This window comes from Pholcus phalangioides, unplaced genomic scaffold, assembly GCF_987345545.1.
Source record: "Pholcus phalangioides strain wild (caught in Gottingen) unplaced genomic scaffold, Ppha-v1.0 ptg000003l_1, whole genome shotgun sequence".
Lineage (NCBI taxonomy): Eukaryota > Metazoa > Arthropoda > Arachnida > Araneae > Pholcidae > Pholcus > Pholcus phalangioides.
Genome location: NW_028301596.1, coordinates 31928855 through 33082287, shown reverse-complemented (window position 1 = coordinate 33082287; position 1153433 = coordinate 31928855). Strand labels below are relative to the sequence as shown.

The window sequence follows — 1153433 nt, the reverse complement described above, 5'->3', positions numbered from 1 at the left end:
GATATTACTTCCCTGGTAATATAGGTGGAGCTATAGGAATACGTTAGATACCGTTTATACGACCTTCTTGAATATCTCATTTACGGGATTTTCACATTTATGCGACACATAGTGGGGTATTTTACCCCAAAAAATTACTTAATCAGCGGGGTGACTTAATAACGAATAAAATTTTTTACAAATTGTGCTAACCGAACCAAAAAAAAAACTGACGCTATAGGTAGGATGACTTTAAACGTGGTCAACGTTATAGACCTACTGATGTCTCAGTATATAATTTTACTCTCAAAATGTCTCATATCACCCTAAAATACAACGGCTCCCTTTTTTTGAAAACCCTGTTCGTGTACTTATTATCAATTAGATGTTCACGTTTTCGTTTCGATGAACTAAATTAGTTCATACGATTTGAACAGTGCAATAAAATGTAAAAACGAGTGTTTAAATAAACTAAAACAAAAAGATTTTTTGCTTCTCCATCACATACTAAACTAAATGTTACATAATTTCTAGTAGATGAATTTGAGGAGATAAAATAGCAATCAGTTATAACGTCACGACACGAGGGATGGTCCCTTGTTGTGGAAGTGACAAAGCCGCTTGAAAGACTCTTAATGCAGCTTTGGGAAGTGAATAGAAAAGGATTTGGTCGCACAAAGCACGACGATATCTATCTTGGTAGCACAGAGCACTATTTTTCCTTGGTCGCACAGGGCTCGTAACCACTGTAAACGCCGAAAAAGGACAAAGTAGGTGATAATTCAGAAATGGGTAAAAGAGCAGGGCTATCATAACTGCAACAGCGGCACGCAGTGCAATGATTCAAGACCCCACAAAGGGTGACAAATTTAATATTAACTGCCATGCACCAGTCGTCATAAGGATCTGTGCTGCGTAATGTTAATTAAGTACAGGGTGTCACATAAATTCGTAAATAGTTTAAAAATTCATTAAAATTGAAGGAATCGCTTTACAGTGAAACCTTGTTATAACAATACACTGTGGACCAAGAAAAAATATCGTTGTAGAGTGATTATATATATTACATCGAGATTCAGCACTTTAACATTAGAGTACAGACATTTCTAAACAAGACAAGAAAATATCGTTGCAGAGGTATTTATCGGTATATCGAGTATCGTTGCAGCGAGGTTTCACTGTATTTGAATGCGGTCAGGCGAAAAAATTCTCACGAAGGGGAGTTTTTTTTTCAAGTACAGGAAATACAGGAAAAAAATTTAGTTCAAATTCTTTTGTCGATAGAGGGTGCTTCAAGAATGCAAATCACTGGAAATATACACATCGATGTCCAATAGAACGCAAGCGTAATTAATAGCTCATTTCTTAATTTTCCTGTAACTGGTGCTCACATAGTTTTAATTATGATGTCGGCATTAGTGAATCGACTATTTGTAGAGTTGTATAACCAATAGTTCTGGTGCTGAATTGAATAGTTTTCATTTCATTGGAATTGACTTCTCAAGTCAGCTTGCGGACCACAGGTTGAGAAACGACAGAAAAATATTTAGTTTATATTTTTAAAAAAATGTATCTGTGCTGCACTTCCGTACGCAAAATAAAAGGCCACAATGTTTTTGCAGTAAAAAACGTTTCCCTCCCCCCCCACAAAATTCTGTGTGTACGCTACCGGATTCCTGAATGCAGTCCCCGATTACTTCAGGCATGGGGGACCCTCCCCACAAAGCTCAGTTGAACCATGGACGTTTGGTAGCAATTATGTGCCGTTTTCATTTAGGGGTCCCCTAAAATATAGGAGCTCCCGAGAAAATGTCCAAATGACATGCGGAAATGAAACCTTGATTGAGTAATATATATATATATGCACGATATTTTTTTTTTTTTCTCCAACTCCAAAATCCGTATCATTGATGTTTTCGGAACTATGTCTCATGTGACAATTTACACCGCATTTTGCAACATGCTCAGTTCATTGTAAATTGAGTCAGATTCCGCATACCAAAACGGTCTCATCAACGAATTATCTGGAAAGACTTGATAATCTTCATAGCAATGTAAGGTAAACAACGGGAGATACTTGCTCTATATATATATTTTATTGCACAGATAATGCTATCTTACGACAAAACCGGATGTCGGTGAATTTTCCGTTTCGGCCTGGTGGAAATGATTCAAATTGAATCAGCCATAATCAGAATTATTCTGATTTTATGCTCGTTTCACTTTCGAAATTACAATAAATTTCAGCTACTTTAAAAAAAAGGGACGGCTGGTAACCCTATTATGACGTTTTAGACTATTCACCTATAAACATGTGGACAGTCATGAACCCTCGGGAAAACTCAATTTTTCTAGAAAATTTTAACCAGTTATTTTTGTGAGGCCCCTCTTCCCTTGAGGTGCACCCATGCCTTAAGACTGCACTGTATATACATGCATGCCCCCCCCCCCATTTTTTTCCCTTTTCAAGTTTGCGGCATGGCCCCCACAAGGGTGACCGACAGGGCTCCAGCCCTGTGACGATTGCCATCATTTTTGTTTTATCACACTATAAATTAACTTTAGAGAGGGGGCTCTTCACATCAGCCAGCTGTTAAAAACCTGATGTCTTTTTTGCGACCAGGACGTTTGCGACCGAAGAGAAAAACGTAGTGTTTACGACCGAAACCACAGGGGGCAGCTAAGGGACGATGATGGGGATCTAGGTCCCCTCATCTCTTTCCGTTCTCAGGCATTTTCGTGTTGACCTTTGACCATCTGCGAATTTCCCTTTTCAGCAAGAACAGGAAACGAAGATTGAATCACAGTACGTGCAACAGTGCCCAAGTTAAAAATTTTGCATTTCAAATCGGTTTAAAAATTTTCATTCATTCAAAAAAGTGCAAAAGGAAGTTTGCTTTTAAAGAAGGATGGGCTCGAGATAGACATACTAAAAATAAATGTAAAAAACCTATCTTGATTTTTTACTGCAGATTTTACACTTCTCGTGTAATCTATAGAGTTTTCTTCCCGATTTAATTGGATATTTCAAAGATTGACTTTTGATTTTAGTATGTCTATGGATAGCGGAGACATCCTCGAATTTGCTTTCGTGCAGCGCGCTCTATCGACAAATACAGTCGAATCTCGTTTTAACGAAAACTTTTCTACCCAAGTTTACATAGGAACAATGCATAAACCTGGATTTCCATTATAAACAAAATTTCGTTATAACGAAGTGATTTCTGTGGTCTTTTGAAGTTCGAATAGTCGAATCCCGTTATAACGAACTAAATATTTTTTTTGTACAAAAAAAATGAATCCCTCTTCACATGAAGATATTAACCGCATTTAAATATACCAATTCCATAATTCATAAAGATGAAGGGACGCCCTGTAAATTAATATTGAGCAAAAAAAAATCTATGCAAAAGGTGATTATCGTATATAAAGACATTTTATTACGAAAATCCGAGAAATAAAAATTTTACATTCATACAAACAAGTAAAATTTGAACAATTAGCCGAACAATAAACAATTAAAAATGAAAAATTAACACCAAAAACATTTAAAAACTTAAAATGAAGTTCAAGCGCTCAGCACCCGAGGTATTCGGTCGATGATAACAATCGACGCCTCCTTGTCCTCCTACAGATCAGTATTGGCCCGTGTATTGCTGCAGCGATTACTGCGAATATGAGACCGACCCAATTCGTCCAATACGCAAAATTATAGAACACAGGATGGCAGTATTGCCTGGAATTCGAATTATTCGAAGGATCTGTTTGCATGACCAGAGAAATTTCTAGAATAGAAGTCAAGAGCATATATTGTCATTAGTCAAAATTTTTCAATGCATAAATGACCAAATAGTGGTAAAAAACCAGTGTAAGTACAGACGACGACGCTTATTAGGATCTGATAGTGTTATCATTCGGGTATTATCACTTTCGCAAAGAACGGACCAGTATCATAACATTGGAAAAAAAATGCGTTTGTAGTTATAACGGGACTTCGGATAATTTTATCAATTTTATTTAGTTTTGTGCATTCTGAAGGTTTTAGCAAACTTTCCGCCTGTAAGTCATAGTTATCAGTCTGCAAGACTGTTGGAGGCTAGGTTGTTCTCCTTTCTCCCCCTTGTCGACAAGCATTTCCGTACTTAATGTCTTTTAATCCAGTGTTTCTCAAAAGGGCCAGTAAAATGCCTGGAAACAATTTGATGGATCACTTGTGTCCCGTACTACGGGACATTCCTGTAGTTTTTTTTAATACTTTTTATAAAAAACATTTGTCTCATTTTTTAACGATGCTTCATTGAATTTGCAATATTACTGAAGTCGTAATACGTTTTCATATAATTTTTTATAACATGTTAAATACGGTGAAATTATATTAATCTCTCATTTGTCAAGCTTAACGTTTCTTCGCAATTTTTCCAACAATTTTAATTACGATCGGCGATTGTGCCTACTTTTGGCAATGTTTTTGATAATTACGATGGCCAGAGTAATTTACAGATTTATTTTTTAAAATCCCAGTTTACCGTATTCCCCTCCCCCAAGGAGCCATTCAAGTATTGCGTCAGCAAATTTTTTGCCATTTCCGACTCCCTTCCCCGTCAGCAAAATTGTCATCTCTGCCTTCCACCTCTTACGGCTCTGATCCCACCGATATGCGTTAAGTGGGTTTCTGGGGCCCCCCACACATGATCAAAAATAATTTATGCAAAAAATTTTAAATAAAAATTCGAAAGAAAATAGCTTTGTATGTTATTATAATCAACATCCGTTAATTTCAAATGGTATTTGAAGGCTAAGAACTCAATTTCTTTACGAAATTCATTGCGACCTACCATCTAAGCCATTTATGGCAAGCCCTTGCCACGTGAAGCAAATGTGGCCCTGAGGGTTATCTGTCGTGGAATGCCCCCAAACCTAATTTTGTAAAAATGAACTAACCGGCGCATTCACAGATCGCTTAAGTGACCCGCGATAGTTCGAGAGCATTTAAGCGATCCGTGGCACATTTCCAGATCACTTGGATACGCGAAATATTTAGAGATCACTAAAGTGGCTCTGCAGGAGACTTAACAGGAATAATGTTAGTTCAGGTGCCTGCAGACTACGAAAGTTGTTTTTGGCAGACTGAGTAAGATGAAATTAATAGTTCATATTTGTTTTATAAAGGGTGGTCGATGACGTAAGCATGCGTCATACCCTTTCCCCCCACCACCCTTGTGATCAAAAGTCGCAAATCGGAAACCCCTTTTCCCCCATTGATGCTGACTTAATACTTGAATGCATTGGCGTACGCAAAGGGGGTCGGGGGTTCTAAACTTCCCCCCCCCCCCCCCCGAGCCAAGATTAGTGTTATTTTGCAGGAAAAAACGTATCAGTCCCAGAAGGAAAAAATCTGAAAATTCTGCGTACGCCTATGCTTGAATGACCCCTAATGAATTATGGTCATCAGATCATTCAAGTATTTTTGTGAAATACTGTTTATTTTTCTTAACTCCGATTTGTAGCAGCCTTTTATTTCCATACTTTTCAGAAAATTGCATTTAAAGCAACAAATTGTAATTTTCGGCAAAATTGTGCGATATTAAATACGGGATAATTAATTTCCGCATTCTCCCCGATGATGGTATGGTGAACTCAAGTATGAAAGTATTTCATTTGAACCAGTATGATATATTACTAATATCAATCGCAACGGGTGAATAATTTTATCAAATCAGTCTGGACCATCTATGCCATCGTCGTGGATCATAGGTTGAGAAACTGTTTCAGTCCATAGTATTCGCTGTGATTAATGAACGTGTGAAGCTGATTTTGCAATGGCCTTCCTATAGTGAAAGCAAACGTTTTATGACGAAAAAAGCACTTTATCAGTTTTGCGGTTAACTAAATCCAAATCCCCCCCCCCCCCCCCGAGAGACTTAAGAGAATGTATGAAACTTATCTCGGGATTGCCGCTGTGGGGGTTAAATGTACGATATCTCGGGCTCTTAAATCCTCGTCAAACTTCAATCCCGAAATACATCTTAAAACTGCATTGACGAGCCCAAATAGCGTTTTTTCCTAACATGGTCCCCCCCCCCTCCCCGTCAATCAACTGCCTGTAGGCGGAGTCTGCTGCTGTTCAATGTCTGATATCGGATAGTATGGTCACTATTTGCAAATGGCCTTTTTCGGTTGTGAATGATATGCATATTATTCGATCGTCAGAAATCCCTTCCTCCCAAGTCTTGTTGTGATCACTAAGTGGCATAAACTGTAGTTTGAATATGGCGAATTTAAATTTTTGCACGAACCTGTAAGGAGAATGACCACCACTATGAAGAATCCTACGAAACAAGTCACTTCATAGAAGACGTTATGACCTTCTGTTCTGGAATAGAGCCTCTCGTGCAGTAGATCAGTCGCCTTGAAAATTAGGCTTAATGTGCCCGCTACGCCCATCATGAAAATCATTAGCGGCAACTCTGGGGCTACGGGGCATCGTGTCGTAAATATACCACCTGTAACGAGACAATATCATTTGGCTGTGAACTAATTTAACTGTTATAATTAGAATTTATATTAGCCTATATTAGAGAATTTAAAAAAATACACCTTGCTTATAACGTCAGTTAAAACGACCTTTGATGTAACGACACATTTTGCAGTCATTCTTTACAATTAGGATAAAAATAGGACGAACTAATTAAACTGCATGGGACCTAAAAGTCATTTTACACAGTGAGTATTTGCGTTATTTCCTATTGAATGAAAATTCCACCAGGACCAAAGGAAATGCCGTTATAGCCACGTTTATCATTACAAACTGTATCGTTATACACAGGTTACTGTATTTCGTAATTTTGCCCTTGATTCTTATAAGCCTTTTCAAAAGACGCCATTTCAAACGATGCTTACTTTAATTCATAAATCGGGAATGAAGACAATTTGCATAATTTATAAATATGATAATGAGTAAATATGAATATTGTCATGTGCTATGTTAGATTTCTTGTGAAATACATTTTAAAAATCACTGCAGACTTTCTGGGTAGAACTTTGCGAGAAACGCAATGTTAAAATTTGCGAATTCTCCGACAATTGGCCGACAATTTTACAGCGAGAATTGTCGATGCTCCCATATTTATGATCTTTATTCTCTTTCCTGATCAAATATGGTCACCCTAATCATAAAACTGCAACTTCACGCATACCATTTTATTTTGGATCATGCCTTTTATTCTTAAAAGTCTGAAATCAACCTTTGTCGTTATAACCGAAGTGTTACAACGAAGTTCTGGAAATCATCGAATGCCGTTATAACAATTTATTCTTTTTCAACCGAAAAAACTGCCAGGAATTATTTTCTACCTCGAGTGCGAGATATTCCAAAGCCTCCTAAATACTACTACCACCTTTTAGATGCCTATAATATGTCTAGGAGGCTTTGGATATTCAGCTGAAAACATTCTACGTCAGCCAAATGGCTACTTCAGCGAAATTGTGGTCATACAGTGCATTCATTCTCAATCACCGGGTTTTAAGCGGAAACAATGTTTACTTCTGTACAATTAGTTTTTCAACCATTCGTATCAGAATAAGGGTAGATTCGCGTCTACGGACACGAACACAGTATCTGACACTGCAAATATTCTTTAACAGAAACGCCTGGCTTAAAACCCATGAACGTAATCATATCCAAGTCAAGAATGTTTGTTGTGTGACAAGACACTGGGAGTATCTGTAAATCAACCCTTAATCGTATATTTGGCACGAACTCTTACTTTAATGACGCAAGAATCTAGATAGAACCGCTCACAACCCCAGACCGCAAAGCAACTTACGATACCTCAAATGAGGCAGGGTTGCGACCGAAGAAGTTAAAGATTTATAGCAGTGGTTCCTTTGCCCCGCGCTCGCCAGTACCAAATAAAAATTTGACGCAAGGTCTAGTTCATATGCTAATTTATGCCACTACGGTAGTTTAACGCGCACTAGACCTGGAACCTATATAGAGTTGAAAAGAAATTTGAGTTGGAAACCCTGAATACTGGTGTAGGCCTGGGGCATGTGTGGGGCACAGTATTTTTTAAACTATTCTTGTAAGAAGCTTTCGCACCCCAGCTGATGCGAAGATAAATCTAGGAAAGAAAATTCAACTGTCCTTAAGGGGGGGAATCGAACCCACGTCCTCTCACTTGTCGAAAGAGTGCCCTAGGGATTGTTGAAAGGATTTTCGTCGATTTTGTATAGTCTAGGACATTCCATGTAAGAGGACGTGGGTTCGACTCCCAGCAAGGCCCGTTGAATTTTCGTAATATCCGTGTTGGTTATAAGCGAGCTCTCCATGAATTTTGATCAATTTCTTTTTATTAAATGCTTCATGAAAGTTTAGATTTCACTGGAAGAAACTGGTGTACTCTTTCTGCTCATGGGCCTCTGCATCCTGTAGCTGGGTCCCCCCACGTGGTATCTTTGACGAACTAGGCAACAAGAGCTACAGCCATGCCCCACCTGTGCGAATAAACACTGACTGCAAAAGTAAATTGCTAAGATTGGATAAATTTTATCTAGTACATACGCCATGGCCCTTCCTAGAGCAGGGTCCCTTGGCTTTGGGGGAAGGCCAAAAAGATCCCAGCCTCACTTTCACGGGCTGCAAATGTAAATTTATAGCATGGAAAAGCAATTATGGTAATTTTCCCGGACCCCGTCAGTCCCCACGCTTTTAGGGCCACGACATACGCATAATTTGATCACTTGTCGCACCATGGTCATTTTCTGCATACGAGGGCTAATTAGACCGGGACCTACACTATTACCTATTCCGAACGGCAGGCTTGTTTTTTATACTCATCGAAAGGTTGGTGTGCTAACCCCTCGATGGGGACTCTGCGGTAGCACAATTTTTTCTTTGGTCATGTCGCAGTTTCTGCTGCACCCGTGTCAGGAGTTTTCTGACAAGGACGAACCGGGTATGAAACTCGCACCTATAAATATCCTTTGGTATTTTAGGCGAGTACCTTATCGACCTGGGCTACCGCACCCCTACGCATAATTTAACCTTACTTTTGTTTGACCATTGCTCATGCTTTAACGTGTTCGCATCATTTTACAACCGCTTTTGGTCAGAATCATCTTTCACTTCGTGACATTTTATCTGACCATTGCGATGCATCTCGCATTTTTAAATTCTTCAAAGCCATTGGTTTATACGACAAATTAGTTTTTTTACAATTCATGTCATTGTTTTACGTTTGACATGACAAGGATATAGTTTATATATGGACATTTTTTTTGGCGCAGCTTAACTTAGATGGTCCTCTTGCACCAATGGAATGAAAACCTTTTGTTTTACCGTGTTAATTGAATAGCGAGCATTGGGTTTTTATAGATTCAAAGATATACAGACAAACAAAATATTTGGCGTCGAACTTACCCATCACGATCGCTGCGATCGACAACATCAAGGAAACGACATAGAAGAAATACACGGGCTCTAGAAAAATGTCAGAATTAAAAAATTCATTATCATTGTTATAAATTAGCAAAAAAGAATTCTCCCATAACTTTTAAACGGCGAGAAGTAGGCATGGATCTGGGGGTGACGCCCAGGGCTATATAAGTTTCGCACCGGAGTCTGTACAAGCAGACTTCATGCGTGAAGTCGCTGCTCAAACAGATCCGAGTACGTCCGCATTCCTGTTAGTTACGATAGTTTACAATTGCTGTACTACCCACTCCACTGAATTCTTTCCAAATTATCTTTTCCACTGTCGTCATCAGTATCTGTTTAATGATTTGTTTCGTTAAACCATTTACACAAATTTTGCATTCGCTTATGCGAGGCTAGCTGTTCCGACTCAGAGCCACCTCCCGTTGGCTGGCTCTTGGCCACCAGGCTTCGACCACGAGTTAGTGTTCAATACGTGTGATCAGCTAATTCCCTAAGTTGTCGTGGTCTCTAGCTTTAAATAAAATCTTCCACCGGAAGTAAAATTTGATTAACGAACATTTGTATAATTTTCGTAATCTGATCACAATGGTTCTTGGGTCAGCATTTTCTGACAAAAAAACCCTTAAGATTTGAGGGAATTTAAAGTACTCTTCAAAACTAATTTTCGGACTACACTATTCAATACGTCGCCCCCTAGATCCGCACCTGGTGAGAAGCAGTAATGAACTTTCAAATTTTAGAGCCCATTATGTATTTTAAGAATATTAATACGCAACTATTATCGGGTGATTGATAGCAACTTACTTGAATGAGTGATTTGATAGCCCCGTTCAGAAACGGCGAATGGGTCTTCGATATCTGCAGTCTCCATGTTTTCTCTGCTTTGTTGAGTATTCCTCCCAGAACTCGTGGTGTGTACACTGGCCGGTGGCGATGGTGGACACTGATCCTCGTCTCCATGTTGATCAGGTTTCTTTTCCATCGAGGCACTCTTCTCTGCAGTGTCTGTCGATCCTTCGCGCGAGTCGATTACAACTGTACATTCTTGACCGTTGCGAGAGTTGTCAGACATCTGATCAGATTCTGTACAATCTCCGTGGCTTGTTGACACACCAGCACCGGGTTCTATAGCTGACAAAAGTAAAAACGTCAGCTACCTTTATCCAGGGAAATCGCTTGATTTTCAGAAGGCGAGGAACAAGGGGTATAGGGGAAAAGTATGCAATGGAACCCCATGGGCAGAGACACGCATGTCGCCCTCACAGCGTCAATGGTAGAGCCGACTGATCTAATGTATATGCATATACGAGTTATCACCGGGACCCCCCTCCCCCAGACTTACAAGTCTACCTCCACCTACGATTGACAAAAATCAACATTACAAAATAGATAGGCTTGCCAATGCTAAAGAGGCAGGTTATCTCGTTAATGCGGCTTCAAGGGTTAAATAACTACCATAAAGTTAGCATTATTTTTCCACTCGACTGTTTCCAATGTTACCGGCAGTTTGAAAACTTAAAAATAATGGTATATATCTATACATAATTGCATTGCAGTTTAGTATGCGTTGCCTCTCAACGAAGATTCAGACACATCTTCAATTTAGAACTAAAATAAAGTGAAACGTCGCTGCAACGACCCTCGATACAAGGATAATCTCTACAACGCAGGGCCGTAGCGTACCTTCTCGGGGCCAAATTTTCTTGGGGAACACCCTTAAAAAAGGAAATATTATGCAATAATAAAGTTATATTTTTCTGTGAGGCCCCATTCGGATCGGGGCCCCGGTTGTCCCAGCCTAGTTACGGCCCTGCTACAACGATATTCATTAGAGATCCGTAGAGTAGAAATTTCATTGTACATCGTTTTAATCGTAAATATGTGTAGGTGTTTTCTGAATTTAGTAACAATTGCATAGGCCAACTCACCTGATATGAAAGCGGTATCATCCGAGTCTTCTCTGACACTAACGAAGGAGGGAATCGAAGACTGCAAGAGATTTAAAAAAATAATAATCAAGATTCAACATGCTATAATACCGTATTAGCTATCGAGAGCTCTAGAAAAGCTACTCACCGTCTTGACTATGGTCAAATGAAAGCTAGATTTAAAACATTCAAAAAAAAAAAAAAAAAATTATACAGAACTAGGACTTTGCCAGTGCTGTAAAAAGGGCACGAACATAGTGCACGCTGGTTTACGATTCTGCGAATCGGCGCCGTTACGGATTGGTTAAAAACTTGAAATTCGGGTGTTTAATCAATTCGTAACGGCACCAACTCTTGGAATCGGAAACCTGCGTGCACTTCCAAGAGTTGGTGCCGTTACGAATTGATTAAACACCCGAATTTCAAGTTTTTAACCAATCCGTAACGGCGCCGATTCGCAGAATCGTAAACCAGCGTGCACTATGTTCGTACCCTAATGCGGACCCACCCACGATTGGTCGAGGAGGGCCTTAGGATTACCATATCTGATCAACGACGAGCTCAAGTATTTTAGGTCCGGTGAAAAGAAAAACTTTACGACACTCTAAAACGAGTTTAGAGGCACTCTACGAGTTTCCCCAGTAGCCATGATCATCTTGGTGCACCCTAGATTTACATTGGCACCCGAAAATGATTATCAAGTCACTATTTCATGGTCATAATAAAAATAAACTCTCTCAACAATAAAATTTGGATGATAGTGCCTTGCCTGCTGCAAGTGTGACCCCCAGACACTAATGTAAAGGTTGGGGGCTGTCGGGATTAAAGACCAGATTATCTACAAAAGGGCCGTAACTAGATACTCTCAGCAAGGAAATATGCATTACGACTCGCCTTGTACAATTTTGAATGATTTTAAAAATAATTTAGCGCCCGCTCTGGTCCAGAGCAAGGGATACAAGATCCACCTGTATTAGTCTCTTGGCTGGGGCAGTTGCAGAAACGTAGGGGCAGAGGTACGAGCAACGGCACAAGCCAACCAAAAAGGTAGGAAAAATTAATATTTCTGAAAACTGAAATACCGATAGAAAATACTGTTATGCTATATTAACTCGGGAAGAAAATAGTGCAACTCGAAAAGATCGCCCCTGCTTAGAGTAGGGAGCCCTCTGATCATTCACCAGCCCCCCTTCCGGCTCTGGGCTTTGCAGTAGCATTTAAGCACGATTAGCCCACGATTTGACGAAGTAGATCGATCGTTCCAAACCTCCAAATACTATATCATTGAAAACCTAGAAATGCTGGTGCGCCGATATTGCTATCACACTACCAGTCAAGTCTTTAAAAAAGCCAACATAAATGTTAAATTGACTGATCGTGTCTATGCACTACCTCAAAGTCGATGTAAAAAAAAAAAAAAAATCAAGAAATAACTTGCCTTCCTCGGTGGTACCAGTAGGTTTTCGGAATCTGAATCCATCGTAAGGGCACTCTGCTCACTTTCCATGGATGCCATCCGCCGAGCCTGAAATCAGAAACGATCGATGGTTCTCTCTGAAGAACCGATCTTCTGAACGACGGTACATTTTTATAAGGTTTAGTCAGAAATCGATGGCATCGCAAATCCTCAATTTTGAAATATCGGAACGATCGATATTAATCACAATCGAAAATGAACATCTTAATCGGTTGTGAATCGAAGACTCAATTTTTTCGACGCATAATATATATATATATATATATATATATATATATATATATATATATATATATATATTTATTTATTTATTTATTTATTTATTTATTTATTTTATTATTATTTTTTTAATAAGAATTCTTTGAGTGATTTGTGAATCAAGCAAAAACTACAATTTATGCAAAGTTTGCATTTGAGAGCCGGGTGGCCTATTCTCCCGATGTGGTCTACTTTCTCGTATTACGAACTTCCTCATTCAGCGTACCTAACTGCATTTCGCGGCTGTACGGTCGTGTGGGCTTCGTGTTGGATTTTCATCCTGAGAATCCTAGTTCAAACCCCGTTGGCGGCACAGTGGTGGTCTTCTGAAGTTTCTTTGGTAATTGCTATTTTTCAGTGTCATTATCGTTTGTTGAATGTCCCTGTGTTTGGTTAAGTTCTTTGTTTCAAGCAAGTTGTTTTCTTTTGTATTGTTTCTTTTTACATTTGTTGTTTTTGTTAATTTTTATTTTAATTACTTGAAATATGGGTGTATTATGAATTTAGTACTTGTGGTTAATCATGAATATGGTATTATTGTAACTATGAATATTTGAATAAGTGTATTTTGATTGTTGAGTGTAATTAGTATGTGTTACTATGAATGACTCCAAGTAATTAGGTTGCTTTAGGTCATTGTTGCGAAGACCAAGTTATAATAATAGATTGAAACCTCGATACAACGGTACTCTGCGGGTGAAGGAAAAGTATCGTTGTAGAGGAATAATCGTTATACATCGTGAGGTAGTATTGTCATCAGGCGCTGCCAAACGCTGTTAGTACCATCATAAAATGCATTCTTAAGCATTTATTCAGCAGCAAAAAAATTGTAATTGGTAAGTTGATGAATAAAATTCAGTTGATTGTTTCACTCCCGTAAAATAGCTTCCCTCACAGCACTTTTCTGTAGTACACAGAAAGTAGCTTCACGCCAATTTCATTAACATTTTCGGAGGGTGGATAATGCAAAATACCCATATTATTAATCATCCTCGAAAGAACAAAAGCTTTTGAAGAATTTAAAAATATATTGAGGTGATTTCTAGTGAAGTACAAAAAAATTATTGTTGTCAGTTCACCAATCTCCTAAAAAAATATCGTTAAAGAGGTATTCATCGTAGTAAAGGATATCGTTGTAACGAGAAGAGTTGAGCATTTTCGACCATAGATATCAAAGCAATTCCAAACAAGATTCGAAAAAATATCGTCGTAGAGGGATTTTTCATTATATCGAGTATCCTTGTGGCGAGGTTTCACTGTATATTAGGAGAATCGTCTCTCAGGTGAAGTACATTTCTGTTGAAACTTCGTATTATTTTGTTTTTCAACTCGTGATCTTTCTCATTTGTTTCTGTTTCAATATTTTTATTTCTCGTGTGAGATACGGTATTATGATATCAATATTATTGATTCTAAGAGTCGGGAGGTGTGTCATATTGAGTACTTCTTGTAGAGGGTTATGCCACCCTTGTGGAGAAAAAAAGGCATAATATAAAAATTTATTTAATGTTTTCCTAAGTACAATTATGATCCGGTTCCCCTACAGCTCCTTGAAGTAGGCTACTAGGCGGGCTCATCTGCCATTTTTGAGCAAAAATGTAACGTCAGTATAGTCGCTGTTCCCTATCCTGCCATATTTCTTAACAATTAGACGTCACTTGGAGCGGTGATTCCGCTCCTCTTTATAGGCACCTTAAGCCCAGTTCACATGTGCAAATATTGCGGTAGCATTTGGAGTTCCAGCACCCGCTTGACGACTTTTTCCCTTCGTAACGAAAGAAATGTAGAGCAGTCATGGTGAAAATTCTCGAATTTTCTCGAAAATCCTCAATTTCCCATGTGAACGGGGCTTTAGTCTCCCATTTGAAGAACTCTCTTCCCAGAGTCAGTTAAAATCCAAGTAAGTCTCTTCATTAACTTGATTTTTTTTTGACAAAACTGATTATGTAAAACTCTTAAATTATGTTCCTATACAGTAAGTACTACAGTATAAAATTTTAGCCAAGTGACAACGTGTTTACATTACGGCACAAATTGCCTCTCGTTTCCATGTAAAAAACAGTTACATACTTCTTCTTTCAACCTCTGGGTGCACTACTATCCCCGGAATAATTTACTACCGAGTGAGTCAGGGGCGTGCGCAGGATCAATTTTTGAGGGTGGCACAAAAATTTTCTTTCGGAGAAATTTCAAGTAACCACTCTTCGAAAGCATTTAAAATTAACAGAAATTGGTTAATATAGCATATAAAGGGTGGTAAGGTGACGGTGGCTCATCTGCCTCCGTAATGAAGGAGCTTATTTCAAGAACATGATATTTAATTATGAAGTTATTAAAGATATGTACAGGTACATTTATATGAGATTAAAAGAGGGAAGGACGGCGTGGATGTATCTTGTGTGAGGGATGGGATGGAGCTGATCTGGTGTTCTCCCACAGATGGCCCTTCGGACCCTCCAAGGGGGCACCAAGTCACGTGATCATCTTATTATTGCTTCAATATAGAATGTACTGAGATTCTTTTACGTGACTAAAGCGTGCTTGGTAGGAGAGCCAATGTACGAAATATACAGACGAATCCCTCTATAACGAACTCCAAGAGACCGCAAAAATCACTTGGTTATAACGAAATTTCGTTATAAAGGGATTCCAGGTTTTTTTTTTTTTTTTTTTTTTTTTTTTTGCGTTGTTCCTATGTAACCTTATTTTTGGGATTAAAAATTTTTTTGTTAAAACGGGATTATTTTTCACTATAACAGTATTCGTTAAAACAGGATTCGACTGTAATAATAAGAAGAATATTGAGGCTCCATGAGGGTATTTTCTTTCAATATTTCAATTATATGAAACCGAAATAGTTTTTTTTCTAATTTTTGGTGGAGGAGGGGGGGCACTGGTCCCCCCCCCCCCCACCAAAAATTTGAAGAAAAAAAATAATATTTTGGTTTTATATTTCCCTGAGCACACCTCTTGAGTGAGTTGCGGCTCACGTGCACGTGTGTACCATGTCCGTATACAATGCTGTATGTGAGTTTTGGTGCACACTCGATATTTGAAATTCTGAGTGAAGCATAATCATTGATCATTTGTACAGTTGTGAGTATATTACTGTCTGTGGCGAGACATTTAACGGAGAGATCGGCTATTATCTACGCCTTGAAATTCGGAAATCAACTTTTGCTGACCACCGTTGTGCCCCCTGGAAGGGGGGGATCGAACCTGGATCCTCATGATGCTAGTGCGCAACGACCGCATAAAGGCTCATGTAGAGACACTTGCGCATAGATAGTAATCATCAATCATGATGAGTCGGTGACTAGGAGGGGGGGGGGTGATTTCTCATACGATGGCGTATTAACCCCATAACGATCAGGGACGTGATATTTCGGTTTACTTCGATCATTCAGTTTACCAGTTTTAAAATCATTTCAATTTATTTCCAATCTTTAATTTTGTCATTTCTCAAAAATTGATTTTTTTTGAAGCCTCAAGTTCGTGACAACCCTTGAAATTCATGCACAAAAAATGAGCGCTGCAATATTTTTATTCATTTTATTTTTGTTCATTTACAGGAATTGAAAAAAGTTTATATTTCATTTTTTTTTCTTTCTTCTTTCAAAATAACAAAAAATTGGCGTAAAATATAAACAACGAAACACAAATAATATCGATTTCTAACCAATAATCGGGGAAATCGGTCAAACGTGAATAAATAATACAATAAAGGACATCATGAACAATCACAAAAATTTTAAATAAAATTTAAAAACAACTGGTAATTTTTTTTTTTTGAAATTTAAATTAGGCAGGTTAAACATGAATAACAATTTCAATACGATCTTCCCTGTAAATTAGCCGCTTTTGCTGTGTTTTCAACAGACCTTGTATGTTGTATGTACCCATGTATGTCCATCTGTTGACAGCCGAAGCTGTTTCATGATCAGATCCTACTCAAAATACCACTTTAAGAATTCACTTGTACTTATCATATGGGCAAGATTTCCTTCCTCTGGATTCTAATTTCTCGTGGTATCAAAAATAATCGTCACTTCCATTGTTCACAAGACCTTCTACTAGAAACAGATTACTATGAAACACGCCATCACCAAAGACGCAGCGAAAAGTGTGCCGAAGAATATGAAAACGGCATTCAGCAGCCAGAACGTAAATGTGTAGAGGGTAGTCTCACAAATTTTATTATCATGTCTCGCTCCAGGTATACTGAAAACCCAGTAACAACCTGAAAATTTCAAAATAAAACTTTTTTAACATACCAATATTAAAAATTAGCAGGCTTAGGATGCATTAATTTCAAAAAATCTATCAGTATCAAAAACTGCTTTAAAATGATCGGGAAGTTTAAAAATAGTTCAAACACGTAGTCATAAAAAAATGCAATTCAGTCCTGACATGCACAATTATGCACATATCGAAGTTTTGAGCTTCATAAGTAAAGAAATAATTCATCTCATTCAAATTTTTTCGGCTAAGACGCGACGCAGAGTATATTTTTATTCACATGCAATTTTTTTCCAGAATTTAATTGCTAATTTTTATTTAATATGTCACACTCATCCCAGAAGCACCTTGGAAAAAAAATAGCAAGTTCAACTCGAACTGCTTTCCTTTGATGAAAGCCACCTAATTTCTTCAACATTGATCATGTTTCTGACTCAAAATGCCCCCAATCTTTTAAGTTAGGGCTCAACTGGCCGAGATTTAAAAAAGTACAGTCACAAAAAGGAATTCTTTCCTTCCCTCACCCGTTTGTGCGTACAGGGTCCGAAAGGATTAAAGGTACAGTATTACTAATAGAGGTGACTGTCCTGGTCAAGCCCACGTTACCCAAGTTTAAAAAAAGAAGTAATTTCTCAAACAATCCGGAAAGAATTAAAAATTTGTAAGAAAATTATGCAGCAATTCTCATGCAACTTTCAAACAACAATTCTTCTCACAATTCAACGCATACAGTTGATTGCACTGTTTTAGTAGAATTTAAATTAGTAGCATCGTTACGGAAATTATGTGAATAGTCCGAATTTATCATTTATTATGTCATTTTTCACCTGTATATAGTGTAAATAGTCATTAGAGCCCGGATTATATGCACTAAAAATGTAATATATATATATATATAAAATTTCAAATGTATGCTCTAAAAATAAAAATATGCAAATATGCACTTGAAAAAGCCAAAATATGCATTAAAAACCCAAAATATACATTTAAAAAATCCTAAAAAAGTTAATTATAAAAAAAATGAGAAAAGTATGCATTTAAAAAATCATCATGCAAAAAAAAGCAGATATGCTTTTAAAATGAATATTTTCTATTTCTTAGAGCATATTCATTTACCAAAAATATCCCCACATATGCATATACTGCATATGCAAAAAACTACATATTTTTTATTTAGGCATTTTTAATTTCTAGTTTGTTGTAGCTGCTCATTAACCAAATAACAGTAACAAAAGAATTTTAAATTATTACACTACTAACAATTAGACTATTTCTAAAAAAATTGAGAGCTCCTAAATCATAAATATGACATAGTGGCCTGTGGGTTCCGACTGAAATTGGCAAACAGTGCATACCCCTGAGTCAGTTCTTAGCCATCCTGGACTAATAGTGCGATTTTCGCCATGGTTGTATATGTTTTATTTTTAAACTACTTAGAGTTTAATATTACCCATATTGGGTTATTAATCTAGGGGGGAAAAGAAAGCTTAAGTAGGCTGGAGGGGAAATAGAAAGCAGAAAGTGTCACTCAACAGGGCAGTGACAGAATGTCACTTCATCAGCCTGTTAGGACGTCATTAAGTTATAATTAATGCTATTCTTTTTTAACAATCATTCATCATAATGTATATATTACCTACTCTCATTTTTATGTTTAGCGTCAACTATATATCATATTAATAAATGCGATTATATGTTATTAAATGCAGTTAATTATGATTATTTGATTATATATATATTATCTACAAAATTTGATATTTTGCAGTTGGTCTAATTATTTACACTATATATAGTTGCTTATATACATTTTTCACAATCCCGGTACCTCCGGTCTTTTCATAACCAGAAAGTTTTTGGGTCTGGAAAAAGCTGATATCTGATCTTTTGGATAAGTGGATATTTCCCTAAGATGTTGGTATTCTGACTCTTCAAGAGTTTGGAAGAGATTATTCGCCAGCTTTTGAGCAAAGGCGTGTATGGTGGGCATTCCTATATCGTTTCTTATACTTCTATTCCTGATTAAATTGAGAGCTTTTGACATATCTCTAGATTTATATTACCATTGCCTTAAAAATAAAACACCTGATGTTTGGAAAGTATGAACATTTCTATTAATTCACTAAATTCCACCTGCGACTGAAAAACCGATGCTATAAAAATACAGTAACCCCCCTAACGGACGCCAAAACGAGCTGAGTATTTGATAAAGACTCTCTTGTGTAAGTTAGTGAGAAGCCAACTTTCGGGTGCTCTCTGCTTGTGAATACGTGCACATAGCTGTTTTGTGCAATAAATCTGCTTTGTCCTATAAATTGCATCGTGCTTTGCCATCTTGAGTGCTAGTGAGATATACTATCCGAAGCAGTATCTCTTGACTATGTTACCGATGTTTACAGACGCTTTTCTGTGCGCTTTTTTTTAGAAAACTATTTTTAAATTGAATTAATAAAATCATTCCGATAAAGTAAATCTTAATTAAATTATTCAAATAAATAAATCTAAAAAAAACTCGATCGATACAGACCTGCTACAAACCATCCGATGAGAAATACGTTCAGAATAGTCGTTATCCAACCCACTGCGTTGACGGCAGGTGGCACTTCTCTCGATGGCCATCGCCTGAATCTAACGATCATGTTCAATGCATTGCTGATGGTCAGCACACTACCTCCAACAATGTTGAAGATGGGTATCATCTTAGAGCCATGGCAATCGTGTATGTATGTAGCTCCTGGAAAACACAAGTACAGTAAACAACGTTCAGAGTCCTTATGTGACCTCGAGTTACATTCTACAGTGTAGGTTGAAATTTAAGTTTGTTTTTTTTTTACACGTTCAAATCGAAAAAAAAAATTTACCCAAGATGATCATCACTATAGGTATTGTCAGAGAGATGACCAGAATCAACGTCCAAACCACTGAGAAGAGAAATAAAATTTCTTGCAATATTATATATTTAGTACTAATTTACTGATTTTAAAAATCATTTCTATGCAATAATAGCGCGCAGTATGTAGAAAACCCACAAATTCAGGCATCGTTCACATTCACCTTCAATATGGAAGACAGGTGGCAACGCTTTTCGAACACGGACCACGCATAACTATGGTGTCACAAATAATTTAAGTACACACACCAACAATTTCCAGCAGATACCGATTCCTTCAGAGGGATATTTACGAGGTACGTGTACGGTTGAGTAGCAGTAGTATTTAGGAAAAGAATAAAATATTATATGAATGTGAAGATGATATTAGTAATAGTGATAGAGAGAACTTACGCGATCCTAAGAGAAGTCCGATGAAAGTCCACAAGAACGCGCAACATCCTTGAGAATTTTCCTTGGCTTCTTTGGCCTGAGCGTACAACACTCTCAGAGAGTCGATTGAAGCGGCTGAAAGAAAATTAATTATTTTCAAGATATACAGAAGACTGGATGTTGTGAAGATATTTATTATTTGGGATGATAATTTTTTTTTTAAGGAAGGAAAAAACTCATCTCTGCCTCTACCGGGAGTCGAACCCGGGTCCCTCATAATTATTTTCACATTCTCAAATAAATTTATCAAGATTTTAAAACTCCTCAGCGAAAAGATGGAGATAATTATTTGCGATTTTCGTCTGTCTCACAGATTCTACATGAATATGTTGGGGGCCGTTCAAGTATTACGTCGGAAAATTTTTAGCCATTTTTGACCCGTCCCCTCCCTTGCCTTGTCAGCAAAACTCTGAGCCCCCCCCTTTTTCAGCAAAATTTCGTCAGCACTGCCCCCACCTCCTAACGCATACTGGTGGAATTGGAAACGTACGCGGGAGTGGGGCATAGGGGGCTCGTGTGCCTCCCTCCAGACATGAATCACGGAAAACGTCATTTATGACGGGTGCTACTGCTGTATTTTGATAGCCTTGGAGCCGAGAATTGAATTGTGGCCCGTAGAATGAATCTTATTATTTTGTTTGTAGTTGCCTTCCCCAGTACCCACACCAATATAGAACGACGTAGAGATTTCGATACCGTTCGATGTCGTTACCGATATCGTTCGACGTAGAAAGGGCTTACATTTGTCGGCATAGTTCGACATGGATAATCCGGAGAAATTTGGAGTATTTCATAAGAGACTAATTATTATAATATATTTAAAATAAATATCTTGATGTTTTAAAATAAATCGGAGAAACAAACATTGGGGAATCCTTTGATTCCTTCAATAAATCTCCGAAACGGAATGCTGTAAAAATAAGAGTAAAACTATTTTAGAGGAAAAAAAGATATTTTGGTGTTTATTGAGTGAATACATTTTTACTATATCGTTCGATATCGGACACGTAAAAATTCCCTATCTCTTTCTAACATCCGATATTCATTCGACGTTCCGACGTCGGACCGGTATCGGTTCGACATCCTGACGATATCGTTGTGCTATTGGGGAACGTACACAAGATACGTAACTTGTATCACATCTCAACTTTAAGATAATGGTAACAAATATATGCTTAAACTCACCGGTAGCACCAGGACTTGACGAATCATTTGTGTGGTGAATTGAACTCCCCTCTATGGCCTGATAACCGGCGCTCTTTCCCTGAAATTAAGATACAGGAAAAAATCTATAATAAAATAATTTATCAATATATTCGTAGTTGAATACTACGTAGATAAGTCTATATATATTGAAATATTTGAAATTACAAACTGCAGTTATGCGTGTTTCGTGATAATGTGTGTGCTTAACTTCCCGAACTGTGTCAGTGATAGTTATATCCTGTTTCTGAGGCATATTTCAAGGGCACATAAAGAATATTCTTAAATATAGTACAGTATATGAAAATATGCAACACACAATCTAGTGTTACAATAAGAGGCAGTTAATCTTTATAATGATGTTTCTCGATTAAGTTTCACGCATGCTCAGTTTTCGATTGGAAACCGAGCACATGAGTCTGATGCAAGAAAGTTTATCAGAGAAATGAATTCATCCTCTAATCTATGACGCTGAAGGTAAAAGTGAAATTCATCGCAATATAATTATCTTTCCCCGATCAACACAAAACATCCTTTATCTCCAAAACAAAAATTTACAAGATAAACTAGAGAAAATGGTAAATACATCATCGTTTTAAAATAAATCGGAGAAACAAACACATTGGTGTAATCCCTTTGATTCCTTCAAATTAATTGCTTGATTTTCAATTCTTGACAAATTCAAATGATATAGGATCCTTTGTGTATTCATAGTGTGTTTTTCTTTCTTTTGCTGCTCAAAAGTTTCCGATTTATATTCAGTCAATAACTCCTATCATGACGTCAACTAAAGATGGGCATCATGCGTATGAAGGGTGCCGAAATCATGACCTTTCATTCAAAATTTAAAAAGTTAAATTTATTTATAAAAGTTACCAAAAAAGGAAGTTTTGCTTCAGGTGACAGATACACTTTCATTTCTAGTTCTGAAACTGAATGAATGAATGAATGCCACAGAACTCTGCATCAGTGTTATCCCGTTGCCAAAATCTCTTCCAACCCAACTTCGTGGCTGAGTATGGAGCAAAGTGTGTGTACCTAACAGTCTGAGTGCGTATCTAGTGTTGTCTGATTTTTCAGTGCTGCATCTATATTTCAAATTGTGGGTGAAGTGTAATGATTGATTATATGTACCGTCGTGTGCCTGTTTCTCTCTATGACGAGACTTTTAACGGGGAGATCGGCCAGAACCTCCTAGAGATAGAAGGCCTCCACACGGGTTGCCAAGTTCATCTGTAACGTCATTAAGACTACCTTGCAAGTTCGCCACATTTTGAAACGCAGCATCCTATTTCGTTTCTTCTTATTTTGGCGTAGAATCTTCCTGGTTGGCTCACAAATTCCGCATGGTGATTGGATATGGGGCATAGAAATCACCAATTTTGAGCCCGTTCATTTCTTTCCACACAACGATGATACTGGCACGAGCAGGCAATTTTTTCCCTGAATATTCTGAGGGGAAATGCACTCTTTGCTAACGTTCACGAGCAGCGTGCGGAAGCCTTCTATCTCTAGGAGGTGCTGGATCGGCTCTCATTTTAGCCTCGAAGTTGGGAACCACAGAAAACTAATTTCAGCCGATCACCACTGTAGTGCTGGAGGGGGGGGGGGGTTCTAACACGCGTCTTCGCAATGAGAGTTCGTCACTATGACCACTCCACCACCACAGCAGCTGACTTGTGGCACTGAATTCAGTGGATAATAGTTTCAATCCCCGAAGGACCGTTAAATATAAGTTACTTTTGAATTCTCTTTCATGTGGTCGTGTTTAGTAATGTTCAACGTGTGCAAGTATGAAATTTCAAGAGGAAGCCATTTCTTTTACACTATTTTTGACGTTTACCTTGTAAAGAATTTGACTTGACTGCATTCTGCATGAGAGAGACTGCACATAAGAGACGTCCTATTCTTTCATATAAATTTGTACCTAGGAATCTAAATTTGTACCTGTACATAAAAGTTGGTTTTTTGTTGCCAAGATCGATCTTCAAGTAGATCGTACTTTCCCAAACCTTTTGTTCCATCGCCCCCTTTCTTCAGAAACATTTTCTATTCATCGCCCCCTTTCTTCAGAAAAATTTTCTATTCATAGCCCCCTCCCCACTCCAGCTCACCCATAGGATCCTCATCCTATGCTAAACCCAAAGTTTCTACCGATTCCCGGACTTTCCTACTTTGGGAAACACTGAAATAGGTTATGATTCAGTGCGTTCCTTGCAAATCGGTAAGAAATCAGAAAATTAAACAACTGTTCCTGAAGGAGTTTGTATCAGCAGATCCCCGGAGAGGTTTCATGGGGGTGAGTGGAGCTTGGATGAAGAAACATTCAACTTATTGTTTTACATTTGTATATGCTGAATCTATAAAAGAAAAAAAAAATGTCTGTGAAGAAATTGGTGGCCATCTTATTGGCGTAGGGTATCGAATGCCTCCGTCTTTTTAACAGAAAGGGTCCGTGGAACACACAAGGCTAAAAACTCACGACATAGTCGAAAACTGCCGTCTCAACGCATGGGGGCCCACCCATGCCTGGCACGGTAGCCTGTAGTGCAGAGGTGGGGGGGGGACTTATGATAATGACATCACGTTAAGATTTTTAAGATTAAGCATACGAATCGGTAAACAATCATTTCTGGTCAGATACGGGCAAAGCTGCATTAAGAGTCTTTCAAGCGGCTTTGGATACGGGGGGCCTCAACCAAATCCATTCACTCGGGGGGTCCCATGGTGCTCTTAAGACGGCATTGTAGTCTTAAGAAAGTACTTCTATGTGCGAGGATGATGTCATTCTCCGCTGTCCATGCAAAGATTTTCAAGAGCTGGCTGATGTGAAGATGAATTTTTTCTCTCTTCTAAATTCATTTTCGCTGCAGCCAGCTGTTGAAAACCTTTGTACCTCCTCTAAGATCGTAGTTGAATCCTATAATTTGTATTTGACGAGTATTTTTCCGATCGCTTTACTGCTCTTGTCATGGAAAATAGCAGTCGCCATGCATTTGGTCATTTCATAAATATAACAATGGGCCTAATTTTCTCATGAGCAAAAGGGAATTATCTTACTGCCCCCATAACTTGGTTGGCGCTAAAATTTAAATATTGACTAACCAAGCATGTTCGATGCTGGTCGTGACGCCTCATAATGTTTACTTATAATCGGCACCTCCCCTCAAGTCAAAGTCGGGTCCTTAATATAAAAAGAAAATTTTTTGCTCATGCAGAACAAAATTATGATGAACGAATATCAAAATGAAACATATTTATTTACCTGCTCGTTGTGAAGAAGTGGATCCGAACTGGGCTGCATCATTCCCAGATGCCTTGGGCCTTAATCTAATGTAATGGATACTTCTATCTTTTCAATGTCCGGAAATTCTTATTCTGAAAAGAAAATTACAATTTAAACACGTAACGCCCAAGGTTTTGTTTTTGAAATGATTAATTTATAAATACATATACAAAGTCAGAGGTCACAACAGGCAAATCACCCAACAAGGTGACAAAAAAAGAAAAGATATGAAAAATCAACGAAAACAATATTGGAAAAATCCATTAAAATGGTTGTCATAGCCTAAATCAATGGTTTTCAACCTTTTTTAGCCCGTGGCCCCTCCTTTGAACTATATTTTCTTCTCGTGGCCCCCTCGTCTCACCTAGGGCCCTCCTATGCCCCTACCTTCATGAAGGAAAGAGGCCCTTATCATTACTAAATTCAATTTAGTCAAAACTAAACTTATAATGAACAAAATTTTATAAATAAAATCGATCTCTGTTGTAATTATTTTTGGAAAAATTTAAATGAAAAGCATTTATTGCTCGTTGTTTTTTGCGAGGAGGATACCAAGGAGTTTGAGATTAATTAATTGAATTTAAATTAGTTAATTTAGACTAAGATTAATTTCCTAAAAAAATTAAGTCAAATTCCATAAAAATTTCTTAATTTTTTTCTTCTCTGTTATAAAATTATAAGTAAAACTTGGTGGAAAATTATAAATACCTTCATTGATCTTCACTTGATATACATCAATGACGTTGAAAAATATCGTAATGAAAAAACACTCAATTTTTTAGCTCGACTTTGCAATTGAAAACATTTCGATAATGGAAAAATGCCAAAATTAATTAATTAATTACACATGTCTACGAAAAAAAAATGTTTTTAAAAGTTTTTTCAGTTTTGATATAACTGATTTTTATATTATTTTCAGTGCTGATTCCAAAAATATAACCCATTTCTTTCCATCTTCACACACAAGGCTTTTTTACAAAACGATTTCCTATTTTAGGGGAAACAACTGAAATCCAAACACATTTAGAAGTTTTATTTTACCACAACCTCATAAATACATACATACATACATACTTCACATTTATATCCTAGCTCTGTCATTATAATATGATACACCATAAAATCAATGAAATATCTTTGGCAATGATTTACGGTATTTATTCATAACGAACACTCTTTGGAATGTGATTTGTATGCTTCTTATGCATTATCATTTCACTTTATCTCAAAAAATAGAGCCAATCTGGCAAAACTAATACGAGATTCGGAATCAGCTCCCCAAAATAACTGAAATATCTTTGGCAATGATTTACTATATTTATCTATAACCCACAATTTCAATGTGATTTGTACGCTGCCTATGCATTACTACTGAGAAATTTAATTTCATTTCATCTAAAAAAAACTATGTGATGGAATTTTTTAATTACTTTTCCACTAATTAGCATCCAAAACTATATAAAAAGCACTAATTATATTTTTAAGAAAGCTTTTCCATCGCATACCTGTGTTATCCTTGCCTTTTTTTATGACTTTGAAGCTACTCATAAAACGCAATAAACCACAGAAGTCCTCCTATGAGAAATAATAGACACTGCAACAAATGGCGAAGAGGAATCGGTGTCGTTTATATACAGGTGGCATGTTTTTTTTTTACACCACACATGACTCGGTGACGTCAAAATGTTTGCAAGCTGCATTAATAAATCGCATTTTTCTCCTAATAACAATTGCCAGTGCATAGAGTAATGACAGTCATCCTCATCCTTTACCTCGAAAGTGTTATCAGTAGGTTGTGAGGGTGACCAGTCAAAAATTTCAGTGTTTTTTTATAGTCATAATTCGAACGACGCGTATCCCGTGCTCTCTTTACTTATCGCACCCACATGATAAGCATCAAAATCTGGAATTGCAAGATCAAACTTGTTAAGTTATTTATTTATTTTTTCCGATATTGACATCATTTTTTTGTTTACAAACGAAAAACTTCTTAAACTTCAACTACGTTTATTTTATTTATTTATTTGATGAAGTTATGATATAGTTTCTCAAAACCTAAATATGTATATATGATTGATTTTCTGTCAAGTGTGCGCATTTTCTATACAAATCTACAATTTTAGATCGATCATCGCCAAATTTAGCATGTATACCAAACAGGGCCTGAATTGAAAGATAGGCTACTTTAAAAGTTTGTCAGGGCTGAGCAAATTTCCGAAATGGGTGAAAAACTGTCGGGTAACAATGGTTTCTGAGCCCAACAATCACTTTCGGAATATTTACTGTGGTTACCGATGGTCATCAATGAAAAATCTAAAATTTGCCAAACTGCTAGTTATATTTTTCCTCGTTATTGGCGTCGGAAAAGAAGTCGGATACAATTCACCTCGCTTAGAGAATCATAGCTGATTTACGGTAAGGCATCGCACTTGGTCGGGAGCAGGCATAGGATAGGATGGCCAGATCATGCGACGGTGAAACCGGGACAAATCCTGATGAAAACCGGGACATAACGCTTAATTCAGTGATAAAAAAAACCGGGACATCTTAAAAAAAATTTCAGAGGATATTGTAGTGTCGAATCAAAAACCAATGGATAAAAATTACCGTGCAAGGTCCCGGGCCTTGCACGGGTTAGTTCAGTGTTGTTTATGGTTACCAACCGTCCTCCTTTAAGAAGGCATATCCTCCTTTTTGACAAGCGTCCTCCTACATTTTGGAAAATTCACTATTTTGTCCTCCTTTTCAGGTTTCCGGAATTGTTTTTGTTTTTTTTCTTTTTCTCTAGAGAAATTTTTTTTCACCACTTTGAAACGTATATTTCTTCATTACTATGAGTGTTTTTGTGTTTTTTCCACCACACGCATTCACCAATTAACAGTCGAAATGCCCAGAATTTTTCTGTTTCTACTTTTTCCAGCAGTTCTGAAAAACTATTGTTGGGAAAAATTATTGTTGTGACCGGTTTCATACTGGTCGGAATTGTGGCTCCATCTATTCTGGAAACTCTAGTGTTGTTCAACCTTTTTCTTCTTGCAGATTGGTGAAATTGTGAGAAAGTTTTCGCGAACATAATGAAGGATTTGAACATTGAAACCATACGTGACTATCTAGTCAAACTATGTAAAGGATATTTTTCGATAGGGCTGAAACATCAGAATATCAGCACATGAGACATTTCACCTTATCTTGTGGGAGAGATGTTGAGGTTTCTTCGGCCTAAGAACATACTGGCCTGATATGGATCAGTGAATTGGTTTAGTTTTGTAAAAAATGTAGATAGTTTTAATTCTCTCTTCATTGATTGAAGGCATGGTGTTGTACTGAACGCTACTACCCATATTTATCGCATTTAATCTTGTATTCACATGTAATCACATATATTGTATTTAATCCCGCAATTCATTAGAATGAATATATATACATACTCTGTTGTGATCATTAGGTGGGGGATTGCACATTCATTTGTCAATTATTTGCTCAGATAATTGACGGTTAGATTCTGAATTGCATGTGAAATATGTTTTTGAAATTTGATACTTCACCTCCTTCGGACATAGCTTTACAAAGTCCAAATTTCTGTGATAAGTAAGCCACAACTTATCGAATTCATATTTTCTAAAATGATCTCAATTAATTTGACATATACAGTCGCCCCCCCCCCCCCCCCCTGTATTCACGGTTTCGGTATTCGTAGTTTCCATATTCGTGGGGGTTTTTTTCCTTTTATTGGGATTTTTTTTTTTTTTTGCAACACTCAAAAATCGTCATTCATGTGTTGTTTTGTTTACAAAATTTGAGTTGTGTATAATTAGGATGGCTTGCTAATGACATATTACTGTCAATGACATATGCTAATGAATTACTGCTAATGACATATTACTGACATATTATTTTCTTCCCAATCAGCAACAACGTTCCATTTTTAGTGCATAAAAATCCTAGCCCTAAGAGCTCTCGTCAGAGGCGGGAACCGCAAAAACCATTCTGAAGCGGGATTGGAATAGCGAGGAAAAAATTTACTTTTTATCGAAAATCATGAAATATGCAAAATATGCCCTAAGTTTTTGAAAATATGCTCTATCACCTAAAAAATATTTTAATATGCAAAAACAAAAAAAATATGCAAAGGCATAGAAATCCGATACTTAGTCATCACCAAGTTGAGCCTTCTTTTTTGAGTATATGATTTAATGTCGCAAAACCACATGCTGTTCAAAGAGGCAAAGTTAAGGCAATTACAACTTCCTATATTCTCGATACATAAAAGGCGTATTATCACCACCATCTCTGTACCCACTGATATATTTGCAAAATTCTATCATTTTTTCATTCCTTTATATAGTAATTCTTTCCTAAGTGGCACTTCTTTAGAAAGTATATTTTCCATCTCTATAAAGGCATTTCCTTTACAATAGAGACAAATTTAAACTGTCCATTTTTTTTCATCAGAACTTGGGTTGTAATTCGTTTTTGAACCGTTATACAGAGCATAATTTTTTTATCATTGGACTCGTAAAGTTCAACCAGATGGTCTAAAAACTGTTTTTTGCTTTCATGGACTTTGATCTAAATTGAACATTTTTAATTTTCGTTTGTCTGTAATACTCATTTCCTTTTCGAATTGTGAAGGTCTTTGAAACATATTCCAGGGTTGTTATGAAATTTTTCTATTCGGAATTTCGCTAATTTCAACCTTTCAATAATAGTTGAAAATCTAAGGTCGTATTGTTTGTCGACCAAGTCCAAACATTTTAAGGGACAAATGCTTGCAACAAAGTTGAACCAGATACTGCCTCTAAAAAAAGCTGGAGGATTTGGTGTTAGCCCCCCCCCCCCAACTCTTTAAAAATGAAGGTAGGTAACGAGAATTATACAGGGATCCGAGCTAAGTCACAAATTATTAGCCTGTATAATCAAGCTGGAGCTTCTACACGGCTAACCGCAGAACCTTTGGTATACTATTCACTTTATTTTCTTGTACATATATTTTCAAAAAAAAAAATTCAACCTAAATTTTTGATAGTATTTTTTTTCGGGTCCCCCCCCCCCCAAGAAAATTTCGAGGGGTGAAATGCGCATCTTAGATGCGTATTTGCGAACGCTGTGTCTACCACTTATCAGATAAAAACAAAACTGTTTCTTATAATTCTGAAAATAAATAGTGTCGGTTTCCAACTAGTTCAAGCAAAAAACCCTGTTATGTGTGTGCCCGGTTAAAAATGAACGATATGTGCAGGCTCGTGTTACCATTTATAGTGTTTTTTTAATGCTTCCCCCCTCCCCGGCATTAAAAAAAACTATAAATGATATATATATAGAAAGATGTACTTAGTGTGTGTGTGTGTGTGAGAGAGAGAGAGAGAGAGAGAGAATGAATTAAGCCATTATTAAGCTCATGTCAGGGTGCCTTCCTGATGAGAGTCCTAGACATTGGCTATGACTTTTTTCATTTTTGAATTCTTTTTTGACTTCTTCGATTCATTTCTTTTTGAAATTTTCATTGTTCATATTTTTTGCTTTCCAGTTCACATAATTAATTTGTTTTCTGTTTTCATAAAAATAACTTAAAATAACTTAAATTAATAAATATTTTAACAATAAATAAATATATATATATGCATATACTAAGTACATGTTCTTTACCTTCTCCCCCCCCCCCCCTCCCGGATAAAGTTGAAATGACGGCCCTGGGGATATGTGGTATTACAGCAGATTCCCAACGTGGGCGATGGAATGTTCCAGAGAGCGGTAAAAGCTACGTGTATAACAGGATTCTATGAGTTAGATTGCGTTGGGAGAAAAAAAATTTCTGTAGGGCCAATGGGACAAAAAAGGTTAGGAAACTATGTATTACAATATATCAACAAAAACTTCATGTGCCATAACACCAGTAAAGTTCACCAGAGAATTTAAACAATCATTTTCGGTGTGGAGAATATAAAAGTTAAAAAAAACCACAAGCAAATGGCTATTTTACGACAGATGCATACACAACCCACTGCTACACGTCATTTGTTTTCTATTTCTTAAATGGCAGCAGAGGTTTCAGTATGAAATCAATAATAAATTATTCCCATCATGTAGGCGAGATTTCGATCGGAACCCCTCCACTTCCAATTAATAATTTTGAATGATGAATCTGGATTCTCGTGGCGTCAGGGCTGGAATAATACTGTACTTCAGTGGAATTAACCACAACCTATATGCAATACCGACCAAATGCAACCAGCAAAATGGTTCCATCCGGCCCACGAAAGGCATTCCTAAACGAATTAACAGAAAGGATGCATCAATTTCTGGCCTGCGAGTGTTATCCACATTGAATAGCCCCAGACTGAAACCGTTGTGCAAAACTGTTGTATTTCTACTCCATTTCTCCTAACTTTTTTTAGTTTATCCATCCCAACCCTTAGAAGCTATGGGTGCAATATAAGATCCTATCATCATCCGCCCCCCCAAGAGGTTATATTGTCTTTACTTTAGGAAGCACCTCTCTACAAAATTGTACTCTGTGCATCCGTACTTGGTATCTTCGTTAACTGCTTGTGATAACCAGGTTGCCGGGCTCAGGCCCCCATGTTGCTGTTAAGGAGCTATGATGATATGTGAATATTTTGCAAGAAATAAATACAGCTGATGGCTTAGGATAAGAGCATAACAACATGGAAACAACTTTTGTACGAAAAGCTCGCTTTATAGCATGTATTTTTGCATAGTATAATAGGCCCATCACATCTTTAAACCACCCATGCTTACAGCAATGAATGTACATTTGATGCAATTGGTCATTGGTGTATATAAATAATATAAGAAAGTACATGCTATAATGCAGAGCCTTTCAAACTTACACCTCACCGCCCCCCCCCCCCCCTTCACATTTATATCTCTGGAACCTTTTTTCCGATGCTTAAAATTACATAAATTCCAGGTCACACTTTTACATAATAGCATAGCTAATCGTAGTAAAACTAAAATTGAAATAGGCCTATGAATCAAAATGGAAGTTTGAAACAAATTTATTATTTTAAAACTTGTATCACATATTTACACACACATACATATAATTAACAGCAGTCAGCATTTATCACATTCTTAACACCAAGGCAACAAAAATATGATGACTACTTCCAAAACTATATAATACAAAAATATTTCGATTGGAATTTATAGAGAGACTTTCTGAAAAATTAGCTCTATTGCTAAGCAGAATAAATATGTCTATCACAATGATTAGATGCTCAAACTACTTTGAAAGTGCCGAAGCATTATGCAGAAAAAATTCATACATAAGTAAGATCTTCATATATTATGTACACAAAAGTTCATTTCATGATGAAGTGTGAACTACGCAAGCTAAAAAATTGATTGTGTTTCAAGGTACTTATCACTGTTAAAAATAGCCTCATTATCAATAAGCTAAACAATTTTTTTTTTCACAGGCATGCACATATCATACATGTTGAAAATTTCACTTGTCATTTACATTCTTTTTTTACATTCTAAAATAATCGAAAATATTTTTTTCACTAGAAAGTGTAAATTATTGAAATAAAAAAGGTTAAAAATATGGAATGAAAGAAAACATTATTTTATACCTAATATAATACTTCATAGTTAGCTTTCCTAATAACAATGTAATAAAATCAAGTAAAATTCTGATAATAAGTGAATGGTAGTTATTGTGGATACAACAACGAAAAGATTATATTTTTGATAAAATTTCACTTCAAAGGTATATTTTATTGCAAGTGAAGAAAACAAGAACAAAAAATATTGTTTTAAACAATCGATGCAAGTCAAAAAAATATGTGTCCACATTTTTAAAACGAAGATGATTGATGAACGAATAATAATAGGCAAGTATTTAAAATCTGAAACATCAGACATGGAAAAGCCTACTTTGTAAATTTCTTTACAATTAGACGACAACACCTAGTAATAGATTGATCCCTGTAAATATGGTCTCCAAGTATAATATCGCAATCAGCAAGAGAAAAGAAACTTTTTAAAACTTGGGATTTTTTACACCGGGATTTTCAAAAAATTCGGTCAGCAACGCTTAATCGGGTAATGGATAAATGGATATCCCCACTTATGCCAATAAAATCCTCCAGAACCGAAATTTCTCCCATAGACAATGGTAGCTATCGAGAGGTATGGTAGCACGAGAAGCTATCCATTCTTAGAATAAGACAACCATAAGTATTCTTTATGGGCATTGTATAATATTTTATCATGTGTATATATTGTTTATAATTTGTGTTAATTGCATTTTTAATGGGGTTGCTGTATTTTTGAAACATATGACATCCATATTTTTATGGGCATCTTTTTATCAGCCACCTCGTTGGGCATTTTGCCTGTTGTGGCGTTGTATTTGTAAAGTTTCTCTTTAACTGATAATTTCAAAAACTTTTCCCCACTTAACGAATATTGTGATTCACAAGACAATTCTATTAATATTATCAACTATTATGTGCACAAGACATTTTTATTAAATAAAACATTTAAAAACTTGAAAATATTTTGCCAGTTAAGACACATAAGAAAACCTAGACTTTCAAAGTGGATACCGGCCTCTAATTATTCAAGCTGTATTCAGTATATTTAATTATTTCAAGTCCATTGAGGGCACTAACTTTCACAATAAAAGTAAAAATCTCAAGTATTGTGATAAATGAAATTTTAATAAAATTTTCACTCCATTTTGATGTCTGATTTATCCCAGAAGCTTTATTAATATTGATCCTTCATAAGTTTTCAATATACAGTGTTAAATGGCTATTGAACTGTTTTCCTGTATCACCGAACAGCCTGCTTAATTGATTATGTACTGAAAAACCGTTAATATTCATTAAAGCAAGGCCGACTGTACATCATATGTTACACTGGAACAGAAGCCTGGTAGTATCAATATGATTTGAAAGCAGAATAATAGTAACATTAAATTTGAGAAAAGACTTGGATACTTAAAAGAAATTCTTTTCTTTCATTTATTTTTTCCTCTCAAATAAAAATACTTAATAGATTGTGTTGATAAAGAAAAAGATTTTCGGAAGTTTTTTTTTCTATCAAGTACAGAACCTTACAAAAAAATAAAAATTTTCCTATAATTGATAATGCCCAAGCTTCTCTATCATATGAATATTTTTGTGTTTGATAAAAATGCTTCACTCTATTACAAACAATACATAAACTATACCAATTTTCAATAACATCCTCGTCAAAACAATTCATCATAACAGTAGAGTATTCATCAAAAGAAAATATTACACAATTGTGTCATACAATCTTGCTGACATGCATTGAAAAATACTATAACATCTACGTAATCTTCAGTTTTACATAACAACCAGTCATCTTGCTTCCATAATGACCAGCCCAGAACTGACTGTCGATTCCAGAATGTATAAAATCAATGTATCTCAGTCCTTCTGGGTAATCCCTAATGACATGGCTCACCTGCAATATAAATAGTATCTCATTATTTTCCATGAAATCATTAAATTTCAACATAAATTCACTGATATGAAACAATATACACTGAAGCCGTAAAAACAATAAATTTTTCCAGTTTAAAAATTGGGGAAACCATTACATTCCAAACTTTCAAACTTGTTTTCCTCAAAATCTAATTTTTGTTGTAAAGTCATTTTTCCCCTGGACCCTTCAATATTTTTAAAGGTAATGACGCAAGTTGGAGAAAAAAAAATGCCTGACCTCAGATCTATTTATGGCACTCACATAATAACAATCTTGATCTAGTTTGTTTTTTTTCATTAACATTGGTTCATGTGAATTGCCTGCTCACCTCCATGAATTTGATTTTTTGTCTTTGCCAAATTAATGATCTTTTCGATATTATATATATAACATAAATGTCAGGCATTAATCTCTGATGTTCTGTATTCATTTGTGTTGTTGTGCAAATAAATCTATCTATCTGTGACAGCAAACAAGGGAGCTTTTTTTTGAGTTTGATTCAGCTAGTAACAATGTAAATGCCTATGGTATTAAATTTGAAATTCTTTTTCACATTTAACACATCATGCACTACATCAAAACACAAACAAATACAATCTTGTTTATCTCTTTGAAGAAAAAGTTATGAAAAAATTTCAAAATGATTAAAAAAAGAGAAAAAAAAATCAAAATAATTGAAAAAAAAAATTATAAAATTTCGAAAAAAAGTCCTGCTCTGGAAGCTGTGTTAGCTGCAAAAGAAATTGTTGTCTTGCAACCAATAGTAATCAAGACGTAGCCAATACCCTCTCTGTCAATAGAAACAGCTCATGAAAATATCAATGACATCGAGAAGATGGTGGATGTGATCAACTGTATGGTTTCAGTGATTCACATTCAGACATGTTCTCAAACATTTAATTTAAAATTAAACTCTCATCCTTTTCTCTTTTTTTTTCCTGTTTAATTAATTAGAATAAACACAGTAGCTAAATTTTAACACTACAAGCTCAAATCTGAGCTATAATGGCAGAGAAGATTAGGGGAAACCCGGTACTCCATACAACTGACTATGGCAACAAATGAAAGCCCAGTGGCTATGTACAACAATTTGATGTCTGGTTTAAATAAATCCCTCTGAACCATTAGTAATTAAGTGAAAATCACTCGGTTTGAAAATTTTGTATTTTTCGAAGCTGTATTAAACAGGATGAAAGGGGGTAATGACTAAGTTTCAGATGATTTTTGTAACTGGTCCTACGGTGTCTCTTTTGAGCAGAGTTGGAAAGAGTGTCGAACCACCATTTGGATTTTAAATGATGTCAGTTGCATCATGTTAGTGAGTCAGCACAAATTTCATTGAAACCCCAAAAAATTCCACCAATAGCTCTGATTATTTTTAGGTGCTATCATTAGTTCAAAGATGTTCTATGAAAAGAAAAAAGTTAACAATACATTAGAACGTTTAGAATGAATAGAATAGCTCAAAAACATTAGAACAAATATGTTTGGCAGGAATTTTCATAAAGCATTGACATTATGAGAGTGACAGAAGGAAGTCATATAAAACATCTTAAAAATAAACTGAGATAATTTCTTCGTGGGTAGGGCCGTCTTAATGCATGGGCCCGGGAACCTCAAGAGTAAAGGGGGCCTCACAAAAATGAGATCTAGTTCAAATTTTCTAGAATTTATCTAGTAGGGCCTCAAAAAAACCTTTTGGCCCGGGGACCCATGATGCTGTTAAGACGGCCCTGTTTGTGGGTATCAGCTGGGTACCCACATTGGAGGAAATGTACAACATCATGCAAAATTAGCAGGATTCTGAATTATGTAGTCATTGTAAACTTTTGTTACCTGAGCAAGACTTAGAGTAGCAACGACAAAAGACCACAAGAGAAGGAAGCGCAAAAGGACCATGGTTGAAGTCAGCATTGCTAACATATGCAATAAAACATTACTTTTCTGCCACAACAGCCAAGTATTATTACTTTCTAAACAACTCTTGTTGAGCCAATATTTTAGCACTATGGGAAGTGTATCATGATAATAGAGCAATATCATCATGCAGGAAATTATAATTACAGAGTTGTTATATAAGAGTTTCTTACAACTTCAAACCATGAATGTGAGCCGGTTCCCCATGTGAAAAAAGTCTCTCTGCAGAGAGCAGGCAGACCTACAATATCATACTTACATAACATGGAAATTCAAACCATCTCCACCTCCACTTATCTCCAAAATATGAAAGACAGATGGCTACACCAGCAAGAACACGCAACACAGGTGACATAATATAAATACTTTAGGAGGGCCACACACAATTAGAACACATATTCTGACATGTAATGATTTGTTAGAAATTCTGCAGAGTAATGTGCATGTGCGGTTTAGTAGTACTGTAGTAGTATATATGAGTTTGTTTATTTTTGTACTGTTTATTTTTTTATTATTATGTTGTCTATCATTTTGCTCGTAACTAGTAGGACCGCAACTAAGGGAGGGCACTGGACCACAAAGGGGGGCATCAAGTTTAATCTTTATCTGTTCAATCATGAACTGGTGGCCCTGGCAAAATAGAGCCACCTTCAGGGGTGTGTAACAAATGCAGTCAAACTAGGTCCCGCACGTTGTCGGACCCCTCCCCCTGCAATCACTATAAACTATTGGAGACTGTCACCAATTCTTAAATTATTTTTTGAATTTTCATCAATTCTGGAATTATCACTTGCACTAATCTCAAATTTTCATCAATTCTGGCATTTTCCTCTTCCCTAAATTCTGAGTTTTCATCAATTCTAGAATTATTTCTTTCATTAATTCTGAATTTTCACCCGTTCCGGAATTATCACATGCACATTAATTTTGAATTTTCACCCATCTGAAGTTATTTCTTTCATTAATTCTGAATCTCCATCAATGCTGAAACTATTTATTTCGTCAATTCAGGAATTATTGCTTTCATCATCAAAGTCTGGAACTATTTCCTACACCAATCATAAAATTTCATCAGTTTCAGAAACTGTTTCTCTCATTAATTTAAAATTACCTTCAGTGCTGAATTTTCATTGATTTTTGTGTTAATTTACATTTAATAGTGTTTAAATTTTTTTGCATGGACAATTTTCAGCATTCCCAAATATTCTGAAATGATAGATGACGATTCCCCCCACCCTCACAAAACATAAAATCAGAGCGAAGAGGAAGTATTCATTTTTTTTTTTTTTTGCTCCAAAATTGTTGAAATGCATCTGGGCCTCGGGTTTCAGCTCTCTGCCAAAATAGTTACTTGGCTCCAGAGACAGAGTCAATCTTTCTTTCTAGTTGAAGCCTTGATATCCAGTATCTCATAGAAGTGACAATGAATAAATTATTTAACAAGTAATGAATAACACGAGAGAATTCATTAATGCATCAAATGAACATACCTTTGACCAAGCCTTGCCTATCCATTGTTCTTCTTTAAATGGCCCAAAGTTGAGCGTCCTCAATTCATTATGATCACGATCTTTGAGAACAATAATCAGTTCATATTTGGATCCACAGTCAAAACGAGCTGCATGCCTTAGAAGAAAAAAAAAGTAAAATTAAATTGGCGCAGAAGTTTGACATATAGCTGATGATTTTATGAAGTGGATTTAAATAAACTGATCAAATTCATTAAATGTGTGAGTACATTAACAATTACCAAATACTAAATTACTACCATGTGACCTGACTAGGGCCGCAACCATGGAAGGGGTCTGGAGGAGGGGGTCATAGAGAGGGAAGGGGGCATTGGACCAAGAAAGGCAGTGAGTTTACTCTTTTTCCGTTAAAAGAACTACGGGGAGGTGGCATCAAAATTAATACTGGTCCCCGCAACAGTGTATATGGCTAAGATTTTGTAAGCTGGGTCGAGCCAAATTTAATGATTTCCCCAGGAGTTTTTCCCCCTTGGTGGCCTAGAATTTTTTTGCTTACCTAACATCTTAAACATCGTGAAAATCAAGATGGTCGACAAAAAAGAAATCCTGCACTATTTTTTTTTTTTTTGGCAAGCTAGAGAGCATCATGAAGATAAATTTTAGAACCAACGAAGAAAATATTGGCCACAGGTTTTCACAACAACCCATCAGCTTTGAGTTATTCTGGCAAACCCAATACTAACCAAATTTTTTGGTGGGATTGCTGTTCGAAACCATGATAGCAGCACATTTTGGGGGAGGGAACTATAAATTCTTTTGCAAGTACCATGCCAAATTCTGTCAAAAACTGAAGTGTTTTTCATCTGACTGAAGAATGCTCATCCATAAAAAAAACGAAAAATTCATGAGCAAAGGATGCATAATAACAAATAGGGTTTCACCCTATATTGCTCAATAAATTTCAATGATGACGAACATAAGAATTAAACCTAAAATAACAATGATGTTGGTGACGACAATAAATAAAAAAGGGAGCTAAATTAGGTAAGGATAGAACATTAGCTTGAAAAACATTATCGGCAATGGAAAATTTTGGAAGAGCCAAAGTGTCAATTTGCAACAAAAAGTAATCCCCAAATTTGGCACAACCCTGCTTATGAAATCTTGGCCAAGTAAATTCTTGTTTTTAGTTGCGGCTATGGACTTGTCACTACAAATGATTAGCATTAACTCTACCAATAGATTTATGCATATTTTTCAAAATGGCATTTCAATCAAAAATTGCAAATGGAATCTGGATGAAAACAAACCATATCTCACCATTCACCAATCAAAATCTCAGGCCGTATTTCCTCGATGACTTCAGGCAAAATACCCTCGCTTACAAGGTCTATTGCTTGGAACTTTTCACACATGCCATATGACGTAGCAAAACATGATTTGCTACCTGCAAGATAAAACCATGAGAGTTTATGTTCTAATAAATTAAAACCAGTTGTGTGATGTCGAGATTAAATATTATCCTATACCCAGTGCCGTCTTAACGCATGGGCCCAAACGGGCACGCCCGGGGGTCTCACAAAAATGAGAATTAGTTCAAATTTTCAAGAATTTGCCGGGTAGGGCCTCAGAAAAATCACTTGGCCCAGGAGCCCATGATGCTCTTAAGACGGCCCTGTCTATACCAAAAAAAAAAAAAGAAAGAAGAGAAGTATCAAAGCTTTACTTACTTTTGCTGACAAAGGAAGGGAGATAAGGGTAAAAAATGTCTGAATTACTGGAATGACCCTCTTAAAAGTGCCGCTCTCTGACAGTTCACTCGAGACTGTGATCATTATTTTATTGGTTTCAATCCTGGAAGTTGTTCAGATATGCTGATAATTATTACAACTGTCATACTTTGGGTCTTTCCCACTTCTCCTGGGTGTATCTGCTAGTACTACTATCAACATGGGTGGAGATATGGGGGGGGGGGACATTGCCCCCTCAGCATCAGTGACAGAGCTGATTGATCTAATGTATATGCAGTAGAGCATAGATTATTCAAATACTGATCAACCGAATCATCTGTTAACCGAAAGCGTTCCATTCTGGAAATTCACTGCCTTGGGAGAGCAAAAACCGTGATATGTGATAAGAACTGTTTTGTTGTCAAGACGACGCACTCCTCCCTCTCATTAAGGCACACCCATAGGATGATGAATTTGTCAGACAGAAAAAAAAAATATGGCAGCTAACTCTGCTCCTGTTGAAGGTTTGTTTGTTTGTTAATCATTTATAACTACATAAACTGTACCCAGATCCAGGACCATAACAAGGATTTTTGCCTCCAGGGGCAAACATGATTTTGCTGCCCCACAACTTTAAAATCTGATGATTTTATCATGGTTTTCTTTGTTTCCACCTGAAATTGTTTTCCCCTAAATTTTGCTGCCTGAGGTAGTTGCCCCCCCCCCCCAATATGTACAATTTATAAAATATGTACAATTGTTTGAAAGTGGGATTATTGCACAACAGAATGAAATTATCGAGTTGGGAAATAAGAGGATTCAAGTTCCAAGAAAATCCCAACTGTTGAGCATTATTGACTATAGAAAACTGAAAATGAAAAGGTTGAAAAGGTGTTCAGTTGATCGAAAAATTGATATGTTTGGATAAACGAGGTTCTACTATGTATAAGGTATTAACTTCAGATATTTTAATATTTTTTTTGCATAAAAAAATAAATTTTTGATCCTCTGGGGGCATGGGGGGTTCTTGCCCCCCCCCCCATGTATGTCTCTGATCCCAGTGTGCATTGGGGGGGGGGCAAAGCTGACAAAATTTTGCTGCTGGAAAGGTCAAAAATGGCTAAAAATCTGAAGACGCAATACTTGACTTGATGAAACTGTGGCACAGAAATCTGCTCTTAAATTTTATTTAGAAGGCATTAAATCACAGTCAATACTATCTAAGATCGATGGTTCCAACAAACAACATACCAACTTCATCAGGAACAGGATCCGCACCATCAGGAGGGTTTTCAACTCTCCACCCATCGCCTCCATTTTGTGTGATGGTCCAGTGGTCAAAGGAATCTAAATGAACAAAATCCAATGAATGTCACAGCAAAATATGATGAGAGAGAAATGCAGTGAATACAGTGCAGAAACAAAAAATAATAGTTTATTACGGAGTATCTACAGTGGAAACTTGATTTAGCAGCAGGAATTCTTCGAGATCTAATCATTTCATGAATATGAGGGGAAGGCTCTCAAACGTAATTCTCAGAAACAGATGGCATTTAATCAGGATTCAACTCTATATTGCCAGTACCATACTAGATGGCCTAGGCCGATGTTGTATTTTATGCATAAAAACTTAAGTTTTTCTACTAAAAAAAAAAAATCGATGTATGTTGCCTCTCCATATAACAATAATCACTCTACAATGATATTTTTTTCTTGGTCCACAGAGTATCATCATAGGGAGGTTTCAATGTATTTCAAAAGAGTGTCTTTTATTGCTGCTAAATTAATGAAAACATTTCAATCGAAACACCAGATGGCAACTAATCCATCCAATAAGATCCAATGCATAATCATAGGGAAAATATTTAGCATTGTGATAATATATTATTCATATCACCAGGTCCGTCATTTCAACTTTTGCCGGGGGGGGGGGGGGGGGCAAAGAGCATGTACTAAAGGTACGCATATATGTATGTATATATATATACACTATTTGTAGTGCATTTTCAAAAGCCAGGGTACCCCCCCCCCCCCTAAATGACGGGCCTGTAACATGGATCAGGAAAATTTTAAAAACCGCTTAACCACTACCTGAACCATTAAAATTGGGAAGCCAAAATTACTGCTTGCTCCATGGGCGGAGATGCAGGGCCCCCTCCAGCATCAAAGGTGGAGAAGACTGATCTAATGTATATTCATATATATGAATTGCACCATCATAATTATGCTACCTCCCCTAGCAATCACCATCATGCCCCTCCCCCAGACTTTCAAGTCTATCTCCACCTATGGCTTGCCCTAGCTGACCAAGCAGCCAGTTGCGGCCCTGCAAATAATGTATGTGTTCAATGTGTTTTGCCATTAAATTTTTCTTCCTTCATTTCGATTGTCTTATCTTATGTTTTTGTGTGAGTGTTTAATATTAAAAAAAAATAACCTTATGGTAAAATTCCTGTAGTGCACGCATCACGTACGGAATAAGCTGCTAATAAAAGTGGTTAAATTAAAGTACACATATTTTGGTGCCCCTTGTAATGTTGAAGAGGTTAAAGGGTGAAATAATTTTTGCCACCTCTGGGCCAGTGCCCAGGGCACCAGATCTGCCTGCTCCTCTCCCCCCCCCCAAAATGTGGCCCTGCACCGGATTCCCATTTGTTGGCAGTAATGGTAAAATTGAATTTTATTATCCTGATGACATCCATTCACCACTGTAAATAAAGTGATTTTTTTCGTTTTTTAAGGACATAATACAGAGAAATTGAGAAATGAAAATCAAGAAGTGCATTCATCTATTCCATCGAACAGATATCATTCGACGTAGAAATGACATACATTTGTCAATGTAGTTCAACAGAGAATCTGGAGAAATTTGGTTTATTTCAAGTGAGACTACTTATTCGTACAAGATATTATCCTTTGAAATGCAAAATGCTATAAAATTATTTTAGAGAAAAAAAAGAAGGTATTTTGGCGTTAATCTGATAATAACGACATAATTACATCAGTACTACCATGCGACTGAAGCCACAAAAAAAAAATGTATTCACATCAAAATTTGCGGCTGTGTCTACGCCCAATTTTTTTGCTATTTCACTGTTCAATTTATTGTAATGTTTTGTGCGAGTGTTTAAACAAATGAGACATGAAATTTTAATAATTTTCATGTGGAATCATTAAAAATTCATTATTTACATTCATTTTTCAAATGGAATTAAGTTTTTTTAAAAATCAAATTACTGCTAAGTTACTAGGCGTGAAGTGAAAGTTTTTTTAAAATTGTACAAATCAATGTACAGTCAAACCTCGTTAGTGCGTCACCCGGTTAACACGTCACTCTGCTTAACAGGTCACGTTTTGGAAGCCCCAATTGTCCTCAGACAGGAATTGGCACAGCTATGGCTCACTCCTCCGGTCAAACCTCGTTAATCAGTCAGTCTTGGGAGAGCAAAAATGTGACTTAGTAAGCGGAGTGACTCGTTAAACGGAGTGAGCCATAGCTGTGCCAATTCCTGCCTGAGGACAATTGGGGCTTCCAAAACGTGACCCGTTAAGCGGAGTGACGTGTTAACCGGGTGACGCACTAACGAGGTTTGCCTGTATATTCCAAGGTTTATAGAATATATATCAGGTATATACTCAACCTTCTCCACATGGATTCTTCAATAGATTTCTTCCATAGGGGTTGCGCAAGTAAATATGTCTATAGTAATGGACGGGTATCACCTGGAATTTGTAAGGTGGTATGACTTTGCCATCCCTGAGGCATTTCCTCTTCCACACACTGTGTCCATGAATCAATTTGTGCCACTGCCGGCAAACCCGGCTGCAAGATGTCAACAAATCCCTGGCAGGGACCCGGGACAGGATCTCCACGAGTAGGTCCTCGTTGTCGAAATAGCCCCCTACGCCACTGTCGTCATTATCATCGTCGGAGGAAGACGAATCACTTCTTCGCTGGGACGAAGATCGCGAATAATTCGAGCTGCTGGCACCCATCACTGTTGAAACTCTGCTCTACGGATGTTTAGATGTGCCTTTCCCAGTGGATGGAGGCGGTGCCATGTTGTTGTTGCAGTTGGTTGCACGCATCAGTGAAATGAATCATCCCGATACAAGCATATGGGCGTACAGATGGCGCTGATGGAAGAAAAAAAAATAAATTCAAAGTGCTGAAGATTATTCAGCGTTTCAATTTCGCATCCGATTCAGTTTCATTTCAGGTTATTTGGATATGGAGTTAATAAGCGCTCATTTCTGTTGCGTTACAGTCGAATTCCGTTTTAACGAATAGCGTTATAGCGAAAATCTCGTTTTAACGAACACTTTTTCTAATCCCCTAGAGAAGTTTACGTAGGGACATTTTTAAATAACCAGGAATTTCTTTATAACGAAATCTCGTTGTAACGAAGTGATTTCTACAGTCTCCTGGAATTCGTTATAACGGGATTCGACTGTATATTACTTATGAATCTACGTTACGCTGTAGACACCAGCGCCCTCGTGGCCTAATGGATAAGGCATCGGTCTCCTAAACCGGGGATTGCGGGTTCGAGTCCCGCCGAGGGTACAACTTTTTTTTTTTTTCTTGTATAATCTGAATAGAATAAACAATTTCTTTTTCTCTTGAAAAACATAAAAAAAGTGTTTACCAATCATCAGCACTTAGCAAGTAATAAGTTCTAGAAAAGCTGATACGATATTTTTTTTCCAATTTCTCAAGGACTGACTCACTTAACTACTTTAGGCTAAAATAGATGGCAGCACCAACGCCAGAAGTAAAGCTGTTTTCTTAGCAGAGAGCTTCTTCTACGCGCGAGCACCCTTGATGACATCATTTTCCACAACAGATGGCGCTTCTTTTTTCTTCCCAAAAAAGAAACAGCACCACAATATCCTATAATTTTTCTCAACTGAAACGAATGTTTCCAGTGGTGTAGATGGTAGCATGCTTGCCCGGTATGCAGGAGGGCCTGGGTTCGAGTCCCGACAGAGATGTGATGACTTTTCTTTCCGCGTTCACCTAAGCATAATATCCGAAAAATAACTGTTTCCTTGATATCTCGGGCTGAGAAAAAAGCCATCTATAACAGTAGGTTGAACACAGTGCATAGGCGGAGATAGACTTGGAAGTCTTGGGGCGCACGATGATGATGATGTCAATTCATATATATGTTATCGGCAAAGTATGAAATCCAGGCATTCTATACAATGCCTGGTCGTTTCAGGCAAAGTATGAAATACCGGTTTTATTCTATAGAATGCCTGAACACAATCCAGGCAAAGTATGAAATATCTTCTTCCAACAAATCTCTTTAGGGGCGGTATAAAATATTACATAAAATTAAAATTTAACCCAATAATCTTGAAAGAATCTGTCAACAATCCTGCAGTGAAGAATGGGGGGTTGGAGGCTTCAGTGGCTTCTGCTTGAATTATTGGAAAGAGTGAACTGGTGAACTTGTTTTCTGATTTGAATGGTAATTTTCGAAAGAGTACTTTCGCAAAAATGACTCCTTAAGGGGAGTGGGTATTATCAGGAGTTTGATAACCTTAGAACCCTATAGAGGATGATCCAGAAAGTGACACAACGAGGTTTGACTGTATATGTGCTGGAAATTTGATAAATCCGATTATTAGGCATAATCACAGGCTTTTATGCATAGTTATGTAAGTTTAATGAATTTTGTTTTCCACATTTGCCAATGATTATGTGCAATCCACAGCTCGTATTGGTAAATTTGAGTATGTTATACATATTTAATCGTCGATAAATTATTTAAATTTACGGGAAATTTTGCTCAAATTTCAAACTAGGATGATGGATTCGATCAATGATGTTGCTTAATGTGATAAGCAACTAATGTGAAGAAAGCTAACATTATGCTGATAATAATTCATGTTTTTTATTCTCATAACACTTATTTACCATATTTTAACATGTATAAGGAACCCTTTTTAACAAAAATTGGGTTCCAAAAATACGAGAGGTTCCTTATACATGAATGTAATTAGAATGTAAGATCTAATTGCCCTGGACCATGCGTCAAGGTTAAGAGTAAAGGGGACGGGATAGCCCCCCCCCCGGCAGCAAAATCACTTGAGTGCTTAGGGCCTTCATATGGGTTAATCTGGCCCTGATTGGATCCTCTAGCTTCTATCATATAGACGTAAGATAAAGTGGGTGGTCATCCCATCCGACACTTGGACTGCGGAATAGCCAAATACGTTTTGACATACTCAAAAAACGAATAAGGCAAATACCAGGAAATACTAAAAAAAAATTCCTTATGCATTTTGACACGCTATGGGTGTCGTCTTCAGAGAATAAGAATATCACGCTGACCGAGTTTCCCACTTGGATTGAGTGCCAAATCTTTAATTTCTGTTGCTCAGCGGAACGAAGAAACAATACGTCTGTTCAAGTCAAACATCGTGGCAAGGGTACATCGGTTTGACGTACCAAAAAACGAAAGTGAGCTCTTTGAGTCATCCACTCTTATATACAGACGGTGATCTGCAATAAACGATCAGTCATCTCTGTAGTGACAACTGCAGCTGTCACTGCCATGCTTCTCACCGTGCCGTCACTGCATCCTTACGTATGATCACGTCCATACATAAGGATTTATAACTACTCAAGACCAGATGACGACAGTCGAACTAATATGTGGAAGTTGGACAATATAACAACATAGATGACTGATTAGCTGATTCACTGTGATTTGAAATTTTATATCCAATTATCGACAATCATTCGATTAATTGACAATTACTAGAGTCTTAAGGGATGGACGGCCATCGTTTTTTTTTGCCCGTTGGCGTTGATTATTTAGATTTTATTCGTTTGTTATAAACTGAAACTACTCCAACCAATGTAGCGCCCGTTGGGATGGACTATTTCATTGAAATTTGGTGTGTATGTTTTTTGAACTATGGGGAAAAGATAATTGCGGTAACAAGCGCCACTGTCCCATGCGGTGGTCGAAAATTGAACAATTTTTTTTTTGTTGAATCTTTCTTTTCTCCGTGTTCCATACATCCGATATACCACAAGTTTGATCAAAATACCTTCATCAGAATGAGCGCTACATAAGTCTGGGCAACGTCAGTTTTATGGGGTTATATAAAACCACCCTTTATGATTTCAGATTGGCGATAGTTTTTTTTTTCAACGTACCTAATTTATTTTTTATTGCCTTCGTCTGAGGAGACATGTTTCGTTGTATATAGGGTGATTCAGAAAATATGGGAAAAATTTTAAGAGGTGGTAGTACACACAAAAACAAACAATTTTCATCAAAGCATGCATCATCTAAAATGAAATGCAAACATGCTAGCATATTTCGAAATGGCTGCTCCACAAACTTTTTAAAATGGCATTCCTGTTGAAATTTATCAGGAGAAAAAAAGAACACCATGCATGCAAATGTAACCTGGGGAAGAAGAAACCGGGAATAAAAGGCGTTGACACCAGCCCTGTGAAGTTAGCCAGCCGTTTCGAACAGCTGCCGATGCAAGCGCGCAAATGTTTTCGGATTGGGAAACCACATGTGGGGAAAACGCTCACCGTATATTCGTGCTGCTTCTGTAGTACTTCCGTTACAGCTCCGTAAATGAAGTACGTCCGCTTTTTCAGTATTACTAAAGCGCGTCATTACACCGTACGTTACAGCTGTTACAACGGTTGCACGCTGGAATAACTTCACAGGGCTGGCATTCGCCACGCCTGTCATAAAGAGCCTAGACGCTCTAACGTCAGAGTTTCAGGCTCTGTCTTCTAGAGTCCCTCGACGTATTTTTCAGATGAAAGAGGAGTATCTGGCGGTCGCCCAAACAGAGATAGAAGGTACTATACATAATGTCTCGTTTTCAGACTTAAATTTTAACAACTGCGTTAGTTTTTATAGACACTCGTAATTTTAGAGAAATTTCTCCTGCAGTTCTGGTGTGGTGGCTCTACCGTCTGGCATAGGCGGAGATAGACTTGGAAATCTGGGGGGGGGCACGATGATGATGATGTCAATTCATATATACGTATATACATTAGATCAGTCGACTCCATCTTTGACGCTGGGGGGGGGGGGCAATATCTCCACCCATGCCGTCTGGTCGAAGAAGCCTTCCCGAATGTTCCAGACTAATTGCGTGATTTCTTCTATTTTCCTCATGGTTTTGTTAGCTTAAGGGGGTTTTCAACAAACTACGCTAAACATAATTTTTGTGACAGTATTCACTAAGAGGGATACAACCAAAGTTCACCAATATGCGAAAAAAAAAAAATATATATATATATATATATACAGATGTGTGATTCCGGGATCAAAATCTAATTTTACTCCTCCGAATTTCGTCAAGGAGTGAAAACACTTCTTCAAATTTCAGGTAATTTAATAGTTATTTCTCTGTATTTCATGAAAAAATGCTCCTCTTTTTGCAAAACTACCTCTCAAAATTTTGGAGAGGAGAAAGGTTACGCTTCAAAATTATTTTTTTTTCAGATAACGCTGGGTACAACTGCACATAGCGAGTAATCAACAAAAAATAAGTCTGCATTAAATACATTAACTTTTTTTTTCAACATTTTTTGAATGATAGATATCATCAATATCACTAGCTATCAAAAGAAATGATTCAAACCCATTTTGAGTCATCTAATTGTGTCAGATTTTCCTAAGTTTGAGTCATTTGTATGGCAACAAGAAGTTTCCAGAGGAAAAAATCATATCAAAATATAAAAGAAAATTAAGAAAATAGTAATTTAATCAAAATCCAAATTTAATATAAACAGGATATATACAAAAAAAAGAAGGAAGCTCTGCTTCGTGAGTCAAGCACGAAAATGAAATGTTATGATTTTTTCTTCTTTGGACTCTGAAATCCAACAACTTTACGAGACATAGTTTTGCCAACACCGGAGTACTTGTGACTGTCATTCCTGAAAAATTCAAAATCAAACAAGAAAACTGTATGGGGCTAATGTAATTAATCATAAAGAGTTCAATCTTCTACAGTTAATACTAATAGAAATTTCATTCAACTATTGTCCTCAGCTATTTAGGCCGAACTAAATTCTTAATAATAGAAGATTGTAAAAAAGGAATGTGATCATAGGCAGCAATAGACATGTGAAAGTCTGGAAGGAGGGGGCACAATGATGATGTCGATACATGTATATACATAAAAAGGGGTAGGCAAAAAGTTTTGGATGCATTTTAAACATTAATTTAAAAATCAAGCAATGGACCTAAAAAGGTGTGATTTGCACAAAAAATACTTATCGTGGCCTACGATAGGGATCTTCAAAATTTTATGCTAGAGGGTAACAAAAAATTTGTCATGTTCTGCAGACACAGATTTGTGGGGGAAGGTGGTGTACCCAGTATAGTGATACATTTATTTTTTTATGAATGTGCTAAAGGAGTTCATAAAAAAAACCACCCCACCTGGCTTCTGACCTTCCATCCTGCCTTACACACACATGGTAATGTATCGTAAATCACATTAGTGACAGATCAGGACGGTCTGCGGTTTATGCATAGATGTGAAAGAAAACCAATATTACATTACTTAATACTAGATTAACATTACTTCCAAGTATTTTCATTAGTAATAGAATTTTAACTGACAAAAACCTTGCTCTAATCATAGGCGGAGATAGACTTGGAAGTCTGGGGGGGGGACGATGTCATTATTGCTGGGGGGCATGATGATGATGATGTCGACTATATATATACATTAGATCAGTCGACTCCACCTTTGACTCTGGGGAGCAATGCCCGCCTCCCCCCTCCGTCCATGGCTCTAATTTTATCTGCTCAAATGCTTTTATTTCACATGGAATGGTCCTTTTCCTGATGTCATTAAGGCCGGCATCACACTCAGTGGGGTAACTGGGGGGGGGGGAGAGATAGCGGAGGAGCGATTGCTCCCTAATCAAAATTTTGCCCACACATTGGCACCTATTCTCTTAAAGGACTTTTGATCTTTAAAAACTTGATGAAAAAAATTCAATTTTCCATTTTCTACCTTCATTGAATGAATGAAATAAGTAGATGAGTAAGAAAAAAAAATCCCCATTTATATATAGGCCTCTTGCAGTTTCAGTGATTGGGTTTGCACTAGTCATTTAAGAGAAGAAAAAAAAAGAAAGAGGAGGTTTTTTTTCATTACCATTTTTGAAAGTTGCTCATAAGTTCTCCATCTGGAAGCATGTTCAGATCAGCCTCTGTTCCCACCTTTATTAAAGGACAGAATCTTGCCCCCGCTTTTTGCTGTAACTTCTCTCCTCTCTCTGCTATTGGTCGTTCTCGGTATAACTCCTAGAAATACCTTACATAGGTGCCTCAGTTCTGAGGATATGGTGCTCACAAAATGCTCATTCTGTTCTAAACAGCCACCAAGAGCTTTGATTAAGATGCCTTCTCAAGAAGTTAGGCACAGGGACCTACTGTGGACCTATGAAGTAATGGCTAGGATTCAAGATCCAAGAAGTATCACCTTTTCCTTGGGTGCCTTAGGTAGAGTTTGAGTGCCTAGAAATATACTACCTTATATATAGGAGACTTGGCTAGATTTAGAATGCCTAGAAATGCCACATTATCTGCAGGAGCCTTGACAAGAGCTACTAGCGTGTGTATAGGGCAGTATCAAGGACTAGGAAAAGGTGAAAAACTGCTCTGAGCTTCAGAGCCCTAAAAAACCCAAGGAGGGTTTTGGGGCCCAAAACCAAACAAAAGGGTTCTGGAAGAGTTTTTCCTAAAGGTGGGTGAAATAAAAAACCTATAATCTTGGGTGAATAATGCTCTGAAATGCAGAGAATGAGAGGAAATTAGTCATCATGTTTGTACGATATAATATATTGTACTATACGTTGATGATGAGAAATTTTGTGTTGAAATGTGACTCTCAGAATCATTGTCTTTTTCATGTTGTGATTTCTTTCTTCTTTAAATCGCTGTTTGTCCCATCATTATGCATATACAGTAATTTGCTGAATGGGAGAAATTACTCCATGGAAAAAGTTCTGACCGGTGTGCTTGTTATAACTCATGACATGTACAGTCAAACCTCGTTAATGAGTCACTCTTGGGAGCGCAAAAATATGACTTAGTAAGCGGAGTAAGCCATAGCTGTGCCAATTCCAATTGGGAGTTCCAAAAAGTGACCCGGTAAGCGGAGTGACGTGTTAACCGGGTGACACACTAACGAGGTTTGACTGTATATCCCCCTTCCAATTGATTCAGTGTTTCTTAAACTTCATTCTTCTCTGATTTTTTACAAAACACACCCCCATAAATTTATTTCACTAGAAATAAATATACATATAATGTGCACAATGCCTGTTTCAGTTTTTCAACTTCAAGCAGAACTCCCTTTCAAACAGTTTCTCCAAAGAAAGCTGGTAGATCATCAAACATAAAAATTGTTTCAATCGATTCATACACTTGCCCCTTTCACTTCGATTTGGAAGATGAGCAGTGGCATTTCAAACACACCTCAGACATACTTAAATTCATTATGGACATATACGAAAATTTCCGGCACACACCAATTTGTTTGAAGCAGTGGTTCCCAAGCTTTTTTGGATTCATGATATCCTCTGTTTGTGTATCTGCAGTATAGAAGTATGTGATAACCACTGTCGACTGTGTGGGCATCATAATGGACTAATATCACGATGATCCCAGTTTGAACCCTACTAGTGGCTGACTGGAGTTAGTTTTCTTTCCCCCAATTTCGAGGTACAAATGCTAACAATTTTTTTGTTTGAAAAGTTTTCCCACAAAGAGCAGGCAGGCTTTCACCGTGGTATTTGCATAACACAAAATTCAGGCATCTGCCAGTTTTACATCTAATGTGGAAAACACATAGCAAAACTTCTCAAAACCACGCATAACTATCACATCATATATACAGGGTGATTATAAAAAAACTATCCCGACATATGGGCCCCTAACTATCATACCATTCACAGAAACTGAATGAAATTTCGGCATAAGGTATTTTGATGTATGCGCTCAAGAATTATATGGAAAAACAACAGTGTCACTCTAACAGTTACGGTTACAGTGAGAAAATTCCGAAAATATCAAATGGCAACACCAAGTTTTTTGTATTGGAATGTGATCTCCATTGTGAAAAACCCTAAATAGCGTTCGAACTGCAACTGTAGCATGAAAATCACCGGCGGTAGATAGGCTAAAAGTGAGGACAACCAATAAGGACAGAGAAGCAGCATAAAATAAAGCATTTTATTGTGTTTCACAAATTTTCCACATGACCTTGTGGAGGACTCATCACGCTGGGATCTCAGCCGAAGAAACGGTGTGTGTGACGAATGAAACGAACATTAATGCTCTGGTGCACGGCAAAGTCCTTTTTACTTTTTCCTTGCCAAGCTCCGGGGATTTTCGTGCTACAGGTGCCATTCCAATGCTATTTAGTGTTTTTCAGTATGGAGATCGCATTCCAATATAAAAAACTTGGTGTTGCCATTTGATATTTTCGAAATTTTCTCACTGTAACCGTAACTGTTCGAGTGACACTGTTGTTTTCCATATCATTCTTGAGCGCATACCTCAAAATACCTTATGCCAAAATTTCATTCAGTTTCTGTGAATGGTATGACAGTTAGGGGCCCATATGTCGGGATAGTTTTTTTATAATCACCCCGTATGTTACAGTCACACATAACATAAGAAAGAACTTTCCGGCATGAAACAATTTTTTTAGAAATGCTATGTCTTGGAAGTACATGTACGATTCAGTAGTAGTAGTGTACATGTGATATGTGCTTACGATAAGAGTGCAACATGATGAAAGCGGTTAAATGGAAGCATGTCTTCTCTATACTTCATTCTTTGTATATTCTCTGTACTTTCATATCTTGGAATAATTTTAGAGAGATATAATATATATTTTTAATTTTATTTTCCTATATATATATATATAATGTGTGTGTGTATGTATATATGTATGTATGTATATGATTTCCCAGATGTTTTTGGTGTTTGCGTTTATAAAAGTACACGAAACACAAAATAGAATTTAAATTTTTTTTTTAATTAATTAAAAAATTAAAATAAGTTAATCAGTTGAAAAGTAATTATTTAATTTGAAAAATAACATCAACTGAAAACAAAATAAATTTAATTTTTTAAAATTCAATTCAAAAATTTCAAGTTCTTTCTACTAATGCATAATTTTAAGGTTGCACTTGAAGCAAGAACAAAACATGGCGCATTTCTGAATTTCTCTGCCCCATTGACCAAAACCTGGCCATGCAACTGATTGCACTACAAGTTTTATAAAAGTTCTTTTTATAAAACTTTAAAAATGCAAACCACACACAATAAGCATATAGGTTATTTTTCAAGTTTTGTAAAAGATATTTTATTGAACTTTTATAGTGCAATCCTGGCCTTAAAAAAAAATTTTTAACAGAGTGAATGATACCGCTGACACTTTTCAAGAAATAAACTATTCAAGATAAAACTTTCGTTACCTGCTCATTTTTATTCTGTCCCTGCAGCCCTTACCACCTTCCCAATGAGTACCAGATTTTTTTGTCATCATTGCTGCACATGAATCACAAGACTTTTCTTTCCCATATGGCTAGAAACAAAAAATTACATAAAATGTTTTCAAAAAATCAAACAAAGATTAAATAACAGCTATTACTATTTAGTTTCCACTATGAAACAATCGGTTCATTCTATATGCCTGATCAGACCAAAAAATACTTCTTCACTCTGGGTCGAAATTTCTCACTTGGTACGTCTACCAACTTTTCACTTGTGTTTTTTCCCCATTTGGATTTTACTATGACATATAAAATTAATAACATATTACAATTTCTGTAGGCTTTTTTCCCCTTTATTATGTCATGAATAAATATTTTACCTCATTTAAAAGACATTAAAAACCCATACAACAGAGGTTGCCAACTAAATTTAACCACTGAGTTACTTAATGACTTTTTTACTCACCGAACACCCCCACCATGCAGCAGGAGTGACTTTGCATTACAGAATTACCAAGAATGATTTTACATTTTTTTAGTCTTTTATGAGATTATAACTAATCTTTTACACCACACATATACAACCAATGAACTTATTGGTAGCATTTGCTTGAATGTTACCAGTAAACTCATTGGTTGCAAACAGAGCCAGAACTAGGGGGTGGGGGGCAGCTGCCCTGGGTGGCAATTTTAGGTGGGAACAAAGAACACGTTACAAAATGATTGAATTTTAAAGTTGTTGGGGTGGCCGAATCATGCTTTCCCCATGTGGCAAAAAATGTAGTTATGGCCCTGGTTGCATATGATTGAAATTGGAATGCTTTCGTGCTACTTGGTAGCATGCACATTCCAGGCCTATAGCTCATGATCGACTGGTTGCTGCCCTCCACTACTGCACAGGGTGCATAGATAATGGAACGCACAGCAAATTACTGGCAAACTAGAGCCATACTTCTAATCAGAAAAAGTGTCCAAATAACACATACGACTCAGATAAGCCATTCATATTGCAAAAAGTTATATAGGTATTGAAATAAAATAAAAAATTTATATGGACACCCTGTGCTCAGAACCCAATTGGAAAGTTGCTTCCGTTTCCTTCTTCTGAGGCTATAAAAACTCCCAGTTTTCTAAATGCAATATTCACTGAGATATTTGAATTTGAAAAATTTTGAAAAGTTGGGTTGGGGGAAAACTGCATAAATGAGGAGAAGGAAAACATTTTCCATAAGTTCTTGCCATTATTTCTCAACTTTTCTACATTTTTGAATTCCAATGTCTCAGCGAATATTGCACTTATAAACATTGATTTTCTGTAGCCTCAAAAGAGACAGGGCGACAACTTTTCCAATTGGTTTTTGAGAACAGAGTGTCTGTATGAAAAACTAATTTTTTTTTATTTAATATCTATAACCCTTTACAACATTAACATCATATATCTGAGGTCTACATACATTATTTGGATACTTTTCTTACTGGAAGTATGCCTCAACAGTTTGCCAGGAATTTGCTGTGTGTGCCTTTAGCTATGCAATACCATTAGTGTACAGGGTGTCCTGTAAGTGATGGAAAGCCCTCACCTTATCAACTGCTCGTCATACAGGTACGATTTGAATATCTCAGTGAATATTGCACTTAAAAATGGATTTTTTTATAGCCTCAGAAGAGACAGGGCAACAACTTTTTAATTGGGTTTTTGAGCACAGGATGTCCATATAAAAACTTTTTTTTATTTTAATAACTATACAACCTCTTACAACATGAATGACATATGAGAACTATGCATTGCCTGGATTGGACTTTCTAATTGGAAGTATGCCTCTATGATAAATGGTTTGCCAGTAATTTGTGGCATGAGGTGTTAGCTATGTACCCTGTATATTCGATATAAATTGATAATAGGTCTTTAAATGTATTCTTGTGGTAATCATTAAACCTCACTTTTCCCAGCATGCTGGGAATAAACCAGACCCAACATTCAAAAAGCTGACGTCTCCGAGTCATACGGCCATGGCCCCTACATCCCATCCGGCAGCCGGCTTTCTAGGCTGAGATCTTTGATAGGCCCATCTTTTGTGAATTTATAGTGAAAAAAAAAATGCTAAGAATCCCCCAGGCCCCAAAACTAGAGCCTTGATAGTCCCTTGCACAGGTTCATGTATGTGGTATGCCATATAATGCTGGAGAATACGGTAGTAGAGGCATGAGTGAAAGTGTTTATTTCAATAATACATTACTCCAAAAATATGTTTAATTTCTCTTATGAAAATAATCAAAAACTCAACTTCAAAATTAGTTGAAAGAAATTACAGTAAACTATTTAGTTAGATATTTTAAAAATTAGCCTTGAAATCAGGTATAAAAAATGATGAAATCTTAAGTAAAAACACAAGAAACACTGAACAGTGTGACTAGATACTTCCCCACAAATTACTTCTAACATTTTATGGGTTGATTACTTCCCTCTATGCCAGTTATGGATTTTGGATGCATAGCTTATGCAAATCATAGAAATTCACCGAGTTCTAAAAGAACCCTCTTTCAAATCCCAAGACAAATCTATATATATATATAAATAACGCTTGAAGTGAACAGACATACTTCTTCAGCTGAGCAACTGAGCGTTAAGATTTGGTATTCAACCCAATTGGGAAACTCGGTCAGCGAGACTAGTGGTTAAATTTGTCCTCTGAAGACAGCACCCATTGGTGTTGAAATGCATTAGGACTTTTATTATTTTTTTTTGTATTTGCCTTATTCGTTGGTGTCTTATCAATATTCTTGGGCAAAGTTGATCAACTCTTCTATGAATGTTCAGCTTTGCCATGGGGGAGGGGTACACCCCTAGGACAACATAATCATAGTAGAATAAAAATAATCACTCAAAAATTCTATTTATTTTTTGTTAATTTTAATTGAAAGTTCATTAAATACAGCACCTCATTGGCACTAGAACCTAGAAGGCTCAGGCCACATGAGCCCCCCCCCCCTCCCAAAGCAACTTTCCGAGGCCGCAGAGTCCCTTAATAATTCATGAATATTCAATGCAATTTCAACCTACATACTTCTTGTGGGCTGTATATATATATATATATACACGGATGTCTAGCAACCCTAGACCCCCATTTTCTCCATATCAGCGCTCCTATGGCACCTATGACAAAAAGCACTCTTTCCAACACAAGTTTTGAGAGATCGACCATGCACTATGCAAATGAAACTGGGTCCCGACCCCACCATGCTGAACCACTCAAAAACATGTTTTTAGCCCACAGTGTGGGGCAATTTTGATGGAAAACAGGGTGTTTGCACGTTTGGGTATTGAGTAGAATGGCGGGTTTAGACACTGCTTTATAGATTGCCTTCCGCGCACAGACAAAACAGATTGGCTCGAAGTTTGTCTTCTCTCTAACTCTTTCACATACGTATATGAATTCATCATTACAGTAAAGATTGATGCAATGAAAAACATCAAATAAAAATAAGTAAAACACACAAGAAACTCAAAGACCCGTTTTTTAAAAAACAGATTTCTGTAGTATTGAGAGTGTCTCCCGTAGCTCTGTAGTTTATTACAGCCGTCCGCAGCAGTTGGCAATTCTGAGTATGATATATGAAGAGTATGTATAGGTTTTAATAGAATGAAATGAAATATTTATTTCTTATACATGAGAAAAAAAAGTGAGCACAAGAAACAAGGTGTACCTGCTCTTTGCTACAGAAACCACAAATCATTCGAGTTGCAAATTTCATTTCATGCCCATCCTCATTCTCCTCATGACACAAATCACATGCATATGCTTTACCACAACATGGGAACCTGAAAATTTAATAAATTAGTACTGTCATGTCTCAAAATATATGAAAATTGAAGTTCCTGAATGAACAAGTGAAAAAAAACCTTCTTTGCTTATTTTATAATGCATCAAGAAAAGTATACACAGCTTGTAATGGTATCTATAATCTATATCTATTATAATCTATAATCTATTGATCTAGGATTGATTCTGTACTTCTAAAAACAAAATGCTTTTCAATTTGAACATGGTGGAGTTTCTATGAAACGAACTATGAAATAAATGGTTAATTAAAATTGCTGATTGCTAATGAAAACTACATTGGTTCAGTTGTACATGATGTGAATGTTAAATATTGTGACAGAGTACCATACCTCAACCACCTATGACTCTTTTTATAATGTTTGCAAGCTCCGTTGTTAGGTAGCGGTTTGCCCTCTTTGAAAGCAGGATCCCTGGATTTCTTTTTGCTGCTTTCATACGAGACTGCAAAACTTGAACCTTTGGCTGGAATCAAATGAGATCTGATGTTAGATTAGCTAATCACACATTAATATACACGTGATTAAGATAATATATTTTTGATGGAAAAAATTCACATTTTTGTTGTGACTTCATTAAAATTACATATTTTCTCTCCATTAAAAACCATATTTTAAAAACTCTGGTTATATAGATCCACCCTGTATAGCCAGAAGTCCTGTAACACATTTTAAAAATCAACCAATTGACATTAAAAAAGTGTGGTTTGCACAAAACCTTATCATGTCCTAGAAAGTTTTTTGTTATTTTAATAAATTAAAAAAAAGTTAAAATTTCAATCTCAGGTGGTGCTGTAAAACAGAAAACTCAACATAACACATAAAATGCAACACAAATAGTGCATAATTGATACTTATAACAATTTGTGTTGCATAAAACTATCATATTTAAACATGAACATCCCATTTACCTGTTTAGATGTAGCTCAAGCTAAAAAAGGCATTCATATCAAAATGAGACAGTTTTATGTAACAAAAATTGTCTTGAACATTAATAATACACTGTGTGTTGCATTTTATGTGTTTTTCGTATTACAGCACCACCTGTGAGTAAAATTTGAACTTATTCTAATTTATCAAAAAAAACTTGAACATGAGAAGTAATTTTTTTCATTTTATTTTCCTTATGTGTAATTGGGGTCTATATTAAGAATTCATGTTGATATTATTCATATGTAATTTTTATAGCACCTCCGCTGTTGCATGAGAATATCCTTTATTTATTTCCATTAATTTATTTAATATATTTTATTTATTTTCTATTAACTATACTATTTTTATTCGTAACTACTTTTTGTATTGTTTTTTTTTTCCATCATATATCTGAAATTAATTTCACTGAACTATATTTTATAAACCTATTCATTGTAACAACCAGAATGGGACATTTGTCTCCTTGATTGGCAATAATATCATATAACATGTATTCACACAAATTGTAAAATAAATTTGAAATTGAAAAAATTTAAATTTAGTGCAAACTGCACCTTTTTATGTCAATTGGGAATTGGAGGAAGGCTTGATTTGTTATTAAGTTTTTAAATGTGTTCTGGGATTTCTTCTGTTTGCCAATTTATGTATTGAAACCTTAAAAACAGTGGCAGTGATTTCCACTTTTTTCAGGAAGGGGGGGGGCGGTGGCAAAGAACGTGCACTCAATGTGTATATATATATTTGTGTGCATATATATATATATACCATTTCCAGTGTATTTTCTAAAGCCGATTCCCCCCCCCCCCCCAAATGACGGGCCTGCTTAAAAAAATTTTCAACTTTTGATGGAAAAAATCAATTTTTCAGCTTAAAAAGGAGTCAACATTAACTGGAGTGTTTCTGTTTCAATGAAAATGGTGTGTGAATGTGTCATGATTAACTCCATGGCTGTTATCAATAAGAAAAGGCGGTGGCAAAGAAGGAAAAAAACCTTAAACACTTGAAAAAAATTCTGCACTGAAATGGAAAGCTGAGATATGTATCTATCTTTCTGCACCAATTTTAGCCAATTATGTTGATAAATAAAGAAATATCATAAAAAACCCCAAAACATGACACAATCTTGCCCATTTTCACGGTATTTATCTGAAATTTTCATTCTCGAAATTTACTGTTTGTCTTATCCCCTTCATACCCGAGTCAAAACTGACTATTGATAAAACAAAATTTGATTGATTGGCATTTATTGTATGTCAAAACACCATTTAAAAAATTAATTGTAATTAGGGTTGATTTTTTTTTCACTAGGACCATTTGAGTTAGGTACACGTGAGTGCCTCAGGTCTTAACTTGAAAAAAAGAATCATTAAAAACCATTTAATACTGTTTAAAAATGACTTACACATATGTGTACCTAAGAAGCAGAGGCTATATAAGAGAGAAAAATGCTTATTATATTTGAAGAGGAAAGGTATCTTAAATTCAGGCAAATGGAATAATTGTGTCTCATACTTTTATATGTTAAAGTAAAACAGTATCATTTCAAACAATCACACATAAAATATTCATAAATAAAATCATTCTTACAATTAGTATCTACAGTTGTCGATTCCTGAAATTTCACAGCTTGAGCACTAATAGAAAACTTCTTATTGCAAAATAAGCACCATGTGATGTGTGGTTTGCCAAAATTAATACCCTATATCAGAGAAAAATATCAAATCAAGAAAGTTAATTCAATTGAAGAAATTTAAGGTTTCTTTTCCGTCATGGTTCAGTTTGTCAATAAATTATTCAACTCAGAGAGATGCAGTCTTAGTACAAGTTTATTCCATTCTACAAATATATATATATATACAGTCAAACCTTGTTAGTGCATTACCCAGGTAATGCATCACTCCATTTACAACAGGTGACTTTTTAGAGATCCCATTGTTTTCCCCCCCCCCCCTCTCTCTATGGAGATAGAATTCAAATTTTATTAAACTCCTGATAATGCATCATCTCACTCTGCTTAAGCTTAAGGAGTGAATTTATGAAAAAAACTCTTTTGAAAATTATATTTGAATCGGAAACTCTTCATCCATATACATGATAAGTTCAACATAAACTCTTACTACGTCAAAGATCTACCTAGCAATTCAAGCAAAAGCCACTGATTTCCTCTCCCCTTTTCACTGCAGGCTTTTTGACAGATTCTTTCAACATTGGGCTACTTCTAATTTTGGAATGGTTCAGCTGGAATTCTTTTTTCTTGGCGAGTTGCGGTTCTTGGTCGGCTTTTGCTGAAAAACTATGTTTTTGGTTTTTTTTAGAGAGAAACAAAAAAATTTAGTTTAAGCCACTCAATATTTTTGTCTGCTTTTTGATGTTTTAAACAAATCTCAGCTGGGTGATTGTCAAGCATTTGTAACCCTGTGTTCAACCTACTATCAGAATGTTCTCCAAATTTAAAAAAGTTTGTTCACCTTTAAAGACAAAGCAGCATTACAGTGGAGGAATATGAATAATTGGCCTATTAAGAAAATTAGTATCGAGACTAGAAAGCACAACAGACTGAGACTTCTAATTTCTATCTTTGGATAAAGGGATCAATTATTCAACTACCAATTACAAACACACAAAACTCACCTGCGTTGTTTTTTGTTTTTTTTCAGTGAAAAATAAATATATATATTTTTCAAACTCATAAAGAATATTTTATTTTTAGTTATGATGTTCTAAAAAGAATTGAACTGCTGCAGAAGATGGCAATACTTTGGTTTCTATGAACATGTGGAAAAATTTACATATTTTAAAAAATGAGCAAAAGTTAATATTTTTGTTGTTGAAATAAATAATTATGTACCAAGTAAATATTAATTGATTAAGGAAAACTCGAGAAATCAATTTTTATGACTGAACTCGTTTGAATAACTAAATTTTTTTTCCTGCATGAATGCATCAATAGGAAGACAGGAATCAGCACGGCTATCACTCTCACTCTGTTTAGTGAGTCATTGCTTATGAGGTCATATTTTTGGTCTCCCAAGAGTGACTCATTAACAAGGTTTGACTGTATATCTCTTCCCAGATACAAGATCTGGTGTGAAATAAAATTTATGTATTCATAAATTCCTTAAGGAGTGACGGGAACAAACACACTTACATCTATTGAACACTTTTTGTTACAATTCAAGCAACAGACTTGGAATTTGCACTGAACAAAAGCAAGATCTATTGCCTGGCATCCTGATGCATGAAGGTATCCTAAGATACAAGAATAGGAATGAAGAATTTCAGAGTAGAACATGGCAGTCAATTTCTGGTGGCACTTAGAGCAGGGTTTAGTCCAGTTGTGTCTAACTGGAGCGGATACTTCACATAATGTTTTGCATCTTTTGCATTGAACTGTAACAGCGATTCTCTGGCACTCCAGAGTTGCAACACTCTCTCGCAGTTCCAAATAAGACAGTTTTATTTCTGTTCCATTCTTCACCCAACTGGTTGATTGACTGGGTTTTTTAGGGTTTTCATTACTACAGTCCTCTGGATCACTATCATCATGGCTGAAGGATCCTTTACTTTCGAAGTGAGTTTCAGAATCTTGAATGGAATGTTCATTCTCCTGATTCCCTGAGCTTGCATCATCCCCAGCACGGTGTTCACTCATCACATCAATCTGAACAACTTCTTCCAACACTGATTTTTCAGAGGTTTCTCGTGTCTCTTGTTCATGATGAATCTGTGGAAATATTGAAATGATGGTAACTTATATATTTAGTACAACACTGATATAATAAGTATATAAACTAGATGACCATACTATATGGAACACACATACAGTATGGTGAAAAAACTATCCACGATTCAACGGTGGAACAGCAATTGCTTAAAATGAAAGAAATGGGATGAAAACAAAAGTAAATAATGCAGAATATTATCAACAGAGAGATAGATAGATTCATGGCATGCCATGGAAATGCTATTTGGAAATGCATGTGTAACTTTGTGTAGCTTAGTGTGGGCATCATTAAAGCACAAAATGTGTCAACAGTCGAGAGCCCCCTATATTAAATGAATGCAATTTAAAGTGCACATTCAGTATGTTAGGAACAGAAATAACCCCGAGCAAATGGTTACGACTTTATGAGTGATACTGTTGAAATTTGAAATTAAACTAAAAAATTTACTCAAATACAGAATTTCAGTAAATTTTATCCGAAGATAGAATACTTTTGGGTGCTCCTTAACCCTCCGCATGCTTCCATCATCCAGGAATGATGAGCATGCTCAATCATCCTGTGATGATCTTTTTTTTTTCAAGGAAGTTTTTCAAAATGACGTACAGATGGTGTACACATATATATATTCTAGTTTTTTATTTTATTATTATCTCGCTACTTTCTAACAGGTTTGCTTGTACTATATGGGATGATTGTACATTGTTGAGTAAGAGTACATTGTAGAGTGCCTGCCTGTCTCCAATCATTATTTTGTTGGTGATTGTGGGTTTGAAGTCAAATTCTTTGTTTGTATCACACTTTTTCTCCATTGTAGTATAGAATGAACCTGCGCGCGCACACACACACAAAAGCATTAATGAATGAAGGGACAAGGGATTGATTCCGTTGAAGGCAAGTTTCTGTCTCATACAGTGTCCATCTTAGATAGGTTTCACTGCACAGTGATACCTTGGCTAACAAAATTTTCAGCTAGCTAACATGATTCCGGAACGAATTATCTTCACTACCCATAGTATCACTGTATTTGCAATGCATATGTTTGAGTGTCATCGTCTTTCACAAAAGAGACAACTGAAAAAAAAAGGAAAATTTTTTTATGCAGCCATATTTAGAGCAGCTTTTCTCCAAATATTCCTGCAGCTTAAGGGTTAATGTAAAACTAGATTCAGCCTATGGATAGCATTTTGCTGAAGCATTTTGTTTTTCTTTGATCATTTCTGTGTCATGCATGAAATATGCCAGAGAGGCTTATCTTCTTAAATCTATTCATATTTTAAAATGTTTGTTTGAGTTAAATATAATTACATGTGTTTTGATGAATTTCATACAATACATACATAAGTATAGAAATATAAAAAACACATGTAAACATTTGCAGCTGGAGTCATTCCAACAACTTGATAGTTGTTTTCGGTTACTAAAGATAGTTGAATGATTGGTTACTTGTGGTTCGAAATCGAGCACAGAATTAGATATTCCATCTGTAGCTGCAACACACATATAAAGGGAATAATTATTATAAATATAAACAAGAATCATTCTTCCTTTTGAATAGAATGTCTATTTAAAATAAATACATCTATTTTTTCTCTTTTTGACCTTAGGCAACATGAGACGCTACGCTCTGTTCAGTCTGAGGCCGTCTTCTTTCTTGCCAATATTATTCAAAAGTTTAAAGATTTCCATAGCTTCATAGTTACAGCAAGTAAAGTAATAAACAAAGATTTTGAATATGATAATGTATGAAATTATACTTATGTAAAATATATCATATTTCCAGGGCCGTAGTTCTAGGGGGTCCCAAGACAGACTTTTCCTTGGAAGGTAAATATTATGCAAATATTATGCAAAATATATGTGTATATTCATGGCCCCCACAAGGTGGGGCTGGCAGAGCTCCAGCCCTGGGGCCCAGGATAATTTTTGTTTTTTTCATTATTAATTCACTATAGAAGGGCCTGTGAAAAGTTGGTTTGGGGGCTCACTAAACATTCCAGCCTATGCCCTTGCTCAAGGATGGGGGGGGGGGGGCTATGTTTATATTTTTTTGTGAGCCCCCCCCCCCCCCCCCATTCACCTTGACACCCAGTTGCCCCCAGTAATAGGCCTGCATATTTCTTATAACAAATCATCATACAAAAGTCTCAACAAATTACTGTAAAAATTTATTTACACTTTATTAAGATGTAGCTAAATAGGAAATCATGAAGAAAAATATTAAAGAAACTGATATTGAAGTTAGTTTTTATCAGCATCTTACTGATGTTAATTTTATTATAAGAAAACAATTATTATGCAAAAAATAAAACATGAAGCAGAATGGGAATCTCCCAATTATAGAGTAAAATACCTTTTGTAGCTCATCAATACAGATGTCCTTATAACTAATATCTAACCATTTCAAAAATGCACTTGCTACCAATTCTACTTTGCCATAGGAAAGATAAAACTTATGCCTTCCAGTCAGAAAACCTTGTATGCTCTGATTTAATGACCTAAAAAAAGACAAGAATTCATTACCACGAAAAGGGGATTAATGCCTATTCAGTTTAATATAATTTAATGTTATGATAACATTTCAAAAATAGAATTGAGAATATATTTGTCTATTTAAGAAGCTAAAGCTATCAGAAGAGAAAAGGCATACAAAATATTTTTCTATCATATAGCTTTTCGTAAATTTACATACAAATATTCATGACCTTCAGAACAAGAATTAACAATTAGGATGATATATAACCACATCAAAGTGGTTATATATCACTTGATGTGGTTATTATACATCACATCCTGTCTTAAAAAAAGAACACAGTATGATTGATCAATAGCTAAATTTCATTGTGAAGAACAATTATTCAATAATATTTCTGTGGAAGAATTATTAATGATCACAAATATGAAAAACCCATGAATATATCAGATAATCTTTCTAAAAACATATATATGCAGAACGCTATATAACAATACCTTCTTAACAATGTTACTCTTTGATCCTGGGATACTTTTCTTAGAATTAATGTACAGGGTTTTTGCACAAATGGATGACACAATTTTAAACATTTATATTGTCATAACTATTACACATAATATAATCTGTGATACATGAGAGTAAAGGAAAACATTCTTTTTTCAACACTGCTCAATAGATGGCAGCACTTCCATAGAACACAGTGACTGAAATTGACTGAACTAGAGTTACAAGACATCTTTCCTTTATGATGTCATTTCAAGCATCTTCTACGTTTTACAAAACTCACCCCTTTTGTCCTCCTTTTCAGGTTCCCAGAATTACTTTTCATTTTTTTCCTGAGGAATTTTTTTTCACTCTAAAACATACAGTATATCTTTTGTTTTTTTTCACCACTCATTTTTACACTTTGACCAACTGCTGCTAAAATTGCCAGAATACAAGAATCCAAGTTACCCCCAAGCAAGGCAGATGCTATTTCAACCATGGCTCAGCTTGCTCCCGGATAACATGAAAAAAGCAGTTTGAAAAACAGCTCTGGAAGAACAAAACAGAACATCTATTTTCACACTAGATGACCTGAAAGGGCCGATGGCAGTCATTTTGACTGCTGCTTCTTTTTAGTGCAATATATTTAATTACACAAAATTTTTACAATAAAAAACAACAAGCATTATCCCAGATGATTAATTTGTTAATTTTGAAGAAATTTACCTTCTCTTAAGCATACAGGGTGTCCATAAAATGACTTTCCAACTATAAATATGAAAATTCAGAGAGCAACTGTGGACAAGATTTACTATGAAAAAAATATAGATAAATATTGCATTTACATCATCGTACATTGCTCCATTTTGATGATGTACACCTTTTTATATGTATATCACGGTCTTTTTTTTATTCACTTTATTTAGTTGTTTGTGCAAGCTATGGATAACATATACTATTATGCCACTGTAAATTTGCACTATGAAAGAAAAACTAGGGCACTATCAAAATTTCATACTAAAAATGAACTTCTAAAGAATATACAATTAAAAAAAATACATCTGTCTTTCTTTTTCATCAGTATTATCTGATTCAGACCAGCCACTTCCGGAATGACAACTTTCTCTTTCAGGTAAATATAGCAGAAAATCATGATTTTCGTTGTCAGAGTTTGCATCGTAAGTTTGTTACTCAGCTTCAGATTTACTGTCAGAAATATCACTTAGCACTAATAAAATTAGACTATTTTGTTCCAATGCATCCTTTTTCTAAGAGCCATTTCTACACACTGTGAATGAACCCGTTTCCTAGGAAGCTTTCAAAGCAGATGGAGGCATTAAGAGTTATGAAATATCCAACTAAAACAAAAACTGAGCTTGTCAGGTAAAGGATCAGAAAAAAAAAAGATTCCTCAGCTTTGATAATAGAGGATATAGCTAACTAATACATAGTGTTTTGATTGTGGATACATACTGTCCCTGCCAATAGACATTTTAGATTTCCCAGTAACTCCATGCAAAAAAAATAGCATTATTTTATTTTTTTTCCTTATTGATATGTTACTCCTGAATATATGCTGTGTTGCGTGTGCCATCAGGGAAAGATATAGAATAAACCTAAAAGCAAAAGTTTATAACAATGCCCACCACAAGAAGAAACCATACAATTCACATATAGCAGTCAAAATGACTAGGCAGCATGAACATGAAACAAACGCAACCCAACAACATAAACACATTAGGGCCAAGCACACACTCTGAACACATACTCTGGCATATTCGTTTGAAATTCCATAGAGGAATATGCATGAGGTTGCGTGTTTGGTTAAGTAGTAGTAGTCAAAATGACTGCTCTTGGCCATTCTAGGTATAAGTGTCGATATCTCCCTGCTATCTATTTAGCAATGTTGAAAAAAACTTTAAATGTTTTTCTTTATTTTCATGTATCACAGGTTATATGCAAGGTTGTAAGAAACCCATGTCTTTTGGGTAGAATACCCGGGTTTTTTGGGCAAAATGGGGAAAATTGAATTTTCTTTTTCCACAACCACAAAATATCTAATTTAAACATGTGTACATCTTACACATTATGCCTAAATATATATTCTTAGTGCATGTTAAACTATGTATTTGATTAATAAAATTGGGAATAATAAAATAAGAGAATAATTGTTCAGGTACAGCCCAGGCGAGATTTTTGGGCAAAATGGAAGGAAAATTTAATTTTCTTTTTCCACAACTTCAAAATATGTAACTTAAACATGTATGTACAACAGGGTGGGTTGAAAAAAAATAAAGTTTCATTTTCAAATTGCTATAGTGCGGAAAAGTTGCCTCTTTTAATAAGAAGAAAAACAACAAAAAATTTTAAGATCAGTTGATATCTTCCGGTCGCGCATACTACTTAAAGATTATGAAAATTGACAAAATTGAACATTTTTCTTAATTTTTTAATATTACTTAAAATTTGACGATCGACATGCAAAAGTTTGTTATGTTTATTTTATGGTTCAATAAAGTAAAATAAATTAAAACATCATTGATATTTCAATGTTTATCGGTCACGCAATGTGTTCCAAAAACTGGAATTGACCAAATTTTTGCAAGTTTCATTGTGCAAAAGTTAGACTTTAAACATGAACACTTGGAAAAGAAACAATAGAAGAAACTGTAAACCAGTAAATCCTAGTCACACAATTTTGGTAACTATAATGTAAATTACATACACTCTCCTACTTTGGATGGTTGATTGGATAGAGTGTAGGTGGAACTCGATGTGCAGCCACCTCTTCATGGTAAATTCTGGGTCATTTTGTTCTGACAAAGCATGCGAAGAGCTGCACAATGAAATTTGCAAAAATTTGGTCAATTCCAGTTATGCGAACACATTGTGCGACCGATAAACATTGAAACATCAATAATGTTTTAATTTATTTTACTTTATTGAACCATAAAATAAGCATAAGAAACTTTTGCATATCGATCATCAAATTTTAAGTAATATTAAAAAAATGTTCAATTTTGTCAATTTTCACAAACTTTAAGTACGATGCATGACCGGAAAATGTCAATCGATTTTAAATTTTTTTACGTCATTTTTCTTTTTATTAAAAGAAGCTACTTTTCCGCACTATAGCGATTTGCAAATAAAATATTTTTTTTCGATCCACCCTAATGCTCATCCTTTATGTGTAAGCCTACATCTTATATTATGTCTAAATATACATTTTTGGTGAATGTTAAACTATGTATTTGATCAATAAAATTGACCATGATTATTAGTAAGGGAATAATTGTTCACACACAAACACACCCACTTCAGTGTAATTATATCTGAACCTTGAGTCGTATGCAGAACTGCAGCAAGAAAATTGTTTGTGGTAAAATAAATGAATTTGTAGATAATGAAAATTCTGAGAAATCAGAATGGTGCCTGAATTTTTTTTTTCTCCAAATTTTTCAGCAGAAAATGTAACCAAAAGTGTCCTGATAAGTCAAAAATAAAACCTTTCAGCTATGTAACTCGAACCACAGTTTTTTTTTATAATCAAACCCAAACTTTCAGGAGCTAAAAAATCTCATGGTTCTTTTTTTCTTAAATTCCTCACTGTTAAAGAATATCCCTACTTCATTAAATTAAATTCTGAAATATTTTTAAAGGAGCAGTGATAATTAAAAAATGATCTGGCTAAGAGGAGGAGATAAGTCATTGTGAGGATTCATTACTCTGGAGGTGTTTTCCACTTGTCCAACTTAACCATTTTTGGGAACTTAAAACTACAGAATAACTTAAATTATCATTAAACACATAAATGTCAATAACATTATTATATATTAATATCACTTTATACAAGAAACCTGTCATGTATAGCAACAGACCTACAGAATACCTTCATCTGGCTGATGATTTTAACAGGCAAATTTTCTGGGTCAGGTTTGTATTATCAGCATCTTGAAAATTCAAGCTAAGGCTTATTTTCTGCTTAGGTGTTATTTTCACATAAGAAAAACTATACTTTTTATTCTGTTTCAATTGAAGATGTTTGTTGCCAATGTTCAATTCAAGAATCCCATAGTTATTTTCTTTTCATTATGAGATAATGTTGTTTTTGTCTCTTGATATTTCAGTTATGAAAGTCTGACGTACCTGTATAAAACTTATATATATTAAAACTTAAGTATTGCAAAAACATGTAAATATTTTTTGAATGAAAATTCAGTTTACATACATTGGTTTACTTTTTCACAGATGCTTCAATTTATTTATACAAGGATTTGTGTGTGTGTGTGAAAAATTATTGTGTATTATAAATAAATTTCTGTAGGTATGCTTATCACATATATCAGGTATATTTTTTAAACTAAGGTCCATGGTTACAATTTTCTGTTTGCGATTTCTTGTAAAATATTTTAATAAGTGGATCTCATACCTAAATGCTTACATAAAAAGGTAGAAGAATTATAAAAAAGGGTGTTTGTGACTCCAAGAAATTATTTATTGTCACATTTTTGTTCCTAAAAAATCATTAAAAATTTTTCAAAATATACATATTCTAAACACCGCACTATGCAGCAATTTTTGGAATACATTAACTAAGCTCAAACTAAAATTTTAACCTGAAAGTAACACATTTTCTTCAAAAACAAACAATATTCCCTAAAAAAACCCATTTTCCCCAAAAAAAAACCAGCCCGGGGGGGGGGGGAATGGGTATCTACCCGGGGAGCAAATTTGACAACCCTGGTTATATGATGTGTTAATAGTTTTGAAAATATAAATTTTTTAAATCGTGCCATCCATTTGTGCAAACCCTGTATTTTGTCTATAATGATACATTCAATAAACCCTTGTATAACTTGGGAGTTTCAATGCATATATCACATATATTACTCATACAAATTTTGATAAATTGGATTGGAAGAATATTTACTTGGCAATAAAATCATATCCACCAGATCCACGTAGTTTTTTATAGATGAGCTCTAGGTGGCAAACCTGAAAATAATTAAAGTCCATATTTTAGGTACATGATATAAAGTGCATAACAATAAAACATTATTAGAGTATACCAAGCGTATGAAAAACATGGGGTGTATAAATTATCTTTACAGCAATTTTTAACTTATTAAAAACCTGGAAAAAAATAAGGTAAGGTTATATATATACACATAATATATATATATATATATCAACTGTCTAAAGACAGGAATCATAGTTGAATTGCAAAATTTTACAAATAAAAGTCATCAGAATATGGTATAGACCAGGCTTAACAAATTGAAAATAATATTTAGTGCCAGTCAAATTTTTTAGGAGCCAAGTATGGTTTTTTGGCTAAAAAAATTTTCCTATAATATTTTCAGACTTTTCTGACACTTGATAGCCTCTTCTTAAGTTAACAGATGCACTGTCATAAAATCAGAAAATCTGTGACATCCACAGACTTGAATTTAGTAATCTCTTATAAAAATTTTGATTTTCTAGTGATCATGGTGACCTGGCTGAAGTGAATTTGTCAATCCCTAGTATAGATTGTCTTTAATGCATCCCACAGAAAAAAAAGTTAAATGGCACAACATCTGGTGATTCAGCTGGTCATAAGGTATAAGACAACCATGATCAATCCATCAGTCCAAAAATTTCTAATTAAGTGAACCCTGGAATGCACGTGCACTACAACTAAATCTAAAAAAGCTGTAAAAAACATTTATGCACAAATAAATATGTGTCACTGTTATGTGTACAAGCATTATAGCCTTGTAATCTTATTTCTGTAAGTTATGTTGAGCCTCAAAGACCTTTGATATAATAGTGAGGATTACAAAGGTCCTCATCATCAGAATAAGCAGCAAGCATTTCTGTTGCATTGTGAGACTGCAAAAAAAGACAAGTAGCCTAAATACTAGATGCAACAAAATTAACAATGGCTTACCTCTTTAGGATAGGATTCTTCGAGGACCACCCTGAGAACATTTGGGCGAATTATATTCAGATCCTCATCGTAAAGCTAGAAAAAATAAATTTAAAAAAAAAATTTATGAATCAATTAAACTTTTCAACTGTAAATAAGTGTGGAAAATACACACTTAACATAATCTAATTAAGCATAAAAACATACTTTTAAAAAAACTATACAGATATATAAAATTCTCAGAAAAATCTCTGCCCAATAAAGCAAATACAAGGAAATTTACAAAACTCCTGATGCATTTCGACACGCTATGGGTTTTGCCTTCAGATCATAAAAAAGATCACAATGATCCCACTTTGATTTGACACACAAGTTTTTTCTTAAACTTACATTTTCAAACCCCCTAAACATGCTTTACCACAGAATAAACAATGGGACATTGATTACATTCCATGTGTTGATTGCCTTCTTAGTTACATAGAACAGACAGATACCCACAAAAACTAGATTAAATGAGCATGCTCGCTGTGTTAGAATTTAAGAATGCAAAAAATCTACAATTACCGCTCACTGCTGGCAAGAAGGCCATAGATTCAGATTTGAGAAAGCAAGAGTTTTTCACAACGTAAAAGCCCACAGCTGATTTAGACTACTACAAAGGTAGAGGGATTCAAAAATAAATTGGGAAGTGACAATAAATCAACAGAACTTTCAGTCCTGAGCTACAGCCTGCATAGCCCCATGTATTCCCCACACAGCTCTAATTTAGATATACAGTTGTACCCACTTATAACAAAAACAGAAAAAACAGTGAAAATTCATAATATCTATATTCATTATGAGTGAGCTTGACTGTATTTGTTTCAAGTAAGAGGATTTCCTGGAACTGTCCAAGAACATTGTCAACTGTTATGTCTTAACTATTCATCCAATTCAATTCCTCCAAATTAATTTCATAATTGAGAAGGAAAAAAAACTACCCTATACAAACCCAACATGGATCCTCATTATAGACAAATTCAGCTATATATTTCTCATCATCTTCAATAACTTCATACTTTGGGAACCGTTTCTGCAGATAACTGATTTCAGATGATCTATGAAAAAAAATACAATGATATGTATAAAAATACAGATACAAAAATATACAATGAAAAAAAAAGTCAAAATTTTGTCATGCAAAAAACTTAAAGCAATCACTTATTTGAATCACCACATCAATTAAAATACACTCCTTATAAGCTGCTAACCCAGTGTTTCTCAAAGGGGGCAGTTCAGGGAGGTAGTAGAAGCTATAGAAATAACACGGGATCCTATGGGTTGGCTTTAGTTGGGAGAAGATTGAGTTTTTATTGGAGGAAAATAAATTTCTGAAGAAGGAGGGGAGTGAAGGAACATGAAGTTTGGGAAACTCTGCTCTAACCAAATATAGAAGTCTATGACTAGTAGACTCATAACCAATAAGGACTTCTCAGTACAGTGGACTCTCGCTAATCCAGCAGCGCATATCAGACCAAGGTATGCTGGATTACCAAAATCACCTGATTACTGGAACTTAGCCTAAATTGAAAAAGCCAGTTTAAGCAATAGGCTATAAAATTCCGTGCACAGACATGCATTGTGACATGTTTTTCTCTTCTATGCTTGAAGAAAGCACATCTAAAAATGTGGATTACTAGACGGGCCAGACTAGTGCACGACTGGATTATAGAGTTCTCAATACAAGAGCTTAACAATCCTTAATCACCAGGTAGCAAAAGTGACTAGAAAACCGGTATTAGCACCTAAAATTTTCTGCATATGATTGCTAAATGGGAGTCTATAAATGGCACAAAATTTTCTCACACCTGCTACTATATAGCCCTGATTCCACATGTCTCTTGTGTAGAAAGTGCTGTTTTCTGTAGATGTGATAAAAAAGATATGTGGTATGCAAGTTATATGCTGCATAAGTTGCACACCATAGTCATCATTATTTAATCTGCAAATCTGTGAGTTATTGATGAAAAGAATAAGTCACATCTCCCAGTACTTTGAACGACTAATAGAAAAGCTTGGACTACCAAAACACTTATTATGGATTGTTAATGGAGAAGAATTCACTGATGTAGAGATGAAAGAAAATACAGAATTAATTAATAACAATTCAGAAATCAACAGAGGAAGGATTAATCGATTACTGACTGCTACTGAAACCGAAGGGATACTTTTATGAAGATGATCAAGATCAAGAAATAGCAGAAAAGTTCATAATGGGCAACATAGCAAAGGCTTCATAAGTTTAAATTGGCAATGGATTTTTTTCACATGAAGTAGATCATCTGTGGTACGTTTTCACATTAAAAAAAAATTGGTGAAGGAAGCCATGTATGTGTTTTTACTATACTCTATAATAAATTAACTGGAATTTAGAAGAAATGACTGACATTCTGTTCTTTTCAGAATACTGTAAAAATTAGACGCCTAAAAAACAAAATTGGGTTTAGCTGTACATAGCATGCAGACATTTTTTAAACCTTACCTCACTTGCTTTAAGTCTGTGTCACTTAATTTCGTCAAATCATACACTTTCCTGAATCTCAGTGCCTGGAAGGTAACTCTTGGCTCTTGAGTCTTTGTAATCCTCTCAGAACTTGTATCTTTGGGAACTTCTTTCTCTACACTTTTAACCTCGTCGTCTCGATAGGAAGCATTATCTTCACCATATAAAGCGATATTGTCGAGACTTGCACAAACCCCTTCTACATTAAATGCGTCATCTTCGTTGGGTTCTGCTGAACTTTGAGCTGGTTCGGTAACAAGTGACGATGACCTCAGCTTGGGAACTCCATCACTAGTGGCTTGACCTGATGAAGATGCTTGCGAATGCTCTTCACACTCGTCTCCAGAGCTTGGTTCATTGCGATCCGGTTGAAGTTGTTCCCTATGTCTATGAGGCCGATTCCCATAGTAATTTGAATTCACAAAGACAGTGTAGCTGCGATGTCTCGACGTCGCTGATCTAGGATGGTAATATTTACATTCTCTTCCATATCTACAATAACCACAATTAAGATAATAGAAGCATGGTTTCACTTTCCTGGGCCCACTATGGCGAGTTCTAGAGCCGCTGCTAGAGCTGGACATCTTGATGTAAGCGATAACAAAACCCTTCTAGCCAAAGCGGCTAGAGATTTTTAATACAGTTTTGCTTCTAGCACATTCACAGATTTCTCAATGTTTCACAAAACTGTTGCTTCAGTGGTCTTGAACATCAAGGGGATCACCATTGCGCGGCTTCATCAACTTTTAACTATAAAATACAATAAAACTACAACTTCAAAACATAATAAATATTCAAGCTGAGGAGCGAAAATGGTGTGAATTTTGTCTAAAAACATTTAAAAAAAACGAAATTACACGACAAAATCAAGTAACAATCTATCGAGATTACATAAATAGTTTGTAAGATTATGAGATAATTTTTTAATAAAACCCCGTATAACAACGAAGATAATCGTGAATGTTGATGATATTCTTTCAGCTTCACGATCATTTCGAGAGTACATACGATTTTTTTCGCAAGATCTCAAGATATTTTGCGTAACGTAGCATTGGCGGCACAAGCACGTGTTATTGTGTTTACTTTTATCTGATCGTTGTTGTTGACATTTTGATAACGTCTTTTTGATGATATGCATATTTTCTCAGTTCAAGAACTTGTATCACATGCATTTGTTCAAACATGAGGTAAAAATCGAAAACGAATTTTATTAATTGTTTTATATTTTTCCCATTTTGCATATTAAATATCTATCGAAGTTTGTTGAATATAATTCGTTTCTTTTTGTGTGTGAGTTACGTAAAATCAGTTTGAATTTATTTTTATGCCGAACCGGTCGACGGGGAGCCCCCCCCCCCCCCGACAAAAAATGATTTGGGGCGCGGCCCTTCGCTTTCGTGGGGAGGGGGGGGGGCTTATTTATGCTGGGGCTCTCCCGGGAAGTTCATAGCGGGCTTCATGATCATGAGATTTGGTGGATTTTCGATGAAATGGTGCTGACTTGGGACCGTGACATGGGCGGGGCTGGTAAGGCTCCAGCCTAAACCATAATTATTTGTTGTACTTGAGGATGTGGGTGCCATGGAGCCCACTGAATCTCAGTAGATCTCAAGGCTCATTAGCGGTGACTACCTTGAAGTGCTGCTCAAACTGGTTGAGAAGCATGTTCCTTTGCCGCTGTAGTGGTTGAGTGGTCATAGTGACGGACTCGCATCACAAGGACCTTGGTTCGAACCCCACTGTCACCACAGTGGTCAGCTGAAGTTGGTTTATTGTGGTTCTTGACTTCAAGACACGAATGCAAGCTGATCTCCCTGTTGAAAAGTCTCGCCACAGAGAGCAACGGGCTTACAACAATACAGTTATTCAGTCATTACACTTTACTTATAGGTAAGAAACTTGATGGCAGATGGCAGCACTACAAATAACAAGCATTACACAGGAATAAACTTCCTTGTTGGGTTCACTACATGTTGGAATGTGCTCCAACATGTACTAATTTGTTAGAGGTTCTGCAGCAGAATATGCATAAGTTGGTTCCTTGTCATGCCCCTTGACACATATATAAAATTCAGTTGGTCAATGATGCGAGAGAGATCCCTCAGCATGAGTGGCTAAAACTAAAAGATTAATTTATTTGAGCCACCGTCCACTATGTCGTAGTTATGCTACTCCTTACCTGAATTTTCCCAGAACCTCCTTTTTACCTATGAACCATATCCTGGTACCTAAAAGCAAAAGAATCAAAATCACTACAAAAGCAAAAATAGGCAGGGAGTGGTGCCATGGCTCACTAGCCAAAAGTATCACAATATCTGTTAAAAGTATTGAAAACAACTGATTATTTTAACCTGTGAAACAAAAGAGATGGTATTCTGTTCTTAAACAATATTAGAAAATGAGATCGGGTTTTCCAAAAAATATATAATTCATAGTAAATTCTACACAAAACTACAAATTTATATTTCAAATGGAATTTCACTATTGGTTTACCAGCAGCTGTATATAAGACCTCCAATACAATAATTAGGAAAATTTGCTGAGGACAATAAAACAAAATCATGTACAATCACAATATTAAATGTGGGAGAAACCATACACAATTATCATGTTTATGAGTATTAGGCAAAGCAAGTGCATTCATATACCAACTCAAATCTCTATACTCAACTTTCTTCAAATTTAAGCAGTAAAGTACACAGCTAAAACAGTGATATACACAATAATAATATTCACGAATGTATGCCAACATAACATGTTTTGTTTGGATTGTAAAATGTTCTCAGAAATAACAAAGCTCAATAATATCAAATAAAAACCCACTAACGAATCATATTGTACTGCCAAGAGAGTTATAATTGGGATTCTGATGTGTGTGTGTGTGTGTGTGTGCGCGCGCGCGCTACTTGTATACATACAGTGATCAACCCTTGCCTGAGGGGTAAAAAACACAAAAACAAAATATTATGCATATTTACATTGCAGCAATATTCTACCATTGAAGCTTATAGAGGAGTAGGCTATATGGGAAAGGGGATTAATGCCTATTCAGTTTAATATAATTTAATGTTATGATAACATTTCTAATTTAGAATTGAGAATATATTTGTCTATTTAAGAAGCTAACGCTATCAGAAGAGAAAAGGCATACAAAAGATTTTTCTATCATATAGCTTTCGTAAATTTACATGCAAATATTCATGACCTTCAGAACAAGAATTAACAATTAGGATGATATATAACCACATCAAAGTGGTTATATATCATTTGATGTGGTTATTATACATCACATCTTGTCTTAAAAAAAGAACACAGTATGATTGATCAATAGCTAAATTTTATTGTGAAGAACAATTATTCAATAATATTTCTGTGGAAGAATCATTAATGATCACAAATATGAAAAACCCATGAATATATCAGATAATCTTTCTAAAAACATATATATGCAGAACGCTATATAACAATACCTTCTTAACAATGTTACTCTTTGATCCTGGGATACTTTTCTTAGAATTAATGTACATTTTCCAAAATGGTCCGTGATACCCTGGGAAAGCTATATTATAATCCCATTTGGCATTTTCCCTGCACAGAAGGGGCCCCCCTTCCACTGACAGTATTCTAGTCATGGGGCTAGGATGAATCCATATTGAATTTTTTTATACTCCAAAATATATAGAGTTAACTAAATTGTAAGTTATCAAATACTTTAAAATTTACGCAGACTAGATTCTGTTTTTTTTTTTTTTTTGGTTAATTAAACCTATGTTCCAGTCATGGCCCCCACAAGGGGTGGGCTGGCAAGGCTCCAGTCCTGGGGCCCGGAACGATTTTCATTATTTTTTTGTTTTTTCATTCTATAAATCCATCATAAAGGGGCCCCGGAAAAGTCTGATCGGGGGGGGGGGCTGCAAAAGATTCCAGCCTAGGGGCCCTACTCCAGGATGTGGGGGTCATGGCGCCAGTGAGCTTCGTATAAAAATTATCGAATGAGCATTTGCACTAAAATGCGTGAGCACTTTTTGAAAATTTTCCAACTTAAATTTTAGTTAACTAAATCACTTAAGGTGTGTAAATGGACCTCAAGTCCAACCGGAGATCTCTGCCTACGGGCTCAGCTCCAGGATGTGGAGGCCATGCCTCTTTATGTGCTGTCAGTTTCATTTCCCCATAATATGTCAAACGGAATGTTTCAGTCTTTATGAATCCCTATTTCACTTTGAAACTGTAAAACAACAGCCCATCTTAGCACAAATAACTCTTAAAAACAATGTTCTCTTTTGTGACAAAGTCAGCCTGATATTTAAAAACTTAAATCAACAATTTCTTGATAACAAACCATGATAATTTTCAATGATGCTCAACTATAGCTGACAGCCTTAATGTTAAAAACATTACCAGTGTCCTCTGACTATATTTTGTGGAAGTGTAGTTCTATACATCATTAACAATAGGGTTAACAGATGTTCTTTTTGATGTCATTTCAAGCGGCCCCATACATTTGAGAGAATTCAGTGTTTTGTCCTCCTTTGCAGGTTTCCGAATTTTTTTCCTGGGAAATTTTTTTTTTTTCACTACAGCATATCACTTTTTCTTTTTTTTTTACGTTCTACACACTTTGGCCAATTGCCGTTAAAATACCCAGAATACAGGAACCCAATCTGCTCCAAGCAGGGCAGATGCTATTTTAACTATGCCTCACCCTGCTCCAGGACAATATGAATAAGACAGTCTGAAAAACCGCTCTGGAAGAACAAAACTGCAACATCCGTTTTAAGAATACCATTGTATGCTCACCAGCAGATAATGTCATAGTGAAGTAGGAAAGGAGGGGAAAGTGTTGCCTCTTCCATTCAGAAATGAGAAAAATTGGATGCAAATGACACATAGTGCTGATCCTTATGGGAAATCGTGTGTGGCAAAAAAGTATCACTCCTGAAGGAAGAAAAACTCTGAGGGTAAAGAAAGAAAACCTCTCGCTTTGCTATAGGCAAAGTTTTAAAACTGACCAGACTGTCTGAACACATTAAAAGCGAGGAAAGATGAATTTTTTTTTTTAATTTTTTTTCCGTTTTTTTTAAAAGAGGTCCTGTTTTAGTTGGGAAGTACTATTATTATGGCAGCTGGTTTTTTTGTTAGTATAGCGGCACTATCTGTTATGAAATTTGGGAAAAGTGACATCACGAAAGGTGCATGCACAAGCATCCTCCTTTTTCGGTTTTCGAATCTGGTGACCTTACTTAAAAAAGTACTACTAGAGCCTTATTGAGAATTATCACGATTTGTTGGCATGCCACACACACAGAGAGTGGTTGGTCTTTTGAAAATGCTGTGGAATGCTTCAGTTTGTTTTTCTTATGATTGAAATAATCAAAAATTGTCTTATACAACTAAAGAATCATGTGCCTCCCCCCACCCATAAGCTGGCTCTATAATAGGATTTTTAATATTGATTTTCCTTTAAATTTCAATGATGCCACTCTTATCAGGATCCTTAGAATTCTGACTGTTAAAAAACCTGGGTCCTTAAAAAGTATACTGTGGGATTCAAGAATAAAAGTTTTTGCATCCTTTTCAAAAATTTTGGGTATTTCACAAGCTATTTGATGACGTCACTGCCTTATAACCTTTTGATTATCCAGCCAACAACTTATTTTCCCTTCTGAAGTTGCGCTCATGACTAAAATGTGTGCTAACATTGAAATACGCCATGAAACAATATTTTGAACTCATTGGTTAAGATATGTGATGAATTGCACATTTATATGAAAAGTACTTGTTTCATTACTTAAAATAGGTCTTTGCATCTTTTTATTTATGAAATAATAGTAAATTGTAAAAAACTTTATTTATCTTGTCAAAGTTTGGTTCTAAGGTCGGGATTACACTATAAAAGTTATTTTATAAAACTTGAAAAATGCAGCTAATAAGCATATGGGTTGCAATTGAGTGAATGTAATAGGCTTATTGGTTGTTTTTCAAGTTTTCAAAAGATCTTTTATCAAACTTTTATAGTATAATCCCGGCCTAAAACATGTTTGTTGATTTGAAATGAATTTCATCTTTGTACAGACCAGATGCTGGCAAAGGATTGTGGTGCTGTTTTCTTTTGCCCTCTGCATTCATAGCTGCCTATCTCGGAGGTGATTTACCAGGTGAATGTTTAGATGTTTAAGCGTATGCACAAATTGCTGACTGTGATTTATTTGTTATAGAATTCAGTTAAATGAGGTTCTGTAGAAATGACACGTGGTACACAGACAGATTTGTGGTTTTGCCGCCTACGGGCTATACACGTTTTGGCCACCCTGTCTGTAGCCAGCAGTATATGCTGACCTATTGGGAAGAAGAAAAGTGGAGCAATATATATAGGCCTATATAATATACAGGATGCATAGCTAAAAGCATGTACTGCAAATTATTGGCAAACCATTGATCCTAGAGACATACTTCCAATTAGAAAAAGTATCCAAATAATGTGGGGACCTCAGACACATAATTCATATTGCAAGGGATTGTATAATTCTTAAAATAAAAGTTAACTTTTTATGTTGACACCCTGTGCTTAAAAAACTCAATTAGAAAGTTGTTACCCTGTCTCTCCTGATGCAAACAAAAAGGAATTCCAGGTTTCTGAGTGCAATATTCCCTGAGATATTTGAATTCAAAAAACCGTAAAAAGTCTGGGAGAAAACAGTAAATGAGGGTAAAAAGCATTTTCTGTTAGTTTTTGCTGTTTTTTTTTTTCCAAAATTTCCTCTACTTTTTGAATTCAAATTTTGCATTTCAATTAATTATACAATCCTTTGCAACATGAATGATGCATACACATCTGAGTTCTACGCATTATCTGATTACTTTTTTCTAATTGGAGATATGACTCTAGGATCAACGGCTAGCCAATAATTTGCGGTGCGTGTTGTTACCTATGCACCCTGTATATGCAAAACCACGAGTCAGTTAAGATGTTCCCTTCGTGAGATTATTTTTCAGCCGTAGTTGTAATAATAATACTTTGCTGACTGATTCATGTTTTCTTTTGTTGCCAGGCATTCATTCTCTGTCCATAACTTTGTGTTTGACTTCATCCATATATGTCCTGTGTAAAGAAAACTTTTGCGAAAATAGGTTGTGGAAACTGCTGGAGTCATATTCAACTATTCTGTTATTGGTTGCGTTTTTATACATTATCATTGGTAGATTGAGTTTCTGTGAGTATTTCATGTTCATAATAAATTATAATCAATGATATTTGTTGTTATGCACAGCTGATTTCTGAAAATTTGAACTCTCATAATTATAGTATGCATGTACAATAATTGTAATATTATTTCATATTTATGAAGTGGTATGTTTTTTAGACTTTTTGTCCAAAATTAATTTTAACAAAATTAACTTAATAATTAAGAAATTATAATTAATTTATAATTGTTATTTAATTAATTACAACTAGGTCTAATTATTAATCATGAGCTTATATTTCCCAAGAACCCAATAATTAAAATTTAATAATTAGTGCAGAATGGTTTTTTTTTATTTCTGGAAAAAAATCATTTCGCATGAAAGTGAAAACAAATTTCATGTGCAGTCAAACCTATATGGGACGCACACAAAGGATATTGATTGTCTGAAGCACTTTAATATAAAAAATGAAAAACAAGATATTGCGATAGATGAGATCAAGTGGAATACCCCTACCAACCCTGGCTGATCTCAAGCTGTTTTTGAGTTATGGTGGATATTCGATTATGGAAAAAAAATGAGTCAAGTCTGAAAAAATCCAAATTTATTAAGTTTCTGTAAGACTTACACACAAACTAAGCTCATATTTAGAAAGAGCAGAAAAGTTCTATACGTTGACACCATTTTCATTGGAATATCTGGATTTTATGGCAAGCTACAAGAGCTGAAAGATTGGCGAAGTTCAAAATTGTATTGTCACCAAAATATTTAACAGCAAATTCCGCAAATACCCTTCTAACTACAGTCGGTCAAATTTACCAAAAACTTGTCAATTGCACCAGCTTTCGAACACCAATATGGTTTATTGTAGGCTCTTTCGAAACCTAATGCAGTGGACATGTTTTTGATAAATTTGACTGGTTGTTTCTAGAAGGGTGTTTCCAAAATTGGTTATTAAAAGGTTTAGCGACAATTTGATTTTGAAGTTTACCAATCTTTCAATCTGATGGAATTTGTATCACTGTATAGTATTTTTTCTGTTCTTTCCAAATATGAGCTTAGTTTGCATGTAGGTCTTGCAGAAACCACAACTTTGACACATTTTTCTTCCATAATCGAATATCCCCAATAACTCGAAAATGATTTGAGATAGGACAGGGTTGGTAGAGTGCTTCATATGCCACTTAGGCTTGTCTATAAACCCCTTCTGTTTGGCAGAACAGGTCACATTCACCATATGGTTATAATTGCACTCTCATAGTAGACTCATGCAGTTGTGTTGTATATGGTCCATATAAAATTGTTTATTCTTTTTTTAAAAGAAAATTAAAATGGTATGTTTTCTTTTTTTTTCTGCTAAAGTTATTTGAAATTCACACATGCTGAAATCAAAAATTATTTCTCATTTTCAGATTGTTTGCTGTGCTTTACTTCATTGTGTATCTTCAGTAAAATATATAACATCTTGTTATCAAAATGTCCCGGGAGTTTCACGTGCGGGGAAGCAGCTGTGGTAACTCAATTAGTCATTGTGCTGTCTGCCCTATTTGTTTCTTCATTGTTACTGAATACTGTAAGTTAAAAATGTTGCTTCTTAACTTCATCGTTGTTCACTACAGATTAGGTGTGTCCAACTTTTTTGTGTTTTCTGGAAACACTAAATTAAAAAATGTGCTTTGGGCTGCATTGAAAAAAAAAAATTTACTGCACTCCAAAATACAAACGATAGCTGATAAAATACTCTGACGCCAAGTTCGCCAATCTAAGTGTCTGAGAAAAAAAGAGAAAGATCTTTCTGCCACCATTTGGTGAAAAACTTGGAACACAACAAACACCTTAAATCACCCAAAATGGTATTAGATGTTAGAAGGTATTTAATTATATCAGTAATTGTTGTTGAGTCTTATTAATCCATTTTGGGTCTTGGGTTAGACACCCCATGTATAAATGTTTAGATTTCTATCATTTTGTCTTCTTTAAATCATATTTAATCGAAAAATATTTAAAAAAATTACTCATATTGTAATAACATGTCATATCTACTAATGTTAGTCACAAATTTTGGAAAATGTAGTGCATGTGTAAAATAAGCAAATATACAGTCATCTCTCAGTATTCGCTGGGATTACATTCCAAAGGTGACCGCAAATACAAAAAAATCATGAATAACACAAACCAAAAACTTTGGTTTTTTAGGCATCTTGTTTATATCTGATTTATGCAGCAGACATAGAAGGGGGGGGGGTGGTATGCAGTGATTCTTGGCTGTGTTTTCTGAAAGAATGCTATTATGATGTGTGTTAGCCATTTTCTCTTCATTTCAGTTAATGTGTTAGAGTGTGGTATAACAAGGCTTCCTCAACCAATTTTTTTACATGTGAAAAACGTACTGTAGATGGGTCTATGTGTCATGGAAACAATCCATTGCTGATTTAAGCTTACAAACCCCTTTTGTTATATTGCACACAATGAACTTCTCTTCCACTTCTTAACCCTTCACGTATAAGCTTTTGATAACAAATTTGGATGATCTTGGACAAACTGGCGATCAATCTGGTATCTTTGTCCCAACCTACCTGCATGTTAGAAAAAGGAAGAAGAGAAACGACAAAAAGGAAGAAAAGGAGAAAACAGTATAATAAATAAGTAGATAAGAGAGTATAAGGTAGATTTCTTTTTTCACCCCTCACCCAATGGGTTCTTTTTCACTCATATATATGTAGTAGAAAGAAACATTATATGTAAGGGGGGGGGGTCACTGAGAGGAGTAAAAAAAAATGGATGTGAAAAAAAACAACTTCAGTTCATAGGGTAACAATGAAGCTTTGTGATGATGAGGAGAGAAGAAATAAAACACAGAACTGAATTGAATTTCTTCTACTGGTTATGGTAAAGAGCTTAAACAACCCTCCCTGAAGGTTTTTCTATCAATGCTGGAAGTGTTTCTAAAAGGCTGTTATTTAAATGTTCCTGAAAGTGAAAAACTTAAGAGAAAAATTCAGAAATTGACCGAAAATGGATAAATCAAACTAACTGCTTCTGATACCAGAGCAAATACCCCATATGAAGATTATACATTATATGGTTCATTTCACACGTAGGCCTGCAATTTATTATATTTTTTTCCGATACAAGAATTAGCACTGCAACTTTTTTTTCCAGAAAACTAGGAAAGAGACAGTAAATACAAACTCTGCGAATACAGAGGGCTGGCTGTATATCTTTTGAAGCTTTTTTATAGTTACATACTGTTTCATTATAAACTGTTACAGATGAATGAATCTTTGAGTCCAACAATGATAGAAGCTTTAAATTATTTCAAGTCTTTTCAAGTGAGTTTTTTTTCTTTTAAGTTTTCATTGGTTGATAAAAATGTCATGCATTTATGACACGTATTCAGAATTAGGGATAATGTATGCCAAAGTTTAAGGAGTTTTACCATACCTTGATGAAATCAAAAGAGTTCATTGGAAAAGTAGTCAGTATTTTCACTTGCTAAGGTATAGAACATTTTGTTATAACAACTTTTATACAATGGAAAGTTTAGAAATCTTACCAATAGTCAACATCTTTTCCTTTGACAAAAAACACTTTTTACCCATGTATTTTAACATAGCTGCAGTGAAACCTCTCTTTTATGGCCAAAAAATAATCACATTTTTTTAAAAACTCTTCAATAACAAGAACCTCAGACGTGGGCGCCCCTATTTTGCAAACAATTTTTTTTTTGTTCCCGTGGTGTCTGCAAAAGAGGGGTTTTTCCATTTCTGTGTAATAAGTAGCTCATGGTTAACTACTTTCAGATATAATTACAACTCTTCTATATGATATACATTTATCACTTTTTTTAATGGAAATAATTTTTTTTCTGTCTTGGCTATTATACCCATCACTTATGCAAATTAAATTAAGAGAAATTTTCAAGTTATCAGTAATTTAATGCATTTGATGACTTACAGATGATGATGTGTTTAGGAATAAATTTTGAGAATTAATGAACGGTTTTTACAGAAAAATAGTCACAAATAGCTCATTGATTTATGAAACCAATGTAAGAGATAGATATAAAAAAAACAAATTGACATCAATTGTTATTCTCTACATATTTATACGTATTAGCCTATATGGAATGTATGATTCTTCCCAAAATACCCCAAGTACTTCAGAATTATTGTTTGAATGATGGAGCATAATTGAACAAAGCAGGAAATAGAAGATGTAGGAAAATATGAAAGATAGATATAATTTACAGACATAATAATTATAGACAGATAATTTGCAACAGAGAAAAAAGGTTAAAAAAAGTGAAGCAAAAGGTGATTTTACAATACTGAAAAAACACCCAATTAGAATGTCTTTTGGGAAATAAAGGGGACATTATTAGTTGTACCTACACATTGTAAAAAGAAGATTTATATGAGATTACAAAGAAATTCGCGTTTGAAAAGCGGTCAAAATTTGTTATAGGCGTACATTGCTGAAATCAATGTTCGTTATAAGCAATCAAAACAGCATAAATAAGCAATACAACATTCACAGGACATGGGAAAACTTTTTTATACATGAAAATTCATAATATCTGTGTTTGTTATAAGCGAGCCTGACTGTAGAAAGTTTTTCCTTATTATATGCTAAGAACAAATGGTGTGGTTAAATGCTTAACCACATTATGTTTAAATTTAGTTTTTTTCATGTTTAGTTTTATTGAATCAAGAATTTTTTTCAGGTAATCATTCAGACTTGTTTATCTGCAGTGTTAGTTTTATACATGTTCCCAAAGCTCAGAACTACATATGCCTTCTATCCTACATGTATCGTGTTAGGATTAATATGGTTGGAGCTGTGGTCAAGATATCTTGGAGAAAATGCTTTTCAATGGATGTTTACGCGAGCATTTCAACATCAAAAAAGGGTTTGTGTGTTATCTTTCAGATTTATTGGTCTTATTTTTTCAGTTATCATTGTTATTTGAGTTTATCTTTTTTTTAATATTCTCATTTTTATTAATTTCTCACTTTAATATCAACTTCAAACAAAGCTAAAACAAAAGGCTAAATTTTAATTCACTTAGTTAAAGGTCAGTTGAGAAAAGCAAATATATTCTTAAATACATGCTATAAGAATAATTTCTTGATTTAATTCCAGGTCATCTTGCTATGGACATGGTGTGTGCTGACTTGTATATCTTTATTGATAGTTCTCTACCAGCAAAGTAAAAGTTCCACTTCCGTGTCAACTGTAACAAGAAAATGGTTTCATGTTCTAATAGCTGCCATCTACATACCTGGAATGATTTATGATATTGATTTCCTGTATATAGCCTCTGCTGTTGCAGTTTTTTTATTCATATTTTTGGAGGTAACATACGTTTTTCAATTTGTGATTGAAGTTTATTTGTCTTCTTTTAATAATGTTTTGGTTCCCACCACATACTTTTCATTTTATCGTGCTAAAATGTATATAAAAGTATATAATACAGTTTTTCGGCATAATTTGTGTCAGGAAGGGGGCAGTCTCTACAGCATTGTAAAGATTTATCTATCATAACTTTCAATCTGGAGAAGTGTAAACTACTGCACACCTTATTGCTTGGCTGTGCAGGGCCGTGAACAAGTTTGAAGGTCCAGACCTTGAACATATTTGAAGCCCTGTTAGCACAATTTATGTAATAAAATCTTCAATAATTTGGAGCTTGTTGGCCCTCCCATTGAGACACCACTGCCATGACAAAACTATAAATTTTTCCTTAATAAAATCAGAGATTATAAACTATGTCCGCTGCCCATATTAAATAAGGTTAATTTAAGGAGATGGTATGCATCATAGTATTGTATTTGTGTGCGTTATGTTTGTATATAATTTTGCCATACATAATAAAATTGCAGGATGTTCTCCAGTCTATAATAGGGAATCCACAATGAGTGGATATTGTCATATGGTGATGTGTCTCTTGTTTTAACAGCTGCACACTAGATTCAGTAGTAGTTCAGTAGTTTGCTGCAAGATATCTCACATGCAATAAACATTCAATAAATTCATTCGTTAAAATAGTTTATTTAATGAAATTCAGCTATTTTAAACTATTCTATAAAGCCAGGATTACACTATAAAAGTTCATTTATAAAACTCGATGAATGCAACCAATAAAGTCATTGGCTACGTTCGAGCAAATGCAACCAACAATATTATTGGTGTAATTTTTCACATTGAACTTTTATGAAAAGCCAAAATTACAAACTATAAAAGTTTTGTAAAAGATCTTTTATCAGACTTTAATAGTTTAATCCCGGCTTTATTCATAACATTTTAAACTATTCTTAGGCCGGCATTACACTAAAAAGTTTTAGAAAAGTTCTTTTATAAAACTTGAAAATGCACCCACTATCAGTTACATTCGAGCGAATGTAACCAATAGGCGTATTGTTTGTTTTTTTCAAGTTTTGTAAAAGATCTTTTATCAAACATTTATATAGTGTGACTGCAGCCTTATTCATAATATTTTAAACTATTCTTATTCATAATATTTTCACTGAATATTGTTATTATGATGGTATGATTGTTACATTGTGATGATGGTACATCGTTTAAAAGAAACTTTTTTCTCTCTTTAGACAGCTAGAGTTCTTAAAATATGGCCAATTGGAGATGCAATAGATGATGCTTTTCAGATATTTGTGGATGAGAAAGACTCTGGTTCTTTGATTCTCACCAACATATACCTTCTTGTGGGTTGCTCCTGTCCAATGTGGGTGTATCCTCCTATACTCAGAGGCAAGTTTTATATAAATTTGAAAATGTGGTAGTTTATATTACATTCTCTGTCAGACCAGACGCGACCCTGGCTCTGTCCCTCCCGGGATATAAGCCTTTTGCCCGTGTGGGTTGGGTCATACTATATTACATTCTGGCTCACTATATTGCGTGTACAATATATTCTGCTCACAAGGTTCCTGTTTAGAGTAATATTTTCCAGCTCAGTACTCCTTATTTTCATGTTCCAGACTTTTACTGATGCTCATCACACACACACACACAATATATATAGGCCTATATATTTTTCAGCATTTTCCCATAAGCTGGATGTATTACTTGTGGATGTGATGGCGCAGATACACTAACGCACCAATCTTGCAATGCGCGACCCCCTGCAGCGGTTCTAATCCACTCATGGGTACACAAACTTTCTTTGTGTTAGTTGAAAAAACAATTCTAGGTGGGTCCAGTGAAAACAGCTCAATAATCGTTCACAACACCGTACAAATTATTGAACAACCAATTGCAAATGCTTTCATTGCATGATCAACACGCCAGTGTATACACGCTTTTATGTGTCAGACTATTCATTTTCTTTGATAATTTGCTTTTAAACATTATTTTTATTAGCCTCAGTGATATCTACTTTGCCATCATGGCCTAGGACTTCTTCCACACCTGCTTATGTTCATTGAGACACTTTCAGACCATCCACCGCCCAGGCTGTATTGACAATGGTCGATTTTGGCCAGTGCCCAAACTGTTAAGAGGCTGGGCGGTGTCGGGTGCTTTATTCTGCGTACGCACAATACATATAGCACATACATAACAATAAAACACATATTTAAATAATGATAATTAAAAATTAAAGGAAAAATAATAATTAAAAATTGAAAAATAAATTCACATATACACTGAAAAGAATTGTGCACAATTTCAGGCATAATGAGAAATTGTGAGATTTGATTAGTCTGCTTTCAATCTTCTCTTTTCATATGAAGTCAGAGTCTCCCTCCTCAGGCTCTCTCCAGTCTTCTTCCTGTTCCTCTACCATTTGTTCTATCATTCTTTCTGTCTCGTCATTGTTGATGTCAGCAGTCTCTTTTGATCTTTGCCTAATTCTTTCACTCCTCCTTCACTGCTGTGAATGAAGGATTTTTGTTTTGTATGTAACTGTTCAATGTTTGTCCTCTAGGAATTTGACCAGGTCTTTTAGTTTTCGGAGCGAGGTTTCATCCCCTTACCATTTGCTGAAACCAGGCTTTTTCTAACTGTGGGGAGGCTTAACTAAGTGAAATTACAGTGTCCGTGCTCATTCTGTGGCATAGTGAAGTGGACTGCCCCTCCTTCTGGAAATGCACGTCATTATTTACAATAGTTAACTTTTCAAAATGGGTTGGGAATATAAACCCATACCCACAGAGGAAGATCGTTTTCTCTCAAAATACACCAACTAATGTATGCATATACATTGGTTCGTCGGTTCATTGTTCTAGGAGTTGGAGAGAGAGCACAATCATTTGCGCAAAATCGAGAAAAGGGATTCTTGAAAAAAAAAATGTGGAATTTTAAAGAGAGTTTGGTTATTTCCACTGTGCTAATTATAATGCGGATCAATGAAATTTACAAAACTGCAGAAAAAGTTCAAATTTGTTGGTGTTTTAGGCAAAGTACAATATTTTTCTTCACTTTTTCCTACCATTCTTTCCTATACGAACATTTTAGACAATTTTAAAAAAAATAAAAATTATCTGCAATTTTCATAATCGTGAACTTTGTAATTACTATTTCTCAGGGTAACTCAGTTAGGCAGCCACCACTGACTTCCTGGTCAAAATCAAAAGGGTAGCGTAAATTAGCCATTGCGATTTGCATACAAAAATTATTTTTTATAGTTAAACCATTCATTTAATTCATTCAATGGTAAGAAACTTTGAGTAAGTGGACTTTATTAATGTCACAAGATTTTGTTTCTGTTCACACTTTGACCAGATGTAATCTGATTCCCAAATGAATCTTCAGGAGTGTTCAAAAATTAAACAGGGGGAGTGTCTTTTTACACCTATTGAAAAAGCTCTAGATGAGTAGCAGCAAAGAGTACTCGGTCCCTAACTTTTGGACGTGTATATTGTGTGGTAATTATAAAAGACACATGAACACTTTTTGTAATGCAGAAATATTACCATTTTTTTAATTGTTATTACCACTTATTATTACCATTTTACAGTTGTATCTCATTTGCAGGCTTTCACATTTCCTATTTGAGCGGAATAATATCGGTAGCATTTGGTGATACTGTGGCATCTGCATATGGTTCAACGTACGGAAAACATCAGTGGAAAAGTGAGTTTTTATATTGCCTGAGATAATTTCTCTTGCTGAAGGTACTTGAAACATTAAATTTCAGAAACAGTTTTTTAAAAAACCATGGTTTTTCAAAATTGGTATTTTACATACGATACGTGGGCTTATTTTTTTCTTTCTGTGGTATTGATGAGATGCTTGCTATCATATACACCAATGTGATTTGAGAAAATTTGTGTTCACAGAAATGTTTTCATTGTGCACAAAGCTTAGAGCATATATGCTCAACCCATGACCTGCAACCTAAAACTTAGTTTTGTAAAAATTAACTAAGCAGCAAATTTACAGATTACTCAAGTGACCCATTGCACAGTTCCAGAGCTGTTGACTGGTCCATGGTACAGTTCCACATCACTCAAGTGACTAGTGACATGTCCAGATCACTCAAGTGGCCCACGGCACAATTCCTGATCATTCAAGTGGACATGGTGTATTTCCACATGACTTAAGCGGTCCACAGCACATTCCCAATCACTTCAGTGAACCATGGCACAGTTTCAGAGCACTTAAACGGCCCACAACAGGTTTTCAAATAAATGAAGTGGCCAGCACTCTCCTAAAGGTGGAGCACTCTTTGCCTAGAGCATGGTTTCTTAACAGTGAGGGACCCGGTAGCCCAGGTTGATAAGATACTCGCCCAAAGTACCAAAGGGTGTTTAATGGTGTTGTGAGTTCGATACCCGGTTCTTCCTTATCAGAAAATTTTCCTGACACAGGGGTACAACAGAAATGGCGACTTGACCGCAGCAAAAAATTTCTACTGCAGGGAGTCCTGCATCGAGGGGTTAGCGGGCCAACCTCTCAATAAGTATAAAAAACAAGCCTGCCATTCGGAGTAGACAATAAATTGTAGGTCCCGGTCTAATTAGCCTTCATGTGCAGAAAATGACTGCGGTACGACAAAAATGATCTTAACAGTGGGGTCCATGGACCCCTTGGGAGTCCATGAGAGCATTTCGGCGGGGGGTCCGTGAGCTTGATTGAGAGAAAATTCAACTTACATTCTTTCATATACTGAACGAAATTAAGTGTATTCATAATTTCATCGAAGAACTGGCAGCTTTGCTATTGTTCTTCAGTATGCAGTTGAATGAAGCTACAGACATCTCTCAATGTTGCTAGCTTCTTGTTTTTGCTCGCAATGCGCATGTTGGAGCCATCAAAGAAGAATTCTTATTTTGTAATCATCGTCTGGAAACTACAAAGGCTATCAATGTTTTCGAAATGCTAAAAACATTTTTTCATAGACAAAATTTTGATTGGAAAGAGAAACTTTATTCAATTTACATTGATGGAGCTCCTGCAATGCTTGGTAATAAATCTGGTTTTGCTACTTTGGTGAAAAAAGAAGCTCTACCCCCCCCCCCCCCCAACTGGGCCGTCATTTCAACTTTTTCCGGGTTGAGGGGGAAGCAAAGAACATGTGCTCAATGTATGGATATATATTTGTATATATACACACCATTTATAGTGTATTTTCTAAAGCTGGGGGGCCACGCCCCCCCCCCCAACTCCCCCAAATGACAGGTCTGCTCCTCAAGTCATTGTCTCTCACTGCTGTTTGTACAAACATGCATTGGCAACAAATACTCTTCCACCAACTCTGAAAGAAATTTTGTCAATAGCCATAAAAATTGTTAACTTTATCAGAAACAGATCTATGAGTCATTGAATTCGTAAAAGATTTTGTTTATGTAAAAAAAAAAACCAAAAAACGGTATATAGAAGAATGTGTTTAAAATACACATATAAAGGGGATTTAATTTTATTTATCGCTCGCGCACATATATTTTTGTTCTTCCGAAAACATTCTGATGTCTTCGCGAATTTTAATCCAAAAACTTTTACTGCTGATTTTCATTCATAAACAAATTTTGATAATGGGGAAACATATCCAACTTTGAAAACATACCCGGTCCCTTGCGATTCTGCTTTAGGTCAGCATCACGCTATATAAGTTTTGTAAAAGATCTTTTATCAAACTTTTATAATTTAATGTCATTCTCGAACGAGTTTTCTGTGTATTTCAAAGGTGGCAAAGACGAAACACATACTCGTTATATGATTGTTTCATAGTTATTATATTTTATGTATGTTTAAAAGTTCTTTACAGAGAGGGGGTCCATTGTCTTCGCTCTACTGACACAAGGGTCCAGGAACATTGCTTATTGTACGTTTTCTCTTCTATCTCCCCCCCCCCCCACTCATAAAAAAAATGTTCTTATAACCCCTCCCCCACCACTTTTAGTGATCCTATTGAATCCTATATTGTAGGTGTAGCTATTATTGTTCTTCCCCCTCCCCCAGTAAGGTCCATCGCTCACTTTGGAAAAAACTGTTCTAAATTAATATTGAAACTACACAAAATTCATATTCTAAATCAGCCTTATTTTACTTACACAAATATTTGTTCAAATTTTTGTACAAGTGTTTAGCATGAAACAATGCTTTTTTTTCAGGCAGTTCGTTAATACATTATGATTTTTTTTAATCTGAATTTTTTTTTACGCCTCTTCCATACAGATTCAAAGAAAACTGTAGAAGGCACAATAGCTGCAATAGTTGTCCAGCTGATAGTTATGATAATGGTCTTAGTGTACAGTAAGTAGAAAATCATATTTAAAACTATAATATATCCAAAAAAATATATCCAAATGAAAATTTCAATGATAAATCCATCAAATTTTTATTCTAAAAGTTTAAAATTCTTATCATATGAAGATTTTAATTAGAATGTGATGTTAAAACTTGGAATCTGAAACAATAAATGTTTCAAGATATTTTTTCATCATTGTAATTTACTACACTGATTTAGAGATTTTAATATCCTGTTATATGATTATAGCCTGCTGTAAGTCAGTATGTTTCTTTTGTTATTAAAATATTCAATAATACTTTTAAGTCAAACTGTCACTGAAATGTCTCCTAGTTGTAATTTATATTGAAATGAATTGAATGAATTTTTGAATATGAATTTTTCTATATATTTTAGGTGATTTGGTCTCTACCACAAATATTATTTTAGTAATCTTTTCTGCTATAACGACATCACTACTTGAAGCAAAAACTACACAAGTTGATAACCTTGTTCTGCCAATATTTATGTATGTTATATTGTCCTTTGTTGCTTGATTAAATTTTATAGTTCTGTATTAAACTGTTGAAGAAAATATTTTTTGATACCTTTATGAATAAAAAAAATTTATTTTTTAAAATATAATGTTTGTTTAAAAATCTTTTTATCACAGAACTTTTACATAAATTGGACAAAAAAATTATATACAGTAAAACTGCTCTCTTGCGAACAAAAAAATTTGTCTGTAAAAGAGGGGTGACCGTTAATAAGGGTTTTGAAATTCATGCTTTTATTATACAAGGGAAAATTGTTATTTGGCCATAAAAGAGGGTTGGTCGCATCTGAGAGGTGTCCGTTAAAAGGGGTTTTACTGCATATATATATGGAACGATTTTTACATGATAGGTATAACAAATTTTTAAGAAATTAAGTTCTCTTGTTCTCTGATTGGAGTTGATAGTTTCAATGTTGAAATAGGATGTTGACCTAGGTCTAAATCTTCTTGTAGCAACTGACGGCCAGTCTTTTGATTTTTCACTGTGATCTTGCCTTTAAGGTCACCCTAAAATTATATTTCAAAAAAATTGTCATATATTTTAGCATCCATGATTTTCTTAAGACATCACATATGTAATCTAGTGTTGTTATGAAAATTTATTACTTATTTAGGACACTGGATTTATTTTATCCAAATCTATATCTATACAATAACATGTCCTGACTGATTCACTGATTCATCATTGCCGAGCCAAAACTGCTGAAGCTATAAATATGGAATTTGGTTCTGTAGTTTTATTCCATAATGTAAAGACTGACTCACCAACAAGAGGGGTTTTCAAAATTTGACCCATAAGGGGGTTATATGAAGAACCGCTGAAGTTATAAATATGAAATTTGGTCAGTATTTTATAATATAGAAAGACATTAAAACAGGATTCCTGGAAAAAAAAAATTTCAAATCCCCAAGGTGGTCATGAGGGGTTCAAATGTTATATGGGGGAAATCGTCAATGAGTAATTTTAAGATTACCAAGTCCATGCGAGCAAAGCAGTGGGTAACAGCTAGTGCTATATAAATTTGATTATATTCATATTGCTCTTTTTAAAAAATTTAGACCTCCAGTTAGTGATCATACTTGTAAAATTTCAAATGGCAATACCAATTTTTTTGTTTCCTCTTGTGACTTGGCACTTGGGATATGTCAAACCTTGTACTACACAATTATGAAATGGAAGAAATTATGAATAAATCAGAGAAAAAAGTGCTGATTCAAAACTTACAACAAGCCTCTGAAGATTCTGTACTTCTACTGAACTGAGTATAGCTGTAATGTTTGGCTTGCATTCATAGTCAAACTTTCTCGTAATACACTCAAAATCACCCTAAAAAATGAAATTGTTTTCAATTTGTTGAATAAAAAAAATATTTATGTACTTCTGTGTTTTTGATGCGTAATGGTAATCATATTTTTGTTATAGTGAACCACCACGTTGTAGACGTGGAAAGATGTATTGGGGCACCATCTTGTTGAAACACCCATTTATTCCCTTCTAATCATTCCCAAAAGTATGAGCAGATTATGCTCACCAAGTTTCCTGAAAATTTTCAGACTCCTAGAAAATACAGGTCTTACCGCTGAAATAAAATGCTCTGTAAACCACTCCAGACTTTCATAATCATTTGTCCCTTATAGACTTATGAGCCAAGTATAATCTTTCGTTTTTAAAGATTGGCTTTTGGCAGGGTGGGCGAACCATTTCTTGGGTTTAAGGACAAATTTTTGTGATCAAGTCAATTTTTCATCTGATGCAGAGACATTTTCCGACCAAATGTCATTCTTACAATCCACTTCACTGTAGTCTTAGTCATTGTATGTGGCCTTTCACATCAAGATTTTGGTTTAGAATATATATTACTGGCTAGCACAAGGTAAATACTTCATTTGGACTATTATAAAGCATTCAGAATTTCGGTAACACCCTTACCTTTCATTTTCTGCTTCCACAATTTACAAACCTCTGTCTGAGTTTTTTGATGACTTTGGCATTTTGATTTAGAGATTAAATCATTAATTCTGCTTCTATATCACGTCTGGCACATAATCTTAGTCATACACTCATACACAGCCATTAATTTGCATAAAATAATGTTTGTGCCTTAACTTTTGAAACACTTGTTTTTCATTATATTAATTAACATTTCTGAAATTTCATACTGTGTATATGCAACCTTGTGTATGTGTGTGAATAAATCTTGAGAGGTTTTTTTTGCTGTCATATCTGGTTTTTCAGTTTTTTATGATTTACTTACTGTGACTAAACTTTTGAAACAAACTAATATCAAATGCAACTTACAAACTCAAGCTCGATATCCAACCGTCTCACTTCATTCAAATCAGCATCACCAGGGATATCAATAGAAACAACTACATCCATGCTGTTGCAAAATGTTTCTCGATGATGATAAAATTGCAGCATCACCACTGGGAGACTTGCAGATGACTCACAATCGCTCGAGAATTTAATTACAAATTCTATGTCTTCAAATACAGTTGCTGAAAATGAAGAAAATATATCTTTAGCTTTACAAATATAGTATAGTAACAATGATAGAAGTTAAATTAATGTATTTCTCACATTACGTAATTTAATTAAATATGATGAAAATATGGAATTTGGCTAATTTGTTTAAAACCTGTCTATTGCTATAACATAATTTCAGAAGATATAAAATGCATCCTTCCCATTTTCAGTAAAAGTCCATTATAACGAGTGCAGTTTATAATGAGAATCTTGCTATTACGAGTAATTCAAAAGTGATTGTCAAGAGCTTATGCTAAAGATGCAAAAAATATTCACTTATAGCGAATTATTTATGAATGTAAAGCAGAACACACATTTTCACTGTAACAACAGAATTTCCTGAAAAGTTTCTTTTTCCATTTCTTTAAGAATTATGGATAAAATGGACTGGAAAGATTGCCATTTTTCTTAATTTCTTCACCCTATTTATAGGTGTTTATAAATGGGGCATATCAGTACCATCCCATAGATAGGAAGGCTGCGCCTAAGTGGCATGGTGGTGAGATGCTTGTCTACCACAGTGGAGGTTGCTGTCAGATTTAAACCGAGGTATATATATATATATATATATAACAAGATATTTTCCCTAATGAGCTGGAGGCGACCACTGATAGATGGCACCTTCATTACCAACCCAACTCATTTATGGCAATAAATTGCAGTATAGCGATATGGCCAGAGTTGGTGTTTGGTGAAGTAGTAGGTAAGAAGGCCACATGCATCTTGTTATCTATAGAGGAGATGGAAAAACACATTTTATCTGTAGGTTTGTTTGCAGGGCAGCAACTAGAGAGAGCAGGAGGGTCTGGTGACCAGAGCGCTGGATCAAAAAGGGTGCTGATTTCACTGTTTTTCCCATTCAAAATCACACAGGATGCTAAAATGGACATCGGCCCAAGGCAACAGAGTAAATTTTTGTTTCTAGTTGCTGCCCTGTATGTTGGTTAGGCACTTGACTTCTGGTCTTGATATCATTGTTATTTCCTTTAAAATATCGTTCCCCCCCCCCCTCTTTTTTTGGAATCTTCCAAACCTGGACACAAGACAAACAGGTTTTAATCATTTTCTCTGTCTTAAATGTTATTGGAACACTTGTAGTGCAACGAATACTCCAGTTGCAGAAACTGTTGCATTCCACAAAGTGCAAATTGTTTGTAAAATTAATATTGTGTATACATATGAAGTTAACTTCAAATGCCAAAGTATTTCAAAATCAAAAGGAAAAAGAAAGGTAAATTTATCTGCAAGTCGATTCTGCTTATAACATTTTTCAAAAAACCGTCATAAAAAACGTAAGCAGGAAAACGGTTGAAATGAAAAATCTTGATCAGTATTAGAGTTGAGAGAAAGAGAGAACCACAAAAATGTCTTACTACACAGGAAAACGTTCTAAGTGGGATCCACTGTAGTTTGTTTTTCCCCTCCAATTCATGTTTCTACAGTATAAAAAACGAAAATTCGTTTATAACGAGAAGTTCATTGTAACGAAAATTTTCCCTCTAATTGTGAACTATCATATTATAACAGACTTTTACTGTATATGTATGCATAAAACATATATTTTTTCTTCCTGAGCTTCAGATAGTCTCATCCTATTCTTGTAGAGTCCAGTAAGGTGAGTGCAGTCCATGTATGTTGCATGTTGTCTAAGAAAATAATCTTTCTAAATGATCTACTTCTGTGATCAGTGCTTATTGTTGGGGTCTACTCAATATCTGATATAACTCAATAATGATATAACTCAATCTGATATAACGCAGATATGAGTCAAAATTATAACCTAAAACCATAGAAATGTTTATCATCTATCTGACTCAGGTGATTGAAAAATTACAAAAAGGTCCATTATAACAAGTGCTGCTTATAACGTTGAAAACAGGGACGGGGGACTAGCCTTGGAAAGAGTAAACACATAGGTTCAAAAGGTGGTCTTCAATACATTCCTAATAGAGAGCGATAATATTTATTTCATTCTATCTTTTATGAACAACTGACCTATCAAACTGAATTACAGGAACCTATCATAAAAGGCATGATACAAACAGAAATTCACCTTTGCAATCAGTCCATGCAAATTTTTTATTGAAAATGCTGTTGCCTTTCTCTATTACTCTGTCACCAAGTGTTCGAAATTCATTCAAGCTTGATTCTGTTGTTGGACACTGAGACTCGTGCACATTCTGATCGCACTTAAATTCTATAAAGATTAAGAAATTGAATTCTTTAAGTAATTTACAGATTAATTTCCTCTTCACAAGGATGTAAAAAATATATAAAAGTAATGTTCTTTAAAAAAAATAACATTTCTTACTATTTCAATAGAATATGGCAATGAAACAGTTGATATTTACATATAGTGAAACCTCGATAGAACAGGGCTGGACAAATCACATAAAAAATCTAGGTGCCAGAAGAAATCTTTAGGCACTAAAAATTTTTTTACCAGAAGGAAAAGGTCCAAAATAATTCTTCTTTTGACTTTTTTTCAGGGCATGGTGACTCTCTTCCATGTTGGCAGATATGTTGCTATAAATTCCAAACATATTGTGCTGCTCTCAGCCTGCAATTTATTAACTACACAAAGAAAATCTTAGGCGCCTACACCAATTTTTTCGTCGCCATGGCTACCTGCCACCTGAAATTTGTGCAGCCCTATGATGGAATGATGCTCTGTGGACCAAGAAAAAAAACTGTTGTAGAGGGATTATCAAAGGACAATGTTACTCTCTGCTACCTGTACGAAGGTTTATAACGGCTGGTTGATGCAAGGATGAATTCAAGAACGAAAGAAAATTCAACTGCCCGAGATAACTTTGCATTTCGGGACCATCCATGTATGGTTCCATTCAGTGCACACGAGCTCTAAGGAAAGATTGGAATTCGTTGCTTTGTAGTGGTTTAGGGTCTGTCTAGTGGCTCACCTGGCAAGTGAGATTACATGGTTTGATTCCCACAAAGACAATTGAATTTTCTGTTCTTCACTGAATTTATCTTCGCATCTCGGCCAGCTGTTAAAAACTAGGGACTTTACCATAAAAATTATATACAACAGAGGGCTCTGTGAGTCAAAAAACATTGAGAACCACTTTTATACTATAAAGAAAATAGCTTAACGACAACTTCATCAACACTTTAGGAGGGTAGAATAGTACAAAATATGGATGCTATTAAACACCCTCGAAAGAACAAACACAGGTGAGGAATTTAAAAACAAACTGATGGTGGAATATAAAAAATATTAGTTGTAGAACAGTTTGAAATATCCTCAAAATATGTTGTTATAGAGGGTTACCATAACAAAGGATATTATTGTATCGAGAGGACTGTAGGGCATTCCAAACCTAAATACTGTAACTACTGCTCATTTTAAAAAATATCATTGTTGAGGGATTTATCATTATATAGAGTATTGTTTTATCAAGAAGACATCAATGAATAAGGCAAATACATGAAAATACAAAAAACCCTAATGCATTTCAACACCAATGGGTGTCGTCTTCAGAGGGAAAATGTTTAACCACTGGTCACGCTGACCAAGTTTCCCACATTGGTGTTGAAATGCATTAGGATTTTTTTTTATTTTCGTGTATTTGCCTTATTCATTGGTGTCTTCTTAATATTCTTGGGCAAAGTTGATCAACTCTTCCATGGAGTATCGTTGTAGTGAAGTTTCCACAATGAAACTTTGCTACAACAATGTTGTTGTATATATATATATGTATGCATAATTTATGTATTGTGGGTGAAAAATTCACAGAAGAAAGCAGCATTTGTATGTGAATGAATGGCTGTGCATAAATCTCATGCCATCACTCTTGTCATCATTATATCTGCTTGTTAGTTTCAGTGCACTATTACTCAATTGTCACAGATTAAAATTAGATTTGTTACTTTTATTTTAGGAGTATTATTTGAAAAGTTATCAGAATAAAAGAGAGTATTTTAATTGAGAGTAACTGAGAGATTATCAGTAAAATAATTGAAGCACTTCATTTGCAGGTAAATTCTAGTCAGTATGATGACAACTTTACTCCATCAATATATGATACAGCTTCTATTGAAAAATGAATACATTGATGACTTTTCAGGATTGCAAATCATGACTTTTTTTTCCAAATATGAAAGATCAAGTTATAAACCAGGGGGTGCCAAACTTGTGGGCTGCATGCAGTCCCTGAAGGAACTATTGCCGGCCTGCAACATCCTAACAAGATCCAAAAAATAGTGTCCTTTCTTTAAATTAAAATAATTTCTTTTAATTTAAAAGTAATGAAGTATTTACGCCAGAAAATTATAAATCAAAATGAATCAGCAATGAGAGCCAATTTTTGAATTCAGCTGCATATTCACGAAAAATTCCAAGTGATGGTTCCTTGGTTAAGAAATGAATGCTACAGAAACCCCTAAAAATGAACCCCCTAATGAAAATTAAATTTTATCATGAAACCCCTAAAAATCTCGGAATTCTGAGAGCTTTTAAATAAATAATTTTCTCTTGCTAAAAAACATGTTTGTCTTAAATATGTGCAAGTGCTTCATGATTTATTATTTATTTATTTTTTTATTATGGTCAAAAGAGTAACAGCAATAGGTGATAATTTGCGTTACCTGTTGGAAGTAATATCCTCAAATGTACATTACTTTTCAATAGCACTCAATGAAATTTCAGGTGTTCAAAACATGGCTCAAATGACTGTTTCTTTGAGCTTGTGATGGCAATATGTAAGAAATACTGAAGAATTTTTAGAAATATTTTCTATTCTTGGAACCACAAAAGGGGGGGGGGGTGGATATATTTCCGACATCGTGGCAAAATGTATCATTAATTATGCTTGAGGAAAAATATCAATCTTCTATGAACAAACTCACAGCAGTGAGAAAGGGTGGTATGTCAGCAATGGTTGGCCGAAACAAAAATAAATTTTTGAGACAAAAAATGCATTCAGAAAATTCTTGAACTGCAATTTTTCCATTGCGTCAATTTATCAGGTCTCTTTGCAGGGTTCCTCTTGCTGCAAAGAGTTGGAATTATGCAAAGACAGTGATGAACACTTCGAACTGTATCTGATCTAGAGGCCTCAAGCAGTGCTTATTCTCGCGATTTCTTAAAGACTTGGAGAGGGAATTTGACTGGCTACCTCATTACAGAGAAATATATTAGTTTTCCTTCATGAAGTTCTAAAAAGACCATTTTGTTTTTTTCTCTCAAATGAGGTAAAGCTGTTCCTGAAAATGAAACATCAAGATGTTTTGTTTCATAATGATAGGATGAGTGCGATATCTAGTATTTTTTATTTATATTACAGGACATTTAAATGGCTTTAATATCCAATTTTAAGGGGAAGATCAGCTAACAATTTATAATCTTGCACTTCACATTGATTCCTATTGAAAATTTTTTTTGGATATTTTAATTAATTTTAATTACCAATTAACAAAATTCTAATTACTATTTAGTAAAATTCTAATTACTAATTAACAAATGTTTTGATTACTAATTTTTAATAATTGGTGCCCCACTTGAGTTGTAATTTTGAAGCAGATGGCCCAGGGCCTGATTGAGTTTGACACCCCTGTAAACTATGTTTCCTGAATACACATACCCACTTGTACGCCTTTCAGTATATCTTCAAGCTGTGCTCTTCTACTGCTATTTCTCATAACTTTTTGCAAATGTTTCATAAAATATCCGTTTGATTCTTTATCACTCTCATGCACTGCACAGAATGATGATCTGTACAAAAAGAAATCAACAAAAATATTTTTTGTTATAAATTGTTTCTTTTTTTCTTTTCTTTATACATTGATGCTTACAAATTTTTTGGCTATTTTTTTTCTACCACGGCTAATAAAAATTTTATTTGACATGGATGCATACATTCACGTTACACAGCCATGTTGCGAGCTGAATTTTTGCACAATCATAGTCAGAATTGGTATATTTTGAGCCAGATTGATTTATTTTCATCTGAGAATCACTTTCCAGATATGCACCTATATTTCTCTTCAGAATGATTCTGAGTCCTTTTATGTAAAATTAATGATCAAGCAAAGCGAAAAATACTTTTGAATAAAAGCCCATACTTAGATGTTTTCAGTGCAGATGTTCTCTCAGTGTGAGACACTCTTAACATTCTCAGCACATTCTAAGATATAATCTTTTACATCTGCACATGAGCATGTGTCAAACAAAATAGCTGACCAGATCATGATAGAAGACACCTACAAACCCAACTGAGTTGGGAAGAGTGTTTAAAATGGAATGATCTTCAGTTTCTTAAGTTCCTGTAAATTCTGCATCCAATTACAAAGTTGTCTAATTCAGCCCTCTGTCAGTTTGTCTTTTTTACAGTGTTTCTTAGCGTTTTATGAAAACTTATTTTCAAATTTTGAGCTGTACCTGGAACAAATTTAAAAAAAAATTCCATAGAAACCTATGGGAAATCATTTTTCTGCTAAGGAATGTGATTCCGGGATAAATTATCTTTGTTAGTGGAGGTGTGACTGTACATACATTTTCAGTTAGTGTTATTTGTTTTTCATTAATTTAATGACAAAAATTTGTTTATTGTTGGAATCACTTTTTTTTCGTTTTGAAATTAATCAGAGATTCAGGAATTGGAAATTAGAATAAGCCTATATACTTTTTTTTTGCTTTTTCTTTTAGTTTCTATTTAAAAAGGTCACTTACGTTGCATAACATCTGAAAGTATTCCCTTTTACTTCAGCTTGGCAACATTTTTCAGGAACTATTTTTTCAGCTCCTCTAAAAAAAAGCAAAGCTTATACATATAAAAAATTCTAGAACACTTTTTTACTTTGAATAACAGTGAATGAAAAAATTTCTTAAAACTCACTCTGGTGTATTTCTGCAAACATCAAACATCTGCACAATCAAATCAGGCTTTTTGTTTTGCATCTTACTAAGGATGCAATCAGTGCAAACTGTCATAGAGGATATCTGCTCTGAACTCAAACCTTTGAATACAGTGGCACAATCAGTAGGCATGAGGTACGTCTGTTTACATAGTTGTAGCCCATGACCAGCAACATATATAAAACCTGAAATATCGGAGCTCGTTAAATCTAATATAAAGAAATAATAAGCATTAAAGTCGGGCCAGATTAACCATCAAGCAAAATAAGCACATGCTTAAGGCATCAGGAAAAAAGGGGCACCACAAAAAGTTATCTTTTTTTTAAACTATGTAGATTACAAGAAGACTCGAACATGTATCAGAAAGAAAAAGCAGTCAAGAAGAACTATGGCTGGCCCCAATAAGCGTGGAAACTGACAGGGCTCTAGTCCGGGGGGGGGGGATCCCAAAATGATATTCTTATACTTTTTTTTTATTTCTCACGCTATAAATTCACTATTTAGGGAACTCGCCAAATACGCCAGCTTGGTGGGAGGGTCGGCTGCTGTAGGATGTAGATACCATGCCAACAACAGTAATTCATTAGAGATAAAGTTCCTGTGGGTAATATGGCTATGCTAAGATTCGATCATTTCTCCTAATGAGAATAAAAATATGGGAAATTCTAAAAAACAGTCAATATATAGTAGAAAATACCTTGAAATGCTGTCAAAAGCAAAAAAAAAGCATAATTAAGGTCAGCTCAAATAGAAAATATTTTTTAAAAAATCCAAAAAGTACATTTGGGCCAATTTAAAAACAGTGACGATAACATTGACATGTAGTTTTTAGATTACTTAATTACAACAAATAAACAAATAGTTTTCATTAGAATTTTTAATATTGAATCGCAAGAGCAAAATTTTGATGAAAAAAGTAGAAAAATGTAACTTTATAATGTATAGCTAGAATAAAAGCATCGTAACAAAAATGTAAAAGATATTTGATAAGCTGAGATGGAAAAATGGTGAAAAAAAACCCATTTTAATTATGACACAAATAGAAACAGAGAAAAAAATGTGAAATTCTCGTATTTAAAACCCAAATTTTCCATATTTTTCTCATCGAAATATGGTCAGCCTATGCTCACAAATATTTGCATCACATTCTGCATTAGATATTAGTTATTTCTGAAATTTTTAAAATTTTATTAAATGTTTTTTTCCAATATTGAATTAAAATATAGCATTTGAATGCCTTCAAAGGTCTTAATCTGGCCCTGATTAGAGTCAATTAAGATTGAATGATGTTCGTTTGAAATTTTCTTTAAAATCTTTTCCACACATATATATATATACCATATTTCTTCGATCCCAAAGTTTCACAATATCTGTCGATTGCATTCTTCATTTCCACACAATTTAGATTCTTCAGTGATATTGTCTTGAAGCCTAAGGTTGTTAATAGTTTTCTCATGGTCACCACATCATTTGATATAAGTGAAAATTTATCTTCTTTTAGTTTTGAAAGTGGTTCTGAACCTCCACAGTGTTCATTCGCTATTAGAAGAGCAACTTTTTCTTCAGCTGCAAAAAGAAACAAATATGTGAATATCAATACATATCAATAGTATCTCATATAAAAGTTATAACCTTACTACTCAATATCTTCACATACAATGCAAAACTCTTTCTGAAAGTAAATTCATATGAATGTGATGATCAAAGGATTACTATGTATCAGATTAACCCTTGGACAGGGCCATAACTAAGCAGGTGCACCCGCACAGGGCCCACTTGTAAGGGGGCCCGAATGGGCCTTAATTCAAATTCTTGCACAGGGCACAGAAACGGCTAGCTACAGCCCTGCCTTTAGGTGTGCCATTTAAGCATTATGTCTTGATTTCAGCTCTTCCTTTGTGAGATAAAAAGGATCACATTTTTTGACTGTGGGTCGTTTTTCATTGCGAATTGATGAGAAATGAAATTGGTATAAATAGCATTCATGTTTCCCATCCATTCTGTGCTTTGTCTCGTACATATTCAAATTTTAAAGCAAGTATTTGTGTGGTGATATGCAGATTTTCTTTTTCATAGATTTTACTACTGACAGCTAATGAAAGCAAATGCTGGTTTTTTTTGTTTTTTTTTTTGCTTCTCATATTAACAAAATTTAACTGTATACAAATATACTTCTATACTGTATACTTCCCACTGTATCACAAATCAATTATCGATTCAGTAGCTCGCTAAGCTCTTCATCTATTTACAAAACAAACAGTTAACTCCAAAATGTTCAGCAATGAGATCTACAAGGCGGACTCGTACAAATGTTGGCTACTTAAAAGCATGTAAAGTTATATGACTTGTTCCCCACCTCTGATGACAACTTTCATTTTCTTCCCTGCCTTTCACAAAAGCCTCCAAACACACCCATGTATCCTAACTTGTCCATCTTCTGTTGTCTTAGAAAGTATTTAGAGTTGTAGTTGAACCACAGTTTCTGAAGTTTGTAAAGTGAATAGTTATGAATCAAAGAATAGACTATTTGGATCTTATTGTTATAAATTTGACTAATTGTGTTATAAATTTTTACTAAATAATTCACTAACATACAAAAAATGTTTCTGTTAAATCATACTAAATGCATCAAACATATTCTGCAACCTGTAATTCCAAAAAAGGTATTGGCTCAAATATATCTTGAGAATATATATATATAACAATAATAATACTAACGTTCAAAACATGTGAGCTCATCAGAAGGGCGAAGCTCTACAGTTACAACATCAGTGAATCGATGGTGCTTTTGGTTTGCTACTTTGCAATAATACTTCCTTTTCATCTGTTTTTTGTGGGCATCCGTAAATAGATTTTCAAGTCTCAACTCAGCATTTTTTTCTCCTACGGGAGGAAAAAACAGAAGAAAAATACAATTCACTCTTCAAAATTGAATATTACTTTTATTTTAATCAAATTGTGATGAAATAATTTTATAACAATGTCATATTTTTCAATTTCAGTTTCCATTTTAGATTTTAGGAGGGGAAGAATTGGAACAATTCAAATAACTGAAATTAAGATATATTGTGTCTGAAAAATTATAATATCTGTACCTTTGATTGGACATCCATCACTGTCACAATACCATTGGTATTTCAGAGGATATTTACTACTTGCTTCACATTTCAGTATTATAATGCTGCCTTGCTTCACATTCTCATGACTGACAGGTTGTTTTAAAATCTCAATATCACCTGAAATAATGCATAACTCACAGAAGGCAAATTTGAAATTCAATACTTGTGCCAATTATGTCAAATTCAAAATAAGGAACTTATTTGCTGAAAATAAGTTGCTTACAATATTACTTGCAACATAATTTGGTGAAAATTACAATTACTTTCGCATAATTTTTTAAAAAATAACTTTTTATATTTATCATCATTTGTTTAAATTGCTCGTCTGAGAAACTTTTTTATATGGAGCATATGATTGTGAGTGAGGCATTGAGTTTTCGACATATTAAAAGAAATTATCAGAATCTGTTGGGAGTGGTCATAGGAGTATGCAAAGGGAGGCATACGGGGCTGGGGGACATGTGTTTTCCCGCAAAACCATCTGAAACTGAAAACATTTTTGAATTAAAAAATATGTATCAAAAGAAAACACCTATACACAATCATCTTAAAAAATTTTGTGAATTTGAAATTTTTTTAGAAGATTAGTAACTAAAAATTTCTTTAGAGGCGATTCTTGTGCTCCCCTTCCCAAATCTTGTGCCCCCTCTGAAAATTTGATCCTGCCTACCCCTGGAAATGTACAGTCCAGACTGTTGGTTTGTGCATTATGCTTGACTTTTGGATATTAAATGATAGCAACTTAATTTCTCATTCATGTAATTTCAAAAACATAAATAAAGGGTTATTCACGAATATTTCATTATTAATAGAAAAGTATCAAATATAGATTTTGTAAGCTATGATTATTCATCAATTGTGAACAGTTATACATTTATGCACTAGAATAACTGTTTTACTGTTTTTAATTTAAAATATATATATAAGAGTAAGAATTAATTTCTAGTATATGGTTTCACATACATTTCTCTGCGAGATTTGAATCCATCGAAGAGTCTGTAAGGCTCATACTATCAGATGACCACATTTCCTGGCACAAGAGAAATTTTTAATAATATTTTAGAAAAGTAAAAAAATACGAAATATATATATACCATTTACAAATAATAACCAAATACCTAAATAATATTTTTCCTCCTAAGTTTTAATTAAAGGAAATTTTCATTCTGAAATTCATTTATGCAAAATTTAGATAAAAGTATTTTGTTATGTCAAAATCATGACTAATATTACCCAAATCTTTAACACAATTAAATATTGTCATTCAATAATAAATGTAATACATACATGATGACAAATACCTTACCTTTGTTTGAGGGCTGTCTTCATTACTTTCAGGTATGCATTGAACGGGCACTTTCTCCTTCCTAGGAGTCGCTCTCACATTAGCTGTGCCACAAACTTGAAAAAAATCAAATCATCATCATATAAAATTATGGAATGACATTGATTGTACTGTTTTCAAATGCTTTTTATTTAAAGAAAAAGTTATTTAAAACTTCAGTTTTTACTATTTTCTCTTAATTTTTTTTATATGTGAAAAAACATCTATTTACAATATTATTTAATCATAACTTCCAAATATTCCAATTAAGCTCAGGTTTGATAAACTATACTTACAAGGTTTAACTACAGTAACTGAGCATAATCTAGTCTCGCATTCAGAAGGACTCGAAGAGTGAAATGCTCTTATACGACAGTAGTAAGACCCAGAATGTTCTTGTCTAAAATAAATGACATGACATAAGAAAATCAATTTTGATGATCAATGAAATAAAAAATAAATAATAAGTAAAAGCCTCTTAGTATTTTGAGCATCTGTTTCCATGGATGTAGAAACTATAGTTTCTGAAATTTAAATGGTATAGCCAATGGGTTCTTATCATTTTTCAACCACAACCCAAAATCAAAGCCTTGATCACCTTTGTGACCCATTAGTTTATTTGAAATTTAAAAACTATTTTCAAATATTTCTGATCAACAAAATGTTCAGTTTTCGAAATAAGTGAAACCAGTTCACGACATTTTAACAGGAGACCCATCTCTGGATTCATGACCCAAATCAAACAAAGGGGTCCCCAAAATTATCAAAAGCTCTCAAGAATTCTGAAATTTTTTCTCTCACAAATTTCCAATTCTTTTTCATTTATTTCAGAATTATTTTTTATTAGTTCAGGAATAATTTTTCATTAACGAGAGTTGTACGACCCATCTTAGGAGGCCCTGTGATCCAAGTTTGTGTCAAGACATATGTTAAGAATCCTTTGGATTATCCATTATGTTGCCATAATGTATGGCAATTTTTATTTTCATACATTAGAAAACATAAATGATAATAAATGTATATTAAAATAATTCATGTTCAACATTACAGTAGCATTAGAAATCTTTTTGTACTGATCAATAACACAGAATGGCACAGAGAATATACAGACAAAATTACATAAATGGTAACACTGCTTAGAAAAATTAATGTTCTTTAGGAAATTTTAATGGTTTTAGGGTACATTGGGGCTGCTGATTCTGAATCTGCCATTGGTTTTGTCAGATTGGCTGTAGTTTTTCAAATAAAGTGAAAATCAAATTTCGATGGTAATACATAACTAGCATACAAATCGCATTGAAACTGAGCATTATAAATAAATACAGTAAATCATTGCGAAGATATTTAAGTGGTTTTAGAATGATTTTAAGGTGCTGATTCTAAATTAGGCATTCTTTTTTTGTCAGATTGGCTCTAGTTTTTGACATATAGGAAAAATTAAATTGCAATGGTAATACATAAGCAGCATTCAAACCACATTGTTGAGAGTAGGCATTATCCCAAAAAAATTAGAACTAATTTGGCAAAATCAATGCTAGATTTGAAATCAACACCCCAAATTGACTCTAAAATCACTGAAATATCTTTGCCAATGATTTACTGTATTTATTTATAACACAGTTTCAATGTGATTTGCACGCAGCTTATGGTATTATCACTGAAATTCAATTTTCCCCTTATCCCAAAAACTTCAGCTAGTCTTACAAAACCAATGCCAGAATCAGAAGCCCTAATATACCCTAAAATCACTGAAATATCTTTGAGAACAAAATCAATGTTGGGCAATGTAGTTAATAGATTTTTAAGTTATAGGCAATACGATGCATACACAGAACAACGTGTTTGTGAGAAGATAAAGAAAATGAAAAGAAAAATGAACACCAAGAATTGAATTTTTCAAAAAAGAAGAGTAGTTATACTAAAATGTAATGTGAAGCATAGCTTTTTTTCCCTTTCCACACATCGCACACTTTTTAATTTTTCATTAATTTGTCCATCTGTACAGCTAGAGTGAAAAAATATACACTGTTTATAGTTTCATAAATATTAATAACCTTGCATTTTCTATGACCAGTTCTTTTTCTAGCTGCAAAAGGAGTTCTTCTTCATCTCTGAACCACTGATACTCTGGTGGAGGAAAGGAATGAGCTTGACAAGACAATATCAAAGGATAACCCTCATAGACACTTATGGATCTGGGAGGTTGTTGAATAATTTCTAATGGCTCTGAAAATCAAATTAAATTCCAAACTTCATAAATTACTCACAATATCTGAACTTTGCATCTGATCTTTCTCATTAGGTCACATAAATCTTGAACAGGTACTATAGGACTATATGTTGATACAGATATATTTGATATTTATAGCCTAACCTTATATTGATCAAGGTATAAAACATTATGGTGCACAAATTCAAACTTTATTTATAATGCATAAAATAATTATTGTAAGTAAATTATTAGCAAAGAATATATTTTTTAGGAAAGTAATTAAAGTTTCATCACTTATACAACTCTGCAGTGAGAAAAAAACATATCACAAGAGAAAAAAAAATTCAATCAAATGACATACCATCTGCTTTCAATAATAAGAGGGGCCTAAATAAATTAGCAGCTTCCAGCCATTCAACCAAGTTGCGAATAGGAACCATTCTTGCATCTAATCGTTGAAGAAGAATTTCAGCTTCTTTCTGACCATCTCTGCCTCCATAGGAATTTATTGCTCGTAGCAATTGCCTGGGGAAAAAAATTAAATACCTTAACACACCTCATAGCAATAATCTTACAAAAGAATGACAATAATCATCTCATAACCTCCTAAATACAACCCTGATAATTTAACATATGACTAACACATAATATATATTTAACCTCATAAAACTATCTCAAAACCTATAACCTCTATAGCAATAATCTTGTAAATTTCCCATTACTAAAAAACTATACATAAAATTAGATTCCCTCAATAATGATATTCCCTTAAAATTATCATTTTCTTCAGTCCCTTCAAAATTGTTTCATAGGGAGTTTCACTGTATTTCATTCCAGATTGGACATGATTTCAATGTCTGGGGTGACTCCAGTGTTTACCGATATGTATCTAGATGTGTGATTCACCCATCAAAATTCAATTTTAATCCTCCGAATTTCATTGAGGAGTGAAAATACTCCTTCAAATTTTGGGTAATTTTATTTTAATAAAGTTATTTTGCACTGATAAAGAAAAATACTCTTCATTTTACAAAAATACCCCTAAAAACTTTGGAGAGGAGTGAAATTGCTCTTCAAAATTGCATGTTCAGGTAACACTGGGTGTGCTCCAAACAAAATTCTCACCTGCACAAAAAAATATTTCTTTGCTCCTCTTGCACATAAGCTGCCGAAACTATAAAAAAAAAACTGAAAAGATTTGTATGTACCATGTGAAAAATTGTGAATGATAGCACTGGCAATTCAATCATTACAGTTCTCACCCTGGGCTTATAAATTAATCCCCCACTTCTTAATACCATGCTGGCACATATTTATGATAAGGGTATATCTGGTTATCTATCTCTGTTCCCAGCTATATGCAATGCATTAAAAATTAAATTTTTCTTTGCATATTATTTCATCTAACACATTCACGTTTTGAATTTTACATACAGAACATTTTTCTAATTTTTCTGTCAATTATTTATTTTCTTTGTACTAAATTTGGGTATATTTCTATCAGAGCCATCTCAAGAGAATCATGGGGATCCTGGGCAAAGTGATTTTTCTAAGGCCCCTACTTGGCTAGAAATGTCTGCCTACCATTTTACATGCTTATCTCTGTTGTTTCATGTTTCATTCTTCATGTTTTCTCTAATAGGGTTGTTAATAAATGGAATAGCTTACCCCCGGAGGTAGTAAATTGTAACACAATTGACACGTTTAAAAAGAAATACGATAAACATGTTGGGGTGAATCGAGAAACAATCCATACTTAGAATAAGACAACCATAAGTATTCTTTATGGGCATTGTATAATATTTTATCATGTGTATATATTGTTTACAATTTTTGTTAATTTCATTTTTAATTGGGTTGCTGTATTTTTTAAATATATGACATCCATATTTTTATGGGCATCTTTTTCTCAGCCACCTCGTTGGGCATTTTTCCTGTTGTGGCGTTGTATTTGTATTTGTATACTGTCTAGAGTTTTTAACCGGGGAAAATTTTCATGAAGCTCCTTCTGTACTTGAAGTGCCCGGGTGGGCCCATGCATTAAGACGGCACTGATTCCTATAGCAGCACCCTGTGCACCAGTATGAATCACAGAGTTCTAGAGCTGCCTCTGTTCAATGCAATACATAATTAACTGAACTCATGATTTAGGATGAGGATTCTCACAAATTATAAAGGCTATATCAATCAGTGAAGCATGAGCGTACTAATGAAATGTATGCTTCTTAAAATATTATTTAATTAAAGTATTAAGTTATATGACTTGCCTATCTTTTCCCTGATATTCATATTTCTTTTTGTGGCCAAATTCAGATAATATACCTACAATAAGGTCATGAAACTATTCCAATAAATTATCGAAACCCTATATAACTAATATTTACTTTTGGTCATCATACCACACAGCCATACAAACAATTTTTATTACATCAAATCCTATTACAAAAACAATTCATAACTAGGATGGATTTTGTCATTTTTAAAAAAAAATTTGCAAAAAAGTTAGCTATGATTCATTTAAAAAATTTACATATAAATGAATACATATATTTATATTTTTCGTATTTATGTTCATTAAATTAGATGCTTATTCAGAATAATTTTCTTCAAAATAATGTATATTTATATATATGTATAAATATACTATATAATATGTATAAATATGTATATACTTTTCAGGACCAATGTAAAAAAATTAATACTATAAGATTATCTACATAGTTCTCTCCATAGCAATCCCTACACATTATTATTATGTAATTCTTTATACCTTATGTAGTCAGGGGGTAATGTCATGTGTTCAATAAGTTTTCTCCAAGCGAAGTTTTCATCCAAACAATCAACAAGCTCCATATATACTGCAGGATCAAGATCATTCAAACACAAATCTCTACCTATACATCTCATTGTTGACTGGACTCAGTTACAAACAACCTGGGAAATATAAATTAACAGGTGTCAAAGCTTCAATAATAGGTAACAGAGCTTTGCTATGAAAACAAATTATAATATTTTAACTATGAACAGGGCATATTAAGTGATACCATAAGAACTTTTTCAGAGAACTGTAACAAGAAAACTGATCAATTAGAAGTATAAAACATTTTGTTGTGGATCCATTTGAAGTATTTGTTAAACCCTGCTGCCATCAAAAAATAAAAAAAAGCCTAGTAACTGCCACTGTCTCGTATTTTTTTCGACTTCATAAAATAAAATTTTGAGAAATTGAGACAAGACAGATATTAAGGTACTTATAAAAATTCTTCATTTTATATTCTTCTTTGAGAATACAGCCCAGTGCCAATTAATATCAATAACAACCTCAAAAATGGATATATTGCATATGCATTCAAAAACTAATTTTTTCTGTTTATATTTAAAAAAATTCAGTACATCCCTAGCATCAAAAATTTTCTTTGAAGAGTTGTGTTAGTATGATTTATTTTAATTATGTGCATGGTGGAAAATTCAAAGTTTTGTTCTTCTAGATTTTTTTACCAAACAAAGAATTGAATTTGACGAAGAAAATTTAAAATTTTGAATTCATGAAAGGGAGAGAAATAGAAGAAATTTCAATTTTGAACTTTTCACTAAAAGAAATTGCAGAAATATGAAATTATTTATCACAATCAAATCAAACTTTGAAATAAAAAAGAAAAATCAATAAAAAAAATTGCCAGTGATAATTTAATTGTATTTACCGGTATATTACAATCACAGAGCAATTTGCCAGGTATTAATATAGTTATATACTCATTTCATTGAAAATTTATAAGAAACTATTTACGAATATTAATAACACTTATTAATATTCTTATTATAATATTTTAGCTTTAATCTACAAAATTTAGGAAAATGTATTTCAAATGTATCACCATGAAATTCCTCTCTCTAATAGGACAATTAATAACTTGTTGCTCCGACACTTGAAAGATATTTGGGAAAAGTAGAGAAAGTAAAAATAGGAAAAAAACTCATGGGAAAGAAACCAGGAAGTATTGTTTAAGACATTCCTATTGGCTGATATGTAAAAAGAAGGAGGAGCTTAATATGACGTGACTTGACTCAATTGTTACAGCTGCTATGAATGATCGCATCATATGAGCTTAATATCGAAACTGACATATTTTAAGTACAACAATAAGAGTCATCTTAAACTATAAATGAATTTTTTATTAAATTACGGTAGAATTTACTATTTAAACATTTTAGTGTCTTTAAATAACTTAAAAAACAAATTAGTGTACAAGATTTGGCAACATAAATTTGCTGATTTGTTTACATTTTTTTTAATGATGACGGGCCGGGGATATGAAGATCATTCAATAAATTACAAAGATTATAATTGAAGCTTAAAGTTAATCAGTGGAAGAAAAGTAGTTTTGTGTTGAGATTGTATTATAATTTATTTAAATCATGTCCGAATATGAAGATGTTGACATAAGTGCTGTTAAAACTCTTGAAGATGCTAGATCTGCTCTCGAGAAACTTTGTGCCATTGAAGTATTTTTCACATTTAGAGCTATTTCAATAATATTGATATACTTATAGCATTTATACAGTAATTCAATAAATAAAGCATCAATTGAATTTAAATATTTCGTGCGATTTTCGAATTTCCATGTCCGTTAACCGAATAACTAAGCTGGCTAAAGTGAGCCAGCCACTAATCGGCCACTTCGAGAAGTTGCCAGTGTCAGATGTCTGGTCAATTACAGTGGAACCTCCCCTAACGGATACTCTCCGTTAGCGGGCACCTCCCGTTAACGGACACTTTTCTGATTCCTGGTCCCGTCGAATAGGGTTTCAATATATTTCGTTCCCCTGTTAGTGAACAGTAAAATCAGGAAAACTAGTTTTTTTTCCTAACTTTAATTTATTCATTTTTGTTCAAAAATCGGGAATTTATCATATATCGATGCATTTATCATATTATGTAATACGGTGATTACGTATACTCCCAAGCTCGTATTGGTAAATTTGATAATCCGTCAGTTAATTACTTGATTAACTGAACATAACTATTATCCAGGATGCTATTCTGAATGGTGATGTTGGTTTTGTTTGTACATATGTTGATACTTGTGAAGGAATCCAGCAATATAAGACTGATAATGGTTTTTATCTCTCTATATACACTTATTTTAATTTGATTCAATATTTATTGTAAAATATGTATAATGCACGTATCATGTATGGGTAAAAGTAATTAATTGGTTTAATGCAATTTAAAACAATGGTTATATATTTTTCCTGTATTTATCAGACTTTTCAACTTTATTTGGGAATTAGGTTTGCATAATCGCTGGTAAAAATGATAAATGTTGTAAAATTTAATCAAACTTTCTTTATCGAGATGATTTGTGATTATACATAACCACTGGTGTATCACTTTTACAGTAACATATACATTTTTAATATTAAAGTGCACAGGAACCAATTGCAACCAAAGTCAAACATTGTGTAAATGTGAAAATTGTAAAAACAATAGGTTTCGATGTATATCGTACCTCCCCAATAGTGGACACTCCTATAAGTGGACAAAAATTTCGATCCCATGGGTGTCCATTATCGAGAGGTTTTACAGTAGGGCCCACGGCTTCGTAAAGCCACCAGACTTCGGACTTAAGGCCCATTTACACGTGTTAAGTGATTTACTTGTTTACTAAATTTTAAGTTATGTGCTTTTAAAAAGTTAAAGTCCACATGTTTAAGTGATTTAGCTCATTGGATAATATGAAACCACACACACTAGCTCATGCGCATCATGCCTACATAATCAAAAAAAATGGATCAGACTCTATTCTACTTAATCACTTATTAACTAAACCCATGTAAACAGCCCTTATTGTCTGCATACATTTTAAAGTACTTGACAACTCAAAATTTGATTAACTACTTAATCATTTAATGCATGTAAACAGGCCTTCAAACTTTAAGCTGGTTTTCCTAGGAGTAGGTTTTTCATTGGTGCTTTAACCAAATAGGACCATTTCGCATATAGAAACATGTAACTTTACCATGCTACTACGCTTTTGTATTTTCAAACCTGGCTTAGCGCATCATCTTTTCTGTTATCTGCATATCCATGTATCTTTAAGATTTTGCACAATAAAAAAAAGGGAGACAGAATATAATTATTCATTCATTACACTTAAATTACTATGAGTTGAAAAAAAACAAATGAGTTGAGAAAAAACTCATAGTTAAAAAAAAAAATTGATTGCAGATGGCAGAAGTACACATAACTTGTACTGCTGCCATTTACGTGTACGCATAATGTAAAGATGAGGAGAGAATGGTATTTGTATAAAAAATGAGTGAAAAGAAAAGAATGTTTATGGGGTGTGATGAAAAAAAGCTTTAGTTTGAAACCACCATAATTTGTGACGGTGATTTCTCAATGTATGATTGTTGTCCTATCCTTCTTTCTGTGCACCTGATAAATATCAGCAAAACCATATTTCATAACTGATGTGACAAATTTTCCATTTCCCGTATAAAACTTTCATGCATAAACTATTTATTATAACTAATTTAATGAATGTATCACGTTATTGCAGTTTTTAGAGCCGTTTTTGAAGCATGTCATTTAAGATTTCTGTGACTGAGTATTTTAATTATTTATAAACAGGAAAAAATTGATGAAGATGTGTCCAAGCACTTATTGGATCATGGGAAGTTGGAAGAAGAAATTTGGGCTATGCAAAAATCTGTAGTGTAAGTATACTTTTATTGACATATTGAACCTTGTGTTGTTGTGCCATGATCATTTTCAGCAAATGTTTTATCAATCCCCCCTCCCCCTCACAAGGGTGGGGCTGACAGGGCTTCAGCCCTGGTGAGTGGGGCAATTACCTTTTTTTTCCATGCTATAAATTTACTATAGAAGGTCATGCCAAAGATCCTAGCCTAGGGGTCCTGCTCCAAGATGTGGGGGCCATGGTTTTATCCACTACGGCCTCAAATATAATTTTTGTAGTTTGACCGGGAATTACTACCAGTTCTTATTTTATGGACAACTGTATCGTATTTATGGGGGTTCTTTATGTTTAACACTTGTAGGTATCATTTAGAGAAACATAAATTATATGTAAAAGAAATTCAAAGTCTAGCTGCACTACATGCATTCCTTATTTACCTGTTAGGAACATTTGCAGATCATAACATGCTTGTTCCTTCTGTATCTCTTTTGGTTATAAGTCTTTTACTTTAAAATGCCTTCTTTGCTGGATAGGAAGACATATTTTTCTGTGGGATAATCAATGTCCATTCTTAGTAGTTGAAACATATAATTAAGTTTTCAATGTGAGGCATTTTTTTTTATAAAGTACACAAATGATATTTCCATACATCTGGAAGTTATTTGACAAGTATCGACCTCGCGAAAGTCAAAGTGTTGTTGAATTTATTTGAGGTAAAAGTCAAAGATATTCAAAAACTCATCAAATGTGCTGTTTTTCCCCTAACACTTCCAGATTTTTTTGTGAAAAATGTTAAGGCATATTGATGTCCGTTAATGAGAGGCTCCTGCTAACATAGAGTGTACATTATAGGAAGTTCCACCGCATCAGAGATAAAAATGTAGTGCATTTTGGTCCCCCCCCCCCAGTAATTTTTCCAGAGCTGTCAAATACAGGCAAAGGAAAAATTTGACTTCTCACTTGTCCAGTCTCCGGAGCACCAGAAATGCCTTTGAAATTTGTAAATTTTTTAATAAACTATAGGCCTACTTGCTCTTCACGGGATAAGTGTAAGTAACGGTGGTTCATCAATAAGAGGTCTAATGTGAATCAAGTTATCTGGTATAATTAAAAAAGATAAAATAATCCTGACCAATAGAGCAAGACGTGCATTTCAAAAGAAGGACATATAGTCATGCACATTTTTCTCATGTTCAGTGAACACTGGTGTGTGGCTTTGTACTAAAGAAAAATCAGGTTTATCCCAGGGTCACTTGGCTAAAGTCCTGTCAGCCTCCCACAAGAGTCATCGTTATGGGGCAATACATTAGGCTTTGCATCCTGGTGGCATGTAAGCTCGAGCCGCCGCAAAGATAATGCTACTACCTGAAATATTTTTTATTTGTGCGAAGCATAATAATAACCAAAAATGCATTTTGAGTAAAGTATAAAACTAAAAAGCTTATTATCATTTTTTTAAATTCTTTTTTTTCTCGCTTTAGTTATAATTAATTTTTTTTTATATCTAGGCCCAATCTACAACTCATTAATCATGATTCAAAACAACTGTCAGGAATGATATCTTTTACATCAAACTTGGCAGAAAATGTCAGCCATAAAGTCAAGCAGTTAGATCTTATGAAGGTAAATGTCATTCAGAACTGAGTTGCAAGCATTTTTTCTGGGCTATTAGGCCATGGTCTCACATGGCATTTTCTTCCTGACATTTTGCCACAGGCAGACATCTTTTAAGGTTACATAGATTTCAGCAACAAGCAAGAAAGATTTCGTACATCTATTGTCATCAAGTCATTTTTTATATGGACTTCTGAGGCTTGATTGGCCACAGAAGAGTGGCATTGGCTGGCTTGAGTGAATGTGCCGTGCTCTGATTGGCTGTGTGCGGGACCTAGTGGCAATTGGTTGTCAAGATCATTTCCTCTCTGGCTCTTGTTGGGGACACAACTCAGCTCTCTGCGCCGCTGAAGTAACGGGACCCAAGTGGGATGCACTCTGATCGTCTCCTCCTTTCAATTTATGTTGTTTTGCTTGAATATTTCAATAGCTTCTCTGTAAAGGCAAGCATAGTAGCACACCTCAGATGATATTACCTCAGTATTTTCAAATTCAATTTTGTGACCGGTTTCTTACATGGTTACATCTGCAAAGGCTGAACTTTCCCTTTTTCCCAGGCAACAGCTTCTTGGGTGTTCTTTTATTCTTGTAGCAGTACTTCTTTTTGTTGTTCCTATGTATACTTTTCCACACGAGCATGTGAAACCCGGTAAACCCCTGCCATGCAAAGTGGCAAAGAAGATGCCTTAGATCATGACCAAATAGCCCAGAAACCATGTGCAACACATCAAACGCTGGCCATGAAAGCCTCAGACAATACTTTATTCAGAATTGCTTTTTTTTTGCATTAATGCTGTAATGAAATTTTAGTTTTGATGGTTTATTTAATGTTCATAAAATTTACACAATGGTTATTTAATTGTAAATTTTTTTTTTCATAGTTTCTTTTTTACGATGTATATGTCATCTACACCCGTTTCGTAATAAATCGGATACAATTTATGATGTTTCTACAAAATAAAGTGTAATTCTCAAACCTCTGTTAAACTTGTATTTGAATAATGGGAAAAAAAATATTATACAAAGTTTGTGCAAGAATTAAGCTTTTGTGTACATAAGCTTGGATTCTTTCTCTCTGTGATTAACCACTTCTCAAATTCTTGTTAGCAAAATAAGTTTTTGCACAAAACTTATTTCATACAAAGTCCTATAGGACATAAGCAAGTCTATTGTGCAGGATCATGAAGCAGTGCTGCATTTGCATTCTCAAGTGTAGGCCTTTACTCATATTATAGACGTTACTGCCAATCTGTGAAGTGGCCTGTGACATTTAACATTGGCCCATGACATAGGCATATTATGTTCTAAGGGGAGAAAATGTAAGTGCTCTGTAGCTTAATAGTAAAGCACTTGCCCTAACTGTGAAAGGATGGAGGTTTAATTCCCTGCAGAGGCATGTGAAGTTTCTTTCTGAACTTTGGTATCCAGTCTTTCATATTGTGTTTGAACAGTGGAGAGTGGTATCGATTTTCTTCATAGGCATACTGTTTATTATTTGCTTTTTCGTGAGATTAATATGATTCCAATCAAATGAAGTAGTACCTAAATATGTTCTGATCATTGACAGGTTTTATACGGTTTTTAGTAATTGAAATTAAATTTTACAATTCAACTCATTCATGAAAATGAATTCTAATTTATTCCATTGTTTTGTTTTTTAAGAGCCGAGTCACAGAATGCATACAGCGAATAGAAGATATATTGGATTTAAAGTTCTGTACTGATGGTGTTCAAACAGCTCTGCAAAATGAGGACTATGAGCAAGTAAATTTTTTCTCATGAAAAATAATCTTCTCTCTTGTAATTTAATTAATTTCATGAAGTGAATTCTTTGAACTTTATGTATAGTATGAGCAGTGCATGAAAGTAAAGTGTACTTTTCTTTCCAGGCTGCTGCTCACATTCACCGCTTTCTAAGCTTAGACCAGTCTGTTTTGAAGAGATCTGCTGCTGACAGTAGAGAAGGTACTTCAATGAAATTATTGTCTTGATTCCATTAATTAAAAAAATTGATTATGTTTGCATTGAATTTTGAAAATTGTTTTTTTTTAGAGATGGGACAGGACAGATTCAGCTGCTATTGTCGAATATTTAGTTTGGGTGAATAATGCTTAGGTATTCGGCTGAATATCTGTGTAAATCTAAACACTACAAACTAATTAAAAAAAATTATATTTATTGGAATTTTTCCCGTAAATAAAAAATATACCTATTATATTTTATTGCGTGATGTGTGTATCCCTTTCTGTGCAAGAGGTTATGTCAGGGTGAATTTCTAGGATAAGGAAAACATGAAACTGAAAATAGAATCCTACTGCAATAAGGTGGAAGTGAGCATGAATTACACAAGTTCACTAACTGAAGGATATTCCTAGGCAAGAAATGTATTGAGAGCCACTGAAAGGGGCAAAGAACATCTTGAGCAGAAAAATAAGTCATGAATTTTATGATGCAGTAATACTTGAGAGTAAATAATGATTGGCATTTTCTTAATTCGATGTAAAATTACAACACATGTTAAAAAAAATTGATTCTCTAAGTAATATGAAAATATTTTCAGTTACCAGTTTTTTAATGTTTATTTGAGTAATAAATTGTATAATTAAAATTCAATATCATATGAAGTTACCAATAATTTTATTTTCAATTAAAAACACCAATGTTATTTATAATTGTGATGAATCTTTAAGAAAATTGATATTCAGCCAAATCACTATTTATCCCATCCCTAATGTTTTTAATGAACCTGATAATATAAAATATTAATAATTCATGAGTTAAGATGATTTTTAAATTAAAGCTTAATTACTTATTCAAGTTATTTGCTTGTTAGGTGCAAGTTTAAGAATAGTTACTCAACAAAAGGGCAAAGCAAACTAAAGAAAATCACATTCTTTGAAATTAAATGTGTTATTGAATTTAAAGTTTCTAAGTTGTTTTGAGAGATGGAAAAATTGCTTATGAATGATCTTTTTTTATCTGTATTTTTATAAGGGAGCAGTCTGGATGAAGCATTTTCTCGATTGCATGAAGCAGAGAATAAACTAAAAGCTATAGTGATGAGAAAATTTGACGAAGCTGTCCGTGATGAAGACATTGCATCAGTTGAGAGATTTTTCAAGATATTTCCTCTGCTAAATCAACATCAAGAGGGTCTTCGAAAGTTTTCCACATATCTTTGTTCTCAGGTGATGATATCAATGTCATTGAATATTTTACCGATTTTATTTCACGTTACTGATCACAATAATTCTTGCTTTTTTTCTCTCTCTAATATCTATTCGTTCTCGCAAGATTCTTATGCTTATTAATCTTTTCCAGCATTGTCTGTAGTGGACTACAAATGGAGGTCGGCCCAAGGTTGATGTTTGGTCCTTATCTGTCTATGCTTATTAATTGAGCAAAAAATCATTTCCTTCTTGATACAGTTTGCAATAAAACTCTCCAAGCTATTCTAATAACATTCCAGATATTGTGAACTGTAAATAAATCATCAGATTTAAGAAGGGAAATAAGTCCAAAAATCAAGTTTTTGGAAAATCGAAAAAAAAACTAAGTGGTAATATTTTCATTCAATAACCACCAATTTCAAGTTCTTATTTCTGTTTCTAGGGACTGGTTTTTGTTTTTTTTCTTATCACTCGCATGTAGAGTGAAGCTCAGAGATACTTTTTAGAGTACAAAAGAAAATTTTGACATTGCTTGGTCTTCATTCCCTTCTTAAACCTGATGATTCAAATATTATTGCACTCATTACTACGATCTTGGTATAATACAGTGTACAATATGTCATATCAAAACTTAGAAAGATTTTTGTTATATATTTCAGATAGCAGAAAAGTCACAAAATAATTTGAAGCAAGCTCAGTCCGCTGATTCAAAAGATAAAAGAGCAAATGTAAGATATGCTGACACCATTACTCTACTTTTTGAAGGGATTGCTCGGGTGATAGAGATCCATCAACCATTGGTTGAGACTTATTATGGTTAGTTCATGATAAGTATTTTTTGAAATAAAGTTTCATTATCATTTGAATTTGAAATGCTTTTAGTGAACATCTTAAATTGTTGAGCTATCATCATTATTAATAGAGAATTTTAAAAGTTATGAACTCTATATATTAATTTCCTCTATTCCTATATTAATTATTCCTATATTATCAATTTCCTCTTGACATTTGTCATTCATGACATATTGTAGAAACTTATCGTTCTTGCATATCTGAAATTTTACATAAATTATCAAATTATAATAACATGTGGGGCAGGGGGTGCACAACCTCTGGCTAGCGGGCCAAATACAGCCTGCCAAGGGTTTCATCCAGCCTGTGAAAGGTGTTTCATTATAAAAGTCTTGATACATGCTAATGTAATGCATACTATAATAAATACCCAGGCTGACCATATTTTCTTCATATAAATATGGGAAATCAGGATCCATACAATGCATCATTGATTCTCTCCAAAAACATTGTCAAAGGTTAGTGAAGTTGCCAATTTATAGCCAAAACACTGCTAAAGGTAAAAAAAATTCTTTAATTACAGCTAATATTCTCTTTAATACTGCCAAGCAAATTGCCAGAGAAGATGATTTTTACTTAGCCAAGATGCATGAAATCAATAGACTTTCTGAATATTATGCCTAGGTGAATTTAGAAAAAAGTGTCGTTCTAGTTGTCAGAAGTTTGTAAAGTTGCAGACTATCACTAAACTTGCTGAAAAATCACCAATAACAGGAAATAGAGGGTTATCATGCATGCACAAATCACAATGGATTAAAATGTAATTCACTCCAAGAAACATAACTTATGTGCGTGACAAATATGTGTGATGAATATATTTGTGTCTATTAATTAATTGTGATGATTAGTCTTAAGTACCACAATGAATGAATGAACGCCAGAACTTTGCCACTGGACTTATCCCGTTGCCGAGATCTCTTCCAGCCCAGCTTCGTGGCAGAGTCTGGAACATCTTAAGTACCACAATGTAATTTATAAGTAATTGAAATAATTGTAATTCTTGAGTTTAGTAAAGAATGACAATTCAAACAAGCCTCATTGAAAATACTGGAAAAAACAGGACATTTTATATAAAAAAAATTGGGATGGCCAAAGTTACTTGAGAATTGCCCGTACAGAATGGATCATATGGTCACTCCTATATTTGCTAGCTTCTAAACCTATTATTATGGTTTGATAGAATCTCTTTTTTAAGATGTGACTTTTTTTTAAGATTTTTTTTTACAAATGGAAGAGAAAGAAATTAAAACTTTTCAAAAATATCAAAAAAAGATTAGGTATAAATGCAATTATTTTACTTTATAACCCAGTACATCTGAGAAAATAATCTTTATTTTTACAGCACGGTGTAAGTACTATTCAAAAATGTTATATTCTTATTTGTTGAAGTAAAATAGATTTTGTGTGAATGAAAAACTGTGCATCCAACTAGAATGAAAGGCTTTGAACATGATATCTTTTGTTCTGTGCATAAAAATATGGAAATTGGAAAAAAAAATCATAATTTATGCCTAAATATAATGTCTTAAAATCAGTTTATGTCTGAAAGTATCTATATAATTTTAGACTTAGTTTTTTAAAAAATAATTTCCATATTAATAATAACACTAGTTTTTTAGAATTCAATGACACAATAACATAAACAAAATACAATAATTTTGAGTTTTATGAAGCATAGTGTAAAATATATGTGGTATTTTGTACACTTCAGGTCCTGGTCGGCTTTTCTCTGTTGTTGAAATACTGCAAAAAGAATGTGATCGACAAGTTAAGAAAATTTTGGATGATTTCAAGAAAAACAGAGAATTTCATCGAAAGGCAAGTTTACTTCACAACAGTGCTTTCATTCAATTTAATACTTTTTTGAAGCAACTGTAACTTCAGTAGCTACTCAAACAACAGTATTTTATATTGGAGAGAGTGAAGAAATTAATTTATGTATTTCATAATGAAATTTATCTTGGGTTTCAGGCTGCTATTGTTCACCAGTTATTGAAAAATCCATATCGAGCCACAGAAAAGTATGAAAATCTATTAACCGCATGCAACTTTTATTATATTTGATCATTTCTTACATTGATTTCCTAAACTAGTTAGGATCAAATTTGATTGATTTTAATAGTTCATTTAACTAAATACGTGTAAACATACTTACAAATTATAACTGCTTCAAATTGTACAGTTACTTATTAAATATCAATTCAAGTTTTATTGTTAAATTTTCAAATACAGCAAGTTTTTGATATATTTCAGCAACCATTCAGATAAACATATATCCGTGCCAGCTTATAGCTTGCTTGTTAAAAATAGAACTTAAAACTTTTTAAATAAAGATATACTTTTATTTCATGCATTGAACTGATACAATTAACTTCTTAATAACTTAACTATGTGCAGTATATTTAGTTGTAAAAGAATTGTTTAACTACTACTATATAATTTTGTTTCAATTTTATTGAAAGATTTATCATTTTATGAGGTTAAGTTTTAGTTATATGCATGTATTTATATAGTTTATTTTTTTTAAAGAATGGACCCTCGAGAACTTGACAGCCTTCTGGCAGAAATTACAATAATTAGCACCAGGACACAGCTTTACTTGAGATTTATCAAGAGAAGAGTTATGGTAAAGAAAGGACTTATACATTTTGCTTCTATTTTCTTTCATTATTTGTGTAATTTTTTCTAAAGGAAAACTAATTTAGCCAGTCAAGTGGTTACGACGACGTTTGCTGTCGCTGCCATACGTAATGTTGGTACCTACGACAGCATTTGCAGACGCGCAGATTTTTTTGGTCTTTTTCATCAGTCAAGTGGTTAAGACGGCATTTGCCGTCGCTGATGTACGTAATGGTGTTGCCTATGACAGCATTTGCAGACACAAAGACTTTTCGGTCTTTTTCACAGATATGACTAGATAATTTGTCATACATGTGCTGCCATCTCTGCACAGTCATCCTTCTACTTTATTATCTCATCACTAGACGGAGTTGACAATTATATTTCAAAGTCTGAGATTATTATTACTATTATCTTTGTTATGTTTTGCAAAGCTGCATCCCCATTGTTTTTTTTTCCGATTCCCTTACGAAGATGCATCTGTTTTATTACTCATATATCTTTTAGCAAAGGTTGAACTACTATGGTTCCACATAAATCAATCAACAGCATTTCTTTTAGTCACAGGACATTATGACTGCCCCTCCCCACTTTTGGGGTGTCATATTATGTCTCGGCACATTCGAGAGATAAAAAAACATGCTATAAAAAAATATTTTAATATTTCAAATTTCCAAGAAAGGAAAAAAAAAAGGGAAAAGGCGCGCGCATCTTCAAAAAAAAGTGGGCACTGCGGGTAACGCTTGGAGAAATTAATTGGACAGTTGGCTGGTTAACCAAATATTGTTGTATATTCTATAAGAAACAATTTTTTTAAACTAACTTTATTTATTTTTTATCATAATATGATTGAACTTTTCTTCCAGCTTCTTTTTTTTTTATTGATAAAAATTTCATATTGGCTGAACATTTTTGCACTTTCTGATTTTTGTAAATCTTGCCTCTTTTTCTGACAGTGGTCTGCTAGACCACTCATCCTTTGTGTAGTATTACATTCTTTGTTAAGTCAACTTGATTACATAAGTATCTCTTAGTTATTCCTCATATGAAATGGTAACTTATCAGCATGTTTTATATATATTTTCCTTTATGCTGTAGTATATTTTTGTAATCTTTCCATCAGTTATTATTATTGGTTTTTTTTCTACATAGACTAAAAATTTGTTTCTTGAACTCATTTATTAGGCAGATATTGAAGTATCAGCTCAAGTTCCAGAATCCAAAAAAGGTTTTTATTACCACTTATTATCATATAAAATCATCTGAACTACAAATTATCCACAGGTTCTGCTATTTTGAATTTTTTGTAATTATTTAAAACACAAAGATGGTTATAAAAATCATCGGAAAAAATCTTTTTTTCCTTATTTTTTGCTTTTACACAAAAGAGGATGTTTTTTTATACTGGGTTGCATAACATGATACTTTCACAGTTATTTTTTAGTCACAAAATATTTGAAAGTAAAATCAATTAGTTTTATCAATTTTTTTTCCAGTTACAAAAATCAATACCGATATCCTCATTGACTATCCTTTACATAGTCTATCTTTACGCCATTTCGGAAGGTTGATTTCAGAAATATCAACCACAAAATTTGGCCTGGAGTTTGATGTTAATTTTGAAAATGGGCTTGGAAATTTAAGATATGGCACACTTAAATTTTGAAAAGTGACAAAACTGACAGAATTTGATGGATTTTATAATTTAGATGAGAACAGTGCCATCTTAATGCATAGCCCAAGGGCCCTCAAGTGCAGTGGGGCCTCACAAAAATTCAATGTTTCTTCTTTTTTTCCATGATTAAAAATGTCTGCCTATCCATGCTTAATCAAGTAGGGGCCTCAAAAAATCACTTTTGCCGGGGAGGAGCGGTGCATAGTACTCCTGGACGAGACGGTCCTGGATGAGATGAATGTAGGACAAATGCTCAAATCCAATTCATCAGATCTCATTAATCAACATCTTTTGATAACATTGACAATGCTCAATGCTAAAAGAATTTTAACCAAAGGAAAAGATTCTAATGAAACTAGGTTTTTCGTATTTGTGACGGATATTTAGAATTCCTTAGCAATAAATCTTCTCTTGGTACTAAAATTTTCATGAAGAGCCAAAATTGCCAAGCTTGTTACTTGAATTTCAACTGTTTCATTAATAAGTTATCAGTTTATCATATACCAGTCTCTCTTCAGGAAAGAAAACATCCATGCTCACTAGAATCAATCAGAAGTACTGAATACAGAAGTAAAAAACATTAATTAAATCATCTAGCTTAAATTCACAAGATTTATTTAAGTTAAAATAACAAATTCATTCAAAAAAAAATTATATATATATATATATATATTACTTTGCTGCTGGAAGTTTGGTTTATTTCTATCTTATCCGTGTTAAATTCAACCCACTTTATGAACTTTCATCTTACATGATTTTTCGGAACTAATTAAATTGTGTAAAGCAAGGGATGCCTGAACAACCTGAATCTAGCAGAAATTGTGGAAAATAATTGTATTTTTCTCTCATGATTTAGAGCTGTTATTCGTTTCCTGATTTATTGTGATCATTACACAATAATTGTGAGATTACGTGCATCACCTACAGAGTTATTAGCAACTTCATCATGCTATGATATCACATGGGACATGTTTTTTATGAAAACATTTTTATGTTATTTTTTTTTCATTGAATTGATCAAAATTGATAGTAATGAAGAAAGTTTTTTTTTTGCAGAACAGGAGAAGCAGTTGAGTAATCTAATTAAAGATTGCGATCTAAGCAAAACCATGCATATGTTATTAGGAGCTTATGTGGAAATGGAAGAATACTTCATGAGGGAATCTGTCAACAAAGTATGCATTATTTTTGATTTTGGTAAATGAAGATTTGTTTTAGAAAGTTTTTATCCTTATGTTTTTTCCTTGTGGGTGCCTATCATTCAAATATGAGTATTAATTCAATTCTTTTTTGGTAATTGTTGTTTTGAATAAGGTAACATGAGAATTTGTTTTCGTATTTAATATGAAAATTCTTGCGTTTTGTTGTGCTTTGAAACAAATATAAGTAACCTTACTTAATTAATTAATCTTTAAGTAATCTGTGTATTGGCAGTGTTACTAACAGTTAGCATGGATAATCTGCTTGCACCATACTTACACACCTGTTACCTTGTTGTTGATGCATAGTGATATGGGGAAGGCAGGAATTCAAAGAGAGGATGCAGATGGGTTAAACTTAAGATTCTTTGTTATATGATCAAATTTTATTTATATTTATGTATAGATCTGCACTGCTTGACCGTGTTAAGATACTTTAATGTGTTGATAAAAATATTCTCCTCAGAGCTAATTTTTTTTAGCATTTTACATTTAAATTGTTTAGTTTTATGTGTTTTATCAATGCTATGAAGCATTATGCTGATATCAACATTTTTTTTGCTACCAAAATACAGTGATACCTTGGTTAATGCCTCATCTTACAAATTTTTTGGCTAACAAAGATTTTTTCTTGGTTTTTCTGTCTCAGCTAATGAATACAGATTTGGCTAACAAAGATTTTTGTGTATATGGATGCACACGCCAACATAAAATAGCTGTATCGTGAGCTGAATTTTCACATCATTCATCATCAGAGTTACTGTTACTCAAGCCCAATTGACTCATTCCCACCTTAAAATTTTTTTTTAGATGTACACCTCCACTTTTCTTTCTGAAAGTTTTTGAACCATTTCATATAAAATGAAAGATTCAGCTAATAGAAAATACATTGTAAAAAAGGGGGAATCTATGTTTTCCATAGACATAATATAACTATAAATAGACATAATATAGTCTCAAGCCTATGATCTGCATGTATCAGAGACAGACAATGAGCAGACCAAATCACAAATGGACGACTACATCTATGGGTTGCACTAGCTTTAGTACATTAAAGGTGGTGTTGGTTGTGTACATAGGAAAGCTATTTTCAGTATCTCATCTTCCTGTAAATTCTTCTTCATTCCAATTTTGAAATTCTTCATTTAGTTCTTTGGTCAGTTTTTGCCTTTTTTTAGAGTGCTCCTTGGAATTTTACAAAAACTTATCTTTACATTTTGGGTAGTATCTGGAATAAACTAAATGATTTTCGTTGAAATCTATGGGAAAATAATGTTTTGGCTGGTGAAAGATTTCAGCTAACGAACGTGATTCCAGAATTAATTATCTTTGCCAAGGCATCACTGTATTTCCCCCTCCTTGTAAAATCGGTGTTTTTGACTGAATTCCCTTGACTCTGAGATACAGAATGTATCTAAATCATTGTTTAAATTTTCTCTCAGAAATACAGAGTTAATGTTCATTTTGAGTTGAGAATGGGGGGGGGGGGGAAACCCCATTTAAGTAAAGTTAATTTATGATTTTTTTTTACTGTTACAGGCTGTAAGCATTGATACTGTTGAAGAAGATTCATCGACATCTAGCATGTTAGATGATGTATTTTTCATTATTAAAAAATGTTTAAAGTAAGCAAGATCATTGATAAGAAAATTTTTGTATAAAAATTTTATTTTCATAACTTGGAAACTCGTACTCTGAATCTATATTTTCTTGCTGATTGTTTTTCACCTCTATGTATCTCTTTTAAAATAAAATAAAAATTGCACGATAAATTAGTTTTATGCTTAAACAAAATTATTGTAATTAGTTTGCTTATAAATGTTATGAAGTGAAAATGTTTCATTCAGATAAAAATTTAACAAAATGTTATAAATTTTGTTGGTCATTAAAAGAAAAGTAAAACACATCAATACATATATGATAACCACAGCATATGGTGTTTATTACATTTTCCCCATTTTTTTTCCCCTTGTGTTTGTCATTCAGGCGTGCAGTTTCCAGCTCAAGTGCAGATATAGTTTGTGCTATGTTGAATCATGCAAACTCGTTCCTGCAAACTGAATTTTACTCAGTCTTGAGTGAAAAAATAAGGTTTGGGTTCCCGTCTGGTGTTGTCCTTGATTTCAGCCAAGCATATAATGTTCTGCAATCTAGTATACAGCAAGGAAGACTGCAACCTTCAGACACTGATAAAGCAAAAGCTGATTTCCTGGTGGGTTTTTTTTTCATATTTGAAGTTTTAAATTTTTGAATATTTAGTTTTTACTGATTGTAAATAAGTCATATGATATGTGAAGTTCTCAAAGGTATGTATATTGAATAGGATCAAATTCATTATAAAAAAAAATTCAGAGTAAGAAATTATAGCAAAAATATTTGATTTTTTGTTGATAGGGTTATTAGTAGGGCAAGGATTTTTATGACCTAAAAATTGACAGAATATGCTCCAATAGTGAAATATGTGGTCATAGAAATTGGAGCCCTAGTTATTCGATTTATTAGGCTATGCATATTTGTTTTGATTCCTATTGTTTAAGAATTTTTTGGGTATTATCTAGTATGTAAAATAACTAAATGTCTAAAATTTTATTTTCTATAACAAAAAATATTTAAATGAAAAATTTGGAACAAGATAATATATACTAGACATAAATACAACTTGCCCATGTCGCAAATATACAGTCATAGGCATTTATCACACTTGTGTATGTAATTATTTCAATCATGTATTTGCTCATTTTTCTGATGAAGGTGACCTTAAATAACTCTGAAGTGGCTTGTGAATTGGTGAGAACTCTGAGAGCTAATTTAGAGGTATTTTTTTATTAAACTTTTTTTCATAGTGTTTTGATATCATTTGAGTAGATGTACCAGTATATAGAGCTTTTCTTCTCAACTTTTATGTGCTGAATGAAAGAGCACGTTTTGAGACTGCAGTTTAATTTCAAGTTTGAATAGTACCGTAAAATGGGGTTAACAGAAACAAAACTTTTGCAAAAGCACAAACATATTCCCGTATTATATTCACAAAATAATTTCCATTCCCAATTTACTTTTCAGTTGGCTAACAATGATAATGGAAAATATTTTTGTGAATATAATACAGGAATATGGTTTATGCTTTTATGAAGTTTCGTTTCTATTCACCCTACTGTTTCTGTTCACCTCATTTTACGGTACTGAGAAGAATTCTTAGTGTTTCTCCAAATTCAGGAGATGTTCAGGTGGCATTGAAATTATGTGTGCAAAAAATGCTAATTTAAAAAAAAAATTGCATCATCTGTTAAAGTGAAAAACGAAAAAAACTCAAACTCACTTAAAAAATAATCTTATAAGTTAACTGCCCTGGAAACCTAAAGAATTAATTATGTTTATATTCAAAACATATACATATTTTAACATCTTATTAATAATTTTAATTCTTCATATTTTATTTTAATGATTAGGAAGAGATACAGAAAACTTTTCCAAATCCTACTGAGCAAGAAACTGCGAAATTAGAGGTGAAGCTATTTTTTAAAAATAATTTTATAAATAAATTACATATTGTATTTTTGGTTTGATTGTTAACATTTTTTTTTCTCATGAAGTTTGATACAAAATCGCATGTGGATAATGTAATATGGCTTTCCTTAGATTTTTTTGCATTGATTGATTAAATTATTTATATTGATCAATTAATCATATATTATTTTTTTTACCACATTACTTTCATTTGTTTTTTTTAATTTATTTTGTTGTATTTGTTTATTTCATGTGTTACTTTTATGTGATGTTCAGTCTGAATTGATATATTTCATTCTTGTTTCAAATCAGAGTTGCCTTTCCGAAGTTACAAGCGTCATCTCAAAGTTGCAGCAGTTGATAAATTCTGGAATGAATCACTTGAGTAGCAGTGTCATCAAACCTCGTATTAAACCATGGGCTGATGCTTTCCAGTCCACTAGTCACATCGTCACAGAAGTGCGTAGTAAAATTTTACTAAATATGTATTCTATTGCAGCAGTTTTTCTCTAATACCGGTAAAACACAGCATCTAGAGTATCATTCATGTTTAATAACCAACAAATTCAGGTTAAATAACTGTATTCGGATATTATTGAGTTCTTCTGATGTTATTTTTTAGATTTTTTATTTAAATTATAAATAGGTGTTAAACTTTTCAAACAGTTGTGTAAACTTTTATGCAGTGCTTTCTCTTGTGTACATTGTATTTAATTTTTACCATGTGAATGAATATGTTATCCAGTTTTGTTTTTTGTAGTTAGTTTCAAAAGATGTGAAGTTGAATTACCAATGAAATCATGTGTTACTTTATTTTAATAATTTCCCCACATATATTGAACAGGAAGAGTTTCTGCTGTATGAAGCAAACGACGGCATAAGACCTTTTGTACAAAGCTTTGTATCTTCCATTGACAGTTTCTTGAAATCCTTCAAGGTGAAAACAATTATGATGCTGTAACAAATGTGATTCCTATGACAGATTTTTTCTTTTTATTAATCATGTAGCCTTTCATTTGTGATTTATCACTTTTTTTTCAGGCCAGCCTGACGGCAAATAATTATGATAGGTTCATTAGCTTGCTGGCAGGTGATTTAACGAGTCAGCTAGAAAAGGCAGTCCTGTTGTGCAGCTTTAACAGAGTAAGTCTTTGCTCCCTTTTCAGTGTATTCAGGGGTGGAAAATGAAAATTTGATTTTTGTAGCAGGAAAAATTATTTTCGTAGCAGCATTTATCAGTTTTGTAGTGCTTTAAAATTTTGGCAGTAAATAAAATAGTTTTTATATACATATAAGCAGTAGCATACATAGGAAATACATTTCACTTCAAGAAATAGTGTTATTTCAGCTCAGAAGAAGTTGGTGTCCCCCTCCATCAAGGTACAAAATACATAGAGACTTCATCTAGAAGAAATAATTTTTTTTTTTTAATTTTTAAGTCATAAAAAAATTTTGAGAGACTTGATATATTTATATTTTTACATTCTCTACAATATCAATAAATGATATGCTTTTTACATACAGACATTTTAACACATAGTGTGCTTCAGATTTGAAAACTAATTTGAAAATGAGTGTTTTTAGATTTAGCTTGTAGACTTGTTATTCACAAATTTAAAAAAAAAACCATTAAAGGAGAGGCTTGAAACACATTAGAAAAGTAATTATTTTTCTTGTTTTTGCCACTGACAGTCTAAGTAGTGCTTTTGTTCTCTTCAGTTTCAAGCATTTTTTTAATGTTTGATCTTGCTGCTTTTACTAGAATTAATCCATTTCATATTTAAAATGTGTTTCTTTTTGAGTTTGCTCTTGATTATATTACCTCAATTTGATTCAACATACTTTGAGATAACTTATTTTGCTGGGTCATTCTTAGAATATTTATTAGTTCTCAGAAATTTAATAGTGATCAAAAACTAGACTTAAACTGTTTTTAACTTAAACTACAGAAATAAAAACTATAACATAATGATTAAACTATTAGAAATTTAATAGAATGATTATTTCCACAAAAAATTCAATCTGAGTACATTTGTTTTCACTCTTTATTTTTAACTGATTTGTGATTGCTCCGTGTATTTTATTTTCCAGCATCTCTGACAGATTTCCAGTCTCATTTTATTTCCAAGTTTTCGATTATTCATCTTCTACTCGTGATTATATACTATAATGAATACTATATTCATTCTCGTGATATGCCATTTCCTTTTACGCCATTCTCTGACTAACTGGAACATCATTCATGTAGTATACATTAAATATGTGTAAGTTTATGAAGTAAGTGAATATAAAGCCCAGGATAAGAACTTTAATGATCAAACTGCCTATGTTATCTCTCACAGGCGCAGACCTATGGGGTGGAAGGGGGGGTTAGTCACCCTGATCACCCCCTCCCCAAGCAAACTGTGAATATGATAATGTTGTATTCAATAAATCCATTGAAAATTACTTGTATCAATATTTTGATTAAGTAACAAATCCAAGAAAACTTGGACTAAAAAACGGAAAAAACTAGGGCATTTTTCTCAAAAAAAGTTAAAAGAGAAAGAAAACCATTATTCCCCCAAAAATACAGGACGTATGGTCACCCCATAGTCACAATAATGTCAGCGGGCATCCCCTTCAAAGCGATCTCTAGATCCGCCCCTGATCTCTCACCATATTACTCATGGCAGCTCCAAATCTGTGAGTTTCCTCCAGATAATTTTACTCATGCAGCTTATATGCCAGAGACACCAAAATGATGTCTTTTACAAGTGAGAATTTTGTCTCAAGCTTTCCCCTGCTCCTTCACATGATTGCACAGGGGCTATTATATATTTTTTTAATAAAGGGACTCGTGAAAAATTGTGACCTGGCTGTCCATAGAAATAACGACCTAGGCAAACCGCATTCCCAAATGAAATAACGACCTAGGCAAACTGCATTCCCAAATGAAATAACGACCTAGGCAAACCGCATTCCCAAATGTGGAAGCCCCTGGCTGTTGGTATAAGTGCTCTATCTAAGAGCACTGTAGCCTGCATGGGATGACTGTTAAAAAAAAGGATTGGTCCTGGGAATTTATTTCATAGGCTTGTTAGGTCATCTCATATATTATGATACAGACAAATGTTTCTCATAGTATTTAGATCTTGGAAGGGGCAATCACTGTCCTCTGGAACTGTGTCTGTTTTGGAATCGGCTATATACTGTAGATCCCAATACAATTATCCTTGGCATGCAGAATATGATAATGATGAGACAAAAATGGTCACTGTAGCTGCGAGGGATGCTAGCTTGTTACCGTATCATTTTCATTATCAGAGTGTCTACCACAAACCCAAAGAAAAGTTTTGTGAATTTTTGTTGACCTCTCTGCTTGTCTGCGTAAATAAGCTTTGCTGGAATCTTACATCAAACCAACCATGACCATAGTCTAGACAAAGTAATTTTAATTAATGTGCAGCTACAAACCATTTTCCATTGAACACTAAAGATACTGGTGAATGGTGTAAAAGGAAATGACATGAAAAAAAAAAAAATAGTAGAAAATATGAGTAATAGGAAACTTGGAAGCAAAACGAGAGACTGAAAATCTGTTAAAGATACTGGAAAATAAAATACATGGAACAATCACAAATCAGCTAAAAATAAGGAGTGAAAACAGATGTACTCAGATTGAATTTTTTTTGTGAAAATAAATCAAAAGAGTCGACTTTTTTGTTTTGAAGAAAGTAGCTGGAAACAGCATCTGAAGGATTTTTTGTTTTTTTGTTGTTGTTCCAGGGATAAGCGGTAATTCGTTTAGTTTGATTCCATTTTATGCGTTGTCGGAAGCTTAGGTGCCAAATCCTGGGGAGGGGCCCCAAGAAATAAAATTGTGAGAACAAATGCCGTCATCGAAAAGTCAGCTTCTATTGTGATGCAACTTTAAAGTTTCCTAAGGAAAAATTTTGTTTGTGGTGCAAGATGGCGCAGAATTGAAGAATTTCGGCGTTTTTGTAGCAGTATGTAGTAAATGAGAGGAAAATTGTCAAAATTGTAGCAAAATGTAGTAGACATCTCAAATTGTAACAATTGTAGCAGATTTTCCACTCCTGGTGTATCTATTAGATTTATTACAAATAATAATCATGGCTTCGTTTATTTATTTTATTGAAATATGGGGAACAAGTCAACTTACTTCTGGCAGTGTCACTATTTCATGCAAACTTTTTTTTTGTCAAAAAATAAACAAAAAATATGTATATACAATGAAACCTGTCTAAGACATACACTGTATGTGACAGAGACCTGTCTTGTATGGAATCAAAAAATAGTCCCATATATTGAGATAGGTGGCTTTTTTTTTTCTCAGTCCAAGATATCGAGGAAACAAATATTTTCTGAATGTTATGCCAAGATGAACTCGAAAAAAAAAGTCATTTGGGGCCTTTACCATTCCCCCCCCCCCCCTATAAAAGGAGAAACTGACACATAGCGCTCGCGATTGCTATAGGTTTCCATTCTGAGAGCGCATTAAAGACAAATAGATATTTGAGAATTGATATATTTAATTAGGAACGGCTAGCAGCAGTTGGTACAGTGGGACACAACTAAAGGCAGCCGAAAGGTTCATGGGTTTGAATCCAGCCCGTAATGCATCTTACCTTACATCTTCAATTTTTTGAATGATTATACTGATTTATTTTTTTATTTTTCACTTGCACTCAAATCCCACATAGATTATTAATGTTTTGAAGTGCATCTTTATAAAACAAAAATCTCTCTTTAGAATATTATTTCAGTCTTTTGATGTTCTGTTTCATACTTACATCACTGTTGATTGCCCAGAGAGACCATCTAGAGATGGTTTATGCTCTTCTAAGGGGTGGACTTTCTCTGAGAGCCTGATGGTGTCAGACTTGATAAATGGAACCAGAATTCTGTTGCCACATCCACCAAAACATAACAAAGCAGTACATAACCGCACACACCAACAACATACACTTGGTAAAAGATACAACACAAATAATGGGTACTTAATGTATGGATCATGTGACATTTGAATGCAAGAATTGGAGTTTTTTTCACTTCGAAGAGAAAAAAAATTGCTTAGAATTTAATCTCAGCCACAGTTGTAATGTTATGCTCAAAATAACTCATTCAATGTAAGTAAATATTCAATTGAAGCTCAGTATTTCCATGCTTAATTGCTCACTTACATGTTATAATTTTTTCAAGCTTGGAGGACTTCAATTTGACCGAGAGCTGAGAATGATCATCACATATCTCACTTCAGTTACGACCTGGACAATTCGGGATAAGTTTGCTCGACTAACACAGATCGCTTTGATTTTGAATTTAGAAACAGTAAGTAGTTTGATTGCTATTGATTTTGTTTTTAAACATTATTTATTAACCCTTAAACCGCTTCCATGGGGAATGATTGGTGAGATTAGTGGCCTGCTGAATCGCTTTTTGATGAATCGGAACACAGAGGAAAAAAAGAAATTTATGTATAACCCATCTCGAAAGACCCCGCAAATCAAATTGGGTTGTGATTCATAGCTCAATATAAGAACCAACTGGCTATAAATGGATTTGTAGGACCCATCTTGGAAGCTTTATCGACCCCTAAGATTGTTTTAAGACTGCCTTATTTAAAAGCTGCTGCTTTCAACATATATCCAATAATAGTCAGACTGCAGTACAATGTTATGTGCCAAAATAAAATTTGCGCAAAAAATGTCCTAATATTTATTTGATTTCTTTCAGGTTAATGAAATTTCAGACACATGGGGACCGAATTCTGGTTCATTTACTTGGCGTCTAACTCCAACTGAAGTTAGGCAGGTTCTAGCTTTAAGGTATAGCAGTATTATTAATACTCTTTCAAATTAAATGTGTGACTATTTATCTCCCACACAATCATTTTGAATACTCATCATCCCTAGCAAGGCAGTAGCCGTTGGGGGGGGGGGTCCTCTTGAGTTTGCATCTTCCTTGAAATATCAGTTGCTTCCTCTAAAAGAAATTTCTGGCTACTGATCCCTGGTCAAGTTGTCAAGAGGACCATGATAAAAATGCAGAAATATGTATATATAATTCAAGTCATAGTAGTGCAACTATTTGCGACCATACATGCACTTCACACACACATTTCTTTCGGTAATTGCTAACAAATCAGTATATACAGGAATGTATTCTGAGTGCATGTGTGACCCTAACCTGTGTTACCAGAATTATGCTTGTCTAGTGTTATGCTGGTACTGCCTTTGATAGTTCGAAGTGAAAATGACAAATACAACCTAGTTGCAATACACGCTGGGCTGGATTTTTCAGGTACTTGTCTAAATCTTCAGATGGTTCATTCGCCCAGCGTCCCCATAATATTTTACTCAGAATTCAGACAGATATTATGATATATTCACTAACTAGCCAAATATCTTTGACTCAGTTAGTGGAGGCCCCGAAATACCTGCTTTGCCAGGGCCTCAAGTCAAATGTCTTTGCTTCACAGACACTGTATTAGGACACGTGCAATAATTACTGACATTCATTATTTTTTGGGCTTTTTCTTCTTACTTCTCATTATTTTTGTTAATAAAGGCAAAGTTTGTCACACAAAAAGGTGAATAAGCATACACCTGAAAGTATTCATACCCTTTTGCTTAACTTTTATGTTTATCACTGCTCATTTCATGGTCCGCTCTCCTTAACCTATCAGCAGTTTTTTAAATTTTTATACCTCAGTTTGAAAAGTACTGTGTATATGTTTGCTTGCACCAGAATATTCAACACATCCAGTGTTTCAGAATTTCGCCGAGTGGTGCAGGAGAATAACGATTCAGAATTAGCTTCAAAACTATGAATCCATGTCTAACTAGCCTAAATCGTTATAAAAAGACGGCTGTGACAAAAATCATGAAATTGTCTGTTTTTTATGTGATCACGAGGGCTATTCTCAGATAGGTAGGAAGGACGCAGCTGTGCTGGATCATAATCAGGGTTCGTACGGTCCTTGAAAACCTTGAAAAGTCCTTGAAAAAAAAAAGTTCATTTTCAAGGCCTTGAAAAATATTTTTTTCTTTCCTTGAAAAAAAAAACCGTGCTTTCCGGAATAGTTTTCGCCACCTTGTTTTTTTTCTATCCCATAAGTGACGTGGTTAAAGAAAAGTGCAAAGTACAGGGAAAAAGCCTCAGCAGCCAATAACCCTGTATAATTGGATTTGAAGATAAAAAGCACGTTTTTTTTTCTATTGTTCTTCTACTAACGTGTTCGTATGTTGACGTATTTTTGGAGTCTGAAAGTCATTAAACCTTTGTTCTAGGTATTTTTTTTCTGGAGAACTTGAAAAATTAATTTCTTAAAAGAAAGTTTCACTTTTTTTTTTTTGCCGAAATAATTTAGCTTTTCGATCCGCAAGTGAACGGAGCTACTTTTGATCACTAACAAGATATTGGTTTTTGAAGAGCGATGTGAAGCGTGCATGGTTTTTGAAGTTGTTCCAAGGTAAAAAAATGAGTGGCAAGTGCATTTTCAACAGCTTTTGGCTTAGAAATCCATGCTATGAAGATTGGTTGGTGAGTGTACCTGAAAAAAATGTCGCCAAATGCAAGGTATGCTATAAAGTTATTAATATTGCTTCAATGGGAGAATCGGCATTGAAATCCCACATGAAAAGCAAAAAACATTGTGATTTAATGAAAATTAGACATTCATCTTCAAAATTATTGCTTAAGGAACTTCCTTGCATGAGTAATTCATCCATCAAGCGTGAAGGTGAAATTGTTGAAAACAAAATTAATGTTTCGAATGACAACGATATTGGAGGCCATTTACTGAAAAAAGAAGCTGTGAATGCGGAAATTGTATGGACTTTACACTGCATAAAAAATCATCATTCATATAAATCGAATGAAAATATCGGGGATATTTTCAAGACGATATTTGTGGATAGTCAGTTTGCAAAAATGTTTTCGTGTGGAGAAAAAAAATTGCATACTATTCCGTTTTTGGGATCGCCCCATATTTCAAAGATCTATTGTTGGAGGAACTTGTAAAGCAAGATTCACATGTATTGTTATTTGATGAAACTTTTGATCGGGCAGTGAAAAAAAAACAACTTGATTTGCATGTCAGGTTTTGGTGTAAGGATGAGGTGAGGACTATGTTCATGACATCTGTTTTTTTAGGTCCTTGTAGATCTGAGGATGTTTTGGAAGTTTTTGAAAATAGTATCTCACCACTCAGATTGTCAAAAGTTCAAGTTTCAATGGATGGTCCCAATGTCAACTTGAAGTTTTTCAAGCATCTCCAAGACAAGGTAATGAAAGATTTCAATAAGCAAATTTTAGACTTGGGCACATGTAGTCTACATACCATGCACAATGCCTTCAGAAGTGGCAGTTCTTCCAGTAATTGGGAAACTGATGATTTTTTATCATGTATATATCATCTCTTCAAAGACTCGCCGGCAAGACGAGAAGATTTCTTGCAGATATCAGAAAACTCTTAATTTTCCCAAAAAATTTGTTCTGCATCACTGGTTGGAGAATGTTCCTGTTGCCGAGTGTGCCCTCAGCTTACTTCCAGCCTTGGAAGAATATGCCTCTGCTGTTGAGAAAAAAAAAGTTCAGAGACCTCAATGCAGGTCATTTGAGGTGATGCGGAAACACCTGAAGGACAAAATGCTGCCTATTAAAATACAGACTTTTCTTTCCGTGGCGAAAATTCTTCAACCGTTTTTGCAGTTGTATCAGACAGATCAGCCAATGATTTTCTTTTTAGCAGAAGATTTTAAGAGAATTTTGTCATCAATTTTGCAGCGGTTCCTGCAGAAAGATGTACTGCAATCTGCAAACACGCTGGTCAAACTTTTAAAACTGGAAGTGACTGATCCAAAACTTCACTGCAATAATGAAAATGTTGATTCTGGCTTTCTAGCAAACAGCGTGTTAAAGAAGCTGCGCAGTAGTAAAACAGTAACTGATCGAGAGATAATTGATTTCCGTAAGGATTGTAAGGCATTTTACATTAGTGTAGTGCAGAAAATTATGGATAGAGCCCCTATTCAATACTCAATCGTAAGAAATCTGTCTTGTTTAGATCTGAGAAAAATGTATGACAAAAGTTTTTGTGTGCAAAAATTCAAACTTGTTCTTTTTTGGTGGTAGAAAATGGCCAAATTTCAGAAAATAATTGTGAAACAATTATTGAAGAGTACATAACGCATTTAGAAGAAGTTGTTGCAGAAAGTCATTCTCAGTACAAAGAGTTTGACATAAAAAAAAGCAGAGTTGATGAGCTGTATCTGGAAACGAATAAACCAAAGTTCTGTAATGTTTGGAGCATTGTGAAACGCTTGTTACTATTGAGCCATGGACAAGCTACTGTTGAGAGGGGTTTTAGTATTAATAAGAAAGTAGAAGTAGAAAATTTAGGTGAGAACTCGTACATTGCAAAAAGACTCATTTGTGATTTCATTCACACACATGCAGGTGGCAATGTTCTGAATGTACAAATCATGAAAAATATGAGGACGTTTGTTATGAATGCACGAAAAAGATGTATGGAACATCTTGAAAACCAAAAGAGCATCGAGAAAAGGAAAAGGAGCAACTCTCAGCAATGTGATGCAGATATGCTAGAAATGAAAAAGAAAAAATCTCGCCTTGAAAAGGACATAGAATCTTTGCTGAAATCTGCTGACAGTTTTGCAGAAAAGGCTGAGGAATTAGATGACATGACTTTCTTAGCAAAATCAAACAGCTTACGTAGGAGTGCAAAAGAAAAGCAGCAGTCTTTGATTGCAATAACTCACTGTATAGAAAAAAAATTAAATTTGTTCTGTCGAAAAGAGCTCTGAAGAACAGCTGTGGTATAATCCCTTATTTCTTGTGCCAACAGGTTAGGAAGGAACTCGCCAATGAAATAAGGTATTATACTATGGCTGTTCTCAGAGCTCTTTTGTATGTCATTTGTTCTCAGGATTATACATATGGATTCTCTCAGGTTGTGCACATTTCATATTTATACTTTAATACTAGCCTAGAGCTGTTTTAATTTTAATCTCACAGGCGTTTTTTTGTCCTGCCCTAACCATTGTATTACTTGAAAGAGCCCTGGTTTTTATTATTTTCAATACCATATCCTGTCTAGGACATTATGTTTAATCTCAATCCCTTATTTAGTCTAGGAACATTGTTTTCGTTCATGTTTTATTGCCAATTTTTAGTTTTCAACAGCAGTAGTGCTATCTGTTTTTGGCAATATATTGATGAAATATTTCATTGGCAAAAAAAGACAGAGAAAAGCATGACTCCTATTCCCTCTTGGTGACTTCTCGTCATGCTTTTGGGAATTTTTCTTGTCAAAGAAATTAAATTAAAATTAATTAAAAAGGGATTATACTATAGCTGTTCTGATTTAATACACTGACTAGAACTTCTCTTGATTGCCGTTCTTTAAACTGGTTGTAAAAGATCATGTTCCTTACTTGATAGTATATATGATCTTATGTTATGGAGTAATATGTATATAATATATGTTATTAGCTATAATACCCGACAATATACAAATCGGAGATGCATTGCTAGGAAACCACGGTAACCAAAGTAAACATTCCGAAAGTGATTGTTGAGGCCCAGAAACCATTGCTCGCCGGTTTTTTGCCCAGCTCTGATGAACTTTTAAAGTTGACTATCGTTCAAGGCAGGTCCTGTTTGGTTTATACTCAAAATATGGCGATGATACATCTGAAATTGTAGATTTGTATGGATAACACACACACACCAAAAATCAATTTTATATATGTTATTATACTGATGCTTGTGTGTATAGTATTCATCTATTTATGCAATATTATTAGCCCTGTAGGCCTATACCAGAGAATGTGGTTAAATGTGACATAGATATTGTTTGATGTTGTAAAAAAAAACTATTGATAGTAGGGGAGGTTGACAATAGAGTTGGGAAGTTTATTATATTCACCAATGATATAATAGTATGAGGAAAGAAGCTGTGTTTAAAGGTCAGTAGAAACAAAAATTTTTTTTATTTTAAGGGAATGGCAGAGTCTTCTGGAGGTTAGTTTAACGGAATATGAAAAGTATCAAAGTTGAGATGACTATGGAAAATCTTATAAAACAGGGTTAGTCGAAAAATAAGATGAATAGTTGGGGGGGGGGGATAGTTAAGTTTTTTTTATATTTTGGACACAGAAGCAAAAGGTGACCAGCAGTCATGGATGAAACTAGTGTATTTATTCGAGTTTGTCTATGTTACTGGAGGTAAAGGGGTCCCAGATTTAAGCAACGTAAGAAAGTATGGGAGAGATATAAGTTTGGTAGCAGTAGGTCAGGGTGTGCAGGTTGCTATATTTTTTCTATGAAACATCACTTATTTATTTGTCTTACTTTCAAATGCTGTTCATGTTATGTAAGATTGTGTGAATACTTTTACACTGATTTTTTTTCTATATTTCCTTAACTGAATTTTTTGTCTAAACTGGCTTGCACTTACTCCAGTTAGGCCAGACAAAACAGGTTCGACCATGCTCATATGACTTTGAAAGAAATATTGTTCCCATAATTTCATTATGAATATTCTATCTTTCCTCTAGTTATAATCGGTTATAACCATCTGTCCATAAATTCATTATTCCTATCTGATGTTTTGAATTAATTTTTTTCATCTTCAGATTATTTATGATTAGACCCTGTATGTTGAGATGTATATTATTTTGAATTGTAGATAGATAAATTTAATTTTGAATGAATGTGATGTAATAATACGAATGCTGATTTTTTTTTTTTTACCGCAATTATCTGTAAATTTTATGCACATTATGTCACATGGAGAGAAAAAGGTAGTAATCAGTGAGTGAAATATTACAATGTGAAAATGTTCCAGTTATATTTTATCAACTTATCAATGTTGAAAGTTAAAAACACCATTAGTCTCAACCTTTAATTGCAATGTATAAAAACTTCATTTGATCTTGGGGTTCATATAGAGGTTCTTAACGTGTGCATATTGCGACACTCAAAGACATTAGGAAAACGTTGAAAAGGTATCACACTAAGCTTATGAAGTTAATATGCACCTACATACTAGCTGTGACTATGACAAAAACATGTACCATAATTGTCTGAAATTATTTTTTATTTCAATATTAACATGAAAATTTGAAAATATATATAAGCATTTAATGAATTCACTGTATACAGATATACATTGCAGATAAATGTGAAATAAAATATGCAGAAATGTAATGAGTGTATGTAACACTGAAAGTTTCAATCAAAATTAAATATTTGCATATTATTCACATGAAAAATATGCGTTTGTAAAAAGAGTCCTTGAATTTCTTAATTTTGCCTGGAAACGTGCTTGAATAGTCCTTGAATTTTTTTTCTGTGGAAAAGTACGAACCATGATAATTTTCCAGGATGCTTTCAAACCTCACTAATGCAACAGGAAGCCTAAGAAAAGGTGTCTTTTTCTATGGGGGAACTGTCCTGGTGATCATCTTCCTCCCTTTCCTGTTATTAAAATTTTTAGTCCATGTGGTTCACAAATTCATTTTTCAATCTCTTGCAGGAAGGACTTCAAACCAGAAGACATCAAAAGATTGAAACTGTGAAAAAATTCATTCATCAAGTATATATTTTACTGTATATAATTGTTTGACATACTATAAATTTATATTTGAATTTCTGTTCTGCTTCAAAATTGAACTGTTGCTCAGTAATTTGAAATTGTCTATTTATTTGCACTTCATTATTATCTTGAACCAGAACAGTCTTGAAAGTGAGCCACCCGAGACAGTGATATTCTGGGATCCCAACATGGCTGGAATTACCAACTAATTTGCATGGTCTCTCTCAAAATCATTGTATAAAATCTCCCTATGCACTTAAAGACCCCTGGGCCTTGCATTAAAAAACACCATGTCTAGAATCATCCGATACATTTTTTTATTCCAAAAAGAATTAGTGAATCAATAATTCTATATAAGTTCTTTTCATAACTATTTGTGGCCTTTGGTTTGTCCAGAAGAGTGCCTAAAGTTTATTACAAAATATTTTTTAATGGATTGGAATTTACATTACTAAAATAGATACTTTGAAAAGAATCGCCACCTTACCAATGGTTTAAAAATGAAAAAATGCTGAATGATCTAGTGTTACTCGCAGATAAGCACAGGTGTCCAAAGCATTTTAGACCCAAGGATGCTCAGCTTAAGCTTTATAGCAAGGGTAACCTTTTGGAGTGTGCAGACCACTTAAGTGACCCACCATGTGTTTTTAAACCAATAGAATGATCTGGGAACGTACTGCAGACAACTTAATTGAAATGTGTCATGAACCACTTAAATAATGTGGAGTTGTGCCTCTTAGTTTATTTTTAGAAAATTAAGTTTGAAATCGCAGGCCACATCAGATTATTCCAAGGATCACATTTGGCACTCAAGGCCATGGGTTGAGCATGTATGCTTCATGAAGACTGTCCATAATGAGAAAACAGCTTTACAGGAAGAAAACTAAGCATTCATTTTGAGAATACCAGTACTGTACTGGTACAATGTTTACTGTACCATATACTTATCAGCAGTCGATTCTGTGCAGGTTTTTGCAACTACAGGTTTCACTATGTCTTCAACATGTGAAGGGGGTACTTATAAGTATGAATTCACAGTGTCCTACAAAATTGAGATTGTTCTCTAAGGAAATTAGCAAGAGGAATATTTCAAAGACCTTTGTAATTAGAACCATGATAGATATACCAAGAGAAAAGTATTTCAAAAAAATACAGCAACCCAATTAAAGAAAAAAAAACCTAGGATTAATATTCAAAAGAAATAATAAAGACCATTATTTTTAGGAGAGCTTTAATCCAGTGATTTTCAACCTGGAGCCATATGGCCCCCTTGTGGTCCTGGGACATTTTAAGAAGGCCACGTGTGAAAATCAGATGGAAAGGGGCCACAGAGCGCTGTGGAGATATAATGATCTCAAGTGAAATGTGTTAGGAAAAAATCTGACTACTTTCATAATCCAGCAGAGCTATCCATAGAACCATGGTCATACTTACCCATCGGCCAATGTGGGCATGACCCGGGGCCTTGTATCGTGGCCTACACAATGATTTTCATATGTAAGTTGTTACTTCCAGCTAAGCATTGGGGGCCTCCCCAGAGCATCTCTTTGTCCAGGTACCCATGATGTTGAGACGGCAAAATTCTGGTAAAAAAAAATTTCTTTAACTCCATTCATTCGAATCTAGTGCACTCTTTTATGTGGAAAATTCAATTCACTGCCACATAATTCATAGAAAGTCACCGAAATGTCACTTGTCACTCAAATTACATTCATTCAGATAGTTACTCAATTTCTCACTCATTTATATATTCTCTTAAGTCACTCACTCACTGTGATGAATGAATAGTTTGAGCCGATTTTGCAGTTGGTGAATTGTTTGTCTGAATTTTCCCAATGATAAACTTTTTTATTGGTAAATTACATGGTGATGTATGGAACAAGAGAATAAATAGTAAAATTTTAAAAAGTATCAAAAATCTCTTATTTAATTTGATTCATAACATACAGCAAACAAATTTCCTTTCACAAAATAATTTGATTTCAACACATGATTGATGTCGATACATTTGCACAATCCAGTTGTGTGTGTTCAAAATATCCTTAAAAAACAATCAAAAATAATACTTGGTACGAAATCATAAGTAAAAATCCATATATATTTTTCTTTTACAGAAAACTCATTTAACTTGTAGATATTCTCTGTTCAATCATATAACATGCGAAATTTGTAATTGCACACTCCGCTATTTTTGAATAAAATAAAACTGCCATTCCTAAATTATACGCCAATGGTATCAACGTTCAGAAAGAAATCGGAAATTTATATAATGCCACTTTGCTATCTTCTTTATAAGTAGTATTGAAATGTTTGTACTGGGTATGGAATGCATCAATATACAAATCTGACAGCTTATTAATTTGAATATTCTTATAGCTTAGCCTGAGGCTTGAATGCATCCAGTAGTTTTGTGATTGCAGAGCGATCACCGTCGATTTTCATCTTTCCAGATGACAAGACCTAAAAGAAAACAAAAAATAATCAATGGCTCAGCATTGAATTTCTTTATTTAATATTAAGATTTCTAACCAGCTTAAAAATACAGGGTGGTCTTACAACTGAACTGATAGCACATAGACACTCTTGTAGCATCTATCCGAATAGACTGGTTTGAATGCTTTGATACACAATCATGAGAAAAACCAGATTTCAGATTTATGATTACAAACAGGGGAAAATATGGTGTGATAGGATAGTTTCTTAACACTAGAAGGATTGATACTGGTCAAAATGACTCAAGGTTGATTTTCACTATAAAATCTCGATTTTTATAATTTTTTTCCCATGTTTAAATGTAGATATGAGTGTAGGTAAGAAATAGAATATATATATAAATACTCCGAAATTTTTTGAAGTACATTTTATAACTAAATTTCATTTTTAGCATCTTTGCTCCAGAGGTAGACATATGTATGCCTATTTTTTGAGTTTTAAATGGTTTCAATGATTTTTTCAATTTAAGCCTTGAAGTATGCATAAAGGTACCTAACTAATTACATAATTAAACAAATAAGTTCATTATGTACCATCTTTCACAAATAATAGTTATTACTTGCAGCATCCCATTTTCCCGTGTGGTACATGTAACTCTTGCATTTAAAAAATATCTTATTTCCTTATGATGAGTATAACAATTATCTTAGATCCCATTTGAATCAGTACATTATAAAAGGCACTGCAATTATCTACATATCACTTCAATTAAAACCACACTGCATAATTTAATGAAATTGCTACCACATTTTTATTCTGTGAAAAATCGCTTACATAGCCCAGAATGAAAAACTTTTACACATATTCAACGGATTATGAAATCGGAAAATTAAAGATATTTCACCTGTGATCCTGTCATTTTACCCAACACCCAGTCAGCAAACAAATCATCATCCACTTTCAAGGTACACGTAGGCTTATCACCACGAGCTGGACCTCGATATAACATACCCTTGTCTTTCTTGAGTTCCAATACTACGAGGAAAAACATGAAATGAAACTTTTGACATAGACAAGAAAGATAAAACTGCACATAACAATGTCAACATTGTTAATGAGAACAAATATTTTCATACTCCATTGTGTGCGATCTTGGCCATCTTTTGTAACATTCCATTCAAATATTGTGTGTATCTTGTTCACTAGTTCAGGCATCCTTGAAACCCTTTTACCAAGTTCCACGAAACAAGGTTCACTCCGCAGAGATGGATCAAATGGCTTTAGAGAGAGGGAAAAAAAAATCAAACATAAAAGATTCAAATTTTCATTCTGTAAATTCTGCTTTGGAACTGTTCAAGTATTACGTCAGCAGATTTTTAGTCTTTTTTGGCCCCAACTCCTGTCAGCAAAATTTTGTCAGCTCTGTCCCTACCTCATAACGCATATTGCAATCTGAGACGCACTCAGGGAAGGGAGGGGGCGCGAGCTCTCCTATGTGCCTTCCTCAGACATGCAAAAATATATTTAAAAAATACTGAAATAGAAGACAATACCTTTGCACGTTAATATAATCAATTTCTGTTAATTTCAATGCTGTTTGAAGGCTAAGAACTTAAAATGTCTCTTTACGAAATTCATTGCAACCCCCCCCCCCCCCCCAAGCCTTTTGTGCCCCCTCAATCCTGCATGTCTGATTGGAATTGCCCTGTGAGAATATACATACATATGGGCGGTGGCAGGGTGAAAGTAGACAATTCCCCACGATCACTCCACCCCCCATTCGAAGAGCATGAATCTCCTTATGTACAGGAATCCAGGAAATCACTCAAGGTGCGACACACAGAGTGGAGACAAAACCATTTAGCCAACCCACTTCCCCTTATAAGGGAGACAAGACATGGGCGGGTGGGGCATCTACTAGAGAAGGTTTTTCGCGAGTACTTATCAATAGGGGGAATGTTAGTTTAGATGATGCCCACAAACTAGAAAAAGGTTTTTTAAGGTTTTTGCATTTCCACTAAAGATGGCATTAAGAATATTTAATATTTTGAAAGATGGTTGATGACGTAAGCATCAGTTGAACACCCCCGCCCCCCTCATCAATAAAAGTCAGCAATTCCAAACCCATCTCAATGCTGACGTAATACTTGAATGACCCCTTTCTCTCTGAACCACAATATTAAGACAGGCATGCAACACAGAATAGGTATTAATGCAGGCCAATAATGAATTTGAAATAAAAATAAATACCTCGATATTCAGTGAATTTCAAACTAAAAAAAAAAGAAAAGAGTTCATCTGACTGTTCCTGGTTCCAACGGGCAAATTTTGCTTTAGTGATTTTTGCTTACTCTTTTTAGATACAATTTATATTTTGAGCTTGGCAGTGATGTCGGAGCAGAGGGAGCCTTGAGCACCCCAAGAATTCATTCAAAAATCAAAATTACCCATATAAAACTAAAAGCACCCACAGGTTTAAAACACTTCACTTCCTATGGAATTTGGCCCAAAATAATTTTTTTCTGATGTGGTTTAAAAACGTTTTTTCTTTCTTCTATATATAGTGGCAAAGAAAATACTGAAAGGGTTTATATATATACCCCTGATGACGATCCACTGTATAGGTTCTATTTCATTCTTGCACATAAATTCTATATATCTTGTGTTTTCTTGTTTTTCTCGAATAATTTTCTTTTGTGTATATGTTACTTTTCAAACAAAGCACAACTCAGGTCTATCGCCATGGGTAATTTACTACCTAGTGAGTTGTGCCGGAAGTGTAAGTGTGTACCTGACGGTCTGAGTGCATATCTAGTGTTGTGTTTGATTCTCAGTGCTGTCATCTATATTTCAGAAGTGAAGTGTAATGATTGAGTGTTTGTACCATTTGTAGGCCTGTTGCTTTCTGTGGCGAGACATTTTTTAATGCGGAGATTGACTCGCATTCATGCCTCAAAATTGGAAACCACAGAAAACCAACTTCAGCCGACCACCGTGGCGATTGAGGGGTTTGAACCCTTGTCCTTGCGAATCTGTCAGTATGACCACTCAACCACCACAGAGGCTGCATATGTTACTGTCAAAGCTAGAAGTGTGGCCAATTTGCAAACTGGCTGAGTTTCTACCAAAGTCTGAATTGCAGAAATGATTCGGGTGTGGGCCAGTCATTTCATGAAGGGGCCTAAGCTCAATGTGCTGACGTAAGAATGCCTGGTAGGAGTCATATATATATATATCTATTTCTTTTAATCTTCAACATGGAATACATGTCTACATATAGCAGCTGCATTGGATTAGCTTTATGTGACGAGGGGAAAAATGAAATTCAAGAGAAAAAAATTAAAAAAATATTTATATAAACATAGTTTTGCCAAATTTTAGAGAAAAAAAATGATTACTGCAGTTTGATGGATTGCCATAACTAATGTTGACAATTATTGCGAAAAAATATGCCAACTTGACGATAATCCTGAATCATGCCTTTTGTTATCAGACTTTAGCCAGGGATCGAAGTGGCCAACCCCAATCTCAAATTGATCAATTTCAAGCTTTGGCAGTAACACACACACACACACACATATATATATATATAAACACCTCTGCTCTAAACAAGTGTTTCCTTTTTAAATTAAGCTGCATCTTCTCTCCAAATTAAATAATAATTTTCACGATCCCAGTGAGTTTTGATTTAATTTCTTTCATCTTATTGGACAATCAGTTTAAGAGAAATCTGTAGCGCTGGCATTGTAGAATTTTTTCCAGCTTGCATCCAGCTAATTAAAAACTACTCTAAATTAAGAATCTTGGGGGAGGGGGACACTTACTTTATCAGCTAAAATTGCAGACAAAATAGGAAGTTCGACAGCCCTGCCAGATTTCAGTATTTCTTGCCATAATTGATTCAGCTTCTGCGTCATCATTATGTTTCCCTTGATTTTGAGGCGCCCAGTCATGAATGCCTAAAACATCATGTGGTAATGTGAAAGCTTGACAGAACAAAGCACAATAACTATTGAATTTATTCACAGAAATTTGCATTTTTGAAAACTTGTGCACATTTACAATTGAACTCCATACTGAGTTATCCGATAATGAAAATAGCCTCACCCTTTGAGGATTCAGTTTTCCCAGCATGAGTTGAATGACATCTTCATCGTCCATTGTCAATGTGACATCTGCTTTACCAGACTTTGGTGGACCTCTGTATATTGATCCTGCGCCCGTCTTCAAGTCCACAGCTTCACAAAAATGAGACTTAAATAAGTCATCAAAACAATAAACGGACCAAATAAGAAAAAACAAAAAGTAAAACATGCAATCAAAAGAGTAAACCTACAGGGAAAACATAGCATGTGTAGAAATGTCCGAACCCTATTTAGCAGCCTTCCTATTCTTTTGCGTTTTTTTTTTCAATGCAATTTGAAATCTACATAGCACTGCTATGTAGGGTGATTCCTATTGTTTGTCCATAGGACTATCTCTGCAACCATTGACTTTAAAAGTGTACTTTCAATTGCGAAAATTTTCAAATGACAAAAAATGTGGTTTCTTAAAACGTAAATTTTTTGAGGGGTCATATATATAAGAAAATAGAAAAATTAACTTTTATGCCGTCACCATGCACTAAACCTTTTAACTAGTGCAATGTAAAACTCTGAAAACTTCTTTTCAGAGCATTTCAGAGTTTCATTTGCAATAAGTCAAACTCTGATAACTTGAATAACTGTAAGCCGAAGTTTCCACTCATTCCCAGAACTTTTTTACATTTTAATGTTAACACCTTCCCTTAGCTCTAAATTTCAGGAATGGGAGAAATTTAAAAAATAGCATTTTGTAATAAAATTTAGCATTTAGCGATAGAACACTTAACAATAGAATTCACAGTAGAATCATTTGTCTGGTTGTAAAAAGTGAATGAATTTCTCAAGGAAAAAGAAATAAACAGTCAAAAATCAGTGGTTTTTTGAAAGAAATAATCTTGTGCATGCACTTTATTTATAATTTGTTTCACTTATACGAGTATCATGTTTGTGCCCGTTTCCATAATACAGTGTGAACGTCTAATTTATTTCTAAATATTCTCATTCAATAATTAAATGATTAAAGTAGAATATCTTATCTTTTTGAATTTCTTCATTTCCATTAGTTTGACATGTAGTTTTACTAATAATAAACTATTCATGAACAGCACTGTTATTTTAATAAATCTTTCTTTTCCCCACTCTGAAATCTGAATTTCTTATATGTCAAACTAATGGTAACTTGTATTCTTTTGTTGGCCATTGCACATTCGACTTATCAAGATTTGACTATTTTTAAATGCAATGTTTATTGAGATATTAAATATATGAAATCATTGTTTTGGCAACTTATCACTGTTTTGGCAACTTTTCATTGGCTGAAAAGTTGCATTTTTAGGGACTGTACACAAATAGCATGAATTCTTTTTGTGCTATTTTATTTTTTTAATCACAATAAACAACAATAGAATTTTTACATTTGTGAATTTAATTTACGTTTTGTAATTTGTGAGCTACACCGACCACTGGATGAAAACTTTCATGAAATGCTGAAAACTTCAAAGCCAAGTATTTCTTAATATTGCATTTATAAGTATGCAAAATGTTTTGTATAAATTTTTCAAGAGCCACTTCACATTTCACTAACTGCAAGTTTTATCACAAAGGATCTACATAATATTTTACAATTTTTTTCATGTATATGACGACTCTTTGAGAAATTTAAGGCATTTTGAGTAACCACACATCATTTGAAAACTTTTGTAATTGAAAAAGTATGTTTTTTCTGATGTTAACGGTTGCAGTGATATCCAGTGTGCAAACAATTTGGGACAGCCTGTATAGCATAGTTCTTATTTTTATGATACCATGTAGCAAAGAACTTTTCAATTATTATTAACTATAGTTCATATAATGAAATTGAATAATGATAAGCAAGACAAGTAGGAAATGATAACTCACTCCACTCAGATTCCTTTTTCCCACTTCTCATTATATTCCAGTTATAAACAACTTTCATTTTCTGTGCTAGTTCTGGTTCTTCATTGAGACGCTCAGCAAATATTTGGAAGACAAAGTCCGATTTCAAAGTAGCAGGAGCCTAATAATATATAATACAGAATATTCTATAAATATCCAATATTTGTGTTATTTTATTAATCATAGTTTTTACTTAGTTTTTCATAGTTTTTATCATAGCATCTCGATTAACCCCAATATGCTTTTTCATATTTCTTTTTAAACATGTCAATTGTATTAGAATTCACGACCCCAGAGGTAAGCTATTCCATTCATTCACAACCCTTTATTAGAAAAAAACTCCCAGCGATACCACAAACCTAGAGTTGTCCCTTGCCAGTGGGTACTGGTGTGCCCTTGTTGAAACAATTGATTGACGCGTATTAATAACTTGTGGTCTATTCTACCCATTTTGAAAATTTTAAACACTTCAAAGACTTTTCTTAAGTGATAAAAAAATTAGAAGGGAAGAAAAAAGGAATTTACATCAGCTAGAGTTGGTGCAGGTGGTGGCGATTGTTTCTGCATTTTTTGTGGTGGTTCTGGTTCATCTGAACGATCATCAGGGGGATTTTCCCACAAAGCATGCAGCTTCTGAGAAGCAAGAACATCGCCGGTTATCTTCAGTTTCCCTGACATGAATGCCTAAAATATGGAACAATGACACAGCCATTAAATCTAAAAAACTAATCAATCTCACAATTTATGAAATATAAAAGTATAAAGTTTATGGGGGAGGGAAGGAATGTTTTGAACGAAAATACTGTTTATTGAAATAAACTTTACAAACTAAATACCTTCTGGGGATCTGCACGACCTGACATCATGTCGACAAACAGCTGATCCTCCAAGATGAAGGTGCAGTCAGGTTTATCAGACTTAGGATTTCCTTTGTACACAGCGCCAGAGCCATTTTTCAAATCAAGAGCTAAAAAAAAATATGAATCGATAATATGAACGAACGGAAGAATCAACTAAACGCAAGATGCAATAGAAGAAAAAAATAATCTGCATATTAAATAAACTCCTCAATGTATCCCCTTATGCTCAACCCGTGGCCCTCGAATTCATCTGATATGGCCCGCGACCTCAAATATAATTTTGTAAAACTAAGCGTTTTGTAAATCAAGCGGTACATTTACAGATTACTTAAGTGGCCCGCAGCTCATCTCCAGATTACTTGAGACCAGCGACATATTCACAGTTCACTTGAGTTATACACGGCTTAATTCTAGAGCACTTAAGCAGCCCCGCGGCTCATTTACAGATCTCTACGGGGCAATTTCACATCACATCAAGCGACATATTCTCAGATCATTGAAGTGACCCTCGGCATATTTACTGAGCACTTAAGCGGCCCGTGGTGCAGTTGCCCATCACTCACGTTACCCGCGGCACAGTTCCAGATCACTTGACTCTTTCTGACGAGTTGTCCCCATAGTGAGACCACCTGTTTACATTGTTTGCTATGGGTTTTGGAAAATTTTTGCTCTTCAAATGGTTAAGTAACCCGAGGCACATTTACAGATCACATAAGTGATGTGCGGCACAGTTTAAAACAGGCATCCTTAGTGCTCTATGCCCGTGTCTGATTAAGTGCTCGCGAGCACGAAATTAAAGTCCCAATTAAACACCTTGTACAAATTGCATTCAAGGATTAAAATCATCCCGATTTCTCGAGCATTCGTATTTCAAACTTGCCGTAAGGGTGCTCTTCTTTTGATGATGGGTACAGGCAACACTCGCGACTAGAAAAAGCTTGATCTCTGGCTTATAGAATATTTGAACGGCTCTCAGTGAAGTTTCTACATCACTCAAGTTACCGCGGCACATTTACAGATCACTTAAGTGGCCCACGACACGTTTTTAAAATCAATTAAGTGGCTTGCGACATTTTTTTTTTTTTAAACCAATGAAGTGGCCCGCACTCTCCTAAAGGTTGAACACCCTTGTCTTATGAGCATAACAATCTAAGAATAAATTGGTGAATAAATTTTTAAAAGGAAACTTTTCATCAGAACTTTTTTCCCTTCCTGGAAATTAAAAAGAAATTCAGAAAATAATTTCCCAACAACAGAGTAAGGCCGGTTGTTTACTGGAAGCTACTACCAGCCAAAACAAGTCGCGTGTATGCGCAAGACCGCTATGGTAGTCTTGAGCATACGGGATTTGTTTTCGTTCGTAGTAGCTGCCAGTGAACGACCGCAATAGATAGTCAACTTCCTAGCAGAGAAAAAACTCGATATAAATCTTCGTAAGATGAAGCAAGAAGTACGGAAAATTCAAGGAACAATAACCACAGTTATGAAATTGCGGTTTCTCTATGTGGAAAGCGCGATGCGCATGTTTAATTGTAAGTTTTTCCCATTCAAGAAAAGGTCCGATAGAGACGATTCGAAATTTGATTAGTATAACCAATAGTTTATTACTTATTTGATTGAGTACAACTCACGGGTTGAAATGACAGACGCATCCCGTCAAAAATGCAATTGCGTACCGAGACATGATTTGAAAAAAAAAAAAAATTCAATGGCTTGACAACCCGGGTCGGGCCACGGCTGCCTTTCGAAGCAGCTTATTCCAGTCCGACCTACATTTCCACGTTTTCATATTCACATTCTTTTTTTTTTTAACGAGACAGTCCATCCATCTTTGTGCTGAAGTAAAACCTAATTTATAAACGCTGATAGTAAAATATTAATTATTTACGAGATCATACACATTGTCCACGGGAGGAAAGTGCTTATAATTTTTCAAGGGCAGAAGACTGTAAACGCGGTCTGGGGGATATGATCTACCTTGGCGTTATAACGTATTCGAAATACAATACGTACGGGTCCAGCTTAGGCCGGTATTACACTATAAAAGTTTAATAAAAATTCTTTTGTAAAATTTTAAAAATATAACCAATAAGCACATCTGTTGCATTCGAGCGAATTTAACTGATCCGCTTATTGGTGACATTTTTCAAGTTTTATAAATGGACTTTTATCAACATTTTATAATGTAGTCCCCGCCTAATTCATTTTGCAAAATGCCGTCAACGATCCATTAAAATACTCTCAACTTTTTTTCCCTTCAAAGATACTAAGCTAGAAAATTCGAGGCGTTAACAGTTTCAAGTTTCCAGAATAAAATATATCTGCTACGAAATGTGATAAACTGATGTTTATTTATAATTGCCGGTTATTATGCATAATCGTCCCAACTGGCTCGGAAATTTTGATAAATTTTCTTCTATTTACCACTTTCACCGGTGATTATACATAATTCCCGATTGAAGTTGGTAAGTATACATATGATAAATATGGGAAAAAAAACCATGCCATGCGGAAATATATCACTTCAATTCAGCCAATCGGTTTCTCCCGTAGTGATGAGTGCATACACATATTTTGCCATAAAAATTATACATAATCACTGGTAAATGTGATTAATTCGCAAAACTTACCAAAATTGATCGGCGATTATGCATGATCGCCGGATTCATCATATTTATTGTAACTCATCGACTTTCACAATTTACGCTCGAATCAATAACCTAAAAACTTCCCGTGATATCACATCGATACAACTAAACGTTTACTCAATCGAATAACCATCTAATACAAATATTACTGTGTGTGTGTGTGTCTTATGAAAAATCCTCAAACCCAGACTCCGCAAAAGCATCAACTCACGGTCAACATCGAAAAGTTCTGAAATCAGAGAACAATATCGATATGACAAAGTGCCAGTAAAGTTTAAGTTGAAGGTAATATATTAAAAAGAAGAAAAAAAAACTCACGCCTACATTTGATGCAGAGCTCACCCCATTTACCGAGTCGAACGCACATGGTGTGTCAATGAATCATCATTCGAGTCGATGTCTAATCATTTTACGCACGAGAAGTACACCGGAGTTTGTGAAAATCGGCTGGCAGTTTCATCCAATACCATTCTCTACTGCGAAAGTGAATTTTCTCACTCTCCCCACTATTTCTAACAAATAAACTGCCTAGGAAATATAAATGCCAGTTTCACACAACAATTCCAAGCGAACGAATCTGGGTCTCCTCATCTCTTTTTTCCTTCGAACCAGAACTTTTTTAGAATAAACGTATTAACTCTTTACCGTAAGAGGAAAAAAATAAAATCCGAGCAGGAAGCACATAGGAGAGATACAATGCCGAAGATGGAGGGAAAAAAATGGGGGTAAGTTATATTTATAATGTTATACAAACACTAGCCAGATAGTAAATAGATGAAAGTGAAACGCGAGGCTCTTCGAGGATGGTGCAGTGACACGAGTTCTTTCTCCTCTTTCTAGAGTAAGCAAGACACAGTGAAATAATTATTCCAACGAAATAACGCAATAATTGTGCCTAAACATATGATTACTGACATCTGCTTTGAACTTATTGATGATGACGAGTTAACTCTAGCGCGAAGTTAAGGGAAGAGAAATAAAAAATGCTTTTCATCAATGGCAATATATGCATCCCTATTTTATGGAAACTCGCTCTGATCTTGCTCAACTGACAATCACCAGAGAAGTACTTTGTTATACAAACATTATATTAAACCATAAATAACTCTAACTAGTTTTATAACACTTTAAGCACTTAATATATTATACATATATATATATATATATATTTAATATATGTTCCATCTTAACTTTTATAGACCGGAGTTTTTTTTTTAGATTGAAATTTGAAAAAAAAAAGATTTTCTTTCTCCACCTATTTTAAGGACCGCTCATAAGGTCATGACCCTTACTTAAAACCAAACTTGCGGTTTGACTATATACACACACACACAACCACAAAGGCGTTTTTTAAACATTTAAAATGAGTACTGTATTTACATTTCCAGATCTACTTTAAAAGCTAGTACGTACGTACTTTTTGTTTTCTTTTATAGCGATGTATAAATGGACTTGAAGATACGATCAGAAGATGCGTTAGAGCGAAAAAAAAAACCCTTTGGAGCTTCAAATACAAGGAAAATACAATATTGGATGTCCCACTTAAAATCTCGCATCTTTTTCTCAGCTAAAAATGATCGTCACTTTCTTCCTGGTCCGATCAACAATAGGAAATAGGAAGTGCAAAAACAAAATTTAGAGTTTTGTTTTTGCTTTACGTTCCCTTGTCTACCTGGTCAAACGAGAATACAAAAATGAGACGACATCTCTGGGGAGCGAACCTCATTATCTTTTATTGTTAAAGAAAATATTTAAAGATAATGAAAAAGTGGAGCTCGTTTTCTCGAAAGACTTGTGGGAAGGACATTTCACCAGAACGAATACAGTATATTTATACAAAATTGCCACGTTTTTAAGACAAATAAATTAATGAATTTATTTGTCTTAAAAACGTGGCAATTTTGTATAAATTAAAACCAGGCAAAGTTTCTCATTTCGTGAGAATACAGTATAGATACATCTAAATACTGGATAATTCCTCACGTATCTATCAATTTAGTTGAAACTTTTCCAATCTATTATGAGAATTTCAGTCTCCATCGTCATACCCTTAGAAAACGCTGTCAAGTCACAGCAAGGGCCCAGGCTCAAGGTAATTTAAGATGAATGATTTCCTACAAAGTGATGTTCTCAGCTATGTACCTGGCTGAAAGCGCCCACTTACCAATTGACATACAGTACTTGCAGGGCCGCAACTAGGGGGAAGCAGGAGGGTCTCGTGCACCGGGCGCTGGATCAGAGGGGGTGCAAATTTTATTCTCAAACCTCTTTTTCAACATTACAAGGGGGCGCCAAAATGCGCACTTGCCCCTGGTGACCAAGCATCTAGTTGTGACCCTGAGTACTTAGTCTCGAAAATTATTGTATCGGATGAAAGTTTTGAAGCGCGTGGGTAAAGACGGCCCTGCCTTTCTACCCATATCGTATTCCCGAACATTATCCGGCATGTCTGAAATAATCAAATTATACATATTTGTTCAAAACTCGGCTTTTATCAGGCCCGGGTAGTTCTCTCTTAATTTTTTTTTTAAATCTGGTTAATAACCACCCTTCTTTTTTATTGGTAATTCAGAACTTCAGTATATATAGCTAATCTTTAGATAAAACTTTACGTTGACGGGGATTTCCTTGAATAACATTCGCAAAAAGAGTGTAATAATATGGGCTCTCCCTTTTTCTTTCATTATTAGAATATCCATTGAAAAAACTCCAGCGATTTTGACACGTATTTTAAGGGCCCTTTCACACGGAGCGGATGCGGGTCCGGAAGAAGTTTTAACAATTGGAATATTCTGCGCCTTTCAGACGAGCCGAAAAATCTCCGCACCTAGGAAATGTTCATGCGGGTCCGGACGTCGTCTATATATTCTAGAAACCTTGGTCCGCATGTGTCAAAACCTAAGTGCGGGCTCCGCATCCGCACATAGAAGTTTTGACAATAGGTTTATTCGGCGCTATTCAGACGATGCGGATGCGGAGCGAATTCGTCCGCATCTTTGGCTACTTTTTGAAGGTGATTTTTAACGGAATTTTTTTAATTATTTGCCATAAATACCCTTAAAAACACCATATGATGGTCCCTGCTCATTAATATAATGTACCTACACACGTCTATCCCTCCGTTTCCTTCTGAGATGGAGATATAGCAACTTCAACTGCCTTTTGTCCATATTTCACAATTTTATACAATAAAACCTGCCAACAAGGGCCACTACGGGACCAAAATTATAAGCCGTTCTGTTCATTACGAATATTTAATTGACTAAATACTTTAATAACTTTTAAATTTAATTTAAAAATATTAATTTTTTTCTTTTTAAATTTTTAAAATTATTTAAAAAATTATAAATATTTGAAATATTATTTTAAATATTTTTTATTTTTTTAAATTTTTAATCTTTTAATTTTTTCAAACTTAAAAAAAAATTCTTTTATTAAACAGTGTTATCCACGTACGGTGTTCACTCAGGGCCGTTTGAAGACCCTAGCATTTGAATATTTTTGGTCGTTCCCCGATACCTACAAGTATATTTTACTCGATATTCAGTCTATAAACTTAAAAAATGAAATTTTATATTTCAGAAATGACTCATCTAAGGATGGGATTTCATTCTAAAAGGTTTATGAAAGTTATTTTATAAAACTTGAAAAAAGCAACTAATAAATTTATCGGTTGCATTAGAGCAAATGCAACCGATAAATTTATTAGTTGCTTTTTTTGAAATAATTGTTATAAAATTTTTATAGTGTAATCCGGCCGGGATTATACTATAAAGTTTTATAAAAGAACTTTTATGAAAGTTGAAAAATTCAACCAATAGGCGCATCGGTTGCATTCAAGAAAATGCAACCGGTGCACACACACACACACATTTTGTATTCAAAAAATTCAACCAATAAGATAATATTGGTTGAATTTTTCACGTTTTATCAAAGAGCTTTTACAAAACTTTTATAGTGTAATCCCGGCCTAAGGCTGGTATTACACTATAAAACTTGAAAAATGTAACCAATGAACACATCTGTTACATTCGAGAGAACTTAACTGATCGGCCTGTCGGTTGCATTTTTCAAATTTTATAAACTAACTTTTATAAAACTTTTATACTGTAATCCCGGCCTAAGACAGAATTGTGATGTGAATATTTCTAAGCACAGACATTTTGAACGTTCCCACCCCTCCCCTTTTTTTCTACTTGCAAATTCTTTGATATCTCCTGAATTTTTTGTTTTTTTTGGAACATCGAATGTTTTGAATGTTTTTGGATTTGATTTTTCGAACATTGGATGTTTTTGGAATTTTTCTTTCATATTTTTCCGGAAAGACGGATTTTTTTTTCAAAATGTTTTGAAAATATTTGAAGACATTTTCTCCCATCGACTACTTGTGAGGATCGGAATTAAGACATCTTTATTCCCATATTCTATGTGGCTCTAGACTAAACCACCAAAGAATACCTCTAGGCTGCATATGGGCACTGAATCAGGGGTGAAAGAGAAAAACAGTTACAAAAATTGCGAAAAAATAGTTTTTATGCACGAATTTCAACCTAAAGATGCGGGCGAAACACCCGCATCTTCAGTGCTCGTGTGAAAGGGTATGCGGACCCGCTTCCGCACCCGCATCCGCATCCGCTCCGTGTGAAAGGGGCCTAAGTGCGGGCTCCGCATCCGCACATAGAAGTTTTGACAATAGGTTTATTCGGAGCTATTCAGACGATGCGGATGCGGAGCGAATTTGTCCGCATCTTTGGCTACTTTTTGAAGGTGATTTTTCACGGAATTTTTTTAATTATTTGCCATAAATACTCTTAAAAACACCATATGATGGTCCCTGCTCATTAATATAATGTACCTACATACGTCTATCCCTCCCGTTTCCTTCTGAGATTGAGATATAGAAACTGCCTTTGTCCATATTTCACAATTTTATACAATAAAACCTGCCAACAACGGCCACTGACGGGACCAAAACTATAAGCCATTACGAATATTTAATTGACTACATACTTTAATAACTTTTAAACTTAATTTAAAAATTTTAATTTTTTTCTTTTTAAATTTTTAAAATTATTTAAAAAAATATAAATATCTGAAATATTATTTTAAATATTTATTATTATTTTTAATTTTTAATCTTTTAATTTTTTTAAACTTTAAAAAAAATACTTTTATTAAACAACGTTATCCACGTACGGTGTTCACTCAGGGCCGGATTAAGACGTTTGAAGACCCTAGCACTTGAATATTTTTGGTGGTTCCCCCCGAATACCTACAAGTATATTTTACTCGATATTCAGTCTATAAACTTAAAAAAATGAAATTTTATATTTCAGAAGTGACTAATCTAAGGATGGGATTTCACTCTAAAAGGTTTATGAAAGTTATTTTATAAAACTTGAAAAAAGCAACTAATAAATTGCAAGTGCAACCGATAAATTTATTAGTTGCTTTTTTAAAAGAATTATTATAAAATTTTTATAGTGTAATCCGTACTTGAGGCCGGGATTATACTATAAAGTTTTGTAAAAAATCTTTTATAAAAGTTAAAAAATTCAACCAATAGGCGCATCGGTTGCATTCAAGCAAATGCAACCGGTGATCTTAATGGTTGAATTTTTCACGTTTTATCAAAGAGCTTTTACAAAACTTTTATAGTGTAATCCCCGCCTAAGACAGAATTGTGATGTGAATATTTCTAAGCACAGACATTTTGAAAGTCCCAACCCCTCCCTTTTTTTATACTTGCAAATTCTTTGATATTTGCTGATTTTTTTTTTTTTTTGGAACATCGAATGTTTTGGATGTTTTTGGAATTTTCTTTCATATTTTTCCGAAAACACAATTTTTTTTCAAAATATTTTAAGATATTTTCTCCCATCGACTACTTGTGAGGATCGGAATGGAGGCATCTTTAGGCTCAATGATAAAAACCACCAAAGAATGCCTCTAGGCTGCCTATGGGCACTGAATCAGGGGTGAAGGAGAAAAATAATTACAAAAATTGCGAAAAAACAGTTTTTATGCACGAATTTCGAACTAAAGATGCGGGCGATTCGTCCGCATCTTCAGCGCTCGTTTGAAAGGGTATGCGGACCCGCGTCCGCATCCGCTCCGTGTGAAAGGGGCCTTAGGCGATCAAAAATAGCAGTCGATTTATGTAGTAGTCCGCAATGCAGGTAGTATGATGGCTGCACCTGCAAGAATACAAAACAAGCTCAACTTTCGCAACATAAATACGTTAGGAGCCACACATACTCAGAACGCACATTCCGACAGTTACCGATTCATTAGAAATTCCGCAGAGGAACGTGTACGAGGGGCCTGAACCCCCCCCCCCCCCAATAATTTCTGAAAAAATGCAATACACCCTCCCTCTTCTGCGTACGCGATTATAAGTCCCGTATATAAGGGACGACCAGCAACTTTCAGTCTCCCCAATGTTTTCTTCATGCCGGGGGCCCTGCGAGGTGCATGTATAGTTAAGTAGAAGTAAAAACGATTTGTGTATCTCACACGGATTAGCGTATGCAGGATGGGGGTGGCGTGAGCCGAGATTATGGCGTCTCTTTTTCTAGAAAAGACATACTCTCTTTTCACACAGAAACAAAAAAAAAAAAAAAAAACGAAATCTTCCCCCCGCCCCCGAGAAAATTCTGCGTGCACCTGCAACAGCTATCTCCAACGGAGTTCGTTATAACGGAATTCGACTGTATACGAATAGACATCATCACCCCCTTCAGACTTTCGCCTATGTTTCAGTTGCATGAACTTTCAGGTACTTGCATCGCTGAATATGAAAAAAAACTTCACAAATTTATTAAAGACTTGAGAATTAGTATCATCCGGATCATACGAATACAAAAGCTGATATTCACGATGAACAGTTTGGTTTTTTCCTACTCGTACACCTTTTAATTCATTGGATTCTATCAAGGGTATAGTTTGTGAACTATTTCCAACACCAGAAACACACCCGCAATCAATAGAAAAATAGAATAAATGAAAGGTAAATATGTGAGATCACATGAAAAATCTTTCAGAACGAAAGGGGAGAAAATATTTTCGTTAATTTCGGTCATTGCGGTCACACAGTGTCTTGTTCCGACCGTGATATGGCGTGTCATAACCTGTTCCTTAACACAATCACCATTGTTGTATAATTTGGTTGTCAATACAGAAAAGCAATCACGTTTTAATGCCTACTTTTATTATTTACCTAAAAGAAAGTCTTGAGTCGAAATATTTGAACAAAATCATAGTATAGACCAGGGGTTCTCAAACTGTGCACCGCCAACCTTCGTCGAGGCGCGGCGGAGAGGCTGCTACTTATAAACTCACACATGCACCTCGTCCATATTCCTCTGCGGAACTTGTAACGAATTACGAATTGGTACGTGTTGGAATATGCGTGTCTATGTTGTGAACCTAACGTAAAGTTTGTTTCTGTGTAATGCTTGTTATGTGTAGCGCCGCTATCAACTTTTCTACCCATTAGAGAAGTGTATTGATTGAGGATTTTATCGTTGCAGGCCAGTTGCTTACTCGCCAGTGCAGAGACTTTTTAAATGGGGGAGATTGGCTTGCATTCGCGCCTCGAAGTTGGGAACCACAGAAAACCCACTTCAGCCGACCACTGTACCGACGGTGTGGTTCGAAACCGGGTCCTCGTGATGCGAGTCCGTCACTACGACCACTAGTGAACCACACATGCACCTCGTCCCTATTCCTCTGTGAAACTTCTAATGAATTGGCACATATTGGAATGTGCGTGTACGTGTTATTATGGACCTAATATGAAGTTTGCTTCTGTGTAATGCTTGTTATAGTGCTGCCATCTACCATCCGAACTACGAGCGAATTGTAATGATTGAATAGTTGTAGCGTTGTAGATCTAGTGCTCTCTATGGCGAGACTTTTTAATTGGGAGATCGGTTCGCATTCGCGCCTCGAAGTTGGGAACCACAGAAAACCAACTTCAGTCGACCACCATTGTGGCGACGGTGGGGGGGGGGGGGGTACGAACCGCCACTACGGCCTTTGAAGACCGGACACACCCCGCTTCCCATCTCAGGGAGATATCAAAGCTTAACTGCAGTTGCGTTTCTGCTTGAAACTGCGGACTTGTACAAGAATGTGTCAAACTAAAGCTTAATTCGTCACTATGGCCACTAGACCACCACAGCGGCTGCCTTACAAAAGATTCTCGGAAATTGTTAAACTGCTCTGGGAAGCCGCGATAGGCGTTGATTAGGGTAAGAAGCGCCACGGGTGGAAAAAATTTCAGAATCTCTGGTATAGACCATGACCTTACGAAACACTATACATACGATTTTTCTTAAAAAATTATAACTAAAAACATTTTTGTGAATTTTTTCCCCAATTAGGAAAGTAATTTTTTAACGAAATGACCGATATATATCCGAGCCCATTTCAGTTAGTGCCGTGTTAACGCATGAGCCCAACCGGGCACATCAAGAGGGGGGGGGGGGGCTCACAAAAATTAGTTGAGTTTTTCAGAAACATTACTAGGCCCATGATGATCTTGAGATGGCTCTGATTTCAGCTCATATGGTACATATTACATAACAGAAGCATTATATACTCACTCCACGTGGATAAGTGCTGTCCATCCTTCAGTATATTCCATTGATATATGGTTTGTATGGTACTAGCTAGATCGGACTCTTTTTCGAGTCTTTTCGCCAACTTCGTGAAAAGCTTGTCACTCTTCAGCTCCATGGTACTTGCCTACAGAAAATATATGGCGCAAAAGGGCGGAGAAATTCGATTAGTACCGTGTAGCTGGGCCATGGAAGGCTGAAACAAGTAGTATTCAATCGTAAATAATCGCATAAATCAGCCGTTGTTTACTCGGATAAAATTTTTCCCCCTATGAAATGTATACGACACGATCATAATTTATTTTTTGCGTGCATTTAAAATCATGAAAGAATAGTTCCAATATTTGCATGGGTGAAGGTTACAAAAACAAATAATAATAAACGGTACGAGTAAAAGGTCGCCGATTATATTGCGACATCGTTAGACGATATTTTTTCGCAATAGCTTGTGATACGAGGTTGCCAATGACACTCTTAAAACGGTGTTTATGAAAGCCAATCAATTTCCATAATTTAAAAAAAAAACGCTAGATATTTGCTAAAATAATCGAGAAGTGTCACACTTGACAAGAACACGTCATTATTAACAGAGGAAATTTTCTAGAAATAGATTCAGGCATATAAATAGGCATATATTCCATAGGTACAATATCCAGTGAACGTATTGACTGGAAACAGCTTATGAATAATAATGATACACATTCTATCCAAACACCGAAATTCCGTGCTAAGATGGCAAACTGTTATAAGTAATTTTTTTTCAAAATTTCACGATGAAAATTTGTAACGAATATTTTGCCAAAATGCGGTACTGTGGCTTTTTGACTCATTACAATTTGCCTCCGTTGTTTCCTCATAAGCGGAAAAAGAAAGACGAAATTTTTCCATATTCCAAAATTTGGATGAACGAAACTCCAGAACGGGAACTCAATTTTTTAGGAAAAGTGACTCTAATGGCATTTCGCCATCCAAAATTGTTCGTCGATCAATAATGCAACTTTAAGATCAAAACCAAGTTTGAAGAATCCGATTTCTCGTTCAACAAATTTTTCTTTGCAATAACGTTTCTTGATTAGCACTTTTTTGGAAGATCTCTTCATCAAACAGGAAGAACCTAGGACTCCTTAGGACAGTGGCGTCGCGGCGAGCTGGAGATATTGATTTGTGTGCCTATTTATACTTTGAAGTGGTTTTTTAGTGGGGGGGGGGGGGGATATCTACCAAAATATCCTAGGGGTCGCAAATGAACCATGATTTGGGCAATTGAGGCACGAGGCCACCGTGCACCTACAGCAAAACCTGCCATCTCTTGCAGACACCCGGAGTCCACGAACCACTTTTTTGAAAATCCCGCCTTAAGGTTCTCAAATGAAATAATTTCAGAAAATTTCAATCTGCATTTATATTTCGAAGGGCTGGTATTTATTTTTAAACGATGCGTAGGATACACTCATATAGCTCTCAAACACTCACATTTGTCAGTGAAGAATTCTACAAATATTCAGTCCACGAAAAAAAAAAGAACCTACGATCGCAACGAAAACTTAAGTTTATAAACATTTACAACTTAAAATAAGAAGTAGCACAAACGTATATACTCACAGATGAAGTGGACGAGGCCGAAGCACCAGTCGGATTGCCGTTGTTCCGCATGGCAAGAAGAGGTTTGAGCCTCTGTGTCAGCATTATGTTGCCCTTGAGCTTCAGCTTACCTGTCATGAAGGCCTAAAAAAAACAAACGAGAAAACTGGTTCATTAGTTCATACACGTCGGTATAGCCGGCCGACAGCCTCGAGGCCCTACTTTCACAATAGGAGGGCTCTTGCCTATAACTTCCCCACCACCTAGCCTACACGAAAAGAAAAGCTTCCGTGAACCTTCTCACGTCAAGGCTATGAAATCTGCTGCTGAATGAAGGCAAAAGAAACGAAAAAAAGATGTTTATCTTTTTACATATCGTTAATTGCGACATTTTTGCGTATCACCGCGAAAAATCGCTACGAATTATTATTGAAAGGCTTATTGTCTTCGAAATTCAAGGTGCGGGTAGAAGACCGACTAGAATTGCTAAAGTGAGGCATCCACCCATTCCTTAGACAAGCGGTTCTCAACCGGTGCTCCGCGGAGCCCTTGGGGCTCCGCGGCCGCTCGAAGGAAATAAAATAAGAAACAGGAATTTGAAAAAATAATTATAATTAAAATAATAAATCAGTAATTTTTTTTGCTGAATAAGTAAAAAATAATTTCTATGGCGAAGCCCTGTAGACCTATGTGTCAAAAAGGGCTCCACGGGTCAAAAAAGGTTGAGAACCGCTGCCTTAGACGATTCCCATTATTAATTGACGATTGAAAAAATAAAAATTCAAGCAGGCCTGTATAATTTAAGATGGACTTGAAATCGCAGCTGATACGAGTTCTTAAAAATTAATCCACGAGAAGGGAGAAATCAACGTTAAATAACTTCGCAAAATTCGTGATTATGAAACAAATTTACGTGCTGAAACGAAACATTTTGCTTCAACGGATGCTCAAAATCTTCGATGAGAAACGTTTTTTCAAGAAATTTTTTCCTGCGTGAAAAACATGCAGATTTTCTGTAGATACCCATCAGGAATCGCGGGAGAATATTTTTGGTGCGATTGCAAACTAAAATGTCTATCGAGGAAAAATTTGAAAATGACATGATCTCATATCTATAAAAAATATGGAGGAAAAATGCCCAATCCCCCACCTCTAAAAAAACTACACATACAACCTTTCTGGCTATTAAACAATAGGAAAATATACTAAAGTGACAGATGGCAAGGTTTTCTATTTATTGCTGGTAGGCACACCATCAGTGACTAATAACCATCCATTCTCTGTGGCTAACACCAACTTGGAACAGCGTTTCATCCCAGTACATTAAAGAATGAGTATTTTTGGAAGAGTATAACAAGAGCTCTGTCACATTGACCTTACATTTTTTTTTGGGGGGGGACACTCTAGACCAGTGATTCCCGACGTGGGCGTTAACGACCCCTTGGGGGCGATAGAAAGTTCCAGGGGAGCGGTACAACACAGGATCTTATGGGTTAGATTGCGTTGTGGGGCGATGGGAGAAAACATTTTCTGAAGAAGGGGGCGATGGGACGAAAAAGGTTGGGAAACTATGCTCTAGACCAGCGGTTCTCAACCTTTTTTGACTCGCGGAGCCCTTTCAAGTAAAAAAATTCTATGGCGGAGCCCCGTAGGCCAAATTTTTAATTATTCATCAAAGTCTCTGATTTATTTTTACTATTTAAAAATATTTACAATCAATTTTTTCAATTTTAGTTTTTTTTTAAATTTTCTTCGAGCGGCAGCGGAGACCCTGGAGAGTGCACAAGGAGCCCCCAAGGGCTCCGCGGAGCACCGGTTGAGAACCGCTGCTCTAGACCATAGTTTCCAACCTTTTTTGTTCCAACGCCCCCTTCTTCAGAATTTTTTTTTCTCCCACCGCCCCCCAAAGCAATCTAACCCATAGAATCCTATGCTATACCCGTAGCTTCTACCGCCCCCATGGAACATTCCATCTCCCCCCAGGGGGCGTTAACGCCCACATTGGGAACCACTGCTCTAGACCAAGATTTTTGGTGAGCTGTTGTATTGATTTTTATGGAAAACCTAGATTGGAAGTAAACAATTTTTTGTTGATCTAGAGCAGGGATTCTTAACCTTTTGTATTCTCCAGACCCTCTTGTGCCCATAAGGTGAAGGACACAGACCCATGTGCCATTAAAATGAAAGCCACAGGGCCCCTTTATAGAATATTCTAATTGTTTTGCCATCTAAGCCAAGAGTCTTGAACCTTGCCAGCGTTGTGGACAAAAAATATTTCCATGAAGCCAGAAAAAGCCAACAAGTCATGCTGCTGTATCTAGATTCACGCAGTGGTATCTAAACAGGTGGCCCCAACAGGGCCGAGGACTCCAAGTGAAGCAGAAAGGGCCCTATATTATTTGACAATTTTAATGGAAAAATATTTCATATAAATTCCACTATATTTTCTTCACCACTATAAATTTCCTTCATTTTTCCAGAGGTGTTTTTTAGCATTTCTATAAATTCTGCAACTATATAACTACTTTTCATTGGTAAGCCACTGCAAAAAAGCTTTGAGGGCCACATTTAGCCCGTGGGTCATGCGTTGGACACCCCTGATCTAAGTTCACAGACAGCCCCCTCGAAACCTCTTCGAGAACCTCCGATCGAGAACCCCAAGCCCTGTCATCCTCTTTTGTGGGCAGGAGGCGGGCATGCTCTTTGAACTCACAAGAAAACGTCAAAGAACATCACATGCACGCAAATGTAACCAGGGGAAGAAGAAACCGTACGCAAATCCGCGTCACAGTGAATAAAAGGCGTGGACGCCAGCCCTGTGAAGTTATTCCAGCGTACAACCGTTCTAACAGTTTTAATGTACGGGATAATGATGCACTTCAGTAATACTGAAAAGAGCACAGACATGCATTTCATTTAGGCATTCATAACACTGACATGTATTTCATTCATGTTTGCTTTTTCAGTACTACTAAAGTGCGCCATTATCCCGTACGTTAAAACTGTTAGAACGGTTTTGCACGCTGCAATAACTTCACAGGGCTGACGTCCGCGCCTTTTATTCGCTGTGACGCGGATTTGCATATGGTTTCTTCTTTTTCCCCAGGTTGCATTTGCATGCACTGTGTTCTTTTTCTCCCGATAAATTTAAACAGGAATGCCGTTTTAACGTTTGCGGAGCGGCTGTTTCGAAACGCGTTAGCGTATTTGTGTTTCATGTTAGACCACGCATTCTTTGATGACAATTGTTTGTATTGGTGTGTACTATCACCTCTTAAAGTTTCCCCCATCTTTTCTGAATCACCCTGTATCTATACATTGCATTGTAGGTAAAAAAATATATCAAACAAGATTCTTCTTTTTCTTAATAAATCTGTTTTGCATTGATTATTATAACACCTGTTTCAATTTTTTTGTTCACAGGAAAGATTATTTATTTTCATCGCCATTACTGTTCACGGTAATTTCAATGTTCAAAATACATAGGTCTACTATTCCTACTACTAATTCAATATTTTAATTCACAAATATGTCATAGTTTTCAAATGAACAGATAAGTTATTCCAGAATGTAAAACGTATATTATTCCTTTCAGACCCTGGTGCCCCAAATGTGTGAGTTGCTCTCTTACTGTAGAATTTTTTCTTTTGACCAAGGAGTTAAGCCTTGACTTATAATATTGTGTAAGTTTAGAGTTATAAATATGGTGAATATGAACTTTGGGAGTTTTCATCAGAGAGCAGTGCTTATAGTTGAACAGTCAGGGTTTTCTAAGATGGCTTCCATGATAAAGTGACTAGGGAAAATGTGATTTATTCATAGGCATACACTGAATTTTTTCCAGGGGGGAGGGGTTTCAATTTTTTTTCCTTCTCAAGGGTGGGGTTTACGTTTTTTCCTGCAAAATAACACTATAATCTCGACTTGAGGAAGTTAGAACCCCCCGCATATGCCAATGGATTTATTGCATAAAATTTAGCAATAAAATTCAGTAAAAATTTATATGTGAAGATGAATATACCTTGCATAATCTTGGCTGAAAAAATTTGAACAAAGTGAATTATTTCTTCACAAAAAAAAGATTTCCAAAAAATAAAAATTTGATGGCATTTATGTTTTTAATGCATTTAAGTATTTAAAATGCTTAAACATTTTGAAAATTCCAAAAAAATTATATGGTTCTTACTGAAAAGTATAATTTCAGTAAACAGTCACACAACACATCTTAAGCCCCCATTGAATTAATAAAAACTATCAAATACAGGAATGGTACTCAAGGCCCCTGTATATAATTTTTGTTGAGTTTTGTTTCTCCAGTTAATGACATTTGAACAAGAAGCAAGATTGTAGAGCCATAATTGGTCTTGTTTCTGATTAAATGGAGTTTTATCCAGTCATTTAAAAATTCTATATATTTGTTAGTCAAAGCACACTTTTGACCATAGGACTATTTGGTGACACACATTGATTTAGAGGGAATAAAAATTTAAAGGGGACTTTCATCCAGCAGTTGATTGAAAATGGCTGATGATTATGTTTGATTGATAGCCAGCAAAAAAAAAAACCACTACCACCATCGATGAAAGAGTTTAGAAACTTAAATATATATGTATCTCACTTTTTTTTTACTTAAAAAATTGAATTTCCAGAAATTCATTATTGAAAATTGAAAAGGAAAAAGAATATTAAATCAATATTATTGAACATTCATACATTCCCCCCCCCACTTTAAAAGACACGACAAAGTGGAATCATTTGATTAAATGAGAATATTTTGATCACTAAGCGGAACGGAGACTTTTTCTCCTACAGCATATCAATATTATATTATGATGCATGCATATTTACATATTCTGAATACAAAAATGTGATGCACATCATCACATTCATTCATTCATTCATCCATATCACATTCATTTCATTTAATTCATCACAGAATTTATTCATAAACTGCTAAAATTTTCTAATGTGTAGAAATTGAAAGTTTTGAGGTACATAAATTTCCTCTTCATGAAAAATGACAAAAGTAATCATAGCCGTCCTTTTAATTTTACCTCCAATAAAATTTTTCACCGCACACATTTAACGAAAATTGCTCGTGATATGGAAATAGGATATCTATTTCAAGTAGAATTCAAAGAAGATAAAGTAAACCTCCCAAAGCAGAATGCTGTGCATTGTTCTGCAATGAGCCCTTGGCTGACAGGAAATGTTCTGTGGTAAAACTTCCCATAATAGTGTTTTCTACACTTTTCTTAAAATTCTTCCAGATTAATCTGCAATAGCACTGATTTAGGCATACTCTGCTTTGGGGACAAAACCTTGTCACTTGTACAGAAAATTGAAGAAATCTACAAAAAATTAGTCTCTGAGGTTTATACAATAAATCATTGACATGCAGTTTCTGAAAACGAAAAGCTTCATTGAACAATGTTTATATTAAGCAATGATTTTTCATTTTATAGCAATTAATTTATAACCATTTGGAAAATAGAATTTTTTTATTCATAAATACAGTCTAAAAAGATTCAGACAGTGTGAATCAAGTAAATTTACAAAACTTTTAGAAGCCACATAAAAGTGCATATCCATCCTTCAATTTCAGCTTGTCTAATAGTCTTGTCATCCATTCTCTTCAACACAGATAAGTAGATAAGAAAAAGGCACTTGAAGCTCTTAATGAATACTAAATTGTGGAATGCAAAAATTCCTTTGGGAATGTCTAATGAATTGGTACTGCTGGATGCAGGGCTCCCATTCAAAAAAATGGAAAAAGTAGGATGGGGAGGGTACCTTCCTTAAACATAACCATAGCATAATAAAAAAAATCCCTTGAAAAATAATTTTTTTTGAAAAATTATAAAATTAATTTTTTCCCATAGCACTATTTCATTACCCTGTAAGATTGACTCAAGCCAAAGCAAAATGACAGAAATGACCTGGTTACAAAAACAATTTTTGGCCAAAATAGGGTCTTAGCAACCCCACACGTAATTCTGTCGCCCTTCACGATATGTATCATATATATATATATATATTTTTTGGAGTCTTCCAGTCCAGTCTGGCACACACAACTCTCTTCCACAATGCACACAGCAAATTATGAAAACATTAAGTTTTTTAAGAATGACGCTCTTTCGAGACCACTTCCAAGAGCACGTGTGTAAATTACAAGGTCTGATGTAAATCAAGTCTAGGTAAATCAGATGATTTTACTGTATTGTGCATCCTTTTTTTAAAGGGATTTGTTTAAATTTTAGTGTTCAATGCGCCACAGTAATCGTTTTTACCAAATGAAGCACTTTCATTTCATTTGATGAGTGGGAGCCCTGTAGAGATGGTATCCTATAGATATGTTAAGGTCACACACATATATATGATAACTTAAATACATACACATCTACATACTTAGTAAATCTTTCATATTTGAATGCCACAATCTGTCTTGCACATTGAAAAATTGACAGATGCCTTGTGTTTTGTAAATATCATATCAAAGGGGTTGCTGGTTTCTTGTAGACTTTTTTTTTTTAATAGGAGACTGACTTCCATTCATGCCTCAAAGTTGAAAAACCACAGCAAGATAACTTCAGCTGACCACACACAACTGTGCTGCAGGCAAGGCTCAAACCCGATTCATAACAATGTGAGCAAGATGTTTGGATGACCCCACAATGACAAATAATGAGTAAATACTAAAATACATATGTATGTTTGAATTTGATTAACCCTTCCAAATAACCCCTACTCTTCTCTGATACCAAAAAACAATACTTCATGCCACCTATAAAAAATTACACATGATGTGATATATTTCAAACAGAAAAACTTACCTTCTGTGGATCTAATTTTCCTGTCACCATCGCTAGCATGTCAACATCATCTATGGTCATTGTAACACCTGGTTTCAAACCATCAATAGTGCCTTGTACAAGCCTTCCTGGCGCATTCTTCAGATCAACAGCTTTAAAAATAGTTTTTTTAATTTTCAAATTAGTCATCTGCATTCAGTATCTACTAAATAATATTGATTGGAAAAATTCTAGGGTAAGTCCTAAATTTAAAGCTATACCAACTCAGGCTTTTTCTCTTTCCTTTAAATCGAGCACAATGCCGGTCTATCGCCATGGATAATTTACTACCAAATGAGTTGTACTGGAGGTGTGTGCTTGTACACTTAATAGTTTGAGTGCATATCCAATGTGCATTTGGTTGGCTGAAGTTGGTGTTTTCTGTGGTCCCAACTCTGAGGCAACGAATGCGAGCCGATCTCACATTAAAAACTAGCAATGGGCTAAATATTCAATACAACTGTACAAATATTCAATCATTACATTTCACTCATAATCTGAAAGACAGATGACAACATTGAAAGTTCATGCATAACATTAGATACTCACTCGAAACTGTTAGGTACATATGCATACTTTTGGCACAACTCATTTGGTAGTAAATTGCTCCTGGCAAAAGAGTAGGGTTGCTAGATATCCTCTTTTTTATGTTATTTCAAGCGTCCTCCTTTACGTTTTAGAAAATTCACCCTTTTGTCCTTTTCAGGATTCTGGATTTTTTTTTTTTTCTGAGGAAAGTTTTTCTCAGAAAAAAAGAGTAAGTAGTAATTCCAAGACTATTGGAAAGTTATTTGAATGATATCACCCTGTGTCTATTTTCTCAACATGGTCTAAAATTTGTGGGACTTTTTTACACTGTAAAGAGGCACCATCTGTTGTAAAAATTTGGAAAAGTGACATTACCAAAGGTGCACATGCAATTGTCCTCCTTTCTATTTTCCAATCTAGTAACCCTATAATAGACCAGAGTTATGCTTAGTTTGAAAGTGTTGTGCATAAATTTTAATACTGCTATATCTATTTTTCCAAATATAAGTGAAGTGTAATATTTGCACCATTTTAGGTCTCTTGCTGTCCATAGCTAGACTTTTAACAGGGCATAGATTGAATTTATGCTCAAATATGAGAACCACAGAAACAAACTTTAGCTGACCAATAATATGCCATCAGTGAGGTCTGAACCTCGGGAGGGGGGTCTGTTACTATGACCAAACAACTGCACAGCGACATCAACTTGGGACAACAAATGTTCAACAGTACCGTTCCCCCTTTTTGGTAATGTTCCACTCATAAATAGCTTGGATTTTAGATGCAAGGTCAGGCATCGCTTTCAGTCTCTGAGCCATAATGCAAAATCTACATAATATTGATAGTCAAAATGTTCATCGTTACTTGAATTTAGTAGACTAGCAACATTATACTCTACTTTTGGCTCTAATTTTCTTTGATTTACACCTAGTTCTTGATCATTCCATCCAATAACTTTTGCAAAAAAAAAAAAAAAGAAAACAAATACTTTACCAAAAAAAAAAAAATTTTTCCCCAAGTTTAAATTTGCACATACCCAATGCCTCAGTTTTTGAATTGTACAAGCTATATTTTGTGCTACTTACAAATTGATTAGTTTATTGATGTTTTATCTCATTTACATAAACTTTATTCACGATAGACTTATTTTATTCAGTTGAATCAAATGTATGTATGAAAGAACATGTAGGCTACAACTGAGAAAATTTGATGTGGACCCTTACTATAAACAGCAGCAATGTTCCCCTTTTTGGTAATGTTCCACTCGTAAACAGCTTGGATTTTAGATGCAAGGTCCGGCATCTCTTTCAGTCTTTGAGCCATAACATCAAACACTGCTTTGCTCTGGATGTCAACTGCAGGCTAGAAATGATGCAAATGAGTAATTACTTACAAGCTGCTGGTTGCAAAGAAATGCAATACAGGGTTGTAAAAGAAATATATTACAGTGCATACTATTTGCATCTGAAAAACTGAAATGCAAGTAGAATGATCATATGCTAGGTTTGAGCTAGATAGTGACATTTATTTTTATTTTTTCTGGTCTAATAAATACAACACTTGTGCTTTTAGTACTAAAAGAACAAGTTTTGTATTGATTAAATCAGAATACTCAAAATATTATCCATGTTCCATATGGGGAAACCCTTACATTGCAAATGTTGCCTAGGTTAGTGATTCTCAACCTTTTTCAAGACCACTGCCAGGTAAAGTAAATTTCTTAAGATAAGAGCAAACACTCGTTAAAGTTTACTTGTTCATAAGACCAGGACCACAACTAGATGCCGCCTGGTCGGCTGAAACAAGCAGGCATTTTGGCATCCCCCTCTAATATGGTGCCCAGGGAAAAAGACCTGCCTGGCCTCCCAGTTGTAGCCCTGCATAAGACAATAGTTGATAAACAATTAATTTCTATATCAATTACATGCTATTTATATGACTATTAACTTAACATTAATAATTTGATAATTCAAAAGTATACTCACAGGAGCAGGAGGTGGTGCAACAGGAGCGGCAGTAGGATTTCCAGCATTTTTCATGGCAAGAAGAGGTTTCAATCTTTGTGTCAACATGATGTTGCCCTTGAGCTTCAGCTTTCCAGTCATAAATGCCTAAAATACATTCATTAAAATTTATCAGACTACAAAGCGGCCAGATTAAAATGAGAAAAAAAAACAAGCATCCACATTGTGTAAACATTACATGAGTTGAAGTTTTTGAAAAATCTTTATGATTTAATGTGCATAATTATACAATCGGCTCTCTATATTCACAGCGTACTTCTAATTTTCTGTGGAAACACTGTTGTAGTTCTCATATTCGTACAACATATGAATTGCACATTAAGCAAATGCTTTAGAGAAAAGAAACTGCTAACAGATGTTATAATGCCAAGAATCACTGCACGCCCCTTCTACTTCTGCTATACAAAGCAGATATAAACTGGATGTCTAAAAAACCAAAAGTTCATGGTGAATTCATGGATTTTTTGTATTCATGGTCACCCACGATAACCCCTGCAAATACCGGGGGACAATAGTATTTATTTCATTTTTTGTTAAATTAATTTCGAGACATGGAATCAAGGTTTTGTTCTATGCCTTGTATATTTGACCATTCAAAAATTCTGTATAATTCAAACTCAAGATATTGCTATTTTGTTCCAATTCAGTGAATATTCTTGCCATTATCAGTCTTAATGGCCTAATAAGCAATCTTAAACTAAAATAGTTCACTAATACTGGGTAATTTTGAATATTATTTGCTCCCAATAAAGGAAAGGGGTGTTAAGAGTTTGGCTCGTTTTGTTTGGCTTAGAACTTGTTTATCTTAGTTGTTTTCTCATCCGCTATTATTTTTTGGGAATTCTTTTAATAATATTTTTATCACATTTTAAACATGTCCCAAAAAAGTTTATTTTAAATGTGACTTAGGAAATAACAAAAGTTTAGATATCCTTACTTTGTCATGTTAAACCTGCAGTAATTATGAATTCAGACATATACCCTCATGAATTCAGATTTTGATGTTCACAATACACGTAGGTGCCAATTCAGACTTTTCAGGCTTGAAAAATCTGTAGTTTATCACGTGATGACACATTCAGCATCAAAGAAAACATGTCATACAAATAAAAGGGAAAACCTAGGGACTTTTTGTAAAATTGTAATGTGACCATATATAAATCCAGTTTCTCCGGAGTGCATTTTCAATTGTCTCGATTTTTTAAGCAATAACTGGCCCCTTTGCATGCTTTTGGCATCATATTTGGCAACAATTAGCTACCGATTTTTTGTACTTGAAATCCTGATTCCTCATATTTTTTCATGAGAAACCGGGGTCAGCCTGAAATTGAAAGGACTGGAAAAGTATTTTCTTTAGGGATTTTCCATTCAAACAAAGCACAATGAGGACTTTTAGGGATTTTTCCATGAAGATACAAAAAATCGGAAGAATCTGATTTAAAGCTGGAAGATTTTAATAAGGCTGAAAAATCGGAAGCATTGGCACATAGGAATATTTATTTTTTCGAAAAGTGTCTTATTGCTCATTTTTTCTCACACCCATCTATAAATATTATTCACATTGAATAAAAAGCAATAAATAATTCTCACTTTCTGAGGATCAAGTTTCCCTGTTACCATATCCATCATGTCATTATCATCTATGGTTAGAGTGACACCTGGTTTCAAACCATCAATGGTACCTTGCATGAGCTTCCCAGGATCATTTTTCAGATCCACAGCTTAAAAAACAAACATATATAATGAATTTCACCAAAAGTGTTAACGTATAAAATATATAGAAAAAAAACTTTCCAATGTTTCTACACTCACTGCAGTTTGAGTTCTATTGCAAATGCAAAAACACTCTACATTAACATTTCTTTTAATTATCTTTCACCTGCACAGACTTTTTTCTCTGCAGGGCAAGCATACATGTCAAGCTTGGAATCAAGCCTCTCCATAGTGACAATGCTCCTCACCGGGAGGGAGGAATAAAAAAAATTGTTTTCTTATGACTTTTTTTTATATTCAAATCCATTTTTTTTTTTAACTTTACAAAAAAAAAACAGAATCTGACATTCTTATATCAAACTAGCAGTAATACCTTTTTCATATACTGGGAGCATTAAAAAAGTGACAAACCATTGTTTGGGAATCAAGGTAATCAAAATACACATTCCAAAAGTTATTATTGCTGGACATTTTTTTGACACTATCAGGCATTTGCTGATGTGACAAACTTTTGAAATAGCCTAGCATTTAAGTTGGCGGGGGGGGGGTCTGTTTTGCACATTTGCACATACAGAATTTGTGAAAGATTGGTATGAAATTATAGATTTGTACAGAGAACATAACACAGACAGATGCACATAAAATGAATTTTATACGCATGTATATAGATGTCAAGTTTTTCGTTTTACAGTGTCACCTGTGAGTAAAATTTGAACTTTTTCATTCATCAAAAAAAACTCTAGGCCATGATAAGTTATCTTAATTCAAACTGCTCCTTTTTTTATGCCAATTTATTGATTTTGTTATTAATTTGATATTTGTTCTTTGGAGATGTTGTATTTGTGCGACATCATTTTTACTCGATAGGATAATAGAATTCAAAGAAATCTTTGTAAAAAACCCAGAATTCCGTAGTTTTCACGATTTGCCGTACTTTCGTATTTTATGGTAGAAATCCATAGAAACTATGGAAATTCTTAAGTAGTTGGCAAGTATGGGGGCAATACATTTTGTCATATACAACCATGGTGAATTCTGGATTCGGCATGCATGTCCAAGCAAGCTTGAAGGGGGATGTGAGGGAACATTACTTTTTACATGTAAATCTTATCAATTTCCAAGTGAAATAAAATTACAGAAAACTGACCTATGTTTAGTAAAATCGACAAATTTATAAAAAAAAAAAAAGGTGTGACAGCAGTCACATTTTCATGGCAAAACTTTAAAAAAAACGCACATTTGTTTTAAAACCAAAAATTTAACTATTTTAATCAAACAATCAAAGTATTTTTATATGAATTTTCATATTTAAAATATTAAAAATAAACTTGAAAGAGCACAACAAGCATAACTATGGTTGGAAATTTTATTTTCTCAACTATGCATAAAAAAATACTGTTTTAATTATTTACTCTCAACCTAAATTTCACGATGTCCATTATAATCTTATTCACAGATATATGCTTGAAACTGCTTAAATGGAATGTGTCTTATTAACAAAAAACACAATGGCTTTACAGGAATCCTAAAATTATTTTTCAAAAGTAGCAGCTTCTTTTCATATAGAGGTATTTATTCAATCACAAAAAACACAAGTAAAAAAAACAATTTTTCTTACTATAAACAGCGGCCACATTTCCATTTTTAGTGATATTCCACTCATAAACAGCTTGGATTTTTGAAGCAAGATCTGGCATCTCTTTCAGTCTTTGAGCCATCATATCAAATATGCCATGGCTTTTCAAATCACCACCAACCTAAGAGAAGATGCAAAATATTGTACATGGTTTTACGAACTCATTAAATCACATCAGTCTAAAATAACACACATTTTTTTTAAAAGCCTAATATTATTATTCAATATTAATCATTATTAACCATTTCCAATCCACTACCGGATGTAAATCACCTCTAGATTTTTACATTTTTCTCTGTCGAATGCTTTCACCATCCAGCTGACTTCTCTATCTTTCGAATCTCATCGCTCAATTTTGTTTAAGGGCACCTTCGTGGACCTGTAATGTTACAGAGGTGCCAATTCCAATTTAGAATATTTGTGATCCATCTGCTGTCCCGTCTTCTTGCAATATGTCCAGTTCATTTCCATTACAAACTTTTTCCATTTCATTTTTCCCATGATATATTTTACTTTTTGTCCAAATTTCCTTTTAATTTTTTTTCTTACTCTATACATAGCACATACAGACCACATTTATATAGTCAGAACTATGGAATTGCATTACCTTGTCAAATAAATCTTGATACTTGTTTTCAATGTTTTTAGAAGTGAAATTTCCTCAAGCATTTTTTGATCTAAAATTAAAATGAGTTTTTGACTTCCTGACACAGAAAATAGGTTAATCATGTTTCCTAAAACTTTCATTTCAAGAAACATGCCAAAATGATTTTAAAAGACCAAATCATGTCATTGAAAAAAGCTATTCAATGTGACAGTTGGGATTTCAGTCACGATAAGCTCCAAGTTTTTTTTTAAAATTAAACTTTTTTTATTATTTTTAACCTCAAACCACATACAAAAGAAAAAGTTCAACAGAAAATGTACACAAACCTGCTGAGGAGATCTCACAGGCTGACTCATTCCCGCAACTCCTGCCAAGTCAATGTATGCACTGGCTATTACAGGCTTGCCAGTTTCAACGCACTAAAAATCGATAGTAGAATAAAAGCCAACAATGTTTTTTGTTTTTGAGAATAAAAAAATTATAAGAAATAATGAATTCAAGGTAACATACACAAAACAAATATATTCATTAGCATAAAATTATGTGACACCATTCAAAATATTTAAAAAGGAAAGAAAATATGGGAAATTAATTTTAAAAAACTCTTTATTGGAGTTAATGGTGGAAAGAATTCAAATCAGAATGTATATGCATTGAATTATGTTAATTAAACACTCACAAGGCTCTGAAAATGAATTCTGTTTCCTTCTTTCCACATTTCAGTTCTTAAAGTATGTCCTGGAATAATAGGATTTGCAAACCTAGCCTGAAATAAAAATTTTAATAAATATGAATATATCCAAAGTTTTTTATGCAACATGAATACTAAAAGAAATGCCGCACAATTCAAAAATGTGATTCCATCATGAAACAAGTTTATGTGTAACATAGCTATCTTAAGACTATCATAGGCTCTCAGACAAAGTGATTTTTATGAGGCTCCCTACCTGGCTGGAAATACCTCAGGCTCCTTTGAGCAGGGTGGGGCCATGTGTTAAGATGGCACTGGTGCGACAGAAAAAGATCTTTGTGGACTAAATTTTATGACAACTACTACTAACTAACTCAGTTTCCCCAAACCTTTTGTTCCATCACCCCTTCTTCATACATTTTTTTCCCCTCATCGCCCCCAACTCAAGCAAACCCATAGGATCCTGTCATACTCGTAGCTTCTATTCCCCCTCCCCCCCACGGACCAGTCCATCGCCCACCAGGAGCGATATTACCTATTTTGGGAAACACTGATCTAACTACTAAAATGCAAGGTTCATGTTGTACATAGATTTAATCCCGACACAGATACACACATTTAAATACAAAAGTATTGTCCTTATGATAGAAGCATCAATGTGCAAATTTTCACTTTGAAATGTGAATGTGTATCTCTATTGAAACAGGTTACAAAACATTTTAGGAAAATAACCTCCATAGAATAACATGGGTAGAGTAAACATTTAAACATCATTTCCTACATTCTTTTTTTTTCTAAGGATATTGCAAATTCGTACTTCTAGCATGAAGAGGATGATATAGATATGAAGGACAATATAACACTATAACTTTTGTTTAAAAACAGCAAACTGAAACAAAAAGTAACACAAATACACACCATTATTGATTTGAACAATTTGACATCGTAATTAGCATATTGCTTCAAAACGTGGCGAGTAGCATAGCCAAACGAGCAGAGTCCATGTAAAATAGGTTCAGAAAAACCTATGATTACATGAGAAAAAGATATAAAGTCAGCTAATTTGACAGTAATAAAACTTATGTTCTAGTTTCCTTAAAAATCAAAACTCAGTGAATCCTCTGAATTTTTCACAGGAAGTTTTAATACATCTCAACTTCAACTTTATTAAATTACCAGTTAGAATATTTTTTCTAATATTACATTAAACAAGACCTTACCCCCAATTGCAGCAAAATTGGGATCAATATGCATTGGATTCTTATCTCCACACAATCTGTAAAGAGCAGCCTAGAAAACCAAAGTACTAAGACATTGAATAATTATCAATAAATTCCATCCACATATACAGATAAAAATGTTTATTATAAGACATCTGTCACTGCACATTAAGCATTCAAGTTAGCTTGAAGTGAAAATTCACTGTTATCATAACTAATGCTGTGCTCAGTTTTGACTTTCAATTCTTTCGAGAAAGAGAAAAGAATTCCAACCATTTACAAATTAATGCAACTACATTTTTTTTGTTTTTTATACATAAATAAAACTTACGTGAAAATGGCAGTAAAATTTAATATTCTTAAGAAATGAGAAATTATTGTAAAACAATGACTTATCAAATACCCCCCAAAAAGATCTGTTTATTCTGTTATTTTTCCTGGCAAATAAAAAGGTACTGTACATGAACAAGAAATCAGATGAAAATCTTTACCTGGTTGACAGAGACAGTTTCCTCCAAGAATGAATCTGGCTGTCGACTTGGAATTGGCACTACAGGTTTTGCTACAGTCGAACTCCTTTTCCCACCAAAATTACCAGATCCAACAAGGAAAACTGACCATTGGGAATACATAACCTTTTCCTTGGATTCATTGAATGTGTCAACTGCATAGAAAAAGAATACAATCTGAAATTCAACTTGAGAATAAAAAGGATCAACCAAAGAACAGTACTCAAAGATTTTGTATGAAAAATGTTAAAATAAAAAAAATTAAAGCTGAGAAAAAAAAATTTACTGCCAATTCATGAAAATAAAATGTTAATTCTTTTTTTTATACATCAATTCATTATAGTTTCATGCATAAACTTGTATGATAGTTATGACCTAAAATCAGATCAACCTAAATTACCTTCAACAATAACAACAGCTCCTGAACCTTTATCCAAGACATCTAGAACACGAGATTTTGACGACAGTGTAGAAGAAGGTGGTAAAGGTTTGTATAATTCAAGATATTGTTCTCCATGGAGTATCTGGAAAATAAAACCATTTCATTTCTGCATCCATCACATTAAAATAAATTAATTCAGACACTACTTAAACTTATACACAAATAGAAATTGTATACAAAGCAGTACAAATTGTTAACAAGAGTCTCAATCAGGTTTCATTCAATAATTTCGAGAAACATACTCGTGTCGGATCTCCTCCAAGTTTCTCAATTTCATTTCGCAATGCTGGAGAAGAGAAAACAGCTGGCATTCCTGGGATTGTTCCAAATGATGGTAGCACCATGAAGTTTTCACTGTTCTCATACAAGAAATCCAGATATCGAGGCTCATTCGTCGACATACCAACTAAAAATTTGAAGTTGAAAAAAAATTCTTTATTAATTACATTCATTACTAATACAGTCAAATTTGGTTAATTCGAAGCTCAAAAGGGCAGCAGAAAAGTTTGAATTATGCAATTCTTTAATATAGGCGAGATAACTATACTTTTACCAAAAATCAAAAACTCTCAATACTTATAAAAATGTATCAAATGTTATCATTTACTGTGCTTACACAAAACGTAAATGATCATAAAAACTGTTTAATTTGTAAATTTGTAATTTTAATTTTCTTTTTTTTTGGATGCTGTTAAATGTTGCACAAAACCTTCAAGTTGATTCAGACTCTTAATTTTAGATACTGGAAGATGTGATTTTCGAACTTCAACAGCTGTATTTTTTTTTCTAACGTGTCTGTAGCTTCTGCAGTGTTCGAATAGGGATCTCTGTTGTTTTTTTAGATTTGTTATCGCTCTCCTCATGGGAATATTCAACATGACTTTATTTTGTACTTCGCTAACGTCAACATCCACAGGTCTCCCACAGGATTTTTTTTCTAAAGTTAAACTAGATGTATTAACCTTGTTTGGACATGGTGGAAAATGCTGAGCTACACTGATATTCCAAAATCAACTAATAATAATCCTAGAGAGACATTAGTCTCCAACACATTTTATGACAACTAAGATTTTAGCACTCCAGCTTCCAAACATTTGGTTATGAGATTGCCACTCACACACATCCTTTCATATTTCCTGAGCAGTGGCTTTTACATCTGCTCTTGGCAGGTGCTAATCCAAGAACTGGAAAAACTTCAGCTGCCCATGGAAAGACAAAAGCTAGCGTGTGGAAAATGATAGTGAAAACATTGCTTATTGCTAAGAGCCGCAACTAGAAAAAGTTTAGATTTTGTGGATTGCAATTCTTTCAATGATGGCGACACATTTTATTCTGTAAAAGATCATTAATGTAAGGAATAAAGAAATGGTGACCAAAATTTAGCCAGAAATTATGAGAAAATAGACATTTTGCAAATGATGTATCTGAATCAGACCGAATTATTTATTCAAAACTGGACAAAAAAGATCAAATTAAACAGGTAATTTTAACATTAAATTGAATAGAAAACAAAGGGGAATTCCTAAAATTTGAATTAAGAAAGTTTGAATTAGCCGTCATAGCTACCAACTTTTGAAAATGAAAATTAGAGAGATTTTCACATGGACACCCATATTTTATGCTAAAACCACTCCCTAATAAATACAAAAGGGATTTTTCCAAATAAAATTGGGATTTCACACACATGGAAGTCAACCATTGGGAATAAAATCCCTATGCAAAAAACAAGTGAAATTGGAGGCCAAAACTTAAAATGGTGATCTAAAAAATAAATATTGTATTCAATTAGAAACTATGTGAACAAACATTCTGTGCGAATGACCCCAAAATCATCGAACGATGAAAGAAAAAAAAAGCGTCAATTTTTGAACACTGACTTTTTGTGATGCTTGCTTGATGTTTTTTTCAGTTCACATGAGTGATGTCGGTCTTTGTACCATGACCGATGTTTATGTCCGTGACACAACTTGTACAAAAAGGAAAAGTCTGCCCTTTTTTGGAATGTTTGATGAAAGGAAATTCATTGGGAATAAGTATTTTTAAAATCGATTAAATATGTTTTTGCTTATCAGTATTCATGTTTTGTTATATCACACTTACGTAACTTCAACAAAAGAAATTTTGACCCCATGCGTGTCACTATAATTTTCAATTATTATCCAGGACTATTGGATGCTAAGCTATTTCCCTGCACGATAAGACAAACAACCTTCTTGTTACCATCAGAGGGTTTCCTTAAAAAAGGAATTTCCCCATTTACGACATGTGACGTCATTTCAAAAGGGAAAAAAAACAGAGGCGAAAGACTTCATGCCCTACAAGAAATTCCTTAGGGATTGTTTTCATAAATGGGGATTTTTTTTAATGAAGTAGGGCATTTTTAGGGACAATTAGGGATTTTTTGTGATTTTTGTAAAATTTGGGAGATTTAATAACTTTTTGGGAGGTCGAAGGACGAAGCTAAAATTCGGGAGATTCCTGAAAAATTTGGGAGTCTTCGCAGCTATGCCAAGTTCACCTGTATTATAATACACTTAATAATTACCCAAAAAATTATTGCTGTCATTTGGAGAAGATAAAAAAGTTCAAAGGACGTGTTATTTAAATGAGAAAAACAATATGGGAATGAATTTCACCTGCAAGAGCATATAGTATAGCTGCATCATTTTCGTAATGGTAAACTCCAGGGTCCGATTCTATGGGCTGAACTTTCTGACGCTTAGTTGATGGAGAAACGTTTTCACCATTCAAGGCTTCAGACAAACTAACCATGGCCTCTGTAAAGTATATAAATAATATGTAAACAACAATAAAACAATAAACATTGTTAAACGAATATGTATACTCTTATTTAAAAATAGTGCGCAAAGATAATGCTTGACCTTTTATTACCCTAAAACACTGGTTCTCAAAGTTTTGTCCCCTGTGGCTCTCTTACTCAATTTATGATTCACCTGTGGCGCCCTAGAATAGTTTGGTAGATATTTTCTCATGTAAAAGAACAACTTCAAAGCATTTATAGGCACACTAATCAGTTCGCTGTGATGCCCCTGACAAAGGTTGGCCAACACCTCCAGGAGCCGTGATGCACACTTTGAGAAACACTTCTCTAAAAGACGTATAACTGCCAATAAATTAACGCTGCTATTCTAGTCCTGGCGGAGACCAGATGACTTTTCTTGCCAAGTTCACCTCTGCATAATATACAAAAAATATCTGTTTCCTTCACTGCCATTCAAGTTTATTCATACACAAACAATTCTGTTGAAATTTCATCGTATATGTATGAAATTTCATACCAATGATAGAGGATACTAGGAAGTCTGTAGTTCATTGAGTATCAATAGAAGTTATAGAATTAAGACTCGCAGATAACATGTTCTGTAGTTAAATATTATACTAGCCATTGTGTGCTCATGTGGGCATTGTGCTGGACTCTCATCGTAAGGATCCAAGTTCAAATCACATTGGAAGCATAGTGGTGGTCGGCTGAAGTTGGTTTTCGGTGGTTTTCCAAATTTGAATCACAAATATGAGCCGGTCTCCCAATTGAAGTCTCTTTGCAGAGAGCAGGCAGACCTTCAACATGATACTTACATGACATGAAAAATTAAAGCATTTACCACCATTACTTCAAAATATTGAAGACAGATGGCAACACCAGCAAGAACATGAAATCAAAAGTCAACAGATATACATTAGGGCCATGCATATAATACACACTCACACAACATGTTCTAACATGTACTGATTCGTTAGAAATTCTGCAGAGGAATGTGTACAAGGTACATATATGGTTAAGCAGTAGTAGTAAGTTAAATATCACAGATAAGAAAAGCATGTAATGACAACAAACCTGTGATATTAGTAGCTGGCAAGGCATTTGTCATATCAGTAGCAGTTTGCCAGTTGTCCCTAACTGAAGAAAAAAATGGTAAAAAAACTTATTGTTTAAATAAAAATACCTTTAAATTTATTAAAAAGATATTTTTTGGTTATAACCATGCTGTATAACTTTTCTGAGTTTATATCATATATGAAATACATACAAAAGTAAAAATTTGGAAACGAATCATCGCTATGATCTTACCTCCTTCAACAGTCATATCTGTCGGTGGAATGAAAACTTTTCCCAATGATCGCTGCCACTGATCTGAAAGTGAAAGACAGAAAAAAAACTCCATTCCGGATCACAAATTCCTTTGTTGATGTAAAATTATACATGTTACAGTAAATGTGATAGATTGGTGATTATTGCATAAGTACCGCTTTGATAAATTTCTCACTACATTTATCCCTTTTACCAGTAGGAAACATTACCAGTGATTATAAATAATTTCCAATGAGTGGCAAGTTTGATAAATATTGAAAAAAACCATATGCAAATATCACTTAAATTCAACCATTTATCAGTTTTTCTCATACATGATGGGTGCACTATACATAATTTACCATGAAAATTAAATTAAAATAAATGAAAACATTACAGAAAAATTGTTTTGTAATGGTGACTTTCTTTGCATGTATTAACATGTGCAAACAAATCTGACATTACCAATAACATTTATGGTAATGGACCAAAGCTTAGGCATAATGTTAAATAAATTTAAGTAATTCATCAACAATTTATCATACTTACCAATACAGAGCTGGGGCTTACACTACTGTGTTCAAAAATTTTTGAGACGTATTTTATTACAGAAGAATGAATACATATAAAACCTGTTTATTTGGTGTTTCCTTCGAAGTAACTACCCTGCATTTTTGCCATTGTTCATACAAAGATGTAAATGCAGATTGCTGGCTTTTTTTGTCACATCCCCAGTGCCTTTGTCACTGCTCACAACACTTCTTTGGAATCTGGGAATCTTTGCGCCTTAAGCAAATTCTTTATCCAAGGAAAAAGTCACATGGGGCACAAGCAGGGGAATCAGCAGGTGAGCGGTGACGAAGGCACTGGAGGGTGTGATAAAAAAAAAAGGATTGCAATTTGCACTTATATCTTTGCATGAACAATGGAGAAAATACATAATTGCACAGGGTAGTTACTTCAAAGGAAATGGCGAATAAACAGGTTCTATCTGTTTGTCTCATTCCTCATCCTCATTCTTCCATATAACAAAATAAATTGCAGAACTTTTTAAATGTATAGCCATACGTAATCACAGTAAATGCAATAAATTCGCAAAATCTATCCAACTTACCCAAATGGGAAGTGATTGTGCATAATCACCAGATTTATCACATTTACTGTAACACATTTATACTTATATACTTGTAATACAAAGAAATTTACATCAGCAAGTAATCATATTTTTGGTGGGTGTTGTTGAGTATTTTATCTAAACACATTTTTTCATCCTTTTGTTACAGCTGATCATCTCAACCTTGATTTAATGGGGGTTACGTTTGTTAAACTGAGAGTTTGACTACATTTACATACTGATTATATGTTTTCAAAATGAAACTGATATGTTGAAACAACTCAAAGCAACTTGATATAGATTTGTATATTATTTAATTTGATACTTCTCACACTTATATTTAACTTCCACTTTTTTTCAATTATTGTGCACATATGGAAAGAGAGAGCCGTTTTGGATTTATTTTACCAGATTGCTACAAGAACGGTTTCCAGTGGCAATTTCAAGTACAATGAAGTTAACTCTTGAAACTGAATTCCTATTTTTGACATACTAGATTAAAGAATATGCTCACATCTTCCAACCCATCCTCCAGCAGCTTCATATACGCCTCCATTGTCACCGCAATCTTCATGGCACAACCAGACAACAACAGGGCAAACAAAACTTGGTTTGAGTCTGTCAAAAAGTTCTGGAAAAAAAATTAGAGGAAAATTATGATTTTTTTTAATAATTGCATCACTTGATGCATTATTGAATGTTTATATACATATATAAAGAAAATAAAAAGACCCACAAAAAAAAGAAAAACTACCTTGTAAATAATTGTCTTAAATGAGAAAACATGTTAAGTGTGATACACTGTACATAATATTTTTCACACACATATATGCAAACAATTTTAAACATAAAAACTACTTGAAAGAAATACCCGAAGAAAAAAAAACTTGAATGCAGAAAAGTGAACAGAATCAGAAAAGTTTTGTTTGTAGAAAACAGATATTTGACAAAGAAATAAAATAGTTCATGCTGTTAATATAATAGCATCCCAGTGAGTGAAGAGTAAAAAGAGCTTCATTGAGGAGAAAGTATGTATCATCGATACTATGTAAAGAATATTTTTCACGTGTATATTATTGTACAGCACATTAATATAACTTGTTTACTTGGTGCATTTCACTCCCAAACTGAAATTGCGGGGAATGAAAAAAAATCTCGATACCAGAATCACCCAAAGCTTACCCACGGAGAAGACGGGTGCAAAATATTTTGAGTTTGTGTGGATATCTTTAGGATTAACTGAAGTTGGCTTTCCGTTAACACTATCTATAATTGTTCTGGCCTTAAACTCAGAGGCAGAGCCTGTAAAAAATATATCAAATGAATGTAGAACCAATCATGCAGATAATCATGCAGCATGCACCAATTAGTCTTTTATTAAGCGTTTTCATCTAGAATTTTAGACTTGTGATTGCAGCTCTGAAAAATTAAATTCAGTCACCTGAGAAAAATTCTAACTCACTGGTTTTATAAACCTTAGGATCTTATAAATGATAAATTATTCATTAATTTTTATTATAATTTACAATATGGTTTATTCAATTTGCAATTGTATCCACCAGATATCCGTAATATGAAACAATTCCTAACTGAACAACATATGCAAGACCTTAACTAAAAATCAATTAGACTACTGGACTCATTGGATACAAAAACAAACATCTGTTACAATATATGTACAGGGTGATCATAAAATAACTTTGTTTTATGCAGTCGCTAGAGGCTCGTACATCAATAAACATGTGGATGAAATACGAAATACTGGTGTTGCAGAGCATGTGCTTGAAAAGAAGAACAGAAACAAAACCCAGCTCTCACTGTAAGGTTACAGCAACAAAAAAATTCAGATAGCAACACTCACTTTTGTGCATTGCAAAAAAACTATAAATGACATTGGAATGGTACCTGTACCATGATTAATGCTGGCACTAGACACAAAGAAATATGTGGGAAAAAAACCAATGCAGATCAGATTAATGTTGTAAGAAGCCCGCCACAGAGAGGTTAGCTCACCAAATCCTTGGTGAAATCTTCTTTGTCAGCATCTTGTGCAGGCATTTAAGGTGCTACGCAGGGTTTAAGTTAGATAAAAAATTTGTTTAGCAAAAAAAAGCGAAATTGGAGGGTAAAAGCTTTTGCAAAATGCTACAATGCTAATGATGGATGGTTGGGTGTGTCTACTCATTTCGTACCTCCTGTACGCATTTTTGCGAAAGTAGCTGCTACTTCTTTCGCATTCTAAGATTTTCTTTTGCATTTTGCAAAAAATGTGACCGTAGCTTAAACCCTGTGCTACAGGTACCGTTCTAATGCCATTCATGGTTTTTCACTGTGCCCACCACTTATCAATGCATAAAAGTGAGAGCTGGCATTTGAATTCTTTGAAATTTTGTTGCTGTGGCCATGACTGCGAGAGCCAAAGTTTTGTCTATCTTCATTCTCACATAGTTTGAAATATTTACATCACAAATTTCATTTGCCTTCATTGATTTTTGCGATTGCTAGGGACACTTGTACATTGGCAAAGTTATTTTATGACCACCCTATAACTCTTCTGACATCAGGTCATTGTCAAAAGATTCCACAGAGAGCATATCGGAAGAAATATATTTTAATAATTTAAAATTTACACAAAAACTATTACATCAATTTTAAAATCTTTAGATTTAAATGATCAAAGTTTTCATTTCAATCTGAAGTTTTGATATTAGAAAAGAGGTTTGTCAACTAGTGAGATCAGGATGGAATGCAGAAAGAATAATGATCAATTATACATAATTATAACTCGCAAACATAAATTTAAAATTATGTTTGAATAAATATATAATGTACAGTCAGTCATTTATTTTATTGCAAAGAGAATTAGACTAACCAGGTGGAAGAATGTCCTCAGTAAGTCTTGAGGCAGCCACTGGTACAATAGTGTTACAATGGATATCATATTTTTCACCTTCGATTGCCAAAGTATTGCTCAGCCCCAGAAGACCAAGTTTAGCTGAATGAATAAGAAATGTTATTAATACACGTATATAAACAGAAATAAAAATTAGACTACAGCATCTACATATCTTGCACAAAAGTGACATATTATATGTACAGAACCCCCCCCCCCCCCCCAATACCTGTTATTTTTGAACAACGAAAACCTCTGAACAATGGCCTCATTTCCTTGAAATAGAAAGCATCTTATTGGATTAACATTAAGGTTAACCTCTGAACAACGATTGCCACATAACGGCTACTTTTGGAAATTAAAATGAAAGAAAAATAACCCTAAAGATTTTTTTTGGAGGAGTTTCTCATAACTTGAGTTCTTTTAACACAAAAATAACTATGGGTACTTTCCTATGTCAATGGCTTCCAAAATATGGTTCAAAGACCCCGGAGGGTCCTCAAGTAGATGCTAACGGGTGCACTAGACAAGTTCCAGAAAGAAAAAAGCAGAATTTAAGGTTAGAATTTGGCAAGTGGCTATGTCATGGACCAGACAGCTCTTATTTTCCCATGCTGTTTTGAACAAGGGTACCCGGGTAAGCACCAATTGAAAATACTGCCCTAGATAAAAAAACAAAAAATAGCTGATCACATTGAAGGATGAATCTGATCAGAAGAATGCATGTTCTAGGATACCAGAATACAAGCACAACTATACGCATTTTTCTTTCGTGAAATTTTAGAATGAAAATAACAATAGAAAATCACAAATAAATTTTTTCAGGAAAAACTTCACGTATGCAAAATAAGTGTCATGTGCTACAAAACTGCTTCTTCTAATTAATTATTGCATGAATTGTTATAATTCTACAAGCAATCAAAAAATTAATACATGTTCCAGAAATACTGAACCTCCTAACAATGGTAACCTCCCAATAATGGCCACACTTGCTCGGTCCCGTTAAAGGCAGTTGTTGAGAAATTTTTCACTATGTGTACAATGGCTTTTTATGAAATTAATTTCTAAGGATTGCTATTTTTATTTCTTATGCAAGTAATCTTATTTCTCAAGAACTAAACCTAGATTATAATTTTATAGAAAATTCTGAAGCCTTCGGGGCATAATGGGCAAGTTTGATAAAAATTTAGTTTCTATGTAATGTAACACAAAGGTCTCTACATATAAGCAACTTTCACTGTATTTAATGTAATATACACACAGTATAATTTCAAAAAATATACTTACGATACACACGGTGCATAGCTACCACAACACACCACATTTTACTGGCGAGCTGTTGATTCTAGAGGCATACTTCCCATTAGGAAAAGTATCCAAATAACTTATACGCAGTACACAGATATGTCATTCATGTTGCAAGAGGTTATATTGTTATTCAAATAAAAAATTAACTTTTTTATACCGACACCCGATGCTCAAAAATCCAATCAGAGGGAGTTGTTGTTTTGTATCTCCTGATGCCAACAAATAAAATGTCCACGTTTCTAAATGCATTATTCACAGAGATATTTGAATTCAAAAATCGGAGAAAAGTTCGAAAAGAACAGTACACACATAAACTAATAAACAATGCTTCTTTACTTCATTTATATGATTATTTATTTTGATTATAATTTATTATACTGAAATTATTTCTTGCATTAATTCGTAATTACATCAGAATTAATATATATATATAAGTATTTTTTATACTGTTAATTCTGTGTTTTCAACAACTGCAAAATTTATAAATTCTCAATTTTAAACAATTGCTGGAATATAAATTTTATTAATTCTTAAATTTCATCAATTCTGGAACTTTTTTATAATTTTGAATTTTGGGAAAGAAAGGCATAAAAGGTAAAGAAGCATTGTCTAAGTTTGTGTGATTCTTTCCCAAATTTCTGATTTTTGAGTTCAGTGAATATTGCCTTTAAGGCCTCAGGAGAGATGGGGAAACAACTTTCTAATTGGGTTTTTGAGATCATGGGTGTATGCATGGAAAATTAATTAATTTTTTAATAACCATACAAACTTGCAATATGAATGACAAATCTGAGGTCCACACGTTATCTGGATACTTTTCCATATTGAAAGTAGGCCTCTAGGATCAATGATCCCCCAGTAAAATGTACAAGCATATTTACATGATGAATTTATACCAAGTAAAAAATAAATTATTTTGAAGAAAAACTTATTCGATACGTGTAGCTAAAAATACTTTAAACCTGATACTAATCAAAAAATTTTTTATAAAAACAAAAGAACATTACATCAATATACATTACCTGATGAATAATTAGCTTGGCCAAAATTTCCATATATACCAGCCCCTGAAGCAGTCATAATTACTCTATAAAAAAATGAAGCCTATTAATTTTATTTTGACTGCATGACATGCAAAAAATTTCCATTTATTACAACTACTAGAAGTTAAAGTTGCTCTATATTTAGAAGTAACAATGAGAACAATGATTTAAGACAGTGGCTTCCTTCACTAGTGATCATATACCTATAATGCCTTCATAATGGTAACTGTATAAGTCAGGTAACTTCTAATCACAGTAAGCACAGCAATGTTCTTAGCTTGACAGGACCCCCCCCCCCCAAAAAACAGTATTGGGCAATGTTCTCTGGGAACCATGATGCACACTTTGGACATCACTGGTTTAGGGGAGTAAGATGGTGCAAAAACAGTAAACTGAAAAATTACCATACTTCAAAAACCTGTTGATGTTTTAGAAACATGAAAATTTTAGAGTGATAATTAAAAGGAGAACTAAACATTTTTCAGTGAAAAAAGTTTTATGAGTGCTACACAGTCTCAGAAAAAAATTGTTGAATTTATAGCAAAAGGTCAAAACCTGGAAAAAAGTATAAGGACACTGGAAAATCTTTTACGTACAAAATCATTTTAATAACCAAGAGAATCACCCTTTTTCTCTATAATCTTTATCATTCTGGATGCCATTGATCAAGATAAGTCATAAATAACTTGCTGTGGAATATTCTTCCAAGCCTGTTTGATTGCAGTCATGCTCCTCAAAATTATTTTCACTGGAAAATGTTAAGTTCCACTTGCAATTATCGCTTGCTCTGAAATTTTCATATATTTACATATACAAGTTTTTGAGATATGACAAATGTTTCAGTTTCTCTTAAACTTTTCCCACCACTTTAGCATTAATCATCAACACAATGCTACAAAAACTTGAAACCTTTAGTTGTGAATCAAACTAACATTAAAAACTATTTTTAACACAATCTTGTTTCCCCCCCCCCCCAAATGACCAATTATAAATTCATCATTGAAACTCACAGAAGAAACAGTAAAAGAAAATTTTTTATTTTTGCTCACTAAATGTGATTCTCTGCATTTTTTTTTCTGATAAAACATATGATATCATGAAGCATCATCATGTATGAAAACACATAATTAGACCATTACCTCCCATATTTTTGTTTCCTGAAATATGGCCATGCTGCTTTTGTGACCATAAAAGAGCCTCTGAGATGTATTCTGTGAACAATATCTGAAATTGAATACGTAGTATATTAATATAAAATATTTGAAATTAGATTCCCAGCTTTACAAAATTGATAATGGAATGGTGGTAAATAATGATTATAATAAGATGTACAATGCATAATAAAAAATAGGATTGAAATATGAAGAGCTTGGTTCTAAAGCAAATCAAGCCCCTGAGACAGAAATAGCTCTAGGGCTGTGAGACCTACGCGGCTGCATGAAGAACTGTTATGAGAGCAGTGCCGAAATCAAAGGTAAAGGGGGAAATGTTCTTTTCAAACAAAATTACTTGTTTGTAAAATTCAAACTAAGGATATATTAGATGAAATGCTTGGTACAAAACTTTTTTGATGAAGCTGTGAGTTGTCATAACCGTTTTACTGATACGTCAGAGGGACACCAAAATCACAGGTGGAAATTTTGTCTTGAGCTAACCTTGATATGAGAAATATTTTTTTAGATAATCTGCATTAAAGTTAATTTCCTTCCACACATACAGCTAGAAAATGAAAATAATGTCTGTAATTTGCAGACTAATAATAATTGAATTTAAGACACAATCAACTACATCTTGGAAAAGGTCTAATGTGAAGGAGTCACAAAATAAATGAAAACTATTTCACTGAACAATTGATATTTCAGAGATAATAATGAATATAACTAGTGAAACCATGATATGCCCAGACTCAATCACAAAGAATATAACTATAGTGATCTCTCACTTATATGTTTCTCTCAAAGAAGATAATTTTCTGCACTCCCAGTCAAAGATATAAAGATATAGGTAAATAATGTTATTCACTTAGATGCCTCTCTCCCTTATGAATTTTTTTCTTTGCTCTCTTTCATCGATGCATAACTGAGAGATCACTTTGTATGAATATAACTGCACAAATATAGCTACAATTTTTTTTTCATAATAAATGGCAAAAATTCTAATTTTAATGCAAAAAATATTGATATACCCCAATCAGCTTCAGTCATTTTCACAAATGACTTGTCTCTCAGAATACCAGCATTGTTGATCAGTATATCTGGAATTATAGACAAAAAAATTATTATTCCATAGCAATAATATGCCTACCATGCTTTAGAATAAATGAGAGCAATAAATTTCTTCTGACAATTCATGCAGGAAAAGCAAACTTTTTGACAATATTTCTAAGTATAAAGAAAATGAGTCAAACAATGCTATAGTTTTCGTTCACCAAGTGGCTCATTTGAAGAGTGATAAAATTGTCAGTCTTTAGAATTGTCACGAGTTCAATACTTAGTCCTTGGAAAAATTTTCTAGACACAAAGATGACCACAAAAGCAATTGCTATGTAAGAAGTCCTGCCCCTGGGTGGATAGCATACACCGGTCTCTCAATGAGAGATAATGAAAATAAAAAAGTGTAGAACACTACCATCTTCCGGCTATAAACTTTAGTTCCCGATCTAATTTTAACTAACCCTTGTTAACAGAGAATAACCATGGTGCAAGAAAAATTATAATGCATAAAGTTATTGAAGTTATTCAAACGTGCAATGGAAGGATTACACAAAAAACTCACCAATGCGACCGTAATTATCAATCGCTGTCTTCACTATTTTATGCCCTTCCTCAACAGAATCTAGAAAAATACATTAATAAAAGATGCTTTTATATAGCATTTTTGATTTGACACCACTGGATTATGCGAGTGGTAAAACTTGAAAATTTGATGCATTTGTCACACAAGATTTCAGAACTTAAATTTATCAAAGTTACAAAAATAAACTCATAAAAGGAAATGACAAATACATTAAACTACCATTCAATTAAACTATTAAAAAAAAGATGATTTTAAATGTTTCAAGTATGCATGGATATGTGTTTATTATGGAAACAAAAACTTAAATTGTAACTAATGTTCTAATTAAAAACATCGACTATATGAAGTATTTTCATCCAGTTTAATCGAAATTATATTATATACAGTAATCTCTAATGTGGTGCAAAATGTGGAACAAGAAAAATATGTATAAGTGAGAAATGCAAATAAGTGAAAATGAGGGGAAAAAAACGTACTTAAATATTTATAACATGAAAATAGATATATGCAAGTACTTAAGTAGAATGTATGCATTGGCCTTGTTCTTAAAATGTAGGAAAACAATGTTTATTCATAAAATTCAGATGAACACGCTACCCTGTGATTGCAATGCTATTACATCATTATATTTGTGACTTCTCAAAATATTTTTGAAGAAAGCTTTAGTTGCCTATCCATGAAAACAGCTTTTTAGCGCTTCTATAGCATTTGCAAATATCATGGGAATTTTTTTTTGACGTGAATATGTTTTTTGAATAATCTGACAATATTTGGAGCATTTGCAAAAAGTTGCATGACAAAATTCTTTAAACACTCATATCTCAGGAAGTACCTAACACTCAAAAGAACTGGTATCGTCAGATTCATATTGGAAAGGTGCATTCAATGATATCACTTCAGTTTCAATACCTCTTCCCACCTGGCACTAGCCCTGATTTGTAAAAAATTGTTTTAGCTATATCTCAAGCAGTTCACAATGAAAATAGATGACATTGGTATCATTTGTTAGCTATTCCAAAGACAAAGCCAATGATAGTCAGTATCTACCAATGATTCAAGGCACAAAATATTATATATATTCAAGTCAAAACTTGCGGTTGTGTCTATGACACAGCCTAACCCAATTTTTTAATTATCTTCAGCATCAACCTCTTCATAATTGTAGTTGTGCAACTGTGCATTACTATCACAATATTTTGTAGTTCTTGTAAACAAGTTATCATCAAACATTTTTTTGTTCATTTTCAATGAAACTGATAGTTGCTTTCATTTATTCATTTTGAAATATAGCAAAGATAATACAGGTTAGAATAACTAGATGAACTCAAAATGCAGTCTCAAGTGAAAACAAAATGCACCATCTTTCTAAATAACATGCCACTGGTTGAAACTTGTCCCTCATCAATGCCTGTCTCTCATCACCAGGATCGTCTTAAGAGAATCATGAGCCCACGGCCAAGTGATTTTTTTGAGACTGAGATCTTACCTGGGAAATTCTTGAAAATTTTAATCAGTTATCTTATCTTAATCTTATTTTTGTGAGGCCCCTCTTTTCTTGAGGAACCCAGTCCATGCCAGGGTCGGCCCCACACGTTAAGACGACACTGCTCATCACATCAATTCAACTTATCCCTTCAGTTGAAATTCCTAGCACCTATGGAGCAGTAGGCCTATGGTTTATCAATACTCAAAAGCCTCACTTGCACAATGATGATAGATACCAGAATCCCACATTGAGGTGTACGTAGTGCAAAAGATCTTACAACGGGAACCCCACTCAGATTGATATCCAGTCAGTCATAAGCAGCTATGTAATCTTACAAAAGAAGAGAATGTATATGTGCTTGAACACAAATATACTCACAACAAATGTAACTAGCCATAATAGTTTGTTAATTGAGAAGATATTTTTAGATTCTTTGAAGAAGCATCTCTGAAAAAAATCACTTTTTTTGTGACAGATAACTAAAAGGTATGCTGCAAAATGAGCCGCATAAATGAAAAGTCATTCGAATGAAAATGGTATTAATGAATTATAAATATCATTCTCCTGTATCTTTGGCTAGGAGTGCAGAAAGTAGTCTTATAAATGAGTGAGAGGATGCATAAGTGAGAGATTACTATATTTCTAAAATTAATTATATTATTCACAATGACAAAACTATTTATTAGAGTAAACAAAAAATAAAATAAAAAGGGGAACAAATGAAAAAAAAAAAAAACTCACTGTAATCAGGAACTGCTTTTCCACCTTTAGCTTTTATTTCTTCTACTACTGCATCTGCTGCTGAGGAATTTTTGCCTTCCCCAGATCGAGAGACACCCAAATCATTAACTAAAATTTAAGACAAGTTAAGATTTAAAAAAAGTTCAATCACTAACCTAAAATATCATTTAAAAAGTAACGAGGATGAAATATTTAAATAATCAAGAGAAAGCTTAAAGAATTCTATTTCATAATAATCATACCTAATAATATAAAGCAGATAAAAAAAACTCAGAGACCTGAATTAGATTTTATCAATGAAAAAAAAACCAGTTTACATAAGTTGCTTGCCTGTCTAAATCTACAGGCAAGCAACCTAAATTTTTATCCAAGCCTTGTATAATTAAAATGATATAAATGCTGCTTTGAAATGTAAGTTTACAAAAATATCCTATTTCTGCTGATACAAGCTCAATAAATCTTGAATAATTTCTTTGCTTCAGAATTTTGTGCTTGGATATTTTTTTTAATATGTATATATTTTTACTAGGACTGGTGCGATTTGATTAATTGGGGTGGTTAATCAATCATTAATTGTAATTAAAAAAATTTTAGTAGAATTAATTGACTCTATGAATCTGATAAAAATTCAATTTGAAATTTGCATTAAAAGTTTGTAATTTGACTTGATTTGTTGAACGAAATCGATTGGATGTCATAAATTATGTACCTATGTATAACATTTTTGATAAGTGACCATATTTAAAAATATTTGAATCAATATTTTGATCAAATTTTTTGGCAAGTTGATTAAACAAAAATTGATGATTTCAGTTTCAATTTGAGCTTGATGGGAGTTTTAGAAGACATGAAAAAATTTTATTGTCTCCACTATGAACAATAATTTCTTTCATATTCTTGGAAGCATCAGCTCCTCTCCTCACAATTATCATTTGGGAGGAGTTTCTAGAAAAACAAACAACATGATCGAAACCGTATGATCGAAAGACGTTTCAAAATCAGTAACTACCTAAACTGTTTAAAAAAAAAACAAGATTCAAGTGAAGAAATTCCATTTTTTGACAAATTACATTCAGCATAGTAAACTGCTTAGGGTAGGCAGCCTTAATTTTCTAATCTATTCCTATATTTGTTCACATCTGGCGAATAGGTGCATGAAGTGAAATAAATAAAAAATATTTTTATATCATCAATTAAGATTATAATGGTTGTAAAAAATATTTGATTAATCAACTAAAATTTTTAATTAACTCTTTTACAGCTGGTTTTTCCCCCCAAGTAGGCTCATCTAAGTTTTCAATACTATTTTCTATTTTTTACTCTTTTTCTCCTCACCCTTCCACGCACCTTAGAATTCATTTTCAGGTTTTCACCTCTGTGAAAAGATCTTTTTCTTCTAGCCATTTACATATCCAAAACATACCTATACTCCCTATCTGGGCCATTGTGGACTTTAAATAATTAACCAGTTGAAAATTTTAATCTATATGCCCCATCAATTATTTTTTACGTATGGGTGCGAACTAACCAATGGCTGATCACAGTCCTAGAGGATCATCAAGCGATGATCTACAGCCTGCTACTCTTTCAAAGGAACTTAGAAACTGGAAACCTCTTCTGGTACTTCAGCTTCCTTAAATAAATTTTGTGAGAGGTGAGCTAAGCTCTCCGATAATTTATGAATATACAAAAATGAATATACAAAATAACACACACACTTCTTCCTGTGTATCTTCAAGTCTAGTATAATACAGGACGAACAACAAGTTTAGCCCCAAATGTTTTTTTCATATTGGTGACGACTGATTTTACAAAGTACAGTCAGACTTTGGTATAATGTCACTCTGGGGATATTAAAAATCACTTCGTAAGCAGAATGACTTAACAAGTTAAATTTGCTAATTATGCTTGCAGGGACTCTTAAAAACTAACGTTGTGGGCGTGACAATGCCATACTAAGGAATTACAGCAGGACTTGACAAATAAAAAAAATATTAAAATATTTAGGTGCCAGACAATTTCTCAAGAGCCAAGTATAGTATTTTGCTTGGCTAAAAGTGAAATAAAAAAAGAAAGAACCCTTAAAAAACATGGTCCTTAAATAAGAAAACAAACAAGGATTTGTGTCCATCATGTAATGTAAAATTCATAGTTTTCGTGTTTTAAGCCGCCGACATGATAAAATGTTTTTAGCTACTGATGCTTCATTCACACAAGTGGCAAACATTTTCAAAACATTTTCCATAAAGGAGGGAAAAAGACTACTATTCACGTCTTCTCCCTGCTTGAGTCCCACTGCTTCAGGATTAGTCAGGTGAGCAGGATTTTCCACATTGGCTGAAGTTGTTTCCAAGGACTCTGGATAATGCGTGGGTGTCAATTTCATCATTTTTAAGATGGGAAACCAATCACTCTCTGTTGATCTTCATCTTCTTCCTATTGAAGTAGTTCTTGTGCTTTTGAATCTCTATTGATTCTTTAAAAATGCGTGGAAAATATATGTATCTGGATAACACTTGGGTGATCGCAAAGAGAATTTTGTGATCATTGGTTAAGCCATGCTCAGCTACAGCTGACTTGGCAACCTGGGCTTAATAATGTGTCTTCTTTTACTTTTGCCCATGTTAAAAGATGTAGTGTAATGAAATCAGAAAATTTTGTGTCACCTTTAGACTCTAATTTAGCAACCACATTTGTAAAATTTTAGGTGCCAATACTGATTTTCTAGTTGCCACCTGGCACCTGGGATTTGTCCAGCCCTGTATTACAGTATTATGTATAATTTTTGAAACAGGGTTCCCAGCAAAAAATTTACTCGATTATTTCTGTGACTTTCCCTAACCAAAACTTAAGAAAGAAATATGATTTGAAATCTGAATCTTTGAAATGGGTTTAGAGTTTGTTTTTCCCCTTGACTTATGTCAAATATGTGGCATTTTCCCTGACCTTCTAGGTTTCTGGGAACCCTTAGGGAAAAAATGTGAATATATCTAATTATATTATATTTTGTTTTGTATTATTCCTTATTCACAAAGTATTTTTTTTCTTTGAGAATAAATTTCCATTACGAGATGAAAAAAAAAACTAGCTCTCAAAATACAGTGTTAAAAAAAATTGTCAGATCCAGGGTCATCTGATGGCCTGGAATGCAAGTATCTTTTCAGCCAATGAAGCCCAAATTTCCATTTCATAACTGTTTAATATTGACTCTTATAAACCCAGAACAGACTGTTCATAAAATCTCATTATAGAAATCAAATTTATTCTATTGTCTCAACAATCATCAACATGAATACTCATAAATTATTAAAAAAAAAAAAAAAGATTAAGGAAATCAACTGCTGAGCTATGGAATGACGCGGCTCATTTTTTAGATTAAAAATAATCAGAGTTCAACGGTTCCTGCACTTATATGATGAATAACAGATAAATCAAATCATGATGGAGGTCAATTCCACTGACAAATAACTAATGTTAATTCATCCTGAGGAGTAGCAGTTATTTTATCAGCTAGTGCAATACGTTATCTCCAAAAGCTTTTTTACAGATAAGATTTAAAAAAAACAAAAAAAACAGCAATTTTCTTTTTTATTTTGGATTTTGACAGTTTCACATAAAAAAAATGAAACACATGGCTCTTTAGTCTGAATTTCTGGTTTTTAATATATCACTCATTTAAAAAATTACCTTATAATCTCTAAAAAAACTTCAAGATGTACATTGATTAACATTATACAATAATGTATAAATAATTGAAGAGAAATCTAAATAAATATGAATGTCATGCATACCAACGACAGAAGCTCCCCTTGCAGCAAGCATGAGAGCATATTCCCTGCCGAGACCTGTAAAAATTTAATTATCAGACTAACATAGAACTTTGAGGAGCAAAAAACATTGACTGAAAATAACCGTTACTCACAAGGGAAGGATACCAAGGTGTCATCCCCAAAAAAGTATGAAAAAAAAATTCAAGTGCATTCATGAGTGTTTACATGAGATTGGGATAACTTGCTGAATTGGATAAAATCGTGGTTGAGAGATAGGTCACAACGAGTTATAGTGAGCAAGGAATTCTCTGATTGCAAGAACCGCATGGAAAAATGTTGTAAGCGGGAAAATACTTTAAAAGGGAAAATATCAGTAAGAATTAGAATTGGAAAATAAGTCTTAATAAGCAGGATAACATTCCAAGTGGGAACATTATAAGCGGGATCGACTGTTGTTGAACCATTCCATTCCATCATTTATTAAATTAACAAAAAATAATATAATCTGCAATTTTCTATGTAAAGTTTCTTATCTTGAATGACATCTTAGGTTTCAGCCACTTTGCCAGCTCTTTTCAGTCACCTCGTTCGGCATTTTGCCTATTGTGGCCTTATATTTGTATTAGTTAGAAACCAAAATTTAAAAAAAATCCAATTCAAAAAACTCTCATGAGATACTTTCATGCCGTACTTCCATGACGAAGATGTTAAGAAAACTTCAGGGAACAAACTGGGCCTGGGACCGGTAATACCAGAAATAAGAATGCACTCTGTCACAATGCGGAAAGTATGCATTTTGGTTCCCCCACCCAGTAACTTTTCTGGAACGGTCAAATAAAGGCAAAGGAAAATTCTTACTTGTCTCTGGAGTACCAGAAATTAATTCAAAATAAATTTCTTAATAAGAGTCACCTCGTTATTGCCTACTTCCTCTTTACGGGATAAGCGTAAATAATGATCGATGTAAGTGGCTCTAGCCCAGGACAATTCTTGTCATTTCTTGTTTTTTCCCCCCGCTATAAATTCACTGTAATAAGGCCCACCAAAGGGGGCTCTGCTGCAGATTGTGGGGGGGGGGGCATGGTAATGATGACTCATCCGTATAAACTATAATGTGTATCAAGTTATCTGGTGCAATCAAGAACGTTAAAACGTTAAAATAATACTGAATGAAAATGTGGGAGTTTTTTTTTAAAGCAAGATGTATGGTCATGGATATTTTGTCCCGTTAACAATGATATGATGCTTTGTTTTTTAAGAAAAAATCAGATTTATCCCAGGGTCAGGTGGACCTAAAACCCTGTCAGTCATTCGTGAGGGTCGTCTTTATGGGTGGCACATGAGGTTTTGCACCCAGCGGCAGATAAGCTTGAGTTCTCACTGTTGCCTAGATAGTCCAGTTATCATCATGTCTAGTTATCGTGGCTCTACTGTATATGATTATTGAAAGTATGCAAATTGATAAGTTCAGTAAAGAGCAACACCCCCCCTCCCCCCAAAATATTACTTTGACTGAGTAGCCAAGGATTTTGCTGAGATGAAATTTGACCCTCCAGCAGGGCCTCTAGGTTGGAATTTTAGGCATCCCCACGACTGTTGCTGTGCGGTTGTGTGGGCAACATGCTGGACTCTCATCCTGAGGATCCAAGTTTGAACCCTGTTAACGGCACAGTGGTGGTCTGCTGAAGTAGGTTTTTGCAGTTTTCCAGCTTCAAGGTGCAAATGAAAGACAGTCTCCTATTCGAAAAAGCCTCTCTGCAGAGAGCTGACAGACCTAAAACACGATACTGACATGACATAAAAAAGGTGGGATGCAGTTTAGACCCCTTCAGAAAGTCGCCAACTGTGGCAACTCAGTAACATTTGTTTACCTTCTGCTTCAACTGGATTATACTGCCTTCCCGGTCTGCTAGGGTTTTCATCCTGCTTAGTGAAATAATATTGCCATGTTTCTGGTTGTGGTGAAAACAGAGTTGATAATTTCAGTCCAGAGACAGGGGCCCCCTTTAATGGCTGGAGGAGCAAAGCGATGTCCGAGCCCAAATGAAGTTCGCCTACAGGTGCAGCCACTGATTTGCATATTCGCATGCATCTATGTTAGCAATTGGACGAAACGTTTTCTGTGCTAATGCATTGTTGAACTACGTGTCATTTCCCTTCTGTCGCATATTGTTGCAGGATGTTCTGCTCACCATCGCATTTCAGAACCAATTTTTTTAATTCTTGACAGTGTTAAATAGCTTCTGTTGGGCCGAAGACTAGTAACTTCAAACTCTTCTGAATTTACTTTTCTTGTGATTTTAATTTCTTATTGTCGTGATTCTTTATAAAATTTGGTAGTATGAGTTTACCACCCATTCAAATTCCACGTGGATTATTTCAATTTCTTACGTGCATTTCGGATTATTTCATACGTGTGCCCCCTATGGATTATCTCACGTGTTTGTGCCTTAGGGATTATTCCAATTTCTATGGGATTATTGCTGTGTGGTGGAATATATAAAAAAACAGGTGAGCGGTGAAAAAAAGCTTCCTTATTTCCCTTTCGTGGGGTTACATTAGACTCAGCACTGCTTGGCGCCAAAGCAGTGCCAAGAAGGGTGCTTATACTGCGTTTTCACCTAGCTTGAAAAAACATTTTAAAAATATCTAGAATCGTTCTAGGAGCCCTGTCAGCCCTTCTTTTGTGTTTAGGAGGAGGGGGGGGGACCCAGAGCAGTGTTCGCCAATATATGCATCAAAATTCAATTTTACCCCTTCAAATTTTATGTACGTGTATTTCTTTCATATAGCACTACTAAGCTTTTCATAAAAAATACCCCTTGTTTTACAAAATTACCCCTTCAAATTTTGGAGAGGAGTGGAGACTGGCCATTGCGAAGATGAATTTTTGGAAAGACAGAAAAAATTCAACTGATTTTGCAGGGAATTAAACCCACTTCCTTTCACTTTCTGGGTGAACATACTAGACCACTGGACTACAAAGGCAACAAATCTCTCAATCTTTCCTTTGAACTCGTGTGCACTGAACGGGACCGTACATGGACCAAGCTCACAACTGCTGACACTGCCACCAGATGGCGACGTATTTATAACTCGACTCAGAGACAGGTCCAGCGGTCCCGTTCAGCGCACACGAGCTTCAATCCAAAGAAAGATTGAGAGATTTGTTTCATTTTTAGTCTAGGACGTTCACCACGATGTGGGTTCGATTCCCCGCAAAGGCAGTTGAATTCTCTTTCAAGGAATTCATCTTCGCAATAGCCAGTTGTTAAAAAACCTTTGTATGGTAGCGGAGAGTGGTGTCATCCTTGCAGGAGTGAAACTACCCTTCGGATAACACTGGCCCTGAGCACCACCCTCACTAAAAGATCATGCATTGAAGAGAAGAAAATTTTTCCCCGAAGGAAATCACATTTCTAGATAGCGATTAGATCACACCATCGTTAAAGATTACATCGTACTTTTCCTTGTAGCATCTACGCTCACATTATTCGTAGCCACAAATCACACTTATATATAAACATCATAGACATCGATTCATTTTCATTGAAAAACTACAAAAAATGATAAATGTTTTAATACAATTTCATAATCGCTGCATCAATGATTAATAATCTAATTGAGATACCGCCATCGCGGAAGTTTACACACTCGTCAGTTCGGAATAAAAACGTAATTCATTGTTGGAATTTATAAATTTTAATTAAATATATTTAAATTTACCTCCTCCGGCACCTGTTATTACAGCGACCCTTCCGCTAAATTTTAAAGGGCCCGAGACAGCCATGGCTTCAGGGTCCGTGTTGTGTTAAACGGCCGAAGCTGAAAAAAAAAACCTACTAGGAAGTTGGCACCGAGTTTCCTTATTGCCAAAGCTGGTTAAATAGTAACTCCTTAGCTTGGTGAGATTATTTACTATTTTTTTTCCGATAGCGGCCTCTAGCGGCTGAGCTCGTTATTACGCAAGATATGACGACCTCTCTCTTCTTCTTTCCGTGAGGACGAGATAAAAATCGCTTGAGGACTCGCTTTTTTCCTCCCTCTATATTTTCTCTCTTTTTATTTATTTTTTTTATTGTTTATTTTTTTTCCCCCTCTACCGGTTCTTCAATTATAATACAGTAGAACCTCGTTTATACGACGTTCAAAAGAGGCCGAGTCAAAACGTCGTACGTAAGTCGAATAACTGAGACTTATTAGGAAAAAAAATATATAAAGTTGGATTTATGTAAAGAGTTCAAGCGGCTTTGGAAAAAAAGGACCTACACCCATATCCGCAACGTGTTAAAGTTGGGTTTTCCTAAGAGTAGAATTTCTGCGCCGTATGCAGCGTGAAAATGTTGATTGGTTAAAAATTTGAAATTCAGGTTTTACGACCAATCAGCGTTTTCACGCTGCGCGCACTGTAGAAACCTGCTCCTAGTAAGACCCGGCTTTAATTCCGCGGTTCCCAACGTTGGACCCGACGCCCAATGGGGGGGGGAGGGGGGAGGAAGGGAGCAATATGATTTTTAGGGGGAGAGGAAGCAAGTGGATTTTTGATTAGGGAATTTAATTTTCAATAAGAGCAATTTAAGAATGGGTTATTGGCAGAGAATGTTTTACAATGGTTCTTTTCAATTAATCTTTTTTTTTATGCTTTACTAATTGCGGTGGCGTAAATGCAAGCCGATCTCCCCGTTAAAAAGTCTCGCCCAGTGATGGTAACCTCTTCCAGCGAAATTTCCCTCAAAAAATTCCCTTTTGACTAAAATTTTCCCACGCACTCAGAAAAATGTGCTGTCATCTAGCGGGGAAATACATAATCAAGTATTTTACAATAGTATTGCACTGCATTAATTTCTTATTTTTTGCAAAAATTCTTTTGTTTGATGAACTCTCAAAATTTCTCACAAATGCTAAGAAATTCTCACTTGGGCAAATTTTGGCCAATTTTTGAGTTACCAATGAGTTACCATCACTGGTCTCGCCTCAGAGAGCAGTAACAGGCCTACCACGATACAATTATTCAATGATTACGTTTCCCTTATAATTAGAAAAACTGATGGCAGATGGCAGCATCACACATAGCAGGCGTTACACAGAAACAAACTTCCCGTTAGATTTACAACACGTACACGCACATTCCGTGTTTGTTAGAAATTGCGTAGAGGAATGTGTACGAGGTACGTGTGCGGTTAAGTAGAAGTAGTAGTTTCTATTGTGTGGTTTGAAACTGTATTTGCTGTTTTTTTGTTATAAGTTTGATAATTAATAATTAATGTTTCGATGATTCGTTTCATCCTCACTTCAACTGTGTCCTTCAGTTCTTTTCTTTTTCATCGATATCATGTTCTTGGGAAGCTTTAGACCAGGGGGTCTTCAGCGTACGGAATGTGCCACATGTGGCCCTTAAAACTTTTGCAATACCCCGCCAACAAAAAGTCTTGGATAATTACAGAATTTATAGAAATGAGTGAGGGGAAAAAACCTCAATGGAGAAATAATTTTCTGAGTTTTTGAAAGAAACTATTTTAGATTTAATTACAGAAAGGATTTCATATCGATCTGCCCCTTTATAACACACATTCTGTGTTTTTAATTTTGAAAAATATTTATGAGTCACCTAAGTATATTAAGATTTCTGATATACTTAGATGATATCCTGATTTCTAAGTCACATGTAAGTACTAACTTGATATATTAATTACAAGTAGAATTTGATAAAATTACATTTTAGAGTTCGCTTTTGAAAGGGGTGATTTTACAAATCGTTTAAAAATAAGTCTCAGAATACTATGACCATGTGTCCCGCATTTTGCCTTGTGTTTACCATGACAATCCCGCTTTTTTTTCCTTTCTTCCGACTTTTTCGAAAAATGTCCCGGATTTGCCCGTTTTTTAGATTTTGAAGTGAAGAATCATTCTGAAATTAGATTGCTCTTTCTGAATCACACTGCATATCAAAATCAAGGAACATACACCTTCTTTATGTTCTATGTACATCGTCTAAGCTCTCCCTACACTGCCAATTTCATACATATATATTTAAAAAAAAAAGAAAACAGCACTGCCAACTAACTACTGAAAATAAGTTGATTTCATTCATCCCTAATTTTGCAAACTGGAACCAAGAGGAAAAAAGGCGTTCCAATAAATTCTTTCGAGACAACCCATTTACGAAGAAAAAAATTGGGAATGTTCCGATGAACGAGGACATTTGGTCACCTTATGCAGAGGGTCTCCGATACATTTCTTGTCAAAAGTGGGTCACTGTTCAAAAGGTTTGGGAACCACTGGCTTCATCATCATCGTCGTCGTCGTCATCATCAATCGTTGGCAAAGCTGAATTGAGTTACAGAAAGACCTTTCAAGCGGCTTTGATCGTTGGTTTTCCAAGAGGGAAGGGGTTAGGAAATTTTGCTCATTGCTCTGACACAAAGTAGTATAAGACGAATATTATGGGTCATGTAGATGTGAAGTATGCTTCTGTGGCGATTTCGCAGAAGTTGTCAACTGTTGCAAACAGTGTCATGGAACAAAAGGCATGGTAACTGTTACCATTCCGTTGAATACTAGAACGTGTCAGTGAGACATCGAGATACCTGCAAACGACGATATCGGCCATATATATATATATATATATATATATGTATGTAAATGAGGAGGCTGTTCCGATCTGCGATACCCTTTTAAGGAGGAAAAAGGAGCAGAAGGCATCTCCTGGGTATATGGCCTTAAACTCAACATGAAGTTATTGAAATATAGCACATGAGAGAGTTTGGATCGGAGCAGAGAATTGAATTTAGGTGTTTAGTGTAATTAAGAAAATTTTCCATATCGTAAATGCTGGCTGCATTCTCAATTAGAAAGTTATAGCATTGTCTCTTCTGATGCAAAAAAAACGGAGAAAAGTTGAAAAAAAACCAAAGCATTATAAATGCTGGTAAACCGTTTTACCCGCATCTGATGCTTTTTCTCAACTTTTCTGCGTTTTTCGAATTCGAATATCTCAGTGAATATTGCACTTAGAAACGCTGAATGTTTTTTTGCTGGCATCAGGAGAGACGGGGTATAATAACTTTTCCATTGGGTTCCGTTCTATTTTCACAGGGTGTCCGTATAAAAAGTTTATTTTTTTATTTCAATCATATACAACTCCTTGCAACATGAATTGCGTATCTGAGTGCTACATCTTATTTGGCTACTTTTTCTAATTGGAAGTATGCCTCTTGGATCAACGGTTCGTCAGTAAAATGCCGTGCGTTATGCCGTCTCTTATTGGCAGACCTATACCCTCTAAATGCTTGCAATGGACTTTCCCACCCTCTGGGGATAACGCTGAAAACATTGGAAGGAAAAACATCTTTCAAACATTTGAAACCCGTTTCTTTGGGGTGCTCGGCGCGTCTGTGCATTCTCAGAAGCAAGCAATGAACAGTTCAACCAAGTGTCCACTCTAAATGGTCATCAGCCAGCTCCATGGATGCTTTCATATATGTCACCAATTACCCTAAAATTTCTTTTGCGACGCAACATGTAAGAACTGTTTCATCAACGCGTTTTCACTGTCTACAAAAAAATTGCGCATTTGATGGATACAAATGACTTTAAAAAAAAAGATATGGAATTCGAGTCGAAGTGAACACGTCGAATAATTGAGATTCTACCTCGAACAAATAAATATTTAAACATTTAATGTCGTTGTCCAATTGCGACCGAAACCGAACGTCGTATAAATGTGAAAGTCGTATAACTGAGCGACGTATTAACGAGAGTTCCACTGTAATACGCGGTTGAATGTAATCGTCCTGAAATCTCTCTGCATGTGTAATATATTTCGTCTCTGCCTCTTATTCATCGAATCGAGTTCACCTTTTGTTTTCGAAAAAGAATTTCTCAATCGAGTCAAGGAAAACTTTTTCTACTCTCGATTGTTTGCTGTTGACTTTGAACAGACAAGGCTGTACTTATGAATATTGGTGATGTGAAGGAATGTGTTAAATTTTTTTTCTATAATCCAATCTTTTCCAATATTTACGTGATCAGAGGTGATTTATGGTTTTGTTACCCCCTTCTCCTCTTTTCCAGTCAAAGTTTTTGAACCACACATTCATTCCTCAAATTCGCCACCCTGATGATCTATAGCCCAACCCTGTCTTCAAATCACTCCAATGGTCACTCAAATGCTTGCACATTTTCTTGGTCACTCCAAGGGGATCTGTACCCAGGATCTGAACTCTGGGGGGGGGGGGAAGCAACTCACCGACACTATATTTATTCGTCTATGCTTTGTGTCAATTACTACACTTAATTTCTCTTCTAGGGGGCAGCTGCCCACCTCTGCCCCTCGCTGAGTACGCCCATGGGTCACTCACTGACCCGTGGTCCCTTGCTCTCTAGGTCGTTTTGACAATTCATATTCTTGCACACTTTTTGGCCATTCACATGCTTGTACACTGTTTTGGCCATTCACATATTTGCCCACTGTTTTGGCCATTCACATATTTGCACACTGTTTTGGTCATTCACATATTTGCACACTGTTTTGGTCACTCACGTGCTTACAAACTCTCTAGGTCACTCTTTTGGTCTTTTACTGACCTGGTTCCTTGCTATCTAGGTCACTCATGCGCGACCGCCGTCACTCAGGGCCGTCTTAAGAGCATTATGGGTCCCTGGAAAAAAATTCATTTTTCTGAGACCCTTTATAATACAAATACAACGCCACAACAGGCAAATTGCCCAACGAGGTGGCTGACTTAAGAACATCATGGATCCCCGAGCCATTTTTTGGAGGCCCTACTTATTACTACTACACCACACATGCACAAGCTTCGTGCGGAGGCTTTGTTCTATAAGTGGTGTTGGTCTGACGCACACCATGCTCCTACATGCATCACAACTCATTAGAAATTCCCACAGAGGAATGTTTACGAGTTGCATGTACGGTAAAGTAGTAGTATTAGTAGTATATATATGTCGGACTCGTCCGGCAAGCGAGAGACTGGGGTTCGAGTCCCGGTGGGGGCAGTGATGAATTTTCTTGTTTGTAATCTTCATCTCCACAAATAACCAGTCTTTCAATGAATCTTGTATTAGTAGTAGACTTCGAATGTAAAAAAGATGTCAATTGAAACTTTTCATGGAAGCTAAATTGAAAACATGCCATAACTAGAAAGAACTGTAATTATATACTTTAAAAAAAATTGTGTTGTCGTCAGATGATAAATACAAAATTTTTGATTTCAAGTATTTTTTTTTTTAAATTCCCGCGCGTATCTGTTTTAATTGATTGTTCACTAAATGAGACTTAATCGACCACGCCAATAGTGGTCACAATGATGAAGGAGATGTAGACCATTTGTTAAAAAATGGGTCTGGCGCTCTGTTTAACTGTTTCACGGTCACGGTCACTAAATGAGACAATGAACGAAGCTTTATTTTACATAGCTAATATTATTATACAATCAAAACACTAAAAACATTTTCAACGGGGAGGGGGGGGGGAAGAAACAATGTCTCTTGCGCCTTTCTGGAAAAAAAGCGAACAAAATTTTTCTTCTTGTGGAGTCCAACATATAATACAAATGTATCTTGTCGACATTGACTAGCAGTGATTAAAAAGAGGAAACTCTGTGTGTGTGTGTGTGGGGGGGGGGGGGAATCAGTAACAGTGATGTCCAGATATCCGTGATATTCGGCATTAAATGACCGACCAGCGGCTCGTTGGAATTACTGTCAGCATCTGTGTTTCTATTTCAGCACTTGAACATGTCACAGAGCAGCTTCTCCATGGAAGTATTGCCGATGGTTCTGCCGAAAAACATGTTTTCTACCCGCTCCGCTGGGACATACCTCAGTGACGGCAGAGTCAGCAAAAGACGACCGAACCTGCAGAAATAAATAAATGAAAATTCTAAATACAAATAAAAATTCTGGAAGCACAACGAGCAAAAAAGTGGCTGCCGAAAAAATGAAGAAATGAAAAAATAAGAAAGACAAACAAAAATAAAACCTACAGCAATAAAGAAATAATATTACATTATAAAAAGAGGGAAAGATTTTATTTTTTCTGTCCCCATATCACATCAGAAAAAGGCATTTTCTGGATGTTAATGCTGAGGCGAACTTTGGAAAGAAAAGTTTGTTGTCTATACCGGGAATCGGATGCTGATCTTGCAATCCGTGCTGAGCACTCTATAATATAGCATAGAAACGCAACTACTCCTTGCTCCTTTCCTTACTATAACAAGCATAGTAGCGTGATGCGCTGGGTGCGCATTGCTACTTGTGGGGTGCTATTGCTGAGTTAAGGGCGGCTAGGGCCGTAATTTGGATTTTCATGAGGAAGGCGGGGGAGGATTTTTCTGCCCCCCCACAACGAAATCCGATAGTTTTTTAATTATGTTTTTGTTCTTCCGTAAAGTTTGCTACCCCGAAAGTTTGCCTTCCGGGTACGTTGTCTCTCTCCCCCCCCCCACTTCCGGCCCCGAGATAGGCTAAAGCTAGATTTTCCTTCGAGCAGGTTTCTACAGCACGCGCAGCGTGACGCAAACACTGGTTGGCCAAAAGAACCTGAATTTCAGGTTTTTAACCAATCAGCGTTTTCACGCTGCACACGGCACAAACGTTCTACTCTTAGGAAAACCCGTCTTTAAGCCGGGTTTTCCTAGGAGTAGGTTTTCTGCGCCGTGCGCAACGTAAATCGCCCAGCCTGACACGCCGTTCAATCCTCGATAGGAAAAGTTGTACGACTGTTTTCCTACATAAGTGCAACACTCCTCCCGCAAGCGCTTTACGTCGGCCGTAATTGACGGACTGCTTCTGGAGGAGTCAAATCAGCACCTCCTAGAGATAGAAGGCCTCTGCACTGTTTGCCATAAACGTCATTCAGACTACCTAGCAAGTTTGTCACATTTTAAAACACAGCATCCTATTTCGTTTCTTCTTATTTTGGCGTAGAATCTTCCTGATTGGCTCACAAATACCTCATAGTGAGATGAGCATAGTGAGTGGATGTGGGGCATAGATATCGCCAATTTTGAGCTCGATCATTTCTTTTCTTCACAACGATGATACTGGCACGAGCAGGGAATTTTTTTCTCTGAATATTCTGAGGGAAAATGGACTACTTACTGACGTCACAAGAAGAGTGCGGAGGCCTTCTATCTCTAGGAGGTGCTGGTCAAATGCGCCGTGCGCCGCTCGTTTCACCGATCTTCTCTTCATTTTTGTTGTTTTTCCCCTTGCCTTCAAACCAGAACATGCAGACGACAGAATAGTTGACGCCAGGGCCATATAGCCGCCCTGAGCTGATGCGTCACGACAGGAAAAATATAAATGTGTAGCGTGATTATGTAACACGTTTCTGCCACCGCGGCATGGTTCAATTCAGTTCACGCGGCACAAAAAACCTAAAATTCTAGGAAAACCCAGCTTAAAGCAGGGTTTTCCAAAGAAGACAATTTCTGCGCCGTGTGCAGCGTGAAAATTCTGATTGGTTAAAAGCCTGAAATTCAGGTTTCTTGACCAATCAGCGTTTTCACGCTGCACGTGCTGTAGTAACCTGCTCCTAGGAAGACCTGGCTTCAGGAAAGAAATTGTCTCTGTGGTATATTGGTTAATGCGCTTTTCCGGTGGAGACAACAACAGTGCAAAGCGTCGGTGGTAGTGGAATGCGGGCTCCATCAAACTAATTTCTTTTGCTGAATAGTTTTTCAATGTTTTTTAGCCGTTTCCTAGTGAACCGCGACTTAAAGCTCCATATTCGGCCATAAAGGACCATATTCGGCCCCGCAGGCCATGTGTTGTAGACACTGCTTTATATGAATGCATTTGAAATTTATTCCGATTAAAAACTGACGACGGAGAAATTAATAGCAATAATAATAGAAAATATATATAGAAATTATTCGATTACGCTTTTTAGTTGCCATTGATTGTACCTGAAAGGATGAGTTGGATGTTGAGCTTTAACATGCTGTTGAAGCATAAGCTGTGCCTGATCTTGAAGTCCCTCTACTTGATGAGCATCTTTTAAGCCTCTTGCGTCTAAATATGAAAAGAAGAAAAAAAACGTGTGATAGCAACTCGAATTTCTATAGAATGTGTGTTATAGAGTGGGAAATATCAAACGAATTTATAATGTCAAGATAAAAGGAAATTCGGTATTATAAAGTGAGAAAGTGCGATAAATTCATACTGAGGGAGACAAAAGAAATTATCAATGATTTGCCGACACCGGGTCCTTCGTATACTGTTACTCGCGGTCAATAGTACGAGTTTATGGATGTCCCATAGATGTCCCATCTCATAAAAATTGAAGGAATTGACATATTTTAATGGTTTGCGAAAAAGTTGTTCTCACGAAAGGGACAAAAAATTAGTTCAAATTTTCATCGATAGAGGGGCCTAGGGGCGAAAACGGTTCGACAGGAGTAATTGTACTTGAATCTTTCTCCAATCCCTGCTGTGTCCGAAACGTTCACAAAGCTTCAGCTGACGATTTGTGGCTGAGATAAAACAACTTCACCAATAGTGCTTTATCCACCAACATCAACACTGCTGCCAAAAACCTTATGTAAGCTCCAGCAGTGCCGTCTTAACGGTGGTATTTTCCGGTGGCCTGAAGAGAATAGGGGGGGGGGGGGCCTCAGAAAAACGAGAAGTAGTTGAATTTTTCGAGAATTTTCTCGGTAGGGCCTCAAAAAAATCCCTTGGGGACCCATGATGCTCTTAAGACGACGTTGAGCGCCAGTAACAGGAAAATTTAGAAATATGCTGTTAATTTCCCACCTCGCATTTTATATGACTTTGATTTGCATATTTCCAGTGATTTGCTTTCTTGCAGTGACCTCTATCGACAAAAATTCGAAACATTTCCTTTTCATGTACCGAAAAATTCCCCCTTCGTGAGAATAACTTCTTTGCAAATCCATTCAAATAGACCAATTTCTCTTCAATTTTTATGAATTTTTAAACTATTTACGAATTTACGGGACACCCTGCATATACGTCTTTTTAAAAGTTAAATTGCCAATTGCATACCTGCTCGAAAGAGAACAATGGCTTTCAGGCAAGCGAATTCAGCCGGATCGACGGCCAGGGCCTTGAACCGGGCCAACGTCTCCTGCAGCGTTCTCACGTCGGCCAAGGTTAGAGCCGCGGAGGCTTTCCCTACTCCACTGCCATTACTGCCGTTGCTGTGAGCAGCCGCGTGAGGGATGTGGTTGCCGACTGCCGCTGTCAGATGTTCCGCTGGAGCGAATAGTGGACTCGACTCAAGTGGCATACACCACTGAACTGCGCACAACAAGAACAGTTCGGACCAAGCCTCTTCTAGCAAAATCACCTGAAACGAAAAAAAAAACATATTTAAACATTTGGGGGTATTTTCCACTTTTCTGCATTTTCTATGTTTCTATGCAAGTTTTTGAAACAATCTGCACGTACTGATGAGATTTATTATATTGATGTCTTTGTATATTAGATGTGTGACCAGGGCCGCAACTAGATGCTTCGTCACCCGGGGCAACTGCGCATTTTGGCGCTCCCTTGTAGTGTTGAAGGTGAGGTTTGAGAATAAAATTTGCTCCCCTTGTGGTCCAGCGCCCGGGGCACGAGATCCGCCGACACCCCCCTAGTTGCGGCCCTGTGTGTGACTATGGTAATATTTTGCAAGACTTTATGTGATGTGATCCATATCCATATTTTCTTAATGTTATAACGGATTTCCGAATGCAATGAATCAGAAGTTCGGCACTTTGAAGTTCGTAGTCGCGGGCTTTGACTATAATATACATGTTCGCTACACAAGGTTCCCCTAGAATCCTCCCCTAGAACGGAACCCCTAGAATCCTCCCTCCCAGGTCATGAAATCTTGACATAGACATACTGTAGTCAAACATCTATGAAGGGCCACCTCCGTAAACAAGATGTTAGAAACCGATACTATCATATGGCCTGAATCTTTTGGAAAGGAATTTTTTAAACATTGGCTACATATATTTTACTTTTCCCCTTTTCAAGGGATCATCTCTTTCAAAGGCCAGTTTTCTGAAGAACTGGCGTCACCTATTCTTAACCCTCGGCGTGCTTCCACTTCCATCATATAGATATGATGATTTGCGTAGCAGTGTGCTCCATCATTCTGAGGTGATCTGGATTTTTTTTTAAAGAAATTTTTTAACGTGAAAGTGACGTACAGATGGCGTACGCGTATATACATTCTAGTCTTTTTTTAAACGTTATTTCTCTATTTTCTTACAGGTTCCTTGCACTCTGCCGAATGATTATGCGATTGTTGAGTAATGGTGAAGCTTCCTTCAATTGAAATTTCGTTGGTAATTGTGGGTACAAACCCAGATTCTCTGTATCTCCGTCTTTTTTTTTTTTCGATTGTAATATACAATGAAACACCTGTACGAACGGTACGAACAAGGTAAGAACAACATTCATTAAGATATTCGAAAAACGGAGGAAATTGGGGGGAAAAACAGTGTTAAATGCGGGTGAAATGGTTTTTCCGCATTTAGACTTGTTTTTTCCTCAACTTTCCTTCGTTTTTCGAATTCGAATATCTCAGTGAATATTGCACACTTAGAAACATGAATTTTTTTTTGTTGGCATCAGGAGAGACGGGCAACAACTTTCCAACTGGGTTTTTTAGACAGGGTGTCCGTATGAAAAGTCAATGTTTTTAGTTTAATAACCTTACAACCCTTCGCAATATGAATGACATATCTCACGTCCACATGTTATTTGGAAACGTCTTCTAATTGAAAGTATACCTCTAAGATCAACGGTTCGCCAGTAAAATGCCATACATCCGTTTGCTATGCACCCCGTATATATATTTTCTATACGTTTCTTCTATTTCCACGCCAATTATTGTAATCCATCATTGAAACTGCAGATTCAGTCAGTACAGTCAGTTTTTAGCCCATTCTTAGACCATCAATATCGTAGCTTGAGTTACTTTTCCTTTTTTCCACTAATTATAAATGCCTGTTTTTAGGCATTTTTAGTTCCTTTTTGCGTGCTTTATAAACTAACCTTTTTTAGTGCCTAAACTTCCGGGCTCTAATGATGATGAAATGATTCACTTCTAATCACCATGAGGTCGTCAATTATTTCCTTGATCGTTTAGGATATTAGTATAATATCTTATCATGTGATATTTCAACGTCTTTCAAAGCCCTTCCCAACAACCCTTACAAGGAAAAGGGGTATTTTCTGATTGAATTAGAAAGTTTTCGATCGCCACCGTAATATTCAACTGAGTAAGAGTTTTGTAGATCGCTATATTTCAACTGGAATAAAATACATTCCAGAACAAGTGGAATCACTGACCTGGTCTCTGAAAGGAAGATTGGCGAACGACGGCAGATTCTTGGCCCACTTGACTGCCATGAAGAGTAGCCGAGCAGAAGTTTCGTAGAGGGTTTCGTGGCTCGGAGACAGAGGTGAACAGCTATAAAGTGGTCCGATATCTTGGGCAGCATACGGTGTACCACCCGTGGGGCCGAGGGGCCCGCCTCCGCCACCGCCTCCTCCACCACCACCTGCGTTTTGCCTGTGTTGTTCCAGTAATTCTTCCCTAGCGGCTTCAGTCATGGACTGCGGAATGGCTTCAATACCTTGAAATAACCATAAAATACTAAGCAACGTATTTCAATCAGAAACATTAAATTACACCGTGAATGATAACATTTTCTGAATATTAATTAGAATTTTACAAACGAAATAAAAAACTCTCATATATCTATGCTCATAACTTTTCATTCCTTTTCAAGTGCAATTTAAACATTCCAGTCATTTCTATCAGAAATAATCTCGTTCTAGGGCCAGCAGGGTTTCCACCCGCCCCAAGGATGATATAATAAGTTCTCAGGGGCGTACGGAAGCCGAATTTTTTTTATTCCTCTTTTTTCCTCAAATTTTGTGAAAAATTATCTTAATTAAAAATGAATTGAATTGACAATAACACAAAATGAGATGAAACATCACAGTAAGAACAAAAAAGTGACAAAAATTAAGAAAATGAAAAGTTGCAATGATTTGGGTTCTCATGTTCAACTTGGGGCACTGGGCCTGGACTCCGTGAGCTCATCAATTAAGACGCCACTGGTAATATCACCTTTCCTGAGGAAAATCGGAACGAGACCCAGGGTCAGCAGTAGTGGCGTACGAAGGGGGAAGGGAGGGTTTCGTCATTTTTTTTTTCTTCCGAAGGGGAGAGTTTTTCCTGCAAAATAATATTATACTCTCCGTACGGGGGACCCCCCCCCCCAAGCATATGCCAATGTTAGACGTACACACACACACACACACATACACGGCCGCTGTGCGGTCGTCTGCGTATCATGAAGATACAGGTTCGAACATCATTGACGGCGCAATGGTGGTTGGCTGAAGTTGGATTTTTGCGTTTTCCCAACTTCTAGGGACGAATGAGAGCCTATTTCCCAAATTTAAGTCTCTCCGTAGACAGAAAGCAGGCAAACCTTCAACATCGATATCTACATAACGTAAAAATTCAGACATTTTACGTTTTTTCACTTCAAAATATGGAAGACAGATGGCAGCACATCAGTATAACGTGAAACAAGCATAACTCTGATAACATATAAATATGTTAGAGCCAGGCATATACACACGTAATACGTTCCTGAATGTTACCAATGCATTAGAAATTCCCGGGAGGAATGCTTACGACGTGCATTATTTCCTTGATATCGTTTGATATTATTATAGCATCTTATCATGTGATATTTTAACGTCTGCCAAGACAAACAACCCTTACAAGGAAAAAGTGTATTTTCTGATTGAATCAGAAAGTTTTCGTTTACCAAGGTAGTATTCAACTGAGTAAGAATTTTATATATCGTTATATTTCAATTGGAAGAAAATACAGAGTTGAGTAGTAGTAGTAGATACCAGGGCTAGACAAATCTAGCGCCCGACATGTCCGAAGCTTGTAAAAATTTTGACCGGCCATGTATTTTTTCGACCACATGCCCGATGCAGGCATATACAGTGGACCCTACTCGTAACGTTTTTCCAAAAAACCGTCATAGAAAACACTGCGAGCAGGAAAACGCTTTAAACAGGAACATCTTAATGAGAATTAGAGTTGGAGTCACGGAAATTAGTCGTATTATGAGGGATCGACTGCGAAATACCGGTTAATACGTTTTTATATTTCCCGCTAAATTACTTTTTTTTTGTAAACATCAAAAAAACATATTAACCAGTGTTTTGGTGCATTAAATTTACACGGGTGTGAAAAAAACACAAAATAATTGTAGTTTCATACCACATTTTCATTCTGCACATTAAACAAACAATGGTTTAATTTTGAGAATTATAACAGATTCGGATTTTGTTCAATAGGTGACAGCAGATGTCCTAGCTTAAAGTGGTTTCACGTGTTTAATAATAGCAAAGTATAAAAATATGAAACATGATAAGTCAGAAGCTTGGGCAATTTTCTTCCAATTTTTTTTAACAAGTTCGAAAATTATTCAATTTATGCCGGTTTTTTAAAAGACTTCACTTAATTTCACCGGTCTACAATAAGAAAACAAACGGAAGAACACTGAACTAAACAACCCAGGCTATTAGTGCCAATAGGTAATTTTATCCATTGCTTACAATCCGACACCCCCCGTAATACCTTCTGAATTCTTTTTTTCCCCCCCAAGATGCCCTGGTTTCCTATTTGCATCCACCCTATACTAGGCCCATGCCTACTGTCCGGTCCCGTATCATGAATCTACACTATGATAGTGTAGGTGAGGTGAATTGTAACTTGGGGACTACTGCTACTACTCGAACATACATCTCGTACACATTCCCCTTAGGAATTTCTAACGAATCGGTACATGTTGGAACGTGTTGCGTGAGTGTATGCATGGCCCTAAGATGTTGTCCGACTTTTGCTTGTTTCGGATAATTGCTAGTGCTGCCATCTGTGTTCCATATTTTGAAGCAATAATGTTAAATGCTTGAATTTTCATGTTATGTCAGTATCGTGTTGTAGGACTGCCTGCTCTTTGCGGAGAGACTTTTTTAAATGGGAGGCCGGCCGCATTCGCTCCCCAAATTCGGAAAATCGCAGAAAACCAAATTCAGCTGGCCACCACTGTGCCACCCACGGGGTTCGAACTTGGATCCTCACAAAGCCCACACGACCAGACATCGGATAACTTGGGCACCGCTTCTCCGAAGTCAACATCGCGGAAAATTGTATTTAGCAGTTTGAGAAGTTTTAGATTTTTAATTGCTGTTCCATTCATTTTGAATTTTCGCATTTCTTTCAAAATGTCGATTAAAAAAAAATTATATCAAAATTTCGATATTTTTTATGAAAATAAATAAGTTTGTTTTAAAAACTTTTAAAAGTAAGTAAATCCAGAGCTAATATATTTCGGGCATGTAAAATATTAATTCCGGCATCTCTAATTATTTTAAAGTTACAAGCCCGACTGGACAATGTAAATTTTTGGAGATGTGCCTAGTTCTGAAAGACACAGGTGCAATATAAAAGCTACACGCGTTCACTATTTATTTATTTTTTTCTTTAAAATATATTCACTATCCCCAGAAACAATATACTTAACGAAAAAACGCACAAATAACCAGAGACGTTAAAATTATCATCCACTCAATAACAATGTTCATTTATTAAAATTGGATCACAATAAACAGCTAATCACACACACATTATTATTGGTTTAAAAAAAATGTTGCAATAGTATTTGTTCTGTATGTTTTTGTTTTTCAAGAAATTCACACAAATGAACAAAAAAAAAAGCATCTTTAGCCGATACCAGAGTGAATATTATCAAAAAAAAGGAACATTATACTTAGCGAGTAATTGACGTGAAAATATTAATAACAACAATTTCCCTTCTTTAATCTACTTAAGATTATTGGAACGAGATAAGATAAGAAAAAAAAATTATATACCCACAGAGATCAATGCCATAAAAATAACTCATTATAACAATAACAAAATAACAATAAAAAATAAATTATCACATCATTTAAAGTAATACGAAGAGTATCTTCATTAATACGAGAGAGAGAAAGAGAGAAAAAAAAACCAATCAATTAATTTGATCATCAATTTTTTTTGTATCCCCGTTATCTCCAGTCATTAATTAAAAATAAATAAAAATAAAAAATAGGTACCCAATTCTCTTTCAACGCTTGAGGGAAAAATTAAGAGGAGGGAAAAAATATAATTAAAAAAAATTCGATGGGAGTAAAAAAAAAAAAATATTCATTAAATTATACACAGAATAACAAAATTCTCCCTCTTTCGAGGAATTTTTTTTTCTTTAATGAAAAAAAATATCCTAACAAGAAATTCATAAGTGATAGAAATGATTAGAAAAGAGACAGAGGGAAAAAAATGGAGGGAGGGCTCATCAAATAAATCATTAATGAGCTTTAAAAACACGGGACCCATGAGTAATTTAGGGGTTAATAGAATTTTCACTTTCCCCGAAAGTTAATTGAGTGAGACGTTGAAGGAAATATATATATATATATATATATAAAATTGATGTTATATTACTCATGAGAAAGAAAAAAATGTATTCTTTATAAATAAAAATATTTGTGAAGAAACCAATGCAAGTGAAAAGTTTTTCCCCGATGAGTTTATTTATTGTAATTTTTTTAGCCCAATTTTTCTTGCATGTCCAAGTTTTTCTTAATTTGTAAAGTTTTTTTTCCCGTGGTATAGCAATGTTTAATTAGATAACCCCCCCCAGAAAAAGAAAGGTTTGTAAAAGACACGAAGTTTATATTTTTTGTTAATGAAAGATACAAAAAATACTTAAAAGTATTGCCTAATTATTAGACGCGATGAAATAATAATAATAATAATAATAGCTATTTTTTGTCAATTTTTTGGATTCTGTGAATGGAGTCCCAAAGCGGTTGATGAAGAAGAATGAAAAAAAAACTATTGTTTTTTTTTTTGTGATTAATTAGTATCGGTTGTGATGTTCATTTAGGATATTTTTTTAAGATTATTAAGTAGAAATTCGATGTATTTTTTTAGGGAAGGAAGTTGTCATTGGTCGATGAATATGATGCGTTTTTTTTCCCGGTAATTTAATGATTGTCTAGAAAAAGCTATAAAATGTTTTAATTTTTTCTGTGAGGAATAAACTTTTTTTTTTGGAAGGCTTGGTCCGTTACTATATTAAATGGAAGTTTCTTTGTTCCATTCCCCCCCCCCCTCCCTTTTGGAAGAGTGAATTAGTTTTTCTTTGTAAGTTTCGTCGTCATCGAAAATTTGTGAAACTCACGCATGACTATCTCAGTGCATCCACATTTTGGAGCTGGGCTATAAACAGCGAAAATATCTGTTTATCTCTTTCACACCAGAGCATTCATTTTTTTGGAATTTTCAAAATGTTTTTGCATTTTTTGATACTCAAAATTTTTTTCCTTCAAAATTTCAGTTTCTTCCGTATTGAAATTATTTCTAGCATCAATTCTGAATTACATTAGAATCAATGTAAATAAGCATTTTTCTTATACCGTTAATATTCTGAATTTTCATCACTTGAAAAATTATTAATTTTATTATTTCTCAATTTTAAACAATATTGCGGAAATATAAATTTCATTAATTCTGAATTTTCATCACTTGAAAAATTATTAATTTTATTATTTCTCAATTTTAAACAATATTGCGGAAATATAAATTTCATTAATTCTGAATTTTCATCAATTGCGGAATTATTAATTTAGTTAATTCTGGAATTATTTCTGTCATCACTTATGGAATTATTTCTTTCATTTGGTTCTGAAAATTTCAATTTTTTCTCGTTAATTCTGAACTTTCACCAGTTCTGGAATCATTTTTTTTGTTATTTTTAATTCATCAATTATAAAATGTTCTCCAGTTTCAGGAATTTTTTCTCTCATTGCTTTGAAATTACCTTCAGTGCTGAATTTTCACCAATTTCTTCATTAACTTACATTTAATTGTATGTTCACAAATTTTTCTATGAATATTTCTCAGATTCCTCTGAAATAGCGGATGCCCTGATTCCTCTCCCCCACAAAATGTGTAAAATCGGGGCAAAGGGAGTACTAAATCTTTATAATGCCTCGAAACTGTTGAGAAGCACCTGGCCCCGCATCTGATGAGGGCGGCTCTGTTTCATAAGTGGGCACAACTTATCAAAACAATCAATTATTCCGTAAATTATTGAAAAATTGATTTCTCGGGTAAAAGTGAAAAAAAATGTGACTAAATTTTATTATGGTATTGGAAAATATTATTTAAAGTTACAAGTAGATAACGTTAAAAAACGAACAAATTTAAAGTATTTTATCACACAAAATTACCGAAGCCAAAACTGTGGCGGAGTTTCGTCAACACGCTTGCCGTTAAGAACGGATACGATATTACCCGCCAAATGACACCTAGTGGCAAAGCTGTATTAAGCTCTTTCCAAAACCAGAATCAGAAGTTTAAAGCCCGTGACTGGCTCTATTTCGAGCCATAGTATTAAGCTCTTTAATACAGCTTTGCCTGGGGGTCTCGGGGACCGGAAGAGGGAAAACTGCATATGTTGTTGTTGCGAGTCATGTATACATGTTGATGTCGTTTATTGTGTTGTGAATTTTAAGGGATTTTCAAATATGATTACTGGTTACTTTAAGCCGGGTTTTTCTAGGAGTAGAAATTCTGCGCCGTGTGCAACGTGAAAATGGTGATTGGTTAATAACCTAAAATTCAGGTTTTTGACCAATCAGCGTTTTCACTCTGCACGCGCTGTAGAAACTTGCTCCTAGGAAAACCTGGCTTAATAACCATCTGCTTATATCTCTTCGTTGACACAGAGGGGTGGCCATGTTCTGGTGAGGAGGAAGAGGAGGTTACTTAAATATAGGGTGTATATAATAAATATACCCCTAAAGGCAGGGCCGGATTAACCCATATGAAGGCCCTAAGCACTCAAATGATTTTGGTGCCCCCGTCCCCTTTACTACATGGCCCCTGAGCTTCTGACAATTAGGTCTGCTTAAAATTTTGGAGAGAAGGTGATAAGCATAGGAATTTTTTAACGGGGGGTGGGGGGTGTTCAGAAAAATAATTTTTCCCGGGGTCTATGAAGCTACGAGTCATAGACCCCGTATGATTATTCTGACGGGGAGATAAGTGTCGTAGAAGCTGATACGCAGTAAGTGTCGTAGAAGCTGATACGCAGTAAGTGTCGTAGAAGCTTCATGACAATTTGATCTGATTAAAATTTTTTAGAGAGAGAGTAAAAATTAAGTATGCGTGATTTGTGGTATAAGCAGGTATTTATAGTCAGGTAGGGGGGTGGGGCCTCAGAAGAATTTGTTTTTCCCGGGGGCTTATAGTATTGCTGATACGGCTGTGGCTTAATTTATGGAAATTGAGCGAAATCTCAATCCAAAAACTGAGCATTGAAGTGAGTTCTTTTTCGCAATTAACTTGGTTTTTCTGCTTTTGTTTCGCCCACAGTGAGGCAACCAGAAACGAAAATTTTACCTAGTCGCTTGCGGGTGGTCTGTATCTATTTTAGCACTCCTTCCCTGTAAGTTAAATAGCGTAAACTCAGTGCCCTTCTGGTCCATTGCTCGGAGCACCACACCCCACCCTCTCTTGGTTGTGGCGCCTCGGTAACACCATCTATATAGAGCAGAGATCTGCTCTAGATGGTGATCTTCAACATTCAAGTGCTCTTAAAATTTTGGGTTCTTCTACCGGATGGTTGATGCTGGGAGGAAAAATGTGTATTAAAACAAATATACACTTTGGTCATTTTTCATGGTGCCCCTTTCCTCCTGATGCCCTAAGCACGTGCTTAATATGATTAATGGTTAATCCGGCCCTGTAATAGGGTTACCAGGTTCGCAAACTGAGAAAGGAGGACACCTGCGCAAGCACCTTTAGTGACACAACTCTGGGCCGCAACTAGAGGGGGAGCAGGTGGTTCTCGTGCCTCGGGCGCTGGACCCGAGGGGGCGCAAATTTCGTTCTGAAATCACTCTTTCAACATTATAAGGGGGCGTCAAAATGCGCGCTTGCCCCGGGTGAATAAGCATCTAGTTGCGGTCCTGACGTAACTTATTTTAATTTCACAATAGATGACATCCACAACAATAATTTCCCAAACTCTAAAACAGAACTGCTAAAAAAAAGCAGAAACAGAAAAAATTCTGGTAATTTCAACGGCTATTGGAGAATGCGTGTGGGGGAAAACCCCACAAAAACACACATATCAATGAAGAAATATGTTTCAAAGTAAGGGGAAAAATAATTCCGGGAACCTGAAAAGGACGGAAGGGACAAATTTTCCGAAACGTAGGAGTATGCTAGAAATGACATCAAAAAAGGAGGGCATGTCCTCCTTTAGGAAGACGGTTGGTAACCCTAACCATAACAAACGATGACAAAAATCAGATTGAGGCAATCGATCCGTTGCGGGACCATTGAAAATCCAAACCCTTCTAGGTTGTTGAGGGCAATATTTATTTTGAGGCTTATATTATTTTGTTCCTTACTTTGAGGGGAATCGACCAAGCCCCGTCGTGAGTGCCGAAAAAGTATTAAGGAAAATTTCTCTCTCTCCCCCTCGAAAATTTCCCTTTCGACTAAATTTTTTCCCATACATTCCGAAAATTGTGCTGTCATCTATCGGTGAAAATATGTAGTCAAGTACACTAGAAAAACATTGTTTTGCATTTATACTTTTTTTCATCAAAAATTATTTCGTCTGATTAACTCTCAAAATTTGATTTCCCGCAAACACCAAGAAATTTCCCATGTTGACCAATTTTGGCCAGTTTTTTCCACGAATATGGGAAATTTTCGACGAGTTACCATCACTGGCACAATCAAGTGTGAAATTAAACGCTAAAATGTTGTGCTGCCATCTATTAAAACTAAAATGAACAACCAAAAAAGATTTAAAAGGATAAAAAGACAAACAAGAGATTTTCACTTGCAAAACTTACGGAATTATAACATAGCGAGTGCTGTATTAAAAATTTCAACAAAGCCCACGGGCACTTAGCTTTTCTCGAAGCTATATTGATTGTATTTTAAGTCATAAAAAAAGATAAATTTTGAAATAAGCTTGCGGGCATTAACGCCTATTGTCTTAAGTAATTTTTGATCGCTCAAAAAGAAAATTGGAGATCACTTAATTTATGTCTTCACCATTCATTCATTGAGCCCTAAGCAATTTACAACCGATTGAGTTGTGCCGGAAATATGAGTGTCTTCCTCCCATAGGCGGCGATAGACTTGGAAGTCTGGGGGGCACGATGATGATGTCAATTCATGTATACATTAGATCAGCTGACTCCACCTTTGACGCTGAGGGGGCAATGCCCCCCACATCTGCGCCCATGCTTCCCCCCCCAAATCCTCTGGGTCCCCCAGGCCTCAAAAAACGATTATATACAAAGTAAAAAATAATAAGTAAAAGTTTTTATAAGTAAAAAATAAAAAAAACTCTTTTCGTGTACGTTGCTCTTGCAATCACTGTGATTGGCTTTGCCCAATTCATTTCAGAGAAGAGATACAAAAGCGCCTATACCGCCTTAACTATAGGCGCAGTGGCATGTGCTACGGCATGTTGCCTAAAGTTGTTATGATGTTTCACGACAAAAAATACGAAGCCCTCATACTGCTGCTTTAATGAAATTTTTTCCAATCAAAAACCTTACTCAATACAGCCTAGATTCCAGACTCCGCCACGAATATGGGCTGGAAGAGATCTCGGTAACGGGATTAGTCCGGCTACAAAGTTTTGGCGTTCATTCATTCACTGCGCCTAGATGCAGAGCCGTTAAAGCAGCAACATGGGCCAAATAATATTCGGGGGGGTGGGGGGAGTACCAGGCTAAAGTATCTATATGCTACGAATTTGTCTCACTCACTAAAATAATAGTGCCCACATCTCATTACCCTGAGACTGGACCCCTCCTTGCATTTGAGGCCTCGAGCCGTGCCCGAGTTATGGGCCTTTGGTACCCAGTTTAGGGACCGATGCACGGCACCGGTGTGTAGGCACCTATCTGTAGGACCGGTTGTTGAGCTCCATTATTAAATATAATAACAATCAGAAGGTTTTATATAATACATGTTTAATTTGGTACGGACACATAAAAATGAAAGACATCACATGACAATGGTTGCTTGCCGACTGCGAAGAAAAACATTCGATTTTTTATCGCAACTTGCGTTGCTAGGTAACAAAATATTCGCATCAGAAAATTGCGAAGTGCGACGTCATTATTTTTCCGCAATCGGTGAAAGTTCAAGTAGAGGTCGCTACACACTCCCCCCCTAGTGTCAACGAAATGTCGTGGTCGAGTATCTGTCGGGGAAGTGGACATGACGACCGGAACGAGTCACAGTTGCTGGTACTGTACTTGGATGGACGGGTGACGTCGAAGGCACTTGGGTATGCTGGTCACTTAAGAAAGCTGGGATCAACCGATCGATGGAGATTCTCCTGGATGTCCCGTTGAAGTCGATGTCGAAGAATTTATCTCGTCGATCTTTGACCAGAAATGGGCCTTGATACGTTGGTTGCAAGGCAGAGTGTGGTGCATCGTTACGCAGGAAGACATGAGATGCGGATTGTAGACATGTAGGAACATATGTTGGCGTAGATCCGTGAGTTGTTGTAGGTATGGGTTTCATTGAACGCATTAGTTTTTGAAGTTGATGGACGAAATCGGATTGTTTGACGTCTGGTATTGCGGAGAAGTACTCGCCAGGCAGTTGCAATGGTGATCCGTAGAGGATTTCGGCGGAGGAGCATCCTAAATCTTCTTTCACTGCGGATCTCAGGCCTAGTAGTGCTAATGGAAGAGCGTCAACCCAAGCTGCATGGGATTGGATTCGGCATCTTAGGGTAGCTTTCAGAGATCGGTGTTGTCTCTCGATGAGTCCATTCGCCTGAGGATGATATGCGTTCGTCTTGTGATGTTGGAATCCGAGGTATCTGCTTAAGGTTTGGAAAAGATGACTCTCAAACTGTCTTCCTTGGTCTGTGGTAATCTTCTGTGGTATGCCAAATCTGGCAAACCAGGTCGCAATTAGGGCTTTGGCGACTGTTTCGGCAGTTTGGTCTGGCATAGGTGCGGCTTCGATCCATCTGGAATATCTGTCTATTATCGTTAGGAGGTACCGTGAGCCTTGGCATAATGGCAATGGGCCAACTATGTCGAGATTGATGTGTTGAAATCTATTGTTTGGTACTTTGAATTCGGCCAGAGCGGAACGAGTGTGTCGGTGAACTTTAGAACGTTGGCATGCAATGCATGCTCTAGTCCACGCCTGACAATCTTTTTTGAGGTTGCGCCAGATGAAGCGTTGAGAAACCAACTTGGTAGTAGCTTTGATACCTGAATGAGAAAGCGTATGGAGTGATTCAAAAGCTTGTCTTCTGTGTGATTCTGGAATATAAGGACGGATGTGTCCCGTAGAAATGTCACAAAACAAGTGCTTCGTTATATTACTGTCCGGCAAACGCAGTTTGACGATTTTCAATGATGAGCTTTGTTGGAGTTCACGTAATTCATCGTCACCTTGAGAGTCGGCAATCGCATCGTAGTCGATTGGTGATGGAGAAGCAATAGTTGTGATGCGTGACAAAGTGTCAGCAACTACATTGTTTGGTCCGGGAATATACCTGATATCAGTAGTAAATTCTGCGATGTAATTTAATTGCCGTAGTTGTCGAGGCGAAGCTTTGTTCGGGTCTTGTTTGAAGGCATACATCAATGGACGATGGTCACTATAAATGGTAAAATGACGTCCTTCTAGCTGGCATTTGAAATGTTTAACTGCGCTATAAATAGCTAGAAGTTCTCTGTCATACGCACTGTATTTTACTTGAGACTGGGAGAGTGTGCGAGAGAAAAAACTGAGGGGTTGGATCACACCGTCATGCTCTTGCTGTAACACTGCACCGATGGCATTGTCCGATGCATCTGCTACGAGAGAAATGTGCGCGTTTGGCTTTGGATGAACGAGCAAGGTGGCGTTGCATAGCGCTTCCTTGACATCGGTGAAGGCTTGTGAAGCTTGTTGAGTCCAATTGAGTGGTTTCCGGCTGTTTTTCGCATGACCTGCTAACATAGCGGTGAGTGGTCGCTGCAGGTTCGCACACTTAGGTATGAACCGGTGGTAAAAATTCAACATGCCCAGAAATCGGCGCAAGGAAGTGGCGGAAGTGGGTTGCATAAAGTTCTTGATGACATCTACTTTGGCGGATAACGGTTTGAGTCCATTCTTGCTAATTTCATATCCCAAGAATTTGATGGTCTGGACGCCAAATATGCATTTTGGCACATTTATGCACAGTCCGTATTCGTCAAGTCGACTGAATACTTCACGTAAGTGTTGGAGATGAGTTTGCTCGTCTGGAGAAGCTACCAGGATATCGTCTAAATAACAGAATACGAATTCCAATCCTTGTAGGATCGTATTCATGAATCTCTGGAAGGTCTGCGCTGCATTGCGTAATCCAAAGGTCATATACGGAAATTCGAAGAGTCCAAACGGCGTAGTAATTGCTGTTTTTGGAATATCCGGCTCGTGCACTGGAATTTGTTGATACGCTCTAATCAGGTCGATTGAGGAATATATTGTCGTTCCGTGGAGAATGTGCGAGCAATCTGTGAGGAAAGGAATCGGGTAACGATCAGGAACTGTGATTTTGTTTAGCGCTCTATAGTCTCCACACGGTCTCCAGTCGCCAGATTTCTTTGGCACTAGATGGAGTGGACTAGACCAACTGCTCTTCGAAGGCTGACAAAGTCCTTGTTGCATCATGAACTCGAACTCTTTTCGCGCAACTTTCAACTTTTCCGTGGAAAGCCGTCGAGGTCGGGCAAAAACTGGTGGACCTGTAGTCTCAATGAAGTGCTTGATATTGTGCTCTTTAATTTTCTTATTTTGGATGTGTGGACGGAGAATATCAGGAAACTCTTTGACTATATCCCGATATGGCGATGATAATAGATCGATACCGTTCAAGCAAAAAGATGGAGCTGCGATATTTCTGGCAATGGAACAAGTGGTGGATAGCAAGGTCGTTCCATCGATGAGGCGATGATGTTTGCTATCGACTAACAGGTTAAAATGCGATAGAAAATCTACACCAATAATTGGTCGGGTTACGTCGGCTATGATGAATGGCCAAGCAAATGTCCTTCGGAGGTTCAAATTCAATGTTAGAAGTTTGGTACCGTAAGTTGAGATAGAGGAACCATTGGCGGCTGTAAGAATCAACTTCTCGGGTTTCTTGTGGGTATTGACGACAGTTCGCGGGACGACTGACACATCAGCGCCCGTGTCGATCAAAAAAGTCCAGTTGGTGGAAGGATCGGCCAGTATGACTCTGTCGACGAATTGGCAGCCGTGGCCTTGGCCGGTGGACGACTGCCTTATTAGTTTCCCGGTAAGGTTTTGAAGGAGCAGGGCTGTTGACATTTCTTAGCCTGAGCTCCGAAACTGGTGTGATAGAAGCAGAAGCCATTTTTAGCTTGTTTGTATTGGGCTCGGCTGTAGGATCGCGAGCGAGAATACCGTTCTCGATGACGGAATCGAGGTCTAGGCTGTCGCTGTGAAGTGTGAATAGCGGCCTTCAGCTCACTCAACTCTTTGGTCAGAGCTGCGACTTGTTGCTCCAGTGATTGGCTGATTGCGTTCTCAGGTCGACCGGATGCTGAACAGATATTTGGAATGGCCAACTCAGCGATTTTATCTGCTATCGAAGCGAGTTGTGGAAGCCCTTCGCTCGAAGCAGCTAGTATAGCTTGGACGTTAGCGGGGAGTCGCGCTAACCACAACGATTTCAGCAAGTCATCACTAAAGTTACGTCCGGCAAGCTCACGCATTCGGGCAAGCAGATGCGATGGTTTTTGATCTCCTAGTTCTAAACCTTGCAGTAGCGTACGGATTTTCGATGATTCGCTCTCCGCGTAAACCTGAATCAATCGTGTCTTCAGCGCGTCGTATTTATTCTGCTGGGGAGGTTCTAGAACTAAATCTTGGACTTTCGATAAAATATCGGCATCGATACCAGCGATAGTATGGTTGAACTTCGTAGCATCGGCAGTTATCGCTGCGATCCAGAATTGTGCTTCTAGTTGGATAAACCACAAGTTTGGATTGTTTCTCAAAATTGAAGACGGCTTTATAGCGACGCGATCGACATTCGGCGGATTGTCCATTTGGAACGGAGGAAACGATTACTCGCTTACCTTGAGAAGCTTGCTGTTCGAAATCATGGCGCTGTTCGAAATCACGTCCGGCGTCGCCAGTTTGGTACCCAGTTTAGGGACCGATGCACGGCACCGGTGTGTAGGCACCTATCTGTAGGACCGGTTGTTGAGCTCCATTATTAAATATAATAACAATCAGAAGGTTTTATATAATACATGTTTAATTTGGTACGGACACATAAAAATGAAAGACATCACATGACAATGGTTGCTTGCCGACTGCGAAGAAAAACATTCGATTTTTTATCGCAACTTGCGTTGCTAGGTAACAAAATATTCGCATCAGAAAATTGCGAAGTGCGACGTCATTATTTTTCCGCAATCGACAGTGAAAGTTCCGTGAAAGTTCAAGTAGAGGTCGCTACAGGCCTATACGTGAAGACGCCCTGCTCAGGCAAACAAACCTATGTGATGTGACTCAGTCTTCTTCCTTTTGAAAACGGGGTGCTTTCCAACGGAGAAAGAATTGTAATAAAACGTTCAAGAATGGTCATCCTACCACGTTGCGGCAGATTGCTATGACAGTCACAGTCATTTAATGTATAATTTGCTTACAATAGAAGTGTAACATTATGGAAGAAGAGCGTAACAATTAGATGGAAGTATAAAATTTTTGCTATACATTCACATCTTAGACTAATTATATATTTTTACTTTTTTTTAAATTTTGGACTTACTTCCTCCTCACACCAATACCTATAACTGTTCACTTTAAATTTTTCAACGGCATTGTTAGGCCTTGCACACTTCTGTGTGGCCCCTGGCACCTTCTGTATATATTTTATATATTGACTGCGACTTTGCTTTTTTTCAACTTGACAAAAAAAACTTCGTTTTGGCTATTTATTTTGATTTTTTGAATTCAATGGTACTACAACAGAACGTCGGGGGATAGAGCATCTATTTAGGCTTTGGGGGCCAAGAGATGCTCTCAGAAACGTTCTGTGTTAAGCCAATGTCAGGGTGTCTCCCCCACCTCCGATGAGACCCTTAGACATTGGCTACGACTTTGTTTCCTTTTTGAATTCTTCGATTTTTCTTCATTCTAAAGGTCTGAAATTTTCAATTTCCAATTCACGTAATTAATTTGTTTTCAGTTTAGCAATGTTTTTTTCACTACACTGAACATTGCAGCTGCCTATAGCGCTGTTATTGGTGAGTTTCGACAAAAATCAATTTTTCACAATATAGATTTTTCTATATACACTGCTCAAAACAAATAGGGGAGCAAGCAAAAAAGTGAAGAACACCGTGCGAGACAGTCACGTATTGGCATACAATGGATAGTACACGCGTATCAATGCGCAATACAGAAAAAAGACGTAAAAAAAAATTTGGAATTAAGCTTTAATTCTTTGAAAATATGGAAAAAACATGAAAAGATGATTTAGGGCAACAATTTGGTTACATGTAAACGATAAAAAAAAGTACTGTTTAGACATGATGCATGAGTTTTAATAGGGCGTGTGGTCTCCTCGAACAGCTAAGACTGCTGCACACCTGTTTGCCATGGATGCGATGAGGTTATCGATCAGACTTTGGGGAATAACTGTTCCATTCCTCAAGAAGTGCAATCTGCAAGTCTCGGACAGTAACAGGCGGCCTTGGTCGCGCAGCAATGCGTCGTCCCGATTCAGGTCAGGAGAGCACGCTGGCCATTCCATACTCTGTATTGTTTCAGCTTCAAGCATGTTCTCCACCAGACGAGCTCTATGCGGTCGGGCATTATCATCCTGGAAAACAAAGGAATCTCCAATGGCTCCAGCGTAAGGGATGACATGAGGTCGCAGTATCTCGTCTGCATACCTTCGGGCCGTCAAAGTGCCATTCTGAATGATATGAAGGTCCGTACGTCCGCCTATGCTGATTCCACCCCATACCATCCAACCAGTTCGTCTGTATTGTGACCTTTCATGAACGAATGCGGGGTTATTTCGAGTGCCCCTGTCTCTCCATACCAGAACACGTCGGGTGTCACACTCCAGACTGAATCGGGACTCGTCTGTAAAGAGCACTTGGCTGCGACACTACGTTGTGTTTGCCCGGATTCCAGTCTGCCTATAACACGCCATGCCATGGATTCCGGTAAATCACGTTGTTGAGACATCCTCAAGTCACCTTGTCTCAAAAAAAAAAAATACTGCGCAATCGAATTTCACAGTTACGGCAGTAAAACAGACGTTTCTGCAACATCCCGATTTCTGCCCTTATCTCCTTTTTCTGGTTTTTGACGTCATGAACTTTGATTTGCATATGAAGTTTTCTTCTTCCGTTTCCTGCTAGGCTTTAAATTATGGATGATTCATTTTATGTTACTCATCGGTATACATCTTTGCGTAATTTTGTTAAAACCATGTGCTCCCCTAATTTTTTTGAGCAGTGTATATAGAAAAATCAATACACACTACACACGCTTGCTGTTGGGTTTCGAAACCCAGGAGAGGGTTCCAAGTAAATAGCTATTTTGATGGCAATGGATTGGGCAAGACACAATAAAATAATAATAATAATAATAGATATATAGATAAATAAAAACCACTCTATATAAAATTGAGACCATGTAACTCCATATTTCAGATTGAATATTTTCTGAATTCATCAGTGATGATACCAGGATTCTCATTATCGCAACGGATGTTCAACAGTCCAGTCGGGAAACAATGTGAATTCCTATTCATACAAATCACCATACATCACCATACAAATAGAAGTACTACCATAGACCCTTTGTGGGTGAATGGCTTCGGCCGGTATTACCGACCGATTCCTGAAGCTTTAGCATTTCGTTTCTGAACTTTCTAGGGTCGATGAAGTCTGTGATTCGTACAGTGGTCTCGTTGAAAGACTGGGAACCCCCAGTCTTTTTCTTTCTTTCGGGATCACCGTCCGAGACCTCATGGAGGTTTATGAAGGGAATTTTACGAAATGCCACTGACCATAGTGAAAAAGTCTATGCAGGAGCTGAAGTTTTCCTTATACGTGTTGTGGCCGGAATCCTTTCTGGTCATGTTTGAGGAAGTGATATTGTCCCATACACTCATTCACGGGGGTACAGCCGGTGCCAAATCCCCCGAGCGAGAAATTATTTTCTGAGATAACTTTCATTCCAATCAAATAATTCTGCGCATAATACCGAATCGAATAACTACCGAGTACAAACGAATTTCCCAATGAATTTATAATTATTTTTGAAACTAATAATTGGATCTTTTGGGAAATTAGTAATGCGTGATTTCTCTTGCTCTTCTTAAAACATCCGTTTCCCGGCTTACCTATTTTCGGGCGTGATTGGAACACACGTTGCTGCCAGCCAGTCACCAGAATGAGATATTTAAGTCGAAGCCTGGCCTGGTAGATCCTGGCTGTCAGCTTACAAACTAACTCAAAGCTTACGAAGAAAAGCCTGTCTATAATCAGGGTCTTAAGAGCATCACGGGGATCCCCCGGCCAAGTGATTTTTCTGAGGCCCTACCAGGCCAATTCTCGAAAATTTCAACCAGATCTCATTTTTGTGAAGCCCCCCTAATGCATTCGCGTCAAAAACGTTCAAGGTTATTCACCCTTAAGCCCTCCCCCAAAAAAGGACTGATATACACAGTGTCGGCAGACGGTTTTCAAAATGGGGTTGCAAAAAAAAAGGGGCCGTTCAAGTATTACGTAATCAAATTTTTAGCCATTTTTGACCCCTTCCCCCGTCAGCAAAATTTAAGAGCCATCAGCTCTGCCCCTCTGAATCCTAACTTATATTTTCATAAAGGGTGGTTGATGACGTAAGCATTATCCGAACCCCCCCCCCCCTTATCATCAAAAGTCAGCAAATCGGAAACCCCCTCCTCCCCATCGATGATGACGTAATACTTGAACGGCCCCAAAGGTGACATATTAGCCATTCTTTCGGAATATAAATGTGCGAAGTCGAGAATTTCAGGTACGTACTTCATGTTGCAAGGGGGATGTATAAGGGGGATTAAAATAAAAAAATCAACTTTTATATGGAAATCCTGTCCTCAAACCCCAATTAAAAAGTTGTTGCCCTGTTTCTCCTGAGGCCAAAAAAAAAAAAAAAAAAAAAAAAATTCAAATTCCTCAGTGCAACGCTTGCAGAGATATCTGAATTCAAAAATCGGAGAATAGTCGGGAAAGAAGCGTTGTCCCGTTAGTTTTTTGCTGTTCTTTCCCAACTTTGCTCCGATTTTTTCAAATATCTCTGTGAATATTGCACTCAGAAACGGGAAGTTCCTATTTTTGTTGGCCTCAAGAGGAAACAGAGCGACAACTTTCTAATTGGGTTTTTGGGGACAGGGTGTCCGTATAAAAAGGCAATTTCTTTATTTTAATAACTATAAATCCCCTTGCAACCTGGTCAACGATGCCGCTGTGATGGTGGAGTGGTAACATTGACGGACTCGCATCGCGGGGACCCGGGTTCGAACCTCACCACAGTAGCGGTCAGCAGCTGAAGTTGGTTTCCATGGTTGCCTGTGTATATGTGTGTGCGCGCGCGCGTATCTGCTATATTCATAGATTGTTTCTTGCGTTTTGTTTGTTATTTTTCTAATTATGATTAGTTTATTATTATTATTTACTTTTCATGCTTGAAAATTAACCTAACAATGATTGTGTCCACCAGTATGGATCGACAACGATCCCTTGGATGGGTTTTCTTCGTTTTGCGCAATGTAAGCTTGTTGACGTGATGAATAGAATTGAATTGAATAGTGTGTATGTTCCCAACTTCGAGGCGCAAATGCGAGCCGATCTCCCAGTTAAAAGTAAAAGTTTCGCCACAGAGAGCAACAGGCCTACATAAAGTAAAAATATTCAGTCATTACACTTCAGGAATATAGATGGCAGCACTGAAAAACTCGATACGCGACACTAAATGCACACTCAGACTGTTAGGTACACACACTTACACTTCCGGCACAACTCACACGGTAGTAAATTGCCCACAGCGATACATCTCAGTTGTGCTCGGTTTAGGAGAAAAAAAAACCCTGAATGACGTGTGTCCGAAATTTCTGACTTCGCATATTTATATTCCGAAATTTAATACCTGACGAAATTTTCCGACTTTAATGCCTGTTGCCGTTTCCTTGCTGCCCCATTTTGAAAACCGTCAGTCGATTGTGGGACACTGAACGTTCAGACATGCCCACTATAAGGGCTATTGGCTCTGAGGCACGTGGACGCCATATACCAGGTGACTTCACCAAACACCAACTCTGGCCATATCGCTATATTACCATTTACTGCCATTAATGGGTTGGGTTGGAAACGCAGGTGCCATCTATTGGTGGTCGCCTCAAGCTCATATCAGAGGAAAATTTCTCATCGATATTCTTCTCTGGGTTTGAACCTGGGACAGTGATAGACAAGCATCTTACCACCACGCCACTCGGGCGTTCTGTACAGGTGACTGTACATATCTATTAACATATGTACGATAAAAACATTTCAAAATAGCCAGTTTTTTGAAATGCATTCAAGTCTAAATTTTGAAAGTGGTTGCGAACCACTACTCTCTAAAATATCTGTATGCTAGGAACCACAGTGGGGCTGCCAGTTTTCTGCCTGGAGATTCAGTCATCTACCCAGGGTCGTAACTAGGTACTCTTTCAGCCAGGACAATCATTTTGCCTATCTTTAACCTATCTATCCCTCTTTGACATTTTGCCGGATAATAATGAATTAGTAGTTAAAGGAAACATTTTAGCTCCTCCTCTGGTCCAATGCCCGGGACACCAGATCTACCTGCAACCCTAACTCGCTCCTTCTTGGCTGGGGAAAAGGGGGTGGTTGTCAAAATCCTAGGGCAGAGGGTTCAATGTCTGAATGTTCTCTGTCTTGGACAGAATTATATGCCGTTCAAGTCAAAATATAATCGAAGTATTTTTATTCCGTTTTGCGGCCCCTAAAATTTAGCGGTCCAGTGCGACTGCACCCTCCGCACCTGTTCAACTCCGTCCTTGGGTAACCGTGGTGTCTCAACCAGGCGCAGACCCAGGGTGATGTGTCAGGAAGGGCATTTAATTGTATAGGTTCAATGTGTTGCCCGTTTTTTTCGGGATAGACCAATTTTTTACCTATTAATAGGCATATATACAACCCCTATCTATTAATTACCTATCAATCATTCCCCCCCCCCCCATTGCCCACTTGCCCACTCTGGACCCGGTTTTAACAGATGAGCCAGTAGGACCCCCTCAAAACTGTTTACCGCAGTATGAGGCAGGTGAGGTAAAGTGTTGAGTAAAGTCAATCACTTACCTGTGACGTGACAGTGCTGCCATTTATGTATCAAGTTGTTAGTGATGTTTAGTCTAATGATTGGATATCTGTACAGTTGTTGGATCTGTCGTTCTCCGTGGTGAGACGTCGGCTTGCATTTGTATCTCGCAAAGTCGGAACTCTCAACTTCAGCCTGCCAACGACACTGTGGATGCCAGGGTCGAAATTAGGACACCGCGACGAATAGTCGGCACGATGCTCGGTCTCGGTACACTATGGTTAGGGGAGTCATTTAATCGTTATTCTCAATATAGTTTTATCCCCAAACCCCCCACCCGTGTCTCCACATCAGTCCCGTCTCAACCAGCGGCGGATTTATGATTTAGTTGCCGGTGGGCTACATAAATTTTGCCGCCCTTTTCTCATTCTAGTCTAATGACCACTGCTTCCTCTAATTCGCCACCCTGGGCAATGGTCCACTTGGTCCCCACTGCAGTGTAAATACGCCTGTATGGGTCTCCAAGTCCCTCTTTTGGTCACTCACAAACTTGCGTAGGCCTACTCTTTTGTTTACTCAGATTCTTGCACACTGTTTCGGTAATTCGAATGCTTGCACATGCTCTAGGTCGCTCTTTTGGTTGCTCACTGACCTTGTCTTTCACTTTCTAGGTTACTGTTTTGATCATTCACATGCTTGCACACACTCTCTAGGTCACGCTTTTTATCACTGACCTGGTTCCCCTCCCTCTCTAGGTCACTCTTTTGGACATTCACTTGCATACGCTCCAGATCATGCTTTTTATCGCTCACTGACCTTGCCCTCTCGCTCTCTAGGTCACTCTTTCGCTCAATGATCTGGCCTTCTCGCTCTCTAGGTCACTCTTTCGCTCACTAACGTGCTTACAGCCTTTCTAGGCCAAGAGTGCTCAACCTTTAGGAAAGCGCGGGCCACTTCATTGATTTGAAAATCTGCCGCGGGCCACTTAAGTTATCTGTAATTGTGCCGCGGGTCACTGAAATGATATGGGAATGTGCCGAGGGCCGCTTAAGTCATGCGGAAACATACTGTGGGTCACTTGAACGATGTGGAACTGCACCGCGGGCAGCTTAAGTACTCTGGAATTGTGCCGGGCATCACGAAAATGATCTGTGAATAAGTCGCGGGTCACTTGAGTGATGTGGGACTGTACTACGTGCCGCTTAAGTGCTCTGTAAATGAGCCACAGGGCATTCAAGTGCTCTGTAAATGAGCCACAGGGCATTCAAGTGCTCTGTAAATGAACCACAGGGCATTCAAGTGCTCTGTAAATGAACCACAGGGCATTCAAGTGCTCTGTAAATGAACCACAGGGCATTCAAGTGCTCTGTAAATGTGCCACTGGCAGTTTAAGGTTCTGGATATATCCGACGAATCGAGTGATCGGTAAATGTCCCACTTTCACAAAATTTGATTTGAGATCGTGGACAGTGGGTTGAGAATACTCATATATGGCATTATATTCGTGTGTGTGTGTATAAATATAAATATATATATTTTTCCCCTTTCATTGAAAGAGTAAATGCTTCCTCTGGGAATCTCCGTATAGCGAATCACATTTGCCGGGTCGGGGTCTCGTAAGTAACTCGTACTCGTATACGGCGTAGAGTAACTTCTGTACTCCCGGATCACGGTAATGGGAAAAAATATTGGTATTTTTGCTCTAATTTACGAAGATGCGTGAAAATTATAGGAAAACATTGTTTCAGTTAAAAGGAGCCCAAGTGATTATTTTCTCACCGGGGGGCCCTTGCCTGTATATGAATTTGTCTCACCTTCTTTAGGGTCGTGGTCTCCCCTCTCGATCTTTGTCCGTTGTCCATCGACGTGTATCCTCTGGTGGTGCTGAGTGGCAGCGGCAGCGGCAGCAGCGTGGTGCAACATCATCGGGTGATGGGCGTGATGTGGGTGGTGTCCACCACCGCCGGCGTGAGGCGAAGTGAAAACGCCCCCGACGGCTGCGACGGTGGCCGCGACGCCGTCCCTGATGAGCCGCTCGCTCTCCATCTCGGACAGGGCCTCCGGTCTAATGGTGGCCGTGTTTCGGGGCTGGCGCTCGTTTTGCACAGCTGCCGTCACGCCCGCAGGACCCAACACGAAGAAGGCACACGGGAAAGAAACAAAAAGAGAAGGAAAACTTTTCAACCACGAGAATTCTTTCAAGAACATTCATTTCTTTCTTATACAAAATAGAATAGAAAAAAACAAACTCCGTGACTACAAGTAAGAGACAGATGCCTTAATACTATTTTAAATTTTGCATCCATTCGAAAAAATATTTTTCAAATGAAAAATTTTGCATTCACCCACAAAAATAATTTTCAAATGAAAAATTTTGCATTCATTCGAAAAAATATTTTTCAAATGAAAAATCTGGCATTCATTCGCAAAAAATTATACATTTTTTCATTCCAAAAATATTTCTTTCATCCTTCAAGTCTAAAGTATACGAGTGCTGATCAGCGTGCAATGTTTGAAACAAATGCTTAAAAGATTTCACATCCAAAAGCACAAATTCCAGTCTTTTCTCATATGAATGGGCTAGCAACTGGCACATTTCGGGAATGAATGTCCTGAAAACCATGCATGGTTTCTGTATGCATATACTGTAAAGACAACTACACATCCATATCTAGAAAATTTGAGAGAAAATCCAGTCCTTTTTTTTCTTATATGATCCTATTACTGCTGTTTGAATTTGAAATTCCAGCCTGGTCCGATTTTTCAAAAATGTTGAAAGAGTAGAAGAAGATATGGCGTATTTTAATGCCACATTGTTCTTATTTACTCCAGCATCACCTTCAGAAATGTGATCTCGAGTTTTTTCTTTAATCGAAAACGTTTTCCTTTCGGGAGCACTCATTTTGAAACAGAAGAAATATGAAACATTCCTAAAAACGCGTAATCACTGGATTTTACCACAGATTTTCTTTTTCACGCACCGTATTGGTTAAAATTGCTTCCCCGCAACCATAGAAGAACAACCCTTCTTCCCCAACAGTTTAGTAAGTTATGTTAATATTCTCTGAAAAACCTCTTTAATTTTGTAATTCTTTCTCTCTCTTTTTGCGGTTTGCTAACTCATGAAGGAAGGCCTACACGTGCAAAGGGATTCCGTAAGATTTTTAAGATACGTACATTCACATACAATTTTAAGGTCGAATGAGGAGCTAATTTTCAAAAGGGAACATTTCCATTTTTTTTTTTTCGAAATTCATTTTCCAACGGTTTCTGAATCTCTGGGATGATCTCTATCCGATTATGCAACAGGGTTTATTCCAATGAAAATATTTTTGGTAAAGATTACTATGTAAAGTTAGTCGTTTCTACGTACGAAAAGGGAACATATCCCCCCCCCCTCTTTCATTCACTTCGGTATTTTTTTGTTTTTGTAGAACCTATCAATAACGCGGTCATCCATGGGACCTAAAATTTTGTCCGTTAATGAGAATTCTGTCCGTTAATAGATAGTAAAATACATTGAGTCCCATATATATCGAAGTAATTCAATAAAAGTGTCCGTTAGTGGAGGTGTCCACTAACGGGAATGTCCGTTATGGGAGATTCCACTGTAGAATGATAGTGTTTCTTATGTTAAAGACGAGAGGGCAGGAGACGCGGAGGGCTGTTGGAAGGGGCGATTTATTGTTTAAGCTGGGGTTCTTCTAGGAGCAGATGGTTTTTTTTTTTTGCGTCGCGTGAAGCCTTTCGTGTCGGCAGAAACGTGTAGCTTTGTCACGCTACGCGTTGGTGTTTTTCGAGCGTGGCGTATCGGCAGTTCTGTCGTCTGCATGCTCCGGTCTGAAGAAAAGGAGAAAAAAAACATAACCCACATAAAAAAATGAAGAGATCGACGAAACGCGCGCAGCACAACGCATTTGACTCCTCCAGAAGCAGTTGGCCGATAACGCTCGACGTAAAGCACTGGCGCGAGGCGTATTGCGCTCTGTAGAAAAATAGGCATATTGATTTTCCCATTGGTGAGTGGATGGCGTGTCGCACTGGGCGATTCACATTACACGCGATGCAAAATACCTACTCCCAGTGCCGTCTTAACGCATGGGCCCCACCCGGGCGCGGCCTGGGGGGGGGGTCTCAAGAGAAGAGGGTCTCGCAAAAACGAGAACCGGTTGAAATTTTCGACAATTAGCTAGATAGCTAGATAGGGCCTCAGAAAAATTACTTGGCCCGGGAGCCCCCATGATGCTCTAAAGATGGCCCTGCCTACTCCTAGGAAAACCTGGCTTTAGGTTCGTTGAATCGTCCCGTATTTTACGAGACATAAAATTTACCCTTATTTTTTAGCTTTTTAGCTGAAGGGAAAGCCCTTCCCCACCGGATCCACGCATACGCCGAGACAGACACCATAAAATGCAAATATAGAGCCGAGGTTATATATATCTCCAGTTACAAATGAAGTGGGGGCAGACATCTTAGCTGCAAATATAGCTGACGCAGACACCGTCATCTGCGAATACTGTCGAGGCAGATATCTTCAGTTGCGAAGGGAGAGTGAAGGATTTATTCGCATCTACAGCTGTGAATGAAGTGAAGGCAGACATCAACAGCTGCGAATAAAGCCGAGGCAGATTTATTCAGCTTCTGATGTAGCAGAGGCAGACTCATCAGCTGTGAATGAAGCCGTGGCAGATAAAGCCAGTTACGAATGGAAAGGAAGTAGACATTATCAGTTGCGATTAAAGCCACAACAGATATCTCCAGCTGCGAATGTAGCCGAGGCAGTACATATTCAACATCGAACGTAGCGAAGGCTGACATCTTCAGCTGCGAATGAAGCCAAAGAAGGGTAGTAATCCCCTCCCCCACTCCCTTGAGAAGAAAAAAAAATTGAACCCGCCCCTTGAGAAAATTCTGCGAACGCCTATGTTCTCCTACCATTCCTATATGCTACCTGTTAGGCCAGCATTTCTCAAACTTTCTGAACCCAAAAACCAGTAAAATATCCGAGATGTTTCGAAGGACCTCTTAACTTATATAACATGACTCGCGTGACCATGTGTCCCGTAACTGTCCGTTTCGACTTAATACAATTCTTCCCTTTTTTTTTTTCAACGAAGCTTATTCAAATTGTAATTTTTACTTATAAAATGGTGTGTGAAGATAGCTTTCATAACTTATAAATTATACTATGATAATTATGGCTATGTTTCAGAGATCACACAGTTTCGTGTACTTATCTCAATGGAAATGGTCCCCAGTAATGATGAATGCTTTTTCATGAAATATATTTCAGTTAACTGCGATTTGCTGCAGTCCTTTATTTCTCCACTCTTCAACAATTTTTGGCATTAATCAGCAAATTTGTCGTAAATTAAATTTTTTTTTTTTTGGCTACAATGTACTCCATATATTTAGTATTGCGATAAAAAGTATTTTCCTCTTAATTAGATATGGTTACCCTGAGTGTGGAAAGTCTAATTTATATCTGAATCGATAAAAATATTACTAAAATCAGTAAAATTTATTGCTAGAATATTTCTAAAATGAATAAGAAAATTTTTTTGTTTAGTTAGAATTAAAATTATCAAGTCTGCTTGTGAACAACGTCTGGTCTGCAGGTTATAGATTGTGGAATCACTGCGTTAGGCTATTTTCTACTTCTGTAAAGCAAATTAAAATTCCTCCAGGGAATACGTTTTGTTACTTCTACTGTGAATGTAGCAGAAGTGGAAATGTTTTCTATTGAAAATAAGCTCCTCAAATGAAGAAAAAATACCAATTTTAATTTTATGATTGAAAAAGAAAAATCTCAGATTTTTTTTCGTTAATCCAACAAAATAAATCTATTGATCTGATCATGATGTCTTACCATCTTTGTTCATGCCCATTTGCAGGCACTTCTTCAAACGGCAGGCTTGGCACTGATTGCGATGGGCTTTGTCCACCACGCAGTTGCCCGTTCCTGCTTGACACCTGGACAGGAGAGAACGACACATTCGAGCGTAAAAAAAATAATTCCTTACGAATTTACATGCAACACACTTTTCAGTATTTTAGGCAACTGTAAAATTTCTAATATCCATGTTTTCATTTTTAGAACTTCTTGTGCTGATTTAATGAGACATGGGGGGACGATATTCGATTTTTTCCGCATATTTCATTTATTATGATTGTGATCACTACTACTTGACCTCTTTACGATCACGAGCGTAATATTACATCCAAACACCAGCGCAATGATTTCAGAAAAGTTCTCTGTGTTCTCTTTCATCATCGCGAAGCTTTGTAATGGACCTTATCTACGGAAGTTGCTCTATCTTTCCTTCATTTCTTTCTACACTCCTGTAGATGATTTTTCCTCCCCACGCATATAATGTATCTTTCTACTACACATGTTAGAGCGAAAGAGAGTACGTAGGGTGAGGGTGAGAAGAGGACTCTAAAAGGACTAGAGGCAATCACAGTAGGCTATATCAGCTTTATGTAAATTTAGCGACGGGGGTTGGGAGAGAGAGGTCAAAACTGTGATCTGTGTATTCATGGATTCCCCCCGCCTCCATGGATGCCTCCTGCGACAGACTGAAAATCTCATGGGCGTAAGCTTGTATACGGCCCATGAATCCGAGCCCCCTCACCTTCCAAGTATTTGCCTACATAATAGGCTACCATATGTAAATACAGTGGATTCCGCTTCTAACGTTTTTTCAAAAAACCATCACGAAAAAACGATGTAAGCGGGAAAAAGCTTTAACGGGAAATCTTGATGAGAATTATAGTTAGACCACGAAAATAAGTCGTAGGCCTACTAAGCGGGAAAAGGTTCCAAGCGGAAACGTTATAAGAGGGATCGACTGTATCGGGGGATTGAGGCATCGTCCCCACCCGGATAACTTTAAATCTATGCTCCAGCCCTGTGGCCTACGGTGAATCTTGTTACGTTATGCTTCATTTTGCACCATAAATTCCCTTAGTGTGAGAACCCACAAAAATATCTTGACCTAGGGTCGCCCTCCCCCACACACACACAAACACACGCACACAAGGGTGGGGCTGACAGGGCTTCAGTCCGGGGGTCCCCGGGAGAATTTTTTTCCCACACTGTAAATACAGATGTCTGAAGAATATTGTCTGGAACCGACAAAGATCCCAGCCTACGGGCCCTGCTGCAAGATGTATGGGGGAGGGGGCATGCGTAGGGTATGCTAGCTACGGGATGTAAAGCCCTGCCTGTTTCTACATGTCAATCGTTCCTATAAAAAAAATCTCTTAATCAAGTAATTGGAAAAGCACATGTGACAACAGAATGTTTGACATGAAAACAAGAAGTGTATTTAATGAGAAGTTGAACGTGGTTGTGCATGAAATAAGGTACTAACAATACCATTTGTTTCCGGGGGGTGCGTGCCAAGGTCAACAAAGAGTATCGATAATATTGTTGGGGAAAAAAAAGAAGAAAAAACAATAAAAGCATTGTTTACCTGTAAATGAGTTTTCGCCGCACGCTGCGTTTGAAAAATCCGGAGCACCCGTTGCAAGCAAGAATGCCGTAATGCTTTCCCGAAGAGGTGTCACCGCACACCACGCAAGTCAATCCTGGGGAGGAGCGTTTCGAAGGGGGCGGGCCACCCACGTCCGCGCTCGTCGACGTCGCCGGGGACGAGGATACCTGAGGTGGAGGAGGAGGGGGAGGGTGATAGAAGCCGTGCACCGACACCGTCGGGAAGTGGCTCGACGGGGGAGGCGGAGGAGGAGGCAGCAGGAAGCGGTGATGCTGAGAGGCAGGTGACAAGCCCCCGTGAGCCATGGGGGGCAGCGGCCCTCCGGCTGATGGGGAATAAGCGGTGGGCGGGGCGTGTTGCGGGAGGACCTGTGAGGATCCGCCCATCTCCGGACTCAGGGCCGGGCTACAACTGCTTCGGGATGACTGAGGCGAAGATCTCGGGGAATCCTCAGCATCTTCATCTTCCGCATCATCTCCGGCCACTGGGATGTCTGGAAATTAAAGAAAAAATGTTTTACCACACAATACATTAGTGCAAAGGTGCATCTATATAGATTAGTGGTCCTTAACTAAGGGTTCTTTAAGAGGTTCCGGGGTCCGCGAGCATAGAGGAGAAAACAATTAACTTATTGTGTTTGCATTATTATTATATGCTGAATATTATTCTGTAAAGGTGCCTGTGACCTCCATCTTATCCTCTTCGCTCCAGAGATAGGACAAATATGTTTACCTGATTATAGGACTACTATATAAATGGTTTTTTTTATAATTCTATTTTTTTTCAAGTTAAGACCTAAGGTACACATATATAGGCCTATACCTAAGTTAAATGGTCCGACCCTAATTAATTAATTAATTTAAAATATATATATATTTTTTAACCCCTCCAATGTTTCTGACATAATATTACGTCGGAAGCTCTGTGTGGAAGAAACACAAAAGCCATTCATTAGCTTGTCTTTGCTTGAGGGGTCGTACATTATAGAATAATCCTGTAGAGAGGAGATTTAAAACTGATTAGTGCGTTATCAAATTCGAAATGATATCATGTAGGCCTACAATATGCAAAGGCGTGAAATAATTGATAGTGTTTGTAGGGGAGGGCTCAAAAATATATTGTGGGGTGAAAGGGGGGAATAAAACCAATATTTTTATAGGTATTATCTAGATCAGTTTTTTCCAAAGTGGGCAATATCGCTCCCTGGTGGGCGATGGAAAGGTCCAAGTTGGCGATATAAGTCACGGGTATAACATAGGATCCTATGGGGGCGATGAGAGAAAAATTTCTCTGAAAAAGGGGGCGATGGAACAAAAAGTTTGGGAAACTATGATCTAGATGGTGGCAAAAATTAAGTGGGCTTGGGTCCATGGACCGGATACAAGTTTACGCCTGATAATTCGGCGTTATATACTTCGCCAGCGGTATATTAGGCATTATACAGAGTACATACGTAACAGAACGCTTGACATTTTACTGACGAACCTTTCATCCTAGAGGCACACTTCCAATCATAAAAATTATCCAAATAACGTATAGTAGGCCTGCTCAGATATGTCGTTCATCTTGCAAGGGGTCGTGCAGTTATTAAAATAAAAGAAATATTTTTTATAAGGACACTTTATGCTCAAAAATTCAATTAGAAAAATGCTGCCCCGTCTCCCCTGATGCGAACAAAAAAAAACACGTTTCCAAGTGCAGTATTTGCTGAGATATTCGAATTCGGAAAATTGGGAAAAAACAGCGTTGAATGCGGGTAAAAAACGGTTTATCCGCATTTGATCGGGGTGGTGAAGCTCCACTGGAACCATTTGCTGCAGAAAAGATTTTTTGGTGGTCTTTGATTAAAGAACGAACTCAATGCAATTTTTGGAATCCCGCACGTTTCTGCAGTTTCTGTTCTTGTAAGAGTTCACTCATTCATTTTTTTTAAAAAAGATGATTATTTTTTCGCATCCATCTGTCAAGCACATTATTTCCCGTTTTGTTGACATTGCGAAGAGGAAAAATGGATGAACAGCCGCAGTTTGCCAATGAAGAGCTTGATCGACTCTCTACTCAGAGATTCATTCCCTCCCCCCTGACCTGCAGTGATTTCAGCAGCAATTAGCAAATTGCATTCGTGGCAATAAATTGCATTTTTTGAATAAATTTAGCGATACCCCATATTTATCGCAATTCTCGACATTTTACGCGATGCTGAACCCAAGTATGAAAGTATAATTTTTATTTGAACCCATATTGTGTGGAAAAAACTAACATCAATTACAAAGGTTCAATAATTTTTCATTCAGTTAGAATTAGGTTCCATTAGAATTAATTTTATTAAGTCTGCTTGCGGACCACCCATTTGATCATTTTTTGTCACACCACGGTCATTCTCTGCACACGAGGGCTAATTAGACCGGGACCTACAATTTATTGCTGATTCCTAACGGCATGCTTGTTTTTTATGCTCATCGAGAAGTTGGAGCGCTAATCCCTCGATGGGGTACTGCCTGCGGTATCAATGTTTTCTGCGGTTATATCACCGTTTCTATTGTACCCCTGCGTCAGGAAAGTTTTCTGACAAGGACGAAAATGGTATCGAACTCGCAACACCTCTAAACATCCTTTGATACTTCAAGCGAGTATCCTATCGACCTGGGCTACCGCTCCCACGGACCACCCGTATCATAGGTTGAGAAACACTGTCTCAGTGAATAGTGGGTCTGATTTTGTCACTGCAAAAAAAAAAGAGATTTCGGGACTTGCCTTTTAGGATCGCAGTACCCTCATGGTAACTATTTGGTTTGCAGTCTTATATATATATTTTTTTGGTAGGACATAAATCACCTCCGATATAGACCTCTCTCCGCGGACAGCTGGCAGACTTTCAACATTGTACTTACATAAAAGCAACTTACAAAGACTTAAAAAACATGTTCTTACAAACAACTTACATTCAACAACTTACAAAAGCCGAATAACTCACGAATATGCAGCAAATTATCGAGTAATGATCATGCCTGACTTTCGTACACTTTTTTACGTACAATTTTCGAAAAAAAATTTTAATGTGTTTTTCAATGTGTTTCTACACATTATTGAAATTAAGTGTGTTTGCCATTTACTAAATGCCTTCCTGCGACCTAAATGTTGGAATTTTGGTCTATCTTGCTTCGATTTCAAGATAGTACAAAAAGTTCCTAAATTTTCCATAATGGCGTTTCTAAGCTTCCTTACGATTTGGCGCATACTCGTATAGCGCTATACCTCTACGTTACTTTCATGATTCTATCGGCTATATCTCAGGAGCTATTCAAGATTACGTGAAATTACCAATGTTATATCAATATTTCTCTCAAATATTTAGACTTCTCGATCCCGGGCATCCCAAAAAGATTCTTATGGGTAGGAAATGATCGTAAGAAGCTGCACATCGTAAGTCGTTGGGTACGAGATCTTCAAGTGGTCATAACTTTTGAATGGATGAAGATAGAGAGATGGGAGAAAAGTATCTAGCTATACTGAATCGGGCATGCTCTACATCAGCGTTCCTCAACCTATGGTCCGCGGACCATCTCTGGTTCACGACGATGGAATGAATAGGTGGCCCACAGGCAGACTTGAAAATTCAATTCCATTGAATGAAAAATTACTAATTTGTTGCAATTGTGATACTATATTAATAATACCCATATGGGTTCAAATAAAAACTGCACCTTCATATTATTAGGTTGACCATACAGCACCAAGGAAAATGCGAAAAATTGCGATCCTAAATATGGGACATCACTAAATATAGTCAAAAGATGCAGTTTACCAGTTGGCTAATTACTGCATAAATGGATGAAGAGTACGGGAAATGAAGGGCTGCTACACAAATCATGGTGAAAAAAAATTTATTATTTATGGTCATTTATTGAAATGAATATATGATCATATTTCATAGAAAAAAATAAGGGGGAGGATCTTAAATATACCGTAAAATACGGGACGTTGCTATTAAGTTGACGGAATCACCTATTATAGTTGAAATCGCTGAAAAATTGAGGGAAAAACGTTATATATGTACCCCTGACAAATATGTAAGATGTGAATATTTGTATTTACAGCTATAATTTTCATAATAAATTGTGGAAACGCCGTTTGTTCACGATTTTAGGGGAAATTTCAAATTCAAGTAAGCATCGTTAAAAAACGGGGCAAATGTACAAAACAATTCGGATCAACTAAAAATACAGGAATGTTCTGTAATATGGTACACAAGCGGTCCGTCGAATTGTTTCAGACAATCTACTAGTCCTTGGTTTAAGAAAGGTCGAAAAACACTGCTCTACACGATAGTAACAACGCCACCTGGTAGGAACTGCTTGAACTTTTTTTTTTATCTTGTGATGAAAAATAAGCAGGCTTTGAACAAAATTGAGGCTTAAATTAGTAGAAGTCTATTTAATGAGATGAAAATATGTATATACAATGTTAACTCAGAATGTGTACACTGACTGCAAAAGTTTTCAACATTTCTAATACTACAATTAAATTATAAGTATAAACCATAATTCAATAAAGTTTTTATTATTTTTATGCAAATGAATAAGGACTTCTTTTTTCCATTTTGGATGTAAATAAATCGTGATAATATTTAGTAATATTTTTCGGATGGGCACATAGAATATCAATTCATGCATCCATTGTTTCAAGTTACATGCCAGACTGGGCATGTGAGTTTTTGGCGATTTGTCCAGTCCTGACGCATATTATTATCTTAAACATATATTTATCATATTAAATATTAGTACTTGTGTTCTGTTATCAAATTTGTCGACAGCTGAAAGCCAGTTGGTTTTTGAAGCTTGTCACGTGAAAATAGTAGTAGAAGAGGCGGATCTTGAAGATATTTTCCGAATCGGCCATTTATAGCACGGGAAAACCGGTAAAGCCAAGTAAATTCAATCATTGATCTCTCGGGAATTTGTTATCTAAATGATACGAGATTAATTTCTTCCGCTATAAAATAGAGAGTTGCAGATGTAACCAATTTCCACAGTTTTCGACTGTTCCCCGTATAAAACCTTATTAGCATCTTATAAACGCTATTGAAGGTTTTTCTTGGTGGGAGCGGGGGGGGGGAAAGAAATGAAAAACCTGCCCAAACCACCACTGATTCATCTCCAACTTATTCTGCCAAAAATATTGCTCTGTCACAGCGTAGTTCACACCATTAGACCTTACAGGGTGTCCCATAAATTCGTGAAGAGTTTGAAATTTCATAAATGTTGAAGGAATGGTATATCTGAATGCAGAGAAAGTTATTCTCACGTAAGGGAATGTTTTTTTTGATACAAAACCAAACTTTCGTCAATGGGGGGCGCTACGCGAAAGCAAGCAAAGCACAGATTTCTAGACCAGAGCCTTTTCTCAATCTCTTCTGTGTCCGAAACGCTCGTAAAGATTCAGCCGGCGATAAGCTGATGAAGGTAAAACAACTTTACCGATTGCGCTTTATCCACCAATGTCAGTCAGCATCACAATGAAAACCGTATGTGATCTCCAGTAACAGGTAAATTCAGAAATGAGCTGTCAGTCGTAAATCCTGCATTTTATAGGACTTCCTATTTTCATATTTCCAGTGATTTGCTTTGTGCAACTCCTTCTATTGACAAAAGTCTGAACTAATTGTTTTTCTGGTACCGAAAAAAAAACTCTTGGCGAGTATGACTTTTTTGCAAACCACATACAAATATACCAATTCGTTCAATTTTTATGAATATTCAAAATATATGCGAATTTATGGGACACCCTGTATTTAAGACCCATCGGATCAAACTTAAATTTCTTCTATCAGAGAAAATGTCATCATCCCGAAAGATAGACATAGGCCTATGCGATTCGAATTTAAGCTGTTTTGTGAGAGGAGGTTTGCATTTCATTTTTTCCATACTTACAGATTATGCCATTTGATTTCGGCATCTTCGCACTTTCAAAAAAAAAAAAATGGATTTCACAGTGCAAGACATCAACACAGTCGGTGCCATTACGGGACTTTTTTGGGGAGTACAAATTTTTGTTGACGTTGCACAAACGAAAATGACTGAGAACATGCAAATCAGAGTCTTATAAAATGCAGGGTGTACGATAAACAGCTCATTTCTGAATTTTCCTGTTACTGACGCTTACACAAAGTTTTAAATTCTGTGGTGTTTGATCAGAACATTGGTAACTCCAAAATCACAGTTTTGAGATATAAGCATTTTCATTGTCATTTAAAAATCGAAAACAAAGCAAACACACAAATACAAATGAAAATATAATTCATCAGCATGTTATTCAGCCGTACGCACGTATTTGTGCATTTATCTCACTTCGAATTAGTTATAATTAGCATGACTTACTTCTATACCAAAAAGCAATTTTTTGGACACACCATGTTCTGACCAAACACCACAGAATTGTGATGTTGATATTGGTTTGCGTGACCATACGTCCCGTATTTTCCGGGACAGTCCCGGTTTTTTCTGTTTTTCTGGCCGTTCCGACGTTTTTTGCAAATATGTCCCGGTTTTTCATGTATCTTCAACGAAACCAACTTGATTTTTATTCTTCAAATCAACGATTAAATTATCTCAACTCAGAAATTACTACCCAACTCAACATTACGATTATCACGACTAAAAATTAGAATATTCACCTCACGTATTTGTCATGGTTTTTTTTTTAATTCATTGAAACTAACAATAGCGCTTCATTTTCCGTGATTGTGCGACAATTCTGTGATTTCAGTATGAGTTGGAAACTTTGCTTACTTTCGGAATCATTTTTTTGTGATAATTTGCAATATCTCGTATTTTCCCCGTATTTCAAAGCCCAATATCCCGTATTTTCCTAGAGCAAATATGGCCAGCCTAATATTGGTAGATAAAGCAACATTGCTGAAATTTGTTACCTCGTCCACGAATCGCCGGCTGAAGCTTTATAAACGTTTCGGACGCACAAGAGACTGAAAAAAGGTACAATTCCGATCACTCGTGCTGCGCTATCTATCATCAAAAGTTCAAACTAAATTTTTTTCTTCACGGAAAAAAAATCTCCCTTCGTGAGAATAACTTTTTCGCAAATGGCATTCAATTCAACCATCGATTCCTTCAATTTTTTTTTTTTGAACTTTCAAACTATTTACGAATTTATGAAACACCCTGTTAATCAATTAACTTTATAAAAACTCTTAACTAAAAAATTAATAACGAAATTAGTTTAACAAATATAAGTGCTAACAAAGCAGAATTACTCGTCTATTTTATGGTAACTAATTTGCTCTTGATTTCTCATCTGATTCTTTTGCGAACGGCTACACAAATATCATGATATGCATTCAAGCGATTTTTCGCTTTTATTTTCACCAATAGAGCCCGGATAATATGCAAATACACAAGTGCATATGCAATTGAATATTTTAGTACTTTTTATAGTAAGTGCATATATAAAGTGCATATTTTTAGCATTTTTTCCATTGTTCTTTTTATTCTTCGGATTTAATCAAATTTTTTCAATTTCTTCAAGAAAATATTTCACCATTGAGTTTTGAGAATAGCTCAATAATAATTCATTTTAAAGCATGTTTTTAAATGTATTATGTTTTAACTTCTAAATAACGTGTTTATTTTTAAGCAAATTTTTTCAGTTTTACTGCATATATTTTTATTTTCCCGTTAGGGTACCAGTGGCTCCCAAACTTTTGTCATCCGCGGCTCCCTTCCTTACCCAATTCATGGTTCATATGCGGCTCCCCAGAATAATTTTATAGACGTGTATTTTCCGACTATCCAGCTCGCCGCGACGCCCCTAGGAGTCGCGACGCACACTTTTATTTGAGAAACACTGGGTTAGACCATTCTTCAGTGCTTTTAATATGCATATTTTTCCTTTTTTATGCATATTTTTTCATATTTTTCCTTTTTTATGCATATTTTTTCATATTTTTCCTTTTTTATGCATATTTTTTCATATTTTTCTTTTTTATGCATATTTTTTCATATTTTCACGTATGTTTTTCAATATACCTTTAATGTATATGTGTGCCCTTTAGGACATACTGAAGAATTTTTAAGGTACTTATTTTTTAATTTCATGCACGTTTCAGCATTTTTAAATACATATAATCCGGGTTCTATTCATCAATAAGAATGGTGGAAATCCCGTTTCGGAAAGGTAGGTAGCAGCGAATGGTAGGAGTGTTTGCAATGCTGTCTTCACTAGTTTCGGGGAAGACTGAAGACTTAAACTTGTCTTCATATAACGATGAGTTTACGTGAGCCGTATAACGAAAAATGTTTGAAAATTGGTTGCAAAATACTACGATGTGCTCTGCGAAAAAAACCTAATGAAAAGACTCGTAACTAAAACAAAATGAATCGTAATGATAATATACCTTTACGCCTGAAAATATGAAATTACTCCACTAAAAAACTTAGCAGACGCCAAATTCACATTACGCATTTATTTTCATGAGTATATTATATCCGACTTCATAGCTAAAAGCACGCTCTTCTCCAATTAAACCCGTAGATATTTTCCGATAAAAAACCGGCAATTAAGTTCAAAACTAGCTTATAACTGTCTCCGATGAATCAGCAATTAACTCGTAAATACACCTATAACTACATATTCAATATTTGATTCGCATTTCAAACTAATCGTAAAAGTTTCGCAAGTATATTAAGTGGTAATGACGGCCTAAAAGCGTCAAGGGATCATTCAAGAACGGTTTCGGGAGGAGAAAAAACAGAAACGAGTAAATCTATAAATGCCAGTAAATATCGATTCTTTCGCGTAAAAATCATCATCGAAAGAATAATATTAATTTCATAATCCCAATTTTTCAATTTTTCCTCAAGCTTAATTCGGGACTTTGAATAACCCGCTGCTCATTTAAATATTTTACACTCACACACACACATAACCACTAAGAAAATTTTCTTAATAACAGTTTATCGTCAAATCTTCTAAATAAAAGAGTTTTTTTTATATACAAGTTAATAGAATAACAACCATTATCCGCTTCGTTTATTAAAACCAAAATGTGCAAAAGAGATTTTGATAAGAAGATGTTAGGGAAAATTAAGAAAAAAGAAGAGGGGTTTTAATAAAAGAGGATTTTCAAGCAGGTTTTATGTTGGGAATAAAATTTTTAGCATCAACAGAAGCATTAACAATTAATTACAGTTCGGTTATTAGGGATAATAATTTGTCGGAGGAATAACCGTGGTGAAAGAAAGATAAGCGAAAAATATATAAGAGCTAATGGATTTAGGATTCTTTTCTATAGTTTTTTTCCCATCTCCCTTACCTTTTTCGTTTGTTGTTCAATAACATTTCTGGTATGCCCAGGGCAATCTTCTCCCCCAACCCTCCACCGTTTCTCGAGGAAGAAGAAGAGGAAGAGCAGAATATTCTGAAGTGTAGTCAAGTGAAAACAGTCATCTTCAGGAGCAAAATGAAAGACTTGGCAAGAAGGGAATAAAAAAAAAAAATTCTATATAGAAGAGGTCGAAGGCAAGGAGAATGAGGAAGCTTTAGCTTCTTTTGGAGAGGTCTTAGAGCAACGAATTTTCGAGAAAGATCCAAAGTCTATATTGAGCGAACCAAAAGAGCGAACAAGAAGAGGGAGAAGAGGGGCGAGGGGGGGTCTTGGAAAAGATTTTGCGTCGTCGTGGCCGGTGGTGGAAGTTGACGGCGAATGGATATACGTAGATAGGAGAAAAAGGAAAGCTAGAGAGAGAGAGCATTTACTGCAAAGCCAGCTTCCAGTATGGAAGACCTTCCTGGTAGAGGCCACAGGAGAGCGAGGAACGTCGGTCGGTGGAGGTAAACGGAGGCTCAACATTTGAAGAAGAAGAGACTGATCCTGGAATGGCAAAGAGGAGGTCGGATGGGATCAAGGTGGATTTTACGGGTGTCTAGAGCCAGGAGTGAACGGGGCTTAGGATGAGATGCGATACGGGGGCAATGTAGAAAGAGCTGAAAGTCGAATCGAAATCCGGACAGGATTCAAGAAAAGAGAGATAGAGAGAGAGATCGTTTTTTCGCTTGACGAACCTCGCTTTTATATATATATAGAATGCGGCAGTAACCGTTTCGTGTGCATTGACTGAGACATCATCTTTCGTCGACAGTTCCAGTCGTAGGCTATGTAAGATAACCAAGTGTTAAATTTTTAACATGATTCCAACATCTGAAACCACCCCCCCCCCTCCCTCTCTCACGTGTTTCACAACATCATATCGCCGGATACGGGGTTGCTGGACTTCACTCTGGATCGGCAACCTCGGGAAATCTCCCCCCCCCCCGATAATCGCCCTGCTTTCCCGAGGGTTAGTTCCTCCTGGCCCTAGAGTACGTCGTTCGGTTTTGGAGACCCTATCTTCAGCACTAGAGCGTTAGCGGGCATGCAAGGTTTGAGCTACGAAGAGAGACTTGATTCGTCGAATATGTTTTCTTTGGAATAACGCAGGCGTCTTGGAGATGTGATTGAAGTACAGTCGGCCCCGCTTAGTTGGATATCAACAATTCCAGCATACAATATTCGATTAAGCGGGAAACAATTCAACTTTCATCTTACAACGTTAGTATAGTTTGTATATTGAAAACTGATGAAGGAACAATATTAATAAGGCTTCTCGATTAAATGAGGCATCAAAATGAAATGGAAATTATATTTAATTACAATAATCTCAATACCTAGAACATTTACTTTTTATTAGGAAAGTTAGCCCCCTCTATTGAATCAACAGAGAATAAAAATAAAATAATTAAATATAAAGTATTTTGAAGATAACTTGAATACTTGGAAACCAGTGAGGGGGGAGACCGTTGCTTTTTGTCACACGCATTATTCCTGATAGATGGTGCCCACTATCCATAATGGTACAGTTTGTTAATCTAGTTAAGGAGATTCTTCTTCCTTGTACATATTCAACTGCTTCGAGATTTTTCTGGATTTTAACTGCATTAGTAATTTTTCATTGTCTCGGTTTCTATTCCATTGCAATAGTATGCCTTTATAAATCGATTTTATCGAGTATGTATATTATAAAGCAATGTACAAGCTATTATTTTGCATAGTTGCAATCTTCCTTGTTAACAAAAAAGTCGTTGTTGGATTTAGTTGGGAAAAAAATTTAATATAATGTCTTTTTCGCTTCCTGGAAGGACTTGCCCCTTGGGACCACATAGTGTATATTCGTTATATGTGTATGTCTTTTTCTTTTGTATTCCTTTTCGTGTGTCATTGTCCAGTATTTGTGTAATGTTGTATGTGCGTGTATTTGTTTACAAGAAAAAAAAGTTTCTTAGCATGTGAATCTGGGGCTAGTTGTCTCATACGAACGGGATTAGTTGCTTCATGTGACAACTTACCACCTACGGGAATTACAGTGTGTTAGTTAGCCTTCATTTGGTTGATTTCTTTAAATATGTAGGCCTACGCATAATGAAGGAATAGTATTATAGTGAATAAATCAATTTTATTTCAATGTAGCGTGAGAAATTACAATTTTAGAGAACACTTTGAAATATGCTCTCAACGTCGATTCCAGGAGTGAGTCTGGGAGCACGGGGCCCACAAGCTCTATATATTTTAAGAGCCCCTTGAATTTATTTATTGAAAATGTTGCATACGTGTGTATTAATTAAAAATTCTCAATAATTTGGAGGCTCTTATTTAATTCTATGCGGTACGAGATCCATTGTTTCCCCCCCCCCCCCTCCCCTCCTCAACTTTCTGTTAAGATGCCACTGCGCACAAGTGGCAACGCCTGTCACAATAGCCTAAACTACTGTTCAAAAGCAGCCAAAACTAAAATCCAAACAAATTGCAGTTTAATTAAGTTATGAACGTTCATAATTTTTGAGTGTAAAACGGAAGAGAAGTGGGATACATAAAAATAAAATCTATATACACACCTAAGTACATACTCAATTATTTTAACGTCTTTTTTCATTTTGAGAGATGGGCAGATTGATACTAAAATACAGTTGAACAAGAAAATTAATGACCAGTTTTATAAAGCTCATTTATTTCTACTATTTTCAATGTTTTATAATGAGTGAATACCTAATTAATATTGTGTAACAATGTACTCCATGCAGGGGCGTAGCCAGAAATTTCATTCGGGGGGGGGGGGACCAAAGTGACAGAACAATGGATTTGGCTATCTTTTTCCCTTTTTTCGGTCATTTTCTCACATTTCGGGGGGGGGGGCAGACCCCCAAGTCCCCCCCCCCTCGCTACGCCCTTGACTCCATGGTCTGTGACAACTTGTCCCGCATATGGGGTTGGTTGTCACACTCGACGAGAAATTTTTAAAAAATTATATTCCATAGAAAGAGCGATTTTTTGTATTCTCAAAAAGCTCCAGTATAAGCCAATTTGTTCAAACTTGATTTAGAAATATCAAACATTTGGATTGGTTGAATTACATACCCGAAATTAATTGACATCTGAAAAGTGTGACAACTCTCCCCGGTCTCCTCTACCTACTCTCAAATATATTTATCTTAATCTAGTAACATATTTTCCATTAATTCCAAATGGTTCGGTCAATAAAAACATTGTGAGTATAATTGTGTATTAGCAGTTGACGTGCGAAACGTAAAATTTGATTAAGCGGGGGAAAAGTAATTGAAATTATCATATTAAGCGGGGAACTTTAACATTGTCTCTGTGGAAGAAATTTCGGTGCCGGTGAATTTTATCCGTTTATCCGTTATCCGATGAAGCGGGACCAACTGTATTTAAGATTTTCAAAGGAATCGATACGATGGATCATGAAATAATGTTAGGCCGTCATTCAAACGCTTCTACTCGGGGGACACCAGTTTCAGTTGGTTAGGGAGATACTTCCAGTATGTGTCGCAGGGAGTTTGGAGTTTTTTTTCTCCCAACAGAGGTTGTAAATGCATGGAATAGCTTACCTTCTGATGTCGTGAATTCTCCCACGATAGACACCTTCAAAAAGGAAATATGATAAGCTAGGGGAGAGTTTCTTATTTAATTTAATGCTGAAATTACCTGTTTGATTCGATTCCCCTTAATGTTTTGGATAATTCGAAGTTTGATTAAGATATGTCATTTGCGAAATGTTTCGTTTCCCTGAATTCCAGGCCAACTTTGGCTCATCTTTTGTTTTTCATTCCGTGATTTACTGACCTATTCCAAAATATAGCGTTAAAACATTAAAAAAATTACAATAAAGAAAATATGAATTATTTTTTTGTTGTGGCTGTGTATAGCAATTGAAACGTGATTTTTCCCGCAGATGGTGTGTCGGGTAATATGGAATATTATAAGTATTATCTGAGTTGGGCCAGAATATCTATTCAAGACGGAAAGTTTAGGGAGATAGAAGAGTAAAGAGGTCTATGCATATATATATATAGGAATAATGTGTGTTCTGTTCTCTGTCTGCCTACCTTGATTGTTTTGGGGCAGATTAGGAAGATTGCATTTGTGACTCTTGTAAATAGACTATGACACCCACCGTATCATCAACTACAAATACAAACGATGAAATTATCATTTTTCATTGTCATAGACTCATCAAATCTTGTTTTTGGCCGATCCGAATCAGTTTTCTTCATTTTGAATCCCTTATTCTATAATTATCCCACGAAAATGATTTTTTAAATGCCTTTTTTATTAGGTATAACATTTATTTTTAAATACGATTCACTTGTCAATGCTAAATTTTATGGAAATACAGGTTTCCCGTTTCTACCATGCTTCAAATTGGAATAATCGAAAAAATAAAATTGATATTCCACGTCACCCGAGTTCATCAATATGAAATCATCAATACTGTATTGATGAATCGAATTATTTGTGTGTGAATTTCGGAAAATTCGAACTGTTTTGCAGTCCCCTTGAACATCGGATTAACGAAGTTCGACCGTAGAATGCATCAAGTAACAGTTTCGTGTACATCGACTGAGACATCGTCGACAGTTCCAATCGTATACAAGATAACCAAGTGTTAGATTTGTAACATGGCTCCACACAACATCCGGAAACCCCCGTGTCAGAACGTCACCATCATCGAATACGCGGTTGCTGGATTTAACTCCGGATCGCCAACCTCGGGTAATCCCTCGCCTTGATCCGATGCTTCAATCTCCTTATCCGTCGCACGTTTAGTTTCAATGATGGGTGGAAAAGGGGGGTGGAGGGAAAAGGCAATTCTCCCTGACGCAGGTCGAGAGATTGCTGTTCGAGAGCAAAGTCCCGGCAATGAAATGAATGCGAGGTTATCGGATTAATCGAAAGTTTCGAAGGAACGACTGACCGTAATAGCATAAACGTCGCCCCCGTTCCTTCTCTCTCCACCTTTTCTACCATTCTATCTCTCTCTCATGATCCTTCCACGCTAACTTTCATAGTGTGATGGCAAAATACTCCACCAACCCCCCTCCCGTCACGTATATACGAGGGCTTTCGAATTGGAGCCTCCTTCAGCAATCGGGAGGGATTCAGCCCGTGTTCGATAATGGGTTGCGGAGCTTTCAATTTTCGATAATAGAGCCCAGCGCCAAAGCAGGCTAGACGACTCTAGTGTTCTGATTAACGATCCTGAACGTCTTTTCGCCTGTTCTATCACACACACACACGCACTCTTCTCAACACCATCTCTCTCTCTCTCACTCTCTATTTTCTGTATGTTTCCATCACGTACAAGCGGTAACCGCCGAACAGATAGTTCCAATGGAAACATAGAATGCGTGTATACATCGGATGCTAGCACCCATTGTCCAGCTCCACACAATCGACTTCGAAATGGTCCCCATTGACCAAAATAATGGCCTGACACCAGTCTTTCTCGTCTCGGTAACAATAGCGAAAGAGAGAGATTGAAGACCGATAAATCTGAAAATAGTGAGGATTTCGGAAGTTGCTTTTTAAAACCCTATCATCGAATAAATTCCCGTTTTTTATATATATATTTTCAATCAAATGCTGCTGCTGCTGAGAATCCGGATAAGTCCTTTTTCTTCGTTGTTGTCGTTGACGGAATTTTTTTTTTTTGAAACGTATTATCACTAGAGAAATGTATAGAAATGCCGGTTTATTGTTATTTGAGGCATTTATTTTAATTCGTTTGAAAAAAAACGAAGAAATAACGTGTTGATATAGTGACGCTTGCAATTTTATTGATTAAATTTTGCATTTTTAGGCTTGCTTCGGACATCTGAAATCGTATAATATAAAGCCAAATTCAGATGTCACTGACGTTAGTATTCAGTAAATGGTACACTGTAATTTACTTCAATTCGTTTTCTGCTATAGCGCTCTCAGACCCAAGCACTCATTTTTTGGAATTTTCAATATTTTTTTTTTTGCATTTTTGATAGTCAAAAAATGCATTAAAAACATAAAAATGTCAGCAAATCTTTGTTTTTAATTTTTTTTCTTCAAATTTTCATTTTTTTTAAAGAAATAATTCACTTCGTTCAAATATTTTCAGCGAAGATGATGCAGGGAATATATTCATATTGACATACAATTTTTTTTTCTTCAGAATTTTGTTGCTAAATTTTATGTAATAAATCAATTTCCTTGGAGGAACTTTCTCCTGGAAGCCATCTTAAAAAACTCCGAAAGTTCAACTTTAAGTGCTGCCCACTGATGAAAGCTCTCAAAGTTCATACTAACCATACTTCTAACTCTAAACTTACACAATCCTTTACGTCAAGGCTCAACTCACTGAGGTTAAAAGAAAAAATAAATATACAGTGAGGGAAAGTAACACACACATTTGTGGCACCAGGGTCTGAAAGGGATAGGCTACTATTCTATATACATTTTATATTATGCTATTTTCTACTATATATACTACTCTACGCTATAATTTCGGAAATTTTATGATGAATAAAAGGATCGTAGTCACAGAACTCCAACCCGAATAGCAGTGAATCAAGTGGTGTCAAAAGAGAGCAAAATTTCGTATAGTATTATCTTGGTATAACGTCTCATTTTTTAAACGTCACCCCGCTTATAACGTCAGTTTTCAAAGTCTGCCAGCGTGATTAGTTAATAAACTAGTTAAATTACCCTTCTTATGAAGTCATTTTTATTCGTGTCTCTAGAGGTGTCTTTATGCTGAGATTTGACTAAGAGGTTCGGTCTTGTAAGGCTGGACAACTATATTGGCAGACCGAGGCATGTAAAAATTTCGACCGGGCATGCATTTTTTTCAACTACATCCTCGATGCGGGCGTATGAAAAAATCCAAAAAAGTTTAAACTAATTATTTTTCATATATTATTATTTTTCATACAAGCGTGAAATTCTACAGAAATGCTTCCTTTGGCAGCCATGATACACGTGTAGTCAACGTATTTTCTTCTGTTTTTATGGTTCTAATATTTAACAGCCCGATGTGGTCATGGACCTTCATATATTACAACAGGGCCCATAGGCTGGAATCTTTGGCTCTCGAGGCTTTGTTGATAACTGCAGAGCAGCGATGTGAGAATGAAAGCCGTTTATTAAAGATTAGGCCTGCTACTAAACATTTGTGTTTTGGAAGGATAAATTATATTGCTTTGACCATGGATGAGTTCGAATTTGCTATCGGCTTTCCCCTCACCGATAATTTTTGTAAAGAAGACAAATGCGCATAAATATTGCTTGCAATAGAAAGTTTTGCGTTAGGACATCTGCTGCCATCTATTAAATAAAAGCAAAACTATTTGTTATAACCCTTAAAATAAAATAGATGTTGATTATAAACCAATGCGGCAATTGATGAACAACATGCAATGCAATATGAAACTATAAATTTTTTATTTTCATGCTGTATTCTGATGTAAATTTTATGCACCAAAATATCGGTTAAAATGTTTTTATATTTGGAGCAAAATCTTTCTTTCTAAATAGCACCAAAAAACGTAGTAACTAATCTGTCGGTGCATGAAATTTACACCGGTATTCCGCATAAAAAAAAACTATAGTTTCATAGAAAATGTGTGGTATTTTTCTGCTGCACACCGGTTTGAAATTAACAATTTTATTTCGAAAATTATAACAGGTAGTTTTGTTTTTATTCAATTGGTAGCAGCAGAGGCCATAGATTTACGGTGTTGGTCGCATTTTTAATAACATGGTATGATATGAAATATTTATACTTTTTTTTATACTTTCTATTTATAAATATAAATATTTATACTGTTTTTGAATATGCGGGGTGATTATAAAAAAACTATCCCGACATATGGGCCCCTAACTATCATACCATTCACAGAAACTGAATGAAATTTTGGCATAAGGTATTTTGAGGTATGCGCTCAAGAATGATATGGAAAACAACAGTGTCACTCTAACAGTTACGGTTACAGTGAGAAAGTTTCGAAAATATCAAATGGCAACACCAAGTTTTTTGTATTGGAATGCGATCTCCATACTGAAAAACACTAAATAGCGTTGGAATGGCACCTGTAGCACGAAAATCCCCGGAGCTAGGCAAGGAAAAAGTAAAAAGGACTTTGCCGTGCACCAGAGCATTAATGTTCGTTTCATTCGTCACACCGTTTCTTCGGCTGAGATCCCAGCAGCCTGATTTGTCCTCCACAAGGTCATGTGGAAAATTTGTGAAACACAATAAAATGCTTTATTTTATGCTGCTTCTATCTCTGTCCTTATTGGTTGTCCTCACTTTTAGCCTATCTACCGCCGGTGATTTTCATGCTACAGTTGCCGTTCGAACGCTATTTAGGGTTTTTCCACAATGGAGATCACATTCCAATACAAAAAACTTGGTGTTGCCATTTGATATTTTCGAAATTTTCTCACTGTAACCGTAACTGTTAGAGTGACACTGTTGTTTTCCATATCATTCTTGAGCGCATACCTCAAAATACCTTATGCCAAAATTTCATTCAGTTTCTGTGAATGGTATGATGGTTAGGGGCCCATATGTCGGGATAGTTTTTTTATAACCACCCTGTATTATATGTGAAAATATATTTTTTTAATTTGAAATATGAAATATTTACACAAAAGGTTAGGGGGTTTCCCCCACATAAATATTTTTTTTTCGTCAGTTCGCAATTTTTTGCGAAAGTTTTTACTTAATTTCAGTGATCTGCAATGAGAAAAATGTTGAAGAAAACTGAACCAAAAACCGTACAAGGCACGGGCTTTAATGGCAATAAGTAATGTTATCCAATGTTTTACAATTCATCACACTATTTTGCTCTCAGAAAGATTTTTGTTCAAGATGTCCCGGTTTTTCAGCCGCCACGTTGGGAAATTTGCCTGTTGTGGAATTTGTATTCATATTACATTTTATTAAATTTCATTATATTGATGCTATATTTTATTAAAACTGAACCGTTTCGTTTGCCACATAATTATATTAATATTTAAAGCCAAACTTATTTATTAATTTGTATGTTTCTTTTCAAACATTGTCATCTTTATAAATTTAATGAATTATAACAGTATTAATGAAAACCGTTTCACTCATACAGGGTGATCAGCGAATAAGCCCTTATTTCAAAATTAAATATCTCTCCAACAAAGATCAATAGAATTATGCGGTAAACGGTACGTTTATTAGCAAAACTGTAAGAATGTTGTACAGAAATTTCGAAAATTTAGTTTTTTTTTAAATTTTTTAAAATTAAAAAAAAACAAAACTGGAGATTTTGGGGTTCCGAAAATCCTCATTTGTGTGAAGAGAAACCACTGCATTCGCCTAAAGTTACTGCATGGGCTGCGGTATGCGCCATGTGTGCTGACAAATTGTTCCAAAATTGTAACGTAACGTTCAGTAGTAATCGTTTCTCGCACGAAGAAGGGGCCGATAATGCCTCTGCTTCCTCGATCGCCAGTATGGATCGTATGATCTCTTGGTGATTTTATTTGTTCTCCTACATGTATCATATGATGTATGAATAAATGAACGAATGAATATTTATTCATATTTTATAAGGATACGTCCCTATTTTTCAGTCGCATGATCTGGCCACTCTGTCCTAGGCCCGAGCCGGTCCAATTACCGTAAATCGGCTATGATTCTATGAGCGAGGTGAATTATAACTTGGTAACTTTTACAACGCCAAGAGCACGAAAAATTAATTCACTAATTAAATTCACTAATTACATAATTAGTGGCTTCACTAATTTTAGAATTTGTTTCCACGTCCCTTTAGAATTTTCGTATTTCTTTCAGTTTTGATTATTTAAAAAAATTTATATCACTCTTTCGATATATTTTTCATGCGAACAAATCAATTTGTTTTCTAAATTTTTTAAGTAAGTCCAATGGTAATATTTTTCGGGCATCTATTATTTCAAGGTGCATAGAATTTTTTGGAGATTTTTTGTGACCTTGTTACGTTAATTTCCGATATCGCTTGCAGAAAATGTTCTATCACAGCAAGAATCAACTGAATTATCTGTATGAATGAGATGAGCGCAATATTCACGTATACCAGATCATCAGCCCAAGTATAAATGCTCATTTATAAATGGAATTTGCTTGAAAAGTACCGTTCCCGATCCACGTTATATAAAGTGCATATTATTTTCAAAAGGCAGCTACCATGGTTTTAGTTGTTATTGCCTTGAGATAAGCAGGAAAAGCAGCGGAATATTTACCGAACGTAATGAAACCTCGGTGGAAAGTTTGCAATTAAACTATAAAATCTTGGCTAATATATTCTATTTCACTGAATAGAAAACAGATTCGACAGGTTATACAGATCAAAGACAAATCTAAATCAATACAGCAATGCATAGCCACAAAAGTCTCCAGGTCCAAGTTGTTTCCGAAATGTACTGACTCCCCGTTTCCACTTCATAAAGCGTGTATTGCAGGTGATGATGGCGGCATCTTGAAGCATTCTCTATAACCTCAATATAATTTCAACAAATATCTCGTGTTTAATAGCAGCAATACATTCTTTTGAGGGTTGCGCTTTCATTTCTCGTTCCTTCTTGTGCAGCTACTGTAAATGGAGACAGTATTTGCGGGATTGCCATATGTCAGCGTTTCTTAACCTATGGGTCCATGGACCAGAAATGGTCCGCGACGATAGCATAGATAGTCCGCAGGCAGACTTCATAATTCGATTCTAACTAAATGAAAAATTGTTCAATTGTTGTAATTGGTATATTACTAATATCCATATATACGTGGATTCAAATAAAAATTGTATCTCCTTCATACTTAGGTCCACCATACCTCATCAAGGAAAATGCGATCCTAAATACGGGATATTACTGATTGTAACCAAAAGATGTAATTTATGACAAATTTATTAATCACTGCAAAAATTGGTGAAGGGTGGAAAAATAAAGGGTGCTACAAATTGCAGTAAGTAGAATTTTTTTTGACGAACATTCGAATGAATAGATGACCATATTTCATTGAGAAAAATTATTGCGGAACTGGGAACTTTTCAAAATACAGTAAAATACGGGAAGTCACCAATTGTCATGAAAAATGTTGTCAATCGCTAATTGCAGCTAAAACAGCTGAAAAATTGAGGAAAAGAAACGTTGAACCTGACAAATACGCAAAATGAATATTTGTAGCCCTAACTATCATAATAATTATGAAAACTCTGTTTGTTTCACTGTTTTAGAAAACATTATAAATTTGAAAAACTGTAAAAAAATGTAAAACGATTGGGAACAACTGAAAATACTGGGATGCCCCGTAATACGGGACACAAGTGGTCTGTCGAATTGTTTCAGGCATTTTAGTGGTAATTGGGTTTAGAAAGGTTGAGAAACGCTGCCATATATGATTCCGGTTTCTCTATTCGCACCAACTCCCTTTTAGAGCGTGTATTTCTGAAACATCCTGAAAAGATATCTCTAATGTCTTCCTCATTCCTCCAAAAGCATTGCTTCCGTACAATGTTGATTTTAGACAAACTAAATAAAAAACTGTTTACGTCACTAGCACTGACTAATGTGAACAAAAACATAATCTTGAAAAAATACGTAATAGTGTCTATATAGTCTTGAAAAGATAGGTACGTAGGCTTACATAGGCTGTCTGCTAGTGATAATGTCAGTGAATGTATAATATGGTGGATCCTGCTTTTAACGCTTTTCAAAAAGCCGTCATAAAAACATTGCAGGCATGAAAACGCTTTAAATGGGAAATCTCGATGAATATTAGTTAGAGTTAGGACCACATCTTACCAAGCGGGAAAAGGTGCTAAGCGCGAATGTTGCAAGCGGGATTCACTGTATATAAAAGACGTGTAATGACATGATCTTGAAACGATATAGTCTTTACAAATACGTCAAATGTTTGCAAAAGATGGCCTTAAAATGGTGTAATAAAGTAAAAAAAAAAAACATTTTCTGAAATGACGCGCAATAATGTGTCTAGAACCTTTCTTTAATGTTTCTAGAATGTCTAAAAAATTCCAAGACATTACTTATCCTTGCAAGACAAGTGCAGTAATAATGTTTAAAATTTTTTTAAAAAACCCCAGTTACCCCCATTATTAATAATAATGTCTTTCTTTATACAGACGCCATGCTTTAGACCGTGTAATATATATTCTCGACAACATTGTATCTCAGACAGAAAAAGGGTGAAGATTTTCCCTACTAATTTGCATTCAGAAAAATTTCATTTCTACAGGCAGAATCTTAAGCAACGAAGAAAATGTCATTTCATCATCCGGGAAATTCTTTTGTCATGAGCACACTCCTCTTGGACCAAACGCATTTTTACATTCGCACGACAAGATTAACATTTTACATATGAAGAGCTCTTGACAATAATAAATAATAATAATAATAAAAAAATATTTGCATGAAGTTACAGTAGTTGTAAAACTGTTTTCATGGCGGCTAAAAATAAACAGGGAAGCATCGGAATGGTTAAGTATTTACGATGTAGGCACTCTCTCATCGTCAGAAAGCGCTTGAATAGCTTGCTGCAGACTCAAGTGTAATGTGGAGTGTTGGTCTCAGGTGTGTCATACCACACACAGATGACCTTTCGTTCTCACTAAAAAAAATAGAGATATGTCTGTATAAAGTACGCATAAAAAAAGTCCTTCCACCCCCTCGGTACCGTAAAAATCCTCCAAGATCCAGGTGCAATGCCACCCTCTTTGGCAAATTAAAAGAGATATATGCAGAGTTAGTTGTGGTGGAGGGCGTTGCCTCCACCAGAAAGAAGCATAGTTTGCTGCTCTGGAGGCAATGGGAAGGATGGTAGATGGGTGGAGGAGGTTTAACTCGGCTCAAGAGGTCTTAAAGAATGGTGTCTCTGCGCGAATTTGTGAAATTTAATTCCAAACCTCTCCGGTATGCAAAGTAGAAGCTAAACTCTCTCTCCAGCTCTCCCTTTCCACTTATGCATCTCTCTCTCTTTCTCTCTAGCCTTAGAATATTCGTAAATACAGGACCAGGAGGAGGAGATCGGCGTTGATGTTGGTGGTAGCAGATGAGAAGAGTCCTCCCAGGAGTGTAAAATAAATGAGTTGCTGCTTTTACTTCTTATGCTTTCACAGAACCTTCACTCTTCCACCATAACTCTCTATCTCTCTCTCTCTCTTGCTGATGCTCCTTTTTAGAAAGAGATGAGTTCTCCTAGTGAAAAGAGTCTCCACTCTCTTTGCCTCTGTCTTTCTCGCTTTCTCCCAAGAGTAGAATCAAAGAACGAAATCTAATGAAAGCGCGACCCGCGATTGAATTAAGCCTTTCGTGTTTGTGCAGGATAGTCGCAAAAGGCGCTTCTTCATCATCAAGCCTTATGCAAATGAAGTTCTCTCTCTCTCTCTCCCTCTTTCCTTTGCTCCTTTTGGTGCTGAAGATCCCGGTCTATATAGTCACTACTTAACATCTCTCTCTCCTTCTCTCTTAAGTCCTCTATACTCCTCCGTCTCTTTCTCTCTCTCTTTTCTTCGAGACGTGGTTTTCAAATGAAAAGATTTTCGAGGTAAGCAATACGCAAGACGAAGAAAAGATCCTTCCGCTATTCGCACAAAAGTGAAAAGACGGTGGAATATAAGAAAATCCCCCCCGAGTAATTGGATTGACGCACGAAGAAGCAAAAACGAAAGACACCAGCGGCGGCGGCAAAAATAAAAATAAATAAAAAGAAAATCATAGTTACAGTGACAAAAAAGAAATATAAATATATATTTAAATACAAAAAGAAATCACAATCACCGTTGTTTCCATCAGAGACACTGGCAATCAATAGTTTTCTTTTACAAGATGATCGCAACTAAATAACAGGGCAGTAAAAATTCAAAATTCAATCACGATGACCAGATGTGCTCGGTGACAGAGTTGTAATCAACGGCATACTGAATTCGATTATTGGAATCTACTAATCAAAATATTACTTTATCATCTCTTAAGCCAAGGGTTATTAAAATTTTTTGCCGCGTCCCAAAATCAACAACAAGATCAGCTTCGTGACCAATGGGACTGTTTGTTTTTCGAAATTAGTATGGCGCTATAAGTACATTTATAATAGGACTGTAAATGGATTTGTACGAGTCATCTAAGAAGCTCCTTGCGAATTATGTTTGGGTTGTGACCAATAACTCTAGAATCCGTGGCTGTAAGTGCATTTGTACTACCAAACTCTACCTCTGCCAATCAAATTTCGATCGTGACCCATAGCTTAAAAACCCTTGGCTGTTAGTGACTTCATACGACTTATCTTGGAAGCCCCTACGGATCACGTTTAAGTTGTGACCCATAGCTCAAGAATCCCTGGGTTTTGTACAAGTGGATTTGCACAGCTCATCTCAGAAGGCTCCCTGCGAATCAAGTTGGGGTCGTGATCCTTGGCTCTAGAATCCCTGGATGTAAGGGGATTTGAACGACCCATTTTGGAAGCCTCCGTGACCCAAGTTTGGGTCGTGACATAGAAATTAAGATCTCCTGTCTTAAGCTTTGAATTTCGTGAATCTGAAATAATTATTTGTGCTCAGTTCAGTCCTTCAATCATATTTGTCCTGTCAGCCCTCTTCTCGTGAGAGGAAAAAATCTGAGCGCAACCTCCCTGCCCTTCTTAAATTGACCTCACATGTCTTTAATATATTGCTTCTGCAGCTTTTTACCACTCACTATCGGATTCCAGAGCTTTCCAAGGGGATGATATCGCCCACTTTTTGGGAAAGACTGTGGTGTAAAATACAGAGGTTTTTCAACGTTTTGGTTTGCGTTGAACTTTCGATAGTTACAAGACTGAACCGGAAAATAAAAATTAATGCATATTTCCAGGTTAATAGATATTTCTGTTGCAACACTATACTGCAGATCCTGAGCGTTTCGCGTAGCGCCATTTTGGAAAACTATGGTCTACTACTACTACTACTACTACTTCAGCCTTCTTACACCTGCGGACCGGTAAAAATAGTTGAACAATCTCGCGGACAGGCAGAAATGAAAGAAATACTTTACAGACCTGCATAAACTAAATAAATAGGAGGAATAGTTTGTGGACCGGAAAAATACAATAAATGGGAGCAATAATTTGCAGTCTGCCAAAAAAAATTTTAAAACAGGAAAAATAATTTGGGGTCCGGCAAAAAATAAACATGGAAAAAATTGATGAAACGGAAAAATAATTTGCGGAGCACCGGACAATGAAAATATTTTTTAAATATAAAATTATGTAGTGGCTATATATATTGGGCTAAATTTTAGCGGATCGACATCGGTCCACAGACCAGTTGTTGAAAATTACTGGTGTTGAACTACATTAAATTAAGAGGAACTGTGTTTTTTCCATAGTAAGTTAGGTAAAAATATTCCGTGTATCATATTAAAGAGAACCAATCTAAATGTATGGCGAAAAAGTCCTTTCCTTCAGTTCTTGATCAGTTTTTCCTTTTCAGTTGATCAGATTCAAATTTCCGAGAGGCTTTCCCAAGGATCTATGAAACGTGTTGAACATAAAAAAAAATACCATAATTTGTGCTATACATTCATTCTAACGCTTCACAATGGCTGAATAAAAAAAAAATTCAGGATTTTTGCTGAACAACTATGAAATATGTGAAGTCCGTCAGATACTTTCCGACAGAGAAATTTATACGTAAAATACTCACGCGAAAGGGAATTATTTTATTACTATTATAACCACTTTACGATCAAGGACGTAATATTGCGTCCAAACGCCAGTGGAATAAATTTAAAAAGTTCTCTCTGTTTTCTTTCTTCTCTCCTCATCACTGCGAAACTTTGTTGCGACCCCACGAGAAAAAAGTAGTTCTTTTTACCTCCGTGATGTATCCTTTTACTATATACACCTAAGAGCGAAAGAGAAGAGGTAGGTGAGGATGAAAAGAGAAAAATCTACTTCTACCTACTCTGTTATCTGTAACTATTACAGATAAGAGAGAGAGAGAGAAAAGTATCTCTCTCTGATAGTTATGTATTACGCTGTTTTCCTTTCATTTGCTTTTTTTTCTTACTTTTCTACTTTTTCCTTCTTTCCTTTTTTCTAACATGCGGTTGGGTTGGGACAAAGTTACCATATTTATCGCCGATTCGTCAAACAGAGATCATCCGAATTTCTTGCCAAGGGGCATTCAAGTATTACGTAAACAGATTTTTAGCCATTTTTGACCCCCCCCCCCCCCCGCCAGCAGCTTAGAATATTTCATATCTTGAAAAAGGGATGGTTGATGACGTAAGCAACCTTCAAACCCCCCCCCCTCCCCCCTTGTCATCAAAAGTCAGCAAATCCGGAAACCCCCCTCATCCCCCGATGCTCACGTAATACTTGAATGACCCCTAGTCGCTTGTAAGCGAAACGGTGAAATAATGAAAAGAATACGTATATCCACTTTAAAAATTCACACATAACACAGACCCGCGATGGAAAAGTTGTCTGAGAAGAAATTGCTGCATCTCATACATTTTTGTGTGGTGATTTCAAGAAAAGTCATAAAAAAATTCATCACATACCTGTGGCTTTATATATTTCTTAAGCAGGAGCTTATATACGAGCTCATATCAAAATTGCTGATCGAGATATGTTGAGTAGCTTATACCCATTGGTGTTTATTCTTATTCTCGGTTACTCATAGTTAATTAGTTGTATGAGAGAGTTATTGAAGATCATTATTATTGCAAATAATTAAAATCGATGAAACTTCACATTCTAAAGATTTTTCCTCAGCATAGCATAGGCCTGCTGCAACTGGACTCATAGGCTAGCGGGTACCAAGGCCAGGATTTTTTACGAGCTTTTCTCTAATGTCTCGGTTAATTTTACCTCTTTAGTAAATTCATCTCTTGCTGTAAAAATAATAATGGGATTCATCCTAGGCTGGGGTGGTCAGATATCTCGGTTTGCAGGGAGAGTCTTATTTTTTCGCCAATAAACGCACTATAATATCCCGAAAAATTCTTTTGGGACAGCTGTTTATGTCGGTTTCTTCTCCGCTAATCGAAGATTCAATCAAATAAAATTATTTTTAATGAAAAAATAGAAATGTGGGCGAACACTAGGGGCGGGTGGGGATGGTATGCTTTCTCGTAGGCCTACCAATAATTTTTGTACGGAAGAGAAATACCTACAAATACAGCATTGTTTGAACGCACAAAACACAGAAGAGAATGATAAGTAATATGTGAATATATGGGGGGGGGGAACGTTTCATGAACAATATTTTTTAATTTTCGATTTCAAATGTGGAATCATTTTGAAATCTAACGATTCTTAATCATCCTGTATACAAAACTACCATACACCTCGCTACACTTCCATCTTGCATAAGGGACACTAAGTACATCAGAAACCAAAGTAAATATTTATATATTAAAAAAAAGTGAATATCTTTGGTAGTCAATAACGTCTAATTAAAATCGAAATAAGCGTTCGAAAAAGTGCTTTCAGGACAGCACATTTACTAACAAAAAGGGGTCGCCAATAAATTTTTTGGTCAAAAGGGAATGGGATCGCACTTCAAAAAGTTTACGCACCACTTCAACAGATGACAGCAGAAGTCCTAACTTGACGCGGTTTCTCGTATTTACAATAGCAAAGTATGAATATGAAATATAATCAGTCAGAACAGCGGTTCTCAACCTTTTTTTGACTCGCGGAGCCCTCTCTGGAAAATAACGTCAATGGCGGAGCCCCGTAAGCATGTTTTTTATTTATTCATCAAAGTCGCTGATTTGCATTTATTATTCAGAAACATTTATAATTTTTTTTTCTTCAAATTTACAGTTTTTTCATATTTTCCTCGAGCGGCCACGGAGCACCGGTTGAGAACCGCTGAGTCAGAAGGTCGGGAAGATTTCTTCCTACTATATTTTTTCTCAGTGGTTCGCAAATTATTTTTGCCATTTATGCCGATTCACAAAAATGTTCACTTGATTTCAGAAAGTCTACAATGAGAAGAAGGTTGAAGAATACTGAACTGAACTGTGAAAGGCCCAGGCATTTTACGTAGCCAATATAGATAACTTCATCCATTGGTTCACAATTCGACACTATAATGCCTTCTGAAATTTTTTTTTCCAAGATGGCCCGATTTTTATCAGGATTTGTTCCAGAAAAAAATCACATGATCCAGCCACCCGTCCCTAAGCCTGAGCCTACTCAAGTCCGATCCCGTCCGTATATCGGCTATGACTCTACAAGAGCGAGTTGACTCTTGTAATTTGATAACTTCTTTTCCAATGCTAACAGCGCGGTAAATTGTAATTAGTGGGGTTAGACTAATTTTATATTTTAAATTGGTGACCACTTTTATTTTGAATTTTCGTGTTTCTTTCAAAATTTCGATTTCGGACAAAATTACATCACTTCCGATATTTTTCATGCAAATAAATCAATTTACTATTAACATTTTTTTAAGTAAATCCAGTGATATTATTTTTCGGGAATGTAAAATATCGCGTGATTCGGGCATCTATTATTTTATGTTACATGCCCGGTTCCAGATTTGCCAGCCCTGCAGCGGTGGTCGGCTGAATTTGTTTTTCATCTTTTCGAGGAACAAACGCGTGCCCGTCTTCTCTTTGAAGAAAATCTAACCACACGGAGTAACAACAGCTTTGCATGGCATGGAAAATGTAAGCAATACAAAGTAATGTAACTATCAGTGTGCAAGACATAGCACTTTTTAAATGCTTTGATTTAAATACTTTTTTTTTCGGTCCTTCCATTCAGTGCCGCTTTACGAAAACTATAGTAAAGCGTTAGCCTTACTTTTTTCCCTTTATATTTACCAACGGTTCGTTAATTGCTAGAGTTCTGATTATTCTCTCTCTCCAACGCTTACATCACTTGGATATGGCAGCTGTGTGTGTGTGTAGGCTTACCCGATGGAAATAAATTAGATAGCTAAAATGAAATTTTATGATTTTTGCAGGAAAACAGCAAGAAATGTAATCAGTTTTCCGTTTTTTTTTCATTGTGTTCATTTCATCTAGTAGCAAGGGAAAACCAACTTTCTAACGAGAGCTCAGAAACCAAGAATTATTCAGCTGAATATGAATTTTTAAATCTTCAAGTAGGCCTACAACTTCTATTACTTTTATATTATTGTATTTATTCTCGTCATTATTCCTCTTTTTTTAAACATAAAATTCACCCCTCAATTTTTTACTACTTTTTTTTTTAACTTTCTAAAATTTATTTTTCTTTTCCCGATACTAATTTTTTGATTAAAAATTCTTTGGGAAATTAATTAATGATTTAAAGAGAGAAGATGAAGCATTTTTAGGCTATTTTCCTATAATATTGAAATAAGTTCGTTCCGAAAGAACGTCGTAAGTGATAGGTAAATAATTTAAGATATATTTGAAATCAGTGGCCAAAAGTTCAACACCAACATAAAAATTCAACACAAGTTTCCATAACTTTTCAGGAATATGCGGGAATATTTAGTATTTTAATTTTCCGCACTTTTTCTCTAAATGCCGTTATTACCCCAAAAAAGTTTCTTCTTATAGAAGGATAACGCACTATATTTGAAAAATTTCACATTATATCATCGAAATATTCCCAATGTCATTTTGATCACCATCTTCTACTAAAAATTCACTATTTAATGCTATCTAAGGGATTAGGAATCTCTTCACCTAGCAAGTTTCACGTTCCCGAATATATCAATTGAAATTTTTGATAGGTGCACAAATATTGTGATAATAATAAATTAGCTCAACATTATATGTATCTTTATGCTTGTAATATGTCACACATATGTCACGCTACCCCATAAGGGTAGCTCTACTAACTAATTGCAATTGAGTCGCAATACAGGAATACTTAAAGAAGTATTCAATATAAAAGTATTCCTGCGTTCAGAGAGAGAGAGAGAGAGAGAGAATAGGCCTATTGTGTTTACAAAGCCAACTAGACCAATACCTCTGAATACGGTAGCCTAAAGCTGTCTAGCACTCAACCTGTTCAGACCGCGGCCCGGTAAATTAAAATTAAGACAATAAACAGTTATTTGTTTATTTATTAGAAACTGTTTACATGATTATTAACTAGCATCACATTAATTAAATTAAAAATGGTCAATAAATTATTGTAGACACCCGAGTTCGTCAGATTTGTTGTGGTATAACTAATGTTACGGCTCAGTAGTTGAGAAAACTGATAGGAGCTAAGACCCCTAGATCATCAGGCTATTGATGTAATGAAACCGAAGTACATTCAAACTATACGCCTTGTTTAACAAACTAACAGTATTAAGAATTTTTGAAGTGAATTTTCAGTAAAATTTCCAAAATTTCGACAGCGTACTTGAAGTTCTTCATACAAGGAGTAGCTATTTACTGAAGTAACCGAAAAGCTGCTGATTGATTGGGTACGTGAATTTCTTACAAATAAAAATTTCCTAAAAATCCTCAGACGCGTACTTAGAATGCATCTATTCAGGTACTTGGTTTTGAACCACAAAAATTTATAGATACCTCAAAATGAATGTTTTCGTCTATAATATCTACGGGAGGGGAAAAAAAACGTAGCCTATACTATGAGCCTACTTTGTAGATACCCTATTTCAGGTCTTGTGTGTGTGTGTGTGTGTCTCTTACGATGGATAATAAAAATAAACATCTTATAACAAACCCGCAACTTATGATTCGAAGCTCACACAAACATCCAGCTGAGACCAGAAACCAAAACCAATTATTCGAGGAGCTAATAAGCTAATTATTTGTTTATTAGACAACTAGATGTTCTAAATCAAGAGTGTTCAACGTTTTGATGACCACGGGCCACTATAAAAAAAGTTTTAACCGACCGTAGCCCATGCAAGTGATTTAATAGCTGTTTGAGCACCACAATGCGATTAATCAAGCTCCGAATTTCGAATACCATATAAGGAAAGTTTAAGTGTACTTTGCTGAAATCGGTGTTCGTTATAAGCGATTAAAATAACAGATATAAGCAATACGAAATTTACGGGACTCGGAAAAACTTCGTTACATGAAAAATTCGTAGTATCCGTGTTCGTTATAAGCGATTCCAACAATCTTCATATTTAGCTCCACGGGTGGCTGGTCGCTTTCGTATGGTTAAAACATTTACAAGAATTTATGTAAAACATGTTGAAAATTTAGTTTTGAAAAGAAAAGATTAAATTTATGTTCGTCTGTATATTTTCTATATGATTGAATTGTTTATTCTCACCTTCATCATCAGTGGACGATGAGGACCGTGGACTCTCTGGTTCCTGCGGTGCCGTCTTGGATCCGTTCTCTTCCGTGGACATCCAGCTGGGAAAGAAAAATTCTCCTCCCGAAGGTTGTTTGTTGTTAATGTGTTCGCTCACTTTTCGTTTGACGATGGAGGAGCAGACGTCAACAGGTTCCAGCTTTGGCTAGTCTCTCGGAAATGGAACGAGATCTCGCAAACGTTCCGCTTTTGCAAGGCAACATCAAAAGGGAGATGATAAGATAGGAGGGATGATGATGTGGAGGGCAAGAGGAAAAAAAAGTAAATTCGATGGAGAAGAGAAATCATGGTAAAACTCTGCGCGCCATACAAAGTCGAAAAGGGAGAGAGAGAGATGGCATGGCTTTTGAGAGACGCCATTCGCCGAAACAACGACTCGTAGGCGGGGAATGCGCCCCCTTCACGACGTTGCGGCTCCTGATCCCTGCTCCAGATACTCCCTTACACCACTTCCAGGGCCTCCTCATCCACCCCAGTTAGCATCCGCCCTACTTGGCCTCCAATGCTTTGGCATCTAGTCCCTGCCAAATACTTTTGTCACGTTGTACTCTCGCTTCCCCGCCGAAGCATCCAGAGGATTTCTCTCTCGCTGTTTGCAACTTCTCATTGGTCGGAAATACCGTTAAACTCCGCCTTCTGTCTTCGACGCCTCTTGGCGTCTCTTAAACACTTTTCCATGGAAGTCCCGATCTCTGGCAGTTCGTGCTCTTCCTCCTCCTCTTGTTTTTCAGAAGCGAAAATAAATGCGCTTTTGTACTTGACTTGAACTATAGATGTACTGTATGTCCATCGGTATTTTGTTTCGATTCTCCCGCATCATGTTAATTCCCAGAAAACAGATAATAATCGACATCGTTACTATAAGTAATTCACTAATTAGTTATAGTAATGATTTTTAATCACACAATTTCATAATGAATGATACCATTTCGTAATGAATGATACCATTTCATAATTATAATACTAATTCATGATGAATTAGCAAATTAATGTTGCAAAGCTTTCTTCGAAAATTACATTGTATTTTTTTTTTGTATAGATACCTCTCCAACTTAAGAACTAAATATGTCCACAATAATCCAGCCCCGATGTATGTATATTCTACCCGGAACGAGGAGATTCTTTTTTGCTATATCACCCATGCACTGGGCTGTATGAGATCTAATAATTTTTCCTTCGAGGGCCAGTATACATGAAAAATATTGATGAAATCGATTACTTATCACTCCGGAAAAAATTAGTCTAAAGTCCGGTGTTTGTGCACTCATACCAAAATAACGCGAACTAACTAAAAAATAACGCGAATAATTAAACAACAGCAACTTCACAAATTAGAGTCAAGCCTACATAGAGATGAAAACATTGAAAACCTAATTGATAACCAGGAACAACAGTCTCTGGAGGAACTTAAAAAAAGTAAAAACTTTTTTAAATATACTAACAAAACAAACAAGGAACTAACATTCCCGACATTCAGCAGACAAAGCCTGGGGACAAATTTCGGTAATTTTCTAGTGTTCTTGAGATCTTTAAATACAACTGTTGATGTTATATGTTTTTGCGAAATATGGATAGAATGGATAGAAAGTGATGAAGTCTATAATTATTATATGAAAGGCACTAGAAAATATTATTAATTACAATTACTTTAACTGTAGAACGTATAACAGATCAGGAGGGGTAGTTATATATATGCAAACAAAAACCATCAAAACAATACAGGAGAAACAGTTCGAATTTGAAACAGCAGAACATTTGTGTATAAGACTTCCGGATTATGACATCGAAATATCGCAGCTTTATCGCTCTCACTCATTCACAATTCCTCAATTCAATAAATAATTGGAAGCTTATATGTGAAATCAGCTAAAAGAAATAGTTTAATAGTTAGAGATATCAATGTATATTAACTTCTATAGTAAAGATAGAGAAACTTCACAATACCTGGACATAAATAGGAAATATAATATTTTTGGGAAGTGAAAATAAGGAAAAGAAATGAAACAAATCAGCAAATAACGATAATCAATTATGAAAAATTTGAAAATTTCATTTCTCACATAAACCTAAAAAGTATCTTGGTTGATGCATTCAAAATAAATACAAACGTCTCATGGATATTTTGGCATGGAATTCCAGTCAATGAGCCAAAAAGATTTTAAAAAATCCTAAAAAATGTGCAAAAAAACGGGTTAATAAATAAATAATAGAAAAAATAAACATCAAACAAAGATTATATAGAAAACAAGAAAACATAAGAAATACCCATACATTTTATCCTATGAGATTGAATATAAAGATTATGACAGAAAATTTACAAAAATAATGTTAAAAATATATATATATATTAAGTGTTTGATGCGTGCGAAAATAACAAAAGACCATAATGGTAGTGCATCAATGAACACGTATGGAATAAAAATAATACACAAAGCACCTTACCAGATTTTCAAAATCCTAGAGATATGGCTGAAATTTTCAATAATCACTTTATTAGAAAAAATCTAGACGACGCAGAAAAAATGACACTGCCCTTGTACAATAAAAGAAAATATTTTAAACAATTCCATTAGCTCTATGTTTTTACAGAGACTTCTAATGAAACATTAAAAGGAATAATAAAATAATTAAAAGTTAATGTGAGCATGATAAACTAACTCCAAAAATGATTACAATCACCGATATATATATATATATATATATCAATTATTCCAGTTTTTAAATAACAACAAAAAAACATTGCATCTAATCAATGTGGCTTTAAAAAAAACAAAAACACTAAAATGGCTATTTTTGAATTAAGTAATTATTTAAACAATGGATTTAATAACAATAAATATTCCATTACAGATTTCTTAGATTTAAAACGTGCATTCGATTATGTTGATTTGGAGATTCTTATAAAAAAAACTCTTTTCAGGAGGCATAAGAAGAGATGCACTGCACTGGTTCAAAACGTATTGCAACAGGCTGTTACAATAAATGGTGAAATCAGCATATTCCAAAACGGGATGAAAGGAGTCCCGCAAGGATCGGTCCTAGGCGTCATTAGATCAAAAAAGAAGGGAAAACAGGGAAATGATATGTAGTACCGATTACGCTAATAAGATAGGATGTAAATGTACACATAACTTGCAATTAACTAATTCATTGTGCTAATTTATGTCAAAATAAAAAAGGTAAGAGAGATTATTTTAATAATAATATAAATTACAAAAGATCCTTGAAAAGTGAGTGACGATTGCCATGTGCCAAAAGGCAATAGATTATTTTTTGTAGACCTGCTGGAAGGATACCCTAGTATCTTGGGGACACAGAGGGAATGTTCCTGATCTATGTGTTTACACATGTTTTTTGTTCCTGTTTTTGTATTTTTGCACCAGTTTTTCATTCCGTTATTGTTTTTGCATATTTTTGTACTTGTTGCGTTTTTGTCAAATAAAAAAAAATATGAACGAGTAAAAAATGGCCGCGTCAAACACGGTCACATTACTTAAATCGTACTAAAAATTAATACTCAAATTATCCTAAATCCGATATTAAATTAGGTATGCCCCCCCCCCTTTTGTACTACTCAAACTAATGATATTTACCGTGATCACGCTCTGTTGAAATCAGTTTTTCAAATTTTTTGAAGCGCAATCTCCTTTTGACCAAAAACAATTATCGTCAACCCCCTACATGATCTGGCCATATGTCATGGTTTTCCGGGACATCCTGATTATTTTTTTTCTCTGCCAGTAAATGTGTTGTCGCGTAAGCACTTTTCGGAATGTTTGTTTCGGTTTTAATTCGGCGATAATGAGTTTTAACGATATTCAATCTTTTTTAAATATTATATAAATATTTATGTGGTTTTTTTTAGCCTACTTAGTGTTTCTTATGCAAGATGGAAGTGTAGTGAGGTGTATGCACCTTGATTTGCGTATAAAGAGTAATTAAGAAAGAATCATCCGATTTCAAAATGATTCTACACACACTTGAAAAATTTACCATTAAATATTTTTTTCATTTCTATGAACACAGGAGCCACTAACCTCAAAGACGTCATGCAGGAAGCACCTCAGTAAATGGAAAAATATTTGCACAGAACTAATCTATCACAAATAATAGAAAACTTCTGCATCACAAATGATCGAAAACTGCAAACTCTCGATTACGGCGACAATCAGAGACCACATACCAATGTTTAAATTGGGACCAGCGGAGATCATGCGAACGGTACCTCAAGTAGAATAACTAAAATCTTCGAAGAATTTTCGTATAAAAAATATAGTAGCCTACATGATGAAAACCATCGTACCAGTTTTACTTTACCTTTGTGGGCACTTGAAGTAGCATCCCCCCCTATTCATAAGTTAATATAATATAATTAATATAAGTTAATATAATTAATATACACAGAGCCACTTTAGTGATCTCTAAATTTTTCGTGGATCCAAGTGATCTGGAAATGTGTCCGGGCCGCTTAAGTGCTCTGGAACTGTGCCACGCATCACTTAAATAATCTGATAATGTGCCACGGGTAATTTGAATGATGTAGAACCGCACTGGGGGGAGCCACGTAAGTGCTTTAAAACTACGTCACAAGGGATCTCTAAATGTGTCACGGATCGCTCAAGTGTTCTGGAACCGTGTCCCGTGTCATTTAAGTGATCTGAAAATGTGCCACGGGCCGCTTAAATGTTCTGAAATTGCACCACGGGACACAAGCGATCCGTAAATGTGCCGCTTAGTTCATTTTTATAAAATTAGGTTTGAAGAGGGCAGGGCGCATCAGATAACCCCCACGGCCATATTTGGTCCGCGGGCCAAGAACCTTTATGTGATTTATCATTATATGGCTTATATAGAGGGTGGGTCGCAATGAATTTATTAAAGATAAATTTTTTGAGTTCATTGCCTTCAAATAACATTGAAATTAACAAAAATTGATTATATATTGAAATAACATACAAAGATATTGTCTTCCAAAATTTCAATTTTAAAAAAGATTATTTTTTTTGCATTAAAAAAATAAATTTTTGATCGTGGGTAGGGGCACGAGTCCCCCTATGCCCCCCCCCCCGTGTACGTCTCTTATCAAACCAATATGCGTAAGGATTCAGAGGGGCAGTACTGATGACGAAATTTTGCTGACAAGGGGGGCAGGGGGTCAAAAATGGCTAAAAATTTGCTTACGTAATACTTGAACGGCCCCTAAGAGTAAATTTAGAAAATCCTTTGTTTTACCAAAATAAACTAGAGAACCATTCACTCCCTCAATTCGAAACGATCTGTCGCGGAACAGCTAGTGATGTCTCTATGAATCCCAGACTTCTACGGATCCCCGGTTGAGAAACCGTGCTGTTCATGAACCAACACGGACGTCGGAAAAAAAATATCGTTACACGGAACATCTGTTGTCAAAATAAAGAGCATATATGTATTATAAAAAGCCTTGATGTTTCAACGTGAGTGTTGGGACTCTTGCTCAATGAGGTATTCATCTTTAGCCCCGGACGCGAAACGAAATTATAATAAAAAGTAGTGACGATGGGGAGGAGGAGGGTAGGTGGTGAAGAGGTGTTCAACTGGAAGTGTTACACAAGAGGTCATGCGCTTTCTTCCAAAAGTAATCGAGTGACAATCCCACAATCCTCGTATACAGCAAATCCTGCCTGTTTCTGCTGCAGGCCCTCGTGTCAAAACGATGTTGAGAAGAGGCAAGTGATTTCGACACGAGCGGCCAAGGGGGGTACCCTTCATCAGGATCGCTTCGTTGAATCCCGATCAAATCAACGAGTCGGGCGCCATCTCTCGGCGGGGCGCCGTTGTATACCTCGCGAAAGGAGGCGGTGGTAGGACACAGAAAGTGGTGTTCACATTTCTAACAACGCAAGTTGTGTTGAAAAGGACACACACACATACAGTGCAATCTATGGAGTGCGAGTTGGGCACGTGGGGGTTAATTGGTTTAGGAGACAGAATGGTGAGAGAAGGTGGATGAAGGGGGGACTGCTGCGATTCTTCTGCACTCGCGATCTCGTATTATATCCTCAGAAAGTGAAAAATAAATATTACGAGAGAGAGATTCGACAATCTCTCGTGTGCGTACCACGATCAACGTAAGCTGTCATTTGTTGCTGGTGCCTTGCGTCGTCAAAAGGTTTCGACCTGCTGCGGGAGACACGTTCTCTGCGGGGAGTTCGCAGCTCCCCGCTTTTATCAATGTGATATGAGGCGGCTTTTATGGATTTCTGCTGCACATTTTACTCTTTTATAACAACTCTCCATCTTTTTCTTTCGGTTCCGCGATGAATAGGCGATGATCCGGATAACACGATGAATATGACATATGCAGGAGACTCGATGCAATCCAGATACCTCGCAATAACAACAATAATATGCAGCTATTGAAAACTATATCAACATTATTTCTTCTTTTGTCGTATCGTATTGCGTTATCCGTATTCTTTGGGAAATTGTTATGGCTATTTAAAAAAAGAAGAGAAACCTCTCTTTCTGGAAAGTTGAGGAACAAAGCGGAATAATCTAAATATTTACCCAGTTACGGTAAATCAACACAATCTCTGCAAAAAATCCTGGAAAACAATTTCAACAAAAAAAGTATTAGGAGCAATCTCCATAGAAAATTGCTAGAGAACATCTCCAAGAACAATCTGCAGAAAAGTTGCCTCATATCAATTGTTATTATATCAAATGCTACTGTTATGTGAACATGTATTTCAGTATAATTGTTACAAAAATTTATCCAAATTCATTTTATTGTTTAACTTTATTTTTTATTATAAGTTTTGTGTTATTTTTTGTTTCTTTCGTCTTTACCTTTAATTAGTTGCTCTGTACAGGCTCAGGCCTCTAGACGACAAACATTGAGATTTGACTGTTTCATGTATTATTTAACTTTGGAAACAAAATAAAATAAATTGAATTTGAAAATCTCCAAGAGAACAATCCCTACAAACATTGTAACTAATTATTAATTTCTGCAAAAAAAAATCTCTTCAGAAGAATCTATACTAAACCTTTTTATACAAAAATCTCCATATAAAAAATTTCTAGAATACAATTTCCAAATTCCGAAAGAAAAATCTCTAAATTTCCAAAGAACGATGTCTACTGAAAATTTTTGGAGAACAATCTGCGGAAAACCTCCATGGAAAAATCTCGGAGAGTCTCCACAGAACATTTGCAGAAAATATTCAGGAACAATCTCTACAAACATCGTAACTACTTACTAATTTCTGCAAAAAAACTCTTTTGAGAACAATCTCTACTAAAAATCTTTACGTAACAACCTCTATATATAAAAAATAAAAACAAAAATCTCTATAAAAAATTTCGAAAGCACAATCTCCAAATTTCCAAAAAACATCGTCTACAGAAAATTGCAAATGAAAATCACCACACAATAATCTTCATAGAAAACCGCTCAGTCCAGAAACATGCCTCAGATATCTACCAATCATCTGACTGAATGGCATGAAAAATTCCTACATTAAAGAACAATTAATACCTAAAACTAAACATTTCAACAGAAGAATTTCTACAGCACAATTCTTACTAAAAAAATTTCTATTCAACAAACTCCACAGAGAACCGCTGAAGAACAATCTCTGCGAAGAATTTCCACTGACCTATCTCCACAAAGAAAGCGCCATCTCTGCTACAATTTATACAATATAATTTACCATAGATGGCATTTTGAGGAGGAATAAATCGTTCAATAGTCTGGTTTTGTAACTACTGTGTTCCTGGTTCTTCATGTCCTAGACGGGCCCTACGTTAAGATTTTTCATCGCCGCCTTAACGCATAATTTCAATGAGAACATTCGTATAGGAACTATTTACGCAGTTTAATGTGCATGTGCTAGTTCAATTAATTAATTAATATCAAGATACTTACTAACGCAAGTGTAAATTCATCAATGTAGAATATGTAATATTTTTACTTCGTAGAACCCTTCGATAAAAAGGTATATTTTTAAAATTATAGTACATTATTTGATTCGGTTACAAAAATCAGCCGCTTAATAAAACCCAAATCATCAGGATGAAAGTGATTTTAATAAGCGGTGGTATCTACGATATATATATATACCATACATAACTTCGCAAATATAAAGAGCAGATCCAAGTAATACCACAATGAATCAATCTCGCTTGTATTTCCGATTAAAATAAGAACGATAAACCAACATCACATCTTAAGATATCTGGAATCATCCACTTCTTGTGTGTGTGTATGATTATTCATTAACGAGACAAGGTAATAATCCCAAATTCTGTCGGGTATATTCTTGTACACACATGATCGATAGCATCACGATGTTGAAATACGTCAGGATACGAACGAAAGCTGTATAATTTTAGACATTTCCCGCAGTTTTAAATAAATTGAACGGCTCTACATTTTCTACTGAATATATTCCTAGTATTAAAAAAAAGTACATAGTAGGGGAATCTCGTTCATACTGCTCTCAGGTATACGACGCTTGGCTTGGGTCGCAATGGGTTCCTATACATTTCAATACTAAAATATTTCATTTATTCGACGCAAATCTTCAATTATACGACGTTTCGAACTCGAAATCTTTCAAAAAAAAAAACATGTCATTTATATTCATTATATGCGCGTAATCTTTGTAGACAGTGAAACGAGTTGTGCTGTGAAACAGTTTTTCTTGGATATTGACACCGCAAAAGTCATAAATTCTAGAGTAATTGCTGACGTATACGAAAATAACTACATAGTTTGCTGGCTGATGGACATTTAGAAAGTAGAGTAATTTGTTTAGTGCTTATTTCTGAGAAAACACAAGCGCGGCAAGCCTCAGAGAAACGGGTTTTAGTTGTTGAAAGATGGAAATATGCCATTTCAGAATTTTTTTTCTCCCAATGTTTTCCGCGTTATCCTCAGAGCAATGATTGTAAAATAAGCATTCGAATGGTAAAGGTCGGTTGAAGAAAACCTTGCCCCTGACATTTAGCCTCTAGCATGTTTCATCCCCATTACATTTCACCCCCATTACATTTCACCCCCGGAAATTTCACCCCTGACATTTCACCTACCCTGACCATATGAGTGACCAAGTGAGCATGAAGTGAGTGACCACATAAGTGACCAAGTGAGTGACCACATAAGTGACCAAGTGAGTGACTATATGAGTGTCCAAGTGAATGACCATATGAATAATCAAGTTAGTAGATAAGTGGCTTTACAAGTGACTGTGTGAATGACGTATGAGTGAGCATGTGAATGGGTGAGTGACTGTGAATGACCGATTTAGTGAGTGACCATTTACGTGACAAAGTGAGTGGATGAGTGACAGTATAAATGATCAAGTGGGTGATCGTATGGATGACACAGCAAGTTGGACATTAACCCCCAGACATTTCACCCCGGACATTCCGCTCCTCTGACCGTTTGAGTGGCCAAATGCGCGACGTATGAGTGATCAACTGTGGGACGTATGAGTGACCAACTGTGAGATGTATGAGTGACCAAATGCATGATGTATGAGTGACCAAATGCATGATGTATGAGTGACCAAATGCATGATGTATGAGTAACCAAATGCATGATGTCACTAGGTCACTCACACAGTCAGTCACTCATACGGTCAGAGCAGGTGAAATGTCGAAGCGAAAGACGATAAGTCTGAATTTCCGGATCCCAGACAGTCTGCCGATGAAAATGATACAACAAATTTCAAAATTCGGAATTGGCTCATAGCAATAATAATATACAATGTCTGCTGCGGACCACAGGTTCAGAAACACTGGCTTATTGGGAATTTGCATTTAGGTATGAATTAAAGGGGGTTGGTGCGCGAAAATCGAATTTTTAAATTTTTAAATACCATAGAATTTTCTATATCTAACTGTGTTCGAGTTTTTGTTCTACCTGCACACATTAATAATGCTAATGTTTTCCATTAAAACGTCCTTTTCTCAAAACTGAGGGTTTTTGTCAGATAAGGAACATTTTTTGAAACACCAAATATCCAAATGTCTTGAAACTTTGTGTGCCTCTCAACACTAAGGTAGTACATACTTTAAAGAGAGGATTTCTCATTAAAATTATGTAAAGACCTTCTATGGCACAAAAAGTAGGAGTAAATTTCAATGACTTTTGAAAAGTTGCATGTTGTTAAAGTTAAAATTCGCGAAAAAATAACCTACAATTAAAATCCTAAATGATTTTGTCAAATTGTATAAAAATATTTATAGTATTTGAAGGAAAAGAAATTGAGTGTCTAAAGTTAATAGAAAATTTTCAAATGTTCCTTAAAGGAAGGAGATTTTTCCCATAAGAAAGCATGGGAAGAAAAGGCCATGCACCAACCCCATTGAAAAATCCCCAAAAAATCTGAGGTGTCGGTGGAATATTCTTATGAAAAACGCATTACAAAATTATATTGCTGATAAAATCAGGGATAATTTACAATTGTGTTACAAGTCTAATTTTTTGCTCTCTCTGTAATGCTTCTAATACTACATATTTCGTAAAAAAAATGTTTTACTCTAGGCATGTTCAAGAGATGGATGAATCAGAGAGAGAGACAGAGATGCGATATAAGATTTAAAGCCTTGCCTTTATAAGATAAAATGGCAGAAAATGAAGAAGAAAGTGTGAAACTGTTTTGGAAGACGTCTCAAGAGGTCGACGGAAAAGATCTAAGGCTGAAAAATGAAAGTTTTGTCACTGCCTTTTCTTATTCTTCTAGTGTATATGAGAAAACTATAAAAAAAGAAGGGGGAGGGTTCGAAAAGAATAAAAATAGTAAAAGCGAAGAAATTGAGGACGAAAGAGAGGAGAAGAGAAGAAGCCAAAAAAAAAGCATAGCATAGAAAGATCGAAAAAGATAGATGAAGAGGAAGAGGTACCTCCAGAGATAGCACCGAAGATCTTCCTTTCGACTTGTGGAAGGAATGAAAAAAGAGGCGGTGCCACCACCAAGATAGAGAGAGAGAGTGTGTGTGTGTGTCACGTCGCGGCAAGAGACGACGTCGTGTGCGTGTCGCACGCCTTCCACCTTCCCATATCCCGGAGGGACTTTGGGTCCCCCCCCCTTTCCAACGCTCTACTCCTGATTCACAACCCCGTCTTCCATCTTCGCAGATGCGACCCCGTGGATACGATCCCGAGATATTTGTCGCAGGTGGCTCGCGCTTTGCACGGGATTAACCGGGATCGCTCCGACAGACGTCGCTTCTGTCGCATTCGCTACTGCCACAACCTTCCGAAACGTCAACCTCCTCCTCCGTCCTCGTATGTCTAGTATGCAGAAGAACTTCATTATATGAGCCTTTGCCTCCTTTTCCAATCCTGACCTTTTTCTCCTCTAGGCATGATTTTTTTTGGTGGTCTCATCTTTTCTCTCTTCCATACAGACCCGGAGTTGCTCAACAATGCACTCTGCCCATGACAAAAAAAAGAAAAGAATTATGCTCCTACGTAAATTTTCGTACAATAACGTACATACGTAATCCACGTTTCACAAGTAAAATCCTTGGTCAAACATCGCGGGAACCAAGGACCCCAGAATGTACTATAGACCGGTAGTTTTCAACGTGGGATCATATTGGGCCCCATTGCGGTCCTGGGATATTCTAATGGGGAGGAGCTGCTGGTGAAAATCAGATGAAAGGGGGGGAACCAGGGCAAGTGGTGGAGGAGGCCAAAGAGAGCCGTGAAGAAATAAAGCTTTCCAATGAAATACGGTGGGAAAAAAGTATGACTACTTTCAGAATCCAGTAGGGCTATCCATAGAAGTAAAGTATCCAAAAAAGTTCAGATTTTAGTCAATAGAGGGTACTGCATGAAAGCAAATCACTGGAAATATGCAAATCAGAATCCTATAAAATGTAGGATGTATTATTAACAGCTCATTTCTGAATTTTCCTGTTACTGGGATTTACATAAGATTTTAATTGTAATGTTGACATATTGGTGGATGAAGCATTATTGGCGAAGTTGTTTTATTTCAGCCAGGAATTAATACAAATACAAATACAACGCCACAACAGGCAAATTGCCCAACGAGGTGGCTGACTTAAGAACATCATGGATCCCGAACCCTTTTTTTTTACCCTACCTACTACTGCTACACCACACATGCACCCCGCCCACGGAACCCCCAACGAATCGGTACATGCGGGAATGTGCGTGTACGTGTAGTGAAACCTGACGTGAAGTTTCTTTTTTTTTGTTTCTCTGTAATGCTTGTTATGTGTAGTGCTGCCATCTGCCACCAGTTTTTCAAACTATGAGTGAAGTGTTATGATTGAATGATTTTTCGTTGTAGGACTGTTGCTCTCTGTGGCGAGACTTTTTAACGGGGAGATCGGCTCGCATTTGCGCCTTGAAGTTGGGAACCACAGAAAACCAACTTCAGCCGACCACCACTGTGGGGTTCGAACCCGGATCCTCGCATCGCGAGTCCGTCACTATAACCACTCGACCACCACAGCGGCCGGTATGAGCTTTATATTTCTTTCGCTCGCGGGCCAGAAACTTTTATATATAGTGTGACGATATGACTTGTATTTTACGGGTCATTTCTCTCTCTCGCTCTCTCTCTCGGACATCCTAATTTTTTTATAAAATTTTCCTTTTACTTTCACTAATGCTTATTTGAACTTTTGGAATAAAGAATTAAGACTATTTTTTCATGACTTACTCATAATTACCATAACATAATTCATAACGTAAATGAATATTATATTCATATAAACATATTCATCTCACATATTTGCCAAGCATACACGTTTTGTTTGGTTAATTATAAGTTTCCACCCATTCAGTTTTGCGGAAGCTCTTTACTTCCCACCATTGGGGGTTTTTCAACATTTTTAGCGGTAGTTGCCACTTCACTTTCTTTGGCTATAATTGGAAAATTTACTTGCATTTGAAATTTTTTTTGGCTGTAATTAGCAATTTAACTTTCACGTTTGATAGTTTTTGGCGGTAATTTGTGATATCCCGTATCGATCTCGATTTTCTATTTCCCGTATTTTTATGAAAGAGGTATGTTGTACGCGCGTGCGCACGCGCGTGTGTTGGGACTTTTTAACCGTAAAACCTTTGGCAGGGCGGATAGAACACCTTGGCGGGCCGTAGTTTGCCCATCATTACTCTAAGAGAAAAAACATGTTTTCGAATGACATGCTGATTTTTAATGTGGTTAAAAATTCTGAGAAGTTAAAAAAAAAATTGAGTGTTTTTTTCGACAAGTTTAAACCCTCCGGAAAATGTCGTAAAAATTAGAGAACAGTTGCAGACCTTGTAGAAAACGTTAAATAACAGTACCAGATCTGTCTAGGCTTAAAATTTTCAAAAGGTGGTCCAAGGGTTACACAGGATGTGTTTCAGAACGTTGTAGAAATTAGAATGGGAGAAAATGTATCAGGTGGCTAACAACATAGCTTAGTGGGGTTTTTTTTAATTTTTCTTGTGACCGTGAACAAGTGATACAGAGTGCCAGATCAAATAATATTTAAATTTTAGATCTACATCTCCTTCATCATGGGTTTTCACTACTAACGTGAAAAAGTTTAATTAGATCTTGTGTTATATTCTTATTCAATTTTACCCATCCACCCCCCTTTCTTTTTTCTTTTTTTCTTTTCTTAGATAATTGCTGCCCTCAGATTTTCAAAATCTCCTTCCAGCGAGCCCTTCAGCCATTACGCAGGATCGGTCAATCATTATTGTAGCATCATTCCTAAACAATCGTGATTGTTTTTTTTTCCCTCCTCCTCCTCTAGACAATGTTTTCAATCGAAATCTGCCCTTATTTTCTTATTATCAAAATCTATGATAACTTATCAAATCAAAAAATACATACGTTTTCTATATGTGAAAATAAAATATACTTAGATAATATAGTAATTAACTTTCTTACCACTAAAGAAAAGAATATATGTTCTCTATATATGAAAAATAAAAGACAACATTCCATAGTAATTAATCTTATACTATTAAATAAAAATATTGTACACCAGTAATATGTACATTTCTTGTACTACCTAAAATCAATCTTCATCAATTGCAATAATTCAATTTTAATTACAAAACTTCTAACAAAATGAAAATTTTATATCAAATAAGAAATTCTACAGGCCAATTATAAGGTGGCTAATGTTTTAGGTACTATTTATTATATATACAAGAAATATTCTGAAATACTTACTTCCCTATTTTAGTGGATTTCAGAACTCCTTTCTATATTGAAATTTTTCTTGTATTTGACTGGAAGAGTAATCGGGTGAATGTCAGCTAACAAACATTGTGGTCTGAGCAATCCCGACAAAAATGTAGCGGAATAAGCCAAGACAAAAAAAATTCTGCAGCTGTGGGTCGAAGGGGAACTGGATCTTGCTTCTGAACCACGAAAGTACACCGACACACTGTTAACAAAACGCAGCAGTTTCTACGAAGGAACAATATCGCTGCTCTTCCCTGTCCTTGCTGTGATCAATCTCATCTCGCCATTTGTGACTTTTTTAACATTTACATGAAATTAAACGATAGTTCGAAAGGCGTAAATTTGGGATTTTGATATTCCGGGGAAACGGAAAAGATTGAAAGTAACACAGAAAAAGAAAGTAACATCAAAATTAGGGGAACATTTGATTGCGCTTTTTACCGGAATTTTCAGGAGTGGACATTTTATAGATTGCGTATATGCTACAGATGCACAGTAGAGAAGTGTTTCCTCTACTATAGTGGTGGTCGGCTGAAGTTGTTTTTCTGTAGTTCCCAACTTCTGTAGTTCGCTAATGCGAACTGATCTCCCCGTTAAAAAGTCTTGCCACAGACAGCAACAGGGCTACAACGATAAAATCTTCAATCTTTACGCTTCACTCATGGTTAGAAAAGTTGATGGCAGATGGCAGCACTACACATAACAAGCATTACGCAGAAACAAACTTTACGTTGGGTTCGCAACACTGACACGCACATTCCAACATGTACCAATTTGTTAGAAGTTACGCAGAGGAATATGGACGAGGTCTGGTTTAGTAGTATTAGTAGTGCTTCCACTACCTTTTTCAGCCCATGGCCTACTTCGGATCATATTTTCTTCTCGAGTCTCCCTTCTTCTCCAAGGCCTCCCCCCTCTCCCCCCCCCCCAACATCTATAATCGAGGTCCTTTCTACTTTTCGAATTGGATTTAATCAAACCTGAATTTAAACGAACAAGAATTTTGCAAAAATGATCGATCTCTGGGACCTTGGACCCAGTAACGGATCCAGAAGATGGGTGATCACCCCTTCCAAGAGCCGAAATTAAATAGCAAAAACAGGTCGGTGTAAAAGACGGGACAAATCACCAAGGGTCTGTCCTACACTGGGCTAGAGAAGCAGTGGGGGTCACATGCATGACTTTCTCAACACCATGGGTTATGAGCAAAGTGATGTTGTGGTTCCCATAAATAGTTTACATATTCATATACAACTCGAAAATCATAGTACCAATTCTTATCGCGCAAGCCCTCTATGAACATGACGCTTCGGGTCATGCCCACATGGTTCGATGAGTTAAGATGGCCCTGATTCTATGGACAGCTTTCTTGAATTCTGAATTCAAAGACTGAAAACTAGTCACGTCTTTTCCTCACCATATTTCACTGGAAAGTTTTATTTCTTTACAATTCTCAGTGGCCTTCTTCGCCACTTGTCATGGCTCTCTTTTCATCTGATTTTCTCCCGTGGCCCCTTAGAATATCCCGAACCGTGAGAGGGTCATATGGCCCTAGGTTGAGAACCACTGCAGGAGAGTATGTAGCGCTATTTTTCACTGTCCGTGATTGTAAGATGTTTAGATGTGTGTGTGTATATATATATATATATATATATATATAATCAAATATATCATATATGTATATATATATATATATATAATCAAATATATATATATAGAGTGCACTGAGAGAGAAAGAGAGGGCGTAGGGTATTTTACAGGAAAAACCGTTGATTCTAGGGGCATACTTCCAATTATAAAAAACATCAAAATAACGTGTAGTACTCAGGTATGTCATTCATGATGCAAGGGGTTTTATAGTTATTAAAAAAATAATTTTCTATACCGTCCCCGTGTTCCCAAACACCCAATTAGGAAGTTGTTACCCTGTCTCTCCTGAGGCCAAAAAAAAAAAAGTGGTCACTTTTCCAAGAGACCATTCACTGACATATTCGAATTCGAAAAACGAAGCAAAGCTAGAGAAAAACAGCATTAAAAAAGAATATTTTCTTGGAATTTTCCTTGTTGGCATCAGGACAATAGCTATCTGATTGTCGGATTGGGTTTTTGGGCACACGGGGACTGTGTATAAAAAGTTATATTTCTTTTCATTTTAATAACTATACAGCTCCTTGCAACATGAATGGCATCTCTATGTAGTACACGATATTTGGATATTTTTTCTAATAGGAAGTACGCCTCTAGGACCAACGGTTCACCATTGAAATGCCATACTGTTACCTATGCTCCCTGTATATTTTCGCAAATTAGAAAATGGCTTCTTGAACGATGTCAGCGGCCAGCGGCGCGGGGGTGGGGGGGGGGGGAGTCGCCCTCCAGAAAGGAGCGTCATCGGCCTAAAGCTTTTCAACGAACAACCAATTTATATTGTCCCATCGAGAGATCTTCGGGACTTTTGACAGGTTTTTCTACCCCAGTAATAAATTAGCCTTCGTTCGCGACATCATCCTGGAGAGACGAATGAACATCTCTCTATATATATATGAACCAACCAAACTTTCACCCTACCCTTCTTCGCTGTCTTCGGAAAACTAAAATCGCGTAAACCGCTACCACCATCAACCATTCCGGCTCACACCACCTCATTCCAAAACCAGCAACGCATTCCGGGGGAAAACTCTTGCCGGATAGATAGTATGCGTACGTACGTGCCCGACATATACATTTACTCGTACATATACACGCGAGCAGCACACTCACCTCCGAGGAGAAGAGAAAAATTAATTGTCCAAAGGAAGCGAATCGTGCTTCAAGAATGATGGATGAAGGCCCTTGAGAAGAGGAAGGATAAGTCTCCATCGATGGAGAGATGTTAAAGCAATATAAATACAAAAAAAAAAAACCCTCCAGAAGCCAAGCAAAAACTAAAATTTTCTTGTTCCAGAGATGGCGTCGACTCCAGAGAATTCAATAGACCTCAGGATCTAGGAAACGACTGAAATTAACCTCAGTTCTCGACACACGGAAAAACGTCTTATATAGTCTCTTGCTTTTAAAAAAGAATTCACATCTTTTTTTTTTTCAAAAATATGCGGTTTTATTTTGTTTCGCGAACCCTCCCATGACAGTGGCGTAAACGAATATTTTGCCGCATTTCGTTTCGGGAACGGATTCCGTGTACGTACATGCCCGTTGTTTTTCCCAAAAGACTTGGATATGCGAAAGGAGAGAAACGTTCTTGCCTTTGTGAAAAAAAAAGGGAGGGGGGTATAATGTGCAAGAAACATTCTCAACACAGCAGCTGTCTTCCCGTAGCTGCTAATGGAATTTTCTTATCGTCGTGAGGCTGGAGCAAAACAATCCTTCCACTTAACTCCACGGACAGCAACATGCGGACGACGCAAGAAGAAAATAGGTAAAAAGTATGTTGGAGGGGAAAGAGAGCCCCTTTCACAACTGATTGTACTTTCAAATGTGACAAAAACCCGCTGTCGGGATTTCAAACTTTATGGATAGCGTTTGAGAAATACATATAAAACCAGTGTAATATGTAGACAGAACATGTTTCTGAAGTTTCTAACGTTTTTGTTGTCTTCTTTTGAAACAAAATACGCTTATGTATAAAAAATCAACTTACAGATTTTCGTGGTGAATTCTAAGGAATTTTTTCTTATTCTGAACAAAACTCAAAAGGGTACCCTCTACGAGATAAATGGATTTTGAGGAAGATAAATCTCTCTCTGGCAAATCCATCGTTTTGTTTATTTTCCCTTCTGTGATTTAGTGCCATGCATTTACTGATATTATTTGTATTATATGATAAGGAAATAACCACACACCGTTTCCCGAAAAGAAACAGGTATGTTCCGAAATGATACTGCCTGTTATTGATTTTTATCATTTATATTATTCATGATTGCATATTCAAAGTGCGCCTACAAGTGTGCTTCTGTGCAGTAAATGTCATCATGCGGAAAAGCCATCCGATTCCTTGAATTCCCTAACACCAACAGTTGGAAGGTGATTAGCAAGGCATTTTTATGACCTACAAACCAAGAGAATATTCTCTATAAAAAAATGCATCTGTTATTTATTTAAAAAATCTGAAAATATGCCTTTTGTAAATAGGCTGACCATATTTCTTCGAGAAAAATACGGGAAATTAAGGAACATCACCAATCATTATCAAAAATATGCCAAAGGTACACAAATAAAATTTCCAGATGTTGCTTTTGTTGTCGAAAAACCGGCAATAATTGCCAAAAAATGGTGCCAAAATAAACTGAAATTGCCAACTATTGCTAATGTCACCGAGAAATCGCTAATTATGTGAAATGAACTAGGAAAAATAAAGAGCTTGTGTAAAAAAATCCCTCTTTGCGTTGCTGAAATATGCAAAATAATGCTATAAAAAATGAAAATATGTCTTAAATTCTGAAAATCATAAAAAAAAAACCTTAAAATTACTACTGAAAAGGATGAAAAAATGCTCTATTGCATAAAAATCGAAAATTTGCAAAATCATAAAAAAAATGTGCAAAGTTTTAGAATTCCTAGCCCTAGTGATTAGTGTCATAAAAAACACTTTTCAAGCATATGACAATGTAGGTTGTTCTCTTTCCTATTGCCCATATTCGAATTCACTCTAACAAATTCAACATCTATTTTAAAGAAATTTAATTCCTAACATTTGTGGACTTTTTCAAATAACTTTATAGCACGATTTTCATGCGTATGTTATAGTTCCCAAATGAGTTTTCATCCTCAAAACGTGAAACGAACTATCACTGTCCATTAAATACATATATGCTACGGAAAATGTGATAAATGCAGTTATATATATAAGTAACCGGCTATTATATATATGTGTACTTACCAAGCATTTTGGTAAATTTGATATATTTTCCTTAATTAATCACTTTTACCGCCGATTATTCATACTACCCAAGCGTGGCGTTGTTGGCAAACATGATTAATCGTACTATATGATATAGTATACATCAGGGCTGGCCGAATCACCAAAAAATCTAGGCGCAAGAAAAAAGTTTTAGGCGCTCTGAAGTGGCAAACGCAGCTAAAGAAGTGGCAAACGCAATAAGTAACACAGTAAAGGCATATGAACGTCGGAAACACATTGCTAGGGAACGGTAGCCAAAGTAAACATTTTAAAAGTGATTGTTGCCTGACGGTTTTTCGCTCATTTCGGGCATTTGTCCAGCTCTGACAAAATTTTATAGTAGCCTATCGTTCAAGTCAAGTCATGTTTGGCATATATGGAAAATTTGGTGGCGATAGAGATCACCAAAATCACCATAATTGTAGATTTGTATAGAGAACACACACACACACAAAAAATCAATTTTATAGAAGATAATAAACGCCTGCTTTTAATCCAAAACAAAAATATCCTGGTTTACAACAATGTAAAAAATGAGAATGGCTCATTTGAACATTTAACCAGTTATGTGTGAAAGAAAAACTGTTTCCCCTTTCATACGTTCCGTTCTATCAAATGCATGTATGATCATCGTATTCGCATTTGGATATCTTTCGGGTGTAGTTATCAATTGGGTATTGTTATCAAAAACCTAGAATTTTGATGAGATCACATTAAGTGCCGTGCACTCTATATCGAAATTTGTTTCATATAGATTCGGGTGTTTCTACCAGAAAAGTGTGATACACAGCACTCGAACTTATCATGAGATTAAATCAACGGAAAAGTCCGAGCGCCAGACAATAAAACGCCTATAAGAGATGCTCTTAAAAATTCCAAGATGAGTAAAAGGCGGGTTTTTGACGATCTTTTGTTATTGGCTTGATCCAGGAGAGAGCGTGAATGCGTAAATATATATCTATCCGACAGACAGCCGCAGCCAAATCAAACTAATGGAAAGATTATCGCTTTTTATTATCGCAGCATTTCCCAACACTGAAGGGTAAAGTGGGTGTTCATTTCCTCTTTCTTTTTTTTTCTACTTCGGAGAGGCTGCCATTGCTCGGTTGAAGGGGGAAAGTTGAGGGGATTTTTATGTTGATTCCTGGAAGCTGGAGCGCTCAGTCGCCTCACTGAATAATGCATGAAATAAGCTTTAAGTGAACTGAAATGCTCTCGAGACAACCAACCCCCTGACCTGATGCACTAACGCCTTTTGTAGCGTTTTGTCAGATCCCCTTGTGTGTGTGGCAAGAAAAAAATATAAAGATCTCCGTGTGGTCAGCGCTTCACATCCACGCAAATAAAACTCAAATCGTAACTTCAGACGTCGTATTTCAGATGAAACACAATTTTTTTTTCTGCTCCTGCCTCTCTCTTAAACACACACATATATACTATATATATATATATATATCCGAACATTTTTTTGCCTTAAATTTTTCACTTGAGTTTTCCAGTAAATATATTATTGTAATTCAATGAGACAGTGAATGTATTAGAACTGCACAAAATATCTAAATAGATACGTACTTCAAATACACAGTTTCATTTCGATAAATTGAATATTCCAAAAGGGAAAAAATCATGAAAACAAAAATTAGAATCTAATTCAATGTAGGGAGAGGTTCAGGTGTTTCAAGGCAACGTGAATAACGCAATTTGTAGCTTGTTGTGAAAATAGTCTTTCTGCCTTAAATATGGTACAGGGTGCCCCATAAATTCGTAAACAGTTTAAAAAAATCATAAAAATTGAAGAAACCGGTATATTTGAATACGGTTTTTGAGAAAAAGTTATTCTAACGAAAGGAATTTTTTTTTTCTTTGGTGCAGCGAACAAAAATTAATTCAAATTTAAGCGACGAAAGTAAATCACAAAATTCTGAACCTGAAATTTTCTTCAATCTCTTCTGTGTCCGAAACGTTCGTAAGACTTCATCTACTGGTTCATTTCTGAGGTAAAACAACTTCATCAATAGGGCTTCATCCATCAATATCAACATAACAATAAAAAACCAATATAAAGGTTTTCGGTTACTGGTTGGTGCCAGTAACAGGAAAATTCAGAAATGAGCTGTTGATCGTACACACTGCATTTTGAGGAATCCGATTTGCATATTTCCGGTGATTTGCTTTCGTGCAGTGCCTTCTATCGCTAAAATTTAACTTTTTTTTCTGTACCAAAAAAGTCCCTCTTCTTGAGAATAACGTTTCCGCAAACCGCATGCATTAATATTCCATTTCCTTCAATTTTTACGAATTTTTAAACTATTTATAATTTATGAGATACTCTGTATATAATAGCAGCAGGTGTGAGTGTATTTAATTATAAAACATGTGATAAGATTTGTTAATAATACGTATCTACAGAGCCGTATAATTTCAAGCCAGATATTTGTTAAGAAGTTGCGTCAAAATGTCAATATATTATAAAGGAGGTTAAAGTCAGAGTGGTGTAAGTCGATAAATTCTCATTGTGAGAATTAAAATTTTGTTTTACTAGAATTGTTGTCATAGGCTCCTTGTTAAAAATTTCGTGATTCGACAATCTTGTGACAAGCTATTGTGAAGCTGAGACAGTTCATTTACAGAACAGACACACATTTTACAGAAGAACGTGCCATCAGTCGGCGCTTCCCTAATCTATGGCCTCCCCGATCCTCGGACCTTCATCCATGCGATTTTTGGTTTGGGGGCATTTGAAACGTCTGGTAAGCCGCGACATTCCAAGAACTTTACCTGACCTTAAAGACAGCATTTCACGGCACGTGCTGAACATTTTCCCGCACACACTTCGGTCAGTTGTGGAACATGCCATCTTACGATTTCGCATGATATCTGAAAATGATGGCCATCATGTGGAACATGTTTTGTTGTAGTAACAATTGTAAAAGTGTTTAACGATTGTTAAAATTGTAAACGCTTGCCTTAATGCGTTATTTCTTAATAAAACACCCTCTGGTGGCACCATGTGCGACTAAGTTTTTTCACTCTCAAACGAATTCCCATCACTTCATGAAGTCCTCCACAAAATTCCACAATTTTCTGATGACTGGTCCCACCTGTAGGCTACTTTCAACTTGGGTCTTTTAGTTATGGACTCCCTGTACATTCATTTCATTTCAAATCATTATCACATAATTTTTTTTAATGTTTTAAACATCGCAGTGAAATACGGTTTCATAATTGACTCATTTTTATGAATGAATTTTTTTATTTGGTTAATTCTACGTACGATGAGAGCCGTCTAAAAGAGTTCGTTGGGCTCGAGAACGAAAAACTTTTAATTCAACGTCTATGAAAATCTTTTAGCATTAGATCAATAAATTGAAATGTCCAAATTAAATGAAATACGGAACTAAGAAACAGACAAAATTATAAACTCGTTCAAGTTATGGGTTGTGATTTGTACAGGGATTAAAAATGATTTGATTATCTGATGCAGGGCCGTAGCTAGAAATTGCGTTCGGAGGGGGTTTCGGAGAGAGGGCAGAACAAAGTGGTCGAACAATAGATTTGGCCATCTTTTCTCCTTTCTGCAGTCATTTTCTCACATTTCTGGGACCCCCCCGCTACTTGATCTGATGTACCGCAGACCGATTTTACTTACTACACAATCAATAATTCATTTGAACCAGAACAAAATATGTCGTTCGAAAAATTAGAGGGAAGGAAAACGAAGGCCGTTGTTAGAATTGGTATAATATCGTGTCCAAATTATCCCCATTTGTTTCAAGCATCGAAACTTTCTCTGTTTTCGAGAACAGCAATTTAAAGTTTGAAGTTTCAATCTTCTCGGAGAAACTTTTTTTTTTTGGGGAACGATTTTGCCTAAATAAAAATTTAATCGCGCCACGATGGCCATTCCATGAAGATCCGATGCCCGCGGAATTGTCGCAGAATCCGATACTCAAAAAGCCGGCAGAGGGACCAATTTAGATTCTCGACTACTTTTATACAGTAAAAATTCGAGTACTAGCGCTCAACTCTGACGCTTCGAACTCGAAATAAACTTTTATGTCGGGACGGAGGCTTTTAGAGGAGAACCAGCAAACGTGGAGGAGGCTTTTTAGATATTTTTTTGGCTTTGGCGAAGCGTCACACGGAGAAGGATCATGAACGAACGTAACGATTCCAAAACCGCTGTTTGGAGCCTAATCCAGGATTAAGTTTCGTCATCCAAACGATTCCATCCAATAAGAATTGCTCATCCTCGGTACTTCTTTTCTGCCGCGCGCGCGCGTGTATGTACGTACTGCACCCTCGCGTTCGTCGAATGTACAAGAGCGCGCGGGAACCTATCCCCGGTATATTTTGCTATTATAGCATCATGGATAAAGGGGGGAGAAGGGCAATGCTTAATCCCCGGTCTCTTAAAAACCCTAATCCTCCCGCCATCTAGCGTCAAATACCGTCTGGGGACCCATCCATCCTCTATTTGCATCGGCCTTTTACTGGTTTTGTTGCTGGCGAGGGCAAGAAGAGAATATCGTTCGGAGGTGGGGTTGTCTGGAGAGGACTTGCCTATCGACTAATTCGCCGTCGATGGCTTTTGTGGAAAAGGATAGGGAGGACACACACAAAACCCAAAAAGATGGCAGATGGGTGGCAAAGGGGAAATGGCGAAACGGGAAAAACGTTAATTGATTCCAAGTCTTACTCGTATTCTCTCCACCTCCTGGTTATCTCTGCTTCAGAAGTCCAGGATTTAGCCAGCTGATGTATCCATGAAATCCTTCGTCATGGAGCCCATATTCTACGTAGAAAAGCGAAAAGTTTATAGCCGTAATCGTAACTAAATGTAGTTCGTATCCTTTGCCAATAACCAGGCTGGAAGTTCTTTGAGTTAGGAAGCGTCTTTGCCATCCTATTAAAATTCCATTAAAATTCAATATAATGTGTGTGCACCTTTCTTATCTTAAATGTCACGAGATTTCTAGTTGACCCGCATTTCTTATTCAGGGAAATCGACGTAATTATTACCGCGTATTGATGATCAATCTAGTTTTAAGTCACAAAAAAAAGTCAATGAGTAATGTATTGCAAATACCTGGAACTCAATTAGGTCTCAATAGCGAAGAACTTGATTCTTTGATATTGAGACCTAATTGACAATCAAATTATTCGAATAAGGCAATGCAAAAGAAAGAATCTGATACATTATAGCTTTCAGTCGTGCGCTGAATAACCGTCTTTTTCAAGAACCAGGAGGGGGAATGTTGAAAAACCATTAGAAAATTTTTTCAGAAGATAACATGTGGGACCTTAAGAAATGTTATTTGATAGCACTCATGTGGAAAAATGCATGTTTAAGAATCTCAATGAGGTTAATATATCTATCATGGTACTATTATGTGCATTTGCGTTCATGGGCCGTTCAATTATTATGTAAGCAAATTTTTAGCCATTTTTGACCCCCCCCCCACTGTCAGCAAAAAAATCAACAAAACTCTAAACCCCCCTCGTCAGCAAAATTTCGTCATCACTGCCTCCTACCCCCTAACGCATTTTGGTGGGATCAGAAACGTACGCGGCAGGGGGGCATAGGGGGCTCGTGCGCCTAACCCATCCAAGACTTCATAGACTTGGCTGTGTTCTTCGAATCATTGTCTTGTTGAAAGATCCATCCTCGAAGTATTTGAGTTCTGTCGTAGGGTAACGTGTGGGAATTTAGAATGTCCAAATACTGTTTTTGGTCCATGATGTCTGTTATTCGCACCGAAGGACCAGCATCAGAGATCATCCAAAGAAGCCCCGCACCACCACTATGTTTAACTGGAGGAAACTGATATCTCCTGTTGAATCGCTGGTTTACTGGCTGCCTAATATATCGTTGTTCACTCGATTCAAACATTTGAAATTGGGACTCATCTTTCCAAACAACCTTTGCCCATCGTTTCGGAATTCAACTTTGGTGCTCAAGAGCAAAATCAAGTCGGGCCTTTCTATTCTTAACGGAAATCAAAGGATTCTTTGTGGATCTTCGACCAAAAAAGACGAACTTCATAAAGAGGCAACTTGATTGCAGAGACACTGAAAGAAACTCCATAAACTGACTTGAAATGCTTGGTTTATCTCGACTGCACTCTTAGTCGGATTCTTTACCAAACGTTGTTTTATCAAGCGATCGATTCTGGAACTCGTTTTTCTTGGGCAACCAGAACCAGACTTTCTGTTTGTCTCACCACACACTTGGAACCGCTTCCAAACATCACATATTGCCGATTATGGAACACATAGAGGTTTAGAAATAGGAAATGTAACTTTTTCCATCTTGGATAAGTTTCACGATCTGTTCTTTTGTTCCCAGAGAAATTTGTCTTTTACGAGGCGTTTCCCTCGCTTCCAAACTTACAAAAAAAAAACGATTTTAAATTTAAAAAAGTAAAAAACTGCTCCAGAATCAAAAGAAATTCACACTGTCCGACTTTTTTTGACCTTTGAATGGATTTCTTTCGGGGAGCAGCATATTATATACCCTTTCTTTTCCTATAAAATTAACTCAGTCGTAAGAGTTACGTAGATAGACGTCTTACAACGTAATTCCGATTTGCATAACATGATTTGCATTTCATTTCGAAGGGAAAAAAACAGATCGTCCGATTTTTTTTAAACGCAACTGTGTATTTATTAAGCGGTAACAGTCACTGGAATCAGAGACAGGCCTGGAAATTTCACCGCCAGTTGTGGAAATAATTTTATATACAACCTCTGACAATAAAGTTTGGTGAATAAAGACAGAACGGCCGATCTGGCAACACTGGCGAAGCAAAACGCTGCACATGCGTAGCGGCAGGTGTTGACCATCTGCCGGCCGCCACCGTTGTTCAGTTGAGCGTCGTTTGTGTTCCGTGAAAGACTTGTTTTACAAAGTGCCTGTTTAGTACATTAGTTCTTAACTGAGAACAGGAAAATGAACGAACAAAAGATCAATTTATAGTTTTGTTTTGTCTCAGGTACGACTCTGAAACGAAACGGCAAAGCATGGAATGGCGTTCTCCTGCATCACCTCGTCGGAAAAAGGTCAGAGCAGAAAAATCACGCATCAAAACGATGCTAATCACCTTTTTTTGATAGTCAAAGCATTATCCACAAGGAATTTCTACTTGAGGAAACGACGATGAATGCTGCAAGGTACATTGAAATTTTGACCCGTTTCATGAAACGTCTACGCAGGGTACGACCTCAGTACGCACAACAAGGTTCATGGTTTCTTGTTCACGACAATGCTCGCCCTCACACAGTCAATATCGTCAAACAGTTCCTGGCAAAAAAGGGGGTGGTGCAAATTGGACATCCACCATATTCGCCAGATCTCAATCCTCCAGACTTCTTCCTATTCCCACGACTCAAACTCGCTTTGAAAGGAAAGAGATTTGACGATATTCCTGACATTCAACGAAACGTGACGAGGCTTTTGAACTCCATCCCAAAAGAAGTCGTCTTGCAAAGTTTCCAGGACATGTATAGGAGATCTCAGCGGTGCATAGTAATGGGAGGTGACTATTTCGAAGGACAGTAAGGTAACTTTCATTAACATTTCATCTACGTTAATGTTACAGGACTATTCACCGAACTTTATTGTCAGAGGTTGTATATGCGACTCTCTACAATACAGTATTTGCATGCACAGTCACCTCAATGGGACGACTGATAAGGCTCTAGCCTAAAAGAACGGGGATCCGTAGCACATTTTTTTTATTTCTATTTCTATAAATTGATAGAATTTTAGCCATGGTTTCAATCAGCTCGAATCAGATCGGATATACGAAGTCAGATCTACATGCGAAGTTGATCCCACTTTACGGCCTCTAACATTTAATGGCCCGATGTGGCTACACATACATTTGAGATAGGTTGTCTGACTTTGACTGGACCGTGTGTTTGTAGTAAACTGTGAGAAACCATGTCTGAAACCTTTTTAACAGAACTTGAATAATGACTTCTAAGTTATGATGGGGAAGCAAATAGAGAACTTACATAATGGCGAGTTTGTATATCATGTGCCATGTCGGCAATATTTAGATTATGCTATTATTTGTATTGGGTGATAATAATAAACTCATTCTTACGGTTCGGCAATCTGGTCTGCTTCTTATCTCGAGAAATTTAATTCAATCTTTAACTCCTTTGCTAAAAGAATTTTTCATTTAGATAGAAAAACACCGGGACATATAGTCAGAGCGGAACGCGGACAGGGGAATGAGGGAGAAGAGCCAAATAGGGCCTCTTTTCATGGTTGATACTATTTTTTTTATGTCCTTCTCTTTTTTTCTTTTGTTTTTTCGGTGGAAAAGGCTTATAGAAACAACGCTATATTGGAAAATTGAATTGAGAACCTGCACACTCTGTTACGTTATACAGTAAATCTGTACGGCAATTCGGATGACCTTGCAATTCTCGCTGTTTTATAGCCTGGATGTGATGTCATAGAATTGAAATGTCTGTCCACATTTCGGAACTCGGAGCCACATATTTTAGCACTTTTCACAAAATTTCTATTGCGTTACTGGCTCAGGATTGAAAAAATTCGAAACAGTTGGGCTACCAAAACAATGATTTTTAAAACTCCGCGATAGATACGAAGCGAGCCGAAACTGAAAATACAATTGACTTGCAAATTTGTGGAAACCATGCCTGAACGATCTAGAATTTTAAAAAGAAATCAGACTCAACAAAATTACTTCATACTTTCAAATTATTAAGATTTCGCGTGGAAAAGTTGTAAAAATCAAATTTTCGCAATTATTTCATCCAGAATTTAAGAATTTCGCATTTATCACATCTATTTCGTAAATACGAAAAATTACGTACCCCCCCAGTAATGTTAAAAGCAGAAGAAGAGGAGGGGGGGGGGGAGAATGATCTCTTGAAAATTAGAATCTCTAGAAAAAAGTCTCAAGAAAAGCTACCAGAAGAGGAGATTTCTTTCCCATTCTCTACTCTTCTCTCTCTATTGCCGATGTTCTTTTTTTTTTCTTTTACCCTCTTACCCGGAGTCTTGAAGACGCTGTTATTTAAGTTTAATGTGTGCGTTTCGGAAGTTACATGTAATCCCGAACTCTCCATCTTGTGTATATGTGGGGTCGTTTTTATTTTTTACTTTACCAGTCAGTTGATCGTATAAAGATCTTTTCTTTTTTTGTTTTGCTTCTTGTTCTGCGGTCTTTTTTTCTCTTATTATTATTTTCTAATGTTATTGTGTATGGCTTTGATCCTCCCGCTTGTTCACGCCACCTATACCGTCTCCATCATATACAATGACTCTGGAGGGTTCGGCACAAAATCGAAGTAAGGGAAAAAAAGGAGAACCAAGAAGAGATGGGAGTTTCGGGATTGTAGTAGCAAGAAAGAATTAAGCGAGTTCTTTCTCGTGTCTGTCTATCCCCCGGGTGGCAATTCCCGATGCCACCAAATGCCCATCATCAACTTTTATGACCGTGCCATCTCTCTTCTTTAGATGGTAGAGGATGCCGTATACAAAAAAAAAAAAGATGTCTCTGGAAATGCTTGCCTAACTGCTCTTTTGTTTTTGCAGTCCTACACAAAGACCCCAAATGCCATTTTGTCCTATCCTTCTCCCTTTGTATTGCTTTTTTTTTTCTGTGTGATTCTATTTTTTGGTTTTACTTCGGAATTTTTCGTCTCTTCATTTGTGCGACATTTTATATATATGGGATTTGTGAGTTGCGCCGCAGTCCAGCCTTCCGCAAGACTCCGAAGAAGAACCATCCGCGAATTCTTTATGCGCCTATTATGATCGTGACGCTCTTCAGGATTTTCAAATAGAGCCTCTTCATGGTTGATACTCCTTTTTATGTCCTTCTTTCTCTTTCTTTCGTTTATTTTTTTCGGTCAGAAAGGCTTATTGAAAGAATGCTATATTGGCAAATTGAATTGAGAACCTGCACACTCTGTAACGTTATAAATCTTCGGTACGGCAATTCGGACGACCTTGCAATTCTCGCTGTTTTATAGTCTGGATGTGATGTCATAGAACTGAAGAAATGTCGATGAGGAGTGATGATCTCATTGTTTTTAATCTTCCTTCTATGACTGATTTTGCATAACTACGCCCTCCGGGACACTGAGCTTATATTACAATAGCGACAGAGCGTGATCGAACTCCATCGTTCATTTCAAGTATCTTTCTTCTGTTAATTACGAGCGCTCCAGCTCTTACTGGGACGACTTAAAAGTAGTCAATAGTAGTTTCCGATTTCGTACGTGAGAGTTTTTTCTACTCACCCCATTCAAGTTGCAACCAAGGATTAACATTGTACAGTGGATTCATAACGGACACTCCCCTTATCGAACACCTCCCGTTTGAAGTGAAACAGGAACCTCGATGTAATTCACTGTACAGGGTTTTAACTATCGACGGCCCACAATAATTTTCATGAGAGACCTTTTCCTTTGGAAACACTAATATAGAAAAGGGTTCTCAATTTCTTGATTTGTTTCAATTTTTTTACCAATAATTAAGAAGTTATAAAGCTTTAAAAATTGATTACGTCACTTCATAATCCTGCCAAATTCACCGAATGTACACCAGACGTATAAATTGAAGTTTTTAAACGTGAAAATATAATCCATTGTATAACCTAATCTATCCCACAAGAAAGAAATCAAAAAAGAAAAAACAAAAATCCCCCCCCCTTTGTGTGTGCGCGTGCGTGAGTGGGCTTTTCAGATATTTAAGCGGTAATTATTACGATTTTCTCAAATTTCAGTTTTTTGAATTGATCCGTGAGATTTAAAAAAAACTACTGCCGCTCCGAAAATTCTGAAATTTTGCAGAAATTTTTACTCACATTTTTTGGTAAAATTTACCTCAGAATAAGAAATTAATTTAAGTATTTTTGAAAATATGTTGAGTTCTCGGACTGTTGAAATGTATGCATTTTCCTTCAAATTGTAAAAATTCATAAAATTCTAACGAATGATCAAAAATCGAAGTTCAAGGTTCATTTTACTAACACATGTCGTATAAATATTCCTACAAAATTTGAGAATTTTTGGTGTGTTCTGTGTTTATAATTCTTTTCTCGTTAGTTTTTCATTTTAATGGCTGTATTATACACATAAATGATATACTTGATTCAACTATTGAAAATGACTGTACCCTTATGAAATTGGTGTGTTCACCAGTATCCATCCAAAATCCCTCTAATCATACAGAGTGGAAAAAATTTCGAAGCCGTGTATAAATCTTTCTTGTAAAAATGTAAAGCAAATTCATTAACAGTTCGTCGCGATAAAAATCAATTGGAGTCGCAAGGAAATTGAAAACCTTCGTTGCAACACGTATAAATCGGTAGGAAAATGTGCCTCGATGAATAATCAGTAGAAAAGACTAGAAACCACAAATTATATTCAATATGCCAATTAATAAAATGACTAGTTTAATTAAAAGTTTCTGATTGAATCGTTGTTATTGTTTTACTGTTTCCACCAGTCACATTCGTCAAGCTATCATTTTTACATCCTACATCGAAGCTTTTTACGCGCAACCGTTTCGATAAAATTTTAAAATTCCTCAAAAAACATGACCCTGTTTTATTGATACAAGTGTAATCTGCACTGGGGGAGGGGAGATGGGAAAGACCGCCCTATCAAGAGCCGAATAATACGGTAAAATTTGTCTGTCCCGTAAAATATGGGATGATTAAATTCTTACACAATTCGTCCCTCCCATCACATCGACCTGGATCCACACCTGATTTACGCTGAACATATGCTTACTGATATTTGTATAATCTAAGACCAGCAGAGGAAATTCTTGGGTGCACTTTTTTGATGGAATGGTTCAGTTGGGGTGCAGAGGATCAAGGACGCGCTAATTATTCGAGTACTAAATTAGTTCTACGCGGCCTCAGCGAGCAAAATGTTGATGATTATTGTTAAATGCAGGTTTTCTTAGTGGTCATGGTGGGCACACGCGTGTGCATTTGCCAAGTTGCAAAAAAATAAGCCATATTCAATAAATAGCTTTATAGATATAGTGTAGAGTTTGTGCTATTTTGAGATTTAGCGAGAAAAACTTTATAAAGCGTCAAACTGAATTTTGTCAATGATGTATAAAAGAAATATACAGCACATTGTGAAGAAAAAAACTAGGAGAGAAGATGACAGTGGCAGGCAAAAATGATGTCGTTAGTTGTTTGGATTATAAGGAGGAGGTGTGTTGTGAGTTGGTCTCTCTCTCTCTCTGTTCTCTTCTCTTCCGTGATTCGATCAAGCAATAGGCGACAACGAGTGCCTACACTAATGGGTTGGCTTTGCTGCTGCTACTGCCACTGTACCGTGTTTTCACCACACACACACACGAGACAGACACTCTCCTACAAACTCGACATCTCCCTGCAATGTTGTATTCCCCGCCTTTGTTGTATTCCGAGAGCAATTACCGAGCACTGGTGTTTCTCAGGTCCCTTTCCGTAACGAACTTTAAAAGCTGCGATGTCTCCCGTCCTTGTCTTCAACGTTAGAGCCCTCTTCCTGCTGCTGCTGCTGCTCTTGTTCTTTTAACCACCCGCTGTTTTGGACGCCCTCCTCGTTATTTGGCAAGCCTCGTTAGTTCCCCGAAAGCCAAAACGTGTGTTTGTTTCCTCTATCTAATGGCAAAAGAAAAATCCTTAGATTTCCGGTGTTCCGGGAGGAAAAAAAATATTTATAAAACAAAGACTGGTGTGAGAGAAATGCTTATTCTAAGCCCTCACAACGCATTTTCAAGTTTCCTCAACTGTGTTTTGCCCTTATTCCTCTGCAACTGAACTGCCACTGAAAGCATACGTCAACGAAAGGTCACTAAAACGGAACTGAAAGGGTCACGTCAATGAAAGTCACTGTAATTAGACTCTCAGCCAAACGCACGTACATATTCAGAACAGATTGCATATGTTACGGTAAATGTGGTTATTGTACATAATAATTGGTTAGTATGCATAATCACCGAGCATTTCGGTAAGTTTAACGAATTTCTCCAAATTTATCAGTTTTACTGGCGATTACGCATAGTACCCAAGTGTCGTTGGTAAATTTAATAAGTACTAAAAAAGTTATCACTTTTACCGGTGATTATGCATAATACCCAAGCGTCGCGTCGTTGGTAAACATGATGAATCGTATTATATGATATACTATACATCATAATTCATACAGGTATTGTATCATTATATCGGGGTACGATCATAAAATTTGTTATCATTATATCGGGGTGCGATTATATTCATCACACATACTAGACTCATTTGGATTTTTTTTTCATATTTATCAAATTCAGCAAATACACTAAAATTATCATGCATAATGATAGAAAAAGACGATAAATTTCAAGAATTTATCAAATTTACAACAAAGCTTGGATATTATGCATAATTTCCGGTAAAAGTGATAAATTTATCAAACTCCTCGTGCTCGAATTTTGATGTAATATATAAGTTCCTAAAAATTACACATGGTGGCGTCTCATCATATAGCACGTGCTTCTATGACTATAACACTAGACCATTTCCATGAATGTAAGTGCTATACCTCACGAGTTATTAACGTTTACGTGTAATATCTCTCCGCCCCCCATGCTCTGAATTTCTCTTAAATATTCATCGTTTTGCTCCCAGGCATCCCGAAATGATTCAGAATGGTAGAAAATGATTCTGAGAGGTTGCGTATGTTATAATATAGGACATGTTAAGACCTTCATAACTTGAAAAAGAATAAAGACAGACTGACGAAAGAAAAAGGTTGAAGAGTGCTAAATCAGCCATGCTCTAGAAGCTGAGAGTAACAAAAACCGCCCCCGGTGGACAATCCTTGAACTTTCTTATGTTATTTTGACAACTAAGCAAGTTTTGAAGAAAAAAAAAATTACAGTACATGCTTATGAAGCTTTATTTAGTAAGATGATAAATAAGACTTACTCAGAAAACGTGTATACACGGTGTTCTGTTAATGGACCGACAAACTCAGAGGGTTGTTAGTAGACATCAAGAGGAACAAAAATTGCAGTGGAACATGGTGTCGCAAACCACGTTGAGAGGGTGAAAATCGCGAAAAACGCGTGCAGGTTTCGACGTGAGCTGCAACCGCTCGTGAACTTGTCGACGGAGAATCGGCAAACAGTTGCACAGCACGGTTTCTTATTTGAGGAGTGCGTACATTACGTGGTCTCTCTGCATCTCACGCCGTGCTGGGTGGAAGGTCCCAGCCTATGCAACCAAAAATTTTGTCCGCTAACGAAGAGCATCCCGTTAATAGGTAGTAAAATACATTGAGTCAACGACGTAATTCAAAAAGTGTCCGTTAATGAAGTTGTCCACTACAGGGAGTGTCCGTTATGGGAGGTTACACTGTAGAATGATCGTCAGTTTGAGATTCTTTGGAATATGGACTGTGTCCCTGTTCGGTTAGGATGTAGAATGGTCGTGTTCCTTACGTTACTCGCGTGAGAGTATTAAGGGTACCTTCATTGGCTAGGTCGAACTTGCTGAAATCCTTGGGTGGCGTAGAAATTTCTAATTTTTTAGACTTGACCAGATACAATTTTGATATGTAACATTTGTACTAATTTTCTTTCAAAACGGAACATTTCCAAAATTGAAAATGAGTGTAAATTTAGTAAAACTTCTGTAAACTTAGCAAAAGTGGAAATGTTCGCTTTTGAAAATAAGCTCCTCAATTACTCTAGCGCAGCCATCTTCAACCCGTTGCTCGCGAGCACCATGGGGCTCCCTAAAGCATCCAGAGTGCTCGATGCTCGTGTCCGATTTGGTGCTCGCGAGCACTTTATTAACGTTTCAATATTTAAACCTTGTACAAATTGCATTCAAGGATTGAAATCATCCTGATTTCGTGCATTTGTATGTCAAACATGCTGTAAGGATGCTCTTCTTTTGATGATGGGTGCAGGCAGTGCTCGCAACTAGAAAAAGGTTGCGGATCTCTGCGCTAGCGTCTTTACGAAGTGGTCGGGAAGTTTGCGAAGACACTTGACTTCGGACTTGGACCATAACATACATATATATATCCATCATCTTTACTCATTCACTCAATAATGATGACTTCATTAATGATCTCGTTATGTTCGACGCATTATTCTTCGAGAAAACTTCGTTGATTTTACAAGGAAAAAAATTTCAATAGGACGCGACAACAAGTAAAACGTCGATGATAATGGAGATCCGGAAATTTCGCCTCAGACATTTTACCTCCAGAAATTTCGCCCCGACATTTCACCTGCCGTGATCGTATGAGTGACCGAGTGAGTGACCAATCGAGTACGTGAGTGTGAGTGACTGTATGGGTGAAGGAATGACCATATGAGTGATCAAGTGTGTGACCAAATGAGTGAGTGAGTGATCAAGTGTATGACCAAATGAGTGAGTGAGTGACCGTATGAGTAAGTGAATGTGAGTGACTGTATGGGTGAAGTAATGACCATATGATGATCAAGTGTGTGACCAAATGAGTGAGTGAGTGACCGCAAGAGTAAGTGAATGTGAGTGATTGTATGGGTTAGTAAATGCCCATGTAAGTGAACAAGTGCGTTACCATATGAGTGACCAAGTGCGTGACCATGTGAGTGATCAAGTGAGTGACCGTATTAGTGAACAAGTCATTGACCGTATCAGTGACAAAATCAGTGACCGTATCAGTGACTGTATGAGTAGCCAAGATAGTGACCGTATCAGTGACTGTATGAGTAGCCAAGATAGTGACCGTATGAGTAGCCAAGATAGTGACCGTATGAGTAGCCAAGATAGTGACCGTATGAGCAGCCAAGATATTGATCGTATATGTGACCGCACTCACCCATATACAGTCACTCACTCCTCTCAATTGGTCACTCATACGATCACGCACCCACTCACATGGTAATTCATATGGTCACTCACGCATTCACTTGGTTACTCACATGGTCACTCACGCATTCACTTGGTTACTAACATGGTCACTCACTCCCTTAGTCACTCATACGGTCACTCGCCCACTCACTTAGTCACTCACCTACTCACACGGTCAGGGCAGGTGAAATGTACCGTAAACGAAACGTACCAGGGGCGAAATTTCCGTAAAACACAAGGTTATTGGACATTTAATACTTTCGAAATGTTTTTCTTTTAGAAACTTCCATATTATAATATAGCTCTTCATTATCATTTTAACTCATTCGTTTTTTTTCTTCAAATTTACATTTCGTGGATAAAAATATAATGTCCATGCAGTTTCTCAATTTGAGTTTATTTTTTAACTCTTATTATGACTTCCTAAAAAATATACCATTTATTTTTTTTTTTGGGGGGGGGGGGGGGGGAACGGTCCAAAATGAAAAATAAAATAAAAACAAATACGAAAAAACTGAAATTTAATCGCGACAAATACAAATACAAACAAATACAAATACAAATACAACGCCACAACAGGCAAATTGCCCAACGAGGTGGCTGACTTAAGAACATCATGGATCCCCGAGCCCTTTTTTACCCTACCTACGAGCCCTACCTACTACTGCTACACCACACATGCACCCCGCCCACAACCCCCCGCGGAACCCCCCAACGAATCGGTACATGCGGGAATGTGTGTGTACGTGTAGTGAAACCTGACGTGAAGTTTGTTCCTGTGTAATGCTTGTTATGTGTCGTGCTGCCATCTGCCACCAGTTTTTTTCTAACTATGAGTGAAGTGTTATGATTGAATGATTTATCGTTGTAGGGCTGTTGCTCTCTGTGGCGAGACTTTTTAACGGGGAGATCGGCTCGCATTTGCGCCTTGAAGTTGGAAACCACAGAAAACCAACTTCAGCCGACCACCACTGTGGGGTTCGAACCCGGATCCTCGCATCGCGAGTCCGTCACTATAACCACTCGACCACCACAGTGGCTATGGCAACATTGACAAGTTTTTTACGAGCAAAAAATAAATAAAATAAGGTAAAATTGATGCCAAAAAAACTATTTTTTTTTTTGATCGGTTGTGCCATCTCTCATGAGAAAAAACAATCGCTGTTCTTTTCCATTATCCTATTATCGTTACTAGAAAAGGAGACATTCTTCAAAATTCTACTATAAGAAATTTAGATTTGGCAAGTTTTTTTCTTTTTTTTTTTGTCTCTTAAAAGAGGGAAAAATCGTATGTTTCCAAGAAAAACATTGTGTTCATATCTGATACATTCATCGAGAAAATATTTCGTTCGTAATAAATTTAATACGTACTAAAGAAAAAATTATCACTATACCGATGATCATGCATAATGCCCAAGCGTCGCGTCGTTGGTAAACGTGATAAATCGTACTATATGATATAACCACATGATAATTCATACATGCATTGCATTACTATATCGGAAGTATGATCGTAAAATTTCTTCTTACATTATATCGGGGACCGATTCATCGCACATACTACACTCATTTGGAATTTTTTTTTTTCATATTTATCAAATTCACCAATTACACTAAGGTATTATGCACAGATAGAGGCGATAAATTTCAAGTAGCTATTGATCAAATTTACCAACGACACGTCGTTATTATGCATAATCACCAGTAAAAGTGATAATGTTTTCAGTATTAATCAAATTTGCCGAAGACGCTTGGGCAGTATGCATATTCGCAGGTAAAAGTGATAAATTTATCAAACTTACCGAGACGAATGGTAAGTACCCATAATAACCGGTTACGATGTATAATAACCGATTTATTACTTATACATTTACCGTAACATACCTATGCCTACGCTACTTGATCTATCTGCTTTGAAACTGATTTCTTTACTTATCTGGTTTCGCAACCAACCGCTACTTTCACACAGCAAAATGAATAAATAGCATACAACGGCTTTTTTTAATGTTATGACTTTTTCAATGTTAAGGATAGATTTTTAGGAAAACTAAACATAAATGTCATAATCTGAAATCGAAATTAAATTTATCTATATGGTTTTGAAATTACACGGCTCATATATACAGGGTGCGTAGCTACCAGCACGCATTTTACTGGTGAACCGTTGATCATAAAAGAGGCATACTTTCACTTAGAAAAAGTAAGACGCCTTCATATACCCTTTAATAACCCCCCTCATAAAAGGTGTATAAAGGTATAAAGGAGTTTTAAGAAAAACTATCCAGTAACATGTAATACTCAGATACGTCATTCATGTTATAAAGGGTTGTATAGTTAATAAAATAGCCGCTAATAAAACAGTTGGCGCTGTGGTGGTCGAGTGGTTATAGTGCCGGACTCGTGATGCGAGGATCCGGGTTCGAACCCCACAGTGGTGATCGGCTGAAGTTGGTTTTCTGTGGTTCCCAACTTCAAGGCGCAAATGTGAGCCGATCTCCCCGTTAAAAAGTCTCGCCACAGAGAGCAACAGTCCTACAACGGTAAATCATTCAACCATAACACTTCACTCATAATTAGTAAAACTGGGGGCAGATGACAGCACTACACATAACAAGCATTACACAGAAACAAACTTTACGTCAGGTTGCACTACACGCACACGCACATTACCGCATGCACCGATTCGTTGGGGGGTTTCGCGGGGGGGGGTGCATGGGGGGGTTGCATGTGTGGTGTAGCAGTAGTAGGTAGGGGCTCGGGGATCCATGATGTTCTTAAGTCAGCCACCTCGTTGGGCAATTTGCCTGTTGTGGCGTTGTATTTGTATTTGTATTAAAACAAAAATTAACATTTTATACTGATATCCTGTGCTCAGAAACCCAATTAGAAAGTTATTGCTTTGTCCCTCATGAGGCCAAAAATGCAAAAATATGCACTTTTTAAGTGCAAAAATTGCACTAGAAATCTTGTAAAAGTCAAAAATTCCGAAATATGTACAAAAAAGTGAGGAAATATGCATTGAAAAAAATCACCATGCAAAAAAAAAAATTGTTTTTAAAATGCATCTTTTCTATTTCTTATTTAGTGCACATGTATATATTCATTTACAAAAAATATCCCTTCATATGTATATATATAGGCCTATGCCGCATATGCAAATAACTTCTACGTATTTTTTATTCAGGCATTTTTTAATTTTCAGTTTGTTGTAGCTGCTCAATAACGAAAATAGCAGTAACAAAAGAATTTCGACACTATTTATAAAAAAAATGTAACACATTGATATATCTCTAGAAATAGCCATAGAAGAAAAGGGTTAGTATTAATGAAATACTTTATAAATATGTATTAATTGACTAAATTTCACCTGCGGGGAAAAAAACCGATGTTATGAAAATATTATGAACAATATTTATTTGAAAAATTATAAAAAAAATTTAGTGAACTTTTAAATTAACCTTCAAAAATATGCACTTATACTGAAAATTCTTTGATTTTATGCATTTAGTATATGCATTAATGCTAAAAAAGGTCAAAATATGCAAATGCATATGCACATATGCCTTTGCATATAATCCGGGCTCTAATAATAACTATACCTCTAGGACCAACGGTTCACCAGTGAAGCTCTTAGTGACTTTCCTTATTACTCTACCATGGTGTAACTAAACTGATGGTCAGAACTGTAAAGTGGTGATAGAACTCGCCAAAAGAAACAACTTTCACCATGCAATGTGGGGTTGGGGAACAAGCGGTAATCCACAAGAGGACGCTTTATCTGGAGTGGATGAAAACATGGACCCGCCATTCTGTTGCTATTCGTCCTTCAGCAGGTGCTGCCTGATTTACTATGTTCCAGCAAATCTTCGAGCGATTATGTAGTTCCAGCATAATGGACACATTTCCCCAGGACTGTGCGTAACTACCTGGACATTGTCTTTACGAACAGGTGGATTGGCCGCTGTTGGCCTCCGAATCTGTTCTGCCTAGACTTTTTTTTTTCTCTGGGAACCGCTAAAAAGCGTCGTTTACGACACGAGGACCAGAGGACCTTGTAGCCCGAATCAGCGTCGCATCTACAGACTGAGAAATTCATTTTTTTTTTAAATATGTTGGAACTAAAGAATTCCTTTATTCAGTTGAGCTAATTGCCATGTATCATAGTATCATACAAAGTGATTTTCTCAAATTCTACTTGTACAATAACCAATGTATCGCCTCCGTCATGTCAGAATCACGCATGTGCAATGTAATTGCAAAACAACGAACGTGGGAGAATCACCCAATTTCAAAATTGCATATTTCTTAAACATTAAAAACATAATACAATGATAAATAATATGTGAATATATGGGGGGGGGGGAGGGAATGTGTCTACGTTTTTATGAACAATTTTTGTTAATGGTCGATTTCAAGAGTAGAATCATTTTGAAATCGGATGATTCTTTCGTAATCATTCTTTACACGAAAATCAACAGAATCATACACCTCGCTGCACTTCCATCTTGCATAAGGGACACTAAGTGCATCAAAAAAAACAAAGTAAATATTTGTATGATGTTATTTTAAAAAATATGAATATCTTTGGAAGTCAATATCACCCAATTAGGCGTAAAAAGGGCTTTCGGGACAGGACAAAAAAATATCGGAATTTCCCGGAAAACCGGGAAATATGGTCAGCCCATGTAGAGGTCGCCGATAATTTTTTGGTCAAAAGCGGGGTCGCGCTTCAAAAAGTTTACGCACCACTGGCCTATGTGACGCCTGTATTGCAGCTGGTGGTAGCTCATTTGAGCATTTGTTGTGAAGTTTTCGATAATAAATATTCTTTATCCGTTATTATTCGTCTTTAGTGTGTTCTACATTTTCACCACACCAGCGCTCTCTCGCGGCTCGCCGCTGGCTTTCCGACCCCCACATTGTATAATGAAAGCTGTTTATTTTGGCGAGTTTTATACACTCCTTACATAAGTTACACAAACAGACAACTACACAAAACACTACATATATTGTTTGTATATATTGCGTATAGTATTGCAATTTTTGTTGTTTTGTAAATTGTATTTTGTTTTAGCATTTTTTTTTTCCTAACGTGTTGTGTTTTACTCTAACATTCCAGTATTTTATTTTATTTACTAGCTTTGAATGTAGGTGCTTTCTTTCTTTTCAAACCGAGCACAACTCAGGTCTATCACCATCTATGGGTGATTTACTACCTAGTGAGTTTTGCCGGAAGTGTAAATGTGTGTATTCCTAACAGTCTGAGTGCATATGTAGTGTTGTGTTTGATTTTTCAGTGCTGCCATCTATGTTTCAGAAGTGAAGTAAGTGATGTGCTATGATTGAATTTCATATTTTGTACTGTTTGTAGGTCTGTTGCTCTCTGTGGCGAGGCCTTTTAAAGGGGGAGATCGGCTCGCATTCGCGCCTTGAAATTGGGAACCACGGAAAATGCTTTGGATGCACTGTCGTATTTTTGTAACATTAATTATGTATGAGCTACTTATGAGGTAAATCAATAAATTAGAATTTTTGTAAGTAGCGCGAAAGATGTCCTCTTCACTTATTACAAAATATACTGGCTACATGTATAGATGTACGTTCCAAGGAAGAAATATCCACCTGCTTCTATGACTTAGTGGTAGAACACTCGTCTGGCATAACGAGGGGACGGGGATCCCCTCGTATCCGATGGGGACAGAGATGAATTCTTCTTTCCAAAAAAATCAGCACCTTTACATATAGCCAATTTCCCGTATATCTTGTATCTACATTTTTGGTCTGGCAGTGTAGCCAACTGTATAAGATTCTTGTCACACGATCTATATATATATATGTAAAAATGAATGCATTCTCACAATGACCGTACACAGCGCGGCTTAAAACTGCCCATGTGTGAAATCTTTCAAAGAAACGGAGATAAAAATTTACAGGAAGCAGAATTTAAATCGGAAAGATTAATGATTTCTATCGCGTTGTACAAGAACTGATCCGTTGAGAATCATCGTGTCTATTCTGTGTAGCGGGAATTAGATGAAACACGTTAAGTGAGTCGATCTTTATAAACGAAACAAATTCGGTTCTCTTGCGAATAATGGCGATAGAGAATGTGTAGGCTGGAAATAGAGAGAGAGAGAGAGAGATTGGAGGTGAGAGAGAGAGTGTGTCCTTATTTCTCTCTCGTTTCTCAAATCTTCCCAACCTCGTAAATTCTCGATTCACAATCTGGAGCGGATGTCATCTTGCAGCGAGAGATGGTCCAATGGACAGACGCACGAGTAAAGTGGGTGTCAGAAAAGAGAGGGCGCGAAACAAGCAATTCTCTCTCTCTCTCATAGTTGTTCGCATGGAAGAAGACACACAGAGAGAGAGAGAGAGCAATAGCCACACGGGTGGAGAGAGAGAGAATAGTGTCGTAGTAGCAGCAGCATCCACCGCCGTTTTCCATTAATTACGAATTTCTCGGAGAAGCGTGGACGTGGAATAACGAAGGGTCGCAGCCGTTAATTGAGTCTTGACAGGCCCCCTGCCCTTTGTTAAGTCCTTTTGTTACAGAGGGGAAACGATAGAGGGCGTCAAGAATTTAATTACACCAACTCTTTCCTCACTCGCCCTCCCCAATTTTGCCACCAATGTTCTTCCCAGCAGCTCCTCCCATCGTTTTCTATCAATCCTGCACATGTGTATGTACGTTTATATATACATGGAAACTTGCAGCAACGACGATCAAGCCAAGCCGAGCTGCCTTCGTGGGGGGGTTTCCACCATCTCTCACTCTCATTTATGCTACCTAGACTGGAGGGTCCCACAAGGGGTACGTGAGGGCGATTAGTTTCGTTTTGATCCCTCCCAGTGCGATGTACGTTTCCATAACTTCTCTGGCAGTTCGACCAGGGGAATATATTCAAGAAGCTCTCTTCAATGTGTTATATATTATTATTATTCCTCTCTTGGTGTGTCTCTTCCTCGCTCGTTGGAATTTACGTGATTCCAGGAATCTTCCCCTATTTCCTGCCTCGACATATTACACATTTTGATATCGAATTGCGGCAGAGAATTTAAGGGGATTTATTTATAAGTGAATGTTAATAATCCTAGTCTTGATAGTAGAGTTGTTTCAGTTCACGAGAAGCTCTTATGCTGGGATAAAAGATGTACTATTTCAGAGTTTTGTGACTTTCACTAGTCCAATCAATCAGTTTATATCCGGAAAGAGTCTATTTATTCGTATATTGATTTAGTAGTTCCCTCCTTAGCTGCGTTTCCTAAATACCTATATTAAAGGACTATCTTGGCGTAATTTCTAAATGTTTCAATCGCACTTAACAGAACAAAAATGGGCTTTCCACCCATATACCAATATGCAAGAATCTAACTTATAAGGCAGTGCAGTCGGCCCCTCGCTTAATCGGGTAACAGATAAACGGATACCCCACTTATACGGATAAAATCTTCTGGAATCAAAATGTATCCTATAGAGATAATGTTAAAGTTCCCCCGCATAATCGAATACAGTCGAATCCCGTTATAATGAACTCCAAGAGACCGGTTAAATCACTTCGTTACAACGAAATTTCGTTATAAAGGAATTCCAGGTTTTTGCATTGTTCCTATGTAAATTTATCTGTGGGATTAGAAAAGTGTTCGTTAAAACGAGATTTTCGCTATAACGGTATTCGTTAAAACGAGATTTTCGCTATAACGGTATTCGTTAAAACGGGATTCGACTGTATTACGATTCGTACGGCAGCTGTAAATATATATTAACCGCTATATACCAAGGCTGGACAAATTGCAAAAAAAATCTCGGTGCCAGAAAAATTTTTTAGACGCTGAAAATGTTTTCACACGAAGAAAAAGGTCCGAAATAATGCGTTTTTTGGCTTTTGCAGGGCATGGTGACCCTCTTTCATGTTGGCAGATAGGCTGATACAAATTCCAAGCATTTTGTGCTGCTGCTCTCAGCCTACAATTTAGTAACCACACAAAGAAAATTTTAGGTGCCAATATCAATTTTTTAGTCGCCATGCGACCTGGAGCCTAGGATTTGTCGATCCTGCTATATACATAATATTTTTATTAGATAAAGCTTTTGAAAATTTGGGAAAATATGTTGTTAATTAAGACTTATACAAAAACATAGACTTCAGGGGGCATCGAACTATCTAAGAGTTGTCTTTTCAAGTATATCTTATTTATTTTTGTACTATGTTAAGCCAACAGAGGGCACTAACTTTTTCAATGAAAGTAAAAATCAAAAAAATCTGCTCAAATGCCATGACTTCATGTATTGTCTGAAATTAGGAAAAAAATGAACGCGATGAAAAAAAAGGATTTTAGTTTGTGCAACAAATTAAATGTTTTTGAAGCAATAACAAAATCAAACCGAAATTGCCAAAGAGTATAGAATTTCTTAAGCTCAGGCGTCAAGCGTTGAGAAAAATTCTGATGAAATTGAAGAAGCTTGGCGAAATAGCAGAAACTTGATCATACAACTTGAAGCTGATCAGAAAAGAGCATACGATTTTGACGGTGTTGACTAATTGCAATGATTTCATACGTAAAGGGAAAAAAATGCGTTAATCAATGTTACCGGCGACATGATTAGACAAAAAACAGGAAATCGCTAAAGATTTTGAAAATTGTGAGAACTTTTCTGCTTCAAAAGGATGGTTATACAAATGGCAGCAAAGGAACAAATTGATGTTAACGACATTGCCAACTATATATGACATTTTACAAACTGTACTAATGGTATGAAACGACGTTTGAATTGTTCCCCCACATAATAAAATACCCCGCTTAACCGGATATCATGTGCTGGAATCGTTGATATACTCTATATTCATTCTGTAACTCCAACATTTGATTGTTCCTGCCATGCAGTCTTCTTCACGATGTTCGATTTGAGTTGATGAATAAACTCCTTTATTGACTATTTATACAGAAATTTTGACAGTTAAACCACTCATAAGAGCCACATCTATAAAGAGGCCACCTCCGAATAAGGCTATTTTTTTCTGAAACTTCCCACGTGTAGTCATACACGTGGTTGTATGTGCTTATTGATACTTTTATTTGAAATTCGGATCTTCTTCTAATCGGTATCTTAAGCCCATTAATTTCACAACAAAAAACAAATAAACATTACAGAATTTATCGGAAGTACATATACATTTAAGCACTTCAACTTTAGAAAACTTATTGAAGCAAATTCAACTTCCACAAATTAATGGATTGCAACGCTCTTTACAAAGACTCTCTAATACAAAGATAATCACACGTTGAACTGCTGAAAAACTTATCAACAAATCTATTCACGAACATCCAAACAATAATATGGCTAACAGGGTGAAGCCAATACCATTCTTGACGAAACCTCTATTAGTAAAAAATGTGACATCAGTTTTGAATACATATTTCTTCCCAAAATCGTGAAGACATTTCTCGTTCAAACCACAAATACGTAGTACATTTGATTGATATAATTAAATGAATTTACTAACAATTAACTGTGTTTATCCTGTGTGGGGGAAAAAATGAGCTCATCAACGGAACAATCGTTGTTTAGAGAGAATTTTGAAACGTCGGAAAGCTTTTTGACGGGCCACATCTAAACGAAACGTCTGTTATCTTTAAAAATCTTCTCGACAAAACTTCTATTTAAATTCCTACGACGACGTGTCACCACTAATACGAAGTTTTTAAGGTTTTCTTAGCCTTTTAGGAAAGAGACAGTGAAAGAGATAGATAGAGAGAGTGTGTGTGTGTGAGAGATAATTAAAAAACAAAACTCTCTCTCTTTTAAAACTCAATTATTTCAAACTTCAATCTCGGGAGAATTCGTGGAGAAATTGAGGAGGAAACCATCGCGTGTGGAAAATTATAAAAGACTTGATGAGAGGAAAAGTTGAAAAAGGAACAAGATATAGAGAGAAGAAAGATTTTTCTCCTCGTTCTCACATGGAGGTCAAGACAAGAAAGCCACTGCTGTTAGTAGAGATAATTGCTACCAGTTTAAATTGTCTCATCCCGTTAAGACCAAACTTCCACGAAGTGCACGAAGTTGAGCTTAATTAATTCTTAAAATTTATTAAAAGAACCTTTAAAATTACACGGAAGAAAAATTACGCAGGCAGTGATTAAAATACGTTGCGCGGAAGGGAATGATGATGATGATGATAATAATAATAATAATGACAATAACGTCTACTGATTTTTGTTAAAACGCCTCTTGAAAACTCTTTAATTTTAATAACGATGTTCGATAAACAACGACGTCGTGTTAAGAACTAAAATTTAATCAATCTTGCTTGAGATAAGTTAATTCCAATTATTCCGCTTCATATTTTTCGATATATATATATTTTTTCATGTAATGTTTCAAAACCTTTTCGATAGTATGACCATTACTTGGGAGGTTTGTATGGAGCTACTGAATGCAGTATTTAAGATGTCGAAATTTGGTTGCTCATAGAGAGTTTCTCCCGAATACGGAAAGAATAAAAATTCTATGATTTATATTCTAAAGTTATGAGTAAAGTATGATAAATAAGATCAGCAAATGGAGGTGCGTTCAACTTTTTAACGTAAGAATTGAAGGCAGTAAAGAAATCGAAATTTTTTTAAGCGGTGTCCTATCAAAAAATTTCAATCAGTAAAATTTGCGCATTTTTTCATATCACCAGGTGTCCTATAAATTATTAAATATGTTAAATATTCATAAGGAATCGGTATATTTGAATAAAATTTGTGAAAAAAATTGTTCTCTCTAAGGGGGAATTTTTTTTGCACAGGAAAAGAATTTAGTTCAATTTTTTTCATGAAACTCCAGCGGAAGTGACTGGACCTGAACTTTCTTTCAATCTCTTCTGTATCCGGAACGCTCGTAAAGCTTCAGCCGGTGATTCGTGGCTGAGGTAAAACAACTTACCTATGGTTCTCTATCCACCACCGTCACAACATCGCAATGAAAAACTACAGATATCTTTGTAGATATGTCTTTATGTAACTTTATCTACTATAGAAAAAATTAAAAAATGAGCTGTTAATCGTGCGTCCTACATTTTATAGAACTCTGATTTACATATTTCCAGTGATTTGCCTTCGTGAAGAACCCTCTATCGACAAAAATTTGAACTAAATTTCGTTTCTCTCTACCAAAACAAAAATATTATTTTTGAATTTTCCTGTTACAGGCGCTTACATGAGGTTGATATTGATGGCGTTGCCTTATCTCAGAGAGCTACGAATTTGCTTTCATCGTTTTCGCAGAATCTAGCGCCGATATTCTTAAAACTCTCTTCAGAAATGGGATCACGATCTCGTAACCAAAATAATCACTCTAATACAAACGAAAATAATCTTAAATAAAACAGATATATCATCATATGCAACAACTCTCAACATATAACTACGCCACAAGGAATCATATAACATACTTATCCCACTCCAAATCAAAACCGAATATATGAAATGCAGTCTACATTTTGTTGGTCCGGTGACGTGGAACAAACTCCCCAACAGTCTCAGAAATCTCAATACCTTTCAATTTTCAGGAAACGTTTAAAAACCTGGTTACTCGATGGAAACGAATGAATAATGCTCGAAATAGCCTTTCCCTCTTTTGGCTAAATTAATTGGTAACATTTTAAGACTTAATCCTGAAGTTTATTGTTGCCAAACATGGCAGTGGCAACCAGGCAGGGCATATAACTGCCCCTTTTTCCCCTCTGCCAGCTCAATGACACTTAGATAATAATATCATCATGACCAAGTTTTTTTTTTTTTTTCATTAGCATTGGTTTATGTCATAGTCTCCCAAAATTTTGTTCCATCGCCCCCTTCATCAGAAATGTTCTCCTCTCATCGCCCCCGAACTCAAGTAAACCAATAGGATCTATGTTAAATCAGTAGGTTCTATCGCCCCCTTGGACCATTCCATCGCCCACCAGGGGCGATATTGCCCACTTTGGGAAACACTGGTTTATGGGAATTGCCCACTCGTTTCCATGAATCTGACTTTTTTTTTGTCTTTGTCTAATTAATGATTTTGCCGATATTGTATATACACTGCTGGCCACCCAAACTGCAACACCAAGAAAGACAAGAGATATCGCAACAATATTTATTTTGTAGATAACATGTTGACCAAGCATCAAATGATTAAATTTATAGACTTCCGTGAAGTGTGGTTCCTGCCAAAATCAGTAGCCAGAGTAACCGCCATTGTTGGAGATCACTGCTGCCACACGCCTCAGCATTGATTCAAAGAGACTTTGGATGTGTTCTTGGGGTACAGCAGACCAAGCAGCTTCCACTCGTTGCCAAAGTTGATCTGGTGTGGCAGCTGGGGATGTAATCTGGGTCAATCGTTGAGCAACCATGGACCACATGTTTTCTATCGGCGAAAGATCCGGAGAGCGAACCGGCCAGGGAAGCAATTCAATCTGGCGATTGACGAAGAACCTTTGGACAGAGCGTGCCACGTGTGGTCGCGCATTATCCTGTTGAAATATGGCTGTGGGCAAGCCCTGAAGGTAAGGAAGGACAACTGGCTCCAACACCTCGGAGATGTAGCGCTGGCTTTTTAAAGTACCGGCAATGCGTACTAGAGGAGTGCGAGAGTGATATCCAATACCGCCCCATACCATAATACCCGGTGCAGGACCAGTGTGGCGGTGCATAACGCAGCTGTTCAGCATCCTCTCTCCACGGTGTCTCCAGACTCGAATCCGACCATCGTGGTGTTGCAGACAGAAGCGTGACTCGTCAGTAAAGACAATTTCATTCCATTGTGCCGTCCACATCCTTCTTTCACCGCACCATTGGCGGCGGAGACGTCTGTGGTTCTGCGTCAAGGGTAGACGAAGCAATGGACGTCTTGCGGACAGACCACTCTGCTGTAAACGGCGTCGAATGGTACGCGCAGACACTGGATGATGCGGTACAGACTGAATGTGCTGTGCTATGGTTCGTGATGTGGCTGAGCGATCCGTCACTGCCATACGCACAATACGCCTGTCATCACGTGAAGTGGTGCACTGAGGTGGATGCGATCGAACACGTCGGTCCGTCGTACCCTCCTGCATCCAACGATCACATATCCGCATTACAGTTGTTTGGTTTCGTCCAACACGACTACCGATTTCCCTGAAAGATAATCCACAATCTCGGTAGGCCACTATCCTTCCTCTGTCGAACTCGGATACTTGATCAAAAGATGATCGCTGTTTTCTACGAGGCATAATTGATCGTTTCTTTGAAAAAACCACAAGAAAAACACAATTGCCGTACTTCAAATCGTCGAAATCTCCAAGCCTTAAATAGCGCTTTGAAGTGGCGCCACAGGCGCGCGTGATGTGCGTCTGCGCTGAAATTCTAATCATTTGCATATCTCACCTCCGCTAATGCATGTTGTAAATTTCATGTTATTTGCATGCTTCCTTCAGGGTGTTGCATTTACGGTGGCCAGCAGTGTATAATATGAATGATTGGCATTAATCCCTGGTTTTTTTTTTGTATTCATCTATGTTGTTGTGCTATCTATCTATAATCACCTGGCAAATATTTATGAACGTTTCGGACACAGAAGAGATTGAAGAAAGGTTCCGGTCAAATCAGGTCGATAGAGGAGCGTATCGACGAAAAAAATTGAACTGAATTTTTTTTTTCTGTACCAAAAAAAAAATCCCCCTTCGTGAGAATGACTTTTGACAAACCGCATTCAAATATAACAATTCCTTCAATTTTTTCAAAATCAATTCTTAAACTATTTATGAATTTATGAGACAGAAATTTACCTGCAGCAATTGAATAAAAATTTTGCTGAAATATCGGAGAGTGGAATTATTGATTTTTTGCAGATTTTTACTTGCAAAAAAAGTTTTCAAAAATACTCGAAAAGGGGTGAAAATCAAAAATTGAAATCTCGATAACTCGGTGAATTTAATTACATCAAACAGTCTCGAGAGAGGAATTTTTCTCAGTGCAGAAGCAAACTTATTAATTGACGATTTTCGACCGAAGGTTTTCGATTGATTATGCAGTAAAACCTCGATTAACCGTCACCGTCCGGACCAGGGCTGTGACGGATAACGGAATATAGGCGGATAACAGAAATTTCTCAATACATATGTACAGTAACGTGATTTTACTGCGGACTTGGGACGAAAATGAAAATAGTTCCCTTTATGTTGTGTCTATTCCAAAATTATTCGACAGTCATGGCAGCATCAGATGAAAGCAAGCCTTCAATAAAAGCTTTTCTGCAACGTAGCTTCATATTTTCAATTATGCCCTGGTCCATAGGCATAAGAGGAGTTGCATTCGCTGGGAGAAAGAGGCATGTTATTTTGCCATCATCACTTTTGAGTTCGCAAGAGGGATGTGTTGGGTCATTGTCCATTAGCAGGAGTACTGCCTGTGGCAACGGCTTTTCGGCCATATGAGCTCTAACTTGAGGCACGAAATCGTTGTGGAACCATTCTGAAAAAATTGTTTGGTCCACCCAAGCACTTTTTTTGGGCATAGTAGTTCACAGGTAATGCGTTCATATTTAAATTTTCGAAAGCTTGTGGTTTTTGGATTTGCCAATTACAAGGAGGAGGGGGGGGGGGTAATCTATGATTGCCGGTGGCATTTGCACAGACCATAACAGTAATCCGATATTTTTATACCTTAAAACCTGAAGCTGTTTTTTCCGTATTTATTTGTTTTAGGCGATGACGGATGACAGAAACTGGCGGTTAAACGAGTGACGGTTAATCGAAGTTTTACTGTACTTTAAATTTTACCCCTATTGCGGAAGCATCACTAATCACAAGGATTTTTACGATACTACATTGGTCACAGTTAAAGCTACATTCTCACGCCAAGAAAGAAAGTCTACTGTTTGAAAACATGTTGCATATAAGCTAAAAATTATATAGGTTTTTTTTAACCTTGCTGTGAAAACGCTCGCGCGCGTGTGTGTGTGTGTGCGTGTGTGTGTGTGTTTTTGTGGGTATTATATTTTTATAACTATGTTATGTTCTTTAATATAATGAAGATTTTTCATAATGCATGAACTGATTTCGAAAATTTTGGTGTCGCTATACCTTGCATCGTTAAAATTTTGTAGCCGTAAACGTGACGTATTGCTGTGACGGGATGCTGTGCGTATCTCGGACACATACTGAAAAAAAAAAACCAGATTATCCCAATTTCAAAAATCAATCCGCACATTATAGTTTCTTACACGAACCTTCAAACCAGCGCAGAAACCTTCTGATCAACCTATATACAGGGTGTACCACAAATTCGTAAGTTTCTAAAAATTCATAAAAAGTTAAACTTTTCGTCGATAGAGGGTGTCGTGCCCTCTTTCGACCTGATTGGAACCGAACCTTTCTTCAATCTTTTCTGTGTCCAAAACATTCGTTAAGCTTCGACCGGCGATTCATGGCTGAGGTAAGGCAACTCCATCAATGTCAACATCACAATGAAAACCTCATGTAAGAGCCAGTAACAGGAAAATTCAGAGCTATTAATCATACACCCAGCATTTTATAGGGCTCTGATTTGCTTCCATTCAGCGTTCCCGAACGACAACAATTTGAACTAAAACTTTTCTTGTACCAAAAAAAAAAAAAAAAATTGCCCTCTTTGAGAGAATAACTTTTGAAAATCAAAATGTTGGAAATGATTTTTTTCAGTCGTAAAAATTAGTTCTCCATAAATTCTAGATATTTTCCAAGCATTTATTTTATTCTCGCCATTGCAAAATAATTGATTTTTTTTTTCAGGCATTTAATAACAAATATTGTAAAAATTATTTTATGCAAACAGAAAACACATGTAAAACTTTCGGAAAGAAAATGGATGATTCGGAACATTGTGGACATATTTCCTTTCCCATCTGCGTCACACATCTGGCAAAACATCATTCACTTGACCACAGCGTCGAATATTTCTGTCGCATTTGAACGGAACTCGCTCATTTTTATCTCGGATTCAGGTACATTTGAAGCATCTTAGATCCTTCCACATTCGTCAACAGGAAAAAATCTCCCGTTTCTCTTTTTTTTTTTATTTAAGACGTCCTAAAACCAACTGCCAAAATCCAGCTTTAGGCCGCATTTTTCTATCCAATTCTTTTTTCCTTTAACTGGTAAGAAAAACTTTTAGCTTCAAAATGAAAAAAAAAAAAGTTCCGCAGGAATTTTCGGAACAGCGGAAAGATAAAAGAACGGTAAGCATATGTGTGTGTATGAGTAAAAAAAAAAATAGTTAAAAAAAAAAGCCTTTAACATTTTCGGACTGTTAAAACTCGTCGATGGCAGGACTCTGCCATTTTTTCGACGTTACCTCGGAATGACGGATCACCTTGTAAAGGCTGGGAAATGTGATTTTGAAGATGATCCCGAGTACGTGGAAGCTATTCCTCTGTTGTTGTTTTTTTTTCGGTTGCCGACCCTCGGCTTTCGGTAAAGCCATCGCGTCTGCATGGGAAACTTTTGTCTATAGAAAAGATATTCCTTTTTCCTCTTTTCAAAAAGGAAAAAAAAAAACTAGTATAAACGTGGAAAGGCTCTTGTCATATATGTACGGTCATTTATCATGTAGACACTGCTGAATTGGAAAACTGCGCGGCTGAGGAATTCTCAATGCATTCACGTTCACGATAGTCCGTATCGCATCTTTCAGTGATCATATTCCCTTTCTTTTCTTACTTTACTCGTGAGTTTTAAGGGAAAAAAACGTAGTGATTGAATTAAGTTGATGTTTTTGCCGTCTGATAGAAGATTACTGAACCTATGAATAATAGTGTTATCAATGTAGAGATTGCGAGATTGATAAACCATTCAAATTTATAGACTGTATTTTTCTTGAGAAAGTTTTTATATGTCATGTGTATTGAATGTACAGTTTGTCCCATAAATTCGTAACTAGTTTAAGAATTCATGACGATTTAAGGAATTGGTATATTTGAACGCGATTCGCGCAAAAAGTTAATCTCACCTGGGGGATTTTTTTCCCTTTTTGGCATAGAAAAGAAATTTAGTTCAAATTTTTGTCGATAGAGACTGCTTCGCGAAAGCAAATCACTGAAAATATGCAAATGAAGAGTCCTATAAAATGCAGGTTGTGCGATTAAAAGCTCATTTATCAATTTTCCTGTTACTGGCGCTTGCATAAGGTTTTCATTGTGATGTTGACATTGGTGGATAAAGCACAAAATTGGTAAAGCGGTATTACCTCAGCCAACGAATCGCCGGCTGAAGCTTTACGAACGTTTCGAACTGGAATAGTAGTTGGAACTTTCGTAATAGTTCGAACTTTTCTCAGAAGAGATTGAAAACAGGTTCACAGGTCAAATCAGTCCTGGCCGGACTTTAGTTTATCACACTCTATCGACAAAAATGTAAACTAATTTTTTTTGTTCCAAAAAAAAATATGTATTTACCTATATGAATCCCCCTCTTTCGTTGTGTGTGTGTGAGAATAACTTTTCCTCAACCAATTAAATTCAGCAATTCCCTTCAATTTTTATGAATTTTTAAACTGTTTACGAATTTATGGGCCACCTTGTAGATACTACCAAACAGCCACTCTTAAGCCACTGCGTTAGCGCCAAACTTTGCCTCGACTAAGTTATTCTACCCTATAAACAACGAAAATGCCATTTTAATTTGATGATTTCTGTCGCACCACGGTCATTTTCTGCACACGAGGTTTAATTACACCGGGATGTACAATTTATTATCGATTCCGAACGGCAGCTTTTTTTTATACTCACAGAGAGGTTGGTGCGGCAACCTTTCGGTGTGGGACTCCTTGTGGTAGCAATCTTTTTCTGCGGTCATGTCGCCGTTTCTGCCGCACCCCTGAGTCAGGAAAGTTTCTGACAAGGACGAACCGGGTATCGAACTCGCGACATCTCTAACATCCATGGGCTACGACCTCGGTACATATGGTGCATAACAACATTCATTTCTGAGCAAATAAATACCAAAACAAAAATTTAGCCAGCTATTTTTAATATAAGGGTCGGTTTTTCAATAAATGCAACCATTTATTTGCTAGTTATACAGAATTCAGGCATAGCTATAGGTTTTACAGGGTTTCGATGTCGTCACCAGCTTTGCATAAAAAGTGTTACCGTTGAAAAAGCCGTCGGATACTGCTGGCAGTGTTATATATTCATATATTATATAGTTGACCAATTAATGGCAAGAGGAAAGCGGTGTATCGCCTGAAGAATGCGTACCTGTCGTGAAGCAGGTGCCACAATTTGGTTTTTTCGTCTTTGGTCGAAGCTTAGCATATTCTTAGGGTTGAAGTGGCCGAAACTTGAATACGCAGACAAGGGAAGTGTAGTTGAGCACTTCTTAACATCTCCAGTGATTGACCAATCAGAAACACCATTCGCTCGAACATTCTCCAACGTCTTTTGTTGAAGGTCCTTACATATCTTGCTATTATTCAGTAGAGCAGAGGTCTTCAACCTCTTCTAGTCGCGAGCACTGCCTTTACCCATCACCGAAAGAACAGCACCCTTTTCGGCAAGTTTGATCATACCAATGCATGGAATCGGGATGATTTCAATCCTTGAATGCAATTCGTACAAGGTGCTTAATTGGAACGTTGATCAAGCGCTCGCGAGCACCAAATCAGACACGAGCATCGAGCACCCTGGGTGCTTCAGAGAGCACAATGGTACTCTCGAGCAACGGGTTAAAGATGCCTACTGTAAAGTAATAGATGCCCCGCAAGACTCTTGAGGTCTTTGGTGACGCTTTTTTTTTTGCTGGGACGATCTTTACCATAATTCAATATATTTTCCTCCGTCTCCACTGCTCCAGTTTTGAAGGTATCGTTACTGCGCCGGAGTGGCTTTTAAACTTTTGCCGCTCGTAGTTTCCTCGACCTAGTCATCGTATACCCAAATCTTCCTTCATTCACTGCTTCTATGGAGAATAGAGGAGCGGCGAATTGTTTTTGGACGCAAATCTTCAAATGTAAATGCATATTACATACTACTGAGATTTCATACTCGAATGTCTCAACATGATTAACCACATTTAAGGGATTACACTGCCAAACAAACTGCATATTTAACCCTTACAGTGGCATCGCGAAATATCCCGTCAAACTTGATCTGCTTCATTTCAGTCACCCCGAAATATCTCGGGATCTTAAAGCGCTTTTATTTCGGCATCGATGAGCCCAAATAGACGGTGAAGTTGTTTTTACGGTCAAACATGTTTTTACCCCCCCCCCCCGATCAACTGCGAGTGGGCGGAGTCAGTTTTTATTCAAAGTTTGATAACAGAAGGAGGAAAGAAAGAGATATACTGTGCCCCCCCCCCACCATATTAAAGCACAGTAAAGAAGTATAAAAAATAATTTTAAATTGAGGAAGAATTTTAAATTAAGATTGGGGGGGGGGGTGGTGAAGGCACGGGTTCCCTATGCCACCTCTCTCCTGCGTATACCTCTGGATTAGATCACTTAGTCCCAATGGCTTCTGTTCTTACCGCCACTGCGCAAGTGAATAGAGTGGGATGAAGAAAGTCTATTCTCTCGTGGTAACTAATCTATGGTATGAACGGCATCGCCTGATTCGACATCGTTCATGGCGTTTCAACAGCAGTGTTGCCACAATTGAAATACCAATCCTCGTATAACTATTTATCACCAAAAAGAAGAGAAGAGTGATACAGAATATTCGTGTCACATCACGTATACTTTGTAGTTGAAGAAAAAAATTATCAAACTTCGAGTAAAAAAAGGGGAGGATTGTATGAGTTTGGGGCCATTCAAGTATTACGTAAGCAGATTTTTAGCCATTTTTGACTCCCCCCCTTGTCAGCAAAATTTCGTCAGCAGCTTAGAATATTTCATAATTTCAAAAAGGGTGGTTGATGACGTAAGCAACCTTCAAACCTCCCCCTCCCCCCCTGTCATCAAAAGTCGGCAAATCCGAATCCCCCTCCCCCTCGATGCTGACGTAATACTTGAATGACCCCTTTACTGCTGCCGGAATCGAACCTCAGATGGTGCTATCGTAGTAAAAACGAACATTATGTCCTCTCCTGGCTGTCATGAGGTGAATGGCGTCATCTATGGCTCGAGTGCGTTTCTTTCTGTACAGAGCAAAAGCCGAACCCGACATAAGGGTCAGGGTCACCAGGACTGCCATGACTACTCCCACTACACCACCAGCGGACAGACCCTTCGTCTCTTGTATCGGATCTATCCGTGGTTCGGCAGCGATCGTAGACGACGCCGTTGTGGGTTTTGTCTGTTTCGAAGGTGTAGCCGAGTGAGTGTCTTCAGATTTATTCTGCATCTCGGCGATGAAGGTCGATAGGCTGGCACTTGGCCACGAATACGAAGATCCGTATGATTTCGTTGTCGCTGGGGAAGTGGGAATGTATGTGACTTTGTCGGGAGGAATTCCAAAGGATGAAGAGTGAGACGACTCTTGGGAAACTGGTGTCGATGTGAGACTTGATGTACTCGAATGTTTGTACTTCTTCGTGGGAGTATGGTATGTTTTCGAAACGAGTTCGGTTGACTCTGTGGTGGTTTCCTTGGTGGTTTTGTTCTTTGGTTTCAGGTTGAATGTTGTTGATTGACTGAGGTCTGTCGTAATTGCTTCTTTCGTTGATGAGCTCTTCAATATTGTATATGCCATTTTCGATATTGAAGAAGTCTGAATTGTTTCTGCGGCATATGTGGGGTGAGTTTGGACAGTGGTTTCTTCTGTTGATGACGTCGGGGTTGTTTCTTCTGTTGATGACGTCGGGGTTGTTTCTTCTGTTGATGACGTCGGGGTTGTTTCTTCTGTTGATGACGTTGAAGCCGTTTCTTCTGTTTGTGACGTCGGAGCCGTTTCTTCTGTTGATGACGTCGGAGATGATTCTTCTGCTGGAGATATCGAATACAATTTTCCAGGAATCGTGGTAGAGGACAGAGTTGACTCTTCACTTGATTCTTCAATAGCAGACACATATGCTGGCGTTTCTGAAGATACAGTCGTGATTGTCCCATCGGTTACCGACGATGAAGTCGTCTTTTCCGCAGTTGACGTCGGCGTTAGTTTTCTTATAGCATCCATCAAAGAAACCGTTTCCGTATCCAAGTTCGTTGTCATTTGCTTCATCGTAGACGTCAAAATGCTCCTTTTCGATGCCATTTTCTCTGATACATGGGTTAGAATTTTTTCCAGCTCCCTCGTTGAAATGATCCGGTCATCGATTTCTCGTTCCTTCGACGTGGGTTCTATCGGAGCATAAGTAGATGTTCTTCCTGTTGATGGTGAAGTTCTTTTGTAATGTCCAGCATTCGTTTGAACTTTAATTTCGTCGAATTTCAACTTAGATTCTTCTTTTTCATTCAAAATAGTTCTATTTGAAGCAATCGAATTTAGATTTTCTTTATCGTGTACGTTCGATTCAGCAACAGCCGGAGAAGTCAAAATGACGGTAGGTCTTGAGACTTCATGATTCCGGTGACTGGTTGGTGGTACGGCTCCAAGAGAAACCTGCGGCACCACTTGAGTTGAAATGACTGTCAAAATAAGAACAAAAAAAATATATATATATATATATTTGAACGAAAATTTTTGTAAAATCGTGAAACTATCTTCTAAAATCAGGAAAATTATGAAAAATACTTTCGCCTTGTTTTCGGTCAGTTATTCCCAAACAGTGTGCTACGGCATTTAAGTGCGCAGCGAGATCCCCAAAAGATGCCATGAAATATTTCGATTTTAAGAGATTATTAACAACGAAGGTGTCAAAAATTTGGCTCTACGGAGTAATGGAGTCAGTCAATCAGTAATGGAAGAGCATTTAGTTGAAATAAAGTTTAACCTCTTTACGATCACAGGCGTAATACGCCCGTCACCTATGAATACTGTATATAAAGTAAAATACATAAATAAAATAAATTGTATGTCTTATGTGTTGTGTTCAGTCCAATAAAAAAGATAAAAATAAATAACGTGTCCTGAGTGATTCACTGATTCATCGTCGTCGAGCTGAAACCACTGTGAAGTATTTCTATGTTCATTAAATTTGGCCAATTGATTTATTTCATGACTCACTAAGAAGGGTTGTTTTCGAAATTCGACCCATAAGGAGCTCATAAGTGGGGGTTCAAAGGTTACATAGAGAAACCACTCCGAGTCGAAACCGATGAAGTTACAAATATGAAATTTGATCAACATTTTAATTTTGTAATGTATAGACTCTAAGAAGGGATTTTTCAAAATTCACCTTCTGCGGAGTTTCAAAGGTTATATGAAGCAATCATCGCTGAAGCTATGAATATGAAATTTAGTCAGTAGTTTTATTTTATGATGTGAAGAGAGAGAGACTCACTATAATACTATACTTTATTGGTGAGAAATGTGGCATACAGAGAAAAGGGGGGGGGGAATTACCAAGGGGCCAAATGGCCCTTACTGGCAATCACAAATTACAATTTGGTATGAATCATGTAAGCATATAAATGAATAAATAAAAGGTTAAAAAAATTAACACAAATGCGAGCCGATTTCCCCGTTAAAAAGTCTCGCCACAGAGAGCAACAGTCCTACAACGGTAAATCATTCAACCATAACACTTTACTCATAGTTAGAAAAACTGGGGGCAGATGACAGTACTGCACATAACAAGCATTACACAGAAACAAACTTTACGTCAGGTTGCACTACACGTACACGCACATTCCCGCATTTACCGATTCGTTGGGGGGTTCCGCGGGGGGGGGGGTGCATGTGTGGTGTAGCAGTAGTAGGTAGGGGCTCGGGGATCCATGATGTTCTTAAGTCAGCCACCTCGTTGGGCAATTTGCCTGTTGTGGCGTTGTATTTGTATTTGTATTTGGTGTGAACAGAAAGTAAAAAAAAACTAAACACAATATAACTTGATAGGTCGCATGTGGTGATAATATTCCGATTATAGAGAAAAAAAGGGGGGGGATTAATTTAAAATTAAAGGAGAGCTTTCAATTAAGGAAACTTAAAATTACGGAAGGACTTTTTTCAAATTTCAACCTCTAACTGGGTCATAAGGTGGTTCAAAGCTAATAGGGGGCAATCATGGCCGAGCAGAGATCGCTAAAGCTATAAATATACATAATTTTATCAGTATTATATATCACAATGTAGATATCACTAAGACGAGATTTCTGAAAATTCAACTCCCAGGGGGGTCATGAGGGGGTTCAAATGCTATGGGGGAAATCATTGCCGAGTAATTTTCAGATTAACAAATTCATGCGAGCGAAGCTGCTTGTAACAGCTAGTTTTGTATGTTACTGCCAAAGTAACAGAGTTTTTTGGCCGAAGTCCGAATTGCAGAAATGATTCAGACCTTGGCCGGCCATTCCACGGAGTGGCCGAAGATGCTTGCTCATAGCGTGATGGGCTGATGCAAGACGGCCCGGTAGGAGCCAAAAAGTCAATTTTTTTAATCGCGAGATACATGCCTATATATAGCAGCTGTATTGGATTAGTTCCATGTGACGAGAAAAAAAAAGTGAAATTTGAGAGAAAAAACTATAAAAATAATTGTATTAAAAAAAAAACAGGTTTTCTGCAAAATTTTGGAGAAAACGCTGATTACAGCATCCTGACTGTGGTTTGATGAGTTGCCATAACTAACGTGGACATAATTACCGCGGAAAAAAATATGCCAACTTGATCATCCCGAATCCATGCCTTTTGTTGTCGGACTTTGGCTGAGTCAATTTACGAAGAAATTGGCCAATTTCGGACTTTGGCAGTAACATATATAAACCAAACAGGACCGATTTATCATTATATGGATTAGAGCAGCGGTTCTCAACCTTTTATGACTCGCGGAGCCATTTCTGGAAAATAATGTCTATTGCGGAGTCCCGTAAGCATATTTTTTATTTATTCATCGAAGTCGCTGATTTACTTTTATTATTCAGAAACATTTATAATTATTTTTTTTTTCAAATTTAGTTTTTTTATATTTTCCTCGAGCGGCCGCGGAGCACCGGTTGAGAACCGCTGGCTTAGAAAGTGGGTCGCAATGAATTTATTAAAGATAAATTTTGAGTTCATAGCCTTCAAATAGCATTGAAATTAACAGAAGTTGGTTATAATAACATATAAAGGTATTTTCTTCCGAAATTTCAATTAAAAAATATTTTTTTGCATTAAAAAAATAAATTTTTGATCTGGTGGGAGGGGGGACGAGCCAGCCTCCCCCCCCATGCCCCACCCCTGTGTACGTCTGTGATCCCACCAATATGCGTTAGGATTCAGAGGGGCAGAGCTGATGACGAGATTTTGCTGACAAGGGGGGGGGGGGGATCAGAGTTTTGCTGACTTGCTGACGGGGGGGGGGGAGAGAGGTCAAAAATGGCTAAAAATTTGCTTACGTAATACTTGAACGGCCCCAATCAAAAATTTTAATTTTCTTCACGATTACTGAACCTGTTAACAATGGTGACCTTCCAATAAAGGACACGCGTTCTCTCAGTCCCTTTTGTGGCCGTTGTTGGGAGGTTTCACTCTGTACCAAATATCTTCACACTGTACTTTTCTACATAACTAAGTTACTGCATTCCAAAAATACCAAAATTTATTCACTTCTTTCAAAGAGATTCAAACTGAAAACTTTGATTATTTTAGATTCAGTGATTTTTAAAATTTAATATATATATAATTAAATATTTTATACTCACGTAAAACAAGCTGAACAGTCTTCATGTCGAAAGGCAGCCAGTTCGTTCTCTGCGTAATTGTAATCATGTCGATCAGTTATAAGGCGACAAAAAGCAACGTCTTATTTTTCCGAGTTCGTAAATAATATACGTTTCTATGGCTTCTTCGGCAGCTTAGTCACGCGTCACAGACATACGTTTCATCCCGTGGTATGGTTTCACATGAAGTTTCGCCCCTTTTTTTCCTCTCTCTCTCTCTCTCTCTCTTTTTTCTCAAATACAGCGAAATGAACAACACCGTGCAAGTTTTACGGAAATATGAAAGTAAGGATCTCAAATAAAGGTGTATCCACTCAAATGAAAGATCTCAAACAAGTGAAAATGTCTCTTTCACACTCGTATGAGAGATTGTGGGGGAGAAAAAGACATTTTCTTCGTAATTCTTTTTGAAGGGGAAAAAAAACTTATACGAAGAGAGTATCGTGTTTCTTTAGTGATCCATTTGATATCGTATTGTCTCCTCCGGAAACAGGTCTTGAAATTCGAACACAAACCAGACGAGGATTCGCATCTGACAGAACTGAAGCACGATACCTGTGCCTCATAAAACATGGCTTCGAATCTCACGCAAATACAGTGCGCACCGCTTTATGTGATCCCATTGGGACTTGAGTGTTTCTGATAAGAATGGACAACTGATAAGATTGCAATACTAACGATTGTAAGTACGATGACCACGTGTCCCGTTTAGTCGAATGAGACGAATGAAAACGTGACAATTCCGTTTTTCTTTCCAACATAACAGATTTCAAAATGCTAAATCGAGCATTTTTTTTTCAATTGTTCTAAAACAGGATTTTTTTCCCCCTTAAAGTTAAAATACTTTTTTTTATTCAGAAATTATGAGAAGTTAGAATAAAACTATGTAATTTGTATTACGAATTAATTTCATGCATGATATACTCCATAGATCCCAAACCTTTTAACGGCAATGACGAGATATCTCGCCTCCATAAAGACCCCTTATTTTAGCATCGGCAAGCCCAGATATTTTGTGAAAATGATTTCTCAATGGAAACTTTACATCCCTTAGTTTGTACGCACTGAAAATCGAAAGCAAGCCTACTTCATTAAAAAAGATATGGCATTTTGAAGGGGGTTTAGTGATTTCTAATTGTCACTTAAATGGCTAGAGAAAGTCTTCCGGCCGAGTACCTGTGAATGTAGTTAGTTGAAAGAAACTAACCGTTAACTGAAGGAAGAAAAAAAGGAACTTTTTTTTATCTTACACATACCTTCACTACAGGAAAGAAATTGCAAAAGCAGCGTTACACGTATACGAATCATAGTGGTTAATACAACCTGATTGAGACATTGTGAACCCGAGTATGGAAATTTTTGTCAAAAGGGAGCCTTCTGACTCTGCTTCATATAGTCTTGACTTCTTCTTCATAATCTTGCGGATTGATAACGATAATTTTACAGGAAAAATAGGATTCTGGTTCAACCGTAGTTTCAAAATATGCAAATAAAAAGACGAAGGTTAAAAAAAGGTAACAAACCGAAGATAACTAGAAAAGAAATTTTCACGTGCTATGATATTGGTTCACTCCGTATTTCACGAAAGTGATAACAATACCTGAATGATCACATTATCCATGATTCTAATAAGCGGCGTCTAAAGTATGAAAAAAAGAAAAGCTTGGGAACTTTTTAATGGTGTTGAACTTCTACGGTTGTCTTTTTTTTCCCCTTTCCCGCAATATCTAATATTTTCTCAAGAGTCTAATGATTTTGGAGAACCCAAATTTAAACTGTATTTGTGAACAAATCAAACTTCTTTGACACTAGTCAAAGAAAACCCAAAATATCTACTTCGCTCACGATTTGTTTTGGGCCCCTTGCCCGTGGCTAGAACTTTTGGTTAGCGCCCTTCCATTGATTTTCTAGTAGTAAGTTTATATATACAACATTAAAAAAAACACTCGATTCCTACGAGCCCTCACAAACCAGAACCGTATTAACTTCGTCGTTTTGAACGATCGCAGGGCCTTATTATAGTCAATGCTTAACCAATACTTCCTACGTACTACTAAGGGGCCGTTCAAGTATTACGTCATCATCGATGGGGGGGGGGGGTTCCGATTTGCTGACTTTTGATGACAAGGGGGGGGGGGTGTTTGGATAATGCTTACGTCATCAACCACCCTTCATGAAAATATGAGTTAGGATTCAGAGGGGCAGAGGTGATGACGAAATTTTGCTGACAAGGGGAGGGGGGTCAAAAATGGCTAAAAATTTGCTTACGTAATACTTGAACGTCCCCTAAGCTATCTAGGAGGTATTGGCTTAACGGGGGGGGGGGACTTATGGCGGGGGCTTCAAGTGCAAAAGCGCCTTATAATGTTCAGATCTGTGTCCATTTTTGAGGAAAATTTATGTGAATTGGAAGTCATTCTTTTCTACGCAGGTAGGCGGCCTCAGAAAAATCCCTTGGCCCGAGGCCGCCTATGATGATTTTGAAACGGCCGTTTGTAGTATACGAATTGTTGTGCAACTTCCCACAGCGGACATTTTTCACTGACACCATTTACTTTTCCGAATCCCGAATAGTAGAGAGAGAACTGTCATATCTACAACTTCACTATCTATTGGCTGATTTAAACTAACTAATTATTTGCTGATAAATAAAATTTTCAATCCAATTATGAAGTGTACAATCCCGTACTACGCAGTCCTTTATTGATTTTTTAGTTGAAGAGAACACCCACGTTATTTTGATTGTTACAAAATAGGGCTGGGAATCGATTAAAATTTTTAACTGCTTAATCAAATTTATCTGTCACGTAAAATACGGGATGATTCAACGAACCTAATGGTGTTTGCCTCCACAACATTCGCAGCTGATGATGTCTGCTTCTTGACCACTCATTCCTCAAATTCAGCCGCCCCTCCGAACTTGCCACTTTGCTTTTAATTTGTTCTCCAGCTGCCATAATCAGCGCTGGGTGAAAAATTACTTCCCATGCTGGGAATCGATCCTGGTCACCTGAACTTGCCGCTCTGGGCTATCAGTGCCGTCTTAAGGCATGGACACTGCCCTGAGCCTCAAAAAAAAAAGAAAAAAAGAGGGGGGGGGGCCTCACAAAAATTAGACCTTGCTTAAAATTTTCGGGAATTCTGCAGGTAGGGCCTCAGAAAATGCACTTGACCCAGGGGCCCACGATGCTTTTAAGACGGCTCTGGCTATAGTCCGCTAAGCTCTTCTATTAATACACCCCTGTTCACGTATGGACAGTGCCATCTTCAGGCATCGGCCCGTGGGCCTCAAAAGAAGAGGGTGGATGTAACTATTATTATTATATAGGATATAGCTTATTGGTTGTTTTCTTTCAAGTTTTGCAGAAGATATTTGTCAAACTTTTACAGTTTAATCCCAGCCATAAATATAAACAACTGGTACAGTTCAACCATGAGGACTGAATGAAGTGACGAGTATTTTCGGTGGGCATGAACACATCTCCTTGTTTGGTCCTGAAAATATAAACCAAACTTCCTGTTTACTGTAAATGATGACGCCCTAAAGACATGTTTTATGAAGTTGCAATTTTTTGTCGATTTTTGTGTAACCATCATTCAGAAATTTCTTCAAAAAGATAAGTTATTCTACCAAAATGAAACCTTTGCATAATTTTTCAGGAAAATAAGACCTAATGCATTTTTTGAAGCAAAAATTAATATAAGACAAGGGGTTATTTTCAAGAAAACAAAGTATTCATAACATATGAATGAGGGGCAGTATAAAAAATTATACTGGGTAACTTTGTCTGAAAAATATTAATAAACTACTGTAACACTTTCTGCACAATACAATCAATATGTTTCAGTAAATGTGATAAATTTGGTTATTATGCCTAATCGGCAAGCATTTCATTAAGTTTGATAAATTTATCTAAATCACTTTTACTGGTGATTATGCATAATACCCAAGCATCATTGGTCAACATGATGTATTATATGATATACTACACATGATAATTCATACATGCATTGTATAATTATATCGGGATGTGACTATATTTATCACGCATGCTACACTCATTTGGAATTTTTTTAATATTTATCAAATTTACCAATTACACTACGATATTATGCGTAATCACAGATAGAGGTGATAAATTTCAAGTCTATCAAATTTACCAACGACACTTGGTTATTACGCATGATTTTATGTAAAAGTGCATATTTGCTGGTAAAAGTGATAAATTCATCAAACTTTCCAAGAAAATCGGTAAGTATGCGTAAGAATTGGCTGTTATGTGTAATAACCAATTTATATCACATTTACCGTAACATGTGCATCTTTAATTTTCATTATTGTAATCTATGGTAGGGCGCTACTGAAATTTTACTTATATTAACAAAAAGTAATTTAACTACACACATACAAGACTGTTAAAAATATTTTTTATTTCTTTTCTATCACAGAGTTTTATTCAGGTTGATGAAAATAAATAAATGAAATCTGGAAACACATTTATGTAATTTTTTTTAAGAAATACGCATATATTATATTGCAACATTATTTCTGACGAAAAATTAATTTTGGAATCATAGTGACATAATTTTTCCAAATACACATATTTCCATGTACACCAAGACTAGTGTTAGTTCTATATACATACATGCATAAATATATACACATTATAATCATTAAAATGTACGTGTCTATCTTGCCTCACGATTCACACTGCATGAAGAGAACAAATAAATAAACTTTAACAAAACAGCTTGGTTTTTGAAGATCTGACATAATTTAGCTTATAAAAAATATTATTTGTCAGTATCGAACATATCAGAAACCAAATGAGGAACTCAATTTTATCCTCTTAGGTTTATTTTTGATCGAAGAAACTGATTTTTGTGAAGGAAAAAGGTCCTGACTAGGTGAAAAATCCTCATCGAAAGTCAAAGAATGCACCAGTGAGGAATCTTTGGTAATCGATGGAGTCACAGTCAAGGGCAAAGTTTCTTCTGCTGCTACCTGTGTGAATGACTCTCGCTCAGGGAAAATGAATGAGCCTGTATTCTCCTCATTAGGCATTTCTTCTGCATCTTGCACTTTCTAGAAAGAACAATATTAGTTAGTGTAAGAGGCTTATACAGTAGAATCCTGTTATAATATAATGAAATCCAAGAGACAGGAGGAAATCACTTCATAATAACAAAATTTCATTATAAAGGAATTCCAGATTTTTGTTTCTATGCAAACTTATTTGAGGGATAAGAAAAGTTTTCGTTAAAACAAGATTTTTGCTATAGCAGTATTTGTTAAAATGGGAATTTTTTTTTACTGTATATCTCTTTTGGACCTGAGCATCCATTTTAAAGAATTTTTCACAATGTTTTTACATTTTTGATGCTCAAACAATACATTAAAAACGTAAATGTCAGCAATTTTTTATTTTTTCCCCATTTTCAAATTTTTGAGCTTCATAAGAAAAGAAATGACACCTCATTCAAATTTTTTCAGCCAAGATGATGCTGAATATACTTATTTTAGCATAAAAATTTTTTTTCCAGAATTTTACTGCTGAGTTTTATGTAATACATCACACTTTCTCTGGAGGTACTTTCTCCAGGAAGCCATCTTAAAAGCACATGAAATTCAACTTTGAGTGCTGCCCTCTGATGAAAGCCCTCACTGTTCATATTCAACATATATTTCTAACTCAAAACACACACAATCCTTCAAGTTAGGGCTTAACTCCCTGAGGTTAAAAAAAATATCTACAGTGAAAAAAATCAACCACGTTTGTGGCTATAGGGTCTGAAAAGGATGTATGTGCACTCAAATCATTTTGCAAGTATGTGGCACCAAAATACCTAATTTTTTGGTAACCATTATTTGCTGTGGTGAGAATAAAATTATCATAATTCTTTATTATATGAATGAATTGGTGATCTTTATCAGGGCTGGACAATTCCCAGGTGATTAAAAAATTGGTAATGGTACCCAAAATTTTCTTTGTTTAGTTCTAAATTGCAAGCCGAGAGCCGCACAAAATGTTTGGAATTTATAGTACCACCACATCTGATAACATGAAAAAAGGTCACTGCCCTGAAGAAGTAAAAAAAAACCATTATTTCAGACCCTTTCGTTTGGGTAAAAATCGTTTTGGTGTCCAAAAATTGTTCGGCACCTAGATTTTTTTTGTGACTTATCCAGCACTGATATTAATGCGTTCTTTTGTGAAGAAAAATTTACATCGATTCATGCTTTCAATTCAGACAAAAATATCATTCCAAAAAAGCAGCCATGCTTACAAAAACTTTGATGTGTGTGATGCAGGCATTTATATACAACAGAAGTGTTAGTGTATAACCGCTTAACACAAAATGCTGTTTTGCAAAAGACATGTGATTTGCCCCATGAAACTAAAGGGTTTCTTAATTTACCAAATAGCATGAAATTCATATGCAGATGCAAAATGATTTTATTGGTCTCTTCAGTTCTGTCTCAAAGAGATGCGACTCTATTTTGATCATGAAATTACAGACATGTATTCTTCAGGAAACGCATTCTTCGCCATTATATTACCTATTTCTCATCACAATAACAAGTTAGAACACAACGAAACATTGAATGCATGCAAAAATTAACTTAAATTGTGAGAACATATCATACCCCAAACTTTTGCTCAGGCCATTCTTTCAGCACCATTTTAGCCAGTGGATCGATGATAGAATCAAAATCAATTAACTGAAGTTCTTTTGATGATCCATCATCATCATCGTCACTATCATTGGAGCAGGAAGGAAAAGGACCAGCTAAAACTCCAAACTGAAAACAGAAAATTTAAGCAACATTTTTCTCAGACATAAGCACAAAAATTTAATTATCATAATACTTGCCAACATATCAAATACGCCAGTGTATAATGCAGGAAATTTATTTTGTAAACATTTAGCACACTCGATGAAGCACTTAGTATTTGAGTATAAGATGCACCATTTTGCTGATCTGCCTCAAAAGAAAGCGTGTCTCACACAAACAAACACAAATTTTTAAGTTATACACATTTTGATTATTGCCAGTATTTCTCTTTTTGTATATATATTTACCATTCTCATTCTTTATTGCATATAACTTTAAGCATGTATAGCAGGAGTGCGCAACCCCCAGCCCACAAAAGGTGTTCCGGTAGAAAAGTATCAATATACGCAACACGATGAATAGTTAGGCTGATCATATTTTCTTCATAAAATATGGGATATCGCCAATCATCACCAAAAAAAAAATTGTCAAATGCAAGTAAATTTTTCAATTATAGCCAAAAAATTGTCAAATGCAAGTAAATTTTTCAATTATAGCCAAAAAATTGTCAAATGCAAGTAAATTTTTCAATTATAGCCAAAAAATTGTCGAAGACAAGTAAAGTTAGCAATTATAGGAAAAATATGGTCAAAGGCAAGTGAAGCACTGCCATCTTAATGCATGGGCCTACCTGGGCACGGCTCTGTGGCCTCAAGTGCAGGGGGTTCACAGGAAAATGAGATTTATTTAAAATTTTTCAAACTAAGCATGTGAAATGGTAGCCAGGTGGGGGCCTTTGAAAAATCACTTTACCGCGGGGAAGAGCACCATGGGCTTTTACCCTGAGTAAATCTGTCAATTATAACTAAAATATTGTCAAGGCAAGTGAAGTTGTTAATTTTAGCCAAAAGAACTCTCAAAGGCAAATACACAGTAGGCACCATTCATAAGAATCATACTTGGTTCAGCATTCTATCCAAATTTTATAAGACGTTGATGCTTATACCCTGAGATTTTTTTCTGTTGCTCTTATATAGTTACCACTGGAGTATGGAAGGGGTTGGGGGGGTGGGTCTTAAGAAAAGATTATGATGGCTTTAAAGTGAAAAACAAAAAATTTGTTAGTAAGTTTTTACTAAGCACCAAATTTTAATTCTTTAAATTTTAAATTAGTTTAAATATCCATACCATATCATTATCCTTAAACATGTTACACAGTAACATTTTAGTCAGTCTACATTGACACTACTGTACTATTTTTCGAGAGCATAACTCTTTATCAATGTATCTCAAAATTGGTAATAATGGTCAGGGGTGGTAGGATACAGGTGTAATATGGGATTCTACAGGTAAACCTAATTGAGTTTGGGGGGAGATGAGAAAAAGAAATTCCTGAAGAAGGGAAATATAGAACAAAAAGTTGTATTTGAAGATCCTAACGAAGCCAAGTTTTAACCATACAGTACATTAAAAGTTAGAAATTTGAAAGTAGAAAATGATTGTTTGATGAATGTGTTAAATAAAATTTCAATGCCCACTGATTATTTTCTTAAAATTTCATTATTATTCGGTATGACCATTTTACCCTATGCACTACTCACTTTACCCCACCCCATGGGGTAAAGTGGTCATAAAAGTGAGGTCTAAAAAGTTGCTGAAAAAAAACTGTTACACTCAAAAAATATTTTTGAAAAATGTGCTAATCTACTCTCTAAGAATGCAATGTAAAATATCAGCCAAAAGATATCCTATTTTTGAAAAATTCATATGGTTATACCTCTTCAAAGATGAAAACACCTCTTTTTTATGGCCATTTTACCCCAACTGACCCTATTTACTGGTAAATACCTAGTTTTTACAATGTCTTGGTAAAAACTAATTTTCACCAGTGTAAAAACCCAACCCTGCAACACAACACATACTCTTCATAAGCAATGCAAAAAAATAGACATGTAACTTAAGTCAGCTGTGTAATTTTAAAAAATTCCAAGGAGGAAATTCTTTTAATTTTTTAATAGGTATATAGACACTTTATAAGTAACAGCAGTAATAAAAGTGTAATGAAAATATTACTTTATAAAAATAAATTTTGTAATCGAAGAATTAAATAAAATTTTCTATGAACAGTGAAAATACAGCATTTGTTCGAGGAGGGAAAAATCACCTAAGCAGCTTTGAAAGTTTTGTTGCTTAAAAAAATGTAAAGTAATATACTTGCATTTTCATATGTTTCGAGTAACTGCTTTCCATAATCAACATGCAATCCACACCGCGGACAAACATCGCAGTGTTCAACACCATCATCACAACCACTTCCATCTGCAGATTCTTCATTTGCCTGGTTACAAATAACACAATGTGCCGAATATTTGGAAGACAACAAATCTGATGAATGAAAGTTTTATTTGCATAAGTAAATTAATGAAATTATTCATTGGAAAAATAAAAATGATGTAATAATACATTAATAATAATTAAAAAAATTAATACTTAAAAAAAAAATTTCAGTAACATCTGGAGCCATAACTGAAATGAGCGAAAGCAAAAACATGTTTGAAAGTTTTCATAGAAATGTTGCAGCTTCATAAATAAGCTGTACATATTTTTCATTTAGAGCTAAAAAATACTCGAAAGAAACTAACTATTAGCCATTAATTAATTGTATTTATCAACATAAAATTAGATGTTTCGTGTTAAACTTGGATCAAGTTCTCTTCAAGAATTTTATATTACAGGGTATGTTAAACATCATTCTTGAGTGAAAATTTAATTTTTTTTAACTTTAACTATTAAAAAACAAATATAAAATAAAAACTTTTTAACTATTAAAAAACAAATATATAAAACAATTCCAAAACAATGCATTAGTATCCCTTAAAATCAAACTATCAGGAAAAATGTTTTTGGATCAGCCACAGATTTTAATTAGATGCAACATCTAAAAATTGACTTTTAAAGAAATACAAGTATAAGCAAGCTGTAGCTATATAAAGGAGAAAATACTGTAGATTCCCTCACTTGAAATGCTAAAAGAAATACAATAATAATATTTACCGACTATAATATACGTTGACAAATATGACAGTTTATTCCACTTGAAACTGTCAAACTGCAACAAACAACAGTTCATCTAGAAAATATATTTTCAGGGCTCAGCACGGATCTTGGCCTCAAAACTAGTGAAAATAGTGACCAAAATGTTTAAAAAAGTGACCAAATAATGACTAAAAAATTTTTAAAAAGAGCCCAAATGAACAATGAATTTTGATTATCAGAAAATTGAATGAATTGAAATGGGGAATTTAATTTTTACCAAACTTTGCATTTCAATGGAATTCTTCCAAATTGCTTTTTTTACATAATAGTGTGAAATAATTAAATCAAACTCAAACCCATTCTGCTAACCAGAAAAGTTTTGAATAACTTATCAAATTTATCGAAAACTATGTGTGAGATTATAAGTAACAGTTGCAATGCCTTTCCTCCATGTTGCTTTCCACAACCCATCTTTAAAATCAATTTAAGCAGAAAAAAATTCAAAACGGAAAAAGTTTTCACATTCAAAGAAGAAGGGAAAAAACCAATGAAATAACACAAAGTTTGATGAGAGAATTTGTTCCATCCACATTCTAATGGACTTTTCATTCATTCAGCAAAAAAATCCAAAAAAAACTTCATGAATGAAGTTTCATGATCATGGAGAATCGCAACACTGAATAAACATCTCATAATAGATTCAACTACAAAAACTATATAAGAGTGCTGCAAATAAATATAAAAAGTGTGGATATTTTAAATTTTTTTAGACTTATATGCATGCACATGATTATTATACATCTGGTTACATTCATATAAAAAATTAATCAACCAAATATCTTTCCAGTGTGAAACAAATAAATACAGTGAAACTTCTATTAACCGTCAGTTTCTGTTATCGTCTGTTATCCATCATCGTCTAAAAAAAAAATACTGAAAATGTAGCCCCAGGTTTTAAGGTCCAAAAAAATCGGATCACTGCTACGGTCTGTGCGAATGCCACTGGCAGTCATAGATTACCCCTGCTTGTAATTGGTAAATCTAAAAAACCCTGTGCTTTCAAAAATTTAAATATGAATGCATTGCCTGTGAACTATTATGTCCAAAAAAGTGCTTGGGTGGACCAAAAATTTTTTTCAGAATGGTTTTACAGCATTTTCATACCTCAAGATAGAGCTCATATGGTCCAAAAGCAGTTGCCACAGGAAATACTGGTGTTAATGGACAATGACCCAACACACCCCTCTTGTGAACTCAAAAGTGATGATGGCAAAATAACACGCCTCTTTCTCCCAGCAAATACAACTCCACTTATCCAGCCTATGGAAAAGGGCATAATTTAAAATATGAAGCGACCTTACAGCTTTTATTGATGGCTTGCTTTCATCTGATGATGCCATGACTCTCAAAGAATTTTGCAAGAGATACAGCATGCAGGATGCTATTTTCAATATCGCCACTATTGGGCTGACCTTACATTGAAGTTTATATTGATCGTTTGTGTGTGAAAGTAAATACAGTATGTATGTATTATTCACTTTTAAAGGATTTTGTTTTCATTTTCATCCCAAGTCCGCAGTGGAATCACATTACTGTACATATGTATTAAGAGATTTCTGTTATTTGTCTATTCGGTTATCCGTCACAGCCCTGGTCTGGATGGTGACGGTTAATCAAAGTTTTACTGTACAGACATTTTAGAGAATTACCTTCTGTCATCTTTTCTCTATCTGCAAACATATAAGAAGCACCATCCATTGACGAGTGTTCTTGTTTCTTCTCTTCTTTTGATACAACTGCTTCCCCAAGCCACGAGGACATACGCGACATTATTGTGGTTGCTGGAACCAAAGCGCAACCAGGCTCTACTCTAAATGTTTTCTCCTGAACGCTATCACTCACAGACAATGCAAATTCTTGGTGGAACACATCTCCAAAAGATGTCAGCTGTATAACTGAATAGCCAGTCTCCGCAGCATATGGCACAGCACTGATACCTATCAACGGTGCAGAAGTTCTCTTCAATACATCATCGTGCAATGAAACACATTGGAGCTCCAAGTTTCTTATGCAGTCTCTTGGCGAAGAAACATGGCATGGATGGGCAAGAGAAAAAGGTTGTACACGTGATCCACTGCAACTGATATGGAAAGATGCTATGTCCTGTGACTTTTGGCTGCCCAATAATACAACCAGATCAGTTGAATCAGTACTAGACTTGTAGCTCTTTACATCACAATATAATGGCACACTTTCCAGCATGTGATTCCATGTAATCATCTGTGGATTGCACAAAAAACAAAATGATTTCAGAGACAAAAAGGACATAAACACAGCAATCAATCTCTCTCCTATAAGATATAGATTCATATATTCATGATCAAATTCAGTTCATGGAATATGAAAGCATTTAAACAATAGCAAGACACTACTTTCATTCTTTCTTCCAAACCAAGAAAACCTACCACCTATCTCATGGTCAATTCAATACCGAATGAGTTATGCAGGAAATGTGCATGTGTATCTAACATTCTGATTTCATATCTAGTGTTGTGCACAAATTTTCAGAGCTGCCATTTATTTCAACAGAACCTACTGAAAAACACGTGGAATCATTATACTTGAAGGAAACATTTTTATAAATTATTTAAGTGTTATAGCGCTCATGTTCCCTCTAATTTATTTTTTTCACTTATACAGACATGTTTTCTCTCTGCTCTATAATGAGATAATGAAATATTATCGCATGTGCGCAGCTGAGATTGAACATGAGTTATAAGCACAAACAAACCAATTCATTGTGCGCATATTTGTTAGTTGGCTTAATATTTAATCAGCAGAAGAAAGAAAAGACTAAATGTTTTTCATAATATCCAGTTGAGTTATTAAGTTATAATAAAAATATTTTCTTATGGGCTAATTATTTAAAGTAAGAATAAAAACTCAAAACTGGCTTGACAGGCAGGGGAGATCATATTGATGGGGGATGGGGAGAGGTGTTAGTACACTAACTTCAAAATAGATGAATCAGCATTAACATCTTAACAATAGGAAGGAAGCATGATCATCTGGAAATGGATTAAAAAAAAAAGCTCCAGTAATCAGTCTTTGTACACTTAAATGTAGAAGGAGAAACAAAATGGTAGAGACCCATAATTTCAAAATTCATTTCAATGATGATGAAAATGTTTTCGAAAAAATCACAGATAACTTACTGGTTGTTGTGGATACCTCTCATCAAAGATGAACATATGAAAATCTGTAGCAATGATATGCTGAAAATGGTTTACATCTAATCGCCTACTCATCAGAATCTGTTCAGTTCCTTCCAGAAAGAATGGGTTAGGCAACGAAAGGATTTTTACGCATCCTGTACCCTTGAGTGTTTAAAAAAAACGGCACACACAATTAATTTCTGATCAACCAAAAAAATTATTTTTTCCCATAATAAAAATTAGAAGCAATAAGAAAATTGAAATTTTATAAATTAATTGAAAAAAAAGGTACCTAATGCTCAAAATTTCAGATGCATACTGTTTTAATAGTGAATTTAAAAAAAGTACTAATAAATCTTTGCAAGAAAGTTAATGCTCTGCATTCATATAAGTCATTGTCTTTTTTTTTTTTTTTTTTTGTAAAACTGTTATCCTAGGCACTTTTTAACCCTTCAAGCAGAAATCATTAAACTCCTATAAAATGCCACAGCTTTTTTTAATGGGAGAGTAGGCTTTCTTCCGATTTTCTGCAGTACAAACTATGGGGTAAAGGGAAAAGTGTTGCATTGAGAAATCAACTTCACAAAATATCTGACCTTGTCAAGGCCAAAATATGAGGCTTTCAATTAGGCGATATCTTGTCAATACTATTTGTAGGGTCACGATAGGCTGATAAGACAGGCATCTACAGTTTAAAGCCTTCACTTTATAGTTGGACAAAGGCATCCATGGAATTTGAACCCACCCTTGCACAGTCAAAAAATTGGTGTACTGAACACATGCTACTAAAGTGTGTGGCTAAAAAATATAACATGTGGCAGCTTTGTTGAATTAAAAAAAATGACTTCATTCTACAAAATATACAGGAGGATTATAAATAAACTGATAATACTCGGATGCGTGTAGTGCCTATTCTTGTGGAGGTATTTTGATGAAACTTGGTATATAAGGATGTATGGATCATGGGGAAAAGAAAGATTCAATAATAAAAATAGTTAAATTTTTGACCACCAGGTGAAAAAGTGGCGCTTTTATCACAGTTATATTTTTCTCCCCATGGCCCAAATGATGTACAGTTGAACCCCGATTTAATGAATAAGGAGAAATCAATAGTTTTATTTGTAAAATCAGGCTCAAATTGATTAGAAACATAAACGCACTCGAAACAACAAATTTTAAAAGCTACTTAGAAAGTTGTAGTTGAAATTTATTTCTGACAATACATATATAATTCAGTAAAAACCACATAAACTTAAGAATAAAGTCAGAATGCATGAAAGAATTGCTTGATAGAAGCTTTTTATCAAAGTCAGTCAAAATTGACATTTTTTATCTAATCGAAAAGTGTTTTTGCTTCAGATGTGACCCGCCATTACTTATCTTATCAAGAAATAGTACAAACTTGAAGTTTATGTGTGTTTTTACTTAAATCTAAAATGCCTGGCAGCACAATATTTAACGGCATTGGTCTAAACAAATTGGCCACTGAAATCTTCGCTCTGACACACACATTCTGAATGACTTTATCGTTTTCTTTACACAAAAAAGGAACAGATTCTGTTCCTCACTTTTTTTTTTGTCTCTAAAGAACGGAATTTCAGTACCTAAGAAGTCAAATCTTCAGATTGTGGTTTTGGGGGAATGGGAAATAAGAAAAAAAAATGTTTGGATAGTTCAAAACATATTTGCTACATCAAGGTTTTTATTCATTAAATAGGGGTTTGAGCTCTATTTTCCCTAGAATTTCAGAAAAAAATATATTAAATCCCGGAATTCATTGAATCTGAGTTTGTTAAATTGGGGTCCAACTGTATATACCAAGTTTCAATGAAATATGTCTACCATAGCAGGTGCTACAAAGGTTGGAGTAGTGTCAGGTATAATTAAGCTGAGTAGTGTGCATTTAATTACACTAACGCTCCGACCTACGAAACGTTCATTGTGACGGATGTATTTCATTGAAACTTGGTATGCAAGTTATTGGGACCATGGGAAAAAAATTGTGATAAAAAAACGCCACTTTTTCACTTGGTGGTCAAAAAGTTAACCATTTTTTTAATGAATCTTTCTCTTCCCCATGGTCCATTTATCCAAACTACCAAGTTTCATCAAAATACCTCCACCAGAATGGGTAGGTGCTACATACATCTGAGTAGCATCAGTTTATTTGTAACACAATCCTGTACATTTTTGTCAATGAAAGCCTATTGTTTCAATGATGCTTCTTATGATATGATTAGTGTTATGAAATATGAAAATTTGCAAGAATGACAAATATTTCTAAAGTTAGCAGTGAAAAATGATCAAAACACATATTTGCAGGCAGTCTAATGTGATAATTGATTGAAAAAATAATTATGCTTTACACAAAATGTTTTCATTTCATAAGTACATAATTTTATTTATTTCAAACATAAAAAATAATTAGGTTTCATATATACTTTAGTTCTTAAATCCAAAGCAGTGAATTGTGTACGATCAGCGTATAGTACTGAGCGTGGGTGAGAACCAAAATCACATCCCCACCAATTGTCATCAATAACTGGATCATGAGATAAACATTCTGCAAACTGCCATACTGTTTTTCTATTAGATAAGAAAGAAGAAAGAATAAGAAAAAAGTAAAAACCTGAATAATACTTTCATGTTAAAGTGTGCATTACCTTTTATGATATATTTTTGTTCTAAAAAATTTTCTTTTCTTGAATTTGTAATAATGGCACTAGATTGATGAAAATATCAAACATAAAAGAAAAAGTGAGTCATATACAGTCAGTCATACATATGTTGATAGAACATCATGCCTGGGAACCAAATAAAAGAGACTTCCTAAATGAAGTGACTCAATAACAAGCCCAATTTGCCAATCATACAAGCAGAGAACTTGTAAAAACTGATGTCATAAGCTAGATGAAATTGAAAGTGCCAGTGTATGACTGCACATAAGTGCACTCTTCCTTTATTTAACACAAAAGTTCCGAAATTTATTTTATTATGGAAGAATAAATACAGATATTATATGTTTATTTGGTGGTTTTTTTTTTGAAGTAACTACCCAGCGCAATTATGCATTTTTGCTATTGTTCATACCAAGATGTGAATTAGATTGTAAGCCTTTTTTTTTGGCACATCCTCTAGTGCCTTTGTCACTGCTCACTCTTTTTCTTCGGAACTTGAGAATCATTGCCTGTTCAGCAAATTATTTACCTGAGGAAAGGGGGAAAAAGTCACATGGGGCAAGACCATGGGAATAAGCTGGTTGTGGAAGTATTATGATGTGATGTTTTGATAGGTAATCTGATACCAGGAGAGACCCGTGAGTCCTTAAATATCTGTATGATTCGGTAATTGAAGCGACTAGATTTTCAAAAGACCAAATCGCGGGTACTCCATCACGATAATGCGCTAGCGCACAGATCTTTCCTGGTGTCAGATTACCAGTCGAAACATCCCATTCCAACACTTCTACAACCAGCTTATCCCCCCCCCCCCTCCGATCTTGTCCCATGTGACTTTTCCCTTTTTTCTCAGGCGAAGAATTTGCGCAAGGAGCAATGATTCTCAGGTTCTGAAAAAATGCAGCAAGCAGCAATGAAGACACTGGAGGATGTGACAAAAAAAAGTCTTGTAATCAGATTTACATCTTTGTATGAACAATGCATAAGTGAAAAGGGTAGTTACTTCAAAGGAAACACCAAATAAACAGGTTCTACCTGCAATTATTCTTCCGTAATAAAATAAGTTAATTTTTTGAATGTATACAGCTTTAATGCATACATCATCTACAAAAATGAAAAAAAAGAGACTCTTTTTCACTCACTTCTGTTCTGCATCTTGAAGAAGCAATTTTCCATCAACTGTTATTACAACATGTTCACCAGGAACATAATTGCTATATGTGTTATAAATAACAAAAATAATAACTTCAATTTCAGTAAGTATAATCTAGGACAAAAAAAAAGAATAAATAAAACTATAACTAAAATTATACATAGGATGCATAGGTATCTGGGCGTATGGCATTTTACTGGCACATTGTTGATCCTAGAGGTATACTTCCAATTGTAAAAAGTATCCATATAATGTTAGTACTCAGATATGTCATTCATGTTGTAAGGGCATTGTCTAGTTATTAAAATATAAAAATTAACTTTTTATACAGTCCCAGTGTGCTCCAGAACCCAATTAAAAAGTGGCTACCTTGTCTCTCCTGATGCCAACTAAAAGAATTTCACTTTTTTCAAATGCAATAGTCACTGATATATTTAATTTCAAAAAATGGAGGAAAATTAGGAAAAAACAACATTAAATACAGATAAACCACTTTACCCACATTTAATGCTGTTCCCTTCCCCCCCCCCCAAATTTCTTACGTTTTTTGAATTGAAATATTGCAGTAAATATTACATTTGAAAAAAGTGAAATTCTTTTAGTTTGCATCAGGAGAGACAAGGCAGCCACTTTTTAATTGGGTTCTAGAGCACACAGGGACTGTATAAAAAATTAATTTTTATATTTCAATGACTAGACAATCCCCTTACAACATGAATGACATATATATGAGTACTACAAGGTATTGGGATACTTTTTATACTTACTTACATACTTGGAAGTATGCCTTTAGGACCAACGGTTCGCCAGTAAAATGCCGCACACCCTGTCCCCAAAGAAGAATATGCCAAAATCTGTGATGTATGTCGCAGAACAGTCAGTTCTACTGCAGAAAAATCTGAAAGGATTTTAAGAAAAATTTAGAAAACACAGTTATGGCAATTTTTACTGCAGAACATTCCCAGTCAACCGAGGGTTCATTGCAGAACAAATCAAAACATTCTGCTTTGGGGTGCCCTGTTACCAATGTACCCTGTATATGCAAATTAAATTGTAATGATAATGTTGCATGGAAAGCTGAACCAAATCACCTTAATTTGATATCTGACAGCTGTTCATCAAAGCTATAAGAGTCCGTTGGATATAAATTTTCTTCTTCAGGTTGTTTCAGCCGAATGTAGTGATACATCTTTTTCTGACGCACACAACAAAAGTCTGAAATTGGTCATAAAAATAAACATACAAATTACAATGAAATTCTGTCAAGGATGCTGCTAGAGGCATGTCAGATTTAATTGCATTGTTTGGAAAAATGCAACTGGAAAGATTTCTTTAAAATACAGCACAATCACAGGTGCATTTGGGACATCTGTAAAACTTAACATTTTCTTTCATAATTATGAAATATCTTGCCTAACTTGATGCTTGTATTTGGGGTGGGGGTGGATAGCAAACGAATGCCTGTAGAGTATAAATAATAGAAAAAGCCGGAGTATTTCTCTTCCTGGGTTTATTGTTTTCAGAGTTGGGTAGAAAGCACTATAACCTGTACAAAATCAGAAAAAAGTCTTCTTGAAAAAAAGATTTTAATAGAGGGTTTGGTTATTTAATCAGTGGCAATTATTTCATGCGGATCAGTGAAATTTATAAAACCATCGAATGTGTTAGATAAAAAAAAATGGCACTGGAAAGAATCAATGCATTGACGTGAATAAGATTTCTGGATTTGAAACTGGCATAAACAAGGGGAAAGGTTGGCTACCACTGCTGCAGACCATACTGTATTTACATTACTCATTAGGTTCACTATGTTTTTTATGTTATCATTTGATACAGTATATTGGTTCTATAGAGTATTACATAAATTTTGGTCCCTGCCAAATGTAATTACAAAGAAGAGACAAGTCCTTAAAAATTCAGTTGTCAAGGATACAAAAATACAATTATATATATTCAATCATTATACTTCACTCATAGTTAGAAAAATTGATGGCAGATGGAAGCATTACACACACACACAACAAGTATTACGCAGAAACAAACTTCACGTCAGGTCCACATACATTCCAACATGCATCAATTCGTTAGAAGTTCTGCAGAGGAATATGGACGAGGTGCCTGTGTGGTTCAGTAGTCAAGGATACATTCACACTCAACTTTGGATTAATTACCTGCGCATGATGAGAGAGGTGCAGTAGCCACAGAAATCTGGAATATTTTACTTTTCCTACCAGATACTGCGACTTTTTTTTGATTTTCTACATCTGCATGGATTCCCTTGTATCCTTCAACACTTTCATTCAATGGTGTAATTGCTACAATAAATTATTGAGAAAAAAATCAATAATGTGAAATCATTTATTGATATGTTTGAGGAGAGGTGCTTCAAAACTTAAAGCTAAACGTCTGATTATAGTAAAATAGTCTGATGTATTGTATATAAATGGATATAAATAACAGAATTTAAGTCTGGTTTATAAGAAATAATTCTTATGTGGGTGTAATGCAACAAAGTGTACATCAATGAAAGCACGGTAGTTAGCTATAAAAATTGTTCATTATACAGGTGCATAGCTACCACCATGCTTCACATTTTACTGGTGAACTGTTGATCCTAGAGCGGGGACATTTATTCTGTTTGTCTGCATTTTTTTAATGCTGTTTTTCCCCCATCCCTTTTCTCCATTATTTTAAATTCAAATATCTCAGTGAATATTGCACTTAGAAACAAGGGGTTTTTTTGGCATCAGGAGAGAGAGGGTAACAACTTTATAATTGGGTTTTCAAGGACAGGGTGTCCGTATAAAAAGTCATTTTTTATTTTAATAACTATACAACCCCTTGCAACATGACTGATGCATCTGAGTTTTCTCAGGTATACCTCTAAAATCAATGGTTTGCCACTAAAATGTGATGCTTGCTGGTAGCTATGCACCCTGTATATCAAATTAAAAACCACCTTCACCATAGATTGAATTGAAAAAGACACATATGCGTGCGCTACATTAATCTTAATTTTTCTGGATAGCAAGCAATATACAAATACAATGCCACAACAGGCAAAATGCCCAACGAGGTGGCTGAGTCATGCAGTGCATTCATGTTTACAAAAAGCAACACAACGATCAATTTTAATCACTTGCTAGGAATTGTAAAACTTGTCAGACAAAAATAAGCACCCTTTATTATTATTACAATTTTTTTAATTGTCCATTATAAGTGGCCGCCATTATATTACAGTCCATTATAATGAGGTTCTACTGTATTCCACTGATGTGAAAATATGCTGAGTGAGGTATGAAACTTTTTTTTAATTTTTGAAGAGCTGAAAACAAAGACCTACATGAACAGAGAGAACAACCACAACACATTTTTCACAATGAGCCAATACAACATACACTATATGAGATACACTTTTTCCGTTTGTAAACTTCTAATCATAAGAAATCAATTGTTTTGTTGTATTTTTTTTTTTTTTTTTTTTTTTGCAGTTGTGTTATTTATGACACATACACTCCCAGTTACAAAAAAAACACTTAAAATCTGTGATAAGTTCTTTTATTGCAATGATACAAAATATTACTTAAGAATAAAAAAAAAAACATGGAAAGGGGAGAGGGATGAGCAAGAAATCATAGATGAATATGGTCACAAATACAGTAGATCCCGCTTATAAAATTTTTCAAAATTCAAAAACCCATCATGTGAAAAATGTTGTAAGTGAAAACACTTTAAATGAAAATATTAATGAGAATTTGTTCGAGTTGGGTCCACAGAAATAAGTCATAATAAGCAGGATAAGTTGATCTAAGTGGGAACACTATAAGCGGGATCAACTGTAGTAGAGATTATCATAAAAATGGTAGTATGTATTAGGTAGTGTACTAACAAGTAATATAATTTGTTTAATAAAGTTTGACAATTATGGACATAGACACATACCAAGAGATTTGAGTTTCCTTCCAACTGGATGTAAAAGAATGTATCCATCTGAAGATTTCATTGAGGAAAGACAACCACCTGTGTATAACCATCGAGCACGCTAATATCAAAGAAAAAAATATATAGTTTTTAAAGGAAATTACTTACTATAGTTATAAAAATTCAGAAACAATGCATACATAAATACAATACAAATCATACAAATTTTTTAAAAATACTGAAAAATGTGTGAGTTTGAATCTGTTTCAGAAAAATGTTTCTTCCAAGTGATATAAAAAAAATTCAAATAATGAGGTGATTTTTTTTAAATATTGTTTATAATATACAGTCAACTTTCCAGAAAGTATAAATAAAAAAAATTTTAATTCAATTATTGCTAGGTTTATAGACAAACCTGATAATGCAAATGAAGCTATTCAGGAAAAAAGTTAAAAAATAATATACAGTAGAACCTCTCTAATTCGGACAAATCCATAACCCAGAATACTTCTGATAAGATTTTTTTTTTCTCGACTGGGAACTTTGAGGTTTTTTCTTTACCCAAATTCTGTTTTAGCTTTTTCTATTTCATAGGCTATTTTCTATCTTTTTTTTCCCCTCCCTTTCCCAATGTATTGATGGTGTTAATTGTGATTTTTGTGCTTCTGGGGAAAATAGAAACAATGATGGCATTCATGTGTCTCAATGAATGTGATTAGTTAGAAATACTTTAGTTAAAAGAACTTTTCTTTCTTCATTTCATTTCTCCACATTGTACAGTTAACTTTAACGTTTTCAAATTTATTCAGTGCTTAATTATTTTCTGTGATTATCTAAGTGAATTTCCAAACACGCCAAAAACTTTAAGTGTTAAAATGTCTAACCACAGCTACACAGTTGCAAATAGAAACATAATGCTTTAAGTGCACATGAGAAAGTTGAAAAGCTGGAACAGGGAGCACCAATAGAAATGTTGTGGAAGAATATGGAATCAGAAAATTTATCTTTTACGATCTTTAGGGAGAAAAAAAATCTTTGGATTCATGCAATGCCTATACAAAATATGTTTAAAGAATTTTCACTAGCAATGTTATTTGATTTAGAAGTTATGGTTTAAAATCAAATTATGTATTATTATATGCATAATATATATTGCTTTATTTTCTTTTAAAGATAAATATGGATCAAAATGCACATTACTGCTTTAAAATGCCAAACTTGGGAAATAAACAAAACTGAATCAATAATCTGTAATCACCTAGGTCCTGAGGAGTCTCGATTAAAGAGGCTCTACTGTACTGCTATTTTCTGTAATAAGTACTGAACAAAAATTAAGTTTGAAAACCATAAAAATATATTTACGAGCTATGCATAATTAAAGCATTGATATACCCACTTGACTTTTCCACGATAAAATTTAGCACCCATGTAGATACAGTTTTCCCATAGTTTGAAAACAAATATCTGTGTAAAATGTTTTTACTGAATGCTCAGACCAGATTCTGAATAGTTGAAACTTAATTTGATTAGTATATGATAATGTAACATTTTTCAACAACAAAAAAAAAGTTAATGTAGGAACTGCACCAGTGTCAGTCAATCCCTAAAATCATGTTTTTAAAAATGTGAGTTGCGACTCTCACCGCTTCCCACCAGAGATAGACTGTCGTACTGTGTATGAAAGTATTTTATTATTATTATTTCTTTTTTCCTTTTTTTGTAAGTATATTACAGAAGGACAGTACACATCATGTAAGATACAAGTAAAGAAGAGCAGAGAGTCTTATGTCACTTAAATATGTGAGTCAATGCAAAAGTTAAAAGGGAAAAAAATGAATTGCCTTTGTTTTTAATTACTAAGACTAAGAGGTATGTTCTTATTTGTTCTTGCCCAGTTTATTTTATTTCATGATGCGAGAGGGGTAAATTTTTTTAATATTTATTTGGTATAATCAATTTCATTATTTTTAGATTGACCCAGATGGGTCCCGTTTTGTCAATCCTTAAACAGTAAGCAATTCAAAAAATATTCCAAGAAATATGGTACAACAGATCAATCAAGTGTTTTGATAAAAGGATAAAAAATCATAAAATGTAAATTAAATCATTAAAAAATATACAGTGATAAAAGGAAAAAGGTAGTAAAGACATCTTACTGGTGCTGGCAAATGTTTAGGAAAGCTCTTGGCTAATTGTATAATCGATGTTGGTGCTTTAATTTTATCATAACGTCCTTTCCTAACAAGTTTCGGGGCTTTCCTTGAAATCTTCATCACACGATCTCGCATTGACGAGTACTAAACACAAAGTAGATAAATAAATAGGCCATAGGATTTAAACAGCAAATGTAAAAAAGTTTTTCTTGAAATATATTATTTATAACTCAATAATTGCATGATTTCATGTTTTTGTATTAAATTAAAAAACGTGAGAGAGAGAGAGAGAGGCACACGCACACTTACATTGCAATTAATATTAACTATCAGACTATTTTATCACTTTTTGTAATTAATTTGTTTCGATATTTAAGAATGAAAAATGTAAGAAACTGAGTGCACACAAGTAACTTGTAAAATTTCCATAAAAGTTTATCACAAAGTAGAACTGAATTTGAACTTCACATCTTTATTTGAATTTCAGATGCTATAGCAATTAAATTAATAAATGCTTCCATAAAAATACATAAGGTAAAACAGTGAAACTCCCCACATAACATTACTCTCTACAACAATAATCTTGCACATCCCTATTTAGCATCTGTAATGAATCCCTTACATCATAATTTAAAAATTAATTGAATATAGATTGCCATATTTGAAAATCCATATTTTAATTATCAATTTAATGGCATAAAACATTTTCAATAAAAATTTTTCATCAACCTTTCAGCATTGCGAATTTGCAACTTACACGTTTGATTGCGGAATGTATTCCCAGAGCTCTACGGAAAAACTCGTACTCATTTTCTTTGTCCTTCAAAAGCTGCTCCATGCAAGGTTCGAATAATGAATTGACTGTAAATATAGAGATTTGGTGATAAAAGATGGGCGAGATATTTATTAGATCAAAATCAAACAGTACAAAATGAAAAAATTTAAATATGAAAATATTGAAAAAATGCATTGAAACTATCTGAAAATGAGAAGTTGCATTTGATTTAAAAAACGTTTCAGAGGTTTTTTAAATTTCTCCCTCAACACATTTTTTATATGAGACACAAATCTATATTTCTCATCTGCCAAATGTTGAAGGAGATGTATATTGTATATAAACCACCATCATTATTTCCGTACATGGAAGACGAGTGGCAGTAAATCATATCTTGTGGGTCCATTGTTTTAGTTAGTTAAAATTTTATGTTCAAAATTTTTCTATAAAGCATTTGCTTTAATTTGGATTTTCATTTTCCAGTACACCAGTGATCCTCAAATTTCCCCTCATCCACAGCTCCCTTGCCTAGTCAACATTCATTCACAGCTTCCCAGAATAGTCCAACAAAGAACCACTTCAAAGCACTGAACAGGCATATATGAATAATGGCAGCTCAACGCGATGCCAATAACAAAAGTTGGCAATGCATACAGTTGAAATGCATACTTTTGTTATACAATGGGAGATTATTATTTGTTCATAAAAGAGGGGTTTTACTGTATATTATCAACAATTGGGTTAAAATATCATCTTTCTCACTTAATAGCCATTTTATGCACACACAAATGGGGAGGGGAGCTAATAAAAGTCAATTTAAAATTTTTTGTCATTCCCACCAATTACTTTATCAGGGGGGGGGGCGGATTTACAATCACAGAGATGCACTGCACCCTCACATTAAAGATACTTCTTCTGCAAGTTGAAATTGATATTCTCTATAAAGGAAAAATGCCTTCTGAAGAAGGCAGCACAGGTTTCAACCTATAAAACTTCTGAGCATTTTTTGGTACGATAACCAAACGTCTTATCCACTGCACCCAATTTGATTACATGACTACACATTATATTGATTCATGAATCACCAGTAGCATATTTGCATGGGGAAGCTAAGCAGGCGAGGTGGCCATCCAAGGGTGGTAAATTTGACAAACGAGTGGTCAAGAAGATTAAAGTGGACGAAAGGTGACAAAATCATAAATGCAAATTTGTCTAGAGAGTGTGAAAGCATGTGAGTGACCTAGAGAGTGTGCAAGTATGTAAATGACCAAAAGAGTGATCTTGAGAGTGAGTGACCTATAGAGGTGTTTGTAAGCATGTGAATGACCAAAAATGTGACCTAGAAAGTATGTGAGTGTGCAAGTGACCAAAAGAACGACCTAGAGAGTGTGAAAGCATGTGAGCAGCAAAGAGGGTATGGGAGGAGCTAAAACATTATGGAAGTATATAAATTACTAAAATGTGTGCAAGAATGTAAATGATTAAAACAGTGTGCAAGTATGTAAATGACCAAAAGAGTGACCTAGACAGCATGTCAGCATGTGAGTGACCTAGACAGTGCGCAAGCATGGAAACAACCAAAAAGTTGATGTAGAGTGTGTGCAAGCATGGGAGCAACAAAAAAGCAAGCCTAGCCTAGAGAGAGCATAAGCATAGGACTGACAAGAGTGACCTTAGAGAGTATGCGAGCATGTGAGTGACTGAAATAAAAATAGTGACTTAGAGACATAAGAATATTGTACTGGGGGGGGGGGGGGACTATAGCCCAGGAAGATGAATTTGAGTAATGAATAGCCATGAAAATTAGACTATAATGGGTAAATGGCGGCAAAGTTTGTATAGAGCATGGGCAGCTAAACCATAAATTTGCCTCTGTGTATTATAATGAACCTGAACAACCAGATGCACACAGGTTTTCATTGTATGTGCGATATCAAACCTTCTTGAAGGATGGATACAATTGGGAATCCATAATCTCTTCATGTATCACAACAAAAACTGACATTTTTAAATCCTTTATAAAGATACAATTGAAATTAACAAAATGGAGAAAAACTCAATTAAAGCAAATAGCTATACAAAATCAAAAACTGATTGTATAAACCTAAATAATCATACCACAGAAGAGGGATAAAAACTTACTTTTATTAGGCGGTAACAAAGGCAAAGCACATGTTTCTGCTCTGAAGTTGACTAGATTGACTGATGACTTCAATTCTTCAAATCGGATATTGCCGTCTTCATAATGCACGTCGATTCCAGCACCTCCATGATCCACATAGATATGCATAGGTGTCAGGGAAGTCTTTTTGTCTGCGGTATCTCTCAAAGTGACGCTGTGCCACAGAGGCAAGAGTTTTGGAATATTTTCCATCACTAAACTGCAACTCAAACCTTTTAACTTGACCTTTGAAAAACAAAATTTGCGTGAGAATCTTGAGCTTGTTTGACATGACTAGATTTCCAAATTTTCGAAATTTGTAATTATTATAAATATGCTAATATAATATAAATTATGTAAAATAAAGTTTGAAAGTGCATCAAAAACTGCTTGCACGTATGATAAAATAACCCGGCATCGATGTAATTTAATAAAAATATATTCAAAATAAGAGAACTACATTATGATAGTGCAGCTAATTAAGAGCTGGCACTATTACGTCACAAAACTTGAGTTTGCAGGCGAAATATACTCTCGTGTGGCCAGTGGGGTGCGGTATCATAAGGAGTAGGGAAATACAATAAACACTGTCTTTGTCTGACAAACAAACTATCAAAACCACCCAACTTTATTTTCTTACACCGCCAAATGTCTATTCACATCTCACCACCACAACTTCACTCTTATGTCGCTTTTACTGTTCTGTCGCTACAGAAGTTTTACTTCAAAAATTGTTTCACACGGGATTCATATCTGAAAAAATAAAAAGCTGTGATAAGAGAAGATTTGGTTAGTTATTTTTAAAAATGTTTTGGAGCCGTCATTCATGGGGCTGTGGAAAAATGCCTCTTGCCCATGCAAAGATTGGGGCAATGACTTTAATCCCCTAAAGTTTCAAGATTCTCGCAGTGACAGTCATCCAAAACGGATTTTAAACTCAAACTCAGGTTATCATTTCTCAGTCACACAAAAATATATAATCACATCAGATATAAAACTTACATGAAACAAAACTCACGTGGTCCAACTCAACGGGGAAAAAGTAAATAAAACTTGAAAAACAAACACATGCTCTAACAGCGTGACGTTGCCGTGGTAACAATATTTTTAGGAATTCGCTGCCATTCGGAAAAATGTAAATGTTGGAAATAATAATAATTTCTGAACATATACTGAGATTCATCAATTAAAAAAAAAAAAAAACCTGTAAAAAAATGCAATTTAATAGAAAAAATTGTTCATTATATGAGTTGTTTGACTTCACCCCCCCCCCCCCTTACGGGCTAAGATTTCTCACTGACCTGTTTAAAGTTTTGTGTAAAAACATGAAATGGCTTTTATAGAAGAGTGATTGAACAATCCTAATGCTTTCGTTTTAATTCAGACAAATGATGTTCAGCTTCTAATTATTACGAACAGTCGTTAACGTTGTTATTTTATTTGAGAAATTCTATCATCACTCTAACTTACTATCATCACCTAACAAATCACCTGTAGTTTTGAAACTAGATGACAGCACCAACACGACAAATCAAATAGTGGGAATTATTTTTTTATTTGTCCTCTGCTTTTTTTTTTTTTTTAATTGTTTAACTGAGTGTTCTATCGAATTCAGTCCATGCAGGTTGCTTGTGAGACAACTAAATTGAATGAAAATTTCAGCTACCTTATCTATAACTTTTCCCATGTCATCGTTAATCACCACATGATCATGTGGTGATTAACGATGACTCGAGTCATCGTTAATTTCAAAATTAGATGACAGTACCAACATTAACTAAATCCAAACAATAGAAACTCTTTCATCAGCCTCTTTTGAGGGTTATTCGTTTTCGACGTCTTCTTATAACCATTGAGAAGAAATATATTTATTTCTCCTCTAAGCTTATAACCCGCAAAAATAACTGAGCTTTTCATCCGGTTGCTCTTTGTTTGCAGATAGCTGAACTGAATAAAAAATTCAGGTTCATATAGAACTTTATCAATCAATACATAAGTCGTCTTCAATTCTGAAACTAGATGACAGCACCAGTAACATAAAACAAACAGTGGAAGCACTTTCTTCAGTCTGCTTCTTCAGAGGTACTCATCGAGCTTGTGTTACTCATACTCGAGTAATGTAAGCTCGATGGAGGTACTTCGTTATCTGCTAGGAACAGGAACATGGTAGATGAAAGGACTGAACTTTTTTTTGATACATTTCAGTTTAATGGCTTGTTTGTAGGAAACTAAAAGGAAACCTTTTGCTCAGTGTTATCAGAGTAAATAATTTTGAAGATCAATTTTCCTCCTCTCTAAAATTTTAAGAAGTTATTTTAAAGAAAATAGAGAAATAACTGTATTAATAAAAATTATCTGAAATTTTAAGGAATATTTTTGCTCTTCAATGAAATTTAGAGGAATGAAATTAAATGTGGACTTTTTCTCCGAACAATCACACCTTGAGTCGTGTTTAATTTTGACGTTAGATAGCAGCACGAACACTATAAATAAATCAGTAAACATTTTGCTCCAATTCCAATAGCTTGCTCCTCGGACTGGTACTGTATCTGTTTACCATAATGAAATAACAACATTCGCCGTTTCGCATTTTAAAAATATCCATACAGATAATCCAAGATAGTTCGCGTTGCATAGATTAAATATTTTTATAAGGGAAAACAAAATGTAAGGCTAAAATCATTTAAAAAATAAGTGAATTAATGTACTTATATTTTTATGTATTTGTGCTTACGTTTCGATATTTGACGTATATTATCAGTGTGTTTACGAAATATTCCTATCAGCTAAAATGTTGAAATTGAAATAAACAATTTGTTGATAGTACGAAGCTCTGAAACAGTTATCCACAGCAATCGATTTTCCTCTAATTACTGTATAAAAAAGTATGTGTTTAGTGAATTTTTCTATCCCAGTGATTTTAGTGATAGGTGCTATAGGGATAATTCCTCTCATGACATTGAGAAAAATATTATTGAGTAGTAAATCATTTAATTGGCGTATGTGTAGCTCATGTATGTTCAAAGGCATTAACTTTGTTGAGTTTCCCACCAGAGGGTTCTCGTCACCACTTGAAAAGATTATGTTAAAGCTTCGGATAGTAATAGCCTATTATTATAGAAACAGGTATATGTTCATTTCCATGACTAATATGCACAGATTCATTTAAATATTTGGCGCTTATGTTACACCTTAGGTATCTTTCAGTATTAAAACCTAACAAAACTTTGATTTGCATGATAAGCGATGCATTGCCAGAATGACCGAATCATGTTTTAACCACTTAGGCTGCTCTGGCAGCCGCTGGATTCATGTCTTCCATGTGGTGAGAGAGCTTTAGCGAATTTATCACATGGCAATCAAAAATTTGTGTAATTTTTCTTGAACAGCTTTGTTAGAATCTGCCACTGGGCGATTTCTTTCCTGCTGCCAAACATGACAGACACAAAAAGTCACCAAGGCCATTTACCGACGTTATGGACACCGAAAAAAAAGTCACCAGCATAGAAAACAATAATAATGAAAACCAACAAGCACAATAGTAGTAATAATATATCTTTCTAAGACAAAATACGAGAAATATAACTAAAAAAAAAGCTGTGAATTATAAATAATTCCCCCGGATAAAAAAACACTCACTTTGATTTCTGGGTTTTAAATATTTACATATATATAGGCATACAATGAATGATAAAAGAAATAACTGAACGAGAGATAACTGGACCTGTTGAAAAAAAGCGATGGAATGGAACAGCAGTTTCAAATTTCAAAAGACACTTTTTGGTCAAACAAACAATGGAGAAACCCGTTTGAAAACCGTGCCAAATGAGCACCACCTGCATAGAAAGATCTAGAAAAAAATGTGAGAGATATGGCAATCCAGCGCCATTATATCAGTCTTTGTAACATTGCCAGAAAAAAGTAATCTAGTGAAATGGGCGGATTATACCAAAGCTGTTCCATTTTCTCGATGGGTTATTTGTTTAGTAGAAAACTTGATTTCAAACTCATTTGAAATCATCTTTCATTTGTTTGTTACAACAATTGTATAGCATGGCGACAAACAGTGAAAATCCTATATAATGATATCCTCTATAACAATCACCCATGTAACAGTATTACTCTCTGCTGCTGTGAGGTTGTGGTCATAGGGATGGAATTACATCAGGTGGACACCCAGGTTGAAACCCATAGTGGTGGCTGGCTGAAGTTGATTTTCTGCGAGTACCAATAACTTCGAGGTGTGAATGCAAACCGATCTCCCTGTTAAAAAGTCTTGCCTCATCATTTCAAAAATGTATGGTAGCCCTAAAAATTCATCAACATTAGTTAGGTACTCCAACTGTTAGGTGCACATGCACACTTCTGGCGCAACTCATTCAGTAGTAAATTCACCATGGAGATAGATTAGAGTTGTACTCAGATTTTTCAGAAAAAACTTCCCTGTGAATTTTCAGTGTTAACATATTGTATCTAACCTATAATGATACAGTTGTCCAGTCACTTGAGTTTCATTATATAGGCGTTTTACTGTATATTCTGGAGTTTTCTAGTAACAGCTTCGGTATAGGGGACACGCCAAGTTGGCGACTTTTTTTCCGGCGATAAGTTGCCATCGTTGGCACGCTCTGGTTTGTTGTTGTTCTGCTGGGTTGTCGTTGTTCCAGAATATTCGAAGAATTCTGCGAGGCAGTGGCGCTGGTGGTTGTTTTTCCTGTTCCTAGCATCCTAGCACGTCTTTCAAACGGGTTTTACTGCCATTTTAAAACTGGTTTTCTTTTTTTTCCATTCTGTTCTCTCTCTTTTTTTCTTCCAAATGACGTCTTCTATAGTTCCACCACACTATAGACTACAACTTGTTCAAAGTCTATGAATTTTTCTTGTGTATTTGAAGTTCCCTTATTCCCATGAGCCCTTGTATGTTTGCCCATGTTTCTAAGGCAGGGATTCTCAAACGTTTTACCCGTGGGGATTTTAAAAATCAAGGAAAATGTACATCATGGTGCTAATAAACGTTTCAATCCAACTCGTGTTTCAGAATTAACTATAAGATGTTAAAAAAATCACTTTACTTTCAAACCAAGCACAACGGTGGTTTATTGTTATGGGCAGTTTATTACCAAAATGAATTGTGCCGGAAGTGTGCATGTGTGCTTAACAGCCTGAGTGTGTATCTAGTATTGTTAATGAATTTTTTTAGTGCTGCCATCTATGTGTGCTTAACAGCCTGAGTGTATATCTAGTATTGTTAATGGATTTTTTTAGTGCTGCCATCTATACAGGGTGTTCTGTTAACGGACCGACAAACTCAGAGGGTTGTTAATAGACATCAAGAGAAACAAAAATTTGAAATAAACATAGTGTCGCAAACCACGTTGAGAGGGTGAAAATCGTGAAAAACGCATGCAGGTTTTAACGTCAGGCTGGAATGACAAAAATATTAATTACTACTAGAGTTGTTGGAAGTGGTGGCCATTGACGTCACTGCACAGTCTGCGACAATGTAAAACTATTCCCGTCTGGTATTTTCGAGCGCAGGTATGTTTTTGAGGTCTGCCATTGCGACAAATAATCCACGCAATGAGATTTTCCAGTGTGTCTGCAGGCGTCGCATGAATGAGACATTTAAGGTGACTCCATAGGAAAAAGTCACATGGATTGAAATTTGGCGAATGTGGATGCCAAGCAACGGGTCCCTTGCGTTCAATCTACCTCCTTGGGTATGTAACATCGATTTGCGTTTTTCACGATTTTCACCCTCTCAACATGGTTTGCGACACCACATTGCATAGCAATTTTTGTTCCTCTTGATGTCTACTAACTACCCTCTGAGTTTTTCGGCCCATTAACAGAACACCCTGTATAAAGAAAAGTACTAGGAAAGTGTTGTGAATTTGAACTTGTACAGATGTTGGGTCCATTGCCCAATTTCTATTAATAGGGCGATCAGCTCACAGCTGGAACCCCCAGAAAATAACTTGAAAGACCACAATGAAACAGATTAAACTTCTCAACATTTTACTATGGCTTGATGTCCTTGTAGGCCCTATCTGGATGGCATCAAGGGCTGGGATTCTAAATCCCATGTGTGCGGCTAGGATAAGTAACATAAATATACACTGATACACAAATTCTACAAATTGGCCTACCAAGGCCAACCACTGCAGGAAACGTTGAAGGCAAATGCAATCTAATAATGGGGCTCCAATCTCAGAGTCTCGATCTTCAATCTAGTGTTTGCAGTTTTGGTATAACCATTTCAAATTTTGTTATTGCTGTGAAATTTAAATTTGGGATTCTTGAATGTGTATTTTGTAAAAAAAAATTGATTACAAATACTTGATGTTACAGTAAAAACCCTCTTAATAGACCCCCCCTCCTCAGATATGGCGGAATTATATTTTCCCCATGTATAATAAAAGTATGCTTTTCAAACCCCTGATTAACAGTTCTCCCCCATTTTTAACAGACTCACCAGTGTCCACAAAAGAGAGGTTTTACTGTTCATAATTATTATTTTAGACACTATAAATTCGCCCATTCAAATCCTTTGTCTTTTATGTTTTCAGATCTAAGACTGCCATACAGGAATAGGAATGTCCATCAGTAGTAGACTCATCTTTTCTCGTAATATTTTTGCTACATGTTTTCCAAAGCAAGGTAATCTGTATGAAGCTCTTGTTATTTAAATCACTGATTGAGTTGTGATAAGTGTTGAAAATACAACATTAGTGTTTATGAAAATACAGCTGAACCTTATTATGAAACCATTCCAATTAACTTCAAAGGAATTATAAGTCTCGTAATTTCAATTTGCTATGTAATGTGAAATTATACACTTAACCTTCATCTCTTTTTTTAATCGAGAAATGTGAAAGAATTTGTCAATCTATAGAATTTTTTGTGTTTTTAAATCCTTTCAATCCTTTGGCACAATTTTAAAAGGTTACTATTTCCAATCGTGATGTGTCTTCTGGAAAGATGAGAAGTAGGAGAACTCTCTAAATGGCAGATCACAGGTACGGCTTGACACACAAAATGCTCACCAGTACAACACATCTTTCCAGCGCTCTCTTGGGCAGGGCTTGATAAATCCTAGGCTCTTGAAGTTGCCATGGCGACTAAAAAATTAGTATTGACACTTACAATTTATGTGATTGATAAATTGAAGTCTAAGAATGACAAAATTTTCTGATTTTATTGCAGTATATCTTTTAACACAGAAGTCATTTAGTCCTAAAAAAGGGGGGGGGAATTATTAAGGACCTGTCTTGACCTTTTGCTTGAGCAAAAATCATGTTTTGTTCATTAGAAATTTTGCTGGCATCTAAATATTTTTTGATTATTATTTGATCATTTTTTGTCGCACCACAGCCATTTTCTGCACAGGAGAGCTAATTAGACCGGGACCTACAATTTATTGCCGATTTCGAACAGCAACCTTTTTTCTATACTCACCAAGAGAATGGTGCACTAAGCCCTCGGTGTGGGACTCCCTGCGTTAGCAATCTTTTTCTGTGGTCATGTCACTGTTTATGTTGTACCTCTGTGTCAGGAAAGTTTCTGACAAGGACGAACTGGGTATCGAACTCGCAACACCTCTAAACATCCTTCGGTACTTTAGGCGAGAATTTTTTCTTTTTTTCGATTTATTAAGTCCTTCTTTAACGTATAAGCCACACCAATAACAACTCAGCAAACTCGCAGATTTGTGTATATCACGCACATGCATAAAAAATGTTTCCTCTGAAAATTATTCGATCCAATGTTGTGTGTGTGTGCTTTCATATTTAAAATTTAAGCAAAGTTTTCTTCCAATTTCTTTCATCTTTGATTCAGCTTCCCTCCTTTGGTGGTGGCCACACAGGTCACACAGCCCTAGAGCTCCTCTCCTTCCCTGTGAGAGCACAAATGTAGGTTGCTCTGTACTTTTTTATTTTATGATTCTGTATTGCTGAAGCTGCATGTGTGAGAAGGTATTAACCCTTAAAGCAGAATATGCCAAAAAAAAAAACTAACGTACGTTGGAAAGCAATCTGGGATAATTTTATGAAAAGTGTACAAATCACTATTATGGGAATTTTGCTGGTGCAGAACAATGCAAGCATTCTGCTTTAGGGGCATTAACAAACATATTCTTATCTTTGTTTCTTCTCATTGTTGTCTCGTTCTTGAAAGAGCATGTTCAATGTCCGTGAATCCCTTTCAATTTGAGAGAATAAGAATGTTGGGGAACAAATGAACGAGGCCATACAGCTAAATGCTTGTTCTTCCACAGAGCAGCAATCCAATAGAAAGACTATCTTTTTTTTTTTCAATCTGAAAACAGTTTTGTTTTTGCTAATTAATCTAAAAAATTCCCAAAATTGCCTCAAGTTCACATTAAGGAGGTTTGGCTCTGATTCAATTTAATCAATTTTTTCCACCTAAGGTTAATATCTGAAAAAGGTCCACTTTAATGTATCATGAAAAACTTGTATCTTTAAGGAAAATTTCTAGTTTGAAGTAATTGCAGGCGTTTAACTAACAATTTAGTTAGTTCTTCAACCCAAAAATAATAATACTTTTATAAAAAAATTGTTCTGTGATATTTTTTGTGTTCATTTCAGCTCTCTGCAAATTTCGTCGACATTCTGTCAAGTCAAGTTTTCAGCTTCAACTTTCAGTTTTAAGAAATATCTCCATATCACATCCTTATAGTCGTATAGTAGTTGGTCCACCATCTGATGGTGACGATGGGAAAAAAACCACGAGTAGCAAAGGTAGCGATGGAGATGGGAGAGATGGTCACTTGTGCTGTCCGAAATGTGGCAATCCCTGCAGCCAAGTTGAAACATTCATAAGTGAGTAAAAATTTATTTTTATAAGATTAATTTGCATTTACAATTTTGAGTTTTACTGTTAAAAAATTTGACTTTCAAGTTAGTTATTGATACAAGTGTCAAATGTCCACCACTTTCCACATTTTTCAGCCTCTACCAGATTTGTCAAGTGTGATAAATGCCAGCATTTTTTCATTGTCCTCTCTGATGCTGACTCTAAAAAGACTTTAAAAGAAAATAGAGCTGGAAGCGAAAAGGTTAATGCTCAAAGGAGACCGCCGCCACCTCCAAAAAAGGTAGGTAGTTTTAACTAGGACAAATAATGATTTAGATGAATATTCGGCTAATCTTTTGGCAGAATACCTCGAATGTTCAGCTGCTGAACATCAATTTTCTTAAAATTCATCACAATTATAAATAAATTGATGTCTTCAATAGAAAAGAAAATTATTGGTAATTTTGAAAAGATTGATATTAAATTTTATTTATGCAATTTATTATTTAAATATTAAAAAACTGGTAATTGTGAAAGATTTTTATTGCCATGATACTGACAATCAAACTTAACAATGATATAATATATATTTTAATATTACTTACAGAATCAATTTTTTTTCAATACTTTTTAGTTTTTCATCTAATTAAGAATGTCTCAACCATTATTTACTCTAGTAATGCATCATATAATTTATGACTTATTTTCCTATGTTTCTTCTTTATGTGTTATTTGTCCCCTTTGATTCTTTCAGTAGCTCTACATATATCTTGTCTAGGTACATCTTTCAGTTAGTGAACTTGTGTAATTCAAACTCACTTCCACCTTATTGCAGTAGGATTTTATTTTCAGTTTTATGTTTTCCTTATCCTAGAAATTCATCCTCACATAACCTTTTTCATAGAAAGAAATATGTACCATACAATAAAATATAATCAGTGAAAATTTTTTTTTTTAATTTATAGGAAAATTCCAATTAATATAAATTTTTAAAATTAGTTTGTTGTGTTTAGATTTCCAGATATTTGGCCGAATACCTAAGCATTATTTGGCTGAACCAAACATTCACCAAAAGGACTAAACCAAATATTCAACAAAAGGGCAGAATATTTGTCCAATCTTTAGTTTTAATTAACACAATAATGTTCTTATAGGTGAATATAGGAGGGAATGATAGGAGCACTCCCTGTTCACTTTTCATACACTCAGTGATTAGTGATTTGTCCCCACCATTCGAAGAACCTGTATTTGCTTATGGTGATTGCCACATTATATGGTGATTGTATACTTTGAAGACATCTGGTGATGAATTGGCATTTTCTAGTGAATCTTATATTTTCTTCCAAAAATTAAAATGAGGCAGGGATTAGTATTTTAATTAGATCAGAGTTTGACAAGTCAACATGGCGAATGGAAAATCATTATTGGCTCCGAAAATTCTGTACTTGTCTATTTGATGATTGGATTGATTGCTAAACTGGAATCTAAGAATGACACTCAGTTTTCTGATTTCATGACAGTGAATCTTCTAACATGGGAAGGGGTCATGGAAAAAAAAAAAAAAGAGTAAATCCATGATCTTTTTTTTTTTGTGAGGGAAAAAACCATGCTTGGCTCCTCAGGCATTTTACTGGTGCCGAAATGGTTTTTTGGTTTGTCAAGTCCCGAAAGTAATCAATGGTGAAAATTTTCATTTTTCACCTAATCTTATATTTCTGGTTCTAGAAATTTTCCCACCTTTCTTCTTATTCCTCAATACCCAGGGCACGGTAGCCCAGGTTGGTAAGATACTTGCCTAAAGTACTAAAGGATGTATGGAGGTGTCGTGTGTTTGATACCTGATTCATCTAGTCAGAATTTTTTCTGACACTAGGGTACAACATAAACTGCGCCAACATCACTACAGAAAAAGATTGCCACTGCAGTGAGTCCCCCCCCCCCACCCTCCTGAGGGTTTAGTGCACCAACCTCTCAGTGAGATATGTAAACAATGCTGCCGTTTGGAACCGGGAATAAACTGTACGCCCTGATCTAACTAGCCTTCATGTGCAGAAAATGACAGTGGAGCGACAAAATACAATCAATGATCAATACCCATGAATCCTAAAACCTTTCATTGGTATTAATAAGATTATCTCGCCAACCCCTGATGCATTTTTATTTCTTCATTGACAAAATATCTAGCCTGTTTGAAAATTCTTGTCCTCTTATTTTGACAATGACTAGCCCAAATATCTTGTAGTTCATGTTTCTCAATGGACGTAGAAATTTTTTTTCTTACCTTGTTCTTACTGGAAATGAAAATTATGCTTACTTTATTCAAAAAGGTGGCATTTTTTCAAAAGGTTTAAAATGATTTCCACTACCACATTTCTAATGAGGACATGTGAAATGAATTGTGGTGGAGAATATAATAAAAATTATTCGAGTTCTGTATTGCCTCGAAATAATGTCATTATTCTAGGGATAATTTATAACATTGCTAGAACTATTAGGCAGTGCTATTAATTACAATTTCTTGCAGATTACCCAGTGATATGTCTTAGAGAATCTTCGTTGAGAAAGATAACTGTATTACATTATGCCTAGGAACTTGAAGACAAATTATAAAACTTACTTGTATAAGTTTCTGTGATTAGGTTGATTTTTCTTGATTGAAATACACTAAAACCTTGTTACAATGATAATTGATATAACGATAAAACCCTCTACAACAATATTCTTTCAAATCTCATTTTGGAGTTGCCTAAAGTCTAATGTTGACGCCCCTCGATACAACAATATCCTTTTCTTCGATAAATCCATCTGTAATGATTAATTTTTTAAAAAAGATTTTGAAACTGATGCAACAGTACTTTTTAAATTTTGCTCAAAATCACCTTCAGTGTAATCTTAAATTCTTCACCAATTCCTGTTCTTTCAGGGTTGTATAACATTGGTATTTTTTATTATCTACCCTCTAAAAGTGCTAATGAAGGTGCCGTAAAGCTATTTTCTGTATAGTACACAAAAACATTGTGCAGTAAACTACTTTACAGAGTGAAACAACCAACTAAATTTTATTAATCAACTAATTAATTTGAATTTTTTTATGCAGATAAATGCCTGATTATGATTTTACTAACAACGCCAATTCACAAGAAATGGCAACGATAATATAAATTTGACAGTCACTAAATAATGCTATCTCTCGATATAACAATAATTCCCATATACCAATATTTTTTCCTTGCCTGAACAGTATCATTATATCAAGTTTTCACTGTAGTCAACCCAAATAAAAAGTTGAATAGTTTTATTAAAATTCAATAAAATGGTGGACATTTGTTTTGACAAACTTAAACAACTAATTTTTAAAATTGAAAGGTCATAATGGGAAAAGACATTCAAAAGAATGACACTATGTTTGAGGCTAGAAGACTAGTTCATAAAAACTTATTGGTTTGTGAAATCAAGCAATGACTATACATTTCACTGTGGATGCTGGGTTATCATATTATAATTCACAATTACAAACAATCTAATGCATTTATAGATATTTCTTCAATTGAACTTTCTCTAGCTTTTGAAAAAATATTCAGAATTCATTTTACAGAATTGTCAAAGATTTGTCTATTTTTTGTTCAAAAAATTTACTTTTGTAACCAATTTTGATGAAAAGATGTTTATATAATGTGGTGGATCAAGGGATAAATAAATATATGAAATCAATTTTCCATCTGTGTGCATGCGTGCATGCAACCACTTTCAGAATATTTACTTTGGTTACTGTGGTTCTCTAGCAATGTATTTCAGACATGCATGAGCCTTTTTAATTGTTTGTCACTCCTTCAATGCTGCTAGTATTGTGTATAATAGTTAATCCTTTATAATGATTTGTCACTTTTTTTATCTTCCCAGTAACTGAAGAAAACCTGGACAGCACTTGATATTATAGCTAGTATTTAATATTTATGCTCTTGATTTATTTATGATGATGATGACGACAAATCTTTTTTACACCTGTAATTTTTATATTTTTTAGATTTATGAATATCTGGACAGGCATGTTATTGGTCAGAACTATGCAAAAAAAGTGTTATCAGTTGCTGTATACAATCATTACAAGAGGATATTCAATAATATGCCTCACACGAGTGCTGTGAACAAGCAGGAGAGCACTGTTGTGGAGAGTCAACCACAGAGCTTTGCACCCAGAGGTATATATGTGAAGTTGCGTTTTTAACATAGCATCAGTGTCAGTGTATCAACTTTGTCATAGTAATTTATATCACTTCAGTTTTTAACTTAATGCTTCATAAATAGGAAGGTCAATTAGAACGTTTTCAGTGCTTAAATGTTAATAATGTATTGTACAATTATGACATAATTTTGAAATTTACATTTTAAAATCACAAAAAGCATCAATCGTTTCGATGGATGCAGGGATGCTGGAAGTCAAAAATGATTGGTATTGCTCGAGTGGTAAACACCTGATATTGGCTTGAATCCATACGTCCAGCATCCCACACAAATGTCCTGTTCTTGGTGTATTGCTTGTTGCTCAAGCTGAGGGTGAATGAGCTATATTTAATGATGATTGGTGTTGCTGAACAATACCATTCAAATGTTTGGTATTGCTTATTTCTTTATTAACGTAAACACATATGTTCTGGCATCCCTGAATGGATGCTGCATGATTTAAAATGTAGTTGATTGAAATGTGTCATATTGTAAATTGTGAAATATTTGGAAAGTGAAAAACTGTTATATTGAAACTGTAAGTTATGCAACCTGTATTGCTTGTAACATATTATTTTCCTCAATACACAAAAAAGTGTAGGCTCAAAAACATTCTAAATGGTGATTACTAATGGATATCATACAAACAAAAGAATTAGACTTCATTTTACTTCTTTACCAAAAGAACTTCATAAACGATACAATAGCATCATTAATTGTTCTTAGTCTGAAGCTTAGGAATTTCCTCTGTATTCATATCTGTATGCTGGAGGGTAAAGGCACTATGTCCATTTCCATCAATATTGAGATAATGAAATATATGACATCTATATTTGTATGGGCATCTTTTTTTCAGCCATCTCGCTGGGCATTTTGCCTGTTAAACAAATTCTAAAATTAGTTAAACCACTAATTATGTAATTTTCCGTGCTCTTTGCGTCTGAAAAATTACTAAGTTACAATTCACCTTGCTCATAGAATCATAGCCGATTTATGGTATGGAACCGTAATCGGGCCACAGATAGGGTGGCCAGATCATGCGCAGAGAAACAGAATAAATAAAATCTCCAAGAGATCATACGATCCATACTGGTTATCATAGATAAAAAATATACAATTCATTTCATGTACATAATTCACAAATACAGGGTGGGTAAAAGGTGTGTAGAAACTAAAAATTCATAAAAACCGGAAAAATAACCGAAACAAAAAATGGTTTGCATGGTTAGCATCGCTAGGTCACTGGTTTTTTTTAAGACAGGAAAAAAAATAACTTTAAAAACAGCCAATAGGTGCCACTGACGTACACAAGTCAAAGAAAAGGTACGCAAATAATGAACAGAATGCCTCCAAATCGTTTATTACAGCAGTATGTGTTGCACATGACCACCAACACAGGAGATAACACATTGCAGGTGAGTCACAAATCCAGCAACGGCAGAGTGCAACAGGTCCACCTACATGGTTTACAACGGTGAATGGTGGATTTGGAGCACGAGTTCTTATAACGTCTCATTTGCATATTTCTACTGAAGTCGCTTGTACCAGCACCACTTATGGGCTGTTTTTCGAGTTATTTTTTTCTGCCTTAAAAAAATTCCCATGACCTAGCGATGCTAACCCTGCAGACCCTTTTTTATTTCGGTTATTTTTCTGGTTTTTATCATTTTTAAAGTTTCTACAGACTTTTTGCCCACCCTGTATTTGTATTAATTTGCAGTACGTTTGTTACATTACACATAGGTATAGGACACCAAGTCCTATTCCAATAAATAACAGATATATTCATTTTATAAAACAAGCAAACCCCATAGAAAGACCATATTAAAAAGCATTTAAACGGCTCTCCTGTAAAATTTCCCCAGTTGTGACATGGTGCCCTCTATCTCCAACATACAGATATCTTACAGGTAATTCTGTGTTTTTAAATGATAAAAAAATATACGATTCTGAAATGGGATGATTCTTTCTGAATCACACTATATTTGTTGTATAGGAAATTATTAATTTGTAGACTTTTTTCTTGTTCCCTAGAGCTGAAATTCAGAACCACCTACTATTTTTGTATTCATGGAAAAAATTTTCTCCTACGTATTTCATATTAGTTCTAGTGTCACAATATGTATCATGGAAATTGAAAAAAAAAAAAGTTTAATTTTCTGCCCAATTTATTTTTTTAATCAAAACCATGTTTTCTATGTGACTGATTAGGGTAGTAAAAAAAATTTTCAATTATTTCCTGTGGATAAACTGTGGATTATGCATCAAAAGAGCATCTGAACTTCATGATGTGGATTATAGACCACTGGGGATATTTTCTCCAGCATTTCTTTCCGAGCTTGAAATAGAAAGTTTTTATTAACCCCCTTGACAGTGTAATTTATTTCAAAAAAATGCGCCAAAAATGGAAATCTTTTTTCTTTGTTTTTGTTGCGCATTATATAAATAAAAAAAGATAAACTTAATTCAAGCTTCATGAAAACACTTTTTACTTTTTGTAAGATAGTGTTTAAAATATCACTAATATAACTTATAAATCATAAATATAACATTTTCCTGTTTTCCAAGCTGGACTCGGGTGTCACAGTCAAGGGGTTAAAAGTAATGGAGGACAAATAGCTTTTAAAAGTATCAGACATTATATCAATGAAAAGAGTAGCGCACAATTTATAGTAGGTAAACTAATTAATATTTTTTCTTATAAGATCCAACAATAGTTTCGTTCTGCAAGATTTCATTAGTTGTAACTCAGATAGAACTTCCAGAAATTTGGGTGTGTGGGTTATAGATAGGAAATTACATTAACCTCTTTACATTCAAGGACAAAATATTTCAGCTCTCTCCTCTTTTCTTTTTTTTTGTTATCGAGACACTTCATTGATAACCATTTTAGTGAATCTGCTTTTTTGAAATTGCTGCCTCTTTTATCTTAACATTATTTTGCTTTTTTCCTTCACTGAGTTTTGAGGAGTAAAAAATTTATAGTGTCACAAGTGTAAAACGAGGTAAGCTGGAAGGGGAAAAGAATCTAAAACCTGTTCGACTTATTTTTTCCCTTTATTTCCTCAAAAATACAAAGATACTATTATTTTAGATGTACAATTGTGTATTGTCCAATTTTTTTATTTTTTTTTTTGCTAAAAGCCTGTATGCAAAAGTGTTAATTAACAGGAATTATGCATGATGCAGTAGTGATTCAAATTTTTTTATGCAATCTATTTGTTATGGATTACTTACTCATTATAATATTCTGTAATGTATTGAAATTCCGGAACAGCTTTGTATTTTAGTTACCATTTCTTTACTTTTTCTTGTTTGTCTTGACAGTTCATTTGTTTTCTCTTTCTAGATATACAGTGAAAATTCTATGTAATGATACCCTCTATAACAACAATCGCCTACTTATCCATATTACTATATGGTCCCAATACATTTTTAATAGTGTTAATATATTCCACCCATAATGACTCCTTTGTAACGAAAGGTTTCTCCAATCCCTCAAGTATTGTTATATGGGTGTTTCACTGTTTATCAATGCTTATATTTTATGTGTTTACATAGTGTTTCATAACTTTCCTGTCTTATTATGATATAGCCCATCTTCTTGCAGATCTGTTGCACATCTCGGGTATAGCTCAAAGCAATGCTCTGGGAGTGAGCTTCCAACAACAGCAGCAGCTAAACCAGGATAGTGATGGTAAAAGTCAAAGAGGATCTGATTTGTTGGAAAGCAGTGTACATGAATTACGCTTAGAGAAGAGTAACATTCTACTTTTAGGCCCTACAGGCTCAGGTACTGTCATGTTAATGTTTATGTTGAGATCTATTAAAGTTTTTCATTCACAAAAATAGTAGTCCATTCACTATTTATTTTCCTGATATTATTGCAATACCTCATATATTATACAGTAAGAGTTGTATGAAACAGAACGTCAAGAGGCAAATAATATTCTGTTTTAGACAGATTTCAATTTTATAAAGGTGCAAATCAAATCGCTAATCATTGAGCAGACTATCTTTTGATTCAGTTTAAGACAGATTTCACTGTATTAGTATCATTTTGAGTTCTCGAATGGGAACATTGCGCAAATCTTAAGCGATGCAGTAATGATAACACTTTTTATAATGAACTGGCCAAATAACTATGTATGTATATATATTTATTACTTATAACTTTTATTTTTTGTGTATTATTATTGTAGGTAAAACCCTCTTAGCTCAGACAATAGCTCGATGTTTGGATGTACCTTTTGCAATCTGTGATTGCACGACACTGACTCAAGCTGGGTATGTTGGAGAGGATATTGAATCTGTTATTGCCAAACTTCTTCAAGATGCCAACTATAATGTTGAAAAAGCTCAGCAAGGTATTTATACACACATTAGTTAAGATAGGTATTAGCTGCTTAAACTTAAATTTGAATTATTCCTATTTATTATAAATTTTTTCATACAAAAGAAATGTGATCATCACTTGCATATAATTTCCAGATTTTTTGTCTGGATAATTTTGTCTTTGAATACAATTATTTAAATTTTAATTGGGTGAGAAAAAATGTGTATAGTTTATGAGGAATTTGAAAACTAATAGATATTTTGGTAAAAACTTTAAATTGAAGTTCACTGAGGGGTGTAGCTTAGTAAAAAGGTGAAAAATCACTATGTTAGATTATGTTAGTATCTAAAGACCAAAGGGGCATGGTAGCCCAGGTCGATAAGATACTTGCTAAAGTACTAAAGGATGTTTAGAGGTGTTGTCGAAAACTTTCCTGGCACAGGGGTACAATAGAAACGGCAACATGACCTCAGAAAAAATTGCTACCACAGGGAGTCAAGGGGTTTGGGCACCAACCTCTCGATTAGTATAAAAACAAACCTGCCGTTCTGAATGGGTAGTAAATTGTAGGTCCCAGTCTAATTAGTTCTCGTGTGCAGAAAATGACTGGTGGGACAAAAATGATCAAATGATCTAAAGACAAAAATGTTTTTCATTGGCAATTACTTTGGAGCTTTCCCCCCTAATATCTTTCCAATGTTCATAGAAACAGTCATTAGGTATATGGGGAATTCACTAAAATAAATATCCTGCAATTTGGAGTAATGAATGTTTCAATCGAGATATATCCTAGAAATCTTTCGATAACTACAATATTTTCTATAACATTTAAAATTATTTTGCAAATGCATTTTTTTTTCAAGTTTGAACAAAAAACTATAAATTTCTTGAAATGTTACATACTTTAATGCCTGTGGTTTGATAACATCGAGCATCGCATATTTTCATGATTTTTTTTTGATGAAAAAACTGTCTTTCCCTACTGAATTCTTCATATCAAGTAAATCCGATTTTATATTCAGGTATAGTATTTTTGGATGAAGTAGATAAAATTGGAGCGGTACCAGGTATACATCAGCTTCGAGATGTTGGAGGGGAAGGAGTTCAGCAGGTAGAAATTCTCATTCAAATTTTCAAGCATGTGTTGTGTTTAGTTATACTGATACTTATTTGAAATTTTTTTTTAAGATTATTTCATTAATCATAGATTTAAAAAATTCTTTTTGATAAATGATATGATAGAATTTTTTTTTTTTTTTTTTTTTTTTTCGATCCTGCAGAAACAACTCCTTATGTTCCACAGAATATGCCATGAGTATGATAGAGATTAGAAAAAGAAATAATGTCTAATATATACAAATGTGTAGATGGATATAAGTTTTTTTATAATATCACTGTTGGTATGCTTGGAATTTGAATGGAATTCATAAAATGGAACTACAGTCAATGCTGCTTATTAAAATCATAAATAATGCTATCATTCAGGTAATGTTATCACTTTTGCAAAGAATGGAACAGACCAATATCATAACACGGTAAAAAGTTTGTTTTTTTGTTATCAGGACTTCGGATAACGTTCGCTTTTTTTTGTCAAAAATATTTTTTCACATTCTGAAGCTAAGGTTTAACAAACTTTTTTTTCCCCTGTAAGTTATCATTATCACACTGCAAGACTATGTAGAGGATAGATGTTCTCCTTCACCCGTTTTTGTTGACATTTCTGTACTTAACCAGTCAGATGTCCACTTAATTTCTCCTTTTTCCCTTTTCTAAAAGTTTGAAGCTAATAAATGAATTTTAGCTAATTTGAAGCTTCCTGAATAAATTTTTTTAAGCTTTCCTGAATATTTACATTTAAAAACTGACTTCAAAGTTCTTAAACTTTTTTAAAATCATCAAAAAATATTTTTTGATAATTAAAATAATTACTAATTAGTTTTCAAAAATTGAAGTAATTAGATTAAAAATTGGCATGATGGCATTTGCCATCATAACCACCTGACTGGTTAATGTCGTAATCGATCGATAGTATTCGCTGCAATCCATGTATGTGTTGAGCTGCTTTTGCAATGGCCTTCCTATAGTGAAAGGAAATGAAGAAGAAAAAAAAGCCTTTCCTGTTCAGTTCTTGATCTGTTTCTTTCAATTGACCAAATTGAAATGTATTTTTCCTAGAGACTTTCTCAGGGGAATGTACAGTACATTATAAAAAGTATCATGATTCATAATACACAGTTTCATTCTAATGCCTCATCACAATGACTGAATAAGAAAAAATGCAGCATTTTAGCTTGAAGGCAAAAAAAGAAGTTGCGTTTTAAAATAAAATTTTTAAAAAATGGAACGAAAGAACATTTTACAACCAATTATGTTTAAAGAAAAACAGTTGTCCCATTTTACCAATACCTATTTACCATACATCCCATTCCACCAAACTGGATGTATGGACACAGTACTTGCAATGTAGGAATATTTTTTATCTTTTATATATTTTACCTTTTATATTTTTATATACTTTTATATATGTTTTTTATATATTTATCTTTTTGAATATAGTTATCATTTGGATATTATTATCAGAAACCTGAGTCCCAATATAATTGCATTAAGCACTGTGGCATGTATCACATATTTTGTCCAATTATATCCCGATTTTTTAAATAAAAAAAATCACTCTCTAATTTCTTTTGATGATGTCATATAATTGCTTGAAATATTATTTGTTATATTTCATATAATTGATGCGTAAATGAGTATTCAAGACTTTTGAGCTGTTGATCAGCACCATCACTGATATAATTGCTACAGATGTTTAGTGGAAAAATTTATTTAGTAGCAATATTTTGATCATTGCCCAACTCAGCATTTTTCAACCTTTCAGAATCTAAGGGCAGGTAAATGCATGAACTGGTTCGACAGACACTAGCTCACAGTAGGCCTATGTGAGGTCTTATCTTTCATTCATATTTATTTGAATATCATTAATATTTTAGGCTTACATTTATGTCATTTCCATTCAATTAGAACTATATTTACCAGCAAGTCCATAGAACATTGGTTGAGACACACTGGTCTTACTGGACGTGTTGGAACAGCACAATTTTGTACATATAATTTTTGAAGCAGCATATCCATATTTTCTAATTTCTAAAACTCAGTGGTAAAATTTATTTTATGTATATAATTATTTTTTTCCCTTTTCTTCAGGGAATGCTCAAAATGCTTGAAGGTGCACTTGTGAATGTTCCTGAGCGTAATTCAAGGAAATTGAGAGGAGAAACAGTTATTGTAGATACAACAAATATTCTTTTCGTTGCATCTGGAGCATTTAATGGTTTAGATCGTATTGTGAGCAGAAGGAAAAATGAAAAAGTAAGAAAAACATTGATTCCTCAGTTTTCCTCTACAGAGTTTTTTATCATGTTACATCTTACCATTTATTGGGTGTCTATTTCATTCAAAATAAGTTTATGAAATTTTATTTATTAAAAAATGTCTGATTGTTAGATCTTCATAAACAAGTTCAAATTCTGAGATGATGAGCTTCCTTCAGGCTGTTAATAAGAAACTATGAAAAGAAAGAATTTAAATTAATATTAGAATTTTTGCTTTTAAATTTATAGTATCTGTAATTATATATTACAAAAACTATATGTTGTGAATTCAAATTTTACAGTATCTTGGTTTCGGTGCTCCAGTTTCAATATCTCCAGGCAGAAGAGCAGCATCTGCTGCTGATTTAGCAAATTTTACGACCAGCTCCAGTTCGGCTGAAGACAATGCTGAGAAAGATGCTCTTCTAAGGGTCGTGGAATCTCGAGACTTGATAGAGTTTGGCATGATTCCAGAATTTGTTGGACGATTCCCAGTGGTTGTGCCTCTACACAGTCTGGATGAGACCATGTTGATACAGATCTTGACCGAGCCGAAAAATGCTTTAGTGCCACAGTTTCAAATGTTGTTCACCATGGACAAGGTAAGATTTTTGTTGTTAAACATTTATTATCTGTTACTCATACTTAATTGTGAGCATTTCACATTTTATTACAGTCAACTAAGATGAATTTGCCCATTTTTAAAATTTAAATTTAAAAATATTTCAACTTGTTGAAAGTCGAAAACAAAATTTTTATGTTTGGTTCATGGTTTGTAGATATGATTTATGTAGTTTTTATTTTAATGGGTCACCCCTCCTTTTTATGAAAAAATAAAAACGATGAGCAAAGTCACCTGGTATAATGAGGTGACTTTGCCCACCACCTAATTTGTGTATATAACAGCCTTGTTATGTACACTGTGAGGGGATTTAGAGTGATGTGACCAACACAGGGTGTCAAGAGAACCATAATGACTCCAAAAATAATGTAAAACAATGACTTAATTGAAAAAGAAACTTTTAACTCTTTCAAATTATTCAAATTGGATTAATTGAATTAAAAGAACTGAAAAAAAATAATCTGAAATTGTTAATTGCAAAAGCATGTAGAGAAGTCTCCATTGAACTGAAAGACAATTAATATTTCTTTAATGTAATTTGCTTGAGCACAATGTCATTGGGAGAAACACTCTTATCCGGCACCTGAGATAAACTGAGATTCCCCTCCATCTCGCTTGTTCTCTGGAAAGAAACATCAAAATCTTCATCATCATCACACTTGCTCATAATTTTAACCATGTAGTGTTTGATAGATTTTTTTCCCCAAGGCTTACTATCACAAAGTCACAAATTTTGGAATTCTGTGGTTACGACTGAATGTTGTTTTGACTTAAGATCTCGTCATCTTCATCACATTCAGTTTTGTAAGGGTTCAGGGAGTCATTTAATAAATGTCATCTTCCCTCTGGGTGCACAGGTCTTGTCATCTCTCCCTTGATAAATTAAAAAAAGTTGGTACTCTTCCCATTTTCTAATTGACATCTTTTATCTGAGTAACCCCAGATTTTCTATGGGAACTGGGATGACATTGCCCATTTAAATAAAAACTTTCAGGTAAGATGTAAAACCAAAATTCCAATTACTTTATAATCTTTATTACATCTACTACTCACTATAATAACTCTGATGGAGCTTACCTCGTTATCAAAAAAGGCTTTGCACAAATAAAAGTTTGAGGTCCTCAAATTTCTCTTGATTTTGAATCTTGTCAAAAAAAAAAAAAACAGCTTATCTGCAGCCCCCAAACCTCACGTCTTCTCAGCACCCAAATGGCTTTGGTACATCAAATGATCAGTTAAGCAAGTTTTGCACCTTTAAAAACCTTTTTTTTTTTCAAAAGTGGGCAAAGTCACCCTAGTTTATGGTATTAATTTTTTTTTGTACTGACCATTTCTGTAAAATAATCATAATTTGTTGTTACTGAATACATGTAGCATATTATCATTGTGTCTTGTATCCTAATTTTTCTCCTGTGTACGAATTTTAGGTAGAACTCTCATTCACAGAAGATGCTTTAAGAACTGTTGCTCATTTGGCCACTGAAAAAAAGACTGGTGCTCGTGGTTTAAGAGCCATTATGGTAGGTAAATTCAACAGTAAAGTAAAATAATTGGTGTGGCCATATGACTTGTATTTTACAAGACAATCTCATTTTTCCCATATTTTCAATGAAGCTGACTTGGATTTGGAATCTTAAATGAACATGAAAATAATTTCTGTTGCTTACAAATTACATTACAATAATTAGGACCAGAAATATAGTAGACTTTCGCTAATCTGGAACATATCAGACCAGGGTGTGTCAGATTACCAAAATCGCTAAATTATTGGAAGTTTATTGGAAAAACCCTATAAACTTCTATGCAAAGACATGTAGTGACATGTTTTTCTTTTCCATAGAGGGAGGAGGCTGAAGAAAACTTAGCTAAAAAACGCTAGATTACTGGACTGGCCGGACTAGCGCAGAGCCGGGTTATTGAGAGTCTACTGTACAGATATTCCCTGTCGCATATTTGTCATGTTCAACATTTTTTTCTCATGAAATACATTTTAGTTCACTGTGAATTAACTGTAGCCTTTTATTTCCCACCTAAAAGCAGTGTGTCCTGCATATTCCCAATATCATTCCACTTACCTTTCAATTTATATACAGGGTGCATACTACTACTAAAATTTTTTAGACATTTCAATCATAATCAAAATTTTTTTTCATGAGAATCGATGTCACAGATTTTCCCATGTCCACTTCTTGTATTTTACCTGAAACATGGTCAGCCAGAGCAAAAATAAAGAAAATCTTCACACATTTCCCCTTCCTTCACTTTCACGATATGGGCTAGTGATTCAGTATTGGTAAAAACAAATATACAATGAGTTATGGTCATTAATATTTTGATAAAACTTAATTGCCTCATTAATTTGAAAATATATCAGTGAAAAATCTACCTTGTCTTGTTGTGAATTGAATTTGTCAAGTGTAGCTGCAGTTATTATTGATATAAACTATCATTGAATGATATTACTAATAAGAGATTTTTTTATATTATATGTATATTTTTTTCTTATCCTTTTGTCTCTCCTTTTTCTAGGAAAGCATACTGCTAGAACCAATGTTTGAAATTCCAGGATCAGATATTATGGCGGTCCGAGTGACTAGTGATGTTGTTCTAGGAAAAAGTACCCCTGTTTATATTCGAGGATCTAAAGAAGAAAAAAATAGGGACTATGAAAACACAGAAGACAAAGAACGAGCTGTCAACACATGAACATTGACTAGTAAATAGGTTGTTTAAAATTATCATCATCATGATGACATGGTATGTATATCAAAAAAAACCTCATTAAAAATTTGAATTTTATCTTGATCGTTCTCACTTCTGGCATCTCTTATTATACAGTGACTTCTAGTGATCAACGTTGTTTACCTTCTCCTCTTCCTCACATAAACATGGACGTACAAATCTGTTATGCATATTGTTTTGTTTATTTTTTTGTTTGTATTATTTATATATGATATAGCATCAATTTGTTGGGTTTGATTTATTCCATGGAGACTTTCCAGTTGTTTTTTTTTTAGCTTCAAGCCTCTCCGAACCTTATTAATGTTGTTCCGAAAATTATTAATGTTGAGAAATATTTCAGTGAGAGATGTGCTAATAAGTGTTAGCATCGCTTACATTATGCTCAGTGATAGGGAACTTATAGACGACATTCTTATGAAATTGAAATTTAATCATTTATACTTTGGCAAAAATACTATTTATATCCTCATTTTACCCTTCGAAACCTTTTTATAATCTGTGGCTATGAAATTTTGAAACAGTATCAAAAACACTAAATCTTCTAGCAAAGTCATTGAAAAAAATTTAAATGAGAGAAGGGAGTATATATATGTTTCACACAACATTATGAAACACAATTATAGCAAAACATTTTTTTAAAGAGGAATTTATTAGGTGGGAATATTTATTTCTAATTAAGAAATATGTGTATGTTATAAATGGCTTGTGAGTTGGTAAACATTACAAATGAAATCAACTGAATGTACCGTAATTTCCTGTGTATAATCCACAAATGCAAATTTTGCTACTTTTTAAAAAAGATTGTATAGTACGCAGCAGCATATTATCCTCTTTTGACAATTTCATGTACATCAATAATGAAATCATGAGTACTTGGTTTTTTTTTTTTATTAAGAAGTCACCAACAAATAAGGAAAATACATGAAAGATGTGCAAACTCCTAATGCATTTCAACACACAATGGGTGTTGTCTTCAGAGGAAAAAATATTTAACCACTTATCATGCTGACCAAGGATCACACTTGGGCTGGACACCAAATCTTAACTCTTGGTTGCTCAGCAGGAAAAAAGTATGCCTGTTCACTTCAAACCTTGTGATCATTCTGTTTGTGACTTCTTAATATTCTTGGGCAAAGTTGATCTACTCTTCCATGGTTTTTTTTTTTTGTCACATTTTTGTAAAAAAAATTGAAATTTTTCTATTTCCATCTATTTGCCATCTGCAAATCTATTAAAGTTATTTTTTGTGAACTAGTTTTATATATATGTCATATTTATTGATGTTCCAAACTGCTAAGAAAAAAATCTGCAGATAAAAGACACCAGTGTATAATCTGCACCAAGAAATTCTGATGGGTTTTTTTATCTATTATCTGTGGGTTATATGCAGGAAAATACTGTATGTGGGCTCATTAACATGTTTAGAGATTAGGCTTAAAAAGGTGTTTGGGAGAGGCCCTTTGAGCCAAGATTATAGTGTATTTTTGCAGTAAAAAACATATCCCCTTCCGGGAAGAAAATAATCTCCCCCTTCCCCTTTGAGAAAATCCTGCTTATGCTACTGTTTTTTCTATAAATAAATCATTAACAAGTGCAATGACTGTATCAGTTTGTATGTATACTTCTGACTTCAAATTAAAAAATATATCTAAGACAGACCTCATAATACATGTACAGTATGAATTTTCAAATGTTTTTTGATACAGGGTTTTGCTTACAATAGTGTGTCAATTCTGTTCTAAACACCTTATTAGGGACAGAAGTACAGTAGACTTTCAACTATCTGGACTCTGTACTATCCGGCCTAGTTAAATAATAATAAGAATAATTATCCGAGATAAAATGAGGAATAATTTACTGTGCCAAGACATTTCAAGTATAATCGTAAGTACAGTCAGACCCACTTATAACGAACACAGATATTACAAATTTTCATCATAACGAAGTTTTTCCATGTCCCAAGAATTACATCTCTGTTATTTTGATTGCTATAAACACTGATTTCAGCAAAGTACGCCTATAAAACAAATTTTCACTTAGTTTTGAAATATGAATTGTTACGATTTTCTTTGTTAACTTATCTAAATCTTCTTATCTGTAAATTTACCATTCTACAATGAGTTTTTTCCTTGGAAGAAAATCTATTTGAGTGTTGTAAAAATAATTAAAATCCTCTTCACTTCATTTTTTTTTACTTTTCTGTGTTAAAGCCTTAGAGAAGGTATAGAGCCTCCTATAATTTTTCCTAAAGTTAAATCCTATTTTGCTTGCAGGAAAAACTTCTAGAAAGGAAATATTAAGGCTATTTGTGTTCTCAAGAATTGTACCTTCAAAACAAATTTTGTGCACTACATATTAGCCTATCTTTGGCTAAATTTGAATGCTGGTTGTGGTAGAGTTATCATGTATGACTTAATTTTGAGAATGTTCAAGTGCAAAACAACAACGATTGCTTCGAAAGTTGGAGCTATAAGCTGGTTGACAGCCAAAAATTACACCGGTGTAAGAAGTTAGAATTTGCAGACTTGGTCGATTATCTCTAGAACTACTGTACCGATTTTAATGAAATTTGATATGTACATACATTGATACAATACAAAACAAATAAGCATTCAATAATTGTAATACACACCCATGATCGTGCGTAACACTCGTTGGAGTTGGAAGGCATGAAACAGCGGTTGCAGAATAAACAAAAAAATGGGTTAATAGGGGGTATGGTCCCCTCTTACAGATATACATGTCTCGCAGCATGATTTCATACTGGAAATAAGGCAGTTTATCATTTCCTGTGGCAATTGGTCCGACTCGTTCAGCAACGCTGTTTTCATTCCCTGGATGGTTCCCGGAGGGGGGTTGTGAGTTGCAATTGCTCTCCCCAGAGCGTCCCACACATGCTCTAAAGGGTTAAGGTCTGGAGATCTGGCTGGCCAATCCATCCGGCGAATATCCTCACTCTCTAGAAAATCGTCTAGCAGAAGAGCTCTATGTGGCTTCGTGTTATCGTCCATTAAAATGAACTCAGGGCCAACTGTACCCCTGAAAATGCGAACATAGGGCTCCAGGACCTCATCCCTATACCTCACACCAGTCACAGTGCCTCTTTCAAAGACATGGAGAGGTGTGTGGCCATCCAACATGATGCCTGCCCAGACCATTAAACCTCCTCCGCCATAATGGTCGATTTCGCGGACATTGGAGGGTAGGTAGCGGGTCCCTGGTTCTCTCCATATGAACGTACGCCAAGAATCGGTGCTTAGGCTAAACCGGGACTCATCGGTGAAGAGAACGGTCACCCATTGATCCATACTCCAATCTCTATGCTCTCTGCACCATGATAAACGGATTCTCTTGTCCGTAGAAGTGAGCGGGCCGCAAACAGCAGGTCTTCTTGCAAACAACCCTCTCTCATGAAGTCCTTTGGAAACAGTCACCCTTGATACACGGGTTCCTGTGGCTGCATACAAGTCACGAGAGAACTGAGAAGCTGTAGCACTCCTGTTACGCCTCGCTATAATAGACAAATGGTGATCTTCTCTGGCCGTTGTGGCTCTTGGACGACCTTGTCCAGGCTTTCTCTCGATGGATCCGGTATCCTGGAACTGTTTCCATAAGTTACACACGACGCTGGGCGTTAAATTGAACTCTCTACAAATCTGGACTTGAGATTGGCCTGCCTACCCACAATTCGCCGCCTCATTCCATCATCTAAACGTTGGTGGTTACTAATTTTTACTGTTACAATTTGAAATTAACAGATTGCTGCAAAATAACACCAAGAAATTCGCTGAGGTGTGATAGCGAATGAAATGTGTCTTAACTTACGTGTGCTTATAAAGCCTGTTTCTCTACTGGCTCCGCCTACACACACGTGTACGCTTACGTATTTGACGTACAAGATTTGCATTTTTGTCTAGAAGCAGTGGTTTTACATTCAGTTCAGTTCTTTTCATGAAATTCGATAAAATATGTAAATTCTCTTAATTTATTTCACCAGTGTATAAAAAAAAGTGAGGTATCGAAAAAAATTTGAGATTCACTATAGTTTGCTATCAATGATTTGGAGCAAAGAGGAATTGAAGAGGAAAGTTCATGGATGGTTCAAGAAGAGATTCAGAATAAGAGCTCATATTGACATTGAGAAATATTGATGTGGAAGAACGTTTTTTAATGATCCCTAAAAGTCAATTGAAAATATGCAACAGTGACCCAGTTCTTACTATAAGAAAAGACATACAATTTTGCAAGATTATTAGGCAAAAATTATTTTAGTGAAAAACATTTACGTTACACAATCATATCAATTGAAAAAAAAACAACAACAACAAACAAGTGATTGCCAAATATTTTCGTTGAATTACCGTAAGATTTAAATTGAATTTTAACTTTTTTTTTCTAAATATAATAAACTTAGTCTTTATTTATTTTAAAAATACTTAGAATATTGAAAAATGCTTATCGCGTTTGTAAATTATTCTTCATTTCACTTGAATCATTTTCAATACAGGTATGGATATAACAAATTTTGCATGTAATGAATAGTTTCAATGGTTTTTCCGACGTCGTTATAAGTGGGTCCGACTGTATAATCATTTCAAGTGTATAATCATTTCCAATAAACAGTAAAATAATGTTGAAATAATTTTCGTAAGAAATACGTCTATATTTATATTTTTTTTTGTTTTAAAAGTGTAGGTATTCATACTGTATAGGGTACACTATTTTATGTTTCCTGCATTCAAGTTAGAAATTACAAAATTTATCGTAAAAATGTGTGCAATATTTTTATTCTTGGACTTCCTTTCCCTGTAATAAATTTTTGAAACGAACAGTACTATAGACGTTCGCAAAGGAGGGGATTTTTGAGTTAATTCTTTCCTGAGCTGACATTATATCATATTTTTGCAGTAAAAAACAGGTGGCGCTCCCCCCCCCCTCCTCAGAGGGAAAAAAGGACCCCCCCCCCTTGCCCCAAGAAAATCCTGTGCCCAAATTATTGTGTAGTACAGTACGCAAAAAAATGTATAAAGTACTGTTACTAGCTACAGAGGCTGGCCTGTACTAAGCAGTCAGGAAATATGAATAAGAGCAGATTTGGGTAAAAAAGGATGGTTTTAATGGTATATTGGTGAGGTAGGAAGTGAGAATTTTTTCAAACTCTGGCCTAAATCCAGCTTTTTTCCCATCCAGTCTGCCCTTCCGCCACATTAGGCTGGATAGTCTAGAGTCTGCTGTACTCACATCTAGCAATTAAAATACAGTAAAACCTGTCTTTAATGGAACCTGTATTAAGTGGAAACCTGTCTTTAATGGAAAAAAATCTTGGGTCCCTTGGTTTCAATGCCAAAATATACATTAAAAAACCTAGATTAAACTAAACCTGTCTAACGTGGAAACGGAAAGGAAAATTGCATGCTCGTAACAGAAAATTTCACACGAACACTACATGGACTGTATTCCGCAACCAATATACCAAAAGATCATACGAAATGTTAGAGTTCTATCTAATTTTTTTATGCAATTCTTGCTTGCCAATGTGAGTTCTACTTCGTCGATCCTTAGAATTAGCAAAAACCATTTCCGTACTTGCTATGTTTTAAAAAGCCATATGATGTAGTACTGTTGCTTCCTGAACTATAAAATTTTTTTTTCGGAAAGCAGGATTTCTACGAGAGAAATCAGTGTGAGGGTTGGATTTTTAAATGATATGCTTTCCGTGATTGCAGTGATGAGCAGGGCTGGAATTAGAGGGAGGTGGGGGGATAATTGACCGGGCGGCAAAATTTAGGGGTACAAATCATTGAATTTTGCAGTGGTCTGGGGCGACAAAGTCACATTGTGCCCCCCCCCCCCCCAGAAATCATAGTTACACGCTCTGGTGCTGGATTACATGAGCATAGATGACAATGTACAAACTGAACCTGACATGACAGATATTGACCCCTAATTGAAAATTTCATAAAAGTAAAAAAGAACATAAATATCGTCAGTTCAGGGGATGAACAGTGAGGGGTGAAGTTTTATACATATACTGTGAAAACCTGTAAATATTTAGTAATTATAGTGTAAATAATGTACATTATTTTATGTACATTTAAATTATTTACATTAATTTCAATTAAATTATTTTAATTTTATTTCAATTACATACTAGATCATTACATAATTTTACACATTGTCAATTGAATCTGTATTCAGCAGAAACCTGTGTTCAATGTAAAAAAATCTTGGTCCCTTGCAATTCCGTTGAAGACAGTTTTTACTGTAATAGAGGATTATATTTTAAAAAATTCCACATTCTCTCATGAAGTGTTTCATTCCTTTGTCACTCAAAGTATAAAAAAAATATTATAATTATTATTTTCATAACTTCCGACGTTTATGATAATTGTCCAATTAATCTACTAACCAGTACTCAGTACTTTATAGCAGTCCTACCACAGCCTTCTGGGTAGGACTGGTATAAAGTTCATTAACTTATGTGTGCTGTAATGCTAAAAGTAGAGTGGTCAGTAAAAAAAATTTTTAAAGGCCCATCATTATTTTTTATATGAATGCTTATCAATACAAATAAGTTTACCTGTGGTGTGATTAATTTCCTTCAGTACAGACAACTGGCAAGATAGTGTATGCTTGCTTACAAACTTCTTATCCAAATATTAAAATATAACTGGAGGTTCGATACTTCCTCTTGAAGACTTCATGCAGACAAATAAGTACAAATACAAATACAACACCACAACAGGCAAATTGCCCAACGAGGTGGCTGACTTAAGAACATCATGGATCCCCGAGCCCTTTTTTTCTTTACCCTACCTACGAGCCCTACCTACTACTGCTACACCACACATGCACCCCGCCCACAACCCCCCGCGGAACCCCCAACGAATCGGTACATGCGGGAATGTGCGTGTACGTGTATTAACGTACGTGTAAGTAAATTTAACATTAAAAATATGGTAGTTTTTTTTATTTATTATATTTTCATTCTAACATTTTAAAACTTTTCTGTTTGTTGTGTTTTTAAGTTCAAAGATTGAATTTCGAATTTTGCTCTTTTTTTTTTACACTATTTGAATGTGTCCGATCTGAAGTTTTATTAATCAATCACATAAATGTCTCTGTGACTTTGAGAATGGGAAATGTTTCCAAATCGATGAACCAATGAAGCTCTGTTATTATGTGAATTTATGAGTTTATAGAATTTGAATTGAAATATGATACTCAGTGAGAAGTTCATATAATCTATGATTTATATAAAATTTTGAATAATTTCATTTATCAGTTGTTTACCCTCATCACAATTGTTAAATTTTCATGTCGTTCCAGAGGAGATTTATTGGATTGCATTCAATGATCTTTAGAAATTTTTTTATTGATTTAATGATAGGAGAGTCAGTCATGTGAAACTCATTTGATTCAATTTATTAAGACGAATGAAAAGATACGATATATCATTAGCATCCATTTTCAATCCACTACTGGTAGTAGGTCTCTTCTGAACTTTCCCATTTTTCTCTGTCTGATACCATTGCCATTAACTTGATTCCAGCTACCTTCTAAATCTCATTAGTCCATCTTGTTTGGGGGCTGTATCATATATGTCTTATATAAAGTGTGCATAGCTAACAGCTGGCACCACAATTTACTGGGTATCCTAAAAGCATGCTTCCAATTAGAAAAAACATCCAGATAATGTGCGCACCTCAGATATGTCATATTGCAAGAGATTGTATAGTTATTAAAATAAATTAACTTTTTATATGGACACCCTGTGCTCAAAACCCAAATTATAGAAAGTTGGTGCCCTGTCTATAACGGAGATATTTGAATTCAAAAAATGTAAAAAAAATTGGAAAAAAGCAGTTCCATTAGTTATGCGTTTTTTGTTTCCAATTTTCCTCCATTTTTTAATTCAAATATCTCAGCAAATATTGAACTTAGAAACATGGATTTTTTTTGTTGGTCTTGGGAGAGGCAGGACAAAAACCTTCTAATTGGCTTTCTGAGTACATATAAGAAGTTAATTTCTTTTATTACAATAGCTATACAACCCCCTGCAATATCAATGAAATATATGAGGTCTGCATATTATTTGGATAATTTTTTTAATTGGAAGTATGCCTCTAGGATCAACAGTTCACCCAGTAAATTGTAATGCATGCTGTTAGTTATATACCCTATATAATTGTATGGCAGAATTAAAGCAATCTCTGTGATAAAACCAGAATCAGGGGTGACTCTTGGGCTTCTCTGGGGGGGGGGGTTCCGAATCTGAGTTGAAAGGGCACAAAAAGCTTTGTTGACAAAAAAAATGTGGCTGGGGCTCTCCAAAAATAAATCCTTCTTGGGTAGAGATTTTTTTCTCGAGCCATTCTTGGTTAGAATGTACTTGTGTTCGTTAGAAGAAATTTTTTGCTTTCAGATAGGTGTCCAACTTCTTGAGAATATAGAGTATGCCCTTCACATGAGTAAGGATTCTGGGTTGTACAGTTCAATTATAAATTTGATATGTTGCATAGTCTATACAGCTCTATTAGAGCCATCATAACCAAGTGACCAAGTATGCTTTTTCAGGATGGTGTGGTTCTGTTGCATGGCAATGCTTACCTTCATTCATGTCTCTTGAGTTTGAATGCATAAAAGTCTTATTGAGATGGATCACAGCTATCTCATGCCATTTTCATACTTTAGGACCTTATACAATGATAACTAACATTTTTGCGCAACAAAATTACACCACAGAATGGTATGCTGGATCGCTTAACCAGTCATCTGGCCAATTAATTTCTCCTTTTTCCCTTTTTTAAAAGTTTGAAGCTAATAAAATATATTTTTCTGATTTAAATTTTTTATGAATACATTGAGACTGACTTCAAACTGCATTTCTAAATAAAAAAAAATAGATCATAATAATAATAATTGAAATAATTACTCATTAATTTTTAAAAATTGAAATTATTAGACCGAAAATAGGCACAACGTCCTATTCCATCATTACCAGTCAGGTGACTATTTAACCATGGCGTCTTTACACAGTTTACCCGAAGTCATTGTGGCAAAACTTTATTCGCAGACATAATTGTCTGTGAAAATTCATTGACTGTCATCTCCTCTCAAGACGTTGGATGCTTGTCTGAATGGTTCTAGGGACTTTTTCTTATAAGCATGAATACATTCTGACATCCCTTTCAATTGCTTTGTTCAATTCTGTAATACCATTTGATATACATTTTCATTCGTCTTGAAAGAGTTTCATTTGATTGACCCCTTTTTTTCTTTTCCTGGTATATGAACCCACTTTGAAGACTGAATATAAAATGAATTATGTTTCATCTGATGTTATAGAATACTCTATAGTCAGTCATTTATCAATATCAATGACCATTAAATGAAAAAAGTGGCATTAAATTTATTTCCATAGAAGTTTAGAGTTCTGTGTGATTCTGAGGGTATGGCTAAATATTTATTCGCTTTATTCATGTTGAATATTGATGTGATTGTTATAATTAAAATCACTATTATTTATATTAATAATTATACCTTAAAAAAATTTTGCTATTTACAACTATTGATTAAAACCAGGGACAATCGTAATGCATGGGCTTCAGTTACTCCATGATATCGCATTCGATTCATTCTTACAGCTGCTCTATGATAGTGAGATCTGGTACCATGATTTTCTAGTGCAAGTCTATAAATTGGAGTGGGGAAAGGGGATACCAGACGCGCACGCGCGGGTGGGAAGCTCCCAGGACACAACATTAACCTGGTGGGGAGAGTTGTGATGCATTCGAGACTTCCTTGATTCAGACTTTACGTATTAAGAGCAATGATTGATCTATATTTAACTTAAGTACAAGAAAAGATGGTGGAGATATAAGCTTTTATTAGCAATATGCAGTAAAGTCGAATTGTTCCGATTTCGTTTCGCTGAACATTGACGTCACTTCCTATGTTTCTGGGTCATTTACAAATGTAATAGTAGAAAGCGGTTGTGAGAAGCGCTGCAATGAAGAGGATCCTGTCAAAGGCCATGGCTACTATGTTCCATTCCTCCTGCGCCGAGGCGGCACCGTGCTTCTTGCTTTTCTCCGTGTGTAGGATCTCCTGTCTCAGATCACCTCCGGGATATGGACGAGAAACGCACACGCAGAACGGTTGGCAGCATCCTTTGGCAATGGCTGCTAGACATCTGGGTGGTCGGCACGGACCCATGACACGCCCGAGGTTGATCACCAGCGTCTCGATGACTATCGATATCGTTACTATCCACATGAACGGACATATTCGTTCAGCTGAGGGGGAAAAAAATGTTTAGTACATCCAAGAAGACAACACAGTAAAAAAAAATTCGACTTTTAAAATGGCCATTCAAGTGGTTTTTTCTAGGCCATACATGCTCAACCCATGGCCCGCAGAGTTATCTGACGTGGCTTGGGATTTCAAACAGATTTTCGTAAAAATGAACAAAGCGACACATTACCAGATCACTTAAGTGACCGCGGTGCAGTTCCGGAGAACTCATGTAGCCCCGCGGCACATTTCCAGATCGCAGAAGTGACCTGCGGAACGTTTCCAGATCACTTAAGCGACCCGTGGCATATTTACATGTTATTTTAGGGACCGCGGCGCATTTTCAGATAGCTAACGTGATCTGCGGAACATTTCCAGATCATTTGAATGTGGCATTACCGGCCCTCGGCACATTTACAGGCCACTTAAGTGACCCGCGGCACATTTCAGATCACGGCTTCGGAAGTGTTTAAGACTCGTTGGTGCTCGGCTTCAGCTTCCTGTAGAATATTTTGACTTCGGAATGTGCTCTGTTCCGATTCCTGTTATAACCGAACCCCCCCGGGGAATTCTTCGCCCAATATAAAATTACTTCTTTCCAGGGGAGGGGGTGCCAATACAAGGGCGTAGCGAGGGGGGGGACCAGACCCCCAAGTCCCCCCCCCCCCCCGAAATGTGAGAAAATGACCGAAAAAAGGGAAAAAGATGGCCAAATCCATTGTTCTGTCACTTTGGCCCCCCCCCCCGAACGAAATTTCTGGCTACGCCCCTGTGCCAATATATATTATTGTCCTTGGAGAACTATACATAATTTTGATTATTTTAACCCTCTAAGATTAGGAGATTTTTGAAAGTATGAATTTGTGTTAGTCTCACTCGCACGATCAGGGGCGTAACCAGAAATTTCGTTCGGGGGGGGGGGAGACCAAAGTAATAGAACAATAGATTTGGTCATCTTTTTCCCTTTTTTTCGGTCATTTTCTCACATTTGTCCTATCCCCCCATGTCCCGCCCGCTACTTCCTTGCGCCCGATCGTTCGGGTTGAAGGGGCATAAAGACCGTCATAGATCAACTCGAACACTTCACTCGACAAGCATGCTTCTGACTGAAGTGCTCACGATTTGTGCTACATTATTGTGTGTGTAGCCTATATACTTGATATACGTAGAGTTGCTAGACGTCTCGTATTTGAGAGACCGTTTGGGAAAGTATTAAAAAAAACTGTCGTGACACAAGTATATCTCCTGAGTACTTTCCACAATCACCGTCATTGACTATTCATGTATGTTACCCGTATGTAACTATCATGCTGCTTTTAATTTAAACAATCTTACTGTAAGTTGGTCATCAAAAGTTTGGTCATTGCATTGGCACCATCTGTTGCAGACAGAAACAAGCAGCTTTTGGTAAATTCTTCTACTAGGGCATTTTCCAGTATGATAGGAATCATGTTGGATAATAGTGCCATCTATCTTTCAAGCAAATAGTTCGCTGAGAAAAACGCCTCTTATTTCAATTTTCGGAATCTGGGAGCACCAATTGTATGCATTTCTTTGTTTCAAATATTTTAAACAGAGTTCAGTTTACTTACTCGCTTTGAGACGAGCTGCCGGTGCTTTCACTGCTATCCCAAGATACATCATCACGATACCGAGGAGTACTTCGGCGAGCATCCCAAGCATCACTTTATGAATGGAGTCGGGAGGCAACCAGAACATCAGCAAGCTAGTGAACGCCGCGAACGCCGATACTGAATCCGCAATATGCTGGGTCGGAGCACGTCTCCTCTTGATAGTGAGGTTGTAACTGATGGATGGATAGTTCTCGCCAGGGCAACACGGATAGTAGTTGTCGTTCCTCTCGACCGTGCCTGAGACAAGAGACCATTCTTGGTTCGCGTCCATGAAGTTGTCCAGCTTGACCTCTGGCGTTTCCAACTGCAGGTCGATGCTTTTGTCACTGTGCGTCCAAGATCCGAGTTTGATTGTGCAGCGTTGGACGTCGTGCGGGTAATCTGCGAAGTTCAACGGGCAGCGACTGCTCACTGTCATAGGCGGCACCCACAAAACTGTTCCGTTGGAGAAGACTATGGCTTTCGTCGCTACTGTTGGTTGAAGCTTCAGGTCTGGTGTTCTGTACAAAGATATTGAGTAGGAAACAATATTAAATTTTATTTCAAACCGAGCAAAATCAACACCAGCTTTAGTAGCACTAAAGATGGTGTTGGCACAACTCTGGTCTACAGCGCCCTGATTTAGGCAGGTGTGGCAGCACTGGGTCGCAAAATTCTAGGGGGATGGGGCCGCAAAATAGAATAAAATACTTTAATTACATTTTTACTTTAACGTAAAAGTGTAATGTACTTGCTCAAGGCCCTTTGGCCCGGCACAATTCTCATAATTTTTGTGGGTTTTCTTTTACGCTATAAATTCACTAAGGAAACAAAGTCTGGCCTGTGGGCCCGCAAAAGATCCCAACCTAATGGCCTTGCTCGAGGATGTGAGCCCACGGTTAGTTGGATATTCATTCTCGGGTGACAATATACACCAGGCGTCTTAGATCATCATGGGCCCCCGGACCAAATGATTTTTCCAAGGCCCTACTTAGCAAATTTTCGAATAATTCAACTACTTTTCATTTTTCCGAGGCCTCCCTCTTCTCTTGAGGCCCCGGGTGAGCCCATGCGTTAAGACGGCACTGGGCGTGCATCAGGTATTCGTGCTCACTGCGGAATTGAGAAATCCCGTTTTAGAGGGCCGCAAAATACTCAAGTCTGTTCCTGCCGGTCTATCGCCATGGACAATTTACTACCGACAGTGAGTTGTGCCGGAAGTGTGTGTATATCTATCAGTCTGAGCAGAGGCGTATTTACAGGAGAAGGTGGACTAAGTGGACTATATGGTCCAGGCAAATGTAAGGAATGAGTGGGGTCAAGGAAAATTAGACTAAAATAGGAAATAAGTGATAAAACACTAAAACCGCATCTACCTAGAAAAAGTGATTCAGTGAGCGATCAAAAAAGTGTGCAAACATGTGAGTGACCACAAGAAAGTGCAAACACCTGAATTACCAAAAAGAGTGGCCTGGAGAGCGAGTTTCTAGGACAGCGAGTGACCAAATGAGCGTCTTAGAGAGTGAAGAGCCTGGGAAAGACCTAGAGAGCGAGGATATATTATGATCTGACTCCTGATCTGATATATTGTCTGACTCCTACCCCGTCAGTGAGTGACTAAAAGAGTGACCTAGTTAGCGAGTTGCCAGGTCTGTGAGTGATTGAAAAAGTGACATAAAGAGTATATGGTTATGGGAGTCACCAAGAGAACGTGTAAGTATGAGAATGACTTGAGAGCGAAGAACTACATCAGTGAGTAATCAAAAGAGGTACCTAAAGAGCGATCTTTTGAGAGAGGGATGAAAAAGGGAGAACTATAGAGAGTGAAAGTACGTTAGCGACCAAAAGAGTGACTTGGAGACAAAGGCTTATTTAGTAGAAGGGGAGAGCTAAGCGTGCTATAGCCCAGGGCTGCCAATTTGATGAATAAGTGGCCGAGAAAATTAGATGGATAAAAGGCGTTAAAATTTGTATAGCCCACAGGTAGCAAAACCATAAATCCGCCCGGAGTCTGAGTGAGTCTATGGTGTTTCGTCAGGGCCGTCTTAAGAGCATCATGGGTCCACAGGTCAAATGATTTTTCGGAGGCCCTACCAGGCAAATTTTCGAAAATCTCAACCAGATCCCATTTTTGTGAGGGGGGGGGGCCCTTTTCTCTTGAGGCCCACGGGCCATGCCCGGGTGGGCCCATGCCTTAAGACGGCACTGTGTTCCGTGTGAAATTTTAGTGCTGCCTTTTTATGCTACATTCCAAACCCTATATTATGTCCGTTTTCGATTGAACGATTGGGTCGTTATAACCTCGTGAGCGTCGATTGTAAACATCCTGTGTAATGGTATGTGATCATAATATATACTTACGCAGTGTATGTGGTTATGTCAGGTTTCCAAACATCTTCGCTGGGGATATTCAGAGACTTGATGCCATTGTAATTATCGGGATTCCACGTCAAATATGAATCATTCCACTTCTGGCAATTTTGAACATAAATGAAAGAAAAAAATATATATATTATATCATTTTATATCATTTGAACTAAAGCAAACTTCGATTTCACAAACACTCACGCTTATTACGTGATCTTATCATTGGGTTACCCGATGGAGTTCGGTTGCTTTTCTGATTGGAGTAAGACGGGGGAGGGGGGGGGAGGTTCTTAAAAATTAAAAAAAAAAAAAAATCTCCTCGCTTATAATTTCCTCAATTACTGCATCATTTTACGAAAGTGCCGATATCTCACCTCTGAATTTTTCCTTTTCACTGATACATTTTCAATACAGTCCACGCCGCTTAATACGATCACATCGGGAATCGGCGATTCTGATAACAATAACCGGATGATAACTATACCCGAAGAAAATCCCGTTTCAAAGTAGTAGCAATACATTCGGTTTGGTGAAATGGGATGTACGGTATTGGTATAAAAACGGGACACAACTTCATTTTTCTTTCACATATAACTGGTTGCAAAATGTTCAATCGTTCTTTTTTCTTATATTTTTACAGTATATTCTGAAACGGGACTTTTTTTTTCTCCTTCAGACTAAAATACCGCATTGTTTATTATCCAGCCATTGTGAGGCGTTAGAGTAGAATTGTCTAATGTAGGCCTATTTCATAAATTACGATGCACTTTTCAATGTACATACAATACGTTTCGTACACCCCTTGAAAAAGTCTCAGGGAAAAAAAAATAAATTGAATTTGGCCAACTGAAAGAAACTGATCAAGAACTGAAGGAATTTTTTTTTTTTTTTTTCCGTCATACATTTGTCTTGAAGGCCATAGCAAAAATGTAAGCCAAATTCGGATCACAGCGACTACTACGGTCTGATGATGGCAATAAGTACGGAAATGTTTGTAAACAAAGGAGGGAGGAGAGAACACCTTCTTGCCTCCTACGTAGTATTGAAGGCTGATAACGGTAACTTACGGGGAAAACACAGTAAGTTTGGTTAAGCTTCAAAATGCGCAGAAAAAAAAAATCGACAAAACAAATTGATAGCAAAACCGAAGACCTGATAGCTATAAATGAATTATTTTCCATAGTATGGTATTGGTTCATTCCGTTCTTTACAAAAGTGGTACAAATAACAGAATGATAACATTATCCGTGATTCTAATAAGCGGCGCCGACTGTATTGTAATTTCAGAATCAATCATAGGACCTTTATTCGTTTAAGACGGGATACTCTTTGTGAAACACCGTATGTAACGGTAATTGGTGAATCGATCTGGATTCCTAAATTAGCTTATTACATATAACGATTTTTTTTTCGCTCTGTAAAAAGAAGAACTGCATGCATGAAAGCTTACCATATAGATCCAAGCATCCACAACGATTATTTCTTTGTCTTCTACCTGAAAGAATAAATAAAATTCAGTGTAGTTGGTTATTTCATTAGGGACCCATTCAAGTATTAATTCAGCAGATTTTCAGCCATTTTTGACCCCACTCCCCTGTCAGCAAAACACTGACCCCCTCAGCAAAATTTCGTCGGCAGCTTAGAATATTTCATATCTTCAAAAATGGTGGTTGATGACGTAAGGAACCTTCGAACCCCCCTCCCCCTTGTCTACAAAAGTCAGCAAATCCGAAACCCCCCTCCCATCCTTCGATGCTGACGTAATACTTGAATGACCCCTTACCACATTCAGAGTTGCCAACTACTACGGATTGTCCGTAGTCTCAACGGACGGCCGCAATAAACTACGGGAGACACTCTCAATACTACAGAAATCGGTTTTAAAAAAGAATCGGGCCTTTGAGTTTTTCTCGATGTTTTACTTATTTTTTTAAATTGCATCGATCTTTGCAGTAACGATGAATTCGTATCCGCACGTGAGAGAGTTCCAGAGAAGACAAACTCGGAGCCAATCTGTTTTGTCTGGGCGCAGAAGTCAATCTGTAAAGCCGCGTCTAAACCCGCCGCTCTACTTCGATGCCCAAATGCGCAAAAATCGGTTTTTCGCCAAAACCGCCTCACGCTGTGGGCTAAAAAACAGGTTTTTTGAGTCGTTCAAAGTGGTGGAGTGAACGGAGTTTTCGCGGTGGGTCCGGACCCGGTTTCATTTACATAGTGCATGGTCGAGCTCGCGAAACTTGTGTCGGAAAGAATGCTTCATCTTAGGTGCCGTTAAGAGCTCTGATACGAAGGAAACGAGAATGGGGAAGAGTGGGGGGGGGGTCTAAGGTTTCAAGATGTCCGTATATATGGCCCACAAGGGCGTATGCAGGTTGAGATTGCATTGAATATCCGTGAATTATTAAGGGGCTCGGCGAACTCGGAAAGCTGCTTCGGGAGGTGGGGGGGGGGGGAGTTGTCATGTGGCCTGAGCTTTCTAGGTTTCAGTGCCAATGAGGTTCATTGTTTCCGTATTTAATGAACTTTCAATTAAAATTTAAAAAAATATAATTTTTGAGAGTTTATTTTTTATTGCACTATGATTATATTGTCCTAGAGGGGGTACCCCCCCCCCCCCAGCAAAGCTGAATATTCATCACTACTGACATCCACGCGGGACTCACCACCTATATTCTGCAGCAGGTGCCCTAGGGTGAGGGTTTATCGCAAGGCCCCTCTAGATTAAATTTATAGTGTGAAAAAACAAAAAATGATGAAAATCATATCAGGCCCCTCGGGCTGCAGCTCTGTCAGTCCCACTCTTGTAAGGGGGTCATGCCCAGGGGTCTAAGGTCCATAAGTGACCCCACCTCATGATATTTTGTATAGTACAATAAATTTTGAAAATAAGTAAGCTGTTTATTTCCACCTAAGTGTGGGACTACCATAACATCACTTTACCTAGGGGGCCCATGATGTTGAGACGGCCTGAATAGAACTCGGACTAGCGGGGATCTCAATAAATTCTAGCCCAGTGGTTCGGAGACCAATATTATTTGCAAAATTTTCGTTCAGTATAAATTCACTGAAAAAATCCAATACGCGCGCGCTTATAAAGGATCTTACTTCTAGATGAGGGTCGAAGACTCTGGGTATGACAGGGGAGCCACGAGAAAAAAAATGTGGTTCAAAGAGGGCCACGGGCAAAGAAAGGTTAAGAAACACTGCCCTAGACCACTAAACTACAGAGGGAACGAATATCTCTATTAGGTCCGACCGTTCATATACGGTCCCGTTCAATGCACGCGAGCTCCAAGGAAAGATTGAGATATTCGTTGCCTCTGTGGTCTAGGGCGTTCACCCGGAAACTGAAAGGACGTAGGTTCGATTCCCCGCAAATAGGCACAGTTGAATTTTCTCTCTTTCCAAAATACAGTCGAATCCCATTTTAACGAATACCGTTATAGTGAAAATCTCGTTTTAACGAACACTTTTCTAATCTCCCAAATAAGTTTACATAAAAACAATGCGAGGTAACCTGCAATTCTTTTATAACGAAATTTCGTCTTAACGAAGTGATTCCTCCGGTCTCTTGGCGTTCGTTATAACGGGATTCGACTTTTTCGATCTTTGCATCAACCAGCTGTTAAAATCTTCGTATGGATAGGGGGAGAGTGACATCATCCTCGGATAATTCAGAGTTCTCTTGGGATGGGGAGACTTTTAGCGTCCCGTTTGATTTCTTCCCTGAAATCGGTATCACTGAAAAATTCCAACTTACCAGCTCACGGATGAACAAGAAGTTCAATCCAATCGTCGCAGTGATGGAATCGCCGAAGTTTTTCACGGGAATCGCTTTTTTGTCATAGTTCTTGAAAATGTCTCGACGCAATTCGCTTGGGCTCGAGTCGGACTTGGACTGCTCTGGTACCGCAGAATAACCATCTAAAATATTTGAGGGGGGGGGGGGGGGAAAGCATTAGTTTTGCCATCGTTATGTTATATCGAACGGTATTTAAACACTTTACGTACAAGCTTTTGGCAACAAATGTTAGAAAAAGGAAGAAGTGGAAGAAAAATAGGCCTATATAGGCCTAAGGAAAACCAGTATAATAGAAATAAGTATATAAGAGAGTATATTTTTTAGAGACCTTCTTTCCATTCTTACCCTACGTGTTCTCCCTCACACTTACATGTATATGTTACTGCCAAATCCAGAAGTGCGCCCGATTCGCGAAGTGGCCGAGAGTTTTGGACCAAGTCCGATTTTCAGAAATGATTCGGGGTTTTTTTCCCGGCCAATTCGTGAAGTGGCCGGAAATCCCTGGCCAAAGTTCGATGTTCTGACGTAAAATGGTTTGGTAGGAGCCAAATCCTTTTTTTTTTCCATCGTCAACGTGTGATACGTGGCTGTAATATACTAGCTGTATTGGATTAGCTTCAGTACGAAGAGAGAAAAACGGAGAAATGAAAAAAAAAAAAAAACTATAAAAATAATGATATAGACATATATCGTTATTTTCTGTCAAATTTCGAAAAAAAAAAGTGATTACCGCTAGGAGTCCAAACCCCCCGAAATGCAAACATTAGGCGGGTCAATTTACAACGAAATTGGGCGATTCGCGAACTGACCAATTTCGGGCTTTTTGCAGTAACATGTATATAGTGAACTCTCAATATAACGATATTCTGCGGACCAGGGAAAAATATCGTTGTAGAGTTATATCGGGAGAGAAGCAAAACACATAATATCGTCATCACCTTTCATCAAATTTATGCTGTTGTTGGCATCTTCTCTAAATCTCGGCGTTATTAGTATACCACTAGAAAATGAACTTTTATGTATTTATTCGCCGCAAAAAATTGTAATGATTAGTTGATTAATAAAATTCTGTTAGATGCATTGCCTCCGTAAAGTTGTTCACCGTGTTGCAGTGTCTTGTCATACATTGAAAGTTGCAATACCAATTACCTTCTTAGTGCTTTCGGTGATCCTGTGGGTGCTAAATATCGATGTAATAGGGCGCACTCAGAAGAACGAATACCAGTGACGAAGTTAAAATCGAATTCAAATCAATTTTGAGCAAATTATTATTTAAAAATATCATTGTGTAGTGGTTTTAAAAAGAAAAATCTCAAAAATATCATTATAGAGGGATTTATCGTAGTAAAGGAAGGATATCGTTTTATTGAGAGAAGTTTAGCATTAGACTACATGCAATTCCAAACAAGATTTGAAAGAATATCGTTGTAGGGCGATTTATCGTTATATCGAGTATCGTTGTAGGGCGATTTATCGTTATATCGAGTATCGTTGTAGGGCGATTTATCGTTATATCGAGTATCGTTGTAGGGCGATTTATCGTTATATCGAGTATCGTTGTAGCGAGGTTTAACCGTATTAGAAAGATGTATTATATAGTGAGGGGGAAAAAAAATCACAAACAGGAGGATAGAAAAAACGGGGTGGAAAAAAACTTCGGTACCTAGAGTACCGACAATAAAGCTTCGCGATGGTGAGGAGGGAAAGAAGAAAACACAGAGAACTATGGATTGAATATACTCCACTGGCGTTTGAACGAAATATTTCGTCCGTCATCGCACGCACGTTATTTTTTGTTAAAATTTCGGGGTAAATAATTAGCGATTAACCATAGACTTATTCGTATAAGAATGCCTGACTAGAAACGATACCAGAAGCAGCTGCTGATTTAGGCAATAACTTCTACAATCTAGATAGAGTGAAACCTCCCTACGAAGATAGTCGATATAACTAAGTTGTCCGGTAGTTACGGGTATACCTCTCTTGCAACTGGAATAGACAAGTCGATATAACGATAAATCCCTCACTATTGCCAAGTTCAAATAAATCCCTGTACAACGATATTTTTTCAAGTCTTTATGGAAATAAATGCCCATAGTTTATAGTTAAACTGCTGCCCCACGATATCATATTTTTTTATTCGTCAGTAGAGTACCGTTATAACGAGATATCACTATACTTCAAAATTTTTAGGAGGAAATTGCGGGAGAAGAGGGTTATATAGTGGTGACGAAACTAAAGCGGTCACCGTACGTCCCGTATTTTACCAGCCAAAACATTGTTTTTCTATACTGTACGATATTTTGCTGGATGTATCTTCCCCGAAGATGAAAGACTGTTGTTGCCGCGCGAAGCAATGGTATACGAAATGTTTGGGGAAGGGGGAGCACAAATTTTACGGGGGAGCCCCCCCCCCCCCGTACAACATTTTTTCCCTCTCAATCCCTTGGAGTTAAGATACACCCTCTCTGGATCGGGTGTGGGTCATAATCCCGACAGACGAAATCCCGACAAGTCACAATCCCGACAGACGAAATCCCGACAGGTCAAAATCCCGACAGGGTCGAAATCCCGACAAGTCAAAATCCCGACACGGTCAGAATCCCGACAGGGTCGAAATCCCGACAGGTCAAAATCCCGAAAAGTCGAAATCCCGACAGGGTCAAATTCCCGACACGGTCAAAATCCCGACACGGTCGAATTTAAAAATTCAATTTCGCCGTATAATCGCCGCACTTCGCGATTTCTGTCGGGATTTGAATTTCTTACGGCAAGGGGCGTTGGGGCGCCGATGAGAATGATAAATTGCGATCAAATAAATTTTTTAAATTTTAATTTCGCCGTATAAGCCGCACTTCGCGATTTCTGTCGGGATTTGAATTTCTTACGGCAAGGGGCGTTGGGGTGACGATGAGAATGATAAATTGCGATGAAATAAATTTTTCAAATTTTAATTTCGCCGTATAAGCCGCACTTCGCGATTTCTGTCGGGATTTGAATTTCTTGCGGCAAGGGGCGTTGGGGTGACGATGAGAATGATAAATTGCTATCAAATAAATTTTAAAATTTCAATTTCGCCGTATAAGCCGCACTTCGCGATTTTTGTCGGGATTTGAATTTCTCGCGATGAAGGGCGTTGGGGTGACGATGAGAATGATAAATTGCTATCAAATAAATTTTCAAATTTTAATTTCGCCGTATAAGCCGCACTTCGCGATTTTTGTCGGGATTTGACTTTCTTGCGATTAAGGGCGTTGGGGCGACGATGAAAATGATGAATTGCGATCAAATAAAATTTTCAAATTTTAATTTTGTCGCATAAGCCGCACGTCGTGATTTCTGTCGGGATTTGAATTTCTCTCGGCGAGGGGCGTTGGGGCGACGATGAGAATAGTGAATTGCGATCAAATAAAATTTTCAAATTTTAATTTCGCCGTATAAGCCGCACTTCGTGATTTCTGTCGGGATTTGACTTTCTCGCGATTAAGGGCGTTGGGGCGACGATGAGAATGATGAATTGCTATCAAATAAATTTTCTAACTTTAATTTCGCCGTATAAGCCGCACTTCGCGATTTCTGTCGGGATTTCCGTTTGTCGCTGCAAGTGGTTTGTGGCGCATACCATGATCAATGGAGATCAATAATTTGGAAATTCATTTACTTTTCCAACTTGGCGAAAAGCAAAGGATTCAGGGTTGCCTTTTTCTGGCATTTATCGATTTTTCTATCCTCCACAAACACTGCTGTTCCTTATTATTTTCTTTGAGAATTTTTCGAAATTCTTTCTCGCTCAAGTTTCAAATAGACTTAAAATGTCAAATGATATTGCACAAAGTTAGACCGTTTCATGAAGATCTTAATTTAAAATTTTCAAGGTTTTCGAAAGCAATGTAATAGTAGAGAAATATTTTTATTCATATGTATAAAATTACATGTCTTGACAGCTTAATTCACTGATTCATCGCCGAGCCGCAACCACTGAAGGTCAGGCCCGTATCTAGAAATTCCATGCGGGGGGGGGGGGACAAGGTGGTCAAATAATATATTTGGCCATGTTTTACCTTATTTCAATCATTTTCTCTCATTTCGAAGGGACCGGATCCCCAATTCCCCCCTTCTCACTACGAAGCTATAAACATAAAATTCTGTCAATAGTTTTATTTTATACTGTTGAGACTCCCAAAAAAATTTCTTAAAATTCTATCTCTAAGTTGGTCTTAAGGCTTTGAAGAGAGTATGCAAATTGTGTGGTAGTGTAGTTGCATACAGGGTGTCCTTTAAGAGTTAGTACGGCCATTGTCTTCTCAACCATCCGTGGTAGAGATGATTTCAGTTTGAAAAAATGCTCAAAAGGCGTTCAAAAATTACCCTGTACCAGTTTTGAGAGTGAAAACACAGTGTGTAACAAAATAAAAAAATATAAATTTTTAAAACTTCTAATTATAAAGTGACTGCACCGTATCTCCTGAGACCAACAAAAAAAATCTAAGTTGACAAGTACAATGTTCGCCGAGATATTTGAATTCAAAATTCGAAGGAAAGGTGGAAAGGACAGCATAAATTTGGGGAAGGAGCGTTGTCGATTAGTTTTTGCTGTCTTTTCATAACTTTTCTCCAGTTTTCGAATTCAAATATCTTAGCGAATATTGCACTGAGAAACATGCAATTTTTCTGTTGGCATCAGGAGAGACAATGCAACAACTTTCAAATTGGAAGTTAAAGGACGGGAAATCAAAGAAAAATTTAGATTTTTTTGTTTTGAGCCACACACACTGTATTTTCCGAGGATTATATCACTTTCCGCTATCTATACGAAGGTTTCAACGGTTGGCTGATGCGAGATGAAGTTAGGAAGGAAAAATTCACCTGTGCTCTTGCTAGGAATCAAACCCACGTTCTCGAGCTTTCTGGGTGAGCCCACTAGACTACAAAGGCAAAGAATATCAATTTTTCCTTGGAACTTGTATGCGATGAACGGTCGGACCTAACTCAGGCCTCTGGAATCACGAAGTGCGGCTTATACGGCGAAATTAAAATTTGAAAATTTATTTGATCACAATTTATCATTCTCATCGGCGCCCCCACGCCCCTCACCGCAAGAAATTCAAATCCCGAACCGCGGCTTATACGGCAAAATTAAAATTTGAAAAATTTATTTCATCGCAATTTATCATTCTCATCGTCACCCCAACGCCCCTTGCCGCAAGAAATTCAAATCCCGACAGAAATCGCGAAGTGCGGTTTATACGGCAAAATTAAAATTTGAAAAATTTATTTCATCGCAATTTATCATTCTCATCGTCACCCCAACGCCCCTTGCCGCAAGAAATTCAAATCCCGACAGAAATCGCGAAGTGCGGCTTATACGGCGAAATTAAAATTTGAAAAATTTATTTCATCGCAATTTATCATTCTCATCGTCACCCCAACGCCCCTTGCCACAAGAAATTCAAATCCCGACAGAAATCGCGAAGTGCGGCTTATACGGCGAAATTAAAATTTTAAAAATGTATTTCATCACAATTCATCATTCTCATCGTCACCCCAACGCCCCTTGCCACAAGAAATTCAAATCCCGACAGAAATCGCGAAGTGCGGCTTATACGGCGAAATTAAAATTTGAAAAATTTATTTCATCGCAATTTATCATTCTCATCGTCACCCCAACGCCCCTTGCCGCAAGAAATTCAAATCCCGACAGAAATCACGAAGTGCGGCTTATACGGCGAAATTGAAATTTGAAAATTTATTTGATAGCAATTTATCATTCTCATCGTCACCCCAACGCCCCTTGCCGCAAGAAATTCAAATCCCGACAGAAATCGCGAAGTGCGGCTTATACGGCGAAATTAAAATTTTAAAAATGTATTTCATCGCAATTCATCATTCTCATCGTCACCCCAACGCCCCTTGCCACAAGAAATTCAAATCCCGACAGAAATCGCGAAGTGCGGCTTATACGGCGAAATTAAAATTTGAAAAATTTATTTCATCGCAATTTATCATTCTCATCGTCACCCCAACGCCCCTTGCCGCAAGAAATTCAAATCCCGACAGAAATCACGAAGTGCGGCTTATACGGCGAAATTGAAATTTGAAAATTTATTTGATAGCAATTTATCATTCTCATCGTCACCCCAACGCCCCTTGCCGCAAGAAATTCAAATCCCGACAGAAATCGCGAAGTGCGGCTTATACGGCGAAATTAAAATTTTAAAAATGTATTTCATCGCAATTCATCATTCTCATCGTCACCCCAACGCCCCTTGCCACAAGAAATTCAAATCCCGACAGAAATCGCGAAGTGCGGCTTATACGGCGAAATTAAAATTTGAAAAATTTATTTCATCGCAATTTATCATTCTCATCGTCACCCCAACGCCCCTTGCCGCAAGAAATTCAAATCCCGACAGAAATCACGAAGTGCGGCTTATACGGCGAAATTGAAATTTGAAAATTTATTTGATAGCAATTTATCATTCTCATCGTCACCCCAACGCCCCTTGCCGCAAGAAATTCAAATCCCGACAGAAATCGCGAAGTGCGGCTTATACGGCGAAATTAAAATTTTAAAAATGTATTTCATCGCAATTCATCATTCTCATCGTCACCCCAACGCCCCTTGCCACAAGAAATTCAAATCCCGACAGAAATCGCGAAGTGCGGCTTATACGGCGAAATTAAAATTTGAAAAATTTATTTCATCGCAATTTATCATTCTCATCGTCACCCCAACGCCCCTTGCCGCAAGAAATTCAAATCCCGACAGAAATCACGAAGTGCGGCTTATACGGCGAAATTGAAATTTGACAATTTATTTGATAGCAATTTATCATTCTCATCGTCACCCCAACGCCCCTTGCCGCAAGAAATTCAAATCCCGACAGAAATCACGAAGTGCGGCTTATACGGCGAAATTGAAATTTGAAAATTTATTTGATAGCAATTTATCATTCTCATCGTCACCCCAACGCCCCTTGCCACAAGAAATTCAAATCCCGACAGAAATCGCGAAGTGCGGCTTATACGGCGAAATTGAAATTTTAAAATTTATTTGATAGCAATTTATTATTCTCATCGTCACCCCAACGCCCTTCATCGCGAGAAATTCAAATCCCGACAGAAATCGCGAAGTGCGGCTTATACGGCGAAATTAAAATTTGAAAAATTTATTTGATCGCAATTTATCATTCTCATCGGCGCCCCAACGCCCCTTGCCACAAGAAATTCAAATCCCGACAGAATTCGCGAAGTGCGGCTTATACGGCGAAATTAAAATTTGAAAAATTTATTTCATCGCAATTTATCATTCTCATCGTCACCCCAACGCCCCTTGCCACAAGAAATTCAAATCCCGACAGAAATCGCGAAGTGCGGCTTATACGGCGAAATTGAAATTTTAAAATTTATTTGATAGCAATTTATTATTCTCATCGTCACCCCAACGCCCTTCATCGCGAGAAATTCAAATCCCGACAGAAATCGCGAAGTGCGGCTTATACGGCGAAATTAAAATTTGAAAAATTTATTTGATCGCAATTTATCATTCTCATCGGCGCCCGCACGCCCCTCACCGCGAGAAATTCAAATCCCGACAGAAATCACGAAGTGCGGCTTATACGGCGAAATTGAATTTTTAAATTGGACAGTGTCGGGATTTCGACCGTGTCGGGATTTCGACCGTGTCGGGATTTTGACTTGTCGGGATTTCGACCCTGTCGGGATTTTGACCTGTCGGGATTTCGACCCTGTCGGGATTTTGACCTGTCGGGATTTCGACCCTGTCGGGATTTTGACCTGTCGGGATTTCGTCTGTCGGGATTGTGACTTGTCGGGATTTCGTCTGTCGGGATTGTGAACGGAACCCCTCTGGATCAGTGACTGCTTAGGGTGGTGTCTTCAATAGTCTTGTAACGAGGAGGGTGATCTTCACCTTCCACCTCCAGAGGAAGAATTACAATGGAAAACAATGGTTCTGTCCCTTAAAATAAAGGACGTATATTCACCGTTCGCCCCTTCATTCCCCCTAGTTCGCCTTGCCGGACAAATAGCCCTGGATCCGCGCCTAACTTGAATTGGAGAAGTAATGCTGCTCTTGACCCCGAGAAACTCCCTCAAAACTGACGACGGCAGCGAAAACCTTATCGATTACTTCTTACCTGGAGTTCGAGAATCACCCTATATGACATTTAATCACTATTGTTAAGTTTTATTTAAAAGAAGTCCACATGGAAGTGAAATAAAAGCAATCAGCTGTACTTACAATGCAACAGCAAAATACAGCTCAGGACGAATAGCGCTGAATTTCTAGACATCATTCTTGTTTCTCCGGTCATTCAAGTGACAGAGACTAAAATAGGGTTTAAGTCGAGAGAACTTATATTAGAAAATCTTATGGCGGTAAAAAAAAAAGAAAAGAAGAAGAACGAATCCCTTTACACCGTCAAAGAAATTCAGAATTGCAGAACTGGTAACAAGACTGACGCAGCTCGCGGAGCGTGTTGATCGTCAAACTCTGAAGATCAACTTCATTACCCCGAAAGAGACGTCATCCATTCAAACAGATTTTTCTCATCCGCTCTAAAGACGCGTACATTATCATGAAGTGTTATTTCATTTACTTACTTATTTATTCTTTTTATATGCGAGTGCATTTGCTTCTTCCACATGCAATCATCATTTGCAGCGGATGAAATGCGAAACGGCGGTTGATTGATTGACAAGGTCAGAAAATTACGGTTATGCAGCGGGCAGCCTCCGATGTTGTAAACAAATTGAACACCCCTCCCACTCTTTTTTTATTCTTTTCACTGTGATTATATGTACAGGGTGCGTAAGTAACAGGGATGATGGTATTTTACTGGAGAACCATTGGTCCTAGAGGCATACTTCCGATTTAAAAAATATCCAAATAACGTGTAGTATATAGATATGCTATTGTTTCAGATATCCATTGTGTCTTAGATATGTCATTCATGTTGCAAGGGGTTGTGTAGTTACCAAAGTAAATTTTTTATACCAACACCCTGTGCTTAAGACCCCAATAACAAAGTTGTTGTCCTGTCTTTTTCCTGATGCCAACAAAATAATTTCCACGTTTCTAAGTGCAATATTCACTGAGATATTCGAATTCGAAAAATGGAAGAGAGTTCAGGAAAAACAGCATTAGATGCGGGAAAATTTATTTTGTTGGCATCAGGAGACGGGCAACAACTTTGTAATTGGGTTTTTGAGCACAGGGTGCCCGTATAAAAAGTTAATTTTTTTATTTTTATAACTACACAACCCCTTGCAACATAAATGACATGTCTGAGTACTATATAACCAAAGCCTCCTAACTACTACTAGGAGTCTATCTAGGAGGCTTTGGCACACTACACGTTATTTGGATACTTTTTCTAATTGGAAGTATGCCGCTATTACCAATGGTTCGCTAGTAAAATACCATACGCCCTTTTGCCTATGTACCCTGTATACAATGGAACATACATGCAGTGGAACTTGATACGAGTTCCCCTCGAGTTTTTTTTAATCTAATTTAATGCTAAAAGGAGGGGGGCAGGGGGGCAATGGAGCAAACTAAGTTACAGTCGACCCACGGTTAATGAACTTACAGGCGAAAAACGTTATTTACAGTAAATCAGGATCATGAAGTCTGAAGAAACATCGTATAACTGATATATTTCACTGTATCCCATTTTTTTAGAAGTGAGCACAACTTATCAAAATAATCAAGTATTCTGTAAATTATTGAGAAATTAATTTCTCAGATAAGAGAAATGATAGAAAGTATAAAAATATCACAAAAATTTGTATGTGTAAAATGAGAAAGCGTCACCTGAAGTCAAAGATAGATGATGCTGAAAAACAAAAAAATAATTTATATTTGCGCTCACAATTATTGAAACCTGAAACCATCTTTAAACTGACGATCCGTTTCATCTGCATTAACGACAAATGATGGTAGAATGTAAAAACAAATGACCAGTTTCTTGCTTCAGTTTGATTCTTCCTGTTGCTGTATTTGTATGTTCCACTTGGTTCTTTTGAAATGACTTTTCAAAAAGTTATTTTTTCCCCGCGTCAAATAGAAATCTGTATTGAATTTCATAGCATTGTTTCATGGTTTGAGGTTCACGAAGACGGGGAAAAAAATCGTATTAACCGATGTATCGGTATATCCGGTTTTGTTCTAAGTGAGCTCAGTATTTTTTAATATTGTTGAAATGATATATTATAGTATATATTTAAAAAAAAAATTGTTTTCGAGGAAAATGAAAATATTGTTCAAATACAGTCGAATCCCGTTTTAACGAACCTTTTTCTAATCCCCCAAATAAGTTTACATAGAAACAATGCGAAAAACCTGGGGTTCCTTTATAACGAAATTTCGTTATAACGAAGTGATTTCTCCAGTCTCTTGGAATTCGTTATAATGGGATTCGACTGTACACACAGAATCACAAAAAAGAGAAATCAAAACTAATTTATATGAAAGCGCGTAAATATCGAAATCGAAACTACGTTAAAGTGGAGCAAAATTAGCCCATCCCATCAGAATTAAATAAAAAAATCGTATTAACTGATACTTGATTGCATTAAATTTCTCTATAATTGCGCTCAACTCTAAATTTTATCAATATAATAACTAGTAATGAAACAGATTATGAGAATAATAGAAACCACACACCAATTTTCCATGAAAATTCAACTTGTTCTTTTATTCTTGTACTATTTACAAGCTAACAAACGGCCTTCTCCTATATATTTCCGGTCGTGCTGCTCTTAATCCATCAAAAGCCTTTCGTTCGAGCTCAATAGAAAACAGCGTAATGGCCTGGGGCGTGGTAGGAGTATCCATGGCCGAAATAGTGAGGTCCATATGGGTATGAGGGTACGGCTGGAGCAGCAGGTGCAACGGGAGCTGCTGCTGGTGGAGCCTTCGGTGCGAGAGCTGCTGTCCTCCTGTCTACGCCAGTGTCGCCTTCAGCATGGTATCCGTCTGGGCCAGCCCTGTAGTTGACGGTCCTCAGGTCACCGTTGGGATCGACGTAACTGTAGCTTCCGGTGACGATTCCGCCGTGTCCGCTTTCGGATCTCCTGTGGCCGCCGTGGTCATCAGCGCTGTATTGGAAGTTGTAAGCGTCTCCTAGTTGGTTGACGGCTACTGAGGCGGCCATGCTGACGCCGACCATTGCTGCGAGGATGAACTGAAAATTCAAAGAAAACACAAATTTTCAGTGATTTCATTTTATAAATTCCAAGTCATAATTGATCATCTGTATAATCTAATTTTATCCATATATATAGAATATTCTTAAAAAAGTTGACTTCTGTAATAAACCAACCCACAGGACCCCAACATCTTAGAACTGAGGCCTCTAGGAATGGATATTTAGTGCACCTTCGGTCCAAAATCTTTTACGGATTGTTGTTAGCACTAGATACATTTATAGGGACATCTATGGTTAATTAAATTGCAAAAAATAATAAATGAATAAAACAAGATTGGTTACGATCTGGAGCTTTGTCACCCTGCCAGTGTAGGGAGGGGAGGGGCATTAAACTATCTTCAAGCCCTTAACACGGTCTACCGATGATGCTATCCTGATACGTAGAAATTTTCCATTAAAGAGATTTGAGAAATTAAAAAATTTTCCCATCTATATAAATGTATTTTTACTTTTTTCAATTATTATTTAATACAGAATCCACACATTTAATACAGAATATACATTACCTACATCCGGGGTACACAAAAGAAATTTATTATATGCAGGGTTGACTTTAGCAGCATCATGACCCCACCCCCCCCCCCCATCTTATGATTATTAAGAATGATCTTATTATATTATGTGACCCCGCCCCCCCCGGTCAGTCATGCCAATTAGGGCCTGAACGGTCATGATCAAAGCTTTAGTCCTGATTGTATGCATTGGTGTCAACTGGTGGCCGAATGGGGTCGCTGTCTAGCAAGCCCGTGATTATTGGAGATTTTTTTTAGTACACCTTAAAATATTTTTGACATATAATTTGTGCTCGGAGGGGAAAGCCCATAAAAAGCACTTGGGCACTCGTAACGACTTGAGTCCAGACATATGCATCGAGGGAAGACTATCAACATCTATAGTTTTATCTAATACCCTTTGGGAACTTGGCTTTGGATAAATTAATATAAACGAAGGCTAACAAATATCATTCCTATTTGGGCTTAAAATCGAAAAATCGGTGCAATTACAAAGTGATTCTGTACTGAACAGCCTTATATACATACACATGCGTCTAAAACTGTGTTCCCATTATAATCAGCGATATTGCCTTTTGAGGACTCTCAACATGGGTCCTCAATCTTTTAGACACCGTGGGTGAAATTGAAATTACCCATGAAGTCCGCGGGCCACCAACTTGTACGGAGGTTTTTATAATTGCTTAAGAGAAGAATTCAGATGTACAGGGGCTTATTCATGTAACTTACAGTGAAGTCTTAATTGAAAGACCAATGAGGCCTCGAGTCAAACGGGGGCAAAAGTAATTGAGGACTTTTGTTCTGAAATTATTTATCTAATACATTTTATCAATTTTGATTATAGTTCTGAAAAAAATTTCACTTATTCTGAAAAAGTTTCTAATTAATTACTGATTAATTTTAATCTAAAATGGCTTTGAATCTAATTATTTATTTCGGTATTTCTAAAATTATTTCCTTCTCAATATATCTTGAAATAATTTCTTTCAATAATTATGCAATTATTCTTTCATTAATTGTGAAATAATTTCCATCACAAATCACGAAATTATTTCTCTCATTGATTTATGTATTTTCTTTCAAGATTCTGAAATTATTTCATTCAAGATTCTGAAACTATTTCATTCAAAATTCTGAAATTATTTCATTCAAAATTCTGAAATTGTTTCTTTCACACGAGGAAATTCTGAATTTTGATCAATTCATGTGAATTATTTCTTTCATTAATCCCATAATTATATCTTCTATAAATTCTAAAATTGTCTTTCAATTGTCATTTTCTAAAAATGGTTGGCTGGGCCACGACAAAAAGCACCGAGGCCAAATGTGGCCCGCAGAAAATGCGATGAAGACCTCCTGCTCTCACGACTCTGCGAGTGACGATGTAGAAGATACAGATCGGATCATATAAATTGGCTTAAAAAAGGGGAGTTCTTGGAGAGCTATTTTTCTTCTGAAAATATTCGCGGTGGGACGAATAAGTTTGAAGGTTGGTTAAAAAACAAATAGGTTGTATCTTAAAGTTATCCACAAAAAACAACATCCTATAAAGAAATCCTATATTTCAGAAACCAACATGCAGGTGCCTATAGTTTTTTTACTTAATCGTTTAAATTTATTACTTATTTTTTAAAGGTTAAGACTACAAGAAAAGCATAAAACAAGTAAGAGAAATACTCACGAATTTCATTTTGGAATAGGTTCGTGGATAGTAGAAGCTCTCAAGTCTTTGAGATCGAGTCAAACTCTTTGATGCTGGAACTGGTGTGGGTCTGTGGTTTTTATACTCGATCCGTAAACACTCTAAAAAACTGGAATTTTCAAGTTAAAACCAGAATAAAAAACAAATTTTTCTTTGTTGTTCTCATCCTTGCACGTGTTTTTTTCTCTCTTTCTCTCTTCTTCTTTTCCATTTACAGTTATTAACATACAATTAACATATTTTACCTCCAGGGCAGAATCATTTAACGATGAGATAAGTGATTACCTCTCCAGCTTGGAAGTGAGCATCAGAGAAGCATTATTTAAATTGCAGCGGAAGTCCTTTGGAGGTGGCTAACCATCATTTCGAGAAAAAAAAATTAAAATAAATGTAAGTATATTTATAACGTTTTGTCTCATACAAGGCTCTTTCGAATTCCAACGGTGGCCACACAAGACTATTCGGAAGAGAAAATAGAGCGATTTAGAGCAAATGGATGTCACTTAATTCACACATTTGTATGCGATACGTAAATGAGCCGTCAATTAAGTTATCTATCAAATGAAAGGATTAGCGATGATGATCATTTTTCCATCTTACGTTGTATCAAAGGCTTCTAATCAGATGCCTCTCCCAAAACACATTTGTCTTGTAAACAAAAACAAAAATGCTCCATTGTCATGTTAACTAATTTTTATTACGTTCAAATATGAGGTATGCCATCTTGAAAGATTATTTTGTTCCTCGGTTTTATATATTAATAATTATTTTGTTTTACTGATTTTTCAGTGTGTATATGTATTGTACAGTCGAATCCCGTTTTAACGAATACCGTTATAGCGAAAATCTCGATTTAACGAACACTTTTCTGATCCCTCAGACAAGTTTACATAGGAACTATGCAAAAACCTGGAATTCCTTTATAACGAAGTGATTTCTGTGGTCTCTTGGAGTTCGTTATAACGGGATTCGACTGTATTGTATCACTTGGTAACATTGGTATATCATACATACCCGTATTTATAAGTTATTTTGGACTTTCTACCCCATTTTTTCAACGAGTCTCGCGTGGATTTTTATTCTTTACCCAAATCAAGGATTGAGATTATTTTCATTACATATTATGATAATTATGACTCTAAATATGAGTACAATCGAATCCCGTTATAACGAACGCCAAGAGACCGGAGGAATCGCTTCGTTAAAACGAAATTTCGTTGTAAAGGAATTCCAGGTTACCTAACATTGTTCCTTTGTAAACTTATTTAAGGGATTAGAAAAGTGTTGGTTAAAACGAGATTTTCGCTATAACGGTATTCGTTAAAACGGGATTTGACTGTATTATTCTCTCACATTTTTATGAGACTCGATTTTTTTTTCATTGAATGCATTTACCACTGAAAATTGGAACAGTGATTTGATTCGTGACGCGAATGTGAGCCGGTCTTTCATACAACAAGATACTGACATGAAAATTCAATCATTTACTTCAAAATATGGGAGACAGATGGCAGCACTAGCAATGACACGATGCAAGCACAATTCTGACAGCATATAAATACGTTAGGGCCACACATACACTCTGAACAGACATTCCGGCGTGTACCGATTCGTTAGAAATTCCGTAGAATAATGTGTACGAGGTGCATTGTACGATAAAGAGTAGTAGTGTTTCATTTTCCGCTATTGGTGGTTTTTCTAGGTTTACTTGGCTCCTTTTCTCATCTTTGACGACACCCCTTATGTTCCTACACTTTAGGATCTCGAGTTCCCGTCTTTTTCTTCAGAAGGTATAATAAGCCTAGGTGCTACAGATTTTTCAGTCATAGTTTTATAGCCGATGTGCTGGTCGGGTGGTCATAGTGCCGGACTCACATCGCGATGATCCGGATCCATACCCCACCGTCGCTGCAGTGATGGTCGGCTGAATTTGGTTTTCTGCTGTTACCAACTTCGAGGCGCGAATGCGAGCTGATCTCCCCGTTAAAAAGTCTCGTCGAAGAGAGCAACAGGCCTACAACGGTATAATTATTCATTCATGTCACTTCACTCACTATGAGTTGAGAAAAAAACTCATAGTTTAAAAAATTAATTGCAGATGGCCGAATCAGAATGGTTGCCCAGAATGGTTTGATCATTTTTGTCGCAACCACGATCACTTCCTGCACACGAGGACTAATTTGACCGGGACCTACAATTTATTGCCGATTCCGAACGGCAGGCTTGTTTTTTATACTCATCGAGTGGTTGGTATCGAACTCGCGATACCTCTAAACATCCGTTGGTACTTTAGGCGAGTATCTTATCGACCTGGGCTACCGCGCCCCTGGATGTAAGTCAATTGCCCTCACGGCGAATCGTCTGCGAGAAGAAAATAAGTCGATTGCACCCGGCGTTAGGGAATTCTTGACGTACCCTGCTCAAAACAATTAGGGGGGGGTGTATTATTTACTTAAATTTATGAAATTTAGTTATTTAAATTTATTAAAATTTAGTTGATATTAACTCTCGTGACAACTCTGTGAATACCTAACAATGTTCTTTGTGAATATTTTACCAATTCAAATGGTTTAAAAAATCACAATCAAATAACACACACACACAAACTACATTCCCTCTATTGTTTTGAGCAGTCATTTGAAGGTGAAAGTTTTCTGCAAGTTAAAGTGGTATAGATCATCACGTTGTTTGTCTTGCAGACAAAGTTGATGGTGAATTGTTTGAGTAAACAAAATATAGTCGATCCTCAGCTTATGAACATTCGGGCAAAATACGATGTATTTTTAATGGTCTGGGCCTGGGGTTTTTAAACTGAGCTCGGCGGAGTATCAAGTGCTTCGCCAAGGATTTCTTGGTGCTCCGCGAAGAGATCGGTGATTAAATGCAAGAATATGACATGAATGTCGCTCTCCACTTGTCAATACAAGATATACAGAAGACTGGATGTTGTGAAGATATTTATTATTTGAGATGTTAAATTTTTAAGGAAGGAGAAAACTCTTCTCTGCCTCTATCATGAGATGTACAAAGCAAAAGAGGCATGAGAACCATACTCTACCTATCACGAGATTTATGTAGCGGAAGGATGTCGGAACCATTATCAAAAGAGATACACCTCACAGAAGGACAAGAATCATTCTCTATCGCAAGATTTACATAGCAAAAGGACCACGGCAACTGCACTCTATTGCAAAATTTAAATATAGTAAAAGGGGTATGAAAATAGTAATCTATCGCGAGATGTATATAGCAGAAGGACCACGAGAAAGGCGTGGTAACCCAGGGCGATCAGATACTCGCCCAAAGTACCAAACAATGTTTAGAGGTGTCGCGAGTTCGATACCCGATTCGTCCTTGTCAGAAAGTTTCCTGATGCGGAGGTACAACAGATACCGCGACAGCACGACAACAGAAAAGATTGCTACCGCAGGCAGTCCCACACCAAAACCCTCGGTGAGTATAAGAAAAATGAAAATATAGAATGCTGCCGTTCGGAATCAGCAATAAGTTGTGCCCCGGTTTAATTTGCCCTTGTGTGCAGAAGATGACCGGGGTGCAACAAAAATAACCAAATAATCGACTACGAAAACCATACTCTATCTAGCACGAAATGCACATAGCATAAGGACCACGTGAATTCCAGTATATCCATCGCGAAATACATATCAAAAGGACCACAGGAACCATACTCTATCGCGAAATTTTTACGCGATTAATTGGCATAAAAAATTATCGCATCATAAAAACCTCGTAAAGTTGAGATCGCGTAAAACGAAGGATACCCATAACACAAAACACGTTGAGACACGGGAATAAGATTTCACAAAAATAATCAAATAATCGACGACGAGAACCATACTCACATAAGTGAAAGACCGGAATCCGTATCAAAATGAAGATCCCTCATAAGTGCTACTTCTCGGTAAATAATAGACGGGTGGTGGGGGAGAGACGGAGAATATATCCGAATAGATGTTGATACAAACTTCGAAAGTAGTTATGGGGAGGAGTGTCAATAGATAGAAGTGTAAAAGAGCGCATAAAGTAATGCTAAGCGACTATAAGTTGTTGATGTCAGACTAGCACTAATAAAGTGCGTAATTGAATTGCAAGTCCATCACTTCTAATGTAGGTTTGCCGCCTCTGCAAACGAGAACGAAAGAGGCACTCCTGCCCCGTAAACAAGAACAAAAGTAGTTTCTGCCCAGGCACGCATACGAACGGCAGCGATTGTGCGAACCTGCACATAAACGGTTGTTCAAGCCAGAACGAAGGTGCCAACAAGAACGGAAGCGGCTGTCCAAGCCCCTCAAAGCAGAACGAAGAGGCTGTCCAAGCCCTTCAAACCAGAACGAAAGTACAAGCAGAGCGGCTGTCCAAGCCCCTCAAAGCAGAAGGAAGAGGCTGTCCAAGCCCTTCAAAGCAGAATGAAAGTACAAGCCGAGCGGCTGTCCAAGCCCCTCAAAGCAGAACGAAGAGGCTGTCCAAGCCCCTCAAAGCAGAACGAAGAGGCTGTCCAAGCCCCTCAAAGCAGAACGAAGAGGCTGTCCAAGCCCCTCAAAGCAGAACGAAGAGGCTGTCCAAGCCCCTCAAAGCAGAACGAAGAGGCTGTCCAAGCCCTTCAAAGCAGAACGAAAGTACAAGCAGAGCGGCTGTCCAAGCCCCTCAAAGCAGAACGAAGAGGCTGTCCAAGCCCCTCAAAGCAGAACGAAGAGGCTGTCCAAGCCCTTCAAAGCAGAACGAAAGTACAAGCAGAGCGGCTGTCCAAGCCCCTCAAAGCAGAACGAAGAGGCTGTCCAAGCCCCTCAAAGCTGAACGAAGAGGCTGTCCAAGCCCTTCAAAGTAGAACGAAAGTACAAGCAGAGCGGCTGTCCAAGCCCCTCAAAGCAGAACGAGAGTGCAAACAGAGCGAAAGCAGCTGTCCAAGCCCTTCAGTGTGGGCAAATCAAGATTGTTTCACTCTTGCTGCAACACATTGGTTACCGTGGGGCTCTGTTACTTATCCCAAAATTATTTTTTCTGTTTTGTTCAAATGCCTTATCGAGAAACCCCAAGAAAATTAAAACAATGGTTTTAAACTTTAATGAATTTTTTTCCCCCAAGCAAAAAAATGCATTGGAAAAAGGAGTTTAGACGAATGTTTTCCGGTTTTTTTCGATGCAGATAAATATAAATCAGTTTAAGAGGTATCCGACTAAGTTAAAAACGTCATTTCGGAAGAAAATACCAATTTTTATTTTTTTATATTTTAAGAAAGCCTCATTTCTTGTGATTCCAAAACAGGTTTTGTCTTGTTTATATGACGCTCAGAACCGAAGTTACGTCCACTTTAGTGTTGCGTTTGTACTGTATATACTAGTAATCTGTGGACAAAAGCTTTAAACGCGTTTTACGGAGAATGATATTTTTGACATTTTAGTTGAGTTTGTGACATGATTTCTAAAAATCTATTCATTGTATCATTACGAAATTTTAATAGATTTTGCTATACATTGTTGAGGTTATGAACCAAAATTTAAGGTCTATCACATATATTTTTTTAAATTAGTGTTTTATAGACGAAATGTATAGGAAGAAATTTCAAAATAATTCACAAGTACATTAACGTATTTGGGTGTAACTTATGAGCATATCATGCAATCCCCTCAATTTTGGTTCATAACCTGAAACATTACTAGCTAAATGTACTGTGAAAATCCCAAATTTCATTAATACAATTTTTTGCAATCGCGTTTCGAATATTAAGTGAGTTTTGCATAAGTACATATAAAAATGACTTTTTCATAAAAAATGACATAGGTAACCAAAATTTGTTAGTTTTCACCATTGCGAGACACTTTCTATCGAAAAATGCTATTAAAGTTCACTCCTGTGTCATTTTATGGAAAAGTGCTCTCGAACGTAGTCGGATACCTTAATAGTGATTACGCTGTCTCTGAGAGCTGCTAAAAACTTTCAGAGCGGCCCTCACACATGTACGAGGTATTTTATTTTCAGGCCCATTTGAGAGTTGAAGTTAAATATAGCAAATCGCCAGCTAAAATTCAATTGTGATAGTTTCAACCTTAATGATATTTCAGAGAAATATGAAAATTAAATAATTCTTACTCGTATAAATTGCCGTATAATTTAGTAAAATTTTTTTTCAACCGAAATTTTTTGTCAAAATGTCTGTCAGCAGTTGGAACTACCGTTTTCTAACGCTTGTCATTTGAAAATAATGACAAGTACTGGATCAGGATGTCTTGAATTTTTGTATAACCGTTCATTTCAGCACGGGAAAAGTGGTAAAAATCGAAAATTTTAATCATCGATATCTCAATAAAATTTTCTTCTCTCAAATGTTTCGTTACAAATTTTACCCCCAATCATTATTTAAAAGAAAATATCACAACAGATTTCAAGCTGGTAATTTTCCATGCGGAACTTGATCTCTTATAAATGAACTGCAGAATTTTTTCACTTTCGGACGCTTTTCTGGGAATACCTAGTATATGTTGTGATAAATCGGTGATTATACATAATCGCCGGGTCATATCGGTTATTATGCATATCAATCGACCGAAAGGGTAGGTGATTATGCATAATTCATCAGATTCATCACATTTACTATAACATACTCGGCACCAACGTATAAGTATTGTTGAAATTATTGCTCCGTGATAAAGTATTTTGAAAGGTAATCCGCGAGTAAAAAGTTTTGGAACTATTGGTCTAGGCTCATGAAGGCAGAAGCAACATCGTATTAACCGATACTTCACTGTATCCGATTATTTTATAATCGGGTACAACTTATAAAAACAATCAAGTGTTCTGTCAAATTTTGAGAAATCGATTTCTCGGATGAGAGAAATGATAGAAAGTATGAAAATATCACCAAAATATTTGCAGGTGTAAAATCAGGAAGTATCATATGAAGTCAGATATAAATGATGCTGAAAATTAAACGAAACTTATTTATATTTGCATTGTCACACAATTATCGACTTTGAAACTGTCTTAAATGAATGCTCCGTTTCATCTGCATTAATGATAAATGACGATAGTATATATATATATATATATATATATATATATATATATATATATATATATACTAGTTTCTCTTGCAGCTGTTTAAATATATCCTTGTGTATTTGTACGTTTCATACTTTTTACTTTTGAAAAAAATTTAAACAAAAAAAATTTTTTTCGTGTCCCATAGAATTATGGATGTAATAATTAGATTAATATAGAATTATAACATTGCATCATGGCTTGAAACGGAAGGAAAAAATCGTATTAACCGATATATCAGCATGTAAGACATCCGATTTTGTTGTAAGTGGGCTTAGCTTTCTTGAATACTGTTGAAATGATAGATTATAGTATGTATTTTAAAAATGAATTGTTTTTGAGGAGAAAATAAAAAAGAAAAAAAAATCTTTTTCACACAGATACAAGATAAAATCCGAATGTACAGGGTGGGCAAAAAGTCCGTACAAACTTTAAAAGTTTATAAAAACCGGAAAAATAACCGAAATAAAAAACGGTTTGCAGGGTTAGCATCGCTAGGTCACGGGAATTTTTTTAAGACAGGAAAAATAATAACTCAAAAAACAGCCGATAGGTGGCACTGACTTACACAAGTCAAAGAAAAGATACGCAAATAACGAACAGAATCAGAATGAATCCAAATCGTTTATGACAGCAATATGTGTTGCACATGACCACCACCACTACAGGGGATAACACATTGCAGGCGAGTCACAAATGCAGCAACGGCAGAGTGCAGCAGGTTCACATACACGGTTTACATCGGTGAACTGATTGTGGATTAGGAGCGCAAGTTCTTATAACCGTCTCATTTGCCTATTGCCACCGAAGTCCCTCGTACTAGCGTCACCAATCGGCTGTTTTTGAGTTATTTTTTTTCCTGTCAAAAAAATTCCCGTGACCTAGCGATGCAAACCCTGCAAACCGTTTTTTTATTTCGGTTATTTTTCCGGTTTTTATAAACTTTTAAAGTTTGTACGGACTTTTTGCCCACCCTGTATTCCCACCCATTGTTGACGATAGATGCCTCTAGTGAGACCAAAATTAATTTATACCGAAGTGTGTATTATTGCAGAAAGTGAACAAAATTTGTCCCACGGAGCAATTTGAGAAACTAAAAATTGTATTTACCGATATTTGAATGCATCAAATTTTTCTATGATTGAGCTTAACTGCAATAAATTTCATCGAAATGATCACTTGCAACAAAATTCTTTTTTTTAAAAAAAAGATAAACATATTGCTAAAATATGTATCAATTCAGAAATTAGTGTTACAAGTCAGCGGCAGATGACACTGGTAAAAACATATTTTTTAATAAGCGCATAAATCAAAATTGTAACTTTTAAAAATGTTTAGATATCCTGCCATGAAGCTTGATACATTTTGGTTACATGTTTGCAAAAAATTAGCATGAGCACTATAATATGCAGGGGGAAACACCTGCAATCGTGAGTGCCTGAACTGATAGAAGAGGTCAACATGGTTTTTCTCAAAATTTAACGTTGGCTAAACTCGTTTCGGATTTACGAGTTTTTTCCTCGGTAGAGAAAGACAACATAAAAACATTAAAAAAGTAGAGCTTATTTTCAAAATGGAAACACTTCCAATTTTTTTTAGAAGTAACTTTTCACTTCTCAAAATTCATTTTTTCATTGAATTTTCATTTTTCACTTTTCAACATGGTATTTAAATTTCCTCTGGTCAACAATTTTTCAACAATTTCAACATTTTCACGCACTGGCCAACAATTTTAAACCCTTTTTTTTTTTTTTTTGTATAATATGAGGGAAATAAATTTTTTTAGACTAATTTTGGTGGTGCTGAATTCAAATATGAATGTATAAAATATCCATCACGTACGTTTTTTTCTATATGCATGATGGTCACATTTTTTGAAATACATATATATTATGAAAAACTTACACATCTTGAAAATGGAGACAATTGGCATATTTTTAATAACAAATTATAATACATTTGATTACAATAGTTATTTTATCATATTCACACATCGTTGTATATGAGAAATAGCGAAAAAAAAAATTCTTCATACACATGCATATAATATTCATAGAGAACCCATGTATATATACACAAACGAAATTTATACGCATTTTACCAGCACTTATTTCATAAAAATAATTTTTCTTCTGTTTTTATATTGAGTTGTCTTTCTGTAAAAACCAACCGTAATCACTCACCATTGACGGATCAAACCGCTGCTTCTTCTACAGTTCGAATGTCTCGGTGGAACCTTCGTCCTTGTTCATCACTGACTGCTTCCAGGTTATCAGGGAAAATATCAAAATGTATTTTTGGAGACATTCGATGTCCAAGACTTTTGTACGAACAGAGCAAGTAAAAATAAAAATATGATTATCTAATATCATTTCACATGTATATAACCTAGATATGCTAATTTTGAAAGATTTAAATATTAAGTACCACATAACAAAAGATCTAGACGTGATGACATTTTTTTTAAACGTCAGATCTGGAATCAGCACCCAAAAATCAATTAAGAAAAACTAAATTTTTTCCACGTTGGAAAAACCTTGCAGACCAGTGTTACAGAACAATCAATCTGTGTAACAAACATTCCTCAGTGGATATTTAATCTATATATAGGGTATAGATAACATTTTTATCTTCATGTTCCTAATTAATATAAATTTCAGTTTAATTTCATTAAAACCTGTCTTAAATGTCAAAGATATGATGATATTTTAAAAAAAAATTTAATTTCAAACGACGAACGGAAAATATAAACACTGGCTATCTCTTCTATGAACAATGAATTCTTATACAGTCAATTCAAAAATCATCTGCAGTGTTTCTCCATCTCTTTCTCTCTCACTCTTTTACTAATTTTTACTTAAATATAGTATTCCTGAGACTCTTTATAGCTGGTGACACCTTAAGGAGGTATAAGAGAGCTTTTATACCTCTTCTTATGGTATTAATCCCACTTTGCAGTTGATAGCTATTCCCCCTCCATCACCTACTGTATATCCCTTTCAGACCCTGCATGCACAAATGTGTGGGTTGCTTTTTCTCACTATAGAATTTTTTTTACCTCAAGGAGTTAAGCCAAAGATCGTGTGTTTTAAGTTAGAAATATGGTGAATACGAACATTGAGAGCTTTCATTAGAGAGCGCCACTTCAAGTTGAACTTTCGAGGGGTTTTTAAGATGGCTTTCAGGAGAAAGTGCCTCCGGGAAAAGTGTGATTTATTACATAAAATATAGCAATAAAATTCTGTAAAAAATTGTATGTGAAGATGAATATGCCTTGCATCATCTTGGCTGAAAAGGACTTGGGCGAAGTGAATTATTTCTTAACAAAAATAATTAAAAATTAAAAAATAATAATAAGGATTTGTTGACACATTTATGTTTTTAATGTAATTTTTCCAAAAAATGAATGCTCGGGCTGAAACGGATTATCACGGAAATCAAACTGAAGGCAATCGACCTGTTGAGGAAACATGTTGAAAATTCTAACCTTCTGTTTTGAGGGCAATCGACTGTATAGGCATATAATAGACTCTGTAGTAGACTCTGGTTCGTACAAAACTTTTCATGCCACTGAAAGCATCCAATGATGAAAAAAAAATCGGTGGAAAGCGAGTTCTTAAATCGATTGAATATCAAGAGAGTGACATATCGTTTATGACATAATTCTAATCCTAATGATTTCCATGGTGTTTTTTTTTTTTTTTTGCTTTTCGGAAAATAGCAGCAACGAACATTAATTTTCAGTGACTAAAATAGAAAACAAACACTAACTTTTTATGAAAAAATTCAACTTGTTCTTTTATTCTTGTACTATTTACAAGCCAACAAACGGCTTTCTTTCTTATATTTCCGGTCGTACTGCTCTTAATCCATCAAAAGCCTTTCGTTCGAACTCAATAGAAAACAGCGTAATGGCCTGGGGCATGGTAGGAGTATCCATGACCGAAATGATGAGGTCCATATGGGTATGAGGGTACGGCTGGCGCAACGGGAGCTGCTGCTGGTGGAGCCTTTGGTGCGAGAGCTGCTGTCCTCCTGTCTACGCCAGTGTCGCCTTCTGCCTTGAATCCGTCTGGGCCTGCCCTGTAGTTGACGGTCCTCAGGTCGCCGTTGGGATCGACGTAACTGTAGCTTCCGGTGACGATTCCGCCGTGACCGCTTTCGGATCTCCTGTGGCCACCGAGGTCGTCATTGCTGTAGTGGAAGTTGTAAGCATCTCCTAGTTGGTTGACGGCTACTGAGGCGGCCATGCTGACGCCGACCATTGCTGCGAGGATGAACTGAAAATATAAAGAAAACACACAAATTTTGAGTGATTTCAGTTTATAAAGTCCAACTCATCATTGATCATCACTAAAATTTTAGCTTTATTCATGCATAAAACTTTTATAAAAGTGAGACTTCTGTAATAAAACCAACCCATAGGACCCCGACATCTTAGAGCTGTGTACACTCGGGGAAAAATCTTTTCCGTAGTTAGCACTGTACACATTTATACAGGTTTCTAATCAAAATGTAAAAATTAATAAATAAAATAAGATTGATCACGGGATGCCCTTGAGATACCTTAAAGTCCTGAACCCTGTCTACTGATGATGAAAACCCGGAACGTAGAAATTTTTAATCTTTATTCCCCCCCCCCTTTTTTTGCTATTATTTTATACATACCCCCATATGCATCCTTCAGTGGGAAGGCGATTCCATTCTAAAGTTTTTCAACGATCCTTAGTATGTGACTTTTACATATATATTGATTTTAAAGTGAAATATATGTTTTTATCAAGGAAACATATTTTTTGAATATTATGCTGTGATGAACACGGAAAAAAACCATCTAGTCTCCGCCGGGACTCGAACCCAGGCCCAGCATGTGCTTGCCCGGTTTACCAGAAAATATTTCCTTGATACGTTGGGCTTCGAAAAAAGGCCGTCTATCCCTCTATATATATGCTTATATTGTTTAAATTTGTAATACAGTCAAATCCCATTTAAACGAATACCGTTTAACGAAAACTTTTCTAATCATCCAGAAAATTTTACATAGGAACAATGTAAAAATCTGGAATTCCTTAATAACGGAATTTCGTTACAACGAAGTGATTTCTCTGGTCTCTTGGAGCTCTTTATGACGAGATTCGACTGTAATGTTTAAAAAAATTAAATAATGTAAAAAAGAAAATAGAATATTGTTATGTCAATCTCCAAGTTAGGACTCTGTTAGCCCTGCCTTTGGGGGTGCACCCCATGGTTGTCTATTCATAATAATGCCCCACTTAACACTCAGAAAAACATCACTTCAATTCCGATATCCGCTAGAAGAGAGTTTTTTTCCAAATCTAGCGATATCACCCTTTGAGGGAGCTCTAGAACAGACACGGAAAGGTATAAGCCAAAAATAAAGTACGGGATCCTATTAGTTACCTTATGAATACGAGCACTTAAAAAAAAAAGAGAAAGGGCGAGTATAAACCAATAGGTTGTTTTTTTTCAAGTTTTGTAAAATATGTTTTATTAAACCTTTTTAAAACATGACAAACGAAATCAATAAGGTTATCAGTTGCATTTTTTTCCAATGTAACCGATAATCTTAGTGTTTGCATTTTCAAGTTTAAAGACCTTTCATTAAACTTAAAGCGTAATATCGGTCTAGGGCCGGGATTAGATTATAAAAGTTTGATAAAATATCTTTAACAAAACTTGAAAAATTACCAATAAGCACATTGGTTACATTTGCTCAAATGTAACCGATGCGCTAATTGGTTGCATTTTTCAAGTTTAATTTCTTTCATGAAACTTTAAAATGCAATCAATAAGTGCATCTATTACATTCAATTCAATGTAACCGATACAGTTATTTATTGCATTTTTAGAGTTTTATTAAAGAACTTTTTTAAAACTTTTGCAGTGTAATCCCGACCTTAGGAAAAATGGGATGGGAAGACTCTAGACTAAATATGCATCAACGAAACACGTAAGAAATTTATATAAGGCCGGGATTACACTATAAAAGTTTTTGAAAGTTCTTTTATAAAACGAAAAATTCAACCAATAACCGTATCGGTTACATTCGAATGAATATGACCGATAGGCTTATCGGTTGTTTTTTTTTGAGTTTTGTAAAATATATTTGGTCAAACTTTTACAGTATAATTCCGCTCAAGGGAATTTATTTCATTCATGATCGAATATATAGACCAGTGGTTCCCAACCGGTGTTCCGTGTGCACTTCCGCACTTTCCAAGGGAAATTAAATAAATCAGTAAGTTTATTAAATAAATAAAAAATGCCAAACAGTTTGGGAACCGCTGGTGTAGACCGTGCATTATCTACATCCTGGGTGCCCAAAATTACTATTTTTGATTGATATCCATTGCATACAGGGACCGTCTTGACACCATTCCCGGGGCAAAGTTACTCTGAAGCCCTGTATCTGGCTGGTCCATTTTACATATATATATACTTACATGATAATGCCAGATCTCATTACCCTCCCTCCTGACCTTGCCAATCGGGGATGGCCCGTATGGCCTTGACTGTATGCACTGTATGCATTGGGGTCTTAACGGGTGAGGGACCTACTGACTATAGGGTTGTCAAATTATTGAACATTTTTATTAGTACAACATAAAGGTTGTTTGGGAGTTCGTATAGACTACCTTAATCGAATATAAAAGACTGTATGAAACATCAACAATATTATCTACGATCCGTTGAATTATCTAGCAAGTTTACAATATTATCGATGGCTAACTGATATCAGTCCTATAGCTTGAAATTAAAAAAAAGTAATTATAAGCACATCATGTACTGAAAAGCCTTATTTATACACAACATAGAGTACCGACGTCTAAAAATATATTTCTCAAAATCAGCGATCTCACTCTTTGAGGGGTGCCGGAACTGGCAGGGCCATCTAAACAGGACCATGCCCTCCCCCCTCCGACAAAAGGCAAAAATATGAGTGTGTTCAGAGGCCTTGTACCAGGCTGGAAGTACCTGGCTACCAATTTACATAATTACTCTTGAATTTAATAGTACCAAATCTATTTTTATGAGCCCCCCCCCCTCACCATGTCTTTGAGTCCCCGGACCGTGTCCGGGAAGGACAATGCTCCCTTACCTAACTAAGAAGCACTATGATTTTTTTTTTCTCTCTGAAAAGAAAGGTCGTAGAACGAATGAGTTTCAAAGATTGGTATGGCACAAACCGATTATACAAATACAAGAGGCCACAACAGGCAAAATGCCCAACGAGGTGGCTGAGAAAAAGATGCCCATAACAAATATGGATTTCATATAATTCTAAAATGCAGCAACCCAATTAAAAATGCAATTACAAAAACTAGAAAGAATATATGTATACATGATAAAATATTATACAATGCTCATAAAGAATACTTATGATTGTCTTATTCTGAATATGGATAGCTTCTCGATTTACCCCACCATGTTTATCGTATTTCTTTTTCAAACGTGTCAATTGTATTAGAATTTCCTACTTCCGGGGGTATAAGCTATTCCATTTATTAACAACCCTGTAAGACGAAAATTCCCTGCGACACCTCAACCTAGAACTGTCCCTTACCAATCGATACTGGTGTCCCCTCGTAAAAGCGGTCGATTGACGGCGTATTGATAATTCATGATCCATCATATCTATACCGTTGAAAATTTTAAACATTTCGATCATATCCCACGACACCTGCCTTCTTCCAATGTAAACATAAGGACACTCGTAGCTCTTCTCTGCACCCCCTTCAACCAAGTCTACGTCCCTCTGTAGGTATGGTCTCCAAAACCTTACAGCATACTTCAGTCCAGGACGAACTAAGCCTCGGAAAAGCGGAAGAATGACTTTAGGAGAACGCGAAGAGGGCTTTTTGAAAATTTACACAGTATCTTAAAATTTCTGCTATTATCCAACTTCGACGCTGGAATGAGTGCCGGTCTCCCATTTGAAAAAGTCTCAACGCAGAGAGCAGGTAGAGACCTACAACATAATACTTACATAATACGAAAAAAAAAAAAATTCATGCATCTGCAGCAATCTCGTATAAAACAGCAATCTCATAAAAGTCCTCTATCTCAAAAACCAACATACAGTGCTCCATAGCTTTTACTTTTACTCGTTAGATTACGGTACTTATTTTATAAAAGCTTAAGACTACACAAAAAAAAAATCATGAAACAAGAGAAATACTCACGAATTTCATTTTGGAATAGGTTGGTGAATAGTTGAAGCACTCAAGTCTTCGAAATCGAGTCAAATGCTCTTGGATGTTGGAACTGCTGTCGGTCTGATGTTTTTATAGTAAAACTGGAAGCACAATGAAAAAAACTGGAATTTTCACACAAAAAAACAACTCGGGTAAGAACCATTTTTTCTTTGCCGCTTTCATCCTTGCACGTGTTTTTTTCTTTTTCTTTTCTTTCCCATTTATTGTTATTAACATGAAATTAATAATTTTCCCCTTGAGTTTTCCTCCAGGGCAGAATCATTTAACGATGAGGTAAGTTATTATACCTTTCCAGCGTGGAATTGAGCATCCGAGAAGCATTATTCAAATTGCAGCGGAAGTCCTTTGGAGGTGGCTAACCATCATTTCGAGAAAAAAAAAAAAAAAACATAAATGTATGTATTTATACATTTACATAACGTTTTGTATCATACAAGGCTCTTTCGAATTCCAACGGTGGCCACACAAGACTATTCGGGAGAGAAAATAGAGCGATTTAGAGCAAATGGATGTCACTTAATTCACACATTTGTATGCGATACGTAAATGAGCTGTCAATTAAGTTATCGATCAAATGAAAGGATTAGAGCGATGGTCATTTTTCCATCTTACGTTCGATCGAAGGCTTTCTAATCTGAGAGATGCCTCACCCAAAACACACATTAATACGTCTATAGTAAACAAAAACTAAAAATATTCCATTGGCGTGTTATCCAATTTCTTTTGTTGCGCTGAAAATATAAGGGGTATGTTATCTTGAAACAATTACTTTATTCCTCTGTTTTATATCAATCGTTATTGTTTTATTTATGCCCAGTATGAATGTATGTGAAGCCTAGTTTTTTATATTACAGTTTTTCCATTATAGTTTTGTATCTTACTACCAGCGAGCAGTTGGAAGGTGACCATACGACTTGTAATTTAAGCAACATTCCCGTATTTTTCACATTTTTGATACCGACTTCATGAAAATTAATCAAGCTTGGCCCTTTTTTTTAACGAAGCCAACTCGAATTCTTTACTATTGCTATAATTGTTGAGATTATAGAAAAAATATGGGGATAGTTTGCATAATTTGATAAGAGGTCATTTGAGTATTACGTCAGCATCGATGGGGGAGGGGGTTCCGATTTTTGCTGAAGTTTGATTAAAAGAGGGGGGAGGTTTGGTAATGCTTACGTCATCAACCACCCTTTATGAAGATATGAAACATTCTTAATGGCATCTTATTCGGTGCGCTAAAAACGGAAAAAACCTTCCGTAGTTATTGGGCAACTGAACTAAGATTCCCCCATTGGTAAGTCCCCTACAAAGCCACTTTAGTGATCTCTAAATGTTTCACGGATCCTTCAAGTGCTGTGGATCTGTGCCACGCATCACTCAAGTGATCCGTAATTATGTTTCGGATCACTTTAGTAATCTGGGAATGTTCCGCGGATAACTTGAGTGATGTAGAACCGCACTAGGGGCCACTTAAGTGCTCTAAAACTGTGCCACATGTCACTCGAGGGATCTCTAAATGTGCCACGGATCGTTTAAGTGTTCTGGGACGACTGTGTCGCGGATTACTTAAGTGATCTTTGAATGTGCAAGTGATCTTTGAGGGTACTTCAGTGATCTGAAAATGTGCCACTGGCCATTTAAATTTTTAAGGGTTTACCATTTATGGCTTAATGGGTGGGTCACAATAAATTCATTCCTAAAGAGAAATTCGTGTTCTTACCCCCTTAAAATAGTATTTAAATTACAGTCGAATCCCGTTATAACGAATACCGATATAGCGAAAATTTCGTTTTAACGAACACGTTTCTAATCCTCCAGGTAAGTTTACACGGGAACTATGCAAAAACCTGGAGTTCCTTTATAACGAAATTGCGGTGTAACGAAGTGATTTCTCCGGTCTCTTGGAGTTCGTTATAACGGGATTCGACTGTATATGTTATTATAATCAATTTCTGTTAAAGTATTTTCTTTCGAGAAATTTTAATTTTTTTTTCAAATTTTTTGCATTAAAAAAATTTTTTTTTTTCATCGGGGGGGGGGGGAGGCGTACGAGCCCCCTATGCTCTCCTCTCCCACGTACGATTTGGATCCCACCAATATGCGTTAGGAGGTAGGGGGGCAGTGTCGATGAAATTTTGCTGACGGGGGGGGGGGTCAGAATGACGGGGGGAGGTGGTCAAAAATGGCTAAAAATTTGCTGACGTAATACTTGAACGGCCCCTAACAACTAATGTAAATGTTAGCTATTTTATGAAATATGAACTATAATTCCCTATACATTCTTTTATGCCTTTGCTGAAGTAGATTTAAATTTGAACGGAGTTTTCCGTTTATCTTTTGGATTTTTTTTTCCTTTTTTGATGAAAGCTCCCATATTATAGCACTTTTAGGGACAACGGGCACTTATATTGTTGGCAATGGGCGATGTTACGTATTTTCCTGTGTTTATTCAAATGAGATATGGTCATTGTTATATGTATATTTTGGGATACACAATTTTCTGTGTGTAATAATCAATTATTACACACGAATTATTTACAATAATTCATATTACTTATGAATTATTGTAAATAAAAACTTGGAAAATTCCTTCTGGAAAAAATTCGGAAGTGTCGGAGATGCATGTAAAATTAATCTTGCTTTTAATCATTTGAGCACTTTTGTCACACCACGGTCATTTTTCGCTCACGAGGTCTAATTAGACCGGGACCTACAATTTATTGCCGATTCCGAAAGGCAGCCTTTTTTTTCCAACTCACTGAGAGGTTGGTGCGCTAACCCTTCGGTGTGGAACTCCCTGCGGTAGCATTCTTTTTCTGTGGTCATGTCAACGTTTCCGTTGTATCCCTGTGTCGGCAAAGTTTTCTAAAAAGGACGAACAGGGTGTCGAACTCACGACACCTGTAAATATCATTTGGTACTTAAGGAGAGTTCTTACTTTTATGATTAAATCTGTAGAGTTATAAATTGCCATATAGTTACACACCAATATTTTATGATCGAGAAGCCTGAAATATTAGTCAAGCCAGTGGTTCTTAACCGAGGGGAGCATTTTGGGGGGTTCGAGATGGGAAAAATTTACACATGTTGACTAATTATTTAGGAAAATTGATATGATGAGATGAAAATTGAATTTTTCAATCCCCAAAAAAATTATGAATTATACCGATATTTTGACAGAAATGTGTCACGCGAAATTTTTTGCGCTGCAAAAGTTTTTTTTCTTTTAATTAGCAATCGCACAACTTGTTTTTAGCGATAAACCACTGAATCGAGAATCGCTAATGCCAACAAATATATAAAAGTTATTTTTAATTAAAAAAATTGTTTATTTCTTTTGCATAGGATTGTGGGAATTCTCAGCGTCGCACGGAGTATTCATATAAAATTTTTATGTAGAGCTTATTTATTCATTTACTTCGTATCGTATAGACAACAATATAAATCTAAGCAGTTCAACAAATATACAGTGCTAACAGTGCATTATAGCCGTATGTACTAATACAGCAATTTTGATATTAGTCTGCGTTAGCATAGGCTCCGGATCCTGGGGTCCCTAACAATACGTTCCAGAAACTTCTAGGGGACAGTGTTTCTCAAACTTTCTCATCCTACAGTCATAGTAATATTAATATTTTCATAGATTGTCCACGCCTCCCCAGAATAGTCTAGAAAAAGAATCACTTCAAAGCACTGAATGGGCACACATAAATACACCAACTCCTGGTGTCATTTAACTCCTGGTCAAAATTAACACAACATTGTTCACACATGTTGTGTTAATTTTTTTATATATATATATTTATTTATTTATATGCTTACATGATTCATACCAAATTGTTATTTGTGATTACCAGTAAGGGCCATTTGGCTCCTTCTCCTTGGTAATTTTTTTCTTTCCCCTTTTCTCTGTATTCCACATTTCTCACCAATAAAGTATTGTATTCCTCGTGACGCCCCTGACAGAGGTTGGTGCCGCCCCTAAGAGTGATGACACACACTTTGAGAACCACTGCGTTTTATGAAGTAAAACACATTCGACATTTGTTCATTACATTGACATTATGTTGTAAAACATAAAGATTTGTTGTAGGAGGTAAAACCACTTCAGGAGGTAATGATTCAGGTCAGTCGAACATCCCCAAGAAAAAAGAATTCAAAAAGAAGGAGGGGGGAGAGTGCCCCCTAAACAGAGTGGGACAAAACTCAGAAAAATTACATGAAATAATCTTTCACTGCGTATTTTTTTTTTACTCTTAATTAGAAAAACGGAATGAATGATCCAATGTAATTACTATTCGCTCATAATATCATTGTAATTCATCATATCACTCGTAGGTGATATTAGAACAGCTTTCATAAGCTGGCATTTGTTTCAAAACGAAATTACATTTCTCGAAGGAAAAGCAGCAAAAAACTCAATAGCATGAAATTGCTATTCAGAACAGGTGTGTGCGCGCACGTATATCAAGGCCGTACATTTTCGTCTTCTTAATAGCCGTAGAATCATTAAAAATAAAAACTAATAATAAACAGGAAGATGCTCGAACGTAACATCGTAAAAATATGTATTAATAAATTGATCGAATATCAGCATAAGGGAGGAGAAAAAACAAAGACGGTTTATGTTTGTTTTTCAAGGTTCCGTATTAGGGCCAATGTCAGCCTCGACTCAGCCGTTAAAGTTCTCAGCCGCGCCCTTCGGAATGAACGGAAGGAAGACACGTTATTATACATGTTAGAGACATTTGAAAAAAAACGAATAAGAATTTGTCGCAAGGACATTTTGGGCTAGATCAGAGGAATTACATTCAAGAAGCATCTTCCGAGTGACCGGAAAAAATTAAAAACCAAACAGGTTTTCCAAATGAGATAGGCATTAGAGATGAATGATCTGCGAATTCAATTCTCTGATGGCAACAAGTTTGGCTCTCTTTTCTTGAACTTAACACGCATTCTATATATCATCTGCCATTTTCATACTTTCTGAAAATTTTGAGACTCCAGTTGTATTACTGGCGAACTTAGGTAATTCGAATTTTAGTAATTCGCCTATAATTTCCTATTCAATTTAATGTTGAAATGTTTTTTAATATCAATTTAATGTTTAATTCGACTTTTTCCCCCCACCAAAGATTTGGATAATTCGAAAATTGGATACAGATATGACATTTGTAACATTCCTTTTTCTCTGAATTCCTGGCTAACTTGTCCTTTATTCCGTGGTTTACTGATTTTTACCAGAATACTACATATGTAGCCTATATTAAAACATTAACTTTTTTAAAATATTAAAATTGTTACAATCGACAAAATCTGAATTTCGTTTTGGCTCTAAGTAAGAAACAATGATTTCGTTACCAGTTCCACTCTCACTGGCTTTCGTCTTTCCGTTAGCAGCTAGAGTTTTACAGGATCTATGAATATGATTACCTTAGATTACCTGCTAATGGCAGATGCAATGAAGAAATACTACTCAGGAAATACGAAAGTTTTTGCGTGTAAATGTGATAATCAACTCCTACACATACGGAATGTTTGGAAGCTGGAATGCTGAAATTCTAGTTTATTATCCAGTAAAATGTTTTGACGATTCCTGTCTCTCTAGCATTATTTTTCGTTTATTTTGGAACACCAGTGTAACCTAGTAACATTTTTCATCAAGTCCTTACGAGGTTCAAAGGCTTGATCTAGTGGCCAGAAATTGTGGTTGACTCACGGATGCGGACATTGGTGAAGAAATAAAGAATAAAATCACTTTTTTAAAATCTTTCTTGTTTGATCATTTTTGTCACACCACGGTCATTTTCTGCACACGAGGGCTAATTAGACCAGGACCTACAATTTATTGCCGATTCCGAACGGCAGGCTTGTTTTTTTATACTCATCGAGAGGTTGGTGCGCTAACCCCTCGATGGGGGGTTAGCAATTCGTATATAGTTATTATATGCAACAACGTATTAGTTCCCTGCGGTAGCAATTTTTTGCTGCTGTCAAGTCGCCGTTTTTTGTTGTACCCCTGTGTCAGGAAAGTTTTCTGACAAGGACGAACCGGGTATCGAACTCGCGACACCTCTAAACATCCTTTAGTACTTTAGGCGAGCATCTTATCGACCGGGCTACCGCGCCCCTATCTTTCTCGTGAAGATGAAACAAAAAATTTAAGAAAGCAACAGATACCAATTCCAAAACCTGCAGAGGCTACAGACATGTTTTAAAAACCAAGGATGTTAACGCGCATCTTTCATTCTCTAAATCAACTTGAAAATTTCATACAATGTTCAAGAGCATCCAAAGAAATCGTGTAAATGGAAATTACCGATTCAATTTTACAAATTAAATAGTTTACGTGATCATTTACGTTTTGCTTAAATACTAGTTGCAACAACGAGTAAACTAGCGCAGTAACGGCCGTATGCACGGTTCATCAGTTAACCGACCAGTGATAGTATTCAATACGTTTTTATAACTATCAAGAGTTTTTGACTTTTCGTGAAAGTTTTGTTATCTTATACATGCACCCATCTTTCGGGAACGCTTTGATATCTCCTTGAGATGGGAAGCGGGGTGCGTCCGGTCCTTCAATATCTTATATTGATGAATTGGATAAGTCTAACTTTTTTGCTGTCCCCCTTGAACTTCGCATTATTCAAGTACGACCCTTAGAGGAGAAATAAGGTATATTTCTTATATTTCTTCTCAATGGTATGACTCAGGGCCGTAGCATGCCTTTTCAGTGCCCTGGGGCAGAGTTATTATTGCCCTCCTGGAAGAATTATGCTTAGAAAAGAAGGAGGTTTATCCCACTCATGATGCTCATTTTCAGATTTTTTGTGAGCATCTGGGCAGTGGCGTATAATCAGCACTGGAATAAAAAAATGCTGCAAGTGCCAAAATATAAATCCCGATAAAATCGATGCAAAGGGGAAACCGATTTATTATAAGACACATCAAGCGCTACCTAGTGGGTATATAGTGGGAACTTCAACAAACTAGCCAATTGTCAGGGAAGAAAAAATGACACTTATACAGCCTTCTTCAATTCCAGTTTTCAAATATGAGTAAAATATACAGTTTGTTTTTATGTTACTGTTATCTATAATATCTATAAATAGATAAAATCTTGCTTAGCAAAATTGAATAGTTTTTGCCTTGAATTTTATTTTCAATTCCCTCAATTTTTGTTGAGGTTTTTGTGAATTTCTAAACAAATGAAATTACAGCAGCAGTCAAAAAAAAAAAAAAAAAAAAAAGACACAGAAAAGGAAATCCTTTCTAGATAAAAAGTATTGGTTATATAGCCGTATTTTGTACTGAAATGACACTAGCTTTCTAAAATAACAAAAAAAAACCCGTATAATGGGGGTTTTTTAAACCATGTATATTCAAATATACGCTGGACCGTAGAGGGCTGTAAGCATCAAATTTATTTCTAAAGCATAAATAAAGTTAATATGAATAATTTTGATCAAGCAAAATATTATTACTATAATGCACTTTTATCGCTACGAACCAGCGGTGTCTGTACGTGCTGGCTACGGTTAAAACGGGGTCCCCCCAAATCACTGGAAACTTTACCGTAATTTCATGCATATGATCAGTGAATTAATTATACGTAAAAAAAAAAAAAAAATTGAATTTCTTAGTGTGACGACCGCTGCGTATTACCTACAGTTTCTCTTCTTCTGAGAGGTTGGAATAGAAATAAAAAAATATAGTTAGAAAATAATGTGTAAATTCTTTTTAAATTACGTATACAAGTAGGAGAATTTATTTTTTTTTCTCTTAAACTTCTTGACACGAAATTTCTATTATTCAATAAGATTTTAATTTTAGTGAATGAAATTCGCATATGCTGATTAAACGCCACTGCGGTTTTATAGGACGAGATTTTTTTTGCATAAAGGTTGCGAAAATCTCATACGTAGATTATACGCACACGCGGGAAGTTGCGGTAATTATGCATTTCTATTAATTTGGAATTCAGAATAGTTTTAATTTTCAACAATTCTGTAATTTTGAATTGAGAATAATGCCGTGTGTTTCAAATAATTTTGAATTTTTACTTCGAAAATTAGTATATTGAGGGCTGTAAGCATCAAATTTATTTCTTTACGTTAACGTAATTCTCATTTGAGCAAGGGAAACATCGTGGTATGAGTATTTCCATTATCAGTATTCGGCAAAGGCACGTACGAAAACTGGAACGATACAAAGATCAGAATGGCCTGTTTCCATCATCGTGTTTTTTTTTTGTAATATGTTTTAGCATTTTCTGCAAGGATTGAACATTTCTCATTGAATGTGTACATACAAACTTGTACACAATTAATGCATCATTTGAGGGGGGTTAAAGTAAGAGTGGAACAAGTATATAATCCTCATTTTGAAAAAAGGATTTTACCAAAATTGTTCGCATAGAGTCCCATGTTAAAAATTTTATAATTTCACAATCTATTGGCGAGGCGAATTATTGAGCCGACAATAAGTTTATTTTTTCTTTCAACAGTTTACCACCTTTAGATGGCCTTGTCAGAATTGTTGAAAATTGACTTACGCCACACACTCTTACTTTAACCCTCATTTCATTTAGGAAAAAATTGCGCGTATCGATTTTTGAACAAAAAAAATTACTGTATATGAATCGGTTTGACTTAAGGGGTTTTTCAAGTATTACGTCAGCATCGGGGAGGGGGTTCGGATTTGCTGACTTTTGATGACAAGGAGGGGGGGGGGGTTGAAGGTTGCTTACGTCATCAACCACCCCTTTTTGATATGAAATATTCTAAGGTGCTGACGAAATTTTGCTGACAAGGTGGGGGAGGGGGTCAAAATGTCCAAAAATCTGCTTACGTAATACTTGAATGGCCCCTAACGGCATTTGAAATTGATGCCTAATTTTCTGATCGAACCAAAATCAGGGTTCTTGCTACCATCTACTGACAAGTTTAAAAAAAACTAATGTCTCTATTGAGAAATTGAATTTTCTGGATGTTAATGCTGAAACTGATATTTGGAAAGAAAAGTGATTTTCCTCCTCCGGGAATCGAACCCGGGTCCCCTTGCATACCATCTCTTCATACAAAACGCCAACTGGGGCGAAAATTGCTGTAGTTAAGGGAAACTACTAATGTTGTGTTAAAAGGAATTGAAAAATGTGTCTGGTATATTGGTTAGCGCACTTGCCCGGTAGGCAAGGGGATCCGGGTTCGATTCCTGGAGGAGGCATTAACGGCATTTTTCGGCATTAACATCTAGAAAATTCAATTTCTCGGTATATTTTTTTCAGGCCAAAAAAATACCATCTCTTCATAATGTCTCTATTCCTATTCTTTCAGCTGTCGCTAGATGAGAACGCGGATTTCTCTCAATAACTTTATTTTTTCTCCAAAATTTTGAATTGTACTAATAGATGGCAGCGCATGTAAATCTATGAAATAAATCGTAATATTGAATAATACAAGTACACACTAGGGTGTGCAAAATTAAAGGACAAGCAGGGATACCAAAACTGGGACGGAATTATAAGATTCAGAGGCCAGAAACAGTTGGCCGCGTAAAAGATTATTGATATTTGATGTTGCCATTCTTCAAAAGTCAAAACAATTAACACTTTGTCAGATAGGCTAACTCTGAAAAAAAGGGGGCCGACAGAACATTGAAGAAGAAGCTGAAAGTGGCGGGTCGTCCCGGATACGTGACTTAAGCTCTTTTGCGCGGGGCATTGCACTGTATATTTATTAATTATTGAGGGGCTTCAAACAGACTCAGTCCTCCTCCCCAAGGTTCCGGTACCTATGCTGTGAACACAAAATTTCCTTATTTGAAAAATAAACAGGGTAAGAAAGTTCTGAAAAAGTTTTTTTTGTCAAGAGCCAATAAAAGCGTACGCATGTGCGTTCATGGTGGGAAAAATTCAAATTATTAGGTAATTAGATGGAAATTGTCACACAGTTGCGATCAATATTTTCTATTTATACAAGTTTATCCATTCCTGGTCTGTAACCGTCGTTAGAGCAATTTGCTCCCATTCGACCTCTAAAGAGGTAAATAATATCGGAATATTTTAAGAGTGATTTAATGCCATATAAATGTTCTATCGTGCATGAATACTGCTATTAAGCTTCACCCAACTACAATTGTAAATTTTTCTTTAGAAGGCCGAATATAATGACAAAATTACAAGGCATATTTAGTTTTATTCCAATTAAGGAGTGAGTGATGTCACATGAAAAGCAGCTCTTCAATTATAAATACAATTTTTTCCCCTCCCGCGAGTGTTAACAATGCTCTTAAGTGTTTCTTTTTTACAGTCAAAGTGAGCAAACATATGACAACAGACAGTATAATAGTTAAACTAAACTCTACTGACGGCTTACAACAACAGTATAAAAAAAGAACAATGAAAAAAAAAAGCAATTTTTCATACTTTTTAACAATCATCATTACAATTCCATATGGGATAAATAATTTCTAAATATTGTAATATTAATTTCATAAAAACCATAAATACTTATTTCTTTCAGGTCCCTGATTCTTTGGTTGCGAACAACCGAAAACAATTTTTAGGAGCAGCTTATTAGACTGTCGAATAATGATATACACATGGAATATATATGTACAGATAGGTTTCATTTAACCATTAATTTGACAAGCAGCAGCCACAAGATGCTAAAGAAATTATACATAGAATTCCATTAATACACTAAAGTATTTTCCATTTAATCTCTTCAGTCTTGAACCAAAACCGGGAATTAAAAAATTTTCTTTCGATTCATTTGTGTCTACTGTATGTCAAAATACACTTTGAAAAGAAAACTTAATTTACAAAAAAATTAATTTATTAATTAATTTGGATCAATATCTTACCAATATCCAATCCAGATCCAATATCTTGGATCTTTATTACTAGAAGCAATAGAGTTAGGTACACAAACGTGTACCCTAAGTCTTAACTTGAAAAAAAAAAAAACTCTTTAAAACAGAGGTCCAAATTCTGGAACAAAGAGGTTAAGCTCCCTGAAAATTGTATAATACAAACTAGGCAGCAAGTATATCATCAGAGTACATGTATGTTTATTCTTTTCAATAGACAAATTTAGCTTTTAAGCAAAATTTGTGTAAAAAAACCAGTCAAAAGCTAGATGCTTAAAGGTTTTATAAAATAAGCAGCAAATTCCTTTCATACAAACTGCATACATACACATATAAATTATATGATAGAGCCATATAAATTGATATATGTACAGTATATACAATCATATAATAATTACAATTAAATTTATCATTAGCAGTTTCCCTAGATATGAATTTACACTTTTCACAAATCTCACATTGATTTAATGATGAGTCTTACTTGAAATTAGTTAGTAATTTCTGCAAAGTAACTAATCAAATTTCTTAGGAGCTAAATAATTTTTTTTTCAAGAGAAAGAAACTGTGCAGGAAGGCACCAATACCAATATCTTAAGGTGTTATGGCAAACTGGGACTTGTTGAACTCTAGATACAATTTATATGAATCATGAAAAGAATGTTCATATGAAACGAAAAATAATGTTTCTTTCAAAATGGGATCTTGTACAAAAACTTTCAAATTAAGAAAACACTCATGCTGTCCGATTATCATGTGTAAACACACAATATTGATAATTTGACCCTTTTCCTTTTTTTGTATTACATGCTTTTATTTTTGTTCCCAAAAACCACCGTAGAAATATATGCATGCAATTCTGAGTCAGTTGGTAGCAAACCTGTCCTTTAACAACATCAAGATCACAAATCTTATACCTGCCACTCACTTTTTTTTTATCATTGCTCTCATTTAAAATTGTCGTACATCCTGTATTTTAAGTACATCTCCCTACATATCAAAAAATTTCAGTGCAATTTGAAAAATAATAATTAAAACCTTGTTGAGTCTTTGATCATCATCTTTGATTCAAATAGTATGGGCATGAAACTTGTCGAACCCTATTATACACCGGATCTAGGATGGATATGCTTTTTCCTACAGAATAAAATTTACAGGGAAATTTGATCTCCAAATATTTTTCACCATACTGAAAAATTTTATCCGAAACTTTTGCATATCACTACCATAGCCCCCCCCCCCCCACAAGGGTGAGGCTGACAGAACTACAGTCATGCCTGGGGTCCGGGACAAATACCATAATTTTTTTTATTCTTCATGCTATAAATTCTCTATAGAAAAACCCATGAAAAGTTCAGCTTGGGAGCACTAAAAAGATTCCCAGCCTAGGGGCCTTACCCCAAGATGTGGGGTCCATGACAACTACTGATATCGTGATATGACACTCATGCCACCCTCACATCAACATGCTGGCAAAACAGTTACAGAAACAATGCACAGAGATGAATTTCTGTTTTGACAAAAATATATAAATTATTATAAACAAACAATGCGCTGCCAAAATATTTCTTGGTGCAACCATTAGAGGTTGGGAAAAAATCATCAGAAAATAAATCAATCATTTTCTCAAGTATCAAAAACTTACACTTATTCCAGGTTGAAACTGGAGTTATAGGACCAATGAAAACAATGTTATTTTTGGTAAGATAAAATGCAGCGGAACAAAAATCAAAGGTTTTAATTTTTCACTATACTACATTCACCCAACCAGCAGCGGGTGAAAAATTTCTGAAGGTATTTAAAATATAATACTAAAATTTCAAAATGTTTTGGGTTGATTTCGCATGAATCTCAATCATCAAGGAAAAAGTAAAGATCCTGTGTCATTCCTTTTTCCAGCTTCGAATGGGTAAATTTGGCTTCAACATGCTTTTAATAGCTATTGTTTGCACAGTAAAAGCTTCTTATAACAACCCTCTGTTATAGTCATCATTTCATTACAACAACCAGTTAGAAGTTAGAAAAGTCCTAAATATTTCCATATAGCGACTATCCTAAATTTTTCCCTTTCTATATAACAACCACTTGATGCAATACCTGTTTTTTGTGGAACAATGGGGTCGTTATAAGAAGTGTCTACTGCATTTCGAGTGTGGCCTAAAAAACAAAAAAGGTTTGACACCCATGCTTTACATGGTAATTGATCAAACAAAAACACAATTAATTCAGAAAATTATACAATAGAGGTTGGTTGGTGTAAAAGAACCAAGAATATTCAATTTTATAAAATTAACTTTTTTTTCATGCTGCAATTTGTATTAGGTCAAATTTCATTTGATGGAAGTCATTTATCTGTAAAACATATTACACTATTAAATATACAGTACACACACAAAAATTATGTAAAGTTTGTTTTTAGTTTTGGCAAACTATCAGTCATAATTGCTTCCAATATTTGCTTCAGTCTAGGGCTGCAACTAGAGGGGGAACAGGCAGGTCTGGTGCCCTGGGTGCTGTACCAGAAGGGGCATCGAATTCATCCTTTAACTGCTTCTTCTACATGCAAGGGATGCCAAAATTCCAGCTTGCCCCGACCGACAAAGTATCTAGTTGCGACCCTGCTTGTTGAGTCTACTCAAAAAAAAAAAACAATTGGGTACATATCACAGCCAATGTCAGAAGTCTAACAAATTTGTGAACTGATTGGTCGAAGCCTGAAGTAGTCTAGCTTCTTGTACAAGACATCAGACTTTGGTCAAATGACTTGGCCAATATGCTATGCAAATTAGATGCCCATTTTGTGAGCTGACCAGGCATCAGGTATAGTAGCCATGATGCACATACAAAAGTACAATCTTTCTCTCTCAAAAGAAAAATTCAAACTGAAATATAGTTTAAATTTCTCATGCCTATATGTTGCATTCTTCTTTATAAAAATATTAGTTTATTTATAAAATGTTGTGTTTTAAGAGTCAATTTTGATATTAATATCGGAAAATACTAATAAGTAGGTAGTTGCCATTAAACTTGATATTTATCAGCTATTGCAGCACCATCTAAAATCATCGTATAACCTGACACACACTCCTGGTCCCACTTTTACACAGGTTTGACTAGTCTACTCTAAGAACCAATCACAGCCTATTTCCGCTTCAGTGAACAGGGGGGCTCGAGTGTTTTGTGATTGTGAAGCAACACAATTTCAAGAGGCAATGAAGAGCTTTCATGAAATGATTCCCATTGGTAAATAGCTAAAATACAGGCATTTCAGAATTTTTTATACACTTGCACACAAGCTGTCTTGGGGGGTGGGGGAAGAGAAGGATTTCATGTAGTAGGTTAAGGGACAGATCAAAGCCATGTAACTCTGGACATGACACTTTCAAGCAAATGTAAATCGAAACAAAAATGTTTATATATTCTTTTATATCTTTACCGATATTGGTGTGAAATTTCAGTCAACATGAAGCTCTCACAAACACAGGATGATTTTAATTTCACTGATGGTATGTAGAAACTCTGGATGTCTTTATATAAATAGAAAAATTCAAATGAAACTTTGTATATGCTGTACAGATCTTGGGGTGTACAGTTATAAGCTAACATTACAATCGACTTCTAAAACATCCTTTAATGGGGGTAGGTGCTACAAGATTATAACTGTTTGAGCATTTACAAACTTTTATTCATTAGCTTCCCATATGCATGGTCAACCCAAATTTCAACTACTTCAGATTCGGACTTCTGGCTCAGGTTTTTTGTATGTATCAGGATTTGTATTGTTGCACTACACGTTGGAGTTGAAAACCAGTCTTGGGCAAAAGGATACCCTTTATTCCACTTTGAATGCTGTGTGAAGCAGTGCAATTCATGCTATGATCCTAAGATTTCAACATTTGATCAATAATAGAGTAAAGAAACCAATACTATGTGAAGAAAATAATTTTGTAAATTATTTGTCTACCCATTTTATCTATATTCTATTATTTATTTATATCAGTTTAATATGACTACATATAAAACAGAATATTTAGAGACCTTAGCAAACCATGCAGAAGGTGTGGGAGGTTCTGGGTAGAATATATCTATAAAAAAAAGTTTTTTTTTTCAGAAAGCATTCAATGTTAATACCAACATGGTAAATTCTTGAAGCGTTTGCATAAGAGTGGGAGTAACTTGTTGAATTAGATAGAATCATGTGCTTTGAAAGATAAGTCACAACAGGTTATGGTGAATGGAGAATTTATCTGATTGGACAGGTGTGAAAAGTGGAATCCCTCAAGGAAGAGTCCTTGGCCAATACTATTTCACTTTCTACGAACTGATGACAGCCAATTGGCTGCTGATTTTCATTTATTTCTTCTCTGTGGCACACGTCTGGCTTCAGTTTCTATCATGTTTGGTAGAGCCATCTCCTTTCTATGTACCATCAATTTGATTATAACCATCCCATATTATAAATATATACAATGAAAATAGCTTTAAATGTGTATTGTATCATAGTCACCTTTTTGCACACCTCCTATACATTACAGGTTCTTCTGAATATTAACGTGGAGGTGTGTCTGGTTTTTCCGTATCATAGTCACCCTTAATATATAAAGATCACTCAGCATATGTATAGGTAATTTATAGTCAATTCATAGCACTTCATAAGATAACCGATACAATCAAACCTCATTAAGAAAAAAACAAATGTTTTTTACTAACCAAATTTCATATTAACCAACTTGATTATGTCCAATATGGAAAGTATTTGATTTAATATGAATTTTTCATGTTAATGAGGTTTACTGCATCTTGTGGACTCAGGAGATACTACTGAATGTTTTGTGTTACAATGAAATTCCTTACTGAATTTTCATGCAAGAATGCCAGAACCCGAACAGAATTGGGAAAAAGACAGACAGAAGTTCAGGGTATAAAAGAAAAAAAAAAGAGTAGGGGCTGAGAAATTCGGAAAAGGGTGGGGGGGGGGGGGAAGAAAGGGCGAGAGAATTTAGTAAAAGGTATCTACTAAAATTACTTCAACATAGTGGGATAATTTTTGTTGACCAAATGCTGAAGACATGACACAAGACCAAAAAAAGCTGAAGGCACCGACTCATTAGATAGGAGACATTGAACATTGCTGGACACACCCTGTTCTTGTGACATCTCAGAGAGATATTGAAGCATTTCTGAAGGATAGGTGTATCATGAAATTTTGTTATTTAATGACAAAATTAATAATTAACACTAAATTGGATAGAAGACAAATAACTGAAATCACAACAGCAAATATCCACCTGCTTCTTTTTAGAAAAGGCAGAGAACAATTACCCCCCCTTTTCAGTCTCGGGTCTTGGCATCCCTGTACGTGTGCCTTGGAATGTTATTTCTATCCTTTCCATTTTCGTACAATCAACCCACAAAGAACTAGCAAAACTTAAACAACGATCTTATCATTCAAATTCTTCCTTAATTTATCAATAATTTCTAGACAATAAATCCTAAACAGGCAAGGAGAAAGAATCTATTTCCAAAACCCGTATTTACATTTTCATCCAAACAAGATATGAAATTCTTAAAAATTGCATACTATTTTTGTTGTGCAAAACAAAATAACTTACATCAAAAATTACATGTAAAAATATTTTTGTAGCAAGGAACATATACAAAACGATCAATCTATAAGTTTTTTTTTTCCATCTAAAATATCTTAGAGATGAATCTTATCAACAAACAACACAGCTGCGCTGCAATTCTTTTTTAGTTATCCGATACATTTGAGATTGACAGCGCAGTAAGCGGTACTGCCAATGAACAGCTGAAGCGATGAATGATGTGCGCTGGGAAAGACCGTCATGAATACAACTATTACTTTCATGACAGTACATATTATAGACTAGGATATTTTACATGCATTAAACTACAAAAATGACATGTAAACTTGTATAGTACATCTGTATATAGCAAATGACATAACATTAATGACACACAGGCACATATATATTTTCAAATAATCACATACAAAAAACAAATATTGAATAATCTAGATAATGTAATAAAATAAATATCAACACCAATCACAAACAACAGAATGCAAAGATCAACATAACACAGGGAAAGTCTATAATAAATCCATATATCCATGTAAAAAGATCAATTATATATCTGATATCTGATTTGTTTTGTTCATGCATTTCAGGAAATTTCACTCATTAGAAATCTATTTGCAAAGCTCCCAACAAAAATATGCAAAAACTGGTCACAAAATAAGAACAAAATATCTAGCATGGAGGAAAAATAACTTGTTGCAGAAAAAATTCACATTACTGTAATATTATACATTATTTTTTTTAAAGAAAATTTTAAAGTCAATAGAACCTCAATTATCCACAAATAGCAAAATTCTGGAAAAACATGATTTCCTGCATGTTTCCTTAAAAAAGTTAAAAGCCTTTAGCCACAGCTGAAAAAGTTGTTGTCTCACAAGTTTTTCAAAAGCTATTCCAAATCAGAGTTTCTCATCGAACACACAGTTCTAATTATAATCAAATACAGGACCGCTTATAATGAGCCTGCTTTTAGTGAGAGTCTGGATTGAATGAGAAAATTAATGCATTTTGTTTGGTACATTGCTATTTGTACAGCAATTCTGCTGCTTTTATTGGGCAAGGTTTTTACTGTAGCTTGGATTCAATGACGGATTCAAAAGGGCAAAGTCGCAACTAGGGGGGAAGCAAGCAGATCTGATGACCAGGGCGATGGACCAGAGAGGGTACTAATTTCACCCTTTAACCTCTCCTTCAACATTACAAGGGGGGGGGGGAACGTCAAAATATGTGGTTACCCTGACTGACCAAAAATCTAGTTGTGACCCTGCGAAAGGGAACCTTGAAAAACAAATGCAAAAATGGGAGAAAATGAAAGGTGAATACAGGAAGGACCACGAAACTGTTTGACTTTTTCTTTGATCAGTCCAGTCATAATATGGAGCTAATGCTACAATTTCACGAGATATGGCTGTCAATTCAAAAATTCAACAAAATATTTATCACCCCTTCCCATTAAGTTTATTGTCAATGTACTGTACAACACAACACTTCATCTAGAATGAAGGAATGAACATGAAAAATTAACATTAGAAACTGACCACTAAGAATATCGGTAAATAGAAAATTCAACACTTGCTCAACTTCTAATACAAATGTACTCCATGTGTTTTTGGGAGGGTCATCACAGGAGAATTTTTCCTTTCCTGTGTGTTGTATATTCTGTATTTTATTTATTAATTTTGGGAAAATGTCACAATAACAAATTTTCAAAAAATTTAAAATTTTTTCATTGTCAAAAAGTTGAATAGAAATCATTAAGTTACTAGAAGGAGGTGAACAAAAATTACAAGTCAAATATCAATATAATCTTATACAAGATGAATAGCAAACGGAGGTACGGCATTTTACTGGTGAACTTAGAGGTATACTTCCAATTAGAAAAAGTTTCCAAATAACATGCAGTACTTAGATACATCATTCATGTTGTAAGGGGGTTGTATAGTTATTAAAATAAAAAAATAACTTTTTATAGTCCCAGTGAGTTCAAAAACCCAATTAGAAAGTTGCTCTGTCTCTCCTGATGCCAACAAAAAAATTCCATGTTTCTAAGTACAATATTCACTGCGATATTCAAATTCAAAAAATGGGGGAAAGTTGGAAAAAACAGCTCTAAATGTGGAAAAACCATTTTCCCTGCATTTAACACTGTTCTTCCCAAATTTCCTCCATTTTTCAAATTTGAATATCGCCTCTACCCTCTTCCTAGACTAATCACCCTTCCTACTTATTGAATTGTATCAAATCTAAATTTAATGATAAATAAACTCTTTATAGATAAGATCAATCTCTGGAACAATGGACCAGGTACGGATCCAGATGGTAGGTGATCACCCCACCCAAGAGCCGAATTAAATGTGAAAAATAGGTCTTTGTAAAATATGGGATGACATAATGAACCTACAATGACCCTCTTACACATCCTCCTCCCATCAAGAAGAAATATCACTGAATTCTAGCCTGTGGGTCCAAAAGGTATGTATGGTCATCTCAGCATTGTGGGTCAACGAGTAAAATTATACTCTGGAGCCCCATACACTCAGCTGAAAATAACTTACACATTTACCTATGAAAATCATACTACTAGATCTCATCATGTAGCTCTCCCTGCATATGAATTTGAGAACCCAGGCCCATGAATTAATATATTATATTTTTCTATTCACCATATTCCACTTGAAAGCACTACCTGGGGGAGACAACTACCTGCGGCTCCTTCAACACTTGTCATGGCTCCTCTTTCATCTGATTTTCACAAATGATCACCAACACCCTAGAATATCCAGGATTGCAAGGGAGGCCCCATATGGGCCCAGATTGAGAACCACTGGTATAAACAATCAGACTGTGCTTTGCAGCTTCATCACATTAAACACATTGACAAAAATGGTTTTTATGGGCATATTTTCTCATAGTTATTAATATTTCATGGTAATTGCTCTTATTTTGGGTTGCTGTATTGCAGATATATATTTGACATCCATATTTTATACAGGCATCTTTTTCATCCACCACATTTTGCCTGCCATGGACTTTGTTTTTGTACTAACTTTTTGGCGACATTAGTTCTGATGAGTCACAATATTCTTGTTGCTCCAATCAAGCAATGTCTTTTGTTTAAAAAAAAACACTGAAAAATAACTCAACTGTTATTGATTTGCAATTTCAAAATCTCTTCAACTCTAAGTTCTGACTTCAGGAATAATTTCATGATCACTAATGAAAAAATTAATGCGAGCACAATGGCATCCTGTTAACAGATACATTTCTGGATAATCAAGGTTCTATAATACATGGTGCACATAATTAAAGTTCTCCAAGCAGATCTCGCTATCTACAGTCATAACCATTTATCAGAATGCTATGAAACATTGAGAATATCATAATGAATGGATCGGAATGAAATTGAAAAAAAAAACTTGATTCGACATTTTCTACTAAAGAGCATTTTCCCATACAAATTTCAGTGTGAATGCTAATATTTGCAAACATCTGACCACAGATCGCACCAAGCCCCCCCCCCCCTGTTTTGGGGGGGGGGGGAGGCTGCACTAATGATGAGTAATTTCTTTCATAAATTCTGAATTTTCATCCATTCTGAAATTTTATTTATTCTGAATTTATTCTTTTATGGGTGCTGCTCTGTCAATCATTTTTCTTATTTTTCATTCATTGATTCTGGATTTTCATTAGTTCTCAGACAATTTTTTTCATTGGATATTTTATGTTTTTGTATGGATATTTTCAGCATCCCTGTGCATTTTATAATAATGTATGTATTTTTGGATGCAGATTCCACTCTCCTACAGAATACATACAATTGAGCACAAGAAGCCCCTCCCCTATTTTTTCTGCACCAGGCCCTGCTTTTGGTTAGAGCAGCCTCTAGTTGGACAAGTTCTTTCTCATGAATACCATGATTCAGCACCAAAAGTTCTGCAAAGACTTTCAGTCGGTGTTCGAAGAAGAATTCTTTTTTTTCGTTAAGACGTTGCCTAAATTCAAAAGCTTTCCGATGGCTATAGTCAGCTTGAAACAAGGGAACTTAAATTATGTACATCAAGTTAGTCGTTAAGTTTCAAATTTGATGTCAGTATGAAAATTAAATAAAGGACAGGAGAAATGAAATTATTTGTTGTGGGTCCAATTCTAAAGTCTAGAGCTTTTGCAAAATGGCTATCCACTTTACAGCATGACAGACCAGTGAAATAGTCACTTCGCTGAGGCATCAGACTTTAGACATGGATGCAACATATACCAAAAAACAAATTTCAACAGAGAATTATAAAAAAAACAATATCTTCCCATTTCAACAAAACAAAACTTCTCACATAGAATTCAGCATTATTAACAGAAAAATAGGCTAAAAAATCATGTTAAAATCCAACACAAAAAAGTGCTCAGCACTAATATCCCATTCAGAACAAAATTTGCAAAATGCAAATTTTCTCTAAAAAAAATTAACAAAAATAAATTCACGAGAACTGCTTGTCAAGAAAAAGAAAACAATGGCACGCAACATACAGAAAAACAATAATGTATATGATCAGAGATCAATAATCATAACCCCAAATGAAATAACACATCATTTGCAAATATCGACAAGCCATGCGATGATATACGTATGCCTCCAATTAATGTGTCTGCTTAATCAATGCATATGCTAATTTAAGAGATTACTATCTAAAAACTGTACAAGATGTCGTGGTCCTCAGGCGAAATCTTGCAACTGTTTTGCAGTCCACTTCAATATATATATGCTGTTGTCTTCTGTGCCGAATGCTAGGAGCACACCTTTGTCATTTTTGCCATCCAGACCGTCAAGCCACGAACTTTCTCCAAACGAAAAGTGGTTTATAACTCCTGGCGTTGATGGCCTGGTAATAAGAGTGAAAAAAAAATTATATTAGACACTCAATTGTTGTCAATGATAAATAAAAGGCCATTTGTATTAGGATAATAGCAGCATTTTTAAGTCTGAGTGTCACGAATCCCAGGACCATCGCCAAACTTTGTCAAGGATATCACACCCAGCTGAGAATATTAATGTATGCCTACTCATTCTGTGCCATCTTAATGCATGGGCTCTTAAGGCCTGGGAGCCTTAGGTACAGAAAAGGCCTTGTGATAATAAAACCTGGTAAAAATTTTCAACATTAAATATGTAAATTGGTAGTCAGACATTTGTAGTCTGGTAAGGGGGAGGTCCTTAGAAAAAATCACTTTGCCTGAGGGGTAATGATGCTCCTAAGATGCCACTGTGCTCATTACAAGGAACCAGAGTTCATCTGATTTTTTCAACTGCTATTTTCACGAAGTATGATAGCGGTGTATATTGACATTGTTGCTCCTGAATCAGGATGACAGATGGCAGAATTTCTTGAATATATATTAACACTCAACAATTATCTTCACAAAACACGTACACAACATATTTTGGCCTGCATCAATTCATTAGAAATTCCTCAGACTAATGTTTATGATGTGCATATGTCATTTAGTAATGGTATATTCACAAGGCAAGGGAGCCAATGCAGGTTTTGGCAAATTCAGAAAAATTTAAATGCCAACCAAATATTTTAGGAGCCAAGCCATTTCTCTTGCTTGAGCTAGTAATTATACATAGAAAATTTTAGGAGCCAATACCAATTTTTTAGTTCCCGTGACGACCTAGCGCCTGGGATTTGTCAATCTCTGAGGCACATGTTTTAAAAATTTGAGAACCTATGTGCAACATGGTATTGCAGCAATTATGTAGCTACAATTAACTCAAAAAAAAAAATTATGTGGGTTCCCAACACTAAAAATTCTAAAGACATTTACTGAGCTTTGGACTATCAGTAATTTTGTGAAACAATGTTTAAAAGTGAAGTACAGTTGGACCCACTTACAACTAAGTCCGAAAAAGCAGCAAAAATATTTGTTATCTGCAAAACTGTTGTACGCAAACTATGCTATACTCGTACTGGCTTGGCTTGATAAGCGGTACAAAATTAACAGGAGATGGAAAAATTGTGTTATATGTGAAAATTTATAATATCTGTACTTATTATAACTTATAATAAGTACAGATATTATAAATTTTTCAAACAATTTTTAAATATATTTCACATATAAACACCTTATAATTTATAAGGGAGGCTGACTGTATAAGGAGTGTACAGTGATAGACTCACATCAATAATTAAGGATCCGGAAATTTTGCCTCTGACATTTCAACTGCCATGAATGCATGAGTGACTGGACATATGAGTGACCATATCAGTGAGAGACAAAAGAGTGTGTAATAGACTGCATGAGTGTTAATGATGTAAGTAGAAAAAGACATAAGTCAAGGTAAATTTACCCACTGACATAATGCCCCTTCAAATGAAAAATTCTCCATAAATCAATCAAAATCTCAGAAAAAAAATATAACTTTTATATGATAACTAATATATGAGAATTTGAAAAAAAAAAAATCATTCAAATTTGATAAATTAGGATATAAATTTTCTTTCCAATTACCTGGAAGGTGGCAAGTGCCAGTAAGTAACTTTTTCCAAGCTGTCTCGATCCAAAACAGAGAAATTTGGAGTGGTCTTGCTCTGCCATGGAGTTAAAATTGCAACATATTTCTTGCCAACTGCGAGCAATGCCTTAACCTTCTGCCTCAAGTTGATCTCCTTCACCATTCTTCGGTTTTTGACATCCCACTGACACAGAATTGCGGATGTAGACACGCCATCCAAGTTCTTGATGAAGTGAAGGTACCTCCCATCAAAATACAAGCCGGGCGTGGAAACAGCGAGGTCGAGAGTGCTGCATAATGGAACACTGTACAGAGTAGTGAGATACAGACCCTCAGGTCTGGTTTTTACAGAAACAAAACTCATCAACCTAATGCATATGCAGGATTTGTCCATGCTGATCAGAAGATGCTGCTCCTGATTGCTGCTGCCCTCTGCAGCCGGATATGGTGTGAGGATGACTTTCAGGACCCATAGGTTATGGTCCTTGATGGTTTTGTAAAGCTGTCCGCTAGTCAGCGACCAGATCTTGATCCTATTATCTGCCGCTCCACTAACCACAACATTCAGATCCAGAGAGAAATCAAACGAGAAAATAGATCCTGTGTGTCGCATGAATTCTGCGAGTCTTTCTCCAGTGCACATATCCCAGAGCACCATATGTCCCAGATAAGAAGCAGCGAGTAGATAATGCTCGTCAAATTTGATGCATGAAATGCTAACATCAGTCCTCAGTGTGAGGACACAATAGTCCTTGGCACAATCCCATATTTTAATGGTCTTGCTGTCAGAAGCTGAAATAAAGACAGAAAACATGTCATATGAATTTGATGCACACTGTATTGCTTGATGAGTAAGTAGTTTTAAAACACTGCATTCAATCTCCTAGAGGCGAAAACCTCTGGTTGCATTACTTTTTCAACATTTGCCAACTCTTCTGAGTCTATATATGCAGACTTGAATAACACCCAACTTAATTCGACAGCTAAAACACTTAATGAGCTGCCCTTCCCTAATTACTTCTGCAGATATTGGGAAACAAAGGATCCATGATAAGATTAAATTGCAATTAACATCCTGATTTTTAAATGAATAACGAGACAATATTTGCCCTGCAGGCTCCTATAATGTTGTGGGCCACAAATTTACCCAATACTGTGATCTCTCACTTATATATGTTTCTCTCAGTTTTAAGACGATTTTTGGCACTCCCGGTCAAAATAATTCTATTAACTTACTAGAATGTTAAAAAGGTCCTTATTTTATTACGGAAGAATGAATACAGATACGAACGAATTAATACAAATACTGTTTGTTCGGTGTTTCCTTCAAGGTAACTGTCCCGTGCAATTATGTATTTTTGTCATTTTTTTTATACAAAGATGTAAAAGCGGATTGCAAGATTTTTTTTGCCACATCCACTAGTGCCTTTGTTGCTACTTGCTGCATTTCTGCGGAACCCGACAATCGTTACCTCTTAAGCAAATTCTCTATCTGAGAAAAAGTCACATTGAGTCGCAAGATCAGGGAAATAAACTGGTTGTAGAGATATCAGAATATAATGTTTTGAGAGGTAATCTGACACCAGGAGAGGCCTGCGAGTCCTAAAATGATTCGTAATTGAAGAGACCAAATCTTTGGAAGACCAAGCCATAGATACTCTCATAATAATGTACTGGCACACAGGTACCTCCTAGTTTCAAATTACCTGGCAAAACATCAAATTCTGATGCTTTCATAATCAGCCTTAGATTTCACCCTATGTGACTTTTTCCTCGGAAAAAGAATTTGCTTAAGGGGCAGCGATTCTCTCTCGTTTCAAAGAGGTGCAGCGAGCAGTGACAAAGGTACTGGAAGATGCAGCAAGAGGACACTTGCAATCCGCATTTACATCTGTGTATGAATGATGGCAAAAATTCATAATTGCACAGGGTAGTTACTTCCATGGAAACACCAAATAAACAGGTTTTAAGTGTACTCATTCTTCAGTAATAAAATGTTTCAGAACTTTTTCAGAGTAGTAGCATATGCCTCTCTCACTTATGCATCTTTTTCCCCCTTGTTCCTTTGCACAGATGCATAAGTGAGATCACTGTGCGTATATATTTACCAACTAACCAAACATCTTTTAGTCTAGTAGTCCCTTTGTTATTCAGGCATGAAGGGGGGAGGGATATTAAATTCAGACCACTGATTGTGGGTTTTAGTGCATTTTTTGGCTGATTCAACACACCATATTCTACAAAATGTAATTATCCAATTAGAGTAAGCAATAAGTATATTTACTGCCCATGAAAAATAAGGGAGATCTATGGAGCCAGGGAGATCTATGATTAGAATATGGCAATTTCATAACTCGAAATGTAAAAATATAGCAAACCCTTCTGTATCTCACTACAGCAGTGTTTCCCAAAGTGAGTGATGGAATGGTAAGGGGGGGGGGGAGATAGAAGCTATGGTGAACATATGATCCTATGGGTTAGCTGGAATTTGGGCGATGAGAGAAAAAAAAATTCTCGAGAAAGGGGTGATGAAACAACAAGTTTGGGAAACTATGCACTAAAGCATCAAATACCATTCTGTCTAGCTTGTTTTATACCGACTTGTGTAAAATTGCAATAAACTTCAAACCCTCTCCCTATACCCTGAAATTCTGGCCCAATATCCAAGAACCTTACAAGTTATGCACTTGTAGGATAGAGTGGTTAATCGGTCAACACAGTGATTGAGTTCAATACATGTAGTCAAACCAAACAGGTTATCTACTCTATAATATAAAATCACAAACTCGAAAAGGGCCTGTTGCTAAGCAACCGAGTGACGGAAGTGGGTGAAGTTTTTGAGTGACGGAAATCTGTTACGTTTTTGTGTTACAGAAGTCGGTTACGATTTTGGGTCAAGTATTCATTTAACTCTAGCACATATTGGGACCCATTTGACCCATTGGGATCATGTTATGTGCACGTACCAAGAGGCTCCCATATCCTACAGCAGGGCCCTTAGGCTGGAATTTAGATGGCGAGCCCCCAAACCAGCTTTTCAGGGCCCCTCTGTGGTTAATTTATAGTGTGAAAAATAAAAAAGTGATAAGAATCATTCTGGTCCTGTCAGTCATGCCCTTGTGGGGGAGGGGGGAGGGTCATGCCGAGAGGTATGTATATGTATAATATACATATAACAACAGTGCTCCCAACACACAGGGTCGGGGTACACGGGGGGGGGGGGATTGTACGTATACCTTCATGGGAAAGTTAAAAGTTTTTATTTCCACGGGCCCTTGATGGATCTCATTGTTTTCTTGCTGCTTTAACGTTGAAAAATTTGGGATAGCGGAAGCACAAGATATATCCAGTCTGGGGGCTCCAAAAAATTTGTGAATGTGGTCACGGGTAGTTGCGTGGGTGGTCCTGGATTTTATTCGTTGGTAAAACGAATACAAATGAAAATGTTTCATGGCCCTCGCAGCGGGATATGACTGACAAGCTTCCAAGTTGCCAAGTCGGGGGCCCCCATGTTTACAGGTTTCATTTTGGGGGACCTGGATGAATCTCATTCTTTTCTGCTGTAGAATTTGCAACAGAGTGGATGCCCAAGATCAAGCCAGTCTGGGGCCCCACTAAAAGTATGTGAATTGGTGTCCCGGGTAATTGGTTGGGGCCCCTGGATTTTATTCGTTGGTAAAACGAATACAAATGAAAAAGTTTCATGGAAATCGCAGCGGGGGATGACCGACAAGCTTCCGAGTCGGGGGCCCCATGTTTACAGGTTTCATTTTGGGGGCCCTGGATGAATCTCATTCTTTTCTGTTGTAGAATTTGCAACAGCGGATGCCCGAGATAAAGCCAGTCTGGGGGCCCCACTAAAAGTATGCGAATTGGTATCCCGGGTAATAGGTTGAGGGCCCTGGATTTTATTCGTTGGTAAAACGAATACAAATGAAAATGTTTCACGGCAATCGCAGCGGGGGATGACCGTCAAGCTTCCAAGTCGGGAGCCCCCATGTTTACAGGTTTCATTTTGGGAGCCCTGGATGAATCTAATTATTTTATGTTGCAGAATTTGCAACAGCGGATGCCCGAGATAAAGCCAGTCTGGGGGCCCCACTAAAAGTATGCGAATTGGTATCCCGGGTAATAGGTTGAGGGCCCTGGATTTTATTCGTTGGTAAAACGAATACAAATGAAAATGTTTCACGGCAATCGCAGCGGGGGATGACCGTCAAGCTTCCAAGTCGGGAGCCCCCATGTTTACAGGTTTCATTTTGGGAGCCCTGGATGAATCTAATTATTTTATGTTGCAGAATTTGCAACAGCGGATGCCCGAGATAAAGACAGTCTGGGGCCCCACTAAAAAAATGCGAATACAACGGGCAACTGATTGGGGGCCCTAGCTTTTATTCATTGGTAAAACGAATACAAATGAAAATTTTTCATGGCACTCGCAGTGGGGGATGACCGACAAGCTTCCAAGTTGGGGGCCCCATGTTTACAGGTTTCATTTTGGGGCTCTGGATGAATCTGATTCTTTTTGTTTTTTAACATTATACAATTTGCAACAGCGGAAGACCGAGATAAATCCAGTCTGGATTCCCCACTAAAAATCTGCGTATCGTGTTCCCGCTACTGGATGTGGGGCCCTGGATTTTATTCGTTGCAAAATTGAAAAAAAATGAAAAATTTTCGTGGCTCCTTACAGGGGTGTGTCCGATAAGCTTCCAGGTCAGTGCTCCATGAGAATGTTGATAGGTTCTAACTCGGGGCCCTTGGATGTATCTCATTGATTTTTGTTGTTTAACATTGTAAAATTTGCAACACATCGGTAGCCCAAGATATATCCAGCGTGGGCCCCACTAAAATTCAGCGAATTGAATCTGGGGCTCCAGTTTCTGGGGGTGCTTGATGAATCTCATTTGTTTTTTGTTGCTTTATCATTATTTTTATTAAAATTCGCTTCTTCAGTAAGCTGGTGCTTTCACACGTCTCTTTCCATAACACGCTGATGAAGTGGGACGAAATAAACAAGATATGTTGTGAAGAGAAGTGGGGGGGGGGGGTTAGCCACCAAAGGCGAGAGGGAGGCAGAGCCCCCCCCCCTAGTATTATATGTATTATATAATGCACCATCCTCTCCTAAGATATAATAAAGAAGAGCTGACAATAACAAGTATGCCTAGTTTGCTAAATACACTGGCTCCCAAAAGTTAAGCATACAATAGCTTATATAACATAACCATTAATCGTGTCCTTCTGTGGTATGGATGATTAGTGGAACACGAACATGTGGCATACAGCATCCCTTCACGTGGAGCCTTTGGCACACAGTACTGGCAGATATTTTCTCACCAAGTGATGCTGCAACCAGGAGTGGAACTAGAGGAGCGGGGGAGGGCAATTGCTCTGGGCAGCTGTTTTAGGTGAGAACAAAGAACACTTATAAAATTATTGAATTTTTAAGTTGTGGGGGGGGGGCTGCGGCAAAATCATGTTTGCCCCAGGTGGATAAATCCTAGTTATGGCCCTGGCTGCAATCAAGGGATATAACCATTGTGGAGAGATTGAATGTTGATCATCTATTCCGCTTGGTTACTATAACAATATACGGAAAATTAGAAAAGGTGTAACCCATGGTTGACTGGGCACAGGTCACTGGACAACTGTTTGACTTGTTTGAAATTGTTTCCAAATTCAGTATATTGCTGCAGTAGCAAAGAAGACTCCACAACTATTGTATTCATGGTTGTAGCATCACTTGGTAAGACAATATCTGCCAGCACTGTGTGCGCCGAAAGTTCCACATGAAGGAACTGCATGTTTGTGTCTCACTAACTATCCATACCAGAGAGGCTAAATTAAAATGGAGTCATTATGTCACATGAGCCGCTGCATGCTTAACTTTTGGGAACCAGTGTAGACTGGAAGCATAAAAACTGGCGATAGAGAGGTTATACCAAGGTCTGACTGTATGTAACATTTCAGTACAGAGATCCTTCCATGAACAAATAGATGACAGCATGTCAGCATGTTGCATCAATTTCATTAATCAATGCAACTTTCAATCTAACACTAAAAACATGCAATACAATGTTTCATTACCTGCAGCTACTTTACCGTCATAGTAGTACACAGCAGTTACTCTGCGAAGGTCCCTGTCATACGTTTTTGAAGTGAATGACTCATAATTTTTCATCTGATGACACCTCCTCATTAATGTAATGAAGAAATTCTTCCAATAGCTGCCGTCGCTGTTATCAAGCATGTCATTGGCATCAACAATGAAACCAGACCTGCGACAAGCATTTTGCCACACTCTTGGAGACGAGCTGATCGCTTCATTCCAAAAGCGACTAACTCGACAGCATGTTATAAGGGTCTTGCCGTCGAGAAACGACAGAAGATACTCTCTCAGTTCAGGAGGGAGGAGCCTCAGAAAGTCCCTGTACAAGAGAAGGTCGACCTGTCTCCATAGATGTCGCAGCTGAGCCGGTCCGCTCATCGATATGAGCTGGTCAATTGTCTCATTCTTTTCGTCATCGGTCAGATTAAGGTAATGTTCTTGTAAGCTCTGTAACCATGCCTGAAAATCAGCTATCGAAAAGAAATTTTCACTGAAACAATTGGTATATGAATTAAATGGAAGCTAATAAAAATGAATCATCACACACTTATTTTTTTAGATAGTTCAATAAAACTAAAACAAGATTTCAAATCGCAGTAGCAAATGGGCAATTCTCACAAAATCAGCCTAAATTGTGTCCCCAGCAATTCACACATTGAATATATATTTGACAAAGAAGTTTCAGACAAGTGTTGCCACTGTTTTTATTTTTTTTTTCATTGATACATTTTTAAAATTTGCTCACACAAATTTTCATTTGTTAAGGAAATGCCCTTCTCCTGGCCGCCCCCAGCCCATTTCACAAATTTTAAAATCGTAACTTTCCATCTTCAAATTTTTTTTTTCAATAACGTGCATTTCTAGGACCAGTACATGGAGTAAAACCTCGCTTTTGCGGACACAGGTGGGGCAAAAAAATTTGTCCATAAAAGGGGGATTGACAGTTCATCAGAGGTTTGAAATGCATACAGTCGAGTACACTTATAACAGCAGTTCTTATTTTCTGACTCATGGAGCCCTGTTTGACTCGAAGAGCTCTTTTCAGTTATTAATTTATATGGTAGAACACTTTAGGTATCGTTTTTTATTCACTTATCAAATTTACGGATTTATTTTCTTTTCTTTGAGCGGCTACTGAGCCCCTGCAAAGTGCACACAGAGTCCTGGTTGAAAACCGCTGACTTATAAGATACTCTGGATACAGACATGCCAACATTGGCTTAAAGCTTGTCAGCAGTGATGAATGTCCAGCTTTGCCATGGGGTGGGATACTCCTCTAGGACAACATAATCATAGTGCGATAAAAAATAAACTCCCAAAAATTTAATTTTAATTGAAAGTTCATTAAATACAGAACCTCACTAGTACTGAAACCTAAAAGCCTCAGGAACATGACAACTCTCCCGCCCCTCCCAAAGCAACTTTCCTAAGTCTCAGAGTCCCTTAATAATTCACAGATATTCAATCCAATCCCAACCTGCGTACAGTTGGAAACGCCCTTGTGGGCTTTATATACTTTATATTAAGAACCAGACTCTTAAGAATAAAATGTGCATTTTCTATATTTTCTATGGGGGATGCTTCAAGTCCTAGAGCAGTTCCCAAACTTCTTGGATCGGGACCCTCTTCATGACAAGAAGTTTATATAGGCTACCAAAAAAATTTTTCATATTTTTCCCAGGACATTCTCGATTTATTTTTGGTAAATATACTGTCTCAAAAGCATTTTATGGAACAAATTTCTCTCTTGGTCCCAATTTGCGCAATTAGTGATGAATGATTGATAGTATCATGTAACCAGAAGCAGAGAAATACTCTTCAAATGGGGGGGGGGGGCAGTTGTATTGTGAAAAAGGGATTTTTCCACCCATATGCTAATAATATAATTTTTTAGGGAAAAATGGGAAGTGATCGTTCCTTCGGTCACCTGTATCTGCCTACGCTATCAATTCAATTTTTTGCTCGTGTAAACGCATTTTGTCTCCCACAATCTCAATTATGCATATATGTAACTGCTAATTCGTCCGATTCCAAGACGTTGTTTATAACACACACGTCTTAATTTACCAAGGGTGTATGTTATAACCGAGCTCAACTGTATTTTTATTATATAAGGGGAAATTATTATTTGGCTGTAAAAGAGGGGTGACCGCATCTGTCTAGGGAAGGGGTGTCCGTTAAAAGGGGCTTTACCATACTTTCATATTTAATATTTTTTATAATTTTAAATATTTTTTATCAATAGTTTATAGTTAATGGAAATTTTCCCCAGCTTCCTCCCCACTCGTGACATTTGGAATACATCTGTCTTTCTCTTGGTCTATTTTTTGTGAGAAATGTATAATTGAAAATTATTTTCACTTCACCACGTGTTTCAGTTCAGAGACATCTATAATTTCTGAAAACCCACATGATTTCAATATGCTTAGTTTTTGATCAGTATTCCAAAACATGGAAAAATATCTTTCTCCTGGCATTAGGTAACCAGAAGGAAGGTTTGATCATAAATTAAGGAGGGGGGGGGGAAATGAAAATAAAAATTCAGATTTCTCAGTTGCAACATCAAGCTGCAATAATGTTTCATCTGAAGACTTTGCTTTGGCAGTAGAAGTATATCTGCCAACATGAAAGAGGGCCACTATGCTTTGAAAAAGTCTGGACTTTTTTCTTCGGGTAAAAATTTTTTTCGCCGCCCAAAAATTTTTTCTAGCAACTAGATTTTTTTTGCAATTTTTCCAGCCGTGCCTATGGGAACAACTATAATACCCTTCCTTCTTTGGCACTTCTCTTCCTCGCCAGAGATGGTTGCTATTTTCTACCATTGGCGTTTTTTTCTCAGCTAGCTTATTATTTCTCCAGCTTCTGGGTTGCTACTTCCTTTTTTGCAATTGGTTATCATCTGAAAGTGACATAACCTTTACAGTTCGCTAGTAATAATAATAGGCTTTAGCCAGTGCTGCTTAACGCATGGGCACAGCCCGGGAGCCTCAAAAGAGGGGGGGGGGGGGACTCACAAAACTGAGAGCCAGTTGAAATTTTCAAGAAAAAATACCTTGGCCCACGAGGACCCATTATATTCTTAAAATAGTTGGGGCACACACACATTTCAGAGTGTACTTTTTTTTGTCTGTTATCCGTTGCATTATACATACGGTTTTCCCATTCAGTTTTTCTTCCATTGGAATATTTCATTTAGAATTTGCTCTCATGATTACATATGGATTCTCTCAGATTGTACATATTTCATATATTTACATTTTAATTCATGTTTTGTATACTAGCTGTTAGTTTTGATACTGCAATCATGTTTTTATTGAACCCAGAGACTTTTTTTGATCTGACCCTTGTATTATTTAAAAGAGTCCTGGTTTTGATTATTTTCAATCCCATATCTGGTCCATTTAGGATGCTATATTCTCAATCTCAATCCTTTGTCTAGTCTAGAATGTTTTATTTTTAATTTTGATCCCTTATTTTGCCTATGAATATTGTTTTGTTATAGTTCAATAATAGCCACATTGTTATGCATTTTTGTCTATGTGTTGGAATTTTTTTTCTGTGACAAGAAAACTGTCCAAAAGCATGACTGTGTTTCACTCTTGGCCAATTCTCGTCATGCTTTCGAGCATTTTGCTCGCCAAAGAAAGAAATCTCCAACACATCGCCAAAAGATATTATAGCTGTTACATTTGTTTTTTTTACAAGATGCTCTATATGAGGTTTCACAACAGTATTATTCAGAGATATATATATATATTTCTACTGATTATTAACTATTTAAGGTTTGAAGTCATGGAGGGGAGGGGGGAAACAAAACATTCTGAGGGCTACATTTGGCCAACAAGCCACAGAATAAGCAAATATTTTTTATTTATTTACTCAATATTGATTGGCCGAGGCCTATACAAGAGGATGCAGAATTTATATATGACGAAAGTGACGATTGATGGTTCAAGAGAATTCGGAAATCGTAGTACAATCTACAATATTTGATGGTAGGTTGTTCCGGTCGATAATAGTTCTTGGGAAGAAGCAAAGATGGGCTGTAATTTTTGGGAGTGATTGAGTCTAACAGAGAAATGAGAGGGGTTGATTAGAATATTGGAAGTGTCAATATTAAAAAACTCATGGAGGATTTTGTAAAGAAAAGTTAAACGAGAAATAAGTCGAAGAGAGGAAAGCGGATGGATATTGAGTTGGTGCTTGAGTTTCGTTATGGAGACAGATGAAGACCAACAGATATGCGTGACAAGGGGGCACAGAATTTAGGTGTTTTATTTTTTTTAAATAAGTTCAGAGACAATTAAAACCTCAATATTTTCTAGCATGACGAAATGCTAATAGGACTCACGAGTGATGCCACTCTAATTTAACTTTTCTGTATCCCAGATCCAGAACCTGCGTCCTTAACGATTGAAAGTATACAATGGGAGTGAGTTCATGAAATAGATTTTTTACGCGTTCTTTATTGTAATTTCGTTATTCGAAATCACGAACCCCCATGGTGTACTTCCAGCCGTTAAGGATTCGGGTTCTTAACATCTGGAAGTACACCATGGATGTTCATGAACTCAATTTTCATGCGCCCTTTCCCGAAATTTTGGTATTCGTCATCCCTGCTCTTATAGACCAATTAATACGTCTATGTTTTGACAGCTAGGGTAACAAACTTTCACAAAAATCATTATCACCAAGTAATACTCTCAATAAAATACTATAACTACTTCATGTGATAATTTTAAAAGTATAATAATCACAATTATTGAAAGTAATGTTTAAATATCAATGAGCATAACTGCTTACTGGAAGTATTCAACTGCTTGTGCTTCGCCATCCCTGATGCAAGAGGATATAACAAAATCAACAACAACAAACCCAGCCCATTTCACGCATTAAATCAACGGAGCACAGTTTTTGCAACATCAACTTCCATAAAACGCTATTTCACGTCATTATATCTGATGACCATACAGCATTTGATTTTTCCGGTACAGAATTATTTTTCTCACAATAATCGGCTAATTAATAGTTTTGGTAACAATTTTTATTCGGTCAGGTATGCTAAAAAAGCTCTCCTTGAAACTTTTTAGTCTTAAAATCGTTATTAAACGTGAGTTATGCATCAATGAAATGTCCCGTTTTTTTTCAAATATGGTCATTCTATCACAGTCATATTTTATTTGATTTAGAGAGGGCTCCTTCATCTATCAACCACTACCGCTAACTGAACTAAACACAGAAGAATACGCATGTTTTCCCGTTGGTTGCAGCGTGAAAACAGTGTTTTTATTAAATTATTTGCGAAAGGAATTGACAGATAACCGCAAATAATCAGAAGTAGACAATGTGTTTCGATGGTGCTGCAGACGGTATATTCGAATTCCTCCGGGGCACGCTGCCGTATTACACTATAGCCGTGATACCACTACTGATAGTCATCTCGCCGATGACTCCTGTTCTGGGTGCCAATGAATTCGCAGTTTACCGCATGCAGCAGTTCGATCTACAAGGGGTTCCTCACGGTAATGTAATCAATCATTCGCGAGACTCGCGTTCTTTGGAATAATTTTTATTGATGAGAACTCCCCTCCTTTCAAGGCCGTTAAAATACACTAGATCTACTTTGTTTGTAAACAATAAATAATATACTCACTGCAAACAAAAATCCACTCAAATATTAAAACAATTTTTTAGGTTGATATAAGTGGCTTGCAATCATTCTGTGCGATGCTATATATATAAAAACATTTGTCCTACTACCAGTGGACATTGGCCTCATAAACTCATAAAGCCCCCTTTCTCGAGATCAAGCATGTAACTTGGTTAGCAGGCATTTCATGTCAGGTGGGGGGGGGGGTGACACTGAGAGACCACTTTGACTGGGGGGCCTTTATACATTAAGGGTGCACAACCTTTCGGAGAGTGCTGGCTAATTCATTGGTTTTGAAAATGTGTCATGGTCCACTAAAGTGATCTGGGAATGTGTGTGCGCTGCAGGCTGCTTAAGTAATTCGTAACTGTGCCACAGGCTGCTTAATTAAAGTGTGAATGTGTCACAGGTCACAAGCTATTTGGAACAGCACTCCAGATCATTGAATAACTGTAAATGCACTGCAATTCACTTAAGTGACCAGTTATTTCTTTTAAATGGTTAGCAGGTTGATTAAGTGATCTGGGAATGTCCCGCAGGCCACTTGAGGGATTAACAGTAAATGTATTGCAGGTCACTTAAATGATCTGGGAATGTGCCCATAGGTCACTTGAGGGATTAACAGTAAATGTATTGCAGGTCACTTAAATGATCTGGGAATGTGCCCATAGGTCACTTGAGTGGTATTTATATATAAATGTGTGCTGTCAGCAACTTGAGTGATATTTAAACCTGCCGCCAGCCACTTAAGTGATATGAAACAGTGCATCAAATCTATATATATAAAATTGATTTTCTGTCTGTCTGTGTGTGTGTATGTTCTCTATACAAATCTACAATTTTAGATTGATCGTCGCCAAATTTTGCATATATACCAAATGGGACCCGACTTGAACAATAGGCCACTTTAAAATTTTATCAGAGCAGGGCAAATGCCCCAAATGGGCAAAAAACTGTCAGGCAACAATGGTTTTTGGGCCTCAACAATCACTTTCCGAACGTTTACTTTGGTTACCGTGGTTCCCTAGCAATGCGTTTAAGACGTGTATATGCCTTTACAATGGTTTGTCATTTCTTCAAGGCTGTCAGTATATGCATAATATTTATGCCTTTTTATAATGGTTTGCCACATTTTCAATACTCCCAGTAATGAAGTTTTTTGAATAACGTCATAATCATCATCAGCATCGCTTTGAGCGTCAGGAAAAGGGTGATCCTCATAAAAATCAGTGTTAAAATTGCCGATTTTAATGTAGAAATGGGAAAATTTGGTGTGGTTTTCTGTCACATCAATAATTTTAAAAATTGTATTAAATACTCGATTTTTGAAATATTAAGTTCGCTTTGAGAGATATACGAAGTCCAGGAGATTAAATATGAAGTAATTAGCCGCACTTACTTTCGAGTTGGATATCCATGCAATAACATTGATTTCAACTTTTTATTTATATCTTCTCAAGCATGAAAAATTAATGTCTCCATATTGTCTTTTAATATTGAACTACATAAATTCATATAGTTTAGGATGTTTTAAAATTAATTATGGGCCCGTAAAAAGGACATCGAAAAAATTCCACAACTTTAAGCATTTTTGCAGCAGAAGTTCAAAGGGGGGGTGATCGAAATACCTAGCACCCCTTAAAAAAAGAAAAAATATACATTTATTTTTACGTTTCTTTAAATCTAGATTTGTTTCCTTCATGAGTCGCTATATTGGTGAACTTAGACACGGTTTGCATGTCCCTCAAAGAAAGAGGGAGATATCACATGATCCAAAAAAGCCTCATTGAAGAAAACCCGGGCAACGCCGGGTATTATAGCTAGTCATTTATAAATGTGCTGTGGACAGTCGAAATCTGGGAAAGTGTCACTTGATTAATTTTTACAAAACTAGGTTTGAAATCGCGGGCCACATCAGTTTACTCTGAGGGTCACATTTAGCCCACTGGTCATGGATTGAGCATTTATGCACTGTATCCTACTTTAGTTGAGCTCATAGACCAGCCTTTCTTACTGGCTCCCTAGATCAAGACTTCCAGCAGGTCCATTGAAATTCTTAGGCATATATAGTGTCAAAGATTTAAAATATATAAGATTGAATTTGACCTTTAAGCTAGCACCTACCAGCCTCCACCTTTGTAGATGATCTACACCAGTGATAGAGGTTCTGACACGAAGAAAACATTGGGGGGGGGGGTTTAAAGTGGCCAATTGTCCAATGTATACAGGAATCGAACCTGTATGCAGGAGTGGGGGGCTGTGTTGCATTGTATGTTCATTAATTATTAAGGATGGGCTTAAAGAGTTTTAGCCCCCTAGGTTCTGGTGGCACTTATGACTAAGGAACACCCATTTCGTGAAAGTAGGCATGAATCCAGACCGGGCGGGAGCCCAAGAGCCAAATAATAAGGGGAAAAATTAGTCTGTCTTGTAAAATATATGGCAAACCCACACAATAAATTTCCCCTTCGACACATTGCCTTGAATCTGCATGAAATGTGTTCCTAAAAAATGACAATCCGTAGTCCCTGTGTGATGCCCATCTCTCCTATCTGGCCCCACAGACTAAATTGTGCATCCATGATTTACATATATTCGCTAATGCTTAAAAATTATTACCATAATTTTTTTTGTGTGGTCTCGTAAGAGAGAAAATATTCTTTCTAATGCATATTATGTGTATTTTATCTTATCTAGGTAGCCGAGTTGCCCTTGTTAATATGGAAGCAAAGACAATATATTCACCTCCATATACTCGGCGCTGTGTCGTTGCTAGGTTATCAGAATTCACGCATGAACATTTCGCAAACATAATCCAACAAAATGCTGGAGCATTATTAATCATCTTACCAAGCAATTTTTCATCGCTCAGTGGAAAAGAACAGATGGTTAGTGTTAATATTATTAGTGCTTTATATTTTATTTTTAAACGTAAGCATGTGTGAACGTTTGCCGCATAAAAATTCTGTTTTTTCATGGCGTTTGGTCTGTAAGAATGTATAGTGAAACCTCAATATATTGACATTCTGCGGACCAACAAAAAATATCATTGTAGAAGAATTGGTATATTGAGTGGCAACATATTATCATCACATGCCATTAAATTTTTTTACTGTTGACATCTTTGCCAAATCAGCATTGTTAGTACCACAGAAAAATGTGCTTTTGGGTATATATTTACCCAAAAAATTTTTTATCAGTTTTCCACTGTAAAGCAGCCTATCGCAACGAACTTTGGCATATCTCACAAAAAGTGGTGATAGAAAACTTTTGGTGTCACCAACTTTGCGATAAATCTCTTTACAAAGGCAAACTAATTTTTCTTTTGTTTGAATGAATACCCCAAAAACTTTTGGTATCAACACTTTCGGTGATCAGGTGGTCTGTGCCAAATAACTTTTTTATTTGGCATTTGGCAAATGCCAAATAAAAATGTTATTAGATGTCCTCGGAAGAACTAAAATATGTGACAAGTTTAAAAATGTATTGAAGGATATTTTTCGAGCGAGATGTAAAAAATATCGTTGTAGAGCGTTTCAAAATCTAAAAATATTGTTATAAAGGAGTTTATCATAGTATAAGATATCTTTGTATCAAGAGGAATTTTAACATTAGACGATAGGTGATTCCAAACAAGATTTGAAAAATATCATTGTAGAGGGATGTAAATCGAGTATCGGTGTAACAAGGTTTCACTGTATTTTAAAATTTATGAAACCTATCTTATAAGTATGTGAAAGTTTTTTTTCTCCCGTGTTCATAATGCAATATAGTGCTATAAGTTTTAAAGTCAGAGTAACTTGAATACCATCAAGCATTTATAGATTGAGTTTGATTGATGAGCTTGAGTCAGAAATAATTTAAATTGTTTTTTTTCCAATTGTACGAAAAAAGAATGGGGGAGGGGGGGGGGAATACCTTCTGTGTGTGACCATGGGACAACCTCATTGAGTCCGTTCCAAAACATGGCAAGTAGTTTTACAATCTAAACTGCTTCCAACAAAGTGTCTACTTATTCTACTTTGTTATGGTGCCCAATACATGAATTGTTTGATTATTTCATAGGTTTTTGCTGTCTCGTTTGTCTGTGTCAAAAGACTTTTGAAACAGCATAAAAGTAAATTAGTTTTTTTCTTCTGAATTTAAGAAGTTTAGATACACAATTTTTTGTTCATAATAGTTTGTAGTGAGGCAGCATTTATGTTTCATTGGATAGATTTCATTAAAATATCAAATGCAAAATTTGCAGACACATTTATGGTTATTTAAAGACTTTTGAGTGCTTAATATAGTCCTTTAAATTTTGGTTTATAACCTGCATCAACACTAGTTGAATATGTCATGAAATAACAAAACATTTCATTCATAGGATGCTTTGCAATCATGTTTTGAATTTCACATGAATTTCGCTTAAAATTTCACATAAAAATTACCTTTTTTACAAAGAAAATGACGTGGGTAGTCCAAAATTTATTACTGTTTTTACCACTTTGAGACACTTTCTATCAAAAAATGTTATTAAGCTTCACTCCTGTAACATTTTATGAAAAAAGTGCTAATAAAGATAGTTGGATACCTCTATAGGGGATTTTATCAAGGTGATAATTTATGCAAGAAAATAATTTCGCTAAGGAACAGACTTTAAGGATTCTACTGTATTGGAGATAGATTTCTTGATCCAACTTGATAGGGTTTTTTTCTCTCTCATCAATTGTAGAGAGTCATGGAGCTCGAGAAATCTTTACTCGAAGAGGATGTGCCAATTCCAGTGTACTTTACTATACAGTCACCACAATTGCTTGACATCTACTACAGTATGGAGAGGTCATCACCTCAGCAGAACCAAAAAAGGCTGTCAGCTGCACAAGGTGAATAATTCATGATCAGTTTTCAAAGAGTGTTATTACTTTTTTTTATGCTGGGAAATTGCTCCACTGACAGATTTAATAATTGAATTGTTTCTCTTTTTTTTCTTTTTTTTCTATGTAAATTTGATAGAACTCTTCAACTCTATCTCATCTAGTGGTTATCAATTGGTTGTATCCGGACCACCATCTAAAGCCCTTAAAGATGTACAGATAACAAGCATACAGGCAAAGTTCTTTTGCTGTTTTTTTTTTCATTATCACCTTTAAGATTTGATTACTAATGTTGTGCTTGTTTTAATATTTATGCCTGAAACACATATTCAGTCCTTATTTTATCAATATTTTATTTGGTCAAGGGATGGGATTTTCAATTTTTGTAAGAAATACAGTATTTTACCATGTACAAGGAACCTCCTGATTTTTTGGGCTTAAAATTTGAAAAAAAAGTTGGACAAATATATCTACTATCCATGTGTAAGAAACCCATCACATTTTTTAACCCAATTTTTGGCAAAAAAATGCCTCTTTATACATGTTAAAATACAGTAATTGATCATATAGAGACCCCACAGTATTTACATATTATCCATTCAAGTTGCCATCATGAGATAACAGCGAACTACATGCCCGTGTAGTTCGCCCGTGTAGTTTGTCCCCACTACTGTGTATCTACATATCACACAGAAAAGAGGTTGCTTAAAATTAACTATTGCTGGTATCATTACTGGCAGTTTAGCTCACTGGCACGGATAGTGCCAACACCACTGCGTATTTTAACTCTATTCTGTGTAAAAAAAATTCTTAGTAAAATATATTCAAATTTTTGTTAATCTACTACATTAATCGCTTTTCTACAACTAATTTTTTGATGGAACAACTTTTTGCTGTATGGAGACTTGAAAATTAATTATTTATTTATCTAAATTTTTTTTTTTGTTTACTACAAACTTTTTTCTTTATTACCTTATAACCTGGCTTGATGAATCTGAGGTTCCAGGTCATCATGGTGATTAAAAAAAATGGAATTAATTCCCAAACTATTTTATGTGTAATTAAATTTTTGAATCTTAAAAGCGATGCACAAAATTAATATAATAATTAATAATAAATTGGGATTTATGTCAATCATCCTAATTAACCAATAATAACCCTAATTTCATAACCAATGTTATGGCATCTGCTAACAGGTCAAAAGGTCACCAGAATCTAAAAGTCAAAGGAAAAAATAGATTCAGACTTTTTTTTCCCAAATATATATATATATATATATATATTTGGCTGCTAAAAAAGTTTTTTTTTTCTCTTTCTATTTTTTGCCAAATTTCTCAGTAGCCTAGCATAGTTTTTGCTAAAAAAATGTAAAATGCACTGTCGTGGAATTAAAAAATTTTGCGTCATTCTTAGCTTTAATTTAGCTATCAATTATAAAAATTTTGAGGCGCCAACATCGATTTTCTAGTTGCCATAATGACTGGTGCCTGGGAGTTGTCAAACCCCAGTATATACCTTTTATTTTATTGTAATTCTTTTAATTTTTACTGTGATTTATTTTTCTATTTTGTCATTTGTGTATCATGGGTCTGTTATCAATGAAATATAATTTATTCCAAAGAAACTCAATTTTTAAAAAAAATATTCATTCATTATTCCACAGGGGAAGTTATCAGGTTTTGGTGTGGAAGAACAGTTGCCAACCATTGCCATTGTTGCCCATTATGATGCGTATGGTATTATTCCTGTAAGGATCAAAATGTTTATTCATTATTTTATGAATCTATTTAACACTCAAAAAAATGTTTAGTCTTAAATAAATATTATTTTTTTGTTCTTTTATGAAATTTATAGCATTGGGATCTAATGAACATTGCCATAAAATTTATGTTGAACTTAATTGGAATTAACAAGTTTAATTAGGATTCTATGTATTATTTTTCAGTCCTTATCATTCGGAGCTGATAGTAACGCCAGTGGTGTTGCAGCATTGCTTGAACTGATAAGATTGATGTCTCGGCTGTACACTAGCTCGAGAACACATCCAAGGTGGAGTAGTAATTAAATTCTGAAGGTGGTAAAGATACAGTTGAGCCCGCTTATAACAAAATCAGAAATTATAAAGTATTAATTTATTGTGAATTTTTTTACATCCCAGTGAACCTGCAATATCAAATTAATGTTAAAAATATTGCTTACTGTTGCTGTATTTATGAATATCAGATATAGCAAAGTTTTTGGCAAGAATGAAATTTTGTTCATAGGATTAAGTTTCACAAAATCATAAGTTTAGAAACAAAGTCTAAATGTGAGTACTACTATACTATTCTAATAAAGACTATGGGTCCGTTCTATCAATGCCATCTATATCCAGGTAACTCTTGTTGGATTCCCAGATCAAATTGAATAAAGAGAAATCACATAACCAGTTCTGTTTATAGCAGCGCTCTGTCTTTGCAAATTGTGTAACTTTTCCCACCTGTGGTTCCCTTGTCTCAGTGAACATTTATCCACTGCACCCCAAAGTTGAATCTAATAAATGGAACTACTCCAAAGCAGCAAATAGGCACACACACCAAAATTTACATAGTGCCTCTGACATAGATCGGCAACACCCCTAGAAGCCATGACGCACTTTGAGAACCACAAACTTGACAGTATATGAGTCTAATATTTTATTCAAACCTATGTGAATATTTTTACTATTTGTGTGAATAATTTTTATTTTAATTATAATCAAATTTTCAAGGACCACCTCTCCCATATTCATGGGCCACAGGTTGAGAAACTTTGCTTTCAAGTGGATTCCTCTCATTAGACTTGAGTATTTATCATGTATCGGTTATGACAAATACCAGATATAGCAAATGTATTTCATGTTCCAGTGTGATTTCGTTATTTCCAGGCACAAATGTCAATCATGCATGTACAGAATAAAAAAGAAAACTGTTTCAGATGTGTTTTTGCATGATTTATCTCATTATGAATTATTTTTTCAGGTTCAATTTATTATTTTTCTTATCTGGAGGTGGGAAATTCAATTTTCAAGGTACCAAGAAATGGATTGAGGATAATGTTGATAGCTCTGGTAAGCTACCAAAAGTATGAATATACAAGCAGAAACCATCTTCCATGAATTATAATATTATTCATCAATATTATTATAATTATAATATTTTTTTAATGTGTTTTGCAGAAAATGTGTGTTATATGATTTTACCAATGCTTATTTTGACATTTCTAAGCACCATTCATATTATTTTTATTATTCATATTAGTTTTAGTTATATTCATTGGTGCCAATGCTTCCAATTTTTTTGCCCTATCAAAATGTTTTGATAAGGCTACTAAACCAGATTCTTCGAATTTTCTGTATTTTGTACTGTTTCTTGTTAACAGTTGGCGTACTGTGAAGGAAGTTTGAAACCAAGCATTGCCATGATACAAAAACTAGTCGCCTGTCTCTTACAACTTTGGTCTTTTCTACGCCCACTGTTGTGCAATCTTAGCAGATTGCTTGGTCGTCAGTCGAAATTTCACCTTTTTTTGAAACGGGAAACCATCCATACACTTGAGTTTTATCCATAGCAGCATTACCATAAGCTTTTTCTAACATCCTAAAAGTTTTTGCTGCTTTTTTCTCAAGCGGGAAGCCAAACTTCATAGACCTGCACTGTTAACATAAGTCTGCCATGATTAAAAACGAAGGAAAAGCTAAACAGCTTCCACGAAAAAATTCACGAATGCTAAACACAACCTTCCCAAGCAATGCCACTTGGCAGATTGGCTCAGGAGGAGTAGTTTTACGCTTACCTAGTAGGAGATCCATGTACTAATGGTGCTGTACTAAGGTAATTCCGGTTGCTTTTGGGTGCGCCCCTATATTATAAAAACCAAATAATGCTTGGACGTCATGTGAAGTTTTTCCAGTATGGCTTTTACCATAAGTACATCCTGGCAGTGGAATTGTTGAAATTATAAAAAAAAAAACGCCCAGAAAAGCTGCAAAGCTGCATTATTAATCAATAATGAACAGAAGCATTCTACAAGCCTGTGGCATAATTGTGAAGTTTTGACCATCAACTGTTACTAATTTAGTTGAACCATTTACTCAAACTTTTACAAGTTTTAAGACTTCATATTTTAGCTCTTTTACACATGAAGATATTTAATCATATCTTATATTTTCTTAAGGGATTCAACTCGTTTGGTATTAGATAAGGGAGATTCTAATGTACATACATTTATGTATTACAACATTATTAGATTATCAGTTTTAAAGTATTAAATTGGAAGCATGAAAAATTGTGTATGCTTGTGAGAATAAAAAAATTTTAATGGTGTATTTTTTTTTTTTTAATATTTTTGTGCCAATATTGTATAGTTTCGGGCAAAGTTATTCTTTTTGATTAATTGCTATTTATATGTCATTGAGTTGAAATGATGCAAAAAAAAAATATTTGTTGCAGATGGGAGTTTGTTGCCTGATGCATTATTTACAATGTGCCTAGATACTATTGGGAGCAAAGATTCTCTATATTTGCATGTATCAAAACCTCCTAAAGAAGGAAAGCCTGGAGATATTTTCTATAAAGTACAGTAGTTTTAGTATTAATTTTCACATGCTATTTTCATAGGATTTGGTATTAATTTCATGATATTGAAGAACTGATGTCGTGACTTTTTTGAAAAATTTAGAAATTGTTTTGGATTTTTAATCTTCAAATTTTACTCAATATGCCTAAAAATTTATGGATTGTTTAAGTTAAATTACTTTTTTAAATTTGTCATACTCAAAATCTCTCTCTTACAAAATTTGTTTAAAATTTTTCTATCATAAACAAGAGTGATTTAGAGATGCTATATTTTATATTGCTTGAACAACATTAAAGAACAACAAAATGAAGCATGGTTATATTTACCAATAACTTTGCCAAAGATTTGTGTATCACTGTTCTATTATACATAAATGTTTGTGTAGAAAAAAGTTTTTTTTAATCATTACTATATGTTATCTGTGATGGTGATATTTAAAATCATAATTTTACACAGGAATTGCAAAGAGTTGCTAAAAGTGTTGATCCGAAAGTAGAGATATCGTTAGTGCACAAAAAGATAAACTTGGCTGAAGAAAAGTTAGCATGGGAGCATGAGAGATTCAGTATCAGACGTCTGCCTGCCTTCACTATATCTCAATTGCAATCTGCTAAAGTTTTAGATAAAAATACAATACTTGACACCAAGTATGTATTTGCATTGGAGAATTATTTCTTAATGACATTTTTGCTGTTTTTCCTTGTATTGAATGCTACTGTTATTGTATAGTTGAATCCCATTTTATCGAATACTGTTATAGTAAAAATCTTGTTGTAAACTTTTCTAATCCTTAAATAAGTTCACATACAAACAATGTTTTGTTAATTCTGATGTTATGAAATGAAAAATTCTGTTATAACAAATTCAAAAACAAGCTTCTGAAAAGAGAACAAGAGAGTACGGAACATTCCAATGATCCTGTAAAATCTGTTTCAAAGAATGAACTTGCTGAACTTTTAGGGAAGAAAAGTTGTTCCTTCTATGGCTTTGTGGGGGGGGGGGGGGTTCAGGAAATTTTATGGTATGGCTTGTGAAGAGAAATTTTAACCGCTACAGTGTGTGAAGGAGAAATAAAATCTGTGGTAAGCCAGTGGCTACGTGTTAAGAATGTTTCATATTTTTTCTATTTCAAAATGAATGACCTTGAGGGGAAACAATTTTCAATTAAAGAAAAGATTATTTCTGAAGTTGATACCTGGTGTAAATAAAAAAAATGTGACATTAAAATATGACATATTTCCATCTGCTCTTTCAACATTTTTAAAAAATCAGACTAAGTTGGAGTTTCAAATTCAAACAGCATTTAGACTAAACCCCATAGAAAAAAGACTAGATTTTCTCAAATTTTCAAAATGTGGATGTAGCAGTCTTTAAAGGACATTCATTCCCGAAATGTGCCAGTTACCACTCACATGAGAAAAGACTTTGGAATTTACATATGCTTTTGGATGTAAAATCTTCCAAACATTTGTTTTAAGCATTGCACACGTATAGTTTAGAGGAGTTTATTTCCTTGGGTTTCAAAATACTTGTGCAAAAAAGAAAAACTATGGATTATTTGCCTCAAGTATGTTAAGTAAATAAAACTTATCCAAGAAATTCAGTGCCTTGATCTGAGTTGCTTTGAGTAATTTTTTATATTTAACTTCATTCTTTTTGTTATCTAGCAAAAAACTTTTATCATTCCTTTTATTACCTTATCAATTAGCTTACCACTGATTTTATTTCTTTTTCACGCACCATATTGGTTAAAATAGCCATACCATAAAATTTCTTACTTTAATCCCCACAAGCCTTAGAAGGACAACCCTTCTTCCCCCAAAAGTTCATCACGTTAATTCTCAGAAACTGATTTTATGGGATCATTTTTGGAACGTTCTGTACTCTTTTGCTAACATTCAGAATCTTTTTTTTGAATTTGTAAATAAGTAATTCTTTACGTAGAGTCAAATCATGTTGCAACAAAATTTTTTTAACAAATGTTAAAATTCATTAAATTGGAAATTCCTTTGCAATAAAATTTCATTATGACGAAGTGATTTCTTCAGTCTCTTGGAGTTCGTTACAACAGAATTTGACTGTAGTAAAACCTTGTTTGCCATATCAGGTAAATAAGGTTAATAATAATATCAGGTAAATAAAGGTCCAGAATTTTTTTGTAGGGTCCAATTTTTGTGAAAATAGTAATAAATTTGGTGAAAAGTAATTAATATTTTGTAGGAAACAAAACAATCTAGTTAATTTTTCTAAAAAGAAATGCCAAATTCATGGTTGTATTAATTTGTATTTTGTGAAGGGTCCAGGAAAATGGATCCAAACTTTGGCTGGACAGACTCCCTGCATGTAAGATAACTTTATTTGCTAAAAGTTTATTTTTACGAAATCAAAGTGAATACTGTAATACTTTGGCTAATGAAGCTAATTCATTCTGGAATCATGTTTGTTAGCCAAAATGCAATTCTACATTGGTTTCTATAGAAAACTGTTTAATTCATTCCAGGTAAACTGCCGGAAATTTAAAAGCTAAGTTTTGAAAACACCAAGGAGTATTATATAAAAGACAAAATTGACAGAATGCTAAAATGAACAGCTTCAATTCTTTACAAGAAGATTAGATATTGGAGATCTTCTTATTCTACACAATCCATATACCCAACACCTGCTTCAAACTACTAAAGCTGGTGTTTTGTTTGTCTTTTTTCCCCCGAAACAAATAGTAGACCCCCCCCCCCCACTTATACTGTATAAAAATTTGGAATAACTATGTATTTTAAAAACTGAATTTTGTTTTGTCTTTTGTAAATTAGTACTTCAATTTAAAACTTTCCCTATACCATGGGTTTTATTGCTTTAATTATTAAATGCAAAATTGAATTTAAATTCAAAATTAATTCCTTTTACCTTTTAAAGCAGGCACAATTATGATAAAATATTATATTGTAAAAAAAAGTGAATTTTTTCCATGTCGTTTTCATGTATTCGTGTCATGATAAACATATTTTTATAGGGATAAAGTTAACATTGATAAGCTCAACAGGAATGTTAAAATCATTGCTGAAGCTCTTGCAAGGATCATGTACAATATCAGCGGAGAAAAAATGAATCCTGAAATATTTGTTAATGCATTGGTTAGTAAGATACATTTTATTTTTGATTATATTCTGCTGTTTCATCCTGTGATACAGATTGTAAGGGAATTTATGAACTTGCTATTAAGGAACTGGTGATCTAGTACCAATGTTTGTTTTTACTGATTTTCTATTTTTTTGCACAAAAGTTAAATGTATAGGATGCATTTAATTTCTGTGCAAATCAGACTACAAGCATATAGAAGCCTTGCATTGAGAGTTGTTTACCCTTGGTTTTATTGAGCTAGTAATTATTGCACAATTGCAGCTCTGTTAATTATGTGGTTTTCTGTTGGTTATGTGGTGTTGTTATCTGTTTCCCATATTTTAAAAATATTCAAAATTTGGAAGATGGATGGCAGCACCAACAAGGTAACATGATGGTAACACAAACAAGCAAAAGTCTGACAATATAAATACGTTAGAGTCACTCATACACACACACATGTTCTTACATTTACTGATTCATTAGAAATTCTGCAGAGGAATGTGCACAAGCTGCATGTACAATTTTTTAATAGTAGTAGTTGAGTAAAAAAAATTATTTGTGCTAAACAATTATGTGGATATATTTTCAATGTATTTGCAATGAAGCAAGTCAAACTTCATGCACTTGAAAACTGATGATAAATTTTGAATCTCATAAAAAAACCAGTTATAATTCTCATTTGAATTTTAGTCATTGAAATAAAAAGGTTGAATGAGCATCACTGTGCTAAAATTTGCAAATGCCCATAATTAAGCTTTGATAATTATTTCAATGATTATTATTACAAAATAAGATTTCATGGAATCCTCATATTTTTTCATACAGTATTTTCCATTTTTTAATTTAATTTTCTCAGGGTGTACAGAAAGATTATCTTAATGCATGGATTGAGTATTTGACTCGACAACCTCGAAGCATGCAGCATCTTTTACTTGAACCCGGAAAACATCCAGTTGTGATCGCCCTCGAGCAGGCTATGAGTCATTTCCTGAAAGATGTCAAGACTTCAACTTTCAGACCAGACAAGAGGTTAAATTAATTGAAAAATAATTTTTGTTCATGAACACCTTTTTTACTTCAAATAATTTCAAACAAAAAAATTTTACTTTTAAAGAATAATGTGTACATCTGGAGATAAATGTAACTCTCCATTTTTACTATGAAGGTTTCGACAGCTGGCTGATGCGAAGATAAATCCAGAAAAAAAAATTCATTTGATAAGTTGCCATCTGGTGGCAGTGTCAGCAATGTGAGCTTTGGCTTGAGTTAGATCTGGCTGTCCATGTATGGCCTGTTCAGTGTACATAAGTTTTAAGGAAGAGAGATGGATAAGGAAGAGATGATGACCTTTGTCTAGTGATGTAGGATGCTCACCCTCAAAGGAAGAGTACGTGGGTTCGATTCCCCATAGTTGGGGAGTTGAGTTTTCTTTCTTAGATTTACCTTCACATCAGCCAACGGTCAAAACCTTCATAATACATAACATAAACATGTTGGGGTAGATCGAGAAGCTATCCATACTTAGAATAAGACAACCATAAATACATTTCATGGGCATTGTATAATATTTTATCATGTATATATATATATAGTTTATAATTTTTGCGATTGCATAAAAAGCCACCTCGTTGGGCATTTTGCCTGTTGTAGCTTTGTATTTATAATGTGTACACACTATAATTTATTTTCTATCAAATGATTTTCTGCCTATAATCTGCAGATTGTACATTAAAAAACATCCAGATTTCTTGGTGATGATTATAGGCTGTTTATTATTCAGTTCTTTTTTTCTCTTTAACTAGAAATAAATTACCTTTTGGGCAAGGTAATATACATAGGGAAACAACATCAGTAAACCAAAAAGCTGTTGTTCTCTTCGTATTTTTGGTTTACTTTGTTTCCAGGCTTGTAATTTGGAGGGAGGGTCAGGGTGATTACTGATTATGGGTAGGAAATTACAGTAAGTATTCAGTAACATGGTATGGTCAAGCTGCTGAAAGTTTTGCAGTACACAGATTGAAGTGATTTAAGTCCCTTTGCCAAAAATTACTGTCGATCCATTGATCTTAGAGGCATACTTCTAATTAGAAAAAGTATCCAAATAATGGGTAGACTTCAAATACATCATTCATATTGCGAAAAAGGGTTGCATAGTTATCAAAAAAATTATACAAATGCAATGCCACAACAGGCTGAGAAAAAGGTGGATGTCATCATAAATATGGATGTCATATTTCAAAAATACAGCAACCCAATTAAAAATGTAGTTAAACAATAAATATATACATGATGAAATATTATACAATGCCCATGAAAATACTTATGGTTGTCTAATTCTTAGTGTGGATAACTTCTTGATTCACCCCAACATATTTATCGTATTTCTTTTTAAATGTGTCAATTGTGTTATAATTTACTTCCTCCAGGGGCAAGCTATTCCATTAATTAACAACCTTATTAGAGAAAAATTCTGTGCGACACCATAATCTCTCATTGTCCCTTACCAATCTATACTAGCGTCCCCTTGTAAAAGCAGTCGATTGACAGTGAATTAATGAATCATGGTCGATCCTATCCATCCTGTTGAAAATTTTGAACACTTCGATCATATCTCCTGACACCTGCATTCATCCAATGTAAACATATTCAAAAAATGAAGTGTCTCTTCATAACTCAAGCCCTGTGTGCCAATAAGGGACATGCGTAGCTCTTCTATGCATCCCTTCAACCAAGTCTATGTCCCTCTGTAGGTATGGTCTCCAAAGCTTACAGCATACTCCAGTCCAGGACAAACTAAGCCTTGAAACAGCGGAAGAATGATTTTAGGAGAATGCGGAGAGACCTTTTTGAAAATGAGACCAAGCATTCTATTCACTTTTTTGACCACCACTAAACAATGTTCAGAAAACCTAAGCCGCTCATCAATGAGAATTCCCAAATCGGTGACTAGTGACATCCTGGATAGTGACACCATTCAACTCGTAAGAGAACCGTGGGTTGTTCGAACCAAAATGAGTGACCATGCACCTGTCAATTCTAAACGTCATGCTCTATTCATTTGCCCATGCTGCAATCCTGTTTAAGTTGGTCTGGAGCAACTCCCTATTGCATTGATTCCCGATTACCCCCATTAGCTTCACGTCATCTGCGAATTTGCTAGCAATCTCATTGATACCCTGATCGAGTTTATCGATGAAAAGTGAAAAAAGTATGGGTGCCAATGACACTTTCTTGAGGAACTCCACTTGTGACGCCTGTTCAACCAGAAAATTCCCGGTTCACCATAACTCGTTGTGACCTATCTTTTAACCATGATTCTATCCAATTCAGCAAGTTGCCCCCAATCCCAATCTCGTGTAAACGCATCAAGAGTTATTTGGTCAATTTGTACTAAAACACCAGTTAGAGAAGGTGGCTGCCCTGTCTCTCCTGAGCTCGACAAAAAATTTCATGTTTCTAAGTGCAATATTTGCTGAGATATTTGTATAGGCATACACAGATAACACTATAATCTTGGCTTGAGGGGGGGGGGGGGGTTAGAACCCCAAAACCCTCCTTTGCTATTGGATATGGATATTTATATGTCAAAATTTCTGAAAATGAGAAAAAGAAGCACATAAACTAATGGACATTCTATATGTTCTTCCCCTCATTTTCAGCAATTTCCGAATTCAAATATCTCAGCAAATATTACACTTAAAAACATGGAATGGTTTTGTTGAGCTCAGAATAGACAGGGCAACAGCTTTCTAATTAAGTTTTTGTGGATGGTGACCGAATAAGTTTTTTTTTTAAATTTTTATAAGTATATGAAAATATGATCTGGAGTCTACATGTTATTTGGATACTTTTCTAATTGGAAGTATGCCTCTAGGATCAACTTTTTGCCAGTAATTTGTGGTAAAGGAGCTTAAACATATGAATTCAGTTTACATGGGAAATGAAAAGGCCGTGATCTTTCACTCAGTAATAGGGAAAAATTGCAAAGGATTATGGGAAAGATGCAAAGAATTATAAAAAGGTGAAAAAATGATTTACACCATCTTCATTGGTGGGGGGCAAGGGGGGAAAATTTCCAAGCATGTTTATATTCACCAAACTGACCCCCTATTTAAACCAAATCTTGTACGTATAAACAGGTCTATAGTCGAATTTCATTATCACTGACAATTGATATAATTTTGGGTTATAGAAAATATATTACACAAGAGGATTAAAATTACTCAGAAATTTGAGGTACACAAAAGTTTGATTGCATTTTTTTTCCTGAAAAACACCTACCAAATCAATTTCATTTTGAATCAGGTTAGTTCAAATAAAAATGCTAAGAATGTAACTTTGAATCATCAGGCTCGTTAATAATTTGATTTTATAATTTTATCCTCATAGTGAAATTTAAAAAAGTTTTTCCATGAGTTTGAATTATATGTATTGCCAACATAAGGAAATTTGTAATATTATATAAAACATTTTAAAAAATTAAATGTATTGCGAAATACACTTTTATAAATATGCATTCATATGATTTCAGAGAACCTGAAGTTGTTTTCTTTGAGCCTATATCAACACAGATGAATGCTTATAGGTAATTTTATTTGATTTATAAAAAAAATCAGTTCTCTTGAAAAATTTCCATTTACAGTGAAAAATGTTTTGTTCATAAGGTACTTGAAAGTAATTAAAATAATAGTATATTGCAATAAGAATAAGTAATTGGTGTTGTGCTTCATAAGCTTCACTACACCCGCGGCGCTAGGGCTGTCTCTACAGAAAGACCAGACACACCTCCACGTTAATATTCTAATGAAATTCTAACGTATTGGAGGTGGGCTAGAAAGGGGGGGGGGCTGTCTCTACAGCAACATGGTATCCCTGAGCAAAGTTATATTCTTGTACCCTTTGCCTGAAAGTATGTCTTTAAATACTTACTCTCAAAAATCATGGCATCAGATCTCATTGTCTTGAAAATCTCCCTGAAATTAAGCAGCTGTGAAGCTAATCCAGTCTCACATAACATGACATCGTGTCTCACCTAACATCAGTTATCGTAAGTCGTCTCCCAGACATTTTTCTTTCCTCCCCCTAAAAAATTACAAGAATTATTATTTATTTATTACATTCAGTGACGGCTCGTGGTCAAATGTTCTGGGGTCGCGACAACAAAATTTCATTCCAAGATACCAGGAGTCAATTTTTACAAATATGATTTTTCTAATTTATTTATCGTAATTAATCAGATAATTTGTGTGTTGAAATTTTATTTTCAATATGTCTGTCCAAGTAAAAAAAAATTCTTGCCCAACCTGGCAGTATAGAAGTAAGCAGTCAGTACAGTGTACCTGACCACGATTTTTTCCACAAAATGCTGAATTTAGTTTGTTTGCATGTGTGTGAGTTGTGTAGTGTATGTGTGTGTAAAGAATGAAAAGAGCCAGAAAAGGATTGTTTACTAATCTTTGTAAAATGAGTGCTTTTTTATTATTATTATTAAACAAACAATAAATTGCTAGGTACAAATACAAATACAAACATAAATTACACAAAGACAGTGACACAAAATACACATATATTACATGCACTGTGTAGCCCAAGGGATGGTAAGGTTTTTCCAGCAGGCATATGATTTTTATTATTGATTTTTCTTTTCCTTCAGCAACAGCTCTTTTATATAGGGTGTATTCTCGATTTTTGAAATATTGAGTTTGCTTAGAGATACGAAACCCAGAAAATTAAATATGAAGTAATTAGCCGGACCTACTTTTGAATTGGATATCTATGCAATAACATTGATTTTAACTTTTTATTTATATCTTCTCAAGCATGAAAATTAATGTCTCTGTTTTGTCTTTTACTATTCAACTACATAAATTAATATAGTTTAGGATATTTTAAAATTGATTATGGGCCCATAAAGTACATCGAAGAAATTCCACAGCTTTAACTAAGCATTTTTGTAGCAGAAACAGGCAGATGGATAACTTGAAGTTGGGGGGGGGGGGGGTCAAAATACTTGGTGTCCCTTAAAAAGTAAAAAAATACATTGTGTTTCAAAAAGAATCACCCAATTTGAATTGTGTATAGTACGAAAAATATTGAACATAGACACTTGAGATTAATTTTATATTACATGGCCGATCAAAGTTTTTTACAAACCAAATTAAAGGTGCTCAAAATGTCCACCTTGCGATGCATACGTCTATACGGTAGTCAAATTCGTCCCAAACTTTTGTGAGCATGTTTGCATCCACTGCTTCCATGACTGCTGTTATGCATATCTTCAGTTCGGCTAATGTTGTTGGAAGGGGAGGCACTAAATGTAGTCTTTTATAAACCCCCACAAGAAGCAATCGCACAGTGTGAGGTCTGGCAATCTTAGAGGCCAGTGATGTTTAACTGAATCATCAGGTCCCGTCATTTAGGAATGTGATTGTTCAAAAATTCTTGAACATCTAAGCTCCAGTGTGGTGGTGCCCCGTCCTGCTGGAAAATGAAGTCATCCGAATCGGTTTCTAACTGTGGGAAAAGCCAATCTTGACAAGCACTGAAGTGGCGGTCGAAGGAAGAACATCAAGGTCTGCTACCTGTCGGCACCTGCATAAAATTCGAGATTTTCCTCTTTCTACCTATATATTCAATCAAAACGGGTTAAAAGTTGAAAAGTTATAATTTTTTTTTTAAATCGGATGATTCTTTTTGAAACAGCCTATGTATATTAGATGTATTTTACTATACATATATATTATTAACATGCATTGGACTGTAATTGATTTCAAATCACTGCATTAATATCTGTGTTTTTGATCACATTAAATATATTGCATTCTGTATTTCTATTACTAATTGTGTGATTAGCAAGAGAAAACACAAAAACAATGCAGTTGAAGGAATCATAAGTAATAAAAAGGGAAAAAAGTAGCAAAGAAAAGAATTGGTTTAACCTAGTGGTGGGTGAACATTTTAGGAGCGACCCATAAAGGTTAACCCCAAAGGTTATCGTTAGTTCGACTTATCAGAAATTCTGATTTCAGAACGGGGAAAAATAAATATTTATTGAAATAACAGTGCTATTAACAAATATCTTATTAATAAATAACATATCAAACTTCCGAAGATTAAGAAATTCAGAAAAATAAATTATTCCAAGTTAATCCTATTATATTATTGAATGATAATGTTTGGAAATAAACTACATGTATATACTTGATTATGGAAATGGATGCATACATAATACTCTTATAAATGAAAGAATCATAAACAATGTGTGTACAAAATTCTTTCTGTGAAGAAAGTGCAGTGATTTTTGACTCTCTCTCTCTCTCTTTGTCCTTCTTTCATGAGAAAATCATTCACTTTTTGTAGCAGAAAAATCAGTATTCAAAATGAATCTGCCGAACTCTAATGTTAAATACTGAATTACGTTGCTAAATGCTAGATTCTCTTATATGCTAAATTATGTTTCCAAAAATGCAAAATTGAATTGATAAATGCAAAATTAAATTGATAAATGCAAAATTAAATTGATAAATGCGAAATTAAATTGATAATTCTACTATTAAATTCTATGTTTTAAATTTCTCTCAATCCAGAAAACTTCGAATTAAGGGAAAATTTTAATACTAAAATACGGAAAATGGATATTTATTTTAAGAAAATTTCCCTTTTGAGTAAATTCTTCACACACACATTGAAAAATGTGTTGCCATCTATCGATGAAAATATGTAGTCAAGTACCCTTAGTAAATTATTGAACTGTGTGTATAATTAAAAAAATTTTTTGTTTGATCAACTCAAAATTTTCAGAAATGTCAAAAAAATTCCTAAGCAGATCATTTTTTCCCAAGGATATGAGAAATATATCACTAGATACCATCACTGGGGCATGGTTTCTAGTGTGCTCAAAAGACACAATAAACTGTGTGGGATTTTTCTTTCCCTCTCCACTGCTATATTTTTACATACAGAGCTATATGGATCAGGGTGCTACTCCTAGAGTGCCAAAAATATGAACTGAACTTGTCGCTTACTTGAATCTCTTGCTACAAGTGTTGAATAATTCTCCTGCAAATTGAAACCATATTTCACGCGCGCGCGCACACATCAGGATTTTTTTTCTCCTTAAACAGTAATAAAATCCATGGGATCTGTATTAGTTTTGAGACATTAAATTAACATTCAGATACCTTAGGACATAGTTTGATGCCTAGAAGTTTTCTTGGGGGGCGCCTTCATTACGAGTCACCCCGATTGCATTCATTCCCTGTCAAATCAGCAACAGTTTAGGATTACAAAGTTGAAAACACAGTCAAAAACTTTGGTGCAGATGTAGTTTAAATATTTGAAAAATTACATTTCCTACAGGTAAAAGTTGTCCTATGTTACCACCATGAGCCACTGTTATATCTTCATATTTGGTAAGATTTCTCTTTTGACACCTCAAAATTAATAAATATATTGGTTTGATTTAAAGAATTGTGTGGAACAGAAACAAAATTTATTTCATTTATGATTGAAATTAACAGTGTTTGCTTGCAGGGCTAGAACTAGAGGGTGGCAGTGAGGGGCAACTGCCCTGGGCAGCAGTTTTAGATGGGAACAAAGAACACTGTTATAAAATTAACTAATTTTAAAGTTGGCGGGGGGGGGGGGCAAAATTCCTAGTTAGGGCCCTGTTTGCTTCTATCAATTAGTTTCATGTAATACCTCCTGATGATGTTGGTGTTTGAGAAATTTGTTCAGTCGATACTTAAACTTGTGATAGCTCCTTAACTCAAAAAAGGCTTATTCAAATATGTGATTTTTCAGTTGCTTGTGCATACTGGAGCTTATTTTTATTCATCTTTCGTGTGAGATTTGTTTGGGCAATAATATATTTTAAATTCTATTTACTTTACTAGGGTGAAACCTGCTGTGTTTGACCTATTTCTTGCTATAATTATTGGGATTTATCTGAGTTTAATCTACCTTCTCATTACAGTAAGTATATGCATTATTTTATTCTCAGTTTTGCTGACTATAATTTTGATTAAGAGGTAAATTTACTCTATGGTATAAATTTGATTAGCTAAATCTTGTGTTTTGATTTTTCAATTGATTAGAGAAAAATTCATTTGCTAATATCAAAATTTGGACTTGACCTTACCTCTAGAATTTATTTGACAAAAAAAGCATTATTTGCAAAAATTCATGTTTCACATTGTAATTTTCTCTTTATAGAATGGTTATTTTGTAAATACAATTTTAAATTAAAAAATTAATGTTAATTAATTTAACCGCTATTTATTACATTAAATTGCTACTACATAAGGCCAATTTACACAAGTTGAGTCATTAAGTAGTTAATAAAATTTTAAGTAGTCAAATGTGCTCTGAAATCTGTCTCAAAGCTATTAATCAAGTAGTGAATGTTCATTGGATAATATGAGGCTACGTCTACTGGCTCAAAGTATCTACTTAATCCAAAAAAAAAAAAATAGACTTGACTCTATTCTACTTAATCACTATAACACTTATCAACTGAACCTTAGTAAACAGCCCTAAATGTTGACATATGTTCTAAAGTACTTGCTGATTTAAAATTCAATTAACTACTAAATTACTTAATCCATGTAAGCAGGCCTGTAATTATACTTTGACATATGTGAAAAATTAATGTTTTAAAATTTTGGATTGAATAAAGGGATCATAGGAAAAAGAAAAACAAATTTTGTGAGTTAAAAGGATATAAAAAATAATTATAATAAATTATAAATAATTAATATTTTTGATAACAAATTTGTCTTAAACAACCAAATGGCTCAGAAATTTCAAGCGGTGAGCTTTTATAATCTAGTGGGGAATGGATAAAAGCATGGCATCTCTGTCCAGTTGCTATCATTCGCGACTTATTTATCATTCTGCTAAGCAGCACAGTTAATTCTGTATTAATTTTTGAAATTTCACTCGTGAAGATGAACAATCATTTGTTTGAATGTGTTATTGGTATGTTAATACTATGGTTTCCTTTGTATCGATATTTTTTTGTGTGTTCTCATTGCAGAATTTCTTTAAAGTGGAAAGGTTTATAAAGCAGCGTACAAGGCCAGAAAAGCCCAAACAAGGTTAAAAAATGAGTAAACCTTGAAAAGAAAAAAAATCAACAAATTTAATGCCCAAATTACTTATAGCAAATGACTTGAGTACAAATTTTACTCAGGTTTGAAGCTGTGCAGTACCAAGTGCAATTTGCCTTCCATTGTGCAGGAGTAAATTATTCGGAATCAACTTTCAGCGAATTTTGCCTTTTCATGTTTGATTTGTTCATTTTCCATGTGTTTTCTTTGTGTGTGACTAGCTTGGCTACTCATCGATTGTTGCCATTCTGTTAGCAATAAGTTATGAAGGAAAGTAATTTGTACAAAGAAGTTATGTTTGGCAAAAAAAAGTTCTTATTGTTTTTCTTCTTGTGTATGTGTGTGTGTGTTAATATTATCAGAGATCGAAGCAACATATTTGTATTTGGAATTCTTATACCAGATCCAGAGTGTATCTCTCCGTTGACTACTTCTACTTAACCGTACATGCACCTCGTACACATTCCTATGAGGAATGTGTGTTCTGATTGCATGTGTAACTCCTAATATATTTATATCTGCAGAGTTGTTCTTGTTTTGTGTTCTTGCTGGTGCCGCCATCTGCCTTCCCTACTTTGATGCGAATATGGTAAATGCTTAAATTTTCATGTTATGCAAGTATCGTGTTGAAGGTCTGCCTGCTCTGTGTGGAAAAACTTTTTGAAATGGGGGACCAGCTCGCATTAGTGCCGCTGTGGTGGTCGAGTGTTCACAGTGACAGACTCGCATCATGAGGATCCGGGTTCAATCCCCACCGTCGCCGCAGTGGTGATCGGCTGAAATTGGTTTTCTGTGGTTCCCAACTTCGAGGCACAAATGCAAGCCGATCTCCCCATTGAAAAGTCTCGCCGCAGAGAGCAACAGGCCCACAACACTATAATTATTCATTCATTACACTTCATGCTCTATGAGTTGAAGGAAAAAACTTGTTGTTTAAAAAATTGGTTGCAGATGGTAGCACTACACATAACAAGTATTACACGGAAACAAACTTCACGGTAGGTTCACTATACGTACACACACATTCCAGCATGTACCAATTCGTTAGAGGTTCCGTAGAGGAATATGGACGAGGTGCATGTTTGGTTTAATAGTAGTAGCTCGCATTAGTACACTCTCTCCTGTTGACTGAAGAGAACTTTCTTTGAAGAAGATTATATGAAACATTGTGATTTTTGAAACAGTTAACGAATCTGGGAATATTCTCCTTTAGGGAAAAAAAAGTCAAATCAAGATACATAGGCCTGGACTATCTGAATTCTTGAGGTACCGACAATTTTGCCACATTTTTTTTTCTTTCACAGACTGCTTTGTCTACTGATAATATACAAAAATGTCTTGATCTGTAGTTTCACAATCTGTGGAAACATGACAAATCTAGTAAGCATTAAAAAAATAAAAAACAGCGTTGGGGTAAAGTTACCCTGGAAGTTGGGCAACTTTGTCAACTGCGTTAAAATCAGTAGAAATCACAAAAAAAACAACAGAAAAAAAAAGTTTTTTAAACTATGAAAACACTTTACACATTGATATAAATTTTTTATTGTAAAAAAAAAAAAAAAAAAAAAAAAAAAAACTACGTGGAAAATATTTAAAACATTGAAATCTGAAGGTTTAAGATTCACAAAGCTCAAAGAAAATTTTGACATTTCATCAGAGAAGGTGAATTTGCCACGGTTTTTCATAGTAAGGAAGGCCAATTGTGTACACAAAGTCTTGTATAGTCCTCCTACCACGAGATGAGATTTGACTACGGCACGTCATGTCACGTGAAACGATTCTATTCTATCCTAGAAGGACATGCCAATCGTGAAAGCTCAGTCACTGGTGAACTTTTCTCAATGTGCAATCGTTTTACCAAAAAAAAATTGAATAAAATCATCTGACGTGACATGACGCAGCGAAAATTCATCTCGTGGTCTGCGGACTGTACCTTAACCCTAGAATACTAACTAACTAAAAAAAAAGCTGATAAAAACTGCATGTTAACTGCCTATACCTCTACATCTCTTAGACATAGAGTTAGTGTTAACTTAATCTTCATCAGGTAAGTTTCGGAAAGTAAACACTTTTCCATCTGTCAGTTGCACGAAGATATGACAACTCAAACTCCCAGTCTCCATAGAATTGAATGAGTTCACCCATAAAATGCTTGCTACTTTTTTTCTCAGAAATTTTACCACAACAAACATTTCAAGATGTAGCTTTACCATTGAATCATGTATGATTGATAGTATATCATCAATCTCCTTGACTACACTGACATTCATCATGTTCACAGGGAAGAAGCAAGAACAGCAGGAGCAACTAATTCTTGCCTAAGCTCTTCAGTGGGTTCTGCATCTTGCCAGGGTTCTGATTGAGATGTGTCATGTAATAAAACGCACAATCAGATTCATCACTGCTGTGATAGACATTCCTCTGATTGTTGTTAATTTTTCAAGTCTCCCCCCCCCCCCCATCTGATTCATTTTATAGGTAGTCAAAAGGGATTGGGCCTTCTCCATCAAGTGTGATTCATTAACAGTTTTCCCTGATGCCACATCAATTCTCCGTCTTCTCTTCTGTAAACTCTCTGGCTGCAACATAGTATCATCATCATTTTGATTTATCTGAGGCCTCCGAACCTGGTACTAATGTGTCTTGGCATCTTAATGACCTTTAAAATAAATACAAAATATGCATAATTTGAAAAAAAAAGTATGCAAGAATTTTTGAAAAATGACAAAATTCTGGGTTGGGGCAAAGTTGCCTAGTGCAAGATTGCCAAGCTATATTATTGAACCGAATTGCTACATAAAATTTACTTTCGAAAGTGATTCTGAAAGAATATTATATGCTGTATCAAGCAAAACAAGTAGTTTTTATGTACCTTTGAATGAATGGGCAGAGCGAGACTCTTTTGTAGACTACCAAAACTTCTTATTGTACAAGTTGAAAACAAAAACCACTGATAAAGACCTGTAAATAATTGGTGAGGCTGAAAACATGTGAAAAGGCATATCATTCAATGTCTTCTCTGTGTGATGAAAATGTTGCTGCCTCTATTGGTTGGGTCATTAACTTGGCAGGGTGCAAATTATAATCTGAGCTCGTTAAAAAAGAAATTATTAAGCAGTGAGATTTGTAGCAAAAACATATGCTATAATTTTCTATTGTGCATAACAAATAAGGATATGCATATCCAATATGGCGCCATCATATGCAGTAGTTCTTGTGAAAATGGCCTTTTCTCACTTAGTAAACCTGATTTTCATACCCATAACGTGGAAAAAGGCAATGGGTCTGATGTTGCCATGGACTTAAAATATAATTCTGTTTTACGTCTGTAGGTGTCGTGCCGAGACAGACCAGAAGGATGTACAACATTGATGCTTGCCCCAGGTGGGTTATAAACAAATCCTACATTCCTAGCTACATTATAGAAATTTAGCGCATCACGATTGTCCAAAATGAGTGATGAACCTTTACGCCACTCAGTGAAATTTTTGCTGGTGACATTTAATGATGGAAATACAAATACAACGCCACAACAGGCAAAATGCCTAACGAGGTGGCTGATAAAAAGATGCCCATAAAAATATGGATGTCATATATTTAAAAAAAAAAAAACAGCAACCCAATTAAAAATGCAATTAACACAAATTATAAACAATGTATGCACAGGATAAAATATTATACAATGCCCATAAAGAATACTTATGGTTGTCTTATTCTAAGAATGGATAGCTTCTCAATTTACCCGAACATGTTTATTGTATTTCTTTTTAAACGTGTCAATTGTGTGACAATTTACTACCTCCGGGGGTAAGCTATTCCATTTATTAACAACCCTATTAGAGAAAAATTCCTTGCGACACCATAACCTTGTGTTGTCCCTCACCAATCGAAACTGGTGTCCCCTTGTAAAAGCAGTCAATTGGTGATGTACTAAAAGTTCAAGGTCCATCCTGTCCATCCCATTGAAAATTTTGAACACTTCGATCATATCTCCTGAACACCTGCGTTCATCCAATGTAAACATATTCAAAAAATGAAGTCTCTCTTCATAACTCAAGCCCTGTGTGCCAATATGGACACACATAGCTCTTCTCTGCACCCCTTCAACCAATTCTATGTCCCTCTGTAGGTATGGTCTACAAAACCTTACAGCATACTCCAGTCCAGGACAAACTAAGCCTTGAAACAGCGGAAGAATGATTTTAGGAGAATGCGGAGAGACCTTTTTGAAAGTGAGACCAAGCATTCTATTCACTTTTTTGACCACCACTAAACAATGTTCAGAAAACCTAAGCCGCTCATCAATGAGAATTCCCAAATCGGTGACTAGTGACATCCTGGATAGTGACACCATTCAACTCGTAAGAGAACCGTTGGTTGTTCGAACCAAAATGAGTGACCATGCACCTGTCAATTCTAAACGTCACGCTCCATTCATTTGCCCATGCTGCAATCCTGTTTAAGTTGGTCTGGAGCAACTCCCTATCGCTTTCATTCCTGATTACCCCCATTAGCTTCACATCATCTGCAAATTTGCTAGTAAGTATTTAGTAATACTTAGTTGTATTTGAATCCGCAGTTGCAGTAATGGTTAGAGCAGAGGACACATATACCAAAAGTTGTGAGTTTGATTCCCTTTGAAACCCATTCAAGTCCTCCCCCCCCCCATCCGTGCTGTCATTTATTGATTCTCAAAAAAATTTTTACATTTTTTTCTGATTTAATCAAATGCAGTTCAGGTGACTCAAGATGACAATAATAACTGCTCGCGAAGCTGGGCCATGCTGTCATCTTTTGATTCACTAAAAAATACTTTAATTTTTTTTTGATTAATGAACTTCAAAATTTAGTTTTGCTAAAAACCTCTCATGAAGTTTTGTTATCTGTCTTGTTCATATTAACCAATCACTGGTGTGAAATGCCTCTTGTGTTACTAAGAATGTAGGAATTGTATTTACGCCCCCAGGTGACTGTATATTTGCTTTGATTTGTTGTCTTGTTTATTTGTTTATATTGATTAGGTTGAAAGTTCCCTGGATTTCTGAGCAAAATGTCTCGGAACAGCCCACCTTTCCATAGAGCTATTTTTATTTACTATACAAATTTCTTAATTTTTTTCCTAAGCATTAGTTTAAAATCTGTTAATGGGTTACCTTTCTGAAAGGCCAATTTTCTGAGAAAGGAGGGTTGCTCCCCTATGGGAAATGGTCATGGTTATCTAAGCTTGTTATCCTGTTGGGTTGAGCCGGGTCACGCCTGGCAAAGGCATTATAGCATTTTAACACATGGCCCTGATATTGTGATATGCAATGAGATTTTATACTATGGTTTTCTCAAGAGTGTTAGGATTGGTAGGCAGGTATTTCGAGCTGGGCAAGGGGTCTCAGAACACTTTTCTCATCTCACAACCCATGGTTAAGATGGCCCTGTGACGAGCCCCAAGAATCTTCTGACATCCACACACACTTTTGATATTCCTCTACCCCCCCCCCCCACCCAAAAAAATCTTTGAAATAGCCAAGTCAATTTCAATCCATTAATCATTAACAGAGCTGTCTTGGTGCATGAGAATATCTGGGTGTCTTTGGCAGGACTGCAACTAGAAGAGTGCAAGGGGGGCTTGGTTGCTGAGTTTACTGTTTTTCCTTTAAAATTAAGGGGTTGCCAAAATGAACACCAGCCTCAGGCAACAGAGTAAATTTTTTTTTAGTTGCGGCCCTGATTTTGGGCATAGCAATTGATTGTGTCAGACTTCATGAGTGCCTCATAGCAATGCTCGACTTGGGGGGGGGGGGGGGGGTGTCATTGAAAATCATTTATATAGAGTTTAAGAAGCATGCTAAATAATTTTGAGGCCCAGTCTGACTCAAATGCATAGGCCTTCAAGGCTTAGGAAAATCTTTCTTGCCAAAGAATGTGCCCCTCCCTTTTACCATTATAGGGTTCAAGATCTTTAAGTCACTCGAGTATAACTGTTTAACCCTTAACCAGCAATTAGAAAGCACTAACACCCCCCCCCCCCTCCCCAAATGCCATATATTTTTCTATGAAGTAGGCTTTCTTCTGATTTTCAACAGGTGCAAACTAAGGAGTATAGGAAAAGTAAAATAGGCCGACTGCTTCTGAAGGAGTCAAATGTTGTAAGTTTTGCAGATATTCTCTTCACTCTTGTGTTTTCTTTCCCTTCAAACAGGAGCATTCAAATGCCATATAGCCGTCCTGATCTGATGCGCCACGCTAGGAAAAAACAAACGAGTAGCGTTTACGGGTTACGCATTGTGTAACCCAGGTTTTCCTAGGAATAGGTTTTTTGTGCTGCATGAACCGAATTAGACCATTTTGCACCTGCAGAAACATGTTACATAATCATGCTACGCGTTTGTGTTTTCCTAGCGTGGCGCATCAGATCAGGACGGCTATATTATAGTATATGGCCTTGGCATCAGCTACTCTGTCGTTTGCATGCTCCGGTTTGAAGGGAAAGAACAAGAGAGTGGAGAGAGCATCGGTAAAACACGCTGCGCACGACGCATTTGACTCCTACAGAAGCAGTCGGCCAATCACGCCCGACGTAAAGCGCTGTCGTGAGCCACGTTGCGCTCTGGAAAGCTCCTAAGAGCAGGTTTTCCGTGGCGCGCAACGTGAATCACCCAGCGCGACACGCTGTCCACTCACTAATAAGAAAAGCAATATGACTGTTTTCCTACAGAGCGCAATACGGCTCACGACAGCGCTTTACGTCGCACGTTATTAGCTGACTGCTTCTGGAGAAGTAAAATGCGTCTTGCGCCGCGCGTTCCACAGATTTTCCATTTCATTTTTGCTGTGTTTTCTTTCCCTTCAAACCGGAGCATGCAGACGGCAAAGTAGCTGATGCCAGGGCCTTCCATATAGCGAAATTGTCCATTTCGGTTCACGCGGAGCTAAAAGTCTACTCCTAGGAAAACTCGGCTTTAGGGAGAGTTTGCTACATCGATCGTAGCCTGCATCTGGAATCTCGGTGTGAACATTTCATCAGCACCTGTAAATTCAACAAGCGGGCTACCTAGGGTGACCATACGTCCCGTATTTCCCGGGACAGTCCCGGTATTTTCCGTATTTTTGTCGTCCCGACTTTTTCGCAAAAGTGTCCCGGTTTTTCCCGTATTTTACACGACGCTTACTTGAATTTTTATTCTTTATTGAAGTCAAAGATTGAAATTATTTTTAAACTAATAAACTATATTATGATAATTACAACTATAAATGAGAATATTTATCTCCCACATTTGTCTTGGTGAACGTTTTTTTTGTGAAATTCATTTTAATCCACTGCAATTTGCAGTAACGTTTCATTTCCCGCCATTGTGATTTTACCGTAATTTTAACAATATTTGGCAACTTTGCTCGGTTTTGGCGTCATTTTTGGCGATAATTGGCGATGTCCCGTATTTGCAATCTCGATGTCCCGTATTTCTCTCGAGGAAATATGGTCGCCTAGGGCTACCGTGTTTATTGACATATAGAAATTTGGACGGCTTTGACCAGAAGTTAAAAATATCCTGTGTCATGATTTACTGCCATCTAATGATTTTAAAATTGCACTAGTCTTTCGTTTGCTTTCCAAATAATAGATGGCAGCGTAGGCCTTATTTTTGTGTTTTTGATTCATTATTTGAAATAACTTCAAATGATGAATTAAAAAAAAATAAAAATTTTGGATTTTATTTTTAAGAAGAATTTTATTTGTAAGAACCATAGTATTTCGACATGGACTCCAAATAACATAAGTTTTGGACTGACCATATTCCTCAGGAAAACAAACGGCTTGGTACGATATTTAATATCAGTGGGAGTGGCATCACCGCGAACGGATATCAACAAGAGAAGATGTCAGCTGTTGGTAAGAATGATCCTCGTCAAAACAAGAAATATTTCCGATATATTTACAGTTGCAATGTGGAGGCCAACTTCAAAATTAAAATGTGAGTCATCCAATTAATTACCAAATTGTAAAAAATGTCATACAAACCCGTACTTCGCTGTTTCTTAACGAATTGGGATTATTTCCCCCCCCCCCCCCCAAAAGAGTGAATGTTTACATTTTCGGTCTTGCATTGTTAACCAAAACATAAGAAGAGCTATAGTTTAATCCGCTGTTCGTGACTATTTTCAGCGCCAAAAAACGTCCGACAAAAAGTCGCCAAGGCCGTCTACAGACACTGCGGAATAAAAAATCGCCTGCATAGAAAACAACAATAACGGAAACAAAAAAGCATAATAATAATATAAAAATATCACTTTCTAGACGAAATACCAGAAAAAAAAGTATAAATATTAACAGTATATATAAATATAAATAAGCTCTTAAGCTCTGGATTATATAAATAATCCTTTGATGAAAAACACACTGGTGATTTCTGGGTTAAACAAAAATAAAAGGGAACCTTAGAAGCAATGATATCCAAAACGAAATAATTGAACAATACAATGTAACATAATCCACATACGCCATTACCAAAGACTGTTTCAAAAGAAGGGGATAAACTAAGAAAAAAAAAACTAGGGAACTAGTGCCATCTGCAGAACAGAACATTCTAGAAAAGCGCAGTTGCATAGAAAGTTTTGGAAAGAACAAATACGGCAACCCAGCATAATTATGTCTGCTTTGGGAATGTAGATGTATCATTGAGTTGACCAGTCTGAAAAAAAGTCACCAAGGGAAGTGGTGTATTTTACTGTTCAAAACATATTCTGCTGGATCTCTGTTAGTAGACAAATCGGATGTTAATTATAGTCCCATCTCGTTAATCCATTTAAGAATCGGATGAGTAGATGAAACCTCCTTAACTTGTTTTCAGTCCGAAATCTTCAATTATGATGTAAACAACACTCCCCACCTGACAATCAATTTCCCTGTTCATTTCCTTGCACTCATGTCTGCGCAGCATGTGTAAAAACGTGTTTGTGGCAGAAATGTATATGTAAATAACAAAGATGTATTAACTAGGGGAAGAGGTGTCTAACCTATGAGGCGGTAAATTCGAGGATTGATCAGTGAAGAAAATCAGAAGAATGGAAGGAGGACAAAATTTTCATAGGCCTCCGTGCTGTGAATGTGCCTCTGCCTACATCAGGCAGGGGACTGGATCCGCGAGTGACAAAATAAAGTGACCTACAATGAGTACAAGCATGTGAGTCACCGAAACAATGTACGAGTACATGTGAATAACCTAGAGCAGGGGTTCTGAAACTGTGTGTCACCAACCTTCGTTGGGAGCACCGCAGAGAGATTTTTTGAAGAGACTTTGTTAAACTACTCTGGGAGCCGCGGATTAGCATTGATTGGGGGGAAAGGGGCACCACGCTTGGAAAAGTTTTAAAACCCGACCTAGAAAATAAACCTTAAGAAATAACCTAGAAAAGGTGAAGGGCCAGGTCAGTGAGCAACCAAAAGAGTGACATAGAAAGTGAGTGAGCATAGGAATAACTTAGTGTGTGTGTGTGTAAGCGTGGGAGTAACCTAGAGAGAGCAAAAGCATGAGAGTAGCCTAGAAAGGGAGAGACCCAGTCATTGAGCTATTAAAAGAGTGACTTGGGAATTTTGTGAGTAGAAGTGACCTAGAGAGCAAGGGATCAGGTGGCTGAGGGACCAAAATAGTGACAGAGCATGTGCAAGCATGTAAGTGACAAACAGGTTCAAGAAAGGGAATGACCAGAAGAGTGACTTAGAGTGCAAGGACCAGGTTGTTCAAACCAAAATAAGTGACCATGTACTTGTCAGCACTAAACGTCATGCTTCATTCATTTGCTCATGCTGCAATTCTGTTGGTCTAGATCGCTCTTTATCACTTTGATTCCCAACTACCTGCCTTAGCTTCATGTTATCTGCGAATTTGCTAGCAATTCCATCAATACCCTGATTGAGTTTATCGATAAAACGTGAAAAAAAGTATAGGACTAAGGACACTTCCTTGAGGAACTCCACTTGTGATGCCTGTCCAATCAAAGAATTCCCCATTCACCATAACTTGTTGTGACCCATCTCTTAACCATGATTCTATCCAATTCAGCAAGTTGCCCATCAATCCCAATGTCATGTATACAACTGTTGTTATATACCTTAAGAGTTTACCATGTTGGACCAGATCGAATGTCTTCTGGAAATCAAGATAAACAACATCAACATTTTTGCCTTTACCCAAAGCCTTAGATATGTGATCATAGAAGCAAAGGAGGTTTGTTACATGTGACTTTCCCTTTCTGAACCCTTGCTGATTATCCAACAATACATTATTCTTGTCTATCCACTTCACCAAATGTCTTTTGATAATTTTCTAAATTTTCGAGAAGGAGCTCGTCAAACTCGCTGGATGATAATTAGACATGGCTTCTTTACTACCCTTTTTAAATATCAAGCTTCCAATCCCTTGGGACAATCCCTGAGATAATTCTCAGCAGCACTACTCCTGAATGAATGAAGCAGCACTACTCCTGAATGAATGAAGCAGCACTACTCCTGAATGAATGAAGCAGCACTACTCCTGTAAATCTGTGCAACTGGACCCAACAATTCATTAGCAAATTCCCTGAAGACAGGAGATAATAGTAATAATAATCCCAGACCTTGAAATATAATTGTTCTAATCTATCTATTGGCAAGAAAATAAAGTAGAAGGATGCCTGTGCAGGTGGTAGCAGCTGTATTATGAATTATTCTGTCATATACATCAGAGAAAGACTGAAAATCAGCATGGCATCCTTTGTGGTTATAGAGGCACCACCGTTACGTATGGCCACTACGTCATATGCTGTTGTGTTGAGATGACTGGTTAAGAGCAGCATTTGATTCACTTATATAAATTTCAGTTATCATATTCACAATTTTATCTGTATAACTTAGTCAAACCCTAAAACCCTATTATAGCACTCCCCCCCCCCCCCCACTCAATGTTATGCCAACCCGTTTAGCACAGGAAATGTCTTTTGAACAAATCTTCCATATATAGGGATTACAGAGGCTTTTTTTTTAAATGTAATGTCATAATGGCACACATCTTATAATAGTGGCAAAATTGTGCAAAATAAATGGTGGCATTAAATCAGGGTAGGATGGTATTTGCATTTAAAAATAAAATTATTGGATAATTCGCAGTGTTTTCAACCAGTGTTTGTAAGAAAATAATAATGTAATCTTGTAATCTTGTGGTTGAAACATTATTAGGTCATCGATTTTTTTAAACTCATTTGACAGCGGTACGTTAGAAGGGAAGTTGGAGAAACCAATGTACAGAGAACTCATTGAAGATCCTTTGCTGAAATATTCTGGGATGTGCCAAGATGGCTGCTCTGACATGTATGTCACTTGCCAAGTGTACGCCGATGGGAAACCCATGGTTTTTCCTGTTCAGACATCTTACAAAGCATTCACCACAAGATGGAAGTATGTAATTTGTCAAAAATCTTTTCTTTTTACATGCAGATGATGTATGATATCTCGTAACAGTATCAGTTATGCAAAGAAAAATTACAAATACTGGCTTTTTTATAAAATCATAATTTCTTTTTTGTTTCAGTTGGAACGAATGGGTGAAATTACCATTGAGATTTTGTGACTTACCTCGTAATGCAGTGTTGGCACTGACTGTTTGGGATGTGTATGGACCTAGGAAAAGAGTTCCAATCGGTGGCACAGCTGTTACTGTATTCGGAAAATATGGGTACTTTCAATTCTTTTTTCTCATTAAATCAAGAATTTAAAAAACTATTACAGTGAAACCTTACTACAACGATACTTGATATAACAATAAATCCCTCTACAACTATATTTTTCTATTTTGCTCAAAATCACCTTCGATATATTTTAATACCAGGGTTTGTTCTTCAAGTGTGTTTAGTAACGTCAGTATTTTGTGCTATCTACCCTCCAAAAGAGTTGATGGAATTGTCGTGAAGTTTTACTTTCTGTGTCATACAATAGCGTTGTGCGGGAAACCACTTTACAGTGTGAAACAGCTAAATGGATTTTGTTAATAAATAATAGTTATCCAACTAGATTTTTTTTGTTGCAAATAAATACTTTTAAATGCATTTTATAGTGGTACTAACAATGCCAATTCTAAAGAGATGCCAACAAGAGCATAAATGTGGTGGCTCCTGATGATAATGTTACCTCTCAATATAATGATTCTCTTCTACAACAATATTTTTTCTTGGTCTGTAGAGTATCGCTATATTGAGGTTTCACTGTAAATGGTTTACAACAATCCAGAGTCAATGGAGTTTGGTGCTCATCTTCTTTACTCAGAAATATAGTATGCATACTAATATAGGACACAGCTGATCACTGCCTAGGTACTGTTGGGTTCATGAAGAGTTTATGATAACATTTTATTTCAATTCTCATTAATTATGGCAAGATTGTAGGGCTCACAAGGGGCTGATATGTTTCTTTATATACACTATCAGTACTTTTCAAACTTTGTGACCCATGGCTTCCTTGTCCTACTCATCAGTTATCTGCGACTTCAGAGAATAGTTAAATATATATTTTGCATCCATAAAAGATCCACTTTAAACCACAAATAGCCATGCACATCAATATCGCCAGCTCATCACAATGTCCCAGACAAAGGTTGGCATCACCCCTAGGAGCTATGATGCACACTTTGGGAAACACTGCTCTATATTATAAATTTAATGTATCCCTGTGTTCTCACTTTTATTATATTTATTTGTAGAGCTTTGAGACAAGGCATTCATGACTTGCAAATCTGGCCTAATGTTGAAGCTGATGGAAAATTTTCTACAAGCACTCCAGGGAAAAACGATACCACCAAAGAACAAATGTCTAGATTAGCAAAAGTGAGATGTTTCTTATTTTTTTATTCTTAATTTTCTTTATTCTTAATTTTAGTATTAACTTTATCAATTTATTCTCTATTTACAATACACATTTGTGTATGTACAGTTAAATCCTTCTGTGAATTTGGCTTATAACAAACCTCCAAATATAATGAGCAGCATTATTAGTCCTCTTATAAAATATTCTATTATTATATTAAACATAGCTAATCTCCAAGTACAAGAAACCAAATTTTAGTTCCTAGATGGTCATTTTAGTAGGGTTTGACTGTGGTTAAAAAATTGAAGAGATGTAAAACTTTTTTCATTGTCATTTCATGTACTCAGACTGCTAATTAGGCCTGTGTCATCAATTAAAACCTTATTCCAAATAATTGTACGAAGAAAAAGCTGGGACTGAAACAAAATCAACACATTCAAAGACTGATATGTTAACTACACAATTACCATGATTAGCTATTGCTTGTCAGCCTAGTTATTGCATAAATTTGAAGGTCAACATTTCCAGGTTTAATTGAAGTGAAAAACATTTTCTTTGTATTGGCATGTAAAAATTAGTGACACTAAATTAGTGGGTTCCAGCACAATTGTAGCTCCTCAGTGGTATATAATAAATCTACATTTACAACCATTTTTTCGGTTTTTTTTCCAGTCCACGTTACTTTATTTTTTATACTTGTGAACTCTATATTTTTTGTGAGTGAAGTGATCTCTCACTTATATACCCTCTCATTATACGTTTCTCTTAGTTTTGAAATTATTTTCTGCACTCATGCTCAAAGATATTGGGGAATAATATGAGAAGTTGATATTTCTCTTATTCATTTATGAAACTTGTTTTGCCTTGTACCTCTCACAATTTTTTCCAACAAAAGAACTTTTACAAAGAATGTAAAAAGACTCGTGGGAAAAGCCATTTACCATGATGACTAACTACATTTTTTTACATTTGTGCCAAAGAGCTTATTTTCCTTCACTTAGAATCAGCGTTATAAAAAGAAAAAATTAAAGAGTAATTTCATTTTTGTCCAGAATTTTATGAGGTAGTTTTGTAGAAAAGAATGGTATTTTTTTTATCAATGAGAAATAATTCAATAAACAATTTTTTATAAAATTTGGATTATTTTCACTCCTGAAACAAAATTTAAGGGAGTGAAATTGAATTTTTCTGTGTGAATCACATATCTAGATGTGTATTGGCAAGCACTGCTTAGAATATATAAATCACTGTTTATATATGACTGACTGGCTGTCAATCACAGTGGATTTCAAAGGAAGATGTTTTTCTCTTCCTACAACACATCTACACACATATTTTTTCTTGTTCTCTTGCACAGATGCATAAGTTATTTTATGTATTTACCAGCTATAATACCTGGTGTTGCCTGGGTTTTCTCCATATACTGGTAGTATTAAAGAAAACATATTGTAAAGGAATAAACTTGTCTGAGATTCACATTGTTTGGGTACCACAGTAACCAAAGTAAACATTCCAGAAGCCATTGTTGAGACCTAAGAACTGTTACTGACAGTTTTTATTTGTGAATTTCAGGTGTTTGCCCTTCTCTGATAAACTTTTAAAGTAGCCTATCATTCTAGTTAGGTCCTGTTTCATATACAGTAAAACTTCGATTAACTGTCTTTGTCCAGACCAGGGCTGTGACGGATAACCAAATAGACGTATAACAGAAATCTCTTAATACATATATACAATAACATGATTTCACTGTGGCTTGAGATGAAAATGAAAATAGCGTTCTTTATGTTGTATCTATTCCAAAATTCTTTGACAGTCATGGCATCAAATAACTTCAAAGCAAGCCTTCAGTAAAAGCTTTTCTGTAATGTTGTTTCATATTTTCGATTATGTCCTGGTCCATACATTGGATAAGGAGTTGTATTCGCTGAAAGAAAGAGGCGTTATTTTGTCATCATCACTGAGTTCACAAGAGGGGTGTGTCGGGGTATTGTCCATCAACAGCAGTGCTTCCTGCAGTAACTGCTTTTTGGCCATATGAGCTTTAACTTGAGGCTCGAAAACATGAAACCATTCTAAAAAAATTGTTTGGTCCATCTAAGAACTTTTTTTGGGCATAATAGTTCACAGGCAATATGTTCATATTTAAATTTTCGAAAGCACATGTTTTTTTTTAGATTTACCAATTGCAAGCAAAGATAATCTATGATTGCCGGTAGCATTTGCACATTTGAAAGAGCCATTGAAGGAGATTCATGTTAAAAAAAAAGTGATTCAATCTTTTTGGACCTTAAAACCTGGAGCTGTTTTTTTCAGTATTTTTTTAGACGATGATGTATAACAGAAACTGACGGTTAAGCGAGTGATGGTTAATTGAAGTTTTACTGTATGTGCAAAATTTGGCGATGATTAGTCTAAAATTGTAGACTTGTATAGAGAACAGATTTCTCCTTATCTCAGTGATATAGTCGAAGGGCACAGTAGACAACGTCAATGACTCTCTACTGCACCAAAAAATGTTAAATGGAACTTCTAACTCAGAGGTAGATGCATAACAGAAATGATACTAATACAACATTACGCAGCATAATTGATCCTTGTCACAAGAAATTGCCACACACACCTCTCAACAAGAGATAGAAAGAAAAGCCTGTTAAGAATGTTGTATAAACTGTAGAGATCAGTCTTATTAGCTCTCGTATGCAGAAAATTACTGTGGTGTGATTAAAAATGATCAAATGAGATATTTGAGTATTCTTGCTTTAAAAAAAGTGTTCAAACCACCAAACTGTCAGAATCATAATTGCAACTTTTCTTTACCTATAAAAATATTTTAATAATCAGTTATATAAATATTAAATTTTTTTCCCAGTAATATGTGACTGGTTTTATTGTTTACAATAACTTCAATTCTTAATGATACAGAAAATAAGCTTAATAACAATGACTGATTTACCGATATACAGAGACTCAATAAAATACTAGTATAGAATAATTATGGTATGTGTGTGTATTAACAAATTTGTGCTATAACATGTACTTCAATAGCTCACCAAGAAGCATAGGAATGGTCATATGCTGAAAGTTGATTGGCTTGACAGACTTACATTCAGGGAGATTGAAATGATCAATGAAAATGAAAAGAGGTCTTCCAATCTCATGTTCCTGATGATTGAATTTCCTAGAGTAGTTTATGAAGGAAATGACCACACAGTTGTGTATTATGAGAAGGTGAGTAGCCAGAGCCATCCATGATATTATATTGCTCTAATAAAATACTTGCATGAGAATTGCTTGAATTTGAAAGAAAATATTTTATCATTGGATTCACTCCTGAAATAGATATGTTTTGATATCACTGAAACCTATTTCAAAATTTTTATGAAAATAAATTGACGGAATAATATGTATTCAGTAAAACCTTTCTTTTGCAGACATCATTGGGACAAAAAAATTTGTCCATAAAAGAGGGGGTAACTGTTTATCAGGGGTTTGAAATGCATACTTTTATTATACAAGGGGAAATTATTATTTGACCGTAAAAGAGGGGTGACCACATCTGAGGGGGTGTTCGTTAACAAGGGTTTTACTGTATATAGTAGCTTATATGGTTTGTGAATTTTGTAGGATGGAGATGAAGATTGCCAACCAGAAAGGGAAGCCGAGATTGTTCGAGTACCTGATCCCGAAATTGGTCTTGTGAGTCTTATTATGAATGTTTTGGTTATGGACAATTTTTTATGAAATATTTATAGGTAGGTAGTACTGAAATAAATGTGTGAGAGTTTGTTTTTTATCAGAATTTATTAAGAAAATAAAAACAAGTGCTTCATCTGAATCTACAGACAATTATATCGCTGGGTATCATTTCTTTTGATAGAAAACCTCAAAGTTTAGAAGAAAAAAAATCACCTTTCTAGGGAATTCAAACTAAAGATGATTTTTTTTAGTATACAGTATAGTGACACCTGATGAAAGCTGGTTTCTTTATTACAAACCTGAAACAAATTGGTAGGATAAAACTCAGCAAACTGACAGATGACGTCCGAAAAGCCATGCAATTGTGTCTTCATAAAGCTGGAACATAATTTTACCAAAAAGTTATTCTCAAGCTTCTAGAATGTACAGAGAAATGAGGGCTGTGTTGAAAAAAATAGAAAAAAGTTATAGATTGAGATAATTTTTTTCTTACATTAAATGTCTTGATTTTTAAAAAAATTCTTTGCTCATCAATTTCAGTGAGACTCATATATTCCATTTGAGGCATATAAGATACTTTTATGTTCATTTATATAGCATACGTACAGGTAAAAAATGTGAAGTTATCTTTTTTTTTATACTGTCTATATACAGCATGATTGAAAAATTTTCATACGTCTTATTCTATTTTTTCTTTTTTATAGCAAAATCTTGTTGAAGCCAAGCATCATAAGCTATCAAGAAGTGTTCGTAGTGGTTTGTCTGACAGAGACTTGAAGCCAAATGCTGAAATTCGGGACCAATTAGCCGTAAGATATGGGATCCTACTTTTCATTTGCTTTTCATGACAATAGTTCCTGATGGTAATGGAGTGATATTTAAAATTAACATCTGTGAATCGATGAAAAATTGTAGGAAATGCTTCTATATATATATATAAAATTTTTTTTTTCCTTAGCAACTGGCAGAAGCCGTTTTGTAAGAGAGACTGACATGCATGTAAATGAAAAATAACAATTCAGTAACTCAAAGTGTAATAGAATTACCTTTTTATTACTATGTAAAAGGAAAAAAAATTCAATGATGTTTGTCAAAATGTACCAAATTGAACACCAAGCAGTTGTTTCAGGACTGTTTTTTTGTTTTTTTGGTTACACGACTGGTACACAGGTTCAAAGCTACAGTGTACTGCAACAGTGTCTCTACCCCCTGCTCAGAAATTACTGCGCTCAACACTTTCGTATCCAGGACCATCAAGATCTGTTCCACACCAGAGTTATTAAAGCCTGAATTACAATGCATGAAAGCAGTTGCTATCGACCGTGGCCACCATCATTTTTGATTGACAAAATTTTCAACAAACAGCTCCACCCAAATCCTGCTAAAGCTATGATTGGTTTTCTGTGGTTTCCAACTTCAAGGCGCGAATGCGATCCGATCTCCCCGTTAAAAAGTGTTGCCGCAGAGAACAACAGGCCTACAACGTAACAAATATGCAATCATTACAATTCACTCACAATTTGAAGTATAGATGGCAGCACTGAAATATCAAACACAACACTAGCTACACACTCAGACTGTTAGGTGCACTCACTTTGTTCCAGACTCTGCCGCGAAGCTGGGTTGAAGAGATCTCGGTAATGGGATAAGTCCCTGGCGTTCATTCATGCTAAAGCTGTGAAGAATCCCACAACCACATTCAATTTGATCATTCTACCCCAAAACAACCTCTTCAATTAGCTAAATTCTCTGCAGATTCCAATTTTCAGTCTCTTCTCACCTGTTGACAAAACTTGTTTCACCCAGTTTAAAGACTGTTGAAGACCTGAATAACTGGGGTACTTACTGTTATTTCCTGCCTATGTGATCTGCCTTACATCAGGCAAACTTAAACATTCTTTGAAATTTCGTCTTGCTGAACATAAACTTTACATTAAAAATTAAGAGCTCAAATGTTCTTGTATAGCACAGCATAGCTGGACCAATAATCACCACTTTGACTTTAACTCTGCCAAAATCATTCAGAAAAATGCTCTTCACCCCTCGACCTAGATTTTTTTTAAATGTTCCATATTCACATAAATTCTTTGGTTAACGATTATTCCAGCACCCCATTTTTCTCCAAGATATGCTCTCAATACTTAAACTTATCCCTTCCTGATCCATCATTGATGCATTGTGTCTCACATTCGTAATCATTTCAATCATCATCATCACCATCTTTTCCTCTGCTATCATCACACCGCATGTTGGCCTCGATCTGACCACATGTTTTCATTTAAATGAGTCACCTGTGCTATAAGAGATAATTTCATTCCCCCACTGATGAAGGAGCTATAGTGGTCCCAAAACAGCTGTCTGGCATTCAATTTGGTATATTTTTAGCAAACATCGCTGGATTATTTTTTATTCAAAGTAGTTTAGCACAGTTGGTTTTTATTGCCATTTTTTCCCGTCACCACATTTATTAGTACTGTTACCATTTTTTTTTACAAAAATTATGTAAAAAACCCATTTTATCCAAGAGCCACACGTTAAAATTTTATAGATTTATTTATAAATTAATTTATGATTATTTTATGCTTAAAGCTGTCAAATAATTCAATAAGTTTATGGAAAATTTATTAGGAATTTGATTTTGGATTTAAAGAGCAATTAAATCTGCCAATATCATGGATGTCTAATGGCTAAAATTGTTATTTTAATTTGTACAATTTCCTAAACTTTTTCTATTTGCTTTTCAAAATATTCTAAGATTTAATCACTATCTGAATCGATTATAATGTAATAATTATTACATTAAATGATATGAAAGTTTCACGCACATATGGTTTTAATTTACCTTCATTTATTCCTATTTAGAAAATTGTGAACTATCCTCCTACAAAAAGCTTGTCATCAGAGGAAGAAGATCTAGTTTGGAAATTCAGATTCTACCTCACAAACCAAAAAAAAGTATATAAGTTACATATTTAAATGTTTTCCATTGAACGACGTTAATCTTCATAGATCTTTGCTCTTTATAGTTTTGATCTAATGAATGTATATATCTTGAATAGGCATTGACAAAATTTCTGAAGTGTGTCAATTGGAAAATGTCCAGTGAAGCTAAACAGGCTTTAGATCTATTGAATCGATGGCAGGCAATGGATGTAGAAGATGCGTTAGAATTACTATCACCATCTTTCACTCACCCCTCTGTGAGGAAATATGCAGTGACACGACTTCAACAAGCACCAGATGAGGTTCGTGTTCTCCCAAGATACATAATTAATTCACTAAGTGAAAAAAAGAATAGTCTTTATTTATGTGATTCTAAATGTGGGAAATTTATTTTCTATTACCCGATAGGATTTGTTAATGTATGTTCTTCAACTTGTCCAAGCGTTGAAATATGAGCCTTATGAAGACATAATAAAGGCTGGAGCTGGTGATCTCCAGAGAGATATTTCATACTCTATAAATTCAGAAGGAGGCCAGTCACTAGATCGGTATGTAATTTATAGAAAAATTAACTGATTTTTAATGCATTTCAAATTGTGTTAATTACAATTTATGAAAGTTATTTAACTATATGAGAAAGCGTCTTTTTGAAATTATTCCAAGAAGAGAACAGATTACTGTGTAAATCTTTATTCTGCTGTTTACACTATGAGTTAAATTGAAATTCCTATTTCTGATTACATGCATTCTTTTCTTAGGAAAGTTATTTTTCTCCCGTGAATATTATAATTTTTTGTTTCATTCCCTATAGAAGCTCATCTATAGTGAGCAGAATCAGTTCTCGACGAGAATCAAATATGCCCGAAAACTTTGGTGAAACCTCTCCAGAAAGCCATCAACCATTAACTCTTATAGTGAATACGATTGATGCGGAAGAAGTATGTTTAATAGTTTGTTTGTGGTTTAGAGGTAGTGTTGTGTAAAAAAGAGTATCACTCACACAAAAATGTGTAATGCCAAACATTTTTCTGAAAAAAGTTAGATTAATGAATTAACGAAATACACTGTTAATATCAAATGCTTGAAACTGATTTGATAACTCAATATTAACATTGTATTTTTTAAAGTTGTAACTCAATTATAGCATTGGATGAGTGACTTTTAGAAAAAAATCAAATAAATTTAGTTTTTAAATTAAAAACCATGTACTGCTAAAATTACTACAAGTATAATAACCTTTTAGGCTCTGTATGCAGAAGTGTGTGTTTCCTTTCTATTTGCTGTAGATATTCTTTTTTGTAACCTTGGGGAGTTCAGCCATGACTTAAACGGTTAAGTGTGTGTTATTGATGAAATCGTGCTGAACTCCCTGAGGTTGAAAAATATCATCTACAACAAGAAAAAAACAACCTTGTGTTTGCTAGCACGGGGTCTGAAAGGGTTGTATAACCCTTGATAAAAAAATTATGCGTATAAATAATCATTACTAGTTTTTTTATGTGCAAGTATACAACAAGTAGATACAATACAAAAGAGTATACAATAAGTAGGCAATTATCGATTTTTCGAAATTCTAATTTATGAACTAGTTTTTCATGTCCATCGGAGGGTTGTAAAAATGAGCGTTGGTTTCAGTGTTATTTTACATCAGTAAGTTTAATTATTTTTTCCTATCATATAAAATGTTATTTGTAATCATGAAATTTTATGTTTTCAGTATGATTTAGCTACATTTCTGATTAATCGAGCAAGTGCCAATGATACATTAGCAAACTACTTTTTCTGGTAAGACTAATTTACACTGATATTATAATTATAATTTTTGGGGGTAATTTTTTTCACTGTTAAACATATAATTTTGTGACAACACCTACAATGTTTATGCGCAGCCACTGTGGTGGTGGGTGGTCATAGTGACAGAGGCATCGTGGGGACACGAGCTCAAACCCCACCGTTGCCACAGTGGCAGTCAGCTGAAGTTGGTTTTCTGTGGTTCCCATCTTTGAGACGTGAATGCAAGCTGATCTCCCCATTAAAAAGTCTTGCCACAGAGAGCAATGAGCCTATAACATTCAATCATTACACTTATCTCATACTGAGAAAAATTGATGGTAGATGGCATCACTACACAGAACAAGCATTACACAGAAAAAACTTCGTTAGGTTTACAACACTTGCATGCATATTCCAACATGCACCAGTTTGTTAGAAGTTTTGCAGAGGACTATGGATGGGGTGCATGTGTGGTTTAGTAGTAGTAGTATTTATGTGCATCTAAGGCCGGTATTACACTATAAAAGTTTGATAAAAGTCCTATTATAAAACTTGAAAAATGCAGCCAATAAGGTCAACGGTTGCATTTTCTAGAATGTAACCAATAACCTTATTGGTTAGATTTTTCAAGTTTTAAAGAAGGATTTTATCAAACTTTTATAGTGTAATACCGGCCTTAAGCAATATACATATGACATTATAAAATGAACATGACGCATGATTTTTTAAAGATGTGAGTAGATAAGATTTATTCTTCTATTTTGGATCTAGATGATGCACATGTGTATTTTTTTTAATTATTTTTATTTCATAATAAATAGCCTGGTGTGATTGGCATTAGCATAATTAATAGTCTATGCCGCTTAATGTGATCACATCAGGACTCAAGGTTTCTGATAACAATCTGAATGATAAGTATATCCTGTTTGCAAGTACTGTGACCATACATCCAGTTTGGTCGAACAGTATGTATGTTCTATGGTAAATAGAAATCTGTAAAACAAGACAATCCTTTTTTTAAAAAAAAATTCTAAAACAGGATTTCCCCCCCCCCCCCTTAAAGTTAAAAAATCCAGCCTTTTTTTGCCACTGAGGCATTAGAATGGAACCGTGTAATGCAGGAGACTCTCAAACTGTTTGACGGTCTCAAAATCTGACTGGGCTGTGAACATGGTGTAAAATGAAATGATTTTCAGTTGCATTTTCCTTTAAATTCTGGAGTTCATTGAGTTGGTTTTTTCTTTATTTTGATGCTTCATTTATTCATTCTATTCAAACATTTAAATTTCATTGAAATGTTTTTTTTTCTATTTCTCATCACAGGGAAAAAAAAAAAAAAAAAATTAATGCAATCCTAATAAATCTTTCATCACAGTCAATGGCTAGTCATTCATCGTTTGCATTGGTGTAAAAAAAATGGCTTTTATATACAATATTTTTGTATCTCTAAAGCTTCTCAAAAAATTCACATAATATGAAAGAAGTCTTGAATACTGATGGAACTTTAGCACTACTATAGGATTTTTTTTATTTTATATGAACAGTAAGAAAAAATAAGAATGCATTATGGTTTATATTTTTAGGTACCTGAATGTGGAATGTGAAGATCAAGAAGGTCCTGGAATTGACTCGCGTTCTACAGTATTGATGTATTCAGCAGTACGTAAACGTTTTAGCCAAGCACTTATGAGAGTAAGGGAATTTTTTTATTAATTAGAAATTTCATTTAAAAATCAATATTGCACACTTCTCAGAAAGATTCAACCACCTATTTTATTTTGAAAATAATTGTTATAATTTTTTAAATTGAAATAATATTTTGTAGTATATATTTATTTACTGTATTCCTTTGAAAAAAAACCTATTTCAGTGCTCTTCACATATTCTATTATTTATTTCTTATTAACATAATCATAGAAGTAATTGATAAGGTTTTTGCAGCCATCAGCAATTGAGAAATAAGTTCTTGTGGCAGAAGATAGTCGTTTTGGTACGAGTTTATTTTCTAAATGTTTCTTAACAAAGGAAAGAATTATTTTTTTCAAGTGCGCGCATGGAGAGGTCATAGAAATATTCAAACATAAAAAGTTATGCAATCAAAGAAAGGAAGCAATGGAGCTCAGTAGAACTCATTTTCCCAACTCTGACGAACTGGAGACCATCTCTGTGAGAGTGGCCAACTGAAAAAATGAGACAACCAATCAGATAACTCACTGCTTCTTGTTGAATTGCAGCCATGTAGACTCGCAGATTACGTTCTCATTTAACATCATTTCAAAACCACAATCATCAATCAAAATATAGCAACACCTGCTATGTCCAAAAACCATAAATACACACTACTATCATAAGAAACTCAGCTGTTGAAAGTCTCAAGACCTTCAGCTAGCATCCATATCTTCTGCCTCAGTGTTTAATAATGCAATTTAGTCACCTCTTGATGGTGCCAACTATCAGTGCTTGGGAAATGGGCAGAAAATAAACTATTAACAAGTTCAACAAAGGACAACCCTTTGTCCTTAGGAAACTCTCCTTTGAAGATCAGATGAGCTTGTTTTTGCCAAGCAAAAAAACAACGAATTGTAAAGTTTTTGTTTAGTGAAAAATACTTTTATGATTACAAAGATTTTGCTGTAGTGTAAGCACTAAATAGGGAGAAGGGGATATCTGATTTTGTGTACATAGCTGCCAAGTCTTCCGGATTTTCCGGGAGGCTCTCGAATTTATACTCTATCTCCCGGACTCCCAAAAAATTCTTATATCTTCCAAATTTCACTCGTGATTGTAAAAAATCCCTACATTTAGGAAAAAAATTATTTCCCATCAAAAAACCTGCTTTATAAGCGCTTATTTTGTCGCCATTTTGTCAAATCACCAAAAAATATTTTGTTTTTGGGGAGAAAACACAAAATTTGTCAATCAGCAAGTGTCAATCCAGCCTTTTGAAATCCAAAATTGGCATGATCTTGTGTATCTGCTTTAACCATATGTCCCATTTTGGGTGAGATTTTGTAGTTTGCTAGATTTGATTTTTTAGAAGTAATTAATTTAACCCAAGGGACTTTCACCTACTGGTTGGCCATGATTGGTGATAGCTTGCACAGTGTCACAATTTTTGCAATTTGAAAATATTTCCATTTTACTAATGAAAAATCCCTAAAATGTTTTAAAAAGATCCTTGTCACATTTATTTTTGTACAGAATTTGGATCTGCATGAAAACCTCTTGAATTCTCATTCTACCAAGTTAGCAGCTATGTGTATAGATTGATAAAGATGTAGATGGTGTCAGCCATGTGTTTTTGACATTTGTGTGTGTTTTGTTAGGTTGTTTATTTTGTGTGTTTATTTATTTATTCACGTCTCAACAGGCAAGGATTGCCCAATTACAGAGATGGACAAGAGAAGAAAAATACAAATACAACAAACTACAAAAAAACAAAAACGAGTGGAACAATAGAAATACATACGGAAAAGCATAACAACATGAATATTCAATACTCACATATAACTTTTGAGCATTCTCTTATAGTTGAATTGAACATATCGGGTTTCACATCGCACTGATTATATATATTGCACATCTCAAAAATAGGGGACCATCGTAAAATATTTGTTCGGGGTTTAGGGAGGCAAAAAGTTTGCTGAACAGACCTATTTCCAATTGGCACAGAAAAATCAACAAGTTGAAGAAGGTAGCAGTCATCAATTATATTATTGACAATTTTATACAAAAAGCGAAGGTAACTTCTTTTTCGGCATTCCAATGATTGGAAATGGAAAAAACGTTGCAGTTCAGTTGTGCTTAGGTCATTGATGTAGACATGAAATTGCCCATAAAACATGTAACGTAGAAATCTGTTCTGGACTCTTTTTAGAATCTGTGAGTCTAGATTGTTGAGGACTCCATATAATAGTGCAGTACTCTAGTTTCGGGAGCTAGTGATTGATTTGAAATTATTGCTGCTCCTCACAACAAATCCTAGCAGTTTGTGGTGAGATCATATATATGATCGATAAATGCAAACTTGGAGTCAAAAATAAAGCAAGCTTGGAGTTAAATTCATTATTCACAATAAAATAAATTTAAAACAAATTTGATTCCTTTGTGAGAGTTCATTTTTCTCATCAATGAAGATCCTTAGACATACCCACATCTATGATTTTTATTTTTTTTATATTAATATTTCTAAAAGTATTTCTTCCTAAATTTTGATTAAAAGGATTTATTAGGATTACCTTTGTTTCAGGGTGGTCCAGAATACAAACAGCGACGTGCTACTCTAATAAGACAGCAGGTGTTTGTCGAAAAAATGCTCAATCTTGTTAAAGCAGTGGCAAGGGAGAGTGGAAATAGGCGGAAGAAGGTAAGAACCTTGACACCTAGTTTCTTGTGAATATGATTCAGAGTTTAAGAGTTTTCATTATCAAAGCCTTTTTTAAAAGTTGAATTGTGATATTATTTTATTCTTTTTGGAAAAAGTAAAATGCTTCTCATCTAATGCATCAAGTTTCATGTACAACAACAAAATATATTAGAATCACAGATACCATAATTTCCTGTGCATAATCCACACATATAAATTCGCTACCTTGAAAAAAATAATCCTATAATCTGCATAGAAAAATGGGACCTTTTCTATCCAAAATGGGATTTGTGATCATTATTGCGCTTATGTATTCTACAGATATTATTATCAAGCAGTTATTTTCTATCAAAAACATTGAGTCCCTGATGTAATACGAGTCCTGAGTAATTTGCAGAGGTAGTAAAGGTTATTTTACAGGTTGTTTGCAACAGATTTTTCACTGTTTAGTTCAAAATACAGGGCGATTCGGTAATTTCCCCTTGCTGCATTTTACTGGTCAAGCAGTCATTCTAGAGGCATGCTTCCAATTAGAAAAATTATCAAAATAATGTGTAGAATCAGGTATATCATTCATGTTGCAAGGGGTTGCATAGTTATTAAAGTATAAAAATTAACTTTTGTACTGACAACCTGTCCTCAAAAATCCAATTAAAAAGTAAGTTATTGTATAACCCTATCTCTCCCGAGGCTAACAAAAAAACCTATGTTTCCTAAGTGCAATATTCGCAGAGATATTTAAATTCAAAATTCGGAGGAAAGTTGGGAAAAAACATCATAAATCATGGTAAGAAGCGTTTCCCATTAATTTTTTTTTGTTTCCTGCCTTTTTCATTTTTCGAATTCAAATATCTCAGTGAATGTTGCATGTATAACCATGTGATTTTTTTTTTGAGAAGAGACAGACACAACTTTCTAATTAAATTTTTGAGGACAGCGTGTCTGTACAAAAAGCTCGTTTTGTATTTTATTTTTGTATTTAATAAATAAAAAGCCCAATATGATCAACATATCTCCTCCTCATCAGAACCGTGGTTTGCCACTCTGTCTTAAACAACATATCCAAGGTTTGCACGTTATTTGGAAACTGAATATGCCTTTTTAGAATCAACGATTGGCCAGTAAAATGTGGCAAGGGAATTATGGAATATAATAGTATACATCACAGTATACTAGGTCTACAGCAGGGAATAATGAATTGAACTTTTTTTGCCTGTGGCAGAATTATGCCTCTGAAATGATATATATACAAAGTGCACATAATATTAAGATATTCATTAGAAAAAAAATTGAAATGCATATTATTTACAATTTAAATCTCAACATTTATTTTTCCTGAGAAATATTAGCACAAATAGTTTTAGCTCTTTATAAAGATGTTTTTGGTCTTTTGTTTTTAAACTTTCTATTAACATGATAACAATTGAAACTACATGGATCATTATTTTTTGTTTTTCTACTTTGCAGATTGAGCGTCTCCAAGCCTTATTGTATGAATCTGAATCGCACAAATTCAACTTCACCGACTTTGATCCACTTCCTCTCCCACTCGATCCATATGTGAAAGTTAAAGGCATTATCCCAGATAAAACAACTCTTTTCAAAAGTGCTCTAATGCCGTGCCGTCTGACTTTTCTGACAGTTGAAAACACAGAATATGTTACTATATTCAAACATGGTGATGACTTGAGACAAGATCAATTAATACTTCAAACCATAACTCTCATGGATAAGGTTATTCATTCTCAAATGCTTTTCCTAAAAATACCTTGAAATACTTCTGATTTATATTTATAAATACAGCAAAATCTCGCTACGACGGTACTTGATATAACAATAAATCCTTACCCTCCTTCCACAACAATATTTTAAGTTTTGTTAAGAAATGTCAAAACCAGTGTTGAAAAATCAAGAAAAAAAATCTAGGTGCCACCCAAATATTTTAGGAGTCAAGCATATTTCTTTTGCCCAAGCTATTAATCACACAAAGTTTTAGTCGTCATGCCGAAATGGCGCTTGCCAAGCCCCTATATTCAAATGTTAAACTACTGCCTCTCAATATAACAATAATCCCTGTACAATATTTTTTCTTAGTCCGCAGAGTATTGTTATATTGGGGTTTTACTGTGTAACTAATAATTTGTTGCATGCTTGTTTAATATGCCCAGTTTTTGGAATAATTTGTAATAAATATTTAATATTTCTGAATAGTTTAATTTTTTTAATGCATTACTCCTTTGTAAAGTACAGAAGCTCTTTATTTGTGTGTGTACCCTGTTTCAGTATTTAACTTCTTTTTTTGACCAACGCTACTCTTTTACAGCTCTTGCGAAGAGAGAATTTAGATTTGAAGTTGACACCTTATCGAGTATTAGCTACAAGCAGCAAACATGGTTAGTGCGTTCGGTTCATTATGTTTATTTTTCTATTTCAATAATACTTTCTCATTCCGATGTAATATTCCCTGAGTCACATAGTCTTCCACAACTCAATGACAATTTTAATATTCTAGGAAAATAAGCAATTTACATTTATTACTTACTAATACTACTAATATTTACTCAAACTCACTATAATTTGAAGTAATATCAGTTTCTATAAGCACTTCCAAACATCAAAGTTTGACTGTATCAAGAAAAATTTCCTAATCTAAATTTTTTTTCGGTTCGTATAACCAATATTTTGTTGCAGCCGCAAAAACAGTTTTCACTGTTTATTGCTTCACTAGGTTTTTTTAAATGGCAATCATGTTTTTCTTACATATTTTACTTAACACTATCTCCTGAAGTATTTTATTCTACAAATTCAAACTTTTTCTTAAATGGCTGGATTAATTTTGTTTTCTTCAGGGTTTGTCCAGTATATTGAGTCCACAGCAGTAGCAGAGGTTCTAGCTACAGAAGGAAGTATACAGAACTTTTTCAGAAAGTATGCACCTTCTGAAAATGGGGCCTATGGTATTGCATCTGACGTTATGGACACATATGTAAAATCTTGCGGTAAAGTTACATCATCAAATGTTATCACTTTAAAAAATTGAAAAGCTATGATAAAAAACTTTTATAATTTTTGATGGAAACTTAGATTTATTCTATTTTATCTTCCAGCGGGATATTGCATCATAACTTACTTGTTGGGTGTTGGAGATAGACATCTTGATAATTTGCTTCTGACCAAAACAGGTATGTTTTCAACGAGATGAAAATCACCGCGTAACTAATCTGCTGGTGCAATATGTTAATTTAGACCTTTTTTTCTCAATTTCGTTTAGGAAAGTTATTTCACATTGACTTTGGATATATCCTCGGGAGAGATCCCAAGCCATTGCCACCTCCCATGAAACTAAGCAAAGAGATGGTTGAAGGAATGGGTGGAATTCATTCCGAACATTATCAAGAATTCCGCAAGCAGTGTTACACAGCTTTTCTACATTTACGAAGGCGAGTCAAGGAAATTGTATTTTTTTTTTAACTTTTTATATGTTGTGATGATATTCAAGTTCCATTTATATTTCATCATATTGTATGGAACAATTTTTTCTAGTATATCTGATTTTTCTTTGTAATTGCAGGCATGCAAACCTTATTCTTAATTTGTTTTCTTTGATGGTGGATGCAAATGTTCCTGATATTGCCTTAGAGCCTGACAAGACAGTTAAAAAGGTAGTTGACTTAATGATAATAATTTTATTTGAGTCAAATTAGTCTTCATTTACAATGTAATAAGGAACAACATTTTTAAAATAATTTTCTTGAAAGAAATGAATGCCTTATGTTATGACTTTTGGCACTAGAGTAGGCGCTAGGAGTTTTTTCCATTGAAAAAAATTACATGATTACGTTTATTCCAGAGAGCACATTTGCTTTAGTGGTTGTCAATAATACTAGGTTTTCATATTTTTTTACATAAATGCTCCCATCATTTACAATTTCAGTGTCTCTGGGAAATGAAAATCTGTCTTTGCATAATAATAACTTGTATGATGTATTTGTCATCTGGATGCATATGAATTTTTATAATTTAGAGATGGTCATAAGACACTGAAAATAGCTACGATTTCTATCAGAAATGACAATTTTAGTTGAATGGTGGATTAAAGAATTGGAAGTGCACAACATTTTCCAAAAAATCTAGTTAATTTCTGTTAATGCAAAGGTGTATATACACTAGTGCGCGGATCATGCAGTGAAAGCATTCGCAATTGGTCGTTCAGTAATTTGTATGGTGTTGTGAACGATTCTTGAGCTGTTTTCACACAACACTGGACCCACCTGGAATCAGTTTTTTCAATTTGTGTACGTACGAGTGGATTAGAACCGCTGCAGGGGGATGTACGTTTCAAGATCGGCGCGCTAGTGTATACCTGCCTCAAGTGTATAACTTGTCAATAAAATCCATTACTTTTGTTATTATAAATATTTACCTAGGTACAAGACAAATTCATGCTTGACTTGACAGATGAAGAAGCAGTTCATTTTGTACAAAATATCATTGATATCAGTGTAACAGCTGTCATGGCTGCTTTAGTTGAACAAATTCATAAACTTGCTCAGGTAAGTTGCTTTTTATTTAAAAAACTATCAGAATTTTTCTTGTATTATGCGATGTTAATGATCCTTTCATTTTTTTATGTACATAACAATAATAAAAAAAAGAGGGTTTTTTAATATCTATTGCTATTAATGATATGCTTGTAAATATGTTGAAGTATGAAAAGAAAAAAAAAACAAAAACACAATTCATACATGATAAACCATTTTCTTTAACTGCGTTTGAAAAAAAAAAAAAACATTTCAACTGCCAGAAACCTTTGTTATCACTGCAGAAATGTGGAATGATTATGACCTTAATAGTCATATGCTACACAGTCTATGCTACTTATCTCCCATAAATGAGGCTAAAAAATCTGTTCGATTTTTAGAAACAAAGCATCAAACATTTAAATAATCTGATACAGAGAAGTGGAGATGAACTCAGAATATGAAACCTCATCAAAAGCACAGAAAATACCCGTTATAAAAAGTATTAGCCATATCTTTTTAATTAAGAGATGATTGTGATGTCTACAAATAGCTTATAGCTCAATCAGATTGAAGAAAGAACAGAGATTGCTAGTGTTTTACAAAGTTACAGAAAGCCTAAAAGTGCTAATGATACCACCCATACCGAAGAATAATTCCCCAACTGCATTTTTATATTTTGATCAAGTATCGTCCCCCCATGCTAGAAGTATGATGGGGGATTTTCACTTTTATTTTTATCAGCCAGTTGGATACCCTATTTTGCTATCTAAGTTTTGCCTAAAACGCAAATGTGTGTATATTGAAACACGTCAGTGAACATTTTAGGAAAATAACTTCCATAGAGTAACATGTATAGAGTAAACACTCAAACACGTCATTTCCCACATTCTTTTTTTCCCCAATGACATTGCACATTCATGCTGCTGCTAGTATGAGGTGGGCAATATATGCACAATATGAAACTTTGTTTGTTCTTCTGGTCTGTGGATTATTTTTATTGAATCTGTGAAAAAGAAATAGATGCAGCAGCATTAGAATTGAAAAATAAAAGTCACCTGCAGACATCATGAGTGGTCTGCTAAACTAAAAATCTTTTCTGAATAACAATAATTCATTTTCATATAAATATATTACCATTTAGAACATACATGCTGAATTTCTGATCCGCAGGCCAAATTTGGCCCTGAGAGTCATTTGATGTGTCCCACGATAAATAACCAAACCACTCAAGCAGTCCACAAAAGATTATTAAATCATTTAAGTGGCCTGTGGCACATTTCCAAATTACTTCAGCGATCCGCCACACACTTCCAATTCATTTAAAGTGGTGCATGCTGTATTTGCAGATTACTTAATGGGCTGGCTAGCACATTTTCAGATTACTTAAAAGGCTGGCCAGCACATTTGCAAATTGCTTAAGGGGCTAGTCAGCACATTTCCAGATAACTCAAGTGACCAGCAGCATGCTTCAAGGTCATTTGAGTAGCTCACAGCATTAACTCATCACTTAATTAACTTAATCACTTATTAACTGAACAGCAGCCCACAATACATTCAAAGTGCACTTAAGTGGCCGGCAGAACACTCTTTGATCACCTGAGTGACTTGTGGCACATTTCCAGATCACTTACGTGACTTACAGCATATTTTCAGATCACTTGAGTGATTTGCTCCACATTTCCAGGTGACTAAAGTGGCCTGCCACGCAATTTCAAACCAATAAAGTGGCCTGCACTCCACAAAAGGCTGAGCACCCTTGATTTAAAAGAATGGTATACCACCAAGTGCAGAAAGTTACAAAAAATAATTTGAACTGCTGTGTAACCTTATAGGACCACCACTGTTGATTCTGTGGCATTTTATTTAGTTTCTTAAAGCATTGATTAAAAAATATTTTTGGTGGTTTTCTTGAAAAAAACTAGTGATAAAGAGGATTTTACCAAAATATATTTTTCAAAAGTTTTTTAATTATGGAAATAAAAATTATCCTCATTCAGATTGTAAATTATTACTAAATTCTAATTCTAAGGAATTTTAATAAGTATTTTTTTTTCATTTTTAAATAATTTTATAAAAGTTATTGAATAAAATTTGAAGTAGATTCTGAATCAGAAATGAATTTTAACAATGTATTTATTCACAGTGTATTTTGTGGAAAACTGGTTTTGTTATGCAATGATCAAATATATTTTATATATAATGTTATATTCTTACTGCAAACATAATTCACTCATTTGCATTTTATTTTAGTTATGGAGAAAATGAGTCCTCTCAGCTGCGACAAATCATATTGCGAACAGTATGCCTGATTAGATACCCAAATATCTCTGCCTTGAGGAATAAGCATTGTGATATGTAAATATTTCTTTCCTTTTTTTCCCCCATGCAGTTCTAAAGAACATTTTTCACAAAATGTACAACATATGTAATATGCCATGATGTAAAAACTTTGAACTATTTTATATAAATTTCTTTTGTCCAAACATAAAATTTGTAAAGCAAGACACTGAAATCGAGCTTATCAAATAAATTATTTTACAAACATATTTCTCATTATATTGGATAAATAGTGTAACTAACTTGGCACAAACATTTTGTTTGCATTCGATAAAATTACCATACATTTAGCTTTTGTATATGAAATATGGGAATATATATTAACTATATATGTATAATGAAATAACCATCTCGGCATCATATTTTAGATTTTTTTCTGTTTTAGTTGTTTTTCAGAAAACATGAATTTCAAGCCCTTTGTGTTTTATTTCTATTTTCTCTCCCAAAATAATTGTATATAAGCGATAAATCAATTTTTAAAATACATGTGATTAAGGGCTTCTTCACTCCGGGGATACTAAAGTCTGGCTACCGATAGGAGACTGTATCCAGAGGATCAAACAGGTATATTTTTATGGAGCTCCTCACACAAGAATATTGGAGTACTGGCGACAAAATATCCGATGCGACGGGGTCACTGGCAACTTGGCATGCTGGTCAAAACATTTTTTGCATGACTCCATAATATTTTTTCATATTTTCATCTGTCTAGGTTGCACGATGAAGTGGCCACACATTGGATTTAACTTGCATTTTAAAAGGCGCTTTTTGATGTAGGCTCCCTCCCCATCATCTTCCTCGACTGTAATGCGTGTAATATAAATATAGGTCACACGTGCATGGGGGGGGGGGGAAGGGGATATAGCGAAAACTCCATACCCCCTCCAATATAAACAGTTATATTTTTTCTCTCTGTATGGTAACGTGGTCTGCTCTTATCGAAATAAAGCTTCTTTATCATATAGAACTATCACTTGCTCAAAATAATGGATATTTACCACGTAAGTTTGACTTAGCTTTAGGTAATCACTCACTCATCAGGACTCACACATTCCTCAGATTGTGATGTCTCTAATATAGGTATGTTAATTCCAGGTAAGTTTTTCTTTTATTCCGTAAGAATGCAATGAATTTTGAATACGATTCCTTATTTCTGTAGCTGAAACAGTGCTGACTTAACACATGGGCTTACCCGGGCACCTCATGAAAATGAAAACTTCATCACATGTTTGAGAATGAGCATGTGTTGGGGGGCTAAAAAAAATCAATTTTCCTGAGGCCCACGATCCTAACCTCTACGGGCACATACAGTATATATATACGCCTTACAGAGTCTATGCATTATAACTGCCACAGGCGTATTTATGTCTTTTCAGCATGTGAGCAAAAAGGGGGAACTGGAAGCAGATCGTGTAAGACATCGTTGGCAGTTAAGCAGTAAAGGCGACCCTGTGCTGAAACGAATAGTCTACAATGAATAATCTTTTCAATGAATCGATGTACCTATAATTTCCTTCCAATTCATCTTTTATAGCAAAAATAATGGTGTAGGATAAGTTATTTATACAGTCGAATCCCATTATAACAAACTTCAAGAGACCGGAGAAATCACTTCCTTATAATGAAATTTTGTTATAAAGGAATTCCAGGTTTTTGCATTGTTCCTAAGTAAACTTATCTGAGGGATTAGAAAAGTATTCGTTAAAACAAGATTTTCGCTATAACGATATTCATTAAAACAGGATTCGACTGTAATACAATAATATCTTCATCATTGCTAGAATCACTAGAAATTTGATTTTTTTTTCTATCCCAGTTTATGAATTACAGGAAGATAAGGTAAACTAAACACTGTGTTGTTTTTACTTATTTTCCCGGGCTTCGAGATTTTTTTCAGTAGTGCTGTGTGAGGGGAGTAAGGGACTTGACTCATTCAATTTGAGTATCCCCACCTGAGAAGGCCCTAAGAAACCGATGGGATTTTTGTGGTCTTCGCCAAATATAGGAGTGCTTCTTTGGGCTAAAGGACCATTATTAGTTCAAGTTTGTACCCAACACCACTGGTTGGAAATGTTTGCAAGTGCTCAGACTTGATCATCAAACCTTTCAATGTTGAGCTGCAACAGCCCTTTAGCCCAAGAAACTCATGTTATAATCCAAAATAGTGTTTTTCATAAAGCAAATTTCATAAAATACGATAGACTTTGATATAAATTGAGATGCCAGTGTGTGTGTGCATTTATTAACAAACACAAAATAGTTTCTATGATCAACATGTCTCAACATTTATTTGTATAAATAAAAAAAAAAACATGACTAGAAGAATGAAGAAAGTAGATGCTTTTGTATACTACGAAAGACTGTGATAAAAATGAGTGAATGTTCAGAAGATGATAAGCCTTATCTGGATTCTGGGCTTTTTGCCAGTTTCAAAACACGTTCCATCTTTTCTATCTCACTTTCTATAAACTTTGAGCCTTCCAGCGTTTGCATAGCCTTAAAAGGGAAATACCAAATTTATGCATTACAAACACAAAATCAGTTAGTTCTAGTTTCAACATATATTTTTAAATAGTCTTTAGTTATATCTCTCTGCTAGGCTTCCATACTGACAATTATTCAAACGAAAATATGAAAGATATCAATATAGCAAAACATTAAAAAAAATTAGAATGCATGAAAATATAAAAAATGCAATTGTTTCATCAGTACAGTAACCCTTTGTTATATCGAACGTGTCGGGAGACGGAAACACTTGACATAACACAAAATATTCAAGTATGTGTTATAACAGGGGCATACTGCACTAAATTTAGTTATTTTTCAGAGTAATCGATGCCAACACAAGATTGTGGGTTGTTATTATTAAATCTGATGTATAACAGTGAAAAGTTACTTGCTTTAATTGAAGATCTCAAGTTAGGAGAGAGTTTGAAGCTTGAGATAATACCCCTGAAAAAAAAAATGAATTGTACTATATCATTAATATCTCTATCAAAATAATGATTCACTCTATTTGAACAATAAATTTAACCAATTATATCACAAGTCATTAAAAAAAACAAATTTTAAATCTTGAAAACATGACATGATTTTTTCTAAATAAATTTGTTTCCATATTACAATCATACCTATACTTACAATAATTATCATTTTAATAATTTTCACCATTCATTATATACTGAAAATAACATCATGATTGAGACCATATGACAGAAAATGTGGCTTTATTGAAATAGATTTTCAAACGAGCATAAACAAAGAGTTTAATGGAAAAGCATTGCAATCTTACGTTTGATCTCCAACCATTAAGATAGGCTCCTTTGGATTAAATGCAACACTTGAGAGAGTAATATCCTTTGTTGCTTCATACACTGGATGAGCACAAATATTATCTTGCTTGTTTATGAACAGATCAAAAACACGAACCTAGAAAAGTAGATGTAATATATTATATGAATAAAATGGAAAACACAAAATGTGTGAGGGATTTCTTTCAGCTTGAAAGAAGGGTACAGTGGAACCTATTGATAACAGATACCCTTGAGAACAAAAATTTTGTCTGTTAATACATAGTAAAATTGAGGCCTGTTGATGCAATTTAAAAAAAAAATGTCTGTTAACGGTGTGCGGGGAAATGTCCAATATGGGAGGTTACATTGCATAACCTTAGCTTGCTTGTATCTATTTTGAGAGTTTCTGGTAAGGTGATGATATTACTTATTTCCCACTTTGAGGTATGCATATTGTCTAGGACACACACAAATATATTTTAAAAAATGTTTACCCTCCTATCCTTTGTGATAGCTGCAAACAAAGTAGAAGAATATGGTGCCCATGTCGCAGAAATAACTTCAAAATGCATATCAAACAGAAAGACACTCTCCCTGTCAGAGAAAACATCAAACCTTACATTAACTGTTTTATTGCATATGTACAAACATCTAAAATTCCAATGCAAATTAAGTCTTGGCAAGCATGCATCATTTAAAATAAACTTTAAATACTTGTAACACATCATTAAAATAGCAACTTGAGTTTTACTTATAGTCTTACTGATGTCATACAGATGGCAGCAAACAGTATAACATCAGACACTATAAATACGGCCATGCATACATACACAACATGCTTCAGCATGTACCAATTCTTTGTAAATTCTGCAGAGGGACTTTTATAAAGTGTATTAAGTGAAAGTCACAACTTGGAAAATATCTAAATTAAGTTTAAATAAAATGAAAAAACAAAAATACAAGTGTATGCATCAAAAAATGTAAAATGCTACTAACGGTAAAGTGTGATCCCAAATTCGAATTGTCCAATCAGCTGAACAAGTAAGAAAGACCCTTGGATGATATGGATTCCATTCTACATTGTTAATTGTATTGGTGTGGCTAGTGAAACTGTTCAAAAACTGATTCGCATAAAGGCATGAGCATGTATGCACAAGACCAGTATCAGTACCAATGAGGAAAAGATCTGTTGAGTCTGCATTGAATGACACTGATGTTCCACCAGCTGTAATATTTAAAATAATGTGAAGTTGCAATTTTTTGTAAAATAAACTTAAAATTGTTGTCTTTATAAAAATTATCAAAATTTATGAAATCAACAAAATTACACTTTTTTTAATATAATTTCTATATATATCCTCTTATAAATATTTCTACTTCGGTTAAAAATTTTCATTTCAAATTTTGTATGGATATGTGAGAAAAATGAGTTTCATTTTTAATGATTTCTAATTTATATTTCAGTCAATTCCCCCCCTCCTAAAATATAGAAATAAAACAACATAAATATGGACAACAAGTAGTAGTGACATTCGCACTTACTGATGGTTGGTATTGGTGTATTATCAGGGCCTTCAATATAATGCTTTTCACACTTCAAAACAGTCAGTTCATTAGGAATCAATTCGTGCTAATGTAAAAAAAAAAAAATTACAATTTTCTTAAGGATTTCATGTGGCGCTCACACAAGTTTGATTCAAATAATTCAGTTCACTGGATGACACAGTAAAACATTAAATGAAAAACAAATTTTTGAAGCAGCATATGATATTTTCTATGTACCATAATTTCCTGCAATAAAATCACAGCATATATCATTTTGAAAGTTAATTTTTAATGCTTGCAGCTGTGTGATTCTCAAAGTTGCTAAATTCTGTTAGAAAATGCAATGTTTACCGAAAAATAATTTCTAATGCTGGGTAATGTTATAAAATTCACAAAAGAAACTTGAACAATAAGTTAAAAATGCAGAATGTTTAATTTCATTGGGATGTTAGTGTTTATTTTAGTTTTTGAATTACATGCTGCTGATACAGATCTGTAGAAAACCTTTTTCCCTTAGTGAGGCTTATTTACTAGAGATTTAATCTTATCATAATAGATTCAGAAAAAACGAGTTTATGATTTACTTAACCCAATTAATGTCTGAAACTGAATGATTTTGCATGTTGAAATAATATCAAAAATGTTTTTGAAACTCCAGTTGCACATACACATCAAGTTAGTTATAATTACTTTTGCCAGTGTCCAATGTATAACTTCACCACTTATAGCAATGGAACAAAAATTATGATGACTATTGATATCATCATTCAACCATTTCACCTGGAAAAGATGAACAAATCACAATGCAAAAATTATGCATATATTCAGGATTTCAAAATCTAATGAACCTGTGTTTACTCTTAATTTTTTAATGTATATTTTCAAATTTTATGAAAGAACTTATATTTTTTAAAGAAATATAATTGCAAGGTGTGTTTTATAAGAAAGAGTGAAATGATAAAAATCAAGAAATATAGGATCGGCAAAACATAATTTATTGTTCAAATTATCTTCCCTCAGATAATATGCAATAGTCCAATTGTTCAATCCACTTTTCAAAGCAAGTAAAGAAGGCTTTTTCTGATTGTCTCAGTGAACCCTACACAGTTGAAATAACTTATAATTCCCCCATGGAGCTGCTTCTTCAATATCGGAAACAGCCAGAAATCGCATTGTGAGAGATCCAGACTGTAAGGGGGGTTGTGGCATGATTTACATATTACATTTCAGCTTTGCAAAGTTTGGCACAACATATTTCGAGAAAATGTCATGAACCGGTAGAAATTTCAGTTGTGAAGGGTTCACTAATGCAGCTTCCAGAACATAAGCAGAGGTAGGCTTGAAAGCCTGGTGGCGGGGGGCGGAAAACGATGATGTCCATTCACATATATGCATATTATGATTGTTATAGGTAATTTTCCAAATGCCAAAATTTTACTGCTCCCACCCCGGATCTTTTTCCAATCAACAAAAAAACAATCTGTCTAAAATTTTAGCTCAATTGGACAACTACTAGGTAACCCTCAAATGCCTTGAAGTTGGAACATGGTAAGCAGTGTTAATTCCCTATATACAATTATTAATTCCATTCAAAAGAGCAGTATACTCTTTTCTATCACTACCATTTTTTCTTTTCTTAGAGAAATTTATGAGGACATGTCCAGGCAACCCCAAAAATTGTATACAAAATATTTGGAATCCAATTTCTTGAAAAAAATTGTCCTAATTAACATATCTGAAATAACATGAAAAATTTAAGAAATATTAGATTTTTTAATAATGCACACAACTTCTTTAAGAGAGAAGCCACCTGTTTATTTATTGCAATAATTTTTATAGAATCAAAACGTGAACAAATGAACATAAAACATTATTTTTTTCCCAAAGAGAATTTTATAGCAGTTGAGCATTTATTATGGTCTTCGGCAACGATTACTTTCATAGATCGTTGCTGGAGACAAATTGGATTCAGAGTGTATCTAAACAATTACTGGTGTTGTCTGGATGTGTCCTCATACATTTGTCTAAGAAGAGAAAAATGGTCGAGATAGGGAAGATTGCCACATTTTTACACAGAATTAACATTGATTATTATGTTTCAACTTCACAGTGTTTAAGGGACTCCCAGCAGTTGTCTGATTGAGCTAATATTTGGCAAAGATCTTTTTTTTTTATCAAAACAAGATGGGGGAAAGAAGCTAAACTTTTTAAAAAGTTGAAAAATAAGGACCACTCCAATGCATATACATTAGATCAGTCTACTTCATCATTGATGCTGGTACTCTACCCCCTCCCCCCATATCTCTGCCATGTTACAAAAAAGGGGCCATTCAAGTATTACGTAAGCAGATTTTCAGCCATTTTTGACCCCCTCCCCCCCCCTTGTCAGCAAAAGTCATCAAAACGCTGACCCCCCCCCCCCAGCAAAATTTCGTCAGCAGCTTAGAATATTTCATATCTTCAAAAAGGGGTGGTTGATGACGACGTAAGCAACCTTCAAACCCCCCCCCCCCTGATGCTGACGTAATACTTGAATGACCCCAAAGGCCTCTACTGGCTATGAAAATATTATTGAATGATGAGATTATTGCATATCATCTGAGGGAAGATAAAATACTTTGAAAAAGAATAAATTATTTTTTGCTGTACCTATATTTCTTTATTCTTGATTTTTTATCATTTTACTCTAGTTCTTATGCACCTTGTAAAAAAACGTACAACTTGCAAAAAAAAAGAATGTATGAAATAATGTTTTATATAAAACAATATATTTCTTACATTTTTTTTTCTATTTCTCATTCACTAATGAATGAATTACATATATTGAAAAACAAAACAGCAAATATAAAATTATTCTATGATAGAAGGTACTACTGTTGGAATCCAAAGGATTTTCACATGAAACGTGAAACTTAGCTACCATATTTTTCAGCATATAATCCATGGATTATATATTGAAAAACATTTGAATTTCTTACTGCATATCATATACCACTGCATCTCTCATTAGGAGCTTTTTTTCTGAGAGATTGGAATAGAAAAATAAATATTTTTATAAAATTATTTTTTGCCGAAGTAGTAAAATTTACATTTGTGTATTATACACCACCACCACTGCTGATTATACATAGGAAAATACAATACAGTAAACTCCCCCTAATCCGGCACATATTGGACCTAGTTGTGCTGGATTACCAAAATCACTGAATTACTGGAAGTTAATTGGAAATATAAACTTCTAAGCACACACATGCATTGACATGTGTTTTCTTCTATGCTCAAAGAAAACTCACCTAAAAACATTGGATTAATGGAGGGGCCGGATTATCAAGAGTCTACTGTATTTCAAAAGTCTTGATATTATAGTGAATATACATGTATAAATGTGCCGATTCGTTTTATGTGACATTTAGTTCTATATTTTCAAATAATTAAATTAAAATCCCAGTACTAAGTTCAATTAACTGAAAGGTGAATTCACATGAAATTAATCTCAGAAAATGTGTGAGCGCTCACTTTTGTAACACAGTCACCATGCCCAAGATCCAGACCTCTACTTGTTGCAATGGGTTCAGTTTTTTGCACGTAGCGCAAGTCAAACACAGCAACACTACCATCGCTACATCCTGCTGTTAATAAATAAGGCCACTGCTTATTAAAATCCACACATTGTACATTGGAATCAAGCATGTAAATCCTCTCTGGATAACTTGTGCATTTAAGTGTGAATATGCAAACACATCCCATTTTGTCAAGGGAGAAATCCTCTGTAATGATAGTAAACCGATTTACATATTAATTTAACAAAATCATTAAATTGGTCTAGGTGAAATGATGAAAATATGCATATTAACATCTTATAAAGGGAATTTATATATATGAAACTAATTTTTTCTGTCTGTTCACTATACAAATGTACAATTCAATTTTATATCGATCTTCGCCAAATTTTGTATATGCACCAAACAGGACCTGACTTGAACAATAGGCTACTTTAAAAGTTTGTCAGAGCTAGGCAAATGCCCGATGGGTAAACATCTGTCGGGCAACAGTGGTTTCTGAGCCTCAACAATGACTTTTAGAATGTTTACTTTGGTTACCGTGGTTCTCTAACAATGTGTTTCAGACATGTATATGCCTGTTTACAATGGTTTGCCACCTGTTTAATGCTACCAGTATTATGTATAATACTTTATTTTTCTTTATAATGCTTGCCACTTTTTCAATCCCCTCAGTAATTGAAGAAAACCTGGGCAGCACCGGGTATTGTAGCTAGTGTGATATATTTATAAATTTGTTGTGACACATTCCAAGAAGTAATTTTTTAAACATATATCATTTGTACATATGGCATGTACAAAATGTACATAAAACTGACTTTTACATATGTGTGAATGAAATGAAATACATAAAATTCTACTCACTCGAACCAAATGCAACAGCAAACATATCAGGATAGTAGTAGTTCCAGCTAATGTCCATCACCATCGAGCCTTTCATCTTCTTGAATTTGAATTTCCACAAGGGAAGGAGAGTTCCTTCTCCACCTTCCCGATACTGATCAGCAGGATTGTCATAAAAACTGTAATCTGTAACAAATGCAATGATGTTTTTTGAGGATTTGTGTTATATTATTTGATATGTTTATGTTATGTATATGCTGTTTTGAGTTTTAAGGATTTTAAATTTGATGGTTTGAAATAATACCAAATTTTGTTTTTAACATTTAACAATTTTATGACTTTGGTAACTGAACCATCATGGTGAATCTTAATGGAAATTTTCAAAAACAAACCTCTCAGCCTCTTCAGTGGCATGTCCTGAAATCTTCCACGACATTCTGTGTTAAACAAAACCCATTGCAGATAGTGGTTATTCTTCTTTGGAAAAGTTGATGTCCAACCCCCCCCCCCCCCCCCCAGCTCACATGTAGCTCAGCAAGCAAGTTCACTAACTTAAATATATATATTTTAATACTATCCCAGCTAGATTTCAAATGGTTTTTAGTCATCAAATTTTTCTTTCTCCAATAACCTCCAATTTGGTCCACAAAAACCAAATATTTAGACGCCCCTGATTTGAAGCATTTTTGGTAAAATCTAAATGCAGATCAAAAAAAAAATTTTAAATGAGTATTTCAGGCTCCTTAAGAAAAATAAGTGTGCAATACACTTTGATCTTAATTAATGAAATACATTATAAAAGAGTTTCTAATTACATTGAGATCCATGATGAAATTAAGAGTTTAATTATCTCACCAATCACTGTTTCACAGAATCTGTTTTGATTCAAAATCCTCTCAATCACTTTTACTTTCTTAAGTCCTAGTCCCGATATGTCATCCCCCTATGGATAGAAGAGGGAACAATATATGAGCCTTCAAAGATTGAAAAATAAATTAACAGGTTGACATTGTTTTTCATCTGGTGGTTCTCTGAGGTACAAAAATACACAACTTTGTACACATAGGGAAACACCATTACCATTATTATGTAAGCACAGTCAATGCTTTTTATTAGTTATAATTTTAATATTTTTATCACTTTTGCAAAGAATGAAACAGACCAATAAAATAACATGGGAAAAATTTGTTTATAGTTATTGGGACTTCTGATGATGATCAATTTTTTTCTGACAAAAATGTTTTTTTGCATATTTTGAAGCTAAGATTTAACTAAACTTATTTTTTTTTCTGTAAGTTATCATAATGAGGATTCAAGACTATGTAGGAGGCTAGATGGTGTTTTCTTCCCCTGTCCCTTGTTGACAAACATTTCCGTACTTAATGTCATAATTGGTACATAGTATTCACTGTGATCCATGTACGTGTAGAGCTGCTTTTTCAATGACTTTCCTATAGAAAGGCAAATGTATGACAAAAACAAAGTCCTTTCCTTTAGTTCTTGATCAGTTTCTTTCTGTTGACCAAATTTTAATTTCTTTTTCTGAGAGACTTTCTCAAGGGATCCATGAAATGCATTGTACATTAAAAAAATATTGCAATTCGTGATATGCATTAGTAGACAGTTCTATTCTAATGTCTCACAATGACAATAAAAAAATCAGGATTTTAACTTGAAGGGGAAACCCCCCTCCATTTTAGAATTAAAAAACTGGAACAGTTGAACATTTTGCAACCAATAATGGCAGGAAAAAAAAACAAACTTAGTTGTCCCAATTACCATATGTCCCATTCATCCAAATATGGCATATGGTCACCATACTTTCAAACAGGATTTCTTTGGATATAGTTATCAATCAGTTAGTGCTATCAGAAACACAGCCTTGATGTAATCACATTAAGCGCCTTGGACTGTACATAATTTTTAAATGTGAAATTCAAATTTCACTATAAATTTTTGAGGAATCCTTAAAGTTTCACGAAAATCAACTAATCCAGTTACAAAAGTTTACTCCAAATTTTCAAGCTTTCCTACCATCAGAAACACTCAACAATTTCAAATATTATCTAATGATCCAGGAAAATATTTAGTTTTATCATGTTCCATAACCACTAACTCCAAATCACAATTTTCTGAATCATAAAAATAATTTAAAATTCATAAACACTGAAATGCCAAATTATTTCCATGGTTTTTTTTACATCTCAAAAACTGCTAAATCTGCGATTAAATTTATTCTAATTCTACAAATAACACTATGGAATGGATGTAATTGTTACTTAATATAAGAGAAGTAAAAGTAATTTTATGAAAATCTATTGAGATCTATATCTCAATAGATTTATTGAAATCTATTGAAATCTTTCAAGATAAAAAATGTTTGTAGTATAATTACACTGGACAACAATGAAATTGCATCTGACATGAAAATATAGAATTCCAAATGATTTTGACCTGCTGAATACAAATATTGCCATGAAAAAGTTTTATTGGCTTTTGTTTTTGAGATATTACCATGTCAATAGTTAAAAAGTGCTTTGCAAGCATTATTATGTGGTAAGGACCATAGAACAACATTACCAGGGGAAATAGTCATTCTGAATAATTTTGAAAGATTCTCCTTATGCCCAGTATAAGCTCAATGCAAAACAGAGTATATGTTAGACGCTGATAGAAGAATTATTGTGCTGTAATACATTTGCCTTTCTGTGTATTTGTTTTGTGTTTTTATGTATAATTAATCTTGTGCCTCTATATATTGAAGTTTCTATATATTTGTGTTGTTTTGTCTGTTCATTTGTTTTCTATGTATGTATGTTGTGTTTCAATGTAATGCATTGCTTTATTATATGTGTATTAAATGTGCGATTTCAGAGAAAACTGGAGCCAATCCAGCTTTTTTATGTTCAAATTTGTAGCACCATAAATTACATAAATGGCCATTTTTGTTCCATACGCAGAAACTTTGTCCAAATTTGCTTTGACCAAAAGCTTTTGACTCTGCCTTCATATCTGCCGTTGTTAAAGCTTTATTGTAACTGGGGTAGAGAAGATTTACATCAATACCATTAAGAAAATCTATGACAAAACAACTGCAACCATTCATTTGGATGAAGTAAAAGCAAAGATTAAACTTGGAAAAGGAGTCAGACAGGGTTATATATACTATTTCACCAAAGCTATTTACCCCTGCTTTAGAAGTATTTGGAAAACTGGATTGGGATGAGAAAGGAATTAAAATAAATGGTGAATTTCTCAGCTATTTACATTTTGCAGACAACATTGTTGTTTTTCAGCAATAACCCAGGCAAACTAGAAGAAATAATACAAGAACTGGCGAAGGCCAATAGGTAGGTTTGAAATTGAATTTGCAAGACACCAAAGTTCAACTTCTTTGCTTTGAAGATTTCACTCAGCAACACAGAGATAGAAGTACAAAGCTATGTATACCTGAGACAAGAAATTACCATGGATAACAACATCCTCAATGAAATAAACAGAAGAATCAAGATTGAGTGGAGAACTTATGGCAAAAACTGTGTGATTCTGAAGAGTGACATGCCATTTTGCTCGAAAAGAAAAGTATTTAACCAGTGTGTGCTACCAGCACTGATTTATGGAGCTGAAACATAGACATTCACAAGCAAAACTATACAAAGACTACAGACACTGTACAAAGGAGCATGGAAAGATGTATGCTAGGCATCACAATAAGAGACAAAGAACGAATCTTGTGAATAAGGAGCCAAACTAAAGTATATTGATATTATGGAAAGAATTAAGCATCTAAAATGGAAATGGGCTGGACATATTGCAAGAATACAGGGCAACAGATGGGCCACAAGTATTCTGGATTGGTACTTTGTCAAATGTTGTTAATTTATGTTAAATGTCTGAGAAGTCGGCCCCTAAACAAGATGGAATGAGGAGATCTGGAAGGTGGCTGGATTCAACTGGATGGCAAAAGCATCAGACATGCAAGTGGAAAAATTTAGAGGAGACTACATTCAGCAATGAATTAAAAATGGTTAATGATGATGATATAAATACAAAAACAAATATAAAACAATAAAAATATACATGCCTCATGGATGAATATTCTTTTTGACAGAGGAGCATGGTGGAAATGCATAGGATCCAAATCAGCCTGAAATGATATAGAAAGTACGATTTTGTAAACACTTGAGATCAAGCTGCTGGAAATTTGTTTAATGCAGGCTAAAATAACCCCAAATATCACCAACTCAAAATTTTTTCTATTATTTTATATATGATTGTATTATATATGATTATATAATATCTTGATTACGCATACATGTGCATTGCATTCGGTAAAATAGCTGTAGACAAGCAAATTTCATGTTTGTTGTTTATTTTAAATTTCCATTGACCCCAAACTGATAAAGAAAGCAAAATTTAGAAGAAGAAAAAAAAGGGAAATTTCAAATTCACAATAATATAATGAGTAGTGTCACCGGACATCCTGTTTTGAAAAATTGTTCAACTGTCTCAGATGATTTTTGAGCCTTGGTAAAATACAATGTAATGTAAATTTTGTCCAACTATTGATTGCTAATAGGTAATACAGTAAAACCCCTCTTAAAGCTCACCCCTCTTTTTTTAGGCCAATTACTAATTTCCGTTCTATAATAAAAGTATGCATTTTAAAACCCTCAACCTATTTTTTTATTTTGTTTCATTGGTGCCAGCAAAAGAGGGGTTTTACTGTAAAAATTAACAATAACTTGTGAGAATTGCCCAGATATATTTGCCGGTTTCATCGCTTCAAAATCTAGTCAAACCAGTAATTAGACGGGAAAAAAACAATTTTTATCACAGCTGGTACCATAAACTGACTTCCCGTAAATGATATTTTCAGGTAAAAACATAAATAGACAAACCCCTTCTTCTGCTTCATACGCCATGGTCATGTCCCATAAACATGCATTGGCACAAAATAAAGATACTTCAGGGGGTTCAGTTTGAAGACATTCATCCTAAATTAATATAAAACACGCACAAAAGAAACATTTTAAGAATTTAATTTGAATTGAAAAGCCATGGAAAATTATGCATGTAAGTGTTTTTAGGACTTATGGCATTAAAAGCCTAAAAAAAACAGTTCTGGAAATTTTAATTGCAATAAGCACTTAATAGTACTTAAAAATAACAATATTACTAGTAAAAGTAGTTTTGCACTTCATGCTGTTAATATACACTGAACATTCATGAATTCAAATCAACAATAACCAATGTTATTGGAAGCATGTGATTACAGTTTTGGTAAAAGTTTACAAAGAAAAAAAAATTACTCAATTCAGCTGACTTTACCCTATCGTGAGGATTCATGGTCTGAACTGCTCTGTCACAAAATGTGAACTTATTCTTTCGTTTGACAACTACTTCAGGTTCTTTCATTTCTGCTTCTCCAGTGTCTTCGTCTGAAAAATGTGATGAAAAAATAGTGCTGATTATATTATTGTTGAAATAGAGCACTGACATTTTTTCAATAAATGAATTAGAGAGAATTATTTTTTCTTTACATTGAAAAAAGAGAAACTAACATATGATTGATGAAATAGTTAAAAAAGTAAAGATTACCAGATTCAAGTGGACACTCTTTGTGCAAAAGTGATCCATATTGGGAGAAAAATGTTACGGTATGAGGAAAATTGCTGATGGTTTTATACTCCAAGTCCTAAAAAGATACAGGGAAAAGCCAATTGTTTACAATCATTTTTTCACAAAATCTTGCGATCATCGAGCTTATATTACTGGAGGGAGTATGACGTCAGCGGTCTCCGCCTTGGCAGTGCTGAGAACGGTGTCCCCCAACATCTTGCGTCGGAAGACCACATGACTCAGTGCAAACAAACACGATCCCCATAGAGATCAATGTTAAAATTGCCGATTTTAGCATAGAAATGCGGAATTTAGTCGAGTTTTCCGCCACATCAATAATTTTAAAAATTGTATTGAATTCTCGATTTTTGAAATATTGAGTTCGCTTAGAGATACGAAGCTCAGAATATTAAAATAATGAGCCAGACCCAATTTTGAGGAGGATACCCATGCAATAACATTAATTTCAGCTTTTTATTTATATCTTCTCAAGCACGAAAATGAAAATTAAATGTCTCTGTATTGTCTTATATTATCCAATTGCACCAATCCATATTGTTTAGGATGTTTTGAAATTAATTATGGGCCCATATCAATTACATTGCAGAAATTCCACAACTTTAATCAAGCACTTTTTGAAGCAAAAACAGGCAGATCGATTCATTTCTGTTTCTTTCATTTAGATCTGTTCCTTGCATGAGTCGCATGTGCATTCCTTTCATGAGAGTAATTAAAGATAATTCCAGAATTAATGAAAGATACTTTCAGCATTGACGAAATTGATAATTTCAAAATTAATGGAAGTGATAATTCCAGCATTAATGAAAGATAATTCCAAAATTAATGAGAGAGATCATTTCAGTTCCAAAATAAATGAAAGAGATCATTTCAGTTCCAAAATTAATGAAAGAGGTAATTTCAGTTCCAAAATAAATGAAAGTGATAATTCCATAAGTAATGAAAGCGGTAATTCCAGAATTAAAGTAAAAGAATTCCAAAATTAATGAAAGCGGCAATTCCAGAATTAAAGTAAAAGAATTCCAAAATTAATGAAAGAAATAATTCCAGCATTAATGAAAAAAATGATAATTCCAAGATTAATGAAAGAGGTAATGTCAGAATTAATGAGATATAATTTCAGCATTAATGAAAGAAACAAATCCAGAATTGATTAAAGCAATTACTCCAGAAGTAATGAAAGAAATAATTAATAAATAATTCCAAAATTAATTTCAAAACCCCCCCCTTAAACTATATGGATTGATGCAATTGGATAATATAAGACAATACGGAGACATTAATTTTCATTTTTGTGTTTGAGAAGATATAAATAAAAAGCTAAAATTAATGTTATTGCATGAATGTCCACCTCAAAAGTGGGTCTGGATCATTATTTTATATTTAATTTTCTGGGCTTCGTATCTCTAAGCGAATTCAATTTTCAAAATTATTGATGCAGTGGAAAACCTTATTAAATTTCCGTATTTCTATGCTAAAATCTGCAATTTTAACATTGATCTCTATGGGGATCGTGTTTGTTTGCACCGAGTCACGTGGTTTCCTCACATTAGATGTCTATGACGTCGTGGCGGCTGGATGCTCCCTCCAGTAAATATAAGCTCAATGGTTGCGATTCATCATAACTAAAAATATGCAGATTCAATTAGTATTTAAAACTAAAGTTGTTGCCTCCTCGCCTGAGATTTCACTCCCTCAAATATGGTCCTATATTCTTGGTGTGTTCTATATATGGGTCTATGTTTAATAGTGTGACCACAGAAAGATGGCCTATGACCTCAATGACGAAAAGAGTGGATTCATTCTTCGGTAGGATAAATAGGGGGGGGGGAGAAAATAAACATCCTCAAGGGTTGCTGCTGAAGTTCTTTTCCTCCCTCCCCCTTTTCTCTCTACTGAAGAATGAATCCTCTCTTTTCATCATGAAGGTCAGAGGCATAAACTTATATCGGACCCAGTGTTCACCAATACGCATCAAAATTCAATTTTTTTCCAAATTTCGTTCAGTGAAAATACTCTTTAAAATTTTAGGTAATTTTTTTAAATTACGCACTGATTATTGAAAATATACCTCTTAAAATTTTTGAGAGGAGTGAAGTTACTCTTTAAAATTATATTTTTGGATAACACTGATCTCCGGCCCATGGCTGAGAGCCCCCCACACATATCATCCTTTTTGCCATCTCCATAGTAACCTGTGGAAATACTAGGTTTGAGGCAATCTCCCCCAATAATTCTGAGCCCTCCTGATACTTCCAATAACTTTACACATATTGTCACGGTCACACCAAAAGTTTTTTTATTTGTTTAAATGTAATAAAAATGATTTTAAAGCCATCCATGCACAAACTGAGATTCAAACCTAGATTCTCAGAGTCAGAAAATTATTCATAATAACAATAATTTAATTCCCATTAAGAATTAGGACAATAGCAATTTAAAGAATGAAATGCGTATTTCTTGTGTTGAGAAAATTACTTTGCTTCATGTTTGTACAGTTATTTATTATTGTATACATTACAGTAGACCCTCGCTAATCCGGCACATATCAGACCAGAGTTATGCCACATTACCAAAATTGGCTGGATTACTGGAAATCTATTTAAAAATAATAATAGTGTAGACATGTATAGGGTCAGATTTACACATAGGCAAGTTGGGCATTTGCCCTGAGCCCCATGATTTGGGAATGCCAAACTTTAAACAACACATAACCATTAAGTAATGAAACATCTTTGATCTTAGTCACAGGGAGACCTCAAAATAGTCAACTATAATATATATCAATATATTTGAATGTGGGAAAATTATTTTCACACACACACAACTTAAAACGACATAAAAAAAAAAATGAGAAAAAGAAGAAAAGCTTACCTTGAAATTGAATTCGACAAACTCTTCATTAAAATAAGGGCTCTCTGCTTTAAGTATCACTGTAATTTCCTGGTTCAGCTCCTGCAAATGAACTTCAATATTAAAATATTTCGACTCCTCTTGCAATAAATTTCTTTTACATTCTTTCAAAGACACAATGCTGTATCACATTGAATATGTTTTCACATTTTATAACCTTCATATAATATGTATCTATGCTGGCTACATATATTGACATTGTTCTGGGGCTGAATGAAAATTTCTACTTAAACAGATATTCGAGTTATCGAAATTTGACTTATTGTGCAAATCGACTGTATCCAATTAAAGATGCTCAATGATGCAAAGAAAAATTATGAAACTAAAAATATACTTAAATGAATTTTTTTTTTTAATTTATAAGGTTTTAAGAATTCATACTTCTTCGGTGAGATCCAACTGCTCCTCTTTCTCACCAGCTCCTTCAATCTTATTAAAGAATGGATGTATTATTTTGAGATGCAAAGCAAAAACATATAAAATTATGAATATCTACTCGTTAGGTAAGAGTAAAAAAAATAAATGATAAAGAAAAAACTAACAGGAAGGTCGGCCACACTGGTTTTCAGTTCAAGTTGGTTTTCTGTGGTTCTTAATTTTGAGATGTAAATGTGAGCCAACCTCCCCTTTAAAAAGTTTCACCACAGAGAGCATTAGGCTTACAATTATTCAATCATTACACTTCACTCATAGTTAGAAAAACTGATGGCAGATGGCCATGCTACACATAATAAGCATTATGCAGAAACAAACTTCACATCAGATTCAATACACATACATGCACATTCATTAGAAATTTCACAGAGGCATGTGGACAAGGTACATGTGTGGTTTAGTAGTAGCAGTAGTGGTGCTGTCTTCTATTTTTCAAACTATAAGTGAAGTGTAATGATTGGATAATTGTGCCATTGTAGGCCTGTTGCTCTTTGTTTCAAGACTTTTTAAGGGGGAGGAGAGTCTGCTTATATTTGCACCTCAAAGTTGGGAACCAAAACAACTTCAGTTGACCGCCACCAGTGGAGCTCGAACCCAGGTCCCTCGTGGAAGGAAAAGCTGATGTACCAAAAGGTTTTAAAACCCCTGAGATAGATAATGAAAACTGTAGTCTCTTTTTATAATATAAAATACAAAACTAAACAAAGCCATAGCTGCCCACTTCCATCCCGAAAAGTTTGAAAATGGTTGATATAAAGGAATTGGGTGATTAAGAAACGACCAATTAAAAGAAGTTTATTCACAAATTAGAATGAATTAATGTGTCAAGTTTTGGAAAATGACAAATGTATATGATAACTATGTTATAATAATGACCAAGTATCATAATATCATAGTTGCCAACTTTGGAGAATGATAACTGGGCGGACTACAGTGTGGATCCAAATTCTGTACACTAACAAATATTAAAGAGATTTTTTTTAAACAAAGGGATTTTTTTCCCCTTTGGAAAAAACATGACATGCTAGCCATCGCCAATTATCATCCAACAGTAGGTCAAATTATCGGCCAAATCTAGGCTCAAATCAAAATCACACCAACAAAAAGTCAACAGCGGGCCCAAAAACAAGAGACAAACAGACTGAATGGGAAATATAGTCATTCAGGATACAGATCATTTCACCTATTTAACTGTGGAGAGGCAAATGATGGTGGCCGTTTGATGAATTTTGTCTTTTCTTTACCAAACTGAAAGATTACTGTACTTCAAGATTTGGCACAATGGTGACAATATATTTCACATATGTGCCATCATTTTTTGGGGGAAACACAGGCAACAGACTTTTCCCGAGTTAGTGCATTAGAAATAATTTTTCTCCCTTAAAAGTATAGATTTTGGTGATGAAATTCAGGAGATATAGCAGACTTATTGGAAGTCCAGGAGATAAATTAGAAGTTTGGAAGACTTGGCAACTATATAATATGACCGACAAGACATTCGGAAAACTAATTTTTATATTCTCGAATAATAAAAAAACAAATTCTGGTTATCTGATCTTATATTCTTTAATATTTAATTAAAGAAAATATAATCGATTGCTAGACTGACAATATTTCTTGAGTCTTGCAAAATATATGTTTGGCATTGAACATTCTAATAGATTAACATTTAAAAAAAAATACTGTACCATTAGTTCCCCCATGTCTGGTATCTCAAGATGATTATCATCTTCAAACTGCAAAAATAGAGGATATAGAGTAATTTTTCAAGAAGTGTATCGTACAATCATAATGAAGGTGACAATCATAAAATATAAATTATTTGACAAGCAAAGTTCTATTATCACAATACCTGTACGAGAGCATTGGAACTGCCTTTCTTCTTTTCCAGTGCTTTTGCACCCTACGGAGAAAACAAATTCATTAAGTCGGAAGAGGAAAATGAAAATATTGTGCATATCATGTTTTGAATATCAAATTACCGTATATACTCGTATATAATCCGACCCCCTCCCCACTTCAGAACCACCAAAACCGCAATAAATTGAAAACCGTATACAAGCCAACCCCAAAAAATCCATGCACACATTTAAGAGAAAAAAAATTCTTATATTTTCATGCAAAATGAATAGCTTGTGGAAATTTACAATAGAAAATGATTCAAACTTTTTAAACTTCGGAGTCTCCAATCGCAATCCATCAGATCATAGAAGGCGTGCGGCATCTTTGTTTTTATCCTCATCTGGGCTATCATGGCCATTGTCACTCTCAAAGAGGCTACCATTTTCAGTTCCGTCCATCGCATTGCTGATGCACCACTTTTTGAAGGATTGGATAATAATTTTGGTGGATAGAATTCCATGCCTCATGTACCCATTGGCCAAGGGCGTAGCCAGGGGGGGGGGGACTTGGGGGTCTGGTCCCCCCCCCGAAATGTGAGAAAATGACCGAAAAAAGGGAAAAAGATGGCCAAATCTATTGTTCTGTCACTTTGGTCCCCCCCCCGAAATGAAAGTGGTCCCCCCCCCCCGAACGAAATTTCTGGCTACGCCCCTGCCATTGGCACACTAGGCCAATGTCAGGTTTCTTCAAGGCATCACTTTTTGGAGTTTCTTTATCATCGGAACTCATCCATTCGATCCACAAATTCTTCAAATAGTCTTTGAGAGGATTGTTGATGCTCACATCTAAAGGCTGTACATCAACGTTAGCCACCACCAGCCAATGATGTTTTCGATTTCTTTGACATTATCGGTTCTGTGGGATTTGAACATATTCCATACCAATAATGCCGGTTTCTTGAACACTGCTACAAAAATGACTACTGATTGCGGGGGTCGATATTTTCTCATCAAAAACTGACCCGAGTATAAGCCAACTCCCCCACTTGAGGAACGAATTTTTCCACGAAAAAACTCGGCTTATACACGAGTATATACGGTACTCTTATATTGTGGGGAATTGGAAATCCCAAATGTGAGAAGGATGGGTTTAAATTCATTGATTTTTAAAATAGATTTCTGCAGGGAATGATTTGCTTATGGTTTTCTCCCATATTTGTATGGTGTAACTGTTTCTGTGTATCAATGTGTGCATGGGTTATCATCACATGATAATGCTTGCATGTTCATATACACAGAAACGTGGAAACAACCAATGATGTACATAGTTTTTAACTGTACTGATCACTTAGCAATGCTTAAAAGTGAGTGCTGCTATTTGAATTTTTCTAAATTTTGTTGGTGTGACTGAGACCATAAAAGTTGGAGTTTTGTTTTCTCTTCATTCTTAAGCACACACTTCAAATTTATTCATGACCACCTTGTAATGTTACGGCCAAGGTCAGAAATTAGTGTTCTTCATGAAATGACCAAGCAAAATTTGTTAGCAACTTGAAAATTGGCTAGTATGTGCCTAGACTTTAGACATTGGCCATGACATATACACTTATGAAATGTTCAGCATGAGCGGTTTTCTGCAATGCACACAAATATTTAAAACAAGTTTTGACTTGATGAACAAGGGATATCTCACAATTGGAGTACTTATATCTCAATGCCTTCTAGACAAGGACTAGTTTATAAAAGGTTTTGCATATTCTCAACCGTCGCATGATCACAACTGAGCTGAAAGTTCTATTCCTCTCGCTGCAGGCAGGGCCACCTTGATGAATTCGAAGACCTGGCTCAAGTATTTTAATAAAAGACCAGATAAAAAAAATAGTGATTTGTGTTTTGATAAAAGCCTTCATTAAGTTAATTTAGGGCCCCCTGTTTATGTCTTGGTCCCATTAATTAAGTCCCTACTGCCTACAATAGGGGCATTCATAGCAACAAGCCCATGAATGAATCATCTCTTGTTGCATGTTAATGCAAATAGGGGGTTTCAAGGTGGATTAAAATTTCCCTATTATATCATTTCAAAAACTTTTGATTTCAGTATATAATACAGTAAAAATACAATAATGTAAAAGAAATCAACTTAAACTCTGTTTAAAGTAATCATGGCTGGCGTAAGGAAGACAGTTTGAAATGAATTATTTGAGTTTTCATCATTTGTTATGGGGAAGTTTGCTTTGATAAATATGAGTATTTTGAATTTCAAGCATATTAACGAGAAGCATGTTGTTAGCGAAGCTTTGTTTGCAAGCACATTAAACAGTTTCACTGTATTTTGTTCATTCCTTAAGATTTATAACATATTTGTAAAAGAAATTGTTAGTTACCTTCTTCTTCACTGGTTTCGGTCCCATTTTTCAAAGCGTTTACCTTTAACACAGCTTATTGAAGTTACTTCATTCACTGCAGAAAGATTGTCAAAAAAAAAGAAACTTAAATTCATTGACAAGGGGGGTGGAGAAGGTGATGTACCACATAAAATACAGTGGAAATCTTATGTAACTAACAATTAATCGCCTATAAAATGGTATTACTTTCAGATTCCATGTACTTTTCATAGTATTAATATGAATCAGGTCTTTTTTTTTCAAACATTACCTGGTATATTCCATTTATAATGATACATTACCAGTACCGTTATTGTATGCTGATGAACATACACACCAAAATTTACAGTAAAAACAACCCTGCTGCAACACTAAATCCCTCTACAACATAAATATTTTTTCAAGTTCACTGTTCAAAAATATGTATACTTTAAGGGCGGTATTCACACATGGTTTGAACTACAGTCACAATTTTTGGATAGAAATCAAAATTATTGGTTAAATTCAGGTTTTTAACCAGTCAGTGTCACTCCCCTATCCAAAAATTGTGACTAGTTCAAACCATGTCGACGAATACCATCCTAAATGCAAAAATGCAACATATGCCCATCCTTGTGGTCCTGGAATATTCTTGGGGGGGGGGGGGAATACAGGTGAAAATCAGATGGAAAGAGAAAGCACCAGTCGTGAAGGTGGGGGGGGGGGGGCGCAGAGAGCTGCAAAGAAATAATGCTTTCAAAAGAAATATGATGGCAAAAATATGACTACTTTCATAATCCAGCAGAGTTGTCCAGAAGAACCAGGGCAATCTTAACCCATGGTCTCATGTGTGCATGACCCGGGCCTCATGCAATGAGATCCGGTAATAAAATTTTTGAATTTATGTAAATGTGTAAGCTGCTTATACCCGGCTAAGTATTTTGGGGGGGGGGGGGGTTATGATGTTAAGGTGGCCATGCAAGTCCCCCCCCCCCCACAAGAAGGATACACTGAATTTTGGTCCAAGGTAGGTGTAAACCCAGCATGATATGTCAGGAGGTTTGATTTATCGTTTATGTTTGTTAAATCATCCCTTACTTCACACATATCTATTTTCCCCATATAATTGGCCGATCACCTGTCTTCTGAATCCATGCCTGGCCCAGGGTTTCAGAGACTCATCTTATTTATATATTTTTTTACTATTATAATGTAAATTAGTTTAGATTAAATTCAATTCTTTAAGTAGAAAAGGTCTTGTTTTTGGATGAGGAACTGGATAAGGTAGGGAAGGGGCACAAGAAGAAAATATTATCTAAAGGGGGACCATGAGCTGAAAGAGATAGAGAAATAGTATTTTAATGATAAACTGCTGCCCCTCCCCGTAACACTAATCTACTATATCTTTTCTTGGTCTGCGGAGTATCGTCATATCAAGGTTTCACTATATTTTGAATTTTTCATTTACAATAACCAATTTTTTAGAGAGCTACAATTCACTAATGAAGAAAGAAGTACTGGAATAGATAAACAAATTAAAAATTTCCCTGCGTGAGATCTTGAAAAGTAGTTTTTTGTGACAGTAACAATATTTTAACCTCTCAGCTGAACCAAATGCTCAAACTAAACTACATTTATGATCAATTAATATCTATAATTTAATTTGCATTTCACTTTATATATTGGCAAGTACACATTTTACAGATTTCTCATATTCACTTCCCCTTACATTGAATTAAATTGGAAAAAAGGCATTTCTCAAGGACTTTATTCTGTGTTTCTTCACGATCTCAATACAAATAAACGCACCGGACCAGCTACTTCTACGTTTCTTCGAGTTTGAAACGATGTTATCGACGACAAGAGCCTCTGTAATTTTATGTTTGGAGCGTCTAGTGTTTCCATAGTAACACTGATATATTAGTAGTTGTAGTAAAAATATAGTATTTTCAATTAATTAAACTTTTGGAAAAAAGTTATGAAGCATGATGAGTAAAGTGACCATATGTCCCGTATTTCTCGGGACAGTCCCGGTATTTTCTGTTTTTTCGCCATCCCGACTTTTTGGAAAAGGTGTCCCGGTTTTTCTCGTATTTTACAGGAAGCCTACTTGAATTTTTATTCTTTATTGAAGTCAAAGATTGACGTTATTTTTCAACTCATAAATTATTTTATGATAATTACAACTGTATATGAGAATATTAATCTCTCACATTTGCCATGGTGAACGATTTTTTTTCAAGGAATACATTTTAATCCACTGCTATTTGTAGTAATGCATAATTTCCCGCCATTGTGATGTTCCGTAATTTCAACAATATTTGGCAACTTTGTTTGGTTTTGGCGTTAATTCGTAATGTCCCGTATTTGGAATCTCAATGTCCCGTATTTCTCTAGAAGAAATATGGTCAGCTTAATGATGAGGCAATGTTTGTTTTTTCTTTTGCTGAAGTGAATAAAACATTTTGCTCTCTCAAAAAAATCTAGAAATAAAAATCAAATCGGAAAGCTATGAAATGGGCTCCATGTGTAAATGCTAAACATTGCACTATGATTAGTCATACATGTACATTTATTAACGTGTACATTTCTTTTCCCGATAAGTCCTACCAAAGCCTCCTAGGAGTAGTATCTAGGAGGCTTTGGTCCTACCACACCCATCGAGCTCATATCACTCGTAATGGCCACTACCTCCTATATACATACCTGTAAATAGGAGGTAGTGTAATGGCCCATTTACATTGAGCGAGTTTATTAGCTACTCGCCTACGATTTTACTCGCTTGACTTGACTTTGACTTGTTTTTCGTCCTTTTGTACCAACCTAGGGTTTTAGGACGGGTAGAAAAAAAATATATACAAGGTTAATGTGTTAGTTTGTTAGTTTTTACTAGGGTGACCATACGTCCCGTATTTCCCGGGACAGTCCCGGTATTTTCTGTATTTTTGGTCGTCCCGACTTTTTCGCAAAAGTGTCCCGGTTTTTCCCATATTTTACACGACGCTTACTTGAATTTTTATTCTTTATTGAAGTCAAAGATTGAAATTATTTTTCAACTAATAAACTATATTATGATAATTACAACTATAAATGAGAATATTTATCTCCCACATTTGTCTTGGTGAACGTTTTTTTCGTGAAATTCATTTTAATCCACTGCAATTTGCAGTAACGTTTCATTCCCCGCCATTGTTATTTTACCGTAATTTTAACAATATTTGGCAATTTTTCTTGGTTTTGGCGTCATTTTTGGCGATAATTGGCGATGTCCCGTATTTTCCCGTATTTGGAATCTCAATGTCCCGTATTTCTCTCGAGGAAATATGGTCAGCCTAGTTACTGCAATTTGCAGTAACGTTTCATTCCCCGCCATTGTTATTTTACCGTAATTTTAACAATATTTGGCAATTTTTCTTGGTTTTGGCGTCATTTTTGGCGATAATTGGCGATGTCCCGTATTTTCCCGTATTTGGAATCTCAATGTCCCGTATTTCTCTCGAGGAAATATGGTCAGCCTAGTTTTTACTCGCTGCTACTGAACTCGCTCTGTGCAATTGTAAGCTCGATGGTCCTACCTAGGGTGACCATACGTCCCGTATTTTCCGGGACAGTCCCGGTATTTCCTGTTTTTTTGGCCGTCCCGACTTTTTGGCAAAAGTGTCCCGGTTTTTCCCGTATTTTACACGAAGCCTACTTGAATTTTTATTCTTTATTGAAGTCAAAGATTGACATTATTTTTCAACTCATAAATTATTTTATGATAATTACAACTATATATGAGAATATTAATCTCCCACATTTGCCATGTCTTTCGTAGAATACATTGTAATCCACTGCAATTTGCAGTAATGCATCATTTCCCGCCATTGTAATTTCCCGTAATTTTCGCAATATTTGGCAACTTTGTTTGATTTTGGCGTTGTGTTTGGCGATAATTGACGATGTCCCGTATTTTCCCGTATTTCTCTCGACAAAATATGGTCAGCCTAGTCCTACCACAAATGATAGTTTTCCCGCTGGTCAAGGTAAGTCAATGATGCTGCCATCTAGTTTCAAAATATGGAGTGACTGATTTGGTGACAACGCAATAAAGCAGAATTTCTCGTTTAGTTCAGTTCCTTAAATAGTGAAACCCACGAACTGAACCGAATTCAACAAGAAGCTCAGTTTTTGCCCCACACAAAAGGAAACGTATAAAACAATGTACATCAAAAAGCTGTATTAAAGATCAAATCTCTAGCCGCTTTGGGAGGAACACACGGGAAGCTCATGCTACCCCTTTCCCGAAAATGCTCAAAAATTAAGAATATTTTTAAATAGCTTTTGCAAAACAGAAAAAAAATACCTTTTCATAAGATACCAGAGTGGAGGGTAAAGCCCTATTAAGCTGTCACCACCCAAAGAAACCGCTAGCCAAAAAACGGTATTAAGCTCTAATACATTTCAAAGCAAAGAAAAAAAATGAAAAACCACCGGGATCACTTTAAAAGGGGGGAGGGGGGAAGAAACCCAAAAAAACCACCACTCGCCAAAGCAAAAAAATTTCCCGCCGCACCTTTTCCAAACCAGCTCATTCGACGGGAAAACCGCCAATCTGGTAACTCTGCAAGTAAGTAAAAAGTTGGGGTTTTGTATATATAGTTCCGAAAGAAAATTCACATTCCTCTGCGGACAATCGAACCACCAATCTCTCACTGTCCGGGCGTGTGCTGTAACCATTGAACTACAGGGGACAGACATTTCCTTTCCTTAGAGCATATGTATGAATGCTGAACGGGACTGCGCACGGACAACCTCCTAGCTCAGCTAATAGCCCTTATGACATTACCCCCAGATGACGACCTATATAGAGAAACGATGTCACTCTGCTGTTCATACGAAGTACGAAAGCCTGGATAACCAAGAATCTCGATTTCCGGTTGGTAACCCAGCACCTGCCACAGAGGTCAGAAAAATTAACTGAGAACAGTATCGTCACCCATTGCTGAAGCCATCTAAAAAGGTTTGCATCATCATATACTATGCGTTATGCATAGTGATACCTTGGATATCAAATATGTGTTCTGGAATCACTCTTGTTAGCCCAAACGTCACTGCATACAGAAACAAAGAATGAGGTCTAGGCTTCTTGAACAACTTGTCAGTACTGTATTCATATTTGGTGATCAGCCTATCCAACATTAAAGCAGATTGCTCATTTGATCATTTTTGGTTGCACCACAGTCATTTTCTGCACGCACACACACAGATCGCTATCCAATAATTCAAGCACTTTGTAGGCCAATGTGACACAGAATACCTTAGACAAAATTTTTTTTTTTTTAAATTAGTATGCTTTTTGTTAGGTGGCACTCATATAGTCAAGAAAAACATAATTGACAATTAACCCATTGATGCCGGTTACAGGGGTGGGAAGTGACTAAGTCCATTTCGGAGCAGCAAAACTCAGGAGCAGTTTTGGAGCAGCAAATTCGGGATTTGGAGCAGCAAAATATGAGATTCGGAGCAGATATTTATAAATTGGAACAGTGAAATTAACAAGAATATTTTCGTTAACCCTCAACCCTTTTCAAAATAAACTGCACTGTATTTTGTTATCAAACATCTTTTCGTCAGCTTGATTTTTGTGTTTTAGGCTTTTGACATCTTGTTTGAAAGAGCGGCTATCATAAAATATTTTGCACCCGTCTATTTAAGATGATTTTTGCTTACTGTGGGCACTATTTGCTGCCTTGAACAGCAGCACTTCAAATGAGCTAAAAGAATTTTATAAGTTTTTAATTTTTTTATACTTGGAAAGAAATTGTTGCAAAATGGGAGAGAATTTCGGAACAATCAACTCGATGTTTGGCGATTTAGCACTCATTATCTGGCGAGATTGGCGATCTGACACTCGCTATTTGGCGAGATTGACGATTTAACGCTCGCTATTTGGCGAGATTGACGATTTAACGCTCGCTATTTGGCGATATTGACGATTTAACGCTCGTTATTCGGCAACATTAGCGATTTAACGCTCGTTATTCGGCAAAATTAGCGATTTAACGCTCGTTATTCGGCAAAGTTTCTAAACTAACATCCGTAATTCGGCGGACATGCGCTTTTTACTCCCGGAATGAAAATTTTTTTCACGAAACATCGGGATTTAACACAATGACAATCGACTACAGTAATTTCTGCTGCTTCCAGTGACGACTTTTTTTTTTAAACGGAAACACTCGAATTTGCACTTTAAAGCTGAAAGGCATTGCAAGCCATCTTCAGTTCCACGATCACGGACAATATCGGGGTTTCGCGATGGAAAGCCCGATCAGGGGCCGATAGTATAAGTATAGTGGAATAAAACACGCTCCTCTCTCGTAAAGAAACGTTTCGTGGCTAGCAGGAACAAAATTTTTTTGGCGTCCTTTCCGAAATTCCGGGCATACTGAAGCAAAATTCGCTATTTGGCGCAGAAAAATGCGAAAATACGCTATTGGAGCAGGATGGCGCAAGATATTAGTTTTGGCGCAGTGCGGCGCAATTGGCGCAGAGTTCCCACCCCTGCGGTTAGTAAGAAAATTTGCCATTGGAAATTTTAATTTTTTTCTTCGCCAATAAATGATGGGAGTGATTCCACTCAGTGTTTTTATTCTTTCTAAAAATTAAAGGCGCCTTTAATGGGTTAATATATTTCATGTGTAAAAAAATATTGGACTAATTACTATAACAGAACAGTTTTTTTAATTGCACAAAAATCACATTTCATTAACATAACCATACAAAAAAATATATGTCAAAATAATATGGCAAGCAAGATCAAAACAAAAGAAAAAGGAATGGTATATGAGCAAGCACCACGGCATTCAGAAGCTCCCCATCCATAAGGAAATAAATCACCACGATCACCAAAATATTACACACGACTAGTAATATTCTTACAAATTTTTGTATAATAGAAAAAAATATCCGTTCAATCATTTCATATAAATACATATACATAAACACCTGAATTTTTTTTTTACACACGTTTCTCCGACAAAATTCAATATTATCACCGTAAAAAAGTGCAACAAAATAATAAAAAAAACATGAAAATAATTCATTTTTGATTTAAAATAAAATCAAAAATTTCCCGACTAATATAAAAGAAATATACCGATCAGCAAAAACACAATAGAACCTAACTTCAATAAACGATCAAGTAAATTATACAAAACATATACACAGATTGTTTAGGTAACCTTAATTACCTATTTCGATTTCGTATAGGTTTTGAGGCTGAAATTTTGTCTATCGCGGGGAAAAAAAAATTCAACATATGAACAAATACTATACGATACATTCAACTGAATAAGGTGGCCTGAAGGCTGTTAGACAAACTTCGAGTATAGGTCAGGTATCAAAAGCTATTTTTATTTAAGAATAGTTGGTCTCAAACATAGCCAAAAATTGTGTGAAAGGTCTGGAATTTTTGAACGCATACACCAATCCATGCTTTGTGATACATGTATTGCTGCATATGGCCAAAACATTGAATGTCTATTTTCCACGTACAAAAGAGAGGAGTACCAACTGATAATTTTACTGTAATGGCTACGTAATTCCATTGCCCTACACATTTCTTAATTTTCTACACTCAGCAACGCTATCTCAAACTAAATATTTAAAATAAGAGTTATATTTTTCTCACAAATATAGAAACAGTGAAAGATCTATGACGATTATATATTTGAACACATTTAATAAATAATTTCATTTCTACTAAATGAAAGTCTCTCTCAGAGCCATTGGTGTTTTTTTTTTCCAAAACCAAATTACTATACTTCATAATATACAGCCTATATGTAAGCAGAAAAAAATTTCATAGCCAAATTCAACAGCAATTTGATTTGGCAATATGTATATTCGGTTGTCCCATTCAATTACATCTACTTTCGATTTCTTGTAAATTTGAAACCAGCTCAAACTACGAATGCAGTGACATCTGCACTTATATAATTGACTCTAATTGTTTCGGCCAATCAAATAGACGGCTTCAAGGAACACATCAGGATGATAGGAATCAATTTCTCTAAAACTTGAAACTGCGGCGAATTCCAATAATAATGACCTTTAATGTATCAATGATGCCAGAAAGATGGGATGAGATTACTAACCTAGAAGGCCAATACATAAAATGATGTAAAAATGTTATCAGAGTCTCTCATATTTGCCATTTTAGAATAAAAATCGATGTTCTTGAATGGGGACAACCATTGAGGAAAACAATAACTGACTTCCTTTCTTCCTATCTGAGACATTGAACAATTCTGTATGAAATATACTTCTGCGAACAGAAATTGAAGCTCATAACAGATATATAAAAGAGTTGATTTTCTGATCATAAATTGTTCCAATACTGATAATGAAAATTGTGCTCGTATATGGGAATGTCAAATACAGGACTTACAGATGACATGAAGGAATGAAAATCATAATTTATCAAGATGCTTAAAATTAAAACATAAAAATAGAAGGGGATGTTGAAATCACAATAGGGATTGCTCTCGATAGCCGCGTATCATAAAAACACCATTGTTATTCAAGACGTATGTTAGAGTTGATTTTATACATTTTTAATTAAAATTAAATGTGCACACAGATAAACACATGCGTATCACGGAAAATACCTTTTTGAGCAGATAGAAGTGGTAGTATCTAATGCGAGAAAGCTATACTAGCTGAAAATACTATACACAGCAGGGCTGGATAAATCTATTGCCCAGGGCATGTACAAATTCTTATAAGGCATGGATTTATTTTTCCAACCACGTCAGATGCGGGCACGTAAAAAAAACCAAAAATTTAAAACACTTTTCTTGTTTTATCAGCTGCGATGCAAGATCAGTTATTTTGTGACTCACTATAACAACTATATGGGTGCGTAATAAGACAAATATAGGGGTTTTTATGTATTAGTTATTCTTATTTAATTTCCAGCCAGGATTTTGTTAGGCAGTTGCGATGGATTATATAGTCAATGCATGAATTGACATTGACTTTTTTTTTAATCCATTTCATTTCTACGGCCCTTAATATTTTGAACCTGGAGTTGCTCTGGTCCTGAAACGCAAGTCGGCTGTGATTCCATGAGCAAAATGAACAGTAACTCACCGACTTCTTTTCAGACACCAACAGCACAGAAAATTATAATTGACTGATCTTAAATTTCCGATTGGTGACCACACTAATTTTTATGAGGATCAGGATTGATAGTCCAAAAATTGATAAACTTGACTTTAAATCTGAAAACAATTTCTGACAAAAGAGGCAGTAAGACAAATAAGATTGGGAAACTCTCTGCTGGATTCTATCATATATCAACAGTCCATGCCACCCCCACCCAAATGGGTCCTAGTCCTGGGGCTCGGGACAATTATTGTCAGTTTTTGTTTTTTTATGCTATAAATTCAATATAAAAAGGCCCTTGAAAGATCCCAGCCTAAGGAGCACTGCTCCAGGATGTGGGGGTGGGGGGCATGCAACAGCCATAGTAGTGATGAGGCAGATTCAGATGATTTATATTAAAAATTTTATGTGTTCGTTATGATTTTTTTCTCAGAAGATTATGTGAATAACTATTATATGAAGATATTTTGTATTTCTTTTTAACAATGAGAAATGATTTTTATAATGAAATAAGTGAATCTGGTAGTATTCAGGAGTATTTTTCGGGTATGTATTATCAATGCCCGACCGGGCAAGTAAATTTTTGGAGATTTGTCCAGCCTTGCTATACAGCTGTTTTGAAGAAGAGGCCATCTATATTCACCTCGAAACTGTATGGTATTTTCATTAGTGTATTTTGTGCTATTCTATGTCGGATACTACCTCCACGTGCATATCAGTATATATAAGGAAAAATGTGCAAAGTTAATAATTATTAAAATGAAATATGGAAATTGGCACATATACGTATCTGAAGTGCCAAATAAAAATAAAAAAAATAATGAACCCATGTATATAATATGAGTGTACTTGATAGAATACGATATCAGAAAAATTGGCACAAAAAAGATGAATGAATCACATTCGATAATTTTGTAACTGCATCATTGCAATAATCCCATTTTCATACAGTTAAAATTAGTATGTAATAATGTCAAAATTCTAAATTAGATGCCTGATACCAATGCTCACTGATGTGAATAAAATATAATTTTACTTTTCTTTAAAGGCTCAGCTGTAATGTGACGTTGAGTGAAACTATCAAAAAAAAAAAATTCCATTATTTTTTTATAACTTTGATGAAGCTGTACTATTGAATGCTATGATCTAAAATGAAATCACAAAGAAATTAAAATTTATAATCAATAAAGAATAAATTATAATGAAAATAAAATATGTTATTTGGAATTGAAAATTTGCTATTTGATGAGAATCCAACACAACTTTCTATGAGTGCGTGAAACAGTTCATAATATTCACAACAGAATTTTCTGAAACATAACAATCATGTATGACAAAAAAAAAAGACATCATTTGTATTTATAAATATACTTATAAATTTGTTTTATATCATTGATTGTAATGGCTACTTGAACCGCAATTCTCAAAATTATTATTCATAATATTTCATAAAATTGGAAGCACATCATTAGATTTGAATCTAAAAAGGGGGGGGGGGGAAGATTATTTGAAACGGTACAAAGAATTGCATTATGACTGTTTATGACTTATAACTATTTCTATATTGTGAAATATATTTAAAAAGTTCTAAAAATGAGAAAAATGTTCAAATAACTGCTTAATATGATTTGACAAAAAAAAAATTTCCAAAAGTACAAAAATTAAAAGGCTAAATTAAATCTGTACCTCAGCCAAAGGAATGAAACCCTTATTTTGGCATCTTTAAATATTTTGGTTTTATCAATGCCATGGAACATTAAGCCCAGATATCAGTATTTCTTGTTACAGAAAGGGTCAAACTACAGTAACTCTGAGTACAATGCTGAAAAACATTTTTAATCGGCCTTGTGTGAAATTAGGTTTTTCACTTGCATTCATCTGGTGCTGAGGTAGAGAAAACTGTCTTTCTTTTTCTTCCAATAAATTAAATTTGACATTAAAGTAATAAAAAAATACATCGACAACATCGTACAGAGTAAACATCTAACATCTTTAAATATGCATCAGAGATGATTTCAGATTGAAACATTACAGATACATTTTTTTCAAGTATTACATCCTCAAACACCAACAACTGTATGGGTATATTTATGTATCACAATAATAATTCATTGATCTAAAACAGAGGTTCTTAACCTTTTGTGCCAATGAGATAAAGGCCACAGACACCTCCACAGAATAATATTCAGCATATAATAATGAAAAAAATGATAAATTATTTGCTTTCCTCATCTAAGCTCACAGACCCCCCCCCCCCCACTTCCTCAAACGGCCCCTGGTTAAGAGAACAACTGATCTAAAAGATTCCTCAAATATGGGGTGGAAGATTTCTTTTCTTTCAGTAAACTCACAAGCCATTCACTAAATATGACAGTAACAATAACAAGAAACAACAAAGTAAACAACCCTAAATTGTGAAAATAATCCAAATGAGACAAATATTTTATCCTTTTTTTTTCAAAAAATAAAATCTGCAACACAATGTGGGATGCATAGCAACAGAAGCAGTCTATATGCAATGTGAATACATGTTTCATATTTTGTTTTCCTTATTTCTCGAGATGTGAAATAACCAAATGTATATATTTTGTAAAAAATGTATTTTACTTGAATATTCAGCAGAATTCCAATTTCATATAACATCAGCTATTACATAAAACTAGAGCTCGACAAATCTTGAGCACCTAGTTGCCATGGGAATTAAAAAATTTGGTACTGGCATCTCTAAAATTTTCTATATGTGGTTACTATGGAGTCTGGACAGCACAAAATTTTGGGAATCCATTTTATTAGTGTATCTACAAACATGGAAGGAAATTGCTATGTTGTGTAAAAGTTGAAACATTGTTTTTCTGCAGAAAAAAAATTTTTGGCTCCCAAAAAAAGTTTTCTGGCAACAAGATTTTTCTGTGATTCATCAAGCCCTGAATAAAACATTCTATATATATTGACCAATACAAGTCATGATCACCATGAATGTCTCCTCACTGTTTCATTAACATTTTCACCAATACTATAGTTGGGATGCAATTAAACTCTTTCTGCTCCAAAAATCTCCTTTCTGGGGATACAGCATGCCATCCTGTAACCTCTTGACTACTCGAGAAGCTCGCTTCTGAGAAAGCAGCCAACAATGATCAAAGCATTCCAGGTGGCTTTTGCCAGCTACCTCTGGGAGAAGAGACAAGAGCAGACATCTCTGGGATACAATAGCTGCCAAAATACAATAGAAGAAAAACGAGTTAAGAAGGGTAATTTAGGACATATAGAAGACCACCTCAGCCAAAAATCGGAAGTACAGACGACATTTGGGAAAACTAACGAAGTCGGAAAAGAACAAGTGGATAAGCTGACAGAGAAATGTGACCGAAGAAGACACGTAATAGGAAAAGGTTTACAAAGAAGGAAAATCATTTTGAAGAAGAGAAAACATATAAGAAGAGAAAAATGTGTCGGAAGATGACTGATATGAAAGGGAAAGGATTGTTGTGGCATCAATTAAAAGAGTTTAAATGTATCCCAAAACTATGAAAAATATATTTTTAAATGTTGTATAAATTGTACACTTTCTGAGTTTATACACGGTAAAACCCTTGAATAATAATCAGAAAATTCATGCATCATTCAAAATTGATATTCACAAACAAAAATCATTCTCAATGCTTTTAAAATTACAAATAATCATAACTGCAAAATGTGAGCTTTGGCTTGCGCAAAATCATTTTAATTGCCCAGATGGCAAAATGTTATGTCACTTTTTCAAAATTTTATGATGACAAATTTGTAAACAATATTTTGCCAGAATACGATGCTGTGGTTTTTGTGACTTATTACAATTAGCCTCTGTTGTTTCCTCATAAACTGAAAGAAAAAGACAAAATTTTAATGAATGAGACTCCAGAATATGAACTCAGTTTTTTTGGGAAAAATTACATTTTGTCATTGGAGCACAGTTCAAACTGGGAAAAAAAAATGTTTGTTGCATTCACAAAATTATCAGTAACTGTGATTAAATCAGTTTGTCCAGATGCTTTATATTTCAGAATTCAGCACTTCAACAATTTCAGAAAAATCAAAGCCAATGTGCCATTTTTATAATTTACACACATTAAAATTATCCATGACTCGATAAATTATATAATAATTATACAGCTACTATAATACATTATAATGAAACTATCCGTCATGGGGGAGGGGGGGGGGGGTGAGATAAACACTGAATTCCACAAACAGTTTTTTCCTTCCCATAGCTAAAAACTATTTCAACACAATTTTACACATGATGAAAAATTCTCACCATGTCACACATTAAACTGTTATAGCAAAATACATGAGAAAGAGGAAATAGAACCACAACAGATACATCTAGGATCGAGGGGTTTTGGGGGAATCAGATCAAGATCTTCATCATCTGGAGTCAAATCAAGATTGTAACCATCTTTAATGAGTTGTTGCGTTATTTCTCTTGAAGTCGTTTTCGATACTGGAAGAAAATCATAGTCATCTTCATCACTGGAATGAAAGAGAGAAAAAAGAGAAGATTTATACTAAAGAAACATATTTTTTCAGCATGCAAATCACAACAATCCGACTTAGACAAGAATGAAAAATACATTTTTCTTTTTTCATAAAAATAATAAACTTTATAAATATAACTGCTTTAAATTTAAAAAATAGATAATAATAACTACATAGCAGACATCTTCAAATACTGTATTCACAACTTGCAGCGAGAAATTGTTCTGAACTGAATAAGATCAAAGATTATATCTTTAGATAAGTTTTTAATAGGGCTAATACAGAGGATGTTTTCATATATTGAGAAAGATTTTGACATATAAAATAAAGCACAAAAAGAAAAATACAACTACTCTCAGACTTACAGACAGAGTCCATTTAGATTTAGAGCATCGTCTATAAGTCAGATCATTTTAAAGTCAAAATCATGTCTATTTGATGATAATTGACTAATCTGGGATCATAAACTAAATCCAACTTAAAATAGGGAAAAATTATGTTTGAAAAAGATCTTTGTTCCTATTTCAAATTTTGTTATCATATTCCGAAGGTTTATTCATTGGAGCTTTTTCAATTCTCTTCCAAGTTTGATATTTCCATAGAGCAGTTACTGTGGAATTGCTGTTTTGGTAAAACAATTTGACCAAGAAAGTGTGATCTCGTATACTTATCGTCATTGTGAGCAGCAAACACATTGAGAAACAAATACAAATACCACGCCACAACAAGCAAATTGCCCAACGAGGTGGCTGACTTAAGAATATCATGGATCCCCGAGCCATTTTTTGGAGGCCCTACCTACTACTGCTACACCACACATGCACCCCGCCCACACACCCCCCCACCCCCCGCGGAACCCCCAACATGCGGGAATGTGCGTGTACGTGTAGTGAAACCTGACGTGAAGCTTTTTTTTTTGTTTCTCTGTAATGCTTGTTATGTGTAGTGCTGCCATCTGCACCAATTATTCTAACTATGAGTGAAGTGTTATGATTGAATGATTTATCGTTGTAGGACTGTTGCTCTCTGTGGCGAGACTTTTTAATGGGGAGATCAGCTCGCATTTACGCCTTGAAGTTGGGAACCACAGAAAACCAACCTCAGCCGACCACCACTGTGGGGTTCGAACCTGGATCCTCGCATCGCGAGTCCGTCACTATAACCACTCGACCACCACAGCGGCAAGATCTGTGTAAATGTTTCTAGGCTTTATAACAGCTGCTGCATGACATCACATAAATTTACATGTATTCAGAGTGAAACACCCTCTGGTGCCAACGTGTAACTATTTTTTTCCCCTGAAACAAATCCCATCACTTCATGAAGAGTCCTCCACAAAATTTCACACTTGTATTTCATGCCACGTGCTGAACATTTCCCTACACACTTCGGTCAGTTGTGGAACATGCCGTGTTGCGATTTGACATGATATCTGAAAATGATGGCCATGATGTGGAACATGTTTTGTTGCAGTAGCAATTGTAAAAGTATTTAACAATTGTTAAAATTGTAAACGTATGCCTAAATGTGTCTCATTTCTTAATAAAACGTCCTCTGGTTTCTGACATGTGCAACATTTTTTTTCCCCTAAAACAAATTCCCATCACTTCACAAAATTTCTCAATTTTCTGATGACTGGTTTTGCCTGTAGGCTACTTTAAAATAGGGTCTTTCAATTATGGACGCCCTGTACATGCTGTATTTACTTCAATATTACACTATAAACAGTCCATTACATACATTAACTATTTGCATTGTTGCATCACCGAATAGTGACTAAAAAATTAAAAACAGTACTGCAAATAAATAAATTTAATTTTTCCAGTGGTCAGTAAGAATTTTCTATATGCAATTCACACCCTTTGCTGCCTGACTTTCAGTAAACAGTTTTGTTTCAGATATCATACAAAAAATGCCCAAGTCATAAATACTTTAAAGCAAAATTACTGCAGTTCTTCCAAGGTTTTGACACCATCTATATAAAACTATCCTACACTGTTTTTCTTCCAAAAAATGACTATATTTATCTTATCTTCCTCCTCTTCTTTTTGAGTTTCTCTAAAATTTTCAATGTGTGTTGAAACTTTTTGTGTTAGGTCCAGTTTGTGTACATTGTCTATGTTTAAGTAATACTTAGCACTGCAACCACAGAAAGCAGCTTGCATGCAATTTTTTATGTCTTGCATATCATTTGGAAATTCAACTATTGCACTGAATTCTCATAGAAAAGCTTGCTTTTCCGAAAGATTTTGCTAAAGTTTCTCTAGGGAAGCAACTGCCTTACTTCATATGACTTATTAAAATCACATCAAATACAGAAATATTTTTTGCTAATGTCATGGTGGATGATGAAGAACCCACATTGACAAGCAGAAAACATTTACTTACTAAAATACTTTCCGTAGATCATTTTAGCATTTTGTAAAATTTTCTTTTCGCTTCCATGTTAGACAGGTTCCATTTAATCCAGGTTTTTAATATGTATTTTGGAATTTAAATCAAGGGGCCAAAATTTTTTTCCATTGAAGAAAGGTTTCCACTTAATACAGGTTTTGTTAAAGACAGGTTTTACAGTTTTTTAAGACGCTAAACTATATTAAAAAAGATGTAGTATTATACATCATGATGGCAAATGGGAAAACCTCATGTGTTACTGGTAAATAAATTTTTTATGCAAATATGGTATAGCAAAGCAATGGCCACAAAATGTAAACTGCCAAATCATATCACATACAGACTTTCTCGAAAAACAGATGGTTATGCAAAATGGTGAGCTTATTGATCAAAATCTTATTGATTGCAACCAAGTGAAATGTTGAGACAGACTAATTTTTAATTAATAACTTGATGCAGTTTGTTGTGCTATTCTTGAATCTTTTCAATATTCAGTATCAAATTACATCCACTCTGCCAAAATGTAACAACTCACCAGACTACCTCCTTGCAAACACTGATTAAAACATGCCTCTTCAGAAAATTTAATTTAAAAAATGAGCCTCCAATGTCCTTACAGAAGAAATGTCATTCATTAATTCATATACTCGTAAATATACCTCTCGCTTTCCCAAGAAACAAGAGGATGAGCATCAGCTTTGGTCACAACAGGCACCTGTGCTTGTTTTGGCACTTTTAATCTACAAAGAAAAATTACATATATTATAAGCTTATGAATGTTTCTTTAGAGCTAAATGCTTAATAATGTTTCGGTTGAAACTTATAGTACATTAATTCAGGGCTACTTTGCCCCAATCCTGATAAAAAAAATTTAGCTAGCTGCAATTCTAACAAATACTTTCAAACAGTTTCGATTCTGCCTGACAAAAGATGTCATCGATCAACTCATGTACTTGAGTTACTGCTGCATCCATCATTTTGTAACAGAATTTGTAACTGCATCAAGAACTTTTTCTTGACAAAAGTTCCAGCTGAAATCAAGCAACACAAATATCTTTAGCAAATATTCAAAATGGTGGATGCATCAGTAACTCAAATATTTCAGTTGACGGATAAAATCTTTTCAGGTGAAATTGAAACTGTTTGGAAATATTCATTAGAATAGCTGCTGGGTAATTGAATTTTTATTTTCTAGATTGGTACAAAGTAGTCCGGGATAACAGCACTGTAAATTTAATCATATAATTTCGCATACAGTGAAACTTCTATATAATGATACTTATGGGGCCGAGAAAATATTTATTGCTATGCATATATACATGTATTAATGCATAATACATATTTAATGTTATGTTATACTTTACTTCTCAAAATTTTTGTTCCATTACCCCCACAACTCAAGTGAACCCATAGGATCCCATGTTAATTCGTAGCATCTATCCCCGGACCATTCCATCGCCCACCGGGGGCAATCACTGATGTAGATCATACATGTTCAACCCACGGTCTACAGGCAACATTTGGCCAGCAATCTCAAACCTAATTTTGCAAAAATTAACTAAGCAGCACATTTAAAGATGACTTGAGTGACCCGTGGTGCAGTTTTGCATCATTTAAGTGGCCTGCACATCACTTAGGCGGCTCGTGGCAGAACAGTTCAAACTCATGATACAGTTCAAATCATTTAAACAGCCCTTGGCACAGTTCCACATCACTTTTTTTAATCCGCAGCACAATTCCAGATGACTCAAGCGGCTCACTACACATTTACAGACAATGTAAGTGATCTGTTGTTCTAGATCACATAAGTAGCTCGGAAAAATTTTTCAAACATATATAAAGTAACCCACTCTCTCCTGAAGGTTGATATCCTTATTATATAGATGGAATATACTAAGAATATGAAAAGTGCATCAAGAGAGAGAGAGAGACCATAGAGTAATATTGTTATTTTAGCAGTTATCATGTTTCATACAGGATTTCCACTGTATATCATGTTCTTGCATTTTAGGTGGGGGGGAGGGAATAAATCAACCCTCTCCAGTCATGGTTCTTTGATCGCAAAACTCACTGAAGAATGCTTTGTGCTTCTGGGGTTGTTTTGAGAACTCACTAATAAATGAATAATCAAGAGAAATGAGCATTCGAGATGAACATATTTTATCTTTCTCGTATGACTAAAACTTTAATAATTCAAATCTAGTTTATAACATGTAGACACACAACAAAAATAATCATAGCGATATCACAGAAAAATAATATCATTCACCTTTGACGGGAAATCAATTTCTTTGGAGCTCCATCGATGACGAAGTTCTGCTCCTTCAGCCTGATCTTTTTTGCTTGCAATATTTGTTTTTCTAAAAATATTAAAATTAAAAATTGAGTTTTTCTCTGTCGAAATACAGTAAAAGTATATTATGACGAGAACTCATAATTACAAGGAAAATTGTCACTACACCATAGCAGACTTCTCATTATAAGCAAATTATGATTTTTTTAGAAATTTATTTATACAATATTGTTGGCCCTGGGGCCTAGACAAGAGGATGTGATTGAAAGATACTGTTTGATATTGGACAAAAACTAGTCATAGTCGGGGGAGTCGACAATAGAGCTGGGGAGTTTGTTCCATTCACCAATGGTATGAGAAAAGAAGCTGTATTTAAAGCAGTCAGTAGAATCAAAAATAGGTTTTATATTTTGCTCTGTCAGGTAATAAATTATAGAAAATTCTTGCCACATTTGTATTATAGTTGTCTTTCAGACGATTTTGTTCTAATACAGTAAAAAGCTTGATAATCTGACTACCTTATAACTTACATTTATTATTCCTGTGGTCACCACATTGTTCATGATGACATGGATTTCAACATTTCTGTTGTTTCATTTTTTTTCATTGGCCGAATATTTTTTCTCACACCATAGGGTAGGGTCCTTCCCATTGTTTGAAACCAGAAAACTTAATTTGGGGACCATGATAATCACAGATAGGTGTGAATAGTGCCCGAGTGGTATATACTCTCCCGTAATAGTCTCACCCTAAACTAAATCATCCACATTCATATAGATCAGAATGCATCCTATTCTATTAGAATCTTGAAAAATTTGATTCAACAAATAAAAAATGTTCAACCCATATGATTTGTTGAATCACGGTTCAACTTTATCTTCATCAATTAATGCAGATTTTTTTATGCATTACATACGATGTGTAAGTGTGCAGTTGAGAAATCCCAGGTGCTAAGTTTCCATGGCGACAAGAAAATCAGAATTGACGTCTATAATATTTTCTACATGTTATTGCACAATTGGAGTCTAAAGATGACACAAAATTTTCTGTTTTATTACATTAACTTTAGTCTGTTAACATGGGAAGAAGTTATGAAGTTCCGGAGAAGAGTTAAAAAAACCAATTAATTAGGAACATTTTTTCTTGAGCAGAAAAAATGCTTGGTCCCTTAGAAAAATTTGGCTGCCACCTAAATATTTTTTAGATTTGTCCTGCCCTGGTGTGGGCAGTATATTTAGCTATACTTACATTTCAAACGCAAATAAAATGTAAATGAATGCAATTCACCTAAACGTTTTTGTAACTGAGATGTTGATATGAGCCTTGCAGTTGGACCTGATGAAATATTCTTTGAACTGCTTGATCCAGGTGTCTCCCAGCAAAGCTTCAGCAAAATAAAAAAGAAAATTGGCAACATTGCATCAAAATAAATACCTTCTGGTGATTTTCTGGGTTAAAAATAAATATCCTTTAAGGTTTTTTGGGATTAAAATAAATATTTACACACATATAAACGAAACAATGATCACCAGAAAGCTTATAATCCGTCTGGAGGGACATTTTGAAATCTTCTCCTTTGACATTCCTAACTATCTCTGAAAAGGTATTGAATATATCAATGTTTTTTCTTTGCATGCCTGCAGGAACAAAATCATAGTTAAATAAAATTTAAAATCTGCCTGCTTATTGTATTTCAGCAGTGAGCTCTTGGCATGTCTTTCTTTTTTAATAGCGAGCACAACTCAGGTCTATCGCCATGGGCAATTTATTACCTAGTGAGTAGTCAGTTGACATGTAATGTGTGCACCCGACAGTCTGAGTGACGTCACGGAAAACTTTGATCAATGATATAGAGGGAAGAAAAAGTAAAAAAATATCATAAATTTGTCAAACATGCAAACAACTAGCTTGAAAGGTAGAAAATAAGATGGTCCAGATGCATTTATTTCTCATGGGGTGGCAAGATGAAGATTGCGTGGGATCAAAATGACTCCACCATGCCAGGTTAAGAAGCCAAGTTTTTCTCTTGAAAATTCAGAGTTTATCTTAGCACAGGTAAGAGAAATAAAAGATCATGTTTCCCACTCCCTCCTGACTAGGTCTGGTTGTAGAAATTTTCCAAGTGTAAGTGAATGATATTTTGGTGATAAAAAATTACCCCTTCCTTTCAGTTGGCACCCTAAAATATCATCCCCCTTCAGTTGGTGCCCTAAAAATCAGTCTCTTTCAGTTGGCGTCTTCTGTGGCCACGTAATTCGCAGGAACAAAGAAATGGAAGGGCAATTCAAATGAAGCGGGGAAAACAAAGGCGAATATAGGTTAGCGCCCTCTGTAGTCTGCTCGACAAGAGTTTGATGACAAAGGAAAACCCATTTGAAAACCATGTGGTTATGGAAAGAGTATTCAAACTAGCACAACCTGCATCACAGATGGAAGGATAGTTATAGAAAGAAAATAGAGGAAATTGCAACACAGCAATAATAGAGGATTGGAGAAAAAAAGCACTGCCACCCGGTAAAGAACTCACTAAGAAAGTCTAGGGGAAACTGGGGATACTATAGCTGTTCCGAGCAAAGTGATGTCATTCTTCACTGTTCATGCAAAGTATGAAAAACTGGATACCAAGCGCAGGTGAGGATGAAGTTCAGAAAGAAAATTCTCAAAGTGGTTTGATTTCCCACAGATGCATGTGAATTTTGTTTTCGAACTTTATCTCTATCTCCACTTGGTATCCAGTCTATCTTTGCTGTTCATATAAAGTACGAGAGACATAGTTTCTCTACATATGTTGGCATCAGTGGGCTATTGTTAATAAGAGCTATTAGCAGTGCTTAAAGGCTTCCCATGCTCCGTCTATGTGTGGAGATACGGGAGGGGGGGGGGGCAGCATCAAAGGTGAAACCTACTGATCTACTGCATATGCGTATATATGAATTGACATCATCGTGCCCCCCCCCCAGCAATCATCACGGTCCCTCCCCCAGACTTTCACATCTATCTCCACCTATGGCTTGGACTCGTTTAATGCTCATATGGCGTTTTAAGTGAAGAAAACATGTCAGTGCTATGTAGCTTAATGGTAGAGCACTTGCCTGGAGTGCAAGAGGTTGGTCGTTCGATTCCCCACAGATGCATGTGAATTTCATTTCCTAACGTCAACTTCATGTGATATACAATCTCTCATACTTCATATGACTGAATGGGGTCACTATCATAACATGAACTGTACAATTCAATTTGAGTTAAAATTTATAAATGTATGTTTATACAATTGTTGTTTTGTTTTTGAAAACACATTATCGTACATTCGAAATTGCACAGTTTAATTCAGCATCACGATTGTTAAGTTACCTCGGAAGACTCCTTGGATACATCATCCTCATCACCATCAGAACTACGGACAGGCTCGTAGTCGATTGTTGTCTCCTCACTCAGCATCGGGATATTACCGGTGCCTCCTCCACCATTGTTGGTAGATCTTGAATCACTGTCTATTCCACTGTCCTCAGTCCTAAACATTTGTCCCTTTATTTTTCTCCACTGCAGTCAAATTATCAATCAAAATTATCAAAATACTTGTTCACTTCTTTAACTATGTGCATATTTTGAACTGAAATTTCTAACATGTCCTCATTAAAGGCATTTTTAAATTTTAATTGCGATAATACTCTTGAGGCGGAAAAAGTATTTACATGTTATAAAATAGCTCAGACTTTTCAATATCAAACATCTGTGAAACCTCAGTTTGAGGGTCGACGCTTGAAGGAGCAAAGGAAAACTAAACATTTTGTTACGGAGCCAATCACGGAGGAAAGAAGAGAGCCAATATTACCGAAAGCCCTGTATAATTATTGTTATATCGATGGAGCAAGGGACGAGAGCAAAGCGGCTAGAGATTTTTACACTCAGCTATAATTTCAGTGGATTTTTAATACAGCTTTGGACGAGTCTCACATGCGCATGCGTAATAAATTTGAATAAGCAATTTCTTCCATTTCGATGCATGAAATGGCGTCTTATCACCAAATGCTTGGTTGTGGGCAAAGCTGCATAAAGAGCATAATTTAACTTTCAAGCGGCTTTGGTTGTGGGCACTGCTCAGTTTGTTGTGATTTCTGAATAATAAAGCAATGTGTTCCTTGGTTTATCAGCGCTTCGTAATGCCGGGTTTTCTTAGGAGCAGGTTTTCTGTGTCGGGTGCAACGCATAGGCGGAGATAGATTTGGAAGTCTGGGGGCACGATGATGTCAATTCACATATACATATATACATTAGATCAGTCAACTCCACCTTTTACGCTGGGGAAGGGGGGGGGGGGGTACTCAATAATAGGAAAAGCGGTACGATAGTTTTCTTACAGAGCTCCTCAAGCCAGTGCTTTAAGCCAGCCTGCTCCTAACCGAGCAGATTTCTACAGCGCGCAGCGTGAAAACGCAGATTGGTAAAAAAAACCCTGAATTTCAAGTTTTTAACCAATCAGCATTTTCACGCTGCACACGGCGCAAAAGTTCGACTCCTAGGAAAATCCGGCTTTACGTCGGGTTTTCCTAAGAGCAGATTTTCTGTGCCACGCGCGACGTGAATCACCCAGCGCGACACGCCATCCACTCACCAGTATGAAAAGCAGCATGACTGTTTTCCTACAGAGCGCAATACGCCTGACGACAGCGCTTTACGTCGGGCGTAATTGGCCGACTGCTTCTGGAGGAGTCAAATGCGAACTTCCCTTCACCGATCTTCCCTTCATTTTTCTTGTTTTCTTTCCCTTCTCTTCAAACCAGAGCATGCACAGGACAGAGTAACTGATGCCAAGGCCATATAATGTAATATAACCGTCCTGATCTGATTCGCCACCCTAGGAAAACACAAACGCGTAGCGTAATTATGTAATACGTTTCTGCTGGCGCAAAATGGTCCCATTCGGTTCACGCGGCGCAAAAAACCTATTCGTAGGAAAACCCGGCTTTACGTCGGGCTTAATTGGCCGACTGCCTCTGCAGGAGTCAAATGCGTCGTGCGCGGCGCTTTTGGTGGATCTTCTCTTCACTTTTTTGTTTTCTTTTCTTTTCCTTCCTTTCTATTTCCCTCTCGTATTGCGCAAAAATACGTGGACGTGCAGACGACAGATGATGCGCTACGTTTGCGCGATGAAGTTACACGTTTCTGGCGACACGAAATAGTTCTATTCGGTTCATGCGGTGCGGAAGAACCTGCTCCTAGGAAAACTCGTCTTAATGAAGAATTGTTGCAGAGCTGCTGGATGCATCGCAACGCAAATCAACAATGCCTATAAATGAAAGTTCTAAAAAAAAAAAGGAAAGAAATTGATGGGCGATGTGATTTCGCTTTTATTTTGTCATCACGGTTCATGCGGGACTGGTGAGCCAGGGCCCGCTAATCTCCCACCCCACGCAATACGAGCATCACGACTCCATATCCGAAGGGCCGTCTTAAGCGAATCCCTTCAGTACACGGCATCTGCTCCCAAGTACTCGCCTGACGTCAAATATGACATGAAAAATTGGTCATTTTACTGAATGACGTTAGTCAAAAAAAAAATCACGTCATTTCAAAACCACAAAAAAAAAAAAAAATGTCAGGAAATAACGTGATACTTGATGAAATGACGTGATATTGAATGGCGTAAATGATTTTGTGCGTCATAAAAATCACGAATTTCTTTCGAACTGAAAAATTCAGTTCCGGATGAAAATATCAAAATTATCTAAAATGTTTGTCAAGGAACCTTCAGAGGGTCTTTCAAAATTACCCTAGGCCTATTCGTTACTGGTTGTCACAAGATAAATGAAGTACTTTTAATTGCGATTTTGTCTGAATGGAAATGTAGAACTTTTCAATGAGTAATTGTTCATATAAATTTATCAACACGTTATATAAATTATAATTGCATCCATATCATGTTTTTTACGGACGATCTGTGAAACCTGTCGAGAATTGAAAAAAATGCAACGAATTCTTTGACGTGTACGTTGAACTAAAAAAACGAATTTTAAAAACTTTTTTTCGATAATTATAAATAACGCAAATAATTATATTTATAATTATATTACTATATTTTTCAAGGATAAAAAAGAAAAGAAAACGAAAAAAATAACTGCCATCGGCTAAACTCAGCAGGAGATTACTTAACGGAAATTGTTATATAACTAATCAATACTTATGAAGTCTTCATAAAGTAACACCCGATGGTTTCTGCTACGATTGCACGATTTGCAAATGGTAATTTTTTTGACGTTTTCGAAATGGACATAAGGGGTCATTCAAGAATTACGTCAGCATCGAGGAAGGGGGGTTTCGGATTTGCTGACTTTTGATGACAAGGGGGAAGGGGGTTTGAAGGTTGCTTACGTCATCAACCACCCCTTTTTGAAAATATGAAATATTCTAAGCTGCTGAAGAAATTTTGCTGACGGGGGAAGGAGCGTAAGTGTTTTGCTGAAAAGGGGGGAGGGGTAAAAAATGGCTGAAAATCTGCTTACGTAATACTTGAATGGTCCTTAATGACCATTTCATCACGTCATGTTTGAGACATTTTATGACTACCAAAAAACGTTTTTATGGACGTCAGGCCACAACTTGGGCTGTTGGCGAGCAAACAATGATGTTCTCGAAATGGATATTGCAGTTTTCTTGTTCCAGAGCTGTTTTCCGACTGTCTTTTTCATGTTATTCTGGACCAACCTGAGCCATGGTTAGAATAGCATATCCCCTGCTTGAGGGCAACTTGGTTTCGTCGAAGAATTTCGAGTGCGTTAGCCAAAGCGTTTGAAAATGTGTAGGGGAAGAAACACGCACGCAAACCATGGGCGGAAATACGGAAAGGAACAGTCTTCCCCCCCCCCCCAGCGTCAAAACCGGAGTCGATTAATCTAATGTAATACGTATATATGAATTGACATCATTATCATCGTGCCCTCCAGCAATAATGGCCGTGTCCCCCCCAGACTTCCAAGTATATCTCCGCCTACGACGAAAACACTCATGCCAATGAAGAGATGTTATGTTTCAGAGTCAGGGGCGTAGCCAGAAATTTCATTCCGGGGGGGGGGGGGGATCAAAGTGACAGAACAATGGATTTGGCCATTTTTCCCCTTTTTTCGGTCATTTTCTCACATTTCGCCCCCCCGCTACGCCCTTGTTCAGAGTGGCAAAAACGAATTTTCTAAAACGTAGGAGGACAGTTGAAATAACACCAAAAAAGAGGACGGATGGTAACTTGTTGAAATAAAGAAAGAAACCACACACCCACAAAATAACTAGGATTCACGTAGTGCTGCCATCTATCTCAGCGAAAAAAAGAAAATAAATCAGACATCTTTTTTCTCTCTCTCTCTCTCATCTTTTGCGTTTAGGTTTAACATACAGTACCTCTACGGTACTTTTTAATTATTCGAAAATATCTTTCATGAAGAATCACCGTGAGAGTGAAAGACGAGACTCGAGCCAAGGAGGCATTCGAAGTCATGCTTTGCTTGAGAAAGCCGCAGAAATACGCGTAATACTTTATTATTCAAAAATCAATGAAATGCCTATTGAAAATCTTGGTTGCTAGTCCGGTCAAAACCTAGCCTATGAAACGGGAGGGGCAGCACCAGCTTTAGCTGGTGTGTTGGGAGGGAAGGGGTTCCTTATCTGTACACAGGGGAACTGCGGTTCGCGAGTGAACTCACGCACGAGTGTGAGTTCATTTTTATAACGTGTTCATGATTATTTATCGTTTATGATTTTATTATTCCTCTGTATGTGTTTGTATTTATGTATTACATGATTGAATTTGTGTAATAAAAAAATAAGACACACAAAAGAATATTTTTCTTCATAATAGATAAAATTTATTTTTTTATTTCAATTTTTTTTTCAATGATTGGTAATAATACCAATTTATCATTTTTTATGACAATATTTTAGTACAACATCTCGGCAACGGAGATTACTTCTTACTCATTCAACGATCATCGAACCACTAAAACCAGATCATTACCTGGTACAGTGATCACCAAAAAAATTCCACATCCTGTATGAATTTTCTGTTTAAATGTATTGGTCGGAATTTCGAATATAGAGACTACGTTTTTTTGAGCGACGAATGAGAACGTACAGTAGTAGTAATATTAGTAAGCGCTTCCAAGTTAGTAAAAAAAAAAAACAACACAAAATAAATACAAAACATACAATACTTTGGGCAAAAATTTGGAGCATGCACATGCGTCACGGGCATGAAACAGATATTACAAACTAATTACAATGAATTACCCAATTTATGAAGTATATATATCACATTATATATATATATATATATATATATATATATATATATTACTATATTCCCAGCAGTGGCAGCCAAGGGACATCATGTCCAGTGTGCCTATCCTTATTTTTGGAATTCACCCAAGAAATGCCTTTGATTGTATCTTATCAAAAGTTACCATCAATGTAAGATGCTTCTTGATGAACATACAGTATATGTCAGTATGACACATTCATATCCACTTTTGGATATACTGAATGATATAATAAGAAGAGAACAAGAAAACAGCCCCATCTGTACTGTACCATGCTTTTGTAATGTCTAAAACTAAACCACACTAACAAATAGTTTTCATTTTTGATTTGTTTTTGTAAACATTAAATGTGTCTTTTATGATTTCCACAAGTTTAATGATACATTTTGCTCACTGAAGGAGTTTCATCATATCTTAGTGATCATATGATCAGTGATAATCTTAGTAATCTCCATGATTAAATGAAAATTATAGAAAAAAAATCATTATATCACTTTGAAAAACAAAAACAATAAAATGTTATCACTACGTTATAAATAAGGGTAGAGGAAGACCAACACAATGTGTATGTGTGTGTTGATTAATGCAATGGAATTTGTGAGGGGGGGGGGGTATGAAAATATGCAGAGTGAAGCGTGGGCAGTTCCCGAGACTGTATGGGGGGGGGGGGGAAGGTGCTATAAATTTATCTTTCAGTATGGTGGAAGGTGATTACACCGATTGCCACCCCATCCCTGTGTTACTGCCACTGGAGTGAAAGGGACATACAATAAATGGGCTAATAGAACGACAATACTAAGGAAAATTCTTCTTTCAAGTTTTTTTAAGGAACTTATTCTTTTACATGCGTAAATAGTTTTATAAATTATTGTTTAAAATGTCTAGATTAATTTTTAAATTTAGTCTAGGTGTTTAATTTTTTAATAAAGACCTAGATTAATTTTTGACATTATTTCTTTATGGCAAATTACGTCTTTGTGACTAATGTTTAGCCAATAAATTGGGAGAAAATTCATTAATTTTTGTTTCTTCATAATTTTTTAATTTCAATTTCTCTTGAATTTATAGAAATTGATTTAACATATTTCTTATGGGAGATTATAATTGGATTTTCTAAGTAGGACATAAAAAATTGCGAATAATTTAGAAGACAGACTATAAATAAGTTTAATTCTGTTGCAGGCAATAAATAAATAATTTTTATTGGGACTGGTCCAATTAATCGATCGATTGTTAATCACATTTGAAAATTTTAGATGAGTTAATCAACCTGACTAAAATTCAATTGAAATTTTCATATCCTTGAATAAAAAATTTCATCAAATTTTTTGGGAATGAGAAATACATGTTGATTCACAGAAAACTGGGAATGATTTCAATTTCGAATTGAGTTTGATTGTAATTCTAAAAGAAAAGCTCAAAATCCTTTCTCTCCACTGAGAACATCAGTTTTAGCATTCAGGAAACATGACGTTCCCCAGTACCATTTGGGAGCGACACACTCCTTAGACATTTCCTACAATTTTATAAAGGAAACAAGCAACAGCGTAGAAGATCAAGTTTCGAAATAGAAATCAGTGAATAACCTAAAGCAATCGATTATTAAAAAAAAAACAACAAGATCCGAGTTAAATTACAGAATATGATGAAATATACTCAGCATATTACATTGTTTTATGCAGGCAGCCAGAATTTCTTAATCTATTCCTATTATATATTTGTTCACATCTACAAAATAAGTGCTTGAAATGAATGAAATGCTGTATATTTTTATGGCATCGATTAATATTATATAGTTACCAATACTATGTTTGTTATGAATGGTTAGTGTTCAAAAATATTTGATTAAAATTTGATTAATCTATTAAAACTTTTTTGATTAACCAGTTAAAAGTTGTAATTTATTCCCAGCCCTCTAACCTTTATTAAATTTTGTATCAACATTCTGTGGTCTCCCCACGTGCCACAGTAAAAAACATTCAGAAAGAAATAGTTAAGAATTAATGCAATGAATATATTCTAGGATTATAGTTTTGCATGTTGGATACCGTTGATGAAAGGTAGCATTGCCTTTTGAGGACTTTCAAGCTCTTGTTGTGTTCTGAATACCCCGACAAAAGCATTTTTATATTTTGTTAACTTGAATGAAGAGAAAAATAACAACTTGTTTGGATACCACAAACTTGAAAAAACTTGAGAAATGTTATCTTCTTAGTTCATATAAGCTCTATACATACTTTGAAAACTAACTATGCATTAAGTATAATAAATAAACTATTCCTTTTTAAAATACATGGTACAGCAAGAAAATGAAATAATTTCTCTTCATGAGGGTAGCAATATGGCAGCAGGGCGAAATCAGACAAAATTTTTTTTGTGAATACACAAAGTACATCCTTGAATATCATCTGTCCATTTTGCTCACCATTAAACATGGTCAGAATAATTGAGATCACAGCCAACATACAAAAACACACACATATAAAATATTTGAATCCTTTCATATATAGAATAAGCAGGAATGAACTATTTTTCACCAAATTAACAGTAATTTTGAATATTGGATTGGATATTATATTAAATATTGATCATGTGATCAAAATGAAAGAGGATGGTTTAGAAAATTTATTGAGAGGAAAGATAAAGGAATCTCTAAAGCTCTATGATACTTCCACAACATTACATTTTCCTAACAGATACAATGTATTAAGGTATATAAATTTTCAGTGGCCAATATGTAGAAATATACAATAAATCAGATGCATAATTTCCTCTTTTTTAGGTATAAAAGGATTTTTAGAGATCTCGTCAGAAATTCCAAACACCATTACAATAGCGAAAACATAAATTACATTTTTTTGTTCTTGAGAAACGAATACCCCCCCCCCCCTCCGATCTTATTTGCCTTAAATACATATCAAAGGTTTTTTTTTTGTCAAAGTCCATATGTATTCATAGTTCATTTTTTTCATGTTAGACTTTTCCGTGACCAGCACACATCAGACCTTGAAACTATAAATCCGCCAAAAATAACAAAAAACACTCACACCTGGAGCATCTAGAAGGAGGGAAATCACCACCATCGACTATTTCTTACATCACATAATCCTACGGTGATTAAGAGAACCCTAAAAAAAGGGCCACGATAAATTAACACAACTGAGAATCCACATAAGCCCTTTAAAAAAATACAATGTGTACAGAAGCTCAAACCTTCGCTGCCATTTCCATTCGTATTACAAATATATTTATAATGTATGTATATGTATATTTGAATTGAATCCAAAATTTTGTATCATCTTCTTCCTTCGCTGGAACTTCTTCTCCTGTTGTAATATTTAATAAAAATTTAATCCTCTGTAACAGATGCCAAGCACAGAATGTTTTGAGCACTGCACCCTTTTCACCTGCAAACTTTGAAGAGTTATAGGACTCATGGGTTGACTTCAAGTATGTAGCGACACAAACAGTATGAAGTAGTGTTCACAGGAATAAAAACATACAAATACAATGAGGCCGGACTTTGGTTTTCTTTCCGTTTCAAGTCTGAAGTTTTTTTTTAGCAAAAAACACACAGAAAACCAAAAAATGTCTTAGTCAATGGACACAAGCTAACACTCGTCCATAAGCTTGTGATCAGATAATGGTTGAGTTTTTTTTTCTTCTCACACAACTGTACAGATTAACACTTATTTATATATGTACATACACCAACATATCAGGAAGGAGGACGGGAACCAGCGCCCTCTGGATAGTATCTCCCTTCCTTTACACTCTACTTGGACGTACTTGAGCACAGAGGCTAGAACTTGGCAACATTATCATTGACTTGGACAGTTCATGCAAGAGCATTACCTTGATAAGTCACATCATTAGGATGTAAGGATTGGCATTTCTGAAAGAAAAAGAAAAATTAAGACTAAGATTCCGGTATAAGAAAAAAAATTGACAAAAGAAAGAAATGATACAACTTTCAAAGATTCCCATTACGTATTTCTATTTCCAGGTAAGATGGAAAAATCTAAATGCCAAGATATTGAACTTACAGCCTGTTTGCTCTGCCATGTTTTCATTGCCGTTTTATATTTTTCAAATTCATGACACCAGTCAGAGTAAATTTTCCTGTATTCTGCTTCAGACGGTGCACTACATGTTTCTAAAGGAGTAGAAAAAAAAGAGAAGCAAGCAATTAATATATTTTATAACAAATTTTTTACTGATCAGAAGAAAAAAAAGCAGATAAACAGAAGAGATAGATTCAAATAATATGGTATATGTCATAGCGAAGAGGTTAAGAGAAAACAAAACTGCTCAAAGAGGAAACAAAATAACACATATATACTGAATTAAAACTCTCAGAGGAAAGGGTAGATTAAAATATCTTTCTCTTACTTGTGTCGACAGTGATATTAAAGCTGCAGAGGGTGCTCACACCAAGCTTGCAATCATACCTGCCCCCGTCTCTTTCGGAAACTGAAAGTATAACAAGTCCATGATCTGAGGTGTGTATGTACTTGTCTCTCCTTCGCATGATGGCATATTTCCCCTTCTCTCTGCTATAATGAAACCATCTGACAGGACCGAGACCCATGCTTTCAATATCTGGCATATGAATGGCGCATGATAAATGGACACTCTGTCCCCAAAACACATGCATTGGCTTGTTCTTAACACCTGAAAAAAACATTTAGAATAATAGTTGGATCCATACACATGACACAAGTATAGTAGTAAAAATACAGCATTGTGATTCTCACAATTTATTGAAATCCCTGGATATGAGACCTTAGAGATTGTAGAAATATTGCCAAATTCTCAATAATAGTAATGATTATCTTCATAAAAATTGTTTACATTGCATTAGAAAAATATCAAATAGAAAATGTGCACTTACAGTTATCACAAATACCAGGTGTAGCATTTGTTACATCCTGTAGTAAACTGGAAGGAGAAGAAAAATTTAAGTGAGTAAGAAATTTGATGTTATAACTATGATATGATCACCAGTAAAAAGAGAAATTATAATTTATATGCAAAGAATGAGCATGTAGAATTTAAAGCAGCATAAATTTCTCATAAAAATTGACAGGAGCATGTTAGACCTATGAACAGAGCTATTTGATGGGTGGCAATACCTGGGCAATGCCGTTACCTCTTATAGATTTATGTACCTAGGAGGTAATGGTAATGCCTGTATATTCTCATATAGTTATTTATGTACATCAGTTGTGGCAGTCTGGAAGGGCGCTTTGGTTCATAACTTCACCTAAGGCTTTGACTACGTGTATAATTCAATTTATCATGTGGTATTTGAAAATGCCAACAATAATTTTTTCAACAAATTTTTTCAAATGTGTATCAACATTGTTACAATAATTGAAAAATATTTCCACGATTTGATGCTTGTGTTTGCCACATACTTGTCCTGAAGAGAACAGTTTTTGTAAGCGTTTATCTATTAAATCCACACTGTAGTGTTGTGTTGTGTGTAATTAATTTAATGTAAAAATTAAGCAATGCAGTCATAATAAAAACATTGCCCGTCCCCCATGACAGTAATTATTTTCATAAAGTTGTCAGTCTGGAAAATTTTTGAGAGAGTCTCTCTAAAAAATATAAAGTTAGCAATTGTTATTGTAAATAATTATGTGTTGTAGTAGGAAATGATTGCACCTAACACCTAACGCAGAAAAGGTTGCTACTCATGTAATTGAAACATTGTTATTTTTCAACTCTAGATAGTTAAAACAAATACAAAATAAACATATAAGAAGTGTGTTCAAATTTGAACTTTTAATGATGAAAGAACTTTACCCTGAAACGAATGGCTTGCATTCACTTCGTTCTTTGTCCCACCCACAATATGGGTCTTGAATGCATCGTAGGCAATTGGCATACCTTCCTTTGCACATGACCAAATCAAATTGACGAACAGTGTGGTCAGATGTTACATAGAGCGACTTGTGCTGCAAGACAAAAGACACGTTCAAATTTATTCAATCATGACGCCCATCTTGAAAGTCTCAGAAATGCAAATAAGAAACTATTTGTAAATTTCAGGTAACTATTATTGGGGAAAAACACGTACGTGTATATAAGTAGGTAAAACACTACAGTATACAGCGTTTAATATTTTATAGAAGAGAGTCAAAATAATTTTAGACCACGTAAAAAGGGATTTGACTGAATGCATCTTCATGTCTACCATAAAAGACAATGATGATGCTCACCTTGCTGGAGATCTCAATTGCACGAACTGCATCAGGAACAGTTGCTTCAAAGATATCAACTAGGTTTGAATGCTCTTCACCCAAACGATCATACCATTCCACTAATTTGTATATATAGCCTTGAGCTGCGAAAAAAATTAGGGAAAATTGTTATTTTTTGCCTTTATTTATTGCCTTATGTGAACTCATGCAATCATATTCGGACATGAACAATATATGTCAAGAGAACAAAAAAGAAGAAATAAAAACAAGAACAAAAATGAACATACTGGATCCAGCATAATAGACGGTGTAGTGCACACCATCAACTTCAACCATGTCGACGACAAGACTCGTGAATATTACGTCACGTTTGTAATATACGGGCTTTCCATTGTCGTGGCTCACTGCAGAATCCATGAGGGGATGACCTCTTATGAAATTCAGGACAGAGTCGGGAAGAGTTTGAGTGTCATTGACGCACAGCCCTGGTCTAGGTTCTGGTACTTTGCTAGTCAGGACAGGCAGCCAAGCAGATGACGACGTTGCCTGCTCTTTAAATTTACCATTGAAAACTTCTTGAATGGCATCGAGGCTGAAAGTGCATATCGCTGATCCTAACAGACCGTTCCTAAAACAACAATATTGATCAATAAACACTGGCCAAGACACTACCAAATCAAAAACTACATATTTAAATGCAAAACTTATATTGGTTTATAATAAGAGCAAAGGCCAATGAATCGATACCAAAAATATAGACATTCATGCTTCATCTTAAAATCAGACAATTTAGTCATGGATAACTATTGTATTAAGTGAGGTACGTACGTTGAAGTGGAAAAGACTGTATAGAATTTTCTTGCGTCTTCTGGATGTTTGTATACATGCTCTGAAATATAAAAATATAATTAGAAGAAAAAATTACAATGTAATTAGTATAAAAAGCAGTGAATTTTTCGTATAGTAAAAAAAAGTATGCCCCAAAATAAATACTTAAGCAAATATATTCAAGATGCAGTAATTTAAAAACATCTAAACTAAATGTAAAAAGTTGTTTGTTTGTTTATGTAAGAAAATTTGAAGTATCCACTTTGAAATTTGACTTGATATGCAGTGAAACCCCACCATAGGCGGACGCAGAATTTTCTCGAGGGGGTTTTCAGATTTTTTTTCCTTCTAAGGGGGGTTTTTACGTTTTTCTTGCAAAATAACACTGTAATCTTGGCTCGGGAGGGAGGGGGGGGGGGGGTTAGAGAACCTCAAAACCCTTCCCTTGCGTACGCCAATGAACCCCACTATAACGAACTTCAAGGAGTCGAAAATTTAGTTCGCTACATCAGTATTAGGAATTCACGCATCACGAACTGGCTACATTTCACTGCGGGATCTCAGGGCACTTCAAAACAATCCTAAATTGCCACGATAGACTTTTTAAAAATCACAACCCGTTACCATGTTCGATATGCTTTTAACTTGAAAATATCTTGCGGTATCCTCGATTGATCTTACGATAATCTAGGTTTGACATGGCACAATGTTTCGGATATAATGATCGCTCTCCCGAAATGAACATATTTTAAATTAGAATTTGTGAATTACGATACTTGTTACATTTATGTCCAGAACTTTGAACATTCAGAAAACCAAAGAATTTTATTTACGTATTTCATTGAAGTAGAAAGGGAATTCTCCAGGTATTGAGCAGTTGAGTCTGGCTTTCAAGTATGATGCCCAGTTTTTATTCAATATGTTTTTCCCTCCGGTGTCTCTCTAAAGAAAAAAAAGAAACAGCTGCAGTTATACATATGCAGAATTGACCGGAACGAAAATCGCACATTATTTATAACACATACATCTATCGACATAAAAAAATAGGGTGATACTAAGAAATGTAAAACCAAATTTTTATAATCGTGCGTAAAAAAGATACAATTACATTCCCCTCCCCCTCAATTATTGGAAGAAAAATGGAAGGACTTTACCTTGCACACCCTTGCCACTCTCGAATAGATATTTTTACCACAATTGATGTATTCAACGGCACTTTCTCGGAAAAAGAAATACACGTAATCACCGATGTCGAAGGATCCAACAAAATGTGGTTCTGGAATGAAATTAGAGAAGAATTATGAAGGGGAAAAAACGACAAAAACAATCACAGGATAAATAGAATTATAACACAAGAATTATGATAAAATGGACTTCTTTGCTACATTTTTCTTTGAAAAAATCTATGCAAAAAAAAAGAATAAATAATAAATAAAATTTCATAATCGCCATATTATATCAAAATACTATGGTTGAACTAAGTTAATTCAAACGAAATTTTTTTTTAAATAAATGTATAAATATTTTTATGTAACAAAAGACGGCATTTATTGAGTATTTTTGGTTGCTCATTATACAATTATTTATTATACAGAACCCCGCTGGTTTTAAGCAAAGAGCCATGTCTCAGCATTTTTCTTTTGATATGATAACCAGCAATGGCGAAATACTCCTCATTTTCCATATACAGGTGCAATTCTAAAGGCACTGGCAATCATCTTCAAAAGTCTTGGGTCAGTGAATTTCTGACAACGTACAATTAGCAACCCGACGCGGAAAATGACAACAAAACGTATTTTGAGGGTAGAATTTTTTTTCTCTCGTCTCTTTCATAGAATTATTATCGAAAAACATAATGCAAGAAAAATTTTTGAGAAAAAAAAAATGGTTAGAATATATTGTGCACTAAAATATCAGGTTAAGGACCACACACACTGGAGGCGAACAATGCGGATATCAACTCGAATAGTTTATCCCTTTATGATGTCCAACATATAAGTGATGGTTATTTTCAAACGGAACTTCGAATCACTATTATTATTATTATTATTTTTCTTTTATTTTCATTCTTATTTCATTTGTTGAAGGCCAAATAAAATAAGGTGGAGCTTATCCAAGTCAATAAGTGAGAAAAGTTTCGCGGTATACAAAACAAATTTTAAATAAATTTTTTAAACTGAATTTTGAGGAGCTGAGTAATGAATATGATTGAAGTGGTTCAGAGTGATGTGTGTATCAGCGGTCGCCAACCTTTCGAGACAACCAAGTTTTATATTTCAAATGCAAAATTCTCGGGAAATTGAACTCGCAATTTCGAATTTGTGTGTTTTGAATTCCAATGTCCAATTATTTTGGATTTCAGTTTTATGCATTTAATGAACCCTGGAAGGATTGTATGATCTCTTGGGTTAATATTGGAGTATAATATGTGTTTTTTTGTGTACCTGTGTTCTGTATTTGTCTTTATGTGCTAATCATATTGCAATTTTCAATTGACTTACTGTCGAGCCACTTCGAGTCATACTTGATGGTCCTTTTGAAAGGATGAACGCTCTGTCCCGTGGTCAGGTTATAGAGATTCGTTCGAAATATGACCGTATCTGCTTTGGTGAATTCAGCAACAGTACCGCTGTACAATCCTGGTAAACCACCCGGATTTCCACGTTCTGCAAAAAGAAATCACTAATTAAACAAAAACACACACCAAAGTTTCTGAAATTCATACGTGCCAAAGTAATCGACAAGAGAATACTTACGTACATGAATAAATTAGAATTAAGCTCGAACGATAGGGATGATATCTCGATCTTTTTAAAGAAATTCATTTTTTTTCCTTAAAATTCGGAGGATTAATTTTCTAAATGGGGGAAAGAGAGAGAATAAGAGCGTTCGAGAACGAATTTAAATGCAATTTTAAGAGGATTTTCGAAATTCCTACTGCCTAGTAAACTAGAAATTACTCGTTCAACGCTCATTATCATTGTTGCTTTTAATTTTTTTTGAAAACAAGATGACATGATGGGATGCACAAAAGTTGATCTGGATCCTTTCCTCATTCAGCTTTTATCTGATGCAATGGAACTGAAAGTCATCGAAGATGGGAAAGCCAAGCAATCAAAATAATGATCTGCACTCTGAGATTCTAAAACTTTTTTCCCCTCCCTATTGATAACAGCGTACAATATACCGTAATAAACAACTCATATACAGAATTTAAGTTTGTACATGAGATTTACTTAATATAATTAGAATCATTCAACATATAAACCCATTCATTCTTATTCTTGATGCAAATTTATGAGATGTTTCAAGCGGATCGTGTTTCAACTTGATTATTTTGACTTCAGTTGCAAGAAAGAGCCTTCATTTCTGACTGTTACACAAGCTCGATCTATATTGCTCTCTCTCTCACTCTCTCTAAAGCTACATCTTTATATCCACCCCCCCCCCCCCGTCTTATTTGAAGTCAGCTCATTGGGTATGTGACAGTGTCTATAATTTCCTATGAACACTGGTAAACCAACGCTGTTCGATTTAAGATCTTCTAAACTTGTCTATCGCCAAGACAACTTACTATCATTTCACCCCTCTTTCTCTCTCTCAGGGGTAAGTGAATCGTGTAGCAAGTGTGTGTCTGCACCTAACAGTCTGAGTGTGCATCCAATGTTGTATGTGAAGTTGGTGCTGTCATATTATACTTCAAATTGTGAGTGAAGTGCAACGATTAAATACTTTTACGGTTGTCTGTCTCTCCCTGTAGTGACAATCTTTAACGGATAGATCGGCTCGTATTCCACCCTGAAATTGGAAAACCACAGAAAACCAAATTCAGCCGACCACCATTGTGCCACCGGTGGGATTCGAGGACCACGTCTTCGCGGTGCGAGAGTCCGATCGCTGAAATCTGATACTAATCCTTCAGCATACGAAACCGCGTGAATGCAAGCCAGCTATCCTCTCTCTAAAAGTACCTTGTCAGAGAGCAGTCAGATCCACGACAGAAATTATCGCGATTTCAAAAGTTATACACATCCGCTATTTCTCACTTCCGATCGGGAAGTTAGATGTTAGCAAAGAGGTCTACAAGGGGTAATGTTTATGAGATGCATGTGCGTGTGTAAGTAGTGTGTAGCAGCATACAAATCTATCATGATAGCCACACACCGCAGGTAATTGCGTGCTGGATAATTTTTTCGAGTGTATATGTGTATGTGGGGGGGAGGGGAAGACTTTAAAAAAATAGTGTTTTCTTGAATGTAATGTCTATTGTAAAAAAAAAAAATCGTGTATAAATATACGCATCAAACAGTCGAATCGAAGCTACTCACCAACCCAAATAGCAGTCGCATTATCATCCGGATCAAAGGGACACTTTGCAATGCCATCGCCAACACCTGGGAAATGCTCCCCGGGGCCAAGACGACTCAAATTCGCCTGAAATGTCAGAAATTCAAAATTATCATGAACATAACTGTTTTCAACTATTCATTACTAGAAATTGCACCATGGAAAAAAAAACATTGCAGGACTGGAAAGAGCGTTAAAAAGGCCTACTTTTTTGATAAATAATTTTTTCGTAATGCATTGTATTAACAATGCAACATTTGCAATTTAAATACTATTTTTGCGTAACAATATACTTACGTAAAGCACAATATCTCTAGGGTTGTAGGCGTTCGTTCCGCAAAGGTAGAGTTTGCTTCCGTTCCCGATCGGTTGAATCACTCTAATATGATTCCGACAATCATAATGCTGGAAAAAGAAAAAAAACCTTATGAGATTATAAAATGTGTTGAAAAATATAATTTGATACAAGATTTATTTATTAACGAAGTCTGAAGTATAATCGCGTCAAATATCATAAAGCAAATTTCTCTTGACTTTCCAGTAAATTTTCTGAGTTTTTTTTTTCATTTTGGAATTATATAAGAGGAACTTAATTAGGTAAATATTAAATAGTTAAGTCCTTTGATTAAGATATTTCTGAAGTTTCATAACTCTTTGATTAATAGTTAAGGTTGTAGAGAAAGCTCAGAACAAGGAAATTTAAATTATAGCTTAGCCCTACCCTATACATCACATGCCTATGAGTAGCTATAATAATTAAGAGCTGCGCGATATTTTTGGTTTATTTTATGCTAGAATAACATTCTGGTATAGTAAAGCAAGACGTAAACCAGCAATTCACGTTCACTGCTAATGAAATGTGCATTCATTGATCTGTTGAGATCGATAAGATGGTCAACTGAATAGTCCAATTAGAAAAGATTAGAGAACAATCCTACCCCCAGCTCTCACTGAGAGTAAATAAACATCTAGGTACTAGATACTTCTAATCAACTGGCAATGGTTGCATATTAGTTAGACATCTTATTTAGTGAGGAGAGAGAGAGGAGCTCTCTCCTCACTAAATAAGATGAGGAGCTCTCTCTCTCTCTCTCTCTCTCTCTCTCTCTGGAAACACTACTGGTAAGCTCTCCAGTCAAGTGCTCTTCGTGTCTTCGCGAGTACAGTGTGCGTCCTGCAACTTTCTCTCTCGCTCTCTCATCACGATACGGCTAAAAGACTACTGCCAGAATGGCGAGTAGATAGGCCAATTAAGGCGACTTCGCTGTTTACTAATTAAACCCGGTAAATTCCGCGTTGGTCATGTGAAGGAATCAGTTAGCTATTTCTCGAGTGCATTATGCGAATGCTTGAGAAAGTCTCTGTGTTCCTCATTAGTACCTCGACGACATCTTCTACAAGCATGTCGCAATTTCCGCATCAGTGTTTTGAACTCTAACATGTTGAAAGTCAGTACGTGGGAGTTGACAGAGAAAGGGGAACGAACAAGTTGCGTAAATTTAACTACTGTTAATATGAATTATATGATCCCGATGTCCTGTACTGATTCCCTTGTAGAAACAGTTATCAACTACATAGATGCCAGGGGAAAATTGATAGAACCAGTCACCAGATGGCCGAAAATTTCAGTTTCCTAACTTCAGGTTCGAATTTGAAGCACAAGTTTGTTTTTAGCCATGAAAAATTTGCATGATTATTCTTTACGTAAAAGAATAGTACAGAAAAGAAGCATGTGCTATGATATTTTTCAAGAACCTAATTGTATGGAACCATACTGAACGAGGGTCTATGACCAGGAGGATGCCGGAACCAGGAGGCAAAAAAAGGAGAAAAATTTTTCTCCATGCTTTTTCCCTCTACTTTAAAGACTCTTTCAAAAATCCCTGTAAGGAATAAGGTGAATTGATCTGAGAGTTGTTCTTTGCTGAATTTATGGCCCCAGAATTTGTTGAATTGCCCGTTTATAATGTCGAAAAAAATGCATATTATCTATGTGTAATTATGCATTAGTATTTAAACCACAATTATTTAAATACAATTATCGTTTGTAGGATTGACATCACCAGCAACTGACTCAGCGAAGAAACTTGACATCAAATTTCCTTCGTAGGTATTCATTCATCTCTTACATCATATATCCCCGAAGCCTGAAAATTTCGCGAGCATCAACTACGAAAGAAAATTCTGTTTTAATTTTTCTCAAGCGCTTCCATCGATGGCAAAGCATTAATAAAACCGCAAAAGGGCATTAATTTCATATTTAATTATTTCGTATAGGCAAGGCACACACACACACATTTCAGGGTTTTCCCATAAAACAAAGACGGGAAAGGAAACGCCCTACTTTTGATCCTCGAGAACAAAAATTTCCTACTTACCAGCCACAGGGACTGGTTACGCAATTCCGAGGAATGCTGGAATTAGCATTTTGCTGTCGTAAAATTCCTATACTAGGCGATTCATTTTGCATATTCCAGAAATTCCATCTTATTCAAGTATTCGCGCGCGCGGCAGTAATTTGTAATCCTTCTTCTTTTAACTCCTGCTTGTTCATCGTTTTCAGAGAAGATCTCCCCCCCCCCCCCCCACTATGCTGCTCCTTTTATTCCTAAGAATAACGTTCTAGAAAATTCTCTCTCTAACACGCAAACTCCCCCTTTTACCTAAAGTCGAAAATTCAAGAATTGAGAAATAAGCTAAATTGGATTCTAATTGTTTGCATTTTGCGCGTTGAATGCCAACGATTTGCGAAAACAAAACCCGTTGCCAAATTAATTCAGTAATACGTAGAGAAAAGGGGGGGGGGTTTGTTTGTAACTAATTTCCGTATTAAGCGAAAGAGTCTCAACGGGAGGCGTAAACACACATTCACATTAAAAAAAAAAAAGTTCCGCCAACAAAACACGTATATAAACCTCTCAAATATTTAAATCTATTTTAATCCCTTACAGCCCCTTTTAATAAGCTGTTACTCTTAAGATTTTCACACTGATTTTTTTTCTTTCTTTCTTACTTCCTCCCTCTTGCATACTCAGGACTCTCTCTCTCTCTCGGATCTCAACCAATGCCTGTTTATTTGAATATTATAAACCCGAAATTTCCTCTATTTTAGAACTAAATAAATGCTTTTTTTTTATATTTTTGTTTGCATTCTAGCTCATATACTTAATGATGTTTTTTTTTAAAAATCTTAATTCGAATTCTGGCTTAATTAAGCTGTATGTAAAACATTTTTTCAAGGGTCTCTTAAAAGTGGTTTCTAGAGAGTTTTTTTCTCTGATTTAGGTAATGTGCTGATAGTGTTAAGAATATTGGAATAATAATAAAAAAAAATCATGCGGTATTTTTATACTTTATTATAAATCTGAAGCTAATGCTCTTAAAATTTTTAACGTTGCAAAGTTTTTTTTTCTTATTCATGTTACAGATGTTTGGATTTAGATTTACAATCCATGTGATTAGCATTTTGAATTAAAAAAAAGTTGTACAATGAAGAGCTCTGCCTTACTTCCAGGAAAGTATCTTTTTTTTTTTTCGCAAAGTATACTTGACCATAGTATAGCTCCTGTTGCGTTTATAATTGAGGAGTTTAAGTCAGTGGGGTATAAGTCGATTAATCTGAAAATTCTGAGATAAAGAAGGATTTACTAGAGGTATTGTATAGTGATACCTCCCTCATACATCTCTCAGTGAAACGGCTTTCACATTTATATGGCATTTGGCTTCGGTCGCAACCAGTTCCTGTGCGTTTGAATGTAAAAATTTTTCATTTATTCGAAGCCAGAATTTGGTTTTATTCCACTTGATCTCCAAATATTTTTTTTTCCTTTTTTTTAAAAAAAAAAAGTCATTTATACCCGTCAAATGCCCGCAATATTTTGTAGACGGAAAAATGCATTGCTGAAACAGTTCTACTTGCATATTGTCACCGCAAAAGCCACAAATTCCGGGGCGATTGCTGGCATGTACGAAAACAGATATTAAGATTTCTGATGACCATTTCGAGCAGACACTAATGTGATTAGTGACCATTTCGAGCAGACACTAATGTGATTAGTGACCATTTCGAGCAGACACTAATGTGATTAGTGACCATTTAGAGCAGACACTAATGTGATTAGTGACCATTTAGAGCAGACACTAATGTGATTAGTGACCATTTAGAGCAGACACTACTGAGGTATTTGGAAGAGACTTCGGCTTTGTTATTTTCATGAATTCATTTATTAATTAAAAAAATTATTATAGGAATTGTGCAAAATTTCTCGAACAGGACCAATGTATCAGTAAGATCAAATTTTCGGCTGGGAGAAAGTCTGCTCATTCATGTCACAAAGCTAAAAACACGACAAATATTACCTTACATGAGTTAGTTTAGCACTTCTTGATTGCATTTCTGGACTTGAGCCAGAATTATTGAAAATGTGACTATCACCACCTCAATTGATAGCTGTTAAAATAGTAGGAAATGTGGGGACCACTGTCCAACCAGTCATATATAATATGGCAAGTGTAAGATAACAGATGAGATGGCATGGGGGGGGGGGGGGGCTCAAATGCTTTTAAAACATACCTCCATCCTAATATGTGTACATTCATCTTAACTAAACCCCGAAACTTCTCCAACTCCTAATCCCATCTCGTCTGTAATCACCACAAAATTTGTTAATCGCGACAGTACCCAATTGTCCGGGAAAATGTGTTGTAAAAGTTTGTATGTTTTTTTTTTTTTTTTTTTTTTTTGACACAAAATAAAGTTTTCCTGACTCTGCCACGAAGCTGGGCTGGAAGAGATCTCGGCAACGGGATAAGTCCAGTGGCAAAGTTCTGGCGTTCATTCATGTCCAACCAGTCTTGGGGGCTCCCGGACTCACAGTACAGTAAAAGTGTTGTTTTCGCATGCATTAAAATAACGTATTTCGTTATATATTTAGTTAAAACCAATATTGCGGGCGGTTCTACTTTGTCACAAAAAAGTGAACATTTTCTTCCAAGGGGAAAAAAATCACCGAACTTCAAGCAGGTATAAAACACATTTTTTCCTATTATCATTTCTTTCAAAGTAGAATCCAGAAAAAAATATATATATATTTCGTTTGTTCTTTTTATTTTTCATTTTCAAAATTCGTCTCCATTTATTTGTTCGTCTCGTCTTCATTCTTCAATCGTCTTCGATGGATTTTGATGCACTGAGAGAAAGTGAGAGAGAGAGAGAAATCCGGAAAACAAGGAATTCGGCTCTTCTGAGAAGCGCAACATCGAAACCCTCATCTCGGGCCATTAAATTTGCCGACATCGAAATTGAGGATTCTGCTCCTTAAATAGAGAGAAACAGGCTACGGGTTGAAGACAAAGACGGAATTTTTTTTCCCTGCTAGGGGCCGCACCACAATTATTTGGGCCCCCCCTATAACGACGTTAAGTCGCGAAATTGAAATTTAGCGGAATATCCCTCAGCGGAATAAAAACTTCAAAAGAAATTGACGTCATTTGGAGCAAAGCGAAGAAGAAAGTCCATCTTAAATTTCTTGTGACTTGCACGGAGAATCAAGAGAAGAAATAGAAATAAAAGAGGATTTTTCAGTATTTTGTGAAGTCTACTTGTTTTTCTTCGATTTTAAAGAAAAATACTCACAGAATGTCGAATTTCATTGGATTCGAATGACGGGTTCTAATTTACCTTTAGAGTAGGGAAAAATAGTTGTGATGGATGTGAAGTGAGACGTATAATTAAATTTCGAAACATCAACTGCAATCACGCAGTAAGTTACTTAGTATCAATTTAAAAAAAAAAATGTTCTTATTGTATAACTAAATGTATAACTACCTAATAATCTCAAAAACGACCCAAAAATGAAGAAAATTGAAAAAAAGAAAGAAAAGGAAAAAGTGAAAATGGTGCGAAATATTTTATAAGTAGATAAAAATGTTTTGCATTGTAAATCGCGGTCAGATTCTAGAACTGATTCCTCATTGCAAGTATCTAGTTGATATTTCACGGTCATTGTTTATTTATGGATCGACTCGACTTGAGTGGAGCTGCCATACTGACGAGTATAACGAATTATACGATATATAACGATTAACGAATGTATATTATACCCTACGAAAGGGGCCCCCCAATCTCCCTCATTGTCTTTCAGAATTTTCTTCGGTATGACCGCACCCTTCGGGGCAATGAGCTAAAGTCGCGTAAGTGACAGAGCCTGGTCGTGCTTGGTCTGTTCTGTTCTGTTCTGTCATGCATCATTGAGACCGATTGATGGTTAGGGCTAGTTCAGGGAGTCTTCCGGATATGAATAGCAAACCTAACAGCAACGTTTCAGTGCACAGTAACCAATTATCCACCATCGTGAGCGGTAAGGGTAGTCAAACTTCGGATGAGAGAGATCTTGAAGAAATAATTTATTGAGATACAGATACATATTGTATAATTTTATACATATTTCCATGCTTCTGCTTATAAATTCATCGGTTTTTTAACCAACAAAAACAAATCGAATTGCAACTAAGAATTCTCGAGTTACGAACCTGTTGCGGTGCACCAAGGACATTTGTAAGTAAACAATTTATTTCTATCCGAAATGATTGGAAAGATATATTGAGAACAATTCAAATAAGTCCCGCAGCTAATCTCCAATCTTAATTTACTTTTAAGGAGGATAAGTTCAGCGATAATCCCGAAATAACGATCCCACCGTTCATAATATACGTATGTCGAGATTCCCGAATAAAGCTTACCGGGGAGACTTTAGCTCTCATATTGCATGAGATCGGGAAAAGAAGGAGGAGAAAAAACTTTTAATAAGAGATGGAGCGATTGTTCGTGATTATGCAAAATAACATTATTATTGCAATGGGCAACAACAAAAAATATGCGAAGGGAAATTCGAAAGCAACTACTCCCTACGGTAGCAATTTTTTTCTGTGGTAATGCCGACGTTTCCGGTGTAACCCCCGTGTCAAGAAAGTTTCTGACAAGGACGAACCAGGTATCGAACTCACGACACCTTTAAACATCCTTTGGTACTTTAGGCGAGTATCCTATAGACTTGGGCTACCGCGGCCCCTTCTAATTTTTTTTTAATCGGAGTTGTAGAAATTCCTTCTAACAACAGTTCATAAGCACGGGGAAAATTGTTGTTATAACGGACTTCTCGTTAAAAGTAGGTGTTTTTTTGTAACATTAGCTCTTTGCAAATCGCTCGTTACGTTACATCGAGATTGTCGTTATAAGCCATACTCATTATAACGGACTTTCACTGTATTTTGTCCTTCAATTCAGCGTCTGGGACTAGCCTAATGTTCGTTCAGATATTTTCAGATGGGAGGAGGCAAAGGAGTGAAAGGTGTCCAAACAAGCCCAGACTGTAAGACGGGTGTTTCAGTACTTTCGAACGAAATTTGGTAAGAAGATCGGTTGTTTTTCAGAGACACGTGTGAAGGGGCATTGTGCAAAAAACCCGCAACATTACAGAATATTTACTTTTTTTTATAGCACGATGCAGGCATCGCAATGTCTGCAAATGTCTGTGAATCTTAACGGTGGCTTCTTGTTCAAGGTGCTCAATCAGAAACAGTGTGGGATGAAAGAGAAATATGGCCGAAGATAGCTGGTAATGGAGTTCCTTGGTCATCAAAGAAGATGACCAAGCTGAAGCTGAGAGAGAGTGAACTGGATGGCTAGCTTGCTGGCACTGCTTGTCATAAAGGATTCTCTCCAAATGCGTAAGGTCATGCTGCTGCAATTTGTACTCAACGTCCTCTACATTGCACGATGGAAATTATCACATTCGTCTTTTGTAAAATGTAGTGTGCTTTTTCGTCTTCAATCGTCGTTCTCTTTTCATTTGATAACACAATATATCTAATACCCATATGAGGTTTATATTATCTGAGGTTTTTCAACCTAATTCTGTGTCTGACTCGAACGGAACTCGATCCAAATACAATAAGTTTCCGTAATTTATAATAGAGAAATAAGTAATAAAGAACAACAACGGGAAAAAATGAAAACAAGAGTTAAGGTACTATAAATACTTATATATGTCCTCAGAAAAAAAAAAGAAAACGGATGTTATTCGGTGAAAACATGATATGAAAAGAAGCATAGAAATAATAAGAGGTGCAACCTACCGGTGCCGAGATAGAAAACTGCCATTAAAGAATAAAGGAGGAGGAAAAAGTCACACACACACACACACAAGATATTTTCTAACAGAAAAAAAACCAAAAAAATTCCAGCATCGAATGATAAACAATTAAAAGGAGTTGCTTTTCCGATACGTGAAAAAGAACAAAACGTAACATAAAACTGAAAATCCGATGCCGAAACGTAACCAAAAGAGTTCTCTTTTATCAGTGAACTTATATCAAAGGCTTTCTTCCATTCCTTGCAATGCCGTGAATGAACAAGAAAAAGAGAAATTTTCAATCTATGTAACTCACATTTTCTAAAATATCTCAGCGAGCATGTAAGGCGATCAAAAGAATAATAATAATAATAGCACTGCATATTAAAAGAACAACACAACAAAAAACTTGAGAGAATTTATGAAAAAGTGCCGAAGCATCATTTCAACCCAGACGTTAATGACAACCGTCGGTTTTAGGTGGTAACGTAGCTATTGAAACACAATGATTCTACCTCAGCTTCACGCATTTAATCTCTAGAGAATTCCGGAAAAATAAAAGTATTAGTTTCGGTAGAGATGGAGATAAATGGGCATCAGATTTATAACAATACCACGATGGAAATATATATATATGAGATGGTAAAAGAAAAACGTGATCGTTCAGCACGGAATCATTTACGGTAAACACCGCTTTGAAATCCATATGGTGGATATGAAAATGGTTCCGAGACCATCGTAGAAGCCATAGCAGCGGGGTCAGCGAACAAACTACCGAAATGGTCATTTCGTTTCGAGTGGATAAAAGTTCCACACTCGGACGTCTATAAATTACGTTTAAAATTTCAATAACAGTTTTAAAACTAAGGTTATATATTTTTTTATGTATATTTCGGAGTGTTTGTTTCTTGGTGATGGGGTTACATGTTTCTGAGCGCTATGGTTTTGCTTCAAAACCCAAATTTTAATGATTGTGCGCAAGAATTATTGAAGAGTGGTCCTTCTCGACTACTTTTAATTCTTTCTAGTTTTGAAGATTCGATTCTACTTTTGAAATTTTTGATTTAATCTTCAAAAAAGAAAAAAAACCCCAATTCACCACCGAATTTGAAGTTATTCGGAACGAAATTTATGATAATTAATAATGATTTGTTTTGAAAATTGATTTCCGTTATCCGGAACAGCCTTCCCCCATTAATTCACCGTTAATATTATTCAAATGGTTACTATTAGGGTGTGCAATGCTATTCATCAAAACGTTTCATATGAATAGAAAAATGAATGAGAACAATCGTAAACATGCTTATTATTTCTGCAGGAAAAAAAAATCTTTATTCATCCACAAACTAAAAGAAAAATAATTTTTATAACAATTATAAGCGAAATAAAATAAAATTTGTCAGTCAAAATAAATCAGGATGCTCTGCATCAGCCTCGATATTTTGAATTTTTCAAGTTCAAATGACTTTCAAAAATTACTGCATCATGTTTCAAGCACGCAAATAGTTTACAAAGTTCAAAATTTTCAAAAAAAATCACGAAAAATATCGCCAACAGAACCCATGTAGCTGTGAGATGAAATTTTCAGCTGGGAGAAAGTTTGTTCATGTAGCAAAGCTGAAAACATGACAAAAGCTTAAATGACATGAACATGAAAGATAGGGCGCACCTCATTACCTATCTCAAGGAAATATCGAAGCGTTCCTGAATATATAACAGCTTACAATAAAGGAAATAGATACACCAGCGCTGAGAGAGACATAAATTTTCGAGTGTAAATGCTTTATCATTTAAAATTTTTCATGTGATGCACCTGTCGGATCCGTTGCTCCCGACATCGGGCTAAAAAAATATATTAAAAATTGAATAGATTCAAATAAAATTTGGACGTACCTCTGACTTTCCTTTGGACACGCAATTTGCCACATTCAGTGGGTCCAAATACACACCATCTGCCTGTAAACCCAGAGAAAGAGAAATAAAAAAAAAATCAATATGAAATAAGTGTTTTAAATAAAAGTTAAATAGTTAAATGTAGAATAAAAAGCATTGGTTAAGAAAACAACACATTATTGAAGATTCAAACAATTCACACAATTACATAAATAAATCATCCGTGAAACTGTTATACTGATTACATAATATTACATATTATTTGCACATACAAAAAGAAACAGTAATAAAAAAAAATTGGCGTTCAGACGTCCACATATGATCTAATAAACACATTCACACGAATTTCCGTTTTTAGAGATTCGAATTAATTCTGATTCTCACACAGCATGAATATTTCATATTATAGAATTTCATTATTTAATCAGCATAGAGATTTAAATTTAGTTTCCATTTGTGTGTGCCAGGGCAAGATTTCAATTTCAATAAAAAAGAAAAGCTGGTATTTCTTTAAGAAATCGAATTATACTTGTAATTTCCGATTTGAAAAGGTAGAGAGGCCGAAGGTAGAAAGGAAAGTTGGAGGGGGGGCTACGCCTAATTCATTAATCATCGTGGTTCTCTTCTTATACCCTACTTAAAACTCAATTATCAATTCATTACAATACGAATTTCTCGTCGATTGCGACACAGCGAACCTTATCTCTCCTCTTTCCTCGGTCCCGGTATATCTCGAAACATCTAATTAATGAAAGAATTAATTATTGTTTAATTAGAAACAGTTATTGAATCAATTATTTCACGTGATTATAGGGTCAAGAACGAAAATCATCTACTATGGAATTATTTGTGTGTGTGTGTGTTTAAGCCTCAATGGGGACAAGAACTGATAAATTTTTCATTTCGAGGAACAGCGACACACGTTCATAAAAATGCTATTTTATGAAGAATGGAGGAGCGACAGAGAGATCCTTATAAAACTGAAGATCATAATGAATTGCTCCGCGTTGAGAAATACATAAATTACGAAGGTAGAATGGAAAGACGGGGAAAAACTGTTTTCAATATCTTATGGGCGGGGGATTGAAAAAAAAAGTAGGAGTTTGTTCTCCTTAAAATTCCCTCTAGAAACAAAATCTGAACGAAATGATCAGTTGATTTTTTTTCCTCCTCTCATTGAATGTATGTAGTATGAGAGCACCGAGAGCACTAAATTTTATTCTAGTGCGGTGCACATACATACATTAGTGTTCCAACCGTGGAAGAAAAGGAGGAAAAGCTTTTTTTGATCATTTGTGAATGTCATACCTCTCGTGGTTGCCACACAAGTAGCAAAAGATAGGCGGAGACCAGAATTCAGAGTGACATAACATTTTCGGTTCAGAAATCAAGATCTTTGATCTCTCATTAATCTCTCGACTTGTTTCTAAAAAGCCATCATTAATTTTCCCCATCCAATGTTCCGATCATGAAGACCATTCCTTTGGGCGTCACTCTGAAAAAAAATATATTTTTCTTTGCTTTCACATTGAAAAGATTTTTTTTAATTTTTCCTTTCCAATTTTGTCTATATTCTTCTTTTTTTACTACCTCAGGGAAGATAGAGTAAGAAAAAACAATATATATATATATGTGTGTGTGTGCACATAATTCTCAGATGAATCATTTGAGTGACTGATGGATTCCGTTTATTACAATATCCCTAAAACATAACGATAGACATAGATTGTCATAATTTATGAGAGAAATCTCAATTTCATCCATGGCTGCCTCGAACCTTTTTATGGTAATTATCAATCTACTATCAAATGAATGGTTGTATTTAGGGACGCTTTTGAATAGTTATTCGGAACGGGTATTCGAATGCTTTCATGCCCAAACTTCCATGATTCGAAATAAGACCTGCGTCAACCACGCAGCTATCAGAGAACGGTTCCAATTTTACATGGCATTTTGTATAAAGTGCAATATTGGGCCGTTCCCATCTTTGCAAAAGTTATAACAGTACCTGAATGATAACATTATCCTGGATTTTAATAAGCAGCGTTCACTGTAATTCAAAATAAGGAAAATAATAAATAGTATCTTAATGTGTAAAAACATCCCAGCATTCACTGCCTTTGGCAAAAAGTATAAAAAACGGAGAGAAAATTATTTTTAAAAATAAAAAAAGAAATAAAAAATCTCACCAATACGAAATATCGAATAGTTTTTTAACCAATGGGGGGAAAAGGTAATTCTTTTCAATCCACTCGTTTCTTATCAGAGAGACTGACGAGTTAAAGAGAAGCAGAAGAAGAAAAAGTCAGAGTTTGGTTAGAGTCGGAAACATTCGATTGAAAAAAAAAATGATTCTAGGAGCAAAATGGACTTCTTTTTTTTTTTTTACATTTTCCCTCGGTTTTTTTCAATGCGGAAAGGAAATAAGATTTTTATGGTGAGCTTAGGAGACCTTTACGACTTCTGGTAAGACCATCTGCAAAAGAGGACCTTCATAGACCGTAAAAGAAGAGAAGGAGAAAGGGTTGGATCAAAAGAGGTGGATGCGTGAGCACATAATGGAAAGTTTCCCTTCGCCTTCAGGACCAAAGAATAACTTTGAGGTCACTATCTTATTTGATAAGGACGGTTGAAAGGACTGACATGCTATATAAAAAAGAAAAGAAAAGAGAAAGGAAATGTCAGAATTCCTCTTCGGTTCAGAGCTAGCCAGATAAAAGGGCAAACGAACTTTCCTGACAAATACCCGATTTCATAACCCTGGTCGATATAAAAACACAGTAAAACAAATAGTTAACTGGGCAAAAGCAAACATATTATACACATAAAATTTAGGTGACGGCATTTTCCTTCGCTGTACTCTATTAATTTCATGGGCTATTTGAATTTGCTGCCGTTGTCACAGGCACACAGGCCATTAAAAAAAAAAACGAGGATATAACTCGAGGATAACGTGTGGAGATACGAGAGTCACAAAACGAATAGATAAGGTTTATACCCTTTTGTGTGTTCCTACGTATCGGATTCATTGGGGTCTGATGAGTTCAAATAGTCGGCCTTTCTTTGCGGGAGTACGAACAGTCGTATTCGAGCTTCCGAAAGTATATCGGGTTACGGAAAGTAGCACTTCTGCGAAACGTATTTGGATGACGACTTCGGTTATACAACGGGCAAGTTAAATGAAGAACGCGAATTTTTATGATGGGTTGTAAATTGAATATCTGGCAAACTCCTAGCAGAAGGATCAAAGTTACCGCCTTGTACTGAGACTGAACCATGCTCGAGTTTCGCACTGAATTCAAACTTGAAAAACCACGCAGTGGCGCCTTTCTTGAAATAAGGTGAAGAATAATTTGCTTCATTGGCTTTAGAAGAAGGAAGAGGCTTTGAAGAGGTCCCTTATTTTAGTCTAGTTCATTTGGGATTTATTAACGAATTCAGATGTTTATTGGGAAAAGGGTTCGGACGTGATTTGCAGTTGAATAATATATACGTAGTTTGTTCACACAGAAGTTGGAGAAATGTACCTATATAATCAGAACAATCAAACCATTCACTGTCAGTCTCCAAAACAGAAATAATTCCTCTGCTCACATTCATATTTTAATGTTCACAGATTTCATCGGATACTTTGCAGAGGTGGCTTAAGCAAGGGTGAAAGGGGTGCGGTGCGCCCGGGCAGCAGATTGTAGTAAGGGGTGGCAGCCCAGGCTTTAGACACCAAATTTTTTAAAAAGATTTACGGTTTAGCTGACAGTGTGGGCTACAAAAATTTTGCTGCCCTTCTCTCATCCTAGTCTAATTTTCTTGACCATTCATTTCTAAAATTTGCCGGGCTCAGTATGGGCCTATTTGTTTCGCAGTTACTTTTTTCGTCACTCTTTCTCTTTTCACCTGGTCCTTTTCTCTCTAGGCCATTTTTTATCACTCACATGCTTGTAAACTTTCTTGATCACTCATAAGCTTGATCTCTTGTTATTTACGTCACTGTTTTTGGTCACTCACATTCTGAAGTACTGGTTTTGGTCACTCACATGCTAGCATACTGGTTATGGTCAGTCACGGGCTTGCAAACTCCATAGATCACTCCTCTGGCCACTCACTTCCTTGTAAACTCTAGGTCACTCAGAGACCCGATTCCTCGCTTTCTGGGCAGAGGCGGATTTATAATTTTGCAAATTTATACAAATACAACGCCACAACAGGCAAATTGCCCAACGAGGTGGCTGACTTAAGAACATCATGGATCCAAGAGTCATTTTTTGGAGGCCCTACCTACTACTGCTACACCACACATGCAACCCGCCCACATCCCCCGCGGAACCCCCAACGAATCGGTACATGCGGGAATGTGCGTGTACGTGTAGTGAAACCTGACGTGAAGTTTTTTTTGTTTCTCTGTAATGCTTGTTATGTGTAGTGCTGCCATCTACCACCAGTTATTCTAACTATGAGTGAAGTGTTATGATTGAATGATTTATTCCTCGACTGTTGCTCTCTGTGGCGAGACTTTTTAACGGGGAGATCGGCTCGCATTTGCGCCTTGAAGTTGGGAACCACAGAAAACCAACCTCAGCCGACCACCACTGTGGGGTTCGAACCCGGATCCTCGCATCGCGAGTCCGTCACTATAACCACTCGACCACCACAGCGGCAAAAAATTTCGGTGCCCTTCTTCTATTTTACTAATTTTCTTGACCACTCATTTTTCAAATTTGCCGTGCTGGGCTGCAGTTCGTGAATTCTCCTCGTAAATACCAATACGTGCACATGACACCATGCTTTTGAACCATACCTTGCCGACAAAGATGTTGTGAAAACTTGAGAGAAAAGACAGCTTGGGACAGTAATACCAGAAACAAGAATGCACTTCATCACAAGAGGCAATTTGTGTTTTGATGCCCTCATCTAGTAATTTTTCTGGGACTGACTGCAATTAGTCTTTTCATATAGGTACGCTATATGGTCATATCTATATGTTGTTTTTATCGGCTCATAAGTTTTGTCACAAATCCCAGATTTGAAACATAATTTGATTACACTCTACTCTCCCTCTTTGATCAAATCGAAAAAGTGACATGGCAAAAAAAAAAAAAAAAAAAAATCAAGAAGAAAGAACAGGGTATAAAATCGGAAATGGGGGAGGGGGGGGGGAGAAGGAGAAGTAGACGACACCCAAAATACGCCCACGAAAAGTCCGGGGAAATGTTTGTACAGATAGTGTATGTGGTTTTTAGGGAAGCAAATGCAAAAATCTCACTGTGCGAAACTTACAAAGAGGGTTAGGAATAAATTTTGAGAAGGTAAAGATTTTTATCCGAGGTTTTATAATTTTTTTTTCGTATCATAACGGATATGGTAACGACTACCAATTCCAATTTTGTACATGAAATTTTTAACTTTTCTTTAACGATCTCTAAACGAAAAAAAAAAACCATGCATCTTATTCATTATTTTTTTTAAATAAGTTCTTTATTATTCTTTATATATTTTATAACTGTTCGGCATCAGCTGTCGCCACAGCTGTTCAGAGTCTATGAGCAACTCCCTTGACAAGTGAGTCTTTGGAGGAGGAGGAGGAGGAGGAAAAATTCTTTATGCATTCAGTAGATGTCAACAGCGGAAGATGATATTGAACACCTTGCAGTTCGTCGGCCTCATAAAAGCCGCATCATCATCAGAAGAAGAATAAAAAAAAATTATTAAAAAAAAAGAGAGAAATTTATTTATTTATTTTCCTTTTTTTTTTTTGGTACTCGGTGTCGTGTTCTCTCTCTCCCTCCCTCCTCTCTTCCCTCCGAAGCCTTTGACACGTTGAGTAAGGAAAAATGGGAGAGAAAGGCTTTATTAACGAGAAAAATGAGAGTTAGGCACATATTTACGATCAAAGAGGGTGAAAAATACTGAGGAAAGTGCACAGGTTGCGAGGATGAAAGAAAAAAAAAAGCCAATAACTTTACGTAGTCAATTTCGATAATACCTAATTTTACGTATAAGCATTATTCCTTTCGCATCAAGTGTGGACTTTATTGGCTTATTTATTATCTTGGATGGAAATATATCACGGCGAGACAAATTCCTTTTCCTTTCTATCACGCTAGGAAATATGAAAATCTATCATTTCGAAGATGTTGCAAAAATAAAATATATTTCAACACTTTTCAATTTTTTATGTGGCACGTGTAAGGATAGAAAGAGCACGAAAAAAATATCTTTCGGTATTCACTATTGAGAATTACTTAGAAATTTCGTTACTGCTAGACCCTGTTTCTAATAATGTAGAGGATTAAAAAAAGTCCGTTGAAAGAGGGAGAGAATAGTTTTAAAAATTTGATAAAGCTCATGCCCCCCTGAAAGAATTTCTGTGCCTTATCTGAGAGGCGTGCCTCATAGATTAACAACCCCCGGTCATTATTACAACAATCGCACCGAAATCACGTCAAGGAGAAAAAACCACTATCAGAACAAATAACGTGATAGTATCATTCAAATGGGTCGGGTCCAGGGCTGCAACTAGGGTTTTTGCCTCCGGTTTTGTCGGCGGCCACAGACATAGAATAAGGACGACATTTTGCCACCCAACAACTTTAAAATTTGACAATTTTATAACGGTGTTCTTTGTTCCCACCTAAACTGTAGTTGCTTTCCCTGCCCTCCTCTACTTCCGGCGCTGAATGGGTTGCAGAAAGAAAAGCTTTAAACTCGAAATAAGCCTCTGATCTACACTTCTTTCTACAGTCTTACCGTGAGACTTCTGGCACAATCTAAAATGACATTTTTTAATTAGAATCAAGCATGACATAAACTGATAAATGGCAATGGTAAGTTCTATGTGCAGGAAAGTTAGTTTTTTTTCTCAAAGTTTCAGGATGAACATGTTGATCTCTCGCTACGAGTCATAAGATAACAAGAAAAAGAAAATTAGAAAAAAAAAAGATTATGGAAATTCCATCGCAAGAAGGTTGAAATTCCAGAACATAATTAAAACATTCTTCTGGAATAAAAGCTCACCAAAAAAGGAAAGAAGCAACAAAAAGAAGAAGAAGAAAGACACTACTTAAAAGACTCTCACAGAGGGGAAAGTCACTGATTCATAATACAGTGCAACGAAATTGGGATTTAGAAAAATTAAATTCTTCAAATAATTTCTTTATTCAATTCAGGGTTGAGGAAGTGAAGCTCTATTCCAATTTTTCAGTTCTCTGTATTAAGTAGTTTACGAGTAAAAGTTCTCTCTGTATTAACTAGTCTTCCTGAAAATGAGCAGATATGATTGTTTATAAACGGAGAAGAGCTATCTAAGGCTATGATTTCCTACTTTCAGCTATGATGTTACTTACAGCTCCATTTTTTTCGGCAAACTTTTCCTTGGGGCCTTTCTTGCTAGGCTAATTATTTTGCAAAACAATTGTAAACTTTTGCGGGGCTCCCATTTGGCTTGGAGCCCAGGAGCAGTGCCCCGGTTACCCCAGGGTAGTTACGGTCCTGCATAGAATAGTATTCTTACTCTATGACTAAAACCAATAGAATAATCGGCAAATGAATATTTTTTTTTGTTTTGGGAAACATAATTTGCAAGTATTCTATAGAAATGCTAGTGACTTGCGTACACTTGGAAATGCAAATAAGATTTACGGGCACACTAGAAATGTGTATATGATTTGCGTATCCCTGTAAAACGTACATAAATTTATATGGACTTTATATGTTGTATATTGAGCCATAGGTCTATAATTAAAGTTGGCTTGTTTCGAGCTGTCTGCATCCTTAATTACCCATAAGAAAATTTTAAAACTTTAGAAAAACGTCTTAATAAAAGAATAAGAAATTTTTCGAATCGGATTTAGTGACAAAAAAAAAAAATCTCTGTAGTTTTTTTGATGTGGAATCACCGTGTTCGTAAATGAGTTACACCAGCAAACCATGTTCTTGTGAACTCATCGTTATGTCATGTCAATAAACGAATCTGGAAACGATTCTCTTGGAGATGTGTATGTTTAGATTCCCTGCAATGAAGCTTGTCCGTTGGAAAAATGTTTGGAAAAAATTAGCACGCGCACCATAATTTCCATAGAAGACACCCTCTAGTGGTGAATGTAGGATTTGTTGTTTTTATTTTTTTTTATCGCAATCTATTTCCCATCCTCCCATTAAGACGTTCCTCAAATTTCACAGCTTCTCGATGGGCAGTTAAGGCTGTAGACACGCCAACATTAATTATAGACACTATATTTTTCCGCTTGATACTGATTATTTTTCAAGCATGAATGAACTTCTTGATGTTTCGGGGTGTGAGCGTACCACAGATTGGTCACAATTGTCATAGAGTAAAATGGGCAATGAACTTTTTTTTAAACAAGGTGCCCCGTAAAAACCTCATAGAATTTGTGTGCATAGCACAATACTCACTATAAAATTAAGAATGTTACCTGTATATGACACCTATAGTTTCGTTGTTTAACCACTATCTCTTCGGAGCGTCGATTTCTTGTTACGCACAGATTACGAGACACTGACGGAACAACCTTGTATAGTCACATGCAATTTCCCCCCCCCCCCTCCCACCGGTGCTAAATATTTACAGCATTTTATTTATTTCTTCAAGATATTATATTTAATATATAATTTCCCACATTTTTCCAACCAACGAAGTTAGTGATTACCGACCGAGTATAACGGCTTCGATTTCCCGGTATGGGGACTCTATGTCCCGATTTAACTGTTCGTAATTTTTTTTCCTGATGCGAAGGTACACTATGTATATGCTGTATATATAAATGAAATTGAAGCTCATACTCTGTGGAATCCTTTTACCTCATCGTTCCATTGCCCATCATCAAATCTTTGGAAATTTTTCGAAACGCACGGTCTCTCTCTCTTCTCTCCTCCCCGCTCCTTATCGAATCCCACGGTACGCTACTGATCATCAAAGTCTTAACGGCGTAAAGGAAATGCAAGAGCCAAGACATATATACACATACATATATTGGGAAACGGTAAGGAGGGCACAAGAAGAAAGAGAGAGAGGGAGAGGGAAATGGTGGTGGTAGAATCTCCCTAACGTGATGGCTAAATCCAATTTTACATTTTTCCCTCATTCCCCCTCCAAGTTTCCGACCCGTATTTCTCGGAGATTACCGCAGGCAACGACTCAAATCTCGAGACTTGCTGAGAATCGTGCCCGAAAGTCTCGTATTTTCCAACCAGCATCTCTTTTGCTTCGATTCCGTCCGTGTCCACACGCGCAACACTTCGCTCTCCATCTTCTCCCTCTTTCCAGGAACAGTATATAAAAAAAAAACTATCTTCGCGGATTTTTTTCTTCTTTCCCATCTTTAGTTCTGCGCCAATATTTTTTCCATCACGATTTTCCCGTTATGCCCTACGGTCAAAATTTTTTACGCTACTCGATTTTTTTTTCTTATTTTATTTTACACGACTGATTTCTCTGAACACTTCACTGATTTTGATCCCTTAGCTACCTACGGTCAATATACACGATTATTGGAAAGGAAAACGTGGAATATGCGAGCAGCATCAGCTATTCTGCAATCCTCTTCGGTGCTCCTTTTCTGTTTGTTTCTTCATTTTTTTAGATCGTTTTCGTTACATCTATCTCCATTTCTAAATACATATACACCAGGGGTGTACAACCTTTTGCAACCTTACCCGCCTTAGACAGTTCTTGACCGTGATTGGCAACTTTACTTGTCTTTGAAACTTTCTTGGCAATTTCTTGTAATTGGCAACTTTACTTACATTTAATAATTGGTGATACCCCGTTTGAGTTGTCATTTAGCGTATTTTTATGAATGATATATGGCATTTATCGTGTTGTGTTCATTGATACTTTTCTTCAGGAATACCTCTCGCAGGTTGTGCACCTCTGATATACATCTTCTGAACAAAAAGTTCCCGAGCTGCATTTTTCGTGGGCGTGTTTGTGGTGCCCCACAGATAACCATAAATACTATGGAGAGCCATCTACGCCCCCCCCCGCCCTAATGTTTTCTGTGTCGTTCCGTTCATTCTTCGTTGATTTTGCTCGGCTGCCGGGCTTTTTTTAAGATATGAGCAGATAAATTTCTCATCAGATTTTGGATGACTGTCTACAATATCTGAGTGGTATTGCCACTTCAGTGCTTTAACAATTGCTAGAAGACGAGGATCAAGGGAAGGATGTCCAGACAAAGGTGGAATCATATCTACAAACACTCATTGTGACAAGAACAGAAAGACTATACCCAGCATTCACATTCCCAGACCGGGCGACTCGTCAGCCTCAAACTTTGTAAAGGTACGTCCACATATGCTTACTCGCTTTCACTTTGACGCAAGGTAATAAATAAATACGTGCCGGACGTGCTTTTCTTCTTTTTTAATTCTTCTCCCCCCCCCCCAATCCACGAACCGATCGCATGACTACAGCCTTCTTTATAAAAAATACAAGAGACAAAAGTCTCTTTGATGAACCGTCTGTCCGTGGTTCCTCCCAAGTTTGACTGGTGTGCATCCCATGGCTTGCAATGAAATATTTTGTGATATCCGTATACATTATTGTATACTGATCTATTGGACGGTATCTCATCTGAGGAAGAGAGAAGTAAGGATGTGTCCCTCACATAAAATGAGATTAGAGAGATGTGTAGAATGTGAATGGGAAATTTTTGCAAATCCCTGAAATCCAAAACGTAGCACGTGGATGTAGAAGCACCTTTAAGACACATCTACATATGCTTACTCTGCTCGAATGTCACCTCGAACACAGTGAGAACACAAATACATTTATAGATGTTACAGTTGACGCTCATTTTTAATAACCTGTACGGACGTAAAAGATAGTTCGTCAAATCGGAAATGGGGAAAACGTTTAAACAAATAGCATATTTTGTAGGACTAGAATATAACTAGACTAGTTCGTAAAAACATCATGCAGTTCGTAAATTGGAGGTTCGTAAAATCGAGCATCGACTGCATAATGAAGAATATTTGTTAGTGTTTGCCGAGGCGAGTGTCTGTAGACGGAATACACCTCCAAAACGCGCCACGAAGACGAACAAATGCGCAGTGACCAAAGATCAGCATTGACTCCCAAGACGGTTTGCGGAGATGCTGGATATTAGTAATGGCCATGTGCACATTTTGTAATTACTGATGCTCTTGGCAAAAGAAAAGACGGTGAGAGACAAACTTGAGAGCCCGAAACGGGGCTAGTTCTCCTCGTACAGTCGTCGATACTTTGGAGCATAAACTCGCCAAACATGAGGTGACACAAATACCCTACCCTTATCACAGCTTCTTCTTCATCACTTGCACTTATCTTTCAATCAAATTTTAAAAACGAAAATAGTCACCATTTGATTCTTTTTTGTGACACTCATAACACTGTATTCAGATATCTAAACAATGCCCCGGAAAATGAGTTCTCCAAAGCATTCGATGTGTAATTAATACTCTAAAAATGTGAACAGAGGAGGGTCACATTTTATACGTGGCAGGCTATATATTGAACATTGAAGGACCGAACACATGCACCTCGCTTCCCATCTCAGAGAGATATCGAAGCGTTCCCGGCAGGCTATACAGATAGATTTTTTTCCCAAATGTATTTATTCTACAGCAAAGTCCAGTAACTTTTGCAAAGACTGTGCATTGTTTCCTCTGCTTCGTCTTTGTATTTCTTCTATAATATACCGAGTTTCCATGCTCAACATTATAACGTGAATTACTGCATAATTTGCATCGTACTCATTTTTTCACCCCAAATAATAGGATACCATAGAACTCGAATGTATAATTAATTTCTGACATGGATTCAATGTAACGAAGAAGAATGAGACGCGGAATCAGATAGAGGAACTACTTCTCCATATTTATTCGGAGCAGAAGTAGGGAAAATACGGCCGTAGAAAGAAGCTAAAGAGCTGGGTAAGTTTGCTGCTTTACTTCCTACAGGATTACTATCTTCGCGGAGAAGAATTTGCTTTTCGTCGAAATCGGAATAGAATCATCAAATAAGAGCTAATCCAATAAATACACAGGCCACCACATCGCAATGGTAGGTAGTAGTAGTATCATAAAGAAGAAACGAGTGGGAACCAAGCCGCAGTTGGATGGGAGTGTATGGAGTTTCGAGATGGAGCAAATAGATATCGAATGCTCTCTGGAGGGAAATAGGGTTCACCCACCCCCATCTTCTGAACTTTTATCACTTTCTCATTCTTGTCCATTCGTTTGGGTGAAAGAGAAAGAATTGCCAATTACATAGGAGCGAAACCCTTTCTATGCAGATGGCACCCCCTTTTTCTCATCGAGACAATATATAGGTGGTGGTAGTCTGTCTATATATCGACTCGAGCCAGTGATTTTGCTGGTGGTTCCAGGAAAGTCGATTTCTCTTCTTATCCTGTTCCTCTTCCAACCCATATTCAAGAAGATATCAGACATGTAGAGTATGGATCGACCAGACAGGAGATGTATGTTAGATTGTTCTAGGATTTTTCCCCCTAATTTTTTTTTGCTGCTTCGTGTGTTATTGTGCAGTTTCGTCTTCCGTTCTTGGAATACAGTTCCACATCATTTGCAAGAAGGAGACATTGAGGAGCAAAAAAAGAAAGAAAGAAAAAGAGGGGGGGGGGTGCTGTGGTAGTTTCGTGCTCGGCTATGGTCTCTTTATAAGAAATCGCCCATACGGAAGAGATTCATGCAAGCCCGGCATCCATTTTCTTTTTATATCCAGAGATGCACTGACGTCATAGTACAGCTTAATGGCTAGTACTTATTTTTCCTTGTCGTCTCGTCCATTAGATACTATTGTACTTTTAGTGCTTCAACAGAAGATAGATAGAGACAGGATCTCGAACAACACGAAAATATAACCAAGAGTAAACCGCAGTCAATCGAACCAAGAAATATGTCACAAGGCACATGAGACATTCCTGTTTGATTGTGTTCCTCCACAATTGCAAAGGATAATATAATATACATTCGAGCTTTCAAATGATATTTAGTTTAGGGGATTCGCAGCATGCACAGGTTTTGGCAACGAGTTAGGATAGTTCAAATCACCCCACCCTTTTTGTTGTTTTGACATGAAGTTTGAATCTTTGCAGAGCTTTCACGGATATTTCGATCAGATTAGAGAACGTGCACTATCAGTATTTCCTAGGATGGCGCAACAGTAATTCTAGCGTGAGCGGTACGAGAAACTCTTATTGGTCATGAAGAGGGAATATATATATTGTTAAAATATCATTTTTTTATTTGAAAACAGAAAAAAAATTAATTATGTGAACTGGAAAGCAAAAAAATGAACAATGAAAATTTCAAAAAAAGTATTCAAAAATCAAAAAAGTTATAGCCAATGTCTAGGGCTCTCATCAGGGGGGAACACCCTGACATTGGCTTAACACAGAACGTTTCTGAGAGCATATCTTGACATTCATGGCCTAAATAGATGATCGATTCCCGACGTTCTGCTAAAGTACATTTGAATTCCAAAATCAAAGTAGAAGCCAAACGCAATTTTTTTTTGCCAAGTTTATGAAATAGCCAAGTAGCAGTCAATTAGCAGTTATTTTATATTTTATATATTTTTATTGACTGCTACTTGGCTATTTCATAAACTTGACAAAAAAAAAAAAAAACATTTGTTTTGGCTTTTATGTTGATTTTTGAATTCAATGGTACTACAGCAGAACGTCGGGAGATAGAGCATCTATTTAGGCTATGAATGCCAGGATATGCTCTCAGAAACATTCTGTGTTAAGCCAATGTCAGGGTGTTCCCCTCCCCCTGATGAGAGTCCTAGACATTGGCTATAACTTTTTTCATTTTTGAATTCTTTTTTTAATTTTTCATTTTTGAATTCTTTTTTTAATTTTTCATTTTTGAATTCTTCTATTTCTTTCTTTTTGAAATTTTCATTGTTCAGTTTTTGCTTTCAAATTCACATAATTAATTTGTTTTCTGTTTTTATATAAAAAATGATATTTTAACAATGTTTTTTCAGTACACTGCATATTACAGCTGTCTATGACGCAGGTATTGGTGAGTTTCATCAAATTTTAAATTTTCATAATGTTATGAAATATATATCCATCATATATATATATATATCTAAGAGGAAGCATAGAGCACAATAACTAGGTATAAACATTTACTTAGTCATTCATCAAGCACGCATTTTAGCGCACATTTTCATATGAACGCTCAAAGGAAAGGGTGAATTCGGTCTTCTCCCCGATCCTAGAGCAATAGAGCTAACTGGCATACCCAGTAGCGGCCTTGCCTACATATTTCCATACTCAATACGTTCATAAAGATTAGAATTCAAAGTATATCTCGCAGATAGCTTGCGTGATCATGTGACATCTGGTGAAAACCATGACACATCAGTTGAAAACACATTTATCTTATAATTTCTATTTTCAATATAATCTCTCAAATGTTTCGAGCTCCCCCTGCTAATCTAACGGCAGACCAATCAAGGATAAATGATTTTTGAAACACTCAAAATCACTGTACACCAAGAGTCTTCAGCTTTTTCAGAGTTGCGAGCAGCGTTTATGTCCAGCATTACGAAACGAACACCTATATGGCAATGAAAATTCTTGATTGGATGATACGACAATGGCCGTGGTTCTCAAAGTAAGCATCGTCAACCATTGCCAGGGCCGTCGAGGTGAGCTGTCGATATTGATACATGCCGATTCGATGTTTTGAAGCGATTCTTTGTTAGACTATTGAAGCCCGAATAGACGTTGAATAGGGCAAGGGAGCCACGGGTGATAAAAGTTTAAGAACCACTGCTCTAGGGTGTCGATAGAGACCTCACGAGCATGAAATCAGACAAAACTATCTACGTTTCATAAGAGGCTTGGGGAGCACCGCGATTGTCGTGAGTAACCCGTTGAAGATGCACGAAAGTAAAGACCAACATACGTGTTGATGAAATCAAATCTCGTGAGTTCAGGTTCGACATTTGTTTATCCTCTATGAAAACACTGAATATTTTACGATACTTTCAGAGTCTAATGTTTGAAATTGTGAAGAATGGCCCCACGGTAATACATCATTATATTCATTTATTAAAAGCAATGACAACGAGTCTGGATAGCGATGTTCTTCTCCAGACTCTATGAACATTCTAGACTCCATTTAAGCCTTGCATCATGCTGGCAATCTCAGAGACGAGTCACATCGCAGGAAACGGTCCAAGATTCATTCATCCCTTTCGAATGTTCTGAGAATATACAACTACTATGTACGAAAAAGAAGGGAGGTGGGCAGGAACTAAAAAGAAATGATAAATGAAGAAAATGGGGAAATATATTCTGACAGGCGAGTTTCCAGCAAGGAAAAGGAGTTTTTTCCTATGTGATGTGCGAAGGCTGGATGAGAGGTTGTTGTTGCTTACGCTGTATTGCATAAGGGGGAGTAGACGAAGGACCATGGAGAGAACAGAGAAAAATCCGCATGAGATATATCTATAAAATATATATACACACGCTATTCGGGATCTTCCTTCTAAATCACGCTGCAATTTGATAGTGATCTTGACGGTACGAGACCGGTTCTGGTCATACGGCACCAGTTCATCCAAGAAGGCGGTGGGAGACAAGAGGCTCAGCCGAAATTCCTACGAATGTTAAAAAGAAAAAGGAATGGCGGATGATGGGAGACATGAAGAAAGGAGAAGAGAAAAAAGATAACCCAATATTCGGAGTGGATTTTCAGAGATAACATATTCCGAAAAACGCAGTTCGAATTGCTTTCAGGGCCGAAAGCTGAGAGGAGATAGGGTTTCAGATGCGTTGCCAGCAGTGCAGAAACAAACTTCGCAATTTCCGACGGATGGCTCGTTTCTCGGATGGATAGAGATAGCCATAAATTAAGCTTTTCCATTCCAAAAAAGAAAAAAAAATGAGATAGATATCTCTCAAACTTTTCTTTCATATTCATTTTTCAACTTATTTATTCATTTTAATCTAGCCCAAAACTTGCTTATATGCATGCATATATGGATGTGTGCGCAAGTAAATGCACCATATAAGAGATCTGTGAGCCTGATAAAATACGTTCCACAGCTAAGGGATCCGGTTGGGAAAATCTGACTTGACAGCAGCAAAGGGGGAAAAACAGCATATTATCAGAGAAGTGGTGGGATACGACATAAAATAGTTATTTTATATATTACGCTTAAAATTTTGAATTTTATTCAAGTGAAGGTGATGGATTTGCTGTGGGGTGCATTTCGAGACTCCATGTATGGGTGGATGGCAAAATTTTGTTCCCGATAAAATTTTACACTGCGGAATTTTCCCGTAATACCGTATTTATCTGCGAATAACAAGTAGATTTACGAAAAAAAAAGCTATTAAGAAAGAAAAGAATAAATCCAGGTCGATAAGATACTTGTCTAAAGTATAGCAAAGGATGTTTAGAGGTGTCGCGTGTCGATAAGCGGTTTGTCCTTGACAGAAACGTTCCTGACACAGGAGGTACAAGAGAAACGGCGACATGACCACAGAAAAAGATTGCTAACGCAGGGAGTCCCACATCTCGGGGTTAGCACACTAACCTCTCGACAAGCGTTAAAAAAAAATGGCCGTTCGGAATCGGCAATAAATTGTAGGTCCCAGGCGAGGGAGGTCTCTTGTGCAGAAAATGACCGTAGTGCGACAAAAATGTTCAAAATGATAAAATGATAACGAAAAATTAAAAGACCTGGGAAAATACTGGAGAAAAATAGTAAAATCTCAGAAGAAATGGGGAAAATACCTAAGAAAAAATGAAGAATACTTGGAAAAAGCTGGTGAGAAGAAATGGAAAATCTGGTGGGGGGGGGGGGAAAGGAAACAAACGAAAAGAAGATTACCAAAACCAAAAACAATTCATAAGATCCATACGTGGTGACTGATATGTTTGCAAAAACCACAATGAGTGCACATTGTGAATTATTGAAGTTATTTGTTCGGATTTTTACCACATTAACCCTCCTCAAATGATTTTTTTTTGACATTTTTTTATGTGTTAATTTTTGTCAACAATTTGGCATTCTATGAAGACTAAATACGCAAAATTTTAAGCAAATAGACTAAAAAAAAAAGAAGCGTCATAAAAGATTTAAGAAAATCAAATAGGTTTTCAGTAAGTTTATTATAGAATCGTACAATGAAAAATATTCCAACTACAAACTCGATAAAGGGATGAAAACACACCAAAAATCAGTAAAATGACTCCACATTTCATGCATTAATGTAGCGTTATTAATAATAGAAACAACAGAAATAATAACAGCCATAATAAGTTATCACAACTAGTATAACAAAGAGATAGTTTTCCCCAGGAAATAAAAGCTCCCGTAAATTGATACATAACCAAAAAGATACTGAGTTGAGTGGAATAAGAGTAAAATGCGAGAGAAAAGAGAAATACACACACACACACACCAGAGAAAGATGGTGGTCATAATAAAACAGCACAACCAGCAGCTCTTTGTTGAAAACAAAAGAGCCGCAAATGAGCTTTTTCCGGTGTAATCCGAAAACAGGAGCAGAAAGAGAGGGAGCGACACTGAGGTGCACATTTTCCAGAGCTGCAGGTCGAAAACAAAAGGTAGGTAATCGATTCCCCTTTTAGAACTCGCATCGCCAGTAAGTAAAGTAAGAGCACGATGCTGAATCACGATCCAATTTTAAACAGTTTGCTCGTTATCTATTAACCGACAAACCAAAGAAGAACGGCGCTTTCAACAGTTTATATCACGGAGGAGAAAAAAAAATTAATTTTACATAGAAAAATTGTTTAGTTAAATTAAGAGCGAACCGAGGCAGAAACAAAATACGAAATATTACTCCCAAAACATGTTAATCTTTTAGTCCTTTATTATTATTTTTCTTTTTTTTGGCAAATAAATATCTCTTAATAAAGCTTTTCATCCAAAGCGAAATGCGCGTAACATCTTAAAAAATTCACGCTGCCCAGAAATATTTTTCGCAGTTTTTCCATGGAATTTGTCGGAAGGGTCTGTGCCAAGGGATTTCATGCAGCTATTTACTTTGGGACATTATAAAAGTCTTTTTCACTCGCTCCTTTTTTTTTTTAACCATTCACTGGTTTCTTATATATTCGTTTACACAAGGTCTTAAAATTGTACTTTCTGTCCTCCTAAGTAATCAAGAAAATGTCAGGTTCTGGAACAAGGAAAAGAAAAGGGCTTTAAAAAAAAAGAAGTTTCTGACTCTATCGAGTTCGAAATACTAACACACTATCATCATCATCATCCACATACTCTTTTTCCACTGTCTTCGATAATTTATGCCCGATGAACGTAAATTCACGTTGACACAACGGCGTTAGCTTTCATTTTTTTTTGAAATTTACTGTACTCTCGTATACTTCAAACATATTTGTCGGGGGAATATCTGAGCCTATATACGAAGGTGGTAAAAAGGAATTTTATATTTTTGAGAGCTTTAAATTTTTGAATATACGTATTAACGGGATAAGTGCATCTCATAAAATATTCACGCGCCAACGAAAAAGGCTAAAACGATGGTTATTAATTCACGTTATACTGGAAATGCATTTGGACAAACAGATGAAAAGAGCTTATAAGCGATGTTGAAAGATAAAGGCAGAGAGAAAAAAATTGTATATGTGTGCACGTATGTTGAAGAGACTAATGCTTATAGAAACGTTTCTCTCTGAAAGTTTGTTTTGATTCTCCAAGAAAACTCTATTTTTGACATTTCCGTAGGAATTCTACAAAATGCTTTTACTTACTTCAAAGAAAACGCACCAAATAGGATTCGTGCTCATATGTACTTACGTGTATATAAAACTGTTTTTTTTTTGTCATTTATATTCTACGAATAAGAGCTTGTCACGAAGAATGCATTTCAAAAAATGCAACGTTATTGTTTCAGATCCCCCTAAAATTGTATGATCTACATTGATTCAGAGTGACATTTTTAGATTTTTTGGATCGGAATGATTTACGAGGATATTCAAATATGTATTTTAAGGATTCATATTATATACATAGTGCCAGACTAAAACATATTTAAAAAGGTACGGCTACTTGAGTTGTGGCAAACGTCATTTTTATCGTATAAAAACATACACCGCAAACACTTAGCTCATATCAAATGATGTTACCAGATATACCAAGGACAAGCTTTGACACTTTAGGAATGTGTTTTCAAATGAATGGAAAATACACTGTTCAAAATTATTAGGAGATATGTGTTATATTTATTCAAGTTTATTAAAATCTAGTTGACGAGATTAACTCTTGTGATACAATTTTTTGTGAATTCCTAACAATATTCTTTGTCAATATTCCATCAATTAAAATGTTTAACAATCACAATTAAATAAAAACTACATTTCCCCTAATGGTTGTGAGCAGTTTACTACTAAACTGCTCATGCACCTCGTGAACAGAATGAAAAAGACTGTTCGTAGGTTTAAAACAGTGTTTTTCAATCTTTCCTGTCTCACGGCACACTTGAAGGGCTTCGCGTAGCACCGGTTGAGAACCGCTAATTTAGAGAGAGCACGTAAGTGATTTGTTTATTGCTTGTTTCCTAGAATACGCAGACACGGTGAGTCCCAAAGAAACGGGTTTTAATCGTTTGAAAGACGGTCGCATGACTAAAATGAATTTTTATCGTAATAATGTTTTCAGCATTTTATATCCCAATAATGTGTATCAGCACTATCTCCAGAGAATGGGAAAGTCCATTGTAAGCATTTGGAAGGTACAGTTCTGCTAATAAAAATGGAAATGACACAAAAAAAATTTCCAATTCGGAATTAGTTCATAACTAAATTATGTACAATGACGCTAAAAGAAAAATGGAAGAAAGTCTTTCTGAAAAATCGTCCAAGTATAGATTAGAGCTTCTTGTCATTCCGGAAATTTCCCGATCATGAAACGTACAGGCATAAACTAAATGTATGCCCGATCAAAAGTTTTACATGCCCCGGACATGAAGGCAATCGATTTGTCGAGCTCTGTGTTTCCTGCATTCAAAACGAGATAAAGAAAAGCACTACCACAAGATACATTGCAAACGGAATCAAATATTTTAATGCTACTTTAACGGTTCGAGCTCATGAAGGCAGAACAAACATCGCATTAAACGATATTTCACTATGTATCTGATTATTTAATAAGTGAGTGCAACTTATCAAAATGGTCAAATATTTTATAAATTATTGAGAAATCAATTTCTCGGATAAAGTGAATGATAGAAAGCGAAAAAAATATGACCAAAATTCATATGTGCGAAATTAAAAAGTAATATTCAAAAGCAAAGATAGATAACGCTAAAAAACGAATCTTCTATTTGGTTATATACAATAGCTGAATAAAAGTGTTCCCAAACGAAGTAATACTTATTTACCATAACCAAATAAAAGAAAATTATGTTAATCGACAATTGACTGCATAAAATTTCTCTACAAGTGAGCTCGACTTTAATATAAATATCATCAAAATAATAACTGGAAATATGGATTTATTCAAAAGAGCAGATAAACATATTGCTAAATTATGCATTAATTCAGAAATTAGTGTTTTAAGTTAACAGCAGATGACGCTAGCAACTTTTTTTCGGAATGCCCGCTAATTAGCCACTATCCTGACTTGCCCGTGTCAGACACGGGTATCCGTTTCTTCCGGAAATTGACCTGCCCGTGCTCAGCACGGGCATCGTAATCTTTGTCTCTAGAGGGCGCTAACGAAAAATAAACGTTTAACTAAACCTGACCGGCACAAACGATATGGCTTCATGCAACAGATATAATGATATCTAGATACATAATCTCGTAATATAAGTACATAGATACATAATCTCGTAATATAATTACATAGATACATAATCTCGTAATATAATTACATAGATACATAATCTCGTAATATAATTACATAGATACATAATCTCGTAATATAATTACATAGATACATAATCTCGTAATATAATTACATAGATACATAATCTAGTTCAGTTACATCTATCTAAAAATTGGATTTTTTATATTACTTTCAAAAACATTCAAATAAGAGCTGTTCAAAAAAAAAATTTTTAATTAAAAAAGCTAATGAGTGAATCAAAAATTTTAATATTTTCGAATTAAGAAGTTAAATACGATTTTGTGTTACTCCCTTTTGTCTGTTACTCCTAGTCATAGACACAAGGATAGAATTAAAAAAAACAACAACAAAAAACTGACATTTTCTGCGCATAAAAAAATTATAAACCTATCAGGCAAATGGTTAAGTGGCCAGTTTTTCTCTCTCCGAACACATAGTGTCATGCTGATTCTTCAATACCCATGAACATCACCCACAGCACGAGGTGCAAATACATTAATACCTCATTAAACTTTTGAAAAATGTGTTGTGCACAGTTTCTGAAGAACTGGTCACTTTTTCATTTTATGAAAATCTTATCACCCCGCATCGGAGTATCTTACATACACTTCACTACGTCTATAGAAATCAGTACAACTGTTTACCAGTGCAAACGAGACTGAGCGGTTTAGAGCTAGACATATTCATTTCAGTTGGTTACATGAAGCAAAGCAAAATAGGCAGATAAAAGGGCGATTTCGGGAAAATCCTTCAAAGCCATGGAATCAGTGAACTGTATGTGATGTAAAATACACGGAAGTTCCATCTCCATCAGAAGAAAAACGGATGGTCCGTTTCCTGATAGTGATGACCCCTCTTCATGCAAGACTATCGAACTCAATTTCCTGCTCTTCGTCATCTCTTACATTCGGTTGAGAAACCAAACACACACAAAAATATTCTCTATCTTCCTAAACGAACCCTCCCGGGTCTCAGAGGGGAAATCCCCCCAACTATGCGAATATATATTTATATCTGGTCCTCTCAGAATAACCGTTTGACAGGAACAGATTGGCAAACATCCCTTCAGGAATAAGATGTCAACAAGAGGATACACGGCAGGATGTATAAAGAGTCATTTGTGCAGGAGATCGGGCAAAATAGTGCTTGGTTTTTCGGAACAAGGTTTCCTCACTGTGCAAAGAAATACAAACGGGATGATTTTTCATCTTTCAACCCACAGAGAATCGTATTTCCTCCCCGTGCCCTTTTTCTGCCAATAAAATGGCGAAATAACGCTGAGATGAGTCGTACAGGAACCCCAAAAATTCGTCTAACGATGGCTAACGGAATTCGAGGAACTTTTGTATCTATTTCCACGATAAAGGACCAAAGAGCAGTCCTCTGTTTGGATGCTGTGAAACTTGGGAGTACAGACAAGAGAAGAATGTCGTGTGATGAGTGTATGCCATACGCTATGTCTGGTTGGTGTCATGTTGCTGAAAAGGGGGGACTGATCCTAGAATATTACCGTGGGACTATTAACGATCACTTCAAAGGTACTACTATATTTGAAGAGAATCGTTGAAACACCGGAATCTGCTGCCTATTACTGGAGAAGAGGGTCAATGAGATACTGTATGGTTTTGAGGGGTATTAGCAAGAAGAACATGGAACTGGATGCAAAAAAAAAAAATTATTTCGTGATTCAAGATAAACTCATTATAACATCGAATAACTTCATCAATCTTAGTACGAAGGCTCCCCTTAAAATCTACTAAAATCGTACAAGCCAACTATAACTCATAATAAGTTGGTGATTGGCTAGAAAATACAGTATTTTTGTCCATCATCAAATATTGGTATAAAAAAAAAGATAATTAGTTTTATTACAAAATTCAAAAATACTATATACACACGAGCCGATCAAAAGAGAACATGACAAAAGTCACTGATGGTAAAATATGAGCACCAGTTGGAAATAACTGCCCTAAGTCTGCCTCATGCCTAAAGTATGAAGACAGAGATTTTGTTTCACCAGCCAGTGTAAAGAAAGACTTGGGATGTGATAGTGTCCAATCCTACTCAATATCCATCTTCTCGGCGTTCGAAACTAACCTAGCAAATTTCAGATGTTATTCTGGGGTGGGGGGGGGGGAAGGCAGAAATAAATGAAGGTAACAGATTGACACGTGATTCGCAGGTAAATCCCCGCTTTCAGGCGGTTTTTTTAGCATTGACTGCGTGACAAGTCTAGACTGTGTAGGGTGGTTGTTCCAATACTTCTCAGTGAAATTTAGAAACAGGATTGGGTGTCTGTTGGGATGTATGTGGCGTTATAATGCAAAAACAGCAGCTTTCAACACAGTATCGAGATTGTTTTTTTAGGACACGATGAAGAAGTTGCATCTTACAGTACGGCTGACTGTTGACGGTGGCTTCATGCTCAAAGAGGCGGTTTTCGGTCATCGAAGGAGATGACTAAGATGATTCAGCGATAGTTATTGAACGGTCCGACTACTATCATTGCTTCTTATCAAGGACTCCTCAATTTAAATCTATAAAGTCATGCTGATGATTCCAAGTCTCTTCGCGTACACAAAGGGGGAGGGTTATGACCCCCCCCCCTGAGCCAAGATTATAGTGTTTTATTTTACAGGAAAAAACGTAAATCCCCCAGAAGGAAAAAAAATCTGAAACACCCCTCCTCGAGAAAATACTGCTTACACCTATGCGTTTGTAGGATGCGAAACCAACACGATGATCACACGACAGCGTAGCTGCACATAATTCACAATGCATAATGCGAATCACCAGATTCGTCTTTTTTGCAAAATGTTCCTCGTTTTTCCCCCCGCGCATCATATTTTCCATAATCACACTTAATACCAGTTTCGATTCGGAAGATCGCCAGCAGATGTGCCGATAAAATCGGCAGAGCACGAATCATTTTTTAATACAAGTGATTTTTAGTTGCAATTTTTATTAATCCATCAAATAGTGTGTTGTCTCGAAATATCAAATAATCGGATTCACGCCATTGAGGTACAGTCGGCCCCGCTTAGTCGGATAACGGATAGCCCGCTCAAACGGATAAAATCCTCTGGGCCCCAGAATTTCTCTCTCTCACAGAGACAATGTCGAAGTTCACCCCTTAATATGATAATTTCAACGACTTTCCCCCGCTTAATCGAATATTAAGTTTCATACGTCAACTGTTGATACACATTAACCCCCATACACAATGTTTTTATTGAATGAAAAATTTGGAATTAATGGAAAATATGATATTAAGTTAAGATAAATACGTTTGAGAGTAGGTACTGGCCTCCAAGTATTCAAGTTGTCTTCAATACGTGCATTTAATGCTAACTTTCCCAATGAAAAGTAAATACTTTAGGTATTATGATCATTTTGTAGTTGAGTGTAATTTCCATTTCATTTTCGATGTGTGATTTATTCGAGAAGCTTTATTAATATTGATCCTTCATCAGTTTTCAATATACAAACTATAACAATATTGTAAAATGGCAATTGAAATTTTTCCTCGCGTAATCGGATATTATGTGCTAGAATCACTGATATCCGATTAAGCGGGGCCGACTGTACCTATTTTTCTTAAATTTGATACGTCAATGGGGATGGACTCGGACACAGAAGTCCGCACTGTTAGATGTAAATTGCATCGTCGTAGGACATCGGAGCATAGCCCACTAAACAATTATGTCTAGTCGGCCGTGATCGGAGGGTATTGTGAGTGAGGAGGAAATGAATGACAATCGGTTCAGCCAATCTATAAGTTCTTGAAAGAATGGGGGAGAGAGGAAGAGAGACACAGAGAGAAAGGGATGGGGGGCGGGAGATTTAAAATTGGAAAAAAAATTTCTCTTAACGGGAGAACAAACAAAACGATTCTTCTCTAATTTACTGTTATTTTCAACTTCTCTGGCAACTACAAAACCTGAGAATTTTTGAAAAGAATTTAATCTCTATAAGTCCCAAGACGCCCGTTCCTTTGAGAAATCCCAGCGAATCAGCATAATCAGGCCAAAGCCTTCGAATCAAATTTTTGTTTCGACTCCTCTCTCTCTCTCTCTCTCTCTCTCACTTTTAGAACAAAAGAATGGGGAATTTTTTTTTCTTTAATTAAAACTTCGAAGTGCTCATTATTAGACGAAGCGGTGCTTTCGATTTTTACTCGATCCTCGACTCATTGGAAAAGAAAAAAGGCGAAGGACAGGGGGGGGGGGGGAAGGGGGGAATTGCGAGGGTTTGGGGTTCGGGTTCAAGTACCACCGCAGTTGCAGTAGTTTTAGGAAACCAATTAAACGCTGATTGTCCTCGACGGAGAATTTTTTCACCTTACACAACCTTAAACAATTAATCCGTTTGTTTCTAAATCGATAAAAAAAGAAGAAAAGAGTAGAAAATAATTCGATTCGATACAAAATTGCCGTATCACATCGCCAGAAGGAGGTAGTATTAGTCGTGTATGGCTTTTAGGGTGGGGTGGGGTGATAGATATATATATATAACTGTAATCCAATTAGCTGAAATGTTACGATACGAAAACTTTTGAGATAGAGGTTTTTTTTTCTTATCAGATTAAAAAAAAAGAAGTCAGTCCTCTTTAGAATTAGTGATCGAAGTCATCAATAGCGAGTGAATCCTGGGTAAATATTTTACTTCAACTTCATTCTGCTTATAGAAAAAAAGGTAGAAATATTCAGTGTGATCCTCTTTCTTATAATTTTTTTGCCCTTCTCTGAAAAAAAGAATTACAATGGAATCCATCAGAAAAAAAATGACGATTTACATCGAAAATGTAAATACGGTAGATCCTGCTTATGACGTATCTAAAAAAAAACAATCATGAAAAAACGCTGAAAGAGGGAAAACGCTTTATTAAACGAGAAATGTCGACAAGTATTACTGTATTACTAAAAGTTGAGACTACGAAAATATGTCGCACTAAGCGGGAAAACATTTTAAGTTGGAATGTTATGAGCGGGGGTACACTGTATACATTTTACAACGATGAGAAAAAAGTGAACAAAAAAATTTACAGAGAAGAAATATAAGAGTATCTAACAATTGTATCTAACGATTGTACTTGAAATTTGGAATTGTTAATAAGTTTTTTTCTTGTTGGAGTAATTTCCATTCTGCAGAATTAAGTCATTTAAAAGGATGGTGTGATCACAGGAAAATTATATTCTTAGGACTCCTGATCCAATGGATTTCGAACTCTCATATGTTTTATTTACTATCTCCAGGAACATCTTCAATGGTGGGGGATGCCTGCCGAGCCACCCAGATCTTCTTGGCTGTCCTGAGTCATCTATGAATTAGTCAAAGAGATCGCAGTGATTCTGCGTCCGCCAAGTAGAAACTTTTGAAGTAAATGCAGACAAAATGTCTGAAAGTTCTAATTACACTGGACCAAGCTCTTATAAATAGTTTCATTTTTGTCAAAAGTCGTCTTGTCTCGACAGAATTTAGCATATCTGGCCGATTCCAAAATCTTTCCCCATTAATTTTAACATATAATAACGCTACTGGATCGTGTGTGTGATCTCTTCACATTAGTTCTTAGTTAATACTATTCAATAAATAAATAAATAAAAAAATAGTATTAACACGTGAAAAAAAAGAAAAATATATTGCACAAAATTCTAGGTCCTACAAATCAAAACCATTTTTCAGTGGCGTAACAAACCACGCAAGAACCATGGGTGAAGTGCGATTTCAAAGCTAAAACCCATATCTTCTCACCGGACGTTGAGTTGATATGGACGGTGTTATGAGGTGGAAGAAGAGGAGGACTTCGTTGTTGGAAAATGTTCTTCCGCCCGTCGAATAAACTGCGTCACTTTCAGCTGACGCTTTTCCTTTCTCAAATGAAAATCCGGGCTAAATGACTAGATCATTAGAGTTACTTCAATAATTAGCCTTGGGCTTTGGCTGTAGTAGTAGTAGTAGCTGTTGTAGGCAGTGCTCCAATACGTTTGAAGCACCGAGAGCAAAAAGACGAGCATAACGAGGCTACTATCAGGAAAAGCAATGAGAGAGAGAGAGAGAGAGAGAGAGAGAGAGAGAGTGTTCAGTTAAAACAAGACCACTGACAAATAATGGTTAGATCCATCACATAACTAACAGAGAATAGTGGTTAAACTCCCACAAAGAGTTTCCTCGCAGTGCATTACGTTAAATGGAAAACATTAAATTGACTAGTTTAGGATAAGGGGGGATATTTACGTAACTTCTATCTCGGTTTAATACGATACAGCCAATTAAGTTTCTCCTGAAAGCAGCGGTTTCTAGCACGCGTATGATTAGCAATTACGTTGAGCATTTGATTCCACATAAAACTGCCGCTTGAATCGCTAATGGTCGGGTTCAATTTACAGCGTCGAATTAAATACACGTTACTTTTATGAACTAAGGTCGGATTTTCATATTATCGGGATCTACCCCTTAAAGTTTTTTGGGTGAAAATTGGACCGAGACTTGTTACTATAAAACAAGTTATTAGCCTATCATTAAATTCGTATATACATTAATTCTGAACATAATTCCGTGAAAAGTTTATCATTCTCATAATATATGGTAAGGGGAGACAACGTGATTCAACTTGAATTCAACTTGACTACTCACAAAAAATGTAAAGCATCTGCATTTTGAACGACGATTTTAAAAAGGAACCATATCTTTAGTATAAGCATTTTATTAAAGCGTTCAATTACCTTCCTAAACCAATTATGAGGCTTATATTGCGACAAACATGGAAATTTCTACATTACTTTCTAGTGTTATACATTTAATTTTCATAATATTTTGTCATATCAATTACTTTATGACATACATGTTAGGTGACCATGCTTCGATGGAAACAAGCATTGGATCAGTATTGTTCATAAAAGTTCCACAAATAGGATCAGTTAGCATAACGTTCAGGCCGATGACAGTGCAGATCACTGAATGTTCTAGATCCGTTTGATAAGCTTCAAGGATGTTAAATTTTGCAATTAAATACATATTAATTATTCTGTTCTTATACGGAATGAAACTGGTCAATAGTTATCGACAGTGGATTTCATAATATAGTAATAACCTTTGTATGGTTAAAGCGGTGTCCTCTTCAACCTTTCAATACTTGCGGACGGTGAAATTGAGTGAACAATTTCGCGGATAAGCATTAATGGGAAAAATGATTTGCAAACAGGAAAAAAAAAAATGATAGGAGAAAAATTTTCCAATCTTCTGACTCATTGCAAATTTCAAAAACCAAGTTCATCTGGGGCTCGTGCTGCCACCTCTCAAATGAAGAAAATAAAATAACTGTAACGATTGTGGAAGTAAAATTGGTTGTTGGTTTAAAACCAGCATGCACAGCCTCAAATTGAACAATACATATATGGTACAATGCCATATGTTCATTTTTATACGGCTCACCAGTGTAAATATTATACTTTCTAATGCTAGTTCATATGTTTTTATTTTTGCCACAGAACTTCACCTATTATATTTTATAATTGTATTATTTTATATGTTATTAAATAAAAGTAATATTTTATACTTTCTTGAGTGCCGAATATAAATACTGTTGAAACTAACGGGCAGCAGGATATTCTGCTATGTTTTTTTTATTTTTTTGTAGATGGCAGCAATAGTTCCAGTGCAACAATAATATGCTCTATTATTATTATACACGAGGAGAGAAAAAGTGTCACACCCCTGCTGTCCTTATCAGATGAATAAATACAAAACTATCTCACAATTTTAGAAGTAAAATTGGTGGCTACTTAGAAGTCAGCGTAGAGCACTAAAATGAACAACACATATGGTATAATAACGTTTATATTTTTAATTTAATGCTGCGCACTACTACTACTACTAAACCAGACACGCAACTCGTCCATATTCCTCTGCGGAACTTCTAACGAATGGGCACATGTTGGAATGTGGGTGTACGTATAGCGAACCTTCCGTGAAGTTTGTTTCTGTTTAATGCTTTTTATGTGTAGTGCTGCCATCTGCAATGAATTTTTTAAACTATGAGTTTTTCCTCAACTCATAGTCAGTGAAGTGTAATGAATGAATACTTGCACCGTTGTAGGGCTGTTGCTCTCTGCGGCAAGACTTTTTAACGGGGAGATCGGCTCGCATTTGCGCCTCGAAGTTGGGAACCGCTAATGCTGCACACTGGTGTAACTTCTTACCGGTTTACTATGTTCTCACGCTTGTGCGCGGTGTGTTGAATGCTCAGAAAGAAACATTTTTTGAGCTGTGCTCGTTTTTGCTATTTATCGAACAAATACATAACTGTATTTTTTTATAATTATTCAAATGCAATTGGTGTTTGGTTTTAAACAAATGTGCAGCATGCAAATGAATAAACGGTTGTGATACAATTTTTTTTTTAATATTTGTGCACCACACCGCTGTAAATTTCAAGTGTCTTATGCAATTAATAACGGTTACTATATTTTTATATTTGCTGAAGAATTTTAGCGAGTAATTTTTGGAATGCCAAATTACAATTTTTTAATAGTTGGACATTATGCAAGCCGATCTCCCCGTTAAAATGTCTTGCCACAGAAAGCAATAGGCCTACAAATGGTACAGATATTTAATCATTACATTTCACTCACTTCACAGCACTGAAAAATCAGTAATGACACTAGATTCGCACTCAGACTGTTAAGTGCCACACTTACACTTTCGGCAGAACTCCCTAGGTAGTAAATTGCCATGGCGATAGACCAGAGTTGTGCTCAGTTTGAACGAAAGTAGTTGAACATTCGCTGTTTAATTTATGAAAATTTGTTATTTGTGCTTCTGAGATATAAAATGAGATAAAAAAAACATTCATTCAATACATCTGTTTAGTTTTTATTAACACGACAAATTTTTTTTCCACATGAATAGAAATCTCTAAAGCATATCCCCCCCCCAGCCCGGAACAAATGCAGCCAGCTCCCCAATCATGTGGTTTGAGAATTTGGCGGAATGCTTTACGGACTAGCAGGAAATTCCTAGTTAAGCCAGCGGTTGAGAACCGTTAATCAATTGGTTGGTGGTTTATTAAGACGGATGAAAAGCAGGGCCTAGGCAGAATTTTTTTCTTCATTTCAGGTGAAGAAGGAGGCAGCGCAGGATTCGGGCTGGAGCATCCCGTACAAAGACCCCAAAATTACAACAAGCATTGTCGCGCGACAAAATCAAACTTTTATTATTCCACGGGAGGGAAGCATGTTGGTTAGTCATGAAAGCTTTATGCCGCTCATCCAATGAGGGCATTGCAACAAACTAACAGAAGTTTTTATTCACAAACGATTCAGCCTTCCCCTTGTCTGCATGTCTAAAGTGAATTCTTATAGCCTAGCGAATGCAAGTGAATTCTCTTCCTCTTTGGCTTTCACGTGGATTGATGTGTTTAATCCTACCATTACATGGGGGTCTCATTTTCGGCCGTCTGAATAAGTCGACTCGAACGGGCATCATTTCATCGACCATTATACAGTGCCTACGCCAATGGAGAGATGTTCAACCACAAAGATAATTGTTTTTCCTATGAAAAAGCTTAAACCAACTTCTGAAGAACGAATATACTAATTCTTCCATTAACATTCGAGATATACTTCACAGGTAATGTAACAGATTGTGATGCCTTAATGAATTTGACGACGGAAGTTTCAAATGAAAATGAATTATTTCGATAATATATATACATTCAACACAATAAGTGACAGATAGAAAAGAATCTAAAGAAGGAAAAGGGAGGGTGATTTAAAAGAGTTCTTGCGTTGAGTGGTCACGAATATGTAAGAGTTTTTAGCGAGTGAAAAAGCAAATGCGAATATGAAAAATAGGATAAGAAGGGAAATAAAAAAAAAAAAAGAGAGGAAAAATAAGGGGAAGGAAACACACATTTTTAATAATGGTCGTGGGAAAAGGGGCCGACGGGGACCACCCGTTGTTAGATTTTATTCTAGATTTATAACCGAAATTTTCGGTGTGGCAGACGAAACGGCCGCCAGTCACGGAAATTTCCAACATCCTCTCAACGCACATACTACTAAGTTCCGTTACCGCCACTCTGCTTGTAAAATGAAAAGAAAAGAAAAAAAACTTTCAGAGAAAAATGTAGACCTTATCGACCAGCCATATTTGCTAGAAGACATCGTGTCCATCGTTCTTCAGAAAGTAATTAAGAACAGAAAGAGTTTTTTTTTCTCTCTCTTACAGGAGAACAACCTCCCTACTACTTATAAAGTAGTACTATTACTGCTAAATCGAACAAGGAAAATTGGGTTGGTTATAAAAGAAGAGGATGAAAAACTGCACGGCATTAAGAAATGACAAGACCATTTCGAATGTTGAATTTACATTGCCGCTCGCTACATGGATATCCCTTCGGTAACGATGCACTATTTCAGTATCCTCCGAAAATGACAGTAACGAAAATTGGAACGTCTGGTGAGGGGGAAGGTGAAGAAATCACGCATATATATTTAAAGAAGAAATCGCTCAGTGAGTAAGAAGAAATAACAGAGGAATCGGGTGGGCATGAGACAGAGAGAGAAAGAGGATAAATTGAATAATCTTCGTTTCAAAGACGAGGTGTGGAATAAGAATACGGCAAGAAAATTTACGCCAAGCCTTTTAGCGATGAGTTCCAGAGTAAAAAAAAAAAACACATTCATATTATTGAGATTTTTAGTTTCTCTCCCCGCCGTGCCGAGTTTTTTTTTTTTACTTATTATTATTTTATATTTTATTTTTCCCTCCTTCCATGGATAAATGGGAATTGCAGTCAATATAGTGGAAAGCGTACAAGGTATCAGGTAGCGGTGAGAAAAGAGCTGGGAGAGAGAGAGAAAGAGTCGATGTGAAATAAGCTTTTTTGATGAGCTATATCGGCAATTTCTTTTTCTCTAAAATGAAAATACAAATTTCTGGGATCCCGGCATGAAAATGAGGCTTTAGCAGTCAAAAAAATCCCCTAACGATTTATTTCATTTTATTGCATCATATTTTACGCTATACGTATTTATATACGGTATCGGACATTTTTATATTTTCTTTTCTTTTCATAAACTTGACACTGAGATACTTCATGGTGCTTAGAGCCTCCGTAGAAGTAAATTACCTACTTGATTATGTATTTTATTCTCTCAACGAAACTTTACCTACCAACTCGATAACATGAAGGATAAGTTATTGTTGAACGAATGTTCCGTACACACTCGTATACCTGCGAAAGTCTATCTTGCTTTCTTCATGTCTGCTAGTTCTCGTATAGTTATTCTTTAGATCCTGAGTAGGAACGTTTTATTCCCTATTTTCATGAGTTTGCGCAAAAGCATGTTTGATGCAGCTATTTAAACATGAAAGGAGGTCTGATCATGTGAACACAGCTCTCCAAACTATCGTTAATGAAAAAACTCTCCAAAAAAACAATAATGACTTTTAATGGTAATTAAAGCCGATTTTATCTCAGAAATTATCCTGAAAGTCATCTATGGAAAATTTTTTATTCTTTCGTTATTATGGTGAATTTGAATTAAAATTTTTTGCTTCTTACATAACAAACTAAACACTTTAGCATTCTTATCTGCCTGTGGATAGCTTATCTTTATAACATTTAGCAACATTATCATTTCCAGAACCTCAGGTTTCACGAAGGTTCAATCTTATTACATCGACTAAATTTACACCATAGAATTACGGTTCGAAGCAGATGGACCACTGTTCTCACCGTTAAACGAACTGCTTACGATTATTTTTCTCTGTGAGTAGTCTGTTCTCCTCTCTTTCTAGTCTTCAGAACATAACTTAGAAAAAATTAAACTCCCCTGATACATGAGTAACTGCATTTTAATTGCCTATTTACTTCGTAAACATGATTTGAGGGGGAAAAAATCACTCGTGCTCAATCAAAGCAAAAATTATGGGAAAATTACGAAAATGCAAATCAACGAGAGCTCATTAATGTATTCAAAAAATTACGTTACTTAATATTTCCATTTATGGGCCTGGTTTCGGTACAATGGCACAGGAAGTACTCAAGCATTGAGTATTTCAGTTTCTTAGTTGAGTTCATTTCTCCAGGGACTGATAGGCATTTCCTCGTGAGAAGGCAAAGTTGCAAAATGAAATTATGGTCGCGGAACAAATGGATGACACTAACTGGTCCCAACACTAAAGCTATTCTTAAGAGGGTCACAAAATGGTTGAAGAACAAAGAAAAAGAAGAGAGAAGCTACAACTCAATTACTTCCATCACCGATTTCTACATCTCTTCGCTTTCCTTTTTTCTTCTATATTATTCCATTATTTCTCTCTTTTTTTGGCTATTGCCAATTCACTTTGGCCGAAATAAAGAAAATGAAGGAATAAAAAAGCAATTTCGGTAATAGGAAGGCAATAAAAGCCACTAATTCCATCCAATGTTCGCAGCCTTTCTCTTGCTCTCCATTCCATTTCTCCTTATTCCATTCATGATACAATACAATCCTTACTTCCAAGAGAAAATTCACGTTTTCTTAATTTTTTCCCCCCCTCTTTTCTTTTTTTGTTTTGTTCGGGTTCGATGAAAGCCACATTAACCGAGCGCATAAAGTGAAAGAATTTATGTTCACGAGAAAGACTTTTATTTTTTAATGAAGAAAATTACACTTGTCATAGAGGGAGACGAAAATAGTGATAAAAGTACAGAACATATGTTCAAACAAAATACTCATGCAGTAATTCTACTTCAAAAAGTTCAATTTAATTTTTTTTGCTCTCGGGCGTTTAAAGAAATGAAATGAGATTATATAAGACGTGTTATAAAACATTATGACTAGAAACATTATGATAAAAAGAAAAAGTGGAATACAAAGGTATTCAAAAATTTATGTTTCGAAACAGCGCTAGAGCGATTTTCATGAAGCACCACTCACTGACGTCATTTGGATATTTCGCCCTTTCATCTAAACTAAAGACGCCTTAATCTAAACCACCGTACATTGTAATTTTAATTTCTAATCTTTTTTCTTCTGAATCTCAAAAGAGGTAATTTTAGAAAATTATTTGCTTTTCGTTTTTTGGATTTCTTCAAAGGAAACGAAATAAATTACCTTAATGAAAAAGTAATATGCGTTGAATACGCTGCATAGAGAAATTAAATTTTTAATCTAATACTGATAGAACTTAAAAATAAATCCCTAAATATTCATCGATGGATGAAGAAAATATCTTTTGATAAGAAATATGTTTCAAGAAAACTATGCGAAGTTAAATGTATAATATGTATATACATACCAGAGACAAATTGATTTTTATATCTCAGTACAACGCGTTCGATTGAAAATATCACCACACTTCGCGTATTGGCTGGAATAATTTTTCCCGCTTGCAACTGTATAGCAATGGCTCTCTCTATAGTCGCGGTGCTTAGTATGGAAAACGAAGGTAGAAAGAGAAATCGTGTCTCCTGTTTTTTTGAAGAGAAATATCAGGAGGATATTATTGACCAATCTGACCACCAGAACTTACCACTTCGGACTACTTTGTGTGATATATAAAAAGACCATACAAAAACAATCCACACATCTTAGAAGAGCTCAAGATGAACATTACCATTGCCATCCAGATTATGGACACTATGTAACTATTATACATACAGTCGAGAGGCGCTTATTAGAATCATGGATAACAGGATAATATTATCATTCGGGTATTGTTATCACTTCTGCAAAAATGGAGCGGACTTGAAATATCATAACAAGAAAAAGAATATTCTTTTTAATTATCGGGACTTCGTATAATGTTGGCTTTTTCTTTCGCAGGAAGTTTTTTTTTGCTCATTCTGAAGCTAAAGTTCGACCAAAAACTTTTTTTTTTCAGGAAAGTTATCATTATCAGGTTGTAACACTATGTAGGAGGCTAGAAGGGGTATCTCCCCCCTACCTGGTTGACAGACATTTTCGTACTTGATGTCATAATCAGTCCGTAGTATTCGAGGTGATCCAAGCACGCATGCACGTGTGGAAGTGCTTTTGCAATGGCCTTCCTGTACTGAAGGCAAATGTATGACGCAAGGAAGAAAACCTTTCCTTCAGCTCTTAGTCAGTTTCTTTAAGCTGACAAGATTCAAATTTCTTTTTCCGAGAGACTTTCGCATGGGATTCATGGAACGTATCGTACATTAAAAAAAAAGCATCGTAATTCGTGATATAAATCACACAGTACCATGCAAATGCCTCACAATGGCCGAATCACAAAAATGAAATCACACTTCATCAGATTACAAGGAACGTGATTTAAATGTATGGAAAATCCATTGAAATGCACGAAAATCCTTTTCAACACTTTTTGTACCTTAAGTTTCTTTCGTAATACATACTCTCGTGGTGCTCTCCAAGCAAGTGCAATTTTAAATATTGTAGTACGTACGTTTCGTTTTGGCCTGATTGCAGATTTCGGTTTCTTCGAAACCATCGCCTAAGTATATATACCAATTTCAAAACATCATGTTTTTAAAAAATCATTATTTTTTCTTCCGTCGGGAAATACGGTCCATACATTTTATGTGTATGGCCGTCTTCTTAATCTCCATGTCCAGAGGATTTACAGGGAGCTATTCGGTATTACGTTGCTACTTTCAAGCGGATTTAGGAGAATTTTATGGGAAGCATTAACACGGAAACAGCTCCCGCAAGGAATGTGCTCAAAGAAAGAAAAGTTGGCAACATTTCAAGTGGATTAGCAAAAGAGGAGGCGGATAAGATTCTTTGGGAGCAGCTGTAGAGTCTAATAAATTTTTGCTTTTTTTTTTTGGTCTTGAATTCCCTTCCCCCCTTTTTTCTTCCCTCATCGTAATTTTATTCTTGCAGAACATTTCTTATTTTTTTCTTTTTAATTTCAGCATCACTGAACTGAATTACAAGAGCGAACGGCTGTCTCGGTAAGTCAAGCGACACAGAGGAAACTACCATCTGCGTACAACATGAGTACCAAATGTTGGCTTAAGGAAAAAAATAAATAAATAAAAAGAGCTCAACACTTTCCGAAAACTTGTTTCTGGATCTTGAAATTCCACAGAAAAAAAAGTTTTAAAAGAGTTGAGAATTTCTTGAGGCTACAATAAACAAATTTTTTGTCCATTGATTTTTATTTTACTTGTATCGTGAGAATTTCACGTTTCAACCTTATCACAAACACAATTGCATTGTCAAGGTCTGTTTATTTACATTATAAGCACAATTCTGTATTCATTTCCCGTTGTCTGAGAGATGGCGGATATACTATCCGTTAGTAAGAATTTTGATTGGCTTGCATCAATTCCACTTTAAAGAAGCTGCATGAAGTTTTGGTTGTCTGACAATGTTTTCATTCATGTCTCTTAACAGATTTTTTTCAAAGGTATGAACGAGAATGAAAGTCACATGGTGACCATGGGCGGAGATACAAGAGGGGGCATGTCCTTCCCTCATCGTCAATGACTGAATAATAAGCCACCTTAGCCATGATGGCTTTATAAACTTTGCCCAATGTGTCACTGCAGAGAACAAACTTGAATTCTGCTTTTATCCGTATTCGCCTTCCACTCAAGAATTAGACTTGTAACGAATTCAAGTTCAGTAATCTCTCACTTACGTTTCTCTCAGCTACCAAACGATTTTCTGCACTCCCTGTTAAAGATATAGGAAAATAATGCTATTCTATTATCAGGGCCGTAATAGGATTTTTGCCGCCCTCATAGCTTTAAAATTCAACACTTTTGTAATGGTTCCGCTACACCCATTCGATATTCTTTTTGATCAATCTTTATAAATCCACTCAAACAATTTTCAATTTATGCACACTTCACGTTATATAAGTAGTACTCGGAAACACTACTACTACTTAACCGAACATGCGCCTCGTAATTTCTAACGAATCGGCACATGCCGGAACGTGTGTTGTGAGTGTATGTGTAGCCCTAACGTATTTCTGTTGTTGAGTTGCGCTTGTTTCGTGTTCAAACCATGTGGCTTCCATTTTCTGAAGTAAAGAGGGAAATGCTTGAATTTTCATGTTTTGTCAGTATCGTGTTGTAGGCTTGCCTACTCTCTGCGGAAGACTTTTTCAAATGGGAGATCGGCTCACATATTCGTGCCTCGAAGCTGGAAAACCAACTTTAGCCGACCACCACTGTGTCTTCAACGGGGTTCGAACCTGAATCCTCAGGATGAGAGTCCATCACGATGCCAACACGACCGCACTCGGAAACACTAGCATATGCAAGGGGTGGGGGATCCGAGAAAATCCTGCGTATGCCACTGCTCGATGAACTAATGAGTGCACTAATCACGAAATTAAATGATATGATTATATCGTAATTCACAGAAAAAACGATATTTAAGTTTCCTAATAAAAATTAAAATCATTGAAAATGAGCGTTCTAGGCCATACGGCATGAAGTTGAAATACGTTCAAACTTTACTTTCGAACTTCTTCCTTGGAAAGTTCAAAATACTAAAAACAGAAGAGGGTCGTAAAAAAAAGACTTTACAACTATCCTCATACAGCATAACACCCATCAAGTAAAAACACAAGACCGACGCTCAATAAAAATGTTTGGATCCCCATGGTGTCCATTTTCATGAGTTTCCTGCGGAGACAGCTACTAAACTCATTCACGGACAGCACTTACCACGAAATATTCCCTGAATTGTCTATATGAGGTTTCATTCTATTTCTTGTGTATATGCATGCCTATATATCTCTCCCCCCCCCCCCCCACCAAGCTATTCGACTCCACAGAAGATTCCCAATATAATAATATTATGCACATAAGAGACAAGAAAAGAAAAAAAAAATCCTTTCAACGAATCACTCTGTTTTCGTGGTTTTCCCCCTACCATTCCGGTAATGAATAAATGACACTTCCTCGGGGAGGTAAAAAAATAATAATAAAAGGGAAGGGAGGAAAAAAAGCATAGGAAAGTTATTATGTTAGATCTCGTCATTATTTTATGGAGCTATTAATTTATAACTCAGAGCTAAGATGTAGCGAACATGTTGCAAATGAGGATATATAAAACAGGATGGGAGAAAGAGGTCCGCAAGGCACTTCCGGCTTCGGACATAAAAAGTAGAAAGAAACAAGGAAGCGAAGTTATTGAACATTGGGTGGGTTCCTCCCCTTTCGTTATCATAAGGGGACACCATAAAAAAAAAAAAAAAGTAAATGCAATAAATGTAAAATCCGACCGGACATGTTAAACACGAAGCTGAGGATGAAAGTAAAAAAAATGAAATTGCAAAAGACGGATATAAAATTAGTTCCAGAGGAAAAACCAGATAGCGCAGAAACAGTAAGGGGGTGAGGTGCATACATACACACACACATATAGGAGTAATATATATAAACTCTAAGGATAAAATGGAGGGAGATAAAACTGGGAGGAGGAAAAAAAAAGGCACCGAAAGTGATTAAGAAATTGAGGGAATTTCGATCTGAAGCTGATCGATATTTCTTTTGTTCCATCTTTCCTTTCTTATACTTATACTTCCTTTACCGACGTCGACATTTTAATAGCAGATCGCCGGCGCCGAACGACTCCTTCTTAATGGAAAATAGGAACCCCTCAAACGTATAGTGTATACAAGAATAGAGAAAAAAAAAAACCACCACAATATATGTAAGTGTATTTACATCCAGAAAGAGAAGGGGAAAGAGGAGAAAGCAATAGAAATTCTACATTAAGCAAGATTGTCGTGTTTACTCTAATTTTTATGTCGACGTGCATGTATGTATTAGAATTGAGACTGAAATTAAAGCCCAAGAAATATTATCTCGAAAGCAAACAACCGCAATGTAATGGATGATGTTTAGGAGTTTGCAGAAATTCGAGATATGACAAAAAAGAGAAGATCTATATACACTTGGTGTCTTTTCCTGAACTTTTGCCAAAATATACGCGATTCTGAAGTGTGGAGAATCATACGCACACTAATATATGTAAAATTTATTTCGTGTCGCCAGTGCATAGACATGCATCACACGTTGGCGATTAAAAAAAATGGATTTGTCTCCTACCGGGTAGTCTTACATAAGCATATCGAGCTTTGGCCTGGGATCTCCGGCCACTTCGCGAAATGGCCGGTCAAAGCCCCAATTATTTCTGCAATTCGGACTTGTACCAAAACTTTTGGCCAATTCACGAAGTGGCAGGTGATTGTGAATTGGCCGCACTTCGGGTTTTGGCAGTAACATATACAAATAAGAGATTTTGTATATGTACCCTTTAAGCAGGGTGCATAGGTAACAGGGCGTATGGCATTTTACTGGTGAACAGTTGATCCTAGAGGCATACTTCCAATTAGGAAAAAAATTATCAAAATAACGTGTAGTACTCAGATATGTCACTCATGTTGCAAGGGGCTATGTAGTTATTAAAATAAAATAAAAAAAAAAACTTTTTATACTCAGAAAACCCAGTGCCCGAAAACCCAGTTAGAAAGTTGTTGCCCTGCCTCTCCTGATGCCAACTAAAAAAAATTCCACGTTTCTAAATGCAATATTCACTGAGATATTCGAATTCGAAAAATGGAAAAACTGCATTAAATACAGGTAAACCGTTTTCCCCCCACTTTTAGAGCTGGTTTTTACCCAATATTCTTTCGTTTTTCGAATTCAAATATCAGTGAATATTGCACGCTGGAATAACTTCACAGGGTAAGCGCCCGCGCCTTTTATTCACTGTGACGCAGATTTGCATGAGGTTACATTTGCATGCATGATGCTATTTTTCTCTCGATAAATTGCAACAGGAATGCCGTTTTAACTTTTGCGGAGAAGACGTTTCGAGACGCGCTAGCACGTTTGCGTTTCATGTTAGACCATGCATTCATTGATGACAATTGGTTGTATTAGTGTGTACTATCACTTCTTAAAGTTTTCCCCCATCTTTTCTGACACCCTGTATAAAAAATATATGGAATCTAGCCTCCCCCCCCCAAAAAAAAAAAATTTCCACCATCTTCATAATATCCTACGTAAATATCCATTGGGTTCGAGTTCCACTCTCTCCTTCCCACAATATTTTTAAGCCCTTCCAATATTTTCAATTTACGCATAGGTACGTTATCCGCCCACCCGGCACACCATATCCGAGCAAAGGCTCCTAGATAAGAGCATATATAGCAAGTATCATGAGCCTTCCTGCAACATTTTTCCATTTGCTATTCTATTATGTGTAAATGTGATAAATCCCAAAAAAATATTAATTATAATAACTGGTTATTATGCATAATCGAAGAGCATTTTGGTAAGGTTGATGAATTACCCTGAATTTATCGCTTTTGCCGGTGATTATTTATAATACTCAAGCTTCGCGTCGTTAGTTAGCACGATAAATTGTACTATACTGAATATAGTGCACGATATTTATTACTATTATACATAATTCATACATGTTATATTAGAATACGATCGCAAAATTTTTTATCATTATATCGAGGTCCGACTATATTCATCCTTATCACATATACTAGACTCATTTGGAATTTATTTTTTCATATTTATCAAATTAACTAATTGCACTAAGGTATTATGCGTAATCACAGATAAAGGGAATAAATTTCAAATACTATTCATCAAATTTACCAACGACGCTTGGTTATTATGAATCATTGCTGATAAAAGTGTGTTTTCTACCCTTCTAGTTATGAATATTGGTAATGGCAGGTAGGGGAAAAAGTTGGGCGTGGACACTGCTCCACCTCGAGCGATAGTTCTTTTTCGTACGAACATGCATTATTATTATTTTTTTTTAAAACCATTTTCCCCACCCTAAAGAGACGTCTCTTTATAGTGTTTTACTTTCTCCTCTATGGTTAGGCGTTTCATATGCCGTGAGGTAGTTTGATGGATGAGAGGTTGTACTGATGATAAGCATGACAGGCGTTACCGGGATTATGTAACACTTATTATCCATATGACACGGCTGCAAAAACAGCGGCCTCCGATTAAAAAAGCACGTTTCCCCCCCCCCCTTTTTTTCTTTTGCGATTTCATACTCGTTGGAGAGAAAACATCAACGGGTTAAATGAAGTATTGAATGAAAGGCGGAACTCTGAAAAAAAAAGGAGAGGATTGACACTGAATGAAACATGTAAAAGTAATTGGATTCTTTTATTTTTGATTAAGAGAAATGTTTTTCTTAGAGACAGCAAGGCTGAAAAAACAACATCACGCGACTAAAGAATAGAATTATGTTGAAGAAATCTTTGAGGGAAAAACACCATAAAAATAGCCAATGTTATAATCAGAGTGGAAATGGGAGGGGAACATTTACCCGAGAATAAGGAGGGGGAAATTCCCAGGATTCACTTTAATTTTCCTGGCCTTAATAACGGGAAAGTCATTAGCGGTGGAGGTGCCAACGCGCGTGAAAGCTATAAATATCAACAAAAATCGTGAAAGATATTTTATAGCAGCCGAGAGTCATAAGGGAGGTACCACCAATACGTGAAGAGCTACTGACTATGCTTTATCGCATGGGTGTATAAGACCATAAGAACCAAGCCCGTGGGCTATTAATGAATCAAAATGCTCTTTTGCATTGGTGTGTCCGGCTATTCGACGGCCGGTGTGGGTGGGTTTTATTTTAACAAAATGTTGTATTTCCTGAAAGTTTTCTCTCGGACAAGGTAAAGTATATGAGATGAGGAGAGGGTATTTCATTCGGCAATAATGTTTGCACGCATCACACACATCTCATTATGGATTCGTCCACTGTCTCGCGTGCAGGATTGGTGGGTAAAGGAAAAATGAATGAGGAGGCAAACAGGCACAAACTAGGACGCCATAAATCATTGCACAGACGAGGGGTATTTTGAGAGCACATCTCCACCCACCACAAACCTCCGGGATTCCCTACGATCCCTGCCTCGCCCCGGTCTCCACAAATCCCCTTTCCTTTAATTAATTTTTCCGGAGAATGTTGTTTAGTTGGTAGCAGAGCTGCGGTTATACTCAGCAAGTCAGTTCATGTGTCGCGGGCTAGTAGGCAATGTTGTTGTGCCGCGGCTATGCCAGTAGTGGCAACATTAACCGGTAGCTGGAGTAAGTACTAGAAGGAAAGCGGGAGAGTAGTACTCCGTACATGACGTGTTCAACGTCCGGAGTGGGACCGAAACGCAATGTACAGAGAGAGTGGTGACGAAAGATGGCTTTTTGGCACGCGATTGCCGAGAATCCTCCTATAAAGTCGCATAAGATCCTAAGGCACGCGCATAAACATATAGTTCAGCGAAGTCCCCCTTATCACTAACCACAATCAATCCACTCACGCATAACAAGCTAAAGGGGGGGGGGGGATTGTTGTGTTATCATCTCCTATTTAATTTTTAAGTCGCTCTAAAGAAAGGGTACCTATTTCTACGTACAAGTGATATCAACCACGACATGACTCGGCGACTAACGGGCGACTTTTGAGTTACGACTGCTGATATGGTGACACAGTTCAATTTGAAGCTCGTGTTAATTTCACGAACTAGACGAAAGAAGATAGAATACTGCATGTTGCCTGAAAATTTATGAATATTCCTTCATTCGGAATAAACAATTAGCTTTATTTTTAGTTGGAGTAGAGACGGTGTGAGCTATGGACCATACTATCAAAGATAGCATTTTTATGATGCAATGTTTTCAATGAGCACTTACTTGAGAACACTCTCTCATACCTAGAGAACCCATGACACAACTGAGCTATACCGTAGACCTTCATTATATTTTCACTCAAATTTTTGCTCCGTTTAAAAAAAAAAAATACCCAGTGAGCAGGAACATCTCGGACCCATGAGGGTCACTGGACTATTCTTTGAAAATCACTACTATATTGAATCAATGAGGATATTTTGTACGTATTTTTTCATAAACTCAAAATATCTAGATTTAATTATCATATCTCATTTCGTTTTCATATCTCAAACTATAAACATATCCATTGGCCCGAGACAGTTTCATAAATTGAAAATATAATAATAATTACAATTTTTTGTAAGAAATGTGTGGTTTCAAATTTTAAAAAATTATTTTTTTTGAAAAAAAAAAATCCATCACATGCCTCAAGTGACAGAAAATAAAGAACACAACTGCAAGGGAAAAAAATTCAATCAGTAAAAGTGTAATTTTGTAAATTACAAAAAAAAGATAACTGAATAGATGACTTCAAGAAGGAAATAAGAGGGAAAAAAATCGACAAAAAATTAAGAAACAAATTGGAAGTTCAATTTCAAAAGGTTTCTAAATAATGGAGCGCAAGTTTTAATTAAATTTTTGTGACGTAAAAAAAAAAAAGACAATTTTTTTCTTTAATGCCGCGCCAGTGTTAAAAAAATCATTAAAAATTTCTGTCAGTGCACTTCAGATCATCATGTCCGGTGATCGTTGGTTGCCTATGTACATTTCAGTATTTAAAACTTTTGAAAAAGAAGAAGACAAAGACAGTCTCATACTCGATTTTCGATCCATTCTGAACTTGATAAACGAATGAAAAAGAAATTGCAATTCACAAGATTAGGTTCAGTATTGAAATACATATATGCATAAGAAATAAACTTGACTTGAATTAGCCTGCAGATAAGGTTACTCAAAAAGAACTTTTATTTTTCTTATTGTAAAGATTTTTACTTATCATTATTCTTTTTTTTCCTGTCCGCAGAATGAAAATATCATCATTGCTCCGGGGCTTCTTTTACATCAAAGTTTCGAAACAATTATAAACGGAATAATTTCAATAAACTTGTAAAAAAAACTATATAAATATAGCATCAATTCCCCCCCCCCCCCGATTTTAACAGATTTTCTTTTGAATGTCGAATCAAAGAGAAAAAAAAAGAAAAAGGAAAAAGATCTGCTGCTCAACGACTCCTATTTTTATTTATCAAGTATCAATGCGACAAAACACGGATATGTATGCATGTATGTATTTATGTATTCTCTCCTCTCCTCTTCTTTCTTGTGTTAAGAACATATCTAGAAATTGAAAAGGAATGCAATTACTTTTTTTAGATTGAACTTGTAATTGAAAATTTGAGAGAAGGAAAATTAATTGTGAATAAAATATGAAAGAAAGAACCGGTTCGCCGAACATGAAAGAAAAGAGAATAATCTCGGTTAGATTTTTATCTTCATTGCAATTTCCGCTAATAAGGAAAAAAAAAAAGCAGAGAAAATGAAGAAGAAGATGAAAAAGCAATATAAAATGCTTCTGCTCCTGCCGATGACGATATGTATAGATATATACGAATAGTAGATTGCAAATATGCGCAGTAAAAAAAAGAAAGAAGAAAAAAAGAAAGACATATATTATTAAGATATATTATTAGTTTTTATTATTATTATGCCTAGTAATCAAAATGAAGTCGCGAGAAAAGCGTGCATGAATACGTAATTAAACTTATAATTACATATTTTATTCATCGAAATAGAATATTTCTGTTTTTGTTAGCTATAGCTTCACGTGCAGTAAAATAATAAATTTTGATGAATCCGAGACATAATATTTCTTTTCTGACAAGAAACAAAATATGTATTTTTGTGTTACATGTTACTGATTCATGTATGACTGAAATTTATTATTCAACTTCGGTTAACATACAATATCACTTTCATTTCTTTTGTTTATCCCGGAAGGGTATAGAAAGAACAAAAATTAATTAACTTAATGAGTACGATTCGGAATTAATGTTATGGTTACCCATCGTAATGGTTACCCATGCTCATTCAACAAGGTATATATTTTGTTTTATCTGGAATGTTTTATTGAGTGATACGTCAAACTTGTATTTCACCATGTGGATACTAGAAAGTAAAATAAATGTCAATTTTTTTTATTAATAATTTTTTTAAAATACAGTCATAACCCGACTTATGCAACCCAGATTTACGTGATTTCGGAACTACATTATTTTCTGTGGCAAAATTCCTGGTCTTTGATTCAGCACGTTCCATAAGCTTTATGAGATTACAGCTGGGGTAGAAACAATATTTAAATTATGATATGATAATCACTTGGGAATTTATTGTCCATTCATTGACTACACCCCATATAGCCAAGCTGAGCTGATTTTAAAGTTGCTGAAAGTACAAACCAGAGAAGGAGTTTTGGATCTAAACCTAGTCAGAGATTTTGGATATTAATTTGCTCTTTAAGAACAATGTGGAAACATACTTTCATTCTTGAAGAATGGTTTGGTCACCACTAAATAGATTGAATTTAAAATTATGCTATTTAATATTTCTTGACAATACCCAGTCACTCATTTGCCACTCAATTTCGATGAAAGTTTTTTTACTTAACTTTGTTAAAAGAAAAATTTTTTTTTTAAATTTTAATGATAATTTTTACTGTATATGAAATAATATGAATGCATATAGGTTGATAAAAATGTTCAGTTGGTCGATCATTCTATCAGAAGTGGCGCTCGATTTAGAAGAAGAAAAAGGGATCGGTAAAAAATGACTAGTTCGAGTGGAGTTATTGAGACGAACGAAAAGGTAAATCTGAGGTGTAGAAGAATTATACCAAGGTTATTTATAACATAGCAAAAAAAGGCTTTGGGGTAGTAGTTAGAAAAGGTCATCAAAGATATTCTCATAAAGGCATGCATCATCTTCAAGAGAAGGCAGATATAGTCCATGAAGAAGGAACTTCGTTTATCTGCTTCTATGGCACATTGAGCATGGCGTATAAAGCCATCATTATATGCGACTCGACATGTTTTCCCGTGGTGTAATTTTGATAAAAGACAGCGTTTTTCTCGTCATGTTTAGAACATTGTGTAGAATATACATTGTGTTAGAACATTGTGAGAAATATGAGATCCTCCACATTCCCACCAATCCCCCCCCCCAAATTAATTATATAACTTTCGCTTGTGTAGACCAGGGCTGGACAAATCGCAAATACATCTAGGCGCAAGAAAAAAATATTTTAGATGTCAAAAATATTTTTAACCGAAGAAAAAGGCCCAAAATAATGATTTTTGACTTTTTTTCAGGGCATAGTGACACTCATTCATGTCGGCAGATATACTGCTATAAATTCCAAACATTTTGTGCTGCTCCCAGCTTGCAATTTAGTAACTACACCAAGAAAATTTTAGGCGCCAATACCAATTTTTTAGTCGCCATGGTGACCAGGCAACTGAGATTTGTCTGACCCTGGTGAAGACCAGTGTTTTCCAATGTGGGCGATGTCGTTTCTTGGAGTGCGTTGAATTTTTCAAGAGGACAGAAGAAAGCAAGATTGTAATATTGCGTCTAATAGGATCCTATAAATGAAATGGGGGAGGGGGGAGTCTTATAGGAAACACGATTTCTGGCAGAAAGGGGAGCGGTTGAGTGCAAATAAGTTTGTGGGACTGGTTTATAGACCTTCCAAAAAAGAATAAAAACAAACAAACAAACTCTAAAGATATGAATAAAGACCAACATCATCCTGCAAGAAAACCACGCTATGGAAAAGCGTGCTCTGATTGCTTTATACCTCAAGCCTGTTCGATAAAGCATGCTGATTGCTTTATGTAACAGGCTTGATGTGTTATTGCAGCAAACCAACTTAAGTCCTTATCGCGTACTGAATTCGCCGTCACCTCAAGAAGTTGGGCACCTATCTGAATGCTCATGGTCCCTTCTTCTAACAAGAACACAGGTACATTCTGTTCCTTTTATAGATTGGCTTGTTTGATTTTTCCCACAACATCACAGATATGTTTTCATCCATCTTAATAAATCTCTTCATAACGGGTTTCATTTGGATTACCTACATAATATACAAGCTGTTCCATATTTTTTGAACAGCTTTGGATATCTCTGCAACCGTTGACTTTAGAAACATACTATCGATTACGAAAAATTTTCAAATGACGCGCAGTTACTTTAAATCTTCGTTTGAGGGTTCATATACATAAAAAAAAATAAAGGAATTAACTTTTTATACAGTCCCCGTGTGCTCGAAAACCCAATTAGAAAGTTGCTAACAAAAATGAATAACTTTGCCCGAAAAACTATGGAAGGCCAAAAACATTGACAGCGTGATAAGGACAAATAACCATTAAGAAAACGCCGACACATGTTTCGGCACTTATGAGTGCCGTTACCTAAAAACAAAGGCGTTCTATCCCGACCAAAAATGTGGTCAGAATGAGAAAAGAAATAGAAAGTCTAAAAAAAAATTACGTTTCCAAGTGCAATATTCGCTGAAATATTTTCAAAAATAGGAGAAAAGTCGGAAAAAATGGCCTAACGGGAAACACTTCTTTTCTCATTTATGCTGTTCCTTCCCAATTTTTTTCTGCTTTTTTAAATTAAAATATTTCAACGAATATTTGGAAACTTGGAATTTATTTTTTTGGCCTTAGATGAGACAGCGGCAAATTCCTAATTGGATTTCTGAACACACGGGGACTGAATGAATGCCAGAACTTTGCCACTGGACTTATCCCGTTGCCGAGATCTCTTCCAGCCCAGCTTTGTGGCAGAGTCAGCACACGGGGACTGTATAAAAAGCTAACTTCCTTTATTTTTTATGTATATGACCCCTGAAACGAATTTTAAGACTTAGAATAACTGTACGTCGTTTGGAAACTTTTTGAAATTGGAAGTATGTTTCTAAAGTCGACGGTTACAGAGATACCCACTGTGCAAAAAATTTGGGACACCCTGTGCATTTGTCAGTGTTATCAAAAAATAGTATAATTTTGAACAATAATTTCATTCCTTTCCAAAATTTTGAACGGTATTTTTGTGAATTGAGGGGTATTGTTTTTATCTGTGAAAATTAATATGAAAAAAAATGTATAGCTCTATTAAGAAAATTAACTAAAATTTAAAAAAAAGAGTATTTCAGTCCGCAACAAAATTTGGAGTAAAATTGAATTTTGATGCGTGAATCACGCATCTAGATGCGAACACTAAAAGATACAACCAGAATGTTCTAACATAATTAATTAATTATCCATTTCTATGGATCCTGAAAAATCCATGGATTTCAACTGATGTTTAACGATCATTCATATAAGATGACTTTTAGGGGATTTGAAACAAAAAGATCATTTAATTGAAATTCAAAAAAAATAATTATATCGAATATTTGTGGTTCGTTCATGCCAGTCATTCGTGACAGCTAGAGCGCAATCAAGTGATGTAGTTTTCCGTTCACAGCTGAATGAGAGCTTTCATAACGATGACCGTAGGTGTGAATTTTTCTCCATGCTAAAATAACCATAAGAAATAAGGTGCCGAAAATCGGTGCGAAACCTAGTGGGTGTGTCCGAAGAGGCGATGGACAGAAGAAAATGATGAGAGTTAGGTAGGGGGCCTCACAACAACATTAGTCATCAAAGGCCATACATGAGAGAGAGGTGGACGAGTGTTGGTAGAGGAGAGGTGGAAAAATATGAAATGGGAGGAATGAGGCAATAGAGAGAGAGAGAGGGGAAAGCTCGGATGATCAATCTCAATTTTTTATATTTTTTATGCTTTTTTTTTCCTTCCCTTGGATGAGAGAGAGAGAGAGAGATATTCTTCTTCCCTGCTCGACTCATTTCTTAACAGCATATGGCGTCTGAGGCACCCCCTTAATTCGATTAGAGTTATCGGAGACTACTGATGCAGCATATCAATACGACATGGGCTCGATCTCCGGCTTGAAGGGAGAAAAATAAATAACGTAGGAAAGAAAAACCACCACCTTGGCGGTAGAATAAGAAGCAATTCATAGCATCATCATCACCACCACCACATACCTACAATCCTCCCGCCAGTGTTGCTTCTTAACAATCGATGGGAATTTAGACAAAATGCCGACAGAAGTACCTCGTTTACTCTCATCAAGAAATGTTCGTCTTTGAAGGTAATAAGATTTACCAATCAAACATTCTACCATCTCTTTATGCGATAAGAAAAAAGGCGTAGACTAAAATCTACGAAACTTGCAGTTAACCCAAAGCACATATGCACGTATAAATCATTAATCGAAGTGAAGCATGTTACAAGGATTGGAGTGAATGAATATTTTGACAGTTATGCAAAATCACACTCAGAAAAACTTTACTCAGCTGAGAGAAAATAGGAATTAAAAAAAAAAAAATTCATGATTGAGAGCAATGGTGAAAAACGATTGCCATTGGGAGAACTTCTGAAAAATGTTATCAGCATTATTGATGGAAAATTATTGTCATTTGATTCGTTATTGGCTGGAAAATGAATGTCACTGAGAAAATTGTTGAGAAATGAAAGTCGAACTGTTAGAAAATGATTGCCACACATTGTTGGATCATTGATTGTTGATTGCTGGATCATTGATTTGTTGATTGTGTTGGATCATTGATTTGTTGATTGTGTTGGATCATTGATTTGTTGATTGTGTTGGATCATTGATTTCTTCATTGTTGGATCATTGATTTCTTCATTGTTGGATCATTGATTTCTTCATTGTTGGATCATTGATTTCTTCATTGTTGGATCATTGATTTCTTCATTGTTGGATCATTGCTTGCTTCATTGTTGAAAAATTATTTTTAATGGAAAAATTGCTGAAAAATGATTGTGCTGTGTGTGTCGAGAAATTACTGTCACATTGTTGGAAAGTGATTGTCAAATTGTTGAAAAATCACTGTCACATTACTGGAAAATTACTTTCATATTGTTGAAAAAGGATTTTTGCTGGGAAAATTAATGGAAATGATTGCTACATTGTTGAAAAGTTACTGCCACATTGTTGGAAAATTACTGTCACACTGTTGGAAAATTACTATCATATTTTTAAAAAATGATTTTCAGAAGGATCATTTTTGGAAAATGATTGTCTCATTGTCGGGAAATTACTATCATATTGTAGGAAAATGATTGTCTCATTGTCGGGAAATTACTATCATATTGTAGGAAAATGATTGTCTCATTGTCGGGAAATTACTATCATATTATAGGAAAATGATTGTCACATTGTTAGAAAATGACTGTCACGGTGTTGGAAAATCATTGTCACATTGTTGGTAAATGATTTTCAGTGAAAAAAATTGTTGAAAAAGGATTTTTTTGCTGAGAATTTGAAATGATTGCCACATTGTTGAAAAGTTACTGCCACATTGTAGGAAAATTACTGTCACATTGTTGGAAAATTACTATCATATTGTTGAAAAATGATTTTTAGTGGGAAAATTGCTGAAAAATTATTTTCAGAGGGATTATTTTTGGAAAATGTTGTCTCATTGTCGGGAAATTACTATTATATTGTAGGAAAATGATTTTCACATTGTTGGAAAATGACCGCAACAGTGTTGGAAAATGACTGTCACAGTGTTGGAAAATCACTGTCACATTGCTGGTAAATGATTGTCATATTGTGTCGGAAAATTACTGTCATATTGTTGAAAAATGATTGTCGCTAGCAGCATTGTTAAAGCATGACCGAGATTAACCTGTATTTTCTATTTTTGGGAATAAACAGCAAAGGATCTCTCAAATATAGATAGGTAAATTCATAATTGAATAAGGACAAATTACAGACAGGTAAACAAAACAACAAAAACGTCATACTTATTTCAACTTCACAAAAATCTCATTCACACGACTTTAGGTGTTTAGAAATACAGAAGTATATATATATAGTAAAAGTAGAGTATATATATAGTAAGATACAAAACGCCCGAAAATCCACCAACATCAATAATCATATGGTATAACTGAGGTGATTCATGAAACAAACACTTACTTCACATCGGCTCTTGTTGACATTGTTGAGGTTCAACCGGAACAAGCGATCCCTGTTCAGAACAAAATGAGTGAAAATCAATCAAGTGGGAAAAAGGAAATACAATAATCTACATGAATTGCATAGCAATAATAATAAAAAAGTCATATCAACACAACTGAAAATTTTCCTCCGAAATGATTGATCTCAAATTCATCGGAGAAACTCTCAGAATTAATATGTTATAATAATAATAGATCGGAAACAAAAAAACAGTATACCGAAGAGCCTCAAAGAATTTTCCTCGTGTATTTCTCTCGTAAGTACACTATTGTTATCTTTATCCCAGGACGCTCTTTCGATCGGGTAATAAACTGTTTGCGGTGTAGAAAAGAAGTTTCAAAACTCGATTCTGGGGGAAATCCTAGAAACTCCTATCCGATAAGTGATCCGCAAGGATTTCTATTGTGTTCAGAAGCACCAAAGGGAATGAGAAGTGTTGTGAACGACGTAATTTTTCCATCGGAAAACGGTTCAATTACCTGTACCTGTTTACTCAAACAAGAGAGAGGGAGAGTTTACTTATAGACGTTTAGTGAAAATGGCAAAGAGCGCTACACAATCGTTCGGCAGTCGATACAGACTCCACTCGATCCTTTCTTCGGGCAGGATTCAAACTCTATCCCAGTTGATAACAATAAATAATAAAAAAAAAAAGAAGCAAAAGTCTTTTCTGAGAGAAATAAACTGGAATCCAATCTGCTGATCGACATCGAACTGGCCCTTAACGTTAACAAAACACACAGCTCCCACGTTCCTCTTCTTCCCATCCAACATGGAAGTCAAAGAAACAACACAAAAAGTATGAGAGAAGCCTCTCCATTTGTGTGGGTTGTTTCTGTTTGCTTCTGGATAATACTGTTAAATCTTTTTCCTGAAAAACAGAAATCTTATTCCGGATTAGGATGGTAAACCTAGATTCCCGTCTTCAAGGCCCGAAAAAGTAGCAGTTTTCGGTGACGTTAATCCGTTTGCAATCTTTGAAAGGAAAGAGGAAAAGAAAAAGTTAAAAGAGATATATTATTTTTACTTTTCTTCACAGTATCAGGTTCGGGGAAAGATAAACAAGATTTTCAACCAAAGTCTGTGCGTTAAAAACGGGAAGAAAAAATATTTTTAGTCCTTGTGGTAACTCTGACACGAACGTCTATCTTATAAGTGACACATGGCATAGAAGTTAATTAAATTTTCCACTTTTTGCTTGAGGAAATATTTAGCGTACTTCAAGGTCTACAAGCGGTGACACCGACTCTTCGTGACTCATTTTCAAGATTTTTATAAGTTCGATTTGAAGAACCGAATTTCTTCAATATACAGTGATACCTGGGCTAACGAAAATGATTCACTTTGGAAATCAGGTTACTTATCTGAAACGTGATTTCCCCTAGGTCTCTATAGAAAATAGTTTAATTCGTTCCAGATATTGCCCAAAATTTAAAGATAAGTCATTTAAAACACTAAGGAGAGCTATAAAAAAGACACAAAAACTGACCGAAGGTTAAAATCAATAGCTTCAAAATTACATACATGATAATTCACAGGAAGGTTAAGCACTGAAGATTATTTAATTTCACACTATGTAACATAACCAACATTAGCTTTAGTTCTACTAATAACTATACTGGCTTTTGTCTACTAATAACCATACTGGCTTTTGTCTACTAATAACCATACTGGCTTTTGTCTACTAATAACCATACTGGCTTTTGTCTACTAATAACCATACTGGCTTTTGTCTACTAATAACCATACTGGCTTTTGTCTACTAATAACCATATAACTTTAGTCTACTGAAGCTAGTCACACAACCCAGTCGAGTTGAACTCCTTTTCGGTTCCCACCCATTTGTGATTTGGTCAGCTCATTGTGTGTGTGTGTGTGTCCGATCCATACGGATGGAAAAGATAAGCTCCTAGAATGTCCAGATTGTTCAGTTTGATTCTTGCACTGAAAGAACGCGTGCTCTAAAAACTTCTTTTTTTTTTAGCATTTTCTATTAGCTAAATCTTTCATGAAATGATTCAAAAACGTCCAGAAAAAGAGTCCGAGGTGGACATGAGTTAATCGTACTAGAGTGACAATTCCTGACGTGATGATATGCGCAAAAATTCAGCTCACGACGCGGCTATTTTACGTTGGCGCATGACTCGATATCAAAAAAAATGCATTCGTTAGCCGAGGCAGAATCACGGAAAAAGAAAAATTTTCGTTAGCGAAAATATTCATTCGTAAGCTAAGGCGTTCGTTAGACGAGACATCTCTGCATTCGGAAATACCGCAATTGTTACGAACCATTAGAACTAAAAGCATTAAATCAACTACGTTTCTGACATTTAAGATCTGGAGTGACAGTCGTATTTTCCAGGCAATTGTGGTGGTCGAGTGATCATAGTGACGGACTCGCATTACGAGGACCCGGGTTCGAACCCCACCGGTGCCACAGTGGTGGTCGGCTGAAGTTGGCGTTCTGTGGTTCCAAACTTCAAAGCGCGAATGCCAGCCAATCTCCCCCTGTTAAAAAGTCTCGCCAAAGACAGCAACAGGTCTGCAACGGTACAAATACTCAACCATTACACTTCCCTCATGGTTCGAAAAATAAGATGGCAAATATAAAGGAACATGGACAAGAGATATTCATGTGTGGTTTAGTAGTATAGTAGTCATATTTTCCATTAGATAATCGAAGATTTTATTCGAGTGAGTGACACGATACTAAAGCCTACTCTGTTTAGAGTGCCATCTTGTTAAAAAAAAAAAACCCTCTCTAAAATTATGCCTCTACAGTATAAACTTCGTCCCTACCTTCTCTGTATAGGTCTTATTCATACCAATTTTTTTTAAACACAAAATTTGAAAATAAGCGGAAAAAATATTCACAAGTAACAACTATCTGAATAGAAGTTCATAAACTTTAAGTACCATACATATAAAAAAAAATAAATAAATAGAAATGAGGAGAAATCACAAAGAAAATGCACATAAAGAGCTTCTCCGTTGTTAAGAACCTTCACTTTCATATCGCTTTATGGCTTCAAATAAAGCGCAATCGACCATAAACAATTTTCAACAATAAAGACTCCTCTCCACCCTCTATTATAAAAGATATATCTCCAATAGATCCCTTTACACTATTACCTCGATACATTCCAGAGAATTGAGAGGAAAAGGTAGTCTAAAACGCTTATCTTGAAACAACATCCGTCTCTCGCGATTTCATAGTCTCGTGAACTCCCCCTTACATCATATTCCCCGTTCGCACGTTTTAGCGAAGTTTCATTTCTTTAAATAAAACGAATATTATTAACGAGTTTGGGTAATCATGATAGACATGATAGGTGATTTATGCCGATTTTAGAGATTGGACGTGGAAGAGAATATAACTCTCAGGTGCAGGTTGTGTTTAGAAGTTCAGTTGTTAGCTTGAGATAGAAGAAAAGCCAGGAACTCTACATGGCAGTGGTTCTCAAAGTGCACGTTACTGCTCCCAGGAGGGTGTCGTCAATGGCACCACACCTAACCTAGAATAATGATGAGCTCCAATATGGATTATCAGTAAGAATGAGATTTTATTACACAGTTTGTACATCTGTTTTACTGCCATGAGAAGAGCGAGGGGTCTCCAGGTTCACTACTACTACTACTACTAACCTTACATAAACTCGTACACATTCCTCTGCGGAATTTCTAATGAAATGGTACATAAAGGAACGTGTTATGTGTGCGTGTGTATGTATTATACGCACGGTCCAGAGATGTGCTTGTTTCTTGTTTTTGATGATACTGCCATCTGTCTTACATTTTTTGAAGTAAAGATGGTAAATGCTTGAATTTTCATGTTATGTGAGTATCATGATGAAGGTTGTTGGAGGTCTGCTTGCTCTCGGAGAGAATTTTTTAAATGGGAGACCGGATCGCATTCACTCCTCAAAGTTGGAAAATCGCCGAAAACAAACTTAAACCAACTACCACTGTGGAGTCATCGAGGTTCGAGTCTAGATATCCACCGCAGATTCACTGCTACATGGGGTTTCCATCACCTAGATTGAAGATCTCATACGCTTATTATGAACTCGAAAAGTTATTTCAACCGAGTTTCAAAGTCTTTTCTTCAACGACACAGGAACTGCCTTTTTTTAACATGTTGTGAAAGACAACATGACTTCAGTTGCAGCTCTATATAAAAAAAAAAAAACTGAAACTTAGTTATCTCCCTTGCATATAAATGGGTTGCCGACAAAGACGAAGAAGATATAAGAATACAGAGTAAATCCAACACTGTAAAGTTAAGAGACTGAAGAAAAGTCTGTTTTGTATCTCCGACCCGTCAGGATACGTACACACAGCGATACATATTTGGCCCGGAGCCAGACGAAGAAAATGTCACTTAGGAGCATCTGGAAATGTTTTCTAGAGTGAGATGAGTTTTAAAAAATATGAACACCCTATTTTTTTATTTTGGCACCTATCTCACATATTATTTCCCCCTGTTCCCCCCCGTACCCGCTCTTTTAGCATATTTGTTTTCACGTGACTTAATACCAAAATGAGAAAAGGAAAAAAAAAATGTGATGATATATTATGATTAGGATGAGACTTCTTTCTCTCTCCCTCTCTCATTGTCAAATTACGAACGAAATGATAGAACACCACAACAGGATGAGATTAATTGCTTATGTTCACACTCCCAGGCATTTTCCTAATAAATGTACTCGCCCTGTCTCCAAACTTCATTTTTATTGTTACTATTCAGATTGGTGACGAAATAAGAGATCACGTGCTCTAAACTTGAATGGTGACGAATTTACAGGGGTAAGATTATTATTCTGAACGCGGTTCCCAGAAAAAAGAAATCGAATTATAATCCTATTAGAATGAATACGCTCATCAATGATAGCCCAGTGCATCGTAATCAATAATCGAGTTAAAATAGCTATGATTCAATTTTTGCTCGAAATTAATTTTGATTTCTTTTTAATTCAACAACGGCAAAAACATAACAACTGGTACAAACTTGTATAAAAAGGCAAAAACAGAAGCACAAAAAAAATACATGAATTAGGAACATTCACTCTGTGGACCCAAGAGATTGGGTTGTCCTTTCAGTAGGCCTGCAAAAAGTAATCTAATATCTGTAAGTCAAATGACGTTATTCATAAATTTTTCAAAAATTAGTCAATTGAATTGGATTATGAATTGATTTTGCTTAAGATAATTTTTCCTTTTTTTAAATATAAAGTAACAGAATGAGCCGTTTTTATAACATACACAGTAAGTTATGTGTACATTTGCATTCTATCTTTTATTAGTGTAATCACACAATATCACATACACAGGCGTCCCTCGCTTTACGTGATTAATTGGTTCCGCAAAATAATCGCGTAAGACGAAATCGCGTAAAGTGAGTTGAATTTAATACAGATAAGATAGGGATGGGGGGATGTTCTCCAGAAGGATAAGAGAAAATAAACCAAATTTTGAGCAGCAAAATAACTTTTTCTGAATTAATTAACCATACAATCTTATAAACAAATTTCAATTATGACCATATATGAACAAGTTTGATTAATACTTTTTACTTCTCTGTCTTCAGTACTGCTGACTGATTTTAGTATGAGTGTGTAGATATTTTATTTTCTGAAGAGCCTGAGAACTTGGATGACTAATAACTTTTTTATTGAAAGCAGTCTTGATTCAGTTTACAAACAGCATTCTACGTTTCTTTATGAAAAGTTTAGAAGCAGGGTTGGCGAATTTTATGAATATTTCTCGCAAAAATGTGACAATTCTAGATCGTTTTCTCCAATTAAAAATCTGATGGCATTGTCGATATGTCACCAAAAGATTCCCTTTAATGAGATCTGGTGAGAGATGAATTTGAGCGCTTTTCCATATTTGTCTCATCTAAATCAACATATTCAACGGATTTTGCCGTACCTCTCATTCGGAATCCCTATTTTAGGATTAAAATCAAACTACAGACTGAATTTTGCGGGTAGCAATTTTCAAAATCGAGTAAAGCAAAACTTCGTAAAGCGAGGGATACCTGCACATTTTTTTCAAATCAATACATAGAGCTTTAAATATAGCCCTACTCATGAAAGAACATACAAAAAATGTTTATATATGTATATATATATCCATATTAAAACTGTGCAGGTATTATAAAGATTATGTATACATACCGATTGAATCAGTAATACTCATAAATAGAAGAAGAAAAAAAACCTATTACTGAATTATACAGGGTGTTCTGTTAATTAACCTACAAACTCAGAGGGTTGTTAGTAGGCAGCAAGAGGAACAAAAATTACAATGGAACATGGTGTCGCAAACCACGTTGGTGGGGGGGGGGGTGAAAATCGCGAAAAACGCATGAACGCTCTGAATTCAGGGGAGACGAAAAGTGGATGTCAGTTGACCACTGAATGTATTCGTAAATTCACTCACCATTTCTGACGTCATCACCATCATCATTTTCAATCCACTGATGGATGAAGGTCTCTAAATTTCTCCATTTTACTTTGTCTTATGTTTTATCCATCCAGTTGACTCCATTCACTTTTCGGATCTCGTCGATCCATCTTGTGTGGGGACACCCTCTCGGACGCATAACACCACGGGGGCTACCAATCCTGAATACTTGCGGGCTATCTGTTGCCCTGTCTTCTTGCACACATATATATGTCCTTCTTCTTCTTCAAACCGAGCACAACTCAGGTCTATTGCCATAGGCAATTTACTACCTAGTGAGTTATGCCGGAAGTGTAAGTGTGTGTACCTAACAGTCTGAGTGCGTATCTAGTGTTGTGTAAGATTTTTCAGTGCTGCCATTTATATCTCAGAAGTGAAGTGAGTGATGTGTAGTGACTGAATATTTGTACTGTTTGTAGGACTGCTGCTCTCTGTGGCGAGACTTTTTAACTTACAATATGTCCAACCACCAATATATCAGCTGGGTCATAAGTCACTGCTGGTAGCACACACCGGTAAAAGTTTTCTTTTCAGCCATAATGGCATGTGGCTCTTCAGAATTATACAATTTTTGCCAAATCCTGCTCTTCATCCACTCTCCTGATCCTTCTGTTTATTTCATTAATAAATCCGTTGTCCATGGTAATTTCTTATCCCAGGTACACACAGATTTCTACTTCTTCTATTTCTGTGCTGTTGAGCAGGATCTTCTTCAAAGCAAAGGAGTTGAACATACTTTTGTCTTTTGCAGATTTATTTTCAAACCCACCTGGGTACTCGCCATTTTTCTTTTAGTTCGTCTGGATTACTGCTGATAGTGACAATGTCGTTGGCAAAACGCAAATAGTTTTGAGAAATTCTTCATTTATTAAAATTCCTTCCTCATACCAACCCAGTTTTCCAGACTTGTTTACTTAATATAATTAATATTTCTTTGACTATGTATGTGTAAAACATATTTATTGAATTAAATGTTAAAGTATTTCCTTATATATATATATATATATAGTATGGATTATTATATTTCCAAATTAATTAGATAATTACTTAGAAGAATTTTCTAAAACACATAAATTTTCTTTCTACATGCTATTATTTTTCCATAGCGAATATTAAAATTTATTACCTGTGTGAATAAAAAATGATTCTCTAATGATGGACACTGAGAGAATGGGAAAACTGGTGGAAAATCTACTTTTTTGAAATGATTTCGTTTCTTCATCCAAAGAAATGAAATTAATATTACATTATTTATATAATTTCATAACAATAATTTAGTTCTGTAAAAGATAAAATTTCAGCAATGTTTTTATTCATTGCGAACTTCAAAACTTACAAACGAAGGTCATGACTAAAGTTTATGACGAGTGTATTTCCTCGTGTTTCCTCCACAATGACTCGACACAGGGGGGGGGGGGGGGGGATCGTAAAAATTAACGATAAAAATAAAATAAATGAAAAAAGGGAGAGAAATATATCATCTTAATCTAATTCACAAAAGCAGTAAACATGTTAAATCTATCATTATTAATCCATCACCTACAGAGGTTTTCAACTTCGTCATATCGCAGTCAATCATTCGCGAAAATGTCATTCACACTACGCAATGGAAACTACTAATTCTTTTATGTTCAATCGGACGAAATGAAGCAACCAACTACTAATCAATCACTCTACAGTGATAGCTATCGTGTTATTTTGCACAAATCTATCAAAATATTTTTGCCACTTCTCTAGAATGATTCAGTTGAATTGAATTATGAATAGGTGACGTGTTTCTACTTTGAGGAGGAAATATCCGCTGAGAAAAAACATTTCTATTCAAAAGCTTTTCCACGTTCGGATATAAAAATACTATAAAATCCACACATTTTGACCGCCTCAGTGTCTGCTTGCGTCGCCTGTGGGAGACACTAAATTGCACTTAAAAAAATGTCCACCAAGATAAGTGAAATGCTCACAGAAACCCCAAAAATGTTGTAAACATTTGCTAGTAACTTATTCATACTCATTTGTCGGAACTTTAGGCAGTTTCATAGTTATAAACAAACGTAAAAAAACGTAAATTAAAAATGAGTTTCAGAACCGAGGAGGTTAAAAAAAACATTTAATATCTCTAGGCGTAAATCAACAGTTCCCATTTGGGGTGCTTGGACCCTTCCAAGGGTCCACGGCTTTTTACGGGGAGAGGGGGTTCTACGGCCCTATTGTAGAATTATAAAAAATAAAATATATAATTAAAGCTGAGTTGATAAAGATACCTCTTGTTCGCCACACTATGTGCCCATTCACCACCTTAGACATTTACCACTTTCACTTCTAATATTAAAGACAGATGAAACACTTTCGATATGCACCATGAAACATAAGTAAATAAACATACGTGAAAATGTGTTTCAGTTTCGAATCTTCTAGATCAGGAATCTTCAACTCGTTGCTCGTGAGCACCACGGTGCTCCCTGAAACACCTATAGTGCTTGATGCTCCGTGTCCGATTTCGTGCTCACGAGCACTCTTGATCAACGTCCCAAGTAAAAACCTTATACAAATTGCATTGAAGAATTAAAATCATCTTCATTTCATGCATTGGCATGTCAAACTTGCCATAAGGGTTTTTTGATGATGGGGTACAGGCAGAGCGCTCGAGACTACAAAAAGGTTGCGGACCTCTGTTCTCTCTCTTAGATGGATATTTAGCGATTCTGATACATGAAGGAATATGAACAGAAAAATGTGATACAATAAATAGTGAAACTGTGGTACCCGTGGCTGCAGATAGCTGACGAGACAGGTCGGATGCTGTGCTCCGTCTGCTTCTTTTGGCGGTTACTGCCAAATACCGGTCTTCATTCGGCGTTGTAACTCGGGGGCGACCTGTACTGTAACGTCTACTGACATTTCCGTTATCTTGCAATCGTTGCCAAAGCCTAGAGATGACACTTTGGGCAATTCCAAGTTCCTCGGATACTTCCATCTGAGTACGCCCACATTCCAGGCGGCCGATAATTCTACCACGTAAAAAATCATCCACATGCGTCCTCTGTGTCATAACTATTCGCTTATGGCACTGAGCGCCTTACAGAACTCTTGTGAACAATTTTACTTCTTTGCCACCATTCCTTATATACCCCCCTCTTACACTCTCGTCATTGTGACGTACTATCGGCATCATCTGGTGGCTTCCTGAAATTCGCATATCATTCTTGCAGATGTGTGTGATAATTCTACAGGTGAAATTTTTACTTTAGATTTCGATTTCCGTGTGATTCTGAATTATCCTTAATTTATGGACATGAGTGTATACCAATTCCACCAATTTTTATGAATTCTTAAACTTTGTATTTCAATGTGAAACCGTATTTCTCTGACATTCAACAGAATTTTTATTCTAGCAGAATTTTCGATTGGATGTCTCGAGCTCGACTGCATGGAGATTTTAGTGGGGAAAATATTAGGAGATCGACATAATTGTTTCATAAATGAAAATTAATATTTCTTAATGTGCCCAGAAATGATGAAGGAGCAAACAAAAAAAAGCTCATAAGTTTTATATAGCAGACAAAACTGATTTAACTCATCGTGATGGAAGTTTGAGGGGCGTGCCTCAGAGAGTTAAGAGCTTTTGCCATCATTTTGATCCGTGCGCGGCGTTGTCGAGACTATCGCAGCAAAGCGAGAGTGCATGTGTGTGTATGCGACAGGCATGAGGCTTTGAGAGAAAGAGAGAGCTACAAAAAGGCGTTTTCCCTGATATCCTATTAAAAAAAAATTGAGAAGCAATAAAAAGTATATGAGAGAGAAAATGGACGGAATCACGTAGGAAAGGATTTAGCCCCGGTTCCTTTCAGTGTGAGTCATTTTTATGGATTTCTTCGTGGCTTTCGTGACTAGTGTCCAACAATGACCATTACCTGTGTGAACTCTCTCCGTTCCTACGACTGTCCGGTACAAAAAAAAAAACCCTCGCCACTAACTTTCATCATGGGTTAGTTTAAGCGAATTCTTTGAAGTCGTAACCATTCCGCGTGATTTTATTGTTTTATTTATTTTTATTATTTTTTTCCTGGAAAGTTAGTTTCAACGGCCATTTCTTCTTTTATATAGCTGAAAACCAGCCGTTTATTACCAGCTTCAGTGTACCGTAAAATTGTACCGGTTCATAATAAAAAAAAAAGAAGTTATAAAAATTTAAAGAAAAAGGTTATTTCTACGTGTTTTTTTGTTTAAACTAAAAAATAATAATATTTCAGTAATTGCGATGAAATGATGGATGTTGCAGTAAGTGAATATAAAAATGCATTTTTTAAGATTATTGTTTATGCAAATGGTCGCGTCGGTAAGAGAAAATTCAGTTTACGTTGGAGAGAGGGGGGAAAATTTTACACATAGAATAGTAATGGAAATTCTTTTTGAATTCGCAATTCACTTTAATTACGTAGACAGTCACCAGGCGAGAAAAAAATTGTACAATCAGACTTTTTGATAGAGTTTCTGAAGCATGTCATGGTTTACTTTGTGTGTGTATATTATAAATTCACTCGCTGCCAAATGCACACAATAGCCATCTGTGACACTAAGCAAGTAACGGAAACAAAATTTACAGGAAAATAAGTTTTCGTTTTATACATAAATAAATAACAGTCGATTTACACATTCCTATGAAATATATAAGATGCTATTTATATAAACTTTGATATTTATATAAAATTTATATAGATGCACTAAAATCACGCGCAAACAACACGTGTCTCTGATGATGGAAAAAGTTTTTCAAATAATATAAAAAGATTTTGACAACCTCATAACATTAGAATGAAGCATTTTCTTTGAAAAATATGGGAAAAAAAGTATGAAAAATTTATAAATTTTATTTTGTTTCCATTGAGTTTTGCGTCACGCAGAATTTTTGGAATAAAATAAAGTTTCATGTGGAAAGACAGATGTTTATTGAATGGCGTTATTGAAAGTGAAGTTCATTCACCGAATGTTTCCCTCTGTTATTTCTTTTTTGTGTGCGAATATTTCTCGTCAGTTGTCTTTCCAGAATGTATGGTAGTATTGGTTCAGTTGACGAGAGGTTTAAAGGACAAAGTACCTTCTAAGTACCTACGTACGTAGTTCCAAAAAACAGCATTTTTATGGGAAAATTCAAGGCATGATACAAGGTACTCGAAACCGTCAAAATGATAAATTATCAGGGAATAATATTTACATTAATGTTGTTGTTATATAAGTTGTCTAATTTGTTTACCTCAACGTGTGTGTTATGGCGAATTGAATCAACCGAAATCAAACTAGAGAGCTCCCATGAAGTTGTTGAGCATAACTGAATCACCTGGGCCTTCGACAAATACAACATTTTGGGGCTCCATTCGGCGTTCTTTTAGCAATTGTTATAAAGTATTTTTATACATGCAACAATAGCATAAATAGGTATAACTACTTTCTGTATTGTATACGTTTAGGAAATGCTGAAATGGGCATTTCGCTTGTTTACACTTTGTCTCTCACATCTTCAGTGTTACAAACACCGTTCAAGAATTTAAGAATATGAGAAATTAAAGCTGAATAATTTTTGAACCCTAGGCATATGTTTCGTTTGACAATGGAAATAAAAGAAATCACTGTGAATGACTATGACCGTTGCTTCCTTTCTATTTATTTATTTATATGTTACATGCTCGATGCCAAAAAATATTTTTTGTATCGTTGTTATTTCCAAAGAGAAAGAAAAACGGAGAATCTAACAACGCAACCATAGTATTCTTAAAATGTAATAAAAAAGCTGTAATTACAGGTAAACCAGGATATCGCGATGGTTTTCCAAAGTGTACATTTCAAGATATCCAGAAATTTCACTTCCGACATTTCACCTCTGACAAACGAACTGACAACACTGCCCTGACCGTATGAGTGACTATATAAGTGGGTGAGTGGCCAAGTCAGTGTGTGATTGACTGTATGAGTGAGTGAGTGACCATATGAGTAAGTGAGTGACCATATGAGTAAGTGAGTGGGCGATTGACTGCATGGGTGAGTGAGTGACCGTATGAGTAAGTGAGTGTATGAGCAAGTGAGTGTGAGTGACGGCATGGTTGAGTAAATAACCATATGAATGATCAAGTGCGTGACATTATTAGTGAGTGACAGTATGAGAGAGTGACCATATGAGTGAGTTTTAGTGACTGCATGGCTGAATAAATGACCGTATGAATGATCAAGTGAGCGACCATCGACTATCACTAACTTGGTCACTCATACGATTAATCACTAAGTACTGAATTGGTCACTCATGTGGTCACCCACTTGGTCACTCACACGATCACCCACTTGGTTACTGATATAGTCACTCATCCACTCACTGGTCATTCATACTGTCACTCATCCACTCATTGTTTATTCAAACTATCACTCATCCACTGACTTGGTCACATAAATGGCCACTCGCTCACCCGATCACTTATGTTGTCACTCACTCTCTTGGTTACTCACTCACTCATTTCAACACTCATACAGTCACTCACACGGTCAGGGTAGGAGAAATTTCCGGGAGTGAAATCTACCGGGGACGAAACGTCGGGCGCAAAGTTTCCTTAAACCACATTTCGGTTGTCCCAGGGTCTTCGCTAAACTTTGCTAAGAGATATCGATTTATGCCTACTCAGCAGGAACCAGCTGCATAAAGTTATTTTCACGAGGATTGTACGAAAAAAGCTGTAATTACAGGACAGGGGGCTTTGGGTGTCAAAAGTTTGAGAATCACTGAAATATGGCAATTTATAGTATACATAATCGCAAACAGATATATATTAAATACAAACCGTGCAAGAAAAACACACAGGCTCTTAGGTAATATACCGTACTGCAAAGGAGAACCTACGATAGACCATCCTTTCAGTAGTAAAATATTAGTCAACCAATTGAGGGTGATAAATCGGGATTAAGAGCACTCCAGAAAAATTCTAACATTGATGCGACGAGCCTCTTGAGCCAACCCTACGGGCTATAAGAATTTCCAAGGCATTTTGAGAAAACACTCTCGTGGAGCTCTTTCTTCTTTTAATACAAAAACTTTCTCACATGTAAGGAAAAGGAATGAACGTTTTTTTTCTTCCCTCATAATTTAAATTTTAGTTTTCATTCTCTTTTGTGCTTCAAAACGATATTTTACAAAATCTGTAAGTAGAGATAATATTCAATGAACATATTTTAGGAGCAGTAAAAAAAGGTAATAAAACATTATTTTCGGCAAAAAAATGCTCTCTCTCATCAACAAAATGCATTAATGCTAATGCACGAGTTTCATGTTTTAAATAAAAAACAGCATGAGGAAAAAAAAAATTTTTTTTCGTCGAGAAAAATAACAAGAACATAATAATAAACATAAAAATTCCTGTTTACGCAGGAGTCCTAAATCTTTGCCGAAAAGTTATTAAAGGATCGAGACTTAATTTCCTAACTTGTATGCGTTTTTCCTCCTGTAAATGTTATTCCCACTAAAGCTCCGAGATCTTTGAAACAAACTGTAATCGCTTTTAATCCTCACTGACAAAAAGATTCAGAAAATTTTAATAATAATAATAATAACAACATAAAAAAATATATAACAAATGTATTTTTCTAATTAAGGAAGGAAAAAAATTAAAGTAATTATTTAATGGTTTTCTCTCAAATGAAATGAAGGCGGAAAAAATAAGTCTTCAAGTCGTTTGGAGATAAAAAATATTAATGTTTTCTTTTTGTTCCTCATGAATAAAAAAAAAAAAGAAGAGGAAAATGTGAAAGCAACTTAATCCATGTTTTCTTTGAAAAATAGAAGAATATTAAAAAAAAGGAGAAGAAAGAAAAAGATTTAACTGAAATGCAAACCTGCTTAGTCTTCATTATGATTTTGTTTTTATTTAGTTTTTTGATGGATGCGCCACAATTTCTTTGAATTAAAAACCAAAGTTCGTATTTATACAATAAAAGAAAAGACGTGATTTCACAAAGAAAGACAAATTATTCATAATCAGAGAGCATATTTCTTAGAGAGAGAGAGAAAAACTTGTTTTTGAATGAGTTTCCAAAAAAAAAAAAAATCCAGTTTTTTATATAGTAATTTATCTTCCACTAGAAATCTGTAAAAATTAATCATTAACTTGAAAAATCGCATACTATTAATTATCAAAAAAGAAATAAAGACAAAGAAAAAAAAAAGTTCTGTTAAACCTTTCCGCACTTTTCCACGTTATAATTTCGCCTCTATGCAATTTCTGCTTTCTCGTGTTGTAAAAACAAATATTTTTTTTATAAAATGCTCATCATGTTCAGAATTGTTCAAATTAAATTTTAAATACAAGCTTATATTCGAAATGTTTATAGGATATAGTTTTCATAGTTTATTTATGTATTTTATTTTTTTTGGAGATTGAGTTTTAAATAAAAATTAACGTACAGAACTTAAGCCTGAAAAATGTATGGTTTTTAAAATAGTAGGCGCCGCAGCAGATGTACCAAGAACGCGGTAGTAGCAAATGAGATATTTTTTGATTATTTTGTATGATAGTGCTTACAAGAACAATGAGGATAGTCTAATTATTAACTTGGAAAATTTAGCGCGATTCTTATCATTTATTAAGCTAAATATTAAAAGTTTCAGAGGTTCATACAAGTTAATTTCATGATTTTTTACCAAAAAAGAAAAAAAGAAGAAAAAGGGAGAGAGAGAGTAATATTGGGTACTACAGCGTAAGATGATTTTTCACGAATGATTGTTCTCCATCCCAGAATAATAAGATAAGCAATCTACCTCTGCCATCTTGTTACTATTATTATTTTTCTTCTTCATCGTTGTGGTACGTCTAGTTGGTTCATTTTACGAACTGTCTCTTGGTAACCGCCTCAAAATCAATAAAGGTAGCCAACTTCAATAGCATCATCAAATCAAGAGGCTACTGCCATCCAGAATATATATATATACACACACACACAAAAAGAAAAGAAGAAAAAAGAAAGAAAAAATATGAAAGAGGCGTAAGTAAGTCAAGACTAATAAGTGGGATGGATAACTTGCTATCAGAGGCCACGTCTTCTGAAGCAGTTTATCATTTTATTCCCGCACCCTTTAAAGGAAATATAAAAGAAAAAAAAAAAATGAGAAAAGAAATGCCAGCAGCAGCAAGAATATCAGCAGCTAGAGCTAGCTAGCTAGCCAGGCTCTTCCGAAGTCCTGTCGTTTTTCTCAATTGGCTGCCAAGAGTAAGTGGTTAATTGCAAAATATAATGAAAAATGAAATAGAAAAAGAAATCGCAAAGAAAGAAACGGCGGAAAAGTATCTCAGTGAAAATAATAATAATAATAATGAACGGATAAGAGAAAAGAACAGAGAAAAAGAAAATATATAAAAGAAAATAATAAGAACAGGGAGGGTTCGGTTCCCCTTAAACTTAATACCTATCCTTTCTCGACGTCCTTTTTTCCCACCTCGCCAGGTACGTATTACGGTTCCATAGGTATAAGATAGTTGTGTTCTCAGCACAGGAGGAAAAGCAATTTTGATCTTTCTCTGGTTGGGTTTCTCATCTCGGAGTATTGCTGCTTTCTGATATAATACAGGAGATAGAGGATGGGCGAAGAGAGAAAAGAGAAGGAATTATATATCCTCTATTGCTATTACCAGAAGAACAAAGGGAGTGCCGCGGGGGCAAAAATATATCTGGTATATAATATATATAAGAAAAAAGAAGATAGAAGAAATGACTCGAACACGCCCACTGACACGCCCCGTGATAAAAGTCTAAGAAAACCTTTTCATTCTGCTGTGGATACGAAGGCATTGATTCACGGAGTATTCTTGAAGGTACGAGCCACTCTTAATTTACTTTTAACATCATACTGTAACATGAAGCCACGCTAACGCCTCAGTATGAGAGGAGAAGACGAGCTGGATATAATATATTAATGATAGTGGAAGGAATCAAGGGAGATTTATATGAAGAGAGCCCACCTTTTGCTTATTCTTAATTTCGTAACTGATGGTGATTGTAGAACTTGAAACATGAGGCATTTATAAATGTCAGGTAGAGAATTAGACATCCAGAACAGAATGTGAGCTCTGAGACAGCGTTAATTTGATAGATAGACCGAGAAGAAAAACATATTTATGTACTTTGAGAGGGGGGGGGGGTTGTGTGGTTTTATTGGCTCCGAGAAACAAAATTAACTTCACTACATACCTTAGATGAAGGTAGCGAAAAGATTCAATAACAGAAATTTATACTTTTGTCCAGTGGTTCTCAAAATTTTGGCACCCGTGGCTCAATTGCAATAACGACCATTTTCCCGCATCTTTCTTTCCTCAACGGTCATATACCAGCAGCTGCTTTGCCTTAGCGATCAATTATCCTTATCTAATTTGTCCTAGTGTCTACATAACCATGGCTTCTTCTCCCTAGTGGTAATTTATCTACACTTGACAACGAGGGACGTTTGGTAATTAACTCAACTACGAGTTTACATGAATTGACAAAGAAAGGGTCTCAAGGTGACGTCTTGAAAAGTTTTGAAATACTGCCACTTATTCTTCTCATTTAGAATTCACGGAAATACAAAATAAGAAAAAAATCTGGCGAAATTATTATGGGTAAAAAAAGTAAACAATTAATATTTTGAACGCCAAAAAAAGTCAAGAATGAATTTAGAAATCGCGCAACCCTAGACTGACGTCATTCAAAAAAAAATGATTCGGTACATCACAGAAAAAAAGAAAGAAAAAAGGGTAGGGGAAAAAAATTATAGCTATACATTTTTTTATAGATTTATAGCCAAGAAGTGCGAGAGTTGATGAGTAGCCAACAGTTTTCATTTTTAATAATTTTTTGCGGCTTTATTAATTGCATTCCGCCGCTAATTTTGTTTTTATGTTACTGGTTGAGATGAATGTATCTTAATTTTTTTAATAATTTTTTTTGAGGACGAACATTTTGGGATCCTTTCCAGGTTAGTTGAATTGTCTTCATAGCGTTAGCCTACAGGAGAATGCTGTGCTTCAGCCTTCTCGAATTTACTCAGTCGGAGTATTGCGTACATAATATTCTGCATCATGTTGTAACCCATATTTAGCACTGAGTTGTGCATGCTCTTCGACAGATAATTCATTGAATAACTAAAATTCTGAACCGCGTGCATACTTCCCCCGACAGATCATTGTAAACCTTTATCAACATCTGCGATGTGTGAGCTTTCCGCTTGTAGGGCCTCTGTGATGATGTGTTACTACTTTCCCGGCGGCAGCCTCTCAGTTAGAAATTCCTTCGAATATGAGCTGGGCCGTCGTTTATCTGTTGGCCGGCCTTCCCGAATGTCGTTTGGACTACTGGACGGCGGTCGTACAGCACGCCTTTCCTGCAGCTACCTTGCCTTAATTGTGATATACCCGCAACATACTAACAGAAGTAACAGCTGTGCGAAGAGTTGGGGGGGGGATATAATTCCAACTAATCATAAGTACACATAAATGTCCTCTGCGAGAATAAGCACTCTTGACTTCCAGTAAGACTCAGCCCCCCACCGTAGTGAAACCCATGCACAGTATGGTATGATGCTTCATTTTCTCGATCTACCCATAAGTGTATCTCAGAGATATGGCTTGACAATCTCTTGCGTAACGATTTCAACATGTCCATACAAAAAAAAAAAAAAAAAGAAGCCTTCATTCATTTCTTTTACAGTGTCATCCGAGTCAAAGGATTTTTGTAATCCTTTCAGGCAATAAGTGGTACACATTTAATTATCATGAGAACATATTGAGTGGTCGTTGTTCGATCAATCAAAGTGATTGATCGAGTGAAAAGCTTTCAATGCGTAGATGGGGGCCAACTCGAGTTTTTTTGAGTTGAGAAAATGATGAATCCGAAATTTGTACCGCTCCACTGAGCTACAGACGCACATGCTGTTCGAAACTTTTGTGCAGATCGTAAACACCTAAAATTGAGTTAGCTTTTGGGGGAGGACCGATCCCGAACAAAAGCGAACGAGAAGGAGAAAAAAAAAAAACGGTACAGGCCTGGGCAATGCCGTGAGCCTATAGGCCAACGTCTGTAGAGTGAATAAAAACAGCTTTTGTGCTGTGAATTCGGTGTACACGATCGAATCACGAAAAAAAAAATTATATAAATGGGAACAGTTCTAAATAATACTGCAGCTGCGGGACCCAATGTCATCATCCCCAATAAAGGGCCTCTCTTATACCTCCTACTCTTTGCGGTCAATAAATTTTTACGAATACAATTTGTACAGCCCGACGAACATGTAAAGGCCTTTTCAATCCCCCTTGCACACATCTTTTATTATACCCTAGCAAAGGGCCAGGCAAACAGTTGGGGCCTCCATACATCAAGGCCCCATATACGATCTGGACCACCCCTCACCGTGAATAATAGCATGAAAGGTAGATCAACGGGTGCTTTCAATTTTTTTCCCAACCATATACATATCCTGCAACGTGGTAGAGGGTGGGTAAGGTATGGTGGGTCCACTCCAGGAAATTCAAACTTTTCGGGTTATAGCCGAATTTTATGTCTCTTTTATGCAATGGCCAGCACGAGGACAAACACTTTGTCGACAGGAGATTATCCATTCATAATTTCTGTTGTTGGGGACCTTAAACGGGGGAAGTGCCCCAGAGCTTCGTCATCGACGAAGGTCCCTAGGGATCATTGAATCGTTAGCTGTCGATTAAATGAGAGGCAGTGATACATGGCCATGTTATTATCGGGGCTTTCAAAAGTCACGTTACTCCTATTCTTTTCTTTCTCCTCTTCGTAATTTGCTCGAGTGCACTTATACGTTCTTGGTGCTTCCATATTCTCAATCAAATGTCAGAATTCAAGAGACATGAATTCAATGTGAAAAATTTCTGAAAAAGATGGATTTTTATTGATCTGTTAAATGTTTGGTAAATAAAGCTATTTATAGAAAATGTTAGGATCGACCAAATGAAACCAGCCATAGTGGATTTATTGTGAGTTGAGACGGACGACGACAAAAAGTACAGTAGAATCTCACTTAGCTGGCATAAACGGGCCGGCCAAACGTCGGATAAACGTTCGCCGCCTGGCAGTCGAGTGGTTAGGGAACTAGCTTCTCACTGTGCAGGTCTGGGTTTGAATCCCGGTTCGGGCATGGATGTTTACTAATACTGACAAATTCCCTGAACGGATCATGCTGATCCCTTGGGAAATACGTGAGGATCACGTTGTTATTAAAAAAAATATATATAGAGGTGTTAAGAAAAACCCTATTAAACATCAAACTGTGGTATAATTTCACACATTACGAACCTATAATAATCATGTTTTACAACAAAACAATAGAAGAAATAAACTGAAAAAATGAACTTAGAGTTACAGACTATTCTGAAGTTTAGTGCTTGAAAAGTTCAGTCCTGTGATGATTTAAAGAAACTTTTTGACCGTAGTCTGCTTTCCTGACGAGTGTCGTTTCTCCGCTGCCAAGTCTCGCCATCTTTGCAGCATTATTATGTCGATTCTTGTAGCTTCTTCTTGTTACTGAATGTATTTAGTTACAGTTTCTAGAGCCTTAACTCCGTCGTTATGTGAAATTCTGAGAGGCTCAAGAGTTGGTACTGGATTTTTTTTTTTGCGGTGGGACGTCGGATAAGCGAAGGTTGGATAAACGATAGATAATAGTTTAGATAAACTTTGTTTGATTCCATCACACTGGACCGGGTGCTGGAGTAGAGGAGGGCACCGAATATACACCCTTTAACTCTCTAACATTACACTGGGGAAGCAAAAGTGCGTGCTTGACCCTGGTCGTATCTAGCTGCGGCCCTAGCCACATAATCGGATGTACCCGTTGATTCGTCTTGGGGGGGGGGGGGTTGTCACGACCTCTGAAGCTTCAAAAAGTCGATTTTCCGAAAATGGCTTCGAAAAATATTTTATTTATAATTTCAAATCAAATGAAAAAAATTTCCTAACAATCGATAAATTGGCTTTTTCGAAATAAAAGTAAAAAGAAAAGAATGACGGTGTAGAAGTATTCCAAAGAAGCAAACTTTCAACGGGTTTCTCAGATCGACTTTTTGCTGCTCATACGTAAGACAAAGTAAAACCACTCAGCAAAAATTACTGAAATTTTGTTGGGATGTTAATTCGATATACGTTTATAAAATTAACCTCGAATGTGAATATCTCATTTTTTGATTTTGAAATTTTGCGAATTTTAAAACAATTTAAAAAATTTGTGTCAACGAAAAAAAAGGTAAATTTTTCAAAAATTTGAATTCGAATTTTATTTTTGTAGAGCACTTCACACAGGCCCAGTTGCTGAATCGGAGGTTAATTTTACTAACATGTATTATTTTAGCATTCCTACGAAACCTCAGTAGTTTTTCTTTGATCTTACGGAAGAGCAGCAAAAAATTCGATCAGAGAAATACACGCTCAAAGTTTGGTACTTGCGGATAGGAGAGAACTTGAGAGAACCTTGGAACCTTGAATGGTGAACAAGGGTCCTCGCTGAGTGTAGGCTCAGCTGATAGTCTCTTCATTATATCTATGTTGATCCGAAAGCATTAGTGCGCTAAGAAAATACCTTTAATAGCATATAATAAAACATACTTCAAGTTTTATGGACCCCTTGTACATCAAAATGCCCGAAGAGCTGCTTTAAATACGAAAACTTGAGAAATAAGCAAAAGTTGATCCATAATCTGGAAGATTTTCTAAACCAGAATAACCTAGATCCCGAGGAGTACGGATTTGAGAGGTCCTACTGGAGGTCCTACTAAATGGTACATAAGCTATCCATACTTAGTATAAGACAACCATAAGTATTCTTTATGGGCGTTGTATAATATTTTATCACGTGTATATATATTGATTATAATTTTTGTTAATTGCATTTTTAATTGGGTTGCTGTATTTTTGAAATATATGACATCCATATTTTTATGGGCATCTTTTTATCAGCCACCTCGTTGGGCATTTTGCCTGTTGTGGCGTTGTTTTTGTATTTGAATGCTATTTTCAAAAAGTTATTCTCACGAAGGGGGAAGTTTTTTTTTCATAAAGGAAAAAAAAAGTTTCAATTTTTTAATCGATAGAAGGAGCTGAAAATCACAAAATTCCATGGAAAACTACGTTTATGTTGCCGCCATCGCCACAAATGACGGGTTTGCAAGGGAGTGAGAACACCGTTAATTGCATCCATCATGTAACATATCCGGACGGATGCAGGAGATTTCTTGGCGAATAGCATCCTTCAACTGCACTAAAGGAGATAGTCTTTTGTGGTAAATTCGGGACTAAAAAAAATCACTTTTTTGCGAATAACTTTTTCGCAAACTGCATTCAAGTATGCCAATTCCTTCAATTTTTATGAATTTTTAAACCATTTACGAATTTATGAAACACCCTGGATTTATACCTATACCCAAGTCGCTTCCTAACACTTGCTTTCTGTACCCTCAAAGGTCGAGAAATCCATTATTGGGTTGCATTTGCACAGCACCCCCCTATATAAAAAATGCAATGTATCGTGAAATCATATGATTAAATTTCCTTAAATGGCATCTAAAAACTTTCCAAACCTTTGTGATCCGGGGCTATTAATATATTTATCATTTATTTTATTAACATCACAAAAAAATACAGATAATACATATCCAAGGAACCAACAATAGGATTATAGAAATATTAGAATTATAACGGATATAACAGATCAATTTGAATCAAAGCCAAATTTCAACGAAAACGATGATGGCGAAAATAGACATGCGATTCAAAATAGCAAATTATAAAAAGCGACGAACAAATACCATATGTAATGGACTTCTCATACCGAATTCAAAATGCAACTCATTCTGAAGGGAAAGAAACCCAAATATTTTTTCCGTTCTGATGTTATGCTGAGTAAAAAAAAATATTACAGAATAAGAAAGTGTATGAAAGAAAGAAATAATCAATTAACTAGACGCCACCACGACAGAACATGCCGGACAAGAAGGGGCGTCGCACACTGAGCGACGTACAAATATTTAGGAAGCTTAACGAGCTTCCAAACATGAAACAAATATGAAAAATAAAAGATTTTTTTTTTTTGCTTATATATATTATTTGTCCATTTTAACATGAAACCAAAGAAAGGATCGCATGCTCTTGACCAATTTGCTGCTGGGGGGGGGGGGGGATGCGGTACGGAGAAGTGGTACCCACCACCTCTATTAACAATTTGGAAAATCAAGCACGATTGAGCCAAGTTCACTTCATGACTCCGAACATGAATGTGAAACAGACGTGTAGCATATTAAACAGATTTAGACGGGGTCCCCCACTTAATAATAAAAATCGTGGAAAATGTGTATTCTTCATAAAAGAATGTTTTCTGCCTTTTAAGGGTATTTCACTTGAATGAATAAGAATCAATATTTTCGTTGCAGCACGACTCCAATGCCGAATACAAGCATTGGAAATAAGGGATACAATTAAACAATATTGTATTCATAACAGACTACATATGCGAATCGGAATTGAATAGCACTAGACTAATGTATATTATTATGTAGTGCCTGGGAATTGCAGCGTATATAATCCCTCAAATAGAATATCCGTATTATCATTAGTTACTGCACTGGTTCAAATCGATATCTGTCCGGTATGAGATATTAAATATGCACAAAATCACCTCGTGCGAACTGAACATCTGCACTACAGTGCAGTAGTTACTATTGAATTTTTTTGTTTTTGAATTTAACCAGAACTTTGATTATATTTTCCAATTTATATTTCTGAACATATTGTAATGAATTGCATATTGTGGACAAAAGTTTGGAGACTAAAAAAAATTGAGTTTCGCACCACTTATGAGATAACGAGCGTTATATACTTCCTGATAATGAGATATGTGAAAACATCTAAGATAAATTTCTAAATATCTGTGAGCTGAATGGTCCATAAGTGATGGCAAAATAAAATTCGTAAATGAGTGATACTTTTTAAGGTAAAGCCAAAGAACTTCAGAAGACACCAGGCATGACGAACATATTGCTAAACAGTCCTTAATCTCTTGTATTTCAAATGAAAAAAAAACCTGATTTATTTATTATGTTCTTTTCTAAATGCAATTTCAACGTCAACTTTAGTGAAAAGCTTTGGTCTAGAATTCTAATTGTACTCAATAGAAGTAGCTTTAATTGAACGATACAAAGAAAAATTAGATTTATGGATGAAATATTTTACTCTATAAGTGATTCAGAATGAAAAAATTCAATTAACTGTGATGTTGATTGATTAATTAAAATCAAGTCACTTGTAAAGTGGCTAAAACTTTTAAAAGTAAAGTTTTTGAAAGTAAATTTAGTAAAGGCTAGAACATGTTAAAAAATCGATAGTCAGTCAGTCAGCTTTCACTTTTTTTCTTTATTTCTTTAATACACCCATACCAACAAGATTTATAATGACTTTGAAAGTGAAGAAAAAAAAATATGTTTTCTTCTTTCGTTTTCAAACAATCTAGCAACAAATAATAATCGTTGATGCTATTTCAATCATACACAGGAGCACTCACATATTGGCGCCATAGCTCTCTAAGATAGAATATCTCAATCAACTTATCAAGAAAAAGCTTTCCATGAAGAATAAATATATATTCAAGAAATTAATAGCTGAAAAGGGGAAGAAAGCCCGTAAAGAAATTGAAGGGTGAAGGGGAAAAGAATAAAGTAAAGGCTTGTTGAGAGGTTCCGAAATATATATATATTTCTTTATTTTCTTCTTTTATATCTATTTGCTCAAAGTATTTCCGTCTTGTTGACTTCATACATTTTCTTTTCTACTCACGACTATTTCTAAATGGACTATATAGTCTTTTTCTTTTTTTTTGTCCACCCCCCCCAACTAAGTCACCTAAAACAGAACTTACGGGAAAGAGGAAAAGGATCGTTGAAGATATGTGGGAAAAGTGAAATTTCATATCGCGTTCATCTCGTGAAAGATGCTTTTAGTGATTTACGCTCGCTAAAAGAAAAAGAAGAAACAAATGGGGGGAAAAAATACAAACGATGAGAATTACTTACAAGGAGCTCAAGAAAAATGTTGACAAAAAAAAAGAGAGAGACTTAATCACAGATTCTTCAAAAGAACTCAAGATTTCTATCCGTACAAAAAAAAGAGAGAAAAGGTTGATTTGTCTCCTTCAAATACGGAATATTTTACTAGAACTTGAAAACACTGAAAAACAAATATTTTCTACGTTTTCTTTTTCGGAATTCATTCGTATTTAAAATTTCAATTTTTTTTCCTTCTTTGAAATGATAACAGAAAAAGGAAATAGATGAAAGTTAGCATTTCTTCTTTTCCCCCTTCTTCGTGTTGTGTTTTCCAATCAAGAACATTTGATACGTGCCTCAATATCTTTGTTCAATCAGGCATGTGCCAAACATTCCACTTGGACGTATGAATAAGCAAAGTATTCTGTTATTTCAAAGATTCTGAATTCTTCTACTTTTCATTTTTTGAATTGTGCAAAAAAGAAAGAAAGAAAGAAAGAAAAAGTTTTTTTTGTTTATTTAGTATTTTATATTTTCTTCGCACACGCAAAACTAATGTACTCCATCGACCTGGTTAGTCATGCAATACATTCATTTGTACCTAGAATTTCAATTTTTTTTTCCTCCAAATTTTATATGGTCTATGCTCCATCATTTGTCATTTTTTGAATCGAATACCATTTTGTTTCCCCATTCATATTCACGAGAGAAGTCTAATCATTAAAAAAAGTCTATCAAAGATATGATGCATTCGGATAGGATTCATGAACAGGCATTAAGGTGAACGAATTCATTTTATTTTAATGTCATCATCGTTGTGAAAATATCGACAATTCCGTTGCTGAACATTTCGATGTGGGACAATAAATAATGCAATATGGATGTAGACAGTGTGTCAATGAGTTGGCATAATTGGTGAGATTTGAATTATTGGTCCTGTTTTACAAGAGCACTCAGTATTAATTAACAGAAATGATATATCATAGAGTGGAGCATTGAATATAATTATTGGAATTTGGTATTGTCAGCGGTGTGTACATTCATATATCGGGAGTGAGGAAATCATTAATTTAATGAACTCGTGCATGGGATATACGATATTAGTGTGAGTTTGTACTTACACTATCTAGGACCAGAATAAAACAGACGCGAATGGTGAAGCTGCGTCAGGCCGCAAAATATAGGGACAGTAAAAAGGGATTAAGATACATTTACGACGTATTTTATTTTGACTTTAACAGCTTAACAAAACCTTAACATGGAATTTACCAATTTATGGAATTTTCAACCTAAAAATACAAGACTAAGGCCAAAGATTAGAGTTAATCAAAGATTGCAAAAATTACAGGCCATCCAACATCTCATAAACAGAACTTTCGATGAATTAGCACATTAAAACTTTTCAGCTCGTCTTATGTATTGATTTTATAAAAGACTAGACTATAATACCCGGCCCTGCCGGGGTTTTCTTCTTGTACTAGGAGCATTAAAGAAGTTACAAACCACGCACGCTAGCAGCACAAAAAATTAGAAAAATGTAGAATTGATACACGGGAATTTAGGAATTTAGGATAGAGCCGTATAAGTAGAGGGACCCATTCATATACGCATTGTAAAAGAAAACAAATTGCCTAAGCCTAGCCAAAAAAACTATAATATAGTTTAATTTGTCAATTTTTTTCCCGTGGTGCGATGGTTGCTTTTAATTACTTTAAAAACCCACGATAGTGTTGGAAGAGAAAAAACAAGAATTTAATAAATTAACTATTATTTCTTGGAGGGAGAAAAAGCACCACTAACTTCTATGCAATTTAGTTCGGAACAATTATATTAACAAAAAATGTTGACAAGATTTTTTGAGAAATATTTATTCTATATTTATAAAAGTATGTTAATTAGATTAAAATTCGCTTGAATTTCAGTTAAGCTGATAATTAACATTTTATGATAAAATCTAAAAAATAAAAATTTTAATTCATGAAACAAAATTAAAATTTCTTTTGAAAGTCATGGGCAAATACAAAAATTGTATATTTCATGGGTTATTTTCTCATTGTGACTCAAAAAGTAACATCGTGTTCTAATGAATACCATGGTGTAAATCCATATATTTTCCACTGCACATGTGGATGTTCGTAAGAAGATAAAGTATAACTTTATATAGTATTTTTTCCTCAAGTATATTATACGTATATAATCCACGTCTCTGAAAAATATAAGACATACGCGCCTCGCACTTCAAAGGCCGACAGCTAACGAAATTATCTCTCGAGAATGAAATCCATCCGAAATTTCAAAGAAACAACTGGATCTCACTTTAGCTTTTGAAATTGAGTTAGAAGAGGAATAAAAAATTCATTCCTCGAAATCTAATTTCCTCGGCGCTAAGGATACTTTACAATCTCGGCTCAGTATCCACATACAGGATATTTCCAGCGAATTTTTGATTCAGAATCAAGGAGAAGAATATATATGTACATGGTATTTTGCTGAAGGAAAATTTTCTCAAGCTAGAAATCGCATTTGCATAGCCTGGAAATACGAGTGTTTACGAGTTTTGCGACTTTCTTTTTTCTTTCGGTCTTGAAACGTATTACACAAAACTCATCAGCAGTTCCTTAAGTTATGCAAGCACGAAATACAATGTTTCATTAACTGCATACATGTGATCAACATATTTTCTTCATGTCTTGAAATCGAATTCATCATATTATAGGAAGAATAATATATATATATATATAGTATAAATTCAATACAATCTCAACAGCAGCCCTGAGTTATTATTTGATTGTATCAAGCAGTACCTACTTCAAGTAATGCTCTCAAAGCAGTTACAAGCGGAGTTAATTAAATTAAATAGGTTCTGGAGATCTATTGTTTTGATAATTCAATTATCTCTATGTCGTTAAATTGATTAAAAAAACATCTTCTAATCATTACTTTATTCGTTAAAATTAGATGCTTCAAATAACAATCGCATTCTCTTAAGTAGCCGGTTCTTCTCATTTTGTACGAGCGAATTTTCATTGCTTTCCATTAGTTACTGTATGTTGTTGGATGTAAAAGGTGTCTTAAACATTCGTAAACAGTTTGAAAATTCATAAAAAATTATTGATTGAAGAAAGTGTTGTATTTGAATGCGGTTTGTGTGGAAAAAGGTAAATTCTTACGAACAGGAATTTTTTTTTGCAGAAAGATGATGTCACTCTCCGCAATCCATACGAAAGTTCTCAACAGCTGGCTGATGCAAACATGAATTTAGGAAAGAAAGAAAATTCAACTGCCCTTGCGGGAAATCGAAACCACGTTCTCTCATTTACCGGATGAGCGCCCTAGACCATATACTACAAAGGCAACAAATCTATCTTTCCTTGGAGCTCATGTGCGCTGAACGGGACCGTACATGGACAGTTGGACTTGAGTCTGGATAGAGCTCACGATACTGACATTTGAACTGAACCTTTCATCAATACCCTGAAAGCGTCAGCCAGCGTTTCGTGACGTAAATAAAACAACTTTACCAATAGTGTTGTGCTACCAATATCAACATCAAAATTAAAACCTCATGTAATCGTCAGTAACATAAAAAATCATAAATGAGCTTTTAATCGTTCAATCTGCATTTTATACGACTCTGATTTGCATATTTCTAGTGATTTGCTTTCGTGCAGCGCCGCCTATTGACAAAAATCCGAACTAATTTGTTTTTATGTACTAAAAAAAATTGCCCCTTCGTGAGAATACCTTTTCGCAAACCGCATTCAAATATACCAATTACTTCAATTTTTAAACTATGCTTTAATGAACACCCTGTGAAACTTACTTACTTTACTGTGTAAGTTTACCTGTGTAAACTTACCCTGTTTACTTAAGAAAAATCTAATTAAATGACGTGATACTAACGTATTCCCAAGGGATAAGTGTGACCAGTCCAAGGATTTCGTTAGTGACAGTAGACATCTTTGATCCAGCCGGGTTTAAAACCCAGACCTGCGCAGTCAAACCCTAGCGAACTAACCACTCGTCAGGCTGAAAGTCATTAATTAATATTAATAGCACTAATCTTTTCTGAAAAATAGCATTAATTCTATGGTTTACCGGCTAAAATTTTGTTTTGTTAAGGAAAATATCGGGTGATTAGTTTTCTTTTAGTTAATGACTGGTTTTAGAAAATACTCTCTCTCTCACACACACGCGATTTCGCTGACTCCACTCAGTATTGGTTAGCGCACTTGCCCGGTATGCAAGGGGGATCCGGGTTCGATTCCCGGAGGAGACAAATCACCTTTCTTTCCAAATATCAGTTTCGGCATAACATCCAGAAAATTCGATTTCACATTCATGATTTGATTTGAAATGTTTTTAAAATCATTTAAAAAAAATACCGTACTCACATTGACCCAACGTATAGAGAGTCTCTTTTGGCATCGAGGTATAATGTGCGATAATACAAATGGCCACAAGTGAACTCCCGAACATGTTCTGCAAAAGAACAATAATTTTATGAATATTTTGTACATAAAAAAAGAGCAAAATTTCAGAAGAAAATATCATATCAATATACAGAGCAGTATAATAAATGTACAATAAATTATGAATTTTAGTACAAACTATATATATGGGTGCATAAACTTTTTTGGCTCTCTCGACATAGACATAGTGTATTTTATCCGAGATTACTTTTGTGAATTAATTTGATGAATTACTTCAGATATTGATGGGAAAAAAAATTATGTAAATATTCACAAATGCCCACTTTTCAAACGTGTGTATGGTTAGGTTAAGATTGTTATTTGTCGAATATCAGTTTCAATTGGTTAGAGGTCTTTCTCCCGCGCATTCATCACAAATTTTTATACATTTTACATTCGAGTACAAAAGAGCCTTATACATTTAATTTTTTAAAAATACTCAATTTTTTATTTCTTTCTTTCTGGTCTAGATAATTTGTTCGAATGAACACGGGATTGATGCAACCGTGACGTATAAAAGTCCTATATAACAGTGGTTCTGAACCTTTGGAAGACCATGGATCGGTTAATTTATGTTCACAAGTGGATGTGGACCAATAATGCAATCGGTTAGAGTATTTGTAGACTGTGGAACTGAGAGATGGATGGAAAAAATAGTAAATCTAATCGCAAAAGAAAATCACTCGCTGCCCGGTTCGAGAGATGTTAGAACCTGGCGGTTGAGGAACATTGCAATGTAATGGATATTCAAAGATAACCAGTGATTTATATACACCGTCTTCCATAAATTAATATTATAATGACGATACAGTGCTTACAATACACTATTTTCCATCGATTGAACTTAAAGTATGATGATGGCCTTACCATATGACATTAACGTTTCAATATGAATTGATGAGATTCACGGCATTCGGTTTCAAGTTACATCATCACTCTACATTAGCCTACTGTCCGTTCTCAATCCCTGTCTATCGCCATGGAGAGAAATTCACTACCATTACATATTGCGCTCGAAATAAGCGACTTCAAAACTTTCTCTTGTGGCTAATCAATTGCCCAATTTTTTTTATAATTAAAAAATAATAATAACAAGCACATAATACAGTCAACGTTCCTAATAGCGACCATCCCCATTTTTCCTCCGAAAACGAACGTTATATTAAGACTTCGAACGTTATATTGAATGATTGAAAAATCTATTTTTCATTTTTCTTCATTATTTAATCAGTTGCAGTGAAAATGCATCAGGTTAGAAAATAACAATACAATTGTAACAATTAATTATATGCACGCACCATGTATTCGACCACGTGTTTGACCTTTACTCTTGAATATCAAGGGAAAGGTCAAACATGATCTTGGCAAACGAAAAACACGTATTTTGTACATTTCTCGGCAAAAAAGACATGAAGTAGAGCATAATTCAGACGTTGTACTAGAATGAATGCTCCTTGTAGATCGTTATATTGGATGAAAAATAAACATGAGTTGAATATGAAAAAAATTGGAGCTAATCGTGTCGATCGTTATAATGGAACTTGTGCAATAACGCATAGTCGTTATAACAAGCGTCGACTGCAATTCGTAATCCGATATTACTTTTCAAATGGCGGAGGGAGGGGGGGGGGGGAAGCAGCAGTAAAAAACGCATACTTTGAAATTTTTTCCGGAAAATTTCGGTGAAATAATCTAATACATCTCAGCAGTAATAGTAATAGAATAAAAAAATATGGTTTATTTTCCCATATTCAGAGTCCCGATCTCTTTTTCATGAAGTATAAATACGCGTGTGTGTATATATTCGCGCATACCGCTCAGAGAAAAGAAGTGGCGATGAAGAAAAAGCAAAGGAAACAAGTCTTCTTCATCTTCTTCTTCGCGCCTTCGAAGACGCCATCGATCATCATCTCCAGTGAAAACAGACAGCCGCGACAGAATATTTTCCCCCCTGCTCTCCGTTTCTACAAATATATACTGCATAAGAGAAGCAGTGGAGGGCGTTAAAAAGTTTATGGTAATAATAATAATGATATGGAGAGAAGGTATATCGAAAGCACAGAAGCCAAAGAAGGAGGTACATCTTCCTTCCGTCAACCATCAAACATGACAGAAAACCAATTGGCAATTAATGAAAGCTCAAAAAAAGAAGGGGGGGGGGGGGAAGAGGTGAGGAAGAAACTGGAGTAGAATGTTCTGCCTGAACTTCCGTAACTTTAACGAGGATTCAGAAAACTAAAATTTAAAAGAAAATTTATATATTAAATTGTGAGTTATAGATTCATTTAAAAAATAGACTATATCAGGAATTTGTATTGGCATAACTTGTGGTTGTTTTGATTATTTATATGGTTTTATATTTTGGTTATATATTTTTAAAATCGTAACTAAAAAAACCTTAATCACCAGATATTTTCCTTAACAAAACAAATTTTCAGACGTTAAACCATAGAATTAATGTTACTCTTCAGGAAGGATTAGTATTAATACTAACTAAAATAATTTGCATCCTGAAAGTCGAGTGGTTAGTTCGCTAGGGTTTGACTGCGCAGGCTTGGGTTTGAAACCCGGCTCCAGCAAGGATGTCTACTGTCACTAACGAATTTCTTAGACGGGTCATACTTATCTCTTGGGAATACGTTAGTATCACGTCATTTAATTAGAGATTTTTCTTAAGTAAAGTTTCAAAGGGTTTTCCATAAATTCGTGCATAGTTTAAAAATTGAAGTAATTGATATATTTGAATGCTGTTTGCGAAAATTGATTTTCACGAAAAAAGAATTTTTTTAGTACATAAAAACAAATTAGTTCAAATTTTTTTCAATAGGTGGTGCTGCACGAAAGCTAATCACTAGAAATATGCAAATCAGAGTCTTATAAAATGCAGAGTGCACGATTAACAGTTCATTTATGATTTTTTTATGTTACTAGCGATTAGACTTCTTGTAACGAAGCCTTATCGAATTCCGACATGGTCCGGAAAGCCATATGCAGTTTTTCCGTACAAATCACACAATATCAGATGAACTTTTCGTATGCATCTATCTTATCCTTAATGATCGAAATAATAGGGAAAATATTAAGAATTTTACGCTACTCGGAAGGCTAAAACAAAATTTGTTATTAGTACGATAATAATTTGTCAATTATTGGATATTTCATTCCAGCATCAACTCGACACCAGGAACAGAAATCGTCGTTGTTTTCTCTACAGTGAAATTTTTTTAGAAAAGTTAATTCATATTTTCCTCTTAGATGCACAAAGCAAACAGTAGGAAATTAGGGGAATTCCGCAAACATCTTTGTAATGCACGCACGTCTTTTTAAAAGTTAGCGACTGCATCGCTGGAGACACGAAATTTTCACTATCGCGAATAAGGCACGAACAATTTCAGCATCACTTATTCCAGCGTAAGAGGAGAATTTCTTCCCAGAATATAACTGAAAAACAAGAAGAAAAGCCTTTTGTCTTTGTCGTTATTTTCCTTGGGATGCGCGGTATGAGGAATGTCTATTGAAGAATGGCAAGGGGAAGCGAATTTTCGAGAACAAAATGTCTGTAACAAGAAACTTCGCTTCCAGAGTGGGTGAGGTGACTCGGAAAGGAGACTAGAGAGGAGATAGAAAATAAATTTGTTAAAGAAAACTGCTCTTGTTCTTCCTCTCATCTTGAACAAGAGAAAAACGGACATCTTTGTTGTTGGGGGTGCTAGGCATTATTTGTCACTGATGTTGTTGTTATCGCTGCTTTATTGTGTGCACTCGTGCTCTGCCATGCACCTACTACCAGTTCGACGCCCGGAGGTCTCACAGTAACATCATTCTCCTTATTTAGGGTGATTACGAACAATAGGAATCAGCAGCCGGGAAAAGCAGCACGAAAACGTACGTTACGAACCAAAAAGTTTTCCTCAAAGAACCCAGAATCTTATGGTTGGGGGGTGGGGGATACAGAAACTAGAAAGAAAATAATAGTAATAAGTGAAAGACACTAGAGCCGGAAGTGTAAGGGAATTGGGAGCTAGAGAGAATAAGAGAGCAAGGTACCACTAAAACGCTAGTAGAATGCCTCATTAGAGGCAAGGTAACAACAGCAAAGAAAGAAAATATATAAGACAAAAAGAAGTAAGAAGAGAGGGACACACACATACAACCTAGGAAGCATCTCAGGGAAGAAAAAGATAAGTCTAGAAATAGGAGGAAAAAGGAAATCCAGCAAAAATAGAAAAGAGGATTGTTCTGGAATTAGCGGGGTGGGAAACGACAAGAAAAAAATATATAAATATAATAAAAAAGAAATAGGATCAGGAGTGGAGAATTCCGGAATGGAGAAGAACGAGAGATTGGATAGGAGTGAGGGTGGTTACAGAAAAGGAAGCGGGAAAATTCCCATCGCCCGAGAGCTTTTGGTGCCTCTCTCATACAATTTTTTTTTTTGGTGCTCTACCCCGTTACCTTTGCTTCCTAGAGCTACTTAGAGGGTAAGGCGATTACTGCCGCATCCGGGACTTCTTCGGACCGAGATCACGGTGAGTTGAGGTAGAAGACGAAACACAGGAGAGAGGAGTGCAAGAGGACTTTGAAATTAAGAGGACGGAAGACAGGAACAAAACAGTTGTATTACAATAGTTTCCCGAAGAAGCGAATAATACAGTGGTTGGTGCACTGGGCGAAGTGGAGCAACCACACGGAAGGAGAGAACGGGTTCGAATTATGAACAGGGTATGAAGGCGGAGAGAAGACGCTTCTCCAGCATCACGCAAATTGAAAGAGATGAAATTCAGTTCTTTATAATAAATAAGTAGAGGAAAAGACGCGGAAGAGGAAAAAATTGGTTTCTGGGAAGAAAAATAAAATTATATAAATGTGTTATGTACATACTTTCTGGGTTTCGTCTCTAGGTTTTACTCCAGGTTTCGTCTCGAAAATAATGAAAATATTGAACTGGTTTTTCCCGTTGAATGAATATAGAATAAAATTTCATTTTCATACACTTTATTCGATTCTGTTTCTCAGGAACTGTCGACGATTTACGGCGCATCTATACATACGAAACTTGAAATCTTTACATCTCAGTTCCATCGATGGTATCGATAATTAAATCGGTGAATGGTGCAATTTTAAATCAGTATCGTATGTTTTTTTTACAACTGAAATAATGTGTGCAAGAATCACTCTGATTTTACGTGATATGATGGCATAAAAACTATTAAGGCAGGTGGGACATGTTTTCTGCGGATTCGGGACATTTTTATTCCCCTGATTTGCATATTTGAGGGAGAAAAGGGAATTTTATCTCAGTCAAGATGAAGAGACAACCGATAAACCTGTTATCATCAATTTCAACGAGGACGATAGAGTCTGAAATACGCGGCAAAAAAGTCTGTTGAGTCTGAAAATATGCAAGCTGTGGCTCACCATTTTATAGGAAATTCAAACTCCATTTTTGAGAAAGGGCTTTGAACATTGTTGAGGGAGTCATAATCAATGACAGAAAAACAGAAAAGATTATAGCCTAACAGTGAATATTTTTCTCTTTACTGGGGAGACAAAAACTCCAATAGTTAGCATGTTAAAAGAAAGGTTCAGCTGTGCATTCATCAATGAAAATCCAAATGTTACAAACAGGAAATTTAGCAGACTCTGAACGCTGAATCATATCAAGAGTCAACTATTTCAGGTAAAAATTTCGAACTTGAAAAAGTCGTCAGCCCTCCGCTCTAAAACATCAACAGATAACAGAAACATAAAAACAGCTTTGCAATTGTCAATTGAATAAGTTTCACAGAAAATTCTAAAGTGTTGGGAGGGGGGTGTTCAAAGACTGAGTGAATTCTACACTAAAGGGGTAATTCTAAATTTATGGGACAAACTTTAAGACGTGATATAAGACTCCTAAACGATCATTTTTGGTCATAGGATGTGCGGTCGAATCGCAGTAGCAAAGGTGGTAGAGGCAGGGCCGTCTTAAAAGCATCATGGTCCTCCGGGCCAAGTAATTTTTCTGAGGCTCTAGCTCGTGAATTCTAGAAAATTTCAACCAGATCTAATTTTTGGGAGGCCCTTCTTCTCCTGAGGCCTCCGGGTCGTGCCCGTGTGGACCCCATGCGTTAAGACGGCACTGGGTAGAGGGTGTTTTTAGAGAGTGCTGCACAACAGCACTTCACAAAAAGTAAATATATTTTTCCGACGAATTTGCTGCAGCAAATGCAATAAACCATTCGAGGGTGCAGGGTATTGTAATGTGGTAGGCCTTTCCATAGCGTCACCTGGGTAACGCAAATTCTACCACAAGTCATTATACTGCTTGATCATTGTTTGGCGCAGCATAACCTTGATGGTCCTTACACCAATAAAAAACAAACCACAATCTAATCCGTAGGTGCATATACACCTTCGAATGGTTGATAGCACATATCGCAGCAAATCCGTTGGAAAGATATGATACTTGTTTTTGGTGAATTTTGGATCGCCCTGTGTAAGTATATGCAAATGATTAAAAACTTTTGAAATAAGCTTTTATGCAGAAAAGCAGATATTGTAACTTGCCTATAATAAACTTCGAACATATCCTCTTTACGAGGATATCTCCTCTTATTAGAGATGTAATCTTAACGACAACTAGGAATAGTACACAAAAATGGGTTTGATCCACACAAGTAATTCGAGGGAAGAAAACAAGGAATTCGTGACTAAAACGCTTCAACATGGGGTCTCAACAAGAACTACGCGACATCCTGCTGCGTAAACTAGATTTTTTTTATTTTATTTTTGTTACACCGAGTAATACATGTAATTACTGTGATGGAGAAAAAGAAAATGACGACAGAAAAAAAAAAAAAGTATGGCAAGTATTACAATGCTAATTTGTGTCACTAAGGCAGATGTTACGGTTTTATTTTTCTTCTTCCACCCCTCAGTCATAGCAGGTCTGCACGAAAGTACTACTTAAAATACCAGTCGACCTTCGGTATCACGAAAGAAGACAGCTATTAAGACAACTAGGGGACCACGACTTTTTCCAATAGCCCGAGCGATCAGAGACAAGAATCACCTTTCCGTGCGAAGGTCACAACGAAAATGATAATAATAATAATAATAATAAAAATAAAATAAAATTAAGGAATAAAAATGTCGTCTTGTCTCTAGTGATGGTGGAAAGAAAAAAAAAGCAGAATAATATACGGGGATAATAGTTTCGCCCCGGACAAGTATCACCACCCCTCTCATGAGATTCAGCAGGTGACACACACTAAAAGCCGTAGCAGTAGTTGTAAAAATGATAATAATTTGTGTGGAGTCTTCTTTTTCTATGACCTTGGACAGCAATGGTACATTCCCCCACCATCCCAAGCATTCCTGTCCTTTTTTGATTGAAACGTCTCTCTTTTTTTGTTTCGTATACATTAAATTTCACTGTAGAAACATCGATGACATTCTGAATCCAATAAAACCTGAAATGCTTTATCCTCATTACAATTAAAACAAATGAATAAATTCATCGTTTTTATCTATGCTCAGGACCTAACTTCAAAAAAACCGAACACGTTATTGAATTATTTTCCGGATGTATATAAGGTTTTTGGTAAAATACAGTACACTTATATTATACCCATGATATAACATACACCGTGGATATAACATACGGATTTTTTAATCTCCCGACTTTTGGCCCATCCGCTTCCATATAGTTTTACCTCTATTATTAGATACCCCACTTACAACATACACTGTGGATATAACATAGCACTCTCATAACTTAAATAATTCGGATATAACATACACTACGAACAAAAAACTAGGCAAATAAAGACAAAAAAATGACTTGGGGCCATTCAAGTATTACAAATACAAATACAAATACAAATACAACGCCACAACAGGCAAAATGCCCAACGAGGTGGCTGATAAAAAGATGCCCATAAAAATATGGTTGTCATATGTTTCAAAAATACAGCAACCCAATTAAAAATGCAATTAACACAAATTACAAACAATATATACACGTGATAAAATATTATACAATGCCCATAAAGAATACTTATGGTTGTCTTATTCTAAGAATGGAAATAGCTTCTCGATTTACCCCAACATGTTTATCGTATTTCTTTTTAAACGTGTCAATTGTGTTACAATTTACTACCTCCGGGGGTAAGCTATTCCATTTATTAACAACCCTATTGGAGAAAAATTCCCTGCGACACCATAACCTTGCATTGTCCCTCACCAATCGATACTGGTGTCCCCTTGTAAAAGCAGTCGATTGGCGGTGTACTAAAAGTTCATGGTCCATCCTATCCATCCCATTGAAAATTTTGAACACTTCGATCATATCTCCTCGACACCTGCGTTCATCCAATGTAAACATATTCAAAAAATGAAGTCTTTCTTCATAACTCAAGCCCTGTGTGCCAATAAGGACACGCGTAGCTCTTCTCTGCACCCCTTCAACCAAGTCTATGTCCCTCTGTAGGTATGGTCTCCAAAACCTTACAGCATACTCCAGTCCAGGACGAACTAAGCCTCGAAAAAGCGGAAGAATGACTTTAGGAGAACGCGAAGAGACCTTTTTGAAAATGAGACCAAGCATTCTATTCGATTTTTTGACAACCGCTGAACAATGTTCAGAAAACTTAAGTCGCTCGTCAATGAGAATTCCCAAATCGGTGACTCTAGTTGCATCCGGGATAGTGACACCATTCAACTCGTAAGAGAACCGTGGGTTGTTCGAACCAAAATGAGCGACCATGCACTTATCTACGCTAAACGTCATGCTCCATTCATTTGCCCATGCTGCAATCTTGTTTAAGTTGGTCTGGAGCAACTCCCTATCGCTTTCATTCCCGATTACCCCCATTAGCTTCACATCATCTGCGAATTTGCTAGTAATTCCATCGATACCCTGATCGAGTTTATCGATAAAAAGTGAAAAAAGTATGGGGCCAAGGACACTTCCCTGAGGAACTCCACTTGTGACGTCTGTCCAACCAGAGAATTCCCCGTTCACCATAACTCGTTGCGACCTGTCTCTTAACCACGATTCTATCCAATTCAGCAAGTTGCCCCCTATTCCAATCTCGTGTAAACGCTTCAAGAGTTTGCCATGTTGGACCCGATCGAATGCCTTCTGGAAATCAAGGTAAACAACGTCGACATTTTTGCTCTTACCCAAAGCCTTAGTCACGTAATCATAGAAGCAAAGGAGGTTAGTTACACATGACTTCCCCTTCCTGAACCCATGCTGATTATCCGACAATACATTATTCTCGTCTATCCACTTCACAAACTGCCTTTTGATGATAATTTCCAAAATTTTCGAGAGGGAGCTCGTCAAACTCACTGGACGATAATTAGACACCACTTCTCTACTACCCTTCTTAAATATCGGAACAACGTTAGCCAGTTTCCAATCTCTCGGGACGATACCCTCAGCAACACTACTCCTGTATATCTGTGCGACTGGCCCCAACAATTCATTAGCACCTTCCCTGAGAACCCTGGGATAGATATCATCTGGTCCTGGTGCTTTGCTTGCACATACATTTCTTAGAAGATTTAGGACCTCCACGTCTTCCACTTGAATATCGTTGAGCGTTTTATTACCCCATGCAACACCCGTATATCGAATATCATTATCTCCATTAAAAACCGACGCGAAAAAGTCATTGAAAGCACTACACATGCCTACATTGCTCTCTACTTTTGAGCCTCCTATCGAGAGGGGGCCAACTGTCCCCTTACATCCATTATTGACGTATCGAAAAAATGATTTTGGGTCAGAGCCAATGTTATCTGCCAACCTAGATTCAACTTGCTTTTTACTATCCCTTATCGCTTTCTTCAACAGTCTTCTTTTATCAGTAAACAATGATAGGTCACCTCGTCCACTTTTATACTCTCTGAATGCTCTTTTCTTTTCAAGATAAAGGTTCCGCACGCTATCCGTGAACCATAGAGGGTGTGATGTACAAACACGCTTTTTTCGAACAAAGGGTATGACGTCGTGCAAAACAGAGGACAGCTTCGTACTAAATTCTTCCCATTGACTTACCACCCCTACTGATTCCAACCGGTCTTTGAAAACTTCCGCTAACCTTCTTCGCAAAACATCAAAGTTAGTTCTCCGAAAACAAGGAACCAGTCTTTTGTTATCAACCTTACCCGAGGAAAAGTTACAGAGAAATCTGACGATACGATGATCACTGGAAGAAAACTCTTCCCCCACCGAAACATGTTCAACTAGATCCTCAGAACTAGTAAGAACTAAATCCAAAATAGCAGTACCCCTAGTGGCTTCTGATACATGCTGATACAAAAAATTTTCGAGCACCAACTTAAGAAAGTCTCTTTCATACTGATTTCCAGATGAAAGGTTCTCCCAATCAATACCCGGGTAATTGAAATCCCCTAGTATGAGAACCCTCTTTCGCTTACACATGTAGGAAATTTCATCATGCATTTTGGCGATATAGTTTTGATCCCTATTCGGTGGATTGTAACAAACCCCAACAATAAGCTTATGACGTCTTTTGTTCTCAAGTTCAACCCATATGGTTTCAATATCACTTCTCTGCACGTTACACTCTCTAGCCTTCAAACATGATTTCACGTATATCAACACTCCACCCCCTTTCCTATCAGATCTATTTCTCAAAAAAGTATCGTATCCGGAGATGTGTAAGAAAGATTCATCCCCATCGCTTGCCCAAGATTCTGTAATGGCTATAAGATCCAAGTCCTCCACAACTATCATAGTTTCTAAAAAATCTTTCTTGTTACCCAAGCTCCTGGCATTTATTAACACACATTTTAATTTGCCCGGTGGTTTGTTGTCAATCGAGAAGCCATCCAAGTCAGAGGTGGGTAATTCCCCGTCAGTACTGTTGTACACGTTGTACTGTTGTTTACGTAAGCAGATTTTTTCCCCATGTTACGGTGTTGGTCCGTTCCTTGCAAAAGTGATAATAATACCCAAATGATAATATTATCCGTGATTCTAATAAGCGGCGTCGACTGTATTTCTACCGCCCTTAAATGGATGTAGATAATACTAGAAAATGTTTTTTATGGTTTTTTCCTCCATTAAATAGTTGTGTGTTACTAGGTTTTGATTGAAATCACCGAAAAGAGACGGCGTCTGCTGTTCTTCTATCTTCATTTACAGATCAAAGACGACATCCGCTATCCCAGTTTAATGCTTTTCCTACAGCTGCGAAACATTCGGCATTGCTTTACGTTTCGGTGAGTGTATGGCATCCGCTAACAATTGCGAAAACGTTTCGCTGATTTTTCTTGTAAATATTTTTCCTAAGATATTAGTATTGAATCGGACTATATCTGGGAAAATGATAATGCATCAGATATTTTAAAGAGACGCTACAGTTGTATTACGAATGTGTTTTTTAGGATGGTAATACTTAGCGTGAATAATTTTCTAGAGTTTCGACAACATGTGTGTGTGTGTGACTCTTGGTGGAGTGAAAGATCACGAAAATTTCATGTCGTACGTGGTACGATATGATGGATAATGGTGGAAAAATATGTGTGTAATGATTATTTCTACTCGAGAAAGATGTTCCTTCTAAAGGGTGAAAGAAAACACATTATATTCAGAATTCATATTCCAAATTTAATATTGAAATTCACAAGAGATTTTCTCGGACTGGGTCAATCGGGCTTTGAATATTCTGTAGTGCATGAGATGGTGCAAAATTCATCTCTCTCTCAGTATGTGAAAAGCATTAGCACACGAATGCCTAAAGCATCGATACGTTAGGAATAAGCGCGAGTGCCTTTGAATAACTCTATCCGATACGTTTTCATACACATATACAATATTATACCGAGTCAGTTTTATAATGGAAAACTTGCTCGACGGTGTTTGCCTCGGTGAGTCGAAGTTGTCATAGCGACTGTTACATTACTTAAAGGGTCTCCTGTTTGCTGAGAAGAAGGAGAATACGAATCTCGGATTGGGGGAAAAAAAAGGAAGAGGATTCTTCGATGTCGGATGTCTTATCTATATATACATATATGATAGATGCCGACGGCCCTGGGACATCTGAGATGGGAAGAGGGGGAAAAAAATCAAACTTATGGGATAGAAAAGATGTTTAACTGAAAGGAACTAATATTTGCGCCTTTCCTTATTCCTCAAGCAAAAGAATTTTTCTTCTGAATGACAGACATGTAAATACAATATGGTTCTCGTACGGTATAGGATGAGTAACCTTTATTGCTTTGAATTCAGAAGAAATGTTACAGAATAATTTATTCATCATAAGGAAGCCTCAGGGTTACATAGCCACGGGCCTGATGATATTTTTCCAAACGTTTTGTCAAAATTTAGTTATTTACTATTTATTTTATTATTACTTGTTTACGGGAGAAATCTTCGGTGATGATCACCTTGGCTGTCTAGAAACTAGTCACCTTGGCTGAGTCTGGACTGACCAGCTCAGGACATCACTTCGTCAACACTGAAGATACCCACCATGAACATGAACCAGTGCCGTCTTAACGCATGGGTCCAACCGGGCACGGCCCGGGAGCCTCAACAGAAGAGGGGCCTCACAAAAATGGCATCCAGTTAGAATTTTCTAGGATTTACCAGGCATGGCCTCCGAAAAACTACTTGGCCCGAGGGCCCATGGTACTCTTAAGACGGCCCTGACATGAACGCTAGGCTTCTGCCACCGAACTTATCCCAATGCCAGCCCGGCCTCTTGGCAGAGTCTAGAACAAGATGTCCACCGTAGATGCAGACGAAACTTTGCGACACTGAAGATACTTCCGATGAAGATGAAATTTTTCCACTGAATATGCCTACAGCAGGTGAAGCCTAGTTATTCCAAACTTTCGTGCTTCGAGTGTTCTCTGAAAATGCGTAGGACACGTACTTATCCCTAGATATGCATATTAGTCATGCTTACCCTTAGATATGCATAGAAGGTTCCCGTATCTGTAGAGGTGTTTAGCGGGCTTACGTATCCGCCACTGTGGTGGTCGAGTGGTCATTCTGACGGACTCGCATCGCGAGGTGTCGGATTCGAACCCCACCACCGCTGCTGTGGTGATCGGCTGAAGTTGGTTTTCTGTGGTTCCGAACTTCGAGGTGCGAATGCAAGCCGATTAAAAAGTCTCGCCGCAGAGAGCAACAGGCCTACAATGATGAAATCTTCAAACATTACACTTCACTCATAGTTCGAAAAATATGTGGTAGATGGCAGCACTATAACAAGCCTTACACAGAAACAAGCTTCACGTTAGGTCTACAACACGGACATGCACATCCCAACATGTACCAATTCGTTAGAAATTCCGCAGAGGAATATGGACGAGGTACATGTGTGGTTTAGTAGGCTTACGTATCCATCGAAGTGCTTAGCAGGCTTATATACGACCAGAAATACGTACGCAAGAAGTAATTCAGATCCTCCAGAAATGCGTGGATAAGGTGTGAGCACAAAGAAATTCGTAGAAAACTTATGTATCTTCTTCTACGCAGTTTTATTACTTAATTCATTTTCATACTTTCTTTGCTGGATTTCCTACCATTGCTGATTGTTTTTCGCGTGCCTCTGAATGACTCATTACGTGCCCCGGAGGTTTGCGTACCACATGTTGGGGACCACTGATATCGGCGAAAAGGTTGGGAAAAATTTGATCCACACCTAAGCTCTGCAAAGCGGGTTTTACCGGCCATTGAAACTTGAATTTCTTCACAGAATATTGCTTGTAAGTGACGTAATTGTTAAACAGAATTCAAATGAGGAAAAAAAAAAAAAAAAAAAATCGCGTGAATCAATCAACAAAAATCTTTTAAAATTGTGTTATTGTATATATCAGTTATTTTCTTTTTATTTTTCGAACTTATACTAAATAGCGCAGATCCATTAAGACATTCAGTGGAAAACATGATTTTTTTAGTGTTAGAAAAAGTCATTTTAAAATTCTTCAACTTAACGGAGAGACACAAATCGATCATTTACAAGTATAACATCAAAGTACGTATTTTATTTTCACGTTATGATAAAAGAAACAGCGGAACAAGATCCAATTTCTGGAAATGAAATAAAAAAATGAGGACGAAAAAAAGATATGTAAAAGGTGCAAAAAAATGAAGATAATGAGGAAATAAATACTAGGAATCACAAAAAGCTCTTACGAAATCACTAATGATGTTTTACTTTACGTTTCGGATGAAAAAAAAAAAGAAGAATCGAAAAGCTTTTCTCCTGAAGAAAAAAAAAAGTCATCCGTGAATATTAATCATCGGAAATTTTATTTTCTTCTTCTTCAGATATATATACATGTAAAAAGATGATATTCATCCAAAATGTTCTCATTTGGAACGTCTGACACAAGCTGAGTAAAATAATCATTATGATTAAAATTCGAAATTTCTATCAGTCTCTTACTGAAGCGTACGAAAGTACGCGTGTAAAGATCCTTTTCTTATTATCACTGTTTTTTGTGATTGCCGATGCATATTAGCATATTTTAACATCAAGAATGTTCTCAATCACGATGAAGATATTTCATTCATTTTTTTTTCTTAAAGGAAATATTTTTAATAAATGAAGAAAAAATATTCTACACAGGAGCTATAATGTGCAGAATACAACAAGTTATCTCCATTCGATAGGCATTACATGTCTTAGAAAAATTATTCTACAACAGGAGTGTTCTTGGATAACCGTATCCAAGGAGCCATAGGGGGGGGGGAAGAGAGAGAAGCAATTAACTAATTATTTTTCATTGCTATTCACCAGGGCTTGGAAAAATCCAAGGTGCCAGATCACCATGGTGACTGTAAAGTTGGTATTGAAACCTAAAATTTTTGGAATGTGATTGATAAATTCAAGTCTATGTGAATGACAAAAAATTTTCTGATTTCATGGCAGTGTTTCTTTTAACCCTTTGGCTGCGGAAATAGTCGGAAAAATGCTTCTCTCTTTGCGGGAGTGTAAAAAAAGGGTTTTTTTTTTTTTCCCAGTCTTTCGTGAAAGAGATGGCAATAAAACTCAGATGTTGCAAATACAAAAATACAATAGAATCAAAAAAAAGTGCGATACAAACACACAATCGCCGACAAAGTAGCTATTGGAAACAGGCAGGCACTCTACCACGACTCAATCACGGCCGACTAGACATTCAATTAATAATTTACATGTTTAGTGGGTTATGACTCAATCCAATGCACACTCATCCCATATTTTACAAACAAACCTTACAGAGAATAGAGAAATAAAAAAAAAACCTAGAATATATATATGCGTACGCCATCTACACATCATTTAAAGAATTTCATCTTGAAAAAAATGTCTAATCATCACAGGATGATTGAGCAGGCTTCTACGCTCATCATCTGCGGATGGTGGTGAGAGCATTCTGAGGGTTAACATAGGAAAAGGATATAAAGCCTCAGAAAAGTCTAAAAATATTTATGACATGACATCGCTCTCCATTTGTTAATGCAAGATATATCTTGCACTAAAAATATTGTTCAAGACCATTTTTCTACAGATTAAAACTACCCTTGGCTTCAAAGAAATTTGGCTGGCATCTAACATTATTTTTTCATTTGTCACGCCCTTCTATTCACCGAATATTATTTTGTAAAGGGGTCCGTGAACTTTCTGTTTTCATGCCGGAGCAGTATAGCTTATTCAGTATATGGAAAGTGTCTCCCAAAGAGGGCAATATCGTCACAAGCGAGGTGGGCAAGGGCGGGCTATGGAATGGTCCAGGGGAATGGGATAGTAGGAGGAATGGATATATATATATATATATATATATATGATCCTATTTGTTGGATTATGTTAAGGGTAGTGTGAGAAAAAAAATTCTGATAATTCTGATGAGAGAGGACGGTATATAGAACAAAAACTTTTGGAAATTCTGAACTAGAAGATATATTTTCATGAATGTTCTACGTTGGATCGGCTTTAAGAAGATATTGGTGATTTTGATCCACTCTGCATACTTGCTGAGCTGCTAGCATTCAAACTGTGGTCTGTTTTCGTAATTCTGTTTCAGTTCACGTTCAGGTAGCGAAAGCCGAAGACGTATCTTGAAAAATGGAATGCGAAGTTGCAGCTAGTTGTGCCACGCACTGAAAACTGAAGACGCATTCGCGTCAAAATATCTGTCATTGGTTGACGTTAAGTTCACGAGGAAACTTTAGTGATTTTAAATCAGTGTAAAAAAATATCACACGTGTATAAATGCAAATATCAGAAAGATTGAGCGAACTCTCCTTTCAAATATGAACCACCCCACTTCACATCCACACTGCTTCGCTTGAAACAGGGAACATGAATCATGTTGATATCGCCTATTCCAGGAGGTTTATGTCGAGGAAAGGAAAGGCCGGGCCGTGCTAATTTCTGGCCTCTCCTCTGGAAACAGCTCAATGGCGTAGAAGCACACGCCGATACCAGGAAACGTCAGGATCTCAACATTTGCCTCATTACTCTTGGTCGACCGACTTCGAGCGGACGCAGCACATGTGATGGAAGCAACGATATATATGTCGATTACGTTATAGTGAATGAGTGTGAGAGATAGAGAAAAGGAGGAGGAGAGCCAATAGATTTACTAACTGGCCGGAGAATCGAAACGAAAGGGGTGAGTTGGGCGAGCCAAAGCAGATGAAGATTGGTGGGCACGAGACCATAGATTGGAAGCCCCATCGAGGTTCATCCACATATATATATATATATATATATACGTGCGGAAGAGGTACATCGAGAAACGATCCGGTGACGATCCCTATTAAATAGGACATGTCAGTTGCACACGTTTTGACATTGGAGGAGACGAATTATGGCCTCTATAACACAGAGACGTGGTATAAAGCCATTCGTACTGCCACACGTATCTACGCTTTGCGCTCTTCGATCGTTTGTTATGGAGTCTAACGGTGCTCGAATGCTTTATGGTCCAATACTACTAACCTTACAGAGAAAATGCGAACAAAAGCCCGTTTCAGAACTAGAGATATTTCATAGCAATTGAAAATGAACTTTGGAATTCGGAGGTGAGAGAGGAATGTGTTAACGATATGTGTCACACCTAGTAAATCCATGAGAAAAACTGCCATATTTTTTATTTAAGACTTTATATTGCATACTGTGCATATCGCTGTTAGGTGAAGGACCAAGTTCATTTTTCTCGAGTCGAATAAACGTGACGATGAGTAGTGAAGGGAGGAAAAGGTATTTGAAATAAAATAGTTTTTTTGACGGTAGAAAATGCGTAAGTATATCTTCATTTTGTGGAATCATTAAAGGCACTTGATCATGGGTTATAGTCATGCCTTCCCCCCATCCTGGAGCAGGGTCCTTAGGCTGGGCCCATTCTTGGGCCCCCAGACCAGACTTTCAAATGGTAAATTTATGGTAAATTTATAGAGTTAAAAAACAAAAAATAGTGAGAATCGCCCCGGGCACCAGGTCTGGAGGCCTACACAGCCCCCACCCTTGCCGGAAGCATGGTTATGGTGACTTGACCATACTGGTACCTGCGTGGGGGATATATATCAATCTACCGATATTATGTCTAACCTGACCATATATCATCATATTGATACTTGACAAGAGGTAAAATTGAGCTCACCATATATATGTATATATATTTGTACTTGACCAGAGGCTACACTGACCGGACGATATTGGTAAGTTATTCAAGTTATCAAGGAAGGAGCACAATTGTTACATTCAATGAAAGGTGTAGTTAGATTTTAGTGCAGTTTATCCTGAACGGGATAGTTAGCCATCTAGCATGATCGATTCACGTTTAATTGATACGTTTAGAGAAAAAAACATAAGCGTCACATCTCAGACATCCGCCTTTTGTGTATCTGAGATGTGGTTCTTATGTTTTTTTCCCTAAACCAGCGGTTCTCAACCTTTTTTCGACCCCTGAAGCCTTTTCCTGTATATAATTTCTATGGCGGAGCCCGTAGGCTTATTTTTATTTATTCATCAAAGTCACTGATTTATTTTTATTTCAACAATATTAAAAATAATTATTTAAAAAAAAAAATCAACTGTTTTTTTTTTCTTCAAGTGGCCGCGGAGCCCACCGGGGAACATCGGTTGAGAACCCCTGCTCTAAACGTATCAATTAAACAGGAATCGATCATGCTATATGACTGACAATTGAATTAAACAAAAGGCAGTAGTGATGGACAAACTTGAAATGTATCAAGGAAAGAAAGGGAAAGAGAGAAGCTATCTCTATATATAACAACTTCGGTGAATAATATTTTTCTACAGCCACCTAACTAAGTCATTGGCCTTTTGTGTTTGTGCGTTTATTGTATTTTACTTCAATTTGAATACGTTTCTTCTCTCATTATACATTAAATAATTCTGCTTTCATTCTGCACGAAACTCAGAAAAATATAGTATTCGTAGCATGGTTGTTTTCTGAAGTGTAGAGTAGGCCCTGAAAAAGGTATATCTTATGATCATAAAAGGAAAATATGATTGATGGCACTTGCAAAACCGTTTCTTTGGAAAGTCCGATTTCACGCGCCTCGTGCTCACTATTCAACCCCTTCTCAGAAAAAAGGAACATCGTTTCTCTAGTCGAACAGTTTAAGATGTGATGATGGTTTCTAGTCAAGTGAATGAATATTTGTCCCTTTTTTTCCTCTTAATAATGAATGCCAGCTTGCTGATCCATATGAATGATTCTGCAAACATGTCACACGATGAGGCTTCTTGCTCATAGTACTGTTCATTCCAAGTGAGTTCTGAAATTCGACCATGCATCGTGAGTCTTATAGCCACGGGAAGGAAGAGGATAAGACACACAAACACAGAAGAAGATATCGGAGAATTGATACTGATGATCAGCTTCTCAGTGCTCAGAAATTCCGGCGCTCGAATTCTCTCTCTCTCACACTCGTCTTCTCATCGGCCCTCACTTAACTTTTAATGGGAGTGGAATTACATCGGAGCAGTGAAAACGATTCCCTCCGCTGTGTACTAATTAACGATTTTCGTTTCCCTTTGTGAAAGGGTAAAACACTCGTGAGTTTCAGCGCATACACACATTATATATATTCGTGTGTATTTGTTCCGGTATACAGTGAGTGAGAGAGAGAGAGGTTATTTGCCCAGTTCGCAGCTTTTCTCGGGAAAGGACAGTACACATACCATCCCTCCTGAGTACGTGTGTACCTTGAAGGAGAGAGAGGTTATTTGCTCTGAAGAGTGTCGAGAGAATGTAGAGGATAAGGGGGGGGGGATGGACCACTAGAAGAGGTTATATCAACAGTAGGATCCCCCTTTCCAGGTTCAATTCTGGTCCTTTCGGTTTTGTATCCTAAGGTTTGGTTTTGACGGTACTGATTCAGTGTTTCGAGAATGACGCGGTGGAGAGCTGTATGTGTATGTATGCACTGCAAGCTCACTTTAATGGACGTGTTTTCCTACTTGATCACACACTCGTTGAAACATGCATTTGCTGAGCCAGCAGCTGTTCCTGTTCAAAATTTCTCTCTCCCTCTCCCTTATATTCAGGCTTTTCATGAAGAGTTAGTGGTAGTGATGATGATGACATTGGTGCTGATGTTGTCAAAGTTGGAAATGGACTTAAAAGGAAGGTAGAGAGAATTTAAGAGGGAACTCCTCCTCAGAGCAGTATCTCCTCTTTCACCTCCTCCTTTCATGCACTACGGTCATCATATTTCAGAGTTTAGTTCGTCAATGACTTTTGACGTTCATGGCCCTGATGTCACGAAATTTGTAGAGGGAAAATCTTGAGTGCTTTTGAGATTTTCAGGAACCTATTCGTTGCAGTGCAACGTCCTTCTACTACAGGACATTGTCTGGCAAGCAAAAGTAACTTTGAAGTACAGATTTTTCCAACAGAAAAATAAAGTGAGGGTTTTACCCAAGACTTTATAGTAAAAGCTGTTTCATTACACGCCAGAGTCAGTACAAACTGACGTCATGCGTGACATATTGAGTGTCACTTTGTGCCGCTTTGTTACCTTGTTAATTACGATAGTTTGCAATCGTTGTATTGCCGCCTATTTTACTGAATTCTTTCCAAAATTATCTTTTTAATTATTGTCATTAGTATTTGTATTTTATTGGCTTGCTTTATTCAAATTCTTGCTTGCCTCGGCAAAGACCAGCTTTCCCCTTACCCAGTGGAAATTCACCAGCAGCTCTTTTGGTCTAGTTCTAGTGACCGAGGCTCTGCCACCTTAGAGATTATTGTGTTCTCACATCAATATTTTCTGCTCATTGTGACACTATTATGAACGTTTTGTGGCGTTTTTGGGAACCTCGATGCGCACTTTCCGGTTGGGGGGACGGACGAGAAATTGGTATTTACTTGTCAGAACAGATCATTTCCACGAAGAACTAAAATTTAAGCGTTAGAAAAACTTTAGTTCATAATAAACAACTCGTAAATCTTAGCTTCATGCCCTTATATTTTGAAAAATAAAACGTGAACTTAATTTTCTCGAATGACATAACAAATTACAATGCTTCAACAAAATTACACACACCTCCGCACTTACTTCTTAAAAGATCTTCAAATTTCAATATTGCAGGAAGTTCTAAGAAAGACATCCCTTGGTGACGTGCAAGTTTAAAAAAAAAATTCAAAAGAGAGATAGAGATCATTTTCTCCTCCTCCTTCTCTTGGTGTCCCATTTATAAGTGTCCATCCACTCTCATGAAGAGGGTAAAACCCTTGAAGGTACACTGTTCTCCCTCAGTGCGTATGCATATGAGAAATACGGGTAGGTTAGTGGGAGAGAGAGAGAGAAGAGGCGGTTCAAGAGATGGTCTCGAAATACAGTGCCTTATTCCCCAGCTGTTAAATATCCTCATCGTTCCAGTATAACTAATTAAAGCCCACGAGAACTTTAACAACCGAAAACATCCATAATTACACCAGCAAAGCACTTCAATTATATCAATTAGTCGTTGCTTGAAATTTATTGCTCCTAACGAAGGATTTTTAGAGCTTTTCTGTGGTGTTCGTCTCTCTCTTACGGCATCTTCTTCCCTCGTGCTCGGTGATAGGCGAAAAAAAAAAAGAGATTGAAGAGACGGTTTCCCTGGCATTATTCCTGTAAAAACAGATCATTATTTCGTGACTAATTACGAAGAAAAACCTCGGGGAAGAAGAAGAAATCCGACGTGGGAAGGAATTATTTCTTATTAAAAAAAAACGTGAAATTCAAAGTGTGCGAAGCAGGGGAAAAATCCCACAACTGATCTTAAGACATCAATTCTGTTTTTCTTTTTTGGGGAGGCTTAAGACATTCAACTGTGAATAAGACTGTAGAGAAGCGGACGTTGCCTGAACTGGTAATTAGTAATGGCAACAAAAAATAATGATCACGCATATAAAAATAAAACAATTCTTTTTCTCTTTGAAAGTAGAAAAAAATAGATAAATTTGAGTTGGGGGGGGGGGAAAGAACTATATCTTTCTTTTAGGTTTTTCAACAAACACGCAGAAATTCAAACATTCTATGAAATAATTACATAAAATGTATTCGAGATCGACACTGATGTAGACTAGCGATCACAAACTCTAACATAAATACGTTAGGGACACGTATACACGCACAACACGTCACGGCATGTAACTAATTCGTCAGAAATTCCGCAGAGGAATGTTTACGGAGGTGTCATGTGCACGGTTAAGTGGTAGTACTAGAGTAACTCGGACATTATTTGGAACTTTTAAATGTTAATTATCTCTATTATTCTGATTCGCCTTCGTATTAACAGCACACAAGCGAAGAAAGTACAAGTGCATTTTACATTATTTAGATAAGGATTATATTATCGTGGTTTAATTATTATTATTATTCTTTTTTTTTTTCCTTACGTTAGCTGTCTGCGGGGCTCTAATAAGGAGTTCAGCTGTTCTCAAGATTCAAAATTTTGGGTTTAGTGGTCGTGAGGTGCGAAAGATTGGCTAACATTGACGACTTACCTTCAAGTTCTACGACATGAACGTACGTGGTGATTCTGAACATCACGGCCAGCCACAACTGGGGAGGGGGGGGGGATCAGGCGGACTGGTGCCCCGGACACCGGACAAGAGTGAGAGCACAATTTATCCTTCAACTACTCATTCAGAATTACAAGATGGTGCCAAAATGCGTACTTGTCCGGTATGACAAATATTTAGTTGCAGCCCTGCTGAGCACGTCACACGCACTTCAAGGGGATCAAACAATGCTTTTGAAAATGTTCATTCTCAGTGCGTTTTCTCTTACCTGTAGAGAAGGTAATGGTGTGCAATGGTAAATGGTTCGCTGTTTGGCTTAGCCTAGTTAGAAGATGTCATTTGTAATCCTTAAATAGATCTAGCATGTACAACACAGGTCATAAATGATCACCATGCGATGAATATTTCTCCAAAGGGACACTTTCCAATCATACCAATTTAACGGGGCTTTCTATCGGTGATAAAAACGAATTATTAATGAGACATTGTAAATAAGGGATTTGAAAAAAATGCTGCAGATACAGTAAGGAATTACATTCGGCCCCGTTTAATCGGATATCAACTATTCCAGCACACGATATCCGATTAAGCGGGAAACAATTCAACTGCCATTTCACAACGCGAATATAGTTTTTGTATCGAATCTGATGAAAAAATGTAATAAAAATTATAGTATTTAATTACAATGATCACAATACCTAAGATTTTTTCTTTTCATAATGATTCAAATTTTCAAAGTTAGCGTCCTCTTTTGGCTCAAAAGAGAAAGTAAAATAATTATATGTAGGCTACGTATTGAAGATAACTTGAATACTTGGAGGCCAGTACCTACTCTCAAATATTTATATGAATTAGCAGGGCCGTAACTAGGATTTTGCAACCCTGGCAAACATTTTTTTTGCCGCCCCCACAACTTAAAAATTCGATAATTTTGCAATGATATTGTTTATTTCCACCTAAAACTACCGCCCCTAAATTTTGCTGCTCAGGGCAGTTGCCCCGCCCAGCCCCCCTCGAGTTACGGCCCTATGAATTCGTAACATATTTTCTGTTAATTCCAAATGTTTCGTTCAATAAAAACATTATGTGTATAGTGGTTGGATGTGTATTAATAGTTGACGTGTTAAGCGTAATACAGTAAAACCCCTCTTAACGACACCCCTCAGATACTGTCATCCCTCTTTTACAACCAAATAATAATTTCCCCCGTATAATAAAAGTATGCATTTCAAACCCTTGATTAACGGTCACCCCCCTCTTTTACGGACGAATATTTTTTTGTCCCTCCGTTGACCGCAAAAAAAGAGGTTTTACTGTATTTGATTAAGCGGGGGGAAATGTCGTATTATATTAAGTGGGGAATTTTAACATTGTCTCTATGGGAGAAACTTTAGTGCCGGAGGATTTTATCCGTTTAAGCGGGGTATCTATTTATCCGTTATCCGATTATGCAGGCCGCGACTGTATAGCATCAAAACATTTCTTCACTTGCCCTCATGCATTTACAAAACAAAACAGTCCCGTTTTCATATACTCTGTCAGTCCTTAAAGTTTACATCAGTGAGTTCAGAATCACCCTGCATATACGAATATTTTTTAAACAAACCAATACTAGCCTATTACAATCCACATCATAAACTTATACATATGTGTGCTAAAACGCATTCTCACTGATATATTGTATATTTTTATAGCCACTAACTGAACTTCATTTCCCGTATAGTGACAGTAAAATCGAGAGTTGATGCCATTTTTTAGATATCATAAATTTTAGTATTTAATTTTTACTGGTAGGAATTCCGGTATAAACATACACATATATACGTATTTTCAATTTAATGCTGAGGAATGGCCAAGCCGAATGTTCTATAAATATAAGAATTTTATTATTATTATTTTTTTTTTAAATTTTCTCTCTTTTCCCTTTCCCTTCACACAACTGCTGCCATTGCACTCACATAAATGACTTGACCATAAACTCAACGCGGTTTCGCACGTGATGATAGGGATCTTTCCTCTTAACAACCATCTGGTATGAGATCTCAGCCGTTAAGACCACGACGTGCATTTCGTTCCGTGGTTATAATCTTCTTTCGTATATACATAATACTTCTCGACAAGGCCTATACGATATATTGCATCTTCGAATAACGTCTTACCGGTTTTCTGGAAATGTTCCGCTTGTACATGCGAGTCTAGTTTATGCGCTTTTAGCATGAGGTGGAAGACGACTCGTTTTCCCCTCCGTCTTCATTCGATGTCAGAACTTTTCCAGAACTGTTTTTACGATCCTTGGCTTGGACATTAACCGTTTGGCCGGTGGCCATAAAAACAGAACCTAGGAATCCTTTCTCGAAAAAAGGGGCGTTGGCTTCCCTTTACTCCCTACCCTAAAGCTTATAAATATAACGGGTCCAAGTGATTGCGATGCTTCAGGCAGAGAATGTTTAAATATTCAAGCGATATGTGCCCGAACATCATAGTTAATAATTATGATATTCTTACAGAAATGAAGACGAGAGTATCCGGTGTTTATTAGGAGGTAACTACCACATATTTTTTTAAATGATGAGGGAAAAAGTCTGTTTTAGGGAGGAAAAAAAATACATAAAAAATTTATGGAAAAATAATTCTCTCACCATGATATTTACAGCTGAGTGTTGTTGTTAATTGCGGTCATACAATCGTCTCTTCTGTACTTCTCTTGTGAGGGTTTACTCTTCATCAAGAACACCAAAAATAGCTTCGAAGACAAATTTCTTCTTTAAAATCGAGTCGCTCGTTAAATATAAAATTTGTGGCACAATAAGAGCTTCTTCTCTGCAACATGGTTACATTCAACTCCAGTTGAGGCCATTTGGATAAAATACATTTTAATTCATTTTTTTTCAACGTCTTTTCTATTTGGCTTTCGAAATTCAAATCAGGTTTTGCACAACTCATTTGATCATTTTTGTCGCACCACGGTCATTCTCTGCACATGACGGCTAATTAGACTGGGACCTACAATTCAATGCCAATTCCGAACAGCACTTTTTTTTAATACTCGCTGAGGGATTGGTGCGTGTGGGATTCCCTGCAGTAGCAATCTTTTTCTGTGGTCATGTCACCGTTTTTGTTGTACCCCCGGTGTCACTCAAGTTTCTGACAAGGACGAAGCGGTTATCCAACTCGCGACACCTCTAAACATCCTTTGGTATTTTAGGCGAGTATCATCTTATTGACCTGAGCTACCGCGCCTCGGTTTTATACAACCTTTGATGAGAATGGTCATGTATATTCAACGTCAACATGAACCTATGAAAAAATTAATTCAAATTTTACGCTACCCGCAAGCCGGAAAGTTATTTGTACCCCATGATCTACGACAGTGTTTCCCGAAGTGGGCGATATTACCTCTTGGGGGGGGGGGCGATGGGAACGGACCAGGGGGACGATAGAAGCTACAGGTACAACATAGAATCCTATAGATTGGCTTAACGGGGGGGGGGGGCTGATAGGAAAAAAGAAATTTTCGAAGGGTGGTGATAATACCAATAGGTTTGGAAGACTCCGATCTATGATTAACATTCAGACTAGTGCAGGTGCGGATCCAGGGCAATGTATCCCTGAGAGGGAGGAGTGACTTGTCAGAGTAAAAGTAGTAGAATGACCAATACATGTTGCATTTTACGGGAAAAAAAACATTTTTGTCCATATTAAGTATGGCACCCAAAAAAAAATTTGTGTACAAAATTATATTTATTAAGTCAACGGGCTGCAATTCTAACCCGTTTTAGTCATAACTTCGAATTACACTGACTTGCCTTGAGATCGGATGTGACATGGATGTAGAAAGTTTGCAAATCTCTGCCTCAGACAGCCATGACTTTCACGAGTTCTATTCACAAGATTTCTTAATGTTAAAATACTATATAACTATCCATTGTTTTGTCTAGTAAAAGAACAGTCAGACGGATACGGGCGCCCATCAACTTAAAAGGAACACGTGCAAAACATTTTCTGTCAGCACAGTACATTGTTCTGTCAAAACACCACCAAGAGCTAATAAGCATAGTCGAAAAGAAACAGATGGGAGATTTTTTTTTTAATACCATACTTTTTCACATAAAAATGATGAATCTATGAGAAAACTTTCTGAAATCACCAGAACTAAGAAAAAGTAGAGAGAAGCACACATGCCCCAGCAATATAACCCATTATTTTTTAGATTCCGGGTGGAATAAAGACGAAAACTATAGGTAAAAAATAAAATGTACAAGGGGCCATGTGGCATAACAAACACAATTTTTTTTCCTTATAAAGAAGAGAAAGAGAAGCATCTCGGAGCTCCATTATCCCAGAAACATGTTCCTCACTAGAAGGATGTGACGCATACGAACGGCGTCGCATTGCCAAAAAGTAAAGAAGTTCCCTCTCTCTTCCCTCAGAAATTGCAGGTAATATTCCGTCGTTAGTTTAAGGAACGAAAATCCTCGAATATATTTTTTTTGGAAGGTAACTTTTTGATACACATTCACTCCTGAAACTTGAGAAAAGTAGAGGAAAAACAGGCAAGAGAAGGAGGCGGGCACGTGCAGAACATGGCCCCAACCTTAACTTAGAACGCTTTTTTTTTTCTTTCTTTTTACACAACAAGTCCATCCTAGAAGACTTTCGTTAAAGAGTGAAAAAAAAGAATAAAGTTTACGGCTTCTTGAAATAAGCGAAATGCAGTAAATTTTTACGCCAGCTTTCTTATAGCTTTCTCACACAACCCTTTTGTTTTATAGCTTTTCTTTTCTTCCCACTCAAAGTTTTCTGTTCTCGCTCTTAGTGTGGGTGGAAATTGGCGATAGTAAGAAATCACGTGAAATGAAAAGGTGAAAAAAAAAAACAAAGAAAAAGATGGTAATAAAAACTGACCATCAGAGAAGTCTAAAAAGTTGACTGAAAACGAATTGGTGATGAAAAGTTTTCAGGACTTTTTCTTTTGAAGCGAATCTTTAATAAGATTTTGATTTTCCAAACACTCCGGATATGAAGTAGAATTTACCGAAACTCTTTCTGAATAGAGCATGGTTAGTATCGACGGGTGAAAAATTTTATTTCTATTATAAAATTTTTCACCCGTCGATACTAACCAGATTCAAGGGTAAGGTAAATAGACCTAACGTAGCTTTGGCAACAGTTGTCTGTAGCCGTGTGTTAGCAGAAGAAAAATAGAAAACCCTATCTCGCTATTTGATGCCATTTTACCGACTAAAAGACAACCACTGTCACCGTCAAGTCTTTCGAACTGTACAAGCCGAAAAGTCCCCACAAAATTTGAGAGATAGAGTCGAATCCTGATTTAACAAATCAGAAGACCGACATTCTTATTCGTACAATCGAAGAAAATTGTTATGCCGAAGTTGAGATTCACACAAATAGTCCTCTAAAAAAAATCCATTAAATCAAGGATTTCGTCAAACCATGGTTCGTTAGGTCTGACTGTAATTGTCTTGTGGCATCAAACTGTAGTTTCTGAAATTACAGCCGCAATGAAATCACGAAACCATTCCAATCATTTGTAGATACCCGTGTTAGCAATGATAGGTGTGTATGACGTACGCCTTATTATAAGAAGTTTTAACCCTCTTATTTGAGAAATATGTTTTTCTTCCTTCTCCTGTTCCTTCTGTCCTGAAAGTTTACTGATTTGATCTGCTACGATTTGTTGTGTACAGTGAAACCTCGCTACAACAATAAATCCCTGTACAACGATATCTTTTGAAATCTTGTTTGAAGTTTCCTGTATTCTAATGTTAAACTCGATGCAACGATATATCCTCTACTACGATAAATCCCTCTACAACGATATTTTTTTAGATTTTCCGAAACCGCTATAATGATATTTTTTAACAATTTGCTCAAAATCATTTTGAATTTGATTTTAACTTCGTCACTTGTTTTCACTCCTTTTGATGAGTTTTTTACATGAGTATTTTGCACCACAGAATCACTGAAAGCGCTAAGGAAGTAATTGGTATTGCAACTTTCTGTGTACGGCATTAATTTACAAGGGCAATGAATTTTATTAATTAACTAATCGATTACAATTTTTTGCGGAGAATAAAAATATATTAAATAAAAGCATATTTCCTAGTGTTACTAACAATGCTGATTAAAAGCAGATGACAACAACACCATAAATTTCATGACATGCGATGATATGGATGCCCCTCGATACAACGATACTCCCTCTACACCTACAGCGATATTTTTTCTTGGTACGCAGAATATCGTTATATATCGAGGTATATATATATATATTATATCACTGTAAATAAGTAACTATTAATAAACCAAAATCAATATGACGTTCGGATGGTTCATTTTTAACAGAATATCTCCCTTTGCCCATCTACTTGAAAAATGGTTGGTGCTTCTTTAGTATTTTTAACTTCGTGTAAACTCATATTTCGTTGTATTTTACATAAGAAAGGCCAACATGCCATGTTACGTGAAATTTACATTATATTGAGTTTGCCTGCTTGAAGATTTCATGGTTCGAAGCAATTCCAAAGGAGACGTGGGGTTTCACTAGTTGGCAATGGATAATAAGTCCACTGTTAACAGGGTACCGATATCAGAGTACTGGGAATTTTCTCGAAAGAAAACAACTCTTTTGAAAATTCGCGAAGAATTTTAGAGGGAATAGTTAAACAGTGAGGAAGGAGGAGTGGCTAGGGCTTGACTAAATCACTTTTGCAGCATCATTGTAAACAACCAAGAGCCTATTTACATAAGTCTCCCTTGGGATCTATTGCTGAAAACTTGCTGGTATTTCACGCCGACTTCTTTAAACTTTTCCCCTCTCTCATCCAAAACACCTCTAAGAAAATCTACGGCGAAACTATGCACAGATTCTCTTCTCTTCAGTGCGCGGAGCACATTGCACCCCCACCTCGGAAAATGCATCCCTACTAATGAGTCTCACAAGTGAGGAAGGACACTTTTGTGAAACGAAGAAGGTGATAAAAGTTGAGAATTTGCGCTATGCTCCAAGGGAACAACACTTCCCAACGAAAGCAGTGAGTGACGAAAAGCAATTTTCGTTTGGGTTCAAGAAAATTCAGTAAAAGTGCTTTCTTATCTATCCTCTTTCGGGAACAACTCGAGTAAAAGATTCGATAGGCTTTAATTACTTCGATTCAGGGAAGACAGGCAGGCACATGCATGTATACGCACTTCCTAGTATGTTTGACACATTTTGAGGAGGGCATCAAGAAAACACGGAGAAAAACTTTTGCCTCAGTTGATTTTTAATAAAAGGCAATCAAGAAGTACCTTGTTCAATAGATACCACATCAAGACTATCAGGTTTTTGACTCATTAAATGATGACAACAGCTCGGGGATTTCAATGAAATTTCTTTTTGAAGGTCCGTCTCCAATAATAGTTACTCAGGTAGATAAGAATTGTTACGTTATTTTGGTCATTTCTAAGGCAGTATTCGATTCTCAAGAGCTACCACTTTTTTTGCGCGTCTTATCCGCAAACACTTTCAAATCTCCCACTAAAATTTGATGCTGATGTTCGGCGAAGTACCTAATCACCGACCAAGACAATGAATTTGAAAGCAAAAGCAGAGGATAACGGTGTTAAAGGGAAGAATTCAATGAACCGTTTATTCGAGTTGAGGAGTAAAACAAAATTAAAAGAAGTGATCCGGTTCTTCTATTAGCTGGTAATATCACCTTTCCGTCCTCCAGAGAACGCTGGTATATTCTCAACACACTCATTTCGTTTCTTTACTTGCTGTGGTCCAACGTTTTTCTCCCTCCTTTTCTTCAGTCCGGACCAATTTCCCTTTGTTAAAAATCACGGTTCAGAAGCCTCTCTCTCTCTCTCCCCTTCCATGAAAATTCAAAAGAAAAGCTCATTATTTGCCTCGCTTAACACCTCGATTATATTTTCTGCCCTCCATCTTCCTCTGAACTTTCAACCAAAATACGGCGGATCCAGAAGGAGAAATTAAACCGCACGCTCTCTGGATCTTTCCTCCGATCCTCGTCCCACGTTCACTCACTCACTCTCCACTGAAAACCTTTTCCCGAAGTTTCTACAAAGAACATAAGCCACGCAATTCTACGCTCCCTTGGTCAAAGGAATTTATTACTTGGAAGTATCGTTTTGGAGATTAAGGGGGAAAACAGAGAAATCCTCGATACAAAGAGACAAGAGGAAAGAGCAAACAATGTGAGCATTTGCTCAGAGGCAGAGAGACGAATGAGTTACTGTACTACGAGAAAACAGAAAAATATTTGCTCACGTGGAATAAGAGAAGGAATTCAGCAATGACGTAATATAAGAAGCGGTTTTCTAGATTTAAATTTCCACTACCATCATCAGAGGAATCCAGTTAAATTTTCTTAATCTTTCGAATTATGTACTAAACCAAACACAAAGGCCATAACAGGCAAATTGCCCAACGAGGTGGCTGAAAAAAGATGCACATAAAAAATATGGATGCCAAATATAATCAAATCAATACAAAAGCATTTATCATGAAAGAACGGACTAATAATTGATACTAAATACAGTGGATCTCGGTTATAACTTTTTTCAAAAAATTGCCATAAAAAACGTTGTAAGCGGGAAAACGCTTTAAATGGGAAATTACAATGAGAATTTGTTGGAGTTGAGGCCACGAAAATAAGTCCAACTAAGCGGGTAAACGTTGTAAGTGTGATTGTTATAAGCGGGATTGACTGCAACACACTGCCCATAAAAAGGTTATGGAAGTCGTCTTATTTGAGTATGTCAATCTCCTCGATTCATCCCACCATGATTATCGTACTTCTTTTTAAACGTGTCAATTGTGTTAGAATTAACGACCCTCGGAGGAAAGCTATTCCATTTATTAACAAACCCTATTAGCGAAAAACTCCCTGCTAAACCACAACCTGGAGTTGTCCCATACTAAACAATACTGGTGTCCCCTTGTCCAAGCAGTCGATTGACTGAGCCTCGGAAAAGCGAAAGAGGGACTTTAGCTGAACGCGAAGAGACCTTTTCAAACCGAGCATTCTATTCAATTTTTTGACCACCGCTAAACAATGTTCAGAGAATTTAAGCCACTCGTCAATAAGAATTCCCAAATTGGTGGCCTTTGTTTCATCCAGAATAGTAATATCATGCAACTCGTAAGTTAAACGTGGGTTGTTCGAACCAAAATGAGCAACCATGAACTTATTAACATTAAAGCTCATGCTCCATTCATTAGCCCATGCTGAAATCATATTTATGCTCGTCTGGAATATTTGCCTATCGCTGGGATTCCAGACTACCCACGCGAATTTGATAACTATTCCGTCGATATCCTGATCGAGTTTATCGATAAAAAGTGAAATGATATTGGCCCAAAGACACCTCCCTAAGGGACTTCATTCTTCACCAAACCTGGCCATATTGCAATTCACTGCTATTAATGAGATGGGCTGGAAATGAAGACGCTGTGTATCGCCTGTGGTCGCCTCAAGCTCGTTAGGAAAAATATCGTACTTATATCGTCCGTCGGGTTTGAACTTGGGACCTTGACAGAACCTTCACGGTGGTAGACGTGCATCTTATCACCACGCCACTCGGGCACTCTTCACACTTGTCCAATCAGCAGATTCCCTGTTTATTACAACCTGTTGTGATCTATATCTCAACCACGATTCTATCCAATTCAACAAGTTGCCCACCATCCCAATCTAATGTGAATGCGTCAAGAGTTTACCATGTTGGACCCGATCAAATGTCTTCTGAAAATCAAGATACGAGTTACAATGTTTGGTTTTTAACAGTGGCAACACTACGATAGAGCACCCCAACCTATAATATCACTTATATCTTCAGTTAATTAGATAGAGACCCAGAACGAATAGACATTCTCTTCCCACTCCACGTGCAGGCTGAATAATGAGAATGTCAGGGACTATCGCGGACGAGCGATCTTACGTAGCACGGTCATGACGTTTATTGATTATTATATGATATGAAGATTATATATCTTCATACTACATATCAGTTAACGCGGTTTCTCGTATTTATATTAGCAAAGTATAAATATGGAATTTGAGAGATGGTTAGGGGGGAGAAGAGAGAAATTTCTGCCTACCATTCCTTTTCTCACCGGTTCGCAAATTATTTCTCCCGTAAAAATGCTATTATTGGTGCCTACATTCCTTTTGATTTTCGTATTTCTTTTAAAATTTTGATTAAAAAAAATTCTTTGAAAATTTCAATTTCAAAAGAGACTCAAAATTTCGATTTAAAAAAATTCGTCATTTCTTATGCAAAAAAAAAAAGAATTTGTTTTTAAATTTTTCAAAGTAAATTCAACCATAATATTTTTCTTCCATGTAAAATATTGATTCGGGCATCTATTATTTTAAGTTGCGTGGCCTACTGGGCATGTAATTTTTTGGAAATTTGTCTAGCCCTTATTCGTCCTATGTTTGTGAATATGACTTATGAAACAGCAAATAGAAAATTCACAGTTCGATCCCTGGATTAATTTCTTGTCTTAAGGCCCCCAAGCTATTCACGAGTTCAATCCATAATCTGATGGATACTCGAGATGGTGCAGCCAACCTCCATCTATGCCTCATTTTTTTAATGTATGGTTGTTCAGCAAACGACGTTATATATAGTCGTACACGATTTCTTCTCTTTCTTTGTGGTGTGTGTGGCCGCGAACTCGTTTATCGGAAAAGCCATAATAATAAGTAGAGGAGAAAAAAGTAATAAAGAAAAAAAAAAAAACCGCTCTCTTCTCCGGGCACTTACAATTACGACAATGCATAATCTGAGATGTATTCTATACCTTCCCCTTATCCATCAAACGATTATTTCTCACTCCACATAGCAACCGCTGTTCCGTAATTTTGATAAATTCATGCATTTCGTGATTCTCAAACTTGAGATAAAATATATTCTGCACTAGCTTATTCTTTCACGATCAGAGCGTATGTGTATGTACACGTATATATGTATGCTCGAAGTCTAGAGGATGGGGGAAATACACACACACACACGATATTATGCAAGCGCATGAGTAGCTCAAGTTTTGAGGATGGTGGCCCTGAGGTTGAGTGATGTCAAGGGCAATGTTCCGTCTCTAGATAGTGCACTAGAAATGGATGCTCTTCTGCTGGATCTTTTGGAGGGGGGGGGGGAGAGAAGGGGGGGGGGGAAATGAGGTTTATTTGGCGTTTTCGAGGATAGTGCTGCTATAAGAGGTATGAGAGGAGGAAAGGAAGAGCACAAGAAAAATGCATTAGCATTTTAACAGAGGAAGGCTAAATGATGATAATGTCCACATCGATGTGTGGGCAACGTTACTTCCACGGTTAATCTGATATGCAAGTTCAGCGTAGGTAAAATCACAATCCCAAAACCTGCATTTGAAGAGCAGCACTTCAGCGTTCGTTGGAGAGCCGATCGATGCCGAGAAACGTGCTAAGAGCCTCCCCTCCCCTTGTTTCCTCCCCCCCCTCTCTCAATCTCTTACTAGCCGTACGTAGGTGTTCAGAATTGTTGTTGTTATTATTATTATCATTCCTAGAAATGTGACGTGACCAAACATGAATGTGTATATATCTACAGTGCATATCGAAATCTTATCGAAAACATAGTCTATAAACTCCACTTATAAGAGCCTGAAAAGAAAAAAGACTGAAATTGTTGGCAACGAACATAGAGCTCGTTTACCTTCGAGTGTCAATGACGTACTTCCCAATTCAAGTACTAGAAATATTTTCGTTTCAGTTTCATAAATATCATGGAATTATTGATCATTTATTTACCGTGTACTCTAGATAGTACTAAGCACGCACATTTTGAGAGAAATTTACACAGATATCCAGGCCTGGTTCGAAAAATGATTTCATAGCACTTTACAATATTTGTACGCATGATCTCTACAAAAGAGTGGCTGTCAGAGCTCTAGCCTAGGATCAATCCTGTTATTTTTTAATCTCTTACGCAATGAATGCACTAAAAGACAATGCTGGAATATACATATGAGAATTTCTATCTATGTTTGTGCGTGCATATGTTTGTGTGTGACAATTGGCGTACGCAAAAGGGGTTTGGGGTTATAACCCCCCCCCCCTTTGAGTCGAGGTTATAGTGTTATTTTGCAGGAAAAGACGTAACCCCCCCCCAAAAAAAAAAAAAAAAAATTCACAAAAAAGGGAATTTTGCAAAAATAATTTTTACGAAAAATTATTTTGACGATTGGTGTCAATCATTCTCAGAGATCATCATTAATGATGAACGAATACTTTCGCATGGGAAAAAATATCCGCCAAACAACGCGTTAATCCCACGTTAGCGAATATCGTGTTTTCAAATGCTATCTAATCTGAAAAAATATGCTTAGTATTTTCGATCAGGGTGGCCAACTTTTCACTTGTTTAAGGGTCAACATAATGATCAGCTGCAGCACTGCGGGCCACACTAGGGACAACACTCCGTTGTATAAGCTGCACCAGTAAAATGACACAGAAAACTTGTATATTTGCATATTTGTGTCTGCCATTAGTAATATGGTAACAAACGAACAATTTAGTCATTAAAATTTTACTATGGTCTTCACTCCTTTGATACATATCCATTGTTTATCTGGTTCCCAGCTAGTAGATGTGTGCATAAAATAATGTGTCCATTCAATTAGATTCATAGTTTGAAATTTACAGAAATTTTTTTTCTACACTTTCTGCAATAATTTTTGTCCCTTTCTTCTGATTTGACAACCGATGGGACAGCGCGGATTGAATAGACACTCAACGAACTGATTCAAGCACCGGTAAACTTCGAGAAGAGTTTCATTATTCGTATCTAAAATCCAGTAGCGTAGTACAGGTAAGCCCATGATGGAATAGGTCAACTCGTGATGATACCAAGATAAAATGGACTAGCTTCGCATGGATCCGGCAGGCTACTTGTAGATGTGAAAGGATGCACACATGCACCTGGTGCTCCTGTATGTCTATGAGATTACAAGATTACAAGGAACCAGATTTGCGATGCATGTATTCTTATTGAGTTACTTTCTCGGAATGAATATCAATATTTTCGTTTAAAAAAGAGTTAGTCTGCTTCAACGCGGAATGCCACCTACCTGCCACGTCGAAATTTAGAGGTGTTTTCGACACAAAAAATCATCTTGTGTGGGTGTGGAACTGTATTTTTCAACTGCACAATATGAACCCGATTATCCAATATGACACACTAGCTGTTACCCGCGGCTTCGCTCGCGTGAATTTGGTAATCCGAAAATTCTTCCTTGAGACCCCCTTTAGGGTGTGAATTTTAGAAATCCCTTCTTAGCGAGTCTTTGCATCATAAAATGAAGATACTGACCAAATTTCAAATTTATAGTTTCAGTGGTTTTCACTCGGCATGATTTCCCTACATAGCATTTCAACACCCTTATGATCCTCTTAAGGGTCGAATTTTGAAAAACCTTCTTTATGTCTGAAATAAAACTACTGACCAAATTTTATTCATAAATAATAAATAATAATAATTCTTCACTGGTTTCCGTTTAGTGATATAAGGAAAGAAAAATAAATGATAGTTCGGAGGGTAATAAATTCCAGGTTTCGTCGTTTTTTTTCTCCGAGAAACATTTGTATAGAAATCAAATTAGGCGTCTTTTCCGAGTAAACTCGATCTGACTAACAAAACATCAACTTCGTTGATTGTGATATTAATAACGATAGCCGTAGAGACGAACAAAGAAAAATTGTTCACACGCACTGTGCTTCGAATAATAATTATCAGCTCATTGCTCGGATTGCTCGTTTGTGAGGATCCAAACTTGGCAATGGTTTCATTCAAACAGTTAAGCCTTCCCACACGGAAAGATAAAGCTGTTCCGAAACTACTATTAATCATTCGGAATGTTGTTACGGATCCAAAGGTCTGGACAGCATCACTTCTCAATTAATACGAGAGTAAATGATAAATAAATGAGGAGCTATTCAATATTCCAGCATTTATTTATCCGTCCCGAAATCGATTTTTAAAGATAATGCTCACGTGAAATCTCTTTCTCGAAGCATTCAAAATTTCAAGATGGATTTAAAACTAAACATTTGAATTTTAACCAAATACTCGTAATATTCCTTATCAGAATTTAAAGAGTGGATGATAGAAGTGGGGCTAAAAATGAGACAGAATGATGGTCATCAGAACAAGGGCCATCATTCATCATTGGGCCCTAATTTTTTTTTGTCATGCATACAATATAAAAGAATACAATCAAGCACAATCATATAGGCATTCAGAGGACTAAGAATTTTCCTTGTTATAGTCAGTGTCGCTAAAATTGACGTTTAGATTTCTAAGATAGCACTTATTTCAAATATGTAATGAGGTCTGCTATCGTGCAGTGACTATTTCACCTCAATACAAATCAGGCAGAACTGAACAAATCTTCCACCATCCCCAGATGAACACATCTTCGAAATTTACAAGTTTTTATAGGCTCGGTGGAATACATTGAAAAAGATTGAAAAGCCTTTCATAATCACCAAGCTAAAAGAGATAATGAATGGATTAAACAGATTTAAGGATCCCGATACCGTGGAGAAATACTGAGGACTGACTCATCGTGTCAGAAGATGCCCGTTACAAAGTAAATCACACAGCGCACTAATATCAAAACCTGAAAGAACGCTACAAACTCGAAAAGTAAAGTAGAGTAAAGAAAAAAATGTAACTCGTGAACTCTTGAAATAAGAAAAACAATGTGTAAAAGGAAGGTTTCATATCTCTCACGACCTCAAGCACCTGCACATCGAGATTATAATTATTAATGAGTAATTAATTCAATTTCTGATCAGCAGGTGTAAATGCCTCGGTGAGACCCGATTTTTATGAAGCTGCCTCAAACGGATCACGTAAATACAGTGTGTGTATGTAGTTTGATTCCATTGAATACCTATTCAAAGGAAACTTGATCAAGATAATAAGCATGTCGATCTGAATTTCTTAGAATTAAATTTAAATCGATCCATAAACGTTGCCCTTGATTTATGCGACTAGACCGAGTTGATAACAAAAAAAAAAAGGAATTAATCTCAAGCAATGTGCACTGCGTCAGAAAAGAAAGTTAATAAGAAAGCGGAATGAAGAGATTATTGTGTGAGTTAAAAAAAAAAAATTAACTTGAAAAAAGAACAGGCAATAAATTTTGCAACCCTCAATATTTTCCTCCGATTACTTTAAGAAAGCAAAGAGAAAAACTCTGAAAGAAAGAAGAAAAAAAAGAGGAAAGCACTATTAACAATACTATTGATCGAACACTTAGAGGGGAGGCGGATATTAAGACAAAAAGCACAACTTATAATAAAAAACGGGGTATTTTTGTTCTTTCTTATAATAATAATACACATTTACTGCGTATATGCAAGTCTCAGTATCTTCGATTGATTAAAAAAAACCTGGGAATAATAAGAAATATATAGTGTAAATTTATTTTCAAAATTACATGAGAACAGAGAGAGTATAAGAAAAATAAAGTAATAATAAATTTTAGAATTCAATCGTTTTCGTAATTACCATATTCGTAATTATCAGATGATATGAGAAGTCACGAGTGAACATTACTAGCTCTTAGAATTCATTTCTGAGAAAGTCATAAATAAATACGCAGTGTGTGTGTATCTCTCTCTCTCCATTTATACAAGTGTCTTTTCCGGAGAATTTGATAATAAAATGTTTGCGATTAATTTCAATAGCTTATTAAGAAAAAAAAATCAATATTTTCTTTATCTGTCTTCAAAAAATATTAGTACAAATTTTGAATTTTATTGTGATTCGAATAGATTTTTTTGTTTGTTCTTCCTCGAAGTAATGCATAATTCGGGGATTTGCAAACTTCTTGCCATTTGTGATTTCCTCGATCTCATAAAATATTCCTAAATTCGTTCCCGCTTCTCTCCATGTCTTATTTCTATACGTGTTTGAAAATTAATTTGCAAAATTAATTTCAAAGATTCAAATAAAAAAAAGTTTTTTCCTTTCTTTTTTATTATTTATAAAAGACATGACATATAACCCCTTCTATTCCTTACTCCTTACTCATTATTGTGGTACGAAATTCGCGCGTGAGGATTATACGCCACCACGGATAATAAGTAGATAAGTAGGCATTTTAAGCAAGAATATACGGTATTTAAGGTATTGTCAAGTCATCTTCTTCAATGGACTCGTAGCATTCAAGGTATTGCTTAGCTTTATCCGATATGTGCTTAAGATCCGTTTCTGATTATTTAAAAAACAGATATGACATACAGTACGCATTTCACAGAGATATATCTATTTAAATATATAAAATTGATTTTCTGTCTGTCTGTATGTTCTCTATACAAAGCTACAATTTTAGATCTACCTTGGCCAAAAAATAATTTTGCATATATATATATACCAAACGGGACCCGACTTAAATGATAGGCTACTTTGAAAGTTAGCTAGAGCTGAGCAAAAAACTGTCCGACAACAATGGTTCCTGGACCTCAACAATCACTTTTGGAATGTTTCTTTTCGGAATGTTACCTAGCAGTGTGTTTCAGACATGTATATGCCTTTATAAAGGTTTGTCACTTCTTGTTTATAAAATGCTGCTAGTATATATATAATTATTCCTTCGTAATGGTTTGTCACTTTTTCAATCCTCCCAGTAATTGACGAAAACCCTGGCAGCGCTGGGTATTATAGCTAGTCAACATACATATCTTGAAAATTCCATATACATGATGAAAATTGTTTGTTCGAAGATCGTCGTCCGTTTGAGTTAGTTCTCAACGTTTCCCCAACACTAGTAGTTGGCGTCGTACAGGCGTTGGCTATCGGTGGTCATCTCAAGCTCGTCAGGAAAAATATCTTATCTATATCCTCCCTCGGGTTTGAACCTGGGACCGTGACAGCAACCTTCACGGTGGTAGACGAGCATCGTACCACCACGTCACTCAGGCGCTAACAAATTAACTGGAATTTAGAAGAAACGACCAACAGATATTATGTTCTTTTTCCAGAAAGCATCGTCTGGAATCACTGGACTACACCTCCCTCCCACTTCTTCCACACAAAGCAGACTGTTTAGAAATGGGATGACTAAAGAACACGATTTTAGGGTTTGGGTTATTATCGGATTTTATTTTCCATATTCGACGTCACCCCTGGAATGTAACTTCAGCGAATACGTAGGGACGATTGTACAGTACTGAGGAACATGTATAAGAGCGGGTTTCTATGTCGAAACGATCAATGTAAAAACCAGCTTCCTCAAATTAAGATCTAATGCCATCGACACAACGACTTTAGCGGAATCGAATACACGTTTTGAATAATGAACGAATCTCTTTCGTTTCCGCGCTAAAGCCATTCTAGGCGTTGTCACTGAATTAATGACAACGGGAGTCCCTCCTAAATTTCCAGTTTGTTAATTTAGATCAAACTTTACAAATTAAGATCCTTCTCCCCTTCACTGGTGGATTTGTACATGAAGGGCGAAGTACAAGGTACGGAATAACACAGTGGAGGATGAAAGGTTGGATTTTTACAAGGACGCAAAAGATTGTCAAGAGGAGGAACGAATTCGCGCAGTGTAATTGTCTTGCAGGTTTTTCTTCCTTCCTAGTTTTGAAACCGAGGAAGGATTTAAACCTTCGTATCTTCTTGATGGGGAACTGAATTTATTCCCTCCACTTGTTCGAGACGGTTTTCATATTAGCCCTTTCAGGATCCTCTCCCTCGTTCGAGATATCCCTACCACATACTGTGCACGTTCGATTCTTTCTATTCCTTACTACTTACGTACTCGCAGTTTTCGTATAAGATCCGTCCTTCCGATCGTTCTAGTTGATTAATATCTTTAATTGGCAGTCGGGTTCCTTGACAACGAATTGGAATCAGCACAACCTCCATCTCCCTCTCTCTCTCTCTCTATCTTTTCACCCCTCTCTCCTGGTGCTCTTGCACTGTCAAACTACCTAACCTCTCCCATCTTATAACATCCGCGTTCGGAATCGGTCGATGTTTTGGCGGGAAATTAAGCGCCGAGGTCGGATGTGTACGAGTAGGAGGAAAGGGTAGGAAGAACCCTTAATGGAAAGATCCGGCCATGATTGGAACACCGACGCTAATGAGTGTACGGGAAATAAAAGGATAAGATGGGAGAAGGGAACACACACATACACGTGAATCTCCGTATTTTTTCCCTAAAAACCCCATTCTCTCTCTCTCTGTGTAGCTTAGTAGGTGAGGTAACGTATGTGCTTATAACTCTCTCTTTAAGGGACACGGGGCAGAAGTGATCTGGAAGCACTTACTAGACGACCTACAGTATCATAATGGTACAAAAAAAAGAAAAAAAACACAAGTTCAGAAAAACACATTGGCGTGCGATATGATAGCAACATTTGAAGACGGGAACATAGTAACAATATCATATATAAATAACATTATCGGATTCCTCGAGTTTACGAGCCCCCCTCCTCCCCAATGAAAATCTTATATTCACGAACAGTGTTGTGTTCATTATCGTTATGAGAATACGGGAGAGTAACTCTCATGTATATGAGAAGGGGGAAAAAATCTAAAAGAAAGAAAAGCAAATTATAAACATGATTAGTCGCATGACGGAGGGAAAAGTTTATTAGCATACGTGGTTCGTTTCTCTCCAGATAATTATCTAGCAATGGCTGATTGAGAAGAGTCGGGTTCGCAAGGAATTATATCCAGTTATACATTCGGAGAATGGCATGTACAACATAAAAACAATTATTACTATTAAAAGAAGAATTTTAATGCTTCAGAAATATGGAAAAGAAGATTATATATACTTCGTCTGAAAAAGAAAAAAAAAAGTCCTCATCTATTTTATGTCAGAATTATTGATAATAATAATAATAATAATAACAATAATAAAAGTTCATATCCGCAAATGAGTTCCGGAAAAATGTCTCGATGGTAAGCGGTGTCACTGCAGAATAACGAGGGAGCCGATTGCATATCACGTAGAGCTATAATTTTTGGAATTTTTAGACGGAAAATTCTCAAGTTTTTTTTATGTATCGGTTGATTATTTTGATGAACCATTTCACTACTGTTCTAAAATCTTCAAGCAGGAGAAGCCTATGCTCACCTCCCATATGCTTCCAAAATCTGCACAAGCCTCCTCCAGGCTTCCAAAACCAGGATACATTCATCCTAAACTTACAGAAAATTACCTGTGCAACCTTGAGCTTCCAAAATCGACTAACGTTTTCCCTGAGCTGTCAGAATCGACTTATGATTTTTCCCTGAGTTTCAAGAATCTGCATAAACTTTTCTCTGAGATTCAAAAATCTGCACGCGTTTTCCCTTGGTCTTAAACATATGAGGTAGTGTTGAAAAAAAAAGAAAGAAATTCGCTTTTCCGAGGATTAGTTTGTCCTGGACTGGAGAATGCCGTAAGGCAGGCATCTTCAACCCGTTGCTCGCGAGCACGACGAAGCTCCCTGGAACATCCAGAGTGCTCGATGCCCGTGTCCGATTTTGTGCTCGCGAGCACTCTTGGTCAAAGTTAAAATTAAAAACCTTGTATAAATTTCATTTAAATATTGAAATCAATCCTGATTTCATGCATTCGTATGTTGACCTTCCCGTACGGGTGCTCTTCTGTTGATGATGGATACAGGTAGTGCTCGCGACTAAAAAAAGGTTGAAGACCTCTTCTGTAAGGTTTTGGAGACCATACCTACAGAGGGGCATACACTTGGTTGTGGGGTGCAGAGAACAGCTCTTCGTGCCATCAAGAAGCGTACTCTCGATGGCACACAAGACTTGAGCTATGAAAAAAGACTTGATTTCTTGAATATGTTTACATTGGAGGAATGCAGGTGTCGGGGGTGGGGAATAGGATCGAAGTGTTCAAAATTTTCAACGGGATGGACCAAATTATTTTATTAATACACCGTCAATCAACTACTTCGAAGAAGGACCACCATTGCGACCGAGTGGTGTATTCGTAAGATGCTCGTCTACCACTGCAAAGGTTGTTGCCGGGTCCCAGGTTTAATCCCGGGGCTGAATATAGAAAACGAGATATTTTCTCGAACGAGCTTGAGGCGACCACCGATAGATGGTGCCTTCCTTTCCAAAACTTCAACTCGAGAATGGCAGTAAATTGTATATAAATGGAATGACTTATCCTCGTAGGTCGTAAATTGTAACACAACTGACACGTTTAAAAAGAGGTACGATTCATATGGGGATAAATCGAGAAGCTATCCATACTTAGAATAAGACAACTGTGATCTTTTTTTATGGGCAGTGCATTATGTGTAGTATTATTCGTTTTTTTTCTTTTGTGATATATACTTTTATATTGGGTTGCTGTATTTTAGATATATTTGACATCCATATTTTTTGTGGTATTTTGCTTCCGTCATCTCTTTGGGAAAATTTGCCTGTTGTGGACTTTGTGTTTGAATTTGTGTTAGTTAAGCAAAATCTCTTGCAAAATTCTCTTGTATCTTTTCCGGGAAGCTTCGGCCGGTGCCCACTGTCCAGGGAAGCTCACCTGACAGTTTGGTAACCCCTGGGAAAAAACAACTAAAATTCAGTTTGAGTTATGTTGTATAAATTGATTTATATGATTAATTAACCAATAACTCACCAGAATTACGAAAGCAAAACTTTTCCGATCGAAAAATATTCTCGCTCTAAATAGTGTTGAGAATTTTGGTGCCAGTGGCTCTTTCACAGCCCTGTCTTAGAACCATAACACTTTTTCAAAAGTATATTAAAGAGCACGGATACTTCTCATTGATTAGATATGAAAGAGAATAAAGAAATGGGTGAATAAAAAAAAAGAAACAAAGAAATTGATATTTATGGTTTTCGTATGGGGAAAAGGTTGCTTTTTACCAGACTCTTCGTAGCAGCATCTAAATAAACAACGAAGGCACGTACTAAGGAATAAAGGAACTCTTGTAAGGTAGGCATTTATCTGGTTTGTTCCATTTTTTTTTCTCCTCAAAATAAAGGATATAACAATTATGCCGAACACGTGCAACACAAGCAACGCGCCTGCACACACACACACACACACATGCATAGTCAGTGGAATAAATAAGTAACTATGCTTGCTACGTGTATAAATCCCAACAGTGAAATGAGTAAAAAATTAATGCCGAGGAGGGCAAACAAATAACGCAAAGACTTCACAAAGAAAAACGGAAAGGAATTTAAAAAAATGTGTGAGAAAAATACGAAGATGAAAAAAACAAGACAAAAAGGCACCCAAAGAGAGGCCAAAAGTGAATTTTTTGAGTTTTGAAAGAAAAAAAAAATCACATATATATATATATATATATATATATATATATATATATATATATATATATATATATATATATATATATATATATATATATATATATATATATATATATATATAGTGCTCCCTCCGCCTCCCCTTTATTTTAAAAAGCTTTGATTAAATATTTAGTTTTACATTCACTAAGTGTACGTTACCTTTTTTCTTGCTTCTTTGAGTAGAACACGAGAAAATGATAAAAACGAACAAAAGAAAATATTCAAGAAAAAAAAAGAGAAAACGTTCAAGAAATATTCATGGATTCATAAGCGTACACTTTCATTTCCTTGAAAGCCAATATAGAAGAATTTCTATGCATTAGTTCAGAATTCGAGAGACTAAATTTCATCCAGTTTAATCGAATACCAGATTTTATACCTATAACGATGGTTTTTTTATCTCATACAGTAGCGTACTGTATGGGGGTGGGGGAACTTGGGATATATTTGCTCCACTAAATATATATTGTATTTTGTATTTGAGTTACCATTGAATTGACCGGCTGCAGTTTTCGAACCTTTAGCCATAAATGTGAGCTACCCCCCCTCCCCCCCCCGTTTCAAAATGCCTTACCAGAAAGATGCCAATCCAATGAAACTCCAAAAATACATCCACTCACTATATATTCAAAATATGTACGTCAGAACAGGAAGTACGATCCACAATAGAAAGAAAAATGAATGGAAACGTGTGAAAAAAGGTGAAAATAGATCTACCTTAATTGATATTTTTTTCGAGCAATTTAAATTTATATATCACAGAGGGTTTTTGGGTGTCCGAAAGATTTGTTTGAGAGTAAAGCATAAATATGAGAGATTTAGAGCGAAAATATAGTGAACATCTATTTCATAGTCCAATGGATCCTTCGTCCTCTCCTTGTTTGTGATTATTAAAAAAAAATGTATATGCACAAAGGTTCTCAAAAAAAAAAAAAAAAAAAAAAAAAAAAAAAAAAAATATATATATATATATATATATATATATATATATATATATATATACACAGTCAAACCTCGTTAATGAGTCACTCTTGGGAGAGCAACAATATGACTTAGTAAGCGGAGTGACTCGTTAAACGGAGTAAGCCATAGCTGTGCCAATTCCTGCCCGAGGACAATTGGGACAATTTCAGACCAAAAAGAGACCCGGTAAGCGGAGTGACGTGTTAACCGGGTGACGCACTAACGAGGTTTGACTGTATATATATAAATGTATTGAAAGTACGTATTTTGTTTGTAATACGATATCGCATATGACAATGAGATATTGGGTGGTCTTCATTTATAGAATGTGATTAAGATTTCAATTTTGGAATATAGAGGAGGTATATATATGATAGGAGGTATATAATTAGAGGAGGTATATATATGTGATTCCTCCATTCCTACTCTAAGGGATAACCAACTCTTCAAACCTGACAATGCATTATAAAAGGATAAGCAAACAATGCACCGTTGTTAATCGGAATCGTCTTTGAATAAACGATGCTGAATACGCATTGTGTTGCATATGCTTACTGAAGATTGCCTGTTACAGATACATACGCATGGGTATGCCACTCCATCGATGACATAGGCAATATCTAGTTATAATCGGCGATGGTTATGATAATTTCACAAAAAATGTGAATTCAACCCCATGAATTACGACAATAATTTAAGCAAGCTCGTAAGTGGATTTTAGGACTGTAAACATCGAGCGCATACACTCGCATAACGACAAATGCTTAGCGGACCAATCATTCGACAAGACAAATTTCTGACAAAGGACAGATAATAAATACGAGCGTGTACGTATTTCACTCAAACAACATCAGATTCGAATGACTCCAGAATATGTGTTTGTAAAGTGAGGGTAAGGAAAAGGGACGTTAAAAGTAATAGGCAGAATATCGCAAAATTCTGTTGCGCGCACAAACACATGCTATGTCCTTCATGTAAATATATGCATGGGATGCACCTACAGATACGCGCATACTTTCCTGCTAACCCATCACTTCTGTACCTGGAACAGCAGTGACGCGTTGTGGAGATCGTTGGATGAAGGGAATGGTATTTTGTCGAAGTTTTCCTTAGAAAATGAATATTTCGCTCCAGCCCAAAGAACGTTTTAGCGCATGCATTAACAAAGAGCGGTTACCGTGAAATTCGAGCTCAGATTAAAAGACGCATTAAGCGGTCCGAAAGCTTCCCTTCTGCGATGGTAAAGCACAGAGAGAGAGAGAGTGGATCAGGATGGTGGACGTGGAAACAAACTGCATCGGTAGCAACACACACACAACACATAGCCAGTAGAGGAAGAGGAGGAAAGAGAATGAGACGACAGCCGAAGCGAATGAAGTGGGCAGCGCAGAAAATCTTCGGTAAAAGTTATAATTAAAACAAGCGACTGTCGTGCCATATAGACGAAGAGATACAAACAACCTACCTAAGCAGAAACAGCCGAAAGCCAGCCGGAGTTTTATTAAAAATCTCTTTGCTTTACAAATATACGAGACACCGTTGGAAGTAAGTAAAGCAAAACTTTCGCAAAAACTTGTCGCTATTGTCCCTACTCACCTCTCTTGCGGCGAAAGGAGGAAAGAAATATACTTTGTATATATAAACCACTAACTTTAGAATAAATAAAATTAATGTCTTTTTAATCTCCTTAGAGAAAAATTAATATCGATTTTGTTTTCCTTCTACAAACAAACGCGCTTCATAATTTTTCAAATAATGGCGATTGCGGTAGAAACGTGATTCTACTGAGCAAGACGATTTTCTTTATACCAATGTTCTTCTACCACTCTTAGGAAACATTTCGCGAAATTGTCAAAGCCACAACATCATTGGGGGTGGGGGGGCTACATTGTTGCGGGATTTATGAGTTACTGAACAGTCTTGCCAGTAATGTAAACATAACAAAGAAATCGGATAGAAGTTAATGCAGCGCTTTATATCACAAAAACAATATATTCGTATATAACATGGCTGCTAACTTTGGAGAGTTAGAATTACGGAAATTTTACGTAGATCCAAATTCTGTATAAAAAGGAATATATGAAAGGGATTTTTTTAAAAATAATGTAGGGATTTTTCATTAATGAAGTGATTTTCCGACGTGCAAAAACGTGACACCGTGCAAAAACATCGCCCAAGAGTCCAAGGCGCCAATCATCGCCAACCAGTAGGTTAAATTACCTGTCTTGACTACTTTCCAATCAAATCACGCCAACAAAAAAAAAAAAAAATTGCCATCGGCTCCAAAACGGACCATACGTACTCAACGGGACATATGGTCAAAGTAAATACAACTCATCTCGCTAATTTTGAATGTCACGAGGCCGAATTGACGCTGGATGTTTGGAGAATTTTGTCTTTTCCCTCCTGAAAATGAAATGCTTTCTTTGTTATTTGACACAATGGTGACAATTCACACCGCACTTGTGACGTCATTTCGGAGGATTAAAAACGAAAGCACGTCTTTCTTCCAATTAAATTCTTTGGGAATAATATTTCCCTAAAATTAGGGATTTTTTACAATCACGGTCGAAATTCGGGAGATATAAGAATTATTCGGGAGATTGGGAGATGGAGTATAAATTCGGGAGACTCGGCAGCTATGTTGAAAAATTTAATCCTTAATTCGAAGTGGTGGGGGGGGGGGGGGAATTGGCTTATACACGGGTCAGTTTTCGAGGATAAAATATCAATAAAATGCACTGGTTTTTTGGGGGTCGACTTATATTTACGGTGCTTTGAATTTACTTATTTCGGTTATGGTGGTCCTGAAGTGGGGGCGGGGGGGGGGTCGGCTTATACACGAGTATATACGGTATATGTGAATTTTTTTTTCATGAAGACACAGCGGATGCCATTAATATTTAAAAAAAATTTAATTCGGCATATCAAGAAGAAATTGCTGAAATTCTGCGGCAAACATAAAAATACAGTAACGCTTATTACGGTGCATAAAATTTACAAACATGTAAAGCACAAATATGATTAGTTTTCGGTACCGCAACCATATATTCATTCTCACTCTGTACTCTGTTTTAAAACCACGGCCAATTAGATTTGAAAATTTGTAACAAATAGTTTTGTTTTTATTCGATAGATGACAGGCAGCAGAGATTCCAGCTTAACGATGTTGTTTCTCTCGCAAAAAATTCAAGACAAACATAAAAACATAGCAACGGGTAAAAGTTACATCGGTGTTTGCACTAAAACAAAATAAAAAAAATTCAGAATCATATCATATGTTGTTCATTTTGATACTGCGAACCGGTTTCAATGTCAAATGAACAACTAATTTTACTTTCAGAATTGAGATAGTTTTGCATTTATTTGATAGCTGGCAGCAACGCTTTTTTTCTCGCTTGTATAACATTAGAGCAATGGTTTTCAGTCTTTTGAAAAGCAACAGACAATTTATTATTATATAATTGCTCACTATTACATGAATATAAAGTGATAGTTTTTTAACTATGAGTGAAAGTGTGTAATGATTTAAGATTTTAATGTTGTAGGTCGGTTGAGAAAAACGGTAATGGAGCATATTATTGTTAGGCGTCACACTATATATATTGTTTATTATGATGTTGCATACCGTTTTTAAACCAACACAATCAAATTTACTTCCAAGAATTATAACAGGATTGTTTTGTTTTTATTTGATAGGTGGCAGCACGAGTCTCAGCTTTTCTTTGGTCTCTCTCAAATGTAAATACGTCAGAAGGTTGGGAAATTTCCCTCCAATGATTTTTTTTTCTTGGTTTCGCAAATCATTTCTGCCATTTATGTCGGTTTACGAAATTGTTAACTTTCCGCAAGTATTAAAAGGTTGAAGAACACTGCATTGCACTGTATGTTAATTTCCAGATATCTTCCCGCGCTTAGAGCAAATTACTTTCTCTTCCCATATATGAGCATGTGCAATGACGTTTCCAAATTAGAGGCAGTAAAGTAGGATAAAATTGAATGTGTGAAAAAGTTTTGTGGCACAACATGAGAGTGAACGTACTCGCTGTTATCCCCCCCCCCCACCTCGTTATAATTGTTATGTTATATACATTTTCAAATTTTCAAGAAAACTGTAAAAGTCCCATGTGAGGAGCCTGAGAAATCGCAAAGAAGACGTAAAAGTCGAAAATAACTTTCATCCGCGTAGAAATTTAGACTTGAGCGATGTAACGATAGCAGCGAGAAGACGCTAATCATGATTGAGCTCGTGTGTTGCAAAAGGTGATTTTATAGGACTTACCCCCTCCCCCCCCCCCAAACTCCTTTAACAGGCCTATCCCCAGTAATAATTAATGAGAAATGCCGCCGAGCTTGGCCGGTGGTTATTATGTGGAGCCTCTTTCTCGACCCCACGCCACTCTCTCGATACCACATTAAGGTTAGAACTTGATGCTATTTATCACGATCTAGGAACTCATTCCCCCCCCCCCCCCATAAGAGAGCTTTTATTTCTATTTTTTTCCCATTCAGTTTTTCTCTTTGTCTGATCATTTTCTTGCCTATACTCTGGGCTATCCCCCCATCCCTTCCCCGTTATATACCTAAGCCCACACACATCCTATAACATTTCCTCCAATCAGCCTCAGCAGTAAACGCAGCGTTTTGCATAATCGGTGGGTTGATTCAAGCGGACCATCACTGGTCAAACAATGGGGAGTAATTCAGCAGGCGTGTCAATGAATTGGATTCCCCCCCGAGGTGTAATTTTTGATCCCTCCCTTTCCCCTTTGTGTTCTTTTTTTAAACTTTATCTCTTATGCAACACAAGAAACAACAAAACTCCGGGGGGCTGTTATGTGCCGATCCATTTCATTGTGCTCTCATTTATTCATTTTTTTCCTTCTTTCTTATCATTTACTGGGCTGTCCGTATTATATTAAATGCACATTTCCTTGAAATACTTTCATTGTGTGTTTTCGCCTTCAATATGATTCTGAGCAGTTTTGCGGTGTTTGTAAGGTCGGCATCACACTATAAGAGTTTGATATAATACCTCTTATGAAACTTGAAAAATTCAACCAATAAGCACATCGGTTACATTCGAGTGTATGCAACCAATAACCTTATTGCTTGTTTTTTTTTTTTTCATTTTTGTAAAAGATCAAGTGTAATCCCGGCCTTTAGAAACATCTCATAATGTTCAAAGATCTACAAGAAGAGCAATATTTCCCGAAATGGGGGATATTGTCCCATTAAAAGATGGTATTGGAATGGGAGACAGTGGAAGCTACAAGTACATTATATATATTAGGGGTTGGATTAGGGGGGGGGGCATTTATTTGTGTGACGGAAAGCAATAGGGCAAATAAGTTTATAAGATTTTGATTTGGGGGGGGGGGGGTATCTCAACGCAAATATTTCGGCCATGTTCGACATGGGGGAGGGGTGTCCGTAACAGGACTGAACAAATCTCAAAAGATTTACATGCCCGCCTGGGCATGTAACTTAAAAAAATGCATGCTGGAATCAATATTTTACACGCCCGAAAAACATTGCTTAGTTTCCCCCTTTAAGCAAATCTTTTCCACACATTCAAAACGAATGTGCTGCTATCTATTCATGAAAATATACAGATATTACAGAGAAATATAGAAAATTAAGAGCATTTCACAACATTGAAAAAAATTTATCAAACTATTCTTTTATTTGATGAAATCTCAAAATTTCTACAACAGTAAGAAACTTCACACACAGACGGACTGATTTTAGACAAATTTTCCCGACAGTTGATCAGCCTAGCCTAAGGCTGGTATTACACTATGCTAATCTTGACAAATGCAACCAATGATCATATCGGTTACAATAGAGCCCCAAAGCAGAATATGCCAGTCAGTGCTACATTTTTTTTTTTTTTTTTTCAACCGAGCACAACTCAGGTCTATTGCCATAGGCAATTTACTACCTAGTGAGTTGTACCGGAAGTGTAAGTGCGTGTACCTAAGTCTGAGTGCGTATCTAGTGTTGTGTATGATTTTTCAGTGCTGCCATCTATATCTCAGAAGTGAAGTGAGTGATGTGTAGTGACTGAGTATTTGCACTGTTTGTAGGACTGTTGCTCTCTGCGGCGAGACTTTTTAACGGGGAGATCGGCTCGCATTTGCGCCTTGAAGTTGGGAACCACAGAAAACCAACTTCAGCCGACCACCACTGTAGTGACGGTGGGGCTCGAACCCGGGTCCCCGCGATGCGAGTCCGTCATTATGACCACTCGACCACCACAGCGGCCAGTCAGTGCTACAGTAGAACAATCCAGGAGAATTTTAAGAAAAATGCAGAAAAACACTATTATGGATATTTTTTACCGCAGAACATTTCCAGTCAGTCGAGGGCTCGTTGCAGAACAATGCAATGCAAAACATTCAGCTTTGGGGCTCTCGAGCAAATACAACCGATAAGTTCATGGGTTGCATTTGTCAAGTGTTTGTTAAGATACGTTTATAAAATTTTTATAATGTAGCCTTGCGAAATTTCTCTTTTTCATAATACCCCCCCCCCCCCCCCACACACACACACACACACACACACATTCCAAACAAATGTGTTGCCATCTATTGTTGAAAATAATTGCTGAAGAATTCGAATAATGATAATTGTATAGCATAGCCAACGAGGGGGGGGGGATATGACATTTTATTGGTGAACCGTTGTTGAAGCTAGAGGTATATTTTCAATTAGAAAAAGTTTCCAAATAACGTGTAGAAATCAGATCTGTCATTCAGATTTAAAGGGGTTGTAAGTTATAAAAAAACTTTTTATACAGTTCCCGTGTGCCCTCAAACCCAATTAGAAAGTTGTTGCTCTGTTTATCCTGATGTCAACAAAAAATTTCATGTTTCTAAGTGCAATATTGACTGAGTTTTGAATTCAAAAAACGGAGGAAATTCGTAAAAAAACAACGTTAAATGCGGGTAAAAAGGTATTTTCGTTAGACTAGAGCTGTTTTTTCCGGTTCACCAGTAAAATGTCATACCTCCTGTTTCCTATGCACCCTATATGTATTTCTGTATTTCTCATTTGTTTGAACTCAAAATTTCCCCATAAACACCTAAAACGTTTTCCCCAATTTCTTTAGATTTTTTACACACCCGAGCGAATTTTTACATGTCCCGGTCATGTCGGGCAATAGATTTGTCTATCTCAGGTCCGTAATAATATTGATACGCTATCACATCAAACTACTCAACTAATAATGAACACCTCGTAAACGTAACTTCGGTTCAATAACCAAACATGGACTTCGGGAAGTTTGCAAGATGTAACGCAGGCGTTGAAACAGTTAATATAGATCGATTCCTGCTCTGGTGTACAGTGCAGTTTGAAATTCAGTTATAATAATCATAGATTTGTGTGAATGCACTCACGTATTATCAACAAGTTTGTTTGGAAAAGCTTGAAGCTCGCACATGCATCAGAATAGGCCATTCCAGCCATCATTGAAAGTGGAACCACATCAACCGTCTCGCGCACGAACCAATACTACCAGTGATGTTCGATTTCTAAATACATGAAGCGTAACTTGAATCGTGTGCATGTTGCTACAAGACGAACATTAAAGTTTTCACCTTATTCTGATCCACTATAGTGAGTGTAATAGAGTATTTCGCATAACTTACATTCGATCCGAGCGCGTGAAGCACGGATTTGCGTCGTTATAGAACTCAAGTGAAACCAGCAGTCGAGTTTAAACCTTGTGTACACTATAAGTTGCACAGCAACTTCGACGAGTTGCAAATAGAGCACAAACTGCTTGCTAAATTCATCGGCACCGGATAATTAGGCACGAACTGCAAACCAGATTAACCAAATACACAATGACCATCACAAAGCAGATCTCTTCTCCCCTTTCTAAAACTAATACTGATGCATTGTACGTGATTAGTTAACCCTTCCAATGAATACACGTTGTACTTACAAATCTATGTGTGTGTGTGCGCATGCATGCACGTGTTTGGTTTGGAAGACGTGATATTGTATATTGACCGTTCGTTGTGTGGTCTTTATGGGGAGCTACCTACCTATAACAACTAAGGTTGTGTTTTTTTTTTGCCCTCCAGATTCTCAAGACTACCCCCCTCCCCCTTTTCTACCTTGGCGTTTTCGGTAGAAGAAGAAGAAGAAGATGGAGCATCATCTATCAAATACCAAACCACGACTTCTCTGCCATCTCAAAGAAGAAAAGTTTTCTGTGTGCTCATATGTAGAGCCCCGATCAAGTAAGCCAGACACGTTCTACGAGTAAATACTGTTTTCCAGTAGTTGCCGCTTTCTGAAGAGAAGTCATCATCATAGTCACTCAGATTCCCAAGGAGAAGGGGGAAAAAAAAATTCTCGGTTGTTACAGAAGTTGTATTTTTCTTCTTCTTCCGATTTCGCAGATTGTTGTTTTTGCTCTCCTTTACTTTACGAATTTTCACTTCTCGTTTTTCAAAGAGTTTGCTCGCGTGGGTAGTTAGTGTCTGCCTTGACTTTCTAGAGGGGCAAGCGGAGAAGTGACTTCCTCCCATAATATTTGTCGACTGGTAAATACAGGCAAGGTCGCTTATTAGAATCACGGATAATGTTACCCCATTCGGGTATTGTTATCACATCTGCAAAGAATGAACGGACCAATATCGTAACATGGGAAAAAATTCATTTATAGCTATCTGGCCTTTGGTTCATGTTATTAATTTTTTATCTGCATTTTCAAATGAAGGTTTAACCAAATTATCCCCCCCCCCCCCGTAAATTACCGTTATCGGACTGCAAGACTATGCAGGAGGCTAGAAGGCATTCGCTCATTTCCCTCTTGTTGACAAAATTTCCTTACTTAATGTGGCAATTCGGCCGTAGTATTCGCGGTGATCCATGTACGGGTGGAACTGCTTTTGCAATGGCATTCCTATAGTGAAGGCAAATAAGTGTGTGACAAAAAATTTCTTTCCTTCAATTCTCGATTGTCTCAAGGGATCTATGAAACGTGTGTAGTACATTAACAATATATCGTAATTCGTGATATACATTATGCAGCTTCATTCTCAATACTCACAATAGCTGAATAACAAAATGCAGCTCAAAAGAGGAAAAAAGTCCCGTTTTAGAATTGAATAAAAAAAAATGAAAATGCGGTTGCATACCATTTTGAAAACAATTATATGGGAAAGAAAAATAAAGTTGTCCCTTTTTACCAATACCAGTTACCATACGTCCCGTTCCACCAAACGAGATGCATGGTCATCATTCTTGCAAACGGAACTTTTTTTCGGCCATAGTTATTATTCGGCCATTGTTATCAGAAACACCCAAAGTCCCGATGTGATGTGATTACATTAACCGGTGCGCATTGTACTAATACAGTGAAATCTCACTAGTCGGTGCAACGATAAATCCCTCCACAACATTTTTTTACGTGTTGTTTGGAAATGCCTATAGTCTAATATCAAACTGCTGCCTCTGGATACTACGATAATCTCTTTGCAACGTATTTTTTCGTAATCCATAGAGCACAGGTTTCCAACTGGTGTTTCGCGGAACCCTGGAGTTCCATGACAGCATTTTTTCTGGTGTTCCGCATGATCATACGCTACGGAACCCTTAAAAATCCCGGAACCCGTAGGGTTCTTCCAAAGAAGAAAACTTTTTTATTACTGATACTTACAAAGCTGTTCGATGTTTTGAATTTCAACGACGAAGTGTCATTGAAAAAAAAATCTAGACCACTTGGATGACTATCATCTGGACACCGAGGAATATTTGCGGTGTAGTGGGGGATATAAGTGACTTCAGGGCGACTAATTTGGTAATCTGCTTGCAGAGGAAGGCTTCGAGGAAAGCCCTCATCCGCGGGCCCTAAAATTATGTGGCCCTTGTTAATTGCTCAAATTTCAGCTGGGAAAAATTGGGCATTTGCCCAAGCGGCACCTGTTGAACGTGTAAATTTTTCATGCAAAGAAAACATGAAACTGAAAATATAGTCCTACTGCAATAAAGGGGAAGTGAGAATGAAATACACAAGTTCACTAACTTAAGGATGCACCCAGAAAAGATATGTATTGAGCTACTGAAAGGGACAAAGCACATCTAAAGGGAAAAAATAAGAAAATAAGTAGAAAATTTTATGATGCCTTACTTGTTGACAGTTATTTATGGATGCCATTTCCTTAGTTAGATGTATGATTGGTAAAAAGTGTTGAAAAAAATAGTAATATTAAAACACAATATGATCGTGTAAATTTGATTTTCAGTATCATGACAACGAAAGTCTTTCAATCACAATTTTTTAAGTATTAATTTAAATAATAAATTTTATAATTAAAATTAAATTTCAATCATTTAAAATGATCAATAATTTTATTTTTAATTAAAAACATAAATTTTATTCATAATTGAGATGAGTTTTAAGAAAATTGATATTCGGCCAAAACGTTAGCCGAATATTAGGTATTCGGTTATTCGAGCAAATCACAATTTTTTCCATTCCTACTAGGAAATGTGTCGGTCCAGGTGCTGGGCTAAAAAGAGAAAAAGGAAAAACTACATTTTCTTCTGTCTTTTCTTCTTTTTCTGTACACTTGGTGGTGGTGGAGGGGGGGGGGCAGTATGATATCACAGCACATTTACCCGTAGCCGGTGAGTAACAAAACTTTTCCATTGGTGTTGGTTGATCAATCTAATATCATGTATTACTCTCATGGAAAACTTGAGAAAGAACTTAAAAATCCGTAGCCTACCCACAAGAATTTCTTCTCGCTATAAAATAAAAATCGATAGATTTCTCCCCCCCCCCCACCCTCCCCATCAAGAATTTCTCAATGTTTGACACGAATGCATGTTTTGCAACACATAGATACACAGGACTGTATAATATATAAAGGAAAAAAAATATTTTCTCTCACACTAAAAAAAAAAGGGGGAAAAATGAGAGAACAATAGAGAATCCATGTGCCTCCCCCCCCCCCGAGAAGACTCATGATTTATAAAGCCAGAAAAGGAATCATACAATGTGTTTCATCCTCTCATTATTATTATTATCATAATTACTATTACCACAGAATATTATATGTTATATTTTTTCACTTCTTGTTCTTGAGAAGTCGGATAATAGTAATAAAAACAAAAAAAACCCCAAGGTCGTAAATCAATCGAACGGGTCGAATTGATCGAACCAGTTTGTTCAATGGGGGAACAAACTTTGCGGAAAAAAGTCACTTCCCAGATTTTCTTTTCTTCATAGTACTATTTTTATTTTATTTTATTTTTTTTCATTGCCGCGTGAGGCTAAAAACGTCTGGTATTAAACACTGAGAAGTAATTTTCCAATTAAGGGTCCCATCAATCAGTTTCCGCAAAAAGAAATGGGACCCCCGATTCCGAAAGAAACATCGACGTTTCTTTCTTTCCTTTTTTTTCCCCATCATTCTTCAATACTGTATATAGAGTGAATGCATGTTGGCGGCAACGCTCATCCTATTTGCTGCCTCCTCTTGAATTGTCTTCTTGAATAAGACTATCATGAGAAGGAAAAATTGTAAAGGAAAAGATGGGAAAAAAAAAGTTTTCACTTCTCAGGTTAGATAATTAGGTAACCCCCCCCCCCACAATTTCATTTTTTTTTTTACATTATTTTACTTTTCAGCTTCCTGTTCGGCATTTAAAATATTGCTATTATTCCTCTTGTCAATAATACATTGTTAGCGTACCTCACTATCTCTATTTTTAATCTTTTTTTTTAAACTATATATTTTATAAAAATTCTTTCAACCACGTATGAAATTTCTGGGAGAATTAGAGAATACAAAAGTGTCTGTTGAGATGAAAATGAAACAAAAAAAAACGCGAACATGGTACACGAAGATACATACAATGGAGTACCATGTTCGTGGTACTAAATTCACATCGATGTCAAACAGGTATATTCAAGTACCAACCGTCTGAATGAAGTTTGGATATTCCGTCATGGTAGATGGCAATGATCGTTTAGAGCAGTGGTTCTCAACCTTTTTCAGCTCATGGCCTCCCTATGGATCACATTTTTTCTCGTGCCCCCCCCCCCCTACCCTCATCCAAGTTTGAGATACTTTCTATTTTTTTTTATTATGAATGAAATTTGAATAAATCAGATCAATATCTGGAATCCTGGCTAGGCACGGATTCAAATGGTGGATTATTATCCCTCCCATAAGTCAAATTATATGGTAAAAAACGGTGTGTGCAAAATACGGGACGATCTAACGAACCTGCACGATAAATACACCTTTCTTCTGATTCTCTGCCGTGCCCCCCCCCCAGAATGTCTCAGGCCCCCCCCCAGAATGTCTCAGGACCACAAGGGGGCCATATGGCCCCAGGTTGAGAACCACTGGTTTAGACTATGATTTTAGACGTTTGTCATGCGGTCTGAATAAAATTTCCATTCGCTGAAATGTTACTACGGTGCGGGAAGGGGGGGGGATAGAATTGTTAAGCTCTTATGATATTTTACAACAACGCCTGTCAAAAATGTTTCTGAAGATTCACATTTTTTCATATTCTGCATGCAATTGTGTGATTGTCCGAAATTGTCATTAATCTGAAGTTCATCACCGCAATCCTTCTTACAGTAAGCCCACATACTGTGATTGATGAGCAATGATCCAACCAACAATATTTTATGATGATGATCGAAGCAACAACAGTTTATGACAATGATCAAGAAACAATGTAACAGAAGCAATAATCGAAGGAACGTTAAATTAAGAAAATGATTTGGAAATTATAATTTACTACCAATGAATGATCCAGATAATGCCATTTCAAGCCTATAAATATATTATTGGTAATATTAATCTATCAATAAGTCAAAGAAAATTAACATTGGATTTTAATACCTCAACCTTTAATTAATTTTCAACGGCAAAAACAATAATGAACGTGTCCAGTAGCTCAACTAGCAATGAAAGTTCAGTAGCTCAACTAACAACTACAAATGAATGTTTAGTAGCTCAATTAACAACTAACAATGAAGGTTCAGTAGCTCAATTAACAACTAACAATGAAGGTTCAGTAGCTCAATTAACAACTAACAATGAAGGTTCAGTAGCTCAATTAACAACTAACAATGAAGGTTCAGTAGCTCAATTAACAACTAACAATGAAGGTTCAGTAACTCAACTAACAATGAATGTTTAGTAGCTCAACTAACAATGAGTGTTCAGTAGCTCAACTAACCATGAACGTTCAGTAGCTCAAGCCTAAAACTGTATTTTTAGAACAATTCAAGCGGTTTAACAAACAATGGATTTCTAGAAATTTTACAAAGAGATATTTAACTGTTTAACTAAAAAGTTTTCATACAAAGTTTCGTGTAATGTATGTAAAATTAACGTATCAGAAAAGCAATAAAATAAATTCGCATATTAAAATACCGTGTTTTATGTTCTCTCGCATGTTGAACATTATGTACTGAAGCGGATAGTTTAAAAATAATTTCAGAAACAAGTGTAAAAGAAAAAAAAGAATTATATAACCTCTATATAACCAAACTATTATCATTCTACTATTTACGAATCTCACGAATTGTATTACAGCACAGAAAACTCATTTCAGAGCTGTAACATGCATGGTATTTTTCAAGAAATGATTATTCTTTGATTTCTTAACAATTTTGCACATAAAAAGAAAGAAACATATTTCAATTATTAATATTTTCTTTCTCGATTAGAAGTCAATTACATAGTGAACAATCAATTTATATGTTTACATTAATTCCTCTGATGATGATGATAAGGATGATGAAGTCACATCAACAAAAAAAAAATGAAGTGAAAAGATATATATATATATATATATATATATATATTAATTCCTCGGTGTTCAAAAAACAACGGATGAAAGGATAAAAACAGAGCAATCAAAAGTCTTTTAACGTATAATAACGAGATTCCAATCCAAAATATAAAAAAGAAATAAAAATTCTCCTCTATATATTTTCTCAATCAATTCCAGTGTGATTTGTTTGATATTTCCAATTTTTTTTCGGACTGGTTTTAGTCTTTTATTAGTTAAACTCTAAATAATATATGTATATTTTTTTCAATGCTACATCCAATCTAAAGCTGCTATAGATGAGTTTATTTTTGAAATGAAGCATTAAAAGAAAATTGAAAAAAAAAAAGAAGATGTTATTAAGCTGCGGTAGGTGTGAATTCCGTTTTGTCCCAAAAGGATGTTAATAATAATAAAATAAAAACGTAATGAATGGAAATTTATACCAAACAAAAAAAAGGGAAATAAATAAAGATATTGGAATGCTTAAAGGCAGATTTACTGATGCAGCAGATTGTACATAACATACAAAAAACACTCCTAGCTCAATAATATTCTTGGGAAAAGAAATAAGCGGTACTAATTTGCCGCTTGTGTGCATATAAAATAAACACTTTTCTTATTTTCGGTCTTTTTTTTTATCTCCCTTATTCACATGGGAGTTCGAATTTATACAGTTTATCTAACAAAATAGACGTTTAATTTTTTTTTCTCCCGAAAAATAATAATAATTACGAGATTTTTATTGATCAACAAATTGAAAAAAGAAATACCTCCAGTTTTTTTTTTCTCTTTACGTATCAAAGACTAAAGACGTCAGATAAACAAAATTGGAAGAAATAGCGGGAAAGAAAACTAATTCGGGTTTAAAAGATGACTTATTAAACTAAATGAAATCAACCAGTAATGTAATATTTGAATTTAATTTGGTTTTAGTTTTCTTACTTGGAATTTAATGAAATGTTAGTGATTTATTTTATTAAGAATATCTAAAAATATATATATTCCAAAAAATGAAGAGAAAAAAGAGCTTTCGATTTCTTTTATAAATAAATAAATATTAAGCCAGTTTATAATTCGAGAAAATACTTCGATATCCTTTCGAATTATCCTTGTTTGCGATTCAAATTGAACCTTTAAAAATGTTTAATTAAGGAAACAATATTCTCGCTCATTTTTGTTTTCAAATTTGATAATAGAAATTTTTTCATCCGGAGATGATAGAAATTTTCGTATAAGCATAATGATTCTTTAATAGTTTAAACCCAAGAGTCTAAAACCGTATGGATTATTTGAATAAAATGATGAAAATATGGTAACAAATAATTCGATGCTTTAATTTTTGCATTATTTATATCTATGGTGAATTTCATTTCTAATTTCTTGTGTTTTTTTTTGTCTTTGGGGGAATTATTATAACGTTTTATCAACGGTCTCAGTTGGATTATAATTCTTTCCTTAATATAAACTGTTAAAATTAATTTTGGGGATTAATTCATAATTCCGTAAATAAAATTAAATACCTCAAAGCAAAATGATCCAAAGGTACCCGAAGGATTTTCGTAGTCAAAAAATTCAGAAAAGGAAGAAAGAGATAGAAATAAAAAATAAATAGGTAAAGCTAAAAGCAGAATTGAATCGGAACGAAATATCTGAATGACAGCACCAAATTCATGATAAATGTTCATGATAAAAAATTCACGACTACATGTAAAATATGTAATTATACATATACAAATAAAACGCCAAAACAGGCAAAATGCCCAACGAGTTGGCTGAGAATATGTATGAATGTTCCTTATATTAGTTGTATGAGATTTTTTTTTTTAAATCTTATGCAATGCATGCTGTACACTATATAAGCTATTATCCACTGATTCATTGGTAAAACAGTTACTAGTACTAATAATAACGCGATCAAAAGAATTATGGAATTTTGAATAATTCATTTATTTATCATTTTCACTGCAGAATTAACCGAGTTACAGCTGGAGAATGTAGAAAAGACTATTGGCCATTTCAGACCCTGGTGCTACAAATGTATGAGTTGCTTTTTCCTCACTGTAGCATTTTTTCTTTTGACATTTGGGAGATAATCCCTAACTTAAAGGATTGTATAAGTTTTGAGTTACAACATGGTAAATTCGAACTTCAGGGCTTCCATCGGAGGGTAGCACTTAGCACTAGAACCACCACGCAGTCATTTTGACCGCTTTCTGAACTTCAATCACTCACTACATCTTCATTTTTCAAAATCTGGCAATTTCGCTATAGTACTTTTCTTAATTTGATGAAAAAAAAATCTTTTTAAGAGGTGTAAACTCACGATAAAATCTATTTTTGGTTTATACTTCAGGGGACGTCTTTCAATATTGTCATCCACAGGCCGAGAAATGTTTATGCTACTGTCACAGCTCACGATTATATAGATTTATTTATTCATAAAAAAAAAAAAAGCATGTGTTTATGTCCAACCCGAGACAGTATTTTGTATGCATTTTCAAATGTGCACAAGAACGTTCAGCGGGAGAGAACACCTGGGGATGCCTTGCCGGTGATGCATCAGTTTCTCCACGCCAATAGCTTTATTTTGACATGGGACCCCATGCCTCTTCGTTCAACTCATTCACAGTGCGAACATTTCTTTCAACCTCATTCTCGGTGTGAAAGTAAGAGGCAAATCCTGACGATTGTCGGGAAATCGAATGTCAGCATTTCCTTGAAACTCTCAATAACATATCGGAAGACGTTGTTGATGTAGGGGAAGATAGAGCAGAGCGAAATGCAGAAAACAAACAATACAAAATTAAAGCGACCTTTCTTCGGACAAAATTTCCAATGAAACTAGCTGTGATGACTAAGGTAAGAAGATGTTTGGACATTTAAATTGCACTGAATTCACCACAAATATTTTTAGTTGAGAGAACTTGTCTTCTCTTTTTATTATAACCTCCTCCGACGCATTTTCAGATCATTATTTAAAAAAAAAATTCTTATTTCCTATTCTAATCCACGGTTCCATGGGTATTAGATTCGAAAGCAGGAACTCAAGAACAACCCTCCCGGATTGGAAAAAAAAAATACGGTTTTAAAAATTTACATGAAAATTTTTGATAATAAAAGTGAAAATTGTTTTGTCACAGATTTTTTTTCCTGTGGGTTATTGAGCATTTCTTCTCTCCCTTTCTTTTCTTTCTCTACCCGATTTTCGAGTCAAGTTTTTTTCTTTGGATGATACTCTAAAACATTTTTTTTGGTGATAAACAACTTAACGGAAAAATAAATAAATAAAAACAATCTCTACGGTCTTTGAGGAGTTACGATCGTTTCTAGTGAGAGGTTTTGTAGTTTAGATTATGAAATTTTTGATAAGATAATGGATTTTGTTTTCTTTTTTTTTTTTTTGAGGCAAGAGTTGGTAGTCGGTATGCTTGCAAGATTCACGCAGGTGTTTATTCTTTTGATCATTAATGTGTCATTTCAGATCCATTTGGACTGCTGTCTCAATTCGATCTTTCCGTCAGACGCCGCGTCACAGTCCTAGTGATGAGACAGATTTCATCAGTAGGACCCCGAGCTTATTTAAGGACGAAATAAGGCCCATTAATCACGGAACAAAAAGAAAAAAAAATTCACAAATTATAATTCTTTTTTTAAAAAAGCAGAGAAAAAAATAGAACCTACAGGAGAGAAAAAACTCGTCTGTCTGACTGTCTTGCATTTAGTGTCAAGTTAAGGAAGAATCAACAGATGCAAAGATAAGGTACTTGATAAATCACTCGAGACGCCGTCAAAATGGAAATCTCGATCGCACACCTGATAACGCAAACGAAAATGAATATATTTTTTTATCAATGTGAGGAAAAAAAAGAAGAAAATTATTTTTTCTTCTGTATCCTTATACATGTTTGTGAAGAATTTTCTTTTTTCCCCCCCTCAAACTTGTACTTAGTCATCCTTTCCTATGCATTTTATTAGACGAAAACTCTCACGTGTATGCAAGAAACGCCTATTCAGAATCACAACATCAAGTTGGAACATTTCCATTCATAAAAAAGAATACAGGAAATTCACTTCACGGATTCAATGAGAGGAATGTTCGTACGAGCTCGTGTTCTACACGTATTACAATGAATAAAAATCACGAGAAGTAATAAATCTACAAATAAAAACTTTCTAATGAAATTTAAAGGAAAAGAAGTACATATCATATGCTTTTAATTTGTATAAATTTTCTTCCACAGTGATTCCCAAACCTGATTACGCGTTGGAATGTATTTTGTATGTTCATATTCATGTAAACTTTGCGAAGAGAAGCCACCATTTCCTCAAGAAATAATTCATAATACTGAACAAATATTAGAATAAAGTAGTTAGAAGGTGGTCGTGGAGCTGCAGGGAGATCCACAAGTAATTAGTACGCGGGCTAGAGAGAAGAGCCCCAGTTCGAACACCACCACATACACAGACATGGTCGACTGAAGCTGGTTTCTCCAGGTTTCCCAATGTTAGATGCAGATGCGAGCCGGCCTCCCCTTCAAAAAAAAAAGTCTCAGGTTTGTGGTGTGTGTCGACAACACACAAATTTTAAAATTCGACTAAAGCAAAGAAATTTGAATACAATTGCAGATTTGTATAACATGGAAGTCCAGAGAGCTCAATTAACTTTTCAAACTACAGGTTTCTTTAGTAAATCTTTATCTTACGCGAATGGAGAGACAAAATACACCAATGAAGTAAGATTATAAATGCAATAAAATCAATGTTCATATTCCCAAGTTGTCTCGTATAATATACTTTTGAATTGAAAAATGTTATCATGTATAATATATATTTTTTCAAAATCTATGTCTGCATTTTCGATTTCTAAACTCAGATTACGGGCAAACACAAACAGAAAAAAGAAATAGATACGTCATGACAAATAGTGCCTGTTACCGAGAAATAAAAGTAGTGGAAGGTGAATTCGGCTCTCGTATTTTTCGGTATCGGGAAAAAGAAGCGACAAAATTATCTCACATGGTCGAACATGTTCAGTCGGAACGAAGAGAAAATAAGATGATAACAAAAAAAAAAAAAGACCAAAAGATGTGGGAAATCCATCATGTTGAAGAATTCCGCAAAGAGATCGCTTATGACAGGACTTCGCAGAAATGGTACTACTAGTACTAAAAAAAAAAAAAAAAAAAGACGACGTAAAGAGGCATATATACACAAAAAGAAATAAGACTGGCATTTTCTGTCTGCTGAGCCAAGCGCTTTCTCTCTTCTATTTCTTCTATTTATTTTTTCTAATAGTAGACAGATCCTTACGGCGTTGGTTTAGCCATTGTAAGGCGCAGGACCATTAGCCACAAAAGGGAAAAAATGATAGCGCCGGTTTTGGGACAAATATATATATATATATTTCTTCGATATAAAGGAAAGAGAGGCTTTTGCGCAATTCACAGTTTGTCCGTTTCCTTATATACTACGTTTCGGTATCTCTTATTCCAAACCCTCCGTAAGGATAGATGAGAAAAAAGCTATAGTTGAGATCCCCCCACCCCTATCTGTCTCTGATGGAAACAGTGGAAAACGTCCAAGAAAATATTTTCTTTCTTGGATGTACATTGGAGGATAGAATCTTAACAGAACTGTCGTAACTGTATTGTACAGGGTGTCCCATAAATTCGTACATGGTTTAAAAATTCATAAAAATCGAAGGAATTAGTATGTTTGAAAGCGGTTTTTGCAAAAAAAAGTTATTCTCCCAAACAGACATTTTTAAATTATGAAATAACGACGAATTTTAACAAATAATGTCATAATTTTCACCACATTTATACACTGAAACTGACTATAAGAAAAATAGTTTTAGATTTTCGTAAGATAGAACCTTTAAATTTTCGATTTTGAAGAAGTTTTTTGATACAAAAAGAGGGAAGAAACGTTTCGTCGACTGTCGAGATCAATATCAATCAATGAAAAGTTGAAAAGCATTATGTGTGTGTGTGTTTCCAATGCACGAGAATGACGAAAACATTTACAATCTCTATTTTTTAAATGAGTAGAATTAACGGAAGAAGAATCATTAGGAGTTTTTCGTACGACTCCATTATTGAAAATCGCAAAAATCGTTCGATTCACGTGCAGCATTAAAAAAATAATAATAATTCTGAGTTGGCGTGTCCACATCCACCTTGCTTCAGTATGATTTATATTAGAGCACAGTCGAATTCGGTTACGAAGCAAAATAAAGGAAAAATTTGCCACGTTTCGTGCTTTCGGGCAATTAAACGCATTCTGCCGAAAAGCAAACACACACACACACACAAGGTTGTAGGTGCACCAGCAGACGCTAGCCACATACCAGCAAAAGAGAAAAAGACAAAACAAAACCAAAGAATAAAAATAGAACTTATTTCACATAACATACACGATGGGCGGTGACCAAGCCGAATAAAACACGAAGACTGTCCCACGCCCTTTTTTATGGCTCCCATCAGTATCTGTCCTTTGGATTTTTGTCAATTGCCAATCTCCAAAGAAAGATATGGCCTCACGAATCTCCCCGTGGAAAAATTCTGTTGTGTATGTTATCGTCATAATTCCTCTTTCGTGAGAGAATAATAATAAATAACTCTTTAAAAAATAAATATTCTACAAAGCAATTCAATCATAATTCATATCTAATTCATTAACGCCCAAAAATTAATAAACATTAATCAGAACACCTGTCAAATTCATAAACTTTCATATATCTAACCATGCCTTCAAGTTTCTACTCGAGTATCATCTGTCATCTGAAGTCACATAGATATAAGTCAAAATGTCGCGGCAGGTAATTGCTACCTGTAGCACCTGCGGAGATTGATACTCGCTACAAAGTCAGTGACTTCTACCGCGATGGAAAGACAAGAAAAAAAAGGCATTGAATAACAATCATACACTGATCACTGTGACCAGCAGCATTACAAATACTCCTGGAGCGAAATTGAATAAGACTCGGCAAAAGAGCTCAATCAATTATAACTAATGGGTAAAAATAATTCTTCCACGGATCATTGTAATACAATTAAATAAATAAACTCATATTTGCTTATTTTTTCAGTGAAAATTTTATAACTTTGTAATTTAAAACTTTTTCAAGTGATTTTGGTTTGCAATCAAAGCGAAGTATCAGAAGACGCCAAAATAAAATTTATTTGTATTACTTGAAAAAAAAATTTTCATTCATTACACCCTGTTCATGACTGTCAAAAATTCTTGCAAATTACGTATATAAAACTTGCTACAGAAAAACCGAATACGTTACATATTTAAAGCTATCGGATAACTTTGACAACTCTCTAAGGAACTAAACATCTTTTTTATAGGAATTTTGATAACATAAATGCTCTCATCTACAACCTACCCGATAGTCTGAAACCACACTTGCTCAGGATAAAAATATTGAATTTATTCATTTCTGATAGAAATAACAAATTCATTAAGAGTTGCCGGTAAATATAAAAAGATTTTTAAACGAATATTTAAAAAACTCACTGGAAAATAATAATGTGTTATTTGACGGTTCATAACGGGAAAATACGTCTCCATGAAGACGTTATTTCCTCGATATTTTTCGCCGTGAAGATGTATGCAATCACGAGATATTTGCTATGAGAAAAAGAAAAGTGCTTGCATGGCAAGCGCACCTTCATAATATATATATTATTTTTTTCATGAATTCACCGAGCATGCTGCTACTCTTACAGCTTTTTGTTTTGTATTCCAGAACAGTGAAATTCGAATTTTAAATCTGGCTTCCTTGAAGACCCTAATCTAAATTTCCGAAGCGTTCGGTAAATGAAACGATTTATTCAAATATATTCAGTTCTCAGATTCGCAACTGATTAGAAAAAGAAAGAAAAGAAATATTTTTTAAAATCAAAAGTACAGATAAGTAAGCATTTGATCTCGAAAAATGTTTTCTTGGATGCATTTTTAACGTACGAATCCAAATCCCTATGAAAGGAGAAATAAAATGAGAATATATGAAAGCAAAGGGTTGTTGAGAGGAGACACAGCCATTAATTCTTACGCGAATTTGAAGAAAACCCGAAAAAAAGTAGAATTAAAGATGATGATGATAATAAAGTAAAAAAAAAAGTATGAATTCGCTTGTCGTTTAAATGGAGCATTTAATTTCTCTGATTAGTTCACATTAATTTGAATCGGGTGACGTCTACGAACATTAAAGAAATTGATGCGGTGTAAGGAAGAAGAAAGGAACGAAATGAAACGTACATGAAATTAATTCGTTTGGAATATCTTTCTTCTCCTTCTTGAATACCAGACATTGAATTTCTATTTCTCTTCGAACCATTCATCTGCCATAGTTTTCTGACAAGTCTGGTATTTTTAAGGAAGAAAAGAAGACAGAATACCGGAAGAGAAGTAGTTTTTGAAATAAGAAAAGGGGGGGGGGAAGAGAGGAACAAATAAAAATAAAAGTTTGAAAAACGGTGGATGAAATTCCAGCAAAGTTTCTCTCCAATTGCTCGGTAAAGATTTCTTAATTCACGGAGAAGAAAACAAAATTTGTATTTTATTCCGAAATTAATACCAGCTAAAACGGTAAAAAAGCTCCTCTCCTTCCCCCCACCCCCAAGATTAAAACTCTTACTTGGAAATTAATCAAAACAGATGGTTCGAAATGCAGACGTAGAAGAAAAAAGAAATTCCATCAGAAAATAATATAAATACAGACTCTCTCAAAAGTTAACGAATGCTTTTCATGTGATAGTTAAAAAAAGAGAACCAGAAATTTTTCTTCTATGTCGTCTAATAAAAGCAATGATTAGGATTTATGATAAAAATAGAATGACGACTATACATATTATGTTGAAATTCAGGAAAAAAAAAGTTACACGAAAAAAAAAAGAAACTGATCGAATTGAAACAGATTGATTTAAATTTTAATGTACACGTCACAAAAGCAATTTTCAACTTTTTTTTTTTCCTTTAATCACTTTTATATATTTCTGTGAATTGCTTCATGTTTCGGAAACATTCGAATTTGAAATTCGAAAGCAAAAAAAATGTACATAAAGAACGGATTTTTATAGAAAAATCAATAAGAAAAATTATTATTCACTTATTTTTTTTCTGAAAGCAATACAATTAAGGATATTTGAATAATAATGTTGTAATTCTCTCTTTCTTTTTCGTGAAATTAAACATTCTCACAACATTATAGGTGCATTCGCAAAAAGTTGCAAAACGAAATAATTTAAACATTCATGAGTCTCAGGAAGTATCCGGAATATATCAGTATGCTTAGGCGTTGATTCCGTTAAGACAAATCCAGTGATGCGGTTCTGATTTTAATACCGCTTCCAGTCTGGGCACCAAACTCGCGGCCGGCTTTTAAAACAAAATTGTTTTACGCTATATATCGAGAGATTCGCAACGGAAACAAAATCTAATGGTATCATCTGATCGGCATTTTTAAGATAAATCCAATGATGCTACTGTGATATTAATCAGAGTCTGGGCACCAGGCTTGCGGCCCGCTTTCATAACGAAATTGTTTTACGCTATATCTCGAAAGGTTCGCAACGCAAATAGACAAAATTGGTATCGTCTGGTAGTTATTCCAAGGAAAATTCCGATGATATCAATTTCATTATGTGAGTACCTACCACGCGAAAGTAGGTCTAGAGAACATATTCACGTCAAAACTTGGGGCCGTGTCTATGACACAGCCACATACGCCAATTTTTTTTATACTGTTTTTTTGGCCTATGCACCAAGGTGTCACGTCTCGCTTAAATTTTCAAAACATAATTTCCAATGTCTTTCTGCGTTTGCGTAGCATTTTGTTTTTAGAACATAAGCGTTCCTTGGATAGGCCAAGGAACTCAGTACATTGATGCTTGGTTTTATTTTAATCTGTGAGAATTTCAATTCAAATTTTACCATTACGAGTACTTTTATGAAATATGCTGCGTTTTCCATCAAAATCGTTATATGATAACGGTGGACAGATGGGCTATTATGCTGTTTTAGTGAGCATTACGCATTTTAGAAATTTACATGGACTTACGAACCACGTTTTGAATGGTGATCTAATAGAAAGGTATACCGGACAAAGTAGAAAATAATATGCAAGCGAAGTGTTGTATGAAATAAAATTAAAATGTTTTTTTCCTATTTGTTCTCAGTGGGTGATATCAAAAAAGTAAAACAGAAACGAAAAAGTATTTTCGCTTAAGTGAATGACTTCTGTCATTCGGAAACGTTTGCTTCGGTGATTCTACACGGCATCGTTACCCAAAGTCATCATCAATCAAACCAACGTCTCGTGGATCCCATCTCAGTTTCTGAAGAGGGACGGCAGAAAATCATCTTCCCGCTGCTCCCGGCGGGAAATCTTAAACCGGAGAGAAAGAGAGAGGGGGGGGGAAGCGAAAGTACAGTATAAGAGAAAAGATAATCAAGGCAAAAAGCGACGCATTTTTCCCGGACTGTCGCGGAGTTTGGCAGTTCAATCAAGAAATCACAGATCACAAACAAAGATGTATAAACGGTAGTGCGTCAGTTACCATCCTTCTTCGGACGGCTTGTCTCCGAGACATCCTTTCCAGGACAATCGGCAGACAGGGGAAAAAAATATCAGATAGCACTATCATTCCCTCCTACAGCTTCGACTTTTTTTCATTAATAAAGAACACTAAAAAGTTTTTTTTTTTTGGAATCCCGTCTCCTCTCCGATTCCATAAAATTCCCAGGAAAGATGAGTAATGGTCTCCCAGGGAAAAAAATGAGGGAAGAGGAAGAGGAGGTCACTCTGGAGCTTTCTCTCCTCTCATTCGCTCTCCGCGAACCTTATTCAAGGCATTCTTTCTTTTTTTCCGTAACATGTAGTGAATGTTGTATCAAATTGAGCTCGGACTCGAGATATATTCGAATTAGCCGAAATGTATTCCATGTGCCATATGGGACCCAGAATGTGAATCAGCGGACTATGAGGAACTATGATGATGGACATCTCTCGTTTCAAGGTTAGCTTGGATAGATTCAGAGCCCATCAATGATTCATCTCATCCATAAATACATAACATTTTTTTCTTTCATTCGGAATGCATTCTCAGCCCAAGCGTTTCTTAGTTACGTGCCTAAAATATCAGCCACTTATCAGATATTTTTATTGCTCTTGACTGAAAAATATTGCCCTTCAAAATAAATCGATTTTTAATGTTATACTTTTACACCTTACTTTTACGATAGACACAGAATTAATTCATTTCGAAAAAAAATATGGATGTCCGGAAGTAGAATCAACATCTCTGATGAGAAACTATGGAATTCACGTATAGTCAAACCCGGTTATTACGAAATTGTGTCGTTGCATATGGCAGCCGTTAAAACCGAGGTTGAGGTTTTTAAGATCAATTAGCGATATATCATATTTCATGTTCCCAAGGAAATTTTAATGGTTTTAGAATATATTGGGGCGGCTGATTTCAAAACTGCTGCTGGTTTTGCCGAATTGACTGTAGTTTTTGAGATAATTAGACGTGTCAACTTTTGAGAAAAAGTGCCCTCTCCCTTTCTGGAAGGTTCTGTATAGCATCTAAGCACAGAATATAATCATCGTGGATACTATCAGTGACAGATAATCTTGGGTATACGAACTCTCGTTCTATATTTTCTTTTTGAAGACATTTAGTCAGAGGAAAAAAAACTTCAAAATATAAGGCTGCAAAGACGAGAAAGTTCTGATCGTATCCATACTATGAGGTGTACACATCTATCTCTGTTATTGTGTCTGCCTAGTGGTTGTTAATAGAAGACAATAATTATACAGGGGTGTCGGCAACCAAGGCCATCCCATGATACATGGTTGCTGATAAATGCTAAGTAAACAAAGTCACGTCATTGCCAGTTTGGTTAAATACGGTCACCAAGACATTTGGTGGCTACCCGACGGAAGTGACGTCTTCAACAGAGTAGGTAGGTTATTCGATCTAAAAGAAATCGATAAAAATTTTCCTTCCACATCTAATTTTCTATTAAAATCTGGAAAGCCGGAGGGAGGGCAAAAAACCCGGAGAGTTGTCAGGTCTGGATAATGCATAGTCTCAACAATGTGATTTGTATGTTGCTTATGTATTACCGTTGAAATTTAATTTTCACTTTAACTCAAAAATTAGAGCTAATCTGACAAAACCTTTACAGATTCGGAATCAGCGCCCCAAAATCACTGAAATATCCTTAGGAACAAAATCAGTGTTGAGCAGTATTATCAGACACTATCATAAAGTGATTATTGTGGTACACCGTGATATAAATAATATAGCAATGAACAAAGTAGGCCAGTCCCCGGTGAGATTCTTGCACAACCCATCTTTGAAATCAGAATCGTTGATAAAAAAACGGTAAGTATGAGTTTTGACCTTACAGTGGCTCTAAAAAAGATAATGAATGCATTGATTTTGAACAGAATTAAGGATCCCCATCCTTGGAGACGTACTCGTAGCTCGCTATGGATTTACGGCAAAGGAAAAAGCATCTGGACGCAATCCATGGCTTCTAGCAATGGACGGAAATTATGCAATGATCGACTGTCGTTTTATGTTTTTTTTAAAAAATCATGCTCCATGCCGTGTCTTGTTTTGATTGCTTTAGTTATCAATTTGAGGAGTAGAAAAATATTCATCATTGCGTTTAGCTAAAATTCTTGCACAGTCAAACTTAGTTACAAAGACAAATAATAGCAAACGACAGATAAACAAAGTTATCAAACACTATACCTAAAAACACCATAAAAGTTTGCCACTATATCCGAGGTCGTTACTTTCCGTTAAAGGCGAGGTTGATTTTATTTTGTTTTGACGGTATTGTCGAGTTCAACTGTATTTTCTTCATTTCTTACGGAGAGAAGGAAAAAAAAATTGTTCTGAAGAAAGTTCCCTTTATAAAGAAAATTCATCGTAACCGATAATAAAATTAGTAAGTTGTCATTTATTAATTCAGTTATCGATATAATATCGGGGAGGGGGGGGGGAGAATAAAGAAAGACAAATGTTGAACTTGTGTGTGCAGAAAAAGAACAGAAACATAAAATAAGCTCGCGAAGGAAATTGAACTACTAATATTGGAAAATAAAAAAAAAATATATCGCAACGGCTGTATATATGTACGCATGTATGAAAAAAAAAACAGGAAAAAAAGAAAATATATTTTCATTTCTTGTAGGCCGTCTTTTTTAGAGCCAGCGATAACAGCACGATACCGGTCTCTTGCCAGCAGCGAGCGAATCGATTGATTCAACTCCTCTTTTCGACTCACCTGAACGAATCGATATGAAACAGGAGAGGAAATTATTTTCAACGTTGACAAGGGATCCATCGAACTTACGCGACTGCTTCAATTTTTTTTCCCAGGAAAAAAAATTTGTCAATTCCACTCCTCCTTCTTTCTCACAAATTCTTGTATTTTGTCGATAAACAAAAATTTTCGAGTTTGTTAAAGATCTTTTACGTATAATTCAGAAAGAGAAGACATAGAGCACGATGGAAAGAGACTAGGGAGGTTGAGGTTTACAATAACATACATGGAGAATATATCCGATGGAATTTGTGTACCCATCATCTCGTGAGACTGACAAAAATAAAAATTGTGCGCTTTGTATTATTCCTTTAGGTAATCGATGAATCAACCGCTTCAAGGGGCTAGAAGGGGAAAGCGAAATGGATTTTTCATGTTCAAGAAACGTTATTCAAAACCGGAATCATTCCTTATAATGACGGAAGCATTCTGTTCTAGCTCACTAAACAACATCGCATTCAGTACGTATTTCGAAATACACCCCATCTTTTATGAAGGGTTGTAGATCTCTCATGGAGATGGTAACCCAGATGTGCTTGGTTCTTTGGGGTCTTCCGCAGATATTTTGTTGTTTTCCGGGCGCTTCTCAAAACTTGCTGTTTCCATATTTATATATCCTTGGTTCCACATCACTCTGGGAACATTGCAATTCTTTACCGATTTGCCTGTGATATTACGCCATTATCGCGCTTAGAACCCATTTGTTAACTGCTGTGGTTGTACTGGCTATCAGAGAAAGAACCTAATGTTTCGGAGTAATAGCGACAAAATTCGATGCTCTGAATAGATGGAAACCCATGCGAATATACGGAAAAATCATACACGCTCACCTCGAAAACTAGTACCCATAGTGAATTACCCCTAGTGCAAAGAAAAGACATACACACACACCATTATCACACACTATTACCCAATATTTATGTGATGGGATACTGCCTCTGAAACGAGCTATTTTCGGTAAGAATCATCATAAACAACTTAATAAGCTCATTCCTGTGGAAAATATTCGAACGGGAAACTAGGATGTAGAAGACATCAACAATAATAATGAAACTAAGAAAAGTCTTTTACTATTATTATTACCGCTATATACAAACGAATGCCCTTACATGGGGAATGATGATAGAGCTCCATCCATGGACATGTTTGTGTGTTTTTTACTGTAAATATACTACAGAGGAGCAGTCAAAAATTCCGTTCTGGGAACTCGCTGAAGATTCCGGCTCCAGGATGTAAAGGCCTCTGACATGTACTTCGGATGGGATACAGTCGGATCCCGATTTAACTGATTCGTATTTAACGAATTCCTTGATTTAACAATTTTTTTTTCTGAAATTCCGGCGAAACTAGAGATCTGTACCGTATTAAACGAATTAAAAACCTCGATATAACGATTTTTTTTAACTATCTAGATTTTTTTTCCTTATTTCTCGTCACCCAAAATTTCCCAAGGAATTGACCTTCAGCCCTTAGCAGACAAACAAAAAAAGGGGGGAACAGCAGTCTGTTCTTTTTTTTAATAAAGGAGACAATAAAGTTATTCAGAATGCACGAGGGAAGGTTTAAGTATCCAATTCGGGTACACCAATATTTTAAATTTTAAGAACCTTGTGCTGTCCACATGTTTAGATTTTAATAAAAAAATAAAGTTGCTTTTTTCAAGCTTGTGCTGCAAGTCTTGACAAGTAAAAAATGACGGGTCATCTGAAGAGAAAGCGTTTCTCGATTAGCGAAAAGAAAGACAATTTCTATAGAATTTGATAAAAATGTTGGGCATATCAAAAAAAAAAACCAACAACAACAACTTCAACGAATAAAATTGTTGATTTCCTCCGATTCGTTAAATCGCGGTTCGACTATATTGCCCGTGAGGGATTTTGGTATCAGTAATTTTTCCCGTAAATGAAAGAACAACCAATTCCTGATGCTTGCAGGTCAAAAACTGCTACCGTGTTAGATTTTTTTAAATACTAGTCAAAAATCAGCTGGAAGAACGAGAAACTGAAGCACTTGATACATAGGTTTCTTTAAAATGGAAATTGAGGTTTTTTCTTTTGTTTTGGCTCATTCAATGATCATTTAAATTCAGTTATATTTAGTTAATATTAATACTATTATTCATTCAGTTAAATTATATTTCAGTCCATGGATTGTCATTCCAAAAAAAAAAAACAAAAAAAAACGGCCACACATACTTGAAATGAAATTCACAAGAGAGAAATCAGGAGAATATGAAACTGGGATCCCGGGGAAAAATCCAAAGCTTGACCTTTTATAAAAAAAAAATTAAAAGAAACACCTCAAAAAATTTGCCCTTTTAATGAAGAAATATCTACAATGTTTTGCCTTCAGTATACCAAAAAGTGTAAAGCCATGCACGAAATGTATGAGAAAGATTCTTAGGAAATATGGAGTCGACATGACTCATAAACGGCTTGAGTAAGCATATACTCGAATAATATACAAGAATAATAGAAAATTTTTTTTTAAATATATGTGTATAAATACTTTATTCGAGAATGCGAGTCCCATATTTGTTACTAATGAGTTCAAATTGATAATTATCTTATTTATATTGTACACCTTAGCATATAAATCAATTCGGTATGCTCTTCTCAGTAAAATTTTTTGCATAATTCAGTTACTTCAGTTCATGATTAACACATTTAAAGAGCATTAATTAAATAATAATAAATTTATGACAATTAGTAAAATTCCAAATGGATTCAACAAGTGTGCAGATGGAAATAAAAATATAAAAAAAACAGAAATAAAACTCATGATAAGGTACCGTGCAAATATTTTATGCATAATTTTGATTACATTTAACAAATTTTTTTAATAAGTTTTATTTTACAGTGGAAATTATTGTAACAACCACAGTAACATCGTATTAACGACCGTTATGGGATCTTTGACCTCTTTTTGGTTGTATTTTTTTCCAAGTTGGTGATAACGTTGAATAAAATATGATTTGAAAATAAAAAGATTATGATTACAATTATATTTCATTTTGATTGATTTACGTCATATCGAAAAGTTAGTTAGTTCGAGTTAATGTCACATTTAGTTTCGAAAAAAGTACAAAGATTAATTTAAATTCAAAATTGAAGTTAAATACAATTTAAATGTTTTATAAATTTCTCAAACATTCGAAAATTAATTTTTGAGACTCCTTGACGAATTGATTGAAAAACAATCAGCGCATAAGAGCATTAGAAAAAAAAAGTTCGATCAACTATGGTATTTTTTACATATGGTATTACTTCTGTAAAACAGTATATTTTAGAGTAAGTTAACTAAAGCGGCAGTATAAATATACAATTTTTATCCTCTTGAAAAAAAAATTAATCAAACTCAACATTCGAGCATCATCATTTTCCATCGTTTAATTAAGTGTTCTATTCAAATACAACTTAGAAAGTAAATTTTAAAATGATAGTGATACAGACACTTTTTTTTGATCTGAGTTAACTCATAATCGGAAAAATTGGTTTCTAACACATTTTGTTTAATATTACTTATGAAGTCCATACAACACTTACCCCTGTGATGTCTCAAGTGGCCTACAGCTGCCCACGAATACCAGTTATGTCTATATCCACACACAGTTTCATCAAACAACACAACTGTCAATATCAGCAGAAATTGAGAATACACAAAATTCGACATCATCCCCAAACGATTCACTCAAATGTTCCTAGTGAAATACTGATCCTAGCCATAACTATCCAGACTTGAAAATCACACGTAGCTGGTAGGAGTTATGATGATAATGACACAGGAGAATAGTTTTTTACCCTTTAAAAAAACTTCCAGAATAGATGGATGAATCGAGATTGTCACACAGTGTTTTATTTTTCGTTTTGTCTCGTCACACTACGAGTAAGTGACAAACAACAAAAGGTTCAGCAAAGAAAATCATCCTCTAGAAAAATACAAGCTCTTTTTCTGACTCTCACAAGATGATACTCACATCACTTGTGAAGAGGAGCACGTGGTTGCTATTCTCGTAAGCTGACGGAGGGGAAAAATAAAAAGGTGATCACACACAGTTCCTCAGTTACCTGCCAGTCAATCCGCTACCGGGAGACGGTTCAATTGTAACCGACAACACGAGTGTTCAACGACGGTGGTGGATTCAGTCAGAGACGGAAGGAAATGCAAGGCAACCTCGACCGAGAGGAAAATAGAAATAGTAAAAAAACAAAACTCCCGATGTGATAGAAAAGCGAGAGAGAGAGAGAGACAGCGAGAGCGACGTTGTGCCACCACTGGAAGAGCTCCTCGTGTTATAGGGGGTTTGTTACCCCACGCTGTGATTCCGTAGTCTAATGCTAGTGCCAGTGAGTGAGAGATGTTGGTTGGTGTGTGTGTGTGAAATTCTCTCTCTTTCTTTCTCGCTCACAGTCTCCGGTAGGAAATTCGGTTGATGGAAAAGCCTCGCATCCCAGCTGCTCCCGCCGACTCAAACCAACCAATGACAAAGCCCCGGAGTCCGTGACGTATGTATACGATCGATGGGATTTCGCACAAGAGATCCAGCGGACACCTATTCTACACACTGACACTGTTCGTTTAGTGGTAAAATGGGCAGGTGGACACAACACACCGTCAGACGCTCTCTCTCTCTCTCTCTCTCTGGGTCTAAAATGAAAACCTAAAGAGAGACTTTTTGACGCTCCCGCTCTCTCTCAATCACTGAATCGTTTGAATGGTTACGCAAAACACAGAAATAATAATAATAAGTAGCAATAAAATAAACGATGTGTCATCCCCAGAAATGATTTAATCAAATTTTCTTTATCTTACCGACGATTTATTGCGTGATTCTATGATCACCCATAAAGATATATTTTGGCAAGCGTGTCAATAGATAAAGGCCTGCGTTAAATATCTGATTTTGAAGGCATTGGAGTCGTCCCCTTCAAGATAGTTCTTTGCAAAAACATAATGCAACATATTATACCGTGAAATTAAGCATCGTATTTTTTGGATTAACTGCTGCAATGCTTGCGTTATATGGATATAAATGATATCCATCAAATGCGAAAAAAATATGAATTTTTTCAAAAGATTCGGAGTTCGAGTCGAAGTGAAAACTTCGAGGTTTTGTGTCGAATAAATGAACATTAAAATTAAAAAGTTTTAACATTAAAATGTATTGGAATCGATTGCGACCGAAGCCGAACGTCGTATAAACGTGAAAATTGTATAGCTGAGCGACGTATAAACGAGGTTCCACTGTTCTTTAACTCCTGTATAATTTCATGTGCCAAACATAATTTTGTCGAAACCTGGAATTTCTTCACTTGTTGTGCTTTTTTTTAAAAAATCGATTATACTATTATATTACATATATTACATATATTAGGTTAGTCCTGATTTAAAAACTACTTTCAATCATACTTGTTTGCCTAAAAATTCCTCTCAAATGGTACTTGTGAGGAAAGGAGCTGACCCTTCCAAGAAAAAAAATATAAACAAATAGGGAGACAATATATTTTGGTCTGAAATGAAATTGTCAGTTTTCGCTGAATCAAATTGTCGAAAAATGTGATCAAAATACTTATTAAAATGTTTTTAAACATGTTCACATAGCAAAATGTTATGTATACAAACATAATGTGTAAAGACATATAATCGGTATCTTCCAGTGTTTCCCAAAGTGGGGAATATCGCCCCCCGGTGGGCGATGGAATTGTCCAAGGCGCGATAGAAGCTATGGGTATAACATAGGATAAGTTTTTAACTGCGATTAACAAGTGATCGATTAACCAATCTGATTAATCGGACCAGACCTAGTTTTTAGAAAACGATCTTAAAGCTCTTCGGCCCTTTAATTTTTTTTTAAAAAACTTAACCTACAAGACATTGACTTTGAAAATTATCAAATAACAGCCAAAAACATCGAAATGAACAGCATTTAAAATATTCATAATGTTTTCTGAGCATTAAGGATACATTTTACAACAGATATTCATTTCTAGAATGCAAGAAAATGTTAAGAATTTTGAATATAGCAAACACAGAAAGTCAAATTTTATCCTCAAATGCAACTCTTATGTTAAACGATTTTTTTTCCGACTGCGGTGTTTACTGTATTTTCTATTTATATCTATATATATATATAAAATTGATTTTTTGTCTGTCTGTCTGTGTGTGTGCATGTTCTCAATACAAATCTACAATTTTAGATCGATCGTCGCCAAATTTTGCATATATACCAAACGGGACCCGATTCTAATGATAGGCTACTTTAAAAGTTCGTCAGAGCAGGGCAAATGCCCGAAATGGGCGAAAAACTGTCGGGCAACAATGGTTCCTGGGCCTTAACAATCACTTCCGGAATGTTCACTTTGGTTACCGTGGTTCCCTACCAATGCGTTTCAGACGTGTATATGCCTTTACAATATTTTTTCACTTCTTTAATACTTTCAGTGCATTATAGCTAGTAACGTATAAGTTGAAAAAAAATTTACAAGGTGAGTGTATGAACTATATTATCATTTCCATAATTTTTATATTAGCCTATTTTACCATAAAACGAATTTTAATTTATATATAGTTACTGCACAAACATATAATTCGTTCATAAGTACCATGCAAAACCTGAACCTTGATTGTGGCCTTACTAGCTATAAGTTAAATTTTACCCTGGGGAGCACGCGTTTACATGCGTTTATATTGATATTTTTTTCCGACTGCGGTGCCCACCCTAAGAAATTTAGTGTCATAATATACCATCAAATAGCACGTTCAAAAGTTTAATAAAGTACAGAATGTTTTTATATTAATACTTTAAAAAAACTAATGATAGGAAAAAAAAAGAGAGGAAAAAAACACATTTTCGTGCACACATTGAAAAGAAAAAACTTTACGAGGAGAAAATGCAATTTTCAAAGAAAAATTAATTTGAATTTAATGTGGATAAATGTTTCGTAAGATTAATTTTCTAATAACATTATGCGAGAGAATATTGCAGAAAAAAAATTGAATTCACCTTCACATCAGCTTCAGATGCATATAACAAGTAATGCATGCATGATTCAACGTAACTTACCTGTGAAAAAAAAATAAACGAAATTAATATAGGTAAACTAAAAAAAAAGCAACTAAAATGATAAAAAAAAAATACTTAAAATTTTTTTTTTAATTATGAAATTAATCGTGTATCAAGTAATTACTATCCTTATCATAAAATGAGGAGAGGGGATCTTTCCCAATTCTGTTAATAAAAAAAAATTGGATAGAGAATTCAAAAACACTTTCAAGTACATGATCCACTAACTTTTTGAGTTATGTGTAATCTACCATCAAGAAAAGTGGTTGCAATAATATCCCGATTATTGCCCGATTGGCCCTTTAGGCAACAACTCTTTGTGAGATCCAAACCTATTGTGTAAAAACATAAATAATGAAATCTATCTATTCCGGGCCAATGGCATTGAGTCCTGTCAATTCATTTTATGGGGTAGGGGCATCATGATCAAAGATCAAAGTTAATGTTCAAGAACTAAAACTTCGGCAAACATTCTAAATATGACAGTCATTAGACTGTTTTACGAATCGTAAAAATCAAATAAATCGTCGAAAGAGTATTCATATCATCAAATACGCATCAAAATTTTATTCATTTATTTTTTTCGTAATAGAATATACATAAAAAACAGTTCATAACCTCATCTATGAGGATTGGTATGCCCCTCACCATAAGAAGCATAGCTATGCAAATGAAATTATTTTTGAGAACGAGGTCCATCCCCAAAACTTGAGAAGTTCTTCCAAATTGAGTTTGGCTAATAAGGGATTGCTGACGTAATTAGCGAGAGTATCAGCAGCTTCAGACAATCTCGTACACGCGGATAAAAAATTAAAATTTCATACGGAGAATAAGATGACAGAACCACACCCGCACTATACAAAATGTTCTGCTAGTTTTTGTTTTCGTTTAAAAAAAAAAATCAGAATCCCTCACATGAGTTTTGACTGGAATCACTACAGTATCCTGCACAATCATTTGTTCAATTTCTATCAATTTTCAAAAAGTTTGATGACGGTTGGTTCACCCTTCATTTTCCGTGGCGTTTATCGTCTATCAAAAAAAATCTCTTTTTAGGAAAATAAAAATATCGATGGAACACACAAGAGGTTTTTAAACACTATTCAGAAATTATACCGTATTTCTCTTTTCAACCAAATGGTTCACCGTTATAAATAAACTGTGGAATAATAATAATTTTTTTAATTTAAACAACTTTTTAATATACCTTTTTAAGGGTAGTATCAGAAGAACCTCATACGTTTAAAGAATAAAATGAATCAATATTTTACCAGTATTTAATTTATCTTTTACTCAAAGGAACCTTTTTTCATGGCAGATACATTTCAGAATTTCGACTACAGTGATTTTATCGTTTCTATTCAAATTATTCCTTTTTATGGAAGGAATTGCAATGCTTAGTTAAGATTCGAGCTCCCACGAGGGGAAAAAGTGCGAGCACATTAATTTATCTGCCAAAAACACTTTTTCATGACGGTGAAGGGAAACTCCGTGTGAGTGTTAAAGCCTTGGGAATAAATAATTGTTACAGCAGTTAAATTTTTTTTTTCAACTCCGAAATGTTATTAAATTTCGCTGACGATATATACACATAACGGCAGGGATTCCGACCGACTTCGAGTTGCTCCTCTGTTTAATCACAGGAAGTTTGATTCGATTTGATTCAAAAGAAGGAAACTTTCTCTGACACACATACGAACGGAAAAGTTGATTTCGGAAGAAGAGAGAGAGAGAGGGGGGGAAAAAAAAGATAAGAGAACTTGCTACTCTCAACTCAAATACGATTAGTGATTGATGACAAGCCTTCTTAAGTCCCACCCCTCTACAATCCTCTCTCTTTCTGTGTCTTGCACCTTCAAAGAAACTCTTCCCGGAGTCTTCAAGAACATGGAATCCCTCAACCGTGCACGAACCTCCAAGAACCTCTTCCATCCGACGAAAGCTATTCACGTGCCTCCTTGCGATATTTAATAAGTGCTCTCTTTCTCTCTCTCACGAAGTTCAGCAAAATGCTTACTCAAACCCGATGACGTCGTTCGTCGACGACGGCTTCTAACTGATCACGATGGCCCTGGGCGAACTTCTCTCTCTCTCTCTTCGTTTGCATAAACGAATTAACAAGACCTTCCTCGTTTCAGAAAACCCTCCCACCCTCTTTTGCTCGAATTTTCTCTCCTACCCCCCCCCCCTTCTCTCGAAATACGCGCATTATGCTTTAAGCAAACAAGTACGAATGACCGATTTAAAACAGGAGAATATGGATGTGTATTTGAGGCCCGTGTTGTTCGCGTGGGTTATATTTGAGAGAAGAAAGGGTGATACCGGCAGCAAATCCAATTGGATATTGAAAAGGAACAAAGGGGGAGGATGAAGAAGTAGAGGGATTTTACAACATCGTATAAGGATAATTTGATGTGCAAATTCTTGTAGAAAGATTTATCATTCCTCTTGCATTAAATAGTTTCAAACATTTTACCCCTTTGGATAGTATGTTGAAAATTTTTGATTCGATTATACACTTCCACTCTTTCTCAATTTTTCAAATGTAAGTTGTCAATACAGGAATTATATTATATGGGATTCCTTCCCTTTCAGAATTCGTATACGTTGAAGGGCTCTCTATGAGGAGATTTCAAATACAGTAAAACCTGTCTTTAATGTATCGAGCGGAAACCTGTCTTCAACAGAAAAAAATCATGGTCCCGTGATTTCAGTGCCAAAAACATACCTGGATTAAACGGAACCTGTCTAACGTGGTAACGGAAAGGAAAATTGTACTCATTAACGGAAAATTTCACACAAACACTGTGAGTGTTTGACGACCAATAGAACTAAGAATCATACAAAATGTTGAAGTGGTACACCGAAATTTTTGTACGCAACCTATGATAGCAAATGTGCGTCCGTTTCTGTACTGGGTACTGTAGTTTGGTAAGCCATATATAGTAAAGCAGTTGCTTTCTGAAATTGTGGAAAAAAATTTCGGAAAAGCAGGCTTTTCCATGAGAGAAATCGGTGTAAGGGTTGAATTTCCAAATGATATGCAAGACTTACAAAATTGTAATGCAATCTGTATACATTCCGTGATCGCAAGGCTGTGCGGGACCGGAATCAATTAGAAAGGCAAAGAAGCAACTGCTCTGGCGGCAAAATTTAGGGGATGGAAAATTTTAGGTGGTGATAGAAACACTGTTATAAAATCATCGTCCAGGGCCCACGAAACATCTCTGCCAAGGGGCCAATGCTGGAAGATGTGCTGGGGGGCATGATTTTACCACGTATCACGGTTTTGACTGAGCAAACAAATACATTTTCTCTCGCTTCCGAGCTACTAACCTTTATTTTACTTTCTTTTGAAAAATCATCCGTTTATTCTTCAACTGATGAGAATATAAAAAAATGATCGATATATCTGTTGCTGTGTTAGAAGATGTGTTTCTAATTCAATCAGTGCATGGGAGGAAATCTGGGAAATAGATTGAATTCCTTGTTTGTTGCTAATTTCAAAACCCATGCCATTTGCCATAATTGAAGAAACACCACGATGTAAAATTTATGTGCATTGATACGGAATTATTCAGTGATAATGGAATATTTATTATCAACCACAGAGAACCTATGCCGAATTACCACAGTATTGTGCATTGAAGGTTGGCGGCGAATGGCTCAATAACTTTCACTATCCACAGTTTCTTCATGATCACTACTTCTGCCAGACATTATGAAATTTGATTGTTCTGCTAGTGAGTGCCGTTGGTGTTTTCTGAAAGTTAATTTATTCGTTGCACAATGCGATCGTCATCGAAACCTGCCTTCCGTATGAATTTTACATTTCTTAGGATTTGGCGGCTATTCGTGGTTTTTCATTCCGCACATGCAATTCTCTTCTCAAATTTCCCACTCGTATTATACTTGTCAGTGGACTTTCAAGTGAAAATTAAGTATCGCAACACAAAAACTGAAAGAACTACAATCAAAACCCCTACCAAGGTATCAACAAAATACAAGATTAGTGTTTGTCATACAACAAGATATTGTGTCCTAAATTCAAAAAAATGTGAATGAAAAAGATTTATGACAAAAATATGATAAAGAAATTGAATATGTGTAGTTTCAGAAAAAAAATCGGTGAAGAATATTGATTTATGTGGAGTTTTTCTCCGTCGTCTAGCGTTAGGATACTTCGAATTCCAGTCGTTCTAGTGTTAAAAAACACCTGTCATAATAGTTGTCTGGTCTGATTTTTTTCCAGAATCGAATCAAAATGCTTGATGATCACATGGTTAGTGTGAAGAATATGCAGATAATGTTTGAGCAAATGGTGCATTTGAAGCTAAAAATGAATATAAACCAAACGACAAAATTTTAGCGCAAAGTTTAATATGTATCGGCCATGGTGCCTGCATGAGTTAAAGTACATGTATGAATTTGAAACTGGTGAGCGAGTGAAAATCTTTTACAACATTCTTACTCTAATTTTTTAAATTTATAAAGTTGGTTTTCTTATAGAAATGATTTTGACAAAAATAGCATAATAAAATTCCATAGAATCTGCTAATGTTTTTCCTCCTTCTAATTCTGAAATTACGTCCTGATCAACATTGCTCGTGGAATTCTCCAATATATATTGATGAAATATACAACATCCTTCTCTTAAAATATCCGAAATAGGAAAAAATTTTCAAGAAAGCGGAAACGAGAAACAAATAGACCTACACCAGAAAATGGAAGGTTAAAAAGAACAAATAACAAGATACGTAACCCTGATACGGAACTCCCACTTAACTCGCTAATAGACTAAAGAAGTAAAAAAAGAATAAAATAAAACTCAAAACAAAAAAGAAAAGTAACGAGAGAGAGATAGAAGTTGCGTGTCCTGGACAAATCCAGGTAGAAGTTGGTAAAAAAAAGGATAGAAAGTTGAAGAGGGAGAGGATGGTTAAGGCACTACGGCGACAGAATGGAGAAAAAAAATGTGTGTGTATATCCTATGTGGGAGTAAGGACATTTTAACACCTGGAATAGATTTACACTTTCACCGAGAGGCAAAGTAAGTTCTCCCACATCTTTTCTTTTCTTACTCTATCCCATGTTTCTTTGCCTTATTTGATTCCTAGAAACTTTTTTCTGTTTTCAAAAATTTGTTGTTTTCGTGCCCATCGTCATTACAGGCAAAGTATCTGGACCATTTGGATGAGGAAGAGAAAGAAAGACAAAAAAAAAAAAAGAAGGGCGGATCAGGATATAGTTTCGAAGATATATATATATATAAAAATAGCCTCAGAAACAAGAATACCTTTTGGCTATCCTCTTCTTCATCCCGGGAAAACTATTCTTTTTGAGTAAGGGATAGAGTAAAAAAAAGAGAAAATAGTGATGAAAGAAAAAAAAAAGAAATAGCGAAATGTCGGAGGCTGGGCGTTCGGCGGATAATTGACATCTGTGTTAATGCCTCCATGGTGATTAAGAGCTCTATCAGCCACCGATGTTCGCCGTCAAAAGAAGAGAAAGGGAGAGAGGAAAAAAAATCTTTCCTTGGGAAAAAGTCGTTTAAAGGATAACACAACGCCAAACGAGAAAAGAAAAAAAAAAGAGATGAGAATGTGCCTCAGAAAGTGTTGGTGGTGTTTGTTATAGAAGAAGAAGAGTTTGCGTGATGGCCCATCCTTAGAACGAGATGTAGATCTTACTCTAAAAAAGGAAAAAAAACTGCTCATGACATCAATATGCTGTTTCATGACCACTTCTATCAGCACATCTACGGCGGATAGAAAAGAAAAAAATGATGTGTACTTAAGAAGATTGAAAACGAGTTCCCGATAGACATAAAACCACAAATAACTCGTTCATTATGAATAATTTCCGAAAACAAAACTAAAAATGTTTTCTAATATATTTCCTTATTATGGGAAAAGATAGAGCAATTGCATTTATTTTTATATCTTCATTCATCTCATGGTGTGATCAAAGTAGTATCATTTATCATTGACCATAATATGTGAGTAGGAACTGAATCTCAGACGAGAGAAACGTTGTCTGATAGAAAGCATCGAATGGAATGCAGTTCGTGCATTAATACTGTATTTGGAAGGTACAATCATGAGATGTACATCAAGTCGGCAATAACGGTATGCGTCACGAAGGGTGATTTTAGTTTAAGACCCGTAAGGTCACAGAGTGTCTGTGTCATCGTTATGTCATTTTGGGTTTTTCTCAGTTGTTTTAAATGTATTTTTTATGTGTTATATTCAGTCCAATAAAAAACAGTGAAAAAATATCAGCAAATAAGGGGAAACTCGGTTGTGTGTGTGACGGTGACTCCTCTTTAAAATAATATTTAAAAATATAAAATACAAAAATAATATAAATAACAAAAGGAAAATAGTTTGTAGTGGCTCCAATCAGAAAAAAAACGGATTAAGTAGTTTTAGCAGTAATTAAAATTATTCTTGATTCTCGTCACTTTGAAATAATTGTCTCAAAAGTTGTAAACACTTGCAAAGATACCAAAAATAATCATTTAAATAATATTATATATCATTTATAACATATTTATAAGAGCAGTGTTATTCAGCTGTTATTGCCAGTTCAGTTTGCACACTTTTAAATTCGACACACCGGAAAGTAATTGCCAAAATTTTACGGCAAACATCGATACATAATAGCCGGTATTGTAGCGCATGAAATTTACACCGTTGTGTGCAGCTTTATAAAATAAATAATATATAATATCATACCACATATATTTCATTTTCGTGCTGCACACCAGTTTGAAATAATAATCAATGCCACCTGAAGGATCTTGACAAATACTTTTATTTTTATTCAACAGGTGGCAGCATGAGTCAGCTGCTTCTATCTTGTTTATAATAATAGAGCGTGTTATTGTTGCACTGGAACCACACACACTGCTTTCACAACTACAAGAAGTAAAAAAGAAAATTGCACATGCTAATTGGGTAGTCGGCAGCAAAATATCCTATTGCCTATATATTGTTTCAAGTTCAACTTTTTTTCATATTCAGCACACCGAAAACTAATCGTTGAAATTCTGCGGCAAGCTTAAAAACATAGTAACCAGTACTGTGCAGCATAAAATTCACACTGGTGTGCAGCATAAAATAAATAAATAAATATATATATATATAGATGATGTACACCGGTTTAAAACAACAAACACTTGAAGAATCATAACAAATAGTTTCAAAATCATTCGATACGTAGCAGCAGGTGTTTCGGCGAGCGTGAACAAAGAACTTTCACGCATGCTGTTTCTCCTAGGCGTAATAATGCAGTACTAGTAAGCCGGAATGTTAGGAAATTTCCCTCCGGTTCGCCATTTATTTCTCTGACGGTAGCGGAAATTGTTCACTAAATTTCATCGGTCTGCAAGTAAAAAATTTTGGAGAGCACTGCTTCAGAATCAACCGCAGAGTTTTCATTCCTTTCGGACACTATCCGTGAAAGAGCCCGTATATTTTGCCTGAAACCAGATATTCTATAGAGTGCTTGATGTCATACTTTGCCGGTAAAATGTCAATAGCTCTTTTTCAATTATTAGAATTAGAAATTATTTCTGAAAATTCATAGAAAATCGCCTCTACGCGATCGTCAGATTCGCGCACTACAGAGAACAGTTTTTATATGAATCTGTGCACGAAGCAATATTGGCCTGAAGCAAAGTTGTGAGGCGGTAACACATGTTTGAACATGTGTACAGATCATATGCACCATGTTTAGCTTTATGAATTCCATGAGAAACATTCAATGACCTAAGGCTGGTTGCACACTGGCGCGATACTGCAAGCGATGCAGCATGCAACTTGTTCGTTAGAAATGCTGTAGAGGAATGTGCACGAGGTGCATGAATGGTTAAGTAGTAGTAGTAGTATGCAACTTGACACGGATTAGTTAAAAACCTGAATTTGTGGTTTCTTTCAACCAATCCGCGTTGAGTTGCATGCTGCATCGCTTGCAGTATCTCTCCAGTGTGCGCCCTGCCTTAGAGGCATAAAACATCACTGTCGTGAATATAGTCAGAAACCTTAACGTCAAATTCATCCATCTGACATCGAGTGACAACAGGTTACGAATCTCTTACCAGCCCGTTCACCGTTATGTTTCCAGGATTGCAGTTTCATGTCCAAACGAGGAAAATGTTTTTGTAGAGAAGATTTTTCCCCCCGTTCATTCTTGTTCAGAGGGAAAACGATATTTAAAACGAATGACATGACAATACAATCACCCACAACTTTTGTTTATATCTTTTTTAAAATTTTTCTTACAAATTCACCCTATTTGCCATCACATCCAATTCCTTTTTTAACAGAAATTCACGTAGTCATTGAATACATATTTAATACGCAGGTATGAACTAACACAGATGAGGAAGTTCATGGAAACCCGAGAGATGATCGATTGACAGATCCATTAAACACGTTTTGAATACGGTACATCCATATTCAAATATACTACAAAAGCATGAATATTCTTGAAATAAATCCGGGTATCCACATATAACAAATGTCTCTCCCAGGTAGCAATATTTATTCTCCCGCATAATTTTTATGGATGCTTGTTTTATACAATAGAAAAAATACCTCAATCGAAATGTTTGGTAACGAAATGCGATAGCGAAATAAATACGGCGAATTTGCCGATAGGAATAAATCGAAATTTTTTGTCTGCATTTGGTTAAAAGCGGAAAAAACAAAAATGAACCAAAAAACATTAATCGGTTTAATGTACAATATAGTTAATTTTATTTTACTGCTGGTATCTTCCGTTGCCGTACACGTCAGCGTTACTCACCCCCTGTTTTTTTTCTCGCGAAACCATTGCAATAATTTCGATATTCCAAGCATTTCTTAAAGCAAAATTCGTATTTTAGAAACAATTGCATTCCATGTCCTTGATAGAACATCTTTGACGTCACTGTGTCAGAACCTCCATGATCCATGAAACCTGTCGAGTAATGCCCATTCTAAAGAACCCATAAGTTACCCAAGAGTTACATGATCAATGTACAGCACAGTCATAAAAACCTATTTCTCTCCTTGCTGCTTCCCCAGAAAAGTTTTTTTTTTATTGACACCACCCTCTTTTGCTAAACCAACCCATAACGGCCAATGTATTTCTACGGCTTCTACTGCCCTTCCGGTCCATTCCAGAATCCCAATGGCTAATATTACCCACTCTGTGAAATACAGTAAAACCAATCTCTTTTGCAGACACCAGCGGGACAAAAAAATTCTCCCGTAAAAGAGGAGTGACCGTTCGTCATTGGTTTCAAATGCATACTTTTATTGTATAAGGGGAAATTATTATTTGGTCGGGAAAGAGGGGTGACCGCATCTGAGAAGTGTCCGTTAAGAAGGGTTTTACTGTACTGGTCTCTAGACTAAAGGTTTCCAACCGGTGTTCCGCAGTATCAAAAGATATGTTTAAATTTTTCAATTTGTGTTTACAATAAAAATATCTCTAATGGAGAAATTATTCGTACAGTTGACACCGCTTATTAAAATAATGGATAATATTATCATTCGGGTATATTGTTATCACTTTTCCAAAGAACCAATATCATAACATGGGGAAAAAATTCATTTATAGTTATCGGGACTTCAGATTAATGATATCAATTTTATTTTGTGCATTCTGAAGCTAATTTTTAATCAAACTTACTTTTCTCACGGTAAGTTATCGTTATCCGGCTGCACGACTATGGAGGAGGCTAGAAAAGGTGTTTGTTTCGTCCTCCCTCCCTTATTGACAAACATTTCCGCGCTCCGTAATCGGCCCGTACTATTCCTTGTGATCCATATACGTGTGGAGCTGCTTTTAGAAATGACCTTCTTATTGGCCTACCTACGGTGAAGGTCAAATTTTGGTTTCCGAGAGGCTTTCTCAAGGGATCCATGCAACGTATTGTTTACATTAAAAAAAGTAATTCATGATATACATTAGACAGTTTCATTTTAACGCCCGCAATGAATGAATAAACAAATGCAGCATTTTAGCCCTAAAGGGGGGGGGGAAGAGGTCCTGTTTTAGAATTAAAAAAAAAAAAACCCCGAACTGTTGAACATTTTACAGCCAGTTATGTACGAAAGAAAAACAAAAGTTGTCACACGTTTTGCGAATACCCGTTTACGATTGGTTCCATTTGACCAAACGGGATGTATAGTCACCGAATTTGCAAACGGTATTTTTTCGAATATAATTGTTATCCGGTTATTGTTGTCGGAAAGCCCGAGTCCCGTTGAAATCTCATAACTGCTCAGGAACATTGATGTAGGTGTGGTGTTTAAAGCAGAAAATATGACGTTCATGTTACGAAGTCATGAAAACAATCATAAGCTCGATTTTGACGTTTGATTGAAATGTTTGCCGATTTTTCCTCTATTCCGAGTACATGTGCGGGCAATTTAACGAAAATGAAAGAAGAAAACTCTCTTTCCGCGCTTGGGAAGAATTGATCATTTATTCCTCAGCCTCCACACGTTTCTTTATCTCAGCTTCGCAAACACCCTGTATGTTATCATTAATAAAATAGCAAAATATATGGACTAAAATAACGCGTGTTCCGTTCTTCTCTTTGATCTTTTTTTCTTCTTCTTTTCTAATACAGCAAGCCCCGATTTCTTGACGCCATTTCTCACCGTACGCCCCGCACAAACTCTTGACATAATCAATTTAAAAATATATAAGAAGAAAGAGTACAAGTAAGAAAAAATTGAGGACCCTCTTCAGTTTCGTATGGCTTAAGGGGGTAGAAAATGGAAGATAAAATAGGGGGTAAGGAAGGGAAAATCTTTTACCCTTACTTCCCCCTTTTTCCATACATGTACAAGAATATAAAAAAGGAGGAAAAATCTGGAAGAGGGAAGCTCGAAGGAAATTGTTTCGGAAATACTACATTACCTTAGTACCTTTGAATATTCTTCCTCCCCCCCCCCGTCTGAACGACGGTGTGACTACCGACCTCCCTTCCACTAGACTTAAATGCTGTGCTTTGTGATCTCTGTACTGAACTAGGATACCTTCGATCCTGTTGCCGAGCTTTTAGGGGTACGAAATAGCAAAAGCAAACTCAAGAAAGAAGGAGAGATATGGCAAGAGGTGAAGAGCTGGAAAGGGGGGGGGGGTTATATTCTCCCTCAGGGCACTGAGTGCCTGTGCCTCTTATATCACAGGGAACTAGGGAGAGAGAGAGAGAGACAGTAGGAGAGTGGTCTCCTTCACGGGGATCCATTAGTTAGAGGAAGTAACTGTCTCCGAGGGCTCCGAGTTTCATTGCATAACTCTACGTTTGAAGCGGTTTTTTTGCCTCTTCTCAATGCTTCGTATCAAAGGTAAGAAACACTGAGGTACATACATATTCGGGTTCGATTTAAGTACACGAAGATAGAGATAGATAGATAGATAGAGAGAGAGAGAGAACGAGCTCTGATGAAAAGACAGAGAGGAAGAGAGAAAAGTGACCCTGAAGAGAAGGTGAGAGATTCTCAAAGTCCCTTCAGGTGGAATAAAATTTTTCAAGACTGACTTCGGAAAAAAAACTGTTATTGTATTCAAGATTCTAAAATTCAGTTGTAACAAGATACGGCATGTGTGCATTTCTTTTTCTTAAAATCCCCTTTTCGAAACTTCGCCTTTGATAACTGAAGCTAGCTAAGAAGCCACCTTTACGAAGAAACATTTTCAGATCGTTTTTCTCGACTGCAAAGCAGATGTAAAATAATAACTTATACGCCGTGAAAAGTGCTGGGGGCGACGTATATTTTATACTCCAGCAAATACGGTAATTTTCATCTACACCCGTCTCTGATCTAATTAATGCACACCCTTCGCACCGTTATTACTTAAAATTTTCACTCTTGCAGAAAGCTTGAAACAATTTCCATAATCCAGAAAACTCTTAAAGTCCCCATTGTTCTAAGGCATATATGCTCAATCCATGGACAGCGGACCAGATATGGGTCTGGGAGTTCTCTAGTGTGGCCTGTGACCTTGCACCTAATTTCGCAAAAGTGAACTGAATTTGAACTATTTAAAACTGTTCATTCTAATATTGTTCGGTTTTTTATGTGATGTGAATGAAAAAATGGATATCCAGCATAGGGTACTCTCATTGTAGCTTCCACTATATAGATGCCAACGGGCTTAGTGTTAAAACTGCACCAACGTTCAGCGTTAAAATAGATCCATGCAAAAAAATCATGTTAATTTTTATTGTTAAATTTTCACTATGAATGTTTTCTACATTTTATATTTCAAAGTCATAAAACACTTTGTTTTATTGGAGAATGCGACCTTTTATCAAATCACTCGAGTGGCCCACGGCGAGTTCCCAAATCTCTCGTGTGGATCAAGACTAAGTAACTTGAGTAGCCAGCGAAATGTTTGAAAATCCCTCACATTGCCCACGAAAGGCTAATAAATCACTCGAGTGGTCCACGACTGGTTTCCAAAACTCGAGTGGCCCCACTCTCTACGCAAGGTCAAGCACACGTGTTCTAAACAGGAATCCTTGAAATAATCTCCGAGTTGTAAGGAACATTTGAAGCCCCAAAGCAAAATATGCTGAAATCTTCGACGTACGTCGCAGAACAATTAGTGCTTCTGAAGAACAATCTAGAAGAATTTCTAGACAAAGTACGGAAAACGCTACTGTGGGAATTTTTACCGTAGAACATTTCCAGTCGACCGAGGGTTCGTTGCAGAACAATGCAAAACATTCTGCTTTGGGGACTCGAAGTTACGTATATGTTGTGGGAGTCATCTGGAAAAAAAAGGTGTCATATGGGATGGTCGAGTTTATATTGTGCTATTGAACAAGAAAGTTCCACAACCAGACGCGATGATTTTTTGTACCGAAAACAGAGAAGCAGTCAGTCATCACTAAATTTCGACATGGCAGGCTGCTGGCAATCTACATTGAAGCAGACTGACACTTTCTCAAACCAAAATATCGATATTCTGTTCCAAGACGGTAACTCAAGTAATAAGAATACAGGAATTGAAAATATGGTTCTGTGAAGTCGCATGGACATACAGGAGCACCAGGTAATGGTGAGTGTGAGCATCCTTGCACATCTGCAGGTAGTTTGCTTGGTCCATACGAAGCTAGTTCATTTTAGCTCGGTGTCATCACGGGTTTACCCATGATAGTCGATATTTTCCACACAACTGGCTTTTCGCACGCTTTCCATCCCAATAATAAAACTCAATCATTTCCTTGACGGCCTATCCAATCCATGCGGCCCCACCGGTTGCCAAATTATGAGTAAGGGATAACAACAATTGCAGAAAAATGTGTAGGGAAAATGTTTGGTTCTGTGGTATTAAAACTGTGAACGTAAATTCAATGGACTAATTTGCAAAAGAAACAGTAATTTCTTATGCATTGCATTTACTAGCTGGGAACCAGATATAAAAAATGGATGTATATCAGTTTATGAAGAAGTGGAGCCCATGGTAAAATTTTAATGACTAAATTGCCCATTTTCACCATATTACTAGTATTACTTATGGCGAACACTAATCTGTGAGTTTTCTGTGTCATTTCACTGGTGAGGTTGATGCACCGGAGTATTGTCCCTTGTGCTACCAGCGACGCTGCAGCTGGCTATTATGTTTACCCTTAAAAGAACGGTGAGAAGTGGGCCACTCCCTGCTCTAGAGCACCCTTGAAATAACATTCATAATCTAGGAAAATTATAAACAATATCAGTATTTTGGAATAAAACTCTTGGAATAATGTTCATTTTCCCATTTTCTTTACAGCAGTGGTTTCCAAATAATTTTAGTCGTGGGAGCCCCCCCACCCTTCGGAAATCGAGGCATCTGATATGGACCCCGCCCCTTTTAGTCATGGACCTCAGGAAATCTTGGTGTCCGCCACGTGCCATGGACCCCCCCCCCTTCCATTTATAGCAGCAGAAACAACAATCATGCGTAAATGAGAAGAATGTTCTCGAATAATGGAGGACTTCTATCGAGTACTTCTTTCTTTCTCTCAAATAGAGCACAACTCCAGTATATCGCCATAGGAAATTTACCACTAAGTGAGCTGTGCCGGAAGTGTAAGTGTGTGTACGTAACAGTCTGAGTGCGCATCTAGTGTTGCATCGGATTTTTCAGAATATCATTGAAAGTAATAACAATATTACTAACGCAGTCTACCTATATTGCAGATGCTTTTGTGCGTTGATTTAATGAAAGCTTTTTTTTTTCATTTTAGCATACATTTTTTTGTAACTCTACATTTGGACCGTGGACCCTTGGGGACCCCCAATTAGGAACCACTGCTCTACAGCATAAAAAAACCTATTTGCTCTGTTATTAATTACCATTTCTCATTCAACCCCAAGCAATGTTTTGGGGGAAACCAAATTGAGAAACGCTGTAAATTTTACACAATGAATGTAAAAAAGATTTTATACATGGCTATATCTTTTCAATGCACCTTTACATTTCAGCTCGTTGAAGAAACCATGAAATTCGTCCCTAATTCCAATGCATGAAGTACATTTTATGCGGTCTATCTGAATTTTTATAGTAAATTACTTCAGTAACTGGACACTTTCTGAAAATTTTTCCCTCCCTTTGTTTCTTTCAAACATGCTGTTCGAGGGAAAGAAATATTACGGATAAGACAAACCCGTCATCCGTATCACAGGGCTTATTATGGAGAAAATCGAAAAAAGTCTTTTATAGTCAACGTAGCTTTCGACCCTTGGAACTGAAGACGCGTACGTCCTCCAGAGGAAGCGTGAAGGATGTTGTCGAGTCCTGATGAAGACAGAGGAAAGAGTTCGGATCAGGTAAATGACGAAGAGAGAGAGAGAGAGAGAGAGAGAGAATAAGGAGAGTCGAGCAAAGAAGGGTAGGGGTACACAGGGTTCTCGAGCTCTTCGCCGTGAACACAGCAGTCCCTTTATACATTACTTCATTAGGCCACTGTGCTGTCTTCATTAGGTGGTGCGGAAAAGTATGCAAATGAGCAGAGAGAAAGGGGGAGAGAGAGAGAGAGAGAGAAGGATCTCCATTCTCCAACACCGAGACGTATCCAGGCGAAGTAGCTAAGGATAGCATTTTGTGATGGGCATATATTTAAAAAGGGTGGTAGAGTGGTACTAGAAGGACTAGAGAGACTTTAGTGGGAGTGACGTCACCGTGAATGGTCTGGAGCCACAGGAAAACGTATTCGCATACGTGAGTGTGAAACACAGGGGGGTTTTCAAAACCATCCCAAGAATCCAGGAACCAACGAGGATGACACGAGGCGGAGGTGGAAAGTCGGATCTCTTTTCAAAATAAATGTGGACTTTCATCGGGAGCTCCCGAAGAGAAAATGGTCGGGCTTAAATGCAATTGAATAACGTGGAATGGAAGTCGCCTGGATTAAAGAACGGCAAAAGGACTCGCTCTCTTGCTGAACCAGCCACCCCCACCCACCTGCTGAGATTTTGATGTGAAGCCGCCGAATGCATCGCCGTCACACGGTGCCGATGGCAATCGATGCCTCTTTCTAGGAGAGGGGGGGGGGACTTTGTTTTCGGAGAACATAGGCACATACATGTGAATGTGAGTGCTGTGTGTATATATATATATATATATATATATATATATATATAGCACCCGAGACATAGAGTCCAGTAAAAGCTTTCGTATGCTAGGATAAGTGGATCTCTGGGTCCTAGGGAAATATTTGAATATCAGCGCTGTCCCTGGGTGGGCATAAAATGACTCTTCATGTACATAGGCCTATAGTATGCTTTCACTCTCGTCTCTTTCCTGTAAGAGGTACTGATAGGGGTAGGCTATAATTATGCATATGGCTGTAATTTTCGTCACGAGGCAGGCAAAAATACTTTTAACGAAGAACACAATAACTGAATCATTCGATGCTTTTAGCGTGTGTGTGTGTGGGTTTTGCCGGGGCCCTCTCTCTCCCCCACCCCCTTCTTTCTTTTCCTCTCCTTGCTATTTCCTTCATGCCTGCTTATGATCTGAATTGCTATTCGGTTTGTACTTTGTATATTGTGCTTTCTCCAAAAAGAAAATAGAAGACAAGAACTATACCATGTACTGAACCAGAACGTTTGGCAAAGTTTCTGCGTCCGAAACAAAAATAGCTATTTCTTTTATAAACAGAAAAACAAATAAATAAACGAAAACCTAACAAATAACCAGAAAAAAAACCACAAATACATAGAAATGCAAATGAATTACAGCGCAGTAGTTCAATTATCACCGTACATCGTTTTGTATTGGGTATAAGGAGCATCTCTTACAATTAATTAATTGTCCAACAGTAGGTAATCAGCATCGAGGTTGGCCATTTTCCATGGTAACGTTGATTCATGGTTCTTTAGCACTTTTTAAATGTTAACAGGTAGGGATGGGACGAGAGAATTGCCGAATACCGAATATGCGGCTAATGTTTTGACCGAATATCTGTTTTCTTAAAATTCATCAAAACTATAACTAAAATTGTCATTTTCAGTTGAAAATAAAATTATTGGAATTTCAAATGATTGATATGGATTAATTATTTTAATTAATTTTAATTAAATATTTATTTTAATTTTTTTATTTAAATAAGTATTAAAAAAACTGAACCAGAAGATTTTCATGATACTGAAAATCAAATTTAATAATGATATATTGCATTTTAATATTAGTGATACCACAGTAACGAAGATGATTTGTTCCGGAATCACTTCATTAGCCGAACGTGATTTCCCATTGGTTTCTAGGCAAAATCGTTTGATTCGTTCCAGCTTCTGCCAAAAATGTAAAGATAAGTTTTTAAAACACCAAGGGATGCTTTAAAAAAGACAAAAACTGATTGAAGGCTAAAATTAATAGCTTCAAAATTGTATAAATGAGAATATACGGGAAGATGAGAGAGAGATGCTGATCTTTTTATTTTCCAACATGTAACACAACCAACACCAGCTTTAGTCTACTAAAGCTCGTGTGGACACAACTCAATCGAGTTCAAAAGTGCCCCCATTCATTTGTGATTTGGTCAGCTCATTTCTGAGTCTGACACATGCAGATGAAAAGATAATCTCTCAGACTGTCCAGCGTAATGCGTCTCGCACTGAAAGAACGCACTCTCTGAAAACAGGCTACCTTTTTTTTTATTTCAATGCATTTTTTATTCTTGCTGAACCTTTCATTTCATTTGAAATGGTTCAAAGAATTTCAGAAAAAGAAGCGTAGGTACATCTGGATTCCGAGGTGGACATGTGTTAACCGGGCCCTAGTGATAGTAAGTCTGATGATGGTTGGTGCGAAAATTCAGCTCACGACGCGGATATTTTATGTTAGTGCGTTCATACATATCATAGAAAATGTTTGTTAGCTGAATCTTTATTAATTAGCCGATGTAGAAAAATCACGAAAAATTCTTCATTAGCCGGAAAATTTGTAAGCCAAGGCATTTGTTAGCCGAGGTATCACTATGCTTACACGATCTTTTTTTTTTCCAACACTCGTTACAATTTTACATCTATTTTAGAAAATGCCAACCATTATTTACTCTCAAGTAAATAATGCATCATAAAATTTACGACTAATTTTCTTTCTCTAGATGTTCTTTGCCCCTCTTAGTAGCTCAATACGTTTCTTGTCTAGTTACATTTTTCAGTTAGTGAACTTGGGTAATTCATGCTCACTCCCACATTATTGCGGTAGGATTCTATTTCTTCAAGTTTTACTTCTAGAAATCCACCCTGGCATAACCTCTTGCACAGAAAGGGATAGGTATGCAGCACACAATTACCCTATACCAGTTTTGAAAGTGGAAATACAGTGTGTCACAAAATAAAAAAATCTAAATTATATACGCTTTTTTTTCCAGGACATTTGCTCTTGTAGGCTTTTTTCAAAGAAATTCTTTGAATTTCAGTTCAAGACATGGATAGAATATTTGTGTTTCTTTATCCTCTGAAAGAACAAAGAAATGAATTTTTCATGCCAATCTCAATAAGGAAATGAAAATTGATTAGAGTTTCCATCATGTGTCCATCATCTCGTGCAAAAATCAATTGCCAACATCCGTAGTCAAGATAAGAAGACACATCGTTGAGACAGAATCGTTAACTTCGTCGTACATTCGTTTATATTGGAAAAGATAGGAAAAAAAAGGAACACATGGAAACAGATTCTTCCCCGTGATGCACCAATCATTTTTATTCCTATTCTCTTTTCATCTTCATTTTCCTTCCGCTTCCTCTTTTATACATATATACTCGTATATATACGTATATATTATGTTTTCTTTTCTTTTTTTCTTTCTTTTACTTCTTTCTCTCTTACGTGTCTTCATCCGAGTGTACTTCGAAGAGAAGTGCCTTTTTATTTACCGTCAGACATTCATATATATTTCATGAGAATGTTTCCCGTGCCTCTAGAAGCTACTTCTTTCCTGGATTACTGAAGGTTGGTTCTATATCTTTATTCTTCACTTTTTTTTTTTTTTTGTTTTTGTTTTAGACACTGGGTTCTTCTCACAGAGTTATTTTTCTTTTTTTTTTCTGTACTCTTTTCATTCTTTGCTCTCTCTCTTTAGACTGAAAGAGTTCAAACTCCCGTTTGACCTCATCCCTTCTAGACTCGGTTACGGTTGGAAACATTGATTCCGATATTCTCGCCAAAAGACACGTACGAAGTGGTTATACCATCCTACTTTTTGAAGAAAACCAAGGATGAAGAGAAAGAAAACCCTATTGATAGAAATAGGCATTTTCGATGCTATATTTGCAGCGAAATAGAACATACCTCTCATATTTATTCTGGTTTATTTCTGAATATTAAATAAAAACATATGTCATAGGATAGACAAATGAATCGTGTTTGTTCACAATTTTTTTTCAATATCACACAAGTGTGATACATATATATCTTGATACAATACATCACACAAATGTGATATATGGGGGGGGGGGGAGGTGCTATATTTTAAAATACGCACGTTAGTAATTGGAAAGAAAATCACATTTTTTTCCCACAGCAAACGAACGGAAAAGAACAGAACAGTACAGCTGCTCCGTCGCTTCTGATTCTGTCTAATGAATCGAAATATCCTTGACATATAGGTCAATAGCATCGTTTATCATGCTGTAATTATCACAGAGGCAGGTGTTCAAGTCGTTTCACTTTAGTTTAATTAGGAGATTAATCATCTCCTATATCGTCTTTTCCATATGGAAAAAAAAGAAATATCTCGTAAACATCATTTTCGAAATTTAAAAAAAAAAAAAAATCGAAAATAGTTTTATTAATATACTGTACGAGCCAAAAATTCACATCCCTAAGTTTTCCATTTGCTTTGTAGTACTTCAACATCATTAAACTTCATAAACTAGGCAACAATTTAAAGAATTTATTTGACCTTCCCAGAGAGGTCTTACTATTTTTGGCCACCCATTTTTTCTGGTACGATACGTCAAAGCAGTGGTTCCCAAACTTTTGTTACCTGTGTGCACCCTTACCCAATTCACGGTTGACTTGCGGCTCCACACAATAATTTGGTAGTTTTATTAAAGAATAACGTTAAAACATAAATAGATCCCCAAATCAGTATCTCCAGCTCGCAGCGACACACCTGACAAAGGTTGGCGACGCTCATAGCAGCCACGACACGGACATCACCCATTCTGGGTGATATCATCTTTTGAGGAGAGCTGAAACGGACCAATACGACAAAAAAGTTTGGAATATTCTGATGCAGATCAACCAAAATTCCTGCGATGAAAAATAATTTTTCGTTCTTTCTTCAACAAAAACGAAAACAAATTAGAAGAAGAAGTTCACTAGAGTAGATTCAATTGATAAGAATCCATCGGTTACGTAGAAGAAGTTGTAAAGTACTCGTCCGATATAAGATTAGAGATTCCAGCGACAATGCAACTAAATGCTGCATAGTATTTGCGGTCCACGTAGTAACATACAAACACAAAATGGTAAGGCAGTTCCTAGGAAACAAAAAAAACAAAAAAAAGCGGACAACATATAAAGAACAGCAACGACCTACAACTCAAACAAACGTTCAAACTCGCGTTTTTGAAAGCTGACAGAAAATAAAAGAAAGTAAAGGACAGGAATCGAATTCTAGCATGTAGCAAAAGAAAGCAGCATGTCAGGCAGGAAAAAGAAGAGAGGAGAAAGAAGCTGATTTCAGTTTTTGCATATTTCATGCGCTGTGCTCTTTGTTCTTTGCCGACGGAGGCTGATGAGTTGCGACTTCTTATTTACTGCGCACATCCCAGACCCGCTGGGCTTGTCTTCTTTTTTTCCTAGGACGGATACGAAGCTGTTTGCGGAAGACGGCAATGGAATGGTTCCTAGAAATATTGATGACCCCAGGAATTCAAATCCCTCTATTCGCATTGCCATTCGCCCACTTCTTTTTCTACAACTATTTCTATAGCTCCTTTTTTTTCCTTTATGTATTCCTCAGCGAGTTCTTTGGAGCAAAATCTAAATATTCGATGGCCCATGACCTTTTTTCTTTTTTTGAGCTCGAAGTCATTCAACTGAACATACCAGGCATCCTTTTTCCTCTGAACTTTGCATACATGTTTTATAGAACAGCCAGAAACCATCCGCCATCCATCCAGTCCTGGCACCAAACCATCCCTTTTCCTCTTTTCCGAACACTGTCCCCCCCCCCGGCACTTCTTTTTTTTCTCCCTTCACAACTTATATCAACAAGGCTTCTCTAACAGCAGCGGAGAAATTCTCTTAAATTTTTTAGCTACAACTGCCAGCATATACATATTAAACAAGCTTTAGAGCCCGTTCTCTTTTAAGGAGAGTTAGAAAACACTCCTTTGGCCCGTGAAGATTAAGAAATATCTGAAGACGACGTTGATTTAACACTCTTGCGTATCCTCTATCTCCAGGGAAGGGGATGGGGGGAATTTCCTAGAAGGGTAATCCTGAAAAGGAAATCCTTAGTCGATAAATCACATCATTTGACGTTGAAATTATAGATAGAGAACTATCAAACATCTAGAAGTAATTAACTGTTTTCATCGGAATAAATTTTCATCCGATCTCATCTTAAACTTCCACCGATTATTCAACTTTACATGTATCAGTAAGTAATAAAAGGAATACAAACTTGAATGCACCGGGATGTTGATTTCCTATCCAACAGGAGGGGGGGGGGGATTTCAGTTTAGCCACGTTTCACAGGCACCATCAGTAAAATTAATACATTAGGAATCATAAACCAATGTTATTTCTCACTTCCACCAAGTGTCTACACGTACGTAGAACGCTTATTTGCATTTCCCGACAGCTTTGAAAAACCCAAATCAAAGTGAAATTTCAATTTTTTTTAATATAAAAAAAAAATTTCTAATAACTTGTTTCTACAGAGAGCAGCGAGAGAGAGGGAGAGAGAGAGATATTCTGATCAATATACGTTCAAAATTTTTACCTCACTTTGCTCTTTTTTTAATTAAGGAAATGTTTTCGACGCGTTTCAAGAGCCCTATCACCCGACCTCGATCGTAAAGGGGGAAAAAATGATATTAATAAACGAAAAGGCTCTCCTCACCACCTAGCATCTGACTTGATTAATAAGGTATATCGAAAAATATACAGCGCGAAACTGTCAGTTCTTGTTGAGCTGTACATCATTTGGTGAATTTTTGAGAAATTGGAAAGACTGCAGGACTTTATTTCACTTTATAAATACGGGAGGGGGGAACTGGGGGGAGAGGGTAAACAGTTCAATGAAGTATCAATAGATTTTTCGGACCAAGAGAGAGGGAGAGGCAGGAGCTAAAATTACAGTTAGGATGATATTGAGTTCACTCAAGAGTGGGGGGGGGGGGAGGAGGTCTTGCACGCCCCCTCCCCCACATCCTGGAGCAGGGTCCCTGGGCTGAGATCTTTGGCGGGCTCCTAAGTCGGACTTTTCACGGGTCCCTTTCTATGATAAATTTATAGCATGAAAAGCAAAAAAAAATGAATGTGGTAATTGTCCGGGGCTCTCCCTTATGAACATTTTTATTTTTCCACAAAGGGGGTTGACTGGACAAATAAGTTTGAAAGAGTGCAGCCCAAACAAAATATATTTAAGATATCCTTGTCTTCTACCTGCTTCTGGTACCACCTGAAACATAGGGACGTTTTCTTCAGAAAAGTTTTTCTCCCATCTCCCTCCCCCCAACGCAATCTAACCCATAGGATTCTATGTTATACCCGTAGCTTCTACCGCCCCCCTGGAACATTCCATCGCCCCCCAAGGGGGCGTTAACATCCACGTTGGCAATCGCTGATTTACACTATAGCCGGTCAGAAAATTAAACTCTGATGATGTTTACATTTGCATGTATTTCTAAACGAGATCCTATCTACACCTCTCTAATCACACAAAAAAACTCCTAAAACATTATTCTTGTTATTTGCTCTCATGCAACGCGTTCTATCGACAAAAATTTAAACTAATTTGTTTCAAAGCAAATGTACCAAAAAAAAAAAAAAAATCCCTCTTTGTGAGAATAACTTTTTCGTAAAAAGCATTCAAATGCACCAATTCTTTCAATTTTTGTGAATTTTTAAACTATTTCGAAATTATGGGACACCTTGTACTTCCATATACCAAAATTTCTTGCGTACATTGTATTCTTGTGTATATTGTAATTCTTGTGTATTGTATCCGTTGCGGCGTATGCACAGAAGACCACACATGAAAATTTCGCTACTTTGAGGAAAAATATAGTCATATAGTTAGTCCGCACAGGCAAAAAAATCCACATTTGAAAATTTCATTGTCTGAATGATGATATCTTAAGGAATGGAAGGGATTGTTGTGTGTGGTTTTTTGTGTTTTCACAGATTTTTAGAAAAAAATTTTACTCACGCGTAGTGTGGTGGTGTATCTATACGCCATCTCTAAATATTCCCAAAATCATTTTTTACAAATTAGTTTTAAAAAAAATTATATCTATTCTAACCTCTGAGAAAAAAAAAATGAAGCTGCAAATAGGACGAAGAGGCATAAGTTCCACTAACGAATTTTTAATGTTTTTTAACGTATTATTCACGGATCTTATCCGCAGGAAAATACTATTAATTCTTGAGATATTAGCGTTGGAAATATATCCGTAAATGCAGCAGGTTCGGTGACGCAGTCAATTTAAACACGTCCAAAATTAAGTTGCAGAAAAACGCATCACATACACGCAAAATCCCATTTAAAACTTGAAATGATATGAAACAAAATCCACTTAAATATTACAGGTATAGGCGGTAGTTCAACCAAACACATATTATGTATATTACACGTGTCTTATTACTGTTAAAAACTGAACGAGAGAACAAAGAGTAAAATAGTATTTATAAATACACCAGTTCTTGTACAATGAACGGAATGGATCACAAGATCACTAATACGAAAGCAAGGCAAAATTATGTTTGTTTATCCACACACACAAAATACCCAGTAATTAGCTTTCCTTTTTTTTTTTTTTTTTTTTTTGCTTTCCTGGCAATAAATATTAAATTACTCGCTTCAATGATAGATTCGTAAGCAAACAAAAAAAGAAAAGAAAAAAAAATACATCCAAAACGAACGTCATATACCTAATTCCAAAAAACAAAAGGAAACCATTGTAATGAATAATAAATTGAATGAATTCGTGAATAATATTAATAATATTCCGATTTGATATTAACGTTAAGATAAGCTACGGATCGAGATCAGCCTTCTCGCAAAGGGATTTTATGACTTATCCGAACTTACACATGTAAACGTGGGTGTATGCATAAACGAGTAAGTTTTTGATTATGTTTTCGACTTGCGATCGCAATTCTTTGGCTTTTTTCCCCCCAGTCGGAATAATTCATTTTCTATCATTCGGTGCAGCTTCGACAGGCTATACGTGTGCTATGCATTCGTGTGTGCTCGTGTTTCCCCCTATTAACCTGTAGGAATAAATAAAGAAGCGACTTCCGCGCACATTATCGTGCGAAGTTAAAGACTGAATAGTTTTTTAAATATTCATGCGTTTTTCCAACTACATAAGCAGAGATTGTGAACAACATTTCGCTCTGAATAATTTATCGCACCTGGCTTTTTCGTGAGTGAGTGGTGTATGGCTCCATGTGTGTGAGTTTCTCGCTACTCTCTCTTTCTCCTCTCATTTGTCGCACGCTGTTCCGTTTTTAAATTAATAGGCCTTTTTGCCAGGAACGAAAGCACTGCACACAAACACACATACAGAATGAAAAATTACCTTTCCGCTGTTCTTGCCGTTTGCAGTATTATGAACGGTATTATAAGGTAACGAGATTTTTAGAGTTCGTCGGCTCATTTATTTTAGATTCACTCCTCGTTTTTCCTTTTATTTTTTCCCCTCTTTCCTCTTCTCTCTAGTTATGCCATTTGTTTGCAAAGCAGAAACGACAATTTTCCCAAGAATTGTAATTGTCTACGTCAACTCGTTCTCAGTGAACGTGATCGACGGGAGCCTTTATATCCCTTTTTTTTTTGGACGTTAAAAACAATTAAGCTGAATTGTCAGACGCTTTTAAAACTGAAACTAATTAGTACATACATAGTGTTTGAAATATTCAGTAATAGTATTCGGCGGAACCCTGCCACTCAAGGGGTTAGAAATAGATGCGTACATATGAAAATGCAAACACGTATGTAGTAAATGTTCTATGTAAATTTCCTTCAGAAGAAAACAAAAAACTACATATATATATATATTACTAAAACTAAATATGAGTTGTAGCGAGTGACGTTGAAAGTACAATTCATAGAGAACTTGGAAACAAAAGAAGTACTATTCCTCTGTGATTTCAGTTGTCGAGCTTCAACGGCGAATTACATAGGCATAATACGTATTTCGAATTGTATGCACTTATTATCATGTCAAAGAATTACCATAATTTTTTTAGAATTTTTCCCTAATAAAAGATGTGTTACATTGATAGAAAAATACAGGGTGGACCAAAAGTCTTTCATTGGTTCATAATAGTGTGATTTGCGGTTTAATGCCTATTATGCACAAGAATTTATTTAGGAGATAAAAAAGTTTGCTTATGGATGGTGCTGTACCATTAAGAGCATGTAAACTGTTAACATTATCACGTAAACAGTAGCAAAAACGACATTACCTATGCAGCTACAGTACATAAACTGCCTGGCCAAAAAAAAAGGCATACTGTCATTCTTCTTGGATCTCTTAACACGAATTATTGCAGCAAGCACTCGTCCTGAAATTATTTTATGAAATCATCCGGCGTCTCCACACTTGTTTCTAGTCTTATTTTGCCAAGATCTTTGTTGGATCAAAGAAGAAATGGATGACTTCTAAGATTTCTCTCTAATAAGGCTATCGATAGGACTTCATTCGGGATTAGGTGGTGCAAAAATCCACGCACCCGAATGGTGCTTAGTGCCTTTCAACCCAATTTCTACCGTTTGAGTCTAATGTATCTCGGCATTGTAATCATCGAGCATGCCATTGCCTTCACAAACGGAAACACAGATTTCAATAGACGGAAATATGTGGTATTTAAATATGCTGAGAGACTAAGCTAATTTTATTTTGTTGATTCGCTGTAGGCGTCAAACTGAAACAACTTCGATCATTACATTTTTTCTTGCAGTACAATATACCATGACATTTCTTTTTGGAAATTCAGTATTGTATTATTTTTTACGCACTTAATGTGTGCACAACTTGTTGCTCAAGCCACATCTAAACAATGATCGATTTCAGTCCATTTTCTGATATGATTCGTGTTTTGTCAAGTGTTCGGTGTCAACGGGGCCGCCCTTATTAGAAGCGAGGCGAGTTGCGTGTCAGCAATTTCTAAATTGTTAAGAAGACTAAAAATGTTTAGAACCCCTTTTGCCCCGATTTTATGTATATTTTTTGAGAGTTAGGGAAATCAGCATCTATTATCTCAGAATACAGTATATAGAAATGCTGAGAAATATCCACACAATTAAATGCAAATTAACACACAATTAAATGTAAATTAACACACAATTAAATGTAAATTAACACACAATTAAATGTAAATTAACACACAATTAAATGTAAATTAACACACAATTAAATGTAAATTAACACAAAAGTTGATAAAAATTCACCACTGAAGATAAATTTAAAATAAAAAAAAGACAAATTTCCTGCAACTAAAGAAAGTTTTAGACTTGATGAATCAAAAATAAGTGAAAAAAAATGATTCCAGCACCATAGAAAATTCGGAATTAATGAAAAACATAATTTTTCAGGACCATAGTCGATCATTATACTTCATTCACAGTTTGGAAAATATATAGCAGATGGCATCACTATAACAAGACGGACACGCATATTCCAACATGTACCAATTTGTTAGAAGTTCCTGATAGGAATATGGGCGAGGTGCATGTGTAGTTCAGTAGTAGTAATAGTGTAAACTGCACATCATTGCACAAAATTTAGTCTATATTTTTTCACATAAAATATTTAATCATGAAAATTATTTTGCACAACTACTACCGAACAACATGTGCATCTCGTAAACATTCGTGAGCATTTTTTAATACAAAATTGCTGGATTTCATATTAGTTTTCAAAATGTATCAAGGAACATTTTCCCGTCATTTTCGTATTGGACATTTCGACGGGTTTTATGAGTAAATGTTTAAAACTATGGGTCAGTATCGGATTTCTTTTATGTATGCTAATGAAAGCTTTGGCTGGATAGAAATTCCTTTCGAAAATCAAGACCGAAATGCGCTCAGAGAAATGAGAAGCTTTATGAAAACAGTACATATACGGATATTTGATATACTGGCACTTAAGTCAAGTAATATTTTCGAGGTATCTTGGAAACAATGGTCTTCGGAGATTCGAAATTCAGTCTGCATCTGTTTGACATACATCAGGTACCGGACACAAAAGGGGGGGGGGAGGGGAAACATAGCTGAGAAAAAAAGAAGACGTGAAAGGAAGGAACAGAGACAGAAATAATGTACCATAGTAGGTCGCAAGCACTATCTCAAGATCCCCGTAATAAAGAAGATTGGTATCGACTGCCAGTTGAGTCAGATGATGCAGTTCCTCCTGTAAGCCTTCGAGTTAAGACCAGTGCCTGTTCAAATGGACGACAGCAAAGACGCTGACAGCCATAATCCTGACAAATAGTGGATATCCCTCCTTCTCCTTCTTCTGGTGCGTTTCCTAAATTAGTCACTGGTGGAAAAGAAGAGAGAGAGAGACAGGAAAAAAAGACACGTCCCATGAAGGAAAATGGCCCAGGAAAAAGCTTTCCGTGGGTTGACATTCATTGAGCTAGAGAAACACTTGATCAAATTCACTGGGATTAAGAGGCACGACGTGCGAGTAAGACAGACTACGAACTGTTCTTTTTTTTCAGCATACTAAATATCATTTTAAAGATTGTAGAAAGAATTTTTTACGTAGTAAGAAAATAGATAAATAAGAAGATTAATAAATCTTTTCAACGTTAAAAATTTTTCAGGTTTCTCCTCTGCTCACAGTGGTCTGCAAGTCTATCAATTTACTCACGCATAATAGCTATCTAATCATTAGTGTAACTAGTTCGAAACTTTTTTCTTTTACAAATCACAGCCATGCACCATTTTAAGATAACTTGTTTTATCGTTCAATTCAGGTCTTGCTCGGTACTATTTGCAAATTGTGGTTCTGATTTATCAAATGGTTTTCGAAATATTTGAGCATTGGACATTTTTTGAGCCACAAATTTTATATATATAGTATACTAGCAAAAATACCCGGCGCTTCCCTGGTTTTCTTCAGTTACTGGAAAGATTGAAAAAGTGACAAACTATTATAAAGGAATAAACTGTTAGACATAATACTGGCACCATTAAAGAAGAGACAAACCATTGTAAAGGCATGCATGTCTGAAACGCATTATTAGGGAACCACGGTAACCAGAGTAAACATTCCGAAAGTGACTGTTGGGGCTCAGGAACCATTGTTACTCGACGGGTTTTCGCCCATTTTGGACATTTGCCCAGATCTGACGAACTTTTAAAGTAGTCTATCGTTCAAGTCGAGTCCTGTTCGGTAAATATGCAAAATTTGTCGACGATAGATCTAAAATTGTAGATTTGTATAGAAGACAAACATATACATACATACATATTTTCACATTCATATATAAGATAAGAGAATTTTCCTTACCTATACTAAACCTTCACGATAATTACAAGTAATAAAAGGAATGAGAGACTCACCTGAAAAAAAAGAAAAAAAGAAATTAGTTTTCATGTTTGATAATGTACAAATGAAAGAGAAAAAAAAACCGCAGTTCAAGTAAACGGCGAACATTAATATCAATTCATTTCTTAATATTGTGCCCACATTATATAATTTGAGATAATTTGATCTAAAAACATTCAAGAAGCTGAAGAAGTACCTTTTATGCTTTTTTCAAGACTATAGTAAAAAAAGAAAGGGTAAGTTATATTAATAATATTTTTTCTTTATTGCAAAATAACACACACAAATACAACTAATAGGCCTATACAAAACAACACAATTGAACAAAACAAAAAAACATACTCTGCTGCTCTTAGGGACCCAATCGGTCCGTCCCAGAGCTTAATAAATTTTTTCTATAATCAGAAAGCACCGGTAAGTATATTATGCGTAACAACACTAAATACATTTCAGATTTTTTTCCCCTTTTTATTTATTATTATTTTTTAGTTTCATTCAATGCTTGTCTTGAGCACTTACTTTATACTTTCAATGAATGTTTCGAAATTTGAGATAGAATTTGCAAATGTAAAAATTTCTTCCTTGAAATGTTTATTAAGTATTACTTCTGACAATTTTTTTTCCGAATTTGTTACAAATGGCTGGTCCCAAGTATAATTCATACTGTTTTGTATAAGGTATGTATGTGATTTTGTGTTCAGAGATGCCAATGACACGCTATAGCCCGCCAAATACCCGAATTTCGGAAAAGGACGCACAAAAATTTGGTTCACGCGTCCTCGCGTTCTTTTTTAGTTCCAAGAAGAAAAAAGTAGAGAGAAAAATCTCCCAACTTTTTTTCAACTTTGTTTTTTCTTCTTTTTGCTGTCTATCATGATCACGCGACCTTGAAAAAGTGGTTTACCACTTTATACTGTACACTACAATACAACTACTATTTTAGAACTTTATACTACAATACGCATATTCTCCCCTCCTATAACATACCCTAAATTACGGTACTTTCGCGGCTATTTTCCGGCATTCAAAAATAGTGTCTATATGGCGTAAATTCTCCTTGTTTCTACACGGGATGCGCATTTTTATGATTTATAAAATCGTAAAGGATTTGGGAACCCCTGTTCAAATTGTAAAACATCTTCCGAGATCGTCGTTCAGGGAAAAAAAATGAATCTGTAAAAACTCTACCTTGAATAACCACAGTTTTGTCATCTAGCTACTATTTGGTAGTCACCGTTTCGCATCGTGAAACTCTTTCTATATAATTGCAAGAACAGCTTTAGGGAGAATATTTACAAGTGTGTAATTTTATTGATATTGGGGTTTCAGGTTTTATATCTCTAATTTTTAGACACATGCATTTTGTTTTTCAATGTTTGGGAGCAATTTGTTTTTTTTGTTTTCAACTGGAAATAATCTTTTAAAATATTTGGATAAAACATTTTACAATGCCATGAAGAAATTAGTTTTATCCCTGAAAACCATGAAATTGAACACGATACCAATTCTTATTTTGAATGCAAAAGACACTCAACATGTAACGATATGAAATTATTTGGAAAATATGTCGAGGAAACTATCAAAAAATACATTTCCAAAAATAAATTTAACTCTCCAAAGCAGTAATAAAAAAAATATATTATGGCACTTATGTGCATAAAAATACTTACAAATGTTGTAACGAGCACAATCGATAAGAGATCTCATCTACAATGCATTCGTGCTTTTATATAAACTAGACCAATCATATAGCACCGTTATTTAATGAGATTCCCCTCTCTCGGCACGATAGTGTAATCGCAATTTAAAGGCAAGGAAAAGAAGAAATTATATATGTAATAGCACAAAACATCGCAAACAACTAAAGATTCAAAATGTACCTAATTAATTTAATCTAACTGACAAGTGGAAATATATTTGAAAAAAAAAATTCGAGAGAGATAATGAATAAATATTTAAAAATTTTATACGTAGAATCGTCTATTAATAGCTAAGTACCCTCATTTATGCCAAGAGGCAATGTATAATAGAGCATTGAAATAATAATAATAATAATAATTCTCGTCTCATATATACTTTCACCAATTAAGATGCATTTTCAACACATTACAGCAAGTTCTAGAAGTTATAAATTAACAAAATCCGAAAATCTGTTGAGTATATGACCTTTAATCTCAAGTGAGAGATAAAAACGTTAAAGCGCTAAACAAGAGCGTAAATAAGCGCATTAATTAATTAATAATTCAACAACGGAACATAATTATCAGCTTGGTACTCGAGTCGGGATTTTCTGCTTGACTAGGTCACGAACTTGATGAAGCAATTCTGCGTTAACTCTGATAATTAACGCAATGAACTCTCTTACGATTCTTTTATTTTTAATTTTTTCCTCCTAATTTTTTTTTCTTTCTTTTAGCTCTTCTTATTTCTTTAATTAGGATTCCTTCGCACGCGTTTCATTAGAAACAAAAGCGAGGCGTTCCAGCGACAGGCGTTCGAAGGACCAAGCAATGTGTATGAATGAGGAGCACGGAGGAGCAGGAAAAAGTGGAGAAACCAAGAGAGAGAGAAAAAAAAAAATATATATATATATATATATATATATTCGCCCCCCCCCTCTTTCATTTCCTATTCCAAATACACATTCGGAATTCGGTGGAATTGGAATTCATTCCTTCTGGCTCATTAAAGTTTCTCTTTTGCACCAGCCCTCGAAAAATCTTCATTAACATTCGGAGTTGGATTTTTCAGCTCATTTTATTTCATTCAGGGGGTTTTTGGGTTCTTTTCTTTTACTTATTTGGTCTCTCTGAATTACTGGTATTGCATATTGGTGAGTTTGAATAGACGAATCGTATGGGAAAAGAATTGACAAAGTGAAGTGAAGGGGAAACTTTTTCTTCTTTTTTTTCAACGAAAAGAAAAGATTTCAGAAGAAATGGAAATTGCTATTCAGGGCTCTTCATATGCGTTCACAAATCTCAGTGGAGGGAGAAAAGAAGAGAGAAAACTAGAGCAATTAGTGAAGCATAAGATCACGTTCAAAAATCGGAATTTTTTTCATTTTGATGAATATACTAAGGAGATCTTCATTTATTCGTATTCCGGAAGAATTAGAAAACGTGCCGAAGCATCGACCCTGATATGCATGTACGGAATGCTCTGTTGCGAATGCTTCGAGATATACCTTGGAATCGCCTTGGTTTGAATTAATTGTAAAAGCTCATTCAATTTTGTTCAGAAACGAACATTTTTACTGAAGTAATTATAAAAAGTATCAAGGAAAGTTATCTTAAAACTTTTCGACAAACAACTCTGATCTTTTGAGGTAACGAAAGTAGGTACTTTGCATCAGTCCGGGGTCGTGAGCGGTTCTATCTATCTATCTTAAATGTATGTAGGATGGAAAAATAGCATAAAATAGTAGTTTCATATAACATCTGTATAATTAACACACACACAATTTTTGTTACCCCTTTCAGACACTAATATTCATTTTTTAGAATTTTCAAAATGTTTTTTGCATTTATGATACTCAAAAAATACATTAAAAATATAAATGGCAGAAAATCTTTATTTTTCAACTGTTTTTTGTGATGAAATAATTCACTTCAAGTTTTTCAGTTCAATATCATCATCTTACATCTCTCTCTACAGCCATCTTAAAAACCTCCCGAAAGTTCCTTTAAGTATAGAGAGAAACGATATCACTCTCCGCTGTTCATACGAAGTACGAAAGCCTGGATAACCAAGCGGAGATCGAAATGCAGTTCGGAAAGAAAATTCACATTCCTCTGTGGGGAATCGAACCACCAATCTCTCACTGTCCTAACCATCGAACTACAGAGGACAGACATTTTCTTTCCTTAGAGCATATGTATGAATGCTGAACGGGACTGTGCATGGACAGTACCGATTTTCAGAGAAAGGGATCTTCGGGATGTGTTTTAACAGAAAGCGAAAATTATAATGAATATAAACGAATGAATATGACTATGACACAGCAGGGGGGGGGGGGAGGGTGTCTTATGTTACCTCGATGTTTGATCAAAAGGTCCTCTGGTAAATGCCAATTGAAAAACACTATAGAATTCAATAAGTAGAAATAACACTTGAGAGCGATTTGATTTGAATTTACTGAATGCTTCGGAAAAATTATTTAATTTTTTTCATCTAACGCCTTCTAAATTGAATTGGAAAGCATATTGCATCAGGGATATTCATATTTTCAAAAATAATCAGTTATTTTGGTTAAATGAATAACAAGTAACATTAGTATGCATTATATAGCTTTGAGTAACATGGACTATTTCGCACTTTTTCCCTCCCACGACTCCCTTTTCTTTGAAGCGACGCATGAAAGTTAATGAAAAGGCAAAACTCATTTGAATTAATTAACTCCGAATCTTGAGTTTTCCCAACTCCTTAAACAGATGAAATTAGCGTTCGTGATAATTTCAGAATAATTAGTGAATATGCGAGCCATCAAGTGAGCAATAATCTCTCTCGTGCATAATTCTCTCGACGTATGAAGCTAAAAAGCCAGTTGAATAATGGAAAGAAATAATTTGCTTCACAAAATATAAAATAATCAGTATTTCGCTAGAAAATAATATGACATTTCTACCTTATAATAAGTCAATTGCGCTTATCAAGATCACCAATGGCAAAACGTTAAGATATTTTAGGTTTATCCAGGGCCGTCATTTCAACTTTTTCCGGAGGGGGGGGGGGGAAGCAAAGCACATGTACTCGATGTATATGTATATATATATATTTGTATATATATATACCATTTTTAGTGTATTTTCAAAAGCCAGCCTCCCGCCCTCGTGGTCCTTGAACAGTCACTTCAGGAGGAGGGGGTGGCACATGTGCTTGCGAGGAAAAATGATGCTGTAACAGCTTCCTTGAGCTTCCAAAGTCTGTACCAAGTGTTTTTCTCTTGGTCAATCTGCCATCGTTTCCACTGAGCTTCGAAAATGTTCAAATGCCTTATTTATATCAAGGTAGTGCTTTCTAACGTTTAGTGAAAGAATTTTTATTTTATTATATAAAATCATGGCAACACGATCGAATAAGGCAGTATTTTTTACACATTGAAACGAAAATTCAGGCATTTGCCACACATTTTCACTGCCAAAATCTGTAAGACAGATGGCAGTACAGCCAGAAGAGAAAACACGCATAAAAAACTTTTATTACATCGATTTTTATTGGCCTCACATACACTTATAACTCACATTCCAGCATGTATCAATTCGTTCAAAATTCCACAGAGGAAAGTTTACGAGGTGCAAGTGTTCAGTTAAATAGTAGCAGTTTCTATAGACTACTACTACTACTATTTAATAGTACAATGCTTCTACTATGCATTGTTCTACGGAATTTCTAACGAATCGGTACATACTGGAATGTGCGTTCTGAGTGTATGTATGCCTTTAACGTATTTATGTTGTCAGAATTATGTATGTTTTCTTTTATGCTGGTGCTGCCATCTGTATTCTATATTTTGAAGTGCAAGTGGTAAATGCTTAAATTTTTCATGTTATGTAAGTATCATGTTGAAGTTTGCCTACTCTCTGCGGAGAGATTTTTTCAAACGGGAAACCGGCACGCATTCGCACCGTAGAAAACCCAACCTCTCTTCACGATGAGCGTCCAGGACGACGATCACACGGCCGCGCAAAGGATTTCTACAGACTGGAACATAGGGAAATAATGCAATCTTTTATTTATGTCCATTAGGTGTATAATTGACCATCGATTTTGATTGTAGCTTATCAGCTTTACGACGCATTGAAAGATTTAAAAAAAAAATTATTTACCACAGTTATATACGACACCCTGTTTCAGAATAAACGAAAATCTTCAATTATTTTTTTCCTGTTTAACTCGGTGCCCCATTGCCCCCCCCCCTATTAAGATGACACTAAATTACACGAGTTGGTGGCCCGAAGGCTTCGTGGTATGGTTCAATTTGGCCCACGGTGTCTGAAAGGTTGAAGATCTTTTCCTTACCGTTTGACAATCACTGTCTAAGAAAGCAATCAACTTGATGGGGGTGGTTCAGTTCCGATCCAGTAAATATGAATTATTTTCAATTTTCCAAGGAAAAAAAAATCTGAATTATAAAATACTGTTAATGTGTGTGCATTCTTCCTTTCAATAAACACGATTACGATCATTTTGGTGTGTTTTTTTCACCTTTCTCTATATTGTTCTTGAGAATGAGTATCATTACTAAAAGATGAGAAAAATAAATATGCCCACTCTCACCAAAAGCCTATCATTATAATGCTTTACTTTTAGATTGATAGATTACATCATTGATGTGTGGCATGTTTTCTTAACACGACATCTTTTTAGATCTCTAGAAAAAGCACCCATCAAACTAGCTTTATTTAAATATATATATTTATTTATTTATTCGATACTAATGGTATTTATCGACTAATTTTTCACGAATTCTGTTTACTTTGATTCGATCGATATCATCATGTTTTACGAATGTACAGATCTTTCGAGAGATACTTTCGTGCTTTGCGAGCTGTTATTTCCATACACGAAACGGCGATTGGGCCGAACGATCCATCATCGTAAAGTATTTATAGCACCAGATAAATTCGCATAGTACTCATTAAGATTCGATCACCTTCTATATAATTTAATCTAATAAGTCTCTTTGCACGACAGGTGTATTTGCGAGAAGTAAATCTATATTCACTAATAAGGACCACCAGCTAGGTTGTTCATCTCCAGTTACAAATACACGAATAGTAAAATATACGCGAATATCTATACATTTTTTCTTTTTGGAGATATTAAATTTTCCTCCCCCTCGAAAATAAATATTTAGAGAATGCTTTCATTTCCAACATGCTTCAAGAGGTTTTTAAACCTTAAAAAAAAAAAAAAAAAAAAAAACTCTAATTGAATGTTGTGTTCGCTAAAAGTTATTTCCTGTCTTCGTGTAAGTGAAAGTGGGAGGGGACATTAGTGTGAGTAAACGTATGCAGTAAAACGCTGAGGAAAAAAAAACAAAACGAAATGCAATTAGGACGACCGACGTAGACTACAACATAACAACACTTCGTTTATGCAAAAACCCAATCCGTTCAGGGCGACGACAGCTGTTGCCGATTGCTTATGGCTCGACAGCACCAGAGACATCATTAATCACTGAACTACACGCACATGAAGAATGCAATGCACTGGAATTAAACATTAAAAAATAGACAGAAAGATGCTGAGAATATCCAGACAGGGTAGGAAAAAAAATAAAATGTCTGCACGTCTTCTTTATCAGAAAGAATTTAAAAAAAAGAAGAAAAAAAAAATAAAGAAGGCATCACTGTATGTGATTTTGTACAGACATGAAACAGCATTTCTGCTAAGAGTGGAATGAACTTTCTGACAGCCATTCCTGGAATAAATACACAAAGACGTGTGTACAACTCCAGCATAACTGTTAATATAAACTTACCTATAAAGGAGAGATTCATGATTAATTATAGAATAATTCATCATTAATTACGTTCTAGATCATTTTTATCTCAAATATCCAAAAAAATTCTAAAGGTCTTACAAAACACAGAAATTCCATCGGATGAATTTATAACTGGATTCTAAACTAGGATTCATTTTCTTAAAAGACCACAGCCATGGGATGGGATCCTCGGGACTGTCCTCCCGTTGCCTTAAAATGTAAGAAAGTAATTGACATACACCGATGAGCCATTACATTATGACCACTTTCTTATACCACCTTCTGTTGTCTTTCCACAGGCAAAACAACTAATTTAATAAACATTGACAAAGAACAAATTGCGATAGCGTGACACTTCAGAACGTCCACTTCGGAAAAGGCGTGTTTGGTGGTGCTGTTCATGCACTGGCAATGTGAGAACATATAATAGATAGCGTACAGATAAAGAAATATCGAAGAAGCGTCTAGTCGTCAGTCGTGAGACAGGAGTGCTTGAGAGGAAGCGGTGACTTCAACTCATTTCCTCAGTAGACTCTAATCATAGAGCCACGTCGCGTCAAATCGCCAGTCGCTACAACAGTGGTAACCAGAGTGATGTAATACTACACCCTTACATGAATCCCGTAAACATCCCTCTGGGGTATTTCTAACGAATTGATGCATAACGACGGATGCTGGAAAGTTGAAACAACTGAACAACTGAAATGTTACGCGTGAGTACCATGTGTAATTTGTGGTGTTAACGTGCATATATATATATATACTGTATACATATGATGTCAGAGTTATGCATGTTACGTATTCAAGAAGTGCTGCCATAAGCAATCATCCTAGACGTAGACCAATGTATTCAATTGGTGGTCATAATGTAACTGCTCGTTGGTGTATAATGGAATCTATATCAAGTTTACCGCAATCTAAGTTTGTTCTCTCCTCGAAAAATATTTCTGACCACCGCCTTATACATAATATGTTATTGTTATCAATCGAGTTCTTCCTATCGAAGCGTAGGTTCAAAAATGATTTCACATCTCACTCTGATAAAAGTTTGACAATATCCCGCGATATTTTCTGTAAAGAGTTTTCACTGAGTCAAATTTTATGACCATCATAAAAGAAACATCCTGTCATCTTTGAATTTATCACGTAAATCTTTCACTGGAAAATACGACGCCGAGTTCATCAAATTGCTTCCCGTGCGACCGGACACTTTCAGGCTTTAACCAAAAGAGCTTATAAATAAAAACCAACATCTCTAAATTTCGTAGCGTGCTTCTCTTTGGAACAAATTTGCCAAAAAAGAAGAAACTTTCCGGGTCTATAAAAATTGCCATAGACAACTTAAAAATAAAAATAGATCTACCGTTTATCTCAGCAGTGAGGGCAGACATCATTTTTCAGCTATGAATTTCTTTTCTTGTTGTATATGATTTTTTTTAATGTAAAAAAATATGGCTGCAATGAACATTACGGATGTTAAATATCAAGGCTGTAATCACCGAGCCAGACTCGAACACATCCTTAAAGTTTAAGGGGTAGATATCACACGAAAGTAAAGATCGAATAGCGGGTCCACGCTTCCAAAGATGAAGTGTTTTTTTACGGGGGGGGGGGGGGGACGAGATATAAGACGATGAGTGGAAAAACCTGTTCCTTCGAAACTGATCTCGATAATAATAAAAATATTAAAAGGAAAAAAAAGGCCACGGAAAAGTTTATGATTGATGCACGAGAAGCAACATTTCACACACGACCATAACTACACGCACGATGTCTGACTAATGGCCATATAATGACCTCTAATGCACCAAACTTTCCGGATACTGATATTTGGATAACAAGGTTCTCTCTCTTTTCTTGCCACATCAATTTTTTTTTCATATCCCACAGTTATTATTTTTCAATTCAGCAAACAGTATATCTTACACGCCTTCCTCAGAAATTGCGGAAGCCGCGCAAATCATCTTAACTCCGCAGGCAAATGTCACCTTACAGAGCTTATATATATATATATATATATCGATCATTTTCTTTTTACATTCTGCTCTCCTCATCGCACCAGCATAAATTTCCTGCTGTTGATGAGATCTCGCTCCAAATTTACTTATCAAGTCCCAGACAGAATTTTTCATTCCTATTAAAATTCTTCTCAGCGAACAAGTTCTGTGTTATATTCGCGTTAAAAATTTAAAGGACATCAAGATCTCGATCATAGATCTCGTGTCAGTTATACGCCAATGATAACAGAAATCAAATTCGAGTAGAAAAGAAGAAAAAATAATTTTTTTTTATAAGATTGATCACCATATTTCGAGAGTATTATGCCCGGAGAAAACTCAGAGTGGGATTTGTTTTCAACAAACCCACCCTCATGGTAGAAGCACGAATGCAATGTGCTTCGAAAAGAAGGAGCGTCGAAAAAGATGTTTGAAGGCTTACTCTAACCATGTTACACAAAAGTTATTTTCCTAAAATGTTTGTAACATCTGTTTCAACAGGGTTACAAACATTTTAGTTTCCGGCAAAACTTAGATAGCAAAATAAGGTATCCAATCAACTAATTAAAAAAAAGTGATAATCTGCACATTCGTGCTTCTAGCATGAGCGTCCGGGGGGGGGGGGGGTGATATAACATCATGTACCCTCACGCTCGTGTACACACGAGTAACTATACAATGTGCTCCTTAGCTATTGGACAACGGCAACAGTTTAGACACACAAAATTCAGTATATACTCTGTGCGTTCTCGTATTTGCACAACAAAAACATTATGGCCAGTCACCTAGCATCATATTGTTCCAACCACGGCATGTACAAAAAAGTTACAATTTGTCTTGGCATGGAATCTACCAGTCCCTGGTGAATTGAGTCAAATCTACAAGTTAGAGTTATGAGATTTCTGTAGGTTAAGAGTGTGAAATATCAACCGTTTCGCCGTCATTCTTATTGACTCTGATTTCTTGTTGCGATATATATATATATCACTCGAGGACGCCCTCACCGTGTTCCTCAAAGTATTGTGGCTTCTCATTACATTGTGATTTCTCACAAAGCAATGCGGAAATCAACACCCGTTAACTTCAATATAAAATTGTATTGTATTGTATGGCATGAAGCATTGTCTTGCTGGAAGATTCCATTAAAGAAGATTGAGGCCGTAGATTTTTAATTGGTCAGCGATAATAATTATATAATTCACAGCTTTTAATGCTTACAACATTATGACATTGAAAGGCCGGACACACACCCCGCCTCACATCTTTGAGAGAGATATCGAAGTGTTCTCGGATTAGTTGCTGTCGTTTAAAACAACCATTAGTCTCAGAAACCAATATAAAAAGTTTTTCCCAAACCTCATCGAATTATTAAAATTAATTCTCTCACAAAGTTCGAAATTACGAACAGAGTTTAAAAAAAAAAATACAAACCATATAAATACAAATAAAAAGAGAGAAATAACATGGTAATTTTGGTAATAATAGTCACCGTATATTATTTGAATACAGATTTGCTCGAACCACGATTGATTATTCAGATTCTTCTCCTTGTACACCATGAAATACTTTTATTAGAGGAAGAGGAAAAATAGTTTTGTTTGATGGATAAAATTCAAGCTTATAAAGTTCTTCACAGATTTGAATCAACTGAATCTGTTAACACACATACATAGAGAATCTGTTTAATGGGAAAAATGATTTTCCACACAACGTCATATTCTTTTCGCCATTTTTAAAAAGGAGGCAAAAGGCCAAACCTGATGATGTGTTTTGTCGTTAGTGAAAATAATTGTGAAGACGAGAGTCGAAACCCGTTGATGTCGTTCATCTAATGAATCCACTTGAGCACGTCGTTGCTGTTGTAGGTATCGACGTTGCTTTGGATGCTGCTGCTGTCTCTCTCTCTCTCTCTCTCTAGCTCGATGCTCATTTATCTCTTCCGCTCGTGACCAGGCGGAGGTTTTCCCCTAATAAGGATATTCCCTCCCGTACTCTAACTATTCCGGAAATGAGGAAGGGATGGCTGAGGAAAAGCGCAAATATATACACACACGCCCGCGCGCACACATAATATGTACAAGGGAATAGGGTAAAAAAAAACCCGTCAAAGTAAGGACTTACAATAAGTTTGTTTAATGTAGTGCAACGAATGCCTGGAAATGAACCCCTTGATGATAATTTTAATTCTCTATGGGAAAACAGCGTCTAGGTCTGAGAGGTATACATTGCGTAGTTCCCTTTCTCCCCATACGGTACAACAACGAAAAGCTTTGTGATTTTTCACAAAGCAATGCGGCATTAACACCCATTAACTTGAATATCAAATTTTATTTGAACTCTTCTATCTCTATCTAATAGTAGTGCTTCATACCTTGTGGACAGAGACAGATCAATAATAAATACATTGACAAAATTAATTTCGAATGGGTATCTCGCCATCTACATCTTTGTGGTGGTGATGATAATGATCATTCTTCAATGGCAATCACTGCTAAAATACCCGTGCATATCTTAAATATTAATCTGAAGAGCTTAACGAATTCAAAAATGCCGAAAAGTTTGTTGCGCATATGTGTATTCCCTAATGTTCACATGCATGTGCTGCCATTTATTTTTCAAATTGTGAATTTTGATGATAGCAATTTTTTTGTGTTGTTAATTAACTGCTCTGTGTGAAGCGACATTTTTTGAAGGAGCGGGAGCATTTGCTTCTCCAAATTAGAAAACCATAGAAATCCAACTTCGACCGTGGCATTGCCAAGAAAAGCAGTAACTCTCAAATAAGCAATAACTGCAAAAAAATAAAAAAATAAAAATAATAATCTCCTATTATACTTTGCAGAAAATTCTATGTGCTTGCGCATCTTCTGAGTGAGTGTAATTTAGAGAATTTCCACCCCCCCCCCAAGGTTATATACAATGAGCATCGCTTCGTATTATTTCAAGAGTAATTTCATCTTTTTTTTCACTTGCATGAAAGTATATTGATTCGATTTCTACAAATGCGTTTTAATTAATTTTAATTGATAAGTTTATTAAATGCCTGGTTGAGTTCCGATAATTCTAATTTTGTTTGCTTTGAGGCCATTCACAGAATTTATTCTTTTATCGTTCACCTTTACTTTTTTTTATATGGTACTTTCATTCTGTAGATTGAACTACAGATGGATTTTTCCTCCAAGTTTTTTTTTTACGCCGATATATATCCTTTCAATTACATTCAGTTTTTAATTATTCCCGTTTGAGTATGTATTCGAATTCTGAAACACAATCTAAATTTCAATCAATACAAGTGCGTATTTTGTTTTAACATTCACTAGGAAAGAAAAATTCAAATTTGCATGTGCTGTTTCTTATGCTGTGATTTACTCTACGAAAAAAAAAATGCAAGCGATAAAAACTTACAGAGTTTTGAAGAATAAGATATGTAAATGCATAACGCACGGTTGACTGTCCCCATGTATTACATACAATACCTTTCATGCAATTTTATATGAGACCTAGACCTCCATATATTCGGTCTACTTGAAATCGAATGTGTCAGAAGGAATTCGGGGGTAAAAAAAAGGGAAGAAATAGAATGAAATTTTAGGATAAAGGAAGGAGGTAGTTGGGGGAATAGTTTAGCGGAATGAAATTTATTTCCGACTTTTGTAAGAGCGGTAGGGCCCCATATTTTTTTTCTCTCTCTCTCCAAGGGTCCTTTTCAGGGACTCCCTCCGCTAGGCTTTGGTGTTAGATCGGGTAGAAAGAGAAAACCCAGTACCAATCCTCAACTCGCAAATACTCTCGAATTCTCCCTCTTCTTTTTCTTTCCTCTCTCTCTCTCTCTCTCTCTCTCTATAGATAGATATATATGGTGCGAGAGTGTCTCACTAAAAAGAGATTAAATTCAGTCACCCGTACACCAGTAGGAGGAACCGAGGTGAATAATATATAAAAAAAAATCACAATATAAAAAAGAAATTTCCTCAGGCTTACAAACCTGTCTTTCAAAAATAGTCCGAATGAACAGATTTCCTCCCGATAACCGCTCCCGATTCCTCTACTTCTTTTCGAGGGAAAATAGAGGTCCCAAAGATTGAGAAGTCGGGGAAAAAAACTGGAAAAAAAATGTACGTATATCACAATAGCCGTCCACTGAAAATGATGGCAGAGCAGTGGAATCTACGAATTTTGAAAGAAATAACTTGGCTTTGCGTCCCCTTTTTATACATACTTATATAGTATATATAACTTTATAATGTGTACTAGAAAATGAAGTCGTAGTAGGGGAATCTCAGCCGTCGAAAAAATTCTTGGTAAGGGAACTAACTCTCTCTCCCCCTCTTTATCTATCCTATAGGAATTTCATTACCTTAGACGTAAAAATTAAGGATGAGGATCTGTGTACAATATCCACCAATATCATTAGATGTTGTCAAATGAAGCGATGGCGACGGATACAGAAGAAATACAATGCACATTCTATAAAAGTAGCGGTTAGCAATAAGTAATGTGGCTGATGTTACGTGCGCATTACATTAGCTTGACATGTGTTCGGAAAGAGGAATCCTTAATAAGAAGCAGTATGATTAGCCTCTGGTCATCCAACTCACTCTCACAGCTTTAGTTTTGTCATTCTTAGATGACCTCTCTGATTTTTAGATGATACTCTCTGATTAAGTTTCTTAGACATGGGACAACCGCAAACAGTCAGGTGTGTTTTAAGTCATTGCAAGTTCTTCGTCGTGCTTATAAACAACAACAAACGTCCGTGTGTTGATACTGCCTTACATCAAGGGTGCTCAAATGTGCTAGAACTGTGCCGTGGCTCACTCAAGTGATCTGAGAATATTCCGTGGCCCACGCAAGTGATCGGTGAATATTCCGTGGCCCACTCAAGTGATCGGTGAATATTCCGTGGCCCACTCAAGTGATCTGGGAATGTGCTGCGGGTCACTTGAGTTATCTGTAAATGTCCCACACTAAAGTCATGTGAAATGTGGCGTGATCCGCTTAAGTGATATAGAACTGTGCCGCATGTCACTTAAGTGATGTAGAACTGCGCCGCAGGTCACTTAAGTAAACACACTGGCTACTTCAGTGGTCTGTAAATGTGTCACCAAGATAATTTTTACAAAATTAGTTTTCAGGGGACGAGCCACATCAGATGACTCCGAAGGTCACATGTGGCTCGCGAGACATGGATTGAACATGTACGCCTAACATACTTTCTTTACTCACATCCTTCTCGATGTACTTTTACATTGAGATGTACATGGGCTTACGAAACACAATGGTCTTTAGTCGATAAGGTTAAGTTTAATTTTAACGTTAGAGACTCTTGCTACCTTTGCGCATTCGGTAATCAATAGGTATATTAATTAACCAATTAATTAATGCATGAATATGGACATCATTCAGATGAAACCAAAATTCAATTATTTTGTATAAATGTATTTAATTACTATTATTATTTATTTGATTGTATTACATTGTGTGTGTGTATATATAGGCCTATATTCTTTCGAAAAAATCTACCATCACTGATGAGAAAAACTGCGTAATTTTATTATTATTATTATTAAAGGCTGTTTCCGGCAAAGTTATTTCCGTAAACACCACTGCGGCATGCTATGAATTAGAATATTCTAAAAAAAATTCCCTCAAAATCGTCAGGAAACGAGGAATCGGGAGACCACTTCTGAAGTCCTAGATTGAAAACACCCCCTCTACTAAAAGAGCATACTGCGCCAGTTGGAAAAGCTCGGGTATTGGAATACATATATACAAATATGCATATTTATTTACGTACATGAAAGAAGGGATGGGGGAAAGAAAGTAGTGCACTTTCTTCGTATAAAAATATGGAAAAACCGAGAGATATAGAGCATGGAGTTCGGTAAACCGTTCGATATCTATCGCAAAACGCGTTCTGAGGGGTTTAACGTAAGAAGTAGAAGCTCAAGTTCTGGATAACGCGCCCACCGATCTCGTATTTTCGCTTTACTTCATGCCGGGAAAAAAATAAGAACCATATTTTCTTTCGATTTTTTTTCTTATTTTTTATTCTAGAATTTATGGCCATCGACGGCTTCAATCATTACAAGTGAGGATAGACTCTCCTAACCGATTCATGGCAATGGAGTGACGCGTGAGTATGGTGCCTACGGGGGAAAAAAAGAAGAAGAGGAGTAGGATAAAGTCGCTTTGGTGGTTTACATCGTCTCTTATTCTTGCTTTTTCTTCTTCTTCTTCTTCTTTCTATCTTATAAGAGGATCCATTCCTCCTGTTCTTCTTCCTTCGATCCTGGCACGCTCGCTCCTCTCAACATCTCAGACGAAGTCACCCTTTTCATACATCACCTCTTCTCCCAACAACACAATGCACTTAAATCTCTCCCGCCCCTCATTCATCTTGATCTTTGGGTCTCATCCTCCAGCGTCCGATGGTGCCAGAGACTGCTGAACGCAAGGAAGGGATGTGTGTGTGTGTGTTCTGGTGGGTGGTAAATGACTGCTTTTCGCATCCTCTACGCCCCTGTGTGTCTTCTCTCTCTCTCAACAACATCTCAACGCCCCGAGAAAACGGGCGAACAAATGCGTACATATTGTGCGCCGTCGTCATTTATGTTTGCTGGGACCATTTCCAAGGCTCGTTCAGTGGCGTCCATAACTCTCTCTTTCTTTCTTCTTGCTGCAGAACAAAATGAGAGCTGCAACGTATAGATCGTCTGATCTCACGAGGGAGAGATTACTTGCCCCCCCCCACTCTCTCTCACTCACTCATTCACCTGAGCCTCTTCTCACCACGGACTCCAAAAAAAAGTGAAGAGAAATAAGAATTACGATCAAAATACCCAGTAATTTAACTAAGAAAAAGAAGGACCGACATCACGAGAGAAGAAATATATACGTACATGTTGAAAAAAAAAGTAGAAGAAAAGAAAGATCAGGAAGCCGATAATGTTTCACATTAAGGGCACATATTTTCCTATTTGAGATGCGATTTGAAGATCAATGAAAAGCGCTGAATTTTTTTTTCCTTCTCTCCTGCTATTATTATAATGCACTGGATTTTCGTTCTCCCTTTGAGAATCTAAGGCTATTTTTCATAGTTTGTTTACTCGTTAAACAAACATAATTTCCTAGCAAGATATCTCAGACTGTACTACTTATTTCTTTTAATTCTCACAGATTTTCAAAGAAATTCGTTCGATCGATATCAGAGAGTGCGATACCAAAAGAAAACAGACATTCGCAACTCGATAGGGCTGTTTGTTGTTGTTCATAAGTCTTGAAAGCAGTTTCTTCCCTTTTTCTCCTTCAGATAAATATAAACGCATGTCTCAGCAAATCTTGCGTTTAGTCGTGAATTGAATTGAAATCGCTCAATTTATTCGTACAAAGTGCTTTGAACCAAAATACGTACATCATATTTTTTGTTACCTGTGAACATGTGAGTGCAGGCGTTCGAAATCATTTGTGGTCCAATGGTCCGAGAACACTGATTAAACAATCGGACCACCGAGAAAAAAAAATTGTAGTGGTCCACGAGACCAGTAGCGAAAAACTTCGCGTCACCCCTCCGCGCGGTGATACGTTGATCGCGGAAGTATCTGCTATGGGAGAATCACCGATCCGCAGCGAATTTTTTATGGCTTTTTTTGCAACCCTTTGGTGGTGTATCGCTCTTCTTAATGCTAATATGTTTGGGGAAATTAATTATTATAATTTATAACAGATTTCCTTCAGTGGATTAGTCATGATGTCTGAGGACCAGTAAGTTCCCGCGTATTCGCTGGTTCATGGGACCAGTAACTTTTATTCTTCAATGCTAACGCTGGATTGCATGCAATTTTTTGTTGCTTCTTTTGTCGGGTTAAATCAATCGTATCGTATTTCTTAGCTCTTTCCGAGAATGTGGGGACTGGCGAAATTTCGAAATTTTTACAAATGAAAAAAGAACGGTGCGTATTGCAGGTCTTAAGTTGATTCCCAAACTGTGGATCTGAAGGAAGGGGCGGAGGCCACGAGAGAATTTCCGAAATAAAAATATTTGATAAGAAATTTATTTTCATTTTTCGCTACGTGAATAAAAATATCTAAAACAAATATAATACTTCAACTCGTAATGGAGCTATTTAACAATGTAATATATTGAAATTCTACAATAATCAATATATATTTAGATTAAATTTATATTCATATAAACAACAGGGAACAAATAAAAAATAAAATATTTGGTATCAAATCGGCAGTATAGTCGGTGTTTTATTCTTAACGAAGTTGATTACGGGAGAAGAAGGAGCGGGGGGCGGGGTTACAAAGATAACATTCTTGTCAAAAGGGAGATTGCCAATGAAATTCGTATTAAGAGGGGGGGGGGGAGGGTCGTGAATAAAAAAATTTGGGAACTATTGAGGTAGATAATTGCAGAAAAGTCACCACTGCTTGTACAGAAATTGAAAAAGTACGCGCATATCGCCCTGTGAATCTTCAGAATATGCTTTTATAGCTTCCACAAAGCTGTAACCGGTTTGAAGGATATCAAACAGATTAAATAGATATGTAAATATCAATCTGACGATCCACGGTTGTGTCCTCTCTTGAGTCCAAAACCGTCTCTAGCACAGTGGTATACATCATGATGTGCTGTTATCAATATAATTTTCTTTCGCACTTCCTGGTACACGTGACCTTTATTACCCGTACCTAATACCATACGTTTTACATAAGCCTATTTTTAATATCTTTTTTTTATTTATATACTTTGAAATATCGCACTGCTACTATATTTTCATAGTAAATGATAAAATTTTTCATGAATGAGAGATTGCAATAAACATCTCCTATTAGCTTGTTTCATATACGTATTTGAGAACCTTCAAAATGTAATATCTACCCTGGCTGATATGATTTTAAAAAAAATCGTTTTTACAGGCCTCAACGTGCACAGCATTGGTGTTACTATCCAATAACACTAGTGTAAAACAGGGAGCTGCAGTTAAAACTGGAATAGATGGGCAAAACAGAGCCCCCCCTCCCCCCCACTATCAAAACTTCACCTAATAAACGAAAGGGGGGGGGGAAGTTATTAGAGTGAAGCAATTTCGATTTTCGGATCCCCCCCGCTGTCGCCCATGAATTATGGCAGAAAAAGCATTGGGTAACACAAAGCCCTCACACGGAAAACATTAAACCATACATCACATCACCATGAAGCATCATAACGCCGTGAACATTTCGGCGATTCACAACCCACTTTTCCTAAGCCGTAACTCTCTGGAGGGACGAAGACAGCAGCGGATTTACTCATGGGCCCAAAAACACCACTTACGAAATTGGCAATGTCTAAGCCATAACTCAAAAATTCTTCCTCTCCTCCTCTTACTCTTTAGTACGAGGAATTTTCTTTTTCCACTGGCTGTGTACAACTTGATGAAAATTCCCGCACTCTCTGAAAACAGCTTCTCGACTACATGTGATGTGCCCCGGTAGTGTATTAGTATATTGACCCGCACAGATGAAGTGCCTCATAAAAGCACTAAAAATCCGAAAATTTACACACTTGTCACATGCTGCCCTGAGTTTAGCACTCACCAGCAGGGAACAAATGGTTGACAAGAGAAATAAATATAATCAATATGTTAAGCCATTTTTCCATCCTTGCGATGATATTATGATGGATGGCATTTGTTGTCTGTACACTGGTGCATATCATTTATTAGCACGAAAGCCTTCATACCATGTTCTATATCCGTACTCTCCCAAAGCAGAATATGCGAAATACGTCGCAGACCAATCAGTGCTACACTAGAACAATCTGGAGGAATTTTAAGAAAAATGTATAAAACACTTTTATGAAAATTTTCAACAGCAGAACATTTCCAATCAGCCGAGGGCTCGTTGTAGAACAATACAAAACATTCTGCTTTCGGCTGTATTCCATATAGCTGTGATTTCAAAAATTTAATAACGTGTTCATACGTAATACTAAATAAATTCATAACGTGAAATTATCTAAGAGAACTGGGGATCTTCTCGGGGACAAAATAGATTAGTGCATTATCATGATTTTAGGTGGGTTTTGTTATTTTGCAGAACGGGCATTACTGTTTATTTAAAAAAATTCCTTTAAAAAATAAATAAAACATCCATCATCGATTTAAATTCTGGTAAATGAAAAAAAAAAAAACTATTCGGCACCTTCTATGCAACTTATCAATACATAGTCGCCAACCTATTTGTTGTCGTGACCTTAGGATGAGTTATCAGAACCACGAGTACCTGGTGGGGGGGGGGGGGGGTATAAACGCAGTAAATTATTCATACAGTACAGTGAAGTCTCGCACACACTGACTGGGAAGCATTACAAATACAAAAGCCACAACAGTCAAATTGCTCAACGAGATGGCTGAAAAAAGATGCCCATAAAAAATATGGATGCCAAATGTACCCAAAATACAGAAACCCAATATAAAAGCATGTATCACGGAAGAAAACAAAAATAATAATTACCACTATAAAATGCACTACCCATAAAATAGATTGTGGGTCTCTTATTCTAAATAGATTTTCGATTTACTCCAATATCGTATTTTTTAAGCATGCCAATTGTGTCCGTCCCTTGTCGAAGCAGTTGATAGATTGTGTGTAAGTAATTCAGGGCCATTCTATCCATCCTTTTGAAAATTTAAAACACTTGGATCATTCCTTCCGACACCTGCCCTGCGTTCTTCCAATGTAAACATGTTCAAGGAATCAAGTCTTTCTTCATAGATCAAGACTCGTGTGTAGCTGTTCTCTGTACCCCCCTGAACCAAATCTTATGTCCCTCTGAAGGTATGGTCTCATAACTTTACGTTGCATACTCCAGTCTAGGTCGAACTAAACCTTAACCTTTTTATGGTTAATGGAACATTAAGTTCCGTTAATCTCTTTAAATGTGATTGTGTCAACAAATTATCCTACGCCAACTGTAGCTATTTTCGAGGCAATCTAAACTGCCATGGGAATCTGCGCATCAATGCGTTGAAACATTGAAAATGTGTACTTCATCATAAAAAAAAAGTTGGAATCTCTTCAAGGTGAAACGTCCAAAGTTTGCCTTAAAGCCGTTTCCTTACAATATCCAAAAAGTATTTACAGTCGAGCCGCCTCTCCGGAGGGTCACTTCACCTATTGAGCCAATTGTGTCCATCTGGATTTTTCTTCTTATTTATTAGTTCACTTCTATATGTTCAGGCAAAAACTCCGAAAGACCAGGTTTTTTGAGTAGCATAGGACGGTCGCTATTAGAAAATTTTGACTGTATTTCATTTAAGTTTCAAACAGTTTGGCTCCATGATTTTATTTATTTCTTCCATTACCCCATTCTTATAAAATTCCATATTCAATATAAAAGTTTCTTCAATGATCATTCTTCCCACAAAGCTGTTTAAATATCTAAACTACAAACAAATGCTGGTCTGGACATAAAATATTAATCAATGCACAGAAATGATTCTCTTAATTGGAGTTCGATAGACTAACGGAAATGTATTCCAAACATTTTCTATGTAATTGAACAAAAGATGTGAAATTTAATAATAAAATGGGAAGAAGTCGATAAGTTACGTCTACCCGGGTATATATATACTCGCGCAGTTATGTTATAATGGAAGTATTAATTATTTTCCTGCAACGACAGCGGGAACCTGAGGGAGTAGGAGAAGTACTACCGTTGTTAAATTTTAATAACAGCATTCACGAATACTTCGGAAGAAAAGAAAAAAATAAAAGTGTGTAATAACAGTTTTGTAACACGAGATTGGATGAGAGAAGAACAAGGAGAACGATGATGAATTTGCAGCAAAGACTTCTTTTTCTTCTCCCCGCGGCTTCAATTAGAGAGATCCAATGGGTTTAATCAGTTTCCTAGAAGATGCTATGGATATGATAGCTTGGGTATCGGGAAGAGAGAAAAAAAGTAACAAAATGAAGGCAAAAGAAGATATTTCTTCGATTAATGCGCCAACAATAGACCTCCCGTAGAGCTATTCCAAATTCATATTCTCTCGGAGAACACGGGACTTTTATCACGATGAGCAAAAGAAGAAGAACAAAGGAAAAGATGATGAAGAAATATAAAGAAAATGGTTGGGAAATGCTCCAGAGTTTCCCTATTTTTGCCCTATCAGAATCGAAACAAGCAAAAATATAAAGAAAAAGAAGAAAGTTTCAATGTCTTATTTCTCGGGAGATTAGAAAGACAAAAAAAAGAAGAAAACAGGAGGAAATAGAAGAAAGGAATATAAGAATTTCAAGAAAATATGAAAGCTTCACTCCCAGAAAGTGTGACTAGCAAAGAATAATAAATAAATAAATATATATATCTGAAAACACAAAGACACTGAGAGAAAGCGTAATGAGAGAAGAAAAATTCTACGGTAGAGAAGAGGAGAAAAATAGGAATCGTCCTCTTCCAGGGATAGAAACTTCCTGAAGTGCAAGGAACAAGGTACGGGAATGAAGAAAAGAAAAAGTCAATTTTTCTTCCAATAAATTGTGATAAATGGAATGTCAGTCAAGGTTTGATGGATATCAGTTGAGATGCCAAAAGACGCTACACAATTCGGCCAAAAAAAGGGACATTTAAAATGCATTAAAAATAAATATGTATACACCCCTGAGAAGCTATATAAATTTAAAAACTCAGTGTTATCACTTTTAAAAAATCAATAATTTTAACATAGCAAGACGGTGGGACCTATTTTATTATGAATAACATGTGATCATTATAATTTCAGCATTATAATTTATCCGATTCCAATGGATATGTTACTCAGGGCCGTAACTACAGGGGGGCACGGAGCAACAGCCCGGGCGGCAATTTTACGTGAGAGCAAAGAACACTATCATAAAATTATCGAATTTGAAAGTTGCGGGGGCGGCAAAAATTCTAGTTATGGTCCCGTGTTACGGTCCACGTCTAAAATCTAGTGTCTTCGTGGACCAATTATTGCCTACAAGTGTAACAACAGTTCAATCATTACACTTCCCTCATAGTTAGAAAAATCGATGGCAGATGGCAGCACTACAGAAAACAAGCATTACACAGAAACAATCTTCACGTTAGGTTCATAGCACGTACACACACGTTCCGGCATGCACCAGTTTGTTAGAAATTCCGTAGAGGAATGTGCACGAGGTGCAAGTAGTTGTAGTGTCTTCGCTGAGTGGCCAGTAACTGGTGGTCACTCCATGAAGTTATCTTCTTTTCTAAGAGGACATATAAAACCGGCACCAAAGTACGATAAATACTTCATTTGAAATCAGCATCAGTTATATAAAAAATAGCAAAGAGTTATAACAAATTATAACTACATTTTGTATACAATAAAGTTTGTATATTAATTTTTATTTCTTATTCCTACTTTATCGAAGAAGAAAAATAGACATTGTAATTTGATAAGGAATCCATAACCTTGGGAATCTGACCCAAATAAAACGCTATCAATAACAGTAGGGGAAAAAAAAAAAATTCTTATAATAAATTGATTAAACTTCATTAAAGAAGCCAAACTCTCTCAATAGCAAAACGATAAAATTATACGATGTTTGAAGAAAAATTCAGCTCCTGCTAGTTATGATCAGCCAAAAAATATATATTAAAATACGTACAGGGAGGGGAGAAAAACAAATATATGGGAATAGAGAGAGGGGGTTGGGTCGAGTGTGGTATAAGAACGTGAGTTAATGCGATTAAAGGAGGGGGGGGGCAAAAAACTAAAAGAAAAAGAATTTTAAGAAGGTGGAAAGAGGTTTTGTAAAACTTCCGCACTGCAATGTATTTAATCACTTAAGCACACATTTCGGGAAGTCCCCTAGAAGTGCAAGAACTAGCTTTGGTTGCTCTCTCTCCTTTCACTCCTCACCCACTCACTTATACTGACGTTCTTATACAAAAACTACGTTCCTATCGCCGTACATTTAAATATTCAGTCTTTTTAATTATTACTTCAATGTCCTTTCTTCGCTAACATTTCTTTCTCTCACCCACCTCTATATCTGCGTATTCTCGAAAGGAAGAATTTAATGATTGATCGCCAGTTAATTTGTATTTCGTCAGTAAGAAGACTTTTTCCTAGTTAGGAAATACACGTATATGAGTTTGCACAAGCGTTCCCTCAACCTTTTCTAGGACCTCGTACTCTAACTGCGCATCTTCCCCTGTCATAGGGGAGAAAGACCTCATTTTATTATATTTTGCATAACTTATACGACAATAAATAAAAATTTATGCTCGAATGTTTGTGTATTTCTGTATAAATGTGCACTGCTTGTGGATGAAGACTAGCAACAAGTACTTGCTTTTTTTTTTAAATCTTGTTCTTCTAAATGTTGAGCATCTTCATTTCTTTCTTTGAACTTTTTGCTGGTATTGTTGTAAGGGAAAACCAAAGATTCCTTCTGTCTATTATGCGAATTTGCTGAGTAACTGGAACATGATTCTACAGAATACAAATTACAGGCTGTGGTGGTCGTGTGGTCATATGGTGACGGACTCGCATCGCGAGGGCCCGGGTTTGAACCCAACCATCGCCACAGTAGTGGTCGGCTGAAGTAGGTTTTCTGTGTCTCGCAACGGAGAGCAACAGGCCCACAACAGTACAAATATTCAACCATTAGGGGTCATTCAAGTATTACTTCAGCATCGGGGGGGGGGGTGTTCGGATTTGCTGACTTTTGATGACAAGGGGGGGGGGTAAAAAATGGCTGAAAATCTGCTTACGTAATACTTGAATGGCCCCTTACACTTCACTCACTTCACTTCTGAAACATAAATGGCAGCACTAAAAAATCAGAGATACAACACTATATACGCACTCACACTGTTGGGTACATACACTCACACTTCCGGCACAAGTCACTCGGTATTAAATTGCTCATGGCGACAGACCGGAGTTGTGCTCTGAATAAAAAAAAATACGAAGTAAAAAGTTGTATGAAAATTTCTTATATACCGTCTCTTGAAGATTTTCGTTGTCATGATGAAACGAAAGTTTCTGAATGAGTTTTTGTAAAGAGCCATCAGAGTGTTCTTAGAAAACTATTTACGTGATGAAAGTATCATTCAGCAAACTAAACAGTAGTGAACATCCATGTCCAGCAGAGATTAAGGAAAAATACTTCTATACCTAAAAAAATGCCAATCCGAATATTCGAAGCTGATGCCAACATAGGTAGATTTGAGTTTAGATTTAAACGTTCTGAAATAAATTGATATGAAGTCAAGTATTCTTCGGAGAGTGTTGCACACCGAAATTGGGTCCTTCAGGAAAAGAGTAAACTTTTTACAATACTGGCTGATTTTATACGTCACTGGAGAGAAAATCGCGAGGATGTAAGAAACCAAGGAAAAAAAGGGCTTCTCTCTCAAATACAATCATCATCAAAGCTATATCTCGAAGCAGGAAAAGAAATTTCAAACGACGTAATAATAATAGCAGAAGTGACTGATGGTCGTCGAATCAGTGAGGAATTTCCCAGAGATATGGCGGTCGAACCGAAATCGATGATTTATATAACATCCTGTGTTGGGAATGAACCAGATGATAGACTGGAAAGGAAGGGATGGATAACTGTCTGTCTGTCCATCCGCTGTCGTCGGGTCTAAGGGTGGGTTGAAGACGATACCTAAAGGGAGGGTCGGGGATGGATATGTACTATGTAGGTAGGTGCACAGCAAAGAGGTCTCTTAGCCTCCCTCTTCCCAACCGTTTAAATGTGATGGAAGAAACCGATGGACCTGAAAATTTCCATCTCGCGTTGGGAAGTTGAAGGGCGAGGAACCGAGTTGGAGGGAAAATGGCTGGAAGCGTGAAATGAGAAAGACAGGAAAGGTTTCGGTATGGGAGAGAAAGGCATATAACACACACACACACACACGCTGAATCAGAAGACAAAAGCCCGATTCACCCGGTACTGACGTTAATGAACAGCACAAGAGAGAGAAGATGAAATGCCTTCGTAGCTGTTAGTGAAGGATGAGGAGGAGGGAGTAGTCACCAGCCTGTCAAAGTCATGGACGACGGAACATGTCCCCAAAAACCTCATTTGCCAGCGGAAATAACGTACGTTTCCGGTCTGCAAACACGACGACGGACGATTGCATCAAATTATTGATGCTGGCGTGTAATGTAGACATCAAATTTTCTGCAAGCTTTGGATGAAATTGAAAGACAATTTTTGTGCGTGTGACGTACAGAGAACAAGCTCTGCATCACTCTACTGTTTATTTACTCTCTCATCGGCCATGTTTCTATTTCCTATAGTTTTTTTTAGATGCAATAAACACGATAAAATGAGTTCGTACGCAGTTGAAAACGGCTGCGACGCAAAAATCCATTCCTAATAGCCAACGCCACGTGAATAAATGCCCAGACTCTCAGGAGTTGGCACGCATCGTGGGTTTCGGCTTTTGAAACCTGTCAAACCTGCGGTATAACAAGTTACTTTCGCTAATTACCAGGCATGTTCTAACAACAGCAGCGTAAGCGAAAATGTATATAGATGGTATACAACATGGGACTAGTCTCTTCTTGTTGTAGTAGGCCACCATGATATAGCTATAACCGAAATTTTTCTTTTTTTCTTTTTTTGCTGAAGTTCCAGTTCACCGACCGAAAGTCCCGTCCAAAGCACAACTTAATTATCGTTCTGTTCACTTTACTGATGATGACATCCGAAATGGCGCAGGATCTCATCAGTCAGGCCATAATTACTGGTCTGACTAGTAAGAACGGAGGCCTGGTCATTATTAATTTCTTTTCTTTATTGCTCCTGTACAGAGTTTTTTTTCAATGTCTTATATGGACAGGTATTTTGACAAACTGAAAGGTGCTTTATTTCCATCTTTTTCTCTTCCATAATTGTGTAAGAGAAATGATCTCTCATTATCGAGTTCAAGATATTCTGCGGGTTTCGGATCAGTCGTAAGAAATATCGCTGAGCACATTTCAATGATTTCATGATTCCGTTTTAATCATAGGCTAATGCTAACTAAACTTTTCTTTCTCAACTGTTTTATTATCGACATTGGTCTTGAGAAGACACTCAAAACAGAGTGACATTGTTTTTTTTAGGATGCGATTCGCTAATAACTATCGAAAAAATTCGAAAAACAATAACTATCTCATAATTCAATTCGATGACTCTCAAATTCACTCTCGTGGCTTCAGCTCGGTCACCTTCGTCCATGACCGAGTACCATTGCTTATCTCCTTTCTTGAACACGGAACCACCATCAACAGCCATCAGCAGCACTGGATCTTCATCATGCTCTAAAGCAGTTTTTCTCAACCTTCCGGGGCCCTGGCATCAGTCAAACCGGGTCGTGAGTGGAGTGGTTCACCGTTTCATTTTTACCCATTTATTTCATATTAGTCGTGTATATGACCGAGCCTTCCACTCACAAAAACGAAACCAATCGGGCCGTGAACTTCCTAAGGTTGAGTACCACTGCTCAAATGCACAAACGTTATGAGTTGTTCAGCACTCACATGCATCGCACAAAACAACCAATCATCTCATAGGCTTTAGTGTCACGGGAAAGCACTAAAATACTCGCGCTACAGTTCGGACCTGTGGCTCGGTGACTTCCACCTGTGTGTCGGGTGGGACATGGGTGAGCCGCAGACGTTGATTTGAAGGGCATTGTGAAGGATTTATTGTTCTGATAGCCTGATTTGACAAAGATATACACTGGCTACCGAAACATTTGCGATCGCAAACTTTATACTCAAGGCAGCTATTTTTAACTTGTACGTTCATTTTATCAAGAACTTTCGTCACTTTTTCGTTTGATCAACAAAGGTATATCAATAATCAGCCTAAGAATATGATCTTCTAGAATATATCATAAGTGTACTAATCGCAACTAAATTAAAAATTTCAACAATAACAAAATTCAAGGGAACAAGATATTCCTAAAATCATACCTATGGATTAACTTCAAATTAGTAAGCCTACTGTACGCGAATATGCATAACTGATCATGATATAAAAAAAAGAAAACAAATAAATGAAAACGAAAGTATACTAACGTAACTGAATAAGAGAAGCTGCATGTTTTCTCAACTTTTTTTCGTAATATCATTTTCTTTATTTTTTTTTTCCATCGAAATGAAGCGCATTTATTTCTCCCTAGAAAGCGGGGGAAAAAAATACAGAGAAAAAAAAAATGGTGCAATTAGACCTCGATCCATATCAAGAGAAGACGGAGAAAAAACAATCCGAAAGAACAACTGAAGAAGATTGTTATCGGATGCTGTGAGTTATTCGCCTGTTGCCATAGTTCCGTATTAGAACCGTGATCGATGAAAAAAAAAAGAAAAATAAAGCTTTTCTTTCTTTCTTTTTCTGTTTTTGTTCTTAGTATTTCCCTTGACGTGCAATCTTACGGGTTTTTTTCTTTTTCTTTTTGCTTCTCTTTCATTACTATGATTATTATTACATTCCTTGTTTTTAGCTTTTTTTTCTTTAAGATTACTCGAAGATGAAAAAAAATGCTGGTTAGAAGAAAAATACATATATATATTTTTGTGTCAATGTGGTAAAGAATTGCTTTGTTTGTGCGGGCGTGTAAAGTAAATTAACATGCAAGATATTGATCGTATGCATATAAGTAGGCTACAGTATTCAGTATTTTATCCTTTCCCTTTTTGAATATAATAGACAGTATTCTAATGAAAACATTTTCCCGTGTTAACTAAGAATTTAGTGCATAATTTTATTGACTGAATTAAGCGATTAATGAATAAAGAAATGTTTAATTTTTTTTTTTACGAAAAGAAAAAGACAATGTTGTATTTTTTAAAAACTAACATTTTTGCATTATCATCATCAACCATTTTCAATCCACTGCTGGATGAAGGTCTCCTCTAAATTTTTCCAATTTGCTCTTTCTGATGCTTTAGCCACTTTTCTGATCTCGTCGATCCATCTTGCGTGGGGCCGCCTTCTAGAACGTTTAACACCACGGGGGTACCAATCTAGAATACTTGTGGTTCATCTATTGTCCTGTCTTCTTGCAATGTATCCAGCCCATTCCCATTTTAAACGTTTAATTCTTTCTACGATACATATACCTTTTTTGTGTAGTTTCTTACCCAAGTGATTCGTTTTCTGTCTTTTTTTGTGATGCCTAACATACATCTTTCCACGCTTCTTTGCGATGTCTTTGTATCGTCTTGCTTGTGAGTGTCCATGTTTCAGCTCCATAAGTCAGTGCTGGTAGCACACGCTGGTTAAACACTTTTCTTTTCAGGCATAATGGCATGCGGCTCTTCAGAATTACAGTTTTTGCCAAAAGTGATCTATCCAATCCTGATCCTTCTGTTTATTTCATTAATGATTCCGTTGTCCATGGTAATTTCTTGTTCCAGGTATACATAGCTTTCTACTTCTTCAATCTCTGTGTTGTTGAGCAAGATTGTCCTCTTCACCGCAAAGGGGTTGAACATAACTTCAGTCTTTTGCAGATTCATTTTCAAACCCACCTGAATACTTGCCTTCGCCAATTCTTGTATCATTTCTTCTAGTTCGTCTGGATTACTGCTGATAATAACAATGTCGTCGGCAAAATACAAATGATTGAGAAATTCTCGATTTATTTTAATTTCTTTCTCATTCCAATCCAGTCCTCTGAATACTTCTTCTAAAACAGCGGTAAAGAGTTTTGGTGAGATTGAGAAAAACTCATACTTTAAAAAAATTGATTGCAGATGGCAGCACTAAACATAACAAAGAAACAAACTTCACGGAAGGTTCACTATACACACACACATTCCAACGGGCGGAAAATTTGGGGAATGGGTGGACAAGAAAATTAGTAGAATGGGAGAAGGGTGGCAAAATTTGTATAACCCTAAATAATTCCACTTTTGCCGAGACAATAAAGGACTAGGGCAGTGAGCGACAAAAATAATGACTTATGAAGCGAGGAGCATGTGTAAATGAATCAAAAGTGTGACCTATAACCAATTAACCATGTTAGCGAGCGACCAAAAGCGTGACCTAGAGTGCGTGCGAGCATGTGAGCGACCAAAAAAAAAAGACTTGGAGAGTGTGTGAGCATGGAAGTGACCGTGATCGAAAGAGTGACTTAGAGATACAGGTGTACTTACAGGAGTGGGGGAGGCCAAGCGGGTTATAGTACAGGAGGAAAGAGTAGTCTAGAAACAAGCGCAACTCGACAACATAAAATACGTTAAGGCTACACTTACACTTACAACACACATTCCGGCATGTGCCGATTCATTAGAAATTCCGTAGAGGAATGTGTACGAGGTGCATGTTCGGTTAAATAATAGTAGTAGTCTAGAATACTAGAAGGGTGGAAAAATGGGTCTCTGGGCAGAGGCAGTGCTCACGACTCGAGAAAGATTGAACGACTTTGATCTATACGTAATTGTCACAGTTGGGAAACAAGATATGTTTCTTTCCAAAATAATAAAAACTTACAATTTTTTTTTCACGCCTATATTTTTCTCTGTCTATGCTTTTTTCATTATGCTACAAAACAGGGAAATTTATCATAGCTAATAATGAACGCGTTTGATCATTGAAGATTACATTAAGAGTTTCTTTTCTGAGAAAAGTTTATGGTATTGCTGCAATATCTTTTAAAGATATTACTCTAGAATATTTAATTTGATAAATCAATGAACTTCAGTTGCATGTATATGACTATATGCATTTTTTAATTTTTTTATATGAAACTTTTTCACATAAAAAGATTTTTTCAAAAGTTATTAGTTTATATCGAGAACAAATTTCAGTATTGTTTTAAACATAGAATGATATGTCCTTAGATATCAGTGGTGTGCTAAATGAGATTTGTATTTTTTTTTTCTTAAGCAAGATCTTTAACATTTTATTTTATTGTTTATAAGTAAAAAAATGAGAACTAAACGGTTATGAAAACTATTAAATTTCCGTAATGAGTTAGCATTTCAAACTTGGAAATAAAAATGAGTGAATACTGAATTTAAATTTTAAAAAGTAAACAAATCTGATTTAAGTAAAAAAAAAATCTTGATTTTCATCAAATCTGATGATGCGTGAAATATACATTAAAAATATCTGAATTTCTTAGTGTGTTCCTATTATATCTGCAACTTTTTTCTGAGATATTGGAATATGGAAATAAATGTTTAAAAAATAAATCATTCATAAAAAATATTTTGTTTAAGATAGTAGGTATAATAGATGGCGTGTATACGCCAATAGATAACTTAACTTACTGGTCTACCTAGTACACCGACATACTGAAGCAGTCCAGTATTGCAGACAATTCAGTATTTTTCCACCCCAATGACTTCTAGTGAGGTCCCAATATCAATTTCCTTGTGAAACAAATTAATAAAATATGCTGTGAATCTTTTGGTTTTCGGTCCTTCAGAGTCCTTTTAATCTCCCCCTTCTGGGTGTCGCGGTGTATAACAGAATCTTCCAGTTATGAATCTCTTAATTATGAATAATTACCTTTTTTTTCCATTATGTAAAATTGTCTTTATTTTAAAAAATTTCTAAATAGTAGTTAGTATATTTCTTGAATGGAAAGAGAAACACACACAGGTTTTTCTCTATAGCATAATTATTATTAATACAACGATGGGAAGCATGGAAGAGAGTTTTATTGACTGATCCTATGTGTCATGGATGAGCGTGCAATGAGACATTTTGAAAATTGCTTTTAAGCGTTTCTTTTCCTTTTCTAATTATCAGCGATTAAAATTTTCTAATTGTAATACTTTAGAGATCACCCATTTGTGATCCCCAAGATGAAGATATAGGCCCCAGTTTGATCTGATGCTCTAACTAATTCGTGGTCATGGTCAGAATCTTCCAAACATGTCTGTTTTACCACTTTCATCTCAGAATGCTTTTCCCCTTGGTGCTTCCCCACTTTCATCGAAAACTTATAGGGCCTCCTACGTTTTATCCATAGCTTTTTAATCCAACTGGGACTTTCCAGAGCTACCGAGAGACCCCCACTTCAGAAAACACTGGTATGCACAATAGAAATAAGAAGAATTGACGAAATAATACTTATGAAGGAAAGGTAAGAAATATAGACGGACACTATTCTATGGAAAATTTCGATAACTTTTCATTCTCCCGTTATGTAGTCTTATTTATATTTTCCCATTCTCATCTTTTTCAGGGGACGTGAAAATTTTCTACTCAAGACATCGATAACAGTCCAATGATTGAACGAAAACAAATCTTGTTGTATGACCGCTGAAATGACAATTACAACATTCCCAAATATCGACTTAGTGTCAGTCTGATTTTGATGGTGAAGAGAAAAACGAAACACACAAAAGATATGTAGTCTTCCCAAACGATCAATTGAAATGTTTGTGTGTGGCTTCTTGAACTTTTACGAATGCGGTCATTGAAATACACAAGTTTCAATTCATGCTCCACAAAATGAAACGGCATCCGAAATGTTCAGCGCCAGCCTCGGCTATCAAAAAATTGATTTCCGTATAATGACAACGATTTAACGATCTTCTTTCTCATCGCATCTTATGTTACAACGTACTACGTGACATGAAATGCTTCTCCAAAAACTCCTGCCAATACCCATCCAGGAGCTGTTTATATATTTACTTTGTGCCTCCCTTTCCGTTCGAGAACAAATCCATATTTGCTTTGGGAATTAAAAAGTTAAAAATAAAAATGAAGGAAATGGGAAGAAAGAAAACGTAAAAAAAGAAGGAAACAGAAAAATCCTCAAGGATAAGAGCAAGGAAAGAAGATAAAAAAATATACTAAGAATATTGGAATTTTTCGAGCCCGTAGGGGAGGGAATATACAGGATACCGTCGGAACATGGGATTTTCAAATACGAACACCATCATAAACGAAGGAGGGACAAAAAATAAAATAAATTCGGATAAGTAGAGAGGGGACAAAAAAAATCTATTTCGCCGCGACAAATGTGTTATTAGCTTTACAAACCCTTCTCTTCTTATGCTGGAGGACTTTACTTTGGTCGTCTTTGCTCTCGATCCCTCTCTAACACTATTTTCCCCTCTCCTCAATACGCCCAAAGGCCTCAATACGTCCCAAGGAAGGGGGAAAAAATCAACAACAAATAAAAAACATATATTATTATTATATATATATACACGACCGAAATGAAAAACTCATTTTTGTGAGTCTGTATGTAACTACTACAGGATAAAAAAAAAAGAGATTCGGTGAAAAAAATGTTTTTCTCCAGGAAATGACGATACAAGAGGAAAGGAAAAGTTTATTCTTTTCTGAAAACTGCGTGTATCTTCAATGCGATTTTTATGTGCATGTGTGTACGGGGAAAAAAGTGTACCTCAAATATTCACTTCCCGTTTGTACAATGAGATGACATAAAACAAAAAGAATAAAACAATGAGGTAGTTGAAATCTCAAGATTGACTTCAAAAAAGAAATGGATAAGAAAATAAATAAAATACTCCTCGAAATTTAAATATATTGACCGCTCCTGTAAGAATTAGATAAAGGCTCTTTCTTCAATGCCATATATACAGTATTATTGAAGTATTTGAATAAACTTTTTTACCATAAACATAAAGTTTTAGGTACCGTTGTTTGACATTACAACACATTAAAACACGTGTAAGATATGTTTTTATTTATTTATTCACATTACGGTGCGGATTAGTTTACAACCCTTTTTACCCCCGAAAAAGTAAGCTGTTCCAAATTTTCTCTTAGCTTCAGCCTGAAAGTTCCCGGAGATGTGTGTGGTAGTAGATACCGCCATCTGTCTTTCAAATCAGTAATGTGATGAGACCAGGGGAAAAAGCCAGCTTAAAGTTTATTTATTTTTTATTCAATTAAAACATTTCAGTGGTTTACAACATGTTTCCCTTCCCGCACTTTAAGAGCAATGCGACTTACCTAACAGCACCCCTTCCCCGGATAATACGTTCTTTATTTTCGAAAATTTCTTTTTTTTTGTAATTGATTACATTAATTATCCAATAATTAATTTCTATGAATTCTTTTACTTATTGTTTAATGTTTTTCGACTATAGCTAATATTTAATTTTGGTTTCATATTTTTGAAAATTAATACGAAAACAAAACTAAAAAAACATTTTTTTTTTTTACGTTTAGATTTAGGGGAAAAAAAGATTCAGTGAATTGTTTTTCACTTATTGATTCCAGCCGCAACAACTATAAATTAATATTTCTTTGACACTTGACAGTTTTTTTGGCATTTTTTTTTGATTGTGTGTTCACGACAGTATCAAATCTGAGCACAACATGCTAATGACACGAGGTACCAATGTAAACAAACTGCGAATTAGTTTAGGTAAATAATGATATTTTTTCTCAACCGAAATGGAGAACAAATACGACTGCTAGCCGGGAAAAAAAACTTTTACAACGTAAAATTCGTATGACACATTTCTGCCAGCAGAAATCAGAGGATGAGGCGTCAAAATATTGGTATGATTCATATTTTTATTAGAAATTGCAAAATTCAAATCTTTATCATCATTTTAATTTTCCTGAATAATCAGTCGACATGTAATTTTTTTCCCTCATCTCGCACTCCCAAAAATACTCTCCCGCACCCTCAGGTATATTCATTTGATGCATTTTATGTACGAGTAATATGGCGTTTCAACGAGAAAATTAGAGAACAGAGCGACATCATATTTCAAAATGTATGTGGAATATACCAGACATAGTCTTCTAAAAATTTTACACTTTACCAAAAACAAAGTATTTCACTGATTTTCTGAAATCTCACCTTATACCAAGGGTTAACAAGATCCAGCTAGAAAATGTATACAACAATACATAATTGTACATACGTACATGGATATTTGATATGCAACATAGATACATTCATACATAGGTGTACAGTAATACAACTATGTATGAATTTAGACTTTATGTAGTCTCTGTCACTTTGTAGATCATCCTACACATCACTTATTTTCAAAATTCTACTAAGTGTACTGTACTGAAAAATAAAAGCTTTTTTTGAAAAAGACTTCACATTTCCAGCAAACCGCCACCTCAATCCAACATCAATACTGACTGACGTTGCACAAGTAGAAAAAAAAATCTATTGCTTAACACGGAAAAATGTATATAAATATATAAATAAAAATAAAACCATATAAACGTTCAGAGGCGAATCTCATAGCAATATTTCTAGGAGTGCAGGGATATAATCCATAAAAAATAAAAAGGAAAAAAATGGAAGGCAGGGAGGACCAAGGCGGTTCAAGGTAGAAATCTAAATTTTATAGAATAATAAAATGTTGGCTCCTTTAGCCCTTTTCCCGCGAAATTTACAATTCAAATTTCTCCTCAAAAGTCATTTTCCAGAGCCATGTTCACGCCTGATATAATACTGGGACTCTTTTTCTTTATTTCATATAAAAAAAAATAGGAAGGAACATTCCTCTGCTTCTTTTCCATGTCGAAGCCTTATTTTTATTTATTTCCCCCAGTTATAACCTATATTCTGAGCCCATCCGTTGCCTACAAAGTATGGCGTTTCCCGTGAAAGCGTACCCGCTATGTACAGTCTTCTCGTTCTGACGTATAAAGCCGGGATATATCGTTGCTTTTGGTGCTGAGTGAGAGAGACAGAGAGGGGTGTAGAAGGAGAGCGCCCAAGATGTAAGGCTAAGAAATAACATATCGTTCCTCCGGAAACAATACAAGGTAATAAGATGGGTCGGAAGGGAAAACTCAATTCCTGAGGCTAGTACTGTGTGCATATGCCTTTCCTTTGCCGATTGCTTGGAATTGGAACCCTTCCCTAACGCACCTGGTTGTGGTGTGCGCATAGATAGAGAATAGATACAAACAATATCGAGTGTGTTTACAGAGAGGGATGCTTCCCAAAAAAATTCACCTTTCCTATAACACTTTCATTCCGTTACAGTTGATATAGATTTTTTTTCTTAAGCACGAGACTTGAACTGAAAACATGTTTTTCTTTAGCCCCCTTCTGAGTGTGATTTCACGAAACAAACTCTTCAAGAATAACATACAGTCGTAAATTGTAACACTACTGCTTGGAAATTATGCTTTTTTTTTTCTTTTACAGTCACGAGTTGTATAGGGTCGAATACTTTGTCAGAGTAGCCACGCTGTAAGTTCTCCTGGCTTTGGCCAACTTTTTTAACGCAGGAATGGACAACGAGAGCCCAAGCACACTACTATTTCTTTACAGTAGTTGTTTCCCCCCCCCCCTTTTAACCCTGAGAGACTTTGTGGCTCTAGAATAGCTTCCATTACTTTTATAGAAAGCTTTTACTAAATTGAATTCGTTTGTGTGCATACGAAATAAAGACATGAAATCCGAATCTCGTTTCTTTCCCCGCGGGTATTTGTTGCATTGAATACAAACTGACCATATATAAAAAAATAGGAAGGACAAATGGAAGAACATCAAGCTACAGTATGTTATACATAGTTCTCAAGATCCCGATTACGACTTCTTTTTTTTTCCGAATGCGCACCATGTTTGAAGATGTACCTATTCATTTTGTTTATGATATGCAGGAGGAAAACTTTGGAATTTAATGGTTTACAAACCTGAAGAATCTGTTGAAGGAATTTTTAATTTTTCACTACTTCAGTATATTTGTTCTGAAGCAAAGTTTTGAATAATTCAATCTATTGGGCATTGTAAACCGCAGTAATATGTCTAGTTGAATAGAGTGTAAAACATTGAACGATCGCAAGGTATATTTTTTTAGATCAGTGATCTTCAACCACTGGTCAGCGGAACAGTACCGGTCCGAAAACAAACCAATATCACAAAGTTTTAAAGCAACTATATCAGTGCTGCTCAAAGTGTGTGTCGTTACTAATAAGGACGTCTCGACGAGCTAGAGACATCGATGTGGGTGCTTATTTGATGCTTTGAAAGGGCTCTTTCATGAATACACAATATCTACTAAACTATTCTGGGGAGTCGCGCATGAACCATGATTAGGGCAAGGGAGCCGTGAATGGAAAAAGTTTGAGAATCACTGCACTATATGATCAGTGAGCTGCAATGTTGTGGGATTGGAAACGATGCTTTTGAAATTTCTGTGCGGAAAAAAAAATTGTTCGGTCGTGTCAGTAAAAAAACATGCAGAGAAATGGAATGGAAGTTGATGCTTAGCTAATGTTAAAGTATTAAATGCGCTTTATATCACAGAAACAACGTAATTATAAAAAAAATTTATAACCACTCCCTAAGCTAGCCTCTCACTATGCAGGTCTGGGTTCGGGAATGCATGTTTACTAACACTAACAAACTCCCTGGACGGATCATGCTGATCCCTTGGAAATACGTGAGGATCGCGTTATTTTTTAAAAAAAAATTTTAATTTATGAAATTCACAAAAAAAGCAGCGGATGTCACTACCAAGAAGAAATTGTAATTCGACATACCAAAACTTAATTGCTGACATTGTGCGGCAAATATAAAAATAAGTTAACCGCTACTATGGCAAGAAAAACTTACACCGGTATGTAGCATAAATACAAAAAAAGAAACATTGGTAATACAACCATACGTTAATTCTCATGCTGCACACCGATTTAAAACGAACAGCCGATTGTATTCGAAGAATTATAACGAATAGTTTTGTTTTCATTCGATGGATGGCAAAAGTGTATAACAGTTCAACGATGTTCTTTCATCAACTCCATTCTACGGCAAACATGAAAGCATAGTAACCAGTAAAGAGTTACACAGATGGAATCACTGCTGCCCTTTACAAGAAATAACGAATATGTAGAAAAATATTCTACGTATTGTATTTATGTTCGATACACCAAGCTGCGGCAAACATAAAAGCATATGAACCGGTAATATGGTGTATGAAATTTACACCGGTTTTTTTGCAGCATGAACATGCGTAATATATGGCATCGTACCATATTTTGTTTCTTTTGATACTGCATACCGGTTTTAAACCCCAACAACCATTTTAATTTCAGAATTTTAACAGATAGTTTTTGTTTAATTGGATAGGTGGCAGCACAAGTCCCCGCTGAACTTTGTTTCACAAATGTGTAAAAAGGGGGGGGGGTTGAGAAATTATTTTCCCATCATTGTTTTTTTTTTCTCGGATTTACAAATTATTTCCACCATTAATGCCAAACTTGACCACTTAATTTCACCGATCCGCTAGTACTAAAAGGTTGAAGAACTCTGTTTTATATATATCATTGAAAAAAAAAACTAGTAACGGATGTTTCTCGAAGTGTATATTGCCGGAATCAATACATTAACTGTATAACGAAACTACAATTTATTAACATTAAAATAATATATATAGTTTGCAAAACCATTGTTACAAAAACTTTCAGAAAAATAAATATCTAAATTAACTGTCAAAAAAAAAATATTATCAGCTGTTTCAAACCAATAATTGCGTACGAGTTAATGAAATGATGTTAGTTAATGAAAAACTGTCCGTCAACAATGGTTTTCTGACTTGTATTATTGTTTTTTGGGCCATCTTCTCTGATAGCCATTGCTCCCAAACAAAGCAGTGACATACTACTTTCTTGACAATGGTTTGCTATTTTATGGAAGAAACCGGGGCAGCGTCGGATATTCCTGTTGGTACGGTATAAATACACACATATCATATATATATATATATGTATATATATATATATACATATATATATATATATATATTTTTTTTTTCATATCTCTAGAATGCGGATTAGACGTAAACCCTCTCAAGTCAATTATAAGCTTTAGTTATATAAAAAAGTAAATATTACTTTACTGACTTTTTCCCCCACAAAATGTAAGTCTTCGGAAACGGTAGTGAATATGAGCAAAAACTGAAAGCCAAATAATTCCTGAAAAATATTTTTCTGAAGAAAAAGAAATAAAACTCGCGAACTTTCTAAGACTATTTATTAGTTAATGCACTTTTGACGAAAAACACATCGAACTGTATTTGAAGTTCAACAGAAGGGGGAAAAAAACAACATCAAACGAAAACCGAGTTTTGTATCAATAAATAAAATGAAAAATAAAAAAGTTTCAAGTTCTTAACTATATTATGGATAATATTTTTTTTCCTTCTCCTGCCTATAGTAGAGAGTGCTTTTATCGCGCAGAGGGAGAATCCAAAAAGGAGGAAAAAGGAACTTCTCAAGAGTGTGATGCTAACAAGAACCAGCATTTTGTCTTAAAGGACCACTTAAGCAGCAGCAGCAACAACAACAACACAAGCTAGATTCACTACCGATAAAAGACCCAGGAAAAACAACTGCCGTGAAGGAGAAAAAAAGAACTTCTTTATGAAAGAAACAGACAGAAGGATGTGCTGAAGCATAGTATGTATTTATATATATATATATATATTCAATAATAATATGAGCAAAGATAAAGAAAAACATAACTTTTTTGCCTCATAACGAAATTATAGAAAAATAAAAATGAAGCGCCATCTGTGTGTGTGAACAATTTTTCCTATGCTCTTCTCCTCCTCTTTCTCTTTGAAAATTCCGTTTTTGATGCGAAGTGAAACTGAAGTCGAATTCTAAGAGAAGAATCGACAAACTTTTTTCTAGATGAAATTTCCTCAATTCAATATCTTTTCTGTTTATGAAATGTTGATCGATATTCATATTGCTATACCCTCAGAACTTCTCTTCATTTACGCTTTGATGATTAAAGCGCCATGTATGACATATACGTGAGAAAATAAAATCTTTAAAAAAAGTTATAATTCCATTAAACAAGTACACTGCTGATGTCCAATATATCATGCAGTGTTGTGAAATAAATAAGAAGAGAAAATGAAACAAGAGATGATGATCTCACGATTGTTTAGTCCAAGCAAAAAGGAAGAGCTGACGATGAAAGAATCAACACGGCAACTCTTACAGTCTTCTCCATATCACATAAATATGAAGGTTCAGTCACTAAATCCCAAGATTAGAATGTTCGATCCATCACTGACTAGAATGACGTTTGCTAATTAACCGCTGCTGTTCTTCAGATGACAGTGCTCTCTTTTCCTTTTGTCTCTTTCTTTCAAAGGATCGTGCAGAGTGAAGCTGTCTGTCTATCCGACTGTCTGTCGAGGAGAGTCACATGCTCTTTCAGAGTTATTATGACAGAGGAAGAAAAACGACTGAAGTCATTTGACATGGTGACAAAACGATGAAGTATCATCACACATCATTGTCTAGACAAGAAGAAGGATCATCAGAAAACACGACGCAGACACGCTAAAACGCTTCGTACGTTTCTGTCTCGACCAGGACAAGAAATTTAATAAGCGGTTTGATTTTTTTCAATGCTTGTCATAATCATTATTTTTTTTCTTATATTGATGTCATCCATTTCCGTTCATATCATACTTTTACGGAGTGATGAAATCTCATCGTAGAGATTGGTCCCTTGAATGGCTTGTTATTGGCCATAGTGAGCGAAAATCAATGGTTTGTGCCCTTTTTCTTCGTAGAACGAGAATCGAAGAAGAAAAAACTTAAGATAGATAGGATTTCAATTTCAGTATGGGATAACCCGGAATAAGACGGGAAACATATCGACAGAAGAAAATAACCGCAGAAACTCGATATGAACAGGTAATCATATTAATTCATTGAAACATGGTGCGTTTGCGTTTTCATATCGACTGGTTTGTAACAAAAGAGGAAAAACAATTGTAATACAAGAAAAAGCATAAAGTTACTACTTGGCTATTCGGGGATATTAATAAGTATGACGCAGCAATTTCTGTAAGAAGCTTCGATTCTGATTCATAAAATGTTCTGAGTCAGACAGAAATGAAAGCGAAGAAAATCATTCGTTTAACGCAGTTTGTTCAATGATAAAGCCGAAACAAAAAGTAAAAATTTCTGGAATTGACTTGAATTGCTCTTAACAAGGGTGGAAAAATGTCTTTACGAAGCGGCAAACCAAAAATGATGAAAAAAATGTATATTTTTCCTTGTCCAGCAGCGAAAACTAATGGGAAACGAGATCGTAAGTTTTATATATATATATAAAAGGAAAGCCTCGTTAATTGGTAATTGCAACGTAAATCCTCCACCAGAAAAGAACAAGATCTAAAAACGGAGAAAAGAAACGTAGACAGGGCGACCTTTTGTGGCTCATTTTCCCACTACGGGTCTCTCTTCCTAACACGGAAATATCGCCATGAATAATTCAAAAAAAAAAAAAAAAAATCTCACATCTCATCATCACCAGAACCGTCACAAGTACGCTATTGCAATAAGATGGGTGGAATATCTTGCAGGAGGAGATAGTGATGCCAAAGAGAGGGAGAGAGAGTGAGAGAAAGAATAAGAAATAAATGTAAATTTTGCTTTAACGCTAATACATGCAAAAGGCACCCGTCAAAGCCAGAGTTCCTCTTTCACCCACTACTTTCAAATTACAACCTTTCTCTCTCATCCCGCTTTTCACATCCTTCATCCCTCTCTCGTATTGCAGATAACTTCAAAGAAAACGCTCTTAAAAACTAATTTTCCGTGAAAAAATATTCTTATATTTATTTATCACCTTTTTTTAGGCAAAAGAGGAGCAATATGAATTTCACAAGGCTCTACTTCATTTCCTATTTTTCTGATGCGTAATGATATTCAAACTGGAATATCAAATTGAAACGAGAATGGAACACTTAAATGCAAAATATTCTATAAAAAAATGTATAGTTTATACCATTTATGCGCGTTTTATTTTTAAATACAGTATCCTCGAAGAAAAACGGATATCATCTTTAAATGTTGTTGAACAAAGATCTAGATTTATATCATTTATTGTTAAAACCAGGCTTTTTTACACTTCATTCATTGTTTAAGATAACTAAGAATATAGTTTTGAAATAAATATGTTACAGTATGCATTTCAAAATTATATGTATGTTCACAATAAATGTTATAAATCAGTTACTTTGCATATTTATCAATCGTCTAGGTAACTTCGATGAATTCATCACTTTTACAAGAGATTACGTATAATACCCGCACAAGAGTCGTTGGTAAATTTGATAAATACGAAAACATTATCACATTTGTCGGCGATTAAGCATAATAACCAAGTGTAATTGGTGAATTTTATAAATGCGGAGAAAATTGCAAATGAGTCTAGCATGTGTGATATGAATATAGTAGATCCCCGATATAATGATAACAAATTTTACAATCGTATCCCGATATAATGATATAATGCATGTATCAATTTTCATGTATAGTAGGCCTATATCATATACACGATTTACCATGTTTACCTTGTCTTAGGGATAATCGCCTGCAAAAGTGATAAATTTGGGAAATTTATCAAACTTACCAAAATTCTTGGCGATTATGCATAATAACCCGTCTTGTTATGTATATTAACCGGATTTCTCACATTTATCGGAACATATACATGAATACTTCTGAGGTAAATTCAATACAATATTTGTGCATATACAAGGTCGAAACATCATCATGAACAGTCAACGCCATATATTCCCATACAGCTCGACTAAATTTGCATTGACGAAGCCCGATGACTGTGATTTAATGACTGTACAATTTTCAGTTAGCGACCGTATTTTAAACCTCAACATCATCTGTATGAAATTTAACATGAAACTTACTGTATATTGCAATTGAGCGTGAAATATGAAGTTACAGTTTCCGTGTAACAAATGATGGAGGAAGCTGAATACGTTTAGATATGTCATTTTATGATTGTCTCTAAGATGAAGCTAAAATATGATTATGCAAATTCATGTTGTAGTAAAATGTTCAAGTCAACAACAATGATAAAAACTGGCAGCACATAAAAGCAACTATATCACCGTAGACTTCACATATTGAATGAGTTACTGTGTTCTAAAGCATACTAGACCTTTCTTAAGCCCTAAAAAATTAAGTCTAAACAATAAAGACCGTTTCATATACCAGTACCAAGTATTTATCCAGTTAAAATATGAATGCACAGAAAAAAAAAGTTAATTTTTTTAATAAAACGGTGTGATAAATACATGTTATTAGCGTGACAAATAACGTAAAAATGAAAGCTATAATAGTTACTATGGAATGTAGTAAGTGAATTTCATTTTCGCACTTGAATTTACTCTGTGCGAATTACGCAGTAGTTATCTATAGTCCCTAATATCTTTTTATATAGCCTCTAATATTAGAACAAAATGTTCTGCAATGTATCCGAAAATCACAGAAAGAAATAAAGATTAGTCTGTCCACTTATAAAAAAAAGGGAAAAAATTATACGTTTCACTCGAAAAACGGGGGTTTCAGGCGCATCCAATTATGCGTTATATTCTGAAGAAAGATGAAAAAAATCTTTAAATTGAATTACGAAAATATATTTCTTTTTCCCTGCTAAATATATTCGTATTCTTTAATAACGAAAAATTTAGATTTAAAATCTTAGAATAAGGATTAAAGAATCAGTTGGGACAAGATAAGAAAAGAAAGGTAATTTTCTTTTCTCTTTTTTAGAAAGGGAAAATTTCGTTTCAGCTGAATTAAGCACAACGACAGAAAAATGCAAATGAACTTGGTGGTAATAAATGAAATGAATGAAAGTATAAAAAATTGTTGTTTTTTTTTAAAATCGTCCTTTCTCTCTCCCAAACATGTTCAACATTGCAGTAACTGCTGTAGGACACTTTCTCCTACTATAGTCCAGAATAATTGTATTTAAGAAAAATTTCTTTCTTGTTTAAAAAAAAATGTACTCGCTGAAAAAAATTTCAAATTTTTAAAACAAAAAAAAGCGTAGTTGAAATGAATAATAACACAAACGAAGAGGGGGGGAAAAACAATGCGGAGGTGAAATTGATGAGGAATTTCTTTGTTCTACTACACAATTTAAATTTCACTCACAAAACTTGAAAAAGAAAAATGTATAGTGATGTTACTCCTCTTGTTTTTCTTAGAAAAATATTTTTGGACAGGATATAAAAAAAATAGAATTTTTTTAAACCGGTTATGAGCTGAAAAAAAAGAAAAATTAGTCTATGAAAGCTAACCAAAGAAAACTCATGCTTACTAGCTGTAATTGCAAACAATTCAGTGAAGTTTACACTGAATGAAAAGAGTTATAAGGCTAAACTACTCTATATATTTCAGATTTTTTAAATCCTTCAAACGCAGATGAGAGGAATTCCTTTTTTAAATAAATAAGCGCTGAAAAACTTAGATGGATTCGATTTCTTATATCTACGAATAGCTTCTGACACAATGTTTTGTGAGCTTTCTTGGAGGATATAGAGCTTCGTGGGATAATGGAGCCAGTTAATTTAGTAATATGTTAAATTAAATCAAAAGTCATTGATTGAAAATTTACAGGAAGTGGCAAGTTTTTGTTTTTGGTTAAAGGTTATCGAGTTCTATAATTAGTTTCATTTAGTAAGAAGTTAAATATGACAAAGTATCATCTACGTCGGGCAAAAAGAGAAGCATTTTGCCTCGAATCAGGGACGGTCATCGTCGCAACTCCCTCATTAATAAGGTACAAAAAATTAAAAGGAGTACAGAGGCAGTAGTTTGTAAAACTTCAGCCTTTTGTCTCTGAATTAAGTAAGTCTATTGCAGTAATTTGTTAAAGTTTCCTATCAGTTACCGAGCAATATTTTTTTTCTTTGTGTGTGTTTCTTCCAGTGTATATTTCGAAAAGTTCGGAGTCACAGGAGGGAGAAATGGCGCTTGTGTTCAGAACAAAGAGCGCGAGCGACAAAAACATAAGAAGCAATTTCGAGAACAGGACGCGGCTAATTATCGGGTGATTAACGACTTGATAAATACGTTTTCTCCTGGAAAAATAAGACATTTTGATAGCTCGACGGGTGCTTTGAAGGACACTTCACCGACAAGTGCATTATCCTAACGCTCTCTTTCTCTCATGTTCACTTTATTTGCCTCCTCGAGAATGAGAGGCTGAAAGAAAATGAACAATGCGCACTTCATGTCAAACCGAACATCAAACACCACAACCACCATCTTTCTACCACCAACACTTCAATAAAAAAAAAAAAGCTCGTTTCGGACGATGACAACCATGAACGATGGTAGACCAAATGATGACGGAGGAACAAAAAAAAAATTACCTCCTCCTTTTTTTCGGCACATGAATCATGCTGTGGCCGCAACGAAGTGATTAGTGGAACTCTTTAAAAAATCTATATTGGGGTACCATTGATATCAATAAAAACTACTACATACAAAGAGACTTTTAAATGATATTATTTATTGAAATTTTCATTCAGCATGTATACCATTTCGGACAAGGCAGATTACATTACTGCCATATTGGAATTTCCAATGTATTCCTTTTATTTACTATTTTACTGACATCAAATATTTGATGGGATCAATGAAAGGCTGCAGATGAAATACACAACACATTTTGCAAAGACCAATTTTTTTTGGCGGTGCCTTATACAGTAGACGCCGATCATTAAAATCGCGGATAATGTTATAATTTGGGTATTATCACTTATCAATCACTTTCGCTAAGTACGGAACGGACCGATACCATGGCATGGGAAGAAATTCGTTTTTTGTTATTATGGACTTTATTCGGTTTATGTAACCAATCCTTTTTTCATCGAAAGTTCTTTTTCTTTTTGCATATTTTGAAGCTAAGGTTAACCAGATTCACTTTTATCCCTATTAGTTATCGTTATCAACGTGCAAGACCACGTAGGAGGTCAGAAGGCTACCTTACTGACAAAAACTACCGCATTAGTTCCCATTGCCACCTTCTGTCCTTAACGCTACGATCCATGTGCGTGTAGCGCTTCTTATGCAATTTCTTTTTCCATAGCGAGGGCATGTGCAAGTTAGGAAAATCCCTTTCTTCAGTTTGATAATCCGCCCTACACGGAGATGGGGGGGGGGAAACTTCCATTTATTTAATTTTTTCATGATGCAAGTGTCTCTACACACATGCTTGAAATTCCACAGAAATATTTTTTTGGCAGCCTTGATGCTAATGTATAATCAACTTATTTTGATCTATTTTCACGGTCATAATATTTAGCAGCCGAATGCGGTCATGGACCCTCATATACTGCAACTGGGCTGAAAATGAAATCACATACTACAACTGGGCTGTTGTGAAAAACAAAAACCTCACTTCCAGCGAAATAGTATATCCTGGTGGTATACAGCAAGAACGAGAAGAAAAACTTCTTCATTTGCATTAAGACGTAAAACTATATATTTAAAAGTATATACGTATATGTTTTATGGCTCTATTACACAGTACACAAAGTGTCTAGAATTGTAGAAAATATTTATGCGTATTTCTCTTTTACACAAAAATGTCGTAAAAATATTCATCACAAAAACATGGGACTTCTACTGCCACCTATCAAATAAATACTAAACTATCTGTTGTCATTTTTCAAGCAATGTCAGTCGTAGGTTGCAAACAAGTATGCGGCATGAAAACGAACAAAAAATATGTTGCAATAATATTATGCGTTTTGTATTAGTGCTTCATACCTGTGTAAATTTCACTCGCCAAAATACTGGTTGATATATTTTTATGTTTGTCTCTAGGTCAGTCTCTAAACACCAAAAAGCACTGGTATTTTGGAACATAAAATTTACACCGGTATGCAGCATAAAGATAATAAAATCATAATTTCATACCCAATGTTATTCATTTCCGTTTTGCAACCCGTCCGTTTAAAACAAACGAATATCCTATTTTAAGAATTTTATAATAGATAAGTTTTTTTTTATTTTTATACTCAGTAGGTAACAGCAGGCGTCCTAGCTTAACACGGTTTCTCTTATTTATAATAGAAAATATGCAATATAATAAATCGGAAGGTTACGAAATTTTTCTGAGAAAATATTTTTCACCGGTTTGCATTCCCCCCCCCCCCCCCTTTATGGCATTTCATGAAAATTTTCACTCAATTTCAGCGGTCTGCAATGCGAAAAAGGTTGAAGAACATTGAACTAAAGCGCATGAAGTCCAGGCTTTTAGAACCAATAGGCAATTTTATTCATTGCCCTACAATTTAACAGTGCTTTCTGAACATTTTTTTTTCAATATGCCCTGGTTTTTATCAGTGACTTGTCCCGGTTTCTCAGTCACATGATCTGGCCACCCTATCCTAGTCCACGCCTGCCCAAGTCCGGTCCGCATAATTCGAAAGTGCACCGCTATTCCCCCGATAAAACAATTTTTTTCGTAATTTTTCCCACACAGCCAATCACGTTGCTTCATTTTCGTATTTGATCGCCGAACAGCACCTATAGAAGAAGTCCATCTCACCTATAGCCATTGGATATACTACAGAAATGGGTAAAGATTGCGCATGTGTTGGCCCGCTATATCTTAAGGCTGTAGCTGAGATGGTCTTCTTCAGTGACGCCACGAGCTTCGTGCGGAGGCCTTCTTCTATAGGTGGTGTTGTGCAAAAGAGGTAGATATTTCCAAAGTTGTTCCGCGAGAAATTTCAAATGTGCGATCGAGCTATTTTCAATGCAATATAAACGATTTTAGTTTTTAAACCGACAAATTTATACACTGATAACACAAGGTGAAATATTCAAACGGCTAAAGGCGGATCACGATTTCAAATTTCTGAAAATATGATAGAAAATCTCTCCTAATTTTAGTAAAAATTTCTCCAATTCATTAATGTATTTTTTGATAGCGAATCCACTAAAATGAACAGATAAATTATAGTAAGAAAAAGTATATTGCGTGTTTTAATAATCATAAACAGCTGTAAAATACTCAAACATCTATTTAAATGTCAGAACTTCAAAAGAAAAAAGATGCTAAAAGTATAATTAAATTGTTTAGAACATTATTACTAGTCTTAATAATCTTTTATACAAGTTTATTTAATTCAATTGACTTATTATATGTTAAAATTTTAAGATTTGACAAAATATATTGTGATGAAAAGATTTGAATCATTTTTGGACAAAGAATGGAAAAAAAATTGCTAACATATGTTTTTTTGATGGAGTTACCATCATTATTTATGAATAAGATTGTGGAAGAGAAAAAGATAAGACTTTCTTAATCCGAAGTAATATAGAAAGTATTCGCCTAGTGAGTCATTTGGTGAAATTCAGTTTCGCCCCTCGTGATGTCTTGCTATCTCGAGGGGCACTCTTTCTTGCTCGTAGTAACCAAATACTGGGTGCTAATGCCTCTTGTGTTACTATGAATGTAAGAATTGTAATTACGCATCCCGTACCGTAAATCGACTATGATCCTATAAGCGAGGTGAATTGTAAGTTGATTACTTTTTCCCCCAACGCCAACAGTGTGGAAAATTATAATTAGCGGTTTGACTAATTTCAGATTTTTAACTGGTGACAACATTCCTTTTAAATTTTCGTATTATTTTAAAATGCCAATTTAAAGTATGTATATAGAAATTATATATATTTTTTCAAGTAAGTAAATCCAGTGATCATATTTTTCGGGCATGTAAATTCTCGTACTGATTTTCGGGCATCTATTATTTTAACTTAAATGCCCGACCCTGTGTGTAAATATTTGGAAATTTGCCCAGCCCTGTATGTGCAATGTGGATGATGTTAAGTGCAAATCACATTAGCATAATATAATGCTTTGATCGTCCTCACGTCTCAAAGACTTTTTTTTGAAAAAGCTAATGGGGTATCGTTGTTATAATATGCAAGGCAGTTATTTCTAACTGATGCGCATATTTTTACTCGGAATTCTCGTCACCTTCTCATTTGATTCCACCTAAACAGATTTATTTTCCAGAAATTGTCGATCACTAGACTTCGATGAAAAATATCACGAAACGAAACGAAGACTGTGTCTGGAACATTAAAAAAAGAATAGAATGCCAAAATATAATCAGTTTCAATCAAGCGAGAAATCTGAAATAAATCACCCATTAATCCATTCAATGCACGCGTGTCACATTTTTCGGAAAAAGAACCATCAACAACACATTGATACGACAAATATTTAATACGTTCAGAAGAGAAATGTAAAATGATTTCTACGTGGACACATCAGTGACAAGTGTCTCACACTCGTCGTGCAGTTAAGTTTACGATAGATTCGAACACCTTGTACAAAAGGAGGAAAAAAAAAAATAAAATGAAATCGCAGAGATGGCACTCGCTCCCGTCTCTTTTCGATCGAGTTATTACCATCCATATAACTACCCTGAACTCTTATTATCTCCTCTCGCACTATTAGCACGAAGCGAATGTGAATTATCTACGAATAACTAGAGAAGATATTCTGAGGAAAAAAAAGAAGAATATCCACAGAACTTCTCAAAGGAATTTGCCATTTCGAAGCAACGAGACGGCCATTAAATTTAAGGCAGTACCGTTTTGGAACATCTGTAAAATAAGAGTTATGACTATTTCAAAGAGCGCGTTATTAATAAACATAAATCGGAATATATTCCTCTCACTTCTACGAGCCTTTCCGAGGCAAAGGGCCTCAATAAAATTATCAAGAGCAAGTAAATCATAAATAAATACGCGTGACGGTGCACACTTCTCTCTCTCTCTGTCTAAACGTATAGTTAAGTACCAACAAAACAACCAAGAGTTCATTTCATATAAAACTGCGTTGTATAAATATATTTTTCCTCGAGAGAAAAGTTTTCAGCAGTTTGAAAAGTGCTTCCGAAAATTAATCGAATTTGATTTAAGCTAGTAAATTCCTCTTCCTCCTTTTGTGAAACAGCCCGTCAGCCAAAAATTGATTTCCGAATTGTTAAGCGCGATATTTGTACATTAGGCGGGGAACTTTTATGCAACGATGTGAAACTTTTATTATTCCGCTGATGATAAATCGATCTCTTCAGCTTTACTACGTATATGTACAAATTTCAACTGTATCCCGTGCTTTTATTGGTGTACATTGAATCTACTTCAAGTACACAGAATAAAAAAATATCAAAATAAAGAGAGAATATTTTCTATTTTAGCGCCTGATGGATGGCAAGTTGTTTCTTCTTTTATCGCCACGCATTTGATTATTTGTTGCAAGCATCTATTTATTTTCTTACTATCAGAATGGGACGGTGATTTATAGTCTCGTAAAAAAAAATTCGGTTGGTATGTTGAACGAAATATACATCTTGATCCCGAGTCTGACAACTTTGATTATAAAGGGACTAGTCCAATTCTGTTTCTTTCTGCCTTGTTCAAAATAGACAGGCTGTCTAGAACCTTATACATCAATGGGTAGATATCGTTATGCTGGTTGCTTTGGAGAAGATATTTTCGTAATTTAAGGCTTTTCTTCTATTCCATATTTTATAAGCTTCCAATGACTCAATAACCCAAAGAGGATGAATGAAAATTGGAAAATATGAAGGAGTAACATCTATAGCGTTACCTCACTTGTTGATCGAATAGCCCATTTAATATGATTTTACAAGGACTTAGTTCCATATTCCTATTCTGCATTGGTGCAATGGATTTATTCAGGGAGAAAAAAATATCCTCCTCCTAAACCCTTAAGGAAAATGCGTATTGTAACGAACAAAGCCACTGTAAGGAGAATGATGAACAAGTTCAATCATAGGACTGCAGTAACTTGAGCTTAAGAATCGAAACCTATTCCATTCAAACTAAAACTAGGGGAATAATAAGAGAAAAATAACGAAAAAAAAAACCCACATACAAAGAGGAGAAGCATTTGTTGCACAGACTGTTGCGCATATGCCGCAAAACAAAATAACTAGGAGCACAATTTCAATCTCACAAAGTGCAGGTAAGAATCCATCTCATTGCCATCGTCAAGTGATATCGGAGATAGGTCAATGAGACTGATAGAAATGGGGGGGGGGAAGATAGGAAATAAAAGCCTATTCTAAGATTCAGGCCACATCTTCAATCAGAAAACCATTGCTTAATTGAAAAGAGCGGAAAGAGAGTTACACTTTTCTTATCTTTTTTTTACGATCACGAAGCACTTAAACGTATTGCTAAGATGGTAAAAGTTAGGAGGTGGGAGAGGGAGAGAGAGATCTTCGTGGGCAATTAAGCACATTTCATGCATTTTAAGACTTTCCGAATTACATTTGCTGATACTTCTCCTGGTTATGTATCTCCTTCTCCTTTCGTCACCGTTCATTGATTCAAACCACACTGACATTTAAATAAAACGTTGAATTTCAGATCGAGAGCTCGTTCATAAAAAAAGTTTAAAAGAAAAAAAATTAGAAACGTCATTTTTCTTTTCGCGTTTATTTTGAGCAATATATATATTTTTTCTGGCAATAATCTTTTTTTGTAGAGAAAAGATTTCGTGAGGAATAAAAGGATCTCTCCTCACGTGGATATGGAGACTTTACCGTGCAGCAACACCACTCAGTCTAATTGTCTCGCAGGAGGAATAATAATAATAAAAAAAGTGGACCGCAAAATAAGACAAAAACACATTCCGCCTCCCGCATACAACACACCCACATCGCAATGCCTATTCAAATGTAACGTTTGTTTCCAGCAGAAACGCACAAATGGCGTAATACAAATAAGACGCAGTAAGTAGAAAAGAGCGGCCGAAATTTCTACCGTAAACATAACCCCGGCGCTGATTGCATCACGCAAGCCCATTTCCGAAAAAGCCCTCATCCCACTTCAGTACTATACCTCTTTACTTCACTGCCTCCAATTTAATGCCCACACCACAAGCTTCAGAAGAAATAAATAAAGAGAAGAGCAGCAATTCTCGTAAATGATGCCTCAGGATATAAAAGCAATCATTAAACCAAATGCGGGGAAAAATTACTGGCAGCGGCTAACCTGACGTTACTATTCGGAGTTCCAACGGCAAGTGAAAACAGCACCAATTTCTGTCAATAGCGTGCGTAATGAATTTCTTTAAAAATTAAGACGTTCTAAACAAAAGAAAACGTACATCTAATGTTCAGAAATAATCATAATACGAACGGCCTATTTCAAAAGTGCCTCCCACAAACATCAAAGGAAAATAAGTGCTTTGGAACGAAATGGATTGGTGCGGAAGCCCATCATTCGGTGAATTCCTCTTTCCAAAAAATTTATAATGTGAACAACTAAAGGCAAAGAAACGTTTGATAAATGGATATAATCCTATATATTCGTTCATTATCATCATTGAAATACAGTGAGCCAAATTCAAACTGCGACTGTATGAATACTGCAGACTAGACGCGATTTGGAAACCACGTCCTAATAATGTTAACTGCATTGTCTTCGTGATATTGATCACGATGGAATACCTGTAATTCACAGAGGGCATTTAAGTCTGTCCATTTTGGTGGTATTACTGTTTATATGATATTTTCATGTTTAATGCCTGTATGAGTGTCACCAATACAGACAGTATTATAAGCTTGACTCGCCGAGCTTCTTACAGAAATTGTACGATAATTTGCCACACGAAGGAATGAATTGCCAATACGAAGAGAATAAAATAGTTCATATCTAACAAGGCTGACTCTCGCTCAAAACAAATCATGGTTTTCTAGAACAACGCTTTTCCTCGTTTATGAACTACACAATTAAGAATGTATATGCATAGAGACCACGTTGAGACGACGACAAAGGGACTCAAAATGGTTATTCATTACGCGGTAAGTAAGGGTAATATGGCCCTGCTAAGCTTCAGGGATTTTTCTGAGGCCTGTATTATAAATTCGCAAAACAGATAATGTTAAAAAATACTCTGAAGAGTTCTTAAAATGATGATGCACGATGTATCTTTTTTTCCTTTGTCTTAATAATAATACAAAGTTGTATGATCCTCACGTATTCCCGAGGGATCAGCATGATCCGTCCAGGGAATTTGTTAGTGTTAGTGAACATCCATACCCGAACCCAGACCTGCACAGTGAGAGGCTAGCTCCCTAACCACTCGACTGTGTGTGCCAGGAGGCAGTCATATCCCTACGTAAAATATGAAAAATAGATTTTCTCAAAGAGTCCACTACTTGGCAATATTCCTAACAGGTAATATGCGTTAATGGAGTCTTCAAAATATATATCTCGACACACAAACAGGCATTTTCACGAAAACTTATTTATTTAAAAAGTAGCAAACTGTCAATCGAGAATGAAATACAATAAGAAATATATTTCGTCCAGAAAATAAATTTCGTAAGTTTAACGAAATTAAAATAATGAATCCAAAAGTGAAAATTTTTCAAGTCAATTAAGAGATACATTTCGGACAGAAAAATCCATTTTCTTCTTTCTTAATGGATAGAAATTAAGAGGGGCCTATAGAGGTCACGTGAAATTTCTCACAAAAAAAATGTGATACTCGCTCATGCGCAGTGATTACAGCCAGGGTTGGCAGGTTTTTGACTCATGGCAGTTTTTGACGGCTGAAACCGTCATTTCAGAACCCTCCGTCAGAAACTGTTACAAAAATCAAATATTGGTTTTCAATATAAAAATTCCCATTGGAAATACACACGTTATTGCATGTAATGTTTAAAATGACTATGTTATGCAAAGAATAAAGACTATGATTGTAAAATAATTTTCTTCTGTCTACAGAATTATTTTAGACAATATATATATATATATGTGTGTGTGTGTGTTTTTTTTTTCTTGTAAAATATACAACTTGAATAGAGCATAGCATAAAAGCTAAAGGAAAAACTATGGAACTACCGTATTTGATATGCTTCAATTCTCAAGATGATTCTCGACCTTCCGCAATTTCTTCAACTGCTTATATATATATATATGAGTGAGTGTATGGATATAAACATCTGGTGTACTTTTTTTATAACAGATAGTTATTTGAAAATGCCATGAATGTAATGTTGATTTCTGTTATTATTAAATTATCTACATGATCACTGATACCTAAAACAATGCCCTTGTGCATAACATTAGAATATATCTAGCAATCAAAATACTAAATTGTAGGATTAAAATGCCCTTTAATTTGGCAGCGCTGGTATATGATGCTTCAGAAACTCCTGCAGCTTATTCTTAGTGTAAAAGTAAGAATAACTAAGTTTACTATGATATGCTATATTATCTGGCATTTATATAATGAAATTGTTTTCGAATTGAAGCTATATATAAGCATACAGAACAATGTTTTGGTATACCGAATAATTTGGGTATCGAATAATATATGTTCCGCCAGCTCGGCTTTGATTGAAAATACTCTTTAAAACTCTGAGTTTATACAACCTAAGCTACATGAAAATTTTAGGTGAGAATAAATGCGTTTAATTCGTGTGTTGACAGTGCTGCACGAGAATTTTTAATATGGAATAAAATTTTGGACACATCAGAAAATTTAAAATATTGAAATACATATATATATATATCATACTCAGTAATTATTGTATAATTCGATAATTGTATGACTTTAATCTATCTGAAAGTAAGTGTTTTGTTATTTAATATGTCTATCAGGTTAAAAAAAACTATTTGACAACACTGACAATACATTTTTGACTGCTTTAATATTGAGTAGGTTTCTGAGGTCAAAAACCTAACTTTGATCTCTTATCACGCTCATTTCGAATGAGCAGCTCTATTTCACTTAGTACATTGAACACAGATAATCAGTAGTTTAGATAAAATGAACCATAAAATTATATATTATCTGTTCTACATTCTTTGTGTGTCGAAAACCTTAAAATGACAAATCATAATTGATATTTTGTTTTAATTATTGTAATAAATTAGTGTTTAAAAATAAATCATTGTAATATGCAAAAAGGTAAGTTCTTCGTCATGTTATATACCTATTGTGTTCAAAACGTTATTCAAAAACATTAATTTAGGTTTATGACGGTTTCCGACACTTTTTGACGGTTTAAACCAGTATTTGACGCTTGTTTGCTGAAGTCAAAAACCCAAAAATGAATACAGCATACATGGCCATAAAACCAACCTGTCAAATTTATTTTAAAAAGCCTACATGATGGTTTTAAACCAAGCAAGCCCAGGTTCTGTCACTAAGCCTACATGACAGTGACAGATAGAATTTTATACAGATTAAAATTAAATATCGAATGCATTTGAGAGAGAATTGAAAACCGCACATGTGTCATGATCAACGAACTGCAATTGTGGAATAATATTGAACCTGAGAAGAAATACAAATGTATCGTAAGAAAATAACAACGTGATTTTTTCCGAATAACACTTTCGGCACAATATGGAGAACTAACACGAAACTAGGCATCACTCAATAAAAAAAGTTAGGTCACGTGTGGCGAAATAAAAAATATAAAAAAACAGAAAATTGGTCATATTACCATCAGACACATTATGTGTAATATATTTGGCAATTATTTTTTATTCAGTCTTCGTCGACGACGTATACGTATGATTCAAATTGTAATTTATTGTACGAAACTAATTCGAGGCACAACGCGCTGTTTATTATTGCATAAAAAACGGTCTCGCGTTCAACTCCAAGAACACTAGAAGGATATAATAGTGTCTCAGATCCCAAAATCAAAACAGAAATTGAATAATGGCGCTCTATCATATCACGTAACATAATGAAATGAGTGATGTTCCAGACGTCCAGAACCCAAACATATTGAACAGTATACGTTACATGCTAAACAGGTACCAATAATAACAATATTTATGAGACTGTATTGGTTTTTTTTTTAATTATATTTATATATATATAACACATTTGTCATAGTGGTTATAAAACAAGTCACCGGACTTATAGGCCTCTGAAGATCATCCTATCGTGATAGGTTCTTTTCCAAATTGTTGTTCAGATTATCCATACCATTTGTAATCAGAACTTTTAGCAGCCTTTTTGAATAACAAAACTATCATGAAGCATTGTGTACATTGCGGCTATTCAACAATTAGAGCATTCTTTCTTTACCTAAATACATTTTCTTCATCCACTAAATATTTTCATTCCTTTCTCGTCCCTTTTCAAGAAAGGTCGACAGCAGTATTTGACGGAATCGCATAAAATGACGACAAAATTTTCGGTCTGATAATAAAAATTTGAGAAACTTTTTTCCTGTTTAAAATCTTTTCATGATAGTAACAGGGCTGGGATGTCCAACAAGTTTGTCATGGTACTTCAGGGTGCCAATAAGGGAGTTTTTCCAAAATCAAACATAAGTGCTGCAATATATTTTGAGGATTTTTTTTCTCATCCCTAAGGATATTATGGACGTGAAAAGCTAAGGAATCCTAGAAATTACGCAATATATTTTGAATATCTACGCTTAATTCATCTGGATTTCATCAATTGCCAGCAAAGTACCAGCTTTTATCGGTTGTTGTAGATACTTTTCAAATTTTTAAAGTAAGCTTTTAGCAAAAAAATTTTTTTTTCGTTGGGAAAATGCTTTTGAATTTTTATGGATAAAAACCAGCAGCAAACAAAACATTTTTGGTATACGAAGCATATAAGACGATACAAAATCCTTGAAATGTATACCAAAAAAGACGATCCTAAAATCTGCACTGAATAATGTACGGATTTCCCTTCTTTTCGAATACATAAAAACACATTGAAATAGCATGTCGGATTTCAAACATACCTATAGGCGGGTTTCTCAAAAGAAATGTAAAATAATATAAAATCCGAGATTTTGTTTTCCCCAAGCAGCTGCAATGGACAAGAGGAAGAAAAAAAAACCAGTATTTACTATATGAACATACATCTTTTTTTTTTTTTTTTTTTAAAGTAAAGAATCTGATATGATACGGATTATATCAAGTTTTTTTTTTCTTTTAACATCACCCCCAAACGGCCCACATACATTACCTTGTCCTAAGCGATAGAAATAAAGGTTGGTTCAATCTTAGAGAACACAACTAACTCCGACTCCGGAATCTATTCAAGAAGAGAATCAAAAGAGGACAACGTCGAAGAAAGAATTTAACATGACCTACATGTTCTGCCATCCTGCCTCCCCTCTTCTCCAGACGTTTGAGTAATCCTCTCTGACATCGGAATGGAGATTTTGTTTCTCCTCGACGTCTTCTCTTTTATTCCGAATGCATGTAGATAACGTTTTTGATTCGAGGTTTTGTAGTAATGCCAGAATTTCCTTTTTATACAAGAGCTCTATTTTATTGTTGCTTTTATTCTGAATTGAAAATTTTGACTTGCATACAGAATCAAGCAGAAATTTAGTTCATGAGCAGCAGACGTCATTTTGAAGAGAAAGAGTAAAAAATATATATGGGTGGATATATGAGGAGATCATGACTATGTATTCCGGTGATGGAGGAAGAGCGGTCGATCCCCGTAGCAGATGAGATTTTCTTCTATATGCAGGAAGGCCATCGGCCGGTAATCTGGATTAGCACCACACACAAGGGAGCTCAACCGATAAACCAAACCCCCATCAAATCATGGCCAGTGACAAACGCTTCTGTGAGTGAAATAACCATGAAAAAAAGGAAGTTATTTCATGGAATGAATGGACAACAGAAGAAAAGATGTGTGAGAGCATACAGGTATTGCTAGTGATCCGCACCCCCCCCCCCCATACAAACACAGACACAAAAGAAGGCCTGTACCGACATCATCAGCTCGAATATCACCTCAAATCCTCACCTTTTCTGGACGCGTTTTCACGTGACTTCCCTATCAGGGGCTACCCCCCCCCCCTCAGATGAGGTATTTGTCACATGACTGAGCGTACTTCAAAAAGTCTTGTACTGTACTTAGGATTTTTTTTCTCCTCCCTCCCTCATGAAAACCAAAAGTATAAAAGCTGTTGGTGGGGATATAACACGTCGTTTCTTCCCCCCATCTTATCCATAGAAATTCCTGGGAGGGAGGAACCAAAAGAAAAGATCGATCTCTCCAGGACTGGTGTCAAAAGCATGATCGGTTGGACGCCTTCCAGGACAGCAGCTGGTTCGAATTAAAGCCATACGACCGCGAAAAACCATCATATGAATTCTGTCTCCTCCCCTTCGCTCAGGAAGCAATCTTTCTGATAAATCTCTAGACAGAAAGAGGGACTCTTGCCGCCCATATCAACCCACCCATTGGTACCACAACGCATATAGACTCGGATAGTAATGTTCAAAAATCATGACACAAAGCTGCAGGGGTTTGTTTCATCAGATTTTCTTCTCTCATTATAGTCTAGTTGGAGGAATTCGAAAATGAGGTTTTACGGAAAGTATGGGTGTTAAGTTTCATGTGATTAAGACACTCATTGAGCGTAATCGGTTTGAACGTCTCATTCAGCAAATGAGTCACTCCTCAGAAATTTTACAATTTCGGAGTAGAAATTCCTTTTTTACCCTCGTTTCATTATCTTCTTGGAGAAAGATAAGTTACGTGACTCACTCGATAAAAAATATGTCCTCAGATTTCCAGTAAAAAAAACCCTTTTACGCTCAAGGCGAGTGAGTTTCACAATAGTTTTTGTTTAAAACTATTGTGAAACTCACTCAACTGGGGGCATGTTTACATGCCCCCACAAAATCTAAAACATCGAATACGTACTCTTTGGGCATTCACTGCCAGCCTTATAATCCCTGTTTGCTATACTAGAAATCACATTGTGTGATGTTTGTTTTCTTGGAGCGTTATCGACCGATGTAACATCGATATGTTGTTGTCAGTGATGGTATTTAGCTCCTAACCGGTCAGAGAATTCCCAAGTCGCACCAAAGGCTAAGACTTGTCCACCGTTAATCCTCGCTTCACTTCTCTCTGAGAATACAAATTGCTTCTCTCCTGCATCATGGCTCTTCGCGAGTATAAACTTTTTTTCTTTTATCCGTGGTTGTCGGCAAACGTGACTTGGCGAAAGTTTGTTCGTTGGTTGTTTTCGAAGGGTTATGGGGAATTCGGACGTTTTCCCTCAAGAATGTGTCAGAGGAGCTCTTCAAAGGGAAGGAAATTGAAAAACGCCTCTGAGACTAAACACACGGACTTCACCTTGGGAATTATCGATAAATTCATTATATATTAGGGAAGAGTATGGAGTGGCATATATTTACCCCGTTCGAGTTGAAACGAAATTTATTAAGGTTGTGGATCGCACTGTGGCAACAACAGCAAGGGGAAAAAAAAGTCTTACAACTAGCGTTTTCTCAAACTTTTTTGAGCAAGCGTAACCCTCAAAATAATTTCCATGGTTTTGGGAAATTTGTAGTGCTTTTAGGCAGAGCTGCAGTGCATATAACCCTTTTAGTCTCTACAGTATATACATATATATATATATATATGCGAATTGGCCAACTCACAAGACATGAACTGTTGTACTTGTCGTATTCTGAGGAATCATAGACAAAAGATATAAAAACCTTATTTCACTTCTGCGAAGGAGATTGATAATTTTTTTCTAATTACGGTTTACCCCAGCCTGTTGAGGAGGTTATGCATACCTGCTGCTCAAACGAACCTTTGAAATGATACACAGGTTCTATGGACGCTTTAAAATAATTTCCGTTGTTTATGGCAAATACATACATACTGTTGCTCATTTGATTGTATCCAATTTCGTATTCACGAGTTATTGATCGACTCTCTGGATTGAATTTTTGCTTTCATTTTGATCATTTGATCATTTTTTGCCATAACCACAGTTATTTTTTGCACACGAGGGCTATTTGTTATGGGCATCCTTTTCTCAGCCACCTCGTTGGGCATTTTGCCTGTTGTGGCGTTGTATTTGTATTAATTACTAATTATACCGGGACCTACAATTTATTTCCGATTCCGAACAGCAGCCTTTTTTATAATCACCGAGAGGTGAGTGAGCTAATCCCTCGATGGTCATGTCGCCGTTTCTGCTGCATCCCTGTGTCAGGAAGGTTTCTGACAAGGACGAACCGGGTATCGAACTCCGGCCACCTCTAAACATTCTTTGGTACTTTAGGAGAGTATCTCATCGACCTGGGATACCACACCCCATTTTGATTTCAAAAATAAACATTCTGCTTATAGTTTGAGCCATAGGTGAATATAGGGGGGGGGGGGGTTACCCCTCACGCCCCCCCCCCCCGTTCCTCCAAAAAATTGCATTATCAGCATTGGGTGGGAGGTGGGATGTGAAAACCCCCCCTTCCCTGTTCACTACGCATCCGCCTCTCCTGTTCGAAGTCGCATTCTAAGGAATCCTTGATGGTTTTATATACATGTTCTAGAAATGTTTTGAAAACAAACATGGTTTGGATTTGGAACTCTCTCAATGAAATGCACGTTCTAGAGAAAGAGAGAAAGAAAGAATGGCTGATGTAATATTTTTTGTGCTGCACAACATTTCACGGCTTAGCTATTTGCACTCAATAATTCATCCGTATGCTGCTATTTCACGACAAAAACTATTCACAGCGCTATAAGTGTTTTCCATTAAAGTCTAAAAATCTGCTCATACTTATTTAAGAATAAATTTTTGAGTGAAATAGATTTTGAAATTTTCAGGTAGATTTGAATGAATATACTGCATTCGTGGATGCTAGAAATAAACACATAAATAAGAGTTCCAGTTAAAAGTCAAATGGAAACGAGTTTCAGAGAAATCTGTCGTGAATTTGAGAATCGAAAAAACATTCTACTGACGATCGGTAATAGTAACCGTAATCCATCACATGATTCGATATCGGTACTTCTGTATGTATATGAGTTATCAGCATAGAGAAATTTCTACAGTATAATGGAGACATTAGAGTAGTGATTCTCGAAACTCATCACGGGAACAGATTGATTGCTATCTCCTTTAAAAGAAACAGAAAACTTGGCATAACAAATCGAAGGAAGAAAGAAATGAATCATCAGTTACCAAAAAGAAAAAAATTAATCAATTCAGAGCTTTTCGAAGGTCATTTGGAGAGTCTTCTTACTTTCTTTTTCCTAAGAAAAAAACGAATCCCCCTTTTTGAAGAAAGCATTCTTCAAAATCATTCGGAAAATCCACTTTTTTGTTCAAAAAATTATAATTTAAACAGATCTCTTATGGGCTTTTTGGACAAATAATATTATCGTGAAAGGTTAAAAAAATATGTAAATCGTCACTGATCGTATAGAAAATTATTCAGTATGTTTTTTCTTCTTTGAAAAACTAAATTTGAAGGAGGAAAATAAAATTAATAATTTTTTCTCAAACATCAGAATGCCAGTCTCCACTAAAATCGTTCGCACACCAAAAGTAAGAAAAAAATTATCGAACAAGGGTAGCCACGAATTCTCGAGTGCGGCTTCCGGGACAAGATAAATAGCCCCCTCGTATTGATTTTATAGCATTATAAAATAGTGATGTTATCGTAAATAAATTGAATAAAATTATGCTTGGTAGCATGATTTCCTGTCTAGAGCAGTGGTTCTCAACCTTTGGAAGCCCGCGGCCTGATTGGTTTCTTTTATGTGAGTGAAAGGCCCAGTTATATACGTACATGCCTAATGGGGTATAAATGGGTTAAAATGAATCGGTGAACTCTATTCACGGCTCAGTTTAGCTGATGTCAGAGCCCGGTACGGAGCCGCGGCCCGGCGGTTGAGAAACATTGGTCCAGAAAAGCTCTGTCTGCCTTCCCCTTGTGAAAGCCATGAATATTAGGTTCAGTAGTCCGATAAAAGTTTTAAATTATAAGAAAGAGTGAGGGGAAATGATTTTTCAATTTGTTAATTTCACCTTCAAAAAATACCTGACTGTAAATTTATAGCTTTTCCGAATTTATAACGATCCTACAAACTATTTTCACCCTGTCACAAATTTGTCAAGTTCGGCACATAGAAAAAAAAAATAAAAACATTACTATATAGGGGCCTGCTAATCGTAACGAAAACATACTCTCATTCCTAAATAAAGTTCCAAAAAATCCTGACAAAGATGTCAACTAGCGAAAGAACTTTCTAAAAATATATAAAATGATAAAAGCAGACGTGTCGGAAATAAAGTTCTCTTCAACGTATTCGTTTAATAGAGGGGGGAAAAAAAGAGAGAAATAAGAACAGCTTTTTCTCTTTCATGAGTTTATGTGCAGAAATTTTCATTATTATGTGCATAATGATCAAAGCGTAACCGGTCACCATAATATAACACGTGCAAATGCTTACGCGCATATTTCATGAGAATTCGTGATGAGAGTATTACGCGAGTCACTCAAAAAAGAGAAAAAAAAAATTGACATAGTACGTACATCGGCTGTGGAAATTAGGATGCGTACATTTTGACTAGAATTATTTTTTTTTTCCCGAGCAGAACGTGATAGATGAGGAGGTATGAGTTGTAAATACTACTTCAGGCGAATACATATTTTAATTTTCTCACGCCTTTTCCTGGAAACCTCCCCCCCCCCCGCCCGTTTTCTGTGCTTCTCGAACTTCTCGTACATGTGCCTACATCGAGAATTCTTTTTTTTTTTTCTGTGTATAAACAGTATATGAAGAAAAGATGAGAATAACGAAATAAATACTTCAGCCAGTAGTTTCACGACCGGCAGCAATATTTTAATAAACATCTTCCTCGGTGGTCTTTAGAAAGATTTCCCACACCCAGTATTATAGGATGAAAGTCCAGGGTATCTTGTTGAAATAAACATAATTAAGCTTCCAGTTATGATTGAAATTTTCTATTGTTTGCTGTATTTGTGCAATATCAGTATAAGAAGTAATTTCAAAATTAGATGCATGAAACCCACGAACTCCGTGAGGCTTTTTCTGGAATTACACAGCATCAATAAAACTAAATATTTGTGTTTTGTCCAGACTATATTAAAGAAATATCCATGTATTTGTTTTGGGTTTTCCGTGAAAAAGTCTCAGAACCACTAAAGGTTCAAACATTTGAAATCTCTGGCCATCAAGTGAAAGAAATAGTAAATTAAATGAATTCTTCAAAAAAATAATGACCAATTATAATGAAATATTAAAGAATGGAAGGGTTGTGTTGGTCGATTTTTTTAGAAAAAATAAATGACGGTTTTTATACTAGCCTCTAGGGCTTTGAAAAACATTTTTTTTTTTACTTTTACTAATCAATTTTTTTTTTCAAAATATTAATCTCTATTGTAACATCTCAGAAAAAACTGCTAATAATACGCAGCGGTCTATAATCCATATTAAGAAATTTAGATGGTTTTTTTTTACGTCTAACCACAAATGTGCTTTATTTTTATGGGGGGGGGGGGCAAATCCTGAAGCAGGGCCTCCTAGACTCGGATCTTTTGTGGGGGCCCCAGACTAGACTTTCACGGGCCCCCTTTATGATAAATTTATAGCGTGAAAAAGCAAAAAATCGTGAGAATCATCCCGGTCCCCCAAGGCTGGAGCCCTGTCAGCCCCACCCTTGTGGGGGCTATGGTAATGTCTTTGTTAACCTGGGAGTTTTAGTTTGGAAGATATAAAGATGTCATGTGGTAATTGGTGAGGATATCTTGAAGGCAAAAATCGAAGAAAATTCAAAATTTACCGCTTGAAATTCAGTAGAGATTCCAAGGCCGGTTCTCACAAAGTGTGAGACTTCGAGAATCTGTCTTTCTTTCGCTTTGCTGTTTTTAGGATCGTCGCCAACTTCTCTCAGAAGCATCGCGAGGAGTTGGTGCATTGATGTGCGGACAAAAGACTCTGAAGTGTTTATATTTTTATACAATAGTCTAGGGAGCCACGAATGAATTATGACAAATCCAAGGGTGCCGAAAGTGGCAATAGTTCGAAAAACGCTGTTTTAAGACAGTCTTGATAATACCGTTCGCAAACAGTTCGTGAAACTGGTCTGAGAAAAGTTGTATGGATCGATGTTCGGTATGTACTCTACCATTCTTCTGCAACTTATCAAAAAAAAAAAGTCCTATTTTCGAAACAAAACTTTTCTTTGGTCCACCGAAACAAATTACACGAGATATGATGCTTTATTATAGTCAAAATTCTTCATCAGAAAAATCACTAGTTGAAGTAATGCTGTCGAAAGTCACATACAGATAAAGTAGATGTACATTCTGCCTAGGAATACTAAGAAGACAAAATTTTACAAAAAAATTTTGAAAATGAGTCCAACGTTGAAAGGAAAAAAAATTAAAATTGGGGTGTGTGTGTGTATATATAATTTGTTTTTCTTCTTTTTTTCAAGAACTTGAAACATAAAGAATTTTCTAGGTAACATCAATTGAATTTAGTCACATGCTGCAATCGATACGGATGGGAAAAACTATCGATCAACATTCACGTGTTGAAACCTAACAACTCTCACATAGGATATCTCATAACAACAGCTCGTATAATGAGAAATCTTACTTTCAAAGATCTTTTGCATTTATGTATTATATATATCTTTAACATTTGTATTGTATACTCGGACTCGAGAAAGTTATTGCTATATGCTAGGGGAGTGCTCACTCTTTTAGAGATCGCGGGCCATTTAACTTTCAAGATAACCGCTCAAAAATGGAAAGAAAGAAAGATTCATAATTTTAATTTTCTCTATATCTTTTGAATAGCGAAAAAAAGTCTAGAGAACCAATTTAAACTTTTGATGCAGCTTTCAAGCTCATTGACAACAATAGTACACATTCTAAACCGTAGAAGGTCTCAGTCAGATGAACCCCACATCTCAAAAGTAAGCCTGTTTTTGACGAGCCTGGGAAAATTTTTTCACACGATAAAAATTAACGGGATTCATCCCGAGTTTCCGAGCTCGAGACCTGATAGCTCCTCTATATGGAACCACGGCCCCAATCATGACAACTAATCTTTTACATTAAACCATGAAAGGGGTGATGAAACCCATTTAAAACATGAATAAAAACAGTGAAAAAAACGCCGGCTGTCGTTGCAAATCAGTCTCCTAAACTTTTTATCGCCCCTTTGTTCAGGATTGTTTTTCCATCGCCCAACAACTTCAGCTGGCCCATAGTATTCTATGTTATACCTGTAGCTCCGAACGTCCCACAACGCGTGGCCATTCCGAGGGAGTGATATAAGCCACTCTGGGAAACATTGGGACTCCGTGTAAGGTTTTATGCCAGTACTTGTAACTAATATTTCTACTAATAATTAATTCTAATTAGGATTGAAGTGATTGGACACGGACATGCGCCCCCCCCCATATGTTGGAACAGAACCCCCTAGGCAAGGACTTTTGGAGGACCCACAGGATAGACTTTTCATGGGCCACTCTATAATTAATTTTTCGTGTGAAAAAACAAAAAAAACATGATGAATGTGTCGTTCCGGGCTTAGCGCTGGAGCTATGTCAGCCCTACCACGGCCGACTAGACATAATTGTTTAATGGGCTATGGCCCTGCCCTTGCGGCAGCCAAGACCAGGGCAGGGCCGTCTTAAGAGTATCATGGGCCCCCGGGCCAATTGATTTTTCAGAGGCCCTACCAAACAAATTCTCGAAAATTTCAACCAGATCTTAGTTTTGGAGGCCCCTTTTCGCTTGAGGCCCCCGGGCCGTGCCCGGGTGGGCCCATGCCTTAAGACGGCACTGGACCAGGGCCGTAACTAGAGTGGGGCAGAGGGGGCAACTGCCTCGGCCGACAAAATTTAGGAGGGCGGCAATTTTAGGTGGGAACAAAGAACATCCTTATAAAGTTATCGAATTTTGAAATTGTGGGGGCGAAAAAATTATGTTTACCCCGGGTGGCAAAAATCCTAGTTCCGGCTCTGGCCATGACCATACTTTTATCCAGCCCAAGTATGACTTGCGGCTAAGATAAAACGATGCGGCTTGCGAAAGACAACCATAAGTATTCTTTATGGGCGTTGTATAATATTTTATCATGTGTATATATTGTTTATAATTTGTGTTAATTGCATTTTTAATTGGGTTGCTATATTTTTGAAATATATGACAACCATATTTTTATGGGCATCTTTTCATCAGCCACCTCGTTGGGCATTTTGTCTGTTGTGGCGTTGTATTTGTATTTGTACGCTCCAAGTGTGCGTCGTGGCTCCTAGGAGCGTTGTCAATCTTTTCCAGAGATGTCACGGCGATCTGGTAATATTAATGTGCTCCTATTCGGTGCTTTAAAAGTGTTCTTGGCTAAGCTATTCTGGGGAGCCCGGGATAGATGTTGACTAAGGCAAAAGATCCGCGGGTGGCAAAAGTCAGAGAAACAATACTGTATGCCGAAATTGACCACTTCACCAAAACAATTTTTAAAAAAAATCAAATCAAAAATATATTATTCAATGAAAAAATTATAGACTTACCTTGAGCAACTCTATGGTCAGGATGAGACACAAAAAAAGTGAAACAGCACACTGGCGGCAGTAGCAGTATGATCGAAATAAATCCCGTAAAGTCCCATGTCCTAATCTCTTGTATCTTCCTAGTCCTCATAATCACTGATTCACTTTGCACCATAATTATTGTTCATTCGGTGGATTAATTTCCAGTGTCGTCGCGATATAAATTGCAATATATATCCTTTTCTTCAATGTTGGAGAGGAAAAACCAAAATTTAGAGATCACCACCAAAACATCAAGAGGAAAAAATAATAATAATAATTTCCACAAAAATCAAATAGCGAACCAGAGCGAGGAGTACTCGCGTAACATCCTCCGTATCGAACTGGTGCCGCGGCCGAATGAAGACCGGTCGTAGTTGAGGTCTTGTGTGTGGTGGAAAAAGCTGGTTGTGGTGCTTTTGGTTGTTATTATGTCGTGTGCTCTTGAAAAGGGGAAGGGAGCAGCAGCAGCACAAAATGCCTTTTCTTCTCTTTCTATTTTGTTCTTTCTTCTCCACTTGCTCTTCTCACCCACCTCACACACACACACAAAAAAAAAAAAAGTAAGTAAAAATAAAAAGAGAAATGGCGGCTGTGGAGACCCACCCCTCTCTTCTTTTCGGGTTTTCTACGGGACAAGATTTTCTGTCGTCTGGTGATGGTGTGGAGGTGAAGTGCAGCGCAGGAGGCGGTTACAACTTCTTTTATTTTTTTTAAATATATTTTTCTGGTTATCTTCTTGTGCTCGGAACGGCAGGGGGTTGGGCTACACAACAAACGAGACGCTGCATGAGTCTATGCTTCTCTCTCTTTTTTCTTTTTTTCACTCTCCCTCTTCTAGTTTACCTGGAAAAGGAAAAAAATAAGTTGGTTATGGTGTATGAAGAGAGGATGGCTGCAAACAAAAAGAAAAGGTTAAAAAATATTATTATATAGGAAAAGTTTTCTTGAAAACGGTGATTATAACTGAGGAGAGAGCTTCACCGAAATTATGTGTTACAGATTCAGTTGTATACTTTTGCATGTCAGGGATTTACCCTTAACGTTTCATTTTCCGTATCTTGAAATTTCTTGGGTCTTTTCTTACTTTAACTGCTATACAAAAAAGAAAAGAGCTGATACAAATGAGTTATTATCCATGAGCAAGAAGGCAGTGATCCATTTTGGAGCTCGAAATTCTATAAAGTCATCTAATTTATTAACCATAATTATATGTTCTTTTAATATGTATTCTATTTTTGCTTTGGATCGGACGTCTGTGGGGTCTCTAATGTATTTTTTTTAGAAAAGCTCGGGAATGTATTTTTGAAGCCTCCTGGAATTTTCATAGAATTCTTGAGCACTTTCTGGAATATTTTCGAGATTGTCTACCCGTAGGATTCTCTTCCTTATTTCTTCTTTTTCCGAGGCATGCTTGCAAATGAGGCTGAAATTTGAAATACTCAACAGTTGTCCAAATCTTGGAGCTCCTTTGCACCAACTCTCCTCTCAACAAAATCTCATAACACGAATCACTATTGTGGTTACTGCTCGTATTTCCAATATACATGAAAAATAGTATTGTAGTAATATTGTATAGGGTTTTCAACCGATGAGTTTATATTGGAACAATGTAAAAATCTGGAATTCTCAATAACTAAATTTCGTTGTAACGAAATGATTTCTCTGGTCTCTTTGATTTCGTTATAACGGAATTCGACTGCAGCTGAAATTCTGCAGGAAACATAAGAGCAACAACTGGTAACATGGTGCATAAAATTTACACCGCTGTGCAGCATGAAAATGAAACGAGAAATTGGTGTCGTACCAAAAATCCATTTTTATGCATCACATTGGTTTAAAAATGGCAGCCACAATTGTATTTTAAAAAAATTTCCAAACAGTTTTGTTTTCACAGATGGCAGCAGTGATCCCAGCTCAACGTTGTTTCCCATCTTATATAACATTTTAGTAAAAGTATAAAGTGTATTTATATTCGACATACGAAAAATAACAGCTGAAGTTCTGTGGAAAACCAAAACATAGCAACCGGTAAAACCTTCAGCGTTACCAGCATTAAAATAGAAAAAAAATGCATGGTAAAATGTACCGCATATTATTAATTTTAATGCTGCAAACTGGTTTTCAGCGAACAGTCGATTTTACTTCCAGAATAATCAGAGACAGTTTTGTTTTTGTGATACATTGGCAAAGTGATTTCTCCGGTCTCTTGGATTTCGTTACAACGGGATTCGACTGCATATGACATTATACCATTTTCCGTTCATTATGATGCTGCATACAAATTTTAAATCAATAACCAATTTCCCTCTCAGAATTATAATAGATAGTTTTGTTTTTATTTGGTACGTGGCAGCACATAACTCTTGTTCCTCAAAAATGTATAATAATAGAACATATGAATAAAGGAAATTTTCCACCCAACACTTTTTTTTCTTTCCAGTTTGAAAATTGTTCACTTAATTTCACTGGTTCGCAAGTATTAAAAGGCTGGAAAAAAAAAACACTTGCAATAGTGCAGTTGAATCCCGTTATAATGAACCCCAAGAGACCGGAGAAAGGAACCACTTCGTTATAAAAGAATTCCAGGTTTTTGCATTGTTTTTATGTAAACTTACCTGAGGGATTAGAAAAATGTTCGTTAAAACAAGATTTTCGCTATAACGGTATTCGACTGTTATGTTCCTGCCAAAGCCCGAAACTGTCCAATTCGTTCATCAGCAATGAAAAATATTAAGGAATGGACGGGGATTGTTTTTCTATTCATATCTACTGTATATGCCATCTGTATATCTTAAAAAATGATGCGTACGCTAATGTTTATGCTTAATTTATAGTTCACATTTTGAAACTGTCTGTCTATTTCGTATAGGGTATTATAATATCACAATTGGAATTTTTTCGAAATTCCTCGAAATTACTCCAAGACAGATTTCTTAATGTCACGGCCGATTATGATTCAAAATTTTCCTCATCTCATATATAATGATTTTCTCAAGGCAAAATCAATGAAATTGTCACGAAGGTCTTATTAAAGGGTGTATTTGTTCATCATGATCAGAGTATAGCACAAATCTTCGATTTAAAGAATTAAACCGTCTCAAAGACGTCTTAATTTAATTACCGCTGTATCTCATGAACGAATGTAAACACGAGTGAAATATAATTGGAGATATCCGGCCAAGATATGCTCATTTCATTCTCGCGTAGCGGTTGAGACATTTTCATATATTAGTCTCCTTCGCTAGACATTTGCAAGTAGTCCGAGTGCAAATTAAATTCAATGTGCTTAACGAGAATATTGCCAATTCAACGCATTAACGGTGATAGAGGGGGTTTCATTTCGAGGCGGCAAAGTATCATTCGAAAATTATGCAATGGATTCGTGTTCATAATATTACAGAAATACTCATACATTAAACCCTCTATACGGCACAGCAGAAATCACTAAAACCCCTGTGGAAAAAGGCATATATCATCTTGATAATTTTGATAAATTTATCATTTTTACCGGCGACTATGCGTAATACCCAAGCGTCGTTGGTAAATTTCATAAATACTTCAAAAATCTATCACTTTTACCGCCGATTACGCATAATAACCAAGTGTCATTGGTGAATTTGATAAATATTTGAAATTTATCGCCTTTATCTGTTATTATGCATAATACTCTAGTGAAGGTAGGGCATTACCTTCACTAGTAATACCCTTAATAAATACTCTTAAGTTAATTAAAAAAATTAACTTTAATATTGATATTAAATAAAATTAATACTTATCAAATTAACTTTATCAATCAATTAATTTGATAAATATGAAAAAAATTCCAAATGAGTCTAGTATGTATGATGAATATAGTTGGACCCCCGATATAATGAAAACAAATTTCACGATCGTACCACGATATAATGACACAATTCATGTATGAATTATCATGTATAGTATATCATACAACACGATTTATCATGTTTATCAACGACGCGACGATTGGGTACTATGCATAAAAGCCGGTAAAAGTGATAAATTCAGGGAAATTTATGAAACTTACCGAAGTGCTCGGCCATTGTGCATAATAACTGGTTATTATGTATAATAAGCGGATTTATCTCATTCACCGTAACATATATAATATGCATATGTTCAATAGCTTTCTTCCGAGTTTTAGCAAGTGCAAAGTAAGGGTGATAGGGAAATGTGTTTGAGCAATCATCTTCAAAAAATATTTGGGCTTGTCATTGCTAAAATAAAAGCCTTTCAGTAAGGCGAGATATCTCGTCAGTGCCATTGAAGGAGTAAATATCTACATGCTACAGACTGAAACTGTGACCAATATTCTACGATAAATTTTCAGTGTGTTGTTGTTCTTTTTAATGTTGTACCACCTCAGATACTTTGTCGAACACCCCTCTCAAAGGTGCTAGTGCTGAGATCGACTTCATGCAGAAAATTTTTGTGCACTATAAATTTACTCAGAGATCGATTTAATGAGATTTAATTTTCGTTCGTTTATGGGGGCCATGGTTGCAAAAGAGGGGGTGGGGTCCTAAAAGGGCTATGGGTGCAACATTTTAGTGAGATTCTTCTGGGAAACCCTTGAAATGATATCTAAGCCCCCTACAACATTTCTTTCACTATTACTACGATAGACAAATAGCCTTAAATTACAAGTTGCGTTGATGATTACTATTTCTGGACGAACCCCTTGTGGGAAATAGAAATTCACTGATCCCAACTTGTGTCATCGAATTCAGGAAACAAAGCAAGAATATCGTCTACTCCACGATGCATAAATATATACACAGTATATACGGTGTACATGAAGTCTGGCGTACATCATCATCATCATGCTGGTAGTATATATAGAGAGAGATACGTCATGCTCGGTAGTCGATCTGCAAATACAAACGAACAGGCAGACGAAACAGAGCTAAAACAATACACTATTTCATCTTCTTCTTCCCTACCCCCTTTTTTTCCATTCCAACGATGTTTTCCGGATGAGAGGAGAAAACAAGGAACGGTTGGCATTGGGAAAACCCGAAGAGACATGTACGTGTACGTTATGTACTGCATGAATGTGTGTATATATAGAGAGAGACACACACACACATAGGGGTAGAATCAATATGAAAGCAGATACGAAACCCGACTCGTATCTCAATCTCTTTGATTCTGTACCTTGCTGGAAGGCACGACAAACGTTCCTCTGTATGTTCGAGTGAACGATATACAACGCCATGTCTTGTTATTTCCTTGCATTCATGCTTCAAACCCCCAAGAAAAAAAAGAGAAGAAAAAATACATGTTTTTTTCACATTCTAGTTCTTTCCTTATAGATTGTGTTATATTTTTATACTTCCATTCTTTATTATGTGCTAGGGTTGCTATTATTCATGTTTAATGTTGTAGCACACAGAGGGTTTAGTTGGCGCTGAACCCGTGATAAGTGCAAGACTGCTATATGGAACACAAAATAATCTATAAACATAAAATTGATTTTCTGTGTGTGTATCTATCTGTGTGTATGTCCTCTACACAAGTCTGCAATTTTAGACCGATCGTCACCAAATTTGCGTGTATACACCGCACAGGACGCAATTTTAGCGATAGGCTACTGTAAAAGTTTGCAAATGTCCAAAATGGACGAAAAATCGTTGGGCTACAATGTTTCGTGGGTCTCAACAATAACTTTCGAAATGTTTACTTTGTTTTACCGTGTTTCCCCCAACAATGCGTCTCAGACATTTTTCCTTTACAACGATTTGTCATTTCATCATTGCTGCCAGTATATCGGAAAAACTCAGGCAGCGAAGGGTATTCTAGTTAGTGTTGAATATTTCTTATTATATGAATGTCTCTGTTGCGAAAATAATGAAAAATTATCGTACTAAGAAAACTCTCACTAAACCTAGGGGTTCCGGAGAATTCGAATTGGAGACGCACATTGTAGGTGATCTTAAAGACTGTCCTTCGTTATTTGACATTTGTTAAAAAGCATGAGTGCAATCATAATCGCAACAAAATTGGGTAAATAAAAAGTTCAATTTGACAAATAACGGGTGACTCTTCGCCGATGTCTCCAAACTGCGTTTACCTTATTCCTCAATGTCTGGAACAGCAGATGAATTTGTCTAACCCAGTGTTTCTCACGCTTCTGAAAGCAGCGGGAGCTGCTCACCGAAGTGATGATATGGCAGCTATGCCCTCATATTAATATCAATTGTACGAATGTATTAGCAATAAATCTGGTGTCCTTTAACCAATAAGTGGGAACATACCAACAGCCTAGGTTCGGTGCGACCCCTTGTGAAGTGTGACAACACCCCTGAGAGCACCACAAAATCGACAAGGAGAACGAGCACCGTGAGAAACAGGGTGTCTGTATTTAAATTGTTCTGAGTTGTCTGTGGCCTAAACTACCTACCTAATCAGAAAGTTATGAAACTTAAAGAACGTCTCAATTGAACGAATCAATTTCTAAGTCCCTTCTATCACCGTAAATCTCTCCATAGCTTTTACGTATTTGTTCAAGATTTTTGCCAGTAAAGAGCACATTCTTGTGAACCCAATATCATACTTGTGAGTAATGAAATGAAAGAAAAAGTGGCTCAGTGTTGGAGATGTTTAGATCTTCTTCCATAAATCTTCGGCAGTTTGGTCACAGATTTGCAAAAAATTATCATATGCACTATAATTTACATAGAAAACACCCTCTAGGGGTAAACGTCGGAAATGTTTTTTTTTTCCTCCACTCCATTGTTCATCACTTCATTGAAACATTTTCAAAGTTTCATAGCTCTCTGACATGTACTTAAGGCTACAGACAGTTCAGAACACGCTAAGTTTAATTATAGACGTCCGGTATTTGGAGATAAAATTCCACTGAATGCATTAATATAGAGCTGTGATTCTCTCAAACAGTGTGTCACGGGATTTGTTTTGTATGCCCTCGGACTGCTGTCATATATTAAAAATTATAATATCATTCTGAAGGCACCACATTTTTCATTTTTCAGATCCTTTGAACAATTTTTTCTGCCAAACCCCTCTGATTAAACAATAAATAGTTTCTCGTTTTTACACTGCTCTGTTTCGAGATTTACGAAGCCTATCTGACATCGTTCGCATATACATTTATTGCATTGCAATCGTTTCATTCATTCGGAAAAAAAGGAAAAGGGTAGAGTGAGATATATATCGATCGAATTTGTTTGTGCTACCGACTTTTACGCTACGCACAATTGAACACCTGAGAAGAATTTTGTGCATGTCTTACATTTATATATATATATATATATATATATATATACATACATGGGTTTTATTTATTATTACTTTTAATTGTTCATTTTTTTCCTTTCATTTTTCTGTCAAACATGTTGAATCACTCCTCTTTCTGCTCTTACAGTAAACTGAGCTACAAGAGCCGCCTGTGAGATAACTTCTCAGCAAAGCGAGACAATGATGGACTGACAGTGCCATCTCTCGAGAAATACTGACACTAGGAAGTTGTCGTTAAGGGACTACTATATCGATTCGTATTTTTTGCTGTGAAAATTTCGTAAATTTTAATTTAAAATTCTAAAAATATATTGAAAATACTTTCCAAAAATAAATTGTTTTTTTCCTACAAATCTTAGTGTTCATCATATTGAACTTCTTTCATTAATTTAAAGCTTCTCGCTTCGCAAATTCACTACTAGCATTAAAGGTAATTTGAGCAACAAATTGTATTCTAAGGCTCTTATGGAGCAAGTAAAATATATTACATATGTCAGCACCTCAGTGTTGCATTCACGATGACAGGAAAAAAATCCTAATACGATCTTAATGACGTGTTTTAGAGTTCGACGTTCAATCACAATTTATAATAATTTCGTGAAACAAGTATGTACTGCATCAGCCCTACACATATTTTTAATACATATTTTAAATATATTTCAATAAATATTTTACATACACATATATTTTTAATAAATTTATAATTTGTGTGTGCGAAAATATTATGAACTAATACAGATGCGCCATGTTCTCTCTTATACCCCAATTATACAGTATTTCTCTTCTCCATCTGACATGAATTGTGCACAGTAATATTTTTGTGCAAGGCCGGAATTACACTATAAAAGTTTGCTAAAAGACCTTTTACAAAACTTAAAAAAACAACCAATAAGCATCAGCCACCTCTTTGGGCATTTTTCATGTTGTGGCCTTGTATTTGTATTTTACATTCGCTCGAATGTAGCCGATACGCTTATTGGTTGCAATTTCAGGTTTTATAAAAATATTTATATTAAACTTTCGTAGTGTAATCCTGGCCTTAGGAAGACAACATTCAATAATGCTTTAGATTACTTATTTATTGCATGCATACATCAAGGTGTTTTTTTAATGATGGAAAATTTCGGTACGTATCCTGAGATAGCGAGCAATTCAGAAGTTACGTTCGACAAGGCTATCTGCAGCCTCAACTGCCCATCAGAAAATTATTAAACTTCGGAAACTTCTTAATGAAGAGATGACAAAGAAATTAAGGGCACAAAACCAGTTCTTCACGACCAGTGTATGTTCTATGCGAACTCTATTGCACATGGTAACATGCTAAATTTTTATAAATATATGCGATCTAACCACTCAAACTTCATATGGCAGGATATCTAAACCATTTCTATCAACATTTCTTAACTAAAGATTATGACGTAAAGTTCACAGTAACGTGATTTGCTAAAGAAAATCTTTCACGAACGATGTGATTTTGCACCAAAAGGTATGCAGAAGTATTTGGTCTTCAAAGGGACTTCGAACATTCTCCACATCCTTTCATTAAGACGTCCCTAAAGTTTCATAATTTTCTGATGGGTAGTTAAGTCTGTAGACAGCTCAGAACACGCCAACTTTAATTACGGGCACTCTCACTGTAAGTCCCCTCTTCCTTCAAGAAAAAATCATTACTTCCCTTCCTTCATGTAATATTATTCGTGTATTATCAGATATTCTCTCGACGATAACAGTAATTACTACATGTAGGAAAACATTCTTTATTAAAATATATATATATAGAAATCGCAAATGTTTTCTTATAGATGTTTGTATGAATTAGATGAACTTTCAGTTCAAAAGAAATGCTCTTAAAATACGAGAGCGGCGCATTCATTTAAAGAGAGTATGTTTTACACCTCCAAGAACTCGTCCTGTAATACGAGACGGTATATATGTGCAGTAAAGCACTCTCCTCAGGAGAAGGAGATAATTCCGTCTCATCAAAAGCCCGACTGTATATAAGTATAGAGTCTTTCTTTCATTTATGATAATCATGAGGAAAGTGTAGGGGGAATCATAAGGCGTTTCCGCATTACTCGAGTTATAACACCGTGACGGTAATGCAATTTCCGGAGCATCATTTACGTACCAGAAAAAAGAAGGATATTAATTACTCCAAGGCGATGTTATTCGACAAGGCTATGCGTCCCTGGATTCTCCTTAATATCTTAATGTACGACCGAGACGTAAATAAACTTATGATACGGAATCACTGTGTACTTATTACGCCACCATTTTTTCCATCGAAATTTCTGTGGCATACTTCCTATATCATACTAACGGGCCTAAAGTTATCAGCCTGACGTTGTGTTGGACATACAAATTCACGCCCGGTGAATTTCAGCAATTCGATGTGGGTTGTGTATGACCAACTGCAGGTCGGTGGAATTCCTCTAGTGAGTTGTCCAACCATGCAGTATTGACAGCCCTCGATAATGGTGTTCCTTTTACAGGTGCAGTGTCTTGTACACCCAGTGTTTCCCAACGTGGCTCTGTTGTGGTCCTGAGGTACTCCAAGGGAGGCCATGGGGGAAAATAAAGTTTAAGGGGAGCCATGATATGCTGAAAGGGTAGGGGGCACAAAACGTTGTAGAAAAAAAAATGTAAGTTGTAAAGAAATGAAGTGCCAAGTGAAATATGGGGGGGGGGGAGAAAGTGTGGGACTACTTTCAGAATGAAGCAGAACTACGCGGCCATAGAGCCAAGGCTATCTCAACATGCAAAGACCCACTCGGACACTGCCCAGGCCTGGAGTGTGTAGTTGGGGCCCCACGATTATGAGATTTTATTCTATTGTTTTCGAGAATAAGTATGTAAATTTGTATACGTAAGCAAGGTAGAGCGGGCTCATGTTGCTAAAATGGCTCTGCATAGAATTATTATTCGACTACCTTAACACATGGGCCCATCCAGGCATGACCCTTATTTGCGAGAGGAACTAAATACGTTTCAACCTTTAGGAGATTACGGGCTATTTCATTGGTTTGAAATCGCGGGCCACTTAAGTGATCCGGGGTAGCTGCCCCCGTCTAGTTACGGCCTTGCCTTAAGTGATATGAAAGTGTGCCATGGGCCACTTGAATGATATGAAACTGTCGTGTGAATTTTAAGAGATGTGGAACTGCACCACAAGCCGCTATAGTGCTTTGGAACTCTGCCACACGTCAGTGATCTGCAAATATGCCGTCATTAGAGCGATCTGTAAATGTGCAGCGAGTCACTTAAATCCACTGGAACTGTGTCGGGGATCACCAATAATCTGTAAATATGCCTCGGGTCACTTAATTTATCTTTAAATGTGTCGCGGGTCATTCAAGTGATCTGTAAATGCGCCACTTAATTCATTTTTACAGAATTAGGTTTGAGATCACGGATCATATCAGATGACTCCGAGGGCCTAATTTGGTCCGCGAGACAGGAGTTAGGCATATATAACGTAAATGTCCTCTCGAGTACTTCCACATTTTCCCTTCATTGACATGATCATCAAGCTTGATAGACTTATTTTTTGACACACACACACACATATATATACAGGGTGATTATAAAAAACTATCCCGACATATGGGCCCCTAACTATCATACCATTCACAGAAACTGAATGAAATTTTGGCATAAGGTATTTTGAGGTATGCGCTCAAGAATGATATGGAAAACAACAGTGTCACTCTAACAGTTACGGTTACAGTGAGAAAATTTCGAAAATATCAAATGGCAACACCAAGTTTTTTGTATTGGAATGTGATCTCCATTGTGAAAACCCCTAAATAGCGTTCGAACGGCAACTGTAGCATGAAAATCAGCGGCGGTAGATAGGCTAAAAGTGAGGAAAACCAATAAGGACAGAGAAGCAGCATAAAATAAAGCATTTTATTGTGTTTCACAAATTTTCCACATGACCTTGTGGAGGACTAATCAGGCTGGGATCTCAGCCGAAGAAACGGTGTGACGAATGAAACGAACATTAATGCTCTGGTGCACGGCAAAGTCCTTTTTACTTTTTCCTTGCCTAGCTCCGGGGGTTTTCGTGCTACAGGTGCCATTCCAACGCTATTTAGTGTTTTTCAGTATGGAGATCGCATTCCAATACAAAAAACTTGGTGTTGCCATTTGATATTTTCGAAATTTTCTCACTGTAACCGTAACTGTTAGAGTGACACTGTTGTTTTCCATATCATTCTTGAGCGCATACATCAAAATACCTTATGCCAAAATTTCATTCAGTTTCTGTGAATGGTATGATAGTTAGGGGCCCATATGTCGGGATAGTTTTTTTATAATCACCCCGTATATATATATATATACGTATATATTTTTTAGGTTTTTTCTGATCCTATAAATTATTTCATCCTCTTTCAATCCAGACTAAAAAGATCCGTGGCACTCTCTTCCGACGCATCCGCGATGCTTTTAGGTGGATGGAAGGATAAGAACATCTTCGCTGAGCAGAAAATTTCCTCAGACATCAAACAGATGAGTGTTGGAACAGGCGGGAAAGCTGGAGAGCAATTTTTTTTTTTCTACCATACATAAAATCTTAAAAAACCTTCTAAGACCCCTCCTTTCTCCCTTTGGGGGTTTTTCCCTTATATATATATATATGTCTAAAACCGGAACCGGAAACAATCGAAGAGTGAAGGGGTGTCCCGTGTGTGGATGTGGTAGTATAAGAAGGGAAAATAAGAAAAAAAAAAAACTCTAATGGATAATGGATCATCACGGCCTGCCGTCGAAAATTCCTGTCAGCAGAAAAATGTCTTAACTCTGTGGAAAACGTTATTTCAGCCTTTTTTCCTACTCACTGGAAAACCCTCCACCCAACGTCGGAAACGTTCGCAACAACGCGTAGAAAAGCGTTCTCTTCCTTTTCTATACCATAGGTATGGAGAGCACGGTGGGGGGGGGGGGATTTTGGAACGGAAAAGCACTCGGACATATATATCCTATAGTGAAGTATGTGTATACTGTCACTAAAATATGGAATAGTATACGCATACGGGCACATTCTGCAGCATCTGCGAAAAGAAGCCCTTACAAGAATAACCAGGGGGCTATGAATTACATGGGGGGTGAGGAGTACATTTTTCACTCCTTACAGACATGAGGTCTGAAATCGATTGAATTTCTTTGATGCTAGCACAAACAACATGATATACTTAATAAATTTCGTATGAAAAATGAAGCATTTTGTCATCGGAAACCCCTACAGGAGGAAGGATTTGGATCTAACGAAAACTGGATTTCACTCCAGTTTTGTATTTTGGCCACCCTATACATGTCTGTAATAATCATTATATATGTATACATCGGTATTTGGGTGATGCACAACCATAAAGTGAGAAAAAAATAAAAGTCATTAAAGAACCCACACGTACGCGTTGAATCTGAAAACTCAGAAAATTTCCGAATTGACTCATTTCGTTGATCGATTATTCGTTGTGATACTTCTCCCCCCTGTCTCTCTGTCTCCTAAGGTTTCATAGCTTTAGATATTAGTTGCACCAGAAACTAATCTCCATCAGTGATTCTAATAACCTTAGGTCAAATGTATTCGAATAATTCGCTCGTTATTGCACACTTTGAGAATTCATTGAGCCTCGATATAATAACCCAGGGGGTTATGCGTATGTTTCCTCTTGAAGCTTATCTTCAAATGACATCATCTTCTAATGAAACTTATATTCGATCATAATATGCTCATACGTGATAACTGTAGTTTATTATCGTGGTAATATATATGTATATATAGCGGATAATACCGCTTTGATTAGTCAAATTTTACTGCTCTCTGATCTTCAATGATTCAAACTATTCATATACACATGGTACCAATCCCCCCCCCCCCCACCACACACACACTTTCTCTCGTGAAGATTTGCTGTTGTGGGTGCATCAACCTGGTCGGAATCAAGCCTCCTTAGTCCTTCTTCAGAGATTTCATTCAAAACATTTCCCGGAAAAAATGCATGTACGTTTTCTGGATTCATTCCTGTTTATGAAAAAAAAATTGAATTAGCCCTTTCTTTTCCTTCGAAAATGTGTAATTTTAGGAAATCAAATTTATGACATTAGAGCAGGGTCTCAACTAAGGGGAAAGCCGATGGGTTTGGTGACCAGGGCGCAGGACAAAAGCGGTTGCAAATTTAAATCTCTAACATCTCCTTAAGCATTACGATGGGGCGCGCGTAGATACATAGTTGCCCCGTCTGACTGAGTATCTGGTTGCAGCCCTGCATTAGAGCCAGTGCCCTCTTAACGCATGGACCCACCCGAGCACTTCAAGTGGAAAAGGAGCCTCGCGTGTTGAAAAGATCGCGTTACAATTTTCAACAGTAGGTATATAAACTAGTAGGCAAAGGTATTAAGTGATATGATGCTCTTAAGACGGCCCTGATTAGTGCTTTAGTAAATGAAATTTTTGTTTTCGAAAGTAACACCGAATTTAGATATTGACACAGCACTAAATAAACTGCATTATAATTTATAAAAACCCTTTATTTCCCGTCCTCAGGCAAATTTGAGTAATTTCAACAATAATTAGCAATTTCGCAATCATTTGGCATTGTTTTTTTGGCGACAATTCCTAATATCGGGAATTTTTCCGTATTTCCGATCCTGAGAGGAATTTTCCGGATTTTTTAATTTTTCCTTACTTTGTATCTCAAATACTACCTTCATATCATATTTCATGTTTTTAGGACAGCTAAAAGTGACTAAGGATTTTTGATGATCGGTGAGTGAGTCAGTGTCAAAATAACAAAATTTTGAGAAAACAAGTTTACAGATGATAGAAATATGAAATTCAGAAATTTATTTACGTTTGTAGAAAGCTCCAGGTACGCCAAGTTTCAGATACTTGAAACAACTCCAATACAGAGATATAGGGTTCTCAAAAGTACCTCGAGTTGCTTCCAGAAAAGGTAATGTTGCAGCCGTAGTTGTTTCTAGCGTCAATTTTTACAACACTGCTTAACGCTCACGTGCATAACACATAAATCAATTACAATCATCATATACTGATACGGATAGCACTCTTACAGAACAATTCCAACCTTACGAGATAACTGGCTCCTATCCTGTACCAGGGTAGAGCCGGACCCATGTGTAGTCGCATTAATTTCATCTATTAATCTCAGTTTCAAAGCCCTTGAAATTTCTGCCTGCGAAGCAATCTGGCCACAATGTCTTCCAAACCGAATTCAAGATTCTGCAAATCACTTGCTGCCGAGCTCTATCAATAAGCACTATGAGCAAATGTAGGGCATTAAAATTAAGGCCAGTGAGAGTTGATTGTGTGCCAGAAATTATTGCAAAACACCTCTGAAAAATTTATTCGATGTAAACCTTTTCAAAGTTTTAAATAACATGGTGAGAGATTCATGAGCTGGATAAAAGGAATCGTATTTGGAGATAAGAAATTTAAAAAAAAAAATCGCCATATTTGGGGCTGTAAACTTCTCAATTTCTCTATTGTTCTTTCGGATTTCGCCCAATTTTTTGCGGCTTATATGTTCGTAACTCAAGACAAACTCTTAAACCTAATCAATTTTTGTTGCTCGTAAGCCAAATAGTATCGAGAGTTGACTGTACACAAAGAGGCAGTATAATATTTAATAAATCTAAAATTATGTAGCGGCTATATCAATTATGTCGGACTAACCGGAAATTCTTACTGATCTGCGGTTGTATAGTGTGAACCCATGTTGGGAGATGTTAGCATAAAATATTCAATCCGCGTTCTGATCTTCAATTCTAGCCATCACACATGCGATGCGTACCTTTTTCAAGACCCGAACGCGTGATTAAAAAGGATTTCTCAATTTGTTCTGTCTCTGATGCGATTTGTAAAAAAAATCATGGTGTCATTCATGGCTTGGCATCAATTAATTTTATTGCGAAATCTCACACATTCTGTATCCATCATAAATTACACTCAACAAAGAAAATGGAAAATGAAATTAGCATCGAAAATCCATTCTTTTCCATCGTAGCTACTGATTGAATCATTCAAAATGACTATGTACAAGACATAGAGACATAGTAACATGTACATTCTTCTTTTTTTCGATTTCATTTCAACGATTCGGTTGTTCAGGAAGGGCACAACGTTGAATAATACTAATTAAAATGGCAATTAGTAAGAGTTAGCTGCTTTGACAATTAGCGGAAGAAAGCGACAGTGTCCCACAACGCGGCAGTCGGAACACAATTTTAACCCACGCATTGCCGAGCGACTTAATTAAAACCAATTAATAATGGTCGAAACAAGCAATTAGCGGTTGGGATCTTCTTCCAGGCTTCAATCCCCGAAGTGAGACAACTGTTTTATGCATGCATGTATGCATGGCTTCAGCAGAGAGAGATAGAGAGAGAGGTACAAGATTTGCTCCAATTCATAGTAGGCACGTTTTGCGGGAATATATCCTAGCGAGACAGCCAAGAATCTGAAGCAACCCAGGAACACTTCAAGAGAACAATCATGGTACGTGTACTGAAATTCTATTACGCGTTCTTAAGGACTCTTGGATGCTGGACGGGGGGATGATGTTATTACTAGATTCTAGCGGGGCAATGAGTGTCGAAGCGAATCCTAAGAAAGTACCTGAAAGCAGCAGTCACATTACACACACATAAACTCGTATAAGAGCCGCCATGTTCAGATGCGATTCACTACTGCACTATTGATTTGTTCTTGAGCTCATTTGTTGCTCGAACTTTGAAAATAAGTGAAAATCAAAGCGTAGGATGTCAAATTGTTTACATTAAAGTTCTTAAGAGTTATAAGAGAGAGTTATTCCTTCCTCTGGTTATGAAGTACGTTTTCCGCGACCACATTTATCCATTCCAAAAAACAAATCAAAGACGATGAGTGCATTTAGATGTGTTTTTTTAACCTGTTTTCGCTCGTGGTCGTCTGTGAAACATATTTTCTTCTCATGCCCCTTGCCTTAAAAAACATCCTCCCCACTATCATCATTAAAAAAAATCGAGACCCTTTATACTTATTGAATTGATATTTTTTGGTAAATTTATAGTGAAATTTTCTTAAATAAATGAGATAAATCTCTGGATCCATGGAGTAGAGTTCAGTGAGCTTCCCTCATGTTTTATTCCGTCACAATAAATCCACTTCGAACGGGTTTAATTTGTTCTACCCTATTATCAGTATGTAATATATATAAATGAAATGCTATTTTTCCAAGAATCTATCGTTCCCTATCGTCTATTTTTCTTGGATTTCTCGGAAGAAATCCAGGAACTAACACATACCTCATCAGTTTTCATTCCCGATCCCACTGGTTCCTGGAAATCAACTCCCAAATGTAACAAGATGGGAAATTGTACTTTCAATCATCGGCCAATCTTTTTACCATCAGAGAGATCAACATTTCCTGTTCTTAAGCTCTCTTTTCTTGCTCTCTCTCTCTCTCTCTCTCTCTCTCTCTACCAACTATAAATATTCATACACAAAAGGAGCAAAAGAAACTCGATAGTCCGTCCTCCCATTCCAGATTCTCGGAACCATTTATTTATTTGGTGATTTCCCTCATCGAAAAATAGGAATGTCCGCTATACACGAGATACGTGCTACAATGCAGAACTGTATCTACTTTTTTTCCGTATTAAATTATAGTCCAAAATCTTCCGTTTTCAAGAACCGCGGACGTTGCCATTGAAGAATAAATACATTGGTTACATTATCTTCTTGAAAGGACGTAGAATGTGTATTGTAAGAACGTGATTGATTAAACCTTTAGTTATTCAACGTTGTACTTCCTTATAATCTCAAGATAACCTTAAGTATTGTTCAACCTCGTAGAAAAATTTTCTTTCCAGCTTATTTCACAATTTCTGAAGGTATGTACAGCCAATGTTGAATGATATAATGTACTCTTTTACTATGGTAAATAAAGCTCATGCATTCAAAAATGGTCCGTTACTCAAAACGTATGAAAAATCTCAGAGAGAAACAATACCCTTTGATAACCCCCCCCCCCTTCCTTCTCTAACCATCTCTTTTAATTTCCATTGAAAAAGTACAGGATGTTAACAAAAAGTTCAGAGCTTTCTACAGCGATAACTATTCATCAGAAAGCTGAGGAACTATGGGAACTATGGAAAGCACGTGGAAGAAATCAAGAGAAAAAACTGTTCTGGCATTCACCACCTTCCAGTATCAATCACCATCAGAGGGTTCTTCCCAATGCAATTAACACGCATGTTAATTTTTGCAACCACGTGACTCATTTACCTCAAGCTTCGTGGCAGAGATTCCAAACACTTTCAGCTGAAAGTGAATTCTTCCTCCAGGTTTCCATCAAGTTGCCATTCTAAGTTTCGTCACTAATAAATATCACGTTGAGTTTGCAAGAACGTGCATTGGTGGCGAAACTCTACAGAAAACGGGGATTTCGTTCCAGAGAAGCAGCATAGCGAATATTTTTAGTTTTGTCTCTTTCAAGGGTCTTCCGAAATTATTCCTATCCCTTCATTAAGACGTTCTGAAACTTTCTGATGTATTGTTGTGGTTGTAGACAGCTCTGAAAAGGGGAACTTTAATTATATTTGCACCATACTGACTGAATCAACGTTAGTGAATTATTTCGTAAGATCACGATCGGCTATTTTTCTTTTGCATTTTGCTTTCTAATGTTCGTAATCTCGACACTTTATTTATCGCAACCACGATAGCGTACCCCGCATAAAACAACATCGAACAAAAAACAAAGCAGCTAACTTCTCACGCGCTTAAAAATCCCGCCATTGTAATGCGTTTTCGATCGCAATAAACGGGGATAACGTGTGACTTGTCAGTTACTGAAAAAGCATTTAGTTTTTCCTTTCAGCTGCGCAGCTTTAGATTTAGCGTGACTTGGTGTTTTAATCCTTTTGTCTTTTGTATAAACTGCCTTTTTTTCCTCTCTCGCTTCTTTTGAGAGATTCAATTCATATTATGGCTGTTATAGAGACACGCAAGCATCCGCAATGGAGTACTTGACGCTGTTTTATTATTCGTTTCCGTTAGCAATTTGCTCATTCATAAGAATAGGAGGTCCTCCCATTCCTCAAACCACACCCCTTGCCATCTAAATATAATAGTTTCCAAGTATGTATACATAGTTGTAGCGGACGGCTGTTGTGAATATGGGCTGCATGCCAAAATTGCCGAGGATTTGGGTTACTGCCAATGTTTCCTAATGTCTCTGTAAGCCCGTTTTTATTATTTATTTTCCTCTCCGTTCGTTGCTCTGTTTTTGCTTTTTTTGGACAATACCAGCTGGAAACAAGAGGTAGTACATCCACTCCGTCTCGCACAATGTGTTCGTCCCCTTGTAATATACAGCAAGGATATTGGATAGTACAAGTCAACATAATATTGTTTGTTGTAACTACAACTCTAAAATGTGAAGAGAAAACTAATATTCAGCACGGAAGCAGCAATTCATATTAGTTAATAAAAGATGTTGGTTTCAACCTCGCAGCTCCTAATACAATCATTCTCGTGAGTTGCCTCGCGAGTGTATTTCCCGACATTATACATAGCGTACATACCCCAGGCATTTTAAGTCTTGAGAATTTAACGAGGATAGTTTTCTCGAGTAGTATACCTCTTAGGGCGTAATATCAGGCACATCAATTGCAAGTCCATACCCCATCAGTTACTCTTGATCCTCAGCAGATGAAGGATCTCAAGTGGTGATTACCAGCGCTTGCTTGTCTGTCTTTCAAAAGCCATTCTATAGTGTTGTTCACGTCAGTAAAAATGTTTTGAATAGCTCGAGGAAATTCTTATCAGAGAAATTTCTTAATCAATGTACGATACGCGACATTGAATGACAGCTTTGACAACCTTGGGATTTGCACTTCCTTTTCTTTCGGATTATTTTGGATGGTGTTGAAGAAAAATTCCATCGATGAAGAGAAAAGACTGGAAAATAAACGAAATTGAGGGAATTTTGTCACAACTTCTCTAAGCCATAACTCTCGGAAATACAAAACGAAAAATTCATTTTCTCCAAAGTAATCTCAGTTCAACATTTAGCTAATTCATTTCATCCCATTCATATAGTTCATTTGAAAAATCACATTTTACTATTTATATTCACTAAGAGAAATGAGTGAAAAATATTGTGTCATCAAATAGAGACCGGATTTGGGTATTATAGAAACAATTCATCAGGATTGGAAGGCAAGATAATAAAGCATGTGGTTATTCAGTGACAAACCCATCAGGATTTCATTGTTTATGAATGAGGTAAATACGTTTCCAAACTGTTTGAGAGCCGTTGGGTTCGAACCCAGGACCTCGCGATGCCAGTCCGTCACTATGGCCACTCGACCACCACAGCGACCAATCCGAAATAAGTATAATCCTTGTGCAGCATTGATCAATGAATACCTGGTGAGTTTGACATCGGGCCAAAACATTAAACAATCTTACGGTGCTCGCGAGTAATAGGTCACACAGGTAACAGGCGTCACTGACAACTCGAAAAAGGTCAAAGACTTCTGACAGGCCTATAACAACTAACCACAAGAAGGATATATCACCCAAGAAATGGAAAATTATAACATTTTATAGAAATAATTAAGATATTTATCTTTTTGAAATCCGTATTTACTTTTGAAATAACACAAAACTCATTTAATAAAAGAATATTTATAGATGATTAAAACAAATCGCCGAAATTATAAAGATTCTCCAGACCGTACAAGCCGACATTACAATAAATAATTCCAGTGTCTTCTGTACTCTTACTCCATAAAACATAATCTTTCACTAAAATTCTTTAACCCAAAAAAAAAAAAATAATAATCAAACTATAGAGAGGGAAAAAACCCATCGGAACGTGATTTAATTTCAGCATCAAATTTAATTAATTCTTCTTCTCCGTAACCATCATTTTTATGAAGAAACAACAATTAGGCCGATAATCCGCATGTACCTAATGCTTTACCAATTAGGTAATATTATTAATTTCTTTTTGAATCACACAATAATGATTGTAATATAAAATACGTATCTTCTGATGTTGTGACAATATAGTTTAATTCTCATTAAAACATTTAATTTCGTTGTATATGTTTTGTGATAGAGCGGCATATTTTTATTTATTGAATACATTATCCGATATATATTCTTTCGTTATACGTATTAACGCATCCATGCGAATATTTTTAGATTGAATTGATGTCTTTTACTTTTTTAAGAATCTCATTTTCATGCGGGGAATAAAACCAGATGTAATATAGCACATAAATATATTAATATAATTATTATCTATATATCAGATTCAAAGGTTTAATATTTAATATTCAAAAACATCTCCGAGTTTTTTTGGTTTTTTTTTTCATTTGGAATGTATTGCGAGAAAAATAATTATAGAAAAATATTTACATTCAGTGTATATTCTATAAAAAAAGGTATAAATATTTATAAAATATTATCTTTAATTATACTACGAAAACACCTTGAAGGAATGCAAGGATTAATATGAAATTCGAAACATAGATAATTATGTAATCTTTATTTTGAAATCTTACATGCGTTGAGTTTCTTAATACAAGGTGATTCTAAATTCATGGGACAAAGTTTAAGAAATGATATAGGACTCCTAAACAAGCATTTTTGGTTATAGAATGCGTGCTCGAATCGCAAAGGTGGTAGAGGGTGTTTTTGGAGAATGCACTTCACCAAAAGCAAATATATTTTTCTGACTTGATTTGCTGCAGTAAGTGCAATCAACCAGCCATTCGAGCTGCAGGGTGTTGTAATGGAGTAGGCCTTCTCATGGTGCAATCTGGGTAGCGCAAATTCTACCACAAGTCATTATACAGTTTGATGATTGGCGCGGCATAACCTTGATTATCCTTGCACCAATAAAAATCGAACTCCAATCTAATCCGAAGGTGCATATGCACCCTTGAATGGTCGATAGAACATATCGCAGCAAATCCGTTGGAAAAATGTGATATTTGTTAGTGAAGTGGTTCTCTAAAAAATACCCTCTACTGCTTTTTATTATTACGATTCCACCGCACATTACATGATCAAAAATGCTGGTTTAGGTGTCTTATATCACCTTTTAAAGTTTGAATTTAGAATCGCCCTTTATACAGTTATCTCCATAAATGGTCGCGTATTCACCTATCTTAGGGTTTATTGATTGGATAAGTATCCAATGTTGTTTGACCAGTCTCAACGAAATTATTCAGTTTGTCCTATTGAAATTAAAAGACTACTCGCGATATTCAATATGTTCTGCAGATTCTCGATCGGAAGGATATGTGTGAGTGATTGGTCACCTTGATGTTTGCTTTTTGGGGGCCTTGAATCATTTTGTCGAAAACTGTTTCGGCAATATCTCTATATAGAGAGTGATGTACCACATACCAGTTCGTTCCTTTCAACGAACTGGTATGTGGTCGTTGCCATCGCTGTACCAAAAGGTGAGATTGACTATTGATGCTTATGGCACCACAAAAAATATTCCTACGTTGACGAGTTGTGTAATGTTCAACAGTAGCAAAAGGAAGATTCCAAATACTCGATGGTAGCGTTTCTCAACCTTTCTGAGTACAAGGATCCGTGAAATGTCCGAAACAATTCGATGGACCACTAATTTATAGCATGAGAGATGTGATCATATGTTACGGAACATTATTTTCGTCCGTTCCCACTTTATGCGAAATATTGTCCGTATTTTTTTTTCTAACGAAGCTGATTTGATTTTATGATTTCTCAATAAAGTTGTGCACGGAAGTAAGTTTCATAACTTATAAATTAAATTATAACAATTATGGCTTTATCTTATATATTTATCACGTTCAACTTTTTTCCTTGAACAGCATTTCCATTTACTGCGATTTCCAGCAGTGCCTTCATTTACAGCCAGTTGGTAAATTTTCAGTAATTTCAGGAACAAAATAAATTTAAATTGGTTGTTTTGCTGGCTTATAGCAACGATTTTGGCGACAATTGGCGATGTACCGTATTTTGAACATATATTTAAGATTTCAATTTTCAATTGCTGTTTCTTTTTTTTTCAGTGAGATTTCCATCACTTTTTCATAAATCTTTTTTACTTTTTTTTCGTGAAATAAATTTTTATTTACTGCGATTGGTAGAAGCCCTTCATTTCTACGGGCTTCCGCAGTTTTATCAAAAATTGGCAGATTTGTCAAAAATTGCACTTTTTGGTTGTAATTTTAGTGATATCGTATATTTAAGATTGCAATTTTCTCGATAAGACATTAATTACGACAATAATGTGGAATCAGAATACTATTTCATTCAGTTAGATTTAAATCACCAGGTCTGCGAACAACATAAAGACGAGCTGCAGGATATCATTATAGCCATTTTATTAAAAGTACCTTAACAACTCATAGAAAAATTCCTGTGAAATCAACTCCACACAAGAGAATTGAATGCAGGGGTGGCTCTGACTTACGTAAAAACAACCCTGGTGGTAGGCTGAAAGGGTTTCAACCAAGAGGACTCTGAGAATGAGCCATATTTTGTTTTTCACCCGTCTGCGTCCGAAGCCACAAACCAACAAAATGTAGGTAACCATACGGCCCGCTTTTAAAGAAACTGTCCCCTTTTTTGGGTTCGGAATTGTTTCACCGTTCTTAATTATGTCTACCACATATCAGTTCTTATTGATGAGCCGTTACATCTTCCTTTCTTTTAGGGTTGAATTTTTTTAATTAATCTCAATTTTTTTTAATAGAGTTGAACCTTGTTAACGTCAAAATACCTCCTCTAAGATTCCTAGGGTGGAAACTAAGGGAGCGTGAGGAATTTTTGGTGTTCCAAGCCCTGGAAAAAATGAGAACCAAATTTCTTTCTTTTCCTTTACCGTTCCCGAAAAATAGACTGGATGGGGCCGATAGGGCTACAGCCCGGAAGCCCGAGACGATTCTCATCATTTCTTTTTCACACTATAAATGTACTAGAGGGTGAGGACCGTGAAAAATCTGACCTGGTGGCCAGCTAAGACCCCCAGCCGGGGGTGGGGGTGGGGGGGTGTCGTGCTGTAGGATGTAGAGGCCATAGCCGAACCAAAATGAAAACTTACTCCGTGTAATAAAAGTCCATTCTTCTTTCTGATATTACGGCCCGAGGCTGGAGTCTGTTGTGTCTGTCTGTCCCTTAAGTTTTCTCAACATTTTTGTTGTTAAGGTATGACCATGAGCCAAAAGAGTGATAGCGTGTGGTGTTCTGTGAATAGTTGTTGTTCTAAAATTTAAAAAGTTCATGCATATAAACGAAAACTTAGGCTGCCTCCCCTTACAATCTAGGGACCGGGTGCACCGCACTCCCGCTTGAGCCGCCTCTTGCTGATTGCGTAGAACTTTATAGTGTGCGTTATTTACTGATCATCTTATACTTTATATTCGGACACACTACGCAGTGCTGTCCGAAAGTATAATTTTGAAGAGTAATTTCACTCCTCTCTAAAAGTTTAAGGGACATTTTTGTAAAAAGAAGGTGCTTTTTTTTTTATCAGTGAGAAATAAGCCAATTAAAAAAAGTAACCTAAAATTTGAAGGAGTATATTCACTCATCAACGAAATTCGGAGGAGTAAAACTGAATATTGATGAGTGAATCACGCATATAGACGCGTGTTGGAAAACACTGACACTATTCATATAACGTTACGAAACAGATATCACACACAGAAATATTTCATTGTTTTCTGTATTCTTATAAATGATAGTTTCATTCGTAATAAATCATTGAATATTCAACACATTTCACATATTTGTGATTGATAGTACTACCACAAAAAAAGTGTTTACATATAATCAATTAAAATGTAATATTATATTATTTGGTCGAGTGAAAAGAGCGTGGAACCGTGTATTTCCGATGATGTACGTCCGAATCTGCAATACCGAACACGCGCCACACACACACACAACCATCAATCCGTATACTACATATTCCCGACATCGCGCATACAAATCCAGTAGACGTTAATGACTCAAGTCTGTCTCATTCGGATGTTATTCATTCGATTTTACTTTGGGGCTCGTTAAAAGACACCGAAAATGTGATTCATAATTTAGAGACTTTAGTGGGAAAGCGTGTTATGAATGAGCTTTAGCTGAAAGTGTGCAATCAGCTCCCATTAAGCATTTTATTCACTGGAAATGAATTACTACGGGGCTAAGGACGTTGCCAACTTTCTGACGCGAAATAACGAAAATTTAATGCTCTTTTTCCTGCCTTTCCAGGAAAAGCTCGTTTACCGAATGAGAGTGAAAACTTTAGGTTACGTTAGCTTCGCGTATATAACCCTATGGATATATATATATATATACATGTATGTATGGACTTTTCGGGACCGTTGCTTTAATTAAACTCAAAAGATGGGTATGGGAGGAAGAATTTTAAAACTCTCGGCATCGTCTTGGTGTGTGTGATGTCAGCTGTCGCTACCAGAACCTGCTGCTCATAAGTTTCCGATTCCGAAAAGTTTTCCCAGACGTAAATTTTCTCGTTCGGAGAGAGATTTTCTCTCTCACCTCTAATTTTTCATTTAGTTTATATGAAAAATGTTTTTTTTTTCTCCCTACCCCTGTCTTCCTTATTTCCATTTGCCGTTTCCATCTGCATCGGATAAATACGAATTCTCCACCGAACCCTCTTTTATTTTTACGATACTATATTCCTTCATTTTTCGAAGTGTAATTATATTTTTTTCGACAGCTAAGAGAGAAGAATTAAAATTCTTCATACTTTATATGCATTCTGATACGAACCTCTATTTATGAGGAATGGAGACTTTTAAAAAAAAAAAAATTTGTGATTAAATCTCCACATCTTTTTAATTTGCAATGTTGGCAGCTGAAAATTTTGAAATACCGAATCCCGACAATCTCATTGGTTTCTGTCAATGATTGCTTTTTATTACAATTCATCTTATTGGCTTCCAAATTCACATATACAGTCAGATTCGGTTATAATGACATCGAATATTCCGCAAAATTTTGTCGTTATAACAACGTTGATGTTTCAAGATCGTTCAAATATAAAAAATATAATCAAATGCAATGGAATATATACATGAAGTTGTTACTTCACTTTGATTAGGATACCTATTTTTTTGAAAAAAAATTAACTAGTTGGGACCATAAATGCGTCACATTACCGATTCTCGCCAAAATATTGTCAATATTCGATAATGTTGCCAATTATTGCTTATAAATAACTATAGATAAGAAATTAGTGTAAGCAAAGTGCTACAATGAATCTGCAGTGAATTGAAATATATTTCGCGAAAAAAAAAGTTTCACACCATAAATACGTAAGATGAACGTTTATATAATATAGTCATATCGGCTAGACAAATATCGAAAAATTTACATGTCCCGCCGGGTATGTAACTTGAAATAATAGATTCCCGAATCAATATTTTGAAAAATTTATTTGGGCTCGAAAAATATTATCACTGGGTTTACTTACTTTAAAAATGTAAAAACAAATTGATTTATTTGCATAAAATTAGCGGAAAGTTATAAAAAAATTTCAAATTGAAATTTTGAGAGAAATATGAAAATTTAAAAGAAATGGGATCACAAATTTAAAATCTAAAAATGAGTCAAATCGCTAGTTATAATTTTCTGTACTGTTGGGGTCGAAAGAGAAGTCACCGAGTTACCATTCACCTCGCTTATAAATTCGCAACCGATTTACACCCTATTCTACGCCCGTGCCTACGATAGGACGGCCATATCATGCGACTGAGAAAGCTGAACAAATCCTGATAAAAACAAGGACATAAAGCCAAATCATTGATAAAAACCACGACATCTTAAAAAACATTAACTTTCTGAGGGTATTATAATGGCGAATTGTAAGGCAATGAATAAAATTACTTATTGGAACTAGAAGCCTGGATGGTACGGTTCCGATCAGTGCACTTCACCGCTGAAATTAAGTAAAGATTTTCGCGAACCGGCATAAATGGAATGGAAGAAATAAACAAACCTGTGAAAAAAAAATGTATATATTAAGAGGAAAACTGTTCCTAAAACCCTACGCTTAAATATTCAGTATTTATAAATGAAAATGATAAAAATCTGTTTAAAATCTCATAAATATCTCATATTTATACTTTGTTATTATGAATGCGAGAAACACCATTTATAGCTTGTATGATGCTGTCACCTATTGAATAAAAACAAGGCTGTTTGTTATAATTCTCGAGATAAAGTTGTTGTTGAATTTAAGACCATGTTTAGCATAAAAATACACAATATTTTGTATGAAACTATATAAATGTTTAATTTTTATGCTGCATATCGGTGTAAATTTTGTGTGCCAAAATACTGGTTACTACGCTGTTAGATGATACAATGAGTGGTTTTGTGATAAACATAAAAACATAGCAACCGATATTTTGGCATATAAAATATTCACCGCTATTCACCATAAAAATTGAAAGCTTATAGTTTCATACAATATATTGTGTATTTTCTAACTATTTTATTTTGAGAATTATGATAGATGGTTTTTCTTTAATTTGATAGATATGACAGCAAAAATCCTAGCGTAAAACTTTTATATTACAAGCAATATTTATAAGCAGTGTTATACGCACTCTTTTGCGCACAAAGATTTATCGGTACGGGAAAGCTAATACAATTCGAACTCATTCATCAATGTTCAAGGCAACGTAGTTTATCCTTTTGACACACTCAAATGTTTAGTGGTAATTTTCAACAACAGTCTTTCGTTCGCACATCAATACTCTGGAGTTGTTGAGAAAGCCAAGAAAGACAAAGGGCCAAAGTTTCCAGCCTAAGGGTCCAGTTACATTACATGAAGGACTATGACAGTACCGGGCTGTCACATATTAGGACCGTAAAAATAGATCTAAATACATATATGCTCACAACACATATGAATCATGACTGACAAAGAAAACATTTCTGTGGAATTTCACGCATGTATGTAGGAACACTTGCATTATCATCAATGAAAAAGAAAAAAAAAACGAAAGTTTATAAAATTTGAAATTAAAATAATTAGTGTTCTAAATTTTTTGTTGTTGTTTTTTTGTATGATCACATCGGGCATGTGGTCCAAAAAAATACTGGCCGAAATTTTTCGACCGGGCCGTGTATCCGCAAACCCCCTTAACATAAAATGCTATTGAAGAGTAGGAAAAATGTAGCAAGAGCGGTCAACCTTTTTCCAACCCTTGCAGCAATCAAGATCATTTTTGATGCTCGTGCCTTCTACAAATTTTAACACGCAGACTATACGTCCCGCTTTTATGGGACACGATCATTTTCTCTGTTCCTACAAAAAAGCGTTCAACTGTCCTCTTACTTCCGTAAAAGTGTTCAGTTCGTCAACCTTTTGAGTTCTAAATTGTTTTTATTTGTGAGTCATAAATTTGATTGTCGCAATGCAGACTGCGTGTGTACGTACGCTAAAACGGGAGAAGTTTGTCTTTCCTACGCCATATGGGGCATAGAAGACTGAACCCGAGGACTCAGGGTGCTTGCTCCCCCCCCCTAATAAACTTTGTAAAAGGGCTTAACCCCCTCCCCCCCCCCCCGCAAGAATTTATGGATATACAATTTAAATGTATTTATGCAATGCATGTCCCCCATGCGGACGATCCTGAATCTCGTACGTATGGAACGTCCAGCAACTATGCCCAAAGATGAAAAACCGAACAGAAAACGCATTGAATAGAAAGTCATAACATAATTGTTATTTAAATGTGCCTACCATACTGAGTATGATTGACACATCTTATTTTTAATATGGCATGCCAAATATAGATTTGGCAGCCTACAACACCATCATTCATAAGAAAAAGATTGTTTACAATTTGGAGAAAAATTTCTTTAATTAAAAAATGGAATAGAGTTTCTTTAATTCTTTAAAAGCGTTCGCGTGCCACTTGTGCCACGCGTGCTGTGGGTTGGCTACCCCCTGTATTATAGTATACGAGTATATTATAGTATGTTCTTGAAAAACACGTCGAGGGACTGATTTTGGGTGCAGTGGGATTTGGAGATTATTAAATTGAAAGTGGATATAGATCTATGATTTTCAGTCAGGGAGCAACTACAGTATGTGTGTGTTTAGGGTGCTACTAAAATTCCTAGAGACTGTACAGATATACCTTTATACCGTGAGGTAAAGGTATTCTATCTTTCCCAACAACGAAAGTAAAAAAATTTTCAGAATATCTGGGCAAAAAATGCTCCAATTTATCACACACATTCAGTTATATCCAACGTAAGGGATGATGTGTGTCGACCACTCGACAGCCTGGTTTCATCCGAATTCATGCTAAACTGAATTTCTCATTTTGAAGCAATCAAGTCATTAAATGAACGTTTGAAGAATTCTAAATTTACTGAATCCAGGATTTTATATGGATACTGTTTGAAACTTATATTCTTTAATATACGTGGACCACCTTGATCAATTTGATCGTTTGTTGAAGTCAAAAATTATAAACGTTGAAATTTGTGAAAATGTTGTCACACCCGACTTTGTACATGTACTGATGGATTAATTCTTTATTTAAAAAATAGCAATAACACTATAAACAAAGCTATTTTCTAGTTTTACAACCTGCTGCTGGGATAAAACATAAAAATAACTCGGAGAATTACGGCGTAAGAAAAAAAAAATCTATCAAACATGCTCTTCCTTATTATTATCATTTCCTACCGCAAACTGAATAATTAAAAAACTAATCTCTTATATTGCTGCGTATTACCACTCACACATCACGATTTCCCCAAAGAAAAATAATATTAATAATAAAAGGGGAAAAAAAGAGTATTTCTCCCTCCTCATAAGTCTCTTCGAATTCTAATTCCTCTTGACATTAGCATAACCATTATGCAGCATTCCGTGTTAGAGAGGGGGGGGGGGTGAATTAACCAGAGTAGACGGAGAGAAACACGTTCAAAAACAAATGTATGAAAGAGCCGAAATTACAACAAGAGATTAACAGTGAATTTATTACTCGGTATTTCTCGCTTTCTCCTCCTCTCTATCATATATATCTCCACTCTTTACCAGCAAAGCACAAGCTCCTCTATGCTCTTAAGAGATGTTCTTCCCCACACATTATTAAACACGGTTATTATGTAATTGGATACTTATCAGCTTCAAGATAATGCACTCATTTCCGAAAGCAATTAGCCTCAAAAGTTATTATTAGATTTTTTTATTATTATTTTATTCTCTATCTTACCATTCATTCCCCGCCCTCAATATTTCTAGGGGCGCATTCTCTTCTCTTGGAAACAGAAGCCGAATCATCGTGGAAAACCTTCGGAGGGAGCTTTAGAGAGACATGGATTTACCTACCTCTAAAAGTCACGGATTTCCCCAACCTTTTCTTCCCGTGTATGCAATACTACTATTCTAACATTCATCCCCTGCAAAGAGGAGATAAGAGTCGAATTCATTCGAAATTTTGCCTCCGAAAAAAATAATTTTTCCTCGTACGAGAGGTTGAGGAATGAAGAATAATGTGATGCGAGGATGAGAAATGGATCAAGGAGTTCGGTGGTGGTGGAAGAAATTGGAACTCATTGGAACGAGTTTAATTAACGAAATGGAAATTAATCGGGTGGAAGTCTCGATGAAAATTGAAAAATGAGAATTAACTTTTTCCCCTTGACCTTCTCCTCCCTGATGGGCATTCGACGATTCTTGCGTTTTCGTTTAAAAAAAAATAAGAAATCGGGAATATATTGGCTTACACAAGGGTGATTGTAATTGAAGTTTAAATTTTTCAAAGTAGTCTGAAATACTAGTCAGAATATTTTGAAAATTTGCTGCGTAAATATAATTTTAGGGAAAGGAAAATTCAAGTATTCAAGCAAAAGATATAATTATTTCATTTCCATTGGAAGGAATACACAAATAATAAATGTCAGTGATATGATAAAAATGTATGAGTGATATAGTAAATGCAGAGTATATGTAAGTTGTAATAAGCTGAAATATTTATGTAGCTTGTGCGACAATATATATTGTACGAGCTATATATTGGCAATATATAGCTTGTGCGCCGCTGAAATCTGGGACCCACCTCCAGTAATATAGACAAACTCGAATCAATGCAAACTAAATCCACCCGATTTGCTCACGACTGCTGGTCATCTTTTGTTTCCGTGTCCGAACTCAAAAACGAACTTCATCTCCTCCCCCTCTCTACTCTTCGTCTCATTTCTCGATTAACATTGTTATATAAAATTTTCCATGGTCAATTCAACATAGATACCTCTGGTTTATCTTAGCTGAAACCATCCTACATCTCTAGAAAACTCGACCATTCCATTAAAATAAAACCTATTTTTGCTTCCACTGCTGTAAATACAGATTCTTTCCTCATACCATTGGTGAATGGAACAAACTCCCAAGATCTATTGTCGAATCCATCCATCACTAGTTTTCTGTCCAATATCAAACAATATCTTTGTCATTTTCAATCGCATCCTCTTGTACCCTAGGGCCAACAATATTATATAAATAAATGAATATATCTGAGTGTTTCCGTATTGATAACGTACAAAGGTGACTGGATGGTGCGAAAATGAGCATTTTACAGCAGTATTTACAAAAACTTAAGTGAAGTTAAGTTAACGTGAAGTTACTACCTTGCAGTAAATTTAGAAATGATGTCATCATTTTCCTGTAGCATGGCTAATATATTGATCAGGAATCTATCTATGTAATTTCCGGCTTTGGTGGTCATCTAAAGCAGCGTTCTTCATCCACTGGTCTACGAAACATTTCGGCCAATATTTCGCCCATATAACCACTGCATAATTTCAGATTTAATGACTGAACTACAGTCCGAAATACTTTTCATGTATTTTTTTGCCAGTTCCACAAATGTTTTCTGTTACTTATGCATTTTTTTGCAGTCAAATTAGTCCTTCTATTTATTTATTACCGGTCCGCAAATAGGCATTTTTCTGTCTATCCACAGATCATTTCTCCGGTTTATGAACTTTTTTCCTGTGCTAAAAGTATTTCTCTTATTTTCTTCGTCGGTATATTATCTCTGCTTCTTTTCCCAGTCTGCAAACTATTTCTCTTATTTATGTATTTTTTGAAATTTTTTTCTAATCTTTATTTCAATCGAGTCTAACTTCACCTCCGCATTCCCTTACATAGGCCTCGGCCAACCAATATTGAATAAATAAATAAACAAATAGATAATAAATAAATAATATTTCTGCGGACCTCGGAGATAATTTTTCCTATTTATTTACTTTTTGCCAGTCCGCAAACTCTATTTCCTACTACCGATCCGCAGTTTCAAAAAGGTTGAAGAATGGTGCTTTTAATGAACATGTTAAAAATTTAGCAGAACTGAAATTCAGTTCATTATTTATTTATGGCATTATAGAGAGAGACGCCATATAAAAAAACCTATATACAGTGAACACACGGATATGCTGTTAAAACGTACCATTTTGAACTTTCATCATGCATCCTGCTTTCATTGATGCTTCATCACGCTTCGTTGCTTTTTCACTGTGATAAAGCACCGACTGTCCTTTTACCGGAAGAAAATTTATTCTATTTTTTTTTCACCAGGCTAAATTCCTTCGCGATTATTAATGCAAAGTTTTGAAACACTAATAACCAGTGGTTCTTATTTCAGACAATTTTGAAATCGTAACTTTAATTATAAATCACGCTGTGCATTAAACAGTATTAAAATTTCAGTCAAATTTCATTTCCTCATTTTAGAATAGTGTTTATGAATAATCGAGGAATCCTCGTTCCAGCGACGCCAATAACTCTGTTTTCCAATCCCTGTGCCACGCGAGTCCTTTCTTTTGTTATTTATTTCTTCAAGAATCATTCTAGAGAAATGAGAAAAATCTCTCTTTTTTTCCTTTTCTTTATTTTTTTTTATCACCGTTATACAGCGGGAATCGTGCCGCAGATTAATCGGTAGCAATTCATTTCATTCAAGAGCGGCGCACTCAAATCATCAATTTTAAATGCATGATTATTTTTCTTATATTTTTTTGTATATTTTACTTCATACATCGATTGCAGTGTGCGGGGTTTAGAAAAAAAATCAATTTTTTAAGAAAAATAAATTTATAAATTTCTTTAAAATTTTCTTCAGGTCTGGTATCGGATATTACTTTTTTTTTTCATAAGATATATTTGCATAAATATTATATATATCGTGTTGCGCAGTGGATAGCATTCGTGCATATAATGCGATTATGGGAAAAGGGGAGACGGAAGAGAGAGAAATCGAAGATCACATAGCTTTGTTTCTATGCTGATATCGATCATTTTTATTATATATGTGTGCATAAAGAACCATTTTTATTTTCCTTTTGTTATTGAAATTCTTCCCATCCTATCAGTCACGTTAAATCATCATTGCTATTTCATTTCACGGAATATAATCAGAAATAATACGTGTCGGGGATTACATTTGAGATATAAATTGGCTATTTATGGATGCCCATTTTTCCCCGAGAAAGTGAATATAATAAAGCCATTTATCTCTCTTTTCTCTCACAGGTTATTTAATCGGCCATTTCGTTTTCTTCGTATAATCCGAAAAGCGTCAGAAAACACTCGAGCGTTTTAAATTTGGTTTTATCATATCATTGGGAAATTCTTAGTTTAATATTCACACTCCGTCACCTAATCTGTCGAATATCACTCGGTTATAACATTACTTTCAACAGAATATTATTTCTCTAAATCCAAATTGCATTCAATTTGAAAAAAAAATCATACTTCACTCCCCATGTTGACGGATACCTAATTAAAGATTTTTCTGGGCCGTATAAAATCACTGTTTTATTTTTCCCATTTATTTTCTGATTTCATTGTCTATGAATATTTTAGTTGTATGTATGTCCAGGCTTTTGCACTTATTTAAAAGAAATTAACTGGGCAGTGGGCTTCCCTCAAAGGAATATTCATAATCTTGGGCAGTGTTCTGTAACAACTAATCTGTAGAAATTTTCTGACATTTCAAGCCTTTTTTAACATGTTAACTTGTGAGGTTTTCGGCCCACCAGCCTTTTTAATTAGCCCACCAGTAAAGAGAAAAATTGTTCACTTGTGGGCAACGACATATTGTATTTCTGTCAATGATTATGAATTCCGCCACATGGGTGCTAGATGCCTTTTCTTCAACGTGGCCCACCAGTTTGAATTTCTTATAAAATGGTCTAATACCCCAATTATAACTCCACAAATTATCCTTTGCCGGTCCGCAAGTATTCTTTTAATTTTTCTGCCGGTCCGTAAGTTTCACGCCCAATTTTAACCAGTCCACAGGTTTAATAGGATTTTAAGAACACTGTTCTAGTAAATTCTTGAAATTTCCATTCATATTTTTGAAACGATATCTCTGTTTAAGGGAATCCTAAAACACAATATCTATGCTCTAAGGAATCCTCAAAATAATATACATGTTTAGGAGAATAACTTTTATTGTTAAAATTTGCGTGAGGAATCCTTGATAATGAAAACGCTTCGATTGAACCCAGACTCGATTATTTCTATCGTTTTTTATTGTGAAATCAATTAATATGTTTATGATTTTGATTCTGCGGAACACGTTATTTATGCCTGTGTTCAAGGGAACCCATGAAACAATATCCTTATACTAAAAACCTCTTGAAATATTACAGGGTGATTCGGCGGAAAAAACACTACACCATAGTCAGGACATACGTTTTAGATCATGCATTTTTCACACATGAAGCAGGGTTTCATTCTAGTGGATATGTGTCTGTAGACAAAACTACCAAACACGGAGCTATGAAAATCCACATCTCTTTGGTGTCAGCCGCCTATGAATCTTGCCAAAATAGGCGTGTGTTGTAGTATTTGAAGGAGTCGCTGTGAGGTCGTGTGGGCATCGTGCTGGACTCTTGTACTGAAGATCCAGTTTCAAACCACGTTGACGGCACAGCGGTGGTCAGCCGAAACTGATTTTCTGCGGTTTTCCAGCTTCGAAGCACGAATGTGAGCCAGTCTCTCATGTGAAAAAGTCTCTCCGCTGAGAGCAGGTGGACTTGCAACACGATACTAACAAAACATGAAAAATTCAAGCATTTCCATCTTTGCTTCAGAAAATTGAAGACAGATGTCAGTTCGAACACGCAACAAGCGCAACATAAATACGTTAGGGCCACACATACACTTAGAACACACACTCCGACACGCGCCGATTAGTTAGAAATACCGTAGAGCAGCGGTTCTCAACCTATTCTGACTCGTGGCGCCCTTACCAACGTATAACTTCTATGGCGGAGCCCCGAGTCTGGCTCGAGGAGCCCTATTTAGTATATAACTTATATCGTGGAATCCTTCAGACCTTTTTATTTATTTATTAATAAAATTTACTGATTTATTTTACTTTCCTCGAGCTGCTGCGGAGCTTGAGGGAAAGCCCCCTGTGAAGTGCCCAAGGAGCCCCAAGGGCTCCGCGGAGCACCGGTTGAGAACCACTGCCCTAGAGGAATGAGTACGAGTAGTATGTACGGTTTAGTAGTAGTATTTCTTGGAAACGAATAATTGGTCCCACTGAATAACTTTTTACGCTTCAGGCGCAAAGACCTACCAAGATGTTGTTAGACAGTCAATAGTCTTACTTGTAAACAATAAATGCATTAAAATAAAACAATAATACATAAGTAAATTGGTTGATACAGCCAGACAATACTGCGAATTTCACTTTGGAAATTTTTCGGCAGCCGGATCATGTTCAAAGAAGTCTGGCAACCAAGAATTTCTTGATTTTACTAGTCCGAATTGAAGTTGCGATGAACATCAACGCGTTTTCGTCCAACCAGATCACAGACACCAGAATGCTTCATCGGGTCGGGAGGAACATAGTGAAACGTATGGTCAAGAAAATGCATTGAAATGCAAGGGTGTCATTTCTAACACTTGATCTCATGATGGTTTTTTTTTTTTAAATTGTGAATGAAACTGCCCCCTTCTGTAGCTCCCTTCCCTGTTTTATATACTGAGGAATTGAATTTAATCTTTACATCGGAAGTTACGAGAGAGAAGTTCAATTATTTGTCCTCTATTGAAATTGTTCGTGCTTCAAAACTTGAAAAAAAATGAGTGGATTCGAGCCAGAGTTGAAGAATAAACACACTGGGTCGTCTCAGTTCAATGACAAATGCTGTTACCTGAAAGATGGCACGTGAAAGAAAAAAAATAGTGTATCGGAGATAATATTGATTGGTCTTCCTATTGAGCTGATTTCACTGACATTTTTCATTTTGTCGACCCGTACGTACCCTTGTGGAACTCACCGAGAATATACTGGTTGATATCTTATTCTGATCACGTCATCGAAAGCAGAACTGTGTTGGGCGACTCCCGTCTAACAGCAAAAAAATCTCAGACATTTCTGATTTTTTTTTCCTCTCTCTTTTCCTGTAACATTCATCTGTCTGCTGTTAAACGAAGACGAATACGTTTCGCTCGTAATCAGCCGCAATGTTCTTCTGAGCTGTCTCTCTGCCTGTCTCTCTCTCTCCCTCTCTGTCTTGCTCGGTAGATCCAGAGACAACCAACCCATAGAATTTTGATTCGTCACATGAGCTATAGCAGAAATGAGCAGGCAGAGGCAGTGGCAGCAGCAGGGGCTAGCTGACTTGTGTCTTGCTATCTCGGACCCGTGGGCAGATTACTAAAACCTGATAAAAAAAATACACGACTCTTCTTTCCTCCTGTAAGTTTTCTCATACCTTTTTCTGTGGTATGAAACATTTCTTTTCCTTGGGTATGCCGAATAGAAAAGGTAAAAATACCCATTACCAAACATCCACTTAGAGGACAAAAATGGCTATCGTATGATATCTGGCTATTTGTCGTTTCATATCATTTCGCCCTTCGGGTCATGGTGCTGGGACGGGGAGGGGAAAATAATGTCTTTACGGAACATGAAACAGATCAAAACCCTAAATTGCTAAAGTTTGCAATTGGTACGATGGAAGGGGGGGGGGGGAATGGAGATTTGGTGGAAAGAGGAGGAACGAGAATCTTCTTTTTCAAGTCCGTATAGCGAATTTCAAGCGAGGAATATCGTCCAAGTTTACTTTACTTTAAAGTACAGAAAAATTCAATGAATAATTTAAATTTTGCCTCAGGCTGGAAATCAGCATCAAAGTGCAGGTGTAAAGACTTGAGTGAAATCAAGGATTTTGCATATTGATATAATGTAGCAAATGTGTGTTATATTACAAGAACTTTTGTAACGTCGATGTTGGGTTAGGTTTTCGAAGTCGAAGGTATCGTCCAGAGGCGAATTCATGGGTTTGCCACTCTTTTTTCATTATAATTTAATGTTCTTGACCATTAACTACTAAAATTTGCTTCCATCCCTCCGAACTTGTCATCACCCTAGCCACCCCCTCCCAATCTCTATACGCCTTTGGTGTCATCAATCTAATGCCATGCCACATAGACTCTCAATTTAGACTCAAAAAAAATTTGGCTCTCAAGGGACGTTTCACCTCTTGAGAAATTATTCTGTAATATGATTGTTAGTTTTTGAGTGTGTTTTACTGAGGATTTACACAGGAGAGAAGGGGGAGTCAAAAATTGAAGCCGAATCCTTTTTTTTACACCGTTCAGAAAACTAAACGAATATCGATAATCACGCAAACATGTGTATGTTTGGTTGACTGCTGAAGTTTCGGCAGCACACTTATTTCCCTCGTTTATGCATCAATAAATGCTTTACTCTATGAAGGCGATGGCATGTCCTGTGATTAAAATGTAGTGATATTGACCTCAAACTAAAAAAAATTGTTGAAAAACACTAGGCATCATTCGGGTACTTGTATTCCGATTGAGATTCATTTACACATTCTTGCATATGGTATTCTTATAATATCGCCCATTCTTATGATATCTCCAATTCTTTTAATATCGCCCATTCTTATAATATCATTCATTCTTATTATATCTAAGCTATTCGTTTCTTTTTGGGTACGCTAAGGATCCTGGCCGAGAAAATTATGCAAACCAGCCTAGAAATAAGAATTGAGATATTGAAAGTTCTTGTTAGAACAATTTCACGATGAATGGGTGCTTTAAATCAGTGGTTCTCAACTTTTGGAAGCCCGCGGGACGGTAGGATTCCTTTTTTTTTTTTTTTTGAGTGGAAGGCCCAGTCATAAACATGACTGATGGGAAATGAATAGGGAAATATTAAATTATATAATTCATATTAAATATATGCTGTATAACTAAAGTGCGCCATTATTCCGTACGTTACAACTGTTAGAACGCGGTTGCACGCTGGAATAACTTCACAAGGCTGGCATCCACGCCTTTTATTCACAGATTTGCATACGGTTTTTTCTTCTTCCTCCTCAGGTTACATTTGCATGCATGGTGTTCTTTTTCTCCCGATAAATTTCAACAGGAATGCCGCTTTAACGTTCGCGGAGCTGCTGTTTCGGTTTCATGTTAGACCACGCATTCTTTGATGACAATTGTCTGTATTGGTGTGTACTACCACCCTCTTAAAGTTTTTCCCCATCTTTTCTGGATCACCCTGTATATGTAATACCGATTATACTAATAAGATGGAAGTAAATGTACACATAACTTGATATTAACTAATGCATTGTGCTACTTTATATTTAAATAAAAATAGATTTAAAAATTCTAAAAATAGAGTTAAAAAGTTTAAAAACTATTCTAATAATAACATAAATTTAAAAAAAATCATTGAAAAAATGAATTTCGGTTGCCGTGTGCCAACAGACAATAGATTATTTTTGTAGACCTATTGGAACGACACCCTAGTTTCTTGGGGTCAAATAGGGAATGTTCTTAATCTATGTATTTATATGTGTTTTTTGATTCTGTGTTTCCGTCTTTTTTTACCAGTCTTTTATTCTGTTTTTGTGTTTTGTATCGGTTTGTACGCGTTGTGTTTTTGTCAAAAAGAAAGAAAAAAAAAGAAGAGAATATTAACTTTCTCCGCTTCATCGAATATTATGATTCACACGACAACTGTTAATATACAGGGTGAATCTGACCTTTTCTGCTAAACGAAAGGGGGTTATAGACGATTCCAAGTGGATCATGAAACACCCCACCAACCTTGTCCTATATCAAAACGTTTTCGAGTCATGGCGGATAATCGATTATGGAAAGAAATTGCTTAAATCTGTAAAAAACCAGCATTTGTGAAGTTTCTGAAAACCCTGTACGCAAACTGAGCACACATTTGAAAAGAGCAGAAAAAAAAATGCTGCAACGTGACACCAATTTCAGGACCGTCATTCCAATTTTTCCCGCGGGTGGGGGGGCAAAGAACATATATTCAATGTATGTATATATTTACACATTGGCGTACACGGGGGGGGGGTTCTAACCCACCCCCCCTTGAGCCAAGATTACAGTGTTATTTTGTAAGGAAAATAGTAAACCCCCTCAGAAGGAAAACATTCTGAAACCCCCCCCCCCTCGAGAAAATTCTGCGTACGCCTATATATATAAATGTATATATATATAGAAAATACACTAGAAATAGTATGTGTATATATATATATATATATATACCATTTCTAGAGTATTTTCTAAAGCCTATGGGCTGACTTGAGCTGGAAGTGCGATGAGCAGAAAAAAATTTTGAAGAAGGGGATGATAACGAAAAGTTTGGGAAATTATGATTTAAATACTCTTCGTTTGGAGAATATTTCGGATTCACATTGTATACTAAACGCTATATAAATAATATTTGTATTAAGTGAAACATTTGAAAATTATGGTAAACATATTGCTAAGTAAAGACTTAAAAATCGAGACTTCAGAGTGGGTACTGGCAAAGCCCCCTAGTAGTATCTAGAGGCTTTGGTACTAGCCTCGAAGTATATAAGATATTATACGTACATTTGATTATTTTATTTTTGTTCTTTGTTGAGCCCATAGAGAGCGCTAATTTTTGCAACGGAAGCAAAAATATTAGGCATTGTAATCGTTGTAATTCGATATAATCTTCATTTCATTTTGATGTCCGATTTGTTTCAAACGCTTTATTGATGTTGGTCCTTCATAAGTTTTCAATGTAAGAACACACTAATGTCTTAAACAGTAATTGAATTGTTCCCGCATATATTCGCATACCCAACTTCATCGGATACTGCGTACTGGAACCTGAACTCGTACTGGAAATAGATATCCGTTTAAGCGGGGCCGACTGTATTTTTGGCAGGCAGTGTATTACCAGCTGTAATAAATTTTCAAACACATTACTCGATATCATTCTATCATGCAGACGTTGCATGTATAATCACCTATGTCCACGTGTTACGGGAAATGCAATGCGTTCCTGCCTCTGATTCTGAGGGGGTTCAAGATAATCTACATTTCCAACGTCGAGAAATGATAATGAGGAGAGGTGAACATCTCTCTAAAGAAGATAAGAACAAGAAAAATGAAGACACGAGACGACAGCAGCATTTCTATGTGGACGGACATGGAAGACGGAACGAACAACAACATCTACCACTGCCTTGTCAGGGTCAACCAGCTTTTGGTAAATGTCACAAAAGCCGTCGACCGACACATTATTTTTTCTTTTACCATTATTTAATGTCTTTTTTTTTCGTTTCTCATCTTGTAGTATCGGAAGAAAGCTGCAATCATGAACCATTACGACGTACAACAGCGACTGCGGCACATCTTGATTTCCATTCTCTCCCTCCCTTTCACTTTCATTAAGAAGAGCACTTGCCTTTGCTTGGAAAAACATCTGCGCCGTTTCCTTTTAAATGAGGTATGACCTCAAGCCAAGATGATGATGAGGTGTATGCAACTTTCATCTTTTTTTGCTTTAACACGGCATGGCGAAAAAAAAAAAAAATGAATGCTCGTGCCTATTTCCTGACCTCCATCAGTTTGATTAAGTTCAGTAGTGTTATGTCACGATAGTGATGACACTATTATAAAGATCCAAAGGGCAGAAAAAAAGAGGTAAGAATGAGACATATATATAAGGGGGTGTGTTATATCTCCGTAATCATTCTCCTTAAATATGCTTATTAAGGTGGATTTTTCTTCTATCTCTATAGCCTTTTTTTTCGGATTTCATGGCAAGTGCATATTTGCACGCGATCGTGAATTCGCTAATTTGGCTTCAGGTTAGTGCATTAGTATAAGCATTATACCATTCATGCACAATATATTTTCCGAGTTTCCTTTGACGTATCTCAGTTTGCCATTATGAAAATATAATTTCCACTGAGAATGGAATAAATGCCGTGATCACTTTCTAATCTGGAGGAAAATACCGAGGGAGATGCCAATTTTACTGCTTCTAATTGATGGCTAATAATATGGCTGTGGGATAAAAACATATTTTTAGCAGTCATTTGATACATTTTGGCTCTTTAGGGTCATTGAATTTCTATTGAATGATATTCTCACAAAAAAAAAGTTATCCAAGTATGATTAGTGATTGCCGTAAATGCTGCATATACAAAATATTCTCTCTCTCAGGCGTGTGCGTGTGTGTAATAGAATTTATTATAGCCGAAGGTACTAAAAATCTGCATTTTCCCCCCTAATATTTCATCTTCGAAGGACACCACCGTCTTGAGATATTCAAAATATAAGCTTTATAGCATGGGTAGTCAACCTTTACGAGAGTGCATTTCTCTTCATTTGTTTGAGAAAGTGTAACGGGCCGCAAGTGATCTGAAACAGCGCCACAGGTCCCTCAAGTTGAACCGCACCGCGAGTCGATTAAAAATGTCCTGGAACAGTGCCGCAGATCACTAAAGGGTTCTGGAATGGTGTCGCGGGGCACGTAAGTTTTTTGTAAATGTGCTGCGGGTCACTTAAGTGATCTGTAAATGTGCTGCATTGTTCATTTTTACAAAATTATGTTTAAGGTTGCGGGCCACATTTAGCTCGCGGGACATAGGTTGAGCATCTTCACTTTGGAGCTTTAAATATCTGATTATGAACCTTAAGTCATTTGAAGTAATGACTGCCTGAAAATAACCACAGCAGTCAGTGAAATGTTAGGGAGAAAAATACACGAAGAGACTATGGCCAAAGGATCCGGAAAGTTTGGTCGATTTCATGGAACTATATATTGTATACTGATGGGGTCCGGCTTTTTTTTTAACTTTACACCATAAAATTGCTTAAAACGAACCCATAAAAAATCCAGGCATTTGGGGGCTTTAGCTGTCGTAGCTCTCGAGAGCACCGTATGATTGGCTTAGAGCAGCGTTTCTCAACCTATGGTCTGTGGACCAGCGGTAGTCCGCGACGGTGGCGTAGGTGGTCCGCAGGCAGACTTGGACGGATTTTCTATAAAAGGAACCAAGCGCCATTAAATCAAAACTGAGAAAAAGCTATTTAAAATTATATTCGATTCAGGTATTGTAGTTCAGTTTTGTAGTTGGTTCTTCAGTTTGGTAGTTGGTTCAAGTGCTAACAGACGGCATCACAGCCTATATGTCACTTGGTTCCATTTAGATCAAAAATTTCGCCTCTTTCAATGGTTCAGATGTCGGTATACCTCAAAAATGTTTTAAAAATGGCGCTTGGTTCCTTTTATACAAATGTCGTCCACTTGACTCAATTCCAACAAGATGGAAAATTATTCAATTGTTGTAATTGATATTATATAAATATCCATATTGGATTCACAAATAAAAACTGTACCATCATACTTAGGTTCATTATACCTCATCAAGGAAAATGCCGGAAATTGCGATCCTAAATAGGAGGCATCACTAATTTGCAGCCCAAAAACCACATTTACGATAAATTTGCTAATTACTATAAAAGGGGGGGGGTGAAAATTGGGGGAAATAAAAGGTTGCTACAAATCACAGTAAACAAAAATTTGACGGGAAGAAACATTCAAATGATCCGATTACTGTAAAATACAGGACGTCGTCAATTGTCTTTAAAAACGTTGCCAAAAATCAGCAAAATCCCCAGTTGTAGTTGAAATTGCTGAAAAATTGAGGAAAAACCAGTTTAACTTGACAATGTCAGATGAATTTATTTATCTGATGAAGTATTTATACCCAAAATTATCATAAGTTATAAAAACGCTGTTTATTAACGATTTTAGTGAATATTATAAATTCAAATAAACATCATTGAAAAAACGGGACAAAAAGAAATTCAGAACCACTAAAAATACAGAAATGTCCCGTAATACGAGACGCAAGTGCTCCGTCGAATTGTATCAGACATTTTACTGGTCCTTGGGTTCAGAAAGGTTGAGAAATTCTGGTTTAGAAGTGTCACAAGTTATTCTGAGGATATAACTACAATTAAACCTCCGTTTAAGGGACACCCTCATTTAAGGGACGGATTTCCTCAATCGTGTCCCTCACAATACGAACATATTTACCTCTGAATACAGAGTACCTCCATTCAAGGATCAAAAACATCATGGGTGTCCGTTATTTGGAGATTTCACTGTATACGGAAGCTATGATATCCAATTAATGCGCTGTAGCCCTATAGTGGAGGGGGAGAGGAAAGATGCAACCATAGAAGGTCTTCCAAACCGGATAAAAAGCGCCGTGAGATAACACTGAGTGGGCGAAAAGTCCATGACACATTTTAAAAATGAATTTAAAAATAATCAATCAATTGGCATAATATGTTATATACTTTATATGATTCACTGCAAACCACATCACATATCATATGTGTGGTTTGCAGTGAAACACTTAATGCGATTCCAACAGTGCATACTTAATTCATGTTAATCACAATTTGCGTTGCATAAAACTACCCTTTCCCCTGTTTAGATGTAGCCCAAGCTAAAAAGGGGTGCTCATATTGCAATGTGTACTTTTATGCAGCTTAAATCGTAATACACATTAATTATGCTCTGGCGTATTTTATGCGCAAGGCCAATTTTACTTGATACAGCGCCATCTGTGAGTAGAATTTTGACCGTTTGAACATCGGGAATAACTTATTTAGTCTAATTGAACATTAAATACCAAAAGTAGTTGGAAAAAAGAAAAAAAACGCTAAATATATAAAATAAAATAACAGTACCTAAAAATTCACCGCTTTAAAAATAAATAGCGCAACATTTTTGCTGCTTAATAATTATTCCAGATGAAAAAGTTGCGAAAAGGATTTGAAGAAAAAAAGCAGCAAAATTGCTGAATGTATGTTCAAAGCGTGTTAAATGTGTTAAAATTATTTTTTCTAAAGAAATTGCAAATGTCATCTTAACGATAACCAATGCTGTTTAGGCTTCTCCTAATTGCTTCAAGTTAAAAAATAATAATATTCCGAAATGTTTAATAAATTAGGGGGGGGGAACGTAGAAAAACGTCGATTATGTTCGAAATATTTTACTTTTTGTTTTTGTTTAATGTTAAGCCGTTGTATGAAGAGACATTGACGTAAATTTGCTTTCACCTTCGACTCGTATTCTCAAGAAAAAAAATAGACCCGGGTGTCACCAATAAATCCAGTACAAAAGAATCAAAAACCCACCAAAAAAAAGAAAACAAGGTGAAAATGTGAGAACCAAATGAAAGTTTGCCGTAAACTAGAGGTTAAATAAGATGTCACAGAAAAATCTTGACAGCACACAAAAGGACAGAGGGGATTGCTTGACATAAAAACAGATGGCTGAGGAGGGACGCGAATAAGTACATCACTACCGGGCGCCCTTTTCAAACAAAAAATAAGTTTTTCTCGGAAAATAAAAAAAATATATAGAGAGAGAGAAGAGTATAATGCTTCTCGAGAATATGCCCTAAAAAAAAAAAATTTTTTTTTTCTTATTTCTTCTCGTCCTCCATAACAAGCTGAAGAGGATGAGGGCGGAGAAAAAAATATAACATGGAACCCGCAATTAACAGGGCGGTTTGTGGCTAGACCGAAAATCACGAGGCGGTCGTTAGTGTATGGATGAACCAAAAAAAAAGCAAGACTGGGGAAATCCTGTTAAAGGAACAAGATCTATCCCTCCTTTTTTGCTAAGAATTCTTATTTCTGTCTTATTTCCCCCTCCCCCCTTCCTTTTACCTGAAGACCTCATCCGCAACACTCCCACATAACTTACAACCACAGCGGGTGGAAAAGGTTATCCAGGAGTTAAAGAGAGAGACGCTTCTCAACGAGATGAGAGAGAAAAAAAAATACAGTAAAAAAAAAACATTCCTTGCTGGTTAATACATAGTAAGAAAAATAATAAAAAGAGAAATAATTTGTTACTTAGCAGTTCGCCTTTAATGGCTCTATTGGGAGATACTAAGAAAAAAAAACATCACTGAAATGAAGGTGGTGTCTGTCGTTGGCAGCAGTGGCGGTATCGCCGCCATTGATGGTAATTGACGTGCTCTTTATTATTCCCTATCTCTTTCTCTGGTGAAAGGACGGGTCTTTAGGACGGAACAATACGACTGTGTGAAGTTTAGAGAAAGAATGTATTGCTTGAATGAGTTTTCGCGATGAATTGTTCAGATCAGTGTATCTAGATCTTTCCAAATCTAGGGACCTGTTAGAAGTGTGAAAACATTTCGACGAACCACAGAAAAACAGTGAAATCCCGATTTAACGCCAACACATACTAAGCTCACTTTTGGGAGGGCGATTTTTTTTAAACAAATTTGTTGGGAATCGGGTGACCATTCGTCCCACACTTTGTCCCATATTTTCCGGCACAGTCCGGATTTTTTTCTGCTTTTTTCTCTGTTCCGACTTTTTGAAAAAAATATCCCGGTTTTTCCCGTTTTTCAGTCAAAGTTTTTTTCCAACTTGTAATTCAATCAAAAACGTTGATACAAATAATTTTCAACGGATTGACTGAATGCAATATTATTATATAGAAGTTCCGAAAATTTCATGAATTACTGCATTTCACTTGGGGCGGGGGTGATTAGCCCTGATCACCCCCCCCCCTATTGTTAATGCGAGTGTTGTTTAGTTATGCGTTGCTTATCTTTACAGTGAGGCCAATCATCAATTCATCTCTATGAATATACCAGTTCCAGATTACTTAATTGTCCCCCAGCTCATTTAAATATCACTTAGGGAGTCCGTGGCACATTTACAGATCATAAGTGACCCTCGACAAATTTAAAGACCAATAAAATGGCCACGACGCATTTACAGATCGCCTAACTGACCCACAATACATTTACATATCACTCAAGTGACCCGCGACCCAAATACAGATCACTTAAATGACCCGCACAGCAGTTCCAGATCACTCAAGTAGTACGCGGAACATTTATGTATAAAAAATTAAATCGGGTGACCCATGACACATTTGCGAATCAGTTAAGCACTGGACCGCAACATCATCTCCAAACCAATGAAGTGGCCCGCTCTCTCGCAAAGGTTGAGCCCCCTTGGATTAAAGTGAGAGAACCAATCATGATTACTTATAAATTTTAGTTTTATTAAACAAGACTACTTCTCTAGTTTATTTTCATGTTAGTCAAGTTGGATGTAAGCACCATCAGTGGCTCTGAAGATGTCCAACTGGTACTCAACGCAAGATTTTTAGTTGTATCTGTGGTGTTATCAGAGCAACTGCCGCAGAGATCTGCTGTTTCGAATCATTAAAATATATTACTCTTTTTATAAAATCTTCAACCCTTAGTACTAGTTCCTCTCAGAACAATCCGCCCTCCCCTCCTACGTCAAAACCAGACCTATTCAAACGCGAATAGGCACACGTGGGGACTTGTTTCAAAAGTCGCTACACACACTACTCCAACCGAATAGAAATTAACCTTTCGTCGAAAAAAATGTGCTTTGACTGGATAGTATAATATACATGAACGCGTTCCAGACGAACGCTACTGAGAGAAAGCTGGGAATGAGTTGGAAGTTAAGTTTCACCGCATGCTTTGCGCATAGCACAGCATTGTAAATGAATAGCTGACCGGTGACTGTCTCAATAACCCATCAGTTGACTCATGTCTCCAACAGATCGGGGTAGCAGCTTCCAGGGCTCTAGCTGTGGGGTCCACGCTATTGTGATTTTACTTTTTACAACCATGGCGAGATATTTCAGATAATGCAAAAATCATCTCTGGAATAAGAGAGATCTTTTAAAGGTTCTCTTAAGAGATCTTTTTATCGATACAAACGGGCTGAATATAAATCTTAATGTTTGAAAACTTTGAGAAAAGTTATTAAAACGTTTTGTAATAATTCCGTATGAAAACGTTATCGTTTTGATATAAATAATAAATTATTCTTTAATTTCAACTAGCATTAGTTTGCACACACACGCTATCTAATTATATATATTAAGTTTTCAATTTAATCAAATACTCAATCTTAGGGGAAACACAAACACTTTTCTTTTGCATGATTATACTAATTTAACTAATGCAGTTATTATAATCTATTATTAATACGGTAGATTGAGTGAGAGCAGTAAATTCTTAGCCAATTTTCGGACCCTTAATATCGTAGGTTTTAATTTTACTTCTTTTTCAATTAATTATAAATGTTTTTTTTTAGTTCCACTGTTATTTTTAATGCTTTTTTACTTGCCTATTTTGACCATTTTTTAGTGCCTAAACTTCCGGGCACTATTTATTCATTTGTATTCACAATTTTGTTGTCTCTTGAATGCCATTATGACCGAGTTTGACTCCAGAAAAGGTTCTTTCTTTCAATTAATGTTTTATTTCAGCATAAGTCACTGATCATAAGTCAGTTTGCTGATCATAAGTCACTGTTGCCATCTATTCAGCACATGTGAAGGAATAAATTATAAGAAAAGACAAAAACTGGGGAAAACTATATATTTATCACTGTTTGTGGCTATGCCAGAAAATATAAGAACCTCTTATGATGTCATGAAAGCAAACTAAAATAATATTATATTTATTAACGAGGGAATGAAAAATTCAATAGGTGCTTGGCGTACTACGTACACATAGGTTATAAGGCGATCAGAATCTCTCGTTCTCGTTGTGATTCAGGTCACGTCTCAGCGAAGAAGGTCGCAAATATGCCACTCGACCCCCGAAAAAGCGACACACACATATGAGTAGCGAATTCCTCAGCTCCCCGAGCCATCAGAATTCTTGAGGCAGGATCTCCCGTTGAAAGATTTACGACTGTTTTCCCACTATTTAATCGCATTAATTGGCATTTTACAACCGTCTCTATGAATTATTAATCCCTGCATGAAGTAACATTTGCCCAAAGGACGGATGGAGCTGCGACGAGACAAACACGAGGGAAAAGACACAACCAACAGTGTATGTTTTACTAGGTACCATAAGGTGATAATTTCCTCTAATGATCTCAGGTAACTACCGACGCAGTACGATTCAGTTAGCATCATGACATGGAACAGAATTCAACTAGATTCTGTAGACATGAGCCATATAAAGATATGTTTTGAAATGAATAATTCATTGAAAGAAGAAGAAAAGTTTGTTGATTTTTTTATGATGTGAATATATAAGTATGTTTACCATTGAAAACATGCCCTTAATATTCTGGATTTTTTTGTAAGATATCAAACGTCATAGGATGTTGTCCGTTGACTACTACTACTACTTTACCGCACACCAACTCTCGTCATATCGCCAAACAACAATTTACTACCGATCAAGTTGGGTCCGAAATGAAGGTGCATTTTCTACTGGTAGTCGCCTCAGGTACCATAGCGTTTACCTCAGCGCGTTCACTTTTCCGTTTTTGCTCCGATATTTGGATGTCTTTCGATATCCCAAAGGCATTATCCTCTGGATAACAAGTTACAGCACACACCTGCGTTCAAAAATTCTGTTGAATGCCAGGTCTACAAGACAGCTCTTAGTCAAGACAGCTTTAGACACCCTTTTCCACCGTGAATTTAGGCTATTCTATTACCCCAGTTTGTCTACACGTGACTTTAATTTGTTCGGACCCTTAAAAATAATTCTAAAACAGAATGAGCGAAGACACACACACACACAGGTATCATTGTCGCTGTCTAAACTATCCCTGGACGGTATTCGCATTCTCTCTGAGTAATTAAGATGCCAGCCTGAAAATAAATTTCTTGATGCTTTTTAGGGAGCACAGGTGCGCTCCGGTTTCATTATAAATCAGTGTAGAACCAGGGGCGTGGATCTAGAGATCGTTTTTGGGAGGGGTGATTTCACAAATTTTGATGAATGTGGTGGCCATATGTCCAGCAGTTTGTCCTGTATTTACCAGGATAGTCCCTATTTTTTGTTTTTTCCCCCTCCGTTTTTCAGTCGAAAATTTCTTGAATTTTTTATTGAATCAAAAACATTGATACAGGTAATTTTCAACGGATTGATTGAATGCAATGTTATCATGTAGAAGTTACGAAAATTTCATGAATTATCGCATTGGGGAGGGGGGGGATATTGCATATTTCTCTTGGGGGGTGATCGTGGTGATAACCCCCCCCCCCTTCCCACAGATCCGCGCTTAGTTAGAACTAACGTGCAATGGGATATTTTGTTGTTTATATATTTTTTATTTCTTGTAGATGGCAGCAGTGGTTTTAGTGGTTTTTAGAAGTCCCGTAGGATATGGCCCGAGCCATCACACGGTTAGTTAGTTAGTGGTTCCAGTGTAGCAATAATATACTATACTTATTATAATACATGAGAGGAAAAAACAAAAGCAAAGAAAAGTGTTGGACTTCTGCTATCGCCTGTCCGCGAATGAAAACAAAAGTATCTCTCATAATTCTAGTAGTAAAATTGGTTGTTCATTTACAATTGGTGTAAAGCTTGAAAATGAACAACGCATAGTATATCATATTTTTATTTTATTTTAATGCTGCATATATATCCATGTAACTTTTTAGCAGGTTTTATATTTGACGTAGAATTTCAACTGAAGAATCATTGTTGTGCTGGGACCTCTGTTGTCACCTATCGAATAAAAACACAACTATTTGTTTCTTTCTTCAAATGCGATTGGCTGTTCGTTTTAACACCGGAAAGACGGAAAGGATCTGGTCGACCCTGCACACTATTCCTGCTCCCATATCTCAAGTAAGAATAAATCAAACGCTTAAAAATTTCTGGACTTTTCCTGAATTATAATGTTTTAATTGTACACCAAAGCTTTTTTCATTATCTTTCTTATCAATGGAGATAGAACCGATATACCTAGAAAGACGAAAGGGGATCACACTGACCCTTCCATATATTTTAGAACACATTCACCCTGTAATACTACCAACCTTGTCACAATTGAATTTCGGACGGTCTAAATTCTTCCGATAGTCTTTTTGTTCGTCTAATACGGTATAATCCCCATTCATGAGACGTTTTTTACTTTCATTCTTATCTACAGATGTTGATCAGCAAGTGTCTCAGATTTTGTCGTATAAATTGCTTGCTCTTCAAAGTGCAAATGTCCACGTGCTTATGATTGCTGTAGAAATGGCAAAAAGATGCGGATTCACAGTTATCAAGTGTAATTCATTCAGGAGTTGGAAAAGATTGCACGAGAAAAACGCAGAAGCAGTAAGGCTGATGATGAGAATTTAGAGGAAAATGAAAACTATACCTCACGCAAAACATTAGTGAAGCAAGCAACAACAGTATAGATGCGTGAATCTAAATGGAATTATATTCCAAAGGTGCTTCGGCTGATGCAAAATAAGTGCTGCTGGAAACAATAAACGCAAACCACACTGAAGCCACAAAAAACAAACTAGAACTAAAACCAAACATCAACTGATTCCCATTGGAAGTTCATGAAACATTGTAAGACCTTTCTCGTCAATCCTTCCTCATCGAGGAATGCAAAATATTTTACGAGAAACTCATTGCTTAGAGATACTGATTTCACATAACTGTATTGATGTGAATCTTTTAAAACATAGAAATCCACACAAGCTTGATTTATACTTTTCCCATAAATCATCAGGTGCTTCCAACTGGGGGGGGGGGGGAAAGCAAGATCACATTCGTTGAACATATTCGAAAATTAGAAGAAATGTAACATTGAAATCCTATTGGGAATGTAGAAAATACAAATCACCCAATCTCGCGTTTCCTCCACAATGACACACATCAACAGATGGCGTTTGCACAGAATGCTTCAAAAATTAAATAATAATAAAAATAGAGGTTAATGGTTTGGGCCACTAATTATTTGTGTTATAACTCTATTCTGTCCTAAAAAATATTATACCGTGCTCTAAAATATTAAAATGTTCAAAAATTGCCGAAAAAGACATGGCGCGTCACACAGGCTCCCTGCTCGTCTTTCTAGGTATAGTCCCCTGATCTTTCTTTCTAGTGTTAAACCGGTGTGCAGCATTGAAATGAATATATTATTATGATACCAAATACTCTTTATACTCTTGTTGCATATCAGTGTAAATTTCATGCGCCTTCATAACGGTTACTATATTTGCAGCTAAATTTCTCAGCAGTTAATATTTTTATACCGAATTACAATTTTGTAGTAGTAGTAGTCGGACAAAATTTTTATGTACACTATGTTATTTCTGTGATGTAAAGTGCTGCATTAACCTCCATTCGATTTTTTTGTTTGGTTTTTATTACTGACACGACGAGTCTTGCTGATTTTTCAAAAAGCATCCATTTTTCAATACCGCAACAATATAGCTTCCCCAATCACAGGGGCTTTAAGAATGTTTTCTGTAAAAGCAGAAAAAAAATACCTGTGGACCAATAGGGGAAGAACACTGTTATAGATTGCTTTTTTCTAATTCTTTCGCAACCGTAGAATGATAACCTCTTCGTTAATAAGTGTCTAAAATAAGTGAATCATGGAGAAGTTCATTTGTGCTATACCCCTTATATAATATTACTTCACGTTCATAGAATATTTTCCGTCGTACAATGAAATCAACTTTCGGTTTTGGTACACTGTCTACACATCATTTCTCTCTTACACACACACACACGGCTAATCGCTTCCATATCAAGTGACACACCATTTTCTCTCAGTGATCTTTCTTTCCAGAAACATATAGACACAAAAGAGTTCTCGTCTTGTCGTGTCTGCCTCCATCCGAACCATAATTCAGCTGTCAATGCAACTTTGAAAAATGGATCAGCAGGAGAAAACACAACCGTGACATCGCACGTCGTAAGTCGTTTCTTGTAAGGAAAGACTCGCTGATCGCCCATAAAACACACTATAAAATACGTATAAGTTTTTTTCTAAAGGAAAAGAAATAGAAGCTACAGATTAACCTCTCTCTCTACCACAGTGCCATAGTCTCACCGAAAGCTAGAAATATGAAAGAGTTTTCTAGACGAGGTGGAAGGGCGGCTACAAAAGCCAAGTTGTTGTCACCGATTTTTTTTTGGCTTTGTTGCCAAAGAGTCATCACTACATGTGGAAAAGAGAAAGCAAAAAGTACGTGACTTGCCTACCAGAACTTATCGTCGTAATGACCATGGATTTTCCGTAGGTATGTCCCATTCGTCACGGCCAATCAACAGACAACGTCAGAGGTCATTTTCCAAAAAAGAAATAAAGGCTATTGCCATATACCCCCATGAAAGAGCAGTATTACCTCGGAATCGTTCCGTATTATATTCTTTTTTTATACTTATATATATATATATATATTCATTTCCCCCCCCCCCCATTTACGGTAGTGTACACGTAATTCTTGGGATGATGCGCGGTTCCATTTTCCAATGATAAACGGTTTTTTGGAACTGAACCGTCATTTGCTTATTTGCTTTATACCCCTTCCCCCCGTTCTCTCTATTTCTGAATTCTACCATTCTGTTCCTACTGTGTGTGTGGATCTCGAAGAGATAACGTTAGGTTCCCAAACACACACACACACAGCCCTACGAATATCTTCTATACCATTTTTTTTTTCCGCCTCAGTCAAATCTTCTAACTCTAAAATTGAGATATTCCAGATGGCGCGAGTAAATTTATGGCACTTATATATATTCGTTTCTTTTCTTTTTTTTAGGCGTGAATTCGGCCGAATTTTAAAATTCTGTGCATGAACTATGGGCGACGTATATATATATATATATATACGCATAGAGATGCGTTTTAGTTTTATCTTCCAATAATAAAAAATATGGAGGAATTTTCCTTACAATTCTATGCGTGTTTCATATATTCGATCGCCTTCGTGACTGCATAACCGTCTTTGGTATTTTGAAATACATAACTTTTATACTCTTATGCAACATATATCGTATATTGTTTAACCGTACAAGACTCTATACATTAATCATAAGTTTTTCTAATGTAAAGTAAATGTTTCCATAAGCTATTATAAGGATATTTTGCTACACAAGTTATATTTGCCTCTTGCGCAAATACCTAATAATTTGATAACTCATCAACTGGAAAATTATTTCTGAAAATGAATGACGCGACTTTTCTTCACTCGATAGTTGTTTTTTTTTCAAAAAATGATTCAAGGACTCTTAAAAACGAGAGAAAAAGAAAAAGAAAGCTGCTGTGGTGGTCGAGTAGCCATAGTGACAGACTCGCATCGTTAGAACCCGGGTTCGATCCCCACTGTCACTACAGTGGTGGTCGACTGAAGTTCGTTTTCTGTGGTTCCCAACTTCGAGGCGCGAATGCGAGAGCTGATCTCCCCGTTAAAAAGTCTCGCCACAGAGAGCAACAGGCCTACAACAGTACAAATAGTCAATCTTCACATATCACTCATAGTTCGAAAAATAAATGACAGATGGCAGCTCACTATAACAAGCATCACACAGAAACACACTTCATGTTAGGCTCACGACACGAACACGCACATTCCAACATGTACTAATTCGTTAGAAGTTCCGCTGAGGAATATGGACTATAGCCATTGATAATTATCAGTGATTATAGTGTAAAAAAAGACCATGGTGCTTTAAAATCACTCGATTGGAAATTCTAATTACCGAGCGATTTAGAGTGCTCATAGTGAAAAACTGGTGCAAATCAATGTTCCTTATAATCAGTAGCAGTTGAAATACTTCCGTCCATGGCCCCCACATGGGGGGGGGGCGGACAGGGCTCTAGCCCTGGGGCCCGGGACAGTTCTCATCATTTTTTGCTTTTTCACGCTATAAATTAATTACAGAAGAGGCCCGTTAAAAGTCTGACCGAGGGGCCCACAAAAGATCCCAGTCCAGGGGCCCCTCTATAGGATGGGGGGGCATGCTTCCGTCTATACAAAAAATATCCTCTTACAATTAGTATCCGGGCATCTCTATGTGCCAATATAGTAGGAATTATGGTTCATAATTACAGCTGTCATAGCTCTACCAGGAAAGCTATCCCCTCCCAAAATTTTGGATGGGAATAGCCCACCATGGGGCACACGTTTGGCACATGGTGCGGCCTGGCCCGCAGCTAGCGCGTTCTAGTTCCTTCCACAGATGCATAAACGAACTTAGTCTGCGGATCTGAACAGAGCGATCCAGCTCCTAAAATTTCATCTCAAGAAGACTGTTGCGTACGGCATGGGCAATATGAGCTAGTTTTGCCTTAATATAATGTCCGGGGGGGGGGGTTAAACTGTTCAACGGTGGTAGAGTCTGAGCCATGTTCGGTTCTGAAAGTACTGTATGAGCTAGAGCAGGTCAAAATCGTACCCTCGCCGAGGTGTTGCCGCAGTGTGGACAGAGCACATCAGTGCCACATCATGACCCTGTATTCATAGTACCATGCATCACAACCAAGAACGCAGGGCCGGAACTAGAAGAGGATCGGGGAAGGCAACTGCCCCGGGCAGCAAAATTTATGGAGCGGTAGTTTTAGTCGGGAGCAAAGAACACCGTTATAAAATTATCGAATTTTAAAGTTGCGGGGAATGGCAAAATCATGTTCGTCCGGGTGGCAAAAATCCTAGTTCATGGCCTTGCAAGAAGAAGTCTAATCCAGGAAAAACAGTCGCATAGCCACTGGTTAGGCCCACTAAATTTGGGGATATCCGGATAATCACGATTATCAAATAGTCGATTTCATAAGTTTTTTCCTTGAGGTTCTTTTTTGTACATTCCCTGTAAGGTGTAAAATGAGGGCATTTTCTTAAAAACATGTTGAAATTTACTGATGCACGTTCACTTAAATAAATTATTTATTCTTCTGTTGTTATTTTAGGCTTTTTTTGGCCCAAAACGTCTTTCACGATCTGTGGGTACCAAAACAATCCTAAATTCATCATATGGAAGGATAGACGTTTCTTCTTTGAAAATAAATCAAAAGAAGCTATAATAATATGATAAAAAAAGATAGGAAAACCTCCGAAACATGTGGCACTTATTAGCGTTTGACCTCTGAACAAACCTTCATCGTGGATCGACAGTGGAAAAAGGTCCCTCCTCACACGCACTCATGCAAAAGTTAAGAAGAGGCTATTCTTGGGGCGAATGAATTCATTATCTAGATGGTATTCATTGAGGTCCGGGACAAATATCAAGTTGGGACCCACACTAATGAAAACGTATTCCTCTGAGGGGGTAAGGATGGGTTCAAATACCTCACCTAACATAAAGGAAAATTAATTGCCCACGCAAAAAAAAAAAAATATATATATATATATATATATGAAAAGAGATTTCTACACAAAAACCATCTTTGTGTGTCATAGGGCCTCCTTGAAGTTAATAATAATAAGCAGTAAAGATCTTGAACCTGAAATGTAATTGAGATTTATGTGAAGCTGCCTTCTCGAATAATTGTCTATGAGATGAGATGAATTATTTTGTACCATCTTTTTCGAGATAATTTTCAAACGAGAGTTTCTTTGGCCGTAGACTTTTTTAGAATTATTTATTATTCAATTAGGAAGAAAGTATTATACGTATAAACAATCAAACCTATCTTAGAGAGCCATAATCCGTTCCTCGAAAGCCTGTCCTTAGATATGCAACTGCAGCCTCCCGATTATCCGATATCCATAGACACTAAAGTACTGATAATCGAAATATTCAGAAAAAATTAACCAGAATCTATCCGACTCGTATAATTATTATTTTCACGCAGGTGCCATAGGCTATATGGAAACTGGACAATGAAATCACATGGATGTCCTAATTTTTAAAATCACTGCCTTAAAGTGTCGTTGCACTCAGACTGAAATCACTGCCTTAATTAATATTACTGTCTTCCTTTCAATACGATTTCGCTCTCAGAATATAAAAGAACTCTCGGAACTATAGTGGTGATGGCCATTGGAGTGTTGGCCCGCTTGTAGGGCTACCAAGTCAAACTAACAAGGCTCTGTAAAGCCAGGAAAATCAACCGTATATTATTTTGTTCGTTTTTTTTCTTGACACTATAAATTCAGTAGGAGATAGACTTCATAACAATACTGTTATAGCAGAATCCCGAAACATCAGAGATCCTGGCTAAAGGAAAAATATCGGTTACCCTAGTCATCACAAACCATCCCATCAGGCTAGGGCAGTCAGACGTCCCAGTTCCCACCGAGAGCTATAGAATAAGTACTCTATCCCGAAAATTGCTCTTTCGGGACAGCTCGTGTACTAGTTTATCCTCCGCTAATCGAATATTCAATAAAAATCAAGTTATTTCTAAGGAAAAAAATGAGACAGTAGCGAATATATTGGGTGAGGGTTGGTAAGCTTTCTCGTACCGATATTTTTTGTACGGACAAAAAATGCACATTCAACAGATGACGATAACAACCGCTAACTTAAAGTGGTTTCTCGTGTTTATAATAGCAAAGTATAAATATGAAATATAATCAGTCAGATGATGGCCGTTGAAACCTTACTACAATCAGTCAGAATTTTAGAAAATTTGTCCTCTTAATTTTTTTATATACCCGTTTCGCAAATAATTTTTTCCATTTATACTGGTTCACGAAAATGTGTTCACTTAATTTCAGTGGCCTAAAATGAGAAAAAGGTTGAAGAACACTGAACTGTACACACACAAGGCGCAGGCTATTTATAGTCAATAAGTAATTTGAGCCATTGCCATCAACTATAATGCCCTCTTAAAATTTTTTCAACATATGTATCGGTTTTTATCAAGATTTATACCTGTTTTTCAAGTCAAACCGTACTATGAATCCGCTATGAATATACAGTATAAGCGCGTGAAGTTGATTATAACTTGGTAACTTCTTTTTTCTGACACCAACAGTGAGAAAATCATATTTAGTGGTTTTGCTAATTTTAGGTTATTAATTGGTAACCAAATTACTTTTGAACGACAACAACGTGATCTGCTAATTAAAGGCTGTGGTCCGCATGATCAGTCCAAGGAATTTAGTAGTAGACATCCATGCCGGAACTGGGATTCGAGCCCTGCATGCCAAAGACCCTAAATCACTCGACTGTCCGGCAGCAATATTTATTTCAAAATTTCGATTATTAAAAAAAAAATTATATTGCTTCTGATATTTTTTTTCAAATATATCAATTTATTTTTAAAATATCTTAAGTAAGTTCAGTGACAATATTTTTCGAGCATGTAATATATTGATTCCGGCATCTATTGTTTTAAGTTACATGCCCGACCGTGCATATAAATTTTTGGAGATTCGTCCGGTTCTGACGCATTGATTTATTTTAGTAAATTCCTAATGTGAAAAATGTATTAAGCCTTTTGTAAAATGTCTTGAGCCTTGCAAGGCCTTCCACAGCAATTGGTAAATATAATAAAACTAAAAATTAAATATTAAATTAATTTATTCCGAGTCAAATCGGCTTGGGGTATGAAGCAAATATAACATTTATGTAAGATGTTTCGGTTATTACACTAAATGATGACTGTCCTAAGTTGCTGATCATTAAACGGTGAGGGTAATCTACCGAAAGTATGATCCGCCCTAATTGAGTGGAAGTTGACAGAGCGCCCTCGATAAAACAAGCTCTTGTTTGTTTTTTAAAGTATAAATTTACTGTAGAAGGGCCCATGAAAAAATTTCCAGGCTGTAAGGGCCTTGGTCGGTGTGGTTGTGAATGGTGTTTCGGAATTTTTCAAAGTGTCTCACACTTGAGATGGGAAATGATACGACATGGAGGCGGTGGTAGATACTTTCGGTTCTCCAGTTGGTTGGTCATGCGAAAAGCGTCATTCTCGGTTGAAATCCCAGAACCTTGTTATCCACGTGGAACATATTTGCTCACACCTTGATGCACAGCAGGTACAATTCCTGCACGTCTCCTATGACGATGTATTTTTTGTCACTCTAACTTTTATTTTGGTCTGTTACAGAAATTTCACCGAACAGATGACACCACTTTTGTGAAAAAATTCCATGTTTCACATGATATCATGTCTCATGTCGAGATATATATACAGTCAAACCTCGTTAATGAGTCACTTTTGGGAGAGCAAAAATATGACTTGTTATGCGGATTGCGGAGTGACTCATTAGACGGAGTAAGCCATAGCTGGGCCATTTCCTGCCTGAAGATAATAGGGACTTCCAAAAAGTGATCCGGTAAGCGGAGTGGCGTGTTAACCGGGTGACGCACTAACGAGGTTTGACTGTATAGGCACATAAATCAGATTAGTATATATACAGTCGGCCCCGATTAATCGAGCAACATATAAACGATACTCCGATTGTTCGGATAAAATCCTCCAGAACAAAAATTTCATAAATTTTTCCACCCGACTCCGAATGATAATTTTGCCCTCAATTATTTTTGTCCTATTCTACTATCCGTCACTCTTATTTTTTTTACTGCTAAAATACTGAATTTTTTAGAAAAATTTGAAAGTTACACCCCCCCCCCCTCCCACACACACACACACATGAACGTTTGGGATTGGGACTGGTCTCTCCGAAGTCGTTATGTGGCTGCCATCATTCAGTCCCAATGTCCAAAGTCTGCAGCGACCATGACTGCAATATTCTCATCGCTCTAATATTAAAAAAAAAATGTATATAACTGGGGGAAGGGTTTTCTCAACCTCCGGCCTGGTTATGGCGAGGAATGGAGCGCTACTATAAATCACAGTGGATTAAAATGTAATTCATGAAAAAAAGTTGAGTTTGACGAATATGTGAGGTGTTAGCGTTGAAGTCACTATCAATTAGGATAATTATAGTGATAATTATCATAATGTAATTTATAATTTAGGAAAATAATCTTCCTTGATTCCAGCATAGAAAATCAATGAAAGAATGCTTCTTTGAAAATATGGAGAAACTGGACATATTTAATGAAAAGTCGACACCAATATCCCGTAAAATGCGGGCCATATGGTCACCATATATGTGCCAGTTTGTGGCTTGCGTATCTGGCCTAAGAACAGAATAGGTTGTGCACCCTTGATCCAATGAAATTCAACAATCAGATAACCAAGTAAAAATCTCAAAACACACGTTTCAAAAAAGTTCGATACTCTTTTAGCACAACAGCCAACCCAAATCAATGACATACGGTGCTCAAAATGAAAAGATTGAAGGAAGAGAAAACATGGGAGCCTTGAACTTCAATGGAACATGAAGATATCAAACGGATGCTCACACAAATTTCTCACATTTTTTATTTTTTATTCCTCTTTGTGGGGGGAAAAAACGTCGTTCTTTTCTATGTAACGATGGCCCTTTGCGATTTTGGCAGCGCCCTCTTGTGGGTCAACCGACTCATCCGTCATCCATGACACATCCCAACCTCCCATCTCGGTCTTTACCGTCTCTTCTTATTTTGTGTTTTTCTTACCTCTTTTTTTGTTAGGCGAGAAGTCCTCAGCACCATCTTCCACCCTCACTTCGGAGAGGAGGAACGCGAACAGAGAGAGAGAGAGAGAGAGATGGAACCCGAAGGTGCGTTTATTGGAAAACATATAATATATACCAAACATAGCTGAGTAAGACGAAGAGATGGAGGAGGACGAACACCGAGTTGGATGGAGAACGTAGAAGAAGACCCTCTGATGTGGAGACCAACAAAATGGCTATTCGCGCTCGTGAAAAGCGAGAGAGAGAGAGATAGAGTGTGTGTGTGTGTGTGTCTCCTCCACCAAACATGCGAAAGAGCTATCCCTCCGGTATTCATGCAAAAATCTTCAGAAAATAGCCGCTCTTTAGGAAGGATGGATGGGTGGAAAAGAAATGACGCCATCACACTGATGACTCGTAGTAATATAACCACGTCACATTCTAACAGCCAGATAAAAACTTTATTTATTCGATGCCATTCTTCAACGTCTCTCGGACCTTCACAATAACGTCGTATAAATATATATATATTTTTTTTAATCCAGTGAAATGGTCCCAGGGAGCCATAAACAAACGTCCGTCAGTCCAAACGTCTTCGGATATATCTAGTAACAAGGGATGTGGAATTTATGACATCTTATAGGACGCTATACAATAGGAGGAGTGATAGAAAAAGCTGTTTAGAATTTAGTAATATAGCATTAAAAGTATTTATTCCTACCACGATAAAAAGGTTTGAAGTTTAAGAGATCTTTTCCGTATTACTATAAAAAAATTTCCCATAAAAATAGCACTATCTTTCCGAATTTTTCCTGTACTTTAAAAAGTTTTCGATGAAAACTTCCACAACGGGAGAAGTTTCTTATAAAATTATTAATTAAAAATTATAACCGTAGGTCTCTTTACACAGGGTGGATGAAATGGAGCCCGTTCGGAAAAGTAGTTAGCAACGTGAATAAGAACTTTGATCATTTCACTACTATGACATCTTATATGCAAGCTGCCATGAGCAGCCGTCATGACCAACATATTCTACCATGGGTATGAATTGCAGCAGCATTGATGCAGCCTCCAGAACATGAATGAAATCTTGGTGGTAAATGAAATTACCATCTCTGAACACGTCAACTTCAGGAACCAGGAAGGAGAGCAACAGATGTCTGCATTCAAAAGCCTCTAATCTCTAATGCAGTAAATACCAAATCCAAAGCTCATAATCCCTAAGGCAGTTTATTTTTGACAGACTGTGGTCCAGCTCATTTACTTAATGCACCGGTTACTAACTTCAGAGTCTATAGTCTTTGATGCTTCCCGACTTCAGAGCCTCTGATTTCAAATGCATGCATTGGTTTCCCACTTCCACTTCTCTGACCTCTAATGCAGTGATCCCCAGCTTCAATGGCTCTGATCCCTGATGCTTTCCAACTTCAAAGCCTCTCTGATCTCTAATGCAGTGGTTCTCAACTTCAAAGCCTCTGATCTTTAATGCAGTGGTTCTCACATTCAAAGCCTCTCTGATCTCTATTGCAGTGGTTCTCAACTTCAAAACCTCTGATATCTAATGCAGTGGTTCCCAACTTCAAAGCTTCTGATTCCTGATGCTTCCCAACTTCAAAGCCTCTGATCTGTAATGCAGTGGTTGCAACTGCAAAGCCTCTGATCTCTAATGCAGTGGTTGCAACTGCAAAGCCTCTGATCTCTAATGCAGTGGTTGCAACTGCAAAGCCTCTGATCTCTGATGCTTTCCAACTTCAAAGCATCTGATCTCTGATGCTTAACAACTTCAAAACCTCTGATGTCTAATGCAGTGGTTCCTAACCTCAAAGACTCTGATCTCTAATGCAGTGGTTCCTAACTTCAAACCATCTAATCTGTAATGTAGTGGTTTCCAGTCACACTCGTACACCTGAGGGTACGTGACGGACTATTCAGGGATACGCGAATAGTTATCAGCGATGGCCGAAAAAATGACGTGCAATTAAAAAGCTTCTTACGCATCGTAAGAAAATCCACCATTTCAAGTAGTACGGAAGAATCTTAGGGTGCGAACACATAGGGCACACTGTTTTCCGATTATGCAAGTCACTTTACAGATTGATTAAAAAAACCTTAAATTCAGGTTTTTAATCAATGCGCAACGTCACTGACTTTCAGAATCGGAAACCAACGTAAACTTTGTTCGTATCCTTAGGCATTTATGTCCCCCCCCCCCCAGTGTTTTCGTATTCGAATGTTGTAATTTTTTGACATAAGTTTCAGGGTGTTCTAATTCTTCGGATCAAAAATAAAGCAAATAATTTTTGCATTTTTGGGAGTGTTGAATATATTTTATGCAAATAATTTTACTACAGATAAGCTCAAGGAGATCTTGAAGGAGTTTAAAATTTCAGGCATTCGGTAAAATTAGAGACTTTCTAACTTGAGAATTCATGAATTGCTCTCGGAAGTTTCCGAATATTTTAATTTAAAAACAAACACGCACTTGAATTGCTTTATTTACACCATCAGACATGCCTTTTAATGTAATCGGTTTTAATAAATTCACGAGAACGGGTTTCATTTGATCAATCCTTTCCCTACCGTTCCTCCAAGTTTATTTTCAGTTGCATCATATTTATGGTAGCCGAAATTATGAAATAATTTGTGTAAAATACACTTTGCATGGAATCCGGTTCGAGCGGTGCGTTCAAAGTCAATTCCCATCAACCCCCCAGTGTTGAGTCCAACGTATGATTGGCGTACTCGTGATCGATTGCTTTCCCATTGGCAGTGGAAGCAGCACAGATGTGAAACAGAATTTCCATACTTATTTTTCATCATTATTAATATTCCGCGAACACATCTACCGAAAATATTTTTTCCTTGGTCATTACCATTCATCCATCAGTTCCATTCACTGTCCCATTAAGTTAATACGATAATATGATCGGTTGATTGATTGGATGATTAATTGATGTTGCTACTGGGCGTGCATAGAAAACAATAATCCTCGTGATCGGTCAAAGGAACAGGAAAAAAAATCAGTAGTTTAGAGCCAATCTTGAACATCAAATGATGGTGATTATTACTTCGTAATATCCATCACACATAAACAATTTCAATTAATTCACTAACTTTTTTTTATTTTATAGACAAAAAACCTTTACAAAAAAATAAAATTTCAATTAATATTACCAAAACCATTACTGATCCATAACTTACGGGAAACCGCAGAAAAATATATCATATTTATTCATCTATAATTAAACGCAAAAATCCCATTTCAGGAACTTAATTCTATGCATAATTTTTGAATTAATTAATCATGTTTTTAATCAAATATTTCTTGGGGGGGAAAAATCAAATGCTAATAAAATCTTTTTGAAAAGTGTTTTTCACATTTCTCTAGGAAAAAAATTAATTGAAAACATTAAAATTAAAATATGTTTTTTAATGTGTTTTTTGTTTTTTAGTGTAAACACTATAAGAATTTAATACTTTAGTTTAATGGAATCATTTAAAATTAGGTAAAATAATGAATTATTTTTCCCATGTAAGAAATGTTCCCAATAAGATGAAATTTTAAAATTATTTTACAGAATATAATTTATTTTGTGAAATGTATTCATAAATTAATGTCTGGCAAACAATTTTTTTTTTCTTGCCTTCAACAATGACTTTAGGGGTGAACACTTTGTTTACCATGATTCCTAAACAATACAGAAGTATGTTCATCAGGGAAACATGCTTCCCAATCTGGTTCTTCTGGACCCACTTGCAGGAACCCCCCCCCCCCCCGCCCAGATGCCTTTACCGACATCTTCGAAGTGGTTTTGCAGTAAATTTATTGATGTTAAGTTCTAGTAATCTTTCTTTTTCGATAAATTATAATTAATGAAAATTAATTAATAACCGATATTTTGTTAATGGCATCATTAAATTTTGTTTAATATTTTCTCATTTAGGAAAGATTTGAAAAAAAATTAACTGGACTTCATCCTCCCCGCATTCACCCACATTCTTTTTACTATTTTATGTACAGTAATTTTACTAGTAATTATAATTTTAGTTTAAATTTATTTAATTGATTATTTAAATTTTAGTAAAAAAATGTTTTCGTAGTATGTGTGATTAAAATTTTCCCTAGAAGGAATTCTTTTAAACATATACGTCTTAAAATGAACAAAAATTATGAAAAAATGAAGAAATAATAATTTCATTCATGATTTTAAAAATTGTATATATATATATATATATTTTTTTTTTTTTCTCGAACGAAATTTGTATAAGACAAAACTGAGGCATCTAGCCGATTCTCGTTAACTTTTGCCAAATATATTACCAATATCCACCAAATAATATTCTTTGCAAGACTAAATTATTGCACAGCCCTACAAAAAAAATTCTTTTATTTGGCGCCTAGAATTTTATAACTGATTTTGACTTTATTTGGTGCTATATACGCAAAATTTGCCGACGATAGATCTAAAATTGTAGATTTGTATAGAGAACATACAGACACATAGAAAATAAATTTTATATATATACTAGCTATAATACCCGGCACTGCCTGGGGTTTTCTTTAATGAGGCTTCTTGGATCACGCGATATGACCCCTCTTTCTTTGAGCGACACACGAACCGTGTCTAAGTTAACCAATATGTCGCCTTTCTGCACGACTCATGAAAGAAACAAATCTAGATTTAAAGAAACGTAGAAATGAATATACAGGGTGTTTCCAAAAGAATCATCCTATTTAAAAAAATCATAACTATTACAGCTTTTAATAAATTTTGATCGAATAATGTATAGGAAAAAAGAGGGAAATTTCAAGTTTCAAACAGTTGCCGACACGTAGCGCTAACGCTCATCCTTCGGCCCCCACTTTAGTGTTTGTCAAGATTGGCTTTTCCCAGTGTTAGAAATCGATTCGGTGACTTCATTTTTCTGCAGGACGGGTCACCACCGCACTGGAGCTTGACGTTCGAGGATTTTTGAACAATCGCATTCCTAAACGATGGATCGGCCTTACGGGACCTGACTATTCAGTTGAACATTATTGACCTCCAAGATCGATGGACCTCACGGTGTGGGATTTCTTCTTGTGGGGGTTTATAAAAGACTACGTTTATGTGCCTCCCCTTCCAGCTACATTAGCCTAACTGAAGATACACATAACAGAAGCAGTGGATGCAAACATGCTCGCAAAAGTTTGGGATGAATTTGACTACAGACATATGCCGTGCACCCTAAGGTGGACATATTGAGCATCTTTAATTTAGTTTGTAAAAAACCTTTATGATTAGCCATGTAATATAAAGTCAATATTTAAGTGTCTATGTGTTTAACATTTTTCGCAATATACGCATTTCAAATCGGGTGGTTCATTTTGAAACACCTTGTGTTTTTTCTTTAGTGCGCCTCTAGGGGCACTAGGTATTTCGATCCCCCCCCCCATTCTTAAACTTCAAGTTATCCATCTGCCTGCTTCTGTTTCAAAAATGCTTAATTAAAGCTGTGGAATTTCTTCGATGTACTTTACCCATAATTAATTTTAAAACAACCTAAACTATATGAATTTATGCAAGTTGAATATTAAAAGACAATACGAAGACATTCATTTTCATGCTTGAGAAGATATAAATTAAAAGTTGAAATCAATGTTATTGCATGGATATCCAACTCAAAAAAGTAGGTCCGGCTAATTACTTCATATTTAATTTTCTGGGCTTCGTATATATATACAACTATCGTATTGTACATCTAAGTGAACTAAATATTTCAAAAAAATCAAGAATTCAATACAATTTTTTAAATTATTGATAAGGTGGAAAACCCTACTGAATTTCCACATTTCTACGGTAAAATCGGCAATTTTAACGTTGATTTCTATGGGAATCATCCTTTGCCTGACCCTCAAAGTGATGCTGATGATGATTCTGATGTCTATGCAAAAAGCCTCATTACTGGGAGGATTGAAAATGTGGAAAACCATTGAAAAGGCATATACCCGTCTGAAACTCGTTGCTAGGGAACCACGGTAACTAAAACAAACATTCCGAAAGTGATTGTTGAGGCCCAGAAACCATTGTTGCCGACAGTTTTTTGCCCATTTCCCCTGCTCTAACGAACTTTTAAAGTAGCCTATCATTGGAATCGGGTACCGTTTGGTATATAGCACGTTAAAGATCGTCTAAAATTGTAGATTTGTATATATATAGGGAACACACACACACACGCACACACAGAAAATCAATTTTATACATATAGATGCTGGTTTCAAATATGAAAACAATTTTTATCCATCAGCTCTGCTGTTTGAGATTCAACGTAGCTACATTGTGCAACACAGTGGAACTTGGGTTAACTAGCGGTTTGGTTAACGGGAAATTCGCTACGCTTTGTTTATTTATTTTCACGTTATCGCAACTGAGCTGATGGCTTTTCGTGCTTTCGCACACACGTGTTATGGAATTGTGGATAATATTATCCCCTAAAGTATCCGGTAAGCGTGCCTCACTCGGAAAATTAACACACGTTGCGAGTGTGAATATTTACGATACGAAATTATATGTAGTATTGTAGCCACTCGTACGTGCACTTCAAGTTTTTTTTTTGTGGTGAGCACATCCTAAAAATAGAACAGAAAAGCCATCCCTGATTTTGTTAAAAAAAGCTAATCTTGAGTACTTTGTCACGTTAGGCTTGGTGACCAAGATGGAGTGCGGATAGTGTGCAACACTTGTACACATACACAACACTAGATACGCACTCAGACTATTAGGTACACACACTTACACTTCCAGCACAACTCACTGGGTAGTAAATTGCCCATGGCGATAGACGGCACGTTGTGCTCGGTTTCAAAAAAAAAAAAAAAACACTTGTACAGAACACCAAGATAGTGGACTAATGGGAAGAGAAGCAGCAGTTCAGTTTAAAACTTGGTATTCTAATGTTTTGGAGGGAACCCCAACTTTGATGACTTATTTTTGTATTGGTAATATCTCACTAAAACCGGAATAACTGCAGCATGTATGCATATTCTGATTTAGCCTCTACAACACCCATTGCTCACACAACCGAAATGAAGGAAGAATATAGTAGAATAGCTTTGTCATAGAGAATATTAGGTTTCACGAATATCAATGGGTAGTTTGTGTGGACTTAAAAATGGTTAACTTTCTCCTTGGTCAGCAAGGAGGCTGCATGAAATATTCTTACTACTTGTGCCTGTGGGATAGCAGAGCCAAACTATACTACTAGATAAGTAAAGAGTAACATACGAGAGATAGAACATGGCTGTTGGAGAAAAGAATTTCATTTGTGAATCTTTTGTCAGACGAGACAGAATCATCTTTCCTCCGCTGCATATGAAGCTTGCGTTAATGAAACAGTTCATGAAAGCTCCTGATTAGGATAGCCCTTGCTTTGCATACATGGGGAAAAATGCCTGGAATAAGTACAGAAAAACTTAAAGCTAGAATCTTTGATGGTCCTGAAATCAAAAAGCTCATAAGCGATCCTCATTTCGTGGATTCAGAACGAAAAGCGAGGATCTCATTCGTTCATTACTTGCACAGCCGTTTCTCTGAGAATATTGGCGATACTAGTGAAGAACTAGGTGAAGGATTTCACCAGAACATAATGACAATGGAGAAGCAATACCAGAGCAGATGAGATCCTCATATGATGGCAGATTACTGTGTAAACTAAGTTCACTCTAGAATTTCAAACAAAAGAAGCTTGCGGAGAAGAACAGAATAACATTTTCTTTAGTTTTTATTTGATTCTTCTCAATTCTAATTTTATATTAAGCAATTGTAGATTTGCAGGAGTGTTGCTCTGCTTATTTTCAATCAATTAAAATGTTTTACAAAATTTTTTAAGGAATTTGTTTTTTAATTTAACGCCTATATTGTAAGCCTAATTTGATGTGTTACCGTGAATAACGAGAGACACTGCCATATCTCAAAAACAAGAGCTGATGGGCAAAAACTAATGTCATATTTGTTTCCAGCACATGTAATTCACATAAAATTAGTTTTAAAAAAAAAACCCCGACAAGTGTGCAACTTCACAAATTATGCAGTGTTGCCTTATGCGTAGATATTCTTCCAGGATAACTAAAGAATTGGTTAAAACGCTGACTACCATGGTCAGACTGAAACTTCAGAGTCCAGTGTATTTCAGATGGGCTCAATTCTTACCGCAAAGTTTCCTGATTAGAATTGCTATTTCATCTCGTGAAAACGAGATAATATATAGATTTAAAACATATAGCTTCCATTGAAATACTGACTTCTCGCAAGTGCGGTTTAATTACAACAAATTCTATATGAGTGACACGAATTATTTAAATTGGCTCTAAAGTATAGATCCCGTCAAGTCCCCCCCCCCCTCAAGTATATAATAATGACAGTCACGTGACAAACATCGCGAAAATATTAACTAAAAGTAATTATTTTCAAGAAAAAATCATATATCATATAAGAAAAATTTCATTGCATGGAAGTAATGACAACCAATATTGCGCATGTATTATATCAAACTATAATACAGTAAAATCTTTCTGAGGCCATCCTCAGAAAAGTGGCCCCTGAACAGACGAGAATTAATGTTCCGGAAAAAAACACTGGATCCCCCGCCTCAAAAAAAATTGACTTATGTAAAATCTGTGGAAATGCCAACATTTGGGAAGCGTTTTTCTTGTATTTCAAAATTTTAATCATTCAAAGAAATTTATTATTATCATCATCATCTATGTTGGGCATTCGTACATAAAACCACTGATGCTAAACAAAATGAAATTTCAGCTTTCCTAAAGAGCTATTTCTCTCCAAACCTCACAATATCCATTCAAAACTCTAATCTTCAAACAAACTTGAAAGAAGAAAAGAATGTCATTTTAAGGGGGAGGATCGTCACAGAAGAGCACCATAAAAAGAGCACTCACAGTTTTCAAATATAGGAAAGAATTTCCAAAACTCAAAATTATTCACACTGTGCGTAAAAATATTCCCCGTCACAGTAAAGTGTTGTTTTTCTTTTATAGTATCTTAGAGGGGAAAAAATAAAAATAAATGCTAGATATCTATTTAATTTTTTTTTTCTTTCCGTAGCAGAAAATAAGTTATCACTTTCGCTTCCTTGATTCGAGATGGCTTAAAAACTTCCAAAAATACGTAAAAATACACAAAAGAAAGTGAGTAAAAATGAAAAAAATATATATATATATATAACACTAAGAATATATAAGACTTGAAAGTTAAAACATCTCTCTTTCATCTCTTCTCAAAACATCAAATAGCAACAAAAAAAAAAAAAACTTCAAGAGATTTCCCAGCTAAAAGTTTTTACGTTCGGACATTTATACTTTTTAGAATGATTTTTCCCTTAGATCTGAAATCGGTCATGCAAACGGCTTTTTATATACGTATATCTCGCGACGCCTTTGGAAAATGTACGTGAAAATAAACGCTTTTCTCTCTCTCCGAGATCATGGGAGAAAGTTTTAAAAATAAAATTTCGAATCTCTTTTCAGACGTAAAAATATATTTTTAGGTCGGAATTCCCAGGATATGGATAGATAGGAGAAAATGAAAAAAAAAGAAGAATGGCAGTGTGAATTCGAAGGTCGTCTTCCCAGATAAACGAAAACTCACGAGTAAAAATGTGTGTGTATAAAACAAACAATGACTTTTTTTCTCTTCTCATTGCTGTAGGAGATGTAGGAAATGCATATATAAAAGAACCATAGAAGTTTCGAAAAGGAAATATTGCCTGAGTAAACATCACTTCAAGGCCCTCGTTTATTCTGTGAAATCACGCGGATACTTTACACATTTGTATGTCTCCTTCCATATCCCCGATATTTGTAAAGGTGCCGACGATATTCTGGTAATTTTCTAAATTCTGAACTCGGAGATGAGGAAATATTTATTTGATATTTGGTGATACATGTATGCATTGGCGTCTTACGTAAAACGGGTGGGACTCACGGCCACGCACAAATCAAGCTACAAATTATTGAAGGTTTTCTATATTTCTGAAATTATTTGTATCAGTAATTCTGAAATCATTTGTATAATAATTTAGTAATTCTGAAATCATTTTTTCCCTTTAATTCTGAAATAATTTAGTAATTCTGAAATCATTTGTATAATAATTTAGTAATTCTGAAATCATTTGTATAATAATTAAGTAATTCTGAAATCATTTGTATAATAATTTAGTAATTCTGAAATCATTTGTATAATAATTAAGTAATTCTGAAATCATTTGTATAATAATTTAGTAATTCTGAAATCATTTGTATAATAATTAAGTAATTCTGAAAAAATTTGTATAATAATTTAGTAATTCTGAAATCATTTGTATAATAATTTAGTAATTCAGAAATCATTTGTATAATAATTTAGTAATTCTGAAATCATTTGTATAATAATTTAGTAATTCAGAAATCATTTGTATAATAATTTAGTAATTCTGAAATCATTTTTTCCCTTTAATTCTGAAATAATTTAGTAATTCTGAAATCATTTGTATAATAATTAAGTAATTCTGAAATCATTTGTATAATAATTTAGTAATTCTGAAATCATTTGTATAATAATTAAGTAATTCTGAAAAAATTTGTATAATAATTTAGTAATTCTGAAATCATTTGTATAATAATTTAGTAATTCTGAAATAATTTGTATACTAATTTAGTAATTCTGAAATTATTTATATCAGTAAATTATGAAGTAATTTTGCTTTTAATTCTGAAATTATCTGAATCTCTAATTATTTCTTTGAGTAATACTGACTCATTTCAGTAATTGTGAAACTTATTTCAGCATTTTTAATTCTGAAATTATTTCTACTTTTAATTCTGAAATTATTTCTACTTTTAATTCTGAAATTATTTCTACTTTTAATTCTGAAATTATTTCTACTTTTAATTCTGAAATTATTTCTACTTTTAATTCTGAAATTATTTCTACTTTTAATTCTGAAATTATTTCTACTTTTAATTCTGAAATTATTTCTACTTTTAATTCTGAAATTATTTCTACTTTTAATTCTGAAATTATTTCTACTTTTAATTCTGAAATCATTTTTTCCCTTTAATTCTGAAATTGTCTGACTCGAATTACTTCTTTCAGTAATTCTAAAAAAATTAGTTACTTATTCAAATTATTTCTGAATCACATTCAATTAATTGTCGGCACCTTTACAAATATCGGTAATGTCACTAAGACATTATCATATATGTGGCTACTCCAAAAATTCTCAAACTGAGGGTTTATCAGATTCTCAAAGAGTGACATGAAATGAAATATTGCCCCGAATTGATTATAAAACTGTACGTTTTCCGGTCTAATCAACCCTTGTGGACAAAATATGATTAAAACAGTCTAACTTTCTTTACACTGAATCTCCGAGCATTTCATCTGGCTATTGTATACGGGATTCCATCCGTTTCGACTGAACATGTTTTTCTGATCCTGAACCCTATATTTGGAGAAAACCGTGTATGGAGAAGAACACCGACCGTTCTCTAGGGCAGCTTAATGTCGGCGGGACTTGAATGTCAGAGTTCATGTAATTTTCTTAGAGGGTATAATTTTGAAAAGGCATCGTATTATCATCCGTTTCCTCAGAAACGAGTGCAACAAGCCGAGTTTCCGGTGAAAGAATGCGCTCTACAAGTACGAAGGTGGTACCGAAAAATAGAGGAAGACAGCTCCACGAAGTTGTTGACGCCCAACAATGTTATAACTTCATTGATAATGAAATTCCAAAAAATAAAAAATAGAAACCATGTTTTCGGAGACACGGTGTGTACGTCTGTTACAGCTGTTTCAGCTTCAACAGCAGCATCACTAGTTCGACCTTAATTTGGTTTAGACTAATATGGCTGACACCAAAATAAAATAAAAAATTTATTTGAACTTTGTGTCAATTTCAAATAATAATAACACATCAAGCGGCTCGTGATGATATATCACGCGCCGTGATATATTATCACAATATTATACAGTAATGAATCTTCGTAGAGTTTTCTTCTTTTTCCTTAGAAGATTATTTCGAGAGGGGGGAAAAAACTAAGTAAATTAAATTTCGTGGTTTCATTCCTCGTTGGAAATCCGCGAAACCCTCTGAAAGCTGCGTCACCGCTGACACGCTCTGCCATACTAACGTCAACACTTACACAGGATTGCACTTAATTGAAATTTTAAGAAAATGTGTTTGTTATCGTCGTCACTCGTCTCATTTTGTTGCCGTATATAGAACCACTCATTCCGAGCTGTCTACTGCCGAAACTATTTGTTGGAAATCCACGCAATTTTAGGAACGTCTTAATGAAGGTATTGAAGAGGCACTGAAAGGGAAAAAGTTTAAAAATTCACCATTAGATGACATTTTATTTGCAAAACGTAGCAAAAAAATGGACTAGCATAAACGGAGGGAGTTCTGCAGTGACATCTTTTAGTTGTGAGCTCCTTTAAATACCTTTACAGGTGCCTTTTTTTGTTGAACAGCTACTGAGGAGCCATTTTTTCAGACGGAAAGAGCCATCAGCCTTCACTTACTATGCTTGGCCTGATGGATATCTGGATCCATGTAGATGTTACTGTAAATCAAATCCATTCAGAACTTATTCAGGCTATGGCCGAAATGTGGCTGGAGATCCCTGGTCAATGTTCGATGTGCTGATGATGTAAGACGGTCCAGTAGGCTCCAAATCCATCTTTTCACCTTCAACGTATGATGCATGTCTATATATAGTAGCTGTATTGCATTAGCTCCACGTGACGAGAGGAAAAAACAGTAAAATTTGAGATAAAAAACTTCTTATATAATAATATAGACATGTATTTTTTTCTTTTAAATTTTGACAAAAAAGAAGAAAAAAGATTGTCTCATCGTTGCTTGCCGGCGACTTCGTGAACTTGCCGATTTCGGGATTTGGCAGTAACATATATAATCTCTTGGATTTGTGTCTAAAATATATCGAAACCACGTAATATCTAAGTCGGGATAAAAGACGCCACGTGAGCAACATTTCAAGGCATAACCAAGCATAACTCAGCTGTTGAAGGTTTTTTTTCTTATTTGAAGGTTTCACAGTGTCTGTCAGTGGTTTCCGTCATATTGCGGCGAATTTTGAATCTAATTTAGTTTTGCTCTCCATGTACTCCGCATCTTCTACATGGAGGCACCAAAAATTCCAAAAATTAATCGTTCCTGCTGTCGATAGCTTCCAACAAGTGAACTTTAATCATGCACACCCTGTATATTGCATTCACCCGTACCTTCACGAAAGATTGATGATACAACCCACTGCTGAAGTCAGGAGCGCGCAGTGTCATGCTAACGTCGACATATTTATCATACCAAACTGAATAATTTATATCCATATCACACAATATGATAACATCCATGTTACTTGATTTCGACCATGTCGGTTGCATTCCCTATCGACAGTGATTTAGTCTATAAACTGTTTATATCGGACGGAGTAATGAAAAACATCAATTATAATGTTAAAATCCGAGTTTATCCGAGATAATAGGACTCTGACAAGTTCAATTTCAATTCTGACAAATTACTCGAATTCTCTGAATAATGCAATCGAGCATCGAGATTCCATACAGAAGAGGTGAATATGTACACATGCACTACAAAATTTCATATCAGAGGATTCTCATTGACCATTGCTCAAAATAAGACAAGGATGCCAATTTCAATAGCAAGGTCTTTTAAAAAATAGCATTATCTGTAAGGAATGCAAGGGAATACACGATAGAAATATTCTTTGCACTTCGATCTTCATTTCGATACCCCATGCGCTTGGTGTTGGAAGACTGATACAGTGTGATCAAGAAAGAAGGGACGGTGAGGAATACCTCCTACATGAGCTCGATTCTGTCAATGGAAAGGATTGAAGAGGTGTCAAGAGAGACCTATTTGAAGCAATGAATGGCAAAAAGTTGAACTTCGTTGCGTGTTGACAATGATAATCACATATTTAACATATGGGGATGAGGAATTGATCGTTTCGCTGCCGTTGAACGTCACACGACACGTCAACGCACTTTTATAATTTAGGGTGCTATCAGTGGGGTCATTCCGACAGCACGATGAGACTACGACCAAAGCGATGTTCTGGGGCCCTGCATTGAGTTGGAAGTGCCTGCCTACCAATTTTCATGATAATATGCTACAAAAATGATCGCACCTGACGTCATTATCATGAGGCCTCCTATGCATTGGAGGCTCCTAGGCGTTGTGTTGCCAGTATAAGGCGTGTTTCGTGTACTACTGGTGCTACCATCTGGCTTGCATATTCTAAAGTAAAAACGACAAATGCCTGAATTTTTAATTTTCGTATCATATAAGTACCATTTAATTTGGGGCCTTTCTCTGATGGGAGATCGGCTCATATTCTTTGCATCTCGAAGGTGGAAAATCGCAGGAAACCAACTTCGGCCGATCACCACTGTGCCGCGAACGGGGGGGGGGGGGGGGGGTGTTCCTTGCCAGGTACAGCCAGGGGACCAGGAAGTGTTCGAACCTGCATATTCATGATACCAGTACAGCACGATGCCCACTCGACCGCACAGCCGCCAACTACTAAATCATACACACACTTCGTTTTTTTTTGTTTTTTTTTTTATTGAGAAAATAAATGCTCCCTTCGGGGAACCCCCGTATGGCGAATCACATTCGCCGGGTCGGGGTAAGTAACTCATACACACACTTCGTGAACATTCCCGAAGTTGTGCTGAATTGCTGCTAGCCAAATATGTTGTGGGGGGGGGGGGGGCATATACGTAACCATGGCCCACACAAAGGGGGGGAGGATGATAGTGCTCTAACCCTGAGGTTCGGGACAGTTCTCATCATTTTTTGTTTTTTCACTCTATAAATTAACTACAGAAGGGGCCCGTGAAAAGTCTTACCAGGGGCCCCGCAAAAGATCCCATCGTAGGGCCAGGATGTGGGGGCCATGTACGTAACCTAACGTATCCATGATGTCAGAATAATGCGTGTCTCGTGCTAGAGAAATCCTGCCACCTGTCTTTCAAGTTTGTCAAAGTAACTGTGAAATTAACGCCACTTGGTCGACAATATTTCAAAATCATACTGAAACGTTTATCCAATGAACGCCGCTCAAAATTTATGAATGTGTTGCCTTATTTACTGATGCCTTTTTACGTCGTCCTTTCATTTTGACACGCCAAGCGCATTATAATCTTATTAATTCCGCCAATATGGAATTTCAAAATGAGCTTAAAAACATTCATTTTTTTTCTCGCCATTCACTTGATTAAATTTCATTAAATAAGTGGTGAGGATGTTCATAACATTCATGTCTTTCGAGGAAAGAGTCAAAAGGTGACGTCTTCAAAATGATTTGAAAAATATTACCACTGGTTCTACTCGTTCAAATATGCATAAAAATTCAAAAAATCCGGCAGAATTATTGTGGGTCACTCAAAAAAATTGAAATATAGTCGACCCTCGTTACACCGGTAAATTATATAACCACTAGGTCCAAAAAATTTATTATTTCCGCGATGTTGTTTTTTATCCAATATAACGACCAGTAAAAGTCATTCAATCCATTGCAATGACCGCATCCTGCCCCCCCCCCAATTTTATTAATTTTTTATTTTTTTATTTTTGCAAAGGAAATGGACAAAATCATCCGTCGATGAGTGTGTTTGACCATGACCTTAGATGCTTGAAGAAAAAGTATATGAAAAATAGACGGTTTTTAAAGATCGTCACTTCATAAAGCATTGTCACATGCACGGGAACTCCGTCGGTTAACAAGCACCATCACTTGGAATTTTGCTTGCCATTCGGTTTTATTTTTTCACATGTTAGCTCACTCCCACTTTCCTCGTGATTGATTTTTTATCCTATTCTAAATTTCATTGCGTATTTTCTCAATGGAAGAATATACACAGACACGTATACTTATTACTGTATTTTGCTGCATGCAGTCAAAAATGAATGTAGGTTTCTTCCATATGCAGTATTTCCGAAGTACAATGCTGATACTGTATTGTGTATTTAATTTTTTCCCCCCAGCCATATGCATTTTCATTGCAACAGTATTAACAAAATAATTTTTTTTAAAAATAAACGTCAATGCAATATAGATATAATTTTCCGGAGCAGAAAAGTGTTTTCCGTTTTAGGATCGGACGAATATTTACTGAGTTATAACGTGTTTTGAATTTTTGTGACGCTTCATTTTTCTAACGGGCAGTTATTCGCCAAACAACCAACGAAAGTAAAATTCTTCCCCAGCAGAGAGTAGTAAGGTGAAAATGAACTGAAATATTCAATCCCGTTAGAAGCCAAATGTTCGACCGTCTTCTTTCAAGCTTGGCGCTTTTTCTCTTCGTGAAGAGTAATGATATAACTTAGTTATTACGTAATAATCTCGCCCTCCATATTGGCCAATTTATCACCAGATTTGCAAAATGATTTTGCTAGATTAGCCAAATGAGATCCATTTGAAAAATTATTTCCTCAGAATCAACACTTTTGTTCCAATTGTAGCTTGACAAACGTGGCTAGTGGAAACAGTAAAATAATAGTGGAGATTCAGTCAGAAAATTTTAATCAAACTAGTTGTTTTATGAATTGACATATTCACTATAATTAGTGGTTTCTGATTTTTTCTATTATTCATCGAGTCACATTTTCATACCGACTCATACATGTAGCAACTAAGAGTTTAATTTCCTAATGACTGCAATCGATTTTTATCGCGATGTTAACCAATTTACTTAACCTTATTATAAAAAAGATTTTGACACGACTTCTAGCCTGCATGATTCACGCAGAATTTGGTCATTTTTTCTGGTGAATTTTCATTTTGGGACGTATTTATAAGAAAGCTGTTGCCCCGGACCCCCTCTTAAGCAGAGACGGACTTCAGGCTCTCGCCGTCCGAGGCACTTCTAATTTTGCTGCCCACATGATGTTCTATTATTTCGTTTCTTAATTTCTTTCCCCCGTAAAATCATGCTCTTTCGCCTTAGGTCTCAATTTTCAAAATAACGTCATCTCTTTACTGTTTGTTCTTCTAAATATGGTTTTCAATACTGTTCATACACACACTCATAACATAGATGAGATGCCACAAAAAATCTAAACTGTATTTGTTAGACTTAATCGTGACAATTTATAACTGTGACCGATTTCATTCAACAAGCTTATTGTGTTAATTAACTTAACTGTGTTGCAGAATTAAAATCGAAAGCTGTGAAGGAACATATATAAATTTTCAAAAACTTCTCAATTGGAACTGAGAGAAGGAATTTCATCTCAAAATTGTTAGTTATACTCTTTATTCATTTAAGCGGTGTCACGACCCCTGAAGTCGATTTTTCAAACACATGACTACTTGAAAAAATATTTCATTCAATTGAAAACCAAATAAAAAAAATTTCAATCGGATTAATTTTTTTCAAAATAAAGTTAAAAAAATTAATGAATTATAGTGTAAACGTGAACACGAAAACACTTTGAAACCGATTTTTTCGAATTGCAGTTTTTTTTGAGCTCATCCCGTCAGATTAAGAATTACTACGCCAAAAAAATCGGAAATTTTGTATTAATATTTATACATGAAGTAAAATCGAACTTCGATATCTGACCAATCGTTAGCCTTTTACGAATTTTTAAGTTCAGAAAAAAATGTATAAATTTCAAAAATCTGAGAAAAAAAAATTCAGCATTTAAAAAAAAAAAATACTTCCCATGAGCCAATTTCTAAATCTGAGGCTCATTTTACAGTCACGCATGGCGATTAAACATTTCAGCAGAATTTCAGAATTTTTGGGGAAGTAATTTTTTTCTTTTATTCCTCAAACAGATGAACTAAAAAACTGCAATCCGAAAAAAATCATAATAACAATCGTTTAAAATTTGAAAGAACAACATAAACACAAGAGAGAAAAAAAATGGTTTGCTATCTCTTCAATTTCTGTTAGGGTTGCACCATTTTTATTCAGTCAAAAACGCCAAGTTATACGTTTGGTGTACGTTCGGTTAATTTGGCAGGATTTCGAAGTGACGCCATCAATTTTTAAAGCACTATAACTCATTAATTATGAGTCAAATCAAAAAAACAGAAAACACCTTTCCACATCAGTTTTTTTTTTTCTTTTTTAATAACGTGATCCTCAAGTATTCTCATGAGATGCGTAAGATCTGTCCAGTAAATTTGTTAGTGTTGTAAACATCGACGTCCAAACCGGGACTAGAACCCCAGACCTGAAGAGACAGAGTCTAGCTCCCTAATCACAGGACTGCCAGCGTTTTTCACAAGGAATCACGTGTGTAATTATTTGGCGGTCGATAATTACCACCTTGTATTCTATCAATTGCTGGTTATTTATTGAACTTACAGGGTTGCTGTATTCTTGATATTGTTTAGATATGTATTCGACATCCATATTTTTTATGGGCATCTTTTTTTAGCCACCTCGTTGGGCATTTTTTCAGTTGCGACCTTTATATTTGTACTAGCTACAATACCCGGCGCTGCCCGGGTTTTCTTCAATGAGGCTTTTTGGATCATGCGATATCTCCCTCTTTCTTTGAGGGACATGCAAACCGTGTCTAAGTTAACCAATATGGCGACGTCCTGCGCGATGCTCATGAAAGAAATAAATCTAAATTTAAAGAAACGTAGAAATGAATAGTCCCCTCCCCCCTTTTTTTTGATGGGTGCTAGGTATTTCGATTCCCTCCCCCTGAACTTCAAGTTATCCATCTCTGCCTGTTTCAGCTTCCAAAAATGCTTAATTAAAGCTGTGGAATTTTTTCGATGCACTTTACGGGGCCCAAAACTAATTTTAAAAACATCCTAAACTATATGAATTTATGCAAATAAATATCAAAAGACAATACGGAGAACTTAATTTTCATGCTTGAGAAGATATAAATAAAAAGTTGAAATCAATGTTATTACATGGATATCCAACTCAAAAGTAGATCAGGCAAATTATTCATATTTTTAATTTTCTGGGCTTCGTATCTCCAAGTGAATTCCATATTTCAAAAATCGAGAATTCAATTTAATTTTTAAAATTATTGATGTGGCAGGGAACCCCCCCCCCCCCACTAAATTTCCGTATTTATGCAGTTAAATCGGCAATTTTAATAGTGATTTCTATGAGGATCACCCTTTTCCTGACTCTCAAAGCGATGCTGATGATGATTATGACGTCTATTCAAAAAGCCTCATTACTGAGAGTATATTGAAAATGTGGCAAACCATTATAAAGGCATAAACTGTTATACATATACTAACAGGATTAAAGAAGTGACAAACCGTTGTAAAGGCATATACACGTCTGAAACGCATTGCTAGGGAACCACGGTAACCAAAGTAAACGTTCGGAAAGTGATTGTTGAGGCCCAAAAACCATTGTTGCCGGACAGTTTTTTGCCCATTTGGGGCATTTGCCCTGGGCTGACGAAATTTTAAAGAAGCCTATCGTTCAAGTCGGGTCCCATTTGGTATATATGCAAAATTTGGCGACGATCGATCTAAAATTGTAGATTTGTATAGAGAACATACACACACACACACAGAAAATCAATTTTATATATATAGATAGATAAGAATGAATTTAAAAGTCGCGCAACCCTAGAGTGTTACAGTGACATCATTCAAAAAACACATGAATAGATAAAGAAAATGAATAGATAAACTACTTTCTAGAACAGAAGAAACAGGAGAAAAGAAAGTGAAAAGACTTTTTTTTTTTCTTAGATATTGCCAAGAATCGAAAGAGGCAATGAGTAGACGATTGTTGTCAATTCAAATAACTTTATATGACTTTAATAATTGCATTACTCGCTAATTTTTTTGTTTTCATGAGTTTCTGAGTGAAATGAATGTACTTCAATTTTTTGAGGACAACACCTTGGGACCCTTTCTTGTTACGTTGGGACGTTCCTTGTTAACAGTACATATATGCGAACAGCTATGTTGAGAAACATTTATGAAAAAGGATCAACATTAGATGGTTTCACGCCACCTAGCCTATGAATTTTTCATTCCTATAAAAAAAAAATAGAAATCTACGCACGTACGATCATGTCCATCAAGTTGAGTCAATTAACTCTTGGCATAAATCACGCCGTATGAGATTCCAACCTTCAGGTAGTCATGACTGACAGGTTGTGAAAGGCGAACGATTTCTCAGAAGACTGGATGGAAGTCACATGTCTCCAGTCGGATTCGCAAAGCTTTCAGATTCGTTGTACCCCGTCCATCCAATACAAGAAAAAACACCCTTCTTAAGACAAAAAAATAAATAAAAAATCCCATACCTGTCTCAAAAGTTTCCCCCTAGCGTCTCGGCGAGAAGCACACGACCTCTGGCGATCAGTCATACATGTCTCCGTTACTCAAGTGATTTCTAATTCGTTTTTTTTTTTAATGCACTCACTGACAGTAGCGTACACTGGATTTTCTGGGAAGGAGTGGGGAGGGTGCTTTTTTTTCTTTCCAAATCAAATCAAATTTATTGTTATCATATAAAAGTACAAAAATATATATATATGAGAAAAATTTACCAAGGATTAAATTAAAAAAATGACACATTCTGGTAAATGCTAGTAAAAATTAGTATGGAAAACAAAATATTAAAATTTAATTTTTATCTTTTTTCCTTCCCAAGGGTTTTTTTTCTCAATTTTTTACTGCAAAAAAACTATAATCTCAGCTCAACCCCCCCCCCCTTTTTTTTTCGTGAAATTGGAAAAAAAAATTTGTGAAAGGTCGCAAACTACTTAGGCTATACGTGGTATATTTAGAACTATTAGATGCTTTACATATTTACTAGTAACACTATGCGTTTCATGCATTACCAGGAGCGTCTTAACGAGTTCGTTAGCCCAGGGCGCAAACAATTTATAGGGGAGAAGCCCTGAATTCGTACATTTCGGGATGGAGATATCGGTATCTGAAATGGCTTAAAACTGCAGAATTTAAAGAAATGCTGGAAAAAACGCATTATTCAAAGAAATTATTTCAGAACTCATGAAAGAAATGATTATAACTAAGATAAAATGATTATAACTATGATAAAATGATTATAACTATGATAAAATGATTATAACTATGATAAAATGATTATAACTATGATAAAATGATTATGATACTAAGGAAAATTCATATTTGATGAAAAATAATTTCAGAACTAAAGAAAATTCATATTTAATGAAAAATAATTTCAGAATGAATAAAAGTATTATTAATTTGTTGCTTTTATTTTACTCGAATCTCGTTCGTCCATCCGTTAAGATGACACTGTAATTAAGACTTTGGGAATATACAGCATACAGCATGTTACTAGTCCACAATCACCCCAGTATGACTTAGTAGCCCTCTGAATTTATGAAAAGTTTTAATTCTCGGCCCGCAATGTCTTAAAGATTGTTGTAGGTGAAGAGAACCGTATAAAATGAACTAAAATTACGTGTAAAATAGTTAAGTGTTGACTAGTTAAACATAAATAAATATACTAACTATCACAGCCTTTTAGTACCCTTTCAGCATACATTATGAAAAAATGAAAAAATTATCGTTAAATGTTTTGGTGGGTCATTTTAGTTCTAATTTGGGCCTAAAAATAAAACTAATACTTTTTTCCGTTCAAAAAAGTATTCGGTGTACACAACGATTTAATTAACCTAGTTTCGTCCGCACTATACACTTACAATAAAAATAAAAAAAATACCAATTCACACAAATATGTTTATTAATACATAATAATTGTTAGGCCGAAAGTACACTACAAATGTTTGATTAAAGATCTTTTACAAAACTTGAAAAAAAAAAAACTATCGGTTACATTTGAGCGAATGTAACCAATAGACTTTCTGGTTGTTTTTTTTTTTCAAGTTTTGTAAAAGATCTGTAATCAAACTTTTATAGCGTAATCCCGGCCTTAGAAAACATTTTGTAAAAGTGTTTTTGTAACATTTGTAGTATTTTGCAAAAGTAAAAAGTTTTGCAAGGGCGAAACATCTAACTGAATTTTGTTAATTAACATATTTAAAAAAACTAATAGTCCCACAATTGTGCTGTCATCTGGTATGCGTTGAAGTAGTTATATAGCCTTTATATTTCAAAATATCAATGCCCAAAAATTTATGTAAAGGATATTACGGGGTGGGGGGGGGGGGTTAAAAAGTTGGTGGTAGTTTTGAAGTACCATCAGTACTGAAAGGGTTAAAACAAACTGTCTTAATATATCGATCGCGCTCGTCAAGTATCATTCCAGCAATATTTTTTCAACGTGCATGAAAAACTTCAGAAATATAGCAATCCTGTTCCCACTTCTGATTCCATCATGTTTTTTTTTTCTCCCCGCATAAAAAACCTTACATTCACATAAAAACAACACATAAAATCAAAATTTATTAACTCAGACGAGAAAAGATATTCGATTTCTCTTAGAAAAGAACAAATCCTCCCTATACGCAAGAACCCTAAATTGAAATACTGTACGGTGACTGGTATTATAAAGTATGTGCGTTGCTGGGGGGACGTGAATTCTCTACTCCCTCCCTTTATATTTCTTTTTCATATATTTATTATTATTTTCAATACTTTCACCACCCAATCTGATTATATCAAATCGAGGAAGCTGGTAATGAAAGATTCGAGTTGGGGGGGGGGGGAAAGGAGAGAGATGAATATATACACCCCTTTTCATCGTCCTAAACAAAAAAAAACCTATACTTGGCAGTGACACCTCTGTGTGTTAGGCACATATCTCTCACTCTCATTCTCCCTTAGGTTTACCAAAAGAAGAAAAAAAACATCACTTTACTCACCCTATGAGATCGACAGCAGCGAAACACCAGTTTTATTATTGGATTTTCAATTTAGGAAAATATATTTCGTTTTTATCTCCGGCTCAAGTCGTCATCGCCTATGTGTTCTCCCTACGTACACCCCCCCCCTTTTTCTTCTATTTCTCCTGTGTAATTTCACCCCTTTTTTCCCCATCAGGGTATTTCTGTTGCCTGAACGTTATTGGTATCCGAACCCCTCACTTTAACATCGAGGCTCTTATTGTCTCTCTAAAAAAAAGGCCAAGGATGGCAAATCGAGATGAGACTGGAAGACTTCTCAGAGAAGTGCGATAAGAGTAGGCAAACTACAGAGACAGGTAGGGATGTCAATTTGAAGACCCCCCACTCCCCTTTTTGTTTTTAAATCTAATTTTTACTATCAATTTTTGCTGTCGTAATATCAGTGGCTCGTTAAGATTTGAAATAAGTATTGACATTCGAGTATTCGTAGCCTTCATTGATTGGTGAGAGACTAATAGAATTTTTGCCTTTTTTGAGGCCCATGATTAATCTTAATTTTTTATTTTCCCATTTAATTGGAAGGAGTCAGTTAAAAAATTCAGGCCTGGAGGAGTGTCAAAGAACCTGATCTAGGCTTTGAAGCTCCGGGAATAAGTTCATATAAATATTGATATTTCTTGCAATTTGAAGCTAAAAGGCTGCTAAACAACTTCTAATGAGGTGCAAGATGAAATTAAAATAGCAATTTGGGTGCTAGAAAATAAACTTGCTTTGGCAAACGGCTTATTTTGTCATTTGATTATTTTTGTTGATAAGAACAGATATTACACTTTGATCTTAGTCACTATATGACCACTATAACCCCGTTTAAATGGGAAATAAAATATCCCGGGAAGTTACCGGTAACAGGGATTTTCGCTAAAACCGTTTAAATGGCGTTTAGTTTTGCCAGTATTCCGCCCCCCCCTCTTTCCGGAAGTCGTCACTAGTCACTTGGGTTGAACGGATGTAGTTGGCTCAAGATGGCTGACAAAGGAGCTAACAGTAATTTTCATGGCAAAGTCTCGCCGCAGAGAGCAACAGGCTTATAACGTTACAATTATTCATTTATTATACTTCACTCACTATGAGTTGAGAAAAAACTCATAGTTTTAAAAAAACTTGATTACAGATGGCAGCACATTACACATAACAAGCATTACACAGAAACAAACTTCATGGAAAGTTCACTATACGTACACACACATTCCAACATGCACCAATTCGTTAGAAGTTCCGCAGAGGAATATGGACGAGGTGCATGTCTGGTTTAGTAGTAATTTTCGTGGCACAGAGAGGAGATGTCGAAGTCACCCACCATTATTCCGCAACAAAGATAGGACTCTTTTGGCAGATCTCCGTCCCTCGTTTTTTTCCCCATGAGGAAAAAAGTTGCCATGCAGGAATAATCACCAAAGCACACCCCCAATCTTCCACACGGGACTTATGACCAGCCACTTAGAGAGACGGGCTGTTTATCTGTTAAAATTTTCACTCCAGGATCCTTCATAACTTCATGCAAGGTAATTTTTTGCGTTGAAGTCTATCTCCCAACGGTTTTGCGTTCGTGTAAACTTGTACTGCGTTACCTACCACAACCAGGTTTTTGCTTTTGGGACGCACGTTGGGACGCATACGTCAGACACTTCATTTCGACCTGCTCAAAGTAATAGCAATGGCTTTCAAAGCCTTTCTTTTTGCTTTCAAATGTACTTGAAGGATTTCATCTTACAAAATATGCGACGACTTCGGCAATTTTTTAAAAAATGAAAACCAATCCGATAGCTTTCCACTTTTATACCATCACGACTCTGATACATTATATAGACGCAATCTTCGAAATTTGCATAATTATAATCGGAAGTTTTTCTAACTTTTTGAGACAACTATTTTTCAAAAATTTGAGTTTAAAAACTCAAAACTTATTTTCCTTGACAATGACCGAAGTTTAAAGTAGGTTTTTGCATTCTGATCACAAGCAAAAACAAACTGAAATTTCCAAAATTTCAAATGGTATCCATGAGGCAGTTAAAAGTATATAGTGTCTAAATTTTTGAGACGGGCTGTATTATTTTATGGATATGCTCTCTATATAATTACGTTTTTTTAGTTCGAGACTATGATTTAAAATGGTGGGCTCTGTGTCGTCGGAGCCAGGGATAAAAATTTTAATGCTCTTAGACAACAGACTCCTGAAGATTTGTTACAATGCCCTAAAACACCCTCCCACTAAATAATAGCCGTAATTGGGGCTTTAATATTTTGAACATACTCCGTATATAACTGGGCTCCCATTCGTTTGGAACCTGCAACCGGCACCGGCTGCGCTCAGAAAACATTTTCCTACGGTTATTTCAAGATACATAGACCTAACAATTCAAAACGATTTTTCATCAACTCATAGGTCAACCAGATATGCTCACTACCACGAGTGTTTTTCCAGTCTTACATCTGAAAATGGTCTGTTTTTAAGCTTACCTTTGTCGTGGAAACGCCTAATTTTTCAAATTAGAACAGTTCGTGGTTTATTTGCGTTTGGCAAATGGATATGTCATATTAAATCCTGATCAGAATTGCCCTAATTGCAGCAGTATAACTTCAATAATTTTTTCGATATATTTCACATTTTATTCAAATGTCCACTATTTCATTTACAAAGAAGCATACTTCTCTTATAAATCGTGTGTTTTCCGCAATCCCACTAGACAAAATTGCAATTGAATTGCTATTATTTGTAACAGCTGTGGTTATGTGCATACAAATGAATGGCGTTTTTTTTTTTAATTGTAAGCCATCCTTGTATGGGTCTGGGCCCCATACGTAAATAAAGATTTATTGTTATTACTTTTGCGTCATTTCATACATGAGATCCGCATATTAACAAACTGTACATTTGTTACATACGAGTAATGAAGAAATTTAGACTCTCATTATTGGCCTCTGTGAGTGACGGAGGTAGCAATATGTCATCATTGGAGATCTTGGCGGAGTTTTATACTAAAGAAGAATGATAGGTTTTTCCTCCATTTTGCTAGCGGGTTTTTTTTTACTTTTCTCGGATGTGATTGCGGGCACTGTCTTTTAATGAATTTACAAATGAAACGGTAAAAATTTGAAATAAGGTAAAACCAGGGCCGTCTTAAGAGCATCATGAGCACCCGGGCCAAGTAATTTTTCCGAGGCCCTACCTGGCAAATTCCCGAAAAATGCAACTACTTCTAGTTTTTTTTTTGAGCCCACCTCCCCTTTTCTCTTAGGCCGCCGGGCAGTGCCGTCTTATCTCTATGTCACGCATGGGCCCACCCATGCACGGCCCGGGGACCTCAAGCGATGAAGAGGCCTCACAAAATGAAATCTGGTTGAAATTTTCGAACATTTACCAGGTAGGGCATCGCAAAAATCACTTGGCTCGGGGGCCAATGGGCTCATGCGTTAAGACGGCACTGGGAAAAACTGAAACAAAGTTCTTGCAACTATGCAAGAAATAAAAAAAAAGTCATTCCGTTCTACCTTCATCTTAGACTTCACCAAGACCTCCGCCAAAAAGGACGTATTGTTTCCCTTCATTCATTGCGACCAAATCATGGGACGCTAAACTTCCCCCTTACTTTTATAAATGTAATGTTTGTTAATAGGCGACCGGGACCTCCACTTTATAGCTAATTCAGATGATGTTTTTCCTCATGTTTTTCATCAAGAGGTTGGCAAGCTAAATACTCTTTTCGAAGTAGCCATACGATTTTGCATCCACCGTCAAGTAGTGTATCTTTCAGAACTGGAAGCAAGGCATGCGAAGGGGATCAACCTTTGGAGGGGGGATTTTCTTTTCGAGAAATTTTGAGCTATCACCTTACAAAAAGCATGTAAATTAATAGAAATTGATGAAGGTAGCATTATTAAGAGTATTTTCTTTCGGTATTTTAATTTTTTCACAGAAATGTTAAATTATTTTTTTAATTTTTTGTCGGCTTGGGGAGGAGGCAGGGACTTTCTGAGCACTCCCATGCGTAAACCTCTGAATGGAAGTGAAACCTTTCTGTTGTTCATCAGAGCCTTCATGCGTGTGTAGTTGGCCCTATAGATCAAGACATCCAACTGTCACTATATTTTTATTTCCTAGTAAACTTTTGACGTAAGTTAATTGAAATAAAGGGAAATTCTCTACCCTACAGCCCACTCTGTCACCTTCCTCCAACTGATTTTCTATAGAAAATGATACAAAATAAAATAGCTTTCGTTACCTTCGAGGGACCCATGACGCAGAAAATAGAATATCGCATTTGATTTACTATGCCATATACAAAATTTTTGGTTCGTTAGACGTCATTGTACAGAAATCCTTACTTACAATGCAGGTAAACGCGCAGAATAATGTCTCGGTTCTTCTCCTAATGCAGCCTCGAAGTTTACGAACAGTTTTCTCCCTTGAAGTTGATTAACACTCATTAAATTCCAGGGACTTCGTGTAGCTCATTACCTATGAATTTGTTCTCCTGTCTCTTCTCCGAAAGGTTACGGTACCTTGTCCGGAATCGAGGAGTATGGATGGGTCGGGGGGGGGGCATTCGGGGCTTAATTACTGCCGAAAAGGAGGAATACCAGTTAAATTATACACAATAGACGTAGGAAAAGAATATCCTTTAGCCGGGAAAAGGACAAATTACGTAACAAAATCGTTCGCAATTGAGTGCCTGATGGAATTCTAAGTCTCGTTATTTTTCTCGGGCGTTAATTCTCTGCTCAAACTCCTTAGAACTCTCTAGGAAAATCGCTTTTCGGGTGGCCTGGCGTTTCCTCTGGCAGTTACTGCTTAAATTGAATCAGTCCGTCGTGAAACTGAATTTGTTATTCCTGATTCTCCTTCTACTACTGCGACAAAGACGACTACAGCAGCTATGTGCGTACAAACTCGGTAGCTGTTGCAGTAATCTTAGCGTGGTTATCCTCGGGTTTATGTCTCCAGGGAGAAAAACTCTAGGTTTGCCTTCGTTAAGACTAAAGGGGCCCAATTATCAGTGCCTAAGATGAGTTTGTGCGTGGTCTTTAGCCGCGTTTACTTTCCCCTTCCCCCGTTACTGCGATGTAAACGCCCTAGGGCTAAACTTGACGTTTCCTCCTTCCACCAAGATTAGCCCAACTCGGGACTAATTGTCGACTTACTTTGCATCTGCGAGGATTATACAAAGCTCTCCGAAAGAGTGATTTCGCTTGATCAAATTCTCATGTTTGCTTTCAGCTTCAGCTTTCCGAGTCTCTTTTATTTGCCTGCGAGGAATTGAAGAACATGTCTTTTACATGCGCGTTGTGCAAGCTCAGCCCACGCGGAAAATTAAATCTTGCTGATTCTTAACGTATTTAGCAAATTGGAATCTGGAGAATTAGTCTTAGTAAACATGACTCAAAGATATTCTTCCATGCTATTTTTTTTTACCCTGTCTATGCCATGAAATTTTCTGCTAGAGTAAATCAAACGAGTAATTTTCTTTTAAAAAAATCGGGGAATTTTTTTTGAGAAAATGTTGTGAACTTTATTTTATTTTCTTTAAAAATCTAGAACTTTTTATTTAAAACCGAAAATCAGTAATTAACCTATATGAATCAAGGATAAAATTCTCAGTCGATAGGGTAATCAAATTAATAACTCGAATGTGTTGGATGACTGTAATTTCCTTTGGAAAAGATAGGTACTATAGTAGAGAGGTGTACTATAGCAGGGGTTCCGAACCTTTCCCTGACCCTTTGTGACAATAAGATGCAGGCCTCGGATAACTTCACAGATTCAGTATATAATGAAGCAAGTTAATTATTTCTCATCCGAGCTCACGAACTTCCTGAAACCTGTCCAAGAACCCCTGGCTAAGAACCACTGCACTATAGGCAGAATCAACTCGGCCGGGGAAAATGTATCCGTCTTGAATAATTGAATGAAATGTTTGGAAATGGACAATTCTCTTCTTTAAAGTACTTCATTTGCATATCTTGCGTCTTAATGTTAGCGTTTTTAGGACAAAATTGCAACTTTTTTTTTTCGTCTGAAAAATTTTGAACACTTGACATAAATTTCAGTGCAAACCGCATCTTCGTGTGATATACAGCAGGGCTGGACAAATCCTAACCACCACGTCACCATGGCGACTTAAAAATCAGCGTTGACGATTAAAATTTTCCATATGTGATGACCAAATTAGAGTTTGATGGCAGCGCAAATTTTTCAGGATTTAGTAAGCGTACCATCCACGTAGGGAAAAGGTCACCAAGGCCTGAAAAAGCATAATAAAATTAATTTGGCCTTTTCTCCCTGAAAAATTCTTGGAAAAAAATATTATTGGCTCCTATACGAAATTTGGCTGGCGCCTTACTTTTTTTTCGATTTGTCCAGCCCTGATATACAGTATAAATTTTTATTTTCAATTTTTGTGAATTTTCAAACTTTGTTATGCGTTGGACTAACTCCTAAAAATAATTTACCCCTAAATGCCTGATTTTCTCTAGCGTGCCGTTGTTAGACCATGCCTAAGGCGAGTAGGAAATAAAATAGTATGTCACGTGTTCATAATTATGATCATTTAATGATCTAAAAAAAACTTCAAAAGATGAGAGAAAATGTGAATTAATAGAGTGCAAATACAGATTTAATTCCGCAGAAAGAAGAAAAAGTCATTGACCCTGAGGAAGCATCGACAAGTAAACAATGAATTTGCAATGGAACGATTAATCGGCGATCTATGATCTACCGAATTTAAGAAACCAAAACAATATAATCCTTTGGGATTACGCATCATCGGCATCATGTTTGCCATTCTTCTCACATGAAAAAAAAGAGAGTAAAATCCCCAACAGCACCTTAAACACCGCGGAAACTTATGGTTCTAATTAATTCCAATTTTTCTGGAAGGAGGGTCATGACTCTTCTCAGGGTCCCAATCGGCTTCGGAATAAAGAGAAAGCATTTTTTTTTTCACCTTAACGATACCACCGTGAGATTATTCTTCTCCTTTTTTTTTACCATCGTCATCCAATCATCTCAAACACAAACGCAAAACATGGCGATTACAACACCGCACAAGCCAGGAAAAAAATACAGGAATACATTAGATGTATTTTCAAGTATTTTTTCCCTAGTGGTTACTTTTTTTCCTTACCAGTGACTGTATTTTTAATGACCGAAAGTTGAAAAAATATACATATTAAAAAAAAAACGGGGTCCGAAGATCTAATGAGAAGGGATTAGGGACACCAAAGGGAGCAAATAAAACCTCTAAAAAAAAATAACAAAATAATTTTTTTTTTGGTCCCCATCTCATAGACTATTTGTTTTCTCACGCTACTGTTAGATTCTAATGAGTTCGTTTTCAGTAAGAAGATTAATGAGTTTTTTTCCCCTCTTCTCTCTTTTTTTAATGAAAAAAAGAGAGAGTGCGTATAGTAGATTCGTTTAAACGCACGACGCCCAAAAAAAAAAAACCTTTATAGTCATCGTTTCCCATTACGCACGGATGGAAGTTGACGTTGTAATGAAATTAGTCTCGGTGGACAAAGAATATCAATCAGGAACGACTTTTTCTCCCCCCCCCCTGCCACCATACCTTAATCTGCAACAGAAGCCACTGAAGTCGAGATTTCTACGTATTTTTTAATTCAATTTTTTTTCCCTTATATTTCCCTCCTACTATTCTAGAGTTTATTAATGGCTTTAATTTCCCCCAGTTTCCCTTGAACTGATAATTCGTCCTTTACCAAAAATATATATGCATACTGTGATATGATTCGTTTAAAATCGATTCTTGATTCGATTCGGTTGTGACAGAAATGTCTCTCCGACGTTGTTGCGATGCAGCCCTAGAAATTTTTTTTGGTAAAATTATTTTTAGGGTTTTCAAATCTGGGACATTTCAATATCGAAGGTTCTCGGGGTAATGGAGGGAAGGGGCACAGCAGAAACTCTAAAGAATTTTCTACTACAGGGTCTTATGGGCTCCTGCAAAATTTATACATTCGTTTTGATCATTTAGGCAAGACAAGTAATTCATGTACAAACAACATTGAAGAATGCAGTAACGTGAGAAAATTAGTTTATGGAATAATTTTTGAGCACCGACTCTGGATCATCCGTGGTCCCATTTTTCTGCCATGACCCACACATCCCAGAGCAACCCTTTTTTCACATATCAAATTTATTTCTTGCCGAGACTTTGCTTTCACCGCGAAATTGCCGATGGTACCCAGGGGACCATGCAGCTCTACTGCGAGAACCACTGTTCTAAATTAGCACTAAAAACTTGCCATAAATAGGTAAGTTTCAGTAACTTCAATTAAGCCTGCGTGAACTGCTTTATAATATCTTGGTTGGCCTCTGCATCTGATGCGTCGAAGAATAGACAACCGATTATTATACGTCACCTTGACATGATGCAATAGACGCCTATTTTCAGATTATCCCCTTTTTTCTCTCTTCCAATTCTTCCAAACCTATACTTGGCAGTGACACCTCTGTGTGTTAGGCACATATCTCTCACTTTCATTCTCCCTTAGGTTTACCAAAAGAAGAAAAAAAACTTTACTCACCCTATGAGATCGACAGCACCGAAACACCAGTTTTATTATTGGATTTTCAATTTAGGAAAATATATTTCGTTTTTATCTCCGGCCAAATTTCTCTAGCTTTATGTACGTGCATTATGTTATGTATTTTAGTTTCATGTGCGATTATGGTAACAAAAAGAACACATTTAAGAAGTTAAAAAAATTGGATATTAATTCAGCTTGTTTTTCTTTTTTAATTAATACAAATTTCCGATCAATGAACTTAGTTCAATCACAACAACTAGCAATTACGATTAAGGGAAACTTCATGTACCAACTGGCAAAAACAGTAGTAAAAAACTTACGACTGACAATTTTTCAAAGAAACAAAAATCTGTTTGTGGCCTTCAAAAAAAAAATTACAGGTAGAAAATCGGGATAAAATTTCTGAAATTTTCTTCATAACAAATTCAAATTCTTTGTTCGCAAATTTTAACTCTCATTGGACCTCATAATTTTAGAAAATGTTGGTTTCTCATACAAAAATTTTGTATGTAAGTATTTGAAAAAAATTGGTGAACAAAGTGTGTGTGTTGCGCAGAGGCAACAGCGGTCAAAAAATGGATATCGATGCAGAGGCCACTCGTCGCAGAGTAAAAAGTGCCCTATAAATTCGTAAATAGTTTGAAAATTAATAAAAAATGAAGGAACTGATAAATTTTAATGCGGTTTCTGAAATCTTAATTCTTACGTAAATAATTTTTTTTTTTCAAAGTGCAACTCGAAATCGAATCACTGGAAATATTCGAATCAGAGTCCTATAGAAAACAGTATGTAGGATTAACAACTCACCATTGAATTTCCCGTTTACTGACACACTAAAGTTTTCATTTTAATGTTGACATTACTGGGGCTTCAGCACCGAACCACCGTTATACGAACGTTTCGGACACAGTAGAAATTGAAGAAATAGAATTTTGCGATTGTCTAATGCAAATTTTGCAAATTTTGTGCAATGTCCTCTATCGACAAAAAAAAATTGAACAAAATTTTTTTCCCTGCCAAAAACAAAAAAAAACTCTCTTCATGAGAATAATTTTTTCGCAAATCGCATTCAAAACTAACTCCTCTAATTTTTATGAACTTTTAAACTATTTACGAATTTTTGGGACACCCTGTAATTTTGCTACTTACATATGATGAAACAAAGCTTTATCAGAGAGAGAGAGAGAGAGAGAGGGAAAAGCATATTCTGAAAATTGATATTTCCGTACTATACGGCAGTACGTAGTATACAAGCAAATGGAAAATAAATTTAGTAAGGTATTCTTATAATGTGACCAGTGTAATATTCTGTAATTTGTAAATAGGACTTTGATAAATCAGACTACACCATCAACGTTAAAAAAAAAAAATCCGAAAAAAACATTCACATCTCGATTGATCGATAACAAATCAGTCCACAACACCGAAAAAATCCATCAAAGCACATAAAATTCTTCAGCCTTTACTCCACTCCACACACTCACACAAAAGCAATTTTTCGTGAAATAAGACGCCATTTTTAAAAACTGCAAATTTTTCATAACGCCTTCAGGACATATAGATGCAGCAGCAGTGGCATAAAAATCTCCACAGTGAAAATTTATACTTTTTCTTCCCCGGTGAAAAAAATGCTCAGCCAAAGAAAAGTTTCATTTCTTTTATTATACGCATATACAGTACACTACAGAAATGGGGCGGATGGGGGAGCACGAAAGAAAGTGTCACAAGGCTAGTGGTTCGGGAAACGAGTCCCCCATACCCTTCATCCCCGATATCAAAATGCAGTCTGTGTGCCTTTGGTAAATTCCGTAAAGGTTTTGGGGCCCCCACACATTCACCTTGTCTTTTTTTTTGAACCAGTGCTCACCAAATTCTGTTCCTCTTCTACTTGGAATTTTCTCTGGGTTCTCATCAAGGTTTATCCAGAAGCTTTATAGAAGTTCCGCCTGAAGGGAAGTTACGGGAAAGGTGATGGTAATTGAAGGGAGAGAGATTTTTATTTCTATTTTTTTCTTGGAATCCAACTGGAATCGAGCGAATACTTTTTTTCCGAGTGTGTATGTGTGTGTGTGTGGATCGCAAAAAAAAAATAAAATAAAATAAAGAAGATTCTAGAATCCCCAGTTTCCTCGTTTCAGGAAAAGTAACAGTTCGGAGAATCGATGGAATTCGAGAAATAATAATAATAAGAGGAGAAAAAAAAAAGAAGAAAAATTTATAAGAATATTTTTTTTTCTTGTTTTATCTTTATTTCTTCTCCAGTGCATCTTTTTGCTAAACGAGGGCTTCGGAAATATTAAATTCTGAAAGCCCCGGCTTTTTAAAACGAAAATTCCTCACTTGTAGCTTTTTTTTTTTTTCCTTTGGAATTTTGTTTTAAAAGGAAAAATATAAATTCTTTTATGTGAAATTCTTGATTCAAGGATCTTTGTATATATTTTTTTTTTACTTAGTTGGAATATATTAGTTGAAAGGAGAATCTTATCTTAAGAATTATGACTTTATTTTGAGAGATTTATTAACGAGATATATGTATTTGGAAGATGTGACATTTCTAAATTTATCACGCATAAATATTATAAGTAAACGTCATGTTGAATATTTATGGAGAGATATTTCTTTATGCGTTTAAGATCACTTTTTTTTTACGGAATGTTTTCTTTGGAATATTTGAAATATTTGACTAAAATTTGTGAAATCTATGTTTCTTAAATTTTCAGTTATTTGAAGAAGAATACCTTTCTTCGAAACTAAGAAAGTTGTTGCGTATACTTTTTTGTATAAAGGATAATAACAACTTAAATACTTCACGCACAAGCTTATGACAAGAAATTTGGATTATCTACATATAATGCATCGGTGATAAACCTGGTAACCTTGTAATAACCGAACCTTGTCCCCAACTTCAGAAGGGAGAAAGAGAAAAACATAAAAGGGGAAAGGACAATATACTGTATAAGGTAGATAAGAGAGTTTTTTTTAAGAGTCCTCTTTACACCCTCACCCTACGTGTTCTCTTTCGCTATTACTAATATATAGTAGGAAGATGCATTAAATATGTATGGAAAAAAAGTCATTAACAGGAGTATAGAGAGAAAGCAGGGAAAGAAAAAAAAGCAACTTCCGTAGGTAGGGCTACTATAAATCTTCACGATGGTGAAGACAGAAGAAAGAAAATACAGAGAACTTGTTTGAATTTATACCATTGGTGTTCGGAAGTAATATTACGCTCGTGAACGTAAAGAGTTTAAGCATGACGCAATTTTTAATAATGAAATACGCTAAAACTCGATTATGACATTCCACGAAGTTGTATCGTAACCGAAATTCAAATTCTCAAGTCCCGTTTTGACAAAAAAATATATATAATCAGGTGCAATCAAATGTCGTGTGCGAAGAAGTTGTTTTTTCCATTATGAGATAAGGGTGACTATATCTGATTGAAAAAAATACGAGAAACGGGACACATTTCCATTTCCACCAAATAATTAAATTGACTTTTTTTTGCCGATTGTCAGCAAAATCACCAAATATTGCTTATGTATTACCCTTGGTGAGAAATGCAGGGCTACAGCAAGTCTGCAGTGACTTAAAATGCATTTCACTCAAAAGAAAAATTGAAAAAAAGAAACATAGTAAATATTTGAGATTAATATTTATATTAATAGCCATTATTATCATAGTACAATTTGTAAAGTTATGCAAATTACCTTGATCCCCGATTCTGGTGAAAGCTATAAATTTCAGAAAGTTTTGTTATTATTATTATTACTATTATTTTTTAGTATTATCGATATAGACAATCGCTGTTCCCATTCTTGCTTCCCCCCCCCCAACGATTGTCACCACTGAGAGAGACAAAAGCAGTCTTTCTCTCCCCCCCCCCCCCGGAGACGGAGGACGAAGAGTCTGCCCTTCTTTCTAGACACCTTAGGGCAATGGAACCACGGATTATGATCGCTAGGGCATTGTAGCCGTGGGTGTCAAAGTTCAAGAACCATTGCTTCTCTTCAGTATGTAGCTGCCTATATAGTGTTGCCTAGCTTCTCCCCCTTCCTCGCAGATTCATCGATTAATTTTTTCCCCCAATCATAGTAATCTAAGGATCTAAGGTACTGTCACAAATATTTGCAGAATTCCGGTAAACATAGCAGGAAATTCTTTGGAAGAAGAGAGTTATTTACGGGGGCGGGAAGTGAATCTTGTTGTAATGGTGAAAATATACCGGGAGAAAACGAACCGCCCCAGGAAACAAATGTTCTTTTCCTATGACTTATATTGAAAAACTTTTCAGGAATTCACCCTACTTAATCGCACTGAAGTGATACATTTTCATGTAAACATTAACATTTCGAAAGGTTTAAAAAAAAAGAATACGATGTGTGGAGCACGCCTCGTGCGAAGGAACCTTTCGCAACAACGGCTACGGCACTCGTCGTATGTAAACATGGTAAAGTATTCTCGGATCGCTATCGAAGATTTCCGTTTTACGAGAGAGAGAGAGTTCTGGTTACCTCTTTTCGTTCCCAATCCGAATTAGTGTATCCAGTATAATCCATAGAAGAGGCAGCAAAGAGGAAGAGGTGTTTTCCAATAAATATTCCTCGGGAATTCCTCGCCGCTGGCGGTATTTTAGGTTGCCTAATCAAGAGTGGTTAAATTAGGTACCGTGTTTGGCATGGAATGCGTTTTCACCTTGCTCCCTCATCCCCCCCCCCCAATTCTGCCTAGAGATTCGAGAGATGCTCCCATTTCATTACCACGAATTGGGTTCTCATTTTGATGACCCCGGTTACAACGAGGTTGCATTAAAAGGACAGGGCCGATGTGGCAGGGAGTTGTCTCTCTCTCTCTCTCTCGTGTTTGGTGCTTTTGATAACAGTGGGGTGGTACCTTCGGTGAACAATAACTGCGAGCGTTAAAGGGAAATGATGTGAACGGAGATGGATCAGTGGGTTGGGCATCATTCTGCCCCAAAACTACGCTCTGCGTGTGGATGTGTGTATATGGAAACAAGCGGAGAGATACGAGCATTTCAATCAACCAAGGCATCCGACGATTTCGTTGTCAGGGAGGAACAAATGACGGTTGAGCCATGGATACTGCAATGACTGTCGGCGTTTCACGATGATGATGATGACGAAGACTGCGATGGCACATGCAATACACACACATCATGATGTAAAGCCTCATCAGGAAAGAGAGAGAGAGAGAAGTGAGGGACTGCTCAGGAAAGACGTCCAACCAACTGTTCGAGACTATAGATCAGTGCACAGAGATATGGCCGTGCTCTTGCAATCTGCCGCCGTTTCAATGAATGATACATCCTTCCGGTAAGTACTGCCTCCGATAGATCGCATCGCCATCTTCTCTCACGCTATCCAAAGCGGCTGATGAAACGTTTTGAATCATCCTCGAGTATGCGTCTTCGTAGTAGATCGCCGGAGATGAACCGCAGCAGGATATACTGCTCGATTGGCATCATGGGGAAAAGGAAGCCGCCAAATGGATTGGCGATGGCAATGGGGAAGCTGATCGTCCCTATAACTGCCAATGATCCGAATCGCATTAAAATCCATTTCCAGGGTGAGAATTCCCCGATGTTTTGGTGTTATCACTCAGTCAAGGCATAAACTGAAGTTGGTTGAAGTGAATTGAGACAAGAATACTACACCACAGATACACACCATTATTATTGATACCGCTCAGGTGATTAGGTCCTTATCTCGAAGTTATTTCTAACCCTTTTTTTCAAACCGAGCACAACTCAGGGCTATCGCCATGGGCAATTTACTGCCTAGTGAGTAGTGCTGGAAGTGTAAGTGCATGTACCTAACAGTGTGAGCGCGTATCTAGTGTTCTGTCTGATTTTCCAATGCTGCCATCTATACTTCAGAAGTGAAGTGAGTCAAGTGTAATTGAATATTTGTACTTTCTGTGGGCTAGACTTTTTAACTGGGAGATCGGCTCTCGTTTGCGCCTCGAAGTTATTTTTGAAATGTACCATCAGCACCTTTCGCAAAGTGCAACTCAATGACCAAAGTTCCGTTGGTGGCGATCCGTCGGCGTACGTTGGAAGTCAGTACGCCGACAGATCGCCAGCAGTACGCAGTTGTAGTACTGGTGGCGATCTGTACGCAGTTGTAGTCGTGTAGACCAGTGTTTCTCAATCGCCGAGCCGCGGCCCAGTACCGGGCCCTAACACTAGTCATATCAGGCCGTGATTGATTCGCAGTTTCATTTTCCCTACTGACGCAAAAGAGATTTACCGGGCCGCGGGCTCCCAAAGGTTGAGAACCACTGGTGTAGACTGCACGTCTGCGTCACAGGTTTTCTATTAAATGAAGTGACCCACATTCTCGTAAAGGTTGAGCCGCCCCCCCCCCCGATGTACAGCGTTTCCCATGAATTAAAAATTCATAAAAATTGAAATATTTGAAGGGGTTGGACAAAAGTTATCCTCTCGGGAAAGATTTACGCAGGAGAAAACATTAGTTCAAAATTTTGCCGATAGAGGACGCTGTAAGAAAGCAAACCACTAGAAATATGCAAATCAGAGTGCATACATTCTATAAAGTGCAGAGTAAACGATTAACAGCTCATTACTCTGAATTTTGGCAATTTTCGCTTTCATAAGGTTTCGATTGTGATGTTGGCATTGGTGGATAGCATTATTGGTGAAGTTGTTTTACCTCAGTCACGATTACCCGGCTGAAGCAAACAAACGTTACAGGCTCAGAAGAGATTAGAGAAAAATTCGGGTCTAATGCACATCACAAATTACGATATTTTTTCGATGAGTTCACAATACACAACAGAAAGAAACTGATCAAGAACTGAAGAAAAATGCTTTTTTTCGTTATAAATTTGCCATCAGTATAGGAAGGCCATAGCAAAAACAATTCCACACATATGTAGATTACAGCGAATACTATGAGCTGATCACAACCTTGTTCGTCAACAAGGGAGGGGAGAGAACACCTTCCAGCGTCTTTGTAGCCTGATAACGATAAGTTTGGTTAAACCTTACTTCGGAATGCGAAAAAAAAAGGTTAACGGAAAAAATTTTGACAACATTATCCGAAAAGTAACAAATTTTTCCCATTTTACGATATTGGTCGATTCCTTGCATGAATGACAGCAATACCCGAATGGCAACATTATCAGTGATTCTAATAAGCGGCGTCGACTGTATTAACAAATGCCAAAAATGCAGTAGTTTCTAGTCAAAAGAGTTTCCGATATTCAACAGTTCGAGATCCATTCCAAATAACACCCGCGTACCATTCCTAACAATGACGAACATCGAGAATTACAAACGAGGGATTAATTTTTGTTCCTTGTATAAAGCAGGGCTCCATAAAGCGGTGAAATCCACGGGGACCCAGGAAACCCCTCGTGGGAACAGAACACTTTCGCAACAGCGGTTGACAGCACTCGGGGGCAGATTTTAAGGATTTCGTAAGGGAAGAAGGGAACTCTCTCTTTTCAATGTGAGTAGACAGACAGATTCACTAAATTAAAAAATAAAATTTTACAAACGGGGGGAGGGGGGAAGGGGGTGAAAGTAGGTATGGAGTGAAAATCGAGAGAGTAAATAAAGGCCCCCAGGTAGGTGGAGGGGGACAAGAACCCATTCCAAAAGCTTTATTCCCTTCCAACCCTCTCTCTCAATGTCTGTCTTCGAGTTTCACGCCATTTTGCTCTTCATTTTATTTAACGAGATTTTAACGAAGTCGAACCTCCTCTGTACTAGAGGGGGACCTCCTCTTCCTCATCTCCCCCCCCCCAACAGAAAAGAGAAGGAACTCTCTTCACCCCCCCCCCTTCCTCTCCCTTTTGTGATAGCAATTAAAATCGCCGTTCAGTGCGAATAATGGCATTAACAGTAAAAAAAGATGAGAGACTGATGGGTTAAAAGGAGTGAGGGCGCAGAAAAGGAGGTTGGGCCTATACAGATATTGGTTGAGGAGGGCGGGAGGCGCCTCCCCCCCCCCCCACAGAGGAAGCTGGAGACAGGTTGCGTCTCCTATGACGTGATGACTCTTTTTCCACGTACATACTTCCATTCTCTTTGTCCTAACAACCAGGACCCACACATTCCGTAACCCCCCTTATAAGACAAGTGACTAAGGGATAGGAAAATAAGTGAACTCGCCAATTTTTTTTTTTCTCTCTCTCTCTCTCTCTCTCCTCCACTAATTACAGACTTTAATGAAGCAACGAGAGGCAGTCTTCATTAAGTGGCCTTCCACCCCCCCCACTTCCACAAGAATAAATAATTTAAAACAAAAAAACGATAGAAAATATTCCAGCACAGAAAGGAAAAGATTCTTTTACTTCGCTAGACATTGGAGAGTATATTAATAAAAAAAAAATGGGGGCTAAATAATTTAAAAAATGTATATATAAATATTTCTCGGCAAGTATCTTACGCCTGGAGTCGTTTTCTAATTATTGCCTATTTAAAACTTCCTTATTAACTTAAAATTTCTCACGGCGATGTATTGTTCGATGCATAATCCCGAATAATGACCCGAAAGGATTTTTAAGCGGTGGAATGGAATAGCTAATCACCACCGCCAAGACACAGCCCCTTTCCTCCTTCTCCTCTGGTGTGTGTCCCGTAATTCCTTTTTTTTTTTTCTCCCTTATTATTCACCACTCGATTATGTAGCCGTGTGAAGTCTTTTTCCGAAAATTACTTGTTTAAGACCAGCCCCCACCACCTTTATTCATTTTTTTTTATTCCTTGAATAAACAGTGGATATCTTTGTATGTGAATTTTAAACTCCCTTATACATTGGGAGATGTGGTGTATTTAATTTTTCTTTTTTTTTAATGTTTAACTAAAAATTTATCACTTGAAACGCAAGATGTTATGAAATGGAAGAATGTAAAAAAATGTAAAAATAAATGAAATGAATTTGTTTCCGAAATATTATTTATATTATTTAATAATGATTCACAGACAAATGAACAATATAAACGCTGTCGCATAATTGATTAATGATCAGTTGATAATGTATCAACATCGATTAATAAATCGGTTGATGATAATTGAACTTTTTACGTTATAATAATTATCATCAATCAACTCATTCATCGATTGTTACATTATTTATTACTCACAAATCAATTATTTTAAGCCATCTATCAATTTTTAACCATCGTAAATGATTAATGATTTAACGCTGGTTTTTTTTATAAATTTTAGTTAATTTTTTTTATAAACGGTTATACAGATGAATTTTTTTCCAGTTATTTTTTCTGTTTTTGTCAGTTATAGCATTATGACGTAAAATATGTGTAATGACTATTTTTTTTTAGAAATGAAATGCTCTAAATCTTATGTCTAAGCCGTAATGAATATATCCGATTACCCAACAATATTAATTAACAGTATTAATTAAATATAAAATTGGGGGTGATTATTTGAATAACATTATTTTTCACAAATCATTGACATTTCTTTGTGATAGTATTTATAGAGGACGCAAGTTATTTAATTGTGGTATCTATATAATTACATCATTCTTTTGGAAAACTCTTTTAGGAAAGGATAGGAATGATTAAGGCCGCAGGGAAGGGCGGGGGGTTGGGTGCCCCGGACACTGGATCGGGAAGGGTGCTGAGTACTGGTTTGCCGTTCAAATTTATAGGGAAGGGGTGATAAGCAGGACAATGGCCCCTGGGTGATAGAGTAAATTTTCATTTCTAGTTGCCGCCCTGGGAGTGATCACGAGTCGAACAAAATTTATTAAAAAAAGAACTGCATTCACTGACGTTGCGAAAAATAATGATATTACACAAACTTACTAAATCAACGAGAATCTTCGTTATAATTTGAAATACATTTTGTAACAGTTGCACATTTGTTCCGTTATACACAAGTAATAAATATAATTTTTTCCTCATGTACAAGTATATATTATATAAATAAATGTTTCACGAACATATAAATTTAATGCAATTTTTGTGTGGTAAATATCAATATTTTTACTTTAAAATAAATTATTAGTAGTGTAAAATATGTATGTAAAGATTAAAAAATGAAATCGCTGTTAAATGTTTTGTGTTGCGTGCGTCAATTACGTAAAATTTTGAATATGCAACATATAAATTGTCCTTTCTTCCACCGAGCTTCTTATATTCGTAAAAATTTTCGATTATGGATAAATCATGAATTTTTTTTTAATGATGATAACATGTTTTCCGAAAGAAAAAAAACACGATTTATGGAGTACATTAGTATGTATTTCATATTACCCGACTATTCCATAATACCCGAATGTACTATACATCAATCGTCTTTTTTTTTCTACGAGGTAGAATCAGCCATTCGAAGTCATCCAATAATATTTCGATACAAGTTTTTCACAACATTTTACATGATATAGTTAATAAAATATAAGAATCTATTCGTTCACACACATAACTATTGACTTTAAAAGATTCTCTCAACCTACACTCCAATAAATTCTGACTTAAACAAAACAGACAACAAAAACTTATTCTAAAAACAAATTCGAGTGTATTCAAACATACAATTATAATGCGATTTTTTTCTCTTTAAGCACGCAAAAAAGAACTGCCTAGTTATAATATTGAGCCCTCGTATATGTTCTGTAAATAGATTAGATTCTAATATGGCAAACCCAGGACATTAGTAAATTCTTCAAAAAAAAATATATATATATATACAGTCAAACCTCGTTAATGAGTCACTCTTGGGAGAGCAAAAATATGATTTAGGTGATTTAGTAAGCGGAGTGACTCGTTAAACGGAGTAAGCCATAGCTGTGCCAATTCCTGCCTGAGGACAATTGGGACTTCCAAAAAGTGACCCGGTAAGCGGAGTGACGTGTTAACCAAGTGACGCACTAACGAGGTTTGACTGTATTACCAATATGATAAATATTGCCTATTTATGATAGAATTATATTCTATATTTGGCTCTCCTGGAATAACTCAAAAACCTTCCAGGACAAGTCCATCAAACAGGGATGCCTGGTGACTCTATGAATTACGACTTTTTTTCTGAATCTTTTGATACTTGAATAAAAATGTGTCAATAATATTTTCAATCATATACAGACGCATTATACAAATACAAATACAACGCCACAACAGGCAAAATGCCCAACGAGGTGGCTGAGAAAAAGATGGCCATAAAAAAATGGATGTCACATATTTCAAAAATACAGCAACCCAATGAAATTAACAAAAATTATAAACAATATATACACATGCTAAAATATTATACAATGCCCATAAGGGAATATTATGGTTGTCTTAGACGCACACAACGCATAATCATATTCAAACTCAAATTCACTGCAAAAGAATTGTCCTCAAACATTACTCAAAGGAAGTAAAATTTAAGGAAATATTGTTTTAGTTTTACTCACCCATGCATTCTTCATAAACAGAATCCTAAAATAAAATTGACGAGCATTAATTATACGTGGAAGTATATCAAGTATTGAAAGAAAAAAAAATGGACACGAAGCAGTGTAAATTCTAAGAAAAAAAAAATATCAATCTTTTTGGCAGCATGCTGGGAATTATGAGTGTAAAGAAAAACAATCAATAATTTTCTCTAGATGATTGAAGCTGTCAAGTTCGCCTAATTGGCTTCATCAAACTGACTTTTAGGCTCAATTTGATGAAGAAATTCTTCTCGTGGGGAAAGGAAAATAATTTTAAAAATTAGATGTTGTTCTCCACATAGATATCTGCGATCTTTTCTTGCTATAAAGGAAAAATATATAGTCTTTTCCTAAGGCTCTTCAACATGTCAGTTAGAGCATAATTGGCCAATTCTCTGTTCTGACAGCCTTTAAAAAATACGTTTTTGCTCTGAAAATCCACGGATTTCTCGTTCGTGTTACTTAAACATTTGGGAATTTTTCTCAGATATGAATTTCACGTCGTTGGCTAGAAATAAATTCGCCTATTCAGAGCATTCTTGTGAATCAAATGCTTGGATCGATTCCAAAATTTATATACATATAATTCAAAAGATGAAATAATAGGTTCTTGACTCAATGATTCTTCAATAAAAGAAATTGTTGCACATTCAACAAATAGAGGCTATTTTATGCCGATGTGGTGTACATTCATATCAAAATTTATCGTGACCTTATATTTTGCCAGACAGTCAATTATCTTCAAATTGTTTGCTCCGCGAGCTGGACTATATTTGAAAAAGTCTCTCCGCAGAGAGCAGACCCATCCACAAACTGGTACTTACCTAACTAAGCATTCAATAATTTCACCGTCTTCAACTTCAAGACATGGAAGACAGATGGCAGCACGCATGACTCTGACAACATGAAGCTCAGAGCACACGTTCCGGCATCTACCAGTTCATTGAAATTCTTCAGAGGAATGTTTTCGAGGTGCATGTACGATTAAATAATACAGTCAAATCCCGTTATAACCAACTCCAAGAGACCGGACAAATCACTTCGTTATAAAGGAATTCCAGGTTTTGCACTGTTCCTATCTAAACTTATCTTGGATATTAGAAAAATGTTCATTAAAACGAGATTTTCACTACAACGGGGTATTCGTTGAAACGGGATTCGACTGTATAAGTAGATTGTTTGTTCTGTGATTGTGAGTAGATATCGTGACAAGCTCCTGAATTTACATGTATCCCCAACTGGAACAGCCCAGAATTCATTTCGTATGTATATGCATTTATGATGCCAGAATTATATGAGTGTTTCGTATTCAAGAATTGCTGCCACCATTGGCTGTTCTCCACATTGAAACCGAACGAAAAACCGTAATTCGCTAAATTATGTGTATCGTTCAATTATAATATATCGTATATCGTATCACAATCGTATATCACATTAAAATGTAACAAAGCTACAATGCAGAGCATCCATGACTGGCTGAAGCGTATGATTCAGGAATATGAAATAAATACAAATTTCATCATCATTTTCATGCGTTTAGAAGCGCCCTCTGTCGAGGGTAGTTTTATTTTATATTTTCGTTGTTTTTTTATTTATTCATTTTTTATTGTAGAATCGTTAACATCCTTTGAAAAGTTTGAGTATAAAGCAGTTGTAAACGTGCCCTTTGTCAAGAGATTCTGTAACTTTTTCTTAATTGCGGAATCGTTGATAGCATCCTTTCAACAATATGCGCAAAACTTTTAGTATCAATTCGAATATACAGGTTAAAGCTGTAGAATGCTCTGGGTAGGAGGAATAGCGGGAACTGCGCTGAACTTATTTTTTGCTTTCCTTGTTTTTTACCTCTCACACTGATGATTGAAAATTATTTGTTTCCCGGTAGATATTGACAAAGGTTTCAAGAAGTCAAGTCTCAATGACTAACACAGCAGTTTATCTGCAATTGTTTTACTATTTCCCTCTTCTCATGCTACAATCATACTAACATTATTAAATTTTGATAATATTACTCATTTTTTCATGGTCACCATACGTTATCTCCATTTTATATTTTGTTCTTCGTTAGATTAATCCGAATCCAGAGAGAATTCTGTATCGTAGTTTGCGAATCAAGAGTTTCATTCTTGCTATTCATACCTGAAGAAGGGATTTTGTTGATCGATCTTTACTCCAGTTATTCAGGGGTATATGCTTTCTGAGGAATTTATAGAAATGATGCATTGCTCGAACGAAAACGTTAACGGTGAAGCGTCAGTAACATTAAACAAAAACAGTTTATTTTCGTTTGTGCGCGTATATTCAAGCATCGAAAACAACGGTAAATAAGCGCGTACGTCCCTAGTCCTTTGGCTCCGACGTCACTTTTCATGTTATTTTCACCTCCTCGCTATTGTTTTCTCTCGGGTCAGTAAACGGTAAGAACAAAAGAAAATGTCTTGTTGTTTCAATAGAAGCAAAGAGAAATTGTTTTCTCTCCTCCCTCTAGACCTCTCTCTATCTTTGGGGGTCCCCACGTTCTCCCTCCAAGTAATAGGGACGTCCAAAAAAAAAATACTAGCCAAAATAGGATCTGCAGAAAACGAAAATTCGCCTGAAGCTGTATTGCTTAATTTCTTAAAGAAAAATTTTGCTCTACCTTTTACTTTTTTTTTCACCTTCTGTAGATAGATATAGCCTTATCGTATCGGACAATTTTGCCCTAAAGGTAAGAAAAATGGACGCGGGAAGGAAAATACTTGTACCGAGAGATAATGAAAGAAAGATGAAAAGAAAATATATAGATATATATAAGAAAATCATGAAATGTCCTCCACAGAAATCAGTTTTCTGTCTAGGAACATGAAAGATCGCAAAAGAAAGGAATTTTGTGATTACAGTTTCTTTCTAAGAAGGAGGGGAAAATTCTATTTTTTACTATACAATTGGATCTATTTAAGTTTAAGATGCTTATCTTCAAGGAAAGAAGCACACACACACCAGAAAATATACAGGCTTAAATCATATAAAATGATTTACAGGGCATGATTTTCCGGCTTTGACTGCATAGGATATGTGGTTTCACAAAGAAGAAAACTTTAGATATTATGATAGGAACATTCCCGGTTCACGAACTCTCGAATGAATTCTGACACGGACTCCTCATCCCTGGCCTCTAGGCCAGGATCTTTCACTGGCCCCTCGATAATGGCAGAAAAAGATTCATTACGGGATTGAACCTCATCATATCTAGTTATATTCTCTCTCATTTCCGCAATCATTTTTTTTAAGATATGTATAGGTATCGATGATCATAAAGAGTTCATTTAAATCCGTAATTATGTATTAGTTTATATGTGCTATTCACACTGTTTGCGACTGTTCTTGCACCTTAATTAATTAATAACTCTCGGCCGTTCTTAGGCATTTTGTGGCCCGATAACAAAAAATATTTCGCGACCTAGAGTGAAAATAATTTTACAGCCCTTCGAAATAGTTTCATGCATAGCCCTGCAAGACAGGTCTGTAGCCAAAAGGCCTGAGACTCAATTTCTTATTTATTTCCTGCTGGAAAATCAATGTAGGGGCCTCAATGAAAGTCGTGGCTGGTTGTCGTTTCAACTACCTGATGGAAAGTCCTATCCCTGTGCGTATTTGTTAACAACTTGCACGATTCGTAAGGTTATTTGTTGAGCTGTTAAAGTTGAAATACGTAAACTTATTTTAATCCTGTTTTATGGCCTATACAAGCGGAGTCCCCGGCAAAAGTTCAGTTTAAGAGATTCTCTGTTACACTGCTCTTGGAAGCCTCAGATAAGATTAGCGATTGAAGGTAGAAAAAGTTTGAGAACCCCTGGCCTATAATATAAGGTATCCTATAAACTTGTTTAGTAAATATTTTAAAAATTCATAAAAATTGAAGGAATTGGTGTGTTTCAATGTTGTTTTTGCGAAAAAGTTGTTTTCACAAAAGATTTTTTTTTTTGTTTGCAGACGAAAATTTAGTTCAAATTTTCGTCGGCAGAATGCACTGCACTAAAGCAAATCAAAGAATTACATGGAAAACTACGTTTATTTGCATGCCGGCAAATGTTTACAAGCATATCATGGAACCAGAGTAACCCATTCAAATATATCAATTTCAATGAATTTCATGAATTTTTTAAACTATTTACGAATTCATGGGACCTCCTTTTCTTTAGTGCTGCGATATACTTGTAAGCATTTGCTTTCATGGAAATAAACGTAGTTTTCCATGGAATTCTGTGATTTGCTTTCTTGTAGCGTCTTCTATCAACAAAAATTAAAACTAATTTTTTTTGTGAAAATAACAATAATATAAAAAAAAACAAAATCGTGAGAATAATTTTCTCGCGGATCGCATTCAAATGTACCAATTCCTACAATTTTTATGAACTTTCAAACTATTTATGAACTTATGGGATACTCTGGATTTCGAGGCCCGGTACCGCATCGTCGCATTTTCCAAGCACCACCTTGTACGTTTCTATGGTGCACAATCTATCTTATGAAGGCAATTTACTACCGCTTTACCTCAAAAAATGTGTTGTGTATGAAGAGATTAGATGTAGCTCTGGTACCAGAAATTTCACACCCAGACAAAAGTTAGTCTCTCTCAGGTTTATTCATTATTCTCCACTCTAAGAGATTTTTTTCCCCCTGCCTTCTTAAAAATAAACTGAAATAGTGAAAAAAATGTCAGGATTTACAAAAATTGCCTCCCATGTGTGCGTGTGTGTGTGTTCATTAGCTCTAGACCAATCAGTAGATTGTCCTATTATATTATGGAAGTAATTAAGGTTCACTTCTATATTTTCGAATAGGGGAAAAAAAATACTAACGTAAAAACTGTACAAAAAAAAACTTGTTAAAAAAACAATCTCTTCTCTGCGACATTAGCATTTTTTTGCATATTCTCTTGGCTTTTTAACGTGAAAAATCTCACGGGGAAAAAATTATTTCGTAAGAAACTAAATTATCGCGTCTTTTTCTTTTTTTTTTTTTTTTGTGTTTGAAATCGGCTTGAATTGAAGTATTAAAATGTAATTACAATGTTTTTTGTATTTATATTAGAATGGTAATATTTAAAACATTTATGTAAATTCAAAAATTTAAATATTAATTAGCGGTCTTGGAAAAAAGTGTCTTTGCCAAATTTTAATGATTTTCGATTCATAAATTCAATTGGCATTTTTAATTGAAATATCTCAATTGAATCAAACCATCAACTACAAACAAATGGTCTTAAATACGTTTTATACTTGGAGAAATAGAAATGTTTTTGAAAGGATGACGTCACTCTCCGCTACCATACGAAGGTTTTTAAAAACTAGCTGTTGCGAAGATGAATTTTTGGAAAGAGAGAAAATTAAACTGTCCCTGCGGGGAATCGAACTCACGTCCTTTCATTTTCCGGATGAGCGCCCTAGAAGAATTCATCTTCTGGTAAAATTATATTTCATTATTTTTTGAAATTGCATTTCTAAGAAAAAAAAACAAAATTCAATTTTTTTTTTTTAAATAAGGTGTTTTCTTTCGATAACCTGTGTATATGCTACAGTAAATGTGATAAATCCGGTTGTAATCATCTGTTTTTGTGCACAATTTACCTATTATTATCCACAATCATTGATTATTTTTTGTAAGTTTCATAAATTTCCCTAAATTTATAACTTTCACCGGCGATCGCACCTCGACGTAAAACACTCCTTTTTAACGAATTTTAAGATCGTACCCCAATATATCGTACTGCCATTTAACAAATTTTTCGATTTAACTAATTTCTAATCACGTAATCAATATTTTAATCGTTAAATCTTGAAATTCATTAAATGGGAGTTCGTTGTATCAGGGTCCAACTACATTCGTAACACATATTTTAGACTCATTTGGGAATTTTCTCTCTCTCTCTCTTTCTTTCATATTTATCAAATTCAGCAATTACACTCCAGGTCACCATGGTTACTAAAATATTGGCATTGGCACCTAAAATTCTCCTTTGTGTAGTTACTAAATTGCAGGCTGAGAGCAGCACAAAAAATGTTCGGAATTTGTAGCAGCATATCTGCCAACGTGAAAGACGGTCACTATGCCCTGAAAAAGTCAAAAGAAGTATTATTTCGGACCTTTTCCTTCGGGTAAAAAACTTTTTTGGCACCTAAAATTCTGGCGCATAGTATTGTTTTTTTTCACGATTGTCCAGCCCTACACTAAAGTATTATGCATAGATACCTGTAAAATCGAGAAATTTCCAAGTAGGCTTGGGAATTATTACAATCACCGATAAAAGTGGTAATGCTTTTAATGTGTTTAATTTCTACAAAAACGCCAACTGGGGCGAAAATTGCTGTAGTTAAGGGAGGCTGCCGACTCCACTCAGCGCTTGACGTTACTAATGCGTGTTATAAGGATTTGAAAAGTGTGTCTCTAGTGTATTGGTTAGCGCACTTCAACGGTATGCAAGAGGACGCGGGTTCGATTCCCGGAGGAGGCAAATCACTTTTCTTTCCAAATATCAGTTTCGGCATAACATCCAGAAAATTCAATTTCTCAATGTTTTTAGCATTTATTTAAATTTACCAACGACTCTTCGGTATTATGCATAATTGCCGGTTTAACCTCGTAACTACAGAGGTACAGATATGATTACCTTCACTTTTAAAGATTTTTAATGATTCTTTTTTCAATTTGCGACTTTGAGGTATGCGTAAGGGTACCTAACTGAAATGTTCCTAATATGAATGAAATGTCTGAAATGTCCCTAATATGAATGGAATGTCTGAAATGTCCCTAATACGAATGAAATATCTGAAATGTCCCTAATATGAGTGGAATGTCTGAAATGTCCCTAATATGAATGGAATGTCTGAAATGTCCCTAAGATATGAAAAATCCTGAAATGAACTGAAATATCCCTAATATATATATTTTTTTCTTTTTAAAGGGCTTTATAGTAAGTTTTGGCGCAAGTCTGAAGTGAACCGAGATGATTGGAAATTATGAATAGTTATTGGTTATAATTCATAACACACACACACACAACCGATATATTACATTTACCGTAACATATACATTTTTTTTTGAACGAAAAAAAAATTATGAGAAATATTCAGTCAATTAAAAAGACATTGTAAGATGAATCGATAAAAAAAAAAACCATATAAAAAAATAATGTTGATTTAATTAGTAATATTTAGGTAAAAAATGTATTCTCTAATCGATTTCTAGTATTTGATCTGTGTTTGTTTTGCCTTTTTCATAGAAGAGAAAGAAATAGCTATTTCATAGGAATTAAACCAACTGTGAAATCAGATATGATATTCAGAAATTGGCATCTTCTATTTCGGAAAACAAGCGGAATCACGTTGCTCGTAATTACTTGATTAAAACGCGGGGGGCCCTAATTAGTAAATTGCGAATACGCGGGTGGCTCCATTACGCTGGAGAACGTAATTGGAACACTTCAGGAAATTAAAATTTCTCCCCTGCCGTACACATCGGAATTTTTGGCCGTTTTTAAAAGATAATTTCCCTCTCCCTGCATCGTTTTTGAAATTCGTTTCCGTTCTTTCCGTCGCATTCTTGTATTTAAATGGTCTTTTTTTTCATTTTCTTACTCACGCATGCATATATTATTCAAAATAAGAAAATACTAATATATAAAACAAGTAGTTTTTTTTCCAAAATATTGTGAAAGAAATTTTTCATTTCTGATCAAGAATTTTCATCTTCAAAATTAGATATCAGATAACACTCATATAAAGAAGTAGAGTTTTCCTTAAATACCTAACAGTTTATCCCAAGTATACTTTGGAAACGTGTCTCCCTTGATGTATAGGGCGTCCCATAAATTCGTAAATAGTTTAAAAATACATAAAAATGGAAGTGAATTGTATATTTGAATACGGTTTGCGAAAAAGTTATTCTCATTGTGGGGGGGGGGGGGGATTTTTTTTTTGGGACGGAAAAAACAGCTCAAATTTTTTGTCGGTAGAGGGGGGGCTGCATGAAAGTAATTCACTGGAAATATGCAAATCGTAGCCCTATAAAATGCAGGGTGTACGATTAACAGCTCATATATGAATTTTCCTGTTTACTGGCACTCACAGAAGATTTTTTTCATTGTGATGTTGATATTGGTGGATACAGCACTATTAGTGAGGTTGTTTTATTTCAGACACGAATCGTCGGCTGAAGCTTTACGAACGTTTCGGGCACAGGACATATTTGACATGCTTGTCAAATCCAACATGTTTGACAAATATATAAACTGGCTATTTCATGTCCAGCACATGAAATAGCTTCAAGTATGCAGCTTTAATTTCTTAATATATTCCCATACTTGTCAAATCCTGGAATTTCTTCCCTTGGATCTTGTCGTGTTTTTTTTTTTTTTTAATCAGTTATTTTAGGCAAGTCACAGATTTCGAAACTACTTTAGAACATACTGTTGCTTGTTTTTCCCAGAAATGGTACTTGGGAGAGGAGTTGACGTTTACCAAATACGAAAATTGCTATGCATAGTAGAGACAATAATGTTTGATCTTGAAACGAAACTCAATTTAAAACTGATATCATCAGTTTTCGTTAAATTGAATTTATTTCCCCATATATATCGAAGAATGTGATCAAAATATTTTTACACATGATCAATGTTTATAAATCAGGTCAATTAATAAATTTTTAATAAAAATTTTAGTCGGATTGATCGAGTCGATTAACTCAACTAAACACTTAACTCTAATAAACATCGAGCACTGTTGGGTCTTTCAGTGCTCGTGAATAAGAAGTTCAAGGCGCCCATCTACTGAGGCAAATACGGACTAGAATTACCATTTCATCGGAATACTTCTTCATCAGAGAATAACAACGAAAACTGTAGTTACAATTTAAAAAAATCGTTAAAGGTGGCAAAATATTTTGAAAAATAAGACAAATGAATGCTGTAGGCCTACGTGTGTTTTAAATAATGATTCTTAGGAAAATATTGTTTAGGAGAATATTCTCCAGTATTTTATTTATTTACTTTCTTTGTTCTTTCTTCAAATTTCAGCGCAGAGATTTCAACCGTATAAATGGAAGGGGAGATTAAACTTTCTGAAAATATTATCATTCGACTTGAAAATGTTCTGACATTGTATATGTATTTCCTTCATTTTTATTTTATAAAGAAATAATTTTACGAGAAATCATTCAAGACCAAATTTAAAAACATCTTTGAAAGTGTTCGAGCGCCAGCGCCCTTTGGCGATAACATTTGTCTCGTTAGCGATATTTTACGATGTCTTTACAGCTTATTTCGTGAATTTCTACAGTATTTATCCAATTGCTTTACAATTCGCTTCCATTCCTTTTGTTTTATTTTCTATTATAATCATAAAAGACCTTATGGGCGTTTGAATTTACTACAATAAAATCACAAAACAAATTATTTTTTAAACTGAGTTTCCGAAAAGTATTTCATTGAAGTGTTTGTGCTTTAATTATCTTTTGCATTGAACTGTTCTTCTACAGCGTTATTTGATACAATCATTTGCCGTGAGGACTTTATCCTTCAACGAGATAAAAGAAAAACTTAATACATACTCCAATGATTGTCTTATTTCTTGCTAGAAGGAATATTGTATCTGCATATACGTAGATACAAATACAAATACAAATACAACGCCACAACAGGCAAAATGCCCAACGAGGTGGCTGATAAAAAGATGCCCATAAAAATATGGTTGTCATATGTTTCAAAAATACAGCAACCCAATTAAAAATGCAATTAACACAAATTACAAACAATATATACACATGATAAAATATTATACAATGCCCATAAAGAATACTTATGGTTGTCTTATTCTAAGAATGGATAGCTTCTCGATTTACCCCAACATGTTTATCGTATTTCTTTTTAAACGTGTCAATTGTGTTACAATTTACTACCTCCGGGGGTAAGCTATTCCATTTATTAACAACCCTATTGGAGAAAAATTCCCTGCGACACCATAACCTTGCATTGTCCCTCACCAATCGATACTGGTGTCCCCTTGTAAAAGCAGTCGATTGGCGGTGTACTAAAAGTTCATGGTCCATCCTATCCATCCCATTGAAAATTTTGAACACTTCGATCATATCTCCTCGACACCTGCGTTCATCCAATGTAAACATATTCAAAAAATGAAGTCTTTCTTCATAACTCAAGCCCTGTGTGCCAATAAGGACACGCGTAGCTCTTCTCTGCACCCCTTCAACCAAGTCTATGTCCCTCTGTAGGTATGGTCTCCAAAACCTTACAGCATACTCCAGTCCAGGACGAACTAAGCCTCGAAAAAGCGGAAGAATGACTTTAGGAGAACGCGAAGAGACCTTTTTGAAAATGAGACCAATCATTCTATTCGATTTTTTGACAACCGCTGAACAATGTTCAGAAAACTTAAGTCGCTCGTCAATGAGAATTCCCAAATCGGTGACTCTAGTTGCATCCGGGATAGTGACACCATTCAACTCGTAAGAGAACCGTGGGTTGTTCGAACCAAAATGAGCGACCATGCACTTATCTACGCTAAACGTCATGCTCCATTCATTTGCCCATGCTGCAATCTTGTTTAAGTTGGTCTGGAGCAACTCCCTATCGCTTTCATTCCCGATTACCCCCATTAGCTTCACATCATCTGCGAATTTGCTAGTAATTCCATCGATACCCTGATCGAGTTTATCGATAAAAAGTGAAAAAAGTATGGGGCCAAGGACACTTCCCTGAGGAACTCCACTTGTGACGTCTGTCCAACCAGAGAATTCCCCGTTCACCATAACTCGTTGCGACCTATCTCTTAACCACGATTCTATCCAATTCAGCAAGTTGCCCCCTATTCCAATCTCGTGTAAACGCTTCAAGAGTTTATCATATAAGATAACTTCAGAGATATCATATAATGTTACGACAGAGTCGATACATATATTGCCACAATTGATGCATAGTAGCATTTCTCAACGTATGGTCCGCGGACCCCAGTAAGGGTTCAAATAAAATTATACCTTCAAATTTAGATTCATCGTACATCAAAGAGGAGAATACAGGAAATTGCGATCCTGAGCACGAGATATCACTAAATTTTGCCAAAAATTTAAATTTATTGCTTTAAATGCAATTTAATAATTACTGCTAAAAATTTCTGAAGGATTTAGAAATAAAGGGCTGCTGCAAATCGCATACATTTCACGAAAGAAAAATTAAAATTATGTGATGACCATATTTCTTTGAGAAAAATACGGTAAACTGGGATCTTTTAGATAACAATCCGAAATACCGGACATAATTGGCATAAAAAACATTGTCAGAAGTAGGCACAATCACAATCATAATTAAAATTCCAAAAAAATTGCAGACAAAACGTTGAACCTGACAAATATGTGATATGAATATTATAGTTATAATTTTTGCAATACAAATAGTATTATATTATATTATAACTATATCACGAAACCACTATGTATTCATGACTTTAGTAAGTATTACAAGCTCAAATAAGTATCGTTGAAAAAACGGGACAAATGTGCAGTCTTGACGTATGAGCAAATGGGACGCTATAAACAAGGCTTCCGTTCTTATATTTCCATTTTTTTGGGGTGAGTAATTTTTAAAATGTCTATAAAAAATATATATATATATATCCTTGATGTTTTCATGCTAGATGTCAACTCCTGAAAAATAGTAAACTAAAGTTCGAAAGGGGGGGGGGTAAAAAATGAGTGGTTTCGAACTCATTTAAATGGCTCGTCTGTGTATGATACCTACTGATGCTAAACCTTAAATATTCTGAGAAGAGCCTCATTTGTCACGGCGAGTGGCGCATTTGCAAATTGTCCCACAGCTTTGGGGCTCCAAAATTCAAACAACATATACTCACTGACTCAAAATATCTTTGACCTTAATTGCAGGAGCCCCCTCCAATTTCAATTTTGCTGAAGCCCCCCCCCCCCCCCCATGTCGTAAGGCCCTGACTCTGCGCTTTCCGAGTTTTTGTTTGTTTGTCACTAATCACTTCCGTTCATATTGAAAGTCAATGCGTAAATAATGTCCCTATCAATTAACTGTTATCTTAGTGAATACACACACGCACACAAATAAAAAAGAAATTAAGAACTGAATAATAGAAACTTTTATTTATTTGTTTCAAAGAAAAAAAAGATTTCATTTATTATTTGTGTGGATTGGAGGTAAAAGATTTCATAAATTTGAAAAAGAAAACACAGATACAATAAATCTCCTCCAAGAGAGAACCATTCCACATTTTCAGAGAGGTGAAATTATATTGTATGCAGTAAAATCTCGATATATAACGATACTCTGCGAACCACGAAAAAATATTGTTGTAGAGGGATTATCGTTATATCGAGAAAAAGCAGTTTGATATTAGATCATAGGCATTTTCCAAAGAGAACTTGAAAAAATATCATTGTACACGAATTCTATTACTTTGTATAAACTTTATCGTTGTATCGTTGTTCTAGTGAAGTTTCGCTGGTAATTCCCTATAACGGTTCCATAGGTAATTCCCTATAACGGTTTCATAGGTAATTCCCTATAACGGTTCCGTAGGTAATTCCCTATAACCCCTTCATAGGTTCTACTATAGTGGATTTCAAAAAGCTACGTCACAAATTCTTCATGAAATTAAGCAAAAGAATTTTCTCAGGTTTTATAAGCCTAAAGAATAAGAATCCATGTATGATAAGAAGACATGATCATCACGTCGGTACCTTCAAAGATTTCCACAACGAGTTAATATTTTACTTACGCCTCAATAATACTAAAAAAAACACAAATTCAATCTAGCATTTATTCTGGCACATAAAAAAACGCGGAATCTACATATATATTTTTAAATAATTTCTGAAACATCAGCTCTTTACCTCAAACCAATGTTTTAAGCGGGTTTAAAACTAAGCTTTAAATGGAAAAATCTACTTTTACAATTGCTCCCATAAGCTACACAAAATTAATTTTTACACGATACTGATGTACATTTGAATGTACTATGAATTTCCTTAAAGTTCATAGAAAACCGAATAGATCATCACATTGGCAATAAACTCTTTTTTCTTTTCTTTTTTTAAGTTTAAAACGCATATATTTTAGAACCGAAAATGCATCAAGAAAGGTTAATGTTGTGTTTGATCTAATCGTAATTCTCCTTTTTCGTTCCTTAAACTAAAAAATATATATCCACATTTTCTATTTTCTTTCCTAAAAGAAACATTTCTTTCTTTTTTTTCCTCTTTTAGACAGTTTTTGAGGAGGTTTCGGGTTTTTTTTCTTTTTTTTCCAAGTTTGTTCTCGTTTTCGATGAATTATTTCGATCACGTTCCCGTTTCATTTTCATTGGCTCCATTCTTTTCTTTACAATTGGTTTTTTTCCCCTTTATTCTTCAAAAATATATTTCTTTTTTCTTTTAAGGATTCTTTTTTAGTATATTTTATTTATCTTTAAGGCACTTGTTTCTTTCTGGGGCCCTCATTCGTGCACCTACTTACTTCGTTCTTCAGAAAAAATAAGAAATAATATTCTTTTTCTTTTTATATTACTGAGTCATTCGTTTCTTAAGAAAAGTTTTCTTATACTTTTCTCATTTGGTGTCTCAATTATTTATTTGTTGTATGGGGTTTTTTTTTCTTTTTTTCATAAGTCGCTGTTCGTGTTTTTTCTTATAAATCGAGTGGGAAAAAATGAAATGAAATGAAAAAAATTGGTCTAAACGTTTTTGATTAAATGCAAAGTTTTTTTTAGTGATATTTATCTTTACCTGTATGTATTTCAAGAGATGGATGGATATATAAGAATTTTAAGTTTGCTTTTTTTTTATTTACTTACGAATCATTGAAAAAAAAACTCACAAACTAGGATTTTGGTGATAGACAAAAAAAAAAGTAAAATAGATAGAATATTTTATTTTCCGCTTCAATCGGCATTGCGGGGATACCTTTGATGAATGAATGCGGGATTTCTATCGAATTATTATATTCATGTGATTTTTGTAATAAAAAATTATAATTTTCGATAATTTTGGCCATTTTCGGCGCACGACAGCCATTTATGAAAATTTTCCCAGATAAAATGAAGAAATAAAATTTTTCTGTTAAGTGAAAATAATTTACTAAAATTTTCCGTAATAAAGCCACGGCTTATATATAGCTTTAAAATTTGATCTTATGCAGTATAGTTTTAAGTGGACTATGGAAGTGCACCTATGGGAAATCCACGGCCTGTTTAATAACATTTTTTATCACAACATTCCGATTTCAATGGAATCCAAATACTTTTATGAACTCTATAAATTTTTTTTAATACAGTTTAAAAATGAATTTTTTACTCTAATTTAGTACGTAATTTTCAATAAGTTTCATTTATAAAATGCTCAAAAACCGTAGAAAATTAAATTTGAACTCAAATATTTATTTTAATTCAAGTTTTTCAATAGTGTTTTTTAGTACTAGTTCTTGAATGAAAATTACTTGTGGATTATACGAATTTTTTTTGAACTACCATTTTTCTGCATGTGGCCAGAGGCGTACGGAGGGGCACCCGTGCCCCTCCCAAGACGATCAAAAATTGAAAATATTTTCAGATACCATTGTAAAATTATCAAAACATCCAAATAAACGTACATTTATATGCTATATTAATCAATTTTTGTTAATTTTCAAAATGCTTCTGAAAAAAAAGTTGGAACCAAAAATTCTCTGGCAGAAATTCATTTTGCTCCCCCACCCCCAAAGTTCAATCCTTCGTACGCCTCTGCATACGTCTTATACATTCCTGTGACTTATTCACCGGAAATGATGGTATTTCTTTTTCTCTGTAGACGTTGTACCCCATACAGAACTAACGGACACGTATCTGGCTAATGTGAATCATATGAAACATGAACCATGCGGAAACGTAGAACTGTATGTTCAAAGGTCATTTATACAGTCTAAAAGTGACTTTTGGGTGTGTGTCCCTCATGTCATTAATCTTACTTCTACAGACTGGAGACAATTGCTGGAGGCCGGTAACAATGAACTCAGAACACTATACTAACCAGAGCAAAGCATGGCTTTTAGCCATCAGCAAGATAAAGACAGAGTATTCACACCTCATTTGAGCATGACAGTCCCTTATCAACTGTTTGACTAATCCTCATTACCTAATTTGACAATCTGAATTATGCTTCATCATCTTCAAGCCTTAGCCTTTCCAACTTTTTCCTTTCGACACAATCAAAAGAAAAATCCTCAGTATGAAACCAGGAGCCATAGAGGACTTATGGCAGTGTGTCTGAATTCATTTCCAATTTTTTCGGCGTAGGGATTAAATAAAAGTGTTGATTCAAGTACCGTAAATCAACGTCGGACCCAATGTTGTCTATTTCACCAAAAAATGTGGGTTTTTTTTCTTGTTCACTCACATATGATTCGTTACTCGATGACAATATCAATTAGACCAACATCAACGTGAGTTAAGGTTAATTTAACCCACAGAGTAATTCGTTGCAGAAATTAATTTCTCGAGGGTTTTATTTGAGCAAACGAGAGATTTGAATTGCTAATAACTCTGGGTGTGCTCGAATTTGTCGTGTACGTACGTACGTACATATACAGTTTGTTTCATGGCATCGAGATTTAGATGAACAGAAGCACACGTAAGTGTCCCCCCCCGTTTCATTCTTCCGAAAATATCCGGAAATCCCTAAAATATCTACTCGGGCCAGACCGATAGGGTTATTTTCTTTCTTAAGCAAGAGAGCTAGTGGGAGGCTTAAACCTTCATAGAGTGTGTTGTTATCTCCCGGGCACAGGCGTCGGCAGCTGTGGCTATACGACAATCCCAGGGTTTTACTAGGGACAGAGAGAGCGAGAGAGCTTTTCACAGCCCTTGCGCAAGCTCCTATTGTCCGTTGTTGAACAGAGAGAGAGAGAGAGAACACTCTCTTCTCTCTCTCTCTCTTTCTCTCACTCTCTCTCTCTCTCTCTCTTTACGTCCTTTAACCCTCTCACCCTATTTCCTTCCATTTTATTAAGGGTGAAACTCATTACCATATTTAATTAAACCCTCCAATGACGAGAGCAAATGAATGAATAGTAAGGGTTGAGAGAGAGAGAGAAGTGCTGGAGTTTGCAAGTGCAGAGAATTCCACTCTCTGCCTCTCTCACAGAAAGGTCTGTCCAATGCTCTGGCAGCAGAATCTCTCCAAGTTTCATCATTCTGTGGAGGTCATCCTTGATAGCGGTAACCAGCAGGTGATGCGATTGCCAGTCGAGAGAGTGAGAGAGCTTGTCCGTCTACTGACCTATTGTTTTCGACGGCACAGAAAATGTTGGTTACTGCCGAAGGAACTTCCACCATCGAAGAAGAGCTTCTAGAGTTGAGAGAGAGAGAAGCTTTTGTTTAGTGCCGGATGCTCCGATTAAAGAGGCTTTTCCGTCTGAAAAGGCTCTTCTTGTCCAGTCATCGTCACCCGCCCTGATCCCGTCCACGCTTCGTTAGCAGTGCTCTTTATATTCGTGGTTTTGGAGGAATAGTTTTTCCCGCCGCTGTAGCTTTTCATAGGGAAATTGCTATCGATTAAGATCAGCTATAGCTATTATATTCGTTTAATTTTGCGTGTGATGGTCCGAATCAGCGCAGGTGGCTCCATCGTCGAGTAAAACGGGGTTTTTTTTTCCTTCCTTTCAATATTCATTAACAAAATTAATTTAGAATTTCTACTGCAGATGTTTCATTTCTGTATCAGTTTATCGTCGTATTGGTTTGTTTTCCTTCGTGTCTGCATCCAGCGTGAAACAGGATGCGCTATAAATTCGTGTATAGTTGAAAATTCATAAAAATTAAAAGAATTGGCACATTTGTTTTCGGTTTGCAAAATAATTTTTCTCACGAAAGAGAATAAAAAATTTAGTGGACAATAACAGAGGGAAAAAAGTAGTTAACATTTTTGTCGATAGAAAGCGTTGTAAACCAGTCCGACAGAAATGAGTGGAACCTTTGATTGTAAAATGATTTGACGATTTCGATTTTTGAACTGATTGTACCTGTGAATCTTTTTTCAATCGCTTCTGTGTCCGAAACGTTCGGGAAAACTTCATCCGGAAATCCGTGGCCCAGGTAAAAAAACTTCACCAATTGTGCTTTTTTACGCACTACGATCAAAACCTTACGTCAGCGAAAATTACCTAACTTCAGAAATGAGCTGTTAATCGCACACTCTGGATTTTACACGACTCTGATTTGATTATTTCCAGTGATTTGCTTTCATGGAGTGTCCTCTATCGCCAAAAACTTGAACAATTTTTTTTTCCTCCACCAAAGAAAAAATCCCTCTTCGCGAGAGTAATTTTTTTTCCCAAAAAGCAAATTCAAATATACCAATTTCTTCAATTTTTATAATAAATTTTACTTTTTAAACTATTTACGAATTTATGAGACACCCTGTGCATGAAAAAATGTCTCGAATGTGCAAAAAGTTTTATAAAAAGTATCAGGAAATGTTAACAGTAATGACTAAAGAGAGCAGAAGAATTGTTCTGTAAAATGTCCTAGAAATACAGGGTGGTTATAAATAAACTGACACTACAAAGATGTATGTAGTGCCCATTCTGATGGAGGTATTTTGTGGAAACTTGGTATATGGGGATATATGGACCATGGGAAAAAGAAAGATTCAATTAAAAAAAAAGTTTTAATTTTTGACCACCGAGTGAAGAAATGGCGTTTTTTTTTCATTGCAATTATGTTTTCTCCATGGTCCAAATAACGAAAAATTTCAATGAAAGACGTCCACCACAACGGGTGCTACATAGGTAGTAGTACTGTCAGCATAATTAAAGTGGCACTACTCGGCTTAATTACAATTACACTACTCCGACCTATGTAGCGTCTGTTGTGGTGGACGTATTTCATTGAAACGTAGTTTTTCGTTATTTGGACCATAGGGAAAAGATAAATGCGATAAATAAAAGCGCCCATTTTTCACCCGGTGGTCAAAAATTAAGCTTTTTTTTTTTTTATTGAATCTTTCCTTTTCTCATGGTCCATATATCCCCATATACCAAGTTTCCTCAAAATACCTCCATCAGAATAGGTTCTACATACGTCTGCGTAGTGACAATTTATTTACAACCATCCTGTATAATTGCGGAAAGTAAGAAAATTTAAATGTTTACACGGCTCCTTATATTAACAAATTCCGACTGGAATAAATTTCACGTCTCTCTTTCTGTATATTACTCAAAAAAATTTACCGCATTAACTGTGGATAGAAATTTGTTGAGATAATCTTTTGATTTTTAGCACGTTATACGTGCTAAAATAATTCACTAAAAAAGTTTTAGAACCTCGAAAAGACATGAAAAAGAAGCAAAAATAAAAAAATTTCCATCACCGATATATATACGAGTTTTCATTAAATTATAACGTAGTGTATTTCTTTCGATATTTATAAAGAAAGGGACAAATTTTACCAATCAACAATTTTTAGATTGGGGGCCAGGGCTGGACGAATCTCTAAAAATTCACATGCCCGACTGGGAATGTAATTTAAAATCGAATCGCACAATATTTTACATGCCCCAAAAAATAATATCACTGGATTTACTTACTTGAAAATTTTTTTTTTAACAAATTGATTTATTTGCATAAAAATGTATCGAAAGTGATATAATTTTTTTATGAAGTCGAAATTTTGAAAGATATACTAAACATCAGAAAAGGAATGTAAAACCAATTATGGTTGTCAACCATTATGAATGTCAACCCGCTAGTTATATTTTCTGCACTGTTGGCCTCGGAAAAGTAGTCATCAATATCGCCCCCTGGTGGGCGATGAAATTGTCCGGGGGGCAATAGAAGTTACGGATTTAACATAGGATCTGGATTGACTTGAGTTGGGGCGATGAGAGGAAAAAAATTCTGAAGAGGGGGGGGGCGATATTGCCCACTTTGGGAAGCACTGATCTAGGCTCTACTGGAATGGTGCTGGGCCATTCCACATCTAAAAAAAAATTCAGAGGGCATTATAGGTTAGGATTTTAAGACAACGGATAAAATTACGTATTGGCACTAAGAAGCTAGGCCTTGTAAGATTTAGCTCAGTTTTTTTCGACATTTTTCTCATTGCAGACTACCGAAGCTAGGTGAAAATTTTCACGAACCGGCAGAAATGGGAGAAGTATTTTATGAACCGGCGAAAAAATATTAGTTGGTAAATCATAGACGGAGATTGACTTGGAAGTGTGGGGGGGGGGCAAGGTCATTATTGCTGGGGGGGGGGGCACGATGATAATGATGTCAGCTCATATATACATTAGATCAGTCGACTCCACCTTTGACGCTGGGGGGAGCAATGCCCCCCCACACGCCCCCCCCCCGTATCTCCGCCCATGTGGAAAATCCTAATTTTCTGGCTTATTGTATTTCATATTTGTATTTTTCTGTTATAAATACGAGAAACCGCGTCGGGAAAAAGCGTTTTGAAAACCGAAAGTTGGGAACGCTGCTGTCACTTATTGAATAAAAAACCAAAACTATCTGTTATAACTCTTAACAGTTGTTTGTTTTAAACCGATGTTGTGTGAATAACGTGGCGTGAAACTATGTATTTTTATTTTCCTTCTCCGTGCCGGTGTACATTTTTATGCACTAAAATACCAGGTGATATTTTTTTTGGCTTTAACAAAGAGTAATTTAGCTACAAATATTAACCGATCTTTTGGCTCATAAAAATTACATTGCACACCGGGTTTGAAGTTAACAATTAACTATAATTGAAGAATTATAACAGATAATCCAGTTTTTTTTTTATTTGATAGGTGGCAGCAAGAGCCCCATATTTTCATGACAGATATTTTCTTTCTGATATTTTGTGTAGAAAAGAAATGCGGGTAAATATTTCTGACCATTTATCAATCAATGGTCGATTCATCAATTCCCGAATTTTTATCTAGGCCATATAATATGCTGTTGTGTTTTTGTAAAAAATATTTATATAAATATTTATATAAATATTTTTATAATATGTAGTGGAGGATATTATATAGGATATTCTAATATGTTTTTATGCTAAGAACTTGATTCTCTTCATTCATGAAATACCATAAGGATTACTATTTCGGCAACTTTCGGTAAAACACCCTGTATATTATAGGATCTAAATTCCTGGTTCGACCTATGTTAGTGACATCACATTCTAGAATTTCCTTTCGTAACCAATTACGATGCTCTATTCTAATTGAAGCGCGAAATAAATTGGAAGAAGCAAAATATATGTATCAGTAAAGGGTACGGTATTCCATCATGTGTTTCGATTCGGAACTGGCAAAACTCGCTTTCATACAATATTATATATTGGGTCTTAATCTTCTTCTATCCTTCTCTGAAGGACTCCAATCATCAGAACCCGAAACAAGGTAAACATCTGACCATAAGCTCCGCGGGATTAGTCGACCACGCGGATTACATCAGGTTTTAGCACGATTCGATGTTGGATTACTTCGGGGTGCAGTCCTACAGAAATGTTGCGGATATTTATGATGAACCGAGAAAAAGGGTGAGGAAATAACCTTATATCCAGTAGTCGTAACAAATGTACGTGAGTCAAATTCAACGCGAGACAAAGAGAATCGATCAAACTTTTGGTCCAATGTACGAATACGGTAATTTCTTCACTTGTTAAACTTTTTTTACGCTAAAAGATTATTGTCAGTAGGTTTCTAAGAGAGTATTGACTCAAATATATGTTCGAATTCATGCTTTTGTTAGCAAGGTAGGATAAAAGTTATTTTCATTCATAAATTTCATAAATGAGTAAGTCACTGGATCTTCGTCATTATACTCAAAATCGTCATTATCAACTCACTGTGATGAAGAGAAAAAGTGCAATAAATTTTATGCCGAAATGTCCCCTTAATGTCTTTGTGGTGTCTCATGCAGACGACCCCCCAAGAGTCGGGTCAACGACCTCGAGTGTGTCACGTGATCCCGGGTACTGGAGACGACCGTCTGGAAAACAGCAGAACAGAGAGTCACTGCACACGAAAGCGTGAGGTTCAAAAATTTCTATGCCTGTCTTTTTCATTAACCCAGATTATCATGTTTGTGTCGTCGTAATAAATGTTTATTAAGAAGCTGTGGCTCTGTGTAGTGACTCCGCATCTTCAAAGAGAATCGATCAATCGCCAAATTTTTTTTTATCTAGGCCATATAATATGCAATTTTTTTTTATGCTAAGAAATTGCTTCTCTTCATTCATTAAACACCATCGGGATTACTATTTCGGCTACTTCATTCCAAAGCCATGTAATGAATGTTCCGTGTGTGGAAAGTCCACTGAAAATATCTGGTCTGCCTTTAAAAAGTGTATTTTGCATTTGTAAGTGTACATTGTATTCCTCGAATATTTTTAAATGTTGTCCAACACAAAACACAGCTGATCCAAAATTGTGTTCAAAGAAATTAATGTTATTATTATTTTCTAATAAATCAGATTTTTATAAATGTTTATGAAGTTTTTAATTACTATAAAAAATTTTTGTTTATGAAGTCTTTAATTATATATGCTGTAAAACATATTCAAAGTGTTATGAAATTTTAAATCCGGAAATTTCAGTCTAAAACAGGGATCTTCAGAGAGATTTCAAAGGGGTTCCATGAGCTTGGATGAGGAAAAAACATAACTTTTTGGTTTTACATTTGTTGATACTGAATATTATTCTTCAAAGGCGTTCGTAGTCAGAATTTATTGATATAAGGTGTCCATTGCCTCTCTTTGGATATATTTGCTTCGTGTATATAATTTGAATATACACTGTAAATACATGGTCAAAAACATTTTACCAATTTCTTTTCTCAATTTTTTGTTATTTTTTGTTTACACATCATTTAGCGTCATTTCAGTACAAAATGCAGATGTATAAGTACAATACTTCTTTTACTCAGATAGAGTTGATTTCATGTTGATAACACTTTTTGCGAGCGGTTGAAAATTTTACACGTTCAAAGATTTATAAAATCTTACTAAATAAAGACGGAGTTGGAAATAAAATTCAAGGTAAAAACTATTCAACTTTTCTTAGCGGGATTTCATCTGTTCATAGATAACATTAAAATCAAGGCAAACTATATTTTACTCATAATCCACTATTTTAGGCAATTAAGAAATCCACTTTAATTAACTAAATTACTGTGGTGGTATATATTGTATCAATTAAAAGTATGATGAAAAACATCACCAATTTACATCCATTTTTTGTAAAAAAAAAATTTAATGCGTTTTTTTTTGAGGGGGAGGGAGGAATGACCCCTAAGCTTCATTTTTCCTACCCAAAATTACTTCTATCACAGGTATATATTTTATCACATTCAATAATACTAGCCAGACATCGTAACATATCATTCTTATTTTTGTTTCGCTCCCTTCAGAATTCGATATATGAAAATTCAGTCGCTAAATAAATGCTGTCAAAAGCCAAACAGATGCCATTTTTTAATTCAAAGAATCAACTAAATTCTATAAGGATAAATATCCTTCTAAGAAAAAAAAAATAGAACATATAAGTTACTTTTTGCTCAATAACTTGCGAGAATAATTCTCGGAAATTACGGGATGACTCAAAGTAACTATACAGTAAAATGGAGAAAAAAGGTAGGACTGACCCAAATTCTATGTATATTTTCACGAATTCACTCTCAGCGTCTTTTACTTACTGACGTCCAAGCTTTCAGAGAGGCCTGAAATATTCGTATTTTTCATCATTTTCTTTTTTGATGGTCTCGATGGTAAGACCTGGATAATTTACACCGAGGGCGAGCCCTCACTGGCCAATCAAAAACCGGTTTTTCGATCAACTTTTTTCCTCAACAGAAAAAAATAAAATAAAATAAAGGAGAAAATTCAATAAAAATCTTATCTTCAAAAGAAAATTAAAAAAAAAAAAATCTATTAGCAGCTGCGGCTTTTTGAAGCCCGAAAAAGCTTATTAATGGCGTGTCTTTGAATGGGACGATGGAATGAACCATCTGGGTTCTTTCCTCCAAACCAGCTATATTATGTGTCACCCCCCCCTCACCCTTTTCAGAAAATTATTACTATTGTATTAACATATAGATTCGATACGTAAAAGAGAATTCTTTTTCACTTTTTTACGTCTTTTGAAAGGGTTTTTCTAAGCGTATAATAAGGAAAGGAAGGTAATATAATACGTATTCGTGGCGATACGCAACTCGTAACTTTACAACCTGCGACTGGGTCATACATTAATAATAAAAAAAATATCATCAGTTGAGATTCCACGCGAGAATAAGAAATAAGTCTGCCAAATGGAAGATATTTTTTGGATTTACTACTTGTAATTTACAATTTCAAATACTGTGAAGCTCGAATACTTCTTTTACATCGAAGATTCCGCGAAAGTTTGTCGTTGTAACCGAGATTCACTTTTTCGAGACCTTTTGCTCAAGACTTGCGTAGGCGTGCAAAAAGTTTCAATTTCATCTAAGAGAGGTAAAAATAGATAGCAAGAACTGGTTTGAATTTATTCCACTGGCGCTTGGGAGCAATATCACGTCCTTGATCGTACCTTATTAATTATTAAAACCTTATTTATTTTTTACTGAATGTTTTCATTTCTAAAGTTTTAAATATACAACATATCGTTGTCCTCAGGGGCCGTTCGCTATCAATGCAGACTGGCTAAAATGTTACACAGTAACTGTACTACTACTGTATTATTGTCATGACTTCCACAAGGGTGGCTGTAAACTCACTATAGAGGGGAACTTGAAAAATCTGGCCCGGGGAACAACGAAAGATCTCTCTCTTCTCTCTCTCTCTCTCTCTCTCTCTCTCTTTCTCTCCTCTTCCAGGATATGGGGGCCATGACTGTTGTCCGAACGCATGACTCTAGATCGGAGGTTCCCAAACTTTTTGTTTCATTGCCCCCTTCTCTTCAAAATAGTTTTTAATCACCGTCCCCAACTCAAGCCAACCCATAGGATCCTATGTTATACCCATAGCTTCTACCACCCCCTGGACCTTTTTATCGCCCCTAGGGGGTGATATTCCTCGCTTTGGGAAACACTGCTTTGCATGTATCCGCCTATCAGTAACTTCTTTGACAAAAAAGACTTAGTTTATTTTTAACCACAAACATCTTGCGGATAAGTTCATGCCATGGAAGGAAGCTCATTTCACTATGAAGCTGTAATCCTTACTGTTACTTATAACTAGTGATTCTTATAAGCGGTGCGGTATTGCTACTATTTATTTCTTGGCGAGAAATACAGTGCTATGCAGCAAGTCTGCAGTGAATTAAAATGTAAAATTGAACATGTCAAATATATGAAATGAATAGGCTACCTGGTGTTCATAAATTGGAAATAGTGATAGATGGAACGAGAAAACAAGTGGTGTACGTTTGATGTGCAGGCCTAGAATTTCGAATTCACCTATTCGCAAAATTGGTTGAAGTTCTCACTAACAGATGGTGCCATAGTTGTTCGCTACTTCTTCCTGTGGTGCTATTTGGTCATTGTTTACAGCAAAAACTCTAGTGCTATATCAGCCAGAACAGTTCATCTGTGAGGCATACGCATCCATACTGCAGGAAAGCGGCATCAAACTCCACTGTTGACTTTTTGTCACGTCAACGCTAAGCGAAGGGGAATGCCACCTATTTGTTTGAAGGACATTGCACCGAGAATGTGGTGCTGCCTATCACCGAAGGTTTAAATAATTACCCAAACCGATATATTTGAAATTCCAATCCCTACCCATTAAACGGACTCCTTGTTTCATCTTCCTTCACTGTTTTGAAGCTATGTCATTTCGAAGTTAGGGAGTGCTTTTTGAAATACCATGATTTTCATATTTATGACCATTATTATACAAAAAAAAAATACAAAGACCACAACAGACAAAATGCCGAACGAGGTGGCTGAAAAATGATATCCATTAAAAATATTGTTGTTGAATGTAAATCTGAACTATATCCTAAATACAGTAATCCAATAAGAGCGGTAAAAAACATGCTGTTACATGCTGTCCATAAAAATTATGTTTGTCTCATCTAAGAATGGCTAGTTTCTTCATTCGATTTACCCCAATATGTTTATCGTATTTCTTTTTAAACGTGTCAGTTGTGTTAGAATTCAGGGCCGCAACTAGGGGGGTGCAGGTGAGTCTGGTGCCCCGGGTGCCGGACTAGAGTGGGGGAGCAAACTTCACCCTTTAACCTCTACTTCAACATTAAGAGGGTGAGCCAAAATGCGTACCTGCCACGGCTGACCAAGCATCTAGTTGCGGCCCTCTTAGAATTCACGACCCCCAGGAGGTATTCTCCAATAGGGTTATGAATAAATGGAATAGCTTACCTTCACGACCCACCGGAAGCAAAAGTGACTGAAAACATGTCGTTATATTCAAGGTCGTTGCGTTTTTATAGACGTTGTAAGCAAGTTTCATCCGCATTGTTCTTTGCATAAATCAGCCCGGACCATTAATTATTGTCTATAAAGCCGAGATGTCGTTATAGCCGAGTTTGAGGCTTCTCTGTGAATTCCAAATTTCGTGGAGATGTAGTGGGAAATTTTTTCTTTCCACTCGTAATATTAATTGACCGCATGATCATTTTTCGCATGTGTGCTTACCGAAAATTCGCGAACGATCCATGACATTTCTACACACTCGGCCATTAACCAGTATTCATCCTGCCAGTTGTAAGCAGAATCCATTAATCATTATTTCTGGCTTTTGAGTTCCTTTTCATATGGAGTATGTATATGCGTACGTATTTAAGAGTCGACACAAATTCCTTCTCCTCATTAGTAACTCGAAACAGTTCCTTTTGCCCGAAATGGCGCTTGTTATTAGTTATTCGAAACCCCCCCCCCTAATCTTTTACCAACACCCCCCCCCCCCCGGACAACAAATATTAATTGGAACCCGGAGAACGATGCTGCTAGAGCCAATTAACAACAGTTTTTGTTTATGCTGTATGTGTTCCAACTATTCCCGGAATTAATTATACCTACATTTTTCGTGAAATATCACTCGGATGTTGTAATAACCATTACGGAATCGGTTGAGATTCGTGGGAAATATTTTGAAATTATTTCATCGAAGTTCCCGCATTGTGAGATTCATTCCCAGTTATCCATTCATTTGATTGGTTTTGCTTAATGAAGTTTATGCTAAGTAATACATTGATTTATTATTTTCCCGAAACCTTTTGCAGGTACGAGTTGTACAGTCGGGAACATCTGAAGAAAAACGTAAGATTGATATAGAGGTAAAGAGATGATGGCCTCTTTCAAAGAGCTAAATAATACGGAAAAATTTGGTCTGCCTCGTGAAATACGGGACGATCCGCCCCAATGAATCGGCACAGTAAATCGTCCCTCCTGACACATTACCCTGGATCCGTGCCTGTTCCATTTAACTTATAAACCTGGGGGTGTTCAACGTATGACTTAGGAGCAACATGTGAGATATACAGCCGGACTCATGTAAAACTTGAAAATAAGGAAAAAAGTGAGACACTTACAAAAGCGTTCGAATGGCCAAAATTACGAGAATTTCCCGTAAAATACGGATCATGTGGTCTCAGCCGTCTTAAGAGCACCATGCCCCCCGCCCCCGGACTAAGTGATTTTTCTGAGGCCCTACCTGGCCAAGTCTCGAAAAATTCGCCTACTTCTCGTTTTTCTGAGGCCCCTCTTCTCTTGCGGTGTCCGGGTGTGCCCATGCGTTGAGACGGCACTGCATGTGGTCACCCCCATCTATATACAAGTTTCTGGCCCGCGAATGGCAGAAATGCAGCACATCTGAAACGCGGAATGAAAAGATTGTTCACCCCCGGTAAACAAATTGCATCCAAAAATGCCACCTGGCAGTTCAGTGGTTAGGGAGCTAGCTTCTGACTGAGCAAGTCTGGGTTTGAATCCCGGGTCGGGCATGGATGTTTACTAACACTTACAAATTCCCTGGACAGATCGTAACGATCTCTTGGGAATACGTGCTGATCACGTTATTTAAAAAAAAAAATTGATACACTGATTTGAATTCCGGTATGTGTCAAACTATATTTTACCCTCCGTCAGATGAAATAACTGAAATACAATACCCCCCCCCCCCAACTTCTAAGATCAACAATAGAAAAACTTCTCTAATAGACCTCCAGAGGTCCGTAGGCCACAGATCAATATGTTTAAAATCCTATTATGAATTCCTAAAAAAATGTTGCATTCATGCACGCGCTGTTAGTTTGGTGGCAACAAACCTGTTCACTTTTTTTTTCTTTTTTTTTAGAATTTATGGATAACAAACACGCAATATTTTTTGCGCTCCCTCTCTACCTGGCAGTTGTCTTCATCACGTGGCATGTTTCCTTAACAGACAGCTCTGACTGCAACAACAGACAGAAAGCGGTAACTGACTGAGAGTAAGGACCCCTTATGTATACACAGACACACACACGTACGTATGTTTATATATATACTCACACACAGAGAGACACATCATATCTGAAAAAGTGCTGGAAGAAGATTTGGGAAATAGGATAGGAGAAGAGGTAAAAAATGTCGGAAAAGAAGTGGATGGGGGAAACTCTTGTGTTGGTGCTCGGATAGATATGCTTTTGGCAAGTTTTTCTTTCTGCCTTGTTCCTCTCACCAACTAATTCAAATATTTATCCTTCTGGAAGATGTGCGGAGGTTTGGTCTAAAGCAGGAGGAAAAAGCTTTTCTTTAAGGCCCAGCAGCGTCTGAAATGCGATGGGGAGAAGAGCCGCACATATTGTGGATAGTATGGGATGGGCTCTTGAGCAACATCTGTGGGCATGAGTGGATTTTTCGATGGTTTTTTTTTTTCACTATCCATCTACCGCCTTGTGTATTCCCGTCTCTATTTCCCGATCCCTTTACTGACATCACACACCTATACCTTGACTGAAGGGTCTTCACAAAAATAGGAAAAAAATTCCATGTTTTGAGCCTCTTCGCAGATGATACCAGTTTGCAAAGCTCTAGAGAATGCTTTTTTTACTTGGAGCATCCTATTACTTCACACACACACACACGCATATATATATATGAAGTGAATATGTCTGTGGGTTCGTTTACGCACTGGCATCGACATTTCCGTGTATTTTACGTGCGTGTGATGGCAAAGAGAAGTTGGCGCACAATGTTATCTGTCTCTCTCTGTGTTGTCTAGTTTTATATGGCTTGGGTTTTGTATTGGTTGCTAAGCTATGCGTCATTAACGACGCTGAGAGGAGACAGATGTTACTGGCTGTCCTTTTCCATACAGGGTATATTTACGGATAAATGTATATAACGCTACTAAGCTGTTGATATGAATGTGTCAAGAGAACAAAATTACACACAACGAGAGAGAGATAACACAGGGTGAAAAAAAATCACCAACCCCAAAAAAAACACAATTTTACGAAAATTCATAAAAATATAAAAATTGAATATAGAAAATTAATGGCGTGAAATCGAATTTTTCAGCGTTACAAACAAAAATTGGTTTAAAATTTCGCCTATAGGGAACACCTCTCATCAAGAAGCAAAATTATATGAATGGAATTACGTTTGAAAAAACAAATTCTAGTTCTGGTTCATACCATAATTTCTTAAGGCCAACAGCACAGACCGCAAATTAGTGGCAAACCGTTGATTCCAGAGGCATACTTCCAATTAAGAAAAGTATCGAAATAACGTGTAGACCTCAGATAAGACATTCATATTGCGAGGGGTTGTATAGTTATTAAAATAAAAACAATTAACTTTTTATACGGACATTCTGTACTCAAAAACCCGATTAGAAAATGGTTGGCCTGTCTCTCCTGAGGCCAACAAAAAATTTCACTTTTCGCATTGAAATATTTGCTGAAAATCGAAGAAAAGTTGCAAAAGAAGAGTAAAAATCGGGGGTGGGAAGCATTTTTCGTTAGTTTATGCTGTTTTTCCCCAGTTTTTGAATTCAAATATTTCAGCGAATATTGCTCTTAAAAACGCGGATTTTTTTTTTTTTTTTTTTTTTTTTTTTTTTGGCCTCAGAAGAGACAGGGCAACAACTTTCTAATCGGGTTTTTTGAGCACAGAGTGTCCATATAAAAAGTTAATTGTTTTTATTTTAATAACTGTACAACCCCTTGCAATATGAATGTCTTATCTGAGGTCTACACGTTATTTTGATACTTTTCTTAATTGGAAGTAACTCTCTAGGATCAACGGTTCGCCAGTAATTTGCGGTACGTGCTATTAGCTATGAAGCCTGCATACTTCTCATAGTTTCTAATTTTTTTTCACGAAAATTTATTTTATTTTGGGTTTGCTGAATTTTTCCATTTTTATTTGGCATCCACATTTTTTATGGACATAATTTGGTTTTTTTTTGCGAGCACCTCATCGAGAGTCCTGTTGTGACCTTTGTATTTATTTGTATATTCGAGGAGTTTTAAGTTCTTCCAAGTTGACTTTTTTATGAAGCATTACTAGTAAAACCACTCTACCTCTATAAAGTGTTTCATTCACATAAATAGATTATCAGAGTACGACAGAGTTAACGCCACCTTTTGACTAATTTTCGATTTTTCTTATCCAAAAAATTTAATTCGGGTGCAAAAATCGCGCACTCGTGCGACAAGTTACTAAATTTTTGAAGAATTTTTCAAAATTTCATAGCATTAGGTTCACTCTGTACATAATCTTCTCAAAAAGATTCAAAATTAATTTTCTACGTATTTATGATGATAGTTGCATCGATAAAAACTGTGTGTATCCAATAGATAAAATTTCCCGTGAGGGTCTAAGTTTAATTTTTTTGTCTTATGAGTATCTCCAAAAGCTCTATATGCCCCCCCCCCACAATCGGGAATAGAACTCAAATCAGTAGATGCCCGAATCAATAATTTACATGCCCAAAAAATATTATCACTGGATTCACTTATAAAAATTTAAAAAATACGCACAAATTAATTTTATTCGCTTAAAAAATATCGCAAGTGATATAATTTTTGTATTTCAAATCAAATCAAGTTTATTCATTTCCAACATACAGAGATTTAGATTAGTTTAAAAAAACATATTTATCATCCAGAGGCTGTGATGCCTGTACGGATGATAGAAAATTTACATGATAATTAATGAATAAAATATATAAAGCATACGACATGAACAGAAGCATAAAAAAGAGACACATATACAACATAAAAAAGACGAAATTATCAATGTCAAATTTAAAAAAAAGTAAAGATAAAAAATCAACAACGAAAAAACGTACACAACACAAAAAAGACAAAGTTCTTAATGCATGGCGAGAAATGTAAAACAAAACAAAACATTAGATAAAAAATATATAAAAAAAATGAAACGCACATACATAGACAAACACAAACAATTTTCTTTTAATTGAAAAAATACACATAATTAAAGTGGCAAAGCTAAATTGAATAAATTTTATTGCTCCTCCTAAAGGTCAAAATAAGAGTCTACATCTCGTCTATTGAAATTAATAATTTGAATAATGATTTTTTAAATGCCGCGTGTGTGGGTATATTTGTATTTCTAGTGATTGTGAATTATATAATTTCGGAGCTAAATAATAAAAATGTTTACGAAAAATTTTTTTCCTAAAAGCAGGAATGTATATCGATATTTTGAAAGGAATACGAAAATTCAAAATTAATGTGGTTTATTTCGCAAACCGCTGCTCTGAAGTTATCGAGAAAGCCAAAGGGCTAAAAATTTCAACTTATAAGCTTAGTTCCATTATAAAAAGGCCCATGACTGCACCGGGCTAATAAATATTGGGACCGCGAAAATGGATGAAAATACGTTTACTGCACATTTGCATCATGGTTACCAGAGAAATCATTTTAGTAGAATTTCACGCATGTATGTAGGAACACTTGCATTATCGTCGGTAAAAAAATTTAAAAAACGGAAATTTATTAATTTTTTGAGTAAAATAATCAAAATAATAAAAGGTGGGTTGTGTGTGTGTTTTTAATATATATAAATATATATTCATCGAAAACTTTTGTGGTCGAAAAAAATAAATTCACCCAGTAGGAATTTTTACATGCCCCGGGCATGTCGGGCAATAGATTTCTTCAGCCCTGCTACGAGTTTAATAATACACAGGTGATTCGAAATGGCTACATGAATGTATTCGTATTCCAGTTATATAGGATAGACGAAATATTTACTCCATATTTTAGTATATGCTTCACAATAACCCATATTACCAAAAGCATACCCCGATATCCATATCAAAATATGAATAAACAGAAGCCTATTAATATGTTAATATGTAGACATTTTGTTTTTTTTTATAAGAACTGTAAGACGGTTTATTTCCAAAGCATGCATCAAAACATGTGTACATATATCAGCAAGCATGTGAAGTATCCAGATCTGGCGTAAACAGTCGTGAATACGAAACAAGCAAAAAAAAAAAACAAAAAACAAATACTGTAGTTTTGATTTCACTGGAATATAAAATAACATGCGTATGAATAAGACATACGTTATATACATAACATACGCCATTTCATCGCCGAAATATACCATAGAATATATTTTTTATGCCCATACCACGGAAATGCATCCTGCATAAATACCACCGTATACCAATGAGAATCATGTACAGAGCAGTAAATTTTTTTCTTTCTTTTAAGAAATTTTGTATATGTTTACTTTTGTTTAGGATATATTTTGTACAAACATACATTTTTTTTTATTCCAAATAAAATGATGAAGAGAAAAGTTCAATTTATACAGGAAAAAAAAAATATTTTCTTTCACAAAAAAGTGCAGTTAAAAACTTTTCTAGTATACTAAGTATACTAAGCATTAAAATTGTAGCTGTGTGGTCTATCGTTATTTTATTTTTATTTATTTTTTTGCTGTATACATTTCTTCACTGCTTTTATCCTATTTTTAATGTTGGATACGTCGTTTCTAAAAGATGAGAGAGAGAAGGGAAAAAAATGAGAGGAATCTCCTTGTTTTCTTTTTCTTTGCATGCGATATCATTGCTTTTGCTGTGTTTAGTGCAAGGGATACGGATGTTGGGATGATATTTAAATGATGGAATTCTTGGGTATGATGACTTGGAGGTTGGATACACACGCATACAGGAGAAAAAATAGGGCCATTTCTCGTCTTTTCAGTTGAAATGAGAATTCGTTTCCCGATTGCTCTTTATGTAAATCTAGATTTTTTTTTTCAGGTTATATATAATTTTTTTTTTGTATGCGTGTGTATAGTGTGTCATTGTGACCTTTTCTGGCTCATCTGCCACGGAAATTACTATCGTTAGTGAACGGCAGGAAGTCTCCAAGAATAGAAAAAAAAAATATCTATTTCACTCAACCCATTTTTTTGTACATATATTTTCGTCCATGTTTCTTTAGAAATTGTTGTATGGCTTTTCTTAACGATGCTATGCCCCCCACCCCTCAAATTTTTAAGTAAAGGCCTACATTAAACCTCACTACAACGATAAATTCCTCTTCTGCAACGATATTTTTCCAAATCCTTTTTGGAACTGCCTTGTATTGTCTAATACAGTCCACGTCACTTAGTGTGACCAGATCGCATCGGGACTTGGTATTTCTGATAACTATATACGAAAAAATACCGTTTGCAAATACGGTGACCATATAGGGGTTGGACAAAATAATGTAAACACCTGTGCAAAAAACAACACTCGAAGGAACCTGTCGTATACGTCCACCCTCTAGTGTGGAAGAGTTCCGCTTAGTGGGCGATGTGTGCACACATCAGTCTAGTCGTAGCAGTGATAGCGTTCTGTTGCGATATATATTGGGCCGTTAAATCTTCGTTATGGCTGACCTCACAGATTTCGAAAGAGGCATGATTGTTGGAGCCCGCCTTGCCCGGGCCACAGTAATGAAAACGGCCACCCTTGTTGGTGTCGGGAGAAGTACTGTGTCGATGGTAATGACAGCCTATAGCAAACAGGGAAAGACATCATCTACCAAGCATAACAGTGGCCGAAAGTCGAAGATGGCTAATAGACCCAGAAGGATTTTGAAGCGGATTGTGGCCAGAAAGCACAAGATAACAGCATCCCAGATAACATCTGAGATGAACGCATATCTACAGTAAGGTTTATCGACAAAACTATCCGCCGTGAACTGCATGCAACAAACATACAAGGTAGAGCGGCTATTCCAAAACCATTGGTGACACCATGCAATGCCTTGAAACGACGAACATGGTGTCACGAACATAAGAATTGGACACAACAACAATGGGAGAATGTCATCTGGTCCGACGAATCGTTGTTCACATTATTCCAAACTAACGGACGTGTTTACGTTTGGAGAACGCCAGCACAAGCCTATGACGTTGATTGTCTCCTTCCTACTGTTAAGCATGGAGGGGGATCAGTGATGCTGTGGGCCGCGATGTCTCACCGTGGTCTTGGCCCACATGTCCTGGATGGGCGGGTTAATGCAGCAGTTTATGTCAGTATTCTGGCCGACCATCTTCACCCAATGGTGCGATATTTGTTCCCTGATTCTCGACCTGTGTTCCAAGAAGATAATTCGCCCGTTCACACTGCTGGAATTGTTGGAGACTGACTTGATGAACACCATGATGAACTGCAACACCTCGTGTGGCCCGCTCGGTCCCCTTATCTTAATATAATTTTACCTTTGTGGGGTATTTTGCGGGCCAAAATGTGCAGTAGGTTTCCACCTCCAAAGACACGTTCTGAATTAGTGGCCTTTTTGCAGGAGGAGTGGTATCCCCGTGACTGTGGTGCATGACTTGTATTTGTCCATCCCACGACGGATACAACCTGTAATTAATGCAAAAGGAGAGCCAACAGCCTATTAATAAAGATTTTCATATTATTTTGTCCTACCCCTGTACATCCTGTTTGTTCAAATGGGACATATGGTGAACTGATATTGGTGAAACGTGGCAACTCTTTTTTCTCTCTTTCAAACTCAAGTTTTTCTTTCCCACATAATTTGTTGCAAAATGTTTAAATCGTACTGTTCTTTTTTTTTTAATTCTAAAACGGAACTTCTTTTTTTTTACCTTTAAGCTAAAATCCTGCATTTTATTTTATTCAGCCATCGTGAGGTGTTAGAACGAAACTGTCTAATGTACACAGTATATCACGAATCACATTTTTTAATGAACAATAGGTTTTATCGATTCCTTGAGAAAGCCTCTGGGAAAAAATAAATTTGAATCTGGTCAAATGAAAGAAACTGATCATGAACTGAAGGAAAGAAGTTTTTTTTATCATACATTTGCCTTCACTGTAGGCAAATGTATGACCAAATATTGCAAAAGCAGCTCCACACGTATATGGAACAAAGCGAATACCACGGACCGATTATGGTGTACGGTGATGCTTGTGAACGGGGAAAGGGGAGAGTACACCTTCTAGCCTTCTACATAATCTTGCAGTCTGATAACAATAACTTGCAAGGAAAAAAATAAGTTAGGATTAACCTTAGCTTCAGAACGCGCAAAAAAAAATTCGATAACCACAAAACGAAATTTTCCCATCTTATTGGGCCGCTCCGTTCTTTGGAAAAGTGATAACGATGCCCGAAGGATAACATTATCCGTGATTTTAATAAGTGGCATGACGACTATATTACAATCCTTTAGATACAAGGATATCCTTTACTGCGATGAATCTCCCTACAGCGATATTTTTTAAAGACATTTTGAAACCGTTACAAAGATATTTTTTTCATACCTCGCTCAACGTAATCTCCAATATGTTTTTCAATTCGTCCCTTGTTTTTGTTCTTCCGAATGCATTCGATAACATCTGTATTTTGCAACAGCTGGATCAGAAAACGTTCATGAAGTTGTCACTGTTGCTACTTTCTGTGCAGTACACAAAAGTGTTATAAAGAAAGCTCTCTTTACAGGGATGAAGCACCTTATTGAATTCTATTATTTACATAATTAATTACAACTTTTTTTGCGTCGAATACTTTTGTGGTAGTACTAACAACGCCGATTTAGAGAAGATGTGTTATTAACAACACCATAAATTTGATAGCACGTGATGACAATGCTGCCCCCTCATTCAACGATTTTTCTACTTTTTCCGAAGAATATTGTTGTATATCGAGGTTTCCCTGTATTATACCGTATTGTTTGATATTTCTTATAGAATGTTTAAATTTATTTTTGGTATGAATGTAGCACTTGAATCTGATCCTAAAAAATCGCCTAATGACAATGGATCCATTCTTCAATTACCCACGTTTTTCAACAATAAAATCAAATAATGTAGTTGATTATTTTATGGTGTACCTAAAAAGCATTGTGTTGTCAGTTGGATCATACTCATTCGGAGATGTTTTATGACCGACAAAAAAGCATATCTGGTGATGTGGCAGAATCAAATAAAGCAGGCCAGAATACACTTTTATCCGATGGGAAAAAAGCGACCAAAGGCATATAGGTTCCCCTCACACGGGGTGTACTGATGTCGCCTAGCTACGAAAAGACTCAGTATTCGGGTGACCCATCACGTGCATTGCTATGGCGCCACTCAGACGATGAGATTGACGTATTGGTAACCAGAATACCCACGTAACTGGTTGACTGACGACTTGGCGTAGCTATTCTCCTCGCTACTCCAGTATTGCGATTACTGAGCTTTTGTGCAGTGGCGTTTTAACAGGTGGCCCAACGGAGCCCCCGAGTGAAACAGAGGCCCAAAATTATTGAACACTCGTTAATTATGCATTTTTTTACTTTATTAACTCTATATTTTCAATAATACTGCAATACTCTTGTCGATCCAAAATTTTTATTCTGAAGCTATTTCTGTCATTAATTCCGAATTTTCGTAAAGTATTACATGCCTAAATGGATGCTGACATTCCTCTCTCTCCAATGTTTTTTTTATCAAATTAGATTCCCGAGAGCTGCAAAAAATCTTCCGGTGTCGGGGGCCACTGAACTCATTAAGGTGGTTGTGATAGTTTGAAGGTGGTGGCTCATATCATACTTTTTTTACTCAGATTTGTGTGTTTAGTAATTTTTTAGTGCAACCAGTAAGGATGATTATTGGGCAACTTGAGTCGTCCAGTCTCCCAGGCTACTGGAGTTTGATTTGAGTATCCCGTGTCAGGAGAGCCTTAGGAATGCATCCAAATTTTTGAGAAGAAAACTGATACCCTCTGTGAATAGATTTTGGTTAGTCTGCTGCAATAACTTTTTTGGAAAGCTGCATAAAATCATCACTAAGCAATCTACAATAAACAGACGTTTCATTAGGATTCTATATAGATTGCTTTGTTTAGTTCTTCCACACCACCTGACATGTTTCCGTAGAAATTGTTGTGAAATAAATCCACTCGAACGGGCCATACTTCATGGACCCTTACATTAAAATATTCTGTACAGAATGCTTGCAATGGCCGATATCAATTGCGACAAAATTGCGACACTTTCCCATTTATTCTAACTAGAATTAAACAAAGCACTTCGCTTCCGATTATTTGACTACCTTCAGTAGCACTAACTACACTCGAGCGTAACTGAATGTAGTGACTTTTTTGAAAGTCTGTGTTCTCTAGGGTCATTACCTCATTACCTTAACATTGAAGGAGCTTTTCGTGAATGCATCTGAAGTGAACGGGAAAAAAAGTTGCTTGTTTGAACAGGAAAAAAAGTTGCTTGTTTGAACAGGAAAAAAAGGGGGCTTTTTTGTCTTAAGTGAGTCATTTCAGTTCAAGAACAGGCTTATCCGCTGTGAACACAGCGCGAGAGGTAAAATCCAATCAATTTTATCTCTGGTAAATATTGCGTATATACCTTATACGCAATGTGGAAGCTCATTTTCAAGTTCTATCGTCCACATTTGCCTCTCTATGCGGAATCGCTATGTTAACTCAAGAACTTCATAATACATATGCCTTGTAACCAAAAGCAGAGCAAAATTTACTTGAGAGGAAACTTCTAGATAAAATTAATCCGCATTTTATAAGCTTATTTTCAGAAACCCTGCCCTCATCCTATGTAAATTTCATGAAAACCGGAATGATTTTTTTATATATGAATAAGTTATTATCCTGGTGGTACATATGAGAAAAATATTCGTAGAAAAACAAATAACGTTTATAATCTCAAATAATCAAGGTTTCATATTTACAGTAGAATGCAATACCCGATGACAACTCGAGCAACGAGGTATTATGAATTATAATTATTATAATTTGATAATTTATTTATGTACGATTATTGATATTGTGAGAATTTGGACAGAATTAAAGAGATCTTCATTACAGTGGTATACCTCGATTAGCGAGTTTAATTCGTTCTTGGAAGTCTACCTCACAAAAGAAAATTTACTATTAAAAATTACATTATTTCGTTCTACGTCCCGACAGTATCAATACCAGTATAAAATTGAAGTGTGAAGCGTAATATTCGACTTTACGGGGGGGTTAAGCAGTTGAAATAATTACATTAACACTTTCACTGCGGGGTCTATTTTGTTTTCCGAGTTTTTCTGGCGGATTTTTTTTTTTTATAATTAAGTTCATTTTAGTGTATGAAACGCAACAATAGAGTTAAATTAGTACAATATTAAATATTTCAATCAAAAAATTGCATGACGACAATTAAGCTTAGTTATGAAAACCTGCAGCACATGAGAAAAAAAGTCTCTCGCCCTATGATTGGTGGGGAGGCCGAAACCTGGCAACCAATAAACTCTTCTTGTCATGAGATTAGAATAAAAATAAATAGCATTATCTTGCAAACCGTTTTCTTACCTAAGTGATGAAAGGAAAGGAGCGATGAACTAAGAGGGTGGCAAAATGAACAAAGACCAGTGGCGTATTCACAGGGGGTGGGGCTTAGCAGGATTTAGCCCAGGGCGGTAAGTTCAGAGGAGCGGCAAACTTGAAAAATAAGCGGCCAAAAAATTGGTAGAATGAGAGAAGGGCGGCAAAATTTGTATAACCCTAAAAAATCCGTCTCTGCCGAGACAGTAAGGAATTAGGTCAATGAGTGATCAAAAGAGTGACCCAGGGAGTTCACAAGCACATGAGTGAGCGAAAGAGTGACTTCGAGCGTGAGCAACACGAGAATGACTAAAAGAGGGACTTGAGAGTGTGAGAGCATGGGAGTACCAAAAGAGTGACTTAGAGACACAGCCGTACTTGCAGGAGTGGGAGGAAGCCAAGCGGGTTATAGCACATGGTGGTGAATTCGAGAAAATAGTCACAAAAATTAGACTGGCGTCACCCGCAGTGAAAGTGTTAAGCGAAGAACTTTAACATTGTCTATGGGAGAAATATTGGTGGCGAAGAATTTTATCCGTTTAAGCGGGGTATCCGTTATCTGATTAAACGGGTCTGACTGTACCAGCCTACTAGTTTACATACATGTACTTGCTACCGTAAACCGGGATAACTTTGGGATAACGGATTGTTTTCGGCTTTCGAATTTCCAGCGAATGCCATGCGTTTTCTCGGTTCGCCACTGCCGATAAAACGCATGGCATTGGTTGGAAATTCGAAAGACGAAAACACAATCCGCTGTCCCAAAGTTCCACCCTCAGCTCCAAAGTTACCCCGGTTTACGGTATCCAAAATTGTAACGAGATCTCTCTCATTATCACGAGGCCCCATTCTTCGCTTGAGACTCCCAGGTACCTCAAGTACGCTTCAAGCTTGTTTCGCTTACGCTTGTACAACTTGTAAGTCGAAATATTTGTTCGAAAATTTTCACTCTTATCCAATATTTTTTTGTTCGTAACTCTCCTCGGAATTCGAGATTCTCGTAAGTAGAGGAAAATCTGTATCTTACATTCGAGGCTTGCTTCGAGATTCAAGGTTTTCTTCGTCCTGTACTTATAATTTTTTTAGAACGAATAGATGTTGTAACACTGGGATGTTACTGTATTGCCCTGTTCTTAATACTTGATAATTAATCAATAACGAAGTTATTACTTACTCATTAAATAATTTATTCCTTAATTAATTGAAATAATTTGTAAGTATTGAAAATATTATTTTATCTACTGAAATCCTGAATAAACCCAACTATACCGTGGATCCTTATCTCGGAACTGTGTGATCACTCTTGGCAAATTTTGGCAATTTTCCAATTTTCTAGTCTTATTGGCAGAGACTTTTTTAACTCTTTAAGCGGCGTTAACGAGATACCTCGTCTCTTTAGGAGCCTCTTATTTCATAAGCCCAAATATTTTGTAAAATGTATTTCTCAATGGAACACATTTCTCTATACCACTACTGCCGTGCGTCTTAACGGATTAATAATAATTATTATTGGAGGCAGATTTCAGCAAGTTTTCTCAATTTGTGTTCAAAAACAAAAGAAAAAAAATGCAATTTCATACATCGTAGCCAATAATTTCATCAAATACAACGTGGATCAACTTAAAAGTTACAGATCGAAGAAATCCATTTCGACATTTCAAAGGGTGTAGAGCCACGTAGACAGACCGAAGAGATTATATACTGGATACTAAACCCTAAATCAGTTTTCCTTGAAGAAAACTTCCGGTTCGAGAAACTTTCCAAGTTAGTTCGTAAAACTTTCAGATGGAAAATCCATGTTCGATTAGCCGCAACACTTATCTGGAAATTTCCACCATCCGTGCGACGACCCACCATCAGCACCACCTCACGCGCACAAGGTTATTGCCGAAATCTGAAGAGAGAGAGAGAGAAAAGGGTTTTAAGAGGTTTTCCTGGCAACCACCCGCGAGCAACAGGAAAGCGATAATAACATTTTCTGTGCGAGATCCATGAAGTGTTGTTGGTGTTGTTGTCGCCTTGGATTGTGAACAAGGTACGAGTTAAAACGTAAAACCCCAATTAGGAGGAGGAGCGCTTCTGTTGGCGCGTGAAGACCATCTCGTATCCAATTCCTTTTCTACCATACGCTATGTCCTCCTGACACACAGACGTTTTATTTTATTTTTTATGTGCATGGAGACCAGGCCATAATCGTTACGCTCCGTCGAATAAATGATATGTTCTATCGTTGAAGGTTAGAAGAGCAGTAAGCCGCCGACGCCTCTCCATCATCGCTCGCGACAACGATTCCATCATGAACAGAACAAGCCAAGAGCGACTAATCACTCAACTTCTCTCGCTGGAGACGCCATCAAATGTTTCATCAGTCAAGTGCTACTTTTATGTAATAGCTTGAACACGAGGGAACAGAAAAAAAAATATATATTTTCATACGTAGGAGACGTATTCTTTTCAATGCACAGGGTGTCCCCACTAATTCGTAAAAAGTATAAAAATTGAAAGAATTGGTACATTTGAATGCAATTGGTGAAAAGTTATTTTCACGGATGCAGAATTTTTTTTTTTTTTTTTGGTACAAAAAAAAATTTAGTTCAAATTTTTGTCGACGGGGGCATTGCTGGAAGAAAATCACTGGAAACATCTAAATCGGGGTCCTATAAAATGCAGGATGTACAATTAACAATTCATTTCTGAATTTCCCTGTTGCTGGTGCTCAGATAAGGTTTTCATTGCGATGTTGACTTTGGTGAATAAAGCACTATATTGGTGAAGTTGTTTTACCTCAGCCAGGGATCATCAACTGAATCCTCACGAACGTTTCGGACACAGATGAGACAAGAAAGGTTCAGGTTGAGAACTATTATTATTATTTTTTTTTTTTGCAGTGCCATTTATAGACAAAAATTTGGATTTGGCATTTTTTCCCCCTGTAGCAAAAAGCTTCTTTCGTGAGAATTACTTTTGCGCAAAAAATTCAAATATACCAATTCCTTACATTTTGATAAATTATAAATTTTTATGGGACAACCTGTACATTTCATGGCACGTAGAATTGAAAATCATGCTCGCAAAACTCTAAAAAACTTATTGATTGGGAGTTTCTATTATAATGGTTTTCTAAAGATCATAATTACACAGGGCGCATAGCTACCAGTATGCATTGCATGTTACTGGAGAACCGTTGATTATAGAGGCATACTTTTCCAATTAGAAAAGTACCCAAATAACATTTAGGACACAGATACGTCATTCGTGTTGCAAAGGATTTTATAGTTATTAAAATATAAAAATATTAACTTGTTATATCGATGCGGGAAAAACGCATTTTGTCATCATGTATCCTGTTTTTTTTTCTAGCTTTTCTCCTTTTTTTGAATTAAAATATCTCAGTAAATATTGCACTTAGAAACATGTAATTGTTTTTGTTGGCATCGGAAGAGAAATGGCAACAACTTTCTCACTAGGTTTTTGAGCACTAGGTGTCCGTATAAAAAGTTAATTTTTCTATTTTAATAACAAATATAATGCATTACGTATAATACATGCACACATATCTGAGTTCTACACGTTATTTGAATACTTTTATTCCTAATTGGAAGTATGCCTCTAGAATCAACGGTTCACCAGTAAAATGCTGTGCGTGCAAGTAGCTATGCAGCCCGTATATACAGAATGTCCGCAATTATGCCGCATGTAAAAATTGAAAATACATCTAACCTTCTCAGTGGCATTGACGAGATAATTCGTCCTGTCATTTTAGCATTTTAACAAGCCTCTTACTTTATCCCAGATATTTTGTGAAGTTGATTTCTCAGTGGAATTAATTTTTTCCCCTAAACCCCCCCCCCTACTTTCCACCTGCTAAAAATCGTAAAAATTATAAATAACTTGAAAAAAAAATTTTAATAAAGTCTTTTTAATTGAAAATATATGGCATTTTATAAGGGGGTCTCGCGGAAAAAGTTAAATAGATGGTATAAAAAAAATATAGATCGTGAGAATTTTTGACTTGGAGTCAACTACTGAATTTGTATTAATCTTCATGAAACACCCTGTATATGACGTAGCTATAAAAATGAAAATATTAAAAACTGTATAACTCTAGATGTGCCGCAAAATTTTAACCATAAATTTAGGTTTCCATGAGGTGAAAAATATTGAAAAATTCTGCAATAAAATAGCCAAGAATATCTCGTGCTGAAGTTGAAATCAATTTTTGATCGATTCCGATTCTCAAGTGCGATTATTTTAATATATTCAAGCAACCGGAATTTTATAGATTTCCAATCTCTTTTCCCCCTCCATCCGCAATAACGCTTTTCCTATCAGAAATTAACGATAATCGTTAATATAAGAAAGAACTTGGAGGTATCTCGAGACATGATTACACGTGAAATCCATTCCACGCGAAAACATTAACTAAATTTTTCCTCGCGCGCGATCTTATTTATATTATATATTTTCCACTCATAAAAATACCAATGAGCAAACGCATAATTATATCTAACTAAACATGATGATACAGGGAAGTATAGCAAAAAAAAAAAAAATAAATAACAGTCATTAATCTAGTATTTATTGACAACGGCAGCTGACTGTTCATTAAAATCATTTACAGGTGTTTCATCTTCCCCGAGAAAAATACGGAAAAAGGTTAGTTATTACAACAGCTGTTCCGTAATTTATTATTCACTGTGAATTAAAGGAAAAATAAATAAAATTAGATTACACGAGGCAAAAAAATAATAAAATAATAACAAACTGTACCATGTTTTCTGTTTTAGCATCTAGAAAACAGTGTTTGTTTGAGTATAAATATGAATAAAAACATTTGATAAGAATCCTGTTAACATAGAAATAATATTAAAATAAAGCCAAAAAGTAACTCTTAAGCACTTAAAAATAAACTTTATTTCTTTCTCCCTTAGAAATTATTTATCTGTCTATAAAAAAAGCATCAGCTAGTGAATAGAAAAATCATGAAAGAATCCTTAAAATGGCTAGAATAAAAATATTGAGAAAAAAAAAGTCACGATAAAAATAAACTAATTCTTTTCGTTTTATGGGAATTGAAAAAATATATTAATTACCAAAATTTTTCTTTTAGGAGGAAAAAATTGTCATTTTCTTTTAGATAGTTGGTATTGAGAAATTTACATATTTAGGTTGAATGGTGGATTTTTACGCTAATTGGAAATTTCTTAATTTTTGAGAGGAAAAAAAAATAAAGGTTTTTCTAATGGTTTTATGATATTTTGTTTTGATAAACATGTTTTTTTGGTTTCGATATTGGATTCGTGTTTTTTTTTTTTTTCGAATATCTTATCTCTTGGGAATCGCGTATTGAAAAGCGTGAAATTCATTTGATGCTAATAGCGTCTATGTGAACACTACTGTACTCTTGGATCATTTGAATATTTAAAAATCCACTTTCCGGAATTAACTCCAGTGAATTTTTGGATTTTTTTTTAAACGAATATATCTTAAGAACACCGTTTATTTTTCCGCAAGTCTCCTAAGAATATTTCGAACATTTCATGATTATGATAATTTTATGGAGATGGTATAATATAACTATTCAGTAGAAATAACACATTTATACGTATTTTATAATTATTTTCAAGAATATTATTTTACTGCAGCATAATTTTTTTTTAATTCTTTAAAGCAATTACGGAAATTCATTAATTATCCATGGAAAAATTTTCTCATGTACAGGGTGTTCTGTTAATGGACCGACAAACTCAGAGGGTTGTTAGTAGACATCAAGAGGAACAAAAATTGCAATGGAACATGGTATCGAAAAATACATTGAGAGGGTGAAAATCGTGAAAAACGCAGGCAGGCTCTGAGTCTAGAGAAGACGAAAGGTGGATGTCAGTTGATCACTGAATGTTTTCATGGGTTCGCTTACCATATCTGACGTAAGCGGCATGTGGTTCATGCATGATGGTGCCCCTGCACATTTTTCCCGTGAGGTGCGTATCACCTCGATGTTACATACCCAAGGAGGTGGATCGAACGCTCGGGACCCGTTGCTTGGCCTCCACGATCACCGGATCTCAATCTGTGTGACTTTTTCCTACGGGGTCACCTTAAATCACTCGTTTATACGACGCCTGTGGACACACCGGAGGATTTCATGGCGCGGATTTTCGTCGTTACGGCACACATCAAAAGCATACTTAGTATCTTCGAGAACGTCCGGGGATCGTTTTTACGTCGTTGTAGACTGTGCAATGACGTCAGCGGCCGCCAACAACTCTTGTAATAATTAATCAAACAAATCTTTTTGCAGTTATTATTGTACTTTTTGTCGTTCCAGCTTGACGTCGAACGTGTGAAGGAGCATGCAGGAACGTGTTGTGCGCATGTTACCAGAGTTATACTGGTGGTGTCATATGTCTTCCATATTTTGATGAGAAAATTGCGAATAGCTGAATTTTAATGTTATGTAAGTATCGTTTGGAAGGTCTGCGTGCTCTCTGCGGAAAGACTTCTTTAAGTGGAGGACCAGCTCAAATTTTTGCTAGAGAATGTATGAACGGATAGAGGGCTAATATATCCCTGAAGGGACAGAGCCCGGGCCTTGTCTGGCCTGACAGAATGTATGAACGTAAGTATAATTCGTAGAATACGAATATACCCCTATTGCTTTATGTAAACATGTCTTTAAATTTTCAATTGTGATCTATTTGCCCGATATTTAAATTGTATCAAAGTGCTGCGACATAATATGAGGTGCCAAAGATCCAATGTACAATATGTATGAAATTAATTTCTCACATTTCAATCTCCCTCATATTAGTGAATTTCCTCTCATCTGGACATTGAACAATTACGAAATTACTAAAATTAAAGTTTACTATTATTAATCTTATACATTCTGCTGGTCTTAAATCTAAGGCTGCGTAACAGAGGTTCTTCTGTACACAAACTAACATTTCGCTCCGAATATAACATGAAAATTTAAGCACATGCCAATTTTCTTTAAAAATATAGAAAGCAGATGGTAGCACCAGTTTAACATGAAACGCGCATTCTTCTAACAACGTAAGTATTTTAGGAACACGCATACACACAAACACACAACACGTTCCCGCATGTACAATCCGTTAGAATTCCCCAGAGGGATGTTCACGAGGTACGCGTATGATTAGGTAATAGTGGTAGTAGAGTTTCCACTGTGCTCAAGTTCAAAAACGATTCGAGTAAATGACGATTGTGTAAGGTTTTCCCCCATTGGGAAGGAGCATGATGGGAGTAGAAAGCGTGGGTGGGGGAGAAAGGCCCTCGACGAAGAGAAAAGAAGCTTGGTGTGTTTTCGGTTAGTTAGAGAGTGGCTCCTGTGGACTCAGGAGGTAATAAAAGGCTCGCTGTAAGCGAGGAGGACGTGTAATATGTTATTGTGAGAAATTATGAATAAACCAAGTAATATATATAAAAGTGGCAGTGATTATGATTGTGACAATCAGTCATTAAAAACGAACCCTACAGATTGATACAACAAAAGACTCAAATACAAATACAAATACAACGCCACAACAAGCAAAATGCCCAACGAGGTGGCTGAGAAAAAGATGCCCATAAAAATATGGATGTCATATATTTCAAAAATACAGCAACCCAATTAAAAATGCAATTAACAAAAATTATAAACAATATATACACAAGATAAAATATTATACAATGCCCATAAAGAATACTTATGGTTGTCTTATTCTAAGTATGGATAGCTTCTCGATATACCCCAACATGTTTATCGTACTTCTTTTTAAACGTGTCCATTGTGTTACAATTTACTACCTCCGGGGGTAAGCTATTCCATTTATTAACAACCCTATTAGAGAAAAATTCCCTGCGACACCATAACCTTGCATTGTCCCTCACCAATCGATACTGGTGTCCCCTTGTAAAAGCAGTCGATTGACGGTGTACTAAAAGTTCGTGGTCCATCCTATCCATCCCATTGAAAATTTTTAACACTTCGATCATATCTCCTCGACACCTGCGACACCATCTTCATATGATACATTATCAACATATTCAAGTCTAAATCAGTTTTTTTGTCCCTAACTGGTGTTTATCCGAGGATTCGGTCAAACATCCATAGAACCAAGGACATTCTGGGCTGTAGCATACCGCTGTCTGTATTTTCATTTTAATTTCTGCTTTTAGCTTGAAACAGACCCACACATGTACCCACTTTTGAGAACCACTAGTCGGAACATTTCTACGTATCTCATAATTACTTTGAAGAGTATTTTTAGCACTTGTATTTTTTGAAAATTCTTCACAAGTCGATATAATTGCTCAAAAAATAACTTCTTCCATTACCAGCATTTCACTTCATGTTTCTTTCTCAAAATACAATTTGTATACAAGGAATTTATTTCACTTGCATGAACTTTGGTATTTTCCCATCTTATTATTCCAGAGGATATTGTATTTTCCTTTTTCCAATTACTCAACTTCAGAGACTGTTGGTGTTCCCCGTGAACTAAACGATTGATGCTACAAAGTTCAAAAACTTTCCTACGTACAAAAAAAAAAAAATAACAATAATAAATAAATAAGAAAAGGTAAAATTATGTTGGTCGTGTTGGCGTCTTCTTTGTTAAACCTTTTAACGAACTTTGGCACCTCGCAGAGAGGGCGTATTGAGGTGTTATGCGCGTGCCCTCTAATGAACTCGGTGCCCCGTAAATTTTACTTATATTTTTTTTTATACATATAATATGTTTTTTTAGTGATGCTCCTCGAAGGGGGCGCCTGAATTCCTCTCTCTCTCTTTCTCCCTGAATTCTATCATCTACTACACACTAAAACAGTCTCAGTGCGTTGTGTGCTTTACGATAACAGCTTTCCTCGCAAAAACTGTTACACGCACAGCGGGACATTAAGTATACCTGTTAAGGTAAGGAAGCAAGAACACACTGGGAAAAATGCACCTTCCACTTTACGTATCTGAACACACACACACACAGAGCAAGATTTTCTTTTGAAGCGTTTTCATTGAAAAATTTTTTTTTTTTTGTATATTATCTTTTTCTGTGAAAGATGTTTTTCGACAATGCGTTTTTCTTACTTAGAAAAAAGTGAAAAAAAAAAAAAAAGATCTTAAAATGAAAGTTCTAATGACCAAGATTCACGATTTGTAAACCATTAGGAAGACTCTACGGTATAAAAGCTAGGAAATAGAATATCAGTAAAGAAAACCCGAGAAAGATTTTTTTAGCGACCCGTGAGAAAATAATGAAAAAAATACCAAAAGAAACGTAGAAAAAGTCTCAAAAAACATTTTTTTTTCCGCCAGTTATGTCGTCGTTTATTTCGAATTTACCAAAATCTTCGAATTTTTCCAAAAAACTCCGTGTAAAAGTATTCTTTGAGTGTTTGTATGTTTGAAGTTTTCTACTCGAATTTTTGAGGACCTTCAATATTGCATTCACGCAATTTTATAGTTATTTAATCGTTTTTTTGTCTGAATTGAGTTTTCAGAAACTTTTCAATTTTGTGCTTGGATATTAAAATGAAGTAATATTAATTTATATATTGCTAAAATATTTTCAAAAAATATTTGATTTTTTTTTTAATTTTAAGGTTTGTAACCTTTTTAATTTTTAATTTTTTTTAATTTCAATTTTTAGTTTTTATTTAATTTCAGTTTTTAATGTCTTTTAATTACAATGTTTTAATTTTCTTATTGGTTCAACTTTTTTTTTCGATTCTAAATTACTTTTGTTTATATTTCCTAATTTTCTTATCATTCAATTTTTCCCCTTGTTTAAGTTTTGAATGTTCTAAATTTCTTTTCAAAATATAAAACATTTGAAATTTAATTGATTTTTTTAATTTAATTTTTTTTATTTAAATTTTTTTTCAATTTAATTTTTTTTCAATTCATTTTCTAAATTTTAAAACTTTTAAATTTCTTTTCAGTTTTATTTAAATTTCAAATTTTCTCAGTTTCATTTTTTTTATCTTCAAATTATTTTGGAATTTTAAATTTTTCAATTTTATTTAAATTTCGAACTTTTCAGTTTTATTTAAATTTCAAATTTTCTCCGTTTCTTTTTTTCATCTTCAAATTATTTTGAATTTTAAATTTTCCAGTTTTCTTTCATTGTGGTTGTAAACTTTTTTACGGTTTCAAGTTTTTTATTCTTCAACTTTTTCACGAATTTATTATTGTTCAAAATTTTTTGGCTTCTCCTCAATTTCATGTCTTCTTTGGAGAATACCTAACGATCAGAGTAACTAACGGAAATTACAAAAAAGTGTGGAAAAATCCTTATTTTTTTTTTCTTTCATGACGTTTATTTTGAATTTACAAGTATTTTCAGAATTCTTTCAAAATTTCTTATTGAATATATTCATCCTGTCTCCTTACTCAAGTTTGAGGAACTACAATTGCATTCACTAAACTTCATTGACTCATTTAGAAAGCTTTCACATCATAATAGATTTTTTTTTTTTCATTCTCTTTTGAGAAATTTAGCAATTAAGTGCTTGCATATTAAAATGAAATACGGCTACTTGATGGGAGGGGACAGAAATACTTAACTATTACAGTTTATAATGTAAAAAAATGATAACCATACATAAAAGTTGCAAGCATTTAAATTATCAATTGAATGTTTCTATTATTTACTAAACATATTTTCATATCTTCTTCATTAAAATAAAAGGTCTCTTTTAATTTTCAATAAAAGATTCTTTGTCTTCTCAACTTGCATCTCGTGCTCGTTAACAAAAACGTTTTTTTTAACTCTTTGGTATATATTATTATTGAAATCTGAGCAAATTATTATTCAAAAACCTGCATTAAAATTCTATATTTGAGTTTTAAAAAATGTCAACATCGTGAAATTATACGAGAAAAATATTTTTGAGTATAATTCTAAATTTAAATCTTTTATTGTTTCACTTATTATCAGGAAATCTTTTTTTGGAAATTTTCTGAAGAAACTTCTTTTTACATGAAATAAAATGCTAATAGAGTTGAAACACGTTTCAATGAGTTTTGATTGAAATATAATTGTTATGTTACCATTCAAACATTTTAAATCTGACTAATTGCAACTCATTTTTACACACGCGAATGTGTACATCCTTTACATTCCTTACATAAAGTGATTTTTAATGATTTAATTATTAGTAATATACCGTATATTAGTGTTTAGTGATAAGTATTATAATTTTTATGAGATCTTTAGATTCAATTATAAGCCTATAAAATACTATTTACTTCAACATGTAAGCTTTTACAGCTCCGGTCATTAGAAATAACGAAGTCTGGATGTTCTGTCATAGTTCTTTTTTCACAATTTCAGTCCATTCTCATTTAAGGAATTTACTGCAGCTTTTACATCCGAGAAGGGGAGTTCGGCCGAAATATCTTGTCGAACGAAAACGTAACAATGTGCGAGTGTGATTAATATTTTATGTAATCTATTCGTTGAGTGCTGCCATCTAACTTTCGATTTAGAAGTGAGTAAGTATGATGATGAATGTAGTTTTTTTTTCAATGTTGTAGATATTATTGATCATTTAAGTGAAATTTTCCAGCTCAAAAAAAATAAATCAGCCTCACATTTACTTATCGAAGTGCTAGGCATCAGGCTTCATCGTAAGATGGGTAACAAAGATTTAATTACGTTTCCGAAAAAGAAATAATCAAGAACCAAATGCACGAGGATGCTAGACTTTCATTGCGAGAATAAAGGGTCAAACTCTGGATGCGTCACAATGGTGGTCCACAGAAGTTCGTTTTCCGTATTTTCCGAACTTCAAGGCGTGAATACACACAAGCCAGTCTCCCATTTGAAAAAGTGTTTCCACAGAGAGCAATCAGACTTTCACATAACAAAAAAATTCAGGCATCCGCCATTTCACTTTAAAATGTGGAAGACAGGTGACGGCACCACGAAACATTCATGACTCTAAAGATGTTAGAGCTACACATACACATTAGAAATTCCCTGGAGGAATGTTTACGAGGCGTGTTGCACAGTTAAGTAGTAGTAGTATCGGTTGTTTCTAGAAGAACCGCACAATTTCGTTGGCAGGAGAAAAACTGGGCTCTGTCGCAAGAATGAACGCGAGTACTTCGGCCCCCAGGGGAACCCAAACATCTAAGGGAAAACCCATAATTAATTGAAAAGTAGAAGATTACATGTAGCGCATCGTTATAGAAATTATATAAATCGAAAACCATGTGCAGCGAGCACCAATAATGAAATTTAGATCACTGCAAGAGAGTGGAGAAACCTGCACCCATTGTGGTAGTTTCAAAAAGAAGAAATGTCTCAAACAGCAAAACTAGTCAATTTTACTGAATCGTCTGACAAATTTACAAATCAAATTTACCATCAGGTGCAGAAAATATCCGTTGTCTTACGAATATGATAATAACCAGGAAAAAACAACCGCATGCTCAAGGTGTCCCATAAATTTGTAAATCGTTTAAAAATTCATAAAAAGTGAAGAAATTAATATACACTCGAATTCCGTTATAACGAACTCCAAGAGACCAGAGAAATTTTCGTTACAACGAAATTTCATTATAAAGGAATTCTTGGTTTTTCCGACGTAAACTTATTTGGGGGATTAGAAAAGTTTTCGTTATAACGAGATTTTTGCTATAACGGTATTCGTTGAAACGGGAATCGACTGTATTTAAATGTGGTTTGCGAAAAAGTTATTGTCATCTTTTTGGTGCAAAAAAAAAAAGAATTTAGTCCAAATTTTTGTCGATAGGCGGTGTTTCACAGAACTCTTGACCCGAAAGTTTCTTGTATTTCTTCTGTGTCCGAAGCTTCATGCTGTGATTCGGCACTGAAGTAAAGCAACTTCGCCAATAGTGCTTTATCCCACCGATGTCAAGATCACAATGAAAACTTTATGTGAGTGCCAGTAAGACGGAAATTCAGAAATGATCTGTTATATTTCCTGACTTTGATTTATATTTCCAATTGCTTTCGGGCAGTGCCTTCTATCGAAAAAAAATTAGACTCAATTTTTTGTGTATCAAAAAACAATCCTCCTTCGCGAGAATAAATTTTTCGAAACCGCATGTAAATATACAAATTCATTCAATTTTTATGAATTTTCAAACCATGGTTGACGTCGCTTATTAGAATCACTGATAATGGTGTCATTTGGGTATTGTTATCACTTTTGCCAAGAACGGAACTCAAAATCACGACATGGGAAAATTTTCGGTTATAGCTATCATGACTTCGGATAATGTTACCAAAACTTTTTCTGTCGAAGATTTTTTTTAACACACCGAAGCTACAAATTCCTAGAAATTTGGTTTAACCAAATTTGATTTTTTTTTTTTCCCCCTGTAAGCGTTGTCGTTATCAGGTTGCAAGACCATATAGAAGGCTAGAAGGTGTTCTCTCTCCCTCTTTTGTTGACAAAGGGGCCGTTCAAGTATTACGTCATCATCGACGGAGGGGAGGGGGTTTCCGATTTGCTGACTTTTGATGACAAGGGGGGAGGGGGGGTTTGGATAATGATTACGTAATCAACCACCCCTTATGAAAATATGAGTTAGGATTCAGAGGGGCAGAGCTGATGACGAAATTTTGCTGACAAGGGGAGGGAGATGGGGGGGGGGGTTAGCGTTTTGCTGACTTTTGCTGACGGGGGGGGGTCTTAAATGGCTAAAAATTTGCTTACGTAATACTTAAACGGCCCCAAACATTTCTGTACATTATGTCGTAATCAGTTTATAGTATTCACTGAGATCCATGTACGTGCGATCCATCCAATTCCTTTGCAATGTCCTTCCTATAATGAAGGCTTTTGAGTGACGAAAAAAAAACGCTTTCCTTCAGTTCTTGACCAGTTTCTTTCAGTTGATCAGATTCAAATTTCATTTCTCGAGAAACTTTCACAAGGGATCTATGAAACGTATTGTGTACATTAAAAAAAAATCGTGATTTGTTTAATAAACATTAAACCGTTCCATTCTAACCCCTCATAACGGCTGAATAACAAAAATTCAGAATTTTAGCTTAGGAAAAAAATTTCCCATTTTAGAATAGAATAAAAAAAAATGGAAACGACTGTTATGAGGGAACAGTCAAAATTATAAGGGAAATAAAATATTTGTCCTACTTTACCAATACTCGTTTACCATATGTCCCGTACGATGTATGGTCACCGTACTTGTAAACGGAACTTTTCGGATATGATTATCATTCAGTTATTGTTATCAGGAACCCCGAGTTCCGATGTGATCACATTAAGTGACTTGGACTGTATTTACGAATTTAAAAATTCTCGGGAAAATAATAGCTTACGCAAGCTCTCGCTTATATCTATCTCTTGAATTTCATTTGCAATCTGCATACACGAAACGTCAACAACTCATGTATTTTTAGAAACTAATACTCAAAAAAAAACGGGAAAAAATTTAATTCATGCGTAATGTTGCCGGGGTATTATGAGAATCAAGCTCAATAAGAGGGGCTTATGTTTCCTCCACCATCACAGAGGGAAAAAAAATTCATTCCCTGTTTCATGTTGAAAACAAATCTCACATGCGACTCTATAAGGTTACAATAGATTCTTTCTATACATAGAAAAAAAACAATGTTTCCGAGAACAAAAAGTCGTTCGGATTAAGGTACGCAGGCGGAAAAAAAAACTAAATTGGTAGAAAAATACGTACAAACGAGTGGTCGTTACTCTGTAGCATATTTTTTTCCAGTTTTTCCTATTTCCTTACCTCGCAAAATCATCATCATCATCATCATCTTTGCAAGCCAGAAATGATGAGAAAAAAAATAAATAAATATAATAAAAGAAAGGTAGTTTCTAGAAGAGAAAAAAGAAGAGAAAACACATGATGAAAAACCACCACCATGTCACGAAATTCGAACTTTAGTAAATGTCTTTGTTCCGTTGTTTTTTCTGCTTATATATTGGTGAGTTTGTTGCGTGAGAGTTTCTATCGATATTTTTGAAGAATAAAAACGAGAAACAAAAACTAGGAAAAATTAAAAAACAAATATACTCATAATTATATGTTTAAAAAAAAATACATGCAAAACCCAGTATCATTATCAGCGACTTCCCACAAATATAATAACTATCATTCCTTCAAATAAAATAGATATTTTATTTTTGGATTCTTCTGCGCTTTTCCCCTCTCATGATATTCGGTGCATACTTACAGTAAAATACCGCATATTCTTATCGCCATTATCAAATTCAAAGTCGTCTGAAGAGGGTACCAGTGGGCGAAAACAACGCCAAACTTGAATGTCATGCATTTCAGAGCATAAATATACCGTATTTACTCGCGTATATGTCACGAGGTTTTTATTAAATTTTCACTGCTTCAAAAACCTAGGTCGTACTGTATGCGCGAGCAAATATCTAAACATAAAATGTCACTAAAAGGCAAAAATAATAATAATAATAATAAAAAATTAGAATTAATTCAAGAAAAAACTACAGAGTGAATGATAATTTTGACTGATTGAAAATGATAATTCGGTTTTCGGTGAAAATTTAATATTGATAAAGAAATTAGTCAGAATCAAGGAGTAAAGTAATGGAAAATTGATTAACAAAAAACAATAGAAAACTTATGAGAGAAATCGTTCCAGAATAAATGAAAATTCAGAATTTGTGAAAGACATAATTTCAGAATTTGTGAAAGTATCCGATACTTTTGTTTACCCCCCCCCCCCCACCTATTTGATTCAGGGCCCTGAGCAAGACAAGTAAGGCGACTGGAATAGAGCCTGTGTCTATAGACACAGGGATCCCAACAATTATTTTTAAAATCTCCAACTCTTTTAGAATTAATTATCATCGGAAAGATCCAGCTCTCTCCTCCAGCCCCCATTTAAACGCCAATAAGTATACAAATGCGTGAGAGATAAAAAACTTGGTGTTCCCGTGCATTAAAATTGCTTTGGTCGGATGGTGTTATACAATGTTTTCGTTTTAGACGAAAGCAGTCCATGTATGAGAAGAATTAGAAATTCGTTTTTCCTCATGCTTCACATAACATAACGCATTATACTGCATTATATGTGTATAGCTGACCTCCTACCAGATCATGGCCCGCCATTCCTCCTCAATGAAGAGATATAAGCAGGTGGTCGAAGAATAACTGGGCCATGCTGGAAACTGTACGTGTTGTTAACCTAACGTGAAGTTCATTTCTATGTAGTGCCTGTTATAGTGCTGCCATCTATATTTTGAACCACGAGTAAAGTGTAATGACTGAAAATTGTACCGTTGGGCATGTTGTTCTCTTTGGCGAGAATTTAATGCTGAGGTCAGCTCTGTATAACTTGTCTAGGACTGTCCCAAGAGTTCATCGTTTGACGTCATGGCTCATACAGGGTGGGGTAGGAGGAGATAGGCTTCGGGTCCTGGGCATTGCAAACAACCATGGCTATTTATTTTGAATACATTTTCAGAATTCGATTGATCATATTGAATTGACCAGAGCCGCCCTCAGGAGTGTGTGGCAGATGCAATCACGCTTGAAGGAGTCCCGCATACATGGTATGTAATATGAATATGAAAAAATTTAAAAAAAAAAAATTTCACACTCACTGGCTATACAGTTACGTCACTGCAAACACGCGCAAACACACTATGAGATTATATCACTTTATATTTTCAAAAACGCATTAATCACTCTTTAGTCTACTTGATAATAAAATAATAAACACTAAGATCATCTATATGAATTGAAAGGAATAAAATGCTGGAATGTCATTTTTTCAGTGAACTGTAATCTTCATTTTGCATTTCTCTCTTTTTTTTTTTTTGTTCATAATCACAAATGTCGTATTATTACTCTCATACAAATGTAAAATAAAACTCACAGAAAAAAAAATTTCCATTATTTGCTAAAATACACAATTTCACGTTAGAATAGAAAAAAAGACAAAAAAATATGAAAAAAAAACCCTATTATTTTGAATTTTTTTGGGATGTTTCACAATCTTTACTCACCATTACTCATTAGTATGGCATTTAGATTTATTTTTAATAAATAGTCTTTTAGAATTATAATGCCTATTATACGCGTATACAATGTCGAAAGAATTTTATAGATTTTTTTTAATAGCTTTATTGGAGAAAAGAATAATTTTAAATATTTTCTTTTTCCATAATATAATATTGAATAATGCTCATTTAAATTGTTTTGCTCCAACGGAGATTAATTTTCTTTTTCCTCTCCTGCTTGAATTCTGATATTATGGTCGATATTAATCAGTAAATGAGCAATGAATTTATTTTTAAGAGAATAATGCTTTCCCTCCCCTACCTTGATTTTTTTTTTATCTTTTACACATACTCAATTAAGGGAAAATAATTAGTAATAAATTCAAGCTCGTTATTCTAGTATCTGGTTTTGTTCCTTTTTTGATCGTAAATTTATTTTCCAGAATTTTATCCTCTTTTTTTTGTATTCTGATATAAAAAATGCATTTTTTTCGATTGATATAATATTTGAATTATTGGGGAAATTAATTTTAAATATCAGTTTATTTTGTATTTATATGTAGGGTGTGTATAATAATTAATGTAGAACGTTATTACTTACATCATTTTTTTCTATTTTGCATATGATGAATATCCGAATTTTTATCTGTTGTTTTATAATTTACCGTTGTTTTATAAAATAAACCGCAAATATTATTAAGAATTCAAGAACTGGCAAAATATATAACACTCTCAAAGTAGTTAGATAAAGCTGTTTTAGATAAATTTGTTAACGAAATTAAAAAAATGGAAGATAAAATGAAATCACTTTATTTTTCCGCTGCGTATAAAAGATGCCGTTTTGCACGCTTAATTCATTAAAGTATAAAACACACCGTGTTTTTCATATACAGCAGTTTCCAGGTGGTCGGAAAGTGCATCTTATGCTCTGAAAAGTACGTAATTAGCCTGTCAAATTAATTATCTTAAACGCAGAATTCCAATTTGTTTTGTTCACGCTATTTTTCGGAATGAGAATTTCAAATACATCGTTGCACCAGTCGGGAATCAATGTCCTAATTATTACTACCGGATAATTTCATTTTCTAATATAGGCACGCTGAAGTATCGCGGCACATGATCGTTAGAAAAACACTGACCCAACTGAAATTTAGGCATTTTTTTTTTCTACATATATACTTCCGTGTAGAACATTAATATTTAAAAGAAAAAAAAAATTATGCTATGGATTGTACTAAAAGTTGGGGGGGGGGGGGGCAAAAAAATCCATTCGAGAAATTAGTATATAATCATTTGGTAATCTAAGAGGGGGGTCCGCAGTAGAATTTTCGCAGAAGAAATTTAATTTTTAATTGGAAAAGTAAGTAGAGTTGCGCTGTTTGTTTTTGGTTAACATTGATCAACACTAGTATTACTTAACCGCAAATTCATCTTATGAACATTGTTCTGGTGGTCCACCAGTAAGGATCCCTTGATGGATTCTTTTTTTTGTTTGGTTTATATATTTTGTAACAGTAATAATGACAATAAAATTGAAAATTTCTAACGAATCTTTTGCATGCCGGAATGTGACAGTGGTAGATAAAAGATAATACAGCGATTCTCAACCTTTCTGAACCCAATGACTAATGAAATATCTGAAAAAATTCGACAGACCTCGTGTACCCCGTGACGCCCAAGTGACAAGATGCTCGTCTACCACCGTGAACGTTGCTGTGATGGTCCCGGGTTCGAACTCAAGGGAGGATATGGATGAGATATTTTCACTGACGAACTTGAGGCGACCAGCAATAGACAGCACTTTTATTTACAACCCATCTCATTAATGGCAGTAAATTTAAATATACCGATATGGCCAGAGTTGGTATTCGGTGAAGTACTTTTGCCCCGTATTACAAGGCATTTGAGTTGTTCAAAATTGTTTTACATATTTTTCCACTTTTTACCAAAGATGCTTCTTTAAATTTGTAATGTTTATACTAAAAAAATAGATTTTCATAATTATTAGAATAATTATGGTTACAAATATTCATCCTACGTCTTTGTCAGGTTTTGTGTGTGTGTTTCTCCTTAATCTTCCAGTTATTCTAACTACAATTAAGGATTTTGCGGACTTATGATCACAATTGGCGACGTCCCTTATTTCACAGTATTTAAGATCCCATTCCCCTTATTTTTCCCAAAGAAATATGGTAAATGTTGAATGTTTTTTCGTCAAATACATTTTTGTTTACTGCGATTTGTAGCAGTCCTTTATTTAACCACCCTTCATCCATTTTTGCAGTAATTAGAAAATTTGTCACAAATTGCATCTTTTGGCTACAATCAGTTATATCCCGTATTTACTATTGCATATTCCTTGATGAGGTATGGTGAACCTAAGTATGAAGGTACAACTTTCACGTGAACCCATATGGAAATTAGTAACATAAATTACAATTGTGAATAATTTTTCATTCTCATTCAGTTAGAATAGAATCACCAAGTCTGCCTGAGGACCACCTATGTCATAGTCGCGGACCATAGGGTAAGAAACGCTACTCTAATACGTCCTGTAACTCTTTTGATCTAATTTTTGCTGCTGTTTACATGCACAATGGTACAGCGCAATCTGTGCGTGAAATGTTTGACTATTTTTAGTTTGAAAAATTCGTTTACCGTGACGAGCATTCTACTCCACACCACACTCTCTCATGTCAATGTTGATTTGAAATCGTTTTGAAGTGTGTCATTTCTTTTGGCAGCACTCTATTTAACATGATAAATAAAATTCTACACGAATCGCATAATGTAAAGTTTGAGGCTGAAAATAAAAATATTCAGTGAAATCTCCAAGAGTGTCCCATAAATTCTAAATAGTTTAAAAATTTATAAAAATGTGTACAAATTGTTTTTTTTTTGCGAATGCGAATTGCAAAAAAAATTATTCTTACGAAGGGTTTGTTATTTTTTTTGGGGCAGGGGGGGGGGGGTTACAGGGAAAAAATATTAGTTAAAATTTTTATCGGTAGAGAACGCTGTACTGAAGCAAATCACAGAATTTTGATGTGAATCTTTCTTCAATCGGTTTTGTGTGCTTTCGTAAATTTCAGCCGGTGACTTCTGGCTGAGGTAAAACTTCACCAATAGTGATTTATGCCACCATACGATGAAACCTTATGTAAGTGCCAGTAATAGGAAAATTCAAAAATATACAGGGTTTTTCAAAATGAATCATCTGATTTAAAAAGAATCATAACTATTCAGCTTTTAATCCGTTTTGATCGAATAATGAACAGGTAGAAAGACTGACATCTCGAGTTTCGTGCGGTTACCGACAGGTAGTGCTAACGCTCTTCCTTTGGCCGCCACTTCACTGTTTGTCACGATTGGCTTTCCCACAGTTAGAAACCGATTCGGTTGACTTCATTTTCCAGCAGGACGGGGCACCACCACCACACTATAACTTGGAAGTTCGAGAATTTTTGAACAATCGCATTCCTAAACGATGGATCGGCCGTACGGGACCTGACGATTCAGTTAAACATCACTGGTCTCCAAGATTGCCGGACCTCACAATGTGCGATTTCTTCTTGTGGGGGTTTATGCGCCTCCCCTTCCAGCTACATCAGCTGAACTGAAGATACGCATAACAGCAGCAGTGGATGCAAACATGCTCGCAACATGTTTGGGACGAATATGACTACCGTATATAGACATATGCTGTCCATCCCAAGGTGGGCATATTGTGCACCTTTAATTTGGTTTGTAAAAAAAAAAAGCTTTATGATTAGCCATGTAAAATAAAATTAATCTTACGTGTCTATGTGTGTTCAACATTTTTCGTAATATACGCATTTCAAATCGGGTGATTCTTTTTGAAACACCCTGTATTGTTGATCGTACACCCTGTATTTTTTTATATTAGTCCTACATTAGAAAACATAAAGAAGAATTATTGAATAATAGAAAAAAAGTGTGTGTCAATTTTATAATAAATTTCTGTTTAATTCATTTTACATGTGAAAAATTCCAAAATATGAATTAAAAATCAATGATACATAATTGGTTTTATAGATTTATTTTCTTTCCAATTTTTTTAATGAAAGAAGAAATGCATAAAAAAATATTTTCGTAGATTTCTGATTATTAATAATAATAATTTTTGAACAGGAGCATGAGTATTAACGATTCTTCATAGTTTTCAATTGTAAGTGAATCCATGTTTTGAGATAATTGTATTTATTGAATACGGATACACGAATTTTTAAACTTAATTACGTGATATACTATATGAAATTGAATAACATATGAATACTATATCAGAGTATATATATATACTAAAATTAGTACTATATATGATAGTATATATACTGAATATCCTTGTTCCAGCCCAAAGAGACGAGAACTATGAGTATAGATACATCATTTTATGTATATATGATGTACTATGTATATCATTTTATGGACTTCAATATAATAATCCCTTTCAAGAGAGAAAATCTTCATCAGTCTCCATTGTTTTTAATAAATGATTGAAACCATATATATATATATATATATATATATATATGATTATATGCAAAATTTTTCAATGAAATTCGGAAAAGCTTTACGAGCATCAATTCCCATTAGACTTCAAAGTATAGAGATAAAACTAATATAAATATCAGTCTGGGTCTGTATTTCATCATTACAATCCTTTATTTATTCAAAAAGCCCTCAGTACTTATACTTTTTTTCCAGATTCTTGTAATATTTCATACATAGTAAGCACTCAATATTTCGGTATGTTTCGTCACTGGATTAAGCTGTCTGGAATCATGAAATTTCCGAAGACTCTTGAGATTACTGAGAAGAGATAAGACGTGTTTATTCCATATTTTATTCTGGAAAGTAATACTTTATTATAAAAGTGAAAATTTCATCATAGAAGTGTGATATGAATAAAATTTCCAATTTATGTTTTCCCCTTCATCAATATTTTCTTTTGGCAAAACTGATTTTCCAACATCATTTGAAATCTTTATAAATATTCGTTTTCAAATATTTGCTCGGAATTGGTGGTGGTGGTGGTGATGGCGCACGTATCGTTCTGTAATTAGAGATTATTGTTCGTTAAAACTATTTGAGGAGAGAAATGTGGGAGCTTACTAATGGATTAAAAATTTGTGTCTTTCGGATATTAATTCACCTTAATCATAAAATACTTTTAATAACGTAAAAGGTGCCGAATAATATGATTAGATAGCGAACGAAATAAAATCATTCTGTTTTTCTTGAACTCGTTAAATTTTGGTTACCCAATATTTGTTCTGACAACCGCATGAGTTCTTCAAATAACAGGTCTCTTTGATTGATTGATTGTAAGCCACCACGCGTGTATGGCAAGGTATGGTAAAATGATCTATGTAGCAATCCATGTCCGATGACAACATCGGCAACAAATAATTCTCAAGCCAAAAAAAAAATGCAGGTATAAATATTAATTTTCATCATAGGCATTACGGATAATCGTTATTCAATTACTCGATCTTATATCCCTACGCAGTTACCATAAGCTTTATTTCAAAAGACTAATTTCGATTCAACAAGCTCATTTAGAAAAAAAAAAACCTGTTAATTAGTTCCGTTTCGCAAATTGAATTGAGGTATCAACAAGAATAATAATACTCCATTAAATTTATTTCCTCGCTCCCGTTTCCTTCAGAATGATTTTTTGAAAAAAAGATATTTCTAATCTTCATCAAATGATTATTCAAATTAACCCATAAAATAGACAACCATAAGAGTTAAGTTATAGATAAATTTATTGGTTCCTTGCCATTCACGTAGGTGATATCTGTCTTCCAAAATGAGTATATCATTCAACTAGCGTAATACAGAAGTATTTTTTTCTTTATATTTTAGACAATTATACTTTTTCAACGAACTGCCCCTCCCTGAAGTTCCAGGGAGACTGGAAATGAGGCCATAAAGAACACGCATAACACATAGTCCAGAGGATGAGTTAGGATTCGTGTGTCGCTCCCGGGACAACATTAGCTCGTAAGAAAGGATGAGAAACGGCTGATAACCATCTCTCCTCGGTAAATGATATGCCATTTTCACCCTCGGTGGCAGAAAAACGAGAAGTCTATTTATTTATTATTATTATTTTTTTAGACCTGTCCAAGCCATCGCCAAGTCTGTTGCTTGTCATAAATCATCCCCGGGAGCTACCAGAGGAAAAAAAAAAGTGACCTCTGTGGATTGATATATGGGAACATCCAGTCACTGGACTCGAGAATAGCCAAATAGTGAAGCGGACATGGCAAGGGTAAGAGATACGAGGACAGTTTCGAAATTCGTCTCGAAAAAAATGGTGTACTCCAAATGCTATTTCACTGGGTTTTTTTCTCCTATTTTTTGTGACAGCCGAAATGTTCAAGTTATGGCCGTACATTTTCTAAAAAACTACACAATTTGGCCCCCTCTTCCTTCCGTGCCATCTTGAACGTCAGGTGTCGCGGCCATCAGTCATTCCTCCACCCAAAGTCATGCTTTCTGGGAAGGGCAGAATCACCTAATCTACGATGTTGTAGGCCACTAGGCGTCTTGGAAAGACACGATCATTTTTGGAAAAAATTAATAATCGAGGGGAGCTATATTCTGCCCCTACGCAGTCTGGTTACAGAAGTAAATACGCATAAAGCAATCATTGGATTAGAAGTTGATATCTAATCAAAGAGATCGCCAATGAAATTGAATTCGAGAACTGGGAGATGATTGATCTCTAGTTGTTTTTGTACAGTATCTCTTCACGATATGGGTGTTGCCACAAGAGCGCTTCTAGAGGCGTTGTTAGCTTTTTGGAAAGTAGACGAAACGACTTTGGCTTGTCTCAAAGGTTCTGAGCAGCTTTCTTGTAAAATTGTGAAGAAAAAGTGCTTAGCGCTTCACTTCTTTCTCATTCATTCAGCTTCATTTATTCTCTTTCGGCATTTTTCAAATTATGTATTTTTCAAATTATGTCTTTTTGAAACTTGGCTGGTTTTGAGGCAAAAAATTCAGCCATGAGGCTTTTAACATCATCAGTTCAACGAGTGATTTTCTTCGTAAAAGAGAGAAGAGAGATTTGAATATGAGCAAACTAAGTGAAGTTCGATGCACGATGAGTGGTCAGTGGGGGTGAATGTTGATTAAATGTCCCATCTCACCTCATGGAATTTATTTTGGGTGAAAAAAAGAAAAATGGGAACCTTTAAAAAGCAGCCTGTTTCGGGCCGGTAGCTGTTTCTGACTTCCGAAGGGAAGGGGCATGGCCTTCTTCGCATAGACATCACTTGGTCTTTGAGACAAAGCTGAGGTCAGACTTGGTTTTTTAGTCGTAGTCCATTTGATGTATTTTTGTAAGACACACTTTAGTTTTTCTCACTAATTTCGTCAAATGCTTATGAATTGTACTTTCACGGAGAATATCTGCTAAATTTTCTTCGATTTCTGCCCTCATGATATCCACTGAGCATGTTATCAAATCCGATCAGCATCATCATTTAGACCGGTATTCTTTAATGCTTGCTGTTTATACCCTTTAATACTTGCAAGCTGGTGATCAAGTGAAGAATTTCACGGATCGGTATCAATGGTAGAAACGATTTAAAAACCCGGGAAAAAAATAATTACAGGTGGAAAATTTCCTGACATTCTGACTTGTCTGACCTTTTTATAATTGACATCCATATTTTCCATGGGCAACTTTTTTCAGCCACCTCGTTGGGTAATTTGCCTGTTGTGGCCTTTGCGTCTGTATATACAGTGGAACCTGAATATAACGATATTGTGTGCAAAGCAAGAAAAAATATCCTTGTAGAGGGATTACCGTTATATCGAGAGGCAACATTATCCATATGTGTTGTAATGCTGTTATTGTCATTGTTAATACTACCAGAAAATGCGTTTTTATGTATTTATTTACCATAAAAAATTGTAATTGATTAGTTTATTAATAAAATTCACTTAGATGAATTGCCCCTGTAAAGAAGGTTTTTTTCCTTATTTATTTATTTATACAATATCGTTGGTCCTGGGCCTATACAAGAGAATGCGGTTGAATGAGACATAGATGTTGTTCGATATTGTGCAAAAAAAAACTAGTGATAGTGAGGGGAGTTGACAATAAAACTGAGGAGTTTGTTCCATTAACCAATGGAAAAAGTCGCACACAGAAAGTATCAATATTAATAACTTTCTTTAGCTTTCGGTGATCTTTTAGCGCAAAATATCGGTTATTAGATGGATGCCTTCAGAAGAACGAAAACAAGTAACGAAGTTGAAATTAAATACAAAATGATTTTGAGAAAATTATAGAAGAACGTCGTTTTAGTGATTTCGAAAATCTCTAAATAAAATATCGTTATAGAGTTATTTATCGTTTTATCGAGTATCGTTGGAGTGAAGTTTTACTGTATTTCATATGTATTATAAATGCGTTAACAGAGTTCAACTAAAAACCCGGGATGCCACACATCAAATAAAAACAAAGTTATCTTTTATAACTCTGTATGTGAAATCTATTGTTGGTTCGAAACCGGTATGCAACATCAAAATGAAAAATATATGGTAGGATATCGTATATTGCTCATTTTTATGCCGTACACCGGTGTAAATTTATACGCCATAATAATGGTTGATATGTTTTTATGTTTGCTGCTGAACTTCAGCTATTAGCTTATCATTATACAGTAGAACTCGCTTATAACAAACACGGTTATTACGAATTTCTACATATAACGAAGTTTTTTCCCCCTGTCCCATAAGTTTCGTAATTCTTATTTCTACTATTCTGCTTCCATATAATGAACGCTGATTCCGTAAAGTAGGCCTACGCCTATAACGGATTTTCGAAAGATTTTGAAACGGAATATGTCACGAATTTCTTTGTAATCTTATCTAAATCTTCTTATCTGTAAATTTACCTTTCTCTGCAGCTGATAAAAAATGACTTGTTTCTTTTCTTAGAAGACATTCTAGTAGGGGCTGTTTTCGGTATTGTAAAATCCTATTTTGCTTCTTTTTTTTCCTACTTTCTCTGTTAAATCTTATTTTGTTTGTAGAAAATCGCATTAGGAAGAAAGGATGGAGATTATTTATTCCCAAGAAAATCCAACCTCCAAACCACCTTTGGAGCTATTCTCGAGCTAGATTCGGACGTTGGTTGTGATGGGTTCGTCGTTTACAAATTAACTTCGAGAATGTCCTGCAAAACGCTACTCACATTACTTCAATAATTATAGCTTTACAGTTGGTAGAAAGTGAAAAAAAAATGGAGAAAAAAAATGAGTCCAAAAATTCAGGATTATTTGATGATGGTAATTCTCTTTTCAAATAAGTCTTCGAAAAAGTGCGTGCGTGCGTATTGAAAGATGTTCCTGTGTCCGTGCTCTTACTACTGTACAAGCAAAGCATGCTTATTTGGCAGAAACGACTTATACGCAAAACGTTCGAAGTCCGTAGATATATCAAGGAAAAAAAAGGAATGATTTTTGATACATATTTTTGTTGATTTATTCAATTACGTACGAGCTTTTAATTGAATTTTTAATCTGTATTTAATATATATATATAACATATATATTATTTTAATCTATTAATTTTATGAGAATGCTCAGATTACTAAAAAATGCGTATCCTGCATGTGTAAAATGGTTTATTTTTCTTAAAAACGCATAATTTTTCAAGTAGGTGTAGATATAACAACGAGCTTCGCTGGTTTTTTCCGATTTCGTTATAAGCGGGTCCAACTGTATTATGTAATATATTATGAACAAAAATTATTTTTTCTTTTCAGAGTTTCGAATATAAATACAGTTGAAACTAACGAGCAATAAGATATTTTCCCAAGTATATTTTTCTTGTAGATGGCAGTAGTTGTTCCAGTAACATATGCTCTATTATTATATACGAAAGCAAAAGCTTGGGCCTCCTGCAGCTTGAAAATGAATGTATGGTTTATGATGCCAAAAATTGTTTATCTTCATGCTTCATGTCTATGTAAATTTTTTCACCACATAATATCGGTCACTATATTTTCGTTTGTCGCAGAATTTGAGCAATTAGCTTTTAGTATGCCGAATTAAATTTTTTTTTATATCTACTGCTTCTTTATTGAGAAAAAAAAAAGTATTTACATGGCTTCAGCGTTGTTCCTGTGATATAAAGCACTGCATAAATTCGATTTCTCCATTTTCTTTTTATTACTGACGCGGTCGAACAATTTTTACCACATAAATATAAATTTCAAAAGCATATTTCTCTCCTCGCTACAATGCAGCTCCCCAATAATGGAGTGGCTTTAAGAATTTGCCGGAATGTTTCGCGGACCAATAGTTGAGCAACACTATTCTACACTGAAATTCCAGGATTTGAAACTTCGCTTCATTTACAAAATTATTAAAAATGAAAGCATGCACCTAGAATGATGATTTCGATAAGCCTTATCAAGCAATATGTATAAGTATTAACATTAAATCTGGCTGTTATCATAATACACCATTATGATAACAGCCCGACTGCATATCTTTGTAGACTTCCAACTTCTTAAATGAATATCATGTGATAACACATGATAAAAAGAAACAATGTTGGGACTGAAACATGGTCTGCAAAAAAATCTCAGAATTTCCGGTACGAGTAAACGACAATGACTTGATAAACGTTCTACAATTACCACTCACGATGGCCCCCATACAACATCATTTAAATTACTCATTTACTAATTTAAACTATCAAAACACGGTCCGTGAAGGTGTCAAGATCCAATGTTAAGTTCCAAGTCAAGCTTTATAAGTATTTGTTTGCGAACCACAAAGCGTTTCGTGGAATTATAATGGGATAAACATAACCACATGTATATAATTATACTAGTCTATAGTTTTCTAATACACACGGTGCTTAAAAAAGAATCACTTATGTTTCTCACTCAGGCTGCGTATGACATCCTGATTTTGACGATCACACGAACCTCCTCAATTGGAACCAGGCGAAACCGATCATCATGAGATAAGATGAAGAGAAGCTTTTTTTTCTTACTTCTTACAAATGGGTTTCGTTCAATTTTTTCGTTGATATATTTCATAAACGAGAAGGCGTGTCCATTTATGAAGCGTAACATCCGCTCTTGGAAGTCCGAGAACTTTCAATAACCTGCTCGTAAAATGGAAATTTTCTTCAACCATGAAGTAAGTCACTTTGCCGAATTGCATGTCATCATCATCACGTGTAATGCTACAACTTCTCGACAAGACACTTTGAAAATGCATTCTAAAGTCATTCTCTCGTGATCTGCAAAAAATTTCAGGACCCTAAGCAATTTAGAACGTATTTCTCTTGATGGTATAATGAAACACTGGCATCATAAAAGTTACTTAGTACTGGACTCATTAACGAGAGTCTGATATTCATTAGACAGTCGGCAAATATTCATCAAGAGAAGAAGCACATTTTCTCGACTCCGAAGTCATAGTCATAATTTATAAAATACATTTTCATGGAGTCCTCAATTAGAATAATATAAATTTTTGTTCGATGCGTTAATAAATTTGATCTTGTTTCTCTGCATTTTTATATACTATTCGGATTTTTCGCAAATCAGAAAATTTTACGATTTTTCTCTTCTACTGACTTTATCCCAACTTCAAAGCTTTAATTTTAATGGACGTCAAAGGAAGAGAAAGTTAATTTTCTAACGATGGAAAAACTACATCTAAGAGCTGTAAAATATTGATAAAAATTCATTTTTGACGAAGTTTAAAAAATTCATTTCATGAGGATTTTAATGAAATTTTTCTAGAAAATATTGACGCTTTTAAAGAATATATAAAATAAAACTTGAATAACTTTGAAAATTAAAAATAATCGTTCTGACTAATATTCTTTTGATATCACTTCAAGAAAGTGTCTGAAATAAAGAAAACTAATTCATATTCAGGGCCATTGTAAGACTTTGTGGGAGGTGCCGGGTCTCTCAATCATTTTTAGTGATAATTTTCAACTCTTGTAAAGAAACCGATTATTAGTAAAAACGCTGACCCGAACGACCAATAACAAAAAAAAAAAAATTAAATCGTTGAAAGTTGGAAAAGGTGATTGAAGAAAAGGAAATTGGTGAAAAAAAAAATCTTAACAAATTAAAATCTTCAATAACGAAAGATCTTATGTTGGCAAACCCGTGTTAAGTCGATACTGCACATAATTACAGCATTGGGCGTGAAAATTAATTTTTTAAAATATTTTTGGGCTAAATAGGACTTTTACCGCCAACTCTAGAGATTCTCGCCATCACAGACTGAAGATAATTATACAATAATAATTCGTCACTATATACAGAGTGTGCCCCGTAAGTCTTAATTTGGCCATTTTCTTATCAATCGTTCATCGCAGACGTATGGTTCTAAATTAAAAAATTCCCAAAATATGTACAGAAGATCAAAATCTGAATTTTTATACGGTCCCCCCCCCCCGCCCCATCCACTAAATTTCATTTAGAAAGTTGTCTCTCCTGAGACTACCAATACACAAATTCCATATGTTTCCGAGTGCAATATTTATTTATTTATTTATACAATATTGTTGGTCCTGGGGCCTATACAAAAGGATGCGATTGAAAATGACAAAGATATTGTTTGATATTAAACAAAAAAATAGTGATGGATGGATTCGACAATAGATCTTGGGAGTTTGTTCCATTCACCAATGGTGTGCGGGAAGAATCTGTATTTAAAGCAGTCAGTGGAAGCAAAAATAGGTTTTATTTTAAGGGAATGGTCGAGTCTTCTAGAGATGTAGGATGGTTTGGCTAAGATACCAGAAGTGTCTATGTTGAATTGAGACCATAGAAAATTATATATAACAATGTTAATAGAGCAATGAGACGAAGAATAGAGAGAGGGAGGAGATGAAGTTCGTTTTTAAGTTCGGACACGGAAACGAAAGATGACCAGCAGTCGTGAGCAAATCGGGTGGATTTATTTTGCATTGATTCGAGTTTGTCTATATTACGGAGGTGTAGGGGTCTTAGATTTCAGCGGCGTAGGAAAGAACGGGGGTGATATAAGTTTGATAACAGAGTAGTCTGATATCCCGAGTGGAGTGTTTGAGGTTGGAGGAAGAAAAGTTTGTTTAGACACTTCTCGTAAAACGTAGTCAACATGTTTGTTCGAACGTAGGTCGGCTGAGATTATGACACCGAGGTATTTGATTTGAGAAACTTGGGATAGAGTTAAATTGTTGATCGAGTACGAGTATTTTTAAGAGGAAGTAATGTACGAGTAACTTTCATGTGAACCGTTTTTTGAGATATTGATTGGCATTTGCGTGATTGAATTCAGCACTGAGTTATTTGAATTCAAAATCGGAGAAAATTGAAAAAGAGCATAATAAACAAACGGACAAGGTTTCTTTCCCTTACTGCTGCTGTTCTTTCACAACTTTTCTGCGATTTTGAATTCAAATATCTCAATGAATATTGCACACTTAGAAACTGAATTTTCTTTCTTTTTTTTTGGCATCAGGATAGACAGGGCAACAACTTTGTAATTGAAAGTTAGAGAACAGAAGGACCGTATATAAATTTGGATTTTTTTTTTTAAATTTTATGACACATTGTATTTTGACTCTCAAAATTGGTGCAGAGTGATTTTTGAACACATTTTGAGCATTTTTTAAATTAGAGCCATACCTCTATTACAAACGGCTGATGAGATCCAAATTTTGACTTACAGGACACCCTGTATATTTACGTACTATATTTTATAAATATATACATTCTGTGCAGCAAGAGTTTATGGACGGTATCTCGTCTGAGGAAGAGAGAAGTCCCTCGCTTCAAATGAGATTAGAGTATAGAGTGATTATATATGATATATATGATATATATATATATATGATATATATGATAGAGTATATAGTGAGATTAACGTATAGAATGTGGGAATCTCTGCTACATTTTGTAGAAAAGAACCATCCAGATAAAACTGTAGCAGTGGGAGCAATGGATCCAGCCAACGACACAAAGCGATATCCCATTTCCGAGAGTCATATTGGATAGGTTATTTTTTAATGTCACATAAAAAGAATAAATTTGCAAACAACAGAAAATCAAGTACATCTCTCTCGTCATATATATAAACGATAGTTCTCTTCTCTCTCCCGTCGTTTAGAGTAAATTAATTTGTAAACATTATCGTATTTTTACGTTTATTTACGGCGTTATTATAGTCTATACAGTGAAACTTCCATACGGGGCCACCTCTATTCCTCGGCCAAGTTCCCTTCGCTTTCAGTTTTCCTCGGTCCTCGGAAAGGGCAATATAGGCTGCATAGACATAATACAAAAATCCCACCTATTACGCTGCCACATCTGTGTGCTGTCAACCTGTCCGCGGCCACTTCCTTATAGATAAGAGTTGGGAAAAAAACATGTTTTTGTGCGTTTTTTTTCTTCCCAGTGAATTCAGAGCTGATGGATCTCTTTGCCTTAATTTTTGTACATCAGCATAAATACCTTTTCGGATCAATCGGATTTTCTGTTCGTGTATGACACTCTCAGGTTGGAAACATTTGTAAATAGGATAACAAATGCTAATGATATATGATAGGCTGATGAGAGAATTTCAAAATTTGCTCCAGGGGTGACAGGGTAAACCAGACAAATAACCTATGATCTTTACTGAATAAGGAAAGGATGTAGAAGTTTTGGCTTTGCAGATACTTTCTTTACTTTTTAGCACGCAGAGATTCTGTAGAACAACAGTGAGGGAGCAAAAGAGATGCGAGGAAAGAATATGTACAGTACTTGCTATAAAGAAAGAACAGATCCCAGATAATACAGATTATAAGAAACTGATCAGATTATTTCGAGTTTCAAGTTCTGCATAAAATACAATGAAGCCTCGATTTACATAATGATACCGGACGAAGAAAAAATATCTTTGCATCGATAGACACGATTATCATCACGTGTCATCAAATTTATGCTGCTGTTGGCATCTTTTTTAAATCGACGTTATTCGCACCACCAAAAGAAAATGCGCATTGAGTATTCATTCACCACAAAATATTTTAATTCATTAGCAGATAAAAGAATTCAATCAAATTGTCCTGTAAAGGGGGTTTATCGCAATACACTTTGTTGTATCCACACAAAAAAGTAGCGATACCGAACACTATCGGTGATTAGGTGATGTCCACGTCCAGTACCGATATTATTAGACGTCCCCGGAAGAACTGAAATATGTGACGAGTTTAAAAATATATTGAAGGATATTTCGAGTGAAAAATGAATAAAAGTAACGTTGTAGAGAGTGATTTCAAAATCCACTTCAAAAACTCTCGTTATAGAGGGATTTATAATAATAAAGGATATCCTTGTATCGAGAAGATTTTAACATTACAGGCTATAGGTGATATGAAACAAGATCTGAAAAAATACCGTTGTCGAAGGATTTATCGTTGTAGCGAGGTTTCACTACATACGTATCTGTTCTGTTGGTGTTTTTTTTGGGGTTTTTTTTTCATTGTAAATAATTATTTGAGCACAAGATTTTTCTGTGACATTGAAAACCGTTATTTTGACGGTGCCCCAACCCCTGAAATGGGTGTCTCAGAGGAGTTTCACTCTGTTATTGCATCGTTAAATAATACAGCATTCATTATATTACTATTAGTAATATAATGAATGCTGTATTATTGATTGAAGGCCGTTTCAAGTAATTTTTATGTGAATGAATAATTGCGGGACGTTTTTGATGTGTTTCCATTATTTCCTGTGGAAGAAGTTTTATTAGACTATATACGAGCGATTCTTTCTCTCTCTCTCTGATGCTATAACCAGCGCTTATTATTATTATTATTATCACATTAATGAAAAGAACTAGGATAACTTTTCCTAACTCTTCGTAATGTTTATCATATAACCACGGGTTGCCTAGAACATGGGTTTCCAATCCATACGTCGTTAAACTCCCGCTAGAGTTTTTCCTGGCATAACAAGGGGTAAAAGATTATTTGTGTTGCAACAACATATCTATATTATAGAAATATTTTTATAGATTTTTATAGATCACTTGAGTGACCCGCGGGACATTTCCAGATCACTACGAGACAGTTCTGGATCATTCAAGCAGAACGCACCACATTTACTGATCACGTAAGTAACCCCCTCGGCGCTGTTCCAGATCTTTTAATAAAGTGCCCCGCGAAACAATGAAGAGTGGCCTGCACTCTCCTAAAGGTTGAACACCCCTGATACTAGAATAATTCATCGTTTTCAAAGACGAGGTTAACGGAAAAATCAGGTTTTCACGCGATCCATACCCCCCTCTTAACTTGAATTTCTCAATTCCATTATACATAACACAGCAGAGATTTCGAAATTAGTTTCATTTATATTTTATATATACGCCTAAATCTTATTATTTTTGTTCCAATAAAGAAAAAATGCATTGCCCGACCGAAAAAAATATGTGTATAAATAAATTTTTTTTTTTTTTTTTTTTGGTGGCGCTTGCCTGTCACAGATGACCGCCACGATATCCGCCCACACTGATATATATATGGCATGAGAAAGTGATAACCCTATCAGGCTTTCATCTGTGTTGGGCAATGTTTTTATGGAGAGCCGTGGAGGAAAGAGGACCCTTCTCTTGTCGAGGGTATCACCGCATAGAGAGAGAGAGAATGGTATCGATCGATCGAATGCGGCGTTCGTTCATGGTTAGTGGACGTACCTGCCACCTCCAAAGACCATCTGTCTAACCCCCCGTCAGGGATATATTGAACGGCGTTTCCAAAAAGACCTCTTTTCCTTATTCTTTTCCTTTTTCTTCTCTTATATATATATTTTTTCCCTGCTTTTCCAAGATCCGTCTCTTTTCCGTATTTCTCCTCTGCCCGGATGTCACAGGATAAAGTCCGTTTATTACCGGAGAGCGAGCCTTGCGTGGTCTTGGACTTTTCTCCTCTTTGCCAAGTTTTATTCTTAACGTGGGCATATATATACATTGCGAGGTCTCGTGCATAAATTCATCCGAGCGTGTTTTCGGTGCTGGGCACATATCACTCACTCGTAATAGTATGTGATGTCAAGATTTGCTCCATTATGTGTCGCGTTAGACGTTTCGTGATGTCTTGTATGTGTCTGTGTGCTATATAGATAAACTTGAGTAAATGGGCTTATTTTTGACGAATCTGTAGTTCAACATGTTGGAATCATTTATTCTTCGTAAAAATAATTTTATAGAGGTCTTCATTTAGTGTTTCTTGTTAAGGGGTCATTCACGTATTACGTAAGCAGATTTTCAGCCATTTTTGACCCCTCCCCTCCTCCTTGTCAGCAGAAGTCAGCAAAACACTGACACCCTCCCCCCCAGGGTCAGCAAAATTTCGTCAACAGCTTAGAACATTTCATATCTTCAAAAAGGGGTGGTTGATGACGTAAGCAAACTTCGAACCCCCCCCCCCTTGTCATCAAAAGTCAGCAAATCCGATACCCCCCCCCCTCGATGCTGACGTAATACTTGAATGACCCCTAACATACACAGCAATGATTTTTTAATTATCCCCGGACAACAATGAAACTGAGTCTGACATGAAATTGTAGCCTGCAATTACGTTTTTCCCAATTTCAAAGAGTGAATGCGAGCCGATCTCCTCGTTAAAAAAGTCTTGCCAGAGAGAGCAACAAGCCTACAACGGTTAAAATATTCAATCATTGCGCTTCACTCACTATTTGACTTACAGATGGCAGCACTGAAAAATCATACACAACGCTAGGTACACACTCAGACTGTTAAGTACATATACTTTGTACCAGACTGTGCTACGAAGCCGGGCTGGGAGAGATCTTGCTACCGGGATAAGCCCGGTGGCAGAGTCGTGGCGTTCATTCATTCAGCCTACAATTACGAATGATTTTGACCTTCTGTGAACACGAATATTGCCATAAAATTTTTTATTGGCTCTTCTCTTTGAGATGTTATCCTGGTAACAGTTGAAAAGCACTTCACGAGCGTTAGTATAAGGTGGGAAAAAAATAGTAGGCACCATCGAACAACGTTACCAGGGAAAATGGTCACCCTCAATGATGGCTGACTACTGTTGGGCAATCGTAAAAAATGCTCTTTATATCCAGTACAAGCGCAATGTAAAAGGCACGCTTCAGACGCCGATAAATGAACTATTGCGCTGTAATAAATTTGTTTATATGTATTTTTGTTGTGTCTCTGTGTATTTTTTGTGTTTTTATGTGTATTAATGTTGCGCCTATATAATAGGGTGGATACTATGGATCCCAATAACTGCACACGTGATTCCAAAAAATGGTTTTTCCCTATGCAGCGGGGTTGCCGCTAATTGAAAATGAGCTGAAATATTCAACCCCGTTAGAAGCCAAGTTTACAGTTATTTTCTTTCACGATTGGCGTTTTTTCCTCTTCGTGTAGAGTGATTAGAAAGCATTGTTATTACTTGTTACCTTCACCCCAACTATATTGGCAAATTTATCATTAGATTTATAATGTATTAGCCAAACGAGATCTCTAAAGGAATTTTTTTTTTTGCCAAACGTAGTAATTTTATTTCCTTCGCTGTTGAGTCAAATTTTTTAAGGGAAAGGACAAGAAAAAAAAACTGGTTTTTTGCCCAGCTTTAGCTTTTTCTTGATTACGCTCAGGTTTGTAGTATTGCTATCAGCTTAAAAACGCCAAGTTATACGTTTGGTGCACGTTCGGTGAATTTCACATTATTCGAAAGTGACGTCATCACTTTTTAATGCGTTAGAACTCCATAATTAATGTATTTGTCAAGTAAAAAAAAACTGCAAACACTTTTCTATATTAGTTGGTGGTCGGCTGAAGTTGGTTTTCTGTGGTTCCCAACTTCAAGGCGCAAATGCGAGCCGATCTCCCCGTTAAAAAGTCTCGCCACAGAGAGCAACAGTCCTACAACGGTAAGTCATTCAACCATAACACTTCACTCATAGTTAGTAAAACTGGGGGCAGATGACAGCACTACACATAACAAGCATTACACAGAAACAAACTTTACGTCAGGTTGCACTACACGTACACGCACATTCCCGCATGTACCGATTCGTTGGGGGGGTTCCACGGGGGGAGGGTGCATGTGTGGTGGTAGGGGCTCGGGGATCCATGATGTTCTTAAGTCAGCCACCTCGTTGGGCAATTTGCCTGTTGTGGCGTTGTATTTGTATTGTATTTGTATTGTATAGTTATTCACAAGGAATCACGTGTACAATTATTTGGCGGTCGACAGTATCTACCCCGTATATTTGTGTTGTCTTTTTCCATATATTTATTTTATTTTCTATACACTCACGTTGTTTTTCAATGTATTGTGTTGTGTTATTATATGTGTATCAAATATGAAATTCAGAGAAAGCCATAGCCATTCCAGCTTTTCTAGTCAACACACCGAATTACATAGGAAATGAATATTTTTGTTTCGGACGCAGAAAATCTGTCAAAATTTGTTGTTCAGTGTCAAATGACTATTACTGTGAAGGTCATTTCTAACACATAAATGTTGTAACCGTTTTTTTAAGTACATTTTGCGGTGAAAAGTAACTACACAAGCGTATTATGTCAGTCATCTTCAAAGTTTGCTCGTGAGCACCGCGAGAATTATTCAAGTGTTCATGAGTTTTTGTTGCTTATGTCCGATTTCGCATTCGCGAATATTTATAGTCTTAATTAAATACAGCATAAATTTATACACTTATACACAACATTTGCAAGCAGTGTTGCCAACTCAGTTATTTTCTAACTACATCTGTTATTTTTTTAAGGCCTTTAGTTGGACAAAATACCCATCTACTTGCAAAGAAAAACTAAGTTACATAATTAAAATATCATTGAAAAAAAATTATCTGACTCTTTAATTCACGATTCTAGTTGTTTTTGCAAAATTTCTAGTTCATTGGTTGGTTTGTGATGTTGACGTCACTACATAAAAACCCCCATAAATCTTAAAAAATGTATTTTTTAAACATTCTGTTCAAACCTTCCAGAAGAGAGAAAAATAAAAGCTGCAGAGATAATACGCAGTGAACATTATACGAAACTCAATCCACAATACAAAATTCAAACGTTTCTTAAGGCATAATCTACGGATTATGCGCAGAGATAAATATTTTTCAACATTTCTGTATATTCCATATCTTTATATGTGTAAATATCTTTTTGGATGATGATTTTTTCCCTTGAAATATATAGAGTGCGGCTCCAGGGAGGTTGAGACTTCACAAATATTTGGGCCCGGTTCTCTGAACTAGTTTGCCCGACCCTTGGCCCCAAAGGCTTCCAAACTCATTTATTTTACCCCGCCCAGTTTTTTGAAAAATATGCTTTCATAGCCCGTCTCCATCCCCCGCTAACCATATAGCTTTCTCTTCTCCCCAGCGGACCCACATCGCCCACTTTGGGAAACATTTCTCTAACCTTCAACATATTCATTTATTTGAAAGGACATAGTGTCAGCAATAAAGATAGCCTACATTTTTGCTGGAAAACATAATTCAATTCGAATAAATGAATACTTCCAACATCAAAAACATTTTTTGAAATGAAATTGAGTTATTTTCCTGTATGCATATATGACATATGCGTATACTCTAATATATTTCATTTCCATTTTTAATTAAATGTTTTTTACAGAGAGAAAAGTTCAATCTCGTTATATTGAGAGACGTTATTTGCGAATCATTTATTTGCCATGCATTTAATATTTATTCGACATTTCATTTTCTGAGAAACATTATAATATTCCCGCCGTTGCTAATAATTATTATCAGTATCAGGAACATACAAGAATATAAAACTATTTTCATGCTTGAAATATTTTTTTCTAATATTTACAACTTTATTATGGTATAGACGGAAGAACATTCGCTGCTAGTTTGGGATTGAATTAAGGGGGAAAAATCATCAATATCTTGATATTAATAGCTAATAAAAAAAACGCAGTATCGATAGCTCGTTAATATTACTTTTTTTTTTTGTTCCAGAAACCGAATATATTGGAAGAGAGAAAATATTGAAATATTTATTGGAAAAATTGTGTGTGTGTGTGTGTCATTATCTTTAGCAAGAATTACAGTTCGGCAATAATCGACATTACCTTCTTCTGTCCTTATCGTTTCGTACACTGATAACTTTATATTGTGTATATCATTTTTATAATGCACTAGCAAAAATACCCGGCGCCCAGGGTTTTCTTCAATTGCTGGGAGGATCGATTGAAAAAGTGACAAAACATTATAAAGGCATAAACTATCATACATAATACTGGCAGCATCAAAGAAGTGGCAGACCATTGTAAAGACACATATGCATGTCTGAAATCCATTGTTAGGGAACCATGGTAACCGGAGTAAACATTCTGAAAGTGACTGTTGGAGCCCAGGAACCATTGTTGCCCGACAGTTTTTCACCCATTTCGGGCATTCCCAGCTCTGATGAACTTTTAAAGTATCCTATGGTTCGATCCCGGTCCAGTTTAGTACATACGCAAAATTTGGCGACGATCGGTCTGAAATTGTAGATTTGTATAAAGAACAAACGTACGCACATACATACTTTCACATTTATATATAAGACTGGGCTGTTGAATAGTCTTTACTTGTTAACTAGGAGAAGACCCTTTAATTGCTTGATTATGAGGACTTGAAGGAATCGACTAGGAGTATAGGCTTAAAGTCCAATCCGCACCAATTCTCGTGGTGCAGCCTGTAAGTAGCCATGTTTAACACGTGGTGAACGGATGCGGATGGGCTTCCTCCAACCCGCACTGGCCAGCGTGGAGGATTACGGCCAAAAACCCTCTAAAAAAGAAAAATGAAAAAGACTAGCTATAATACCTGGCGCTGCCCGAGTTTTCTTCAATGAGGCTTTTTTTGGATCACGTGATATCTCCCTCTTTCTTTGAGGGACATACAAACCGTGTCTAAGTTAACCAATATGACGACTTCCTGCGCGACTCGTGACAGAAACAAATCTAGATTTGCTCTACGTATTTCGATTTTCCCTTTCCCCCCCCCCCCTTGAACTTCAAGTTATTCATCTCTGCCTGTTTCTGCTTCACAAAATGCTTAATTAAAGCTGTGGAATTTCTTCGATGTACTTTATGAGCCCATAATTAATTTGAAAACAACCAACTATATGAATTTATGCAGCTGAATATTAAAAGACAATACGGAGACATTAATTTTCCTGCTTGAGAAGATATAAATAAAAAGTTGAAAACATGATATTCATGCAATAACATTCAAAAATGTTATTGCATGGATATCCAACTTAAAAGTAGGTCCGGCTAATTACTTTATATTTAATTTTCTGGGCTTCGAATATATCTAAGTGAACTAAATATTTCAAAAATCGAGAATTCAATACAATTTTTTAAATTATTGATGCGGCGGAAAATCCCACTGAATTTCAGCATTTCTACAGTAAAATCGGCAATTTTAACGTTGATTTCTATGGGGATCATCCTTTTCCTGGCCTTCAAAGTGATGCTGATGATGATTCTGACGTCTGTTCAAAAAGCTCTCGTTACTGGGAGGATTGAAAAAGTGGCAACCATTGTAAATTCATACACACAGTGAGACCTTGGTTTTCGTCGATAATCCGTTTGAAAACAATCTGCGAGATCCGAAACAGACGAAAACCGAGGAAATTATTTCCATATGAATCAATGTAAATCCAATTAATTCATTCTAGACACTCCAAAATAATACCAAACAACACATTTTATTGAGAATAACTATAGTTTTAATACTAAAAACAATAAGGAATGAATATAAAATGAATATAAAAGACTAATGTAAAGAATAAATGAATATTTAACATGTAATTTACATTTTTATACCTTTCTGAAGACTCTTTTAGGTGTATGAAAGACGACGAGAAGTTCGGGAGGGGGGGGTGCAGATATCATTGTTTGGAAGAGACAATTCCCCACCTTAGGTATCAAGGCACTATCCAGGGCACATAATCTTGGGGCACTATCTGAGTTCACTTGAATTCGGACACAAATTTTTCGGCTCCAGACTGTCAGAACTCGCACCTGCGCCTTGCCTGGTAACACTGTGTATGCCAGTGCAACTTCCGAATTTTTCGAACCAGACTCTGCTGAAAGTTTTTTAACAACTGGCTGTTTCGAAGATGAATTTTTATTAAGAGTGAAAATTCAACTTCCTTTGCGGGGAATCGAACCCACGTCCTTTCACTTTTCGGGTGAACGCCCTAGACTACGAAGGCAACGAATCTCTCATTCTTTCCTTGGAGCTCATGTGCACTGAACGGGACCGTATATGGACGGCCGAACCTGAGTCAGGCCAAATTCACAACTGCTGACGCTGCCACCAGATGGCTACTTATGCAAGGATGACGTCACTCCGTCCGAAGGTTTTTTTAACAACTGTCTGTTGCGAAGATGAATTTTTGAAAGGAGAGAAAATTCAACTGCTTTGCGAGGAGTCGATCGAGCAATCGATCAGGTCCGGCCGTCCATGTACGGTCCCGTTCAGTGCACACGAGCTCCAAGGAAAGATTGAGAGATTCGTTGCTTTTGTAGTCTAGCGCATAGTTTCCCAACCTTTTTTGTTCCATCGCCCCCTTCCTCAGAAATTTTTTTATCCCAGCGCCCTCCAACGCAATCTAACCCATAGGATCCTATGCTATACCCGTAGTTTCTACCGCTCCTCTGTAACATTCCATCGCCCCCCCCCCCCAGTGAGCGTTAACACCCACATTGGAAATCACTGGTCTAGTGCGTTCACCCAGGAAGTGAAAGGACGTGGGTTCGATTCCCCCGCAAAGGCAGGTTAATTTTCTCTCTTTCCAAAAATTCATCTTCGCAACAGCTAGTTGTTAAAAACCTTCGCATGGTAGCGGAGAGTGACGTCATCTTTGCAGACTCTGCTGGCCTTAAAATCAATAGGTACACTAGCACTCGTCCAAGACATTTTCTTAATGAGATCAGCATACAACAGACTGTGGCCTTTTCACATATGATGACCTCCGAAACAGGATCGTCATCTAACTGTTTTAAATTGATCCAAGTTAGTAATGACAGTCCGGCATCTTCAATTGCTTGCGATCTTTTTCGTTTGCACATTCACACCTTTAGCTACATTAGCCTTCTTTATTCCTTCTTTTTTCGCCAGAATCGAACTTATCGTAGATAGCGACATCCCTTACACGTGGCCGATTAAAGCAATCTTAATGCCACTCGTATTTTTCAATGATTTCTTTCTTCAACTCGATCATTTTCTTAGCCTTCTTCTTCGATGGGCTGCTGGCTCTAGAAACTTTCATTGGTTCCACGGAATTATTTGGCTAGACGCGCAAGGTGATGCTCACACTGCGAGAAACAACGCGACGCTGTGCAAGAGAACGAAAATTAGCAGAAAGGCCAAGTGGGCAATCGACGAAATCCGAGGCAACCGACAATAACCGAAGTCAACGAAAACCGAGGTATTATTGTACACGTCTGAAACGCATTGCTAGGGAACCACGGTAACTGAAGTAAACGTTCCGAAAGTGATTGTTGAGGCCCAAAAACCATTGTTGCCCGACAGTTTTTCACCCATTTCGGTCATTCCCAGGTCTGATGAACTTTTAAAGTATCCTATGATTCGATCCCGGTCCAGTTTGGTATATACGCAAAATTTGGTGACGATCGATCTGAAATTGTAGATTTGTATGTATAGGGAACACACACACACACAGAAAATCAATTTTGTATATGTAGGTAGTTATAATTTATCTAAAATTATAATTACTGGATACATGCTATAATATTTACCGATTTATATTTTAATATTTTTTAATATTTTTCTCAAGTTTTTCAATACTTATAATAATTTATGGAATGTTTTTGTAATTTTTAAGGCTCAAAGAGTCACTTGGATTAAACAAATGCATGCTCGAAGTATAGCTGGCTCGTGGGTCAAATATGGCCCACGAACGCTTCAGATCGTGAATTTTAACCGAAACTAACAATAACCTCTTTACGTACAGGGTCGAAATATCTCATCCAGAACAAGCACTACCTCTTTTGTTTTCCTCTTATCGAGATACTGCATTGACAACACCATAAATTAATTACTACTTGTAAGAAACAAGAGGGTAAAAAATGGCAGTTAAGGTGACGTATGTACGGCATACAGCTGTTGCCCGTATTCATAGTTACATGCCTTATTCGGATGAGCTCAGTGATTGGATGCATTGTGTTTGTGTTTAACGTGATTAGCAAAAAAGAGAGGGGTAGAGAGACATCTATTAAATCTGTGGATTGGTCAAACACGCTATGATTCCCAGAACGAATTCATCTTTCCGAGTCCAAAAAATAAAATAAAATGAACTAACAGACAAAGGTTTTGCCGCTGCCTTAAAGCGAAGTCATGTCATGTCATTACACCGAATCGCGTGCTTTCACGGTAAACGCCATCGCCGCATTATAACGAGAGTGATCAGTTCAATGGAAAAGACCAAAAAGAAAGAAAAAATCCAAAAAAAAAGAACGTTCTCGATGGTTGAATTGATGAAAGTTTCCTCTCGAAAATACGTCGCGGCGCGTTTAGGAAACGATTGTTAGACGTTAATACCGGAGCTCGTCTTTAGCAGGTGCAGTGAAACCATTAGCGCTGCATTATGAGCAAGAAGATATTAGTGTTGTTCCAGCTCTGGTAGTGAACGGGCCCGATAAATCATTTGACAGGGGTACCCTGCAACAAACGGATGATGTGGCTTTACTTTCCCCCCCCCCCTTCTCTCTCTCTCTCTCTCTGTTCCTCCTTAAACTTCTGTTTTCTTCTGTTAAAACTCCAGGGTCTGGTGGCGTATTTAATGAACCTCACTCTCTCTCTCTCTTTCTTCCAACAAAACAAAACGGCTGAGTCCGTCGCCTTATGGGAATTTGGCAACTACCTGGCCATCATCAAGAGAGGCAAAGGTTAATGTTCCGATCGCGTTCGAAGACGCCATTTTTAATTTAGCGAAAGGCTCTAACCCTCAATAATTCAAACTACACCTACTTACTTGCCATAACTCTCGATGGATGGTTGCAGCAGCGTGAGATAGCTTGGCTTGCTTCAGTCTGGAAGCTTTTGAAACCGCCTTAACCCTAGTTGAATGGCTCCAGAGAGGGTTGAAATATCCTCGAAAATCTTCCGTTTCGGGAAAAGTTTTAAAGAGGGATTAATCGCCCGCTTGAATTCAAGGATCTTGACTATTGTTCCTGCGGAACGCCTTTCGGGTGCTTGAAGCGTTTGCCAACACGCGATTTATAACTAGACTAGTTATTCGTTCTTCCTCTAAATTTCGATCTTTTTATAACCATTGTTCATGAAATCACGCATTAGTATTAAATAAAAAAAATCTTTTGTCAAAAAAGTTACTGCTAAGCAAATTAATCTTGTAGTGTTTCCCAGAATGAGTATATAATATAAAGAGGGCACGATAGAAAAGTCCAAGGGGGTTGTACAATGTACGAATGCAACAGGATCTTATAAATTAGCATGAGTTGGGGGACGAGGACCAAAACGATAAACCAAAAATATTGGTAACCTCTGATCTAGACTTATGAGTTCGGGATATTGTCATGGCCCCCAAATCCTGGAACAAGGCCAGTAGTTTTAGTGGGTCCAGGGCCGGACATTTCAGGAGCCTTTCTATAGTAAATTTGAAAAGTGAAAAAACACAAAACGATGAACGTCATCCCGGGTCCCAGGGATGGAGCCTTGTCTGCCCCCACCCTTGTAGAGGCCATGACAATGGTGCAGTTACTGTGCAACATTTATTCAGTCTACACTGACAACGAACGATGCATAAGGATAATAACATGCTATAGATGTTTAACCTGATTTAAAGTTTTACGAATTAAAATATTTAATAAGAGAAACTAATAAGGATTTTTTTTTTTTCGGTTTTACTCTAAAAAATCACAACTTCGTCTTTACAGCCACCCAGGTGCAACAGGTACACCAGCACAGGGCACACTTGGAAGGGGGACCCAACCACCATCACCTCATCCCTTGCGTACTCCAGTGGTAACTATATAGGAGCAACAGAAAGAAAAATTCCGATTTAAGAATCAACCGTTTATAAAAATCAAAATGGCTGAACCAAACGTGATTCTTCTAAGCGGCGTCTAATGTGCTATAATAATGTATATATAATGTATATATATATATATATATATATATATATCAAAACCATCTGATAGTTTTAAATAACACGATTCTCCATTCACAGTTTTACTCTCCAATTATATTCGAGTGTAAAAATAGCTATCCTTAAAGATAACCAAAAACATAATTTTTAGTGTCTCGTCACACACATTTCCTCGTTAAATAATTTTCTTCCACATTTTTTTACACATACCAAAAAAAAGTCGTTAGATACTTCGATCGACACGATTCGTCCCAAAAAAAAGAGACATAAAAATAATAAATAAAATCGTCTTATCCATCTTTTAGCTTAGATTTTTACTTCCGATAACATTTCATTTTGTATTCACTTTCCCTTCTGTTTTATGGTTAAATACACGATGATGCGTAACTCCCTTTGGTATATTTTATTATTATTTTATTTTTCTTATACTTATGTGACGATCGTTAAAAGAATATATAGAACAAAGAAAAAAAAAAGAGTATAATGTATGAGGAGGGCGGCAGCAAAATCCATCGGTCAAAATTGGCAGAAAAATCATTTGAATGCCCCTTTGGGTGGTGGGACGTACAAGGGCCTCCTTAGGTTCTTCGTTGGAAAAACTCTCCAGTTTCAGCAGAAGCAATTCCCTTCACAACAGAGCTAGACTTAATTTCTCTTGATTTATTCAACTTTTTCTCTTTTACCCTGATCTTGTATTCTCCTCGGAAATTTTTTTTCTTAAGTAAAAAGGGAGCTGGTGCTGCGCTCAACGATTTTAAACTAAGCGAAGAGCATTAAGAAGCCCCCGCAACGGCCGCATATTTCAATATTTCAACTTCAACGATGCATTAACGAAATCGTTTCTTATAGTTTTCTTTTATCGCATCTTCCAATCTCTCTACCGCGTTCCAGTGATTTCTTCCCTCCTTCTATTTTATTTTATATTTTTTAAGCAAATTTTTAAGCGAATTTTTAAGCGAGGGTAGAAAAGAAAATTTTCTCGAATACCAAAATATGTATGAAAAAAAAAAGATGATAAGAAGAAATTATTATTATAATTTTTTTTTTTATTGAGCATTAAATGTTCAAAGTCATGGCCCCGTCATGATACTTTCGGCGCACGATGAACATTTAATTGGAAATTCATTTTTCGCTGTAATTATTAACTCTAAAAAGAAATTGTTATTTATCGGGAAAAAAAATACGTGCTGGGATTTAATATCTGGAGAAATTGTATTTCATTTTTATTTATTTTTTAGTATTTTATATACTTTTTTAAAGTTTTACATTAAGAAACTTAAATTATTAATTAATGTTGCATTCACAAATATCTGTGAAATTACACTTAAAATTATGGTTCTTATATTTAATTCAGTGGTTTTTATATAATATTATGTGAAAAAAAATTAATATTTTAAAATATAAATCATTTTTTATAATTATCCTTAAAATATATAAGATAAAGTACTGAATAATTTTATGTGATGGTAAAAAAGATGTTTTATAACATAAATATTTGATTCAATTTGATTAACTTTTAAATTTTATTGTAAAATTGAGTTTTATAGTACATTGGCTATCCTAAAGAAACGTAATTGCATCTTTGATCTCAATTAAATATACATATTTGATCATACCCTTTATTTATTGCTGTTACTGTTTTATAATTTCTTATTCCTTTTTGATGTATATATAATTTTTTCGTGTGAGGAAATAAATTGAAAGTGTTTATTTATTATTGTGTTTAAAAAATCAGATTTTATTTTCATTATAAAATTTAGGGAGGAGGTTCATAATATTTATTTTCATAGTTACCAATTTCATTTCACGTTTTTAATTGTTACTCTCACAATAGATAAAATAAAGTTCTGCTGTATGTCATTTTATATCATTGCAAATGAAAAAATTACAAAATGAATCAAAAACTTTGAATAAATTTTTTTATTTTAATAAAACTTAAATTTCACCAGACAAACCATTTTTATTACACATTTTTAAAATATATTGAACTGTATGCAAAGATAAATTACGCTAAAAGTTTTTATGTGATGGTACAAAATAAAATTTATGATATAAGTTTTAATTTCAATTATAAAATCAGATTTAAAATTTTTTTTAAATAAAATTCAAATGAATGATTACTAAATTAATTATTTTATAAAAATAATTTACTATTAAATAAAATAATTTTTAATAATTTTAATTATTTCGGATTACAAAGTGTGCGCGTTTGTTTTTCTTTAATATTCTTTATTGTGTTTTTATGTACTATGTCGTTCACTATGTTTTTGTTCTTTTGTCTGGTTATGCGTGTACGTCTTTGAAACAAAAATAATAATAATAAAATTAGATTTTTATTATGAAAATGTTTATTTTAAATTATAAAATTTGATTTCATATTATAGTTTTAATTTTAGTTATAAAAAATTACATTTCATAGAATTTGCCTGAAACTCAAAATTCAACGTTTCAATTTTTACTGATAAGAAAGAGAATTTTTCAGTGCATGAAAAATAACTTTACTTGTAAATGGAACCAAATAATCATATAAAAAATTACATTTTTCTTAACTTTAAAAAGAGAAACAAATTTTAAACTTATCAGCTTCTAAGATGATGTATAACATATTAAAATTTATTTTTCTCTCTAAAACTGCTATCACTACTAAATCTCTAATGTACTTCGTAAGCATTCCTCTAAGGAATTTCTAACGATATAGTGCATGCCGGAATTTGTTTGTTGTTTGTGTATATGCGTGGTCTTAACGTATTTATGATGTCAAAACAACGCGTGTTTTGTGTTCGAGAAGTGCTGCCATCTGCTTGCAAGCTGGAAGTTGAAAGTGGCGGTTGCCTGAATTCAGTGTGTGTGTAGCTGGTTCGCATTCGAGCATTAAAGGTGGAAAACTGCAGGAAAACCAACTTCAGTGCCGTCTGCGTAGATTGAACCTAGCCCCTAATATAATTCCCGTATTTTCCTCTAAAACCAACTTTTAAGGAATTATTTATTAGGCACCGATAAAAATGTAAACACTGTGTATGTTCATAAATTTTATAGAACTGTAATTAATGTTTACGTGCATGACTTCAAAAATAATTTATGACTAATACAGTTAATAAGTTATTGGGGAAAAATGTCAAGTTATAAAACAAAAAAAAGTGTTTTTCTGCGTAAAATGTATAATTAAAAGAGAATACAGGCTGTATACCATATGTACTCTTGTATTTAGAAACCTACGAATAAATATCATGGAAATATACATTATACATTTCTGTTAATTAAAACTGGAATTATCTTTATTTTTCATAGTTTTAGAGTACACGTTTTTCTGTTTTTGAAGTTGTAATATTTCTCGAACTATCTAATGAATATCAATTCACAAATGAATCTCAAGCGTATTGTAATTTTTCGTGTGTGTTTAACATAACGGGAAGCATAATTACATACATATATTCGTACTTAACTCATACTATTTGTATATGTATGAGTTAAAAGAAACAAATTATCATTTTTCTACCCAGAAAAGCTATTACATAGAATATTTGTATTATATAGCGAATATATATATATATAATCTATCTATATTCATATTGAAATAACTCCATCTTTTCTCTTGCTATAATATTTATAGAATTGCAAGAAAATAAATATCATCGACTTCATGCTGAACATTAGAACGCCTTTTGCTTAATTACTGTAAATGTTGAATTTTTGTGTGTTTCTTGTACTTGTAAAATATATGGACGGTTTTTTCTGTCAGGGGTATTATGTATAAATCTGTTATAAATATATTGATAAATATATTTTATCGATTTTTGCAGACATAAATTTCAGGGTTTTTTTCCGCAATATTAATTAAGATCAATAAATCTGAGAAGAAATATGTTTATAAAATAACGTATATTAAAACGATACATATTTCAATATGTACAATAAATCTATTGTATTTACGAAAGAAAATTATCTTATCCGAGTATATTTTATGATGATTCAAAATATTTACGTAATCGTGTATCTCTCTTCTGATAACGTGAGTATAATACATGGCTGATACATAAAAAGAACGGAGAACTGCTATGATTTTTCCACATACAATAATTGTAGGAACAAAGAGACTCGTGTAAATTCACTCTTGCATGAATATGATTCATACGAGTATATAATAAAAAAAATTGAATTATAGTAATTTCTTTCCATAATTTTTTCTGTTCATAAATAACTCGTGTATAAAATTTTATGTCGATTTTAAAGCAGGCAGTTTTTCGTTCTCTTAACTCATATAAATAATTTTAAATTCACTAAATTCATATAAACAATTTTAATTGCGTAAAAAACTCACGTAAATCACTTCAGGTACGTAAGGAGTATATATATATATTGTTTTATTGTATTTATAAGTAAAAAATAATAATTGTTTTTGATTCATACAATTTTTGTTGTAATTAAAATTTCTGGGGGATTTATAAATAAGATATTCGCTCAATCTTTACGGAAATGAACTAAGGTTTATATTCTCAAATGGTCAAGGTAGCCTTCGAGTAATAGGTTCAGGAGTGTCGAAAAGAAATTGCATCAAGTTAACGTAATATATATATATATATATTACGTAGTTCAAATTAATTGTATACTTTGGGTTATTTTGCTTTTCGAGATATTCTAACGCAGTTTCAGTAAATTTGTCAAAACTATAGTGAGGTGGTCCAGAAAGAACAGAAGCTTGAATTTCCTACGTAAAACTGTTTTGAAGGAACTTGGATGTGTTTTGAGATGTGCACGGAATGTTTCGTGCACAATAGCTAATTAGGTGCAAATTAAATTTGGTCTAAATGTCATTACCCATGACTATAGCGTGTATATTTTTCAAGAGTTGAGTGTTTCTCCTGTCACACCAGAAAATTATCTTTTTAATCGTTTCTCAGACTTCTGTATGATATCTTTACACATGATATTTTTCGAATTATGACTGTTTTACTCCACAAATTGCGTGTATTCTGTTTTATTATCTTTACCATAGCTGTGATTTTGAAAGAAGGCAAGCAAAATTAGGAGCTACTCCCATTGTCTCAACGAAATCGCCATGATCTCAAGTTTTAATTCAAGGAATTTTTTTTTCAAAAAGTGGATAAATCGTTTATAAACCGTTATAAACCGTTTTTCATGTGACTAAATATTTCATGAGAGGGAAAAAATGGGAAAAAATTTTGTTAACACATATATTATATGGATGATAAAAAACTATACAAGTGAGACAAAACTCGGTGAAAGTAAATATGTAATTGGATAAAATTATATAAATATTTGAACAGCTGAAAAAATCAATGAATATCAACACTCAGCATACCAGAGATATACTCCCCTTCTCATATCGCTATATTTATAAAAGATTAAATACGTGTTCATAATATATTTTGGTTTTTTTTCTTTTTATTCATACGTTGTGTGTGTGTGTGGTTTGTAAATACATATTTATCATATTGCATGTAACGTCAGGGTCGTAACTAGGATTTTTGCCACCCCACAACTTTAAAATTTGATCATTTTACAACGGTGCTCTTTGTTTTCAAATAAAATTGCCACCCTCTACATTTTTCTACCTGGGGCAATTGTACCCCCTCTTGTTTCGGTCCTCTGTATACTTTATAGTGTTATTTTACACAGTCAGTTTTTAAAACTAAATACTCCCCCTCCCTCTAGGTCTCTATAACACTTGATTCATTTTTCTCCCTGTATTCAACTTTTTTGTAATTTTTTTTCTTCCTTTTTCTTCTTCTTTCGATGTTTCCTTGAAACTATGCACTTATTTACAATGTAAAATATCTGTGTACAAATTCTGGGGCTCCGGCCTAAACGAATATAAATTATTCTTAATTATTATTATTATAAAATATTTATGTCGATTGACCCTATTCAATAATTTGATGAAAATATCATTTATCAATCATTTCAACACATGATGTGTTTCTAATGATTATAGAACAAGCCATTAACACCGAAATAGAATACGACTGTGTTCTTTTTTTTTCTTTTTTTTTTCAAAACGTTTTTCTCAAAATGTTTTTGAAACTTAAAGCCATTCACTCTTATTATGGCTCAAGCTCTCGAATTACGAAATGCAGTCGAACTTGGTGAATTAGAAGTCCAAAGTTACTGGATAAAAGTTTGAACTAACCAATTCATCTATCCTGAATCAATAAAATGACTACAAAATGACTGACAAAACTTAAGCATCGATATTCACATGAGAAAATAATTATCAATTATTAAAATTTGATCATCAGTAACGAAACTGTAACAAATTTTAGTGATTGATAACTGTGTAATTTGTACTTTCCGATACTTTCCTTACTCTTGAAATAGCGATAAAAAGGTTTCAGATTTTGAATGGTACACCTTGATCCATAGATTGAACAACGTAATTCGTATCATTCTCGATGCATTCTCCAGCTGAACAATGTTAAAATGAGCGTTAAATTATCAAAGAAAAACTACAAATTAGAATTTTTGTATTTTCCCATACTGACAATTCATGATTATTTGAAAATAGGTCACTTGCCATTCAGCACGGTTAGGATCTATTTGAAATTGAATCATGAAGTTTTGCCAGTTTCCCATTAACAATAGTAAATTATTTTTTTTTGTCAAACTCAGTTGGTAAAAAAATAAATCTAACGAGAAAAGAGCAAATTAAATCCTGACATACGTTTTAGCATACAAAGGGTGCCGTTTCTGAATAAATAAGTGCTCGTTTTTTCATCAAAAAGTCTATCACACAATCTGGATATATCTTCAGGACTGGCTGCACACTTCTTTTCACGTTTCTCAGCAGACAGAATGTTAGCATGGTAGTTTGAACTAGAAGTCAAGATCGAAAAAACGGCATCCATAGCGTGCTGAAATTAAGTCTGAATTTTTAAATTACGCACATTTTTGGTCTTCAAAGATATGTTGTATAGCAACTTGGTAGAGGGAAACAAAGTCTGATTGCTTATAGAATTTTTCCAAACTAAATTTGCTTATACAAAAGCTACGATTTTTTCCCACCAACTTGGAATTACGTAAAGCATTTGAAGAAAAAAAATCGAATTAAACAAGGAATTTTTTGACATTAAATTTGGTAGAAATCTCAACGGGAGCTCGTAAAAGTTCGAATTATCCAAGTTCTACTGTATCACGTTTCTTCTTTATCACTTTCACCTGATATTGAAAGAAATGAGTCAATAACTCGTGAATTAATTCGCTTAATATTTGGGCAAGTTAGTTTGATTAGAAAAAATCCACTGAATATTTGACCACCTTTCCAACTGAATTTTCTTGCACCTTTAATACCAGCTCATTTATTAGATTATGCTCCAAGATTTTTCTCAATCATCCCGTCATAAGTGCGTTTATGTTTATGGACATGAATCATGAACAATTACGCTTTCAAGGAAACAGTTATTTTCCGGATATTATGCTGAGGTGAACTCGGAAAGAAAAGTCATCTTGTCCCCGGCGGGACTCGAACCTAGGCCCTCTTGTACACCTGGCAAGCATGCTGCCATCTACACCACTGGAGACACGGTCCTGCTTTCCTTATTTCACGCCACTTTTAATCATATTTGAACTACGCCTTCAAATATGATTAAAAATATTAAGTATTTTTGCGATTATTTAATTTTTTATACAAGTCTTGTATATATATAGACAAAGCATAAAACACATATATACATTTAAGTAAATAAATCGTTTTCTTAAAAAAGTTTTCAAGGCATTTTGGCTGAATAAATTTTCCAATATTATATCGATTTTCACAAATAATTTTCAGGGGGGGTTTGCTGCAATATTAATATGTATATTAATGATATTAACTAACATAAATAAATCTAAACCGAAATATGTTTATAAAATAACGCATATTAGCGATATATGTATATTTATTCAATACAACAAATATATTGTATTTACGAAAGAAAATTATGCTTATATCAGAAAGTGTTATCCTGATTCAAAATATCCACGTCATCGTGTATCCCACTTTTGATAACATGTGAATATAGTACATGATTGATGCATAGCAAGAACGGGGAGTTACTGGGAGTGGAGAGACTCGTGTAAATTCACTCTTGCATGAATATAATTTGTAATTTATACGAATATATAATGAAAATAATATAATTATGTAATAATTTTTTTTATATTCAATATTCATATTTCAATTCGTAAGTAACTCTATGTATAATATTTTATGTTAATTTTGAATCTGTGGCAGTTTTAGATTCATTTAACTCATGAATTAGTCTCATTTAATTCATACATACAATTTCAGTTACGTAAAGAAATCATGTAAATAATTTTAGTTACGCAAAGAATCCCTATAAATCACTTCAGGTAAATAAGGAGCTCCTTTTAAATCTGCAATAAATATAACATATAGTTTTACGCCTCTTTTATTACGAATAAAACTATACCCAGAATATCCGCCTGACCGAAAGGTTTTGTTGATGAACGAATTCTATTGAATTCTAAAGAACATTGATGAGAAAAATCGAAGTAATATTTCTTACATTCATCCTGGCGTATCTAGAAAAATCACATAAATACAAAGTGGGTCATAAATTAATTAGTGTCGGTGAGAAAACTTTCTTATACATGTATAACTTGGCAATTCACGAATCAATGGTCTCGAATAATTTCCTATATACTAGAGATTTGATTTAAGACTTTATACGTCGTGTATTAGAAAGTGAGGGAATATGGGATAAAAGAGGGGGGGGGCATGCTGCCGAAATTATAGGAACCAAATCTAAGCCTACACTACATACTACTCACCTACCCAGCTGCTTGTGAAAGAAACGGTGCAGTGGTGCCGAAATTGAAGCGGCGGCGGGACGAAAGAACCCCGTCTTTATGGAGAAAAGAGAGTGTGCGAGAGAGAGAGAGAGAGAGGAGAGATATACACCACGGCGCTTTCAACTAACACCCTTGCACTTCGGCTGTCATTGGCACACTGTTTCGGTGTATGGTCCACAAGTATATTATGGAAACGAGAGCAAAGTTTAGCGGTGTTTTTCTCTTGTTGTTGTGTTCATCTGGAGAAAAGATAACGGGGAGCAAAACAAGAACCACTACTGAAGAACGTCGTGTAAAAAGGGGGGACGGAATCGCTGCCAGCGACGAGAAAATTCACTTCCGAGAGGGGGGTGAATGTTGACAGGCGGCCATCGCCAACTCATACACACATTCTGCTGCTGATGAGGCGCCATCTATGAGACATCCCGAGTACTGCATCACTTAGTCGATACTGAAGTCAATTTCATTTTTTTGTTCTTACACCCACATTCTCTTTCTTCAGACAGATACTGTAGTCGCAAGAAAAAGGTCACCCAGAGCAACCTGACACAATATTCCTCCCTTCTTGTGATACTGGGATATTAAAAGAAGGCGGAGGGGGGCATGGGTGAAAATTAGAGGAAAGAGGAGACGTGATAAGTGGTGAAGGGGGCCACAGAGAGCTGTAAAGAAATCATAGACAAACACCATTAATCAATTATTTATTCAATGTCTATGGAAGAAATAAAGCTTTCCAGTGAAATATGATGTGGAAAAAATACGATTACTTTCAGAATATCCAGTCCATTGAAACAGGGCCATCCAATCATCAATCTTTATGGTCTCGTGAGCATGACCATATCCAAGGGGGGGGCCCTATATACGATGAGATCTGGTGCTACTATGTTTTTCAAATGTATGTAGATATGTAAGCTGTTACTTTCTCCAGCTAAGTATGGAGATCTCAAAACATCACTTTGTCCGAGGATCCATGATGTTAAGACGACCATGCATATAACCCTCACAAAAAGGAAGCTTACTGCCCAGAATGTTGAGTCAGGTGGGTCGATATATTGTGTAGATCCGTTGTATCGTTTGTGGTATTTCACACAGACCTATTTTTCCCTATACAATTCGGCTCTTGAGAGAAGATAATCCTCATCTTCTCTGGATCTGTTCCTCGCCGAGGGTTACAGAGATCAATCTTATTTAAAAAAAATTGCTTTATAAATTCAGTTTTGAAAAATTCAATTCTAGACGTAGAAAAAGTCTCACTCTTGGATGAGAGTAGCCGCCCCCTCCCCAGGATAAGACGGGGGGCGGAAGTCACTACAAAAAAATATGGTCCAACGGAGGCCACGGGTTGAAAAAGGTTGAGAAACACAGACCCAGTGGACTGCAGGAGAAGCCCGGTTTAACTAATCGGTAGAAACTGATAATTTTATTCGTTTAATCCAGGAAATCGTTAAATCGGGGCCAAATTCATCAGAAGCATAAACATAATCGAAACAGCAAATTTTAAAACCTACTTATTTAGAGTTATTGTAACAACTTATTTCTGACAACAATTGAAACACAAATATAAAAACTTCAGAACAAAGTCAAGATGCATGAAAAAATTGATGTTCTTGATGACAAAATTTCGAAATTCGCTGAAGATAATTTGGAAAAAGTAAAAGAACACGAGTCTTTTAGAAACAGCCAAACAAACCGGGGCTGGGGGATGCTTAGCAAAATATGCGGCCCAAAATACGGCTCTTTCTATAGAATTATTATATATTATAACTTATTTTGCATAAATTAATCATATGCCCTACATTTTACTTTACGCAGCTCCTTCCTGGATGTATGCTCGAAATCCTAATATTATTGCTCTTGAACGTTTCTAAATCGTAACATTCCTAAGTTTTACTAGGTCCCCCATTAGTTCGTCACCCGGTTAACACATCACTCCGCTTACCGGGCCACTTTTTTGAAGTCCTAATTATCCTCAGGTAGGAATTGGCACAGCTATGTCTTACACCGTTTTACGAGTCACTCCACTTACTAAGTCACATTTTTTGCTCTCTCAAGAGTGACTTATTAACGAGGTTTGACTGTACTTGTATTATATGGCTAATTCTTGACCACACATACAGTATATTCCCTATTTACCTAAAGTAAAATATTTTCATCATTATTTACATATCTTCATTGTCATAATCATATAGCATTAATCGAATTACTATTAACATGCTGCATCTTCAGCATCTTACTCATCATATGGTGACTTTGTCATTCATATTGCATCATTATTATCACATACAATAAGTTAGCATCAATTATCATCAATATATGTTTTCCATTACTTCCTGTGCCGTGGATGGTAACACTCCAGGAGTAAGAATATACTTCCAGCCATATTTTTTTTTTAATTTTTCGCCATTATTTTTTCTATGGTAAAGTCACCGTTTCTGTTGTACTCCTGTGTCAGGAAAGTTTCTGACAAGGACATAGTGGGTATCAAACTGGCGACACCTCTAAACATCCTTTGGTACTTCAGGCGAGTATCTCATCGACCTGGGCTACTGGGGCCCATTTAGAGCAAGACTTGAGAAATGAAGTAAATGTTAATAAAACTGTAGAAAACGTGAATAAACTGAAGTTTATGATTTGAATAGCAAATATACAACTATAAATACAGCGCCACTACAGGCAAAATGCCCAACGAGGTGGCTGAGTTTTGATCATATATGAATATATAATCAAAACTAATATTGATAAAGTCTTACAAAACACTCTTAAAAAAATTAACGATTTAAAGATCACGCTGAGAATTGAACCAAGTGCGTCAGATACGAAAACTAGAGAGAGCCTGGACAAGTTAAAAATGTAAATCGTGAATTTGGAGAGCAAGACGGAGACAAATATTGATAATAGTTTTCGAGACATCTTAAAAAATAATAAAGCTTTAGAAGAGTCTCTGAAAGCTGAAGTAAGTGAGTTATATGTATAGGAAAACTGGAAAACCTGTGTAAACTGAATGCCGAAATCTATCATTTGAATAGCGAGTATATGAATATGAAGATTATTTGGAAGGTTCAACATTCATGTCACATTCTGTCGAAATTTAATTTTTTTCTTCAACTCCGAAGAACGCTATCTTTTCAGATCATCGCCATTCTTTGCTTGCCTAGACAGAGCATAAACTTAATGTGATCACATCGGAACTCAGGGTCAGTGCCCGATGTCATCGCACACAAAATGTAATGTCACTGTATCTAAGTTGTAGAGTCATCCAAGAGCGGTCTGATTTCTTTTAAAAGACACTTTCTCGTTAAAATCCGAAATAAAGAACAGCTTTGCGAGTATCTTATATATAAATGTGAAAGTATGTATGTATGTATGTATGTATGTATGTATGTATGCTCTTTATACAAATCTACAGTTTTAGACCGATCGTCGCCAGATTTTGCATATATACCAAACAGGTCCGGGATTGAACCGTAGGCTACTTTAAAAGTTCGTCAGAGCTGGGCAAATGCCCGAAATGGGCAAAAAACTGTCGGGCAACAATGATTTTGGGGGCCTCAACAATCACTTTCGGAACGTTTACTTTGGTTACCGTGGTTCCCAACAATGCGTTTCAGACATGTATATGCCTTTACAATAGTTTGTCACATCTTTAACGCTGCCATCATAACAGTTTATTCCTTTATAATGGTTTGTCACTTTTCCAATCCTCCCAGTAATTAAAAAAAACCCGGGAAGTGCCAGATATTTTTGCTTGCATGTCCTGTAAGTGCTAATGTGGCCTTTATCTCATCAACCACCCATCGTTGAGGTATAGTTTCAATTTAAAAAGTGCTTAAAAGGAGTTTGAATAATATTCGCTGCAGAAGCTGGACATATGGCGTCACTAACAACAGAGAACAACAACTACGGCGATAAAACTGAGAATAAAAATGTTCAACGCCAGCTGATGAACTCAATGCTTGCCTCAAATCATCAGCACTCTACTTCACCAAACACCAACTCTGGCCATATCGTTACATTGCAATTTACTGCCATTAGTGAGATGGGTTGGAAGTGAAGGTGCTGTCTATCGGTGGTCGCCTCGAGTTTGTTAGGACATCAACACTCTATCACGAAGCTAAAAAATTATCATTATCCACCAACATGCGAGTTCAACTGCAAAATGACTCAGCACTGCTATCATTTTCACATCAGTTGATCAAACTTGGCAATGGAAGAATTCCCGTAGACCCAAGCACTGGACTGATAACGTTCCCAAATGGATTTTGCCAGTTATTATAAATATAGACTCAGTTCAAGAACTTGCAGACCACGTCTTCCCAAACATTCAACAAAATCACCGAAACCATGAGTGGCTTTGTGAGAGTGCGATTCTGGCACCGAAAAATCACAGTGTGAACAAGATCAACGGAAAAATCCTAAAAATTATTCCGGGAGACTCCACATCTTACAAATCGGTTGACACTGTCACAGACACAGCGCAGACAGTTCTGTATCCTGCAGAATTTCTGAACTCTTTGGATATTCCGGGTGTGCCACCACTCAACTTGACCCTCAAAGTCGGAGCACCTAAAATGATTTTAAGAAATTTGGAGATACCGATACTCTGCAATGGCAACAGACTCTGCGTGAAGAAATTGCACAATTACATCATTGAAGCAACGATTCTAACTGGATGTGCTGGAGGAGAAGACGTCTTCATTCCACGTACCCCAATTATCACTGAAGAAATGCCATTCACTTTCAAGCGATTACAGTTCCCGATTCGTTTAGCTTTTGCCATGACGATCAACAAAGCGCAAGGCCAGTTGTTAGTAATGGCAGGTATCAACCTACATGAGCCCTGTTTTTCACACGGACAGCTTTTCGTCACCTGTTCGCGTGTTGGTAATCCCAAAAATTTGTACATCTACACAAAAGATGGACAAACAAAAATATTGTGTATCCACAAGCGATTGCCTGAAGTTTTTAATCAAAATATTTAAAAATTAAAGTAATTTTTTTTACTTAATGCAGAAATATTTGATTAAGAAATAATTAATTAAGCTATATATATGTAAATTTTTTACAGGGCGGGCAACGTCGCCGGGTATCAGCTAGTTAGTAATAAGAAAGTTTTTTCTTTGAAAGATCTCCGCGTTCCAGGATTTTTAAGAGTTCCTTGGCGGAACACCAGTCGGAAACCCATGACTTAGATAACTTTAGTCCCACAAGTCGAAAAATGCTCGTTACTCTGGATCCTTCAGACTGAAAACTTTGCTTCGAAATACGAGTTTTGTAGATACGAATAACTTTCAGGAACGGATTAAACTCGTAATTCGAGGGACTAAAGTACTTGAGCAATGATGTTGGTCATGATGGCTCTTGATACACAAAAGGGAGCATTTTGAGAATTTTGACACTCGTGGGAAAATATAATCACCACTTCTAAGTCCATCTTCAAGTCTTTTTTCTTTTCTTTTTGTTTTTTCATTGAGGTTCATGTTACACACCCATTATGTTCTATTATTTCCCGATTTTTTTCTCCCTGGCCCTAATCCAAAACTTAAGAAACGAATGGTCACTAAACGACTATTTTGAGCACAAAGAGGAAATTATTAAATAATGATGTCTTTTCTTTTCTTTTTTTTATCGCCATCTTCGTCAATGATGTTCATCTCAACGATTTCTAAAGACACGAATTGCCGAACTTTTCGTGCGTTTTCAATTGAATGATGACGGTCCATTTTGTCGTAGTCAGCTGAAATTTTTCCAGTGTTCGGCCAAAATTCGGCCTCTTCGCACGTTGGTGACTTTAGGAAGTAACAAGGAACTGGTCAAATTATGGATTTATATTGCAGTTAACATCGATCGATTGCTGCAAGTTCGTTGCAGACTCAGTGCACAGATTTGCTCAAGAGCTCATAATCAGCCACTCATTGTGTTTTCAAGACCAATGTGTCTCTACGAAGTTTCTACGGCGTTGCTTTTCATCTCAGCCTAGAAATCTGCTTCTGGATGTCGGAAACTATTTTCTCCCTTGCTATACCTTGACCACGAAAATTTTGAGAAAACATGAGGTAACAGACAAGGCCACGGGCTGATGACAGAAACAAGAATAAACTCTATCGCAAGGGGCATGTGTGCATTTTGGTGCCTCCACCCAGTAATTTTTCAGGAATTTTTAAAATTAAAGGCAAAGAAAGAAATTGGAGTCTCTCTTATTTGTCCACAAGGGTTGGAACACCAGAAACCCCCCCCCCCCATTCTCCTAGTTCTCCGTAGGAACCTTGGAATAGGTATTAACAAGATTCAACTCTATGTTGGACATTTGAGATTAATTAAAAAATTCAACCCCAAAAAGAAGGAAACGTGATAGTTCCTCACTCAATAAGAGCAGTAATTTCAGTGTTTCAATGAATGGGAAAATTTAAGAGCAGTAGGAAAAGTTATCTATCATAATTAAGAGCAGGGAAATATCCCTGGACCAAAAAACAGGACAGTTTCTTTGAAAGTGGGACGTATGACCAGGGGAATTTTTGTTGGGAAAACATTGGTTTGAGATTATGGACGAATAAAGCATCAGGTTTATTATCCTGAATCGGGTTATCCCAGAGTCCTCAAGGATAAAGCCCTTTCAGCTTCTTACAAGGGTCGTATTTAGGGTCGGCATAAGAGGCTTTGCACCCGGACGGCAGGTGAGCTCGAACAATACCACACTAGAAATATCTTTAGTGTGGTGTTGGCTCGAACCGTTCCTGCCTCTAACTTGAAAAAAAAGCTAAAGTTGCAAACAGTATAAGATTAAATTGTGAGGCATCAGGTATGGCGAATAGCAAGAATTTCCATCTAATTCGCAGCGTGGACTAGCAGCAGTGTGGACGCGGGCATTGTCATGATGCAACAATAAAGCACAAGTGCCACTCTGTCTGCTTTTTGAAATCTTTTACTGACGTATTGTCGTGAGCACAATTTTTATATCGAAATACTCAACCATTGCATAGTCTCACTTTAATCCTACTTTATTTAATTTGCTCCTTACTTTTCGGGTTTTTGTCAGAAGTTCCTCATCTGAAAATACTTTGATTTTGTTTCGGGATTGAACAATAAAACCATACATTGTCGCCTGCCATGGTGCTGGACATCCTGTTTGCTACAACTTTTTACATGCTTATAGCACGAAATGATGTACTAGACGAGCATCTTTCTGCCTTGGATTTATATTTGGTAAGAAACCAATGGAAAAACTTCACGTTTTAAAATCATTATTATTGTGATGAGGTACCACAGTCGAATCCCGTTATAACGGATTCCAAAAGACCGGAGAAATCACTTCGTTATAACGAAATTTCGTTATAAAGGAATTCCAGGTTTCTTGTATTGTTCCTACGTAAACTTATCAGGGGGATTAGAAAAGTGTCCGTTAAAACGGGATTTTCGTTATAATGGTATTCGACTGTATTGACTCTCTAAACTGATCTACAGTATCTCAGTTATCTACAAAAATGCGCGTGATATGCTACTTTACCACACACCAACCTTAGTCATACCGTCACAGAGTAATTTAGTAACGAATGAGTTGGGTTGGAAATGAAGGCGTCATCTATCTCAGACTTGTTGAGGAAAGGAATTTGGTCTTTCCCAGGATCGAATCTGCGGACCTGACGGCAACCTTAATGGTGGTAGAAGAGCATCTTACCACTGCACCACTCGAACGCTTGTGTGACATGCTGGTCTACCTCCCCACAAATTTCTTCACAGCGGCCAAATTATTCAAAGTGATGGTCACCCTGATCTGGGATAGTTTCTTCCGTATGAAATTCTGAGAATAAAATGGATACTGTCGGAAAATTGGAAAGTTTGCGTTTGATACAAAAATGTGGTAGCCAGTGTTCGCCAATACGCATCTAGATGCGTGAAAAATTCAATTTTACTCCACCAAATTTTGCTGAGGGCTGAAAATACTCCTTCAAATTTTAGGTAATTTTTTTAATAGAGTCATTTCTCAGTTTTCATTAAAAAATTTCAAAATTATTTTTTCAATGACACTGGTGCTAAAGTGAAATTTTTCCAGTGCGTTTTATACTCCTTAGTGGAATATTTGCTAGCCAGTTGAAGCATTTTTGGTGAGCATTTCCTATCTCATACCACTGGACCAACCTCATGCAAAAGTTTCCAAGGTTGTTTTTTGTTTACAAGTTTCCCAAGGTTCCTTTTGTGTTTACAAGTTTCCCAAGGTTCCTTTTGTGTTTACAAGTTTCCCAAGGTTCCTTTTGTGTTTACAAGTTTCCCAAGGTTCCTTTTGTGTTTACAAGTTTCCCAAGGTTCCTTTTGTGTTTACAAGTTTCCCAAGGTTCCTTTTGTGTTTTATTGTCGTATTTAAAGAAACTCAGGTGTATGTTTTTTTTATGTATGTTTTTATTCAGACACTGGCTATAATTGTTATCCATTCTAATTTGCCCATGAAAATATTACACGAAATGGTTATGTAAGCTCCAAAATGAATAAATTGTCTCATTGAAGAAAGTTTCCATTTCAAAATCAAACAGAGGAATAACCATTGAAATTTATCTTCTTTTTTTTTTCAATTTCTACTGATTTCTTAACAATTTATTTGGCAGAATTTCTCTCTCAAAAATAAGCAACATGGTTTTCTTACAATTGCCAAGTAAACATGTTTTATATTTTGAGCTTTTTTTCGGCATCGATGCTTCCAAACAACTCCTGGACATTCGATTTTTAGTTGTGAGATGTTCATGAAGTTTCTATAATTAAGAGCAGAATGGCTTAAAGGTGCCTATGTGTCTAATTTCTGGATAAGCCAAAGCAAGAATGATTTTTGATCCTTGAATTTTGGAGGGAAATACCATGTGTGGAAGAGAGATATTGCTCTAAACTCTTCAACAATGATAAAAAAAAAAATTAAGTTGGCAAACACGATAAATTAAATTTTTAAACTATTCAAATCTATACAAATCATACAAATACAGTGTGTTCCTTGAAATGCGGTGTCCCAAATCTTTTTTTAAATATCGATAATCAAGTTTCTTTTTTCATGCAGTAGCATTCAAAGTACCTCATTTGCTTAATATAACCCTCAAAATTTTTCTCCTCCGGATATTTCAATGCTTGCCATTTAAAGGGTTAAAAGGACCCCCCACCCCCATGAAAATTTTATTTTTTACCAAAAAAATAATCAATGCTTGAAGAAAAGAGTAGAAAGAAGAAGAAGAAAAATACCAGAACAGGGCCATGTAATCCAACGTGAATTGTCACTCCGTTTATTTCTCTCTCTCTCAATGCTGATGCCAATTTCTGGCAGAAAAGACGACGAGCGACTACTGCCGTTCATCAGGATGCTCGAAATAGTCAATGGTGGTTCATGTGATGGCGGTCATCCTCCATCCATACTGTGTATATATACAAAAGAAGTTCGGTAGTTTTTGGACGACTGCCAAACCATCTTATTCCTTTTACTTCTTTTTTTTTTTTTTCGTAGTGGGTGGAGAAGATGGCTCCCAGCGAGAGAGAGAGAAAGAGCCATCCATACTGTTCCCTCTTCCTTCCTTCCTAAGCTTCTTTGCCTGATGTTTTCGAAGTTGATGTTCTTGGATGGCAATAGCTTTACGCTCTCGGGAACAGAGTCTTTGAGTGTCTTTCAAAGAAAGAGAAGAGAGAGGATAGTGGAAGCACGCCCTGGAAAACATGAATGGGAAATTGCTGAAATAAATCGTAAGGAACTGATCACGAACGAAAAAAGAGCAAAGTTATAGAACTCGTAAGTCTTCTCTACTCGAGACAAGGAGCTTGCTTGCTATTTTTGCCTATTGGATCAAAGCTCATTCCGATAATAATTATAGTAATTAACCTACCGAAACTTTCCGTTACGAGCAATTAATAGGCCACGGAATTTCATTTCGTGTAATACAAAATTTATTGATTTCTTTTAGTGCTCTATTTTTATTATTCCCAATATTGATTTCTAGAAAAGCGCCGTTATTTTCTTGGAGATTTTTTCTATGAGTGTGACGCTTTTCCTGAAAGACCCCGCTCTTTATAGCCATCGAAAAAACTTACTAAAGTTTCGAGACTCTCTAACCCTACTTTTTTAACTGCGTTCACATACCGTTACACTGCGTGGAATAATAAAATAAAAATCCCGAATTTCAGGTTTTTTAACCAATTCATGTCAAGTTGAGGCAACTGCCAGACTTCAAATGACGAATTTCACAAAAATGTTGAAATCATTTTTATGTATGTGTTCATTTGGATATATAGTTATTCTAGAATCCAAAACTGTTTCATATTTTCATCTGTACAATAACTAGAAGCGAAGTTATTGCCAATTAAGTAAAACGTATTTAATGCTGTTGGTCTGAAAACGAAACCTTTGAATGCGTTTTCTGAAGATTTGTGTTGTTGTTGTGGTTTTTTTTTTCTTGTTTTTTTTTCCCCCTACTTCCTTTCGCGAAAATCTTGATTTCTCAAGCATTCTTCAAAATACTGAGAAATTGAATTTTCTGGATGTTATGCCGAAACTAATATTTGGAAAGAAAAGTGATTTGCCTCCTCCGGGAATCGATCCCGGGTCCCCTTGCATACCCGGGAAATGGCGCTAACCAATACAACAGAGATACACTTTTCAATTCCTTTTAAAATTGCTGTAGTTAAGAGAGGCTGCTGACTCCACTCGGCGCTTCACGCTACTAATGCGTGTTAAAAGGAATTGAAAAGTGTGCCTCTGGTGTATTGGTTGGCGCACTTGCCCGATATCCAAGGGGAAACGGGTTCGATTCCCAGAGGAGCCAAATCACTTTTCTTTCCAAATATCAGTTTCGGCATTAACATCCAGAAAATTCAATTTCTCAGAATATTTCAGGCTGAAAAAATACCATCTCTTCATCATTCAAAATATCTGTAGGAAATTTTTCCCCACTGTATTTTAAACAGCTCTGGCTGTATACCCGGCTTAAAGTGGCAAAATCAGTTTGCTTTTTGAAGTGACGTCTAATTGTTAAAAAAACGGTGTAAGGAACAGCTATTGGCTGTAGCGATAATATTGACATCACACTTTGCTAAATGACGGCGGAAAAATCAGCCTGGGATTTCCCAGAGGCTCCAGACCAGTCTTTCCCAAATAAAGGCAATATCACCCCTGTTTGGCGATGGAATTGTCCGGAGGGGAGCGATAGAAGCTTAGAGTATAACATAGGTCCTATGGGTTCGCTTTAGTCGGGGGCGATGACAGGAAAAAATTTCTGAAGAAGGAGGATGACAGAATAAAAAGTTTGGGAAACTACGTTCTAGACCAGCATTTCCCAAAGGTGGCAATATTATCCCCCGCGGGGGGGGGGGGGGATGGGGGAGATGTTGCCCACTTTGGGAGAAGCTACAAGTAAACTGAAGAGCCAAAAAAACTGGTAAGGGCATGCGTATGCAAATAAAGAGATATGGAACCAATCAGAGTACGGCGCTGCGGTCGGCAACGCATATATAACACAACAAGTGTCTGGCATAGTTGTTAGATCGGTTACTGCTGTTACAATGGCAGGTTATCGAGATTTAAGTGAGTTTGAACGTGGTGTTATAGTCGGCGCACGAGAGATGGGACATAACATCTCCGAGGTAGCGATGAAATTTGGATTTTCACGTACGACCATTTCACGAGTGTACCGTGAATATCGGGAATCCGATAAAAAATTAAATCTACGACATCGCTGTGGCCGGAAAAAGATCATGCAAGAACGGGACCAACGACGACTGACGAGAATCATTAAACGTGACAGACGTGCAACCCTTCCGCAAATTGCTGCACATTTCAATGCTGGGCCATCAACAAGTGTCAGCGTGCGAACCATTCAACGAAACATCATCGATATGGGCTTTCGGAGCCGAAGGCCCACTCGTGTACCCTTGATGACTGCACGACACAAAGCTTTACGCCTCGCCTGGGCACGACAACACAGACATTAGACTGTTGAGGACTGGAAACACGTTGCCTGGTCTGACGAGTCTCGGTTCCAATTGCTTCGAGCTGATGGACGTGTACGGGTATGGAGACAACCTCATGAATCCATGGACCCTACATGTCAACAGGGGACTGTTCAAGCTGGTGGAGGCTCTGTGATGGTATGGGGCGTGTGCAGTTGGCGTGATATGGGACCCCTGATACGTCTAGATACGACTCTGACAGGCGACAGGTACGTAAGCATCCTGTCTGATCACCTGCACCCATTCATGCCCATTGTGCATTCCGACGGACTTGGACAATTTCAGCAGGACAATGCGACACCACACACGTCCAGAATTGCTACAAAGTAGCTCCAGGAACACTCTTCTGACTTTAGACACTTCCGCTGGCCACCTAAATCACCAAGACATGAACATTATTGAACATATCTGGGATGCCTTGCAACGTGCTGTTCAGATGAGATCTCCACCCCCTCTTACTCCTACGGATTTACGGACAGCCCTGCAGGATTCATGGTGTCAATTACCTCCAGCACTACTTCAGACGAGTCCATGCCACGTCGTGTTGCGGCACTTCTGCGCGCTCGCGGGGGCCCTACACGATATTAGGCAGGTGCACCAGTTTTTTTGGCTCTTCAGTGTATAACATAGGGTCTTACGGGTTGGCTTCAGTTGTTGGCGATGAGAGAAAAAAAATGTGAAACCGGGCTCTAGACAGTGACAATATTATGAAATTACGTTCACAGGAATGTTGAAAAATAGCTGAACAGAAAAATTCACTAAAACTAAGAAAAATTAATGAAAGTTCGAAATTAATTTAAGGAGTAATTCCTGACCTAATGATAATTTTGTCTGATTGAAAGTGATAATTCAAAATCTGTTAAAAATTCAAAATCAATGAAAAAAATTAAATCCAAACTTGGGGAATAAAATGATAGAAAATTAATGAAAGAAACAGCTCCAGAGAATTAATGAAAATTCAAAATTAGATTATGTGTTGTTGCAACATTATGTTGAATTAGTGAAAGATTCCAATAATTTTGTTTACACCCCCCCCCCCTCGTCGTTTGATTCGAGGGCCCTGGGCTGGACACAGCGAGCCCAACAGAGGCGTCAGAAACGAGGGTGCAATGGATGCTCTAATAACTGTGGCATACATGCTCAGCCTATGACCCGCCGGCCAAATGATAAAAAATGATGCCCTCGGAGTAATCTGATGTGGCCCGTGACCTCTAACATAATTTTCTAAAATGAATCAAGTGGCACATTTCCATATCGCTTAAATGACCCGCGATGCAGTTTCACATCACATAAGTGTCCCACGGCACATTTTCAAGTCACTTGAGTGTGTCCCACGACACACTTTAAAGTCACCTGAGTGTGACCCACGTCACACTTTCAAATCACCTAAGTGTGTCCCACGGCACACTTTCAGATCACTTGAGTGTCACATTCCCAGACCACATGAATGACCCACGGAGAATTGAAGATCTCTTGAGTGACCAACGACACAGTTCCAGATCACTCAAGCGGCCTATTTTAATATCATTTAAGTGTCCCACGGCATATTCCCGGATCACTTTAGTGACCCGTGGCATATTTACAGATTGCTGTGGCATATTCCACCTAAATGACCGGCCGCACAGTTCTAGATCACTCAAGTGGTCCGCGGCACATTTACACATCACTTAAGTGCCCCACGTCACAGTTCCAGATCACCGCCGCGGACGGCGGCATATTTCCTGATCACTCAGTTGTCCCACGGCACAGTCACAGTTTGATTTAATGACCCATGTCGCGTTTACAGATTGCCACAGTATATTCCCAGCTCATTCGAGTGACCTTCGGCACGGTTCCAGATCACTCAAGTGGCCCGTGACACATTTACAGATCACCAAAGTTATCCGTGGTATGTTTATAAATTACTTAAGTAACCTGCAGAGTGCTGTTCCAGATTTATCAAGTGGCCCGTTTTTCAAATCAGTGAGGTGGCCCACACTGACATAAAGGCTGAGCGCACACGTTTTTGAAAAACAGTTCTGAGCAACCCCCCCCCCCCCAGAATTTATTCAAAAATATCGAAATCCTCTGAATTGAGCTGAAGTCGAGTATTCGTGGGGGGGGGGGGGTGACTTAACACTTCCGAAACCTCTTGATCTTAGTCAGTTTCGTCTCGATTAGTAACGTCAAAATCCTGCTTTGACTTGCATCATTTCACAAGTTCGAGTTCGTGAGATTTCCACGCTCGTCAAACGCCCGTTCAACCAGTATCGATACATTGAAATGAAAAGTTTTTCCACGTTAAATTTCAGCTAGCGCAAACCAACTACGTAGTTAGTAGTCAGACAGCCTTTATTTAATCATTTATTCAATATTGATTGACCGATGCTTTTACAAGGGAATGCAGTGGTGAAATTTGTCAGAAGGGACGGTTGGTGTTACAAAAGCAATCGCAAACTGTTGTACAATCAATAATGTTTGCTGGGAGATAGTTCCAATCGGTTATTTTTCAAGGAAAGAAACTAAATTTGAAACAATCTATGAATGCAAAGATGGGTTTCAGTTTTAGGGAATGGTTAATTCTATTGGAAAAGTATGAAGCCCCCTCTCTCTCTCTCTCTCTTTCTCTGGATTTAGTCGATATGAAAAAGGCCGTGAAGGATTTTGAAAAGGAATGTTAATCGATAGATATGTCTACTGAGGAAAAGGGGTTCAGTGACGGAGACAGAGGATGACCAACAGCTTAAAATGAAGCGGATGGATTTATTTTGAATAGATTCTAGTTTTTCTATATTGGAGAGAGTGTGGGGGTCCTTGATTTCACAGGCATATGAGAGTACGGGAAGAATGTAGGTTTGGAAGCAGAGATGCCTGAGGTGACGGGTGGAGTTTTTAAGGTTTCGACGGAGAAAAAAAGAGTTTTTGGAGACACTTATGAAAGACGTAATCAACATGGAGGTTCCAACGGAGGTCGGCAGAAATAATTACACCCAGATGTTTATAAGAAACCTTGTTGATTTGAAAATTATTGGCAGAGTAAGAATCAAGGGGAAGTCTTTTGCGAGTAAGTTTCATAAAAACTGTTTTTGAAGAGTTAAGGGGTAATTGCCAGGAGGAGCATCATTCCGATATAATGTTGAGGTTATTTTGGAGAGATGCTTTGTCGGATTCGTTGTGCACTGTTTGGTAGATGACGTAATCGTCTGCAAAGAGTATCGTAAATCGTATGCAAATTAATGGAATTAAGAATATCGTTTATATAAATCAAAAATAATAATGGCGAGAGGACCGAACCTTGGGGCATGCCAGACTTAACCTGGAGAAATGGGGAGTTCTGGCCCTTGAACGAGACAAACTGACTGCGGTTGGTGAGGAAGGCTTCCACTCATTTAAGCAGTTCAACACATGGGCTAAGGTTTTGGAGTTTAAGTAGAGGTTTTGTGTGAGGCACCCTGTCAAATGAAATCCAAGAAAATTATATCAGTTTGGACGTTTTTGTCGATACTGCTTGTTATAAATCATGCATGAAAAGGGCTAATTGGTAGTTACTGATAAAGATGATCGAAAGCCGTGTTGATTAGGGAAAAAGAAGTTTATTGAATCAAGGTGTAAGTCTTTACATCCTAGAACAGCTGTTCTCAACCGGAGCTCCACGCAGTCTTTGGTGATGGTCCTCACATCCTGGAGCAGGGCCCCTGGTCTGGGACCTTTGTTGGGCCCCAATGTCAGCCTTTTCACGGGCTCCTCTATGATTAATTTATAGCGTGGAGAAACAAAAAATTATGACAATCGTCCCTGGCCCTAGGGCTGGAGTTATGTCAGCCCCACCCTTGTGGGGGGGCCATGCCTTTGGTGCTCCGTGTGCTTTTCCCGAGAACTTCGCGGCCACTCGAAGAAAGATTAATAAATCAGTAAATTTCATAAAGAAATAAATAAAAGAGCTAAACCTACGGGCTAAATTATATACTAAAAAAGTTCCGCGAGTCGATAAAAGTTGAGAACCGCTGCTCTATATCATTTGCAGGACCTTAACCGTAGCTGTCTGCTTACAGAAACCATTACTGTAACCATTTCAAACAGATTGGTTGTATCATTTCTGTTTATAGTTATCATCACTTCGTCCCGTAACGATAACGTAGACCACTGGTGCTCAACCGGGAAACCGATATGGCCCCCCTCGGATACTGAAATATATTGGAGGGGGAACGGGTGAAAATCAGATGAAAGGGAGAGCCATGAGAAATTATGAAGGGGGGGGGGCACAAAGAGCTGAGGAAATGAAGCTTTCAAGTGAAAATATGTGGGGGGGGGGATGCGCCTACTTTCAGAATCCTGGTTGTGGAACCAGGGCAATCTTAGTCCATGTCCCCATGGCCAGAGGACCCATGCCCAGGATCTCAACTAGAAGCGAAAACTTACTCTGTCGTTCGGGGCCCAGTATCAATTTTGGTGCTTCCCCCCCCCCCCCACAATCGTTATTTCCAATGGAAAAATACTGACAAAAATAGAAAAAACCGTCTGCAAATCTGCGTCACAGTGAATAAAAAGCATGGACGCCAGGCCTGTGAAGTTATTCCAGGGTGAAACCGTTCTAACAGTTGTAACGTACGGGATAATGGCCCACTTTAGTAATACTGAAAAAGTAGACATGCATTTCATTTACGCATTCATTTCGCAGACATGCATTTCATTTATGCATGTCTGTGAAATGCATGTCTGTCATGCATGTCATAAAGTACTACTTACTGGACACCACACCAACGACAAGAAGCAGCCGTGTTAGTTACAGGGGCCAACCCCCCCCCCCCCTTACCAAATATGGCGTGCATGTATACCTGGGTGATTTTCTTTTTTTTTTATTCGAGATCGAGACTCAGTATTACTAAAGTGCACCATTATCCCGTACGTTACAACTGTTAGAACGGTTGCACCCTGGAATAACTTCACAGGGCTGGCGTCCGCGCCTTTTTATTCACTGTCACGAAGATTTGCATACGGTTTATTCTTCTTGCCCGAGTTACAGATTTGCATGCACGGTGTTCTTTTCCTACCGATAAATTTGAGCAGAAATAACGTTTTAACGTTTGCGGAGCGGCCGTTTCGAAAAGCGTTAGCGCATTTGCGTTTCTTGTTAGACCATGCATTCTTTGATGATAATTGTTTGTATTGGTGTGTACTAAAACCTCTTAAAGTTTTTCTCATCTTTTCTGAACTTTTCCATCGCCCTATTCCTGTATATACTATATATGACATCAAATGGAACTTCAATTTTTTTTTTTCAAAACACACAAATACATTGGACATTTTGTACCAATCACGCTGGTTCTTGATTTGCATTTCGATGCATTTTCATCGTCCATGTATCGGAGGAAAGTGATTCACTCCATCCAGGCGAATATCTTTCATGGGTTGGGGAACAACTTTTTCAGAACAATCCATAAGTGAAGGAAATTTCTCTACCTGGAACTGATGCAACAACCATTCTAAGTTATATTCATTTAAATTCTTATAGGCGTTTAGTCTTTTTTTTTGTAAAACCTAACACACATTACCCAACAATTCGAAATAACAAGATCGACAAAAAGGAGTGAAAACTCTAATAGGCCATTTGTTTGTTCTTAGCACACACCGGTAATATGCCAAGTATCAATCGCACAAGTATTCCCATGGATGCATTATAGGCTTTGACAGCCTATATCGATGCCGCTGTGGTGGTCGAGTGGTCATAGTGACGGACTCCTGAGTTGTGCTCGGTTAAAAAAAAAAAGCCTATATCGATATCGCAGGCTGAAGAATGTCTTTTTTTTTTTTCAATATGAGTTCCTTGTATTCTGACTATACAGTTGCTGCAAGGTGGGCAAAAAGTCCGTAGAAACTTTAAAAATGAATAAAAACCGGAAAAATAACCGAAATAAAAAACGTTTCGCTGGGTTAACATCCCAGGACACTGGAATTTTTTTAAGACAGGAAAAATAACTAAAAAAACAGCCGATAGGTACCGCTGGTACGAGCGACTTCGGTGGAAATATGCAAATGAGACGATTATGAGAACTTACGCTACTAATACACAACCAGTTCACCGTGTAAGCCGTGTATGTGTACCCTGCTGCACTCTGCTGTTGCTGGATTTGTAACTCGTCTACAATGTGTTATCCAACAGCTCTGGAACAACCAGAGCTGTAATAAACGATTTGGAGGCATTCTGTTCGTTATTTGCGTATCTTTTCTTTGTAAGTCAGTGCCACCTATCGGCTGTTTTTGAGTTATTTTTTCCTGTCTTAAAAAATTCCAGTGTTCTAGCGATGCTAACCCTGCAAACCGTTTTTTATTTCTGTTATTTTTCCCGTTTTTATGAATTTTTAAAGTTACTATGGACTTTTTGCTCACCCTGTATTACTACTTGACCGCATATGCACTCCTGCACTCCTACGGAACACGCATTCCTCTACGTAATTTCCATCGAAGTGGTGCATGCCGGATATTATATTTTGAGTGTTGTTTGCCCCTAACGTATTTATGTTGTCAGAATCATGCGTTTCGTGTTTTTGCTGGTGCTGCCATCCATAGGCGCCGACATGAAGAAAACATTGGGAGGGCTGAAATTTGCTGGTCGTCCCGTATATACAGAACTCAAGCGGGTACGTAGGAGAGGGGAGGTGCATTGCATTGTTTTTTCAGAAATTATTGGGGGGGGGGGTCTCAGCCCCCTTATGAAATTTATTGGGGGCTCAAATGCCCTCAGCCTCTAGGTTCCGGTGCCTGAGCTGCCATCTGCCTTCCATAAGTAAAGATGGAAATGGTCAAATTTTTTTGTTATGTCAGTATTGTGTTGTAGGTCTGCTTGCACTCTACGGAGTGATTTTTTAAACTGGGAGACAGGGGCTCATATTCACTCCTTGAAGTTGGAAAACCGCATACCACCATACCACCTACCACAACTGTGGCGATGGTGGGGTTCAAATCCAACCCGGGTCGCATCCCATCATTATGACCATTTGACCACCACATCGACCAGTCTGTCATCCGGTAACCATATAACTATTTACCAGGACAGGATTTTTTTTTTAATATAATATTCAGCTATCTCATCGTTTCAGTAAAAATTTTCCGTTTTTTTCCCAAAGCTAACTTTGAAAATTTTAAATTCTAAGTTCGTAACTTAAAACTCAAATTGCTACTATTTGGGAAAAAAACTCCCGTTTTGTTCAAGATAATATATGGTCTCATAATTTCCACGTGATGGAGTCAGAAATATTTCGCAGGCTAAAGCCCTTGAATCTTTGTTTACAGTGCTAATTCGCTGCAATTACAATACAGTCGTGTGCGGCGAAACGCAAACAAATCTATCGTACGGCAAAATGGCGGATTTAGACCCTGATAACCTGCACAAGCTTCGGGTCGTTGATTTGAAAGAGAGATTAAGCCAGAGAGGATTGTCGACGTCTGGGCTCAAAGCCGATTTGGTCCGACGCCTTCGGGAAGTCGTTCTCAAGGAAATCGAGGAAGCCAGTTAGTATTAAAATACCGTCTATTATAATAACCATTGTGCACGCTTGATTGTATAAATTCATTTAGCACCGTTTTGTAATTCGTGAGTGAGCATTGCGCGTGGGAAGTAAATGTATCGTTTCAATCACATTTCGAAACAGCTCAATAGTTGCCCTCATAATTATATTACATGGCGAAGCTAACACATCCGGTCTGGGGAGGATCCCTGGGATGAATCGAATTACTTTTTTTGTTTTGATACTATAAATTTATTTTTAAAAGGGTATTATTACTCTAGGGTATGGGGAACCCTCTAGTTAAGTACCTTTCACGCTGTGGAGCCCCTTCGTAGTGCATTACAAGCTCATCTAGACCATGATGGGTGCAGGTGGTGAATGAATGTATGGTCGAAAACTCGCAACATAGATGTACCTTTCTAGATTTCGGATATTTATCCTAGACTAAAAATCATTCTTGCCAACTCCAGTTTGACAATGCAAAACTAACATTGTTTTCAACAACTCCAAATGACTTCTCGTCAACAGCTGTTGTGTAAATAACAGAAGGTTATGAAACACTATGTTTCAGGGCTTGAAAAACAGCTCTACTGCTGCCGCCTGGAGGCCATTCGCTGAGGTAGAGAAGGCTGCAGTGTGACATTACAAGTTACGCTACTGTGCGTGTTTCAAGAAAATAAAGGCTCGTCTCTCTATGGTAGTTTTTCTCAATCTATGGTCTGCGGAGATGTCATGAATTTTCTTCAGGCAGAGGTACTGGGTCAGCGTCAATGACGAAGCCAGTCTTGTCTCCGACTTGATAATTTAATTTTTGCCGAGTGAAAAATTATTCAATATTTGTAATTGATATTATTTCTATTATCTCCATAAGGGTTGAGATAAAAATTATACTTTCATACATAGGTTCGCCACACCTAATCAAGGAAAGTTGTGCAGGAATTAAATTGGAGCTAAATAATTCACAATATGAAACAAATTTGCTTATTACTGCTGAAATTACTTAAAAGTTGTGGGAAAGTAGAGGGCTGCTGCAAACAGTGCCAGAATTAGAGGGGGGGGCAGGCAATTTTGAGTGAAAACAAATAACATATGAAATTATTGAATTTTAAAGTTGTAAGGTCTGCAAAATTATGTTTGCCCCGGCCGTCAAGAATCCTAGTTACGGCCCTGGCTATAAATGGTAGTGAACAAAAATGTGAACAAAAAATATTCAAATGACTAGATCACCATGTTTCATTAGAAAAAACAAGAATTGGGGTCTTGAGTGCGGAAAAATACAGGTCATTGAAAGCGTTCCCATGAGTCTACAATATTCTCAATTGTAGTTAAAATCACAGAAGAATATTGAAGAAAAAAGCATTTAACTTGACAAATATGTGAGATAAATATTTGTATTTTTAGCCATAATTATCATTATAAATGATGGAAACGCTGTTTGTTCACGATTTTATTAAACACAAATTCAAATGAGCACTTTGAATTTGTAATTGACAATATGAGACAAATGTATAAAAAGAAATTCCAAAAAAATTAGTAATAAAGAATTGTCCCGTAATACGGGACTGAAGTAGGTTTTTTCTTTTCAAACAGCACAACTCAGGTCTATCGCCATCTGCAATTTACTACCTAGTAAGTTGTGCTGGAAGTGTAAGTGTATGAACCTAGCAGTCTGAGTGCATATCTAGTGTGGGGTTACTGGGTTCAAAAATTGAGAGGGGGGGGGCTGCATGCGCACCCTTAGACAATTTCTCTCAGGTCTTGATAGATCCATGGTCGTCATGGTCATTAAAAAATTGTCTTCGGCTCCTAAAATTTTCCGTTTGATGATTAAATTAGAGTCTAAGGAAAATGCAGAGATTTCAGAATTTTGTTAGTTTTTTTACCCATATGGGGAAAGGTTACCACGGAACCAGAAAAGCCTGAAAAAATACTTTGGCTGGTTTTTTTCTTTTCCTTCTGGGCAAAAAAATATGCTTGGCTACCAGAAAATTTTGCTGGCACTTAATTTTTTACTTTTTTGCAATTTGTCGAGTCCTGTTAAATGTGTCACATGACCCTGAATGAACCTTGCTTTCCCTGGCCATGCCGGGAGTAGACAAGATTCCAGCTTTTTGAATGACTCCAGACTTTTACGGCATGCCAACTAATGTGGAAAGAATACAGAAAGTGTAATTATATTGCAGCTGAAGAATAACTTTAGAAGGTTTTCTTTTGGCTAAAACTTATATAATTTTGTAATTTTTAATAATAAGTGTAATCATAATGCAGCGGAAAGCATTAGTTTATTTTCTTCCTCATTCTCAATGCTCACTCAAATCACTCTTTTTTTATTAGATAATATCAATATCCAGTCAATTTGTGATAAATTGAATTATGATAACTTGAATATCTGTTCAAGTCAAAGTTTTCATTCAGCCTCGCAACTTTTTTCGTATTTTAGTGTTAAGGGGAAATTTTAACTTTTCTTAAAGTTTTCTTCCTTGAAGTCGAAGTTTTCTGGAGCGAGAGAAATTTAAAAAATATCATTTAGCAATAGAATTTTTACAAGATTCATTCATCTGTTTGTAAAAAACACGAAAGAAAAACAAAAGAGGCAGTCAAAATCACTGTATTTTTTGACAGAAACAAACCTGTATATGCTTTATTTATGATTTGTTTCATTTGTATAAGTATCATGTAGAGATGTAAAATTCTCGAGAATTTTATCTTTAGGAGAATAATCTCTAGAATGCTTACTATTATAAATTTGGAATATTCTTGTTATTCTTAATGGGAATATTCTCCAGTTATTTATAATAGTCCTTCTAGAGAAGATCCTCAAGAATATTTATAATGTACTGCATATTATAATAAATACTCTATAAATAACTTGAGAATATTCTCATCGAGGAGAATATAGAAGAATATTCCATAGCTGCCAAGTCCCCCAAATTTTAGCTTCATCCCTCGACTTCCCAAAAAGTTCTTAAATCTCCCGAATTTTTACAAAAATCACAAAAAATCCCTAATTGTCCCAAAAAATTCTATACTTTATTTAAGAAAATCCCTGTTTATAAAAACAATTCTTAAGGAATTTCTTGTGGGGATGAAGCCTCTTTTTTTTTTCTCCTTTCGAAATGACGTTAAATTTCGTAAATGGGGAAATTCCCTTTTTTAGGAAGTTTTACAAACCCTCTGATGGTAACAAGTTGTTTGTCTTATCATGCAGGTGTCTTATCGTATTGGCTTAGCAGCCAATAGTCCTGGATAATAATTGAAGATTATAGTGACACGCATATGGTCAAAATTGCTTTTGTTGAAGTTACGTACGTGCTGTATAACAAAACATGAATACTGATAAGCAAAAACATATTTAATCAATTTTAAAGATACTTATTTCTATGAATTTCCTTTCATCAAACGTTCCAGAAGAGCGCTGACTTTTCCTTTTTGTACAAGTTGTGTTACGGACATAAACATCGATCATGGAAAGACTGCCATCATCACAAAAAGTCGGTGTCCTTTAAAAATTGATGTTTTTTTCCCTTCATCTTCCAATGATTTTGGGGTCATTCGCGCAGAATGTTTGTTCACAGTGTTTCTGATTGAACGCAATATTTATTTATTTTTTTAGATCACCATTTTGAAGTTTCGGCCTCCAATTTCACATGTTTTTTGTGTAGGGATTTTATTCCCAATGGTTTAACTTCCATGTGTGTAAAATCCAGGGTTTAAGCTGGATAAAAAATTCCTTTCCCAAAAAAGCGAATGTAATGATTGATGGTTGGACGTCTACTCGTTGCGTACCTCCTGTACGCATTTTTGCGAAAGTGGTTGCTACTTTTTTCGCATTCTATGATTTTCTTTCGCATTTTGCGAAAAATGCGACCGTAGCTTAAACCCTGGTAAAATCCCTATTTTATTTGTAAAAATCCCTTTCGTATTTATTAGGGAGTGGTTTTAGCATAAAATATGGGTTCGCGCGAAAATCTCTCTAATTTTCATTTTCAAAAGTTGGCGGCTGTGATATTCTCATGGAGGATAATTCTAGGGAATAGGCAATATTCTCACGGAGAATATTCTATGGAAGAGGTGACTATTATTTAAATAACTTGAGAATATATTGTTATTCTTGATGCGAAATATTCTTATTATTCTCAATGAGAATCTTCATCTATTTTTATGGGTGTAAAATTGTCTAATAATCCTTTGAAATATTCTTGAAGTTAAAGATAACTGATTTATTTTTACTTGGTAATGAATGTCTCCAAAATTAAAAAAAAAATACTATGTATGTTTATAATATGCTACATGTTTATTAATAATTAAATATATATATAATAGCAAATAAAATGGTAAATTGATTAGGCTATATTCACATTTGTGAAAAAGGGAAGCTGTGTTTCGTTATTTTCCTGCAAACAAAAATAACTATACAGAAAAAATAAATATTCCTATTCTCAGAGGGTACAGAACTGTTCAAAACGGGTATGCAGACTAATTATTCACAATAGCGTGTAATTGAATACAACTTTAAAGAAACAGCAAATGATGAGAAAATCCTATCTTTGGCATGTTCGTATGTAGCAAATTAGCTAAATCCTGGTACTTCAAAGTACCATCAGTAGATAAAGGGTTAAGTAAAGATGAGTATAGATAAGAATTTATTCACCATTCGACAACTGCAGAAGGTATGCCATGAGAGGGAATTCTTTTAAAACTACCCCAATATCCAGAAAAATAGGACTTTCGTGAAAGATGAATGTTATGAGAACTCTGCGCAAAAAAATTGGTGATTGAGTTGTTATGTGGTGGAAAGGAACATACATTGGAATGAATTTGACAGAAGTGGCATTCTAAAATTGGTGCAAGAGCAATTCGGAACCTTATACGTGGGCCTATAGCATAAAAAAATTGTCAATAGAAAGAAGAGGAAAATTAAAGTTCGCAGCCCACCATATTAATCTTCTAAAGCGAGAAAATTAAAACAACATCAGGGCTCCCACTCGTCCTACTTTTCCTACTTTGTGGTAAAATGTCCTACTTTCTAGTTTTTGTAGGACATGTATGAATTGAACAACTTGCAAAGAAATACAAGTGATAAAAAATTTGATTGTATGTTCATTGAGTCTTATTATAGGCCTATATTCTCTATGAGAAAATACTTTTTGCAAATAATGATTATTCCCAAGTTATTTATAATAATTTTTCCAGAGAATATTCTCAAGAATATTTGTAATAACATGTATTATAACCAAATAACCTCACTAAATAACTTGAGAATATCAATCCGAAAATATTTTCTGAAAGGACTATCAGGGTTGGCAAGTTTTTGCCATTTGCCATAGTGGAAAAACTGCCCTAGCAAAAATAGTTTTTGCTGTATCTGTACTTTTACTTTCATGAAGTAAGTTCTGGGAATCTTAGCTTATTTTACAAAGGTGAAATATTTACAAATATTTTTTTTAACTCTGGAATCATCTGTTTTCCTTTCAATCAGACAAAAGGTTTAGGTAGGTATAAATATGAATAAAAACCATTTTTTGCCAAGCAAGTTGCTTGTACAAGTTCTTAGTAAAGCATATTGTTCCTGATAATTTCTCAAGTCCTTGAAATGATCAGAGGATGAATCAATCTTTAGGACATCACAAATTTATTCACAGTAAACAGCTGTAAGCAGAAAGAACGTGGTCGACAATTAAGAATCTCTCACTGATATTAAGTCCAACTTTTAACTACTCTTTCTATTCCATCATTTTTAAAGAGCAATCAAACGTTCGAGAAATAGAAGATTCCAGCATCGCTCGTAGTTTTCGAAGAGTGGTGCTTCAAGACAGGGCAGACTTTTGCAGGAATATTCTCAACCAATAGAATGATCTTGCTTCTTTTCCTCATGGCTTTGTTAATTTGAGGGGTCGTCAACAAATTACTTACCGATATTTTTCGTAACAATGTGTTTTCTTAATGAAACTCAACAATATGAATTGTATCATAGAAATGAGATTAGAAAATTTCTTCTCATTTCATTAGTTTTAATAAGAACAGTGAAGTTAGTGACTTCAATAATATTAATAGAAATGTGAGGGAAAAATAAATTGTGGAAAACTGTATCCATCAAAATTGTAATTTTTTTTTTTCATTTTTACCAATTCTTGTCTGGTTTTTTCCACGTTTTGCCACTGTCCCGGCAAAAACCCTATCCTAAGGACTATTATAAATAACTTGAGAATAATTCTTATTTTTTTTATAAGAATGTTGTCCAGTAATTTATAATAGTCCTTCCAGATAATATTCTGTCCCCGTTTTCCTCCATGTCAAGAAGACTGGGAATATTGAGGTTTGTAGCCCATGATATGAAACTTAAGAGTAAGAAAATAAAACCACTGGCTGAATTGTGGTTGATTTCACACACATCTTGATAAGAAATGTGAGTGATACAAAATTTAAGTACATGTACATTGAAGAAAATAACAGTTCTGTATCGTTTTGGAATGAAAGTGATTTTATATAAGAATAGCTTTCTTTTTTTGTCAATCAACTTTGGTTTTACTCTTTGCTTTGGACTAATTTGTGAAAATTTATCTAATTTTGAAATAATTTTTAAGATTTTAATTAGGGCTGGGAATGTATTAGAATTTTTAACTGGTTAATCAAAAAATTTTAATTGATTAATCAATCAATCAAATTTTGAATATTTTTTGTGATCATATAATATTAAGATGGTATAAAAACATTTTATTAATATCGCTCACCTCTTCTGTACATGTAAACAAATATGAGAATAGGTTAAGAAATTAAAGCTGCCCGCTTCAAGCCATTTAACATGCTGAAACCAAATAATATGTAATATGCTGCCAAAACCTGTATTTTCTTCACTTGGATCTTGTTTTTTTAAAAGAAATCAGTTATTTTTTATTATTATTCACTGATTTTGAAACTACTTTATACTGTTGCTTGTTTGCCTAGAAACTCCTCTCGAATGGTACTTGCGAGGAGATGAGCTGATACTTCCAAGAATACTGGAAATGTCTGTTCATGGTGGAAAAACAATAAATTTTAGTTTTGTCTTCTAAAAATACCATCAAACTCAATTTGAAACTGAAATCATCAAGATCCGTTGAATCTAATTTCATGAAAATATTGATTCAAATATTTTAAGCATGGTCACTTATCCAAAATTTTCTGTATAAAACATGATTTATGACATCAAAAACATCAAGTTAATTCAAGTTTTTAATAAAAATTTTAATCATTGATCAAATCAATTAACTGAACTAACATTTTTAACTGCAATTAACAATTGGTTAATTAATTGACCCGATTAATTGATTAATCAAACCAGCCCTAATTTTAACTTTGACTTCTTAAATCTTCATAAACCAAACTTTTTAAACCTTTATTATGACCAAGAGCATATTCTCGAATTAAAAGTTGTCATTATGAGATGATTATGCCAAAAATTATTTTGTTTCAAACAGGGTTGGTCATTTTCCAGCAAAAAATGGTTTTATGAAATGAAACATTTGACTCAGTGTGTATTATCTTGAATCATTGAATTCAGATCATTACAACAATCAACTTTATACATAATTATCTGGAATTATCTATACTGAATTATGAAGTAATCTGGTAGAAAATACATTTATATACAAAGAGACACAGTCAATGCCCGTTATAATGACCCCATGTTATAGTGATCATTCCATTACAAAAACCTGTAGGAAAAGTCTCTAATGTAATTATTTTTAATGACTATCCTATATTTTTTCCTATCAAATGCAACGACCACCCATCTTTTGGGGTGATCAGGGTCGTCATAAGTTATTTTTGTTTTTAAATGATACAGGTATCAATTTGTTATATGCTTGGCAAAAACCTATTTTCCTCAATACGTTTTTTACTCTAGTTTTTCCCAGCTATGGTAAAAATTTGCCAACCCTAAAAATGTTTGATTATTAAACCAGAGTTTGAGTTCAAAACTGTCATTTGGAAAATAAATAGAATGGAAAAATAAATGCATAGCAATGCCCTGCATACATAAATGTGGAAAGAATCTATTTTTGCTGGGACAGTTTTTACCATGGTTTATTCCACCTATAGCAAAAACTTGCCAACCCTGATACAGTAAAATCTTGGTATAATGATGTTCTCTTGATCAAGAAAAAACTTGTTGCGGAGGGATTTATTGTTGTATCAAGTATCGTTGTAGTGAGGTTTCACTGTACACTAAATACCCTGACTTCCAGTAGATTATTGCGATTTCAGAGTAACATGATTTTCTGTGAAAAATACACATTCCTGAAATTCAAGCATAATCACTGGGTTATTGCTGAGGTAGTGAAGATCATTGATAATGAAGTAAAAAAATTGTTTTATTCGATCAGATATTTCGATTATATCAGAAGATTCAATTATATTTGATGAAATTGCACCAATTTTTAACAGATTCCAGTTTTTCCTTTTTTTTTATTTGTTTAATTTTATTTTTAATTTGTTTAATTTTATTTTTAATTTGTTTAATTTTATTTTTAATTTGTTTAATTTTATTTTTAATTTGTTTAATTTTATTTTTAATTTGTTTAATTTTATTTTTAATTTGTATAATGTATTGCCATCATCACTTTGAAAGAGGATACCACCAGTAATAGTGATAAATTTATCAAACTTACCAAAATGGTCAGCCCTTATGAAAAATAACAAGATTTATCATATTTACCATAACATATATACTGATAAAAAAAATCCAATTTGATTATTTCCAACCAAGATTATTATTGTGGATTTACTTTTATGTTCTTGCTTTGATTTGAATTTTATAATTTTTCAGCAGCTGTCAGTGAAAGAGGTTTTGAAAACGAAACATGGTCTAGTGATTACGGAGATCCTGTCCAGTCCTTCGAACCTACTGTTGCTCAGCAATTTGAAGAACAGCAAAGACAGGAGTTTGAAGAACAGCAGAGACAGCAGTTCGAAGAAGAACAGCAAAGAAAATACGACCTATTGGCTTATGAGCAGCAGCAGATCGAAGATCAGCGTAGACAACAAATTGAAGCAAAAGAAGAAAGTAGAAGAGAACTGGAAGAACAACGCGTAGCTGAAGAGCAGCGTGTTGAAGTTGAGAGAAGACAGTTTGAGGAACAGCAACGTGTAGAAGCAGAACGAAGACAATTCGAAGAGCAGCAAAGGATTGAAGCAGAGCAAAGGCAATTCCAAGAGCAGCAGAGAATTGAAGCCGAGCAAAGGCAGTTCGAAGAACAGCAGAGAATTGAAGCCGAGCAAAGGCAATTCAAAGAGCAGCAGAGAATTGAAGCCGAGCAAAGGCGATTCGAAGAGCAGCAAAGAATTGATGCTGAGCGGCGGCAGTTTGAAGAGCAACGGAGAATCGAGGAGCAGAGGAAGTTTGAAGAGCAACAAAGAATAGAAGAAGAGCGAAGACAGTTTGAAGAACAGCAAAGAATTGAAGAAGAACAGAGACGATACAAAGAGCAACAGAGAATTGAAGAACAGAGACGATACGAAGAGCAACAGAGAATCGAAGAAGAGCGGAGACGGTTTGAAGAGCAGCAGAGAATCGAAGAAGAGCAAAGACGATTCAAAGAGCAGCAGAGGATTGAAGAAGAACAAAGAATGCTTGAGGAAAAGCAACGTCTAGAAGCAGAACAGAAACGGTTGGAAGAACAGCAGCGTCTTGAAGAAAAGAGAAGATATGAAGAAGAGCAAAAAAGGTTGTTTGAAAAAGAACAGAGAAGACTGTTTGAAGAGGAGCAAAGGAGGCTGTTTGAGGAAGAACAGAGAAGACTATTTGAAAAAGAGCAAAGGCGAAAGGAAGAAGAACGTAAACGTGTGGAAGAAGTTGAAAGACGACTTGCAGAACAAGAGAAAGCTTGCATACGAGAAGCAGAGGAGGAAAGGGCCAGAGTAGCAGAGGCAGAAGAAAAACAGCTTATAGCCGCAGAAGCTGAAAAAATGAGAATGGCACAAGAACAACAAAGGCTCATGGCTGAATCTGAGAAATTGCGCCTGGCTGAAGAGCAACAGAGGTTAATGGCAGAAGAGAAAACAAGGATGGCAGAAGAACAGCAACGATTGTTGGCAGAAGAGGAGGAAAAAAATAAAATCGCAGAAGAGCAACGGAGACTACTTGCCGAAGAGCAACAGCGGCTTATGATGGAAGAGCAGAAAGAAAAAGAACTTTTCCAACTTCAGCAGCAAGCCCTGATTAAAAAAGAAGAGGAACAGAGGAAGACGATGCCGCCAGTGAGTGTCCCTCCTCCTCCTCCTCCGCCTTCAAGTTTACCTATCAGTACTCCTACTTCAACCCTTGTACAACCACCTCAGCTTCTAGCAAGTGCACCACCTGGTCATTTGCTTCCAGTTCAGCAGCAGCCTCCCAGCTCAGATGGCATTCAGATGCACCCGCCGCCACCTCCTCCACCCCCTTTATCTTTATCATCAGTGAATATTCTGCCACCTCCTACTGTTTTAGTTTCTTCAATGATTCAGGGACCACCACCAGGCACAATGCCACCTCCGCCTAGCATCACTTCAGCGGCTGCTGGGGGTCACCCAATGATGCCGCCTCTTAATATGCAGTCCCTCACCAATGCAGGTCAAATGCAGCCATTTGCTCCACTTCCATCTTTAGCTGGTCCTTCCGTTCTTCAGTCAGCTCTAACGAAATCTGTGCCCCCTCCACCTCCGCCAGCACAACCTCATCCTCCCGTTGCAGGTGCACCATTGGTGACACATGAAATGAATCAAGCCGATGCAATCCAATTCAGTAATGAGGAAATAAAAATTTCAATGTCTTCAAAATCTGAGCAGCCAGATGCTATCAAATTGCCACAGGCAGTTGAGAAAGTGTTTGCATTGAAGATGGAACGGGCTCAGCAGCTTGGTGTTGATCCCAATGCTGTTGTTCAGCCCACAATAGAAAAGGAGAAATCGAAAAGCTCCTCAGTCAGCCTTGTGGTTATAGACGAAGTGGACGATGAAGAAATGGAGGAAGAAGAGACTGGGCGAAAATCAAAAGACTCGAAAAGAAGGCGCAAGAAGAAAAAAAAGTCAAAGAAATCCAAAAACTTGCAGGGAGAGAAGTATGAGGAGAAGAGCAGTGATGCTGAGAGGGACAGTGGCGTTGATGTCGATATTGAATATGTACAGGACATGTTGGATCCTTCAGACCCATTGTATTCCCAGTTTGTGAGAGTGTTCGAAAAATTCAAGTTAAATGAACCTGAGAAGGAAAAAATGGACATTGTTACAGATCCTCTGAAGGATTTGTCAAAGCAGGACGCAACTGGTAAGCTTGCAGACAAGAAAAAGGCAACAGACATGGACGAAGATGATGATGAAGACTTCGAAGACAAAGATGATGATAAGAGGGAAGACGATAAACCAAAACTATCTAAAAGAAAACTCAAGAAACTCAGTCGCATGACAGTAGCTGAGTTGAAACAAAAGGTCTGCAGACCAGAACTCGTGGAAATGCATGATGTTACTGCCAAAGACCCTGTGCTGCTGCTGCATCTAAAAGCTTCGAGGAACACTGTCCCTGTACCCCGTCATTGGTGTTTCAAGAGAAAGTATTTGCAAGGGAAAAGAGGCATTGAAAAGCCTGCGTTCGAGCTCCCTGACTTCATCAAAAGAACTGGAATCATGGAGATGCGCCAAGCCCTGCAAGAAAAAGAGGACCAGAAGACCATGAAAGCCAAAATGAGGGAAAGAGTAAGGCCGAAACTTGGCAAAATTGATATAGATTATCAGAAATTGCACGACGCTTTCTTCAAGTGGCAGACAAAACCAAAAATGACTATCCACGGAGACTTGTATTACGAGGGCAAGGAATTCGAGACGAGATTGAAAGAAAAAAAACCTGGCGATCTCAGTGATGACCTCAGAATCGCATTGGGTATGCCTGTAGGTCCAAACGCTCAGAAATGTCCACCGCCGTGGCTCATTGCCATGCAGCGTTACGGTCCACCTCCCTCCTATCCAAATCTGAAAATCCCAGGACTGAACTCTCCAATACCGGAAAGTTGCACGTTTGGTTATCACGCTGGTGGCTGGGGAAAACCCCCAGTTGACGAGATGGGACGTCCATTATACGGCGATGTCTTCGGGACCCAAATGGCCGAAAACTTGCCGCCTGTCCCAGAGGAAGAGATCGACAACACGCTTTGGGGTGAGCTAGAGTCTGAGTCTTCCGAAGAGGACGAAGATGAAGACGAGGAAGATGAGGACGAAGACGAGCAGAAAGAAACCGACGAGACTGGTTTAGTAACACCAGCAGAGGGTCTCATCACCCCTAGTGGCTTCAGCTCCATCCCTGCAGGAATGGAAACCCCGGACATGATCGAACTGAGGAAACGTAAAGTCGAGGCAGAAATGGAAGGAGGGGAGACTCCCGCTCTGTACACTATACTGCCCGAAAAGAAATCTGAACGCGTCGGCGCAGCGATGATGGGATCTACTCACATATATGATTTGGCTGCTGCGATTCCCGCGAGTAAAACGAAAATTCCGGGCACGGCTTCCGTTCCGCCACAGGGGATCGAAGTCGCTCTGGATCCGAGCGAGTTGGAAATGGATACTGCTGCCATGGCAGCTCGTTACGAACAGACTATGAGGGAACAACAGTCTCAGCTCGAAAAGGAAGATCTGAGTGACATGGTCGCAGAGCACGCTGCTAGACAGAAAACCAAGCGCAAGAGGCAACAGCAGGACACTGGAAAAGCTCCCAAAAAATACAAGGAATTCAAATTTTAAATTTTATATTTTCATTTCCATGTAAAATTTGCTCGCATTCTCAATTGCTCCTCCATGAGGGGAAACATTAAAAGTTCATGTAAAATATTTTTTTGTGATGTGCTTCTTTTTCTCCGTGTAATCTTTCTTAGGCCGGGATTACAAAATTTATTACACTATAGTTTTATGAAGTTTGAAAAATGCAACCAATAAGCGCATCGGTTACATTTCAACGAATGTAACCGATTTGGTAAAAGATCTTTTACAAAACTTCAAAAAAAAACCCTTGAGCCTATTGGTTACATTCGCTCAAATGTAACCGATACGTACGTACCCTTGCTAGAAATGCTTACTCTCGATAATTCTAACCAGGGGCGTAGCCAGAAATTTCGTTCGGGGGGGGACCAAAGTGACAGAACAATGGATTTGGCCATCTTTTTCCCTTTTTTCGATCATTTTCTCACATTTCGGGGGGGGGACCAGACCCCCAAGTCCCCCCTGGCTACGCCCTTGATTTTAACCAGATCTCATTTTCATGGGGCCTCTCTGCGCTTGAGGTTACTGGGCCGTGCTCGGTCGGACCCATGCATTAAGACGACACTGATTGAATGCCATGTGTAAAGTGAATTTATTTTAACTCTCTTCTGTTGGTGTGTCTTCAGCAGAATACCATTCTGTTCCATTCCAATATACAGTAGCCTCGTTTATCCGACCTTCAGTTCCATCGCAAAAAAAAATAAAATAAGATCAAGCACCAACTGTTAAGCTTCCAGAATTTCACATAACGAACAGAGTTAAGGCTAGAAACTGCAATTAACTACATTCAGCAACAAGAAGCTACAGGAATCGATATAATGACGCTGCAGAGATGGCGAGATTTGGCAGCGAAAAAACGGAACTCGTCAGAAAAGCAGATTACGATCAAAATTTTTTTTTAAATCACATGACTGAACTTTTTTAAGTCCTGTATTTTTTTTTAACTTCAAAATATTCTGCAACTGTAAGTTCATTTTCTCGCTTAATTTTTTTTTTGTTTTTTAGCTGTAAACATGATTATTAAGTTCGTAATGTGCAAAATTATAACAGTTTGACGTTTAGTAGGCTTTTCCTTAATACAACAGAATTAAATCCTTTGAAGTCTTTAATGAATGCGTCACCCTTTATGCGCCCAGAATTGGTAGTGCAAAATGTTGTCACCAAGAAGAGTTTTTAATAGTTTGAAGCATGCAGTCATGTAACGCGCGGAGTCTGATACTAGCTCCTTTATTTTCATATTTAGTTTCGTATTCATTTAAGGTGTCGATTATAGCTTGGAAACACGGAAGAATTAACGATAAAATTTAAATTATCGAGATTTCGCAAAAAAAAAAAGTAAAAAGTAAAATTTCTGCATTTATTCATTAATATTGGCAAATTTCGCATTTATTTCGTGAATTTCGCATTTATCGTGGTTATTTCGTAAATACGAAATTTGCGTATCCCTAATTATAATATATAGTGACGCAAAAACATATATAGAAAGCATAATGCAAAGAAAATATGACAGAATTACAATAAAACCTGAACTGATAAGTGGATAGTGAAGGTGGAAAGCTATGCACGTCCCAGTCTATTGTTATGGCTATAGTCACTGCAAATAGCGTCTAATCCTTATACAGACGCCTTAGTTATGGCTAGGGAAAGTGAAGCACATCCTAGTCTAGTGGTCGGCAAACCGCGGCTCTTTGGCCCCATGAGTGTGGCGCTTCTGTCAGTTATTATATAGTAAGTCTATTATATTGCACTTCCACAAAATACCACGTGCGAGAGCACAAAAATTCCAGATTTTTGCAAAATTCATGTTTCGACACAAATTTTGGCCATTTTGTTCTTCCTCCCAATTGAGTCATCTTTTTCACGGGTTTTTGCCGAAAAAAAGGGTGAAAGCCTAACACTGCTGTCACGTAACATTTCCGCGACCAATCAAAACTGTATTTTGGGTCGAAACTGGAAGTTATCGAAAACGAGGCTTTTTTCTCAAGGTACTCGGGGTAGATAGACGCAAAAGACGAGTCTCCTCTCAGAACATGGGGGGGGGGGGGACATGCAATGTTTTCCATACTAAGGAACGTCAACCTTTACTCTGCCAGATCATAGGAGACGATGTTCCTGGGCTACCACCTCTCATGACGGCTCTCCCAAGGCCTCCTCTCTCCATCCAACATCGGTCAACACTGCTACAAGCGATCCACTAGGGGCCACACATCTGAAGACGACGCTCCTGGACCACCACCTCTCCATCCGCATCCAACATCAGTCAACATTGCTAGGAGCCATCCACCAGGGGTCACACCTGTGAAGACGACGCTCCTGGGCCACCACCTCTCATGACGACTCTTCCGTGGGCCGTGGCCACCTCTCTCCATCTGCATCCAACATCGGTCATCGCTGCTGAAGCAATCCACCAGAAACGACCATCCGAACACGATGCTCCTGGAGCCTCTGCCCCACAAGACGGCCCACCTTGGGCTTTCATATCGACGACGTCCTCCGGCTAACATCTCTTCGGACGAGCTTACAGTGAACCCGTCTTCTACACATTTCCCAGCGAAGGGAGCCAGATATCCGTAAAGTAAAATAATAACTGAATAAACTTTAAGTAAAAAGTTCATAAAATTAATTTTATATATAGGGATCCCGCTCGAGCGTTGTGGAGTGAAAGAAGATATAGTGTCGAGAACTGAAAAAGGTATGTTGAGATGGTTTGTATATATATAGAGAGGATGAACGAAAGGAAATAGACGAAACAACCGATTCCCCATGCTTTCTCAACGGACGCGCTAGTCGCGCCACCTCCTATTATTCTTTCTTCCATGGATGTCGCCATCCACGATAAGTTCCATTATGGTGGAAAAAAAACCAATAAAGAAGGCTAATGTAACGAAAAATTTGACAGTGCCGTCTTAACGCATGGGCCCACCCGGGCACGGCCCGGAAGCCTCAAGGGAAGAGGGGGCCTCACAAAAATGAAATCCGTTTGAAATTTTCTAGGATTTACCGGGTAGGGCCTCCAAAAAACCACTTGGCCCGGGGGCCCATGATACTCTTAAGACGGCCCTGAGATTTATTTGAATGTAGTAACGAAATAAAGATAGCAAGCAATTGACGATATAGAACAGTTATTACTAATTTGGATCAATCAAAAAACAGTTAGATGGCAATTTTGTTTCGGAGGCCATCGTATGTGAAAAGGCCAAACTGTTGTACGCCGATCTCATTAAGAAAATGCCTCGGACTATGCTAGTGTAATTTTAAGGCCAGCAGAGGCTGGTTCGAAAAATTCGAAAGGTGCACTCGCATGCACAGTGTTACTAGGCACGGCTCGTGCGAGTTTGGACAAGTCTGGCGAAAATTCAAGGATGCCCGAATTGAAGTGAACTCGGATAGTGCCCCAGGAAGTGACCCTAGATAGTGCCTTAACACGTAAGGTCCTTATGGAGGAGGATTCTCCCTTCCAAACAATAATATCTGTACCCCCCCCCCCCTCGCCGTCTTCCATACGCCTAGAAGAGTCTTCAGAAAGGTATAAAAATGTGAATTACATGTTAAATTTTCATTTATTCTTTATGTTAGTCTTTTAGATTCATTTTTAAAATATTAAAAATAATAACTTATTATTATTTTTAGTATCAAACACTATATTTGTTCTCTATAAAATGTGTTTTGTATTATTTTGGAGTCTAGAACGAATTAATTGGATTTACATTGATTCATATAGAAATAATTGCCTCGGTTTTCGTCGGTTTCGGATTTCGCCGATTGTTTTCGAACGGATCATCGACGAAAACCGAGGTATTGTATACCCAGACCGAGTTGGCCTCTGACCTTGACGCGTGAAGGGAGGGTTCATTTTCCAAGGAGGGGAAACGGTGAAAAGGGAGGGAACTCGCTAAAATAGCGCAAAAGACAAAAATGGAAAATACCAACCTGCTCCTTTTGCCTGCGACCTTTTTACCGAAAGAAGATCAATGGAATCGCCCATCGTGACGTTTCATGACGTAGCCAGAGGCGTGGGTGTGTATCACTGTATTCTCGTTCACGAATTTAACGAGCCTGCAGAGGGATGAAATGTGAAATTTTTCTGTTAATTAATTAAAAAAATATTATATGCGAATATTACTTTGAAACACTAACTGAGGTATCGGAGCAGGTGTCAAAAAAATTTCTTGAGGGCCTTAATAGAATACAATCGAACCCCCCCCCCCTCCCGATTTAGGGGAAGGGTTATTCGCTGTTCTTCCCCAACTTTTATCTGATTTTTTAATTCAAAAATCTCTGGAATATTGCAGTTAGAAACATTAATTTTTTTTTCAGCTCTAGGGAAAAAGCAACAACTTTCTCTCACTGGAAGTTAGAGGACAAGGGAATCGTAAAAAAATTTAAATTCTTTATTTTGTGACACACTGTGTTTTAACTCTAAAACCTGGTACAGGTATACTGACCATATTTCCTCGAGAGAAATACGGGACATTGCCAATTATCGCCAAAACCAAACAAAGTTGCCAAATATTGTTGAAATTACGGAAAAATCACAATGGCGGGAAATGATGCATTGCTGCAAATTGCAGTAGATTAAAATGTATTCCACGAAAAACAAACGTTCAAGGCAAATGTGGGAGATTAATATTCTCATATATAGTTGCAATTATCATAAAATAATTTATGAGTTGAAAAATATTGTCAATCTTTGACTTCAATAAAGAATAAAAATTCAAGTAGGCTTCGTGAAAAATACGGGAAAAACCGGGACACTTTTGCCAAAAAAAACAGAAAATACCGGGATTGTCCCGGGAAATACGGGACGTATGGTCACCGTAGGTACAGGTTGATTTCTGTATTTTTTAAATTGAAACCATACGTTTTTAACGACGATCGGTTGAAGAGATAAACGCCGAATTACAACTTACAGGACACTCATATATGATACCAGAACACAGCCCCACATAGCGATGAGTTAGTGAACTTGCAAACGAGTTTCTGAATACCAAAATGTGAAATGTCTATGTTGTTGTATCTCACGAAATCAAACAGGGGAAATTCTCATTTCACCTGTCGTCTGCTTCGTTCTAGGTTCTTTTAACGTCTCCTTATGCTCCGAAGAAAGAACTGAACTTGCTCATTCAGTTCAGTTTGTGGGTTTTGCTCGTAAGGAACTGTACTGAATGAAAATTTCTGCTGTCGTCTTCATTTTAGGTGGAAACAAAGAAAACGCACGTAAAATTGACGAATTTTAAAGTGGGGGGTGGGGGGTTGCTGGCGAAATCATGTCTGCCCCGAGCAGCAAAAATCCTTGTTTCGGCAATGTTTTTAGTTCTTTTTTTTTTTTTTGGCGTCCCCTTATGCTCCAAAGAACTGAACTTGCCATTGAGTTCAGTTTATAGGCTTTGCTTGTAAGGAACTGTACCGAATGAAAAATTCAGCTTCTTGATCCAAACTTGATCATCACTCCACCTGAATTATTTTTCATTTATTTAAGTGACCCCTGGCACATTTTCAGATTACTCTCGTGGCACATTCACATCCGTAGCACATGTAGAGATCATTTGAGAGGCATGTGGCACAGTTCCACAGCAGTTAAGCAGTCCGGACACCTTTCCAGATTATTTGGATCTGCGAAACATTTACGGCCGTATTCACCAACACAGTTTCAACTGAAATCGCAGGTGGAAGGATTGAAGATCGAAATGGATTGGTTAAATTAAGGATTTTAACCAATCCGTGTCGATCGCTGATCGTTTAACCTGCGATTGCAGTTGAAACTGTGTTGGTGAATACGGCCGTTAGAGATCACCAAAGTGGCTCTGTAGGACACTTATCAATAGGAATAATGTTAGTTTAGGTGCCTACAAGCTATTAGTGAAAGGTTTTGTGTTTGGCACACAGAGTAAGATGTCTTTAAGAATATTTCATATTTTTATAAAGAATGGTTGATGACGTATGAATCATCCAAACCCCCCCCCCCTCCTTACAATCTATGCTGTCAAAAAATACTTTAATATCATACCGCCAGGAACATCCTATCAGAGCCTGGCTTCAGTCTTGTTTGTGTTCATTGAATGTCTGGATAGAATGGCAGCAAGAGCTACAAATTTCTACATGGACTTCAGATTGTATTAGTACAAAGCTGAGCGTGACCATATTTCTACGAGAAACTTATGGGATTTCAGGACCTCAAATATAGGCAATTACCGCCAAAAATTATGCCAAAGGTGAATGAAACCGCTGATTATGACAAAAATCTTTGAAAAATGTCCAAATAATAGAAAATTAAGCACTCATAACCGGACATTGACTTGAAAGCCTGGGGAGGGGGGGGGGGGAGTGAGAAATTTTTGCTGCCCTTCTCCCATGCTAGTCTAATTTTCTTGACCACTCATTCTGAAGATTTGCTGTTCTAGGCTGTTTGGCCCCCACAAATACGTCTTTGTTTTTTAGGGGGACTTTTTTTTGTCACATGCTTTTTACAATTTCTTTGTCGTCCTTTTGGTCGCTCACAGACCTTGTCCCTCCCTCTCTAAAGCAGTGTTTCCCAAAGTGGGCAATATCGCCCCCTGGTGGGCGATGGAATGGTCCAAGGGGGCGATAGAACCAACTGATTTAACATAGGATCCTATGGGTTTACTTGACTTGGGGGGGGGGGCGATGAGAGGAAAAAATTTCTGATGAAGGGGGCGATGGAACAAAAAGTTTGGGAGACCATGCTCTAAAGTCTCTTTTTTGGGGGTCATTCACATGCTTGTACACTAGCATGCATCCCTACTTTCTAGGTCACTTTCAAAGATCTCAGCCTAAGGGCCCTGCTCAAGGATGTGGGGGGGGGGGCGAATGTCTTGTACTCAGGGCAACTGAAGATACAAAACATTATACAGTACATTAAAGTACGTTATTAGTACATTAAAGGAATTACACTGAATGCGTACCTTCGTATACAATCATTTTATTCATTTTTTCTGCTGCATCATATACATATTCAATCAAGTGTTTCCAGCATTAGAACGATTCCAAAATCGGCTAGTTACAATAAATATACAGTGAAAATAAAAATGTTTTTCCAAAACATCGGACAAAGTTATTCTAAAGCGATTATTGCCGTTGTCATCAAAAACATATAAAATGTTAGCAACTCCAGGGCAAAACAAAATTTTTTTTACTCATCAGTTTTATGATTGGATCACATTATATTCGTCGGTTGACAAATAAAAATACGCCAAGATTCTGGATAGAATAAATATTTTTTTTCCTCGTTTGTTAAGCTGTCATCCAAAATTGAGAAGTATTTGATGCTGGTAGCAAAGGCGAGCATCTTTGATGAATAGTAGTCATCAAATTTGCAAAAAGGCAGGGCTCCCACTCAAAAAATTAGAAAAAGTAGGATGGGGAGGGTAATCCCCTTAGACAACATAATCCTAACATAATGAAAAAAAAATCCCCAAAAAAAATTTTTTTTCTTATTTTTTTTCATAGCACAGCTTCAGTATCCTATAAGATTGACGCAAGCCAAAGCAAAATGACAAATGACTTGGGTACTAAACCAATTTTTGGCTAAAACAGTGTACTAGCAACCACAGATAATTCTTTGCTGTTTCTCCTCATATATATTACTTTTTTTTTTGTAGTCTTCCAAAGTGCAGAGTTTGTCAACTCTCAGCACAACAATGCACAGCAAATTTTGAAGACATACGTTTTTTAAGAATGACGCTCCTTCGAGACCACTTTCAGAAGCACAGTGCAAAATGTGTAAATTATAAGATCCGATGTAAATAAGGCAAGGAGACCCAGATAGTTTTACTGTGTTGTCCATCCTTTTTTAAAGGGATTTGTTTACATTTTACTGTTCAATGCCAATAATCACTTTTGACAAATGAAGCACTTTAATTTCTAGCTCTTTGCTGAGCACACATTGCAAATATCGTTTATGCCTTTTCATGCCTTAAAAATACAGAAGACAACTGAATGTTATTGGGTAGCATCAGAATCACTGAACCTAGAATATAGGCCTATGTATGTAACTGCTTTGTAATGCAAACATGTTGTTCACCTATTTGCACCATAATTTTGAATGATGAATGTTAGTTACTGTCAAAGACCATGTGAAGTAATAAATACAAAATTATTTTTCCCATCCAGACAGACGTTTTTAATGACTACTATACTTGTTGAACCCTCACACTAAGCAAATGAAAAATTAATAAACCAAATAACCTTAAAGATGATACAATTTCTGCTTTGGCAGAATCATTAATTGTAATCTCCAACATTTGTAATATATCAATGATTCCCTGCTCAATTAAAATCAATTGCACAAATTTTATTGATAGGATTTGGTAGAAAAGTAGGACATTTTACCAAAAAATAGGACGAGTGGGAGAAAAGACCCCGGAAAAGGGCAATTAAGAAAGCAAATGAGACCTATTCAAAACACACTGAATGATGGGCTGTGTAAAGACTACTACTAAACGACACATGCACCTCGTCCATATTCTTCTGCTGAACTTCTATTGAATTGGTACGTGTTGGAATGTGCGTGTTTACATTGTGAACCTAACATGAAGTTTTGTTTCTGTGTAATGTTTGTTATAATGCTGCCATCTATTTTTCAAGCTATGAGAGAAGTACAATAATTGGAGATTCGTACCACTGTATGCCTGTTGTTCTCTGCAGTGTGAATTTTTAATGGGGAGACTGGTGCATCAAAGTTGGGAACCACAGATAACCAACTGCAGCTGACCACCACTGTTTCACCGGTAGGATCCAAGCAATACGAGTCTGTCACTCTGACAACTGGGCCACCACAGCAGCTGAATAGTAGACTGTTAAACACGTAAAATTTTACATTGCATCGTGAAATTTTTTTCCGCTGGCTTAATTTATACACATAATTACTTCATTAAAGATGGTTGGCATCGTCTCGAACCTGTGTGAGCAGGACCAGAAGCAGTGATATAGTTTAACTAGGTCAGGGCTCTTCAACGAGTGGACTGCCAAACTCTTTGAAAATGTGTATGAGAGTAGAGTGAAATGGCCCACAAGCCGCATTAAAACATCAAGTGTGTCCTTTGGTGTGCCAAAGGTTTAACACCCTGCATTAGGTGATGGGCCTGTGTTTGAAGTGAAAAGTAACCGTTATACTAATCGTTCAGGTTTTATTTTTATTACAGGGAGCTTAGCGGGATGTGTACCAGGGCGGCAAATCCGAGGAATGAGTGGTCAAGAAAATTAGTAGAATGAGAGAAATGTGGTAAAACTTCTATAACCTACAGGCGGTAAAATCATAAATATGCCTCTGCAGTAGGACTAGGCCAGTGAGTGATGAAAAAAGGTGGCCTAGAGAGTGAAGGAACAGTCTGAGCGACCAAGGAAGTGTGTGAGGGTATTTATGACCAAAAGAAAAGCCTACAGAGTCACGATGAGGGCATAGAATTCTTCCGGCATATCGTAGTGGAAGACAAAATGCTATGCCATTATGCAGTGGAAACAAAGCCATTCAAGTCTCACAAGATCCATGAAGGATACTGTTGAGTAAGTATTGATTTAACACGAGAACAACAGATAGCAGTCATTTTGACCACAATAGAGAAAAATTGACAAAAATTACTTATCTTCATGGAAACTGCTTGATAAGTATCTATTCAGTCTTCAACTTATTTTCGCATTAAACCCTTGTTCGTGTATCCTGCATTTCAAATTTTGAACAAAAAGGCTTGTCTTCACTACAACAAAAGAGGTTTGACTCTGATTTTTTGAGCTCTTATGGCTCGTGGCTTCATTTTCACTTTGCAGTCCAAAGACAAAATTTGAAAGAAATAAGCTTGAGAAATTTGCAATGAGATTTCATGATCAGAATGGAAAAACCTGTGAATAGCCGCTAAATCCTGAGCAATGCAAAATACATATGCAAGACAGTTTTCTGATGCCAATCACATTGTGCACTGAATGCCGAAGACAGCAATGACATTGATGAGCAACAAAATTTCATAACTTCTGGCAAAAATTTCCTTTGTTCATGATTTCAATGTTGCATGTGCATGGTACTCAAGACCTAGATTTTCTCTGCTTACCAACTGTAGAATTTTATTTTTGAATCGAATAATGTATGACAACAAGCTTTTTGCATCCTTTGATGGCACAAAATGGGTACAGGAGAAAAGGACATCATGATAGAGCATCTGTTCCCTCAATATTAATGTTCACATAAGCCTTTATTTCAGCATGTTTCGCAACCATATTAAGTCAATATATTTCTAGTAGTCAAAATGACCGTTGCGGTTGCTCGAGGTAGATCTTCATTTTACCACTAAACTAAGGAACCTAGGACATTTATATTTTATGAATCCAAGAGCCTTAACAAGATGGGCAAAGTCATGAAATTTCACAAACCTGAGATAAAGTGTTTGGGTGTAATTGTATGTCAAAGTAGCTTTGCGGTCAGAATGGCTGGAACAACTTTTTTCCACAGGTGGAATAAGCATCAATGCCATGGGCAATTTCTTTGGGAGAAAAAAATCGTGCAGTAATAATAAACATTTCATTCTCACATGTGGTTGCATTTCAATTTTTTCTTTCTCTATTCAAACATTCTTCATAAATCCGAATGTTTCTCCATTTATTAAGATGTGTGATTACTGCTACCCACCAAAGATGCCTGCTACGGAGATCAGATATGCCTGTTAAAGATTTTTGATAACAGCTTATCGCCAAAAACAATTCATACATGAAAATTTGTATGCGTCCTCAATGAGAAATCTGATTTTAGTGTCATTGATCGAATGATGAGATGCGTCTTTCGCTCTTAGGTCAATATTTTATTACATATTCGTCATCATAAACCACAATTCTTTTTAAGTCATTACATTTCTAAAGTCATTACATAAAAGTAAATGTGTTTGTACATACAAAAAATGTTTCTCAATAGGGAAAAATATGTCTACAAAGTAAAACAAAAATCGGTTCGTTTTTTTTAAAGCAGTTTCTTTTTTAGATCGAAACACTCATGTGCGATCACCTGATGTTCTTTTATAAATGACAATATTGTATACTATGAAGTGCAAATTTTTCCACAAAAAAAAGGAAAACACAACAACCACGAACAAGACAGAGCTGCTCGTAAAACGTGATAAATTACCCCCTCCTGTTCGTTCATATCTGAGTGAGTGACCCCTGAGAGACTGAATGCGAGCGCAGGCAGTAACAATTTACTTCTGATACAAAACTTTTTTTTATATGAAGTGATGTACAATTGTGCACTCCTTCGTTAGTACAAAACATTAGCCAACACAAAACGACAAAAAAAAAAGAATCATTGCTAAGTTTCAATGATGAGGATACAGCTAAAATATTCTACTTGTTCGAAGGCAATTTAATATCATAGCTTTTTTTCATTCAGTAGTGTTCCTTATATAAAATTAAGATCTATATGTGCTTCGAGTTTACACAAAGAGCAAAAATCCTTGGAAAATTGAACAAACACATTTTTTTTCTTTTTTGCGAATGATTTTTCACCGAACTCACTCCACTCTAAATAATCTCTCCTCCACGTTTCTAATCACACGAACTGATGTAATAACGCTGCCATACATTAATCGATGCTGGGACTAAGATTTACGATGAGTCTGGGAACCCGATGGGGAAGATCGAGAGGGTGGTATCATGTCGAGGAGGTACTGTCTCTGCAGATCGCTGGCAGAGGAAGCAGATTTATTCAGCATTTGATATGGATATTGAGCTAAGAATGGAGCGAATGGTAACATGTGCGGGGAAAGCTGCAGGCCCGAAGCCATGAAATTCTGGGCCTGTTGCTGAAAAATGGTCTGCAGCTGTTGGGGGGTCAACTTTGGAAATTGTTGTTGGAACCACAATAAGTTATTGCCCTGAAACAAGTTCGAAGGAAACTGTGATGTTCTGGGCGAGGAAGTAGATGAAGACAATTTATGTGACATAGGCGGTGTGTATGATTGGCCAGCCGATGATCTATAGTTGGTCGCCGAAGACGAGGAGGAAGATGACGACGACGATGAAGTTGGAGGTACGTTCAAAGGCGAAGAAACCGTAGCCATGCGCGCTAATTTGTCTATCTCCTTCTCGTACTGCGAAATCTTTGTGAATGCAGATTTCAGCTGAGCGGTATGCTCCACTCTGAGCTTTTTCTTCATGCTGTGTACATAGCAAGCATAACACAAGGTCACAAATACTTTCTCGTTTTTGCTATTTATTCTGTCGATGGTCTTCCAATACTCAGAGAAGCTGGTTTTACACTGTGAGCATTCGCGAGGCTCTTTAGCGATTGTTTCTTCGGCCATTTTCTTCGTTATATAGTCAACCACAATATCCAGTCCCAAAAGCCACACGAAATCTGGGCTGTTACCATTTGGTAGAAACTGCGGACGCTCTAAAGTGGGTTTTGGACTTGGTATCTGCATCAGAGTTCTCTTGATTTCTTTTTGAAGCATGATCTTAGCCGCAGCCTGCTGCTGGGCAGTGAGTTCTTTCTCTTTTTCTTTGCTTTGTTTCGCTTGTGGCTGTTGGGTCTGTTGTGGTACTTGTGGTTGCTTTTCATTTGTGGTACTAGGCACAGGAACCTGAGAAGGAAAAAAAAACAACAACTTAGAAGTGTTTAAATGACAAAAGAATATTAACATTTTTAAAAGAAAAATTTCACAAGACACACAGAAAAGCATAATTTTTCTAAAAAATCTAGCTGCCTGAGAATTGATATTTAAAGAATGTTCTCTACAACCTGATCTTTGTACAAACCTTCTAACCAAATACACTACACTACTAAACCACACATGCAACTCGTCCACATTCCTCTGTGGAATTTCTAACGAATTGGTACATGTTGGAATGTGCGTGTACGCGTTGTGAACCTAAAGGCCTGTTTACACGACGCAAGCGCTTTAGTTGGTAACTTAATTTTTAGTTGCCAAGTACGATACGATGTATGCAGACGATAAGGACCGTTTACACGACTTTAGTTGACAAGTCCGCAAGTGCAGAAGTGATTTAGTTGGTAAGTCAGATAAGAACGGTTCTATTTTTCCCGGTTAAGTAGACGTATGCGCATGCGCCAGTGGGCGTGACCTGCCGCGCTGGAGGGGTCATTTTGCTCTCTCACGGAGGGGTTTATTTTGATCTCAAGCGTGAATCTGTTCATACTCCGTCGTCTCCTGAAGTTTCGCTAGAATTCCGCGGAAATATTGGATGGTGAGGTGGCCAGAGGACACAACCTTCAAGTTTGTTGAAAAATATATTCGCCATGAATGTTTGTTGAACTATAGAAATGAAAATTACCTTAACAAACAAGCTAAAAATTATTCGATGTTGGAAAAAGCTATAGAATATTCTGTCGACGTGATGTCAGGAGTGGAAAAAAATTGAAGATTCGATAATAATGATTTCGAAAATTTGGAAATAATTTTTGTTTAATGAATTTTGATTATTTAATTTTTAACCCTTAGAATTTCCTACGAATGCCAAGAATCTTCTCCCGTATTTTCGTCTTACATAATTCATAATTATCTCCTCTTTAACATAGATTAAAATATCATATAATCGGTATTTACAACTTAGAGGAGAAATAGAGAAATCTTATATTTCTTCTCGATGACTTACATAAGTTTATAATATGTTGTGTATTCTTTTTTCCCCTGTGGCGTCATCTCTCGCCCCCCTTACGTGGGTGCAGAGGCGAAAAAAGGGGACAAGCGAACGGTTTCCCTTGCGTGACCTACTTCTTGCTCAGTGTGTTGCTCTCGCGCAAGTGATATAGTTTCTCCTTTTTTATTGAATAAATTTATTTAAGTGAATAAATTTATATTCTTTAAAAAAAATATCATATAATGTGGCTCTGATCACAGTATTCTTAAGTTCTACCTGATCATCTTCCTCCATCGTTACGAAAGCTATGAGCTTTAAAAAAAAGCACCTCTCTGAATGCCAGATAAATAAAAAATTATTACTATTATACTCCCGCACGTTGCGTCTCTCGCTCTCCGTGGATTTGAGTAGACTGAAGCGCGCATGCGCTAACTGCGCTCGCCTCCGTAAAAATTATCCAATGAGCTTCTACTTGCCACTTATACGTGTGGACACTTTCAAGAAGAATCGGTAAGTTAAAATTAAGTTGCCCACTAAAGCGCTTGCCTCGTGTAAACGGGCCTTAACGTGAAGTTTGTTCCTGTGTAATGCTTGTTATGTGAAGTGCACTGATTGAACAATTGTACTGTTGTAGGCGTGTTGCTCTCTGTGGCGAGACTTTTTAATGAGAAATATCGGCTCGCTAGCCAAATACGTTGGCACCTGTATGAAACGTAACCGCAAGGGACTGAAATAATGTCCATTTACAACAGGTTTTTCATTTTTTATTATATACGCTTCAAGGTTGAAATATTCTATCTGCTTCCATAGCTTAGATGTTGTAGAGCACTGGTCCAGCAAGTGAGAGACCAGGGTTTGAGACCGTGGGGGGCAGTGATGAATTTTCTTCCTTGTAATATTCATCTCCACAAATAACCAGTCTTTCAATGAATCCTGTAAATCCTATACAGCCGTAGCATCCATATATGGTTTCTAGGTTAAAGCGGATTTCATAGGATCTTTATATATAGACAGCCTCTCATCCAAATGAGGGTTAATAAAAGACAAAATCAAATTTTAATATGAGATGGCGTAATGTGAAATCCATTGCTTTTACAATCAGGGCTTGTAAAAACCAGAGTTTTTTCAGAAAAAGCCCAACTCACAGGGTTTTGGGGTTTTTCCCAGTGTTTTTTGATATTGAAGCACGAGGATAGGAAAGTTATATATGCTGCAGCCAACATAAATATAACAGACTGAATAATTTTCGGCAATTATTAAGTTATTATATCAATGGCAACTCATTATAAAAAATTCTGTGGGGGTGTCAAAATCGTTTTGAATTTTATTATGATAAGGGCAGGGACTGATTTACTGATGGCAAAGTATAGATGCCATTTGCCTGAGGCCTCATGATTTTGGGGCCTAAAATTTATACAGTATAGACTATCACTGACAAACATCTTTGACCTCAGTTGCAGAAGTTATATTAATTTCTGTTATGCCCAGGGCCCTCTTCATGTCAAAATTGGGTTCTGGACACAGGCACAAATTTATTGGAAACATTGCGATATATCTCAAACTCAATATTTCTATCATAGCTATTATGAAGATGGTAGCGAATATATATTAGCAGGGAGGGTGGGGTACTCTGACCATTGGCCCAAGTTTACGCCTATGATCCTGGATACACATAATCAAATACTCTGTTAGTAATTTTTTTTTTTTTCTTTCTTTTAATTTTCTGAACCCAGCATGAACCCGGCCTCAAGTGCATCACTGGCGTAATACACTGTAATAATATTGTCCCTCTTTAACTCTTTCATCAGCAGACAAAGGGAAAAAAAAAAGAAAAAATTTTAATACATCATTTCTTTCACCCTGTTTTTAAAATGTGACAAAGGATTCCACACTTCACACCTTCCTGCAGCTGAAGAACAAGTTTTTAATTCCAGTTAGACAAGGTTATGCTCCAGCCTCTCTTCAAACTACAAGTTAGACAAGATTGAACTGAGATCTTAGTCTCCTGCTTGCAATGTGTTAAAATATGATACAGAAAAAAGGTAATCTAAAAATAGCATTAAATACATAGATTTACTTATGTATTTCCTCTCAAGATAGAATATGGAAATGCAATAACATAATTAGAAAGCATACTGTTTGCGAGTAAGTGCAATTTTAAGGAGTAATTTTTGGTGGGTTTTTCAGATTGGGCAAAAATTAGACCAACCCTGCTCATAATAGGCCACATTAAAAAATAGGTATTATTATGATGACTAAAGAAATATATCCGAGGATGATGTCATTCTCAGGTCCGTCATTTGGGGGTCAGGGTGGGCCATTGCCCCCCCCCCCCAGAAAAAGTTGAAATGACAGCCCTGGTCACTCTCCGCTATCCATACAAAGGTTTTTAACAGCTGACTGATGCGAAGATATATTTTTGAACAACTTTTCATCTAAATTCACAAAATTTCTAAATGTGATCATCCCCCCCACCCCCATTCAATTTCTGCATGAAAAATATTCAGCCAGTTGTGCAAAAGTCATAGAATCAACACTCCATAACCACATAACCGGGCATACGTGGCAACCGATTTTTCGGACTGAATATAACACAAAGATATCATTAAAAAGAATTAAAAAGGGTCAAGTTTTTAAAGTTGCAGCATTTCACAAAACGTGTTAATGTGAAGAAATAATGGTGCTTATTTTTTTTTTAAAAACGTATTTGAAGATACAGAAAATTCCCATCAATTCATATTCTATCAATTTCATATAGTATGATAAAAAAACAAGTGTAATGCCATACCAGACTTATCGATACTTCGTTCTTTATAGAATTCAGAGGCTTCTGACGCTGCGATGTACTCTGGGCATTAACGGGATGAATAGTTATGTTGGCTCTGTTCAAGTTCTCGCTGTATTGGACCAAATTGTTCGGCGTTGGAGAACTGACAGAAGTTGTAGCTGCTGCAGGAGTTGAAGGCTTGAAATGCTTTGTAAGATCCTGCAAAACAAATATGTACTACTTACATTCAAATACACATGAAACATCAGGTTATAGTTTTTGCATGTGAGAATAATGTCAACATGATCATTATCATCCTGATAATACATGTCAATTTGCTCAACCAGTGTCTACCACATATCCGAAAGAAAATTTGTGACTTTCCCTTGAGTTAATGGGCGACACTGATGATTTAATAGTGGTTATTTGGCAACGTTTATGATTTAACATTTGTTATTCAGCAGAATAGCTCTTCTGCTTGCAAAAAAAAAGAGAAGTATTTCGTCAAGATTTGGCATAATGACAATTGATAATAGAAACCCTGGTTTTCTCTGTTGCTTGCTGTGATGACCTTTTCACAAACCAACTTATATTTGCATTTTAAAGTCAGAAAACTAGACAGACAACTCCAGTTGGTAACCACTGCATGACCATAGGTATCTATCAGGCTTTTGCGATAGGGAAACCCAATAGGGATAATGATTTTCAGTGATAAACTTAGTACAAAAATCCAAAAATTGACTCATTAGAAAAAAAATCATTGACCTTTTTCTTTCACAATTTTTCTGCGATGGTAGATCTTTGCTCTTGAAAATTGGACTTCAATCGAACTGTTAAAGCTTGATGTGATAAACCAGTTTTTACCAAACACACTGGAGCATATTCCCATCAATATTCTTTACAGTTGGTACGAACCCGTGTTTTATAGTGGACACAAAAAGACTACCACACAAACAGGCAACTCACTGAAGACAGTGTTCATTTTCACCTGAAATGGCACTGTGTCAGACTCGGACAGCAATACTTGTTACCCGGTGCAACGGGTGTCTGAGGTTAGGCCTCAAATTGGTTACAATCGGTCACGTGATCAACGATCATGACAGATCAGTAATACTATTTGTATTAATTATGCGTGAAATGTTAATATAAATACCTGGCTTCACTAGCAGAGAGCCACAGACTTCTGCTGGTGCTGATATATTGTTTTGTTCATCACACAATAAACCTTGTTGACATATTGGGAAAACCTGGTCAGTTCCCTGGTATTGTTTTTATTTTTGTTGCCATTCCAAAATATTGATACTTGGTAATTCATTGCGCACAATTGTGCAAATAAGATGTGATGACATAGTTTTTTCCACCTCATGATGGAAGGTGTGTGTGTGGTCCTATTGGGCCAAAAACAAACCTGTTCCTGTTGTGCATAAATACTGATTGCAAGAGGAGCTTGATGACATTTCTTCATTCTAAGTTGTTGTTCAGTACTAACCTCGTATTTTCTAGTATGAATTGTTTTGTCACAGGCAAAAAATTAAATTTTTAACATGTAAAGAATAATTTCTAGATTGTACCTAGGCACTTGTTAGATTTCAGCTGGACCGGGACATGTTTTAGAGTTTTATTGCTGAGATTCTGTTTAAGTCTATTTCAGTGGATGTGAAAAGAATGGCTGTACCGATTTGATATTGATGTCGTTATGGACTTGTCATTGATTTCATCTATGTTGGTCACCTACGTCTCTCTCTCTCTCCCCCGATGATGTCCGGAGAAAAATGCCAATACTACATCAACACTTCTCATGCTTTATAGACAGTTCCATCATATACAGACATGCCAACATTGGATTAAAGCTTGTCAGTAGTGATGAATATTCAGCTTCGCAGGACAACATAATCATAGCACAATAAAAAAAATTGTCATAATTTTAATTTTGTTTTGAATTTTGAATTGAAAGTTCATTAATTGCAGCACCTCATTGGCACTGGAACCTGGACGGCTCTTCCTAAAGCAACTTGCCAAGTTCACAGAATTCCTTAATAATTCATGAATATTCAACGCAATTCCAACCTGCATTCGCCCTTGTGGGCAGTATATACAGATGTCTAGCAACCCTGACTCCCCATCTGAGTTTTTTTTGTATCAGAGCTTCTACGGCAAAACATTCTTTCCAACACAAGTTCCACGAGCTCGACCATGCACTATGTAAATGAAGGTGGGGTAAAGACCAGCCACGCTGAACCATTCAAAAAATTGCTTTTGGAACAAAGCATGGGGCAATTTTGATGGAAAACCGGTTTTTGCACATTTGGACATTGAGTAGAGTGGCAGGTTTAGAAGCGGCTTTAGCTTTCTGCACACAGACAAAATAGATTGGCTCAGAGAGAGTTTGTGTTCTCTATAAACTCTCTCACATGGGTATACGAATTGATCATTACGGTAAAGATCGAAATACAATTTAAAATAATAAGTAAAACACTGCAAGAAACTCAGATTAGATTTTTTTAAAACCAATTTCTGTAGTATTGAGAGTGTCTCTGTAGCTCTGTAGTTTATTGCAGCTGTCCATAGAAACTACGAACAATCCGCAGCAGTTGGCAGCTCTGCATATAGCAGTTCCAAATCAACCACCAACTTCATGACATTGTGATAAGATGATCCCATCTCTACTAAAGTAATCGTGTCGTACCTGAATGATCTAGCCCCTTTAGTTTTGAGCAGTAATGTTATGTCAACAGAAGATATAGACTATCTGACAGATTGGCGAAATCTTTGACTTTTGTCACGATTTAAGCCAAGATTATTTGAATGTAATTTACTGTTACCGAAAACTCTAATCTTAATTTGAATTATTTTTAACTAAGAATAACTGGTCTTAATTGCATAATATTCATGTGATGTCAATAAATACCTTATTGTGAAAAATTGATTTCCCATTTACTTCTTTTGCTGTCTGATAAAAATAAGAATGCCGGAATGTGCAACTGGAGCATGTTACACACCACTCTCATGACAATCCTAATTTTCTTGAGCATTTATTCCCCAAATTTGCTGCCCATACATAGGTCAATAAACAAATCTTACGAAGATGTGTGTTTGTCAAAAACAAACATAAGCTATTCATAAATTGTTACTTTTGATCACCTGACTTACCTGAACAGTATTTGAAGATTTTTCCGTCACCGCCAGCTTTTTTGCATGAGATTTACCACTAGCAGGCATAAGCTTTTTCGAAGGAGGCACGAAAGAAGTGGAATCTTGTGCTGTACCTGCCGAGGGTCTTTGGCTGATCTTTACATGTGGTGGCACAGTGTAGTTTACCTCTTCTTTCTTCACCTCCTTTTTCGTCTGGCTTTGCTTGAGTTTCTTCAGGAGCAACAGCTTCACATCCTCGTATGCAAGCTGCTTTTGGAGAGCCTCGATTCTACTTTTCCATTCTGCATGCTCTTCCGCAGACAGGCCAGGAGGAGGAGACTTGATGATAATCTCACAGTCTGAATCGCTGTCTGAACTGCTTTCTTCCCCTTCTTTACATTCACCATTACGAGCTGTTTCATCATCAGAAAGTACGGCAGTACTTTCTCCTGCAATGTTACTATATGAATCGGTAAACCTGGCCGCTCTGTGAGGTTGGCTCCTCCGCAGGGGTTGTTCATCACCATCTATATCATCTTCGGTCTTCAATTTCTTTATCTCTGTTCCTAGCTTCCTCTTCAATGAAGAAAAATGATTTTTCGTGGGCAAGTCAGTGAGGTCCACCATTTCAACTTCTCCACAGGAAGACTGCTGCTTCATGTTCATGGAATTGGTCAAGCTCTTTCTCACTCTCTTACGGCTCCACCTTAATAAAAAAAAAAGACATAATACTTGTGTGAGGGCAATGACAATTTGAGTTTTGTAATAAACACAATCTACGAAAGCTTAAATTTTAAAACATAGCAGAACCTTCATAAAATAGTACCAAAATTTTCATACGAAGGAAAAAATTGGAGCACAACTTTTTTAATGACCAATCACAAACCGTTTTCAAATTACCCCTTCATCGCTTCAAAAAAACTGCCTTGATGGGGAAATTGGCACTCCTATCCACTATTTCACATGTAAATTAACTGCACATCTAAAGCAATTAAATTCGCCGACAATAGTTTTGGCAAATTATCTATGCCCAGAGTTCTCAAACTGTGAGCCTCCAACTTTTGGTAAAGATTTTTCGAAAATATTCTTTGTTAAAAAGCTCTGGGGAGACAGCGGAGCTCACAGATAAACATTGAATAGGGGGAGCGGGTGGAAAAAAACTGAGAACCCCTAGTCTAGGCACATCTAAAGCACATGGCTATGTCAGCTGGTAGAAATGCCACACTCTGGATCAGAAGGTGTATATATGGTGATGTGGCCTGGATATCCCTTGGTATGACAGGTAATAAAATAAGTGGAATATATTGGGACTGGGCAAATCTATCGTCAGACACGCCCAGAAAATGCAAACAGTTTTGACTAAACTACTTGTATTTTTCTTTCTACTACAAGCTAGACATGCTGGCATATTAAATACTGATTAGAGCATGTATTATTATATGCATTTATACTATTGTAGTATTTAATGCCTGCATGTAACAATGCCAGAGCTTGGCAAATAGAAAAAAAAAACAAACCAGCCAAAATTTACTAGGAAGCAAAACACATTTTTTAACCGTTTAAAGGCCGAACTATAAACAAAATCACTTATTGTTTTGAAATTTGGAATTTGAGGTCCTTCTGCATGCCCATCCATAGATCAACTTTGAAATTTGAAGAAAAAAATTTTTTTCTTTGTTTTTCACGATGTTCCATTTATGGAACATTGGCATTTGGGGAGAGGTGAAAGTGGAAATTGGTATCGCCTATATTCTCACGATTATTTTTATTTCTGGAGTACAGTTATCTCACAAAATTTTCTATTTTGGACTGCAATTTCAAATTCGCAACAGATACCGATTTTTTTAGCATAAAAATGAGTGAAGAAAATTCAAATTTTTCTATAATGTCTGTGATAAAAGAAAAAAAACATCTTTGATGGACCCGTTTGTCATATTGGTAGCATTTATATATAGTGTTTTTTGGCAAACCGCACACCGTCCTTGCGTCGCAGACACAATATAATGGCCATCAGATGACCTGACATCTTTTTTTAGTTGACAATGTGGACCTGGATGAATAATTAACCCCTCCTCCTTTCGTAGAATGTTCATCGTCACTCCTCTTCTGAATTCCAAGTTCAAAATAAGATCTGCTTCAAAACAACTCTGAATGAATAATTCCAATGTGCTATAATAGTCATATGGCAACTCTTTTCAAATGAAATCCAGAGCTGAGGTTTTTGATCGGATTGCTTAAAACTGCCTTTTCTTGAAACCTTCACATGAGTGTTGCATGTTTTTCTGCCCTACATTTTTTTAAAAACCTGTTAATTTCTATAATACTTCATCCTCGATGTTGCAAAATATATATCTAGCATTCCACATACATCAGTTGGAACTGTTGTCATTAGATCATTTTCAACAATAACATCATCATCCGTGATGTTCCCATTTTCATTAGCAAGTAATTGGCATATAAACTGAAGAGCCAAAAAAACTGGTACAGGCATGCGTATGCAAATAAAGAGATATGGAACCAATCAGAGTACGGCGCTGCGGTCGGCAACGCCTATATAACACAACAAGTGTCTGGCATAGTTGTTAGATCGGTTACTCCTGCTACAATGACAGGTTATCGAGATTTAAGTGAGTTTGAACGTGGTGTTATAGTCTGCGCACGAGAGATGGGACATAGCATCTCTGAGGTAGCGATGAAATTTGGATTTTCACGTATGACCATTTCACGAGTGTACTGTGAATATCGGGAATCCGGTAAAAAATTAAATCTACGACATCGCTGCGGCCGGAAAAAGATCATGCAAGAACGGGACCAACGACGACTGACGAGAATCATTAAATGTGACAGACGTGCAACCCTTCCGCAAATTGATGCAGATTTCAATGCTGGGCTATCAACAAGTGTCAGCGTGCAAACCATTCAACGAAACATCATAGATATGGGCTTTCGGAACCGAAGGCCCACTCGTGTACCCTTGATGACTGCATGATACAAAGCTTTATGCCTTGCCTGGGGCCGGCAACACCAACATGGGACTGTTGAGGACCGGAAACACGTTGCCTGATCTGACGAGTCTCGGTTCCAATTGCTTCGAGCTGATGGACGTGTACGGGTATGGAGACAACCTCATGAATCCATGGACCCTACATGTCAACAGGGGACTGTTCAAGCTGGTGGAGGCTCTGTGATGGTATGGGGCATGTGCAGTTGGCATGATATGGGACCCCTGATACGTCTAGATAAGACTCTGACAGGTGACAGGTACGTAAGCATCCTGTCTGATCACCTGCACCCATTCATGCCAATTGTGCATTTTGACTTGGACAATTTCAGCAGGACAATGCGACACCCCACATGTCCAGAATTGCTATAAAGTGGCTCCAGGAACTCTCTTCTGACTTTAGACACTTCCGCTGGCCACTTAAACACTTAAATCCCCAGACATGAACATTATTGAACATATCTGGGATGCCTTGCAACGTGCTGTTCAGAAGAGATCTCCACCCCCTTACTCATACGAATTTATGGACAGCCCTGCAGGATTCATGGTGTCAATTACCTCCAGCACTACTTCAGACATTAGTTGAGTCCATGCCACGTCGTGTTGCGGCACTTCTGCAGGCTCGCGGGGGGCCCTACACGATATTACACAGGTGTACCAGTTGTTTTGGCTCTTCAGTGTATATGCGAGTTATAAATATCCTACAGATTCTTCTGATGTGAGATATTTTCTGGACATGGTTACATACAGCTGAACATAAAAAGACTACTATTGCTGATCACGGTTTGATTAGTATGCGGTTCACAAAAACATGTATTTCCAAGAATGCAAGAATAAAAAGTACTCAACCAATATAAATAAAACAATTCGCCTCTAGAAAGCACATTCCTCTGCTTCATATTACCCAGAATTCGCCCCCCATACACATGTCGAATGATGACACCACCCTGTGGTTCGAACGGCAAAATCGAAGCAGCGCACTGCACATTAGATATCCCTAGAATCCAACTCTCTTGAAAGGCCAATGTTCCATAAATGGAACATGCATATTTGAATGGGCGTAGCTTTTCAATGTTTAACAGTACAAAGAAACTAATTGATTTACTTTGATTGATGTATTAAGTGGTAGAAACACAAAATAATTTTCAATTTACTTCAAAATTGAAATTTTGGCGAATTTTAATCGAAATGGGCCAAAAATTTAAAAAAATGCCCCAAAAATGTCAAATTTCAAAATTCGGTCAAAAAAGATTAAATTAACATGAACTTTCCGAATTTATTTCAAAAAATACTTTGAACTTTTCTCTATATACGATAAAAAACCGGAAATATTTGAATCAATTTTTATCTGATATTTTTGAAAATAAAAACTATGCTCCATTTATGGAACATTGGCCATTAATAGAAAAAACAGTCTCACATTCTCTATATTTTTCTTAAAATATATATATATCTGAGACTTGATAATCCATTTCCACATTGGTGATCACACATAAATTTTGAAATTTTCGTGTTGTCCTTATACATTTCGTAATCATGCAAAGAAAATGACCCCATTACAGATTTCTCAGTCGCTATTCTATGGCAATCTGGGTAAAACTGAATAACTGTTGCGCAAATAAAAGATACAGCTGACATTTGATTTGACAAACTGCACTTTTTTCTTTTTATGAGCTAATTTCCTGGTTGGCCCCAACTAATATACTTATTCCTTCACACAGGGTTCCCCTGAATTTCTATCAATTGCAGCAATTCGGCTAATCACCCGGAAAAAGTTGTAGCCAAATGAAAGAGAACCTTAGCCAAATTGACTAGTCATAAAATGTGAATTCCAAAACTATTGGCCTGATTCAACCATTAAGAGGCTGAATGGAAATTTGTGATTTGACGAATTCAATCTTTTATTTATTTGCCAAATGAAATATTTTGTCAAGATTTGGCACAATGGTGATCGACAGCGCTAACCCTGCCTTCAAACATGTTTCCCATTTGCAAATTTTCAATTTCATACTTACTTCTCTTGCAGATCTGGTTGCATATTTTCAGCCATCTCTTCATTCACCATTTAAAAATCAGCTGCAAAAGCAATAATTAAAAAAAACATTAATCTCAAGTTGAGGCTACAAGTCAAATGGAAATATATATTTTAAGGAAAAATTTAAAATACCGTAAAAATTCAAATTTAACTATTTCTTTGACCCTGCATGCACATTTGTGGTCATCTCGACTTTCATTTAACAAATGAAACTTTTCATCAAAGTCATTAAATTTGGACTTAACTGAAGGCCTATGCAATACCAAACCATACGTACAAACCTTCAGTGAAAAAGTTCAAATTTTTAATCCACTTTAAGGAGTGGAAGAAAAAAGGCAAACTCAATTTTTTTACCATTTTTCCCCGCCAATGAAATCTATGATCAGGATGCAGTGCTGTCATACCGCGTGGGCTCACCAGGGCACAGCCCGGAGGCCTCAAGAGAAGCGGGGCCTCAGAAAAATAAGTGGTTGAATTTTTTGAGAATTTACAAGATAGGGCCTCAGAAAACTCACTTGGCCCGGGGGCCCATGATGCTCTTAAGACAGCCCTGCCAGGACATACAACGTCATAGCATATTTCACCCTCCTCCTCCTTTAAAATGGCCATTGAACATTGAAAGGCAAACAGCTAAAAGCATCTTTAAAGCAGGGATGCACAATTTTTTCAGTCTGTGGGGCCAAGTAGGTGATATGGATACCGATTGCAGGCAAAAAACTGGTGTACCAATTGTGTTGCACATATTGACACCATTCTTAAGAAACACCTTTCATGGGCTGGATCATACTTGCCAACTACTGTGGAATGTCTGTAGTTTCTTTGGATTTCTACCATAAAATCAGGCCCATCATTTGGGGGGGTCAGGGGAGGGCAACGACCCCCCCCCCCAGCTTTTGAAAATACACTAAAAATGGTATATATATACTAATATACATATGCATACATTCAGTACATGTTCTTTGCCCCCACCCCCAGAAAAAGTTGAAATGACAGCCCTGCATAAAATAAAGAATTATGGTGAATCATGAAAACTATGGAAGTATTTTTATGGGAGGTTTCTCTGAATTCTATTATTTTATCAAGTGCAAAATGTCCCACAAAGACAGCTTCTCCAAAGAAGGAATATCAAACTGAATTTGAAATGAGCTGAAGCAACCTTGCTGTTGATAATGATTATAAAAAGTTTGCTTTGTTTGGCTGTCCACACATCTGCAAGTTCAATTCCCAGGTGGATCCTTATACCGAAAATATTTTAATTGCTGAATTGGGGGGAAAAAACCAAATGAGCAAAAATATTAATTATTTATCAAGTTTTTTCATGGATAAGTTTCTAAAAAGAAAGACGAAGAGGGATGTCGATGACAGCAAAGCAGTGACAGTGTCCCGTTCCAAAAAATCAAAGAACTTTCATTGGGACTATTCATGACAAACAAGCCCAAACTTTAAAAAAAACTACTTCAAATGTTTGTCAGATCTGAGGAAATGTTATATGATCAAGCGGTCCTGATATGGTCAAATTGAAGAAAATAATAAAATAGATTTAAATTTTTAAAATAGTCATGGAGGAAGAAGAAATTGGGGGGGGGGGGGGGGTTCTCCCATAAGGGGAACATTGCCACTACGGAGAGACTTTGTCCCAAGGTTGGCATGTATGGGCTAGATGAAACGCTTTGGTAGTAAAAATACGATTTAATATAATTAATATATGATATATAATTTTATGTCTTCTTGCTGATCCTTATGGTGAGTCATCTGTTTTAGCTGATTATCTGGTTGACTTCTTACACCAAAGCATCTGTGACGATAAGGTGACCTTGACTAGGTCGCGCATCACCATTCAGATTTCCTTCCTGCACATGGGTCAATGACAGTGCATGTTCTTCGTACACTGTCTTCATTCACAGATGCACTTAGTGGACTCCAACTACTTCTACCACTAAGAAAAATGTCCACAAAACTCGTACCTACTCATATTGTCGTATTCATAATGCTCACCGAATAAGGTGCTAAGTGAGATGGCATGGGTGATCCCTATTGTATATATACATATTATAAGGAAATATATATATATATTCCCCCCATACAATATTTTTATTTTGTATATTTAAATCAGATCCACCACAGCGAGTGAACTCCACCCAATAAAACCGACACTGGCTCGCTCTGATGGATATTTTATATTATACAATAAGAACCATCGTGTTGTTTGTTTGCCGTATCCTATGTATATAACATGACAAGTGTAAGATAACAAGTGAGATGGCATGGGCCCCCTCCAATTATCAATTGTCATCACCACCACCTGCTAATGGTCAATAACACACCAACTGCCCCTGAAGGACAAAGACCAGTGTAGGGTGGTTCATTGTCTCGAAAACATTTTCATTCCATCAGAAGCAGCACATATGCTATTTTTCACCACCAGGCTTATATTCAATTAATAGTTCTTTTTTTATACATTCACCAGTTGATCAATTTTCTATTGTACTGTAGTAATTGATTCATGAAAAATGATCAACTATATACATGGTGATTATAATTAAATTTCCAATTTCAAAACAATGCAAAATAAAAACCTTTGGACAGAATGACTTGAAAATTTGCATGAATACTCCTGAAGAATTGGAATTTCATTTAACGTAAAGAAAAAATAACTTATAAATGTACCAATAGATGACACTCTTTTCTGGCAGCGGTACAATCTCTTTGTACAACCACATCATTTTGGCACTTCAATAGCATCATTGTGTGGGCAGCACAACTTTTATCAAGGTCCATATTGCATCACCTATGAAGCAGCTGCTAAAGAACAATTTTGGGAATAGAAGGATGACACAACACCTGGACACAATGTTCACCTGACCTTAACCCTTGCAACTTTTGGTTTTGGAGATATTTAAAGAATGTTTTGTACAGTGGCTGGATCAGGAACTAGGCTGAATTCAAAGCACATTCCCACAGCATTAAAACAAAACATGGATATCTGTTGTTGAACAAGCAGTTTTGCATTTCCATATCCCATCAGAACACGCTGGACAATATATCAAACATTTCTTGTGTAATTTGTTGTTTGTTTAATGACTTCATTTTTTGTGATGTTTCCATGAGTTATGAAATCGTGCAATGCTAATTAATGCCGTTTTAGCCCAAAATGACAAAAAAAAATTATCAGCCCACTCAGCTACTGCTTCCATTCTGCTAGTAAATTTCCTAAGTGTTGTACGAGCGCCACCTATTTTACATTTTTAAGCATTTTTCCTCTTTGTCAAACATAATTCCATTGCTTCAGGAATATTTATGCAAATTTACATTATTCTCCCAAGTGGTTCTGATTTTACAGCATAATAACTTTAATATAATCACCTTGTGTGTGTGTACATCGTAAATCGTTGCTAACTAATCTACATTAATTATGCTTCATTAAACATATTTTGTATTTTTACTTTAGTATGTTGCAAAATAATCTTAAGCATATTGAAAGTAATTGGAGAGAAAACATCTCTATTATATGTTTATTGTGTTTGGCAATTCTTAATGCTAATATTAATTTCTTAAGTCTAGCTATAAAATAATTACATTGCAAAAGTTGGTTTTTGTTGAAATTCAAGAAATATATATTAATTCACCTTTTACTGGCCAAATTAAGATTTGAATTGATTTTATAAATTTTTTTTCTTCTGATATTTCCTCTTTTGATCCATATTCTATTCTGATTTCCCATTTCTATTTTGAACCTTTAGTTTAGAGATACCAACCAACCATAAAATTCATGAAAAAAAATTTTCTTGTATGTTTTCCGGACTTGCCCATGTCCGTAGAAACATTAAAATTAAAACAAAAAAAATTAAATTTATGGCATAAGTGCTGAAATGAATGAAATTTTTGTTTTGTAAATTAAGTTTGGAATCTGTCACAGTTCGGGGAAAAATTTCAAGTGCTTTTGATGTATGAAAAATATTTTTTTCTAATCAATAAAAATGATGTTCCTAATTGAGAACATTGCCCGTTAAAAGTTTAATATATGGCAATAGTGTTAATTACATTAATGAACATTGATTTTAATTATTAGAAGCTTGAATGATTTTTTAGAAAAAATAGTCATTTTTAAATTAAATGCAAAAAAAAAACTTTTTTTTTTTTTCAAAAAAACCCATTTTTTAACCAATCCTTTCCTGAAAGCAATGAAAAAAATATTTTAATATAAAAATCCATGTTTCTAAGTGCAATATTTACTGAGATACTGGCATTAAAACATCTGAGAAAAGTTGGGAAAAACAGCATAAACTATTGGGAAAATGCTCCCCTCCTCATTTATGTTGTTTTTTTCCCAATTTTTCTCCATTTTCTGAATTTAAATATCTCTGCAAATACTGCACTTAGAAACATAGGATTTCTTTTTTTCCTCAGGAGCAGGGTTGGTCTGATTTTTCCCAACCCTGAAAAACCCATAAAAAAAACTACAGCTTAAAACTGCTCTTACTCGCAAACAGTATGTTTTCTAATGATGTTATTGCATTGTCGTACTCTATCTAAAGAGAAATACATTAATAAATTTATGTATTCAATGGGTATTAGAGAAAAAGCCTTCAAAAAACTTGTTTTATAAACCCATTTATCATAACAATATACAAAACGATTTCGGTGCCCCCCCCCCCCATTACAAATACAAATACAACGCCACAACAGGCAAAATGCCCAACGAGGTGGCTGAGAAGAGTTTACTAGTGGCTGAGTTTACTAGGTCTATTAAATTTATGTAGTCTACAGCCTATATAACTGGCTTTTCTCGTGCTTCGGTGTCATAACCCAAAAAATCTAGTGGGTTGGGGGGTTTTTGCAAATCCTACAGAGGTGGAACAGAGCGATAACTTTCCAATCAGGCTTTTTCAGCACATAATGCTTTTATTTTTTATGTGTATAATCCCTCAAATAAATTGTTTGTTAAAGAAACTGCATGTCATTTGAAAAGTTTTTGTAACTGGAAGTATACTTCTAAAGTGAACGGTTACAGAGTTAGTTTTACGGACAAATAACTTAAATCACCCTGTACAGGTATTTATTTAATTGTATTTAAATGACAAACAGATAAGTGGAAAAAAAAACCACAAACTACATTTTGAAAGAAAAAAATTCTGAACAAGGTAAGCCATTTTGAAAATCCTGCTTGAGTCTAACACATACACTTCTCCCCCCCCCCCTCAAAATCAAACCTTTCATCTAGAATTGCTGAAAATATTAGGAACAAACTATATAGACAAAACAAATTATATACAGGCGTTCCCACTTATAATGTTTCCCGCTTAGTACGACTAATTTTAATGGGGAGGGGGTCTTAACTATAAGTAATTCTCGTTAAGATTTCCCGTTTAAAGTATTTTTCCGCTTACAACATTTTTCCATGGTTTTTTGAAAAACATTATAAGTGGAATCCACTGTACATATTTTCACAGTTTAGAAATAGCGTAAGCATTGGATATGCCGACATGAAAGCATTGGCTTAAAGCCCGTCAGTAGTGATGAATGCTCAGCTTTGCCATGAAGAGAGGTAACCCCGTGGACAACATAATCATATTACAATAAAAAATAATCACTCAAAAACTTAATTTTTAATTTTTTCTTAATTTTAATTCAAAGTTCATTAAATAATGCACCTCGGTGACACTGGAACCTAGAGGGCTCAGGCCACATGACCCCTCTTGAAGCAATGTGCCAAGGTCACAGAGTTCCTTAATAAAATTCATGAATATTCAATGCAATCCCCAACCTGCATACGCCCTTGTAGGCTGTATGACGAAACATTCACATGAAACACCTATGACGAAACATTCTTTCTGACACGTATTTCATGGTCAAGCTCTGCGAGCTTGACCATGAAATACAAAAATCAAGCTGGGTCCAGACCTGCTGCACTCAACCATTCAAACACCTGTTTTTGCCCACAGCGTGGGGCGGTTTTTATGGAAAACAGGTTTTTGCACGTTTGGGAATCGAGAAGAGCTAACACCTTCTATAGCAAAAAGCTCTATGCAAAGCTTGTGATATCACCAAAATTGTCCATTTCACCTATAGTCATTGAATATACTGCAAAAAAAGGTAAATACGTCAAGATTTTGCATACGTCGGTCTGCTATATCCAATGGCTACAGGTGAAATGAACGACTTTAGTGATCACAAAGTTTCACGAGGAGGCTTTCTGCTATAGAAGGTGTTGGTAGAGTGGCGGGTTTAGATGAAGCTTAACAGATTGCCTTCCTCGCACAGATAAAACAGATTGGCTCCAAGTTTGTCTTCTCTCAAATTCTCTTGCATGCGTATACGAATTCATCGTTACGGTAATGATCCATGCAATTTTATAAAAATAATAATAAAAATGAATAAAACACCACAAGAAACTCATAGACCCGATTTTTTAAATCTGATTTTCGTAGCATTGAGAGTGTCTCCCACAGCTCCGTACTTCATTGCAGCCGTCCGTAGTTTCTACAGACAATCTGTAACAGTTGGCAACTCTGGATATGAGTGATAAATAACTTTCAAGATAACTGAACTAAGACTATGCCATGGTATATTATAGTTTGTTCTACAAAAAACTTGGAAACAAAGAAAAAAAATCAAAATTTGGTGCATGATTGGTAATTGTATGGATTACGTAAAAATATTTTAAAATCACAGATTGGAAAAAGTTTTTCTCACCCGTCATGTGCCAGTAAAAGGTATACACGATCTGTTGATATTAACCTGGCCTTGTGTCTCTGTAGATAGATGGTCTGTAAATTGAGGGTCTACTGTAGAAAAGATTGGAATATGTTTTAGTATCAGCGAAACTGAGAAAGTAAAAGAGTTCGAAAAGTCAGAAGAACATCTGCTTTGTTAACACACAGCAAAAACTCATTACAACAATACTCAATATAATGATAAATCCCTATACAAAGATATTTTTTCAAGTCTTGTTTGGTAATATCTATACTCTAATGTTAAACTCTGCCTCTCGATATAATAATAATAATCTCCCTATAACAGGGCTGGAAAAAGTTTTTTAAAAATTTAGGCACCAGCTAAATTTCTTGGTAGCTAAACATGTTTTTCCCCAACGAAAAACAGTCCTAAAACATTGTTTTGGTTTTTTTTTTACTTTTCCAGAACCGTATGCCCTTTCCCATGTGGGAAGACAAATTATTACAAAATCAAAAATTTTATACTTACACTTCCGTTTAGCAATAATGTACATAAAATTTTATATACCAATTTTCTAATCGCCATGGTGACCTGCACCTGCAATTTGTCTAGCCTTGCTTTATACAATTATATTTTTTCTTGGTCCACAGAGTAGGCCTATCATTATATTTGTTAATGAAGCTATTAGGGAAATCAAATGTCATAGACAAATTCCCCACACACACCCAGGTATACGGTGATGGTAGTTAAAAATATCATAATTATCTTACAAATGAGAGAAATCAGCAGTTCTCAACCAGTGCTCGCGGAGCCCCAAGGGCTCCGCGGCCGCTCGAGGAAAATAAAAAAACAGTAAAATATAAAAAAAAGTAATTATAAATATTTTTAAATAGTAAAAATAAATCAGTAACTTAGATGAATAATTAAAAAGTTGGCCCACGGGGCTCCGCCATATCATTTTTTTACTTAAAAGGGCTCAGCGAGTCAAAAAGGGTTGAGAACCGCTGAGATAAATCATGATACAAATGAGATAATTCTATCAAACTAAATTGATTTATTGCTCCAATTTCACAGCTTATGAGTAAATATTTTTAGCAAAATTGAACTACATCTGCAATTTTATATAGTTATTTATAGCATATATCAGGGATGCACAACCTTTTCAGTATGGGAGGCAGATATGCTGTGCATTTGCCACATGAGATGAGGTCAGAAACTTATATACATACACAGGGATGACCACGTGACCTTTTTTTAAAGGAAAATTCGTTACTTTGGCTATTGTTTAATAAATGACCCGTTCCCCCTATTTTCAACAAACGCTTACTTGGAACGTTGACATCAGAAATTATGAGTATAATTATTTTCATTACTTTATGGTGCGACTTCATAATAATGAATCTATCAATCATACTCATATCTTGCCTTCGACAATTATTTTGGCTATAATTAGCAACTTTACTTGCCTTTGAAATATTTTTGGATAGGCCTATAAATAGCAACTTTACTTGCATTTGACAATTTTTTTCGCTGTAATTGACAACTTTACTTGCACTTGATACTTTTTATGTAATAATTGGTGATATCCTTCCAACATGGGACCAGATTATGAAAGAAGTGTGGGTTAGCCTAGGCATTTATATATGTAGGCCTACTAAAACTTTTCTAGGCTTTCACAGAAAGTCTTGGAAGGATCATGGGGTCCCGGGTAGTGATTTTTCTGAGGCCCCCCTACCTTAACTGCCTAGAAATGCATTCTTACCAATTCACATGGTTTATCTCTAAAATCTTTACCAGTTCTCATAATTGTGATCCCCAGGTGCACTTGATGTCTTCCCCCGGTCGGTCCATGCATTAAGACAGCACTGCTTCTCGGGCCGCATTTGGCCCGGGGTTTGTGCACCGCTAGCAAAGGTGATAATTTCCCGTTATATCATGCAGAGCCATAACTATTTAAGGGGCAACCGGGACCATGCCGCGAGGTCCCGAGCTTCACACCCCCCCCCCCACTTCCGGGGTGAGCAAATCAGAGGTCAGGAGATCAACATCTGGGGCCTAGATATTAATCTGTCGGGGCGGAGGGGTCCTCCCTGAACCCAACGGTACGGGCGTACGGCCCTTATCTCATAAAGCGAAAAAATCACGAATGATAATAATTACGAAAAATATTCACTTACAACATACACTGCTCGAAATAAAGCCCAAAAAAAATGACCAAATAAATGCAAATGACGCCTTTCCACAAGAGGGTAGTGGGAGGAAGACAGGGAGGGGGGGTTGTAGGTTTACTCGCGTAAAATTTTCAAATACAAACTCCCCATTTATTCATAATCAAGATCACAGAGAAAGTAAATGGGGAAACACAAAAAAATCATCTATTACTTACCGCGACGCAAAAAGGAAAAAAAAAAAATCGAGACAAAGCACCCCTTCATTGTGACGTTGGGTAATTATAGGTGACACATAGGGGACTATAAATTAAATTTACGGATGATAATGTCCTAAATAATACTCACAGATAAGATTCTCCTTAAAAATCGGGGACGAAAATGAAGTTCATCGGAAACTGAAAGGCTTCTGCAATCGAAAAAATTCCCTAAAATTTACATCTGTAAATTAAGATACCTTTCAAATATCCCTAAATTTAGATCATTAATTAATAATTACAACGTTTAGCAAACCAAACACACTCGCTGCTCAAGAGAGCCGAGAAGGTTTGTAGTTTTTGTCTTCTTTTTTTTCAACTCCTGAACTGACCAGTTAGTGTTATCTGAAGCAAAAGCACCCTTCAAGATCTTCAGAAGAAATTTAGTGTAACGCAATGTGAAATTCTGGAAATTAAAAGTGTTTTTTAATGATAAAATAAATTCAATAAAAATTATGAATCTCAGTTTTTTTAATTCAAGTGTATCCGAACATCTATGGAAAATTTTGATATGAAAACAGAAACAGTTTTGGTTTCAAGCAGAAATTTGGATTTTGAAATGAAAAAAGACCTTGCAACTAATTATTTTGGACGAAATCTTACTGTGTATTTACCAAAATTTTGAATTCATTTTACTTTTTTTTTTTTTTTGAACGATCACCAATGATTACACCAATTTAGGATTGCCGGACTTCAAAAACAACAATACGGGACAGATATTTGTGAGCGAGCTGTTACTTTGAAATATAGATGGCAGTATAAATTAACATGTATGATCTTAAGCATTGTTTCCCCAAGTGGGAGATGAGACTCTTTAGTGGGGCGACACCAGCTTCAAACACGATTGGTGGCTACAAATGGACATGAGGGGCTATGGGAGGACGAGAGGAAACAAATAAGTTTTCGAAAACTCTTTTTCGATAAATATATCGACCCTTTTTACGATAAATATCTGTGCCTATGGGCAAAAAAAAAACTAAGTTTCATTTGTTAAGGAAATAGAGCTAAAGTGTTTTCCCCCCTTTGAATATGCGCTATAAATTCCAGATGAATAGTAACTGTAATTGATCAATAAAGCCTGCTGCCGCAGATTTCAACACCATCTGGGAATAAAGCCTCAGTCCCACGATTCTTGGTACGCGACGCAAGGTATAAGATAATTAAAGTAAAAGATAATGAAAAGTTTTTGTTGGACATAAACCGCAAAAACCACAGCCGGCGTGAATGGAATACCGTACTTGCTCGGAATTTCCTTCACGCCGTCGCGTACCAAGAATCGTGGGACTGGGGCTTAAGAGGTCCAGCATCCTCCGGAACTGGTTTTGCTAATGACTAAGTTATTATTGGAGTCATGGCCCCAGGGCCACAACTAGATGCTTGAAGGAGAGGTTTCAGAATGAAATTTGCGCCCCCTCGGATCCAGCGCTCGAAGCACGAGACCTGCCTGCTCCCCCTAGTTGTGGCCCTGCATGCCCCCCCCCCCCCCACAAAGATCGGGCTAGTTCTGGTTTCAGGGCCCCGAGACGATTCGCGTCATTTTTTTTTCACGTTATAAATTCATTTACAGCAGGGGACCGTCAAAGATCCTAGCTTCGGGATCCTGCGGCAGGATGTGTGGAGAGGGAGGGTCATGTTTATGCCTGTTCATTCACCTACGGCTATGGTCTTTTTGTATGTTGTTTTTTATACATAATGACATTCATCGTCATCGCCGTATGCAGTGGTCGTCAAACTTTCTTCATCCGTGGCTCCCATTTACCCCAGGCTCCTAGTAATGGTTATTATCTACGGCTTTCAAGAAAAGCATAGTAGCTATTGTGCATTCATAAAAGAACCGCTTATGTACAGACTCAAACATCAACGGTCAACAGCTTGTCGCGACGCCCCTGATAGAGGTTGGTGATGCCCCTAGCAGCCACGATGCTCACTTTGAGGAACATTGCCGTAATGGAAACATTTTTTAATGAATTCGTGCACGTTTTGTGAATTACTCAAACCCAAGGATAACATCTGTGAGAGATGTTAGTCAATATTACAGATGAGTTATATTGAATTTTTGTGTTAAAAAGTCTCATATTGAAAGTGCTTTGGACACAACGGATGGTTCAAACACAGAGATCAATGTCAGCCACCCCAATGGGCAATTTGCCTGTTGTGGACTTTGTGTTTGTATTTGTAATTTCGATGGTGTCCGAAAAAAAAGTGAAATTAATGCAGATGATGATGTTTATTGAATCCACACACTGTAACTACAATAATGTTTTTTTTCCTTCTTTTTCCAAAATTTTGATGCTAACTAAATCCTTCTATATTGACCGACTTTCATGACTTCAGTAAGACACTTGGGCGGTCCTACCTCTTCATGCTTACCAAGAACGTATCCGCACTGATTACGACAATATAAGGATAAAAGTGCAATTTTGGTACTATCTCTGAAAATAAGCAAATAAGCATCGTTTTTCCTCCTAATATTCCGAGGAATACATGGATAGGGTACACTTTCCTTCGGCATCGGATGATCGCAATTTCTTCTCCGATGGCGCCGGTTTAGTAAAAAAGTTCATTTTTTTTAATTGAAAATTTTTTACCTTGACTTATGTAGCGTTTTTCTTTGAAAGAAAACGATGCGTGCTCAGGGATTGATTCAATTCAATTAGAAATCGCCTCATCATTAAGTATTATAGTATAATAATAGCATCACTCAATGATATAATTATACTATCAATCATATCTCTCTCAAAGAATTTTTAGATTTTTTTAAAATTTAGTGTGGTTTCATCTGAATTTTTTTCTTTCACTGTTTGAGCTGAAAGTGGAAATTCGTTGCAATCTAATGAGATTTCTGATGTGTTCATAAAACAATAGTAAATATTCAATGATATTCATTCAGAATTTGAATATGTAAAAGAAAATAATCAATTAAAATGATCCCCCTCCCTTCCCGTTGATGCTTGCCAGATTTAATCAAGAAAGAAGTGAGAGTCCTGCGCGTTTGAAATTATGCAAAATTGCATTTTTCTTAAATTTTGACTTGAATAATATTGCAGTAACACTTATTTTATATAACGTGATCATTCCGAAGAGATCCTTACAATCTGTAATGAAGTAAATATTCTGTACTGAATAAAAAAAAAACAATTTTCAATAATTTTTTTTTTCAATCTCCAACAATAACAATTATTATTTGCAAGAAAAATTGACAGAAATAGCATTAAAAGAGGGCCTGAAGTTCAAATTTGAAGATGGCTGTTAATTGTTCTAGTCGCAAAAACAAATACTGTACCTGGAATTAACGGGATATACAGTGGAACCTCCCATAACTGTCACTCCCCGTTAGTGGTCACCTCCGGTTACAGAACACTTTTTTGAATTACATCAACGGAATTCTGGATATGCGACTGATTATTTTACTATACATTAACGGACACTCCTCGTTAGCGGAGAAAATTTTCGGTCTCGTGAGTGTCCGTTATTGAGAGGTTCTAATGTAGCTCAATATTTTTCAGGTGCGAGACGTTTCAATGCAATCATAAATCTTTCACAAAAAAAGTCATCTAAATCACCTACAGATATTCAATTGTGAGGATTTGAGAATGCTGAATTAGTAAAGCTAACGGGTCATTCAAGTATTACGTCAACATCGAGGGGGGGGGGGGGGTTTGAAGGTTGCTTACGTCATCAACCACTCCTTTTTGACGATATGAAATATTCTAACTGCTGACGAAATTTTGCTGACAGGTTTCGCTGACAAGGAGAGAAGGGGTCAAAAATGGCTGAAAATTTGCTTACGTAATACTTGAATGGCCCCCTAAGCGACAGTCATCACTTAGAAAATATCTATTAATAATAAAATTATGTTTATTAAAAACTAAGCGACAGTTGTAGTTGCCTGTTTTAAAAAAATAATTTCATTAATGGATATTTTTTTAAGTATGATGGCGAATATTACTCTGACTGCAATCAATGTAAATATGTGCATCTATTTTGTGAATTATGATTTCATATATATTGTTTTTTGTAATGAACTTTACTGTAATTATTTTCGAATTTTTAACCCCTTTTTACACTACCCTGTTGCAGGAAAACATATCGATGGAAAAAATATCGAAAATTCGTAACTGCCTCTTTCAATTTTTTTATGCGGATTTTTAACATCACTTCCAGGAAGGGGGGGGGGAGCGATGGGCTGAATAAGTTTGGGAAATCTGGTCTTAAGCATTAGAAACGAAACTAGCCAAAAATCACTTCTCACTGTCTCCTACAGATGGCCAGTGGCGGATTACCGCACAGGCGCATGAGGCGCGCGCCTGGGGCCTCGGCAGAGCGGGGGGCCTCCAAATAGTTGTGTGCTTCATCCTACATATGAATTTACATGCGCATCAACAAATCTCTTGAACTAAGTACAGTATCTGCTCTCCCTTTTTTTTTCAACCGCAATTTTTTTATTTTTGTTATTTTTTGTATACTGTACGTATGAGTTATGGAAGAAAAACGGGAACTGAAAGAAAAGAACAATTTACAAGACGCAGCTCTCAAGGGCCAGTTCTTCCCCGACAAAGAAAGAAGAGACATTGTAAAGCGATCATTCAGGGAGGGTCATTTTCAAACAGTATTTCCCTAAGGGCACAAGCAGGAGGAGGGATGAGAACAGCAGGTCCTAATGTCTGTCCGAAATGAAAATTGTAGTGAAGGCATAAACAGATGTCTCATTCCACAGTATTAAATGCTTTTATGGGCGCCGATAATACGACAGCTTTGGTGTAAGCTTTTGTATACAGTATAATGGATGGCAAGATGGCTATCGGCAAGCGGCGACATCGACAGGAAGAGACAGTCGTACTAATTAAAATGAATGTAGTAGAGCTCTTATTGTGATTTTGTCTCCCACTTGTTTGAATGAAATACTATAAGCTGGTTCAAACAACATATACATTTGCAATCTATGACTGGAACCATACGACCATATGACAAAAGAAAAGTGGGGTTTGAAATGAATGCTGAATGACATGCATTCTGAATCACGTGATTTTTCTGTTGCTCTTTTAACACTCCCTCCCCGGCTGAAAAAAATCAAGGGGGTTTCTTTTCCTTCTTTCTAAAAAAAAGAGCTACATTTTTGGATTGGTCAAGGAGGCTTGGGTAGACAACATCTTTGTGTCAGACCGAAAAGTGTTTATTGTTAATGTAATTGTAATGTGTGTTATTGTAATGAAAAAAATTTTCATGCCGATCCTCAAGATTTCCTTTAGGATTTAGATTGCAGAATCTCCAAAAATAACGGTAAGCAAAACTAAAAATATATAAATTATCTGATAAATTTTTATTTGAGCATTTCAATTCAACTACAGTAGTCTCTCGAGAATTCGGTCGTGCTCTAATCCAGCACGTCTAGTAGTCCAGGATATTTAGGTGGTGTGGTGTCACTTTTCTCCTGATGCCCTAACCCCCTTAACACGTTCTAATATTTCTTAATTGCTGATCAAGTCCTGACTATGTCTTTGCACAAAATTTCATATATTATTTCAATGGGTTTCTTCAAAGTTAATCCAGCAATTTTGGTAAAATCTGGCACACCGTGGTGTAATACGTACCGGATTAGCGAGAGTCTACTGCAGGGGTCTTCAACCTTTGAGGCATAGCAGGCCATATTGAAACATTTTATAAAGTACGCGGGCCACAATGTTATATTGTGGCATTTTTCGTTATTAAACGAAACGGGGGGGGGGGCATAATATAGAAGATTTTTATTCACTCTGAATACAAATAATGCAAAGGCAAAGGCCACAACAGGCAGAGTGCTCAACGAGGTGGCTGAAAGAGAAAATAATAATAATCAATATAATAATAGTAAAAATAAAATAGAATAAACAAATAAAAATAATAATTTCTAAAAAAATTTTTTTAAATAATTTCTTTCATTGACAATAATTTTAATTCATTCTGAAATAATTTCTTCCATTAAAAATATAATTCTTATATTTACTCCGATATAATTTCTTCCCTCTATTCCCTCTATTGAAGAAATGTTTTTCTATTAAATATTATCAGTATCTTTATATCAAATCAAATATATTATATTTGAGATATTATCAAATCTTTATTAATCAGTAATATTAAATTACTAAAACTATGACGGATCTCCATTTTTGCCGTGTGGCTGAAGGCACCAGGACGGACATCTTAGATTACTAAAAATATGATGCAGAATTTTACTGTGATTTTTTTTTTTTTAATGGGAGTGTGATTATTTTTCATCTAGTACCAGAGAATATCATTATATTTCCTTATCTTATTTTTGTGTTTATGGTTTTGGTGATGCAAAAATAAAAAAAAAAGTTATGATTTTTCATAATATTGTTCATTTTAGTGAACCATCTCGTTTTTATTAGGGCCAAAAGGGTGCAGTGGTGGATAAACGCAAATTTGTGGGTGGGGGCGGTGGTTGTGACCATGTGTTCAATTTTTCAGGACGGTTCTGATTTCTTTTGGAAAAAATTCTGAATTTTCCCCTTTTTTTAAGCAAATTTATTTTCTTGGTTTGTTATTCAGTCAAAAACGTAGAAAACATTTTTCTTTCCATTTAATTTTTCTGATCTCGGGGGGGGGGGGGGGGGGGGTCGTGACAGCCCCTACCTTTAATCCGTCCCTGATAGGGGGGCCTCCAGATCAGGTTGCGCCTGGGGCCTCCCAAAATCATGATCCGCCACTGCAGATGGCACGACCACAATTGAACTTCGAAAACTCTGTTAATACTAAAATGATCTTTATTAAATGTGAATTTTTTTTCTAGAAAAAAAGAATGCAGTCGGATGTTTTTTTTATTGGGGAAAAAAACAAACACTTCAACCTTTTTTTGAACTTTTTGAAGCTGTTGTTGATTTTAAATCTCTTCTTCCTTTGAAGATAAAAATATGGGAAACAAGTCCTCAAAAAAAATAGTGGAATTGAAAAATTTAAATATTTCAGAGGTCTGGCAAAAATATAACTCTAATCTTGTATCCTTCCCCCCACATTATTTTCCATCACCTCTATTAACTATCTATAGGTACACACACTAAACTGATGTCAGAAATGTATAGAACTCTCCAAAACAAACAACTTTCACCATACAATGTGGGATCGGAAAGCAAATGACGAGAGGTTGCCTTTCGCAGAACCTTTCATTCAGCTGCTATTCGTCAGCAAAGATGTAGTTTTCGGTAATACAGATTCTTCGTCGTTCATTATTCATCTTTACTGCCCTCCCGCTGCTCGCCACCTGCTTTCCGACTCCACATTGTATGGTGAAAGTTGTTCTAGCGAGTTCTATCTCTCCTTATAGTTCTGACCATGTTTAGTTACACCCTGTATAGAAATATTAGATTTGAGGCCCCCCAATATTTTTGAGTCCTATCACAATATTTCAAACAACTTAACACCTATGCCGGCAATCTAATCTTAAATGATCTATATTAAAATACAGAAAGAGAGCGGACCATTCCCAAATGAACATATAATTTCTGTTTCCTATAATACCATAAATTTACTTGAAAATCAGATAAATAGAAAAGAGGGCCCACCAGGGGGGTTTGTGCCAGAATGATGATTAAGAAAAGGTAAAACCCTTAAATTAAAAAAAAAAGTAAAAAAAAAAAAAAAGTCAACTTTGAAATTCAGCATAATGAAGCAGGTTAAAAAAAAAATAGCAAATGTGAATTTCTCCCTTGAGTTACACGCAAATGAGCTATATTTTTTGAAAAGGAATTATCATCCTTTGCAATGGAACTTAACAGCTTTAAATTATTTTGCCATAAAATATGCTAGCATTCTTCACATATTGTGTAAAAGATTGAGTCGTAAGAAAATTTTTGCAGCAGTTTCATGGAAAAAAAAAAAAGCAAAAACAATGAATGAATCTTTTTGAACGTGTTAAAACCATTCACATATTTTATTAAATTTCCACAATTTAATATTTCAATAATGTTTCCGTTACAGGCACAAGATCTCACATTTATTTGATTCCATCTCATTTGTAAAGTGTACTAATCATCGACGGAAGACTCCAAGGCACTTTTTTTTTCTGAGAATCGGACAGTCAACAACAACAAGCAACTTTTTTTTAACACCTTTACAATCAGAACCTCACAGATATAGAAAGAATTCTTTCTAACTTATCTCGTTACATTATATATTATTATATCGTAGACAGGAAGCAAAATTATCCCTACGACAGGAAGCAAAAACCAACAATTAATTGGCTGGCATTTACCATACTTCTCTTGCACTAAAGTATTTATAAATGTGAGAGGCTTGTATACAACAAAGATATCTAAGTGCATAACATGATTAACTCTGGTAGAAATTACAATCATTGTCATGAATATTTAAGAAAAATGTTCTACTAAAGTTTTAAAAGGATCATGAAATCATTGTTTATGTATCAAGTTATTCGGACATTTATGGAAAAAAAAACCTAATTTCATAGCAAAAGATCAAATAAAATATTGAATTAAATGGATATGTCAAAGGTGTTTGTAATATAAATGCACAAACATTTACAGGTCTATAAGTATTTACTTCACAGAACACATTAGTCATTCACAATTTCATTTTCATAAAATAGCATGATTGCAGTTAAGAGGGAGAAATGCTAATTTCAAGCAGTAAATTTCACAGTTCTCAGAGAACAAAGACTAGAATCACATGCTCAGCTACAGGGCCTGACTATGATTTGTGGGGCATGGGAGTAACTTCCATGAATCATACATTATGGGCAACCCCAATTAGAGACACAGATATGTCTGGTATAAATAAAAAAAAATATCTATTCTTCAGATAAAAACTTTGCAAAAATCATCCTCTTGCCCATGAGGAAATCCGGCTCAGCTAAGTATCCAAACACCAATCACAAACAGTGCAGATATTATGAATGGACTTTATTACTTGGAAATATTGCAGGATAATTCTAGTTAGTTTTAAGGCAGTGTTTCTTGAAGTGTGCACCGTGGCTCCAAGGGGCATCACCAACCTTTGTCAGGAGCGTTGCAGCGAGCTGGATATATTGATTTGTAAGCCTATTTATACTTTGAAAAGCATTCTATATGAGAAATATCTACCAGACTATTCTGGGGAGCCATGGAGAACAAAAGTTTGAGAACCACTGGTTTAAGGTAATAAGATCTTGGATATAAGCATTTATTTGAGAAATTTAAAAGAAAGTATCATTTACCAACATACACCCTGATCGTTTTACAAGAAGGGAAACTAGTTTGTGAAAGTGAAAGTAAATTTAAAGAATAATATTTTTATTATTTTTCAATACATGGGTTGATTCTCTGAACTCTTTTAGGTAGATAAATATTCAGAAACTATACAAAATTCTGGGAACACAGCATTTGCAGCAGCTCGATTTCAACATTTACCGTACATATTGAACACATTAAATACTTGAGTCGATACTCAATATTGCATTTTTATTTAGTGGTTCATTGAATTCATAGATGACATGTAAAAGGGTGTTTGCATGCTAAAATGTCTACATAATATACTGAACGAGTTTACTAATACGAATAACATTTTTTTTCTCCCACTCTGCTATTTTAAGCACATTTAAAAAAATAATCAAACCCCTGGAAATTTAAGCAAATATTCTTCGACAAGTTTTACAAAATTCAAACGATATAAAATAACTTTATCTGGGGGTGGGGGGGGGGTAAATAAAATAACTCTATCTAAACACGCAGCCAAACCCTGATCCAACTAATTTCTTTGATTTGACAATTTTTTTCTTCAAAATCTATGTGCGTTCACCTCGAATAAAAGTAAATGGTTTTCCTCGATCAAAGCAAATAAAAATGTAGGTTCCGTTCAATTTGTTGAATTAGGGTTTGTCTGTAGTTTAGTCATAAATTGTATTGCAGAGAATAAAATGTAACACTAATAAGGGAAAATATTATAACTACAAAACATTATGAATATCAATTGTGGAACAATAAAATCAGGTGAGGCGTAAATCTCCTCTGCAATAGACAGAAAGATTAAGTTAGCTGCAATATGCAAAGTATACATAGCTCTAGAATGGTTTAACTATAAATGTAAACTCAATATTTATGACAAAATAAAATTTCTAAAATTCAAATCATATTAAAAATAACAATGAAATAAACTTGCAAAGTTACATTAACTATACCGCCATGATTGAATCATTCAAAAATAATGAATGGAAGAAGTGGAACCATGATAACTTGACACATGGACAGTGAAGTTAATCTATTCAAACTTGCTTGGGTGCTTACTGAATACCACGATCCTTAAACACTCTGGGTAGTCACTGATTAAGGACTTTACCTTGTATATGTATACTAAGGGATGTGTGAATAAAAATTTTATATAAGTTTTTTCCCTAAATTTTTTGGGTATTTGATGCACTATACAGTGTGTCAGTGATTTTATTGGTAGATAGCTTGACATCTATTGTTTGCATGGTTAGCATAATTTTAAATTTGATGGAGGAAAATTTTGTGACCCACTCGCTGAAATCTGCTTATGTTGATTACTATGTTCAATTAGAACAGTGTTTCCTAAAGGTAGCGATGGAAGGATCTGGCCCTGCTCATTTACCAATAGACTATATAAGAACAAACAGATAAATGTGGATGACATCTGAAATGTTGACTGAAGTTTGAGAAAGCTAGATTGAAAATTTTAACAATTTCTTTGCTCATTCCCGATTGATGAACTTTCCACTGATAAATTAATGCTCTTTTTACCACCTAATTCTACTTGAGTTTTTAGATTAGATCAAGGGATCAATCTTAATGCTGAAACTTTTCATAGACAATTTTTAACCGATGAATCAGAATGGTACACAATGGCAAAAACGATGCTTAAAAATTTTTAATGGTCAAAAATCATATGAAACACTTTTGTGTATTTATCGACACTTTTTTTAATCTTCCTGGGGTGTCTAGCTGACCACCTGCTTGTATCTCTTTGTTGAGACAGAGCAGCGAGCCATGTTCTGGTTAGGAGGACGGGTGTCTAGTTATCAAGGTTCCACATAACATGCATTTGATATATGCATAAAGATACATGTATGTAGATCTTTGCCTCACAATTCGGTAGCATAAGCAGTTATTGAATGACTTAAGCTCCACTAATTTGTACCAAGAGAATGACTGCTTAGCAATACAAACCTTTCAGCGAGAAAAGATAATTTTTTTAGAGTCATCAAAAACAAGGATGAAAACATTGAGAAAATAAAAGCTTGATTAGGTTTTGAGACCCTGAAAATTGTCTAGGAACGATAAAAAGCAAGGGAAAGAATAAAATACACATAGACACAACATATAGAAATTGCATGTAACATCTCAATTGTGCATTCAAAACACAGATATCAAAACAGCATTGCACATTGTCTCAGCAATTATCAATCATGAACTTACACAGAGATATGCAATACAGCTGCTAATGAAAATATAACTAGAACTATAAGAATAGCTTTGTCAATAACACACTATTAGACAGAACAACAAAAGAAAAAATCATTTTTTTTATAATGAGCTTTTAACCCTTATACCCTGAAACAATGATCAAAATATTATATTATAGGCATAAAGGTTCCATTTTGACAAAAATATTTGGACAATTGTGCCTGCTGCTAAGGGGAAAAAGATTTCATGTGCGCCCAAAGTCCTGTAAAAAGATGGAATCACTGATTTATATCTATCAACATATTAACTACTACAATGATAGCGTACAAACACATAATAATAAACATGTACATGCAGATTACACTGAGTACAAGTTATTTTTACTAAAACTACAGAAAGAGCACCATCTACAGTCAAAGTTTGATAAATTGACATCTTATAACTTGAAGTTATATAGATTGCTGGAAGCACTTCAAGATGTCAAGGTTCGACTGTACAAATTATATTAATCTTATAAGGAGTGTGAATAATGAAAAATTTGGATTGGAATCATAGAGGAAGAAATCTATACAAATACAATGCACCACTTTCATAACAATTTCTTGGAGCTTGGTCCAATAATAATCTGATTTTTTTACACTCAAACACAAATCTTTGCCACTTCGTATATATTTTTTACCCTATTACTAAAGTGATAAAAATTCATTGATTCAAAAATTTCATTAGCGAGTGTTACACATGATATGGTTGGAATAAGAATAGCCACACCTGAGTACTTCTCTGTTTCTTATAGCTAGATTTGTCTCCTCAAATTTGATACACATCACTCAATTTAAAAAAATACAACACACCTCTATGGCTTTGCAAGTAATGAACAATGCTTCTGTTCACACCTTACGGACTGGATGATGTGTTCGATACTCATCCATTTCCCCATTTGCCACAAGTTCCAGAATGAATTACTGAAAAGTCGTGCAGCACCACTATATAAATTATCACTTATAGATAATTACAAATATTTGAATGAAAGGATAAACTTTGATGATAACTATGAAAACTACCTTGAAAAATAAAATAAAATGGCAATCTTATGCTTTCAATACAAAGAGAATTCAGTTAAAAAGCAAAAATATATTCCAGGACATTATAAATAAGCAGTTCTCAGATACTATATCACGGCTCATAAGTCGGAACACAGCTGGTGTAACAACATTTGATGTACAATGTCGGGAATCTTATTCATGGGAAAATAAGTTATTTGATTTATAAATAGTATATTTTCCATTGATTAGTTCTGCAGCAGTTATAAATAAAACAAATGGTTGGATTTTGACCTCTGAGCCATAGCAAAATATCCCAGAAAAGAGCAGCTGCATATTCATTGTGGTAAAGGCTGTGGAAAAAGCTTTTATTCATCTTCATTCTGTGTGTGTGTGATATGTTTTATTTTTTAAAAATTATTCTGAGTGGGAGGGGGAAGACCTACAATCTTATGCATATTTGATTTTAAAAAAAATAAAAAACATAATACATCCTTATTTTATGACAATGAAATAGCATTGCAAGTATAGAATCTTTCATATTCATTGGCTTACATAAATTTAGATATTAAGAGTATAAAAAAAAAAACTTTTGAATTATCTGAAGATTGAATTCAAATTCAACATTACAATATCTATTACAACAATCAAAAAGTTCTGAGACTTATTTTCTTATGGAAGAATAAATACAGATAGAACCTGTTTATTTGGTATTTCCTTCAAAGTAACTACCCTGTGCAATTATGCATTTTTACCTTTGTTCAAAGATACAGATATTGCAAGCCTTTTTTTTATCACATCCTCCATTCCCTTCATTGCTGATCAAGGCACTTTTTTCAGAACCTGAGAATTGTTGCCACTTTGGCAAATTCTTTACCACAGGAAAAAGGGAAAAGTCACATGGGGCAAGATCAGGGGAATAAACTGGTTGTAGAAGCATCAGAATGTGATGTTTTGATAGGCAATCTGACACCAGGAGTGATCAATGAGTTGGTGGATTGTCGTGATGGAGCACCAACTTGGCTTTCTAAAGATCTGATTACTTGCATCTCACAGAATCATGCAGATGTTTAAGGACACACGGATCCTTTCTGTTCGTCAGATTACCTGTCAAAACGTTGTAATTCCTATCAGCATATTCTCCCAATCTCGCCCCATGTGACTCTCTACTTTTTCTTGGGGTAAAGAATTTGCTTAAGGGTATAGCGGTTCTCAGGTTCTAAAGAAGTGCACCGAGCAGTGATAAAGGCACTGGAGGATGAGACAAAAAAAAGACTTGCAATCTGCATTTACATCTTTGCATGAACAATGACAAAAAATCATAATTGCACAGGGTAGTAAATTTGAAGGAAACACCAAATAAACAGGTTCTATTAGTATATTCAGAATACAATTTAAGTTTTTCTTCCGTAAAACAAGTCTCTGAACTTTTTGAATGCAGTAGTATAAGCATAGCTGAGTACACACACACACACAAAAAGAAAAAAATGGTCATTAAAGCCAATTTGCTGGAAGGATGATAAATGTGAAGATAGTAAATGTCAAATGTAATTAGAATTGGAAAGGCCTTTGAAAATAAAGGTTTCTAAAATAAGATACCATTTCCCCCAACTTTGAACAATACTCACAGGTCCCTGCTATCTTGTTCTAATCAAGTTTTTGAGATAAAGCTGCCAGTATGAAAGCATACCCAAATAGATCGGGTTTAATTTTGTAAACTCATGGATTATGACATGTAAACTTGACAGTAGTACCCATGAATACGAATGCCAACACTATGCCACTGGGCTTATCCTGATAGCAATATGAAAAGATACATGGAAAACCATTGTACCAGATTCCTTCCTAGCAAATAACTATTGCTCAAGATTTGGTGTAGTGGCTCTGTGGGTGAGTTTCACCAATGCTTGACTGTTGCGCAGAGTATGTGCGGCAAGTGGCATGTGCAGTATCAGGACTGGAAGAACAAATATAGTTGTTGTGAGTACATGATTATGTGTCAACGTTGCTGTGTGTTAATTCCATAAATAATCCATGTTGTTTTGTTAACATGTCTTCTATTACTAGTGTTATGGAGTCAGAACAGTATAATCAACTAACACAGTCGTCCAAAGCTCTGATGTGGAATGCAGTAGCTGATTTTCTAGAGAGTCTCATTCTGCTTCAAATCTTTGGGTAATCTCGATATCTCTTCACTGGTTATTTCTGCAGAATCTTCATGGCTTGTGGTGGAGATAGAAATGTTTGCTGCAATCATTTTTCTGCTTGTGATGTGCCCTGAGAAAAGAGGGAGGTAGGAATGCTAGCGCACAAACAAGTTCATTCTAGGATGAAAATATGAATTCATTCATAGTTTATACATTAAACAGAGTTTGTGTACAGATTTTTTTTAATTTTTTTAGCATTAAAACTGACTTTTTCAAATAAAAGCAAAAGTCTTGGTGAGAATTGAGGAAAGTAGTTTAAAAGTGCACATGAATGCATTGCACGTGAGGGCGGGTGCTTTTGTGTAGGCATATATATATATATATATGTGGTGTATAGTGACTAAATGCATTAAAATTGTGGGTATGAGAGAAATTTTGTAAAATCTCTTTATGTTCTAAAAATTACAAACTCCTGTAATTTTTAGAGCATAAAAGAATTCTTTTTTGCACAAAAAACAAATAAGTGAATATAATACATGGAGAAAACTATTATCATATTAAAATTTCAAACCTAAAATAATAATTCAACAGTGAACAATCATTTCATGATTTTTGATTTGAATTCGGTCAAAATTTTTTTGGAAAAATACAGAAACCTGCATTCATAAGTTCCTGACAATTTTCATGAATTTCATTCCATTTATTACATTGTACTATGTCACAACTTTTGATTGTTTCCAAGCACGATAATCCAAGAAAAAATGATGCAGATCACATCAGCATGGATTGCTTTCTGACATCATAAACTTCATGTCAACACATTATTTTGCAACAGTTAATAATTGTCGAAGGAAGAAAAATTTCACGTATATTTGATATAAAAGCACCTTGATAATTTCTTTTTGAAAAATAGCACTTTATGTACATTCTTGTTCTCACTTCATAATGAAATCACATGTGTTTCAGCACATTATTAAGCAATTTCTTACAGCCACAAAAACTACAATCAACAAAGAGATTCTCTCTATTTTTTTTTCTTTTTTTTTAAAATCACAATTTAGAAACAAAGTCATATTTTTCTCACATCTTATCCTATATCATAAACATTAAAAAAAATTGAAAGATTGGGTTTTTACCCAGATGTGGAAAATAAAACAAATTTAGATTTGCCCAGAATCAAGAAACACAAATTTTTGAATTTGAAAATTGGATTAGTTATATGTGACTAGGTTATTTACACATACTGGTTAATTAGTGTTAATTACTCTTCAAGTGACTAGTGCAATAAAATTTGTAACAAAATAGCTGCGCAGTTGCAAGTCAATTTTGATTTAAAAAAAAACTGCATCTGTATTGACATTACATTGAAAAAATATATAATATTATATATGATTTAAGATTTCTATATGATCAAAAAATAATTAAAATAAAAAATTCATAAATTTGGGTTAGTAATCAAAACGTTGTGGTAATTTCAATCGTAAAATGAATCAGATTGAGACGTACACTTTTCAGAACAGTATTTTGTATGGTTTACAAAAATTTAGCCCCCGGATGTTTCATTCCCAGTATATTTTGTTCCAGACATTTTGCCTGCCCTGACCATGTAAGTGACAAAGTGTGAGTGACCGTATGAGTGATCAAGTTAGTGACCATATGAATGATTGAGTGAATGGGACATTTCACACCAGACATTTCAGCTCCAATGTTTTTTGCTCCTAGTATGAATATAATGAGTAGGCTGCAAAAATATGAATAATACATTTACTCTTTTTAAACCACAATATTTTATCAATTTTGCATGATATAACAAAAACATGGTAACTCACTTGATCACAAATAGTCACTCCAATACTCACTTAACTACTGATATGGTCGTTCACACGGTCAATTACCTACTGAGTTGGCTCTCATTCGGTCACTCACCCACTCACTTGGTCACTCATATGGCCATTCACTTGATCAGTCATACACTCGCTTGATCATTTACATGGTCATTCAATCAACCATACAGTCACTCACACTCACTTACTCATCTGGTCATTCACTTGGGCACTCATATGATCACTCACCCACTTATATCAGCATTTGAAATCATTGGTGGTCCGAGACCAGTGATTAAACAACCGGACCACCGAGAAAAATGTTGTGGTGGTCCATGGGACCAGGAGCAAAAAATATTGCCAGTCATTTTAACACCTGAAAATATCTCACTTTTTGCTGAGTATGCTAAAAAAAGAAACCATGTGCAAAATTGTGTGAAGATATTTTGTATTAATTTCGCAATCAACATTGCTGTTTGAATCTTCGCAAAAAAACTATTCAGTACATATCTTTTTGCAAAATGTTTTCTGAAAATGTAATTAAAAAAGGAATGCCTCTTCAAACCTCCCCACTTATTTATTGATAAAGACAGAGAATCAACAGTGGTGGCTTCATAAAGTTTGACTACAGTTCTAATTGTTTTTTATGGCTTTTTGTACCAGTTGGCCATATATATCACTCTTCTAAATGGCAATATATTTAGGAATATGAATTATTAACATTCAGAAGAGATTTTTCGTTTAGCAGGTCACTCATAATGTCTTCGGACCAGTAGATTCGGATACTCACTGAGCTGTGTGGGACAAGTGACTTTTATTTTTCAATTCCAATGCTGTATATGATCAATCATATGGTTCCTCACTCAATCACTTGGTCACTCACACAATCACACAAGGCAAAATTTCAATATCACTTTCAGAACTGACTTCATGTGTTTCTATACATTCAGTAAGGAATCCAGGAAATTAGAAAAGTTTGCTTCGACATAGAAAGATTCAAAGATTGAACAAAGGTTATTTTATGATAAAAGATATTAACAAGAGTAAAGTCAAGATTGATGCAATTTTTTTTTCTGACTCTGAGCAAATTTTTTTCTTACAGAAATAAAAATGATTGGTCAATTACAAACAAAACGTCAGACATAGAAAATTTCTAAAAATAAAGAAAAGAATGGATATTTTCATAAAGTGACAGTTCTTAATCGCTCTGCAGCTACAACCACAAACAAAACATTCTTAATTTAGCCAGTAACTTATTTTCATCAAGATGTACGTCTTTTAACATACAACCGCAACTGATAACCAGAATTTATGCTGGAAAGATAGCAGTAAAAGCTCCAACTTAAAAACAAAGCTATAATGAAGCAATGTTAATCAATATGCACATCTGACGTAGAACTAAGCTCTTCATTAGGAACTATAAATTTAAACAACACTTATAAAGCTAAGCAAGAAAAAGAAAAGCAGTTTTTCGGTCATTTTGTTCTCAGTATTTTACTGGAAAATATTCATAGCCACAGACAATCAAGAATAATGGATTAATCTTACGAAGGGTGTGGTCAAAACATTTTGTGTATGTGTGTAAATCTCACAACCTAACAGTAACCCTATTAAATGTAGAAGGGTAGACACCATTTATCGCAGGCTTTCCACAATAATTCGCCCCATCCCATCTGATAACTGATTTTTCAGATAACTGCCTGGGTAGTTTGTGAACAGATTCGGGTGCTGCATCCTTGATTTCAGTGTAAAAAGAAGACTTGCCAAAAGTAAACACCGGGCAATCTGAGAAATTCTTTGAATTGTGATGAGAAGAGCCAACTCGTTTAAGAAATTCAAGTTCTTTTTGGCATTTTTCAAAGCAATTTTTACACAGGTCATCATTCGGAAAGTTTCCATATAAACCACAACTCAAACATTTGGTAGGGCTCAGAGTACGGCTATTCCCTGAAAAACTGTTGATTTTTGGTTCCTTCTCTTTTTCAAAACGTATGATAACAGAATTCAAATAATTATTGATCATCTGCTTTTTGTATTCATGCTGCCTGGAAGTATGCAATAAGGCGATAACAGCCTGATCAGAACTGGCCAAGTTTGAAATGAAAGTGCAAGAAACCATAGAAGAACCATCCGCGATTCTTTTTTCCCGGTTATTGCTAGATATCAATTTAAAAGCTCTGGCTTCCCCTTTGAAAGAACGGTGTCTTGCTATTTCCCCTATGTGCTTTAGCTTCTTGCTAACACTTTTACCAATGCTGCCAAACTGTTTTGCGACTGTCTGAAGTTGACGAGCTGCTTTACTCTTGTGAGTTTTACTCCCAGTGCAAGAAATGCCGCTCCCCGTTAAGCTGTTATCTGAATCATATTCAAGCTCAGAAGAGAATCCATTCTTTATTACATTTTTTGAAGCTTTTGTTTCACCGTTGCTTTCTACAACGGGCACAGGAAAGGTCCTTATATCCAGATAGTCATGCAAAAGCAACAGCTTGTCTTCTTCCTCCAAACTCAGCCTTGAAACTACGGATACATCGTGTTCATCCTTACCCCACTTCACTTCACTTCCAGGATCTATCGCAAAATGCAAGTGAAGTAGTCTGTTGTCTGGATCAATGACTGGTACTGCAGTTGGTACTGACAAATGAAAAACAAGACATGCAAATAAATATTATAATTTCTAAATAATATAATGACATAACATCAAAAATAGATGTGAAAAATACAGGGTTGGTGATAAGTCCTGGACACATTCAGAAAAATAATAAAAATTCAACCAATTGACTTAACACTGGAAGGACTACACCAGACAATTTGACCGTATTTGATATCTTCTTGCTTGATTTCCATAACAAACCAGATCATTTAGAATGTTGAAATTTCATGTCTTTTCCTAAAAATACTTAAATATTGCGCTGCACAACTATTTATAAATTTAAAAAACAGAATCCACCAAGATATTTTTAGTTATAGCCTACCTAGAAGAACCATCATTGGCCAATTTGACCAGTAATGCTACAGACACTTTCATAGCCACGCACAGGAAATATTTCACTGAATCATGACATCAAATTTCTACTAATATAGATATGCTAATTGAAAGCATCCTTATGTTAATCCTTTATATTAAAACATCCTTACTATCCTTTACCAATTATAAAATAAAAATACTAGTATGGCCAAAGTGATGCAAATCACTGAATCTTATCTGAAAGCTAGTAGAAGTTTGAGTATGATTGTTTTTCTTCATTAAGACTTGCTGAAATACTGAAGCAGAATAATACTACCTAGGTAAACATAATACAAGTAATAAAAGATATTTTACATGAAATTCATCAGACGCCCCTACATATAAAACACGTTTACACCTAAAGACTGTACATTTTGTGTTTTCTGGGTAAGGAAAATATTCTTCTACTATGTATATTATTCTTCACTGAAATATTGAATTATATATTCTTAAAGTGAGAAAAATTTCTGAAACCATCAAGTTTTACAATGAAACAAAGTATTGTGTTGATCAGATGGCTCGAAAGCATTTCATGCTCATATCATTTATTTGCCAGTGTGTATCCTCCACAACATTACACGCAGCCTCAAGAAATACTTGGTCAATTTGTAGGGGAAAAAATAAATAAAATTAGGAAAAACAATTTCATTCTTGTTGAAATTAGCTAAAAAGCTAGAGACCCTTATTTATTCAGTAATCAGAATAACAAGTGTTACTGTAACAGGAAAAAGCTGCAGTATTGTCAGGTCCCAATATGCTATAACAAAACAAGCAATAAATTTTCAATGTGTACAACGTGTTCCTAATGCATTGAAGACATTGAAAAGTGTGTAAATGTGATTACAGTTATGATGTTTAGAATGTTAATTTTTCATATTGTTTTTTCAATCGATTATGCAATAAAAAACTCATGGGTAGGTATTATCCGCTTTAAACCTGAGCCAAAACAGACCACTAAATTTCTTTTAACCTCATTTGTGTTCATTATATGTCAAAAATCTTATACATAAATGTGAAAGTATGTATTCGCCAGATTTTGCATATATATCAAACAAGACGGGGAACGAACCATAGGCTACTTTAAAAGTTCGTCAGAGCTAGGCAAATGCCCGAAATGGGCAAAAAACTGTCAGGCAACAATGGTTTTGGGGCCTCAACAATCACTTTTGAACGTTTATTTTAGTTACCGTGATTCCCAACAATGCGTCTCAGACGTGTATATGTCTTTACAATGGTTTGTCACATCTTTAATGCTGCCATTATAACAGTTTATTCCTTTATAATGGTTTGTGATTTTTCCAATCCTCCCAGTAATTGAAGAAAACCCGGGCATTGCCGGGTACTTTTTCTAGCCTATATAAAGGGTGTCCTGTAAATGCTAATGTGGCCTTTATCTCATCAACCGCCCATCGTAGAGGTATAGTTTCAATTTAAAAAGTGCTTAAAAGGCATTTGAATAATTCGCTGCACAAGCTGGACATATGACGTCACTAACAACAGAAAACAACAACTACAACTACAAAACTGAGAATAAAAATGTTCACGAAAGCTAATGAACTCAATGCTAGCCTCAAATCATCAGCACTCTGGCACGAAGTTAAAAAAAATTATCATTATCCACCAACATGCGAGTTCCACTGCAAAATGACTAAGCACTGCTATCATTCTCACATCAGTTGATCGAACTTGGCAATGGAAGAATTCCCGTAGACCCAAGCACTGGACTGATTACGTTCCCAAATGGATTTCGCCACTGGTTCACGATCTTACCGACAAAGTCTTCACAAACATTCAACAAAATCACTGAAACCATGAGTGGCTTTGTGAGAGAGCGATTCTGGCACTGAAAAATAACAGTGTGAATAAGATCTACGAAAAAATCCTAAAAATTATTCCAGGAGACTCCACGTCTTACAAATCGGTTGATACTGTTACAGACACAGCATAGACAGTTCTCTATCCTGCAGAATTTCTGAACTCTTTGGACATTCCAGGTGTGCCACCACACAACTTGACCCTCAAAGTCAGAGCACCTATAATGCTTTTAAGAAATTTGGAGACACTGGGACTCTGCAATGGCACCAGACTCTGTGCACAATTACAAGAAATTGCACAATTACAACATTGAAGCAATGATTCTAACTGGATATGCCAAAGGAGATGACCTCTTCATTCCGCGTATCCCAATTATCACTGAAGAAATGCTATTCACTTTGAAGCGATTACAGTTCCCGATTGGTTTAGCTTTTGCCATGACAATCAACAAAGCAAAAGGCCAGTCGTTAGCAGTGGCAGGGGTGGGGGGGGGGGGTGATTGTGGTGATCACCTTCCTAAGCGAAATGCGTATTATTGCCCAAAATATGATAATTCATGAAATTTTCGTAACTTCTATATGGTATGTTGCATTCAATAAATCTGTTGAAAATTACCTGTATCAACGTTTTTGATTAACCCTTTGATGGGCACCATGGGCATATGCGGAATATTCTCGGGGGGGGGGTTCAATTTTTTTTCCTTCTCAAGGGGTGGGGTTATGTTTTTTCCTGCAACAAATAACACTATAATTTCAGCTTGAGGGGGATTAGAACCCCCAAACTCACCCCCCCCCCTTTGCATATGGCAATGATGGGCACAATATAAAAATTTTTTTTTTGGCCAAACTAACTGCATATACTTGGTACATAGGGCTCATGTAAATGTATTTTGCAACTATTCTTTTATTTTCAACAAAATACAGCGAACAACAGGTGGTCACTCAGCGGGGACACTGAAAGCTTCCCTGTGGTGTAATGCAGGAAAAGAAACATTTCGTTTAAAAAATTCACTTTCCACCGATTCTTTGGCCAAAATGATCAACATAAACATATTGATAACCGGTACATTTCTTTCAATGAGATGGCAGTGTAAATTTTCCTTTTTTTTTTTGAGTGGAGTATAAACTTGTTCGAAAGGCTAAATTTTTCATCAGTGACACTAAGAAAATAAAAAATAAGAACATTAAGATTGGCGATGTATCTGGCATTGGTAGGATTTCCTGAGATGGTCCCACTTCCATGAAATCTGGGTTTTGGTTTTTACTTTTTTCTCCCAAACCATCTGCAATTGTTGAGAAAGGATTCAGGCATTCGGGAGTATATACATCAGCATCATTTTAGTCATCATCTATGCAGTAAGCTTTGTTTTATTTTCTTCATCTGGGGTATCATCAGATGCATCAGACTTTGGATCAGAGGAAAGCTCCGAAATTAGTATAATATTGCTTCCTCTGTACTAAGGAATTTTATAGGCATTTCACCACCAATAAAAGTAATAAAACACAAAATTAGAGGGGGGGGGGGCACAAAGCAAAGAAGTTCTAAAAAATAAAATTAAAACAATAGAGAGAGCATAGAAAGTAGTCGTTAGCAGCCACTCTAAAAGCACTAGAATGAAAGAATGGTTATGTGTGGGACAAAAAATAGCATATATGTTGCGTCCTTTCTGGTCCAGCACCCGGGACATCAGCCCCCCACTCCTTTGCCCTTTCTTAGCTTTAATACTAGTTAACCTTTCTTCAACTGTTCAATCAAGTGCTCTTAACATTTTAGGATTTTTTATTGGATGGTTGATGCTGGGAAAAAAATTTACATTACAAAATGCCACATATTTTTATTTTCTTTGTGGTGCCCCTTTCCTCTTGATGCCCTAAGCATGTGCTTATTTTGCTTAAGGGTTAATCCGGCCCTGCAGAAACCATTGTTGCCCGATGGTTTTTGTCATGGCTCGGACAAATTTTAAAAATAACAAAAATTGAGATTTTATACCGAAAATCAACCTCCAGTCATTTTGATCAGTCTCTGTCCTTCTAGGTAGAATGAAATGCTGGTCCTTCTAGTGTTGAAAAGGTGTGGTTTGCACCAAAATACTTATCATCGTGTACAGTAAAAGTGAATTATAAGAGTATGGCTTATAATGACAATCTTGCTATAATGATTTGTAGGTGACTATCAATCTGCTGTTACATGAACATCCATTTATAATGAGAGGTTTGTTATAACGACATGTTTTTCTGGGATTACAAGCTGTCGTTACAATGAACTTCTGTATTTTTTATTTTTTTGCGATAAATTGAAAATTTAAAAATTTCACGCACAGAGGGCGCTGAATCACAAAAACTCAACATAAAAAAAAGTGACACACAATAAATAATTAATGTTCATTACGATTTCTGTTACCTAAATACCTTACTTAATTTTGACCCATGTATATGCTATCAATTGTGGAAGAGTTTCAATCACTTCAGTAATTCTTGTTTTCAGTTCCTCGATGCTAGTTATACTTGTGGTGTAAATTTTGTCTCTGAGATATACTCACAAGAAGCAATCAGGATTGGGGGGGGGGGGTTTAAACCTGGAGACTGATGTGGCCATGTAACAGGGGTCAATCTCGACCAATTTCTCTCCAATGTGTATACGTGCTGTCGTGCTGACAAAAGATATTTGGCTGTAAACCATGGTGCAAAATGGGAAATTTGTGGAATGGAAAAAATTTGGGTGAATCATGCCCAAATAAAACTCTTTTGAACGAGCTTTATGTGACACAAATAGTAATAAACATTAATTATGCACACTTTGTGTCATATTTAATGTTCATGTAAAGTTTTCTATTGATACAGTGCCATATAGATGGCACTGTATCAACTATTAATTAACTGCTAGTGATTTTTCACTATTAATTTTTAAATTTTTCAATCCCATTATAAGTATTTTGCGCACCTTCTTATGTTGATTGGTTTTTATTTTCAAAATATATCCAGGACTTGTCGCCCACCCTGTATTGCAGTAAATGTCACTTATTAGAGTCACTGATAATGTTATCATTCAGGTAATGTTATCGCTTTTATAACCATGGCATAAACTAGTAATCAAGTTTCAATTTCATTTTCTTAATATTGAGTGCTGAATCAGAATGATTGCTTTGATATGCTTCCCATATTAAAAAAGAAAACGAAAACCAGATAAATATAAGGAATAAAAAAGGAAAAAAAGAAAAGACTTACATTTTTTCAAAGTAACTTCACTATTTTCCAGGATATCATTGCATTTGTCTCTGATGCTATCCATCGGGACTAAAGCTGAGAAATGGGCAGCGTCATAAGCAAGGCATAGAGGCGAACGATGACATTCTGAAGGAGACAATTCAAGAGGTAGATAGATACCACCAAACGGGATCGGTGCGAATGGCTCCCCTTTCATATCTCTCAGCATGGTGTCTGCAATCACAATTACAGGTCGGCGTAGAACATGGGCCAAAACAAAAACGTGCAACTCTTCCAAACTTTCATAAACGTCTGAAAGCTTTTCACCATAGCTCTTTTGTTGTGTTCTGTGAATCAAAAATTTATAATCATTTCCTCTGTGATTAGAAGTAAAAACTTCATATAATAGAATGAATAAATGCATGCAATAATGAAAACAAATACAGGGTGAGCAAAAAGTCTTGAACATTTTGAAAACTGATAATCAACCAATTGACATAAAAAGGTGCACAGTTTGCACTAAAATACTTATCATAGCCTGGAGGCTTTTTTTAATTAATTAAAAAGAATAGTTCCAAATTTCACTCATGGACAGCATTTGTATCACAAAAAACTCAACATACTACATAAAATGCAATACAAACAATTAATGTTTATGACGATTTGCATTATATAAAACTAAAACATTTATATTTTTGAGCACATTCTCACCTATTCCCATGTAGCTCGACCTACAGAGGATGCTCATATTGAAATAAGGTAGTTTTATGTAATGCAAATCATCATAAACATTAATTAGTTATCTGTGATACAGTACTATCTGTGAGTAAAATTTTGAACTTTCAATTCATTAAAAAAAACCTCAAGGCCAGGGGTTCTCAAATTGTGTGCCGCCAACCTTTGTTACTTCATCAAACTCAATTCATCCTTTTGAAAAACCATTGCCAGGGTTTTTTTTTGAAGAAACTCTTCATCAAACTGCTCTGGGGAGCAGCGAATAAGCATTGATTAGAGGAAGCTTTGAAGGGGCGGTACAGGTGGAAAAAGTTTGAGAACCCCTGTTCTACACTATGATAAGTATTTTAATGGAATTCACAACTTTTTATGCCAATTGGTTATCTTTTTTTTTAATTTTTAAAATGTGTCTAGGACTTTTTGCCCACCATGCATTTCAGTACTACCCCAAGTACTAAATAGAGAAACAAATACTCTTGGACCTTTTAAAGGCATTTCTTTCACTAGCCGAACTGAAAATACTAATTACCTTGCACCACCAGCACTTCCTGCTGATCCTGTTTTGAACTCTACATGCTTTGTACGAGGCTCAGTAGATGAAATCTTCAGCAAATTTTCCCATTCGTGGCCCCATTCTTCTTCTGAATATATTAAGCCCGACTGAAAAATGAAATAATAATTTAGCAATTTAGAAAACACAAATACATTTATCTGATCAAAGTGTATATTAAAAATTACATGATATGTAATTAAAGAAAGTAATGACATTTTAATTATGGTAAAAAAACAAATGCCACAATTGCTAAAAATACCCAATGCAATTTTCTACAACATGCTGCATTTTGTAAATAATGTTTTCACACCAATGAAATACAGTAACAGTGAAATCTTCGTACAACGATATTCTGCAGACCAAGAAAAATATCATGGTGTAGAGGGATTATCATTATATTGCGAGGCGATAGTTTAAGATTAAACTGCAGGTATTTCCAATCAAGGCCCTGAAAAAATATCGTTGTAGAGGGATTTACTGTTACATCGAGTATCGTTGTAGTGAGGTTTCCCTGTATAACTTTATGTTGAAACTGCTCACCTCTTTATTTTGCATGGCAGTTTGCCACCTCCATCTTCTATAAAAGGCATTTGTGTATACACTGCTTGTCAACAAGTTATGCAGCGCTTTACGCAATGTAAGCAATCGGTCATGGAATCCCCAAATACCTGAAAAATGCAAAAATAAAAAATTAACACCTGAAAATACACAAAGAAAAACTATTCTGGAAGCATAATTTCAATGTAGTTATACAAACCACATGGCACAGTGTAATTTGAAGTTTGTTCGAAGCTGTATAATTAATGAGAAAGTTTTGGATTGTGTTGAATTGCCCAAAAACTTCTGGGCATTTTCAGCATTATAAGTTAATTAAATAAGTTATTTAAATTTTTACTTTTTTTAACGATGGAAATGAAAAGATCCCAGAGATGTTTAATCTCAAATGCATAATACAGTGAAACCTGCCTAAGAAGGACACTGAATGAGATAGAAGCCTGTCTTGAATGGAACAGAAAAATAGTCTGGTGGATAATTAATGCTTTTTCAATAACTGGAAAGCTCTTTAAGACGGGAACTGTCTAACACAAAAAGAAAAGGAATATTTAGTCTATTTTTAGATTTAAAAAATCTGCTAAAATGAAAAGAACTTTTGGCCGAGTACAAGTTTTTTTTTTTTGGATGGGAAGAAGTTGTCATACTGATTCTCCCTTTTCGTTGGGAAACTCACTTCTTGGAAAAAGAATAAATTCTTATCATTTATCTGAAAAAGTTATGCAAGTAAGGAGTTGGGCGTGAGTGGAAGCGGATTTACTATTCAAAATTTAGTAAAAGCCTGATTTTTTTGGAAAAATGTTGATAATTTCCATTTAAACTAGTTTGGGAGAGAAATAGGCAAAGGGAAACTGAACTATTGTTCACAATTTAGCAATACTGTTTCAGAATTTCCTTCAGGGCCGAGATGGCGACCAGCTGCAAGAAATGAATATTGAATTTGAATACAAAACTAAGGGTCATACAGGCTATAGAAAAGCAAAATGTAAGTGTTACAGAGAGATGTCGAAGCCTTCTTTCACAAACGTTATTACTTGTTGATTTTATTGTCACTATTTTTAAAAAGGTATGCAATTGCTCAATTTTTTTTAACATTTTAAATATTAAAAAAGTTTCCATTTTTGACAAAAGTAAGTAACAATTCTATTGCTATTCAGGAGATCGTTTTATATTGAAGTTTAATTATTAGCACATTAAATATGAAATTTGAAATGTATAGTAATTTGAAACAGCAAACAGGAAAAAGTTCAAAATAATATGCATGTCTCTGCTTAATACTCATTGGTTTATAGCAGTTGGAGAGGTATTCTCAAAATTCATATTTCACAAAACAGCAGAAATAAATAACTGCATATATTTTTGTGCATACTTTTATAAAACTGAAACCTGTCTGGAGAGGGAAAATAATTTCAGTTTCTTGACGTTCTGTTTTATATAGGTTTCACTGTAACATATGAAAATTTTTTTCAACTTACTGCTTACCCTTTATATACAATTATTAAAAAAGTCAGTTTACTTCTTAAAATATTTTTTGCTGGAATTGCTACGAACATAGTCAAAATTCTATGTTCCTACCACCTTCTCTCGAATTTTATAGACATAATCTCTTGCATAGTTACAATTAGGGTTTTCGGGCATAAATTCACGCCCCCCCCCGTTCTTGGGAAATTTTTATGATATCCCCTTCCTGAAATTGCAAGGAAAAATTCCCGGGAAATTGGGAAAATTACTGTTTTAACACATGAATACTGAAAATGAAACATGAAATACACTCATGTCCATAAATTAAGGATAATGCCAGCTCCGGCAAATAAAGGTTCAGAAACAAAACAAACGTTACTTATTCATAAAGCCCATTTATTAAACAAAAGATAAAGAACAAAAACGATGGTGTATGTATGATACCATTCATAAAAACTAGGATTTTTGCTCCCTGGAGCAATTATCTAAAAAATATCTCCTTTACAAAAACTTACTATTACATGGTTGGTATGATGGTTAATACATTGTATGTCTCCCATGCGATGAAATACAGTCCGTACAACGCCTAGGCATGCTGAGTATCAAATTATCGATCTGATCTTGGGGAAGATCACTCCACTCAGCAAGCAATGCTCTCAGAAGTTCCGGTACACATGTAGGAGGTGGTTGACGGGCTGCAACTCGTCGGCCAAGCATGTCCCACACATGCTCTATCGGATTCAAGTCAGGTGAGAATGCTGACCATTCCATACGGGTTATATCCTCAGATTCAAGGCATTCGTTTACGATGTTTGCTCAGTGAGGACGGCGTCGCCATCCATAAACACAAATTCTGCGCCCATGGCACCCCTAAACAAACGTACATGTTGTTCCAGAATGATGTCTTGATAAATTTGGGCTTTCATGGTTCCGGTTTGAACATGCAGATCTGTTCTGGAACCCAGTATAATTCCACCCCAAACGAGCAATGCTGCACCACCATAACGGTGTCGTTCAATGATGTTGTCTTGGTGGTAACGGGTACCTGGCGTTCTCCATGAAAGTCGACGTGAATCAGACTGCAAGTTAAACCTGGACTCGTCGGAAAACATCACACAAGCCCACTGTGACGATGTCCACATTGCATGTTCTCTACTCCAGGCTAATCGCTGCCGACAGTGAGTTGCCATGAGCAGAACACATCTGACAGGCCTGTGAGCATATAGACCAATATCTCCCAAACGTCTGTACACGGTTTGCCTTGAAACTGTGGTACCCATGGCTGCAGATAGCTGACATAACAGGTCGGATGCTGTGCTCCATCTGCTTCTTTTGGCAGTTACTGCCAAATACCAGTCTTCATTCGGCGTTGTAACTCGGGGGCGACCTGTACTGTAAGGTCTACTGACATTTCCGTTATCTTGGAATCGTTGCCAAAGCCTAGAGATGACACTTTGGGCAATTCCAAGTTCCTCGGATACTTCCATCTGAGTACGCCCACATTCCAGGCGGCCGATAAATCTACCACGTAAAAAATCATCCACATGCGTCCTCGGTGTCATAACTATTCGCTTATAGCACTGAGCGCCTTACAGAACTCTTGTGAACAATTTCACTTCTTTGCCACCATTCCTTATATACCCCCCTCTTACACTCTCGTCATTGTGACGTACTATCGGCATCATCTGGTGGCTTCCTGAAATTTGCATATCATTCTTGCAGATGTGTGATAATTCTACAGGTGAAATTTTTACTTTAGATTTCGATTTCCGTGTGATTCTGAATTATCCTTAATTTATGGGTGTGTTAAAAAAAATCAAATCAATGGGAATATTGGTTGAAAATTCACTTGACCTTCTATACCTATCACATTGCTTGAGAAAGAAATAGGGTGGGGAGGGGGAAAGAATATATTGGGGAAAAAAAACTGTGGGGAGAGACTTCCAGTTTTTGTAAAATGTACTAGCGACACAGCTTAGTATGAAATCCTAGTACTGTTTTGGGGAAGTGGCAACATGAGAGATGAACAAAGGAGATAAGATCTGAAAAAAGGACACAGTGTAATGATCGATTCCGGGACTGTTGTGATTTCTAAATGTGTTATAGCACATCAATAGCTATCCCAATTATTCTTTAAAGTCAAACATGCATAATACCTAATATATTTTCCTCACTCATCAGCACCCCTTATTTTATGGCTTTACCTAAGGGTCCCTTTATACATGGAAAATAATTGCGTAATACCCTTCAATACTTTCTTTTACCTTCTTTACTCTCTCCCCCTAACCTTGATATTTAGAAAATTATTCCTTTCTTTTTTTTCCGCTGAACACCTGCAAGTGACTGAGAAAATAAGTTTTATGGCTTTACACTGCCCAATTTTGTGCATGTGAACCTCTTCCCTGGGAAAATTTGCTGTTCACAACTGACCCTGTTTTTAAAGCAATTCTGCAGGAAAATAAAAGAGCAATCGTGTGTGTGTGGGGTGGGTACTTTTTTGAAGCAATTAAGTGGGATGATCACTGATCATGATTGGCCTTTCAATCTGAATAGCTTTGAATACAAAAAAAAAAAAAAAAAGCGAAGTACAACTAGGGCAAAAATCACAAACAGTTGAAGCTATAAATCTCAAATATAAAGTTTAAAATGCACAATTCTTGTTTGGGTATGAATTATCATATTTATCAGTAGTGATTAAGAGTGATGTGTAAGCATGTGATCAGCATAATTGGAATGAAGACATCTTAGTGCTGCATAGGCAAGTTGTAACTTGCAAAAGGTAAGGCATTCTTTTTTCCATGGGAAAATTAGATAAAATGAAATTTCACACATGCGTAAATTTAATTTAATCTGCTACAGGAAAAATATGAAATTGTATAAGTTTTTCGGAGCCTGACCAAACTGAAATGAAATCTAGGACCTGGTGCCAGGACCGCACTAGGAGAGTCAAGTACACAAGCACGAATGTTAATTCATGCTATAACACAAAGATTTAAATACAAATACATGGCCACAATAGGCAAAATACCCAATGAGGTGGCTTGTAGACCTTCTACGTTTAACTACATGGATCATTAATATTAAAATATAAATATGATAACATATTATTAATCAGTTAATTATAAAATTTGGGATTCATGTCGTGAAAACGCTGCGTAATTGAAGTTGTGTGGAGCATAAATGAAATATTTCAACTTTAAAAAGTATAAAGAGTAATCGAGGCAGAAAGTAACATTGTATAAATGGTTTTATGTTATTAGGAAGAAACAACAAATTCATCATCACAGTGGTTGTTTTCAATAAGGTATAGGTCTTGTATTGTGCCAGTAAATTCTTTGACACTGCTTGACACTTTCCCAAGCTTGTACAACACTCCAATCTGCATCTCTCACACTGACCCGTCTGATGCAATCTTGCACATTATTAATATGACTGAGAGAAATCCACACTGTTTAGAAAACTACTCTTGTACCGATCATTCATTGATTGTAAAATGCCCATATCCATCGGTTGCACACAGAACTGCAGTTCATCACAAATTTTTAAAACAAAATATCTCATAGTTTTCATTAAAACAAGAATTAAAAGAACTAAAATTATAATAAATGACTACTATATAAAATAGCCAAAACTGATTTTGGGTATAACAGTCAAGCACCCAAGTGGGGGGTGGGGGAATAGCATGGGGAATATTTGTATCTGGATTATGAGTCTAGATTACAGAGAAACTCTTATTACGGTAGAAACTCTTAATAAATATACAAAAATTATACATGGCCTACCCTTATGATCTCATCTATAATTTTTCATATAAAAATGTATAAATATTGACTAATTTGAAAAAAAAAACCTTACCCAAAGAGGCTGCATGAAGAAGACAGTTCCCATCACCTGTAGTGGCCAGTGGCCATAACTCTTGGCAAATATTTTTTTGATACCACCAATTCAGGCGACCTAAAACGGAAAAAGTAAGAAACTACTCCTCTATGCAGAAATAACATTAAAAAATTCAACAAAAACACATGGAGATCATATTAGATCATTAATTAAGTTAAATTTATAAGATATTTGTATCAATTGTGCAATTTCTAAACTGCTGGTTCATGAAAAGAAATCATATTAAAAAAAGAAGAAATATTCACCAGCTTGCTTCAGTGAAACCAATGTAGCCATTTCAATCAGATCTTGTTGCAAATATTTTTGTAAAGGCGGCGGATAAGCAGAAATATTTGGAAGAGTGAATGTGTAGTCTGGAATTTCGAGCCTGGACGAAGGACACCTGCTCTCCTGGCTGAGTGAATCAAAATCTTGTGCAAATTCGGTTCTTGCCTGGCTGATAAGGTTCAGATTGTCATTGGCTCGAGAAAACCCTCTAGTCAGTTTTTTGCCTGAACGAAACAAAAATTTGCATTAACATTTTAACATGTGCAAATCAAGGAACCAATGAACATGATCATAGCAATGAAAGTGATGATGGCATATCTCAATGAACATAGAGTTAAAATTTTCAATTGGCCTCCCATTGCTGGAATACAATTAATAAATTTAATTTTCTTGAAGTATTTTTCTTCACACAGATTCTGTTTTTTAGTTGAGTCATACATTTTCTTCTATAGAGAAATGACCCACATGACAAAACTAAGGCGGGGGGGGGGGAATGAAATATACATCTGTCAGTGATTCTCCAACATTCATGTGCATTGGCGTACACAAGAGGAGGAGTTTCTAACCCTCCCTTCTTGAGCTGAGATTTTAGTGTTATTTTACAAAAAACCCCTTCAGAAAAAAAATGATGAAAACCCTTGCCCTCGAGAAAATACTGCATATGTACTTAATGCCTATATTTATGTGCTTATGTGGGGATTGAAAATTTTTTTTGTGAGGGCTGTGGAATCAAGTGCCCAAATATATTGTTGAAAATGGCAACTCCATTAACTGTAACACACTTCTTATGATTGCCAAGAGTATCGGGTTGGGGAGCCCTTGATCTAGGGCTTTATATTTGTTTTGATGAAGTTTCATTGAAGCATTTGTGAAAGGCCAATGATGGAAATACTCAACAGATTTCTTGTATCTCAATTTATTACATCACCCCACCAAAACATGAACCAATCAGAAAATTCTACAAGTGAAGAAACTGGAAGTACACATGGTTTTAGAACGAAACCAGTATTGTTCCGAAATGCTAGTAAAATCTTTCGCTCTAGTCCTGTTTACACGCCTAAGATTGGGGGCTGCTTTGGTGATTATTACCTGCATGACACTTTTTTCCCCTCATAGGGGGAAAAAAAAAAAAAAAAAGAGGAACGAAGGAGATCTTTCAAAAGAAGCTTATCTTTTTTGGGGGGTGAATAGTGGGTGACTCAGACCCAGTGCCGTCTTAAGGCATGGGCCTACCCAGGCACGGCCCGGGGACCTCAAGAGAAAAAGAGCCCCACAAAAATGAGATCTGGTTGAGATTTTCGAAAATTTGCATGGTAGGGCCTCAGAAAAATCATTTGCCCTGGGGACCCCATGATGCTCTTAAGACAGCCCTGCTCAGACCTTCTCTCCTATAATCCTCTGTGCCGTGAAAATTACTGTTAGCCCCTTTGCTAGCCATCTTGAGCCAACCACTTCTGTTCAACCCAAGTGACCAGTGATGACTTCCGGAAAGAAGTTGAGGAATATAGGCATAAACTAAATGCCATGTAAATGGGTTGTAACAAAAACCCTTGTTACTGGTAACTTTCCTGAATATTTTTCCCTGGGGAAACTCCCCATCTTGGAATAACTTCCCCATATAAACGAGGCTTCTGTAATTGGAAAAACTATCATTGTATTTATTTTCATATCAAGTATTATTTTAGCAAAGTTTCACTGTATTTATAAATTTCAGTGAACAAAACGGCGTTGAGAACTTACAGCACGTCTCATCTGATACATTTTTTTTATCCTTGTTGATCTTTACATCATGACCAGTCATGGAATCATTGATTTTGGATGATTCTTTGGAAGTACTAGGGCATGTTGGCTGAATTAAAGGAAGCAAATGAGTCTTAGATGCAAAAGAATCTCGCCTGCATGGTACCTCCCCCGGTAGAAGACCTTTCATGACATAGAACGCTGACAGGGCACTTTGCAAATTCCATCCGTGTGCTGAAAATAAAGGGGGGAAAACAAATCTAAAGTAAGTAATTAGTGCACTAGGTGAATTTATGTTCTATATAGCGTCACAAATGCAGGTGGGAAAAAACTCTGAAAACAAAGAAAGGCAAAGAAAAATGTACATTTATCATAATTTATTTTAAATTAGAGTATTACAAAGCATTTAATATTAGAATACTAACTAAAATAAAATTTGCATGTTACTTATATTGCTATGTTTCTGAGACGTAGAGTTATTATTCTAAGGTTAAAATGTCAAACTCAGCAAATAAAACAACAAAACTCAATAACATGATGCAACTTTGTTTCTTTACTCGACCAGTAAAATGTCTGAAAGAATTCTATGAACCACTAACTTTCAACTCTGATTGAGGACCCAATTCTCATCAACTATACATAGAGAAAAGACTGATATATATATATATATATATATTTGATGGCATACATTAAAACACAAGTCTTAATGCAGGGGTCTCAGACAGAGCAGACCAACATATGAAGCTCACATGTTAAACTTCTGACATTATACGCCACTTTGAGCTAGGAGCTCCTGGAAGTTATCAAAGGGTAAAACTTCCCAAAAGATAACTTCTTAGACATGCATATGGGAAGTTATTGCCCTGTTCTAATTATAATTAGACCACTTGAAGCTTCTTCAGTTTATTTAAAAAATATATATTTTTCAATTGTGTTTTGTTTTATCACCTTTAAACCAATTTAAAATTGGTTCGGAAAAGGATATTCTCTTGCCTTGCCAAATTGATGATGAACATCAGGATTCACTAAAGTATCACTCATGAAATTTTGTCCTTATTATCTGATGACGCTATGCATTAAACAATACTCTTAACCTGGGTGATCCATAAAAATGGGAGAAACATATTTTTCTGCACTAACGAGGTGTAATAAATAGATCGCCTATAGGCATAAAGTTATGATAGCTCACTATATAATAGCGTAAGTTTTATAGTTTAATATGTTGTGTGTTTCTGACATGCATTGCATTCAATCTTTTTTGTACTAATAAAATATTTGCAGAATTACTTGAGTTACAATACAACCATAAGAATACAGTAAAATCTCTTTTTTGCAGACACCCACTGGCAGGACAAAAAAATTAGTCCATCAAAGAGGGGTGATGAGTGATCGTTAATGAGGGGTTTGAAATGCATACTTTTATTGTACAAGGGGAAATTATTTGACCATAAAAGAGGGGTGACTGCATCTGATGAGTGTCTGTTAAAAAGCATTTTACTGTATATCGTCCCCCTCATGGCAGAAGCATGAATGTGTAAATTTTCGTTTTTATATAAACTGGTTGGACACCTTATTCGGTTTAACTTTTGCCTGAAAAAAGAATGTGTATCCCTATCGAAAAACCTGTTACAAAACATTTTAAGAAAATAACTTCCATGGAGTAAATATGGGTAGAGTAAACATTCAAATGTTATTTCCCATGCTCCTCCTTTTTTTCAAGAACATTTGTGCTTCGGGCATGGGACATGGCATGAGGGGGGATGATATAATGCTAAAAGAAAAATTAGAGCCGGGATGAAAGTAAAATGGAAAAGAAGTGAGTAACATAAGGAGTAATAGGTGTAGTAGAAGTATGATTTTATTATTTTTAAGGCTACGCCTACCATTCAACAAATCTCTGGCAAGACCTGGATCAGCTGACGTTCGCACAACAAATTCAGACAATGCACCATCCATGGCCAGATCACTAAATACAAACACAATACAAAAAAAAAAAAAAAATTAAGCAAAGCAAACATAAAATGAGACATTAAAATTTTTATGTATAATAACAAAAATAATGAAAAATCAGTTTCAATTCAGTCACCCAAAAAAAATTGTGGTTAAAACGAAACATAAATTAATTAACAACTCTTCAATCAAAACATTTCCCACAATCCCATCTCTTGCATTCTGATTTAAAATCGAGACCTGCAACATGATGATAGCTTTGTATGCCTCATTAAATTCATCTTTGGTTTTAGTCAAGTTACACAAAGAAAATTTTATGTGTCAATACAAGTATTTTATGAGAGAATGATGTATATCTGCTATCCATGCGAAGATATACTTAGGAAATAGTACTACTTTATAGTCCAGTGGTCTACGGCGTTCACCAGGAGAATGAAAGGACATGGGTTCGACTCCCCTCATGGGCAGTTGAATTTTCTCGCTTTCCTAAATATATCTTTGCACCAGCCAGCTGTTAAAAAACCTTCGTACAAATATTTAAGTCACCAGGGCGACTTAGGATTTGTCAATCCCTGGTTTAAGCGTATAATGTTAGAATGATACATTTTGTAGCTTCCTGAATTCAGATAATTACAGGATAATGCAAATAAAGTCACATATTTTGAATAAAGGCAGGTTTAAGGGGGAGGGCACATAGCCTTGGACTTAGTGAACATTGATCTGAAATGTGGTGCATATTTAGTACAGAACAGTTCCTTAAAACCGGTTGATTGTATCCAGTCAACTGAAAATACTGAGTGTATAAGAATAGCACATCCTCATTGATCAACGTCCATTCATTTTCAACTCTCTGATCCCCACTCCAAGACATGAGGTATGTTATGAGAATCAACATACTCGTTTCTTCTTCACATTGTTTGGTTTTATCCGTGCATGTGCATATTAATGTGTTATCCTACTTTCAAAATAAGTAACATTACATACTGCGTCCTTTATTATTCCTAAATGAAACAAGTACTCGTCTCAAAACTTGGCCAATGCTCCCATAGGACTGATGCAAAATATTAACAATTATTAAAGCACACATAGTATTTAACTAGGATGACTTAGCATGCATATGTAAAATATACTTCAAAATTTAACGCCCAAGATCTCATCAAGGACCTATGTCAAAATACAAATTATACACAAAAATGACTGGAAGCAAATATGACAATATTATGTATAGTTATGACACAAGCTATCAATAATATATTACATACATTACAGTCACTCATCTCAAAACTTGACCTATGTTTCCATAGGGTTGATAGAAAATATCCGGAATTAATGAAGCCTATATGATAGGATTGAACATATTTCAACTGGGACAACTCAGAGATAGCATACATATATAAAATATACTTCAAAATTCAACACCCAAGATCTCAAAAGACATATGTCAAAATACAAATCGTACACACAAATGAATGGAAGCAAATGAGACAGTATCATGTGTAGTTATGTTATGACACAAGCTGAAAAGAATACATTACATGCATTAGTCAAAATAACAAATATTTACACAGATCTTTGGGGCTGGATTCACTAGCAGTCCTCGGATGACGATACTTACTCATTACTCCCATTCACCTCATTCCCATGCTTACACACTCTCTAGGTCACTCTTTTCAGTCACTCAGAAATGGTCCCTCGCTATCTAGGTCACTCACACGCTTGAGCACAATCTAATTTATTCTTTTGGTCAATCACTGACCTCGTCCCTTGTGCTCTGGGTCACTCTTTTCATCTATCATTGACCTGGTCACTTGTTTTCTAGGTCACTCTTTTGGTCTCACATGTTTCAAACTTTTTAGATTAAATGCTGCACCCTGTATTATTGCTAAACTGAACAAATACCCGTCTCAAAACTTGGCCAACGTTCCTCCATAGAGCTGAAGCTAAACTATCCGCAAATAATAAAGCCCATATATTATTTAGATGACGGATTTAACATATTTTAACTTTGACAACTCAGATAGCATGCACACATGTGAAATATACTTTAACATTCAAGGCCAGAGTTCCCCAAGGACATATGTCAAAATACATATAGTACACACAAATGCATGGAAGCAAATGAGACAATATCACGTATAGTTATGGCACAAGCTGCCAAGAATACATTACACACATTACAGTGAAGATAACAGATATTTACACTGATCAAAGTGGCCGGGATTCGCTAACAATCCTTGAATAGTGCAATGAAAATATCAAAGTGTACTGTACATGCAAACACAACTAAATCAACAACATACACCGATTTTAGTTCAAAAAATAGTCTACCACATAACACTATTTACTAACTGTATAGGTTGATATGTATTACATTTTTAGCGGAATAGAAATGGTTAATTACAGGAAGTTCAACGAACTGAAACGAAACGAAATCATTCATCCTTCATTTTTTCGAGGACAATAATAATGATAGTGATGGTAATAATCGAAAAATATAGACTTGACTCAGATGTTTACCTTGAAGGTCATAATTTGGCGTTAGCTACAAGGAAAAAAAAACGTAGAGTGTTTACTATTTACATCAAGTTATTAATATGCATTATTTTACGCCAATCGACTGATGAGAAGGAGGAGACGTATCTAAAAAAAAAAAGTTAACTAACCAAAGAAATATCAGAGAAATAAAACAAACATTCCAGAGATAAGCTAATTCTGAAACATGTGAATTATTAATTCTTTTCATTTATATGGAAAAAATACTGATATTTAAAATTTTTAAGTCGATTGTGAACAGACGCATGTAAGCGCAGTTTCGAAATTATAACCAATCAAATGCAAGATCTTACTTCCAAAAATATTTCTGATGTAAGTCACAGATACGTTGATTCGACACTTTGAGACTTTTTTTCAGCAAGCTTCAAAAACAAAGAGGAGAGAGAAACAATAAGTTATTGTTTTTTTTCTATCAGAAAAAGTGTTAATTAAGATTTTTAATCATTTTATACAACGTATGATGCAAAAATGATTGTTTTTCTGTAAGGACTAATTTTATAACTTATGTTCAGATATGGCGGTTAAAAAGCGAATCCGTTTGTGACAAGTGACTGACGTTTTTCTCAGTCCAGTCCAGACAAAGTAACGTGAATGATAAACAATAATGTTTACCTTCACTGGCTAACACCCAACCTCACCTGTTAACGAAATCCTCCATAACTTGGTGAAACGTTGATCCGAAACTTGGAAATTATGGCAGATCCCCGACTCAAACAAATCAGAATCAAATCCGGTGTTGTGAAAAGGTGACAAACCACTATATACTAATATGAATTAATGATTATGCATAATATTGATCGGGGTCCCCCCCCCATGCCCCCCCCACCCACACCCAGCACCAGGGCCACCAAGTTAGAATCTTTGCCGGAACCCCAATATTCCGAATTTTTTGTGCGAAAAACAAAAAATGATGACAATCGTTCCGGGCCCCCGGGATGGAGCTCTGTCAGCCCCACACATCATGAGTTGAGAGATCTTTAGCGCGGACCCCCCCCCCCCAGGTCAGAATTTTTCGCAGATTCTTTCAAAAGTAAATTTATTGTAAAAAAGAAAGGGAATAGCAACATCCATCTCTGGGGGGCGGGCAAGAGACAAATAATATGGGGAAAATTAGTCTGTTCAGTAAAATACTACAAGACCGCCCAATGAACCTGCATAATAAGTATACACATTGCCATGGATCTGTGCTTGCTCTGGGCCACAGCTCAGTCAGCAATCCCACTCTCCCCCCCCCTCCGAAAGACAAATAATATGGGAAAAATTGGTTTGCCCAGTAAAATACAGGGCAGCCCAACGAATCTGCACAACAAGCTGCCTCCTCCCATCACATTGCCCAGGATAAATGCTTGGTATGAGCTGTAGTTCTGTCAGCATTCCCCCGTGATAATGATTTCAGCCCTCTTGTTGCTTACAGGCGAGGCATATCTACGGGGGAGGGGAATTAGTGGGTGATTGTCCAGGGCAGTAAGTTTGAAGTGGCTGGTAAATTTGCGGAATGATTGGTCATAATGTCCCGAAAAATAATTTTTAAGAGCAATTCGCTCCTTTCCAAAATTTTAGGGGGATAGTTTTGTTAGAAGAAGGCTATTTTTCTATGAAAAACAAAGAAATAACTATTAAAAAAAATACTATTTTTAGTAACTATTTTAAATTACTATTTTTTATTTATTTTATAAGGAGTATTTTCACTCCTCAATCAAATTTGGAGTGAAATTGAGTTCAATCATGCATCTACTACTACTATTACTACTGAATCATACATGCACCTCATCCATATTCGTCTGTAGAACTTCTAATAAATTGGTACATGTTGGAATGTACACAAATCTGATGCGAAGTTTGTTTCTGTGTAATGCTTGTTACAGTACTGCCATCTATTTTTCTAACTATGAGCAAAGTGTAATGATTGAATAATTGTATTGTTGATCTCTGTGGCAAGACTTTTTAACAGGGATTGATTGATTGGTGTCCGCTTACTCCCAGAGCTGTTGTGCAAGACAACTTTCTCTAATTTACCTCCTAGGAGGATGGGTCTAGGGTATAAGCTAGATAAAAAAATTCCTTTAGTAAAAAAGCAAAAATGGGGGGGGGGGGAAAGGTTTAGCAAAATGCTACAATGCTAATGATTTAAGGTTGGATGGTTTGACGCATTTTTGCAAAAGTGGCTACTACTTCTTTCGCATTTTAAGATTTTCTTTCACATTTTGCAAAAAATACAACCGTAGCTTAAACCCTGGATGGGTTGTATTTGCACCTCAAAGTTGAGAACCACGGAAAGCCAAGAAGACTTCAGCTGACCACCACTGTGGCGACGAGAGGGGTTCAAATCCTGGCCCTCAAGATGCCAGTCCATCACTATAACCACTCGACCACCACAGCAGCAAATCGTGCATCAAGATGCATATTGGCAAACACTGATTGATCAAGAGAATTAGACCAAGATGGGATTAAGAGGGCTGAGAAAATTGTTTAGCCTGTAGGTGATAGAAACCCTAAATCCACTTGTGCCCAGGTCAGGCGAGGGACTAGGTCAGTGAATGACCAAATGAGTGACCTGAAGAGTGCAGGCATGCAAGTTAACAAAAGAGAGTGACCTAGAGAGCAAGTGATTAGGTCAGGTCAGTGAGTGATCTATGGATGATGGACCAGGTAGGAGAGCCATAGAGTTTGCAAACATGTGTGAGCGACCAAAACAGTGTGCAAACACATGAATGACTTAGAGAAGAAGGACTTAGAGATAAGCAACCTCATTGGCAGCACAGTTGGTAGTCAGCTGAAGTTGGTTTTCTGTGGTTCTCAATTTCCAGGCTTGAATGTAAGCCATTCTTCCCATAAAAAAAAAGTCTCATCACAGAAAACCACAGTACAAATATTCAATCATTACACTTCATTCAAAAATAGATGGCAGTGCTGAAACTCATGCTCAACACAATAAACATGCTTAGACGGTTAAGTACACATGCACATCTCAGCATGCGAGCTTATTTTTGTCAGTTTTTTTTCTGAGCTTCTTGTTTGTCGCTCGCAACATTATATTTGTTTATGTAGCGATTTTATTTTGAGAGAACATTATTTGTCTGTTTTTTTTGTATAGATTGGGAAAAGAAAAGCTAAGCTACATAAAAGAAGTGCAGCAAGGCCAAGAAAAACTTGCCAAGATGCAGGCCGAAGGAGGAGATTCATATGTGATTTCAAAGCAGGTACAAGCTAATAAAATTCTGTAAATAACCATAAAGACATTAGCTACTGCTATTACTACCCCTTAGTCACTTACTTACCCCTTAGCTGGTCAATTTTTTTTACCAGAAAACCTCACAAAAAAGTCATATTTTTTTACTGCATATAATTAAACACTATACTTAATAGAATAAGAAAATGTGAGAATTTCTTTTTTGTTTTCACTTTTAATGCTTTTACCTATTTTTTATTATTTTGAAGCCATAAAACTCCAAAATGTTTTCTTTTTGAAGTTACACTCTTTATATAATCAGGAATGTTTTACAGATTTTACAAAATTTCTCTCAGACACTTGCCCCTAAGCCAGATTTTTCATGGGAGCCTTTCTGTAGTTAATTTATAATGTGAAAATATGATAAGAATAGTCCCGGGCTGGATCCTTATCAGCCCCACTCTCACAACTTAACCCAACAATTCCTAACGAAAAAACCTTTTTTGTTAGAAAAACGCAGTGCTGTGTGTGGCCACAATCAATCGCATGGCTCAAGAGCTGTCCCTGTACTCTATCACAAGGGGGGGGGGGGGTTAAGTGTACATTTGGGTTCCCTCACCTAGTATGTTTTCCAGAACAGTCAAATGAAAACAAAGGGAAAATTCTGCCTCTCACTTGTCCGGTCTCTGGAGCAGCAGAAACACCTTAGAAATAAATTTCTTAAACCACCCCTGTTCCTGAATGATATTTTTCAATAATGCTGACAGTGAGATCAAGCTCTAGTTGTGTGTTTTCCCCTCCTTTCTTACAGTGGACAACATATGAGTTCTTCTGTAATATTCCCCCCTCCTTCTTGATAATTTTAAAATTTTTCAAATTTTGATCCATGCAGTCTACTCTTTCCATTGTATTATTATAGTCTATAATGATTTTTGGTTTCTCTTTGGTTTTAGAGCGGACTTGAATTTGTTCCATTTCAGTATTAGGAATTGTGGAAAGTAATGAAACAATTTTTTTATCCATCCACTTCATCACAGTAACTTTTCCTCTCTGAAAAGCTGTAATTTCTCAGTTTTTCTTATGTTTTTCTTGCATTCCCCTTGGGACTTCTTTTCTCTTTAGGTTTAGTGTGCAGTATGCGTCTGTTCGGCATGAAAGTAATTTTTCTGCTGAATCTGGCAAAGAATAATAATTGTCTAATTGTAAGACAAAATATCCTTTATGAAGCAAGAGCTCCATCATTGCCAAGACAACTTGAGATGAAATGCAGAGTTGAGGATACTTAGGTTTCAGAATTGTGTTTTTACCTGTGTTTATTATTATTGACCAGACATAACCAGAAAATGATTCACACATCATAAACTATTTTACTCCAAATCTAGCTCTTTTGAAGGGGAATAAATTGTTTCCATCCCCATTGCCCTTTGAATAGCATATTACTCACATCTATTGTTACATCTCACTCTTGTGTTACCATTTCACTTAGTTTCTTATTAAGATGTTTCAGAACTGGCCAATATTGTACTAATTTAGGGCATTTGTGATTTTATGGGTAAAATCTATTTCTATAATCCTTGGAAATAGCGTGTAATTAAAATACAAGCTATTGTAATGTTTGCTTTTAATTTGAGAAGCTAAGCAAAAAAAAAAAAAAAATAATAATAAAATTGACAAAAATTTTAACATAAAGGTTTAAAATTAAAATACTGTGAACTTAGTCAATGATGGTAATCGATTTACATATTTTAGTACCTATCTAATACTTTGGAATACAACTTTGAGGCACTATCTTCCCTATATATTGACTGACCCTTATCAAAACTAGTGGAATGAGAAGGAATTTCCTACACTCACTTCTGTGATATGGTTTTATTAAGAAAAGACGTGTTTTATTAAGAACTTGTCTGCAAGCAACTTGCTTGACAAAAATGGTTTTTATTCATATTTATCTCTAATCATTTTGTCTTAAAAAAAATAGTTCTAAATATTTCACCTTTGTGAAGCAAGATTCTCAGAACTTACTTCATGACAGTAAAAGTTCAAATTTTGAATTTTTGAATTCTTTTCATTTTTGACAGTGGCCAAAATGATTTTTGCCAGGGCGGTTTTTTTGATGTTTTTTTACCATTTTTTCCCCACAATGGCAAAACCTTACTAGCCCCCAGAGGTGTGTTTTGCCATCCTTCTCTCATTTTAATTTAATTTTCTTGACCACTCATTCCTCGAATGAATTTGCCACCCTGTGCTATAACTAGCTTAACCCCCCCCCCTCCCCTGCCGCCTGTAAATATGCCTCTCTAAGTCTTTCTTTTGGTCACTTGCATGCTCTTTGCTCACTCACATTCTCACACACAATTTAGGCCACTCTTATGCTCACACATGTTTTAGGTCACTCTTTTGGCCATTCACATGATTGCACAGTTTTGATCACCACATGCTTGTACACTGTTTTGGTCGTTCACATGCCCTTGGTCAGTCTTTCAGCCATTCATAAGGCTTGTACACGATTTCCCTCACTCTTTCTGTCATTCATATGCTTTTTTGTTACTCTTTTGGCCAGTCACATGCTTCCACATGCTTTACTTTGCTCTTTCAGTCATTCACATGCTTCCACATGCTTTGCTCTTTCAGTCATTCACATGCTTTGCGTCACTATTTTGGTCATTCACACGCTTTGGATCATTCTTTTTATCATTCACATGCTTTGGATCATTCTTTTTATCATTCACATGCTTCTTCACATACTTTACATCACTCTTTCTATCATTCACACTTTTTGTGGCACCCTTTAGTCATTCACGTGCTTCCACATGCTTTGCATCATTTTTTTAGTCATTCACATGCTTGCACACACTTTGTGATACTCTTTCGGTCATTCACATGCTTGCACATGCTGTAGGTCATTCTTTTACTCACTCACATGCTTGCACACTCTTTTCTTTACTCACATGCTTGCACACTCTTTTCTTTACTCACATGCTTGCACACTCTTTTCTTTACTCACATGCTTGCACACTCTTTTCTTTACTCACATGCTTGCAAACTACCTATGTCACTCACTGACTTAGTCTCGTGCTCTCGTGCAGTTTTGTGGTTATAAAATTTTTCCGCAATTCTCCCATTATGTATGAATTTTCTTAGCTACTCATTCCTAAAATTTTCTTCCCCTCCGAACTTACTGCCTTGGGCTATAGCTCGCTAAGCCCCCTGTAAATATGCCTTTGGCCAACCCTGGTTCCAAAAATTACCTATAGCTAAGGGCTACCCAGTCCCAGCACATTCCTGCAAAGATTTGTTAAAAATTCCCAGATCAATTTTGAATGGATGCATATGTAGTTTAGTAGCAGTATTGAAATATTGTTTTGCTCTTGGTGAAAATTTGCAGTATTTTTTATATTTTAGAATTTATAGATGGAAATGAATCACTTTTCATTTATTAGGGTATTATTTATTGATATTTTTCATCAAGGTACGAAATAATAATTTTGATATTTTAATTAACATTTTCATACATGTTTCATCATATTATAGGAGGAAGTCATCAGAGAAAGCTCCATGATGATTACCGATTGCAGTAAGCGTTTGCAGTCAGTGTATAATGAATTGAAAGAAATATTGGTAAGTACAGGTGGATTAAGGCCAAAGATATGCATGCTACTGAGCACAGAAGCATGCAACCAATAAGTTTGAATATCTGTATATTTGCTCAAAAGTATCGGCTTTTGTGCTGCCAAGTACCATGCATATCCTGGCCTTACAGTTTTGTTGCCCTTCTTGTATTCAGATCTAATTTTCTTGACCACCCATTCCTCAAAATTTTTACCCTCCACTCTGTAAATAAGCTTCTGTCTCTAAGCCACTCTTTTGGTCACTCGCATGCTTGCACACTTTTTGGTCACTCTTTTTGTCATTTGCTGTCTAGGCCACTCATTGATCTGATACCTCACTCTCCAGGTCACTCTTGGTTGCTCTCTGATCTGGTGATTTGTTCTCTAGGTTACTTGCACTCACATGCTCACACATTCTTTAGATCACTCATTTATCTAGTCCCTCACTTGCCAAGTCACTCATTTACCTTTTCCCTTGCTCTCTGGGTCACTCATTTATCTGGCCTCTTGCTCTCTAGGTCACTCACTGACCTGGGGTCCCTTACAAGTCATTCTCTAGCTAACTTTTCTAAGTCATTTACATGTTTGAACATGCTAGAGACCATTTTATAGTTGCTGACGCTGACCTGATTTTTGACCTGACCCCTTACTTTCTAGGTCACTCTTTTGGCTACTTATTGACTAGAGGTACCAACTTGAAGAAAACATTGGGGGAGGACTGCAAGTTGCCAATCTTCCTCTGTATACGGGACTCAAGGGCATATGTAGAAGAAGGAGGGATGCATTGTATTGGGTATTCATAAATTATTGGGTGCTCAGCCTTCCTCACAAAGTTTGTTGGGGGTAGAAGGGGTTCAAATAGCCTCCACATTCCAAATTACAACGCATATGTCACTGACCTAGTCGTTCTAGGACAAAGCTGATTTTTGGTTTTGCTGCCTGTGGGCTACACAAATTTTGCTGCCATCCTCACATTCTACTAATTTTCTTGTCGTCTCATTCCTCAAATTTGCTTCCCTGCTAAGCCCTCCCCCTCCTTCCCTGTAAATATGCCTCAGATCACAATGAATGTATCTGGTCATCACAGTTTTCAAACAATGCATTCTTCAACAATGTGAAAACAGGTTTTCATGCCTTTGTTACTTTCTAACTCTTCTCAGTGTTTCAACTATAGAGGAGGAAGTGCCAAATCACAAAAAAGTATATCGTTGCAGTGGGGGGGGGGGGGGGAGAAGCCAACAATTATCACACGACAACAGAGTCACATATTAGTAACCGTTGATAGAAAACAATGAAAATTGTGGGGGAAAAGGTATAAAAAGGTAGAACTCCAACATTAAAACAGGAAATTCCAATAGTACATTGGATATCCATCTGATCAGCATCTGAAAGCCATTTGGCGCAGTGAAATCTTCAACGAATGACAAGACGTTTGACCGCTTGTGGTGGAGGTGAGTACATTGGTTGAAGTATGGCCAGTGATGTGATCTGTCCAAATAATTCACCACCTTAATTATTTGGTTTTGCAAATTTAGTTAGTCTCCTGTAGTAATTATTCTAAAGATGCCATCATCTTTTTCAGCAGGACAAACCAGGTTTCCGTCCAGGGAAATTTTTGTGAAACTAACCTTTAAAAACATGTTTCAAAGTAACAAAATAGCATAAAAAGTTAGTAACTCTTGTTAGTGAAGTTGGTAAATAACTTTTCTTGATCACCTATCTAAACACATTGTTCAAAGGTAGGCTATATTTTTAAATATGTGGATCCTGAGTTGCAGCAAAAGTATGGTGTATATGTGAAATATAAATCCACTTATTTGAATATTTTAATTAGCAAAATCATATTTCAAAAATTAGGCTGGTCCAATTGATGGAGTTGATTAATCAATTAATTGTTAATCACAGTTAATTTAGCTGATTTAATTAACTCAATCAATTCAATTAAAATTTTTATTAAAATTTTCCCTTAACTTAACTTGAAGTTTTCTTTCTCTAAGTCAAAGTTTTTGGGAATGAAAGAAATTAAAAAATGTCATTCAGCAATTGAATTTAGCATTTAGCAATAAAATTTAACATTTAATGACAGAATTTAGTATTTAGCAACAGAATTCATCATTTAGCAATAGAAATTAGCAGATTAATTTAGCCATTTGTGTACTTGAAAAAAATTAATTTCTCATGAAAGTTGGACAAAAAAAGAGAGACAGTCAAAAATCACTGCATTTTTTGGTAGATCTTATATATACTTCATTTACAGTTTGTTTCATTTATGCGTTTATCATGTATGTCAGTTTCCATAATACACTATGTATGTCTAGTTTATTTCTTAATATTCTCATTCAATAATTAAATATGATCGTATTAGAATAACTTATCTTTCCGGAATTTTTTTCATTTCCAGTAGTTTGACATGTTTTACCGATATAATATTCGTCATAAATAGGGCAGTTATTTTAATAAATTTTTTTCCCACTCTGAAATCAGAAATTCTGATGTTAAATTAATGATAACTTGAAGTTTTTGTATGCCGCTGCACATTCAAATTATCGAGATTTCGCTGTATGTTCCTACATATAACATATCAGATAAGTGACCATATTTAAAAATATTTGGATCAAATTTTTCAACATGGAGAAATACAAGTCAATCCAACGGAAACTGGGGATTATCCTAATTTTTGTGTTTTATATTGAGTTTGATGGGAGTTTCAGAAGACAAGACCAATATTTATTGTCTCCACCATAAACAGAACTTTTCTTATTCTGGAAACTTTAGCTCTCCTATCCCACCACTACCATTTGAAAACAATTTCAATGGGAAAAGGCAATAGTATGAAAATCGAAATTAGTTTCGAAATCGGTGACTAACCTAAAATAACTGATTAAAAATAAAAGACCAGATCCTAGTTGAAAAATTGCAGGATATGACTAGTATGTTCAGCATACTAAATAGCTTCAAGGGGGCAGCTTTCATTCCTTAATCTATTTGTACATTTGTTTACATCATCTATTCAGTGGATACATGCATGAAATGAATAGAATACATCGATTTAGCATCTATTAATATTATATAGTCACCAATATATACAGTACTATGTTTGCTATGAATGATTAGCATTTGAAAATATTTGATTATATAAAATTCAATCAATCGATTAAAATTTTTTTTATTAACCAGTTAGATATCTTAATTGATTCCCACATCCCTAGTTAAAAATTACAAAATCACTTCAACAAATGTACATTTTGCATGCACATGTTGCAGTTCACGCTGTGATCTATGTGCGTGTGGAGCTGCTTTTGTAATGGCCTTCCCATAGTGAAGGCAAATGCTAGATGGAAGAAAAGCGCTTTCCTTCAGTTCTTAATCAATGCCTTTCAGTTGACCAGATTCATTTTTTTTTTCCGAGAGACTTTTTCAAGGGATCTAGGAAGTGTATTGTGAACATATTTGCATTAAAAAAATATCGCAATTCATGATATTAGACAGTTCCATTTTAACGCCTCAGAATGGCTGCAATAACAAAAATGCAGAATTTTAGTTTGGGGGGGGGGGAAGGGGGAGAGGTCCCGTACGATTTTGAGCATTTTGTAACCAATTATGTGGGAAACATAGTTGTCCTGTTTTACCAATACCCATTTACCATTCGTCCTGTTTGAAAAACGAGATTTATCGCCACCGTACTTGCAAACAGTACTTCGGGTAGTTATTCGGTTGTTGTTATCAGAAACCCTGCATCCCCGATGTGATCAGATCAAAGCCGCTTGAAAGATGCAGCTTTGCATGAGAGGGATTAAAAAATAATAATATTTAGCCTCCTAGTGAGAAAACACGGGTGTGGTTTTCGTAATGCAAGGAGTTTTTTCTCGTCCGTCCTCCACCCCCTTTTCCAGTTTTCTAGATAAAAATTGGCCAATGACAATAAATATGGCAACTTTCTAGCACCTGGAATAACGATGTTACACCACAAACGATTGTTAACTATTTTAAAGTGTGTGGATTCTATGGTGATCATAATGTATCAAGTATGGACTATTTGTGGGAATTAGACGATTCCACCATTGATGATTTGATTACAATATTCTGGACGTGGAGGGAAATGTAGATACGCTCCTTTTAACATTGATGACATGGTACTGATTTGTGGTATGTCTGATGGTCATAGGCGTACGCAGAATTTTCTCGGGGTGTTTCAGATTTTTTTTCCTTCTGAGGGGGTTTACTTTTTTTACTGCAAAATAACACTATAATCTTGGCTCAAGGGGAGGCTTGAACACCCCCCCCCCCGTGCGTACGCCAATGCTGATGGGGATATTGTCAGTTCGCTGCAAGAAAAAAATGATTCAGGGGACGAAGATGATTCTTATTTTCTTCCTCCCCATTCGAAGAAAGAAGTGGCTTTGGCCATTGGCACGATACAACATTTCATGGATAGTGTAGACGATTTGTTGACGCGGATTTACTTTCTGCTGCCAAAAAGTCTGACTTTCTTATGAAAGAAGAAAGAAAAGCAGTCAAAAATATCACCTCATTTTTTGACAGGTAATAATCTTGGTTTATATAATTTGCTTCATTTGCACGGGGATCATGTATGCGTCCGTTTCTATAATGCAGTTTGCACGTCTATTTTATTTTTAAACATTCTCATTCAATACCTAATTAAACAAGATTCCATTAGAATAATTTATCTTTGTGAATTCTTTTTCATCTACAGTAGTTTGAAATGTTTTACTAATGCATTATTCGTAAATAGCATCGTTATTTTAATAATTTTTTCTTTTTCCCACTCAAGAAGGAATTTTCGATAAGTTGGACTAACGATAACTTTTCTCCGGCCGCTGCACATTGGTGTTATCGAGATTTCACTGTAGTTTGTAACTACAGTCGATCCGTTATAACGATCCTCAAAAGACTGAAGAAATCACTTCGTTATAATGAAATTTCGTAAAAAATCGATTTCCAATTTTACGAATTTTAACATTCCCTATAAAGATTTCGTTGTAGCGGAATCCGATTCTAAGGAAAAAGAATTACTTATTTATAAATAATGAAATACTATAAATAATGAAAAGAAAGAAGTTATAAATTTTAAAAATAAAACAAAGCAACTCAAGTCATTAAATTTTTTTGCTTAAGTTTTACTTGATTTATATTTATGAGGCAAATAAAAACGTATTTTTTTCTTTTCTTTTTTTGTGAGTGCTGTGGAAACCGGGGGAACAACCAAGTCCTACGCTTGTTTAAACAAATGGTCTGGAAGGTTCTCTTGAGCTGATAAATTCAGTGTTTTTAAACTAGCTAACAGCTTCAGATGCTGTTAGGTCTCGATTATGAAATTTTGCGATGTTAATTTGTAATTTTTTGCCCTTTCTGACTATTGTTCCCATTCTGTGAGCGAATTTACCGGTGTTCCACTAATGCAGCGTCACCCAGGACCGAAACGGGGGGGGGGGGAAGACAACCGCCCGGGCGGCAAAATTTAGGGGCGGAAATTTTATGTGGAAACAAAGAAAACCATCATGAAATTGTCGAATTTTGAAGTTGTGGGGAGGCTGCAAATCATATTTGCCCCGGGCGGCGAAAATCCTAGTTACAGCCCTGGCGTCACCTATCGGTATTTTTTTTTTTTTTCGCCAAACAAAATTCCATTGCTTCAGGGGTATTCAAGTTTGGCAAGTGGTTCTTATTTTATAGTGTTTTAAAATTGCAACTTTAATCAGTCACCCTGTATTTTAATAATTTTTATAAGTTTGTTGTCGCATTCGTTATAACGGATTTTTCATTTCGTAATATCGGAATTCGTAATGCATTGTTCCTACATCTTGGGATTACAGAAGTTTTCGTTACGACGAGATTTTCGCAACAACGGTATTCGTTAAAACGGGAAAATTGACTGATAGGCTAATATGAAAAGCCATTTTTACACGTCGTACGCTCAATTTAAATTGAGTGCAGGACGAAAATTGCGAGCCCACCTCCCCGTTAAAAACACGTCTCGCGACAGAGCAACAGGCCTACAAAGGTTAAATCTTCAATCATTACACTTCCCTAATAGTTAGAAAAAGTGATGGCAGAGGGCAGCACTACACATAACAAGCGTTAGGTTCACAACACGTAGCCTACACGCATATTCCGTCATGTACCAATTCGTTAGAAATTTCTTAGAGTAATGTGTACGAGCTGCATGTACGGTTAGGTAAACTTTTACTTATGGGAGGACAAAGAAATGAAAATTATGATATTTTACTGAAATTCCAATTTTTACCTATTTAGAAAAGTTTAGCTTTGACTCTTATAAGAAATGTGCATTTTGATTACTGGTATGCACTTGACGTGTGTATGTATATATCTTTGCAATTCATCAACGTCTTTTTTTTTGCGTTCATATATTTATGATGCATAATTGTCTATTTTTCTAAGGAAAGTGAAGTTGATTTAGAAGAAACTGAAGAGTATCAAACAGCTTCTGCAGTAATTAAAGAAGTTTCTGAAGCAATGGCGACTACTTAATGGATTTGTCTCTCCTAGTGCTTATATAAATTTTGAATAAAATATTATTGTGGCCTTGACCTTATTTGTTTCATTATTACGTTCAGTATAACATAAAACCATAGCACCACGCAATGAATTGGTGACATTTTTCTCTCATTGATTTCAAATGTTTCATTCAATTATGTGCATAGTGGTTGATGTGTATTAACAGTTGACGCGTGAAGCTTAGTATTCGATTGGGGGGAGTCGAAATTATAAAATATTCATTTTTTTATATCATATTAAGCGGGAAACTTTAATATTGTCTCTATAGGAGAAACAGATTTTTCATTCGTTTAAGCGGGTATTATTCGTTGTACGATAACGCGTGCCGACTGCATAGTAAGTGAAAATGACCTGATGGCAACAGGTCAACCAACAGAAATTAGTTCACATTTTTGTCGA

General features: G+C 35.8%; 25 protein-coding genes, 2 long non-coding RNA genes and 1 other non-coding gene across 37 annotated transcripts; 8 read left to right on the top strand and 20 right to left on the bottom strand.

Moving 5' to 3' along the window:
- Nucleotides 1-3398: 3398 nt before the first annotated feature.
- LOC149088438 (uncharacterized) lies at nt 3399-13052 on the bottom strand. Of its 2 annotated transcripts, none has more exons than XM_089247528.1 (6): nt 12785-13052; nt 11347-11407; nt 10223-10549; nt 9401-9460; nt 6276-6482; nt 3399-3764 (listed from the first exon to the last, which is right to left on the bottom strand). In XM_089247528.1, exons 1-6 carry the CDS (start codon nt 12860-12862, stop codon nt 3556-3558), a joined length of 942 nt encoding a protein of 313 aa, XP_089103654.1. In that variant the 5' UTR covers nt 12863-13052; the 3' UTR covers nt 3399-3555. The 2 variants fall into 2 exon arrangements, with proteins under 2 accessions (XP_089103654.1, XP_089103656.1); XM_089247530.1 differs by having other exon boundaries at nt 3400-3764; nt 10223-10543; nt 12785-12928.
- Nucleotides 13053-16608: 3556 nt separating this feature from the next.
- LOC149088437 (transmembrane protein 272-like) lies at nt 16609-26909 on the bottom strand. 2 transcript variants are annotated; one of them, XM_089247526.1, is made up of 7 exons: nt 26634-26909; nt 25108-25220; nt 21825-21903; nt 20601-20714; nt 20179-20238; nt 19845-20051; nt 16609-17321 (listed from the first exon to the last, which is right to left on the bottom strand). In XM_089247526.1, the coding sequence occupies exons 2-7, from the start codon at nt 25147-25149 to the stop codon at nt 17155-17157; spliced, it is 669 nt and encodes a 222-aa protein (XP_089103652.1). In that variant the 5' UTR covers nt 25150-25220; nt 26634-26909; the 3' UTR covers nt 16609-17154. The 2 variants fall into 2 exon arrangements, with proteins under 2 accessions (XP_089103652.1, XP_089103651.1); XM_089247525.1 differs by lacking the exons at nt 25108-25220; nt 26634-26909 and adding an exon at nt 22015-22266.
- Nucleotides 26910-32129: 5220 nt separating this feature from the next.
- LOC149088436 (F-box only protein 44-like) lies at nt 32130-44097 on the bottom strand. The gene is made up of 5 exons (XM_089247527.1): nt 43372-44097; nt 40982-41077; nt 39321-39447; nt 38022-38157; nt 32130-34593 (listed from the first exon to the last, which is right to left on the bottom strand). The coding sequence occupies exons 1-5, from the start codon at nt 43724-43726 to the stop codon at nt 34456-34458; spliced, it is 852 nt and encodes a 283-aa protein (XP_089103653.1). The 5' UTR covers nt 43727-44097; the 3' UTR covers nt 32130-34455.
- Nucleotides 44098-44224: 127 nt separating this feature from the next.
- TRNAR-CCU (transfer RNA arginine (anticodon CCU)) lies at nt 44225-44297 on the top strand. Its single transcript has one exon. It is a non-coding gene; the product is annotated as a tRNA-Arg (tRNA).
- Nucleotides 44298-48462: 4165 nt separating this feature from the next.
- On the bottom strand, nt 48463-74074 carry Rchy1 (Ring finger and CHY zinc finger domain containing 1). Its single transcript, XM_089247524.1, has 11 exons — nt 73137-74074; nt 71607-71712; nt 70637-70711; nt 69635-69699; nt 64099-64243; nt 61172-61747; nt 59611-59722; nt 57424-57556; nt 56958-57072; nt 53235-53344; nt 48463-48665 (listed from the first exon to the last, which is right to left on the bottom strand). The coding sequence occupies exons 1-11, from the start codon at nt 73739-73741 to the stop codon at nt 48578-48580; spliced, it is 2130 nt and encodes a 709-aa protein (XP_089103650.1). The 5' UTR covers nt 73742-74074; the 3' UTR covers nt 48463-48577.
- A 117-nt stretch (nt 74075-74191) lies between these two features.
- Dolk (Dolichol kinase) lies at nt 74192-92591 on the top strand. The gene is made up of 11 exons (XM_089247523.1): nt 74192-74344; nt 79233-79315; nt 80210-80371; nt 81755-81915; nt 83615-83674; nt 85069-85254; nt 85488-85700; nt 86954-87113; nt 89340-89438; nt 91983-92060; nt 92452-92591. The coding sequence occupies exons 1-11, from the start codon at nt 74340-74342 to the stop codon at nt 92589-92591; spliced, it is 1347 nt and encodes a 448-aa protein (XP_089103649.1). The 5' UTR covers nt 74192-74339.
- A 362-nt stretch (nt 92592-92953) lies between these two features.
- LOC149088432 (mucosa-associated lymphoid tissue lymphoma translocation protein 1 homolog) lies at nt 92954-112664 on the bottom strand. Of its 2 annotated transcripts, XM_089247521.1 has the most exons (17): nt 112525-112664; nt 111420-111583; nt 109011-109174; nt 108492-108663; nt 106734-106837; nt 106420-106514; nt 106077-106143; nt 105090-105230; nt 104713-104877; nt 103333-103560; nt 101975-102179; nt 101809-101883; nt 100721-100851; nt 97171-97314; nt 94890-95089; nt 93816-93917; nt 92954-93097 (listed from the first exon to the last, which is right to left on the bottom strand). In XM_089247521.1, the coding sequence occupies exons 2-17, from the start codon at nt 111554-111556 to the stop codon at nt 92954-92956; spliced, it is 2274 nt and encodes a 757-aa protein (XP_089103647.1). In that variant the 5' UTR covers nt 111557-111583; nt 112525-112664. The 2 variants fall into 2 exon arrangements, with proteins under 2 accessions (XP_089103647.1, XP_089103648.1); XM_089247522.1 differs by lacking the exon at nt 97171-97314 and having other exon boundaries at nt 112525-112610.
- A 256-nt stretch (nt 112665-112920) lies between these two features.
- Cog4 (conserved oligomeric Golgi complex subunit 4) lies at nt 112921-142671 on the top strand. Its single transcript, XM_089247519.1, has 22 exons — nt 112921-113152; nt 115284-115369; nt 116862-116976; nt 118630-118731; nt 118857-118932; nt 119962-120155; nt 120797-120953; nt 122701-122807; nt 122961-123010; nt 123519-123615; nt 124794-124836; nt 126340-126458; nt 128022-128107; nt 128469-128694; nt 129234-129296; nt 129929-129985; nt 130299-130445; nt 130831-130923; nt 131028-131129; nt 135192-135320; nt 135726-135817; nt 142555-142671. Exons 1-22 carry the CDS (start codon nt 113066-113068, stop codon nt 142595-142597), a joined length of 2271 nt encoding a protein of 756 aa, XP_089103645.1. The 5' UTR covers nt 112921-113065; the 3' UTR covers nt 142598-142671.
- Nucleotides 142672-144513: 1842 nt separating this feature from the next.
- Nucleotides 144514-204163, bottom strand: Mfe2 (peroxisomal Multifunctional enzyme type 2). The gene is made up of 34 exons (XM_089247518.1): nt 203948-204163; nt 200243-200296; nt 196452-196559; nt 194204-194263; nt 193614-193682; nt 192568-192652; nt 191408-191472; nt 189057-189179; nt 186699-186815; nt 185071-185133; nt 184837-184899; nt 183617-183757; nt 181223-181386; nt 180939-181062; nt 180521-180693; nt 180030-180099; nt 179728-179834; nt 178798-178884; nt 178445-178537; nt 177494-177632; nt 175753-175883; nt 174124-174249; nt 173362-173500; nt 171593-171723; nt 164781-164903; nt 163164-163305; nt 151883-152013; nt 151572-151730; nt 151029-151167; nt 149155-149285; nt 148872-149006; nt 146184-146325; nt 145952-146082; nt 144514-145074 (listed from the first exon to the last, which is right to left on the bottom strand). The coding sequence occupies exons 1-34, from the start codon at nt 204009-204011 to the stop codon at nt 144985-144987; spliced, it is 3819 nt and encodes a 1272-aa protein (XP_089103644.1). The 5' UTR covers nt 204012-204163; the 3' UTR covers nt 144514-144984.
- A 5462-nt stretch (nt 204164-209625) lies between these two features.
- Nucleotides 209626-274220, bottom strand: LOC149088429 (photoreceptor-specific nuclear receptor-like). The gene is made up of 8 exons (XM_089247517.1): nt 273886-274220; nt 243227-243740; nt 241618-241721; nt 237563-237856; nt 215558-215844; nt 213254-213557; nt 212152-212257; nt 209626-210097 (listed from the first exon to the last, which is right to left on the bottom strand). The coding sequence occupies exons 1-8, from the start codon at nt 273965-273967 to the stop codon at nt 209965-209967; spliced, it is 1824 nt and encodes a 607-aa protein (XP_089103643.1). The 5' UTR covers nt 273968-274220; the 3' UTR covers nt 209626-209964.
- A 54663-nt stretch (nt 274221-328883) lies between these two features.
- On the bottom strand, nt 328884-334228 carry LOC149088428 (uncharacterized). The gene is made up of 2 exons (XM_089247516.1): nt 333642-334228; nt 328884-330485 (listed from the first exon to the last, which is right to left on the bottom strand). Exons 1-2 carry the CDS (start codon nt 333706-333708, stop codon nt 328963-328965), a joined length of 1590 nt encoding a protein of 529 aa, XP_089103642.1. The 5' UTR covers nt 333709-334228; the 3' UTR covers nt 328884-328962.
- Nucleotides 334229-338386: 4158 nt separating this feature from the next.
- LOC149088427 (uncharacterized) lies at nt 338387-360616 on the bottom strand. Its single transcript, XM_089247515.1, has 14 exons — nt 360548-360616; nt 359511-359775; nt 357351-357454; nt 356597-356737; nt 354462-354561; nt 352691-352834; nt 351611-351734; nt 350509-350580; nt 349130-349274; nt 346689-346850; nt 345183-345753; nt 342656-342822; nt 340309-340464; nt 338387-338745 (listed from the first exon to the last, which is right to left on the bottom strand). The coding sequence occupies exons 2-14, from the start codon at nt 359740-359742 to the stop codon at nt 338476-338478; spliced, it is 2388 nt and encodes a 795-aa protein (XP_089103641.1). The 5' UTR covers nt 359743-359775; nt 360548-360616; the 3' UTR covers nt 338387-338475.
- A 1440-nt stretch (nt 360617-362056) lies between these two features.
- ClpX (Caseinolytic protease chaperone subunit) lies at nt 362057-383704 on the top strand. 5 transcript variants are annotated; one of them, XM_089247513.1, is made up of 12 exons: nt 362057-362196; nt 366099-366189; nt 368139-368372; nt 368502-368647; nt 372371-372545; nt 376178-376360; nt 376770-376934; nt 377926-378014; nt 380111-380275; nt 380580-380879; nt 382327-382419; nt 383429-383704. In XM_089247513.1, the coding sequence occupies exons 2-12, from the start codon at nt 366126-366128 to the stop codon at nt 383603-383605; spliced, it is 1791 nt and encodes a 596-aa protein (XP_089103639.1). In that variant the 5' UTR covers nt 362057-362196; nt 366099-366125; the 3' UTR covers nt 383606-383704. The 5 variants fall into 5 exon arrangements, with proteins under 5 accessions (XP_089103639.1, XP_089103640.1, XP_089103635.1 ...); XM_089247514.1 differs by having other exon boundaries at nt 362064-362414; XM_089247509.1 differs by having other exon boundaries at nt 362072-362196; nt 376163-376360.
- Nucleotides 383705-393510: 9806 nt separating this feature from the next.
- On the bottom strand, nt 393511-410280 carry LOC149088425 (acetylcholine receptor subunit alpha-1-A-like). The gene is made up of 6 exons (XM_089247508.1): nt 409983-410280; nt 401678-401841; nt 399368-399412; nt 397912-398021; nt 395530-396071; nt 393511-393939 (listed from the first exon to the last, which is right to left on the bottom strand). Exons 1-6 carry the CDS (start codon nt 410053-410055, stop codon nt 393608-393610), a joined length of 1266 nt encoding a protein of 421 aa, XP_089103634.1. The 5' UTR covers nt 410056-410280; the 3' UTR covers nt 393511-393607.
- A 2132-nt stretch (nt 410281-412412) lies between these two features.
- LOC149088424 (adult-specific rigid cuticular protein 11.9-like) lies at nt 412413-415229 on the bottom strand. The gene is made up of 2 exons (XM_089252994.1): nt 415147-415229; nt 412413-412929 (listed from the first exon to the last, which is right to left on the bottom strand). Exons 1-2 carry the CDS (start codon nt 415153-415155, stop codon nt 412534-412536), a joined length of 405 nt encoding a protein of 134 aa, XP_089109120.1. The 5' UTR covers nt 415156-415229; the 3' UTR covers nt 412413-412533.
- A 10771-nt stretch (nt 415230-426000) lies between these two features.
- Nucleotides 426001-430511, bottom strand: LOC149088423 (adult-specific rigid cuticular protein 11.9-like). The gene is made up of 2 exons (XM_089252984.1): nt 430428-430511; nt 426001-426503 (listed from the first exon to the last, which is right to left on the bottom strand). Exons 1-2 carry the CDS (start codon nt 430434-430436, stop codon nt 426117-426119), a joined length of 396 nt encoding a protein of 131 aa, XP_089109110.1. The 5' UTR covers nt 430437-430511; the 3' UTR covers nt 426001-426116.
- A 20087-nt stretch (nt 430512-450598) lies between these two features.
- LOC149088422 (F-box/WD repeat-containing protein 2-like) lies at nt 450599-464453 on the bottom strand. The gene is made up of 4 exons (XM_089247507.1): nt 464359-464453; nt 459534-460025; nt 453440-454235; nt 450599-451809 (listed from the first exon to the last, which is right to left on the bottom strand). Exons 1-4 carry the CDS (start codon nt 464387-464389, stop codon nt 451644-451646), a joined length of 1485 nt encoding a protein of 494 aa, XP_089103633.1. The 5' UTR covers nt 464390-464453; the 3' UTR covers nt 450599-451643.
- Nucleotides 464454-464767: 314 nt separating this feature from the next.
- On the top strand, nt 464768-488212 carry LOC149088421 (BOS complex subunit ncln). Its single transcript, XM_089247506.1, has 14 exons — nt 464768-465077; nt 467903-468093; nt 469923-470073; nt 470204-470298; nt 471728-471811; nt 472010-472113; nt 473064-473152; nt 474534-474658; nt 475117-475307; nt 477668-477788; nt 478634-478806; nt 482309-482362; nt 486672-486750; nt 487814-488212. The coding sequence occupies exons 1-14, from the start codon at nt 464900-464902 to the stop codon at nt 487877-487879; spliced, it is 1701 nt and encodes a 566-aa protein (XP_089103632.1). The 5' UTR covers nt 464768-464899; the 3' UTR covers nt 487880-488212.
- Nucleotides 488213-495625: 7413 nt separating this feature from the next.
- On the top strand, nt 495626-520555 carry Pi3K59F (phosphatidylinositol 3-kinase 59F). The gene is made up of 22 exons (XM_089247505.1): nt 495626-495850; nt 499120-499308; nt 499442-499585; nt 500606-500729; nt 503755-503937; nt 504334-504405; nt 505110-505214; nt 507268-507360; nt 507465-507650; nt 507757-507896; nt 508160-508286; nt 509066-509133; nt 510705-510813; nt 513371-513487; nt 514955-515221; nt 515811-515880; nt 516337-516486; nt 516595-516669; nt 516759-516927; nt 517059-517149; nt 517915-518040; nt 520261-520555. Exons 1-22 carry the CDS (start codon nt 495756-495758, stop codon nt 520273-520275), a joined length of 2715 nt encoding a protein of 904 aa, XP_089103631.1. The 5' UTR covers nt 495626-495755; the 3' UTR covers nt 520276-520555.
- Nucleotides 520556-522558: 2003 nt separating this feature from the next.
- Nucleotides 522559-540309, bottom strand: LOC149088419 (dynein axonemal intermediate chain 1-like). Its single transcript, XM_089252973.1, has 17 exons — nt 540265-540309; nt 538523-538570; nt 538103-538183; nt 535190-535286; nt 534920-535029; nt 534490-534585; nt 533673-533735; nt 530444-530531; nt 529610-529774; nt 528702-528952; nt 525876-525965; nt 525183-525270; nt 524637-524865; nt 524135-524234; nt 523640-523776; nt 523248-523299; nt 522559-522843 (listed from the first exon to the last, which is right to left on the bottom strand). Exons 1-17 carry the CDS (start codon nt 540277-540279, stop codon nt 522748-522750), a joined length of 1806 nt encoding a protein of 601 aa, XP_089109099.1. The 5' UTR covers nt 540280-540309; the 3' UTR covers nt 522559-522747.
- Nucleotides 540310-540428: 119 nt separating this feature from the next.
- LOC149088418 (uncharacterized) lies at nt 540429-544716 on the bottom strand. Its single transcript, XR_016195393.1, has 3 exons — nt 544510-544716; nt 542802-542877; nt 540429-540479 (listed from the first exon to the last, which is right to left on the bottom strand). It is a non-coding gene; the product is annotated as an uncharacterized LOC149088418 (long non-coding RNA).
- Nucleotides 544717-554388: 9672 nt separating this feature from the next.
- Nucleotides 554389-564892, bottom strand: LOC149088417 (protein FAM219A-like). Its single transcript, XM_089247504.1, has 5 exons — nt 564487-564892; nt 562423-562519; nt 561112-561202; nt 559502-559582; nt 554389-556442 (listed from the first exon to the last, which is right to left on the bottom strand). The coding sequence occupies exons 1-5, from the start codon at nt 564652-564654 to the stop codon at nt 556247-556249; spliced, it is 633 nt and encodes a 210-aa protein (XP_089103630.1). The 5' UTR covers nt 564655-564892; the 3' UTR covers nt 554389-556246.
- Nucleotides 564893-572372: 7480 nt separating this feature from the next.
- LOC149088416 (semaphorin-2A-like) lies at nt 572373-843455 on the bottom strand. Of its 2 annotated transcripts, none has more exons than XM_089247502.1 (17): nt 842998-843455; nt 670439-670526; nt 641479-641530; nt 590851-590913; nt 581123-581230; nt 580807-580912; nt 578980-579144; nt 577633-577754; nt 577312-577420; nt 576479-576539; nt 575938-576278; nt 575669-575793; nt 575253-575404; nt 574333-574379; nt 573831-574112; nt 573485-573594; nt 572373-573333 (listed from the first exon to the last, which is right to left on the bottom strand). In XM_089247502.1, exons 1-17 carry the CDS (start codon nt 843149-843151, stop codon nt 573277-573279), a joined length of 2142 nt encoding a protein of 713 aa, XP_089103628.1. In that variant the 5' UTR covers nt 843152-843455; the 3' UTR covers nt 572373-573276. The 2 variants fall into 2 exon arrangements, with proteins under 2 accessions (XP_089103628.1, XP_089103629.1); XM_089247503.1 differs by lacking the exon at nt 842998-843455 and adding an exon at nt 745600-746433.
- Nucleotides 843456-843731: 276 nt separating this feature from the next.
- Nucleotides 843732-1035829, bottom strand: LOC149088415 (uncharacterized). Its single transcript, XR_016194550.1, has 3 exons — nt 1035708-1035829; nt 944850-944874; nt 843732-843861 (listed from the first exon to the last, which is right to left on the bottom strand). It is a non-coding gene; the product is annotated as an uncharacterized LOC149088415 (long non-coding RNA).
- Nucleotides 1035830-1054985: 19156 nt separating this feature from the next.
- LOC149088414 (uncharacterized) lies at nt 1054986-1068008 on the top strand. 2 transcript variants are annotated; one of them, XM_089247499.1, is made up of 2 exons: nt 1054986-1055180; nt 1063983-1068008. In XM_089247499.1, exons 1-2 carry the CDS (start codon nt 1055030-1055032, stop codon nt 1067921-1067923), a joined length of 4092 nt encoding a protein of 1363 aa, XP_089103625.1. In that variant the 5' UTR covers nt 1054986-1055029; the 3' UTR covers nt 1067924-1068008. The 2 variants fall into 2 exon arrangements, with proteins under 2 accessions (XP_089103625.1, XP_089103626.1); XM_089247500.1 differs by having other exon boundaries at nt 1054992-1055180; nt 1063986-1068008.
- An 11103-nt stretch (nt 1068009-1079111) lies between these two features.
- LOC149088413 (transcriptional repressor p66-alpha-like) lies at nt 1079112-1101860 on the bottom strand. The gene is made up of 6 exons (XM_089247498.1): nt 1101661-1101860; nt 1099163-1099254; nt 1092450-1092510; nt 1087452-1088139; nt 1084323-1084520; nt 1079112-1080516 (listed from the first exon to the last, which is right to left on the bottom strand). The coding sequence occupies exons 3-6, from the start codon at nt 1092497-1092499 to the stop codon at nt 1079533-1079535; spliced, it is 1920 nt and encodes a 639-aa protein (XP_089103624.1). The 5' UTR covers nt 1092500-1092510; nt 1099163-1099254; nt 1101661-1101860; the 3' UTR covers nt 1079112-1079532.
- A 15353-nt stretch (nt 1101861-1117213) lies between these two features.
- On the bottom strand, nt 1117214-1139807 carry LOC149088412 (OTU domain-containing protein 7B-like). The gene is made up of 9 exons (XM_089247497.1): nt 1139685-1139807; nt 1137101-1137183; nt 1135218-1135451; nt 1133456-1133701; nt 1133169-1133267; nt 1127841-1127968; nt 1127277-1127407; nt 1126034-1126359; nt 1117214-1120621 (listed from the first exon to the last, which is right to left on the bottom strand). The coding sequence occupies exons 2-9, from the start codon at nt 1137171-1137173 to the stop codon at nt 1119579-1119581; spliced, it is 2280 nt and encodes a 759-aa protein (XP_089103623.1). The 5' UTR covers nt 1137174-1137183; nt 1139685-1139807; the 3' UTR covers nt 1117214-1119578.
- A 483-nt stretch (nt 1139808-1140290) lies between these two features.
- LOC149088411 (tubulin-specific chaperone A-like) lies at nt 1140291-1153066 on the top strand. Its single transcript, XM_089247495.1, has 4 exons — nt 1140291-1140466; nt 1142815-1142920; nt 1146421-1146507; nt 1152918-1153066. Exons 1-4 carry the CDS (start codon nt 1140414-1140416, stop codon nt 1153005-1153007), a joined length of 336 nt encoding a protein of 111 aa, XP_089103621.1. The 5' UTR covers nt 1140291-1140413; the 3' UTR covers nt 1153008-1153066.
- The last annotated feature ends 367 nt before the right edge of the window (nt 1153067-1153433 follow it).

Excerpts from the sequence above, each read along its gene's own strand:
- LOC149088438 (XM_089247528.1), bottom strand. The coding sequence starts at position 12,862 with ATGGCATCCATGGAAAGTGAGCAGAGTGCCCTTACGATGGATTCAGAT. Across the intron at positions 11,408-12,784 it reads TACTGGTACCACCGAGGAAG|TCTTCGATTCCCTCCTTCGT; the intron begins GCAAGTTATTTC and ends AATCTCTTGCAG. Across the intron at positions 9,461-10,222 it reads CTATCAAATCACTCATTCAA|AGCCCGTGTATTTCTTCTAT; the intron begins GTAAGTTGCTAT and ends ACATTTTTCTAG.
- LOC149088437 (XM_089247525.1), bottom strand. The coding sequence starts at position 22,098 with ATGCCTCAGAAACAGGATATAACTATCACTGACACAGTTCGGGAAGTT. Across the intron at positions 20,239-20,600 it reads CGGACTTCTCTTAGGATCGC|TGGTTTGGACGTTGATTCTG; the intron begins GTAAGTTCTCTC and ends TTCTCTTCTCAG. Across the intron at positions 20,052-20,178 it reads TATAGTGATGATCATCTTGG|GAGCTACATACATACACGAT; the intron begins GTAAATTTTTTT and ends TGTGTTTTCCAG.
- LOC149088436 (XM_089247527.1), bottom strand. The coding sequence starts at position 43,726 with ATGGGTGCCAGCAGCTCGAATTATTCGCGATCTTCGTCCCAGCGAAGA. Across the intron at positions 39,448-40,981 it reads TCCTGTTCCTGATGAAGTTG|GTAGCAAATCATGTTTTGCT; the intron begins GTATGTTGTTTG and ends TTTATCTTGCAG. Across the intron at positions 34,594-38,021 it reads TAGGCAAGGCTTGGTCAAAG|GTGAGCCATGTCATTAGGGA; the intron begins GTATGTTCATTT and ends TTTATATTGCAG.
- Rchy1 (XM_089247524.1), bottom strand. The coding sequence starts at position 73,741 with ATGTCCAGCTCTAGCAGCGGCTCTAGAACTCGCCATAGTGGGCCCAGG. Across the intron at positions 59,723-61,171 it reads ACAAAAAGTGTTCAATAGAT|GGTATTAATTTTGGCAAACC; the intron begins GTAAGTGTGTTT and ends TCTCTGATATAG. Across the intron at positions 57,557-59,610 it reads GACAACTGTAGATACTAATT|CCAAAGGTTCAAGTTTTGCA; the intron begins GTAAGAATGATT and ends ATTTGATTCCAG.
- Dolk (XM_089247523.1), top strand. Across the intron at positions 80,372-81,754 it reads CATTGGTAGATTGAGTTTCT|ATTGTTTGCTGTGCTTTACT; the intron begins GTGAGTATTTCA and ends TCTCATTTTCAG. Across the intron at positions 89,439-91,982 it reads CGGAAAACATCAGTGGAAAA|ATTCAAAGAAAACTGTAGAA; the intron begins GTGAGTTTTTAT and ends TCTTCCATACAG.
- LOC149088432 (XM_089247521.1), bottom strand. The coding sequence starts at position 111,556 with ATGAGATGTATAGGTAGAGATTTGTGTTTGAATGATCTTGATCCTGCA. Across the intron at positions 105,231-106,076 it reads TTCAAATCTCGCAGAGAAAT|GTGATATTGAGATTTTAAAA; the intron begins GTATGTGAAACC and ends GCATTATTTCAG. Across the intron at positions 101,884-101,974 it reads GTTTGCAGAAATACACCAGA|AGGAGCTGAAAAAATAGTTC; the intron begins GTGAGTTTTAAG and ends GCTTTTTTTTAG.
- Cog4 (XM_089247519.1), top strand. The coding sequence starts at position 113,066 with ATGTCCGAATATGAAGATGTTGACATAAGTGCTGTTAAAACTCTTGAA. Across the intron at positions 116,977-118,629 it reads AGCAGTTAGATCTTATGAAG|AGCCGAGTCACAGAATGCAT; the intron begins GTAAATGTCATT and ends TTGTTTTTTAAG. Across the intron at positions 120,954-122,700 it reads ATTGGTTGAGACTTATTATG|GTCCTGGTCGGCTTTTCTCT; the intron begins GTTAGTTCATGA and ends TGTACACTTCAG.
- Mfe2 (XM_089247518.1), bottom strand. The coding sequence starts at position 204,011 with ATGGCTGTCTCGGGCCCTTTAAAATTTAGCGGAAGGGTCGCTGTAATA. Across the intron at positions 189,180-191,407 it reads CCAAGCTAATTATTCATCAG|CTAAACTTGGTCTTCTGGGG; the intron begins GTAATGTATATT and ends TTATTCATTCAG. Across the intron at positions 179,835-180,029 it reads CAATTTTGCTGCAATTGGGG|GTTTTTCTGAACCTATTTTA; the intron begins GTAAGGTCTTGT and ends ATGTAATCATAG.
- LOC149088429 (XM_089247517.1), bottom strand. The coding sequence starts at position 273,967 with ATGTCCACGGAAGAGAACGGATCCAAGACGGCACCGCAGGAACCAGAG. Across the intron at positions 243,741-273,885 it reads ATCGTCCACTGATGATGAAG|ACATCCCAGTGGCCGGAGAT; the intron begins GTGAGAATAAAC and ends TTTAATTTCCAG. Across the intron at positions 212,258-213,253 it reads CATTGTTCTCTTTCGAGCAG|ACGCAAGAGGCTTAAAAGAT; the intron begins GTATGCAATTGG and ends TTTCATATTTAG.
- LOC149088428 (XM_089247516.1), bottom strand. The coding sequence starts at position 333,708 with ATGATTACAATTACGCAGAGAACGAACTGGCTGCCTTTCGACATGAAG. Across the intron at positions 330,486-333,641 it reads GACTGTTCAGCTTGTTTTAC|TCATTTCAACTCAAGTGGTG; the intron begins GTGAGTATAAAA and ends TTATTTTGACAG.
- LOC149088427 (XM_089247515.1), bottom strand. The coding sequence starts at position 359,742 with ATGGAAAATATTCCAAAACTCTTGCCTCTGTGGCACAGCGTCACTTTG. Across the intron at positions 349,275-350,508 it reads CTTCAAGATGCAGAACAGAA|AAAAACAGTATGGCAGTTTG; the intron begins GTGAGTGAAAAA and ends CTTATCTAATAG. Across the intron at positions 346,851-349,129 it reads CTTTGGATTTAAGAACTAAA|GGTACAGGATGCGTAAAAAT; the intron begins GTATATATGAAA and ends TAAACACTCAAG.
- ClpX (XM_089247509.1), top strand. The coding sequence starts at position 366,126 with ATGTCCATCAGTAGTAGACTCATCTTTTCTCGTAATATTTTTGCTACA. Across the intron at positions 376,361-376,769 it reads TTTAGGCCCTACAGGCTCAG|GTAAAACCCTCTTAGCTCAG; the intron begins GTACTGTCATGT and ends TTATTATTGTAG. Across the intron at positions 380,880-382,326 it reads TGTTGTTCACCATGGACAAG|GTAGAACTCTCATTCACAGA; the intron begins GTAAGATTTTTG and ends TACGAATTTTAG.
- LOC149088425 (XM_089247508.1), bottom strand. The coding sequence starts at position 410,055 with ATGACCGGAGAAACAAGAATGATGTCTAGAAATTCAGCGCTATTCGTC. Across the intron at positions 401,842-409,982 it reads CTGTATTTTGCTGTTGCATT|ATGGTTATTCTGCGGTACCA; the intron begins GTAAGTACAGCT and ends CAAATATTTTAG. Across the intron at positions 399,413-401,677 it reads TCTTGTTCATCCGTGAGCTG|GTAGAAGACAAAGAAATAAT; the intron begins GTAAGTTGGAAT and ends TTATTCTTTCAG.
- LOC149088422 (XM_089247507.1), bottom strand. The coding sequence starts at position 464,389 with ATGGCGAAGCACAAGCAGTTGAATACTTCCA. Across the intron at positions 460,026-464,358 it reads CAAGCAGTTGAATACTTCCA|CTGATTTTCAGGCATGGTTA; the intron begins GTAAGCAGTTAT and ends TCTTTTCGATAG. Across the intron at positions 451,810-453,439 it reads TGGCACTTGCCACCTTCCAG|GCCATCAACGCCAGGAGTTA; the intron begins GTAATTGGAAAG and ends TCTTATTACCAG.
- LOC149088421 (XM_089247506.1), top strand. The coding sequence starts at position 464,900 with ATGTGTTTCGATGGTGCTGCAGACGGTATATTCGAATTCCTCCGGGGC. Across the intron at positions 473,153-474,533 it reads GGATAATGTTGATAGCTCTG|ATGGGAGTTTGTTGCCTGAT; the intron begins GTAAGCTACCAA and ends TATTTGTTGCAG. Across the intron at positions 475,308-477,667 it reads AATACAATACTTGACACCAA|GGATAAAGTTAACATTGATA; the intron begins GTATGTATTTGC and ends ATATTTTTATAG.
- Pi3K59F (XM_089247505.1), top strand. The coding sequence starts at position 495,756 with ATGTCAGCTGTTGGTAAGAATGATCCTCGTCAAAACAAGAAATATTTC. Across the intron at positions 499,309-499,441 it reads GCATTCACCACAAGATGGAA|TTGGAACGAATGGGTGAAAT; the intron begins GTATGTAATTTG and ends TTTTTGTTTCAG. Across the intron at positions 516,487-516,594 it reads CACATATGTAAAATCTTGCG|CGGGATATTGCATCATAACT; the intron begins GTAAAGTTACAT and ends TTTATCTTCCAG.
- LOC149088419 (XM_089252973.1), bottom strand. Across the intron at positions 528,953-529,609 it reads TGCTGTTGCATTTGGTTCGA|AGGATTTCTCCCTTGACAAA; the intron begins GTGAGTAGAATT and ends CTATCATTACAG. Across the intron at positions 523,300-523,639 it reads TTAATGGTTGGAGATCAAAC|GGGTATTATCTCAAGCTTCA; the intron begins GTAAGATTGCAA and ends TTTTTTTTTCAG.
- LOC149088417 (XM_089247504.1), bottom strand. The coding sequence starts at position 564,654 with ATGTTTAGGACTGAGGACAGTGGAATAGACAGTGATTCAAGATCTACC. Across the intron at positions 559,583-561,111 it reads AAATTGATTTCCCGTCAAAG|ATTAAAAGTGCCAAAACAAG; the intron begins GTGAATGATATT and ends TTTTCTTTGTAG. Across the intron at positions 556,443-559,501 it reads GTTTCTTGGGAAAGCGAGAG|TGATGAAGATGACTATGATT; the intron begins GTATATTTACGA and ends CTTTCATTCCAG.
- LOC149088416 (XM_089247502.1), bottom strand. The coding sequence starts at position 843,151 with ATGGTGCAAAGTGAATCAGTGATTATGAGGACTAGGAAGATACAAGAG. Across the intron at positions 581,231-590,850 it reads TGTCCAAAGGAAAGTCAGAG|CATTATGATTGTCGGAATCA; the intron begins GTACGTCCAAAT and ends TTCTTTTTCCAG. Across the intron at positions 573,334-573,484 it reads CATGGCAGAGCAAACAGGCT|AAATGCCAATCCTTACATCC; the intron begins GTAAGTTCAATA and ends TTTTTCTTTCAG.
- LOC149088414 (XM_089247499.1), top strand. The coding sequence starts at position 1,055,030 with ATGGCGGATTTAGACCCTGATAACCTGCACAAGCTTCGGGTCGTTGAT. Across the intron at positions 1,055,181-1,063,982 it reads CAAGGAAATCGAGGAAGCCA|CAGCTGTCAGTGAAAGAGGT; the intron begins GTTAGTATTAAA and ends ATAATTTTTCAG.
- LOC149088413 (XM_089247498.1), bottom strand. The coding sequence starts at position 1,092,499 with ATGGTGAATGAAGAGATGGCTGAAAATATGCAACCAGATCTGCAAGAG. Across the intron at positions 1,088,140-1,092,449 it reads CAACCAGATCTGCAAGAGAA|GTGGAGCCGTAAGAGAGTGA; the intron begins GTAAGTATGAAA and ends TTTTTTATTAAG. Across the intron at positions 1,084,521-1,087,451 it reads AATCTTCAAATACTGTTCAG|GATCTTACAAAGCATTTCAA; the intron begins GTAAGTCAGGTG and ends TTTGTTTTGCAG.
- LOC149088412 (XM_089247497.1), bottom strand. The coding sequence starts at position 1,137,173 with ATGGATGGTGCATTGTCTGAATTTGTTGTGCGAACGTCAGCTGATCCA. Across the intron at positions 1,135,452-1,137,100 it reads TGCCAGAGATTTGTTGAATG|CACACGGATGGAATTTGCAA; the intron begins GTAGGCGTAGCC and ends CTTTATTTTCAG. Across the intron at positions 1,120,622-1,126,033 it reads TGAAGTTACTTTGAAAAAAT|TACCAACTGCAGTACCAGTC; the intron begins GTAAGTCTTTTC and ends TTCATTTGTCAG.
- LOC149088411 (XM_089247495.1), top strand. The coding sequence starts at position 1,140,414 with ATGGCAGATCCCCGACTCAAACAAATCAGAATCAAATCCGGTGTTGTG. Across the intron at positions 1,140,467-1,142,814 it reads AAATCCGGTGTTGTGAAAAG|ATTGGGAAAAGAAAAGCTAA; the intron begins GTGACAAACCAC and ends TTTTTTGTATAG. Across the intron at positions 1,146,508-1,152,917 it reads ATGAATTGAAAGAAATATTG|GAAAGTGAAGTTGATTTAGA; the intron begins GTAAGTACAGGT and ends TATTTTTCTAAG.